General features: G+C 37.7%; 30 protein-coding genes and 2 long non-coding RNA genes across 40 annotated transcripts; 16 read left to right on the top strand and 16 right to left on the bottom strand.

The window, feature by feature from the left end:
• Nucleotides 1-3900: 3900 nt before the first annotated feature.
• Nucleotides 3901-11520, bottom strand: LOC134655543 (protein lethal(2)essential for life-like). Its single transcript, XM_063511014.1, has 3 exons — nt 11369-11520; nt 4631-4864; nt 3901-4402 (listed from the first exon to the last, which is right to left on the bottom strand). Exons 2-3 carry the CDS (start codon nt 4862-4864, stop codon nt 4052-4054), a joined length of 585 nt encoding a protein of 194 aa, XP_063367084.1. The 5' UTR covers nt 11369-11520; the 3' UTR covers nt 3901-4051.
• Nucleotides 11521-13231: 1711 nt separating this feature from the next.
• Nucleotides 13232-29330, top strand: LOC134654990 (GPI ethanolamine phosphate transferase 2). The gene is made up of 13 exons (XM_063510446.1): nt 13232-13741; nt 14116-14302; nt 15479-15544; nt 18162-18371; nt 19178-19381; nt 20045-20178; nt 21684-21886; nt 22696-22886; nt 23782-24368; nt 24874-24986; nt 25520-26145; nt 26572-26744; nt 29045-29330. The coding sequence occupies exons 1-13, from the start codon at nt 13584-13586 to the stop codon at nt 29298-29300; spliced, it is 3108 nt and encodes a 1035-aa protein (XP_063366516.1). The 5' UTR covers nt 13232-13583; the 3' UTR covers nt 29301-29330.
• A 3455-nt stretch (nt 29331-32785) lies between these two features.
• Nucleotides 32786-46650, bottom strand: LOC134654997 (peptidyl-prolyl cis-trans isomerase FKBP8). Its single transcript, XM_063510452.1, has 7 exons — nt 46353-46650; nt 46064-46210; nt 45095-45357; nt 38927-39173; nt 36213-36488; nt 34505-34610; nt 32786-33056 (listed from the first exon to the last, which is right to left on the bottom strand). The coding sequence occupies exons 1-6, from the start codon at nt 46536-46538 to the stop codon at nt 34530-34532; spliced, it is 1200 nt and encodes a 399-aa protein (XP_063366522.1). The 5' UTR covers nt 46539-46650; the 3' UTR covers nt 32786-33056; nt 34505-34529.
• Nucleotides 46651-47439: 789 nt separating this feature from the next.
• On the top strand, nt 47440-49140 carry LOC134655540 (cyclin-dependent-like kinase 5). Its single transcript, XM_063511012.1, has 2 exons — nt 47440-48142; nt 48229-49140. Exons 1-2 carry the CDS (start codon nt 47485-47487, stop codon nt 48465-48467), a joined length of 897 nt encoding a protein of 298 aa, XP_063367082.1. The 5' UTR covers nt 47440-47484; the 3' UTR covers nt 48468-49140.
• Nucleotides 49141-49151: 11 nt separating this feature from the next.
• LOC134655295 (uncharacterized) lies at nt 49152-50504 on the bottom strand. The gene has a single exon (XM_063510745.1). It carries the CDS (start codon nt 50385-50387, stop codon nt 49152-49154), a length of 1236 nt encoding a protein of 411 aa, XP_063366815.1. The 5' UTR covers nt 50388-50504.
• Nucleotides 50505-52108: 1604 nt separating this feature from the next.
• LOC134655541 (DNA replication complex GINS protein PSF3) lies at nt 52109-52936 on the bottom strand (the record flags this gene model as incomplete). The annotated part of the gene is made up of 3 exons (XM_063511013.1): nt 52109-52356; nt 52471-52739; nt 52822-52936. Coding segments are annotated over 3 exons (609 nt in total), but the record flags the coding sequence as incomplete, so codon positions are not given.
• A 643-nt stretch (nt 52937-53579) lies between these two features.
• LOC134655293 (uncharacterized) lies at nt 53580-75755 on the top strand. The gene is made up of 22 exons (XM_063510744.1): nt 53580-53738; nt 55100-55211; nt 55457-55572; nt 55649-55713; nt 55792-57174; nt 57839-57902; nt 58421-58510; nt 59285-59415; nt 59658-59733; nt 59828-59914; nt 60355-60404; nt 60829-60917; nt 61261-61630; nt 61696-61821; nt 61887-62012; nt 62078-62203; nt 62403-62585; nt 63180-63372; nt 63905-64086; nt 64851-65040; nt 66780-68323; nt 75296-75755. The coding sequence occupies exons 1-22, from the start codon at nt 53731-53733 to the stop codon at nt 75622-75624; spliced, it is 5640 nt and encodes a 1879-aa protein (XP_063366814.1). The 5' UTR covers nt 53580-53730; the 3' UTR covers nt 75625-75755.
• Nucleotides 75756-77087: 1332 nt separating this feature from the next.
• LOC134654965 (Golgi pH regulator) lies at nt 77088-90193 on the bottom strand. The gene is made up of 9 exons (XM_063510415.1): nt 90054-90193; nt 89707-89870; nt 89238-89344; nt 88902-89005; nt 87799-87920; nt 86341-86564; nt 84704-84885; nt 79342-79527; nt 77088-77425 (listed from the first exon to the last, which is right to left on the bottom strand). Exons 1-9 carry the CDS (start codon nt 90093-90095, stop codon nt 77165-77167), a joined length of 1392 nt encoding a protein of 463 aa, XP_063366485.1. The 5' UTR covers nt 90096-90193; the 3' UTR covers nt 77088-77164.
• Nucleotides 90194-90625: 432 nt separating this feature from the next.
• LOC134655193 (TM2 domain-containing protein almondex) lies at nt 90626-91858 on the top strand. Its single transcript, XM_063510644.1, has 4 exons — nt 90626-90801; nt 90887-91116; nt 91332-91453; nt 91536-91858. Exons 1-4 carry the CDS (start codon nt 90708-90710, stop codon nt 91813-91815), a joined length of 726 nt encoding a protein of 241 aa, XP_063366714.1. The 5' UTR covers nt 90626-90707; the 3' UTR covers nt 91816-91858.
• Nucleotides 91859-92267: 409 nt separating this feature from the next.
• On the bottom strand, nt 92268-94142 carry LOC134655539 (ATP-dependent DNA helicase 2 subunit 1). Its single transcript, XM_063511011.1, has one exon. It carries the CDS (start codon nt 94096-94098, stop codon nt 92329-92331), a length of 1770 nt encoding a protein of 589 aa, XP_063367081.1. The 5' UTR covers nt 94099-94142; the 3' UTR covers nt 92268-92328.
• Nucleotides 94143-95904: 1762 nt separating this feature from the next.
• LOC134654972 (guanine nucleotide-binding protein G(o) subunit alpha) lies at nt 95905-153951 on the top strand. 2 transcript variants are annotated; one of them, XM_063510424.1, is made up of 8 exons: nt 95905-96037; nt 113989-114031; nt 117325-117466; nt 126965-127125; nt 147625-147753; nt 150183-150312; nt 152132-152285; nt 153662-153932. In XM_063510424.1, the coding sequence occupies exons 1-8, from the start codon at nt 95920-95922 to the stop codon at nt 153847-153849; spliced, it is 1065 nt and encodes a 354-aa protein (XP_063366494.1). In that variant the 5' UTR covers nt 95905-95919; the 3' UTR covers nt 153850-153932. The 2 variants fall into 2 exon arrangements, with proteins under 2 accessions (XP_063366494.1, XP_063366495.1); XM_063510425.1 differs by lacking the exon at nt 95905-96037 and adding an exon at nt 102914-103419 and having other exon boundaries at nt 153662-153951.
• LOC134654996 (probable cytochrome P450 49a1) lies at nt 128717-135251 on the bottom strand. Its single transcript, XM_063510451.1, has 7 exons — nt 134596-135251; nt 134346-134462; nt 133163-133239; nt 132593-133067; nt 129776-129854; nt 129080-129409; nt 128717-128967 (listed from the first exon to the last, which is right to left on the bottom strand). The coding sequence occupies exons 1-7, from the start codon at nt 134979-134981 to the stop codon at nt 128842-128844; spliced, it is 1590 nt and encodes a 529-aa protein (XP_063366521.1). The 5' UTR covers nt 134982-135251; the 3' UTR covers nt 128717-128841.
• A 5126-nt stretch (nt 153952-159077) lies between the features above and the next one.
• LOC134655538 (pachytene checkpoint protein 2 homolog) lies at nt 159078-160541 on the bottom strand. Its single transcript, XM_063511010.1, has one exon. The coding sequence runs from the start codon at nt 160441-160443 to the stop codon at nt 159124-159126; it is 1320 nt and encodes a 439-aa protein (XP_063367080.1). The 5' UTR covers nt 160444-160541; the 3' UTR covers nt 159078-159123.
• Nucleotides 160542-160709: 168 nt separating this feature from the next.
• On the top strand, nt 160710-161722 carry LOC134655192 (cyclin-Q). The gene is made up of 2 exons (XM_063510643.1): nt 160710-161464; nt 161575-161722. Exons 1-2 carry the CDS (start codon nt 160799-160801, stop codon nt 161662-161664), a joined length of 756 nt encoding a protein of 251 aa, XP_063366713.1. The 5' UTR covers nt 160710-160798; the 3' UTR covers nt 161665-161722.
• Nucleotides 161723-166744: 5022 nt separating this feature from the next.
• LOC134654998 (cAMP-dependent protein kinase type II regulatory subunit) lies at nt 166745-201032 on the bottom strand. The gene is made up of 7 exons (XM_063510453.1): nt 200498-201032; nt 196629-196819; nt 186513-186650; nt 182926-183138; nt 173526-173697; nt 172070-172159; nt 166745-167228 (listed from the first exon to the last, which is right to left on the bottom strand). Exons 1-7 carry the CDS (start codon nt 200709-200711, stop codon nt 167098-167100), a joined length of 1149 nt encoding a protein of 382 aa, XP_063366523.1. The 5' UTR covers nt 200712-201032; the 3' UTR covers nt 166745-167097.
• Nucleotides 188522-193134, top strand: LOC134655292 (uncharacterized). The gene is made up of 5 exons (XM_063510743.1): nt 188522-189122; nt 189659-189874; nt 190453-190599; nt 191311-191442; nt 192425-193134. The coding sequence occupies exons 1-5, from the start codon at nt 189074-189076 to the stop codon at nt 193132-193134; spliced, it is 1254 nt and encodes a 417-aa protein (XP_063366813.1). The 5' UTR covers nt 188522-189073.
• A 1567-nt stretch (nt 201033-202599) lies between the features above and the next one.
• On the bottom strand, nt 202600-210608 carry LOC134654948 (uncharacterized). Its single transcript, XM_063510379.1, has 7 exons — nt 210272-210608; nt 209627-209902; nt 208971-209312; nt 207042-207385; nt 203889-206552; nt 203705-203810; nt 202600-203174 (listed from the first exon to the last, which is right to left on the bottom strand). Exons 1-7 carry the CDS (start codon nt 210551-210553, stop codon nt 202626-202628), a joined length of 4563 nt encoding a protein of 1520 aa, XP_063366449.1. The 5' UTR covers nt 210554-210608; the 3' UTR covers nt 202600-202625.
• Nucleotides 210609-216826: 6218 nt separating this feature from the next.
• On the bottom strand, nt 216827-703325 carry LOC134654960 (semaphorin-1A). 4 transcript variants are annotated; one of them, XM_063510407.1, is made up of 18 exons: nt 702754-703325; nt 271716-271812; nt 239093-239201; nt 233991-234186; nt 228912-229016; nt 226983-227071; nt 226360-226501; nt 226030-226232; nt 225797-225942; nt 225624-225706; nt 224476-224704; nt 223846-223994; nt 223629-223757; nt 221860-222070; nt 219178-219385; nt 218099-218158; nt 217759-217843; nt 216827-217012 (listed from the first exon to the last, which is right to left on the bottom strand). In XM_063510407.1, exons 1-17 carry the CDS (start codon nt 702848-702850, stop codon nt 217832-217834), a joined length of 2265 nt encoding a protein of 754 aa, XP_063366477.1. In that variant the 5' UTR covers nt 702851-703325; the 3' UTR covers nt 216827-217012; nt 217759-217831. The 4 variants fall into 4 exon arrangements, with proteins under 4 accessions (XP_063366477.1, XP_063366479.1, XP_063366476.1 ...); XM_063510409.1 differs by having other exon boundaries at nt 219184-219385; XM_063510406.1 differs by lacking the exons at nt 216827-217012; nt 217759-217843 and having other exon boundaries at nt 218015-218158.
• LOC134655537 (uncharacterized) lies at nt 268662-269634 on the top strand. The gene is made up of 2 exons (XR_010097436.1): nt 268662-269056; nt 269461-269634. It is a non-coding gene; the product is annotated as an uncharacterized LOC134655537 (long non-coding RNA).
• On the top strand, nt 405082-406158 carry LOC134655291 (uncharacterized). The gene has a single exon (XM_063510742.1). It carries the CDS (start codon nt 405136-405138, stop codon nt 406156-406158), a length of 1023 nt encoding a protein of 340 aa, XP_063366812.1. The 5' UTR covers nt 405082-405135.
• LOC134655191 (uncharacterized) lies at nt 406940-407975 on the top strand. Its single transcript, XM_063510642.1, has one exon. The coding sequence runs from the start codon at nt 407001-407003 to the stop codon at nt 407955-407957; it is 957 nt and encodes a 318-aa protein (XP_063366712.1). The 5' UTR covers nt 406940-407000; the 3' UTR covers nt 407958-407975.
• LOC134655187 (uncharacterized) lies at nt 602895-605327 on the top strand. The gene is made up of 3 exons (XM_063510638.1): nt 602895-603000; nt 603167-603246; nt 604967-605327. The coding sequence occupies exons 1-3, from the start codon at nt 602896-602898 to the stop codon at nt 605190-605192; spliced, it is 411 nt and encodes a 136-aa protein (XP_063366708.1). The 5' UTR covers nt 602895; the 3' UTR covers nt 605193-605327.
• A 45876-nt stretch (nt 703326-749201) lies between the features above and the next one.
• LOC134655536 (testis-specific serine/threonine-protein kinase 3-like) lies at nt 749202-752766 on the top strand. 2 transcript variants are annotated; one of them, XM_063511009.1, is made up of 6 exons: nt 749202-749512; nt 750492-750661; nt 750869-751018; nt 751268-751541; nt 751808-751978; nt 752581-752766. In XM_063511009.1, the coding sequence occupies exons 1-6, from the start codon at nt 749333-749335 to the stop codon at nt 752665-752667; spliced, it is 1032 nt and encodes a 343-aa protein (XP_063367079.1). In that variant the 5' UTR covers nt 749202-749332; the 3' UTR covers nt 752668-752766. The 2 variants fall into 2 exon arrangements, with proteins under 2 accessions (XP_063367079.1, XP_063367078.1); XM_063511008.1 differs by having other exon boundaries at nt 751805-751978.
• Nucleotides 752767-753812: 1046 nt separating this feature from the next.
• LOC134655349 (ribonuclease kappa-like) lies at nt 753813-755296 on the bottom strand. Its single transcript, XM_063510799.1, has 2 exons — nt 755126-755296; nt 753813-754022 (listed from the first exon to the last, which is right to left on the bottom strand). The coding sequence occupies exons 1-2, from the start codon at nt 755270-755272 to the stop codon at nt 753840-753842; spliced, it is 330 nt and encodes a 109-aa protein (XP_063366869.1). The 5' UTR covers nt 755273-755296; the 3' UTR covers nt 753813-753839.
• A 3899-nt stretch (nt 755297-759195) lies between these two features.
• Nucleotides 759196-761003, bottom strand: LOC134655535 (ribonuclease kappa-like). Its single transcript, XM_063511007.1, has 3 exons — nt 760833-761003; nt 760630-760752; nt 759196-759559 (listed from the first exon to the last, which is right to left on the bottom strand). Exons 1-3 carry the CDS (start codon nt 760905-760907, stop codon nt 759458-759460), a joined length of 300 nt encoding a protein of 99 aa, XP_063367077.1. The 5' UTR covers nt 760908-761003; the 3' UTR covers nt 759196-759457.
• A 373-nt stretch (nt 761004-761376) lies between these two features.
• LOC134655534 (pleckstrin homology domain-containing family F member 2) lies at nt 761377-780170 on the top strand. The gene is made up of 8 exons (XM_063511005.1): nt 761377-761483; nt 761667-761731; nt 761970-762171; nt 766567-766692; nt 767713-767819; nt 769211-769379; nt 771818-771912; nt 779874-780170. Exons 1-8 carry the CDS (start codon nt 761465-761467, stop codon nt 779943-779945), a joined length of 855 nt encoding a protein of 284 aa, XP_063367075.1. The 5' UTR covers nt 761377-761464; the 3' UTR covers nt 779946-780170.
• A 2696-nt stretch (nt 780171-782866) lies between these two features.
• On the bottom strand, nt 782867-837728 carry LOC134654988 (midasin). Its single transcript, XM_063510444.1, has 41 exons — nt 837639-837728; nt 837169-837422; nt 835021-835269; nt 834117-834412; nt 833627-833829; nt 832731-832894; nt 831144-832654; nt 830832-830997; nt 828441-830742; nt 826611-828342; nt 824855-826484; nt 824122-824330; nt 823090-823222; nt 822329-822947; nt 821645-822150; nt 821303-821479; nt 820468-820880; nt 820072-820211; nt 810159-810385; nt 809277-809491; nt 808470-808687; nt 807270-807440; nt 804571-804771; nt 803373-803590; nt 802593-802755; nt 801002-802155; nt 800541-800670; nt 799027-799153; nt 798207-798282; nt 797440-797656; nt 796871-796972; nt 795804-795971; nt 794907-795263; nt 793362-793539; nt 791993-792141; nt 790805-790930; nt 789526-789707; nt 788209-788414; nt 785971-786176; nt 784427-784780; nt 782867-783102 (listed from the first exon to the last, which is right to left on the bottom strand). Exons 1-41 carry the CDS (start codon nt 837726-837728, stop codon nt 782917-782919), a joined length of 16125 nt encoding a protein of 5374 aa, XP_063366514.1. The 3' UTR covers nt 782867-782916.
• Nucleotides 837729-839433: 1705 nt separating this feature from the next.
• On the top strand, nt 839434-851360 carry LOC134655348 (uncharacterized). The gene is made up of 13 exons (XM_063510798.1): nt 839434-839562; nt 839635-839775; nt 839854-840068; nt 840916-841073; nt 842684-842874; nt 843450-843595; nt 843743-843872; nt 844664-844840; nt 846937-847099; nt 848404-848623; nt 849257-849581; nt 849807-850034; nt 850700-851360. The coding sequence occupies exons 1-13, from the start codon at nt 839497-839499 to the stop codon at nt 851351-851353; spliced, it is 2814 nt and encodes a 937-aa protein (XP_063366868.1). The 5' UTR covers nt 839434-839496; the 3' UTR covers nt 851354-851360.
• Nucleotides 851361-855759: 4399 nt separating this feature from the next.
• On the bottom strand, nt 855760-928346 carry LOC134654954 (tyrosine-protein kinase Src42A). Of its 2 annotated transcripts, none has more exons than XM_063510387.1 (8): nt 899643-901542; nt 885685-885806; nt 878941-879104; nt 866341-866668; nt 864614-864792; nt 860606-860762; nt 857783-858036; nt 855760-855912 (listed from the first exon to the last, which is right to left on the bottom strand). In XM_063510387.1, exons 1-7 carry the CDS (start codon nt 901259-901261, stop codon nt 857828-857830), a joined length of 2778 nt encoding a protein of 925 aa, XP_063366457.1. In that variant the 5' UTR covers nt 901262-901542; the 3' UTR covers nt 855760-855912; nt 857783-857827. The 2 variants fall into 2 exon arrangements, with proteins under 2 accessions (XP_063366457.1, XP_063366458.1); XM_063510388.1 differs by lacking the exon at nt 899643-901542 and adding an exon at nt 927759-928346 and having other exon boundaries at nt 855763-855912.
• Nucleotides 928347-940447: 12101 nt separating this feature from the next.
• Nucleotides 940448-982452, top strand: LOC134654968 (G-protein coupled receptor dmsr-1-like). The gene is made up of 7 exons (XM_063510420.1): nt 940448-940613; nt 958926-959324; nt 960562-960720; nt 961463-961599; nt 969065-969167; nt 974865-975252; nt 982223-982452. Exons 2-7 carry the CDS (start codon nt 959055-959057, stop codon nt 982444-982446), a joined length of 1281 nt encoding a protein of 426 aa, XP_063366490.1. The 5' UTR covers nt 940448-940613; nt 958926-959054; the 3' UTR covers nt 982447-982452.
• LOC134655544 (uncharacterized) lies at nt 952283-952575 on the top strand. Its single transcript, XR_010097437.1, has 2 exons — nt 952283-952331; nt 952370-952575. It is a non-coding gene; the product is annotated as an uncharacterized LOC134655544 (long non-coding RNA).
• A 29224-nt stretch (nt 982453-1011676) lies between the features above and the next one.
• Nucleotides 1011677-1042180, bottom strand: LOC134654967 (G-protein coupled receptor dmsr-1-like). Of its 3 annotated transcripts, XM_063510418.1 has the most exons (7): nt 1041866-1042180; nt 1028927-1029085; nt 1023250-1023386; nt 1022655-1022757; nt 1020786-1021366; nt 1012646-1012700; nt 1011677-1011803 (listed from the first exon to the last, which is right to left on the bottom strand). In XM_063510418.1, exons 1-6 carry the CDS (start codon nt 1042142-1042144, stop codon nt 1012676-1012678), a joined length of 1284 nt encoding a protein of 427 aa, XP_063366488.1. In that variant the 5' UTR covers nt 1042145-1042180; the 3' UTR covers nt 1011677-1011803; nt 1012646-1012675. The 3 variants fall into 3 exon arrangements, with proteins under 3 accessions (XP_063366488.1, XP_063366489.1, XP_063366487.1); XM_063510419.1 differs by lacking the exon at nt 1012646-1012700 and having other exon boundaries at nt 1011686-1011803; XM_063510417.1 differs by lacking the exons at nt 1011677-1011803; nt 1012646-1012700 and having other exon boundaries at nt 1020670-1021366.
• Between the last annotated feature and the right edge of the window lie 12544 nt (nt 1042181-1054724).

The raw sequence follows: 1054724 nt of genomic DNA, 5'->3' as shown, positions 1-1054724 counted from the left end.
ACGTAGACAGGAGTTATTTTTAGACACAATTTGTGTAGGTAATTTGATTGTGACGTCACATGCTAGTGTTTCATATAAATCCCATAGTAGCAAAATCGTTTTAACAGTTCGAAAAAAGAAACTGATTTGACTAGTAGTCAAATACCCCATTGTTGCCCAACCGAGTTGACCTAACTGCTAAAGGCAGGCTAAAGGTGACATTCGGGTGACAATTGCAGCTGCATTACTGTTGCGACATTACTGCTGCGGCCTTTTAGCAGGTGCTATTACTGTCAATTTCCTTGATAAAATTAGTTATGTTCGTAGCCACATTACTGCCGCGATTAGAACGTTTAAGAGCCCATCATCGTGCACACTAGCGCCACTGTTAAATAATCGTGATTATTTAAATTTAACGAAAGATATTTAAAAAAGGGGGGCCGCTACGTACTGTATCTTGTATTAAAGTACTTACCTTTTGAATACATCAAACTAGTTTCTGTGTTGCTGGATTCGTCAATCTATGAAGTCAAAACAAAAACGGCCGATTTAACTTTGGCGGCATAGATAGATTGAAGAATCCAGCAACACAGAAACTAGTTTGATGTATTCAAGGTATTTTAATACAAGATACAGTACGTAGCGGCCCCCTTTTTTAAATATCTTTCGTTAAATTTAAATATGTAATCACGATTATTTAGCGGTGGCGCTAGTGTGCACGTTGATGGGCTCTTAATCCGTCACTCACTCATGAACATTCTAATCGCGGCAGTAATATTATGTGGCTACGAACGTAACTCATTTTATCTGATACCACCACAGTAATGCAGCTGCAGTTGCCATCCGACGTCACCTTAGAGTTCATAATCAAGCTTGCTCATATCATATGAGAACTTTAAATGAATTCTTAAGTAACTGCCAAATTTGTGCAAAGTTAGCGTAGTCAGAGTCTAACATTCAATTCTATAACGTCCAAAATACTGGACATAACCTTTCACCCTATTTTAGATTTTGTTTCTCAACCAGAATCTACCTATATGCAACTATTGAGCGCCAAGACCTTCCCTGCCTATTATACTTATTTTACTCTTTGACCTTCCCTTCTTGTATCAAATGGATTAACAGATAGCTAAATGCCTATTTATTTTTAATCTCAAGTTTAAACGTTCCAGAAAACAGTAGATATTGAGCTGGCAGTAGAGGCAGTAACAATTAATGCGGCCGGCAGATCCATCGGCTGTCGAACTGCACATCTACCCCCACAGGCACAAGTGAGGAGAGAAGAGCGGTGGTAGCTTAGAAACAGTGGCGTACCGTGAACAGTGGGCGAAATCGCATCTGCGAGGCCCTTTTCTATCACTGTGCCCGAAAGGGCCTCGCGCGAGGCCCCTCTTGGGGCGCGAGACCGTGGGCGACGGCCCACTTCGCCCACGCCTAGCTACGCCGCAGCTTAAAAACTTTATTATGGGTAAAATTGTATTGATTCTCACTGTATTGCTTAACATCAACCTGTATATATACAATTCACGGCTCATAAATAAAAAATTAAAAAAAATTAAAACACTCAATAATAGGTTGTGACAAATTTACCCAAAAGAGTCCACTTCGTCGCATCGCATACCATAGGGACAAAATTTGCTTGCAATTTTTAAGCAATAAACACTTGTACGAAAAAATATTGGTTAAGTACATACAGTTACAGCATATGACATATGACACATACCTAATACTTATAGGCCCTGTGCATGAACTATAGGGGGCAGCATAGGAGCTGTCAGATTTTTGGCGCGAGGGGTAAATGTGTCGTTTATGCTTCCGATGTAGCCCACAAGATGGCAGAACCTACTACTATGCACAAGGCAACATACCGACGAGAACGGCACATGCTTTGGCAATATACATGTGCATATATGTTTCCGATTCAGGCCACAAGATGGCAGACCCTTCCACGCGCACGGTTCCTATATGGAGCCTATCTTCGAACAAAACTCACTTGCCTCGCAAATGCGACTACGTCCACGGCTAGATTAGTTCACGCTTGGTACGCCACTGATTATGTATCTGACATGTCCAGTCCATGCCTACCGGTACCTACTTACCGTGCTACTTACCATGCAAATTACTTCAAACGCTCTGCTTCAAACTTGCGCCAGACCCTAAGTAATCGCTCCAGGCTGATTGATGTACTCCCCCCGACGCTGCCCAGTGATACATGAGCGTACACTATTACTCGAACAATTACGGATATCCTATCCTATTGCACTTTATACTGTAATTGTGCCTGTTTCAATTTGTAAACACTATTTTACAACTACGCTTACTTTGAAAATTGGAGCAAAGCGCTTATTAAGAGTCACACGGACCCACCTACAAAATGCCGCTGCTATACAATCGCATGTGAAACCTGTAGAGTTTTATGCCTCCATAGGCTGCATTAACCCGATATTGGCTTTCCGACGGGTGAGCCGTACGCTTGTTTTATCACTTTTATCAGTGTTGATTCTAAACAGTGGTTCTTATGTTATGAGTTATGAGTTGGGTTTTTCACTACGCTGATTCTTTTCTTAGATCGTACGAGGATCGCAGTCGCACTCACGTTGTCGGATGAAAAGGAACTTGGTTCCTAACCACTAACATAGATGGCGCTATGGACTAATATTCAAACTCTTACGCTAGATGGCACTTCAAAAGCAATTGGCCAGAAAAATATTGGCACAACAGTATGCGTTCCTAAATATTAAAAATAGAAATGCTTATTAATACAATCTCTTCGCGGCTATAAATAATATACTTCTATTGATATCTGTATTTTATATGTAGGTATTCCATCTATCCAATATCTTGGACCAATGTGTATTTAGTCTCACATTTTGCTTAATGAGAGCCAATTTTTTTTAAACCAATAAAATGTAAATACCGCGCAATTCTGTAACTAATTAAAAGAAGACCATTATCGAGCTACGAGTGCCTACGTAAGTACAACGTCGGCATTTCCCATTCAGCCCTCTCCCTCCGGCGCAATGATAAATTAACTTTATTATTGACTGCCAGCGGCGTGGGAATTAAATTAGTCAAACATTACATTTTATTCTTGATTTAAAGAGGTAAACATTATACATTGTACAACCTGTACAATGTTTACCTCTTTAATACTAGTCCACCGGACGATATCGGCCTGTCAATTAAACGCAAAAGGTGACAGTTCCGAACAACTGACAGGCCGGTATCGTCCGGCGTACTGGTAATCAGTGCATGGGCCCCTTAAGTAACTACTCCTTAATTATTCCGGGTCACTCGCTGATTTGGTTTGGTTTAAAAAAGTTTAATTTATCTCTCCATTAAAAAATACCTACTGGTGTGAACGACATTACTATTAGGTAACTACTTATTTCAATAATAGGAGTAGAGTAGGCTAGGTAGGCTACCCTAGGAGAACTAAACATAATAATTAAGCAGGTACCCAGGTTCCTACCTAAGTACCTATCCACTCACTACCATCAACCAGTCTGTTTAAATCAATAAAAAGCTCGTCGAAAATATATAAATTCGTTTATTTCTTAAATTAACATTAAAACTTCAGTAATTGCATTTACGTCACCCTAAGCCCGTAAGTGGGATTTTCTTCCCGCTAAGCGAGAAGAAAATCTCACTTCCTGGCCAAGGCAAGACGTAAAACATTAGACAAACCACGGGCGGTAATTCGTAAAGCCCCAGATCGCATATTTATACCTGCGATCTGGAGCATTTACGAATTCACCTTCCTAGGTATGTAATGTACTATTTCCGTTGCTCTTCAAAAAAGCCTGATTCGTTATATAATTCGAATCGTCTCGTTGTTGGCCAACAACGATTTAATCCTTAAATGCTATTCGATCGTTTGCATTTACGTGTTAACACAATGCTTCTCGTTGTTATTGGGAAAGAGGAAGAATAAGAATGCAAAAGAAGACAACCCTGAATAAAATGCTCGCTTAGATCTGCAGCTAACTTCGCTCCACTATCACATAAAATGACAGTGAAGCGAAGTCTGTTCATACCGGATTGCTAATAGGGTTGTCAACAGTTTATAATTTTAGGGAGATGTGACGATGGGTACGGTCTGTTCGCGGGGCTGGTACTGCTCCTGCTTGGGTGGTTCTGGGTGCTTCGCAGGGCCGGTCTTCGTGATAGGGACAATCCTTTCCCCAGCAGACGGCAGGGGGCGCTTGGGAGCCGTGATGGTGAGCACACCGTCGGAGGACAGGGTGCTGACGAGGTCAGCGACCTCGTAGCCGGTGGGGAGGATGTAGCGGCGGGTGAACTGGCGGGAGATGTAGCCGTGCTCGTCTTGCTTCTCTTCGTGTTTGCCTTCCACTAAGATGGAGTTGTTGCTGGCTTTTACTGTGATCTCTTCGGGCGAGAATTGTTGGACGTCGAGGATAACCTGGAAATGGAAAACGTTTAATTGATAAACTGCTCCAAAAACGAATACTGACGGTAGGACTGCGCGCGGTTCTCCCAAGACTACTGAGGTGGCATAAGAAAGTTTTAAAAATTGGGAAATTACCGAGAACTTTTCTAACTTTTTAGAAAGTTTCCGCAACGTCCTCATCTGATGTACCCAAATTTAAGTAAGAAAGTTAAAAAGTATGTCAAATAGTAAAAATCTCACCTCGAACTTTTCCTTGGTAAGGTTAATAGTGGAGGAGGACTCCTGCCTCGTAAGGCTCGTCCTCCAAGGCCTGAAGTACGAGTTCCTGAAGAGGGAAGAAGAGGGCAGGGTCGACAGAGACGACAACAGGTCGTCGCGGCGCAGGCCCATGCCAAAGTGCTGGTCGAACAGCCGCGACGGGCGGTGCTCCCAGTCGTCCCACCAATCGCGAAACATCATGGGTACCATCGACATCTGGAATCGAAGAGTCACCAGTTAATATAGAAATTGGCCAGTTTTTCTAAAATGTTGCTTTTGAGACGAGTTTTATCGCGTACTGAGTAACGTTGGGAACTCGGAGATGTGTTCAAATCTAGTATTCACGCTCACGGTCCTGAAATCCTGCAAAGCAGAGGGCAGCTAGTGTCATGTCATTACTTCTTTTACAGTCATCTATACCTAGGTCGTATTTCATCAAGACGATTCGAAGCAGCAGGTGATGGTTCTGCTTGCAGTCCTACCGAAACGGTAGGCATCAGCTGAAGTGATAAAATCATAAATCTAAGTAGGCAGATGGGCTGCCATGCCATGACACTAGCTGCCCTCTGCTTTGCAGGATTTCAGGACCGTGAGCGTGAATACTAGATTTGAACACATCTCCGAGTTCCCAACGTTACTTAGTTATCCAATGCAAGTGAAAACTGATAAAACATTATGAGAATAGGTATCTGGTATAAATCTAAATCTGAAGATCTGAAATTCCGAACACATCGTAGGTGATGACGAGATACCTATTCTTAAACACAGTCCGTTCCTAACGCAACAATGCTGTAATAAAACAAAATAATTGCCGAGCGGAATGTAATTGTAAAATTCAACTCGTCTGTTCATCTCAAAGCATCGCCTCATTAACTATCTATATAGGCTAGGCGATCCTTTTTTTAACGCCGACTGATGCAAACAAGCGTACGGGGCGCCCGATGGAAAACGGACCCCAGGCTTTTAACACTGGAACTGTCTAACTCCTACGTCATCTTTGCCACGTTATGGTTTTGTAAAAAAAAATACAAGAAGCTACTATACTACGCACTGAAACTAACAGGTAGGTATTATTAATAATGCTAGTATAACATATATACCATCACGCTCCGCGATTGTTCCGCCATTTTAGGGTCCTAGCTAAATTGGTTGTTCAATAGGTACTTAAGGTACGCTATGGAATGTCCAATTTAGCTAGAACCCTAAATGGCGTAACAAACCCGGAGCGTGACTGTACATTACATGTATTTTTTTCCTAAATTCTCAACAAAAGACATATCAGAGAATAATTTACGACTTTGGCATTGGGGTCATTCTCTCATTTCGTGCAAATCGGTGAGATTCTCTCGATTTGTAATTTTTGTTTTAAATGGTAAACTTTTGAGTTTCGTCAATTTGTGGATTCATTTATTAACATTTTTCTGCTAAAGGCACCTTTGTAACGTTATTACTTTTCATTTAATAAGGCTACTGGTAATGAACTACGCGCTGGTAATGAATTCGGCCGAGATGGTAATTTTATCAGTGGACGGTAATGAAACAAACTTATGAAATCGAACATATTCTATGTATATAAATATGTATTTATCTATATACGTATGTATATCGTCGCCTAGCACCCATAGTACAAGCTTTGCTTAGTTTGGGGCTAGGTTGATCTGTGTAAGATGTCCCCCAATATTTATTTATTTATTTATTTATTATTTATATAAAAAACTGTATTTCAAGAAAATTAACACCAATTAAAATCAACAATATTAAAAACATGTGTCTTAAGCACTGCGGAGATGATCAAACCGACTTGACATACACTTGGAGTTGACAATCTCAACTTATAATGTTCAAGCTAGATGGTACATTCACCATTTACTTATCATCATTATAAGTCGAGATTGTTAACCCCAAGTGTTTGTTAAGTCGGTTTGATCATCTGCGCACCATATCACATAAAACATAGTTTTCAAATTTTCAAAAATTAGCATAGACAAAATATATTTAAATCATTCGCGTTTTGTACCTATGTAATTTTTTTTTATCGTTTTAACCCTATAGTGTGGGGTGTCGTCGGATAGGTCTTTAAAAATAAATAGGAGTTTGCAAACAACATTGTTTGATAAAGTCAATCAATTCGGAAATAATAATTTATAAAGAATAAAAAACGGTTATTCCTTCTAACTTTTGAAAAATCGATCCAAAAAATATGGAAAAAAATCATAAAAATAGTGCTTAATAAACTCATTCAAACAAAATTAAAGCGAACTTGATAAGTTAAGCCGTTTATGAGTTATCGCTAAAAGTCTTCCCTTCTTATTTTATTTAAAAGCCTGGCAAACCTTATTTGTGACCGGATTTTCGCAAGCAACCCTATAACCACATAATAGTGACCGGAAAAAGATAGGCAACCTAGTTGATTTATATTGTACAAGTTGTATACTTTCCATTGGAACTTATTTCGTTTGTCAGACAGATCGGTGAAATTTGAAGAAAAAAAATTTTTTTTTCAAAAAATAATTAAACATAGTTTTGACCATATTTCTTTAAGCAACCCTATTTATTTATGTTCAGGAATATATTTTCTTTCATAATATGTAAGTTTCATCCGTCAGACATATCGGTGAAGGTCGACCATCTTAGACTACAAAGGCTCCCCGGTTGGGCTCCCCTATTATCATATACAGTTTTAAATGTTTATAACAACGTAATATTTATAATAACTAAGCCTCTTTCCATTAAATGCACTGCCTCGAATATATTATCATTACCTTCTTAAGTCATTCATTACCTTTCCCAGTAAAATTAGAAGGAAAAGAAGTGAATGAAACCGATATGAATGAAGTTTTGGAAGTTTTTGTCGCCTACATCAGTTGGCATCAGACCTTAATTTTGCAGAATAAACCATCTGAAAGGGGACACTAAAACACTTCATTACGTATAATTATAATAATGTACACTTGCTACTTACTGTATAAATCACGCGATGGCGATGAAGACTAACGAGAACCACACTCCTTCCCGACCCGAGAGATCGTATATATTTTCGCTAACAGCGGCACACGGGCGTCCGCTACGAGATCACGCGGCCAACTGACTGACGAACAATGTGTTGCATCGGCGGTAGGCGCTATATACCCTCGCTATATAGCAAAATATAGCTAATCTATTTCTCGCGTCGGTAATGAAGAAATTACTTGAACCATACACTTATAAGGCTGTATAGTTTTTATTATTTATTTCTAGCTTCTAATATTATACGATTTAAAACATAACAAAATAAGTCATTTATTGAACAAACAACGAATTTTCTATTTGTAGTATCTTAAGGTTAAAATGTAGGTCAAAGTTATATCTTCACGCGTTACATGTAGAGATGAATGAAAAAATTGGGTGTTAATTGTACATATAAAGAAAATACATATCTTTTTAGAATTGTTCATTGGAGAGACATATACTTTAGGCCCTATGTTACAACCTTGCATTAACAGATATTTGAAAACGCCACCACATTTTTGGTAAATTTCCGAAAACACCGATTTGCACGAAATGCGAGAACGACCCATTGAGCACTTAGTATGTATTAGCGCCTAATTGATCGCCTTATAAACGACACGTGAAAAGCGTACAAAATGCAATCATACATCTTGGCATTGTCTATTCGTATGGTATGTACCTACCTAATTCTTATCTCATTTGCGAGAATATTTTTAGTCGCGGACAACGAGATAAACAGATTGTTAACGAGCGGATACAGCAATGTTCGCAAATAGACTCTCTAAAATGTTACCTATCGCCGCTATACCAACGCTATACTTACTCAACCTCGTATCTGCAACACTCATTTGATGACAAAAACACCCGTATTCCGAATGAAAGAAAAGCGACATTTCCATCAAATGATTGTTGCAGATATGAGGTTGAGTTAAGTACAGCGACGCTATGTTATGAAGATAAAACAAGTGCAGTCTAAACTAAACAGGCATTTAGTTAGGGCCATCGTAAACCGTTAAACAATTCTGAATTAAGTCTTACCTATCTGGGACTAATACCTACATTTCGTATCTTTCTATCTATCTTTCGTACTTGTTTTCCGACCTCTAAAAGTGGACAGAATGGAGTTATTTGTATAAATATGGCGAAGCTTCAATATGGGTTGCGAATAGTGTCCGACCGAAACATGTTTTTTTGCCGAAACCGAAACCGAAACCGAATGTTCGGCTTTGGCTCTAGTTTCGGCCGAAACCGAAACCGAAACCGAAACTTTTGTAGACTTGTTAAAATCGTTGAAAAAATGTCATAAAACCGCTTTTACACACATATTATGGGGCTGTCAACACCCAATGTCCTTGAAATTGATGTTACTTAAGCAGTTTTTTATGAAAATTACTAGTTAGACCAAGATAATTCTGCAACGATTTTGATAAGTTGATAACACACGCAGTGCAAGTGTTATTTTAAAGGTCAAAACTTCTATGAAATTATGACGTATAAATAACACTTGCACTAGTTGCGTATGCTATCAAAATCATTGCAGAATTTTCTTGGTCTAACTCTAGTAAGTAAGTAGTAGTATGAATAGTCATTCACCAGTCAAGCTAACATGACTGTAGATACAGGGTCAACCAAAAACGCGAGCGCAGCGAGCGCGAAATTTTTTGTTAACAATATCGCATCGCAAGGCCGGGTACCGATCTTGACCTGGGCCTAAAAGTCCGAAGTGCCCCATTGAGGCGAACTTTCATGCGAAGTCAAAGCTGTGCTTAAGGCTTCAGGATAAGTAGTTGAGCACAGACTCCAACCAATGTCCATTGTATTAAAAAGCGAGACCGCAGGCCGAGCATGGCGCAGCGAGGCCAAAGGCTAAGCTGAAGTAGAGGACATGTGGAACACAAACCAATGGTAAATTGAGGTAAAAAGTGAGGCTAGTTTTCTTATTATTCTCTTGCCCATGGCCCATGCGACAGTGCTATCTCATTCACTTATAGGTATTGACAGCCTCTTAAGACTGCGTCAACCGTCCAGTGGCGCCCTCATTAGTGGAATTGTGTTTTATAATAAACCAATTAATTTCTGTGCCTAATATACATGAATCAGTATATGTAGGTATTAATATTGTTGTCCTACTTATTCCCCAACTTTTGGTCTTTGTCCGAAGTACCATTTCGTAAGTTTCGGCCCGGCCGAAAGGTTCAGCCGTTTTTTGGCCGAAACCGAAACTACAGCGGAAACATGATTTTTTGGCCGAAACTGGCCGAAACCGAAACCGAACCTTCGGTCGGACACTAGTTGCGAACTTGCTAAAGGTTCGGTTTGAATCGAATTTTTGAACGATCTAGTGTGGCATGACTTCGACTACTTACCATCTTTATGCGATAGCATACCTACTTGCATTGGTGCCATGGACCCAGTGAAATATATTATTACAGTAATTATAGGTACAGTTCTGAAAGCTCATGAGCCTTCACTGCCTTCAGCTCGCTCATGCTCGCCGGTAAGCAATTTGTAACGCTCTTGGTCATCCATCTCATGCGAAGGTAAACAAAACACTCAATGGCGTCATTAAAGTAATATAGACTGCCAACCCTGTGAAAAGTAGCCGAATGATTGTTCTGGAACGATTCCATGAATGATTCACCTGGTTTCGAACGGTTTTAGAGTGTGATGCAACTGAACTAAATATCTTGATGAGTTGCGTCGTAAATTTATCTAGCAAGTGTTATTTCGGTCCTGATATTCGCCTCGATTGTGATAACTATTGAAAATGTAATTAAATTATTAAATAATAAATGTTTTCAATTCATGTTCATGAATACAAATCTGATATTTATTAGAAAATTGCAATAAACTTGATCGAAATGTATAAGTTTACGTAGGCTAATAAACCGCTAATTTCAAATGGGTTATAGGGCACTGCTATCTTATAACAGTTATAACTTTAAAGGAGCAATTATTGTATATTTATATTTCGGGGATCTCGGGAACGGCTAACGATTTCGATGAAATTTGCTATATGGGGGTTTTCGGGGGCGAAAAATCGATCTCGATCTAGCTAGGTTTTATCTCTGGGAAAACGCGCATCTTTGAGTTTTTATATGGTTTCCGAGCAAAGCTCGGTCTCTCAGATATCTAATACCTTTAAACGAGCAATTCTTGTTTATTTATATATTTATTTATTTATATATATATATATATTTCGGGGATCTCGGAAACGGCTCTAACGATTTCGATGAAATTTACTATATGGGGGTTTTCGGGGGCGAGAAATCGATCTAGCTAGGTCTTATCTCTAGGAAAACGCGCATTTTCGAGTTTTTATATGTTTTCCGAGCGAAGCTCGGTCACCCAGATATTTAACTTTTAAATAAGACAACTTAGGCAACTTTATGAATGAACCAACATATAATTCACTCGGAAACAATAATAGCTATGCAACAGGACTAGGTACTCATACAAAATACCTATGGTAGGTACTTTTCCTTTTGAAGAATTTGAAGCACACTCGGGGCGGATGGAATCCGTTAATAATGACGGAGTTTGTAATATAATTTCGGTTAACGTTGATAGTGAATTTTTTGATTAGCAATTATACCTAACACACTAACACCTACATTATTTAGTTACAAAAAACCGGCGCAAGCACATACAAGTATAAATCACAACACTATCACACTCCGCCAAAAATAGAAAACAAGATTGTTTATGGCTAAAATTAAAAATTCAAAATACCTTCGAGGAATGAGAAGTTCGTTGCAGGCGCGCGCCGCAGTGCTCGCGAGACTACGTTGTCCACGTTTCAGTAGAGATTTAAATAGAATTTTCAGCTGCCCACGCTACTGACTCACGATGGGATACACCTTGAACTTGTAAGCGGTAGGGCGACCATGGTTTGTATTGGCAATCGAGAAATCTTCTGAAAGAAGGATTCACAATATTGTATCTACGCGGCGTTTGTCATTGAAGTAAAGTCAATGCATCCTACCTAGAGTCTGTGCGGAGAGAGAAGAGTCGTGGATATGGGGCCCAATACTTTCCACGACTCTTCTCTTTCCGAACAGACTCTATCTATTTATTATAATTTATGGATCTGAGAGACTTGGCCAATTAAGTGCCGCCATCTGTCATGAATATGACTTCGAGATCTAACATACTTAAATTGTTCGCCCGAAGTGACTATTTGAGTAAACTTTGTGATCCAGCGTTCTTAGCAAGGGTTCATACCTACCAGGTAATTTACCATGAACGGTTGGGTTGGGTAGCACCAACTTCGATATAATTAGCATTAAGTATGGACATTAAGTATAACTTGCTATAACGAAGCTTCCGGCTGTTCAACCTTTAACGTAAGTAGGTACTTAAGTACCTAATATGTCCTAATTTATATTTTCCAGACCATTTATCTTTGTTACGAAAGGATGGTCACCTTATATTCGTGATATGTTATTTACCATCCTACATATTGTGACGATGTAAGAAATTTAAAGACTTTTCGAGACACAAGTGGGTTTAGTAAAGTTATTGTATGACACAGAGGAAACACAACCATTAATGATTAGCGGTACGAAAATAATAGCAAAAATATTTATGTGGGAAGATTCTAGATAGATTCTAGGTTCATTTTGTTTACTTCGGATGTTTTACGTCAAGCGCTTACGATTTCGTTGGACAATCATTAATGAAAAATAGAATCTAGACTTATTAAGTAGGTATACCTACGAATTATGATTAAGAGTTTAAGACTATTAAGAGTATGAATTATAGTAGGTACCCGACTATTAGTACTTATAAATCATAAAAATAAGTACCTACTTACCTAAGCTCTGCTCACTTCATACATAGAAAGAAATCCATTTATGATCTCTACTATGATACCTACATAATAATTATCTAGTCTAGAACCGGATTAGAAAGAGTAAAATGACAGGAGTTTGGATTGGAAATACATAGTTGGCGGAAGTATGGACAAAATATGACAAAATGTAACTTGTATAAGTAGTACCTAGTATTAGGAGATATGGAACGAAAAATACGAAACGGAAGATTTATTACCTATTATATTATAAATATATTTCTCTATGGCACAATATAATAAAATAGTAATCATCACTACATAGTATTAAACAAAGTCGCTTCCCGCTGTCTGTCTGTCTGTATGTATGCTTAGATCTTTAAAACTACGCAACGGATTTCGATGCGGTTTTTTTAAATAGATAGAGTGATTCAAGAGGAAGGTTTATGTATAATTTGTTAACCCGTGTGAAGCCGGGGCGGGTCGCTAGTAGTAGTAATAAATAGTAATAAAAATTATTTTTGAAAATAGCGCCATCTAATGTGGCGCTCATGAACCAAACACCCATAGTACAGACTAGTGGTTAATATTCTCTTTGGTACAGACCTTACCACGTTGTGTTTGCTTTTCTTTCATGTGCCATAAAGAGAAAGAAATGGTACACGATTGTTGTTATTTTTTTCTTTCTGGTTTGAATACGGTGGTGTTAAAAAAGAAAATTAGGATATTGAAACAAAAATCCATCCAAAAACAAAACGCAACGAAACGTCATGCGTCACTGTCATGTCAATGTCACTCACGTCACTGTCAGATAAGATGTTTGTCAACGGGGAAAATGTTTATCAATTATTATTACTGTAATAAAACAGCCGCAAAACGTTCTATTACTTTAATTCAACATTCATATCGATCATCAGTGTAGTTATCGATTATTTGAAACCACATGTCATCAACTAATCAAAAGACAACATCTTTTTATCATAGGTTATAAACAGATTACACAAATCGGTTATTCTGCTCGGCACGACTCAATGAGCAGCTGTATCGAAAGTGTAAATGCTTGATTGAGTTACGGAAGGTCTATTGATGTTTGATATTATTTCGGGAAGTAGTTAGTGCGGTGCTTGTGACCGGTAATCACGGAGATCTGTCATCATGCTGTCGTGGGTACAACACCGATGGACCGGCCTGTGTCTGCTAGTGATGGGCCTAGGGGCCCTAATGTTGTTCATGTTCGGTTTCTTCCCGCTGAAGTATCACTCGGGAAATTTGGCGCATATGAATAATTTGCCTAACTTTATTGGGGGAGTCAGGTAAACGAACTTTTATGGCAAAGTATTTATTTAAATTAATTTTAGGTTTAAAGAGGTAAAAAAAATTGCTTTTATGCCCTTTCAGTCAGTAGACATCAATACTGGCTTTTAACTCTGCTTTTGCACCAATAAATTACTCAATAATAAAAAAAAAGAATTACAGTATAATTTTATTTTTAAATACAGCTAAAAGTAATTTAATATTTTTGTGTATAAGAGTTAATCGTTTTTTTTTGCTATTATTATCTTACAGAGCTAAAAATGGAATCGAGTGTTTTTAAAGAAAAGAATTACCCACTACATATTTTATTAAATAATTTTTAGTAATATTAAATAATTTATTACTGCTCTTTCAACATATTCTTCAATTTTAGTATTGATGGGCAAGAAGTTTACAACTCAGGAGAGAACACCGTGGTTCTCATGGTCATAGACGGGCTCCGATATGACTTTGTCACAGAAGAGTACATGCCGTACACCGGACAGCTCCTCAAGAACAAATCTGCATGTATATATGTATCTGTAGCAGAACCACCTACAGTCACAATGCCCAGGATTAAGGTAACAAAGATATCTAAATTGGTGTACATATTTGCATATGAGTATTATGACTCAAGCTTGTATGAGTGAGTTTAAAAATTTTAAATACTGTAGGACATTATTTGTATTTAATTTATTAGAACCTACTGTGTAACAAAAAGTTGTCATTTAGGAAATAGAATGAATTAATAAACTGTTTAGCTTTAGCTACTTCTTTGGTTTAATCAGGGTATTGCAACTATGAATGCTTTGCAATTATGTTACATCTGTCTGTAACAAAGTATACATAATACAAGCTTGAATCATTAAATATTACATAAAATAAAATAAGAAACATGTAAAAAAAATCTTGATACTTTACTTTCAACCTTTACCACAAACATTGTTATATTACATTACCAAAGAAAACACTTTATGTGCTGATCAATTTCATTAATTTCTAGATTATAAAAATTACTAATTAAAATTCTTTCAATATTATTTGCAGTCATCTTTGGGGTCATCCATTAATTACGTCACACGTTTAGGGGAAGGGAGGGGGTCAAGAAAATGTGACATGGAGGAGGGGGGAGTCACAAACATTGTGATGTCACTTTAACTTCATCAGTAACCGAAAATTAATTTATATTTTTTTATTCGCTGTACAGTTAAATAATGAGATTTTGGATGTAACTTTCGTTGTGTTATAAAATTACTAATATTTATATATCAAAAAAAAATTTTTTTTTAAATAATGCCGAGTTAATATTGTCGATTTCGTTGAAAACAAAATTGCCTAAAATGTGACGTCACACAAGGAGGGGGGGAGGGGAAAAAACCTAGAAATTCGTGTGACGTAATTAATGGATGATCCCTTTAAGGAAATGTGACTGCCTGCAAACAAATTTCTATGCAGGAGTGCAAAACCATCAGGCTCTATTAATATCTTTTGTTTACAAAAAAATAAATACTATTGGACATCTTACATAAATAGACCTATTCCCACAGTAAGCTCAGTAAGGCTTGTGTTGTGGGTACTAGACAAGTAGACAATGATATATATAACAAATAGATAAACACTTGAATACATAGAAAACAACCAAAATTCAGGAACAATCTGTGATAATACACAAATTACCAAGATACCAGGGACCTCTTGTTCTTGTTTAGTCATTATTATGATGCAGATAAATATAACATATTTTTGTGTATGCACAGTCTCCAGAGCTTAAGAAGGAAAGGGCACAGTGGAGGCGCACCATAAACTTCTGGCGGGATATATTCGCAAGTGTCACTTTTGTACTATTTCACTGCTTTTTGTTTTTTTTTTACCAAAGGAAACACTTTGAGGTGGTCATGTAGGCAACCTATTTTTTTTTCCTGTTTTGGACAGAAACAGTTGCTTTGAGATTTAGTTAGTACTTAAACCACATTACGAATACCTAAGATGTAAAATTTTATGAAACTAAGTTTTTCTTTTAATATTAATTTAAGAATGATATGCCTTGAAGTATTTTCTTTGGTGGTGTGCTTAGATTAGGGAATGTAAACCGGTTTTTATTTGTGTTTGAAATTTCGGTATTAACTGGTTTTTCCATACAATTTAAAACCGATTTACATTCCGTAACTTAGATGTGTTTAAATTATGTTTAGCTTTTTTATTGCATGCTGCTAGTGATAGTAATTATTATAAGGTAGTTAAAGAAATAACATCCTTATTACATCCCGAATAATACATTTTGCCTAGTGGTGTGCATTCATAACAACTTTTAATTAGCTTTTAGTCTTTGGAATTTACTATTCATATTTTGACCTTCTTACACCAAAAATCCTAGCCACGGTGACAATTGTACATCGACAAACGTCAAATGAAAAAAAAAGTATTGGATAACAAATACTACGAAAAGTCACAAGACTATTTTCATACATTATTCAAGTCGTTATCTTGGCTAGGCCCCCAGTTCTAGCGTTCGAATTGCCCGCTTCCCGTAAACATTAGAATCACACCATTCACACCTAGTCAAGTCAGCTTGCATAAGTGCATGAAGTGTTGCAGTTGCGCTCTTGGCCCAGTAATCGACATGATTGCATTGCTTGCAGTTCACGCATGCGCACACCGCCTAATTACCAATCGTTACTGACAAAATTGTCTATTAGGTATACTGTGCTACAATTAAAAGCAAACGCCTAACCTTTCTACTTCTCGAATGTTCATGGTGCCGTCTATTTCCTTTAAAATGGAGATGTAGCCCGGAATGTTAAGAGCCCATCAACGTGCACACTAGCGCCACTGCTAAATAATCGTGATTATTTCAATTTAACGAAAGATATTTAAAAAAGTGGGGGCGCTACGTACTGTATCTTGTATTAAAGTACCTTTTGAATACATCAAACTAACACTGATTTAAACTTTCACGATTTTTACACATTATTAAATTATACAACGGGACTTAATCGCGTATCTAAGTTTTAAGATTTACCTCCGACGTTTCGAGGACGGCGTTGTCCCCGTGGTCTCGGAGAAGACTGGCTTAAGTTGACATCAGCATCGTCTAACCGCGCGAGTTTTTCGAACTACCCGCACTTGGTCTTGTTTATCCGCTTGAACTTAGATACGCGATTAAGTCCCGTTGTATAATTTAATTACATCAAACTAGTTTCTATGTTGCTGGTTTCGTCAATCTATGCGTCCAAAGTTGAAAACGGCCGTTTTTGTTGAGTTTATACGTTTACACGTTGATAGGCTGTTAATTAAGAATCTCAGTTTATGTTATTACGAATACCTCACTTGCTTCGCTACTTCTGCTTCTAGCTATACTACTGTGTGCTACTGTATACTGCTTGGAGTTTAACTGAAAGCTATACTATGCTTGACGACGTCGAGTTGACGTGGTGTTTTTCGTTAGTATTAAGTTTGCTTAGGATGGTATTCCACCTATCCAATTTCTTTATACAATGTGCATTGCGTCTCACTCTCTTATTAAGCAAAATGTGGACGCAAATACATATTCGACCAAGAAATTGGACAGGTGGAATACCACCCTTAGGGAGTAGAGGGAAACTTCCCTTCGCAATTGCAATTTCGGTAGATGGCGTTGTGAAAGCCCCCTGCCCATCCATCCAATACGAACACAAGTCTAATTTGTTTAACACACCATTTAGTTGAAATAACCAAACCGTACCGTACCATACGTCCGTTCGTTTGATATGCGTGATTTTGCAAAACAGAACAGGATGCTTTCGTAACGTTGGTTTTGCAGTGCAATAATCTTGCAAGGGGTATTTGTATTCGAAGGCCACGACACGGTTTTTCTTCATGACCCTTGGGTAAAGCGTACCTGATGATTATTCCATTCCTTATTTAGTAAGAGTAGTGCCCACGCCAATTACTGGGATTAGTTGCCAAGCGGACCCCAGGCTCCCATGAGCCGTGGCAAAATGCCGGGACAACCCGAGGAAGATGATGATGATTTAGTAAGAGTAGAGTAGTTTTTTTTTTGCTTGAAAAGAAATCATACATAGATAATATTATAATATATATTACTAGCGACCCGCCCCGGCTTCACACGGGTTAACAAATTATACATAAACCGTCCTCTTGAATCACTCTATCTATTAAAAAAAACCACATCAAAATCCGTTGCGTAGTTTTAAAGATCTAAGCATACATACAGACAGACAGATAGCGGGAAGCGACTTTGTTTTATACTATGTAGTGATATAGTTCCGAGTCCTGAGGGGCTACAGCGAAAACCAAAATTCGCAAATTGTGGGGATCTTTCTCTTTTACTCCAATGAAGGCGTAATTAAGAGTGACAGAGAAAGATGTCCGCAATTTGCGAATTTCGATTTTCGCGGTTATAGCCCTGGCGCGATATTATAACTTCCGTTCATCCCTCAGGCCATGATGACAGGCAGCGTATCGACTTTCGCCGACGTGGCGTTGAACTTCGGCGCGCCGGCCGTCCGCGGCGACAGCGTGTTGCGCGTGGCGGCCGAGAGAGGGCGCCGCTCCGTTATGTACGGAGATGACACGTGGCTCAGACTCTTCCCTGGACTTTGGGCTGAATCTGATGGGACCACGTCTTTCTATGTCACGGATTATACTGAGGTTGGTAGAATAGTATAATTATTAATCAGAGTGATTCGCGTGGCGGCCGAGAGAGGGCGCCGCACCGTTATGTACCTATGGAAATGACACTTGGCTCAGACTTTTCCTGGACTCTGGGCTGAATCTGATGGGACCACGTCTTTCTATGTTACGGATTATACTGAGGTTGGTAGAATAGTATAATTATTAATCAGAGTGTTGCGTGTGGCTGCCGAGAGAGGGCGCCGCTCCTACGTACGGACATGACACATGGTTCAGATTGAACTCTGGGCTGAATCTGATGGGACCACGTCTTTCTATGTTACGGATTACGCTGAGGTTTGTGTTCAAAATAAATATTGACGATCTTATTTAAGTGGTTTTCTATAAAGACACCGCCACCCTAGTCTAGTTTGAAAAATTCTAGTCTTAAATTTAATTTACAGTTAATTCGAAGATGAATGGGTGCAATATTGACGTTTTATCTCTAGATTACTTTTTTCAACTATGTATACCTTGCTGATTTTGCAAACATGTATGTACACCCAAATCTAAAACTGCACTACTCTAACTTTACAGCATAGAGAAAAAAAATCATAGATTGCTCACTCCATACATCAGTTTTGGTACCAAAAAGACTCATGACTTATGTTGTTGAGCATAAGACTTTCCGGTCGGTGCTACATCTATTGTCAAGTAGCAGTACTAATAGTTCCGCTACTCGATGCTAGCTAGATGTAGACACTGAAATTAATAGTATTTTTGGTACCAAAACTGATGTATGGAGTGAGCACTCTTGTCTTACTATATTTCTCTATGCTTTACAGGTAGACAACAACGTCACCCGGCACTTAGACAAAGTGCTGACACCTGACGACAAGAGGAAGCCAACGTTCGACTTCCTAGTGCTCCACTACTTGGGTCTAGACCACATTGGACACCTAGAGGGCGCTAGGAGCAAGAAGATAAGACCGAAGCTGCAGGAAATGGATGATGTTGTTAAGAAGATCTTTGAGGCTATGCAGAAATGGGTATGTTCAACCATTTCTTTTCTACCTCTTGTTATTAGTATAAGCTCTGTAAGTTGTAGATCTAGGTACTAACTAACTAACTATTACGGCTCAGCAACCCAAAGAGGACTACATTTTTAAAAATTTCTTAATACTGGATCGACAAACAATCCTTATCTAACCTGGTCACAAAATTTCGGAAAGAATCAGTTGAGAAATGCTACCTGAAAAGACCGCCAGACATACGACATTTTGCGCAAAGAAGACGTTTCGCGATGGCTCAGCCAAATATAAATTTTACAATAGAAATAGCTTTGAAAAAGCCATTTTTGCGAAGTTAAATTCCGAGACACCAGAGGGCGCTGTTAACGTTAACAGTCAAACTCAAACTGCCCTCCGTATTTGGGAAATTTTCAATGCTTGCTTTTTTCATACCGCTTTTCTCTTAGTGTAAGGTCTGAGTAGACGCTCGAGTTGAGCGTGCAGCGGGGCAGGGCGTGCGGCTTGCATGTTAAACAAATGCAAGCGTATAGGAGCGGCCTTAGTGCACGCTGCTCAAATCACTTGTGAGCCCGACGCCACGCTGCACGTCCCGCCGAACGCTCCGCTTCGAGCGTCCACTCAGGCCTTACACTAAAGTAGTAATTTTATGTACGAAAATTGTCATTGTAGTTTGTCGTATAGGACCGGCCGGGCACCCTGTTCGTGTGCGGCGACCACGGGATGCGCGACGCGGGCGGACACGGCGGCTCCACGCCCGCCGAGGTGCTGGTGCCACTTGTCGTGGCCCGCACCGACCCCTACCAGTGCCCGCACCCGTGAGTACCGACAAACAGAAGCGTTAGGGCTCATTTAGACGGTGCGAGAACTTGCATGCGAGTTTCATTACATTGCGTCATTTGATCGGTCGGCTGAATTGACGTAACCACAATGATCCGCAATGTAACTAAAATCGTATACGAGTTCGCGCGCCGTCTATATGAGCCCTTAGTGTAAGGCCTGAGTGGACGCTCGAAGCGGAGCGTTCGGCGGGGCGTGCAGCGTGGCGTCGGGCTCACAAGTGATGTGAGCAACGTGCACTAAGGCCGCTCCTATCACTTGTGAGCCCGACGCCACGCTGCACGCCCCGACGAACGCTCCGCTTCGAGCGTCCACTCAGGCCTTACACTTACACAGACAGAGTAAGATTCGAAGTGTTATTTGTATGTGATAGGACCAACCGGCCACCTACCGACCACAGGGGCCTGGGACTGACAGAGTAAAATCGTACACCGTGGTGCATTCGACTAGCAAATGCGCAGCGAATATACAGTCAAATAATTTAATTTTGTACTTTGTCACAGTGACAATAGTATGGGGTCTCTAGCGACTTACATGTTGATTGATTGTTGATTGTCAGTGTGACAAGGTACGACATGGATCGGAAATGTAATTATTTGACTGTACATATCAATATCACCATTATCAATGCAATAGGTGAATGTATTCATGTATGGTGTCATTCAGAAAGATCCAGTAGGCCCTAACACATGATTAATGTTATTAATCAATCTATTTCTTAATATGTATATTGCATGCAAGTAACAAATACATATATGTATAGCTGGTCAACCAAATCTTGTCAGTAAATAAAGGCGCGAAATTCAAATTTTCTATGGGATGATATCCCTTCGCGCCTACATTTTTCAAATTTGCCTCTTTTTTCTACTGACAAGATCTGCTTGACCATCTATATAAGTAATTTTTATCACTTTTTGCAGGGTAATTTACACGAGCTTTGTACATCTATATTTATTTGTGCATTTGTATCATTTATCGATCAATTCACTAGTTATTCATTTATTACTACGCGCAATGGCCCGTTCTTTACGGGCTAAGTGCGGAAACTGGAGCCAATAACCATAGGAGTGACGTCACATCTCCAGAACTACGTACTTTCTATTTATTTCCAGTTATGTCTGTGACTCTGTGTCAATTAAGATTTTATTTGCTAGAAGACGCCTAAAACCTTTATCAAGAAAAGGATAATAATTATTTTTTCACCACACCCATTGGTAAAGGCTATTGTTTAAAAACCGATAGCAAAATTGCATTTTATTTACATGTGAGGTTGGCCTCACATGTAAATAAAATGCCTGCCTTACTTTGGTAATCAAATGCAAATTTTGAGTTGTTTTCTTATGTTTGCTGGTTGAATTGACTTTTAAATGATGATTTTGAATGATAGATAATTAATAACATTCATTTGGATTCGGTTTGTTTTTGTTTGATATCTTACAGTTAATATTTTCTTCGGGTTGGTGTAGTGAAATTATTTTTGCAGTGACAGCCACGGTCCGACAGTGGCCCAGGTAGACCTAGCGCCGACTATAGCCTGGCTGCTGAACGCGCCCCCTCCCGGCGACAGCACGGGCCGGATGCTGCCCGGGCTGCTGCCCGACGGCATCCTGCAGCGCCTCTACCTGCTGCACATCACCGCGCGGCACAACGCCGACCAGTGCGCCGGCAAGGCTGCCACGGAGACAGGTACAGTGGCCCAGGTGGACCTGGCACCGACTATAGCCTGGCTGCTGAACGCGCCCCCTCCCGGCGACAGCACGGGCCGGATGCTGCCCGGGCTGCTGCCCGACGGCATCCTGCAGCGCCTCTACCTGCTGCACATCACCGCGCGGCACAACGCCGACCAGTGCGCCGGCAAGGCTGCCACGGAGACAGGTACAGAGGCCAGGTGGACCTAGCGCCGACTATAGCCTGGCTGCTGAACGCGCCCCCTCCCGGCGACAGCACGGGCCGGATGCTGCCAAGGCTGCCACTGACACAGGTACAGTGGCGTTCAAAAGTGCATGGATGTCGACCGTAATGCCTCAATATTACGGTTGAAACATATTCATGCACTTTTGAACGCCAGTATACGTTGATACGCCAGTATACTGAAGACCCATTTATGCTCTCATGGAGAACGCGTTGTGCCGAAACGCTTGGACTTAAGGCGGCAGCTCGGCCTTCCAACTCGCAAACATTGACATTCAGCTTAGGCCCTTCGGTACGCATATCAAAGCGCAACATAACAAATAAATTACATTAGGTAAATAACAAAACATACATTACAGCTCAGCTTTCTTGGACCCCCTGATAGCTCCGCTTTCAGCTTCCCTTTGAAATTAGAATTCAGCTTCCCTTTGAAATTAGAATGCGAAAGACAATCAAATATCAATCATTGAGTTACTTAAATCTGTAACCAATTCCCAATTTGTATTTATTTACAACTTTATCATAATCAACTTCCCCTGCATCATCGTCACCCCTTATTTAATGCATTTTCTCCATTATTCTAGAATTCTATAAACAATTCGAACGCGCCGAGAAACAATTCGCGCACTACCTCGCCACAGGGGAGAAAAGCGCGGCCAAGATCGCCAAGGAATTCTACGAGGACTCTCTGGAAAAGATGGCCGAGTACCTTACAGAGGCCACTGTTGGGTTCGACTTGTTTGCTATAGGAGTGGGCATCGTTCTGCTTTATTGTGTAAGTGTGCAATACCTCAATAATATGTTCATAAACAATGACTAGAAGCATTTATAGCCCGACAAGTTTATTATTACTAAATTTCGCATTTGATCAACGTTAACTGGTTCAATATATAACCAATTTGAGAGCGCTGGTGGCCTAGCGGTAAGAGCGTGCGACTTGCAATCCGGAGGTCACGGCTTCAAACCCCGGCTCGTACCTATGAGTTTTTCGGAACTTGTGTACGAAATATCATTTGATATTTACCAGTCGCTTTTCGCCTTTTCGGTGAAGGAAAACATCTTGAGGAAACCAGACTAATCCCAATAAGGGCCTAGTTTACCCTCTGGGTTGGAAGGTCAGATGGCTTTCATAAAAACTAGTGCCCACGCCAATTCCTAGGATTAATTGCCAAGCGGACCCCAGGCGGGAGCCTTGGCTTATGGGAATAAGCCGTGGCAAAATGCCGGGACAAACGCGAGGAAGATGATGATGATGATATAACCAATTTGTAAAAATACTTTTCAACCCTCTTTTCGATCGCCAATATTAAAAAGAGACTAACCCCTTATAATAAAAGTTAACCTACCTATATTTGTAATACAATTACCTTCAAATATCTAATTTGACATTGTGGAATCCCAACTTTCCAAAACAGATCCGAATATTTGGCATTTACCATTGCCTATTCATTGTGTAATCTATCATTATTTTGGGTTTACTAGCGACCCGCTCCGGCTTTGCACGGATTAACAAATTATACATAAACCTTCCTCTTGAATTACTCTATTAAAAAAAAAAGACATCAAAATCCGTTGCGTAGTTTTAAAGATCTACCCATACATAGGGACAGACAGACGGCGGGAAGCGACTTTGTTTTATACTATGTAGTGATTCGTCTATATTATTTCAGATCGCCGTATCCCTCGTCTGCACAACCCTGTATTCGCTCCAACCAGATACCTCCCGCAGGTACAGCGTCCACAGCCTCCACGCCAAATCCACATGGGGCTCGATAATCGCCTTCATCAGCGTCTTGGCAATCACCAACAGCATACTAGTTATCTCCTGCTATATCACTGAAACTAAAACACAATTCTGTTCCATGCGAGGCATCTGGCTCGCGATTTTCCTGCTAGTCTCTTGTGTATTATCCATGTCCTATTGGATCATCAAAACGAGCATAGAAAAGATTAAAGACTTGTCTTTGTTGCGAGATTTGAACGCGATAGACTATCTTCTAATCATCGGAACTTTATTTCATTCGTGGTCCTTCTTTGGGACTAGTTTTATAGAAGAGGAGCATATGACGTGGTATTTCTTTTGGAACACATTAATGTTCTTCATATTAGTGCGGACGCTGGCGGTGGTTGTTATATACTTGTCGAGGAAACTGAGCGGTGCTACGGAGGTACAGGAAAAGCCTGAGCTAGAGCAAAGGATGAGCGCGGTCGGAGTTGGGATCGTGCCGAAATGGGTGCTGCTTATTGCCTTACACAGGTGAATATTACACTTTTATTTTATAATAATAAGCACTTCATATACTAATTTTAATTTTTAATAAGCAGACACGTCTGCGAACGATGCTATAGCTTAGAATAAATTTAAAAGTCGAAAAATTACTGTCTTGGGTGAGACTTGAACTCACGGCCTTTGGATCGATACTCCAGCGCTCTGCCATCTGAGCTGAGTGACTGACTTCATATACTGTCTCATAAATATCAGCATCTGTTTTATTTTTCTTATTAGCCCTGAAGATAGTCCATATCCTTTGACCCAAATGTGAGCAAGTTACTTGACCAAATTAATGGGTCGGTAACGCGTAAGCACCGTCTCTGGAGTTGAAGGCGTTAGCAGGTGGCCTGTATGCTTGTTGGCCACCGTAAATTAATAAAAGTTTATTCCGTTCAACGGATAACGTCGCATTATCAAAATAAAGCGTTGATTCTCTGTGTACCACTGGCTCATTGTTGGCAACCTCACCATGTTGTTATTAATGTTACAGGTATTTAAGAACAATGAACCAGACTGGAGATCGCTGGCTGTTCCTTCCGGATACGGCGGACTGGCTGAACGCACCCGAAAACGCCTTCTATCTGCAAGCACATCTAGTCATTGGTAAGTTTTTTTACTTTAAACTTAAGACTAAAATCATAACAAAATTAATCAAATTAAAGATAAATACAATACAATACAAATCCTCTTTATTGCACAACCTCAGAATAAATGTACATGGAAACACAAATAATACATGAAGACAGAGGTAAACAACAGGCGGTCTTATCGCTAAAGAGCGATCTCTTCCAGACAACCTTTAGGTAGTGGAGAAATGAAAAATGATATAATTAGGAGGTGCAAAGAAACTAAATTTAAACTAGAAAGAATACGTTTAAATTTTAATTCTACAACAATAATACAATACATAACATACATACTACTACAATTATTTATATCTACATATATATACACAACACATATACATATAATACATATATACAATACTATTATTCTTGCCAAAAGTGATAACCAGTAACGCGAACAGGCATACTAAGTAGATAAATTTTCACTTATAATTCACAAATAATTGTTCAGAATTTGTTGTAAATAAATAGCAAAAAAAAAGAATATACCGAGGTATATTTTCCTTCTAGGAACCGTCGCAACTTTAGGAATATGCCTCTACAACCTCCGGCACACCAACAACCTCAGCCACATCCACACAATCTTCACAACGGCCGCCGCCATATGCATATTCTGCTACCGCATAGCCACCGACTCTCTTCACTCGCCCTTCGAAGACATTAAGTCCTGGGACACGGTCCATATAGTCAATGTCTTCTGGGTTATATTACTAGCCCAATTCGTTTTCGAATTCCTAACCTACGTCGGCGTATTTAAAAACTGCGGCGTCAACCCAGCCACCCGTAACACTGTCAGCAGCAACCGATTCGACTACAATAAATCTAAAGCGAAAACAGAGGATTATTTCTACGAACCTCTGATAGAAGAGCCGTGGAACTTGGAAGAAGTAAAATTAAACTTTGCTCGTTCAATGTCGCACCTTATGTTGAACGACTTAATGTTGATAATCGCTCTGCTGATGAGGCCGCATAATGTGATAATGGTGCCGAGCGTGTATGTAACTTGTGTGTTGACGTCGAAGTGTATGGACCATAAGTTGCTGGATTCGAGGTCGGGGAGGAATACGGAGGTGGTAGATATTTTGAGTCGGACGCTGGTTCACGTTTGGATTGGATGCCTTTTCTTCTTTTACCAGGTTAGTTTTCCATGTGTTTTACGTTCGCTGGAATACAGGCACTTTTTTTACTTAACAGTTCATTGGTGAAATAATGGTGTTACGCAAGTGGTTTTCTACCTTGATGTACTTAATACTAATACTGATCATAAAGTCATTCAAGCGTCATGCGACTTTTCGGCGATTTGTAAATGTCGATTGTTTTCTGGATCTCGATTGATGCAAAAAGAAATTACCATCCGTTAATCACACTTGACATTGCGTGCTAAATGACAAATAAAATTAAATTATAAATTTAAAACCTCAAGGTAAGGCTGGTAATTTTATACTCCCGTGTCTCCCGGTGTAAAACTACCCTCCCTAATCTTTCTTTTCGTCTTTTGAGCCTAAAAGCATTGTTGTTTTGGGCTTAGATTTAAACTTAGAACCGATTTGTATGTATTACAGGGTAACTCCAACAGCCTAGCGTCAGTAGACCTCGGGTCGGGCTACGTGGGGCTGCGCTCGTACTGCGCCGTGCGCGTGGCGCTGCGCATGGGCATCCACGCGTACGCCGGGCCCGCGCTCGCCGGCGCCGCGCTCTACTGCCAGCTGGCGGCGGAGGCGACGACCTGGCGGCAGTGAGTATTACAGGGTAACTAACAGCCTAGCGCCAGTAGACCTCGGGTCGGGCTACGTGGGGCTGCGCTCGTACTGCGCCGTGCGCGTGGCGCTGCGCATGGGCATCCACGCGTACGCCGGGCCCGCGCTCGCCGGCGCCGCGCTCTACTGCCAGCTCGCGGCGGAGGCGACCACCTGGAGGCAGTGAGTATTACAGGGTAACTAACAGCCTAGCGTCAGTAGACCTCGGGTCGGGCTACGTGGGGCTGCGCTCGTACTGCGCCGTGCGCGTGGCGCTGCGCATGGGCATCCACGCGTACGCCGGGCCCGCGCTCGCCGGCGCCGCGCTCTACTGCCAGCTCGCGGCGGAGGCGACCACCTGGAGGCAGTGAGTAGCTACGCCTCACTCTTCAGCTAACACCGTACATTGGAAGGAGCGTATAAGCAAATTCATAAGAGCTGGCGCGAGATTTGTGCTGATCTGTCAAAAATCACTACATATGTAGTATAAAACAAAGTCGCTTCCCGCTGTCTGTCTGTCCCTATGTATGCTTAGATCTTTAAAACTACGCAACGGATTATGATGCGGTTTTCTTAAATAGAGTGATTCAAGTGGAAGGTTTATTATAATTTGTTAACCCGTGCGAAGCCGGGGCCGGTCGCAAGTCTCATATAAAATCTGCGCCAGCTTTCGTGAATCGACCTCGACCTATATGAACGGGTGGTGGGAGTTTGAATTCTAGGCGACAGCACCTGCTATTAGGGACATACCAGACACAGGTGACAGTTCTCCCGGCGCACACGTCAGTGTAAGACCTGAGTGGACGCTCGAGTTGGGCGTGCAGCGGGGCGGGGCGTGCGGCGTGCATGTTAAACAAATGCAAGCGTATAGGAGCGGCCTTAGTGCACGTTGCTCACATCACTTGTGAGCCCGAGGCCACGCTGCACGCCCCGCCGAACGCTCCGCTTCGAGCGTCCACTCAGGCCTTACGCTTACTGTTCACTTACAGTGTGGCCAATATGTCGCTTTTGCAGGGTTCTTAACAACTGGCAGGAGTGGACTTTGAAGACTAAACTGTAAGGTTAATCGAACGAGCGAGCGAAGCGAAGCGAAGTTCTCGAACGAGCGAGCGAAGCGAAGCGAAGTTCTTACATTCAACTTTGAACACGCGGCTGGCTAGCGGCACGTCCCGGCATTTCGATGTTTTTAAGCTGAACTGTCAGAAGATAGTTTGATACACAATAACTTAAGTAAATTTGTTCAAATTTAAATGAAATTGGCTAAACGTGTAGTCGAGGGCATTATATTTTAGTCATTATTTATAATTATGAGCAGACTCGATCAAGGGGTTATTGAGCTAGAAGAGCTTAGAAGGCCAAAAAGCTGTTTGTGAGGTGTCTTGCTATTCTGATCATTTTATATGCAACAAAGTATGGTCGAGGTTGGTATCAAATGAAAGTGATCGGCTTACACTTTCATAATATCGTTTTTAAATTTACCATTTTGAAATAATTAAGATAAAAATAAAATAAAATAAACATAATATAGGTATTTCACATTTGACAGGAAATATTTCGGCTTACCACAGATACAGTATCAGTTAAGGGCTCCACAGACCTTGCAATAAATCGTACGCGGTTTTCGATCCTTTGACGACTGCATTCAATTGATATTTTTGGAGAACCGCGAGTTCTCAATTCGGGGCGAACTACTAGTTTTAGATCAATAGGCTACATGACTAATTTTTCTTTTATGGTATCAATCGATCGGGTTTGTTTTTAGGATCAAATATCTATATGGGACCCATTGCATTAAAGTAACACAAAAGTCAGAAATTGTAGTCAAAGTCCGACAGTCGCACTTCACTCGCGAAACGCCCTATACAAAACGGCCAGAGGCCGTGACGTCATCGCCCACGTTGTAGTATGGACAAAACAAGAAAATTGCGTTTTTGTCGGTGAAATATTGCGTTTATGTATATAGTTGCTATACAATATTTTTTTTGGTGAAATGTAAGGAATCGAATGGTACCCTTACTTTTATCGTTTTTGGAAGTTAAAAAAAAACTTAAATTTTGAAACTTTCAGGTCCTGTATTTTTGTAATTTTTCAATATTTTATTTTATTATCCACATTATTGTGATAAATTGCTCGTTTGCTATCTATTTTACTAGATTTTGTTATAAAATTCAACATGTGTCAACATCCCTATTATGACGGATTTCATTTAGATAGCATCTTTATCCATGTTAAGATAGTTCAAAATTACTGTTTATTTTTATCAACAAGCCTGATCGTTTAATACCAACATTTGTTCCAGATACCTCCAAACAGTATGGCGAGCGACCAACATATTCGCTCTCCAGCGAGTATACTCCGTCGCTGTATACTGCGTAGTAGCCACCGTATTCCGACACCATCTATTCGTGTGGACGGTCTTCTCGCCAAAGCTGCTTTATGACTTCGTGGCCATGACGTTCACTATACAAGCTTTAGTTACCATAGCCGAGATAATAGGTCTAACACACTTAACTAGTTGGATAGCGCAAGCGTTTGTGAGTAAGTCGAGACTGTGATACATTAGAGTTAGCGTTTTCTTATGCCACTATGTAGTGTTTTGTTTGGCAACTGGTTTGCCACTTTTGCCAGTACTGAAACTGAAATAAATGTAATATACAAAGAGCAAAAAGTGACCACGTTAGCCAGTGGCCGAGGCAGGTTATTTACTAGTTATTTTGAAGATATGTAGATAGATGGAAGTTGTAAACATGTATTTCTCTTTCACTCTTTCACATTGCTATTAACTAATATTGCGTTATTTTAAAATGTTACTTAATTGAAGCATATAATTAATTAGAACTAGTCATACTAGGATGTTACCTTTATCAATATTAATAAAAAGGACTCAACTATTTCGCGGTTGAAATATTTATCTACCGTGTCCTAGATTTAAATAAATGTTAAATGTTTGACATAACATTCAATACCATTCCAGAATTATGGTGTTACATAATTTGCTTTAAAAAAGTTTCACATTAATAAACTGTTTTTTTTTATTCATTTTTCTCATCTATCATCTAGGCATTCTAGGCAATCTATAACAATTATATTAGGTAGGTACTTTACCTAGATTTTTTTTTAAAGTTGTTGTGTATGAAAATTCGTTTGTATAGCCTGACAAGAATCTAGAGTCGCTACTCTCTATTGTAAAAAATAAGTAATTTTATACGGAAAAGTATTAATAAATATATTGAAAAGCCAATCTTGAATAAAGTAACTCTTCCAATCATCGACATATGTATTTTAATGTGTGTGTGTGTGTCATTACATTAGAGGGGTGTTAATTTTAAAGAGGTTTGACTTTACAAAAAATACGTTAAATGTTAGAATGACAATCTTAAGATTAAATCTTGGTATGATTTTCTTTCTTAGAGGAAATGTAATTAAATTACATACTTTCTAACATCTGAATGACTTTCTAACTTCTAACGCACTCTAAGGGCTTCCGCTATAGTTCGTTTTTTTCTAGCATTAGAAAGAAGGTAAGCGATCTTGACATGTATATTAATTAAATTTTTAAATTTTAAAAATCAGTAACTAATATTAGGTACTTATGAAAGCAGAAGAATATAAATGATCGTATTCGATTCATAATTTGCCATTATTTATTTTTAAAACGTGTTTTTCAATATAAAGACACGTCGAGATTGTTTACCTTATTTCTAATGCTAAAAAAAAACTAACTATAGATGGTGTGGTTACACGGAGTGACGGAGCGCGTTAATGTGAAATAGTATGGACGGCGGATTTTACATACAATGCTAGGGAACACCCTAACATGTATGTAAATAAAAGAAAAAGTGTCTTCAACAACGTTTATTAGTGTTTAATTGAACAATGTTTTTTATTTATTTTTTTAAACGTGGGGCGTTATAGACCCTTACTCCGAACCATTGTCCTAAGTTAAAATAAATCTAATTTACTATGTCACATGTTGCTATAATAGTATTCTGACAAGATATCAGAATATTTACAGTAGATGTGATGTTAAAAGGTGAGGTATTTTATACTTCCCATTTCCCATTTGTTCTATAGAGCTGAAATTCTTACTCTTAACAATTTGAAAGCTTAATTTAGTAGCAAAAGTTGAATTGAAAGAAATGCCGTTAAATAATAACATTTCTTCAAGTTGCATGCATTTTTGATTTATGTACGCCGAAAGTTGCCTATTAAGTCCTCTAAAGGGTATAATATTCATACTTTTCCAGTTGCACGCCTCTGAGTAGGTATTCAAATATTTTGGGCAAGAGAAGTGTACATTCTATAAAACAACTGGGAACTAATTATTCTCGAAGTCGGAGACATTTGAATATGAAGGCTTATTGATACTACTAGATATAATTATAAATATTAATTTGCCTTTTCAGTAAGCATTTCAGTGTCCACAATTCGAGAATTCCACTTTAATTAAATAATCGTTATATTCACAGTGAAATCACATTTATATTGCGTTTTTAGACCAATTATTTAAGTTCTACTATGTATTAACCTTTTGTATGCCAATGACCGATATATCCGCACCGCAGGTTCAACGACAAAGACCGATTAATCGGTCACAGACCACAGAGCAACATAGACCTACGTGCGAATGCATAAAGTTCAATTTCAGTTTTGACACTTGAGTGACGTGGCGTCCGAGTGACAGCTTTTGTGTTTGACACGGCGTCGAAAAGGTTAATACGATTGAAATATTAATATCGTTAATTGCCTACTTGGCATGTAAATAGTAAATACCCATGATAGTACCTCTATAAAAATAATGATCATCCTCCATTTTGTTTTCCAATTCAAGCATATATGTAATGTTAATTGAACAAAAATGCAGAAATTAAAGCACCAATGATTTGAAAGTAAATTATAAATAAAATAAACAGTCGACTCTTTTATTTACCAACCTCTTTTATTTGACTGTCAAGTCAGTTATTTCAATGATTATTGTGGAATGCGATTTATAAATCTGTCCTTATACTAGTAAAGTAGATATCGAAAAATATTTTTAAATGTTTATTAGGTACACTGTTTTGATAGATATTTACTCTTATTATTATTTTCTACATCTCCAATTTTGGCACTACACAAAACAAAAACAACTATAAGACAAATACAGGTTTATACAAAATATATACATATTGAAATTTGAACATAAATGCACAATCGAAAGAATTAAAAGCAGAGACCAGTAAATAATAAAAACTTAACTTACATAATCTTCAAACAAAGTTGCATTCCTCCTGAAGTAACTTATCTGATGGTTTTTAAGTATGTTTGTAATGGCTCTAAAGTCTAAACACAATACCTTATTTCAGAAGAATATAACTTTGTATGAGAATTACACTTTTTCTATTTATTAGTCTCTGGTTGAAAGTAAGCTAGCGCAGTCTGGCGACCGCATCACAGAGTGTGTTAACTCTAATTAACCTAACCTTTCCACCCATTTTTACATAAAGTACAAGTGTCTACCCTAAATATGCGTGTTACATATAACGAGTATAGTGACGAGTTAGCAATCGCTTTAGTGAAAAGATCAAATTTTGAGCAGCCGAGTCGATATTGAAAATGTTGTTGTTAAATCGATTAGTCTACAATTTCATTGTGATCAGTTGATCACACAACATATATATATCTTGTTTCACAAAAAAAATTGTAGACGATTGAAGCTACAAATACAAAATTGACGAAATAAAGATATTCGGCTCATGAGTTAGGGTGGTATTCCATCTGTCCAATATCTTGGTTCAATGTGTATTTGCGTCTCACTTTTTTCTTAATGAGAGAGTGACACGCAATGCACATTGGACAAAAATCTTGGACAAGTCGAATACCACCCTTAGACACATCTACCGAGAGTTAATATAGTGTGTCAAATGTCTGTTTGATTTCAAACATAGACAGAGAGGATCATACTGTCATTGTCTAACACTAGTACTAGCACCCAAAAGAAAAGGATGAGTATAGTTTTTTGTTCCTATTACTGACAAGATTTGGTTGACCCAGTATAGATGTCTGTCTCGCCACTCTACTCATTACGTGTAACCGAGGCATAAATGATTACCCAGAATCAAATCTGAAGCTTTTAACAAAATTGTAATAAAACTTAGCATATAAAAAATACAAAATAAGCAATGTAAAATTGCATTTTAGAGGATTTAAGTTGCATAATATTTAATTGCTCGATATGAAGCTCGCTGCCGTAAGCAAACAAGCGCCTATAATGATATGAACTGTACGTAGCCGACCTTCCTTCCCCGCCGCCTCATTGGAATATCAATTCTCTGAAAAAAAATGTATAATAATTATTATATTTTTTAATTTAATTTAATTTTCTTTATTTAGAAACAAACAGTCTCTTATAGTAATACATTATTACAATGAAGGGTTATCAGACTTATAGACCTACAGTTTCCTTAATTAGAATATATATTAACCATATAACTTATATAAGTAGTACTAAACTAAATAGATTTCAAAGTTGAAATGAAATTGAAGTTACAATAATAACAAACTAAAAGTGCACTTAGAGTTGACTAATAACTATCTAATTAAAGCCCCATTCATTTTTTGTTAGTTTTGTTTATTTTCTTATTTATGGGCAGGGCTTTAGGCCCTGTTTCGAATTGTTATGAATATCAGTATTTTATAGTTAATGGAACTATAGGTCAGAGATAGGGAATACAATCTCGCACCAAGATTGGCGATTCGAGATCTCGCACGAAAAATCTGAATCGAGATAGGGTGTTTCAAGATCACGACCGTCAGACTTTCGAGATCGAGATTATTGGCAAGGTGCGAAGTCGGTGGAGGGGGAAGTGGCGCTGATCGTCACAAACACATGTAATCTTATGGAATGGCCGCCATTAGTACTAGCGGCAGCCGCTTGAACTAATTTTACTCCATAAGATTTAACGTAGAAAGTCTGCCAAAATGAGGGCAGCACCAGTCGTGCACCTAGCGAATACAAAGTAATTTAAAATGTCCTAATCTGGTCAAAAAACTCTAAGAATTCTGTAAACCCTACTTATTTAAGGTACACCATTATTACACCGGTATTGAAAATAAAAACAACAAATTTAATTAGTTGTAACACAAATCTTTTACGCATCAATTTTTCCGCAAAATGGCTTGTAAATTGTAATATTTTGTGAAACGCATAATTGTAATTTACATATTTGTATAAATTTTCCATTACAATTTTGTCATTTGTAAATTTTTGATATGTCCAGTTGTACTAAATACATATTTGTAACTTGTCACTTGTAAATTGTAATTGTAAGTTTCGTGGTATAGGCCCCTGTTTATAGCAAAAAGGCCAACAGCAGAAAACGCTCGCTCATTATTGCGCTTAGAGTGCGCCACAGTGCTATTATCGTCGGCTAAAGCTGGCTACATACAATAGTACTGCCTGAACAATATGAATCTAAGGTAAAAAGATTACTCAAAACAAGTAATTCACAGAGATCAATCTTTCAATCTCGTTTGAGATCTCGAAATTTTTAATCGAGATCTCGACCAAGATTACATAAATCGAGATTCCCTATCAACGAGATTGAATCTCGCAAATTCGTGCGAGATCTCGAAATTGCGAGATCGAGATTGCATTCCCTAGTCAGAGCTCTCTGACTCAGAGAGTTGCTTGGAGAAGGCCCTAAAGTCACTGCACCTTAAAATGAACTGTCATCGATTGTTCCTCAGCACCGTTCATTTGAAAATGAAGTATACTTACATCTCAACCCGCTGCTGCACGCTCATCAATGTCCCTGCATCTTGTACCGGTACACGAGCACGCTAGCCACGCCCACCAGCAGGCTCAGCAGGCCCCACATCAGCATCTGTGCCGACGGAAAATAAACCTTACACTTTCATAATCGCAAACTATTAACCTAATAATATTGGGCTGCATGCGTCAGTTGACGCCTCAGGCGGTCAAAGTGTTAATTAGAAATAAAGTAATTTTTCTAAGCTTTTTTTTTATATAATAGAAGAGAAGCCCGATCATATAATCGGGCCTTGTCATTTGCTTTTGTTTTTAATACGCAAAGCTTTTTCCCATAGATTTCTGCCTGGCATGGTAAAATATTAATTTTCCTTCTAATCGGGAGTAAAGTGGACAGGCTAATTAGTAATAGGTAACATTAAAAAGTTGGTAAAAATATATATTTTAAGATATTTTGGCGAGAAATTATGTCCATGAAATAAAACTATTATCATGAGTTACTATCGCGGTAACCGAAGAGAAAGTATGTGTTGACATTGGACGACCTGGCGTCAAAGTCACGGCGTTCCGATGTCGTGCCATGACCACAGTGGCGGTCACAGAGTATCTAGACTATCATATTTCAGTACCCACCTTAGCTTTAGATGATTTCTTATCAGGGCTGCCCTTAGGTGCCTGCGTGCCTAACATCCTCTTAGCCAGCCGGCGCTCTACCGAGCGGCCTCCAGGGCTTCCGAGTTGCGACCCATGGCGGATAGGATGCGCGACTAAAGGACCATACTCGTACTTCTACCTTATCCATTGCTTTCGGATATAGTAGAGCTAATATTTCAAACTTTTCACCTTGGGTTGTTGGAGTGGAATAAGTTCACTTGTCATTTAAAAGGTCGTAATAACAATTATGTTTCAATAATCAAATTGTCCTTGTAGACACACCTAGTGTGTTGCGGCTACATTTTCGGGCTGGGAGCGACACATTCCCTGGGTTATATATTTGAAAATTGTGAATTATTTGTATCAAATTAGATGTATCTAAAGTAAATGTACCCACCTTAGCTTTGGATGGTTTCTTATCAGGGCTGCCCTTAGGAGGATGCGCGACTAAAGGACCATACTCGTACTTCTACCTTATCTATTGCTTTCGGATATAGTAGGGCTAATATTTCAAACTTTTCACCTTGGGTTGTTGGAGTGGAATAAGTTCACTTGTCATTTAAAAGGTCGTAATAACAATTATGTTTCAATAATCAAATTGTCCTTGTAGACACACCTAGTGTTGCGGCTACATTTTCGGGCTGGGAGCGACACATTCCCTGGGTTATGTATTTGAAAATTGTGAATTATTTGTATCAAATTAGATGTATCTAAAGTAAATGTACCCACCTTAGCTTTGGATGGTTTCTTATCAGGGCTGCCCTTAGGAGGATGCGCGACTAAAGGACCATACTTGTACTTCTACCTTATCCATTGCTTTCGGATATAGTAGAGCTAATATTTCAAACTTTTCACCTTGGGTTGTTGGAGTGGAATAAGTTCACTTGTCATTTAAAAGGTCGTAATAACAATTATGTTCCAATAATCAAATTGTCCTTGTAGACACACCTAGCGTGTTGCGGCTACATTTTCGGGCTGGGAGCGACACATTCCCTGGGTTATATATTTGAAGATTGTGAATTATTTGTATCAAATTAGATGTATCTAAAGTAAATGTACCCACCTTAGCTTTGGATGGTTTCTTATCAGGGCTGCCCTTAGGTGCTTGCGTGCCTAACATCCTCTTAGCCAGCCGGCGCTCTACCGAGCGGTCTCTGGTGTTTCTCTGTTCACAGCGCTGGAGTTCCTTCCTCGCCAAAGCGTCATCAGGTGCCGCGGCCGCCGCCGCTCGAGCGGCCTCTAGGGCTTCCGAGTTGCGACCCATGGCGGATAGGATGCGCGACTTCCGGTATAGGGCTTTCGCGTTTTGGGGTTGGCAGGATAGTACGCGGGTCACTGCCTGAATAAAAATAAACGACAGATTCTGAAACATCATATTGGAAATATCTGAGAAAAATACAATTATTAATTATAAGTAACTGCACTCGCAGAGTTATGCATGTTGTTGTTACGCTACCCACTCTTAGTATTAGTTAATATTGTATTTACAGTTTTTGCATCGCACGGTCGAGGGTGCGCTACGAATAGCAACCTTAATCCTATACACATAATAACTATGCTAATTTACTGGTGTTTCCTTGAGATGCAAAAACATAATAATACCTACACCAAGTTATTGTATAGCATTAAGTTAAATTTTAATTCTCATTTATGTGAATAATGTATATTCTTATGAGAATAAATGTCTTAAACCATAAAAATAGTTTTGGATTTTAATAGACTTGCGTTTACGGGACCGGCCCCGTAGACAACATGCCGATCGCTAACGCTCCGTAGCGAACGAAACGCAACTGTCACTGTCACACTAATATGGAAGAGTGATAGAGACACAAAGCGATTCGATAGCGAAGCGAGAGCGATTGTCACCTTGGCCACAGAATAAATAATAGTACTAAGTACAGAAGACTTCTATAACAAAACGTGTCTGATACGATCAACACAGATATGGCCGCTAGGTGGCGACAGCGCCACGCGCGGCTTATGGCTTTCCCTAAAATTGGGGCCGAACGGACGTACTTTTAGCTACCTGTAGCAAAGCGACGAAATCGCGGAGTGAGACACGCCTGTCTTGGCTAGGCCGCCAGGCCAGTAGAATGCCAGTACCATGCAGGTCACCCAATTACTTCCAAATAGTTGGAAGAAAGCGAATGACGTTGTACTATTAAGTGAATGAAGTTGAATGAACGTATGCACGACGCCTATAGTCACAAATTTATGACGTAAGCACAGAATAAATAATAGTACTAAGTACAGAAGACTCCTCTAACAAAACGCGTCTGATACGATCAGCACAGATATGGCCGCCAGGTGGCGACAGCGCCACGCGCGGCTTATGGCTTTCCCCAAAATTGGGGCCGAACGGATGTACTTTTAGCTACCTGTAGCAAAGCGACGAAATCGCGGAGTGAGACACGCCTGTCTTGGCTAGGCCGCCAGGCCAGTAGAATGCCAGTACCATGTAGGTCACCCAATTATTTCCAAATAGTTGGAAGAAAGCGAATGACGTTGTGCTATTAAGCAAATGAAGTTGAATGAACGTATGCACCACGCCTACAGTCCCAAATTTATGACGTAGGTACGATGTCAATGTAACAACCTTCATGATTTGAAGTATTCTGATCCTTGAGCAAGGATCGCTTGGATCGCTTAAGTCCATGGCATCCAAACGGATAGACCTACAAATATCTGTGCCAGCATAAATAATAGTACTAGGTACAGAAGATTCACTCTCTAACAAAACGCGTCTATTACGACAGATATGACCGCTAGGTGGCGCAAGCGCAAGCAGGCGTCCGCTCCATAGCGGTGCGCGCCAACTACTATGGCTAGACACCAAAATTGGTGTGGGCCGCATGTACTTGTAGTGACGCGACGAAATCGCGGAGTGAGCCACGCCTGGTATGGTTAGGGTACCTGCAGCGCCGCTTCGTACACCCCGGCCTTGAGCTGCGCGGCGGCCATGTTGTTGTGCACTCGCAGGCGCTCGTCCAGCAGCGCGCGCAGCTCGTCCGAGGTGGGCGGGAACGTAAAGGCTTGTGTTGATGATAGTTAGGGTACCTGCAGCGCCGCTTCGTACACGCCGGCCTTGAGTTGCGCGGCGGCCATGTTGTTGTGCACTCGCAGGCGCTCGTCCAGCAGCGCGCGCAGCTCGTCCGAGGTGGGCGGGAACGTAAAGGCCTGTGTTGATGATAGTTAGGGTACCTGCAGCGCCGCTTCGTACACGCCGGCCTTGAGTTGCGCGGCGGCCATGTTGTTGTGCACTCGCAGGCGCTCGTCCAGCAGCGCGCGCAGCTCGTCCGAGGTGGGCGGGAACGTAAAGGCCTGTGTTGATGATAGTTAGGGTACCTGCAGCGCCGCTTCGTACACGCCCGCCTTGAGCTGCGCGGCGGCCATGTTGTTGTGCACTCGCAGGCGCTCGTCCAGCAGCGCGCGCAGCTCGTCCGAGGTGGGCGGGAGCGTAAAGGCCTGTGTTGATGATAGTTAGGGTACCTGCAGCGCCGCTTCGTACACGCCCGCCTTGAGCTGCGCGGCGGCCATGTTGTTGTGCACTCGCAGGCGCTCGTCCAGCAGCGCGCGCAGCTCGTCCGAGGTGGGCGGGAACGTAAAGGCCTGTGTTGATGATAGTTAGGGTACCTGCAGCGCCGCTTCGTACACGCCCGCCTTGAGCTGCGCGGCGGCCATGTTGTTGTGCACTCGCAGGCGCTCGTCCAGCAGCGCGCGCAGCTCGTCCGAGGTGGGCGGGAGCGTAAAGGCCTGTGTTGATGATAGTTAGTGTACCTGCAGCGCCGCCTCGTACACGCCCGCCTTGAGCTGCGCGGCGGCCATGTTGTTGTGCACTCGCAGGCGCTCGTCCAGCAGCGCGCGCAGCTCGTCCGAGGTGGGCGGGAGCTCGCCGGTGGCGGTGGGCTCCGTGATGCCGCCCTCCGCCTCGTCCAGCGCGTCCAGCGCGCGCCGGTACAGCTGCACGGCCAGCTGCGCCTCGCCCCGCCCGTACCACCAGTTGCCGCGGCCGCGGCGGCGGGTTCTAACAACAATAATCCATTATTAAAATAATAATTAATAATCGATTAAGTCCCGTTGTATAATTTAATAATGTGTAAAAATCGTGAAAGTTTAAATCAGCGTTAACAATAATCCATACATTATAAATGCGAAAGTGGGTATCTCTTGTTTCCCAAATAGTTTTTTTTTTATTTATTTATTTAGAAACAAACAGTCTCGTATTGCTACATTGGATACAATAGCATTTAGTAATATAGTAGACTTACAGTTTCCTTAATTGGATTATATAAACCTGAACATTAAAATATGAAAATACATAAGAATTATGAATTAGTTTTAAGCCATAATGTATTGTTTGCCCGCATTTTCGTTAGTCATAATTGATTTGGTTCAGAAACGTGTCACTTTTCAGGATTAAAAAATTAAAAAATTAAAATTATTTATTTGGTAGCATACAATTTTTCATAATTGGGCTGGTACCTCTTTTTAAGTATTGTAAATACTTGTATTAAGAGAATACCGCTCTTCCACTGTTGGTAACTTACAGTTAGTTTTTTATTTTATTTTATTATGCTATTAACATTAGATATCAGGGATTGCCGTAAAACAAACCTAACCTATCTATAGGATAACCTAACGAAAATCCTGAAATGTTAACGGTTTCAGTTTTATGACTAATAATAATAGTTTCAGTTTTATGACTAATGATAATATGACAAACAAACATTATGGGAAACAACGGGACCCCTGCGAAAGTGTATCTGTCTGTCTGTCTGTTACCTCTTCACGCTTAAACCGCTGAACTGATTTAGTTCATATTTGGTATAGAGCTATTTTGAGTCCTAGGGAAGAACATAGGGTAGTTTTTAGAAGTCATCCTTTAAGGGGGTGAAAAGGGGGGTGGAAGTTTGTACGTGGAATCGATAAAAAGCAGATTGGATAAAAAATAAACTACCCAAATTACTAACTCCACGCGGACGAGGTCGCGGGCAAAAGCTAGTAATTGATAAATACAAGACAAGAAAGAGACCTGTTTATGTAGCTTCGCTGTGGCACTAAAGCAATTTTTGCGGAGTCTATAAATATTTAAGACAAGGCGAAATGTCCTTGAAACAAAACAAATGTCCTGTTTTCATGATGTCCATAGGAAAAGTGATACTATGTCACGTAAAGTAGTGCAAAATATTGAAGCCGCCGGTTTGGTAGCTAAAGTAGATGGCGCTGCACGGCGTCATTGTTGTAACTGTGTATTAAAGGGGGCGCTAGAAGCCTAAGTTATAAAGTAAAAGATAAGTGGTAGTGACGTTACAGATAGACTTGACCTATAAGCATTGCAAACAGATCTCATCAGCATAGAATAGATAAGATTGCACGACAATTATATGCCATTGACTGCAACAATCACGAAATGACATTTTGCACATTATTATTGCAGATTCTAGTCTAAGCTACCTCATAACTCAGCGGTTTTGCTCGGTAACCTAATTCCAAGAATGGGCGCAAGCCGTAGTTTAACGTAAGCACCTGCCGCTGGGGGATGAACGTTGCTCACGTCCGTAGGAGATTGCCACCAACGCCCTACACGTGTCCCCTGGGTGGCGCTAAACGAGCAACAACCTTTTTGGCTACTGTACTTGTCGCTATATGAGACCTCACAGTACCTTTCAGTCGTTTTTGTGGATTAATAATTATGCCTGGATACGCACATGCTCGCTCTCCAAAGAGCCAACTGACTAGAGACATTGGACCTATTACCAGAGTCTGTCAATTAAATATAGAAAGTATAAGCCTAGCTAAGTGTGAAGTACTACATAAGATCTTAATTGAAAATGACATTGACATACTCCTGCTTCAAGAAACACATGCCAGGGATGAACAAGATCTGAAAAGGAGGGGGAAAATCCACGGTTACAATATCGCTCACTCTATCGATCACCCACAATACGGAATAGCCACATATGTAAAGGACAGTGTAACGGATGTAGCTGTCGAGAGTTGCCTTTCTGGACCCGACATCTTTGCTTCGGCTGTCAAAATCAAAGACCTCACTATTGTGAATGTGTACAAGCCACCTAACTCTCCATGGTCCGCAAATATACCAACCTATCCACACCCTTGCCTATATGCAGGAGATTTCAATAGCCACCACGAAACATGGCGCTACAGCAACAATGATATAAATGGAATTAATCTGGTACAGTGGGCGGAAAATAACACTCTTCACCTTGTTTTTAACGCAAAGGATAAAGGGTCATTTAGATCGGCACGTTGGAAAAAGGACTATAACCCAGACCTAACATTTGTCACCTGCGATCATAATGGAATTCCTTTACACACGTCCCGAAAAATCCTTAAAGATTTTCCCAATAGCCAACATAGACCAGTCCTGATGGAAATCGGTATTAGGATCCCGCTTTCAAAATCAATGCCACTACCGCGATGGAACTTCCAAAAAGCCAATTGGCAGACCTTCGCCATAGATATGGATGCTGCCATCAGGTGGATACCTCCTCGAGCTGAAAACTATGATCGCTTTGCTAAACTTATTATTGCTACAGCTAAAAAGAATATCCCGAGAGGCTATCGTAAACGGTACGTCCCCTGCTGGTCAAATGACAGCGAAAAATTATATGAGGAGTACAAACGAACTGGCGATCACGACATTGGCGAAGATCTTCTAAAATCATTGAACGAAAGCCGGCGAGACAAATGGATAAAAACAGTGGAATCCATGGACTTTAAAACGTCAAGTAGAAAGGCTTGGAGGGTTCTAAATAAACTATCCGGTACGTCTGCTTCTAAATCAAACGCTGCTACTAAGTCTTTGACAAATGCAATTGCCAACAGAATTGTAGATGTATCTCGAGTTAAAGGAAAAAAGGCTGAGACGACCATCATAAAACAACACGCAAAGCAGCTCAAAGCGACGCTTCAACCCAATGACAACGTGTCTAAGGAATTCTCACAGGACGAAACGGACCACGCCTTAAAAACCCTGCCTCTAGGCAAAGCAGCTGGTTTCGATGGAGTCTACAACGAATTCCTCAAACACATTGGCCCAAAGACCAAAGAATGGCTCAGACTTTTTTACTCAGACATCCTTCATCGTAATAAATTACCGCGTAACTTTAACCGGGCGAAAATCATAGCAGTTTTGAAACCAGACAAGCCTGCCGATGACCCCAAAAGCTATCGACCCATCGCTCTGCTGAGTTGCATATATAAGTTAATGGAGAGGCTGATTTACAACCGAATTAACAAACACGTGGATAAAGTTCTACCGGTTGAGCAAGCTGGGTTCCGCAGCGGCCGCAACTGCACGGATCAAGTCCTTTCTCTTACAACTCACGTCGAAGCAGGGTTCCAAAGAAATATGAAGACAGTTGCCGTCCTTATAGATCTGTCTTCGGCGTACGATACGGTGTGGAAGCAGGGGCTGATATATAAGCTCATGATTGCATTACCATCGAGAAAAATAGTGGCACTAATTAACACCATGCTGAGCAACCGTGAGTTTATCGTACATCTCGGCGAACACCAAAGTACGATCAGGAAATTAAATAATGGTCTGCCTCAGGGATCAGTATTGGCTCCTCTCCTATTCAATTTATATACACACGATATGCCGGTTACACAAAGTCAGAAGTTTATGTACGCCGATGACATCGCTATAACATCCCAACACAAGAGCTTCAAACCCTCCGAAGAGATGCTAAACAAAGACCTGGTAAGCTTGGAGGAGTACTTCAAAAAATGGCGCCTGGTACCCAATGCTACTAAAACCGAGGTAACAACCTTCCACCTTCACAACAAAGAGGCTAATTACGAGCCGAAGATATCTTTTGGAGGGAAAATTCTAACCTACAACCCAACGCCAAGGTACCTAGGAGTGACACTTGACCGCAGTCTTACCTACGCGCCACACATGAGCAAATTAGGGAAAAAGCTTCAAACCCGGAATAACATCATGCATAAACTGGCCGGCACCACATGGGGGGCAAGAGCTGATGTGCTTCGCACCAGTGCTCTGAGCTTGGTATATTCGACGGCTGAATACTGCGCACCGGTCTGGTTAAATAGTGCGCACGTGAAGCGAGTTGATGTCCAGCTGAATCAAACCATGAGGTGTATTTCTGGAACTATCAAGAGCACCCCCGTACAATGGCTCCCGATGCTCAGTCATATTGCTCCTCCTCATCTAAGAAGGAAACAAGCGCTTATCCGTGAAGCGAGGAAGATCCTGGCCTGCCCAGACTTGCCTGCGCACGCTGATTTCCAAAACCCTCCCCCAAACCGTTTAAAATCTCGGCACCCTTCATACGATACTGCACGAACTCTGATCAACTGTCAGTTCAACACATCTACAATGTGGGAAAAGGAGTGGAGAGACAAGCCTCCCGAAAGCCTGGGCGCTATTATCAACCCTACAGTGAAACCACCTGGCTTTTTAATGCCCAGAAAAGAATGGTGTCAGCTGAATAGACTAAGAACCGGTTGTGGACGCTCACGAGCGTTCCTGCACAAATGCGGCTGGGTGGAGTCTCCGAGGTGTGAGTGCGGTGCTGCGGAGCAGGATGTCGCGCATATCATTCGAGACTGCGCGCTACGTAAATACGACGGAGATCCAGCAGACTTGTTCACCCTTGACGGCGACGTTATCCAATGGATGCAGGGTTTAACCATAAGCCTATAAACGACTGACAATATGCCATACGATTAAATAAACCTGCCGCTGCCACCTGACATTCCAATTGGAGTTTGATCTAAAATTAGTCTGAATTGACAGAATTTAAAAAACTGACAGTATTAAATTCCGTTACGTCTGCTGTGGCCGTAAGTAGCTTTATCAGAGGTACCTAACATAAACATTGATAACAGTAGCCTTGATCTAGTATTTTGGACATTGTTTCCGTTGTGCCAATAATGTGTGCTAATTTCATTTCATAACATGATAAGTTTAAAACAGATGTTTACCATTAAAACGAGTAACATACTTATAACGCATATGATACATTCCATTTTCGATCCTTATAAATATCGGTACGGTACTAGAAAAGGGTCTCCAAATGAGGCTTAAATTTTTTTTTCATCAGACTAGACTAGGCAAACTACAACGGAACCCCGCAGTTCGCGAGTTCCGGCTCAAACGATTATGATTATTTGGGGCATTATCTATGAAAAGGGACCGTATTGTCGATGGCGCTTACGCCACACAGCGTCGCGCGGCATTGTATTTATATCGGAGCATCGTTGACAATGGCGTAAGCGCCATCGACAATAAGGTCCCTTTTCATAGATAACGTCACATTTAAGGTACCCAAAAATTAAAAACACTCAAAGCAAGATTTGCTGCACTTGATTTATTTTAAAAGTATGCTGACCCTTGCTATTTTGTTTTGATACAAAAAATCAACAGCATTTGTTATCCACTTATCTTTGGCATACATCACATTTATGTGCATACTGTTTACCTATTCCGTAAGATATAGTTACCTAATTCACGTAACTAACCTAGGAGTGATGTCAACACGAAAATTTTATTCACACATTGAAATACGCGAGTACTCCATTCAAATTACCCTTGATTTGTTCTGTATCAAAATAAACAACTTTAACGTCATCGGTGACGTGATATTTGTTATTGTCGACGTGTTGTGTTTAGGTCCAAAATAAAACGAAAACAGTTTTGAATGATTTACGGTTAGTTTCACTAGACTTACATCAACCGGGATATGAACATTACAAAAAGTAATCACGGTTCATATCCCTGCCGATATAAGTCTAGGAAAACAGACTTACTCAATTAAATTTGTGTTGCCCATGGAAAGGCTAAATCTGGTTTTATTGAACCAAAATCTTGGCGCACGGCGCACGGATCCACATCCATGTGGCCGAACCGTTACATTGACAGTGATGTTTCAGTACATTTAACCATAGACTCACCCAATTTCCATTCTCTCAGCAATGGATAACGTTTCATGTTCAGGTTCTTCGCTCCAATCATGCAGTTCCAATCGTGCCTCCAACCATGTTTCCGGACCAATCACCGGGCCCTCATAATTTACTAAAGTGCTCTCCCCAACCAAACCTTGGTTCACACCAGGCTTCAGACCTACGTCTCCGTACGCAAAACGTGGCGCTATTTGAAGAAGGCATTCTTCCCCTTTGTACATAAGTGTGAGTGCTAAGTCCAATCCTTGTAGTATCTAGAAAGATGAAATCTAATTAGCACACTTTTCTAATAAGATGCAACGATCATCATCCTTTATATAATCTGCTTACGTAATTAATGTTTGCTTGGGCAACTAACATTGTGTAATGGTGCAAAAGTACAAATTTGGTAAATAAATACTTGGAACATTGAAACAGTATTTTTTTTATTTTTTCTCATCATTTGTTAATTTTTGTAAAGCCCCGTCTCCATATCGCGCGGCAAACCATCGAACAAGGTATCGCAAGGCAATGGATACCGGGCGCATCGAGTTGGCTCGCGAGCCAGCCCGGTATCCATTGAGCGCGACTGCCGCGCGAGCCAATGTTCGATGGTTTGCCGCGCGATTTGGAGACGGGGCTTAAAACAAAAATCGGTCCTCATAACTAAATTCATTTAACATCGATTCATATTTTTATTTATTATATTAAATATTTTGCTAATAACATTTGGCAACAGCTGAATGATATTCAAAATTATGATTAATTACTAATGCCAACAGCATCTAGAATTCTAGATAGTAAGGCTACATGTTCAGATATTATCAAAACGTCTGATAAGGATAAGATAATAAATAGTTATTGTTAGAAAGTAAAATTATTATTCTATTGCTTGTTCTTATAGTAAATGATTTGAAACATATTGTACTTTCTAAGTATTACAAACATGTGGTAAAAGTAGAAATTCATTATGGTTATTACCTCGTTATCTCCCAGATAAATTTTAACATGATCCCTCTTCTCAAATATGTCTCCGTTGCCACCTCGGATCTTCAGCTCATAGCTTATCCGACATATATCACTTCTGTGTGGTCTCAGGCCTTCTGATTCATCTCCGGGCTTTAAAATCTACAACAAATACACCAATTATTTATTGAGAAGGTGAACATGTTTTCTAAAATATTGTTTTACTATTCCAGCAAGTCAAGGACTACCTACACAATACATAGATTAAAATGTAAATAAATTCAAACGAAATGACGTTTCTAACCTTTTTAAGTAGGGCACCTGATCCAAGCACATCTTGCCACTCGTCAGTTTTGCTCTCTACGGGTTTCTCAGTCTCCGCTGCCGCGGCCTCGGCCAGTTTCGCCTCCTCTATCTCGTGAGCTGTCGCCAGATCCTCAAAGGAACTGCTCTCCGACTGGTTCAACAAGGCATTATCTTCTTCGCTCATCTTAAAAACAATCACAATCTACGCACTTCTTCGCATACGTAAGTGTTTATCAATAGAAATCAACAGTCACGATTTTACCATGTCTTGTTTAATGATTCAATTCAGTGAAAAATCATTTAATAAACACTCACCTTTTAATTAACACGATAAATAGAATAAACAAAATGATGTGCTCTTTGAAATGAAAATATGACAAATCAACTTTTTTGGATTCTTAACTTTTTTTATGAATGGAATGAAATCTGCAATTTCTGCAAATTTGAAGTGAATGGATTAAATTAATTGATCATACGAATGAATTTTTCATTACGTTATCTGTGAAAATATTTTAGTTAAGCCGTATCCAGACGAGCTGGGCAAATCGACCGATTTGATCAGAAAATAATTGGCGCCAATCACATCTATAGCTGGTCAACCAAATCTTGTCAGTAAAAAAAGGCGCGAAATTCAAATTTTCTATGGGACGATATCCCTGCGCGCCTACATTTTTCAAATTTGCCGCCTTTTTCTACTGTCAGGATCTGGTTGACCAAGTATAGCGTCCACACGTATACAATTTAATCACCAATTTGCATTCCATAGATACTAAATTCAAAAATTGGCATTTTTGTGTCCGCACCTGCTGATTTGATCGGGGAATCAATTTGGCATTTGCGCCCGCACGGCCTGATTCGATCGTACAATTTCATCAGATTGGCGAAAAATTGTCTCGTCTGGACTCCACTTTATATAGCAGGTTTGCCAATCTATTCCAAACATCAATAAAACCGCGCAAATTCCAGTAACCCAGTTAGACTGAAAGGCCTGAACAATCTTCTGCTATCATTGTGTTTATGTCACTGTCAAATTGTTACAAACCGGAAATTTAGTTGAGTGAAAAATATAATTCAATCGATTTTCAGTAAAATATAATTGCTTTAACTAGTTTTAGTTACTTATAACAACCATGCAGAAATATGAGAAATTAGAAAAAATAGGCGAGGGAACATACGGCACGGTATTCAAAGCAAAAAACAAAGAAACTCATGAAATAGTCGCCCTGAAACGAGTAAGGTTAGACGACGATGATGAAGGAGTACCATCGTCCGCACTGCGGGAAATATGCCTTTTGAAAGAGCTAAAGCACAAAAATATAGTTCGACTCTACGATGTGCTGCATAGTGAGAAGAAGTTGACACTAGTCTTTGAACATTGTGATCAGGATTTAAAGAAATATTTTGATAGTTTGAACGGAGAGATCGATCTTGATGTAGTGAAATCGTTTATGTACCAGCTGTTGCGGGGATTGGCCTTCTGTCACAGCCACAATGTGCTTCACAGAGACCTGAAGCCTCAGAATTTGTTAATTAATAAGAATGGAGAACTGAAATTGGCAGACTTTGGTTTAGCCAGAGCATTTGGTATTCCAGTGAAGTGTTACTCTGCGGAGGTGGTTACACTCTGGTATAGGCCTCCTGATGTGCTGTTTGGAGCTAAATTGTACACAACCAGTATTGACATGTGGTCAGCAGGGTGTATATTTGCAGAGCTGGCTAATTCTGGCAGGCCCCTGTTTCCTGGTTCAGATGTTGATGATCAACTTAAGAGGATCTTTAAATTACTTGGTAACTACACCTTGAATTTTGTCAGTATGTACTCAAGCACATCATACATGTATTTGTTTTCTTATTAGAATCTTATTTGATTTCAGGTACCCCTAATGAAGACACTTGGCCAGGAGTGACCCAGCTCCCTGACTACAAGCCCTCACCAGTGTATCAGCCGAGCCTGGGAATAGCCCAAGTAGTCCCCCGACTGCCAGCAAAGGGTCGGGACCTCTTGGCCCGCTTGCTCACCTGCAACCCGGCACTCAGGATGCCTGCTGATGATGCCATGGCCCATGCTTACTTCCACGATTTGAATCCATCAGTAAAGAATGACAGATGTTAACAATCAATACATCCATACAAATGTACCTCTGAATTATTAGTTTCTTATAAGAATACAGAGGTACAAGAGTGTTGTGATGATGAAAAAAATAATTGAACAATCAGACTGTAGTTGTGGGTAGTTCTGGTGTTATAGTAATAAAAATGTGATGCCAAAAGTCTTGTCCTACGACAGACAGAGCTATTTATTAGGTGTGGACAGGAAACTTAGTAATGATCTCAATAAAATAATGAAATTGATGTTAGGAATATTTAATATATAAATTTGGATTTTTACCATCCTAATATAAACATAGTAATAAAATAAAAATACAATTGACAGGTTAAATATAAATTAAGATTAAAGTTCATCCTTTTGTAATTCATATTAAATTAATGTTTTTGCATTTACATTCAAATATTCTGAACAATGGGGTATCTAATATTAAATATTGCTAATTTTGTACTTTAATTTTGTGTCACCATAATATTTTTTACAACAGTAGTTTGTAAGGCTAATTAGGGTCTTAAATTGACATTAGACTTCATCAATATTTGTAAATATTAATCTGTTTGTAATATTTTGACTGATATTCCTTTGAATGTACTTTTACTGAACTAAATCTAACATTTATCTTAATTGTTAAATACAAATTAGTGTAATAAACATTTTGTAACATATGATACAAATTCCATGTCAATTTAATTATTTCTTAATTTCCAGTGTTTTATCCAGTTCAGAGGACAAGATGTCACATACAAAGTCACTTAATTCTTCACTAATCTCTTTCATGTTAGATGTCATAGAGGCCTTATAACTCATTGAACTTTCAATGCTTTCTGAGGTCTTTGAAGAGGTGCTAGTGAGCTCTGAAATTTCTGACTTAGTCATTCTAGAATGACCAGCTTTTTCAGACATAGCAGCACTTGATTTTTCAAACTGTTGTTCTAATGATTCCTCTGATTTTGTCAATGTTTTATCAAAAAGATCAAACTTTTCTTCTGATGTCTCACTTAATTTTGCAAATGTATGTTCCAATACTTCACCAGATGTAGACATTGCTGCACATGCCCTTTCACCAGATGAAGTAGTTGCTCTTGATTTGTCAATATTTTGTTCTACTATTTCTGATTTTGATAAAGCTGATTTATACGTTTTATGACACTTTTCATCTGAAGCTAAGGCCGCACTTGCCTTAGCAAATGTTTGTTCCAACATTTCAGAAGTGTTTTTTCCAACTTGGCAAGCTTTCAGTTTGTCCCGCTCTACCTTTTCTTTTTTCTTTTCAATTGTTATTTCGGAGCTTTCTGAAGCAGCTTCCCGAAGTAATTCAGGTTTTAGTAATAAACAACAATGGTCCTCCTTTAACATGATTTGTGTGTTCTTTTTATTAACATCTACATTCTGCAATTCAGCAGATCTGTCTTTTTGACCTGTGTTAATAACTGATTTAGCTGTTTCCTCCTTTAAGGGACATGATTTACATAACGTTATTGGCACAATTTGTTCGTTTTTCGGCAATTCTCTCGACTTATTCACTACTACTGTAAGCACACCATCGGACGATAATTTTGAAATAACGTCTTCGGGCATACAATAGCTTGGTAAGGCATAACGTCTCGTAAATTGCCTTGAAACAAAACCATGTTCGTCCTTCCTCTCCTCATGCCTTCCTTCGACAATGATTTGCTTATTTGCCACTTTAACACTTAATTCATCAGGACGAAAGTGTTGCACATCCAATGTTACCTTGAATGATTCCTTTTCGTTGTTTATTGTTGAGCCGAAGTCTTTATCGTAGCTTTGCGTGTTTAACTTCCATGGTCTGTAGTAGTTTTTGTAGGTGGTGTAGAAAGGGAATAAGAAGTCTTGTGGAGTGATGCACATTCCGAAGTTTTGGTCGAATAACCGGGAGGGCCACGGCGAAGGCGGGAAGGCCATTTTAATAGCTAAACAAACAATAGCTTCGAGCAAGCGTTCTAAAGTGCACTGGGAGAATATGCGTCGTGCCAAATGCTTTTAAACCCTGGCACTTCCTATTTGTTTCCCTCATTTGCTAAGGTTGCCCCTCATCTAAAAGAGCAATATATTTATCGAACTGAAACTACCGTTTCAGAGAACTTTACAGGCAGGCTATACGCTTGGTTGCCACTTGTTGACTGTTAAGGACCTGAAATACTTGCAATATAAGTAAATACCTCTACTCGTATACCTAATAAGCTATGATAAAATATCGGTTTATTGTTCATATGTAATACCTACCTACATTTTCCACTATTGGATGTTCATTTTCAGAGGAAAACTCCCGGATTGTGGTCTCCCAACCGGTAAATTATATAGGAGGCAAACGAACAGACAATGCGCCTAACTGTAAGAAATTACCATCGCCCATGGACACCTGCAGTGCAACGCAACATCAAAGGGGTTGAAAGCGCGTTGCCGGCATTTAAGATCGGAGTACGTACGATCTTTACATGAAGGTACACTTAATAAAATCCATCAATGGTCAGTTTTGCCTACATGGACAACACCGTACCTACTATATTATGTGGTAATGTGACTAAGGCGGTTATCCACACTGGATGCGATTCGCACGTCGTTCCGATGTTCTGTGTTATAGCGACATCCTGCTCGCACATCGGAGTCGCATCCAGTGTGATACCCGCCTAATGTGCGTTGAGTAGGTACCTACTTAGTGTACTCAATACTAATGTTGTAATTAATTAAAAACTATTTACATGTTATTGCATGAGTTAGTTAATGTTCAGCCCTAACTGACATCAATAGTGATCGACGACTGGTCGATGGCTATTTTAATCCGCGACATTAAGGTACGAATATAAATAAATACTAGGGCTGTGACCGAAATATCGTATTACTCAGCCAGTCCTCACTTACAGACGGTAATAGGTCCTAAACTAGGATTTATAGGTCAATTAGAAACGGGTATTGCATTCTAAATACATCTGTACATAAATGTAATGTTATTTTATTACTGACAACGATAATTGACTAATAACAGGCTCCCTATTCATAGTCTAGCTAATTCAAAGAGCCAGTTCTAGTGTAATTTAAACCCAAGCTTGGTTACAAATATGAGTATTTGGAGTTCAATCATACTGGTTCACTTTATAATGCAGCTGTGATAATAGTTTTGGGAGTTACAGCCAAGATTGGAAATGTAGATGTTGATAATGACTCGAACATCTACTGAATATCTATTATATTGATTTATGACATTTTATTTACTTTGCACTGCCAAGAATCTAGACTAGAGCATTCTCCTACATAGGTGGTATGCATTAAGGGCAAGTCTTAACAAAAATAGATCATATACATTATGTAAATATATATGAGCATTTCTAAAAAAGTTTATACATAATACTTATCACTACATTATTGAGTATAATCAAAACATTATTGAGCTTCATAATTAAATAAATATCATTAAAAAAACAGTTTACAAATAGTATAGAAAACGGAATTGTAGGTATCTCTGTTTGGCCCTATGGTTGACTAGTAGAGAATGCCATTTGGCATTAAGTCCGCCATTTGTACATTGTTGTATATATTTTGTGCAATAAAGTTTAAATAAATAAATAGTGATATTAATTAAGTATAAACTTCTTAAAATTAAATGCAGAATGCACGAAGATCATATTAATTTATTTACATTAAGTTATTGTTATAACATTTCCATCTCTGCCCGTTTCCGTTTCCTATGATTAGCCACCATGTTGGCAGTAGTGAGAGGGCAGTCTCCTCTCTGTAACCAGCTGGACAGAGCCCTCTCTGTGACAGCAGCGGTAGCTGCGCGTCTTCTCTCGCTGGCAGACAAGGGCTGGATGGAACCAATCGAGTCACTGGACACACTGGCAGCCATCAGCATCCGGAATCTTTGTCTAAAAGTCTAAAAATAATTCAAAAATTACATTTCTTTTTAATTAGAATGATGGTTTTACTGAATTTACTGAGCCAGCAGGCTACATGCCAAAAAGTTTAATGAAACATGATGGATGCTTACATTGATTAAAGTGGATTTCACTTCGCCTTTTATATCATGTTTCGCCACATAGCACCCCAGCTCGTAGAAATGGGGCCCTAGCTTGTGCATGTCCACTGTACAGGCATCTGCATTGAGGATTTCCCTGTAAGCATCTTTGTATATTTTAGGCAGGTCCACGTTCAACAAGGGAGGCCTTCTCGAATTTAATGCCTCTGCTAACCACAGCGGTACGTCAAGGTTTGAACCAGCTTTAAGGTCATCTTCAGCGGCTGACGGGTCTAAAAATCCTGTGGGATAGGAGTTGTAATGTATCAAAACTATATAAGAAGAAAAAATTAAGATAAACAATTTGTGTTTATGTATACTAACCCATTTTTGGTAAATCGTGTAAAAATCGGCATGGAACTCGTTCATTTGTGACTAATATGTCTGATATAGATAGGTAAGAATTATCCATAGCAATATCTTGCAGAATATATCCGTAATTTTACTTCATTTAGCTATTTTGCCCATTTTTTATGCATGCAATTGCAACTGTCAGTGCCGATTTCCCGCGAAACTAGCTGTCAAAGCGCATTGGGTATTATTTAGTCCATTCACTATCCAGCAACCAGAATTCACTATTGCCGTTGGTGCGGTGCGGTAGTGTGTTATGGCATACCACACTTACGAACGGGCCCCAGCCAGAGCCGTATTCTGTTACACCAAATATTATCAGCACATCGTTAACAATATTTGAAATGTAAAAAAAATTACATGTCAAATATCGTTATTAAAGTTTTTTTTCTTGTTTTGGTATTTCGTAAAACGGCAAACAACTCTTGAGCCCTCTCCAGACTATGCGCGTGAATCGCGCTTCGCACCGCGATTCGCGCACGAGTGTGGAGGCTTTGCTCGGGCCCATTCGCAAGTGTGGATCTACAGCCCTCTCCACACTCGTGCGCGAATCGCTGCTTCGCATGAATAGGGCCCTTTACTTTGACAAGCAAATTGAACGAATGAATGAATGAAGCCGGCTTTTCAACAAGCGGCAGCGGCGGCGCAACGCACGCAAACAAGTCGTCTATTGGTCTATGCTATGCATGTCAAATCAAATGAAACTAAGATTATATATTGTGAATAGTGAAATCCGTTTGAAAACTGTTTGTAAAAATTGACAGAGTCCAATGCGAATTGTTATCTAAAATGCAATTGAATAATTAGAAGCTGTTTAAAACTGCAACAGGCAATCGGCTTGGGAACATAACATACGGAACCCAGTGGGAAGCGGCGCTCAAAATGTCAGGGTATGTTTTGATTTACTTACGATTTACAAAATATTTCGAATAGAAATTAGTTTACTTAATTATCATTAAGTTTCTTTTAGGTTTTTTATGTTACTAGTCAAATACTAAAGTTACATTGCACAAATTATGATTAAATTTCTTTGCTACACCTAAGATACAGTTACTAGGATATATTTTGATGAAGTCATCAAATTTTATCCTTAACAAAGAAATGTGACCAGTGGGATACTGGGATATAACCCCACTTGATAATTACAACTTGTGTTTTGTGTTCACTCATTGAGTTAACTATAAGATACATCTACCTACATTTCTTTTTGTTGTTATTTTTGTATTGTCAACATTTTTTGTTAGTTAGTGGAGTGCAGACATTAAATAAACGATAGTAAATAGGTATGGGCATATGGTTCTCCCTGCCCGGTGCCCGTACCGTACCCACAGTACATGAACCATGATTTCAACCTAGGCCTTTGGTGCTCTAAGTTCACTGAACTAAAAAGCTTTGTGTTGTTGTGTGTTTGTGTAAAAAGCTTTCACAGCCGACTAGATGTTCCATTGCAATTTATATTTTGGTAAATATTACTCAAGGCAATTATTCTTCTTCTTCCTCGTGTTATCCCGGCATTTTGCCATGGCTCATGGGAGCCTGGGGTCCGCTTGACAACTACGAAAGCGACTGCCATCCAACCCAGAGGGGAAACTAGGCCTTATTGGGATTAGTCCGGTTTCCTCACGATGTTTTCCTTCACCGAAAAGCAACTGGTAAATATCAAATATTTCGTACATAAGTTCCGAAAAACTCATTGGTACGAGCCGGGGTTTGAACCCGCGACCTCCGGATTGAACATCGCACGCTCTTACCGCTAGGCCACCAGCGCTTCCTCAAGGCAATTATTATGGTACCTAAACTTTACACTGTTTTGCCACATAGAAGTTCGAATGCTTAAAAACGTTTGTATGAAAATTTAGCATAAACATACACACATTTTAAAATAATTTGTGGATATCAAACTGTGTTTTGTATTTTTATTTATTGTAGGTACCATACCTACAAGTTGATAATGACAAAAACCTAAATGTCAGTGCTTTCTTAACCTCAGATCCCAGTGGCTCATATATGAGATCTGAGAGGTTAACTAAGTAACAATATCTGGGAGACCAAGCTTTACTCGGAAAACATAATAAACTCAAGAATGCGGGTTTTCCTAGATCGACTTTTCGCCCCCAAAACCAATATAGCAAATTTCATCGAAATTGTTAGAGCCGTTTCCGAGATCCTCAAAATATAATATACATATAAATAAATAAATATACAAGAATTGCTCGTTTAAAGGTATAAGAGTAATATTTTTAAATTTCAGGAAATCTTATTCCTTGCGTGAAATGAAATCAATAGTGGATTACCTAACAGTAAACCGCTTGTACGGTGAAACAAAGGGCCGAAAGATGTGGATGGAGTTTGCCAATTCTAATGTGAGTTAACCTACTGTTTTTAGAGTTGTTGGATATTATATATATATCTCTCTCTCTCTCTCTCTCTCTCTCTCTCTCTCTCTGTTAATTAAATTTCAAATAGACAGTCCCACTGCACGAGTTAGCAATTTGAATGCTTATATTTGTATAATGTATATTGTAAAGTATTCTTTGTAGATGATGCTATATTTGGTGAAATTCAAACTTAAAATACGTAATTCTTATTAATTACCATCTTGTTTCAGTTAACACAAAGAACCTGGCAGAGCCTCAAGGAGACATTCTTAAAAAGAATCCTACCGGACATTACTAATCCATATTACAGGCTAGACCCTGAACAGATACTAAGCTTCAAGCGAGGGTACTTGATACTATCATCCAGTTCTATTTGTTTTTTTATGTCTAGGACACCTTAATAGGTTTTTTTAAAATTACAGGATGAATCTTACACAAAAAGATAGAAGACTGGAACTGCGACCTGTGAACACTTCTAAAAACAATGGTACAGAAATATTTTGTAGTAAGTATTGCTAATCACTTATAAAAATATTGGATGACATTGGTTCATAATATTTTCCAGGTGCAAATGATGAAAATGACCAGCCAAGTACTAGCAAAAAAAATACAGAAGAATATGCTACAGGTGAGGATATCCAATGTTCAAAAATAGTACACAACAGAGCATCCACTGAGACCCTTATACTTGATACATGTTACCAAACTGCTGAGGACATGCAAAGTGATCTCGAAAGTGCCAACGAAGATCAAAATGAAGATAAGACAAAGAAACCAGCATTGAAGTCTGTCCGGGATTTCATAGAATATACAGAACCTTTGACACCTATGCTGCAAGAGGTTTTGGATGATTTTGATGAAGATTGTTCTGATGCTGAACCACCCATGCAAATAGATGAAAATTATGTAGCTCAAGATGAAACATCAGATACCCCAGAAAATCCTACTTCATCCCAGAGCATTCTGAAACCAAATAAAACACAAAACACAGCCAAAATCACAACAGCTGGAGAAAAGGTTAATGAAAAACAAGCAGGAAATATAAATCATACTAAAAATAATACCGAAGAACCAGTAGTTGTTCCTGATGACACAGCATTTTCTCAATTGGAGGATGTCATGGTGTTAGTTGATGAAGCTCTTGCACAAGACATAGATAAGGAGCTTAGCAGAAATATCGAAAGCCAAAATAAGGAAGCCAGTTCTAATCAGTCCATTCCCATGACTGACAGTTTACTTCCTAATAATCAAGAAGCTATTAAAAATACTACACTTGAAGTTCCGTCGCCTACATCATCAACACATGACAAAGGTGAAGAAGGAAATAGGAAAAAGGAAAGTGAAATTGATGATAAAAAATCAAATTCACAATCCAATTTGTTGTCAGATCAGGAGCCAGAACAGAAAGGTTCTGATGGACTAATCACTATCGACTCTAATGAAGAAAAGGCGAATAACAAAGATACTGCAAAAGAAAATCATACAGCTATAAGTCCAAAATCACCTGAAAAGCCTGCTCTAAAAGATGACAAAGTTCATGAAATACATTCAGATAGTAGCACAGGGCATAAAGATGTAGATCCACAGGTTGATAACCCATGCCTGAAAAGTGTCAGTTTATTTGAACAATTGTCTACACCAAAATATAGTGATTCAGATTCAAATAATAAAGAAAACGCCAAAGAACAGCGAAAAACGCAAGCTCAAATCGCTGCAGAAACAAAAAAGAATAAAGATCCAATGAGTGATGGAACTAAAGTAAATGAAGATCAAAACAATGAAAAAGCAAACTCCAAAAAACAAACTCAGGATGGTGTTATTCTTCTAAACTCTCGCACCACCTCTGAAAGTGTTGACGACTCTGATATCCACCATAGACCTCTTGCCCGTTCATCTCTCAAAATTCAAAAGGATAAAAAGTTAGCTAGCGTTTTCGGATTTTCTAATGGTAAGTCATGTGACATAGACATTTCAATGTTACAATAAAGTCGAGAGGTGTATGGATATTTCAGATATTTGTGTATTTATATAATAATATTATAGTGCCTTACATTTTATGCGAGCGATATGTGCTGAAGATATTTCCTGGAATTTACAAGTGCTAATATGTAATTTACTGTTAAAATCACTGCAAAAAAAGGGAAACTCAAATTGGATGCGTGTTGTGGAAATTATTTATTGTATAAAATGTTTGAATCTGATTATACAAATATTGTTATGGCTATAACGGTATAATTCCTAGATTTTAATTTATAACTTATGGCCATTCCCCGCGTTTTCGGTTTGGGAATGTTTTACACTAGCCAAATATAGGTAAAAACTGAACAGAAACTTTTAAAATTCCTAAGCACATTGGGAGGCTGGGGAGCTTACTATCTATTTTTAATTCATAGTTTTTTATCTATTGTACAATATCCAAAGTTAGAGTTAAATACACTAAATCATTCCCCCGCCTAAAACCCCGGGTATGCTTACGGTATGGTGTAATGGTTCACGAATCTTCCATGCCTTACTGAATTAACTTTGAAATATTATTGCTTACATCCCTCATAGCCAATAAGCCAAAACTAACAGTAACATGTTAGTGTTATGAACAATAAATTATTTTCCAGGTGGTGCTCCCAAAAACAGAAGATTGAATGGTCGCAAGAGAACTACATCTCACCGTAAAGTGCAGTGAGTTTAATTTATTCATTCAACTTACGTTCCATTTTCCTTTAAAAATAATTGTTCAATCAAGGTATTAAATACTGACATGGACGAAGTGCCAAAAATATGTAGAGACTACCTTATTGCTCATGCATTAATGTAATTTTTTTGCCACTTTGTATCAATATTTAATACCTTGACCAGGCGTGGCTCACTCCGCGATCTCGTCGCGTCGCTACAAGTACGTATAAGTACATGCGGCCCACACCAATTTTGGTGTCTAGCCATTGTAGTTGCCGCGTACCGCTACGGAACGGACGCCTGCTTGCGCTTGCGCCACCTAGCGGTCAAATCTGTCGTAATAGACGCGTTTTGTTTGAGAGTGACCCTTCTGTCCATATTATATTCAAATAAAATGTAAAAAAAACCGACAGTAATAAAATACAATTGATCATTATCACTTATACCTATATAGGTTAAAATTATATATAGGTATAGCTTCTTGGTAGGCCTCAGTCATAATTATGATGTTTTCTTTATTATAGATCTGACTCCAGCGACTGGACTTCAACTAGCGACAGCGAGTACGTGTCGCCTCCGCACGGCAGGAGAAACAGATACGCTAGGAAATATCTGTAAGTAATACATGTAACACGGTGTACACGTCACGCAAGCGGTGTGCCGCCTGTCATAAGAATCTGTATATTACAACGCGTACATCTGCGCACACGCATCCGGTGTGCACAGGCTTTTAAAGTTGCCTACAGCCGGCCTAGCCAGCGTGACGATCGCTTGCGCTTCGCTATCGAATCGCTGTATGTCTCTATCACTCTTCCATATTAGTGTGTAATAGGGATGATGACACATGTTGAATTTTAACAAAATCTAGTAAAATAGATAGCAAACGAGCAATTTATCACAATAATGTGGATATTAAAATAAAATATTGAATAATTACAAAAATACAGGACCTGAAAGTTTCAAAATTTAAGTTTTTTTTAACTTCCAAAAACGATAAAAGTAAGGGTACCATTCGATTCCTTACATTTCATGCAATAAAATATTGTATAGCAACTATATACATAAACGCAATATTTCACCGACAAAAACGCAATTTTCTTGTTTTGTTCATACTACAAGATGGGCGATGACGTCACGGCCCTTGGCCGTTTTGTAAAGGGCGTTTCGCGAGTGAAGTGCGACTGTCGGCCTTTGACTACAATTTCTGACTTTTGTGTTACTTTAACGCAATGGGTCCCATATAGACATTTGATCCTAAAAACAAACCCGATCGATTGATACCATAAAAAAAATAGTCATGTAGCCTATTGCTAACGCTACGTAGCGTTAGCGATTGGCATGTTGGCTACGGGGCTTGTTGTGGACAATAACGTTACCCATTTTCGCAGGAAACCGCGTGCAGCCCGAATAATGTCGCTCGAGGAAGAAGGGGGCTTGTTCGTCATGCTGGGAAAGAAGGTTTATCCGTTGGTAAAAGATGGAAAACTTGTCAAGAACTATGTCACGTTCCTGCCAGAGAGTAAGTTGAAATCCCGCTGTGCGATATTACTGAGTTATTTTGTGTAATCTTTGCCTTATTAAGAACACTGTTATTTTAGTTAGTTAATTCAATAGTTCAATTATATAATCGGTAATAATCAAATTTGCTATAGTTCACGCTAAAAAAATCTGTCCTTGCGTCACTATGTCTGATTAAACTATAAGCTGATTTAAAAGGAGAGATTTTAACACAACTAACTATAAGTTAACTTCTCTCAACAGGTGATCCCGAAGAAGATGACTCCTATTGGAAATCCAAATATATTGAAGAAAGAAAACGAACAGACGTATTAAAAAAGTAAGGGTTCTATAGACAGATTACATAAACATGTTGTTATTTACGTGTTATAATGATATTTTGGTGTTATATTTTTAACATTTTGTACTTACAGAAAACTGGGACATTCTAAATCTAATGGCGTGTTAGAAAAAGAAGAAAAGGATAGTTCTATTTCGATATCTTCTGTCACTTCACCGCTGTAAGTAATCATACAAATACTAGCAACTGCCTGCGACTTCACCTGCTTGTGGATAATTTATTAAATATATCTAAGTTAGGTATATTCTTTGTTCGCCAAATTTCATCCACATCTGTTCACAATGCGGCCTTTTTCGCGTGATTGACTAACCTAACAGATCGATACCCTAGTTCAGAGTCCTACTAATTACGCGGAAAATTTGGTTGCAATAACAACTTTGTTTGTGCACTAATAATCTATGGTACAAATCGCAACAAAATTTTCTCTGTACAGTACGATTGTGAACTAGGGTATCGATAAGTACATCTGTACTGTACTTATACACATAATTGTTTGTTATTGTACTTGTGTATTACTAATTCGATGACAGCGCGGGTATTCATGTTTGGTATTGTATCTATTATTGTTTGACGATTCGGTTTTATGAACTTATTTTTCAGAACCGAAAATCGTACAAGATTACCGCCAAGCCGACGAGAAAGTGTTCAAGGTATGTTATACAATAGGTACACATAATCATTTGTCACTTACTTACGGTACCTACTCATGCCGTGTTTGCGTGTGTTTCGTGATGAACTTTCGTCTACAGCGTCTACGCCTATAAAGGGGCCCACTGATTACCATTCCGCCGGACGATATCGGGCTGTCAGTAGTTCGGAACTGTCAACTTTTTGTTCTAACTGACAGGCCGATATCGTCCGGCGGACTGTTAATCGGTGGGCCCCTTAAGATTATTACCTACGTCTAGACTCTAGACGTAGGGGCGCGCAATTTATAAAAGTTTTGTCTCCACGAAGATACGTTTCTAAAAGGATTTGTTTGTATATTTTATTAGCCAGCTGACTTTATACATATGACACATACGTTATGAGATCTCTGTTAATATTTAATATACCTGAATAAATTTGTTTCAGGAAACGAATTAATGCGACGATATAGCGGGGTTATGGAAAAACCAGCCAACAAAGAAACATTAAAAATAAAATTCACTAAAAATGATCAAGTAAGTGAAATAGATTTATGTTTACCTTTTGATCGCCATTTGTTACACACACCACACACTACATGGTTACTTTGACGTTTTTGACCCTTGGAACACCACGTCTATCATGTGCGGTGGTTGATATTGGGCTGTAACCGCACGCGTCGTCGCGTTGACGACGTTGACGTCTTTGGCGAAATACGAGCTGAATTTATCCGAAAATCAGAGCCTAAATCTCTATATTCACAGAATATCTGAAAATAATCCTGGACCTTAAAGCTCCACGCGCTAGATTACTTACGAATGCAGCTCGTGTTTTACGCCTAAGATCTATTAATTTACCCTGCAATTTATAAATTTCAAGGAAGTACAGCTAGAGGGTCACTGGCAACACATAAACCCCGTTCTGGCGCAAGTGGTGTCCATCTTACACAAGGATGCGGAGAAGAAAGCGGACACGGTCACTTGTGTGGAGCTGTCGAGCGGGAACACCACACCCATCACCCCTACGGTTGTACCTGCTGAGGCGCCCATGGATACAGGTAAATATTTCAAGGAAGTACAGCTAGAGGGTCACTGGCAGCACATAAACCCCGTTCTGGCGCAAGTGGTGTCCATCTTACACAAGGATGCGGAGAAGAAAGCGGACACGGTCACTTGTGTGGAGCTGTCGAGCGGGAACACCACACCCATCACCCCTACGGTTGTACCTGCTGAGGTGCCCATGGATACAGGTAAATAGTTAAGGCAGTACAGCTAAAGGGTCACTGGCAACACATAAACCCCGTTCTGGTGCAAGTGGTGTCCATCTTACACAAGGATGCGGAGAAGAAAGCGGACACGGTCACTTGTGTGGAGCTGTCGAGCGGGAACACCACACCCATCACCCCTACGGTTGTACCTGCTGAGGTGCCCATGGATACAGGTAAATAGTTAAGGCAGTACAGCTAAAGGGTCACTGGCAACACATAAACCCCGTTCTGGTGCAAGTGGTGTCCATCTTACACAAGGATGCGGAGAAGAAAGCGGACACGGTCACTTGTGTGGAGCTGTCGAGCGGGAACACCACACCCATCACCCCTACGGTTGTACCTGCTGAGGTGCCCATGGATACAGGTAAATAGTTAAGGCAGTACAGCTAAAGGGTCACTGGCAACACATAAACCCCGTTCTGGCGCAAGTGGTGTCCATCTTACACAAGGATGCGGAGAAGAAAGCCGACACGGTCACTTGTGTGGAGCTGTCGAGCGGGAACACCACACCCATCACCCCTACGGTTGTACCTGCTGAGGCGCCCATGGATACAGGTGAATATTTAACTAAATACAGATAGAGGGTCACTGGCAACACATAAACCCCGTTCTGGTGCAAGTGGTGTCCATCTTACACAAGGATGCGGAGAAGAAAGCGGACACGGTCACTTGTGTGGAGCTGTCGAGCGGGAACACCACACCCATCACCCCTACGGTTGTACCTGCTGAGGTGCCCATGGATACAGGTAAATAGTTAAGGCAGTACAGCTAAAGGGTCACTGGCAACACATAAACCCCGTTCTGGCGCAAGTGGTGTCCATCTTACACAAGGATGCGGAGAAGAAAGCGGACACGGTCACTTGTGTGGAGCTGTCGAGCGGGAACACCACACCCATCACCCCTACGGTTTTACCTGCTGAGGCGCCCATGGATACTGGTAAATATTTAAGGAAGTACAGCTAGAGGGTCACTGGCAACACCCCATGGGCACAGGTAAATATTTAAGGATCCCGACTTTTAATTTTCATATAAGTGGATATCCACATATTTTTTTACTGAGCAGGTACTGCTTCTGCTATATTACTATTCATACAATCTAGATATTTTTGTATAAAATAGAATGTTGAGTATAGATAGACTTAAACATCTTCCTCGATCTCAAATGTCACACACACAATTGAGGTTTACCTTTCCTTATGCCTTATAGGTAAAAAGTTCCTGTCTTTTGAAAAAATATCGTCCGTTTTTTTTAGCATTAGAAAAGACCACGCGATCTTGACGTGTCTTTTAATTGAAAAACGCTTTTTAAAATAATGTAAATAATCGTTTATGATACATAATTGTTACATATTTGCCGTGACTTATTTTTCAAAGGCGTTTTTCAATTAAAAGACACGTCAAGATCGCGTAGTCTTTTCTAATGCTAAAAAAACGAACTATAAATATAACGTATGATGTAACTGAGTTAATTTTTTCTTCAGAGGCTGTGCGATACCATAGTATGTAAATAAATGATTACTTTATGTTTCAGGAGTACGCGATAAAGTAGACGAGTTGGAATCAGCAATATTTAAAGAGATAGAAGAGAAAGATCAGAAAGATGACGAAATACACGAAGTTGTGGAGCAAAAGGCAGATAAAGAAAAAAGTGTGCCTGCTGATAATACAGAAGTTAAGGATACCGTTCCAGAAAATGTCGAAGGACAAGCAAATATTACACAAAGGTATAATTTTAATGTAATTTATACTTTAGAGGTTTTTAGCCTCGTTTGTCAATCATTAGAAATCTTTACATTGATCATCAATTGATCATTAATAATAAATAAATGATAATTCACCTTTTGTATACCCCTCTGCTTGGCACATGGCTCCTCTCATATGCAAGAAGGCTTGGGCTGTAGTCCCAACGCGGCCCCAATGTGGGTTGGAGATTTTCACACCTTTCAATTTCTTTGCGGATGTATGCTACCATCACTACTTTGAATAAAACATAAGTATTAGTGCTGATAAACTATTGAAACTTTAAAGCACAGTGACACCCAACAAACTATAAAGTTGGGGCTTTACCCGTCTGCTACCACCAGGTTGTTACCATTGGTAACTGAGAAAAAAAATCCCAATAGTTAACACCAAAATATTTAATGCCCAATATTAAAAGAGACCTAGATGAACCAGGAGTGTTAACTTGACAGTGTCAAATCACAAGATAAAGTTATTTTTATGCCTATAATTTTATACCTACAGTATTTTTTCTAGGAGAAAACGAGGCAGACCTAAAAGACAGGCTTCACCAGCAATTGTAGTCGCACAGAGCCCGGCTAAAAAACCAAAAAAATCTCTAGAGCTAAGGAAAGTCGTAGAGGAAGTAGCTCAGGATGTTAGCAACACCACAAAGAATTCCGGGAGGCAGACCAGGTCCCCTAGGAAACTCTTAAATGGTATGTGTTTTCTTTAATGTCACTGTTATTACGTAGCATGTAGCGTTATAAAATTACATATCTTTGAATAATTTTACGGTTTAGACTCACTTGTTAAGTCACTCGCGCGACATGCGCGATAAAATTATTCAATGTTAGTATGTCTCACAACAGTTTAAATTCAATTACATATCTTATTTAAAAAGGTCTCCGGTTCCATTGAATCTTGAATCTTTATTTTGTCAAATAAAAATTACATTTGTCTTGGCAAGTTTAGATTCTTGGGTGGATAGATATGTCAAAGTTTATATATTTGTTTCCTAGTTAAAAACTCCTTAACTTAAAATTTGTTCCGCCAGTTTAACACGATTACTGTCCCAATCTGAATTGTTAAACTTGCGGCTTTGTAATAGGTATGTATAGGCTTGCCGTGACTGATATACGGGGCACAGGTAGTGAACGTGTTAACATACAGATACCGTGTCAAAAGGTTTACACCAAAAATACATAAAAGTTAACACATTCATTGCCACCCAGCCAAACAAGACATCCGCGCCAGGCCACAAAAATTTCGTCATATAAAGCTGTAGTACCACGATCCCGCCCGACTATCGGGTCGTCCGGCCTGGGAACGAAATCATAAAAATACCCGATAGTCGAGTTTTCGGCACTGAATGTGTTAAACAATTGATAAAAAAGTTACTCTAACAGGTTAATCCACTTGAAAAGTGCCAGCATTTCAGCATGTTTTTTTTTTTTTAAGTACATATTACGTAATATTTCAGGCGTGGCTCCAAAAGCCAAAGCAAGTAGGAAAACATTAGCAAAGGCACAGCCCGAGGCGCCTGTGGAAAGTGCCCCAAATCCAGTAATCGATGAAAATGAGGATGAGGTGCGCTACAAGTTCCCGTCACCAGAACCTGAACAACATACCACCAAGGCGACTAATACAAACAAAAACAGTCCCAAGAAGCAGTAAGTAGATTTTGTCGGTAAAACTGTGCCAATAGGGAACGTGCGTGGAGTATAGAGGGCACCACCGGACGGTATTTATTGGCAAAGAAGTATTAATGTTATGACAAACTTAAGTTTCCAATTTAGGCCACGAGATGGCAAACTCTTTAGCGCGCAAGGCAGCGTGCGTTAACTGTAGTTGGCAGCACCTGTATATAGTTGTAAATTATCTATATGACCTATGTCAAGTTCAAGTTTTTGATTTAAGCCACAAGGTGGCAAACCCTCTAACCCGCACGCTCCCTAAAGTAATAATCTTGTTAAGAACAAAACTGCTACATGTTATGTATATTATACTTATTTTAATAACAAAACTTCCGTGAGACAAAGACATATTAAATATATTAAAAACGGGTCACTCACGTATTTTAAGTCGAACACGAACATGTCGAGCGTATTTCGACTTAAAATACGTGAGTGACCCGTTTTTAATATATTATACTTATTGACCGCAATTTAAGATTGCAGAGTTAAATAAAATTATGTGTTTTGCAATGTAATGTAGTCAATGAAGACTGGTATTATTTACTTTATATCGTATACTCGTCCCTATATGGGAAATAGCTCAGAAATGGGTACTTTGAGATTCAGACAACTTTTTATTAAATCTATTCTCTTGTTTGAATTTTATTTCTTAAACTTAAAACTTTTCTTTTTATTGATCTTTAAAGTACCCATTTACTGAATATTACGAGAAAGAAGATCGCAGTATTGAATATGAATTTATTATCCATCATCTTGTGTTATTCTTTACTTATATAATAATATAGAATATATTTAATACATAGAAAAATCGAAATCATTTCTATTCTTTACTTGTAGAAGGAATATTTCGTATGTGTAAAACATGAAAATACTTGTACATATAATAATATAACATACTGTTATTTTTGTTAAAAGTATGAATGGGAGCAGGTGTTTCATTTGGATCAATAAACACTTGTGAAAGTAATGGTGTATTTATTTACAGTAGTTTAAGACTTAATTACCTAGTTGTTTAATTATAGTAAAATTTTCACCACTTATGGCTTATCATGATAGTAAATTATCGTTTATATTAAAAGGTTTTAACACAATAATGATCAATTGATCATAGTTTGAGTCCTATAAGCAGACTAGCTCGATAGGTTTTATACATTTATCTCGTTTAATTATAGCAATATGTATTATATTTGTTTTAGCACTAAGAAAAAACAATAATGTAATATTTTGAACGTAATATATTATCTATAGTTTTGTTACGATTAGGTAGAACTGCGCAAAAATAAAGATGCGTATGCGATAAATAACTATTACTTATATTATTTTATGTCAAAAATGCCTAACATCAATAGGGTCTGCTGTGGGGAACCAAACTAATGATCAATACAGCTTTAAATATTTTGTGACCCTGCTTCCATTGTGATCCGCATGTACACTCGTCTTACACACGCACTCATCATATCAATGCCTTATTCATGCTTGCACACACTCATATTCTCTTAACCAAGGTATATACGTATCATATCACACTAAGAATTTAAGATTTACCATGAAAGACATGACAACGAAATCCAAAGTCAAAAACAAGTCGACTAATGTTTCGCGGACTTGAGAAACTCATTCGACCGAGAAATTTCTAGTATTTTTTTATAATTGCATCCCTGCATATAACCGCATGGCCTCGTGTGTGTAAACCCGATTCTCTTTTGTCCACACAGCTTACCTAACACCGCATCACCCGAAAGCTTATCCCACCACTCAGCAAATAGCAGTCAAGGCTACCAAGACTCTGACACTAGCCCATTTAACATGAACTTCAGAAGAAAGAGACGCCTAAGCATCTCCACCCTGTCTATAAAAGGCAGGAAATTGAAACGCAAACAAAGAAGCAGATCATATCCCCTGATAAAACATGCCTTTAGTGATAGCGATTCATCCTATAGTATCGCTTTCAAAACTGCAAGAAAAGAACAGTCTACCATCAACTCTGAGGTGTATAAATCGGATTCGTACCAATTGCTCTTGCCTCGGTCTCGGACTATAGAGATACTGGATAAGATTGAAGAGGTCAATGATCACGAGACTGACTCGCTAGCGAATGAAATTCGTAAACTTCGTGACGAGATTTTGAAAGCTAATGACTCGGTAATTAAAACTGATCCAGCCAGTTCCAGTACACTGTCCCTACCACTGTCCCCAGAACTATCATTTGTTGAGAATTTATTAGTAAGCAGAAGTGCTATTGCGGAAATAAATGATCACCCGACAATCAATGAAACGGAGAGCAATACTGCGCAAAATACCTGTAATAATAAATATATCATGTCTGAGGTGGATGTGTCCATGCCTCTCATGAACCAGGATTGCGAACTCCAAGAAAACTACAGAAAGCATCTAATGACCGCGATGAGTAATTTATCTGATGGGCCAAATTCTGCTGGACGGAATTTGTCAAAGGATTCAAGCTCGAGAATGTCGATTACGTCCGAATCTATCTTGAAAACTTATTCTGGTGTCAACGTGGAGTCGTCAGACTCTCTAGACAGAAGACTGGAGCAACTGCTTTTGGAGAGCGCCCAAAAACCCGCGAATAAGGAAGAAAAGATGGAAGTGGATACACAAGTAAAGAAAAAGGGGTCTAGAAAACGATGTTCAACACCTCATAAGAAAAACACTGTACAAAATAAAAAGAAAATAAATCTAGAACCTGTTATTGTTGAAGAATCAAAAGCTAACTGTTCACGCGGTGGCAGGAGATCATGCCCGCCATCTGTCAATCTTGTTTACTGTGAAAATAATGTACCAGACAATCTTGAAATCAATATACACGATCAAAGGATTGACGTCACTGCGGTTACCAAAAAGCAACGGATTAAAAAAGATATCATCAAAGTCAAAATAACAAAACCGAAGGCCAAGTCGCAAAAAAAGAAAAAATCTCCTCAAAAGAAGCAGAATAGCCGCAGTTCAAATACTGAAGGAGAGAACGAGTCTGGTGTGTTTTTGCACGGATTTGAAGACAGTAGCGAACTCATACACAACCATTCAGAGACATGCCTTCACATCGCAGACTGTATGGACCCAGACGGTTCCAACAGTGTAGAGTTCATAGACACTACATCCAAATCTATAATTTCTTTGACTTCGGGCTCTTTCGCTTCCGAGGATAAAGAGAATTTGGGTGGAAACTCAATGGAAAGTGGGAACACAACACCTGAGCTGTATTGTGACAATGCTCAGTGTGCTACGAATCTGCGTGATGGTAAGTGATATCTCATATAACTTAAGCTTCTTTTTATCTCCACAACCGTTTTTATGTGAATAGTGAGAGATTATAGCTCATCTTTCAGTATTTTTTTTGTTTTGCAATTTGCATAACGCGAACATAGACTATAAAGCTGTATAATGCTGATGTCGTGTAGACTCGACTGCTTTTATTAGATGAGATTGCGAAACGGGTGTCCCTAAAGCTTTGGTTTCCTCCGAAAGTGGTGCCGTCATTTAGCGGCCGTCTCCATACAAATACTACGACATCCATATTTAGCCGTATTATTTAGTATGGAGACGGCCGCTATATGACGGCACCGCTATCCTAGGAAAACCGATCTTTACATGGCTAAGCCAATAAATAAGGTGTAAGTATTCGGCTAAAACCGATTCCGAAAATACAGTCTGATTTTCGGAATTACTGAATACATGTTACATTTAATACTTACTGAAATATTTCTTTCATGTCATATTAATCGAAGGCCGCGACATCTGGACTCATCTGGTCGCGGTCGGTAATAAGTTACTTACTATTTTGCTAATAATAACTCTAGCTTTTATAAATTCCATAGCAATAAGGTACGGCGTACATATCAAATTTTACAATTGTTTATACTTATCGGATATTAAATTAAATTGAATACAATCAGCTTAAGGTGACGGTAGAGGTGGGTAAATTTTCAGATTCTGTCAATTTACCCCATTTCACACACAAGCGCACTTCACGCACACTACCTCACTTTACTGGGACAGGTCATTGACCCATCAAGTTTTTTTAAGATAGCGTTTTGAGTTTAGTGTTAACCACTGACCTCTTTTGAGGAACAGAAACTGTAAAAACGTTCCATTGAAAGAAGAAAGAGAAACAATACATTAAATCTTGCTCTCCTTGTCTGTTCATGTCACACGTGACGTATCTTATCTTATCTTAAATTCTAATTTAATTCATTTGATTGTTAACTATTTTCTGCATATTATGGCTTTGTCGAGATACGCGTTTTGTAAAGTTAAACCGAATAAACCCAGATGTCATTAAGTCAGATGTAAAATGTTATTTACTACTCTATACGGTTATTCATAAGGCGAAAAATCAATTCAATTAAAAATTTAAATAAATAAAGTTTCGGCAGGGTGGAAATTTAATTAAGGCCGACAAAATAAAATTTAATAATATAAAGTCCGTCAACCAAATCTTGTCAGTAGTAAAAAGCGGCAAATTTGAAAAATCGCGGGTTAGCAACACTGTGTTCGAATAATTCCAAAATGCGTGTCATCTGTGTTTTATCTGTGGAATGTGGACCGTGAATGACAGCCGTCACCTTATTTGTTTTCATTTGGTTTTCATTCTGAATCGTTTCTGTTTCAAGAGATATTTCTGCTGTCACCATTAAATACCAATACATTAAATAAGAATAAGCAAAGCTAAGGGGCCTATAATGTACAATCATGCTCGTTGATGGTAAACATTACTAAAAATTGAGGTTATGACAAGTACATACTGGAAGAACTCTTTCGAACTTTTAAGATTATGTTCAGTTTTTTTGTTTTAGGGTTAAAAGGCATAAATAAAATTAAAACGTATGCCTAAATCTATCCAACAAGACCATAAATTGTGTCCTGGAAACCGTCCATAGGCCCACATGTCTAATATTTTCAGCGATCAGTTGTGACTATTTACAAAGATGCAATAGAATACTACAGAGTATTATGCTTGGTTGAAGTGACCCGGTAACATTGGTAACTTCATTATATTTTTTCAATTAATGACCTGAATTATAGTGTAAGCTAAAGTGACCCTTATCTTATTTACCTTTCAATTAAATAAACACCCAAATATCAGTTGTTTTATTTTTAATATGTAATCCTATTGTACAATATATACCAATCAAAAAAATTACACAGGTATGTCATATTCATCCAGAAGAGTACACTAATTTTCATTAACAAGTGGCATATTATATTGTAAATAACAAATATATGCACTATCTAATTATCTGCATTTTGATATGATTTTATTTTAATAAACTTTAGAAGACATAGATAGGGAACAAAGAGAATATAAGCACTAAGATAGGGCGTTGTTTTTTGATATATTCAAATTTGTTCATCATTTTGATTAACATTGTTTTAACATCGCTTTTAAATTGTCCGTCCATGTTTCAAATTTTTTCAATAAACCGCGAGTGACAATTTGAATTGACGTACGCAGGGCGCGCTCAGCGGAAAAAAAAATATTTTGGTTCGATGTACATTGCTGCTTTTCTTAGCGCAATACTGCTCTTTGAGTGTTGCCCTACTTTAGTTTGCTTTACATTGCTACTGACAAGATTTGGTTGACGGACTATATGTCGGCTGATGTACCCCTAAGATCTTTACAGATTTACTTGTACGCGTATCGTATATTCGCTATTTATTTTGCTATTAAATTTATAAAATTAAAATAAATAATTAAATATTATACTGGCATTCCACCGCTATTATTTCAGTGCTGAACTTATTATCTTCGATCGTAGCCTTGATGATGTAGTTGTACTTACATTTACGGCGGCGGTAGGAGCGGCAATGAACCCCGCGCAGCGTAGAACGAGAGGTGCGTTGGGATAAGTGCATATACATATAATTCTTCGTGCGTCTGTCTGTCTGTCCGTCCGTCTGTCACAGTCTATTTTCTCCGAAACTACTGGACCAATTCAGTTGAAATTTGGCACACATATGTAAATTTGGCACACAAATGTAAATTTGTGACCCAAAGATGGACGTGTAACGTAAATAAAATGTATTTTAGAGAATTTGAAATACGGTAGCCATTTTGGGGGGGGGGGGGGGGGGGGGGTAAATGAAAAAAATTAAAAAATATGTTTTTTAAACTATATAGTGTTACATATCAAATAAAAGAGCTCATTGTAAGAATCTCAAAGATATATTTTTTTTATAATTTTAGGATTAATAGTTCAGCAGTTATTCATGAAAATAGGCAAAAAATGATCATTCTCCGCCCACTTTCTCCGAAACAACTGGATCTAAAATTTTGAAAAAAATACACAAAGTAGTTCTTTACCTATATATGTCAGGAAAATCTATAAGAAATGTGCAGTCAAGCGTGAGACGGACTTAATATACGGAACCCTTAGAATGCGAGTCCGACTCGCACTTGTTTTTGTTTAGCTCTTATTAGGTTTAAGGAGTTTTATGAGTGAAAAAAGAAGTTTTTTGTTTTATGTGCCCGCGTTATTGCCGATCGATTGTGTTTTAAACGATAATTAGACAAAAAAACTTGTTTTTCACCCAACGAATATAGATCCCCATGACACATCTTCCAAGTCGCCTTTGGATAGGCTTAATTTTAAAAATAATTGAAATAATGTTCTATATCATTCATACTTGCAAAAAAAGACTAAAAATAATTTACGTGACCAATGCTTATTATTAGTAAATATCTTACAATTTAATATCTGATATATCACACGATACAAAAAAATGGCCGCAAAGTTAAAAGTTTATTTATTTACGTTACTAGTCCATCTTTGGATCACCGACTCTTTGTCATATGTGAAAAATGTGTACCAAATTTCAATTGAATTAGTCTATTAGGGGCAGACACACGAGTGATCTTAAAAGGGATTTTTATCTTGAATGATTTGTATGTACTTACCCCAACGCACCTCACGTTCCACGCGGCGCAGCGTAATCAGTAAGTACCTAATAATTAGTGTCCGACCGAAACACAAATTTCTGTATATATAAATATTGTTGTCCTACTTGCTCCCCAACTTTTGGTCTTTGTCACATAGTTTAGTTTCATAATACGAAGTACTATTTCGTATGTTTCGGCCAGGCCGAAAGATTCGGCCGTTTTTTGGCCGAAACCGAAACTACGGCCGAAACATGATTTTATGGCCGAAACTGGCCGAAACCGAAACCGAAACCGAATCTTCGGTCGGACACTACGAATAATCACAATGGTCTTAAGTACCACAGACCCTACTGTCGCTTAAGTCCTTTATGACAATCTCTGCCTATTAGAACTTATAAAAAAAAAGAAACCGAGTAATTATATCCAACTACCGAACCTGCTTACAAATTTTCTCGAGATATTTGAGAAATGTGATATGCAAAGGAGAACATTCGAACAAACGAAAGTATTTTTGCCCAAGCTGAAACGGAGACCTTCGCCTACGCTCGGTCAGTGATGGTTTAGGTACAGTCAGCTGCAGGTCACCCCTGCATAGAAGATTGTATGCAGGGGTGGTACCTTTTCTCTGCAGCTGACTGTACACCTATAAAAAATTGTTGTACCTGCTGCAATTTTATACCGGTACCGTACTTTATATTTCAACAGGTATAGTACCTTCAAAACGAAGCGGTATTGATAAATAATAACGGTACCGTACCGCCTATAAATAATAATAATAATTCAGCCTATATACAGGGTGGTCCAAACCTTGACGTCCAAAAATATTTTTTTTAGATTCCTCACGTCGTGGGCTATCAGAATATACCCCATGTATGTTAGCCGATTTTTCGTAGTTATCGAGTTATGATTTTTTTTTACTTTTAACTTTTCATATGTAATTCCGGGGTTCCCATACAAAGTGGCTAAAAAATAACTGCATTTCCGTTGCCAGGGAGGTTTTGGGATTATACTGAGCAACTTTTACAATGGGGCCAACCCCGAAACCGCGAAAAAAAATTACCCTTCCATAGAAAATGGACTAGCCAAAATGTATAAAAAGCCAATTTTTTTTCGCGATTTCGGGGTTGGTCCCATAATAAAAGTTGCTCAGTATAATCCCAACACCTCCCTGGCAACGGAATGCAGTTATTTTTCAGCCACTCTGTATGGGAACCCCGGAATTTCATAGGAATAAGAATAAGAATAGAATAAGAATTGTTTATTGGCACATACATGAACATAAAATAGAGTTAGAATTACTTACATAATAAAATAAAACAGTTGTTATCATATACAAAACAAAAGTGAGAAGATCTTTGTATTAGGCAAAGGGTTCCAGTCTCAGCGTGTGCCGGGCCTAGGTGCCCGGCGCTGGTTTTCAGACCGGTCCCAGACTAAGGACGGACGGAGAATATTACCTACATAGGAAAAGTTAAAAGCTTAAAAAATCATAACTTGAAAACTACGAAAAATCGGCTAACATACATATGGGGTACATTATGATAGCCCACGATTTTTGGACGTCACGGTTTGGACCACCCTGTATAGACAATAATCTCAACGCTAGCCCAATGCGGATTGGGGACTTCACACACAGCTTTGAATTTCTTCGCAAATGTATGCACTACGAGTATGCAGGTTTCCTCACGATGTTTCCTTCTTCACCGAAAAGCTAGTGGTAAATATCAAATGATATTTCGTACATAAGTTCCGAAAAACTCATTGGTACGAGCCAGGATACCAATGAGTTTTTCCTTACCGCTTATACCGTAAAGAAATAATGCAGTCTCTGCTTTGCACGATTATTGTGTGGACATAATTCTTATAATCACCGAAACATACATACCTCTACGCACAGAATGTCATTGAAATAAAACATTGTTTTTTATAGTAAATTAATATAACATTCGATTTATACACATAACAATAAGCAGGCCAGGCCGCAGCGATATTGGCCTGTAAGCTTCATCTCGGTCTCCAAATCCGCAAAACTCGCTGGTACTAAATGCTGGTCTTGCCGTTATTAATTATCTTGATTCTTGAAGATTATCAGAACAGCACGTTACGTAATCGCATACATAGACGGAACGAACGTCAACAAAGTAGGTGTAGACACTGCAAGTCTTTAGGTATTAAACGAATTACGCTTCGTATTAATAGATGAGTAATATTTAAATGAACATATAATATTCTCTAACATAAATACAAGATTACAATTAATTGACATCAAAAGTCATTGACGTACAGAAGTCATATACATTTTTATAATGACGCAAAATTGATACCAGCATAATGAAAATCAATCCCAATCAGTAAAACGAGTCTTTAAACTTTTTTCATTTTAAGCGGGTTTTGAAGGAACAAGTTACTTAAATTCGATTGTAATCGTATTGTTTTAGGATAATTTACTGCTGTTTTCGACCGTTACGACCCGTAAATAACAACAACTCACATTTAAAATTTGACTGGAGCTCGACGTGATTATATTTATTTACCCTATTTTATGAAATACAATTTATCTACTGGTATACATTTTCGTATGCGTATATGATGAAATGTCTTTATTAATGTCAAAAACGAGCTATGACGACGTACACGTCTGCTTCGATGCAAGGCCAACGGCCATCTGACTCGAAGAAGAGTTTTGAGTGATGTCGTCAATGTATGGAAATTATACGAAAGTTTACATTTGGGATTGAATTTCTGTGTTGTATTTGTGAGTAAAAATATAAGTAGATAATAATCTGGTAGTTTAGTTATCTAGCCTTCAAAATCCCACAACAACTCAATTACTGTCAAAGACAAAACTGTAATGCGTCTTGCTCAAACGGAACTCCATATTTTGATTTTTGGACACTTTTAGTGTCGATTTGTAGAGAATTACAGGAAATAAAAAAAAATATGGCGTGAAGAGCCGGTACACGGCTTCTTCGTGAACAGATTTACGTATAATTTAATGCAGTTATTAATCATTCATTGAACAAATTGATTGCACAAAGTGAGGTCTAAATCGAAAACGTCATATACCGTCCCCTTAACCTTTTCGACGCCGTGTCAAACTTAAAAGCTGTCTCTTAGACGCCACGTCACCGAAGTGTCAAAACTGAACTTTATGCATATGCACCTAGGTATATGTTGCTCTGTGGTCTATGACCGATTAATACGTCTTTGGCGTTGGACCTGCGGTGCGTATATATCGGTCATTGGCGTCCAAAAGGTTAAATATACTGAAAATGTTTAGGTAGATTTATCTTAGGAGCAAGAATTGACTAAGTTTAATAATTATCTCGGCAGCTAGAGCAACAGAGGTGCAAAGCGCAGACAGCGGCAACACGATGTATTTCACCCCGTTCGCGAGCCGATGCAACAGCGCTCTCACCGAAGACCTATCACACCCGCCCGTACCAAAACCTCGCACGTCCAAATGGTATCTCCTCAGCGAGGACGAAAGTAACACCAATTATTTTGACGTGCAGGATGACAGGCCAGTCTATGGCGCTAATTTGCAACAGATATTCCCTATTACCTGTGCCATACCTGACCTATCGACCATTACGGAGATGTCAGAGAAAAGCCAAAAAGCTAGTTTGGACGCTACAGAATTTAGAAGGGAGACAAAGTGATATAAGTATTATTTTTGTTTAATTTTTATTATTGATGATTGTAGGGAGTTAAGGATATTATGTTTATTTAATTTCTGATATAAGTTCGATTTGTAATTGATGTTGATTTAATATATTGATGAAGAATTTAATGTTTGTTTTATTGTAAGATATGGTGAGCTACTTAAATTGTTAGGTTGGCTAGCATGGCTTTTCCAGCTAAATTACTTGATGGGTAACATAACCTTGACGCTAGAATATTTTAAACAATCCACTCGATATGTGGCTTTCCATCACAGAAGGGTCCTTATGCTTCTAATGCAATAAGGACCTTTTTATCTGAAATTCTGACAGAATAGTCCGTATTGCACATGAAGCTTAAGAACTATTCTCTGATGGAAAGCCACACGTCTTTTACATACTAAATTAGCATATTAATAATTTAAAAAGGATTTAATAAAAGACATGGCTCCATGATACGTCGTGTATTTCACGCAGAACAGACCTCTTAGAAGAATTATTTTACAACATAAATTAATCACTTATCAGACTCATATGTACAGTATTAATTTAAGTTTTAAGTATCTTGTACTAACTAAAGTATTTCTAGTATTTCTAGTGTATTTCTACTATAACGGCACTTTAGGTCACTAGATGCGATCAACATGTAAAGTTTATATTCGCACTACTCTAGCAGCGTGTTACACTGGGATTTATGTACGGCATGGTTCAGTCGCCATCAGATATATCGAAGCGGCCGAGGCGCTCAAAAACATCTGAACACGCACTCTAAAGCCTTGACAATAGAGTGCGTGTTCAGATATTTGTGAGCACCTTGGCCGCTCCGATATATCTGATGTCGACTGTACACTTTATTTTATAAAATCAAATGAAAGTGCTCAATCGTAGCGATCGAAAGTGCGTTGACTAGGATAATACGTCGAACCAACGATGATAAAAGTTAAAATGCAAGTTACCCAGCACTTGCCTGATGATAATGCGGTAATTTCTGATCAATATGATTTTATGGGATCACTAAGAGAAATTAGCTTAATAAAATCAATCAATCTTATTTGCTACTTTGCCAGCTATAAGGTTGCTTTTGTAACTGAGAATTGATTTTTAGCCTATTTTCTACAACAACATGTACAAGAAAGTTACTTAAATTATTAACCCTTTAACCGCCAGAGTCTGATATATAAGACATTACATATCCAGCTCATTTCGCCACAGTCTGATAAATAAGACAAAGATCTGATTTGGTTTTTCAGCACATTTAAAACTTCAGTAACTATGCCAACCTTACTCTGCGTGGTACAATTACTGTCGGTGGCGACACGAGCACGCTCGATCAAAAATTGCTGGCGGTTAAAAGGTTAAACAGACTTCAGTTCAGTGGCTTCCCAAACTATCTAAATAGTCAGTGTCGGTATCATTTACTTCTCTTACAGTCAACCACATAACGCTAACAGCCCATGTCCCGAAATTTCTCAGCGCATAAATATTTGCTGCTGACTTATAAATAAGTAACATAGGTACCTAACTAAACCTACCAGCCAAGCTAGCTGACCGAAGGCTGCTTATGCGCTAAATACAACGTGAATATACTAGTAAGCGCGCTAACTAAGAAAATCACGTCAAACCATCTGTGATAGAAATTAAACTGCAAGTCCCCTAACACTTGCGTGATGATGATGCGGTATTCCGGTGGCATGTTCATTCGCATTAATAGAACCGATGAACAGAAGTACATGCCCATGATCTGAGCTAGTATTAGCACGATGATGTTGGATGACTTCGATGATGATATCGCGTAGAAGAACTGGAAGAGAAAAAAGATTTTGGTTAACAATAATATGATTACAAGCCTAAGCAGCGGCCGAAGAAAGGGGTGCAGAGCCTTCGTGAACATGTTCACAAGGACCAACAGCCGGCTCTAAGGGAGTCGCGATGCGACGAAGATGGTTTTAAAAAGGTGGAGAAGAGAAGGAAACCAGCTCGTCAGAACCAGTGCGGTACCGCACCGACCGGACCCAATCATTTGCTGCGTCCTGCAACACCGTCGACGCTGCTGTATGTGTCCCGTCTACACTACTTTACGAAGGTCGATGATATCGTAAAGTATGTGAAAGTAAAAACCGGATTCATCCTGAGGGTCGCGAAGTTGGAATCTCGACACAATGCGAATTTTAATTCGTTTGTGGTGACCGTTCCGACTGAACATCTAGCGACCTTCACCAAGGAGGAGTTTTGGCCGAAGGGTGTCAAGTTTCGGCGGTTCCGCGGCCGGTTCCCTGACACTGCGGGGTTGCGTAATGCATCGCAATCATAATGTATTTTTTAGTGTTTAGTTATATTTTTATAATATGTATGCTAGTTTTAAGGTATTTATGTATGGGCCACTAGTTGCCTGAAATAAACGATTTCATTCATTTCATTCATTCATTCATTATTGTGGCTTTCCGATACATAGTAATTCGGTTTTCCTCGATTAGTACTTCTTTAGTTTCCTTTACTTTTCTGGTTCGAGTTCATATCTATTTATTTATGATATATATTGAGTATTTATTTATTTATTTTATTTAAGTAGGTTATATTTATATATGTACGCTTTATTTTTATTTATTTAAGTATTTCTATTTATGTTTATATATATTATTTGTAGCAATGTGTATTCAAAACTTGCATTTCATTAATTTTAGTGATTGTACACTATTTTTTTTGTTTGTCATTCATCGTTACTTCTGTTTTGTTTTATTCGTTTCCTGGAAGAAGGTTAACTGGACGAGATCTCATACAGGGATGAGTTCGCCTTTGTTGTATTTAATTTACTCTGTAACTATGTTTCTCGTGTTTTTATTTCCATGTGCAATAAAGTATATACATACATACATTATTAGCAGGGCCGGATGTCCCCCTTGGCCCACAATGCCCGGGCCTAGGGGCCCAGGCAACCTAGCAATGGTTTTGAGATGGAGAACGGGACCCCCAAATTTTTAGTGTCATACCAAGTGACTAGGGGGCCTAGGTCTCTAAATCCGGGCCTGATTATTAGTGTTTTTTATTTAGCGGAACATTGAGAGGAATCCGAAACTTTAGAAGATACAGGGAAACTCTTTCTTATTTTTTGCGACATAAATGGTATAGTTTTTTTTTTGATGCGCTACCAGCCCGAAATCACGGATCGGATCACCAGGTCTTTCTTACTCATGTTGTCCAACTGCTAACAAGTAGGTACAGTCGCCACCAGATATATCGGAGCGGCCAAGGTGCTCACAAATATCTGAACACGCCTCTATTGTCAAGGCGTTAGAGTGCCTTTCATATATTTTTGAGCACCTCGGCCGCTCCAATATATCACATGGCGACTGTGCAGATGTGCAAGTTGCGAAAGGTTTCCAAAAAGTCAGAAATACACTCGAAAATTATCACATGATTTAAAGAAAGCATGATTTTATTTTAAAAATTAAGTCTCGTTCCTCATTAACCTGTTCCACGCTGTGTCAAACACAAAAGCTGTCACTCGGACGCCACATCATTGAAGTGTCAAAACTGAAGTTGACCTTTATGTATATGCACGTAGGTCTTGCTCTGTGGTCTGTGACCGATTAATCGGTCTTTGGCGTTGAACCTACGGTGCGGATATATCGGTCATTGGCGTCCAAAAGTTAAAAAAAGTCGCTAATTTGAAAAATATCCTTCGGTACTACAGTATACTATTGAATGAATCTCGCATACCTTGGTGAGTGTGAGCAGTAGGCCGCGTATGCTGGTAAGCACGATGCAGCCGACCAGGATGAAAGACACGTGTTGGGACCAGAACGCCACGTCGATGCTGAGCCCGAGCCAATGTACGACCAGTTCCAACCCGCGGGTCACCGGGTCTTTCTTACCCACGCGGTCGAACACTATGTTTATTGTTGACTGAAACAAATGTTAAGTAGGGTAGGTGCGTTAGTTTTCGTCCAGCTCTAGTTTTCGTCCACTTGACGAAATTGAATATAAATCTACATTGCTGCACAAATTTGGACTTAATACAATCCTTAATGTCGAGACAATATATCTATCTACATAAAAAATGTATTTGGCAAGTAGTAAATTAAATATCAAATATGTTATTTGCTAATCTGTCATGTGGACGAAAACTAGAGCATGGACGGAAACTAGCACAATGACCCTATGTTAGGGGTCAGGAACAGGGATGTTGCGAATATCCGCATCCGCAACCGCGGAACTTCCGCACTATTTTCAACATCCGCATCCGCATAAAATCGATGCGGATTTAATGCGGATGCGGATGTGGAACAGGTCGGTACAGGAACGTCTTAGCATCGGCGTAAGTGCTAGACTGCTAGGTAATTACTAATTAGTAATTAACCAAAAAACCTATTAGAAGTGAGCAGTCAAGCGTGAGTGGGACTTAATGTACGGAACCCTTGGAACGCGAGTCCGACTCGCACTAGGCCGATTTTTTGAAATAAAAATTACTAAAATGTAATATTTGACGTTTTTTATGGTACTATCTTGACATCCGCATCCGCGGATGTGAGCCTTTAAAAATCCGCATCCGCGGATGTCAAAAAATCGGCATCCGCAACATCCCTGGTCAGGAATTACACAGAATTGAAACCTATCACTTTAAAATAAAACTCAAAATCACTGTGGGAACAATATACCCTTTGCCGGCTCTGCTTTATAAAGGCTTAAAGTTCGCTTTTGCTGTCGTATCTTTGGCAGTTATATAGATCCAACTTTGAGTTAGGCGTCATTGCTAGCAAGATAAGGTATATAATTCGGAAAACGTCTAATAAATGACGCCGCTAGTCCGAGCTCTAGTCATTATAATATAATAGATTTTTAAATGATTTTTTAAACGCCGCAATTCGCCTCAAATCGGTGTCCTTTTTTTTCAGTAAATATTTTGCCAAAAATACTATATTTCTGTACAAAAACAGAGGCAAACCTACCTGAAAAAGGGTTAACACAAATTCCCTTCAGTGAAGAATAAAAAAGCGGCCAAATGCGAGTCGGACTCGCCCATGAAGGGTTCCGTATTTAGGCGATTTATGACGTATAAAAAAAAACTACTTACTAGATCTCGTTCAAACCAATTTTCGGTGGAAGTTTACATGGTAATGTACATCATATATTTTTTTTAGTTTTATCATTCTCTTATTTTAAAAGTTACGGGGGGGGGGACACACATTTTACCACTTTGGAAGTGTCTCTCGCGCAAACTATTCAGTTTATAAAAAAATGATATTAGAAACCTCAATATCATTTTTGAAGACCTATCCATAGATACCCCACACGTATGGGTTTGATGAAAAAATTTTTTTTGAGTTTCAGTTCAAAGTATGGGGAACCCCAAAAATTTATTGTTTTTTTAAGAGTCCTTAGTCCTACAAGCGAGCGTTTTTTGCAATCTGTTACCTTTTTCATTCAAGATTACGACGTAACTATTAGTATTCATTCAAAAACTGATAACGTACTTAAATAATCATTTCTTAAACTAGCAAGTAAGACCGTTCAAGTTGACATTTTCTCTTTTTAAACCTAAAATAAATGAGTTTTCTTGGGAGGCTTTTTCAAAATTTGCAGTGAGAACTGTCGTTTCGGTTCTCAATTTTGCAGTAAACAAGAATCATTTGATACAGAAATGATTACAATTCAATTCACCATATCTTTTACGAGCGGCTAAGACTATTGAAAATCAAAGATTCATTAAAAAAAATGGATATTTAACCTTCCGAACTTTCTTCATTTTTTGGGTGAAAACAGGGTTACATTATATTTTTTTATCGCAAATTGTACTATTATTTTGCCCTAAAAATAATATTATAGCAAACTATAACTATACGTTAACCCATAAAAAAATAATCATAACTATAGGACCTACCTTGCCGTAAATTTATATTATTTTAAAACACGTATAAATCACGCTGCACCGACGCCGCGCGCTCATTCTCCGCCGAGGCGGCTTAGGGGACGGACCTGTGCTCGATCGTCAGGCGTTCGGTGACTATGGTGCGTTCGTAAACAGCCAGAGAGTTCCGAGAAGTGCTGTATACAGCGACTAGAAAATCTTGATACAAATAAGTACATTTTTTACACCATATTTAATTTCAACAACAGACTCTCGCTAGGTGATAGGTTTTCAGTGTTACTTGAATACTGGTTAGGTTTTGCATTATTATTATACCCGGACGACCTGGATAATGTCCAGGTTCTCATGATGGAGTCAGGAGTTGGTCACCGAACTCCTAATCTACTCATCATAACTCCATCGTGTTTGGGCTCAATAGATTTGCCTCGACGAGCACCTTCGTTCTAGATGAGGTCCAGGTTCTCATGATGGAGTCAGGAGTTGGTCACCAGAACTCCTAATCTACATATTATCACTCCATCGTGTTTGGGCTCATTAGATTTGCCCTGACGAGCACTATATATCTTGAGGAGGTCCAGGGTCTCATGATGGAGTCAGGAGTCGGTCACCAGAACTCCTAATCTACTCATCATAACTCCATCGTATTTAGGATTATTAGATTTGTCCTGACGAGCACCATCTATCTAGATGAGGTCCAGGGTCTCATGATGGAGTCAGGAGTTGGTCACCAGAACTCCTAATCTACTTATCATAACTCCATCGTGTTTGGGCGCATTCGATTTGCCTTGACGAGCACCATCTATCTAGATGAGGTCCAGGTTCTCATAATGGAGTCAGGAGTTGGTCACCAGAACTCCTTATCTACTCATCATAACTATATCGTGTTTGGGCTCAATAGCTTTGCCCTGACGAGTACCATCGATCTAGATGAGGTCCAGGGCACAGGGCTATATTATAGTTCTTACGAACAGATACTTATCTCTCAAAGAAAACTCAAATGCCTACCGTTTTAATACCTACACAGAAATACAATGGAATGACCTTCAACGCACCGCTCCCCGCACCGCGCGCACCGGCACAAAGCTAGGGTTGCCGACGCTTATAAATTATTTTACAAATAAGTACCTACCTATTTACCTAAACTATAGATTGTATGAAAGATACCTACCTACTTACCTAAGGTACAAATATAAGTTTTATTAATTGTAAAATAACTATGAGCAAGATAAGTTGCAATAAGTAATTAATAATTATAATATTCCTTTTATCATTATTAATTACTTATAAATTTATTTTATTATTCTCTTTATTTATCTTTTGTCTTAAGTTAGGGTTTTTCCTTATTTTATTATTTATTATGATGAGTGACTGCGAAATATTTTAAAAGGTCATATCTCCCTACAGTAACCGTAGTGTTTACGCCGTTTTATAAACCGCGTAAACACTACGCGGTTTATAAAACGGCGTACTACGTAGCTTGCGACTATCGTAAAAAAAATTGGTATAAGTACTTATATTGAGAACGTCTAATAGTTACCTTTCCTATCAATCGGTAGAGCAAACACGGATTTTTTTATTAGTTTTTTTTTGTTTCTGCATCCATCCACAATTCCACACTACAACATGTGTTATTTGTTCGTGAAGAAGACATTTATTTCGCATACATTTTGGCATATTCGAGCGCCGGCGACCAACTAGCTTGATTTTCTACCGTGAACGGGAAGAGATTCGTAGGTATAAATCCGTGCTCACGCGGAGAGTTCCATAGGCCTGAGCGCCTACCGCGAACCACGTTCGACGTGTTGCCTCTCTGTCGCACTTGTAAATTCGTACGTAAGTGTGACAGGGAGGTAACACGTCGAACGTGGTTCGCGGTAGGCCCTCTGTCCAGGGTATCCTAATGGAGTGGAGCGAAGATGGCATAATATAAATAATCGGATTTCGGTATTGACCCCGACGAGGCCATCAAACAAAAAAAAATGTGGAATGTAGTCAACGGTATCATGGTTTTAAATAAAAACAATGACTGGTTTTAACAGATAGGGCCAGTTGCATATCACAAATAAAGAAACATGTTTATTTGCAGTATGGACGGGCCCCGACTTTCCCCTAAAAACAGAAATAGTACAAAAAGACGACAATTTGTGGGCAGCAAAAATGTAAACAAAACTCATGGTTTGTCATGGTTTGTAAAAAAAAACAACGGGTTGCACTCCGGGAGTGCCGGCAGAAGTGAAAACTCAATGACTAGTGCAAAATGTCTGCAGCACTATGTATAATTGATGTTAATGCCATATAGCGTTATTTCGTCGCATTACTTGAAACCCCTAAGCACATCACTGTTGGTACTCGAGTTATATTAATACCGGTTAGAGGGAAACTCACTAGATGGCATTTAAATCAATAAAGAAAAACTCAATAACATTGTAACAGTTTTTTGATCAGGTCACGTGTCCGTCTTACGGTCACGTGATCTGTCGCGAGTTTAACATTTTTTCCCCACCTCAAAAAGTGCACAGCGCCGCTAAAGAAGTTTGAAAATACAACACTACTACAATGACGAATATTAGTAGTAAGGTTTATTCGGGTAATTCCGAAAATCATTGTAAAATCACTCATATTCCGTTGTAGTAAGAGTCAGCTTTCGGAATTATCCGCCACTATTCGTTCATTCGGAAATACCCGAATACACCTTATTCATAAGAAGAGTGATTGTCACAATAATTCCATGCCAGAGGTAAATATTGTTATTATTTACTCGCCTCTGGTTATATATTATCCCAACACATACACTCTATTGACTACTACCATGCTTATAAAATAAAATAAAGAGTGCCAATATAACGCTAAAAATAATGTTACTTTGCAATTAAATTGAAAAGTATCAATATTATTCTCGCCTGCGTTGAAACGCGCTTAACTTTGCCGGCGCTCGCGTACCGAGCGCCAACGCCATCTATCGAGTGTTATTTCATGAAATCGGTGAACGCTCTAAGGAATAAGGCCTCTTAATGCGGTTCACAGAATACATCTACTTACCAAGTTTCAACAGTATAGTTCTTATAGTTTCGGAGAAAAGTGGCTGTGACATACGGACGGACAGACAGACGGACAGACAGACAGACAGACAGACATGACGAATCTATAAGGGTTCCGTTTTTTGCCATTTGGCTACGGAACCCTAATTAGCCTAACGCAGCTCGTTGTACTTACAATAAATATCTTCCAAATGCAGTAGAGCGAGAAGAAGTAACCGAGACAGTTAAAGTATTTCCCCTGGAAGGTTTTGGACCAGTCGGCCTTCTCTCGGGCCGTTCTGGCATCGTGGGCTTCTAGAAACAACTGCCTACTTAGCTCCTCGAGCGCGGCGATCTCTTGCCGGAGTTGGGTAATGTCTGAAATCAAAACAGTTCTTAGTTTTAACCATAGAGAAATATAAGAAAAGAAAGAGTGATAACTCCATACATCAGCTTTCTTACAAAAATGCGAGTTATATCGTAGTCGACATCTAACGTCAAGTAGTGGAACTATCAGTACTGCTACTTGACACCATATATCACAAGTGTCACTACTGACGAGAAATATACTACTAAAACAATTTACAACTAATATTATAAGCAGAAGGAGTTGAAAATGGACTTCCGTTCCGATGCATACAGTTATAATATTAGCTGAAAATTGTTGAGCATAAAGTTTTACTTTGCCGCGACATCTATTGTCAACTAGCAGAACTGATCATGTCCGCTACTTAACGCTAGATGTCGACTACGAAATAACTCGCGTTTTGGTAAGAAAACTGATGTATGGAGTTACCACTCTTTCTTTACTTATATTTCTATATGGTTTTAACCCAGGATGAGAAGCTGTACGTTTGTGTTAGGGCTTATTTAGACGGTGCACACGTGCGAGTTTCATTACATTGCGGAATTTGATCGATCGGCTGAATTTTATGAAACCAATCCGAAATCGAACTAAACTCGAAGGCGAGTTCGCGTCGTCCAAATGAGCCCGTACGCCTCGGCTCGTCTACGACATTGAGTGACTTGCGAGGGCAGCCGCGATAACAATAGGATGGAGCGAGACACAGCGATCGGACCTTTCGTTCCCACCTATGGTTGTCCCTGCCGCCGTCGCCAGTCGCGTAATGTCGTGGCCGAGCCGTTACTAAAATAGTCTTAGTTATTTCCAAAACGTATCGACCGATTTAGTTAGAATTTTCTGTAAAGGATTAGACACGCTAGGCGATAGATTGGTTTTCATTCACTACATTGTGCAAAATTTTGTTAGGGTTACATATCTATAAATAGTCGATAATAGGATGAGGTAATGACATGGCATGATTTGTTCAATTAGGAAGGTCTCACGAATTATAAGTAAGCAATAGCAGGCGTGTCTCACTCCGCGATTTCGTCGCTTTGCTACAGGTAGCTAAAAGTACATCCGTTCGGCCCCAATTTTTGGGGAAAGCCATAAGCCGCGCGTGGCGCTGTCGCCACCTAGCGGCCATATCTGTGCTGATCGTAACAGACGCGTTTTGTTAGAGAGTGAGTTTTCTGTACTTAGTACTATTATTTATTCTGTGGCAATAGGCACAACTAATGTTATCATAACAGTATGAGCAATAGGTAAGTGAAAGTTGCATAAGTGCAACTGCTATGAATTAGGTACACGAGCCATAAAATTGAATGTATCATTAAATTGTATGTATTTAAATTTGCAATAATTGTTTAGGGTTCAAAATAAGGAAGCCACCATGCCATGAGGAGTTTCATAGGTTTTGAACCTTATCACATAGTCATAAGAGTTCAAAATAAGAAAAGTACACTGAATTCAAGAATTAGACAACTTACTCTCTGAGCTATGACTGAGCGGATTGGCGATGCTGCCAACACTTGACAAGAAATTCGTCCAAAATCCCTTGTTCTTGTTTGATTGGTCTAACAAGCCATATTGCTGTCTCCCTCCAACGTTGTTAGCCTCCGCTAGTGCTATCCTTTTCTTTTTCACTAGAATCATGTCCATTGTTTGAAGTAATTTCTTCTCTATTGATAGGACATCGGCTTGGGTTACAGGCCTGTAATTTTTTTAGGTAATTAAATTGTATAATTTGTATGTAAATGACAATCACTTTATCAGAATCGGTAACCACTGGTATAAAAATATGTTTTTCTACTCCAGCACTTAAATGTGTCAATTAAATGACTGACAGTGATATCTAAAGCAATGTCATTTGAATGCTTTGTCTATAGGCTCATAAGATGACTGCTAGCAGTCATCTTATGAGTATATTACAACTGCTTTATTTTTTTTAAAGATACAAGTTTCGATCATCTTGATTGAAAGAGGTATGTTTTCATTTACAATAATAACTCTTTTTTTTTTTTAAATAATAACTCAATTTTTTTTAAATAATAACTCTTTTTTTTTAATAATAACTCTTTTTTTTAAATAATAACTCTTTTTTTTTTTTTTTTTTGCTGCAGCTGTCATAGAAAAAGTAATGTATGCAACAGCTCATAATTGGTTCTTAAAATTCTCGGGTCTTTTTTTACAAAACTCGACTACGTCTCGTTTTGTAACTTCGACCCTTGAATTTTAAGAACCCTTATTATATCACTGTTGCATAAACTACTATTTTGTGTGGAGACTGTATGTTTATGTACCTAATGAATCCTATCCTATCCAAGTATAGCTTGCCGCCTTGTCGTTCCTAACCGCATTTTTTTACCGCGCCGTTGACGCGCGTTTGTGTCGACATAGCGTATAAAGACGCGCAGGTGGCGCGAGCGTCGACTTAGGCCCGCTATGTGCTTAGGCCCTAACAATCTATACAGGAGAGCGACAGGATGCGAAAACATGGCGTAAGACACGGAGTGCGCGTTACGTAGCAACGGCAAGTGGCGATGCATAGGATAAAGACGCCACGAAGCGACCTCTCGCTCCCACACAGGGCGGCGACGCGCCATGTAAAAGTCGAGTTGTTACTTGTTTTTTTTTATAGCGATGAGCACATATTAGCCTAAGTATGTTTAACACATGCCGAAAACCCGACTATCGGGAATTTTATGATTTCGTTCCCAGGCCGGACGACCCGATAGTCGGGATCGTGGTACTACAGCTTTATTTGACGAAATTTTTGTGGCCTGGCGCGTATGTCTTGTTTGGCTGGGTGGCAATGAATGTGTTAAAAGTGAGGATTATCAGTAGCTATTAAAAAGTATAAGACTAAAGCCCTACTGCACAAAAGTGCATTTAATTTTAAGTTACATCAAGTAACTACATTAAATGTTAGTGCATCAAGAACTTACCTTATAAATATAGCCATAGAGGTATATGGATAGTTAACAGCACCAAACCCAGAGAGGAGAGCCATCACAGTCACTCCAATGACGCCTATTCGCGACACACCTTGCTCTATCGAAAATATACCCTGTAATATAACAATACAAATTATTACTGGAGGACACTTAGACCAAGACAAATTCATGCTTACAATTTAACAATGTAGAATGATGGTTCTGTATGACTATATTATGTGGTCACTTTAGTTGTCAAAAGCGCCATCTACTCAAACTCAGGGAAACATATTACTCTTTATATACAGTCGCCTCTCGTTAATTCGAAACTCGAAGGACTTTTAAAATATAACGAATTATCGAGAGTTTGAAATATCAAATGGTTCTAAATTTTTGAGAGAAAAAATATGAAAGTTCGAATTATTGAGTAGGTAGGTAGGTAATAATCAAATATTCATTAACTGCTAATTTTTTTACACTATCAAAAAGTGCACTGTTCAATGAACATTGCTGAGACTGATCTGAAAATATGTTTGCAACATCACTTGTCTTTCCACCTACCTCCATTTTTACGATTAACTCCTTCTTTTCAGGAATCATCAAGCATTTATACTTTTAAGGGCTCATAACTAACACTAACTTTTAATCTGTACACATATCTAACCAACGAAAGAGTGCAACGACGAACTTGAACTTGTCTCAAAATGTGCGGTTTATTATTACCTCTGTGAGGTCTGCAATCTGATAACTTTGAATTGTAGAGTGTTTGACGCCTGTGAGTTCGAATTAACGCGTCTTTTTGTTACTTAGCGATGATTATTTTTGTTTGAATTACCAAGTGCTTAAAAAAGTATTGATTTATTTCGAAATATAAAGAGATGTTCTAGGGAACTCGTGATAACTTCGAATTATAGAGAGGTTCGAATTATCGCAGGTTTGAATTAACAAGAGTCGACTGTATATTGACTAATCCTTTTACACAGGCCAACCAAAATTAAACCTTGGTTCAGCGACAAAAGAACTATACATATTTGATAGCTTTCAAACTTTATTTGAAATTTTTTAAATTGGTGTGGTGACTTAGGATTAATCTGCAAGGAGTAAAAAGGTCTTACCTGTTTTGGACTCAATATAGGGAATGGATCACCTATTTTCCAGAAGAAATACAGATAGATGAACCACACAAATACTGTTAGTGGCCTTATCATGTTCTGGGACACTGAAACATACATATATTTTATTGTTTATTACATGAGAAAAGAGAAAACAATTCTACTTTTGTTATCAAAGAAAAGTGTGTGAAATAAATAACTCTGACTGGAAATCCAACACCTATTTTCTACACTTTTTAAACAGCAATATGTTTTTAACATTTTACTAGAATTTAATACAAATTATGTAGGTACCATATTAATAAATCTAGTTATTATGAATTGGATTGAGTGTTTTACCAAATCTGATGTTGCTGATACAGAAGTATGCAATGTAAAACGGTAGCAGGGCAATCACCATGAACAGTAAGGAGTACAGCCCCAGGTTCCAGTGAAAGTAGCGGGAACTGAAAACAGAAGATACAATGGTTTTCTAGCATTTTCTTTAAAAGAACAATGGTTTTCTAGCATTTTCTTTAAAAGAACAATGGTTTTCTAGCATTTTCTTTAAAAGAAAAAGTAGCTGATAGTTGTAGGTAATAATTAAGTATACAATGAAGCAAATCATTGTGGATGTACCTTCTGTATTTTTCTTTATCATTACAGCTAAGTAAAAAAAAATTAACAAAGATTTAAAATTCTTCTTAGATCCTTTTTAGAACTACCAGCTAGAGTTTGAAACACAAGTGAATGAAAACATGAATGGTACAGATGACAAATTGTTATTAAATTTAAGACATACAAAATTGGTAAATAATGATTTGTTTACCTTGAGTCCAAGTATCCTATGATCTCAAATATAATTAATTCAAACATAGTGCAGCTCAATGCGAAGGTCACAGAAAAGATTAACTGCACCAGCGTGTGATGAACTTCATAGTCACGAAACAGTTGTTTCACAAAGAATATCCAACCGCCTACGAAGAACACCGTCTGGAAAACAAACCTCCAAACCTTAATAAAAGTAAATTATCAATTATATGATATGTCAGGAATTAACTGCACTACGTATTAAGAATTAACTTCCGTAATTACATGTATAATGAGGAAGGAAAGTAAGCGTAAAAGCAGAAAAAATTAGATTAGACAAATGTACATTTTTGCACCGAGTTATACCTGGGAAATCAGGATTATTAAAGTGTCTTCAAAGAAAGTCATCTTTCTGGTTAAAGGGGGAACCCTATCAATATAACGCTTTTGTTTTTTGTATGATAATACGTGCAATATTTATACAGATTGCATTGCAACCGCTACCCCGCTTGAATTGAAATCATTGAATCAAAGTGGAAGTCTTATGTCACTTTGACGTTAACGTGTAACCAATCAAACGTCTAATCTTTTGATGAAGTGTATTTTTCAGCAGGTTTTACAACGGCTTAAACAGCTTATCTACGTTCCATAATACGCTCCTTTTCCCGAAAACATCACCGCCTGAAAACCATCTGAAAACGAATATTTATTAGTTTCTTACCGGCACTAATAACATAAAGATGACGATGTCGAATTAATAAAAAATAACTAGTAATTTGATCATATTTTTAATATTAGTTATAAACGTTATTTATCACAAAAACATGGTGAAATATTTCCCGAGATAATTTTCTTTACGTCTATAGAATCAAATACAAAAAAAATAAAAAAATGTAATTGTCAAAATTTTGGCATTTGAGTTCAAGTACTTGACTTGACTTTATTGTTGTTGCATTATATTTTTGCCATTTGCAGGGCGATTTTTATCGTATATAATAAATAAAATGTAAGCAGATCAAAATGCCACGAGTAGCCCCTATGAGGATTAGTGTTAGGGATTGTTTAATTTTGGTTTTATTAGTAATTTTTAACACAATACATATTACTGATATGGGTAAGTTTCGTAAATATAGAATTTTGTTTGTTGTAATTAGTTTTATGCACTACTTGTTATTAATAGATTATAATATACATTTCAGCAAACAGTAATAATATGGAACGTTCAAGCAAAGAAAGTAAATTGAAGGATACCAATGATAAGGGAGTGAGCTTCAGTGAAAATGAAGAGTACTTAAAAAGTTGCTCAGGTAATACGTCGGATTGTTCGACGCTCCAGTACCCATGCATAGAATGCCACCGGAACAACGACTGCCGATATGGCAGTATGGATAATTACACATGTGAAGTCAAGCCCAAAGTATCTTGTAATGTAAGTTTCATCTAGCCTTTATATTACACATTAAAATAATATTACATGATCAGATATTTAACATCTGGCTGAGAGACAAAACACAAAAAAAAACGATTCATACAGTATATAATTATCTTTATTGGTTTTTAAGATCATGTGCTGTTTAATATGTGTGTAATGCTTACTGTTTAAGTTTTAAGGTAAACCACAGAACCTACTCCTTTTTATTTCAGGGTCTAAAACAATTCAACAGGACCGCAATGTGCCGCTATTGCTACCAAACTGACAAATGGGAGCATCGCTGTGAACAGAAAGCCAACTGCAACTCCCTTGCCTCTCCTCTCAAGTTTTATGCGTAAGTATTAACAACATCTGAGCCCTAAATTTAAACTGAAAATGATCAAGATAGACATGTCTCTTTGCCTATTATATTTCAGGACCAATTGCACAGTCTCTGATGATGTAATCTGCCTTGGAAAGAGAAGATTTTTGAAAAAGATTCGCTGTTCATGGACTGGAGGCACTCGCTGGGGTACCGCCCTTATTCTAGCATTGACTCTCGGAGGGTTTGGGGCAGACCGGTTCTATTTAGGACACTGGCAGGAGGGAATAGGGAAATTGTTCAGTTTTGGAGGCCTTGGAGTTTGGACTCTTGTTGATGCATTGCTTATTGGCATTCACCATTTAGGGCCAGCTGATGGTTCTGTGTATATTTAGTCATTAAGTATGAATATGTAAGAGAATCTGTGAAATGATGTTTAGGATGTCTGAAGTAATAATGTTATTTATTAAATAGTTAAGTATTGTATCTTAATGTTTTCCTTTATTATTAAATTTAGCTGACATAAGTGCAAAAACTATGATAATTCCACTTCCATTTTAATTTGCCATCATTCTATGTAAGAACTTGCTCATAACTTGTGGCATTACCACACTAGTATAGGTCTACCACTTAACTGAGACAGTGGGTAAGAACTTATTATGGTCAGCTACAGGGACTGCATGAAGCTGATTTGTATTATGTTAAGTAAGTAAACTAGTCTGCCTCAAAACTAATAAACTACCTTTTACAAGACAATGCAACTTCTTTTCCAACCACCTTAAGGTTGTGGTAGATCTATAAGTTATTAGGTATAAAAATAAAAATGTTCTCTAAATATTAAACCAACTTGCATAAATAAACAGTTTTATTACAAAATAATTTAGTTTGACGAAACATATTCTTAACAATCAATTATTAGCATAACACCGATATACTAAATCAACAAGCTCATTTTTCTTCAAACCAGTTATGGCTGGTGTATTTTTAGACTTCAATAATTCCCTTAATTCTTTAACTGTATAGTCCTTCACTTCATTATTGTTTAACCGATGTTTTAATATTGCTTCTGCATCCATGCCCTCTAACCTTGCTTTCTTGGCTGCAGGTCCAGAGCTAGAAGGCCCATATCTTTTTGTTGCCATAGGATCAAAGGGCCCAAAAATTTCTTCAAATAAATCAGCTTTGACATCCTCAAATACCTTTGGCTTGGGCATTGTTGTATCTTCAAATGGTTCTACATCATCCTCTTCCAGAGCAACAGCTTCCACAGCTCTCATTAAAGACTGCGTTTTCGGATTTTCAAACATATTGGGATGGTAGTCAAACTTTACTGTATTTAATACATCCTTCATAAAAGACTTGTCAACACTGGATACTTTGCGATCTCCATCATCTTCAATGATTGGTACTTCTCTTACATTCTCCATGAATGGGAGCTGAATGACATCAAAGCCCATTTCAACATCATTCCCTAAGGGATTTGAACACGGAGACAGTGCTACAATCTTTGGCCTAGAATTGACTCTTGTGCACAGAACACAAATAGCCACCATGGACATCTCTAAGCATGCTTGATAAAGAGCTTTAAATGCTACAGTAGAGCCTTCTATAATACTTTCATTAGGGAAAAGGAAGTGACAAGGCTTTAAAAACCACTTTTCTTTGCAGAGTATATGGGACGGTTTGAACCCAAGTAATTTCATCATAGGTGGTCCAAATGGATTTTTTAATGACTTCATCTCATTGTCAGTAAATTCTACTCTTTCTCCTCCATATTCCTGATAATGCAGTAATTCCGTTTTCAACAATGGCATTTTAATAGTTCCATCGTCATCAACATCCATGGCTTCACCATTATCTGGTCTTTGAGTAACTTTTACAGTCTTTGTGACGCTTGTTAAAATAGCATTGTCTGCCCTGTGCAATGCTGTAGTTTTTTGGTACTGATGAGTTTTACTGAGGTTATAGACTCCTACTCCAATTGAGAGCCCGTCACCGATGACAAAGCTGAGCTTAGCAACAGCAAGATGCCTGTCTGTTTGTTGATGCATTAATTGCTCAACATCTTTAGATTCCCAAACAATTTTTGGAATGACAACGCCTTTGCCTTTACTTGCTTCAAATAAGAAATTTTCATAGAACTTGTCTGTTTTATATTCTAATTGGGAGATGTTCAAAAACTTGACTTCAATATTGGAATCTACTAAGTCAGTAACTCTTTTGATCGTGGGTTTCTGATCAGAAGCTATGGGGGGTTCATCAAGTCTAGTCAGAATTAAAACTGTGCGGGATGAAAGCAGTTTCTTACAGTTTGCATATATTTTGCTGCAGTGCCACAAAACATCGGACATTTTAAATTCCTTTGCCTGCTTTAAAGTGTTAATATCCAAACTACGGAGTTTCTTGAAGTCTTCCAGCGAGGGAGTGTTCAATGGGCAAACGTCAACGACGCTTTTTATTCCAAAAGCGGAGGAGTTCGAATCGTCCGTGCCATACAGACAAACACCGATATGGTTCGAGTTTGCTAATCTCAGATTTTGCCGAATAAGCGAACAAGTCGCTGCATGTGCGGCTTTTGCTGTGCCGTATTTGGAAGGATCGTAGACATTGATGAGCACTAAGCAACCGGGCACACCTCGCCACGATGGTGCATTATCCATTTCTTCATCAGAATCCATTGTTTTAAGTTTAGAATAAAGTTTAACGAATCTTAGAATCTCACCGATTATTGCGCCACAAACAAATGACGTGATTCGCAATGTGACATTGACAAATTGACACTCAACGAACGTCAAGTTGACATTTGTGATGAGTGTAATCCAGCGTGTTTTGCAGCACCTCAAATAGCTTTACTATAGTGTGTCAAAGGACTGTCCTATTTCAAACAGAGAGAATCATACTATCTTTGTCTTTGTTTGTACTAGCACACAAAAGAAAAGGATGAGTATAGTTTTTTTGTTCTTATTTACTGACAAATGGGGTTTCCCAACTATATTATTTATTTTATAGTCTGTCAAGCCATTTCCGTCAGTAGAAAAATGCGGCAAATTTAAAAAATATAGGCGTGAAAGGTAATTGTCCCATAGCAAATTTAAATTTCGGGCCTTTTTCTACAGAGGAAGTTGGTTGACCGGCTATATTTAAATTTGAGTCGTTAAAGGCCTGTCCAGGCGAGAACTATTTTTCGCCAATCAGATTAAATTGTCCGATCAAATCAGGTGCTGCGGACGCAAACGCCAATTTGGCCACTTTCACCAATTTTAAATGAAGACCGTCCTTTGACAAAATTTAGCTGAATCGAATCAAAGGCAAAGAGTAGTATAATATATAGGATGGTGGACGATGTGACATGCCTGGAGTTACAAGCTTTTGTAGGCTACGGTAACAGCTTGGTTTCAGGCGGGGTCTATGCTTGTTTTCCACTGACATTGGTATCAAATATCTAAATTGTGTCAGTCAAAAAAAATATCAGTCATGTACACAATGAATGAATTTCATGCATAAAGCGGGTCATCTCTTTTGCAGCTCGCTGAACCAGTGCAACACAAAAGTCACCCGCGCAAGATAACTGTCCGGTATTGCAACAAGTATTTGTGGCTATTCATCACAGAGGGGTCCTTATGCTTCATCATGCCCTTCTGTATGGAAAGCCACATATTTGCAGTACTATAAGCACAGAAAAAACAATATTCTTGCCTGTGAGTACAAGTAAGCAAGTAGCCGACGCCTTTACTTCCACTGTGTACAAATACAAAACGCACAATTAAGTGACGCGATTGCATATTGCTCGCACGAGTAGATGGCGCCTTTACCTCGCTCCATGCATGCGCCCTATGCAATCACAGGACTAGAGTATTATTTAGGGATGTACGGTAGGTATGCTTTGTAATAGGATACCTACATATTTTTATTATAGAGCTATACCTATACAGAAGGTGGCTAGCGAATTAGCGATATCACCGATCGTCACCGCAATGCTTAGTTATTTTTTAAAGAAGGTAAATTAATCTCACCTAGCCAATCGGTAACTGGTTAAAGTTAAATGGAACGTATAATTTGGCTTTAATCATCGATCGATCTAGTTATCAACTGCACGCGATTGCAACCAATTGCATGCCTTTTGTTTTCTGAATGCGAGAGAGCGAGTGATAGGTATTACAAGGTTGACGTGGAGTGTAATTAGTGTGTCAGGGAGGCACCGGGTGGCCACGGCCGGCGGGCGGCGGGCGTGCGCACTGGAGCCGGCGCGGCAGGGCTGCGCGATCCGTCATTCGTACGCGGGCCCACGCCGCGGCGCCATCTCGCATCCTCATTGACAGCGGCCGGTCTCGCACGTGAAGCTCGCGCGTGGCGCTGCAGCGCGATCCTCGAGCCGGAGCCAGCACGCGTGCGCGAGCGAGCGCGTGCGCGCGGCGCAACTGCGCGCGACGACGGGCCGCGAGCATGCGAGGAGCACGGCGCTGCCGCGCGTAGCGAGCCAGGCCGTGCGCGCTATCACCATGGGCTGCGCCTCGTCCGCCGAGGAGCGCGCCGCCATCCAGCGCAGCAAGCTCATCGAGAAGAACCTCAAGGAGGATGGCATCCAGGCCGCGAAGGACATCAAGCTGCTGCTGCTGGGTTGGTTCTCTGTCCCTCTCTAGCTGTTCGTGCGCGCGCACGCCGATATTGACTGCGGTGCTCGCGCCGCCGGCACGCTATGATCTTCAAGTGCACGATGACAACTATTCATATCATATCATATTTATTCATCAACAATATAAGATTGTGTATGAAGTAGGTACACTAAGTTACAATAAAATAGGTAACATTTTGGAAATAATGAGTTTCATGAGACAATTATATCTGAACTTGACTAACTCATCTTTTAGCAGAATTCAGTCGTCTTTAGTAAGTTTTTCCTTAAATTGAGATGTAACACTACCTAGTAAGTACATTTCCAATTGAATGTGTACCAAATAAATCACTCTGCTTATGCAATAAAAAAGCTGAAGGAATTATAATATGTATGTGGAAATCCAATCCCAAGTACTTAGATAATTTTATACACAATTGATAATATAATCATTCTGGATGATACTGATTCTGCAGATATAGTAACATATTAACAACATATTATTATTTAAAATACATTCGTACATTTTATGATGGTAAGTATGATATGTAAGTAATACTTATGCAGGAAGCTTAGGACGTTAACCACATCAACAGGTTATTTATTGATCTTTAGAAGCTCAAGTGTCAACCTCAGCCGCCGTGGTGAGGTTTACACCAAGACCACCAAGTAATGTGATGCTTGGATTACTTAGTCATGAAATTAAAGCGACAGACAGATATACCTAAGTAAGTTTAAGTTTAAGAAAAAAACCTTAGGTAGGTACCTAAAATTGGTACAAAGTCCTTTCACAGATTAGCAGAAACGCAAAACTCGCACATAGGTATATCAAAAATCATGCCCACAACCTGCCTGCTGTTATTTCATTACTAATCCTCAGTCGCTTGCTCTTGTAAGACCCAGTATGCACAGCTAGAATAAAATAACTATTAGTAGACAGACACTGTCCATCCGCGGCCACGAGTCAGTTCACCATTTACTTCTCTCTGTTTTTATAGTTTCTGACGCCGTTCATCCACCTTTTGGGTCATACTGAAAGTTTCTGGATTCTGATATATGAGAAAACTTATTTTTTCTAAGTGGCCAGTCCAGGAATTTTCAGTATGACCTAAGTATTAACATAATTGTCGTTCATTTTATTACAGTAGTATCTCACAATTCATACCTAACACCAAAGAACCTGAATTAAATGGTAATATTTCACTAGTAGATAATAGACATCTAGTCTAGAGCTACAGTCGAAGTATTCACCAACTGAAAAACGTCCGCACTGTTGGACAATAAGTCTTTCATCAAGGATTTTCACAGCGTCTTCCCAGCATGCCCTACTCTCATGACAATTCCTTAATATCTTTAGAAAACATCTTTGGTCCACTTTAGGAGAATTTCTCCGGCTGCCTGGTACTCAAAAGAGTCAAAAGTCTTAAGCCATATATTCTATAGAATTAAGCATGACGGGCCATAAACTAAGTACATCCATCTCAGTAGTAGATTTACCTCCCTACTAATGCGGCCTTATGTACCTACCAATCATTCTATAGTTATACGTTTACCTATACTTAGTAAACATGGTAAATATGTGAGTTAACCAGTAAAAAAACTTGTCTTTTCTATACCCCTAGTGTAAATTTCATTCGATAGCGTGACGTGACGTAGACTGAAGAATCAAAGCGTGTATTTTTTTATACTACGTCGGTGGCAAATAAGCATACGGCCCGCCTGATGTTAATCAGTCTCCGTAGCCTATGGACATATAGGAAACTGAAGAATATGCCCAGGCACCTCGAGGTTTGGGCTGTAGGGCGTGAAAAATAAATATAAATATAAGGACTATGCTATAAGAAAATCCGCATTTTTGTAACGTCTATATATGCACTTAACAGGGAAGAATAGCTAATTAGCTACTGACAATAGGCACTTTTTTCATACAATTTCTTTTTAATTAACAAATCACTTTGATTTTGATGTCGATTGCTTCATCCTAAATAGCATAATATAATCTAGGTTTCTAGGTTTAGCTATTTAAAAAAATGTATTGCAAATTTTGAAAAAACCGTTAAATAACCTAGTTTTTCATCGTGTCAATAATATACCTACTAAAACATCATGGAAAATGTGTAGAAGTGGAAAAACGTTTTCTCTTTTTGTATAGACGAGTACGAGCAATACTTCCCTCTTAACACACGCACATAGCCCATAAGTATAATATATTATACCTACCTAAACCTACCAACACTACACTCGACTCGAACACTAGACTAGATTAGGGTTGCCATACGTCCCGATTCGCCGGGACATGTCCCGGTTTGAAGCACGGTGTCCCGGCGTCCCGGCCGATAAGGAAATTGTCCCGGTTTAAAAATCATAGTTATTTAGTAGGGGGCTGGACTTGGTAAATAATAATATACCTACATTTCTACGTTTCATATGGCCTAAATTAAAAAAAAAATGTTTTATAGTACATACTTTTACCTAATGTCCAATATCAGTTTCTCAGACACACAATCATTAGATGATTATGTAAATTATGTTATTTTATAGCTTTTAAAGTCTGTAATGTAGAGCTCGAATTTCAGGCTCCCGAGGGCCTAAGATCTCATCAATGGAACTTCGGCCCTCCAAGTAACTCTTGTACGAGTGTATACTGTATGTTCCGAAAATCGTTATTTCCTAATTGCAGTTAATACCATTCGCATTATTTCTCACTTTATATTTTTCTCGTAATCTTCCTTTCCCTATAGCAACTTTAGTCATTCGCATATTTTTCCATTCTATTTTTTTTTTGAAAAACTTATTTTCCCGGTATGTTTTGTAACCATTCGCATTATTCTCCAACTTAAATAGACGGAGCCCCGCTTCGCGGGGCTCCTATTTCTGGGCGGTTTGCCCTTCGGGCATCTGAAGCTACCTAACGAACCTAACCTACTTACCTACCTACGCTTTTTTCCCCAAAGTGTAATGTTTTCACGGACGTCTCACTAAATCAATAGCTAGGTAGGTTAGGTTCGTTAGGTAGCTTCAGATGCCCGAAGGGCAAACCGCTCAGAAATAGGAGCGGGGCTCCGTCTAGTTAAGTTGCAAAGGAAATGTTTTTTGAAAAGAAACAGTCCGACGAACTCCAGATTTGATGGACACCCCAGCGTTTTTCATAGTTTGTTGTTGTTATGTCAGGCATAAAATAAGCTACTAATAAATACATAGAATGGGTAAATATGAAAACGGTTCAAAAACATATCGAGAAAATAAGCTACTAATAAATACATAGAATGGGTAAATATGAGAATGATTATAATTGCTATTGATAAATGAAGCTTACGAGAAAAATAAAAAGTGGAAAAAAATGAGAATGGTATTAACTGCCATTTAGGAAACTACAGTATACACTCTCTTGTACATATGACACATATTATTGTTGAGTAACATTTGACGATTGATTCGTGTTAGAACGCTGCTTTCTTACAACTCGACCTTCGGCGTCACTTAATTTTTAACAAATATAAACATTTGTTTCAGAAGCTTGGCATTTGCCTCGCATGAAAGCTCACCGCGCTGGTTATAAGTACGCTTCGGGCTTATTAAGTAATGTGAAGATTTCTGAGCTCGACCTTCAGCCTCACTTTTTACCTAAATTTTTGGTTTGTCTTCCAAATCTCCTCTTCTTCAGCTTAGCCTTTGACCTCGCTGCGCCAAGCTCGGCCTGCGGTCTCGCTTTTTAATACAATGGACATTGGTTGGCGTCTATGCTCTAGCTGAGCTTATCCTGAAGCACGGCTTCGACCTCGCATTTTCCCGGAAATTTTTAGGCCCGGCCCGGCCTTTTTAACACGCTTTCACAATTTTGTCACAAAAAATTTCGCGCTCGCTGCACTCGCGTTTTTTGCTGGTTGACCCTGTGAATCTACATGATAGCTTGACTGGTCAATGAACAGTCATTTAAACACATGGAAAATTTATCTCGGAAACTACTGTGCTAAAATTTTGAAAAAAAAAAAAACAAAATAGTTCTTTACCTATCGATGACAGGAAAACCTATTAGATATGTGCAGTCAAGCGTGGGTCGTACTTATAACTTAGTTTTTGATGCTACCCCTACGGGTTTTTATAGACATTTCACTCGCGTTTCACATGAAAAAATACATTGTTAAAAATCCCTTGGAACCGTTAGAACGCGAGTCCGACTCGCACTTGGCCGGTTTTCTTTAAATGTCCCGGTCTGAGTCCCCACACATATGGCAACCCTAGTTAGATAGATACTTTGATAGATACACTCAAACAATTTTATTTCCTTTTCCCTGCTTTGTCAATTGGGTATACATAGAGATTTTCGTAATCAATACATACATTATGAATTCGATTTAATAATAAAATATCTGGGAGACCGAGCTTTGCTCGGAAAACATATAAAATCTCAAAAAATTTCGTTTTCCCAGAGATAAGACCTAGCTAGATCGATTTTTCGCCCCCGAAAACCCCCATATACCAAATTTCATTGAAATCGTTAGAGCCGTTTCTGAGATCCCCGAAATATAGGTATAGTTATACATATAAATAAATAAATAAATATACAAGAATTGCTCGTTTAAAGGTATAAGATTATTAGATATACTTGGTCAACCAGATCTTGACAGTAGAAAAGGCGGCAAATTTGAAAAATGTAGGCGCGAAGGGATATCGTCCCATAGAAAATTTGAATTTAGCGCCTTTTTTTACTGACAAGATTTGGTTGACCAGCTATAGATTAGATAGATATAGCTGGTCAACCAAATCTTGAATGCGCTGGAGGAATGGAATGCGCTCCCGTCATCCGTATTCCCTGAGAAATATGACCTCGGTCTCTTTAAAGCTAGAGTGAATAGGCTATTACTGAACCGGTGAGCTCCATCTTAGGCTCTGTCTTCACTTTCCATCAGGTGTGTCTAGAGCCAATCGCCGATCAGTTTATCATAAAAAAAAAAAAAATCTTGTCAGTAAAAAAAGGCGCGAAATTCAAATTTTCTATGGGACGATATCCCTTCGCGCCTACATTTTTTCAAATTTGCCGCCTTTTTCTACTGTCAAGATCTGGTTGACCAAGTTTAAATAAAATAACACTTAAATGTTCAGCCGTTATTTTGCTCGCGAGTTTGCTATGTGACACCGTGCCGGTGAACCTACCTCTATATCTATACCTAACTACTAGAAATAAAATTTACTTAATTTTTCATTTGAAATATCTTACAAAGCTGTTTAAATACCACATTGCCACTTGTAAAATTAAAATAAATGACAAAAATAAACAAAAAAATAAAAAAAATCCTGTCTGATTTTAGTAAGAGTAGGGGCATTAAATTGCTCGTTGTTTATGGAGTTAGAAAAACATATTACTGATCACGACTTAAATGGCACCCTGTATTATTGTGGTACGATGAATCATTCATTAACTCATATATTGAATAAATACATAAAAAATATAATTATTAAATTGATTTACAATAATTTTAACCCTTAAATGCATGATTTTTAGGGTTCCGTACCCAAAGCGTAAAAACGGGACCCTATTACTAAGACTCCGCTGTCCGTCCGTCCGTCCGTCCGTCCGTCCGTCCGTCCGTCCGTCCGTCCGTCCGTCCGTCCGTCCGTCCGTCCGTCCGTCCGTCTGTCACCAGAGGGCCTACCGCGAACCACGTTCGACGTGTTGCCTCCCTGTCACACTTACGTACGAATTCACAAGTGCGACAGAGAGGCAACACGTCGAACGTGGTTCGCGGTAGGCCCTCAGGCTGTATCTCACGAACCGTGATAGCTAGACAGTTGAAATTTTCACAGATGATGTATTTCTGTTGCCGCTATAACAACAAATACTAAAAACAGAATAAAATAAAGGTTTAAGTAGGGCTCCCATACAACAAACGTGATTTTTGCTTGTTTTTTTTGCTTGTTTTGCTCTATTTTTTGTTGATGGTGCGGAACCCTCCGTGCGCGAGTCCGACTCGCACTTGGCCGGTTTTTTCATTTTGCCCGAAATTAATATATGTGTTACGTTAATTGTTTGCTGATTATGGGTAAAATGGTAAAAAAATTATAACATCGATTTTCACTGCGAAATTAGTGTTAGAAGTTGCATAGGCTAAATCATAATATATTTATGTAAATATATAATTTTCAGTAAGAGATATATAGCTGGTCAACCAAATCTTGTCAGTAAGAAAAGGCGCGAAATTCAAATTCTATATGGGACGATATCCCTTCGCGCCTACATACCAAGTATACTTGGTCAACCAGATCTTGACAGTAATAAAAGGCGGCAAATTTGAAAAATGTAGGCGCGAAGGGATATCGTCCCATAGAAAATTTGAATTTCGCGCCTTTTTTTACTGACAAGATTTGGTTGACCAGCTTATATATGATAAATCCTACTATCATCAGAAAGGTGCACTATTTGTGATACACCTATGATAGAGTTTTTACATATAAAATAATTACAAACCCCAAAAAAAACATCAAAAATCACATACTTACTAAAAATCATCAAATTCTGGATTATTTCAAATTTTCTGACATTTCGCCTTAAAACGAATGTAATTTATATAAATTAAAATATTGCGTAAATTTATATAAAAAATCGGAAAACGGATTAGTTTTACTATTGAAATAATATATAAATAGACATATTATATAGGTTTTTCTAATTATGTAAAAAACTTTGACGTTTTTTGTGTAGGCTGCATCCTACACTATGCATTTAAGGGTTAACAAAAAAAATTAGACGCATTCACAAGTCACAAGCGACTTGTATTGCCTTTGCTAGTCGTGCTGTTTCATTTCCAGTCGAATTTACTTTCACGCATGTGTGAGCGAGCCCAAACGAAGAGTACCGAACGCACCCGAACGTCAGTCGAGCGGGGCGCGGTCGCCGTCACGGAGCGGAGCTAGCTTGTCATCCGGCCGCCATTATCTCATATTTTAAACGGATTCGTATTCAATTAAAGTTCGGGCTGCCGTTACGCGTTTTCAGTGTCGATACTATAGTACATCGAAGACAATCTCTGTGGTGTTCAGTTCGTTCGTGCTAAGTGTGTACGACTAGGATATTGGGAGTGATAAGTGTTAAGTTAGGTTACTGTGTTGAGTATCGCCGAGTAGAGAACCGCAATTATCGTCGCGTAGGGTGTCTCCGGTGGGGCCGGAGCGGCAGGCGGCGTGCGGAGCGCATGCAGAGGGAGCGGTGAGAGCGCGCCCGGCTCGGGGCGGCCGGCGGCCAGGCGCCAAGGCACAAGAACAGCTGCCGACATGGGATGCGCCCAGTCGGCCGAGGAGCGAGCGGCGGCCGCTCGCAGCCGACAAATCGAGAGGAATTTAAAAGAGGATGGCATCCAGGCTTCCAAGGATATCAAGCTGCTTTTGTTAGGTACTTATAGCTTCTTTTGATTTGAAGGCACATGGCCGCACCCATGAACTTGCGACGGCCGCGACGCCGAGTTATGATTTACGTATCGGTGGCTGCTACGTTATTTAAATGAAATCTCGGGAAGTTCGCAACCCCGGGCTGTTTTAGAGGCAGTAACGCTATTTTGATGTAAGAGTATGGTGCTATAGTTTGCCGGCTTTCTCCCGACACTCATCAATATGCTGGTATGCATGTATTGGTTCCGCAATCGAAAGTGGGTACTGATTTGTCGATTACGAAAGGTTTCAAGAATGAATTCCTGACTTATAAAAGCACCAATGCTACTCGAAATAGTCTTAAAAATAATAATAATCATACAAGTAACTGAATCTTTGAAAGCTTGTACCAATATTATTATCAGATTCCACTAAGCTAGGCTTCGTACATAGGTATAAAACAAATACGTACAATTTGCTAAACTGCAAAAAATAGTTAAATCTTAGTGTTTTAACAACATTGTCAATTTAATCATCTGCCCATTTAGCCTCCAAAGGGCCAAAGTAATTCAAACATTTGTTGTTGGTCAATTGTATATTGATGAGCAGTCTCAAAATTAAAAGAGTGCATTTTAAACCGCTTGCAAATGTATAAATTAGGTCTTAAATTTTAATTAAAAACCTTTCCTGATTTTACTCAGCAATTTATAATTGCAATAACTTGGGAGTTGAGCATTGGAATTCCCCTAGCATATTTAAAATTATAAATGTATAATTTTTCATTGCATCCAACTATAAGGGATTTTATTTATTTATCACTCAGTTTTATTTACGCTGTACCTTTTCATACAACTTTTTTATTTGTTAACAAACGGTAAGAACAGAGGGCACAGGTTAGTTGACTCATAATTGGTAGTATAATTCTTAATCCATGACTCAACTGAAGTTATTGCTTGTTAGTATTGGCCTAATTTTTCAAATAACTGGAGGCCAGGGCCTATAGTTTCTAGTTTAAAACAAGGTATGGGGTTGGGGGTAGGTAGACAGAAATTTGACAGTTACTATTTTAATACCGTAAGTTTTATACTACCTTACAAATCTTTTTGGGTTTGTCTGTCAGTCTTAAATATTGAGCTAATTTTTGGTTTATCCTTGTCTATATTACTGCCAGCCTATATTACTTGCAATTTGGATTGTCAAAATAAAAATGTATTTAAATTATAATGGAATGGGAGACCTTTTTTATAGGCCTCTGGGTGGCTAGAGGATAAAATTACAATTTGTCTCAGAATGATAAATTTTATTCACACATCCAGAGTGTTGCAAATAGTAGTGTGTAGGTATGCAATATTATCAATTTAATGGATAATTTTAAGTTTAAGATAACCTTCCCTAATATCAGCCGCCCCAAAAAATATGAAACTTGGGTGGTTAACCTATAATATGCTGGAAGACGGATCCATAGTAGTAGGTATTGAGTTCTAATGAATAATTAATTTGAATTCAAAAACTTCTGCACATATTCACGTTCCATACAAGAAATTAAATCTGTTAAAAATGCTAATGGGTTACCTATTAGAAAGGCCATAAGGTATACCCTAACACGGCTATAGTTGCCAAAAAATCCTATAGTAAAACTCATTTAAGAAAAATAGTTGTTTAATTATTGGTGGCTCTCGGAACTTGTATAAAATAAATTTTACACACGTCATACTCTTTTAACATTATAGTTGGCAGGCATGTTATTGTACATTCATTGATAATTTTCAGTACTTCACTGGGTTTAAGGTATTTTCAATTTATCTTCAATTAATGATAGTGGTGAAACCCCAAGTATGTAAATAGCTTACATTAGTCTTTTTTTGCACGAGTTATTTATTGTCATTAATTTAATTAATTTCAATGGCACATCAATTCATTCTGTAAAATTGGTATATTAGAAACATAATGAATAACTTAGGCCTACTGTCCACGGAAGCGTAGCTGCATAGACGCGTATTCGTCGCGTCAGCCGCTCCGTGGACAGAGTTGTGCGGTTTTGTATGTAGGCTGCAAGCAAGCGTACAACAAGCGTACAATGACGAATACGCGTCTATGCAGCTACGCTTTCGTGGACAGTAGGCCTTAGAATAACATGTACTCACCTATCTATACATACATCAAAAGTATCACCAGGGAACTAATAATTTTATATCCATATCCATACCATTTCAAGGAACTTTTGTATGCCATATTCGGTGTACTAGTCCTATCCTATTACATACCCGTACGCCGGTGCCGTACGCGACGCATGTCAGATGGTCAGGGGTCTCATTTCAATCGCTTCACGAGCTCAGGCGGGTTATTCTGATAAACCAGTATCTATAAGTCACTCTGCTGTCATCCCATAGCCAAAGAGATTCGTTAAAATATCCATAGCAAAAAAGTTACAATCGGCCCTAAAACTAAGGGCCGGCTTGTATTCCTTCTAGAGCTGGAGAACAGCTGTCTGTTAGGGTGAATAAATGATATTGCTCTCGTATTACTCTCAGCATCAGCATATAGCCGCTTCCCGCTCTTGCGGGTCCTGCTCCTGCGGTAGCGCGGCTATAAACAAATACAGTACTGCGTGTACTAGGTTTAACAGTTGATTCAAATCTCTGGATCACATTCAGGGAATGCTTCCGGGACTGAATGTGTATGCCTAGAACCGGGAATTCCGGGTTCCGGGACTGAGTTTGTATAGAAAACTAGTACCGGGAACACACGCTGATCGCATTACATTGGTGCGCCTGAGAAATAGGCTCGCCTTTGCTCGTAGGTACAATGAATATGAATACACGATCAGATCTTTTGCTGTGGTTAATTGACGTGTCACGTAATCATGTCGTGCTGTCCGGTGCTTGCTGTGCTTGTTCATAGGAGTTACTAAAAACTTCACAGTGACCAGTGCAAGTCTGATCTCTGATTACGCGTGTTGTTATGATGTCACGTAATCATGTCGTGCTGTCCGGTGCTTGCTGTGCTTGTTCATAGGAGTTACTAAAAACTTCACAGTGACCAGTGCAAGTCTGATCTCTGATTACGCGTGTTGTTATGAAGCTTGAGGTCAAGTAACACTAGTGTTTAGCACATAGTCGAGACAAGTTTGAAGATAGATAGCCAGATTTGGTCATGGAGGTGCCTCATTCAATGTGAAGTATCGTGAAGTCTGTAAATTGCTTTTGTGTCATTGATTCACACTATTAAACTACGGTTTCTGAGGTGAATTGAGAACGTTAGCCTGATTTAAGTACATAATATTAAAAAGGTTACTTATTCGAATAGTTTTTCCTTGATCAGTATACGAAGTTAACAAGTGTCGCCCGTCTATCTATGACATACCTATTTTTATTTCACTTAGCAAATTTTATTAATAACTTTTTGACCATGGTGACCGAAAGGTCATAAAACGTAGTGGTTAAGAATTAGCCTTATGGAAAAACCATCTTAATATCGTCCAAGATTTCTTAATTGCGCACGTACCTAACTGACTTAAGAGTGTGGGTACTGTGAAGTTCTAGACTATCTGTAATGGGAATACTTAGGAAGAAATCAGTTAATTTCGCCTTCAGGTCCTAGAAAGATGTCAAGGGAACGTGATTAATTGATTATATTATTGGATATTAATTAATGCATGGCATTAGTGTCGAGTCGCTCACTCGTGAGGCACCTCATTTGTACCACTCATTTTCTTAATTTGTCGCAGTACTTCGTACCGCAAAAATGTCTTACTTCACTCCTCTATTCATTTTACTTGGTTCTAAAATTATCTTTCTCCTAAAAGTTCTATTCTTAACCTCCAGAATTGCACTCCAATTAAATGTTACTATTTATTTATTTATAAAGGAAGTGTTGAATACATAAATATGTATAAATATGTATTAAATATTTTTATCGCCGTTGGAATTAATAGAATAGTCGACGCTGAAAATATGCTAGTACCTCACCTCATTTGAAGTAAGACATTGTAACACCTCATTTTAGAAAATGAGGTACTCATACAAACTCATTTTAAATTGATGTCCTACCCATCACTACATGGCATTGGCATCTCGTTATTTTTGTCACGGAATAAAAAGAAAATAAATAGTAGAACAATTAGTTAGGGACCAATTGGTATGGCGATATTATCAATTGTTAAGACTCAAAGCAAATAAGGTGACAACCAGATTTAAAATGTAGGTGCTACGTAACTTGACGCGATTCACTCAATTGTATCCAGCCTGTAACCTGTTGGGTGTTCCATGTTAGGAGCGATTGCACTGTAGCTAGCTAATGGTGGCTACATATTTTATCAGCAGCGGCGGGTGTTGCGAGCACGCGACTGGGCGATATTATCGCTGATAACACGATACCGAGCTGTTGTTGCCATCGCTAATGGAGCGCATCGCTTAGCGTTGTTTTTTAAAATAAAAGCTTAGAATTTTTATGTCTCTAATGTTAATATTCCAGTCAGTCAGTCAGCCAGTTCGGATGTGCACTGCACACCCGTTGCACGAGGTGCCAGTTCGGATGTCCAAACCTTGTCACTAAATCAATTAATTGAAAATAAAATGGTAACAACAAGTACCGTAACTTTATTTTTGGTAGGTATATGTTAGGTATGGCTCCTCACGTTGTACCCGCTTTACCTTATCTACCTAATGGCATGAAAGAGATCCGCTTTGCGACAATTTTTCCGTTATTATTCACGCATTATTATTGAACCATTGAATACAAGTCACGTTGAGCCTCGTTACAAATCCGCTAAAGTTTTATAGAATATTCGTTTTTATTTGTTAACGTTAAATTAGTAAGAATTATAAGATTTATCCCAAAGAAAATAAATATGGTAATACTTCATGTAAGGAAACTTTAACGATTTTTACAAACTGTTTTTATACGGTGAAACAATTTACCTACGAGCAGCTAATACTCACCCTCTGCTAAATCGTAACTGCGTGTGCTGAATTTCCAAAGCGTTTACGAATCACCAGATAAACTTACACAGGATTGCATTAAGCAATTCGCTAAGCGATATGGCCATGTAAATGACAGTTCGAACGTCGGTTATCCAAGTCGTAGCAAGTTGCCGGAGCCCCGTCGCATCGCGCCGTGGGAACTGCCCGTAGATAATGGAAACCGAGGAAACTTTCCAGATTCATCATATAGATTACGGCCAGCATGTCATTGTCAAAACCGACTTACCAACTACATCGGTTTGGTTTGGTGTGACGGATACTCTACTACTTAATTGCGTGAATGAACATGTAAACAGTGAAAATTATTTACGTTACGGGTATATAAAATGAAATTTCGTTTTTAAAGTTAGGAAGCAATATTTGTAATTTTGCTGCAGACGTAAAGCCATATAAAATAGGAACTAATGGTGTGTGATCATGCGATATCCAACGAATTTTATTGGAAAAGTTTACATCAAGAAGCATTTTACACCGTGTACCTAAATAAAAATATAGATGTTTCAGTTGGATGTTAACACGCTGATACGACGTGTCACTGAAATCTTAACGATTCGTCTGTTATTGTCACAATAAAAAAACTTCTTTAATGCGTAAATCTTTTTGCTAAAATTCGTAGGTACATTTTTAGACACGTAACTGTGTGTTCGGCCAAGACTAAGTCAAAGGAAAACCGATCAACACTATATAATACACACAGACACATAACATTACATTATTTGTATTAGATAAACCCTCTCGATCGAGTCTTACTTCCTAGTCTTCCTACCCCATACTTTCAACCTTGACCTTATATAATTTGAATATTAACATGTAACAGTGAGTTTACCTTTGTTTGACAAGTAGTTTTAATACATGTGACTTATCACGTTGTTGTAATAAATTATAATTATTATAAAGTCAATCTTACAAGCATCATACGAACATCTTCCTATTACAAACTGACTTTAAAACATCTGTAGTTAATTATTCCGTGTTTGTTTTACATAATTGAAGTAATACGTGCTTGCAAATGTGTTAATTTACGAATCTTAGTATTTGTGTATACGGTATGTGCCCAAACAAACATTAAAACATACACAAGTAATCTATGTATCTAAATTAGTACCCATTCAGAAGAAAACTATAGTGCCTTCACTAGCACTAGCAGTTAGCACGAATATGAAATCAGGAGACAAGGCGTAGGTGATATGTGTATCGCCAGGGTCAGAGATCGGCCGCTGCCGCCGAGCCAATTGATGACAACTGGGGTCACGATGCCTGGACCTGTACTTTTCACAACACTTATCTAACACACCATTTCAAGCAAACCAGTACAAACGCGATCTCGAATACGCGTGGCTTTTAACGGATCTCTAGGTCAAGTTATATTAGAGAATAGGTGAGATGTTTTGTGAATAACGTAGCTGCATTCGACAGGCTCGTTTTGCGACACCCACGGTTGTCACGGCAATTATGATTTGCTCTTAATAGACCACTTAACATTGAATCAAAGGTAAATGCTTGCGGTTCAATCTAGCTAATTCGAGTAATCACTTAAGGTACCAATTTGTTTCATGTTTCTTTTTAACGCTACAAATTCTTAGTTATAATAGGTAGGTCTTAAGTATTTTATAAGTAGGTACAGGAGCTAGGTGGGTACTTGGGTAGGTAGGTAGTTGGCAGGAATAACAGTGTTACCGATAGTTGTAAGCAGTTAAACTTATAATAAATCTACTCATGTTTGATTCTCATTAAAGTACAGTAAGGAGAGGTTTATAATAAGCTCGCCAAAGCCATGCCTTAAATTCTATTAATCATCTGTATTCATTGATTTCATTAAGTACTAACTAATTATAGGAGTAATGTTGTGTAGCAACAAAAAACGAAAGCGTGACAGTTAAAAGATTTGTGAGACCTAGCATGTGCGTCTATTAATGCGTGCATTCGGTTCACGTATTTACACGTTTATTAAATAAATACGACCAACATAAACCGTTAAAAATGAAGAACTTATTTAAATTTTGTTTACATGTCCATCTTTAAATGGCTACTTATCTGTTATTTGAAAATTTAGCGTGTTCTCAATCCCCGGCCTCGGGTCGCGGATCTCAGATCTTGCGCATTATTTATTTATTCTCCCGCTATTTTTAACCGACTACCGAGACATGCATATTGTGAACTGTAACAGTTTACATTCGTACGGTAATTAACTGCGTTTATATCATTGCGCGTTTTATTGCAGCGGGCGGTCGATCATCTCGACAGATTCGAACAAAAAAGATTTGGGTTCTGATTTGTCATTTGTACCCAAATAACGTTCTTGAAACTAATGTTTACAATTTTGGAATAGCCACATATGTAAGATTAATCAATAACCAGAAATTAGGCTCATAATGTAACTTTGTGAAAAAGAGAGACAAATGTTGTTTTCGAGCTTGTGTCACATACACACCCAGGAGCCCATTTAAATTGGCATAACGATGTAGTGTGCGCTAACCCACGCACACTCTTACGTAGCCTTATTATTATATATACGCTAGCACTTAGGAACATTATCCAGAATAAAGACATACTTATAACCGATTGGTTGTCTTAATTAACGTCCCACACCACATGGCGATCCTGCCAGTGCGGCCTCGTGCTGCACTGGCGGCGCGCTGCGCCCGCCAGAAAAAGGACTTCGTGTGTGGCCTCTTGTAAAATTTGTGCGTGACCTCGCTTGTTTAAAGAACATTTTGAAACGCTAGCCAGTGAGACTTTAAAATACAAACATAGTGAATTGGTTGCTGGAACTTTACTTCATCAATTTGTGCTTTGATAAACTAGTGACAATGGACAGTTGGACACATTTCATTAAGTTATTACTAGATTTACAGTCATAAAAAGACGAAGTGCGTGAACAGTGACTCTCCTTCGATCGTGAAATAAATTTGTTATTTTGAGAAAGTGTAAAATCTTAACTACTGGTGACTTATGGACAAAAATTTGGATGGACAGAAAATAACGGTTTTAAAGATGGTCTATTTCAAAGTTATGTAATAAAAAGGCGGGATTTGTAGTGATGGTGTTGGTATGCTGCTGGGCGTTGTTCGTGTCGTGAGGCCGAAGGATGGGTGCTAAATAGAAATAAAAAGGATCGGCACAGACGACGAGAAATCCATCATGTTAAAATGAAAGAGTGCTTTATTGATATAGTTATAATTTCGTAGATTTTTTTTTCTGTTCTGAAGTTGTATTCCTAAAATGTGTAATACCCAAAGTTATGTAGTTAGTTGTTATGTAGTCTAAAAAAAATATAGGTATTCTAGCAATTTATTTGGCTTAAGGGTATAGGTAGGTACATGACATACTTTCATCCTTGACAAATATGGCACATGACGGCGGCGCGTGCACTCCATACAAGGATTCGCAGGCGTCGTCTGTTATTTCATCTCAAGTTTCATAGTTTTCGTACACAGATTTAGATCATTTAAAATTTATTGTAATAATATTAAATTTAAAGATTAATAAGTAACACTTAAATTATATGTTTCAAGTTTCAGATTTAAAAATATGACAGTAGGTATGTCACGTAATATGTTACGACTTTATCCATATACATTTAATGTTTAACTTTCATAGATTAAGTTTATTTTTACTTGGAATTTTAAATGTTTTTTTTTTTATGGTGTTGTTTAATATTGTATCAGTCTAGACATTTTTTTTATACACGGATTTGACATAAGAAACAAACAAAATAATGACTTTTATATTAATGGATATGACTTTTAAAATAAAATGAGGTATTATAAAGAATAATATTGAATTGAATTAGGATTAGGAACAGAGTTTGCGGGTATTCGGTATGTTTAAAGTAAAGTTTAATGTTGGATTTCAAGGGTTGAATTAAAAGGTCTGTAAATATGTTTGTAACTGTGTGTATGGAAAGTCCTAAAGAAAGTTTGGTTTTTGATTGTTTTATGAGTAAAATTGAATTTGTTTGTTATTAGAAAAGTGCGTTAGCAAAATGATTGGGAAAACTAAAACAGATAAGTTTTTCAAAGGACGATTAGCCTGATCAACTAAGAGTTGCTGAAACTCTTATATGTTGCAGTTTTCATGGTGTATGTGGTTGATTTTTGAATGTGTTTCTTTTTGTGACAGTGAAATATGAAAGAAAATGAATAGAAATAAGTATATATACCTATCGCATCTTCGGTGGCCCGAGAGGCGGCCTTGAGCGGTTAGGTTAGCAAGGGTACACCAGGATACAAGGCAGGCACGGAATCCTTGGAGGTCTGACCATGATTCGATCGAGCATCAATCGTGGAGACTCCTTGGACACATGGAAGGATATGATGTAAGGAAGTGTTAAAAGAACTGCCTGAATGTGAATATAAATAAATAGTATGTGTGCGCGCTTAAAAATAAAATTTCCTTGTATCCTGAGTAAATAAATAGATATATTATTGAAAGGTCGGCCGACCACAAATGTAAAAGCGTTGTGTACCCTTGCCGTAAAAGAGATGCACGCTTTAGATGCAAGTATGTACATGGAAATATGTATTATATCAAAAGGGACGTCATACAAATGAATTTATAATGAATAAAATAGTTAAACAAAGCCACTGAATACGTCGAGGTACCTCATTCACGGAATATTAAACGAAAATGAAAAATTTTGAAACTTACTGAAATGTACGACCAAGGTTAATTAATCTTTATTTTTATAAGATAGTTTGCGATTAGTTTATATTAATTATTTTATCTTATTAACTAACATGTAACATTGAAAATAGTTTTAGAGTTTTGTTTCGTCATCGTTGCGTGTAATTTTTTAACATTTTTTTTAATGGTAATGTTTCATTATTGTTATGATTCCTAACTTGTGTAGGTATAATATAACATTTAAATATAAAAATCTAGTATTATATTTTATGGTAATCAGATAATCAAATAAAAAATATTATTGATTAATGTACTCTAAAATTTTACCTTTTTTTGTATCAGTTGTGTTTTGATGTTTTTGTTTAATATGAGTAGGTAAAAAAAAAGACTATTAGCTACTTGTATTCTAATCTTTTTTTTTTCTTCCAAAAGGGAGGTGTAGTGTGCGCTAACCCACGCACACTCTTACGTAGCCTTATTATTATATATACGCTAGCACTTAGGAACATTATCCAGAATAAAAACATACTTATAACCGATTGGTTGTCTTAATTAACGTCCCACATCACAACGAGTCATCTCTACACTCAACTTAGTTATGTACATAAATTATATGTAACCAAATAATAAGACAATTTGAACCAAACTAAATTAAGTTGTTGATCTAATACTGAACTATTAAACTGGATCCAATTACTGAACACATAAATGTGCCAAAAAAAGGATTTTTAATAAGTTAACTGTTTTGCCCATTTCTAGTAAATCTACTAATTGATCAGCGTCGGCTAATGCACAAGTGGGCGTTGGAATAGATAACGATATTACGATAATGAATCAGCTGATACGTTGTTGTTAATATGAAATAGACATAAGATGTAAATATGTATAATAAAATTGACATGTAACATACGTTATGAATAAAGAAACTGAACTGAACTGTAGGTATGCTTGTATACGAACTGTATTAACCATTGTCTTTGTTTCAGGTGCTGGAGAGTCCGGCAAGAGTACTATAGTCAAACAAATGAAGTGAGTATATTTGGATAATACATACTTACTTCTACTTTAACTCGACTTGAGGTCGTTTAGTTAATTATTGTACCTGAATCGGTTACAATTTTGTCTAAACATTTGTAGAATATCTCATCAACATTCATTGATATTTAATTTACCACGTTCATAGGACGAAATAAATCAATACAGTATTATATGCACTACTGACCAGATTGTTCCTCTACTACAAGGCACAAATACCTGGATTTCTAATATATTTTTGTTGAATGTATCAGGTAGTTCATCTTATCTTAATATATAATGAATAGTGTCAGGTATATCAGTGGTATCACATATCTTGTCCTAAGCTGTGCAATCTTTTTACTCGGTCACATGCTTGTATCTGTCCTCTGTTTCGGCCTTACTTTATACTTTTACGGCCTATTGGCTAATCACATCGTTTGCTCATATCATATGTCAACATTATTGTCGAATGGTGGTTTCTGATTCTGTAATTAGTAGGCAGTATAGGCATCTGTAGCTCAACTTCAAACTCGGAAAATTATTATTTTATTTTGAAGTAAAGAACATACGAACACCATTTCGACTTAACAGTATAATAAACAAACAAATGACGTTGTCGGATCTATAGTGCACCTAACTTAGTAAAGTATATCCTCTTGACCAATCAGCAAGATGAAGGTTCAAATGTTGTTCTCGTGTACGATGTTCGTACCGATCACTATCAATCGGTCAATAGTCAAAACTCATCGACTGTTAAACGATGGTCTCCTTCAGCAATGATTTTTTATAATATCCTTTAATCTTATCATATAATCGAAAGTTCCAATAAAGTAGTTATTACGATTATACAGTATAATAATATAATATCCTTGTTAAATCACGGCGGTAAAGCGATAGGGGTAATTACTAATTACCAAACAATGAGATAATTCAACGAACATGAACATGTGCCTTCAAATATTATCGCTAACGCCTTCTACAGTCTACGATTGATCTACACATCAATGATTGCCCACTATCAGCCACTATCTCTGTGTACAGCTTGTCAACAAGCTCTTAACATTTCGCCGACTTATCGATGATATTGTACATGTTGTAACGTTTATCGCGACCGATAGCATCTGTATTTTTACTTAGTTAGATCGATGGTTTAGGATTATGAAACTAATTTAAAACTTGCCTATTCATCATAATTGATTGCATTCATTGTTATCTAGTACTTTAGTAAGCTCTTGATAACACCAATCGGCAACATAGTACTTTGGCTTGCAATTTGTCCCAGAATCTTTAAATTCCAAAAAATAGAGTTCTTATTCGGTTAAATGGCAACTGAAAAGTACCATTTACCGTTCATTGTAGCCAACAGGCTAGCATTCAGAGTTTGCGGAAACTACATTGTTCCTAAATCGACTCTCAATTAGGTACAAGAATCAAAAGACAACTTATGATCCTGACTCTCAATTAGGTACAAGAATCAAAAGACAACATATGATCCTAATAAGACTTCACGTAATCATCAAAAACTCACAATTTACGATCCGTTCGCATTCCTCCTCTGAACAGGACCTAAATCATTGTCATGCCTTAGATTTACAGGTTAGGTGTAAACAAGGCTAGACAATGACGCCGTCTCTGACGTCATTGACTACTGGGCAGAGCAGAGACCCGGATACTAGATATGGCTTGTGACGTGGACGATCTTAAACAACTGCTTCAGTACACAATGCGTGTGAAATAACTAACAGCAACACATTTAACCTATTGTGTATCTTATCTCTCTGTAATAAGGTTTACAAATGGTCAGCCAACTGTTGACGTTGGTAAAGCGCCTAACTAAAGGAAAAACGCCAAGTCCATCGATGAGTTACGAATTCCCTCGTATGCGTGAGTCAGCCGTCCTCTATGGAGAAACTCATTAAATAGAATTACTAAGTCACAAGGCCATTATAGTATAGTATATTATCATCAGTTGAATGAACTTGATTCTAATTCGGTACAAAATATGACATATACGTCTTGGACGTATATGGCGACAAATCTTCCGTGACACGAGCGAATCCGAAAATGTTGTTAACACGACTTTACTATGTCGACATATTATTTTCGACCAGCACGCTCGTAGCATAGTTTGAGTTTCCATTGTTCATATTCTTGAAACGTATTCGAACAATCGCTTGTGGGAAACTGGTGTGACGTCAGGCCATTGTCGAAGGATCCACTATACCCAGTGCGTGCTTCTTGGGGCTCACAGGTACATACCGGTGTGTGAAAGCGGGACACTTATGATTATCGATTCCTAATAGTATTCCTACGATACGGTCGAGTCTTAGAGGTTCTATTTTTAGTGTTCCGCACAAAACTTTGTTTTGATTAAAATTCAACAGTAGAGGGTTTGGTTGTTACGTGATATAGTTTGCAGCTGTAATTGCTATTTATTGGTGTAAATGCGAAATATTTATTAATGACACGCGATTGAGTTATAAATGGCTTAAATAAATATATATTCGCAATGCTGTATAATCAAATAAATAACATGTTTTCCTTCTTTCACCCTGTCACTATTTAGAAAAATGTAGGTGGTGAAGGAAGGTATTCCAGGAAATAGATTCTTTAGCTTTCTCATCACACAGTTCTATGTAAAAAGTACCTACCTACTCTTATCTTTTGATATCTTCAATAATGTAAGAACTTTATTCTTCAAAGATTTGCTATTTGACAGAAATTAGCTGGAGTTAAATTCAAAATTGGTCTAACATAAAACACATTCTTTGACAATTTTTGGAATTTTTACACAGACGCGTGTGTAATCTCCGCTGAAAAAACGGGGAAATAAATAAGCGATGTGACAAAAAGTTGGCAGAGCTCGTCACCATCTCAAATGTAGCACAAAGTTTGCACTCTCTCCGTCGCATCGTAGTGTTCACTTCAAAGGGTTCGTCTTGGGTTGACAGGTGCGTTACTCTACGCTACAGATATCATACATGACGAGATTTCGCATATTATTGCGTATATCCGGTTTAATAATCGGGCCTCTTTATTAGTTGTGCCTCTCAAATAATTGCTCAGATGATTTTTCTTTTCAAAGTAGGCTGTAATGTAACGCAAGCCTGCAAGTCTATAATTTAGTACACTTGCGTGCTTGAGTTACGGCCTACGACTATGCTAAATGCTGGTATGCTGAAGAAGATTTTAAACTCATAATTGACCAAATTGTAACCAATGTCCGACTGGTAAAAATGATAGGAAGTAGGTCTACAGTTTTGCTTCATAATAAACAAATCTCACGTTACCTTGTTTGTCTACAGAATTATCCACGAAAGTGGCTTTACGAATGAAGACTTCAAACAGTACCGGCCGGTGGTGTACAGCAACACAATTCAGTCGCTCGTCGCCATCCTGCGCGCCATGCCCAACCTGGGTATCACCTATGGCAATAAGGACCGGGAGGTAAGGGTTTCCATAGCAAAAGAGGTTCTAGCGTATATTAGGATGTTATCCACAAATTAACATATTTATAATAGATATCCATTTTCTCAAAAATGGACGGCAAAGTCGACGTTGCCGGTTAAAAAATAAGTCGCGAAGTGCGTAGTTTATGGTCAGTCAAAAAATATAAAAGTTAAAAACATTGCAGTCTCGATTTCGGGACTGCAATGTTACATACAAATTCCATTATTTAACGAGTTCCAAACTTTTTAAAAGTTGAAATGGCCATATCAAATGAACGCATAGGTCCATTAAACAGCCAAACAGATGATCAGCACTTATTATTATAATGTTGGTACCGCGACTATTTAGGTGTCTCAAATAGGTTGGCGTATTTTCAGCAAAAAAATAACTTTTTTTAAAGGCGGCAAAGCAAATATTTTTAATGGTTTTACTTTTTTCTGTGAAAATTAGAACGTTGCTTCTGTAAAATATTTCTATTTCTTGCACCATTTTTTGAAAAGCACTATATATGACTCGGCTGGAAGGCTACTTGCTGGCTTCGGATTCAATTAAACGCTCCCAAGGTCGTCCGTTTAAAACGAATCCTCAGCCAGCAAGTAGCTACTTCCGAACCTCGACAATAATGAACTATTATTTAGTGGTGGATCGAATATCACAGTTTATGATGACTAGTCAAGAATGTTGTTTTTGGCAACCCTAATCCAGCTATAAGCTGCTTTCTAGAATGTTTGATCTCAAGATTGTAACCTGTACGTTTTCTAAACGTACATAAAGTAGCTGCTTATCGTATTGGATTAAGATTCAAATGTTATTTTTCTTGTTTATCCGAAAGAAATCTAATCCATGCGTTCATCAACTGTCATTTTGGATCATTAACCTCACGAAAAGCATAAATAATACGGTCAATTAACAAATTTGAAATCAAACTATGTTAAGTGTCTCTCAAATTAAGACGCATTACACTTATCGTTTGTTTCACAACACTGCAACGACTTAAATTTGTATAGTGGTAATTCTAATCGATAGTTAATTAAAATCACATTCGTTTCCGTTCACGGTCCATCGGTCGCCACAATACTTCCTGTATACAAAAATGTGGCCAAACACTTTCTCTGATGCGTCAAAACAAGGCGTCAATTTAGTAATACTATTTCGTACGTACGTAGTAGTTCACATTACAGATATGGCGTCGGTACTAAGTTTGTGAAAATATTTAAAGTCGTATTTAATTTACAGATTTCGCGCGTCAGCTTTTATGGTTATTAATTTATAGTGCATGTGAGATAGCTAGGGCACATATATTATGAGCAGAGTTTATTTGCGAACTATTCTCAATACTTCATATTTTTCAGTTAATTGTCATCTCCGTAATACTATTTATTTTGCGACTGATAATATTAGCCACACCACTTCATATGCTTTGCTCGGTATAGTTGAGCTCTTATCAGGCGAACTTTTCCAACTCCACCATCCCAAAACGAAATGTTCAGCTGATATGTAAGCTTTATTCTAAAACGAAAGATGCTAAAAATAAAAAACAAAATAAGTGAAACGGAGCCCCAAATTGGTTAAATTGGATATCAGTATGACGCTCCTAAAATAAACCTCTACCAGTCGTGCTTATGCCTACACATATTACGTGAATTACTCGGTGGTGTTCTATAAATATCGGTCGACAGTAAAAAGTAATCTCGATCGAACGACTCGATCTAAGTAGGTACTTAGTCAGAGTGCGCCTCGGGGCGTATTCAGAAAAGATTCAATACCGCCATAATACCAATCCAATATGAATGCATACGTCACTCTCACATATGTATATGTAACATGTATAGAGCGAGTGAGCACTTGCAAGTACTAAGTTTTCGATATCATTTTGATAGTTCAAATGCACATTAGAGAATAAAGCCAGAGTTTCCGTTGGCCACATGTTGATTGCGAAGTGAGCGCGTATATCCATATCCAACCGCAGTTATTGGTTTATTCTTATTTTAGTTTGTTTAGAGTTACATCCAGTGATTAATTAAAAAAAAAAGCTAAAAACTAGAACATCCGTAAATACTAATACAGGCTATTTTTACATATCGTCCTTGTAACTTTAATATGTATTAGGTCACTGCTAGGACTCCGCCACACAAGATACTACTTTATTTAGTTCGGTTGGCTTCAATCTTTAAAATAAATCAAAGCTTCAATTATTTGTTGTCGCTGAGGCATGTTTCCGAAAAAGAGTCAGTCAGGATTTGACATTGTTTTAGCAACGTTCGCACGTAAACTAAACTTGCGGATCAATGGAACCAGCAAAAGTAGTGAAAAATCTTCAGCTATCCTATTCTTATGACTGCTTTTTGTACATACAGTGGAAACGCATTGTGCGATGAGATGACGAGTTTTATCTGTTAGGATACTGTTTACTGTTACGACATACGAAAATAAGTTTCACGGTTATAGCCCTGGTACACCTAGAAGTTGATGCATAGGTACTTATTGTTGGACGGGCTAGGTCGTTTGGCTTGGCGCAGAATGAGATGTGAATGCCGTTACTTACTAAATCTCGAAATCGATACTTATATCAGAACACTTACATCATCGAGCCTTGCCGTTCCGGTTCGCCGCCAGACCTATTCCCTTGCGATTTCCTAAAGTTTCGTCTATTCAGCTTAAGTGTAGCCCTAATTACATAAATATCGATTGTAGCACAAGAAACACAAGAAGCCAGAAGTCGTTCATAAAGTATCTATGACATGCATTTATAATATACTTAGATGTAAAGATTGTAAAGGTTTTATCCTTTCAACATATGGTACTTTCATATGGTATTCGTTCTCATTTCCGTAGTGACATGGAGTATAGAGTTTCCTCCTATAGATACTCCATGTACGTATAAATTCCCACCATAGGTACGTTGGAGCGTTGTAATAAATATTTCACGTGTCGAAATGGTCTCAACATTCAGTTTCGTGTAGCTGCAGCGGTTTCAATTCCAACCAATGCTTTTTGTATGATCAATAGTAAGTATTTATTCACGAGTCTGCTGCTAGTGGGTATCCATCCGCTGCAGCTTAATGCATTGTTTGTCGGACATTCGTCTGTATCGTAGCCAATAGTAATAGAATTTATTATGAGATTATAATGGAATTATCGGCACATCTTGTATATGAAATAGTAGTTTCGTTTCATGCTAAATATTTATTATGTTTGAAACGCATTCAATTACAGAACTGTTTTTGGTGATTTTAAATTTATATTGTTTCTAAATCTAATAAAATAATAGTATCGATAAAATATTGCAATGTTGATATTTAAACAGTTATATCTCTATCTTTCTCAATCTCACACAGAACAACGTATTGTGTATAAAGAAGGCAAAAGTGATGCACTTGATCTGTCTTTATGAATTTCATCTGGCATCTGTCAAAAAAAGTGACATTTTCAACCAGAAATTAAAATCAGAATAGGGCTCTAGGCTTAGAGTTGTAGCTGTGCTATACGCCGCAATGCGTAGCAGCATTATCCGGATTTCAAAAATCTTCCGTAGACCAGGCATGTGCCTTGCCTGTCCCATGTGACTTTTGCAGCTCTTTTTAGATACCTGTTAAAACCTATAAATATTGGTATGCCATAAATAGTGGTGTTAGCAACCTGAAAACATTGCTAGTTTCGTGGGGGAGCAGGGGTGGTTAGAGTAGCGCGTATTTCACGCAAAATGGATTACGATTTGCGGAAAATGTTCACGAAAATTAACTAACTAACCGCTCTTGGAGAGATGATCGAAACTTTACATTTGATTTCACAAGATGTTTAACAATGGTCCGAGCGAATGCTGCGATACCAAAATTAGATTTTGAATGAGACTAATACTAATAGTCTCATTCTCATCCCAATATCACCACAATAACACAGCTTCGGCCCTCAACTCTTCCTTCTATTATTTATATCATAACACCTGAATACTACATGTTATCTATATTCGGTGTATCTTTCCTTCATTATATATTCTCATGTTATACTTTAATAATGTCTCATAATTTTCGGGTTCATTTCTAGAACAGATTCCAAACGGCGGAATTGTATAATTATTCTTTAAAACAGTAATACGTTCTCTAATCTCTGCCTACGTTTTGATTACGTACCGCAGACAATAAATAAATAAACGGTGTTAATATTTTTAAGACTCTACAAATACGGACTTTGACTTCCAAAAGGGGTGTCGTTGGCAATACTAACCTAAAGCCTCTAGACATGAAATAAATGGATTGTGCTAAAAAGTTGAGTAACGCAAGTGACGCGCATCGCTTGAGCTCGAACGACCACTGATAACATATCTCTCGCTTTGCACCTACATCGTAAACACAGGTACAACGGACATTTACAGGACAGATCTCTATAGTACAACCGCAAAAATGTTGTTAGATAGCCTTGATTCTCTAGATTTGTTAGACACATATGTAGTTGTAGTGTATGTTGCCAATATGAAAATACATAAAGAAGTACCTAATAGTCGTACTAGACGACTAGTAACTTGCCGCACATTTCTAATGCGCCATGCTATAAAGTTACAGTCGAGGTTAAATATATGATTACTCTTTATGCCTTATAACAAATGTAAAAGTGTAAACATATTTTTGACGTCGACTGTTGCAATCGTATCTTTATAACTTACTTATGCGCCATGCGTAGTAACATATTCTATAATTTCCAAATGTTCTATTTGCAATTTTCCAAAACAATTTATTATTATAATCGAGACCTCGGCAATAATTTTTCCCCCTTAAGCACCAAAAAAAACACAATTAATTTGTTTTCTCTACTACTTTTGTTATCAGTACACTGCCTATCTTGATATACTCAAGTTCCTTAGGATTAAATGATGGACCAAGTTACAATGTTGAGTTTTTGTCTACACAGCACGTATGAAAAGCCTTTGTTCCTTACTTATGAATAGCAACGTCAATCTAACCCTTCAAAGCGTTATCAGCGGAGATAGCGCCGAGTGACGGCCGGGCGTGTTGGTACATAGCACATAGCTCACTAAACTCCACTAATAACGGCCTAGCTCGTGACTGAATGAATTATTTTACCGAACTAACAAGAAAGAAAGGGCTTTGTTGTAATGTTAAACGATTTTAGGGAATTTATGTCAGCCTGGTGGTTTAAAACATCTAATCAAGTATGCAATTTTAAACAATATCTAATAAATATACTTATTTCATAACTTATACCTCTGAAGTATCTTGTTAGTTATTTGTACACAGTCTAATCAATAATCAAACAATACTAGTTCTGTGTTATTCGAGTTCACTAGGATTGGAATGAGAGGAAATATGTGCCATTATAAGCTTTATAATTGAATCATTGTAAAAATATAAAAGTCCAAGCTCACATCATCTTTGCAGCTTCAAAATAGGCAAAATTTAGTTATGAATACATTGTACGCCACGAGTAAGATTGTAGAAATGCCAAAATTGTAATAAAATATCAAACCCGGTATAGATGAAAATAAAGTAAGCCACAAACTACAGTTTTATCAAACACCACGAATCTTCCGATAAGCGTTGAGCCATCACCGGTATTCCCGCTGTACAAAATAGTAATAATCGGTGTATGTTGTGTGGATAGTTCCATTAAAGCTCATGAACTCTGGTAGGGTGCCGCAAAAAAATCTTAAAACTAAGACACGGACCGATATCGCGTAGGTGTATTTTGTTTGCAACCTTTGTTCACTATTGTAATGTTCGATCAATATGTGACGTTCCACGGCAAAAGGTACCTTATGGCACTTGGCGCTTACGTCGCACAGCGCCGCAATAATAATAGCGCGCGGCGGCGGAGCGGCGTTAATAATAGCGTAAGCGCTAACGGCCATAAGGTACCTTTACCCGTGGGACGTCACATATAAATCATCTTCATCATAGTAATGACGTGATAGACAAAGTTATGCATAGAATGTTTCAAATTACCAGTGGTCATGCGTGACCAAAGCTCTAAATTCGCTAATCGGATACCACGGCCATTTTTCACTTTAGTTACCATAGACCAGCGGTTCTCAATCTTTTTTTTTGACGGAACCCTTTTGGAAAGCGAAATACTTGATGGAACCCTACAATAAAACAATAGTTTTTAGAAGTGTATTTTTTTATTAATAAGCATAATAATTATGCTTATTTTATTATTCTAAATTCTTGCGGAACCCCTGCAGGGGTGTCGCAGAACCCTAGGGTTCCGCGGAACACACTTTGAGAATGGCTGCCATAGACAAACGGATCGTAAAACGTTATTTAAATAAGAACAGAAACGAATAAATGGCGAATGTAAATAAAAGTGCAGCATGTAGATATCGAGCTAGGGTGGCGGGCGCGAATGGGTGTTCCAGTGTTGCCATAAGCTAGATAAAAAAAATTGGTTAAATAGGTGAAGTTTCTGACGTCTCACGTTCTGATAACATAACCCATACTGACCTAGACTGATGGATGTGACCCAGACAGCCCATGACCGGAGCAAGTGGAAACATTTGAACCCTACACCAAAACGGGGGGTAACAAACAGGTTGAAAATAAGAAGATTGAATAAATACCTAATAAAGTAACGATTGTCAAAATAATCACAGACTACGTATGTGAAATACAGCATAAAATGAATTGTGTCGGCTGCCTAAAATCTGTATAAACACAAAATGTATCTCATGATTATTATGGCAATACTGGAGGGTTGTGTTGTGAATGACGAGGCCGGGTTCCGCGGTCCGGCCACGCATGCGTCCTAGCCCTGTACTATTGTAGAGCGTTCGCCTTTTACGACCCAGCGTCACTTTGACCTCGAGGTCCGTAACAGTCATGCGTAATCCGAGACCAAGCGTATACTGGTCACTCGTCTGCGGTGGTACGTGACAGGAATTGCCTCCCTTGCTTTCTCACTCCGCCACCCGTCATAATTGCAAACGTATCTCACCAAATCCCTCTGCACCCGGAACACACGCCCGAACAAGTATTTGTTTCAGCGTAGGATTTTCCGCCGCATTGCTGTTGTGTTAACTTGATTTGTTATGATAGCGTCGTGATTGCAAAAAATAAAAGCGGCCAAGTGCGAGTCGGACTCGCCCATTAAGGGTTCCGTATTTAGGGGATTTATGACGTATTAAAAAAACTACTTACCTCTCCTAGATCTCGTTCAAACCAATTTTCGGTGGAAGTTTGCATGGTAATCGGTACATCGTATATTTTTTTAGTTTTATCATTCTCTTATTTTAGAAGTTACAGGAGGGGGGACACATTTTACCACTTTGGAAGTGTCTCTCGCGCAAACTATTCAGTTTAGAAAAAAATGATATTAGAAACCTCAATATCATTTTCGAAGACCTATCCATAGATACCACACACGTATGGGTTTGATGAAAAAAAAATATCCAGTTTCAGTTCTAAGTATGGGGAACCCCCAAAATTTATTGTTTTTTTTCTATTTTTGTGTGAAAATCTTAATGCGGTTTACACAATACATCTACTTACCAAGTTTCAACAGTATAGTTCTTATAGTTTCGGAAAAAAGTGGCCGTGACATACGGACGGACAGACCGACAGACAGACAGACATAACGAATCTATAAGGGTTCCGTTTTTTGCCATTTGGCTACGGAACCCTAAAAAGGGCCCTCCCGATCGCCCCCAAGCTGGCTGCTTTTCTTTAGTCACAACTGGAATTACGCAACGAGAGGAGAGGACCCTTTATTTCAAGGCCCTAAAAGAATGCGGTCGGCGAGCGGGAGTAGGAATAACAAGTCTGTTCACTAAAATGCTAATCGCATTAGGCCCACTTGCATCATCCCACTAACCCAGGGTTAAGCGGTTAAACCGTTAACCTAAAGTCAAATTGTACTGGTAACCATGGTAACTCTTGATTTAACCGGTTAACCCCGGGTTAGTAAAATGGTGCAAGTGGCGCTTAGCGTGCTAGTTCTGGAAAGACTTGCACTTCTCAAACGGCTGTTGCCTTATACCTACGTAACTAGACTGTTCCTACATTACAAAGGAATCATAACTGACATGATAAATTGAATAATAAAATAGTTATTTTCGATACAAGTGCGAAAAAGAGGAAATTCGAAACGAGTGGCGATAAATTAAAACACGACCGAAGGGAGTGTTTTAAATCGACACGAGTTGCGAATTACCTATTCGCACGTGTATCGAACAACGTTTTACAGTACATATGGCACTTTAAAGTTTCGACATACGCACGAAAAGTGCTATTTTACGCACTAGTGCGGAAAAGTAGCCTCATATGTACTGTAAAATACAATAGCATTTGTTGAACCGGTATTATTCCTTATACAGCTTTATACTGCAGGCGAAGTGATTACGAATACGAACATATATTTTATACGAGTTCATACCTTTTTACAATAAACAATAAAACGTTCAACAGGTTATAAACTATAAAACAAACCTCACAGTTATTCCATTTTGTTTATTTATACGTTATAAGGTTATAACGACTAACCCTATTTTATTTTATAATATACACTGGTACATCGTATCGATGATCTGATGATCATATGAATATCGATTCATAATTATGTAGAAACAATTAGACGTTTGACGATGGTTTCGGTCTAAATGCTTTTATAAGTTAAAGCAACTTTAAACGTCACGGTTCTTCTACTTCTCATATTTTTACAATAATGCTCTATATCGCAGAATATAGTTTCAAAGTGCTTTATTTTTACTCTTTCTAATTCTGTATATGTCGTTTAAGTACTTACAATAAATTATATTCAACCAAATTAGGTTATATTATGATTCTGATTGGATACCGATCTCGGATTTACCAATGCGCCTGTAGACATTTTTATTGGACGACTCGTCGATTGTATTGTCTACGAGAGGCTTATTCTGAAAGTTTTTCGAGTTGTTGACTCTTCTCAGAGGTTTTCGCGGATCTTTGTTAGTTTTACTGAACTTGGCCTTAAGCCTTAACCTCTCTTAGTGTATTTAAATGTTTACTTTTGTACGTGGAATACTTTTGAGATAGCTATCTTTCTGTAATAGTCTATTTTTATACTCTATTAATATAAAATATTTCTGAATCTACACAACAATATGAAGTGTAATGACTTTATTTGTAAACAAAAAAATAGCGTTTGTGTTTTAAGTTTTTGCTTGTCGACCATTATACGTCAACAACGTAAGACAAAAAACCAATTTTTCTTTTTCTCATGTCTCCTTCTTCTTATTTAAGAGCTGTGCTCTTGTCGGTGGAGCAATCGCCAACTCAGTCCTCTGCCAACTTCTTAACCTTCTGGTATGACACGACCTGAACCTTTTCTTAAACCTAAAGTACACACACGTGAACTAATTTAAAGAAAAAATATTAACACCCTATCGAACCTTTACATTTTATATACAATTATACATATGATATAACTTCATTACCTAAAATTATAAATGTTTCATTCATCCACACTGTACCTTTACTCGTAAAATCAATGTCCCACGTCTTGTCACAGAGCGACGGCAAGATGGTGTTCGACGTGATCCAACGGATGGAGGACACGGAGCCGTTCAGCGAGGAGTTGCTCGCGGCGATGAAGAGGCTGTGGGCCGACGCCGGCGTCCAGGAGTGCTTCGGTCGCTCCAACGAGTACCAGCTCAATGATTCAGCCAAATAGTAAGTGTTTAACTGCCTATCCGTTGCCAGTTCAATTTTATTGTGTCCATATATGCGTTTTGAGTAAAATTTGTAAGCCTTTATGTTGCAAATGTACCTACCATAGGGGTAGACTCCGAACAAGCTTAGTTTACACCGGCAGTGACAATACATATCCCAAAGGTTACTTGACATAGCACTTGCCATGAAAACTAGGCGTTTTTCGACTGTCGCAGCGTAATAGTATGTGACTTGTAAAAAATTTAAACGTCTATGAAAAACATCATATTAACCGGCTGAATACGGCTCGGCTGCGGCATCTTTTAAATATTAAAATTGTAGTTGCTGCCGGCGCTACAACTTTATTTGCGCATGCATATGTTGCACTACAAAGTTAACACGCTGTCAACATAACCCGTTAGCTTCTTCTTCTTTTGAACGTAAGACTATTTATAACTTTTTTTTTTTGAAATATTTGAGATACAATGTAAAGTGCATTAGAAATTCCGAGTGGAGTGGATTGAGTGGATATCTCTAACAATAATCGTTCTTGCGTATTTCTTGAACATACCTAACTTAAAAAGACGTGTTTCAAAAACAAACACAAACTGAGAACACATAGAAAGTAATCAGGACAAAATACATTTATTATATTAATAAAATCAGGTACAGATGTCGTCATAAATAGTAAGCTCGGTTACTCTTTTGAATCAATTATTGTTCTCTCCCCGGCAACCGATAAACGAGAGTATCGACCGGCTTATCAGCTTTTAATGCCACAGTGAATCATCGATTTAGATAAACTTACTAATGTACTTCTGCAGCTACACATTGCCGATATCCATGTATCCTAGTACGTTCGCTGGTGCACACCAGGGATGTTGCGGATGCAGATTTTTTGACATCCGCGGATGCGGATGCGGATGCGGATTGTTAAAGGCTCACATCCGCGGATGCGGATGCGGATGCGGATGTCAGGATTAGGTACTTAGAAAACGTCAAATATTACATTTTTAGTATTTTTTTATTTAAAAAAACCAAACGTTTAGTATTTGAGCAAGAATATAGGTGCGTTATATTTAATAAACAGTAACTTCGCCGACTTTTCTGGATCTAGACGATTTCGTTATAGGTAATGACGAAATTACCTAGCACTTACGCCGCCGCTAAGACGTTCCTGTACCGACTTGTTCGACATCCGCATCCGCATAAGCTCCGCATCGATTTTATGCGGATGCGGATGCGGATGCGGATGTTGAAAATAATGCGGATGTTCCGCGGTTGCGGATGCGGATGCGGATGTTCGCAACATCCCTGGTGCACACTCGTGTAAGGTATCGATTTTATTTATAAGCTTGATGCAAGCTCGATTTCGTGGGGTTACTAATTAGTTTATTTATTATTTAACTACGGCGATACATTTTAGATTGTCTAGACTATATTTCTATAACAAAGCCTCCATTAAAATTGGTATCTATTACTAATGCAACATTTTACGTCACTCGCAAATTAATTCCAGTCAGGTGTCTTAAATTGGTCTTAAACATTAATTTGTGCCTTAGAATTATGGATTGGGGTAATTTAATGAACTTATCTGTCCTATTATCCTTGTCTTCTAGCCTCTTTTAGATACGTTAAAATTTGGTTTTATAATACGTTAAATACTCAAGATATTCAATAACCTTGAATCTTTTGTGGAAAAATATGTAGCGTTACTCTACGTAAAAGATATATAATCTACTCTTTAAGCGGCTCATTTCTGGGGCTGAGAGTGAACTGAAGTGGCTCGTTAGGGACATAAGTTGGAGTCACGCTGTACGTCAGCTCTCCGTAGCGCCATGACACTGCGTAGCGGTGAAAAGTCTGAAAAGAGAAGATATACCCATAACCTTTTCGTGTCACAATTCTCCAATGATTCTACAAGGATATATATGGCTTATGATTTTATTTTATACATTAATGAACGGTTAAGTACCTTTGCCAATAATAACTGCAATTCAGCTTCTGCAAATCTTTTACCGATGCACATCCGTCGACCGAAGCCGAACGGCAGAGACGCAAAAGGGTGTATCCCGACTTCTTTCTGCTTGCTCCACACTTCCTGAGCCTTAGCGTGTTCGCACAATGAACCTTGCTTCCCACTTTCATCGCGGCCAGTTCCAGTGACGGGACACCGTTGGTCGATACTTGCGGTGGTTTTGTCCGTGACGTCATCTCTCAGCCACCTTTCGGGAACATATTCCTGAGGCGACGGGAAGTATCGCTCTTCGTTCGACATGATATAATGCGGAAAAACGACGTGACACTGAAATGTGACAAATGGAAATTGTTAGAAACGATCTTTACAACAACCGATAATCTTGTCGGAGTAAAGGTGGATGTAGACTATCAGGCAAGATTTTCGATTATTATGGAGGTCAATGTCCTCCCAGGACTATCTTCAGCAGTGTTTTTTTTTGGGTTAGACTGATGAGTTTGATGAGAATGATGGTAATGATAATAATTTAGGTAGGTGGGTTCATTAGATGTTTACCTTCGCGATGTTTTTCTCGTGTCTGGATTTAGTAACGCCTTCGGCTTTTCAACTAATTAATGTTTACATCGTTTTTATAGAAGCATCTTCACTTAGCAAAGGATCTTTGTGCAAAATAAAGAATCAAATATAACATACCCCTTTAGGCACTTCGTATCCAGAAATTACGGTGTCCGATTGTATACACCGTCCGTTGCCCAATATAACGGGTTTGATTCTGTAATATAAAAATATATTTTTAGTTTATCTATATTCTGCTAGTAATATTACAATCATTGTACATAATTTTTCCAAAACGTCCTCGGTTAGAAATGGTTGTTTTACTTTTATTCACAGTCTTTTGACCAAGCGAGAGCGAAGCTTTCCATTCGAGCCTGTGCCAAAAAGGCTTTCGTATCTCGTATCTCTGTCCGGCTGTCTGACCCGATATTCTCCTCTACATGTCGCATTTATCAACCGACTCGTGAAACTTTGTGAGCAGGTTCATCAGGTCAATAATGTAGATTTTCGTAGAAAAAAATCCATGGCATGGGGGTTTGCTACGTCTACACTGCAGCACAGCTCACAGAGCCACTTAGTTCTACAATATCTACATGGTAAGAAGAGAAGTCGTTAAACTGGAATCTGTGCGTTGTACAATGAATCACATTATTTCAATCAGGTAAATGACTCATGACTACTCCGAGATGGTTTGTTACCATATTAGTTAGAACTATTAGTCATATAAATGTTCGTTAATAGGCACGTAATAGTACGATATACTAATACAACATACATATCAATAGGACAATTCTTTACCATTCTCGTTCGAGTCAAATATCCTATTTATTACGTGATATCAAGCCTCTTCAACTGTCACATGCCATGATTTAACAATTTGCTAATTGCTCGATAGCGTATATCGTCTTTTTTATTTATTTATCTCATTACCAACTTTTACGTAGGCAGTAGGTACAGGTACCATGGTAATACTTACTACAATGTGATGGTACTGATGGTTGTATAAGTTTCATGCTCGTCTTTACAAGTGTGTATTAAATTAGCATATCTGGTTGCAAAATAGCTTAGGTCCTAAAATAAATAACGAGGCCCTTACAGCTAATATGCTACCTATACAATAAATATGTTGTTTTAATTTATGTGTACTTATTGTCTAAATTTACAAAAAAAAGCAACAACGGTTGCACTCCGGGAGTGCCGATAGAAGTGAAAACTCACCTCACTATTAACATAGTGAGGTGACACCGACGCCCGGTAACACGATACATACGTTTAGCGGAGGTATTCTATTTATTTATTATATATTATTATCATTCTCAAATAAGAGCACACCTTTTCATTGACATGTTTAAGTTTATTTACATAAGTGCCATGACAACGTCAAATTATTTGAACATAGGTAAAGAGTCTTGAAAAGGAGTCCGCAACATAAATGTCAAATAACATTGAGTTTTTCTTTATTGATTTAAATGCCATTTAAATTATTAGTGGCCACCTTACGGGGCTTACGGTCACGTGATCGCCTTACGCTGTCTCGAGTTTATCATTTTTCCCCACCTCAAAAAGTGTCCAGCACCGCTAAAGAAGTATTCACTTCAAAAATATTGCGCTACATGATTGGGTACCGCTTTTTATTTATTTATTTATCTATTATCTTAGAAATCTCAGACTATTATGTTATTGTTAACATCGACAAGACCTCTTCTAATATACGATGGGGTCAGTGAGCTATATAGAATATATGAGATCTACTAGTTTATTAACATTTTTTTTGAAGCCAACACAAACGTGCCTAACAAGTAATACATAGTACGTGACTATAAAATTTTACAGAACATAATTACGTCCCCACAAACTAGCTATAATATTTTACAGGAACAAATGACTACATTCTTCCTTCTTTGTTAGTGGGGTTAAAAGGCTGATATCGCTTACTCAACCTCGTATCTGCAACACTCATTTGGTGACAAAAACATCCGTATTCCGAATGAAAGAAAAGCGACATTTCCATCAAATCAAATGATTGTTGCAGATATGAGGTTGAGTAAGTATAGCGACGATATGGAGCGAACGAAGTTAATGGCATGGAATGATCTAATGTGGTTTTCATATTAATCCTACGGCGGTATTAGCAAAAGTAGCGAATGTAGGTCGGTAAGACCGCAGCGAGCTCGGAATATGTGTCTTGTTCGTTTTGCTTAGCATATTACTGCATTACCACGTTACTCTGCTGAGAAACGTTATTCTATTTTGATCTTTTCTGTCGAGTCAGTAGTTCTTACACATTCGGTAACTTGGGTATCTACATAAACCGAATACTACGACGTATATATATATACACCCAGCAGCGAACGTGCAGTCGTGCATCATGGTCACTTTATTAATAAAATCATCAATTAATGATGTGTAGAGTCAAAAGTGCAGTCACGTTTTTAAGTAGTTTTGAAATTAGCCCACTCTTATCGATAAAAGGATTCGAATTATATACTTATTGGCGGTTATCGAACTAGAGTTTACTCTAGTAGCGATTTATTAATACATATACCTGTTTGTATTAAGTAAATGGGGATCGAGAATATCGGTTAGTAAGGTCGATCGCATGTTTGCCTGCGACATCGCCTCTGCGTTAGCTCGTTAATGTAAATATTATACAAACTGCTGTATGCCTGTTCAGATAATCGCCCACCTCGTAGGGGTGCTGTAAAGAGCTACTTGAATTTCTAAATGACAGGACAAACTCAAACTTACCCCTTTATGCGACCGGGGGCTAAATGCTGATGATAATTCATAAGGCTTGTTAGGGCGGGATTTCCCCGACGGGTTTCCAGGAAAAACTTGTACGTGCGCGACCATAATAACATGGGGTTGAACGGTTACTTGTTTGATAATAGGAAAGGCAAATAGGTTCTTAGAATAAGATACTGTATTGGGAATATTGGGATTAAGGGAACTTACCGCAAAGCTTCTTTAATACACGCCCGGAGATACGGAAGTCGGTCCAAGTCCTTGCTCGTTAGAACTCTGTCCGTTGGTAGATTTGTATCCAATTCATCTTGCAGCCTTCTCTGAGTTCTGGCGTTATTCGCCAAAAGATACATGGTACTGGCAGCCGCGGCCGCCGTCGTATCGACGCCAACCAATAGCAAATCCAATGCTAAAATTGTAGCTACTTTTTCGCCACATTTCGCCGCTACTTGAGCACATACGCCTTTGTCAGTCAGTCTTTTCAAACAGAGTGACCGAAAGGCGTCCAGAGCTTCTACGTAAGTTTTATAAGCCGGGGTAGAGTATAATCTCCATACTGGAGCAGATAGTTCTAAGATAGGAACGCTGTGAAAGAATCCGTGTATGCATCTTATTATTTCTTTCGCTTCTTTATCATCGTCGCTGAGACACCCTAGCCTTGTGCCTAAAGCCCAGCCTCCGACCGCTGAAGGAAAGAAAATTCGATTAATTATTTGCATACACTAATAACACAAAAATAAAAGCTTTGGCTTTGGGATATGAGCAATTTAGATTACTTACATTCAAGCGCCCATTTGTACAATTCGCTAAGGAAGTCTGTAGGTAGCTCCCGGTTTTCATCGACGATGCATTCCATTCTAAAAATGTATTAAAACATCATCATCATCATCATTATTTAGACAGAAGTAAACAACGCGAATATCTCTCGTTAAACATCGTACGTAAAGGTTACTCAAACGAAACGTTTCTTTTTCAATGAATGAGATTTGTTGTTAACCGCAGTGAGTCATGTACAAAGTGCTCAAAACAAATGTGCAGACGCCGCCGCTCTGAAGAACGGGATGTGGTCATTAAACCGAGATTCTACAGAGAGAACAGACTGCTCTGCTTAGGCCATACTCATCGTCTCCTTACCGTAATATATACCTTATATCTAACGTCTCAAAAACTATAATTAAACAAACACATTAATGAGATTCCTTTGAGTAGAAGTGTGCATACCGCAAAACTATTGAACTAGTTATTGTTTTACTGAATAAATGAGGCGTCTAAACACATTACAGTACAACAAGTTTCATTAACTCGTTACCTAAGTTATGTAAGTTAATTTTTTGATGTGTTTGAAACGAGTTCAACCGTTAAGAGCTCCGTAATGATGTGTCAATTTTTTTGTGTAAGTAGCACATTTCAGCGAGTAAGTGTCTATTTAATATGTCGTAGCGTAACTTGATGATATAGTAGATATAGCATCCAGTGTTACAGGGAGACTAGCTATGATGCCTGTCAAAATAATGAATAATAAATAATTAGGTGCTACGGTCGCTTCTTTATACAACAGTGCCTTTGAGCGAAGGTCTTATAATACACAGATAGGAGTACCTACTTACCTAGTTTTAGGAGTATTCAATATGGCCTAATTAAGGCATTTCAAATACCCTACTTTTTTATTTCAATATTATGACCCTCGATGACAGGTATACAGCAGTCTCGAGCTCGAAACAAATCTAACGACATAATCATGTTCATTAGTTACAAGTACAAGCCCTTTGTGGGCAACTGGGCCCTCAGAAAAACCGGCCCGCGGGCTCAGCCAAAAAAACGGTCGGTGACATAATAATCTTATAAAGACTGCTGAGAATATTACATACTTATAACTAATATAAGTAAATATTGCTAGTGGGACAAATTAAATATTAATAATAAACTCAACTCATCTATTAAATCAGAAGTAAAATAAACTAACCTTTTCACAAAATCGTCGGCGACGTAATCCAGAGCCGGCACCGCGGCCCGGGCGGCTTCCGGCGCCGCCAGCGCTTTCGCCACCTTCGACCGGAACCGGGACCACGGCTCTCCGTGCCTGCGGAGATAACTAACTTACAATCTGTCTTAAACGCACTATCTACAATCAAGAGCTGTACACGGGTACATCAGTAGCAGGAGCAGATTGCTCAGCCTATAGATCGCCGGTTCAAGCGGTTCGTGTTACTTACACTCCTATCAACCCGGGCTCTTCACCGAAAAAATCCTTTCTCAGTTCATTCTTGTAATGCCTAAGACACGGCGCTACAGCTCTGTAGGGCATGGAATCTTCTCGTCTGTAAACTCGCGCTGTTTCCTCGGCGCAAAACGGGAATACCAAGTCTGGATGTCCAAACAGCTTGGCCACTTTAGCGGCTCCTCTGTCACCAGCTAAAGATCTCAGAGTCCACAACGTGATGTCCAAAGCTTTTGTCTGCCATGGTTTTTGTCCTAAAGCGAATCGCCAAGAATTCCCAAAGAGAGGGAGGGGTTTGGGCCCCGGCATCGCCGTATAGCACCGCGCGGCGTTCATCGCGACCAGACTATCAATGAACAGGCTGTCCAGCCCTAGTAGCATGCAGCCTGAGCAGTGGGGCGGTTATGTTTTTCAGTAATGTCGTAACCCGCGCCACCCGAGCGACTTGACGCAGCGGGCAACGTACCGCACGATTGCGTTGACGTTGACCCTACAATTTACGCCCCTGCAATGCGGTGGTGACATCCTTTAACGTACTCATGTTAATAATAGAGACTAAATACTTGCAGGAAATTGCAAGTCATTGTTTTTCTTTTACATGTAGTGTGTTTATTCTTTCGATTCGCTATAATCAGGATATTGTTTGATTATTAAGATACAGGCCGGCAATTGGAACAGGGGACTAGACTTGGACTGTTTAGGAAAACAAACTTTTTAGGATATTTAATAACTAATTTAAAAATGTATGACGTCATGCGTGTAGTGTTTCTAAAAACTTCGAATTTTTAGCCAGATCTCTATCAGAGCCTATTTATTGGGTACGTACATATGTCGAACCTTAACACCTCAACCTTTTAACTAACAAAGTTTTGTTAAGTTTTCTTTTATGGATAAGGGGGTTAATATGTTGCGGTGTCGTGTTCGTTTCTGAAGTTTCCGTACTCTAACTTAGCCACGGCCATTATGAAACATTTTAAAATGGCCTTTGTTGCATGTTTTACGGGATGTTAACATTGTTAACCGCGTGCTAAAACGCTTATCCGCGGCTTAGCGGGGCCGGCGGGCGAGGTGGTGACGCTCGTTAATTTAGTGGGAGTCCCTCAATGGAGCCGGGAGCGGAGCGCCGATTGATTCGTCCGGTCTGCGATAATTCCTACTGGCATACCTTCCACAATCACGTCATGGATGACTTTCGATGCTTTTATTACTTCTACATAAGCAATGATTGTTCTATTCGTGATGTGCGTTATAATCGGGATATTAGGCCTCAAGTAAAAATATAAACGATCGAAACCTGATGTTTGGCCAACACGTGGTGTTAAATATTTTTCTCCACTGCCCCTTACCGATATAAATACATCTAGTTTATACTAAAGAACACACGAAAGTGCCTAAACGATTCTCCAAACGACGAATTCAACTTCCATTTATCAAATGCGACATTAATCTTTACTATAAAATGTTGATTACACTAAAGAGACGGCAACGAGCGTGGCTACCCGCAGTGCAGTAACACCGAACACGAGGACAGCGTTTTGTTTGATTTGCGTCGAATGCGGCCGACGGGAAGCGCGACAAGGCGCCCGTTGTTCCCGGTTCGGTTACAGTGTGCCAGTCTGCTCCTCGGCTGGAGTCGCATCTTAATCTCGGCTATCGCTATTACGACATCTCCGTTGCGCATCGATTCTCAGACTTGTACTTTAATATTATCTATATAAAGCGTTACCGAGCTCAAAATTAAGTTTTGAAGCCCCCTGAATAACGCAAGATAAAAAAAAATCATCTAATCACCTATTATCAAAAAACAATTACCATATTCGTTCATAAAACTCGAGAACTTAATGGTAAATACAAACTAGAGCTCCGTAACTTCCGGAATCAAAACCTGTATTTTTTTCTTGTATTTAAATCTGAAACATCTTAATATAATTTCAGATGCAAAACAAAATTGCCCAATTTAAATGACATCTTTTATGATTTAAACACGAAAAATTGAGAATCATAAACGAAATTTTACTGTCGTCTAGACTAGACAGTTTATTTGCCGGACAGCCAAGTGGATAGGATAGGATAGGGTATTGTTAGGCAAAAACTAATGTCCATTTATTTTCCCATGTTTCGCAAGGTTAAATGACTGGGCGAAACTCTTAGTTATCGTTATGTTGCAAGAAACGCTATGCAATCTAATAGGATAATGTGCTATTTGCATCGGTGTCTACTGTCTCGTTTCTGGATCCCCATTCAGCACATGCCGAAGTCATGTGGCTACGATATTGTTCGCAATCATCTAGCTCATGGGACAACACCGACGCGCGCAAGCCTGTAACCAATATGTATTACTTACATTAATTTTCCGAAGTAAATAGTGTAACCTTTTCATTTTTTGCACAGCTGCGATTCGCGATTGAGTTCTCTGTACATCCTAACCCTTTTATGTATCCTCCGTCGTCTAAAACAGTTGGTTGGTGGATCAGTAGCGGAACATTAAGCCGTTCTCGAATCGCTCGAAGTCTCCACTCCAAGACAGAAATACCAGTGAGGGCAGTATCGCAAACATATGTCTTGGATGCATGCAGAATAGTGCAAATGTCCGTGCATCCGTGCATTGCATCGCCGCTGTTCAAGCGTTCGGAAAATTGCCGCTATTGTCAGACATTATGCTGCATGTACAAGCGTTGAAACGTGTAATATTTTGGCAGATGTTACATACTGTTGGGTTACTACTTCAAATAGAGCTTGTTACTGTTTCAAAGCGTTCATATATCTTCAGATTCGTTTCAGATGTGATTTAACGAGTTTCTGGTAGTTTTACATTCTGTTCACTACTATTTCTTTTCTACCCATTATGAATAGTACTTAGATTACGTTGTGTGCTACACACGATGAAAGGCATTTTCCCAGCCCAATTATTGCTCATTTTCCACATTTATCATAAAATAACTAGGTATTGTTTCAAGTGGCTCAAAGATCTAATGAGAAAAGGTAAGTTAATTCTCAAAACTATCCTTGATATTGTATATTTATCGATTACGAATTGGGATGCGGTCGAAAAGCATAGCTTGTTCTAGAGAACTCAGTACCTAGTAACTAGTGTATCTATTTCTGATACTAACTGGGTACTTTCCTCTACTTAAAATAAATTATTTCACACCGTGCACGAAATAAAGCACCAGATAACTATTAGAAAAATATAGATAGCATATTTAAATACTATTTCTATTTAATAAATTTGACTGAAACATAAAAAGTAGGTGAGTCGACCGTGACGTCACTAGACACGTTTTCATATAAATTCCAATATCTGGGTGACGCTCGGAAAACATATAAAAACTCGAAAATGCGAGTTTTCCCAGAGATAAGACCTAGCTAGATCGATTTTTCGCCCCCGAAAACCCCCGTATAGCAAATTTCATCGAAATCGTTAGAGCCGTTACCGAGATCCCCGAAATATATATATATATAAATATATAAATAAATAAATAAACAAGAATTGCTCGTTTAAAGGTATTATTAATATCTGGGTGACCGAGCTTCGCTCGGAAAACATATAAAACTCGTAAATGCGCGTTTTCCCAGAGATAAGACCTAGCTAGATCGATTTTTCGCCCCCGAAAACCCCCATATAGCAAATTTCATCGAAATCGTTAGAGCCGTTTCCGAGATTCCCGAAATATATATATATAAATAAATAAACAAGAATTGCTCGTTTAAAGGTATTAGATTATTATAGATATTAGAAAATTGTATTGACAGTTCTAAAAAAGAAGCTGATTTGACTAGTAGGAAAGTAGCCAATTACATGTCTCACAATGTGTTTGATGTCATTAGTTAAAAATACATGGCTCAGCCGATTAGGGGTAGATTTCGTTAAAGCCTTGCTCAAATGTTTTATTCATCGGACGATCACTTGGCGTCGATATTAGGCCAGTCAAAGAGGCGCCACTTCACTATTACTTTTTCGGCAAGTCACCCTTAATTTTGCACAGCAATAAAACCATATTATTAAATTTTAATCATAATATGGTACTAGTATTTAATAGTACGCTAATATACTTATCACCTGGTTTGTGAAGACGATACACAGTACAATATACAGTAAACCCCACTTAAGGCTAAAACAAAAATACGCTTTCTAGAATATTATTTCAAAAGTAGGTCCTTTCAGATAATTACGTACATTTCACCATGCTTCCAAGTCCAAGATTGAACAATCGCATGTCTATAAAATAGAACAGTTCCTCGTTGGTTAAAGTAAGTCGCCTCGTGTGGCGTTGCCCCTTGATGGCTGTAAGCAAGTTAATGATTGCCAACCAAGGTTTTCTATACTCCTTTCTATCGTTGCTACCTTTTTTGTAGAACAAATTATTCCACCCTCTTGTATTGGAAGGAGCGGTACATGTCAGCGTTTTTTCGCTTTATCTGTATTCGATGGGTCGAACGCGCTCGGAGAAAGTAGGGGTTACTTTGGGGGAAGGTACCTTAGAAGGTTGATTATAGCATCAGCTGTGTGGATAAATGCGTTTGTCACGTCAAAAATAATTAATAGTCTCTTTATAAGTTTGCTTGTAATTGTTTGATGTGACAGCTCTTGATGCAAGAGCCTATAAATCATTCCTGCTTTTGGGTATAATGATATTGCAAATAACCATTTCCTCATACTATTCCGAGGGTAGTAGGACAGCAGAAGATTATTGACGAAATCTGAAGTTCAATGAATAGGTACTATAAAGCGGATACACTTCCAATAAGGTGGACCGAGTCTTGGTAGAATACTTTGTCTTGCAGTGACTGTTTCGGTTACGAGGATATCAACATATATAGATAGGATACCTGTTGTTATTGTTTTGTAAGTTTTATTTCAAAAATTGTTAACTAATAATTATTTGTAATGAGTAGGTATACCAGTAGGTAGGTAAAAAGCGGCGGTTGCAGCGGCCCACGACCTCGGGCCCGGGGTGGGCGGCGACAGATTTATGCGGCGATCGCATGACGCCCAGCTAATTCAGGAACCACTGTTCTAACCCTCAACGACACCACCTTCTCTATAAACAAAAACACAGCTTTATTTGTTTTTTAACAAAGCTTCTTTTGCGTTGACACTATTTAATACGCGCGCAAGTAAACAGTGATCGCGGTTAGTAACGATAAACCTTATCTCAAAAACTATAAAGCACACTATTTCAACTTCGCCGCTGCCACGATATTCCTTACTCGTCATATTTAACTTGTCACACCTTTATAGAAGTGTCGTGTGATTGATTATGTCACCCCCTAGTTTCTACTTTCAGGTTAATACTTTCGAGGAACTTTGATTTATATTTAAACGTTGATTATACGGTTTCAAATGTCATACAGTATAAAGTATTCATAGTTAGTTCCTCGTGTGAGGAAGTATGTACCTACTTGTCATTGTTTTGTTGTTCAAATATAACAAGTACCTTACTTGAGACAACACGTATAGGGTTGTTTTGTATTGTACTGCTGTTTCTGTTTTTTTGTTACGTCACGTATGCTCAGTTAAAGCTAGCCTTGCGCCTTGCTCTGTTTGTGACCATTGTGCTGGCTTAGCCATAAGTGGCTGTGAAATATTGTTTATTCGCCACAGCCTGAAATTATACTGGAAAATCGTCATTCATTTCATATTTCCTATTTAATCGCGGATACGTTACGTTGTTTTAAAACGTATCTTTTTGCAAACTCCTTTGGTCTTCATAATGTTGGAAATGTAGTTGTAAGGGAAGGGTCTTTGCCTTTGTCCAGTAGTGGGAAACTGAACTAGGCTTATGAAATACCAAGAATAAAGTTGATTGTTTAAGGCCGAGCCACACCGGCTGCGTGTGCAGCACGCTGCGTGGCGTGCGCTGCGTGACGTGCGCAGCACCCCTGTCACACCGGGTGACGCGCACGTCACGCAGCGCACGCCACGCAGTGTGCTGCACACGCCACGCAGGCCGACGCTGCAGCTCTGCGTGCAGGCTGCGTACACATTCGCCGCCATTTCCGTACTATTCCCTAGGGCATCTAGACGACTAGCAATGTTTGACAGCAGTTCATCGGATGAAGAGGAGGCACTCCTCTTACTTTTAACGCAAAATACTCGTGCGAAACCTAAAAGAGTGTGGATTCACGAAATCAATGGAAAAAGAGGGGAACATAGTGAATATCATAACCTATGCCGTGACCTTGAGTCTCACGAAGATCGTTTTTACTGGTATTTCCACATGTCAAGAGATTCTTTTGAAGAGTTACATGATTTAGTGAGACCTCATATATTAAAAAATGATTCCAAATGAACCGACGAGTCAAAACTTGCCCGAAAATGTACAATCAACAAGTCAAAGCTTGGAAGGCGGTGCATTAATGCCTTTACGTCGTACAAATGCAAGGTCACCTAATGCCGCAATAGCAATTAGGGAAAAATTTGTCTCCTATTTTAATCGAGATAATCGGGAATAAAATTATACGACGCACGCACAAAATACACAAGACAAGTAGTATAGCACAATAGAAACCATAAACTTACCGTCTACTCCAATTGCGACACCAATTGGTTCCCATAACAAGTTTTTATAGGACGAATTTTTGTAATCTTTGTGTTTTTGGTTATAAATACATTCGTATTTGCGCACTAGTTCAATAAGTTTTTCTTTTATTTCGCAATCCATTATAAAAACCACCACGCGCACCGGTCGAGTTGTAAATAAATACAAGAGAGCTGTGCGTGTACACGCACAGCACCTACGCAGCACCGAGCTGTGCGTGTCCGAACCTGCTCGGTTCGCCGTCTCATAGGGAACGCCGGTAAATACAACGTCATCACTGCACGCAACGAAGCGACGTTGCCGCTCCGCTGCGTGGACGCGTGCACGCAGTACGCAGCCGGTTTGTCTCGTCGGAGCTGCGTTGCGTGCAAGTCACGCGTACGCGCACGTCACGCACACGTCACGCAAGCGGTGTGTCCTCTCTTATGTGTTTTCGTATTCTACAACGCAGCGGGACGCGTACGTGTACGTGCACGTCACGCACACGCATCCGGTGTGGCTTGGCCTTTAACGTGATAATTGATATCAATCCTAAAACTTGTTCTAAAGTATGTAAGTTAGAGCCGCCTTCTGTTCACAGCTACTTCCCTTTTAATAAAACATCTTTTCTATGTTCCTTCCGCCCTGTCACAGTAGCCTTTGCAATATTGTTGGTGTTAATCCTGTACATATGGAACCCCAGTCAGGCGGCTCGTTTAATAAAAGCTGGTTGCATGGAGACCCTACAGCTATATAGGTACCTATATAAATGTAACTTAAGGCTGGATTTTGTTGTAAGCAAGGTATAATATAACCCGGTTATCTAACTTCCCGTACAATATCGACTTTAGGGAAACACCGCCCAAGTCCCACCAGGTCAGAATCAAACTGTCAGTCGTACGTCGGTGCAGCCCTGGCAATAAAAGTAAGGTCATTGTTAGTGTCAATCCTGCGACATATGGAACCCTAGTCGGGCGTCGTTCAGTGAAAGGGCTCGGGCGCGCGGCGCGGCGCGGCGGCGCGGCGCGTATTGATCGACGGGACCTGTTGCCGGGCGGGTGGCTCTCCCAGCGTCCGCACACAACCAACCAACCGACCACATTATATTCACTTTTTATTCTGATATTTAAGTAAACAAGTCGAAACTAATTCTAAAAACCCGGCTGATTTGTTGATCTGACTGACGTGTTGATCCTAAAACACAGCTGACTCTAACGGCACTAAAAGTTCATTAAGCAATTGGGATGTATACCATGCCAGATAAATAGGCATATCTACTGTAATGAGCTCAAAAAACGTCGTTAGCATCCCTACTTCGTCAATGGTGAAAAAAAAAGGTTTGATAGGAATAAAATTATTTTACGTCTTAATTAACGATTAAAGAGAGTTCCATTCAGCGCAAAAAATAGCATTAACAAATAATATATGTAATATATCTCTGGAAGAGATCGCTCTTTAGCGATAAGACCGCCTGTTGTTTATCTCTGTCATGTATTATTTGTGTTTCCATGTACATTTATTCTGAGGTTGTGCAATAAAGAGGATTTGTATATGTAGTTGTCGTTTGGGAATTATCCAATTTTGAAATGATCCTTGTCTAGTGACCCAGTTAATGTTGACAGAGTGTTGACGTCAGACCGCGCCAGCGCCCTCGACGCTACGTTTACAGCCTTCGCGGAAATCGCGCTAACTTTTCTTGGTACCACGGTGGCGGCAAAGAGCCATTCAGCATACGGCCGTATTGATGTCTTTCGAGAAAGATCTCGAAACGAACGAAACGAATGTTCGTTGTAAGAACAACACTACCTACTTACGTTCATCTAAGTCATTCTAAAGTGTTATTATCGTTTCTGGTCTTCTGCAAGGTGGCATCTCTTTGCCAACCTTTGCCAAAACCGAATTGGCTCTCTTAAATCACGACTGTGTCCACAAGTTTAAATCGAAAGCGAGAGCCTGAAGTAGGCACCTCCCAATTCAATGTCACATCGCTATTTGGACGGCTGCCAAAGCTAACTTCGAGCAGAGCCTTTGTGCGTCCTCGGCTAGGGCTATATGGAGTGGAAGTGCCTACATAATTCCTTATACGATTCTAATTTTATACGCCCCGACTCGTTTATTTGTAAGTTAGTGACGCCCGAACTAATATCGATATAACCGCAGGATAGGTAATGATATTAATATTCACCTTTCTGTCCGATTTATCCAGGGTGAGCAATCCTAACGAAGTAGTGAGGATGAATCAGAAAATATTCGAGAGTAAACTAGTTTTTACGATTTACAAATACTTATCCTAACCAGCCGGGATTCAAAATTCGGTTCTGAAATAAATCTAAATGTTGTATTGCAGAAATAACATTATGAGGGTGTTAGATGTTAACAGAGCCTTTCGACTAAACCATAAATAAATGTTGTCCAGCGATTCGTACCTATCTACGTCATTAACGACCACAACAAAATGTCCAATTTAGTATTCTTTATGTTTACTAAAAGGAAAGAGCGCGACAGCCGGAACATTTCATACAAAAAATCCTTTCCTGCATATTTATTCCCAAAATCGACCTCTTCTATCTGGCTATCTCACCGTTTCTGATTTTTCGTCACTGCCCCATTCGGATCGATCGGCCTGTATACATCGTCAGTTGTTGAAGATGTTTATTTTCGTGGCCATATTGGGAAAAGCTATTTTCTTTCCGTGTGGGAGAAGTCTACGCCATTTCAGTATTTCGCAAACAAGTAGTAACTATTTGACAGTCGCATTTACGAAAGGAAAACAAGTGGAGTTGTTGAACAGCATGCGACTATCCGGCACGATTTGTTTGTATACGCGCTGTGAACTTGCTGGCTGGCGCGTGGCCAACAGTGCCAACCGCCTAGCCGCCTAGATCCATACTCCGGACCAACTGCCCTTGACTCGCGCTTACTGACACTGAGCCACTCTGTCATTAAAACTTATCCTTCATTCGCTTTGAATCTTTTAACTCTCATTGTCTTCAGATTACTTATTAGGGAAGCATTTAAACAATCGATCATTTTATAAATGTATGTACCTATGTCGTGCGTAAACCGAAGGGTAACTTACTTAGCCGTTTAAATACTCCAGAAGTCCAGACTGCCGAGCGTCCTTGATTCGCAACTTACTGATATCGAGGTTGCCGATTCCTTTGACTCTCGCCTTTCCACGCTGCAACTAGACTTCTGCTTAGCGTCATAGTAATTTTATATGTATTGTGTAACTATAAGTATTGGCACCAATAAGTGGGCTGTCAATGTCAATAAGGCGCTACAATAAACTTGCTGTTGGAATTGACATTCAGAAAAGATGACCCTTTGCCTGAAAAACTCGCCTACATCCTTCTTAACCGATATGTCCTTGACTGGCGCTTACTGACGCTAAGCACGCCACTTCGTCATTACAACTCCTTATAACTGCCCACTTCGTTTTTTACTTGATAACAATAGCCATTCAATTGTGCAGCCGCAGCCATTCTCTCAACTTAATATAACTTGTGACTTCGTCATGTTGTACATTGCGTAACTCAATAGTAAGGACTCTTATCAAAGGTAACTGCAATAAAATGATAATTGATTTTTTTTATCAAACTGTACGATGCAAATGTATCAAATCAAGTGCTCTTTATGTGTGTCGCTCTATATGGATCGTCAAAACTTTATTGGCTCCTGTTAACTTTATACTGAAAGATGAAACAGGTCTAGTTATGAACCTATGATTATGAATATATATATCATGATTAAGTCTCCTGCTTTTTATGTGCTTCTTTTCTGCTAATTTAAGTCATTATAGAGCACCGGACGAGCGCAAAGAAATTAAGCTTTTTTCCCGCGATGGTTCATAAATTTTCTTTCAAGATAAGTACATAGTTGAAAATTTCTAAACCTGTCTAATAGATCCACATTACCTTTTGTTCTCGACGAATTAATCATTCGATGTTGTTTTAAATTAAGGTTAGTAATGAAAAACCGATGATTAAACTTTGACTAGCGTAGTCTAAATTAAGAAGAATGAGTCGGCATACTGACTGTAGTGACTGTAATTATAGACAGGTGAAGGGTCATTATTCGAGTGTTCCGAATCAGTTTCGTGACACGGTTTTTTAACGGTTACTTATAGAAATCGATAGCGTTTTTGTTTTTTGATAAATCTACAGGACCTCGCTAAATACTTAACAGATCATGTCATCGAATAGGCAAAACATAATTTAACGTTTACGTTTGTTATACTCAAATAATTAATATAATTATATCATTATTATTATGAGTAATTAGATACATTTAGTTTTATGGAATAATATATTTATGAATTAACGTTAACCGGTTTATCAAATATGTTCGATGCAACTCGAGAAATGAACAACAATAATAATGAGACTGCAGTAGTGGGCGGTAAGCACGGAGGGTAGTTAGCAATGCGCCAAATATCGAACAAAAAGGTCGCGTGACGGACGGACGGCTCAATTAGGGCTGATTTAATTAGACGGCGCGCGAACTCGCATGCGATTTTAGTTACATTGCGGACTGTTGGTTACGTCCATTTCAACCGACCGATAAAAACCCGCAATGTAATGAAACTCGCATGCGAGTTCTCGCATCGTCTAAATGAGCCCTTACGCTGGGAGTTCACGCCATTACTTCGCCATATACTTGCATTTCAGTGCCCCTTTTCAATCTTCTCATGCGAGCTCAACCTTTCACAACTCTATTTAATTAACCTATTTATATTCAATTTTATTTTACTATTCAGGCCCTTGCATAGGTAATTAGTCGGATTGCTAATAAGTAAACACATTTTGAAGTATATTTTTTAATTATGTGTGTAGTAATCAACTAGCCGTTTGATAATAACGACTAAGTACCTACTTATGTAATAAAAATTTACTTTATGTAGGCAACCGATAAAAAATTATACATTTTACATGAAATGTCACAAGTTATTATTATGATAGCTTTTTCCCGTGTTAATTAACAAAATGCGCGCGATAGAGTTATCACTTTTGGCACTAACTACCGGGTTGCGAAATTGCACCGAGTTTTTATAATCAACTTCAATTATATTTTTTACACTTGCTTGTAAATGATCAAATAGGTTTCATTGTCCGAGTTCTTCGAATTTAACAATGCTCTGTGAAGCTAATGAAATGAGTCACATGATTATTTGATGCGTAACCTTGTCTCAATAATATTTCAACGTATTGCCAAAATAGTGCTAATTCCAGGCTAAATATACGACAGCAATCAGCCTAATGTACGTTAAAAGCCTCAATATAAAGACTCATTTGCAAATTCGTAACACATATTCATAACCTAATATAGATAACAATACTGACTGCTCTCTTTCGCGACCTCTTATTTAATGTACATGCCAAGGAAATTTCAACTGTAAATGTCATAGAGCAAGCTAGCATTTACAATCTCACTCATAAAGCATAGGAGCTTCCGAAAGTAATTGTTGGGTTGTGAGTTATTAAAGAATCGCGTGCTGTCCCGTCGTGAACTCGTTAATATGTATGCTGTGCCGTGCTTCGTCTGCTTGCAACTAGTGGGTGACCGGATGTCTATACAATGGGACCTTTTGGTTAGACGTACTGTGGGGAGCGAGGCGTGCCTCGGCGCCGCTAATCCATATTGACTGCTGTGCCAGGTTAATGTTGCCAATTGGGGCTATTGCCCTAGTACAGGAAAACTGTCTAATAAGTCTAATAACATGTGGATGGCGTGACATGTGACATCAATACGGCTGCTAAATAACAATGGCACGGAATGTGATTGGGGCTAAAACATTGTTCACAATTGCGTAGCAAAAATATTATAGGTACCTGACGCTGACAAGGTAAGCTGAAAAACAAAAAAAACATACGAAATGTTACAATTCAGGAGACAATATCAAAAATGTCAGAAAAACTGTATAATTTCATTAGCATGGATGGTTCTGCATGGGTCGGTCTGTATCAACCTAAATTGCGCTACATTAAGCCGTTTTAATCTATCACTATAGATACCTATACCTATATCTGATGCTGATTAGTCACTGTACACAAATCTATCTCTAGATCAAAAAGAGCCGCGTTTCCATAGCACAGTTTCAGTGTTCAGTAGTTTTCATCCCTTTTTTCAGTGTGGTTCTTAGTCAAGCAAAATCAAAATATCTTATAAAATACTGTATCGAAATTCTAATTAAGGTATTTAAAACGGTAAGAGTTTGATATGAATATGTATAACAACGTAATTCATTAAATCGTAACAATCTTAGTCAGTGATTAGTCGTATAAATCGTGAAAATCCACATCCACATTAACAATAGTTACGCGTCAACCAGTCGTACCGACCTGTTATAACTTAACACAGATTTTCTGATATACTGACATTAATAACTGTTTAAAAACCAACATGATTCCTGCAATTCAGCCTTAATTTATGGCATAGATAAATCAGGGTAAAGCGCTCGTTACGCGATCACTTGTCTAACCGTGTGTTCTGTTTGTTTCCAGTTTCTTGGACGACCTCGACCGGTTAGGTGCGAGAGACTACCAGCCCACCGAACAAGATATTTTAAGAACTAGAGTCAAAACTACTGGTATTGTCGAAGTGCACTTCTCCTTCAAAAACCTTAATTTCAAGTAAGTACTTTACAAACTGAAATAGGTGGCATATGCTAAATAAAAAGTGGCTAAACCCTCCGGTGGCCGAGACCGGAATCGAACCGGCGTCTTCAGCTTACGCGTCTAACGGCCTGACCACTCCGGCTTATTTTTTTCTTTAGTATATGACATCTAATTCAGTTTATAATTTATATACAGTAGTGTGAGTAGTGTGTGTGTAAAAACACAGATGAAAAAATAATTTAATTTGTTCCCAAGTTTTAAACTAAATACATTTGTAAATTACCACTCACAAGTGTGGTTTGCATTACCATGCACAACTAATACAGGGCAAACTATGTATACTAATGTACAGTCCCACAAGAATATGGGCCATACCTGAACGTCCTGTACTATAAAGGACCTATTATTGGGCTTTTTACCCTAGTCTTCTATGATTTTATTTATGTCCAAATCAGATTTATACTAGGATAGGACGATTGGTGTTAGATTAAATCGTTTGGTTAATAAGTAGGCACTTAAGTGCTTTTCACCCATGGTTTATGCTTTTGATGTGAAAAAAAAGACCTTACATACTAATGTATCTAATATCTGTTTTTACAAATATTTTTCCTTCTTTGCTCGTGGTTTTACTAATTCAATAATGTCAAATTTGATTATAGTTTTCCTCAATATTAAACATGATGCTGTTTAAACTTATGCTGCTTTATTTAAAAGTATACAGGAAAGTATAGTAATAAGTACAGGATGACAGGAAATATCTACATCTAAAGTGCAAAGTCGATAACCCGACTCACATTTAGAAAAAATGCGTTGTGTTTTAAAATAATCAGCATTATAATCGCGTATGAATTGATTTAAATGATTGCCTGTGAAATATAAAAGAAATCATAAATAAATGCGCTATTTATAAAAATTAAGAGCACTATTTCTTAAAGTATAATGTGGTCATCTCATAGGGTACTTTCCCTTTTGATGTGGTTATGCAGATATTTCATAAATGATGTTTGTGATTAAAGACAGTGAATTGTTATTATGGTACAGAACCGTATGAAGAAAGGTTATAATATATGAATCACTGTCGCGACCGCGGTCCCAGCATTGTTACTCATTGTTCTATGAGAAATAATATAATGTGTTTTTTTCTGTTAATTGTTATTCTTTGAGTCACATAGTTCGCACACTATGTTGAAGACCACTTTATCGTCTTTAAAACTGATTTAAGTACTAATTACTTTAATTTACAGAGACCTGGTGTTATTCGCAATCAGATTCCTAAATATATCTTATTTTATTTTATTGCAAATCCTTTATAAGTACATACTTATATGTTGAGCTTCATAACTTTTAAACACATTTTATTACCGTAAATTACTTATTCCAATTATGGACTCTAATTAAATTATAACATTCGAAATTACCCAAATACATCTTACAACAATTATTGCCATTAAATAAAGTTGCAACATATGCAATATTAAACTGACTTAGCACACATAACCTTTCCGATATTGTACCTAGTGTAGGAAATGAAAACAATTTAGCGTTAATACACTTACAAATGCAAATGCATTTATTTCATTACTTTTTACATCAGTTATTAGGCATAATATAAGGGTTAGGTAGGTAATTAGCCCATCTTAGGTATATGAAGTAACTGGTACTTGAAGACAAAGGTGTAGGGTTGGAGCCGGTCTACCTAGCTTTATTTGACGTTCATAAGCGCATTGTAATTATGCCTACTTGAATAAACTATCTTTTATCTTATCTTATCTTAAACCTTCAAAAGTTGTAATAGGGATGTTGAGAATTTTTTGGAACTGGTTTCATTTTGTAGATAGACACGTAATAATTACAGAAAAAAATATTAAAAAAATATATTCATTAATTTTGAATAAAAAAACATGTATAATAAGTTTCGTGTTTAAATTTCGCGCCTAAACGCTCCAAACTGTCACGTGACCTTGATGACGTAACGGCGTTTTAAACAAACTGCTGTCAGTCATTTTTTTAAATTCTTTATATGGCAACTGACAATTTTTTTTAAAGCCTTAACACACTACCGCATCGGACAGCGACCTTCTTTCTCGCTCTAACTTATAGCTGCGTCCTTAACGCACCACCTTACACACTATCGATTCGTGCGCCGCACCGCACCAAGATCGCGTTTCGGTACGATAATCTGTAGACACTTAGGCAGGTTTTATAACTTGTCTTTGGTGATTCCACTGTGATTACGTCACGCGCTCCGATTGGCGTTTGCAGTCACGTGATACTGGGCATTATTTTAAATACTTTTGATTACTTTTAATTTATTTATTACGCATATTTACACTTGCAAAATATGATTTTCCGCGTTCTAATATTCCCTGCTATGGTAAAAACATAACATGCTATATATTCGCGATTCATGTCAATATCCCTATTGTTTGTGGTCTGTCTTCCAGATTGTTCGACGTTGGCGGGCAGCGGTCAGAGAGAAAGAAATGGATCCACTGCTTCGAGGACGTGACCGCGATCATCTTCTGCGTGGCCATGTCCGAGTACGACCAGGTGCTTCACGAGGACGAGACAACGGTAACACACTTTACCATTATATATACGAAAACTGGCAGCTTAGCGGTAAGAGCGTGCGACTTTCAGGAAGTTGGGGGTTCAAACCCTGGCTCGTACCAATGAGTTGAATGAACTTATGTCCGATATATCATTCGCTTTTCGGCGAAGGAAAACGTGAGGAAACCGGACTCATTAAGGCCTAGTTTCTCTCTGGGTAAGAAGGTCAGATGGCAGTCGTTTTGTTAAAGAAAATAGTGCCTAATTTAATTCTTGGTTAGTTGCCAAGGGCTTTCCCCTCATGAGCCGTGGAAAATCCGAGAAAACATGAGGAACATGATAATTATTTAAACAAGTATAAATTGGATCGCTTTTCCATGGCTCTTGACCAAAGATCCCCTAAGTACAAACATTGACCTTATCATAACTTATTCACTCGCCGACAATTATTATATTAGCAAAGAGTTATAAATAATAGCAGAGGTAGAGGAATCCAGCAATTAATATATGCTTAATATTCCAGCAAAACTGTGGGCAAAGTGGTTTGTATTATGAAATTTATGAACAAAACTGTACTGACGACAATCAGTATTCGGAGAAAACAAAGCTAATCAAGCACTTATTCAGACAATGGTCAATGCTAAAAAGTGGTATTGTCATATCTTACCATTTCGGGCTAAGTGCGGCCTACGCATCCGATTGGCGATATGAGAACGCTAGAATGTTTGGCGAGCTAGACTCTAGGCTCTAGGTAGTCTATCTGCTAGCTAGACTGTAGTGAGTGTAGTGTAACAGCTATTTTTCACTTCAGATTTTTCATTTGACAGCACTATTCTTTAACTTCTTGAGGAATGGGTGATAAAAATTGTTGGTTTTACATATATGAATAAAAGGTGCCGCCTAGCTAGTTTGACAGCCGAGCCAGCCAGCCAGATGGCGCGGTATTGCGCACTATATATAAAGTACGAAGCCGTACAGCGCCATCTACATTACCTGTCAAGTTCCAGGCACGAATTTGTTTTAGTGTAAGGCCTGAGTGGACGCTCGAAGCGGAGCGTTCGGCGGGGCGTGTAGCGTGGCGTCGGGCTCACAAGTGATGTGAGCAGCGTGCACTAAGGCCGCTCCTATACGCTTGCATTTGTTTAATATGCACGCCGCACGCCCCGCCCCGCTGCACGCCCAACTCGAGCGTCCACTCAGGCCTTAAGGCTTGGCCAGACACAGAGCGCGACGCAGCGCCGCGTCCGCGCCGCGTGATGCCGACGCGATGACTGTTCAAACAGGGCGCGCGCGGACCGCGCTCTCAACACGCCCTCATCGCGCGCGGGAACGCGGCGCGGCCGCGCGCCACCGCTCGCTGCCTAACGTCCGATCCGACTGATGTGACCCAGCGCGACGCGGCGGCCCGCCGCGTCCCGCCGCGTCCGCGCGGCGCAGCGCTGCGCGGACGCAAGGGGCCGCGCGGCGCGGGGCGCGACAGAAGCGGGGCGTGATACCGGCGGGACGCAGTCTGTTTGACGTCGGTAACCTGTTAGCATGTGCCGCGGTCGCGCGGCGCGGACGCGTCGCTGCGTCGCGCTCTGTCTGGCCAAGCCTTTACACTTAAGGCTTCGTCACACAGGCGCGTTTTCCGGGCGGGACATGAGCGGGGCGCGCCGCTTTTACATATAAAACGCTCACGCCGCGCCTGGAAAACGCGCCTGTGTGACGAAGCCTTTAGACCTTACTGGATCACAATCAATGAATGAGATGATTGACAAGGAAAAGTACGTTCACTCACACACCTAACTTTGGAAGCTCGTGTGTAATTAGGTACTAATGATTCTCCCGTATGGTATTCCAGAACCGCATGCAAGAGTCGCTGAAGCTGTTCGACTCGATCTGCAACAACAAGTGGTTCACGGACACCAGCATCATCCTCTTCCTCAACAAGAAGGATCTCTTCGAGGAGAAGATACGCAAGTCGCCGCTTACAATCTGCTTCCCCGAGTACACTGGTCAGTACACGATACCACAGAATAAATAAGTACAGAAGACTCACTCTCTAACAAAACGCGTCTGTTACGATCAGCACAGATATGGCCGCTAGGTGGCGGCAGCGCCACGTGCGGCTTATGGCTTTCCCCAAAATTGGGGCAAAATGGGGGGGGAGGGGGGGGTGTTCCGCCCCAATTTTGGGCGCTTTGCTACAGATAGCAAAGCGACGAAATCGCGGAGTGAGCCACGCCTGATGATACCTACCTACTACATAATAGGCAGCCAATACCTAATAGGCAAGATGACAAGCGTTTTTCGACAAACTCCAATCGAAAAGTAATAATTACATATCATTCGATTGGCGCTTTCTAAAATAAACTCATTATTGTACTGCTTTATTGGAAGTTGTATAAAAATTCATGACAGTATTGTTTTCTAACTTTTATAAACATGTTACGACTAAAATAAATGAAAACAGCCAATTACTAAAGCTGCATCCACACTGCCCAGCACAGTCGTCACATCAAGCTATAGGATAGAGCGAGATAGGGAGATCAATGACCTTATATGTCTCGCTCTATCCTACAGTTAGAAATGTTAAGTTGTCAGTTTTGCAAAACAGCTTACTTATAAAATGGTCTTAAATATACTCTGGCAAACCCACTGTCAGTAGAAAAGGGCGCGCAATTCAAATTTTCAATGGGAGGACAACCCTTCGCGTCCACATTTTTTACATTTGTTGCCTTTTTGTACTGACAGAAATAGCTTGCTAAACTATAGTTTACTTTTGAAAATGACTAAAGGATACCCTCTTTTAGATAGTTTTTGACATTTTGATGTTAAGATTCGAGTGATGCTTGATGCTTAAATAATTGTTTATTTGTGACGTTCCACGGCAAAAGGTACCTTATGGCACTTGGCGCTTACGTCGCATAGCGCCGCAATAATAATAGCGCGCAACGGCGGAGCGGCGTTAATAATAGCGTAAGCGCCAACGGCCATAAGGTACCTTTACCCGTGGGACGTCACATTTTACCTTATTTCTTCCCATTAGGAGAAAAGTACTATACACCGTGGGCCTCTTAAACCCGACAGATTTTAATGGTGTATTTAGAGACTAAAATGTCTTGGACGATTTTACGAGCCTGACAAAGACGGATTTAATATCACGATCAGCCAGCCTATTATGGATAGCTTTATCCATCTTTATCCACGTGATAAAATAACTGTCACTGTTTAACACCGTGGGAAAGAAAGTGACGGACACCGTTTTATCACGCTGTCACGTAGACAAGAACGACCATCATATCCGTACAGGTTTACCTTTGATCACGTCCCGGACGGAATTTCAGTGTTATGGAGAAATTAATCGATTGTACAATTTTGTTACGTCCAGGCGCGCAAGAGTACGGCGAGGCGGCCGCGTACATCCAAGCGCAGTTCGAGGCCAAGAACAAGTCCACTACCAAGGAGATCTACTGCCACATGACGTGCGCCACGGACACCAACAACATCCAGTTCGTGTTCGACGCCGTCACCGACGTGATCATAGCCAACAACCTGCGCGGCTGCGGGCTCTACTAGACGCCGACACGCCGCACACGCCGGTCCGCTGTCACAGAGCCTGGCTCATTTTTTAACCTACCGCATAAGTTTTATCCCTCTGTAAGTTTCGGACGCTCTCGTCCGGGGTGCCTGGAGACCCGGGTACACGGGTGCCCTGGCGCCGGGTACACGGGTGCCTGGGCCGGGCGCCCGGGCCGGGTACACGGGTGTCCGGGTCGGGTACACGGGTGTCCGGGTCGGGTACACGGGTGTCCGGGTCGGTACACGGGTGTCCGGGCCGACTACATGGGTGTCCGGGTCGGGTACACGGGTGTCCGGGGTCGGGTACACGGGTGCCCGGGGTCGGGCGGAGCCGGGCGCGGCGCCGGATCGGAGTTGTGATCGTTATTTTTCCTTGTAACATAAACCGATACCTGTTTTAGTCGAGATCGGCCCCAGGGACGGCACGGACGGAGTCGCTAGAGATCTAGTGTTCAATTCTAAATGTTGGTGCTAGGGAGCGCCCCTGGCCGGCGTCGCGGCTCGGGTCGGGTCGGCTCGGGTCGGGTCGGGTTGGCTCGGGTCGGGTCGGCTCGGGTCGGCCCCTCGGCCGCCGCGTCGATGTTTACGTTGTATTTGTGTAAGAGTATTTATAGCCGCGTGTGAACCCGCTTGGAGCTGCGAAAGCGAACGCTTATATACTCACTCTCTTACGGACCAAACGGAAAAGAACCAATATAGTAGAACTGAAACTCGGTAGTGGGGAATGGACACGTTCACAGGCCTATTTTAACTGATACAAAACGTCATTCCATTATTAAGTATTATCACTTACGATGAGAAATTATTTTTTATAAACTTTTGAATGCAAATCTGTAACCACTATGATACTGAGAGTTATTTTATGTAGGTGAGCTCCTAATGTAAGTCGGCTTGTACCGGCGCTCGCGTCGTAGCGCACAAATTAGTTATTCCTACGAGAGCATTACTTCGTATGCCATATTTCTAAATAGTTATTTTTGTTTGTATTACTTTCTATATCACTTTATTGTAAACTTAAAACGTAGCCTATAAGAATATGTCTCGTTTTCGATAAATCATGCTATTTATTTTGTAGCGTACGTAATCGTATTAATGGTGGTAATTGTAAACTGTCATGTTTAATTTAATTTTAAGCGGAACCAACTACTCGGTCGCGGCCGCTCGCGGCTCGTTAAGATATGTGAGTATATAAACTCGGTATACACTCGCGAATCGGCGTAATCAAACACTATACATATATATAACTATATAACATAATTTATTATTAATATTAAAATAAAAATCTTACTTTAAGCGTTAGGACAGTAACCGTATCAATAAACATTAATTAATAACGCAATTAGACAGTAACCTTTACTATCGTCATAGTTAGGTGATTGATTTTTCATTTTACGTTTATGAGTATGTAAAAAGTGAATAAATGAAATCGTGACACCTACACTGTGACGCCGCGCCCTCTCGCCTGTCGCTCACCCTCGCTCGCTCGGGATGCCAGTGGGGCCCTCGGGCGCCCTGAGGCCGCGGTGGCGTGGCGAAGGGCGCGGCGCGAGCTTGTTGCTAGGTAGGTTTTTTACTGTTATGTAAACGATATGTGTACGTAAAACTAATAAAAATAATATTAGCGCAGTTCTACATTCGACCCGAAACTAAACTTAAGTAAGCTTCACCCTTCATTAAAAGTTGTTTAATGGATGAATGGTGGTGGATGTGAGTCGATTCCGACGACTCGGTTGTCGTGCGGGCCGCTCGGCGGGTGCGCCGGACACGAGGTGACGCTCGGACTGCCACATGTGCCCGTGTTCTTTACAGGCCAGACCGGACCGCGCCACGCCTGTGGATGCCTGTGCGGTTGATTAAAGCCGGCTTCCCACGGCCCGTGTTCTTTACAGGCCAGGCCGGACCGCGCCACGCCTGTGGATGCCTGTGCGGTTGATTAAGCCGGCTTCCCACGGCCCGTGTTCTTTACAGGCCAGGCCGGACCGCGCCACGCCTGTGGATGCCTGTGCGGTTGATTAAGCCGGCTTCCCACGGCCCGTGTTCTTTACAGGCCAGGCCGGACCGCGCCACGCCTGTGGATGCCTGTGCGGTTGAAAGCCGGCTTCCCACGGCCCGTGTTCTTTACAGGCCAGGCCGGACCGCGCCACGCCTGTGGATGCCTGTGCGGTTGAAAGCCGGGTTCCCACGGCCCGTTTTTTCACAGGTCTGACCGCGCCTCTACAGGCCGACAGATCGTGGGAACGGTCGTATCTGACGAGGCCTGTGCGCTGTCCCAGGTGAAATGAACCGACGCAGACTCGCCCCTACAGGCACCGTCGCGCCGCGCCGCGACGCGCCTTTGAAGTTACCGACTCCCGACGGATCGGACGGGTGACGACAGGCCTCGTCGGATGCGACCGTTCCCACGATCTTCGGCCTGTAGAGGCGCGGTCAGGATCTGTGAAAAAACGGGCCGTGGGAAACCGGCTTCCCGCTGCTTGACGAGGCGACTCCCGTGTCCGAACGTTAGGGCCGCTTGACGTGAACGAGGTGCGTTCAGAAACCGACGCGGTGTCCGGCGACACCTTGTGATGGCTCCTCTACACGATGGGCCAACGCCGGCCACTCCAAGGGACGCAGCCACGCGGTAGAATGAGATAGCAATATCACTTGCTCCCTCTAACGCATAAATGCGTCCCTTGTAGTCGATTTAGACTCGCGCGAGCCACGAGTCGAGCTAATATAATTTAAACACTCACGGCACGGCATAAGGTTTATAACCGAATGACAAGCCGAACGCGAGTGTAAGCGGTGGACTCGCGTCTCGTGGCGCGGCTCGCGGCTCGTCTCGTGGCTCGCGCGAGAGTCTAAATTGGCTATTACGCAAATTGCGGGGATCTTTCTCTTTTACTCCAATGATTACGTAATTAGAGTGACAGAGAAAAATGCCCGCAATTTGCGAACTTCTATTTTCGCGGATATAGCCCTGGCTCGTTGTGACGGGCGCACCGACCGCGAGGCTCGAGTCGTGCATTTACTTTAACGCGTTCCGCCGCTGCTGAACATTACCTTTATGCTTTAATGTTTCGAGTGAATGTGATGTAAATTTTGTACACTGCCGCATTGTTTATTCGCTCGGATCACATTTAGTTTATAAGACGGTGACCCAGACGCACACGCCACATGAGAGACGAGTCTGTGACATGAATCGTCGCACAAATGATAGCGGTCGAATTTACGAACGTGAGCATAAGGCCGCGCCGCCGTGGCTTGTGCGGACGCTTCTTATTTGAAGACTGAAATGTTGCGCTCAAAATGTTCTCGCGCTTTATTAGATCCGTGGAAAGGTAATCGCAGTTTTTTTTGGAGACTTAGGGTTTAGTAAAATGGTCACGATTCATGATACGTCTCGCTGCGGACGAGGAAGAGCAAAGTCCGGGACTCGTACCATCTCACTGTCAGAGCGTATTATAGAGTATGGAGCGGCATTCAGTCGTAATTTTTAATATTAAACGCTCACAAAACACAATGTTGTCGATTTAAAACAATATCACCATGCTTCATTCATATTTGCCAAAGTTAATACTAACCTCACTATTTATACCTACTGTATGTTCTTCGATGATAAAATTGTGAAAAGCGCACCGAGCGCCGCGCACCCGCGCCGCCTCGAGCGTAATATTCGTACTGATCAAAGTACAATGTTGAAAATATCTTATTTAGAATTGATGACATGTAAACATTTATTTCTAGCGCGTGCTGCGGCCCGCCCGGCTTGGCCGAGTCCCGACCGAGGCCGGAGTGGGCCTCGGTCGAGCGCTCCAGGCAGGCGAGGCCGGAGCAGGCCTCGGCCGAGCGTTCCAGCGCAGGCGAGGCCGGAGCAGGCCTCGGCCGAGACCGGAGTAGCCCTCGGCCACGCGCTGAAGCCCGGTCGAGGCCCGCTCTCGGGCGGACCTATCTAATGAACAAACGTTTAAGAAAGTAAAATTTTTAGTCACTAGCGGGTAATTTTTGAATGTGATTCAATCTTATCTTTATTTTTCTATATCGAGTGACATCTTTTGTAACTTTTATTTCTTTATGTTTCAACTTATATTTTGTAATGCATTTACTGAAAGCGATGTATTTAACCAACGATGTAATGAAGTAATATTTTCTCTTTTTTGTATCTCGTCTGCACTGGTATTTTTTATTGAATTTACTATAAATGTACTTTAAGTGTATAATTTTAAATAAATTACTGAAAATGATTATATTCTAATTTTTATGTTCAAATAATTATAATAGTTTCATTTACTACCCACCCCTGATCTCTTATCCTTTTTATTTATTAAATAGGCTAGATGACAAATTTTCATGGCCAAAATGTAAGGATTTAAATGGTACCTTTACTTAAATTAGACAAGGTCCTGCATTTTTGTATTACTTCCATATATTATTTTAATACATTATTGTGATAAATTGCTCATTTGCTATCTACTTTAGTAGATTTTGTTATAAAATTTAACCATCATCTCTATTAAACTTGTCGGTGCGTCTGCTACATCTGCTGTTTTGATGATCAAAATATTGGGCCAACCAAGAACTGACCTGGATAATGTAGGGTCATTGCGCTAGTTTTCGTCCACTTGACAGATTAGCAAATAATTTATTGATTTTTAATTTGCTACTTGCGAAAGATCATTTTTATGTAGATATATTATTTAGACATTAAGAATTGCAATAAGTCCAAATTTGTGCAGCAATGTAGCTGTATATTCAAATTTCATCAAGTGGACGAAAACTAGAGCCGGACAAATACGGACGCACCTACCCTATACGTCATACGTCCTAAAGGCGGGATTCCACCAGCGTGTGAGAGAACATATTCTTGGCACTCAACCGAGCCGATATTCCTTCCTGGCAGCAGCAGCGGGAGACCGACAGATGTCCAGATATGTGCATTATGGTGTCTGGCAGACGAAGGGTTAAATTATCTCGTGGGCAAACAATAAAAACACAACATTAAAATTCATTTCTTATTTAATTCTTAAATAACATCCACATAAGGAATTGTGGAAATTATCACAGCATTTATAGAGAAAAATTCACATTTATTCTTACAATCTAAAAATTAACTAAATCCTGTAATAAGGCACTGGTATTAAATCTGTAAGGAGAATAACACATTTAAAACTGGAATTATGATTAATTTGGCCATCAACATAAACAGGTAATAAAATAATGTATTTCAGTAGCCACCAAACTTGTGAAATTACAGAAATAGGTAATACATTAAAAAATCTACACCTAAGTCTAGTGTCCATTAACTATAGTTCCTGTAGAAGGTTGAGCTGGTTTAGTCAAAGGTTCATCAGCTGTTAGAGCTGCTTCATCTTCTAGGTGTTGTTGTAATGCTACAGTCAAAGCTTTTAGGAATGCAACTAGGTTCAAAGACTCGCGGCTAGATTGTGGCGCATGCAATGCCAGCGCCAGGAACGGCAGCCGCCGCAGCGCCCGCCCCGACAGCGACGCCTGCGACGCCGCCTGCGCCACCTCCCATAGCATAAGGCTTGGCCGCGCGTGTTCAGAGTCAGCCCAGCCTGAACCCTGCAAAACTCGGTGCCCAAAAAGCAGGTCACGCGGTGCCACTACTCCACGCGCCATCAGCTCTTCGCAGCATCCGCGTAGAATCTCGTATGCCGCGCGCGCCGCCGGCGGCCCGACCCGACGCTTCAGGTCTGCGCGATCAACGAAAGCTACATCTACTGCCGTCGTCAGGTTGGATGTGGCGAGCACGAGAGCGTTGGGAAGACGTCGTAACCGGTCTAACTGAGTGAGCAGAGCGTTAACGGCGCGGAGAGCGTCTGAAGGCTCGAGACCGGCCATGGCCGCGCGCCGGGCGTGCGCTAACGATTCCACCTCATCCACAAGAACTATGCACAACATCCGCGGGTCAGACGCGATCTCACGCACACGTTCAAACAGCTTAGCCACGAGTTTTCCGCTTTCTGAGAACCATTTTGAAAAAAGTCCATGCGCGTTAATCTCTAAAAGTCGAGCCCTTGAAAATCGATCGCCGAGACGGATTGCCAGTTTTTGAGCTAATGCGCGGCAGAGACTGGTCTTGCCCGTGCCAGGCGGCCCGTGTAGTAGCACGACCCGGCTCCAACCCACCACTAGAGGGTTCACACCGCGATCTGTTAACTCGAGCGCTGTCTTTACGTAGCGCAGAGTATCCTCCTTGAGCCGTGTGTCGTATATGAGACTCTCCCACAAGCCGTGGAACTCCGCCGCGGGTAACGACCATACGTCAGCAGCAGACACTTCTTCACCCGAGGTATCATCAGTCATAGTGTCTGTTTCCACGCCATACTGATCGAGCATATGCACATGAAATACAAGATCAGCGTCACGCGGAGATACATCTGCTTCGTGTTCCGCGTCGCAAAAAGTAATGCACTGCACGTGTTCTTTCAGCTCTAGATTATCTTCAAACGCAGTATTGTTTATTGTGGCACCAGGAATTAGCATGGGTAACTTTATTAAATAGTCACGTACCAAGTCTTCAATATAATCCTTAGAGGCACGGCTCTGTCTCACTTGAACAATTTCTATATGAAGAGATACACTCATGTTGAAAGCCTTATTTTGTTTTAAATATATTAAAATTATTTATTAACGAAACAAAACAATGAATGATAATAACTGCCGTTCCCAATTCAAATGTTTGAAGCAGAGAAAAAATGACATGACAGTCATGACACTGACTCATACTTGCAGCCTTTCCATAGACAAGAGCTGTTTGAGTAAATCTTAAAAACGAATATGATAGTAATATTTTATCTACATTGCTTGTCAGATAACGGAAACCGCGTTTCTTTTATATAGTCTAATAGCTTGATAGTAAATGTCTTGTCGATATTGACTGACGCTAATAAAAATTCCATTTTATTTCTAACCTAACTGGATTATAAATTCGAAATTAACTATGAAGGACGTTATTGATGTACTGGCTTTGCAAAGTTCTCGACGCGAACGACGTTTGCCGGATTATCGTAGTGCACCAGGCCACAGTTTAGCCACCAACTTTATATTTGAGTGCGGTATAAAATTAGGCCTGCAACCGGCAACTGTAGCTGCAGGAGCTATATTTTATCACAGATTCTTCAAAGATGTGGATAAGAACGACTACGATTGCTATGTAATATGCACAGCCTGTCTTTGTGCCGCTGGGAAGTCTCGGGATGAACCGGTGAAACTGCGTGATGCAGTGAATGTGGCGTATAACTCAATCAATCGCGGTGCTGGTCCTTTGGAGCTGGGTGAAGAGTATTGGTCGTGGCGCGGCGCAGTGGCACAAGCTGAGTTGTTGGTCCTACGAGTGCTGGGCTTTAATCTAGACGCACCATCGCCGCACCGATATTTGCTGCATTATCTTCGGTCTCTGCAGGAGTGGTTCCCGGCTCCGCAGTGGCGCTCTGCGCCAGTAGCCCGCACAGCTATGGCCTTCTTGCAAGACTTTCATCATTCCCCAGCAGTGCTAGACTACAGAGCACCACACATTGCAGTAGCTAGTCTGACATTGGCTTTACATGTTCTCGGAGTCTCTGTGCCTCTGGCATCCACTCTAGATGATGATGCAGCGTGGTATTCGGTAAGAGATTATGTTGTTATTATACTTATAAAATCTTGATTGGAAACTGCTCCCCCTTTTATAAAAAACTATGATTTAAATTCTATAAGTTATTGTTTTTTTTGTTACAGGTCTTTACGAAAGACTTGCAAAAGGAAAAGAATTGGGAGATCATGGAAAAAATGATGATAGTTTATAGCAGAGAACCAGAACCACTTTGAATGTAATCATTTAATTTAGGCTAAAATAGATTTACAAATAAAGATAAGATTGATACTTCCTGTTTGTTTTTTTAGCCTCATGATTGTTTTCACTCTTGATCTGTTATGAAGGCAGAAGAACACAGAGACATGTGTTTTTGGACCAAGCCAAAGAGAACAACATAAAGTCTATTTTTTTATTCGGTACACTAAAATGACATTTCAGTTTACCGAATAAAAAAATAGACTTTAGTGACATATCAGGAGCTCAAAACAGTGGCAGAGAGAAGAACGGAATGGCAGTTACTCCACCAACCAGAACCAGGCTCTTAAGAATTATGATGATGATGACAGTTATGAACACTGTCCATTGAAGTGCCTATTTCAGTATATAATTTAAACATTTGAAAAAATATTTAATAAATAAAATAATGTGATTTGTAGGGAACAAAGAGTTAAGCGTTGTTAAATAAATTTAATAATAAATATAATTATATAATTTAATTTAATAAATAAATTTGAAAAAAGCGGCCAAGTGCGAGTCGGACTCGCCCATGAAGGGTTCCGTATTTAGGCGATTTATGACGTATAAAAAAAAAACTACTTACTAGATCTCGTTCAAACCAATTTTCGGTGGAAGTTTACATGGTAATGTACATCATATATTTTTTTTACTTTTATAATTCTCTTATTTTAGAAGTTACAGGGGGGGGGGGACACACATTTTACCACTTTGGAAGTGTCTCTCGCGCAAACTATTCAGTTTAGAAGAAAATGATATTAGAAACCTCAATATCATTTTTTTGAAGACCTATCCATAGATACCCCACACGTATGGGTTTGATGAAAAAAAAATTTTTGAGTTTCAGTTCCAAGTATGGGGAACCCCAAAAATTTATAGTTTTTTTTCTATTTTTGTGTGAAAATCTTAATGCGGTTCACAGAATACATCTACTTACCAAGTTTCAACAGTATAGTTCTTATAGTTTCGGAGAAAAGTGGCTGTGACATACGGACGGACAGACAGACAGACATGACGAATCTATAAGGGTTCCGTTTTTTGCCATTTGGCTACGGAACCCTAAAAACGTGTTTAAGAATTGTGGAGCGGTACTGTGCACTGCAGTGTGCCCCTCAGCACTTGGAAAATGTTAATTGTTGTTATAATATTTACCATTGACTAGTATTGTGAGCACTTTTATACTAATATCGGTGATATGTAGGTTGGGTCAGGAAAAAGGGAACGGTGGCTTTGCCTACATCGGCACATGTGAGTAGGGCTGCCAACCATCTGGTTCTCCTTACCTCAGATTTGTTCATCTTTGGCTCTGCCTGGGAAGCGTCCTGCTAAAACCCAGACATGTCCGTACAAACTCCATTCTAATGAAGGCGTAATTAGGGTGACAGAAAAATGCCTGCAATTTGCGAACTTCGATTTTCGCGGTTACCTATAGGCCCGAAGTCCACCACCACCACCACCACCAGTGGATGTTTCGTGAACCACCAGGATTACCGCTATGTACCTATGTATGTAATGTACGTAGCCGCACAGCGCCATCTACATAAGCTGTAGAATTGTAAGAAAAGATTTGTCTTGGACATTACTCCGGTTTTAACTTATTTGTATAAGTACGTAATTAACACTTTTGCAGGCGGTAAAGGGTTAAAATATTGGGCTTTAAAATGTGGTGCGCCTTGAGCAATCCTCTTAAGCCTGCTGTTTGGAGATATGATGGATGTGATATGATATAATATCAGAGCATAAGGATCTATGAATAATTTGAGATACAACTACGGTAATTAAACAACACTTTTAGATCTACAAACAAATATAATCCAGTTTTCTAACATTTTACGATACATAATTTTTATAAATGTACAGGGTAAGCTCATGACGTGGGAAAAGCGGTACTAGTTTACAACTGGCTACCGTATGTGGTTATGTAGTGCAATAATATTTAAACATGGGGGCGGCGAGCGCCGCGCTGATATGCTTTTACTTTTCATGGAACAGGTATGACAACTTACAGCTAATGTGAAGATATGGAATAGGCTCCAAATTTCAACGTGCTGTCAGGTTACAAATCTACATTAGACACCAATGACTAGTAATTTATAAAAATTACGCTACGGTTAAGCGTATTTAATTCCAATTTTACATTAGAATGTCGGAGATCGGAGACGCGGCCGTACTCTGTGCGTCCCGTGGAAGACAACAGAACCGAGACATCTCCATTCGTCCAGTTATATTTGTGCAAGTAATCCATATACTGCGATGCGAGCCCGTTATATTGGATTCAAATCCCCAAGAAACCGAATATACACTCGTAGCTAATTTTGCCTCTCCTAGTACACTGATGCGATGCTAATAAGAATGCACGTTTTAGACATCAGTATAATTAAAGAGAAAGATTTATATCTTAAGTATACTATGATTTATTAAAATCTATAAATAAATTCCACACTGACATAAAATTTAACACATGATATTGATGTAAAACGACATAGATAAATGACAGTAATTAGTTATTGCACAATACTATTAATTAACAGCTACTGGGTCTGATACACCGGGGACACACAGACACATGTCGTGACGCAACGCCCACCTGTACAGGTAACAAACACAACGTTATACAAGGGGATATCAAACATCATAATGTACCACAGAAGGGAACTCAGTGACGTCACACTCACACACGCGCACGCGCACCATCCATTGGAGCTACTAGAGACCGAAACTTTTAATACTCCGGAGCTACGTACAATCAAACTGTCATATAAAAGGTATTTTATGCAATGTGTTAATACAACCATGTATATATAATTTGTCATGTCTATTGATGAAGATCTCAGTATGAAAACGAGGGTACAAATTGGATTATTGTACTTATTAAAAGAATTGGTCAGTAGTTATATCTGATGGCACCAAATACACATATCTCACAACACATTTCACATAGAAAAAGGCAGTTTAAGAAGTCAAAACACGAGATTAACATTTAGTTGTTAGTGAGAAAGGCTTGTTGTTTCCTGATTGATGTTTGTATGAAAATAGGCACTTGAAGTGAGAATTTTGCCCTCTTCAATGGTGAGCAAATAAAATAAAATTGTAACAATAAAAACTAAATAAAATATATATGCATTATAATCATACTATGTCAAACAGCAACATGGGAATGTATTCAGCTATATCGAAACAAACGTCAAATGATGACAGACCAGTTAACGAAAGCTAAAAGCACAGGACAGAGACGCAATTTGAAAAATCTTATTGACAAATTTCTTATAAAAGCTCTGAAAATAGCTAATATGATTATCTAACAATCAAAATAAAATTATTAACATTATAATTCATTAGTAAATTCTTCAATTAAATAAAACAATATAATCAATCTTCTATGGCAGCAGAAATAAATTTGTACAAATAGCACATGGCATCAAACCGGCACATCCTCACCCCTCAGGATTTAACGTCTATGCTCATTCACCTAGTCTAACGATATTTAATTACAATAATAAGTGACGAAACTAACAGCTACGTAAACATAGACTTAATTATTAAAATTTAGTGCTACACACATGATGATCTTTACGCATTCCACTACTTTGGCTGGATTTAGAAATAAGGTTGTACAATTTTCTAATTTTAATTTATAATACTGGAAAGTTTTACCTGAGGGTTACCGTGCCGCGCACGACACGTGGTCGTGTTCAGTGTTAGTCTTGATACATCAATATATTCCTTATTCGCAAGGCGACATCTGCCTTTTCCTGCGTCACCAACCGAGTCTCGGTCCAGTTGACATACCTCAGATCTTTCACGTAAAATGTTAATGAGCAAAACAAAACAATAGGAACTCACTACTACAAAAAACCTCAACACCGAAACAAAAATAATTCTCTCCCTAAACGATCTTTTTACAAATAATATATGTTCATCTTTGTAAAATAAAATATAGTTCTGATACGATTACCACGATTTCCCGATCGCTACGGGTCCAGTGACCTCTCACTTACAATATTGAATAGCCCAAGTGATACTCTTAAATTCGCATTTCCAGTAACACTTACAAATATGTCGCTACTTTAATTTGGCATTCAATATCCGAACCACGCGATATACGTTCTCAATATACATACACTACACAAAAGTAGTAGAATACATTAACAGAGATAACATAAATAAATATAGTATGTGAGTAGATTTGATCTAATCACGAGTAAAATTAAACTAGTAACTGTACCTACAGGTATACTCTATCCAGAAAAGCCCGTGTCAGTGAAAATATCTTAAATATTAATAGAAAACGGCGACAGCTGTAGAAAAAATCGCAACTTTAGTTGAGACACGATCGAGCGCCGAAAAGTATTGCATTGCTATAACGTCAATCCGTCCAATATATCGATACAATATTACACTATTGCCTTGTCCCCGTCACAGTCTGATTTCTTTGCTATTCGGCGGTCGTCGAAACACACTGACAAACTCTACGTTAACCTAGTTACATTTTTAATTCTAACCCAATACCAAAGGTCACATAAATTTTATGGCACATAACGTGAGCAATGCTTGAAATAGTCTTAAAACGAATTTTGGTCATTATAAGTTAGTTTGATGATATTGCTGATTAAAATCAGTTCACTGGAACATTTGACTCGACAGTATCCTTCGCCAGCGTGTTTCTCGCGACCGCCCTGGGGGCCGATTTTTGAAATTCGACCGCTCGATTTCGTGTATTTCTTTCAGTAATATCTCCACTACTAGGCATGTAAATTCTACTAATAGAATGGAAAACGAGTGGTCAATACCAATAGATTCCCAATTTCTACCGCTCGTATTTCAAAAATCAGCATTTCGCCGTTTTCCACCGATTTTCGAGTGCCGAAATCGAGCGATCGAAATTCAAAAATCGGCCCCCTGGTCGTGTCGCTAGCGACTGTTCCTTAAATTTACATAGCTACTAAGGCAGTTCTCTATCTAAAATAAGCGTATTTTTGTATCAATGCAATATCGTTGAGCGCTCGTCCGTTCGTCGTCTCCCCTTCCGTAATCTATACCGCGACACATTATCAAATGACTCAATTAACATGGCACCGATTTGTTTACAAATCAAAGTATATTCTTCTATCAAATTTTGTACCTCGTCCCAACGAACATTAGTAGCGGTTAAGCGAAAATATAAATTATTACACAAGCGTCAAGCGAGCTCGATGAGCGCAAAACGGACTTTCCAAAAATCGAGATCACGCTGTCTTCCTAACGAACGCGGAAAGGGAAAGGCTTACAAATATAAAACATTAACGACCAATGGAAGGAGCCCGTCTCGGTACCGGACCTGAGCCTGCGTCAAGCAGGGACGGGGGACAGGGACAGCGTGATCTCGAGGGGGGTAGAGGGTAAGGGATGCAAGATTACGGTGTGTTCGGTTTGGAAGGGGCGTCTTGGCGCGTTCATCGCACGTCGGTCAGGTTGGACTTGTCGCCAAACAGCTTCACGAGCTGCTCCTCATAGTCGTCGATGTTGCGCTTCATGATCTCCATGCACGGGCCCAGCAGCCGCTCGAACGTCTCCACGTCCAGGACTGGAACACACAACACATTTATTGTAATATACAGGGCGCTTCCTGTAACAGGAGCAATCAATTAAACTGTAGGCTGTACTCCTCAAACTGACCAACATTTGTTCAGCAACTTTCGAATATAACTCATGTTTTGATTTTTATTACACTTTAAAGTTTATTCGAAGACGCAATGTATTGCAAATTTTGTTATGTTTAAAGCGTGACAAGCAACGTCAAACACACTGATGTCAGCGTACATTGAAGGCAATATTTATTCTGTATGAAAAAGAGGAAGACTAAAGGATTCATAATTTTTAAAAGTTGCTGAACAAATGTTGGTCAGTTTGAGGAGTACAGCCTTTGGTTTAATTTATTGCTCCTGTTACAGGAAGCACCCTGTATTTTTTTAACACATTCATTTCCACCCAGCCGAACAAGACATCCGCGCCAGGCCACAAAAATTTCGTCATATAAAGCTGTAATACCACAATCCCGATTATCGGGAGTATCGGGTCGTCCGGCCTGGGAACGAAATCATAAAATACCTGATACAAGTCGGATTTTCGGCACTGAATGTGTTAAAAGGGTATTTTTGTAACCAGTGATTTAACTTTAACACCACTGACTTAATATAAAAGAAATAGACACACAAAGCAGAACAAAAACGTCAAGAAATGTGGATCCCAATGACGTTTCGCACCATTTGCATTGATGATAAAAACGCTTACGTAAATTTTGAGTCAAGATAAATGTTTCGTACAGAAAAGAGCTTAATCTCGTAAGCATTAAGTGTCAAATTTGCAAACATAAGTACCAACACTGTTAAAAATTTTAGTCCGATGGCACTAAACGTAACGTATTTACGTCAAACAACGTCAAACGAGAATAATGAACGAATGGAGTCACTTTGGTACACTTTAATATGTATTACTGTACAGGAAAACCAATTGAAGTAATAAATAAAACAAATTTAATTTAATCGGGAGCTCAAATAAAATTAATTCGTGGTTCAAATTCAAACAAACTAATTTTTAATTCGTAAGTATACGTCTTTAAATACTAATTTCCTTGAAATAAATTCTACTTATTAAATTACTGTGTATTTAAGATCTACATTTACTCATAGCACGGGTGCACGGGGAAATTTAGATACTGATTGGATTTTTTTTTATAAAGTCTATCTATACTTTATAAAAAAAATCCTGTGGTTGTCACTGTGTTCCGACAGGTTTAGCATTTACAGTTAGTCGATATAAGCCCTTATTGGTGGTGTATATGTCGGAAACAGGGAAATGGGCCGAACACACAAGTGCCGTTTTGCCTTGTTTAAAACTGCATCACCCCTATCTCTTGCTATAATTAAATAGCAGTCCACTTTGCACGTCGCATAGGTTTTCTTGGAAATCTTCAATTTAAACATAATATTATTTCTTATGAATTCCATATAAAAAAAAAAAAAAAATATTGACCTCACATCGACTCATTAGAATTTTGTTCCTTGACATCCCTTCTTTGGTACTAACAAATTAATTTATTCAAAACCATAAAATTACCACCAGATTACATAAATTATGTAATGCTATCCAAAGAACTAACCGAAAGAAATACATTCCATCCTTTTTCCTTGCTTTATCATTGTTATTTTTACATATTTTAACGGCACATTTCGTAATTGTTGACAACTTCACATTTGAGCGTTTCAAACAAGACTAAACGAAAAAGTAATGCATGATCTGTTTTGACATCACTTTTGTGGGGCCATTTTTGGCGGCTGATTGGGTATCCAGTTCTTTATACTATATCAATGTTTAACACCACTGATATTCATTGACAACATTATTTAGAAATGTTTCAAGTGCAGATAAGACGAAAGTGTGCACCGCAGAGAGTCAATATACTTATTCGGCGGGGCCTTGAAATTACACGAATATGGTAGTTACCGCGCATGACATAATAAAATACAACAGATGTCTTTCTGGTTCCGCGCATAAGAGTTGATCACTATATCACACGCCTGCTGATTTAATGATACGCCCCAAAAAGTCGTACTATCAATATAGGCTTTACAAATTTAACACATTCAGTGCCGAAAACCCGACTATTGGGTATTTTTTAAGATTTCGATTCCGGACGTCCCGATAGTCGAGATAATGGTACTACAGCTTTATATGACGAAATTTTTGTGTCCTGGCGCGGATGTCTTGTTTTGCTGGGTGGCAATGAATGTGTTAAAATATATTCTAGCTATATTGAAGCATCACAACTGTTTCTAGAAGAGTAGTCAATCAAAGATCAAACAGAATATGCGGCAAAGACGTAGGATCATTTTATAGCATTAAATCAAATAGGTCGGGACGGTTGGCACGAGCGCGTTGGGTGCGCCTATCGCTCATTCCTTGCATACTTCAGATTCCATTCTTAGACTAAGTACACTAGAGATCATATAAACCGAATCGGGTATATAAATATCCCTAAAGGCTTCATCAGACAGGCGCGTTTTCCGAGCGGGACGTGAGCGGGACGCGCCACTTTTACATATAAAACGCTCACGCCGCGCTGACGCCGCGCCCGGAAAACGCGCCTGTGTGACGAAGCCTTAAACCCACTTATAGTAGATGCTCAGTAACATAAATACATTAGCACCTTATTTAGTACATATGAGAATTTAAGGTTACGAACGAGCTACACTCGGAGTTAGTCTTTAGACAGAAAATTAGAAATTTGGGGAAAACATGCGAATCCGATTTAACTGACATTACTCGTAGAACTGATGGCTGCTAGGACAAAAAGGTTCTTCAGAGGCGATTGCCAAATAGAGGTTTCCAACAAGTTGGACCAATGAAGATCACAGGCAAGCTGTGAGTGAAGGCAGCGTACGACAGGTCATTGTGGACATCCTTTACTGACGTTTATGTCCAATGGACTTCTTTCGCCCTATACGATAACGATATATATAACTGACCGTACTTAGATAAATCGCGATCTATTTTAGTATCTTTACCGACAGAATTAGCCCCGCGGAGTGTACTATAATTCGTCGGTAAACAGCTCGCAAGGTAAGCCGTATTTCATTCAGACGCGTCGTCGTCATTTGCCGGCCAATTACTCGGTCGCAGCGCGTCCGCCCCCGGCCCGGCAATCATCTCGGACAGCGGCCAAATGACGGTAATTGACAGCTGTCAAACCGGAGTTCAACAGTCCCTCTGCGGCAGTGGACTGGTATAATAGTTGCGTTTAGGGACAAGTGCATTGACGTGGATTAATTAAAATAATAAAATAAATAAAGTTTTATTTTCAGGCATCACGTACAGTAGATAGTACACCCATATCAAAACTTAAAACTAAAATAAAAGCAAAGTAAAACAAGTTAAATAGTTAATCGTTACTATTTTTTGTTTCCGTTTCGATGTACTGAAAGCCAGAAATGTACAGTACAGAGATGTACAGAAAATTAAGTTATGACTAAGGCGGTCTTTACCGATGCGGAACCGCACTCCGCTCCGCACTCAGCATGGCACTTCTATCAGGCGTGGCTCAATCCGCGATATCGTCGCGTCGCAACAAGTACCTAAAAGTACATCCGTCCCACACCAATTTTGGTGGCTAGCCATAAGCCGCGCGTGGCGCTTGCGCCACCTAGCGGTCATATCTGTCCTAATCGTAACAGACGCGTTTTGTTAAAGAGTGAATCTTCTGTATCTAGTACTATTATTTATTCTGTGCTTCTATTGAAAGAAAATACGGAGCTAAATAAATTATCCAACATTGTTTAAAGGGGCCCACTGATTAGCAGTCCGCCGGACGGAATCGGCCTGTCAGTTGTTCGGAGCTGTCAACTTTTTGTTATAACTGACCGATATCGTCCGGCGGACTGTTAATCAGTGGGCCCCTTTAGTTTCTGATCTACTGATTCTCAGAACGCCCTGTAGTTATTGTTGTAATGTAAATGACCACGACGAGAGCAATTAATGGACACCAGTAATAGTACCATCCTTTTTTAATTAAGGCAATCATCATCAATAACTGGTTTTTACAAATCTATAAAGGCATCCGTAAGTGTCTTTTTAAATTGCGAATTCTCATTTCCACGACGGAGAAAGAGAGTAGGTACTGCATCTTGTTTTGATTACGGAATTTACGTCTTACATCGACAACAATCCCAACGTGACAGAAAGCAATAATATGTTAACTAGTGTAAGTGAGACACAGCCCTCTGGTTTGATGCTCTCTTTCGGACCGTTTGCTCTGATCACCTGTCCTGCTTTTTGATTAGCCAAATTGTAACAGTTCCATCTGTGATATCCATACACTATTTTTATCTGCGTATAATGCGTCGCTTAAACCCGTAAACCCGTTATCGCCTCCGAAAGAAGTCGAGGAGATTTGTTATTATTGGCTGGTTTTGTTGGCATTAATGTAGCTAGCCCGTAATATTCTTGAAATGGAGTTTGTGATTTTAGCTGAAAAATGTTCCATATGGCTCATATTTCCAAAAAAACCGGCCAAGTGCGAGTCGGACTCGCGCACGGAGGGTTCCGCACCATCAACAAAAAACAAGCAAAAAAACGGTCACCCATCCAAGTACTGACCTCGCCCGACGTTGCTTAACTTCGGTCAAAAATCACGTTTGTTGTATGGGAGCCCCACTTAAATCTTTATTTTATTCTGTTTTTAGTATTTGTTGTTATAGCGGCAACAGAAATACATCATCTGTGAAAATTTCAACTGTCTAGCTATTACGGTTCGTGAGATACAGCCTGGTGACAGACGGACGGACGGACGGACGGACAGCGGAGTCTTAGTAATAGGGTCCCGTTTTTACCCTTTGGGTACGGAACCCTAAAAACGATAGGAATACTCACATGCAAGCTTGACGGGCCCGACGGCGTACGCGGAGGCGGCGCGCGGCTTGTGAGTCACCAGCGCCAACTCGCCGAAGTAACCACCTTTGCCTGCATACAAACACATCGTACATATGACAACACTGTTTATATGCGATAAATCGGGAGAAGAGGCTGCGTATGATTAGTTAAAGGCCAGAGCACACTGGATGCGTGTGCATAGACGTGCACGTGCGAAGAAATATTGGAGCCGTGCACGCACACGCCACGCAAGCGGTGTGCCGTCTCTTATATGGATCACGTCTTCGCACACGGCATGCGTACGGGCACAGGCCTAATACTTAAGACACACAATCCCTTGATTCGCTGGTGTTTAAACCTAAGAGCAACGTTTATAACAAAATAATCATTTGAGGCTCCAAATATTGCCGCTCCAATAATTTAGTATGAGAGCGCGACCGCTCATTTCAGTTGCGTCCACTTTAACAATACGAGTACAATAGAAAAAATAGGGTAGGTGGTTGTTGGTTGCTGTAGTACAAATTGGTGTAGGATGCGACCGAGTGGCGCAAATCGCAAATGTAATTTTATAAACGAAAGAGCGCTTATGACTGGTGGCCTCGCGGTCTCCATAAACGCATGACCTATGACCTAAAGGGAGGGCTAGACATAACCCAGTGCTGTGAAGCTTTATTTCACTATTGCCGCGTGTAGAAATTATAACGTCTTCCTGTGACCAGAACTAATGGAATTTCCTGTCCGCATAACTAGTTGTTATTGGTCATGTACGGCCCGGGATCACTTGCTTTCACTATATCATGATGTATGATGATTTCACTAGGTAACGGAATGTAAGTTCATAAGTTATATTACATAAGGTCAACTGGTTTTTATAATTATTATTGTAATAAGGATTTGCAGTACCTATTTTATCGAGTAAATTTTATTGATGGAAGTTTTATTTTACAATATTTTCCTGTTGATATTTTCAGCTGTAATTAATGTCGGTACGTATTTAATGACGTCAATACAAACATTATGCATAAAAATTGTTTTAATAGCTACTGGAACGAAAGTAGAATAGAGAAACGTATTTGCAACTTCGTTTTTTTTAAAGTTTAAGTATGACCGAGCATAGTCAAATAAAATCATGCATGCTGGATGCCAATGGTTTGAAATAATAACTATTTAATACTAAGAAATACTACTTAATAATAGGCTTAGGCATTTGTCGAATTTGCATAGTTAGTCCTCCACGATGTAGATGCCGTTGGCAGGACGGAAGGCTGCCAGCCTTTGTCAGCTAGCAACTAGTGTTAGAGTGAGACAGACCGAGGCGCTTGATCTCGTGCTCGTTGCCGTCGTCGCGCGCGATGCGGATGCTGACGGAGCCGTCCTCCACGAAGTACATGCCGTCGGCAGGACGGAAGGCCGCCAGCCTTTGTCAGCTAGCAACTAGTGTTAGAGTGAGACTGACCGAGGCGCTTGATCTCGTGCTCGTTGCCGTCGTCGCGCGCGATGCGGATGCTGACGGAGCCGTCCTCCACGAAGTACATGCCGTCGGCGGTGTCGCCCTGCCGGATGATCATCTCGCCGTCGATCAGCGTGCGCGGGAGCAGCGCGTCGGCCAGGTTGGCGCGCTCGTACGGCTGTGGAAACAAATCACAATTATAATACACAAGCGACCCGCCCCGGCTTCGCACGGGTTAACTATAACTAATTATACATAAACCTTCCTCTTGCATCACTCTATATATTAAAAAAAAACCGCATCAAAATTCGTTGCGTAGTTTTAAAGATCGAAGCATACATAGGGACAGACAGCGGGAAGCGACTTTGTTTTATAATGCTGTACACTTAGCTGCAGAAAAAGCGACCGTATTAACTATAGAAGTTAGGGTTACCGCTGGGGCGTATACGGTCAAAGTGAGTTTTGGTCCGTTAATTTTTATCAGAAGCGTTTTATCAAATACATTTTATTTTATTTTATTTATTTACACACATACAATTATCATTACAGGTTGCACCCAATGCGATAATGTAGCAAAATATTACATACAAATACACAAGTACCTATATCTAACAAATCATATTTTTACCTATTCAATATAACAAAGAGTTATTAAAGCTACTTTAGTGAATTCACTCGTCGTACATGAAAATAGGTCTATATGCGAGGCTATGAGGTTCAGGGTGCGCATATATACATACATACTTAGGTTTGAAAATTGCAATTCTTGTATCTTTTCAGAGCTACTTTTTTAAGGGTCTTATTTCTTATCTGTTACAAAGGTGCTTTAAGATTTTGCTGTTAGTAGGTACATTGAGGGTCAGTTAAAGGGTCGTCCGCAAGGGTCTGCCCTCAAAATTTTGTACTAAAACTTATAACTAACAGAAAATTGCAATTTATTTTTGAAAGTTCATGTTTAACTTATGATTGCCTTTATGCTTGGAGAACATGGTTCATTTATTATCCAGCCGTACAAAAACATAAATTACGTAGGTACACATTTTTAGTTAGTGCTGCAACAAATGCACATTACTTACGCGTAATAAATACACTAATTACATCATTAGACCAAACGGAACAAATCGAACCATTGTTACTAAAATCGCCACAGTACAGTACCTAAGCCAAACTATTGGCTTAGCATCCCTGCATACATATTAATATGACGGGGTGATAAGCTTATATAGTTGGTCAAACCAAATTGACAGTAAATATGAACAAAAAAAACTATACTCCTCCTTTTCTTTTGAATGCTAGTACTAGTTTAAGACAAAGATAGTATGATTCTCTCTGTCTATGTTTGAAATGAGACAGTCCTTTGACAAACTATAGCTTTGCTGATTGTACGTGAACCGCCGTAAGGGGGTATTGATCACCTTCATAAATGTTGAATATTTTCACTGTGCCACCGTGCCTAGTGACCTACTTCTGTACTGTCAGTGCTTATTACGAATCGGGGTTCGATTTCGAGCCGGCGAAATGGACATGATTCTCATAAATATTTATAATTTAGCAATTCAAAGGTTATTGGGACATAACTTAATTCAAAATATTTGACATAGAGTTGGTCACAAAAAATCCAGTAGGCAGTTGATTTAAAAAAAAAAATCTAAATATTCAAGCACCTCAGATCGGTCACATTAAAAACGTGGTAACAGTTCTTCTTATCAATGAAATAATCTTAGTGTAAATCAGAATCAAGTGATAACGGAGTGACGTGATAAACATCGGTCAACCCGAAATGTCTTGTGTAATGTTATATCAATGATTAATGAACACACTCTTTTATGGAGTGTCTTATGACATATTTAATCCGCGCTTTCGTAATCTACTATCACATGATATTGTTATAGGTTTTCCAGCCGTGATGGGCATCTATTTGGGACAAGAATTCGAATTAGTAGAATAGGGTACAGTACTAACCAATAAAATTTTACTGTTACATAAAAATTTGGTTGATTTTGTTTTTTTAGTATATTTCCGTAAAAATTATGTCATGATCGCTGTGAAACCATTTCATTTAAGTATGTAATATCTGGGTGACCGAGCTTCGCTCGGAAAACATATAAAAACTCGAAAATGCGCGTTTTCCCAGAGATAAGACCTAGCTAGATCGATTTCTCGCCCCCGAAAACCCCCATATAGTAAATTTCATCGAAATCGTTAGAGCCGTTTCCGAGATCCCCGAAATATATATATATATAAATAAACAAGAATTGCTCGTTTAAAGGTATTAGATAGATAGGAAACAACCTTAATTAGTAAAAAGTAGTGAAAACCACAAACGTGTCAAGACTAAACTACATGCATGCAAATTAGCTAATTGAAGATTTGGGTCAAAGTCAGTTTAAAAGATACCGCATAAACATAACCACCCGTAGGACTAAAGTAAACCTTGTTACAAACGCCCATTTTTAGCATTAGTTTAATAAGGCAGGTTTCACACGGCAGTGCCTTTTCTATGAGTCTGGCGAAGTAGGGAGCGTACCTAGTTCGTTGAGTGTAATTTAAACTTGTATTTAAAGATGTCTCATAAATATAACCTCACGTAGCGACTAAAGTAAACCTTGTTAGATACGCTCATTCCCGTTCAGCGGTGGTTTGATAAGGCTGGCTTCACATGGAAGTACCATTCTATTCTATTATCCGTCTGACGAAGTAGGTAGGGTACAGTTCGCCGAGTTTAATTTAGGCCCCACGTCCACGGCGACTAACGCGCGTCACATTTGCATTTAAAGAAACCTCATAAACATAACCAAACGTAGCGACTAAAGTAAACCTTGTTACAAAAGCCCATTAGCGTTTGTTTGCTAAAGCTTCACACGGCAAAGTAAAAACTAAAGTTTTTTCGAGTGTGGTCACTTTAGAGGTAGGTACCTCATAAACATAAGAACATAACCAAACAACGCGACTATAGAAATATTTGTTACAAACGCTGTAAAGATTTTTAAAAAGATTTATAGGTTAACTTGAGCAAGTAATTCATTCATACATAAACTTTTGATTACGAAGTTCCGTTTTCTAATGTTTCCTCCTCCATAATGCACGACTGTTTCGTTTCGTAAAAACAAGGAGCATTTGCAGTAGGACTTTAACAAACGGTCTTGTATTTATATCAAAACTTTTACAATATACGATAAACTTATTTAGCTCTCTACGTGTATTAGTAAAAGAACAATGTATAAACCTAATAAACAATGATAGGTATAAATAATTTACCCTTAAAAACGTGCCGTGTGGACTAAGCCTAAGGTTAATAGTTGGAGTAGGGTAACCACCCCTCGGAGGAAATCTTCATACATGAATGGTTTTTTTGTAGTCCAGTCTCGCGCGAAGCTCGTGCCCCGGTTTAAACTAATCTCCTTTACGTTTATGGCTGAAGTTCTAGTAGCGGTTGAAGAAATTAATACGGCCCGCCCGCCGGTAACTTTCGTGGCCCTTACGATGACTTTAATTATTTCGATATACCTATGTAATAGGGGTAGGACACTTGTTAACATAAACTATTTCAGATTATAACCCAAAATAGTTTTAGCCAGGCGATCGAGGCGATTGTAACGTGTGAACGCTAACTCAATGAAGTCACGTTTTTTTATTATAATGTTAGTTGTATGTTGTATACAACTATACTGTAAGAACAAACTGTACCTACCACCCGCCGTCTCATCATCAGACCAGGGCCATGTTGCATAACAAACTACAACTAATATTACAAGCGGAATTCCTTTTTAGGGTTCCGTAGCCAAATGGCAAAAAACGGAACCCTTATAGATTCGTCATGTCTGTCTGTCTGTCTGTCTGTCCGTCTGTCTGTCCGTCCGTATGTCACAGCCACTTTTCTCCGAAACTATAAGAACTATACTGTTGAAACTTGGTAAGTAGATGTATTCTGTGAACCGCATTAAGATTTTCACACAAAAATAGAAAAAAAAAACAATAAATTTTTGGGGTTCCCCTTACTTCGAACTGAAACTCAAAAATTTTTTTTTCATCAAACCCATACGTGTGGGGTATCTATGGATAGGTCTTCAAAAATGATATTGAGGTTTCTAATATCATTTTTTTCTAAACTGAATAGTTTGCGCGAGAGACACTTCCAAAGTGGTAAAATGTGTGTCCCCCCCCTGTAACTTCTAAAATAAGAGAATGATAATACTAAAAAAAATATATGATGTACATTACCATGTAAACTTCCACCGAAAATTGGTTTGAACGAAATCTAGTAAGTAGTTTTTTTTTATACGTCATAAATCGCGTAAATACGGAACCCTTCATGGGCGAGTCCGACTCGCACTTGGCCGCTTTTTAATTAGTGAAATTAGAAAAGGAGTTCCGCTTGTAATATTAGTTATAGTTTGCTATGCAACATGGCGCAGCTCTACGGTACCGTAAGATTGCAGTAGTCATTTAGTAGAAGAGATATTTTGTTCGATTTTGACTACAAAATGTTTACCTAACCACATGACCGACACGAACAAATGAATTTACATAAAAGCCTGAAATTACATGAGTCGTACTTGGGGCGCGTACTCGGGTCATCGCCTTGTAAATAATTAATAACTGCGGTCACAATAAAAATAATACAAATATCCCGGCCGTGCAGCTAGTGGTACGAGGGGCGAAGCTATGTTTGCTTACTTTTAAGTTTATGTATTCTTTATGCGTTCATGCCCTAATTTCTATTCGAAGTAACCAGCTGGTTGAAATCGAGCGTTGTATAAGGTTTATTAAAACCATCCAACTATGGGAGTATCTACAATGTTCATTACAGTTTTGTCTTACTTTTTTGTCATTTATGAAACTTTTTGGCTTGGAATTGCGTCATTTAAAGGCCAAGCCACACCGGATGCGTGTGCGTGACGTGCACGTATACGTACGCGTCCCGCTGCGTTGTAGAATACGAAAACACATAAGAGAGGACACACCGCTTGCGTGACGTGTGCGTGACGTGCGCGTACGCGTGACTTGCACGCAACGCAGCTCCGACGAGACAAACCGGCTGCGTACTGCGTGCACGCGTCCACGCAGCGGAGCGGCAACGTCGCTTCGTTGCGTGCAGTGATGACGTTGTGTTTAACTGCGATCCCTATGAGAGGGCGAACCGAGCAGGTTCGGACACGCACAGCTCGGTGCTGCATAGGTGCTGTGCGTGTACACGCGCAGCTCGCTTGTATTTATTTACAACTCGGTCGGTGCGCGTGCTGGTTTTTAATATGAATTCCACTGAATTCACGATGACAATGTTGATGATTTATATAAGACGTATTTTTTTGTAATCTTTGTGTAAAGATTACAAAAAAATACGTCTTATATAAATAATTTGGCCTGTGGGAACAAATCGATGTTAGGTATTAACCAGGCATGTTATATGTGTAATAATTGCAATGGCGGCATTAGGTGAGCTGCTTCCATTTGCAACGGGAGTCACATGATGTAGGTACTGTCGCAGGAGTATTTTATTTTACTGCACGCATGACTGAGCTGCAGCGTGCACCTGCGTGGCGTGTGCAGCACACTGCGTGGCGTGCGCTGCGTGACGTGCGCGTCACCCGGTGTGACAGGGGTGCTGCGCACGTCACGCAGCGCACGCCACGCAGTGTGCTGCACACGCAGCCGGTGTGGCTCGGCCTTAAATCATAGTTAAACCTAAAAGAAGATATTCGAGTTAGTTTTAGTTAGAACATTGGGATAGGGTTTTACCGCTCTTTACTTTATGGATCATGTATTAATTCTTACTCCTATACGGCTACCATCGGTTTGGCACTGACATAAACGCCGTCGAGAACGTAATTTACTTTCTATACATCTCGCTCGTACTCGCATATTAGTGCAAACGAGATGTATAGAAAGTAAATTACGTTCTCGATAGCGTATATGCCAGTTTTGATACTGTCAGTGACTCGTGGTACGGGCTCTTGTAATCACTGTCACAATTTCTGTAAAAACCCACTAACCTTCTTAATCTCAAGTGACGTGTACAAATACGGCGTAAAACGATACGCATAGAACTGAAAATGGAACCTTGGTTCCCGGACACACCTGGTGTTGGTTATATTAAAGTCGCCTGCAATAATATTTTGAACAATGAAGCGCTCAAAATACATGACACACTCTTATGGCTATTCCAGACGAGCAACACACGGATTGCCGATTTATTATCTAGCGTACAAACCGCATATTGTTAATAACAACAATAAACGTATGCATCAAATATATGTATTGTAAATATCTTACTTTATTATTTTATTTTATTTCAAGTTATATTTATATTTTCCAAAGCAAATTGTGAACGCGACGAATATCACTCTTGTTTATCCTATTTCACATCTGCTAGATTTTCTACGGCTATTGCGGAGTAAATTCAGCCATTAAGCACGTACATCTAAACTCCTAGATTTACGACGCCATTAATAATATGACATTACATTCCTTTGAGTAAAATAGAGCGTTTTCGCAGAAAGTTAAAAATAGATATATGAGACCTTTGTTAGAATTTGGTGAAAAAAATTTCATCTTAGTTGTAGAACCGGGAAAATGTTAACGCTCTAGTTGTTGCAAGTCATGCACACTACAAAGCAGACCAAGTGAAATTTTGCTCTCTTCTTGCAAATAGATTTGGCGAACAAATATTGCCTTGAGTTTTTTTAACCCGGTAAGCAATGGAATAACTGTTGATTTACTATTATTTAGTTTTCAAAGTAAATGTTTGGTCGTAGAAAAAGTATTGTATGCAACGTTGTTTAACTGAGTCAAAAAATACTCGTGGCGTCTTTATTAACAAGTTTCGGCTTCGCATGCATGCATGCACTTCTCTGAGGTGCGGAAACATTTTGTTCGAGATGTCGTCTCTTGTATATGACACCGTAAGATTGTGAACCCGTTAGTTTATAATCTAACGTAGGTTAGGTTAGGTTAGATTATAATCTCCCTACCGTCAGTTTATAATGTAACTAGCGAGATTATAATATGACGAGTGTTTACAATTTTACGGTGACATATATACCTCAATGGTATATCCCAACGGATTTGAGTGCGGTTTATTTAATCGAAAGTTTTGTTGTCGAAATGGTTCTAAGACATTGGAATGGTTCTAAGAAATTGGTGTCTCATTGGAACCAATGACAGGATCTCGGCCAATGATATACGTTAGAAGGTAATAGGGCAGTCACTTCCTCAAAAACTTTCACCAGTTCCACACGAATTTAGTAACTTGAACAAACCGGCGTAAACTGAAGAATCATTCGCTGAAAATTCAACTGGAAAACACAAAGATGAATAAGAAATTGACGTTTTTTCTTATCAGTACTCGCATTTATCATGTCACGGCACAATCGTGCGACGTCACAGTCGCAGCGTTCGCTGATTATCCGTAGTAGATTATGTCAATGATACAAAAACAATATAATTTCCTTGGGGCAAGCGGCGCGGTTGCACTTGAACCATTTCTTTTAGGAACATCTCAAGTTTAATTAAAGATTGTTTTAAAGTATACCTTATCGGTAATAACTTAAGGTGTAATTTAAAGTGGCGTCGCAATAGCAAGAAGCTGTTCTGAAGCGATCCTTTGAAACACGATAGCCGCGCCAGTCCGCAACGCGGCCCGATCAATTATGCCGTTTATAGATACGTAATTGTATTGGCGGTATTTTATATATGGACGTTTATTAGTCGCTAAATACTTCTGCGAATTAGTTAAATGCTTGCCAATTTATATTATTGGAAGGTTTTATTACGCGCTCTTTTATAAAAAAAATTAAAGAAGATGTGAAAGATATCATTACGTATTTAGCCAATTGAACAGGAACACACCTTTGTAAATATCGAGTTAATAAAAACCTAGTGATAAATATATGTAAAAAAAACAAGGCAGTAAGACTTCTAAAACATTCAACAATGCTAACGTTATGCTATATTTCTTTAAGAAACGATAAAGTTTTACCTTTAAGTATCAAGTTAAACCTTTGTAAACTGCCTCGACAGTCGTTTAGAATTTTCAAACAGGTGCACATGGAATTCATGCATTTTAAAACAATACATTACCGTAACCCAGTTATACTATCGGTTTTAAACACATTCCCACGTGCTGCTATCATAATTAACTTAGCGCTTTTTGATGCGGCGATCCATGCCAAAGGGCGTCGGGAGTCTATGCGACACGCTGTACAATAGATCGGTTTAGAGACCTGTAGAGAACATACCTGGAGAGCCTTAAGCACGGGCACTTTGTCGAGCAGCTCCTCGTAGAGCTTGCGCTTTTTGAAGGCGCTCTTGAGCAGGATGCGGCGGTCCATGGGCCAGAGGGCATCGGGAGTCTATGCGGCACGCTGTAGTTGTGTGTGTTTAGAGACCTGTACGCATAACATACCTGGAGAGCCTTAAGCATGGGCACTTTGTCGAGCAGCTCCTCGTAGAGTTTGCGCTTTTTGAAGGCGCTCTTGAGTAGGATGCGGCGGTCCATGGGCCAGAGGGCATCGGGAGTCTATGCGGCACGCTGTAGTTGTGTGTGTTTAGAGACCTGTACGCATAACATACCTGGAGAGCCTTAAGCATGGGCACTTTGTCTAGCAGCTCCTCGTAGAGCTTGCGCTTTTTGAAGGCGCTCTTGAGCAGGATGCGGCGGTCCATGGGCCAGAGGGCATCGGGAGTCTATGCGGCACGCTGTAGTTGTGTGTGTTTAGAGACCTGTACGCATAACATACCTGGAGAGCCTTAAGCATGGGCACTTTGTCGAGCAGCTCCTCATAGAGCTTGCGCTTTTTGAAGGCGCTCTTGAGCAGGATGCGGCGGTCCATGGGCCAGAGGGCATCGGGAGTCTATGCGGCACGCTGTAGTTGTGTGTGTTTAGAGACCTGTACGCATAACATACCTGGAGAGCCTTAAGCATGGGCACTTTGTCGAGCAGCTCCTCGTAGAGCTTGCGCTTTTTGAAGGCGCTCTTGAGCAGGATGCGGCGGTCCATGGGCCAGAGGGCATCGGGAGTCTATGCGGCACGCTGTAGTTGTGTGTGTTTAGAGACCTGTACGCATAACATACCTGGAGAGCCTTAAGCATGGGCACTTTGTCGAGCAGCTCCTCGTAGAGCTTGCGCTTTTTGAAGGCGCTCTTGAGCAGGATGCGGCGGTCCATGGGCCAGAGGGCATCGGGAGTCTATGCGGCACGCTGTAGTTGTGTGTGTTTAGAGACCTGTACGCATAACATACCTGGAGAGCCTTAAGCATGGGCACTTTGTCGAGCAGCTCCTCGTAGAGCTTGCGCTTTTTGAAGGCGCTCTTGAGCAGGATGCGGCGGTCCATGGGCCAGAGGGCATCGGGAGTCTATGCGGCACGCTGTAGTTGTGTGTGTTTAGAGACCTGTACGCATAACATACCTGGAGAGCCTTAAGCATGGGCACTTTGTCGAGCAGCTCCTCGTAGAGCTTGCGCTTTTTGAAGGCGCTCTTGAGCAGGATGCGGCGGAAGGTGTGGCGGTCCATGGCCCAGAGCGCGCCGGGGGTCTGCGCGCGGACGGACGCCGCGCGCGGCATGTTGTACATGAGCGCTAGTTCGCCGAACGACCCCGAGCCTTCGTACGTGTGCACAACCTGCGAACAAAAGATTCGTTTTTTGACAGCCGCAGTTTTTATGGGGAAACGACAGGCGCGTTTGGCAGGTGGCGCCAATCGAACTGTCGTTTTAGTATATGGGGTGTAAAAACATAAAATCACATCCACGGAGTGATGCTTGTATATGGATAGGGAAAAAAATTAACATTTTCTTTGGTTCTTTTGGTAGGTCTTGCTGGCGTTTTTTACTTTACTCGGTGCTATCTCCAATTTTCTCTTTGAATGCAAAGTCGAAGTGCAAATTTTCTTTGATCAAGTATGTCAGAAATTGCCCAGGCTGCACGCCGCAACTATAAGTTTGCTAGACTTTTTCCAAGATTCAAGCAAGTTTCTACTCAAAGATTTAATGATTTATCGATATGAAGGAACGGGATGGTATAAGAAAGTAAAATATAATACCGCTGATAAAGAACGTCATAACAGCGTACATGCTTATATTTTATAAACGTATGATATATGTATATAGTTGCAATAGCATGTCGTGTGAGAAATGAAGCAAGACATAGTTCACGCCTCGAGGACAGATCATGGAGTGGGAAATGTAATCGTCATTTTCTGCTTGAATGAGGTCGGAAGGTAAAGCCATCAAGGATCATATACTTATCTAGAAAATTATTCAAAATGACTAAGATTGTTTAATCGCAAGATCAATTTTAATGCAGTAAAAGTATAGAGTGAAAGTTCGGATTTTTGGATGCATTCCAACAAGTAAAATGTATGAAAAACTATAACCCTACCATGGATTCCTCACCTATTAAGTAGCCACTAAGACACCTTGTTTATCAAAATTGACTCAGTAGTGTTGACTCAGCAGAACATGTGACACTAATATACATACATGTCTACATACAGCTAAAATCAGCATGTCAATGTCAGCTAAAATCAAAACCCTACTTTTTATATTGCCGTAATTGGGTAAAAACACTAACAATCCGGGCTGGCGCAATGACCCAAAACGAGTGTGGGGCTTCGAAACAATAGCGAGGGCTCTTATGTTAGAAAAGAGGGCTGCCTTGGGTCGGGGGCATTAGATTAGAGTTCCAATCCTATATTTAACTTATTAACCCTTTGAGAGTAAAACACAAGTGCACGTCTGATGCTAGTATGTAATTCAATTCGAAGTATGTAATCGCGTTGTACGGCTCCGTCATTATTTTTGCCATATATATAGAAAAGAGATGCAAATGTAAATATAATGTTTTACAGAAGATCACGTATATTTTCAACATAAGATAAGAGAAATTAAAGCTGTAACGCCTGTAACGTATATTCTTTTCAAATAAAAGAATATACATTACAGGCTCAATTGTAAAAGGAGTAGAGAATAATAGAAGTACAATACATTGTAACTTTATGTACCTATAGTAGTTATTCCTCTTAGTTGATAGATTATGCTGAACCTAAATGACGTTATTGTCTTCCGTGGGATTTTACGTCTTTGACACTAAAAAGGTTAACAATTCATATGAAAAAGCAAAAAACGCTTCAAAACATCGGCTAAACAGTGTATGTAAAGGTCGGAAAGTATTGAAATAATCATGTGTAGTTAACTGCGTGATATGTGAATGCAATGGAACGAAGCTTGCATATAGAATTTCTGATTAGCATAACATTGGCGGGTCAGAAATAAATAACGAGATAGGGAGTAGTTTCATACAAAGAGAGCAATAAAAATAAATCGGCTGTTCTACCATAAAAGAGATAACATCTTTGGCAGTCGGCTGTGACGTGGCGGTACCGGCCTATGTTATAAACACTAAAATTAGAGCAGGAACATAATAAAACGAGTGCAATATTTTTAGACAGGTCATCTTATAAGAAGTATAATAATTCAACAATAACAAACTGAATAATTTTACGGTTTAGACTCACTTGTTTTAAGACAAAAAAAAAAAAATCCGTAAAATTATTCAATGTTAGCATGTCTCACAACAGTTTAAATTCGAATAACAAACTGTTCTCCGAATACGGATTGTTTTCGTACAGATCCTTCCTCTTTTTGTCACCCGTTCTGTAAAGACACCCTATACATCTATGCCGGCTACGCTACGTACTCTACGTGGTGTCGAAGCTACGGTGGAACAGGATATAAACATATCTACATACTTACATAAAAAGTTAGTAAAATCAAAACAGAACTTATTATCTATACACACTTTCCTGAATTGGGTAAGAGAATTAGTATTTAGTATCTATAATGATTACATACTTTAAGTGAAGTTTGCATACAATTATCGAGTTTTACGTCACAGCGGGCCATAAGGAAGTAATTACGAACAACCACGGAGCACGCTGACCAGAAATATAAATTTAATATTTTAGTTTGTTTTAACAATAAATGTAGTATTTTTTCGCATTATTGTCGTTTTTTATCAGTGATTTGAAAGATTCTTCAATGTTCATATAATGTGTGTTACAACGAATACCGAAAAAAATACGTGAATCCAACTGGCAAGTTAGCTAGGCTAGTGTGGTGTAGTGATTGCTTCCAACTTACAGTTCATATTGTTAATGTAATCCAGCGCTTTGCAACATGAAGACTTTCTGTGGTTCCCAAAGCTTCAATAAGGGAGTCACAAGAGGCCAAGCAATAGTGGGTTACAAATAGCGAAGGGTCGCTTCATGAAAGTTGAAAACACTCAAACTGAGACGTAGATCACACGAAGCGGTGCGTCACCACGAAGTATAATATTTTTTCAGGCAGAATCATAAGTTTCGATCGCATATAGTGCGACTAGCGGCTATAAATAGCGGCGACATGGCCGGCGAGGATTTATAAGAGAAAAAACTGGTTCGCGTTGAAAAAACGCTTACCGCTTGGGTTCTACAATAACAACAAAATAACGAATGATTAGTGTTGACCAGTCTTAAGAGCCAACAGGAGTGGTCATTTCTCCATACAAACGTACTCGACTGTTTCCTCCGTTGGGTTTTGAAGATAGAGCAATGATTTTTTCAACACAGATTAATATTGTCAATATCTGTGTCGGACCGTTTTGCTTTTTTTGATATTTTTGTTTTTTAAGGCGCTAGAGCCCTTCAAAAATGGGAAAAATGGCCAATTGTCTATGCCGCAATGAGAGGAGTGGTATTCAAAACTGATATCAATTAACCAAAAAAGCAAGACGGTCCGACACAGATAATCATTTAGATTTCCAAATTTGGTTACGATTGGTTAAGTTTTGGAGGAGGAAACAGTCGAGTACGAAACCTCGGTTTTTGAGATTTTTACGCAGGATTTTTCGCCTTGTCCTTATCGCACTAGTTTTAGGAGCCGCTTTCGTTAGCGAGACGGGTATATTTACCTAAAATATTTAAGTCTCAGCTCCTGTTTCGTCTTAAGAGACACTCACCTTCTCGACGCCATCCTCTCCGTTGACGAGCACGTCGAACACGCCGTTCTCGATCACGTAGAAGTTGTCGCCGTCGTCGCCCTGCCTGATCACGTACTCGCCCGGCTCCGACCGCTTCTCGAACATCGCGTCGAGGACCTGAACAACACACATTGTCAGCCATTTTGATGTGATATTCCGCAACTTTATACATAAACCTAAATGACCATTTAGGTCGCACTTCGCGGTCGCGGTCGCACTTTGAGGGCCTACAGGCTTGGCGCTCGTTCAGAGGAATTAGCTTCTCTGTATTCCACCGACTGTGGAATGATACGTTCCGAAGTTTTCCCTAAAGTCTATACAGTATCGCGGTCTTCAAAAAGGATGTTTACCTACCTAGTAGTTACGTGGTTAAAAACTCTTATTAATAATAAATAGGGTGAATCATTAGTAGTTAAAGGCCCTTTCCAGAATGGGTCATGGGCTACAATCTTCTAATAAACTCTGCTGCAGTTGTCTCCCGGCTGAAAGATCACAATAACAAATCCACCAGTAGTAAAACATTTGATTTCAAACCTGTGTTTTAGTTTCATATAGGTATGTTGCCGCTGTCGGCTGCCCACTAAAGCCGCTTAACACCCGGCGCGTCGCGGCGCTACATAAATTGTGCCGTGTGCTGTGTGAAGTGTCAATAAACTGCGCGGATTACCTGTAGTCCGCAGGTTAATCCGTGCGGTTAATACGAGTACGCTGGAGCGAAATACCGAATCCACCGCGTACGGTGTTCGTATGATAACCGCCTTGCAGTTCTTACAGTACCTAGTGAGCTAGTAAATAGCTATTATTCAAAAACTTTAAGGCACACATTGTCGGCATTATGATTTCTTGTTTAATTTCGTGTGTAATGTTTACTTACGATCATGTATTTTAATCGTCTCTTTATAGAAAAACAGCTGTTGTTTGAACAGTTGGGTGTTTTACAAATAGCCTATACTCAAATGTAGTCTCAGATTTGAGTATTAACAGATAACACATATCGCAACCTAGTTTTACTAGTAATTTATTGAAAGTTTTCGACAGTTATAAAAACCGACAGTTCTGCAACAGTAGTTTTTTAACAGTAACTACTAACTAGTCTAAATTCTAAATTTTAATTTCCGATTCTTGTTCCCTACTAAGTGGACAAATCTAAAGGTCAACTAAATAAACAATGGTTGAATGAAAAATGTGGTTTCCCATCCCAACGTTACCGTTTTTCGCAGGTTTAACACAGCTATAAACCGGTATGTCGTAAACCAAGTTACGTTACACTTGTGTTTACCTGCGTTACGTTATACGCAAAGTCGATCAAAAGGCCAAAGTGCAAAAACATCTGAGTCACCTTTTAATAGAAAGGAGTTAATTTAATTAGATCAGATAAACTCGATAGCATTATCTTCTCTAGCGTTTTATGGGTAGCATCAAATCTAACTAGCAATTAATGACAACGAACGATGCCCACCCAATAAGATCGACAGTTTGCGATGTTGTATTTGGATAGGTTCCAAGCTGATCGCATACAACAAAACCAAGAGAATATGGTGATCGTGATCATTCTAATAGCAAGGACGGAAAGGTCATAATCGCTTGAGTTACACGCTTTGTCTTGGTTTTCGTTTTACTCTCGGCTTGAAAAGAGTAAGACATAAGTTTATGTGTTATTGTGAGTAGGATGCGGGCTAAATTGCTAGCAATCACGACATATTGCTGCGACGGTTTAGAATAGTCGAGACGTCCGCTTTCGTTAGACGAAACCAATTGTACGGAAAGCTGAACAATTAAGTAATTAACAGTAATGTAGGATTCCTACCCCCTTCGGCCGTGTACGTAACCGACCTTTCGTAACTGGTAACGAAGGAAGAAAAAATGATCTTTGTACGATACTGGTTTCGAATAAAGATCATTTTTTTCTCGTACGTAATCAGTCACCATCTTTCGAAGGTGGTTCGTAACCAGTTACATAGTAAGAATTAATTTTCTTAATACGATCCTTCGCCTAGACCACAGTGTTTTCAGTTAAAAGAAACAGTGAATCTGATGTACTCGGATATGCTTGGGGAAATTAATGACAGAGGGCGTGAAAACCAATTTTATAAGTCTTTCAAATCTTGTATAATCTGTGATGCCACTTTCATCTTTTTCGTTACGCGCAATTAACAAAAGGAAAGAAATAACAAAATAATTTGGTTTTATTTTTTGCTTGCCTTTAAAATATTTTTGATTCATATATCTAATAATAAAATATTCATCGAGTGTTTTTTCTTTAAATTAGTCCATTTTAAAATCTTAATTTGCATAAATTTTAGGATACAATTTAGATAAATATGAAAGGAACGGAACGTTATTGACAGACCCGCCATAACGTTTTTATTTCAATACTTTACTTTCTTGTTATCCTCGATGCTTGAAAGTGCTCTGAAACGATTCTCTTGTGATTTTATACGCCTGTGCTTGCCCTGGACCCCGATAAATCTGTTTTTATGTGAATAGTATGGTGTACTCAACGGACTCTGATTTGCTGCTTGGATTGGTTATTTGTGACAATGGTTCGAAACAGTGCGATGTGTTGTGTACCTAATTGCGGTAAAACGCGTAAGTATTCATATTAATATTTTTCATTTTCAACTGTGGAGCAATAATACTTAACCCTGAAATATAAATATGGAACTATGACCCCAGTAAGGTCTACTTCATGTGCAATATGACTCGGCGTTTTCGAATATAACTTTGACAAAATTGTCGCGATTTATTAGCACTGCGTGGTATTTTATTGACATGTAATCAAACCTAGATTATATTTCTTTAATATAACACTATCTGTATATACACAGTCTGGGTATTTTTCCAAATAAGGGTTATAAGTTATATAAAGTAGAGGTATTTCCCTATTAAGGACCGGGTCCTTCAAAGGCCTTTCTTTAGCATGGTTAAAGAACACAAAATCAACTGTAGGTTTTTATCATTTCATACCTTGACATAAGTGCAGTTATGAATGTGGTATTTTTTTTAGCTTATTTAAGTTAATATAGGTATTCATTGAACATCCAAAGTTCATTCTGTTAGTGTACCTACTTAAGTCTGTACTAGTGTTACTGTAATTATACATACCCATTTCTTTTTTTTTTCAGGATTAGATAATGTGATTCTTCACAAATTTCCCTGTCCAATTAATGAGGCTGACCGGTTTCGTACTTGGATTTACTCTGTTAGTGGAGATGTGTTATCTTTGGATAATCAATTTATTCATAAGTACCGAAAAGTGTGTCATGTTCACTTTGAGGAAAAATTTATTAATCGAAGCGGAAGACTCAGCGCTATTGCAGTTCCAACACTACATTTAAAAGGTACATACACAATTTTAGCCGAATTGCACACTTGTCTTGTACAATTTAATTGTTGTGCCATTGAGGGTTCATATTACATTGGACATATCATAGTTTAGTTTATTTATTTCATAATGATAAATTACAGTATAAATTATTTTATTTATTATAGTGTTAGTATCCCTATGTCCCTGATGAGGGATAACAGGATACCATCATAGTGTTAGTATTAGCCCCCAATGACAAAAAAGGGCTGTCATAAGTTCAATGTGTATGTGTATGTAGTAGTTATATATCTCTGTGTATGTAGTTGTATGTCTGGCTGCGGCAATCTATGTAGCACTCAAACGGTATGTGAACTAATTTGAGTGCAGTTTTTTAATCAAAAGCCTTGTTTATTGGAATCATCACTTACATTACAGATCACTTACTATTCTAAAATATGGCTTAAGTTTCATGTACTAGGTACCTATTATTTTAATGTGTTTTAGAAAAAAAAATTGCCCGTTGCCCTCTAACTTAACTTTTGGTCTTTCATTGTGATATAACAATACTTTTTAAGGGCAAATATTTCTGTAATAAAATGGTTAAATTTTCAGGAATGGCTACGCAAACCGCATCGGTGCAAATTGCAAGCAATTTCCAACAACCGTTGCAAGATGATCATGTACCCCGAGCCCCATTGATGAACATCACGAATCAGTACAATGCAGGTGGTGACGACACTTCTCGGCCCTCAACTTCAGGTCAGTATGAAAACTATATATTTTCTTACAATAATATATCTATTTTTTTATTTCATTATATATTTGATACATAATTTGGAAGCTTTTTTAAAGTTTTTATTAAGGAGGAAATTCTTTACAGATCATTTAGTATTCTAAATTATAGCTTAATTTTTATGTGACTAATTATCAATCTTCCCATTCCATTCTTCTTCTTCTTGTTAGGTTAGGTTAGGTTAGGATTATTTAGCTGTGGCGCTAGGTGCACGTTGATGAACTCTTCATAGAAAGGCTTTGATCGGACTTTCATACATTTGCGACCTTTTATTATAGAGCATCGATTTTTTTTTTGTGGTTAGCACATCTAATGGTGTCTATAATTTTGCCCAAGTCTCTTATGTTTGATAGTTTCCGACTTACGTCATTTCTAAGATTTATTGAAAATAATTATTATCTCACAAACTACCCACACAATTTTTCTTTAAATCTTAGTCAATGTTCTATAAATTAAGACTCACCTCTACAAAAAAAAAATAATATTACTTGTTTAAAAAAATTTGATGTGTAACAAATTATGTCAAAATGTTTTCAATTATGTAAATATCCAGAGAGGAAAATGAGTACTACGTTTGTATGAAAAGGCGATTTCACACGGGTCCTCCACTTTCGTCTTAACTTTACAAAAATCAAATGTTCTGTAGGTATTAAATTGGTGAAATATATGATTTTCAGGGATGGCTACGCCAACCGCATCGCTGAAAATTGCAAGCAATTTACAAGAACCATTGCACGATGTACCCCGAGCCCCATTGATCAACATCACAAATGCGGCTGCTCACGACGCTTCTCGGCCCACAATTTCAGGTGAGTTTGATAATAAACCTGTAAAGTTTCTTACAAATAATATATGCATTTTATTATACTACGTCGGACCGTGGGTGTCAAAAAAGCATACGGCCCGCCCGATGGTAAGCAGTCTCCGTAGCCTATGGGCACCTGCAACTCCAGAGATGTTACATGTGCGTTGCCGACCCTAACACCATAGAGTAATATAAGTAAAGAAAGAGTGGTAAGTCCATACATCAGTTTTCTTACCAAAACGCGCGTTATTTCGTAGTCGACATCTAGCGTCAAGTAGCGGAATATATCAGTACTGCTAATCAACAATAGATGTCGCGGCGAACAAATACTCTAATGCTCAACAATTTTCAGCTAATATTATAACCGCATTACTCGAAACTCGATTTTCAACTCCTTCTGCTTCTAGTATTAGTTGTAAATTGTTTTTAGCAGTACATTTTTCGTCAGTAGCGACACTTGTGCCATCTGTTGTCAAGTAGCGGTACTGATAGTTCCACTACTTGATATATGTTACATGTGGACTACGAAATAACGCGCGTTTTGGTTAAGAAAACTGATGTATGGAGTTACCACTCTTTCTTTATTTATAATATCTGGGAGACAACATATAAAAACTCAAAAATGCGCGTTTTCCCAGAGATAAGACCTAGCTAGATCGATTTTTCGCGCCTCAAAACCCCCATATAGTAAATTTAATCGAATTTTTTAGAACCGTTTCCGAGATCCCCGAAATATATATATAAATAAATAAACAAGAATTGCTCGTTTAAAGGTATTAGATAGATAGATAGATAGATTACTCTATGCTAACACTCCGCACTATTTCGCTTACCATAAAGACGAAATTAGCTAATATGTTTATACGAATAACCTGACACAGTGTCCTTATGGCAAATGGCAACCTTTTGATTGAGAATAAATAAGTGCTATAATAACTGCTAAGTATTTCTTCCTACAGCTACTTATATTATAAAATTTATTTCAGATCATACGCCACCCTACACGCCACAATTTTGCTCTGAAGCTAGTAGTTTAGCCAAACATATAAAAAAACTTACCGAGACGAAGGACAAATATGCCGTCAGACTAAAAAAAGCTATGTCTCTCTCAACCAACACGGCTTTTCAGAAAGCCATCGGTAAATTTACCACAATGGCATTGCTATTTGTCATGATGCAATTTAGGGAGATAAATAAAAAGAAAATGGGAAGGAGATTCACAAAGCAAGAAAAAATAATGGCATTATCTCTTTATAAGCAAGGACCTAAGGCGTATAGATGGCTGAGGCACATTTTTGTACTACCATCGCCTCTCACATTATCAAGGATGATATCCGCTGCAGCCTTAAAAGCCGGTATAAATGATAACATTTTCGAAAATCTTAAAAAAAAGGCCAGAAAAATGTCGATATCTGAAAGGCTGTGTATTTTATTCTTCGACGAGATGGCAATTAAACCTCATTTTGAATACAATTCAAAAAAAGACATGATCATCGGATTCGTTGACAACGGAAAAAGGAGGGTCAAAAAAATCGCTGACCACGCGCTAGTTTTTATGATAAGAGGCATCACAAAAACTTATAAACAGCCCATTAGTTACAGCTTTTGTTGTGGAGCCACCGAGAAACACGAATTAGCGCAGGCCATAAAAGACCACATATGCCCTGACCAACCAAATCATCGACTTATCTTGTAGGTTTTTCCTGCATCACTGGTGTAAAGACACAAATAAATTATTAAAAGGAACGCGATCAGACTTCGATCCAGAAGATAGAATGCGAGAAATGACGAGGAACTATTATTTAAAACGAAGGAAATGCTCCAATCGATGAACAGTGTGCATAATCGCTTTTTTCCATAAGAGTGTAGTGTAGTCTGATTTGATGAAAGTTTTTACTTATTTCTTTGCTTTTAATGGATAGATTGACTAAAAGCGATGATTATGAATGAATATTGTCAATTAGCATTGATTTTGTAATGTAAAAATAAAACTGTAATCACATTTATTGTTTTATTGTTTTTCAATTACTTGTCTGGGCAAACTGAACTAGGTCACATCATTGTGTGAACTTCGTTAGCGGTTTCCTGGTGAGGACTGCAATGGAGGTTCACACTTGTGATCTGGTTCCGTTTGCTCGGACTCAGAACGCAAACCTTAGCTATTTAAAAAGCCCGCCACTGCTCGTATAGCTGTATTAATAAGTATGGATATATACACATTTGAAAAGTTGCAGTAAACTATCAATAGATGGCGCTGCATCCGAAAACCTTGACTGATAACTCTATACCCTATTATTCAATATACTCTATGGCCTAGACTAAGTAAGGACTAGATTACATAACGACTATGTGAGCAAAACCAACTTAATTTCATCAGGTCTTGGTTGTAAAATGTCTAATTTTGTAAACCGTCTTAATCGATATATTCCTGAGTTGAAGATTAGACTTAACTAGCTCTTTTGTATGTATAACACCATTTAATATGTCTGTGGGGCATTGCTTAGAAATTTTACGTTTTAATTAGGTACATATTATAACACATGTAATTTTTTTCATTTCCTTACCTTTAGTTTAAAGTTATACTTGTAGACTACTATTTTGATGCTGATTGTACCATTAATTATTCCATCGCCGATTTTCAATATAAATATATACCTAAAAGAAGAAACTGACTGACTGACTGACATATGAACGCACAGCCCAAACCGCTAGTTCTAGAGATTCCAAATTTGGCACGTAGGTTCCTTATAAGGTCTAGGGGTGCACTAAGAAAGGATGTTTCAAAATTCACCCCATAAGGGGGTAAAATGGAGGTTCAAAGTTTGATTGGGGAAAACCTCATTTTTTAGTAGTCTTAGTACGCCGGCGAAGCCGCGGGAAAAAGCTAGTTAATTACAAAGAAAGGCTTAATAGATCTATATTATCATTTAATTATAATTTGGTGCACCTAGTACACTAGCAACTGTATAATGAATTAAAATAATTGCTTGGCGCATAATGTAATGATCCGTTTAAGGGCTAATTTAGTATCGTATTCCCGATTTAGGATCAACTCGTCACACCAAAATTTTGTTCTAACCGGTCATACTGCAGAAAGCAATAATATTTGTTTCAACCCGTCACAAGTAAATTTAGTTCTATTAAGTCACATACTAATTTTGTAGCTATTGGTCACACTGAAAATCTGTTCCTATTCGTCATCCCGTCAATAAGTTCTAACTGGTCACAAGGAGGATACAGAATATAGAGTCTTCTTTTGAAACTCATTCATGGATATAACAGTTAGTCTAGTCTATAACAGTAAGGAGTTTGAAGAGGTTTCATATCAGTATGTTACCTACGCTCAATGATGATTAAAACATTTTGACTCAGTTACGTATGAGGAATAGATAGTCTTTTTTCGTAATTTCAAATAGAAAATTTCTTCTCTCGTAACTATGGTTACGTACGAAGAAAAAATAATCTTTATTCGAAACCAGTATCGTACAAAGATAATTTTTTCTTCCTTCGTTACCAGTTACGAAAGGTCGGTTACGTACACGGCCGAAGGGTTCCTACCGGCCAGGCCGGATGAGAGATGCCACCGCATTCCATCCAGCGCGGCGGTAGCCGACCGCGTCTATCTACCGAATCGACTAGTGTCATTCAATTCAATAGAACGTGCTAACTATGTAAACAAACCGCCATACAAAAATTGACACATAATGTCAATTTACTAGTAACTTTTGTTTACATAGTTAACAAGTTCTATTGAATGACACTACCGATGCAGAGGAACCTGGCCGTATGCGATGTTTGTTTGTGTTGTATCTTGTTGTTATCCAAGCGTTATGCATCAACACTCAACTGTCCATCGGCGGACCTTATACAATAGTTATGTATCTTTTCTCAAAAATGGACGGCCAAGTCGACGTTGCCGGTTAAAAAATAGGTCGCGAAGTGCGTAGTTTATGGTCATTCAAAAAATTAAAAAGTTAAAAACATTGCAGTCTCGATTTCGGGACTGCAATGTCGCATACAAATTCCATTATTTAACGAGTTCCAAACTTTTTAAAACTTCAAATGGCCATATCAAATGAAGGCATAGGTCCCTTAAACAGCCAAACAGATGATCAGCACTTATTATTATAAAGCCTATAACAGACTATCGCACCGCACCGCGACCTTGGAGCGTCGCACCCATAAGTGAGAGCGAGAAACAGATATCTCTTTCTCGCTCTCACTTATGGGTGCGACGCTCCAAGGTCGCGGTGCGGTGCGATAGTCTGTTACAGGCTTAATGTTGGTACCGCGACTATTTAGGTGTCTCAAATAGGTTGGCGTATTTTCAGCAGAAAATACACTTCTTTTTTTTTTTAAAGGCGGCAAGCTAATTTTTTTAATGGTTGTATTTTTTTCTGTGAAAATTAATGGAAAATTAGAACGTTGCTTCTGTAAGTTCTGTAAAATATTTCTATTTCTTGCACCATTTTTGAGAAAAGCACTATATATGACTCGGCTGGAAGGCTACTTGCTGGCTTCGGATTCAATTAAACGGACTCCCAAGGTCGTCCGTTTAAAACGAATCCTCAGCCTGCAAGTAGCTACTTCCGAACCTCGACAATAATGTACTATTTGGCTCCAATAATACGGGTGTAGCACGTATTACTAATTCATGGTTTACTTTTATTTATATACCTAAGTTGATAAATTTAAATGTAGAGCGAAGGGAAATTTGTCGTTGATTTTCAAAATATAAGCAACAAGACAGGTATTCAACCAGAGAACTAATTTGTAGCATTACTCAGACTAGACTATTCGCGAAATCGTGTGGGGTCTAAAGTGGTTGTTTCTTGAAATTCCAAACGCAGATCGCAAGTGCATGTAATGATAAGTAGCGAGAGCACTGGCGTAACACTACGCCGATAACTTATAGAAGACTGGAAAAATCGCAGAAAAACGCTTATTTCACTCTAGCTGATGTAAGTTTTCCTAACAAATAAAATAAAATAAAAAATATATAAATGTTTTGCTGATTCTGGCTGTTCCTGGAGACTTGACACGGTCAATTTCCTGTGATCCTGACCCTTTCTAGGTCGTAAGTAACGACGGTACGCAGCGACATTATTTACTTACTTGTTGGACCATCAATGTACGGCAAATTGTCACTGTAGTGAAATACACTTGACACTTTTAGATGTTGTCTCTCACCTGTTGCATCTGTTGCGCGTCGAGTGAGCGGAACAGCAGGATCCCCCGCACCGCCTCGGCGAGCCGGGCGCGCTGCGCGTCCGACTTCGGGAACACGACCGGGGCGCCCTCGTCGGAGTCATCCTCCTCCGGGTCGTAGGTCTCCGCGAAGACAGACTTGCGACGGTTGTTGAAGCGCGCCGGCGGCGGCTCTGATTTACAAACGAATCAAAATGGTTTTATTAATAAACTACATATGATAAAAACGATATTCACACAACACGCATAGCTTTAAAACTCAATTTCGGCAGCTGGAAATAACCTAAGCCTAAACTGTACTCATTAACGTAGATTCAACTGCTTTAAGTAACTGACTCATTAGGAACAACCCGAAGTACGCTAAAGAACTCCCTACGCATTTTCAGTTATAATCTCACCATAGAATCGTAAACCTCACCGCTGTGGCTAGGGCGGAAAGTTTATTTAAAACCGCAAATTTAGCATTCAAATGGCTGGAATTGTTAATCGTCTACGGCTAACGGCTTTGTTATTGAGGCAAGCCTCGACAATACTTGGGCAAAGGGCCAGGTGATTACGCAAGCCCATACGTGAGGACACGATTAACTTACGCTATGTTAGGCTTTAGATTAACCTAACGTATAAACTTATAGCCTTCCGGCAACTTAACTAATTCCAGAGACCAGTAAATAATTCAAACTGCTAATTACCAAGTAAAGGTCAAGGACCTTCTGAAGTAGTTTTCGTAGACGACCTGACACAAGCCTCAGTCCCGTACTTAGTTCGGCTCCGGGACCTTAGCATAGGACCATCTAATGAAACTCTTTTAATGAATGAGGAATGGTACTTTGTTAACATATTATCATGTTATTACAAATTGATTGCATCATTCTGGTAAATGTAAACTTGCTATAAATATAACATTGAAAAAAGAGTAGCGTAGGTACATATTGAGGCCCTTCGCAAGACACTTGACGCAACAGAGAAATCCTAGCTAATAAGTGTGCGTATCGCGTGTAAGAGCCCGCAGGTCAGCACCGCGCGTGGCGTGCAATATCAACTCTGACGTCACGAGCGTCACGGCAGACGCATCCAGAGGTTGGATACTCGCCAGAACCCACACGCTAACGTTTAATGGGTTGGTTTAGCATTTATGTGGTAAAAAGTTACGGTTTATTACCTTAATTTTGGATGTGTAAAATGATTGGCATGGTTTGACTAAAGTAGATAGAGGTAGTTAGGTATTGTAATGCAGGTCAAGAAACAGGAAAAAGTTTATTTAAAACTACTCTCTTGTGCCTACTAGCATTCTTGATTTTTAATATTGACACAAAAAGTTATGATTTTAAATTATTTTGACCAAACCTACTCTGTAGAGTCTGTGCAGAAAGAGAAGAGTCGTGAAATGTATGGGATCCAATACATTCTACAACTCTAAGGCTGCTTACAGACGAGCGACAGTACGCGACACACTGTCGGCGACGGTCGCTGACGACCGCCTGCGACGGCTATCGGCGACGGTCGGTGACTGTCGGCGACGGTCGGTGATAGCTGTCGCGGCGTCGCTCTTGTGTCACAGCACGCAGTCTTCGATGTGTAGTTCAAGAAAGAGCACGTATTTTCTTTTTCAAAATAAGTAATGACGATTTTGATGCTGATGCATTATTGTTTAAAGAAAATACGTGCTATCTCTTGAACTACACATCGACAACTGCGTGCTGTGACACAAGAGCGACGCCGCGACAGCTATCACCGACCGTCGCCGATAGCCGTCGCAGGCGGTCGTCAGCGACCGTCGCCGACAGTGTGTCGCGTACTGTCGCTCGTCTGTAAGCAGCCTAACTATAATATTTTCCTCTAGACATAAACATTGTACCTACGAAAATAGCCATTTCTCATAAACATTAAAAAATAAATGTGCAGTCAATGACAAATTAAGACTTGACTTGGCTTTGAATGATTAGACTAAATTTAGGAGGTAATCTAGTGAGCCTTGCTACTTAAGTATGTTAATAACCTCATATGTTACCAACAAAGGCTATGACATCACTCATTAATCAAAGGTACATGCTATGGAATAAACATGTTGTTAAATTTTTTCAGCATTACCATTTTGTTCAAAAGTATGAATATTCAGTTAAATAAAAAAGGCCATTCCTAGAATGAGTCATTACCTAGATAAATAGCATATATTCTATTATAATGATAGAGTCACTTGCTGGTGTTGTTCGAGTGTGACAATAGTGGAAAATGTCTCTTACGCAAACAGAAGTCAAGGCCTGGTTAGCACCTGTAGTTTTCATTGTGCTCATGTTGTAACTGTCATTACATATAGCCAGCTAATTCTACGTAACGCACGCACATCTGGTACGGTTCTAGATGTAAAAGTCAGCCGCGAGATAAATAAGCCAATCTCATCATCGCACAACTTCAAAGCTTTAAAAAACAAACACACAAATGGGAAGAGCATGTAGTAAACACTGAAAATTTATGTCTGAGTAAACATTTTCAGAGGAAACTTGCTAGTATTAGTTTGTTGGGTTCATGGAAGCATGTTAGTGGGGTTCTTCAATACCAAAACTGTTACTTGGCAATAGGATTAGTGTTGGGGGGCCATCTCTCACATTCTTGTTTATGTTTATGTGGAATACATTCACATTTACTGCTGCTTTTGAGTCCTGCTCTGTCTCCCTCTAATTCCGATTAGGACTAATTTCACCTCAAGGTTGGAAAATCAGATGGTGACTGCCTTTTGTAAAAACTAGTGCATACAACAATTCATAGCACTTAGGTATGGGGGCTGCAATTTGATTCTTGTGTGCTCTTTCCTTGGATCCTGTCACTTTAGGTATCTTACCATGAAGGGCAGTAAGTGGGGATAGAACCGCATATATGCATGCACATTAATCGACTGTGTAGTAGCCAATAGTTTTCTTTCTTGTTAACACTTCATAACCCTTCAAGTCGCAGGAACCGGCTCCCGGACAATTATGTCAATGAAACTTGAAATTTGATTGATAAAAATAAATGCAAAAATGTGTTGACTTTAAGTGATAAAGTTCAAACTAAAATCCTAGATTTGTGAGTATATAAGCTATAGACATTAAATTATTCAATTGACTGTAACTTACTTGATCAAAGATATTTCATTTCCATGAAAATGTCAAATTAATGTTCTCTGGCATTTATTTATTACTTGGCAACAGATGATCATATTTTCTAAAAATTTAGTTTCAATCGTATATAAAGTTTTATTTCGAAACCGTAATGGCAATCTGCCAAACACTGAATGTAATGATTACTCCTACACTTTAGATAAGATTGGCATTTGTAATTATTTTTAAATTTAAGCTTTGTTTAAAGTACCTACTTTAAAAATACTCTATGCATACTATACAGGTCTACTGAAGGCTATATGAGCTATATCTACAAAAGAAACCAGGCGGGCATGTGTCTATGCTAGCGGTTGATGGTGTGTGTGTAAATATTGTACCAATCTGAATGATAATAAGGGTATCTACTTAATACGTTACATATCCCAGTAGGACATAGAGTTATTGAAATCATTAAAAATAAATCTAGCTCACAATAAATTTCAATGATGAATATAGGCAGCTTGATTACAAGAATTCAATTTGTGACTGATTTCTGAATTACAACTTTGAATAACTAGAGCGTGAGCAGAGTATTCTTGTTCTTACCAACTGTAGCAAGTTGTAGTAGGTGGATATTTATAATTAGGTATTCAGTCCATTCATATGGAAATGACATGATCCTAGAGCTACTTTCGCGCGGCCCTGTTCGACCTACCTTTACGTGGTTCCGAGAAAGATCTTGGATAATACCGAGTATAAGAATCAGTGAATGTGTACCTTCTTCATCCGATATTATAGATTCATCAGGCGTGCCGGCTGCGGGGGCCCGCACTATGGTCGTGGTCCTATTGTTTTGTAACCTCGTGAAGAATTCCACCGCGTAGTTGATCACGTCGCCCGGTTGCTCCAGCAGATAACTTATGGTGAACTCCAAGAGTATCTCTCTAAGGTCATCTGGGACTTGTATGCGTCCGCCTTGAGGCCTGCTCATTTCTAACGGCGTCGCTCGCTTTGTCGATATTATCCCGTGCGGAGAACGTCGAAGCGACTCGTTAGATTAACACTTCAATATCATAGCCATCGAATTAGCTAAAGCGACACACCAACGAGCAAATCTTACGATGGGGAAATAGCACTACATACAAACGTTAGTAATAAATAAAACCACACTATTATACTAAAATTCTTCCAAATAATAGTCACAGCTACTGTAAATTAAATGAAATGACACACTTTTTTCAAAATATTCTTCGTCCTCCAGCCTGACAATTAAAAATCCACAGTCCCTTCACTAAAGTAAAAATGGCGAATCCTAGATTGCCATACTTCGCACTATTCCATTGATATTTTGTTCTTGCCATATCAAAAAATACTCGAGCATAAACTAAATAAAAGACAATCGATTGATTTAACGACATATTGAAATCAAATAAATTAAAAATTGTGCACTAATGTATAATATTTCTAATTTTGCAAAAGTTTCAGTATCATTTAATATAAATAATTTAATTTTGTTATTATCGACTCGAGCGACACCAACGATCCGTCGTGTGAATACCGCTTAAGGGTAAAAATAAAACATCATGAGACACCTCTATTCCTATTTTGCCGACATTGAAAAAAGAGGTCGATGTTAACATAATGTTAACGTGAACTTGCTGCCATCTAAACAATAGCTTATTATTTTTTAAGGTTTAGTTTCCTAATATACTTACTTTACTCTTTGGGTTTAGTATATTCTTCTCATTAACTCGTCATAAATTAAAACCATGTAGATGTGACGCCATCTAGTGAAACTGCAATATATGAATTAACTTTAACACTTTCCAAGTCTTCATTGATAAACAATTATGTAACCTGCGATATTTATCTGCTTCTTGTACAGCCTGACCAGTATGTGTAATTCTTATACGCGCCAAGTGAAGTAATTTCACTGGAACGAATTTTTCCTTACTATACTGAACTGTCACCATATAAATATATAAAAAACAGTAGCGTAGCAGGCGGTCCGTCAAGGCTGTGATGTAGATCAAAGAATATAATACTCACTACTATGTAGACGGAGTGGGAAGCTTGAGGAGGAAACTAGCTTAAGCTTTGGGTTCCTCCGAAAACGGTGCCGTCATATTACGGCCGCTATATAGCGTTGACTGACGTCACTAGAACGTTGTCTATGTAAACAAGATGGCGCGGTTTCCTAGACGGCGTTACGTTACGTTGATTGTCAACGTAACGTAAGATGACGGCCGTCATGACGGTGTCGATAGTTTCGTGAACGTTTTATTAGATAGCGGTGACGCCATTTTGAATAAATGACACGAGATTTGAATAAATGATTCCGTACTACGATTATTTTCCTCTTCTGATGATATTTCATCCTCCAAGTAAAGTATAGATGATCAAGCAAATCTTGTCAGTAGGAAAAGGCGCGAAATTCAAATTTTCTATGGGACGTTATCCCATCGCGCCTACATTTTTCAAATTTGCCGCTTTGACCTTGGTGGATGACGGTGTGTTATGACGCCATGGTACTTTCCACATGTCGCCACCGTAAAGACGGCCGTCTTTTGCGGCCGCTATATGACGGCCGTCATATGACGCCACCGTTTTCGGAGGAATCCAAAGCTTTACCCTTTATAAGGCATAGGTATAAGGGTGCTAAGAATGATGCAAAATGGAACCCTATCACATTGAAATAAAGTTCAAAATCAAAGGGGGGGGGGGGGGATATATTCCCTCTGCCTTCTAAAGCACTTCTAAAAACTTAAAAGAAGAAGACCGGTGCTTTCCAGTATCAAAATGATCATATGAGATGAGTTTCCTCCAGAAAACCATATGTAGAACCACATAAAATGTCCATGTATTTAGGCAAAAATTAACAAATTTACAAACTAGCACTGGTACCTTAACTTGAAACTGTTACTTGGTTTACTTCTTTAGGTTGGTTTAATAACAATATTTTCCGAACAAATGCATATTTCGTCAAAGAGTCCTTCACTGGATACACGTAAATATCTTCAGGCGCTTCGAACGGGTTGTACTCGGTGAACTTTGAAGGCTCGTCTTCCGAGAACAAGTCAAGCGCAGGAGTCCTTAACACTTTTAGTTCCACGCATCGGCACTTTTCTAAGAACGTACAAATTTCTTGAACAGCTCTGGTGGTGAGGTATTCGTACGAGTGAGATAGGAATGCTATGGTGCATGCAGGCAGTTCGAATACTTTATTAATGACGACGCCGCACCATTTAAAGAAGACGTCGTATCGAACATCGCCGCTCAAAGTCCGCCATGGCGTTGGTATCACAAGGTTGTCATCTAGTTCGATGGTCCAGGGCTTGGCAAACTCTGTTAGTATTATTCGGTTCTCATAGTATCCCACTTGCGTTATTATGTTCTTGGATTGTAGGTTTTCTAGGAGCTTGGTAAGGGCAGAGCTGTCGTGTTCGACTTCAGCCTGAAATTAATATGATGAGAGTTAGTTTTTTGTAGGTACTGTACTAAACTGTCCCAAAATAAAAATATTCGTGGTGAATAAAGGTGACGCAGAGTACATAGAATATTCTGTCGGGTAACTTTGGTTTCTTTAGAAAAATACGCCCAGAAGCGATGGATGCTTGTAATAGGTACGTCATAGGGACGTCACTTCTACCAGGCGTGGCTCACTCCGCGATTTCGTCGCTTTGCTACAGGTAGCTAAAAGTACATCCGTTCCACACCAATTTTAGTGGCTAGCCATAAGCCGCGCGTGGCGCTGTCGCCACCTAGCGGCCATATCTGTGCTGATCGTAACAGACGCGTTTTGTTAGAGAGTGAGTCTTCTGTACCTAGTACTATTATTTATTCTATGCTTCTACCTCAAGTATCTGATATGCCACTGTGCAACTTCAACCATCAAGCCTAACTTTGCGAAAATCTGATTCCATGCTAACTTAGAATTTCATAAAAAGTAAAGTTGATAATTTCTAGTAATAAAACAGTACACACCAGTAATTCGCTTAATAGCGCGCCTTTTTCACCTTTGTTTTTCAAGTGTCTTACAATTTTATCATTTGTGTTTTCATTATTGTTTGCCTCCGGCAGTATACCTTGCCTGAAACCGTAAAAAAGTAGATTTTAATTACATAATTCACATATTTATGTCTGATAGTTTTCATAAATATTTATTTACCTTTGCAGAATTTGGGGTAGATCTTCTAGAGGCATGTCAAAATGATCGGTAAAGTGTTCGAATTCAGCAGTTTTCTTCCATCCCACAATTCCAGATTTCAATTTGAACTTCATTTCTATGTCCAACACATTGAGTTGCTGTTCGTGTATTATAGATCCCGACGGCCCCGTGATCACGGGCAGAGTCACCGAAATTATTTCCAGCAACCCACAAGACTGGAACTCGCACAGCATGCAGTTGACCTCGGGCGAGGCTTTTATTTGATTCCGGGGCAGGTTGGAGTCTAGGACATCAGCTAAGAGGTCAGAAAACTCCGTGTTCTGTCTGTTGATCCATCTGCGCATATAGGCCGCTGATATCTTATACGAGGCCTGCACAGAATCCTGGATATCCAGTCGATGGAGGTGGTAATTCAGCACTTTGTTAATGCAGGCCACCGCACCACTTTTCCGCAATTGGTCTAAACCAATTCTCAATGTTCGCTCGGGAAATTCTTTCAAAATCGCGAAAACCTTCTTACCATTTTCTGTTGTTGGGGTGGTGTTCAAATTTTCCATCAATGTCAGTATAATGGTTTCTTTTACCAAGGTAAGGTCGAGATTGTCATTCCCTGCCCTATAAATATTGCACGCATTGTTCGCGGTAGTGGCCGAGATTATGTACTTTTTATGGAAATCTTGGATGTCCATCGCAACGCACGGCACTCTTTTCAGGTGAGATTTATTCTGTACTAACTGGTTTATGAGCCACACCAGCTCGAACATCGGGATCCGGGCTTCGTTAATAAACTTCGTCATATTCGTACAATGTTTAATTCTGAGCTTCTTCCATAGGCCTTCGTATTGCACCAACAGGTCACGACGTCGCCTCAATTCGTTGATCAAGCATTCTTTCTCATGTTGAAGGGTCATGTTTGCTTCGAGAGCATTCGCCCTCCTGTGACAAACACTGCCGATCTTCTTTGGATCAAAGATGGCTAAAAGATCCCTCGCTGCCGTATTACGCACTTTCAGACAACCAGGCTGCGCAACAGGACTCAAGATCGTTATGGCAACTTTGCACATGTTTATTATCGTATCCTCCCATGCGCTCCATTTGACTGCAGGGTCGGCGGACCTCCTTTGTGGCACTTTGATTTTGGGATGCAATTCATCTCGAGGTTTCATCTGTCTCTTCTTTCTAATTTTTACGATCTTCTTTGGTGGTTTTTTCTCAGGCACAATTTTCCTCTTACGGGTTGGTTTAGATTCGTGTTTTTTAATCGGTTTGTTTTTGATGATGCGGATGTAGAATGCCTTCCAGAAACGCGAAAGGTCCATGTAGAAGCAGGAGTCGAAGCCGCAGGGCCCCGCGCCGTCACCGAATATCTCTCCGTTGTCATATTGTTGCACTTCGTCTACTTTTCTCACGGGAGGTTCCAGTTTTTTGCGCCCCCGATCTGCGTACTCTATGGTGGTGTGGGTACTAATTTCGTAAACTTCATTCCAGTATTTCTTGACGTCGTCCATTGTTTCAAAGTAAAATGTCTTTTCCAAGCTTTCCTTGTCGGCATCTGCTCTCGGCCACGTGCCCGTCGTGTCGATTACTTTTGCTGTCCTGTTGAGGTAGAAAGAGTAGCTTGATAGAGTAGGCACCACCCCGACCTCGGTGGCAGTGGCTGACGGTTGAATAATCAACTGTATGAGGCCCAGCATAGCCAGGACTTTTAGATTGGTTCTGATGGAAGCCTGTAAACTCTTGGACTGCAGCAGCACTTGGTACAACTCCGCTGGCGCCTCCCGAAGTTTCAGTTGCAGATATTCATGTTCTACTTTCAGATGAGCGATTTCTGACATAGCGCTGTTGCTTATGTTACCTATTGCGAATTCTATGCTGATTTCAGGAATTACATTAACTAGAGAGGCAAATCCAGGTGACAGGTGATATTCGATTTTTACATCGCTGCAATAAATTAGTTGGAACAGAAATTCGTGCAATAGTTGAATTTTCATGTATCTGGGGTAAGCGTACTGTGAGATTGGCCTGTGAGTCGGTTCTATGGTTTCTTTTTTGACCTTGTTATTTGTGAATGCTCTAATCTCTATCTCTTTCTGCTTTTGTTTAATGATTGGATCAGTGCATTTGACATGCGGAGCACAGATGAGGATGGAATGCTTAACTGGACCCGTTGGCCACTTTATTTTCATGAGTTTCAATTGACCATCAGTTACTAACTTTTGCACAAAGATTTTGAGAGCTTTAGTGTCTAATGGTGGTTCTCCAGATTCTTTTGCGACGAGACTGCTTAATGTCTGATAGCCTGACACTGCAAGCTTTTCTCTGGTAATTTTGAGGAGTCCGTTAGCAAACTTCAACTGTCTGAGCGTAGGATTCTTTTTCGAGAACAATAGTGACTCACTGTTGAAATTTTCCAAGCCGTCTAATACTTTGATTTCAGTAACTTCATTGTCAATGTTAGTAGATGTTGAAGCTTCCTCATTCGCAGCTTCTTTGGACAATTTGATCTTTTTAAGAGGTATCTCATCCTCATCCTGCTCGGGGTTTTCTTTGTTGGATGATTTTTCAACCTTACGTTTAGTGTCATTAATGTATTTCAAGAGCTTATTCTTTTCCTCTTCATATTTCTGATCCATTTCGGTAGTGGCTGCAGCAATAGCATAGTACCTAGAAAATATAAAAAGAGCTGGTACTTAAAGATTAATTATGACCCTTTTCAAAACTGGTTCGACTTCGATAATATTATCTGGTGTTTGACAAAATTTTCTTTGTTCTTTGGTAATATTCGATTTTGCTATTTGTATATTGTTGTGTATATTTTATGCAATTAAGTTTGAATAAATAATTAAACAATTTTGCAAGTATTCCGTTTGGAAATCCTTTCGTAGACTAACAGACTAATTCAAACGTATCAGAATACACTGATCAGAATGACATCTAATATTATCATTCATTAATCATGCTTTTCGCTCGTACTTGTTCGTACATGTATTGGTGCAAGATATGTAAATAACTAAAATAACATACAATAAATAACATGATTCAAATACCATTTTGATGTTAATGTATGTTTGAATCGGCCTGTAACTATTTCTAAAGACCGGAATGCCTGTTTCAAAAACAAAAACAACTTAATAATAATTTTGTAATTATTACCTAGCTGTCCTTTGTTTCCCCTTATCTTCCAGGTACTCTCTGATAATATGCCTCGCTTTAAATATCCGACATATGGAGCGACTAGTGTAAAACTCCACCCCCAACAACTGCGACAGCTCAATTTGTGTCAAGCCTTTAAGTCCCGCCTCCAGCAGCCTTTCATAGGCTTGACGTAGCAAGTCTACACCAATCTTATACTGACACTCGAGGGTGTCAACGTTATCTTCGTCTTCAGACTGTGAGGACTCGTCGCTTTTTGAGACGAGGGATATAAACCTTCTCTTGACTGCAATACCTGCTTTCCCTTTTTTATTGGTAGGATAAGGTTGCACTAATTTCTCGTCCTGTCAATGACAAATTTTTGTATTAAACCTTTGGAATGCAGTGATTCCAAGAATTAACAAGAAGAGAAATGTTATTTAGTGTTGTGTGGTACTTGGGGTAAGTACTTGATAGTAGTCAGGGGCGGGATTCAGTGTTAAACAGTTACAGTAGTGTTGAGTCGCTCACTCGTGAGGCACCTCATTTGTACCACTCATTTTGTTAATTTGTCGCAGTACTTCGTACCGCAGAAATGTCTTACTTCACTCCTCTATTCATTTTACTCATTTACTCGCGCGCATCACAAACACCTCTTGCCACACAAATCATTCACACACTTCAAATTTAAAAAAAAACTCTTATCCGTTCAAATTCATTCGCGAGTCTCGCGACCGTCAAAACTCACACACTCCTCACAACTCGCAACAGAGTCCCTGGATCGCGCGAAGCGCTAGGTGCTCGCCTGCTCGCCGACACTCAAAACTCAAATGTCTCAAATGAAGAAACGAGTAATGATCCACACTGTCAACTGCCGAACTACAAACCTTATTGCAACGACAAAAGGTCCACCGAGAAATGCGTTGAGTTTGTACCACTCACCGCCTCTCTGTGACATGAACCCCTCAAAAATCCTTTCAAAATGAAACAATGAATTAGAAATACCCAAAAAGGGAGTGAGACCGACACGCGACGTACTTCAATATCGCTTCGCGTCACCACCGAAAATACGTTAACAATTAAACACTAAAGACAACAAGCGTAAGCGCAGCAAGCTTTCATACATCTTAAAAAAAATGTCGCTGTTGGAATTAATGGAATAGTTGACGCTGAAAATATGCTAGTACCTCACCTCATTTGAAGTAAGACATTGTAACACCTCATTTTAGAAAATGAGATACTCATACAAACTCATTTTAAATTGATGTCCTACCCATCACTAAGTTACAGTTGTAATCACTTGTTGCAATGTGAATATGGCTTTAGAGCCATCATCAAGGCAACACTTTAGCTCTGTATGTATGGTCATAGAGAAAAAATACATAGATTGCTCACTCCATACATCAGTTTTAGTACCAAAAAGACTATTAGCATCTTGCACCGACTAGCGGAACTATCAGTACTGCTACTTGACAATAGATGTAGCACCAACCGGAAAGTCTTATGCTGTTAAGACTTTCCGGTTGGTGCTACATCTATTGTCAAGTAGCAGTACTGATAGTTCTGCTACTCGATGCTAGATGTAGACACTGAAATTAATAGTCTAACTGATGTATGGAGTGAGCACTCTTGTCTTACTATATTTCTCTATGATATGGTTAAAGCTCCAGAGATGTCACATGTGCGTTGCTAAATCTATACAGGATGTCGTGACACACATAAACAGTAGTAGTGAGATGGTGTGTGGATGTGATGTGGTAAAGTCTATTTTTTTATTCAGTAGACTGAAATGACAGTTCATAGTATGAACATAAAATGTCATTTCATACTATGAAATGTCATTTTAGTCTACCGAATAAAAAAATTGACTTTAGGTGAAAGGTGCAGATAAAACAAATTGCAGATAATACACAGTCAAAACAGTGTATCCTAAATTGTAGAAATACTTACAAATTTAAACACATTAATAGTCTTCTGCAACCTTCTGCTATTCTGCTGAGTGATAAATCCTTTTGATATAATGACATCAGTTTTTTCGCAATATTCCGGTTGCTGCTTCAAATAATCTATCACTTTAAAAAGTTTACCAACTTTTGGCAAAGACATTATGGTTGGTCTGTGGAATCTTTTCAACCTGAGAATTATGCTTTTTATGCCTTTGCCTTGTATTTTAATGGTCAAGCATGCCACTTGAATCAAACCAAGGCTCTGCAGATGTTTTCGGTTGTAAAAGAGCAATTTGGATTCTTTAACAATTTTTGTTAAGTTTGTTTTGCCCACTGTCATTTGTCCCTGAAACAAAGTTTGGTTTTTAAGAGATTTTAATTTGACACATGATAGCAACCTGGGGAGCACTTTTTATTTATAAGATTATTTTAAGTTTTATAATGCATGTAGTTTAGTTTTATTGTTTAGTTTGTATTTTTAACTTTAGATAGTGTAGAAAAGTCTAAGTACATGCGTAACACACATTTCAGTGTGAGAATTGTCTTTTGATTGGTTGATAAGGCCTGTGCAGGGTACGGGAGATGTGAAGGGCAATCGACGAATTTATCAACCAATGAAACGGAGCCTTAAAACATTGATGTTGTAATTTATTAACTTACATTATCTCTAGCTTTGCCCACTAACTCCAGAATGCAATAATGTACCGGTGTTAGCTGCGCTCGCACTGTTTCCGGCATGTGAGATGCCAATGCTTTCCATCTTTGTCCTGCACTTGCTACCATAATCATAGTGTCACCATATTCCGTCAAAACTTTTTCGTAACTTAAAGCCTGTAGTTGGTCTTTGGGAATCTCCTTTCTGGTACTGTAATTATTGCAGGACCCAAAATTGTTTTCCACTGGGCAGTATTCATAAGGTCCATCTAAGTAATTTTCCTGTAAATTAATAGTTATTTGTTAGCAGGCTGCAGTTAAGTTTGGTTGTTACAACATGTAGGGCGCTGAATATGCAAAGGATTTATAGTCAGAAATGGAATCTTAGACAAAACTCCTGTCGAGAGGTTTCAAGCCACATAATATTAAAAACGAATAATATTCATGCTTGCCCCAAACGTCCATTCCCGTGGACACAAAAAATCGGTGATTACTTATACTTTTCAATTATATTTGATAATGGTCTTTTGCATGAATATATTGAGTAATAAACGAAGGCCTTCCGAGCGGGTGGTTACATTGATTTTATATCGCTATTGTGGCTCGTTTGCGATTAAAGCAGCAAGTGAAGTGGTGGTGGATCAGACTTACAGGGTCTATAAGATGTCCAGAAAGTTCATCAACGATCATGAACCTGTCCACTATTTCTATGAATGGGGCGGGCTCTGGAACTTCGTAGAATGTTATACAGCTACAGTTACTAATAAACTGCCAGAAGCGAGCCTTCATTTTCTCCGTAACTGGTGCGGAAATTCGTTTTTCCATGTGTTTCCATAATTGATTGAAACTTATGCCCGAGAGTCCGTCTAAGGCTATTTCGTCAATTATTATTTGTTTGTAGTCAAATGCCGTACTTTGTACAATGTTAGACATTTTGAAATTATCCTTAAAGAATCTAACACGAAAACAAATAATAAGTAAATAACATTTTAACCCATCACAACGTGAGAATATTGAATTGATAGTGACAGTGACATTGACACTAGCAAATTTTCTTGCCAAGTCAAAAAAAGTTATAGCCATGACACACTACCGCACCGCACCGTAACTTTGGTGCGATGCGGTAGTGTGTTATAGTTTTTACGATGCTGATAAAGGGCGTTCTACACCGCTTAAAGGTCTATCACGAATATTGACCGTCTTTTTTGCTTAAAATTATTGATGAGATGCCGTCGGCGTAGACCAGCGATTGGTGCATGTTGTTCGCGCTCAAAGAGAATATAATCACTACGTTCGCGCTTGTAACTTTTTGACAAGATTTAACAACTCTCCGAGGGTTAAACATAGATGGCATTGTAAGCCTAAATTCCTTTATTTCTACGATACCTACATTAAATATAGTCGGAGCTCGGTGAAGAAGATCCTCGAAAATTAAATCGAAACATGTCGAGCTTTTATTCACTCACGTATTAAGTCGAATAAAAGCTCGTCATGTTTCGATGATGATGAATGATTTCAAATAAAGCTGTACTATTTAATAGGTAAATCTGTCCTTGATTTTATTTTGACGTGACATAAATAGGCTACGATTCTGCAGTCTTATAAGTTGTATTTGCACTGAGCTTGAACAGTGACGGTTTGTAAATTATTATTGTAACACCTCAAAGAAGTTGGGGGAACCACGGATGATTATAAATAAACGTGACACAATTTCAAGTTTCAATATTTTATTTACTAAAGAAAAGGAATACATTTTATTCTTTGCTAAAATATTTAGCATATTAATAATATTTTAATGAGAAAATGATCATAACATTCGAAGTGATGCTTGTAACATATAAAATTATTTACTGAAACTTCACCATTTTATATTTTACAAGTCATCATTTCTCAATCTATTTGTTTCTAGTTATAAAAAAATTGCACTCTATAAATACGGGCAGCGAATACGGTGTAACATTTCTTAATATCACTGCATTTGCGTTTTTGCATTATCATTATATTACAAAACTCCTACTTAAATCTATGGAGTGTCTAAAAAGCAAATCAATGCGGTTAACAATTTGAGATTTCTTATAAAAGTTGATGAGAATTTAACTTATTGAATGTTGAATTAGGTGGTAGGTAGAGTCAGACCAAGAAAAGTCTGCAGCGGATTTGATAGCTCACGCAGTGCAAGTGTTATTTTAAACGTCAAACTTCTATGAAATTATGACGTATAAACAACAGTTGCACTACGTGGGCTATCAAATCCGCTGCAGACTTTTTTTGGTCCGACTCTAAGTATAGGTGAACCAGGATCTATTGAGGGTGCGCCATGTTGCGGAATTTCACTGGAACTAATTTTTTCATACTACACTGAATTGTCACCCTATACATGAGAATAACAGCGCCCTCTTGACAATTATCATATATTACTGGTCAGGCTATATAATGTGTATTTCCAAACTATGTTATTAAATAGAAACGGAGCTATCTGTACCGGGGCTATGGGGAGTGAAACGGAACGGCCATATTTCCGGGGAAATACCAGTCAAACTTAACAACGTGGTCTATGCCAACCTTTTTTTGGTTTTATCTTGGCGCCATGGTGCAAGTTCTCATTTTGCTTATTATTATTAGATTACGTCCGTTCCTATTTCAATCATGTATAATTCTAATGGCCGGTAACAAGGTGCTAAAGGAACGCTAAAGAAGCGTACGAGGCTGTGTTCTCGGGAGTAGGTACGCCATAAAAACTACACAGTACATAGTTTCGAGTGATTTAAATAGGCACTTCCCATTAACTGCTCTCCCATCAATTTGTCTCATCATGGTCCTTGATTGACGAACATAAAACGAAGAGTTAATTTATGACGAAAGCTGTTTAATTAGTCTATGGTTCAAAAGAGTGGATATGGGTTAGAAATATTTGAAAATCGAATGGATCGTGACATTTTTGCAAGAGCTAGCGGAAATAAATCTGGTCAAGCAGATCTTGTCAGTAGAAAAAGGCGACAAAATTGAAAAATGTAGGCGCGAAGGGATATCGTCCCATAGAAAATTTGAATTTCGCGCCTTTTTCTACCGACAAGATTTGCTTGACCATCCATATTTAACTATTCATTTGTAAAATTGTTCCATGGGAAAACAAAAAACTTGAAGATCTAATGTAAGCGATTAGATAAGTTACCCGCAAATATATCTACTTGTATTATAGCGATGCAAGCTTTTATTGTATTTTAATAAATGATTTGAATTATAGATAAAATACATAGGCAGCTCTCCAAAAATGTCACGGAGTTAAACCATATAGGGACATTACAATACAGGCGTTGAAATCTCCGTGTGGTAGATTGAACTCAACTTGCCGGCATAATGTATTTACAAACTACGCTTAGGTAGCTATGTGATGGATACTCGAGTATTGTGATCGTGACGTTACGCACTATACCTTAACATTATACTTTAGTAAAAGTAGTGGATATCCTTTCAATGCAATCATCTGTAATTACAGTTAATCCTTTATTTTAATAAAAGTCTTCAATTTCTAACACTAAGGCTTTCGAGTCTCAAACAGAATTAAGCGGCCTAATATAACCTACGATATCATACGCTCTAATATAATTCTCAATATATTATAAATCAATAATTTACGCTTATTACAAAAGACTTTCTAGGCATGTTTATGATTACAATTAATGTTACGAGTATAAAAAGGTGGTTCAGTAATTTAAACGTAGAAATGGTTATTGTACATTTCATCAATATTTTTTAAGTTATACAAAACAATTCTTAACAACTCGCCTTCAAAATTTTTCTTGCACTTAAACGCTAACGCTTATTTTATTTACTCGACGAAAACTAATTTAAATTACAGAACTCGCTATATACATGTACTAGCCTCGCTTACGTATGAGTTTCGAAATACAGAGTATACGGACTGTAAAAATGATAGACAAAATAACAATTGCTTCGATGGCTTATAAATAAATGGTAAAAGTATAAGAAAACCATTAGTAACTTACTGCCATTTTATAAATTTTATCTTAACTGGCAACATTCGTCTGATTGACACACGCATGACCAATAACGATATGCGATTTGACAAGTGTTGCCAGTATGAAGTTGAAAAATGGAAAACTGTAGCTTATTAAAATAGGGCTGTGTAGGGCTATTTTGTCGTTAGTTTGTGTACTTTCGCTATAGGTTACCATTTCCAAAGTCCGTAAACATAAACAAACAAGACTGGCAGTGTAATGTAAAGCATCTGTTCACTTAACACATGTCAAATTAACAATAAATCTAACTGTGCGTTGACTTTGGTAAACTAAACTTAAAATAATTATATATGAATTCATAGTTGACACTAATCGGCAGTACATTTACAAAATATGTAAACGTGTCGTACTCTGGAAAAAGGGACCATAGTGCACTTTGTGGTAGGTAAGTTTCTCGCAAGTTGCGTTAAGGACCCATTTCCCTAGACAACAGAAATCAACGTTATCAGTAATTGAATGTAATGTTGGTTACATTAGTATAAATAAACCACTATTCTACGTATAATACAACTCATGGCATCTTTGGTATCATAAAGGATGTAGTCTACTTGTTTCTCGTAACGATTTCCCTAAATAATGTTTAGAGCTCTCAATGAACTGTCGTTGCAAGCGCCAAGTGGAATACTCAAACGTTTCAAATCACAGACAAGTAAATATAAAGAAAGCTAATCTCAAGACAAAGTTGCGATTTCTTCGAAATAGTGAGTTACACTAGATGGCGCCACTATAAGAAATCTCAGTATATTAAGGACATCGCGCTTAGGAATGTTAGAACGCTATCATATGAAACTTATTTAAAGAGTATTAGGATTAGGTATTAAGTGGCGTAATATATCGGGACGACAAAATGTATGGCACGAGACCTCTTTTACAGTGTACGGACATCCAATGAAACTTTGTTTTGGAGGACCGCAACTTTGTATGCAGACTACCAGGCTTTACTATTTACTCGTCTCTGCTTGAATGTAGAAAATGTCAAATAATTAAGTCCAAATGCGGATATTCATGAGTACGTTTGAACAAGGCCGTCTTGAGAATGCCTCTATAATTATTTTTGGCGTATAAAAATATCTACGTAACACTGCGGTCTCCACGCCTCAACTTTCTATTGTAACCGCTACTCTAATGCGTCTATCTCATTCTAACATCAGTTCAAAGGAAATCTGAGTCATGTAATATCAATTACAATCCTGCCACATACTTAGGCACTAAGTCATTACAAATAGAATTGACATTTTTTTACATACATTCAATTGTCAACAATGAGCGAAGATGATCTGAACACTAACGCGGGTTCCAATATGGGTACGCGAAAACGTAAATACTTATTAAGCGTTTCAAACATCGCACCTAACTAAGTATTCGCACAGAGGAGTAAATGAACAGAGCAAACATCTTCATACAATCGTACCGAGAGACCACATTTAAGTAGAGTCCAGACGAGCTGGGCAAATCGACCGATTTGATCAGGAAAATAATTGGCGCCAATCTCATCTAGCGTCCACACGTACACAAATTTAATCACCAATTTGCATTCCATAGATACTAACAACGAAAATTGTCATTTTTGTGTCCGCACCTGCTGATTTGAGTGGGGAATCAAATTGGCGTTTGCGTCCGCACGGCCTGATTCGATCGGACAATTTCATCAGATTGGCGAAAAATTGTCTCGTCTGGACTCCGCTTTAGGTTCCACTCGCTCGCAGCGAGTACAAGATAAATTGACAAGCCGTCATAGTCAGTGACCACGTAGCGCACATGTTCGATTGTATAAAACTATCTCAGTTGTTACTCTGTCGGTTCAGCCCTTCGTGGTACTTTTCGTGGTTTAATTTAGTAGCAAGAAATTGTCGAGAATGTTTAATAGTTTGGCCCACTTTTCTGGAAATTTAAATTTACACACGACCCGTAGACTACAAAGGAGAAGTCGTAACAGAATGTATGTACAGAATGATCACAGTTACAGGCTGTAACTTACTTTGACGCACCAACAATCTAAATTGGCATGCGGCAGCACTGTGCCCCTTAACGCTATGTAGGTACCTATGTATACATCACTAAATCTATAACATTATCGAATATTTAATTATCAAAACGATCCAATAATCATCTAAATACACCCATAAGAAGCACTTTAATGAATGAATAAGTTTCAGAACTTTACATATCGTTTATACACGGTAATATAATTTATATGTCATATTTTGTGTTTCAACTATAGGTACGTTATAATAATCGTTTACTCTAGTAGTATCGCTAGAAGTCCAGAATGAGACAACGCCCTCCCCTATACTTATTGACGTACCGCTACAAATACGCAGTTATGTAAAAAGCGTCTTGCGGAATCATTGCACATTTCTTTCAAGCTATTGACATATACTTGTCCAACAGACGTATCTGTAGGTGCAGCAGAAATATCTACCCTACTAATTATTTCAAAAACTCTTGGCATCGTCTCAATTGCACTGACAATAAAATACGTATCAAGATATTTGATAAGTTGGTAGACTAGATATTTTTGTAGCCCATTATAGTTAGGTATACCAACTTAAAGTAAACCAAAATCTGCAATGACACGCACAATTTCACATTAACTAGTCATCAACATTATCAACAAAAACTTATATCTTCGCCTAAATTATTAGTAAACTATAACTAGAGAATCTACAATTTGTTACATTATTCATCTTAATTTTACCAATCGATACTCCCGTCTTAAAAAAAATACATTATTTTTGTCACACTTCCGATCAAAACTTTAGAATGTGGGTCATCACCAGTACGTATTTTATTCCGGAAGAGAAGTCCGTCACCGGGCGGCGCTTTCACTTCAGCGATAACAAAAAAGGTCTAACACTCGGTTTAGACTCTCGCGCGAGCCACGAGACGAGCCGCGAGCCGCGCCACGAGACGCGAGTCCACCGTTTACACTCGCGTTCGGCTTGTCATTCGGTTATAAACCTTATGCCGTGCCGTTAGTGTTTAAATTATATTAGCTCGCCGAGCTTGCGAGCCACGAGACGAGCTGCGAGCCCACCGCTTACACTCTCGTCTCGTGGTGCGGCTCGCGGCTCGTCTCGTGGCTCGCGCGAGAGTTTAAACCGGCTATAATAATTAGAGTCGGGAACGTTCTCACTTCACTTTAGGTGGACAGGGCCCGGGGGCGGTGCCCGGGGCGGCGGGGCGGCGCGCTAGTTGCGGTAGATGTATGCGCAGGGCTGCGGCGCGGGCGGCGGCGGCGTGGGCGGCCGCTCGCCCGACGGCGACGGCGACGACGACGGCGGCGACGGCGACGAGCTCGAGCCGCCGCCGCTGCCGGTCGCCGACCCGGACCCGCTGCTGCGCTGCGACACTGGAAACGAGACCAAACGTTACTACTTAGTGTAAGGCCTGAGTGGACGCTCGAAGCGGAGCGTTCGGCGGAGAGTGCAGCGTCACAAGTGATTTGAGCTGCACTAAGGCCGCTCCTATACGCTTGCATTTGTTTAACATGCACGCCGCACGCCCCGCCCCGCTGCACGCTCAACTCGAGCGTCCACTCAGGCCTTACACTTACAATCTATCTTCCCGTCTCTTGCTGAAGCATATTCAGCTCCTGTTTTGGTGCCAACAGAATCCCCTTGCTGATGCTAACTAACCCTAAGGCATTTTTGCAGAAACATATCCCCATCTGACCTTCAAACAACTAGACCTTAACCTTACCATAAGGTGACACTGAGTTGAACAATTTGGTGTTTATACGTATTATGCTTGTGATGATGCGTCCGCCCCACTCGTTTCTCAGAGGTACATACCTTCTTCAGAGGCGTTCGGACTGACTTTCTATTAAACTTACTCAACGTATGGTCATGGCGCTTATGTTTGTGCTGATACCTCTGGTCACGTGCGTCCGCCCCGCTCGTTTCTCAGAGGTACACCTTCGTTGAGGTCATAGACGTAGGTAGTCTAAAAAACCCTTTCCCAAAATTACCCAACGTGTGGTGGTGGTGCGTATTATGCTTGCGATGGTGCATCTGGTCGCGCGCGTCCGCCCCGCTCGTTTCTCAGAAGTACACCTATATTGAGCACGTAGTCTTAAGGACCCTTTCCCAAACTTACCCAACGTATGGTGGTGGTGCGTATTATGCTTGTGATGGTGCATCTGGTCGCGCGCGTCCGCCCCGCTCGTTTCTCAGAAGTACACCTATATTGAGCACGTAGTCTTAAGGACCCTTTCCCAAATTTACCCAACGTGTGGTGGTGATGCGTATTATGCTTGCGATGGTGCATCTGGTCGCGCGCGTCCGCCCCGCTCTTTCTCAGAAGTACACCTTTATTGAGCACGTAGTCTTAAGGACCCTTTCCCAAACTTACCCAACGTGTGGTGGTGGTGCGTATTATGCTTGTGATGGTGCATCTGGTCGCGCGCGTCCGCCCCGCTCGTTTCTCAGAGGTACACCTTCTTCACGGAGCGCGTGGTCGAGAAGCCGTTGTCGTTGCCGCGCCGGTAGCCGTCGCCCTGCGGTCACATGCCTGCGTTAACTGACGTGACGCCGTCATGGGTTAATGAATGGAGTGAAATGTTAGTGGATGATTATGCAGTGAGGGTTATTTTTCGAGCGTTTGTATGCTTCATTCCCGTGTACTTATAACCAACTGTAGGTAGTGTAGGCACCTATAACGGTGCGTTTGGTGGCCCTCGGGTACTAAAAACCTGAACGATTTTGATAAGTGTGACAACCGACCCATATCGTATGTATAACGATGTTGTATGGAATTTAATGTTTTGAGAGAAAGATATATTTTTTATTTTATTTAAATTGAAATGCCAGTTGAAAGAGGGTTTGTGAATACCCATAATAACACGGGAATAAAGCGTTTAAAACGTTTAAAAAATGACCTTAGGTGGTATCGTACGGTTCCACCATACATTGAACAAAAATGTTGACACAAAGTTGAAATCACAATATGAATCGCTATTGAGTGCCGTCAATACCACCTTTATAACCTAGAATATTCGCGAATCTAATATTCGTTTCTATTACTAGTTAAATATTATGAACTTGACAATGAAGAACGATTAGTGTCAATGAATAGGTAGAGGTACATATAAGTTAATTCGCCAATATTCTAACACAATGAAAAGGAATAGGTAAGCAATATATGGTTATATGATTAATGAATGATTATGAATGGTAATTATTACGATTAATGAGCTATCAATAACATTTAGAATTCGCATGCAAATTTGAAGCAAGCCTATGATTGATAGTGACTGATCAATTTTAGATAATACCTAGGTATATCTACAATTTTCTAAAGGTTCTAGTAGGTATTTATTAAATCCCTACTTATTTGTATTGTGATTAGGAACTTTGTGGCGTAAAATTAAACTTAGTTTTATTGTATAAACATATGCAAAGTGCCTCGTGGATTCTTAAATGGAACGTTTGAAAGCGAGGCAGTGCATCCGTGTTCTTGATAACCTTAAGTGCTAGCTACAAAAAGCCATGCGATAGAAAAAAAAACACAACTGACATTGACCTGATGCGATCGCAGCGTGCCGAAGTTGTCGCGGCGGTAGGCGTCCGGCTGGAACTGGAAGAGCGTCTCGTGGTGCGGGTGGTACGGCGGGTGCTTGCGGAGCGTGGCGCGCGGCGAGGCCGGCTTGGGCTGCGGCGCGAGCACCGGCTCCGCGTATGTCACTTCTTCCACTTGTTGGAGGAGCTTCGGTTCGGCTTGGATCCTGTGAAAAACATAGAATAAGGGCTGATTTAGACGGCGCGCGAACCCGTATACGATTTTAGTTACATTGCGGACCATTGAGGTTACGTCAATTCAGTCGAACGGTCAAATGACGCAATGTAATGAAACTCGTATGCGAGTTCTCGCACCGTCTAAATGAGCCCTAAGTCAATGTATCAGGCGCGGATCCACCGTTGTGGGCACGGTGGGCATGCCCACAACCCTAAATAGTATGTATGTATGTCCTATCGATTCCCTGACTAGCCGATTTTTCACAGACGCTTTGGCAGAATTTCATTCCGAATTAACCTATTGATATGCGAGTTAACTTTACTAGACTGATCGTTTGATACCTACCTAACTGTCACGATTACCCGAGTAACCATTGGTTGAATGTGTTGAAACACAGTAGGTAGTGTGATCAACTGGTAGTCTGGTACCTATGAATTAGAAATTCTCGTAATTTAGTATCAGCTGACACAGAGTCCTAATTATTTGCAAGCATAAAGATTATTTACTAACAGGGGCAATTATTTTTAGCTTATGGAGTCTTAGAAATCTTAAACATTCACAAATATTAGTACAATTTCCTAAATTAATAATGCCAGCTTTTAATTTACTGGTGTATTTAGGAGTTTTTTTTTCGCGTAGTTAGCGTTGTATTTATTTTTATATTTATCTATGTACTTATAAAAAGTGTTATCTATGCATCAGTGAATCAATGTTGTAACGCAATTGCTAAATCACTAATTTACCTGTAACTTTGGTACTTTTAGTAGTCTAATCTACAAGCTCAAAATGATGAAAAATAGAGATACTGCACCCAAAAATACGTGTGATACCCATTGTGATACCCGATTCGATTCGGAATAATGTCTAGAAAATGTATTCGGAGCGCACATCAAAAATTGCAAAAGTTATAATTATTAACATTAAAAAATACATAGGTATGGTATTTCGTCGTTTTTGGCCAGTACATATCTCATAAACTAATTGGCGTGAAAAGGTAAAATGTTTTTAAAGGTATTAAATATTCATAAAAAAATTTGGAAGAAAATAATGGTGTAGGTATGGTGTATTTTAAACATGTCAATGCATGTACTACTGTTAGAAAATTCTAGACATTATTATGAATTCAATGAGGCATCACACGTATCTCTAGGAGCAGTATTTCTACTTTCCACCACCCTGAACTTGTCGACTAGACTATCTACTTAACGAAATCTTAAAAAAAACGGGCCAAGTGCGAGTCACACTCGCGCACGAAGGGTTCTGTACCATTACGCAAGAAACGGCAAAAAAATCGCGACTAGAAATTCTTACAATAATTGTTCTGCTAATTAACACAATAAGCGATTCAATTCGCTTTGGTATGTGAACCAAAACTAGAAAATGTCGTCTAAAAGTTAGATGTTCGGCGAAACGTAGTCTGTGAATCGATAATCTGCGAAAAATTGCTTGGAGAATCATCATTTTTAGGTACCCCCCTAAAAGACTTGTGACGTCATCACGGTCTATTGAGATCGGGATGGTCGTTCAAGAGTCATGATTGTTCATGAGCGAGTTCGACACCTAATACTCTGACTCGTACTTGAAGATTTTTGGGTTCCTGTGACCACAACCTTTTTTGAGGGCTGGATCCGCGCCTGCAATGTATAACAGATAAGGCCAGATAAAGTCGCGACATCGGTTCATGACTGTATGAGGAGGGATAATAGTGAATAGGTATGTGTCGACAAAAGTAGAGAAAGGCTTTGAGACAACAGAGGTACGTAAGCCTAGAATATTTTTATTTTATTTTAGCTACCTATGAGAGACAGTATTTACTTATTAGTAATATAGCGATTGTGATCATTTTAAAGACATGTTTATTTAAACAGAAATTCAATCGATGCTAAAAAACAATAAGATCAGTCCTTAGATGTTAGAACTTAGAACTCTTATTTCTGTTCGACTTAGGTATATTGACGATAAAATCGCAGCGGCTCGAAGAACAGCTATATCATCAATATCGCACACTAAACTTAAGTCTGCACAAGGACCTGTAGTTGAACTCATTGTAAAATACGAGAGGTGAAAGTTACCAAAAAACCGGCCAAGTGCGAGTCGGACTCGCGCACGGAGGGTTCCGCACCATCAACAAAAAATAGAGCAAAACAAGCAAAAAAGCGGTCACCCATCCAAGTACTGACCCCGCCCGACGTTGCTTAACTTCGGTCAAAAATCACGTTTGTTGTATGGGAGCCCCACTTAAATCTTTATTTTATTCTGTTTTTAGTATTTGTTGTTATAGCGGCAACAGAAATACATCATCTGTGAAAATTTCAACTGTCTAGCTATCACGGTTCGTGAGATACAGCCTGGTGACAGACGGACGGACGGACGGACAGCGGAGTCTTAGTAATAGGGTCCCGTTTTTACCCTTTCGGCACGGAACCCTAAAAATGATACCTATTAAAGATTCAGGTGACCGACCTATTAATATTCTGCCTCTGCTCGAAATACTCGTACTCTGTGTCGGGGTAGGGCATGTTGTCGTCCTCGTCCTTCTTGCAGCGGCGGCCGCAGATGTAGCCGGCCGCGAACCCGGCGCCCAGCGCGGCCAGCGCGCCCGCCGCCACGGCCAGCGCCAGCGTCTCCACCGAGTACGCGGCGGGCGGCGGGTCGGCCGCCAGGACCTCTGGACCTGAGGACATGGGAAATAGCGTATTTGACATTTTTTTATGAATGGTGGTGGAGATGTGGGAGAATTAAAAATGCAGCGTTCATGCAGATAGGTAGTGCAAGACTCATTATTCAAGTAAACAACTATGCTTGATGATTTTTAGGACCCGTAACGCCATCTATTCGAAGTAATGAGTGTTATTACATAAGATTGATACGTACAATGGTTCACATGCAAAATTAAGACTTTAAAATTATTGGGACTACATAGTAGATGGCGTAAACGACTAATTGTATTAATTAACTTGAACAAATGGTATCAGTCGATCAGGTTTGCTTTTAGGATCAAATGTCTCTATGGGACCCATTGCATTCAAGCAATACAAAAGTCAGAAATGAGAGTCAAAGTCCGACAGTCGTACTTCACTCGCGAAACGCCCAGAACAAATTGATATGTGAACGTGACGTCAAAGTCACTGAGAGCGCATCTTGAAGTATGAACAAAACAAGAAAATTGCGTTTTTGTCGGTGAAATATTGCGTTTACGTATATAGTTGCTATACAATCCTTTTTTGTGTAAAATTGGAGAAATCGAATGGTATCCTTACTTATTTCGTTTTTGGAAGTTAAAAAAAAAACTTAAATTATGAAACTTTTAGGTGTGTATTTTTATATTATTTCCATATTTTTTTTTATTTACACAAGATTATGATTAATTGCTCATTTGCTATCTATTTAACTAGATTATGTTACAAAATTCAAGGTTCATGTGTCATCATCCCTATTGTAACGTCATACTTTTGAATTCAATTACGTATTTTTCAATATATTGTAGACACATTCGGTAACTACTATTATGTCTTCATCTCACAATCGAGTTCCCAGGTGAGTAAGTAAATAATAAACACTTTCTTGTACGAAACTTGCTTCTCTTATTTCAGTTAAGCTTCAGACAAATTAACTAGCTATAAACGAGCTTCAGGAATCCTAAGCGAATCCGAATGATTGTGGTTATTCAAAAAAAGAAACTCATCAGATGAATCGACTACGGTAAAATGGGGTGAGTAGGGTCAAAACTGACATTCAATCCTCGATAACATTTTATTTTTACATATGCAAACTGAGTGGTGTATATAATAAGTGTTCCGGACGTTTGTATTTTAGTTTTTATTTTATTTTGGGTAGTTCCATTTCATAACTTTGACGATAAACAGGAAATCCCACCTCACCCCGTAGTCCCTCGTAATTGGGGTGAGATGGAATTTCATAGAAAGGTGATTTTGGAAGATTATTGGATCGATTTTTTATTGTTATGTGTATTATTATAGCTCCATTTTAAATTGGAATACATTATTTTTGTAGCAGTAGCCTTAAAATCCCATCTCACCCCCCTTTCATCCCTTCTCTCCCCATTCATAACCCAACCATCCCCGCGAACCCTACTCACCCCATTTTACGGTACTAATTATAGTGATGCTACATGTTCTTAAGGAAAACTCTGGTTTGGTTTTATAGCGTAATATGGGCCGATGATGTGATATGGCCCAGTAGAAAATTAAGTGTGATGAAGTGTTCCTCACCTTCATTATTGTTATTTCCTTTGCCCTCTTTGTCTTGTACAATGTTGATGACCTCGCCTTTGGTTTCGCCTCTGGCATCGTCGTAGAGCCCAGAACTCAGTCCTCCTACTGCACCAGCATCTTTGCCACCTGAAATACAACATAGATTAACCACTGCCTTTTGATCGGAGCATCATAAAATTTAATGAGAGATATTTCAAATAATTATTATACTTACTGTGCGGACAAGCGGCGTGGCTGCCAGTGCTGACGCTTTGGTAGAAGGAATTCTCGTCTAGCCATCGGCTAACACCATGAGAGTTGGCACGACACCGACCGGCCTGCTTGTCCCAGGCGCAATAGGGATCTTGGAGTGCCACGCATTCCCTGAAAATGGCAGAACAATTATTACCAAGCGGAAATTATACTTCATAATATGTAAAGGAATTACAAAAGCATAGTCAGACCGAGGAAGATCCGATTGATTAGAAATTACTCAAAAATACCTCGAAACCCGCAGATTTTAGCTTCCTATTAAAAAATAAAATAAATAATGTGAGCCTATATGCGTCCCACTGCTGGGCACAGGCCTCCTCTCATGCGCGAGAGGGCTTGGGTTATAGTCCCCACGGTAGCCCAATGCGGATTGGGGACTTCACATACACCTTTGAATTTCTTCGCAGATGTATGCAGGTTTCCTCACGATGTTTTCCTTCACCGAAAAGCTAGTGGTAAATATCAAATGATAGCTTCCTATTAACTGAATCCTATCCTGAATTTTGGTTATGATGAAGTTTACCATTGCTATTTTAGTGTCTTATTGTACCTATGCAGTTCGTTCGTGTACCTACTATATAATAATACTCACGAGCAAGAGCTGATCTTGTCACTGGAGCACCGATGGAGCCTCAAGCTGAGCACCTCCCGGTCCGACACGGCGATGAGCCGCGCCGCGTCCCGGCCGGCGCGCGCCACGCGCAGCGCGCGCACGGGCGAGCCGGCCGCGAAGGCCTGCAGCTCCTCGATCACCACCGGGACTGCGCGCTTGTTCGAGTCGTACGACGCGGCGTTGATGGCTTTGATAATCTTGCCGTTATCTGTCAATAGTAACCATTGAGCTCAGTAATCTTTTGTAGTGTGCACCATATACACCGTGTTTTTATTGAATTCCGTTAACTTCGGGGTATGGTTAAGTACGTTTAAGATAACTAAATGGCATAGTTAATTAAAAAAAAAAAATTTTTTTTTTGCTTTTTTACAAAAAAAAATAAGTTTAAAAAGTAATTAAATGTAGCATATAGCGTTGTTGTAACACGGGCATTACATTTAACTCAACCAAACAATTGAAATCTGTGACATATCAATGTCATTTCGAACATCGATTGACCGAGATTGTACTTAAGTTTAGTAGCAAATGTATGAACTCATTCTAAACACTAATCAATATGTAAACCGGCCCTAAGGCAAGTGTACACGCTTGTAGAGGCCTTATAGGAAAAAATAAATTATTGATTATCTTCGAAATGGAGTTAATTAGCGATATTCTAATTAACTCCATTTCGAAGATAATCAATAATTTATTTTTTCCTATAAGGCCTCTACAAGCGTGTACACTTGCCTTAGGGCCGGTTTACATATTGATTAGTGTTTAGAATGAGTTCATACATTTGCTACTAAACTTAAGTACAATCTCGGTCAATCGATGTTCGAAATGAGTGTCTTTGAGAAAGTTACTTGATTTAAGCTCAGGAATGCACCCTTGAAATTAACGGAAATAAAAAAAAAACACGGTGTATATACCCTAGCATAAGTATCATATATCAGAATAAACCTATACTCCAGAGATAGTGTTTGTTTTTATGTCCCACACCACATGGCGACCCTGCCAGTGCAGCCTTGCGCTGTACTGGCGGCGCGCCACACCACACTTTCATCAAGGGCGATCGGGGACCTATTTATTAATGAACGATGTACGATGTAATATAAGTGAAGGTGTGTCGGTTCCCGGTATCTTACCTGTTCCTATAAACAGTACATCGTAGGATTTCCCTCCGGGCGTTTTCACTTGTGGGTCTACAGCGATCTGCGTAAACCGATAGCTGTAAAAATAAATGACAGTCGGTTATATTCATGTAATTCCAAATTCAAATTGGCACGTATATTTAGAAGACTTCTTTCGGTACACTTACTGAAAACTGGTTCTTATGACGATAGGCTCGCCAAAGAACGCGGGTACCGCTTCATCCATTAGTGCGTGGGTTTTGATGAATTCTAGCGTCTGGTCTGGCAACTGACGCGAATCGTTTTGGCAGGTTCCTGGTCTTGGCTCGGGTACCTAAAAGACAATACAGAAATGAACAGCGAAACTAAGTGATTTTCTTTAATGCGGAATTCAACTTAAAATTAAAGGATGGAAACATACCTTTGCACCATTGACAGGTAGCCAATTAGAGTTAATAGCACTCTGTTCTTTAAAGGTGCCCTCGAAAGTGTCAGCGATGTCTTGCATGCTGAAGGCACAAACGGCACTTCCCGATATACTGTTAGGTGGGGTCGTGAAAGTGCCGTAGATGAGTTGGGCGCTTAAACCACCGTAAACGCCTTCTATTAACTCTGTCGTTGATTCTGAAAACAAAGAAAAACAGTTGATAACTTAGTTTTTATATCAGAATAAATCAACAAATATATCGTAGGCCAAAAAAGTGTTTGTTTATATTAAAAAAAATTGTTTAACACAAGCAGAAATACTTACGAATCTCATTGAAGTAGAAAGGGAAGTCCCCGGCCACAGAGCAGTTGAGCCGGGACTTGAGGAAGGACGTCCACCGCTGCTTGAAGCGGTGCGGGCCGCCGCGGTCGTCGCGGCACACGCGGGCCACGCGGGAAAACACCGACTGGAAATGAGATGCCCCTTTTAATGCAGTAATTATCCAACATAAGAATTCATTATGTTTTTAACGCTAAGGATGTCTATAGTTCTCAGGATTTATGCTTACTACGCCAAGGACTTGCTCAACTTGGATAAGCTCATTATGGCTATGCATACGTTGTAAAACTTTCATATTTTTAAGTAATGTTTAGTCGCTCGCTCGTAGTAAAGATGTAGGTGCGTGGGTGACGTTTTTTACCGTTTCGGTAGAATGGTTGAATAAGTAGATTAGTTGCAATATAATACTTATACCTATGGTTAAGTTAATAATCAGGTGAACATTTTTCACTCCACCAGCCCAAGCCGAAAAAGTTCCCCTGTCATTACCTCTACTAAAATATAATCAATGTATTTTCTTCCTAGAAATGAGAAATAGTTACCTTTTACCCTAATCCCCTCAACACACCCATCGATTTATAACTTTTGTATCTAAGTTTAATGCCTACCTTGCCACAGTTGATATATTCAACAGCTGTTTCTCTGAAGAAGAAATACACGAAGTTCCCATGTACTAATGAATTCACGAAGTCGGGAGCTGTAAACAAAAACAAAACAATAAATAATTTAGTTAAGCGACTTGTCCCTAATTTAGTGCAAGTGATACACTAGCAAGTAACTGGAATAGACATACGAAGGGTAGTCAGGCTAGTGTCAATAATATTGCACGGTACAGTGAACAGGAACGCAGTGGACTATGAAGCTTACAGACGCATGTGGCGTTGTTCTACGGGTGCGTATATACGATCCTAATCCGATTTAGTGATTGTTGACGCGGCAAATGTCAGTCGCGAACCGCCAAACGGGTTCTAAATTCTATTAAGTTGACGGGATGTTTGACGGCGACATTGGAGAACAATCGAGTGTCCCGGACCGGCCCGGACGTAAACAGATTTAGATAACAGGCGGAAACGTACGGTCGCTTCAGACAGACCTAGTTCAAAACATGCTGCAGCAGAGGGTGATGGTGATAGGTGTCATACTGTTCAAAATTTCATTTACACCACATGTAACATTATACTTACTGTGTTAATAAGTATAAAATAAAAATAGGTAGGTAAATATAGTTAGGTATACAGCACATACCTACACCTATATCTACAAACCACTTTTTTTATGAGTACCTATCTACTTTTAATTTTAGGGAGTTACGAATACCGATTCTAGAATATCGCACATTTCACTGTCAAGTTCGTGTTTGTTCAAAGTGCAAGTGTTCTTTAAAGAGGACAGAGGAGGCAAAATCTATAAAAATAGAACCTTACCGGCTTTATGAGTATTTTGTTGCGGTCTGTTTATGCATGTGTCGGAAAGATCTTGAATAGATAAAGAATGGCGGTCGTCGATTTTATACGTGTGTCCGGCGTTACACTAGCTTGAAATAGGTCAGCTCCCTAATATGGAAACGTATCTATAATGAATATAGTTCGCCTTGTTTTCGCGATCGTAAGCCGTCCATGAAATAGCTTCTTTCGGAATGGTAAACGGTCTGTGTTTTACGAGTTATTTTTCGTTAAAATGCGTTAAAGAAAGCCGTTACAATCGCTTCATCATTTTAACAACACTCCAGAATTTATAATGACATGAAATTGTTCTAATTCAGTTAGAATATTGTACGCATCTAATGTTAATTTAGAACACCCCTTTAGATACGATGGTAGGTTGATTGCGGTACGGTAAGATTTAACTAACGAATTCTGTTTCTTTTTCTGCGCGTATGCGCCCACTGTTGGGCATACGCCTCTAACTAATTAGGTTTCATAAACCATGTCAACGTATTTGTAGTTTTAATGCAAAAGTATTCAGTGAAACATAGCACTTCGGGACGCTAATCTGTTCTTTTCAGCATCCTCGATACTAAGCTTAATCCCAAAATATCCTCGATGTAAAATCCGTAATCCGCTGCCCAGATTATCATTTAATATTGCACGTAACTAATGTTCCGTTCCGTGTTAGGCGCAGGTTGCTCCATACATATTCAACGCTGCGGCAGGATAATAACATTGTCCTCCACCGCGCCGTATTACACGGAGGGCCAAATCACTCGAGTATTTTAGGGTTGATTGTTACATGAAATCGGGCTCGGGTTATTCGCAGTCAGAATACTTAAAGCGGTCGTTAAATACTATACGTATAGGAATGAGTGGGTTCAATTGCGTTCAATAGGTAGACCAGGTAAGTCGGTGTTTGGAAAGGTGAAAGCCGTCACAACTTTAGTTAGTAGACATGTGGAAAAAGACCTCAGTACCGAAAAGTTTTACCGTCGGAATTGCGTAAATAACAATACATAATTATATGTAACTACTATTTTGTACATCGTGTTGCCACCACCGACAATTTTTTAATGACATGGTTAAAAATAACAAAAGAATACATACCATTTAATGTTAGCGAGTTATATGATTCTGTTTGTAAAGGCTCCCGATAAATGATTGGCTCCATGCCACTGAAGTCTGCCACTGTGCCAGAGTACAGCTCTCCATCTGAAATACATATAAAAAACACGTTATCAGGCCATCAACATTTTTGTAGGACTATGTTGTTGGTATTTTTAGAGGCAGTTGCCGGGCCGAGCTATAAACCTATCTTCCCTCGGGAGAGTCGAGAGCGTTGTGCCTAAGAGCCTAATAGGTATTTTTTACTTATACGCTGACAATATTACGTAACAATTCGCTTTTAAATATGTGAACGATTAATGGAGAAGATAGTAAAATCATAAAAAATGCTCCTATGAAATATATAAGACATTTATTACACACATATTAATAGGCTGTACAGTACACATTTTGCGTGAATATCGAAAGTAGAAAACCGATCCTATCAGACGTTGATTTTATCTAAAGTTAACATTGCCTAAGCCTAAGTAAAGACCTGCCTACAAATTGACGGACAAATCTACATTAAGTACTTTATTGCCAACATCACATCATATTGAAGTCCACATTGTTTAAGTACACCATTACATTCGGATTGAATCCCACTAAAGCCTCCTATGAAAACCAATAATTCAATACGCGAGCACTAGCCTACCAGCAGTGCGTAATAGGACAGGATTTACGTGACTTGAATATGCTGTCGGAGTTAATTAGCCAATGACGTAATAGGAAATGGCTGGAGCTACGGGCTGTAACTGCGGTAGTGGTGATTTTGTTGCAATTATGGATTGGGCTTAACTGGGCAAAAATATAGAGTGTATTATTCTAATAAAAAAACACACACACACATACACACAACCCAACCCCATAGGTAATACAAACTGACCCCTATATAATCTGATCCCAAAACTGCCCGCTAAAAATTACTAATTATGGTATGGGTCATGAAACAAAAATATAGTAGTGTCGGATTTTTAACGATTTATTGTTGTTTCCTTTGTTATAATGCTGATTAATAAGTTATCATATCGTAGACAGCAAATGCACTAATCAGTAGTTGGTATAGTCATTAGCAATACAGCCAAAGCCAATAGTAACTTAGTAACAATATCCCAACCTATACTACCTGTAAATCTCCGTTATAATAAGCAGGTGGAAACACGACTTTAATGGCTTACATAAATTTATATAATCCTATCCAAATGGAGGTGTATAGTGCCACAGATAAACGGACAAACATGGGCATGCATTGTCAAGATCGTTTATAAACACCCACTCAATACGAGTATTCAAGTTGTATTGTGTGACGGCAGCATATCACTAAATTATATTGGCCGCATATGAGCAACAGCAGATCATGGCTCTAGTTGGAACGTCCCCGGGGAGTCGCTTCGCTTAATTGGACCAGATCAATAGGAGATAACTAACCGTGTCCACGTAATGGACGGCCCTGGAATGTGTGTGTGGGCGTACCAATGTGTGGAATAAAAATATATACGTGTGTGCGGGGACAGGGTTGGCGGAACTTTAGTGTGTAAATAATAAAGTTCTCGAGTGCGGCGACGCGAACCTTTTTTTTGTAGTGCGGTTAAAAGTTAAGCAATTTAGTGAAAAGCCCAAAATGTAACGGCACCTGCCGTGCTGTTATAGCTTCAGGCGAACCGTTTGTTTCATTTGTATTGTGGAACTTTTTATTAATTTCAAATACCGACTTAACGAGTTAAGAAGGAGAATTTTTCCCAACGTTAATAACGATATAAGATGCAGCTTGTAAGGAAAAAATAAATTAATTGGAGTAGAACAGGAAACAGCTACCAGAAAGAGTGGCATTACCTACACAAACGTGTTTTTCCTGTAGAGTTATATTATATCTATGAAGCAAGGCACAATGTGTGTGGTATTTAAATAACAACAACCTAATAACGAATGCGGAAAGGAGAAACAAATACTTGTTAGAAATGAAATAAAAAGGTACTTCGTTAAAAACACTGCATCCTCAAAAGGGCGTGGTCATGTCACGAAATGGTTCTTATATTCTTTCATCAAAAGCCTTTTGGCACGAGGTCATTGGCATCTAGGTATGTGTTTTTTATAAGTCAATGCATTGTTATATAATTATAGGCACTTAAGAGCTACTATTCCATGTTAAGCAAAACATATACAAGTAAACAGTAAAAAAATAAGTAAATCAAATTGATTACACTCTTCGTTAACGTAAATATTTAAAATCTAACGATCATGGTTGTTGAACGGAATTCTATTAAGCAAATTTATTTATTCCATCAATGGCCGATTACTTAGTATTATTAAACTCTACACGTCTCTTCTAAACAGATTCCCGTGATAAATGGGTGCGAATTTTACTGGGGTCGTTAATGCAAGGAAGATTGTACAAAGGGACAGATCGACGGTAATTGATGGTGTTTTCCCTGTATACACAAGTATTTTGTATTGGGAAAATGTAAGAATCTGTCTAACATATAGCCAGAATTTATTGAAATCGAATACGAATAGTACTTAATCGTTTTATTAAATCTATTTCATTAGAAATATACTCTTAGATATATAGTAGTAGTAGTAAAATACTTTATTGTACAAAGAGAAATATAAAACATGAAAGAACACACATCATTAGTACAAAGGCGAACTTATCCCTTTCAGGGATCTCTTCCAGTTAACCCTTGAGCAATCACCAATTTAATGCAATAGTTAATAATATTTAACAAGAGGCTACACGCAGGTGTGAAAGTGCATGAAAGATGCAATTAATGAATCACTATCACTACAATAAAACAAAGTCGCTTCCCGCTGTCTTTGTCCCTATGTATGCTTAGATCTTTAAAACTACGCAACGTTTTGATGCGGTTTTTTTTTTAAATAGATAGAGTGATTCAAGAGGAAGGTTTATGTATAATTTGTTAACCCGTGCGAAGCCGGCGCGGGTCGCTAGTTTTATAATAAAACATAACAATGTCTCTGCTACTAAATATTTAAGATTCACTCTCAATTCCTTTACCCTATAGTCAAGTTTTATACAGATATTTATCACAAAGATGTACATGGTTCTTTTTTTTTTTGTAAACTGAAGTAGAGCTTTTATAATTCATTATAGGAAATCCCCTTTTATGATAATAGGTACTGGTTTATTAGTGTCATGTCCTCATGTCTCATTCCCATGGTCTTTACACTTTATAAACCAGCCTACTAAGAGTTGCCGAGTCAGCTCCCCCATTATACGGTTCGATCGCTTCGCAGACTCAAGCACTTGGCACGCAATACTAAACCGAATTGCAAAATGGCGGCGAAGTAGCCGTATACTACCGAATACTTTAGTTTTCTACTGGTAATACAGCTTTTATTACTATTAAACGAACTAGAGTTATACGTCAACAATTATTGTGTTTTATTGACAAGGAAAAGTTTCAAACAAAGAACCAATCTGCAGAAAATAAGCAATACAATTTTATTGTTGCCGCAAAATGTAGCTCGGCAACATTTTTAATCCTATTCGATTTTATTTCAGACAGATATTTTGCGAAACGTACAAATAACCGGTTTTTAACAAAGTTTGGGATGTCAGTAATAAAATAGGATTCGCCGATGAGTAAGACCTCGAGGACTGTATAAATCTTTCAGAATTTCGTGAAAAATTCTTAGTTGGAAATATCTCGGCTACCCCGCGCATGTCCGTCAGAGCTTTATGCACGGGAATCCAGTTTTAAAAATAATGTTAGTTTCTAGAAATTTCGTAGTTATAACATACGATAGTGTAGTCACGTTGGGAAGCATAGGAGAGCATTCCTTTTCAATGTCGGGTTCCTTACAATGCAACAATGAGGGCCTATTGTGTGCCAGTAGACTGTGAAAGTGGGTTCAATTGATATGAAAAAAGATTTTCCTTTCCTTAATTTTCTTACAATGGAATTTTACTACACGAGTATCCTAGACGCGTATGTCCTTGAGGGCTCTCTGTGGCTTATTCTAAGCCAGATATTTTCTTCTGAATATTGATGGTTTTTGGATCTACTCTTGGGAAAAGTTAACCTACGGCACTATCTAGTTTGTGTTAATGCAAAAGCTTATGCGGGTTGATGAATGGATATAAGATACCCTTTCACGCAAAATTTGCTGATTCGATTTGTGTGAAACTTAACACACAATAATTTTTAGTAAGGTAGTTCCGTAAAGAGGTGAATAGGGGGTTTGAATTCGTACAGTTCTGATGCGAACAGTGCCAAAAACATGTTACTAATGTTGTAAGTCTGTCTATTAAAACAATTTGTGTATTTAGCAGAGTTACTGAAGTCTGATAGTTAAAACACTAGTTTACATGGCGAATAATATATTGCTAGTTGTGACAACAGACATCAGTATAAAAATATAAATAAACCATTTCTACGCTAATTTAAACAGGTGTCACATATGTCCCGGATTACTGATGTGCCAGCATAAGTACACACATACAATTCAATACTATTTGCATTCAAAACCACTCGCCTAAAATCTCCGTTAGAAATTGATAACTCGTCAAGTAGGATCACCAAAACGACTAGCTAGGCCCTATTCGGCTCTCGCAGTGCCTATCTAAGCTTCCCATAGTAGGATTGTCGAGAACAGGCCTAATTGGTATGAGCGCTTAGCGCAACACGAACCGTCATCCCCCATTAACACGGGACGTGCGAACTGATGAACGGTGAGATCACACACGAAATTTTCGACTAGTTTTCGACTATCCGATAATGTCGAAACGTTATTCGTGAAACATCTATGGCAAAAACGGCAGGCAATGGATATTTAGTGAGATACACTGGAGATACAAAGGAAATAAGTTGTTTCATACACTGTATTAGTTAATTACTTGCTATATGATTTGGACTGTATACAATTTTAGTTAACTACTAGATTTTAACTAGAAATTGATGAGACCACTGACTAACTAATTGTCGAGTTTTGTGGGGCGATGCTTAATTATTACAAACTATTAATAAATCAATTAAGTAATACCTAATAAAAAATAAACAAGGTTTACAAGTGCGTCGCTGGTAATAGTTACCCACTTGATATAAAGGTTAAAATACTCACCAGCCCAAACAGCCGTGGAGTTGTGCTCCGGATCGTACGGGCAGACGGCCTGGCCGGATTTCTCTTTCTCCATATGGTACGAGTCGCGCTGGACGCCGTACTCTCGACAGAAAGGCCTGAAGCTGTTGGTGCCGCACACTAGGAGCTTGCCCGTGCCCAGGGACACGAGCACGCGGATGTAGTTTTGGCAGCTCTCCTGAAAACAACATTGAGGGTTTGTAATGCGAATAGCATCTAGAAAAAGTAAAAAAAAAAAAACTGACTTCTAAAACATAAATAATACAAGTTAAGAGCCTATTAAAAACTATAGACCAATCGAATACTCGCATGTTAATCGTAACGAGTCGTTTTAGTACACCATAAACTCTTAAACACTCGAAAAAGTCGAAAAGCACGATAACATCTGAAGCGTCTGTAAAAAAATAACTACCGGAGAATCACTAGCACCAATAACATTTTATATGTTTTAGGTACATACATAAATAAAAATATAACAAAAATGAAATAGCGATTAACTTTATTTTTCTCATGCTCAAATTTCTCACCAGCGGATCATTGTGACCTTTTTCTTATGTGGGCTCCTTATGTGGCTGGCTAAGCCCATATTTATATCTTAACCCTTAAATGCATAGTGTTGCCAAATGTCTACAAAGCATTCGATAGCTCACAGATTAAGGGTTAAACAAATTCTATTTGTTCCTATATATTATTTCAATAGTAAAACTAATAAATTTTCCGAATCATTACATAAATTTACGCAGTATTTTAATTTATAAAAATTACATTTGTTTAAAGACGAAATGTCGGAAAACTTGGAAAAACCTGGAAGTTGATGATTTTTAGTATGTCATTTTGGGCAGATTTTTCGGGGTTTGTAATTATTTTATATTTAAAAACTTTATCATAGGTATATCACAAATAGTGTACCTTTCTAATGGTAGTAAAAAATTTCATATATCTATTACTGAAAATTACATATTTACATAAAATATGATTTAGCCAATTCAACTTCTAACACTGATTTCGCAGTAAAAATCGAAATTATATTTTTTTTTTACTATTTTTCCTAGAATCGGCAAACAATTATGTGATACATATATTAATTTCGGGCAAAAAGAAAAAGTCATGCATTTAAGGGTTAAATTAAATTAGCGCGCTGTGACGAACATACCCAAATCTGATTATTAGCATCAAAATTGCAACACCATTCAATTAATGTTAGTAGGTATTTATTAGTAGCTAAATGTAAGCTACGACAGGTAAGGCGTGGCAGATAGATCGACACGTGCATAGATGATTTGATTGCATTTGCATTTCCATCCTTTAGATGTCTGCGTCGTAATCCTATGCGGATAACTCTCACACGTGGGGACTGACAGATGAGCGGATTTTGGGGTTCGGTCTCAACAACAACATGGAGCGGTTGAATTAAGTACAATTAATTTAAAGTTGTATAAACAGTCAAATCAGTCAGTTAAGGTCAAATGGTGAGACAAAACGCTAATGCTAATGTGTGGGTTCGTGAGTTTGACATATCGACGTGTTTTTTCTATAAACATAAAAGTTCCTTGCTGGTTCGGCTGAGCTATCCTGTCCGAGAAATTCACGGCGTTGCAAGTTAAAGTAAATAGAAGTAATGAGTGTCTAAATAGTGTGAAGTTTCGATCGATGTTGCTATAAAAACATTCCGAGGCTAGTTTTATTTTCGGTCCCCGCTTCATGTCATGGCGCGTTGCCCACATCGAGCCCTAGGCAGAATCCACCTTGTCCGAGTGTTTGACAGAGCTGCCATTCATGCTAGTTGACGTTGATAGGCGCCGTCAATGCCTGAATAATAAGGTGCAGACGATGTGGCTCAATGATTATCTGGCTTATTAGATAAAAATATTTCGACAGTATTGTTATACCCCGCTTCATCTCGTCGTTCGTTGCTGACATTGGGCAGTCGGCTAAAGCCATTTTGGGTGAGTGTTTGACAGATCTGCCATTCACGCGCTAGTCAACGTAAATACGCATCATCCACCAACGTTAGGGTTCCACAATGGAATAGTTACCAAATCTAAAAAAAATGTATTCTACCTGAAGGTGGAATACAATCAAACGTATGATTATTATAAATGTACTTATGCCCCAATATATAGTGTCTGTGTTCTAGATGGAGTGGAGCGAGAGCACTATACATAGTGGTTGTAGTGTTAATAATATCATCCTACCGACTGCGCCAATGCCGTATCAAAGATTCATAATAGGTATGCAACTTCTCACACAACCATACCCAATGCATATTCCAGAATGAATATACCATTCCTCAATGCTTCATTAAACTATATTAACAAGCAGATTGTGTTCATGTAAATTAGAGTAGTTAACCCAAATGGAACTAGATGATACCCACCAATTTAAACTAGTCCGGAAATTAGTTCCCCGAAAGACGAAGAAAATGGGAGAAGCCGCATCAAAATTAGTTTAAATACCTATTATGCGAACGTTAGAAGTTTTAAACGTATTCAAATTGCATTCCGCACTGACAATTTTACATACAAACTGGTATTCTGCTTGGTGGTTTTTTGGCTTTACTATTTTGCAATTAGTAATTTTGAGCATCTTTGGAATATCAAAAGGTGTTTATTTCTAGCACAATCTTACACTTTAACATAAAGCAACATGTTTCGGCTCGCTGCACCTTCTGTAGGCGATACAAGATGTCGGGAGATTATTCCGTCGAATCTGACGGCTTTGAAACCGTAATCTCTAACAATGAAGACATCCATGCTATATTAAATTGAGATAATAGAGATTATGCCGGGTGCCGCAGCCCGCTGCAAACATGTGTTTGTGAACAATGGCTATTCAGTTGGCTTATTCTAGCTAAGAAACTTATTGACTCCTCTGACTAGCTACATAATACCTCTATTGTTTTATTCACGCTAGCAGCAAATAGAAGCCAGTCCATATTTATGTACTTACATATTTTATCGCGTGCGTTGAAGAATGTACTGAAAATGTTCTGAAGCGAATTTAGTAAACGGTGTGCCTCAAAGCAATATTGGTTCTATTGTTTGTTCAACGAGGACAAGCACGAACAGAGTTCTATGTCAATGGAATTTTCTGCGAAATTTCGTCCCTCTATAGTGTAGCGGTGAGTCTTCAAAAGCGTTAATAGTGATTCAATGTTCGCATTGAACGAGCGTCAGCTGCGTCCATTACGCAAGCTATCAGCTGAACGCATCCCACAACGATTCGTTCCGTCCTATACGTGTTACCTATACAGCTTGGAGTGTTCCGATCCTTGAAACTGTTCCCATTTCGCCGCACTATTCCACGCTTGCACCAACCACTCGGCGGACCGTGTTCCTCTTCCAGTGTGTTACAACTTTCGAATTCAGAACACTCTGTGAATACTGAGCGCGGAATTCGAAACAAGAACCCGAACCGAACGACGATTGAATTTTAGAACGTTTGTGTTTAGAACCTAATTCCAAGTTCCCTCGAGTCGGTCAAATTGTTGAAGATTGTGTTTCACAACTCGGAAGTTCGTCTATAATCGAAGCCTTAGGACGGGTTTAAACCGGCCAAATCTGGTTAGAGATCGACGGAAGTCTTCGCACGTCTAGCGAGTGCTTAGGGCGGAGTAAACGGGCCTCGGTCGTGTGCAATTGAAGCATGAATTTCCGACCGTCCCACGAGCGCGAAGCAATCAGCTGTGGAGCGACGGCGCAAAGGGCGCACGGTGGAGTTTCCATACGGGCCGGCGACCGCCTCCAGCCTTTGTTTTTGTGAAGCTTTATTCAACTACTAAACAGTACAGTGAGTCAATGAGATGTATTTCGTCAGTAACTCGTCATTTGTTCAGCAGTTTTACGGTCTTGTGTACCTAAACAGTAGGTTACGGCAAACCGTCGTAAATAAAAGTAATTACGAAAACGGCGGCTTTATTTTCTTTCTACATGAAATATGAACTGAGAGTCGTAAAATAAACATTAAAAGGCTTACTTGAGTAAACATTTATCGCATTGTTTCACTTGAAAAACTAACTTAATAAAAAGCTTATTACCGTACTTGCTGGTGTAAGCCAACGGTATTCGTCGTCGTTTCCCGGATATGACGTTACACTATGGTGCCGACTGGCTGAGTCGTTCTAAATTCAATTATTCAACGCAAGGTGGCGCCAGGTAACGATATTGCACCCAAGGTACATTGTTTAAAACGGAAACAATTTTGCAGTGGCAGAATTTTACCGGATTAAAATGTCGGAGATACTTTCTTTAATTAATTTAAATTGAGAAGTATGCATAATAATCTTATTTTTAAAACAATCTTCACCACCAGCACGGGAACCTCTCTTTATTCTTTGAAATCAGTGTGTAAAGTGGCATTATAATATCTTCTAGAGTGCAAAGTAATTTTATGCAAATTTTTATTTATTTCTTTACGTTAGCTGGTAGGATGAGTTAATGAAAATCGTAATATTTTATTTACAGCTACTATTTTACTCGCAGTGGTGAGGTGAAGTTTTGTGATTCATTCGGCATCAGCAATGTTCACCTCTCGCGCCTTGACTCCACTTTTTGAGTTTGTAGCTAACATAAGATCTATAATCAGAAGAAAAAAACCGGCCAAGTGCGAGTCGGACTCGCGCACGGGGAACCCTCCGTGCGCGAGTCCGACTCGCACTTGGCCGGTTTTTTTCACAATCAACAAAAAATAGAGCAAAACAAGCAAAAAAACGGTCACCCATCCAAGTACTGACCCCGCCCGACGTTGCTTAACTTCGGTCAAAAATCACGTTTGTTGTATGGGAGCCCCACTTAAATCTTTATTTTATTCTGTTTTTAGTATTTGTTGTTATAGCGGCAACAGAAATACATCATCTGTGAAAATTTCAACTGTCTAGCTATCACGGTTGGTGAGATACAGCCTGGTGACAGACGGACGGACGGACGGACGGACGGACGGACGGACGGACGGACGGACGGACGGACGGACAGCGGAGTCTTAGTAATAGGGTCCCGTTTTTACCCTTTGGGTACGGAACCCTAAAAACGTAGGCAGGTATGTTCCTAATACAAATATTGCAACTCTAAACTCTAAATGTTACTAACCTCATCTTTCCCCTTGACGACACACATTTTGACGTCATTCTCCGGCGAGTACCAGACCAGCCGACGCTGTTCCGTCAAGTCTGTCAAACTGAGGTTGTACACCACATTTCTGAAACAAATATACATACATATAAGGTGAAGAATTGATAAACAAAGTAGCAACAGAATATTCCTTGCTAGTAGTATGAACAACTTATTAGTGATCCTGATCAACGATAGATACATTTAACATCTTTTATTTACATTGGAGTATGTTTCTTAAGTAAGGAAATACTCGTAACTTGGCTACTTGCTTCTTAGTCGGCGGTGGTACAGTTATTCAAAATAGTCCGCGTTAGTTCAAAAATAAATTAAATGGAATTACGCGTGCCTGCTTAGCAACGGCCTAAAACAATAAAATGAAGTAAAGTCGAAAAGGATTTTCTTTACTGCGTCTCTCGAGTTCTAAAAAGGCTTCTTCAAACAATCGTTACGGAGTTGTTACCGTGGCCACTCTCCACCTAATAGGCTCGCCCAGACCTCGGCCAGCCCGTGTAGACCTCCCGCGAAACAACAGAAACACCTCGTTATCCCAGCTTTATGTTTATTTCGGGGAACGAGGTAGCTCATTTTAAGATGGAAACATGTGGCCTCAAAGTTATAAGCATAATGTTTGTTCGTGGTTTTAATCGAACAACTTGGAGTTGGAGATTTCAGGTGAAGTTTGCTGGAACGATTGTTGCCTTCAGTGGCTTTGGAACTGCGCTATACAGCCGGGTTACATTCGTTTGTGAGCAGCCTTAGGTGAGAGTTGTACAAGGTTTCTGTAATTATGAAAACCAGCAAGTAGTTGGTAAAGTTATACTGTTGTATAATAACTATATAGTTACTATATCGTATCTTGGCGATGTCTAAAATATATCTAACAGATGTCTATTTCAAAATCCGAATCGGGCCCCTAGTCGTTAAGTTTAAAATATCTCCAAGTACTTACAATAGATTTAAATAGTGACTCAACTTAGAGCAATTCATAAAGTTTACCAAAGCATACCTGCGTCGACATAATTGCAAAACTCTTCTCACCCCTTAATTAAGATATTTGGCACGAAATTTGATAATTTAAAGAAATTATGGCGTAAACTTCCCCAATTATAAGTCTCAAAATAGCAGGTACTTTCGTACATAATGCCTTTGAGATTTAGCAGATGAATATTTAATATAGTCTTACTTACCTACTAGTCTTAAGATTAGGTACTTTGTTAATGATATTGAGTAATTAATTTCTAAGACCGGAAATATACAAATTTGATTAACACCCAAATAGCGAGTTAGTCAATAAAATAAACAGTAAGACTAAATAGTGTCGTCTATAATGTAATAGTACATTACGACACAAGTGCGAAAAGTAGGAAATTCGCAACGAGTGGCGATAAATGAAAACACGTCCGAAGTGTTTTAAATCGACACGAGTTATAAGGGAAAACGTGTTCATCAAATTACTTTCAAGGCGTTTGTGCTTGATTGAATGTATTACTAAGATACAATCATGCAAACGCATAAAATTTAAATTCATATTATTATAGTAATACCACTGTATATATCTTGTTTGTAAATAAATGAATAATTGAATTATTATAGTATTTTTCAAACTCGATGGGTACGCTGACAGATGTCATATCAATAAAATTTTGCAAGATTTGGCGTTTTTAGGTTATAAATTATATGGATATGACATCTGTCACATCTGTGTGTTTTACTCGGGCAATGTTGTGGGTGAACTAGTATAGTCTTTTTAAACTCAATGGGTAGTGAGTTTAAAAATACTATACTAGTTCACCCACAACATTGCCCTAGTAAAATTAGTTCATCGGACTTCCCATTTTTATTTTGCAACCGCCATTTCTCATATAGGAAATGAAACCCCTTCATAATTACAGTATACTAGTAGGATAAACGACATGTAATGCCTATAACAAAAACTAGTTTGGTTTAAGCCATTGCCTCCGTCTATTGTCCAGAACAAACTGGTGTCTGCGGTTTTAATCAGCGAACTTTTACCAACTTGTCCCACAGCGGACGACCGATTATGGCGTGGAAAATTAAACAAACTGGAAATAGAGCCTAGCTACTAGTTATTTTATACGGAGAAGTAAATATTGATACATTCAGGATACATGTATCTAGACACGCGGCAGCGTGTCAAAGCCAAGTTCAAAATAATTATATTTGCTATAAACCTAGAAAGAACACATTCTAACAATTGATCGGACAGACAGAGAGACAGATGCACGAGTGATCCTATAAGGGTCCCGTTTTGTCCTTTTGAGGTAATGAACCCTAAACACTGTCACTCCATCTACATCTTTTTTCTAGTGTTGTTTTTTCCGTATAACTACAGTACGTGAGTCCTGAGTATGTACAAATTTATATCAAAGGTGAAAAAGTCCTCTGTTATTACTATAATTTATGTCCAAAGTTATAAAGTGCATAACATAAAACTGTCTCCCCCTGGTGATCAAAACCTTCACCATAATACCATTACGATGCCTCTAGCACACGATCGCGTTAGTTCGATATCTTGTGTGCGAATAATGCATTTCTTTGTCATCTAATACCAGAGGGGCTTTCGCGAAGAAACGGGAAATGTCTCTAATTTACCGACAATAACGAGTAGGCAGCCAATTTGTGGCTAGTAGGGCTCATATTTTATGCGCTAACCGTTTTTTGTTGTGCAGCGAAGTGGCATGACGCAATCAAGCCGACTGTGTATGGCACTCACGATTCGAGGCCCGACAGCTGGCTTTAACTAGGTTACTATAGGGCGCGGGCGTAATAAACAAATGGATTCAGATATACAACGCTAATGTGGGATGGACATCGTTACCTACCCTTTGTTGTTATAACTTTATCCAATCTATAGCGAGCTATGTAGGTTACACTTAAAATTTGCCACCAAGCGAATATTTTCAGATATTCTTGCGAAATATTTTGGCATCAAGCCGGGTCAGCCGAAGGGCCAACACAAAGACACATCCTTTGTCAATTACGCGCTTCAGTGGTTCCCTCCAAAAGGCGGCCATCTTGGGCGCTGTGCGACGGATCGTCAACGCCATCTATTGTTCGGACACTTGCCCATGTTTTTTGTGTTCTCTTGTCCATTCCGCGTCGCCTCGCTATTTGATTGATGGTCTGAAGTTACAATTATTTTCGTGTCTATCCAATGACCGTGTCTTTTCTTAGTCATAGATAGATTATAAGCAATTAAACGTTACATTTGAGCTATAATTTAATTTGACCGTTATAAAGGCAGCAGTGGTGCCAATCAGAGTCACACTCATCAATAAACATGACGGACTCACGCCCAATGATCGAAACGAAATGAAAACATCAAATATGGTGAAGCTTTTATAACGAGATTTACATAATAAATAATATTTTTGCCTTAATTCGGCTGCCTGTTTTTGAGGCCGCTACGGGATATGTCAATATATTATTTTTAAATCTAGTAGGCAAGGGAAGTTGTAGTAGAGACAGTGTAGGTACCTATTAGAGAGATGTATCATCACTACATAGTATAAAACAAAGTCGCCTCCCGCTGTCTGTCTGTATGTATGCTTAGATCTTTAAAACTACGCAACGGATTTTGATGCGGTTTTTTTAAATAGATAGAGTGATTTACGAGGAAGGTTTATGTATAATTTGTTAACCCGTGGGAAGCCGGGGCGGGTCGCTAGTTAGGTATATTTAATAGCTAACCTACTATGATCTAGGTGTTCGTGTTTAGTTAAAATTGATGTGAGTAACTATAGTAGTCGACAAAGCCTTTGATTTTAATCGGAAAGTAACTCAAACAAAAACTAATCACTTTACCTCATTTCTATTTCGACTGGACTTAATTTCTGTAGATTGCACGAAAGACAAGGAATTCAGCCCCTAATGTAGCTACAGCTACAATCACCATTTCAAACCCACTGTTTTGTCGTTTGTCGACTTTTAAACACAATCTTCGAATCAGGATGGATGTTCGGATTACTAAGGGTCCATAAAACATCCCTTAACAAGGTGCAGTAAAACGCAACGAAAACACAGGGGAGACAAAGGAATTGTCGTTGAAAGAATATATTATTGGCGTATCTAATTTGTGACGGGGAACAAACTGACTTTATCGGGACTACGGCCCCTTCAGGGATCTGTAAAATGGTTCTTTTTTGGTGAATATATGCTACAGCTGATAATACTATTTAAGGCCGCAATTGGACTATCATAGAAATTACATCATAAATATAGGAGGCATTAAAGTATAAAGAACCTATGATGGTTTAATTAAAAAAAAGACGTATCACACTAGTGATGGGTAGGACATCAATTTAAAATGAGTTTGTATGAGTACCTCATTTTCTAAAATGAGGTGTTACAATGTCTTACTTCAAATGAGGTGAGGTACTAGCATATTTACAGAGCGCATACCGCGAACCAAGTTCGTCATGTGGCGTCCCTGTCACACTTACCTACGAATTTACAAGTGCGACAGAGAAGCAACACATCGAACTTCCTTTTAGAGACTGATTTCTCGCGCCATTTCGACAAGTAAGTTAGGATCAAAAAGGCGTAAGATGTATGAAAGCTTGCAGCGCTTACGCTTGTTGTCTTTCGTGTTTAATTGTTAACGTATTTTCGGTGGTGACGCGAAGCGATATTGAAGTACCTCGCGTGTCTGTCTCACTCCCTCTTTGGGTATTTCTAATTCATTGTTTCATTTTGAAAGGATTTTTGAGGGGTTCATGTCACAGAGAGGCGGTGAGTGGTACAAACTCAACGCATTTCTCGGTGAACCTTTTGTCGTTGCAATAAGGTTTGTAGTTCGGCAGTTGACAGTGTGGACCATTACTCGTTTCTTCATTTGAGACATTTGAGTTTTGAGTGTCGGCGAGCAGGCGAGCACCTAGCGCCTCGCGCGATCCAGGGACTGGCAGGGACTCTCGAGCTGAACGGACGAGTTGTGAGGAGAGGGTCGCGAGACTCGCGAGTGAATTTGAACGGATAAGAGTTTTTTGAAATTTGAAGTGTGTGAATGATTTGTGTGGCAAGAGGTGTTTGTGATGCGCGCGAGTAAATGAGTAAAATGAATAGAGGAGTGAAGTAAGACATTTTTGCGGTATGAAGTACTGCGACAAATTAACAAAATGAGTGGTACAAATGAGGTGCCTCACGAGTGAGCGACTCAACACTATATCACACTACATAGTATAAAACATAGTCGCTTCCCTGTCTGTCTGTCTGTCTGTATGCTTAGAACTTTAAAACTACGCAACGGATTTTGATGCGGTTTTTTTAATCGATAGAGTAATTCAAGAGGAAGGTTTATGTATAATTTGTTAACCCGTGCAAAGCCGGGGCGGGTTGCCAGTATGATCATAATTGTAGGAATGACAAATAGGATCCCTTATATATAATCCTTTCTATGATAGTCTAATTGCGGCCTTAGTAATGATTTTACATTATAAATGTATTTTGTGCTTAAGGATTAATCGAGATAAAAAGGGACATTACAGTGCCAACCACTTGAATAGCCTCACCTATATATTTTGAGTATTATAATTATACGTGATTATTTTTATCAATATATCTTAAATTTGAATTGTACGCCCTGACGTTGATCTAACGACACATTAACAAGTCCGAACTTGTCTGCGCGCAAAGCGTCGTGGACGCAAGAGCTAATACGGGCCGTCCACATGAATAGCCTCAGTGTAACATAATCGTCCAAACCGTGCATTTAAGTTTCGCTTTCAAATTTATTTTATTATGATTAGATAATACAGATGGCATTCTATTAAGAACCGGCAGTAACGCGATAAACACAGTGTTTTTGTGACTATGGGACGTGGTAAAAAACTTACAAGTTTAGAAATTGAAAAGGTTAATTTTTATTTAACTCTAAAATTATCCCATCGTGAGATAGCTAAAAAAATAGGTCGCAGCCCTAAAGTTATTAATAATTATGTTAAAAATAAGGAAAATTACGGCCACCAGTATACAGGACGCACAAAATTTGCCACTACGGATCATGAACGTCGACTTATTTTACGCTCTGCTTCAAATTCCACCAAGACCGCCAGGCAAATAGCTAGTGAAATAAATACTAGAGCATTTCTCTCTACAGTTCGACGGATTATTAGAACATCATCCCACCTCAAACGAAAAAAAATCATGAGTAAACCTCCTTTGCGCGACAACATGTGGCGGGTCGACTGTCTTTTGCTAAAAAGTACATGTGCTGGAAAACCGAGTGGCGAAATGTGATTTTTAGTGATGAGAAAAAGTTTAATCTAGATGGTCCAGATGGATTTAAATATTATTTTCATGACCTAAGGAAAGAACCGAAAGTACTATCACGTCATCATTCAATTCTCGGATCGGTAATGGTTTGGGGACCAATTTCTTACTATGGTACTGTTGATTTAATTGTGGTAGACGGAAGACTAAATACTGAAAAGTATTTAGATTTATTAAAAGAAACAAAAATTAAGATCAGAAAAGTAATAGGTAGAAAAAAAATGTTTTTTCAGCATGATAATGCTCCCATACTCACGTCAGCCATAGTTACAAAGTGGTTTGAAGAAAACCAGATTGAAGTTCTAGATTGGCCATTCTTGTCCCCTGATCTGAACATCATGGAAAATGCCTGGGGTTGGCTGTCTCGGCAAGTTTATTACAACGGAAGACAGTTTAGTAATAAAGAAGAACTGATTCAAGCTATTTACACTGTTTGGGCTTCTGTGGACGTTAATTACATACATTCTTTATATTAATCACTACCTAATCGTATTTTCGAATTAATAAGGTCTAATGGAAGGTATACGAAATATTAAACGAAAGAGTTTTAATAACTAAACAGTATCTTTTACCATGTGAGGCTATTCAAGTGGAAGGGTCAATTATTTGTTTGACGTTATTTCTTAAAACTTTGATTAGATTACAATAAATATTTTATTTACTATTACAAGGCTTCTTATTTTATTTCATATTTAATGTTTAATGTATATCTCTTTTTTATATAACTATGATAAATATTAATTTTGGTGAGTGAGGCTATTCAAGTGGCTGGCACTGTATACTTATAAAGCACTTGTAATATAAAGTATTAACAATAAAACCAAAACATATTTTTGAAAAACTACTTCTGCGTTAAAACATAGCTACCTAACTATAGATTTTTGTCACAATAGCTGGCCCGTCGCGTGTCCAATCAAAAGTGGATTGTATAATGTCACAGTTGGGCCGTGACATTCATCATTCCGGATTGCGAACGGCCGACGAAAATAGTGTTTCTAATTAAATAACGCTCCAGTATGATTCATGCTATTCATGGCCTAAAACTGAATAATTAATTTCAAGAGAAATACTGTACGGGAATTCTAAATTAACGTTGTATTATTTAGTGGAAAATACTTGTATATTGGTGTTCTTTAGTTAGAAATAAATACATGATATGTATCTGTATTTTAGGTAGATAGGAATGACTTACAGGCCAATACGAACGTGCACCGACATCAAATCGATATCAGAATGATACTGGAATCATATCAGTTATCTGTCATCCGTGCGGGGGCGTCTCGTTCGCACTAATATTTGTGCGGACAAGTCCGAGCGAAATGAACGCACAAATGACATCTAACTGCACCTGCATCTAAGTGCACGTTCGAATTGGCCTGTAAGCTTCATACTGCCGTATTCGAACTTCAAGATATTCACAAGAGACGACGAGTACTAGATCCATTCTAGATACGTTATAGTTTAGATTTCAACTAGTTCTCTTTTGCAGCGCAATTCGGGCAACCAATGTCACTTTTACTATAGATCGTGTTAGATATCTATTAGATGTGATAATTCACTCAAGAGTATCTCCAGAATCGCGGAAATGTCAAATTTGACAGGTTAGATCTTAAACATATCGTTATCGTATCTTGGTGACGTCTAAAAGATATTTAGTAGATGTCTATTTCAAAATCCGAATCGGGCCCTTGGCCTGTAAGCTTCAACGAGTCTTGATGATTTCCCCATCGAAGCGCTACGCTAGATTTGCTATGAAGCGAGGAATAGCTGCTACGTCGTAGCGCTCGTAGCCTACTTGGGCAGTGATCTCACTTCTGGGCTATAACCAGTATAACCGCAAAAAACGAATTTCGCAAATTGCGAGCATCTTTCTCTGTCACTCTAATTACGCCTTCATTGGAGTAAAAGAGAAAGATTCCCGCAATTTGCGAATTTCGGTTTTCGCGGTAGACCTGGGATATAAAACATATAATACATTAATAAAATAATCTATGATTACTGCAGCAAAATACTCTTCATCGTAAGTACACCTCGAAAATAGAAAACCACTTCCAGTCCACAAATCGAGTACTTAGAGGTGATCATTTTGAGAATTAAGTAGCTGTTATCGATAATAAATTTATTTAAACCTTAGTACTTCTGTGTGTCTTACCGATTTCAGACGACTATAAGTATATTATTATTGCACTTTTTTCACAGTCTTACGCTCGATGACAAAGGATATTAAACCCCTCTATTTTATAATATAATATTTCCGTAAAAATGTTAATAATTTAGTATATATGTAGGCTCTCATCAGTCGTCAAACATAGCAAACGCATCGGACATCCGCATCCGAACTGCAGCGATATATCCACATTGATTGATGCATCTCCTGCCGGCTTACACAGTGAACATAGCCTGGTGGTATTCTCACTTTATACAACACGAAACGTACAGTCGCCATCAGATATATCGGAGCGGCCAAGGTGTTGACAATATCTGAACACGCACTCTAACGCCCTGACAATAGAGACGTGTTCAGATATTTGTGAGAGCCTTAGCCGCTCCGATATATCTGATCTGTATTCAAAATAATCGGCTGAAAAACGTCCTCCGCACTTTCGCTTGACGACGGACTAAAGATTTATTGAAGCACACTTGCTTCAATAAATCTTTAGTCCGTTACGTTACTGTTTATGATAAATGTACTGTGCTGCTGCCAGAAGCGACATGTCCAATGCTTTACATACACTACGAGTACCTATATGGGGCATTAGCTATGAAAAGGGACCTTATTGTCGATGGCGCTTACGCCACATAGCGTCCCGCGGCATTGTATTTATATCAGAGCATCGTTAATAATAACGTAAGCGTAACGCGTAACGTCACATATAACATCATTTACCTTTTTGGAGCGAATATTTATGGGGTTGTGTTATTAAAAGTTGATTTAAGGTAGATTGAACTGACGGCGAAGCGTTAAATCGATTTCGGAAAATTGTATGTTCAACTACCAAGTACAGTCAGCAGCAGAAGTTGCTAAGCGGGCGAGGTGTTCAAAATTATCTTGACGCGACTTTATTGTTAAGAGAATAAGAGCGTGTCAAGGTAATTTTGAACACATCGCCCGCCTAGCAACTTCTGCTGCTGACTGTACCTATGTAGTGCATAGGTATATGTAAGTAGGTAGGAAGTCTGGTCATGCGATAAGTATTTTTAATATAGTATAGACTGTCAGTAGTAATATCCAACAGCGTGAAAATATTGTTTTGTTTTATTAGACCAACAACCTTTACTAAAAGCACGGATAGCAATGAAAGTCAATCTAAAAATAAAGGGAATAGTATAAAACAAACGTTTTTCGTTTCAAATCTAGTTATTCATTTTAACTTTTGTGTTTATTACGTTATAATATCATGGACGAAGGACGGATCTAAAAACCAGGCTTTATAATTATCCCCATAGAATTCTACTTTTAACACATAAAAATTAATAAGTATATTTTGGTTATAATAATTTTAGTGGGTTGTTATTTTGGCATAATTATTTCATGCTATAATCATCTAATTTAATTAAAGTTTTTGCGTACCTATTTCATATGCACTTGTATGTATCGACTTTGAATAATACCACTATTTGTCTGTGACCGCACCTCCACCCCACCAATATCGGTTCAATATGAACCTATTGAAGTATTAAGCACCACACGTATGAAGTATACTTTTGTGCTCAGAAAATTCAAATTCGAACGCAGCCAAATTCGCCCGACAGATGCAATTTGTTTGCGTGCACTCGACACGCGGCGATATTGGAAAACTTTACGAGTCCCGTTTAGAACAATATCAATAGGACATTGGGGTACAGCGCGTGCTTTTGACTATACAAGCGCAAATACTCGTACACCTGTACGGATATGATGGTCGTTCTTGTCTACGTGACAGCGTGATAAAACGGTGTCCGTCACTTTCTTTCCCACGGTGTTAAACAGTGACAGTTATTTTATCACGTGGATAAAGATGGATAAAGCTATCCATAATAGGCTGGCTGAGGTCTTGGGAGAGTTTAAAATTATTATTGACATCGATAAATCGGCTTACTCACTAAGTTCACTTGTCACTTGGTAAGTAAGAATATCTAGCCGTGAGTCATTTGGTTCTTCAATAACTATTACTCTCAATAAACGGAACACTATTAAAATCTACTCAAAAATGTGTCTGTTAAAATAACCCGCGTGATTATGGTTTCTTTATAAACTTTGTATGATTTTTCAGACTAGTCCTTTAATATATGATACATACATTCGTCCTTCCACATACTAAATAACAACATAGTAATTATCGATACAGTAATGGATCACAACGTTAATTAGGTCACCATCGACCAGTCAAGACATCGAGCTTGTTAGTTGCATCCGGTCACTCGGTCGTTAGCAAACTTCCTATCGAACCTACGTCGTTAGCTGTAAAATATTACGTGTTCGATCAAATCTATCAAGATGAAGGCGAGAGAAGTTATTTAACGTTATTAGTTTCAAGATATTAGCAGTTATCAGCACAAACAGACTATACAAACAAGTAAGATTCAAGACTATGAACAGACCGACAACATGAATATAAATTACTATTTTGCAAGCATGATATCGCATATCATAGACACAAAATGTCACGGAATTTACCCATATGTTTCTTTAACTCGCTAGTAAGACATAAACCCCGGTAAATCAAACAAAGTCATCGAACCTAAACATACCTAAGTTCGCGTTTTGTGGGTTAAAAATAGACCAAGGACTTTAACGACGTCTAAACTCGCGATAGGCAGACTTAAACGCGAGCAATAAACTCTTATCGAGGCATAGATGGTAGTATTTCTATAGATGTGGCCTACCGCGTGCCCCCGTAAGGGATAGACATAGATGACGTCACAAACCCGGGGATACCATATAGGTAAAAATTACCCCAATATTATCAAATATTGGGGTAATTTTAATCACGTTCGCGAGTTGTTCGCCTACGTAAGACGCAGCGATAAATAAAATATCAATGGGCCAATTTTTTTTTATTTATTTATTTTTATTTAGAAAACAAACCGGCTTTTTACAAATAAGTCTTACAAAAATGACTAAAAATAGGCCTAAAGTTTAATACGTTACTCGCTTACTAAGTTGACTATTACAATGAAAAGTAAATAGGTTACTTAATTATAAATTACCCGTAGGTACCTATAGTTGTGAGTACAACACGCAAATAAAGTAAGAAAACAATGCAAAATATTTACTTGAAACAATTTTTCAATTACTAGTAAACAAAATATGCCGAACTTTGTTCTTGAAAACGGACAAACTATGAACAAAAATGTCTATATCATTAAGCGATGCATTATACATATTACAAGTATACGCCTAAAGAAAGAATTTTTAGCATACTGTGTGCCACAGGAAGAAATAGATAAGGTAGGTTTTCGTAATATGCTTTGAGCATATCCGGCAGTTTTGCGTCGGTGCCCAGTTTCTCCTTCCGGTTGCTAAAATCCATTTCGCACGCGTGCCTGCATCTTGTGGAAATCTGGAGGTAATAAACGAAATATTCATTTTGTAATCTGTCACTCTTATTGCAAAATTAAGAATGAGTGCCTGCAGCATATCATAGAATTAGATTCTCTGAGTCGTGGCAAAACCCCCTATAACGTTAATATAATTTACATTCTAATTTAAACACAGTTCAATTTTATTGTTCGTATATGTCCAGTTCTACAGCAAAATTATTTATAAAAATATTATTAAAATACAAAATACCCGAATTTTGGGGTAATTGTATGCATCACGGGCTGGTATCCCTCGAATAATAGCAATGCGACTAAATTGAATACACGTTATTAAAAGGGTGACGGCTTACTGTCAATATGCGTACGTAATTTGGTCTGTTAATTTATCAGGAAATATTTATAGGTAATTTTTTTTACCCGAGTTATAATTTACTGTAAATGCTTTTTCTACTCAGATTTTAATTGATATAGATTGTAGGATGCTGTTACTAAGCATGATAATGTGACCGAAGTATAAAATACTGTATTTACCTGTGAAATGTTACGTTGTCCTGTTTTTGCCGGCAGTCACTTGTACAGCGCAAAACTGAGCAATTCACCATATTTGTTGAATTGTTAAGTACTCCTACATGCACACGAAACACTGATTTCAATATTTTTACTGATAATCTTTGCACTGTTCATATGTTTCACACCAATTTGACGTTTACGCATTGTTTGTATCCCACCATAAACTACGGTGGGGAATAAAAAAATATGAGACTGTGACAAAGACAAACAATAATAGCGCTTTCTCTGCTACTCCTAGTGAAAGATACATAAGACTATCCTGTTCTGTCAGTTATCCCCACCACTCATGCCATGCCCTCTATCGAGGCAAGTTTGCGATGTTTGTCATCAGCATTTGACTGTCAAATGGGCACTCACGTGGATTGGTTGATATACGGGCGTCTTGGAAGCGTTTTTACATGGCGAACGGCTGGCGTCAATATTGGAAAAGTTCGGGCGCCCGCCACCGGCCTCCAACTGAGAAATTGTGCTTCACATGCGACGAGATTTATTGCAATTGTTTCCCAACAACATTCATCGTTTATTTCATCGAATTTATGATGTTACCTTGAGACAATGTTTGTTTATTCCGTAAGCGGTTCGATGTTTTTCGCGTCGGCTTAACTTTCCGCTTTGATTGCTTTGCGAAGTTTTTGGCGATGAAGTGCTTCCACGTTCCGTAGTTACCTACCATATTTTGACCAAGTTTGTAAAAGTTAGTTATGGCTGGTAAACTCTCAGGGAAATATGAATATAGGTGTAACGTTAGAAGGATTAAATATCAACAAGTAATAACTTTGTATAAGTGTCTGGTCGGGTATTATATTTAAATGGGGCGGGGAAATCTATCACAAAGATTGCTATGCTGTGTCATTTAATTTTCTTAAGAAGACTTGTCATGTCAGACAAATAAATTATGGCGTCCCAAGCCGGCGATATTATGGTGGTACGGATAGCCAGACAACATAATTATCAGCAGTTCACGTTACGAATAAACGAAATAAGATGTGTTCCAAAATCTGTGATATACACATATTTCTGAACATATGCAAATGGTGGCATTCATTCACACCGCGATGCGTGTTTACTTAACGAACCGAAATGAATAAAAACAACAATCACAAGCTCGCCATCAACTAACTATATTACACTAGTATGTATGTAAATCACACTGTAATGTATTCATACGTAGCTGCATACTTCGGAGCCCGATCAACTTTAAAATAACATTTTCTTCGTAAAAACGCGAATTCATATGAAATTCCCTCTTTGTCACAGTCCTCCTTTCAGTGTTATGACGACCAGCGTATTAAGAGCCCCGGGAACCCTTTAAATCCGCCGATTGCGTGGGCGTAGAGTGCCGAGACGGAGAAAACGCAAGTCTCATTAAACTGGCGGGTCCGACGTTCGCATACAAAATACAAAATTCTTAACATTTTAATTAAAAGCGTTCAAAATGCCGACCGCACAAAGCCTCGGGGCCCGATTGTTGTCTCGCTCTTTCGACGTCATGATTTATGGTGTTGGAATGGGATGGTTTTTCTGTTTTTGTTGAAATGATACCTAATGAAAAGCGTCATTTTTGTGACACACCCGAAGTATTTATATAAGAACATTGCGCTTTTTATTCTGCCTCACTCTAGGAGTTAGTAATAATCAGTTTGATGAAGCCCTTTAGGTATCTCTGTGTTTATTTCTACAATATACGTCCAAACGTACACTTGATATCAAAACGATATCTGAATCATATCAGTTAGTTATCATTCGCCTCTGCCTCTCGCTAGCGCTAATACATCTACGCACAAGTCCGAGCGAAATGAACGCGCGAATGATACTGAAATTATTTGGATATCGTTTTGATGTCAAGTGTACGTTCGAATGGGCATCATTCATCGGGTAATTGTTTTCGAAAGCAAATAAATTCTAAGAATTTGTTTAATAAATTGATTACTATTATTGTTTTTTATAGGTAATTCGGTCACCGGTTCAATACAAATTTACTCAATTTCAGGTGAGCAGTATTTTTTTGTTCCAGCCTAAATATAATACGACTTGTTATAGTTTTGTAACGCGTTTGTGTAGTCTCCTCTACTTGTACATAATGAACCTAGATTTAAGCAGATTACTGTGTGTTATATAAATGACGCGAGTTCAATAGCCAAAGTGCATTAATTAAGTCCAAGCCAATATACCGCTAATCTGTATGTATGTACCTATATCAGTACATGTTAGCCATCACGATTTACACTTACCACGTAACTAGGTCCAGCATCTCTGCCAAATAGTGATAGTTATGGGTATTAGGACAGTATCGATTTTGATAATAACTTTGTTAAGGTTATGTTATGTAATATGTATCAGCTACATATTTTTCCCATACTGAAGAAGTAAAAACAATGTTTTCCAAAAGTAGGTAAGTACCTAATGACTCCTGTACGTTTATGTGTTAACGAGGCAAATGCCGCTCAAGGCTTATATTAGCAACACGGAATGTAGTAATTCATTCCTGTACTAGCGGTCTTGGAGAATAATTTTCGAAATCTGCCCCTGCTACAACCTATATAACGATATCCATGACCATTTTATGGAAAAGTACATGTCATCTAAATCAGAATCGCCAAGAATCTAAAAAAATATACCTATCCATGGTGACGTACTGTACATGAGTAGTTGACTGGCTTAAGTTTACGAATTTGCTTCACTAGGTATGTAAACATATTGGCTTGTTGTAATTAAAAAATATCACATCATGAATCGTTCATAACAAACGAATGATGTCTACTTTCGGCGATTGTCCAGCAAACTAGTTGCGTTGCTTGAGACTTTCATAACGTTATAACTATTATAAGTACCTTATATTATAGTAAGTAATCCAACACCCAAAGTAAGATAATGAGATAAAACTCGGCAAAGTCTGATGAATTATCTCTTTTTCCTTATTCCGATATGGTCCCCTACTAAAGCCCCGCTATGATAACGATTCCTAAATCACGGCTAAGACGCAAAGATTCTACACAATCTGCAATAGGGTGCGCTATTTTATGGGAGTTCTTTTGATATTGCACTATTTCCGTACTATGCTATATAATTTGATTGTTTTTAGGGTTCCGTAGCCAAATGGCAAAAAACGGAACCCTTATAGATTCGTCATGTCTGTCTGTCTGTCTGTATGTCCGTCTGTCCGTCTGTCCGTCTGTCTGTCCGTCCGTATGTCACAGCCACTTTTCTCCGAAACTATAAGAACTATACTGTTGAAACTTGGTAAGTAGATGTATTCTGTGAACCGCATTAAGATTTTCACACAAAAATAGAAAAAAAACAATAAATTTTTGGGGTTCCCCATACTTCGAACTGAAACTCAAAAATTTTTTTTTCATCAAACCCATACGTGTAGGGTATCTATGGATAGGTCTTCAAAAATGATATTGAGGTTTCTAATATCATTTTTTTCTAAACTGAATAGTTTGCGCGAGAGACACTTCCAAAGTGGTAAAATGTGTGTCCCCCCCCCTGTAACTTCTAAAATAAGAGAATGATAAAACTAAAAAAAATATATGATGTACATTACCATGTAAACTTCCATCGAACATTGGTTTGAACGAGATCTAGTAAGTAGTTTTTTTTTATACGTCATAAATCGCCTAAATACGGAACCCTTCATGGGCGAGTCCGACTCGCACTTGGCCGGTTTTTTAAGAAAGTGTCACTGCAGTAGCTATAAAATGCGAGCGTCAGTCCGTTTCATTATTGTTCAATTCGTTTCACTGCACGTTCTGTAGAAGCGTTAGATTTTTATCTTTTTTTTCAATAAAAGCAAAACAATTTCCAAATTGTCTTTTAAGTTATTATTGACAACTTCATAGTTTCATTATTAACCTCTTTTATTTTTATTTGATTTATTCAAGATTTGCCAGCTGGTGCAATACATATTAAACTTGTTGATGAACATGACAATAAAAAACAAATTGCTCGAGCATTCACCCAATAACAGGCAAACTCAACATGCATACGTACTCGTATCGTCGGAAAGTAATTACTTACATAATACATACATACAAATCAATTTCTTGGTCCTATTATCGGTAGTAAAATTAAGCTCATCTAGTTAAATACCGATCGTAACTTCCAAATAGCTGCGAATTCCTCCGTACCATTCATATTTTGAATTGAATGACCCGCGAACCCGTCAACGTAGATATAATTATCACTCTATGTTCAGTCGAGGATCTATATTAGATTACGTCGTCACGACCGTCATTTGAGGCGTTGGATTTAGTAATTCGAGCGCAGAACGGCTCAATATTTAACGACATACATGTCAATCACTTACCGAATTACCCCCAAATATCGAAGATATTAAGCACCCGTTACAGACAGGCTTTAATTTTATGTATAAGCGACGCGACGGTTGCGGTAGTACACATGCATCCTAAGTAGGTATATTGTATAGTGAAGTACCAATTTTGTGAAACGGGGTACAGAACTTGCAAATTAATTGAAACTTGCATAGAACGAATGGTTAAGAGAATTAAAAAAAACTTATTACAAAGTACCAAGCTTCTGTCAATAATATGCAATACGACGTTACGCGACCTTATCTCAAATTAACGCCGATTTAGATTCCGTCGGTTTAAAAGTCAACGCCATGAAGTCGCAAGCGATCGTTTTGGGAAGTCCTCATTACATCTCCATATTGTCTGATCAGGCGGCACCTAGAATTTTCTTTGATGGTACACCAATTCCTTTCTCATCCACTGTTAAAAATCTAGGGGTCACCATGGATCAGACACTCTCCTGGGCGCCTCATGTTACTGAATTGAGCAAAAAGCTGTTTGGATCTCTCCATTCTTTAAGGCGCCTTCAGAACTTTCTTTCACTGGATACCAAAGCCATGCTGGCCCGGTCTCTGTTACTGCCTCTACTCGACTACGGCGACGCTGTGAATCTTGACATGACAGAAGAACTCCTGGACAAGTTAGAGCGCTTATAGAATGTCTGTATAAGATTCATTTTCGGCCTACGGAAGTACGATCATGTGTCTTACTATCGTCAAAAACTCAATTGGCTTCCAATCCGCCGCCGTAGAGATCTTCACACTCTTTCTCTTCTCTTTAATGTTCTTTTTACACCTTCTTCTCCTTTATACCTCTCTCAAAAATTTCAATTTCTGGCTGAAGGCAGTGGCCACCGTCTGCGTTCGAGCGCGAATTTATCACTTGCCATCCCTCCTCACAAATCTCGAGGATACAACAAGTCCTTCGCAGTGCGTCCAGTGAAGCTGTGGAATGAGCTGCCTGTTTCGCTTAGGCAGGCACAATCGGTTGCGTCGTTCAAGGAGAGGTTAAAGAAGCTATGGTTATCTGATCTGACTGATTAATTTGTCTATATTTCTATTGTATAGTTGCTTTATATCTTTCTAATTCTTTCCAATGTTTAGTGTATTTTCCCCATTCCTTTTTGTGTAAGATATGTATGTTTATCCTATACATTTTGTATGTATTTATATCCTTTATCTTTCTGGTACCTTGTTGTACATTTTGCTGCATTTGTCACCCTCTTTTCACTTTCTCCTCTCATCTACTCAAAGGTTAACTGGAAGAGATCCCTCAAAGAGATAAGTTCGCCTTTGTACTTCTTACTAATTGTATGTTATTTTTAATATGTCTTTTTGTACAATAAAGAGTTTACTACTACTACTTATCTTAGTACATACCTAACTGTTTCCTAAAGGTTCCACATCTACGTAAAGGCAGAGAAAACGAATTATAATAAACAAGCAAAACTACATTACTAAAATCTATTATTGATGGCGTCACATTAGCAAGGTCTCCATTCCACATATTTAAATGCTTATCTAATAGGTAAACTATACATATTACAGAGCTCACTGACAGCGTAAGTACCGAAACCGCAGTTTTGCCTTGATCTCAAGAATATGTAGGCACACGTATACACATATTTAAGGGTATATTAGTCTATATTTAATACTCGCATGTGTTTACAAACACGTATTTAATCCGTATGCTTTTGATCTTACCCACGGATAGCGTGGAAGACTAAAGAGCCTCGGTCGGGCTGCAAACAGCGGGCAATTCGCAACAAATCCGGCGGAGGTGCCGTCCTTACACACTTAACAAGTTAACTGATCTGTTTTCCCCTAAACTACTTTATTTGTTTAGGCCAAAACAAATAGGCACTACGTACAAAGTTTCCCAGGGATCGGTTGAAATTGCGTCTACGACTCGTGTATTGTTTTAGCGAAAGAACGCTGGGGTATGAACGAAATAATAATGATGTTTTACTTACATCATGCTACTTGGCGAAAACTTTGCTGGCAGCTTGAATAAGAATGTATTAACTTTAGTTTCCTTTTAGGTCTTGTTTGTAGGAACATATTTGTAAGCGTATTTTTCTTTTCTTCAAGGTACAGTGAGCTGAGAAATTGCATGAAGAAATTATGAATTAATTCATTAATAAATTCGCCTTGCATTTTTACGGTTGATGGTACCTATTATATCTTTTCAATTTCTTTTTAAGGAATGTATATGGCAGCGTATGGGCCAATGATTATGTAAACTTTTCAAGTGCTTTGCTTGTTACGCGAAATGCGTGAAAGCACGCGGTTTGCACCAAAGTGTATTCGATCAACATTTAAAAAAAATCAGAAACATACTTGTACAAATATTTATTTTCAGAATTAGGCCGCTGATTAGTATGTACCAGTTCACTTCACTTCGTACCATCTCAGGCGCAAATCTTCATCAATGTGATATCCGTCTCTAGCGATCAAAGTATCAATTTTCAGATAAGCTGAACTCTAAATGCATTATTGTGTGTACAGTTAGTCAGATTGGTGTTATTAGAGTGACGAATGCTAGTTACAGGGCTAAATCACGTTATTCTGCGTATCGGCGGGAGCTTGCATACGCCCTCGCATTTAGTTAATTCTAATTGAAGGGAGCCTGTTGCCCCCGAAGGGAACTTTAGCCCTTCGTTGTTTGCACAATATACTAAATTAGCTGTTTCCGTACCGTGTTTTAGAATTTCGATTGCTTTATTGACTTGGGCTTTACTTAAAGGAAATCCTATTCACGGGTATATATGTTGAATTAAATTTTAAATGGGCTATTAACTCTGAAAGAGTAGTATCGTGAAAATTTGGACGTGCGGTATTAAAAACATTTTGACAAATTCTCAATATAACGATACGTTAAGTTTGAAAATAAACGGATTACCTACTTACTTGCTTTTAATTACATAATGTATTTTGATGATGGTAACCAATAATGATTCGTATACATTTCTAATTAATTAACTACAGCATACAATTGACACGTATGTATACTGAAAATGGATCGTTTTTTATTACTTACGTACCTACTAGGTAACCTACTTATATAATATTATATTATTTCATTGCATTTATGTATACCTACCTATTTGACAACAACTTTACAGCAGTTTTCGACATTATCACTACATAGTATAAAACAAAGTTGCTTCTCGCTGTCTGTCTGTCCCTATGTATGCTTAGATCTTTAAAACTACGCAACGGATTCTGATGCAGTTTTTTTAATAGATAAAGTGATTCAAGAGGAAGGTTTATGTATAATTTGTTAACCCGTGCGAAGCCGGGGCGGGTCGCTAGTAATTAATAAAATAAAAACCCAAAGCAAATATTATAAAACGTTCTCTGAATTCTCCCATCCCGACCATTGGCCCGCAGGCCAGACATATAGTTCCCAGAATCAGTCGTCAAAACCGGCAGGCCGGCGCATGCGTCTTCATCAGCCGGCGAAGCTCAGGGCTCCCCGGGGGGCAGTTCTGGCTGTTGCCCGCAACCGGTGATGGATGCGATGATTACCTTAATTCCTTTTTTGCCACGAGAAATCTCTAAGATCCTTTGTTTTTATTAAGATCTGAGGTTTGCGTATTCTTTGATACTGAAAGAGTTTTAGTTGAGATTTCAAAGTCATCTATACTCAATTGGAATTGGAAATAACAGCTTCCATTGGTGTAGGTACGTAGTTAAGTGATTAAGACGTTACCTTATTATGCATTATTAGTGGCATAGGTAAAAAAATACATACGAACTTGATTTGATAGTGATATAAACCTTCTTCATTAACTTTTGAATATACTTTTATTAATTTAGTATGCTATATATAATGTTTGAAGAAAATTGTTACGAATGTCGCTAATATAGAAAAGGGTCTTAGAATGAATACCTGCCTCGATATAAGTACCTGAGCTTCTACATTCATTGATACAGAGTATGAGCAGGTGCGTTGGAAAATGATAAAACAATTTTATTTTCATTTCGCATGAGGCCGATTGATTGAATTCGCGGCATCATTTTGCTCAACAATAGATTGTATAGATCAAATATATGTTTTACCCACACACCATACCGGTTAGCTGGATTGGCTCAAATAATTTTTCATTAAACCACACGGATAGAAGAGTAGCAGTCTGCCAGACAATGTAATATTCCGATACAAAATTAAAATTGTGCCAGCCGAAAATAATAGGCTTTCGTTCATAGACTCGAACTTTAAATACATACCGTATTTTTGTTCGCAAAATTGATTTTGGCACCGAAATTGATTTTAAACAGAGCCTCGTGTGAACAAGATTAATCAACAACAGTTTGTTTATTCAGGTTTGTGTGGACCCGGCTTTAGCGTTATGACCGAAGCTTTGTGTGGCGTTTTGCGCCGTTTAAAGGCCATATATTGGAGACTAATTAGTATTCTTATTTCTTAGCAGTAGATAAAAATATACAAATAACTAATAATCAACAAATGGAGAATAGCTTATCATTATAGCTAGGTGCAAGAGCGGTAAAATTTTAGAACGAAAATAAACATCTAAGGCTCGCTTTTGGAAGCTTACTTAGAAACACCACAAACAGGTATGAAACGAAAAAGGGTATAGAAAAGGAGTCACTAAATATAGAATCTACCCAAATAGGTTTATGTTATTATTGTTATCAAAAATATGATATTCAATAAGCCAAGCCAATACAATGACTAACGTAATGTTAAAAAACTACTAGTAATTTCCAAGTGAAGCATATGAAAAACACTACCAACTTAGTATCAACCGATCTATTTAATAATGTTTCCCTTTTATTAACGAAACCATACAAATGGGAGTAAGCGAGAATGGCATGCTATCACATACTCGCCACCAATCCAATCATTTCTGGCCCCTCGCAAGGAAAGATTGGTTTCTTTGCGGAGATCTCTAGGAAATGGTCAGCTATAACACCTCTGGTCTGGTCGGGACAACGTTAATTTAGTTAAAAGGGCACAAAAGAGGCTCACACCCTCTATAGTAGAATAACATTAGACGGGACGCAGGCGGAATAACGTTTCCGTGTAGCCGGGGCCATATTAACCGAGCCTGCTTTAATACGAAATCTAGAAATGGCGCGGAGCTAGGCAGGATCATTATCAAGGAAAGCCTTTCAGCTGTCCTAACAATAAACGCATTAATTTACGTAATATGCTTTTATTTGTATTGCGAATAATAATAGAGTTAAGGAACGCTTCCCACGTATCCCCGACCTCCAGCAACACACCGACGGCAAAACATTAAAGATTATCTTCAGCGTCGATAGAAGGAATGCAGACGCACCTAATGGAATAAACAAACGCACCCTTTGATACAAGTACAGGCGCATGTAATGCATCACCTATTTTATGGCGGTTGTCAATTAATGCCGGTCCCACGGGATCGACTCTTCATTATCTTAATGGCAGCGACAGCATAAACGCTCCAGAAACTTCTCATGGCCTACGTGACTCCAGACAACGCATCCCCACGGTTTCGGGATGAATATAAGCGGCCATCCCGACCAGCGGAAGACAGTTCTGATCGAGTTCTGATCGAGTTCTCATCGAGTCCTCATCTAGTTCGCATCCAGCGACCAGGCTACACGTGAGCTCCGAATCGCTCGGTGTACCGGTACACCCTCGCGCTTCTAAACTATATTGAATTAAACTCGTAATTGTAAAATCAAATAAAGTAAATACCTCCTCATCGGTGTTTTATAAGAAGACCTCCGTTCTCTCAAGACACTTAACTGGTGACAGCGACGGGCGAGTCTCCCAGCGAGCAGCGGCTACACATCGTCGGCGCGAACTGGAAGGTTTCAACCTGAAGAGATTCGACCACTGCCTTATGAAGACCACAGTACTCATCGCACTGGCGGCTACCCTGTGAGTTTTCCTATATTTTCCTTTCATTTTCCTAATTATTTTGTACGCATTTCCACCATTTTTTTTTCTTAAAAAAAAAAAAAAGAAGAGTTCCATTCTGTATTTCATATTTGATAGGATTTAATTAATTTTATATCAAAATGGCTCTGAATCATACTACGATCGAAAAATATTTGCCCAAATATGAAGGTGATAGACAAACTTTAGATTTCTTTTTAAATCAAGTTACTATGTTAGCTAGAGCAGCAGACGCTGACGCAAGGGCCCTGTTTCCAATTATATTAAAAAGCAAGTTACGCGGGGAAGCAATTAAAGCAATTGCTCACATGCCAAACAACACGGTAGAAGAAATTGTAAATTCCTTAAGGTCTAAATTTGGTGACACTAGAAGTATAGAACAAATTCTTTCTGAAATCACTCGCATTAAACGGTTCCCTAACGAAAGTGCTCTAGGATTTGCTGATAAAATAAAAGAACTTTTGTACGCAGCGAAAAATAAAGCGGATTCACCGCAAGCAACAGCCATTTTGGAGAACGTTTGCATCGACCAATTATGTAAACACTTGGATATCGCGACTGATCGATTAATCCGTTCCGCGCAACACACCACTTTTGATGACGCGTATAATCAATTAAAACACGAGTTAGAAGTCCACCCCGAGTACTTCCAGAGAAAACAAGAAAAATCATTTAAATCTAATCCAAGATTTAACTATAATAATAAAAACTATAATCAACATACTATACTAAAACCGAATTTCAATCAAAACCGCGTAAATCAACACCAATCTAACCAATTCGCACAAATATCTTATCCTAATCTGCAGTTAAATAACAACAACAATCAAATGCATTGGGCCAACCAACCGCGACCAACTCCGGAACAATGGCGACAAACATACCCGCCAAAACACCAACCTCAAAGATTAACTGACCATTTAGATAGTGATATTTCAATGAGAACCGCGACTAGTAGGCGACCTGTAAATCGTCCGCCAAGACCGCGACCGGTAGAAGTTTTTAATACACAAATAAATACCAATGAACATAATGGTAATTACGAACATAATTATGACCCCAACACGTATGATGGCGATGATTTTTTTCAAGAAACAGGACCACAAAACGAATTGACGTAAAATTAAATTATTTAGATAAAGATCATCTCCCATATATCACTATAGATGAATGGGGAGGAAAAATCTTAATAGATTCTGGTAGTAATAGGTGCCTTATTGGATCATCAATATTGAAGTCTAATAGGAATTTTAATAATAAAGTTATCGATAAAGAGTTTACAATTACGACTGCTCATAGTAAAACAAAACATCGAGGAGCTATTAATTTAAAATTATACCCGTTAGGCGAAGACATAGAACATGAATTTTTGATCTATGACTTTGACCCCAAATATGCGGGAATGATAGGATGGGACCTGATTTTAAAGCTTAACGCAATAATTCATCCAAAAAAGTGTGAACTTATCATGCCAAACAAAATAATTCCAATTAGCATAGACTATCCGGAGAAAATCTCAAAAATCGATCCGCTCTCGGATAATCTAATTACATGTGTAACTAACAAACCGGACGGCGAATACTTTATCCCTGAAATCGGGACAAACACCGTCCTCATTAATTGTGCATTAGTGTCAGTGATAGATGGCAAATATAGATTAGGTGTCACAAACCTAAGTCCTAGGCCCCAAAAATTCAAAAATAATTTTGATAATTTCTTACAACCAATACCGAATGGATTAAAATCTGTATCGGAAGTATTAGACAATGTTAAAATAAACAAAACGGAAGCTAGCAAATTAACGATTCGAACGGATCACATGAATATGGAAGAAAAAGCTAAAATTACCAAGTTAGTACACGAATTTAAAGACGTGTTTCATACGGGTCAAGAGCCACTTACCTTTACCCATACAGTTAAACATAAATTACGTTTGACAGATGATACACCCATTTATGTGCGCAATTACAGGAAACCACCAAAACAACAAGAGGAAATAGACAAACAAGTTAACGAGTTACTTAAAAATGGCATTATTCGTGAGTCTAATTCCCCTTGGAGTTGTCCTGTTCACATTGTACCTAAAAAACCTGACGCATCCGGTAAGGTTAAATGGCGCATGGTCATAGACTATAGGCAATTAAATGCAAAGACAATCGAAGATAAATATCCTCTGCCAAATATAGAGGAAATATTGGATAAATTAGGTAGAGCTCAGTACTTCACTACGCTAGACCTCGCGAGTGGGTACCATCAGATAGAAATGCACGAGGAAGATATCGAAAAAACTGCGTTTTCAACTAATCACGGACATTGGGAATTTTTACGCATGCCTTTTGGTTTAAAAAACGCTCCGGCTACATTTCAACGATTAATGGACTTAATATTACGCGACCTCTTATATAATACATGCCTCGTATATCTAGACGATATAATCATTTACTCAACTTCGTTGGACGAGCACATACAAAAATTACGAAAAGTATTTGAACGCTTGCGACAACATAATTTAAAAATACAACCAGATAAATCTGAGTTTCTTCAAAAACATGTAGAGTACTTAGGACACGAGTTAACACCTAACGGTCTAACACCTAACCAACGCAAAGTACAAGACATAGTTAATTTCCCAGTACCAAAAACCGAAAAAGAAATACGATCCTTTTTGGGATTGACAGGCTATTATAGGAGATTCATTAATAACTATGCTCAAATAACAAAACCATTGACTAAATGCTTAAAAAAACGCGCCAAGATTATAATAGATGATGAGTTTTTAAAGTCAGTACAGAAGCTAAAAGAAGTAATTACCAACGAACCTATTTTAAAGTATCCAGATTTTGATCAACAATTTATTGTTACCACGGACGCTAGTGACATAGCGTTAGGAGCGGTTTTGTCTCAGAAAGAAGATAATGTCGAAAAACCAATCGCTTATGCATCTAGAACTTTATCTGATACAGAATCTAAATATTCTACAACTGAAAAAGAGTTACTTGCGATAGTTTGGGCTTGCAAACACTTTAGACCGTACTTATATGGTCGTAAGTTCATCATTTACACCGATCATAAACCTTTAACTTGGTTAATGTCTTTAAAAGACCCCAATTCTAGGTTAACTAGGTGGAGACTTCGACTAGCTGAATTCGACTTCGAAATAAAATACAAACAAGGCTCTATTAACTCGAACGCAGATGCTTTGTCACGGGTAAAAATTAATTTTAACGATAATGAATCAATATTAGCTCAGAACGGTAGCGACATGGATGAACAAATTAACTACAATGATAACCGCGAAGAAATCCAAACACAGCACTCACAAGATGACAACATACACCAGGGAATTCCTATTATGAATGATGTCATAAATAAAAAGCCACATCAAATTTATTTTAAACTACACAATAAATTAGATAATATAAACGTGCGAAAGGAAGACGGTAACGAAATCATAGAAGTTAGCCTGTATACATCTAAACGACCAGGAGAAGCACTCAGGAAACTTGCACGCGAGTATTTAAAACCAGGTATTCACTATTACGCTTTCTTTTACGTAGATGAATTATATCAGGAAATGGTAAAGATCCTCACTAAAGAACATAATCCTCAAATTCGTATAACTCGTTGTACTGAAATAGTGGAAACCGTAGTTGAAAAGGAAAAGCAAATCGATATCATAAAAAGTTATCACGAAGGAAAAACGAATCATCGCGGTATTACCGAAACTTTAATGCATATTAGTAGGAAATATTGGTGGAAAAATATTATGTCCGATATCCGCGAATATATTAATAACTGCTCTATTTGTAAGGCAGGCAAATACGAACGGCATCCAATGCGTCCACCAATGTTATTGCCACCAATAGCTTTGCGACCACTTAATCATATTTTTTGCGATGTTGTTGATATTGAAGGCAAGCTTTACTTATCTATAGTAGACGGATTCTCTCGTTTCGCAGTAGTTAAAAGATTAAAAGATAAAAATAGCTCAACAGTTATGTCAAAACTTCTTTCTTACTTTGCACACTATGGTGTCCCTGCAGAAATAACGACTGACGCAGGAAAAGAATTCGCACTACTTAAGGAATTAGTTAATTTATATCACATTAAGATTAATTTCACTACGCCTTATAATCCAGCATCACACGGGATCGTCGAAAGATTCCACTCAACGTTGAGAGAACATTGTCGATTGCTTAGTGAACAATATAAAAATAAACTACCGCACGATGACAAAATGAAACTCGCATTAATAGCATACAACAGCTCGATACAATCAGACACAAAATTAACTCCACATGAAATCTTATTTGGACATATTGAAACGGAACCTTTGTTTAACTTTCTCCATAATTCACAGTTGTTAAATACTCTATTGGAAAAACATAGAGAACATTTAAAAACGGTTTACGATTATATATACAAAATAAAACGGGATGCTCAAATAAAAAGAACAGACGAATATAATAAGAATACCGAATTACCAGCCCCAATAGTCGAAACTCACGAAAAACTCCCAACCACTAATAAACAAGCTAACGTATTTTGTACTCGCCGAAAAACCTACATTCGCGACACAAAAGCCCCAAAAATATATTTGGATAGTCGAGGTAAACGACGAGCAGCAAATAAATTGAGGCCTGTTGTTGTTACAGGTTCCTCCAAGTCCAGGGTAGTCCACCCTACCAAATCAAGAAGTTAGAAAATCCCAATGGCGTGTACCTCGAAAAAATAGGACCAATTGCAGAAATAGAAGGCTACAGATATCTAACCAAAAGATGTAATCTAACCGAAATCCTTAACATCCTTAACAAATTAATGTCTAATAGAGTTCAAACTGATAATTACCACATTAACAGTCTATATACCCATTTATTAGGAAGATTAAAAGGATTAATGAACCAAAACGTTGGTCGATCCAAACGCGGCCTCATTGATGGTCTTGGAACAATAGTTAAATTTATAGCTGGAAACCCTGATGCGAATGATTTAAAAGAAATTAATAACAACATTCAAACCCTTACAAATAACCAAGAAACATTACTTAACAACTTAAACGAAACTATTAACAAAGTTGACTTAAGGCTTAAAAGCATTACAAAGCGTTTAAACACTATGTACAACATAAGTTTTACTAATAAGGCAAATATTGATATTTTAACTACTTTTATATTAATGGAAGATATAATTAATATCTTAGAGTTAGGCATAACATTAGCTAAGCCAGGAATACCTTGTAAAGACATTTTTGAGGAGGCAAACAATGTAGAAGTCGATCGTATTATGGTTTACACTGTTAGTAATGTCATACACTTTGTTGCAAAAATAGCGGAAATTAAAGCTAAAAGTGGTAATGCATACAACCTCATCCCTTTCCCGACTCATGATGGTCTAATCCTCGAAATCCAAAAACCTTCAATCCTCATTAAAAACTCATGGTACGCCTACCCAAGTGCTGAACAATGCAAAGCTAAGAAAACCATGATGGTCTGCAAACACGTTTGGTGGAAGGACTCCAATAAAACACCTGACTGCATCCATCAAGCTCTGCTTCTCAAAAACAACCACACGTGCCTTACGACGAAACTAGACGAAGAGGAAGCTTACACAACAATAAACGACGGCAATTTCCTGTTATACTCAAGAGGACCACAACGAGTAACCATCAATTGCAATGAAACGTTTTACGAAGTCATCCAAGGGCCATATAAACTACACCTTAATCCCGGCTGTGAACTACAGATGGCGAACCTATATACTAAAGTGATCTCGAAAACCAACAATCTATTCAAAGAAGAAGTCCAGCAGATACAGATGCACTTAGAACAAAAAACAGATAAGATCCAATATACGGATGAAGATTTACAAATACACCTGAAGCCATTAGAATCAACAATCAAATCAAACATACATCAACATATTTGGATACCCAGCGTGTGGAGCATAAGCATATTTATGTGCCTCATCGGGTGCGCCATATACCTCAAGTGCACCCAACGCCGCAGCAGCATCGAGAACACAGGCGTAACAAGCTACACCCTTAGTTCTCTCTTAAGGGGGGAGGAGTTAAGGAACGCTTCCCACGTATCCCCGACCTCCAGCAACACACCGACGGCAAAACATTAAAGATTATCTTCAGCGTCGATAGAAGGAATGCAGACGCACCTAATGGAATAAACAAACGCACCCTTGATACAAGTACAGGCGCATGTAATGCATCACCTATTTTATGGCGGTTGTCAATTAATGCCGGTCCCACGGGATCGACTCTTCATTATCTTAATGGCAGCGACAGCATAAACGCTCCAGAAACTTCTCATGGCCTACGTGACTCCAGACAACGCATCCCCACGGTTTCGGGATGAATATAAGCGGCCATCCCGACCAGCGGAAGACAGTTCTGATCGAGTTCTGATCGAGTTCTCATCGAGTCCTCATCTAGTTCGCATCCAGCGACCAGGCTACACGTGAGCTCCGAATCGCTCGGTGTACCGGTACACCCTCGCGCTTCTAAACTATATTGAATTAAACTCGTAATTGTAAAATCAAATAAAGTAAATACCTCCTCATCGGTGTTTTATAAGAAGACCTCCGTTCTCTCAAGACACTTAACTATAGATAGAATATATGTATTATTATTTTACTAGATGATCCCATTTGGCCACAGGATTCCATGGTTTGGGATAGTAGTGTAAGTTTTTCAATTTTATTTTATTTATTTTTATTAAAAATTAATAATTAATCAAAATAAAATTTTGGTATAAAACAGTTAAAGAAAACGATCCAATATGTCATTGGTCACGGCAATAGGTCAGGTAATTTTAAAACAAGACCTTTCCACTCTAATGGAATCACTTGGAAAAAATATTTCAGGTACAAGGACAACTGTATACTAGTGATTAATGTTTTAACGAAAAGCAATTTTCATTCCCTTTCCATTTTTCAATTGCGCTAATGCATTTGATGAAATTATTTCACTGAAGTACCGTAAACGGCCCCAGAAAAGTAATATCATATAGTCTTTGTTAGCCTGTCATGTAAACGTCGAGTCAGCAATGGGCATTGGTTTTATTGCAACCTTTTCTTTAATAAAACCTCTCTCGAACTCTAGCAATGAGACTTTCATCCACTTTCATCCCACGACGTGACCATTGTCATGTAAATCTGATTTAGAAAGAAATGCAAACTTAGCACGGACGGATGAATATTTCAAATTATGTTGTGCGAGTATAGTTTTAGTAGAACCTTATTTATTTAAGCTTAAAGTCTAATTTTCAGAAACAATGCCACTGTGTGATATAGAAATTGTAGCCAGATATTTCTGAATCGCTAGGTCACAGTACACTAAGAACAGTAGTGAATCTAAGGCCGCTCGGCAAGTTATTTACCTACTCTTGCGTTGGCGCTTAGGGTTGTCACTTTCATTTTAGTTAAATATTATTTACGTATTATGAGTAGCACTAGGTTTCTATTTATATAATATAATGAAATGTTCTATCAATTCATAAATGAGGTATAAATTAAGGCCAGTAAGAGCAGGCAGATGCGAGCGTACTCGAATGCGCGCGATCACAGTCGCGGTACGGCTCACACTGCCGCCACCGTATTCCCCCGTATATTATGCGAATGTGTGCGTGGCAGCGCGTGCGTACACGGCGCCCGGCGCGCACGCACACATTCAAGCCGGCAGCGGCACATTTCTATGAAGATTCACTACTGTTCTTGTACTGTGGCTAGGTGGCGTTGCCGACAGATGCCGAGGGCGAATTTTTCATCGCGAGGTTGACGCGAGAATCGGGTTTTATTTTTCAGGTAAACAACTTTGGTGCAGTTTCGTGCAGCGTGCAGTTTTCAAGTGCGCTGGCTGCAGCGGAAGTCAACTATGAAATCTTTTTTGTAAAATAAAATGTAGTACGACTGAAGGATGGCGGTACGGTGGGTACTTTACTTTTATAAACTATAGAAGTTTACAAGATGGTCTGTAGAATGATTAAAATACTAACTACTAATTTTATTTTTGCAACTTCGGCTACGAACACATTAAAAAAAGTATTTATCAGAAATAGAGCTTAATGCGGACCAGACAGTATCAGTAAGAATGACATTATTATTCCAAATTTTATATTAAAGGAAAAAATGGAAAAAGTTACGCTTCCGGCAGGACTTGAACCCGCATCCACCGCAATCCGTGCGTTGCTCTTAACCAAAAAAAAAATTTACATTATTATTGTAATGATTGGAATGAAATTTCATTCAATTCTGTATTTGATGTATTTCGTTTAAAGTAGTTTTTGCGCGATCATCTTTCTTAGTGACACACACAACCTTTTATATTTTTAGTGCGAGTTTTTATTATATTTTTTAAATGTGTTCGACACTAACAATTTTTTGAATTATTATCACAACTTATGGTAGTTCGTATTTGAATACGTTTCTTTATCCCCGTCCAATATTCTATAACAATTACTTAACAGATATTTTATAAGTATATACGAGTAAGTGCGGCGAACATCGAAATTTGCGGCAATGTAAGTAAGCTGCGGTATTTTGGCTTCCATATCGCGAGGCAGATGTGTCTCCGAGTGATGTAACGAGGTATATCGATAAAACATGATATTAGAGACGAACCCTACATGATTTTTGGGATAAACAGTTTTAACAGAAAAACCAGAATAAGGTACAAAAGGGATTTGTTTAACGTTGGCTATACATGAGAATTGACGGCCGTAACTAATAAAAAATGGGTAAACGATAATACGTATAATAACCAAAAGTCACAGTTATTATAGGTAGGTGTCTACTACGCTGTCATAGCAGGCGATTTTTTAAAAGTAGATCAGCATGAGTAGCCAACATGACACTGGTTTACGTTCCGCAGCGAACTAAACGCAACGGTCACTGTCGCACTAATAAGGAAAAGTGATAGAGACACAAAACAAAATAATGTAATAATTACGTAAGTATGTCTTATTGGACGCGTTAGAAGCACAAAAAAATAATATAAATAAATAACTTTCGATAGGTACCTGCATCGACATCGCAATGTCACAGCCCAATAACTGTAATAAAATGGTGACTGTAGGCCGGCGGCAGCGCGAGGGGGGTTTTAAGTCTCTCGCCTCCTCCAAACACAAGCCGAAATTCTTTATAAATGCAAAAGAGACGGAGTTATCCCAGCACAACGAGCCAGAAAGGAACAGCGCGATGCATTCAAGTTAAAGTTGCGGTCACAGAGAGATACAGCACGTTTTTACTCTGCGGTTTAAGGGCAGACTAACTTCGCTACGAATTGGAGTGGAGCAGAAAAAGCAAAGTAGGTACCTTATTTGAATTTTAAACTTTATTCACCAGATAAATGCAACAATGGCCCTTTTAAGTACAGTCGCCATCAGATATATCGGAGCGCTCAAGGTGTTCACAAAAATCTGAACACGCACTCTAAAGCCTTCACAATAGAGGCGTGTTCAGATATTTGTGAGCACCTTGGCCGATCCGATATATCTGATGTCGACTGTAACGTAACGCTCTAGTAACGTAAATGATTACGAATTTTGAATCCATCTTTATAATTGGTCTAGATCTTAATCGGCAGTTTCCAAGTTACTTGTGAACGAAGTTCGAGAACTTTCCATCGAGACTTACAAAAGGGTTGACTTATAATAAGTTTTCAAACAATTAATCGAGGCTGTTTACATAAAATAATAATTTAATTTTAACTACTGCTATATATACTTCGCTTAATAATTAGTGAGAAAATTAAGTTTATTTAAACGAAAATTAAGATTTGTATAAATAGAATTCAACGACTTTCAGAGGATATTTACACTATATATTTTTTTCGACCCGGCATTAGTGAAATATGTTAACCCTTAGATATATATAAATACCTAATTGTAGAGTCCATGAAGATTAGTGATAGACAGGATTAAAGTTGCTTTGGTAAACGAGGAAATTGGTATACTAAATACATTTAAATAAAAAAGATAACTTACCTTCCTCCGACGAGCAGATAGTTGCCGTCTCTTAATAATAATCTGAAGTAGTCTGTGTGTGTTTCGTTGCCCAAAAACTTGTGTGTGTCGTCCACGCCTAGAACAAAAACGCTGGTTAAAGAAAAGCTAGAACAAAGGCTCCCAACACACAAAAAGGAACAGAAGAAATATAAAGCTGGCCAGCTACATTTTTGCTCGTTTCGGCTGTCTTGGTAAAACATATTTAAGCCTGTGGCGTCGAAATTAAAATAGGGGATTACATGTTAGGTTTAATGTATAAAAAAATAGGCTGATACTTTGTATTATTGTCGTATCTGTTGCATGCTGACCGCGGTATTCGAATAACAAGATCCGTTCTAGAGAAGAGAACGATACGATATGTACTAGATACCAACTAGTTTAGATTTCAACTAGATATCTTTTGCAGCTCAATTCGGGCAACCAATGTCACTTTTACGTTAAATTATCGTACTAAGATCGTTTCAAAATCGTTTTGAGATCTAACAATACATAACGAGACGTTTTAGACATTGTGGAAATTGTTCAAGAGTTTCTCCAGAATCGCGGATCATAAAAAATATCGCTGTCGTATCTTGGTGATCTCTAATAGATATCTAATTTATTTATCGTATGGCATTAAAGTTACTGGATTTAATTTAAATATTATCCTAGAGATTGATGTTTGCACTCTTCACAATAGATATCTAATAATAGGGCCCGATTCGGATTTTGAAATAGATATATATAAGATATCTTTTAGACATCACCAAGATACGTTAACAATATTTTTAGGATCTAACCTGTCAATTTTGACATTTCCGCGATTCTGGAGATACTCTTGAACGATTTCCACAAGATATGACTTAGAGATCCAATTCACATCTAATAGATATCTAACTCTATCTAACGTAAAAGTGACATTGGTTGCCCGAATTGAGCTGCAAAAGATAACTAGTTGAAATCTTAACTATAACGGATCTAGAATGGATCTAGTACGTGTCGTCTCTTGTGAATATCTTGAAGTTCGAATACGGTAGTAGTTCAAAATCCGAATCGGGCCCCTACTAATCTTAGCGCGTCTAAAGTACTGTGCAAGAGACTGATGTGATATTGGTATTAGTTCAATTCATTCAATTGTTCACCGTTATTTCGAGTAAATCAAGTAGTACCTACCTACCTACGACTGACTGGTTTTAGAAAGTCACATACTGTTGTTAATGCGTGGTGGAAAGGCTTGGACAAGTAACAGTAGGGTGGCTTTTGTCTAGACTAGAGAGTAAAATACTACTTTTCGTTTCCTAACCATTTCATTATTAAGCCGGTGTTTTATTATAATTGAAGATAAAAAGACGAAACACAAGTGTTGGGTCCTGAGTGATTCGCAGAATGTTAAAATAAGTAATTGTTTTGCTGCGAGGCCGAATCTGAAGCCCAGAGCTAGCATTTCAAAAGGATTACGACGTCGACTTGTAAAATTTATCATAAATTCATAACTGTAAACTAAATAAATATACTGAAATAAGAGAATGCTTTCACTGTGTTACTTTCGTATGTAATATTTTACCGTCAGTAAAATAAATAATGATATATGATAGCTTAAGAAAATTACATAAATTCTAAATGTGACTTGAAGTCTGCTCTTAAATTATAATTCTAACACCTTTATAATATTCTTGACGCCATTGTCATATTTTGCTCTCATTGTTCATTCCAATTACGTAGGTATACGCGTAACAAATGAAGTATTCAGTTTACTCCGAATTAAAATTGAATATTTTATTAGGTTCGGTTGTCAACTTCAATTCTAGTGGAAATAATCTAGATAGGCTCGACGCCGACGTCTGAACTTCATTTTCAAACAAGGTCACACCTACATAATAACATCATACATGTTTAATAGAATTATATGTGACGTATTCAAACAAAAGGTTATTGTAGGTTGTCGATGAGGTTGATTTATTAAAACAAATAGCAATATTATTAAAGCGCAGAAGCTGTATTGTCTAGGCTAAGATATTTACTCAATGACTTCATTTAAGTAGTATGTATGCGATGACGAAATTAGATCCAAAAGGTTAAGCTATTTTATATGCGTTATGACCGAATCGACTTTACCCACCTACAGGCACTTTTCATATACCTTTGACCGATGTAAATCTCGATTAAAAAAAAGTTTAACTACTTCGTTTTCATATCGTCGAAGGTAAGCATGAATATTTAATATAAAACGAACCGATTGTGTTAGTACATAAATCCACGGTTACTTCTGCGGACCTTTTTCTAAATAGGTAACCCTAAAAAAGTGAACTCTAGTTAATACAGTTTAAATATTGGATTTATGATGACTATTTTAACTGCGATCAGATTCATGTTTGTAGACGATAGATATATACGCGACGGTCATTACTCTATAGATTTAAAAGTTTTAGTTTTTGCTAGCGTAATAGAATTGGAGATTCATTTCAGTTGACCACTTTTTCCAGAAACAGAATGTTAAATTCAATAAATCCAGCCATTTGTAATATTAATGGATTTATATAGGTAACCCAGTTGACTATTGAAGTAATCCGTTAAGAATCAAATGGCATATAAAGAAGTGTACACAGATTTCCAATTTATCTACATATTAATATTTTTAAAACACTGATGAAGTAGAATAAGGGCCATCAACTCGAGGAATTAGCAGGCGAAGTATAAAAAATTTTAAACAGGTAAGTATATCAACTCAGGATCCTTGGTGTGCTGATGCTAAAAAATTCTTAAGAGCCAACAGGAGTGGTCATTTCTCCATACAAACGTACTCGACTGTTTCCTCCGTGGGTTTTGAAGCTAGAGCAATGATTTTTTCAACACAGATTAATATTGTCAATATCTGTGTCGGACCGTTTTGCTTTTTTTGATATTTTTGTTTTTTAAGGCCTAGCTAGCCCCTTCAAAAATGGCCAAAATGGCCTAATTGACTATGCCGCAATGAGAGGCGTGCTATTCAAAACTGATATCAATTAGTCAAAAAAGCAAAACGGTCCGACACAGATAAAGTCATTATCATTTAGATTTCCAAATTTGGTTACGATTGGTTAAGTTTTGGAGGAGGAAACAGTCGAGTACGAAACCTCGATTTTTGTGATTTTTACGCAGGATTTTCGCCTTGTCCTTATCGCACTAGTTTTAGGAGCCGCTTCCGTTAGCGAGACGGGTATATTTACCTAAAATATTTAAATCTTAGCTCCTGTTGGCTCTTAAGAAAGTTAGTTCAACGCCTACGTGAGAAAAGCGGCGACCCCAGGTCCGGCGCATTTTTAATCCAGCGTATTTCGCTAGCGGTGCAAAGGGGAAACGCCAGCAGCGTTCTAGGTACATTTAGCCGGGTACCTATGGCCTAATAACATATACATAATACCCTAAATTTTTATATTTACCTAGTTATAAGTTTGTAAATTTATGTACCTATCTAATTACCATTATTATATGTTAGTAAAATAATAATTAATTAACTCAGGATCCAGAAAAATATCCGTGTTTGATTTTGCAAGACTAATATAATAGGTAAAAAAAGCGACCAAATGCGAGTCGGACTCGCCCATGAAGGGTTCCGTATTTAGGGGATTTATGACGTATTAAAAAAAAACTACTTACTAGATCTCGTTCAAACCAATTTTTGGTGGAAGTTTGCATGGTAATTAATGTACATCATATGTTTTTTAGGGTTCCGTAGCCAAATGGCAAAAAACGGAACCCTTATAGATTCGTCATGTCTGTCTGTCTGTCTGTCCGTCTGTCCGTCTGTCTGTCCGTCCGTATGTCACAGCCACTTTTCTCCGAAACTATAAGAACTATACTGTTGAAACTTGGTAAGTAGATGTATTCTGTGAACCGCATTAAGATTTTCACACAAAAATAGAAAAAAAACAATAAATTTTTGGGGTTCCCCATACTTCGAATTGAAACTCAAAATTTTTTTTTTCATCAAAACCATGTGTGGTATCTATGGATAGGTCTTCAAAAATGATATTGAGGTTTCTAATATCATTTTTTTCTAAACTGAATAGTTTGCGCGAGAGACACTTCCAAAGTGGTAAAATGTGTGTCCCCCCCCTGTAACTTCTAAAATAAGAGAATGATAAAACTAAAAAAAATATATGATGTACATTACCATGTAAACTTCCACCGAAAATTGGTTTGAACGAGATCTAGTAAGTAGTTTTTTTTTATACGTCATAAATCGCCTAAATACGGAACCCTTCATGGGCGAGTCCGACTCGCACTTGGCCGCTTTTTTTAGTTTTATCATTCTCTTATTTTAGAAGTTACAGGGGGGGGGGGGGGACACATTTTACCACTTTGGATGTGTCTTTCGCGCAAACTATTCAGGTTCGAAAAAAATGATATTAGAAACCTCAATATCATTTTTGAAGACCTATCCATAGATACTACACACGTATGGGGTTTGATGAAAAAAAAAAATCTTGAGTTTCAGTTCTAAGTATGGGGAACCCCCAAAATTTATAGTTTTTTTCTATTTTTGTGTGAAAATCTTAATGCGGTTCACAGAACTTACCAAGTTTCAACAGTATAGTTCTTATAGTTTCGAAAAAAAAGTGGCTGTGACATACGGACGGACAGACGGACAGACAGACAGACAGACAGACAGACATGACGAATTCATAAGGGTTCCGTTTTTTGCCATTTGGCTACGGAACCCTAAAAAGGCGCCGAGCGTTCAGGAATGAACGGACCCAGTTATGCGTAAAACAATATTCATAAAACGAACCGTTTCCTATTTGTGATGCATAAAAACTCCGCGAATAAGACGACAAGTAAAACGCTTCGGCGGCACGTGCGATAAAATCAAAGATTACTAAAAAGGCCTTTTTTATGACAACAGATTCGCGAGTTTATTCCTTCTTGACACATTGATAGCTCTCCGAAGGCTCTGCTCATAATATCTGCCTTTGATATTGGAAGTAGACAAATCTTTGGCACGTAGTACGAGTAATGCGACTATAAGGGTTGATTTCTCTATTCTAGGTGTGTAATGTTCAAAAAACGGTTGTAATAAAAAGAACGTGTCTTTGCGGTGTTAAAATAAAACAAAGATAAATGTTTCTTTGCAAATTCGCACTTAGCTAAACCAAAACTAAAATAAATTCATTTAAATATCTGGTACTTTTTGAAAGGGAGTTCGCCTGCAATGGAAACAATAACTAAGGCGTACATAATAAACGCTTTTATCAATCCATTTAGTAGTTAAAAGCATTACGTGACGAATATTACTTACAATTCCCCGATGCTTTACTCGACACTATTAATGTTACGTGTTAGTTTACTTTAGATGATTTTATAGAGCCATAATGTTAATGTTCATGTGAACATTAAACTTGAATTAGTGGAAATAGAGAGTGAACGAAAACAACATAAAATTTGAAGAGCATTGCACCAAACACCAAATGCCGCTAGCAAAAAGCTGTTGTAACTATGTGTTTACAACACACTAAAACCTTCTAAACATCGTTGCGCAACTCTCCACTGTCATAACTCCAAAATAAAATAGCGTTGAATTAAATTTCCAACGAAATTTCCAAACATTCGGTTGTCTAATTAGCATTTAGGTAGATTTATGAAATTGTAAAGCGAGTATACAATACGCACAGTGTAGGGTGGTGCGTTGACCGAATTACTCCTGGGGGATAGAGGGTATGTGGTGTGTGGTGTCAGGCATAGCGGAGCGTGATATTTTTTTATTATAATAACATAATATTTTTTATTGATAGCTTATAAAATAAACTATATAATAGTATAGGTACACTACAGAGGTATTTCATGATATTTAGGATCTAATATTCTAATCTATTGATTTACTAACGAATACCTAAATAAATATTACATGGGAAAAAAATATTTGACTTACGGAATTATAAGGTTTTATTTATTTATGTGATGCAAACGAGCAGACGTGCTGCCTCATAGAAAGCGGTCACCGTCGCCCATGGATACAAATGAGCAACATGGTAGGAGCATGGTGGCATGGTAAGCGAAAAGAATAATCACGATCTTTTACGGGTATAAAGTACAGTAGTGTGAGGCCTGAGTGGACGCTCGAAGCCGAGCGTTCGGCAGGGCGTGCAGCGTGGCGTCGGGCTCACAAGTGATTTGAGCAGCGTGCACTAAGGTCGCTCCTATACGTTTGCATTTGTTTAACATGCACGCCGCACGCCCCGCCCCGCTGCACGCCCAACTCGAGCGTCCACTCAGGCCTTACACTAAGGTGCATTGGAGTAACTGAAGCGAGGTACTTTTGAAAAATGCGAATCTACTAAACTAGATGTACTTTTTCCTTTAGCAAAAATAAGCAAATGCTTTGCTAAGCATTGCAGGTGTTTCCAAAAATGAAGTAGGTTTGATATTAGCGGTTTCCAAAATTACCCCGCTTTCGAAGTTATCCCAACGCATTTTAACTCACAATTTATTTGAGCATATAATTGCCAGCACCCTAAATAGAACGGGCAGTGCTCATAGCTCATCTGCCACGAAGCCCACGAATAGCACCATACATTTTAATGGCATCGTCGTAATTAGTTTTTTTCACGTCCCCTCCGAGCGCGATTAGGGAGAAACCACTTAACTTTAGCATTTGATATTATATTCCTTTGTTGTATGACAATGCTTTTAAAATAGAATATTCCAGAATACTCGTGTTAAATTAATGACGTGTTTTATTCGCTTTCAAACCTTTTACACTGTAGTATTATAAAATAGGAGTACCTATCGTGGTAAGTAAAAGTTTTTAAGGTTTTTATGAACGATGACTAGTTTATTACTTAAAATATAGCAGTTTTATCAAGTCCTTAATTAAACTTTTTTTAAACTTACTCTGAAAAATATTTATTGTCGCATTTTCGCAAATCTAAGATTTCTAATGTACCTAAATTATTAATGTACCTAAATTATTAATGTACCTAAATTATAAACTGTTATTATTTTATTTAAAAAAGTTTTCTATTTTTGTCATAATAAGAAATGTTAGGTATTAGGTTATTACTTACAAAATTCTCAAGATCTAGTTTTGACGACAGCTGTCTGCACTTTCAATATTTAGCAGTTATCAGTAAGAATTACCACGAAAACCGTCTAAGATAATGTGATTAATGTTATCAAGTAATCACTGGGTATGTTTGAGTAGCTTTCGGCCAAGGGACGGTATAATCTGTCGGCGGATATCTGATCAAGTCTTCGTAAAACTTGCTTCGAGTTTCTGTGCCGCGCGATAGCATAATCTCGGAGCTAAAGAATCTATAACTTCATTAAGCATTGAATCGAACATTGTCTTAAACTTTGCCGATTTAATATTATTCTATTTCTAAAGAATTACATTGTTTTAAATATAATAATTCTAATTAGGATTCATTGATTAAATGTTACGTCACAATTCAAATATTTTTTCTGCTAGTGGGTCTGAAGGGCCCTTTCACCGACTGGTTAGATCATTTTCCCAAAATCATAATTTACCTGTAGCATAATTTCTATTCGCATTTTTTCCTATTCTTAATTTACACCAGATGCATTAATTCCTAGGTTAAATTTTTCTCATAATTAATACTTTCCAAGTCGTTTTATTCGCATTCTTTTTATTTCTTAGGCAATATTACCATGGTTCCACCGCACTGAATCTTAAAAAAAAAAACATTTAGTTTACAACTATCTGGGCGGTTTGCCCTTCGGGCATCTGAAGCTACCTAACGAACCTAACCTACCTACACTTTTTTCCCCAAAGTGTAATGTTTTAATGGACGTCACACTATATTAATAGGTTAGGTTCGTTAGGTAGCTTCAGATGCCCGAAGGGCAAACCGCCCAGAAATAGGAGCCCCGTCTAGCTAAGTTGTGAACTAAATGTTTATTGAAAAGAGAGTGGGGTGGGGTCATAGATATAAAAGACCTTCTATGATCTGAGGGTGGGGTAATCGATTTTGTGATTATAGAATAAACGCAGTAAGAAATATTTTTGAGTGGCTAAATTGTCTAATGGGAAAATATGCGAATGGAAAAATCATGTTAGGAATTAATGCGTCTGGTGTAAATTAAGAATAGGAAAAAATGTGAATAGAAATTATGCTACAGGTAAATTATGATTTTGGGAAAATGATCTAACCAGTCCTTTCACCTCCAGCGTTATGGGACAAAAAAACAAGTTCTAAAAGTTGATTGACGTAAATTGGTCCTATACTGTTTTAATACTCGTACAAGTAGTTTATTTATTTAAAAGTGTGGCAAAAAAAAAAAGATAATACATCTAGTATGTCACAAATTCATTTCCAAGATTCTCAGCCATATAATGCATGTAGTAGGTATGCAATCTCATTTAATTCAGCAAATGAAAACATAAAGCATTTTTAGTGGAAGCGGCTTACTAATTAGCGTATGAACTTGTAAACATTCTAAGTTAAATGAAGCCTTAAACAAAAGTAGTGCCAAAAACCTATATTAACTCCAAACCTAATTACCGTTCTGCCTAATTATCCCTAATTGGACGAGGTTAACCGCCGGATCGTAGCCGCCAACCACAGACAAGACATCCTCTAGACTGAGCATAGTAACGCTATCCCCTCTGCCACTATATACGGTAGTTTTACTCCATCTTCGAGTCAAAGTGTCAGAATCCCGTGCCGTGATTGGTCCGTGTCTTTGAACGGACCAATCACGGCACGGGATTCGCTCACCTCGTCCCCCCACACCCCCTTATTTTTGGCAGCATCGGTTTCATGAAATAATTGCTCTAAACTCCGTCTAGAGGATTCCTTGTCTATGCCGCCAACCGATCGAGCATTAAACTCCTCTTTTTATCGTCCGAACTCCAAGAACACGCATCCAGCCTATCGCGACCATCTTTACAACTTCTTATTCATACTTGCCAGTTTTTATGGGTCTCGAGAAGCGACCGATGAGATTTTTTCTCTGAAACGACCAAGATAACGCGCTTTACGAGAACGACATCCGATGTTTCGCCTTTTTAGTTTGGTTCTCGCCGAGAGTGACATTTACGCGAAACGTATTGTAAATTGTATTTTCGCTAGCGCGGAATTCGGTGAAATTGCAGGTCTTATATACATATATGTCATGGTTGTTTTACCAGTGTTATCTAGTCTAGATTATGATACCTATTTTAGCTTTCGTATTTACTTTTAAATACATGTGAATTGTATATTGTAAGATAGTACCTATAGGTACCTCTATGTATGTATATGAGATATCTATATGTATGGATAAGCAGTAAATGAGAAATACACCTACATCGGTAATTGTTATTCACAAACTACTGGACTAGTGAAGACAAATCGAATGATTCGGTGTAGAATAAGTAGGTAATTTTATTGTAACATACATCGTATAGACACTTGGCTTGGAGGTTTTCACTACTTGAACGATATAGTTACCAATCGTTGGTAACGGCATCGAAAAAGAAAATAATTTCAAATGTTGTTTACTTGCTGAAAGTATTTATTTGCAAAAAATAAATTGCGATAAAGTAAGAGATAGCAACGTGTCTAATTGCGTCGAATCCGATCCGATACCGAATACGGTTCCAATCACGAGGAATCATCATTATCCCGGCATATTGTAAACGTTCTCAATTTTCCCGGGGAAAAATCCCTTTGAAAAGCTTTTACGCAGATGGCAAAAAAGGTAAAGGTAACCTTGGAAAACCCGAAAGGTTTCAATGCCTGTTTAATATGAGTCTATGATGGAAAATACCGAAAAAACGAACGCTTTTAATTTCACAATGTAGGGCAACGTTCGAAATGGATGCCTGATCCTGATACGTATCGATTCAAGTGGTTTTTGAATCTTTAGCTGCCCTGTTAAAACTCCATGAATATCATGTTAATGCTTAAGTATTTTTTACCTTAGGCATTATTGCTGTTTAAATATTTACAATTAAATTAAGTGACTATGAGTATGCAATCTACGAGTATGTATGTACTAAATGCCTTATTGTTACAGTATGTACTAAGTTGTATTCACGAGTAACTAGTGGCAGCTAAGAAATCACATTCGTGGCGCAATCAGCAGGCAACAGAAATATTTCATCGTTAAAATTCTTGTTACTGCAGCGAAGGAAACAATGAAAAAAGCCGCGAACGCGAAACGGGCGTGAATCCGTCTTCATTACGAGCAGACTCGAGCCGCGACCACAAGTGGGGAAGCTGCTAACGACAAATTGAACACTGTGAGGTTAAAAAGTAAACTTCTTTCTTTTAGTGCCACATAATATACCACCAGTGGAAGTAGTAACTTTGTACAAGTGCTTACAACGAATGTGCCCAGCGGGCATGAGTTATAATTGATTCGATTTTATATTAAACATTTTGTACTAATAGATTTTTAACAATAACAAGCTTTTATTAGTGACGCTAATTTGGATCTATCTAGCGACATTACGAAATGGCCACACGATTACGTTAGTCTATAAAAATAAATATTATATTACTATTATAGTTATAAAAATCTACATTTATTCGCGTAACTCGCCTTAAGAAGACTAGCTACCTAATTCTTTCAGTTCATAAGCAGACGTATTTCAGTAAGTTTTGTGTTAAAATAAGTCATAACGCTATAGAGGCGTACTCCGTATGTTATAAGTCAGATTAAAAAATGTTTAGGTACTAATATAGCGTAATTTACGTACTGCCGTATTCGAACTTCAAGTTATTCACAAGAGACGATACGTACTAGATCCATTCTAGATACTTTATAGTTTAGATTTCAACTAGTTCTCTTTTGCAGCGCAATTCAGGCAACCAATGTCACTTTTACGATAGATCGTGTTAGATATCTATTAGATGTGAATTAGATCTCTAAGTAATATCTTGTGGAAATCGTTCAAGAGTATCTCCAGAATCGCGGAAATGTCAAATTTGACAGGTTAGATATTAAACATATCGTTATCGTATCTTGGCGATGTCTAAAAGATATCTAATAGATGTCTATTACAAAATCCGAATCGGGCCCGTAGTTAACTTTAGCACGGCTAATATAGTAGCATTTTTAAAACTATCCTCACATGTACCATCCAGCATCCAAACAAAGCGAAGTACTTACCTAATAAGAATAGTGGAATCAGAGGGGCTACCGCGAACCACGTTCGACGTGTTGCCTCTCTGTCGCAAGTGTAAATTCGTACGTAAGTGTGACAGAAAGGCCACACATCGAACGTGGTTCGCGGTAGGCCCTCGGTAACAAGTGCTCGTGGCAGGGTCGCGTCAATTTCAATTTGGGCGATAGACGTGAAACAACTGTCACGCAGAGAGCGTTTCTTAGTTCCAAAATAATTAAACAAAGTTCTCTGTGTAGCTATATATACAGGATGTTTATTCCTAATGGGGTATATAGAAACTCGGAAAATATGCAAGATACTTAGCTTAGCTTTTAATGACAAATAGATATTTTTGACGTAATAACGTCTTATAAATCGATGAACACCGGTAACATGCACGAAAAAGTGTCACGTTGTGGATCTCCATGGTAACGTTGTGGACAGATCTCCATGGTAGCGTATAAAAGTATGCAATTTTTCATCAATGTTTTCTTATGACCTTATCACGCAAAATTATCGCCCGTAAACCGACTTTACAGACAACCATATTTTTTGCTTTTTTTTTTTAATTTGACAGTTTGAATTAGCACGATATATGTGGTTTCAAAGTCTCTTCTTACAAAATAGTCCTCATGAATAGTAAGAATAAAAGTTGTTCGAATTTATTTTTTGCAGTAGATAAAATAACCGTCAAAATCAGACGAGAGATGTGTGTAAGAGCGAGAAATGAGCTAAAACGCTTTTTACAAAAACATTTTTTCGCGTGATAAAGGCAAAATAAATAATTATTTTAGCTCAAATCGCAGATAATATTTAGAAAACGTGAACTTTCAGATAATACATAAGGTCATATCTACCTAAAGTTACGTTTCCTAAACCACTGCTTAAATGTACAAAATAAAGTACTAAACTAGGTGGGTACTATTTTCCTTTGTTTAAAGTTGCAGTAAGAGCAAAATTTAAAATGTAGGTACACTGTTATCTAATCCCAACAAGTAGTAATGGTTTAAAAAATAAACCGTGTAAACTCCAAAGTCAGCAAAGCATAAAGGCGGACGTGTCTACCAACACAATATGCGATAATATGTCGGGTAATATTCAGGTACAGAGTAAGGTAAAGGTAGCCATTGTTGGCACGGCAGGACATTTTGTCCTCGTCCCGGCTCGTTAGCTTTAATGGCCGCGGCTATTCCAAACTGAACGACACTCGTACGTTATCACCTTCTTTTTTCACGCGATTTTGGACGCTTTTTTGTTATATTCGTCTGTTTACTACAAGTTTCGCGTTGCAACGGTGCAATTTGGACGCTGCGTTTAACATGACTCTTTATGCAACGGATTTTAACATTTAAATACAGTCACATGGACGATTTGCTTTAAATGCTATTTCCGTGAACAGTACTACGAGGAATCAACAGTAACAAATTAATTATATTAAGCATTGATATGGATGTAGATTAACAACGAATAATAATCTGTTTACTCTTGTTGTTGACTTTTTTTGTTTTGTTAATTTACTTACTGGTTCACTTTTAAATTAAAACAGAATAGGTAAACCTAATTCATATTAACAATTGAATAATGTGTAAAAAATAGTTATAAGTTGTTGTTTGTAAATTGTGACCTGTTATATTTCTTTACCACATTGATAGTTATGATTAATTCTACGTCTATTTAAATGAACTTTATTTTCCTTATGAAATCGACAAATAAACAACACATAAATGTATCAATGATATTTCATTAGACATAAAGTTTGGCAAACTATATCGATAAGGCCGCCATTAGGCAACTTGTAAAATACAATAATTCAGCTAGAATCCATTTGATAAGACGATCCATTTGGCATGTGTTATGTCATAATGAAAATATGGTAGGTATACAGGGTGCTTCCTGTAACAGGAGCAATAAATATATTAAACTGTAGGCTGTACTCCTCAAACTGACCGACATTTGTTCAGCAACATTTGAAAATAACACATGTTTTGATTTTTATTACACTTTAAAGTTTATTCTAAGACGCAATGTATTGCAAATTTTGTTATGTTTAAAGCGTGACAAGCAACGTCAAACACACTGATGTCAGCGTACATTGAAGGCAATATTTATTTTGTATGAAAAAGAGGAAGTCTAAAGGATTCATAATTTTTAAAAGTTGCTGAAATATTCTTGAATAACTGCTAAACTAATTATCCTAAAATTATAAAAAAAATATATATATTTGAGATTCTTACAATAAGCTCTTTCATTTGATATGTAACACGATATACCTGGCCTAAAAATGGCCTCCATATTTAAAATTCATTTACTTACGTTACACGTCCATCTTTGGGTCACAAATTTACATATGTGTGCAAAAATTTCAACTTAACTGGTCCAGTAGTTTCGAAGAAAATAGGCTGTGACAGACGGAGGGACAGACAGACAGACAGACGCACGAGTGATCCTATTAGGGTTCCGTTTTTTTAAGGTACGGAACCCTAAAAAGTATCATACGTGAGAGTAATTTAAAACTATTTCACTATGATTGTCATAGTTACCTACTCGGTACAGCAAAACAAAGTAACTCGCGATTGGAAATGCATTTAGTTCAAAACTCCCACAATATTGGCTAGGTTCATAGTTGGCCCATAGTTGGTGGCATTGGGGAAATTCGTGATACATTCCACCATACCACCACTTCGACCATAGAAAAAAAAATACATAGAGTGCTTACTCCATACATCAGTTTTAGTACCAAAAAGACTAATCGAGTAGCGGAACTATCAGTACTGCTACTTGACAATAGATGTAGCAGTACTGATAGTTCCGCTACTCGATGCTAGATGTAGACACTGAAATTAATAGTCTGAACTGATGAATGGAGTGAGCACTCTTGTCTTACTATATTTCTCTATGCTTCGACTTAAGTACGTCTTATACAATACAATGTAATTATAATATTAGTTTAACTGGAAGAGATCCCTTTACGTTTGCCTTTTATATGAAAGCTAAATGACATTATTCAGATATTATTCTGATGCCAGTGTACGTTCAAATTGGCCTCATATTCACTGTACTATGTTCGTAGACGCTTTTCGCTACAACGCGTATAAACCACGTAATCGGCTACGAGCGTAGCGCGTAGCTCGCGCTGGCAGTGAATGCGTTAACCGAAAAACCAGTATTATTAAAAAGTCCTGAAAATTTGATGCACATCATTATTAACTAATTCGCAATTTAAGTTTAATTTGTCCGCTGGAAGTTAATTGGTCACGCCTTGCAGCATTTTATCACATACGGCGCGATTCGGAAAATGAATTAGAGATTCACTAGATATGATTTAGTAAAGATATGTGACGCTCCACGGCAAAAGGTACCTCATGGCGGTTGGCGCTTACGCTATTATTAACGCCGCTCCAATATTATTGCGGCCGCCATAAGGTACCTTTTGCCGTGGAACGTCACATATCTTTACTATTTCATATCTAGTGAATCTCTAATTCATTTCCCGAATCGCGCCGTTTAGTCATACTGCCGTATTCGAACATTTCGAACTTCAAGATATTCACAAGAGACGACACGTACTAGATCTATTCTAGATACGTTATAGTTTAGATTTCAACTAGTTCTCTTTTGCAGCGCAATTCGGGCAACCAATGTCACTTTCACGATAGATCGTGTTAGATATCTATTAGATGTGAATTAGATCTCTAAGTGATATCTTGTGGAAATCGTTCAAGAGTATCTCCAGAATCGCGGAAATGTCAAATTTGACAGGTTATATCTTAAACATATCGTTATCGTATCTTGGCGATGTCTAAAAGATATCTAATAGATGTCTATTACAAAATCCGAATCGGGCCCATAGTCAGTAATATATATATATATAGGACATTCTTATTCTTTATTTAAATTTGTAATTTTGTATAATAATAATTTTCTTAGCTTCCGAATTATCGAATTATTAGTTATAGAAACTTAATGTTATCGTAAACTTAGGCTAAATGTATTACTTAGTGTAAGTTTTGCATGCCAAGTGAGGCAGAACATGCATTCATGTAACCCATTTACTGACATGACAAATTGTACCATCTGTGTAATGTTCTAGCAAAATAAATGATTCTGATTCTGATTCTGATTCTTACACAAATTGACTAAGTCCCACAGTAAGCTCGAGAAGGCTTGTGTTTTGGGTACTCAGACAACGATATATATAATATACAAATACATGGAAAACACCCAAGACTCAGGAACAAATATCTGTGTTAATCACACAAATAAATGCCCTTACTAGGATTTGAACCCAGGACCGCGGCTTAACAGGCAGGGTCACTACCCACTAGGCCAGACCAGTCGTCTAGTAAGAGTTCATAACAAGTGAAGTTAATATAAGGTTAGTAAAAAAAATAAGTTTAACTACTCTTAAGTCTTAACCCTAACTAGAGCAACTGCAAGTAAAACGGTTCAGGCAGGTGCAGCAGACACCTGGGCCATCGTACAAATCACGAGCGAGTCTACGTCTTATGAAAAACAATATAAGCGCGCTTTTCTTTTACGAATGGTTGTTACGGGTTTAGAGGCCACATTTCGCTGGTTAAAACGAACTTCGACTAGAGGCCGCCAATCGGAACACAATGGCCTGCAGGCCCGAGTTTAGACAGTGCTTCGGTAAGCCTTCAGTTTCCATTCCGCATAATAACTTCCAAGATCTGCGCTAAGTCCGTGTTTAGAGCTCGGTAGTTTAAGGCTGGAATTAGACTTGAATACCTGCAGTTAGGTGCAATGCGTCACTGGGAACTCGGAGGAAATTGCATTTCACACATTTATGTTACGTTCGATGAATAATAAGTGTTTAAGTTAAATAGTAATGAACCCACTGTATTCTTTATGCTACAGACTTTTTATCATCTCACTAATAAAATTTTCATTCAAAAACAAAAGTCGAAACTAGGGTAAACATACTCAGAATCATGTATCATTTTCTTCATAAATAAGCCGGAAACAGGGAAGAAATATTGTTGGCAGTGAAACTATCGGGTAGATATAAGCATAATTTATCCCCCGATCGCCGGCCTAGCTTAGGAATGTCGATACTTAATACTACTTTATGCCGCCACGGTGCCCGGCACTGAGAAGGAAAAATATTTTTTAATACTTTTTGTACATTCAGTTAACTAAGTTGTTTTTCAATTTTCGCTTCTGTATACTGAGCCCCAGCTTCCCCCTATTATTTGTAAGTAATCAAGTTTTTCTGTTCTGCAATTTTAAATATTTGCCATTTTCTTAAAATAAATCTATAACCGATTACGCAAATTTTCTGTTAGGCATATAAATAAATAAAATAAATAAATAAAATAAAATAAAATAAAATTCATTTATTTCGGACCATAAAATTCATAGTTACAGCTAAATTACATTAAAATAAAATTAAAATTTAAAACAAATTATACAAATAAAATATTACAATAAAATCATACAAATAAAATATTATAATAAAAACCTAATATATATTACAATTTACTAAATTTATTATTGAGGCTAACGTGCATGGAGGACCAATGCTTCAGAAGGCCGCTGTCCCACCTGTTAGCCACGACGTCCAGGAGGCTGTGGCGGCTGCCGCGTACCCTACCAAGCATCGCGGCGCAACGCTTGCGGAGCGTGGCGTGGAAACCGTCCACGCTCGCATCCGCAAACATCCCGGACGCGCTGCAGTATCGCGGCAGCCGCAACAGCACCCTGAACGCATCGTTGTACTGGACCCGCAGAGCATTTAGCGATCGCTGGGTATATCTGGTCCATAGGCTGCAGGTATACAGCGATGTACAGTACGCTCTAAACAGAGTTATTTTTACTTGGGCTGTACATCGATGAAACCTGCGCGCTATCATATTGGCTCTCATCGCTAATGCTCTGCGTTCCCTTTCGATGTCGGCGTCGTCGCGCAGATCTTCGGTTACCAAATGCCCTAGGTATTTGAAGGTCGTCACCCTCTTCAGTATCTGACCGTTCAGGTGAATGGGAGGTACATACGTTGGGCATTTGTTTCCCGCTTTAAACACCATGTATTCACTTTTGAGTGCGTTATATTTTAAATTGTGATGGCGAGCGTACGATTCACAAATATCCAAAAGTATTCTCAATCCGCCAACCGATGGGCTCAGCAACACCATATCATCTGCGTAACTTATATTATTAAAACAGACCCTGTCTATATGGCATCCGACATGTGTGTTGCTGAGCTCACCGATTAAGTCGTTTACATAAAGATTAAATAATTTGGGAGAGGTAAGCCCCCCCTGCCTCACACCGCACTGCAGTCCATATTCGTCCGAGAATACATCGCCCCAACGGACGCTATTTCTCTGGCCCATATACCAGTACCTAAAAATGCGTGTTAGTTCCTTTGGAAACTCTATCCTGTCCAGCTTTTTCCATAATAAGTCGTAGTTTACGAGGTCAAAAGCCTTCGAGAGGTCCAAAAAGCACGCATAAATAGGAGTTTTTTTGCGAGTATAGTACTCGACAGCCTGCTTTAGGCAAATTATTGCGCTCTCAGTTGATAGACCGGCACGAAAGCCGAACTGAGCGTCATGTATTTGCAAGCACTTGTCCAGTTGCAAATTGAGCAGGCCGTCCAGCACCCTAGCCACAATGGTTGCCAGAGAAATAGGTCTGTAGTTCGTCTTGTCAGATATATCACCTGTTTTATTTTTGACGATCGGAACCACTAATGTTTTAATCATATTCTCGGGCAAATAGGAATGACTAATGCATAGGTTAAAGAGCATTGCCAATACTCTAGGCAGGTGAGGACCGGCAAACTGCAAATGCTCGACGCTTAAGTGGTCATGACCGGGAGATTTTCCCCTTTTCATAATCCTCAGTACTTTAGCAACTTCTTTGGCACTAAAACGCACTTGAAGGTCACTTCCGGGTTCAGCGTCGAGCACCGACAGGTTCCTGTCCTCACCGAGAGTCGATTTCACACTAAAATGCTCCTTAAACATGTTCGCCACCTCTTTCGCATTTGAAGTGCCGTCAACACAGACAGAGAGTCCCGGCCTCGCCTCCATTCGTTTAGTGAGCTTCCAAAAACTGTGAAAGTCATTTTTGCCATGATGCTCAGCGAGCAAATCCATTTTTACTTGTTCCTGGTGATTTTGAACCCATCTAAGTCTTGATTTAAATATTTTTCGACTGGAACACATCGCAGCAAAAATATGACCTGACCTTGGTCTGCCACACGTAACCCAGTTCTGGAAGCAAAGCCTGGCCTCCCTGTGGGCCTCGCTAACATGTTTGTTCCACCCTATGACCCTACCTGACCTAGATCTGCTTGTGACTACTTTACTATGTATAGATGCCTGACACAGTGTTGTAATTATTTTGTGATACAGATTATCTAGGATCTTGTGATGGTCTAGTTCATTACAGCAAGTATCGCAACAGGCTCCAAGGTCGGCAGGAAAGTCTATTTGACTTAACAAAGTATTACATTTCTTAGTGTAACTTTCAATTTCAATAGGCGTACGCTCGCCCCAAACAGTTTGTTTGCCTTCTAAATTAAGACTAATATTACACAGCTTAGGCTTTACTATGCTAATGTTACACTGCACTATTAAAGGGTAATGGTCAGAACAAAACACGCCGTAATTAATAGAAATATCAGTAATCGCTTGCAAACCGGCTTTTGTGGCTACGCAATGGTCTAGCCAACGTTCACACCCGTGCGCTTCACTTAAATACGTAAATGAGTCTGAGTCAATACCTAACTTATCGAGATCCGCACACGTCCAGTCTTGTTCCGCGCAGAAATTTAGCAACTCATTACAAAACAACTCGCCTGGGTGCGCGTTAAAATCACCTAATACGAAAACCGTTTCCACGTCATACTCTTTAATTATAGTGTTAATAGTACTCACGCATTGAACAAACTCGGGCAGATTATCCATACAGTTATTCGGCATATACACACTAAACACTAGGATATCTTTATTACCAGAAGATATCTTAACCGCACTGATTCTGGGGTTATCACATTGAATAACTGATGTTGAGGGAAAAAGTTTTTTACGCCACAACAGCGCGGTTCCGCCGTAGGGCCGGCCGCGCAACATACCACCAGACGAGTCGACCGCCGATGTCCCGGTGTAGGCGAACTCATCGCTTATTGTACTAAGAAAAGCAATTTCACAATTTAAAAGCCAGGTTTCCTGTAAGGCTATTACATCCGTTAAATTGCATAATCGTCTAACATCGTCGATAGATCGCTTTATACTCCGACAGTTGAATGAGCAAAGGCTAATTATACTATTTATGACACTATTCATTATTAAGATTTTTATACGTGTTCGCAGCACTCGTAGCACGCGTAGCGGTCGTTGAGTTCGGGGTGTTTATTATCGTAGAATTATTTTGCTTTATTCTCACAAATCGACGAAAAATAATGTTTTTTGGCCATAATGACTCTTCAAGAAACATATCCACACACTGACTGGGAACATTAAACTTAAAAGCATTGTGAGGTTTACTTTTGTCCTTCATGGTTATTTGTTCCAGCTTAACCCTAATTTGAGTTCTCTCGAATATATAATCAATTATATCAGATTGTGACGTACCTTTGTGCACGTTCGTAATAAGGATCGGTATAGGCCATTCCGCCGCCTTAAACTTACTGTTTGAGTGAATACTTGCCATGCCAGGTTTGCCTATGAACCGATTTCTATTTTTTCGCTTAGATCGATATTCGACCCTCGTCCAATTCCCGTTTTTTGCCATATCAGCAAACGACACTTTATGGTAGTCAGCTGAGTTGTGCAAGCCGCCATTGTCTTCTACCGGTACATCGTCCCTCAGTTCGACTACAGGTGCGTCGGTAACACTGTTGCTAGGGGCCGTTATTTGTGTACTCGGGACCGCTGAGTCAGAGCAGCGAGGGGAAGATGGTGAAGAGTGGGGTACTGATTCTTGCACTTGCGCAGGCGCAATCGCAATATTTACTTCGCCGATTGGTTCGACGTGGTCCTGCCGTGAGTGCGAGCGGGGTGGCGAGATAACAGTTTCGCGTGAGAGTGAGGGCGACAGAATGTTCTTGTTTTGTTCGTCATCGTGTGATCTGCTCGGCGGTGACAAGTCGATAGGCAGTAACCCGATTGGCCCACTATCCAGATACGCACCACGTCTTACGTTGATATTTGAATTGCTAACGTTTCCTACGAACAAGTCGCTTTCCTTTGTTCCAAATCGTGGCCCGTTTAGGTTTGTTTTAAACGTTTCCAATTCATCATGGGTAACGTACTGCAACTTAACGGCTCGCAATTCATTTTTGAGCGCCGTAATATCCTTAAGTAGCGATGACAAATCCACAGAATCGAAATCCAATGGAGGAAGTTTACGCAAATCACGTGCAACAAACACTGGAAACTTGTCCGGTTCGGTAACTTTAATCAAGTCTAGGATGTCTTCAATATCACGGCGTTCTTGCCCTTCGTTTCTTCTACTAATTTTTCTTTTTCGTGGTGGCACTGATTGGAATAACAATTCCTTTGCCATTTTAATATCTTGCGTCGTGAAAAATTCTACACAAATTCGACACATACTCTCGTCATCCATAACGTGCAGTTTACAAAGCATATACGCTAAAAGTTCGTTTACAACGACATTACAATCATTGCACTTTACAATAGCAGCCATGGCGCGACGGCTAGCGACACGCGATGCGCCCGATGCGTATGGATGCGCGCGCGCAACTATGCAACACGCAATATAACCTAGTTTACTATAGTTCGTTTTTTTAGCATTAGAAATAAGGTAAACAATCTTGACGTGTACGACGAACTATAGTACTATAGTAGTTTTTAGAAAACGGTAAACGGTTTTAGGAGGTATCGCTAAAGCGTGTCACTGACTATTTTCCCCAAGCATGTAAGTAAGCGTCATTCACGTTATCGCTATCAAGCTCGTTGAAGCCCTAGCAGGCTCTAAAAAGGGTATCGTACGATAAGTGTATACAACCCTCGTATTACCGCAGAATTAATGCCACTTTTATAAAGCTCGCCGCTACCCCGTTTCACGTTAACCTTGTGGTCGCCGCAAACGCTGTAAAAAGAGGCCGCATATACACGTACATGCTTATATTATATACAAGGAAACGTACATAAACATAATGTTTCAGTATTACAGAAACAGCAGTAATGAGTTTTTGATGTGACATTATAAACCGTACGATATAAAGTTATGGTCCGTAATGGCGCGGCGTTGGATTTTGGTTTTCACGCTTTTTACGTTCATCATTTAAAATATGTATCAGTTATGTTAAGCGACGCAGTATCGCAAAATAAAAAATGAAAGCATTATCTTATGACCGCGAAAAGCCTATTGCTTTAAATAGGCACATGTATGCACTATGCAGTTTTTACAAAACATTGAAAGTTCTGATTGTAACCTTTTTCGTATCAACTGTATCTACAGGTATGAGAGCCCGCATAGAAAACTACAATGGATACCTCTATTTGCAACACAGAAGTGCTACGCCATAATGATGTATTCAAATGAAACTGTAGCAGCTTACTGTTGATAAGTTTACTAAACGATTGCGTTTGTGTGTCAAGGACAAATAAGTATATTTAAAGATAATACGTTTAGTTTTATTTAAATTATTGTAGTTTTAATGACATTTTGGAAATGATGTGTACCTAAGTAACAAATAAATTTTCTTATAAGTAAATTCTTTATCAGTGGCGTATTTATTGGCCAAGCTGTACACCATGCTAACATGTTTTAAACAAAGGTCTATGGTAAGCTGCAAATAATAAGCAATAGTAATATAAAAACGTGCAAGCCTGCCCTCGATCGAGTATAACTACCGCCGCAGTTTACAACCGTTTTTTCCCCGAGAAAACAAAGGAAGCGGTGCGGAAAATTTTCTACATAAATCTGTTTTCGTAGAAGCAGTGGGGAACAAGATTATGTAAGTTTCAAGTTAGGTGGCACCGATTTAATTTCCTGTGCACCACTGCGCTTACCCCACTTTCCTCTACAAGTATGCGTGGAAATAGGAAGGTGCACTGGAAGGAACCTAGGTAAAATTGTTTTGAATACGAAGTAGGAAAGCTGAAAATTTGAGCGAGATACGTTTACGTTTCTCGGTATTACAGGTATTGGCGTTATGGTTAAAATGGAGGTACATTTAGGGAAATTATTCAGTATAATTTAATTTTTGAAACAAGCGTTGATGCATTTGTCTCAATAACAGTCGACCACTACTAATGGGTAATACAATGGGTATAGTTTAGAAGTTCCTGTGAATACCTACCATCTTGATTAGCGTACCAAAAAGTTTATTCACCGAAGTTACATTTTTAATCCAGTTTATGTGGTTTGGGAAATATGGTTAAAATACCGGATTTTATAGGAAAGCTTCAGACTGTAAACGTCGTAAATTATAAAAAAATTGAAAAATGGCGTCAAATAAATAATTACATTTACCTTCCCTTTTCTTTCAGAAACACTTTAAATAAGTAATAATTAACCAAAACATTCCAGACCTTTCTGTACTCTATGTCTAGAGGTTGCTAGGGGAATACTTAAGCACGAATGTTAGGGTTAAAATGTTTCTTAAGGAAAATAAGTACAGTTCGCATAATTAATGACCTATGTTGTTAGCTGGGGACAATCGTTAGATCGAGATATTAAACCGAATGGTTTAATATCTGACTAGTTAGGTGTGTTTCTAATGTATTATGTTAAGTAAGTAAGAATGCAACATTTAAACTATTAGTCTTAAACCCAAAACTCAGCGACCTTCTTTAAAAAAATCACCATGCGCAACTTCTTCACCTACCACTTGATAAGTGGTATATTTATTGTAAAATTATACAAGTTAAATGAAGTTCATATTACAAGTCATACGGCACCGAAAACGTCCGCCATGAAGTTGCATCAAAGAATACCTTAATGGCTCCTCTACACGATGGGCCAGCGCCGGCCACTCCAAGGGACGCAACCATGCGGTAGAATGAGATAGCAATATCACTTGCTCCCTCTAACGCATAAATGCGTCCCTTGGAGTGGCCGGCGCTTGCCCATCGAGTAGAGGAGCCTTAAGAGCTTGGCATTGGCACACTATACATATTTACAGGGCAGCGGAAAGGCAGAATGGGCGGTAGTGGACAGATATGGATGCGTTTCCGGCGCTGGCGGGCGCGCTGCTCGATTAATCTTGCCTACCTTTATACCTATCGTTTATGTGTTCTGGTTATTGTATTACAATGAATGCGTGATTCATAGCACTGTTCACGCGAATACAATCTTAACTTATCAAAACAATAAATAACACAATAAAATGGATTAAATCTCGTAGATTTTGTTGCAGAAAGGAACAAAACTTGAATAAAGTCAGTCTGAAAATGGCAAACAAAATTGTAATTGATGAATATTGGTTTAAAATCGTTTAGTGGTCATATAGAGCTCTATTCTTAACTTAAAATAAAAAAATCGTGATAGTTGATGGAGCGCTAATGATTTACAATTAAAAATGTACATTGAATTCGTCACGTCATGATCGAAAGTTACTAAAAATACCATATTCTTATCTCAGACATTTGCGAAAAGCTATAAGTAAACTCCATCACAGAGCAGCTATTCGGCGTCTATTAATGTTTTAATGAACAACAGATTATAACTACGTATGTGTTTGTCATTTTAAGTTCAATCTGTCTCGCTATCGCCGTGATTTACGACCGCGATATCACGTGACAGAGATTAAGGACCACTATCCTGGCTTTGAGGTGCAACGTACAAACATATTGAAATATGAAGGGAGAATTTTGCGAAAATCGCTCATGCCACTTAAGCTATAGCTATCTGTCTACGTCTAGGAACTATCAGTTATCATGTTATTGACATATCATATATTATGATAGTGGAAGTAGCATTTGAAACTGTGTTTGCTCCGATGAGATTTAGAATCTATAGCTAGTGATTCATAGTAATTTATTTTTACTTGAACGAGCTTGAACAAGGGCAAGGATGACAATTTCAATATCAAATTTACATCGACAGTGGCTTATGAAAGTTATGAAACAAGCCTCTAGTTTCGTTAAGAGCCAACAGGAGTGGTCATGTCTCCATACAAACGTACTCGACTGTTTCCTCCGCGAGTTTTGAAGCTAGAGCAATGATTTTTTCAACACAGATTAATATTGTCAATATCTGTGTCGGACCGTTTTGCTTTTTTTGTTTTTTAGGCGCTAGAGCCCTTCAAAAATGGCCAAAACTGATATCAATTAGCCAAAAAAGCAAAACGGCCCGACACAGATAATTTCATAATCATTTAGATTTCCAAATTTGGTTAAGATTGGTGGAGGAGGAAACAGTCGAGTACGAAACCTCGATTTTTGAGATTTTTACGCAGGATTTTTCGCCTTGTCCTTATCGCACTAGTTTTAGGAGCCGCTTACGTTAGCGAGACGGGTATATTTACCTAAAATATTTAAATCTCAGCTCCTGTTTCGTCTTAACAGGCAAGAAATATTTTGTGATATATATAGCTCTACGTGTCAACATTTCCATCTTTACCACTTAGATGGTTGGCAGTCTTGAACTGTGCGTACCGGTCTGGTGTCCATGAGCAACGGTAATTGTTTACCATCAGGCGATTCGTCTGCTCGTTTGCGGCATATATCATAAAAAAACATTTCAGTGTTTGTGCGACCCATATCACAATCATAAAACAACTTCTTTTGCTCTCTTTTCTTTCCTGACAAGTGGTCATATTTTTGAGATACAGGCAATCGTTTGCCTTAAAGTTAGTGCTCTTTATATTGGTAGTTTAAACTCAGTTTCGATCTATTTATTATAGTCACCATTGCGAACTAACTTTATTATAGCCTAATAAAAATTAATTCAACTCGCTGGATGCACTATGGAGCCGCAAGTTTCTCTATAAAATAATTTATCAAATCGCAACGACTTTGCAGGGCAAACTTTCGAATCGGACGGATTTAAAAGTTGGGGACTTCTCGATATCTATCGAAGAGTGGCGAACAAACTTATTTTGTAAGGAAAATGCATTGTAACAGATAGTATCGGATGGTGCAAAGTGGTTTGCGGAGCCGGCGCGGCGGGCTGCGGGGAAGCGGCGGGGCCCGGAGCTGTCATTTGCAGGAACTTCTGAGGCAGAGTTGGCGAGTTACACAAGTTGTCACCAGGCCTTTATCTTGTTTTAGCGATCTTCTAGCGCTTCTTTTAGTAAGAGTAAGCGAGCGTTTTGATTAGCGTCAGGTCAACTTATGCGAAACTACACAGGCCACTTTATTTTTTCTATCTCATACGAGTTATATAGCATCTCCGCATTTACTTTGTCTGTGTCAGGTCTTCTATAGTTATTTGTACAACAAGAGATCAAAGTTTGATATTTCTTCGAGTGCTTATTTTGAGTCCCGTGCAAGCGAAAGATAAGCAAAATGCGATTTTGCTCACTGAGTGAGCAAAATCGCATTTTGCTCATTTTGTCCCACTTAGTGAGCAAAATGCGATTTTGCTCACTGTTTTTAAGTAGCAAAGTACCCTTGTTCGAGCTGCTGAGGTGAAAAAATATTTTATCGTCAATTAAACTAACAGTCTATATCCATTCACTTATAAGTAGGTATGTACGATTAATTATACAGATATTAGTTGACATCAAAGGTTGATTTGCAAACGTAGCAAGACTAGCAAGCAATGTGATTGCGTCAGATAGCTTGTCAACTGTTGATTTAGCTTGCACACTTAGCGAATTGTGCTCTTGAGATAATACTGAACAATATGCGCCATTAATATAAAGTAGACAGTAGGTACTGTGATGTGAATACACGATTTAGAATTTCGAAGATACGAATACATATTTATATAATTGGTATAAGTAATATTAACACAGTTACCCAGTTATTTCTTACATTAAATCCTCATCTAATGTGGGCGTTACTTTTCAAATCTATAAGTATAAATATACCTAAGTACTAAAAACAAAACTGTCAAACCCTGAATAATTAATGAAGTAGCTATTACATGAATATATATATTTTTATTAATAATTAAGTACGTGTAGGCACAGAATAACTAATAGTACTACCGTACAGAAAATTCACTCCTTCACGAAAGGCAGTTTTAGGTATAAAATTATACCTATATCGCCGCCTGCAAGCAAAATTGAAACTTATAACCGCGCACGAACCGTGAATGTTCTTTGCGCGCCGCAGTTTTATGACCATCGGCACGGGGTTATCACTTGACAAGTTTTTGTACCTATACCTACTGATTTATTATTTTAAGATAAATATGTAGGAATTCGAAACGTTCATTCTGTAAACATATTTTTTTTATTCGGAGATAGTATGTCTGATTCTCACGGAAGTAGGTATGCCACAGCCGTATTCCTTTGAAAATATGTTGGTCAGTTCCTAATAAACAACCAATATTCAATAAATGGAGGATGTTTATTTTAGCTATTACTAAGACATCCGTAAACAGAACAATATGTTTTATACGGATTAGATCGAGATTTAGGTTTCGAAGCCATTATGTCCACCGTCTTTTCAATACGTATTGCACGAGCGCCACGTGACACGACTATCGTGCGAGTCGAGCGGCAGCCCACTGCCTTACGCCCGTCCGTTGGGCGCGCCGGCCAAATGTACCTAAACTGCGGAGTGACACCCCCCTGGTGTAGGTAGTATATTTTTTAATAAAATCACAACGTTACTGCTCGACATTATTAGTTCTGCACTGCTTATTCAATGTTGTGACATTTTCAACGTGGAGCGATTGGAATAGCAAGCATTGGTACTTATTTTGGTTCAAAAATATCAACTACCTACCCTAAACTCTAGCTAGAAATCGTTCAATAACTTTCGACAAAACTGTCCTCCAACGAAATAATCGCACGATACCGGATCGCAGTGACCCATCTTATCTTGGAGCGGAAGTACAAAATGGCGGCGAGTGGTCGACATGGATGCGCTTCCGGTGCAGTGTTGTCCGCGGGGGTACAATTAATCTTGTGTACGTAGGTACTTATTTTGTTCGGAGCGAAGTTCCGCCGCCTGATTACGGGCCAACTTGGACGTCGAATTACGATGGAGCGATTTGGCGCCTTGAGAGTGTCTTTGGTCTTTTGATTTTAACTACTTTGAAATGACCACAGAAAGTCTATAGATGGTCAAACCAATTTGTCAGTAAATAGGAACCAAAAAACTATACTCATCCTTTTCTTTTGGGTGCTAGTACTAGTGTAAAACAAAGATAGTATGATTCTCTCTGTCCATGTTTGAAATGGGACAGTCCTTTGACACACATATATATATATAACAAAATAAAGTGTCATTATAGAATGACTCCCATAGGGGACTTGCTAACTATGTAAACAAACCGCCATATTAAAATTGTCTCTATGTCAATTTACTAGTAACTTTTGTTTACATAGTTAGCAAGTTCTATAGAATGACACTTTACTTACACGGTGTTAAAGTTTACGGTGTTCTAAAACGCATAGTTAAAAAACCCACAGTTCTATAGGATAGACATATAGGTATATGTTTTTAGGAATGTGTAAAAATTATTTAGAATATTTTAATACAATTAGAATAATAAAGCAAAGCTTCAGTCACCAAATTTTCACAAGTATTTATTATTTAAATAATAGGCAACACATCAAATGTTGTTAGCAGTTGTAAAAAGTAGTTTAAACGGAAACGCGTTCTAAACACAATGCAACACATTTTAAACTAAAATCTGTTACTATTTGTTTCAAGTTGATGCCATTTCTCCCGTAATAGGACGTCTTGCCTAGGGTTGCCAGATCGAAAGGCGCTATTATCGGGAAAAAATATCAAGTTTTCGGGATTTTGAGACTTAACTCGGGAAAAAAAAACATTCAAATTAAACTAATTGTATTAAAAACAACGATATTTTACATTATTGGCACTACGTCAGCTGCTCTGTTCATAGACACGGGTCGCTCGCTCGCTAGACGACAGTTCGGAACTTGAAATTATTGTTTTATAAATTGCAGCTGTTTTTCGGGACAATTTCCACTTTGTCGGGAATCGGGAACACATGCAAAAAATCAGAAGAATCCCGCCAAATCCCGACCATCTGGCAACCCTAGTCTTGCCCCGAGCTTCCGAGCGCCGTGCTCGTCGCTTTCCTTTTGTTCCATCTGATTGTTGCGCTCTGATTTCCTATCTACCAGAATTAAGCGGTGATTCATTGCACTAATTCAAAGTTTTGTTTTTGCAGCCTGCCACAACAGACGTGAATAAGTGTGTAAAATAGACCATATTTGAAATATACCTGAAAGAACTGTTTCCTTTTCCTGATTTATAATGTTTTTAGAGTTATAGGCTATGGCTGATTAGCTACACGGTGATCAACTAAGCTCTCGACGGTCGAAGGTCACTCTGACGATATACTACTTATTAATGGTCGTAAACCAAGGTTTTCCAATGATCACTGGAAACATTATACAGAAATTAGCTTTAACTTTTGCTTGTGATACCAAGGTATTATTATTTTCTCGTTGAATCGAAACATCAGGTATCTTGTATAATACCTACTAAAGAATTAAAACAGAATTCTCAACTACAACACGAAGGTAATCTACGTCGAAGCGTAAGCTTCAAATTAACATTTTAATAAACACAAAGTTCCACGTAGTTAACATAGCGTTTGTTTATTTAAAACCTTTTCGTCTTCAACACGGCTGTATTAAGACCACAGTTGCATAATCCATGAGGTTACAGCGTACATCTAGCAGCTAGACTCTAGCTCATAGTATTACACAGTGCATGAGAGTTCTCAGTGTTCTTAGAACACTTGTTATGCCGGCTCAGCACTTGGGCAAATGTTTGTTGCGACACCCGAATGCGAACGTTCGCCGAAGTATGCCAAGTGTTGCTTTTCAACACAACAGTTGTGATTTTTTTTTTATAATAGGGACACATTGTTTTAAGAAACTCGTTGAAAGCAACTGTCTAAATATAAAAACATACGCTCGAGTTAGTGTGTTAATTAACCGTAACCTTACACATCAATGTTTAAATAATAATAAAACTGCAACTTTAATGAAACACCTTATCTCCTTAATACCAGACGGCTTTCTCTCAAGCCATTAACAGCATTTTAATAGCCTAATAAAGAGTACAGGGACTGTATTCGGAAACGTAAGTTCTATAGTAATATAATACTGACTACGTTTCTGATGTTTATATTGTAAGCGATCGAGCGGTCAGAACCAATACAATTTTAATGTGTCAAATTCTCGTAGAAGAATAAATCGACAGATACTGTAAAACTGGCCGCGTAGCCAACTTGCCAATCGCTTAGGCTCCGTAGTGATCGAAACGCAACTGTCACTGTCGCACTAATATGGAAGAGTGATAGAGATACACAAAGCGTTTCGTTGTCGAAGCGATAGCGATTGTCACCTTGGCTAGGCCGGCTGGCTACACTGGCAACACCATAACCATTAGGCATTCGACTTGCAACTGTGTATATTTTGCCTAGTTGCTTAAGGCCCTGAGAGCCATAATTCTAGCCAGAGCTTAAAACTCGTCATTACCGCCGTCCCTACACGAAGGGGTAAGTAGACGAACAGTATTTATTTACGCAAATAAATCCCGTCTTCATCCCGCCTGCACCGTCAGGAAATTAAAATCAGTGGCAGCTGGCTATAATGAGATTCTCAACCGTACCTGCAACATTTCTTGTTAAGTTACAGTTTAATGATTTTGTGGATGGATATGCGAAATCAAGATCAAGATTATTTTTTAATATTTTTTTAACGTGACATCTATAGGTAGGAAGTAAATCTTATGTGTCTTGGAATGGGTGATACATCCAAATGTTTTTTTTGTTTTGATTGTAGGCGTGATGATGAATGACGGGTTTCATTACATGTAGCCGTGATCGTAGTACACTCACGAATACAGAAATCCATGATACGACTGAGATGCCCTATACGACTATACATACAAGGTGTCCCAAGAAGTAGTGATATACTGAAGCTGGGAGGTAGAGGACCTAGAGGGCTATCTGAATCACCCCCATGTATGTTCCGCGATTTTTCGTATTTTCGGAGTTATAATTTTTTTGAATTTTTCACCTATCGCCGAGTACGATGAGATTTTTATTTATGGTGACGTGAATTATTGCGGTAGATGCTTGATTTTTTTTGTGTGCTAAGCTGATAGATGTAACATACAGTATGGTAACATTTACTATCGTTAGATCTTTGAATGGAATTAAAAAAAAATGTAATGCCAAGAAAGATAAAATTACCCAGTATGTTTTATTTTTTTAAGCGCCCTTGAAGTTGTAAAGCTATGTTCTAATGTATTATTATTATTTTTTTTTAAATTAATATTTTACTTAGGTAAATGCGTTTTTTAAAAAGGAGGTCGTTCTATGTTTCTCGGTCCCGGGCCGCGCGCCGCCAGAGCGGATAGCGCGCGCTTAGTTATTTTCGAAGTTAGTACCTATCTATGGAATGCAAATTGGTGATTAAATTGTGTACGTGTGGACGCTAGATGAGATTGGCGCCAATTATTTTCCTGATCAAATCGGTTGATTTGCCCAGCTCGTCTGGATACGGCTTTAAGTTAAAAAAGGATTATGAAGCCATTTAACGTCAAATTATATTTAATCTACCTGCCTATGACGAAAGTATTTATATTTTACGACATTTTTACCTCAATATTAAAAATTAAAACATGTTTACTACAGGGACTAAGTTTGCTTTAATACCCAATGAGAAAATACGTTTACGGCTATGTTACGGTCTGTAAAGTGGAAAATTTATAGCTACTAGGTATTAGCCGGATTACGATGTGGATGGAACGATTTATACTGATTTATTTTGTAATAAAATAGTTATTTGTACAACAAGAGATCAAAGTTTGATATTTCTTCGAGTGCTTATTTTGAGTCCCGTGCAAGCCAAAGATTCTATACTAATCTAATTTAGAATCTTGAGCGTAGTAAGGGACTCAAAAGCGCACGAGATGTAAATAACTTTGATCTCGTGTAGTTCACAAAACGTTTCACCTCAGCAGTGAGAACATATTAGAGAACCCGAAAAATGTATTCCTTCTTCATCACTTACCTATTCACTCATGTTTTCTTAAGATATACCAACAATTAAGGTTTCACCTAGGGTTTGCAAGATCCGTCAATTTTTCGGATCCGGATATTTCGGATATTAAAATTTGACGGATCCGGATATCCGGATAATTCGGATAATACGGATCTGTATCAAGAAAGGTGACGAAATTTAGAACTTACATACAACGAACAGCTAGTAAAATGTAAAATGTTCATATTTTAGTTAATTACAATTATTAATAATTATTATTATTATCTCAAAACGATATAAATAAGTATAATAAGATATTCAGTGTAGTCTTAATTAGGTATTCCTATTATTAATATTATGCATTTTTTTAGGAGGCCGTAGTCGATTTGTAACCGAAAACGCCAAAAATGAAGTAATTAAAGCAAATTTATTTCTATCAGAATCAGAATCAGAATCAGAATCAGAACATTTATTGATAAAAGCAAATTTCATTTACATGTCAGAAATGGGGTTATAAATATTTACAAGATATGTCACAACAAGTATACATTCATACAAATTTATAGGTACAGGCAATAATACAAGTAGGTACAATATCAAAAAAAAAATGTTAGGTACATTAGTTTGTGGTTTGTTTTTTGTAGTAGTGGGTCAATGAATATTATGGAAATATTCGTCAATAGTGTAATAAGCCATCTGTAGTAAAACATTTTTAAGTTTGTTCTTGAAAATTAAGTCACTATATATATCTGCTCAGAAGAATTAATTCTAAAGGTGCCTAAAAACACCGCTTTAACTTCGGCGGTTTTTCTTAAATTTGCCATTATAAGCTCACAAAATAGAAAATGGAGAAAAAGTTACATTTATGTACTTTTATTATTTTATACCGGTGTGGTGTGATATAATTTATACTATTAAAAAACGTACTTCCTTTACCTTGGTAAAATAGCTATACCTTCAGTCGTTAGATTGAGAAAAATGGCTTAGAAAAAGTATCTAACTCATTTATTCAGTCCCCATTACAACAATCTTCCATTATAGGTATATATAAATCCAGTTAATTACTGCAAAATAATGTGAAATTACTACAAAAGTTTCGGGAAATTAAGAAATTTGGGCTACAGCTTCTTAATAACGAGAAAAAAATATCAATATTAGTTACTCAGTTAGCAGCACATCAAGCACATGTTATTTATGTTAACAGAAGACTGGGAACGGACACGATAACACAATAAAGTCACTGATAACAACACGCACAAGCACTAATGAAGTTCCAGGTAGACGACCCAAAGGCGACTGAGCGAAATCCTGATAACAATAACTTTAAAACATACAAATATTTACCCTTATTCCAGTCAGGAGGCATGCAGGTAGCTCGTTTTAAGACTTACTTTTACTACTGTTTAGTTTAAGCAATATTTGTACTTATTTTATGACGTTATCGCGTACCAATAACGCGACCAATGCAATATTTAACGGATCCGTGAGATCCGAAATATCCGGATCCTATGAGACGTTGGATCCGGATCTTAGATTTGACGGATATCCGGATATTTCGGATATCCGGATATCCGGATCTGAAACCCTAGTTTCACCTCAGCAGCTCGAACAAGGGTACTTTGCTACTTAAAAACAGTGAGCAAAATCACATTTTGTTAATTTTGTCTTACTCAGTGAGCAAAATGCGATTTTGCTCACTGTTTTTAAGTAGCAAAGTACCCTTGTTCGAGCTGCTGAGGTGAAAACTATATTGATATACCTAGTGCTAATGCTAACGTTTGCTAAAAATGCTTAAACGGTAAAAGAAAACGTTTACTTCTTGAAATGTAGCTCTGACGATATTTGGAAGTAAAATACATACTTTGGGTACGCCATATAAACATATTTTTATGTTAATAATAATAATAGAACCAATCGCTCTGATATCGCTGCTCATTTATTTTATCTCCCCGAATTCTATGAACATCAATTCCTGGCTCCAGGTAACAGGAAGCAATGCACGGAGACGACGACATTATCGGCCCTTCCAAAATACAGATATCGATCTGTCGCTCCAAAATATGAATATTAAATCGACGATTGCAAAATTAATGTGATTATGAAGCGTATTTTCGTAAGGTTTCGAAAAGCGTCAAGGCCTACTCAGACAGCGGTGATTAAACCCGATATTTGCGTTTGAAATTGGAATATTAATTTGGACTATCGAGCCGACGGGAATTTGATTCCTTAATTATCGTTGGTAATGAGTGACGAAGTCATTTTGGCATGATTAGTCAATGGGCGCGTTGTCTGCTGAATAATTATAGATACGTTTATCGCGGTGTTGCATTTAGCGTTAAAATAAATGTTGAATTGAACATTTCACGCCATTAGTCTCACTCAGGAAGCTGGAATCGATGCAATACTTACAAATTTGCCCTCTTGGTTCGGTCGTTGTGACAAACGAATCTCCAGCCAGTCATCACTTTAACATACTTTGCAAGCATTTCATCCATTAGGCTACAACATATCGTAAAGCCATCAGTAACCGAAACTATTCCATTGAAAACTTAAGATGTCGGAATATTAATTATTCTTGTTATTAAAACAAGTTTCAAAGCCGCAAAGTTCAGTTCAATATTGGCGAAAGTTCGGCAAGTGTTTTTGATTCGTGGAGAAACTGTGAAACTATTTTTAATTTCCCGGAGGGCCGAACTCATTTGTTAGTTACGGCCCGCAGCGACATCTGCGCCCGACGCCGACAGATGGCGCTGGCTGATATAAAATGGCGACAAAAAATGCAATAGCCAATCAGCTGCCGAGTTTTTCCGTCAGATTTCGGAAATAGAATTATCAGATTATGGATATCCGACTTTGCGTCGTCGTGTTAACGGATAGGTCATGTAATTTTTTTCACGGAGCTTATATGTGTGGCTTTCTCTGATGGAAAGCCACATAATATGTTCAATTATAAATGAAATGTTAAATTGTTCAACTAATATTTACTAAAGTATACTGATGAACATAGGTCGCCGACAATAGATACAACAACATTTCTTATTCAAAGGTAGTAGGTAGGTAGTAGTATCTTTCTCATTTTATTCTTAATTACATATACGAGTACAGAGTGTTGCAAAACAGGAGCAATAAATTAAATTGTAGGCTGTACTTCTCAAACTGGCCAACATTTGTTCAGCGACCTTTAATTATAATTTATAATGTATTGCAAATAATGTTATGTTTAATGCGTGACAGGCAACGTCAAAAACACTGATTACAGCGTGCATTGAAAATAATATTTAGTTTGTATGAAAAAGATTTAATAATTTTTAAAAGTTGTTAGTCAAAAGTTATTATCGTTTGAGGAATACAATTAAGAGGAAATTATTTTGAGGAAGAATTAGCGAAAATGAAATGAATTATTTGAAGTTAGCCACCGATACCTTGTAATAATACTTCAGACCTCATATCTTAGTTCCCTCTTGAAACCTAATACAAGAGTGTTTCAGACGCGTATAATGAGTTTTGTAGCCGCCAACACAATTATAAGTTTTGTAATTTAATTTATGCTTATAATGGAGCTAGACAGTTACGTAGGAATGTGTAATGATATTAAAAGTTTCACTTAGTTTGGAAACATTTAGCCTAATTTTTTGAAGTGGTAAAGTTTTGATGTTAGTGCTCTAGAAAGTTTTTGAAACTAATCGACTTAGGTACCATCTGTCCGTTACTCCAAAAATAAAGTATATTAAATGTTATGAAAGAAAAATAGTTTTTTTCTAATTTTTTTTTTTTTTTTTTTTTTTTATTGCCCTTTTGACCGTAAGCCCTATTCAGACTTATTTTAATACGACCTTGAAGATCGTTCACGCTATTTGGCGCAAGTCGTGCGTGAAATGAACTACATAGTTAAATTTCGTAGTACTATTTAATCAACTATTTGATGAAGAGTAATTATAGTTTTTAACTACGTTATTTCTTTGTCATTTACGCTAATGCTTTTAATAAATAGAAATGTTAGAGCAAGAAAGTTTACCTTAAATATTGGGTTTTCGAAAATATCCATTTAAGCCTCTGATTTTTGTGAACACAGGGGCTGCCGCGAAAGCCGAAATTCGCAAATTGCGGGGATCCTTCTCTTTTACTCCAATGAAGGCGTAATTAGAGTGACACAGAAAAATGCCCACAGTTTACGAACTTCGATTTTCGCGGTTATAGTTCAGGTAAAATGGATGTAAAATTCTCAAAAGGAAACTTAGAATAGCTGGTTGACAGGCTATGATAGCGCATGCGGCGAAGCGATGCTATCGGCCGCGTTGACCCGAATGAGCGACATTTGGCAGCCGTGGGCGGCACCACGCTGCTAACAACCACCAGCGGCGGATCTAACGCGGCATTCACATTTCATAAACCTGTTAACCCTTAAATGCATAGTGTTGCCAAATGTCTACAAAGCATTAGACAGCTCACAGATTAATGGTTAAACAAATTCTATTTGTTCCTGTATATTATTTCAATAGTAAAACTAATAAACTTTCCGAATTATTACATAAATTTACGCAGTATTTTAATTTATAAAAATTACATTTGTTTATAGACGAAATGTCGGAAAACCTGGAACATGATGATTTTTAGTATGTGATTTTGGGCAGATTTTTCGGGGTTTGCAATTATTTTATATTTACAAACTTTATCATAGGTATATCACAAATAGTGTACCTTTCTAATGGTAGTAAAAAATTTCATATATCTATTACTGAAAATTACATATTTACATAAATATGATTTAGCCAATTCAACTTCTAACACTGATTTCGCAGTGAAAAGCGAAGTTATATTTTTTTTTTACTATTTTTCCTAGAACCGGCAAACAATTATGTGATACATATATTAATTTCGGGCAAAAAGAAAAAGTCATGCATTTAAGGGTTAATGCCAGACTTAACTAATTTTTACAAGCAGATGTCTAAGAGCGATACTACATATTTTTATATTAAAGGAAGGTATGAAATTCGTTTTAGGTTAGCTTAGCACATTGTCACTGGTGAGTTGAGTCAATTGTCTCAATATGACTTGGCACTCCGGTGACGTTAAGAGCGCTCCCACAAGAAAAGTCGAAATAATGCAAAATTGATGATATTCCTCGACGACATTCAGTACTTTACGCTCATTTTGAGAAATAATGAGTACTTGTTCCCGTAAAAGCGTCTTCTAATCTTTAGGAATTACGTTGTAAATATTAGAAGATGTGTAAATGTTAATGCTAGGTCTACCCGTTCCGATTTGATTTTTTAAATACCTATAGATCTACCGTTTTTGAAGCGGTTGGTATAAATTTATTATGGTGAGCTACGGACTGGCCTCTGCCCTCTGGCTAGGCTGCATGGAGCTGATATTTATTATGTTACGTAATTAAAAATAGAATATATAAACTAGTTTTAGTCCCACAACTCCGCTGCCTTCTACTAGAAAATCACCGCGCAACCTCTTTACCAACCGCCTGAGATAAGTGGTAGATCATAGTACGCTCTATGTGTCGCGCTCGTACTAATAAATAAGCGCCAGCGAGATGCACTCAAGAGTATCACATACTATCAAATCAGAAACATATTTTTTAAGCGCACGAATGGCTTAATTGCCATTTTTGACGGTATCACTTCAGACGAATTGACTGTTATAACTATATAAGAGTATGAAAGCGTTTTAAAATGACAGCCGTTTTTATGAGTAGGCGGCACTAGATAATATAAGTAGAAAAAACCGTACATGGATGACAGTTTTGAAACGCTTTATAAATTTAATTAGAATTTAATCAGAATACCGCTCCCTATGTCGAAGCAGATTACGTATATACTTATAAGTAAGTTAATAAATTATCACGAAAATGTCAAGGTGAAACCTTAATACTAATTGCTATAAAGTTGATACCCAAGCCATGAATAGTCATGATGCTGAGGGTTCGTTAGTTTGGTTCCGGCCACGGGTCGATTCTACCTGCAGCCCAATTCAGATGTGACAAATTGTTACGGTCGTAAACTGGTTTTGATACTACCTTGACGTCTTGGTGATTGGCGCGTATCTCACGAACGACTCTCACTTCATATCGCGTGCACCAATCACCGTAAGGAATCTTCAAGGTCGTATTAATTAACTGGTTTGGTTTGACGTAAATAAATGTATTTTCTTTCGTTTCTTTCTTTTATTTATTTATTTATTTATACTTTATTGCACAAAAGAAAAACTTATCGTACAAAAGGCGGACTTAATGCCAAAAGCATTCTCTACCAGTCTGCCTTTCTATCAAAATAAGATCAAAACCGTAACAAGTTGTTAGATCTGAACCGGGCTCCGGGTCGATTCTACCTGAATACTTTCAGCCTGACGGTGCCGGTGGATTATCCGGGCTAGAACGTTTAGTTTCACGAGCTATGTGCCCAATTAAACAGGATTAGTCTATCAAGATACACTGCCGAACTGTATCGGTTAGTAACAGAGCTTGTTGTTCACCTACTTGTTACATATGGTTTTATTCAGAGTATGGTTCATTTGTAAAAAAAATACACCTATTTTATCATCTTACATTGTTTTTCTACTCCCGTACTTTTATTTGTCATTTAAAGGGTCGTGCACACACCTTTAAAACCCTACCTTATAGTTGTCAAGACAAGTCTTTAGTCTATGCCCCAAAAAAGAATGTGTGTGTTTGACGACCGGTCTGGCCTAGTGGGTAGTGACCCTGCCTGTGAAGCCGCGGTCCTGGGTTCGAATCCCAGTAAGGGTATTTATTTAATTTGTGTAATAATGTCCTATAATATTTATTTATTTATACACGCAGTATCTTTTTGGCGATTTTACAATACTTCGTGGTCCACCACCGTGGTTACCATTTAAAAAATATTGAATGAAATACAGTGTTGCCAACCTTATTTTAAATGTCATCTCTGACAAATAAGTGAACCATAGACATGTTTTTTTTTAAATTTCATTCATTCATGCTTTTCCCGCCCGTATCCTCCATTTTTGCTACTTCTTGAATTAAAAATATTTGTTAAATTTACAATTTTATTTCGAAGTAAGTGCTTGGTCGTAGAAAAAGTATTGTATGCAACGTTGTTTAACTGAGTCAAAAAATACTCGTGGCTTCTTTATTAACAATTTTCGGCTTCGCCTCAAATTGTTACTCACGCCACTCGACTTTTTTCGTCTCTTAAACAACGGTTGCATAAAATACTATTATAGTTAATGTTACTGATTTTTATGATGGCCAGACTGACATTATTGGAAAATATAGTATAGTATAGTAATGCCTTTAAATAGGTATATTAAACGCCAACGAATTCAAGTATACTTCGTTCGTTGCTGTAAAAAGATAAATCATAAAACCTTCACTCTTATAACACAAGAACGTCGAAATATTTTTTCAAGAGGCCATAAATCCGCAAATTATATTTTTAACTGCAAATACATTGCAGGCCCATCTGAAACGTTTTTACAACCTTCAGGTGGCCATTACATTGAAAATATTGCTACAATTTACTTTTAAACGACTCCCATGGAAATATAGCAAAGGCTTGTGCTCGCTCGGTACGAATGAATGCTATTCTCTTGATAAATGATTGCTTTTGTGTACTCGTAAGGTTCAATCGGTGATTGTGCTAATAAAGTGCGTGAAAGTATTATTAATATAAAAATATGTGTTATTTTAAAGGTGTTAGAAATATTTTTTTCTATACATATTTGGAATTGTCTCGAATTGATCTTTTGGTCTCATGCCTCACGCGAGTAACCTACAACATGGCGAATCAACGTATTTGTATTTTAGTCCTTATTTACATGAATAATTTAGGGATGTATTTATTTTTTCAGAAAGGATAATATATAAAGTGAGTTAGGTACTCTGTTTTACGCGATAGTAATTTAGGCCATATCCCTGGATTATTGAGCAATATAATTTTTCGTGTATGTGCCACAGTATTCAAGGCAATTTTTTTTTCAATCAACAATTTTTTTTTTCAGTGTAAAATGCGGCAAATCGATATGATGCGTACGCTGGAACCGGAAGCGGCACCATAAATCCGGGCAGCCCCGGCTTCCGGCACCGCACCCAATATCGCCATCCATAAAACCCCACGGAGTTTGCATGACTATTTGTTCTATCTGTGTGCGTTTGATTAAGTTATCGCACACGATAAATAAAAGCATCGATGAAATGTTTAACGTTGCATACCTATTTGTAAACAGATATGTTACGGTTATCTATGACTTCAAAACTTTTGAATAAATGACATATTTACTGTACATAAATGGATGTGTAAAATATATTTGAGAATCAACTCTTGGATCATTTAACTGGGCTAGTATTTATTTTGTTACACTTTAATTCATATTTGATCTATTGAGGATAATATTATTTTATGGAATATTTTTGATTTCGTTTAAATGAATGTGGAAAATACGTTAAATAAATTATAAGTATCCACAGCTACAGAATTTTCACTGGTTCGTGATTAAACTCATGCGTTAATATTGTACTTATATTTGACTATAAGCGCGCGTCCTATTCTCCTTAAATCGATTAGCCTCTACTAATCGTAAAACAAAAGCGCAAACAATTTTAAAACTCCATAAAACTGGAGCATCCTAAATTCCCACGTCTCGGGTGCACTTTTAATATCCCGCCAAACTTTGTTCTGCTTGATAACATTGGCGACGAAGATTGATTCCGTCCCGATGCTGCGTCATCCATCACGCACTCAGTAAACAGCCTCTCCGCGTGACAACACCAATAAGTGTCAATGTATCTTGACGTCACATAAACAGTCGGAATAACGTACGTACACTTCCGATTTTGTTTATGTTCGGTCTCTGCAGATTTACCAATGTTAGGATAAAACTTATGGAAAGTATTTATGCCAACGCCTACTTTTTTTGAAATATCAAGAAAGCACTGAGATATCAAATACACCGAGAGAAATAGGTACTTAAAATGTCCATAGGTATTCATTTTTTCGTTTTTAATGATGCTGAACATACAGTAAAGGATGACACGTTAGACCGTCCCGGGGCCGGGCCGGAGCTTCCGGCGGGCGCTTCGTTTTCTATGGAAGGCACCACGTGATCACCGATCAGCCGTCATAGAAAACGACAAGTTGGACGTCTAGGCCCGGCCCCGGGCCGGTCTAGCGTGAGTCATCCTTAAGGGACTTAAATTGTTGAGCTATTTAAAATGTATTTTCATTGGACGTTTCGTTTCATAACGCTAATATTGAACATTGATTTCTAGAGAGAAATTACCTACCTAGGAAGTTACTGAGCGATAATTTGCCTTTTTTATTTAGATAACGTAGGTACTTATGTACAATATTTAGCGTGGTTTAACGATTAAGGTACCGTTGACTATATTCACTTTCAATTCATGTTTATAATTTACTTTGAGTTCCAATAGATTAAATTCAGCTGCTTATTATGCGTGTTACATTATTATGATCCTATACAATCGTATTCAACTCTAAAAATATACATAAAGGTTGTGACAAAAACTCAAATTTCCGTCGGTAGTTTAGGTCTAATGGAAAGAACAAAAAGCTTTTCGGAGCCGTGTCGAAGGCGTGCGAACGAACACATCCCGAACATGTGTGGCCCTCGGAGCCCCGTTCACACTGCGCCACTGGAACAGGAAATGGACTATCGAGCCCACAGACAAGACATCCTCTAGACTGAGCATAGTAACGCTACCCCCTCTGCCACTTATACGGTAGTTTTACTCCATCTTCGAGTCAATCCCGTGCCGTGATTGGTCCGTGTCTTTGAACGGACCAATCACAGCACGGGATTCGCTCACCTCGTCCCCCCACACCCCCGTATATTTGGCAGCATCGGTTTCATGAAATAATTGCTCTAAACTCCGTCTAGAGGATTCCTAGTCTATGATCGAGCCTAATGGCCTATTGGAGGCTAGTGGACTAAAATGCTAAACAATAGACTGTAGCAATTGCGAGTATTTACGTTGAAACAGAGGACGATAACTGTCACAATGTAAGAAATACAATGTGGAACACCAATGCGACCGAATACTTAAAAGATATGGTTCAGTGGCGTAAAAGTTAAATAAGAGGATTTCTAAGTTACTTTAAATTTAGACAACGTAATTACTTTTAAACATGTTTTTTTTTACATATAACACGGTTTTTACATATAACACAATAAAAATGCTAACCACCGATTTCCGTACATTTTTATTAACTGAAAGGCGGTTTTGTTTTTGCCTTCGGTAGCTTTTTCATGTAGATATTTTGATCAAATATTGGACAAGCAAACAATGCATTAACGTATACTATGTTTTGCACGTATATACTTGTATATAAAAGCAAATCTGTCTCATAAAATGAACAAAACAAAATAATAACTCTGTTTTCTATTTCTAGGTTCATTTTGTCACTCGTCCAATACTTCACGATCGAGTCCCAGTGATCCGTCAAATGTAATGTAACTGAATTATACGCTAGGCTATCGCATTTCCATATTTGGACTGTAGCCATTTTTTCTGTGACGACGACGAATTCAGGGCGTCAATCTAGTCCGGCCATATATTAGTTAGACTGCCGAAGGATTTTGCTCGTGAGTTATTATACTATTATAGTACAAATACATGAATAAATAGGTAGGTACTGTGGAATTATGCCATTTAAAATGTGGAAAATGTGTGTGTGTGTGTGTGTGTATGTGTGTGTGTGTGTTCCTTAACAACTGGCCGGAAGAAGCGCGGAATCGGGAGTCGTGGAGAACCAGGGGAGAGGCCTTTGCTCAGCAGTGGGACACACAAATAGGCTGAGAAAAAAAAATGTGCAAACCTCTTTAGTATGCTTACCTACAGGCCGGCGAATATTGGCCGCTAAGCTAAGGCCTGATATATTTATGCCAATCTGACTAGTACATGTTTTATTACTATTAGAATTCAATAACATCATTTATTCATAATACACAGAATTCAATAGATATATTAATTTCTCTGCTAGTTATTTATTTCTTTGTGGTAGTTTCCCACAAAGTGACTACACCAAGCTCCACTTAGCCTAAGAGCGGTTTCGCACTACGTCCGATCCGAATCCGATCCGAACCCGTGAAAATATGGGTCTAGAAAACTTGGACCGAATTCGGATATTCGCTTACGCACTAGTCCTATCCGAACCCGTGAAAATAAGGGTCTAACTCGGACCGAATTCGGATATTCGCTTACGCACCATTCCTATCCGAACCCGTGAAAATATGTCTAACTCGGACCGAATTCGTATATTGGCTTACACACTAGTCCTATCCGAATACCCGGCCCGCCCCGCTGCCTCTCTGATCGTACGCAGCTCGGCTTTAACTCGGACACAGTGCGCGAGCGTTCATACAAATAATACTAAGGCTACTTCGGTCCGTCAAACATCTTCTCCGGAATCGAGATTCTAGAATGACGGAAAGAAATCGGACGACGGAGATCGGATGTAGTGCGTAACTTACCATAGAAATAGTTCTACGGCTATAACGGACCATATTTTCACGGGTTCGGATCTGATTCGGATCGGACGTAGTGTGTAACCGCCCTAAGGGTAACATTCCATTTCTGACCGCAGCTGCACTACTGGTACTGAACGCGTCGCTGTTACTGTCAATTTCCATAGTAAAATGAACAGTAGTGCAGCTGCGGTTGGAAATGGACTGTCACCTTAATATTTGCACGTAAACTCGTTACAAATAGAAATTATAAACGAGTTTTAAAGTCTTAGAACAAATTAAATTACTTTATTGAAAAATATTTTAATTTGTGTTATTTCAAGTAGACACTATTTAGAGTAGAAACTATTTAAACTGTAAACCGAAATAAATGCCATATACGAAGAAAAAAATACCAAGGCCTACAGTGTCCGGAGCTGAAATCGAACCAGCATCCTCTGTTTAAGCGACAGACGCCTAGACCGCTCGGCCATCCGGTCACGGTGGCATGGGTCGAAATTTCCAAGTATATGACAATTCTCTGAGGGCTTGTGGCGCCCTCTGTTTTTAACTATTACTGAATCAGAAAGTTGATTCTGATTTCTTGTTATGATACGAATTGTGACCTGGGAGTACTGATATTGAGCATCAGGATCAAAACTTTCAAACAAATAGGACCTATTACAGCTTTAACAAATTGTGAAATCGGTCTAAAGTAGAAAGAATGTACCAATTTAAAATAAAAAGGTAGCTAGTCAGATAAAAATGAAATAGAACGTACAAAAAGATTATCAAACAATAAAAGAATCAAAAGAACTATAAAGGAAATAGAAAACTTTAATCAGAGCGCGCAAATAAAACAATAGTGGCAAGTTTATGGCGTCCGATTACTTGTGCTCGCACTAAACCAATCACAGTTGTGAACGCTCCTCGCTCGGGGCGGTGCGTATCTGTAATTCCCATCTGGTGGTACAAAGCTTGCTTCATTACGGCGAGGAGCCTGGGGCGACGCTGCGCCGTCTGAGTCTGATGCCGTGCGCCTTTTTTGTCGATGTAGGGCGCTGGGAAAAATCATGTGCACCGATATCAGAAGCCTACCTCTGGGCCCGATTTGGATTTTGTAATAGACATCTATTAGATATCTTTTAGACATCGCCAAGATAGGATAACGATATGTTTAAAATCTAACCTGTCAAATTTGACATTTCCGCGATTCTGGAGATACCCTTGAACGATTTCCACAAGATATTACTTAGAGATCTAATTCACATCTAATAGATATCTAACACGATCTATCGTAAAAGTGACATTGGTTGCCGGAATTGCGCTGCAAAAGAGAACTAGTTGAAATTTAAACTATAACGTATCTAGAATGGATCTAGTACGTGTCGTCTCTTGTGAATATCTTGAAGTTCGAATACGGCAGTCTGTCAGCCGTTAGTCTGCCGTGCTGAAATCGGTCATGTTTTAATCCTTAGTTATAAATTATTTGCACTATGCAAATCCACTAACCCGGTAACACTAACCACTAACGGTTAACCGGTTAACCCACGGTCTAATTGTACTGGTAACCATGGTAACTGTTAGTGAATGGTGCAAACAGTGGCCATTAGGAGATATTGATGATCATTATGACCCGAAAAGCAATCGTCATTTTACGAAACGTAAATGAATACTGTATGGATATGATGGTCGTTCTTGTCTACGTGACAGCGTGATAAAACGGTATCCGTCACTTTCTTTCCCACGGTGTTAAACAGTGACAGTTATTTTATCACGTGGATAAAGATGGATAAAGCTATCCATAATAGGCTGGCTGGTGTAATGTATGTGTGTTAAAATTATAATTTGGGACTTTCACGAAGTGGAGCCCTAATGTATAAACAATTCAGAACAATAATGAAATTTACCTATAAAATGATTTATTTAGAAGAGCACAATTAGTGTATGTAAGCCCGTCGATAGCGTCTGGAGGTCGTCTCTGTGACCTTAATATAATTAACATTTTTACGACCTACACGAATCGAAGACCTTTTGTTAAAGAGGCACGTGTAAAATACGAATTCTCCTCTTTTTAACGAAAAAAATAATGCTGTTGCCATTATTAAGGATCGTAAATTAATTCACATTAAAAAGATACGCGTACGAGTATCACAGGAGGCCGATTCTTATTTTACAATTAATTATAGATGCCATTTGGTATCTCATGCGCACCAATAAGTGCGAACGAGATGCTTTATGAGACAGGGCTCTGATGATTTAAATTGCGCACACCAGTCGTCAAGGTCGTATCAAAACCTTAAATAATTGAATCAGAATCAGCCCGCTTTACGGTTAGCAATGGATTCAAAGAAGTCGTTCACTGAAGTTTATAGAGCACGCGTCGGAAAAACAGAAATTGCGACAAAATAAAATTATGTATTTTGGCAAAAACTGCGCGCCTACGCGCCAAGATCAGACCTATTTAAACTTGTAGCCATAAGAAACTTGGGTACTAGCCATTCTTTAAATTGCTCGAGCAAGGATTAATGAAAGAAATTATTAGCTTGTTCGAGTCATTGTTTGGCCCGGCGCCGTAGTTTGATGGATGGCGCGCGCGGTGTATCAATCTTCGTCGGTTCTTCCATTGTCGCGTATAATCCATTGCTAAGCGAGTACCGTCCGGATTGCTATTACTCTGCGCCAGTGAAATTTATTGTGTGTCTGCTGATCTGTCGGTACGGGTTATTTAATCAGGGTATGTGTTCAATACGGTTCCCGGTATGATTTTTTTGTGGTTTAAGAAAATTAAAAGACACAGTAGATTGTTATAACGTTGGAGCCTGCAAAAAATTCGAAATAACCATACTTTTCGAATTATTTTATATATTTAATTTCACAAACGGGTCTAACGCGATATATTTTCATTGTTTTTACATAAGGTAGACAATAGGCTGCCAACCCATCACGCAAAATAGGCGCAATAATATGACGTCGAGTTGCGGAAACCAAGCCCGCGAATACCTATAACCTATAACCTACATAAGGTATACATTTCGACGTTTCAGCTGAGTCTTTTTGAGTGAGTGCGTCTTTCCGTGACCACAGCTGGTGCAACTCAGCTGAAACGTCGGAATTTAAGGTAAAAATAATGAAAATATATCGCGGTAGACCCGTTTGTGAAATTAAATATGTGTACAAAACGCGAGAGTTTAAAGTGTTATAATTATTTTATACTCGAAATGTAGGGCTCAGTTGTGTTTTTAGATAATGAAGTCGTTATTAGATTGCCCAATTAGAAATGAAATAATTAGCAAAGAACGAAAAAATACCGTTTTCGTTCCCATACAAAAATATCGGTATCCGATCCCTGGTTGGAGGAACTCTCACTTTCGAGACTTAAGGAAAATCTGAAGTTTCAAGTAAAGTTAAAGTTAATCAGCACACACAAAGCTTAAAGTCTTCCAAAGGGAATAATCTGCCTTTACAGGCAGTCTGTATGACTGAATGTTAAGATTGTGTTGTGAATGTTTACTTTTAAGATTGTGATTTGTAATATCGTTTCTTTTATATATTAGCTCTTAGAGTTTTAGTTGACAGGCGACTAGAGGTAAACCTAGACACACACATAGCTTTTATTGATCTCGAAAAAGCTTTCGACAAGGTGGACTGGAAGAAGATGATGGGAATCCTGCGTGAAATTGGAATTGACTACAGGGACAGGAAGATCATTTATGAACTATACAAGAACCAGGAGACCATTATCGAAATAGGAGAAGAAAAAGGAAAAGCCAGAATAAGACAAGGAGTGAGACAGGGGTGTCCATTATCACCACTCATCTTTAACATTTTCATAGAGCAAGCCATAAAAATTATAATAGAGTCAGACTTGGGAGGGGTTAAAGTAAATGGGGAAAAAAATCATTTCATACGTTTCGCGGACGATATCGCGGCATTTGCCAATTACCGAGGTGAATTACAAAAACTAATTACAAAAATGGATGAAGTTTTCAATGAATTCGGACTTAAAATAAATTTCAAAAAAACGAAAACTTTTACAGTATCAAAAAACATCATGACAGCATCTAAACGCCCAAAAGTTTACAAATCCATCATATTACAGGACAAACCAATAGAACAAGTCAAGCAATACAAATATCTAGGAAGCGTAATAACCAATGACTCTAGGTGCACCGAGGACATCAGACAAAGAATCGCTATGGCTAAAAGAGCCTTCAATAACAAAAAAGATCTACTTAACTTTTTTGTAGTAAAAGCGTTGCGAGACTTGCACCTTTTTACATGTAATGTTTTTGATGGGATCTCATCTCTTTTTGTAGGCAGTCCTTCTTTTCGGGTACTCATACCCATACTACACACACATATCTTAACTAAACATATCTTCATTCATACTCACATCGTACATCGTAGTGTACTTTTACTTTACCTACTATTTGTAGGAACTGCAACAGTAACTTTGTAATATCATATATTTATATGGGATTACAAACTTACTTATGCAGTTCTTAGATCTTTAAAACGTGACTGATATTGCAATATTTTAGGTTTTCCCTTTATGTGGCCATTAAACCCTAACTCTGTACCAAATTTCAGCTCTCTGAGTTTATGGGAAGTACTAGTTCTACTCTGATGATCATGAGTGAGTGAGTGAGTGTCATAAATGCGAAACTTAATGGCAACTTAATGGCAAGTTGCTGACATACCTCGAAGAAAAAGATCTGCTCAGTGACCGTCAATATGGCTTTCGCCGGGGTCGGTCTACTGGGGATCTTTTAGCGTATGTCACACACTGCTGCGGCGAGGCCATCGAGAGAAACGGTGAAGCGCTTGCTGTTTCACTGGACATCTCGAAGGCCTTTGACAGGGTTTGGCACGCAAGTCTCCTTAGCAAGCTTCCTGCATATGGCATCCCTGCTGACTTTTGTAGCTGGCTATCTGACTTCTTGAGTGAACGGTCGATCAGAGTAGTCATTGATGGCTGCTCTTCTGACCTCATGGCCATTGACGCCGGTGTTCCTCAGGGGTCTGTTCTCTCCGCAACCCTTTTCCTGCTCCACATTAACGACATGCTGCAACCCAGCATTGTAGGTTATGCAGACGACAGTACGGTTGTTGAGAGATATTTGGCTAGTTCAGGGGACAGCAGGGACGAGATACGGTCACAGAGAGAGGCCATGGTTGAGCGAATGAACCTGACCCTTAGTCTCGTTTCCCAGTGGGGGGACGACAATCTGGTCGCGTTCAATTCCTCCAAAACGCAGGCGTGTCTGTTTTCCGCAAAACGGAGTCCATTCGAACTGACTCCTTCTTTCCGAGGTGCATCTGTACCTATTACTGACAGCTTGGAACTCCTCGGCGTGGAGTTGAGTTCAGTTCTCAACTTCGGCACCTTCATTGAATCTAAAGCACAGACTGCGGCCAGAAAGCTGGGCGTCCTAAATAAGGTGAAGCGATACTTCACACCTGGACAGCTTCTAACACTTTATAAAGCTCAAGTCCGATCGTGTATGGAGTATTGCAGCCACCTGTGGGACGGCTCAGCTAAATATCAACTCGCCGCTTTAGACTCAGTGGAGCGCAGAGCCAGGAGGATGATTGGTGACAAGAAGCTAACGGGTAAGCTTCAGTCTTTGGCCCATCGGCGGAAAGTCGCCAGTCTATCGGTGTTCTACAGATTGCACTTCGGGGAGTGTGCTCAAGAGCTACACGAGCTTATTCCACCGTCCCCATTCTACCATCGGACTTTTAGACGCACGGCCGGTTTCCATCCTTACTTGGTAGATATTCCACGAATCCGCACGAAGCGCTTTGCTTCCTCTTTCCTTATGGGCACTGCCAAGGAATGGAATTCCTTGCCGGCGTCTATATTTCCGAGCTCATATAACCCGGCAACCTTTAAATCAAGGGTGAACAGGCACCTTCTGGGCAGACTCGCTCCATCGTAGGCCACGTCTTCACCTCGGCTAGTCTGTGGCCATGAGTAAGCCCATTTTTAATAATAAAAAAAAAAAAAAACTTTGCTTTCGCTTAACTTCGGAACTAAATGACCTACAGACATGAAATTTTGGATTTTAAGTATGTGATTATAGCTTACTGGATGACGAAAATTTCTGCGTTCTGGTCTTATCCAGAGGTTCTCAAATGGTTCCAGTAAAGGATGGTACGGCAGTGTTTGCTTCGCGTTCGACTTGGCGGGGGCACTGCCGTGCCCCCAGATAATGACTTGGCAATCGCACATAATGATTTACTCGTACCGTACTCTTAAATAATGTGTAATGCTCAAACTGCAATTAGCGCTAGCGTTATGTTCAATTAGAATTATTTTTAATAGGTGACGATGATCTTTATGTCATTATGCAGCCGTGCGATGGCCAAGTCATTAAACGTATTAAAAATTAAAGATATCTTATTGATACGGTTTTAACTCCCCCTGGCACTGATTAAAATAAAATAACCGACTTGGTTTCACATTAAGTATATCTCAAAACTTTTTTGTAAGTAGTAAAAGCGTTGCGAGACTTGCACCTTTTTACATGTAATGTTTTTGATGGGATATATTTCTCTTGTAGGTATTCAAAAGTAAAAATTATTTTAATCATCACCAAATTAAATGTACGTAATAATATTTCATGTGTTCCGCCTAATTGGATTCATTCGTGGCAGGTGTAATGTCGAACAAATAAACACCTCGGGAGCCTTCATACTTTAATATGTCATTTGATTTGAATAATAATGAGCTAAGTTAGAGACACAACAAACAACTTCTAAGTTTGTTCATGCATGTTTAATGTTATAATGATTTCTGGGACTTTATTTGGAACACTTAATATATACACTTGAAGTTAAAAATGTTTTGACGGATCACACGTATTTAACCAAACGAGTAAGAACATATATTATTTAATACTTTCGCGTTTTGAACATATATTAATAGTCCAGTCATTATATCCAAAAAACCGACCCTACCCGCGAATAATTATTCGGCCATTTTTGATTTTACAGTAAAACCGTGAGGGCAAAAATGTAGGAAATTTGATTCTCTACAAGTTTGGTCCTCACAATTTTTCTTCTAGGATCGATATTTTGGAAATTAAATTTGAAAAAAGCGACAAATTCAAAATATTTTCATCATCTCGTTTATTTTCAACTTTACGGCATAAATGAAGAGGAGAGCAAGTCCTCACGGTTTTACTGTAAAATCAAAAATGGCCGAGTTATTCAAGAAAAACCGTTTTTCGAATATACACAGGAGCCTGATTCAGTCTACTTTTTGAATTTACACTCCCAGTGACCCCCCCGAGGGACCTACAAAAAAAAATCCGAGAACTCATTATTCACAGGTCAAAATCTATAATAACTGAACTATAACTCACATTTATAGACGGGTCTATCGCGAAATTTATTTTATTACCTTTATTTACCTGACATTAGAATGATATTTGAATCATATTATATTTTGGTCCTCCTCATCGATTTCGATGACGATTATTGTTAAATATGTAGCTATAGTGCGTCTCGCCTGCGCCAATACTTGTGCAGACAAGTAAGAGTGAACTGCACGATACTTGAATGACATCAGTTAGATGTCATTCTGTCATTGGTGCGCGTGCGCTCAAATTGGTATGTGGGCCCGATTCGGATTTTGTAATAGACATCTATTAGATATCTTTTAGACATCACCAAGATACGATAACGATATGTTTAAGATCTAACCTGTCAAATTCGGCATTTCCGCAATTCTGGAGATACTCTTGAACGATTTCCACAAGATATTACTTAGAGATCTAATTCACATCTAATAGATATCTAACACGATCTATCGTAAATGTGACATTGGTTGCCCAAATTGCGCTGCAAAAGAGAACTAGTTGAAATCTAAACTATAACGTATCTAGAATGGATCTAGTACGTGGCGTGTCTTGTGAATATCTTGAAGTTCGAATACGTGTTAAATAATTATGAACTCCGTAGACACCGTAGCCGTTACGCGCTACAGCGTAGCGGTGCTACGGCGTAGCGCCTACGTGATCGGTTATTAGAACCGCGCCCGCCGCAACCTTTAATTAGGTTGCGGTGCCGAGCCGCGGTGCAACTGCGGGCTAATCATTAAAATACTATCCGGTGGCGAATGCACTAGTCCCAAAACGCACTATTAGTCAATACACTCTAATTTCGAAAGCCCCTCTTCTCATAAGAAACTAGGCCCAAAATACCATATTTCCAAAAAGGCTCATTCTCGATTTACACGAGAACCATTGAGAACTAGTCCCAAAATACACCTTTCCCAAAATACCCCAAATTGTGTTCACCTGTGCGTGGCGTAATACTTTATTCTCATAATGCGTAGGTCTCAAAACACTCTAGTTCCAAAATACCCTATTTTTTTGGAATGTCTCTTTATGACTGCTTTCAGCCGTAATCATTACCCGTTTGATGCCTAAAATATTTTTTTCAAAAATAGGATTTATTTAATTATTATTTTGAGCTATACAGGGTGTAATCGTTAAGTGTTGCTCGGCGATAGTTCCGTAAATATAGCAGATATCAGAAAATTTCAAATTGATATCGAAAGTGCATATAGTGAAAGTGAAGGGCAATATACACACGAGTGTTTTAATGCCTGTGTTGATAAAGCAGTGTATGGAACTATCATAATTAGGTGGGCGAGAAACTACCCTCATTTATGGCATTATTGGCATTATTTATCTTAATTTTCTGATATCTGCTATATTTACGGAACTATCGCCGAGCAACACTTAACGATTACACCCTGTATAGCTCAAAATAATAATTAAATAAATCCTATTTTTGAAAAAAATATTTTAGGCATCAAACGGGTAATGATTACGGCTGAAAGCAGTCACAAAGAGACATTCCAAAAAAATAGGGTATTTTGGAACTAGAGTGTTTTGAGACCTACGCATTATGAGAATAAAGTATTACGCCACGCACAGGTGAACACAATTTGGGGTATTTTGGGAAAGGTGTATTATGGGACTAGTTCTCAATGGTTCTCGTGTAAATCGAGAATGAGCCTTTTTGGAAATATGGTATTTTGGGCCTAGTTTCTTATGAGAAGAGGGGCTTTCGAAATTAGAGTGTATTGACTAATAGTGCGTTTTGGGACTAGTGCATTCGCCACCGGATAGTTAAAATGTATTAACCGTATTTACGCGACTTTAGGCTACTTCCATTAAATGTGCCTGTTACGCGATTAACTATTTATTATGAAATTGCAGTTAAATAAAAGAATGGGTTATTTCAGTTTAGATTCGCCTGGAGGTGTATTAAAAACTTTATTTTTTCTTTCAGTAATGCATTCGCGCGGCCGTACCTACTGGTATTCAGTGTAACACTGGCACTTGCACGTAAAAAAATGCAAGTTTCTTAAATACTCTACCTCGAGGTTTAAGGCTTTGCATTAAGGTCTTAATTGTTAGATCGTGGCCAAAGATCCTACGAAACAAAAAATGTTTCACTTTAAATAGGGTCCTAAGTTCTGGAGGCCTTACATTTTCACATCAAAATTATATCTAAATGGTGTCATTTTGTTCTTGCGCGTCTCGCTCGCGCTAATAGAAGTACGGATAAGTACGAGCGAAATACACGCGCGAATGATAACTAACAGCCATATTCGAAGTTTAAGATACGTCAACTATTAGATATAGAAACGATATGGATCAGATATCAGATATGTCAGTGTCAAACATGTGTCAAAAGTGACATGACCATTATTGAGTTATATCCGCCATAGAGAAAAAAATACATAGATTGCTCACTCCATGCATCAGTTTTAGTACCAAAAAGACTATTAGCATCTAGCATCGAGTAGCGGAACTATCAGTACTGCTACTTGACAATAGATGTAGCACCGACCAGAAAGTCTTATGCTGTTGAGATAAGACTTTTCGGTCGGTGCTACATCTATTGTCAAGTAGCAGTACTGATAGTTCCGCTACTCGATGCTAATAGATGTAGACACTGACATTAATAGTCTAACTGATGTATGGAGTGAGCACTCTTGTCTTATTATATTTCTCTATGGCTCCGCCGACAACTTGCCTATCCCCCATAAGCGTTTGCAATAACAGCGCAGGTGTTAGACTTGCAGATACCGCAACTTCTGAAACGCAGATGGAGAAGCCTTTATCACTACGAGCTTTTCAGGTGTTACAAAATTTTAGTTTCTAGAATGGAGATAAATTCGCTTTTGCTCTTTAAAGGCGCACCCACATCGCAGTTAACTTTTGTGGAACAACTGTAGCCAACACTGTGTAACAGTAAGTAACTATATGGTAAGTGACCTAATGTTACCGTGTTGCACAGTGTTGGTCCACAAAAAATAACTGCGCAGAAACCCACTCATACTAGGTACAGACTTTTGGCCGAACTTTCAAAATTGTTACCTACCTACTCATAAATCAATGAAATAACTCATAAAAAAAAACCTATTAATGATTTAATTCTCCTCAAACTCCATGATTATTGAATTGACCATATTATGATGTATGTATTGATTGTGAACTGACTATGGGCGCGATTCGGGAAATAAATTAGTGATTCACTAGATATGAAATAGTAAAGATATGTGACGTTCCACGGCAAAAGGTACCTTATGGCGGCTGGGGCTGACGCTATTATTAACGCCGCTCCAATATTAAACCAAATGGTACCTTTTCAGTGGAACGTCACATATCTTTACTATTTCATATCTAGTGAATCTCTTATTCATTTTCCGAATCGCGCCGTATACGTATATTTTATATATCGATATAGGTAGTACACATTGGACAAACTGCTAAAAGCCGAGCGGTCCGCTAGAGCGCAAAATAAATTCCAAATGTGCCGTGTGAACTTTTTTAATTGCCGGACGTTTGCCATCATTCATCCTAAAATCGACGAAATCGCTGCCATAAAAACATCCGCGCCATTTTGGATTCGGTACAGTCGGCAAAGTATATCGAATAATCTGTACAATATTTAAACAAAATGCAGACGACAACACATAAACTTTTATACAATAATATGTTGTCTAATCTATCTATTAGCAACATATTACTTGTTGTTTTTGTTTTAGGCTTTTTTTAATTTAATTGCAGTGAGACGCCTCATTCGGTTCTCGTATGTTTCTTTTCTCTTAATGAATGTGTTAATTATAATATACAGTTATATTTTTGCTTCTGTGTAAATTCAATGTTGACGTGTAAAAGTGCCCTTGTGGCCTATTTGCTGAATAGTTTGAAGTTTATTTTTGACGTGTGTTTGTGACGCATTAAAATGGCATCATATCTTTGACATATTGGATGCGCATATAATAGTTGGTCTATAGTACAGGAGACTAAATTCAAGGCTAGAGTCAGACCGAGAAAAGTCTGCAGCGATTTTGATAGCCCACGCACGCAGTGCAAGTGTCATTTTAAACGTCAAACTTCTATAAATTTATGACGTGTAAATAACACTTGCACTGCGTGGGCTATCAAAATCGCTGCAGACTTTTCTTGGTTTAACTCTAAATGTGTGAGTGTGTGTGAATTTATGTTAGAGTAACTATGCTGCTCACTTTTTTTTTGCGGATTTCCCATTATAGGCTTCCGTAGAGAATGGTTATATTATTATTAATTATCAAGATATTTCAGGCGGTTGTTTTGAACATGTAACGTTCCATTTTTGTAAACGATTCCTGCTAATTCTGCTGGCTTTACCAAATGCGTTCCCCCTGAGCGGCTGATGTAGATAAATCACACCGAAACAAAAGAGTAAATGAATACTTTTCCGATTAAATCACGTTTTTTTTAATCAAACGAGCGCTTAAAGCTCAGCACGGCTCATGGGGTTCAATGGCTAGCTTTTTGCGCTTCCGCTGTGACAGTTCTCCATTCTCCAGTCCGTCACGACGGAATGTTTCCGGATCTATAGGTATGTTTGCTTTTGTTTTACAGCGGACGGAAAACACAATTTTAAATATGTATTGCTATCGATAGGTAACTGTCTTATACCGTAAAATGGGGTGAGTAGGGGCAAAACTGACATTCAAACCTCGATAACATTTTATTTTTACATATGCAAACTGAAAGTGTTCCGGACGTTTGTTTTTTAGTTTTATTTTATTTTGGGTAGTTCCATTTCATAACTTTAACGATGAACAGGAAATTCCATCTCACCCCGTAGTCCCTCGTAATTGGGGTGAGATGGGATTTCATACAAAGGTGATTTTGGAAGATTGTTGGATCGATTTTTTTTTATTATGAGTATTACTATAGCTCCATTTTAAATTGGAATACATTATTTTTGTAGCAGTAGCCTTAAAATCCCATCTCACCCTCCTTTCATCCCTTCTCTCCCCATTCATAACCCAATTCTCCCCGCGAACCCTACTCACCCCTTATTTATTATTAGGGTAGGGTATTAGGTTTAACTAAATATGTGCCCAAATCTTGAAAGTAGATTTTCACTTGCTTTAACGAATTTACTTGAATATTAGCTGTTGATGCCATCGTACATTTCGAGATTTCGATTTCGCTTAGGTTAATTCTTCAGGCAATAAGGCCAGCCTATTTATTGTCTACCTCTTATTTAAGTTTCCGTATTCCCTGTACTCGGTGTCCAATAAGGAATACTTGTTGCCAAGTTTGAAAACTACCACTAGTGCATGTTCTCAATCCTTGTTTTAAACAAGAGAGTAGAAATCGCCTAGTCTTAGTAAGTAGGCATATATAGTCGAGAAATTGGGACGGGTTCCACCGTGGCGGGGTGGCCAAGGGGTTCAAGGCGTTAGCCCGGATTGCATTGACATATAATGTCTAAGGACGGGCTAATGGGGCACTAAACATCGTACTAGTTCAGCGGTGCTACCCACGAATTCCAGCCAATCGTGCAGTCTAACGCGACTAGTTGCGACCAAAAGCGCGCGTAATGCGAACTCGTCAACTAATCGCGCGCGTGATGCGAACTCATCAACCAATCGCGCTGTAGCGATTTCACACCGCTGTATTACTGGCCCCTGTCATGCCTCATTATTATTGCCCGTAAAGCTAGTCCCTAGATATCTATGTCAATGCCGGATTGCTAAAGACGCCGTTCGAATCCGGCCTTCACCACTGGAGGGCTTCGTCACTTTTTTTTTCTTTAATATATGACATCTATTTCAGGTTCTAAGAGAGTAATGTTTGCCCTGGTCGTGTCGGATTACCGTTCGCTATGGAGCCGCGTAGCCCTAATGCCGATTGACATTTTTACAGCGGCGTTAACGCTGAAAATATTATACGAGTACGAGGGACCCGATTGTTAACGATTGAACGGACTAAGCGATTTATAGAATGGCAAAGCAATGTAATTTGTGTGGACAGACTTGTTTGTTTTACTTAATGTATGTAGTATTTTGAAACAATGTATGCTATTTAAAATAAGATTTGACATAAAATATTGTTTGATCTAGAACGGTGCGCTAAAACGGTTCGGGTCCGGGCCGAGACTTCGGTAACCTCGTTTTTCAGGTGTATGGTGATTGACGTGATGCTTTCTATAGAGTAGTAGTGTAAAGTGAGCAATCCTTAATTTTGTAAACATAAAAATAGCTTTAAAATGTTTCCTATTAGAAACGCAGAACATTTAATTAGTTTAGGCGAAAATGTTCTATGATTCTTAATTATTTGTTGTGTCATTTTAATTATTTTGTCATTAGACAATCACGGGAAACCAAATATATGGTTTTAGCATTGACGAGTTGTGGTTGCGTGAAAAGGTACCATAATGCTTTCTGCGGTGCAACAAAAACCATTATGCCGTAGAGTGTGTTATTATTACACTGTTTTGTCAAACTGTTGCAACCACGGGCATTTTATTTTTAGCGTCCGCAAAATGGGTGATACTATGTGGGTTTATAGGTAGATACTTGTAAATTGTATTATTATTTAAATATTTTTTTAAATCTTATTTAAATATTAAAACGGTGCCGGCTACCGAAAAGCCAAAATATAAAGTTATGGTTTTCGCAGTGCATGTATGTTACGTACATTCGGAATTAGCCGATTACATGTTACTCCTATTTTGTATATTGCACTGTAGGGTCGAAAACACAAAGAGTCGATTTTGAAGGTTGATTTATCAGTTCATATATATTTATTTCTCTAAGATTATAAATCACTTATACGAGAAACAAATAAAGTTTTAGTAATAACATAAATTACAGGTAATCCATAAACGAGCATAACATTTTATTTTATTTTTTATCATGAATAAGCTACACATAAATCCATTCGTTTTTATGACTCCGGTAACTGGCTACCTTTTATACGACTTTAAAACAGGATGAGATTCTAAACTCTTACGCCTGGTTCAGATTTTTATTTTATAATTGAATGTGCAACTTTTTTTCATATTTGCAATGTGAATAATCAAATCTTATGCTGACTTATCATTAATATATTTTAATATAAAATGTTTATTTCGGAAACAATCATACGCATTATTCTAAGCATAGAACCGCGATAAACTCGCCTAGGGTAGCGCACGAAGTTGTGCTGTGATTTGGCAAGGTTCGTTGCGCCTTCTCCGGCAACTTCCCCTGTAGTGGCAAGAAAATTAATCTTTATAGCGAGACTAGATGCTAGACACGTTCCAGTATGGGGGATAACTTAATTTCTAGCCTTGTGCGGGAAATAAAGTTTGATCTACGGACTGGAGACGTTCGCGGAAAATTGAATAAAATGTTTGAAGAGTGCAGATATTTCTGATTTTGTTACGTTTATGCATAATTTAGAATGAATGCGAATACTTATATTTCAATGTTCATTGGTGTGTCTATTCTCATTAACAGTAATATTTATATTATATTGTATACACTTGTAATTACTTTTGAATTAAGTTACACAATTCTTCGCACTTCGTTACCGCTTATAGTGTTAGGTACAAGAAACAAAGGTGATGTAACTCATATACCTTACCTTTTGTATAAGTTAAGGTACGTAGTCTGTTTTAACCAAACTGAAAAATATATTTTAAGAGAGTAGAACAAAACTTAAAAAAATAAATGTGTATTATGGTAAACTAAATATATTTACTAACACCATTATATAAAGTTAGTTATCCAAACAGGGCACCTCGTCGCCAACTAAGCTATAAAATACTTATGTGGATGCATAAGTTTATACTGCTGTATTGTGCCAGGCGGAGACATACGACCACATACGACCTTCGTGCGGGCGTAAAGGTTTATTAGCTATGATGTTTATTGAACCGCCCAACTTTACTGTGTGCTTGAGTTTACTCGTAATGTTAACTTGCCTTTGTCTGTATCAACAGAGCTAGGTCATCTCAAAAATATCGATGCATAGTTACACCAATAATAAAACATATATTTAAAATCTAGAAGGTTTCTATTATTATCAGTAGTCTTTACCAATACACTGTAGTCAACAGATATATGTATTCTTGGAGGCGTATTCTGATTGTAACAACAGATTTTGATAGTCTGGATTTGTTAAGGATATGATTTGATAGCGTTTAAAGTGAGGTTTTTGGTTGAAGAAATCAATGAAGAACAAAGAAAGTGACATTTTTGACTGTGTTCTGTGACTGAATTCATAAGAAATTACTAATGGCTCAACCAATGTAGCACTTTTGATTTTACAGTAACAGTTACAGTTAAATTTTACAGTTAAGTTCTACATTTTAAACAAACATGTAGGCAGGCATACACCGTAACTTATTTTTTAAAACCATTCTAATTTTATAATTAAATATACTCGAATGATGCCAGTTACATGTAGGTATGTGCATGTAGGTTGTTTCTTTTTTAATACCTTCTTAAAGTTTCATAAGAAGTACCTAATCAATCTGATCGCATATTTTTTTATTCACATTGGAAAAATATATAAAAAAAAAATCTGTAATCTGCGGTGTTAGTTTCCCACTGAGACACAAAATGATGCATTTTCATTACCGGTTAATAAATTAGTGTGACTCCGTGCAGAGACATCCGCGAGAAATTTAATTAAAATCCTGAATACAGGTACAGGTGTGCAGCAGAAGGACATTCTTAGCTCAGCGCATAGTATTGGACTAGTCGAGTAAAAAGAAATTATAAAACCCGTCTAATTAAATTAATACTATAATACAGCGTCTGTTATTCTTAAAATCGGCACTTTACCATCATGGCTTCATATATTTAAGGTTCCGTCATTAATTGTTAAACCTTACTTTAAAGAGGCCAATTAAAATAGCATTAATTTCCTCGTTGCACTTATCGTAGTTTTCGCGCCATTTGGATGTCAGTTAAAAATAGGGAAGCCCGAATATCGACGCTTCAAACCGACGGCCACTCCAAATTAACGAACTCTTAAAAATGGCCTCTCGAAACGTTCACGCGTCGGCAGTGCAGTGCCACGCATTAATAAATTGTTTATACCGTACGTGCCGAGAATTTCAGCACCGAATTAACAATCATGTGTATACCGAATATTTACGGAAACCGGACAAATTGCACATACCAAATTTTTGGAGTAACCACCCCGAAAGTTATAATGAAAACTCCATTGAACTAATTCCGCTGGAACAACGACTCTATACTTTCAGTATGTAGTTTGCTTTCTGAATGGGTCGATTTGACGCTCGGAAGCGTGGTAAGCGCTAACCACAACTTGTTAGTCTAACACTTGGCTTTGAAATAAAGCGCTGGAGTTGCGGAGGCGGCAGGGCGCATGCGATGTCCTTAATCGACCGCTTACTTTTTTAACATCGTATCTTAGTGTGCTGCATAGATGTAAAAAGTGGTTTGGGCGGTGTGAAATAAAGTTCAAATTTCAAAGCAACGCAGCTGGAAATGCGAAGTTAAAAGAGTATTCAAAGTCGTAATGTCCCCTCAGCTGACGCACACTACGTGCCTGTATGTGTGCTCACTCTGCAGTGAGCCAAAGCGAGCTTTGTCACGCGTCCGCATGAATGAGAGAGAGGCAGGATCAATATTTTGGGGTCTGCGAGCGCGGCTCATGAAATTTTTAGTAGTTTCATAATGCTTTGCTTTTGTCTTCTAATTAAATTTTGTCACGGTATGCACTTTGACTTCAAACGCAGTCCACTGGGACGCAGTTTTATCGGATGGTCTATGGAAGAGATGAAATGTAGGGGAAGTATGGCGTGTGAAGAAGATTGCAGAAATTGAAGTAACGGTTGAGAGTGGTTTCAGGTTGTGCGTGTAATGTAAGCCTTTAGGGTTAAATAGTGCAGATTCATTTGAACGTATTAGACTTTAGAGTAACAGTGACATGCTAAAGACTTGCTGTCCATGTATTGCCCATTCACTGATTGTATGTAATGCGATAGTGTTGATTAATGATTACAATTTAATTCTGGAATCACAAAATGATCTTTATTATAACAAGTTCTACGTATTCCATGTACTAATGTAATGTACACATTAATCTAATTGAAAGCTACATGAACACATAGATGCAAACAACTGCATTTCATAAAAGAAAACTGCAAAATAAATGGAAACAGCAGGCAATAGCGGGGTACCACGATACCACACAGACAAACGTAGCAGACAGAGCAAAACATAGCTAACAATGAAAGTAAGAAGAGTTCAGATATATACAAAACATTTAAGGCGAACATAACAGACGTAGGAAATGGTGCCGTGATTTGCATTATTTGAAATAAAAATGACCACAGCAAAACAAGAGACAGAGTAAGTAAATGAAAGAAAAATGAATTGAATTTCGATGACGTTAGATTCTTGAGGAATGAGCGGTGCTCATCAAATTTAGACTTATCATTTCCACGTTGCGGACTTCATTTATAGACGCGATGAACTTAAAACATATTTGATGCCGTCGCTCGGGGTTTTATAGAACCGATGCGTTAATTAGAAACTGTGTAATTCAAAATCTTTGAGCCTGATATGTATATTATTACTACAAGTACAGTAAACCCCGCTTAATACGATCACGTTTAATACGATTTCCCGCATAATACGCTCCAAGACTTTCTAGTTGAGCCTATCGTTAGTGTTCCTAGATTATTTAACATATACCTACCTACACTCACGATTTCATTCCCTCATTATCATCCGTTATTATAGTTTTTTTTTATCACGTTTAATACGATTTCCCGTTTAAGACGCTTTTTTTGCTAGGTCCCCTATCGAATCGAATCGTCTTAAGCGGGTTCTACTGTAGTAAGTACATACCCCCAAAGTTTCTTAATAACCCTACGCGACAGCATGTTTATCGCGTTTCACGAAACGAAATATTGTCGTGGGATAAATGAAGTCCGACCAAATTACTTACACGCATCAGTTTTCAGCCAATTGATAACTGAAAATAAATACGACAACAAACATTCGATAATTCTGATACTTGAGTACCTTACGAGTCCTTCGCCAAGAGGCAAGACTCACCTGAAACTGAAGAAATTTACTAATTTAAAACACGTTCATTCCTTATATTTATTACGAAAAGGTAATTGAGTAGGTAATTAAAGTATAATTATATTTTTATTCCATTTCCTTGTTCCTCTTTAAAAATGTAAATGTTATTCTTTGCAAATTGAAGGAGATACCTACTCGTAGTACCGGCATGTCAACATAAATAATCCAAATTTTATTGATACTGATTTTCAATGCATCTCACCCGAACTTACATAATCCTATCAGATAAAGATAAAGATAAAGATAAAGATATTTTATTGAGTTAATAAAGGTGCTTAAACTACTTACATAACTTACATTGTTTTATGGTACAAAACCAACAGGCAAGTAAGTGTCATCTGACCCCCGTACTAGTGTGAACTGTATCACGGTGGGTCAGGATTCACCGTCCTTACATTTTGTTTACAACTCGTAGGTACCAATCGCTTTATTTTATGCTTAACAATTATAATTAAATTTGTATAGATACGTAATATTTAACATGACGACAAGGTAAACAAAAGTTGAATATTGAGCAATTTCTTAACATCTGGACTGCGGCCGTTGCCGGGCCGTATTAGAAGTAAACAAGTAGTATATGTAAAAACTTAAGATTATTTTATTTATTTATATTAAATTTAGTTAGCCTTTATATTTATGTTGCAATGATAATGTGTAAAGCACGCGTCCATCTAATGTGTGTGTGTGTGTGTGTGTGTATGTGTGTGTGTGAGATAGAACGTATTTAAATCAATATCAAATCATTCTCGATTTTTTAGTTTTCATTTGTATAAATACGATTATTATTAAAGTTATACAATTCAAATAACGTAGTATACTATACATATAATAGTAAATCGCAATAACAAAGCCCCGGATACCATTAAAATATGTAATTCATAAACTCTCCGAATATTTGTCGGTCAGCTCCGGATTTGCGGCAATTTTTCGATTTGCTGTGGAATTTTTGATTTTATTTAATGAACGATTCAGTTATTTTGCAAGTCCGGTGGGAAGTTATTGCGTCCATAGTAGAATTATTTTACAAATGAAATACCAATAATAAATATTATTTACAAACGTAATCATTGTATTGGTTAACGTAAATGTTAAAGTTACGCAGTAATATGGTTAAATACATTGAAAAAACTGTTCTTTTGTAGTTTCTGACTCGTCGTACTTAGGTTTATCATTGAGTGCAGTTACGACACCTTGAATTACGGTCTAAACTCAAACAGGTTGATTAATCGTTATCAATCTTCCGAAATTTCTCATGTTACAGTTATTCAAACCACTTGTAATTAGAGGTAGGCCTCCAGATTGTCAGTAATCAAAGCGTGCGGTTTACCCCGGTGTATTGCTTGGAGTAAAATTGAAGGATTCAAACGTACGACAGCGGAATATGGGGCAATAAGTCAGCAAATGAATCCGTTATGATACATTGCTGGCTTCCACGCCAATATCGCTCCATATGAGATTTCTTCCTCAGATTTATCACCCCCTATGCAAATAGTACTCGTGATGGATATTGCGAGGGCGCCGAGTTTACTGATGTGTCAAAATTAATGTTTTTTTCGAAGTGAAGTGGCGGTAGGAAGTACGCAATATTGGTTTTAGGACGGAATGCTCCTGTCGCTGCGTCATTTATTCGCTCGTCTTCACAATTAATATGATAATGAATATATAATGAATATATACCTATAAAATGATTGATGATTCACAAAAAGTTATTTTCCATTTTGATAGGAATTTTCTTAAAAGAACATTTACGATTCCTCAGAAACCTTAATTCGACCGAAACTAAACTGCATTAGAAATTGTTTGTACTATGTTTTTTTCGAAATAGTAGAAAAAAAAAATCGGACCATGCAATCCGCATAGACTTTTTAATGACAAAGTGTGACACCGTGTCACGTTTCTTGTGGCACTCAACACTTTGTTACGTCAAAGTCGGTGCTAACTTAGCTCGGATTCTAATAAACTGAATATGAAATTACTTGCAGTTAAGTACCCTTAAGAAGTACGAAGCTTACTTACATCTTTTCCATTTCCTAGTTCTTACAATCATCGCCCTAAACCGGTTACCTAATCCTGTTTGATTTATATCTCAGCCGCCATGACGGCCCGACTGATTACTTCCAATGCATTAACACTGATGAATGAATTTGCATTAGAAATCCGAAGCTTAACTACAGATCAGAGTGAATGCTTCGACGCGAGCTGTTTGGAGGGAATTTACGATTCATACGGAGATCTAAAAGCCGGCATGAAAAATAGAGCGTACAGGCTTTCCCCACAAGCGTATATAATATTTTGGGTTTTACATTCGAAGTAGGAATTGATAAACTTTTTTACTAGGTACCTAACCATTTTCGACACGCATATTAGCGCCTAACTGAATGCGAAACTTAAAATATCGGTTTTTAGACTTTTGTCTCCTTTCTCTCATGTTTCACAAGATGTTCTCAAGATTAAATCTTGATCAAGGCCAAATTTTGGCCAAGGCTGACGTGAAGATTATATATGATAAGATATGTATAAGATTGTGTATCGTTCATCGTGTTTCCGATCTTCGTTACTTAGCGTTAACAAAAATCATATTTTATTGGTAGATGTGCTACATAGTGTAGTAGGTCCGGCTAATTGAAAGTAACCAACCATAGACAAGCAGCGAATAAAATGCAAGGTCATCAATGAAGCAACAATAGCACGACAGATGGCGCAGTGATGCCAACTTAATCAATTGTTATTGGCAGTTGACACAGATGACCCAATCACTTGGAACGATTGAACGACCTACTTAACCGAAAACTGTCAATGCTCTTACCCCATTCACAAAAAGACGATTATCGGTTGATCGCACCGCAAACCGTCAGTAGGTTTGTGGTGGTTCCCAGTAATGAGTTTCGATTGTCCTGCGATACTCAGGTCCTTTCATTGAACGAGTCATCGTGGTTTATTGTATCTTAGTAACGGAAAATTTAATTGGTTTTCGGAGGTTTCTGTGTAACATGTACTTATTCAAATGTAATTGAATGTTAAAGCCGCTTATGTTTGAGACGTTCTATTAAATATGACTTGTTTATACAACGTACATTTACTTGTATACCTACCTACCTACATACAGAACGCAACGAATTAGATATAAAGGGTATACGCTTACCTACTCTGAGGTTATATTTTGTATTCTATCTAGTTCAGAATAATGAAGACGAATTGCTTTCGTAGGATTCAATTTCGTAGATCATAGGTACCTACAGGTACTTAAACATATAAACTATATAAAGTACCTATAAAGTATCGCAATATATTTTTTATTACCTGGTGATGGAATGTGAAGTTTTTAAAAACTATCGACCAATGGCTTTAAGTACTTATTTTTCATCCTACCTCTTGATTACAGTCCATTCCATAGGTAGTAGGTAAGTATTTTCCGAAGTATCGTTTTGGAGGAGATATGAGTTTCGGTACAATTAAGCGTCATTATACGAGCCAAAACATTAAACGCGAATCTCAGCAAATTACCAATATCCAAAGATAGTGACTGTATGAACATTAAGTGGTATTGTTAACCACCATAGTGAAATTAGTTGAGAGACAGAGATCGGCGATGTTCAGATTAAACAGGCATCAATAAGAGCGATTAATTCGGGCCCTGGTTGATTACTAGACCGCCGCGTGGTCAGCGACACCGCAGTACAAGCGAGTAATCACGTTTGGTTATATGAACTAATTTGGGGACATGGTGCTTGCCTCGTCTGGGAATTTATCACTAGATATTAACTTGCGCAGCCAAATTGTATTCCTTCAGTTACCTCAGAAACATCGACTGTCTATAGAGAAATAAGTTTTTGGGAAAAAATTAATTTTTGGTACAAGCTTTTATCGCTGACTGTACTTTTCTTACGACAGACAACTAATACTCATCGAGACAATTCTAAAAACCCCTAACACAATTAGGTTGCGCTGTTTCATCACAGAGTTCCTATGGCCACCTCCTGTCTCCATCATCAGATCAGTTCGTTAGTACCATATTATTGTATTGTCATCAGAACTACATACAGCTGCCAATTTTCATGACGTTACGATCCTTGGAAGATGGTTAAATTAGTTACCTTAGATTCCATTACATGTTAGTTACATACAGGTCGACCGAATAAAAGCTTGTTAAAAATGCTTAATGTAGCAGTTTTAGAAATATATCTACCTAAATAAATCCATTGACTAGTCAAAAGCTGCTAAGAATTGGTGCCACCATAGTTCATGTAAAATGGAGTACTTATTGTAACATTTTTTTAAAGTGCACTTGGAAGAAACGTTCACATCGTTCATTGTTACGTCACCTCGAATCGATTTTAAAAGTGCAAATATAGCAGCGACCGTTAAGGAAGTAGGCCAGCGTGGAACAGGCATCTATTACGATAAGGAACATTTAAGCTTGGGAAGCATTGTGTGGGAAATTTGAAAAGAACCTACTATTGGTTCGTGTGCCATAAATTTGGAAACAATGTAGTAGACCGGTCAGCGTCGAGCCCTATCGCGAGACCGATCTAGAACAACCCCAAAATATCATTTTCTGAAAATAATTACACTTATCTTGATCGGCGATTGCCTATAAAATGTATAACGGTACGAAAAAATGTTCTCCGCCACAACAAAGCTATACTAGGGTACAGAATTTTAACCTAAGTAGTAAGTGAACGTAATTTTCTGGAACATCTTAAGTAAAATAACTGTCAAACGTGTAATCCTATTCATTACAATATAAACCGCTTTTCTCAATATTTAGATAAAATTGTCTAAATCATTATACATCGAATTGTTAAACAACAATATCTCGAATTCACATAATAAGCTTCCAATAAGAGAATAGAATTTAAATTTGCCTAAGCTCAATATTGGTTTCTGCGAATTCTGTGCTTCAAGAATTACGGCTTTAATATTATGCTAGAAAGTTGAGGGAAAACTCTCAATACGAGAGGGCACCCAATTTGGCAGTGTTTCAGTACAAATAATACTGATGAATTCAGTCGAGCTCTCAGGGAAAGTTGATAACGTTCTGAAATACTTTGGATCCGTCGTAGACTTTCGAGTACAGTTGTTCCATCAATACGCCGATTGAGGACTCGAAGTGCGGATCCATATTGGACGCGCAATGATTTTTAACGAGTTAAGCGAATGCGTCTGAGGCTCGAGTGCTTAACAGCTTTCCGAGTAAATACTGCCGAACGCCGGAGACGAGCAGACGTTGTTTGGAAGTCATTTCTGTGAATTATTCAACCGGCTACGACGTTAAATATTTCAACAATCAGCCGTGTTCCGTAAAGTGCGAACACTAATTTCCATCGGGCAATTAACGACATTTGCAATTCCAAATCCACCGTCGTTAGCGACGGGAAAAATTACGAAGCGAAAAATTAAGGAGTAGAGAAAGTAAACATAAACCAACTGGCGAATAAGATAACATTAAACTCCGGCGTCGTCGTAAAAAATGAAAAATTTCGCAAAGTTTAAAAATGAATTACTCGAAACGTGACTTTAACGGGATAATTGTATTTTTTTGTAAATTATTTAAATAAGACGCTTAATTTTATTTGCATTTATAATGTTTATGTTGATGTATTTGATGTACGCTTCTTCAAGTTTTTTGTAAAATATTTTCATAATTAAGAATAATGTAGCTGCTTTGATATTAGTAACTTGTGTTGTTATGCGGGTACCTGGAACAAAAGAAAAAACACATTAAGTAGGAATATATCAATCGTCTAACATAAGTATAGGTAAACGTTCATCGTATCTATATCTGGTTAAACCTTTTGAAATACTCTCATAACGACAGAAAATACTGCAGATATCCGTAAAGTCGACCCGGTCCGCAAAAACAACCTGCCGAGAAATCCTATCGAAGAACAAATACGGTGGAGTCGACATTTTTTTCTCTACAAACCGATTCCACATATTTCTCATAACAGCGGCCGCAGCCCCTGAATGAACGGAGGAAAACAAGACAGCCGAAGGACCAGATTGAGTGGGGAATGAATATTTCCCCCCGTGGAAAATTCTCGATTGAAAAAAACCCGGCCCCTTTCTATGGCGACTTTATCAGCGAATATTTTGCAAACAATGATCTCTTCTGGTGAATGAAGTGGTCGTGTATTTTTAAAAGGCATTTCTTTTGGGACGATCTTAAGATATGCGGTTGTTTCGTCGTACATGACGTGGAGTATCATTGTGTTACACTTTATCGTCTCAATTTAGGCAATTTCATTTTGCCTCGACCTCTCTCGTTTATTACGTCTCTTGTACGTGAGTAAATAAGTTAGGAGAACATTTAACGTACAATACGGTAAGAAATTTAGCACAAACTTTGGGATCACTTCGGAGTAAATTCTAAGCGTAATCCGTCACTGCCATTCTTTTGGATTTGAAGGATGCTCTTAATACAATTGAGGCATTTTCTGTTCCAAAGTTTGCGAATGTTTTGGCTATTGGTACCGACTTTGCTATAAAAATAGATTCAATATTATGCTGTAGGTACTTGTACGTATAATTTTGTGTATTAAAGAGACAATCTGGGTGAGAATACGTTTGTGCCATAAGCCACTTACATTGGTTTACAGGAGAGCGAAAAAGAGCAAAAAAAATAATTTCTCGCAAAGTTTTACATTTAGGAAATATTGAACTTATTTATGATTTAGGCACTTTTTTTACTATTTATAGTACTAAACAAATATTGTAAATATAGTGGTAATTATGAAATAAAAGCACTTTTATTGTTGCCATATCCGTTTTTGATGAGTAAATGTTAAACGTACAATGTATGATATGATATGACACAAAAGTTTTGGATATGTCACATTTTTGTGATAATTTTCTGTTAACAGAGTGTAATTATCCTATAGTACAATGCGGATATGGCACAACATTTTTGAAAAATATGTTTTTTCAAAAACCGATTAGTGTCAATTATAGCATATTTTTTGTTATTTTCGAAATCATTAAAAAACGATTTTGCTCAAAAATGAATATGGCACAAACGTATTCTCAGCCGGCGACATTGTGCTCAGCAGTGGAACGTGAATAGACTAAATAAAATAAAATAAATATAATAGTTATGACTACAAAATGAATGTACATAAATCATGTTTTTAGTTTGCGAAGATAAATGAAATCAAGAAACGGCAAGGGTACGCAAGCGTATATAGATATATGTATACCTATGTATATATTTTATGTGATTCCGCTGGATAGATGAGATTCTACGAAATGAGTTCGTCGTAGTGCAGAATTTTTATTCTGCGAGTAGAATGTATATATCGTGGTTCCAGCACTGATGATTCTTAATAATTGGACTTAATTAAATGTCAATCGTTTGACAGAGTCATCATTTAAAAAGTTACGAGGACTTTGAAAGGTATGTATAGAAACGTTTTCATCGAGCTCAGTGGCTACAAAGAACCCTGTGTAAGGGACAAACAGTTTGGCAAGGGCTTTGCCGAAACCTTAAAAAGCCATTTAATAATATGAAGTCTTAGGTAAAAATCTCCATTTAATTTGAGACTTTGGTACGTATTCGTCGAGCCCAATTTGCGAACATTATCAAATCAATTTAAGGAATAAAGCCTGAAGGGTCGGGTCGGCTTCTGATTATTTTCGGTGATACTCCACCTGAAAATGATTATACCTTTGATTTTATCTGATTTTTCATAACTGTTGCCATATTTTCGAACTTAAGAATATTTGGTAGACGAAATATCTAATTTAGATTTTTCGAACAGCTGCAAAAAACCAATTCAATAATTTCAGAAGTATTTGTATACTCGTAATTTATATTACTCTTATACTATTTGGGCTGATTTGATTACCCAGGTAGGTGAATATGAGCAACGCTTTCTGAAGCGTCAAAGCTTACTGCTTTGACAGGTACCTATCACTATCATCATCATCTTCCTCGCGTTGTCCCGGAATTTTACCACGGCTCATGGGAGCCTGGCCTGGGGTCCGCTTGGCAACTAATCCCAGCGTGGGCACTAGTTTTTAAGAAAGCGACTGCCATCTGACCTTCCAACCCGAAGGGTAAACTAGGCTCTTATTGGGATTAAGTAGTCCGGTATCCTCACGATGTTTTCCTTCACCGAAAAGCGACTGGTAAATATCTAATGATATTTCGTACATAAGTTCCGAAAAACTCATTGGTACGAGCCGGGGTTTAAACCCGCATGTACACCCTATAAAACAATGTAATTAAATTTCTTCTGATTTTGATTTTGAACCAATCTAATTATAAATAGAGTTACTTATATGTCAAAATACAAAAACAAAAACAAGCAAGCTTTTCACGTTACACGCTAAAGAAAAATATAAAACGTTTCACAAAACAACGTGAAAACTTTAGCACAATAATATAACGCTGGCAATATTTTTTTTGTTCGGTTTCCAATGTAGTTTATTGAATATTTTACCTCTGCGTTTGTTTTTACAAAACTTTCACAATAAAAATCTAATATCGAGGTGTAAAATTCTGACGTGTACGAGTACATACCCGTACGCACATGCGTATTATGTAATTCTATCGGATATGTATTATGTACTTCATACGTATTCCAAAGTATCTTTAGTGGGCTGTGTTTGTTTTTACATGATTAGTGATAGGTACTTTCCCCACACCATTTACATCACATGCGTGTCTTGAACAATTTATTTGGCTTTCCTTTTAAGTCTCTCCTTACACACAGTAACTCAAATCAGGCAAATAAACACCACACGTTCAATTTAGGACCTTTTAGCAAAGTTACTTAGAGCGGGGTGTTGCCCTCTGTTGACAAAGGGCGTAACTATATGTATTTCTCGTTAAGCTGCAACTCTCTGTGTTGGCGCGGGTGTTGACACCTCGCCTTAAGTGCCTGGTAACTCTATACTTAGAATTATTCCTTTCCCTTCGGCGTTAATGCGATAACGTAATGCATTAAAAATAAAAATAAAACGCGTTTGATACCTTTTGTCTTTTGAAATGTAATAGGATTAGAATACTTTTTATGTTATATAATTATATACGTGTTATATATGTTGCGCAAAATATAAAGTAAATAAATGGCAAACTTAATGCCCAATTTGTATATTATATATATCGTTGTCTGAGTACCCACAACACAAGCTTTCTTGAGCTTACCGTGGGGCTTAGTCAATTTGTGTAATAATGTCCTATAATATTTATTTATTTATTTAATAAAATTCTATACCAGTCACTGGGGGACTACAGATGTGCAAGTTGCGGAAAGTTTCCATAAAGTTCTATAAATTCTCGGAAATTTCATGAGACTTTTACTAGGAAATATGGGAAATTTAAATTTAAAATTGGAAAGTTTCAATTCTCATACAAAATAGTAAGAAATTTTCCGAATTTTTCCTACGTTAAATTTCCGAAACATTTCGCAATTTTGGAAAGTTTCCTCAGGCACATCAGTACCGGGGGCCAAACATCCCAAACAAGCACTTATGTAAATGTAGTGCAAAGACATCGACATTATGGTTTAAATACTTAAATAGTGTAATTAGTTTACTCAACTTTGTAAAACTACACGAATACTTTTTACAAATAAATTAGCTGGACATAAAATTATAGTCTAAGAAGAGAATAGAAGTCAGAAACGTAAATCTAAACAGAGTACATGGCATTAAACAAACTAGTGATATATCCCTGTGGCGTAGTGCTATAAAATAAAGTAATGTATGCAAATTAGCTTGCCAGTTAGGGTTAGGTTGAGCTGAACGGTATTAATTGTACTCGCGAAATGCTTTTAGGACATAATAAATATACATTAAGGGGATCCACTGATGTTGCAGTTACATATATTTCACACAAATGAAAAATCCGTTTTATCCATTGACATAATATCTAGGGACTGGCTTTACGGGCAATAATAATGAGGCATGACAGGGGTCAGTACAGCGGTGTGAAATCGCTACAACGCGATTGGTTGATGAGTTCGCATCACGCGCGCGATTGGTTGACGAATTCGCATTACGCGCGCTATTGGTCGCAACTAGTCGCGTTAGACTGCACGATTGGCTGGAATTCGTGGGTAGCACCGCTGAACTAGTACGATGTTTAGTGCCCCATTAGCTCGTCCTTAGATATTATACGTCAATGGTTTTATCATTTTATTTTAATGTTGCTTAATCTAATTTGAATGGCTTAATAAAGTCGTTAGTTTGATATCTAATCGATGTAACTTGAAAGTTGGAAAGATGAAAGAATGTGGCATTCATACCTTGAAAATTTACGACGGTATTTTATATCTCGAAAACAATCTGTATGGTTTATTTCTAATTTTAAGATAAAAATGCCATATTTCATGCATTTAACTACAAAGGTAAATTGAGCATTTTATTAATATTGTTTAGAACTCCGAGTAAACAGGTTGTTTACGCGTAACTTCGTTATTAAAACAATAAAGCAAGATATACGAATATAAACACGCTTGCGAAAATAAATTCAACCTACCGACCGTCCATATTAAAAACAGTAAAAGTACCCATACGTAAAAATTCCAAATCTACGTATAACTTTTTTATTGCAACACGTTAGGCTCCTTCACAACAAGTATGTTCCCATTATGATACACCCATGCAATTAGTTGATAAAACAATTGCAAGTGTTATATGAAAGCGACTTCTATTCCATTGACATAAGGCATTGGGCAAACGACTGAACTTTAAATACATTCTCAATCAGCCGTTACATCGTGGCAATTTAAAATAGATTATAATAGATTTCGATACGGTCTAAACAAACGTAATGTGGACATTTGACTTAGTGTCCAAATAAAATGCACATTAGCAGATTAAAAACCCGTATACAGGGGGATTAATAGTCGAATGTCGTGATGTAAATAAATTAAGGGGGAGTGTTTTTAATTCTCACATCTGTCGCACTTGTTGGCTTTTGAATGGAAATAAGTCGGGGTTATTAACCCCTAATAAGGTCAGTGGGGGATGATCGTGAAATGCTTGTTCAAGCCGGACGTTTAACTAATTTATAGCGAATGTAATGGTTTCAAAACGCATCCTTGATGTAAATTATGTTGGGATCGTGTAAATTGGTAATAAAATATACGTTGGCCTTAATTGTATCGTAGTTACGTGCAGCGAATGAAACGATTTTGAATATTGAAAATATTTCTCTATTTACTATTAGAAAATAGCAAACACACCATTTTTTAACAAATCCTTGGTCATACCGACCATGTCACAAGGCATAATCTTTCTTTCAAATTACATAGGTTTATTTTATTTATTTATTTAAACTGTATTGCACAAAATTACAAAAAAATACAAATGGCGGACTTAATGCTTACAGGGATTCTCTACCTGTCTCTAATAAATAATAATAATATATATAATAGGTATTATATATTCAAATAATTATATTTTGTTATTTTTAGTTTTGTATACTAATATGGTACCAATCTTGTAGCACTAAATGACTTGAGTGATTTAGCTTATTAAAAGATATCAATGTCTTTTAACGCCGAAGGTGCATGATCTACATCATATCACGGATTAAAGTTCACCAGGCACTTATATGGGGCATTATCTATGAAAAGGGACCTTATTGTCGATGGCGCTTACGCCGCACAGCGTCGCGCGGCATTGTATTTATATCGAAGCATCGTTAATAATGGTGTAAGCGCCATCGACAATAAGGTCCCTTTTCATAGATAGCGTCACATATCAAAAAGCACATCCACATTAGCGAATCAGCCAATCGCGCGCCATCGCTGCAGATAAAACCGGTTATTACCAGTTATTATCGGTTCGCGTTCGCATTCATTAACGCACGTCATTCTGCATTAAGCAATCATTTTGACAATAAATTATGAATGTCTGGCTTATATTGACGCAATTTCAGAGAAAAAGTATGTAACACTTTTTTCATAAAATAGGCGGTAGTTGTTATGATTAGGGTACCTAACAACAGGGTACGGAACGGGTTTTTTGCAAAAACTTAGAAGTGTAAGGTTTTTAAAAATTATAATAATTATTTTCGATATTTATCACCTCATTTTGGATTAATAAATGCAACTTTACGTAAAATGAGAAATTAAAGAGTAAGTGTATCGACCATTCTGACAGCTATGCGGGGTTCTTAAGGAAAAGGCTCAGGTTTCTGTCCGCCATGCGGCGGCCATTCTGGTTCTAGCGGTTGAGTCGTACGGACGTGCGCGATTAATAAGTTTAGTAGGCCGAGTGGCCATTTTGGATTTATGTTTTACGTTTTATTAGTTTAGGTTGGGTGTGAGCCCTTATTATATAAGTTTGATCGGGTGCGAGCCCATATAAGTTTTGATTACGGGTGTGAGCCCATATAAGTTTTGATTACGGGTGTGAGCCCACGATAAGTTTGGTTGGAGTTTTATAAGATTGGGTGCTGCTGACTACGAAGTGTACATACAAATAAACATTATACAATTATCAATGTGTGCTTCATTTATCTAGTGGATTACAGAAGTAACCATATTTTTCGAATTATTTTATACTCGAAATATAGGACTCAGTTGTGTTTTTAGGTTACGACTTAGTATTATTAGATTGCCCAATTAGAAATGATGTAATTAGCAAAGAACGAAAAAATACCGTTTCCGTTCCCATACAAAAAATACCGGTATCCGATCCCTGCCTAACAAAATACTGATGGCTGGTAAAACAATAAAAGAATTTACTGTGTCACACTTGTTAGATAGTAGTGGTAGCTAGAGTTTGCAACTGGAAATTTCTTAAATAATGAATAGAATCAGGCATTACTTTGCGATAAGGGGTCTACTGATTACCAGTTCGCCGGGCGATATCGGCCTGTCAGTTGTTCAGAGCTGTCACGTTTTACGTTTAACTGACAGGCCAATATCGTCCGGCGGACTGGTAATCAGTGGACCCCTTTATCTTTTCGCGGATTAGAAAAGTAATATTTTTGTATTAATTGGAATATTATTTTTGTCCAACTCAATGTAATTACTTAACCAGTGATATATTTCTTAACTCTTCGGTCAGGTCCTGGAATGTTTCAAACAGCTGACACTGCACTTACGGGCTTGAACAAGATTTTTAAGGCCCATTTGAACTGTCATACAATACCATTATCTAACAATAACACAATATATACTTATGATACCTGTCAACGTAGGTATTAAGGTTATATTTTCTAGCTTTTCAAAACGCTTAGTTTTCACATGCATACAAATACATAATTGTTATAAGAGTAATATTTTATGCTCTCCAAGTCTACGGCTACAGTAGCCTGGGAGGTTAGAAAACGGCGGAGTAGCCTTTTATCCTGTTTTAACGGATTTATTTTATTGAATTATCAATGTTGGACAATGTCCAAGTATTTGAAACGTGACTTCAGGTTTATTATTGAACGATCTGTAATAGGTACAGTCACCTGCAATAATATATTACACAACGAAGGCCGCAAAAATATCTGACATGATCTTATTTGTAGAGCCATAAGAGGGTGTCACATATTTTTGCGGCCTTCGAAGTAAAACATATATTATTGCAGGTGACTGTATAAACCGAGCATAATTCCTCATCATCAAGACTTTCTTTACACATATCCTACGCGTTCGATGCCTATATTATCAAAATTAAACGGAACATCGGTGTCATGTTCGCTTATATTCTTATATAAAGCTACGTTCTCATGCAAGCGAGCGTAAGGAACCAACTGCCGTATTCGAACTTCATGATATTCATAAGAGACGACAAGTACTAGATCTATTCTAGATACGTTATAGTTTAGATTTCAACTATTAGTTCTCTTTTGCAGCACAATTCGGACAACCAATGTCACTTTTACGTTACATAGAGTTAGATATCTATTAGATGTGAATTAGAACTCTAAGCCATATCTTGTGGAAATGGTTCAAGAGTATCTCCAGAATCGCGCAAATGTCAAATTTGCCAGGTTAGATCTTAAACATATCGTTATCGTATCTTGGTGATGTCTAAAAGATATCTTATAGATGTCTATTTCAAAATCCGAATCGGGCCCCAATACGTTTCAGGTATAATTGTGACTTTTCAAAATCACATGCAAGGATAATACTCAAGTGAGATCCGCTCCATAAAGGTAATGCACTATTTTCATTTGCACAAAGCGTTCTCCCCTTTGTTCCTCCCTCCGCGGCGCTGCAAAAGTCTGCAATGCGCAGACCGGAGTGGTTAATTCAATAATCCACCGCATGGCCGTGCTCGCTAAAAACACTGTTTTCAGTATTTTCATCATTTTTAGACTCGGACTAACGCAATTAACTGATGATACTCTGTCGGATCTTTTATGTTTGTAAGTGTGATTAGCCCTTTCTATAGAATTAATTTTATCTAGCAAACATGAGTTTATGGACTGATAATTTTATATGCGGAAATTAATTCTCGATTAAATAGAACATTTTCTTGGAAATCATCAGTTTAATAGAACTTTCCTGGAAGGCGTAATAATGTTATTTCACTCTCTTCACTCTTTTTAATTTTTAGAATATTTTACTAAAATATAACCTTGTCTCCAGGAAAAGGTAAAAGCCGGATGTTATTATTAAATGGTTCATTTGAAGTTAAGAATGTTAAGATGCCGTAGGTTCAACCAGAAGAGTTTTTGATAAATCGTAGAGTTTTTTAGATCATAATACGGTAGCAAATAATATTATTACTGTTGCTGATTAAACAACTGTCGCTCGATAGAAAAAAACACGAACATAGGTCTATAATACAAATGCACCATTCAAAAATTGTAATAATTTTTTCACAATATCTAAAAATAAGTATGAAAATTGCTTCTAAAAATGTGCAATTTTATTGTTGATGGAACTCAAAGATTACTTGTTTATGTTAGAAGTAAATAAAAATACCTTACAATTAAAAATAATGATATCCACAATCCCGGGAACACACAGCTGTCTTGCTCACGCTCAGTGAGAGTAAGAGAAGAACCCGGACCGGACTCGCGGCACCTTAACCTTATTCTAGACCACTTGTTTACGCTTTGCTTGTACCTACTTTATATTTCAACAGGCAACTTATACTCATCGTGACAATTCTAACAGACACACACACAATAAAATTGGGTTATTTTATCACAGAGTTCCTATAGCCACCTTCTGTGTCCATCATCAGATTAGCTCGTTGGTACCATGCATTGTGTATACTGACATATGTATGTGAAGTTTCAGCTCAATCGAATAATGGGAATGGGTCTAATTTAGCTTGCAAGATTTGACCCGGAACTTACATACATGTAGGTACATTACAAGTTAAATAAAAGCTTGTAATAAAAAGAGTGTTAATAACGAGTTCCACGGACACTGTCGCGGGCAGTAGATAGTTACCGGTAAAAAAAACTGATTTGAACAATGTCGAGTAATTTTGGCAATGTCGAGTCGAGTTGGCTTGGTTGTTTGGCTCAGACATGAAGCCTCTGGTTGATAAATAGGGCAAATGGACTAATATTATTGTATTAGTAGCGAGCATTAACGCAAATTGGCAGGCGTCTCGTGGCTCCACTGTCTATAAACACGCTATAGCAATGCCTAATGGAAACAGGGGATATAAACAAAATAAAGCATAGAATTTCTGATAAGACAGTTTTATATGTTTTATAAAGGCTAACCCTTTCACTGGGTACCTTTGTCTGAGTTTGTTTACAATCCTTCACATTTTAATAACCCATACAAAAGGTTAATTAGAACAGCGGTTCTCAATCTTTTTTTTTGACGGAACCCTTTTGGAAAGCGAAATACTTGATGGAACCCTAAAATACGGTGGCGGCATAGTAAAAATTTTCGAGGCGAAAGTATAGTATTCTAAATAGTAGAGTATTCTATTGGTTTGTATACCCTTAACTTGCTGCTGGAAGAGCGGGGTCTCCTGTCACAAGTATTGATATACTTACTAGGAGGTCCCAATCCTTTCTAAATTTGTTACACAATAATCACTGTGACCAATAAACGATTTTTTCATTTTTTCATTTTTCATTTTCATAAATTCTTGCGGAACCCCTGCAGGGGGGGGGGGGGTCGCGGAACCCTAGGGTTCCGCGGAACACACTTAGAGTATGACTGAATTAGAAGATAAAAACATCCGAATGCTCGCACTCGTATTTTAGCCAATCACATACGATTTTTTGTTCCCGATAACTGTTTTTCACCAGTGTCTGATCTACAAAACCTTGCTGGTAGTAAAATTGACGGTGAGTTCCTTCTACATCGAGTGGTTTGGTAATCCAAGGAAAAATGTATTTTCCAAAATGTATGCACACCTTCTGGAATTGAGAAAACTCGTATTACACGCATTTAGGACTAAATGAAAGTATTAAAATGATTTGCAGCTTGCTGGGAATTAATTCCTCAAAACGTTTTTTTTATCGAATTTGATTGGCCTACTATTACATTATTAAAAATAAACTACTCACATTATCAATCTGTACATTTAAAACATATAATAACCGTAATCATGGAAACAATTCCTTGTACTTAATCAAAATAACAATGACAAAAGACGGTCGCGCTCATAAATAGGTAAACGAACATATGAATGCGAGACGTATGTTAGGCGGTAAGTAGCCAGATTGGGGCAAATGTAATTTTTTCTTATCAGCCTTTAAAAACACTTGAATTATAGAAATGTGGCTAAAAGTGGCGATCTCATGTGTAAACTCATACATCCCACGTCACTTCTGTTTTGCACGATGCATTGTTTACGGTAGCTTGGCATCCCTTGCGAATACCGTTATCCATAATATGGATAACAGTTGGATAACGGTATTTACATAATATGGATAACATTACTTGTAAAAATGTAAATAAGTTGTATTAAGAAAGCGCAAGTCTAATACGTAAATCTAGATAGCGTGTTAGTGTGAGCACTGAGCAGTGTGACGGTATTAATGAATTACTCAAGGCGGCGTGGGGCCAATGGGGCATAACTAGGCATTACAAGATCTGGCTCGATGCCAGGCAACAGGCAACGCCTGTGTAGGTCCAGTATAGTTGGCCCCATGCACAAAATAGTCATCTATATTATAACTAGAAGAACATACGTTGTACCTAGGAAAACTTAGCAAAAGGAGGTAATACGAGTAAGGTATACGGGTTTCTTAGCGAGGCAAATACCTACTTACTATAAAACAATTAAACTATAATTTTATTATGATACTTTGAAGTACTTAGTAAAAAATATGTAAGCCAGACGTCACTACGTTTACTTTAAAAATTCGTTATACATGTAATTTAATTTGCCATTATGCAATTTAACTTATTTAGAAAATCACCCTATTGTTCTTGCTTCCAAAAGTTTACATTAAGTACTGTTTCAGTCATAACAAAAACGACTATAACTATTAGCATTGTTTAAATGTTGGTATCACCGTTTCCAGTTTCATTGTCCAAGGAATAGTGCCTTGACAAGTTGATATTGCTTTGTGAGCCCCTAACAGCTCACACTGCAGTCTGAAGCAAGCTGCATAACGATATTCATCTACACTGCTAGAAGCTCGTTTTAAAATCAGGAAGCTTTGTCTTTCACCATTGTATATACTAATATTAGTAGGATATAAGCCACATTTTTGAACTCTTACATTCACATTTATTTGTTATGTTAGTAGGAAAAAAATAGAAGCAAGTAGGAGTTGCAAAAAAAAACTAGGTACAGAGCCAGTTATAATTTTTTTTAATCTTTTAAGTTAATTTGGGAAGTGATTAGCTGATTAGTAATATAAAATGGGTAATAGTACCAATCCACATTTCCTGTATCTCTATTTAATGGTTTCTATATCCCGATTACAGAAGGGAAAGTGGAAGCGAAGAGGAAGAGATGAAAGCCAAGAACCACTTACATTGACCAAGTAAAAGAAAATGTAAACGTTATGTCGTACCAGGCGGAAAGTAAATGAAAGGCTCAGGACAGAGATATTTGAAAATTGCTCCACAGACAAGAGTTCAGCTCTTAAATGCATGATGATGAATGTATATCACTTTTATATGTTAACAGTTACACGAACAGTTATTGCCCAGAACATAAATGTGACGTTATCTATGAAAAGGGACCTTATTGTCGATGGCGCTTACGCCATTATTAACGATGCTCCGATATAAATACAATGCCGCGCGACGCCATGCGGCGTAAGCGCCATCGACAATAAGGTCCCTTTTCATAGATAATGCCCCAAATAGGTACTACATCACTGTCGGTGTAGAGATATTCTCATTCCTATTTTTCAGCCTACACTGCTAAGTACTTTTACACATTAGGCGAAAGTATTCCACCGATGGCAGAATGTAAGAGCCATAAAATTGCCTCCATGTCACTGTCACCCCGTCGCCGGGGGCGACTGCAGCGTGCACAACCCCCCAACTGTGCACGGTCGTTAATCTTAATGCAAATTCGTGCCAAGCGCCTCTAATGGCCCCTATTTACTATTTGCACGTCTTATTCTTCAACAGAATATTCTGTACGTGGCCATGTTGCCGTGCGATATCGGGTAAGTTTAGACTATTATAATGAGCACTAGATACTATTGCTTTGCGAAAGCTTTCTAAATTAGTCTACTGTTTGTTCATTTATAATTTGCAATTGTGTTGGGTTATATTAGTTAATTATACTTATTAGAAGCATAAATTCTATGAAAATGTGTCGGAAAAGTTGACATATGGTTTATAATGTATAAAGAAAACTATGTTGAGGGATTAATAACTTTTTCTACTCCCGTACTTTTATTTATCATTTAAAAGGTCGTACACACACCTTTAAACCCCTATGTTATAGTTGTCAAGACAAGTCTTTAGTCTATTCCCCAAAAAAGTATTTGTGCATACACGCAGTATCTTTTTGGTACTTTTACGATACTTCGTGTAATCACCACTTAAAAAATATTGTATGAAATACATTGTTGCCAACCTAATTTTAATTGTCATCTCTGACAGATGAGTACTAACTAGTAGAAACAATAAAATTGCTTCAGAAGTCAGAAACGCGCATGTGACACCCGTAATATAGCAATATCCATAGACTACGAACACCGCTTAGCGTTGCTTGTTAGTCTCCATAGGCTACTGTGGCCAAAATCGAGAAAAATACTGTCCAAAATTGTAATTTAACTAAGAGCAAGTACCAGTGCCTCATGAGTTACAAGAAGGTGTTGCTGACCAACCGGTCGTGGGGCGCGGGGTGCGGTGGCCGGGTCGCGTATCTTAGCTGTATACTTTTGATTTGTTTACCTACATATATGTCCTATATGATTCCACTTGTTTAAAGTATTATTTTTGTTGAATGAAAAATATTTGTTAAATTTACATTTTTTTTTCAAAGTAAGTGCTTGGTCGTAGTAAAAGTATTGTATGCAACGTTGTTTAACTGAGTCAAAAAATACTCGTGGCGTCTTTATTAACAATTTTCGGCTTCGCTTCAAATTGTTACTCACGCCACTCGCCCTTTTTGACCCCTCTTAAACAACGGTTGCATAAAATACTATAATCATCACAACGGTGACGGTTATCGATTCTTGACGCTTATAACACACATCCCAATCTTATTAGATATATCTAGATAAGTCACCCTCACAAACATATAACATAACATAGTTGTGTTGACAAGTTAATAAACAAATGAAGGAGCCTTACCGCTGCTTCAGTTGCTTGTGTTAGTATCTTTACTACCGTGTTTTTAGGGTTCCGTAGCCAAATGGCAAAAAACGGAACCCTTATAGATTCGTCATGTCTGTCATGTCTGTCTGTCTGTCCGTCTGTCTGTCCGTCCGTATGTCACAGCCACTTTTCTCCGAAACTATAAGAACTATACTGTTGAAACTTGGTAAGTAGATGTATTCTGTGAACCGCATTAAGATTTTCACACAAAAATAGAAAAAAAAAACAATTAATTTTTGGGGTTCCCCATACTTCGAACTGAAACTCAAAAATTTTTTTTTCATTAAACCCATACGTGTGGGGTATCTATGGATAGGTCTTCAAAAATGATATTGAGGTTCCTAATATCATTTTTTTCTAAACTGAATAGTTTGCGCGAGAGACACTTCCAAAGTGGTAAAATGTGTGTCCCCCCCCCCTAACTTCTAAAATAAGAGAATGATAAAACTAAAAAAAAATATATGATGTACATTACCATGTAAACTTCCACCGAAAATTGGTTTGAACGAGATCTAGCAAGTAGTTTTTTTTTAATACGTCATAAATCGCCTAAATACGGAACCCTTCATGGGCGAGTCCGACTCGCACTTGGCCGCTTTTTTTCTATTTGTTTGTTTCTATTTTTCCTGTTACGATAAGGCAGACCAGCAGCATGGACAATATCGCAATATTTAATTTCTCCTCGCTAGTTGGACGCCATCTTTGCTCTAGTTTTGTGGCAATCTGTACCATCTGTTACTCATTCCGTATCAAGTTGAGAAACTGAGCCAAACTATGTTTTAAGTTTTGCTAAACTGTCCATGGGTTGTCAGTGTCTCTGTAATGTTTATATGTAAAGCATCGACATTTTCCCGTTTTTACATTTTACGTTAGCTAAAAATGCTCCCTTTATTCACACAAGAAGCCTTAGTTTCACCCATTCCGTGGGGCAACTCTCTGCTAAATACGAAACAAAGTAATGGCACAAGTGAAAAGTAACAGCGTTGAATATACCATAGAGAAAAATAATTACTCCCATGTTTTGGATCTGTGGTTGTACGGTGTACTACTTAAATACAATGGTTTCTGCCTGACTTGTTGACCTATTTCAAAACTGCTATTTGTTTATTAGATTATTTAAGGAGTGAAGGCATCTTAGTATATGCAATGGATGCACTAATATGTACAGTAACGTTATGCACAATCACATTTAAAAGTTCGAAGCCGAAAAAAAATGTTTTGTTAATCTTTTCGGAATGCACGTATAGCTCCGTTTAATACCTATACCATACCATACCTAGAGCGTATGTATGTACTTAACAAGCTCATTTATTTTAGATTACCATGTAGCTAACCGTTAAGATCGGTTTTCCTAGGATAGCGGTGCCGTCATATAGCGGCCGTCTCCATTAGGGTTGCCAACTATTTTTTGGTAGAATATAGTATTTTCCAGAATAAGGCACCAAAAATATAGTACATTTCAAAAAAATATGGTACTTTTAGATAAAATACTAAACATAAGTGTAACATACGTTTAATCGGAAATATAGTATTATAGCGTACTATATATTTTTCCAAAAGTATATAGTACAGAGAGCCAAAATATAGTACAATACTATATAATATAGTACGGTTGGCAACCCTAGTCTCCATACTAAATAATACGGCTAAATATGGATGTCGTAGTATTTGTATGGAGACGGCCGCTATATGACGGCACCGCTATCGGAGGAAACCAAAGCTTTACGCTAGGTGACATTATTGAAAATTACGCCTAGAAGAAAACCAAAATAAGTACAACAGGTAAAAAAAAAAGAAGTACCTACTAAAAGAGGTTTAATGCAAAATTTGAAGAGGAATCTCTCTCGCCTGCAAATCGGATTAAGTCACTATAAACATAATTAAATATTAAAACGCTTTCCAGTTTAATTTTCCGGAAATTAATACTTAAGTTGGTTTTAATATCAGCCTTTCCACTTTGCATACGAGATGAAAAAATATACATATTATGTATACATTTAGCAAATAGTAATTTAGCGTACATCGCCCCGCTCATATTTTGCCCCAATCATCATATATGCGTAATAAATACATACATGATATACCATCGCGAGCGCGCTTCCAGACGCATGCGATGATGTGTAATTTTTCACTCTGGCAATCAGCGGTTTATTCCTTTTTCCTTGTCAAGCCTACGAAAAAGTCGTAGATGATTTTGTCGGGCGGTTTTTTGCTTTTATTTGGGCGGAAATCGCAATAAGTACAAGGAGATTAATGTCTTTTAGACAGCCACTTTGATTGCATGTACTCTTACATTTTTTTCATTGATATTTATGAATCAATAATATTTATTTCAGGACAAGTCCCATATTAAGTTAGTAACAAGATACTTACATACTTAAAATTAGTGTTAGTGCAACCAAAATAAATATATATGTATTTATATCTTTAATGTTTCTCTATCTCATGTTTTGGAACTGTTGGACGAGATTGATTTGAAAACTTAAAGATTCATTTATGAGCTACTTATTAAATTGATAAACTGACTCCGACTAGATAAAAAGAAAAACTTACTTGTGTAGGTATTTGGCATTCTACATTTTCTGGCGTTATAAAAGGATAGGTACTTAAAAACTGGACTTTATCATAATCAATTTTAGCAGGCCATTCCAGTAATCCGATTATTACTAGTGGCAGCGCGCGGAGCCGCCCGCTTTTTGAGGAGCCGTTAAGGGAATCTGTCGAATTATTCTCATGAATATGTATCCGTCCGTCTGTCGCCTCGGGGTGTCGTTTAATGACGACACAATGGCTTCTGCACTCAGTACCGTTGGCAAAAAAGTTAGTTGTATATATCTGGAATAACTTCATGCTCTTCACAGTGAAATATTTCATGACTGTATGTACCTAGGTATAATACCTTGGAATGAAAGTTCGGACAGCATCGAGGTACCTATGTATGTTTATTTGTACATATCTGCTTGCAAAATTACCCAATATAAATATTATGGGCGCTATTACCTTCGAAGTAACATAATTACCCAGTACCTAATCCACTAGACTTCACTAGAGAGATCATTTTTCTCCTTTGAATAATTTATAAATAGGTACATATTTGTGAATTTATTTATGTATGAATGTATGTATTCATGAGGTAAAAAATATAATCGGCAGCCAAATCTATGAACATTTTCGTAAAGTAACTTTTCGACAAGAATGTATTAGGTACTATATGTTTGATCAAATAGTAAAAACCAAATGAAATTAACATAACATGTTAAATAATTAGGTATCTATAACGCATTGTTTCAAAACAAATGTCTAGCCTCATTTAAATTATTATTTAACGTAGTTATAATTTAGTTGAAAGCTTTTGTCGCGCCATTGTTGTCTAATTATATTTAACAGTAAAGTACATTATTCAGTTAATTACCTATCATTAAAAAAAAAGAAAATCACTTTATTTCAGACAATAAGTCCATATAACATTAAAATTACTATAATATAAAAATATTAAACTTAAACTAAGAGTTGCTTCAGTCGCTATATGACTAGTCTTATATTTATTTTGTACAATTTAAATATTTAACAATAAAAAAATTATAATTTAGTTGAAAACTTTTGTCGCGCCATTGTTGTCTAATTATATTTAACAGTAAAATACATTATTCCGTTATTTACCTACCTATCATTTAAATATTTAACAATAAAAAAATCTCATCTCTAATTAAACTTTGTGTATATCGTGCAGAATTTTAATTCAAAATTCATAGCATTAATTAAAACGTATTAGTTCATAGCAGCATCGGAATATTGTATCAAATAATTAATAAATGCAATTAAATACTGTTAAAATACTTAAAAGCGTATTATGATATTTAGTAGGTAAATCAACAAGTCATTAACACCCGTTAAAGTTACGTATATTCTTTCTTAATGGTGGAGGTGAATCTATACATATTTGGTGCCTGAATTAGATAGAACGAATGTACACATATACAGCGTATTTATTTACAGACGGTATTTTGACTGGGGCTGCGCACCGTACATGCATTAGGCTGGCAGTAAGATCGGATCTCAAAACCGATACGTCGGGCGATCCTGCCGATCGCGCCTCCCCTCGAGCGGGATCACGGTACCAATCCTGTATTCCCTTTGCCTATGCAAGTCATATCCCTGAGCTAACCAGCGTAGCATGACCTCCAGACCCGTAACCACTAAGCGTCTTCAGAGTTTGCACTTATACTGTCCCGCAAGAAACTTCGACTCGTCCGTGCTAGGAAAGCAATTGAAATGACACTATAGATCCCGACATACCGGCCCGGTACCTATCGATACTCGATAGCAACTGGCACCGCCGATCGCTAAAATCGCTAAGCGCATCAAGGCTTACCCGCTACTGATTGAGCCACTGTTGCCTTTGAATTAAGATGCAGCGCGTGGATGCGGAATTTGATATGCTGCTTTGTATCACTATAGAGGCAAAGCTTTGGGATGTTCAGCGGATATCTTATTTGCCGATGTACTAATATAATTATAGTAGGGAGTAAGTAAACTTAGTGAAAACATACATTCAAACACTATTAACGGTGAGAGAGAGATCTAAACCAAACATTAAAAACACTTGACTGCAGTAAAAGGAGTAAGTACTGTGCAAAGGAATAGTTATTTGTACAACAAGAGATCAAAGTTTGATATTTCTTCGAGTGCTTATTTTGAGTCCCGTGCAAGCGAAAGATTCTATACTAATCTAATTTAGAATCCTGAGCGTAGTGAGGGACTCAAAAGCGCACGAGATGTAAATAACTTTGATCTCGTGTAGTTCACAAAACTTTTCACCTCAGCAGTGAGAACATATTAGAGAACCCGAAAAATGTATTCCTTCTTCATCACTTACCTCTATTCACTCATGTTTTCTTAAGATATACCAACAATTAAGTTTTCACCTCAGCAGCTCGAACAAGGGTACTTTGCTACTTAAAAACAGTGAGCAAAATCGCATTTTGCTCATTTTGTCTCAATCAGTGAGCAAATTGCGATTTTGCTCACTGTTTTTAAGTAGCAAATTACCCTTGTTCGAGCTGCTGAGGTGAAAAATAATAAATCAAATTATGTATCCATGTTTGCGCATTAAGAATTAAACTAATCAATTATAGGTAATCCGATTATGAACCGATTGTGAAATTAACAAAGAGCTTCATTTCCTTAAGAACTAGTTTTGTCTATTAATTCTTCTGAGACATTGGCTCGCCATGAAGTACTTATTTCTCTTTGATAAGCACACAGTACGTTTCTAGCAAAGAGCTGTCATAATGCCGTACTACCTAGTTAATTAGAGGATAATACCAGCAGCGAGTTGCTTATACTCTGCAATATCGCTAGAAACAGGATCAGACCACCCATTTAAGGAAGAGCTCTTATATCTCCATTTTACCTGCTTTGTAACCTCCGCGCCGCGGGAGCGCTCGGGGCGAAGCGGCTCAATTTACAGTAGCTATCGCCTATCATTGAACGGAGCTTCGGAACGTCGTTTGAGATAACCTAACAATGCAGCGTTCGCTTCTGAGCCATTTATTCGATAGTGTTTCATCGATACACACGAATCTTCTCAGTTTACACCTAGCGCGGTGATGCGACGGCGAACGTACTTTGACGGCGCGCTCGCTTCACAAGGGTGACGTAATCAACGGCGATATGGAGATTACATTGCCGGGTTCGGGTAGTCTAGTAGGGCCTAGGAATATTTGATTGCGAGTTTAGGAAGATATGATAGGTTTAAATATTAGGAGTAAGGTAAGGTAACTTCCGGTACTATGTATAATGTTTTACGATATCATTGACATCCTATTTTAAACGATCTTCAATGGTTTCATATACCTAAGGTTACATAAATTACCCAAGACACTTGTAGATTGTTCCATTCCATCTTAATCAGAATAATTCCTAGGTATCTACTCACCCACCCTACTAAGATGTCTTTAAAAAATGTAGCCTGGATGACTGACGAATCAACATAGTTAGCCTAGACGTCTGGATTAAAAACAGCTACAAAGCTAACTATCTACTCAAGGAACTAGGATCCACTTAGTGCCAAGCCGGTTATTACCCAGGAAATGCTAGGATAGAGCCTTCGTTTTGCTTAGTGGCCTAAGTTTAATTAACACAGACTTAAGCATGTTCCTTAAATTAACAAGGACACGGTTTTCTTAGAACCCGATTCCTAATGACTCGCATATTTCGAAATGACTGAGAAGTTCATCCTACAAGAGTCAAAGGAATATCAAATGAAGTTGGTCTTAAACAGTATATTACCTATTACCTATTACAAACCCGCCGAGTGTGTACTGACTGATAAATCAAAAGTGACTTTTGCTGGGGAATTGCTTCAGTGTCTGCAATTGTAACCATCAGGGTTACAACTATACAGGGCTTCAACAATTTTCCATCACATAAGTTTTTTTTATAATAATCGTTGAGACCTATTCTGGAATGTATGTATTTGATATCCGTGCGGTTACTCGTAAACATAAAAGCAAAACATGTTACAGTGCAAAGCAATGATAATCAGGTAATCACAGTATAATTAATTAAACGAGTATCAATCCCGTATCTACAAGATACTATTTGTCGGGTAAACAAATTAAACATTCAACACTAAAATTGTGTACCCAACCTTGCTCGGCCCATCAGTTTAGTGAATAGTTCGCTTTATAATATTTCTCGTGTCCATCGCTGCCCCGAAGGATGGCCTTAATTTATTAATAGATTGTTTATAGCCTCACAAGGGGCCCTTTCGCGGCCTAATAAATAGATCACCCTTAAAATAATAATGCGTTTTCATCGTCCGCCAAGCGGGCCCGTAAATTTGATGAGATTAGAAAGGGTGACGCGTGCCGCTTTACGATACGGTAGGACCCCGAGTTATTTTTATGCGCGTATATCCGTAACGTTTTTGGTTAATCGTCATATTAAGTGATGCGTTATTGTCTATAAAAGAAATGGGTTAATGTTGCAAATTATGTAACTCAGTACTCAATCAGACGAACCATCAAAATGTGTTTTCCAGATAATATAAGTAGGTAGGTAAGGTTGTCTCGCAGAGATCGCTTTTTAGCGATAAGACCGCCTGTTGCTTAACCTCTTCTTCCTGCATTATCTGTATTGTTTTCTGTAATGAGGTGTGCAATAAAGAGTATTTGTATTTGTATTGTATTGTAGGTAACTAACAGCTTGTGCTATTTGATTCCTGAGAGGTTTTCAACTACAAATAAGCTAATCTGTACTATGAAATGAAACGGGAGACCTTACAAACACACCATCTTAGTTATACATAGAGGTTTAGAATCAAATCTAAACAAACTAACGCTCAAATTTCAACATTTATAATATTAGACAGACAATAATTGTCAACCATTAACTCTTAAAACCCTGCTAACAAACTTTAATCATATCCATCAATTTTCAATTTAGTGACAGTAGGTACCTAATCTGCTTCACCAGGTATGAACGGATATACCTAATTACCTAACTGATTAAACATTAACGGGAAAATCCTTGGTCCTATGTTACCAGGAAGCAGTGTACAGTATTAAACTGGAATTTTAAAAGTAGCTTCAGAGTGGATAGAAAGCGAAAATTTAACAAGCTTAAGTATCTGTGAGAATAATAGAATATCATACTTTCTGTGCGCTTACTGTAGTAATGGTAACAAGGTAATTATTCATCATAAAAATTAGCAAACCTTAGTTAAATTTTGTCCCTTTCGAATAAACACAAATGTCAAAATGAAGGATAAGGAAGACAGACCATTAACAAGGTTGTCCTAACACTTGACAAGACAACGCCATAGCTCGGATCACTCTCGCTCTCAGGTAGTTGCTTTAATTAAGTTAACACATTATATACTCTTTATTTATTTTTGGTCTTAAGTTAGGTTATTTTATAATATGGATATAAAAATAAAATACAAAAACACTTACAAAAACAATACAAAATACTTATAAACATATTATAAAAAACCTAATCTAGGGTGCCGCCAGCAGCGGGGCAAGGCCCAAGCTGCCGGTGGTCAGGGCCGCAGAGAGAGGAACCGGCGGACTATCCGCGCCGTGTCCAAGATCACCGCCTTCTGCATCTGACCCTTGATCCAACCACCTAGCGAGAGTCTCTCAAGATGTTGGTCGAGACTCTTCGCTATTAGACCGTTCACTGAAACGACTATCGGGACAATGATCGTCGAATCAACATCCCACATGGCGGTTATCTCGTGAGCCAAGTCTAGGTACTTTATTGTTAGGTGTAGGTAGTACTTATAGAAGTGCGCTTACTGAGGCATTACTCTTAGTGAGAGCTTGACTAAGTCCAATAATTTGACTTGAGTGCTCCTTTATTACCGGCAAGTACCTAAAGTATGGAAGCGTTAAGTCGGATTCTGTTGGTTTAAGTGGGTAACTATTTTATTGTAAAGCGCCACTGTGTTATTAAATATAGACATGACTATTGACTATCTAGTGAAAACATCGTGACCAAGCATTTTTTCAAGCAGATTAAAAGGTATTGCGGGCTTAAAGGCATATCCATACAACTTGGCATACCACGGTGTAGAATTCAAAATGCCGATTCGATCACTGATCATACTTTTGTAACCTTATTAAAACAAGTCGACTTACGCCCTATTTATATTATTAAATTCCCTTCTCGTTTCTCGCTCAAAATCGCGTCTGAAAACCCATTGTTGGGCAAGACGCTCCCTTTTTCACGCCTTCCTATTTGTTGCTGGCAAAGAGTATAGATTTTATAGAGAGTTACTGTCATGGCAAATTATGTAGCCACAGTAAATTCACCGCCATCTTTTGACAGAAGATTAAAACTGTTAGAACGTCATTTGACTTTGATCCTTATTATTTCACTGATAAAAAAGCGCTGGTGGCCTAGCGGTAAGAGCGTGCGACTTGCAAACCGGAGGTCGCGGGTTCGAACCCCGGCTCGTACCAATGAGTTTTTCGGAATTTATGTACGAAATATCATTTGATATTTACCAGTCGCTTTCCGGTGAAGGAAAACATCGTGAGGAAACCGGACTAATCCCAATAACGGGCCTAGTTTACCCTCTGGGTTGGAAGGTCAGATGGCAGTCGCTTTCGTAAAAACTAGTGCCCACGCCAATTACTGGGATTAGTTGCCAAGCGGACCCCAGGCTCCCATGAGCCGTGGCAAAAAAATGCCGGGACAACGCGAGGAAGAAGAAGAAGTGAAAGAATAAGGATGAAAGTCAAGTGACAGTAACTCTATAAAATCTATACTGTTTGTTGCTGGTCTAGAAATGTATCTAGGTCGCCACAACATTTCTCGGGTGTTTGTGCCGTCGCTTCCTTCAATATGATGAAATGTAAAGTGTGCATCCTATTTCCGATATTTAACACAGTCAGTGCCAGCGCTTGCTACGCGCTACGAGCGTAGCCGATAACATGGGAAAATTTTTATGTAGCGAAAAGCGACTACGGATAGTGCACCCGCCTGGCGGGTTGCTACACAGAATAAGTAGAATGGCGATGCGAGCAGGATACGTGTCGCCGCCGGTTATGAGCAAACGCTCGCATGCTAGTACTCGCCCGCGCTGACCGAAAAACGTAAACATGCCTTTTGCGCCACAATAACGTTCAGATTAAGAAGCCAGACATCAAATCTGTCTAAAGGAGGCGTATCCATTCACCAGGCACACAAGTTTTTACTACCGATGCGCGAGAAATGTGGAAATGTGGAGAGGAACGAGCGGCGACACCGGTTCCGATACTAACTGCGCGCGATAGCCGTTCTAACCTCTTTAATAATGTTCTGTGGGTTGCTAGCAGTGAATGCGTTAATTAAGACGGTTTTAGAATGTGTGTCTTCTCCTTATTACATTATAGTGTTTTGTACTCAAATATAACTTGATATCATTGTTACCTATTGATCTGTTAGTTTTAGTTAGTTTTGACAAAAAAAGTAATCGATGACTTAATAATAGCATTTTTTTATGGTGATTTTTTTCTATCAAGCGAACGTTGGTTATGAACGTTTCGAATCGATGAAGTTACTAGAGAAGGCCTCAAGATTGACAATTGGCAATCTCGTTTCTATTTAGCAGAAAGCAATTCTGAAATTATTAACCGCTTCTAAAGATGAAACATTGGCGCCCAATAACCAAATTCGCTCCAACGTTCACCAACTACAACTCGTCACAAAGTAATACGTTCGAACTTTCCCACTTGCAAGCACGCGCACTGGGCTACCGTGGAACTCTGGGGCGCTACGCTTTATTAGTTTGAAGCTCTTTGACCGCCGTGGCTGTATCAACACGGGGACGAATTGAAAGGGACTAACGTCACAGTAACAGTGCCACTGCAACACATGTGTTCATTGTGAAACCTGTGCATATAATGTATGCTTATTACCGAATAGCTTTATGCATTGTGTAAGAAATATGCTTAGGTACGCCAAGTGGGATCTAGGCTGTGGCATCTTAAAAGGGCGGATTTCATAAAATGTATATTTAATCTATATTTCGTGTCTAAACCTATACCTAGCCGAGGGTTTAAAGTTTATATAAGTCAAATCTCATCATAATTGCATAAAAAATTTAGCCATGAAGCGGTAACTAACAGGTGTCTATCTATCAGACAGAGCACAAATAAAGAATCTCTCTATCTCTCTCTCTCTCACACACACACTCACTAAGAGTACATAGGTATTAATACATAGGTATTAATGAAGTAGGTATATTATTCAATACATAATTAACAATACCTGCCTACTTAAACATATACTTAGTTTTTTTTTAATTTTATGTTCATTCTGTACAGTGCATGAATTAATTACATTAATATTTCATTGTAATCGTCATAATTGTAGTAATATAGTCGTCAAAAACATAATTGCTGCAAAGCAACATTTCATTAAACGTATTAACGATTCAAACTTAAAATATGAATATGAGGCCGAAGCGAGCCAGCGTATCTAATTAGGCAGGATTATTCCCTGACATGTCTCATTAGACCCTTATTCGGATTAGATATATTTCACGTTCGTGTGCGGCCGGCCTTTATTCGACTATAAAAACAAACCAGAGATTTATATATTGTCAACTTTCCTATGCATGAAGTCGCGCTGCTCTGTTTAAGTTTATTATTAATTTCACAAACTGGTAATTTATATTAACCACAGTTGATTACGATATATAAAAAATAACTGTTAATATGGAGCTGCTAGTATGTACATAGTTAGCGGCACTTAAGATATTTGTATCACTTAAGTACCAAACCAACTGGACTCAATCTGAGTAGGTACCTACTTAATATTCGCCAGGGAGTTATAAAGTAATTAAGTACCTATGTTAAAAACAAAAACCGTCGTAAGTATGCTAAGAAAAAAATATACAAAAAAAAAACAACGGGTTGCACTCCGGGAGTGCCGACAGAAGTGAAAACTCAATGACTAGTCCAAAATGTCTGCAGCACTATGTATAATTGACCCATCCTCCTTTCTTATTGAAAAACTTTAGTTCCGAAATTACTGGTCAGTGAGCTTGTTTAAAATTCGAAATTCAAATTTGTAGCGTTAATTGTTTAAAATTCGAATAGAAATTGTAAAGTTACCTTGCAGACCTCGCATCTAAATATATTTGGTCATGATATTTTGAGTTTTATTCACCAGTACTAGAGTTCACTTTTATTAGCGATTTCATCAAGATGTAGCTTTATTGAATTATGTATGTCATTGAGTTTTTCTTTATTGATTTAAATTCCATCTAAATGAGTGGCCATCTAAACCTTATGGTCACGTGATCGCCTTACGCTGTCTCGAGTTTATAATTTTTTCCCCACCTCAAAAAGTTTGCCCAGCGCCGCTAAAGAAGTTTTCACTTCAATAAATATACATAGGTACATTTAAAACTGATCTAAACTAGAATAGCCCCAAGTATCATCCCGTCCAATATTATGTAAAGAAAGGGCTTAGCGTCTGCATGCTTGTGATAACGGATTTAAAAGCTAAGCTTTAATAATTACCCAAGAACGTTCCAAAACCCAGCGGAATGTACATATATGTAAATTAAGAAAATAAACTCTTTTGGAGGCATTTTATTACTTAATAGTCTACTTAAAATGTCATTTTATAGAACTTGGTAACTATGTTAACAAAGCAGACGGGACAATTTTTCGCACAATCTGATTAAACTGTCAATTTAATCAGGTGGTGTAGACGCAAAAATGAAATTGAAGGAGACTGGCTCGCCGATTCTACTACGAAATTAATGACGCTAGATGAAATTGACGTAATTTTTTTGGATCAATCGGCCTTACTATTTTCTAAAGTATTCTAAGGTATAATATTTCAAAATTATATGACCACATTAAATTCTGCATGGGACGGAGTGACTACAACCTACCTATTTAATTAATACTTATAGTGCCTAAGGATCGCTTAACTATAACACATTGTTTGTAACATTCGTCACCTAAATACTATTTTCACCTGCTTCTGAATGTAGACCTTTAAGGATGACTCACGGTCAGGTTCGGTCCGGCCCCGGCCTAGACCAGCCTTCGTTTTCTATAGAAAGCATGACGTGATCACCTGTCATATATCGTAGAAAAGTAAGCGCCGGAAGCTCCGGCCCGGACACGGCCCGGTCGGCCCCGTCTAACGTGAGTCATCCTTTATTCTGCCTACCTTTCTCGGTAACACAACCATAAAAAAACTTTTATTTAAACGGAATCATAACCAAGCCAGGGGTTAACGTGACAGAAAATTCTGAAAACAAGCCTCTCGATGAGGGTCCGACGGATGCGCAATTAAAAGGCGAAATGTAAGCCCAGGATTTACTGCCTCGAAATAATGAGGCGATTTACCGAATTATAAGGAAAGATGTAGATATTTAAATGCCACATTAAAATCTCTTCAACGATTTAAAAACCCTTAATACATCCAGGTAAAGTCCTCTTTTGTATGTCTGAGATATAAACGGACGAATTTGAGGATAATGACCTCATTCTCCATTTTGACAGGAATATGTTTTGAGGTATTTTGCAGGATATGTTTAAAGCAAACGATAAAGATAATTGATAGCGGATTTTCTCGCATACTGATACCCCAGTAATATCTGTGTAACATTAAACATAAGAAGGACTTTATAGTATAGGTAAATATACGTTTAAAATCGAACTTTTGCTCCACAAAACTTAAATAAGTACTTTATGCGCAACTTCTTGGTCCAGACAGATACTCTCGACAGCAGTCTTCAATCCAATCCATGCCCTAGTTACGTTTTTTAACAACGTCACTAACGAGCACCTAAACAAAAAAGGATAGAACCTGTAAGTGTCACTCGTTCTGACCTCAAGCGGGGAAGTTTCTACAATAAGAGAACCACAGATAGAGTAACAAGTCGGAAAATTTCCTCCTTTTGCCCGACGCCGGCAACCGGGTCGGAAATATCGACTTGAAAATTTCTAGTTTGTTAGGTGCTCCGCGCGAGATGACACCGCACCCCGAGATTGGATTATTTTTAGTTGCAATCTTGCGATTCGTCGATTTCTGCCCCATAGTGCTGGCGCAGTTAGGTACTCCTCTTACCGGGGTTTACCTCGACGATTTAAATTACCATTTAAAAAGAAATCGATATCATTTATAGCCGAAGAAAACTCTGCGATTGAACGTTTTGCCTGTTAAATATATTCTATATTATGAAGCTAAGTACGTTAAGATATATAAAAATAATATAACTTATTAGGTATTATCTGCCAGAACTAAATTAATCAGCAGATTGTACTTTACATATGTCTCCATAAATAACTCACGATCAATCATTTTCTATGTATTATGTAACATGTATCCATGTTTTCTAGAAATCTAGACGGCTAGTAGGTAATACAACTCATGTTAGCACATACATATTTATTGGTCACAGGTGTCGCGCCGTTATTGAGTTTGCTAAATTAGTCTCATACGATATTATGCAAATCGCGACACAGACGGTTTGCACATTTTGGAAATTCATTATGACTGGACCTTTGTACTGAATTATGCATGTGCAATGTGCACGGGGTTTTGAAATACATCTAATGGGAATAATGCTGTCACTGCGCAGTTTGTTTTCAGTTTGCCCATTTCATAACTCTTAGGTAGGAATGCTAGTTTGTAGATTTTTGATTGAAATTAATTATGTCCAATTCAGATTTGGTATAAAACGGAAATACAAAAATTCTTTTTAATAGTACATTATTGTCGAGGCTCGAAAGTAGCTACTTGCTGGTTGAGGATACGTTTTAAACGGACGACCTTGGGAGTCCGTTTAATTGAATCCGAAGCCAGCAAGTAGCCTTCCAGCCGAGTCATATATAGTGCTTATCTTAAAAATGGTGCAAGAAACAGAAATATTTTACAGAAGAAACGTTCTAATTTTTACAGAAAAAAGTAAAACCACTAAAATGATTTGCTTTGCCGCCTTCAAAGAAAATAGAAGTGTATTTTTCTGCTGAAAATACGCCAACCTATTTGAGACACCTAAATAGTCGCGGGGTTAACATTATAATAATGAGTAATGATCATCTGTTTGGCTGTTTAATGGACCTATGCCTTCATTTGAAATGGCCATTTCAAGTTTTAAAAAGTTTGGAACTCGACAAATAATGGAATTTATATGCAACATTGCAGTCCCGAAATCGAGACTGCAATGTTTTTAACTTCTTAATTTTTGACTGACCATAAACTAACCACTTCGCGACCTATTTTTTACCGGCAACGTCGACTTTGCCGGCCATTTTTGAGAAAAATAACTTTTTTGTCGCCGTACACAATTATTAGAGTATTAAGATTTATTTATCTTCTTAATTATTATCACATTTTTACAGGAATACTCGAATAAAAAGCGGCCAAGTGCGAGTCGGACTCGCCCATGAAGGGTTCCGTATTTAGGCGATTTATGACGTGTTAAAAAAAAAAACTACTTGCTAGATCTCGTTCAAACCAATTTTTGGTGGAAGTTTACATGGTAATGTACATCATATATTTTTTTTAGTTTTATCATTCTCTTATTTTAGAAGTTACAGGGGGGGGACACACATTTTACCACTTTGGAAGTGTCTCTCGCGCAAACTATTCAGTTTAGAAAAAAATGATATTAGAAACCTCAATATCATTTTTGAAGACCTATCCATAGATACCCCACACGTATGGGTTTGATGAAAAAAAAAATTTGAGTTTCAGTTCGAAGTATGGGGAACCCCAAAAATTTATTGTTTTTTTTCTATTTTTGTGTGAAAATCTTAATGCGGTTCACAGAATACATCTACTTACCAAGTTTCAACAGTATAGTTCTTATAGTTTCGGAGAAAAGTGGCTGTGACATACGGACGGACAGACAGACGGACAGACAGACAGACAGACATGACGAATCTATAAGGGTTCCGTTTTTTGCCATTTGGCTACGGAACCCTAAAAAAAAGTCCGAATATTTTATAAATCATTATATAACAAGCTCAGCTTCAGGAGTTCTAAGCTCCAGGCACAGCAACCTTAAAACGCTCTTTCTAAGATCGCATTCACTTTTGCCTGTGTATAATCAAAGTAGGGGATAATCCTAAATTCGATCCACTCTCCGCAAATAAAGTGGCAACACCCTATTTATCAATATTATACATTTGGTCCGTGGAGAAATTAACCAATTTCGATGCTAAAAGCTGCGGCCGCTTCCCGGAGCGCCGCTCCGGCCGATATTCAATGCCATCGACTTACCCGGCACATAGTCCTTATAATCAGTACGTTAACTTTATATTGCTAGTACCTATCTCAATTGAATTTAGGATTAAATAGTAAAATTGTTATCATATAGAACAAACATTCGGTAGGTATTCTTCCCTTAACTTTACAACAAAAAGTTAATGCCTATTGCCTAGTTCGTTCATGTTGTTTGATTCTCGAACAGACCTCGAAATTGGTTTATTTATTTAAAAAAGCTTGCCCTGGGTTAGCAATGTTTTCGCCATTTCTATTTATTATATTTTATGTGTTATACCTACTTGCTCAAAATATACTGTATACTTATACTCAAGCACTCGAACGAAAGATGTATTCAGCTTGACGTACGGCGCGGCGGTGGAAACACAGAAGTTTAAACGCCGATTTATTTAACTGCCCTATAAGAAGTCAAGTTACTGCTGATGCTGCATCCACTGTATTGAAGTGGCCCGATCCTACATTATTGATATTTGACAAATAAAGTAATATATCGAACCACATTAGAGGGGTTGGGTAGCGTATAGACATAATCTTGACCGATAAGACTCGATGCCATTACTTTTATTGCCGGAGCTGCAGGGGTGTGCGCTATTGCTAAGTGACAACTGTTAGGATTGCTACATGCGGAGTTTATTGCTGTTTTAAAACTATAATTGTGTAGTACTTACATTTATTTCACTTTTAATTAACAGTAGGTTAGTACGCAGTTATGTTTCATCTATATACACATCTGACGTTATTGGTTTAAAACCGGTGAAAAACTAACCGTATCTTTATTTTATGTTGTATTATTTAAGGTACTCAGATTGTCGAAATAATTGCGATTTTATTGCAAATTATTCTGTGTCTTACTTTACGTGTTTGGTACTTACATTAAAAGTGGACTTATCCAGGTTTTAAGAGTCCATAATAAGGATTTACCTGTAACAAACAACATACAAATTAGTAATAAACTAAGATAAGCTAACGGAGCTCAATAATTGAGGAGGTACGGTAACAAATACATTGTTTTACAGACAGTTAAAAAAAAGCGCTGGTGGCCTAGCGGTAAGAGCGTGCGACTTGCAATCCGAAGGTCGCGGGTTCGAACCCAGGGCTCGTACCAATGAGTTTTTCGGAACTTATGTACGAAATATCATCGCTTTTCGGTGAAGGAAAACAACGTGAGGAAACCGGACAAATCCCAATACGGGCCTAGTTTACCCTTTGGGTTGGAAGGTCAGATGTCAGTCGCTTTCGTAAAAACTAGTGCCCACGCCAATTACTGGGATTAGTTGCCAAGCGGACCCCAGGCTCCCATGAGCCGTGGCAAAATGCCGGGACAACGCGAGGAAGATGATGAAGATGATGATAAAAAATATGCCCAAGATACGTACAAAACTTAAAATGATAGGTTGCTTGAACGGTCGCTTCACAAATTATGTATGTTTGTCACACTTGTCACTCATACATTATATTATGACTAGTATACGTATACTTGTCGTAAGCAGTAAAAGGACAATGAATATATAAGATAAATCAACGGAGAACAAAGAACATACATTGCAAAGTGAAATCACAATAGCAGATGCCATCGCATTGTGAATTTGTGACAAAAACATTCCTGCAGCCGTATTCTGGTGTGTACACTTAGATTAAAAGCGATACACATTACGATGTTATTATAACACTGACAGCTTTCGTGAGTAGTGGTCTAGGCAGGGGTCGACAATCTTTTGAGGCTATGAGCCAACTGCAGTAGAAATCGTCAGTTTAAGAAATGTCAAAGAGCCATAAAAGTTGTTTTGACTGGTCTTAGTCCTCTTAGCGCCACTTGCACCATTCCACTAACCCGGGGTTAACCGGTTAAACCTGGAGTTACCATGGTTACCAGTACAATTTGACACTGTGTTAACGGTTTAACCGCTTAACCCCGGGTTAGTAAGATGGTGCAAGTGGCGCTTAAGGTCCACTTGCACCGTTAACCCAGTGTAATGGCTCCTCTACGCGATGGGCCAGCGCCGGCCACTCCAAGGGACGCATTTATGCGTTAGAGGGAGCAAGTGGTATTGCTATCTCATTCTACCGCATGGCTGCGTCCCTTGGAGTGGCCGGCGCTGGCCCATCGTGTAGAGGAGGCATAAAATTGTACTGGTAACCATGGTAACTCCAGGTTTAACTGGTTAACCCCGGGTTAGTGAGATACAAGTGGCGCTTAGTGTTAAGTCTTGTTTGTGGCCCCTAGCCTTAGGTTTATAGAGTCAGCCGCAAATGCTGAATACACTGGTTTGATCCTAGCCAGGGACACAAACATATTTTTTAGCATATTATGATATCCTTTTTCAGTTTATTATAACTTTTGTGGCAGTTACTCGTATTTTAGAATAGAATAGAATAGAATAGAAAAGAATAGAATAGTTTTTTATTCGTAAACACACAGACAAAAGACATACATAGAAATAACATAGTGAAACCATCAAGTGAGAAATTACGAGTAAACCTGTTATAGATCACTAGAGACTAGGGGCACTAAAAATTGGAGGTTAATGATCTTTTAGGATTTATTATTTTGCATTGTATAAACTACTCCTAACTTCCGCGACTGAAAATCCCCAATTAATTTAGATCTTACCTCTATTCTAAGGATTGCAAACTATTCTAATAATTATGTAGTGCGAAAGACCGACAAATGTTATTACAACACTGTATCATATTTATAAATCTGCATGAGTAGGACCGAACACGAATTTGGTTTACATCGAATATACCCGTCTTTCCGTTTCCGGAATACGGCTGAAATTGTGAGTGCGAGCCGTTCCGCCCCCGTTCTCATAAATCAAAAATTAATTTATATAATACATCCTGATCTCATGATGTTCTTCATACTTGTACCTATCCAACGCTGAGTGGATTTACATTTTATGAGTTACTCTTTATTGAGATTCGTAGCTATTTTTAGGGATTTTAAACCATTAGGACGGCTTTCTACTGTATTGCTGGGGATATGTACCATTATTGCGTATTAGTTAAGTAATACATTTATTTTATGGCAAAGCACATTTCTTTGATAACACTACCTATGTATATGATAATACTTACGCATTAGTAGATTACTTAAATAACTTAAAAGTATTATTTATTTACTAGAACATCACTACACAGTATAAAATAAAGTCGCTTCCCGCAGTCTGTCTGTCTGTAACTGTATGTATGCTTAGATCTTTAAAACTACGCAACGGATTTTAATGCGGTTTTTTTAATAGATAGAGTGGTTCAAGAGGAAGGTTTATGTATAATTTATTTACCCGTGCGAAGCCGGGGCGGGTCGCTAGTTTTGAATAAATTGTGTTATTAAATCCCTGCCTTCTTGTAAGAAAAATAAATATTTATTAACATAAGTAGGTAGGTATAACCTTTTTATTATGGTCTACGAAACACAAGACTGCAACTTTGCTCCTCACGTGGTTAAGGAAAATGCGAAAGTCACGTCAAACACCACTGTTTGGGTTCTTCCATAAGATTCGTTCCACTCATTACTTTCCAAGCATCATCTCTAATGTACAAGTTTGTTGGAGTTCCGAATATATCCACTGCCTAGTTTACTTAGCTCGTATCTAGCTGGATATGAGCATTGGAAAAAGTTACCTAGCATTATTAACATAAAGTTCATATTGGATAGGAATAAATGATATAGATATGTGGTTGAGAAAGTAAGGGTAGGGACGCAGGGGGCTGGGTTAGTGACGTGTGCACTGAGCATGGTATGGCAAAGTTATTCGTTCTGGCAGAACAGCCGCATTGATTGTAACGGATTGTTTTTGCTCTTCCGCAGTTCGAGTACGATCTCTTGTTGCTTTTATATTTCGATAAATTGTATGTGACATACTAGTTGGATGTGGAGTAGGCTTTCTACCATTGGAACCGAAAAGTCAAACATTTAATATATTATTAAATTGCGTCAATAATAATGTAGAATACAAGCGCAATATCTTATTAAAGAAAATATAGAAAATAAAGTCATAACATAATACAAATTAATATAAGACTATTAAAACGAAAATAAAACGAGAGACGACTAAAGGAAAATAATAACAACCGGTTTATTGGTATCTGACAAATAAATAATTCTGAAATTATGGTGACGGCAATATAAAACCGCAAAAGAAATAACATTACCTCTAAAGCTACTCTCGATTAGGTATAATGACATTTAAGGGTCTAGGTCCCTATTTAGGAGGGACAAACACACCTGTGGGATTTAATAAGCTGCTATTTGGTATCATAAGAATACACCTTCCAGCACACAAGGAATTAAGATAGCAGAATTTACCACAAAAATACGGCGCTTTTGTGAAACCACGCAATACAAACCCAGCTGGTACTTATTACGTAAAATATAAGGAGAGCAAGCGAAAATGAACCCTGATCTTAAGAACATACGACGGTTTTCGCAATGAAAAGTAATTGGGTTCGATATACAAGTTTCTCTGGAATTGCGAAAAATATTGTTTCTATGGTAATAAGTGTCTCGGCATTTTAAGGGTTATTTACTTGTGATTTAGTTAATTGGCTGTAAGGGGTGGTTGTGTAATTGTGTATATCGTAGGTAGTTTTATTTTTTTCTAGTGCCATACCTTAGGATTTGCCTAATAAAGGAATATAAATAATAAGTCGAGGATTAAAAACAAAAACCCTAATTGATATACTGTTTCAGATGAACAAAAAACATGTAGGTGTCGGATTTTGTAGGTCTAGCCAATAAATTATACCTACACATAAAAAATAAGGCAGTAAGGGAGCTGACAGATTAACGAGAGACGTGGGCGTGTTCCACGTGCCGTTCTATGTGCCATTGTTTTGCAGTATCTGATGTCTGGAGCTGGAGGCCGATTCCGGTTTACATACTGATGTAAATTTGAGCTCATTTTGACATAATTCGCTCGTGCATATTGCTCGTAGTTATAGGTACACCAATATTAACGCATTCACTGCCAACGTTTTCGTAGCGCTATGCTCGTAGCCAATCTCAGCGTTCTCGCTTTCCCGCAAGCGACTACGAACTGATTCTCAGATTAAATTCTAATTGTATTTGCTATATACATGCCCTTGATTATGTTTAGATCATAATCCATAAGATCTTTCTCAATATACAACCATTTCAAAAGATCAAAATATAGGGACATAAGTATTATAGTTGGATTAAAATCTGAGCACGTTAAATCTATTTATGAAGCCTAAGTGTAAGGCCTGAGTGGACGCTCGAAGCGGAGCGTTCGGCGGGAGGTGCAGCGTGGCGTCGAGCTCCCAAGGGATTTGAGCAGCGTGCACTAAGGCCGCTACTATACGCTTGCATTTGTTTAACATGCACGCCGCACGCCCCGCCCCGCTGCACGCCCAACTCGAGCGTCCACTCAGGCCTTACACTTAGGCATAAAAAAAAGATCGATTTCCCCTCTTCCATTTTTTCTATAGATATACCCACTGTGGGTTTAGTAGGCAGTTTTGGTAGGCGTGCGATAGTTAAGGTTAGGTAAATATGCTTTCAGTTTTGGGAAAAATGGAGGCGGACAATCTTTTTACCTATGATAATAATGCGTAGGTGTTCGTTTTACTTGAGAACCAGGAACTTCTTATAAAGGCTTACTTACCTACTGGTACTTTTTATTCTCAAAATCCCAAAACCTTTACATAAACGTTTGACGTTTACTTTACGTGGGCACTAAGTTTGTCTCATCTACTTAAGAAGTTGACACTCATAAAACTTCAACAACATAGCTATGTAAGTAACAAAATAAGATCTTGTTCCATCGATTCAATACGAAAGGAGAAAACACCGTGAGCAAATATTATAAAAACCTTCCTTTTCTACCTCTAAGCAAAACCTGCAATATTCATGTTTGACCCGGATTTGACCTTACCAAATTCAAATAAAAACCAGATTAATCTCAAGTTAGCGAGCGATACCCAGACCGCAAAGTCAAACATTTCACTGAACCCATCGATCCTTCACCGCCTAATTCCTCGGCCTATACGTCATGCTACAAACGTGCCTTTCGCGGTCCGCTTAATAAACGCGATTGAAGACTATTTCGGCACTGTTCACGCTCCATTGCTAGCGGAAATTACGTTGCGTTGCGGCCTAGGCTTTTTGCTCGCGACTGGGATCGAGTGCTGTACGATACATACGGGTATTGCGTGGATATAAGATTATTTGAGTAACGTAGAACAGTCAGAGCTAAAATAAACTTTCCACCACCAGAAATTTCAGTACACGTTTCATGATTAGTGGTATAGCTAGTGGGTGAAAAACCTAAAAATAGGTTAATCACAATACCTATTATGTGTGACGATGAAGATTTAAGTACATCTTTTTTGAATAAAAACTTGAAATTACTACGTGTCCAGAATTGCTGACTATAAAGTTAAAGCTCACCCTCTTTTTGCCAGTGTTTAACTAAACAAAAACAATCTGCATCCCCCCGCCCAAATCTATCACGTCGATAAAACCTCTCCGCAGTTTTAAGCCAAAAACAGACGAGCGAATTTGTCGTTTAAACCGGGGTTCAAGACGGTGAGGTAGGAAATGCATTTGCAAATTAGATTTTGTGCCCCCGGCTTTATCGTGTCTCGCGACTTCGACCCACTTGCCTTTTAACCTCGGTCACATGCGAGGGTTTTTAGAAAGCCTCCCTATCCTTAGATTTTTTAAATTATAATTATATGTAAAGACGTATTTTACTGGCCAGTTCAGGGCCTATAATTGGATGGATCGAGATTGGAAATGTATTCAAAAAGTGAATGAAAAGCGACACGGTCTATTGCGTTTGTATGGGCGTCCGCGTCCGGTCTATACCTACTAACCCGAAAAAAGCATTCACAAAAATTAATACACTCGGTTCCAAAACCATTTATTTAGTAAGTACTTTTATTTGAACCTGAACCATTGCTTGAAATAAAAGCAGGACAGCAAATAAGATCAAAGATGAATGTGCACACAACATCCAGCCTGTCAGGCAGGGATATTCGAAAAAGACCACGGGCTGTGTATTAGATCGTGTCTATGCTTTCAATCCCACAATCGTCGTGTCGTTCTACCCTCTAGCCATAAACAACTAGACTGTATTAGAAAACAGCGGTGGTTTAAAAATGGCGGTCGCATGTTCACACTCGATTGGGCAAGGAAATTGCTGCTCGCACCGGATTGGTTTTTACATGCCAGAAGAAGAATCTTGTTATGTTCAAACAATAGTGAACGATTTTGTTTTATCTTGGACTCACTTCAAGGGAACAATGATTTGATCAGTACAAAAATGTTCAAAATAAATCAAATATGATAAAAATATCAAATACATTTCAAAAAAAGGTGGGGTATAAAATTCATAAGTATATCATTTTATACAGTTTCATCAAACGAGAAGTGTTTTTTTTAATTAACCATGTAGGTACTTTTTTATATTAGATAAACAAATACAATATGTATAATATTTTTGGTTGTTTACATAAATATGAACATTCAAGTCACTTAGCATTAAAAAAGCGATATCAAACTTCCTTTGAATTCCTATAATTTAATCATATAAATTTTCTTAATCAAATACAATCTGCGAATCAAATGACATCTTATAACAAACGCAAAGTGCGTATAGATTTAACTCAATCAGTTACCTTACGTATCTACGTTTAAAAAGTAAATGTTTCGTTTGAACTATGTCCTAAAGTAAACTTAGCAAAACCATATTATCGCCCTAGCTAATGTCACAAGATTAAAACGAACCCAAATCTAAGCTTAATACGCGTGAAATGGCAGTTGTAATTTTGTTATTTCGGCGTGCGTAGAGTGGGAAAAATTGGCCAATTACTCGGGGAAAAATTATATACAAGTGTAATCAGGTAAGTGGCAGCACAAGGTAAAGACCGATTTTAGACAGCTAAAGTAGATTAGATTCTATTAATCGAATTCTCAAGCAGAATTAACTAATAGTTGTAAAATATTTATTTAGTATTTTATTTGTTCTCATACAGTTTTTGGGATTCCTGTCCTATTTAGGATGTCCTGTGAGTTTTATTTTTTTCGGTGGATCGAATAAAACAGCTGGTAAATTATATACCGAGTTTCCCAAAAACCAACGATTATACATAAGCCGATGATTGTCGGAGCAGCTCAACAATATTTTGTTTATTCATGATTTGACTCTGAAATAGTTATTTTCGATACAAGTGCGAAAAAGAGGAAATTCGAAACGAGTGGCAATAAATTAAAACGCGACCGAAGGGAGTGTTGTAAATCGACACGAGTTGCGAATTACCTATTCGCACGTGTATCGAACAACGTTTTACAGTACATATGGCACTTTAAAGTTTCGACATACGCACGAAAAGTGCTATTTTACGCACTAGTGCGTATATTATGTACTGTAAAATATTTTTTAGTACCCTGTCTGTCAGCTGCTTTATAACTACGCTATTTAATCAGGTTAGGCATTTTGAAAAAGGCTTTTTATCATGATACAACGTTATGTAAGTATTAGTTTTTTTGCAAATCGCGTATTCACAATTATTATTTATTATTTTATTTGATACACTAGCAGCTCTTGGAGCTGATGCGTGTATATCGAAGCACTTGTATTTTATTTTGCACTTTTTAAAACTTTTTTTCAGGACGAAAAAAGTTTTATTTATCACACGCATATGAATGGACATTCAGATTCTAAAACAGTAGGTATTACACATTGTAACATTGGTAATTTGGAATAATGACATCTGAAAGATATGTTACAGTTGATGTCGACTAATCACGCGCTGTTTGCCCGATGTGTTTACAATTATAAATCATGACATGATTGTCGTGTCAAGTCATTAGGCGATGGTTAATGAGCCTCATTTTCATAGGCAAACAAACAGTGCAGGGAGATACTGACCGGTGCAGTTCAGTCACCGTGCGACCGAGGTATGTATTGTAAATTGCTTTGTATACAGGGTGGCCCATTTAGATCGGTCAGTATGGGAAAATTTGAAACTATTTCACATACGACGATCTCTTCTTAGGAACCATGTCATCGATTTTAGTAACAAGAATTTTTTTTATGTAAAATGTATTGAAAAAAATGGTGGCCATTTCGAAAACATACTAAAATAAATTAAAGGATATGAAAACAATGCATTTTATTCATTTCAGACATCATGTTTCATAGTAACATTTACTGCTTAAGACCTACACAATCGATATCTAAATAGAAATAATTTTAGATTTTTTTTTTCAATACGTCCGGGTTCGATTCCCGAGCTGAGTACACATTTTTTTTAAATGTATGAATGCAGTTATTCTTGTTACTAAAATCGATGACATGGTTCCTAAGAAGAGATCGTCGTATGTCTTATAGTTTCAGATTTTCCCATACTAACCGATCTAAATGCGCCACCCTGTATATTAACCTAGGTACAAATTAACATTAATGAAACAGAAAGGAATACTTATATTTATTTAACTCATTAAAACATTAGTTAAAAATGATAGTGTTGCTTACGAAACAGACTGTAATATTTTCCAATAATATGAGTAGTTTCCACAGAACGTTATTAAAGAGGTTAGAATGGCTATCGCGCGCAGTTAGTATCGGAACCGGTGTCGCCGCTCGTTCCTCTCCACATTTACTAACACTCGCGCAACGGTAGTAAAAACTTGTGTGCGTGGTGAATGGATACGCCTCCTTTAGACAGATTTGATGTCTGGCTTCTTAATCTGAAGGTTATTGTGGCGCAAAAAGGCATGTTTACTTCGTTTTCGGTCAGCGCGGGCGAGTAGCATGCGAGCGTTTGCTCAAAACCGGCGGCGACACGTACCCTGCTCGCATCGCCATTCTAACTTGTTCTGTGGTAGTTTCGTATTAGTTAAATACAACATGTTTACTGCCGAATTAGATACTTTATAAACAGAGTACGCTCAGCATGATCGATTAAGATCGTTTAAAATGACCGTTTGGATAGACAGTATTAGTAAGAGATCAAGATAACAATAGTCTAGAATCTTCTGATAGCGTACTTTGCAGTTATACAATAAACAGTTTATTTTTACTCCAACTTAGCGTAGTGAATTTATATCATACTCCGTATCGTAAAAATATATAGAGCACAACCGGGGGACAAGACAGGGGACGGCTTTTACACTATATGACAATATGTCCCTATGCAAGGTTCAATGGCCCAACTACCCGGTAAATCCAAACAAATGAAGCGGTCGTGTTAACGAGGCAAGTAGGGGGTTCTAAGGGGGAGGGGAAGGCCGAGATTGGAGGAGCGAATCGGCAATAAGTGCAGGGGTAACTGCAGGCAATCTGCCGGAATGGACCGCTATCCGTGAGTTATGGGCCCGGTCGAAACGCTGGATGTGACAGAGTGGACTTTTAGGATGCATAAGTAAAAGGTGGTTTTGCTGCTTTATGTCAAGGAAACGTATGTTTTTTTAATGATAGGTATAGGAGATGAAAGAGCAGACGAATCGCCTCATTACCGTCGCCTATGGACACTAGACTAACGCCACAGGGGTTACAAGTGCGTTGCCGGCCCTCAAAATGGGAGTGTACCCTTTTCTTGAAGGTCTGATGAATGATGATCAAGATGAAAGCTCAAGATTAAGAAATGGATCGAAACAGGCCAAGGATTATAAACGGCACCACCTTCACAAATGTGTACGACTTGTTATAATAATTATAAATAATATGGGGCATTATCTATGAAAGGGACCTTATTGCAGGGCTTGTTAACGTTACCAATTCACATTATAAAGTAACGTTACTTAACGTTAAAATCATAAAAATACCTTATTACCGGTAGTAAATGGTAACGATACTTGATAACTTAACATTATTATAACGTTAGCTAGTTAACGTTAATTTTACCGGTAATTTTACTTTTTATTGCAGGGCTTGTTAACGTTACCCAATTCACATTATAAACTAACGTTACCAAACTAACGTTAACACTATCATTCTTTAAGCTGATATTTGCTTGTAATTTCATACACAATTTTAAGGCCAGTAGACCTTATTGACCATAAATACGGCAGGGCTTCTGTCAAATTGAAATAGAATCAGTCAAAATACATTAAAGATAATTATGTACGTTAGTAAAACTCAACTTTAATTCTAGTAGTTAGAGTTCATAGTCTTTTGTCATTATTCTTTATGTTTATCAAATGAAAGAGGTGGTATTCTACTTGTTTAAGATCTTTGTCCAATATGCATTGCGTCTCACTCTCTCATTAAGCAAAATGTGAGACGCAAATACACAATGGACCGAGATTGGACAGATAAAATACCACCCGGCTGTGTCGGAATATATTTGCCAAAATAAGAAGGTTGCAAAACGTCATAAATTAGTTTGTTAAATATGATGGTATAGCTAATTCGTTACTTGGTCGGTTTATATTAGGTACAGGCGTCTTTGATATAATATACGTCAAGATTATATAGGTTGGATAATGTCTAGATTTTTTTTGTGAAATATGGAGGTGTTGCTGAAATGTAATTTAGTCGGATTATATTAAATGAGACACCTATTTATTGATGTTACTGCTTGCTTGTAAAATAGTCTGGTCAGCACAGTTCATAATGTATGAGAGCTCTACATGAATTCTCACACCAGAGATTTTTTGAGATGTGATAACCTATGTTGCAAATACTATATTTAAAAAGAAATCTCCACAAAATATGTCACATTATTTTAATAAATCCAAACTATTATTAAAATACAAAAAATATATCAAAACATGAATCCGACACTCGAGATTTTAATATCATTTTATTTTACATTTCCAATTCCCGTTTCATTTACACCCAATATTAAATCTTTTTCCGTAATAAAATGCGTATATAATTACTGTCATCATCTGTATTTATTTTATTTCTTTAACCCCTTATTCATAAACGCGCTACAAACTTCAATTCGCTAATAATAGTAATAATCGTTTGTCCTTATCTGTCACTTTAACTTATGTATTTGTAAGTAAGGGATAAACATAATTGAACTAAATCAGGCCCGTAAAGTTTATGAATAAAGTGGTTAATCTTTATTGCACAAAAGAAAAACCTTATAGTACAAGAGGCGGACTTAATGCCATAAGGCATTCTCTACCAGTTAACGATGGCTTGTCCTCCGGGCCATTTGATCGATGACCTCCTTTGATTGTTTATTTTTAATGGACGCCAAAATCCAGACAGGAACTTCGATTTTGACATTTACCACAGTAATGCAGTCGGTAGCAATGTGGCGCTTCAAAATTGCTGCAGTCGACTGCATTGCTGTAGAAAACGTGAAAAAGGTCATTCAAAGGGTAATAGGGTTATATACACCGCGGGGGTTATTACCCGAAAGATTTAAACCAACGATTTTAGATCCTAATTAGAGTTTATAAAGTTATATAACACATAGTCCAAAAACCCTTAATTTAAGAGATATTAATTATTTAAAACAAATCACAAGTTAAAAAATCTCAATTCTAACACACCCTTATGCGTGACGTAGCCACCAACTAATTTTACAAGCAGACGCACTAACTGCATGGTTATTAGCCAAATTCGAACTTCTAACGAAATTTTGTTCTGTTCTCAATCACGAGAGTGCAAACTATTTACCTTCACGATAACTGGCTGATAGTTTGACGAAAATGACGAAATTGATGTCAAGATATGCGCAAGATAAAATCTTTAAATTTGATTGACTGTAATAAATAAAATTCGCCATGCCGCATTATCCTCCGGCTCATTTAGCGGATATTCACTTTGTGTACGGATTTGGAAACCCGAAGAACTATGTGCTTCCGGCACGACGGACCCACTTCAGCCTCGTTCCCAGTTCGTAAATTGGCTAGACGAACAATACCCTGAGAGGTGGATTGGCCGTGGAAGCAACGTCCTAACCTGGCCCGCCCGGTCACCCGACTTAACGCCATTGGTTTTTTTTCTATGGGGAACTCTGAAAGATAAGGAAGGAATACTCAACACCAGTGAAGTCTGGAGAAGAATTATTAATAAAAATTCGAACGGCTTCCGAAGAAATAAAGAACACTTTTGTAAACCTGTAACACTTTGGGGTATCCACCCAGTGTTATACTCAGCTGAGTAGGATATTGTATAAGTACTTTATAGGTTAGAGAATAGTAGGTTTATTTGGGTAAGATTTGATAGGTAAAATACCTTCTACACGGATGTATTGGTGGGTCAGTCAAGGACTGAGATTTGTAGTGTTGTTTACAGCCTCACCTATACGTTTTTTTTAGCTATATTTAGGGTATAAAACTTACCGAAGCGGTAAATCTTTCTAGGCATGCACTCCGTCGCATTTGGCGCATCCATGTTGTATTCCTGCGTCATGTCAGGACACAAGCACTTTGTTCTCCATTATGAGATACACATTTCACAATTGAACTACATTTAAAACATAGAAATACCACATATTAACGGTTTGAATTCGACAAAACCGAGTCAGTGTTTGTTTAGTTCCTCGATGGACATTGACGTATGTCAATGTCATTTGGTTGGTTGTCTATGGTTCCATAACAGACGGTCGGTCCCCCTTGTTGTATAACAATAAACCTAATATAGTCGTTCTTATATCTTTTTATAATTTCCAATTATAAATAAAGGCCGTATTTTCAGATTCCAAAATAGGTATCTCTTTTTATTTTCGACGACTTGAAGTATTCCAAGGGTCAAACCGGTCAGTCGCGGTGTCCATTGAATGGGAGGGTTTTCATTCCTCAGTTTGTCTGTGGTTCCTTTTGTTGGATTTTTGGAAAATCATTGCTAAGACGAGCTCCAAGATGTGAAGAGATCTTGGACAATAGTGGGCAATCAATTCCTGGGCTCGTCCCAAAATGTGAATAACTTAGCGTCTTAGGCCTACCTGTAATGGCGGCTATCATTCTAGTGTCTTCAATTTAATATAATTTGGTGAGTTTCCACACATTTAAATATATTGATGGAAGGGTGGAGTTATTAGGGTATTTCGAGATTGGCTAATATAGTGTTTTATGTGGATTTTCCAGCAATCCCTCGTGCAACTTGTAGCACCTTTTGTCTTGCCATGCGGTCATCAGCACCGTCGTTGGTATACGAAATAATGGGCCCGGCATAAACCCCGGTAAGTCTTTTATCGCTTCCTTACCGAAATATAAATCGCGCTGTGCCTCAAATTATAATATAAAACTTAACGTAGTAAAATATTTTTCAATAACCTAGAACATTCTCTTTGTTCTTAGGGTTCTTCTGTACCCTGGTTTTCCTGGACCGGGCTACTCTAAGGCTGTGCCAACCTGGGACAGCGGTGGTCTTCCTGGCAGTGTCCGTGACTTTTAAAATTGATCCTTTGCTAAATAAGAATCATTGATGTCGAACAGGTAACCTGGAATCCCTGTGAGAAAGTATTTATTGCTAAACATCCCCGGAGGTTGGGGCATAACTTTTACTGGACCTGGAGTGCTATTTAAGGAATAGTAACTTTAATATTGTTGACGGTAGGCACCGAGCTGCCTAGGATGTATTTAGTATAAATTTGAATAAGTAGACGTGTAACTGAGAAGTGCTTAGTGTTACTTAGTTATTAGCAATAGATAATTCGTGTTACGGCCGTAGCGGGTCGTGTAATTTTAAAAGAATAAAGGTGTTGGTTAAATATATTTGAGATTTTCATTTGGATATGTCATGCGCTTGATGAGGGTAGTATCCTGGCGTCCTACCTTAAATATTTGGATAACTATTCTCCCTCCATAGTGGCCTGAACCGCGACCCTATCCATGCTCGTAGTTAGTCAAAAGCATTTGTGAATTTTCAGTAGGAAAGTCTGATGAGTTCTAGATCACTTCATGGTAACACGTTTCCATCTGTGGAAACGGTCTTTAAAAACATAAAATCAGGTCTTCTCCATATCCGGAGCTCACTCACCCCTATTACAGTGGCGTGCCCAACGTATGGCCTATGGAGTATGACATGTCCAAGTGAAACATTTTAGCATTAGTTAGTATTAAGGTTATTTTATGTAAAAGGGATTGCAAGTTATTGTTTTAAATTGTTGTTTGAGTTGGAGGTTGACCTTATAAAGTTAACCAACTTATAAATAAAACTACTACGCTAAAGAATTAGCCTTTCATAAAAGAGAATTTTTCTCGCTATTTTAAAATACTTTAAAAGGGTTAAAATCTTATAAAGTCTCAACTTATCTTTAAAATATTACAATTCGATACTTGACACTGACTTCTGATATTAAATATCAATCTTAAAAAAAAAAAAATGGATTTCTTAAATGCGGGATGTAAAATCACACATTTACGTAAAGACGAAATGGCACATGAATTGGCGATTCGCAGACTTCCGGTTAATCCTGTTTCGCGTCGGTCCAGCTTGTGTCAAGCGTTAAAACAGACTGCAGATTTAGCCAGGAAGGGTAGTTTGAAGTGCCAGGACTTGGTCATAAATAACGAAGTTGCCGAATTGGAGCTCTGTCAACGTAAAGCAGAGGAGATAGAGTTAGAAGCAAAAGGAGACTTATCGGCGTCGGCGATTGATAGACTATCCTCGCGATGCAAATATCTTTTGTGTCGTGTTTCACGGTTATCTCAGGAGACCGAAGCGGTACTTCTATTGAAAGCATTAATTAATTCTTTATTGGATCAGTTGAATGAGCAAGGTTCTTCTGCGTCGTCTGGTTCAGATGATGATTTTCAATCTCCTAACGAATCTCGTATTGTTAGGGAAATTATTTATAAAACGGACAAGACTTTCAACATAAATTCCTTGAATTTGAAATTTAAAGGTGACACATGCGTTCGTACATTTCTGTCTCGCCTTGAGGAGTTACGAGATGCCAGAAGAATTTCAGAGAGTCGTGTATATAGGGGATTTCCTGAAATTCTTGAAGGTCCTGCGTTGTCGTGGTTCCGGTCCCAACGTACGAAACTTACTACATATAAGGAGGTCACCGCAGCTTTACGAGAGGAGTTTGACATACCAGATTTGGATCACCAATTATTGCAGGAAATACGGGCTAGGACTCAAGCCAAGTCCGAAACAATTGTCTTTTTCGTATCAACCATGTTAGGGATGTATGAGCGTCTGACGAAGGAGGTTCCTGAGCAAGAGAAGCTGAATACTATGATGCGGAATATTCGCCCAGAATATTCCAAGGATTTAGCTTTACATGACATAGAATCGATAGAGCAATTGAAGTCTTTGTGTAAGCGCATTGAATTGGCGCAAGTCAAGGCGAAGCAGTTTCGCGAACCGATTCTCTCAAAACAGACTAATGATTCTTCCTTTGACAATCTGTCGAAGAACGTGGAACATCGTAATAAGTCGTTTCAGTCTCGTTTCCCTACTTCTTCCAGAAACTTTGTTGCTTCTGTAGCACAAAGCTCTTCTCACCCGAAATGTTTTCGATGTGGTAGGTCCAATCATAACACTAAAGAGTGTAAGAGCTCTAGAGATATTGTTTGCTTTAAATGTGGAGAAAAAGGGGTGAAAACTCCCGAATGTGTCAAATGTAACTCCAAAACAAAAAACTAAATAAGGTCTTTTCTGCTCATAATAAATGTCGATCTTCTACTCCCTATCGCGCAGAAAAGACGATTTTCTTTAATCCTCCGAAGGGAGATGATAGGGTATATGCTCTCTTAAATATACTTAACTTGAATTTCAAGGCGTTATTAGATTGTGGAGCCAGTGTTAGCTTCCTGGGCCACAACAGCCATTTCGTATTCGCCACAGGTGGGATACCTATTCAAAAACATACGAAACCTGTTATGGTGAGTGTAGCTGACGATCATCGAATCGTAGCCACTGAATATATGATTATACCAGTAAATTATAAAGGTCAAGTTAAACTTATACACTTTAATATTCAACCGGAGATTGCTACTCCAATAGTACTTGGTTTAAATTTTTGGAGAGCCTATGGATTAGCTCCAGGCCTCATTACTGATATAGAAAAGACTGATTCTCATCATATTGCTAGTCTTGACGTTTTACCGTCAGAGACAGGCCTTACTACATATGATTCTTTATCTTCTGAACAAAAATCTCTACTTGAGGCTACTAAATCTCTCTTTGATCAAATTGATACGGATAAGGTTGGTTTGGGAAAGACCCACTTAATTGAACATGTTATAAATACGGGGGATACTCCTCCGATAAAACAAAAATATTATCGACTTAGTCCTTTTAAACAGGCTGCTTTAGCTAAAGAAGTTGATCGTATGCTGAAAGAAGGAATTGTCGAACCTTCTCATTCTCCATGGAATTCTCCTGTCGTTATGGTGGAAAAACCTAACGGAGATTTAAGACTTTGTTTAGATAGTAGAAAAGTAAATGCAGTTTCAAAATCTGATGCGTATCCCGTGCCACACGTTCAATATATACTGGACAACTTACGCGATGCGAAATTCCTCACATCTCTTGATTTAAGTGCGGCATATCATCAGATCCCTCTTAGTGAAGACTCCAAGGAGAAAACTAGTTTTACTGTACCAGGGAAGGGTTTATTCCATTATAAGAGAATGTGTTTTGGTTTAGTAGGCGCCTCTGCTACTATGCAACGTCTCATGGACAATCTCTTTACTTCTCACTTTGATCACAAGGTTTTCTGTTATATTGATGACATAATTATTTGTACTTCCGATTTTGATGAACATATAAAGTTGCTTAATGCTGTTTTTGAAAAACTGAAATCAGCGAACTTAACTATTAACATGAAAAAATCATCCTTCTGTAGGAGTGAACTTAAATATCTTGGGTATTTAGTTGATCGATACGGTCTACGAACCGATCCGTCTAAAATTGATGTAATTTTAAATTTTCCTACTCCCAAAGATGCTAAGGATATTAAACGTTTTCTGGGAATGTGCGGTTGGTACCGACGTTTCATTAATAATTTCGCAAAAATAGCTCGTCCCTTATCTCGTTTAACGAGTAAGAAGGTAAAATTTGAATGGACAGATGAAGTCAACGATTCGTTTAACATACTTAAATCTGCCTTAGTGTCTTCTCCTATTCTTAAATGTCCCGATTTTAATGAATGCTTCTATATACATACGGATGCATCTTCTTACGCCGTAGGCGCTGTTCTGATTCAACCTTTTAATGGAGTTGATCATCCTATTGCCTACTGCAGCCGTACACTTAACCAACCAGAGACGAACTATTCAGCTACCGAGCGCGAACTCTTAGCTGTGATTTATGGTCTTGAGCAATTTCGTGCATATGTAGAAGGGAGAAAATGCTATATTGTAACAGATCATGCATCTTTAAAATGGTTCCATAACTTAAAAAACCCTACAGGACGATTAAATAGATGGGCGTGTAGATTGAGTCAATTCAATTTTGAAATAATTCACCGGAAGGGCAAAGAACATGTCATACCTGACTGTCTTTCTCGTATTCATGTCAGTTCTATAAATTCGGTTACTATTCAAGATCCTTGGTATCTTGACCTACATAAAAAGGTGTCTGAAAAACCTTCTCTCTTTCCCAACTTTAAAATTGAAAATGATAAACTTTTCCGTTACTCTAAGAATAAGTATCGTCTGACAGCTCAATTTGACTGGAAGCTGGTACTTCCTTATGAGCACCGTAATGAAGTCCTAAACAAGTATCATGATGATCCTACTGCTGGTCATTTTGGCGTGGGGAAGACTCATTCCAAAATAGCCGACATATATTATTGGCCCACTTTATTTCAAGACGTGAAGGAATATGTCGACTCTTGTGAAATTTGTAAAACTTATAAACCTGTTAACTTAGCTCGTCCTGGTTTGATGGGTAATCCCCGACGTATATCGTCGCCAGGCGAAGCAATATCTTGTGATATTCTTGGTCCCTTTCCTCCATCTTATCTGAGGAATCAGTATCTCTTCGTATGTGCTGATTATTTCAGTAAGTATGTGACTTTGTTTCCACTACGAAACATAACTGCTAAAGCTATTGTTAAGTGTATGGAAAAAGGGATATTCCTTATACATGGGGTTCCTAAATATATATTCTGCGACAATGGAGTTCAATTTACTTCCAAAGACTTTAGAGACTTAATGTTCAAATATGATGTCCCTCATATTTTCTATAACCCTAGATATCATCCTCAGACGAATCAAACGGAACGAGTGAACCGTGAGCTAGTAAGAACCATTGCATCATACGTGCGTTCTGATCACCGCAACTGGGATAAGAACGTATCGGAAATACAATGTGCGTTAAATACAGCTCGTCACGAAGTAACTAAAAACACACCGTATTTCTTAACACATGGTCGTCAAATGATTCTAGATGGTTCCCTTTATAATAGCGAAGGTCCCTTAGATCAAAACGCACTCGAATTAGATACCAGTGGTGCTTTTTCTGAAAAACTTAAAGAGCTCAAAACTGTATTTCAAAAAGTGCGTAACTCGTTGACTGCCTCTCATGAACGTAATGCTAGGTATTATAACATGAGGAAGCGTCACGTAGAACTGGAAGAAGGGCAAATCGTTTATAAAAGATGTTTCCCATTGTCAAATGCAGCAAAACACTTTTCTGCTAAATTAGCGCCCCGTTATGACAAGTGTGTCATTCATAAAAAATTGAGTCCTCTTGTATACTCTTTAAAATCCCTAGAAGGAAAACTTCTAGGTAACTTTCATATAAAAGACATTGTACGTCCTGGTGAAGCCGAGCCGTCTTCTTAGCGGTTCTCGTCTTAACACCTATTGTGGACAACACTTACACTTATGAATATCATGTGTGATACGGAATACTGAACGTACCTACTAAACTGAATGCAGCCTGGCGCGAGCTTGTTTTCATCAGACTGGGTAGTTGTTCCATGTATTCGTTTTTATTGGTACTGGGTGCACACGGACCAACAGTAATCTTTAATATGTCCTTATAAAGACATAAAACTTTAAATGATCTGAATAAACTGCAGAAACTTACTTATATACCCTTAAATGGGCCTATTATATAAAATACTATTAAGTCGTGAAAAAGGGACTACGTTCTCGCTAAACTCTGTACTGTAACTGAACTTTGGTTCGTCAATCTAGGAATGGTGTAATAGCTAGAAAATGCAGCTCATTACATATTTCCACTACTGTCGGTGATGGGCAATTTCTTTAATAAAGGGAAAGTTTATTAACGTTGCCGTCTTTGACATTTTCTTTTAGGTTTAGGTAAGCGCGCATTAAGAATAAGTAGTTCCGGAACTAATAATAACTAATTAATTAAAAAAAAAAAAAAATTAGTCATTACATTTCCTTGGTTGAACTGATCATTCACCAAGTCAGGTATAAGTTTGGTTATAAGTTTAGTATTCTTTATAGATTATCTGTGGTTTCTTGGATACGTTTTGTAGGTTAAGGTGTTAACTTCGTTTTAAGCGTAGAGCTTATATAAAAAAAAAAAAATTTTATTCAAAATTTTTTTTTTAACCCAACTAAAGATGAACTGTAACACTTTGGGGTATCCACCCAGTGTTATACTCAGCTGAGTAGGATATTGTATAAGTACTTTATAGGTTAGAGAATAGTAGGTTTATTTGGGTAAGATTTGATAGGTAAAATACCTTCTACACGGATGTATTGGTGGGTCAGTCAAGGACTGAGATTTGTAGTGTTGTTTACAGCCTCACCTATACGTTTTTTTTAGCTATATTTAGGGTATAAAACTTACCGAAGCGGTAAATCTTTCTAGGCATGCACTCCGTCGCATTTGGCGCATCCATGTTGTATTCCTGCGTCATGTCAGGACACAAGCACTTTGTTCTCCATTATGAGATACACATTTCACAATTGAACTACATTTAAAACATAGAAATACCACATATTAACGGTTTGAATTCGACAAAACCGAGTCAGTGTTTGTTTAGTTCCTCGATGGACATTGACGTATGTCAATGTCATTTGGTTGGTTGTCTATGGTTCCATAACAGACGGTCGGTCCCCCTTGTTGTATAACAATAAACCTAATATAGTCGTTCTTATATCTTTTTATAATTTCCAATTATAAATAAAGGCCGTATTTTCAGATTCCAAAATAGGTATCTCTTTTTATTTTCGACGACTTGAAGTATTCCAAGGGTCAAACCGGTCAGTCGCGGTGTCCATTGAATGGGAGGGTTTTCATTCCTCAGTTTGTCTGTGGTTCCTTTTGTTGGATTTTTGGAAAATCATTGCTAAGACGAGCTCCAAGATGTGAAGAGATCTTGGACAATAGTGGGCAATCAATTCCTGGGCTCGTCCCAAAATGTGAATAACTTAGCGTCTTAGGCCTACCTGTAATGGCGGCTATCATTCTAGTGTCTTCAATTTAATATAATTTGGTGAGTTTCCACACATTTAAATATATTGATGGAAGGGTGGAGTTATTAGGGTATTTCGAGATTGGCTAATATAGTGTTTTATGTGGATTTTCCAGCAATCCCTCGTGCAACTTGTAGCACCTTTTGTCTTGCCATGCGGTCATCAGCACCGTCGTTGGTATACGAAATAATGGGCCCGGCATAAACCCCGGTAAGTCTTTTATCGCTTCCTTACCGAAATATAAATCGCGCTGTGCCTCAAATTATAATATAAAACTTAACGTAGTAAAATATTTTTCAATAACCTAGAACATTCTCTTTGTTCTTAGGGTTCTTCTGTACCCTGGTTTTCCTGGACCGGGCTACTCTAAGGCTGTGCCAACCTGGGACAGCGGTGGTCTTCCTGGCAGTGTCCGTGAAGATAAGACTTTTAAAATTGATCCTTTGCTAAATAAGAATCATTGATGTCGAACAGGTAACCTGGAATCCCTGTGAGAAAGTATTTATTGCTAAACATCCCCGGAGGTTGGGGCATAACTTTTACTGGACCTGGAGTGCTATTTAAGGAATAGTAACTTTAATATTGTTGACGGTAGGCACCGAGCTGCCTAGGATGTATTTAGTATAAATTTGAATAAGTAGACGTGTAACTGAGAAGTGCTTAGTGTTACTTAGTTATTAGCAATAGATAATTCGTGTTACGGCCGTAGCGGGTCGTGTAATTTTAAAAGAATAAAGGTGTTGGTTAAATATATTTGAGATTTTCATTTGGATATGTCATGCGCTTGATGAGGGTAGTATCCTGGCGTCCTACCTTAAATATTTGGATAACTATTCTCCCTCCATAGTGGCCTGAACCGCGACCCTATCCATGCTCGTAGTTAGTCAAAAGCATTTGTGAATTTTCAGTAGGAAAGTCTGATGAGTTCTAGATCACTTCATGGTAACACGTTTCCATCTGTGGAAACGGTCTTTAAAAACATAAAATCAGGTCTTCTCCATATCCGGAGCTCACTCACCCCTATTACAAACCTAAATAATGAAATCCGTTTAAAATTAAATCTTTGTGCTGAAAACGGTGGTACACACTTCGAAAACCTAATTCATTCTTCTTCTTCAACCTAGCGTTTTCCCGGTCTAGCGCCAGGGTCCGCTTTCCTGCTCAGCCTTCTCCACTTTGCCCGGTCTTCGGCATCCTCAGGTGTGAAAACCTAATTCATTAAATTAATAAAAAAGCGTAATTGTTTAACATAGTTGTTTATTTTACTTTACTCAGTATAAATCAACACATCGAGAATTTAAAATACGTACTGATAAGCATGATCGATATTTTAACAAAAGGTCATTCATTGATTTTAACAAAGTAATCATCCCTTTCCAGCTGTAGTATGAGTTAAAACAATAAGAGACATTATTTCTTTCGGATATAATCATGGTTAATGGCTTTGGTTATCTCACTCAAAGGAAAAGATTTTATCGCAAAGTTTCAACAATAATAACTGCACTGTACCTACTGTTGTAGTAATTAATAAAGTTTTGATACAATTTGTGGTATTTTGAGGTGCCAATCAATTGAAATAATTTCAACGTAAACATGATCCTAGACATAACTTGACACTTCTTGTCATGGAACACATGTCACTGCATTCGCCGTGCATCGTATGATATCGGAGTGATTCGTGAAATGTCATGATTTAATTTGTACTGAAATAGTAGTTTAATTAAAATATATAATTGGACCCATGTTGATATAACATTATTTACTCGTACTGTCGTCAAAAATACGTGGTTTAAATCTTTCGGGTTATTAAATCCCGCGGTGTATAAGATGAAATGATGCATTAATAAAACTTTAGTTAACTAACAATATTATATTAAATCATTAACAACTTTGACAGCACGATCTCTTCGCAGGTAGGTGCTCTACAAGGAGTTTATATTACAACATTATTTCCAAGAAATAATCTCTCATTATTAAATTATACAACGGGACTTAATCGCGTATCGTTGTATAATTTAATAATGTGTAAAAATCGTGAAAGTTTAAATCAGTGTAATCTCTCATTGTTACGAAAATGTTGGTAGGGTGGCTTTAGGTTACTTTTCGTTCATATCGTCTTGGATATGGGTGAACATGGTGTTAATACACTCAGTATCAATCAACCTGTAAAGATATTGTAGCCTGGCCTTTTCTCGAAAAGTCTTCTAGAAAAATTTACGCTCATGTCGTCTCGGATATGAGTATATTTGGTATCAGTGCATTCAGTATAATATCCTGAACACAAATATATGAGATGACAAGCGCGAAAGTGGTGAGGGTAGTTACTGTGATGCAAAGTTTTTACCATTTTTCTTTTAAACATACCATGTGGGGTACCAAATGAAAGGGCCTTGTGAGTAGATCACAAATATATAACATACTGTAACACTTTTACTACTTAATCCAACAAATTATTTGAAAACGTTCAAAAACTTCACAATGAGTTGATTTCCAACTGCTCTAAATTGACTAAGATAACTTGATCCCAAGTTTCCTTGCAATTATACGTAATCGAGGGCCAGGCTCATACTAGTTCTCATGTCGCGATGCGCTATCGCTAACAAAAACTAAGCGTTACGAATTGCTGACATTTGCTTCTTTTAGTTTCTCTACTCAAGCATCGGATGACAGGATCGTTGAAAAGGGACAAACATATCCTTTGACGTTACGTTACTCTTCTCGTGAATTGTCAAATTTTAAAATTCGAAATTAGCTTTGGAATTTTTCCGGGTGGCTATTCGAAGTATAACTTGGTGGACGGTACTTACTAACCAAATAAGCTTGAGATCCAGTATCATAGATAGTTGTAAGACTTTAAGGGTCTATTTATATCTGACTGTGCATCCTGTATTCTAAACGTTTTGTGAATAGATATAAAAATTGACACCACAAACACAGACACATAAACACAGACACTTTATGCATTGAATTATTAAACCTTAACGCAATGCCATAAGTCATAAGGTATATTTTCCTAATATACCTTGATGCTAATTCGAACTTTGTTATAAAAGATGTCATTTTATATCATTCGCGCGTGCATTTCACTCGTACTAGATGAAATATGTATTGGTGCGAGCGAGACGGTTGGGCGAATGATAACAAAATGATATCTTTTTGACATCTTAAACAAAGTTTGACTTGGCCTCTGTGGAAGCCTGGAAATACAGCATACTTCATTGACTTTTTATGCTGGAAATTGATTTAATTATTGCGAGAAAAATAAGTATGTAGTCTTCAATAACTTGTACAGTTATGTACTGCCAAAAAACTAGAAGTGTCCATTAATTGTGTAGAACATTATTTGCTGTTTGTTTCCAAAATCATGCTGCTATTCTGCGAATATAGCAGTTCCTCGGGCAGATAAATTAAACATGATCGAAACAAATACTATTAAATTAACCACAATAGTAAACTTTTCTCTCAGTGTGGGATATTCTCGGTCATGGAAAACTTACAAAATTATTGTTTTTTTCATTAAATCTATAATTAATATTATTGTCGGGAGAAATTCTGACCGTGTAGTCGTGTAAGCTTCATAGCCCATTCTTCAAAAAAAATCTAGTTAGAAATTACTGTTTAGGTAGTATAAAATATAAAATAAAAAAAATGTTATTTCTAAAAAAAGCGGCCAAGTGCGAGTCGGACTCGCCCATGAAGGGTTCCGTATTTAGGCGATTTATGACGTATAAAAAAAAACTACTTACTAGATCTCGTTCAAACCAATTTTCGGTGGAAGTTTACATGTAATGTACATCATATATTTTTTTTAGTATTATCATTCTCTTATTTTAGAAGTTACAGGGGGGGGGGGGGACACACATTTTACCACTTTGGAAGTGTCTCTCGCGCAAACTATTCAGTTTAGAAAAAAATGATATTAGAAACCTCAATATCATTTTTGAAGACCTATCCATAGATACCCCACACGTATGGGTTTGATGAAAAAAAAATTTTTGAGTTTCAGTTCGAAGTATGGGGAACCCCAAAAATTTATGTTTTTTTTCTATTTTTGTGTGAAAATCTTAATGCGATTCACAGAATACATCTACTTACCAAGTTTCAACAGTATAGTTCTTATAGTTTCGGAGAAAAGTGGCTGTGACATACGGACGGACAGACAGACGGACAGACAGACAGACAGACAGACAGACAGACATGACGAATCTATAAAGGTTCCGTTTTTTGCCATTTGGCTACGGAACCCTAAAAACGGGAACAGATATCAAGTTGTTAATTCGCAGACGGGTATTCAATATGATATATAATTCACCCGTGTAGAAACATTTTACTGTGCAATTAATGTAACTTTAACTTTATATTGACTCCACTATTAGTAATTCGGTATTGTTAGATTACAAAGTAATCTGGGAATCGGTAATCAGATTACAAAGTAATTTCGAGTAATCGTGGAACCAGGAATCAATTACGAAATGCCCATCTCCATTTAATATGTCTTTGTCTCACGGAAGTTTTGTTATTAAAATTGCCCATCTCTGCTTGAGAGTGAATGAACATTCGCTCGATTGTCAACGATGATGGCACCTATCAGTTAATCAAACGGTAAATAAGCAGCTGTTAACGTTACCTACTAACGTTAACAATGGTGTATCGATACCTTTGACTTAACGTTAGCTCAAATTGACAGCTGCTAACGTTACCATTTTATTACCGGTAAAGAGTAGTATAACTAACGGTACCTGGTCTAACGTTAGTTACAACTTAACGTTAAATCTGTCACCTTGTGGTAACGATACCAACTTTTTAACGGTATTTAAAGCCCTGCCTTATTGTCGATGGCGCTTACGCCGCACAGCGTCGCGCGGCATTGTATTTATATCGGAGCATCGTTAATAATGGCGTAACCGCCATCGACAGTAAGGTCCCTTTTCATAGATAACGTCACATATATCCCAATCCTACGCAAATTTACAGTTAATGGCTACCCTATCCAGTATCTTTATAGCGCTGAAGATATTCTGTGGTCCTTGGAAGGCTAGGTAGGCAATATTCCGGCTAGTGCTGCATTCGGACATATTAGCCACCAAAGACGCCGACTATCCTACAGGCGATATTGATCAAAATACGTCTCCACAAATCATCGGCCAATATACTATTATTACTTATTACCTACACCTTTAATACTCGACCTACGAAATTAATCAGACCGTTAATTACCCAGCTAATGATCAATAAATAAAACATATTAAAGTTTCACAATTACCGTGAACGTAATTTATTCACGGCCGTAAATAGCGTCGTAAATACGTGTTGTCATAGCGGACAGAGCCTCAATATCGTGGTTATAATAATGAAATATCGATGGGCGTCCAGCGCCGTCCGACAAAAACAATTTGTTGGACCTCGTTGCAGGAATGTCGATAATTAAACGAACCTGCAGCTAGCTATTTCAGCGGCTCGCTCGCTCGACAGACCCATATATTTTGCTTTCATTTTCCTTTTAATCCGGCCGGCTATGAATCTATTCCTTTCCCGAATAAATTGCAGACAACGCTGGCCCGATCGGCGATGAGAATCGGAATACGACGCCGTCCGCAGATTATAAAAATAATGCGAACAAGAGAACAAGCGCCCCTCAGCGGTATCGATAAAATATAAATGGAACACCCAACACTCGGCGTGATATGTCGGGATTAAGAGGCGAACATCGATAAGGAGCTTTTAAAATTCCGTGCACACCGGTACACGAGAGGAACGGAAAAAAATTGAAAGGAGACTCAAATATGTCGTCTGAATATTAAAAAGCAAAATACTGAATAATGCAGCGGGTGGCTCGAGAATGATATAAGAGTGTAAGACGATTGGTGGAGCTATTTGCAAGCCATTAGTGCTGATAGAGCGTAACGGAATTTTTCCTGACTCCCAACTTTTTACAAGGAAATTGACGATTTTTCATCACCCCGCGGTCGTTGTACTTTTGGTATCACTCATGTGCCGCCTTCCCTCGCACTCTTTATCATCATTCGCTGTGAATGAAATTAATTTTCTTTTTCTTCTTTTGTACTATTTCTTCCGTAAAAGCTAAAAAATGAAGTCTTTTCGTGCATATAAGCATACGGGTGTGTCGTCTTTGTCTTGAAATAATAATGGTGAGTAAGCAAAAGCCGCGACGACACACGAAGTATTGCGTAATCAGACTCGGCGGCGGAATATTTGGATAAATTTAGTTAATCCTCACCCGTATCCCGGCGCGCCATTTCTGTGCGAATGCATGGTTAAAAGATTCGTTAAAGTAAGTAAAATACACGAGCCGGTCATTACTGAGGATAATCCGGGATAAGTGCGAGTAAAACCGAGGGGTGTCTTTAGGCAATCTGATAGCTGACTAAAAATATATAGGTATCATTCATTCATTCTTTCGATACTTTCCTTAGTTGTGATAAAAAAAAGGTGGTTCCACTTGACTGCGCCTATAGAAGCGTGAGATATAATAAGCAGACGTCGTTAGTTACTAATGTTGCTATAGTTTTCTTATTATTCCCTTGCCCAGGCCCAGTTGAGTAATAGCGATAGAGCTATCTCATTTACTCCGATGCAAATAGACAGTGTGCACGCTTTAGGTATTGACAGCCTCTTAACGCGAGGGAGGGAAGGAAGAATAGAGTTTGGTAAGCTTTCCCTGAATCCTCCGAGATATTTTCGTTTGATTCCATACACGTGGCTTGCAGTAGGATTTACTTAAGATTTACGGATGTAAACGTTAAATAAATGTATAGAAGTTGTCGTCCAAGTAACTTTGTTTATCACGTTTTGAAATGTAGAACGAAAATAGAATATATCTTAGGTCACGACGCTTCAAACTGCACCCGCTTGAAATATAAGAGATTTTTATTTCGAGCCGTGTCGCGCTCTACTGCGCTGTCGGGAAAATTCCTGTAATGAAACTACGTAATGAAATCATATAATAGTCCTATAAGCTTTCGTCTTTTCCGGAAGCTTAGAAATGTTTAAACGCAATATTTTTAAAAAGTAAATATTTAGAAATAATGATTCTTATTAGTGTTGAATAGATAAAGGTTTGGCAAAAAAGTATTTTACACAGTTCTGGAAAATGATTCAGGATAATAATTAGTTCACCAAATATTTAAATAATTTTTTACAACCCTTGTAAAAAAATTACAAACAAAAAGCTAAAAATTCACTTCGAATCAATAACTACGGTTTCCAATAACTGCACACGATAGTATTTACATGAAGCTTCGTTTATTTGCACCAATGCACTGTTATAAAGTCAAAGAATTGCGAGCACAATTTTCACTGAGTAAAAAAATAAAGTGTATTAAATTGAGCTATTTCAATGTCGCTGAAACAAAGCCAGCAGGAACTTTCAATAAACCCTAAGTGTGAATATAAAACTCGTATAATAGCTCCTGCTGAGGGCGTTTACTGCCTCCACTTACTACCTCTAATGGATCATGTGCACTTTATTGTCGAAAATTGCATTTGCCGGATGAAATTCCTGGAACTTTGTTTTATAGTGGGATACCAAATTCTGTATATATTTGCATTGTTCATTGGCGTTGAATTATTTCTGTTTTTCTTTTACGTTATTTTGGTTCAAAGATGTGAAAACGTAAATAAACATTGTATTAAGCATTTAGCATCATACGAGCGTATTATTCTTTAATTTATTAAATGGAGCATATTATGTACAAAGTAAAACTGGATGAATGCCAGTAATTAGCTACATCCTAATAATCTACCGTTATTTATATAAAGTATCTAATTCATATCTATTTCACTGTAGCTAAGTTTGTTAGCATGTATTTAATTATTGCTTCTAAATAAGGGTGATTATGAAGCAAGGTACGTCCCGATTTGTTCGCGCGTTTTTATTGGCATCCATGTTGTTGGATATTTTTCTCGCAAACCTGACCCATTTGTTCTTTATAAGCAATGCATTCCATTTCCCCGAATGTGTTGTAGTAGCAAAAAGTGAGGGAGTTTCCTTGCATTGTAGAACGGGGCCCTAAATATCGGGCTCGGCCTACCGTATAATACCTATAGGATAGGTAGGTCAGTAAAGAAGGTCGCCATAATCCGCTTCGAATAATGTTTAGTGTTTAAGTACACGGGCGACGAGGTTCACTCAGGCGGAAGACCTTTGTGCTGGATGCACAGTGCACACCCTTCAGTGTCCTATGTTTCGCGGCATTTACTTGGTAGGGTGCAAGAAGAGTACAATAGTGATACAAGTTCGGAAAGTAAGCAATTCTTGACCAGTGTAGGTCATAGGTGGTATAAAACATGAGCGAAAAAGGTGTTCTTGTTGAATCTTACGTACTTTTCAAGAAGTATACTGAACATACGCATTGTAAAATTAATTATACGTCTAATTCTGTATTGACATTATCTACTCGAAGTCTAATTTCAAATAAACCTGATTATCAGTGCAATATGGTGCGATATAAATGTGACTCTGATCTAACATTAGATCGAATTTTCATTTGAAAATAACATTCTGATAAATAAGAGTGACAGAAGATTGCCGCTGTTTATATACCTACCCTTAATCATTTAACAAACCTCCTAACCAATCCAAACGTATCGTAGCGGAACTAACCTCTTACTAAGCTGGGCTTCGCCAAAATTGGTCCTACATAATTTCACAGCTTACCCCTCGCTCGAGTCATTAAATTTACTTACAATTAGACCAAGGATATCCGAGGGATCTTCACATATCATTAACTTTTTACACCGAGACGCGTCCCTGACAAATTCCTTTTAAAACTGGCATCGGGCCAGTGTATAGGCATAGATGGGCACATTTGAACAAAGTTTTTGGATAATTTGCATGAGTGCTTATGGTTGCGTCCTGGGTTGCAGAAAGACGAACTGACCAAATAATGCTTGTTGATATGCAAGTAATTCTAAAATGTAAAGTATCTAGAACAACATAATTATTGTAGCTGCAAATTAGTTTTCTGTTGGATGTCAAAACTTTCACAGTCAAAAGTTTAATACATCTAAAGAGGCTTACTTTAGGCACTTATTACCAGTTCGCCGGACGATATGAGCCTGTCAGTTAAACGCAAAAGGTGACAACTCCGAACAAGTGACAGACTGATATCGTCCGGTGGACTGGTAAGCAGTGGGCCCCTTAACAGTGGCATCTACTATTTACTATATTTTGTAATTGTTTAGTCATGTTGGTATTTACTATACTTTATATATGCTACAAACTTACAAACCCTACATATTTAGAATAAATTAAAAAGTGGAAAAATTACCGCCTTGAGTACCATTTACCCCAAATTCGGTTGATTCATAAGAGCTGGCACGTTATTCAGTTTCCCCTTGCAAAATGGCCTAAGAGTTACTTAAAGTAAATACGAAAATATCAGAACAAGCCCTGCTATATGACAAGGGAAAGAAAAAGCTTCACAGTATTTTATATTTATTATTGGCACGGAGCAGGAACTCGGGAAATCTTGGCAGGATTTCTTGGCAGAATCTTATGTGTAGAATTTTTAATACGTAAGACCAATTTACTTGTGCGCCTTGGATAACTCGACACAGAAATAATGCTTGGCAGGGAAGGCTTTTTCACTTCTCGTCCGCAATGACGTGTTGTTCATGAAAAATAATGTTCGTTTTACTAAATATTTATTTAACAGGAAATAATGTGAACAAATATAACTTTCCGATTTTATGAAATAATCACCCTTACAAAACAAGAACATTTTCGCAGCCGTAGACAACAAGGTAATCCTCAATTAATAAGAAAACTGTAATGGCTCCTCTACTCGATGGGCCAACGCCGGCCACTCCAAGGGACGCATTTATGCGTTAGAGGGAGCAAGTGATATTGCTATCTCATTCTACCGCATGGCTGCGTCCCTTGGAGTGGCCGGCGTCGGCCCATCGTGTAGAGGAGCCATAACAAATAAAAACTAAAGTAAACTAAAACCATCTACGGCGTCTGACATCTGTTCATCAAATATTTCAGATATTAACCACGTGACATACAGGTACCTAATATTTGTCTCAATACCAGCATCATAGCAGCGACATTTTTCCGCCCTCCCGCTTATTGCAATTTATTAGACGTCGACAGGGACAAACAGTGTCCTAATCGACATTTCAGATTTACGAGTTTCGACAGGCACGTCGGATTAAAAGGACAACAAGAGCGAAATATATGTCTTCATTCCGATGCGCCGGGCCCTGGCCGCCGACCTGTTCCCATGGTTACGCGAGTTCAGTTGAACCACCGTAAAGTGACCTTAAGATAAAATATATATTTTTTTTTCTCAGCCTATTTGTGTGTCCCACGGCTGGGCAAAGGCCTCTCCCCTGGTTCTCCATAACTCCCGATTCAGCGCTTCTTCCGGCCAGTTAAGTTGTTAAGGAAGGCGTCAAAGTCGTCCCGCCATCTCTGCCTTGGCCTGCCCCGCCCACGCTTCTTCGTCGGCATCCACTTGGTGGCTATGTTAGCCCACCTATCCGGATGCATGAGATAGACGTGGCCGGCCCAGTCCCATTTGAGCCTGGCGGTTTTTTTTGCCAACGTCAGCAATGCGAGTTCTAGAATGCAGCGTGGTGTTCCGGACGCGATAAAATAATAAACATAATATAATCTAATCAAGACTTATACTTCAGCGGCATATTAATTTTGGAGTATTGAATATCAATATTAAATTAAGATCAGTACGGCTACCACCAGTATGACACGTACTCGCATATTAGTGCGATCGAGATGTATACGTAATTAGAAAGTAAGTTACGCAGACGTCAGCAAATATGTTAGTTTGACACTGCTAAGGCAGTCATGGTAAGGCTCTAGATTTATACAATTCTAATACGACTCTTGGTTTGGCTGAGTCTTGAGCATTCACCGACATCAGAATATTAATTTGTCGGCCTGAGGCTATGCATTTAGTAGCATTGTGAATAACACCTTTGAATGTGGAGCGAAAAATGAACTGAAATCCGGGGCTTATAATAGCCATTCACCCGCTCCGATCAGGTAATATGTCTGTCCTTATCTCGCGGAATGCATTTGACAGAGAAAACGTGTTCGAAGAAGCGGCATTTTCCACCGTTTGCAGTTCGAAGCCCACGGCCTACTAGAATATATGCGGTTTTGTTTTGAAATTCAACACGTAACCTATTTTTGTTTAATAGGGATTTTGTGCATAACCACGAAAATAATATTATTAGACCTAATATGAAATCCACACAATAGCATTTAATTTGACTTTGTAAACTACTTAGGTATAAGCCTCTTAAACACAACTTAAAGCGCAATAATAAGTTGAGCCTTTGAAATATTCTGAAACTCGTAATTTTCTAAATTATTATAAGATTAAATACCTAAGCACTTACTTTCTCATTGGCACCAAATTAAAGTAAATTAATTTAAAGATATTCTAAATTGTTATAATTTTATCCCATAATAAAATGAACCTATATATTTAACCGAATGGAAGACTGGTATTGCCTAAACATCAAGCGCACATTTGGTCGTTTTCCGTATTAATAAACAAAGTACAAATAAAAAAACAACGGGTTGCACTCCGGGAGTGCCGGCAGAAGTGAAAACTCAATGACTAGTGCAAAATGTCTGCAGCACTATGTATATAATTGAGGTTAACGCCATCTAGCGTTATTTCGTCGCATTACTTGAAACCCCTAAGCACATCACTGTTAGTACTCGAGTTATATTATTACCAGTTAGAGGGAAACTCACTAGATGGCATTTAAATCAATAAAGAAAAACTCAATGACATTGTAACAGTTTTTCGATCAGGTCACGTGTCCGTCTTACGTCTTACGAAGCTTACCTCTCGCGAGTTTAACATTTTTCCCCATCATAAAAAGTGCACAGCGCCGCTAAAGAAGTTTTCACTTCAAAAAAATACAGGTAGTAAATGTTCGAATGATTGCATCTCTATTGTTGTCACAATTACGTCGTAAGCGGAACAAAACACTTGACCTGTTTCCAGATATTTATTAGTGAACTATAGCTATACTTTTAGCCGGCCAAGGACCGTCCGTTTAATTGTCTGCATTCCGGGTGGACAAATTGTTCGGCGAGCTCGGATATTAATTTCGATACATTGTCTCTGGCGAGGCTGACGACGATTATTTCCAGCCAGCTGCAATATCGTGGGAACGTCAACGTTAGCATAGAAATAAGATTCTTGCACACTCCACGTATATAAAATAAAATATCTGGGAGACCGAGCTTTGCTCGGACAACATATAAAAACTCAAAAATGCGCGTTTTCCCAGAGATAAGACCTAGCTAGATCGATTTTTCGGCTCCGAAAACCGCCATATAGCAAATTTCATCGAAATCGTTAGAGCCGTTTCCGAGATAGAGAGAAATAAACATATAAATAAATAAATAAATAGACAAGAATTGCTCGTTTAAAGGTATTAGATTAGATTAGATAAGATTTTGGCAAAAATTTCATTTTTGGTACAAGCTTTTATCGCTAACTGTACTTTTCTTTCCTTAGGCAACTAATATTCATTGAGAAAATTTCTAACAATCCCAAACACAATTAGTTTGCGTTGTTTTATCACAGAGTTGCCATGGCCATATTGGCCACCTTCTTGTCTTCATCATCTGATCAGGTCCATAAGGTCATAATATTGCATCGTCAACCAATTTATGCAAAATGCAAAATTTCCGCTCTATCGGAAATCGAGAAGTGGGTCAAATATTGCTTCCAAGATTTGACCCACACTAATGAACTAATATAAAACGAATAATCTTTTCATGTGTTGTAAGCACTACTGTGCTGTGTACTGTGCTTGTAAATTACTATTTACGGTAGCAATCTCTACACTACCATATTATCTTATGTACCTGTTTAAAATACATGTTGACAGCTGACAGATCATATCGAAAACAAATCCAGATCAAAAGATCCTCCCACATGTGTTTTATGTAGAACGAATTAAAGTTCGCGAATCGTGGACTCTCTGCGCGCAAGCGAGATATGTTTTAGATAAAGATTATTTATACAGTGTCTTATTTTACAAATCCAATTTCCGCGTGAATACACGGGCCGGTTGTAAATAACGCAGACAAAGCTCGCCGAGTCTCCGTTCGATACATTATGCAGACCACGCTTCGCTGCGCCGCGCAATGAGCTTTGTAAATATACCAAGCACATCTGAAACGCCGCTTGCTGTTTTTTCAGCGAATCGACTATAGTTTTCTGACTTTCAGATACATTTCAAAACTTGCTGTCATAAAATCATTTACAGTACATATGGGGCTACTTTTCCGCACTAGTGCGTAAACTAGCACTTTTCGTGCGTATGTCGAAACTTTAAAGTGTCAATGTACTGTAAAACGTTGTTCGATACACGTGCGAATAGGTAATTCGTTTCGAATTTCCTCTTTTTCGCACTTGTATCGAAAATAACTATTTCACCACACCAGCTGGTAAAGGCTCTCTTGATTGTTCAAAAACTAATAAGAAAGTTGCATTTTATTCACATGCGAGGCAAATTTTAATTTGTTTTCTTGTGTTTGCTGGTAGAATTGACTTTTAAATGATGATTGTGAATGATAAATATTTAATAACATTTATTTTAATTCGATTTGCTTTGATTTTGTTTGAGATTTTACAGTTAGTATTTTCTTTGTGTTGGTGTGGTGAAAAATTTTGTTTCACTGGGTGCTCAAATTTGTTTAACCCTCGGCCCTGAAACCCTCGCAACGCCCAAGATTCCATTTTTCGGAATTTTGGAATCTGTCGCATGCACGAGTATCAATTTAGCACGAGAGGTTAAACCTTCCCCTTGTGAAACAAATAACTATTACTTTAATTAACGCTGGAGGCATTTAATTATGGAAAAAGTCTACACAAATTATGTTTTCATTGTTTTTCTGTTTACAGTTGGTGTAAATAGGTTTTCTGTACCGTGAATGAACTTTATAGGGTAAATATATAAAACAAAACGTCGTTATTAATAAAATTACAGTGTCTGACTTACATATGTTATTTTTTAAATTCTTTGATATGACGCATTTGATTTTCTTTACCGGAAAAGTCGCGTGTGCAAACAATATATCTTAGACTTATTGTTCTTCCGACAGCCGTTGGTCCTATCCGTTTTCTATACCATTAATCCCGAAAAATGCAATGATATCTTAACAACGCGAGGGGATTCCCCTAAGCAAAAAAACGTTCGAAAAAATCATTTCGAATGAGGTAGATGTTGATGTGTAGGAGCCAATAGAGTCACTCTGAACGCTTGCTACGTGCGGGCGAATTAATTGCTTGGCCAGACTGGTTTGTAGTGCTCTCAGATTGATCAGAGTTGTTATAGAACTCGAGGCCACTTTACAATGGTTTGCCCGAGAATTCGCCTCGTTCGGACTCGCGCCAGCTATAACAATACACAGTCTGATGGGTGCGACGAGGTAAGTAGGAGACGAGGCACGTATGTCTCGTTTCACATGCACTCCTTATCGCGACGGACAAAGGATCTTTTTCATTTCGCCTTTGTCCTGCCTGAGGTTTTGCCGACGCGTCTCTAAGGGCGCCCACATAGTGGAAACGTCACGTGATTTAGAGACGACAAAAATGTTATTTTGCCGACCGCGTGTGAGCGTTACTTGTGGGTTTGCGTGACATATTTTCCTAGTGTCGAGGATGACAAATGGGATGATAAATCACAGCGAAACGAGCTTTTCTTTAAAAGTTTTTTTATATGTTCCTACGTATACTCATACTTTGGGAAGTTTTTGTGCTTTCTGACTTTCTCATTTGTTACAAGGCGTTTTACGAGATATGGTTATACATATATACATGCCTATATAGTTACCTATATACGAAGAGCATTTTTTACAAAAGTACAGTGTTTATATGAAACTTTTACTGAACGGCAATGCGCTCATATTTGTTCTTCGTAAATGAGACAAGTATAAAAATGCCTTGTAGGGCTTTATTAAAATATTGTACTTCAAGTACTATCAATTGAAAAGTCAGTAGAATAAGTGAACGAACACATAAGAGGGGGAGTAGAAAAATACTAATTTCCGCCGGCGACGGATCTAAGTAGTCCGACGCTGAACCTAACTCCCCCGTGTAGACTGCAGTACAATGCTCACGTACCCGTGCAGGCCCTTAGTCCAACATGTTAAGCTATATTGCAATATAGCTAAACTTTAGGCTCACATGAACAGATGTTTAACACAAATAGTTTAAAGACCCAGGCTCTCCGTAACATCTCGCGCGAGTGTTTAAATGTGAAAACCGTAAAATTAGCTTAACATTAGTGGGATTTACGAAAATTTAAATACGATATGTTGCAATTATTTACGATATAGGTACGTAGGTATAATAACACTTGAAACTCTAGCGTTTTGGAATATATTTTTAGAACTCAGTGTCAAAAAAAGAAGTATATTGATATTTGTAGCCTTTTTTGTCGTAGAATGAAGTTGTCATTACAATACTTTTTAAAGTTGACAGGCAGAAAATGTCATTTTTAAAGCAATAAGTAACGTATTTAAAGATGAAAACGTTAATTGGACATATTTATTAAATAGGGTCAAATTAAACAGCGATTCAGCTTGAAGCCGAAACGTAAAACCAGGTCTGCAATGTTCCGGACGGCATACCAACGCGGATTCCTAACTGTGTTCTACAGCTGCGGCTCTAAACCTTTGGAGTTATGGGAAGTCCATGTTGAGAATGGTCATATTGCACGGCTGCTAGACCCAGATATAAAGTCCATGGTGCTAGATATAAGAGGAAATAATGTAAGCACATCGTATATGATATGTCCAACGAAAAACAGAATTCTTGGAATAACGATGCCGTTCATGATTATGGTGGTAAAGAATTTGAAGAAATATTTCACTTTTGAGGTGACCATTTTGGACGACACCGGGACAAGAAGAAGATTCCGGGTATCCAACTTTCAAAGTACTACACAGATCTTGCCCATGTCTACCGCTATGCCTATCGGTCTCGCTGACGGTTGGAACCAGATCCAGTTCAACCTATCTGAATTCACCCGTCGTGCATATAATAAGTCGTTTGTTGAAGTACAAAGAATTAAAGTGAACGCCAATATACGTCTCAGGCGTATTTACTTCGCTGATAGGTTGACTCCCGACGAAGATTTGCCCGCTGAATACAGGATTTTTCTTCCCCTACCTAATATACGCAAAAAGGCTGGAGAAGGAAGTAAAACTAACGTAATTAAGGCTGCACCGTCTCGGACCAGTAATGTCGAGCTGCCTCCAGCGATACCTCCTGAAGCAGTTCCTGTGGGTGAGACGCCAGCGGCGGTTCAGGCTGAGGTAACTCCTGAGCCTGATGCAACGGAGGTTGAAGCCCCTGCTCAGGAGGGCGAAGCTGCTCCGGAAGAAGTTGAAGCGCCTGTGGTGGAATCAGTCCCTACTGATGGTGAGGCAGCCGCAGAGGTACAACTTGAATCAGCCGCAGAGGTACAACCTACTTCAGCAGAGGTACAATCTGAAGCAGCCACAGAAGCACAGCCTGAAACAGCCGCAGAAGCACAGCCTGAAACAGCCGCAGAAGCACAGCCTGAGGCAGCTGCAGTCCAAGAACCGGCAGTAGACGCTCCGGCCGAGGCAGCTTCAGCACCGGAGGAATGAGAGTAACTTCACCAGTTGTACAGTCACCATCAAACAGATAGTGACGGCCAAAGTGGCCAAATATATCTTTATACATCCTTATTTCTACAGAAGCAAAGGTGTTATTTGGCCACTTGGAATGTCACATATACTTGATACTGAGTGTACATAGACAAATATGGTATATTAGTATATTAATGTTACATATTAAAATGTTTAATTACTGATTACACGACGTTATATCACGGATTATACTCATATTGATTGATTGATTATGTTTCTAAGAATGTTATGTTTCAGTTGTTTATTAAATATAATTTTAATATAGTTTGTCAAAGGACTGTCTTATTTCAAACATAGACAGAGAGAATCATACTATCTTTGTCTTACACTAGTACTAGCACCCAAAAGAAAAGGACGAGTATAGTTTTTTTTGTTCCTATTTACTGACTAATTGCTTTGACCAAAATGCGCGTTTTCCCGGAGGTAAGACCTATCTAGATCGATTATTCGCCCCCGTAAACCCCCATACAGCAAATTTCATCGAAATCGTTAAAAGAGTTTTTGAGATCCCTAAATAAATAAATTCCTTTCTATATATCTATACAAGAATTGCTCGTTTAATTTATTAAACCTTTATAGGTATAAGATTGTAAGTAGGTACCATATATATATTATACTACTCTTTGGTAGGTACTATCGAAATAAATGTATAAATAATTATGCGCTCGTACAACCTATTTACGTCATTGGCTGTGTAAACACACGACTGGCCGGCACGCATCAAGTGTGTCAACCAAGTGTCATTGGTACGTGACTTGCCAATATTTTTGACGATTCGATTGATATTATTTTTGTTTATAATGTTTAAAAATACGTTTCAGAGCGGACTATTATCAATATTTTACAGTTGTGGATCTAATCCTCTTGCGATATGGGACACCGAAGTCGAGAATGGGCACATCAAACGGCTTACCGACAAAGAAGTCAATTCTATTGTCCTCGAAATCGTAAGCACGAACGTCACGAATACTTTCATCACTTGCCCAAAAAACAACCAAGTTTTGGGAATAAAACTACCTTTTCTCGTCATAATAGTGAAAAATCTAAAACGGTATTTCTCTTTCGAAATAACTGTTCTCGATGACAACAATATGCGGCGACGGTTCAGAATATCAAATTTTCAGTCGACTACAAAAATCAAACCGTTTTGTACGAGCATGCCTATCGGACTGTCAGGGGGATGGAACCAGATACAGTTTAATTTGGCAGACTTTACAAAAAGAGCGTATGGCACGCAGTTTATTGAAACGCTCCGTGTCCAAGTGCATGCCAATGCTCGATTGCGCAGGATTTATTTCAGCGACCGCTTGTATACTGAAGAAGAGTTGCCACAGGATTACAAACTGTACTTGCCGCTAGAGAGGAAACAGAAGAAAGATAAAAAAGACGCGAAAGACAAGAAAGAAGCGGCGGCTCTGGCTCCTGCCGCGGCCCCTGCCACGGCTCCTGCCGCGGCCCCCGCTCCTATCTCTGCCCCGGCTGAAGTTGCGCCAATCCCCGCAGCACCTACACCTGAACCTGAGGCGCCTAGACCTGAAGCTTCTCCTACACCGACCGATACACAGCCTGAAGCTGCACCAGAGCCGCCAGCGGAGGCTCCGGCTGCGGAGCCAGATTCCGCCGGAGAACCGGCAGAAACCCCAGCAGAGAGTGCTCCGGAATCTACTGCAGGAACACCTTCAGAGCCCGCTTCAGAGCCTGCGGAGGTAACAGAAGGAGAGGCATCTGCAACTGAGACCCCTGCCCCAGAGGATTAAAAGCTGCGTATTATTATTTATTATTTGTATGTCCTGTCCATATCTCGGGACCATGGGGTCCAGGACCTTTATTCTTATTAGTTATTTAATCAATAAAAAGGTATACTATATTCAATTACAAGTTTTTGTTTAGTTTAGTCCGTCCCAGTGTCACTCAGTGCTGTATTTTATTTACTCACAAATGTTATGACAGTCGTGCAATCGGATGTAAATAAAATGTGCCTAAAAATACTAGATGACTGAAAACTGGACTTCACATTTGTTTAACTTCTACAAAGATCAGCATTCACCAAAAACAACATTGTATGGCGCGAAAGCAATAATTTGTTAATCTCCAATAAAAAATCCGGCCATTTTCCAGCGCGCGTGGCGTCCCATTCAATATGCAAAAGCGGGTCATAAAATTGCACCATCGTCGGTTGTAGCCGTCTCTTTAATAGTTTATGCTCTGGTCTATGGCGCGAAATTCCGCCCATTATTTAGGGTTGTGCCCGTCAAACGGACTGTACGAACGTCGAAAGATTTATCGTCGGTGGCTTGCACTACCGTTCACTGTTTCACTCAGTTATTTAATTAATTATACAGTTTGCTTTGATTGTTTCTACTTTTACGGCGTACGTAATTTCCACATTATTTCCACACTAAGTACTCTATATATAGTTAACTGTACCTAAACAAAATAAATTACTGGCTGAGGATTGGACACAATTTAGTTATATGTACGTACAAAGTGAAAAAATGAAATGTAGATTTTGGAACACTTTCAAATTTAGGTACAGAAGTTTACAAACTTATAAAAAAAAACCAGCCAAGTGCGAGTCGAACTCGCGTTTTATTTTTATCAAAATTGTTGACCCAGTAGTTTCGGAGATAAAGGCAATGGTCGGACAGACAGACAGTCAGACGCACGAGTGATCCTAAAAGGGTACCGTTTTTTCCTTTTGAGTTACAGAACCCTATTATATGCTAGGGTCGATAGGCACCCGGGTAAATGTGCCTAGTACGTTTCTGGCGTTGCCTCTTTGAACGGCTAGAGAAATATATAATATGCTGGACTAAATATGCGCCGGACCTGGGGTCGCCGCTTTTTGCTCGGAGGCGTTGGCCTAACTTTCTTATATACTTGGTCAACCAGATCTTGACAGTAGAAAGAGGCGGCAAATTTGAAAAATGTAGGCGCGAAGGGATATCGTTCCATAGAACATTTGAATTTCGCGCCTTTTTTACTGTCAATATTTGGTTGAGCAGCTATATTTTTTTTAGCATCAGCACACCAAGGTCCGCTGGTCTCTATGGCTACTATCGAAGGTCGGCTCCAGATTTGAGTATATAGCCCGTTTCCGTTTGGCGGCGTTTTCGTCAGCAGCTCCAGCTTTGTGCACCGTGTAGTTGAGATGCGAAGGGGCAAATGAACTTACGCAATTATTAGCAACTAAGTACCAAAATTTAGTTACCCCAATGTATCTTACAAAAATATCAACCTTATTGCAAAGTAATAAAGTGGAGTTATGGAAACGTGATGTCTAGGTATTATTGTACCTTGAATTGCAGTAATAATAAGTAGGTACATAAGCACGGTTTACAGATGTTGTTTCAACTACGTTCAGTCATTACCAAATTTGTCATGAATATAGGCTTTATGTTAATGAAACTCTGCTTAAATTAAACTAATTTAGTCGAATAGAAGAGAGCAGATTGCTCTTCAGGCTTAGGGACAGGTGTCTTTACTGAATAAATTAATTTTGAAGAGCTTGACTCCATATTCGCAACCTGAATCTTCAACTTTCAAAGTTATTGGAATTCAAACTCTATTTCCAATTACGTAAGTTTGTTGTTACAAACATACAGTAAAGTAAGATACGAGGTTCACGAATATTGTTGATAGGTATTCTGCTTAATCCTATCTACGTACTTGTCTCGTATTTTAGTTGACATTACTGAAATATTCCCAACCTATGTTCCCATCAACTGCCTTTGGCAGTGAAATATGAAGTACAATTTGCTTTCGACAACAGAAATACAAGATTCCAGTGTATAAGTAATAATAATAGAGGTGAATAAAATTGGTTTGTTGACATTATTTCAAATTTCTACAGACCAAACAGTATAGTATTTTATGTTCAAATATTTCAAGTATAAATCTTGAAAAAAAACTATTTCCTATATTTTTTTGCTATAATTTTATTTCCTAATAGTTATGCAAGGCTGCAACGTCTGAATCTAGTAACGATTGAATCTTAGTGTAAGGCCTGAGTGGACGCTCGAGTTAGGCGTGCAGCGGGGCGGGGCGTGCGGCGTGCATGTTAAACAAATGCAAGCGTATGGAAGCGGCCTCAGTGCACGCTGCTCTAATTACTTGTGAGCCCGACGCCACGCTGCACACCCCGCCGAACGCTCCGCTTCAAGCGTCCACTCAGGCCTTACAGTTAAGTCTAGCACAACGAGTCCTTCAGTTACAGTGAAGAAAATACCTGAAACAAAGAAACGTAAAATTAATCATACTGTATGTAATACGCACTTTCGACATATATTTATTGTTTCTAGTCAAAAAGTTCTAACGGACGGATATGACGTAGGTACCTAGAAGGGTTCTGTTTTTATTAGAACTGAATGCATCGGTTACCCTAGCCTATATGACATCGCTTAAATGAGTAAATAGACTCACGTTTCATAATAAATATATTTCGTAGTTCCAAAACAACTCTTGTTCAAGTAAACAACAACAAACTAAATTGAATAATCATATTGAAATGTCCGCCACGAGGCTCGTGAAATCTCAGCGACTGTGGGCCCGATTCGGATTTTGAACTAGATATCTATTAGTCATCACCAAGATACGACAATAAGACTATATAACAATATATAGAAGATATAACAATATTTTTATGATCTAGCCTGTCAAATTTAACATTTCCGCGATTCTGGAGATACTCTTGAACGATTTTCAAAATGTCTAAAACGTCTCGTTATGTATTTTTAGATCTCAAAACGATTTTGAAACGATCTTGAAACGATCTTAAAACGATAATTTAATGTAAAAGTGACATTGGTTGCCCGAATTGAGCTGCAAAAGATATCTAGTTGAAATCTAAACTAGTTGGTATCTACTATATCTAGTAGGTACATATCGTATCGTTATCTTCTCTAGAACGGATCTAATTTTCCGAATACCGCGGTGTGTCCTGTTTATTACACTGAATAAGAGACCAAATAGCATCATAAATATCTGAACATAATACTTAGCCGAACCTTGCCCGCAAATGTAAAAGAGAATATGAAATGTACTAAAAGCAAAACGCTGACCATTAGTAGACGTTATCTAGTCGCAATAAGGTATACGATTGACCAGTTAAGTTACATATATACGTACCTAGTACAAAAGGGCATACTTACATAGAATACAGGTCATTTTGTTTCCTTTTTACCCCAAGAAACCAAATATGACAATGTATTCTGTTAACATTGAATTGTTAAAAATGTGTAGTTTTCTTAAGGTGACGGTAGAGGTGGGTAAATTTTCAGATTCTGTCAATTTACCCCATTTCACACACAAGCGCACTTCACGCACACTACCTCACTTTACTGGGACAGGTCATTGACCCATCAAGTTTTTTTAAGATTGCGTTTTGAGTTTAGTGTTAACCACTGACCTCTTTTGAGGAACAGAAACAGTAAAAACGTTCCATTGAAAGAAGAAAGAGAAACAATACATTAAATCTTGCTCTCCTTGTCTGTTCATGTCACACGTGACGTATTTAAATTCTAATTTAATTCATTTGCTTGTTAACTATTTTCTGCATATTATGGCTTTGTCGAGATACGCGTTTTGTAAAGTTAAACCGAATAAACCCAGATGTCATTAAGTCAGATGTAAAATGTTATTTACTACTCTATACGGTTATTCATAAGGCGAAAAATCAATTCAATTAAAAATTTAAATAAATAAAGTTTCGGCAGGGTGGAAATTTAATTAAGGCCGACAAAATAAAATTTAATAATATATGTCGGCTGATGTACCCCTAAGATCTTTACAGATTTACTTGTACGAGTATCCTATATTCGCTATTTATTTTGCTATTAAATTTATAAAATTAAAATAAATAATTAAATATTATACTGGCATTCCACCGCTATTATTTCAGTGCTGAACTGATTATCTTCGATCGTAGCCTTGATGATGTAGTTGTACTTACACTTACGGCGGTAGGAGCGGCAATGAACCCCGCGCAGCGTAGAACGAGAGGTGCGTTGGGATAAGTGCATATACATATAATTCTTCGTGCGTCTGTCTGTCTGTACGTCCGTCTGTCACAGTCTATTTTCTCCGAAACTACTGGACCAATTCAGTTGAAATTTGGCACACATATGTAAACATGGCACACAAATGTAAATTTGTGACCCAAAGATGGACGTGTAACGTAAATAAAATGTATTTTAGAGGATTTGAAATACGGTAGCCATTTTTTAGGGTAAATGAAAAAATTAAAAAATATGTTTTTTAAACTATATAGTGTTACATATCAAATAAAAGAGCTCATTGTAAGAATCTCAAAGATATATTTTTTTTATAATTTTAGGATTAATAGTTCAGCAGTTATTCATGAAAATAGGCAAAAAATGATCATTCTCCGCCCACTTTCTCCGAAACAACTGGATCTAAAATTTTGAAAAAAATACACAAAGTAGTTCTTTACCTATATATGTCAGGAAAATCTATAAGAAATGTGCAGTCAAGCGTGAGACGGACTTAATATACGGAACCCTTAGAATGCGAGTCCGACTCGCACTTGTTTTTGTTTAGCTCTTATTAGGTTTAAGGAGTTTTATGAGTGAAAAAAGAAGTTTTTTGTTTTATGTGCCCGCGTTATTGCCGATCGATTGTGTTTTAAACGATAATTAGACAAAAAAACTTGTTTTTCACCCAACGAATATAGATCCCCATGACACATCTTCCAAGTCGCCTTTGGATAGGCTTAATTTTAAAAATAATTGAAATAATGTTCTATATCATTCATACTTGCAAAAAAAGACTAAAAATAATTTACGTGACCAATGCTTATTATTAGTAAATATCTTACAATTTAATATCTGATATATCACACGATACAAAAAAATGGCCGCAAAGTTAAAAGTTTATTTATTTACGTTACTAGTCCATCTTTGGATCACCGACTCTTTGTCATATGTGAAAAATGTGTACCAAATTTCAATTGAATTACTCTATTAGGGGCAGACACACGAGTGATCTTAAAAGGGATTTTTTTCTTGAATGATTTGTATGTACTTACCCCAACGCACCTCACGTTCCACGCGGCGCAGCGTAATCAGTAAGTACCTAATAATTAGTGTCCGACCGAAACACAAATTTCTGTATATATAAGTATTGTTGTCCTACTTGCTCGCCAACTTTTGGTCTTTGTCACATAGTTTAGTTTCATAATACGAAGTACTATTTCGTATGTTTCGGCCAGGCCGAAAGATTCGGCCGTTTTTTGGCCGAAACCGAAACTACGGCCGAAACATGATTTTATGGCCGAAACCGAAACCGAAACCGAATCTTCGGTCGGACACTACGAATAATCACAATGGTCTTAAGTACCACAGACCCTACTGTCGCTTAAGTCCTTTATGACAATCTCTGCCTATTAGAACTTATAAAAAAAAAAGAAACCGAGTAATTATATCCAACTACCGAACCTGCTTACAAATTTTCTCGAGATATTTGAGAAATGTGATATGCAAAGGAGAACATTCGAACAAACGAAAGTATTTTTGCCCAAGCTGAAACGGAGACCTTCGCCTACGCTCGGTCAGTGATGGTTTAGGTACAGTCAGCTGCAGGTCACCCCTGCATAGAAGATTGTATGCAGGGGTGGTACCTTTTCTCTGCAGCTGACTGTACACCTATAAAAAATTTGCTGTACCTGCTGCAATTTTATACCGGTACCGTACTTTATATTTCAACAGGTATAGTACCTTCAAAACGAAGCGGTATTGATAAATAATAACGGTACCGTACCGCCTATAAATAATAATAATAATTCAGCCTATATACAGGGTGGTCCAAACCTTGACGTCCAAAAATTTTTTTTTAGATTCCTCACGTCGTGGGCTATCAGAATATACCCCATGTATGTTAGCCGATTTTTCGTAGTTATCGAGTTATGATTTTTTTTTACTTTTAACTTTTCATATGAAATTCCGGGGTTCCCATACAGAGTGGCTAAAAAATAACTGCATTTCCGTTGCCAGGGAGGTTTTGGGATTATACTGAGCAACTTTTACAATGGGGCCAACCCCGAAACCGCGAAAAAAAATTACCCTTCCATAGAAAATGGACTAGCCAAAATGTATAATAAGCCAATTTTTTTTTCGCGATTTCGGGGTTGGTCCCATAATAAAAGTTGCTCAGTATAATCCCAACACCTCCCTGGCAACGGAATGCAGTTATTTTTCAGCCACTCTGTATGGGAACCCCGGAATTTCATAGGAATAAGAATAAGAATAGAATAAGAATTGTTTATTGCCACATACATGAACATAAAATAGAGTTAGAATTACTTACATAATAAAATAAAACAGTTGTTATCATATACAAAACAAAAGTGAGAAGATCTTTGTATTAGGCAAAGGGTTCCAGTCTCAGCGTGTGCCGGGCCTAGGTGCCCGGCGCTGGTTTTCAGACCGGTCCCAGACTAAGGACGGTCGGAGAATATTACCTACATAGGAAAAGTTAAAAGCTTAAAAAATCATAACTTGAAAACTACGAAAAATCGGCTAACATACATATGGGGTACATTGATAGCCCACGATTTTTGGACGTCACGGTTTGGACCACCCTGTATAGACAATAATCTCAACGCTAGCCCAATGCGGATTGGGGACTTCACACACAGCTTTGAATTTCTTCGCAAATGTATGCACTACGAGTATGCAGGTTTCCTCACGATGTTTCCTCCTTCACCGAAAAGCTAGTGGTAAATATCAAATGATATTTCGTACATAAGTTCCGAAAAACTCATTGGTACGAGCCAGGATACCAATGAGTTTTTCCTTACCGCTTATACCGTAAAGAAATAATGCAGTCTCTGCTTTGCACGATTATTGTGTGGACATAATTCTTATAATCACCGAAACATACATACCTCTACGCACAGAATGTCATTGAAATAAAACATTGTTTTTTATAGTAAATTAATATAACATTCGATTTATACACATAACAATAAGCAGGCCAGGCCGCAGCGATATTGGCCTGTAAGCTTCATCTCGGTCTCCAAATCCGCAAAACTCGCTGGTACTAAATGCTGGTCTTGCCGTTATTAATTATCTTGATTCTTGAAGATTATCAGAACAGCACGTTACGTAATCGCATACATAGACGGAACGAACGTCAACAAAGTAGGTGTAGACACTGCAAGTCTTTAGGTATTAAACGAATTACGCTTCGTATTAATAGATGAGTAATATTTAAATGAACATATAATATTCTCTAACATAAATACAAGATTACAATTAATTGACATCAAAAGTCATTGACGTACAGAAGTCATATACATTTTTATAATGACGCAAAATTGATACCAGCATAATGAAAATCAATCCCAATCAGTAAAACGAGTCTTTAAACTTTTTTCATTTTAAGCGGGTTTTGAAGGAACAAGTTACTTAAATTCGATTGTAATCGTATTGTTTTAGGATAATTTACTGCTGTTTTCGACCGTTACGACCCGTAAATAACAACAACTCACATTTAAAATTTGACTGGAGCTCGACGTGATTATATTTATTTACCCTATTTTATGAAATACAATTTATCTACTGGTATACATTTTCGTATGCGTATATGATGAAATGTCTTTATTAATGTCAAAAACGAGCTATGACGATGTACACGTCTGCTTCGATGCAAGGCCAACGGCCATCTGACTCGAAGAAGAGTTTTGAGTGATGTCGTCAATGTATGGAAATTATACGAAAGTTTACATTTGGGATTGAATTTCTGTGTTGTATTTGTGAGTAAAAATATTAGTAGATAATAATCTGGTAGTTTAGTTATCTAGCCTTCAAAATCCCACAACAACTCAATTACTGTCAAAGACAAAACTGTAATGCGTCTTGCTCAAACGGAACTCCATATTTTGATTTTTGGACACTTTTAGTGTCGATTTGTAGAGAATTACAGGAAATAAAAAAAAATATGGCGTGAAGAGCCGGTACACGGCTTCTTCGTGAACAGATTTGCGTATAATTTAATGCAGTTATTAATCATTCATTGAACAAATTGATTGCACAAAGTGAGGTCTAAATCGAAAACGTCATATACCGTCCCCTTAAGAAAAAGTCTTTGAAGTACTCAAGACACTCATTTAAAATTTACGTATGAAGGAAAAGAAAATACATTCGGAACTGGAATATTTCATAGCGTTTTATAGATGGCGTTTTAAAAGCATGTAGAATAATTCATGATCCCTTTCCGTTGTGATATGTTTTTTAAATTGGAAAAAACTCGGGTTGCTCCTTCATCTTATACTTTGAAAATCTAAATTCTTGTATCTCCATCTCTGTCACTCTAATTGGTAATGCAAAAGTGATGGAGATGGAGATAGCGATTAGAAATTATAATGTTCGAGGACGAGGGTGACCCCGCACAGTGAGTGATTACTGATAGTGAATATATAGCCACTAATTCAATGTTAGCCGCGAAATACTCATTATAACTCCATAAGTAGGGTATCAAATCAAAACAATACTGAATAAGGGGTTTACGGTAACTCGGTTAACCAGGTCAGAGTGTCTAATCCAAATGGTGTGATTTATATTCTGGTCGCTATATCGTTATATTCAAAACACATGATCACGCCATATTCGTTCAACATAAGCGCGGTAATAAGTTAGCGGCGTGGCGAGTGATAAATCACGAACCATAGTGACGTTTCGCCGGTGGCGCAAACAGCAAACAGGAGGCGGAATATCCTGCCTTTAGGCTGCTTTTTCGGTTAGCGACTGCAACAAAGTTACTGTTTCAGCGTTACTGCCCACGTCAACGCAACAGCAGTAATGTTGCAACGCTACTGCGGTTGCCATCCGAATGTGACCTGTAATCGCCGAATATAATCGGTACAAGTTGTTGTAGGTACAATGTGGGTATTAAGATGTTTTGTTTTACCTGTCAAATTTAACTGTCTCATTTTGAAATGTAACGTTGTTTCTATGGTCTATCGCAGGTTATTGGTCACCAAACGTAGGAAAGCTTTGTTTTTTTGACATACATAAGTAAGTACATACGTACATAGTTGATTCATATAAATAAAAAAATAAAAAAGCCTTTTATTTCTTGCATGTCAAACATAAAAAATCTACAATACAATTTATTTAATTTTGTAATAGTCAGTTTTTAGTAATGTTTGGTCACTTATGTACATATTGTTATGTTTTTTTTTACTAAGTGAATTTAGCCCCCTTTCAGGTAAAGTTGATTCATATACCTACATATTATCAGGGAATCGTGGGGTACATTTTAAACGTTAGTAAAATTATCAGTTGTTTTATTTTAGGTACTAAACTCCCAATATTATTATATCCAATAATGGTATTATAATGGTAAATATTAGCCCTGGCGGCAAAATGGACTACCGGATATTATAGTTCATAACTTGGGCCAGACCCTTAAGGCTACGCGAACAGTCCGCTGCGTCGGCTTTTCATAATACAACTTTAATTTACTGCTGCATTTTAAGTTATGGCCAAAATTAGTTGAAATATAGATAGATAGATAGATAGATAGATTTATTTATTTCATAATACAGATTAGTGTTGAGTCGCTCACTCGTGAGGCACCTCATTTGTACCACTCATTTAGTTAATTTGTCGCAGTACTTCGTACCGCAAAAATGTCTTACTTCACTCCTCTATTCATTTTACTCATTTACTCGCGCGCATCACAAACACCTCTGCCACACAAATCATTCAAATTCATTCGCGAGTCTCGCGACCCTCAAAATTTATACACTCCTCACAACAGTCACAAATCGCAAGAGAGTCACTGGATCGCGCGAGGCGCTAGGTGCTCGCCTGCTTAAATATTACTATTTATTTATTTATAAAGGAAGTGATGAGTGATGAATACATAAATAAAAATGTATATACATTTAAAAAAAATTGGCCCTGTTGGAATTAATGGAATAGTCGACGCTGAAAATATGCTAGTACCTCACCTCATTTGAAGTAAGACATTGTAACACCTCATTTTAGAAAATGAGGTACTCATACAAACTCATTTTAAATTGATGTCCTACCCATCACTAATACAGATTACATTATAAATTGCAGGCATGTCAATCTACAAGAATTCATATTATGATCGTCAAAACAAGGATGTCACCAGAATATAATCAATAAAATATTAAATTAAAAATAAAATAATTACAGAATGATAAGATTTTAAAATAATGTCAAGATAGTATCTCCTGTGGCGGATCGTCAAAATCTATACATCATTCATAAATTCGCTAACAGAGTACAACGGTTTATCCAACAAAAAATCTCTTAATCGGCGTTTAAATGCTTGATCACACAGTTCACTTCTTATAACGGCCGGAAGTCGTTCATAATAGGTAGGTCCTATGACACGTGGGTTTTTCTGAGCCAGGGCCATACGGCGAGGAACCGTTCTTAGCCGTCCCGTGGAACGGACGTTTATACCCTCAACATGAACTCGTTTGAATTCGGATATATTATTTCTTACGTACATTATGATTTCAAAAAGATATAAGGAAAAGTGCGTCATAATGCGATATTCTACGAACAGATCCCTACACGAGTATCTAGTATTCACTCCCGCCAAAATGCGTAGCGCGCGTTTTTGGATAATTAAAACTCGTTTTGCATCTGTCGAGTTTCCCCATATTATTGTACCGTACGATATTAATGAGTGGAAATGTGCATAGTATACAGATCTTAAGGCGTCCTGGGATATAAGGGGTTTTAGTTTTCGCAGTGCAAAAACGGCACCACTCAATCTGGCGCAGAGTTTATCCACGTGACATTTCCAGTTCAAGTTGGAATCTATCATGAACCCCAGAAACCGGTTTTCGTCACACATTGTCATTGGTGTATTTGCAAAACAAGGAGGTACTTCAACATGACGTCCCGAGAAAAGCATAATGTTAGACTTAGTTATGTTCAAGAGTAACCCATTTGCAGAGAACCACTGCTGCAGCTGCACACACGTCTCATTGACCCTTACAATGAGTTCTTCGTATGTCTGAGCACTAGCAATAACTGTGGTATCATCTGCAAACAGCACCGGTAGGCCTGTCGTAATGGCAGTTGGAAGGTCATTAACGAAAAGCAGAAATAAGGTGTTGCCGAGTGATGAGCCTTGAGGGATACCAATATCAGCAGTTCCAACGTCAGAATCGTATCGTTTACCACTTGCATTTAACTTGACAGCTTGTATTCTGTTGGTTAAAAAAGATTTTATTAAATTGTAGGTGTTATTAGTGATTCCATAACGGTATAATTTGGTTAAAAGTAGTTTATGATTAATAACGTCGAACGCCTTAGACAGATCGCAAAATATACCAGCCATCTTTTGTTTTTCATCTAAGCCAGTGACAATTTGGTCAAATATATTAATGGCTGCCGAGGTGGTGGACATTTTCTTTCTGTAGGCATACTGGTTCTTCGTTAATAGTCCATTCGATTCTAAGTAGTCCATTAGACTAGATGAAATTATTGACTCCACCAATTTAGAGATGGTTGGTACAATTGCGATCGGTCTATAGTTGTTGACATCATCGGTATCACCCTTCCCCTTAAATACGGGACATATTCTTGTGTTCTTCAACACCTGAGGATATGCACCTACCTCAAACATATTGTTAATAAGGGCTAATAATATATCAGCTATTACTGGCCAGATACATAAAAGTATGTTTAATGATATATCATATGTATCAACAGTTGCACGCGTTTTTAACAATGACTGTACCACCTTGTCTAAGAGCTCGCGCGTTACGACGGGGAGGGCGAAATTTGGTATTTTGGTGTTACTAAGGTGATTGCTCAAGAAGCGGGTAGATGACATCTCGTCACTTTGAACCATATACTTTGACGCAACAGTTAAAAAGTGTTCATTGAGCGTATTAGCTGCTTCTTTTTTTGAGACGTTAGTGTTAGTTAACGGATTTTTTACACAGATTATATGTGACCTACTTTTTGTGCCGGCCTCCTCATTAATGACCTTCCAAATCTCTTTGGATGGATTTCTACTCTCTGCTAACCGTTTTTCTATATGTGTTCTTCGAGCTTGCAATGTTGAAATTTTCACAAGATTTGCGTAGTGAGAAATACAATCTGTTATCACTGTATTATTAGGGTATTGTAACCTCATTTCTTGAAAGTCATTGTATTTTTGTAAGTATTGAGACAATTCATCAGTCATCCATGATATTTTAGACTTTTTTCTTAATCTTAATTTTTTGATAGGAAAATGGATATCCATATAGTGTGATAATATTGTAAATAATTTTATGAATTTAATTTCTATGTCAATTTCATTGTTATAAATAAAATTAAAATTACAATTTAAAATGTCATAATAAAATGAATGAATGCGGTCATTATTAAACAAACGTCTTTCGGGGAGGTCAGGTTTACTTTGCTCCTTTAATATTGAGATCTCAAAACGTTGCGCGTTGTGATCACTGATAACCGTGTCCACTGGCGCCACGGTATAAAAGAGCGTGTTTCGCAATAAGCTGTGAGGTGAATATAATATTTAAAGGACGGTGGTATCGTTGTGTTTATTAAATGCGGTTTAACATGAAAATAGTATGTTAATAATATTATTGTTGTTAGTGCTGTTATGTTATTTTCACAATATAATCATTAATTTCTAACATTGCAGGCTGATATAATGAAATCAGTCAATAGCAAATCGTATAAATCCGGTTAATTATGTACCTAACAGTTACTAAGGTAGTTTAGTTTTGTTTTGGCATTAGGTATGCGTATAATTCAATTGGATTGCCAAAGCGACAACTAATTCAATTTATAATTATTTCAAAATTAACCAGATTATTAAGCGTTAATGCATATAAACAAGTACGAACCTATTCGTTTTCTGAAATCTGATTCTACACTAATTAAACGTCTGATCAGTTTTGATGAGAGAGCCATAGATAAAAAATTCCTAACCAAATTATAGACATGGAAAGCATTCTTAAGGTTTCGGCCGTCGTAAAGCTATGACCAAAAAAAATTGCCAGGATGGTCCGAATTCGATTTTCAAATCTACAAATGAGACCTCAGGGTGACCACAAACCCGTTAAAACAATTTGCCGAGGGACGTGTCCGCGGAGCCAGTCCGCTCACGGCGCCTAATTTTTGAAGTCGTAAAATTTACGACAAAGGGAGTATAATCCATCCGAAGTACGGTCTAGGACGGACGTGCCGGGCCTCCCGAATAATCGTACGGTAAGCAAAAACAGGGTGCAGTGATGAGCGTTTCTGGTTTTATTGGAGGAACTACGAGGTTTGTTCAAAGAATAATTTGAGGGGTAAGGTGTAAGTAGATACGTATCTATTTTGATTTACATATTCGTACTGTTTAATTTTGGTATTGAACTCATCGCGAATATATCTTTAAAAACATGTTTATTATTACCATCCTCATTTATTAAACCGATTTTTGATTCCATCATGTATTCCTTCATACTATCAAATCAATGTTGAAGATATGATAAATTATTAAAAAGGAAGATATGTTTTTATAAACATAAATAATGCACTAAATGTCCAGGAAACCTTTGTTACTTAAATATAGTTCTTGTATTAGTGTTAACGACAACCTATATTGCTGTTAAGTATTGACTACAACGGCAACTTAAAAGTTGTTAGTTGTTTCGTAGATGCTATTCGATTGTCTTACGAGTAAGCTTCAAAAATACTGTTTCAAATAGAAATCCTAAAATCCTACTACCTATGCGCTTGAAAGAGAATAATGATTTCGGCTTACTTCGACACTCCAGCTTCGCCAAGCTACGGCACTTGATCACTCCCAGACGGCGTGAGTTTTTGCCGACCGTACCGCAACACTTACACAAATTAAAGCAGGCGAGCCGTAGTTACTTGCGAATGCAGATTCAATTACTGCAATTCGGAACGGAATTCCGCATGAAAATATCATGGAATATAAAAAAAATGATGCTATTCAAAATAATATGGGGAGCAGTTTTAATAGTCCGTTAAAAAATTCAATATAAATGTCCTTTTACAGTTGGTGATAATAGAACAGTGGCGTTTTATATAAAGTCACATCTGTAGCCATATTATTTATATTTTTTTTACTTATATACTTTGTTAAAACTCTGGACATAAAATTCAAACAAGTGGTGAGCAATGAGAATCATAAAACTCCGGACTATCATAAAACTGAGTTAAATTAACCTCCCGCTGGCCTGTCTGAAACCTAGACTAACCTTACAGTCTCTTTCCGACGAATCCAAAAATCCTTTAAAAATGTACAGTTCATGAATAAATTTAGCAGAACCTTAAGTGATAATTTTTCAACCTTACTCCTTTGAGATAAGATCTGCAAATATAGCTGTCTGCACCTGGCATGGCGTTAAAGCTAAGTAAGCGTAGCTCATCGTTTAAACGCGTCCATAAATAGTTCGTCGACGATCCTACTCTTCATTTGTTGTTTTTCGTCCATTACTCATCGTAACTCGCAAGTTAAAAATGTTTACGGCCGTATCTTCACAGTACATGAGGCAGCGTTGTTATCGCGTATAAGCGAGCAATCGCCTCGCCGAAGGCAGACCAGTATACGTTTATTTTTCAGGCAATAACTCCGAATTCGGTTTATACTTTTGTCGACAGATGTTTAAGTCCATTACTAAGTAAGGAGGACACATTATTATTTACGAATATGGGAGTCAATTGCGTACCTATAATCTATAATGAAGTTTTATATTTACGTCCGATGTTTAGGAGGACGTCATTTTCCCCGTGATCTCGGAGAAGACTGGCATCAACATCGTCTAGCTTTCTTAAACTACCCGCACTTGGTCTTACTTTACTTGGTGGTTAATTAGTATGCGCGATTAAGTCCCGTTTTCCTAAATAATAAAGTCCCAATTAGTATTTTATTCCCAAAAGTTATCGACAATGGCATTGGCTAAAGCTACGTTTTGGTGGGTCTAAACTAGCCCTTATACTGGTTTTTTCGGGTTGAATACTAGTCTTCGGAATACACGAGACAGGTCACAACGACCCGTGGGGCCATATTTTAAACCGCCTGAGCGTCCGTCCCTGCGCCTCTGCGATAGCGGCGTATCGGTTATTTACTGACCACGCCACTTGTAACTCTTATAGCTCGGTTTTTTGTACGGTATATGAGTACTATAGCCGCTGTATATCTTTCAACTATCTTTATGATCCACTTTCTAGGGGCCACTGGGAAGTATATTATATGTTCGGTTAGCAGAACATGACTTGCCAGGAGATTCTTCGTCAACATAAAAAAAGAGAAATCGAAAATAGAAAAACATATGTGTTTACGAAGATACCATTCTTTTTTTTATAAGTTTACGAACATTAGTGTCTTTCTATCAGACTTGCAGTTTGAAGCCTAATTTCCGATCCTCTTCACGCTTTCAAGTCCTTTATTGATTCTTAAATTATCTAATGTTCGAGTCACTATGATCAGTGTGACCTTTCAGCTAACGGCAGGAATTGTACACGTACCTTGTTTACGCCCTAATAAACTATGGACTTTTGATATTTGGCCTATAAATATTTGGAGGGATTTATACTTAAATGCTCCGGGTGTAGTAAGGCAGTTTCTCAGCACTTTCCACGCCTGGCCACCGCTGTCCTCTTGACGAGATGGTTAAAAATGTGAAATTAGCCGAGAAACGCCCTCCTTCAGAATGATTTATGGTAGACTGAGATGCAGATATTCGCTTTAATAAATAGCAATTGCCTGCGACTTTCAGGCCGATTTTAATGTACACTGATATCAGAGTTATATCTGAATGATGTCATTTAGTTATCGTGCGTCTCTCTCGCGCCAATACATGTACGGACAACTACGAGCGAAATAAGTACACGATCATTTGAATGTACGTTCCAACTGGCCAGTTTGTCCGCGCGGAACCCTTCATTTATCAACATTAGGGGATGAAAAAAAATTACTTACCCCATTTTTTTATATTCTGGTTTTTAAGTGTGTGCCTAATATCACTTGAATTATTTAAGGCGAAAATAATTTAAACTTATATACGTAGGATAGTCTATATTGTTAATCATTATATCAGTATTCAGCTTATGAATGCAACAACGCCCAATCAAAAACATAACCCGGGCCTGTGTTTGTTTTATATCAACTAAGTTTTAATTGCTTTAATTTGTAACAATTATACTTTAATTGGATTTTGTTAGCAGATGACAGTTAAAATACATTTTTGTCTGTCATCTGTTTAATTGTTACAAATTAAAGCAATTAAAACTTGTCTGTCTAGCTATCGCCGTTCATGAGATACACAGCCTGGTGACAGACAGACAGACAGTGGAGTCTTAGGTCCCGTTTTTATTCTTGGGTACGGAACCCTAATAAACTAGTGGCTCTGTGAGCTGTAGACCTCGCGAGCATAGCTTATTGGGACCGTGCACGATGACAGCGCACAGCGGTTTGATCAATCAACAATATAAAGATTGCTTTATATTATGATTAACCGCAACAAAAAAAAAATACAAAAAGTTATGTCTTACTGGGGATCGAACCCAGACTTTCTGTGTGCAAACAAAAAAAGCGATTGTTTACAAATGCGCCATGATAGTTCTTAGCGAAGCTGCCGAAATTCGGCTACTCATTCTCGAGTACAAATTAATATATCTAAATACCGCCTAAACCAGCAATACAATTTATCTGCATTTTTTGCAATTTACTATGTAAATATGTCTCAAAAAGAAAATACTCTTATGATATCGATACGACTATTTGTTTAAGTGCGAGGTATCACAACTCCTCCATTTTTTAAAATTTCCAAAAACGGGATCGACAAAAATTTTTTATTTACTAATAGAATCTGGTCACAAAATTTCACAAGAATCGGTTGAGAATTGTGACCTGTAGAGGAGAACATCCGGACATACAAAAGCAAAATGCCCGAGTCAAAACGTAGACCTTCGCTACGCTTCGGTCAAAAATGAAAAACAATTGCTTGAACTCTGGGGTAGAAACTTATATATATCTTTACCCCAGAGTTCACGCAATTGTTTTTCATTTTTTATTTTAAAGAAATAATATAATCAGATTTTTCCATTCGTGTTTCAGTGCGTGCCAAATAATAGATATTATCTTTAACGTAACCTCAAAAATGTACACTCCCTTTTTTGTTAGTCGAGCAAAAACCACGGTGTCTACTACTAGTAAAATTAATAAAGCAGATGTCTCACTTCTTTTATAGAAACCAGACGGAGACAGATGCAGTTAGTCATCTCGGACAAATGCCGCTGTTAATAAAACGAATGGCCACTATCAAGAGCCATACCACGCCAGAGAAATAAACTAGGAGTTGTTAATGAAACATGAAAGACAAATATGGGGCATTATCTATGAAAAGGGACCTTATTAGACCTCGATAGCGCTTACGCCGCACAGCGTCACGCGTCATTGTATTTATATCGGAGCATCGTTAAAAATGGCGTAAGCGCCATCGACAATAAGGGCCTTTTTCATAGATAACGTCACATATAGTATTTAAAACTTTCGCGTTTTGAACACATATTAACTCACATTTATAGACGGGTCTAACGCGAAATTTATTCACATACCTTTATTTACCGACGTTTCGACACAGGTTTCACTGGTCATGGTTGCGGTTAACTGATGTCCCAGCAAAATGTCAAAACAGAGATTTGTGCAACTACTCGGGTAGCGAGTTAATATGTGTCACATATAGTGTGTCGAAGGAAAAACAAAAAGTATTATTGTTCGTTGTTTTATTGAATTTATTTATTTTATTAATCTTGTAAAATCAATCTAAGGGCATTTTACTACGTAGTCAGTAATCATTGGGTCGCACATTACACAATTTTTAAGTTGATACCTACTCAACTCATACCAGCTATTTCGTATCAAAGAACGGTAACTAATAATAAATAAATAAATAAATATTATAGGACATTATTACACAAATTGACTAAGCCCCACGGTAAGCTCAAGAAAGCTTGTGTTGTGGGTACTCAGACAACGATATATATAATATACAAATACTTAAATACATAGAAAACAACCATGACTCAGGAACAAATATCTGTGCTCATCACACAAATAAATGCCCTTACTGGGATTCGAACCCAGGACCGCGGCTTCACAGGCAGGGTCACTACCCACTAGGCCAGACCGGTCGTCTAATATATCATAGCTACATATAGCTTTACATAAAACGTAGTCGATTCCTATATCGTATCATAGTAAAGTCCAATCACTAATTATTCGTAGCAACAAAGCTTCGCTATAAAATATTTTTACGTGGTTAGAAATCAATAAATTCAATGTGTACTATTCATATTCAATCCACCCACACAAAATACAACACCAACAACAAAAACCGGCCAAGTGCGAGTCGGACTCGCGCACGGAGGGTTCCGCACCATCAACAAAAAATAGAGCAAAAAAATCGTGTTTGTTGTATGGGAGCCCCCCTTAAATATTTATTAGGGCTCGCGGTCGTGTCCGGGTTTCGTGTACACGTGTTCGGTACCCGTTTCCGTACTACACGTACACGGTTTTCTGACCCGTTCTACACGTGTAGACGGGTACACGTGTAATTAAGATCCGTGTATCCGTGTACCCGTGTACCCGTGTACACGGCGAAACGGATCTTAAATACACGCGGGTCTAACCCGTTCTTGACGTGTAGCGGAGATTAAAGTTATGTATAGCTTTAAATAAAACACAGATTCAGGGTCAGGAGCCCCGATTGTTTACCAGTTTTATCGGATTTTCAAATTCGGACTTGCAAGTTATATTTGACCCACTTCCGATGAAGCTGAAAATTTCCATACGTGTGTAAGTCGGGTGACAATGCAATATTAATGGAGTTGAACTGATGATGGAGACAGGAGGAGGCCATATGAACTCTGTGATATAATAACCGAATTGTGTTTGGGGTTTTTAGAATATACTCGTGGAAAGAAAAGTACAGTCAGCGGTAAAATCTTGTACCAAAAATGAAAGTTTTGCCAAAAACTTATTTATTCTTTATTTGAATACTCCAGGACCCGCTTATTTTAATCGCTTAATATCGCTTTCAAATAATTGCTAAAAACGACACCGTTATTGATAGAGTGAACAGAAATGAAAATATTTATTTTTGTGTACTAGTTAAAATATCAAATTGTATTATAAAAAGAAACATAAATGCTATTATTATTCGACACAGGCTGTGAAGTGCTTTACAACGGTTCTCATTTTTAACACGCTTTTATTAGGTCGACCTGTATGTAACTAAATTGTAATGGAATCTTGCAAGTTAAATTTGATCCACTTCCCGGTTTCCGTTTGAGCTGAAATTTTGCATACCTACACATGTAAGTCGGGTGACAATGCAATATTATGGTACCATCGAGCTGATCTGAAGATGGAGACAGGAGGTGGCCATAGGAACTCGACCTGTATGTAACTAAATTGTAATGGAATCTTGCAAGTTAAATTTGATCCACTTCCCGGTTTCCGATTGAGCTGAAATTTTGTATACATATGTAAGTCGGGTGACAATGCAATATTATGTTATGGTACCATCGAGCTGATCTGATGATGGAGACAGGAGGTGGCCATAGGAACTCTGTGATGAAACAACGCAACCTAATTGTGTTAGGGGTTTTTAGAATTGTCTCGATGAGTATTAGTTGTCTTTCGTAAAATTCATAAATGTAGTGACTGTTTATGGTGCATAATATTTTGTGAATTGATTACTTTAAACTTAAAGTATCTACAAGTAAAATGTGAAGATTTCATTAGTTGATTTATTGATTGATTGATAAAAACTTCATTATATATCATATACCACACAATAATAAGAACGGTAGTTTTAAATCCCATCCTCATTCCCATTCTGACCCTTATTGTTTCAATACCTTAATTACAAATATACTACAGAACTGTTTATTTAAATATACTAAATATTCTAATAAATTATAACTGTTATAAATGTAAAAAAATCGCATTCATTTTAACGCAGTTTTTGGTTTCACCATACGAAGTAGGAAGAAATGTACTTACTCAGGGGTCGTCATGGTAGGTGATTTTTGATGTATTGATAACAAATGTCTTCCTATGGCTCCTGTTGAACCATCATGGCACGAAAACTCGTTATTTGCCCGGTCATTGCACAAAGAGCAATAGGCTTTGTCACCGGATCTGGCAAAGTTCCACACCCAACTTCTTCTCATTTTTTTAACAAAAATTAACAGTAAACAACAAAACAAAAACTATTAATAAAACAACAAAACGGTACGATTAACGTAGATAGACTTTAGTATCCAACTGACCAATAGGCGAACTGGAGTCTAACTAAAGTTCTATTGAGATACTTTTTAAATCTTAGGCATCGATATTATTCATTGTTTGCTGTCTCTGTCACTAGTAAAATGCTTTTAAGAGCCGCGCGGCAACAAAACAATAGAATAGTCCTACCTGAAAGATTAGTTGTTGTATTTTTTTGCAGATGTGTCTAGCTTATCACAAAGAGATAAGACCAAAAGCACCAACGCACGTTGTAAAAACAACACGTTCTATTGAATGAAACTTCTGCACTTTGTTTATTATCTATGTCATGTATTTTGTTTTTCACACGATATGGCAATTTAAAATAGTTCGTGGTAGTTTCAGTAAGCATAACTATCTACTTTTGTCTTAGTTAGATAATCATTTAGGTCGTTAAATATTAAATTATAAATATAGATTTCATTGCTATACGTATAAAATGCATGTACCTACCTAGACTTTACAAATATGGAGTGCCCTAACAGGGTGTCATATATGTACCTACCATCCTCAAATTATAACAGCTGATGTATAATGAGCATGACTATAGATGACAATACAATAAAGAATAGGTTTACTTTCATTATCAAAAAACTACATCAATGAAGAAAATTATATAAATGAACTCAACGGTACCTAAGTTATTGTTAATTTTAATATAAGTAGAGTAAAACAAAACACATGAATTATTGAAACAAAGTCTACTTTATTATTGACATTACCAATAAATACCACGTTAAACTGCAAAGTAATCGAACTTTCCTAATCTCTCTTATATTCCACCGTATCTCTTCATAGCACGAATCTCTGCTACACGAAAATGAACGGTTGAACCCGCGGGTAAATAAGATCCGTTCTTTCGTGTACCCGTGTACCCGTGTACACGGGTACACGGGTACCCGTGTAAACGTTTCTGGATCCGGGCGGGTTCGTGTAATTCGGGTTCTTAGTACCGCCGGGCTTAAGAACACGGGTACCCGTGTCAGCGTGTAACACGTGTATCGGGAGCTCTAATATTTATATTATTTTATTTTTAGTATTTGTTGTTATAGCGGCAACAGAGATACATCATTTGTGAAAATTTCAACTGTCTAGCTATCGCGGTTCATGAGATACAGCCTGGTGACAGACGGACGGACGGACGGGCAGCGAAGTCTTAGTAATAGGGTCCCGTTTTTTACCCTTTGGGTACGGAACCCTAAAAAGCCACATTATAAAACTGTACACAGAATGGTGCATGAATATTCATAGCGGGCCGGAGATAGTATCGCTTAATAAACACCCTGTACTCTGCCCGCTCACGTGCCCCTAATGTCATGGCCATTATTACCCAAATTACGAGGAATATATGACACGGGCTTATTAATAAGGAATAATATTGTGGTTCTTGCGACGTGACACGCTTTGTGGTACAAGTGCAGCCGAGTGGAGGTATAGTTTCTTTTAGGAGAGAAAGTTACTTTATTAAACCTATCGACGGGTCTAACGCGAAATTTATTCTATTACCTTTATTTACCGACGTTTCGACACAGGTTTCACTGGTCATGGTCGCGGCTAACTGATGTCCCAGCAAAATGTCAAAACAGAGATTTGTGCAACTACCCGACGAAAAGCCACGAGCCAAAGGATCTATCTTCGGACGTGTGCGTGGATATTGTGAGTATTATTGCGTGTCGGCCTATTGACAATAATTAACATTATGTGTAGTGGATGGTTTGAAAATGTGATGTCTATACCCCAAACTTTTTCATACACTTCTATAAATGTGAGTTAATATGTGTTCAAAACGCGAAGGTTTTAAATATTATAAACCTATCGATTTTTTACCGTATCGTAACGTAACAAACACCATACCGCATTTGGTACACTCACCGCTGAGCTACGGTCGTAGCGCTACGTCGTAGCCGATAACATGGATCTCGCGGTATGTAGCGGACATGCTTCGTAGAGGCAAAACGACAACGTGTCGTCATTAGCGCTGAAAGGGTTGAATTAAGAACTTTCTTTTATGTATTTCTATAACAGTTCAAAACTGGAAATTAAGTTGTACAGTCACCACGGGATTGTTACGCCATTTAGGGTCCTAGCTAAATTGGTCTTTCCGTACTTACGGTATGGAATGTCCAATTCAGCTAGAACCCTAAATGGCGTAATCATCACGGAGCGTGACTGTACTTGTATAAGTACGCCGGGGCTTATGAATATATACCTGGTAGCAACAACAAAATTAACTTTATAATGAATAATTATCCTCTACAGTTTTGGTGTAGCGTACTAAAGAATGTAGCATTGCTACATGTTTTGCTACGAAGTGCTACGAGGCCTACGACAATTATTCATTTTCAGCTTCATACGTACGTCTACGAATACAGTTGGTGTCTGTATTTTACGAGTACTAAACGTTTAAATTGACATTGTTTTCTATATATATTTGTAATACTTAATATTATTATAAGAACACAGTTATAAGAACAGAGTTTTAACTGTGAATTTTAAGTAGTATTAAGGCTTATGGTGATGATTATTGCTTTTTGATTGTCAACGCATAGTGCAGAGGAACTTTTGAAACTGCTTACTGTAACTGCTAACAAGAGCAAACTATTTTGTAACAATATGGGATTATGTGCTCCTCCCATCTTATTATACACAACCGAGCGGAGTTAATCCTAAAATTCACCGCACCAAAGTTAGCCCATGTGTTTTGATCCACAAAATTTAAAATAACATATGTTCCACACTCCGCATTGAACGCGGTGACAATTTCGCGTCGTTACAGTTGCAATTGCGAAATTGCCCCCATTTTGCAGCGTTGTAGCCCGACTGCGAAACTGGGGCGAGCTGTTGTTGAACGTCTTAGCTCGCGACAATGTGGCCGTGAGACGGCGTGAAGCTAAACGGAGTTCTATTATAAAATACCTGCCTAATGACATTTAGGGATCGACTTTTGTGTAACATAACTGGGATCTCACGATGACGGCCATTTAATGGCAGAGGAGTAGACGAATCAGACTTTTAAGGAGTCCAGCCAAACCTGCTAGTGAAACCTGTGTCGAAACGTCGGTAAATAAAGGTAATTGAATAAATTTCGCGTTAGACCCGTCTATAAAATGTGAGTTCATAAGTTTTAAAGAGTCGGTTTCAAACGTTATATTTTTGGAGACAATTCGCTCGCCGTTGTTTTCTGATGTCTGCACCTTTAGCACATGATTGGCGCGACAGTATCTCGCGGCGAGATAGACTAGGCACCCGTCTTTTTCTAACTATGTAAATAAAAGAGGGACGGGTCGTCTATCTCGCCGCGAGATACTGTCGCGCCAATCATGTGCTAGCCCGGCTGGTCTATTTAGAATAGCAATGTATATGAGAACAGATATATTTGATTACCATTTTTCATATAATAATGGACACAATGTCACGATTTACCTACTTAGGAAAAAAAACCTTTTACGACTAGTGTCATGTTATTGAACACAAAACAACACTAGTATACTTTATGCTCTCAATAAAGAAAACAACAATAAAAATAACTAAAACTATAAAACGTCTACATAAAAGACAAACTTATCACCAAGGAGCGATTTTATGTTTAATGTTTGACAGCAGCAATTTGTTTTGACACTTTAATTGCAAGTAGATATTTTTATGCTTCACACGAAAGTGAAACGGACTATATACCTAACGTGATGGTATTTTGTGTATTGTTATCATTTATATTCTGTTCTGTTATGTTCTTAAACAGTCACAAAATGTGCGGATATTTTTTTGACGCCTACTGTCTCGTGTTATTAAATATCTGACTAATACCATAGGATATAAGTAGGCGTAGAGTGCTTACTCTATACATGGCCTTCCTTACTTAATAATAATAGGTAAGTTGTATGGAAGTTTCGGTAAAACTTATTATTAGCAAATATAGCCTCACATAAATTTTCTATGTATGGAGCATAGAGAAAAAAATACATAGATTGCTCACTCCATACATCAGTTTTAGTACCAAAAAGACTATTAGCATCTAGCATCGAGTAGCGGAACTATCAGTACTGCTACTTGACAATAGATGTAGCACCGACCGGAAAGTCTTATGCTGTTGAGATAAGATTTTCCGGTCGGTGCTACATCTATTGTCAAATAGCAGTACTGATAGTTCCGCTACTCGATGCTAGATGTAGACACTGAAATTAATAGTCTAACTAATGTATGGAGTGAGCACTCTTGTCTTACTATATTTCTCTATGGTATGGAGTGAGCACTCTAAGTTTACCTACCTACTTATTTATCTATACTAATACTTATTATTATTATTATGAGCCCATATTGTCCCACTGCTGGGCAAAGGCCTCCCTCTTATTCTTCCACGTATCCCTATCCTCGGAAGTCTCCCACCAGTCTCCGTCAAAGAACTCAAGCTCGTCCCGCCATCTCCCACGAGGTCTTCCGTGACGCCTTACAATTTGTGGGACCTTACAATTACAATACTTACCTACAATTTACTATACATTTGTATCGCAAAGCTTTACAAACCAGAGATTAAATTTCACACGAAGCTCAGACTTTTTACCCGACGGAACGGAACGGGGTAATGTTCTAGGTTTTTCCGCTAACATAGTGTTTTTGCGGGTTGTTTGCTCTTGTCGTCTGCCGGCGATTTTTCTTACTTCCACTGTCGTGTTCAGATACGAGTACGGGCTGCGAATTTGTTAGAGGGCTCTTGCTAGTTTTACTTTACCTTGTGTATTTACTTATACCTAATTAAAATCGTTTCACGGATATTTGCTTATTTTACCCGGTATTCGTTATGTAGCTTCAGAATTTAAAAAGTAACGAGTAGGTTAGATTCCATATATAGCTGGTCAACCAAATCTTGGCAGTAAAAAAAGGCGCGAAATTCAAATTTTCTATGGTACGATATCTCTTCGCGCCTACATTTTTCAAATTTGCCGCCTTTTTCTACTGTCGAGATCTGGTTGACCAAGTATATTTTATTTGTGAAAACTCATAATCAAGCGTCATGTTTCATCTGTTAGCTAATTTATATGTTTAACCGTCTACTCCTCTACGGTAATTCCATATCATAGCGCCAGAATTACTGCGCAGATGTTGAATAAGAAAGTTTTAACCCACATGTAAAAAGAGGAGCTTTTATACGAAATCGTTCTCAGTAGGGCTATAGTTTTTAACACCGTGTGTTCAGAGAAAATAATACCTTGTCTGCAGTGAACGTAACGTAATGATCGAAACGTCAGGACGAATAAATATGTTAGCGTACCTACGCGATTGTCCTGTTTAGTTAAAATAGTGTACAGTAAATTTTCTAGTCACAGCTCAAACCTTTGAAAATAGTTTCCTATTTGTGTAAATAGAATGATAGAATATAGTTGAAATCGATACTCTTTTCCACATTCTTCCGCAACTTATAAATATAAATTCCTATATTTAGATACACACGCTTCTTCCGCTCAGGTGTTTACCGTTATTTCGGTTATAATCGAAGTTATTATAGTGTTGCGTGGACGATAGCATTAGTCGCAGTTGGTGAAAAGCGGCGTTAATCAAAGGCCACCTGCCCCTGACTAATTAATGTTTAGTTCAGTACAAAGAAGTGGTCGCAGAAAAAGTTTCTTCATAAATTTGCAACATGTGGCGGCATTTGTGTTGGTCACAATAGAAATGATTCATTTGACCAATTAGGTAGCAATTACGCTTGGTACTATTTAGTACCTACCTATTTAGGTAGGCTTGCATGGGGCCTATTTAATTTGTTAGCACATAGGTAAGGTATATTTAACTTTGTGTAATTGTGTGATTAGTATGAAAGCGCTGGTCATGTTACGACCTGTTACGAAGCGTATACTGACTAATAAAGCAGGATTAAAATAGTAAAATTATTCAAAAATGTCAGAGCACATAAAATAAGCCTTGCCGCCATTTGATCCCGTCATATTTTTCATTAAGTTGAAAAGAGTGAAAAAGATTTGTTCAAATATTAAATTTGATCCTTAAGTAAATCCGTCAGTCACGGTCACAATAGGAAAGTTCACTGACGATAATTGAAAAAGTTAAGACTTTATGCCTACCTACATCGCGATCGAAAACGCGAATTATGAAACCAATTAAAAGTTGGCAACATTAACTGAATCAACGCACAACAAATTTGCCCGAGCTGGCGCCCTTTCCACAGATTTCATTTCAAGCCATGCCCTTCTCACCACATGCTGCCTGTAATACCCCGCCTCGCTTTCAACATAAACTCATGACGAAATGTGGTCATAAACCGGCCCATTTAAGCACATTATTCTTGTTCAACATCCACTAGAATTTTCTCCACGAACTCCCTAAAATATCTCATTACTAGGTATCGGTATAACCCTTTATAAATTTATTTAAAAAATCCTTTTGTGAATACACAGATCGAGTCGCGGATTCGGCTTAGATTACACGTATTATTGCAGCTAGTATAGGCACAAACTGTATAAAAAATTCATTACGAGCCTTCGCGGCGGCGTTACAACATGAAACTTATTACTTGAGCAGGAAAGTGGCAAATCGCTTAATAGTAACATCCAACTCATTTTCCGCTGGCATTGAATATTCTGCCATGTTTGAAGGAAAAACAAAGTGTTAAATTGCGTGGGGAGTCGCCTTTGAGTTAGTTGATAGGGCATGGAAGTTTGATCTCTGAGTCGAGGTGTGAGGGTGTGTAGTGGCGTGTGGGTGGGTAAGGGGAGAGAAGGGGTGTTAGCAACCGCTTCCTGTTACAGGAGACACGTATAGAGGATGTGGGTCAAGTGGTAGGCGACAAAAGTGTGAGTGTTGGCGCTCGGGCCCTAGGCGCCGCCGCATGGTTCAGGTTGTGAGCGCATTTTGTTTGGATTGAACTCGGCTAGGTTTTGCATTCGTGATTTTCAATAACAGTTCAGCGCGACACTGTCTTTAGCTGCGGTTTGATTCCGTTCAGCGGAACAACACTTTGTTTGTAGAGAGAGTTGATTTTTAGACTCACGTGATTCCAATCAACTTGTGCTAAGTTGCTAAGTTGTATGAATAAGGGGCTGTGATCACAACTTTCAAATCAGCTAAGTGTCATTTAAATACATATAAGTAGGTAGTCAACTGTTTAATTAACTTTGAATAATATCATATCTTTAAAAACAAGTACAAGTATAGTTATCTTCATCTATTTGCTTGAATAAGGCATATTTTTTAAATTTACTTTTACTAGAGAGAAAGAGTAATTTCCAGTTCCTGTAGGTACTGGTAGGTGTTCCTATTCATTCACTGGAAATAAATAATAGAATAAATACCCGCGTCTAACGCAAGTAAAGTAGATTGAATTATACCTAATCCAAAGCAAACATAATACGTTCTACTTACAATATGCTAAGCTTTGCGCTAGCTAACGTAGCCATATTTTCTGCTTAGCACTAAAATAAAAGGTAAGTTCTAAACTAGGACAATAAGGGCTTATGCAGTAATACGCATGGGAGCCGTTGATAGCTGCAGCGAACGATGCCTCGGCAGCCGGTGTGTCGGTTGTTTCAGTTTTACTTCAGTATAGGTGAATTATATTTATATGATGGTATCAATGTTCAACATTTCTTGAATAATGCGTGTATTAAAAAGTTGTTGTCAGTGACCAAAAATTTGCTTTGTTTATAAACAACTTATCTATCCATAACGATTTATTTTGCATATCGTTAATATTGTAACAATTTGAACGTATTTTAATTTTCAATCTAAATTTAAAAGTGAAATTTCAACGCATCAGTAATAAGTGCGGAAATCTCCAAGAGCTAACTTTAAAAAGATGATCTAAAATTAACTGCAAAAAAGCTGCTTATCTCGTTAAAAATATGAATTTTGCACATAACTTTTGAAGGGTTAAAAGGCCATAAATAAGAGCCTATCTCGCGATCTCTCCATAATCACGCCGTTTATCTTAGAACGGTACATTAACTACGAAAGCTCTAACATCTTGAAATATTCCCGCAGATATTAAGATTCATTAAACATGTTCTAAAGTTGAGGTTTTTAGGGATCCGCGCTTTAGGCTGAGGGGAGGGGCTTGAATGATCAGTTAAAATATAGTTCAAAGACAATACAAGTTATCAAATAATTTATTTGTCAAAGTCATGGAATATGTACCTTTTCAATGAATATTACTCATTTTAAATTGAAGAAAATGAATGGTAATGTTACTTTCGTCGTCAATAGTGATCGATATGCTATACCCTGATTTTTAAAAGATTATAATTTTGCTAACCTTAAAAGAAGTGGTAATTAACTTTTTCTTCCGAAATGGTAGGGTTCCTATGATATTTAATATTGCGGTACTATATATCTATCTAATACCTTTAAACGAGCAATTCTTATTTGTTTATTTATATGTTTATTTATTTATTATTTATATATATATATTTCGGGGATCTCGGAAACGGTTCTAACGATTACGATGAAATTTGCTATATGGGGGTTTTCGGGAGCGATAAATCGATCTAGCTAGGTCTTATCTCTGGGAAAACGCACATTTTTGAGTTTTTATATGTTTTCCGAGCAAAGCTCGGTCTCCCAGGTATTAATTTATGTAAACGACTCCATAATTAATTGCAAAGTTACTCAGATTTAATTTTGGAGGAAAAAAGTTACTACTACTTTTGAGGTTATAACATTTTTTATCTGAAAAAAAAAACTGACTGTGAACTTCGTGGCAGCATAGTTAACCTAAACAAATCGGTACAGACAATTTCAAGGAATATGGGTAATTAATTTATTAAGGTCCTTATAAACGTTATTATTTCTAACTAATAATTTCAATTGTATTTTTTTAATTAAAAAAGTATTTGTTGTATGATGTTTAATGTTATTAGATAATGTTCGTATCCAAGGGGCCGATTTTTGAATTTCGATCGCTCGATTTCGTCACTCGAAAATCGGTGGAAAATGGCGAAATGTCAATTTTTGAAATACGAGTGATAGAAATTTGGAATCGAGTGGTATTGACTATTCGTTTTCAATTCTATTTGTAGAATTTATATGCCCACTAGTGGAGATATTACTGAACGAAATACACGAAATCGAGCGGTCGAAATTCAAAAATCGGCCCCCAAGTCTCTTCTTTCATTCAGTTCGGCATAGTAAATATGTAATAAGTTCAGTAAGTAAGGACGTCGGCTCGCACTTGATTATTTTTTATCTTTTAGCAGCGCTCCCCGGCGAGTTGTCTTGAACTTGTTCTATCATTACAAACTTCTTAATGTGACAGAATTAGATATAAACTTATAAATGGGAACATTATTCTTAAATATAGAAAGATAAGATTCGTCTGTGTTGTTTGCTCTTCTCTGGCCAAACTTACGTATAACTTCTATTATAGACTTAGGTAATATGATTTACTTTGCTTAAACTTTGATCTTCTTCGGAATTCGGATCTTTTGTTAAATAGAAAGGTTAATCCCGCTGAAAACTTTTTGTGGTTGGAATCTTTTTCCATATGTTATTTAGAAAATCAATCAAGACATTTGATATATATGTGTCATGTCTGTATACCTATAGACTATATGCGTTAGCATAGTTTCCTGTTTTGCAAAATGATGTACTTATAAATATTATAATCTCCGTACTCCGTATACGGTAGGTACCGTATATTCTAATTCTTTTGTCTCCGATACCCAAAGGTTGTCTGGAAGAGATCGCTCTTAAGCGATAAGACCGCCTGTTGTTACCTCTATTGTCTTTCTTTATGTTATTGTACATTTATTGTAAACTACGTGTATGTGAGGTGTGCAATAAAGAGTATTGTATTGTATAATTTTTCTTAGAATAATAAACATTGCTGAATAACCCCAAAAATATCAGACTAAATAAGGTGTATGACCAAACTTGTAGTCCTGTTTTTTTAGGGTTCCGTAGCGAAATGGCAAAAAACGGAACCCTTATAGATTCGTCATGTCTGTCTGTCTGTCCGTCTGTCCGTCCGTATGTCACAGTCACTTTTCTCCGAAACTATAAGAACTATACTGTTGAAACTTGGTAAGTAGATGTATTCTGTGAACCGCATTAAGATTTTCACACAAAAATAGAAAAAAAACAATAAATTTTTGGGGTTCCCCATACTTAGAACTGAAACTCAAAATTTTTTTTTTCATCAAACCCATACGTGTGGGGTAATATGGATAGGTCTTCAAAAATGATATTGAGGTTTCTAATATCATTTTTTTCTAAACTGAATAGTTTGCGCGAGAGACACTTCCAAAGTGGTAAAATGTGTCCCCCCCCCCCTGTAACTTCTAAAATAACAGAATGATAAAACTAAAAAAAATATATGATGTACATTACAATGTAAACTTCCACCGAAAATTGGTTTGAACGAGATCTAGTAAGTAGTTTTTTTTTAATACGTCATAAATCGCCTAAATACGGAACCCTTCATGGGCGAGTCCGACTCGCACTTGGCCGCTTTTTTTTTAAAAGTCGAAGAATTGCATGGGGATGTTTAAAAACAGAGACGAACCGTATCGTCGTTTAGCCTAGAAAGTTGAGTTTGTTCTTACATAATATATGTAGGAAAAGTGAATAGAACCAAGTTTTCTAAGACAAAATGTCTACCTTCATTAAATTAAACTCGATCGCGCTTTGATTTTTAATTTCAAGTTCACAAGGTCCTCTATTATTTTTTATGGGGGCATAAAGCGTCTGTCCTGATCCCTTTTTTTCGCCCTTATAATATGGTTGCAAAATGTAGGTAGGGCCAAGGGAATCAAACGCAAATCTATACCTTTCAAAGGTAAAACGGCAACTGATTATTTTTTCATGGGACTGAAATTTGGTGAAAAATTCACGGATCTGCGTGGGGTGCAAGTTGCAGGTCACACAGGTAGGTAACTTTTTTGTTGTTTGGAAATTGAATAGACTTATTCTGAAAAAAAAAACTGGTTTTCACCAAAAACACATTGATATTGAAACAGTGCAAGACCGTGCTTCGTGTATGACATATAAATTCGTTACAATAGACTTGATTTAGGTAAGTACTTAACATACATACTTAATACCTGTCTAGAATTGTAAACCTATAAAGCAACACACTGGCTTTTCACAATTTTGGTTAAATGTCACGAACAATTATACCTATACAGCCTTCGTTTAATTTTACAGATATAGAACACGGCCTCATTAGTTGGAAACGTCTTCGATGACGCAATTATCTCACATTTGTATCCTCTTCGAGGGCACGTTTTGCTAAATTAACACGCATTAAGTGGGAGCGAATTCATTATACCTCATTCTTGACTTCCTTGACATCAGGAAATTGTCATTTTAGACTCTACTTATTATTAAATAATGTCCAAATTTCCTTGTAATGAACAATATTTATTTCGCTAACGTTTCAAATATTACTTTTCATAGTATTTTGGACACCATCTCTTCCTAATAAAGGTTCGTTAGGTTATTTTATTCGTGTAATAAACATGAAACGGTAAATTAAGCACATTAAGGAGTGATCCTTATGTCGAGGGGGTAGGAGTGAATTTATAATGGCACCTCAGTAATTGTGATATAGTGTTACTTGATATCTGATATGAAGCATGTGGCTACATGACGCTGAGTGTAATTGTTAATTGGCTTATAAGTCGGCAATTATATGGCCCGTTTCAAAAGCGAATGTGACGAACTGCCGTATTCGAACTTCAAGATATTCACAAGAGACGACACGTACTAGATCCATTTTAGATACGTTATAGTATAGATTTCAACTAGTTCTCTTTTGCAGCGCAATTCGGGCAACCAATGTCACTTTTACGATAGATCGTGTTAGATATGTATTAGATGTGAATTAAATCTCTAAGTAATATCTTGTGGAAATCGTTCAAGAGTATCTCCAGAATCGCTGAAATGTCAAATTTGACAGGTTAGATGTTAAACATATCGTTATCGTATCTTGGCGATGTCTAAAAGATATCTAATGGATGTCTATTACAAAATCCGAATCGGGCCCGAAGACATTGCGAGGAGTTACTTGAGTGTGTTCTAGGGTTAGTTTTCGAGATATAGAAGGAAATTGTGGATTGATATTTATTTTTTGATCTTTAACTCACAAATATTTACAAAATCAAATACGAGTATGGTTTTTACCCGATTGGTTTTTGATTTCATCATTGATGTACCAGGAAGTTTATATATGTATAGTAGGTATTTTCTTAGAAGTACAAATATCTTAACAAGTGAAGACCCATTTAGTTGATTGGTACAAATTAAGCGGTTGAAATGCTCTGGTTTAAAAGGAATTTCCTCTCGCGGACGCTCCGGCTATGGAATGGGCTCCCAATCGAGGTTTTCTCGAAGGACTAGTACCGTATCGTGTTCTTCAAAAAAGGAGTGTACAAATTTTTAAAGAGTCCGATCCCTGGAGTTTCGTTCATAAGCTACGGTTACTGTTTACCATCAGGCGGTTACTTGCTAGTTTTCCTCTAAAATGGTATAAACAACGGGTTGCACTCCGGGAGTGCCGACAGAAGTGAAAACTCAATGACTAGTCCAAATGTCTGCAGCACTATGTATAATTGACCCATCCTCCTTTCTATTGAAAAACTTTAGTTCCGAAATTGCTGGCCAGTGAGCTTAAATTTGTAGCGTTAATTGTTTAAAATTCGAATAGAAATTGTAAAGTTACCTTGCAGACCTCGCATCTAAATATATTTGGTCATGATATTTTGAGTTTTATTCACCAGTACTAGAGTTCACTTTTATTAGCGATTTCATCAAGATGTAGCTTTATTGAATTATATTTGAGTGATATAAAGTTAGAATGTAACTGTGAGATCCTCGTATTTCAGCCTGTACAAGATTAGAACCTTTTACATGTACCTAATCATTCATTGAGTTTTTCTTTATTGATTTAAATGCCATCTAAATGAGTGGCCATCTAAACCTTACGGTCACGTGATCGCCTTACGCTGTCTCGAGTTTATCATGTTTTCCCCACCTCAAAAAGTGCCCAGCGCCGCTAAAGAAGTTTTCACTTCAAAAATAGTAACCTTTGTGTGGGTAACAATCAACATACAACATTCGCAGGAAAAGGTCGAAGCCTAGCCAAGCGAAGCATTATTTCGAACGTAAAACCCAACTACTTACACCTACTCTCCACGTATTTACTTAAACTGAAGGGTGGAAATATGAAAGAAAAACAGAACAATACGTAATTCGACCCCATTCCGAGCGGAAAAGCGGTCCCTCATTATCGCTTTCCGCACCGCCCCGTCTCAAGTGTTGCGAAACAATGCCATCCGAAACTGAATAAATCATATTTTTTTTTAATTCCATTTACTTTTAATTTTTGATACGCAGAGCGTATTCACAAGCAGAAAAATGAATATGAACACAGTAGTGAGCTGAAAGAGTCCACTCATTTGATCTAACACATATGATCAAACATTTTAACTTTTCTTACACATGCGACAGGAAAATAATAATACTATTTTCATCTAACAGGTAGCGATACATCAATAAAATCTTTTGGAACACGTGGAACGCGAGCCCTCCTAATCATTTCCTGTGTCGTGAAGGTCATGTAATATTTAATGAAATTATTATTATTTTAGCAGGCACCTTTGGGGGTAGAAGAAACAGGACAGAGACAAATAAACTGTTTGCTATCCAATGTTAAATTGTATTAAATTTATCCAACGCAATATAAAAATAATGTATTAACCGCGATATGTGTGTTTATCGTGGAGGGACTGAGTAACGGGTGCAAAGTAGCAGTCCTTTCTATAATGTATAATTCTCACGAAAATAATTTTGTCTTGATGACATTTGATTACAATAAGAGTCTTATTGAATAAGGTCTGGAGTAATAAGGTCTGGAGTGCGACTCCTAATTTTTTTTCTAACTTCAGCTCCACTTTAACAAGTGATGCCGCGACTGCCGAATGAGGCTTGACATCATTCCGATTATGGTCTCAGTTTTTGACAGGCAATCTTGTAAATTGCAGATCTGTGGTAACAACTCATATATTCCACAAGTAGAAGTTTTTGCCTTATTTTTGCAATCTTCTCAGCGTTTTCCACGCTGCTATTTTCTCTCGTCAATAATACGCGTAAAAAACAGAACCTTTTTCTGCAAATCTATAAGTACATGCTAGTAATCAATGAGGGGGGCGAACCCGACGGGAAGTGGAAGTCGAGGGACGGACTCCATGGTTAATTGCGCGCGAAGCAAAGCCCTTCATTTCAAATATCGAACGTTTTGCGTGCATTAAGATTAAGGGCATATGTATGAAGGGTCTGAGCAAGGTCTACCAATGTATAAGTACCAGTGTATTGCCATACAATAATGGAGTGTATAAGAAGATAGCGTGTAACTGGTGAGACATCCACAAGTGTCCTCATTAAAATACAGCCTACTTCGCGCTCTCGCAATGTCTGAGCAAAACAGAGTACCAATAACCATAATTTAAATTGAATGTCAAAATGTACAGAGCGTTACAGAACTGAGTAAGTCGTTTTTCAACCGGTTAGTTGCTATGCGTTGAGTTTTTCAACCGCCGTTTTTTGGTAGCGACATCTTAATATGTCATCGATGTAGCTATGTTTCCATCTTGTCTATTTTAATATTTATATTTTATAGTTAGGATAAGGGTTTGATAAGATACTACTCTTAGGCCCACTTGCACCATTCCACTAACCCGGGGTTAAGAGACACAATGCCAATAGCATTCGTATACTATTCTAGAGCCGGATGGATAGCCAGTTGATCATCTGTAGGCAAACATTTGCACCGCTAACACAGAAACAGGTAAACACATAATGTTAATTGAACAGAAACTGAAATTAACTGCACTGCAGGCCATGAGGTAATTAGTGAAGAATAATGCGGTATCGAGTCGGCTCGGCGCGGTGGTAGCGGGCGAGGGACGAGCGGGCAGCGGGTGATGGAAAGCATAGACTACTTCCCATAGACTTCGCGTTATGAGACATATAGAACTCGAGGGCATCACATCACTGTTTTACAAAATCGACGTTTGACAACTAAAAATCCAGAATCATCCTGTTCGTCCCTTACGTTGCCTTTTTTTCGTACGAATTGATAATTTTGTACATCATACGCGTCGGCCCAAGTCGCGACATCCGTAAAGACGGCGAATGATAACCCTGCTCGATGCAATCAACTGACCCATCGGCGCGAGAGTTGAACAGAAGACAACCATAGAGACGAATGCTAAATGGCTACACAAAGAATTACAGTGCCAGCCACTTGAATAGCCTCACTCACCAAAATTAATATTTATCATAGTTATATAAAAAAGAGATATACATTAAACATTAAATATGAAATAAAATAAGAAGCCTTGTAATAGTAAATAAAATATTTATTGTAATCTAATCAAAGTTTTAAGAAATAACGTCAAACAAATAATTGACCCTTCCACTTGAATAGCCTCACATGGTAAAAGATACTGTTTAGTTATTAAAACTCTTTCGTTTAATATTTCGTATACCTTCCATTAGACCTTATTAATTCGAAAATACGATTAGGTAGTGATTAATATAAAGAATGTATGTAATTAACGTCCACAGAAGCCCAAACAGTGTAAATAGCTTGAATCAGTTCTTCTTTATTACTAAACTGTCTTCCGTTGTAATAAACTTGCCGAGACAGCCAACCCCAGGCATTTTCCATGATGTTCAGATCAGGGGACAAGAATGGCCAATCTAGAACTTCAATCTGGTTTTCTTCAAACCACTTTGTAACTATGGCTGACGTGAGTATGGGAGCATTATCATGCTGAAAAAACATTTTTTTTCTACCTATTACTTTTCTGATCTTAATTTTTGTTTCTTTTAATAAATCTAAATACTTTTCAGTATTTAGTCTTCCGTCTACCACAATTAAATCAACAGTACCATAGTAAGAAATTGGTCCCCAAACCATTACCGATCCGAGAATTGAATGATGACGTGATAGTACTTTCGGTTCTTTCCTTAGGTCATGAAAATAATATTTAAATCCATCTGGACCATCTAGATTAAACTTTTTCTCATCACTAAAAATCACATTTCGCCACTCGGTTTTCCAGCACATGTACTTTTTAGCAAAAGACAGTCGACCCGCCACATGTTGTCGCGCAAAGGAGGTTTACTCATGATTTTTTTTCGTTTGAGGTGGGATGATGTTCTAATAATCCGTCGAACTGTAGAGAGAAATGCTCTAGTATTTATTTCACTAGCTATTTGCCTGGCGGTCTTGGTGGAATTTGAAGCAGAGCGTAAAATAAGTCGACGTTCATGATCCGTAGTGGCAAATTTTGTGCGTCCTGTATACTGGTGGCCGTAATTTTCCTTATTTTTAACATAATTATTAATAACTTTAGGGCTGCGACCTATTTTTTTAGCTATCTCACGATGGGATAATTTTAGAGTTAAATAAAAATTAACCTTTTCAATTTCTAAACTTGTAAGTTTTTTACCACGTCCCATAGTCACAAAAACACTGTGTTTATCGCGTTACTGCCGGTTCTTAATAGAATGCCATCTGTATTATCTAATCATAATAAAATAAATTTGAAAGCGAAACTTAAATGCACGGTTTGGACGATTATGTTACACTGAGGCTATTCATGTGGACGGCCCGTATTAGCTCTTGCGTCCACGACGCTTTGCGCGCAGACAAGTTCGGACTTGTTAATGTGTCGTTAGATCAACGTCAGGGCGTACAATTCAAATTTAAGATATATTGATAAAAATAATCACGTATAATTATAATACTCAAAATATATAGGTGAGGCTATTCAAGTGGTTGGCACTGTACACCGTGAAGCTCAGCTGTCAGTTGCATTTAATTACTGGTACCATTGCAGCCTATTCCATTGCTAAAACCCAGAATGATGGTTCGTTGATTACAATACGATGTTTTTGTAGTTGAAAACTTGAAATTATCAAACTTTATTGGTACCGTAAAATGGGGTGAGTAGGGTCAAAACTGAAATTCAAACCTCGGTAACATTTTATTTTTACATATGAAAACTGAATGGTGTATATAATAAGTGTTCTGGACGTTTATATTTTAGTTTTTATTTTATTTTGGGTAGTTCCATTTCATAACTTTGACGATAAAGAGGAAAACCCACCTCACCCCGTAGTGCCTCGTATTTGGGGTGAGAGGGGTTTTCATACAAAGGTGATTTTGGAAGATTGTTGGATCGATTTTTTTTTTATTATGCGTATTACTATAGCTCCATTTTAAAATGGAATACATTATTTTTGTAGCAGTAGCCTTAAAATCCCTTCTCACCCCCCTCTTAAACCTTCTCTCCCCATTCATAACCCACCTCTCCCCGAGAAACCTACTCACCCCGTTTTACGGTATGAGAGCGCCAATGCGGGTGCGCGTATGTTTTTTTTTATATGCACCATCTAGTGTGTGGTCTGTGATTCTGTGATGGAGAGTAAGCCGGGGAATTATTGACCACCACTGGTGAGTGTGTAACTACTTATAAAGCCATTTGAGTGAAGCGCAGATTCACTATTAGCTGTACCATTCAGTTTATAACGAAATCAGAAAAGTTTTCTGAAACATGCGCTGTGTAGGTATGTATATCAATTAGCTTTTTCATCGTATATAGTATCCAGTAAGATTAACACATTACGCTAGGGGCCCTAATGGAGATCTAATTCACATCTAATAGATATATCTAACTCGACCTATCGTAAAAGTGACATTGGTTGCCCGAATTGCGCTGCAAAAGAGAACTAGTTGAAATCTAAACTATAACGTATCTAGAATGGATCTAGTACGTGTCGTCTCTTGTGAATATCTTCAAGTTCGAATACGGCAGTAGGTGAGTTCTCTGTTCGTAGGCGCTTTTCGCTAAAAACGGGAAAACCGCGTTATCGGCTACACTCGTAGCGCGTAGCTCGCTCTAGCTGTGAATAGTGTAAATGTGTTCAAAAAGAGTAGCTTTTATGCCGCTTACTGTACAATATTAACGAACAAATATTTTATAATGAATTTTGTGGCCCAGTCTAAATAAATATTGGACTTCCATGTACCTACACGTAGCTACATAAATTACGCTGTATAGTCGCGGTAGGTACCTACCTACCGCGACTATACAACGTAATTTATTTATAACACTGGCTCGATATAATTATCCAAAGTGATAAAATATTACGAAACACGTCATTCTCGGGACATCGAGAGTCGGTACAGGTAGTCGGTGTTTACTTTTAATTATCATATTTGGGACTGGCTTACAACACTAGCGTTGGCCGGGAGTAATAATTATACTAAGGACGCCTTTTACCAAATGCCCGGGATTTTGTTAATTAGAATCAGCGCGTTGAGAACGAAATGGCTTTGTGCTCTTGCATGAATGAGAGCGTTACAAATGTGAGTTTGTAGTTCAGCCAGCCTATTATGGATAGCTTTATCCATCTTTATCCACGTGATAAAATAACTGTCACTGTTTAACACCGTGGGAAAGAAAGTGACGGACACCGTTTTATCACGCTGTCACGTAGACAAGAACGACCATCATATCCGTACTGGTATTGATGTCAACTAGATAGTTTGAAAGCAAAAACATAATGTAGGTCATAAAATATAGCAAAATCTTCGTAATAGGGATGTTTACTGAGGCAAATCACAACTCAAGCCTTCTTGAGCTTACTGTGGGACTTAGTCAATCTGCGTAAGAATGTCCTAGAATATATTTTATTTTTTAAATCAGCTTTTTTTTTCCGACTGTCTTGTCAGCCAGCTATGAAGTTTACTGAAGCAGGGATCGGATACCGGTATTTTTTGTATGGGAACGGAAACGGTATTTTTTCGTTCTTTGCTAATTACTTCATTTCTAATTGGGCAATCTAATAATACGAAGTCGTAACCTAAAAACACAACTGAGTCCTACATTTCGAGTATAAAATAATTCGTAAAATATGGTTATTTCTAAGTTTTTGCAAAAAACCGGTTCCGATCCCTGTACTGAAGTACTTGCACGTGACGCCACGGTGAAACTTAGTAATCTATGAAGTACTGTCCGTTTTATCACATAAAAAATATCTACCTATATAAGTTCGCAATACCGACTCTACAAGTTGAACTTGAAGTACAAAGTTGAACCAAACATTACAAATTTTGTGATATCGCGGCAATGGCATAAAGTTGGAGAGTCATAATAACCTAGAACGAAGATTGATGTTGAAAGAAAGTAGGCAGACAACAATCCTGACTTTTCCATAATGGATGATAATAAGAGTATGATTCGTGATTTATTCGCTCCGTGCATATCTGTGGCGCCGCCCTAGTGGGAATGCGACATATTGCTTATTTCAGCCATACTCTAAGTGTTTTCCGCGGAACCAACCCTAGGCTTCCGCGACACCCCTGCAGGGATTCCGCAAGAATTTAGAACACTATGCTTTAGTCGCCTCGAAAAATTTTACTATGCCGCCACCGTATTGTAGGGTTCCATCAAGTATTTCGTTTTCCAAAAGGGTTCCGTAAAAAAGAAAAGATTTGATAACCGCTGGCTTATTTGATAGTTGGCAGCTGCTAAATAGTATGAAGATTTCGTCCCACAAAAGTTCATATTTTCACCACGTGGTGCGTTGGCGTCGCTAAATCCCCCACCATTAACTTTGCACCTAGCCAATAAAATCCAATACAATTTTTACGCAAATATATGTATTATGTCTCCATGAATACATTATTTAATTATACTAGATTGACACTTTGTGGCATGTCACACTTGACGCTCTGATTCACGCTCATTAATTAAGCAACAATTAGGCTTAAGTCTTCGCGAAGTCTTCAATATTTAACGACGCGCTAATGAGATTCATTTTTGATAACCCGCTTTTCTTACTTTCGTTAATATTATTGTGACTGGTAACTTACTTACTCTTATAAGTGCTGTTGAAACAATTTAAAAGCGTCGTTTAACTTTATTTTTAGATAGTTCGTGATTTTTCTACTCCTGATCAGGACAACAACAGTAATCTAACTCAAACTTTAGGGCATTCAGGATCCTTATTCAAATTTCAGAGTCAAGGACTGGTATTTTTCTAGTTCTATATAAAATATTGTTGTCTTCTCATACAATGTGAGCGTAACTGGAAGCCAATACTTTTGATAGTACCTACTTTATCAAACTGTCGATTTACGCTACTTTAGTACTATATTAACTTATGCTGTGTAGACAACCTACATATTTTATTTTATTCTTATATACAGCTTCTACAAAAAAAACCTTATAAATTATCATTCATCGGGTCCTGTTACATACACTATGCTCATCTATGTAGAGCTCGAACTTCAGCAAATGCCATTACTTGTGAGTTTTTTTCTTGGAGGAGGAAATCGTTTAAGTTAACTCGTTTACTTGTGAAACTTGCCTTGCGGCGGGACTACAGAGATAAAACTTAGTTGGACTCGCGTACTAATATTGCCATTTTTATAGTGGTTTTCATTTGCAAGCCTGAAAAACTTGGATAACTCGCTCTCAGATTTAAAGTGTAAGAAAAATATCTACTAACACATAATGAATAGTTTTCTTTATTTCTTCGTTCCTCATTATCAGATAATCAATATTCCATATCATTACAAAAATCCACTTCTTTTTTTACGAGGCCATTATATATATGTTACGAGGTCACCACTCAAAAACCTTTGTGAGTAAGTATTTATTACTAAGTATGTCGCCTGTTGCTTAAAAGGAATTAAATATACAGGTTCAACTTCACTGTTCCATTATCGTCACCCTTAAGAGTAACATTCCATTTCTGACCGCAGCTGCACTACTGGTACTGAACGCGTCGCTGTTACTGTCAATTTCCATAGTAAAATGTACAGTAGTGCAGCTGCGGTTGGAAATGGACTGTCACCTTAAGCATGACTTTATATGTCCTTGTTATACGTAGCATGAGCGGTTCTTGTAGACGTATTGTACATCGTAGCTCGTAGCAGAAAATGCGTAGCACTAGTTTACCTGAAACAATACAAATGACATTATATCGTGTAAAAATTATGGCTTACTTTAACAACGTTATCTTAATCTATTACTAATACCTTCGCTTAACATATAAGATAAGATTCATTCATTTGATTTATAAATGGGGACGACATGCACAGATGCCAATAATATATTAAGATGTGGTTTTTAAAATTCAAACAGGCATCCTCGTCTATACGTCAATGATAAATTGGAAGTTATTTAGGCATCTGGTATTACCTAATTCTGGCAGAGAGACAAGTTAACAACTGGGTCTATTATTCAGATAAAGAAACATATTCACAAGAGACGACACGTACTAGATCCATTCTAGATACGTTATAGTTTAGATTTCAACTAGTTCTCTTTTGCAGCGCAATTCGGGCAACCAATGTCAGTTTTACGATAGATCGTGTTAGATATCTATTAGATGTGAATTAGATCTCTAAGTAATATCTTGTGGAAATCGTTCAAGAGTATCTCCAGAATCGCGGAAATGTCAAATTTGACAAGTTAGATCTTAAACATATCGTTATCGTATCTTGACGATGTCTAAAAGATATCTAATAGATGTCTGTTACATAATCCGAATCGGGCCCCTAAATAACAGAGCTACTGCTCCTAATTACATTAATATTTATTGACCTAAATCGTGGCCTACTTCCACAGCTTCCTTTATAATGTAAATAGGTGGAGGAATTATTTTCGTTATGTCGCACGGTAAGGGTTGACAAGTTTTATTAGTCGGGCACAAATTGTACACATGAGGGGTTAGGTCCTTGAATTGAGCTTAATATTAATAGCAAGTAAATTACTATCTTGTCTCCAAGAATTAAAACCTACCAAGTTACAGTTACAGTCAGCAGCAGAAGTTGCTAAGCGGGCGAGGTGTTCAAAATTACCTTGACACGCTCTTATTCTCTTAACAATAAAGTCGCGTCAAGATCATTTTGAACACCTGGCACGCTTAGCGACTTCTGCTGCTGACTGTACCATAAAGTAAGCCCAAGGTTTAGGTATACAAATAAGAAGTACGTTGATGTCTATGAGATTCAAGCGACCAAATACAGTTGTATATTCTTTACAATCAAATTAGTGATTCCTGCGACCCAACTCATATATTCGTGGAATGAGGTGATGGGATCTGGACGTTCCAATGTGTACACTTGGGACCGGTGTTACAAAGTTGCGCATGAAGTCATCCCGTTAAAATGTCATGTAATAGGAAGTTTGACAGTTGTCTATGGGTAGACAGTACCCATAACATAACGTTTACTGTACGTAACGCAACTAAGGCAGTTAATTCACTGCGAGACGTGATATTTTATAGTCGTCGATATCATAACAATAACAGATCAGGTTGATATTCTGATTCTGTTACGGCACTAAAACCAAGTAGGTACTCACGGTCCTTATTGCAGTATCTGATAGCTGCACTGTGCGTACTTATCACAGGTCTACCACTTAATTTAACAAGTTGTTAGGTATCTAAGTTGTTTACTAAAAATTTAGTTAAAAACTTGGCTGCGTAAGACCTTTATTTGTATGGCCTACTAATCTTCCTGGCCTATAACATCTAAACCTACTATGTAACTGTTGAGAATGGCTAATGGCTGTACAGTACAACCGATAAGTAACTGACGAAAATGTTAGTGTTACACACACTTTTATTGCTGACTGTACTTCTTCTACGCTTCTTTTTCTGCGGTGCTGCTTCCTAGATTGATTCGTAATTTTAGGTATCTATACGGTATACGGATAAATTATATATTTAGAATAGAATATAATTTATTCGTAAGCACAGACAATACATATGAAAGAAAACACAAAATAAGATTAAAGTGCCACGAAATGGCCTCATCTCAGCATGTTGCTGGTGGCTTCCAGCGCTGGTCTTCCGATGAGACCATTTAATTGTGTTTTCACCTTACACTGCTAAAATATACTTACCTACCTATAAGTCACTTCATCTATAATAATTCGTGATTTACCACACTTCAGATTTATTAGAGTTCTGCGAGCACTTCCGCCCACTTTACATGCACGCCAGTGTACGCAAACATGTTTGTCCCACGGAATAGTCCATAGATATAATCTTAATGCTCACCTGTTGTCAGCACATAAACTTGCCAGACAGTTTACCGAAAGTTTCGGTAACTTTAATTCTGTGTTAGTTAACAAATGCTTTAGTTTGCAGGTTTTCCTAGTTAATATACCCACAGAAGTTGCGATGTATAGTGGGCCGAATGGTGCGAGTTAGGGTAATGTAACTATGCATTTAATTGGGCATGTTTATTTATGTTTATTTACAATTTACAACTTGTTATTCAACTTTCGCCGTTTTTCGATTGAGAGGCTTGTGCTTGTATTGTGAAACACGCAAAAACTTTAATAAGAAATAAATAACTAAAATTAAATACAATCTAAGTAGTTCGAAAATTTTGATAAAAGTTTCGTTTTTATCGATTAATAAGTTAACATGAAATGAAATATATAAATTACTTATATACCTATATACAAGTATAAATCTTAGGAGTTACAAATAATTAACAATCATGTTGCAAAGTTTGACAGTACAGCGTTGAACCTAGAAAATATGTATGTTTAAAACATTCACTACCAAATATTTTAAAAATTCTGCCTAAATTAGCTAGATCTTCCTTTCTTACAATTTCGCCCTACCAATTAAATGTCAATGCATAGGCAAGACGCACCATAATTCCTTGTAAACGGGGCTACCTGGTATTCAGTTACGTCTCACCCCAAAGGGGCGGCTGACAAATGGTCTTTGCACTTTGAATTACAACCGATAAATAACCGCTTTCGGACCTATCTGCGTCTCAGTAAGGAAATGACTTAAGTAAGGAGAACCCAAGTGAGAGACGACATTTTAGTTTTGAAGTGTGTTTTGTTAGCTCAAGCCAAGGCTGGGGTAGGCTATCTTTGGTGGCCATTAAGTATTCTAAGGATATAGGAGTGTAGGACGTGGGTATCTCGTTAAATTATTGATTGCAGAAAGAGAATCACGGACACACCACGATATTCTTTATGATCATTGGTATGGATCACCCAAGTGATGATACTAGACGAGTCTTATATGATCCCGGAGGTGATTCAGTCGGACGCTGATTCTAGCACAGTCGCTTGGGTGATTGTACAGACAAGACCAATATGTCTACCTACTACACTATGTACATAAAGTGTCATTCAATAGAACTTGCAAACTATGTAAACAAACCGCCATACTAAAATTGACACTGAATGTCAATTTACTAGTAACTTTTGTTTGCATAAGTTAGCAAGTTCTATTGAATGACACTTTGATGCATATAGCGAGTCCATACGTCGATATTATTTCGGAGATGGCTCCATAGAAAACAATGTTCTGTATGACCTATATTGTATAATGTAGGCATACACAAATTCATCATAATGTATCCAAATCTTACATTAAATAAATACTTAGGTAAATATGGTTATAATTATAATAGAAATAGCATGTTGTAAACTAGGGATATCTCATTCATGTCACGAGGACAAAGCTTAACATAGAAACCTCGCCTAGTGGCCTCGCTCTGCATTTTCTATCGCATGTATAACGGGGAGTGCTCCGAGGAATTGTTCGGATTAATCCCTGCCGCTTCTTTTCGCCATCGCCCTACGCGACAACATTACCATCTTCACCACTTAGATGGTTGGCAGTCCTCAACTGTGCGTTTCTCCAGAAACTTCCTGCCTCGCACAGCCAAATTGTGGAATGAACTGTCGCCTGCGGTATTTCCGGACCGATACGACCTTCAAACCTTCAAGAAAAGAGCGTACTCTCATCTTAAAGGCCGGCAACGCGCTTGCAACCCTTCTGGTGTTGCGGGTGTCCATGGGCGGCGGTAATCGCTTACCATCAGGTGATCCGTCTGCTCGTTTGCCTCCTATATCATAAAAAAAAAAAACAACGTAGGTATTAATAGTAATACGTAATAACGATTCATCAACGACTATCGAAGCATGACTAAGTAATTTCACTTAATTGATACCTTAGAATTCCGATTCCTATTCAATACACGTTTTTTGTGCTCGCTTAAATGTGTATCTTATTCCCTAAGCCCGAAGACCCACCCTTGCGGGATACCTCGTAATGTGACAGGCTATTAACACCCTTAGCCCGTTAGCAATAAAGTGTTTATTGCTTTGTGATTGGCCGTTAAGCCACGCGTGGCCAGTAAACGCATATTTCACTCGTCCCTACTGTTTCTAATTTCCAACTAAACAATAGCTTGGATAATAATTACTCCATACAGATATGAAATGGGGTCCGAAGGAAAATGGCGAAGACGTTGCTAAATAACTTGTTTAGTAATTGGATTATATTGGGAGGGTAGGGGCAGTAAATTTGCTAAATTTATATGAGATTGGAAAGTGATATGGGAGGTAATATAAACAGTGCAAGAACATATTGGACGTGGTTAGCCCAAGGTATAAATATTGTTTAGGTATAGGTTTTCCTGTGACTGTGTACTTCTATAATAATATATTAAGCCGCACATTAGGCTTTCGACAAAGGTTTATTAAAATAATCTTATACTTCGTCTTTTCTTAATATACAAATACAAATGCATTTATTTCATTACTTTTTACATCCGTTCTTATAGGTATAATATAAGGGTTAGGTAGGTAATTAGTCCATCTTAGGTATATGGAGTAAGTAGGTAGGTAAGTATTTATCTAAACATTGTGCAACAAATTGTGTAAGTAATGAAAAAGGTGCGGGTACAGCTTGCTGAATTTAAACCCGCCCTTGGTCAGCTAATTGGAATGGAATTAAGATTAAATCATATTTAAATTATGAAATTCACATACAAACCAAAACATTAGTATGTAACAATAGTTTCCTTACGGGGTACTTAATATAGGAACAGTATAGCATATGTTTCGCGTGGTTAGTATTTACCTAAAAGTTAACTTTATGAACGCATCCCTCACGGGCTGGTCACGTGTATATTCTCAAACTCTTTTTGATTATTAATGTACAACTTTTTAAGTCTAGATTTGAACTGTTGGATAATATGGAATCCCGATCCGTGGAAGAATCATGGCTGGTCATGTTTCTGGCTCTCGATATGAAAATAATCAAAGGCCTTTCTTGATGCTGTTAGACCTCTCAGGACCGTTGTTCCGGCTTGCTTCACAGTTCGCATAAGATGCCCAAATAATGTACAGAAATTGCAAGGAAAATATATATTCTTCATTCCACAATCACGCCTTCCAAGAAAATATCGTATGTAACTGGACATTTATTATATTGTACCTAACAAGATTCTCCGAGAACAACATTGTCCATCGCATTCCATTCGGAACAACGGTCGAGTTAGCGAGAACAAATACAGTATTCTAAAAGTGTACGCATTTGTTTTCGGATCACGTCCACCGGGGCGGGGGAGTAAACAGGGGGAGGGGATAACGGCCGAAAAATTGCGTATCCCGAATTAGTATACCGCTGTAAATGAGAGAGAGAGGTCGTTTGCGCTCTCCGCAGAGATTCCCGTCCCGTGTGAATTTCTTCGGGATGATAATGGTAATAGCTGAGCTACACTTACTGGTTTCTAATGGGATTGAGGCTCTACTACAAACAATGCTTGCTTTTGTATTACTTATTATTACACCAAGATACGGTTGTTGTTGTAATGAAGGAGAGAGTCAGTTTCGCCCCAGATAATCATCTGATATATGGAAAATACTAACATGCAAAGCAATAAAATCTGAACGAATCAATGATAGTAGGTACACTAAGTATTTAGGTACTAGTCGACCACATGGAGTTCAAGTTACTGGCAAAGAATTTGTTTCTCCGAGCTCTATTTATGTATTTATTATTAGTAGGTAGGTATTCAACTATGAGTAACTAATTAGTATTAAGCGACTATACAAAAGGGAAGATTAAGCCTTCGGCAATTCACAGAATGCCCTTAGATCTAGGTAATTAAGAGAAATAAGTGGTTTTACTAAAGAACACGTCTACACGTATCTACAGTAAATAGTTCTGCGGCTAATATGTTCAACCCATTTACTGACCACTTTGCCTTTTATAACTTGTTGTGTATTAACTTTTCATTCTATATCGTATTAACTGGCTTGTGCTCAGCTCGATTTGAACCCCTCACCCGCTGAGCTACTTCAACTGCTGAATGTATGACACAGAAGTAGACCAAAACAAATGAGTCACGTTTTTTAGAGTAACGTCAATCATCACATTTGCTATGCGAGTATTCAGGGTAGTCGGCGTTAGTTACGACTACGAGTACTGTTACTGCTAGTTTTGCGAATAAAGCTTCCTCCGGCCCATTGTGCCATCTCTTTGTTCGCAGGAATCAAACATGGCGGCATTGTTAGCGTCCCCTAACGGTTCTTAAGGAGAAACTTTAGCATTTCGGCTATGTTAGTCTTTGTGTTTTTCTTGTTCTCTGTGCGCGCATAAAATTATTCAGTAATTAAGACGGGGTGCATTCTTGGAGAGTTAAAACTTTTCGAATACCGTTCAGCTTGTGAAGTTGTAGGTTGTAACTAGCCGGGAACTTTTGTATTGGACGTACGGGTGTGTTTTTGTTTTGCGGACGCAATGGTTTCGTTTGGTTGGTTTCAGAAAACAAAGGGGATGAATTCTCGAGTTTGGCTGGACACTGACGTGTTTCGTTCTCGTTTCTCTCGAATCGATGTTTCGCTTGATTAGGTAAAGTGCCTGGATGTGCAGTTTTAAACAAAGCGTTAGTTTGATATCATTAATCAAAAAAATATTAATTATTCATTAAATCTAAGATGAAGTGATTGCGGCTTCCAAATCGGAGGTGTTGAGTTTGATTCCCATCTCTAACCAATAAGTTTTAGAACTATTACTAACAGCGACAGCCAGCACCACAATGGCAAACAAGCGTGCGGCCCGCCTAGCGGTCTAGCATGACTTGCGTTCTCGCGCGCGACTCCATACTTGAAGTCGCGCAAGACGTATGGAGTCGCGCGCGAGAACGCAACTCATGCTAGACCGCCAGATGCTATTTATTGTCGCGTTTGTCGCTGTAGTCGCTTTTTAGGGTTTTTCGTTTGTCTGACGGTTTGAATGTATTGCAAAATCCAAGTGTACCTAAAACTCAGATCTTTGAAATATCCCCATAATGTGCACATGTATTACAATATAAACAGCCACCCATTGAAAGGTAGATAACACTCTATATTAATAATGCTTATTCTCATTAAACTCACCATCAAATATGAAAAAATCCCGACCCTTATTATGCAGGGGCCGAAATATTTAATAGCCCGCTTTGGTTACACGAGTTGCCAGGTCAAACATAATTATTTAGAAAATAACACACATTCTACCGCACATTTTAGGCAATCAACGGTTTAATACAATTTATTACAAATTGAGCCAATATTGGCGTGGTTAAAATTAATGGTGCGATAAAATTAATATTAGAAACGTTCTAGAATGTATTGTGTTAGGTTAGTCTTTTCAGGCCAGACTAACACGATTGTGCGGCTTGATTACCCGTGCCCAATTACAAATATTTATACAGCTTGCCACTATCAAGTTTATTTTGTGTTTGTATGCCTTCGTTTCATAATAAGAAGCTTCACGTTTAAATTAGGAATAAAATTTAATACATTGTAGCTTTCGCTTATAATTTACAAATATCATACCTAATTATATACCTAGAGTTAGACCAAGATAACTCGGCAACGATTTTGACAGCACAGACTGTGCAAGTGTTATTTATACGTCATAAAGTCATAGAAGTTTGACGTTTCGCTGCAGACTTATCTTGGTCTAACTCTATTCATTTGACTCAAGCAGAAGTAGATATGGTTGTCTTGATAGAGGTCTTCAGGCAGTTTGAGAACATCTAATAGTGAACTTGTGTAGAGCTCTTTATACAAAGCATGAGCAATACAATAAAGGCATTTTATCACACTATCATCTTCTTTAAAAAATGATCTACATAACAAAACATTTTAATCGTTTTAGGACATCCGAGTACATACCCTATTAAAATGTTGTAATCCGTAACATATATCACAGATATCATTAAGCCTGATAGCAATTTGAAGCCCAGAACTTGAGATTCATCGGGCCAGAGAATTTAATCCTCAGGCGGTCGTACCAGGGGTATATAATTGTATTCATGGCTCCGATCGTGTGCGCCGACCCTTAGCCGGCCCGGCTTTAATGACCGGCCTCTTTGCGCTCGATCTAACTGGAATGACGGCCTGAAGGGATTCCGTCATGGTTATACGAAAATTTTGAGTTATTTCAAGTAATAAAGCGCGGGTTAATCCTTATGTTCACGCTGGTTGAGACACGGATGGCATGGGCGTGACCTTGGGACGACGTGTCTTAGCGTAGTGATGTCGGACGCCAATCAACTACAATATAATGATCCTACCTAGGGTCTGCATGTGCTACAGGGAAAATGTGAGTTAATGTATATGAAGCGGATTGTGGAAGATGGAAATTTTGTTACATAATATCAAATTTAATAACAAGTAGCAAAGGCCACTCACTCATTCGGAAATACAGCAAAACGTCCAGTAAGCTGCAGAGTTAAGTGACTCCCCTGCATTGAAATTTGTTTGCATGTATTGATCAGATTCGTACCAAATGCCTAGACTTCTGCGACTTCTGAAACTTTAGCTTCTGGAAACCTTTTAACACTTCTGATTTTGGCTGCATAAAAGTATCACTAAACCATGTTGTTCCAGTTTTGTGTCAACCCTTACATTTCCACCATGCAGTGTAGCATGTCTCCACCTCGTTATCTCCAGAAAACCTTACACGTAGCATACCTATCGCAGGGCTGTCGCTAGCTGGCACGGCGACATGGTTACACCGAAATTATTCATAGCGTCCTTGTACAGAATTGGTACATGTACCCCGTCGTGCTAGATACGAGCGAAACGGTTTAAGTTGCACATTTAAATTAGAAACTCCCTTGTTTTATAGAAATACTATGCGTGAATCTAAATCAAGTATGCAGTGAAAATAACTTTGATTTATGCCGGAAATGTTATTGTTTTGTTTTTATTTTGAGAAGCGGCACTTAAAATTGGTCGCAAGCAGAAAATACTGCTGTACCTACATATTATTACCGCCTGTTGTTACCTGGTTCTATTTTCCGTTAAAATTTCTTTTTAATTTTAAATGTATATAAATGTATAATTATTGGTGCAATAAATAATATTTACTTATTTACTTAAGTATTGTTGTAAATATTGACAAGTTTGATTTCGATGTTTTTTAGTAAACTACTCTGACCGGTTTACTGGTTAAGTACTGATTGTATGAAGTAGGTGTCAATACAACAAATTATTATCTACAATGTAACTTACTATAGCCTCCTAAGGCCCAAGGTCCTACCCATAGTACTTATTAACTTTCTTATTCAGACCCAGCTCCTACAACAATTGTGTAGTCATAGCGTACCACGGTCCTACCAGTAGGACTTAATAGAAAACCCATCATTTTGTTTTAAAATGTTGTGCTTATCGAAATTGGCGTGTACGAACTTCTAAAGGACTGTTTTGTTTTGTCTGTGAGCCCTTTAACAAGTTCGTAAAAAAAAAATCAAAGTGCTGTACAAGGTGCTGTATAAATACAATAACATTAAAAAAGTATTTTAAGTACTTGGGTGTGTTTGAGTATAAAACAATAGTACTACTGGTAGGACTACGGGCCGTACTGACTACATACTCAATTTTTCTTTGAGCCTTAGGACTTAGGCCTGCTATCCAGATACAATTTTACGATAAAAAAATATAGCGAAACAAAAAAATTGCACTTGTGTAGTTATGGCGGGGGCACAATCTTGCCATCAGATAACGCATTCCAGTGGAATTAACACAATATTACTCGTTATGTAGGTAAATCAAAACAATCTCAGTTCAAAACAAAATGTTCAAGTTATTTATTGGCCTCAATTTCGTACATAGACTACATAGTTCAAGCTTTACATTTCCTAAGCTTGTTCTATAAGCAATTATTCTACCAAAGATTTACATGGCAACTCCGTTCTTATCTTTACAGCGTTAAGGTACAAAATGCTTCGACTACTTATAAGGACAAGATTGTACTGTGACCCTATAAGTTACCACATCGGTCGACCCTCGTAAATCGTAAAGGACGAAACAACATATTCTAAACCAAAGCAATTCAGTCACATTTTCCAAAAGTTTAAAAACTTCGGTTGTAAATAGCTTTGATAAATTGTACAAACTTAGCTATGTGTTTAAAAATACATATTTACAGTTTATATTTAATCTTTTATTATTAAAGAAATGTCAAGCTATTACAGTTTATAGAACATAGTCTGGAATGGTATTTGTTTGGCGCGGGTAGCTGGCGCAGGTCATATTATAAATTATCCACTTTCAAATAGGCCATCAGATCTATAAGCTGGAAACAAATTATCGGACGCGGCTGACGGACGCGGCTGACGCGCGCGACATAAAAGTGTGCACAGTCAGGAACATCCAGCGCGCCAGATTTCTGTCGGATGTCCGAAGGCTCAAGGTTACATCCATGACTTACCTCCGATAGTTTGCACAGTTCAATGTATATTCATTATCTAGATACCTATAAGTCGCGGCTGTGAGCCGCGTCCGTCAGCCGCGTCCGATAATTTGTTTCCAGCTATACTCGCAGATCCAATGTAATGATTTGAAAGGATAAAGGCCCGCTAAGTTTTCTGGCGGTTTTCTTTCTTGAGTCCTGCAGTAGAATTACTGTCAATTATTTGAATCTAGAATTTAAGTTACAATATATTTTAAACTCAGTTGCTCTGTGCACTCGTGAAGCTAACCAATAGTAACAAATTGTCAGTTAGATATAGTTATGTATATAGTTATGAAATTAATTATAACAGGGTTAAAAATAAAACAAGAATTGCTATTTTCCCATGAATCCAAACTACAAGTTCTCAAAGGACAAGCCTTAGGTACAGCAGTATATACCACAGAACTAAAGTAAACAAATAACAATATCTGGGCAAGCGCGACATCTTATTCTTCGCTGTATCCTGGTAATGTACACCATTTGTCAAGATAAGCTAAAACAGTAGAACATCGTGATAGCGGGCGTTACGCATATACCGCTTGTTTCCAGTTATAACAAGGTTTTCTACCTGGATACCAATCAGTGTATTACGTGTAAAAATGTCTTGGACTTTAATTAACAGAGTATACCTATGTATAAATGTCGATTTGACGCTGAAAGCGGTAGTCAAGAACTCTCTGGTTTGATTATTGGCATATTCCAAAGCTTTTGTATTCATTTCAATATTACGATGTAGGGACATTATTAAATAGAATAAATATGTAATGGAGACCAATGAGTAAGTAAGCAATAAAGTAAACTTCAAAATCTTTAACAGAAACAAATCGTATGCAACACAAGCCAAAACTACTCGCTTCCGAGATTCATTAAAATGATTCATATCTCGTCAAATGACCTGAATACACACTAATTAACTTTCATTTGAAATGGAACGCTAATAAAAATACTGGATTGATTAAAGGCTCTCCGTAATTACCGATATTCAATACGATACCTTTGAAAGGGGTCAGTAATTAAAGAAAAATAACTTAACAATTCCCCTTGGGGTTGATGGGTCAGGTGCACCTTTTGTCTCCTTTTTACCGTTTTATTCACTTTTCCGTTTCATTTAATCTGGCCCGCCGTGTCCTTTGGCAGTTATATCCATTTGACCGGGCGGACGCCTTTGTGTTAATTTATTCTTTGACGTCGGTAAAGGATTACACCGCACGTTTGGGATTGGCGTTTGATCAATAGGTATAAAGCGTACGAGTGGATGTCGATGATACGGTTTCATATCAGAGTTAGAATGTTCGGACTCAGTCGCCAGTGGCTCAGTGGCCTTGGACCTTGGCGGTATCTGAACTTTTATTACTTGGTCTTCATCGTCATCGTGATCATCTTCTATTGTGTACATAACAATGTAATATACTTTTGACAAATTGTTTTCACTTTAAAATGCAACAAAAATATAAATAAAAAAAGTCACATCCCGGTACAAATTAAAACACGACACCCTCACGCTATCGCACGCACGCAAACGCAGTTAGCAAAATTAATATGTTCGTGTAAAATTAAAATCTCCTTCACCGGTGTCGTTTTCGGGCCACAGACTCACGTTCCTCTAACTCGATTTGAATAAATAATGCTCGTCTCGGGCCACGAGCAAACTGAATTATCGTGTCTTCATCTAAATAACACTCCTGTAATTTAACTAAATTCACTTAAACAACAAGCCGTGCGAGAGGAATCGGAGGAAAAATTCAATGTCACAAATAGGTCTCGCACTAACGGTATAATTGAGTTACTTTGTTATGTTTGTTTGTCGTCTGTGTGAGTGAAGGAACGAGTCATTAGGTTAGGCGGAAAATCGAGAAGAAAGACACAGCGTATAGCGATAGTGATATCTATAAATATAGCATAAAGGCGTATGCCATAAATCATAATACAAGCTAAAGGCACCGCTAGCCTTCCATCGTGTCCTTGAACAAACTTTCCAGTTTTCGTTCAAGGCTTACGTAGTTTAGGTAAAAGGATTGGCCTAATGAGTTACACAGCTGTTGTTCTTATTTACAGTATGGGTCTAGAAAGTCTCGAAACAATACTAAAAGAGTAATTGAACCTGCTGGTTGTCTGAAAATGAACTGAATGAAAAATTTCTATTTTTGTTTTTATTCGGTACCTACATATCTATTCTGTAGTCAGATTCTTTAATCTCTATATCAAATGTACTTTAAGTAGTATAACAATATCGTAAATGATAGATAATAAAGATATACACTTGTATGTATTTCAACATTTCGTTGAGTGACTTTAATAAGTAGATAATAGATAATCAAACGAACTTACCTGTAAGTGATGTTCGATCACTATTAAACGATGTGATTCGCCCGAGTGATTACATTATACTTTACTTGTAGTAGCACGCGAATGTGCTGCCATCGTACACAATTTAGAGTAACATTTTTTAAGAAAAAATATCTCGCCTAAATTGGGGGTATTTCATACACGTTTCCTATAAAAAAGGCCATCAAATAGGTGCGCTATTTCGTGTCCTAATGGGTAGAATCTGAAGCTTGACCAGTTTGGGTTAGGGAGGGTTGTAATCACTCGGGCGAATCACATCGTTTAATAGTGATCGAACATCACTTACAGGTAAGTTCGTTTGATTATCTATTAAACTTCTGTGATTCGCCCTTCGTGATTACATTATACTTTACTTGTAGATGTTTAGAGTGACACGAAATAGCAAAGGAATTGAAACATGTATGTTATGTTGGTAACATGAAAAATAAAACAAAAACAAGTCCCTGTTAGTTTAACTATAATCAACAGACCCCTCAATTATTGTTAACATGTTGTAATATTGTACGAGCAAACACTTCGGACGAGTCCGCAAGAACATCTTTATTATAGAACCTAGCGAATGTCAGGGAATTATCTGACCAACCGGCGGTCTTTTTAATCAGTTCTATATTCACCCCCAGCCGGTTGGCTGCTGAAGTGCTTGCGTGTCTCGTACTATGAGATCCAAAGATCGACGTATCAATACCACTCTCGAGCAAAGTGGTTTTGATCCATCGACTCAAGGTCTGTGAACAAACTTTTCTAAATGGTTTCTTAAAACTAGTCAAAAGAAAATCACAATCACTTGAACGTTTGGTAGATGAAATATCCAGATAACATTCTAAAGTCCTTGCAGGACAAATTGAGTGATTTTCATCAAAATAAGGCAGGATCAATTTTGGCTGCAAGCGATTAACCGCTGATGTCTTAATTTTATCCGTTATGTCAATAATATATTTTCGGTTAGATTTATGAATATTTCTAAGTTTAATCAACGATAAGGTTTGCACACGGTGTGCTGTAACTAAAGCTAAAAGAGTTATTAACTTTCTAGAAAGATGCTCGTAAGAAAGACTTTCGTTTGGATACCAAGAACTTAAATAATTAAGAACGATTGAAGGATCCCAAGTACAATCATATCGTGGCTTTGGAGACCGAAGTTTGTATACTCCAATCATAAAACGTTTTATGGTTGGATTATTTATAACATTAGTGTTCAAAATTAGTGACAATGCTGCTTTCGCGGTATTAATTGAGCCAAATTGACTGCCTTGATTAAAAAGTAACGTAAAAAAATCTAATACATCTGCTGTACCGGCATCAAACATATTGTAACTTTTAACATTACAAAACAAATACCATCTTTTTAAATAACAATTATACTGTTTAAGAGTAGTATCTGTGAGTGAGGCTAACATGATGTCTGCCGCATCTGGAGGAGTACCCTGCCTCATGAACGCCGCCCGGACAACACTCCGGCAACCAGGGTAAGACTCCTGTGCATCTTGTGTTCGACACTGTAAGGTGAGGACAATAAATTTGGTTTAGGTGGGAGTTCTATTCGTTCAGAAATCAACAATCTCTCAAAGAGGGGAAACCAGGGTTGTGTAGGCCACAGTGGCACAACAACCATGCCCTCCGCCTTATCTATTATAATCTTTTGCATCACCCTGAGTATTAGACAAAATGGTGGAAAAGCGTAAAAATAATACGACGACCAGGATATGGTAAACGCATCGATCTTGTACGCGTCAGGGTCACGATGCCACGAAACAAATCTAGGACATTTTTTGTTTACTCGGCTAGCAAAAAGGTCAATCTCTGGAATCTTCTTAAATTTATTACAAATTTTCCGAAAGGCACTATCAGCTAGCTCCCACTCTATATCTGCATGCTTTCGGCGCGATTCTGCATCTGCTATATAGTTGTCTCCTGAACTAACATACGAAGCAAATATATATATATCACGGTCCTCGCACCACTGCCATATTTGTCGGCTTAAATCGCTCAGATGTGGGAATCGAACTCCACCCATGTGATTGATATATGAAATCGCAGTGGTATTGTCGATTCTTAATAAAATTTCACAGTTTCTATAATCCTTAGCAAATATTTTTAAACCAAAAAACGCGGCATTTAACTCTAGACTATTAATGTGTTGACTAAGCTCACGAGTAGACCACTGACCACTGGCTCTCATATCAGAGCAACGAGCTCCCCAGCCTGTTCGGGACGCATCGGAAAATATCTCTAACTGATAACTACCTGTCCGTATCGGATTGCTACAAGTGTCTATGTTATCTAGCCACCAATCTAAATCATCATTTAAGGCATCCGGAATATTAATATACTGATCATAGTCATCATTTTTATCTAAATAAAGAAATTTGATTCTTTCAAGTCTCTTGGTATACATCCAGCCGTACGGTACTGCTGGACAAATGGAAACTAATAATCCTATCAAGTGTGCGAAATTACGAAGCTTACATCTTTTAATGGATTTAAAGTATAAAAGCTCGTTTTTGATCCTCTGTCGCTTCTCGCATGGAATGTTAATTGTAAAATCGGCAGAATTGAAGCTAAACCCAAGAAAATTTGCCGTACGACTCGGTGTATCTACCGATTTATCAACATTTATTATGAAACCTAATGATTCTAACAAGTCTTTTGTTACATTAAAGTTACGTAAGCAGTTAGAATACGTGTCACCGAAGAGTAACAAATCGTCTAAGTATACGACTGATAAAAAACCTTGATTGCGCAAGAATTGTACAACAGGACGCATTAACTTCGTAAATATGTAGGGAGCAATATTTAGCCCAAAGGGACACACCTGGAATTCATATGTTTTACCTTGCCAAAGGAAACGTAAATATTTTCTATATTCTGTGTCGATATTTATAGCAAAATACGCGTCTTTTAAATCTATCGAACACATGTAAGCGTTTTTTGATATAAGTCTCATTGCTGTCCTATAATCTTCGAGTTTGAAGTGAGGGGTAGATATAAACTTATTTAATGATTTTAAATTTAGAATGAATCTATTTTTTCCATTGCTCTTCTTAATAAGAAAAATACTCGACAAGAATTGACCCTGGCATGGTTCACATTCTTGTATGGCACCACAACGAATAAGTTTTTCAACCTCCTCGTTCATACTCGTCTCATGCGAAACCGACTCGGGTTTGTTAACAGGAAAATTCGATTGAGATATACAGTCCGATATCGGAATACGCACACCACGGACCCATGACAATATTGTAGGATCCTTGGTTATGCCTAACCATTCTTCATAAAAAAATTTAAGTCTACCAGCCTGAGGTTGGACATCGGCATCCGGTGTTAGCGGCGCGAGCTGCGGCCGTGCGGACGCGGCGCTCGGCGGTCGCTCGTGCGGCGGGAGCGGGACGGCGGCGGTGGTCTGCGCCCACCACGCGTGGAGCTCGTCCTCGCTGACGTCTGGCGAGGCGGTGGCCGCACCGCCGACGACGGCTGGCCCCTCCAGTTTAAAGACTTGGATGTAGACGGTCCTGCCTGTTGGTGCTTGTGCGTCCATTTAGGCTTTGCGACAGTTGGCCTTAATTCTGCTCCGGTTTTTGTCATTGCTTTTATCGACTTTAGACTTTCTTGTAAGTCCTTACCAAAAAGTAAACTGTCGCGCTTTAAGTCCTTAATGTTGTCCTTGACCTCCTTATTTAGACTAGGCATCAAGAAATTACGCCTGCTCTGAGTCTCTGAAAAATGTAAGTGACATAAGAGTCTACCTGTATCGCTGAGCGACTTTATGATCACATGTTTGTCATTGTCCAAAGTGGACTCTGTTGTCAATAAGTTCGATAATGTATTGGCAACTCCTGTTATAATAGTCGCGAGCAATTTTTGTTTGTCACTTAGAATATTATCCCGTCTTAGAACATTATCGTTACACGCGGCCTTGATCTCGGGATTGATTAAAGGGGCTTGCGCTAATTTAAAATTTTCCGGAATTTCGTAACGTTTTAAAATATCATTCTTAATATCGTCCTTCATTCCATTAACCAGAATGTCTGACCATCTCGTCGAGATATCGTCGTGAATGCAAGGACCAAATGTTTCTTCTTTTACGGGCTCGTCGCCCAACAAACATAATAAACCGGGATCAAGTGTGGTAATAATCGGCGCAGATTCTTGTATAGCGGCTGCGGGTGAAGGCGCGGGTGCGGGCGCGGGCGCGGGTGTGGCCGACGTCGTGGACGCGCCCGCAGGCGCCGGAGCGGAGGCGGGCGCGAGCGCGGGAGAGGGCGCGGGAGCCCGCGCGTCGACTGCGCGGGGCCCGGCGGCAGCGCTGCCATTCTGCACGACCACCGATCGCAGCCCGCCGGCAGCAAGCAGTCCACCCGACGTTGAGGGTCCGGCCTCATCATCAGTTAAGTTGTATACAGTGTCGTTGATCAATGGGGATTCTGTAACATTACAGTCGATCTCTTCACAATACTGCCTTAAATTCAGTCATAAAAATATGAATAGGTACTTTGGCTGACCCCTATCTAGGTACTGAATATTTTCAACCAGAAATCAACACTGATATTGGTCAGACCGTATACACGGGTCGGTAAACTTTATGAGTTGCCCGATATTTGGTGGGTAGGGTTTTAACCGCCAACTTGCTCGCTGGTGTGAGCGTACATAATTATGTACCAACAAGTATAGAATAACTACGTAGTTATTCTACGTACGTACGTAGGTATACGAAACTACTAATTATTACTTGCAAAACACGGGTAGTCGTGATACAGTCTCACGGGCTGTATTCTAGACTGATAGTACCTAATACCAATTCATTGGGACAAAGTATTATAAGTAGGTATAAAGTATTCCGGCATAGCCTCACGGACTATGCTCTAGGAATATTATGTGCTCCCCGTTTACACAACGTTCAACCTCACGGATTGAACTGAGGTATAAATTAGGGTCGGTAATAGCCTTACAGACTATACTCATTGCACAACGTAACAAAACAAAGCTACATGTACATACGACATATTTTTTCAAATGACAAGGCGACGTACGGTAACTGAAAAACTTACCTTCATATTGCGAATCCTCTAGCAAGGGATCGGGTTCACCGATATCTTGGTCCACACATTCGTATTCATCTGTATAGGAGGACGTACTGGGGCTATAACTACGGTGACGGCGCCTACGACGAATCTTCGATTTTTTCCTCTCAAGGCTTCGGATTTTCCTCTCCAAGTAATCTTCCTCGTCTTCTTCACGATGTTTGCGTTTTCCCATTTTACCCAAAAACACTAAACACTATTACAAATATGCTAAAACACAATTATTTCACTAACAAGGAAAAAGTACGTGCACGATGGCCGCCACACAAAACGTGTATGAAATACCCCCAATTTAGGCGAGATATTTTTTCTTAAAAAATGTTACTCTAAATTGTGTACGATGGCAGCACATTCGCGTGCTACTACAAGTAAAGTATAATGTAATCACGAAGGGCGAATCACAGAAGTTTAATTAATTCATTACATTAAGTATTAAATATATTAAAATAGGTCATTCACATATATAGGTATTTAATATGCCTGTCTCTCATAAGATAAGGATAACAGATCACTAACTACAATAAATTGTCTAAACCATCCTGCATAGTAACACCAAACACGAGGCACATATCCACCCAAAAGGATATGTGATTATTCGCGCGTACATTCCCATAATTAATAAGGAAAATAAACAATCTAGAAATCAGTTGTAAGAGAAAAAACATTGGTGCGAGTTCATCACATTCCGCGGACAAAAGCAAATAAAGCTGCAATAAATTACCTAACAAATATAAGGCTGGGAATAATACGGCACATTTGTCAGGATGAACGCGTGTTGTGGCAAGGCCTTACTAATACTCTAAGAAAAAAGTAGGCTAATCTCGTGGGCTCGCGCGGAGGCATTCTATTGCGCGTATTTTTTTAATTAAATTCAGTGCGTGCTTTTATTTGTCTTTAGCTTGACTGTGAGACTAGTGTTGTTGTTGATAGAATATAAACATTTCTACTCCTAGTTCTTGTAGCTGGCCGGTTGCAGTTAATTATGTGTTACGTATCTAATGTCAGATGACATATGTTCTCCCCAAAATTCACTGATTTATGTTATATTTAAGTCAATAACGTAACTTGTCGAAAAGTACGAGTTATTAAATAGCAAAATATTATTATTATAGCTTTAAAAATCATGGATGCTAAGTTTGAGTTATTCCCATAAAACCCTATTTATGTTCCAGTATTTATTTAACGATTGCAATTAACTGACATAATGGGCATTCTTAAATCAAAGCGTTTTCTTTTTTTACGTACCTATATTAGCCACAATAAATTCCATTAAAAGGCACCTAATCAACGAATCATAACAGGGAGACTACAGATAAATTAAAGAGCCTTTGCCTTGAGAAACCAATTAATTGGAAGTGAAGAAAATTAAGAATAATTTCGACAGAATCTAATCGATTACGGGGGCTTAGAGGATTAAAAAAAGATTAACTGCTTAACTTTATTGCAAACAAACCTAATAATAGAGGCTATTATGATTGAAGGAAATTTTATAGAAGCATTTATTATTTTGTTGAAAATTAATAAGTATGTATTAAGGATAAACTACGTAATGAATAAAGGATATCAGTTATGTTTACACTAATGCAAAGTAGCATTTTAAAGTTTTGCCATACTCTGCTACTTGCCAGGTTAATATATACAGGTACACATAAATCATACTGGACAACGTAAGTGACCAACATCATAAACGAAACGTATGGGTTGGACCCGTAGTAAAAGTTGTTAGACCTGCATATTCGCCTTGTTGAGTACCGTTGGCTAAACGAAGGAATAACACCATATAATAATCGATATCATATCAAAAATGATAGAAGCCATAGCACGGAACAATATATATTAGCTGGTAATTCCGCGTTATTCTCATCACGTCGTGGCAAATTGGCTGCCCTCGAAAATTCGTGCCAGCCATAACGTGTGGGATACGAGCATGAATACATTAACCGGTTTACAACGAAAAATTCGAATGAAATTGGATTCCTCGGTAATTTCACTATGGTAAATATACATCGAGCTAGGACCTGATATGGCCGGAAACATGCTTGCATTGCGAGTTTCAAGAGACCTATGGACCTATTTGAACTGAGCTTACATATTAATCTTTTAATTACATAACTTACAGCCGATCTCGTTCGCACCAATTTAAACGTTTTATTTATCTTACAAATATCTCAACACGCAAGCGATACACAGAACAGGAAAAACCTCATGGCTATCTCCTCGAGTGTTCAACAAAAGGAAACTAACCCGAAAATACATTACGCTCGGTCTTACGTTCGGTTCCGGGCATGCCACAATAATGCACCCCCCATTTGTCAGGATAACCGGGGGAGGATAGTGTTGCCGAAAATATTTTGCCGAACTTGTTTACTTTTGCTCGGAAAGTTTAGTGATTGATAAATAAAAGCTACTTTCTCCGATAATAAATATATATAATAATATGATGCGATATGTGGAAACTCTAGGACTATTAGAACCCATAAATGTCATAAAGCTTTGAGTGGGAATATTTTATAACATTGCACATATTTGGAAATACGTAGATGCAGTGGCGTAGCTAGGCGTGGGCGAAGTGGGCCGTCGCCCACGGCCTCGCGCCCCAAAAGGGGCCTCGCGCGAGGCCCCTTCGGGCACAGTAAAAGAAGAGGGCCTCGCAGATGCGATTTCGCCCACGGCTAGATTAGTTCACGCTACGCCACTGCGTAGATGGGCCATTTTATTTAAAGTTGTCCCCTACACTTTTTTTTTTCAAAATTGGGATTTTTTATGTTATTTCAACTCAGAATCATGAGCTCTTTTGATCCTAATAGGAGAAAAAAATTGTCCCAATATTTCCATACGTTTTTCGATCTTTCCATTCCGTGACCGCCATACAAAGTCTATGAAAAGTGGTGACGGAATGGGAAAAAAACCTTGGGAAACTTTATTTTCTCCTATTAGGATAGAAAGAGCTCGTGATTCTGAGTAGAAATAACATAGGAATTCATAAATTTAAAAAAAGTGTAGGTGACAACGTAAAATAAAATGGTCCAGATTGCTACCAAGGCCAGAGGGTCAACCGCCAACATCGAAGTTCGTTATCTGCCTTTCAATCACTCAAATATGCAAGAGTGATAAAGAGGCAGATAATGATTTTCGTTTTTTCGATGTTGGCAGTAGACTGTCAGGCAACGAACTAGAATAACTATTTCTATAGTTATGCTAGTTCGTTATAGTTAGCCTAACTAGAGCTCAAAAATGACCCCATGTGTATTGTGAAGCCGATTTATGGTGTAACGATTATTTCATGACTTGGTTTACAAATTTGAACAGTGTATTCGCTATGTGCATAGCTTCCAAACGCGTTACGCAAACGATATTGCATGTTGCTCATGCAGAAGATACCACTTGGTTAAGCAGTAAAGCTCCACTCGAAACCTGACACCTTTTGTTTATTTTCCAGCATTTTAGGACTGAAGCACCCGAGTATACTCTGAGTGCTTTAAACTTGCACCGTACTATGCTAAATCTTATACATTAAGCTGATCCAAAGTTTATTCTCGCCTTAACACCTTTCTACGGTCGCAAAGGAATGAAACTTAGCATAATAAAGTGCATTTAAGATAAATTTTACGTGAGATGGAAGCTTTGTATCGCCTTCAGCGCTTAGCACCCATCAAGTAAATTTATTTGAGGATATAAACTAAGTTAGGACTTGCTTAAGCTAAGTCTGGTCTAGAGAAGCTGTTTAAAATGTATTATTCGATTATTTTTTTACATGCTATATGTACATATTATCAATAGCATGCGTAATTGCGTATAGCACAGTAGTAGGACACAAATATAAATAAAGAGGTCAAAACTGGATGACATACGAATTTGGAATACCTAGCCCAAATGGGGAAACACCTGATATATTTACAACTCTACCTTACTTACCTTTTGTTTTGTGTATGATACAATCGAAATATGTACACTGTAAGGTCGTGTCATAAAAATATAAATCTTAAACAAAGGAACGGAACATTTGTTTTCTACTGTCCTGGCAAAAAATATAATGTTGACATACGATATCAACAAATTATCAAGCGTCCCTATACAACCAACTGTCTTATTTATTGAGTTTGCGACCGATACCACAGGAAACAGCTGTACCTAAACGGATTACGAACGGCTCTCTCATTCCTATGACAGAGTAGCAAATGTATAAGGCAACTATACATCTACTTATAGCCTGCGTACCGTATAACATATGCTAACAGTTTGTTTTAAACAAAGTCATACGACTAATCGTATTATATCATAAGCAGCTCATGTCAGCAGTTGTAAACCGATTAGAAGTCGATGTCACTAAATATACCTACATAATTACGCTTATAGGATGGGACAAATTGGAAAAAACACTTCCAAAAACGTTACTAACCTACATTTTTTTGAGAATAATTTTTGTCATTTGTTTTGTCTCTTACTGAGAATTCATTTGGATTTTGATTTTTTTCCTTTTACGTCCTTGCATTTTGTCGTCAGCTACATATTTGCGTATTGGTTTTAAACAAGCCTTGCTGCACCAATCGGCAATACCGCAGTGATTTAATTTACAGCCGATTCCGCTAGAAGCAACAGTAACCGGGTTAGGAGCTGCCACTCTCGGGGTCAATCTCGAGCGATAATATGACGTATTGGAATTAGATTGGTTGTTGTATTGTTTCACGACTGGCGCTAAACTGAAGACACCTAAATATGCATTAAGAATAATACAATTAGTTTGGTTGTGTGTCGATGTGTCGTTTAACAAAAGTATCTGCTACCTAAACAGTCGCGAAATGTTAAAAATATCTTGGAGACATAAATATTTGAATACCTAACATGACACCAACATAGTATTACAGTAAAATCTGGTTAAGAAAACTCTGATGGGACCACGCTAAAAACGCATCTTGAGCAGAAGAGCGTATTAACCGTGAAAAAAAAATGCTTGAAAACAAGGTGCAAGGATCAAACATTTCGGTGTAAAATAGAATATTACGCGGGAATCGCATTAAACGGGATCTGTTGTATATTGTTATGGTATTGATTAAAAAAGGCTGTACATTAATCGATCCGTATGAAAACAGTTTGTTGTAAACAAGGGACGTAACGTTTTGATTGAATTTGAATTTGGTAAACAAATTGATTGACGGGTGATTTTTGTTTGTGACCAGTCAGGTTTCAGTTTTGAAATAAATGATTTTTTTTTGTTTTTAATAAGGCGACTTATTCATCAAACTTTAAAAGTATACATATATAAGTTTAAGAATTTTTACTTTTTTTAAAGTATAGTGATTTACAGGCTGATTTGTGAAATATCCTCTCGATTATCCCATTTTTTTATTACAATACAAAATAGTTAAAAACATACATATGGGTATTCTATATTCATAAATACCACTTTATTCATCTAAGCAAATAACTAGATAAGTCTATAGTTTGGCAATCTTTTACTTTAGCTTGAAGGCCTCGTATTTTTTATGTCCTATTTTCACTGCGTCTAATCGAAACAACAATTTACTCTAAGGTTCGGTTCTCCGAGCGCTAATCTAAATTTATATAGCATATAGCTGTAATCTGTACCTATTTAATAGGCTCCCAAAACACCATTTCCATTGGTCTCACGTGCTCCTAATAACGTAGTGGTTAGGTTAATTTCATAAACGAAGTCAGCCACAAATTGCACCTCACTGATCGACGTGCGTTCCATTATTAACCATTAAGTGCCCGCGACACGGTATGGAGTCCACCTTGTATTCCGATTGCTTACTAGAGCGCGGGCGAGACGAATTCTCGAACTGTCTAATGTAACGTGACCACGAGACCTTTAGCAACTATGCGTAAACGGAGATCACAATTATACTGGTTTCTTTGTACCACAGCGACACCTGTGATCGGTAAGCGAAGCTCTGTACCATTTTCAGCCCCTTGGCATTTTGACTATTCACTACACAAAGCTCGTATCTTGATAATCATAAAACTCTAATTTGCACTCTATTGTCTGCGAAAGAAAGGAGTTTTTCCATTCGACTCATTAAACAAGACACGAGAGTAGGAAGTTGCAGTAATAATGCACCCCAGAAGGGTGCGTTACGTGCTATGCATTTTAATTCACGAAACATGCTCATAGAATTTAATTTCCGCCTCGTGTTTTATTATGATTCATTGTTTGTTGTGACGGATTCATTTTAAATAATGACCCAATAAAATTATGTAAGTTGCAATTATTTATGTATCTATTACGATGAGAGCATGCAGCATGTAGTTGTAGGTTGAATATTACCAGGAAATATTAAAGCAATTTTAATTTCTTCACTCTAATTTTGCATGACCAATAATTATTAATTCACTACCTATTCACTATTTACCAGTGGCGGCGCGTCAAACATATCCATAGGCAAGCCGGGGTTAATTTGGCTTACATATTTCCTTTACAACTCTGCTCAAGCGTCCAAAAACAGGCAAGCCGGTGGGAATCGGCTTTTATGGACGCGCCGCCACTGCTATTCTGCCGTGCAATACTTAAACAACAGTAAGTGCAAAAAGTGAGTTTCGAGAAAAACGCAAAAAACCCTTTCAAACCGTTTGTTTTGGTGGTCTCGATGATTATTTACAAAATGCTTGAATGTCAAAATATAGCATGGAATACATGAAATACGAATACGTGAATACTTTTGTATCTTATCAATTACTGAATAAATTATTGCTATTTTTCAAAATTTTACAGTTTTACTGTACTCTAGGAAAGAAGTAAAAACACAATAAATGCAGAATAAAATGCAGTAAAAAAGCGGATTACTGTAAACAACCCTCGTACACTAATAGCTACTTGGATTAATTGCAAGCTAAAGTACAGTATTCATAACTATTTACTGTAATTTACTCAGTATATATATTGATTAAGTTCTGCGAGACACCAACACGTGGTACAAATAAGGTATGTTTATAAATACTCATACTAATACTTTATTGATAATTATAAATTACAGGTCAGGCTTATATGACTAATATATACATTTGGGATCGATACATGGATTCTATGCCCTAGTGTCCCACTGCTGGGCAAAGGCAATTGTATTACACTTAGGAAATTAAAATGAGTATCTCTTACTAAATAAGTACTTAGTTGTAATTAGTAGACTTTTCTCCATGGCACTTAATCCTTATAAGTGGAAACTTATTATTAATCAATTTATAGAACTGCGTTATGCAATTAATAACAGACCTAAGGATGGTTTTTGAGAGCTCTCGATCTTTGGAAATATCTCATCATCATCACGCGTGGCTCATGACAGCCTGTTTTGAATATCTGTAATTATTAGTCAAACTTCTAATTACGTAGCATTATAAAAATGATATGTAATGATATAGGCATAATATGTAATTATGTATGAGCAAACTTTGATACATATTTCAATGATCTAGCTGAAATTAACTGTTTCCTTTAGAGGGGTACCTCGCTATTACAGACTTAAGGTATGTTAGACCAACCAAAAATTGAGTAACTATCTACATGACTTTATTAATTATCACGAGTTGCCTAAATAATTTGCGTGCCAATAATAAAAACAAATTAGTTTGTAATTTATTCTGGTTACGGAATAATCAAATTACCCACACAATATTTATTTAATTATATGGTTGGATAGGTAGGTACATCACAAGTTATGTATTAATGTAAACTACTATTTGTTTTTGTCATTTCGGCCAAGGCGCGCCTTGAAAAACAATAATTATTATTTATCAGACGAAAGCTAGCTTAACTCTTGTTGTTGAAGTAAATCGCACTTATTCATCCTCTCTCTCTTATTATATAATCGCTGTCACGATTGCAGTAAACACATTTGAAAATATCCAAACGACAGTTTAAATCACAGTAAAAGTGAGCTTAGTACTGTACTTTAGGTTGTATTTTGCTCTCTTATTTACGGCTGTTCGACCACTTAAATTATAGTAAGGAATATTATTACTGCATTTTAATTAGTAATTATGCTGAAAATACAATAACATTTCAAACACAGTACAAATATTTTAGAACATTTATATTGTACTGCATTTTAAACAGTTTTTGGCGTAAGTATTAACTTCCCTTTACTAGTTAATTTAGGATTATCGTGACACCTTTACTGTATTTTATTTAATCAGTAAAGTCTCAAAATTCACAGCCGACAACTTTATTACGGCAGTTTAGTTAGTTTTACGTCAGTAATTTACCAAATTCTTCTGATTTACTGTACATGGATGATTCGATTTTTATATGTTCTCATTGTCATAATCGCACGTGGACCATATACCTACATGTGTGCGTCTTGACATGGTGGTCCAAGATCAAGAAAAAACAAAAAATCGCAAAAGTAGCACTTACTGTTGTTTAAGTACTGCACGGCAGTATTTACAAAATTTGACGTTTTTATGTGTTTAGTGATCGTTCAATAATAATAATAAGAAATGTATGATATTCAATAAAATTACATCGTATCATATTGACGCCATATATAGTCAGCATAAAGTATTTAATTAAAATATTTTATATAATTAGTAACTTAGATCCATAAATTCAAGACCTTTCAAGCATAATGGTATCGTTATCAAATCTAAGAGCAAATAGGTCTCAGCTTTCAAAAGATTTATTGTCCTAACCCTTGCCCGCAAACCGCATAGGGCTTACGAAATTAACTATAATTAAATATCTTAGTTCTAATGTTTGTTTTAGAATGTAACAGAATAACTAGCGATTTTATTTAATTCCAGCTCTAACAAAACGGTAATTAAATCATTTATTTTAATCAATTGAGGTTTTGTTCAAACACAAGCAAACCTTTACCTCCGTCAACGTGTCTATCAAAATGTTTTCAGTCAATACCGAGTTCAATTTAAGTTATGAGAACCCGGGCTGTTGAAGGTGGCCAGACAATTTTATTATTACTGCTTTCAATTCTGAATAGATAAAACGATGTGGCCTTCTAGCCTGCAGGGTAGGCGAGCTGTTGGCCGCCTGCCAACTATCTACAGCAGGATGTACAGCCAGCTCACAAATCGACGTCCGACCCTTATACCAAACACCCCTTAGCTATCCAAACTCCAACACAAAATAAACCTTAACCTTTACAGAATAAAGCACACAGAACCGAGCGGCGGCTGCAACAGAAAACATTCTGAATTCAAATGTGCTGCTGACGCCATTGTGTTTCCAATATTCTATATCAATAAAGTTGAATGCCTCGAAATAAGCCCGCAAGTCCCGTTTTTGGTGAATATCTTCATATGATGACTATGCAGGTGCGCCTTAAACAGATTTGAATACTGAGATACGATATATTGTTATTGCTGTGCACCATATGGTTTCATTTGGGGTTATATTTTTTATGCAGAGAGTAAATCAAAGCAAGCAGTGTATTAACCTGTCGAATCCCACGATATGACGTCACCCATAAGCGTTCTGGCTCAACCTTGACAACCTCCAAAACTCGCAGGTTTTATTTTAAATTGCTTAATATTTATTATTTTATTTATTAAAATTATTAAATTATGTTAATGTAGCAAAGAAAATTAGCAATAGGCTATGTTCATGTTAAAAGTTAGTTTTCCCGAAAAGCGAGTAAAATGAACTCGTGTAGCAAGTAACATCAAGTGAATAAAATCATCGTCGTAGCGCGGACAGCAACGGCTCTCTTTTGTTCTGTTGGAACTTTATTTGATCTCATTTTGACATAACTCGCAGCGCATCGCACTCGCACGTATATATTAGTAGGTACGAGCGAGATGCATTACGAGTGATGTTAAAATGAGATCAATTTATGAAGTTCGTCTTCACCTCAGTACAGTTGGTCGAATGTCATGAACTCGTAGCAAGATGAATTCGTAGCAAACGTAATCGGGTGGGAAAATCGAGATCCAGTAAGGTTAACGCGCTAAATAATAGACAACTGTTTATAAAAAAAAAACAATTTAAATTAGAACTTAAGAACCCTTTTTGCTGTAACCACAGTTTTAAACTTGATGATACTTAGATTAAAATGTATTTACACAGTGTTATTACTGCCGAAAACAAACAATGTAAATAAAACACCCGTCCTGAATTCAGATCAGGCAGACGGACTAAACAAACAAGATTCGAGAAAAAATATTTCACCCGACATAACATTCCTTTGAGTATTCAGCCATGGCAACAATCGCGGAACAATTTATGCAAACAATGCGGGCGACATCTTTCGGTGCAAAAAGAATAGTCTTCGTTAACAGGGCGTTAAACAAAAGAATGACCGCTGGCGAGTCTTGTACTTGTTTGGCCGCATTAGTACTTGAAATTTGTTTTTCACATTACCTATTCCGAAAAGGACTTTTACTACCCTGCTAGGACGGATAAAGTGCCACTCTTCTGTTCCAGAATATTGTAGCATTATTTCTACTTTTCCCGACTTAGCACGTTTGAGGCCATACTGTTTATTCATAAACTCTTAGGTATTCACTAAAATTACTTCACGATTTGTAGACAAAAGGTAAGTTAGCTATATTTATTTACAATTTCATACTCTTCACGCTCAATATCAACCGAACAAGTACTACCTTTAGTTGAGAATAAACTTTCCCACATGAACAATTGAATATTTTGATTCATGAATTGTAGCGGTATTGGCAGTGTTGTTGTTTCTTTCACGCTACGGAGTTCTAAAATCGTTCATTCAGAGTCCGAACCCGGGGTGTCCGATTGCAAAGAAAGATTTTCTATCGCGTAGTGGCGACTTCCGTGGCTCTAATTACAGTACCGTGCCACAAAGAGTTAACCTTTCAAAGGAGTCTCTGGTTTCGTTGGTCGCGCGAAATTACGACTCTAAAGGAGCCACTCATCGGCCAAGGCTGCCGTTTAAGGCGCTTTCAAGTAAGCGCGTCTTTTGCTTAATATCCAAGAAAGAATTCATGAGTTTGAAGTTTTTAGAAGCAAAGGGTGTAGCAGGATAAGCCTTCAAAAATTGCCCCCAAAGCTTTGAGTTCAAAACTACTACCAGTTGATGCCCCGTCAAATGAAAATAATCCACACCAATTTTTAACCCTCTACTGCCGCCTGGAACCCCGTGACATTCATTTAACCCTAAAAAGTTTTTATTTTTTTTCTCAAAAAGTATAAAACGGACAAATTATGAAATTTTTCATAAATGTTGATGTCATCTATACAAACTATCAAAAAAAAACTAACTCTCTACTTACTTATTTTCCTAGAAAAAAACCTAAATAAAAAAATAAAACACCCTGTATATCAGTTCAAGCTCGTCGTACTATCACCATTTTTGTACTAATTATTAACCAACTACCTATCTACATAATATATAAGTTTCATGTAAATAACAAAGGTGGAACAGTGTGAAAATATAAGTATTGTTCAGTACGTACCATGTATGTAACACGCTTACCAAACGTTGACGACACTAGTAAAAGATATCGGCCCGCCAACCGGGAAGCCATCCGTAATCATTTTTTTTTTGTTAATTACGAAAAAAATATTTGAAAATCGAACACGGCCAGCATCACGGCCGAGGGCCATTTTTTTTAATTTATTTCGCTTGCAGGACTCAAGAACTTACATAAAATGCTAAGTAACTCAATTACGTAGTACCTTTTTACAAAACAATAAAGTAAAATAAACAGAAACACTTGTTCGAATAAGTATTAATGAGTTTCATTTGTCCTCCATTTCAAATTAACAAAAAAAAAATGATTACGGATGGCTTCCCGGTTGGCGGGCCGATATCTTTTACTAGTGTCGTCAACGTTTGGTAAGCGTGTTACATACATGGTACGTACTGAACAATACTTATATTTTCACACTGTTCCACCTTTGTTATTTACATGAAACTAATATATTATGTAGATAGGTAGTTGGTTAATAATTAGTACAAAAATGGTGATAGTAGGACGAGCTTGAACTGATATACAGGGTGTTTTATTTTTTTATTTAGGTTTTTTTCTAGGAAAATAAGTAAGTAGAGAGTTAGTTTTTTTTTTGATAGTTTGTATAGATGACATCAACATTTATGAAAAATTTCATAATTGTCCGTTTTATACTTTTTGAGAAAAAAAATAAAAACTTTTTAGGGTTAAATGAATGTCACGGGGTTCCAGGCGGCAGTAGAGGGTTAAAAATTGGTGTGGATTATTTTCATTTGACGGGGCATCAACTGGTAGTAGTTTTGAACTCAAAGCTTTGGGGGCAATTTTTGAAGGCTTATCCTGCTACACCCTTTGAAAACGCAAAATATGATACCGACTAAGTTTAAAGGTGTATGATATCGCTAACATTGAATTACCAATTACCGTCCGATATTATCCAAATGTTCCATTAAACTATTCATCAGTTCCCTCCTGGCAAGTACCCATATGGTAATATGCTATGTGTTATGCGCAAGATTAAAGTGTTAATTTCTAAATCCATACAACAAACGCACCGCAGCACTTTCGATATTAGAAATTCCTAAATTTTTTGGCAATATCAAAGAAAAATCACCAGAATAGTGCAACATCCCTGTTTGCAGATCCAGATGTGTCGATAAATGCTACCCATACCCACTTCACAAAGGCTTAACGATCGGGGCTTAGTCGTCCAAAGATAGGCTTTCGGTACACGGGTGAAGGTAGTTATTCAATTGGCTTTTGAAGGTATATATGGGGATAAAGCAAAGGGAGGCGTCACCCTTGGCATTTCGCCAAGGTACTTACAGCGAGACGGACGTGTCTGCCTCAGCCGTTTCGCGTTACAGCTTTTAAGTAAATTATGTACCTACTATCTAGAGCTAAATTAGGAAATACTTCTCAGTGGTATGTGCTCATACATTAAAATAAGATGATTTGCAAGAATTATATCGCAGATAGGTTGAATTAGAGGTGTCACTATTAAATCATAACGGCAGACCAAAATAAAAGTAGGTAGTATAAATGAAACTCATGAATATAAATGAATGTAGAGATTTTATGATCCAGTTTGCGATAAAATCAAAAGGCATATTACACGAATACAAGAAAAGAACCAAATCCGAGTTTAAAGTTGCAAAAAAATTTAATAAGATCGCATTTCAATTTAATTAACAAATAAACAGCTACTTGAATTCACCTAAACGTGAGTTTCGTAATAAGTAAATTACTTCTTTTGATGTTTAAAGGAACAGAACAAAAACAACGATGACTGGAAACAAGTTCGCAACAAAGTTGTACGTAAATTTACGTAGGTACCAATATAGAAACATGCATGAATAAAATGCGCGCTCTGTGACTGCAACAGAGGTAAAACGATAAAGTTTCATTTCACTAACATTACACATAAGTTTTATTCCAGTTGACGCGGTTCTTCGCCGGGTCTGTGTGTTGTTTCAGCAAACAGAGGCGTGCTATTGCTTCAGATAGTTTTCAGACGAAAAATAACAGATCTAACTTTTGGAGGTTTTATTTTTATATGAAACGTGTATGTGTTTTTTAAAGGAATAGTATCGCTAACTAATATTAACATTGTACATTTTTATAAGGAGTAAGTAACGGATGCAATTATTTAAACCTATTCTAACCTAACCCTTTTTTACTGGATCTGCTTAGTTATACGCTTTAATGTTAATGAGCCTTTTTATAGCCAACTAGAAAAGCTAGAACAAGATCGTCCCTACAAGTCATAAAACGGACGAAGAATAGAATTAATCCTCAATTAGGACACGTCCATTCATTTCTCATTAATTTATTTAATGGCTGAAGTGATTACCGGAACATGATGAAAAGTAATAAAATTAATGGAAAAACTAAGATCGTATTCGACTCTCAATGGCTCCATAAAACTCGAATGGCCTGGGCACTTAATATTTTGCGACGTGCTCTAATTAAGAGAAAAAACTGACGCCCCTACAATTGCCCAAACACTGAAATACGCCTTTCATTGTAGAAAGGAACAATAGGGGCTGAATTGGTACGGAACAATGTGGCTGCCCTATTATTTGAACGAAAGAAAATAAGGTATTTTCCTTAATGAAGTTAAAGTTTAATTGCGTTCTGCAAAATGATCTTTTCCGACGACGCGGTCAAGGGAGGGTCGGCAAAACAGGATTAACAATGTCTGGGAACTCGTTATAACCTGAGATGAATTAATAGGTCAGAAGTCAGAAGTTGAAAACACAAATGGCAAAGTTTTTTGGGTTAACCGTGCCTGATGATGAGTGTGGGCCGGTGAGGGGTGCGAAAATGTGGCACTGAAATCAGCCTCACTTTGCGTGACATTAGGAGTAAGTAGTAGTGGTACAGCCACAGAAGCTGCTCAAATTATCTGTCAAGCTGTAAGTACAAGGTCTCATGATTTACTATATTGAGTAAATTATTATCATTATTATCGCTAAAGTTAGACAAACTGGCAAAGCCGCTATGATTACATATCAAGTCTATTTATGTATGTACTTTCTGTGATTACTTCTTACTTTCTGTGTACCTAAATAACTTAATTTAGCAAAAATTGTATCCCTGTGACTTCTTGAAGTAAAGTCTCTAAGCTAGTGCGAGACTCTTTAAGATTTAAGTTCCTATAAAACGACCTTATCAAAATTTTCATGTCGAAACAAAAAAGTTTTATTAGTAAAAGTATTTATAAATATTTAACCCGATGAGTTGTGGAATTATTGCAATATTTTTTTAACGAAAAGCATGCACGATATTAGTAAACATTAAAAAATTCAGACTCCTCTATATATTTAACATGAACCATTTTTTTATAAGTGAGTGCCAATCATTTCTATAATGAACATAATATTTCCAAAAGTGTAAGTACTTGCTGTTTGATAAATTCGATTACCTAATGATAATAATATACGGTGCCATTACCCTCAGATGCCCCACTCCAAAATGAATGCAAACGACAGGCAAAAAGGAATAAATTCCTTTTTTTCGCCATTGAATTATGATATACTCTTGAAAGAAAATTGCTTTGTGAAAATGCCGAGCCCTTGAATTGCGTTATAATAAGAAGTGGATATTGATTCGAAACTAAAACATGGTTTAATAATGCCGTAAAAATAGCGTAATAAGTCTAAAATATTTACTATTTTACCTGTATGAAAATCTTTATTGTTAACAAAACAACAAATTAATGATACTCTTTATGTATTGATAATTGAGCGTTTTCCAAAAAAAGTGTACATTTCATTCATGTCTTCAAAATATTGACTTCTTGGGCTCATTTTACTCAGAATCATTTGTACATTCACGCCTCATACATAAAAAAATGTGTCCAAAAATTTCCTTTCCTGATCGTCACATTCTTGTATGAATTTTTTTTTATTTGTATGAACGTGACGCACTGGAAAAAAATTTTTTCATACAAAATTTTAGGACACATTTTTTCATGTATGAGGCGTGAATGTACAAATGATTCTGAGTAAAATGAGCCCAAGAAGTCAATATTTTGAAGACATGAATGACATGTACACTTTTTTTGGAAAACGCTCAATTATGATATGAGCCTTACTGTAGTTGTGGTTTGATGGTGGGATCGACAAGCCTGACAGGACGATATTTGGAGCAAACAAAAAACAAAGCTTCGAGTAATCGAATAACATAGGATCACAAACAAATGAAAAAGCTCTCCTACCTTTTTCGAGTTAGTGAAAAAACCCACATGCACCGATAGTTGCCTTAAGAGTCAAATTTCAGAGTAACTAGATATAAACATAGCAGTCGTTTACTAGTACGCAAGATAAAATACAGCTAACAGAGATACATAGCGTTTGCTATTCGATTGGTATTCAAAATGCGTTGACTGTATCAGCAATCCGACCCCACACGCACTCAATTCCTAAAGTGGTCAATAAGCACTACACTTACAAGTAACCTATCCTCCCCTCCACAATACAAATGACTCCATTTAAGAGAAACGTTCACGATCCCTCAAAAACGAACCAATATTTACAAATTCAACACTCAAATGGCACTCCAAACAGCAGTGACGTCACTCCCTTTTGCACTATTCGTCTATTTACCCCTCCCTTCTGGGATCCAAAGCGATAATAGCGGGTGTTTTCGGCCAGGAATCTTAAAAAAGGCATCTGTATTCAAGTCACCGATTGCGGGTTGGCTTTTTGATTCGTTTGTCCGATGAGAGCAGAAGAAGATTGATGTCAGTTTATTTTTGTTCGGTCACATATTTATTGTATTGTTTTTATGGGTCACGGCAAACTATCTATTATTATATAAAAGTTATTTCACGTCGAGTTATTGATGTTTCATTATTCGCATGTATCGACTGTTACGAGTATTTACCTGAATATATCGGGTGGCAGAACCGATAAAAATTGTTACAGACTCTGCACTTTTTGCATCGTGCTATTAAAATAACCTGGAAGCTTAAACTGCAAACTGCGCTTAAAGCAGCTAAACATCTCTCATTTAGGTCCCGCAACTTTTTAATCAGTGAAGTACGAGAATTTCTCAATAGCTAGTAAAAAGTTGAACTGAAGTTCCTTCAGCAAAATGCCGCAGTTACGGTTCTAACTCCAAACACTTAGGACATCTGCTTTGGCCCGATCCAATTAGTAAGGTCGCAAAGCTGGTTTTTAGTTGCACCTCTTAGTGCTGTTCGTTTTTAAGTTTTAATTAGTTTGTTCGATCCGATCAAAACCCTCCCGAGAATTGGATTAGAATCTGTCCCAGACAAAAGTGAAATGCCGTTTAAGGAAATTTTAAACCTTCGATATAGATATGTATATATTTTTTTACATTATATTCGTAATTTGGTCCTTGACAGACAAGTAGTCGTTCCTGACCCATGTCACACAACACAATGTCAACACATTTTAGAACTTATAAAATTACGCTGAACCATAAGCTATAGCCGAATGAAATAGATCGTCTGGGCATTTGGAATATTCTTTAAAAACCACAACTTTTCTACTACTGATAATATCCATAGAATTTCATGTCTTAATGAAAGTCTACTTTGAAAACTGATTACATACTATTAAATAGTAGATATTCCACGATGTATATTAGTATCCGAGTTTAACTTCTAAATTGTCTTTTTTGTTCTTTAACTTCAGAATTAATATAAATATGAAACAAATGCCGCAGGCCGTAACTTCATCAGAATCAGGCAATTCTACTTTCAAGAATAGAAGTAGCATTTTTTATGTGTCATTATGACCCATTCAAGTGACAAACTGTTTAGTGTATAAATCCTCTCCACTTAGTAACTAAAGCTTACAACATGCAAATTTAAAAAAATTGTTTCATTACAAAACCTTATTTTGGGTAATAGATTGGCTCCATACTCGTAAGTATCGTTTCGCATAGAAATCCGTGTCTATTTGAACATCCAATATAGATAAAATGCGACAAAAATATACCTACAACATTGCGACCGTCTCCCCAGTCCTTCATCTCGTATTCTCCGGGCGAGCAAAAAACCATTCTCAATTTGAACAACGGTTTCGTTCCAAGAAAATGGTCGGAAAGTTATCACAAAGAGCTATGGATTATGATTATCCTGATACAACGGCAGTTGGAGAGGATATACACTAACCAAGTTTATATTAACAACGTAATACAGCAGACGTACCAGACTTTGTATAGCTCCATAATTATTTTTCATATGCTCTGTTGCCTGTGCTCGTACTTACATACCTGTAAGAAAACAACATTGGAATTAGTCAATTAGATATAAATAGGTTCAGATTCAGAGTCAACTAGCTTTCGACCAGGCCTTCGAACTAACTTTAAAAACCCGGTATCTATCTCCTTAGGGCTTGAATTTCATAAAATTTCTTAGTGGACCAACGCAACATTTGAAGCATACAAGTTTAAAATTTCAAGTGATTACCTTTAACTGTTTCAACTGCGTTTTGTTTATCAGTACCTATCTTAATACAACGCATCTGTTTTAATAACTGTAAAATAAATAAGTTTTATTAGCAAGAGTTAATTTACACCGCCTTTTACTCGTATTATATTGGACATCCACTGGATTGAACACTTTAGATCTGTTGACTTTTTAATCGTGCTTTTCCTTGACTACCTACCTACCACAAGATGTTAAAGAGTATGGTAAACAGTTTAATCTTTACAACCCTGGCAACGCAAAGAGGGTTTATTTGAGCTTGGTAAGTCTTTTGGTGTGCATATCAAATAAAAATAGGTACTCATATCAAAATAAAAATAGGTACTTTATCGTCCTGGCAAATAAAATAAAGTTTTTAGAATCCTGAGGGATTACACGCACCTTATTTGGAATATTCTTTGGAAAACTGTTACTTTTGAAAATATACCCAATTTTTATGTTTACTTATTAAGTATTTACTAAATATGAGACATTGATCATTTATGCATGATTTTAATATGTGTGCCTATTACCTAGTGTGTAGATATTATTAATTATTTACGAGTAAGAAAATTATTTCTATAGGTGCAGTTTTGAAAGAAAAAAGTCGAGAACCGTTAAATTAAACTTTCACACTATGTCTTCTCTTAACTAAGTCATATGTGAGCAATAAGTCATGCTTTTATCCTTGTAAAGAATAATCTTTGCCATAAGGCCACGGTTTACTAGGTAATATACCGCCGGAGTATTTATGCATGGATTATAAGGGTTTGGACACTTGGAGGAATATTAAAAGCGGCCAAGTGCGAGTCGGACTCGCCCATGAAGGGTTCCGTATTTAGGCGATTTATGACGTATAAAAAAAAACTACTTACTAGATCTCGTTCAAACCAATTTTCGGTGGAAGTTTACATGGTAATGTACATCATATATTTTTTTTTAGTTTTATCATTCTCTTATTTTAGAAGTTACAGGGGGGGGACACACATTTTACCACTTTGGAAGTGTCTCTCGCGCAAACTATTCAGCTTAGAAAAAAATGATATTAGAAACCTTAATATCATTTTTGAAGACCTATCCATAGATACCCCACACGTATGGGTTTGATGAAAAAAAATTTTTTGAGTTTCAGTTCGAAGTATGGGGAACCCCAAAAATGTATTGTTTTTTTTCTATTTTTGTGTGAAAATCTTAATGCGGTTCACAGAATACATCTACTTACCAAGTTTCAACAGTATAGTTCTTATAGTTTCGGAGAAAAGTGGCTGTGACATACGGACGGACAGACAGACGGACAGACGGACAGACAGACAGACAGACATGACGAATCTATAAGGGTTCCGTTTTTTGCCATTTGGCTACGGAACCCTAAAAAGTAAGTAGCCTCATAAATAGGCAATGCCCAAGGAACATGTCGTAAAGGTTTGATGGGCTTTAATTCCTAAAAATGTAAGCGATGAATATTGAGTGGGTTGTAAAAATGATATCGCTGCTTCATAGACTGATTTTACGGTTTTATGTTTCGACCTAGTTTTTAGATTGGATATTTTTACGGTTAAATAACAGTGAAAGGTACGTCTCAACTGGAAACAGTCTATTCTCAATATACTTTCGTACGTATGTATGCTATATAACAGAATAAAGAAGTCAAGGATATCAAACCTAGAATTTTACAGTGAAATAAGATTCAAGAAAAAGACACGGTCAGTATGATTTACACAGATCGTTTTCACTTCAATTCTTCAAAGAATATTTCAATGTTCAAGAAAACCTTGGCACCAAAAACGAAAGTGGTATTCGTTATAGTTTCATGGGACTAGTACTAGGTTTCCTAAAAAGTGATCTATTTTTATTGGAATTATAGTTCTAGGCTACAAATGGATATATTATATGTAATAGCCCAACAAACAAGCTTTGGAACTTTAAGCTCCAAAACTAATTCAAATCACACACCCTTTGAATATAGAACCGCAAATCGCCCAAATAAATTAATTGAATAGACACTTAATTCCTGCACTAGTCACGTCTCGTATCGCAATTCATAATCCTGTGATTAAAACGGGAAAGAGCATCCCTCCAAATCAGGGGAATCAATAGTCGTGGGCACAGTTGCGGAAAATCAAAGAGACAGTGTTGCGCGCCTAGCGGTAAACCGATTTTGTTTCCTTTTTTAACCTAAAAAACTTTTCTTATACTAGGTACCTTGCGAGATTATTGTAGCCGCTGATTTATCTATGTATAATTGATCAATAACCCGAAAAAGATGATCGAACAAAGCAAAACATTCTTATCTAATTTCAATTGATTAAATCATGAAAACGGATACTTTTCAAAATAGTAAATAGCAAATGAAGTTTTACATGGCTAAACCTACCAAACGAAACTTCATGATCAGAAGGTAGTAAGATCCAAAATAAACATAACATCACCGGAAATTGGAACTCCATCCGAAATAAAATCATAGGCATGAGGGATTTTCGGCGTTCCGCCGAGATACAGAAAAGATCTCCGTCGCAGCACTAGTAACGAAATAAAATCCCCATAAACGAGCTTAGCTAAACCTCGGCGGACACTAAATGAAAAGAGGAAATTCATTACGGCCGCGATACAGGGTATCCGAGTATCGCGAGCCGTTAGCGAGGTAACTGCTGCCGTTAACGGTTACTGTTGGTATCGGAAATCGTTAGCCCGTCTCGCTATGATTGGTGGTTCACCGGCATTACTGCTGGAGATAAAACTCAAGAATATTGTGCTACAGTTTCATGGCTGGGAAACAAAGTTATGGCCTCTTGAAGTTACAAGTTTGCGAGACATTTTTTCGTCGGGAATTTTCTTAGCGTCCTCCGGCTATATTGAATTGGACCAGTTTGCTCCTTTTACTTACCACTCTGGAGTATTTAAGAAAACAGGTTTTCTTTTTAGCAATTAATGCGCGTTATTTATTTCAGACTTTTCATAGCAAAAGTGAACAACAACATTAAGCGGTGCAAATACTGAACAACATTTTTGTATGACATTTTAGCATTTTCTTTTTCTATAATTACATCATATCACAAATTAGTAGAAAAACGACTGGTAGTACACAGTGCCAAAAGGCGTATTCTGACTGTAATAACAGCTTATGATTCTGATCTGGATTTGTTATGGATATGATCTGTCATTGTCAAACGTGTCAATGACAGATCATATCCATAACAAATCCAGATCAGAATCATTATTTGATCAGACACGTTGACAATTGACACTGACAATTTTCTGTCTATAAGTAGCAACGGAGCCTACTTAGTGTCAATATTTACTTGTTGGACCAGCAACGTGTGGCGAATTGTCACTGTCCGGAGAAGATTGTCACCGTTGTGAAACAGAGTCTTAAATTACGATATTTACCCATAAGTCCGTACCTGTCCGAATAGAAACCCGTTCCTTTCATCCATCCAACACATAAATAGGTACGCCCTCATGGTATGTATGCAAATATTCCACAAACAAATATTTGACCAGAACCGTGTTAAACGAGTTTTTTATCATTACCGACTGAACGTTATACGGGTGTGCATTATTTGCGGACGTCACCCAGATCCTGGCGCCGACCGGATGTTGTTAATGGCCGAAAATGCGGAAAATTGGGCAATTCATTTCCCGACCTCGACCGCAGCGGAATCGAGCACTATAACCAGCTAGGTATAGGTATACGTTGGCCCTATTTATTTATGAGCCGTCTGAAAGTTAATGAATAATAATGTGAAGGCTTGAATTTCGCTGGCGTTGCGTGTGAGTGTGACGTATGCATAAATATACTTTTTAAGGAAAAAACTATAAGGTACATGTTTTTAACCCGTGGAGCGCCCTAGTGTCACACGTGTGATGGTAGCTCAATTTGGGTCGTAGTGACTCAGTATCAGATGTGTGATACAAAGTAATGTGGCTCAAATTGCTTTGCATCAATTTGTTGTAATGGTGAGCATTCGACGGGTTAATAACTTATGTTTTCGCTCTTAATATCTTATGTTGGCGTATGATAACACTGATAACCAAACTTAGTAAGAAACGATATACAAATATTTATACAAACAAAGCTTTCGTCTCACTATGAATTAAGTTTTACTCTCAATTATACGAGGTTTCTTACAGCAGCAGACACAGATTTGCTTGTAATTTTGGTTCACAACTGAGAATGTCGTACTTTCACTTCGAAACAATAAATTATAGGCATAGTCGTTCAACCCTATGAAAAGTGTTAATATGATGAATGAATAACTAAGGAATATGAAAGTTACAATGCTTCCGTTGCCTAAATGGAACTTGAAACGAAATGGAAAATGAACGTAGGCTCCGGTCCGGCAGTCCGCATAAAATTGCACTGGCAAAACGCCAAACTTAATCAATCATCCAAATATTGGGTGCATGCTTTTAACGAATTCAATTCGCAACGTGTCAGATTTTTCAAATCGACTTCACCATCTTTAGCGTCATTCGATTCGCCTCTTTTCACGTGAAGTTGGAGTTCACAGTGAAAAAATCACAGCGATCAATGAAGCTGCGGCGTTCGTGTTTATTACCATAACTAATCCAAATAATCATGTACCTATCATACAATTATGACACCGGTTTGTTTTATTTGTAATACCACTTTCTATCAAGCAAACATTAAAAGACTGGTATCGCGTCGTTTTTTAGGGTTCCCCAAAGGGTAAAAACGGCATCCTATTACTAAGACTTCGCTGTCCGTCTGTCTGTCTATCACCAGGTTGTATCTCTCATGAACAGTGATATAGCGTAATTCTGTTTTGGCCTTAAGAGCCAACAGGAGTGGTCATTTCTCCATACAAACGTACTCGACTGTTTCCTCCGTGGGGTTTGAAGCTAGAGCAATGATTTTTTCAACAGAGATTAATATTAGGGCTCCTGATATCCGTGATACACGCCGATCCGTAGCTACGGGTTCTTAAGCCCGGCGGTACTAAGATCACGAATTTCACGAACACGGCAAGGTACGTACCTCGTACCTGCGTTCGCGTCCGGATTCACGTGACACGCCGTGACACGCCATGATACGTAGCCCGTACCTGCGTTCGTGTGCGGAGCTTCGGGCTCGGTTCCGTTGGATACTTATCGCACGTCTCGTATAGGTTCGACACGCCCGGGAGAAAAATAATTAAGGACTAAGTATTACTGAATTGAGTTACCACTTAGTATATTGAATACGGGACGTTCGTCGGACAAACATTTACGTGTGAATTAAACTTAAATTGTATTTTTTGCATCGATTTGAATATAATGGTTATATCTAAATAATTTATGGGGTTATTATGTTTTCTGTATAATCAGCTATTGATTTTAGTCAAAACTAGCGACCTGCCCGTTGCATTGCACTAATATAAATATAAGGTGTACAACTCCCTAGTAAGTATCATTATAATTATGAACTTAAGCAACGCTATGCTACTGGTTGTTATTATTAAATAAAGAGAAGACATTTTTTCTGTTAAGTATTAATTAAATGAATGAAACATACTTGTAAAAGCTTGCTACTATCAAAGAATATAACGTAGCCTAAATATAAACAAGGCAATCCTAATCCAAAGAAACAAAAGGGTAAATTTCTGAAAATCTTCGGTAGGTATGATAAAGGTAATACAGGTAAACAAATTCAACAATAACACATGTACGGGGCCACGGAAAAAAAAGTACGCAGCTGCAGTTCTTATCAGTTTCGAACTTTCGGCACATTAAAGAGTACTGTTTATTTCTAGATTGAAGGTAATAATGGCATATTATTGTTAGAGTGTTTTATTGTATGACTAACAAGCTAAGCCAACCTACCGGGTTTTTTTTTGTAGATAAGAAGTGCAATTGGAAATAAATTTTAATTCAAAATTAATGAAACGGAATTAGAGCTATGAATAAAAAAACTCACGATACATTTTTATTCGTAGCTCTTAGAGACCGCATCGTATCTTCACTCAACGTCGCGGGCGGACCGAACCGGCGTGTTCTTAAGATACGTGAAGCCGTGATCACGCCTACACGGATCTACACGGATTCACGTACCCTAATTTCACGTAACCGAATGTCACGTGCGGAACGGACCAGAAAACCGTTGCCGTGATTCACGAAACCGGGCGCACGGCTACGGGTTCACGAATCACGGACACGACCGCAAGCCCTAATTAATATTGTCAATATCTGTGTAGGACCGTTTTTCTTATTTTGATATTTTTGTTTTTTAAGGCGCTAGAGCCTTTCAAAAATGGCCAAAATAGCCTAATTGACTATGCCGCAATGGGAGGCGTGGTATTCAAAACTGATATCAATTAGCCAAAAACGAAAAACGGTTCGACACAGATAATTTCATAATCATTTAGATTTCCAAATTTGGTTACGATTGGTTAAGTTTTGGAGGAGGAAATAGTCGAGTCGAGTACGAAACCTCGATTTTTGAGATTTTTACGCAGGATTTTTCGCCTTATCCTTATCGCACTAGTTTTAGGAGCCGTTTCCGTTAGCGAGACGGGTATATTTACCTAAAATATTTAAATCTCAGCTCCTGTTTCGTCTTAACCGCTTAAAGAAAACCTGTGCCATATAAACATACAGTAGTACTCGTATGTAACACGGCAGCGCGTAGAATATTTGTATTTTACAGTGTTTCATTCAACATTTACGGCGTTCTCGATTCGGCGATGGTTTACGACGCAGCTGTGATTTCTTCGGGACCCCTCGCTTACATAACTTTCTCCGCGTTATACTTTCCTAACACAAATCTATAAAACTATTGGATCGGAAGAAAAAGATAAAATCATTATGGCAAAAAATGTGTGTATCTAAAACTATGTCGTTTTGGCGACAGTCTAGCGCAGCGTGCAGGGAATGAAATTGGTGTTTTGAGAAAACTGAAGTTCCGAATAAGCGACAAAAGATCGGCCCGGACATACTTCGCCTTAATGTCGTACCTCAAAAAATGACTCAATAAATTTACGGTACGTCACTTTATGACATGCTGAACATTTATGAAAACAACGCAAAAACCGTCAAACATACGAGCTCAGGTTTATGCTTCATCTCTTCTCCGATATAGATGTGTGCCATTAATCTTAGCAATAAATACTGCCGCGCCCTCTTGTCTCCACGGGAGACTCTTATGTTCCCTCCGGATGCTGTATATGTACTGGAGGCACTTAATAAAATGCCTTTTTACAATTATGCTTACCATTGTGTTGTTTTATGCGATCGGCCGGGGTAGGAAAGCACTTAGAGTGAGTAATAAAGTAAAGTTTATACTGTGTCATATTTAAATGCATATGTAGACCAAGCAGTCATATTGAATGTGGACTTACGGCCTGACACTAATTTTAATAAACATGACAACTTAGATCTCTATACTGTAATATATAGGATCTGTCAGTGTCAAAAGTGATGTTTTTGTTTGAAAAAGACAGTAAAAAGACAAATAAATAACTTATGAACTAAATACATGTTTGAATAATACTACTTAAATTAAAACTAACAACCCTAAATATATATAAAATAAAACAAGGAATATTAAAACTACTGAAAGAGGCCTCCTCGCGCTACCCCTGGCGCAAAGGTGCCCATCACACTCGCTGCGTTACCGCGTTGAATTGCGATGGACAGCCTTTGCACCAGGAAGAATAGGTTTACTTGACGCGGTTCGGTCACTTTTGACACTGACAGATCCGATCCGTATCGTATCGAGATTTAAGTTTTGGCCGATAATTATTTACACAGTGTAGACATGCTCCGCTGTCAATATGTAAATATTGTCCATACAAAGTGAGCTTTATTTGCTCTTAGTTGTGATTATTAGAAGGCATCAATGGCTGTAACACATTATAAAATATTCTAAATTTAGTTAATATGTACCTAGATTATGTTAATGTAATTTCAAATGGAACTTGTACCATTTGCTTGATTAGAAACACCAACAAGTAGATGCATTTGTTAACAAGCTCCTTTGCAACTATTTTAATCTCATATAACGACATACTTTAGAAGCTAGATCTCACAGTCTGCATATAATGAAAGAAAAATAGCTCAAGTTTCGAGATGTCAACGTCTCCGGTCCCACAGGAATATAGTCTGGAACTTTCCACATTCACGTCTCATAACTTATATAATCCTTACTGAAACCATATTTCAGGAATCCTGTTTTAGCTACATATATTTATGTAAGTATAACTTTCATAAATTAGAAGATTATTATGAAAAAAACTTTTTTATTTTACATCTGACAAATTTAGTTATATCTACAGATCGATTCACCAAAGCTGGCGTGATTAAAGTAAACCAAACGAATGGCATCTAACATTGTGTCAATTACGCCCTGCCAAATTAAATTTTGACAGATTGTGACAAACACAAGTACTTACTTATTAGATATTTTTTGTCGCTTATTTGATGAATTCAGGCCAGTTTTGTTGACCTGTACTAAAACAACAACAAACAGGAATGATATAGTTATTATATGCTAGCTTACGAATGAACACAAAGGACGAATCCTCATTAAATAATTTTCGACATTGTGTCGCGCACCACCCTTTTATATCGTGAGTCATACATCTTCATTCATTCGAAGCTATCGTTCGATAGACGTAAAAGAAAAGTTAGCGCGAAAGGAACGTCTACCAATAAATAATACTGGGGTGTCGGCTGCAATACATAAATTGGAAGGACTTTTGACAGCAGATCGGATAAGGCGGGGTGTCTGGGGGGGTTCTATCACGCGTTTTTACCGCGATTATAATCGGCTTGAGCTTGGACAAGGGGAAGTGTCCGGGATAGCGACACTGTCTCGTGATCACAAGAAATTATATCATTGATTTTGTTTTTGCAGTTCTGTTATTTTTATTTTGCTATTTTAACGTCGTGTATCACCCAATCATTTTAATTTAACATCGTCGGCTAGGTTGTGCACATCACATACCACATAGACGTAGGCTTTGTCATCTCAACGTGCTGTGTTATTATATTAATCATGCAGGGTATATTTATAAAAAATGACACGTTAAATCACAAGGTTTTTCCTTAATATTAATATAGAGCTCCCCTAAGACGCTAGGCCGTTGTGTTTCGCATGACAAAGGGCCTGTCACTCAGGGTATTGTCGGCGATATTTACCGAACGCGAGATTCCTGCGGCCTTGCTCGTGTGTAGGGTTAAGCTGCCAAACATGATCCAGAAAATGTACAGCGTCATTACTATCAACGGATACTTACGTGAGCGCTAATTGCGAGCGTTATTAACGTTTGACAAGCAGTTGCAGGAAAACTTTAGTGCCTACGCCATATGTCACGTTTAAAGGATATGAATACAGTAAAGCACAATTAAATTCTCTTTTAGTACTCTTCAGACCTTTGGGTAACTTAACAAATGTAACTAGCTAGACGGGCTCACAGACCCATTTGAAAATGGCGTAACTATATAGCCAACCTTGTCAGTTGCGACGTTGCACGTCTAAGTAATAAACGTATCGCATAACCGTTAGTTTGAGGCTTTCACGGTTTAAGTTGCCTGTTAAAGTTTTATGTAAACGTAAAGAGGCGAGTGATGTAACCTAAGTAAACCGTCGTTTAACGATCAGCCGTAGTACGCAAGGTAAAGTAAGCCAGTTTTGCATTAAGTGTGCAGAATACTTATCATTTAAACTACCTATGATTATGTTGCATACTGGAGAGCACAAATAAAGTGTCAGCAAAATAATTCAATTAGGTATGTCATGTAACAATAGGAACTGGTATAAAATATGGCACCTACTAGAAATTATGAAGTAGCATAGGTATCAATAACAAATTTAGTCAAGCACAATGAAAGTGTGCATGGTTTTAGAGCGTCCGCTAGATGGTGCGGGTGCACAGAGCACGCGGGTGCCATTGTAGGTAAAATCCGTCGCAAGCGTCCGCGACAGTTAGCGTTGCTTACCTATGTTATTGTTCGTTAACCCGATCACCCGCTCCGTGCAACCGCGCCAGCTAGCGGACACCCTAATGCGTACTTTGGTTAAAGGACTTCTTTAAACATATAAACTTTATAACTAGCAAAAAGCAGAGCTTTGTAAGGGCTCGCGGAGTTTTTCTACCTAAACGTACCGGACCGCGACTTTGATCTTTGATCCAATCCGAGGCTTGTTTCGGTATCGTCTTGGGTCGTCCGATTCATTTTTCGTCAAGTTCTTAAATTAGTCCTATTCTGCTTTCGTCACGCATTCTACATTGAAAGCCACCGGCGATTGTGATGAATGTAGAATGGGTGACGAAAGCAGAATAGGACTAATTTAAGAACTTGACGAAAAACGAATGGGACGACCCAAGACGATACCCTTGTTTCATGTTCGATCGAGTGGGTACGTTATAAGTCCGTTAAGAACGCAGCTATAAGTGAGAGTAAGAATGCCCACATGAGTATTATGATATGGCTTAAGCTCTCAAAGTAACCTTCACAATTTTAAGTAAGGTTTGTTTAGGTCCATTAGCTCGCGTTCGCGTTAGTAAAGCGTACAAACGATTAAATGCATTTTATAGCTATAACCAAATAAATAGCTCACACTGGCTCACAGTCATTAAAAGAATTCAGTAAAATCATTAAAAGTATTCCCTATGACATTTTATTAAGTACCTACCCAATATTAACTTTGTGGGTAGTGATAGTGATATAACGAATATTTAAAATATTCGTCTACTTAATCCTGAGGGATTCTGGAAATAAGAAAGATCTTGTCCTTGTTATATCCTGCAACTGCTTACCTTACTAGATAATTATTATCAAATTTGTCAATAATTGGGAGTTATAAATAAAAACTACTCGAGTACTTTATGATTTTTATCTTTTCATATTTTAATTACATCACTCCATATCACAGATGTTGTATGCTCCCTGAAGAGTAGACTGACTTATCTTCTTTTACATAGTCTCACATACATATAATTAAGTACTATAGCACCCTTGTGGTGACTCACTTATTTTCGTTGAAAATTTATAAGTACCTACATTAAATACGTATATAAAATGGAAAGTTAGTATCATAATATAATGGTATATAAAATTGTATGCTTTACTAAATACCTCTCTCCTCACATGTATTAAAATAAAGGGTGTACTACATAATTAATTAATTAATTAAACACTCCTAATATAATAATATTACATATACATAATATGCAAGTACATGTATAATCACATTGGCTTGGCGTCTTCCCACCACCAGGCGATAACAAACACGTCTCAATATATTACTTTAGGTTCCGAATATCGGTACAGTTGTTTAATGACAGCGTTTTACACAAAAATAAAACGCTAATTAAATAACTTACCATATTCGGAACCTAAAGTTTTAATCCTGCCTGGTGTAAATATGTATAATTTTGAGACAATGAGGTAATTTGCGTTTGTTTCTAACTGTCAAAATTGTCAAACGCAACTGCCTGAAGTGGTGGGGGTGTGGGAGAGAGATGGACGTATATGCTAGAAAAGGACAATACGACTAACTACAGTGTTGCCACTCTCAATATATTACTTTAGGTTCCGAATATGGTAAGTTATTTAATTAGCGTTTTATTTTTGTGTAAAACGCTGTCAATAAATAATTCACATTAGCACGAATGTTAATTCATTATTTTGCCAACAGATGGCGCTAGCAGTAATACAAAGTATTATTACATTATTTAATATTTTTAGGTTTATAAAATGATATTTTCATGTTTGATAACACATCTAGACATGAATTTAAATTACTATGTTAAATCTCAAACCTAACAGTGCAGTAGTTTTTCCGTAAAGTGTACCACAAGAATGCATAGTTTGTCGAATAGTGATAAAAGTGATAGTGAAACGTCATAATTTCATAAAAATTAAAAAAAAATGGCATCTTTGTGATCTTACTTACGTAAGAACTATAAAACTCCCCTCCTTCCCCCAAGTAAAAATAAAATAAAATTATAAGATATACTTGGTCAACCAGATCTTGACAGTAGAAAAAGGCGGCAAATTTGAAAAATGTAGGCGGGAAGGGATATCATCCCATAGAAAATTTGAATTTCGCGCCTTTTTTTACTGACAAGATTTGGCTGACCAGCTATATGTTCGACCCCCCTTCACTTCAAAATCGTCTTCCGTAATAAATGAATGGCGCCAAAACTGTTTCTCGAACTGAAAATACCCGATTTAAATTTGCTAACACAACATGACTGATTAGTTCATCAGCGTCACAAAACATACGAGTGAATTGACCTCCGCAGTGAATATACAGCAAGATTGATTATTCTAGTAGGTATACACAGAAACTTAATTGCTAAATTGGGAATCAAACCAAGCGAAGCGAGGTGGGTCTGAATCCAAAATGTTAACCCACTTTTGTATTCATCGTTGTTAATGGCGTAAGCGCCATCGACATTATTGAAATTGAAAACACCACATAGATATCGTTGTTTGAGTACCCACAACACAAACCTTCTTAAGCTTTTCTGGGGCTTAGTCATGCAATTTGTATAAGAATGTCGAATGTCCAATATTTATTCGCCTATTCCACCTATCCCTACTGCGATATTCCCACCAGTGTGGACATATGGAATATTTTTCCATTTAGTTCTACTGGTAGGGATACATGGAATCGCTGGTGGCCTAGCGGTAAGAGCGTGCGACTTGCAATCCGGAGGTCGCGGGTTCAAACCCAGGCTCGTACCAATGAGTTTTTCGGATCTTATGTACGAAATATCATTTGATATTTACCAGTCGCTTTTCGGTGAAGGAAAACATCGTGAGGAAACCGGACTAATCCCAATAAGGCCTAGTTTACCCTCTGGGTTGGAAGGTCAGATGGCAGTCGCTTTCGTAAAAAGTAGTGCCTATGCCAATTCCTGGGATTAGTTGCCAAGCGGACCCCAGGCTCCCATGAGCCGTGGCAAAAATGCCGGGACAACGCGAGGAAGATGATGGTAGGGATACATGGAATCGAGTCGTCCATCTGTCCCTCCCAGTTTTTAATGGTAGAGCAAGATGGAATTTATTCCATTTATCCCAATCACTTTCCCCCTAGTAGGGATATATGGAATTTCTTCCACTTAGCCCAATCACTTTCCCCCTTGCCCTTTAAAAAAAACTGTACAAAAATTCTGTTGTTAATAGAAACAACTATTTGGCAATTACCGTACAAAAAAAGGCACCTAAAAAGAGAGGAATGAAATACATACTTCGAGATCAGTTCATTGAGAATGCTCAAAACCAATTAGTGGCAGGAAACATAAACAGTGGGCCATTTCTTAGATATGTTAAGGTAACTGAGGTAACATGTTAACTGTGTATAAATAAAACTATTTTTTTGGTTTTGTTTTTATTATTTCGTTATATATAAATGCCTGTTAATATAGTTGGAAATAATTCCGCGAGTCCCCACCAGGTAGGCAGTCAGTATAAGATGGTTGGAAATAATTCCGCGAGTCCCCACCAGGGGGGAAGCCAGTGTATAGATGGTTGGAAATAATTCCGCGAGTCCCCACCAGGGAGGCAGTCAGTATAGATGGTTGGAAATAATTCCGTGAGTCCCTACCGCAGTGGATTTCAGTAGGGATAAATGGAATAATATCCCTACCAGTAGAACTAAATGGAAAAATATTCCATATGTCCACACTGGTGGGGATATCGCAGTAGGGATAGGTGGAATTAGGCGTATTTATTTATTTATTTACTACTAAAGCCATCTATTAGAGAAATAAATAATTAACATTAGCACGAATGTTAATTCATTATTTTGCCAACAGATGGCGCTAGTAGTAATACAAAGTGTTATTAGATTATTTTATTTTTTTAGGTTTATAAAATGATATTTTTATGTTTGATAACACATCTAGACATGAATTTAAATTACTATGTTAAATCTCAAACCTAACAGTGCAGTAGTTTTTCCGTAAAGTGTACCACAAGAATGCATAGTTTGTCGAATAGTGATAGGGCTCGCTTCGCTCGCCCTAAATATTTAATGCACAAAAGATATCAACGGAAATAATTTTCTTAAAGATGCCAAATCTCATTGATATTCTAAAGTTCTAACTAGATTTCGGTCCAAAAGAGTCGTTTTAAAAATGTAATGCCCCTGATCGTGTTTTGGCAAACAAAGTTGATTGAGCTACACATTAAACGGCTCGCACTAAAAGCGTACCCGTGTTCCGTAAACTGAATCAATTTGCAAATAATCCGCGTTATCGTCACGACGTACGCACAATGGCGACGCAGTAGGCTTTATGCGGCCATTGGTGATAATAAATAGAAGGGAAAATAAAACTGTTATAAGACTATGCAACAATTTATGGGGTGATTGTAAAGATTGAATTGCAAAGTCCATGCTTTTAGGAAGCGTCGTAGTTTGCATAATAATCCACATTGTCGTTTTCTTAAAATAAGTAGAAGAACATGGGGCTAGCCATGACAATCGGACATCGACAAACGCCGCACGAAACGAAAAAATGTGTCGGGATGACATGCTACGAAGTCATGTGATTATTTCCATACCTTTTGAGGTTTTACTTGGCGTTTCTTATCAATGATTCTCATCTTGGCTGAGGCCCCAAGGCGTCAGCAAAAATGTTGACCTACTGTACCGAACACACTGTGGCCATACGCCTATCCCGCGTTCCGTCTGCCGGAATATCGTACGTCACTCAGTAATTGATGCGTGAATCGGAGCGTTAGAAAGCGTTTTCTTACTTTGTTATCTTACGGGTAGATAGTTGGAGCTTGTTTGTATAGCCTTAACTAGAATCGTTATCGTTGAATTGGATACTTGTTCAGATGGAAATTAAAATACGTTATTAATAGGTATAGCGCGATATGTACAGCAGTCTACGAGAATACATATAATTCTTGTAAACTGCTTTTTTTAACGGTTTACTTGAATAACATTTCTGTATTACAGATCTAAATACAGAAAATGTATTCAAGTAACTCGAGGCGAGACTTTAAAAATCTCCAGCCATATTTGAACTTTAAGATATGTCAGATATTAGATATCGAAACGATATGGATTGGATATTATGTCAGTGTCAAACCAGTGTCAAAAGTGACGTTTCTTCAAACAAAAGCGTCACTTTTGACACTTGTTTGACACTGACATATCCAATCCATATCGTTTCAATATCTAATATTTGACGTATCTTAAAGTTCGAATATGGCTGCTCGTCTGGAATGACATTACTTGCAGAGAATCTCACTATCACCAAAACCTAAGAGCGGAAAGATGCATATGAAGATAATATAATATGAAAGTCGTTTTTTTAATGTTTGGCAGCCACTCTATAATTGTAGAGAAAAAAAGCGACGCAAGTTTAAATAGTACCAGTCAACTAATAGTCCGGGTCAGACCGTAAATAATAATAAAAAATATATATAAAACCAGTAGCAGGGACCCGCCCGCTATCCCTTATAGAGGGTTTTGTAAGGGTATTGCATAAGGCTTAACTCACCATACCCTTTGCCAGACGATACCCTTTCATTGAGCCTTTAAAACCCTTATATAAAGCTAGCCCATTTGAGTAATCGGTAGCCCAATACCCTTACAAAACCCTTATCATCCGCTCCGCATATGGCTTATAAGGGCTACCCTTATACCCTTATATAAGGGAAGCCCTTTCAGCATATAAGCGTGCTAATTTAAACCGTCTACCTTGTTCATAAAACACACATTACTTCGAATCCGAGCGATCGTCGGCGACGGCGGTTTGATGTGAGCGGCTTTCGCGCGCTTCCAAATGATCGAAGCCGCTCTTGTTGAAATACGGTTCAATTTTCAATGGCAAAGAGTTGTGATTGGTTGTCGCTTTTCTCGGGTCGAGCGCATCGTCACGGTGCTTTAGTCTTAGACACGTTGCAAATAATATACCTTGTTACTGATTACGAATCAAACTTAGAATAAAAAAACCTACGATGCCAAAACCGAAAGTTGACGCCGTTCACCGGTATTTTATATATGACTAGCTGTTGCCCGCGACTTCTTACGCGTGGATTTGTATATTGGTGGTTATATATTCTACATTAGCTAAGAACATTATGCAGCAAACAAAAGATAGCAGTAGGGACGGTTAATCATTTGTTAATTAGGTATTCTTCAACACATGAGATTTGTCTTTCACAACCTGGCTACGATGTTTCAAGCCACAAACTGAATAAAATTGTTCTCGATATAATCCCTCTCAACCCCCAGAAGATTTTCAAGACCACTATTTAATAAATTCTACTAACTAACTACTCATTAACCGCTTTCAAAAAAAAGGAGGTTTTCAGTTTGACCCGTATGTATGTATATTTATTTGTTCGCAATTATCTCGTGTTTGACTGAACCGATTTTGATGCGGTTTTCAGAAAAGTGTTTGTTACATTCTGGAGAAGGTTTTAGTATACATAGATCTGAGCTGATGCTGAACCCTGGCTGTTCCTAGTGGAACTCAGGTTTGGTGCAACATAGGCAGGCTGTTTTGGTCATCCGACACGCCTTGATGAGAACTTGGGAGAGCAGTACCTACCCAAGATAGAGCTGATGCTGAACCCTGGATGTACCTAGTGGAACTCAGGTTTGGTGCAAGATAGGCCCAAGCTATTTTGGTCATCCGTCACATCTTGATGAGCACTTGGGAGAACAGTTCCCAAGATAGAGCTGATGTTGAACCCTGGCTGTACCTAGTGGAACTCAGGTTTGGTGCAACATAGGCCAACGCTATTTTGATCATCCGTCTTATTTTGATGAGCACTTGGGAGAGCAGTACCCGAAATAGAGCTGATGCTGAACCCTGGCTGTACCTAGTGGAACTCAGGTTTATTGCAACACGGGCCCACGCTATTTTGGTCATCCGTCACATCTTGATGAGCACTTGAGAGAGCAGTACCCAAGATAGAGCTGATGCTGAACCTTGGCTGTACCTAGTGGAATTCAGGTTTGATGCAACATAGGCCCACGCTATTTTGGTCATCCGTCACCTCTTGATGAACACTTGGGAGAGCAGTACCCAAGATAGAGCTGATCCTGTACCCTGGCTGTACCTAGTGGAACTCAGGTTTGGTGCAACAAAGGCAGGCTGTTTTGGTCATCCGACACGCCTTGATGAGAACTTGGGAGAGCAGTACCTACCCAAGATAGAGCTGATGCTGAACCCTGGATGTACCTAGTGGAACTCAGGTTTAGTGCAACATAGGCCCACGCTATTTTGGTTATCCGTCACCTCTTGATGAACACTTGGGAGAGCAGTACCCAAGATAGAGCTGATCCTGTACCCTGGCTGTACCTAGTGGAACTCAGGTTTGTTGCAACATAGGCTCACGCTATTTTGGTCATCCGTCACATCTTGATGAGCACTTGAGAGAGCAGTACCCAAGATAGAGCTGATGCTGAACCCTGACTGTACCTAGTGGAACTCAGGTTTGGTACAACATAGGCCCACGCTATTTTGGACATTCGTCGCATCTTGATGAGCACTTGGGAGAGCAATACCCATTATAGAGCTGATGCTGAACCCTGGCTGTACCTAGTGGAACTCAGGTTTGGTGCAACATAGGCCAACGCTATTTTGATCATCCGTCATATCTTGATGAGCACTTGGGAGAGCAGTACCCGAAATAAAGCTGATGCTGAACCCTGGCTGTACTTAGTGGAACTCAGGTTTGTTGCAACATAGGCCCACGCTATTTTGGTCATCCGTCACATCTTGATGAGCACTTGGGAGAGCAGTACCCGAAAAAGAGCTGATGCTGAACCCTGGCAGTACCTAGTGGAACTCAGGTTTGTTGCAACATAGGCCCACGCTATTTTGGTCATCCGTCACATCTTGATGAGCACTTGAGAGAGGAGTACCCAAGATAGAGCTGATGCTGAACCCTGGCTGTACCTAGTGGAACTCAGGTTTGGTATAACATAGGCCCACGCTATTTTGGGCATTCGTCGCATCTTGGTGAGCACTTGGGAGAGCAGTACCCAAGATAGAGCTGATGCTGAACCCTGGCTGTACCTAGTGGAACTCAGGTTTGATGCAACATAGGCCCACGTTATTTTGGTCATCCGTCACATCTTGATGAGTACTTGGGAGAGCAGTACCCAAGATAAAGCTGATGCTGAACCCTAGCTTTACCTAATGGAACTCAGGTTTGGTGCAACATAGGCCCACGCTATTTTGGTCATCCGTCACATCTTGATGAGCACTTGGGAGAGCAGTACCTAAGATAGAGCTGATGCTGAACCCTGGCTATACCTAGTGGAACTCAGGTTTGGTGCAACATAGGCACACTTTGTTTTGGTTAACCGACTTGTCGTCGTGTACCTATGTTGCAGAGTTCCACTAGGTGGGTCGATCAACTTTTTTCAAACCGCCTGCGGTTTCCAGGAAAGTGTTTGTCTGTCTGAAGAAGTCTGGTGAAGGTTTGAAAACCCAATCGGACCCGGTAGGTGGCGATGCTATCGGTATACCTACCAACAAATTTAAGTTGCTGAAAACCAACAAATTTAGATAAAATAGTGGGAGTCGGACTCGGACTGGGACTGGGAATGGGAGTGGGAGTGGGACTGGAAGTGGAAGTGGCAGTGGGAGTGGGAGCAATATATGTACATACAAATCGTTTGGCACCGAAATGTCATATTGTGTTTTGTCGCGATTATCATCGAGTTAGGCCATCACCAACATTAGTAGGTAGTTACTTACTAGCCCAAAACTAAATGGAGAGCTTTACAAACTATTATTTTAGCCCAAAACCTGAAGTAAATGAAGTACCTATCACTAAAAAGTAAAAAATAAAATAAATAATAAAGAATAAAAAATTAAAAATAAACAAAAAGAAAACCAAAACAAAATAACTTAATAGATACCTATTGAATTACACTAAAACTAAGTGGAGAGCCTAACATTAACATTATTTTAGCCCAAAACCTAAAATAACTGAAGTACTTATCACTAAAAAGTAAAAAATAAAATAAGTAAATAAAATAAACAAAAAGAAAACCAAAAATCAAAATAACGTAATATAATTTCTTAAAAAAAAAAGCCTTCAAAAAACCAACCCACTGAAAAGCACAAAATAATTTTTATATGGCACCCCTATACGTGTCCAGTCCCTAACCTGTCGTAAACCAAATTTCTGCCAAAAAGTAATGAATACCAAAATAGTAGGTTTTACCAAACTTGAGTTCCACTAGGTACATCGAGGGTTAAGCATCAGTTCTATCTTGGGTACTGCTCTCCCAAGTACTCATCAAGACGATTCGGATGACCAAAACAGAGTGTGCCTATGTTGCACCAAACCTCAGATCCACTAGGTACAGCCACGGTTCAGCACCAGCTCTATCTTGGGTACTGCTCTCCCAAGTGCTCATCAAGATATGACGGATGACCAACATAGCGTGGGCCTATGTTGCAACAAACCTGAGTTCCACTAGGTACAGCAAGGGTACAGTAACAGCTCTATCTTGGGTACTGCTCTCCCAAGTACTCATCAAGACGAGTCGGATGACCAAATCAGAGTGTGCCTATGTTGCACCAAACCTGAGATCCACTAGGTACAGCCAGGGTTCAGCATCAGCTCTATCTTGGGTACTGCTCTTCCAAGTGCTCATCAAATGACCAAAATAGCGTGGGCATATATTGCACCAAACCTGAGTTCCACTAGGTACATTCAGGGTTCAGCATCAGCTCTATCTAGGGTACTGCTCTCCCAAGTGCTCATCAATACGCATGGGATGACCAAAACAGCGTGTGCGTATGTTGCAGGTACATTCAGGGTTTAGCATCAGCTCTATCTAGGGTACTGCTCTCCCAAGTGCTCATCAATACGCATGGGATGACCAAAACAGCGTGTGCGTATGTTGCACCAAACCTGAGTTCCACTAGGTACAGCCAGGGTTCAGCATCAGCTCGGATCTAGGTATACTAAAACCTTCTCCAGGAAGTAAGAAAAACTTTTCTGAAAACCGCATCAAAATCAGTTCAGCCAAACGCGAGATAATCGCGAACAAATACATATACGTACATACGGCTCAAACTGAGAACCTCCTTTTTTTTAAGTCGGTTAAAAATAGCCAGGGAGGCTCGCGGGCCGCAAGTGACGGGTTCACGGGCCGCATGCGGCCCGCGAGCCGCAGATTGCCGACCACTGGGTTAGGGGCTTGAAACTGCGTAGCCAGGTTGTGAAAGACAAATCTCATGCGTTGTATAATAATTAAATTAACAAATGATTAACCGTCCCTACTGCTATCTTTTGCTGCATAATGTTCTAAGCTACTCTGTAGAATATAAATAACTACCAATATACAAATCCACGCGTACAAAGTCGCGGGCAACAGCTAGTTTATATATATATATATAGATAGATGTGGAAACGAACAAAAGCCAATGTAAATTATGCGGCAACAAGCTGAAGGTAAGGATGTTGTATTTTTATTCTTTTACAAGTTAACATCACTCACTCTCGCATTAATTGTTTCTTAAACCTTAAACCACGTCGATTACCTATGCAATCATTCCATTCCATTTTCTTTCCTTCTCATACACTAGCGTAGATATATACTAATCCTGTCTCTTTCACGCAAGGCTAAACTACGACAATACTAAAGGAAAAGCTTTATAAAAAGCGCTTAATGATAAGGGTAACCCTTATTAAGGGATTGCAAGGCGTATAGGCTAGCGGTAAGCAATTGCAAAGGGCTAGCCTTATTTTTGGCTGAGCTTTTCGGTAAGGGTACGTCAAATGAATGGGCTTGCAGTTCAAAAGGGAGAGTCTTATAATGTGTTAGCCGTGTGTAAGGGACGCCCATTGAAAGGCTTTTCTCGCGGAAAGGGTTGATCGGTCCCTGACCAGTAGAGCCCGTACCATGAGTCACTGACAGTGTCAAAACTGACATTTACGCTATCGAGAACGTAATTTACTTTCTATACATCTCGTTTGCACTAATATGCGAGTACGAGCGAGATGTATAGAAAGTAAATTACGTTCTCGACGGCGTTTATGTCAGTGCCAAACTGATGGTAGCCGTACAGGTATCTAACTAATTAAAACTCATTTAAACTAGCGCTATCACCTTTCTTAACCCTTGGGTGTAACAGCGCCACCAGAGACAAAACATTTTGTGAACCAGGCTCATAAAGTTGGTCTAAATTACGCACGCAAAGTTCATGTTTGCTTGTTTGTTCCAGTTGGCTGCCAAGTTAGGGATATCGCAAACTATGGGCCCGACATGTTGCCTACGAACTTTCTCGATTGATCTAACAATATTACTGCAATTATCCCTCTAGGGATTGTCTCCGAGATTTGTTTAGGAGGAAGGACATATTTTTAATTGGGTGACCACAAACATGTCTGGTTCAAATGATACATGTGTTTCATAATGATAAAGATAAAAAGATAAAAATAACTTTATTCAAGTAGGATCCGTTGGATCGCTTTTGCATCGTCAATGTCTAAATAAGAATTAATACATTACAATTTGGAAAATTAATACATTACTACTTAATACTAAACTAAAAAAAAAAAATTAAATTAGAACATGCAAAAGTGCGATTACCTAATGGTAGTTATGTCATTGTATATTTACAATAATTTTTAATTTCATGCATCATCAAAATATATACAAATTATAAATTACACCTACCTAGTTAATGGCTGAATCAGCATTTTGCATCGAAATCATGATCCAAGTTTGACTTCTACTTACACAAGGTTTTCCGATAAGTATAAGATAAACTAATATATCTTCTATGTATGTTTTTTATACAGATTCACCAAATCAGTTCTATTCGACTCAGTAATGTAATATGCCATATATATTTTAAGATATTTGCGCCCAATTAGCTTCAATTAATCCAACCAAAATAAACCCCGGTCTACATTATTAGGTCGTATTTGCGTACTCGTATGTAAATAAGGCTTTATAAGTCTCCCTGTTTTGTGGTATACTAAATAAAGGGATGTAACAACACAGGTAATACGGCCAAGTGAGTTGTGCATAGGGTTACCAGATACAAAGTTAGAATTTCCTGACAAAATTCCTGATTTCCGAATATTTTTCCTGACATTCATATTTTTGACGACGACGGGGGGAGGGGGGGTCCGCCGTTTGAGCGCTGGGCACCCAATTGAGCCGATAGCCGCGTTTTATTAATTTAAGTATTATTAAATTTATTATTTGTATTGATTTAAGTAAATAAAAAGGCACTTTATAAAGAAGTCTATGAATTCAAAAAATTCCTGACATTTTCGTGTTCCGTCCCCATTCCTGACAAAAGGCCAAAATTCCTGACATGTCAGGAAAATTCCTGTCATCTGGTAACCCTAGCTGTGCAGTCTCAAACAACTCGAAACAAACTGCTCGTCGCCGCACAGTAATTTGCTTACAATCGCCAGTCACTTGCACCCCACTTTGTGTCGCTTTTGACTCTGATTGGATCTGCTGCGAGTCCGTACACTGCTGCGCCACGTTTCGTTACCCTGATTTTTTAGATAAACTGCCGAGGTTTTAAAAATTGTTATAGGCTTTCCGTGGAACTGCTTTTTAGGGTTCCGTAGCCAAATGGCAAAAAACAGAACCCTTATAGATTCGTCATGTCTGTCTGTCTGTCTGTCCGTCTGTCCGTCTGTCCGTCTGTCCGTCCGTATGTCACAGCCACTTTTTTCTGAAACTATAAGAACTATACTGTTGAAACTTGGTAAGTAGATGTATTCTGTGAACCGCATTAAAATTTTCACACAAAAATAGAAAAAAAAAATTTTTTTTTGGGGGTTCCCCATACTCAGAACTGAAACTCAAAAAAATTTTTTTCATCAAACCATCGTGGGGGTATCTATGGATAGGTCTTCAATAATGATATTGAGGTTTCTAATATCATTTTTTTCTAAACTAAATAGTTTGCGCGAGAGACACTTCCAAAGTGGTAAAATGTGTGCCCCCCCCCCCCCCCTGTAACTTCTAAAATAAGAGAATGATAAAACTAAAAAAAATATATGATGTACATTACCATGCAAACTTTCACCGAAAATTGGTTTGAACAAGATCTAGTAAGTAGTTTTTTTTAATACGTCATAAATCCCCTAAATACGGAACCCTTCATGGGCGAGTCCGACTCGCACTTGGCCGCTTTTTGTGTTACTTTTTTGTTCCTAACAGCCATATTTCAGAGGTTTCGGTGAATCCGTCCAGTTTTGTGTAATCAATATACAGAATACAGAAACTTGAGAACTGAGGGAGTTGAGGTTTATCCTTGAAATAAAAAGAGGTAGAATAAATGTTATATACAGAGGTTCACTTTTCTCTTCTGTTATTTCTAAAAATCGGTTTATGTTCCTCTTTTATACTAAGGTGTGTTGCCAAAGTAATGTAACTTCCTTAATTTAAATAAACATAAATACTCCCAATTAAGAAAACATAAACGAAACGCGCTCTATGACTTCCATAGCAGACAGCGTTGTTGTTATCGTGTTAGGCCCCCAGGGTCCTTATTACATGCACGTTGCCCGCCCAAAACATACCCTTACATTATGTTAAATCAAGCTCAATCCTTTTACATGAATAATATTATATATGCGATCACTGCAGCCAATCAGTAAACTCTCTGTTAGTAAATGCTAATGTCCATATTTAACACGTGTAAACTATCAGGCCGCCCGCATGTCCGGCGTGTTTTTCACGCCTGAATAAAACTCCGTTTTGAAACCGCCCGCGACCGGCGCCGGGCGGTTACAACTGGTTTTAACCTGCTCACATAAAGGGCCGCCCATAGACTAGGAATCCTCTAGACGGAGTTTAGGGCAATTATTTCATGAAGCCGATGCTGCCAAAAATGGGTGAGGGGGACGAGGTGAGCGAGTCCCGTGCCGTGATTGGTCCGTTCAAAGACACGGACGTCACACAAAGACACTTTGACTCGAAAATGGAGTAAAACTACCGTATATTTGTGGCAGAGAGGGTAGCGCTACTAGGCTCAGTCTGGAGGATGTCTTGTCTGTGGGGCCGCCATTGCCTACCAATTCAGTAAACAGAAGTTTGTTTGTAACGTTAACTCAGTACACAGCTGATTGATGTGTGGGGAAATTGAAAAATTAAATTGTAAACGTACGTTCGTACAACATTCATGTGCCTGGGGCTAGTTAGTAGCTGGAAACCTTCTCTGTATTTGTATGAACGGTTCTCAAAAACCGCACAATGTGAAGTCATTTGTAATTTCAAATGCTCACCGAACAGAACAAATCAAGTAAGTATATTTAAAAATAAGCATTATCCTCTTTCTATTAACTTTTTCATGCAACTTATCTTTATTTGCTTTTCTTCATTACCATTAATCTTACTTTATTTACTCTAAGACCAATATTGACATTAATATTTCAATTCATTTGTGCACTCCCTTCACCAAACATCAGGAAGACGATTAATATTTGCACCACACACACTTCAAAGGACACGAACTAAATGTTCGTCTGTTTGTCATCATTAACAACATCACAAGTAGGTACTACTTTCGATATGATCCCAACAAAAACATGCCGCAGCAAGTTTACTTACACAAGTATTATGGCAACCCGAACGATTCAATTAAAAAATGCATCGAAATAAACTGCCTACTGCTTTCCGAAGGTCCGAGGGGGACCCACCCTAAAGAAAAGGTCGTTGACCCTTCACCCGGCTCTCGTATTACGTTCATTAGAAATTCCTCTACATGTCTCACTCACTCCCGCTTAGAAAAGGAATATGCGTCTCGTTTTTGCGTCAAATAAATACTGCCGAAAACTCGTGCGTATATAGTCTTTTGTAAAGTGATACAACACTGTTGTATGGATAATTGCATGGGACGTTATTGTTAGGACGGTATTATTTAATAACATTAATATTTATCTTTTCCACATCGAATGTTATGAGAAGCGATAGGACTGAAACTTTAATACGTTATTAGGTACCATCTCTCGGGGTTTTTCCGTAACAAAATTTTAACTGCCTAGTCTAGTCGGTAGTGACCGTGACTTCGAAGAGGAAGTCCCGGGTTGAAATCCTAGTAAGAGCATGTATTTGTGTGATCCTCACAGATAATTTTTCCTGAGTTATGGATATTTTCTATGAATATAAGTATTTAACTATATCTATCTATTATATACTTAAGTATGTCATCGTCTTCGTCATCGCCGCCACGCAAATCTTATTGAACTTACTGTGGGGCTAAGTAGATTTGTGTAAGATACTCCCATTACATTTTATTATTCATTTAAAATTGGAGTTTATCTGTGTCGGCCGTGCAATCATCACTTTTCAGAAAAATGGTGATTCCGCCCTTTGCAAAAGTCGAACACAAAAAAGTTTCGATACACATCGTGAATATGTCAAAGAAAGAAAAGGTTACGGGAAACTTGTTAGGAATTCTTATATCCTCACAGTATCGCACACGTGACACCTTTGGTATTTGACAGGCTTTTCCTTATCTTTTCAAACGCCAACGCCAATATGTTAAAAGAAAACAAAGTAGTGACCTCGCCTATGAAGCAGAAGGTCCCGGGTTCGAATCCCGGTCAGGGAACTTATTTGTGTTTATCACAAATATAATTGTTTCTCAGTTGGCTGTTATCTATATATCTGAGTAAAGTATGTATTGATATACATAGTAGGTACCTATAGTACAAGCTTTGCTTAGTTAGGGGCTAAGTCGATCTGAGTAAGATTATCCCCAGATTTATTTTTATTTTTATTGTGGTGTACCTTGAGGAACTCTTTATCCAAAAGTGGCATATTTATAGATTGATCATGATTATGAAGTTTATAAAAAGATATAATTAATATATATGAATAAGGAAAAGAATCCACCCACCCCGAAATGTGAGCATATTTAAAAAGACTTCGAAGGCTTTTTAAAGAAAATTTAGACAAAAATAAGACCCACGCATCTGCGCGAAAATAATTTTATTTCTACAAAAATATAAACATTTCCAAACTATACAATTCAAAAGGGAATTCAAAAGAACCCAGCGTAAACAATAAAAACAAAAACTTAACATTATATCGTGAAAAGACGTAGAAAAGAAACAACGTAAATACGTAAAGGCACGTATTATTATTAAACCACAGTAATTTACGATGTTTTACCACCTCTAAGTATCTACAAGGTCATGTTGTTACGTAACTATAGTTCGTTTTTTTAGCATTAGAAAGAACTTGGAAGAAGGTAAGCGATCTTGACATGTCTTTTAATTGAAAAATGCTTTTTAAAAATCAGTAACTATTACTTATGAAAGCAGAAGAATATATTTTGATCGTATTAGATTCATAATTGTTACATATTTGCCGTAACTTATTTTTAAAATGTGTTTTTCAATTAATAGACACGTCAAGATTGTTTACCTTATATCTAATGCAAAAAAAAACGAACTATATTGTTTACCTTATATCTAATGCAAAAAAAAAACGAACTATAGGGGCCAAATAAGCACTGTTTATAATGCACGAAATAAAGAGTACTTAGATAAGTTAAGATAGAGATCTCCCTACAACTTCTAGCGCCATCCAGTGGCATTATCCAGAGGAGTCTCTATTTTAGGAGCCGTTTCTGCTTTGCGAGTATTTGTGGTCTCTCTTTATGACTGTATCAAAAATAATTATATAGGAAATGATGCTGAAGACAAGGAACTTTTGGCCTATTGACATTTTAATGTTTGAATAGGTACGTAAATGCCGTAAATGGGTATGTATGCGCAACATGAACCTCAGTTTCAAATATTTGATGTTGAGTTACCTATGTTGAGCATATTTGCCTACTTGTTTATTGTCTCCGGGTGACAATATATACTATAATCCAGTAATATCTCCTGGTTGTAACTCACTTCCTAAACTCCCAGTGGTCGGCGACCTAAGCATATTCCGAAGTCGCATCGAGCAAGAATGTACTTTATGCAATAACAAGATTCTAGACAGCGGAGCTGACGTAGCTCGCTAGTCAGTGGTCACGGAAGTGGAAAATTAAACCCAGTCGACTACTGACCCGCATGCATTCTTGTATTGTAATGGAATTCTACCCCGCCACAGCATATGTAAAGTCAGTATTATTATTATTATTGGAGTTTTTGGGCCTTTGGAGTGCCACTTCGACCAAGTAAAATAGATCTATTGTGACGGCCCTTTAAATTTCACTACTAATGCCCGTTGAATCCAGGAAGTTCCAGATTCTTTGGGCCGTAATGCTTTGTACCTCATAGGGTTGCAATACGTGTCGCCCTAGGTAGGTATTTCTTTTTGACATTAGTGGTCCACAGGCGCAGAGAATGTGCATAGCAGTCTCCTCTGACTCCTGGCAGAACCTGCATGCCGTATCTTGTTTCTTACCGATTTGAAACATGTGTTTGTTCAACTTACAGTAAAGACAGTAACCTATCTCCAAAGAGAAATTCACATTAGACCCACATAACTATATCGGAAGCAACGACTTGTCCCTGGGAAGAGGGTACTAGGTTACTACGTAGGCTGCGGCTTTCTTGCGTTTCTCATCACTTGTTTTATTGCGTGCAGGTGTTGTGTTTTGTTTCAGATGTATACATACTACTCTATTTAAAATTACTCTAAATTCACTACGAACACTGGTTAGTCACATCAAGATGAATCATAATGGGCATTCCTATCCATTTGTATCATTTATGATTGAAGAAGCGGACAAGTTTGCATTGTTTTTGAAGTGAAAACTTCTTTAGCCGCGCTGTGCACTTTTTGTGATGAGGAAAAAATGTTAAACTCGCGAAAGGTGTCACGTGACTGTAAGACGTAAGACGGACACGTGACCTGATCGAAAAACTGTTACTTCAATGTCATTGAGTTTTCTTTATTGATTTAAATGCCATCTAGTGAGTTTCGCTCTAACTAGTATTAATATAACTCGAGTACTAACAGTGATGTGCTCAGGGGTTTCAAATAATGCCACGAAATAACGCTAAATGGCGTTAACCTCAATTATACATAGTGCTGCGGACATTTTGCAATAGTGATTGAGTTTTCAATTCTGCCGGCACTCCCTGAGTGCAACCCGTTGTTTTTTTTTCCTGAATGTCTGTGATTAATTAATCTATTTGAGAAAATGGCAGGTTAATTAAACGTCGTTTCACGAATATTATGATTGTTTAGATAATCCCACATTTCTCTACTAACAAGATAATAAAGTAATAGGAAGTGAGGTTTGTTACTTTTTTAAACTAATTCATAACAACAGGCAATAATAATCTACATAATATCATTAGGTCCACACATCAACTAAATCCACTTTACTAACCTTATTAAGCAGGTTCCCGCGTACGCTGTGTACTTATTTACTTATAAATTTCGCTTGAGTAAGTAGATATAGAAAGAAGGCTTTAGAACTAGGTACATAGTTTGTTTTGGTTTTAGCTTTTACTAAAGTGCATTTAAAAAGGAGTTTTTACCTACTTATCTATTGTTCTTACCAACGTTCCTCTAGATTACGTGCCTACATTATTAGGCACAATAAAACAGTCAAAGTGTGAGTGAAAAATGCGCGGATAAGCTACGAGATAAGCCCGCACGTCAACGTACAACCATACAACGACTTACAAAACCTCCTATTTCTTTCATATTTTCGCTCGTAAAACAAACTTTATTCCGTTGCATATAACGTTTATATTTCCAAGCAACGGCGAAGCAAAGTGTGACAGTGAGGAATAATATTAACAGATAAAACGCTACGTGGGTGTAAAACAAATTGGGTTTCTCGTGTTCCGCTGTTCCAAGTGTAGATGTTATGTGGTCTAATAATATATTACATATTTATTAGTATGTACGTTGGTGTTTATTTTTCACGTAGCTTAACTTATCTAATCTATTCTTAGAAAGTCACAGTCACAGTGTATCAGTTTTACAGTTATTTAATGAAGTCTAAGTTGAATTTTAAATATCCACCATAACTGTGTCTTAAAACAAAAAAAAATCAACATGAAAATCATGAATATGCGTACCGTTTACATTATGCGTACCTACTTGCTCACATTTAATTTATTTTTCAGCTTACGTGTCTCACTGCTGGGCAACGGCCTCCCACTTTTTCTTCCGCGTATCCCTATCCTGCGAAGTCTCTCACGAGCTGTTATAAACATTTGTTTTTTTTTATATACGTATTGCTTAAGTTGAAAGCGTTCACCCTTATAATAACTTGTGATTATTATGTAGCGACTACGAAATATCGTAGCAAGAGGTGGTACTACGAATAGTAATACTGTCCACATGTGCTACGCGTACAAAAACAAGCTCGTAGCTCGTACGTGGTAAATCATGACATGACATATTCGTTCTAACCAACCAAAAACACCGTGCAAGGAAAATATGCTCGTATCTGCACCATAAATAAACCGTAGAGGGTTCCACACATTTTTTCCACCACATTACTATACACGGGAGGCGTTGTGACATCAACGACATTCTAATAATTTACAGACGGTACCCTAGAAACAATCTCCAGCCACACCCTTACAGAACTATTATGTTGTTTTATTTATGGCGTTTTACAATACGGAAGCTTGTTTATCGAGGCCACGTCAAAAGAAACAGACAAATTGAAATGTTTTCTAATCCAGTGGGTTATATATTACAGTAAAAACATAAATACTCGTTAATCTCAGTGTGATGCTCAAATGGATCGACTAAGAGCCGTTACACACTGTCGATTAGTCGCCGGCGACTTGGTGTCTCGGCGACTAAGTGCGTAAACTATACAGTGTGTGGCCTGTAACACGAGCGAATAATTAAAACGTATATTCTACTCCTCAAACAATAAAACTTTTGCTCAACAACTTTTTGAAATTATGTAGTCTTAAAATTGTCCCTTTTTCAAACAATCTAAATAATATTTTCAATGTACTTTAAATTCCGTCTAATTGACATTTCCCGTTAGTCTTGTCACCGTACAGGCATAATCAATTTCGTAATACATTGCGTGTTCGAATAAATTTTAAAGTGTTTTAAAATACAAACCACAAGTTATTTTTAAAAGTCGCTGAACAAACATTGTCTAGTTTGAGGAGTAGAATCTACGTTTTAATTTTTCGCCCGTGTTACAGGCCACACACTGTATAAACTATAGAAAGTCAGAGTGGCCGGCGACTCAGTCGACAGTGCGTGATAGCTCTAAGTTATATGTAGTATTAGTTACTGGAAAAATCGGCCTTATGGATCGACTGTGTAGGTACTTCTTATTTGGTAATCTTCGGAGCATTTCAAATGCTGTAAGTACCTGTAACAAGAGAAATAACAATTATTAGCTTGCTCTATGTCATAATACTCGTAAATATTTTTGTGAAGTTAAAATCACAAGATGTTATGACTTATGAGGTATGTCACGATCGTAACAAGTGGAAATCCGTGGTCTCTGCCTACCCCTCCGGGCAATAAGCGTGATTATATGCATGTATGTATGTATGTATATGTGTTATTCTCATAAAATAGTTATTTGTACAACAAGTGATCAAAGTTTGATATTTCTTCCATTTGTTGCCCGTGGTCCTACCGCGTAGTCCTACTGGTAGTACCACGGGCAATTTTTTTTGTCCGTGGTTCTATCAGTAGGACTATAGGCAAGTAAAATGACCTGTAGTTCAACTAGTAGTACCACGGGCTTTTTTCATGTCCGTAGTTCTATCAGTAGGACTACGACCAAATTGCGTTGCCCTTGGTTCCACTAGAAGTGATAGCAGCTCCCGTGTAAATAAACGAGACGCGACGATATTTCGATGAGCGTTGAACTTAAAAAAAAAAATAGCTCGCTCTCTTCCTTATGTTTGCCATGCATTTTATATGGTCGTCAAATAATGCATAACAGGTGCATAATTGGTATGTTAAATATAAAAAAGAAATAAAAATAACCTATCTCTATACTACTCGCTTTGGAAATATTACCGCAACCGCTATCGAATGCAATGCCGTGCTATGTAAGCACATAGAGGCCTTACCGGGAACGGTTAACGATATTTCCTGTCCCTTTCGCACTGCAAAAAACATCATAAGTGCGAAAAGGACAGGAAACATCGTTCGCGGTAACGCCTCTGGGACCGCAGAACCAGCTACATGTCACCATATTGACATTGACTGTACTATACAATTAGTAGGACCAATGCCCATACATAATTATGATTTTCTTTTTACAGTTCTACCGGTAGATCCACGGACAAAAAAAATTGCCCGTGGTACTACTAGTAGGACTACGCGGTAGGACCACGGGCAACAAATGATTTCTTCGAGTGCTTATTTTGAGTCCCGTGCAAGCGAAAGATTCTATAATAGATTCACGAGCGTAGCGAGTGAATCTAATTTAGAATCTTGAGCGTAGTAAGGGACTCAAAAGCGCACGAGATGTAAATAAATTTGATCTCGTGTAGTACACAACATTTTTCACCTCAGCGCAGTGAGAACATACCTATTAGACAACTTGAAAAATGTAATCCTTCTTCATCACTTAATACCTGCACTCATGTTTTCTTAAGATATACAAACAATTAAGTTTAATTACCGCAATGGAACACAAAAACAAAACGTAATAATAAATTCCATTAAAATAATATAGAAATAACAAACATTAACTGACACTTCAATCGACAACTTTTTTTGTAAAAAAATCTTTGTAAGATACGGTCCGAATTGCGGATACGTACTATTTGTCAACTATGGTAGACATTCTTAAAAGTAAAATAATTAATTTTGCGTGATGTTCTGTGTATTTTTTGAGTTCGTTATTTTAATTGTACAATAAAATACCTAAAATATAGTATTTTATCAGTTTTTATCAAATCTTAAACTTTATTTTTATTTATTAATTATTAAGAATTCATACTCATACGTGGTTTGGAACGATGCGGTCTGAAGTTTTTCGGGGGTCTATTATAAACCGTGAATATACTGTTGAATGTCGTTTTAACTTTTTTTTGTCTGTTTCTTTCTGCTAACAGTGTGAAAGGGACAGAGATAATAGAACCCAAGTATTTCGAACTTTTATTAGACCCCGCATGTTGAAATGACATTTGACTTTAAAGGTCACTTGAATGTCATTTTGTCTCACTCAGTGAGCAAAATCGCATTTTGCTCACTGTTTTTAAGAATCAAAGTACCCTTGTTCGAGCTGCTGAGGTGAAAAATGTTTTGTCTTATGCCAGGTTGACAGAATAAGTAGCAATTACTTCTTTCTATCTTATTCAGTAAACTTAATTTAAGCAATGCATAACAAAAACCTAAAAAAAAAATTAAATATAAAACGCAAACCCAACGTCAATACGACTAACAAAACAAAAGATAATGATGAAAGTCTCCATTTTTCTACTGAAAACGAACTGAAACGGGGTATCTAAAAGCGAGCTGCGCTAACTCCCGTATGAATCGTGGGAATGAATAAAAAATAGGCTCACAAAGGGCGTACGGGTCAAAAGCGGCTCCTCGGAGTGTAATAAAGTCTCGAGCGAGCCCAACAACGTTTCAAATTAAAAAGTAATGTGGCTTTCGTCAATTGCAAAGGAGGCCGTTCCGTTCCGCGCCCACCTGGCAGGGCTGGTAAGAAACTGGAGCGATTTTGAAGCGCACACTTCACATTTACCTACTTTTGTTCTGCTTTTGCACAGCTGACAAAGAAAGCAGGATTATAATCTCCAGAGCGGGATTTCCGAGGCCAGGGCCCGGGCCTAGAGGCCCAGGTAACCTAGCATTGGTTTTGAGATGGAAAGGGGGCCGCCCTAAATTCCAAGTTGTATATATAAACAAGTGCCGAGGAGCACTAGGCCTCTCCGGAAAGAATAATCTATTTTTTCTCAAAAATGGACGGCAAGGTCGACGTTGCCGGTTAAAAAATAGGTCGCGAAGTGCGTAGTTTATGGTCATTCAAAAAATTAAAAAGTTAAAAACATTGCAGTCTCGATTTCGGGACTGCAATGTCGCATACAAATTCCATTATTTAATGAGTTCCAAACTTCTTAAAACTTCAAATGGCCATATCAAATGAAGGCATAGGTCCCTTAAACAGCCAAACAGATGATCAGCACTTATTATTATAAAGCCTATAACAGACTATCGCACGGCACCGCGACCTTGGAGCGTCGCACCCATAAGTGAGAGCGAGAAACAGATATCTCTTTCTCGCTCTCACTTATGGGTGCGACGCTCCAAGGTCGCGGTGCGGTGCGATAGTCTGTTACAGGCTTAATGTTGGTACCGCGACTATTTAGGTGTCTCAAATAGGTTGGCGTATTTTCAGCAGAAAAATACACTTCTTTTTTTTTTTAAAGGCGGCAAGCTAATTTTTTTAATGGTTGTATTTTTTTCTGTGAAAATTAGAACGTTGCTTTTGTAAGTTTTGTAAAATATTTCTATTTCTTGCACCATTTTTGAGAAAAGCACTATATATCACTCGGCTGGAAGGCTACTTGCTGGCTTCGGATTCAATTAAACGGACTCCCAAGGTCGTCCGTTTAAAACGAATCCTCAGCCTGCAAGTAGCTACTTCCGAACCTCGACAATAATGTACTATTTAAGTGTATGTAATTTCATTTATCTGTATATCTTGTAAGTATCTACACAAGTAAAACGTTTTATAAACTATAACCTGACTACGCATTTTTTTCATATAGAACCTCGTCTTTATGCGTGTAACTGGTAAAATATATAACTAATTTTTTTTATCAAACAAACTATGTATGTTCCTACATCATACAATATCTTATATACTTACCTTAACTAATAGAGCTCACCCAAAGTAGCTATTCCACTACCTAAATAATAACTTGAAATGTCGATTGATCATTTGATCAAAGAACAAACCGACATATTTCTTACCAAAACCCCAAGCCACAGTAGTTTCTGTTGATCCTAAAAACCAATAATCTCGCCGGGTTTACATCGCCGTAAGCCGAGGGTCTACCTGCCGACCTGCCAAACAATGATGTATGCGCCATCGAGACCCAAATGATCTTATGCTCTTTTGAACTCACAGAAAATTCCGATGGATTACACCTCTCGACAAAACGGCCTGCTGCAAACATAGATTTACGTACAAATATTCCGACTATTGGCATGAAATAAATACAAGATTTAGTAGTTTATATGACATGCGAATATACCTATTTAAACTCATAAGAAGTGAACTCCTAGTTGTATCGTACAGCACAATTAATTAGTATATTACTTACATATTGTAAGGGTAAAAACACCAGAGCACCATTTATAACAATATTTATTAGAGAATCACAATATATGAGAGTTAGGGACTTAGGTAATACGCGACGCCGTTTAGGCGCAAAAACCGATCTCTAGATGACAGACGTCAAAGTGCTGTCGCATTCCGGTTATTGTAATGATGTGAAGACCGCTAAATTACGATACCGCCTTTTAGCTCGGCCATCGCCTGACCCGACCGGCGCCCCGAAGGTCACTGTCATCAGCGCAGCCACTGAAGGCTGCCACAGCCAACGCAGTCGCAGCAAGCTGGGTCTTCACCAGGTGGAGGTAGCCTCCACCAGTTCATTATTAATTGGCTTCTCCGTTGTAGGATGCACTCCCTCGCATGCACGCACACAAATGCGTACAACTCGTGAGAGGCTAACATGGGACACGTCTCATGCATGTGCGGAGCTGCCTAGGCTAGGACACCACTGCCCTTGTAGGCGCAACGACCGTAGAAGTCAGCCCTTCACGATAAGGTTGTCACGGAGCCCGGTGCACGCACTCGCTCCAACTGGGTATTTCGAACAGGCACTCCCTCCAACTCTACTGGATCCGGTACTTCGCCAGCGATCCCTAGAAGGTATAAGTGCGAGCAACCCTTTCAAGGTAACCTTGAGATCATCAGTCTTAAGGTCATTAAAATATCCTTTTGTAAACAAGGTCTCAAGCCAACCTCTCAAGGTCAACAACAAATAGTACGATACGATATAGATAAAACATTTATCGGTAGTAGAAATAATGGTCCTCTTAAGGATAATATCATATCGCATGCAATGGTCCGCCTCTTAAAGCCTGCACTGCAGATACCAGGAACAAACTAGCCTGTTAAAGATAGTCTTGTATCACATGCAATGGTCCGCCTCTTAAGGCCTGCACTGCAGATATACCAGTAACAAAATTAGCCTATTAAGGATAATCTAAGCTCACATGCAACGGTCCGCCTTTTAAGGCCTGCATTGCAGCAAATACCAGTAACAACCATCCTCTTAAGGATAGTCTTATATCACATGCAATGGTCCACCTCTTAAGGCCTACACTGCAAATACCAGTAACAACCATCCTCTTAAGGAAAGTCTTATATCACATGCAATGGTCCGCCTCTTAAGGCCTACACTGCAAACACCAGTAACAACCATCCTCTTAAAGATAGTCTTATATGACATGCAATGGTCCGCCTCTTAAAGCCTACACTGCAAATACCAGTAAACAACCATCCTCTTAAGGATAGTCTTATATCACATGCAATGGTCCGCCGCTTAAGGCCTGCACTGCAGATATACCAGTAACAAAATTAGCCTATTAAGGATAATCTAAGCTCACATGCAACGGTCCGCCTTTTAAGGCCTGCATTGCAGCAATTACCAGTAACAACCATCCTCTTAAAGATAGTCTTATGTGACATGCAATGGTCCGCCTCTTAAGGCCTACACCGCAAATACCAGTAACAACCATCCCCTGAAGGATAGTCTTATATCACATGCAATGGTCCACCTCTTAAGGCCTACACTGCAAATACCAGTAACATCCATCCTATTAAGGATGTCTTATATCACAGGCAATGGTCCGAGGAGGCTCCGGAAACATGGAGCGACTACTTGTGTCACAGACAATACTAACCAGCTACAAATAACTGTCACCTTTCACTTGTTCACAAAGCGCACTTTACTAACCACACACAGTCAATGTAACACATACTGACCGTTAGTATACATGTACAACATGAACAAACATTTTATTTCTAAATAAATACCTCATTTTCCATGACTTCGGAGAATAGCCACTTATCAACATATTTTCTCCATATATGAATTATGAGCACTAGGACATAATATACCTGGCATCCATAACCAATTAACTTTGAAATATTACCCATGTCCATTAGGGTTCATTATAGAGGCCCGACCCGATAGCCACTCTAGTGTCTTCAATGACGGTATGGTCGTTCAATTCAAGAATCATTGCTGTCAAATATCTGGAAATTACACAAACCAAAAACACACCAACAAAGCATTATGTCAGTTGCAATAAGCATGTGTAATATCATACACACACACATATGAAACAACAAGTAATTTCTCCTTATTGTTGTTGTAACCAATATTCCAGTGTTTTTGAAAACTTGTAATCTATTTTAATTTGACTGAAAGGATAAAGTATTAAATAGCACTCATTGTTAATCATGAAAGCATAATACCACCATTCATATAGCATCAATCAAGGCTAAATTTACATTACCAAACTTGTTTTATATGCTTTTTACTTGAATGCAAATCTCACCACGACACAAACTTTAGAAAATGTTCATAGCATTTTGTTAATATGTCATGTAGACATACTTAATCACATTATGTTATGTATCTGAAAGCACATAGATTACAAAAATAACACAACATATAAGTGAGGCAGTGAATATTTACCACTATGGCCCCGGAGCACTGTTAGGTGTTGGATCAACAGACTTCTTACCTGAGTTAACTTTTACCTGAGTTACTCTGTAATCTTAAGGATTTATTTCATTCATACCAATATCAAAATTCAATTGTACCTAATGGTATCTGTCAGCTTATATCTTGTGATCTTCTGCTGTGAATATTGTAATACATACATGCCAGCAGCTTTATTACACTGTCAATGTTTTATTTTTGACAGTCATGATCATTGATGTACATAAACTGAAATAGGTATCTGAAATCAAACACAAAACACACAAAACACACGGCAAAGGTACGATAGGTACGCCAGCAGCCAATAGCCGGCATAGGTTAGTTTTGTAGGTTATTCTTGTAGGTATGATTTTGACACCAATCTTGGACTTTGTATATTTAAGTCCCTAACTGATGAGTGGTGTTGGTGCATTTACTCATTACAATCAGATTAACGATCAGAACAATGAAACAAGGAAGGACTACGCGCGGTAAATTTCGTAATGTCAATTTCGACAAATTATATCGTAGTAGGCGGGAATCCACTATCGCACTTCTGAAGCTGTAAGGGTAAAAACACCAGAGCACCATTTATAACAATATTTATTAGAGAATCACAATATATGAGAGTTAGGGACTTAGGTAATACGCGACGCCGTTTAGGCGCAAAAACCGATCTCTAGATGACAGACGTCAAAGTGCTGTCGCATTCCGGTTATTGTAATGATGTGAAGACCGCTAAATTACGATACCGCCTTTTAATATCTAATAGGTTGCACTGTTTTATTTATTAAAACCACGTTGTAGGTGAGTCGACATTATGGCAATTTGGATTTCCTGTAAGAGCGGTTTCGCACTACGTCCGATCCGAATCCGATCCGCACCCGTGAAAATATGGGTCTAGAAAACTCGGACCGAACTCGGATATTCGCTTACGCACTAGTCCTATCCGAACACGTGAAAATATGGGTCTAACTCGGACCGAATTCGGATATTCGCTTACGCACTATTCCTATCCGAACCCGTGAAAATATGTCTAACTCGGACCGAATTCGTATATTGGCTTACGCACTAGTCCTATCCGAATACCCGGCCCACCCCGCTGCCTCTCTGCTCGTACGCAGCTCGGCTTTAACTCGGACACAGTGCGTGAGCGTTCATACAAATCATACTAAGGCTACTTCGGTCATCTTCTCCGGAATGGAGATTCTAGAATGACGGAAAGAAATCGGACGACGGAGATCAGATGTAGTGCGTAACTTACCATAGAAATAGTTCTACGGCTACAACGGACCATATTTTCACGGGTTCGGATCTGATTCGGATCGGACGTAGTGCGAAACCTCCCTAAGGCTGGTTGCAAACAAATCACGTATATATTAAGGTAGGAAGTTTCTCATCGTTGCTCGCAGCAGCGCCAGCATGTTAGGTGAACCAATTGAGCGGCCGCGGAAGCAATTTATCCCCGCATTACTCCTAACAACAAGATCAAGTACCGGGGAACTTTATCAAAGATCTTTCTAAAGATTTCGCCCTTAGCATTAAGTAGGACACCATAGCCTTCCTCAAACAGAAATAATGGGAAGAGATAACGACAGAGCTGGGCCATTACCCAATTGGGTAAACGCGGATTCCTTTCTTTTGTCCGAGTTTATCTCGCTCGTTGAAATATGATCTGCGGACTGTGATTGTCGCGGACCCATTCAATTTCGGCAAAATTCGGCCTTCATTAAATAAGGGAGACCAATATACTAAACCCATACGTTCATTGTTCGGCCGTACATTTTTTGAGAGCACTCCACTATCGGAACCGCACAAATATTTGTCATAAAGTTATTGGACTAATGTCGTTTATTGTTGTTGTATAAGTTTTACATACGCGGGCGTGGGACATGGGGCAAACAAGATACGAACTTTATTATTAAAATTTATGAGTTCTTCTACTTATCAGACATCCAAAGTTTTTTGAGCCTCCACTTTATTATGTATTATGTATGTATAAGGCGCAGCCTTTTCTACATAACTTTTCTATATGTTTATTTGTAACTATGCAAAAAAATAAATTGAGTGAGTACTTTTGCAATCAAGATACGAACTTTATTATTAAAATTTATGAGTTCTTCTACTTATCAGACATCCAAAGTTTTTTGAGCCTCCACTTTATTATGTATTATGTATGTATAAGGCGCAGCCTTTTCTACATAACTTTTCTATATGTTTATTTGTAACTATGCAAAAAAATAAATTGAGTGAGTACTTTTGCAATTATTTCAAAGAAAAAACATATATAACGAGAAAAATAACCTTGTTACTTTTGTGTAACAATCTCTTTGAAGTATTTTCCATTTACATTAATAGTCGTAGGTATGTAAGTACATGCCGGTATGATAGCGGCGAAAATAACAAAGATTTTATCTAGGTAAATATGTTTTTGGAGGGGGCTTCGAGGGAAGCCAGCCACTCCAACCCGTAGTCCTCGAGGTCTGCAACTGCTGGCTCGAACGACCGCTGCTGGCTGACGTTGGAAGCTCGGAGCGCGTCGAGTTGGTGCGATCGCGTTTAACGAATTACCGGGGATTTTATTATGATTCGGAAATAAAATTACTGCTTTTAAATTTAACTTGGTTTTTAATTTAACCAACACACAAGTTATACAGTTAGTACTGTTACAATAGCAAGGCAGAGGATAGAATGATCGCGTCTGGGCAGTTTGTCCTTATATACTCGCGGTTTTACTCGGGAGTGGGAAATGGAAAAATATGGTGAAATCATGAACTGATAAACAAAGTTATAAATCTTAGGGTCGTAAAATTAATGGGTGGTGTGACTAAACCGGTCCGTCACGGTAGGATCACATATTCGCAAATTAATAGGTTTTCCACTGATAAGTACCATTTTCAGACAAAGATGTTACAATGTGGTTACATTGTTGCTGAGTACTTGAATAAAATATATATAAAATATATTTGTGCCGGAACTGAGCCGTAGGGAACAGGTTTTGAAGGACACATGCCGTAATAGCGCGATGCGTAATATAGTATTGCTACGCCATCATAACTAGGTACACCCAGCTAAAAAAATAAAACTAGACCTTACTGCAAAATATCTACTTAATCTGGCCTGAATAGAATCGAGAATTACTATAATTAAGAGCACGTTATCGATTTTAGAGCCAAAATGTACTCGTAAAAAAGATTTAGTCGTTGAAATTTTACTCCTTTTGTTACGTAAATGTTGTAGATTGTTTAAGTATGAAAATTACGTTGAAATTAAGTCGAATCGAGACCTGAAATGAGAAATGATCTTATGCTCTTTTGAACTCACAGAAAATTCCGACGGATTACACCTCTCGACTGAACGGGCTGCTGCAAACATAGATTTACGTACAAATATTCCGACTATGGCATGAAATAAATACAAGATTGTTGAAATAAATACACCTAGTTGTATCGTACAGCATAATTAGTATATTACTTACATATCTAATAGGTTGCACTGTTTTATTTATTAAAACTCCTTTTGTTACGTAAATGTTGTAGATTGTTTAAGTATGAAAATTACGTTTGTAGTAAGGGTTACTCTCCGCAGACGAAAACAACGTAGTTATCTCAGTCGGCTTATTTATTGCAATAGTAACGTTATTACAATTAAACTGATACGTATCGAAGCTAATGTAACCTCAGTAGGCGTTTCGACAGAGACACCGCACTGTTATTACAATAGTTCGCAGGATTAATGTTGGAAGGTGTTCAATAACTTGAATGCAGCCAACCAAGCACTATTCCGCTCCTAGCGTTTGACATCGATCGGTAATTTGCATCTCGGAGGTCATGATTCTACGTCGACACATCGTTAGCGCGTTCTATCTCGGAGGTGGCGCCATCTCTTGACGAGTTTGGGTACTACATTCCCCCCCATTTGTTTCCGAGATGCCCCAGCGAGGGTAACTCACTGTTTCTTCGGTCGGCCACGACCCCGTGTGGGACGATCTTGCTGGGTAGCCTTGCGTGGTCGTCCTCGTTTCCTCAAAGGTTGAGCGGGAATAGGTAATTCATTGGCTGGGCCCGTGTAGGGTGTCAGCGCTGAAGCATGGTAGATTCCGAGGCACACATCAAGGTTCGAAGGATCTGCGACTGCATATGAAGAAGGTCCATGTTGTTTGGTGATTTGGTACGGACCGTCTCTCTTCGGGGCAAACTTGGCGCTGATGCCTTTATTGGCGGAACTCAGTGGGTGTAGCGACACCATAACCATGTTACCTTCAACGTAATCTGGCCTAGTCTGACGGGATTGGTCTGCCACCTCTTTCCTCTTTTCCTCTTCTATCTCTTGCACTTCTCTAGTTTTCTCCATTGTGTCTGCTAGTTGCAACAACTTCGGTGTTATCTCTGGTATGAAGTTTTCCGAGAGTACTATTTGCCGAAAGTCATTGTAATTGTCATCAATCGTTCTCAGTTGTCGCCCGAAGGTCAGGTAGGCTGGAGTGAGGGACGTCGACTTGCAGACCGCGGTGTTCATGGCGAACCTGATACTGGGGAGGTGGTCTGGCCACTCCCTATGGTTTTGTCCAATAATCATTGCTAACTGTGTTTTTAAATCCCGATTCTTTCTTTCTACGGGGTTCGCCTCGGGATGATATACGGGCGTATAGGCATGCTTGATCTTCAGACAGAAGGAAACTTGTTGCATGATGGCACTGACGAACTGCGGCCCGTTATCGCTGATCATCCTTCTAGGGAACCCGTAACGAAGGAAGACTTCGTTTATTAGGATCATCGCACATCTTTCCGCTGTAGCATCTTCCAATGCGAAGAGTTCTACCCAACGTGAGTTTATGTCTTCGATGATGAAGATCCAAGTTTTGTCGTCAGATGAAGGAGGCAATGGCCCAAAGAGGTCAAACGAAATCACTTCGAACCGCTGACTTAGTGCATGGGTCTGTAGGAGTCCAGCCGGTTTATAGTTAGAAGGCTTGTAACGCTGGCACTTGATGCAGAGTTTAACGTAGCTCTCAATGTACTTCCGCATGCCAATCCAATGATATCTACGTGATATGGCCTGGAACGTCTTATCAGCACCATAGTGACCTGCTTTAGGGTCATCATGATAGGTGGCCAACACATTAGCCCATTCGTGTTCCGGTACAACTAGTTGTGCCTCATCCGAATTCGAGTCTGATTTATGACGATACAGAAGGCCGTCGTTCATCAAGTAGCCCTTGCTACTCCAATATATGGCGTTTTCATTGCCTTGGGTGTCCTCCAATGCTTGTACTATTTTAGCCAGTCTCTCATCCTTAAGTTGTTCAGACCTTATTTCAGCAGGGCTGCGTGGTCGCAGGTCAACCGTGACCATACACACGCCGCATTCAGTTTGGGTGTCCTCCGTGCATGGTGGTCTTGATAAGGTATCTGCTACAACATTGACTCGTCCTGGGACGTATTTAACGTGGATATCTTGAGCCTGAAGCTGTAGAGCCCATCGAGCGAGTCTACCGGTCGGTGATTTCAGCTTCATCAGCCACTGTAAGGCCTGATGGTCGGTGACAATTGTAACAGGGGCTCCCTCAATATAACCCGCGAACTTCTTGATGGCCCACACGACAGCGAGCGCTTCTTTCTCTGTTGTCGAGTAGTTACGTTCTGCCGATGTTAGAAGTCTACTCGCGTATTCAATAGGGTGTTCTTCTTCCTTTTCACCTTGTACCAATACCGCTCCCAGTGCGTAATTACTCGCATCTGTCTTGATAGTATAACCTTTGGTAAAGTCTGCTTGCCCAAGTACTGGGGTTGAAGTGAGATAGGTTTTCAACTCTTTGTACGCTTTCTCTTGTTCAGGACCCCACGTCCATACAGCGCTCTTTTTCGTGAGTTTCGTGAGTGGCTCGGCGATGTCAGAAAAGTTCCTTATGAACCGCCGGTACCAGGAACAGGTCTGCAGGAAAGACATCAGATGTTTCACGTTGGTCGGGGGAGGTCGATTTACAATAGCCGACACTTTCTCAGGATCAACTTGCAGACCGTCCGGAGTAATCAGGTGACCCAAGTATTTTACGCTGGTACAAACAAAGCGACACTTGTCTTTGTTGACAACGAAGTTATACTCCCTCATCTTGGAGAAAACATCTCTTAGATCAGACAGATGTTGTTCAAATGTCGTGGAGAAGATGATCAAGTCGTCTAAGTAGGCAAGTAGCTTGATATGGCCTAGACTAACACGGAATCTGTCTATTAACCTCTGAAAGGTCGACGGAGCATTCCGAAGTCCGAAGGGCATCCTTAGGAACTTGTAAATTCCGAAAGGCGTTATAAAAGCAGTCTTTGCTTGGTCACAATCTCGTACACGTATTTGCCAATACCCAGCCTTTAAATCTAAGGCTGACATGTAAGCCGTGGACTTTGCTTCATGCAGTAAGTCGTCGATGCGAGGGATTGGGTATGTGTCCGGCACCGTAATGGAATTTAACCTTCGGTAATCTACGCAGACTCGTACTTTCCCATTTGGCTTCGGAACCATTACAACTGGCGCGGCCCACGGAGATGTACAGGGCACGATCACTTTATCCGCTAACATCTTCTCGATTTCAGCTTTCAAAATTTGTTTCCTTTGTTCGGACAGCCTATAAGGAGGGACAGATATGGGCAAATGATTCTGCGTATCGATTATGTGTTCCACATCATTCACTGGATTGCCATTTGATTCGAATATATCTTTAAACTCTTGAAGCAAACCGTCGAGTTGTGCTGCTTGTATTTCATCCATATTAGATACATCTATGGCGCATAGACCCACATCATCAAAGAGCGTGGCCGTGTGCGGAGATAAGTTGTATTCAGCTTCCTCAATATTCTTTATGGCATCTCGCATCATGTATTCCATTCTTGGTGAATATCCATCGAAAAGAAGTTTATCTTCAGAGCAGTTAATTTTCGAAGGCAATGCGGCTTCTCCAGCCTTTGTAGACACTGCTTCGTCAGCAGCAATTGCTTGCCTTAACTGTCTCTTCCCTCGTTCCATATCAACAGGAGCAACTGCGATTTTAGGAGCATCTGTGATTTTGGAAGAAAATGCGATTTTAGGAGCAACTGTAGCTTTAGGAGCAGTCGCGTCTGGTTGCGTGAACATGATAAATCTCTCTTGGTATAGTTCAAACTCCTGGTGCGGTTGGTCTATGTAGCTCCACGTGAACTGTGCGATATTCAAAATCATGCCAGCCTTTTGCATAAGGTCGATTCCTAACAACGTACGGTTGTCATGGGACTGTTGTAGGACGATGAAAGGGGCGTGTAAACGACGACCACCAAGGTCAACTTCAGCCTCGAAAACTAGTACTCTTTGCAGTCTTGGAAGCCCATCCGCCAAGGTCACTGTAGCCATTTCTTCATAGAAAATCTGTCCACGCGCTTTTAGTAACCCATATAGTTCCAATGATGCAACGCTAATCTTAGCTCCAGTATCCACGTAGGCTTTACCTTTAACGCCATTGACCTCCAGAAACACCATTGGACGAGACCGCATCTCTAACTGTATATTTATAGCACAAAATCCTAAAGTGCCCTTCTTCTCAAGCGAATCACTGGGCTTGTTAGAGCATATCTTGCAGTTACTGCGATAGACCCCTGGTGCACCGCACCCATAACAGGAAAACTTCACATCGCTTGATGTTGGCAGAACAGTATCCGCTTGTCCATTACCCGCTTCCATTGTCTTTTTGCGTTTTCTACACTCTTCTATGACGTGGCCTAGCTTCTTGCAGAAATTACATCGAGATGCTTTCTTCGCACGTGTCGAGACCGAAGTGTCTGATTTGGAGGCTTCAGCAGTTTTATCGCTGGTTTCTTTCTTCCCTTCCCCCAGTGCTTTCTCTTTCAGTAAAGCTTCAGCGCTGCGTGCCTGCTTGAGAAGGTCATCAAAGTCTTTAACTTTCTCTATAGGGACTTTCTCCCTAATTTTAAGATTTAACAGCCCATAAGTTATGTTAAGCTGCTGCTTCTGATTAAGGGCTTCATCGCTGGGAAGTTCGGAGAACAGCATTCTCTTTTTTGTGACGAAATCATCGGTAGAGACTCCTGGGCCTTGCTTGGTCCCGCAAGCTTCCAAATAAATTTCATATACGGGTTTCTTTGGAGCGAACGTGTTTCTTAGTGCTTCTTCAAATTTAGCCCATGTAGTGATGATGTTCTTGGTACCTTGCCACCATACTGCAGCCTCGTCTCGCAGGATTAAAGGTAGACCAGCTAGTGCGTCGCTGTCGGTTATATTTTCAAGCTTCTTGAAAACTTGCACCGCCGTAAGAAAAGCTTCAACTGTCTCTCTGTCCTTTTTACCGTTATAAGTAGCTTTGCATGACGTCATACTGCCTTTCCGATTACTTCCTATGCTGGCCAATAATTGCTGGAATTGCTCCTGAGTTAGGTTGACAGACATCTTGTCTTCAATTTTCCCTCGGAGAGCTTTCACTGGATAAGTTGTTTTCCTTCCGAGTCGTGTAACCACGTATCTGGGTTCGTTCGAGCCCGAGTTGGACGCCACTGTAGTAAGGGTTACTCTCCGCAGACGAAAACAACGTAGTTATCTCAGTCGGCTTATTTATTGCAATAGTAACGTTATTACAATTAAACTGATACGTATCGAAGCTAATGTAACCTCAGTAGGCGTTTCGACAGAGACACCGCACTGTTATTACAATAGTTCGCAGGATTAATGTTGGAAGGTGTTCAATAACTTGAATGCAGCCAACCAAGCACTATTCCGCTCCTAGCGTTTGACATCGATCGGTAATTTGCATCTCGGAGGTCATGATTCTACGTCGACACATCGTTAGCGCGTTCTATCTCGGAGGTGGCGCCATCTCTTGACGAGTTTGGGTACTACACGTTGATATTAAGTCGATTTTTACGAAAAATGTTCACTTGTTTTGAAGTAATTTCTGGTGAAAATTGATTTCGCCTAACTTTTATTTACTCTTATTCAATATCATATAACAAAAATGTAGTCTATGAAAGTTGGAGTACAGGATATGTGTAATACAAAATTACCACTTTTAGCAGTCCAAACTTTACGAAATTTACAAATAAGATCGACTAAATCAGTGCTTTACGCGCGTTTACCTAAACGTCCCTCAGAAAAAAAATTATTACTAATTTAGTGAGTCAGTTTTCAAAAAAATGATCTGTACAAATGCAAGATATTAAGACGTGCTACTATAAATACCAGTACTTGTTATTTCTATTACGTAACAAAAGGTGGAAAATTTCATCGACTAAATCTATCAATTTTACATTTTTGCGATTAAAATCGATTCCGGCCTCTTAAACACCAAAAATCACCTAAATTATATTATTTAGTATAAAATAATATCAGAAATTCCTTACCTAAGCCGACACACCTCAGTAATTTCATAACACCTGACCAATATAAATTACTACATACAACAGTACACAAAATGGCCACGGGATGAAAGTGGGGCGTTCTTGCCGATGGAAGACAGAGCGTAATGAATGAAATTCCAGGCAAACTATGCGTAGATTGAGGCCTAAATTGCAATTCCTATTGACGGCGCAGACCCCTACTGCAGCTCTCGTGTGATTGGTTCGATATTAGTTACCTCGGCTAAAAGCAATGGAATTGAAATCAATGTAAGCTTTGGTAGCTCAGTTGGTTAAGACTGTTAAGAACGATTGGACCGGTGTTCCAAACGGTCGCAAGTTTGAATCTTGCTCTAATTTTTAGGATTCCGTACCCAAAGTGTAAAAACAGGACCCTATTCACGAACCGTGATAGCTAGACAGTTGAAATTTTCACAGATGATGTATTTCTGTTGCCGCTATAACAACAAATACTAAAAACAGAATAAAATAAAGATTTAAGTGGGGCTCCCATACAACAAGCGTGATTTTTGACCGAAGTTAAGCAACGTCGGGCGGGGTCAGTACTTGGATGGGTGACCGTTTTTTTGCTTGTTTTGCTCTATTTTTTGTTGATGGTGCGGAACCCTCCGTGCGCGAGTCCGACTCGCACTTGGCCGGTTTTTCATTTAATTTAGAAAAAAATATTATTCTAGTCAATTCCCAGTAAGCAAGGAACAAAACATGAAAATACCTACTAATGATTGATTGATTGATTGATAAGTTTTACAGGGTCATGGTAAATAAATATGAAGTTATGTTTTAATCTGAAACCAAAGTTTACCTAATTTGTCACAAAAATAACGATAAGGCAATTCAAGTTAATGCCAAAGCCACCAGGCAGTTCGTCTAGGCACGTCTAGGGTTGCCTTTCCACTGGAATGGCAGAGATGAGAGGAAACGTGCGGGAATCAACTGGGACAGGATTGTCCCGCCTAGAATATTTCCTGCTTCTTATAATTACTAAAATTTAAAGATTTACGACATTTGCACGCCGCGCTTACAAACCGAGATAATATAGAACATTTATCTCCAACAATCGCAAAATTATCGTCAAATAATTCCGCCCTATCTCCGTTGTAATAACATAGATTCTGGTTCTTGTATTACGACCCAGTTTAATAGTTGGGCAAAATGGGGCCCTCCGGCTATTGTTGCTACATTATTATTCATCTTAACCGTCTTTCCTTGGGTATTAATCGCTTGGATGCCGGATATGCGCAAAATTATAACGCTCACCTTCCGGTTCGTAATGGCTGCCGTGCGCTTTGGGTTTTTGATGTGTGGGACTTATCAAGCGAAAGGTCCGGGTGAAGCCTGGTGAGAAATATCCATGTGAAAATTGTGACGTTATCTATGAAAAGGGACCTTATTGTCGATGGCGTTTACGCCATTATTAACGATGCTCCGATATAAATACAATGCCGCACGACGCTGTGCGGCGTAAGCGCCATCGACAATAAGGTACCTCTTCATAGATAATGCCTCAATTAGTTTTCCAAGTACATTAGTTATTAATGTTTTGTTTCATCAATAACAAAAGTTATAAACTTCTTATAAGTAAGTACTTATAGGCTTTAATTTTAATGAAACCCTGCCTTTAGTATTTTAAGAGCCAACAGGAGTGGTCATTTCTCCATACAAACGTACTCGACTGTTTCCTCCGTGGGTTTTGAAGCTAGAGCAATGATTTTTTCAACACAGATTAATATTGTCAATATCTGTGTCGGACCGTTTTGCTTTTTTTGATATTTTTGTTTTTTAAGGCGCTAGAGCCCTTCAAAAATGACCAAAATGGCCTAATTGACTATGCCGCAATGAGAGGCGTGCTATTCAAAACTGATATCAATTAGCCAAAAAAGCAAAACGGTCCGACACAGATAATTTTATAATCATTTAGATTTCCAAATTTGGTTATGATTGGTTAAGTTTTGGAGGAGGAAACAATCGAGTACAAAACCTCGATTTTTGAGATTTTTACGCAGGATTTTTCGCCTTGTCCTTATCGCACTAGTTTCAGGAGCCGCTTCCGTTAGCGAGACGGGTATATTTACCTAAAATATTTAAATCTCAGCTCCTGTTGGCTCTTAACTTCAAAGCCCGCTAACGCAACAATAAAATGTAGTCTTGTCTACACGCTGTAGTTAGTCATTATTTCATTCAAGACAATTTACGAGTAATAACTTCATTTTTAATATAGGAATACGTGACCCAAAGATGGTAATTCCCCGTATAATCAGCCGATTGGACAGCCCGAATCAATGATGGATACGGCAAATTAAAGGAAATTGTACATCCAGACATCGCGTGCTCGTCTAATGAAAACAGTTCAGTGAATCCACGGAAACCGTAATAGAACAGTACCCTAACTACGAATATAGCATTTATGAAATCGATATTATACTTATACATCTTAAACAAAATTCTGTTAGAATCCCAACCCAATCATGGTACCTTCAAAAATGACTCGTCCAACATTAAAACATGCTATAATGCCAAGGAAAAATACAAAAAAGTATGTAAATTGTAAACGTGTTATTTAACACGTAAAAATCTATTGAGAATAATCTAACGACACTTCAGATGTGCCTAAGTTAAAATTCGCCAAGCCGTTTGGGTTACTAGCCAATCCATTAAAATGTACATATGTATTAAATCTTGTTCCCATGTTTTCCTTCTCAGCTGAATGATCCGATGGAAAACGGTAAATAGTAGAAAATTATACTGTTCTTGTTATTTCCACTGCGGCCGAGGCACCGTTCCTTTCGTGCCCACCTAATGGGGAGACCGATTTAATGAAAAGCTAAGCTTAATACTTGATTAACAGAGTTCCATTGAAACTGAACGTAGGAAGGGAATTTTCAGAATTAAAAAGTTGGTTCTGAAAATGTGCATCGGTGTTGGTTATGCCGGTCTAATTACCTATACAAACACTACAAACAGGTTTATTGGTTTTAGGGTTGCATGCCAAAACGCTACTCTTCAAGGAAGACTCAAGTTGTACCGTACCGTGCTGTAAGCGGTAATTGTATGGCGATGGGTGAATTCTTCAAATCTTTACGTAATAATATTACGTATATCTTTGACTCATTACTGGAGAGTGATTGAGATATCTGTCAATATTGCGTAGGAGATACACTGTCAAAAATCAGTGAAAGAAATAATTATTTATGCTTTATTTTATTTTCAGTTTCAGTTCAGTTTATTTATTCAAGAACAATTTACATCGTGTTTGAATATTCAATATATATACAGTTATGATTAGCCTAGTGGACAAAACAAAAAAGCATGCAAAACATACATGATTATTCAATAAATAAATTCTATTATGACATTAAGCGTTTCAACAAACCACCACAGCAAATTCATCATAAAGTAAGAAAATAAATAAATAATAATCAATTATATACTTAAGTTTATGTCAGCAACAATAAATAATAAGTGTTACATTAAAAATCACTAATGTCATAACAGCATTTTTCTAACAAATATACTTTTAACTTATCTCTAAAAGTTGCGGCGCAAACTTTAAAGTCTGTAGGCATCTTGTTAAACAATCTGACCGCTTGAACTCTGGCGCTGTGTTCTACAACCTCCAGTCTCGGAGCTAATTTTGGAGTCAAATTCTTAGTCCTAGAGGCTTCCCGCAACACCATTTCGGATTCCGTTTCATAACGATTGCGATGCTTGATAACATCCGTTAAAACAACTAGTATGTAGAGGCTAGGTACAGTAAGTATTTTTAGACTCTTGAAGTGTTCTCTACAACTTCCCCATGGAGGAAGCCTAGTGATAGCACGTATTGCATCTTTTTGGGCCACGAAAGCGCGATTTATGTTGTATCTGTAGCTGTTGCCCCAAAGTTTTATACTGTAGCGGAGTTTGGATTCTACAAGAGCAAAGTACACCATCCTAAGTTGTTCAACAGTCAACTCATCCCTAAGGCTGCGAATAGCATAACAAGCAGAACTAATTGAGTTTTATTTCCATTATGATGATAACTTTATATGTGACGTTATCTATGAAAAGGGACCTTATTGTCGATGGCGCTTACGCCATTATTAACAATGCTCCAATATAAATACAATGCCGCGCGACGATGTGCTGCGTAAGCGCCATCGACAACAAGGTCCCTTTTCATAGATAATACCCCATATAGTATCCAGCTGCTCCTTTAGATATCGTATATTTTGGCAACATACGACTTTAATACAACGGCGCTCCTTTTCTAAGAGGATCTAAATATTAAATAAGTAAGTATAGACACAAGTGCCCAAATCATAGATATTAATGGAAACCACGTTATTTGCGGGCTACAAAGTCAGTGGCAAAACTGATAGGTACCTCCTTCCTTGAAACCTCATAATTATATTATTAAGCAATAAGTTACGGTGCATTCCGGCTCGGAGCTGAATAATTAAGGGCGGAGCAGTCGTGGGCCAGCAAACAGAATCAAAAATTAAATCTAATTCGCCTTCGAGACTCGTTAGGCATGCAGACGGCGGTACAAAGGACTGCTAACTATACGTTCATTGTTTCTTACACGTTTCGTCCATTGGATTTGGAATTGAGAGCACTGAGTTTGTGAGCATCTGAGCGAAAGTAGCGATGCAGAGTTCGAGGAAAGAAACCCGCCAGGAAGAAAATCTGGGAATACTAGCTAGCCCAAAGAGCTAGAAGGGTAATATACCTGAAAAATTAAGAAGATTCCTACGTACGTACGAAACAAAACAACCCAAAAAAGATTTTGGGTTGTTCAAAATCATACAATTGATCCCATGTCAGCACACAACATAGATTTTGGCTTTCATTATGGTTAATTTATACAACGTAAGGCCGCCTTTACACCTGTAAGTTTTACTTACGTAAGTAGGGACAAAGCTATTTGTTAGAATGAGATAACGATATTCATCTCTCATTCTGTGGTATAGCTGTGTCCCTACTTACGTAAGTAAAACTTACAAGTGTAAATCCGGCCTAATGGTAATTAAAACGGGTTACCATTTTACTTAAATAGATAGATATTTTAAGTATGTCTGAAGTGGGTACTTATTATATCTTACTCTTAGGGGTGAGGGTGTTTGGTTCTTCGGTGGAGTCTGATAAAACTGTATGATAAAAATGTAACTTTTTATTTAATTTTAAACTTAATTGTTACCCTATTCAGGGTCTACTAAACTTTGAGAAGGGTCAGCTTCAGTAGAAAATAGCAGTTAGAGAAACACGAAGAACTCTAATAGTTGGTTTGATTGATGAGATGATTTTTTTAGGGGACTGTAAGTACCACAATTTTACTCCCTAAATAAGAGCTGCGGTTTGCCGACTCATTACTTAGGACTGATTTAGACGGCGCGCGAACTCGCATGCGATTTTAGTTACATTGCGGACTGTTGGTTACGTCCAATTCAACCGACCGATCAAAACCCGCAATGTAATGAAACTCGCATGCGAGTTCTCGCATCGTCTAATTTTTGAGGCAAATGAAACACGAGATCATTAAAAGTATACATTCAACCGCTCCTACTTATTTAATTATGAGCACAGCGAGGCTAATTACTCATATTTGAAGATGCACGGCTGATTCTGCGTCTTATACGAACAAGTTCAGTTTGCACACGCCTTGGAAGCATATTCAGATAAAATATGTGAATATGTGATACTTAATGTACTACTACCTACATATGTATGTATGTTATAGGTACAATCTCTAGACGTCACAAACATTTAGATTCTCCTTTTCTTTTACCGTACCGTTGGTTGAATCAAGTAATGCTTACAATTTTTAAGCATGCTAAAAGTTTATTTATAAATAGGGGTCTGTGTTGGACCTCATAAAACGCAACCAGAATGAGGATCCAGTGCAGTATTCCTAACATTAGGAACCTCAAAAGACAAGATTTGCTTTTCTGTTCGTATATATGGCTAAGTTATTTAATCGTATGGATATAGCTCTGTAAGGCACTGATACAACTTGATATCATAATGGTATCGTATTTTTTAAATGTGAATACGTCCTTGGCGGGCGTAAGTAAGCGTAAAATTTGCTTAAGTGGTTACAGTCGCGAGCTTGTGTATGTCGGCATTTACTTTGAATTAAAAGTAGGTTATGTTATTATTTTATACTTAGTTTTGGTTTATTTTCCTGTAGAACTTTTGAACAAGCCTTTTGGTTATTTTTTTAGTTTTAACTAACATTACGAAGAGTATGTGTTTGCTTTTGTCCCGTAAACATATTTATTTTGAGATTGTTGTGTCTAGAAGCAACAGCAAGCTTGGTTATAAATACGGTAACTACCAAAAATATCGATACAGTGCTCAAACACAGTTCAAGCAAAATTTTAGCAACTCGTATGTATGTATGTATGTATATACTTATGTATATACTATGGAAATAAAAACACGAGAAACATAGTTACAGAGTAAATTAAATACAACAAAGGCGAACTTATCCCTGTATGGGATCTCTTCCAGTTAAACTTTGAGGAAACGAAGCTCGTTATATTAATATTTTACTAAATAGTTATGGATCGTTCGAAAGCAACTGATATTAAGGTATTTAAACAACACTAAAACTCCACTAAAACAACCTATAAAAAAGCGGCCAAGTGCGAGTCGGACTCGCCCATGAAGGGTTCCGTATTTAGGCGATTTATGACGCATAAAAAAAAACTACTTACTAGATCTCGTTCAAACCAATTTTCGGTGGAAGTTTACATGGTAATGTACATCATATATTTTTTTTAGTTTTATCATTCTCTTATTTTAGAAGTTACAGGGGGGGGGACACACATTTTACCACTTTGGAAGTGTCTCTCGCGCAAACTATTCAGTTTAGAAAAAAATGATATTAGAAACCTCAATATCATTTTTGAAGACCTATCCATAGATACCCCACACGTATGGGTTTGATGAAAAAAATTTTTTTGAGTTTCAGTTCGAAGTATGGGGAACCCCAAAAATTTATTGTTTTTTTTCTATTTTTGTGTGAAAATCTTAATGCGGTTCACAGAATACATCTACTTACCAAGTTTGAAGAGTATAGTTCTTATAGTTTCGGAGAAAAGTGGCTGTGACATACGGACGGACAGACAGACGGACAGACGGACAGACAGACAGACAGACATGACGAATCTATAAGGGTTCCGTTTTTTGCCATTTGGCTACGGAACCCTAATTAGCCCCAATTATACCCGAATCACCGAAATAACTTGACCCAGTGAAACCCTTAAATCGCCAGTAAATAACATGACCTTAAAATTCAGTTTGGGGGCTAATTACACTATTTCGCAGCATCGCAGTGAAACATTAGCTAGAAATGTCGCAAGTTTGTGATATATGAGGCTGAGGTACGGCTCAGATTACCGCCATTTTGAATTTTGGTAACCCGCGGACGAATCACGTTAGGCCTCAGCTCCGTTCGTTTGGTAAAAGCAAACTAAGGATTTAATGGAAGTTAACTACGTGTGTCGATTTTTGAATTTCCTTTACGCTTAGTAGGAAGGAATAACACCGTATATTATGCACTCAAGAACCTTCAGACGTCTGAAAAAGAAATCAATCACACAATGGTAATACTAGTAGGGCTACTCAGCAGTAATTTTAAATGAAATGAAATGTGCATACGTTCAAAGTGTTCAAACCACAATCGAACACGATAAAATACATTTTACCTAAAGTGATTTATTATTCAGTTTTACCTTGACAGCATGGTACAGATTTCCCAACGGAGTGAAATACATGTATTAAATTATGCGAAACGCATCAAGTTTAATTTATAATTAGCATTGCCAATAAAACACTAAATTAACGATATAACTAGGGTTTGCAATCCGGATCCGAAATGTATGAAATTATCCGGATCTGGATCCGAATCCGCGGATATTCCCATACATTTCGGATCCGTCGTGCAAACTCTAGATATAACAGAGCTTCATTAACGAACAAGGTTTAAAGTTTAAGGTTTTTTTACTGCACCTAAGATAATTAAATTCACTAATTGAGGAATAATGAACTGCCAAAAATATCTTATTTAAATTTAATGATTTCTTATTCTAAGCGACACAACAATAAATTATCTAAATTATACTGTTCAATTTGAAAAATATCGTTTCATCAGACGCAAGACAGAGAATCAGGGCTGTAACAGATGGCTCTCGACGTTAATATAAAATTAATTGCGTCAACGAAGCAGAATTACCGGCTTGAAGAGCGCGAGTCTCTGCTTTATGCCGCTTAAGAGAATATTTTAAAATATTAACTGTGGGTAACACCAAAAACATTTTTGTAAGATTGGTAAGCAACTGCCTTTCTCTTGCTCTGTAATATAAGCATCACGTTCAGCTCATATCTCCTGCTCGCACTGTAGTAAACTATTTTACAGTACATATGGGGCTACTTTTCCGCACTAGTGCGAAAAAAGAGCACACTTATCGTGCGTATGTCGAAACTTTAAAGTGCCATATGTAGGTACTGTAAAACGTTGTTCGATACACGTGCGAATAGGTAATTCGCAACTCGTGTCGATTTAAAACACGACCACTAATTTATCGCCACTCGTTTCGAATTTCCTCTATTTCGCACTTGTATCGAAAATAACTATTTTAAGCCGAACCATAAAAAAAGTAATGGTAAGAGACCAAATAAGTTATTTTGATGTGAATGTTCTCCGGTTTTTTCTTGTTTTGTTACTTGCAAAAGAAGTTATGTCATTTCTAAGCCGAAATAGATTTTTTTTTGTTTAATAGTGTTTAAAAGGGTGTAAGTGTAAGTAAAGGTGTGTAAAAGGGTGGTCCCATTTTTGTCAAAAAATAGTTCTGATGAAGGGATCCCTGAGGAATTAAGGAAACTTCTCTAATCGTATAGACATGTCGATTTTTGTATCTTCACCAACAAACCAAGCATCTGCATTCAAAAAAGTGACATTTGATGAAGTGGAACTGCTGATGAAGACCTGAACGGAACTCTTCAATGACGCGTATTTCACGTTTGGCGGTTTGTCATCTTTATTAATTTTGTCACGCAAGTATAATTTTAAGGAAAGTTTAGTCAAGGTTCCGATGATGAGTTTCTCATTAAACCCAAATGGAATAGTTACAATACCTACCGGTCAATAATACCCTAAAAAATTTGGTTCCATCTCATTGAGAGACGGATACGATTCGATAGGTTGTTGATGCTTTTAAGATTTGGCTTGGCACCGGCTTAAAAAAACATCAATTGATAGCACATCTAAAAAGGATAATATTTTACCCATTTATTTTGAGATATACATAATAAAAAAAACGAAACGGAATAATAGCCACAAACGAAATGTTATAAAAATACGTCCTGTATTATTATTTAATTTTGTTTCCGTAACAAAGTTATTACCAATATTTGTTTTACTGAACTCATGTATTGTTGTTCCTGCTGGCATTCCACCCACGCACCCGGCCGACGACGTTTGGCAAACTTTTTTAACTGAAGAAGGAAAATTCACACCCAAGCCTGCAACAAAACTCGTGGCGAATCTCAATGACACGGCATTCAGTTTTGTCTGTAATAGAAAACTATTGAACGTATATTTTAAATGCCATGAATACAGGGCTCTTCATTTACCGAATATCAAGCCACAATAGAAGCAAATTCGCGACGAATAGCGGAAAGTTATTTTGCTTTCAAAGCCTTTGTGGTGCGTAGTGTCATTGAGTTTTTGTCAATTTAGCTAAACGCAAAAGATTTGGTGTAACTTAATTGTATAGCTCTTATTCTGTATATAAGCACTTATTTCCTCTGACATTCCAGTGTTCAGAGCATTCGAGTAGCGGCCAAGAGAATCTTGAAACGGATTTGAGAGATTAGAGACGTCAAATGCATCTGTACCGCGGCTTACTTCGTCCCTCAAGAGCACGCCATGTCTGCGTCCCGACATAAGAAAGAGTATAAGTGTAGGTAAGTACTGAAATTCATGTCAATGAATTTATAAATGTGGAAAAGGCTTTAGAAATATTTCTGTAATATGTTTTAGTTACCCAAATCTGATGTATTTTGTTTAACGGAACACTCGTTTTTATCCTTGTGGTCAGCAAACGCAGCAAATAAAAGTAATTATGCAAATTAAAATGCACTAAACACGTAGTGAAAACATTATTCATCGCCGCAAATATTCCGAAGCAGGACAGTTAAAATTCAAAGTCAAAACGCCACGAACAATGCCGCCGAAAGCGTAAAACCAATCCCGACTTTTGAAAGGAGCCAGCGAACCATGCGAATTTACGAGAAACTCCCGACAAAACCGACTATGTCCTAGAGAGACAAATTCCCGCTTACACGCCGAATAATAACTGCCGACTATTCCTGAAATTGCAGCAAATTTTGTCCCAATTGTAAATGCCAAAGAATTTTGATGTTCCATTATGTTTTTGTTAGTAATAGCGCCTCTCGGATCCTTTTAGCGGTTCTTTTAGTAATAATAATGTTTTCGTATTAAAGGGTGGCTTGAAGTGGCCATGTATACAAGCATGTTGAGCAATCGATTAACCTAACACACGTATAATGGCTTCAGAACATCAAAAACGTGGGCCGTGAACAAACACTGTGTAAGCGAGTTCTAATCTGCGGCAGGCAGGCTCTGTTTTGTTAGGCGGCGTCATAGTGGCCGGACCCGCATTAAAATTAAATTTTGTGCAGGCTGCTAAGTTAGGTCAGCGAACTCGTTCGTTATTTAAGAGAAAACGAAAGGCAGCCGTGCCTTTCCCACAGAGACTATATAGCTTTTTAGTTTACATATTGCTCGAAATATTATTACGTGTTTAATTAGATTTTATTGCCACACGCCGATGAATGACAATAAACGGAGTCTTATTGCAATCGTACTGATAACTTCATTTAAGAATAAAATTGATTGGCGCTAGCTTTAAGCCTATTCTGAGAAAATGAAGTAAAATTTTTAACCGGCCACTTGAGACAAGTTCGCAAACAAAGGATTAAACTGTCGGTTACGTATACGAGGCGGGCCGTGCCAGCGAGCGTTCTGCGCCAGGATACCTAGGCTTACTCTCAACGTTTTTAATTTGAAATGATGCCAGAAAATAAGAAGGTCCTGTAACGCGACTGCAGCGAGGCGACGCCGGCGATTATTTAACTTTAGCACTGCGGAGCGAATTACAGGGAACGCGGTATAAGTAAGCAAATTGTGAGAGCGAAACGCCTCAAAATTGCAAATTCAACCGGTTCTGCGTTTTGTTCAGCCCTGGGCCTGCAATTCGCGCACCTCCGCTTTCTTACATTATTTAAAAAAGCTGCCCGTCGTGAGATTTTTCAGTCCGAGTATTTTGAAAGAGTCGGAGAAATTCATTTGTAATTCATACGGAATTTCTTTGCACTTCTTACCTTCGTCGGGTTCACCTTTTTGCTACGTTTTATTGCTCATACCAATATCTTCAAATCGTGCTCGGGGAGCATACGGTTTTATTTATGCTGATGAATGACATGAGCCTAAATGAAAAGGGTATTTTTGATGAAACCAGCGCGTCGGCGTTATAATTAACAGCGTAGCCCAACCATTTATTTGGCACATCACAAAATAGCCCCGCCAATTTTGGGGAAAAATCTCAACCAAAAAAGATTGCACAAGCAAATGTACAAATTAGACACAAACGAGGCGCCATTTGCCCTGTAATTCGTCGGCTCGGTAAGAGCACTCGTCGCCGCCCACTCCGATATTCCCACTTGCGAAATAAATGCTTGCCTATAATTTTAACAAATTCCCTTCTCGATGCGGCAATACATCTCGCGACGAGCAATCTGACTCGCGATTACCGAAAAAACGCTAAGTGCCCCTCCGCCACGTTACTTCTTAATGTAGCCAAGTCTCCATAATGGCAAGATATTTAGACCACGAGTGCTCCTGACTGCTATACATCAAACGAAGACATTACCACAAAACGCCTGTTAGATACCGACGAGCATAAAATATTCGGAACGTTTTGATATATTTGAGGGATATGGTAATCGTTGGTGGCACAGTCGGAATATGTATATGTGGGGCTTGTTTATGGCTACTACTAATATATAAATATCACAGCAGACTAGTTTCGCTCACAATATAACTTAAGAGCTGTTGATTATAATATAATATATAATTCGTCGTTACGACCATTTATTAGGTACTGTCTGATTTGATTTTCTATACCTATGGCAATTTCGCTTATCTAATTTGAATATTGAACTAGTGACATTGTTATATGAGAAAAATGTAAAGAATAATGGCTTTAAACGTAAGCCTTATAAAGTAAATAAAAAATGTTAAAGATAAAATATTGGCAACCAGCTAGTGAATCTGTTTCATGATGCCAACACTCCAACAGTACACTAAACTTATCCACAATAAAATGAAACAATCCTTTTACAAACAGTAATAGCTTCGGAAATCGCGTAGCAAATATGATACGGTTTAAATACAAAATAGGTCAACGTTCACCCGTAGTCCGTATTTAAAATTTTAACATGGAGGCATCAGGCACATTTAGATTTAAAAAAAAATTCAATATTGTTGGTGCATCTCTTCGTGATACTTTGGTGTTAGAGAGACGCTCTGCGAGCTTTAAATCATAATGGTTAATAATTTTCCAATATGAATACGCCTAAAACGGTTGGCTAGCTTATAAAGGGATGCCTGTAAATGACCTGATCAAGCTGTACATAACAGCCGCTGAGTGGCCTCTCGTTTTTGCTGACGTGTGACGGTAGCGCCGAGTTTTTTTTTTCGACCGACGCCATATACACATTAATCAAAAGGAATCGGGTGTGAAAACATTACAAGGTCAAAAAACGAGCAACATAAACGAAGGTTGAATCTGGCTTTAGATAATTATTCAGTTTCAAAAGCTTTAAGTTTTCCATTGACATTATTGTATTACAAGTACTTACTGTTTCAGTTTTATTAAGTGATTATTAAATACTTATGGTGTTTATTCATAAATAATACTACGTAATGATTAACACAGGTCATCACCGCCCAGCATGGCGCATAACCAAATCATAATAAACATTAACGATGTTTGTGACCAAAATTCAGAAATGAACATTCGTAGAATGCTACTAGCCAACATTTGACTTTCCCCACGACAGAGTGAGGGCGTGTCAGCGCCACTCCTCCGTGAGTTACTGCGTCCCGAGGCCCTTTTGAGGCCCTTCCGAGGCCCTTCGAGCCCCTAATGAAGGGCCCGAGCCGTCTGCCGGGAAGACACTCCGTCTACGGAGTTTTTGCCGCTATGCTATTTGGTTGATGAATAATTTGTATTCTCTATTACAGGGAAGATTTGTGACGAGTGTTGTTTTTGTAGAACTACTTTGATGGTAGTAGTAGTATATGTTAGTGTTTGTATATTAGGTAGGTACATATATTCCAAAAAAATCTTTGAGTTTTAGAATGTTTTCAATTTTATCGATGATTTAATACATGTTTATAAGTATACTTAATGTATACTTTCAATCACACTGGAACGACTTGTAAGTATATTACTGCCTACTTAGATAACCGTAGCAATTTCCGAAACCGGTGGCTAAGGAGCAACATTTCCGATGTTCAATTCATAGGGGCCGATTCAGATTTTGAAACAGATATCTATAAGATATCTTTTAGACCACCAAGATACGATAACGATATTTTTAGGATCTAATCTATCAAATTTGACTTTTCCGCGATTCTGGAGATACTCTTGAACGATTTCCACAAGATATGACGTAGAGATCCAATTCACATCTAACTCTATCTAACGTAAAAGTGACATTCGTTACCCGAATTGAGCTGCAAAAGAGAACTAGTTGAAATCTAAACTATAACGTATCTAGAATGGATCTAGTACGTGTCGTCTCTTGTGAATATCTTGAAGTTCGAATACGGCAGTATGTCTATTCCATGCATACCAGGGATGTTGCGAACATCCGCATCCGCATCCGCAACCGCGGAACATCCGCATTATTTTCAACATCCGCATCCGCATCCGCATCCGCATCCGCATAAAATCGATGCGGAGCTTATGCGGATGCGGATGTTGAACAAGTCGGTACAGGAACGTCTTAGCGGCGGCGTAAGTGCTAGGTAATTTCGTCATTACCTATAACGAAATCGTCTAGATCCAGAAAAGTCGGCGAAGTTACTGTTTATTAAATATAACGCACCTATATTCTTGCTCAAATACTAAACGTTTGGTTTTTTTAATAAAAAAAATACTAAAAATGTAATATTTGACGTTTTCTAAGTACCTAATCTTGACATCCGCATCCGCATCCGCATCCGCGGATGTGAGCCTTTAAAAATCCGCATCCGCATCCGCATCCGCGGATGTCAAAAAATCTGCATCCGCAACATCCCTGATGCATACGACCTACATTCATGAACTTGATCAATGACGCGGTGATTTTTTTCATGTTTCATTTTATAAACACTTACCTATAGATGGGATTTGGTTATAGAACTACAAACCAAAATATTTTTCGTCAGAAAATAGAGCCCATTAGTGTTACAGGAATGAATGGATATTAGATGAAATTAGGCATGAGAATGCAAACTTGGTGATTTATTGTCACAGGAAGGTACGTACAGTCAACTCCAAAGATATGTTTACACATTTGCACCTTACTCTTTTGTAGTAAGGCAAACAATGTTAAACATTTTTGATATTAACTATACACATTTACACAATCTATTTACATAGATCGCTGCAATTCCTTGGGGTTAATCTAAATGTATAAAAAACACTAGAATACATTTAAAGTACGTACACGAGTCCAGACTTAGCATTCAACACGCATTAATCTTAATTTCATATAAGTTGAGGCATATAAGACCGCTTGCATAACCTTGAGAGCCGCGACAAACGACGAACTTTTTCCACTAATCACAGCCGAGCGTAAACAAGATTACGTCCCTAATTAGCTGTGGCTTCCAACATACTTAATACATGCGATGTACACAGTATTCGCAAATAAATTAAAAATATTTTAATTATTACGTTGCACTTGATGAATAAAAATAGCGATAGCGATTCGCCAAAAAACGCTGCAAATGGTGTTAAAGGTATAAAAAATCGGTACGATTGATCTTTAGAACATTTGAAACAATTTTACCCGAAGCACCAACAAATAAAAAAAAACGAGAGGAGTTATAACGTCATCTTTTTTTTGTAAGGAATTAAAAAATATTTTTTTGTAAAATTTAAAAAAAAACTGAATGTAAATATTTTCAAGATTGCTTTATTAGCATTAGATATGAGGATATTAGGTATAATTTGAGGTATATTTTACAAAAAAATATTGAACGGTATGTATCTCGAGAAGCCCAAACTTGGTATGTTTTGAAAATTATTTTTATTATAATTAAAAAAAATGACTAAAATGTAGTGATAGTAAATATAGTTTTGGAATCGGCTCAGAAAGCCCTTTCGTTTAATACCACACACGATAGGTTAAAATTATGTCATAACTCCTCTCGGTTTTTTTAAATTGTTGGTGCTTCGGGTCAAATTGTTTCAAATGTTCTAAAGATCAATCGTACCGATTTTCATACCTTTAACATCATTTGCAGCATTTTACTGGATTTCTCGGCATACCGCCAGCGCTATAAGAGTGAATACTTTAGCAAGCGTAGCACAGGACTCTTCCTCTCATGTTTAACCTCATCGTCATTGTAATTTAACCTGTCTTATGTACAATAAAGTGTTTGCATACATACATACATGTAACCTAGCTTTTCGACGCCAATAACGGACATATCCGCACCGTAGGTCCAACGCCAGACGGATTAATCCATCACCGACCACAGAGCAACATAGACCTACGTGCATATGCATGAAGTTCAATTTCAGTTTTGACTCTTCGAGACACGAGACACGAGATTAATATTAGTTTAGTTTTCATCCACATACACTAGCCAAAATTTTAGGCAAAGTATAAATAGTTTATAGTGAAATTAAGTTGTGAAGTTGTAATAAAAATGAAAATAAATTGAGTGTACAATTAGGCAATGCAACTTAAAATATGTACCTATACCTAAAATATACACTACTTATGCTTAACCGTAGCGATACACTGGCGGGCCAGATAAGCTAGCCTTGGCAAGCCGCCATGCTCGTGTGATTCAGCGGACTGCATGAATATGTTAAACAAAGACTTGCATACCATTAGCCGATGGTTTTTTGGGTGTTTTTACACCTTTAAACTCTGAATGAGGTGTTACAGATAAGAGCTGCGAAATTATTAAAGTTGCCACGGAGGAAGTTACGACGTTATGTCATTTCCAAGGAAAAGTGGACTCATGCAATGTGTTTGACGACTGGCCTGGCCTAGTGGGTAGTGACTAGGGGTCACAAAACCGTGCGTATTTCTAGAAAACCGGTTTTTCGGTTTTTGTGCAACAGCAAAACCGAGTTTCCGGGTTTTTCGGTGAATTTGATTTTACATATAATTTGTAAAAGAAGCAAGTATTTTTAGGATCTATGCTTTATTATTCAGTCTTCCACGACATTTCTATTTACTCTATCTTTACCAAGACCATAAATTTCCATCAATAAAGTTTTTAACCTTATGGTCAGCAATTCTGAAACGGAATGCCTAAGCTAAATATTACGTGACAACGGTCCTCCTTAAAGAAACACATACCCTGATAATACCCAACTCGCTAAACGAGGTAAGTTACAAGGGATTTCATTTGGTTGCGGCCACTACATCAGCTGAGGATATAAGAAATCTGATGGGGAAAGCGATCATGGACTGGACATATAGGAACAACACTTTCTTAGCCATTTCTAACAAAGGAAAAGGAAGCTGAAGGAACAAAGAAGAAGAAAACTGTACATAGTAAATTTCGCGAGATTGACTTTTGTTATATTATTACTACAATCAACATTTTTAATTAGAGATCAACGAGCGTTCCTACTAAAATGTAATTTAAACTACTAAAATTTTTACAGGAAATTAAGGGATATTTAGTGAAAATAGTAAACAGTTTTTTATATAATACGTATACATACGAACTTCGTATAATGTATTGTGTTGTTCTAAATATAATAACAAACTCTGAAGTACAGTTGCTCATCAATATAATTAAACTATGTTTATAAAACTGTAAAATCGAAAACCTCGAAAAAGCCGGTTTTATCAAAGTCAAAACCCGGTTTTGGCAATTGGTTGAAAACCCGGTTTTTCCGGTTTTTTCGATTTCGGTGAAACCGGGTTTGTGACCCTGCCTGTGAAGCCGCGGTCCTGGGTTCGAATCCTAGTAAGGGCATTTATTTGTGTGATGAGCACAGATATTTGTTCCTGAGTCTTGGGTGTTTTCTATGTATTTATGTATGTGTATATTATATATATCGTTGTCTGAGTACCCACAACACAAGCTTTCTTGAGCTTACCGTGGGGCTTAGTCAATTTGTGTAATGTCCTATAATATTTATTTATTTTATTTATTTAAGTAAGTAGTATCTACCTTCCCAATACCAGCAGGAGTTTATCTTTGTATTGTATTAACCTGTCCATTGTGGGTGGAACACTGCATTGACTTTATTGAATGGCCGCATATCTCAGGCGTGCCCCGACACCCAGATGACAGATATCCAGTCTTTGTTCTGAGTTATACCTCTAACATCTGCTCCAGTTCCCATAAACAACTACAACGTGTGAATATTCATAATTTCCACAAATACTTATTTTTGTTTCCATGCCTCAAAGTCGAGTATATCTTTTCCCGCGTAAGAAATTCAAAAATAACTTCGGCGAATTTATTGATTCAGTGCTATTATTATTTAGAGGGTAAGCTAAGCGAATTTATTAGCCCCTTTGGCGAACGATACGGTACATTGCTTTTGGAAGTCATATACCGTGTCGTGGCGAGCATGGAAGGGTGTACGTATTCGAATAGTCTAAGATACGATTCCAGATTTCTGCACCTATCTGTTTTTTCATTAAATGAATAACTATGTATCTGTTTTTTCATTAATAAATCGTTTTTACATAAACGGCATGAGGGACATGTTATTTTTAACGATTTTGATAGTTATGACTTTGGCTCGTACAGTAATAGAAGATTAAGCACTATACAACATACATGACGTAATTTTTTTAATGTTTTGCCACGCAATTTTTTTAATGTTTTTAAAGTAATGTTACTAACATTTACATCACCTCATTTACGTTACCTAAGTTACCTACCTACGTCGTTTGACATTAAGAACCAGAATCAACCCAATTTTTGTCTAGCAAACTAGGTCGTTAGCTTAGTTAGACCAGGCCTAGGCTATCGTATAAACCACGTCTCACCAAAATAACAGATGAGTGCCGAAATATGTAGTCTGAACTTACCCTACGAGGAGGTATAGACGGTGGATGTATGCTGGGGTATATAAGACCTGAATATTTCATGTCCCGCCTTGAGACGTCGATACAATATGCGCAGCGAATGATATGTTATCGGGGAATGGAACGGATACGGACAGAGTCTCGTAAAGCACGTGTTATTTTATACAAATCATGTCGAGGATTGCTTCAATGTTTATTGTCTCTTTGATATTGGCGTTTAAAATCATATTTGTAACGATAACTTACAATCGTAGGGACTGTTTGAATATTTTTTATTCATGAACAGTACTTAAATTGTTGAATTTCGTAATTATTTAGCATTTGAAATAGATTACTAAACTTATATTTCTCGAATTAAACTCTGTTTTAAACTTGAATTAAAACCTGTCATGTCAAAACAGAAAATCTATTTCATTTACTGGTGCTGTTCCAACATTGCAGATTGCATTAAGATATGATTGAACCCAATTGTGATGAAAACAAAATTGAGTCAAATATATTTGAACGTCATGCCTACGAAGACAGGTATTAAATATATAGGCGACTGTAAACGAATAAGTAGTTTTCTAACTCTAAAAAATATTTAACGTTAGTTATGTTATAACTTATAATAAGATGTACGCGACATTTATTTCATACAGGTTTTAAAAACATGATATTTCATATGCTAGTACTAAAGAAATACATACCAAGCCGAAACTACGAAGGTTCGAAAATACGACGAAACGTGCCGAAAGATATCTTTTCTGCACATGCACTGCCTTTTGCCCTTTGTCTCGTCTTGGCTGCGACACGGCCGTGCCCCCAGATTAAATAATATGCCTGAATGTTTATAATGCATGTTTGTCTTCAGTCCTATAAACACATTGATTTATAATTACAAGTTAACACATTCGCATCAAGAGGCAATTAGGTACTTGAAATCGTACTAATCAGTAATCAACGCGTAATATGGAAACTGGTCCTTAATATGAGAAACCATTACCGCTCAGCGGATGGAACTGAATCGATAATCGCAATTAATAACATTTCCATTGCTTAACAGTGATTGATCCTATTACCATTAATTCTGTTTAAAGTTTCCGCCCTCCACGTTTCAACATAATTTACCATAAAACGAACGACGATAACGCACAGGTAAACTTTCCAAACATCATGACTTACCGTAAGGCATGGAAAATTCGACGAACAATAGACGAAATAAAGTTCGTTTTTCGAAATGTTGCAATATAGATATGAGATTGAGAAAGTAACCGTAGCTGCTAGCCAGATATTCTCATGAGTTGTTCCAGCGGGGGCGAGTCCACTATTAGAACTAACTGATGTAACTTGATTTCAAGATCCGTAACAACTGTTCGTATTCAGAGAGCGCATTTATACTGGTTGGTCTGAACTTTCGACTCATCCGTGTTCAATAAACGATTGAAACGACACCCCTGCAGCCGCAAAACTAAAATCGAAACTACCGTTCTATCTCAGTCTGTCTTAATCTGCATGATAGTGGAATGAATGAGATAGCAGCTCGCAGGTTGCGCTAATGTTGGTTTGGCATGTCGTTTATCATTGATATAGTGCGTGTTTTGCAATTTGTCGACATCAGAGCTGATTTATGGGTGCATTATTGTTGACTATTAATTTTGCCATCCGAGAACCGGTGCAGCGGCACGGGATCCGGTCAGGTTAGAAATGTAGGTGCATTAGAACTCATGCTGTTATGCAATATTTCACTATTATATGCAGACTTTCTTTTTCCTTTTTCGACCAAAAAATAACACAATAACTATATGTAAGTCTATGCTACATGAAATTTATTTCTATCAAGTAGGTACAGAAATGTTATGAATATTTATTTCCTGATATCTAGGAACGAACGAAGAACGGAGATAGGAAAATAGTTTTTTTGAAGAATGAGTCAAAATTACGCTTCTTTTCCGTGGACATAATAGAATAAACGGACCTTAAATAGGTAAGTATGTTAAATTAAAACCTTTCACTTACAAGTTGTTGCGTTAGAAAAATGTTTATAAATCGTACAATTTTGACTACAGCAAAGACGGCATACGCCGATCGAAAACGTAAATTTGAACTAAATCGGTTCAGGCACTTAGCTGTTACGGTGTAACAAAGAAACTTACATACCCACATACAAACATGAACCCTGAAAACAATACACTCTTTTTTTGGGGCAGTCGTGTAAAAAAAATGCATCATAGATTCTGCCTGCAAAAATTCATAATAGAAATGAGTTCTATTGAACACCACTAACAATAACTAGTCATTATGGTGCGAAATAGCATGTCAAATACTGCTCTTCCGGAATGCATGTCAGAAAGCCATTTCCGAGGCGGGTGCAATTTGTGATGCTTCTGCGATCCGGTTTAATTCACTTTCAGTGTTGATTCTACACAGTAAGGGACAGCGGGAACGTTAGCAAAAATGGCAAAACGGGATTACTAAATCAAAGTGAAGCTTAGATATTGGTTTCTATAATTATTAGTAGCAATAAATAACGAAACGTATGATTTTGGCAGTCGATCCTTAGTTTTTTTAAATCACTTGTCGAAAATAATAGTGGCTCTGAAGTATGATCAAATGTTTCTATTGAGCTGCAAGTAAATGTTGATAAGTATAAAAATAAAAGGAAGTCTTACTTAATTTACAGAATAAATAAATAAATAAATATTATAGGACATTTTTACACAAATTGACTAAGCCCCACCGTAAGCTCAAGAAGGCTTGTGTTGTGAGACAACGATAGGTATAATATACAAATACTTAAATACATAGAAAACAACCATGACTGAGGAACAAATATCTGTGCTCATCACACAAATAAATGCCCTTACTACTAAACAAACACCGAGATACAGACAATGAGTACAAAAAAAAAATTAAAAAAAAAATTAAGTACATACTTAATAACTTATATTTTACCTAACTATACCTAACTACTATGCTGAAATAATTAGAGTATTAGAACTTAGAAGAGGTTATCTCCTGGTTTTGTCACAGAGGTGACATTAATGGACAGTAGCGTAAAGTTAAGTAAAATCAATTAAAAATTTAAAGTACGTACGACAGTAAAAGCAGGACAGTTGAGTAATAATTAACATGCCTTGTTTGCTGTGGTGCAGTAAATAAATTGGATGAATGTTGCTTTATTTTATCGTACATAAATAAACTTTCATTTGTTTTGTTATTTATACCTATAGCAGTGTGGTGGAAAATTAAAATAATATATTTTTCTACTCCAGCACTTAAATGTGTCAATTAAATGACTGACAGTGATATCTAAAGCAATGTCATTTGAATGCTTTGTCTATAGGCTCATAAGATGACTGCTAGCAGTCATCTTATGAGTATAATACAACTGCTTTATTTTTTTTAAAGATACAAGTTCCGATCATCTTGATTGAAAGAGGTATGTTTTCATTTACAATAATAACTCTTTTTTTTTAAATAATAACTCAATTTTTTTTAAATAATAACTCTTTTTTTTTAATAATAACTCTTTTTTTTAATAAATACTCAATTTTATTTTTTATTTTTTTTTTTTTTTTTTTATTTTATTTTTTTTTTTTTTTTTGCTGCAGCTGTCATAGAAAAAGTAATGTATGCAACAGCTCATAATTGGTTCTTAAAATTCTCAGGTCTTTTTTTACAAAACTCGACTACGTCTCGTTTTGGAACTTCGACCCTTGAATTTTAAGAACCCTTATTATATCACTGTTGCATAAACTACTATTTGATTATTATTAGCTGCCTTACGAGGGGCGTTCAAAATATTCTCGGTATTGATATCTTACGACCTCTTCTAAAATTTCTTTCGTTACTGGCCGCTGAGGTTTGTTCATTGACATTAAAAAAAAGTATAATTCGAACCGAGATAGTCTTTTGTTTTTCTGCAATTGCTGAACAAACATGAACATCATGTGCGAATTGACAATGTTAACTAAATTAGAACATCGATGCGTGATAAAATTCTTGACAAAACAGGGTAAAAATCAAAAAACCATAAAAGAGGAAATGGATTGTGTTTACCGTGAGTCTGCTCCTTCTTTATCTACCATTCAAAAGTGGTCAAGCGAGTTTAAACGCGGAAGGGAGAGTATTGAAGATGACCCTAGACCTGGCCGGCCTGTAGTAGCTACTTCGCAAGAAAATATTGATAAAGTGGAAAAACTTATATTGGAAGATGGTCGAGTGAAGGTAAAATCTATAGCACAAGTAACCAATCTCTCTATTGGTACCGTACATGATATTATACATGACCATCTTAATATGTCAAAAGTAAGTGCAAGATGGGTTCCGCGAATGCTGACTCGGCTTCAAAAAGACATGCGTGTAGCTTGTTGTTCCGATTTTATTGACCTGTGCGGTGAAAATCCTGATGAGGTGCTGCAAAGAATAGTTACTGGAGATGAAACCTGGGTTCATCATTATGACCCAGAGAGTAAACAAGAGTCCATGCAGTGGCACATTAAGGGTTCAGCTCATCCCAAGAAGTTCAAGGTCATCCCTTCAGCTGGCAAGGTCATGGCCACGATATTTTGGGATTGTGAAGGAGTATTACTAATCGATTATAAAGAAAAAGGTGTAAATATCACAGGACAGTACTACGCTAACATTCTACGTCAATTAAAGGATGTAATTAAAGAAAAGAGGCGAGGAAAGTTAACCAAAGGTATTCTGCTTCTGCATGACAACGCCCCCGTCCATACTGCTCATATTGCCAAGGCAGCTATTGTTGAATGTGGGTTTAAAACTGTTACTCACCCACCGTATAGTCCGGACTTAGCCCCCAGCGACTTCTTTTTGCTCCCCAATCTTAAAAAGGATCTGCGTGGAAATAAATTTTCTGACGATGAAGCATTGAAGGCGGCAGTGGAGGAGCATTTTTACACGAAAGATAAAAAATATTTTTACGAGGGATTAAAAAAAATAATTGATCGATCTTTTAAGTGTATGAACATAGGGGGGGAGTATATTGAAAAATAAAAATATCAAACTTTTCGTACTTGTTTGTTTTCATTCTCATACCGAGAATATTTTGAATACCCCTCGTATATTGAGGATTTCATTAAATATGAGATTATGTTTTCAATGTATTGATATAGTTAATGGCAAATCTTTTCAAAATTTCTTTTTTATTTCATTTCATTTGGGAGGGTTAAAGGGTTTTACTTGCTAATTCTACATTCCAGCAAGTGGCATTCTAACTTTTAAAACACCGGCCAAGTGCGAGTCGGACTCGCGCACGGAGGGTTTTTTTTTTTTTTATACCACATAGGTGGCAAACAAGCATACGGGCCGCCTGATGGTAAGCAGTCACCGTAGCCTATGGGCGCCTGCAACTCCAGAGGTGTTACATGCGCGTTGCCGACCTTTTTTTAAAAACCTGTACACTCCTTTTTTTGAAGAACCCCATATCGTAGACCCTCAACAAAACCAAACCATCAACAAAAAATAGAGCAAAAAAATCGTGTTTGTTGTATGGGAGCCCCCCTTAAATATTTATTTTATTTTATTTTTAGTATTTGTTCTTATAGCGGCACCAGAGATACATAATTTGTGAAAATTTCAACTGTCTAGCTATCGCGGTTCTTGAGATACAGCCTGGTGACAGACAGACGGACGGACGGACGGACAGCGAAGTCTTAGTAATAGGGTCCCGTTTTTTACCCTTTGGGTACGGAACCCTAAAAACTGATCAAGATATTATACTTTTCGCATTAAAACACTTTATTCAAGAGTAGCTAAACTATTAAAGCTTGAGCCCCGTTCACGCGCACGCCGTTACTCAAATTAAGTTACAATTAATTTATTTGCACATAATACAGGGTGCTTCCTGTAACAGGAGCAATAAATTAAACTAAAGGCTGTACTCCTTAAACTGACCAATACTTGTTCAGCAACTTTTAAAAATTATGAATCCTTTAGACTTCCTCTTTTTTATACAAAATAAATATTGCCTTTAATGTACGCTGACATCAGTGTGTTTGACGTTGCTTGTCACGCTTTAAACATAACAAAATTTGCAATACATTGCGTCTCAGAATAAACTTTAAAGTGTAATAAAAATCAAAACATGAGTTATTTTCAAAAGTTGCTGAACAAATGTAGGTCAGTTTGAGGAGTACAGCCTACAGTTTAATTTATTGTTCCTGTTACAGGAAACACCCTGTATAGCCGTAAGCCTGATCGTATTTATAAACGTGCACATAAGTTTTCCCAGGTAGCATCAGCTCCGTTTACGAGCATCTGCATCGCGTAATAAATTCATTTATCCCGGCGCATAGTTTAGCGAAATTAAGCTAGTGCAATAAAGATTTCCTCGTGAAACTATTCGGCATGCCCAACAATTCAGATTAAGGCCGTAGCACTCTGCCAGAAAGTTACGAAAGCGAATCGGAGAAACAAAAAACTTTTGTTTCAATTTATTCATCTCATCTTCTGGGCAAGGAATTTATAATTTGCTTTTTAACTCTTTCGAGATTGTTTTCTTAAAATAACTTGGGCGGGGATCGATTCTGAATTCCCGAATCTCGAGTATGTTAACGATCTTGATGGTAAGTGGGGTTTTGGGATTAATTTATTCTAGAAGGAATTCGTCGTAGGCTTGGATATATCTGGAGCGTGGCACTGTGCCAGCTTTGGCCGTATCTGTAGCCAAATGGCCATAATATTTTCTAGAGCAGCCTCGTATGTTGGTAGCATAGACCACCCCCAATAGATTCTGGATTAGGTTGTTACTAGTTTGTTACTAGGTTGTTACTAGTGCACTCATTTAAATATTTACTGAACTGGCTCGCGAATCCCTGTACAATAAATACCAGATTTGTACTGGGATTTAATAGCTTTTAAGTTCGTCTGTTATGCGTAGTGGGGCAAAATTTTAAAATAAAAACGTTATTCGTTTTACCTCCGCTTATACGACGCTACATAGAATACTTCTGTGTCGGCTACTATTACATGAAGTATAAACGTAATTCATTTTAATATATTTTGCTAATTCAGTGCCACCTTTATAAAATGTACCTATAGGTATTGGTTCAATGTTACGCGCAGAAAGAATGAGAAGAAGACGCACAAAGGTCGAAAATGTGGACACAACTGAAATGAACAGTTGCTCTTTTATACAAAATTGGTATGGGAACGCCGATGAGTAAGTAGTAAGAAAAACACACAATCCATCCAGTGAGTAAGTGATCTGAGGTCAGTGGGCATAGCTATCGAGCCAGAACACAAGGAGGAATGGAACTCGGGTAGTTTGTTCCTAAGGCTTAGTTAAATAAACTAAATACCACCTAAACTGAGAAAGGATTCCTTACCCTATATTTTCTTGGTGATTTAATTAAGTATGATAAAAGGAACGCTTAGCAATAAAGATGAAACATATTATTTAATCAAATTCCTGTTTACTTTAAAACTTAGCTATAAAAACAGTTCATAAAAAGAGACTAGTTCCAGAGAAGCATCATGCATTTAGAACATCACTTAGTCCATGAAGTCATTGGTAGAAATGATCATGATGATGATAGGCCAGAAATGGACTGCCACAAACCACCGCATTACCTTTCCCAAGTAACGTGATTTATAAAGCTTCGAGGCGTGAACATTTTATTAAAATATAATAATATTTAATCCACAGTAACTTAAATACACGGAAAACTCCAGCAATCGGTACCCGGAGGGGGTGTATCCGTATGCTATTGCTGTAAATCGATAGAAATACGACACCGCATAATTAAATATTCGTGCTACAAAATCGGCAGGATGTCGTCACATAGCTAGGTGTAATTCGTGTAATGTAGTGGAATTATTCTGGAATTGCTCCTGTGGTGAAAATCGGTCTCAACAGGGTGCCAGTGATATATTGCGCTGAATTCATATCACTTCACGCAAAGGGTATCGTAAAAGCGACTTTTTTCTAGTGTCCCAGTTAGCTGCTGCAAAATATATACGAGTATTACGGCAGATGAACTTATCTTACATGAAACCGGAATTTTCCGTTGTTATCATTAAATATTTTGAGTGGCATTATAATAGTATTAGTTAATGCACCGTAAATGGATGAAAGCCATTTCAGATTATCTCCTTTTCCCATTAATTAAAGGCCTGCACATACACATCACATAGTATTTACTTTCAAAAGCCGATCTACTTAACAACACTAGTTCCTGAAAATCGACAACGACAGCATTGCAAACTGCTAAATGAATTTCAATTCGAGAACTACCAAAACCCCTGATTTATCGACTAGCACCGACATTTCACAAGTTCCAAGGGAACTAAATGTATTTTTGCCAAACATGCATTCTGGTACATTACTCAGTCGCCGCGGGGGGCAAACGGGGTGCAATATTTAATCTTGGAGCGGAAAACTTCTCACTTATCGCAGGGAAATGGATAATCTCGATACGCGTCCGGTTGTCGAACGCTGTATCGAAAGACGGTGTTCGATGTTTGCGGTTAGACTAACATGAAAGTAGGAGGTTTATAGACGATTTATCTATATATATAAATGCACGTGTCCTGACTGATTGACTGACTGACTGACTGACTGACTGACTCATCAACGCAGAGCCGAAACTACAAATGCTAGAAGGTTGAAATTTGCACACTCGGTTGAATTTATAAAGTGTACAAGAGCTAAGAAGCGATTTTGAAAAATTCAACCCCTAAGGGGGTTAAAAAGGGGATGAAAGGTTGTATGGGGTACAAGTTTTATTTTAAGCTAGGAATTTTAAACTTTGTAAAAATGTATTATATTAAAAGACAAGAAAACTAATTTCAGCGTTTTTGAAAATTCATCCCCCAAGGTGGTGAAAAAGGGGTTGAAAGTTTCTATGGAGATTAAATATTTTTGTGAGTGTGGGACTTGAAACTTTGTATATGGGGATATTATTATATGACAGGAAAAGTAATTTCAGCGTTTTTGAAAATTCATCCCCCAACAGGGTTAAAAAGGGGTTGAAAATTTGAATCCATTACAAATGGTTTGAAACTTCTTAGAAAGGCATAATAGCCGATTACAAAAAAAAAGTAATTGCAACGTTTTTGGAAATTCAACCCCTAAGGGGGTTAAAAAGGGGATGAAGCTTCGTCATAGGGTGCAAATTTTATTTTAATCTAGGAACTTGAAACTTTGCAAAACGCTATTAAATTAAAGTACAAGAAAACTAATTTCAGCGTTTTTGAAAATTCATCCCCTAAGGTGGTGGAAAAGGGGTTGAAAGTTTGTATGGATATCAAACATTTTTTCGAGCGCGGGACTTGAATCTTTTTATTTGGGGATATTATTAGAAGACAGGAAAAGTAATTTCAGCGTTTTGTAAAATTCATCCCCTAACAGGGTTAAAAAGGGGTTGAAAGTTCGTATAGGGTTCAGATTTTATTTTAAGGTAGGAACTTGAAACTTTGCAAAAATATATTAAATTAAAAAATAAGAAAACTAATTTCAGCGTTTTCGAAAATTCATCCCCCACGGTGGTGAAAAAGGGGTTGAAAGTTTGTATGGAGCACAAATATTTTTGTGAGTGTGTGACTTTAAACTTTGTATATGGGTATATTATTATAAGACAGGAAAAGTAATTTCAGCGTTTTTGAAAATTCATCCCCTAACAGGGTTAAAAAGGGGTTGAAAGTTTGAATCCATTACAAATGCTTTGTCTTGGGGTGCAAATTTTATTTTAAGCTAGGACTTTGAAACTTTGCAAAAAGGTGTTAAATTAAAAAACAAGAAAACTAATTTCAGTGTTTGTAAAAATTCATCCCCCGAGGTGGTGAAAAAGGGGTTGAAAGTTTGTATGGAGATCAAATATTATTGAGAGTGCGGGACTTGAGTCTTTGTATAAAGCCATATTATTAAAACTCAAGAAAAGTAATTTCAGCGTTTTTAAAAATTCATCCCTTAAAAGGGTTAAAAAGGGGATGAAAGGTTGTATGGGGTTCAAGATTTATTTTAAGCTAGGAATTTGAAACTTTGTAAAAATGTATTATATTAAAAAATAAGAAAACTAATTTCAGCGTTTTCAAAAATTCATCCCCCAAGGTGGTGAAAAAGGGGTTGAAAGTTTGTATGGAGATCATATATTTTTGTGAGTGTGTGACTTTAAACTTTGTATATGAGTATTTTATTATAAGACAGGAAAAGTAATTTCAGCGTTTTTAAAAATTCATCCCCGAACAGGGTTAAAAAGGGGTTGAAAGTTTGAATCCATTACAAATGCTTTAAAACTTTTTAGATAGGCATAATAGCCGATTACAAAAAAAAGTAATTGCGACGTTTCAGGAAATTCAACCCCTAAGGGGTAAAAAAGGGGATGAAACTTTGTCTTGGGGTGCAAATTTTATTTTAAGCTAGGACTTTGAAACTTTGCAAAAAGGTGTTAAATTAAAAAACAAGAAAACTAATTTCAGTGTTTGTAAAAATTCATCCCCCGAGGTGGTGAAAAAGGGGTTGAAAGTTTGTATGGAGATCAAATATTATTGAGAGTGCGGGACTTGAGTCTTCGTATAAAGCCATATTATTAAAACTCAAGAAAAGTAATTTCAGCGTTTTTAAAAATTCATCCCTTAAAAGGGTTAAAAAGGGGATGAAAGGTTGTATGGGGTTCAAGATTTATTTTAAGCTAGGAATTTGAAACTTTGTAAAAATGTATTATATTAAAAAATAAGAAAACTAATTTCAGCGTTTTCAAAAATTCATCCCCCAAGGTGGTGAAAAAGGGGTTGAAAGTTTGTATGGAAATCAAATATTTTTGTGAGTGTGTGACTTTAAACTTTGTATATGAGTATTTTATTATAAGACAGTAAAAGTAATTTCAGCGTTTTTAAAAATTCATCCCCGAACAGGGTTAAAAAGGGGTTGAAAGTTTGAATCCATTACAAATGCTTTAAAACTTTTTAGAAAGGCATAATAGCCGATTGCAAAAAAAAAGGAATTGCGACGTTTTAGGAACTTCAACCCCTAAGGGGGTAAAAAAGGGGATGAAACTTTGTCTTGGGGTGCAAATTTTATTTTAAGCTAGGACCTTGAAACTTCGCAAAAAGGTATTAAATTAAAAAACAACAAAACAAATTTAAGTGTTTTTAAAAATTCATCCCCCGAGGTGGTGAAAAAGGGATTGAAAGTTTGTACGGAGATCAAATATTTTTTAGAGTGCGGGACTTGAATCTTTGTATAAAACCATATTATTAATTATCAAGAAAAGTAATATCAGCGTTTTCAAAAATTCATCCCTTAAAAGGGTTATAAAGGGGTTGAAAGATTGTATAGGGTTTAAATTTTATTTTAAGCTACGAATTTGTAACTTCGTAAAAAGTTATTTCATTAAAAGAGAAGAAAACTAATGTTAGCGTTTTTCAAAATTCAACATTTAAGGTGGTGAAAAAGGGGTTGAAAATTTGTATGGAGGTCAATATTTTTTGTAAGTACGGGACTTGAATCTTTGTATAATGACATATTATTAGAATACGATAAAACTAATTTCAGCGTTTTCAAAAATTCATACTCTATAAGGGTCCAAAAGGGGTTGAAAGTTTGTATAGGGTTCAAATTTTATTTAAAGCTAGGAACTTGAAACTTCGTAAAAAGGTATTTTATTAAAAAACAAAAAAAACCTATTCAGCGTTTTTAAAAATTTATCCCCCGAGGAGGTGAAAAAGGGGTTGAAAGTTTGTATGGAGATCAAATATTTTTGAGAGTGCGAGACTTAAATCTTTGTATAAAGCCATAGTATTAGAACACAAGAAAACTTATTTCAGCGTTTTTAAAATTCATCCCATAACAGGGTTAAAAAGGGGTTGAAAGATTGTATAGGTTATAATTTTATTTACAGCTAGGAACTTGAAGCTTCGTAAAAAGGTATTTTATTGAGAGAAAAGAAAACTAATTTCAGAGTCTTTGATAATTCATCCCCCAAGGTGGTGAAGGGGGTCGAAAATTTGTATGGAACCCAAATATTTATTGGAGTGCGGGACTTGAATCGTTGTATAAAGGCATATTATTACAATACAAGAAAAGTAATCTCAGCGTTTTTAAAAATTCATCCCCTAAAAGTTTAAACAGGGGTTGAGAGTTGGTAGAGGGTTCAAATTTTATTTAAAGCTAGGAACTTCAAACTTCGTAAATAGGTAGTTAGGTAGTAGGTTTTATTAAATAGTGGACTTGAAAATCTTCTGGGGATTGAGAGAGATTATATCGAGATTATCGAGAACAATTTTATTCAGTTAGGGGCTTGAAACTTCGTAGCCAGGTTGTGAAAGACAAATCTTATGCGTTGTATAATAATTAACAAATGATTAACCGTCCCTACTGCTATCTTTTGCTGCATAATGTTCTAAGCTAATGTAGAATTTATAACCACCAATATACAAATCCACGCGTACGAAGTCGCGGGCAACAGCTAGTATAAACATATTTCACAAGTTCAGGGGACGTGTTCTAATTGTAATAACAGATCATAAATTTGATCTGAATTTGTTATGGATATGAGCGTGTCAAAAGTGACGTTGCTGGTTGAAGAAATGGCCTGAATAATCCTGGAGGCTTATTCTGAGCGTAATAAGAGGGTATATGTTTGATCTGGACTTTTTATGGATATGGTCTATCAGTGTCAAAAGTGGTTGGCTAAATACCTATGTCCACAAAGGTAAGTAAATTGTTACATAGTACATTCATACAAAATAGGCAAACAATAACAAAAAATTATTTAGGGTGCATTATATTTTATACCTTGAGGAGATACATTTGAAAATGAAATTTTGCTGCTAAACCTATTGGTGTAAAAAAACAATATGATTAGTGTACTTGTAACCTGTATTGATTTACATTTTGAAATATGGTAAAATTTAGCAACAGCTATCTATTTACTCAAATATCTTTACGTACTTACGTTTATGGGTTTGGCGTAAAATGTCAGAACTCAGAATGTATTAAGAGTTACCTTTATCGATTTACCTGTCACTGGTTCGTGAAAACGGTCAGCGGGTGACAGTTTCAGAGCTCCTGGAAGATAAGATATACAATCTACCCACGTTAGCTATTTATCTGATATCTCACCATCCATACAGAAATTGTTAACAGATGACCCAGAAACTTTAGCACACTTTTCGTAATATAGAATTTGTCAAACTCGTCACCTTTTTGCGAACTTATAGTTCGTTTTTTTAGCATTAGAAAAAAGGTAAACAATCTTGATGTCTTTTAATTGAAAAACATGTTTTAAAAATAAGTCACGGCAAATATGTAACAATTATGAATCTAATACGATCATTTATATACTTCTGCTTTCATAAGCATAAGTTACTGATTTTTAAAAAGCGTTTTTCAATTAAAAGACATGTCAAGATCGCTTACCTTCTTTCTAATGCTAAAAAAACGAACTATAACGGGCTTCTTTTTGCGGCTAAGAGCCTAATAACTTAGGCAAGTTACTGGAAACCTTCATTACATATTATTTTCGCCAATATTCACTTTAATGTCCTCACGGTGCTAGCGATTACCCCCCATTTCGTCGCAAAGGTCCAGTGGATTTAAAACTGTATTAAGTGAAATTATATTGTCATTAGGTTGGGTCGCTCGCTCGTTTGCCATTTCCATGAAAATAAAACGAATAGAGCGTTCTACCGCATTCATTACTTTAACTGAAACTTCATTACGTTTATGAAACAACGAAAAGTTTTGCCTTTTTTGACAGTCGACATAAGATTGAAAAAGCGGCCAAGTGCGAGTCGGACTCGCACATGAAGGGTTCCGTACTTAGGCGATTTATGACGTATTAAAAAAAACTACTTACTAGATCTCGTTCAAACCAATTTTCGGTGGAAGTTTACATGGTAATGTACATCATATATTTTTTTTAGTTTTATCATTCTCTTATTTTAGAAGTTACAGGGGGGGGGGGGACACACATTTTATCACTTTGGAAGTGTCTCTCGCGCAAACTATTCAGTTTAGAAAAAAATGATATTAGAAACCTCAATATCATTTTTGAAGACCTATCCATAGATACCCCACACGTATGGGTTTGATGAAAAAAAATTTTTTGAGTTTCAGTTCGAAGTATGGGGAACCCCAAAAATTTATTGTTTTTTTTCTATTTTTGTGTGAAAATCTTAATGCGGTTCACAGAATACATCTACTTACCAAGTTTCAACAGTATAGTTCTTATAGTTTCGGAGAAAAGTGGCTGTGACATACGGACGGACAGACAGACGGACAGACGGACAGACGGACAGACAGACAGACAGACAGACAGACAGACATGACGAATCTATAAGGGTTCCGTTTTTTGCCATTTGGCTACGGAACCCTAAAAAACGAGTTCGAACCAGGTGAACGGCTACTCTAGTCGGTAGTGCCTGCCTACGAAGCAGAAAGTCTTAGGTTCAAATCCTGGTGAGGGCATTTATTTGTGCGTTCGTCAAAGATATCTGTTCCTGGTACATATTTGGATGTCTTCTATATATTTAAGTATTAGTAAGTATTTAGTATATCTATCCTATGTACCTCTATATCGTCGTCTAGTTTGTTGTAGGTACAACACAAGCCTTATTGAGCTTCCTGTGGGGCTACGTCGATTTATATAAGATTGACACATAGTATTTATTAATTTACTTTATTTATTTAGCTAAACGACTGACACTCGTAGCTATCTACAGAGAGCGGCTTTAAGTTTTTAAAGAATTTATCTTTGAATAAACAATTAAAACAAATATTGATAACAATACAATACAATACTCTTTATTGCACACCTCACATACACGTAGTTTACAATAAATGTACAATAACATAAACAAAGACAATAGAGGTAACAACAGGCGGTCTTATCGCTTAAGAGCGATCTCTTCCAGACAACCTTTGGGTATCGGAGACAAAAGAATTATAATATACGGTAGGTGGCGCAAAGAAAAAATATGAAAAGTCGAATTGAATATAACCAAACAACACAAAACATTAATAAAGATAAACATACTTAAATACTGATAACCATAAACATACATCTAGACATACATACATACATAAAAACTATATATTAAGTAAAGAAGTACAACAGTGTCAATTATTATAAAAATAAAAACTAAGAACTAACTAACTAACACTAACTAACATTTAACTATCATTTTGTTAATATAAAATTCCACCTCTCTACGATTAAACAACAGTGAAAAAAGTTAGAGAAAATAAGAATAACAAATAGCAATATGCAACAATTCAAAGTAACATAATTCCAAACTCTTGAATCGAAATACCGGTAAAGTAAAAGGATAAGGTACCTATTCATAAAAAGCCTCGTTTATGAAACGAGCACAGGCAATTTTAATTGGGTAGAATTAATTATTATCATTCCACTTGTAGGTATTAAGCGCTCGGTACCAATAAAATTAATTTGGTTACAAAGGTCTACGACAATGGAGCCTCGACTTGAATCTAGCTAAGGGAAAATCGCTTTGAAAGCTAATCGCCAGTATAAAATTCAATTGGGATTCAGTTTATTTTGAGTCACATTACGGTTAGTAAATACTTCGGCGATGGAGTCGTTTTATTCAAGAGCTTTAGAACGGTAGGCTTTGCCTAATCTTGGAGTTTCAAGAATTATTTAAGATATTACTTATTATAATTAAGTGGAGAAACCTACTTTTGATGATAATATTTCCAAATACGAGTAATAGCAGGCCTGCAAGTCAACTCGGTATTCAATATCACTATTAGCATAGACCGTTTTTAGTAGCGACAGAAGTTATACGTATTAATTTTTATTTTTGATTCATACATTGATTTACCCAAAACGTTACCTGGAAGTTGCCTGGGTGAGATCGTAGTATTATAATAACTGCGCCTGTATCAACCTCAGACTTGCAAATTATTTTCCTCATAAAGGTTTATTTGTATTTTGAAGGATAGAGGTTTAAGAAAGACAGAAAATCCAACATAATTCAATGTCACTGCGCTGCGTCCCGTTCGCATGTAAGGTCACTGGCCATAACAATCAGAATATGCCGCTCTTTACCATTTAGTAAAGCAAGTCCATTTCATTTGGCAATACAAGTGTGCACAACTGCACACGCTTCGAAGACAAATAACCAACCAATGTGTTATCTTCGCAAAGCGTGACTGATGCGTTTGTGGCGATGCATCTACATATCAATGACATTGTTACGTTGGCCACACTGAATGCAAATCGCCTCTGTGACAGATGGCCCACGTATTAAGATCTTAAACCCTGTGGGCTCAATAATGGAGATACAATTATTACGACAATTACTTTATTATACTTCATGACTGAAACTGGAAAAGGCAAGTATTTTATTTTGTCTCACCGCTAGTCTCATCGAGACTATCATTTAAACACACGGACACATATTTCTTGATTTAAGTACTTAAAAGAGGTCATAGTCAAATGGTTATAGGTATCGGAGAACAAGATTCATATTTAGGCTGGTATTAATAGTGTCTCGCGGTCAGCGCGAGACTAAAACCAACCTTACACCATTTGCTACACAACTGACTGTCAGGCAAATTTGATGGACAGGATGGACAGGCAGTTGTCACATGAAATTAAGATTACTATTCGTGTTTTGTAAAGTTAAAGTAGATATTTTAATTTCCTACTACCTAAGTCGGTGGGCGGGGTAGTATTCATTTTCAAGTAATAAATAGCTTGGATTGGACCTAAATCGAATTTAAATGCTTATGTTCACCCATTAATGACTATGCTCACTAAAATATTACAAAACAGCCTCATGCAGGCCTTCAACTACACTGTAATAATAATAATAAATAAATAAATAATAAATAAATATTATAGGACATTTTTACACAAATTGACTAAGTCCCACGGTAAGCTCAAGAAAGCTTGTGTTGTGGGTACTCAGACAACGATATATTTAATATACAAATACTTAAATACATAGAAAACAACCATGACTCAGGAACAAATATCTGTGCTCGTCACACAAATAAATGCCCTTACTGGGATTCGAACCCAGGACCGCGGCTTCACAGGCAGGGTCACTACCCACTAGGCCAGACCGGTCGTCAACTCGTCGTAATCAACTTTAATAATTTATCACGAACCGTCTGAGTTAAACTATAGACTTATATTAGTGCAATAAGTTCATGCATATATCCCTGAGGTTTATTTTGATTGTAATAATGGGTTATGAATTTGATTTGGATTTGCTATGAATAGACCCCGTTATCTTGTCGTGCTGACATTACTTTTCAAAAATTCAATTGCATACTTAAACATCGATATCGAGATGGTCGATAAAAAAAACATTCACGCGCTACGGAAAAGCAATGTCAGTGCGACATAAGGTCTAGCTATGAATAGATCCCTAAGTGTCAAAAGTGACGTTTTTAGTTGAATAAATGTCACTTTTGACACTAACAGATCATTTTCATAGCAAATACAGATCAAATTGATCAAAATAACCTATTATTACAATTTGAATACGCTTCTTTATCTATTTTACATCAGTGAAATAAATTCGTCCAAACTATTTAATTAATCAAATTACTCCACAATGGTTCTAATATTAGGGTTTCAAATACTTCAGGTTTTAAGTCGCAAATCCAGTTCAGTTGCAGTGAAATTTTAATGCCCTATCTTTCGAGTCGTATTCTAAATAATTCACATTGGCCAGACGGCGCAGTAAGATAACTTTAAAAGAGAATATACCGACGAGTGTTAAGTGAAAATGTGCTATAAACCCAGAGTAATGTTCTTGGCTTATTAGAATATGGGCCCGATTCGGATTTTGAAATAGACATCTGCTAGATATCTTTTAGACATCGCCAAGATACGATAACGATATGTTTAAGATCTAACCTGTCAAATTTGACATTTGCGCGATTCTGGAGATACTCTTGAACGATTTCCACAAGATATGACATAGAGATCCAATTCACATCTAATAGATATCTAACTCTGTCTAACGTAAAAGTGACATTGGTTGCCCGAATTGCACTGCAAAAGAGAACTAGTTGAAATCTAAACTATAACGTATCTAGAATGGATCTAGTACGTGTCGTCTCTTGTGAATATCTTGAAGTTCGAATACGGCAGAAGTCTGACTTACAGATAAGAAGTATCTGCTAAGGGATCTTTATTCGGTTTTACGAAGTTCTACAAATGATCACACACTTGACAATGAAAAAACTTTAGGTATAAGATCGAATCCTGCATTCAATGTAAAAAAAATATCAACCAAATATTGAGACACAAAACTATTTAAAAATTGGCAAAAAAATCTCTTTTAGAGCAATTCTGAAATAAGCCACTTTTCTTAAATGTGAGTTTTTCTGGGATTTTGAATTTAATTGTAATAGGAAAAAAAAATGTTTCAATGTTTTATTCCTAATGTGTGACCATCACTCCGAATTCTTTGTATTGCGGTAACACGAATGAAATGAAAAGTTTTTTTGAAGCATTATTTTCTGTTGCGGTGGAAAGATCAGAGAAAAGTGGCAGTTTTATGAAGAATAAATAATATAAAACTAAACGAATTGGCTTAATAATAGGCCCAGTGTAGTTCGTAGCGCTCGAAAAAAGCTATAGTTCGTTTTTTTTTAGCATTAGAAAGATGGTAAGGGATCTTGACATAATAATGACTTTAATTGAAAACGCTTTTTCAAAATCAGTAACTTATACTTATGAAAGCAGAAGAATATATATGATCGTATTAGATTCATAATTGTTACAATATTTGCCGTGAATTATTTTTAAAACATGTTTTTCAATTAAAAGACACATCAAGATTATTTCTAATGCTAAAAAAAACGAACTATAGTGCTACGCCGTCGTATTAGCTAGTGTACGTTTCAGAAAAGGACCTTCGTAGAGCTTGCACGTGTTAGATCGGTTACGCAGTAACAATAAAACTAAATTATTCAGTGTGTTTAGTCAGCTAATAATATACTTATACAGCCTGATATGAAACTAATTTTACTATAGAACAAGCCATCAACTTCTACCGGGTAAACTAAAATAAACGCGTAGACGTCACTTTGATTCCACGAAGATAGGCTAAGCACATATAAATAACGTTTTGAATGTATTCGTCTAAATTAAAGCATATTGTATTTAAATTAAACCTCCAAATTGCAAACAGAGTTCATCAAATATTTAAGTGACGGTATATTTTTAGATGTGCCAATACTATTTGTAGAAAAACAACGAATGCAGTCATTCATTCATGTAGGCATTTAATTCAAACATCTATTTACCCATTTATCACAAACGTACCCTACCTACCTACATTATGTCTTTGCAAAGTTGTGAGGATAAAAAAAAAGATAAAGCAAAAATCGATCTAAAATAGTAGATATAGTGTGTCAAAGGTCTGTTTGATTTTAAACATAGACGGAGAGAATCATACTATCTTTGTCTTACACTAGTACTAGCACCCAAAAGAAAAGGATGAGTATATAGTTTTTTTGTTCCTATTTACTGACAAGATTTGGTTGACCCAGTATAACTAATACTAATACTCGTAGTAGGTCTAATAGTAGGCTGATTGATGCACATCACTTTATAATTTATACATATTACAAATATAAGATTACGTAGTTTTGACTAACCGTCATCGTTTCGGAACACTAGGTGACAGTCCATTTCCAACCGCAGCTGCACTACTGTTCATTTTACTATGGAAATTGACGGTAACAGCGACGCGTTCATGTACCAGTGTGCAGCTGCGGTCAGAAATGGAATGTAAAGTGACCCAAGAAAACAGCATTAAAGAGTTATTACCTGAAAGCAGAAAATATTTTATTAGACAAGGCAAACATAGTAATAAATTGGATCGTAAAGCAAACTGGCGTCGTCATAATAAGCATGGCTAGTTTTATGGCCCCACTGGTTTTGCGACTGCGAACCTAGTTGCCTGGACTACTCCCCATAGATTCCATATTATAAAGCTCATACCGGAGAGAAATCTTATACTTAAACGAGCAATTCCTATACATATTGAGGATCTTGGAAACGGCTCTAACGATTTCGACGAAATTTACTATATGGGGGTTTTCGGGGCCGAAAAATCGTGGCTAATATCATGACGTTTCTTCAAACAAACGCGTCACTTTTGACACTTGTTTGACACTGACATATCCAATCCATATCGTTTCAATCTCTAGTATTTGACGTATCTTAAAGTTCGAATATCGCAGTAAGGTAGCTTAAATTAGTTTTGGAAAGAGTACTGTGAATGCAAACAGCTTTCAATTAGACTGATATTAAAACAAATACGCTTATAATTTGTGCCCAAATCCGGGCTTATAAGATGATATAAAATCAATATAAGAGCGACAAAATTGTAGTCTCGAGACGGTGTAAGCGTGATTTTGCTAGTTGGGTCTTATCTCTGGGAAAACGCGCATTTTCTAGTTTTTATATATTTTCCGAGCAAAGCTCGGTCTCCCAGATATTAAATTACTGATATGAGTTACCTAACTTCCATACTTATAAAGCGGCGTCCCGCGAAACTAATAATACTTAGAACATTTCTAAATGCGATGATATATACATTTTACCAGTTTATGAAGGATAAGTTCGAATCAAAGTAAATGCTCTATCTAGTAAGTAAGATCTGCGTTAGAAGGATATGAGATAATATTCGTGTAAGGATTATGGTGAATCCCATGAGACAAGATGGTAATTATTTGGCACTAAGCTTGCTCTACCATTCTGCTTCTACGAGCGAGTCTGCAAAGCTGTGATAACGATTAAAATAGATGTAGCACTTAAGATTCGGTCGCTTAGTTGTTATACTGCCAGATTTTTTTCGGAGCAAGAGAAGAATCTTAAATGGATTTGCGACAACAAATGTCAACATTCATTAAATTTTGACTTAATAAGTATTAGTAAGTAGTGTTATACCTGTAGGCGCAACATGAATGCAAAAGAAGCATCTCCGTTTCAGCTAGGGCAAAAATGCTTTCGTATGTCTATCTGTTTCTCCACAGGTCGCATTTCTCAAATAATTCTAGAGAGAGTAGGTTCGATAAGTAATCATTTAATTTTACAAAATTTCGGAACCATGGGTGTTCGGGAGATCTACAGCTCACAGAGCCATGCACTAGTAAATATTCATTTAATACAATAAACGTTCCAACGGTTCCGTCCATTAAGTCCGACTCACGCTTGACTGCACATTTTAAATAGAATTTCCTGTCATCTATAGGTAAAGAACTATTTATTGTATTTTTTTTAATTTTAGACCCAGTAGTTTCGGAGATAAAGGCGGGGGGGGGGGACAGCAGACAGATGCACGAGTGATCCTATAAGGGTTCCGTTTTTTACAAGCTTTTATTTAGTTTCACCTGTCCCGTTGTCTGTAATCAAATCTTGCAAGTTAAATTTGATCCACTTCCCGGTTTCTGATGAAGCTGAAAATTTGCATACATATGTAAGTCGGGTGACAATGCAATATTATGGTACCATCGAGCTGATCTGATGATGGAGACAGGAGGTGGCAATAGGAACTCTGTGATAAAACAACGCAACCTAATTGTTTTGGGGTTTTTAGAAACGTCTCGATGAACTAATAATCATCGAGACATTGGAGCCTGTGGAAAGAAAAGTACAGTCAGCGATAAAAGCTTGTACCAAAAATGAAATTTTTGTCACAAACTTTTTTCCCTTTGAGGTACGGAACCGTAAGAATTCCTTTGTTAGTAGGGTGAGTAAGGATCCTAATATAGATTAGCCTTAATATCAAACGGCGTAGTTCACTTTGTGCAGCGGGCGCGGCTCAGTGGCTGAATTGTAAACAAGTTAATGAGCCAGCCGTACGGAAATTCACTGACTTCAACCAATCTACGGCATATTGCGGAGTCTTAGATCTTCACCCTGATACACTGTATGGAACGGAGAGATATTATAATATGTCGGTATTCGGAAGTAGGTCATTGTTCTATTTGCTTATTGTTTAGATCAGTACTGACTTTGAATATAGCACGGCAACATAAACGCTGTTACAGATATATTTAAAACTATTTTTTTGAAGTGAAAACTTCTTTAGCGGCGCTAGGCACTTTTTGAAGTGGGGAAAAAATGATAAACTCGAGACAGCGTAAGGCGATCACATGACCGTAAGGGGCGTAAGGCGATCAAGTGACCGTAAGCCCCGTAAGGTGGCCACTCATAATTTAAATGGCATTTAAATCAATAAAGAAAAACTCAATGTTATTTGACATTTATGTTGCGGACTTTGACGTTGTCATGGTAGTATGTAAATAAACATGTCAATGAAAAAGTGTGATCTTATTTGAGAATGATAATAATATATAATAAATAAATAGAATACCTCCGCTAAACGTATGTATCGTGTTACCGGGCGTCGGTAACATAGTGAGGTGGTAACATATAAACGTAATTGAATAAATTTCGCGTTAGACCCGTCTATAAATGTGAGTTAATAGTGAGGTGAGTTTTCACTTCTATCGGCACTCCCGGAGTGCAGCCGTTGTTGCTTGTTTTTTCTAATATTGTCTTCGGTTACCGCGATATTTTTTTCTCTTTTGAGCGTTACAAAAATAATTAACGGATTCTGATAGTAATGGCTCCTCTACACGATGGGCCACCGCCGGCCACTCCAAGGGACGCATTTATGCGTTAGAGGGAGCAAGTGATATTGCTATCTCATTCTACCGCATGGCTGCGTCCCTTGGAGTGGCCGGCGTTGGCCCATCGTGTAGAGGAGCCATAATATCAAACGGTAGGAAAAATGCAGCAAGTTGGCCTTCTGTATGCATGGTAGGTATGTTAAGATAGTCATAAGTAGTTAAAAAATATACAACGTGTCCCAAAATTCAACGATAAGCTGCCACGAGAAGATGGACCTGCATGACTACTTGAGGGAAAAAAAAAATTGAAAAAAATTGTAGACATGGTCGTTAAAAATACCACTAGGGGTGTCGATTTTCATTTTTTTTGTAATTCCATAATAAATTGAGATATATATTTTTTCTTTTTTTTCCTCGAGTAGCAAGCATGAGCAGGTCCATCTTCTGGTGCCAGCTTAATAAGTAGTTACTCGTAAATGTGGTTGGAAATCTAAATCATAATTATTATATTGCTTGACACTATTACTTTTAGTCATATAAAATTAATTGGACGGCTAGTTTTATTTTTGTAAGACCGTGACGGTATTACTTTCCAATGTCAAATGTCAACGTGCAGGTCAACATCTCGTAAGGGTTAATTAAATACGTCTGATTACGGCTGACGAACCGTACGCCGAAATTCAAAAAATATATACCTACTTAATAAATGAAGAACTAATACAACCATAAAATATTGAATAAAGCTTACTCATTGCACGCCTACATCCAATTAATTTTAAAGATATTTATGTTTGGGCGTACATTTGATCAATAAACACATTTTACTGACATTCGGGTGTCCTGAAAGTCCCAGACAAAGGTGAACTGACTTCACTGGCCTGTCAATAATGTAACTAAACTCTTCAAAGTTATCGCATTCGTCGGACAGGGGTATCAGTTATCCGATAACGGTGTCACAAAATCGATTGACAATAATGATGCGACCCAACTGGGTCCTGTAACTACAGGAGACCGGGCAGATTCGTGTTTAGTTGATACTTTCATTGTTCCTTACCTTTGACGAATAAACAAGAAGGGAATATACTCGTACGTGCGGTTCTTGCCTATTCTTGTTGTATTCACAGGATCTCTCAATTCTACGAAATTTTATGTTTATTTCTTTTGTACAATATTGTGTTTTACTACTACTAGGTTATTATTAGGCCTACATAATTATTCCTATGTAAAACAATAGCTACCTACTCGTAGCACACACGTTTCCAGCTACCCAGATTAAACGAAAAGCCGAACCGCAACCAACTAAAGACTCTCGCACCTCAAAAGTCTCTTAACCAGCTAACTTGATCCCATGATTTTCTTAGTAGGTGCCATGTACCATTAAGCAGGGCTAGGGACAGCAACTAATTGCCGGCCGCCCGGGGCAGCCAACATGGCAAACGGTACAGAAATCACTAAGCCGTGGTAAAAGGGACTGGCCTTAAACAAGTGAATTTACCGATACAGATTAATATTTTGCTGGAGTGTTACACTGAGGTAACTGTTTAAACACAGAACACTGTTAAATTTATAAAATATATAATGCTTATCAACAAGGCAACATTTTAACACAAACAAGTGCGGTAGATTACTTTGTACAAGTTTCGACTTACCGTCCGCGGTTGCCGGAGTACGTACATTAGGGGCCCGATTCGGATTTTGAAATAGACATCTATAACATATCTTTTAGTCATCACAAAGATACGATAACGATATGTTTAAGATCTAACCTGTCAAATTTGACATTTGCGCGAATCTGGAGATACTCTTGAACGATTTCCACAAGATATGGCTTAGAGATCTAATTCACATCTATTAGATATCTAACTCTATCTAACGTAAAAGTGACATTGGTTGCCCGAATTGCGCTGCAAAAGAGAACTAGTTGAAATCTAAGGCTGGTTTTAGTGTCACGCGGACCGTCCGTGCGGATCGCTCCGCACCGGACCAATATGTATTAAGTTCAGGGAGCGTTTTAGAGTGGTCCGCGCGGACAGCTTTCTCATACAATTTGGCGGTGCGGAGCGATCCGTACGGACGGTCCGCATGACACTAAAACCAGCCTAAACTATAACGTATCTAGAATAGATCTAGTACGTGTCGTCTCTTGTGAATATCTTGAAGTTCGAATACGGCAGTAGGTGTAATTTGGCCTATTGAGTCCCGACCAACTTGCCCCGCCAATCTATTCAACTCTGCGTTATTAGCTGAACCATTTAAACTTGAATCTGAATATATTATGAACACTATTTGACGTACATGATTGTGGCAGGATCTAATTAATTTAGGAATTACTCTTTGGCAGATCGTATCTTGATTTTTGTGTGGTATACCTGGGGACATAGTTACTTGATGATGATGATGGTATCCCTCATCAGGGACATAGGGCTCTCAGAAGGGATTTCCATTTTTCGCGGTCCAGCGCGGCCTCCTCCAGCTCCGCCCAGCCGAGGCCGACTGGTGCAGCCTCCTTTTCCACTGTGCGCCTCCAGGTGGTACGTGGGCGACCTGGCCCCCTTCTTCCGGGAACTTTCCAAGTCAGCCCTTGCTTGGATATGTGGTTGTTTGGCCAGGGGGGTGTCACTCCGCAGTTTAGGTACATTTGGCCGGCGCGCCCAACGGACGGGCGTAAGGCAGTGGGCTGCCGCTCGACTCGCACGATAGTCGTGTCACGTGGCGCTCGTGCAATATTGAAAAGACGGTGGACATAATGGCTTCGAAACCTAAATCTCGATCTAATCCGTATAAAACATATTGTTCTGTTTACGGATGTCTTAGTAATAGCTAAAATAAACATCCTCCATTTATTGAATATTGGTTGTTTATTAGGAACTGACCAACATATTTTCAAAGGAATACGGCTGTGGCATACCTACTTCCGTGAGAATCAGACATACTATCTCCGAATAAAAAAAATATGTTTACAGAATGAACGTTTCGAATTCCTACATATTTATCTTAAAATAATAAATCAGTAGGTATAGGTACAAAAACTTGTCAAGTGATAACCCCGTGCCGATGGTCATAAAACTGCGGCGCGCAAAGAACATTCACGGTTCGTGCGCGGTTATAAGTTTCAATTTTGCTTGCAGGCGGCGATATAGGTATAATTTTATACCTAAAACTGCCTTTCGTGAAGGAGTGAATTTTCTGTACGGTAGTACTATTAGTTATTCTGTGGTTTGGCCTTCGTAAAACATGACCTATCCAGCGCCATTTCCGCAGAAGTATCTCCTTAGCTAAAGGGTTTTGTCCGGTCAACTCCCATAATTTAATATTGGAGATGGTCCGTGGCCAGTAGACTCCTACGATTCGCCGCAGACACTTGTTTACAAACACCTGTAGTCTACTGGTTATGTCTTGCTTGACGGGCCATGTCTCGCATCCATACAGGAGGACCGACTTGACGTTCGAGTTGAAAACCCTTAGCTTGGTGCGGCGAGTGATTACTGTGGAAGTCCACACGGGTTTCAACTGTGCGTATGCGGCGCGGGCTTTATTGATGCGAGCTTTAACATCTGCTTCTGCACCTCCCAGGGGGTCCATGACAATTCCAAGGTATGTGAATGTTGTAACTTGTTCAACCGGCTCCCCGTTTATTAGAATTGGAGTTGTGTTCGGGGCATGCAGGCGCATAGCTTTTGTTTTGGCACAGTTGATACGCAATCCTTCTCTTGCCGCGGCATCGGCCAGGTCATCGGTTTTCGACTGCAGGTGGTCCTGTGTCGTGGCGAGCAAGCACAGGTCATCAGTGAAGTCAATGTCTTCAAGGGTTTTGCCATTGACCCAGGACAGCCCCCTTTCCCCTTGACTGGTAACTCTGCGCATCACATCGTCTAAGACAATCAGGAACAGCAATGGCGACAGCAAGCAACCCTGTTTAACTCCAGCAGTGACGGGTATCGGATCTGACAATTGGCCCCTGTGCATTATCCGGCAAGTGGATCCCTCATAAAGGCACTTAATTATTTCTATAATATAGTTACTTATCTTAAGTTTTCTTTATCTATTTTTAAGCAGAACTGAGAATATTGTTACAATTATACAAGAACAAATGATTTTAATCCCTAAAATATTACGTGACCACAACCACAACCACCTAGTAAAGTGTCATTTTATGGAACTTGCTAACTATGTAAACAATAAATTTGTCTCTGAATGTCAATTTACTAGTGACTTTTGTTTACATAGTTAGCAAGTTCCATAGAATGACACTTTAATTAATATCTTCAGTGTGAAATTTCACACAAAAATGCCCGCACTACGATATCGGGTATCAACATAATTACAGCATTGTCTACAATTTATTGGGCTATTACTGGCACACACGACCATTAGGCCATTAGCTTTTACATGCTAATCTGTTATTGATAGAGGGCAGCTTGTGTTAATTACTCCCCTTGAGATATAATGACTCATGTGTGAATTATTGTATGCGTTCGGGTGGGGGTTAATCATGTCACTAATATTCAATAATGTTACAAACAATGTATGGTCGAGTCCTGGCGGCAAAGGCCTTGTTGCCTTTGCTGCCAGGCACGCTGAACTAAGAGACTTCATATAAATATTCAAAACTAAAATTACTACTAAAATCAACAAATATGTTCAGAATAAAGGGCTATATAAATAAAAATGGTCGAGTCCAGATCTTTGGCCTTACAGTTAAACAATAGATCTTACGAGCAACTGCCTGCAATTGTCCGCAATGGCCCAGCCAAGACTGCATGCCACCTTACTTTTATTTTAACAGTAAATTATATTAAGTACATAATATGACAGTTAAGAATGCGATTTACTAAACGACGCCACTATACCTATATATATTAATCACCAGGGTTGATTGCATTCAAATAATAATGTATAACATTGTATAATAATATTCAAAACCCCGTAACAAAATGAAACACGATTTGTTCATGCGGGCTGTTTAAAATTCAAAATGGTGGACAAGGAAATATGACATTCCACATTTCGAATTCCGTGTAACATACCCTCACAAAACATGACCCGGAAAAATCCTGAATAAAACACAAAGTATAAATTACATACCATTGTCCGTTGTTTTTAATTATTCACGCAGTGTACAGGAAGGGTTTTTATTAATAATTCCGCACTTAATCCGAAAGTGTGAATTTCAGCCCGCAAGTTTTAATCTATGTCATTATGCAGTCAAGATTCATCTAACTTCCACCTTTTAAAACTTATCTAGTTTACTAGTTTCTCGCCACTTCGCGCGGGGTGAATAATAGACGAGGCCCAATGGAAGACACTGTTTCCTTGAGAATATTTGATACTTTGAGCAAAGTATCAAATATTCTCAGCAACCTAGGTGTAGGTATAACTTAGTATTATACAAAACTAATGAATTTCAATTATTCTTGACCGGGTGGTTCAAAAAACATTTTACATAATTGGTGTGTTCAAGAAATAAACAAAACCGTTAATTAGCTTGTGAAATTCATAATAAACTGGTACGTCTGTATCGCCTGCGGTACGTTCAATAACTTGCACACAACATTTGAATATACCTACATACAGGGTGTCCCAAGAAGTAGTGATATACTGAAGCTGGGAGGTAGAGGACCTAGAGGGCTATCTGAATCGCCCCCATGTATGTTCCGCGATTTTTCGTATTTTCGGAGTTATGATTTTTTTTAATTTTTCACCTATCGCCGAGTACGATGAGATTTTTATTTATGGTGACGTGAATTATTGCGGTAGATGCTTGATTTTTTTTGTGTGCTAAGCTGATAGATAGGCCAATTCAGTATGGTAACATTTACTATCGTTAGATCTTTGAATGGAATAAAAAAAAAATTAATGCCAAGAAAGATAAAATTACCCAGTATGTTCACAACTTCAAGGGCGCTTAAAAAAATAAAACATACTGGGTAATTTTATCTTTCTTGGCATTAATTTTTTTTTTATTCCATTCAAAGATCTAACGATAGTAAATGTTACCATACTGAATTGGCCTATCTATCAGCTTAGCACACAAAAAAAATCAAGCATCTACCGCAATAATTCACGTCACCATAAATAAAAATCTCATCGTACTCAGCGATAGGTGAAAAATTTAAAAAAAATCATAACTCCGAAAATACGAAAAATCGCGGAACATACATGGGGGTGATTCAGATAGCCCTCTAGGTCCTCTACCTCCCAGCTTCAGTATATCACTACTTCTTGGGACACCCTGTATAATAAACACACAAAAAGTCCAAAACCACACTGTTAAAGTCTTTTCGCCTTACCAATAGAACCAATTATTGTTTTAATGCCGCTTGGAATACCGTCCCATAACTAATTCGTTCGCAAATGGTTAAAAACCGTCGAATATAATATATGTATGAAAGCTTATACCCTGCTGATAATTAACCTACTGATTACTCAAGTACTCTACTTAATTTAATTGAATACCAACATTACATTAATTAGTGTATATTGTGTTAAATACATAAGTACAGTTGAGATAGATGGAGCCTTTAATGCAGCCGTCAGTCTGTCTGTTTTGGACCGGTATGGCTTTGCATCCTGTCACGGTTAGGAGTAGTTCATTCAATTATGTCAGACGTGGCCTTAGGAATAGCTAGGTTATTCTACTTCCACGCTGGTGAGAATTAAAATATTTGTTCTGAAAACGGTTCGGGTTTGCAACGCAAATTAAAAAAATGTTCGTAGTTCCAATTTATATAAGGTAAAGGTCACATTTAGGTCAGTTGCTGCTGCAGCGTTGACACGGGCGATGCTGACTTTCCTCAATAATTAGGTACATATAAAATAAAGAAATAAAAGGCTTAACGTGAAAAAAAAAACACGCTGGGGCTGGCGAGAAAGTCTACCAGTCCATACATTTTCAAAGTCTGAGCGGCTGCCACCTTAAGTTAATCCTTATTATTTCAAGTACCGCTGCGAGGTGTCTTGGGCAGAATCGGCATGGCTTAGTTGCCCTAATTCCCCTACCCTTGTCTGCATTACCCATTAGATTGTGACATGCTTAATTCGTTAAGTGCTGTGGTCAGCCGCCCTTAGGGTATGGCCGTAATGCCGTAATACTGCGAGATTTTTTATCGAAATGTTTCGAATCGGCATCACCTCTAGACGTTATTCATTGATTAGAATAGAAAAGATCCGATTCCAATTATTGTTAAGACCTCGACTTAAGGGCCTTATATAGTTACATAACAAAATGCGTTTTATTATTTTCCTGCAAATCTTTTTCAAAGTCTGTACTGCTCCTAATAATACGTGTGATACCTCATTGGATTCAGAATAATATATCAAGAATGTATTCGGAGCGTTTATTAGTAGTATTAGTACATAAAAATTGTAAACAATAGAATTTTGAGTAATTATATAGCGATGAAATTCCCGCTGTAATTGGCACCACTCCCCGCTGCAAACGGATCGGAGAAGTGACCAGTATTACCCTATTAACTGCTACCTTTGTTTAAGTAAATCAGGGTAGAGTCAAGCTTAAATTATTTATTCTTGTGTAAAGGTCACCTCTGTTAGGTACCTAAGTGAGTTAGTCTATTAATTTCAGTATAAGTACGGCGCTTTAAATTATGTAAAAGCCTGCCATTTAGGTTGTTTCCATTTAATTATGTCTATATTAATAGAAGGATATTTTATTTTACCTACTCAGTCAATTGATTAGGTATTGTTTTAGCCTATTTCATTCATTCCTAGCGACCCGCCCCGGCTTCGCACGGGTTAACAAATTATACATAAACCTTCCTCTTGAATCACTACTAGTAGTAGTAGTTTTAAAGATCTAAGCATACATACAGACAGACAGACAGACAGACAGCGGGAAGCGACTTTGTTTTATACTATGTAGTAATATTGAACACAAAGAAATACATCTACTACTTCATCACGTTAAACGTTTAATTCAAGCAATTACTTAATTACTCTGATTAACTTAAGTGCTTTGTGACACAAATGTAAACTGTTGTAAATAGATAATTACTTCTTATGTGCAAATTTCCGAAGAAAACATGGTAGGTACAGTCACCTGCAATAATAAATTACTTTTCGAAGGCCGCATATTTTTGCGGCCTTGGAAGAGAAACATATTATTGCAGGTGACTGTACCTATCTGTAATTTGCCACTAGTTTTTTTCGGCAAAGCAAAATCCCAAAAACATCTAGATTTTCCTCTTTGTGGAAAGAATAATTAGAAAAAAAATACAGACACAAACTCTTGGGGTACGCGAAGCCCTGGCTTTCATATCACGTAGTTAACAAAGCGTTAACAAACGAGATATTCATTAATACCTAAGTAACCAACACCTATTGTTAAAACGTTATTTAAAATATCCTAGTACTAAAATGTCCAGTTCGTTTTTATACGGGCTTTGTGTTAGACTTGTGAAATAAAAAAAATATGAATGGAATAAACTCGCAATATGTCCAAGTTAAAACACGCAATGCAAATCGAATGAACGCCGTAGAAGCGGCTGTCATTTTTCATTTGCACATAACAGAAGCGGTATTTTAAAATTATAGGCGAAAAAATGTACATTCATAATCCAACGCCTCTTGTTTCGCAAGCTTTTATTGTTTTAATTAAAAATTCTTGGAACGTACGCGGACACAGACGCCCAATCACAAATAAATGACAGAAACCAATTTATGCACGACGTCAGAAGTCAGAATACTGTCCACGAAGGTGTTCACTAAATATTTGTAAACACATATTTAGTTTACCTTTTGATTATTGTTTCGGCTGTTACAATTTTAATGAGAGAGGAGAGAGTTGGGAGATGTATTTGTCGTGATACAATTAGTTATTAGTGAATTATATGTTCTTGAATTATATTTTGTAATTATAAAATGGCGTTAATTACGTTGCCACACAGAACAAAACGCGAAAGAGAGTAAATTGCCGGTATGTATTCAAATACATATATGTATAGATATAATGGCTCAGAATGTGTCCACAGCTTTCAGATTCAATATAGAATTGGTTCTCCCTTTGACTTGCTTCGCTGCGTGAATATCCAACTCTGTCAGTTTCTCGGGATCATATCAGATTGCAAGGACAGGGCACCGCCGTGATTGCAAGGAAGCTTCTACAAACATCATTTTAACTTGTGTATCACACGTACGTGCCTAAGTCTTGTTAGTGTCATCTTCCTCGCGTTGTCCCGGCATTTTGCCACGGCTCATAGGAGCCTGGGGTCCGCTTGGCAACTAATCCCAGTAATTGGCGTGGGCACTAGTTTTTACGAAAGCCAACCCAGACCAACCCACCCACCTTCCAACCCAGAGGGTAAACTAGGCCCGTATTGGGATTAGTCCGGTTTCCTCACGATGTTTTCCTTCACCGAAAAGCGACTGGTAAATATCAAATGATATTTCGTACATAAGTTCCGAAAAACTCATTGGTACGAGCCGGGGTTCGAACCCGCGACCTCCGGATTGCAAGTCGCACGCTCTTGCCGCTAGGCCACCAGCGCTTGTTAGTGTAATGGAAATATATTATTTATACAAAACTTTTTGAAACACAGCTGTAATAACAGCTATATATCTTTACGAATTGCAGTTTTGCTATTTTCGTTATGTACTGAGTACAAAAGCGAGAGAGGAGTCGCGATGCTCATGTCACGGGTGTGTCACGGATAATAAGCCCTCGGGCATCATGAACCGTTTTACGTAGAATCCGAAATAAATGCTTTCGTCTACTGCTGGCGTCATCAGTGATCATAAATCACACAAAAACATATCCGAAGTGAAGCAGATTAAGTGATTCGTAGGAAAGTTGCCGGCCGGGCCAAACAGGGAAATCCATTAAAGCGTCCCTTCAAAGGAGACGAGTCCGTAATCGGTTTATATATTTGCCGGAAACATTGAAATATTTAGGTATACGAATTGTAACGGGCGAAAATATCAACAATTGTTAAAGGTACTTATTATTATCCTGCTAATATTATAAATGTGAAAGTTCGAATATTTGAGTTTTTTATACTCAATCACCCAAAAACGGCCGATTGTGTTTGAATAAAATTTGGCACCGAAATAAGACAAATTATACTTTTTATCTCAGATTTACTCGCCTAAAGGGGCTAAAATGGAGGTTGAGGGTTGACATTTAATATAAAAATGCAATTTTATTTTAATTTTGTACATTGAAAACGTATTCCAAGCGCTTATGAAAAAACAGATGGGTGAGGTGAGGTAATAGATAATCTTATTGATTTTAGACCAAATACGAATCGAACAAGTTGCTTCATTTTTTTTTCATGCGCCATCTTCAAATAAAGTAAGCGGATGACGTATTGTAAAATACGGTGGCAAAATTGCTACTAATAGCATTCCTACATTTCGGATGCGAAAAATGAAAAGTAATGCAATAAAACAGTGTAAAAAACAACAATGTATACTTTGGGGAATTCGATTCAATTCAATACAGAGCCAATTTCGTTTTCAACCGCCAACTCGTTACAACTTCCCGCATTAAAAGAGAGTTAGAGTTTCATCGGAAATAGCTCGCAAATAAAAATCGAGTTTTTATGCATGTACTGCGAATGGTAAATGTAGCAAAACTTTTGATCCGTTTAATTTAATTCGGTTTTTTACTAGGTTACAAAATTCCAAAGTACCTACAATTTCCAAAAAAACCATCGCGTTGTGAATGTCTGTTTATACTACCTGTTTAATATTTTATTAGGTAAACTTTAACTTTTAAATAGAACAATTTAAAACATTGTATGATATTACAAAAATGTATGTTTAAATTAATACAAGAGAGATAGGTTTATAAGTACTCTATTTAAAAAAACTGTACTAAATAAATAAAAATAAGCAGAATTTCAAAGAATAATATATATTCAAACGAGCAAACCTAAGAACAGAACGAGTCGGCTCAAACTCATGCATTCCAGTTTATAAATAATCGGTTAATCCGATTGTCGAGATGAAATCGAAATATAGACGTCTTCAATTGTGTAGGATTAAGTAGGATTACGTCGATTTACAAATATGAAAGTATTGAATCTCATTAGGTTTAAGAATATCACGATATTTTCTTTTCGCTGCGTAGGTAAATTGATAATACGGTTATCCACAATTTTTGTTTAGATATTGGTGATTTGCACCGACTGCAAGATTTATGGCATACACATATGTAGGTATTGTTTATCTTTTCTGTTTTTAAAAGTTAAGCACGTTGGTGAAACAAATGCCCAAAAATTAAGTATAGAATAAAACCCTAAGTAAATTGCAGCCTTTAGTGACCCAACCGGCAAAGCAAAGCTGGTAGTTTTGGATTATATTTTAGTAATCTAGGTAATATTATTCATTTGTTTGTCGATCACGGATGTTTTTTCTGAGTTATGGTGGTGATCTATGTATTTTATTATTTATCTATCTACATATCCTATGTATCGTCGTTGTACCTACAACACAAGCCTTTTAACCAAAAATTAAATCATCATCATCATCATCCTTTCCTGGCCGGTTTCGGCCACGGCGACTGGGGTTGTACTGGTTATTGAGAGCGACGATCGTGGGCTCTTAGGTGGCTGACGTAGCCTATCTTTGCAGTGAATGCACGACCGCACTCACCGCAGGTCAGCACCCCTCCGACTTAATTGTAGTTGATGACCGCAGGTGGTCGGGCCTTTAACTCGTCACGCTTTGCGTCGAGTTCCACTCGCCTCTGCTCTTCGAAGGCTTGCACTTTTGTGCTCACTGTATGCCTCCACTTCGGCCGATCTTGTGCCGAAGTCTCCCAGTGCGATGGTTCAATGTCACATCTCCGCATGTGGCGCTTCAGAACATCTTTGTATCGCAAAAGTTGGCCGCCCTGTTTCCGCTTTCCACTCTGCAATTCTGAGTAAAAGATGCGCTTAGTAACTCTGTTATTAGACATACGGGAGACATGACCACACCATCGCAGCTGGCGTCGCATTAGATAGGCTTCAATGCCGCTGACATTAGCAACAATTAAATATAAAGAATATAAACATAAACTTATAATATCTTATAACCGTTATGCCGATCCAAAACAACAATTTCTCAAGTCAAACCCAAGTTTCACGACAAAGCAAAGCAAACAGCAAAAGTTAATTTCTGAACTGATTAACAATAACAAACTAATATCAAAACAGACCAATCAATAACATACAACGGGAGGATTCCGTTTTAACATTTGTACAACAAAGTTAAGTCCCATGGGTAATCACAATATGGTAAACTAGTTTCAGGCCCCTGAAAACCCTTCACATAGTTTAGAGTTCTATTTTCTTGTTCCGAAGTAATTTTGAAACGGGTCAACAATTGGTTGAAGCAAACATTCCTTGACATTTTTTATGCGTTTGATTGACGGACAAACAAGTTTACTGAAGAAACAAATATAACTTTGACATTTATTCATGGAGAATGATGATCTTGTGTGCGAGGAATTTTATTTGTAGAAACTTGGTAAAATGTCGGAATTCAATCTTCCTTCAAAATTTAATTCAAAATTGTAGTAAAATGATGACATTAATCAATCGCCTCGGTTCGGATATAATCAACAAGCTTGCCAAATGTTGTATATCGGAGATATCTTCGATATCTTCAATAATGTACTTACCTATGTAGGCATGTTGTATGCACGTTCAAACCACGATTTCATAATATTCATTAGGTGATTGCATAAGTGACGCCGAATAGGCTAGATCATCAGTTATTCCCGCAAATTTCTATTCAATTTAAGATGGTTCAACTCTAGTAGAGCAAAGCATCCGGACTCTCCCTAAAATTAAATTTTATTATTATACTTCTAGGTGTGTTTTAATATCATAAGAATACAAATCAATAGTTTAAAAAAAGCTTGGACTTAAACTCAAATCTGTGCATTTTATAGCAACATCGCAAAAGATTAAGCAGTATCCAGCGGATTACACCTCCATAATTAAACCCCTTACGGCCCATCATAAAACGAACACTTTTATTGCATCCTTTAACCTTTGCCCATTGTTCCTTTACGAAGAAAACAATTTCTTACCGTAAATTTCACTTTAAAACTGTGTTTCAAACTTCTAATATCGAAATGCACTTTATCTATGAGAGCCTTTCACGCTCCAGGCGAGAGGGTGCACATCAAAGATGTCTTCGCGTTTATGCTGAACCTCCTCATGTGCGGTGCGGCACGTAAAGCAGTACGAAGCCCGTCAAGTCATCCGAATTGGCACTTTAAATGAATAGAGGAACAGTACACATTAGCGCGGCAAGCTTTGTGATATATTACGTTTTATGGTTTTAATTTGACGGCTTCCGAAGGGGTGGTGGGGCGTTCGCCGCGCTCAGAGACGGCGCGATGCGTATACGTAATAAAGCCAATAAAGTTTATACCCTTTATCTTAAACGTTAGTCAGCGCTTACGCTTGACGTTCGACTCAAGGTTTACGAGTAAAATTCCAAGTAATTTGTTGTGCATTTAGACATGTTTGTGTTAATTACATTATTACGGGAATTTAGACCCTTACAATATTCCCTTGTTATTCTAATAATGCCAATGGAGAACAAAACGTCTTAATACTCAAATTGCTAAAGAGTAATAATGACTCAGGCCCATAGACACATATCTTCGAAATTTTCATGCAAGTTATAAAATATAACAGTACCTACTATAAACACTATTCAGGCGACAGAATAGCGTGGCTCCGTTGAATTGTCCGCTCGCCTGTCGGATTCGGCAATTTGATGCGCTAAGGACCTGTGTGAAATGTTTATCAATATATAGTTTAATTATACAATGAAAAACCCTACGTTTATTTAAAGAACATAAGCGGGGATGTATAAAACTCGTTATACGTTATGAGAATTTATGAAATGTTTAAGGCGCCAAAGTGGGACAGCGTTTAGAGCGGGAATATTACCCTGAATAACTGAAAATGGCACCTATGATGCATGATAATTGCCTCTATGGACTATCTTTTCAGTGTGTCGCATAGCACAACTTATCAACCGAGATTATATAAAGATTAAAGGTGACATTCGGATGTTAACTGCATCATCATTGCTGTTGCGGCGTCATAACCAAGTTTTACTATAATAACTACTATTATGTAGTATATGATATTGTCATTATAACATGCAGGCGACCGCACTAACACTAAGCTTATCCCGGAGTCATGTTTAAATAAGTATTTTTTCTACTGCCGTACTTTTGTACGTACTTGTCATTTAAAGAGTCGTGCACACACCTTTAAAACCCTACCTTATAGTTGTCAAGACAAGTCTTTAGTCTATTCCCCAAAACAGAATTTGTGCATACACGCAGTATCTTTTTGGCGATTTTACGATACTTCGTGTAATGACCACTTAAAAAATATAGAATGAAATACAGTGTTGCCAGCCTTATTTTAAATGTCATCTCTGATAAATAAGTGAACCATAGACATGTTTTTTTTTAAATTTCATTCATTCATTCTTTTCCCGCCCGTACCCTCCATTTTTGCTACTTCTTGAATTAAAAATATTTGTTAAATTTGCAATTTTATTTCAAAGTAAGTACTTGGTCGTAGAAAAAGTATTGTATGCAACGTTGTTTAACTGAGTCAAAAAATACTCGTGGCGTCTTTATTAACAATTTTCGGCTTCGCCTCAAATTGTTACTCACGCCACTCGCCTTTTTTGACCTCTCTTAAACAACGGTTGCATAAAATACTATATAAACGTGTTCTTTTTGCATGAAATAGTATCGAATTTCGTTTTCAAAAATCTTGTTTAATAACATAATTCCTTTTTTAAAGAATACAAAAATAAGACGTTTATTGATTGAACTAAGTAGTTTGATTGCGATCATTCTTTATTCAGGCGCAAGCATTACAGGTCATTGGCGTGCAATTTTCCTGACATAAAACTTGCAACATGTTGACGCTATAAATACACCTCATTTATACTAGGCTAGTTGTTTGCGGGCTTCGAGAAATTAGTTTGACATACGGCGGAATAGGAAATTCTAGGGAAAGTAACTATAATTAACAACACCACACGCTCGTTTTCTTGGGTTTAGTTAAGTAACCTAAAAAAAAGTTAAATCAGGCAGGGTTTTATTTTAAACATGTTTACTATTTGAGCCTATTGACATTTCTTATACAATTCATATATAATTTTTAAATCTTTAAACTTTTGAATCATCTGTAATTGAAGATACCTACACATTTTATAAATAAATTAAATAATGTTCGTAAAGTATTTTACTTTTCCAAATGAAATTTCCTAGGTATTGAAACCAAGTTAATAATATCACTAACAAAATCTTTTTTTTGCTCAACTGTGTTTCTTCTCTCTGTAATAAGTGGAAAATGCAAGTACCTAGTTCCAAAAATAAAATCAAATAACTGAATTTAAAGATTTTAAAGAAAGTAGCAGCATTATCCCATTAGTATTTACTCGTATTTGCTCAATGCAGCATTTTTAATCAAAAGAATGCATATCGCTGCAATAGTTAAATGTCTGTGAATTATACCTAATGCCTTGGAGGGTGTTTGCAACGTGACTATTGCGATTGCACGCGAATGCTGCAAATTACGGTTATACAAACGATTCATTAAAGTAACGATGTTTGAGATTACGGCTTCGAGCTTCGTACGCGTCAGATAACTTGTCTATATAATCTTTCACTTTTGCTCAACTACGGCTAAGCCAAAAAGAAGGATTATTTTTTGAAATGTATGTATGGTTAAATAACATAGTATTTAGTTTTAGCTTAGTAAGTTAAATACATCGCTTTCTCTACGAATTCGCGCCTGTGTATTTGTAACTCGAATGTAAGCTGGTTTCCTACAGGACAGGCATCGCCTAGTGTAGGAATCAGCCAACTACAGGATAGGCATTCCTCATTTTTTCAAATTCTATATCTGTAAAGTTATTCTATTGTATACAGTGTGCTTCCTGTAACAGGAGCAATAAATTAAACTAAAGGCTGTACTCCTCAAACTGACCAACATTTGTTCAGCAACTTTTAAAAATTATGAATTCTTTACACTTCCTCTTTTTCATACAAAATAAATATTGCCTTCAATGTACGCTGACATCAGTGTGTTTGACGTTGCTTGTCACGCTTTAAACATAACAACATTTGCAATACATTGCGTCTTAGAATAAACTTTAAAGTGTAATAAAAATCTAAACATGAGTTATTTTCAAAAGTTGCTGAACAAATGTTGGTCAGTTTGAGGAGTACTGCCTACAGTTTAATTTATTGCTCCTGTTACAGGAAGCACCCTGTATAATATTGTGAGTAATTAACCTGAATTTGTAAAGATAAATAAATATGTTTTTTTTATGTTTTTTTATATGTAAGCGTTGCTTGTTCCACTCAAAATTATTAAACCGATTCTGACAAAAAAGAGAAGATTAATTTGTTTCTTGAGGGTTTTGCAAACTACATATTAGAAATGCAATAACTTAGTAGGTAGTGTTTCTTGCTAAATAATTTGGTCTAAGTAAATTAATAATAAACAACTCCAACAGGTAATAAAGTTCCTTTTTCAATTTTTAATACAAATAACATACAAAACTGTATATTAACGCCTGTATAATTACCAGGCCTCGGAGTTTTTTTAGCACGGTAAGACTAAGGAGAGCTATGGAGTCATTGTTAACATTAAAATTAAATTCATACTCATACTCATCCTCATTAATTAAGTTCGTCCGAATCGTTTTATAAATACTTAGACTACTTATATGTAATTAATTCTGTTTACATATATTTAATTAAATGTTATATTATAAAAAAGTAATAATATGTATATGTGTATGTTAATATTATTATATTACCCATATTGCAGTGTCATCGCTCCAATATTTTATTTAAGTACTTAACGTACCTACATACTATAATTACTGTTAAGATAAGGATATTGGTGTCTTGAAAATGATGCCCAATAATATAATATGTATATGTGTATGTTAATATTATTATATTACCCATATTGCAGTGTCATCGCTCCAATATTTTATTTAAGTACTTAACGTACCTACATACTATAATTACTGTTAAGATATTGATATTGGTGTCTTGAAAATGATGCCCATGAATGCGACTTACGACGTTTATACTGCCCATTATGTGTGAACGAACTGTTTTGTAGACGTAAGGAAGAGTAACGCATAACTATTCTAAAATATTGTAGCTCTATATCAACCTTAATGAATAATAAACAGTTTTAATATCTATGGAATATCGTTTTAATATGTCGAATACGTATTACCAATGTTTATAATCATAGGTTGCATGTCTTAAGTACTTTTTTAAGTGATAGGCCACTTATGATTAAACCTCTTTACCTAAAATATGTGTATGAGTAAATCAGATGTCACATTATGTCATGAATATATAGTTACGTATTTCGTTATTGTGATGATCGCTGATATTTATTAGGTCTAGAGCTGTACATAATTTACTTGTACTTAATTAATGAGGATGAGTATGAGTATGAACTTAATTTTAATGTTAACAAAGACTCCATAGCTCTCCTTAGTCTTACCGTGCTAAAAAAACTCCGAGGCCTGATAATTACTTTACGTAATTTCTAGTGAAATAAACCGCAGCGCAGCATAAACTGCAGAACCGCACAATTTTAAACAAACGTCAGGTACCTAAAGGTATTAATAAAGTACACATCGTACATAATAGACCTCGAACAGCAACGCGGTTCTCGCAGTGATGCGGCCGCATGCCGCTCCAGTGTTGAGTAAGACCGTGCTACACGTACTATGCCGGAACCACACTTCGCTATGCGTTATTTGTTATGCGACTACGCTGTATTCGCTCAAATATTTGTTATGTGAGCGAACAACAAACACGGCATCCACACTTCGTGCCGGTGTGCCAAACTTGGTGCCGGTGTGCCAAACATATGTGGTGCGTTTTGACTTTGAACAGCGTAAGCGAGTGAATGAGTGAACGAAGTGTGGGCAGTCGAGACGCATATTCGGCTTATTCGTGTCCTTTGAAGTGTGTCAAAAAACCGACAGATGGACGGATAGGCGTATTTTCTATTCGCGCTTATGCGTTATGCGGGCAAATATAGCAAATATAGACGAATGAACCCTCCACACTTCGTATGCGGCCGAATAACGCGCATAACAAATAACGCATAGCGAAGTGTGGTTCCGGCATTAGGTACCAGCGATGTCCCGCAAATCGGAGCGGAGTGCAGATCCGCATCCGCATCCAATGCGAAGACCGCATTAAAATGATTGAACGTAAAATCAGCTCTCTGCTTACACGTATTAGGACCTAAACTTTATAATAAGATCCCAACGAGTATAAAAAACGTTCTTACTAACTTAGGATTTATATTAAAACTTAAGTCGTTTTTACTCTAAAAGGCCTATTATTCCGTTGCTGAATTCTTGGATGAATAGCTCGACGGTTAACTATTGTTTTTAATTTCTTAATGACATTCTTAGAATTTTTATTGTTACATTTTTCCTGTATTTATGTTTGACATCCATCTTGCATACCTATGTACATTGTACAGCCACCTGCAATAATATGTTACTCTTCCAAGGCCGCAAAAATATGTGACACGCTGTTCTGGCTCTACAAATAAGATCGTGTCAGATATTTTTGCGGAGTTCGTTGAGTAACATATTATTTCAGGTGACTGTACCTAATTATAAAACTGACAATGTATGATTAATACAAATCAAATGAATATGAATATGAATAATCTGTGCTAGTCGAAAGTGCCGAAACCAAACACAAAAACAATAGAAAATAGATGTCGATTATATTTCGACCATCATGCTAAAATATAATTTCACAGATCGATCGGCAGATTTGCTTAAAATGGTTTGCTGGCAGACAATTACTTACTACTATAACCTTTTGGACGCCAATGACCGATATATACGCACCGCAGGTCCAACGCCAAAAACGGATTAATCGGTCATAGACCACAGAGCAACATAGACCTAGGTGCATATGCATAAAGTTCAATTTCAGTTTTGACACTTCGGTGACGTGGTGTCTGAGTGACAGCTTTTGTGTTTGACACGGCGTCGAAAAGGTTAAAGTGTCCGATTAGACAAATTATACTCTAATAATACTACAGTTTTAAGTTAAGCTTTAAGCGCCGTACCAGTACGCTAGCGACTGACTTCTGCATAGGAATGACCTGTTTAAGACTTCCCCTAAAATACTCCAATAACATTTACAGCGGATATTAGCTGAGCTGATATTATTGAGCATATATTAGATAAGCGGAACATTAAAATCTTCAGTAATTGTATTACGTTAGTTTGATTTGGTAGTTGCAGTTGTATTTTATAATTGTTGATGTATTATTATTATTTTTTTGCTTGTAGGGTCGACTACAAAGAGATGTATCCACTTTTTCACCTTATTACAAGGCAGTAAGGTAAAAAGTTGATACATCTCTTTGTAGTCGACTGTACATATGTAAATTCAATGTTGACGTGTAAAAGTGCCCTTGTGGCCTATTTGCTGAATAAATGTTGAAGTTTGAAGTTTCATGAAACCTAATATTGTGAGCATTAGAAATATGTGTGCAGATTTACATTGTATTTAATTAGAACTATTAACATTTGTATGACCGCAGTTGCAGCACCATTGGCGCCGGCGATGTGACTGTCGATCTCCTTGATAAAATGAGTGACATTTGGCCAAAACCGCACCTCCGACCGAAATATGATTTTTGTGCCGAAACTTGCCACAACTGAAACCGAAACTTCGGTTGGACACTATATAATTTGTTGCCATGGAGTCGAGAGAGACAGGAACCGTAAGGCAATCCCGTTTCAGATATTAACCTAGCTGCACTAGTTTATAGTTAATTTTATTTTCCACAATGGCTATTCTTGAATGCCGGGGTGAGTGCGGCACAAAAAACCCACTCGACTGGATCTCGTAATTGCACTAATTAACCCGCGGAGTCACGTACAAATTAAGATGGCGGAGAAAATTTCAAGTGGAGCATTTCTAAACGAACGAACGTCTAACGACACGAAAAATCGAGTCGAGATCGCGTTATGGGACGCCTGCTTTAAAATTTAGATAAAGTTCCTTATATACAACCGTCTATGAGATCTAATTTTGGGTAAGTGACTCTTATAGGAAAGAGAGATACTGTTTCCATAGTAATCATGTAAATAACCTATTGTGATTTAAAAAATAAAAATATTTACCTATTTAGGATCTACATTTACAAAATGTACATACATTCTCCGCCGCGCTCGATACCTACACCTACTACAAAAAAAATTCTAAATTGAGCAACTTCAAACATGAGAACAAATTCTAAAATTGTGAATTATTTTAATAATATTTAACCGCACAAAGTCAATGTAAATATCTTCATTAAAATGTTAAAGTAAACTACTTAATCAAATTTCCATTTAGACCAATTTGAAAAGCTTTTTATTTCGAAACCGAATTTATACGAATACTTACTAACCGCGGCCATTACACGTTTCAATTAAAAACTAATCAAACTAACAATTTTGTAATAAAAGTTGCTTTTGGATTGAATTTGTGCAAATTAAAATAAGTTTGAAATTTACTTTTACATTAATTTAGGTAAGTGCATTGGAAATCAAATTTGAAGTTTTCTGATTAGGAGATGAAACGCCCGAATTCTTCATTGGATTACCTAGGATTAGTAACGAGATCCAGATTCAAGAGTCTTGTTATAATAATGTTTGTTTTGGTTTACCATTTTTATACCATTCGGAATACAAATTACAATCATTATTATTACCTTAAAACAAAATTAAGTAAACTTGTGAAGTAAGTGGTTATTAGCATGATACTTATTCTGCTTTTTACAGGCTTTTCTCACTATATTTTCGCTTTTTGTAAGTTTGTGCTTCAGTAAATCCTTTTAATGAAAGCACTTCAGTACTCGTAGCCTCTCAATAGTCTCAATCTTATTAACCTAGATTTAGACGCAATCGATAAAACTAAGTAGTACCTTTATCTCCCTATCTTTCTCTAAGTACAAGTACCTACTAAAAATAAAATTTCACTCAGCGTTTGAGAAAATGGATAACTAACTTAATAAATAAATAAATATTATAGGACATTCTTACACAGATTGACTAAGTCCCACAGTAAGCTCAAGAAGATTTGTGTTGTGGGTACTCAGACTTAATGGATAGGTACATTGAGTTTTTAGTTATGTATTTGACTTTTCCATCTGTACGCATCATTTTAAAATAATTGTTTTATTTTATACGAGTACAGTAACCGTGTAGTGGGTCAATGATTTTGTTCTCTTTTAACAGTTTGATTATAATAGAAATATAAAACATTTATTTGGCGTACAGCTTTATACTTATATCAAAACAAGATAGAACAAAGTAATTAGTAACAGATACCTACACCATATAGGATGCCGCTCAAAATAAGACGTTTCTAAAACTAAAACAGAACATAATATAAGTAGACTTCTTAGAAAGAGAGAGTTCAATCCGGAGGTCGCAGGTTCAAACCCGGCTCGTACGAATGAGTTTTTCGGGACTTATGCCTACGCGAATTCTTGTGACTAGGTAGTTACCAAGCGGACCCTAGGCTCCCATGAGCCGTAGCAAAAACATGGGACAACACAAGGAAGATAATGAAGGTTGTGGTTTAAGGGGCAATTTGAATCAATATTTTCCTGTTATTTACAAACCGAAAACAATGTTGGCGTAGCCACAGTGTAATATGCAAGTAAAAAAAAGTTAAGGAAAAAATATATAGAAAAGAAACAGAAAAAAAAATCTATTCCACCGAAGAAACAAAAACAAGACAGACAAAGTTGCCAAAACTAGCATGCAAACATGACAACGTATTCTTTTGAAACCGGGTCACCAAGCGACCTGCTCTAGAAATCACAAAGGAAAGAGGCTTTGATTCATAAACCTCACTAAGCCGATACATGGAAGCCAACGCGGGTAGCTTGCTGAATATTCAGACAGGTAACGATCAAAATGCTGTTGAGAAACGATGCCTTAATAGAGTTATGAAGTCTTTGGAATTTTCTAGCTACCCGTTTACGTTGTTTTATATTTGCAACACGAAAAATAGCAGGTTTTCAAACTGGTAAAATATAAATGGAAAGAATAGTGCGTTTAGAAAAGATGTATGTAAATAAGGTGTGAGAATAAACCTGACCACGTATAACGTCTGAAGAATCCATTCTCAATTATGTTTATGGATGCAAACGTGCAAAATATAAAAAGCGGCCAAGTGCGAGTCGGACTCGCCCATGAAGGGTTCCGTATTTAGGCGATTTATGACTTATAAAAAAAAACTACTTACTAGATCTCGTTCAAACCAATTTTCGGTGGAAGTTTACATGGTAATGTACATCATATATTTTTTTTAGTTTTATCATTCTCTTATTTTAGAAGTTACAGGGGGGGGGGGACACACATTTTACCACTTTGGAAGTGTCTCTCGCGCAAACTATTCAGTTTAGAAAAAAATGATATTAGAAACCTCAATATCATTTTTGAAGACCTATCCCCCCCCGTATGAATACCCCACACGTATGAGTTTGATGAAAAAAAAATTTTTGAGTTTCAGTTCGAAGTATGGGGAACCCCAAAAATTTATTGTTTTTTTTCTATTTTTGTGTGAAAATCTTAATGCGGTTCACAGAATACATATGCTTACCAAGTTTCAACAGTATAGTTCTTATAGTTTCGGAGAAAAGTGGCTGTGACATACGGACGGACAGACAGACGGACAGACGGACAGACATGACGAATCTATAAGGGTTCCGTTTTTTGCCATTTGGCTACGGAACCCTAAAAAGCGGCCAAGTGCGAGTCGGACTCGCCCATGAAGGGTTCCGTATTTAGAGGATTTATGACGTATTAAAAGAAACTACTTACTAGATCTTAGATACCCCACACGTATGGGTTTGATGAAAAAAATTTTTTTGAGTTTCAGTTCTAAGTATGGGGAACCCCCAAAAAAATTTTTTTTTCCTATTTTTGTGTGAAAATCTTAATGCGGTTCACAGAATACATCTACTTACCAAGTTTCAACAGTATAGTTCTTATAGTTTCGGAAAAAAGTGGCTGTGACATACGGACGGACAGACGGACAGACGGACAGACGGACAGACAGACAGACAGACATGACGAATCTATAAGGGTTCCGTTTTTTTCCATTTGGCTACGGAACCCTAAAAAGGGTAACTACCTGTAACGTGATAAAATCACACTACTGAAATATAACTACCTTAATCTAATAATGTCACAATATTTTTTACTACTAACAAATAGCGCAACCAGCGCCAGGTAACATATTCACACGGTCCAAATTAGGCTCCAGAACGCATTGCAGTCACGTCAGATGTCAGAAGCGTATTTAATATCAAATTACCAAGCTCGCTCGCTCCGCCAAATTATAATATGATAATGACGTTGAAATACTTGCATACTGCAGACGGATTATGCAGAAGCTGCAAACCGTAATTAATGATGAAGTTTAGCCCTTTACTTCGTCAGGCACCCTAGATGACAGATCAAATATTTCCTCGAGCGTAACTTGGGAGTTCCACGGCTAAAAAGTGCTAATATTGGTTTTGATTAATGGAATTAGTAGGTTTTCTAGAGCAAACAATAGGTTGGAAATAAGATAATTGTTTGTTCATAGGTACTTGAGAACATTTGTGTATAAAAAGCATATATATCAACGTTAATGTATAATTTTCATGTAGGTACCTACATATGATGTTGATATTACAAACAAAAGAAATGTTAGCAGGTTTTAATTCATAAATTAATTTTGGGGAATCATTTTGGAAAAAGAATTCTAAATCGAGTGTGTCACGCGACGTAATTTACTATAAATGACTCGGCTGTTAGTTTATTTGTTACTAGGAACTAGGTAGCGAGCGATCTAAGCAATGTCGATAAGATGACAACTGATAATGACAAATATTTGTAAGATAAGCGGAGACATTATTGTAATTAAAATATTAACATTTTACTACAATAATGCCGACATTTACTAAAAATAATAAATACTTATGTATAGATATTTTAGATATACTATCTCTTATTTTCCTAAAAAAAACATCAACGATAACACAATTCTTTGTTTATATCAGAGATGGGCAAAATTTATTCGAATGACGAATAACGAATGAAAATAACAAAATTTATCGCGAATGACGAATAAAAATGTCGGATGATTATTCTTATTTGAATAAATTATTCGTCGAATAATTCATCCGCGAATAATTTATTCGTCGAATGAATTGCCACGAATAATTTGTTTATTGGAATACCTTATAAACTTTTCACGGTTTCGAAAGATTTGGCAACTGTGATGTGCGATACAACTACCTGCAAGTACTATAACTACCTAAATAGTTACTGTAAATATAAATTACGCGCTGTGAGATTCGCTCTGAAGCAAACAACTGCTAAGAAAATTTGGTTTTCTCACTCTATTAGTATATAGCTATCTCTTTCTGGGTCTGGCTAGAAAGTTACTAATATAACTTTGTGTGTGAGTAATTCATTGTTCACGCTAATCCTTTATTTATTATACTAACTGGGCTTATCCTTTAACCCTTAACAATCTTTAACTTGTCATAACAAAATTACAGTAACAACAAGTCATATTAAACGTGTTGTTTATTTGAATGGAATAAGCCAAAAAAATTAAATATTTTTCGTGGATTTATTCGAATGAAATAACGAATAAATCATTCGTCATTTGATAAGTGGGCGGATGATTTATCCGCGGATAAATTATTCGCGAATAAATCATCCGCGAATAAATCATTCGCGAATAAATCATCCGCGAATAAAAAAATCGTGAATTATTGTTTATTCGAATGATTATTCCGATAAAAGTTTATTCGAATGATGCCCATCTCTGGTTTATATACATAAGAAACCGCATATCCCGAAAGTAAGCAGATTTAATATCTTTGATGTTTCAGCTACATCAAAAGCTTAACTATTTATGTATTATTAAACATCACCAACCTTACTCATTAGCGACATACAACGTGGTCTTAACCTTTTTCTGTGCTAAAACTAGCCAGAGACCCTCGGCCACTAAGTTTTACACGTTGCATTGAGCTTTGGTTGTAGACATAAAGCGTATTTATAAAAGCCCACAGAAGGTCTGTAAGTCGGTTTCGCTTTGAAGCGAGCGGCTTACAGAGGTAATCCGTCGGAGGTCAGTCGAGTAGCGTCACCTGGGCTCCGAAGATTTTTTATTCAATCTCAATATGGGCACGATGGAATGAAAACAATGTTATGGTTTTATAAAATGAAAAAACTACGCAAGAATATTTTGTGGTGTAAAAGCTGAGTCTTTATCGCCTACCGTAAAGACATAACAGACATTATAGTATTTGTTTTTTTTCTGTTTATTAATCACGTAACTATTACGAGAAATGGCGTGAACTCCTGGCTTACATATAAGTAACTAATAATAAATAAATAATAAAATTCCGGAATCTATAGGATCATGGATCCCATAAATGACAAAACAGCAGACAGACCCTAAGCTCGTCCGTCAATAAATTGGATAGATGGTATATAAATCAATGGAGCAGTATATATGTATTTCTATTTTGTGCCTAGCCCACAAATCACTCCGCGTATTGCTCTTGCTCTTGCTATCGACAGACATTCATCTCCCGCGCTTTTTGACAATCCGGGTGCGCCATTTTGTCACAGTTTTATTTATATTTATGTAATATGTGTCCAGTTTTACCCACATATTTCTTATTTCATATAACTCATGTTAACATCTCCCACTAAAAGTACATAAAATGTGAAACCGACCATAATAATATCACAATACTTACGGTTCCACCACGCATAACAACCGTAAGTGACATTCGAACAAACATTCAATTATTTACCATGTTATTGCGCAATATATTCCAAGGTCAAACTAATCTACCAATGTGCCTTACGAATTATGATTATTAGGTGTCGTGGGGTAGAATAGATATGTACCTAATCCAAGTTACGTCGGTAGGTAAGTTAGTTACGATACCCAGTGGAAATGTCAACTATGAATAACTTACATAATCAATAATTGCCAACATCACGGACGTTATCGGGTTGGCGGAGTACAATATCTACAGTACAATGACAGTAACCTATTTCAGGACAATTAATATATGTACTTCGTGACTTCCCGCTTAGGTATCTATCTCGTACGCAAAGACAGCTAAAAGCAACTAGCGTTTTATAGCGTGTGTCCTTGCTTGTTTTTGCTCGGTACATGTCTTTGGTTGAAGTTGAAATACTCCTCATCTACTCTGGTACCTATTTCCCCAAGTCAGAGTTGACGAAATGTTCTAGGACAAGTCAGTTTCTAGTTCTCACAGCGGTTGGTGTCCGATTTCTTGATTCACTTGCCCGATATGCACGTTGGTAGTTATGTGACTTTTCCTACTTTGGGTGGATTTCCAGCCAATCGTGCAGTCTAACGCGACTAGTTGCGACCAATTAGCGCGCGTAATGCGAACTCGTCAACCAATCGCGCGCGTGCTGCGAATTCATCAACCAATCGCGTTGTAGCGATTTCACACCGCTGTACTGGCCCTTGTCATGCCTCATTATTATTGCCCGTAAAGACAGTCCCTAGATATCTATGTCAATGAAGAAAAAAAATCTATTGATTGCGTAATAAATAAAGAAAAGAAGAAAATGTTATCGCGTGAAGCAATTCATATCATATCATATCGCGTCAAATAGTTAAAAAGAAACCTAATTGTTAACGCTCTCATAAAATTAATAACGAGTTACTTAATTGAAACTTGTATTTGTTATACTTAATTTATAGATTCAGGCGTTTCATGCGGAAATCCATATTACCTTAAATCGATATCGAATCGTAACCAAATTCATAAAACAGATTTTTTTTATTCTCAATGTGGCAGTGTACCTTGATTTTGTCACATTGTCCTTTTTTCGTACGTAAGGCACAAAGACCTTAGCGCATCTGGCTCGCTCTAATACTACATTACTAAATTGACGTGAGGAAGACATACTGAGATTGATATCTGGTGTTATGATAGTCTGGTCAGCTGTCGCTGTATCTAAGGCAGAAAAAAAAAGTGTACACAGAGGATTTTTTTTTAGTTTTGCACCGATATTAATAAAATCGATTGCGCCCCCTGGCCGAAAACAAAAACAAAACGCAGCGATTCAATGTAGAGTGGTCCACAATTGTAGCATCGGCGATGCACCGCGCCAGGGGAAATTTCTCTGATTGTGCTCATTCTCTATTCAACCGTCCCGGGCGTGGGGTGCATTCCGAAAATTTCCCTTTTACCTTTTTCGTGCAACTGAGGCCTCTTTGATGGGATTTTTTTTAACGGCCATTGGGTGTCTGGTCTTTCAGGATACCTGACTTTTGTAACGTTGGTTTTTCCTGCCCTAGTATTTTCACTGACAAGAGGGTTCCATTGTATGGCAGCACTCTCACGGCGCGATTCGGGAAATGATTTAGAGATTCACTAGATAATTATGAAATAGTAAAGATATGTGACGTTCCACGGCAAAAAGGTACCATTGCCCCGGCTGAATATTGGAGCGGCGTTCATAATAGCGTAAGCGCCAGCTGCCATAAGGTACCTTTTGCCGTGGAACGTCACATATCTTTACTATTTCATATCTAGTGAATCTCTAATTCATTTCCCGAATCGCGCCGCTAGGTACTTATACCATTATGTTTGATTGACTATGTAGCACAAAGACGTCATTTAGGATAATTTATTAGTTATTTTCACAGGGAAAATACGCTATCAACATTGATAACGTTATAACATTAGTATGTTATGGTGTAAGGTATATGGTATGGTGATTACTTAGTAGTAATACACACTTATTGCATCTATTTGAATATGAAATAGCATGCTGTTGGATCATGATCCAACGATTTGTTTACAGCACCTACTCAACTAGTTTATAAATGCTAAACATATTTATCTGCATTGCGAATCGAATAAATTGTAGCATCGCCTTGGCACCCTAACCGGGTGAAACTAAATAACTACGCTGTCATAGTGCAACAGTACGCTATGCAATATTTATGCACAATGCAACTGCATGCGTGGCCCAATATCTTTCGATATCGTAAGGTACAATTAACGATATTAGAAAAAATGAATGATAATTTATGCATTTATTTGTATCGCTATTATCTAATCGCTTTTTGTTTTTCCACAGAAGCGTTAGGTTACAAAGCGTAAAGAACGGCTAGGGTACGATACCCAGTATCATCATTCATCACTTTATCTTAATGGGATACATAGCAGAATGTGCAAGTCGCAAAATGAGCATTAGTGCAAATCGCAGAAGGTGCAGGTAGTAAAACGTGCAGAACGTAAAACGAGCAGGTCGCAAAATGTGCAAATCGTACAAAGTGCAGGTCGCGAAATGTGCAAATCGTAAAAAGTGCAGGCCGCATAATGTGCAAATCATAAAAAGCGCAGGTCGCCAAATGTGCAAATCGTAAAAAGTGCAGGTCGCGAAAGGTGCATATAGTAATGTCGTTTGCTTTGTGTGTCGTCCCTAGTTAAACTGCATGGTACAAAGTCCAACGGGCATATTTCAAAGCACTGCCTCATAAATTATTTGCTCATAAAACAAGGTCACGATAAGGTATCAAAATAATAAAAAAGATAGCAGGTTTGTTTCAAAATATTTTAACATTCGGTAATCAACAGAAGCCTTATTGGCAACGATTACGCTTTTTGGACCTGTAGAATCTGAGCTCTATTTCAAAATCTACACATTTTGCGACTTGCTCATTATGCGATCTGCTCATTATGAGATCTGCACATTTTGCGATCTGCTCATTATGAGATCTGCACATTTTGCGATCTGCTCATTATGAGATCTGTACATTTTGCGATCTTCTCATTATGAGATTTGCACATTTTGCGATTTGCTCATTTTACGTAGCCTACACATTTTGCGACTTGAACATTCTGCTATGTATCCAGTTCAATCATTCGAACTAATTAACTAGAAGTCACCAATAAAACCGTTCATAATACCTACCTATTGTAGGTAGGTATTTTTCAGAAAACAGTTGATAGCTTCCCGATACATTAAAAGGGTCGCGTGGGGCCCATAAAGTTAAACAACTTTTGAATTACCGCTTCGACCCACATTCGCTGCTATATATGTAGGATGTCATGGCAATGTAAGAGACCTACCGCGGTATTCGGAAAACAAGATCAGTTCTAGACTAGAGAACGATACGATATTGTATTAGATACGTTGTAGTTTAGATTTCAACTAGTTCTCTTTTGCAGCTCAATTTGCAGCAATGAATTTACTTATTTGGTGACGACATTTTGGCTAAAATACCAATATGTCAGTTCTGCAATGGAATTCCGCTTGGTGCCCATAGAACAAAATGAAGTACATAGAAATACCTATCTAATGATCTTACTCTCAGTTCTGTTGGCGTTGGGTCCAGGCTCCATACAAAGTTGCCCATGGTCCTTTGACAGCCTAGATCTTAAAAATATCATTGTCGTATCTTGGTAATGTCTTATAGACATCTAATAGATGTCTAGTTCAAAATCCGAATCGGGCCCCTAAACATCGGTATTTTACACAGTTCACAATCAGCTTGTTTGAGAAATATTATATATTGTAGTATTAGATGTACACAACACTGTCTACACACCATAACGCAGGAAACTCATAAAATTCAAATACACTCCCGTAAGCGTGAATTCACCAATGTCCATGATGTCTAGTAGTCTAAAGTCTCCGTCAATAGAACTTGCTAACTATGTAAACTAACAACGTAACTTTGTTTTATCACTGTTTCTCTTTGAATTTTCACGCCACCTCATCAAACACCATAAAATACATAAATATATAACTGTATCTTGGATATTTAATGAAAAGTTTAAAATGGTTTCATAAGTTAGGTTATAAGGAATGACGTTTTTGTTTCTTTTAGATTCTACAATTGTCTATGATGGGTAGTGTTGTGACTAAAGTTTGTGATATAAACTCGCTACACACTACCCAACTCAAGCTCTGTACCACCGCCGCGGTTGTAAAATACATCAATAGATCATTCTTAAGTACCAATTTGTCTTCTGATCGTGATTAAACAAATTAAAAATAGGTAACCACTTGTTTTTTACTTTTGGTATTTTATTATTCGATATGGTTTGACATTAGTAAAGTAATGAGTCTTGCCCATCACTAGAAAATTCATCATTCAGAGACAATTTCAATATGGCGGTTTGTTTAGATAATTAGCAAGTTCTATTGACGGAGACTTTACCTCTAATTTTTTAATATCAGTACTTTTACCGGGTACATTCCTAAAACGTTTACCCACATCTTGTGACATTTTGCTGGTTGTTCGTTATCAAGACCGGTGCCCTCGTCATAACGTCGCAAACAAGGTAAAAAATCAATTAAAGTCGCGTTAGACCAATTTGACATATTATGTCACAAATTATAGTACTGCCGAGTGAGTTACTCGCCAGCAATGATTCAAGTCTTAAGAACATCAAAATCGAACATATCACGGCTACATATGTAAAGATTGCCGACTACAGTACATGCAGTATGATGGGCAGGAACCGTGACAGGTTTGCACAACAACCGCAGATATTAGAAGGATGCGCGGGCGCAGGCGCCGCATACGAAGCTACCGCCGCCATGAAGAACGTCGCTGTGAGTACCCATTTACACAAAAACAATGGTGTTTAGACAATTCGACCTTGACCTGTTGTGTTCTTTTTTATCAACTGAGTTTATAACAACTGAGGTTTTGACGTAAAGTAAGCGTTTAGATTTTACAATGCATAAACATGTTAGTACATATGTATATTTGTTTCAGATAATCCTTTGCGTAGCTATCGCCAGCCATATGGCGGTCGCTTCACCTGTACCTGAACCTGATCCCGGTCACAAAACACAGTAAGTAGGTAATACTTTAAAGGACAATGCATAAATGTATAGTGTTTTAAGGTGTTAAACAACTTATTGATGTTTATATTTAAAAAATCTTTTATTAGGGTTTACTGGCGTGTATATACGCTAATAATAAGCCATGCCGTGTACTATTTATCGAATCGTCTAAAGTTAAATAAAGGAGTATAGCCACACATAAATCATACGTATAATATTTATTTCTTAAACGGATACTGAGTTATGATCACTGAGGCGATTTAAAACCAAACACATTGCAAATACACAGTAGCTTGTCCAAAAAAAACAAAGTAGAAAAGACAAAGAACCGTGTCCCGGATAGTATGGGTTCTGGGCCATGTCGCGTCCCGAAGTAACTTATTATAGTGCATAGCCTATATCGATAGAATATATGGTTCTTATGAGCGTAGTTGATGGGCATACCTTGTCAAACAAGTCTAGTGTATTATAATAGGGTGGCAGAAACCCATTTCATTTGTAAAAATATCGCCTGTTATTTATCTGTAAAATATTTAAACATTGTATTCACACTATTCAAATGTACCTGGGGAGCCGACCATTTCTCCTCTTTCCTTCTTTTTGGTACACGGTACGATCTCATTGCTACCGGGCCAAATCAGCACATTATTTGGTAATAAGGGTATGTAAGGCATCTAACACAACCAATAAAACCTCCATGAACAGAAATGGGAGACATATTTTATAAGATTTGACAGTATCCATGAAGGATCTTCAGATATATAAACGGCAATTAAGCCACCAGTGTTGGGTTGCCTAATCATATGCCCACTTCAATTAACAATGTAACTATTTTTCCATGCATGTACTCGTAAACCCCTATCCGTTATGCGTATGCGATTCATTAATGGACGCACCATGGCCCAAATCGGGACACGGTTCTTAGCTAATGACAGCCATTCGCAGCAAAGTTGCATGCATCCATCAAACTTGCGTATTAGGATAATGTACGCACATGTATAATGTGAGCGATGGCCCACATTATAATATAAAGTACCGTCAATATTGATCGGGGTCTGCGTGCGGTTACAAAGTTTGACTTTTAAACCGAAGGTTGCGGGCTCCATTACCAGGAAATATGTCCTTTTATTTATCCTTGCCGTTGTATTTGAATTAATTTTAATTCATCAAGCTCAATCTTTTCTATTTTAACCATCCGATAATATAACATCTACATAATCCCACGAGGCTCATTCAAATGATTGGTCGTGACAAGCGCCCGTACCATGAGTTATTGACAGTGTCAAAACTGACATAAACGCATCCGAGAACGTAATTTACTTTATATACATCTCGTTTGCGTATGCGAGTACGAGCAAGATGTATAGAAAGTAAATTACGTTCTCGATGGCGTTTATGTCAGTGCCAAACTGATGGTAGCCGTAAAGTTAAACATAAATATACAGGATGTCACCGCAAACATATTGGCAACTAAAGTGAAAAGCAGCGGTCTCACCAATCAATTTTGCTATTTATAATGCTTCAATGCTATATCTACGTTTTAAGCCATCCTAATGTCTGACAGTATAGGTATTAAATAAAAATATGGAATCAAGTAAAAGATAAAGATAGTTTATTATTCAAGTAGGCATATTACAATGCGCTTATGAACGTCAAAGCTGCACCTTTAGGTAGGTTAGCTTGTTTTGTTTTCTATACACCAAGCTTACACTGTAATTTTACTTTGCAGCATCAGAATCCACGTACCGTACGACGTTCACACAATCCACCACCACCACGTAGAGAAAGTGCCGATTTTCCACGAGGTACCAGTTATCAAAGAAGTACCGGTGTTGAAGGAGGTCATTAAAACTGTACCAGTTGTAAATACAGTCCACGTCCCGATCGTCGAGACGGTGGCAGTCGAGAAACCGGTGTTTGTACCAGTACCATATAAGCATCATGGATGGCATTGAGGATTGACTACACCAATATTGCGCAGTGTATATTAAGTGACGTGTGTTAGCGTAGTGTTTTCGTCTATAATTATGTTGCGTAAACCTTCCGGTGTGGACGACCTTTTATAGTCAATAATTGGATGTAAGTAAACACTTTTTCTCTAAGGTGTACACAAGGTTATACACTGAAAAAATGCCTTGGTTGATTTTACGAAATTTTTATTGGTTGATTTCAGTTTTGTAAAATTTACTAGAATTATAGTTAATATCACAAAACCTGCAAGATTGAAGTTACGAAACATACTTGGGTTGCCGTCTTAAACAAGTACTTTTGTAAATTTCAGCTACACGATATCTAAAACTTACCAAACTATAGGAGTACACTTTACAAAACTTCTAGTTTAGTAAATAATACAAAATCTGTTTGTACATTTTGCATACAAAATACGTAATACTTACCAAACTGTATAAATATAATTTACAAAACCTTAAGTTTTGTAAATAATAATAAATTTCTTTGTAGATATTAGCAAACACAAATGTTAAACTTACCAAACTGTATAAGTAAAACTTACAAAACTATTACTTTAGTAAATAATACTAAATCTCTCTGAGAATTTTAGCTAACCAGTTTGATAAACTTACCAAACTGTATAAGTCAAACTTACAAAACTATTACTTTAGTAAGTAATACTAAATCTCCTTGAGAATTTTAGCAAACCAGTTTGGTAAACTTACCAAACTGTATAAATAAAACTTACAAAACTATTACTTTAGTAAGTAATACCAAATCTCCTTGAGAATTTTAGCAAACCAGTTTGGTAAACTTACCAAACTGTATATATACAATTTACAAAACTATTACTTTAGTAAATAATACCAAATCTCCTTGAGAATTTTAGCAAACCAGTTTGGTAAACTTACCAAACTGTATAAGTAAAACTTACAAAACTATTACTTTAGTAAAAAATACCAAATCTCTTTGAGAATTTTAGCAAATCAGTTTGGTAAACTTACCAAACTGTATAAGTAAAACTTACAAAACTATTACTTTAGTAAATAATACTAAATCTCTCTGAGAATTTTAGCTAACCAGTTTGGTAAACTTACCAAACTGTATAAGTAAAACTTACAAAACTATTACTTTAGTAAGTAATACTAAATCTCCTTAAGAATTTTAGCAAACCAGTTTGGTAAACTTACCAAACTGTATAAATAAAACTTACAAAACTATTACTTTAGTAAGTAATACCAAATCTCCTTGAGAATTTTAGCAAACCAGTTTGGTAAACTTACCAAACTGTATAAGTAAACCTTACAAAACTATTACTTTAGTAAATAATACTAAGTCTCCTTGAGAATTTTAGCAAAACAGTTTGGTAAACTTACCAAACTATATAAGTAAACCTTACAAAACTATTACTTTAGTAAATAATGCTAAATCTCCTTGAGAATTTTAGCAAATCAGTTTGGTAAACTTACCAAACTGTATAAGTAAAACTTACTGTGTGCGGGGCCCGAGGGCCCCGCGGTGCGCGTGTTGTATGTTGTATTGTTGTATTGTTGTTGATGTGTTGTTGTTAATGGTGCTGTTGTTTGTGCTGTCGTAGGTAATTGTGTAGTAGTTTGTTTACCAAAGGGAAAAATAAATAAAGTTGTACTTTTGCTAGGACGAAAAGATCCGCATGCGAGCACTTCAATCCCGCAGCTCGGCCTTCGGCCTTCGCTGGGTTCCGAAGCTCAGCGTCGGGCCTTCGGCAAGTACTGACCCCGCCCGACGTTGCTTAACTTCGGTCAAAAATCACGTTTGTTGTATGGGAGCCCCACTTAAATCCTTATTTTATTCTGTTTTTAGTATCTGTTGTTATAGCGGCAACAGAAATACATCATCTGTGAAAATTTCAACTGTTTAGCTATCACGGTTCGTGAGATACAGCCTGGTGACAGACGGACGGACGGACGGACAGCGGAGTCTTAGTAATAGGGTCCCGTGTTACCCTTTGGGTACGGAACCCTAAAAACGATGACATAGAGGCGGCGACATACGATAACATAGTCGCGCATAACGGACGCAACTATCGCAAAGCAAAACGCAGCTCTAAAACTGTTTTATTCGTTTTCCAATGAGCAGGGACAGATATAGGTTATCGGCTAACGAAAGAGCGAGATAGAGATAAAAACGAAACGAATCGGATTGAGCTTTGTTCAGGTAGACGCTAGGCGCGCTTTTTACCAGGCCATTATATTCAAAAACTTCAATGTTCGTTAGACAAAATAAGTGCTCTATTTTCTATGCATTAGAGTTTAAATTAAGGAATCTTTTAATGCGTAAAATTAAAGCAAGTAGCGAAAGTAGCGTCAATTGAAAACGTTAAAAATGATTCACGACGCTTAACGAACACTCGCTAGCATCACGAATTGAAGGCCATTTTATGTGTGACCTATCGATTTATCTTTATAAAGTACTGAAGTTAGGGGTCAAGTTATATTAGACATTTGTGAGACGATGCAGATTAGGTTTTTATGAAATGTGAATTGCGTATTGTACGTTTTATTACTTCAATGCGATTTCGTTTCGTTTCGTTCGACACACACAGGGAATCCAGTTATTTTAGAAACTGAGGGCCTACCGCGAACCACGTTCGACGTGTTGCCTCCCTGTCACACTTACGTACGAATTTACAAGTGCGACAGAGAGCCAACACGTCGAACGTGGTTCGCGGTAGGCCCTCTGTTTTTGAAAACAGTTACGTGATTTAAAAAAACGGTTACGTTTTGTTTCACGGAAAACTCGAAACGACCCAGCTCTAAAGCATACATAGGGACAGACAGGCAGCGAGAAACGACTTCGTTTTATTTATACTATACTTGGTCAAGCAGATCTTGTCAGTACAAAAAGGCGGCAAATTTGAAAAATGTAGGCGCGAAGGGATATCGTCCCATAGAAAATTTGAATTTTGCGCCTTTTTTAACTGACAAGATTCGCTTGACCATCTATATGTAGTGATAGACTTGTAAATTTGTCTATACCTTAACCCTTTTCTTGGCAACGTAACACCCGTGATACGTGAGGAAAAAAAATCTAACAACTTCATTTTACTACTTAATAAGTTATTCCATATCTACCCTCCTATATTTAAACAAAAAATAATGCACACAAATGTCAGTGTCAATTATGTAAATTAGTAATCGTCAACATGGCGCCACCGAAACAACACCCACACCACTTATTTCTTAGATTTCAATATATTTTCTCATAATTTGCGTTTAATGCCATTTATTATCTATCATTGAGTAAAGATTTAAAAGTTTAATTTTATAACTTAGAACACATAAAAATTTCACGTCCAATGCTATGTATTACATTTGATACGATGCCAAGTTGTCGTCAAAATATATTTACATAAATTATTGTTATTTTTGAGTGTTTTTACATTTTAAAGGGTTGGCGATTGTTTTGTTTTTCAAAATATTTATTAGTTTAGCTTTCGTTTTGCACGTAAGGACTTTTTGTTAAGTTTGTTGAAGTTTCACGATGTGAAAATTTTCTGCCTGGTGATAAGGCAATAGACGATTTTCTTGTAGGTACTTATTTTGAAGATATAATGGCCACCTGGTACCTTAAATTGCCTTATACTCGTAGTAGTGATAAACGATGATTTCTGTTAACTAAGATGTTGTATTATTTATATCGAAAACCACATTTGTTTTCTAGAAAATACATAACTACTTCATCGAGGACATTGCATTGTATCAAATATGATACGTACGTTTTTCAGAAACTGAAAAGCCATGGATTTTTTCCGTATTTTTTAGTTGTTGAGTAAGCCTAAAATGTGACAAAAAACTAAGAAAAAAACAGTATTGAACATATTTTGTCCTTGCCAAGAAAAGGGTTAAGTAATAAAATTGAAAATGGCCAAAACCGACACAGTGGCCACAACCGGGGCATCCTGCCCTACCCTCTTTCCTTGGTGGCTCTAATATTAAGCGTTTAAATTTGTAAAGGGGCTCTCTTATTAAATTTCCATCAGTTGTTCGAAATTTTGGCATGAAGGTGAAGGTAAAGTGTTACCGAATTACGGCCGAGTCTTTATCATTAATATTAGAAAGTTTGAATGATGGTCTAGCTAGACAAAAAGCTTATTTAGAATAAGCATAGCTACCCAGCTGGCCGTGTAAATTATTTCATTATTTAGATCAAATTGCTTTTCGGTGAAGAAAAACATCGTAAAAGGAAACCACCGATAAGGCCTAGTTTGCCCTGTGAGTTGGCAGTCGCTTTCGTTAATATTTATTTATACCTAATAGCAGATTTATAGCCGGTTTAAACTCTCGCGCGAGCCACGAGACGAGCCGCGAGCCGCGCCACGAGACGCGAATGTAAGCGGTGGGCTCGCGGCTCGTCTCGTGGCTCGCAAGCTCGTCGAGCTAATATAATTTAAACACTAACGGAACGGCATAAGGTTTATAACCGAATGACAACCCGAACTCGACGAGCTTGCGAGCCACGAGCCCACCGCTTCTCGTGGCGCGGCTCGCGGCTCGTCTCGTGGCTCGCGCGAGAGTCTAAATTGGCTATTATACTTAATCGACAAACTCGAATACGCGGATTAGACTCTCGCGCGAGCCACGAGACGAGCCACGAGCCGCGAGCCGCGCCACGAGACGCGAGTCCACCGCTTACACTCGCGTTCGGCTTGTCATTCGGTTATAAACCTTATGCCGTGCCGTTAGTGTTTAAATTATATTAGCTCGACGAGCTTGCGAGCCACGAGACGAGCCGCGAGCCCACCGCTTACACTCGCGTCTCGTGGCGCGGCTCGCGGCTCGTCTCGTGGCTCGCGCGAGAGTCTAATCCGCCTAGAAGAAGCTATTAAAAGAGCATTTGGAATATTTGGATTCTATATATGTGTAGGTATTTACTGAAAATTGTAACTGCATAATGTGTATTGCGCAATTAGGTACTTACCAAAGTAGACTATTAAAATTAACCAAAAATGTTTTGTAAATTATACAAATTTTACTTTAGTAATGCGTTGCGCGCGAGTGCATGAGTGAGACGGCGAGATATGTTAACAAGCGTGCGCACACGGGACAATGCTCACGTTCAATCCCGATTCCCGCCCCGCCCAGTCAGTGTTGCCAGTGCTAGGTATCTACACCGCTTATTATTATCCCGCAATACTGCAGATAAAGTAGTGTAAAGTGAAAATACTAACTACTACTAGAGTCAGGCCACAGAAAGTCTGTAGCGCTAGACAAAAAGTAATTTTTAGAAATCAGTATGTGAAACCACAACCACAGAAAATTGATTAAATAGTCTTGATACTTGTGAAATTTCTACCATATTGACCGTCTATGAAAAATGTAAGCTGTGCATTATGGTTAAATAAATTTAATTCCAATAATAAATGTCACTAATAATATGTATAAGTACCTACATCTACTATTGTTGATAAATAATATGGGGAGAATGTGACATTTGGCGTCATCAAAATTATTGAGCTTTTGTAATATCCGCGACGGCCTAACGGTAAATAGGTACAGAGGGCCTACCGCAAACACCGAAGTTCGCAAATTGCTGGCATCTTACTCTTTTACTCCCATTAAGGCGTAATTATATTGATAGAGAAATTGCCCGCAATTTGCGAACTTCGGTTTTCGGAAAAACGAAATAAACCATTAAAACAATAAACATACATTCAAAATAAATTTAAGCTTTAACTAGTAGGTACCCACACCCTCCATGCTTATGTTTACGGCATGGCTACCTACTAGTTAAAGCTTAAATTTATTCTTAATATATCGTCGTTATACTTACTCAACCTCATATCTGCAGCAATCATTTGATGGAAATGTCGCTTTTCTTTCATTCGGAATACGGGTGTTTTTGTCATCAAATGAGTGTTGGAGATACGAGGTTGAGTAAGTATAGCGGCGATATGTTTATTGTTTTAATGGTTTATTTAGGTTTCCCGAAAACCGAAGTTCGCAAATTGCGGGCAATTTCTCTGTCAATCTAAATAAGCCTTGATGGAAGTAAAAGAGACAGATGCCTGAAATTTGCGAACCTTGGTGTTCGCGGTAGGCCCTCTGTACCTGTTTACCACTAGGCTAGGCCGTCGCGGATATTACAAAAGCTCAATAATTTTGAGGATGCCAAATGTCACATTCTCCCAATGTTATTTATCAATATTAGTTTATGTATACATATTAATAGTGACATCTATTTTTGGAATTAAATTTATTTAACCATAATGCACAGCGTAATTTTTTCATAGACGGTAAATATGGTACAAATTTCACTAGTATCAAGACTATTTAATCCATTTTCTGTGGTGTTGTTACATACTGATTTTTAAAAACTACTTTTAATTTAGCGCTGCAGACTTTCTTTGGTCTTACTCTAAAGTGATATTTTTCGGGTGAAATCGTACAGTTTGGGAGTGCCCTGGCAACACTGGCGGCGCTGGCGCAGACGCGTGCGCGGCGGATACTGCTCGGCCATTTTGCGACTCGCGTTGGTTGGTAGTGTCGGGTTTTTAAAGCGAGCGCGATAATTTTGTCTGTGGCCTCTGTGCGTTTAAATAAAATATACTTAAATTACTCCGTGTAGTACTGTGCCTGCAAATGGCATCAGGCTGGGAAGAAGATGAAGAGAGCTTAAGTTTAGGACTCCAGTATCTAGAAGAATGGGGTTTATCCAAAAGCACCATCAATAATTTTGCGGGTAAGTTTTGCATCATTATCCCGTATGTACCTAATTATTTATTAAGAGTGATCAATGTATTGTAGGTACCTATTCGAATTCTCGTTTTTATAATGCAGGGTCCTTTTTTGAGTTTTAAATTTTACTTGATTTTACTTAGTTTGAGAATGTACAAATTCTGGATTAAACTTGTCATGCCCGAGATGCGAGTATACGAAGAATCATATTTATAGTAAAAACAATTGAGGAGAGGTATTCAAAACGTGATTTGTCACAAAAACAATAAAATTGAGTTAATGTTATCACTGTTATCAGTCTATAGACTATAGAGCATTATAAATAGCACCTATATAAAACGTTTCCTCACTGCATAAATCTTATTTTCCTATAGTATTATAATTTTGTATAGCGGAATCATATGCAAAAAAAAGTTTTGTCCACAAGAATTTGCCATGCAAAAAGTGATTTGTCACTTTAGCCAACCGCTAGTCTATTTGGCCGCCATTTTGCCTAAGAACACACTTCGTTTGGTTTGATGTAAAGTTGTAAACTTTCTTACGTCAAACAAAACAGACTAACATACGTATGTATTTTATAAACTTAAAACTAAACACTAGTTATTTAGTCGATAAAACGGCGTGGCTCCGTTGCATCGGCATTTGTCCTTATAACGTTCGTGCATAAAATGTTACGTTCAACTCGTCCAAGCAAAACACGATTTGTTCATTTTTAAATCTCTTAAATCTAAGTTAATTGGTATGGGTACTTATTCCGAATAATTTTAAAATAGTATTAGGGCGCGTGTACACGGTGCACGCGCGGTGCACGCGCCCTTAGTCTACAATATTCTTTTTAACTAACAGCGCAAAGTTTCAATTATATCAATGTAATACGAAATAATAGTTTTTCATTTATCTTAGTTTGAGATTACTGACAAATCACGTTTTTAATAAGTATGCTTAGCTCCTCAATTATGTGTGTCTTTTGGCGTTTAAAAAACAAGAAATTTAATTCTACACTCAACTTAAGGAAGTCCTACCATAATAATATTTATCTAAGTAAGTAACTAATTGACTTCGCTTGTTTTATCTTTCAGATAATGGCATAAGTTTTAAACTTATGGAAAAAATTCAGGACCCCGAGCTGAGAGAGCTGATCCCAAATATCAAAGAGAGAATATTATTCAAGACTGGGATCGAGAAACTACATCAAATAATCCATGTAAGTAAAGTAAACCTACTCGATTGTTATTTTGTCGTGTTGAAATTATTTGCATAGGGGCATTCTATAAAGAGGCCTGTGTGTTATAAAAAAACCTGCTAAGGATGAGTCCGACTAGCGCACTGAGGGTTCCCTGTTGCCAAGTCAATGAAATATAAGTACTTGTATTATCAGTTTCTATATGTATAAGTACGATCCCAAAGGTTCAAAAATATCTGAGCAACCTTATGCAACTACTTTATTAAGGCGTGTTGACATATTTTTGGGCACTTTGTCCGTGCATGTATTTCTAACGACTGTACTGTATGTATGTCAGGCCGCATAGTTACACATAAGACACCATGTGAGAAGCTGTGTTTTCATACATCTGACACCTTGCACGCTGTGTCACTTGTATGAATGGAAACACAGGTTCGCATATCTCTGGTGGATGCTCACCCTTGCTCTGATTTTTGATCTTATAAGTTTTATAAGTTTGACAGTCATGTATTTTTGTGTATCTGTCTGTGGCATCATAGCACCCAAGCGCGTGAACAGATTTGAGTCTGATTTTTTAAATTGAATGTATCTACCGGAGACGGTTGTCAGCTATGTTTAGTGGAAATAAGACCAGTCATCTCCAAGATATTCAGCGTTTATTGAAACTTAGTGACAGGATTTTAGTCAGTATTGAAGCTAAGAATTTCAAATTTTGGTTTCTATTAGTTTTAGTATCATTTTCTACACACCACTCACTACTTAAATGAGGGTCTCATGATAAACAGCTACTTGTGTTGAGGGTGATTTAAATTTTTAATTTCATATTATTAATTTGCCTTGTTAATTCGTTTATTATATGTGCGGGTCAAATCTTGCAAGTGGTCAGCTTCTCAAAATGTAAGTCGGATGCAAATATGTGATGGTAGGTACCATAAAGCCGGTCTGGTGATGGAGATGGAAGGTGGCCACAGGAACTTCTCAGTTACACAAGATATTCTCTCAGTAAGTTCATGATTGAGCAAAAAAAGACAGTCTGCAACAAAAGCTTGCACAAAAAGTGAACTTTTTGACCAGGGTTCGGAACCGGTATTGATATACCGGTTAATATCGTTCATAAACCGTTATATTATTTCGTTCATTAATAAACCGGTTAATTGATGGAACGCGAACTTTAAAATTTTGTTCTCTCTTCTAACCGGTTAGTTGAGAGAACGAAATGTTTTCGTTCTCGAGGAACGATATAATACCGGTTAATCTCAGCCGTCTACAATATTAATATATTACCCGGCTACCCGCTCTAAGTACCAGTGTTGGCCGTAATGTGTAATTCTAATTAACAATTAATAATTTTCATTAACTATTAATTCCGCAATTAATCAATTGCATATTGCATTACGCATCAATTTAATTAAAGTTGAATGTAGTACCTGGCGCTGTAGGTATATTATTAGGTCTAACTCGTGCTTGACCATTTATTTTTGCAGGACACTGCATCTGAAGATACAGCTTCAATTAATGGTGATTTGATGGTGTCAAGCTTGTCATCAAGTTCAAGTACCTCTGGAGTGAGCGACCGTTGCGTAGAGAAATCTCCTGTAAGTTTTTATGCTTTTTAATTTAAGTCTACTATATGCTTATCTCTTCTTCCTTTTTAATTTTGTTTTTTATTTCAATATTAGGTACAAATTGATTTGAAACAAATCCTAACAACGACTAATTGTGGTGAACTGTGTCTTGCATCTGCATCTGCAAACAAGCCCCTAGATAATGCATTAAGAAACCAAATAGTTCGAACCGTAGTAGAATATTACATCAAACGTTACAATAAAATGACCAGTCAAGACTTTGATGTATTGTCCGATCAAATAGTAATGCTGTTTCCCTCGGAATGCAAGGTTTTTACTTTTTTTTGTTGGTAGAAGTACAGTAGATTATTATTAGTAGTACGTAGCAAAGTAGATAGTACGTAGGCACATAAGACAACTTTAGTACATTTTTATACTGCACGGACATGTATCGGTATATGTGACGTTCCGCGGGTAAAGGTACCTTATGGCGGTTGGCGCTTACGCTATTGCTAACGACTAGAGATGGGCCGAATATGGACTTTGCCGAATACGAATATTCGGCCGAATATTCGGTTGGGCTAAAACTGCCTAAACAGCTGAAACCAAGTTCATACAGATTCGCGATCTGCACTCGTCACGTGTTTTTGATCCTTCCCCTTCCGACCGACCGGCAAATTTTATGAAAAGAAACTGAAACGTCTTCGTGGTAGGCCCTCCTTTGATCGTAAAGTGCACGAGCCAGCTAGCGGACGCCCTTAAAAAAAAGTTTGTTTATTCGGTAAATATTCGACAGAGCGAACCGAACTATTCGGCCGAATACGAACATTGAAAAATATACCGAATATGCCGAATACCGAATAATTACCGAATATTCGGCCCATCTCTACTAACGACGCTCCAATAGCAATGCGATGTTTCGCAAAGTATTAAGCGCCAACCGCCATAAGGTGCTTTTACTCGCAGAACGTCACATAATGTAGATATGGTCTAAGAGCTAGCCACGGAAATAGGTATGCGATTTATAGAGGAACGAAATCCCTCTAGTTAGTATGCCATACTATCATTATTAATGAATCCGGGCGCCTGGCAGCTGTTTAGCGGTGAGTGCGGGAGTGGATGGGCAACAAAGGGGTTGTAAAATCAATTGAAGGTGTGCAATTTATAGAGCTCTGTGTTTGGTGTGATATAATAGCTAATGTATGTATTTAATTCAAATTTAACAATGGCGACATTAGTAGAAGACATATACGACACTATGCGTAAAGCAATTGTGAGTCAGGTGCAATTTGCTCGTGGTCTTCAGCAGGCGCTTAAGTGATTGTGTACTTTCATCACCTGGCACTACTTTTCTCCCAAATAAAACGCCTGGAATTGTTATATTTGAATTAAATACATAATTGGCTATTATATCACACAGAGCTCTATAAATTGCACACCTTCAATTGATTTTACAACCCCTTTGTTGCCCATCCACTCCCGCACTCACCGCTAAACAGCTGCCAGGCGCCCGGATTCATTAATAATGATAGTATGGCATACTATCTAGAGGGATTTCGTTGCTCTATAAATTGCATACCTTTTTCCGTGGCTAGCTCTCCGGCTAATAACATAACCAGCCAGAAGCGGAGCCGGAGAAGAGCTGGTTACACCATGGGACACATTTTGTGACACAACCTGGGAATGGAGAGGGCGCTTAACCACGTCCGGTCGACCATAATCAACCGGCTATGGAGGATTTGATGCTGTAGGTATACTAGGGTGGTTCACGTTTGAATGGGAAAAATTCAAATAGTAGTAGTAGAAGTCGTCGTTGTCGTATTAGGAGTAGTAGTAGTACCTAGTTGTAGTCGTAGTTGTAATATTTTTTTTAGTACGACGGTGGCAAAGAAAAGCATACGGCCTGCCTTATGGTTAGCAGAAACCGTAGCCTTTAGACTCTTGCGACTCCAGAAGAATCACGAGCGCTCTGCCTACTTTTATTGATTTGAGGATTCTTTGAGTCGAGAGCTAGAGACAAATACATGTCCCTCACTCTCAACACAACGCATCCTCTGGACCTCTGGCGACCTTACTCACCACCAGGAACACAGCACCACATACCTGCAGAGCATGAATTATTTGTTGCACCAAAAACTACCTAGGTAACAACAGGCGGTCTTATTTCTAAAAAGTGAATCTCTTATCAGTGAAACTACTGATACAAAATATTTTTTATCAATATATTTAGGTAACCCCATTTTAAATTCTGCATAGCTTTGACAGCATACTGATTTATATAGGTACTTCTTTAATTTAGACATTGTAACAATCGACGTAACGTAAACGGTTTAAATTACAGGAGACATATTACATCCCCAGTCGGAAAGTTGGAGAAAAAACTTATATTCCCGCACAAGCGAAACTACCTACTCGCTACCGTAATCAGCTAAGAGTATTAAGGAAAAGTGGAGTAGTAACACGACCACCCACCAGTGGCACCAGTTCCGATAATAACGAAGATACCATTCCAGGTAGGCGTGATGTGTGTATTCATAGAGGTTCGATGTCATGGGTGTACGAGTCGACGTTAAAGATATGTTTATACTTTTGCACCTTATTACAAAGGATTAAGGAGGAAGTAAATATCTTTGACGTCGACTGTACATGAATAAAATTACATTCTTCTATCACCTTATTTGTTGTGTATTGTATTATTTGTTGGTCATGTGGGTAATGTATAATATTTGTTTATAATCAGGGTCCAGTACTGATATTTCACCAGAAGAGGCCGAAGAACATAAGTTGTGGTTGAAATTTAACAAAGAACCATGGGTAGACATTTTGGATAAATGGAACCAGACCAGAAAATACAGAGCGGCATTTATCGCTGAAGAAAAAAATACAATACAGGATATTCTTACAGAATGGCCTAGCCTTAAGGCGAGTCTAGGATATAAATTGGTATGCTTTTTGTATTATGTATACTTGGATTCATCGGTATTCAGAATATGACCATTTCAGTTATTTTTTAAGTATATAATACCTCCTATTTATAAACAAACCCTAGTGACTATAATAATATCTATAAAACAGATGATCACCGACTCTATTTGACTTTACATGCGTAATGTGACTTTCAGATTGAAGCAGATTTTGACGCTATGCATCCGCATTGCGAACTTAATTTGTTTAAAAAATGGCCATTATTTATGGAAAAAGCAAGACCAATACTGAAAAATCTTAAATCACCGGACATAAATTTACTGGATGAAAATCTTCAGGAAGGTAGGTTATGTATGCTGTGTCTCTAAGTTGGGCTATTTCTTGACTTGGCGGGGCGGAATCGGTATGCAATATTTTGTACTTTGACGTGATCTTACTGATGTGCCTAGATATCAGTATTACATTTGCGCATTTCCTAACACTTACCTAGGCGTAATTGAACAGAGTAGTACTGTTATTTATTCTGTGACAGAGTACAAAAAGTAGAAGACATATACGACACTATGCTTAAAGCTATTGTGAGTCAGGTGCAATTTGCTCGTGATCTTCCTGCAGGCGCACAAGTGATTGTGTATTTTCATCACCTGGCACTACTTTTCCCCCAAAGAAAACGCCTGGCATTGTTATATTTGAATTAAATACATAATTAGCTATTATATCACACCAAATTCAGAGCTCTATAAATTGCACACCTTCAATTGATTTTACAACCTCTTTGTTGTCCATTCACTCCCGCACCCACCGCTGAACAGCTGCCAGGCGCCCGAATTAATTAATAATGATAGTATGGCACACTAACTAGAGGGATTCCGTTGCTCTATAAATTGCATACCTATTTCCGTGACTAGCTCTCCGGCTAATAACTGCCCCTTAGAGAGCAATGCGCGCGAGTTGTAAGCGCGGCGCGACGCGCGCTGCTCTCATCGCGCTCCGCTTGCGCCCCGCTAACAAAACGCGGCAGTCTGACGAAGCCTTTAATGTGATCATCATCATGATGATGATGATGATGATGACGGTTTGGTTAATCGTTGATCCCATCCAAAACATAAATGTAAATGAATGCCAATGATTATACTTTGCTTTTTTTAGATGCCACGAACTACATTTTCTTCAAATTAATGTCTTGCAAGATGTCGCCTACCGTTAAAGTGCCAATCAAAGAAAATGGAAAAAAAAGATTTTACAAACCCAGCATTGTGGAGTCGCAGAATTCATTTATTTTACACGTTACGGTGAGTACATGTATTAAGTCAAGTTATCCAGTATACTAGGATATATTAATCCGGGGCCTGAGCATAATTCTGTGGGCATGGCAAAATGCGAAAGTAGCTCTGTCCGTTTGTATCTGTTATTTTTTCACGTTTGAACTACTGAACTGTTTTTGATGAAATTTGGTATGTACGAAGCTTAAGCTTTTGAGATAGACAGAGTACCTACTTTATTATTCGAAATTTGAATTTTGTTTGAATTTTTTAAAGTTTGTAGTCCATAAAGAGAAAATTAACGAGATATGTGCTTATACAATAGAGGAAAAAAAGTATATAGGTACCGAAGTAAGGAACTTCATATAGTGTTTTCCAATAAGGGCATTTCGATTTTCAAATGTAATAAAACATGATATGTGTAAAATATTAATTACTTTTAAGTTTTATTTGAATGATACGTGCCATTTTTTGTGAAATATGACATCGTTCAAATATCCGCCCCGCCTCGGCTTCTCCTGGTAGCCCATAACTTAAAAGTCCAATATTCAATAACTCTTCCGCACAGATCAGACTGAATTTCAGCGATATAACCCAATATATTGATTTTAAGGGCATACGTGGATTGCGGCTTGTTTGAGTAGATATGCGATTTCAGAAAACCTCAAAAAAAATCAAGGGGGATCAAATGCAAGGATATCCTTAAAATCAGTATAACCCAAGCCATTGCTCAAATTCAGCCAGTTCTGTGCGGCAGAGTAATTGAAAATTGGCCTTTTAGGATATGGGCTGCCAGAAGAAATCAAGGGGGACATTTGAACGATGTCATATTTTACAAAAAACTGCACTTATGGGCCTTTCAAATAAAACTAAGAAGTAATTAATATCTTGCACATAGCCTGTTTTTTTGCATTTTAAAATCGACCCGCCCTTATTGGAAAACATTATATTTTACTGTATGGGTTATGGGTTCAATACATAACAAGTCTTTATTATTGCTTAATTATAGCTGGTCAAACAAATCTTGTCAGTAAAAAAAGGCGCGAAATTCAAATTTTCTATGGGTCGATATCCCTTCGCGCCTACATTTTTCAAATTTGCCGCCTTTTTCTACTGTCAAGATCTGGTTGACCAAGTATAGTCGAATAACCCGCACCGTGTTACTCCTGGTGCAAAGGTATCCCTAACGCTTGCTACATTACCGTCGGTGCTACCATTTACAGTTTTTTTAAATTAATTATTAAATGAAACTTAAAAAAAAAACTTGGCCCAAGAACTTTCTTGCGGGCCTGAGGTGGTAGCAAATGTCGACCACACCTATCCGCTATTTTAGCAAATGGTGCACCAAACACCCCGTATAATACGAGTATTTGTGTTTGTTACAGAACCAGAGTGAAATCAAAAATAAACTGGAGCAATACCAGAAAATGCATCTATCCAGAGGAACCACCTTCCAACCGCTGGTGATTGCCGTCGGACCAACGAGCAAGGACTTAAAGGATTTTTACGTAGCGGTTGAGTCAGTTCTCTACAAGGTAGATCAACTGCTAAAAGCTGTCGACGTGTGTTTCAAAGTAATTCACGTAACCAACGTTCAATACCCGCTAGAATGTTTAAGTGTATGGTCATTTATCCAAAAATATTTTTATAACTTGCACAACAAAAAGGACAAGAAAATTTCCTCTGTCTATTGCTTTATATCAGATCTGACTGACTAATTAATTGAGCATCTTTCAAGGACTTAAGAATTTTTGTGTTTTGACTATAGGGATAATAGTTAGTAACAATGTTTATTTGCTTCATGTGTTCGATCGAAACAGCAAACCATCAAGATCTTATTCATCATTACAAAACTAGTCACAATCTCGGTCATAACTCGATTTATCGATGTGCACAATCGAATTGTTTCAGAGCATTTCAAAGTTTGCGTTCCTTTCGTCGTCATATAGTTAGTCATAATGTCTCGGACCGGAATATATATTCAGAATTAGCCCCGTCGCTTAATTTTAACACTGATAACATGATCGAAAATTACAATAATTTAGACATAACAGATAATACTCAGGATACATGTAATGTTAATGCATGCTGTAGTAATCTGCAACCCACATCTGAAAGTTTCAGTAAGAAAAATGAAAATGTACGGAAGTCTACTACAGCATTTGCATTATCGTTGTATAGCAATCCTTATTTAAATCGTAAATGCGCTATGAAAATAATTGACGATGTTTCAGAACTAGTAACTGGTGTTATTGGAACTATGTTGTCTGAACTCTCACCTAATGACGATACACCGAATAAAAACATAGTTGAAGCAATTTCCCATTCTTTCGACGGTTTGGATACTGAAAGTCAAGTAATTAAATATTTTTCTGACCGTAATATTTACACACCCCCAAAAAAATTTACAATTAATGAAAATGTTACTGTAAATACAGGAAATTCTACGGTAATGCTAAGACCTATGTCGGAAACTGGAGCGATAGTACCTTTAAGAGCAGTTTTAAAACAAATATTTGAACTACCCAACTTTCTAAAATGCAGCACTAGTATTCCTGATGTTCAATCTATATCAAATTTTACACAAGGTAATATGTGGAAGCAAAAATTGGTCGGAAAAATGGATGAAAATAGCTTATACATTCCATATTTTCTGTATTTTGATGATTTCGAATGTAATAACCCCCTGGGTAGTCATGCTGGAGTCCATTCTATCGCTGCTACCTATTACACATTTCCAACGTTGTCAGCGGATCATGCTTCACTATTAGAAAATATATTTGTTGCAATGTTGCATAAATCATCTAGCAAAAGTCATGGAAATGCTTCAATTTATTACGAACTTATAAAGGAGTTAAAGAGTTTAGAACAAAATGGCATAGATTTAGAAATCAGTGAAGGTGTTTTTAAAGTATATTTTATACTAGGGATGATCATTGGTGACAATTTGGGACTAAACACCGTTCTTGGATTTGCTAAATCATTTTCTAGTAACTATTATTGTAGAATATGTAAGGCTCATAAAAATATAATGGGAAAACAGTGCAAGCAAGATGACGGTTTAATGCGCAATCGACACAATTATAACACTGATGTCGAAATTAACAATGTAACAATGACAGGAATAAGTGAACGATGTGTATTTAATGATATTAGCACTTTTCATGTTGTTGATAATTTTTGTGTTGACATTATGCATGATATATTTGAAGGTGTTTGCCATTATGATCTGACTCATATTATTGTGTATTTTACAGAAAGCATCACATTGTTCACTTTAAATAACTTGAATAATAGGTTACAATTATTTGACTACGGATCTGGTGAGCTAAATGATAGATGTGGAATAATAAAACATGAACATTTAATGAAAAGCAAATTTAACATGTCTGCATCTGAAATGATGTTATTTGTACACATATTTCCTTTATTGGTGGGAGACTTAATACCTGAAGATGACGAAGTATGGCAGTTTTTTATTACACTGCTAGAAATTATTGATATTTTACTTTGTAGGGATATCGATAATAGCACACTGTTGTATTTAGAAGCCTTAATAAGCGAACATCACGAAAGTTATGTCAAACTGTTTCACGACACCTTAAAACCGAAGCACCATTTTATGGTGCATTATCCGCATGTTATAAAGCAAGTAGGACCTTTGAGACTAATATGGTGTATGCGATTCGAAGCCAAACACAAACAATTGAAAAGAACGGCATCTCTTATAACGTCTAGGAAAAACTTGCCATTGACTTTATTAATAAAAGAACAATTGACTCTTGCTCACAGACTTTACACTGGAAAAGGATGTGAAACAAGAATAGAGTTGGGTACTAGGATATCTGAACCATTGAATAATATTCATGATTATCTTAAAGATGTTATTATTTCTGACGATGTAAATTTATCAAATGCTCTTAATTGGGTTTATTATAACGGTATAAAATACGTACCAGGAATAATTCTAATAATTTCTAATCGGACATGCTACAATTTTTTTAAGATAAAATTTATTTGTGTTTCGTCATCAAGTAATAACATCTATTTTCTAACAGAACAAATTGATTGTATAGGATTCAATTATCACTTGCAAGCACACCAGCTGCATCAAAGAGAAACTGGTTTATATAGACTAATTATGCCACAAGATCTTATTTACGCACCAACTTTTTGTCATATTATCTCTAATGGAGACTCTTACTGCAGAATCAAATATATTTAGATACATGATGTCACAGTCTGAACATTGTTTAATATTTGGAGATTTTTAAGCTTAGAATAAATTTAAAAGTGGGAAAATTACTGTCTTGGGTGAGGCTTGAACTCACGGCCTCGGGATCGATACTCCAGCGCTTTGTCATCTGAGCCACCAAGACCTCATCCATAGCCAGCAAATCTTTCCACCATATTACGGGTCAAGGGTAACCTAGCGACATCTTAGGGCTACTTGCACCATACACTAACCCGGGGTTAACCGGTTAAATCTGGAGTTACTATGGTTACCAGTGCAATTTGACAGTGGGTTAACTAACAGTTTAACCGATTAACCCCGGGTTAGTGGAATGATGCAAGTGGGCGTTAAACGGCTACCGGAGTTCCAAGTTACGTTTCTGCTTGTTAAAAATGAAAATTAGTATGGGTAGCACGTCGTAACTGGTGAATTTCCAATATAACTTGGAGCTCGGGTAGCCGTTTAAGAAGTGTAACACTCTTAAGGTAGATGTCGCTAGGGTCCCCTTGACCCGTAATATGGTGGAAAGATTTGCTGGCTATGGATGAGGTCTTGGTGTCTCAGATGGCAGAGCGCTGGAGTATCGATCCAGAGGCCGTGAGTTCAAGTCTCACCCAAGACAATAATTTTTCCACTTATCAAAAAAAGTTTGTCTAAAATGACCTTTTTATTTATTAAGAGTGATCTATGTATTGTAGGTACCTATTTGAATTTTCTTTTTTATAATGCAGGGTCCTTTTTTGAGTTTTAATTTTACTTAGTTTGAGAATCATGTACAAATTCTGGATTAAACTTGTCATGCTTAACTGTGCATGAAAATGGCATCTGAAGAAGATGAAGGAGACTTTAATATAAACACTCACTACGCTCAGGATTCTTATTTATTTACACTTCACTATATTAATTTTGTACTTAAGCAGAAACGTCATAAGTTTGAAAGTTATGTCATTATCTGAAAGATAAAATAAGCGAAGCCATTTTAGTTACTTAGATAAATATGGTAGGACTTCCTTAAGTTGAGTTTCGTAGAATTAAATTTCTTGTTTTGTAAACCTCAAAAGACACATAATTTTATTTATATGAGCCTAGAGTGTTCCACTGCTGGGCACAGGCCTCCCTCCTCCTCCATTTCCACGTATCCCGGGTAACGTCCTCGATATGACGTTAAACTGTCGTGCACTTTTAAGTGTATTCTACCAAATCAGGGCGCATTTTATATTAGTGCGGCCTAGTTTGGTCTACTAATTGGTGCTATGACAGGGTATCAGTTTAGGGTGGCAGCGGATGAACATCTAGTAGGTATGTCAACGGTGGCGCCCACGAGCCGAGTTAGCAGGCTTACTGTCTACTCACCAACACGCACTGGACGAGCGTGGTGAGTTAAACGTCCAAACCCCTCTAACATGAAACGAATGAAACACATAATTATTTTTACTATAAATATCATTCGTCGTATACTCGCATCTCGGGCATAACAAGTTTAATCCAGAATTTGTACCTTCTCAAACTAAGTAAAATCAAGTAAAATTAAAACTCAAAAAAGGACCCTGCATTATAAAAACGAGAATTCGAATAGGTACCTACAATACATTGATCACTCTTAATAAATAATTAGGTAAATACGGGATAATGATGCAAAACTTACCCGCAAAATTATTGATGGTGCTTTTGGATAAACCCCATTCTTCTAGATACTGGAGTCCTAAACTTAGGCAGTCTTCATCTTCTTCAGATTCCATTTTCACGCACAGTTAACCCATTCAGGGCCAGCGACTCAGCGTATGGGTCATGCTCAAACAGTTCCGCAGGGCCAGTGACTCACATGTGAGTCCTGAATAAATTCTGATTTAAACTTAAACGAAACGTAATTTGATGTAATAACGTAAGTAACATATAAGCTAACAATCATTTCTATAAGGCATATTAGGATAAAAATTATAAACACGTTTTTTTTAATGAAAACAGGGTCTCGAATATTCAAGTTTGGTTTACTATCAGTGTAATATAGTAAATATACTGAAATTCTAGATACATAACGCGATGCAAGCAAACAGAAAAATCTATATTGAAAAAATACAAAAAATATATATATTTCAGAAGTTATTGACAGGGCTCAAGGTATGGGTCACCGTGGCCTGGCGCTACTTGTAAAAACTGCTAATGTTTCCGTAGCAGGCTAAAATAAACTTTGATGGCTGGTTTTAAAGCTAATTTCATGTTGAAGCTATTTGATATCGTACCATTTTACAACTGATTACTGTTTGGATGATGGTAAGCAACAATTTGTAGGAACCAAGCCGTAGTATAATAATATTTTGTTTTGTATGAGGGGTAAGGCAACGAGGATTTTTTCCCACTGTACTTTTATGTCATAATATTTGGTGATCGTTGTATTGTATCTTAGGCAATTACCTACTAACAATGATGTTAAAGTTAATTTAACTAACTAATATGTATTGTATAACAAATAGTTTGTGACAAATATTTACAAGTTTTTTTCAAACATCGTGGTTTCTACGGCAGATTAGAAAGTAAGTACTATTAGTACTTTTTAAGTTCTCTATTGCTACTAATATAATGGCGTTTACCAAAACAAAGATAATGACCGACCAGGTGTAAGCTTATCGGACACACTTGGACAATAAACAAGGAATCCATCCGAATTTAAATGTCATACTTATATGAAATTATGACGTTTAAATTAACACTTGCATAGGCTGGGCTATAAAATTTGCTACCAACTTAGCTTGGTCAGACATAAAATGCTTGTAGAAAGTAAAAATATTCACTCCTACAAACTGCAATAATTAGTTTCTTTTTTGATAGGCACAGAAAATCGGTGGTTAGTAAAAATGTTGCATAATGCTGTCCAACTGGCCGGCTTCATGAGCGGCGATTTATTTACCGTTCGCGCCAGGCTCCAGACCCATAAGCTGAGTCATGCGTTTTAGCTAAAAACGATTTGTATGGTGGCCTGGCGTATTGTGTACGCTCGGCGGTTCGTGGCCATGAATGGGTTAAGCATGACAAGTTTAATCCAGAATTTGTACATGATCTCAAACTAAGTAAAATCAAGTAAAATTAAATTTAAAAAAAGGACCCTGCATTATAAAAAAGAAAATTCAAATAGGTACCTACAATACATAGATCAATCTTAATAAATAAAAAGGTAATTTTAGACAAACTTTTTTTTTGATAAGTGGAAAAATTACTGTCTAGGGTGAGACTTGAACTCATGGCCTCTGGATCGATACTCCAGCGCTCTGCTATCTGAGCCACCAAGACCTCATCCATAGCCAGCAAATCTTTCCACCATATTACGGGTCAAGGGGACCATAGCGACATCTACCTTAAGAGTGTTAAGTGTAACACTGAATGGTGCAAGTAGCCCTAAGAAGTGTCTTAGGGCTACTTGCACCATTCACTAACCCGGGGTTAACCGGTTAAATCTGGAGTTACTATGGTTACCAGTGCAATTTGACAGTGGGTTAACAGTTTAACCGATTAACCCCGGGTTAGTGGAATGGTGCAAGTGGGCGTTAAACGGCTACCGGAGTTCCAAGTTACGTTTCTGTTTGTTAAAAATGAAAATTAGTATGGGTAGCACGTCGTAACTGGTGAATTTCCAATGTAACTTGGAACTCAGGTAGCCGTTTAAGAAGTGTAACACTCTTAAGGTAGATGTCGCTAGGGTCGCCTTGACCCGTAATATGGTGGAAAGATTTGCTGGCTATGGATGAGGTCTTGGTGGCTCAGATGGCAGAGCGCTGGGGTATCGATCCAGAGGCCGTGAGTTCAAGTCTCACCCAAGACAGTAATTTTAAATCCACCCTGTATACTCGTCTTTCATAATAGACGCAAAGAATACGTACCAAAGAGATGCCTTGTGGGTTAGGCCCCCGTTAAATGCAATGGGCTCAACTGAACCCGGTTCCCCATACAAACATAGTTTGGTTCTCTTTTTAAACGGTCTAGGTCGGAATATACTTCTAGCTAGAAATTATAACAGAGAAAAAATAGAACGAGCATAAATTTCAAGCAACAGAAGCTAATTTACGACCTAGATGTAGCAGATCCCATTGTGTTAACAAAGTTGACGTTTTCAAATGAGAACCAAACTACGTTTGTATGGGTAACCTGGTTCAGTCGAGCATACGGGGCTAGTACCAGTAGGTACTAGGCTCACGCGCTGTAGTCTCCCTGTATACAAACCCATTATTGTAATGAATAGCCCAATTCTTTGTTCTTGAGTGTTATGTTATGTACATTATACATATTTTTGAAGTATATATTTTTGTTTCCGATTTCAACGTCTCGAATACGTTATGTTTGCATGTAGTGTTTCGTCTTAATTAGAAGAGATTAATAATTGAAGCCAAATTATTATTATCATGACTATGCGTATAACCCAAATTTTTGTAATGCCATGAGAATAAAATAAATATTTTTTTAATTCCCCAATATTTTGTTGTTTATTTTCTCCTTCACCCTGTTATTTCAGATGTGATAGACCTTGTCATATGTCGTTGTGTATATGCAACTGTGCATAATTTTATGAAACGAGCCGAAGGCCGAATGCCTATTTTAAGGTTACACGATTGTTTCAAAGCCAAGTTATGCACAGTTACACGAGTTACAAATTAAATAACTTTGCTATACATCTAGGACCTAGATACATAGATTCTAGTTATACATATAATGTTATTGTGTGCCAATTTACTCTGTATACTATTATAAATCTAACTAAGTGGCTTTTGTTATTTTTTTGGTATATTGTACATTGTGGTGAACTGGATTACGTAGCTTTTTTATTCGCTTTGATACCATTTTAGGTTTAAATTTTAATGATAAGTTTTGTTTCTATTTATGCAATTGCTTCATAATTATTGGTTGTAAAACGATTGTGATCTTAATTATTTTATGCCAATATTAATTTAGTAAGAAATACTAAATTATTATACAAATCAAAATGCATTACAGATCCAATAACCGTCCCATTACTTGACCCCATGCCATAAAACCACTATATATTATAATTTATATATTATGGCATGGAGTCATGTAATGGGACGGTTATTGGATCTGTAATGCATTTTAATTTGTATAGTATACTAATATAATTTAGTATTTCTTACTAAATTAATATTGGCATAATATACGAAATATAGTAGTTGATGTAACTAAATCATGTTTCGTAATTTGTACGCAAGTAAACTATTAAAATCCACAAAAGCCGTTTAGTAGAATTTATTACAGATATTTTGTAAATTGCACCTAAGTAAAGTAGTAAAAATTACAAAGTTAGTTTAGTAAATCGTACAAAATCAGTTGCAGTAAACTATACGAAAGCGCTTTAGTAGAATTGACTCATAGACCAGGTAAAATATACAAAGTTGGGTAGTATATTTTACTAGAGTTGTTTAGTAGAATTAAGCTAAGTAAGTTTCGTAAACTATACATTCCTTAATTTAGTGATATCTACGAAACTTCAGTGAGTCATATATACGAAAGAAACTTAGTAATTATTACAAAAGTATATTACTTGATTCCACTAAAGAAGTTTTATGATATCTACGAAACTTCAGTGAGTCATATATACGAACGAAACTTAGTAATTATTACAAAAGCATATTACTTGATTCCATTAAAGAAGTTTAGTGATATCTACGAAAGTTCAGTACGCCATACATAATAAAGAAACTTAGTAATTATTACAAAAGTATATTACTTGAATCCACTAAAGAAGTTTAGTGATATCTACGAACGTTCAGTACGCCATAAATAATAAAGAAATTTAGTAACTATTACATAAGTGTATTACTTAATTCCACTAAAGAAGTTTAGTGATATCTATCAAAGTTTAGTGGTCATACGTACTACAGAAATTAGTAATAATTACGAAAGCAAATTAATTGATTCCACGCAAGAAGTTTAGTGATATCTATCAAAGTTTAGTGGTCATACGTACACAAGAAATTAGTAATAATTACGAAAGCAAATTAATTGATTCCACGCAAGACGTTTAGTGGTATCTATCAAAGTTATGTACGTCATACATATTAAAGAAATGTATTAATTATTACGAAAGTAAATTCGTACACGCTACGACAGTAATTTAGTGAAGCGTACAAAAACTTTTGCAGAATTACGAAATCAATTTTGTTAAAAGTACAATACAAAATCCGTAAAATTTACTAAATATATATTGTCAAACGTACTAAATTACTAAACTAGTTTTGTAAAAAGTTCTTTACTAAAGTAGTTTTGTAAATTCGATTTAATAAAGTAGTTTTGTAAATTCAATTTACTAAAGTAGTTTTGTAAAAAGTCAACCAAAGTATGTTTGGTAAATTCAACAATATTTGTGCATAGGTCCCAATTCAACCCATAAATTTCGTAAAAATTTCGTAAAATCAACGAAACTATTTTTTCAGTGTAGTTCAATCTCTTAACACGTGTATATTTTCTAAGAGAATGTATGTACGCTGTTTAGTGATAAATGGTGTTTTATTTTGGTTTATTTTATTTCAAATACCTGCGCCGTGTTTTACCAAATAACTGATATAAATCAAACAGTGTCAACTTATATTTGTAGGTATAAAATGCATAAATATCAATCACACAGGCAATTGAGGTTTGGGGTGGATCAGAGCCATAATAATAAATCATGTATAAATAATCTTGTAACAGCCTTTTGTTTTTGAAATTTTATGAAAATACTGGGAATATATTTGTCCGGAATGCACATCGGTCATTCAGAGTGTGTTATCGAGCTGGCGGTATCAGAACATCGGCTATTATGCTATTTGATTTATTGGCTGGCATTTGTTTAACTCATATGTATTTGTAGATCTGTATACTTGGTTGGCTGTTCATTGGGAGCATATTGAAAACTGTAAAAAATTATACTCATAGATAATTGTACTAAGTTCGAATATTTTTTTTATTTATTCCTGCTACATAGTTTTTACCTACATATATTTGAAATGAGCAACATAATAAAAAGAATATTTTTTTAACAAAAAATAAATAAAGAGTTACTTATCTGCACAAGTCGCAATTTGAAAAAAAATGCGATTAGGCTCATCAGTTTTATTGCGCGACATTAGCAATACTAATAAATACCGTTTCGCACGCAACCTGGCCAGGTGTTGATTAACCTAACACGAAACGATCCGACATTTCGTCTTCATTGCGTGTGCGTCCATGTGTTTCCACGATTTCCTGTCAAAAGTAAATTTATGGAAAACGTGCTGTATTCGCTTATTGTGTAATATTGCAATATTTTTGGAAGTGAAAACTTCTTTAGCGACGCTGGGCACTTTTTGAGGAGGGGAAAAAATGATAAACTCGAGACAGCGTAAGGCGATCACGTGACCGTAAGATTTAGATGGCCACTCATTTAGATGGCATTTAAATCAATAAAGAAAAACTCGAATGACATTACATGACCTATAAAGTTAGAATTTAACTGTGAGATCCTCGTATTTCAGCCCGTACAAGATTAGAACCTTTTGTTCTAATCTTGTACGGGCTGAAATACGAGGATCTCACAGTTAAATTCTAACTTTATATCACTCAAATATAATTTAATAACGCTATAACATCTTGATGAAATCGCTAATAAAAGTGAACTCTAGTACTGGTGAATAAAACTCAAAATATCATGATGCGAGGTCTGCAAGGTAACTTTACAATTTCTATTCGAATTTTAAACAATTAACGCTACTTTGTATTTCGAATTTTAAACAAGATCACTGACCAGCAATTTCGGAACTAAAGTTTTTCAATAGAAAGGAGGATGGGTCAATTATACATAGTGCTGCAGACATTTTGGACTAGTCATTGAGTTTTCACTTCTGTTGGCACTCCGGTAGTGCAACCCGTTGTTTTTTTTTGGTTGGACGTTGATAGCAAATAATAAGGTCCGCCTAGGGTAAGAACTTGAAAGGCAAAATAAACGTTGCTAAACCTTTACATAACCTTATATATAACACGTCAGTAGCTAACAAGCATACAGCCTGCCTGCTGTATAAACGCTTGCAACTCCAGGGACATCAAGCACGCGATGCCTGGTTTCTTCTTCCATGTGACAATTATTAACAGGTAACCGATAAAATTAAATAGGTATAAGGTACAAGTATCCGCACAATAAATGATGTTTTCCTACTCCCGTACTTTTATTTGTCATTTAAAGGGTCGTGCACACACCTTTAAAACCCTACCTTATAGTTGTCAATAGAAGTCTTTAGTCTATTCCCCAAAAAAGAATTTGTGCATACACGCAGCAGTATCTGTTTGGCGATTTTACGATACTTCGTGTAATGACCACTTAAAAAATATTGAATGAAATACAGTGTTGCCAACTTTATTTTAAATGTCATCTCTGACAAATAAGTGAACCATAGACATGTTTTTTTTTAATTTCCTTCATTCATTCATTCTTTTCCCGCCCGTACCCTCCATTTTTGCAACTTCTTGAATTAAAAATATTTGTTAAATTTACAATTTTATTTCAAACTAAGTGCTTGGTCGTAGAAAAAGTATTGTATGCAACGTTGTTTAACTGACTCAAAAAATACTCGTGGCGTCTTTATTAACAATTTTCGGCTTCGCCTCAAATAGTTACTCACGCCACTCGCCTTTTTTGACCTCTCTTAAACAACGGTTGCATAAAATACTATTAACAGAAATGAACACTCAAACAATCAACCCACTCATTATTCCAAAAGCCGTCAGACCTAAATGACACGTAAGCTCCAAATGAGCTACATACTTCCCTTATAGACAACAATGTCGACAGTTTTTATCGATGCTCGCCCAATTAAATCTTTTGTCGACTCCCAGACACTTGTTATCGATAATTATTTCGCTCATGAGTCCCCTCGACAGCTCTGATAACGTTCCACGTTCCACAGTTAAAATTGAAATAGCAATTTAAAAGGCATTTCAGTTTGAATAACTTGCATGAAACAATGGAACGCGTCGTGTCAATAATTTAATTTGTCATTTTGGTTGAATGCGCATAATGAGATGAGTGGATAGATTTCGCTAAATAAGCCAGGTTTTGTTAGCGATTGCATTTTAACAGTAACATTCTGTTTGTAGTGATAAGATACCAACGTTTCATAGATAACAATGATCTCTCTTTTCACTATGCTTTTTATTAGCGTCGTATATCAAATATCAAAGAACCGTCGTCGTTGAAACGTTGCACAATTAATTGATATTGTTAATTTTAAGTTTTTAAGGATACTTCCACAAAAAACACTGGGACTATGGGAAAGAAGAAGAAGTGTTTAAGGATATTTAAGTTATCGTTTCAAGTCTTGTTATATGTTTCAACGCGACTTCAATTAATGTTCATAAGAAAACAAAGAAAATGAGACAATTTTGTAAGTGTGTTTGAAATCAAAGATCGCCTTTACTCAGCGTACTCAATCTTAATCAGATTCTCACTACATTTTACCTCGAGTTTTAGGTATTGGATCTCATTCCGATATGATACTGGTCTGTCAGTGTCAAAAGTGACATTTCTTCAACCAAAAATATTATATCGGAATGAGATCCAATAACTAAACCCCGAATTGGCCTGTATATCTCACCAATAAGTAATAAAAAATGTATACGCCACAGCCAATTTGACTCTTTGCCGTATAATTTGTTATCATTATCACCGCGTCACTGGCCGGCATAAAAGTTAATTACTGAAGCGAAAACTGGAACACCGCAAATTTAAATCCATATTAAACATTAAGAATGTAGGACTCGATACGGCGAACAATTATTTGGTCCAGTAATTCGGAATAAACAGAAAGGGTACGGTTGTGACAGTATTTATTGGTGCACGTGAAAAATATCAATGATGCCCAAAAATTAGACAAAAGTACAACGAAATCGTTAGGCTCTTGTGAATAATTCTTAGCTACAGGCAAGACATTTTTTACTAATGGGGGACCATCTTGGTTTTGACTTAACCCCAAATGAATCAAAGCCTGTCTATGGATATTAGGCAACGATATACCTACACATCAACCTCAATATCTAGATTAAAGGGGCCCACTGATTAACAGTCCGCCGGACGGTATCGGCCTGTCAGTTGTTCAGAACTGTCAAAATGTTGTTCTAACTAAGTTAAGTAATCAGTGGGCCCCTTAACATTTAATTTAAATCCAGTAACTGTACTTCCATACGATAAATAAATATACATGCTTGAATAGATCATAGAAAACTTCCATTATTTGCGATAAACACACAATATGCATTTCAGGACTCAAACCCAGGACCTCCAGCTTCGTTGGACCGACTACCGACTAGCCAAGAAGGCGGCGATTGAAGTAGTTATACTTGTTTAATTTAAAATGAATCGTTAAATGCTTGCTTGGCCAATATATTCACTAAGACAACATCCGACTGGCTCTAGGCGGGTAAATCAAACATAACTCCAAACGTGCCTATCTGGAACGCTGCTCGTATTGATTGCTGGCTTCACCGCACCATAAAGTAAAGATTAGTAATATCCAGAACAGGTCAAGTTTGAGCAAATTTACATAGAGCCGACAGTTGCACGTTTGTATCACAGGGGACGCTCAAGTTTCCAACTTGAGTTCATTCGCTCCGAAAGCTTTCCTTTGGCCTGTCTGGGCGGCTGTTTTTCCAAATCCATATAATCCAGTGATTTCGTTACGTTCGTAAAATATTTCTCTTATATAGCTATTTTTATATTTCACAATTAAGGGGACGGTATATGACGTTTTCGATTTAGAGCTCACTTTGTGCAATCAATTTGTTCAAGAAATGTTTAATAACTGCATTAAATTATACGTAAATTTGTTCACGAAGAAGCCGTGTACCGGCTCTTCACGGCATAATATTTTTTATTTGCTGTAATTCTCTACAAATCGACACTAAAAGTATCCAAAAATCAAAATATGGAGTTCCGTTTGAGCAACATGCATTACAGTTTTGCCTTTAACAGTAATTGAGTTGTTGTGTGATTTTGAAAGCTAGATAACTAAACTAGCAAATTATTATCTACTTATATTTTTACTCACAAATACAACACAGAAATTCAATCCCAAATGTAAACTTTCGTACAATTTCCATACATTGACGACATCACTCAAAATTCTTCTTCGAGTCAGATGGCCGCTGGCCTTGGATCGAAGCAGACGTGTACGTCGTCGTAGCTCGTTTTTGACATTATTAAGACATTTCATCATATACGCATACGAAAATGTATACCAGTAGATAAATTGTATTTCAAAAAATAGGGTAAATAAATTTATTTAAAATTTGATTTGTTGTTATTTACAGGTCGTAACGATCGAAAACAGCAGTAAACTATCCTAAAACAATACGATTACAATTGAATTTAAGTAACTTGTTCCTTCAAAACCCGCTTAAAATGAAAAAAGTTTAAAGACTCGTTTTACTGATTGGGATTGATTTTCATTATGCTGGTATCAATTTTGCGTCATTAAAAAAAAGTATATGACTTCTGTACGTCAATGACATTTGATGTCAATTGTAATCTTGTATTTACGTTAGAGAATATTATATATTCATTTAAATATTACTTACCTATTAATACGAAGCGTAATTCGTTTAATACCTGAAAGTCTTAGTGTCTACACCTACTTTGTTGCCGTTCGTTCCGTCTATATGTGTGCGATTACGTGCTGTTCTCAATAATCAAGAAACAAGCCATAATCTTCAAGAATAAAATAACAGCAAGACCAGCATTTAGTACTAACTAGTTTTTGCGGATTTGGAGACAAGAGATGAAGCTTACAGGCTAATACCGCTGCGGTCTGGTTATTGTTATGTGTATATATCGAGTATTATATAAATTTACTATAAAATAACAATGTTTTATTTCAATGATATTATGTGCGTAGGTATGTATGTTTCGGTGATTATAAGAATTTTGTCCACACAATAATTGTGCAAAGCAGAGACTGCATCATGCTTTCTTTACGGTATAAGCGGTATGGTACCGTTATTATTTATCAATACCGGTTCGTTTTGAAGGTAAAACTATACCGGTTGAAATACAAAGTACGGTACCGGTATAAAATTACAGCAGGGACAACCATTTTTATAGGTGTACAGTCAGCTACAGAGAAAAGGTACGACCAGATAGATAATTGTATGCAGGGGTGGTACCTTTTCTCTGCAGCTAGCTGTACCTAAACCATCATTGACCGAGCGTTGGCGAAGGTCTCCGTTTCAACTTGGGCAAAAATGCTTTCGTATGTCCGAATTCTTCTCCTTTGCATATCACATTTCTCAACTGATTCTCGTGAAAATTCGGTAGTCCGATATAATTATTCGGTTTCTTTTTTTTTTGAACAATTTAAAATAGGCAGAAATTGTCATAAAGGACTTAAGCGCCAGTAGGGTCTGTGACACTTAAGACCACTGCGATTATTAAGATAAGATAAAGATAAGATAAAAGATTTTTATTCGTGACGTTCACAAAACATGTACGAACATGTACAGACAACAACAGCAAGAACAGAAGAGAACAATAAGTGTGCATCACGAAATGGACCCAACTCAGCATAATGCTAGCTATAAAGCCAGCGCTGGTCTTCCGTAGGGCCCATTCGGTGATGCCACGACAGATAACACAAAAAAAGATACATATTAAAACATTTGAAAAAGATACACAGAAGAAGTAAATAAGAAAACAGAGAATACAAAAAATTATACATGAAAACGAATTATGAATACAAACAAAACAAAAAGAAAAGAAAAACATAAACATAGACAAAAATTTATAATAGACGAGAAATTATGAACGCGACCATACCATGCGTCAACGCTTGCCTGCAACTGCTAGCGCCAGCGGCGACGTGCGAAACTAAAACTGCATAAGCATGGCATGGCATGGTCGCACCATGGGAAAAGTTAAACTAGAAGATGGACAACACAATATTAAGTGGGCGTAACAAACTCATTACCGCGAGTGTCACTAATCCTGTTCAGCCACATCAAGTAACGGCAATACAGTACAGCTGGCTGTCTATGAGTTCTGCGACATAGCATACAAAACGTAATCCTAACCTAAACTTAAAATTAATAGAAATGATAATAGAAGCGATATGGCAAAGCAAAATTAGGTACTTACTGGCCCCTATTTCACCACGACCACGGTGACAGGTGCGACAGTTGTCGACATCACTGATGCTGACGTCACAGGCCTCCATAGGCTACGGTAACCGCTTACCATCGGACGGACGATGTGCTTGTTTGCCACCAACATTTTAATAAATAAATAAACTCCATTATATTGGCACTAAAAAATTCTTATTTTGCGAAGCTAATGACAATTGTCACAAGAAACACGGCAACTGTATCGAAATTGCGACACAGAACTCATTTCCTGTCAAGACTTACCGAAAATTCTTTGAAAAATCTTGTGACAATTGTCACAAGATTTTTTCGCGAGAGAAATGTCTGTTTTATCCGATATAATAAAGTTTTTTTTTAATAATAGGTGGCAAACACGAATACGGCCCGCCCGATGGTAAGCGGTAACTGTATTATTAAATTGTACAACGGGACTTAATCGCGTATCTAAGTTTTAAGATTTACCTCCGACGTTTCGAGGACGGCGTTGTCCCCGTGGTCTCGGAGAAGACTGGCTTAAGTTGACATCAGCATCTTCTAACCGCGCGAGTTTTTCGAACTACCCGCACTTGGTCTTGTTTATCCGCTTGAACGTTTTGCGGTTCCGTTGTACAATTTAATAATGTGTAAAAATCGTGAAAGTTTAAATCAGTGTTAGCGGTAACTGTAGTCCATGGATGCCTATGGCGTCAATAACAGTGATGTTTTTGTCGTACCTGTCACCGTGGTGAAATAGGGGCCAGATTACGCCGCGCCGCGTGGAACGTGAGGTGCATTGGGGTAAATGCATACCATTCACTCAAGGAAAATAATCTCCCTTATAAGATCACTCGTGTGTCTGCCATTTTCTTAAAGCCAATTTTCACCGTAACTACTGGACTAGTTCAATTGAAATTTAGTACACATGTCAAGTAAGGAAGTAGTAAGTCGGTGATCCGAAGATGAGTAACGTAAATAAATGAACTTTTAACTTTGCGGCGATTTTTGGTATCATGTGACATATCAGATATAATACATAATTATAAGTAGGTGAGCAAAAATGTACCATAACCTAACTCAGAATTGTATTACATAAATACATATACAAAAAATAGTTCAACGCCAAAAGATTAATGGAAGACCTATGTCCTATAATAGGTGAGTTGGTCTTAAACAAAAAATATGCAATAAAAATGTGTAACTGTGGAACCCATAGTGAATCCTACTCGTACATGATCGGTTTTTATATTATGTACCTATAAGATATTTTCTACTTTATACTTTATAAGTGTACCTACATAATATTTACTTATAAGCAGTTGTCACGTAAAATATTTGTAGATATTTTTGGAAGTATGTGTCACATCATCATCATCTTCCTCGCGTTGTCCCGGCATTTTGACACGGCTCATGGGAGCCTGGGGTCCGCTTGGCAATTAATCCCATAAATTGGCGTGGGCACTAATTTTTATGAAAGCGACTGCCATCTGACCTTCCAACCCATAGGGGGTAAACTAGGCTCTTATTGGGATTAGTCCGGTTTTCTCACGATGTTTTCCTTCACCGAAAAGCGACTGGTAAATATCAAATGATATTTCGTACATAAGTTCCGAAAAACTCATTGGTACGAGCCGGAATTGCAATTCGCACGCTATTACCGCTAGGTCTCCAGCGATTTTTTTGAAGTATGTATAGCACAAAAAAAATATTTAGAAATGTAACATTTAAGGTAGGTAATTAAAATACGGTATAAACATTATTGGAGAAGACTTGGAGGAAGTGTCATAGGGATCTACATTCGATGCGTGGAAAACAAGTTCTTTTGTCTAATTATAATCCATCGGCAATCACGCGAGCGCATAAAACGAAAATCATTTTTTTTTCACTCCCTAAAACTCCCTTAACCTAATAACAGTAAAACAAAAAATAAAATATAGAGGGTTACCAACCAGCCAAAGAATTATAAGTAGATATATGCACTTATCCCAACGCACCTCACGTTCTACTCTGCACGGGGTTCATTGCCGCTCCTACCGCCGTAAGTAACTATCAACACCTACATTATCAAGGCTACGATCGAAGATAATCGCTTCAGCACTGAAATAATACCGGTGGAATACCGGTATAATATTTTTTATTTTAATTGTATTAATTTAATAGTGAAACAAAAGGCGAATATACCACATAAAAGTAAATCGGTAAAGATATTAGGGGTACATTAGCCAACACTGTTTCCATATATTTTCAAATTTTATTTTGTCCGCCTTAATTAAATTTTGCACCCTGCCGGAACTTTATTTATTTAAATTCTCATTTAATTGATTTTGAGCCTTATGAAAAGTCGTATAGAGTAGTAAATAAAATTTTACATCTGACTTAATGACATCTGGTTTTATTCGGTTTAACTTTAGAAAACGCGTATCTCGACAAAGCCATAATGTAGAAAATTGTCAACAACCAAATGAATTATTAGAATTTAAATACGTCACGTGTGACATGAACAGACAAGGAAAGCAAGATTAAATGTATTGTTTCTCTTTCTTCTTTCAATGGAACGCTTTTCCTAAAAGGAGGCCACTAAACTCAAAACGCTATCTTAAAAAAAAACTTGATGGGTCAGTGACCTGTCCCAGTAAAGTGAGGTAGTGTGCGTGAAGTGCGCTTGTGTGTGAAATGGGGTAAATTGACAGAATCTGAAAATTTACCCACCTCTACCGTCACCTTAAGAACATTGCTGCCGATAGTGAACTTAAAATATTCAATTTATGTACTATAAGTCTATAAGCTTTTTCCATTTAAGTACTTAAACGGAATTACCTACAGATATAACGTTTTTAAGTAGGTATTTAAAGTCATTTTATCACATTAAGTGGCAGGTAAATTCTTTTTTTTTATCCGAGAAAGACGATAGTTTCTCTCAACCTCCAAAACATTATTTTTCTACGTTAATAAATTGTGATGAAATCTATTTTTAGATTTGATGAGTAAAGTCTACAAAAGTCTATTTACATCGACCATATCAATCATTTCAAATAACTGAACTATCAAATATTTACCTATGTCCAACCTTGATTTTATTCAATCAGAGCATATTTGGATGTGGGAACTTTACTTAATTTAGTTGTAGTTGATAAATATAAGATATATTATGCTCAAAGCTAGCTTGTCGCCCCACGGGGATTAAGCCCATATATAACTTATTTTCTAGTTTATAACAACATTGCGGATGATATACGTAATTTTACCGTACGCATTTAGCACTTATTTTACTTTTTTTTTCTACGTCAGTGGGATGAAAATCATTGTGTGTAACACGGAAGGTATTCAAATTGTAAACTTGACCCATAAACATCCTCTGCCCTACGCTCCATGCATCGGATTTCTATTGACTCCCGTTAACACTTTTGGCCATACCTCCCTTATTATACAATGAAATATTTTGTTCCTTGCCGAATTTAACCGAGGAATCGTTACAAGTGCAATGCGTTAGTTAAACATTCGTCATTCCGATGATTTTCTCATAGCGGCAACCAAGACTTTAGCCAAGAGTATTAAATTCGCACGAGCATAAAATTATACCACGACTCGCCAAAAGCACTAACTGTTACATTACGCGACGAACAGCTCTCTTAACCGACAAGGGTTTACCACTAGAAGAAATCGACCGTAGTACGCGCGTATTAAGTCCATAATCGCGCAGCTTGCCCACTCCGCTCATTTGTTTAACTCATCAAGGAAAAGATTAATTAGGAAGATTAGTTATCGCCTTTAAAGATTACGTCATTGCAAGCAAACGACGATGGGGCTGAAGGGCCGGGGTGGGGTGGAGAAGTGACGAAAACGCACAATATCTCGTTCATTCTTGCCTGCGGCTGACAGGGGGGCTCCCTGTGAACTTTATGGCCGATTTTACATAGACACATCTACTATGGATCCTTTTCTTGAAAACGGTTGTTAATTCAATATCGCTAGATAGTTGGGTGAATAGTTTATCGTTCAAGAGCTTTTGAACAACTCAATTTCGTGCTCTGTATTAGCCGTTCATTTACTTAACACGACTTTCCAAATGTTCTGAACTAATTGACAACACTGCTGATTTTTCCGATGTTACAATTCGCTCCAAAAATATTAAATTCAGTTTTTTATGGAACATACAAGTTTGTACAAAAGACTCCTACGAATCTATACAAGTAATCTATAAATGTATGCTTGAATTTATAACTAAGGGCCACTTGCACCATTCAGTAACCCGGGGTTAACCGGTTAAACAAGGAGTTACCATGGTTATCAGTACAATTAGACACTGGGTTAACGGTTCAACCGGTTAACCCTGGGTTAGTGGGATGGTGCAAGTGGCACTAAGTTACATTATTTTAATATGTAGTACTCGTAAATACCTAGTGCAAAACATTGACTAACATGACTTAAATATTCATTGATTGATATGTGTTAAGTCAGTTATCACACAACATAATATGGCACCATACAGCGCGAACTACTTCAGCTGACAATCTCGGAGGTGCATTTTTATCTTAGAATTCACACCTCTTTACAATCAGTAGGTAGTTCTTTTTAGGCAACAAACTACGTTGTCATCGGTTTCTTATGCATATTACACTCTACAGCAGGGCTGCTGCATTCAAAGTGCAATAGGCCCAAATATGTAAAACAATATAACTTTATAAAACGGTTAAGATAACAAAACCGTCACATAATGGACCGATGTTATCTCGGCATGGAAGTGGGAAGCCTAGAATAGGCCCCATAAAAGTAGACAAGCTAAAGGAATGGCCCAATTTGGCTTATTTTACTGCTATCTAGCGGGCGATACTATCAACCCAGAGTTATTAGTCTTGAAAAAATGTTACGCGATTTTACCTTTATATTTAAGCCGAGACAAAGTACAGTTGACAGATATTAAGAGTTAGCGTTTTATAACCTTGTTTGCTGAAACGGGAGTTATATAGAAAAAAGAAACTCATTTTAGTTAGAGAAAATTAAATTACGAGCAAGAAATGGAAATATGTTATCTTTTCGGCTGAAATTTATGATGTTATCTGATTGTGACCTTTATATTTATTGGGATTATATTCTCGAATTCTTTTACAATGGTATTGGACATTATTAGAGATAAAAGTAACTACATCAATAATACACAATTCGCAAAAATCTATAATAGAATATAATCCAAGGTTCAAATAAAAACAAGACACCTACACAAGTTAATAAAATACCAAATTAAAATTAGGAATTACTTAGTTACTCTCAAATTACTAATTGCTTAAAATGTATTTAAAAATACTGTATAAAATTTTAATTTCTGCATCTAATTTACTAAGTATGCTTCTTTCACTCAATTCGAGAGATTGCATTAATGTCTCATACGTGAAACTTACTTCATTAGTTTCAATATCATAACTTGAAAATCCGTTTCGTTTGAGAGGTTCACCTCTGCCTCTCGTTAGTTCAAATGTTTCAAATATGCTATAAGTATTAAATTAAATAACACCGCTATATTCTTATATTACCTTTATAATTATAAGATTTACACAGCCGCCAAATATTTACCATTTTTAATTACATTTACTATAACTCAATGTTTTATTTGTGGACCACCTTTTATGAATATTAACAACATTTTCGGACATGTTTACGTCATTAGTATCGATATGAAGTCGCCATAATTGCTTAATTTTTAATGTCATGTCTTAAGTGACATTCGGACAATTAAGACAAATTGATTGACGTAAAGAATTATCAAAATCGCCGAGTGCCACAAAGGAACGAACATACATACGTAACTACATACATATACTGATAAACCATTAGTCTCCTTTACGTCGCGCTGTCAGATTCAAATATAGTACACGCGCGTGTTCGTAGCAATCTGCCCAAGAGTTTTTCGTAGCACCTCATGAAACGAGTCAAACAAGTGTTATGCCGCAGTTACCAAGACATTGAAACGTAATCTACACAGTGTCGAATACAAGCCTATATGTACTTATAATACTCGTAACCATGAGTATAATAATCAACATTAAGAGCCAACAGGAGTGGTCATTTCTCCATACAAACGTACTCGACTGTTTCCTCCGTGGGTTTTGAAGCTAGAGCAATGATTTTTTCAACACAGATTAATATTGTCAATATCTGTGTCGGACCGTTTTGCTTTTTTGATATTTTTGTTTTTTAAGGCGCTAGAGCCCTTCAAAAATGGCCAAAATGGCCTAATTCACTATTCCGCAATGAGAGGCGTGGTATTCAAAACTGATATCAATTACATTCCTGATTTAAAAAAGCGGCCAAGTGCGAGTCGGACTTGCCCATGAAGGGTTCCGTATTTAGGCGATTTATGACGTATAAAAAAAAACTACTTACTAGATCTCGTTCAAACCAATTTTCGGTGGAAGTTTACATGGTAATCTACATCATATATTTTTTTTAGTTTTATCATTCTCTTATTTTAGAAGTTACGGGGGGGGACACACATTTTACCACTTTGGAAGTGTCTCTCGCGCAAACTATTCAGTTTAGAAAAAAATGATATTAGAAACCTCAATATCATTTTTGAAGACCTATCTATAGATACCCCACACGTATGGGTTTGATGAAAAAAAAATTTTTGTGTTTCAGTTCGAAGTATGGGGAACCGCAAAAATTTATTGTTTTTTTTTTCTATTTTTGTGTGAAAATCTTAATGCGGTTCACAGAATACATCTACTTACCAAGTTTCAACAGTATAGTTTTTATAGTTTCGGAGAAAAGTGGCTGTGACATACGGACGGACAGACAGACGGACAGACAGACAGACAGACAGACAGACAGACATGACGAATCTATAAGGGTTCCGTTTTTTGCCATTTGGCTACGGAACCCTAAAAAAGCAAAACGGTCCGACACAGATAATTTCATAATCATTTAGATTTCCAAATTTGGTTACGATTAGTTAAGTTTTGGAGGAGGAAACAGTCGAGTACGAAACCTCGATTTTTGAGATTTTTACGGAGGATTTTTCGCCTTGTTCTTATCGCACTAGTTTTAGGAGTCGCTTCCGTTAGCGAGACGGGTATATTTACCTAAAATATTTAAATCTTAGCTCCTGTTTCGTCTTAACTCGTTCTGAAAACCTAACGACCCCGCACTAAAGCATACCTACACCCAATAAGAAAAGTTTATACAGTAGCAAAGCAGTTTGCGGCAGGAGTTGAGGTAGTTCCGCTCTTTAACGAAGCGTTTCCGCTGCGTTGCCGACCGTATTGCAGTTTTATTGTTGTTTTATAGCGATTTTATTCATATTCGTTATTACTACCGCAGTTAATAATGATGTTAGAACAACATGGTGTTCAAACGGGATCAATGGACGTGAGTTACGACTGTGTCTAACTAATATGTTTCTGTTTAAACCCGCTGTACCATATTGGATGCAAGATGTATGGCTCCGTTGGTTACATGTTGCATGTTATAGTTATGCAAATTTAGTATAATATTGTACCGTCCCTGTGTTTTAAGCAAACAAGGTTTTAACTACGATTAACAGACGCTGTACACTACATAATTCGAGACTTTTCAGTAATATTTTAGTGGTGTAAAACACAAATTCTAGTTAGAAATAAAATGTAATCTGAATATAAATATACTGTCATGAATATATAGGTATATACGGTCTAATTTTATTTGGGAACGTCGAGCAACAAAAACAGGGCTCAAGACAGCATTTGACAATACAAAGTCTACTGGATATTAACCGAACCTCTGCCAAAGTAAGCTTCAAACTCGACACGCGATAAACTCATTGCGCTACAACATTTCAAACATCTTTATTGTAATACCGAAATGTCTGTTTTAATGGTGACGGAATAGTACTGCTATATTTAACAAAGCCAAGTGAAACACAAACGACTAAAATATTTCCATCGCCAATTCCAGGTCAACCTAGAAAATATAGCGTTTGTTAGCCTCTAATTTTTGCAAAATTATTTTAGTTAGCTACAATTTTCCACACGCTATAGCGTGACTGCTGCATTACAGCGAAGTGTTAGTTAATAATATTAATTAATGTTATCAGAGCAGTATACTTGCTAAGTAATTAGCACGGCTTACATGTCTATAACTGAATGATTTGAACAACTACGAAATTGTAATTATAATATCAACTCTATTACACAAAACATAGGGTTTCAAATACACACGTGCGTAGACGGTTACTTGCTACTTTGTACTCTGATATTACTACGATATATTGACATCGATTTACACTTACAACATATGTTAAGGTGTGGATAAGTTAAGGAGCAACATATGCTTTAATGAGCCTTTATGAATGTATTGTCATCATTACAAAGTCCATTAAACGTGCACTAACTTATATTTTTAGCTTAATTTCAGTAGGTAGGTACATACCTACTCAGAAACAAAATAATTATTTTTCAAACCATTACTTATTTAATTAAACTTGCATTTAAACAGTAACAGTAATAAATGTGCATAAAGGACTCCATCTACAATTTGACAGGAATTAAAACAGTCATAGTTATGTTTTTTTTTTTACAAATTGACCAACGATCAATTAATCGAATGACTGATGATGAGATATTTAAGTTCCACGGTTTCAAAGCAATGTGTGTCCGTAATTATAAACTCCGACATAAAACTATAAACAAGCTTACCAACACGCCGTTATATTATAATCGCCAAACCACATTAAACGTACCTGCAATAAAAAACCATCGGTTAGAAATCAAATTGAGGACGTTCAAAACGCTCGAGTATTTCGCAGTCTGGCCGCAACGCCCCTTAAGCCGAAAGCCTCAAAGTTATTACCACATAAATAGCTTTATCCGACATCAATGCATAATACATAAAGCAATCGCACATTAGGCGTCAAATTAATCGGAGAAAGACAGAATACGTAATACTGGCGTCTGGGCACGGAAGTGGTACTCGAGAGGATAGACTATTGGCATTATGCAGCCGACGAGACCACTAGAGGCCTTCTTTGTCAGCTAGACTGCACGCCAGAGGAATTTTAGTGTATTACGCCGCGTTTACATGCGATCGTCTGTCGCCTTAGACGGTCGAGAGGGCTATGATGTGAAAAGCATGGTGATTGGTGGCATACTGGCAATACCGACTGATGACTTAGGAATATCTGAGTAGAGATAATCAGTCCGAAGCGACAATAGAGAAATAGATAGCATTTAGGGAAACACTACCGCTTCAAAGGGCATAATATATGATTTTGGCGCATGTCCCTATAATTTAAATGGGGTATAAGCTTTTACTGAGTAACAAGTCTGGCAACGCGCGGCGCATGACTGACGTTGAACAAAAATCAAAAACTGCTGTCACTGGCACTAGTGGCACTACAAAGGGTTACATTCGCGGAACCACCGAACTGGGCATAGCAAATCCAATTTGAATGATTTGAAAACACGTTTCAAGTAAAATAATTAACTTAAAAAACACAATGAAAATTCCTGAATGAATTCAATGAAAAAGTAACTTCGCATGAATCGTGTTATATACAGTGGTCTGTTTACGAGGAAGTCTATTAGTCTATTAGAAAGAAATTTCTAATTAATAAACAAAAATTACTATCTGATCTCGACATATTTTGAATAAAAAATATTTGAATGCTGAATTATTACACTCATTTCAGTTTTTATTGAATATACGGTAAGTTTTAGGTGAAAGCTATTTTATTAGTCATAGTATTTATGTAAGCTATACATGTCAATGTTGAATGTAAGTACAACAAACAAAGCACAATGGACCATTAAGTATTTACAATATACTTCAGAAACATCAAGCATCTTTTAATCTTTTACCGTCGTAAAATGTTTTAGCAAAAACTACTTTGCTTATTTTGAAACGTAACCTACAACAGGTAACAACTTGATAAATAATTCCAAGGATTACAGTGAAAAAGGCAAAACAACTTGGTGCAAAAAGCCGTATAAAATCCAATACACTTGTAAAGGTTTTCTAGATAGTATCTGTGATTGTAGTCGAACTAGGTATATAAGGGCAGACCTCCTTTTAACTTTCGAGAGACAAGATAGGTCAAAATAAAACTTTTAAAAGTCAATGGCTTTAATAACTAGTATGTAAGTTTCTCTGTAGGTAATAGTTATCAAAAATCACATCATGGGTAGGTTACATCTATACAGAAATGAGATAGGGATCACACGAGTATTTTTTGAAGGGTAGAATACTAAGCCAATAAGCAACTATTTTTAGCTTCTTTATTTTTAATAAAACTTTACACAATAAACACGTTCGCCGTAAAACATATGTGATATTTCATTCACTCGTCAAAAATTCATAATAAATAGGTAAGTATTAAAGTTATAGGTTATAGCCGCAACCCTGGCAAATAATCACAATTCGTACGTCAGGTGAACCCAACCTTACTCTCTCTATTCTATACTTACAATTCTATTACCTAGACGTACTCATAGTCATACGCCATGTTTACCTATTTTGTACCTCTAATGGGTTAGACCGATGGTACCTCTCTAGCATTGTAATCACGATGTCAAAGCAAAAATTGCATTAGAATATATGTTAAGCAACATGTGTGCCATATTAACTTGAATGAAAGTTGTTTTGATCACAGTATTGAAGATCGTAAAGGTCTTTCAGGGCGAAAGATAATTAATGTCTGCATGTGGTATTTCGCAAATGGTTTATTCACACAACGAGTAAACATATTGATTGATTCTTATGTTTACCCATTCTATCGGTGTAGTTGAAATAAATATTTTGAAAAGTTGATACTGCATGTCCTATCTATGTGACGTCTAAGTTCGATAAGGATTCAAAATTACGGAGTGTAATCTTCTTCGTCATTAGACATAGACGAATAAATTAGACAATAAGTTAGTACTAAACCTGGAGTAAGTATAGTTATCATATTTTTTATGTAACTATCAACCTATTATGATTGGCAATAAAGTGTAACATGATTCTTACCTTATTTTAGCTAGTGCCATTGTATTATCTTATTTCCATGGTATAATAATATACTCCGCCTGGTACTCTCTTCCGAGATTCGCGAATGACCTAACTGTCACTTGCCTACGTCATCATGCTGTTTACAGGTTCTCAAACTTTAAAATGTGGGAGAATTTTAAAATTATTTTAACGGCATTCATTTTAAGTTATTCATGTAGAAACATAGTAAAATAAAACAAATCTATACTGCACTTTTCACTCCTACTCTTACAGTTCCGAATAGAGCAGCCAAACATTTTCGTAACAAAACATTAATGACCAAGCTTACGACGTGAAAAGTTTGGAAAACACTGCGACTGCTGACGCTGAGCGAGAAGGAAATAACAATTAACACGCGTTCGACAAGGATGACGGTCAGGGACAAAATGGCGGATTGTCAAATGTGACAGCGCTATCCTGTGTTGCCAGTAGTGTAAACAGAATTACCCGAACGTCTGAAATTTCTTTCGTGAATCGGAAGATATTGCTAACGAATAATTAAAAATGACGTGTTATTGTAAAATTTAAGATAAAATACATATAAATGAAAATTATAAAGAAATATTTTAACTTATTAACCATAGATATAATGTACCCATGTAACATGTTATGTTGAAATAAAGTGGCAATGTTATTGTGACGTAGGCAAGTGACACTCTGGGAAGAGAAGACCATGTTTTATTAGACCATGCTTATTTCTATTCTGTAACGAGTTTTATCATGTTACATGTACATTACATAAAAAGACATTTGTGTACAATGTACATTACCAAGTCCGCGCGACGCGACACGTTTATGCATCGCATCGCTCAACGCAACGCGAGACGACCTGTGTTAAGGTGACGGTAGAGGTGGGTAAATTTTCAGATTCTGTCAATTTACCCCATTTCACACACAAGCGCACTTCACGCACACTACCTCACTTTACTGGGACAGGTCACTGACCCATCAAGTTTTTTTTTAAGATAGCGTTTTGAGTTTAGTGGCCTCCTTTTAGGAAAAGCGTTCCATTGAAAGAAGAAAGAGAAACAATACATTTAATCTTGCTTTCCTTGTCTGTTCATGTCACACGTGACGTATTTAAATTCTAATAATTCATTTGGTTGTTGACAATTTTCTACATTATGGCTTTGTCGAGATACGCGTTTTCTAAAGTTAAACCGAATAAAACCAGATGTCATTAAGTCAGATGTAAAATTTTATTTACTACTCTATACGACTTTTCATAAGGCTCAAAATCAATTAAATAAGAATTTAAATAAATAAAGTTCCGGCAGGGTGCAAAATTTAATTAAGGCGGACAAAATAAAATTTAGAAACAGTGTTGGCTAATGTACCCCTAATATCTTTACCGATTTACTTTTATGTGGTATATTCGCCTTTTGTTTCACTATTAAATTAATACAATTAAAATAAAAAATATTATACCGGTATTCCACCGGTATTATTTCAGTGCTGAAGCGATTATCTTCGATCGTAGCCTTGATAATGTAGGTGTTGATAGTTACTTACGGCGGTAGGAGCGGCAATGAACCCCGTGCAGAGTAGAACGTGAGGTGCGTTGGGATAAGTGCATATATCTACTTATAATTCTTTGGCTGGTTGGTAACCCTCTATATTTTATTTTTTGTTTTACTGTTATTAGGTTAAGGGAGTTTTAGGGAGTGAAAAAAAAATGATTTTCGTTTTATGCGCTCGCGTGATTGCCGATGGATTATAATTACAAAAGAACTTGTTTTCCACGCATCGAATGTAGATCCCTATGACACTTCCTCCAAGTCTTCTCCAATAATGTTTATACCGTATTTTAATTACCTACCTTAAATGTTACATTTCTAAATATTTTTTTTGTGCTATACATACTTCAAAAAAATCGCTGGAGGCCTAGCGGTAAGAGCGTGCGAATTGCAATTCCGGCTCGTACCAATGAGTTTTTCGGAACTTATGTACGAAATATCATTTGATATTTACCAGTCGCTTTTCGGTGAAGGAAAACATCGTGAGAAAACCGGACTAATCCCAATAAGAGCCTAGTTTACCCCCTATGGGTTGGTGGAAGGTCAGATGGCAGTCGCTTTCATAAAAATTAGTGCCCACGCCAATTTATGGGATTAATTGCCAAGCGGACCCCAGGCTCCCATGAGCCGTGTCAAAATGCCGGGACAACGCGAGGAAGATGATGATGATGTGACACATACTTCCAAAAAAATCTACAAATATTTTACGTGACAACTGCTTATAAGTAAATATTATGTACGTAGGTACACTTAAGCCCTTGCTACACGGTCGCCGACAAGCCCCTCAGACCGCGTGGCCTTGGTCTGGACGGACCGTGTAGACAGTTGTTACCAACAAAATTTGACCAAAACTGACCAAGGACAGACCAAGGTCAGACGGTTAGAAGGCTTGTCGGCGACCGTGTAGCAAGGGCTTTATAAAGTATAAAGTAGAAAATATCTTAAAGGTACATTGTACGAGTAGGATTCACTATGGGTTCCACAGTTACACATTTTTATTGCATATTTTTTGTTTAAGACCAACTCACCTATTATAGGACATAGGTCTTCCATTAATCTTTTGGCGTTGAACTATTTTTAACCGACTTCCAAATCTAAAAGGAGGTTATCAATTCGGTTGTTTTTTTTTATTTTTTTATTTTTTTTTATTTTTATTTTTATTTTTATTTTTTTTATTTTTTTTATTTTTTTTTACTCCATATCTCCGTCATTACTGGACCGATTTTCAAAATTTTTTTTTTGATTGTATGTATATGCATACAGATTGGTCCCGTTTTTGTCAAAACCCAGTTCTGATGATGGGATCCATGAGGAATCGAGGGAACTCCTCAAATCTTAAAGGCATACATATAGTGATTTTTGTGTTTTTATCAACAAATCAAGCATATACATTTAAAAAAGTGACATTTGATGAAGTGGAACTGCTGATGATGATCAGAACGGAACTCTTCAACGACGCATAGTACACGTTTGACGATTTGTCCTCTTCGTTATGTTTGTTAAGCAAGTTAAGTTTTTAAGCCACATTTTTGTCAAGCTCGAGTTCTGATGATGGGATCCATGAGGAATCGAGGGAACTCCTCAAATCTTAAAGGCATGCATATAGAGATTTTTGTATTTTCATCAAAAAATTAAGCATTTTCATTAAAAACTGTCGCATTTGATGCAGTGGAACTGCTGATGATGATCATAACGGAACTCTTCAACGACGCATAGCTCGCATTTGGCGATTTGTCCTTTTCGTTATGTTTGTTAAGCAAGTTAGGTTTTTAGGCACATTTATGTCAATCTCAAGTCCTGAACATGGGATCCATGAGGAATCGAGGGAACTCCTCAAATCTTAAAGGCATACGTATAGAATTTTATATATTTTCATCAGAAAATCAAGCATTTACATTACAAACTGTGGCATTTGATGAAGCGGAACTGCTGATGATGATCAGAACAGAACTCTTCAACGACGCATAGTACACGTTTTGTGATTCTGAATTTCGATTTTGACTTGAACTGGGCCCCGGACTCCGGACTCGGACCCGTACTCGGACTCGGACCCGTACTCGGACTCGGACCCGTACTCGGACCTTGATCCGGAAAACCACTATGATACCTAAACTAAACAAACCACTATGATTACCATAAAATGTATACATATTACCAAATAAAGTATAAGCGCCGTTAAGTGGGTCCAGGCTAGTAGTTAGAGAAGTCGGTTTTTTTCTATTAAAGATTATTTGTATATGTATTTATGTAATACAATTCTGAGTTAGGTTATGGTACATTTTTGCTCACCTACTTATAATTATGTATTATATCTGATATGTCACATGATACCAAAAATCGCCGCAAAGTTAAAAGTTCATTTATTTACGTTACTCATCTTCGGATCACCGACTTACTACTTCCTTACTTGACATATGTGTACTAAATTTCAATTGAACTACTCCAGTAGTTACGGTGAAAATTGGCTTTAACAAAATGGCAGACACACGAGTGATCTTATAAGGGAGATTATTTTCCTTGAGTGAATGGTATGCATTTACCCCAATGCACCTCACGTTCCACGCGGCGCGGCGTAATCTGGCCCCTATTTCACCACGGTGACAGGTACGACAAAAACATCACTGTTATTGACGCCATAGGCATCCATGGACTACAGTTACCGCTAACACTGAATTAAACTTTCACGATTTTTACACATTATTAAATTGTACAACGGAACCGCAAAACGTTCAAGCGGATAAACAAGACCAAGTGCGGGTAGTTCGAAAAACTCGCGCGGTTAGAAGATGCTGATGTCAACTTAAGCCAGTCTTCTCCGAGACCACGGGGACAACGCCGTCCTCGAAACGTCGGAGGTAAATCTTAAAACTTAGATACGCGATTAAGTCCCGTTGTACAATTTAATAATACAGTTACCGCTTACCATCGGGCGGGCCGTATTCGTGTTTGCCACCGTCATTGTACCTATTATTAAAAAAAAACTTTATTATATCGGATAAAACAGACATTTCTCTCGCGAAAAAATCTTGTGACAATTGTCACAAGATTTTTCAAAGAATTTTCGGTAAGTCTTGACAGGAAATGAGTTCTGTGTCGCAATTTCGATACAGTTGCCGTGTTTCTTGTGACAATTGTCATTAGCTTCGCAAAATAACAATTTTTTAGTGGCAATATAATGGAGTTTATTTATTTATTAAAATGTTGGTGGCAAACAAGCACATCGCCCGTCCTATGGTAAGCGGTTACCGTAGCCTATGGAGGCCTGTGACGTCAGCAACAGTGATGTCGACAACTGTCGCACCTGTCACCGTGGTCGTGGTGAAATAGGGGCCAGTAAGTACCTAATAATCGCAGTGGTCTTAAGTGTCACAGACCCTACTGGCGCTTAAGTCCTTTATGACAATTTCTGCCTATTTTAAATTGTTCAAAAAAAAAGAAACCGAATAATTATATCGGACTACCGAATTTTCACGAGAATAAGTTGAGAAATGTGATATGCAAAGGAGAAGAATTCGGACATACGAAAACATTTTTGCCCAAACTGAAACGGAGACCTTCGCCAACGCTCGGTCAATGATGGTTTAGGTACAGCTAGCTGCAGAGAAAAGGTACCACCCCTGCATACAATTATCTATCTGGTCATACCTTTTCTCTGCAGCTGACTGTACACCTATAAAAATGGTTGTCCCTGCTCTAATTTTATACCGGTACCGTACTTTGTATTTCAACCGGTATAGTTTTACCTTCAAAACGAACCGGTATTGATAAATAATAACGGTACCATACCGCTTATACCGTAAAGAAAGCATGATGCAGTCTCTGCTTTGCACAATTATTGTGTGGACAAAATTCTTATAATCACCGAAACATACATACCTACGCACATAATGTCATTGAAATAAAACATTGTTATTTTATAGTAAATTTATATAATACTCGATATATACACATAACAATAACCAGACCGCAGCGGTATTAGCCTGTAAGCTTCATCTCTTGTCTCCAAATCCGCAAAAACTAGTTAGTACTAAATGCTGGTCTTGCTGTTATTTTATTCTTGAAGATTATGGCTTGTTTCTTGATTATTGAGAACAGCACGTAATCGCACACATATAGACGGAACGAACGGCAACAAAGTAGGTGTAGACACTAAGACTTTCAGGTATTAAACGAATTACGCTTCGTATTAATAGGTAAGTAATATTTAAATGAATATATAATATTCTCTAACGTAAATACAAGATTACAATTGACATCAAATGTCATTGACGTACAGAAGTCATATACTTTTTTTTAATGACGCAAAATTGATACCAGCATAATGAAAATCAATCCCAATCAGTAAAACGAGTCTTTAAACTTTTTTCATTTTAAGCGGGTTTTGAAGGAACAAGTTATTTAAATTCAATTGTAATCGTATTGTTTTAGGATAGTTTACTGCTGTTTTCGATCGTTACGACCTGTAAATAACAACAAATCAAATTTTAAATAAATTTATTTACCCTATTTTTTGAAATAAAATTTATCTACTGGTATACATTTTCGTATGCGTATATGATGAAATGTCTAAATAATGACAAAAACGAGCTACGACGACGTACACGTCTGCTTCGATCCAAGGCCAGCGGCCATCTGACTCGAAGAAGAATTTTGAGTGATGTCGTCAATGTATGGAAATTGTACGAAAGTTTACATTTGGGATTGAATTTCTGTGTTGTATTTGTGAGTAAAAATATAAGTAGATAATAATTTGCTAGTTTAGTTATCTAGCTTTCAAAATCACACAACAACTCAATTACTGTTAAAGGCAAAACTGTAATGCGTGTTGCTCAAACGGAACTCCATATTTTGATTTTTGGATACTTTTAGTGTCGATTTGTAGAGAATTACAGCAAATAAAAAATATTATGCCGTGAAGAGCCGGTACACGGCTTCTTCGTGAACAAATTTACGTATAATTTAATGCAGTTATTAAACATTTCTTGAACAAATTGATTGCACAAAGTGAGCTCTAAATCGAAAACGTCATATACCGTCCCCTTAATGCGGTCCTAGGTACTCATTTAGCGTTGATATTTTTATAAACACATGCTGAAAACCCTGCATTGGTCAGAGTAAAGCATGAGTAGCGGTCAAACAGAACAGTTCGCTGTCTAGCAATATTACAATGTGAAAACTTAGTCGGTGAGCAAACACAGACGAGGGCCGCTCCGCTCTCGGGCACTCAGGCCTGCTTAGGGTTGCCAGATGGTCGGGATTCGGCGGGATTCTCCCGATTTTTAGGATGTGTTCCCGATTCCCGACAAAGTGAAAATTGTCCCGAAAAACAACATCACGTTATAAAACAATAATTTCAAATTCAATACAATTAAGTTCTGAACTGTCGTCGAGCGAACCAGCGACCTGCGTCGGGCCCGTCAGCGCGCGCGAGGGCGCGCGTGGAGAGATTGGGCAGAGCAGCTGACGTAGTGCCAATAATGTAAAATATCGTTGTTTTTAATACAATTAATTTAATTTGAATGGTTCATTTTCCCGACTTAAGGCCCAAAATCCCGAAAAATTTATATTTTTTCCCGATAATAGCGCCTTTCGATCTGGCAACCTGCCTCGCGTCGGCGTCTGCTAAGTTTGTTTAGATTTATTTATATAGGTACCAACTACTAACTGGCAAGCATATACATATTATTAATTATTGATAGGTACCTATCCGAACAAAAATAGTGCAACCAAATCCAAAAGCTTTCTAAAGATAAACTAAATTTCCAAAGAGTTTTATACATCATTGTGAAGAGAGCAATTTTATTAAACCAGTCAGTCACCTATAATACAATGAGATTACATTTCGAGTATTATTCAGACGCGCCGGCATCACTGTCATTAAACTAATGGAAGAAGAAAAAATATCTTCAACTTAATTACAATAAAAAAGAAACGAGCGAGAAATTTCTTAAGTATTAATTTCGCTAGCAAAATATTTGATGTATTAACATTTAATATATATTCATATTACAGTTTATTTTTGTTTCACTTTTAGGTTCTTTGTTTTATAGTTAAAATGTAAAAGCTTTTAGGTGTGAATTAAAATTGTTTGTACAAGCTGGGAGCAGTTTAAAGCAATTTAAGCCTGTGCTTTACAGAAACGCCCCGCCCTGTCAAAATATCATTTTCTGTTCGTTTAACTACGCTTTTAATGCCACGCCGCAAAAATGCAAAACATTATAACATTTAACTAAAATACTTCACATTTAAAGAGATTATTCCACAGGCGATATCTTTGGCAAATTGATCGCAGATACAAAGGAGTTCTTTCACCAGACCTTTTCCCGTCGCCCCTGTCAAGCCCTGAGACACAATGCCGAGCCCAACGCTTACAAGGCCCTTTCAATTGTTCGTCCTTGTGACGTGTTTGAAGACCTAACAAATGGCAGCTATCACCGATTTCGTTCAGAAAGTAAAGAAATAAAAAGAGTTTACCAAAGTTTAATTTCCGCTCCGTTGCGGACTGTAAGGATTTGGGGAATACTTTTTTATATGTAAAGGGAAACTTTTTAATTGAGTCTGGAAAAATGAAGACCTGTCGGTTTTATTAGATGCGGGTAGTTATGTGGCTTGGCTCAATGATGCCGTTTCCATTACCTACTTTTCTGATAATTTATTGGTTGTTAAAAGATTGCTATTAACTTAATTTTAACAAATATTCAAATCCTACAGTTACACGTTAAGTTTTGAAATACAATTGGTGACATTATACCTATTCGGCCCAATTTTTATAATAACATAAATATAATACGTTGCAAACATGTGTTTATAATCTAATGAATGCAAACTATAAAGTTTAATTTCATCTCATCTTGCACTTAAAAAGAACGGCTTATATAACTAGAATTTTGAGCAGCTCGAACATTCCTTGAGACAAAGAAGTGCTAATAGAGTGGAGGGGGTGGTGGGAGGTGATGCTAGCTTTATGCCTCCTACGGCCTTCCTTTACTGAAGCATATGCACAGGAGTTAATCCCATTTACTATGGCAAATCAACCGTGACTTTTAGTCACATGTGACTAGTCTTAGGCTACCGATTAGGATTAGGTGACGTATCGTCTGCCGTTATTTTGCTTCGTTAAGCAAACTATTTAAGAAGGCTCCATGTTTATTTTTCATTTAATTTCTTAAAACACAAATAATAAATTACATACTTATAATTACTTATCAGTATAACTGCATTGCAGTTGTTGGCAGAAAATTAGATCTGCATTACACTATGTATTTTAACAGTGGTATCATCCATAAAATGCCTGTCAAATGTTGTATATTCTCTGCATTCTACAGCCACATCCGAAGCAAATGCTAAGTGACTGTTAATTATAATAATTGATGATCGGAAGAGCCAACTGACAGCTTAGTTCCGGTTTTCGCTCAACCAATTGCAGAACATTCAAGTTTACAATACTTATTAAATATACTTACATCAATATGTACTCAATAGTAGGTAGGTTTCTAAATGGATAAATACAAACCGACTATTTTAAATATAACTTTTTGGGCAATATTTTACTTGAGATAACGACACTTTGTGTAAAATCTATCAAGCCGACTTCTAGTCAATCCTAGTTAAATTATAGTAGTTTATGCAACAGTGATATAATAAGGGTTCTTAAAATTCAAGGGTCGAAGTTACAAAACGAGACGTAGTCGAGTTTTGTAAAAAAAGACCCGAGAATTTTAAGAACCAATTATGAGCTGTTGCATACATTACTTTTTCTATGACAGCTGCAGCAAAAAAAAAAAAAAAAAAAAAAAAAAAGTTATTATTAAAAAAAAAGAGTTATTATTAAAAAAAAAGAGTTATTATTAAAAAAAAAGAGTTATTATTTAAAAAAAATTGAGTTATTATTTAAAAAAAAGAGTTATTATTAAAAAAAAAAAGAGTTATTATTGTAAATGAAAACATACCTCTTTCAATCAAGATGATCGGAACTTGTATCTTTAAAAAAAATAAAGCAGTTGTATTATACTCATAAGATGACTGCTAGCAGTCATCTTATGAGCCTATAGACAAAGCATTCAAATGACATTGCTTTAGATATCACTGTCAGTCATTTAATTGACACATTTAAGTGCTGGAGTAGAAAAAAAATATTAGGTATCATTTGTCAGAAGCGCTGGTGGCCTAGCGGTAAGAGCGTGCGACTTGCAATCCGTAGGTCGCGGGTTCAAACCCCGGCTCGTACCAATGAGTTTTTCGGAACTTACGTACGAAATATCATTTGATATTTACCAGTCGCTTTTCGGTGAAGGAAAACATCGTGAGGAAACCGGACTAATCCCAATAAGGCCTAGTTTACCCTCTGGGTTGGAAGGTCAGATGGCAGTCGCTTTCGTAAAAACTAGTGCCTACGCCAATTCCTGGGATTAGTTGCCAAGCGGACCCCGGGCTCTCATGAGCCGTGACAAAAAATGCCGGGACAAACGCGAGGAAGATGATGAAGTATGATTTGTCACTGGTCTCAATAGGTACGTCTAATTGGCGTTACATATCTATAACTGCAATGAAACTATCAAATTAGGATCACCAATTTATATTCTGGCAACATAGTAAAATTAATCGGAAGACTATTCGGTAACCTAAAACGATGTCATGAGATACATTTGTAAAGTTCGGATAGGTCTCTTGATAAAATATGTATTATTTAATTATATGTTTTGTTGTTCTAGCAAGGCGTTATTCTTGCAAGATTTTACATCCAAGATTTACCGAAACCCTTGATTCTGGGGTTAAAAGTTCGGAAACGAGATATTCTGTTTCAGAAACCATATCTTTCAAAGTTTAACTACAGGGGTTTAAAACAAAACAAACTTTGCTTCTTTATCATAAAGTACATTTGTCTCAACTCAACAGAAACTTTACTAGTCTTCTATGTAAATTGTACAGAGTTTTATATCGCTCGTTTTTACTTATTCATCATTCCTTCCTCTGCTTCTCAGTTGAACTGGAGTCCTTAATTAATAAAAACTGGTTATAATATTTACATTGGTTTATCAAGCTCATTATATTTCGTTTAACTACATATTTCATTTTATAATGTAATGTATCTTGCTTGCATTTTGACCAAAAGATATTTCTTAGCACCCTATTTCGCTGCGATAATTAAGATGGCGACTTGACTTTTTATCTATAAGATCTCTGATCGAAGTCATGCAGGAGCTAGCCTAAGAAGGCGACAATCTTGAATAAATTGCAGCGTCACAGAATCTGCATTCTTCAAATAATATCAGAGCTGGAGCGGATTTCCAATTTTAAACATCAGTTCTTGAATCGATATTGATTTGACATTACTAGCAGTACATCTTGCTCTTACTTATTGGTGCAAGCGAAAAGCGTTGAAAAAAAGTATCAAATCAATATCAGATTAGTCATATTCGAATGCCGTCCCAGGATGCGAGTATTGCGAGTCTAGCTTGTCCCGGAAAAAATCACGGTTCGGAGGTGGATGCTTTGTAACAATTGTGACTGTCTATGATTGTTCTTTATCAGAGCACCTATTTTTCTATTGTTTGATATAGATAGAACCTCGCCGTACCATTTATATTGAAATATCTGTGTACACATTTCTCTTCGCATTCTTTAAAATAGTAGAACAGCTATTTATAACCTAATCGTTATCGATCTTAGCCGACAGACTGTATATATTTAATGACACCGAACACCTAATACGGTTAACCTATTCCTCGCTGTCAGTCTTAAAAATGAATTAATGGAAGTCAGTCGACCTATGTACTAAATGGTACGAATGAAATGAGTTATCTTAAAAGGAAATAAAAAAGTGTTAGAAATGAAAGTAACTTTTGGGACACTTCCCAGTATTTGCGGTGACACGCGGCTTTGAACGGTTTTATCTAAGTTGTAACTAAACATTAACTCAAATAGGTTACCAAATCCAGAAGGTTCACTAACCACAGGTCTTACTGGTAGTCGTCCAGTATTAAATAATTTCAAAATATTACTTTTGTACATAAATAGTTATGAGGCATCTAATTCCTGAGTATTAAAAAAGAAACAAAAGCGATGAAGAGCAGTAGTTATGGAATAGGCATCACTAAAACAAACCCAAGTCAAGATTCCTTCATCCTAGTAATGATCGGAACTCCTATAGTAGCCGTACAATTTTTCCCCTGAAGAAGCTCGCACGGCTGACCGGCGGGGTATTACGTGACTCTTTGTCGAACGTCTTATAAATCTCGTTCGGAAGCGTTTCGAGCAATTGGAAAAATCAGTGGAGTAATAAATTCCCCGTGGACCGGCCTGACGCAGATCGAATTGAATGATAACGATACAGCGTTTGACGCGCTGAATAAGGCGCTGCGATTTAACTTTTCAAAGAGCTCGGAATTGAAACGATGTTCCGTTAGTAAGAAAAGCAGTGAAATTATTATTCACTTCAAAATACTAAACTGTATACTTATTCCTCGGAATTTCACATACCTACTTTGAAACGACGAAAATGTGAGACGTGTCACGAAAAAAAAAAAAAAAAAAAAAAAAAAAGTCATTTATTGTCTTAAAATGAAGGCATCTCGTACAATCTACCAATATACTCCTCCTAAACCCATGAATGTCTATTCTACGACGATTTAACTTTATCTACTGACAATGGGGTTAGGGTTGGCTGGTTGAAGATTTTTACAGTTGGCGCCAGCATATTTTGTCCTCAAGCTTACGATTTGTGCCACTTTCTTGTTTTTTTTTAATCGTATGGCCTGGATCCTAATCCCTTAGAACAAAAAAAAACTAGAAACAGGGCATACCTATACTGGCGCCATCTATACTATATAAACCATTCAAAACCATGGACAGTTGCGATCCCCATTGTATTTAATCTGAAATTAGTTAAACCTCAGTTATAGACTGAATTTTTGAAAAATCTTGTTATGTTTTTGTTATGAATTTGCATTTTTGACAATTTAATTAAATATTTATTAATTATATGTCATCTCGTCTCATGTAACTTTCCGAGCAAACATAATATCGTTCCGACTTCTAAACTAACTGCATTCTTAAACATAATACACGCACTTGCTACAAAACATCTCACAGGCGTAATTTTTTCAACATCAAGCGAGCTTCCTCAAATCCCATTACACGGCAAATTTTCGATTATATACACGAATTGATATCGTTACCGATAAAACTCTGGGCTCAGACATCTTCTGCTATCGGCAAGTTGACATTGACTGATCGCAGACTCGGCCAACCCCCTCCCACCTCCACTGGTGTAGTGATCAACTTCAAATGCCTCTTGAGCTTGAGGGAATTTAAAAATATCGGAATTTTGAGGCTGACCAGCGGTTTCTTATCGATGTCTGCGTTAAAAGTAATAAATTCAAGGTTTAATAATATAACGTAACTCTTCAGTAGGTACAAACTTCTGGAAATATAGGAAATGCATACAACAAGAAATCTATAGAATACTCTCTTCAAAGAAGTAATCTTAGCGGGATATATCTGCCCCTTTAATCAAGTGTTTAATCATTAATAATTGAATGAAATAGTCTAAGTATGTATTGTATGGATAAACCGGCAAATACACGTGCAATATCGAAACCCTTGACTTTTAAAATTAACCCTATTCACTCGATACTCGAGTTAACACGTAGTAAAATAATCTTAAATACTTTAAGGATACCAACTTTTATTTATTAAATCTTTATTGCACAAATAAATATGTAAAATAATGCAGCAAAAAGACAAATAAATTGTTGGTAGAGCTACATCAACATATATATGATATATAAGTATTTGAATTAAAAAGCTGAAATTGCTTACCTATTATCTGAACGATTAGGAATTGAAGAGCACCAAGTTTACTCACAGATTACACGTCAATCTTAATAATAACAATTTACAAACACACTTATGTACTTAATTACTTAAATTAAATTACCTCGTATAATCATACTTGTATGAATGATAACAGTTTGAACAACTATGTAGCTATCAACTCAAGTATCGGTAAACGTTAAATTTGGTAATAGTTTAATGAATTTAGATTTCCTCAGGTAATTGATAAAAAATGCTATGACGATTAAGTTAATCTAGATTACAATTTGTTTCTACTTTTCATTGGTTAGTTTTTCAGGGTTTGGATTATTTTTTTGTACTCTTAATTGCAACATAACACACATTTAAACCTAGCCCTTAAGTTGTATGGGTTGAATAAAATATACATACAACAGAAACGAACACTCAACAAACATTATTACTACACTAGTTTTTACGAAAGCGACTGCCGTCTGACCTTCCAACCCATAAACTAGGCCCGTATTGGGATTAGTCCGGTTTCCTCACGATGTTTTCCTTCACCGAAAAGCGACTGGTAAATATCAAATGATATTTCGTACATAAGTTCCGAAAAACTCATTGGTACGAGCCGGGGTTCGAACCCGCGACCTCCGGATTGCAAGTCGCACGCTCTTACCGCTAGGCCACCAGCGCTTCTACCTACCTATATGGACGCTCGCCAAAATTGCCGTCGAATGAAAGGTCCTTCTTTATTAACCCGGTGGCATAATCGATTGGTGAGATTGCCTATCTAGACGAAAAAGGTCCTAAGACTACACGTGTCCCATACATTGTTAGCACCGTCTTCCTTTGAAATAGAGAGATTAACCGGGACATTCCCGGGATGTTTTGGTCGTCGCTTAGCGAGCGCATTGCCTCAGTCGAACCAGTATAATAGAAGCCTCGGTTTATTGCAACTGTGAGTATTTGGCGACTACATTTTGTACGGGTTTTCCATGGCTAGTGCTCGGTATGTGGTGAAAATGTAAACCCTGCTTCAGCGCCGGCGATTTGTGTAAATCGAACTGTTGATTAGATTTGCTCTTCCCCCAACTTTCCTTCTTAATCTTTTCGATTCATTGCACCCTAAGATTGAGACTGTATTCAAGACTAATGTCTGTAATTTGTAGTTGCGACTAATTTGATGGAAGGCTTGGTTTATTTGGACGAGACTTTCATTTCAAATGGTAAATTAGAGGAAACGCCATTGCCAAGTGCAGATTTTTGCAAAAGGCGTGCAAAAACTAGGTGCTTTGGTTTCTCAGCCTAACTGAATTATATTTTTTTATGAAACATTATAATTTGTAAAAATTTTTTTTATATGAGTTACATAAATTTATTAAATAACAGTAGTTCCTGAAGCAACTTACAAAACCGGCAAAGACGACTGGTTAAATTCATTTATAATATTGAGATAATGAACCAATCAAACATCAGGCAAGGCAACCGGCATCCCTTTCAAACCTTACAAAAGTACCCTTCATGTATTCCTGTGGGGCCAATGACCGCTTTATTCAACTTTTTAACACTCTTTGAAACAGTCCATTTTTTACCAAATAGATGATTGATCAGCAGGGAAACGAGTGAATGAGTAAGATATGTACCTAATAATTATTATTATTATTTTCTTTATTTATTTATCATCTTATGTTAGGTTAATTTATAATATGGATATAAAAATAAAATACAAAAACACTTACAAAAACAATACAAAATACTTATAAACATATTATAAAAAAACCTAACCTAGGGTGCCGCCAGCAGCGGGGCAAGGCCCAAGCTGCCGGTGGTCAGGGCTGCAGAGAGAGGAACCGACGGACTATCCGCGCCGTGTCCAAGATCACCGCCTTCTGCATCTGACCCTTGATCCAACCACCTAGCGAGAGTCTCTCAAGATGTTGGTCGAGACTCTTCGCTATTAGACCGTTCGCTGATACAACTATCGGGACAATGATCGTCGAATCAACATCCCACATGGCGGTTATCTCGTGAGCCAAGTCTAGGTACTTACTGGACTTGTCCTTCTCGGCTTTCACGAGATTCTCATCATGGGGGATGGTGATGTCAACGAGCACGGCCCGGCGTTGCGCTCGATCTATTATCACAATGTCAGGCTTATTGGCTACAATAGTCCTGTCAGTGATAATAGATCGATCCCAATAGAGCGTGGCACGGCCATTCTCGAGAACCGGCACAGGTGAATACTTGTAGTACGGTACTTCGCGGTCCACAAGACCGTATAGAAGAGCAAGCTGCTGGTGAATAATCCTGGCTACGAGATTATGTCTGTGCAAGTACTCGCCGTTAGCAAGATGAGAACAACCGGAAATGATATGCCTGAGTGACTCTCCGGGACGGCGGCATGCCCGACAAATGTCGACCGTACCGTCCCTCAGGATATATTTCCGATAGTTGTTCGTCATCATTACTTCGTCCGCAATTGCACAGGCAAAACCCTCGGTTTCTCCGAAGAGGTCCCCGAATCGTAACCAGTTCAGTTATTTTATTATTATTTATTCAGGTAATTACAACACAATATCTAATCTTAATTACAAAAGTATCGGTAAACCAGTAAGGTTTGTCTCGATACTCCATCCGCGGTAGATTTTATACAACAATAGAATATCATATCTTTTAACTTAAGAAACTACTTACATTCATAACATGCTCAACTTAATCTATCATTTAAATTACAACAACCGACACCACTGCACTGAGCGCTAAATAAATAACATTTTTCCTTATCCTATTGTTCTGCCGACCGGCCGCTCTGGCCGGACCGGACTGCACTCGCCTGGGCACAGGATGCTCCAATTTTGTTTGAGTATTTAATTATTTTATTACGTACCTATAGTTAACTAATAACCCTACCAATGATTTCAAATTTTGTAGTTTAATATTTGAAATTAATTACTATTATTACTTATACAATAATATAAATACCTATAAGTGCGAAGTTGACTCTGCCTGTCGGTCTGTCTGTCAAGTCATCACGCTCTAACCACTGAACCGATTTTGATGAAATTTGATATGGAAGCTATAATTCTTAGGAAGCGAAGGGTGGGGGGGGGGGATGCAATACGAAAGTACTAATTCTAATTCTACAACTAATTTTCTTACAGCTGATTCAATAATGCTCTTTTAAGGTAGTTTGTAATATTGTTAGGTGAAATTTCTGCCTTCCATTCAGTTGGGAGTTTATTTATGAGATCTGGTAATATAAATTGCGATGTACGTCGTCCATAGAAGTTTTTAAATTGAGGTTTCTTTAGCACGCTATTTGTAACCCGCCTGGTCGTTTTTGGATGATCAACTATATGCTGTATTTCGATCCTAAAATATTGTTCTTTCAGCATTTGGTATTCAAATTTCGTGTGTACTGGTAATACTTTGCACATTCTAAAGAGGTCTTTGTCAGATTCACGATTATTTTTAACATTGAGGGGTACAACAAGCTTAAGTAACCTAACCTGTAAATTGTATATTTTGTCAAGATAAGACTTAAAGGTGCGACCGTAGCTACTTAGACCGTAAGAAATAATGCTTTCAACAAGCGCGTTATAAATATCTAATCGTATTTTAAACGGGATTCTATTACGTAAGATATACATTTTTGCCATAACTGCCCTTAACTTACCACAAACGAGGTCAATATGAGCATCCCAATTAAACCGGTTGTCAATTATAAGGCCTAGATATTTTTGTTTTAGAACTTGTTCCAACTGTGGACATTTGCAGCTATTCGTTGAGTCTATTTTTCTTGAGTGCAGACAGTCGTGAACATGACCTACAATGTGAATTGCGCGCACCGTTCTCGATTGGCTAGAATGCACATGTAGAAGCTTCGTTTTTTCAGCATTTAAGACGAGACCTGCGTCATGAGACCACATACAAATCAGGTTAAAGTCGTTTTGCAGGTTCCTTTCAGCAAGCCCTATGTCTTTGTCTGCAGCTACAAGACACGTGTCATCAGCAAACTGATAGACACTACAGTTTTGGACACAGTTGTTCATGTTATTAACGTATGTCAAATAGTGGAGTGGGCCGAGCACAGACCCCTGTGCTGTGCCCTCTGTCACCAGAACTTTGTCACTGACAGTGTCTCCTATTTTTACATGGTAAGACCTATTACGTAAGTAACTCATGCACCACTCTAAGAGTTGACCTCGTACACCAGTGTCATCTAACCTTTGAATTAACGTATCATGCCGTAAAGTATCAAAAGCCTTACTGTAGTCAATAAATATAATAAGCACATGTTTTTTATCATTAAGGTGTTGGTTAATCTCGTCTGTGAACCTGGACAGCAGCATGGACGTGCTTTTGTTTGGCTGGAAACCATACTGATTTTTAGAGAGAACATCATGGGTTTGGTAAAATGTATGAATCTGACCACTAATATATTTCTCTACTATTTTGTCGATGGTAGGAAGCATTGTGATAGGCCTATAATTTGAACACTCCTTTATAGCACCGCCCTTATAAATTGGTCGAACTAGTCCTACCTTAAGCTCGTCAGGAAATAAGCCAGCGGCCAAGCTACTATTTATTAAGTGGGCTATCGCTGATGAGATTTTGTCAGCTATGAGCTTTAAGTCCACAGATCGAACACTATCTATACCCGGGGCTTTAGAGTTGTGAGTTTTCATAATTATATTAAATATATCTCTAGAAGTTGCCTTTTTATGTAACATAGACCTATCTATTGGTTTTCTATATCTACCCGAGTTAAGCAACGGAACACTGCAGTTGGGTATTATGTTTTGCACTGTTTGTTTGAAATTTCCCGCAAATAAGTCAGCAATCTGTTTATCCGAATGTAAAGATTGAAATGCACTACGTATGGTATCATTTATGGATGACGAAATTTTCCCCGACATTTCCTTTAAAACTTGCCAAAGTTTCCTAACATCTCCCTTTAGTGCTCCTATTTTATTCCTATAATACAAATTTCTCTGGGTTTCCACTAGCTTATTTGTTTTGTTTCTTTGCTTGTTATATTCAAGTCGGTTAATCATATTATTTGTGTCTTTAAGCCATTTTAAATACAACAAATCGCGCTTTTTACATTCCTTTTGAACCTTTCCTTCCTTGATAACATTGTCAAAGTCCATTGTCCGTCGGGTTGACCCAATTACTACTGCGCCACAGTAGAATTGATTCAATCAGTACCACGGTAGACTATGGAAGATAGACTGGCCATTAGTACTTAATTTGACAGTGATAAGTACCTTACTTTGACGCAGAATGACGTTTTGTTCATACAAATAATGTTGTAACTGAAATGGGGCGACCGACCGTTGCTGTATTATTTTTCATGCCAAATAAATAGTAATTTCCTGTTTGTATTGGATATGATGTGTTTCTGTCAACTGGCAAAATGACATTAATAGATCATGTCCATTACAAGTTAATTAACAAGAAATTAAGACCTCCATTATCCACATTACAGTCATCCAAGTCAATCGTACCAGATAATAAAAACACTAAATTTTTCTACATGACACAGTATTCTTACTGAATACGGTACATCTACTGTGACGCCACGTTGCATCAATTGTTCGATCTGTCTACGGAAATTAAATTTTCTGAATACCCCTTCAGTGCCAAGCGAAAGCAAAAGTGTATCCGCTTAAATTAGATCCTAGACGTGAAGTGAATTCGAAGCGCCCGACAATGACAAGTTTTCAGATTTTACTATTTTTGAGGGTAGCTTTAGGTACAATTATAGAGTTAAAGATAGAAACGTCTCTTTTTACCGCCAAGCCCTGGAGCCCGATTCTGATTTAACAACTTGCTACGGTTTTGACGACTTGGAAGATCGCTCATGCTGATTGGTGCATGCAAAATAAAGTGTATCGTGTGTAATCACTAAGACGATTATGAAGGTCAAAACCAGATCAAAACCATTACAAATTGTTAAATCAGAATCGGCACCCGTGTTACAAAAAAGGAGCCACAAGATTGCAAGCTCAACCCTACAAAATTTAGGATTAGGATGTTGTTCTTTAAGTTGATAGTGGATAGTGTGGATACATTCTACATATTTAAATTGATTTAAAACAATAAAGCATAGAAGTGACTACAATGTAATTATTTAAATAATACAAATTGGAATAGATTTTACCGACCGGTAGATTTTGTCGGTGATGGGCGTTCCTACATAATATATATGGACCTACCTATATGTTGGGTTGATTTTGCTAGTCATGTTGTAAAATTATTTTCTAGTATAGATCGATTTTACGTTACCCCTTTTTTGCGATAGACCCAATTATTTTATCGGAATCGGATTTATTCAGTCGGAATTAAATTCAATCGTAAGTTTAGAATCCAAATTATTTAAGCGAATAAATCTTCATCAGAACAGAACCTTAGCCAGAAACAGGCTTATTGAATGCACTTTGAAGCAAAAAGGACATCGAAATCGATCCATGATTAAAAACGGTACAAAGCGAAAATCAAAACCACTCTCTCTAAGTCAACAACAGATTTTGCATCGAAAGACTCGAAAGTAAACGAGGGAGGATCATGTTAGTCTGGCACAGATGGGATTCCGTATCATTCATTTGTTATCTCTGAGAGACCGCACTGATCAACGAGTGAGGGACGTATTGTCTACTTCTATTCAAAATTTCACATATTTTACATTTTGGTCTTTAAACTCTCGGGCATAGGGTCGTTTTCGCGATTAAACAGTTGAGAAACGCGGTTGTGAAAGTAGGTATCGTCCAGCGTCCATTGTCAGTTTTTTCTTACGCTGACGATGCGATTCTATGCGAAAACGTTTCGTCTTTTGTGTGCTCAATACCAGGGGGACGAGAGGGCTGCCCGCTGCTGGGCTGTATTCCTATTTCTCACCAAACATTGCCTTAAGCAAACCAATATTTAGCATGAACTCAGGACCCGTAACATCTATGCGTAATTGAAGATCATACTCATATAGTTCAGCCTGAGACAAATGCTCCCGCTGCATGAAGCAATGAAAATATCATTCCCGAACGTATCTTTACGTCCGTGTATCACGCATGTCTGCCGACCTTTGAAAAAGTTGCTGTATCGATTACAATATTTTAGATTATATCTTGTATTTTATTTTCTATCGCATTATTTCATAACAAATGGATGAATCCCTAATTTTTTTTATTATTCAGAAAATGCTCCCTTTACCAGCCAAATTGTAAGAATAACTATAGGCCTATATACTAACTTGCTAGTACAACGAATCTCTATTGTGTACAAGTCACCTATTGCCAAATATGCACTAAAATTGACCCGTTGCATAAGCTCGTGGAGCAGATGTGGATCACTTTTACTCTCAACGGAAAGAAGCTGGCAATTGGAACGGCATACCGACCACCCTGGATGGACCTACAACTATTTTTAGATGCTGTAAGTGACTCGATAAGTTCTATTCGCAGTTACGATAACTTAGTTATACTGGGTGATTTCAATGTAAATCTTTTGAACAGCTCTGACGCAAAATTCACTCAATTTCAGAATTTTGTTACCAGTTTTGGATTATTTCAATTAGTGTCTCAGCCTACACATTTTACTGACACCAGCCAGACGCTGATCGATATTGTTTGTTCAGACATGCAGGCAAAAAACACTACCATTGATCACGTGGGTTCCCTGTATGGTCACTGCCTTGTGGTTTGCAATTTCAACGTCAAGCGTGAGAAATTAAAGCCTTATCACATTACCTACAGACCTTTTAAGGAAATCTGTGACAAAGATTTAGATGTGGACCTGCGTGACGTGAGGTGGGATTTAATATCAAATCTTGGCAGTATCAATGACATGGTAACAGCATTCAACCAACAAGTACTTAGTATATTTGATGTACATGCCCCTCTAAAAACATCCTTAGTTAAAGTACAATCCCACCCTTGGATTACTGATACTGTCAAGTTCATGATGCGTTTACGTGACAATGCTGCATCAGACTTTCACAAGAACCAGAATGATGTTAAAAAAAAATACTACAAGGATTTGAAATCTGTTGTAAATAAGGCTCTATATTTTGAAAAAGTGGCTTATTTTAAACAAAATATAAACAATAAAATAAACGACCCAAAAACTTTATGGAAAAACCTTAAATCCACAATATTGCCTAATAAGAATAATGAATTACCTTCACTGTTCAATAATCCATGTGACATAAATAAACATTTTCTTGATCTGCCAGGAACTTCAGATGTAACGGTGTCACAGCTAACTTATTTTGAGTTCCATAAATACAGTGACACAGTTTTCCACTTAAATACAATTAACTCTAACGAAATTACTAAAATAATTAGAAGTTTAAAATCGAATGCAGAGGGTGCTGATGGGATAAATTTAAATATGATTATTTTAACGCTGCCCTACACAATTGACATTATTACTAGTTTAATTAATACCTCTATTCTTTCATCCACCTTTCCGGATATCTGGAAGTTAGCAGTTGTAAATCCCTTGCCTAAAATAGCTAACCCATCTGCGATTAATGACCTTAGGCCAATTAGCATTCTGCCATGTATGTCTAAAATAATGGAGAAAGTTGTCTGTGCTCAGTTAACCACCTACCTAGAATCCAACAACATTTTGCCGGATGTCCAATCCGGTTTTCGGAAAGGACGTAGCACTACAACCGCTTTACTTGATGTTTCTGACAACATTTTGGATGCTCAGGATAAGGGCATGTGCACTCTTTTAGTGCTCCTTGATTTCTCTAGGGCTTTCGATTGTCTAAATATAAATCTACTTTTATCTAAATTAACCTATTATGGTTTTGACCAGAATACTATAAAGTGGTTCCAAAGTTACCTCAGCAATCGGTGCCAGATAGTTAAAGTGCCCCTTGAAGACGGTTCCTCCCTTTTTTCAGAAAAAGCCGAGCTTACCAGAGGAGTCCCCCAAGGATCGGTACTTGGCCCGCTCCTTTTTATACTTTATTCTGCTGATATTAGGTCTCACATTCAGCACTGCAAATACCACATTTATGCAGATGACATACAGGTCTACATATCATGTAAGCCAACGGAAGTTAACACTGCTATAGAGAAACTCAATCAAGACCTCACAAGTATAGCAAACTGGGCAACAGAAAATTGCCTACTACTCAACCCAAATAAAACTAAGTACCTTGTCTTTGGCAGCAAGCACCAACTGGCTGGTATCAGTACTTCAGTAGATATTATGCTGATGAATGAACCAATTGAGAGGGTGTATGAAGCGCGAAATTTGGGTCTTTTAATGGATTGTGGACTTCGATATGAGAAGCATACTGCAGAGGCCGTAAGAGGTTGCTTCTACAAGCTTAAGGTGCTATATAAAATTCGGCCATATTTAAGCGAAACCTTGCGCATTCAACTGGTCGAGTCACTTGTACTATCAAAACTGAACTATATGGATATTGTAACTGGGCCTAGGCTTCTTGCTAAAACAAAAAGACTCATACAACGTGTTCAGAATGCCTGTGCTCGCTTCTGTTTTAATATTCCGTTGAGAGCTCACGTCACTCCGTTTCTTAACAGTCATAAGATCCTCAAAATGCAGCACCGGCGTAAACTCCATTTGGCCTGTTTGCTCTTCGGAGTTCTGAAGTATAAAACCCCTGCATATCTTTTTAACAAGTTATCTTGTATTAGGCTCCGCGACCGCCGTAAATGTGGAATTCAATTGTTGACGCCACGCCACGCTTCGGCAGCTTTCCGGGGCAGCTATAGCTATACGGCCTCAAAATGTTGGAATAACGTGCCGCCGCCAATGAGGAACCTGCAAAGTATTTATAGTTTTAAAACGAAGCTTAAACAGTACATGCTTAGCCACCAACTTAGCCAGGAAACCTGCTTACACGATACAAGCTGCCTGTAGTTTCTGCTTGTACTTACCACTTAGATTACGTTCCCTTTGCATTGCCATGGCACATTACTTTAGAAATTGCCATCAGTTGTCTGTTTGTACGTAGTTAAATCTGTGAGATCGATAAAATATTGATGTTGCTCATGAAATCGACCTGTCTTCTTCATTTAGTTTTTAGTTTATTCTGCATAGTTGCCGCATGGCGCTAGCTGTCAGGCGTAATGTACGGCCAAGACGGGTTCGACCCAACATTGTACATAGTAATTTATTGTAATGTATTTTTATCTTTTTGCTGTCTTTGTCTTTTGTATGTTATATATTAATTTTGTTTTGTATTCATGTTACCTGTCGTGATTGTTTCACCGGATGGTCTCATCGGAAGATCAGCGCTGGAAGTCGCCAGCAACATGCTGAGATGAGACCATTTCGTGGCACTTTATCCTTTTATTCTCTGTTATATCTCTTGTCATCTCTTGTTATATCTCTGTTATATCTGTTATATCTGTTTCTATTTTCTGTTTGTGCTCACGAATAAAATTATTTCTATTCTATTCTATTCTATTCTATTCTATTCTAAAAAGAGAGCATAAGGACCCACCTGACCTGTAGTTCCTTTGCCTAAAGTCGACATTAAGGAGTCTTCATTTAGAAAGCAAGTTATCGCTGGAAAAATGACAAAAATCACTGGTTCTATAAATAGTAATAACAGGGTTGATGACGGGTTACGTTAGTAGTCGACTCAGCTACTGCACTATAATATTCAAGTCAGCAATCCATCAAGCAATGAAAATAAGAGTTATCAAACTATAATGTCGATAAGTGTTCGTCCATCACACTAGCAATACGTGAAGATTTTTACTTCGACTTTGCGACGAGCCAGGAGGGTTTTACACGATTCTTTATAAATGCTAAACGTTACGGCCATATATAAACGTTGCTTTATTCAATGTATTTGTTCTACCAGATCATGGATTAATGTCGACACAAGTATCAAAATATAATGGTACTTTGATAAAGTAAACCGCAAGAAAACTATATAGACTTTTCCTTCCTACGCAGACCAAGGCATACTTAGTATTTTGTTTCCTGCATAATCTTTTAAATGTACTTACTATGTTATGGTACTTGTATTTGTGCAGTGAATAATAAAGTATCTAGAAATAAATATCTATGAAACTAGAATTTCGCTCCCATCTTTAAATAAGTATATTCAACAAATGCTATATTTGTATAATAGTAAAATCAAACACACACCAGTATCTCGCAAGCAGTTAAACGAACGTATGCGTTCATTCGATCAAATACTGATTTCTATCTATTTGTCACGAGATAAATTGAATGACCGACCGTGCCGCCTGTGAGACTCTAATCTTATACACTGCTCTAACAAATGTGGATGGATATAACTCCATCTCCTTCGTCTCGAGACCGTTATAGCTATTTATTTGTTATCATTGAATTAGGTACCCAATTTAATGTCGCGACATAGCGATGCACTTTCCTTTACGTGAGTACCTACATGCTTTAGTTATCGTGTACTTGGACAGATACCAAAGTAATAATAGTCATAAATTCTTATTTCTTGGGAAAAAACCCAGATTAATTAACTGTAGCAAATGCCATTTTAATTTCGAACACTTTATTTAAAGAGACTAAGCTACGGTAGTAGTAGTAAATAAGTAAATAAATATTCTTTATTGCACCAATAATTATAAATTTTACATACATGTAAAACTACAAAGAAATTTTAAAAGAAGGTTAAATAAGAGTACTTTATATGCTAGAGTTGTTTTCATCTAAAATAACGTTAGCTACATTACTACACGCTAAGAAACGCAACGGATCATGCGTTTCTTTTCACCCAATTCTATCCCGAAAAAAATTGAGAGGAAACGGTGTGACTAAATGTCATGCCCTCGATTTGCCAACATTCACAGAATGCGTGACAAAGGTCGATAGCCTGTGGTTAATTGTCTGCCGTCTATTAAAAGGGACTTGGGATTTGGTGCAATTGCGTTAGAGGAGCAAACAATGCCAGTGACCAATCAAACGGATGTCAGTAATTAAGAGAATGGCGACAAGTTCTCGAATCCCAAGCTAGTGCAAAAAGTTACAGTCCCCGAGCCTTAAAATTATCCTTCGTTTTAAGCTTAGTCATAGTAATACAACAAATATTTCGACGAACACTTATCAACAAAAATAATTATCAGTACATCTATGACAGTAAAAACTTTCCAGATAGGTCATCTTATTTTTGAGTACTTTGACTAGAAAGCATGTTCGCTATGAAACAGGTGTCAACATAGTTTGCGCTTTCACTAGAGATTAAAGAACTTCACAACATTATATGAATTGGCAGCTTACGTTCTGTTAATAATAAAACTGTGTATAAAGGCCAATGAAAGTAAACGTATAGGTACCCAATTGATTCCGAAATCTCAAGACAAAACAAAGTTAAACCGAAAGTTTACCTAATTATTGATTCCGGAAAGTTTGCCGCAATACCAAGCTTGTTTATCCAAGTTATTTACCAACTCGCGATTTATCTAGACAATATTTTAGGGTTGGATCCGACGCAACGCTGACCAGGAAACACGATATCCAAATTATGAAGGAAGTGTTTAAAACAATGCCCAAACTTTTTCATCGCTTCCTTCCTTTCGGCAACAGCCTCAATTTATCAAGGGGACAATTCCATCGCCTAAAATAAAAAACCGTAGCTGCCACAAACATTTATAATAAAAGAAACTTAAGTGGCTATTTGGACAGAATTTTAAGTGTTGATGTTCCCAATTAATTTAATGCTACACTGATCGCGAAAATAGCGCTTAATTAGAGTTAATCAAAATTAGACTGTTTAGCCAGTTGAACAAAAAATATTAACCTAGATTTTTTTTCAGAATTCGCTTGACCTTAATGACTAGCCGTAAATCCTGAGCTCCATTTAATGATTAAAACATTGCTTAAAGAAAATCAATCAACTAGGTAACATGTAGCAAATTATTCATAGAACAGCGATGAAAAACTTTAGCGAATTTATAATGTATCCTACCATCATAAATTCTTTCTCTTAGGTAGTACCGTGGGTTGTGTACACTGTATCCCTCATAATAATCAGCATTTATATTTTGGATGTCAGATCAGAATGGTGTATATTTTTTGCACATATTATAAGCGATATCCGAAGCCGAATTTCCTGTGAATTGCAGAGGATTCTCCGGTTAATTGGAGGCACAAGGAAATTACCGCGATCAGGTGTCACACAGCGGAGCCGTGCATAAAACGCAACCACTCGGAAATTATAATTCGCATCAGTACGGCTAACTGAACAAAAACTAATTTCAGAAATTGGGCTTTGAGAAAATTATGAGCTGCACTTTTGGAGTTGAATAATTTTGTGTTCTATGTATGTAGTTTTCTAAGTACATATTTTCTATTAAAACCAAAAAATGTCTTTGAGAAAAAAAGTTATATGTTTAAGATATCGATCAAACCGACGTTTAAATTGGTTAACACACCGTTTACGTAGGTAAATAGATATGGCAAAAACTCAACATGTGACACGTTGATACTGCTTACACGCTGCACGTTGCCTCAAGTTCTTATAGGGTCAGTCCTTATCCTGTCTCAAATGCAGCCGCAACCAAAAGGCACAACCTAAAACGGTACAAATCCCATAAACTCACGTACCTACAATTTACGCTATAGATCGCTGTATCCGCGCCAAGACAAACGACACTAATCATTGCCTTCATCCTGAATTAACAACCAATTCGTTCTACAAACTCGGTAGGTATATCCAGTACTCGATGGAGCTGACAAAAAAACGTGAGCTAAAAGAAATGAGCGAGCCAGTCCTTGGTTTTATTAAGCGTTTTTCCATGAGCGCCATGTGCCAAACAGCTGCCGACGCTTTTTTACCGCCTTTAACTTTTGACCCCACTTCGGGCGATCGTTCATGTGGGAATTGGTTTCTGTGACATGTGACGCAATTTGAGACTTATCGCTTGGGGTTATGCGCGTAATTTGGATGTTTGTTTAATGTTGACAAGTGGGTGTTGTGCTTGGTGTTGCACTTAATTGGTATATGTCGTTAGCTAGTTTACAAGTGTTTTGCAATTAATAAATATCATAAATATCTATAAATAAGAGCATATGAGCAATAAATATAATAAACTAGTGGCTCTGTGAGCTGTAGACCTCGCGAGCATAGCTTATTGGGACCGTGCACGATGACAGCGCCACACAGCGGTTTGATCAATCAACAATACAAAGATTTTAATTTATTTAAAAAAATACGAAGTTTAAGTGACAAAAAAGTACAAAAAGTTATGTCTTACTGGGGATCGAACCCAGACTTTCTGTGTGCAAACAAAAAAAAGCGGCCAAGTGCGAGTCGGACTCGCCCATGAAGGGTTCCGTATTTAGGCGATTTATGACGTATTAAAAAAAAACTACTTGCTAGATCTCGTTCAAACCAATTTTCGGTGGAAGTTTACATGGTAATGTACATCATATATTTTTTTTAGTTTTATCATTCTCTTATTTTAGAAGTTAGGGGGGGGGGGACACACATTTTACCACTTTGGAAGTGTCTCTCGCGCAAACTATTCAGTTTAGAAAAAAATGATATTAGGAACCTCAATATCATTTTTGAAGACCTATCCACTACCCCACACGTATGGGTTTGATGAAAAAAAAAATTTTGAGTTTCAGTTCGAAGTATGGGGAACCCCAAAAATTAATTGTTTTTTTTCTATTTTTGTGTGAAAATCTTAATGCGGTTCACAGAATACATCTACTTACCAAGTTTCAACAGTATAGTTCTTATAGTTTCGGAGAAAAGTGGCTGTGACATACGGACGGACAGACAGACGGACAGACAGACAGACATGACGAATCTATAAGGGTTCCGTTTTTTGCCATTTGGCTACGGAACCCTAAAAAAGCGATTGTTTACAAAATGCGCCATGATAGTTCTTAGCTAAGCTGACGAAATTCGGCTAGTCATTCTCGAATACAAACTAAATATCTAAATACCGCCTAAACCAGCAATACAATTTTTCTGCATTTTTTGCCATTTAGTATGTAAATATGTCTCAAAAAGAAAATACTCTTATGATATCGATACGACTATTTGTTTAAGCGCGAGGTATCACAACTCCTCCATTTTTGAAAATTTCCAATAACGGGATCGTCAAAAAAAATTTATTTCCTCATAGAATCTGGTCACAAAATTTCACAAGAATCGGTTGAGAATTGTGACCTGTCGAGGAGAACATCCGGACATACAAAAGCAAAATGCCCGAGTCAAAACGTAGACCTTCGCTACGCTTCGGTCAATAATATTTCGATATTTTTATAGATTTTTCATCTAGTTAGTTGGGTTGGGCCTGATGCGACGTTAAACTAATAGAATCTAATGCAAATGTTAAGTGTGTCACGTGTCTTACTCGCTTTTCAACAGTAAACTGGAAGTGAGACGCACATACAGTAAGCCTTCCTCATTAATGTTTATTACAACAACGAAATCTATTTTCGTATTTAATAGAATAATATATATAATAAAAGCCACTACTCACTGCGTCATAAATTGATTACTTCTAATATGAAATAAAACGATAAAAGCCACTATCACCCAGCAGGCTCTGTCACGAGACCGGGAGGTCTCCGCTGGCAATTACTTATGGCATGTCGTTAACCACATTCGTATGAAACGACAGAAATAGCTGTATCATAATAACAATAAAGAAAATGTAACTTACGTACGGTAATTTTAGTATTTCCTTCTGTAATATTTTTACCGTTACTAAGCTTGAATCGTGGCCGCGAGTTTCTAATTTGCTTTTGTTTATTTTCAACGCTCATTTGTCTCCGTCTTAAAAGGAAAGGGATTACCCCAAGGTAACACAACGAAACGCTTATTATTAATATTATTATACATAGTTTGCATGATTATTACATTTTTGTACGATGTCTGAGATATCGCTAATTGAATGGTTTTGTAAGTGCCAACCAGCGGTAACCAGTGGAGATCACTTCTAACCAGAGTTTTACGTAAAATGATTGAGTACTTAGACTTTTTAATCTTGTGTCCCACTGCTGGGCAAAGACCTTCCCTTTCTACTTAGAATTATGTAATACAAATCGAAAATAAATAGTACGTAACACTAAATAAGTTTTTGGCAAAAAATTAATTTTTGGTACAAGCTTTTATCGCTGACTGTACTTTTCTTACGACAGACAACTAATACCTTACTCATCGAGACAATTCTAAAAACCCCTAACACAATTAGCTTGCGTTGTTTCATCACAGAGTTCCTATGGCCATCTCTTGTCTCCATCATCAGATCAGTTCGACAGTACCATATTATTGTATTGTCATCAGTTCGACAGTACCATATTATTGTATTGTCATGTCATGGTATATGTAAAGTTCATTATACATTATAAAATTATAGAATTCATTTTTATATGTATCGCACGTTATATTTATTGTACGTTATGCCATTCAAAATTATGCTAATTGAATTTATATATTCTGAGCAATATATTATAGGTTTTTATACGTTCTATTACTTACCCAAATTAGTTACCTTAGATTTCATTACATAGTTACATACAGGTCGACCTAATAAAAGCTTGTTAATATAAAGTCGGCCATAGTTGTGTTTCACATGTTTCAATTCTAATGTCTAATCCCTCAAAGGCTCAAACAAGGGTGGGATTTTCCGCTTGTACTTACTTCAAGCTATTTTCAATGAATTTGACATGATGGATGATTTTCGCTATTAAAATTATCTGTGAATGATTATAGAGTTGGCAAGAACTTAATAGAAATGATATTATCTGCAAGTAAACTGTAAATTGTGATGAACGGAATCAGTAGAAAATAACAACGGAACGTCACGCGTTTTTTATCCATTTAGGTAAAAATGTGTTTATATCTTGAGACCTAGCGGAATTACGAGTATATCACTACAATATGTAAATGTCTGTTTATTTGTTGGACTTATGTATGTATATCACTAGAGTATGTATAAATGTCGAAGGAGGATGACACAGCAACGTAACTGCCAAAGGGCCTCCTGACAGTCCTGACATCCACAGCACCCGTTTAAATGTAAGTGTTAGATAATAGACAGGTAATTAGACAGAACTTTAACTGGTCAGAACTAATCGAAAGTCACTGAGCTACCTTCCTCTGAAATTATGTTCATTCGAGGGACTTTACGCTTAGACCAAGGACAGTGATGAAACATGGCAACATAACACATCCCTTGACATCTGTAATCCACGGGTCCGGGCCAAATGCAAGACATAACAGACAGGTCACCATACCAAACTTCCAACTGTTCGGAACTAATCTAATGTCACTAAGGAAGTAAGTAAGCGTAAGTCGACTTCGGAACAGGAAGTGTAACTTCCAAGTTAGCCGAGTCACTCCCTGAAGTTCGTGAAGTTCGTTACGGCTTCACGGCTTCATTAATTATTAGTCGCATAAATATCATATAATGTAGCGCCTGGAGCGATTGAAATTTATTGTTCGTGTTTTTGTAATTTGATACGTTGTTGGTAAGCGGCGTGAGTTTTAAGGTTCTTGAGGGAGTTGCGTAAACGGCTCTATTCCGACGATATATTTCACTTTTTATTGAGCTTGTTCGTCACCTAGCTGGCCTCCCGTCGGGAATAGGTATACAAACTTGTCAAAAGAATAATATGTAGGTAGGTATATACACTTGAGCTATCTTCTTTGGAGTCTGCCCTTTTGCCTGTATGGAAAGTATAATATAAATTATTAATGAAAATTCATGTGGATGAAAAACAACATAAAAGTGTACCTATTTTTTGTTTTTCATACAACAACTGCACAAGCAGCTAGAAAAATAATATTTTACGGAGCTAAAATTCATTTATGTTATCATATTTGCTAATAAGTACTTAGTTGTAGGTAATGTGGTTAGGTAAGGTACCAGACGACAGGATTTTAATAAAAATGGTTACTTTAGTGGGAATATTTTGTAGTAGATATAAGTAATGCTGGAATTAAAATACTAGAACCCTTCAAAAAGTTAACGCTTAGTCACCGGTCGTCACATACCATAAAATTGTAGTTATTTTTCAAAAGATTTAAGAGGATCGTTAAAGTCGAGAACATTTTCCCTTAGCCGAACGGAATCTAGGGAACCACTGGAATGCGACCCGATACAATAGATGTGTAAGGTCATTTCTTTTAGAATATTTTATTTAAATCATTGCACCGTTAACGGGTTAAATGACTTTTCGAGGATTTCTCTTGTTATCACAAGTAAAATAGATTTGTGATGTTAAAGATGGATTTACAGGAATATTACTTATACCAGAAGATAACTAGGTTAGTTAGAGAAGTTTTTAAAATTAAAGTTGTCACTCCTGTGTACAGTCGAGTTCACAGACATCTTTATAAGCCAACGGTCCAAAAATATGTTTACATGCCTCTAAGACACTGAGGATAAATAAGAACTCGTACAGTATACGTACGTAATGATTATATCACATATGAAGGTTAAAATAAAATGAGTAAGTACGCCTTTATGAGGATAAAGGTTCAATCAGAAAATAAGGTGTAACTTTAGGGGAAATCCACTCGAGATTAGGTCTAGTCCAATTACATTTTTGTGAAGAGCTATCTAAAATAATCCAGACTGCCCACCCAAATTAGTATCCCAGACTTAGTTTTACAACTTAACCAGTTAATTTAACCGCTTTGTAAGAAATGTTTGGTTTTCTGCTTCCGAATACACAAGTTGTCCGACTTGGAAAAGTTTCTAACATCAATAAATATCCAATCGACTTGGATATAATTTAAAGCAGTGCTAGACAACTTAGTGGTGGGCAAATAATAAATTGATTTCGGCTGTTTCGGGTTTTTCTTGCATGTTTACCAAGTTGTTGAATTATTGCGGTTAAAGTTTTCAATACATATCGTCGACATGCAAAAGTACCTTCTAACAAGAGTATGATAAGTAGAATAGAATAGAATAGAATAGAATATAATTTATTCGTAAGCACAAACAATACATAATATAAAAGAAACACAAAATAAGATTAAAGTGCCACGAAATGGCCTCATCTCAGCATGTTGCTGGTGGCTTCCAGCGCTGGTCTTCCGATGAGACCGTCAAGTGAGAAGAATCACGGAGGGTAACAGACAAGAAGAAAAAGACATCAAATAACGTAAAGTGAACAAATAGTAAAATAAAAGTTACACAGAAGGAAGATACAACATAACGACTATATTAAATTAAATTAAGACTAATTTATACATATAAAACAACATTAAAACAAGCATCGTGCTCGCAACACTGTATTGATCCGGTCCAACCATACCTTGGCTGTACATTACAGCTGCATATGCAGCTAGCGCCAACGGTGGCTACACTAACTAAAAAAAAAAGGCAATGACAGACCAGACCAATATCGAGCGTTCATGAAATCAATTTTATAAGATTAGTTTAACAAGACAGCATCGTAGGATTTGTAGGTAAACGAATACTAACATAATAATACTCTACTAAGTATGGCGTATCAGGAATAATGAACTCTTGCCAGGCTGAAGGAACAAAACACTTGTGGTAAGCATAAGTAAAAGTACTTACAAACTACAGGCAGCTCGTATCAAGTCTGTAGGCTTCCTGGTTAAGTTGGTGATTAAATAAATACTGTTTAAGCTTTGACTTAAAACTATGAATACTTTGCAGGTTTCTCAATGGCGGAGGTATATTATTCCAAACCTTCGACGCGGCGTAGCTGAAACTACCACGAAAAGCTGCTGTGGCATGGCGCGGCGTCAACAATTGAATCCCACAGTTACGGCGTTCGCGGAGCTTAATACAAGATAGCTTATTGAAGAGATATGGGGGCGTTCTATACTTCAGCACACCAAAGAGCAAACAGGCCAGATGAAGTTTACGACGGTGTTGCATTTTGAGGATCATATGACTATTCAGAAACGGAGTCACGTGGGCTCTCAACGGAATATTGAAACAGAAGCGAGCACAGGCATTTTGAACACGTTGAATGAGTCTCTTTGTTTTAGCAAGAAGTCTAGGCCCAAACACTACATCCACATAATTTAATTTTGATAGGACAAGTGATTCAACTAGTTGACATCGCAGGTTTTCGCTTAAATATGGCCGAATTTTATATAAAACCTTAAGCTTGTAAAAACAACTCCTAATGGCTTCAGAGATATGCTTCTCATAACGTAGTCCACAATCCATTATGAGACCTAAATTACGCGCCTCATACACTCTCTCAACCGGTGTGTTCATATATACGTATTAGTATTAGGTACATAAGTATTAGGTACGCCTACGTACGTATATTACATATATAAGTACTAGCTGTTGCCCGCGACTTCGTACGCGTGGATTTGTATATTGGTGGTTATATATTCTACATTAGCTTAGAACATTATGCAGCAAAAGATCGCAGTAAGACGGTTAATCATTTGTTAATTATTAATATTACAACGCATGATACTTGTCTTTCACAACCTACGAAGCTTCAAGCCCCTAACTGAATAAAATTGTTCTCGATATAATCCCTCTCAACCAGAAGATTTTCATGTCCTCTATTTAATAAAACCTACTACTTAACTACCTATTTACGAAGTTTGAAGTTCCTAGCTTTAAATAAAATTTGAACCCTATACAAACTTTCAACCCCTTTTTAACCATTTTAGGGGATGAATTTTTACAAACGCTGAAATTACTTTTCTTGTATTTTAATAATATGCCTATATACAAAGTTTACAACGATTAAAGTCCCGCACTCAAATGAATGTTTGACCTCTATACAAATCTTCAACCCCTTTTTCACCACCATGGGGATGAATTATCAAAAACTCTGAAATTAGTTTTCTTCTCTTTTGATGAAATACCTTTTTACGAAGTTTCAAGTTTGTTTGCAACTTTACAAACTTTCAACCCCCTTTCGACCCTTTAAGAGATGAATTTTAAAAACGCTGAATTTACTTTTCTCGTATTATAATAAAATGCCATTTTACAAAGACTCACAAAAATGTTTGATCTCCATACAAACTTTTTACCCTTTTTCACCACTTTGAGAGATGAATTTTCAAAAACGCTGAAATAAGTTTTCTTCTCTTTTAATAAAATACCCTTTTAAGAAGTCTCGAGTTCCTAGCTTAAAATAAAATTTGAACCCCATAAAAACTTTCAACCCCTTTTTAACCCTTTTAAGGGATGTACTTTTAAAAACGCTGAAATTACTTTTCTTGTATTCTAATAAATGCCTCTGTACAAAAATTCAAGCCCTGCACTCACAAAAATATCTGATCTCCATACAAACTTTCAACCCCTTTTTCACCACCTTGAGATATGAATTTTCAAAAACGCTGAAATAAATTTTTTGCAGTTTTAATTTAATACCTTTTTACGAAGTTTCAAGTTCCTAGCTTAAAATAAACTTTGAAACCCGTACAAACTTTCAACCCCTTTTTAACCCTGTTAGGGGATGAATTTTACAAAACGCAAAAATACTTTTCCTGTCTTCTAATAATATCCCCAAATCCAAAGATTCAAGTCCCGCGCTCGAAAAAATGTTTGATATCAATACAAACTTTCAACCCCTTTTTCACCACCTTACAGGATGAAGTTTCAAAAACGCTGAAATTAGTTTTCTTGTATTCTAATTTAATAACTTTTAACAAAGTTTCAAGTTCCTAGCTTAAAATAAAATTTGAACGCTATACGAACTTCAACCCCTTTTTAACCCTATTAGGGGATGAATTTTACAAAACGCTGAAATTACTTTTCTTGTCTTCTAATAATATCCCCAAATGCAAAGATTAAAGTCCCGCGCTCGAAAAAATATTTGATATCCATACAAACTTTCAACCCCTTTTTCACCACCTTAGGGGATGAATTTTCAAAAACGCTGACATTAGTTTTCTTGTATTTTAATTTAATAACTTTTTACAAAGTTACAAGTTCCTAGCTTAAAATAAAATTTGAACCCTATACGAACCTTCAACCCTATTAGGGGATGAATTTTACAAAACGCTGAAATTACTTTTCTTGTCTTCTAATAATATCCCCAAATGCAAAGATTCAAGTCCCGCGCTCGAAAAAATATTTGATATCCATACAAACTTTCAACCCCTTTTTCACCACCTTAGGGGATGAATTTTCAAAAACGCAGAAATTAGTTTTCTTGCATATTAAAAATATATCTCTTTACGAAGTTTCAAGTTCTTAGTTTAAAATAAAATTTGAAACCTATACGAATTTTTAACCCTTTTTTAACCCTGTTAGGGGATGAATTTTACAAAACGCTGAAATTACTTTTCCTGTCTTCTAATAATATCCCCAAATACAAAGAGTCAAGTCCCACGCTCGAAAAAATATTTGATATCCATACAAACTTTCAACCCCTTTTTCACCACCTTAGGGGATGAATTTTCAAAAACGCTGACATTAGTTTTCTTGTATTTTAATTTAATAACTTTTTACAAAGTTACAAGTTCCTAGCTTAAAATAAAATTTGAACCCTATACGAACCTTCAACCCTATTAGGGGATGAATTTTACAAAACGCTGAAATTACTTTTCTTGTCTTCTAATAATATCCCCAAATGCAAAGATTCAAGTCCCGCGCTCGAAAAAATATTTGATATCCATACAAACTTTCAACCCCTTTTTCACCACCTTAGGGGATGAATTTTCAAAAACGCAGAAAATAGTTTTCTTGCATATTAAAAATATATCTCTTTACGAAGTTTCAAGTTCTTAGCTTAAAATAAAATTTGAAACCTATACGAATTTTAAACCCTTTTTTAACCCTGTTAGGGGATGAATTTTACAAAACGCTGAAATTACTTTTCCTGTCTTCTAATAATATCCCCAAATACAAAGACTCAAGTCCCGCGCTCGAAAAAATATTTGATATCCATACAAACTTTCAACCCCTTTTTCACCACCTTAGGGGATGAATTTTCAAAAACGCTGAAATTAGTTTTCTTGTATTTTAATTTAATAACTTTTTACAAAGTTTCAAGTTCCTAGCTTAAAATAAAATTTGAACCCTATACGAACTTTCAACCCCTTTTTAACCCTATTAGGGGATGAATTTTACAAAACGCTGAAATTACTTTTCTTGTCTTCTAATAATATCCCCAAATGCAAAGATTAAAGTCCCGCGCTCGAAAAAATATTTGATATCCATACAAACTTTCAACCCCTTTTTCACCACCTTAGGGGATGAATTTTCAAAAACGCTGAAATTAGTTTTCTTGTATTTTAATTTAACACCTTTTTGCAAAGTTTCAAGTTCCTAGATCAAAATAAAATTTGCACCCCAAGACGAACTTTCATCCCCTTTTTAACCCCCTTAGGGGTTGAGTTCCAAAAACGTTGCAATTACTTTTTTTTGTAATCGGCTATTATGCCTTTCTAAGAAGTTTCAAAGCATTTGTAATGGATTTAAACTTTCAACCCCTTTTTAACCCTGTTAGGGGATGAATTTTCAAAAACGCTGAAATTACTTTTCCTGTCTTATAATAATATCCCCATATACAAAGTTTCAAGTCCCACACTCACAAAAATATTTGATCTCCATACAAACTTTCAACCCCTTTTTCACCACCTTGGGGGATGAATTTTCAAAAACGATGAAATTAGTTTTCTTGTATTTTAATTTAATACCTTTTTGCAAAGTTTCAAGTTCCTAGATCAAAATAAAATTTGCACCCCAAGACGAACTTTCATCCCCCTTTTAACCCCCTTAGGGGTTGAATTTGCAAAAACGCTGCAATTACTTTTTTTTTGTAATCGGCTATTATGCCTTTCTAAGAAGTTTCAAAGCATTTGTAATGGATTCAAACTTTCAACCCCTTTTTAACCCTGTTAGGGGATGAATTTTCAAAAACGCTGAAATTACTTTTCCTGTCTTATAATAATATCCCCATATGCAAAGTTTCAAGTCCCACACTCACAAAAATATTTGATCACCATACAAACTTTTAACCCCTTTTCACCCCCTTGGGGGATGAATTTTCAAAAACGCTGAAATTAGTTTTCTTGTTTTTTAATATAATACATTTTTACAAAGTTTCAAATTCTTAGCTTAAAATAAAACTTGTTCCCCATACAACCTTTCATCCCCTTTTTAACCCCCTTAGGGGTTGAATTTTTCAAAATCGCTTCTTATCTCTTGTACACTTTATAAATGCAACCTAGTGTGCAAATTTCAACTTTCTATCTTTTGTAGTTTCGGCTCTGCGTTGATGAATCAGTCAGTCAGTCAGTCAGTCAGTCAGTCAGTCAGGACACTTGCATTTATATATATAGATTAGGTACGCCTCACCTGTAGGTACATAATTAAATCTATCAACTGAATCCGTTTTTTTTTAATCAGGAATGCAGAACAATCGTTGTCATATTACATACAATAGAACAGTAGTAGGCCGTCGAACATACCCGTTGGGCATGGCATTGCCAGTGCTTATTTGGATTGTTTTTTTTTTTCGAAAGTTGCATATAAGGTGCTCATTTCTCATTTGTGTCGTAATATGTAAGAAGATGGGAACCGAGTTACATAATAAATATATAAACGCCACTGATGGATAACTGCAAAGAAATTAAGTTTTTACAATCGCTTTTCAAATATACTTTTTTTCATGTCCGCGCAGAGAATCTAATTCAATTTATCCCATAAATTCTTGTAGATGTCTAAATAACATACATATTTAGATTTATTTAACTGCAAAAAGAAGTCCATTTATTTATCCAAATTAAGGAATAAACTAAACAGAGCGTCTTATTTAGATGCATCTACAAACAAATCTCCAATAGTCCAAAAGTACAAGCTTTTTCCTTAAAGGTCTATTTCCGTTCGGTGTCGGATTGCTTAAATTATTCCAGAACAAACTGTTTAGTAGTTTAGTAGACATTGGACTATTGATCGTAGCACCTGTTGTGAATGTTTAATAAAGTGCATGTAAAACCAGCCTGTGAAATGGGCTCTCGGACTAGGATGTGAATGCATATACTCGTCGTAAAAGTGCAACGGTCAAATGGAATTGAATATTAGTTATAGGATAAAAGGATGTCTAATGTACAGAATGCATGTTTTAACGTATCTATGTATAGCTAGACGAGCTTTTGGGCCATATACCTACTTCTTTCATGAAATAGTAATATGTGTAATAAAGACTGACGTTGATTTCTGTACTAAAATAAGATTTCATAGGTAATACTTTTATATTCGATATCCTGCGTAGACAATAGAACTACATATATACTAAACCTTCTGTATTTAACTCACCAGCTCATCACACACCTAATTACTTTAGTAAGGCCTAAGTACGAACGTAACTAACTAGCTAATCATTATGTTTATAAATGTATGAATGAGATTTGCTTCTTTTTAAGGTTCCGTACCCAAAGGGTAAAAACGGGACCCTATTACTAAGACTCCGCTGTCCGTCCGTCCGTCCGTCTGTCACCAGGCTGTATCTCACGAACCGTGATAGCTAGACAGTTGAAATTTTCACAGATGATGTATTTCTGTTGCCGCTATAACAACAAATACTAAAAACAGAATAAAATAAAGATTTAAGTGGGGCTCCCATACAACAAACGTGATTTTTGACCGAAGTTAAGCAACGTCGGGCGGGGTCAGTACTTGGATGGGTGACCGTTTTTTTGCTTCTTTTTTTTGCTTGTTTTGCTCTATTTTTTGTTGATGGCGCGGAACCCTCCGTGCGCGAGTCCGACTCGCACTTGGCCGCTTTTTTAAGTACCTAATATCATGTGGAAATTAAATACATATGTTACATTAAAAAATGAGAGTGAATTAAATTAATATTAATGACGTTTTTTAATAATACACACTTTTCGTTCTCCATAAAAATAACCCAACATAGCAAATTTAATTACTGGTCATTAAATTCATTCATTATAATTATGATTAATTTACGATCGAGTTGGGAATTCATATAATCTCAACTGTAATACTAAAATATAACTATATTTATTTCGCGTAAAATAAGTCTGAAAGTGAAGTTCCGTCACAAAATAAAAAAAAATGAATTAAGGCAACCATCATAAACGTTAACGTTGATTGTATTGGTGCAGAGCAGTAATTGATATAGACGAGACGTTCAAAGAGATACACTTACTTAATCAGTAGCTGCAAAAGGCAAATTGTCACGTGGTGGGCAGACGGGTTCCAAATATAGCGGAATCAATACGACGCAAATGCCTCCCTCCCTCAAAGCAATCGCAGTATAATACATGAAACTCATATTCTTAATGCCTTCTTGCTAAACGAAACGTGGGACTTACATCACATCTGGCAGCCATGTTATTCTTTAATTTGTGAGCTAACTGCTTAATCTACTTGAGATTAATTATTCAAAATATTTGCGTTGGAGACAGTGGGAAGGCATATGATGAAAGATAGGAGTGTCTACTTACTTACAATCATGCTAAGTGTACGTGTAAGTGTGAGTAATTACTTATATAATTTTAGAAGAATTATTCCAAGGAACAGAAAGGATACTGTATTGTTTTTTAAGTTTATCTTATTAATACTAGCGGCTCTCTGAGCTGTAGATGTCGCGAAAAATTTGCAAAAACTGAATCGACTAAAAATTCTATTAGAAAATTTCAGGACAATCGGCTGAGAATTGCGACCTGTAGAGAACATCCGGACATACGAAATCATTTTTGACAAGCTGAGACGAAGACCTTCGCTAACGCTTCGGTCAATTATAATTGAGAAAGTTTAATAAATTTGCCTCTAACTAAACCACTCAACGGCGGGATGGATACAGTCGACTGGCCATTTGTAAACCTTACTGCAACGATATAAGATCTACCTATGGTCATTACGTGCGTTGCTATTAATTTTACTTTATTTTTTATTAGTTATACGATTTTCAAAATATTTATCATTACTATACGAGGAAAATTGGTTGACTTATCCTGGAATACATCTACATTCGAAATTTTATTGTAACCTAATTACTATAACTATATATAAGTGGTTGCATGCGTTAAAATGGTTATTGGAAATTGTGTAAATATAATGGTGTTAAAAGGCATGGAATGATATGAAAATAGTCCGGATAAACAAAAAGCGCGCAAACTTCAAGATGCTTTTTATCCACAAATATAATATTTTATACAAAAACGAAGCATAACAACAAGCTATACCTACTTATTCATTTCTTGATATCAGGGCTAAAACAATATTAACTTTCAGTAGCCCATATAACGATCACGTACCTAATTAACTAGTCAGACTTAATTACTTCATAAGACCTTATCAGCCATCTAACCTCACTAATCACACTGATTTTCTGCCGCGGACAAATTTTATTTTCGTTGATAGCCATCGGTCCATCGTAGAGTGCGGCGACCCAAACTAAATGTGTATTTAAATACAGCTTGCTCCTCGCAGCGATCTTAAGATAAAACAAAACACGACTTGAAAATGCAGTACACTAGCAAAAAATACGTAAGTAAGTGTAATAACAAAGAATATAAGACAAGCGTGGTTTTAATTATTCAAGTGACAGAACATTAGAGTAGGTATTTTTTTGATATTTTAATAGTTGTGATAATGACACCGACATTTAGAACTATTTTTCAACTTGATGGAAAGGTCAAATAGATAATTAAAAGTCAAAGGGGTAGCTTTAGTAAGGGGCATAGTTGTGAACTAAATCCCGTGCGTCTTGCACGCGCTAATACATGTACGAAAAGTAAGTAAATAACATTAATTAGATATCCAAATCTACGTTCGAATAGGCCAGGCAGAATAAATCTAAATACAATTTCAACCGGATATTTAGTAGTAATTTCCACCCAAACTAAACCAATACGTACTCATTCTGCTGCGCTCCAACATAACAAACGTACTCCATTAGGAATCAAGTATGTATGGTACAGAATGATCGGCCAGCCCCGGTTGTTGAACCCCCTTCAAGTTCAAGTGTGCTCCTGTTTATTTTTAGGGCACTAAATATACTCAACTCCTTCTAACGTTTGATTGGTTGACGCGGGCAAATGTCGCGAGAATCAGTTATTGCTCCAGCGACTCGCGCAAACTTATTTACAAATTAACTCTAGTTGACTCTGTGACCGGAAGATGTAGATATACATTTTAGACGTTATAAGTTAAAGGGAAAGTAAGAAGGAGGTGGCATTAATAAGAACAATACTCAAATAGCAATTTGACGTGATATGAATTATAATGGTTCGTCGTGCGCTCGTTTTTGCTACAAATGTTACCATATCTGAAAGAGTGCATTTTCTTGAACGAAATTAAGTTTAAATTTGTCCTGTATTATTCTTAAATATTCAAAAGCCGCTTCGTTGACAGTAAAGTATAACCATAGTAGTACCATAGTAGTAGCATCCATTAACATGTACCTAGTGAAACAAAACAACGATGAAGCATTACTTAGTTCTACCTTTACCATTTATTTGAGGTTTTTATGTTTAGCTACTCATGTATTTATTGATATTTTACATACATACATACATACATATAATCACGCCTATTTCCCGGAGGGGTAGGCAGAGACCACGGATTTCCACTTGCTACGATCCTGACATACCTCTTTCGCTTCCGTTACTTTCATAATATTCCTCATACACGCTCGCCGGTTTAGGGTGCTCTTGACCTGGCCTTTCTTCAGGATTTCCCCGATCTGATCGAAGAAAGTCCGCCGAGGTCTGCCCCTTCCAACTCCCTCTTCTACTTCTCCCTTATACACTCTCTTTGTCAGCCTTCTTTCACTCATTCTTTCCATGTGTCCAAACCATCTCAACATACCTTTCTCAATTTTTGTCACTACATCTTCGTTCAGTCCACACTTTTCCCTTATCACACTGTTCCTAATTCTATCTTGTAATCTCACACCACACACACTTCTCAACGCTCTCATTTCCACTGCATTCACTTGGCTCTGATGCCTCTTCTGCCATACCCAACTTTCGCTACCATACATGAGTGTAGGCACCAACACCCCTCTATGCACAGCCAACCGTGCTTTTTGCGACACCTTTTGGCTGCTCATAAAAGCGTTAAGTGCCCCATTCACGCGATTTCCAGCATTCACTCTCCTTTCAATGTCCTTATCATGCTTACCGTCCCTAGTGAACAAGGTTCCCAGATACACAAACTCTTTCACTTGTTGCACTCTTTCTTGACCAATCAAAATCTCACAGTTAGTCATATTTTCTTCCTTTTCAAATACCATTACTTTCGTCTTGCTTACATTAATTTTCATTCCTTTCCTTTCAAAAGACCCATGCATTCTAGTTACCATCTCCTGCAACTCCTCGCCCGATGACGCTAGTAGTACCAGGTCATCGGCGTAAAGAAGACATTTGACGGGTAACCCACTCATTTTCAGCCCACATTCATCATTTCTCAAATCCTGCAAACTACTGTCCATGAACAGATTAAACAGCCACGGTGACGCTACACATCCCTGCCTAACACCCTTTTCGATGCTAAACCATTCAGTATACGATCCGTTTACTCTCACACAAGCACTGGAATCCTCATAGAGCGATTTCAGTGCCTGAATGAGACGGCCGCCCAATCCATACACAGACAGTACCGACCAAAGTTCATTCCTCACCACTCTGTCATAAGCCTTTTCCACATCCACGAAAGCGCAATAGACCTTTTGACCTTTGGCCAAATACTTCTCGGCTATGCATCGCAAGGAAAAGACTTGATCCGTACATCCCATACCCTTTCGGAATCCCGCTTGTGCATCCCATACTTGCTCATCGGTTTCTTTCACTACTCTTTCAATCAATATCTTTGCATACAATTTGCCGACGACGCTGAGTAAGCTAATGCCTCTGTAGTTTTTGCAATCCAGTTGTGATCCCTTTCCAGTTGATTGATATTTTAGTACTTCCATAATATTTACCTAACATTAATGTTTAGCAACATCTTATGTCTCATTTATATATTATATTTATTAATCAATTGCCGAAATAACTGACTTAAATAGATATCAATATACAAAAATCATGTTTATGCCTAATCAAAGGAGCGTAGAATAAAACTGATTACTGACCGCCCACACAAAACTGGCAGGAAAATACAACCCTCTATGTAATTTTTGAAGCAATTATACAAAAATCATGTTTATGCCTAACCAAAGGAGCGTAGAATAAAACTGATTACTGACCGCTCACACAAAACTGGCAGGAAAATACAACCCTCTATGTAATTTTTGAAGCAATTTGAAACCTAGTGTAACGTGACCTCCAGATTCGTAACAACTAACAACAAGTTAGTGGAAGTCAAACACCTTATGTGTGATAGTATAAGAACATTCTGAACGTTTATTCTCTAAATGCCTATTGTTTTATACACGTTAGGTTGCGCTGACACAAGCAATATGCGTTTATGTCGCAGTAAACCAAAGCGTTACTGCTAAACACTAAAAGTGGACATTCACCACATTACACCTCCCCCGAAAGTTCCTCTCACCGCCGGGGTGGCAGAAGAAAAAATTTAAACGCATGTTACTTGTTTACAATTTTTTCTGAAATCAATACAAAAAAACATTAACAAATTATATGGGTATAATGCAAACAATCTTTATTTAGCTAGGTTCTTATGTGTCGTAAGTGTCGTAGTCCTATTAAGGAAAAGAAAAAAAATCGTTAATAAGAAAATATTATCTTCACTTAAAATGTTATTATCTCTCAAACGTTAAAATATTAATTTACTTCCTTTTCTCATAAAATATAAATCTCCTTCTTTAAAACATTTACCTACTCTTCATCTTTAAAACATTTACTATTCAACTTTAAAACATTTAGAAACAATTGGTATTCAACTTTAAAATATTCACTCTCGCTGTTTATAGTTACGGTATCTCCCATAATTCTGATAATAAAATAAACTAATGCCGTATTAAATGTTAAGCCTTTCACGGACACCTATAAGGTCGACTATGATCAAGGACATAACTGGGTTGCGCCTCTGTGCGCACCTTCACCTATCAATGCTATCCATAGCAATTCTTCAATAAACACCTAGGGCATGGTCACCCTTTATCAACTCTATAAAATGGCATATCAGGCCAGGCTGTACGGCTCTGCCTGTACCTAGAGACACAAATACATTAAGACAATAAGTCTCCTACAACTTTCACGGAGGATACTGTATATCACACTATGATCAAGTACGAAGGACTAGTGCTCTAGCTATAAGGTCACATTTTATAAATAAATGTGCCTAAACTCCTTAAAACTTTCAAACTTGTACCGTACTGTAAGCTTTCTATAAAATAAACATTATTATTTAACTTCCAAAATTAAAAAAAAAATGATGTAATAAATCAAACTTTCGCTGTATATCAGGTGATCAGTCCGACACGTAGCTAAAGTATCAATCATTACTAAGAAACAATAAAATAATTTTATTGAATTGAGTTGTTAATTATTTAATCGTTATGCGATGTATCAAATTTCATTCATCGCTTATTAAAATATTCTAACTCGCGGCAAAGTCTCGCGGCTTAGTTAAGTTTTCTGTCGACGTGCGCACAAAGTGTGGCACGCGCTATAAATTGCAACATACATGATTGAGGACACTATTCGACACTTTTATATTTAATATTATATTATGACTTCTTATGAAAAATTTTTTATGCTCGAGACGAAATTGAGTTTAGCGACAACCTTTAATAATTATGAATGATTTAAATATGACTGCTACTGAATTGGAAAAAAATGCTGGCTTTTAGAGAAAATTAATTAAAATCATAAATTACATGTAGGATTTACATCCTATTGCTGCGTGGCCTGGCGAGCTGGCACCTCCATGTGGCGCTCGCTTGACGCTTCGTATGGCTGCCTCTGCTCCGACGACGATGACGGGCCGGGCTAACCCTGGACTCCCTCGAGCATGGGCCGGGATAACCCTGGACACCTCTTGATGTGGGCCGGGATAACCCTGGACACCTCTTGAATTGCGAGCCGGGATAACCCTGGACAACGCTCTTCTTTCTTCCTTCTTCGTCTCTTCTTAATTTCTTTTCTTAACGCGGTTTCCGCTTTTTGATGTTGGTTGGTTCTTCTCAGGTTGTTTCTTGATTCTTGATAAGCTGGTTGGTTCTGACTGCGTGGATTGGTGTTGAAAAAGTGGTTCTTCTTTTTTTTCTTTTCTTGCTTGATTTTTCCTTCTTTCTTGAGTGTTAGTTCCTTGTTGGTTCACTGGTCTGGATCGCCATCAAATATTATAGGTTTCTTCTATGTTATGTATATTGACGAGTAGAGTCGGGTGAGGAGTTAGTGGAAGTCAAACACCTTATGTGTGATAGTATAAGAACATTCTGAACGTTTATTCTCTAAATGCCTATTGTTTTATACACGTTAGGTTGCGCTGACACAAGCAATATGCGTTTATGTCGCAGTAAACCAAAGCGTTACTGCTAAACACTAAAAGTGGACATTCACCACATTACACCTCCCCCGAAAGTTCCTCTCACTTAATCCAAGATCACCCTTATACCGGATTGTCCGAGACGGTGTGCTTGGTGTTGGTAAAGCTGCTATCTCAAACAGATCGTTCTGCTGTGACCAATGAGGTACTTTACGGAATAGACTTGGCTAGAGCACTAAAATCCTGTAGCATATTCATGCCAAGGCGGCAGATAAGGATCTTCGTGAATGGTACGTGGTATTTGCCAGAGGTACTTGAAATGAATTGTGCTTCATAGTGTTACGCGTCTAGCATTTATCAAATAAGAAATATGCGAAATAAAGTAATAGTAAGTAAAATATAACACCCGGGAGTGCCGACAGAAGTGAAAACTCAATGACATCTTACGTCTTACGCTCTCGCGAGTTTAGCATTTTTTCCCCATCACCACAGCGCCGCTAAAGAAGTTTTCACTTCAAAAATTACAAATACATATTCGTAGGACGATAAGCGTTGAATTTTAAGTCGAAGCACTGCAACTCTAGCAAACCGACCAAGTTTTAGTTATAAAATACTACACTCTCGCTCCGACATCCGTCCGATAAAACACGGATTTAATTGTTTAAGCATGTGATGTTTCGACCCGACCTAAACCGACTTTTATATAAACTGCCTTTCCAATTGGCAGAGATTAATAAACACGAATCACATGGCCACCAGCTGTCCCGCCCGTACAAAATAGTCAATTGGAAATTTCTACTGGCACGCGTAATAGGGTGCGACTTACCCCTATTGTTACCGCGTACATTGTGCAAGAACACCTGGCTTCCAGCTCATTAGGGGGAACCAGTGAAGCTAGAACCCTCTCCAATGCAGGGAAATTAAGACGACTAAAATGTTTCACTATGTTAGGATAGAAGTTAGTATTAAATACACTTATGAGATCTGCTGTGCCAGTCTTGAATGTTTGTTGAATGTCCGTGAAAAGGAAATATCCCGTAAATTTTATTACCTTTTTTTAACGATACTTAATCTGTAAGTTTGGCAATGGCACGGGTGGCCATGTAGGTAGGCGCTATAGTAAACTGTTGACATTGTTATAGAAGTTCGATTGGAGACCGAGCGGTTGTGATCGCTTTGATGTTACTTGAGTAAACAAACCAATTTCGACTGCATACACGTACCTATTCCAAAAGCCCATATACAATCTCCATATCGAATTTCGAATATGTGGATATGTCTATATTATCTATTGTACAGGGATATTGGGGTAGGTGCCCATAGAATTTCAAGTTAAAGGTCGATCTTCTAGCTAAAAGTACTTCGTGCAAGCTTAAAAATTTTATTCTTAGTACATAAGTGGACACTTAGTGGACAAATGTATGTCCGAAAAAAGAGGTGCTTTTTAATGTCGTTTTATAAAATATGTAGTTATCTTCTTAGTGTATGTTCTCCATAAGATGTTGGATCATAAATAAACTGGACATCGATATTCATATTCAAATAAGTACTCCACAAGTCAATATTTTTCTTTTCCCCTTTCTTCTATACTTAAGTTTTTCTATCGAGAGTAATACGCACTCTAGGAGACAGTAGGAAATCGCGAGCTCCCACAGGAGTGGTCGGGAAACACGTTTCACTTGACTAGTGCCTCACGTCACTGGCCCATTTCTTATGTCCCATTGACTGCTATGCATTCATCGGGCCTTTTCAAATGAAGGGGTAAATGAAACTCAGTGTAAATGAGGACGAATGGAGATTTATTGTTGGAGTAAGGGCCTCTTTAGCTTTGGCATCGCGCATGAGCGTGCTAATAGGGGCAATGAAGGTTTGTTTAGTTTTAAATTCTAATAGGTTTTTTTATTACATCCATTAGCCATTACATTGATAATTTTGACCTCAATCTGTGACAAAAGACTAACACTTTCCTTATTTGAAGTAAATGACATTGTGAGCCATTGCAAAGTAAAAAGTTTAATCCGACTCCATAAAGGCTTTTTCTTTTACATAATAACATACACAACAAGATCACTAAATTCATCACTCCGGTATAAAAAAAAGCTAAAATGCGGTTGCTGGTAAGCTAAGATGCGATTAATGGTTTCGGAGACTTGCTATAGATATCGATACAATTTAGGATTTATTTTATCTTACTGAAAACAACCTCAGTACTTTCAACTTCATTCACAATCGGCTATGACTATAATTGATCTGCTAGGGAATAAGTAAAAATCTTTTTTTATTTCAATTTAAAATAAATAAAAAACACGCTTTAAATAAGCATCACGCTTTTTGCGCAATAAAAGCATTGCAAATCCTTATTGTATCCATGTTTTTATTATGTTTCTACTTCAACAATAGCGAAGTATTCATAGAGCCAAGGCAAGTGATTGAATTCGCCCCAGCCTGGTTCATTATTATCTTCATAATCCGGGTTTAAACTGCATTACAAAAGGTCTAACACTGACTGGGACTATTTTTTAAAAAGCTTCCGTATTTGCGCCGACGACGCCCTCGACAAATATTTTTATAAGTAAACCAATGTTTGGACTGGTTTTGTCGGACGGGTTTAATAAAACCAGCCCCTTGATTGTGACTCGATTAAATTTTGGTACGAATCTTGAACAAATTGTCTTTCTGGAGGCCGATTTTTGAATTTCGACCGCTCGATTTCGTGTATTTCGTTCAGTAATATCTCCACTACTAGGCATATAAATTCTACTAATTGAATTGTAAACGAGTGGTCAATATCAATCGATTACAAATTTCTACCACTCGTATTTCAAAAATTAGCATTTCGCCGTTTTCCACCGATTTTCGAGTGACGAAATCGAGCGATCGATATTCAAAAATCGGCCCCTGGAATATGTAATATTATATTGCTAATTATATTTGGAAGTTGAATAAAGCTTAGGAATACAATGACAGTGTTGAGGTACACTGTATTACACTGCAGTGCGAATGAAATTGCAAATGACTGCTTTCAAATTGAAACGGTCATTTCTATTTTTTTTTTGTCACACAATACACTAGATTTGGCCTTACTAGTACTTTTAATTAGCATAAAAGTAATATTTAGTAAACAAAAAGTAGACTGTAACCTTACTTATTACGTTTCTGCTCAATTACAAGAAGTTAACAAAGTTAACTTTCATCTGCTTTTACTATTGAACGAAGCCCCGGGAATAGTCTAATTACTCATAAAGAACGTTCCTGGTACTGCATTTCTAATAATAACTAACTTACATTTGCGTCCGAGCTCGCAAAGGAAACGCCTCAAGCAACAAATGTTATGCACATGCGGTTAACTGCCGCAATGACTATTCGCAGCTCACTTTCAGATACGAACAAGTGCCGCGGCCGTTAATATCAAACCAAGTGCTGTTTACGAGCAACCGCTAACAAACAATATCATAGACAGCCCTTACAACTATAAGAAATTAATCTACGTGTCCAAAAAATAAAACAAACGGAATCATAAATCCCACACTGAGAAGACAATATATCGCGTCATCATAAACTTTTCCCTCTCCCGCCAGGCGGCGCCATGGCCCCCCTTTCTTCGTCCCACCCCCCGCCACCCTCAAGCCGCGACGCCGCCGCACGCACGTGCGTGCACAGCTACTTGCTTCCACCATTCAGAACATCGCCATTCAAGCAACAAAACACCTTAACGGACACTATTAAAGTCCATTATCAAACCGCTACACTCCAAGGATGCTGCACAATCCATTACTCACCATATCACGTTACTATTAAGCACATTTTATAGTGCTCATCGGCCGCATTCCCGAGACTTAAAAGCGATTGTTGTCGATGAACGTTTGAACTTTTGTCCTTTTGTAAATTAGCGGTCGCGGCTTTAGATTTTTATTCGCTTTTGTGCGGTTTCAACGATAAAGGCGACGACACTGACTTACGAGTCGCGGAATTGATAAGTTAGGTCGCCATTGTGGCTTTACTCGCTATCGGAACGGCAAAAGTTCGTGCAATTTCTTAACTGTCATCGTAAAGCCTGCGGCATCGCTGCAGCGATAAATAAGTTTCATAATCGAAGAGCTTCCCGCCGTAGGTTAATAAATTGTACAAGAGAGTACAATCGTAAACAAGACTGGCGTCACAGAATTATGCACCCCACCACATAACTGGTCCCTCGGGTATCGGCTCTGACGTATAACCCAATAAGCACCCACGAGGCAAAACGCGACACGTACAATACAAAACATTCCCGGATATAAAAGCTTTACCCTGTTAAGTAATTTATTTCTTCTTCAGGTAGTCCGTGAATGGTTATTTTATGGTCCCACTTAAACGTTCTATAATCCACGCAGTTCAAGCATAAAAGAGGGTGTCGGAAACCATAATGCAACGTGACTCGTGAACAACGGAATCGTACTGGAGACGGCACCTGTTTCAAGTCAAGGGTCATAAATCTTAGTTTTTAGGGAGATTTTTAAACCTAAGTATCTATTTGTACGATTTATACCATATTAACTCAGTCCCCTATTCATATTTGATATAAATATTACTGCTCCCTCTTGAGGCTTAATTTCGATGCAGGTGGCCTCTTGGAGACCCGTAAGCACTCTTATTGTTTGAAAGTTAAAGTCCAGTTTTCATTGTGCACGTTCCAAAAATCTTTTTTTCAAGTTTTTGCGCTTGTTGAGTGAAACCCATGACATCAGAGCATAAACTAACCTATCTTAACATATAGCTGGATATAGAGCCATGATTCATCTGCGCTGAGTCAGAGAAATCTCACTTAGTAACCAGTTCAGCCCTCCACAGCCTACCCACTCGTAAACGAACCGGTCGTATGATCTTAACAGGCCCTGTGTTCCCATCACTTACCAATCGATTGTCTCAGATACACCAATTGAACTATAAAATAAAGCTTTGATTAGACATATTACATAATTATCTCGAGATCACATGTGTACTGGTTAACTTGGAACGCCTGCAATAACTGTCCAGTTATACACATACTTAATTACTTACACAATGATACGTAATCATATCGAACACTAATATATTATGTACATAAAATATTTCATTTAAAAATTTTAGCTCTCTAACCCACACTACACGATACGACGCTCAAATATAAAAAAAAAACAACGGGTTGCTCTCAGGGAGTGCCGACAGAAGTGAAAACTCAATGACTAGTCCAAATGTCTGCAGCACTATGTATACCTAATTGACCCATCCTCCTTTCTATTGAAAAACTTTAGTTCCGAAATTCCTGGTCAGTGAGCTTGTTTAAAATTCGAAATTCAAATTTTTAGCGTTAATTGTTTAAAATTCGAATAGAAATTGTAAAGTTACCTTGCAGACCTCGCATCTAAATATATTTGGTCATGATATTTTGAGTTTTATTCACCAGTACTAGAGTTCACTTTTATTAGCGATTTCATCAAGATGTAGCTTTATTTACTTAACTACGAGGGGTATTCAAAATATTCTCGGTATGAGAATGAAAACAAACAAGTACGAAAAGTTTGATATTTTTATTTTTCAATATACTCCCCCCCTATGTTCATACACTTAAAAGATCGATCAATTATTTTTATTAATCCTGCATAAAAATATTTTTTATCTTTGGTGTAAAAATGCTCCTCCACTGCCGCCTTCAATGCTTCATCATCGGAAAATTTATTTCCACGCAGATCCTTTTTAAGATTGGGGAACAAAAAGAAGTCGCTGGGGGCTAAGTCCGGACTATACGGTGGGTGAGTAACAGTTTCAAACCCACATTCAACAATAGCTGCCTTGGCAATATGAGCAGTATGGACGGGGGCGTTGTCATGCAGAAGCATAACACCTTTGGTTAACTTTCCTCGCCTCTTTTCTTTGATTGCATCCTTTAATTGACGTAGAATGTTAGCGTAGTACTGTCCTGTGATATTTACATCTTTTTCTTTATAATCGATCTGTAATACTCCTTCACAATCCCAAAATATCGTGGCCATGACCTTGCCAGCTGAAGGGATGACCTTGAACTTCTTGGGATGAGCTGAACCCTTAATGTGCCACTGCATGGACTCTTGTTTACTCTCTGGGTCATAATGATGAACCCAGGTTTCATCTCCAGTAACTATTCTTTGCAGCACCTCATCAGGATTTTCACCGCACAGGTCAATAAAATCGGAACAACAAGCTACACGCATGCCTTTTTGAAGCCGAGTCAGCATTCGCGGAACCCATCTTGCACTTACTTTTGACATATTAAGATGGTCATGGATAATATCATGTATGGTACCAATAGAGAGATTGGTTACTTGTGCTATAGATTTTACCTTCACTCGACCATCTTCCAATATAAGTTTTTCCACTTTATCAATATTTTCTTGTGAAGTAGCTACTACAGGCCGGCCAGGTCTAGGGTCGTCTTCAACACTCTCCCTTCCACGTTTAAACTCGCTTGACCACTTTTGAATGGTAGATAAAGAAGGAGCAGACTCACGGTAAACACAATCCATTTCCTCTTTTATGGTTTTTTGATTTTTACCCTGTTTTGTCAAGAATTTTATCACGCATCGATGTTCTAATTTAGTTAACATTGTCAATTCCCACATGATGTTCATGTTTGTTCAGCAATTGCAGAAAAACAAAAGAACATCTCGCTTCGAATTATACTTTTTTTTAATGTCAATGAATAAACCTTAGCGGCCAGTAACGAAAGAAATTTTAGAAGAGGTTGTAAGATATCAATACCGAGAATATTTTGAACGCCCCTCGTATATTTGAGTGATATAAAGTTAGAATGTAACTGTGAGATCCTCGTATTTCAGCCCGTACAAGATTAGAACCTTTTTCATGTAATATCATTGAGTTTTTTTTATTGATTTAAATGCCATCTAAATGAGTGGCCATCTAAATCTTACAGTCACGTGATCGCCTTACGGTCACGTGATCGCCTTACGCTGTCTCGAGTTTATCATTTTTTCCCCGCCTCAAAAAGTGCCCAACGCCGCTAAAGAAGTTTCACTTCAAAAATATGCCCATATGTATGACAATAACTAGTGAATGTTATATCGAAAGTTATTATAAATTATTTACTACCTTACTACGACACTAAGGTAGTAGAGCTTACCGTATTATTTATACCGCATGAAAGTTACCTGATAAGAATATGTCATTCGGATGTGTATGACTTGTTCGTTTTGTCTTGTCTTGATCGTCATATCGACCAATAATATAACAATATCAAGTTGTTATATACTTAGAGTGAAACCTATCCTTACAACCGACGCATTTTATTTATGTGACTAATGAAAATGCTTCTCATGCTTGAAGTATTTAAAAAAAAATAGGCAGATGTCGTTATTGGAGTTAAATTTATGACTGAAGTACCGCCTTCCACATTGCATCGTCCTAAGCGATATTTAATATCGGGGCCGACAGAAATATATATCTTACCCATGTCGATGCCATGTCCAACAGGACACATATACACAGGATATCTAACAAGATATCGGGCAAGAATGTTTGTTTAATTCAATCCACAAAATGGCCAAACCGTTATTTGGAATACAAGTAAAATGTGTTGTTGTGAGAAACATTTCTACAAATGACACTGGCTTCCCCTATCTTGGTTATTACAAGAACACTTTGAAACTCGTAAAATAGTCCGTTATCTCGCTGGCACTCTAGTTATAATGGAATCTTTACCCTGGTGCCACACTTAGCAAGTAACACTATCTACTGCCGCCGGACGCTGGTGCAACACTATTCGCAATTAGGTTAGTTAGATTGCACCAACTTATCTCCTAAGGCGTATGAACTATCACTGAACTATCGCCAACAATGCATTTTACCCTATCATTATCTGCCGCTTTCACATCTCGCTTGGGAACACGATTCATCACTTCACCGTTATGCATTGAGACAAATTGTTCTAACCAAGTTCAATTACCCTTCAATAGTTCACGACCAATAATGGTGACAGATACGGCTAACGCTTATCGACGAATAACAATTTTCTCAATAAAAATCTCATTAACATCGTAACATTCGTATTTATTGCTTCAAATGATGTATCAGTTGCACAAAGTACTTTTCTAATTCGATTCCAATTCGTTCCCATGACTTCTATATTTTAATTTGATATGCGGTTAATAAAGTTGATATTTCGAGAATGGATATCGTTGTGTAATTCATATAGCGGTGACCGCATGCTCAGTACTTTTTCCGAGACCCCGCATCGCTATAAATGGTCGTATATTAAACCGCAAGCGGTCTACCTGACCCTTCTGGTTTCGATCGCTGGATCACATTACATGAGAGGTGTTGACTCGCCACGAGTGTCTCTACATCAAACACAGTAACTGGTAGCGGACTAATTAACTCGCGAACTTAATTTTGTCAATTCAATATTGCTCCATTACTCCGACTATTACGGATACATTTAGCCCATGATTGTCTCGACTTAAGACAAATGCCTTAAGTTGCAAATTACTTAACATTAGAATCTCAGCACATTAAACATTATAACACATACGAACGATCCGAAACAATGGCCGGATATGAGGCAGGATATGCGTCCGACACATTCGCGTCTCCATGTGTGACGTCAACGTGTCTAATTTACGTTGATCACTATCATTAAACGGTGGTGGACTATTGTTGCAAGCTTAAAGCGCTTGTTTGATATCGGCTGGAGTTTAGTTTGCCTCAGATGACTCGAAAGTTCCCAGCATATTAAAACAAACACGTTGAAGCGACTATCGACAAAGTTCCGTCCGCTACGTTAAGCATCGCATCCGCTAATCCTCGCTGCAAAACGCAGAACAAACTGCTTCTCTTTGTGTTGCACTAATGAGGGCCACGTGGCTGTCCCCCGCATTGCAGGCTGCACAATAAAACAATGCACAGTAGTACACAGTCGACTATTTCTGCAGGAGTCGCGTGACTCCGACTCGTTACTTCAGTTCCTGACTGTTTGTATTGTATGGGCCGACTGTTTCCAAATGCGTCGCCGGAATGGCAACGTTGTCGTTTATCTTTCCATGATAACTGGTATTGTTGTTGTCTGCTCAATTTGAAATTGCATTTGTTCATTTTGCAAAAGCATTATAACTTTGTGGCTTTGCTTTTTATGTGATGTACCTATCTATATAATGTGATGTTTGTCGTTTCTAATATATTTTAGGTTTACTTCCCGATAAAAGGGCTTTAAAGTATCAAAAAAATCCAAATAAGTAAGTACTTACCCGCTTCATACGTACCCATATTATATTTTTTCCCTATATTGACGAATATTCGTAAATATTCTATTTACTTGTTCGATTTTCAACACAAGATTTAGAGCCAGACATTGAAAGTCCTTGACAGAGCCTAGGGATTTACCGTAGGTAACCGCTGGATTCTCGAAATAACGATCCTTACGATTGTGTAATTTCTCTTTGGCAAGTGGTATAACTACGGCTACAGAGGTCTGAAGCGCTAGCCAAATTATGTGTAGGTATTTGTATACATTAAGTTTTCCCAATATTCAGACTAATTCAGAGAACAATAACATGCCTATTCCTGAAACTGGTCTGGAACATGTGTTGACAAGACTTGATTCAGAACTTTGGGTAATGTTTGAACATTATACCTAATTCAAACAGATGGGTAAACAATAAACTATCGCGTGTTGTAGTTATCTTGTAAGATTCCGTTTACCAATTCATATAAGAATGTCCCTAACAGACAGGACGCGTTCTGTTTACATTCCCTCAGAGGACTCATGACACTTTGACACAAACACGAAAACTTTTGAAAGGAGCGTTTGTTCGCGCGTTGTCACCAAACAAAACAACATAAACATTGGCTGTGCCGCGGTCGTGAACTTCACTTAACACTAGCTATTAGGTCTGTTGCACCGCTGCGTTTCCGTGGCGGTGAACTCACCTAGTTGGGCGAAGACTTTCGGGCGCACGTTCTCCTGCCAGGCGGCGGCGGCGACGGCGAGCAGTGCCGCCAGCAGGGCACAGCGGAGCACGAGCATGGCACTAGTCACAGAGCGACATCACTTGAAGCACTCGCGACGCGCGGGGCACAGGCGGGGCGCGCGGCGGCCGGCGGTGGACTGACTGCCGGCGGATCGCGCAGGCGCTGGCGGCGCCCCGCGGTCTCGCATGCGTGGTGTTGCGGAGTGCGGACCTCGCACGTGACGCAGCCCTCCTCGCAACCCTCGGCTATACAACCCTGCGACGTCATAATCGCGTTAAAAAAGCGCCTGCATATCCTAATGAACACTAAACCTGCAATTGGGACTGGCGGGGAGTCTTTGTTTATAAACGATTTTGGATGCATTAAAAATTCGTTAGGGGCGTGACAGTTCAGCGAATCGTAAGGTCGCAATTACGACTTTGAGTTTACAAGCGGGTTTAAGCATGCATTATAAATCCCCTTCCGGAAAAAAAACCAGACACCAGTCGACGTGATTTTACTAATTGACGGCTCCTCCCTAACGACTGAGTTGAACCGTCTTAATAAATAGGTAGGTGGCTCCCAGTCTATAATTGTCTTGTTAACCGATCAGTTATCGGTGTTTTTTGAAATTCATTACCAACCATTCAACTGATATTATGGTATACAATAGTAAACTAAAGTACTTATTGTTTACTTATAACAAATGGTATTGAATTTATTTAACATAGAGAGGTCTTATGATGGATCATTTAATTATACACGTCATAAAACTAATCTATTATTAGTTACCACTAGCAAAAAAAAATCAACATGCAAACATTGCTAACACAAAGTTCTAAATCCGGGTTCATGAAAAAGAGGGATATAACTTTGTCGAAATATTTTTCGTGGAAAGGTGGGGTGCCCTAGCAACTTTTTCATTATTTTTAATTCGACAAAGGTCGTCCCTTATAGCGTTATTGGGTCAGTTTGGAACCGTACCATACTAAGTCGTGTTCGTTGTTAGAGCACCAGTGAGATGCATTGTTGTCGGCCCGTGTGAAAATCGATAAAATAAACATTATTGTGCATGACTCCTTTATCGATGGCCCCTTTAGCGTTGCATAGAGCGTGCAACGGGCATTCTCTTTATGTTCGATAAACTACTACCAAATATTTGTATCTAATCATGCATACAGTTAGTTACTAAAGTAAAAGATAGTGAAAAATAAACTCTTCGCCAAGATTAAGGTCAAAGGCAAAGCCCGTAATATAAAAAGTAATAATGGGTAACATTTGATTTAGTACCAATGGTCGAGCGTCTGCCATCCTAGCAAATAAGGCCACTTTCTCATTTGGCAGTGATCAATTGACGTAACTAATATATACGTAGTAGCTAAATCGTTTTTATTTGATTCACTAAATCACAGTCATTTTGACAAAATATTATGGTGGCCACAGATTTAGTTTCGTTGGCTGCGGTTACATAATAATCATAATCTTTGTATATACATGTCACGCTAGACTATCCTTACACCTACTTATTAATAATAACGTAGGGGAAGTACGGTAAAACTTGTGGTAGGATTTTAGCCAAGTAGGTATGTTGCATCGCTGCAATAGTGGGCAATTATTATCTATGAGCCACTCAGGAAGTCCTCTAGTCACAGACAGCGATTTATAAAATATGACAGATGATTTTACTGATTAAAGGCTGATTTCGAAATCCAATAATAAATCCACTCTTTAGCGAAAATGAGGTACAATTAATCAGATATAAAACGTTAATTAGGTGAGACGTGAATCGCCGTCTGAGCATTATGAAGATATTTAATAAAATCATTACGAACACTAACTTCCTATCTAGAACCTTTAACTATCTCGAAAAGAGACTTTTACTAAAATAAGTTACCAGTTCCGCAGTTCTGGAAGACGCAAGCCACGGAGTAGAGAAAGTAGGGTATTCCCCTTTTTTATAACGGAGAAAATGGATTTTACAGTACATATGGGGCTACTTTTCCGCACTAGTGCGTAAAATAGCACTTTTCGTGCGTATGTCGAAACTTTAAAGTGCCATATGTACTGTAAAACATTGTTCGATACACGTGCGAATAGGTAATTCGCAACTCGTGTCGATTTAAAACACTCCCTTCGGTCGTGTTTTAATTTATCGCCACTCGTTTCGAATTTCCTCTTTTTCGCACTTGTATCGAATATAACTATTAACTATCAGGCCCGCGAAGAGTCTAATTCTAACACTTTAAACTCTCGCGTTTTGTACACATATTTAATTACACAAACGGGTCTACCGCGGGTTTATTAACTAATTTCGGGTAGTTTAGTGGTGTTTTATTAATATCTCCGTTGACATTTGTTGGGGCGTCAGTCTTTCCGTGACCACAGCTGGTGCAACTCAGCTGAAACGTCGGAATTAAAGGTAAAAACAATGAAATTATATCGCGGTAGACCCGTTTGTGTAATTAAATATGAGTCTAATTCTATACAATCCAACCCGAAAAAAGGAAACGAAAGCCTGGAAAAGGCCCTCAGGTCAAAAAAAAATTGTAGAATAGGCTAGCCTAGCGTTGGGGAAAAAACAGTTACGGTTCTTGAGATAAAGCTCAATGAAGGATATACGACCAGACGGACTTACGAGTACAACAGAGGCTTAGGATTTCGGTAGGTACTCTCCGTTGATTGTTGTGGGAGTGACAAGCTAGTTTCTGTGAGTGCTACATAATAAAAGACGTTAAAATACGAATTAAAAACGAGTTTTCATCAAAAACAAAATATTAAGCAACAATAACTTTTTCACTGATAAGAAATTTGTTGTAAGAAAACAAATAGAGTGTTTAAAATATATGTGTAAGTAGATAAATGTATTTCTCTAACAGTGGAGTTTTTTAAATTTCTTTTAAGTATTTTTTATTTCTTACCAACACAAGGACACTTTGTTCACACCATTTAAGATAATAACATACAATAACCGGATGTTAAGTCACATTCTCCACTAAGCAGTAAACAGGCCAAACGATTATTATTATGGTTTACATAGGATCTTCGTATGCTAAACATGATTGTAAACAAACAGAAACGTCAGAGCTACAAGCACCGAGATTTTGAAATAATATATAATCCGTAATTTCGAATTTGAGACATAAACCGCACTTATTAGGCAGCATCCTGGCATGACTCATGTGATTTTAACAATAATTAATTGTTAGTGTGAACTTATCTTATACTCACTTATCCCGGGGCGTTCGTACTTTTCCCGTCAAAAAAAATACAAACACTGACTTTCAGTGCTTATAAGTGCGTAGGTACTTATAAATATCACATTTAATAAATATTAAGTACACTTGAAATGTTGTCGGATAATTTATTTTTGTTCATTGATGTGTTGTGACACCTATTCACCGCACAAACAATCATAATTAATATTAACCGGGAGGTGTTAATAATCGACTCGACTTTGAGTACTGCGGGGGCCGTTCGTAGTTACGATTCCACGAAAGTCTAACAGATGTCAGACAGTGATTTTGGAACATTGTTCGCACTTATCCGGGGCACGTCCTCAATTTCCCTATCCAAAAAAAACAAGAAGTGACTTTGAGTGCCTATAAAGTAATAACGGCGTCTTGTATGATGCAATAAAAAATTGTAGGTACCTATGCAAAATACACTTCATACTTATTAATAACAAAAAAATACTTATACCATTTCCCAACATATCTTAGGCCCACTTGCACCATTCTACTAACCCGGAGTTAACCGATTACACCTGGAGTTACCATGGTTATCACTACAATTTGACACTAGGTTAACGATTTAACCGCTTAACCCCGGGTTAGTGGGATGGTGCAAGTGGGCCTTAGGGGTTTTGTAAAGCCATTTGAATTATCTACGGTTTGTAGAATATTTTTCTATGATTCCTCAATTTACAAATTCGTTTTTGATACAATTTGACTTATTTCATAGGTAAGTACCGTAGCCCGTGGCCGTTCGACTTTCAAGCGGATAGACACACGTTTCGAGCATCGTTTCAGTATAATAATCCAATTAGTCTGAAATTTAAAACTTGCTCACAGAGACTGCAGTGCGAACAAAAAATAATGGTTGGAATTTTTTTAAAGTTTCCTTTGTAAGTTTTGTCTAGTTTATAACAACAGATGTAGGCGGCGTCCTTATTCGGAGACACATTTTAAGTAGGTACATTCCTTGTAGTAAGTAAGTACCTACACATTTCAACATGTCAGTCAAATTCAAATAACAATCATGCATTCATTTGATCGAAAAAAAAATTTTCGTGTTTTAAACTTTATAATAGAAAATATTTAGTCGTGTTTAAAGAGGTTTTCACTAACATACGAGTACGTCATCCAATAACTTTGATCGTGTGTGTGACGAAATACGTACGCAAAAAGCATAGCAACGAATGAATACCTACTTATTAGCCACTCCGTTTAGGATAGGTGTGCGCGCCGAAGCATTAATGTGTAGTCCAAGCCGTTTTCGTTTTAAATTTTTGGACAGAAAAACATGTGAGACGCCGCTACCGTCTATCAAAAAACAATTGGACACCTCTAGTTCAGCTGTCAAAATGGCGCCAACAAAGTATTTTTCCACTATCTTACATTACATACAATAGGTACTTACGCATAAATATATCTAGTTGCATGAATTATATGAGGAGTAGGTACCCTAAGCTACACGAACTTAAATACTTTGTCGTACGAATAACGTTACAATTCTGTTGCGGCTTTGCTAACGGAATAAGGATTTTACTCTTAATCAATACGTTGGCTTAGGGACTTCCAACTACTTAGCTTATCCCATTGGCACTGTACAATGGGTACGTTTCTAACGTTATCTTGCTCGTTTTAAGGTAATTCTAGAATCCTGTTTCGTTTTTTTTTCTATAGATATTACTCGTTCTTTTTAGTTTTACATATTATCCAAAAGAGTGGGTCATACAATTATTTTTACAGTACATATGGGGCTACTTTTCCGCACTAGTGCGTAAAATAGCACTTTTCGTGCGTATGTCGAAACTTTAAAGTGCCATATGTACTGTAAAACGTTGTTCGATACACGTGCGAATAGGTAATTCGCAACTCGTGTCGATTTAAAACACTCCCTTCGGTCGTGTTTTAATTTATCGCCACTCGTTTCGAATTTCCTCTTTTTCGCACTTGTATCGAAAATAACTATTATAATTGGACCCCATAATCTTAGTAGTACCAATAAATATTCATAACCGTATGGTAACAGCAGCCTTTATTACTATAAATAATATGTAGTATTTTAAGCTCCTCGATTAAATTATTTAGACATACGATTAAATAAATAAATGGCAGGTATATAACAATATACAAACAGGTAGATACATAAGTTCTGAAAATAGTTCCATCATGCTTTAAAATTTTAGGGACTTCAGAAACCAGGTACCTACATACATAGGTAATTAATACTTTAGTGCATAATATGTCGATATAAAACTAGATCGATATGTCATTCAAACAAAATAATTTTAGGTAAAGTGAATAAGTTTCCTCATTTCCTAGAAAGTTTCTGCATTCACAAGCACACTCAGTACTGGGAGCGGGTTGATTTCCTATTTGTTTAAAGTTTCTCGCCTCGATAGGAGAGGTGCGAACGTTTGATATATTACCGGCATTTCTAGAAAGGCTTATTGCCTAGAAGGGAGAACTCTATGGGCAGTTTTAAACTCGTATTTATACCTATTCTCCTCTTTATACAGTTCTCCTCATCGTTTCCGATGACGGCGAAAATAATAGTTAGGAACTTTTCCGTCAGTGAAGTTCGATATGATCGAATTTTACTCTTAAAAATTGATAAAATATAATAACGCATATATACTCGTACATCTGTATATATTATTTTAAGCAAAGCTATAGTATTGACATAGACGCATGCGAAACATCAATGAACGTCAGTTTGAAGACGTTGTTAACAGAAACCTACTTAAACCTAAAGTTTTTACAGTAATTCGCACCTGGCACAAATTGGGACTCGTAAAACTTTAAAAATGACTTAAACTCGACAATTCTGTCGAGTGCATTCGGAATCGAGGGGTGCGGTCGAATGGGGCTACAAGCCTGAATTCATGATAATTATAATGTATTCCTTTAATTTCTCCGTCGTTATTGTTCGTGAGTCTTTTGTCTTTCATTACCTACAGTCCATTGTTACACCGAAGAAACATAAATATAAGTACTATTTTATAGAATTGCCATGCGTTACATCAAATCATAGTCGTAGTTCGCAAATAAATTGCTGCTATGGAAAATATGACACCACTATGACAGCTACTGGTGCTAGCATTCGATAGGATACTCAAGTTTACCAACTATGTATGGTCTATATAACCCACCCTTTAATCGGAGTTTATTAAGAATTTGTCATTGTAACTAATTACCTACCACTTAGAATTTTGTATCGAATAACAAGTAAAACTGATAAAACCCAACCTATGTAGGCTAGTCTAGTATATAAAATAAATGAAACCAGTGCATTTATATTCCTATTCAGAACATTGTTTTAAACATGCTATCAAAAATAATGTTTCGATAAAGAATATGTACCTACGTTCCGTTCTCGATAAAAAGCTCATTCCAAATATCGCTTTGATATAAAATTTAACTATTACGGTTCTTTGAAATTTGATTTGAAATAGAATACAAGTTTAATGAAGTATTAATCTGTGCTAATATCAAACTTGATTATACTTATCCTCAAACTGCTTTGATTTTGATGAAGCGTTGTATTTTTAGGTTCGTTTTGGCACATAAAGGAAGGCTCATAACAGTCGGCCTATATTGTTTTCAGATATAAACTTAATTATATTTTAGCGGCATTATGTTATTAACGTTATTCATTTTACAGCAGTGAAAGTAATTTCGGAAAGTAAATAAAGTCGTATAATATTATTTTTATTACATTAATTAGGATTAAGTTTATGGCAATGGATCTTCGTAGACTGTTTTATGATCTAAGTTTTTTTTATTATAATAAAGATCCTTAAAGAAAATTAAGCTTCATATACCTATGTATAAGTAATTCGTTTGCGATAAATGTAATTTACCATTAATCGTCTTTATGTCGGTGGCACATTCGCTATTTATGAGCAGCACAAAAATGTTGATTTTTTAAAGAGTGCTTAACGTGTGACCATTCGGAAAATTTATAAAAAAAATTTCAATATCGATAGGTACCTAAGTACTTGATTTTGGTAGTTCCCAGCAGTATAAATGACTAAGTAAGAATTACGATAGTACCAGCGCAAGTCAAAATCAAAAATATTGATTGGAAATAGATTACAGAACGTTTGAAAATAGCCAGCTGAGCGTTTAAACCGCTTCGATCGCCGCTGCTAGTCCCATCGCCCCCAACTTCCAAGATCCTCCGGATGCCGGGGCCCCTCGGCCATTCCTTAACTTATTACTTGCACATAATTCACGATTCATTTGTAATTGAATCCGAAGCCATTTTGCAGGGAACATCTCAATTTGGTGATAGAATGGTATTATTAATGACAGTTTTATGATTTCTTTATTAGAAACTATGGCTGGCCCAATTGACGCTTGTTGGGGTGGGTTAAACATAATTTTACATTCATTGATAGACATTGACAGATATGGTATGTTGTAAGTAGGTGATGACATATAAGTTTATTTTTAAACCGGTTCTGAAATAAAAGAGAACATTCTTAACTGTATGCTAACGTTTAATGTTTTCATGTTATTTATTACCTCAGAGCACTGACTTAATATAAAAGAAATAGACACACAAAGCAGAACAAAAACGTCAAGAAATGTGGATCCCAATGACGTTTCGCACCATTTGCATTGATGATAAAAACGCTTACGTAAATTTTGAGTCAAGATAAATGTACCGTACAGAAAAGAGCTTAATGTCGTAAGCATTAAGTGTCAAATTTGCAAACATAAGTACCAACACTGTTAAACAATTTAGTCCGATGGCACTAAACGTAACGTATTTACGTCAAACAACGTCAAACGAGAATAATGAACGAATGGAGTCACTTTGGTACACTTTAATATGTATTACTGTACAGGAAAACCAATTGAAGTAATAAATAAAACAAATTTAATTTAATCGGGAGCTCATATAAAATTAATTCGTGGTTCAAATTCAAACAAATTAAATTTTTAGTTCGTAAGTATACGTCTTTAAATACTAATTTCCTTGAAATAAATTCTACTTATTAAATAACTGTGTATTTAAGATCTACATTTACTCATAGCGCGGGTGCACGGGGACATTTAGATACTGATTGGATTTTTTTTATAAAGTCTACCTATACTTTATAAAAAAAATCCTGTGGTTGTCACTGTGTTCCGACAGGTTTAGCATTTACAGTTAGTCGATATAAGCCCTTATTGGTGGTGTATATGTCGGAAACAGGGAAATGGGCAGAACACACAAGTGCCGTTTTGCCTTGTTTAAAACCGCATCACCCCTATCTCTTGCTATAATTAAATAGCAGTCCACTTTGCACGTCGCATAGGTTTTCTTGGAAATCTTGAATTTAAACATAATATTATTTCTTATGAATTCCATATAAAAATATAAAAAAATATTGACCTCACATCGACTCATTAGATTTTTGTTCCTTAACATCCCTTCTTTGGTACTAACAAATTAATTTATTCAAAACCATAAAATTACCACCAGATTACATAAATTATGTAATGCTATCCAAAGAACTAACCGAAAGAAATACATTCCATCCTTTTTCCTTGTTTTATCATTGTTATTTTTACATATTTTAACGGCACATTTCGTAATTGTTGACAACTTCACATTTGAGCGTTTCAAACAAGACTAAACGAAAAAGTAATGCATGATCTGTTTTGACATCACTTTTGTGGGGCCATTTTTGGCGGCTGATTGGGTATCCAGTTCTTTATACTATATCAATGCCTCAGAGATCTTATATTACAGTATCTTTTAACCCCATTTTCCCCGATTGATATTGAATTAAAAATACAAAAATCCCTTCATTGTTGAGCTCTACAAGATTTGACCAATATACAGAAAATATATGTAAAGTGACTTTATTTATCAAATAATTATATACAGAATGATTTTTATTTTTTTTATTTTTTAGGATTGGCCCATAGCCCAATAAAAGTTGTTCAGTTGTGCTACTTCACCTCTTAAATAAAGTATGATCCTGGCCCCTATTTCACCACGGCGACAGGTGCGACAATTCGACAAATGTCACTGTTGCTGACGTCACAGACATCCATGGGCTACGGTTACCGCTTACCATCGGGCGGGCCGTATTCCTGTTTGCCACCATCATTGTATTATTTAAAAAAACTTTATTACATCGGCAAAAAACAGGTATTTCTCTTTCGAAGTTTATGATGATGATGACAATTGTCACACGATTTAATAGAACTTTCGGTAATTCTTGACACGAAATGGGTTCTGTGTCGGAATTTAGTGACAATAATTGTCACTAAATAATTGTCGTGTTTCTTGTGACAATTGTCATTAGCTTCGCAAAATAAGTACTTATTTATTGGCGATATAATGGAGTTTTTTTTTAATTAATATGTTGGTGGCAAACAAGCACACCGCCCGTCCGTTGGTAAGCGGTTACCGTAGTCTATGGAGGCCTGTGACGTCAGTAACAGTGATGTCGACAATTGTCGCACCTGTCACCGTGGTGAAATTGGGGCCAGATTGACTAGACCAGACTTAACCCGGCGTGGCTCACTCCGCGATTTCGTCGCTTTGCTACAGGTTGCTAAAAGTACATCCGTTCCACACCAACTTTCGTGGCTAATCATAAGCCGCGCGTGGCGCTGTCGCCACCTAGCGGCCATATCTGTGCTGATCGTAAGATCGTAACAGACGCGTTTTGTTAGAGAGTGAGTCTTCTGTACCTAGTACTATTATTTATTCTGTGACGTAACCTAATAACCCTGTATGTTTTAAATATCACGGTCCTATAACGGCTTACTGTCTGTCAGTATCGTAAGTAACGGAACTGTTACTTGTATTGTATATGTATGTTAGGTATAATATGCATGTACATATATATTTAGGTTTTTATGTTCTAATCCTAAATATGAACCTGCTTCATTAATAGTATTCAAGCTGCAGTAACGCGGTATAATAAGAAATTTCAATACGGATTCACTATTATTGTACCTACTATATCACACAATCAGCCATTCTGCCCCAAGTCACTAGGAGCGACCTCCTACAAACCCGCGTTAGGTCGACGCTATAGTAACTGATATGACATATAATGGATGTTTTCTATGTGTCTTCAAATTTATCTATGTCTATAAATTATATAGGTATACCATCGTCATCTCACAACACAAACCTTATTGAGCTTACAGTGGTGTTAGGTCGATTTGTGTAAGATTGTCCCATAATATTTGTTACTTAGCTATAGGTATGTACCTACAATGTACTAATGCAGCGGTAGGCAACAGGCGGCCCGCGAACCTCTCACTTGCGGCCCGCGAGCCTCCCTGGCTACTTTGCATGTATTGATATTGACAAACGACAATATCTCATAAAGTCATAAATATTAACAAAGTGCAGCCCGCGTCAATGTGGAATTGTGGACCTTGGCTGCTAAAAGGTTGCCGACCGCTGTACTAGTGTATCAATTTGTAACTGTATTGTACCTACATAAAACTGATACAAAAATAGAATAATAGGATAGTATCATCAATAGTATAATGGTCGTAATAAAGATTGATTCAAGTGAATAAATTACATAAAATGTTGTAAACTGGTTGTAAACAAATATCGATCACTCATATGAGGCGTCCAACATCACGATTTTATTAAGTCTGCAACTTGCATCGAATGTCTGACAATGTTAATAAGATTGATTTTTATTTAATAAATATTGGAAAGTACTTAATAAAATAGCACTAAGCTGCTGTTTTTTTGAGACGAGATGACTTCTCGCCTTGGGTTGGAGTAGTGAAAAAAGTTAACCAGAATTACACCAGACCAAAAGATCGTATATATTTAAGCACCCAGCCAGCCTATTATGGATAGCTTTATCCATCTTTATCCACGTGATAAAATAACTGTCACTGTTTAACACCGTGGGAAAGAAAGTGACGGACACCGTTTTATCACGCTGTCACGTAGACAAGAACGACCATCATATCCGTACTGGTGAAATTCAAAGAGAGATGTTGCATGTAGTTGTATTACAATACATCATCTGAAAGCTTTTACCGAAGAAGTCGTGAACGATACAAGTAAAAGAATTCTTTAAAAGTGAGATAACTCTTCTGCGGTTGTAATTAACTTACGGTTTCTATGGCAATAAATAAAATAAAATATCATGAGACAATCTTACATATGTCGACCTACTTTAAAACTTAACCGGTACAAGTGCCAAATATGAGGGAAGTTTACTAAATACATGTTCGATCGTAAATATTTATCCTTTCTGGTATTCAAATGCAAAACCTATTTAGACTTTAAGAAGTAGCTGGATTCATCAAAACTTCAAAATACTTAGCTTTAGCGTCGCTGTGAGTACTAGCAAGGTGCTGGCAGTATTTGTAGTTGTTGTCGGTAACTCTTTATAATTAGGGCGAGCGAAGCGAGCCCTATCACTATTCGACAAACTATGCATTCTTGTGGAAACTTTACGGAAAAACTACTGTATTGTTAGGTTTGAGATTTAACATAGTAAGTTAAATTAATGTCTAGATGTGTTATCAAACATAAAAATATCATTTTATAAACCTAAAAAAATAAAATAATGTAATAACACTTTGTATTACTACTAGCGCCATCTGTTGGCAAAATTATGAATTGACATTCGTGCTAATGTTAACTATTTATTTCTCTAACAGATGGCGTTTGTAGTAAATAAATAAATGTTGGACATTCTTATACAAATTGACTAAGACCCAGAAAAGCTCAATAAGATTTGTGTTGTGGGTACTCAGACAACGATACTTATGTGGTGTTTTCAATTTCAATAATGTCGATGGCGCTTACGCCATTAACAACGATGAATACAAAAGTGGGTTAACATTTTGGATTCAGACCCAGCTTCGCTTGGTTTAATTCCCAATTTAGCAATTAAGTTTCTGTGAATACCTACCTACTAGAATAGTCAATCTTGCTGTATATTCACTGCGGAGGTCAATTCACTCGTATGTTTTGTGACGCTGATGAACTGATCAGTTATGTTGTGTTAGCAAACTTAAATCGGGTATTTTCAGTTCGAGAAACAGTTTTGGCGCCATTCATTTATTACGTAAGACGATTTTGAGGTGAAGGGGGGTCGAACATATCTTATTGAAATAAAAACTTTAGCGGCGCTGTGCACTTTTTGTGATGAGGAAAAATTTTTACTCGCGAGAGCGTAAGACGTAACCCTCTCTTTCTACCGCGCGGCGAAAATGTATACCTGAGCCTGCTGTTTCGTTTAGGCGGCGCAGGGCGCTTGCGCGAATGTGCGTGTGTGTTTGTGTTACAGCGTGCTACGGACATCCATGGATGGTGACTGCTGATCAGATGGCTCGACCGTCTGTGTACTCGTAAAATTCGTGTATAAGTATGTCGCAGTCGGATCGTATAATCCGCCGTATTACATTACGGCTAGCCGTTTTCAAAAACAGGGGCGTTTTGAAATGCGGCGGTTTAACGATTAGCCGGATTGAATGCGGCTGAATGAGAATCCGCCGGAATGTATTCGGCGCCATACGTTCTTCAACACGGCTAGCCGTAATGTAATACAGCGTGTCATTAGCCGCCGCTTTGACAGTTTTTAGTTCCCATTTTTAACAATCGTGGCGCTGCCTGACATAACAACAACAAACTATGACAAACGCTGGGGTGTCCATCAAATCTGAAGTTCGTCGGACTGTTTCTTTTCAAAAAACATTTCCTTCGCAACTTAACTAGACGGAGCCTATATCTGAGCGGTTTGCCCTTCGGGCATCTGAAGCTACCTAACGAACCTAACCTACCTATCTATTGATTTAGTGAGACGTCCGTGAAAACATTACACTTTGGGGAAAAAAGCGTAGGTAGGTAAGTAGGTTAGGTTCGTTAGGTAGCTTCAGATGCCCAAAGGACAAACCGCCCAGAAATAGCCCGTCTATTTAAGTTGTGAGGGAAATGTTTTGGAAAAGAAACACATGTAGTGGTACATACCATGGTAAAAATAAATTAAATTGCAAACATTGTCAAACTCCGGTTACGTAGGCGACCGAAAGAACTGGTCACTCTACAATCTAAATAGTAGATACGATGCGGCTAAACGTAGGCCGCCTTATTGAAGAACGTATCGCAATGACAATCCGGCTAATCGTCGAACCGCCGCATTTCAAAACGCCCCTGTTTTTGAAAACGGCTAGCCGTAATGTAAATCGGCGGATTATACGATCTGACTGCGACATATATAAAGTGTTTAAATAAAATATGGAAATTGAACAAAGTGCATCTATTAATGAAAAAAGTGACGAAGAAATAGCGAAAGAAAATCAGTGAGTACGAGTACTTTATAAATATACTAGATGAAAACCCGGCTTCGATTGGGTGAAATGTGACTCATAATACACATGTAGGTACAAAATGTAGGTAGATATTTCTGGAGTTATCGGTTCTCAAGGAATATTAAAGGCAAAGCAAGGCATAGATTTGTATAGCATCCTTCATTGTGTTTAATAAATTAAATATAGGAAATTAAAACTGCAAAAGTCAAGATGACATCCGGTGTCAGCATAGAAAAAGGGTGTAGATGTAATATTTGTAGTTTTCACTTCTGCCGGCACTCCCGGAGTGCAACCCGTTGTTTTTTTTTTCGTTTTTTTTTTACTTAGGGGAGGGTGGGGGTTTTCATAGTTCTTACGTAAGCAAGATCACAAAGATGCGATTTTTTTTTATTTCTATGATATTATGACGTTTAAAATAATAATAATACTTCTACAGTCTCTGCTATCAAACACGGTGCAGAGTTAGCTTAAACGAGCTCAAGTACCTTTGTCCTGTTACTATTGCTTGGAACTGCTAAAATTATAAATAAAGTTTAGATCATACAAACTTCAGTGACTTAGGGCTAGGGTTTGCACGACGGATCCGAAATGTATGGGAATATCCGCGGATCCGGATCCAGATCCGGATAATTTCATACATTTCGGATCCAGATTGCAAACCCTACTTAGGGCCAATACACGACTGCAACTTGTATGTAATTGCAACATACGAGGGGCGTTCAAAATATTCTCGGTATTGATATCTTACGACCTCTTCTAAAATTTCTTTCGTTACTGGCCGCTAAGGTTTATTCATTGACATTAAAAAAAAGTATAATTCGAACCGAGATAGTCTTTTGTTTTTCTGCAATTGCTGAACAAACATGAACATCCTGTGCGAATTGACAATGTTAACTAAATTAGAACATCGATGCGTGATAAAATTCTTGACAAAACAGGGTAAAAATCAAAAAACCATAAAAGAGGAAATGGATTGTGTTTACCGTGAGTCTGCTCCTTCTTTATCTACCATTCAAAAGTGGTCAAGCGAGTTTAAACGCGGAAGGGAGAGTATTGAAGATGACCCTAGACCTGGCCGGCCTGTAGTAGCTACTTCACAAGAAAATATTGATAAAGTGGAAAAACTTATATTGGAAGATGGTCGAGTGAAGGTAAAATCTATAGCACAAGTAGCCAATCTCTCTATTGGTACCGTACATGATATTATACATGACCATCTTAATATGTCAAAAGTAAGTGCAAGATGGGTTCCGCGAATGCTGACTCGGCTTCAAAAAGACATGCGTGTAGCTTGTTGTTCCGATTTTATTGACCTGTGCGGTGAAAATCCTGATGAGGTGCTGCAAAGAATAGTTACTGGAGATGAAACCTGGGTTCATCATTATGACCCAGAGAGTAAACAAGAGTCCATGCAGTGGCACATTAAGGGTTCAGCTCATCCCAAGAAGTTGAAGGTCATCCCTTCAGCTGGCAAGGTCATGGCCACGATATTTTGGGATTGTGAAGGAGTATTACTAATCGATTATAAAGAAAAAGGTGTAAATATCACAGGACAGTACTACGCTAACATTCTACGTCAATTAAAGGATGTAATTAAAGAAAAGAGGCGAGGAAAGTTAACCAAAGGTATTCTGCTTCTGCATGACAACGCCCCCGTCCATACTGCTCATATTGCCAAGGCAGCTATTGTTGAACGTGGGTTTAAAACTGTTACTCACCCACCGTATAGTCCGGACTTAGCCCCCAGCGACTTCTTTTTGCTCCCCAATCTTAAAAAGGATCTGCGTGGAAATAAATTTTCTGACGATGAAGCATTGAAGGCGGCAGTGGAGGAGCATTTTTACACGAAAGATAAAAAATATTTTTACGAGGGATTAAAAAAAATAATTGATCGATCTTTTAAGTGTATGAACATAGGGGGGGAGTATATTGAAAAATAAAAATATTAAACTTTTCGTACTTGTTTGTTTTCATTCTCATACCGAGAATATTTTGAATACCCCTCGTATATAGACACACGCTGTTTTGGACATCCGACTCGTCATGTGATCACTGGGTAGACCAGTTAAGTACCCAAGATAGCTGATGCTGAACCCTGACAGTACCTAGTGGAGCTCGGGTTTTATACCACAGCACACGCTGTTTTGGTCATGCAACTCGTCTTGATGAGTACTTAGGAAAGTAGTACCCAAGATAGAGCTGATGCTGAACTTTGGCTGTACCTAGTGGAACTCAGGTTTGATGCAACATAGACACACGCTGTTTTGGACATCCGACTTGTCATGATGAGCACTTGGGAGAGCAGTACCCAAGATAGAGCTGATGCGGAACCCTGGCTGTGCTTATTGGTACTCAGGTTTGGTGCAACGTAAGCACACGCTGTTTTGGCCATCCGACTCGTCTTGATGAGCACTTAGGAGATTAGTACCCAATATAGAGCTGATGCTGAACCCTGGTTGTACCTAGTGGAACTCAGGTTTGGTGCAACGTAGGCACACGCTGTTTTGGTCATCTGACACGTCTTGATGAGCACTTCACATCAGTACCCAAGATAGAGCTGATGCTTAACCCTGGCTGTACCTAGTGGAACTGTGTGTGTGTGTGTGTGTGTGTGTGTGTGTTTATGTGCGGAGCGCGTGATTATCGCCAGTAGGTATCCAGACGGGATAGTTTATCGCTCAATTGTGTGGTGTGGACGCAAAAATTAAATTCAAGGACATTGGGTCGCTGACCCAACGTTATGTAGGAAAGCCAGTTAGCTTCCTTACAAAAAGTACTGGGCGACCGTGTAGGATGTAGGTAATAAGCGCTTATGAAATTGTATATTACGTGTGGATGATATTGGCAATTTGATTTTGTCGTCTGGACACGTTTTTAATGGAGAAAGTAAAAGCTGTGACAGACAATCGTACCGGATAGCAACCGGGGTCCGGTTAGTATATTTCTTTCTTGCTCTTACGTACCCGCTCGATCGAACATGAAACAAGCCTCGGATTGGATCAAAGTCGCGGTCCAGTACGTTTAGGTAGAAAAACTCCGCGAGCCCTTACAAAGCTCTGCTTTTTGCTAGTAATATTACCCGCACATGGAATAAGCGTTTTATGTCGGACCCGCGCCGGACACACCTACTCTACACCTAATGACTTAGACCGTTTTTAAACAATGTATATTATGCTTATATTTATAGGTGACCAGGCTACTTATGCCCACCTATATATTTGTGTATTATGGGGAATGTTGTATTTTAGGTTAATATTATTATGGGACTACTTTTTGGGTGGTTGGTAAGCCTTCAGGGTTTATTATTTGTTTCACTCTTGTACTTCAACATATAAGTTTTCATAAATGCTCAAGATCAGTGAGAAATTGCTCGTGGATATAGATTGGCAGTAAAACCTACTCCATTGAATTCATATGCGTATCGTAATAATTTGAATCCATTCCAGTGCCAAAAAATAGTAACATTTCCTACTTTGGATATGCAGTGTTTGACTTCCAAGTGAATATGTACAAAAAATATACATAATTTGCGGGTCAACCAAAACTATTAAAATAATTACACGAATCACTACATTGTGTTCGCAGCTAAGATTAATTGCAGCATTTGTACAGCGAATTCAAAGTGGTGATGCGGCGATTTGTTTTAATTTTAATGTCCTAAATTAAAATACCGCAGGGCGAATTAGTAAGTATTTAGTATGCGGAACTGTTTACTGCGCGGGATTAGTTTGTGCATTCGGCAATTTAATGGAATTATGTGTGTGTGTTACAAATAACAACGGACTATTAACATATTAACGGCTACTGGCCAGACTATCATCATATGTCACAATGAACAATGCAAATTTTACTTAAATTGCAATGATATGATCTAGTGCATTTCGCATGCACTAATCGGTGTGAGTGATCATCAAGGTCCTATCATAACAAGATCTAAACGTTAACAAAATGTTAAATCAGAATCGGCTTCCTTCAAATTAATTAATATGGTTAGTGACAGTAGTAAAGGAATGTCCAAAGTTAAAAAAAAAACAACAAATTACTCCTTACGTAGGTAGTAGGTACTTGTAGAAGTTAGATTTTATTTTGAGTTTTTTCTTAATGTGTCCGCAATTTGCCCACCTTCCCCTTATACCTAGTTACAAGTTTTGTAATTTAACAACCAAAACCGGAAAACACGATATCTTTCATTTTTTCTTTCCGATATCTCGATATCTTATAAGTCGGCACAGAATTAGCTTAGACTGACTCGACCACTTCTGGTCATTCAGTTAGAAACCGACACCATTCTCAATTCAATTCAATCATAAACATTTACGGTTCCTGAAATAGCTACCCTTTTAATTTAAATCATTTTCTTTACTGTTATATTTTTTAAATTTGAGGTTCGATGATGTCTATTGCCGACTTTTAAGTTAAAGACCCTGGCTTTACACGCAAACAGGGTCAACAGGGCAGAACTTCACAAATCGAACAGCGAACGAAATAAATACTCAAACCAAATAACAACGTTCACTACAAACACGAGCTTTCTAAAAGCTTTTTCAAATCTATTTGTAGCCAGTAGAGTCAGCAAATCGGGCAGAATAGTGCCATGATGGACTGGGTGTTGCAATAGAGGAAAAAGACTTGCAGCCAATCAATCTACATTTACAATCATATGAGTATCGATCCCGGCTGGTGCGCGGAATGCTGTGTCTTGGTACTTTGGTTGAAGCGCTTCCTGACTGCACGACAGACACACCAGCTAATTTTTGTTTAAAATAGCTAAGAAACACAAATAGTGCCCTCCGCACTAAACACCTACTTACACACCACACAGAAACATTTATAAACCCACAGCATAATATGTCTAAATATCTCGCGCTAAATGAAGAAAAAGAAGACAACAATTTATTCAGATAAAGCACACATTACAGAACATAAGACATTTTTTTTTAAACATGGATACAGGGGGTGCACTGTACTATGGGTTCAGCAATGTGTGCAATGATGAAACTCAGCATAATGTTGCAATCGCAGATTGTTCAACTTGCAGTGTTGTTTTAAACGTTGTTTTTAAACACTGTTTTGCTAAAGAAATATTAAGGATAAGTAAAATACGGGTGTGTTTGTCTGTTTTTTAACAGCTTCTGCGACAAAAACAGCGCAAGGGAATTTGTTACTTATCTGAATATATTAGCATTCCATGTACAAAAATAAATACATACCAATGTGAAAGACATCAATGAAAGGCGTTTGAATATAGATCGACTTCAACGTATCAAAAATATCACATCCCGGTATAGAGAACGTCAATAGAATCGTTCCTCTGACGAATAGTTTAGAAAGACTTCATTTGATATACGCAAAGGGTAGCTCCAATATCGGATAGGATGGTTGGAACCAATTCTACTCAGTCTAACCCTCGCCTACGAATAAATACATTTATACGCATCTCATTTCGTGATTCAATAAATCAGATCTATATAGAAATCTATATCTGATTTATTGAATCACGAATGAATGAAATGAATTAGTTTAACTGGGTTTCGTATAATATTATTGATAAAATACTTTGACGTAATCGAGTAGTGAAACAAATCAAGTTATGGTTCAGTTTTTTTAAACTTAATCTAACATTTATGAGTATTAAGATGTAAAGTTTTCAGAAGCCAACTATGTTATTAAAAGTAAAAGAACACTTTACATGTAAAGTACTTTTTAATTTTTCCACTTTTTTCCATGCTCGCTTCTCTTTGCGACTTCGCTTAGACCTAAGTTTTATACTTAAACAGTAGTAGATATTATAATATTTGTCCAAAAACTCTTTAATAAAAAGAAGCTGTTTAAGTTTTCTAAAAACATGAAATATACCTATTTCAACTCATATTTCCACTCAGTTTATAGTAAATAGTAGTTTATAATGGAGTAGCCTTATTCAGTAGGCAACGATCGTCATTTAATCTCAGATGTTGCACTTACTGGGATAATTTCACGCCGACGAGGTCTGCCGGCTGGCTGGCAATTCAATTTTATACCTATAACTTTCAGCGGGAACTATCCGGGCCCGATCGACTTACTTAACAGTTTTATTTACATTTTGCAGTTGATCCTTTGAAAGGATAGCTCTATTTTTTCCTTTAATGCGTAGGTTTTGTAAGTGACACCATCTTTCTTTATTATTTATAAAACTCCTTTCTTTTCTTGATAATTCCTGGGTTAAAAGTATGTTTTTCTGTTATAAAAATACTTATATATTTCCGTCTGTGGTACAAGAAGAAAATGAGTTGAAATGTGGCTCTTAAATTAATTAGGTACTTAAGAAAGTGGTCCGTCAGCCGTCAGGTATCATAGCATGTAAACTAAACCAAGTACATAAGTATAATAATTGAAAGGTTTGTCAAATCCGACATTTATATGCTGACCAATATTATCCTTCCCAACGTGTAGATTTAATAAAGGATATCAAATTTTATTTTTAAGGGAAATAAGTAATGTCAAATGTTTTGCGAGCGTCTGTACATCACGCTATGTATCTAATAAAATGTATGTGCAGTGCAAACGAAGACACTCACAGTGTAATGTGCGCAGTATGATACATAGCAGATATAATTACTGTGTGTGGAAAAAAACTTGAACAAACCTAAGCAATTTTCACCAAAATAAATCTAAAGCTAATTAAGTACTGCTTAGCGAAAGTAGAAACAGAAAAGAAAGCGTGTAATTAGTGCATTAACGAAGTGGTCCTAATTTTCTTTGCACCGCCAGTATCGGCCGACATAAATATCGCCTCAGCAAACTACCGCAAGTACCAGGGCCAGACCCTACCTCAGCGATACCAGTTCCTTCTTAAAATTCTCACCACGATCTCTTTCACACGCTCTCGGTTGTAATTCTACAGAATCAAATTAACGTGTCAGTTGGCTCGTTTTTCTTCGAAAACTTGTGTTTTAGCTCTCAGATAACTTTGTTAATTAAATTTTGTATTTTTTCTGTTCTTAACAAAATGCTCAATCTGCTAAGTTGGAATGAGCTTTCTTGGAAAATGTAAAGATTCTCGAAACTAGACAGCGGTGGAATAGGCGAGTTTTGTTTTGAATTGGTTCCCAGGTTCCCACATATACCTGCTAACGTGTGGTAAACTATTTTGCTTTAAATACATTGGGGGCACCTACAAGTACGAGTATTCTCAGTATATTAGCATGAGATTTCTTTTGCTGAAATGAGAATAGAGCTTTTTATTAATCAGCATCATGAACAAAAGCATTAAAATCTCCCGATAATCGCCATAAACTGTGCCTCAAGTAGCCCGCCGTAAAATCTACTAAAATTGCCGAGCGCCGGTGTCTGGTAATACCGTTACAGCAAGGCTGTTAGTTCCCGAAATAGAGTCGGAGCAAGGAAGGGTTAATAAGAGGGGTGTCGTTAATTTCACCCAGCTCTTCGCGATGTCGCGTCGAGTTTCAGCAGCCTTACAGAATTACCCTGCGGTGAACAAAAGAGCAAACTACTTAACCTAATTAACGGAAAAAATCTTTAGCAGAGCACGAAAATGTGATTGTATTTCTTTCCCTTTGGCTAATAGGTTGATTGGTTGATTGTCAATTAACTGGCTTAAGGTGTCAGAAGATGAAAGGACTGTTCATAATTAAAAGGCATTTCTTCGAAGTATCGACCCGACATTACCATCAGCAATAGCTGATGGTAATGTCGAGTTTCTGGGTTCAGTAATGGGACAAACTGCAGTTTCCAAAAAATATTCAACCTGATATAATCAATTATGGTTGATTGGGATTAAGGACCACAACAATATCTATTTCGAATATCTACATAATCAACTTATATCCGGAATTTTTCGGTACAATTAATTTTTACATCAAAGTTAAAACACAATAATATTTTTTACAAACACCTACCTAATTGAAAGTTAATTCGAAATTGTGCGTATCGAAACAAAGAGGAAAAAACGAAAAAAGGGCAAACAATAAAAGCAAGTCTGCGGTCCAAACCAAAGCAATGATCGTTGCGCAAACATTTATCGATGTTATAGAATTTTTAAAACAACAGGCACACGTTTACTGGCTTCAGAAACACCAAAACCCTCATTCCTTTACATTTGAAAATTAACTTTATTTTCATTCAGTAGGGTTATTTTTGAAGACTGTCAGCTACGGAAGATAGGAGATTTAGTAAGTTAATGGTAGGGATGTTTGATGTTAAAATTCGTCGATTTGCGATACGATTGGAGTTTGACTTTCATTTGACGTTTGCAGGGTTTGTTCGAATTAATTAAGCCGCGGAATCAGTCGACTGTCAATTGTTAATAACATGCGGTTGCAGCGTAACAATACATCTGTACCATTTGTTACATTTGCGTTGATGATATCAATTGATATGGAATGACTGGTGACACCACTGAATGTCATTTATGTGTTTTTATTGAATGTTTGGGAAATTAACAGAAACATTAACTAAATAAAACAAATATTTAAATAGGTAACGTAACGGCACCAGTCATGGGACATTTAAGAGGAAATTTGGAGTATTTGTGATATTTCCCTGATACATGTAAAAGTTCTACCGCTTAGCTTGTTAAAAGATGAATATCCTATCCTTCTTTCATGTTTCAGGCGTGTTGTATCAAAGATACTGCAGTTAGTTTCCACATAATTAATAAATTAAAATTATGTTTTTTTTCTCCAGTCATGGACACCAAAGCTCCAGTAATGGAACCCCGGTAATGGACGTGGATCCAGTAATGGGCCCCCTATAATGGGCATACCCTATCAGTATAAGATATTGGAATAGGGAATAAGTTATTGGAAAAAAACTAGTTATTAGAGTCAGACCAAGAATAGTCTGCAGCGGATTTGATAGCCCACGCAGTGCAAGTGTTATTTTAAACGTCAAACTTCTATGAAATTATGACGTATAAATGACACTTGCACTGCGTGGGCTATCAAATCCGCTGCAGACTTTTTTTGGTCCGACTCTAGTAATTTTTGTCACCCGATTGCATTGTCATCCGATTTGCATACGTATCCAAAATTTCAACTCAATCGGAAATCCAAAAGTGGCTCAAATGCCATTTCCAAGATTTGAACCACACTAACTAATACAGGGTGGATTTTCTTTTTGGGTCAGTGAGGGCAGCTACCAGATCCCGTGCTGCTACGAGAAAACGATCTTAGAAGACCTTCCCTCGATTTCAAATTAATGAAGATTGGCTCTTACAGATTTTGGAAAAAACGTACAGGGTGCGAGGAAAAGGTAATTTCTGACAAACTTTTTTTTTTATGCCAATCGATCCCATTCCTATTGAGGATCAAAAGCTTGTATGGAACCGAAAAAAATTTCCGGCTAGAAAAGCCACAAATCGAGGAAAACTTTTCCCATACAATTTGTATGAAAATGAAAACTTTTATTTTTCACATGCTATTTTTGTATGCCAATCGATTCCATTCCTATCCAGTATCAATAGTTTCTTTGGGGTCAAAATTAAATTTCACATTTTCTCCATAGTAAATGTATGGAAAAAGTTTTTATTAATTTGTGGCTTTTTAGTACATTACCGTAAGTTGACCTCAAAGAAACTATTGATACTAGATAGGAATGGAATCAATTAGCATAAAAAAATAGCATGTGAAAAATAAAAGTTTTCATTTTCATACAAATTGTATGGGAAAAGATTTCCTCGATTTGTGGCTTTTCTAGCCGGAATTTTTTTTTGGTTCTATACAAGCTTTTGATCCTCAACAGGAATGGGATCGATTGGCATGAAAAAAAAAATTGACAAAAATTACCTTTTTCTCGCACCCTGTATGTTTTTTCCAAAATCTGTAAAAGCCAATCTTCATTAATTTGAAATCGAGGGAAGGTTTTCTAAGATCGTTTTCTCGTCGCAGCACGGGATCTGGTAGCTGCCCTCACTGACCCCAAAAGAAAATCCACCCTGTATACAAACTAACAGGGCAAGTTAAATAAAATTTTGTAAAAACGATATTAATTTATCCGAAGTCCGAGGAGACCTCCTGACATAGTTCGTACGAGTAACTACATTATACTTCTGTATTGTTTAAACATGAAATTACGCCATGGCAAGCATCATTATGTAAATTATCCCATCATAGGAGGTATGCAGTTTTACAGCTCCTATAATGGGATTGGGCAAAATACCACTATTTTTTATACATCTCTAGAGTCACAACATAATGTGTTGTATACCTTATCTCATGGTAAATGCAATTAACAAAACACATTCTAGTTTACACCAAGTAATAATTAATTACAATTTAATATATGAACTCACCTCTCTTAGCGAAGTTGTTAAGAATTCTTACTGGTAATTTTTTCCAGTGACACGACAACTTTTGGGTTGGCGCCAATTTCTTAAAAAGTAACCGAAATTAATAAAAAGTCAAACTTAAACAGCTCTATGACTCTTATTTATGGTAAAATATTGCCAGTGTTTATAAACTACTTTTACATACTTATTTTAGAGGATTTGTGGTTTTATGTCCCATTACCGGTTCCACGTCCATTATAGGGTCCATTACTATACCTGTAATATCTCCTTCACCATCCCTATTTGTAGTAATACCCGTAATAAAAACAAAGTGATTCTTTCCCGATGTGTTTACCAATAAAGATAAACAGAAAGAATGCAATACCGTGATTATTTAATCCCTAAAGACATGCGTCGTCCACCCCCTCTAGTAGACTATAAAAATAAATTACAATGTTAAATTTTCCAACCCTATATCGCTGGGGATGCGATTCGTTCCGGCATGTCGTAGCTTTTTATTTACGGTGATATACACACTAATCAATTAAGAATTGAATTTCATAATATACCTACTCTGGGCTCCGTCGACTCAGGGAACGGGTCAAAGATTATCACCTTCGACCAACACGGAAGGGACGCGGCATTCGCACTATTTCCCCTCTGCCTAGGTACAAGATCAACTGATCTAGCGCGGGTAATAAAACTAGTTGCGCTCGGATTTTAAACTAGACCGAGTCCAGACGCGCGAGTGAACACAGCAGCAGAAAAAATGCCCAATTGCTCGGTTTTTTGTTGTAAAAAGAGGTCGGGGACATCAAATTTACAAAAAGAAGGTGTTACATTTCACATGTAATATTTTTTTGACATATCATACGTTTAATTACATTTAAACACAATTATTATATTTTAGTCTCATGTAAATGTTGGATTTATCGATTTTGCTCGCCCAGTACAAATTGCGGATCGGTCGAGCGACAAATCCGACTTCTCATCTCTCAGAAAACAATAAAATTCTTTGACGAAAATGTGTTAGTGTGCGTGTTGTGACACTTGTGATTCGTCCGTACACAAAAACAGATCGAGGTGTGCAAGATTTGTCTGTGTAGGGTGTCATTTTCTATGTATTTGTGTCGTCATTACAGATTGGATTTTATATGTAAGTGTGTCAGAAGTGCGACTGTGTGCACGTTCCCCCCCGCGAAAAATGGCAGAATGATTTGAATGTCAAGATATCGCTAGGGCCTATCCCTTCCGACGTGTCGGAAGCCCGTGTTGATCGAAGATTATCACGTTTCACGATATGCCTAGGAATTTCACGATATGCCTGATCTTACGATCGGCCGCCGACATACATATAATCTGTCGCTTGTTCGGTTTCTAACAATTTTTTAATCAAACGCGAGGGAAATGTTATACGATTGAAAGGCCATTTTATCATTGAGATTTTTCTTTATTGTATATAAATTTTACATTCGAGGATTTTCATTGTTAAGCCAAAGCCATTAAGGGTATGTATTGAATAACGAAATTAGTCTTCTAGTAGTATGTAGGTGGTGGTTTTCAGACAAAATGGTATCATTTTTTTTTTCGAAAAACCATCAATTTTTGGGAAAAAAGTGAATGGTACACTTTTAAGTGAAAATGTCCAGGTACCCGCCGTCTACTGTAGTCTTTACTCATACTGACAGGCCAATTCGAACGTGCAGTGACACATGAAACCGATATTAGAATGATATTGTAATCATATCAGCGCGATCATTTCGCTCAGACTTGTCCTCTCAGCACAAGTATTAGTGCGAGCGATATGCCCGCGCGAATGACAGCTGATATGTGGCTGATATCATTCCAATATCGCTTTGATGTCAGTTCATGTTCGAATTGGTCTGTCTGACGACATTTAAAATTTAAAGTTTATTTTGTTATTATTACCTACTTGCAGTATAACAGGTACCTTATGCACCCCGCTCGCATAACAACCTACGGGCGAGTAATGTTAAGAGATCAAAATGACATCAATGATTAAGTTCAAATCCGCCTCCGTCGTCAAAGCGCTACGCCAGATTTTCGCTACGAAGCAAGCGGAAAATACCTGCTACGGTGTAGCGCTACGATATCTGTGAATCAATAAAATACTCTTACGAAACGGTAATAAACATAATTATGTGTTTTTAAGAATATTTATATTTAATACCAAAAAAGTAACTTCAGTGCTTTTTGACATTTCTCAACTGAAAGGGTCGAAAAGTGAAAGTTAGTACCGAGGACGAGTAAAATTTTAAATGGGATTCTAAAAACTTTTTTAAAAATAAAAACAAATGTTCTTTTTTTTTAGAAAAGGAATTGTATGAAAAAAATATATTTTATGGCTAAATGTACATTTAATGCGGTAGACTTAGGGCATGCTCCCGGGAATTCCCGGTTCTCAAATTCCCGGGAATTCCCGGGAATTTTATAGTGTCGAAATAACCGGTACTGAAGACCCGGTACCGGTACTTCCAGGTTCTAATCAGTATGCGTATTTATTCCCATTTCAATAGTAGTTGTCTTAATACTTTAGCTAACGGACATTAAATAACATTTTAATAATGGTGCTATGAAACGGGGGACCCAAAAATAACCCGACAAATTAGTTTGCCTAGGTTATTAGGTTAGCCTAGTAAAGTGGTAATTTGTAAAAATTCACCAACATTCTATTTTTTTTTATCTGAAACATCGTTCAGTACTTTTATGCCGGTTACATAAAGGACAAAAGACTAATATATTAGCAATCTATGTATGTTTGTGTCATATGTCCCAGTGGAGCCTTAAAGCTACTAAATTACACCTATTTAGATGAATAAGGGGTTTATCTATACATTTTGACCCGGGTGACTTAAGCTATAATCTTTAAACAACTTTTAAATCACAAGTAGGAGTAGGATTTATTTATTATATTCGAATATTCTTCTTCTAGGTTTGGTTTTATATGAAAATTAGTGTCCGACCGAAGGTTCGGTTTCGGTTTCGGTTTCGGCCAGTTTCGGCCAAAAAATCATGTTTCGGCTGTAGTTTCGGTTTCGGCCAAAAAACGGCCGAACCTTTCGGCCGGGCCGAAACTTACGAAATGGTACTTCGGACAAAGACCAAAAGTTGGGGAATAAGTAGGACAACAATATTAATACCTACATATACTGATTCATGTATATTAGGTACAGACATTAATTGGTTTATTATAAAACACAATTCCACTAATGAGGGCGCCACCTGGACGGTTGACGCAGTCTTAAGAGGCTGTCAATACCTATAAGTGAATGAGATAGCACTGAGATAGCCCTGGGCAAGATAATAATAAGAAAACTAGCCTCACTTTTTACCTCAATTTACCATTGGTTTGTGTTCCACATGTCCTCTACTTCAACTTAGCCTTTGGCCTCGCTGCGCCATGCTCGGCCTGCGGTCTCGCTTTTGAATACAATGGACATTGGTTGGAGTCTGTGCTCAACTACTTATCCTGAAGCCTTAGGCACGGCTTTGACTTCGCATGAAAGTTCGCCTCAAAGGGGCACTTCGGACTTTTCGGCCCAGGTGAAGATCGGTACCCGGCCTTGCGATATTGTTAACAAAAAATTTCGCGCTCGCTGCGCTCGCGTTTTTGGTTGACCCTGTGTCTACATGTTAGCTTGACTGGTGAATGAATAGAGTTAGACCAAGAAAATTCTGCAATGATTTTGATAGCATACGCAGTGCAACTAGTGCAAAGATTATTTATACGTCATAATTTCATAGAAGTTTTGACGTTTAAAATAACACTTACACTGCGTGTGTTATCAACTTATCAAAATCGTTGCAGAATTATCTTGGTCTAACTCTAGTAATTTTCATAAAAAACTGCTTAAGTAACATCAATTTCAAGGACATTGGGTGTTGACAGCCCCATAATATGTGTGTAAAAGCGGTTTTATGACATTTTTTCAACGATTTTAACAAGTCTACAAAAGTTTCGGTTTCGGTTTCGGCCGAAACTAGAGCCAAAGCCGAACATTCGGTTTCGGTTTCGGCAAAAAAACATGTTTCGGTCGGACACTAATGAAAATATTCCGTTCTTGAATTTTTTACTCCTGTGTCCCGTGCCGTCATAGTGCTGAGTGCATCGACTACGGCCGTGTTGCTCGTACACCTTTAAGCCCAGGCGGAGGCAAAGTGTGCCGGTTAATTTCGTAAAATAGGTTCCCACCACGCTAAAAGTGCTTTTTTATATAAAATAAGTCGTTTATTAATCCTTATGAAATTGTTCATATGAAAATAAGTAATTCATAAAGATTGTACGCTAACACAAAGAATTTCTTAAAAAGAATCATAAGGTGCCTTGAGAACCGGGAAGAACCGGGAATCCCGGTTCCGGCCATGTTCAGAACCGGGAAATAAAATTCTTGGTACCGGGACCGGTACTGCATGCCCTAGGTAGACCCCAATGGAGGATGGCTAGAAGCTAGTAGTCTTTACCCTAGTTAAGACTAATTTCTTCACTGTTTAGCCCCACGACACTTTGATTACTACACATAGCAGCTGTTGACCGGGTGTCGGATACACCACAGGCAAGCACGCGAGAAACCTCCTCGGAATTCAGGTTCCGCCACCTACGGGTGGCGGCGTCGAATATCATGTCCTTAACAACTAACGCAAGCTAAACATCACCAGCGTACAAGACCCGTGACGTCACACCTCCTCTACCCTAACACTACTAACCTGCTAAGTTAACAGAGAGGCAGGGAAGCTCAAGTCTAGCCGGTCTCGCCAGGTGTAAATGTAGTGTTGAATTTCAAGAATAATTCCACTTGTGACACCACTTCAAACCCATTTGGATGTAACGGCTGTGCTTATGTGGGAATGCAAAATATAGCGCTTTTTGTTTGACGCTAAGGTCGGCAACTTTTTCACTTCAATGCATTTGGTTGGTATTTATATGAAAATATTTCTGGAGTAGAGATGGCACGAAGATAAAAGCAAAAACAAATCATGTTGACGTCAAATTAGAGAATAGGTATATGTTAAGTGTTAATTCTTGATATTTATATAAATAATCAATACAAGAACATAACAAACCCGTATCAGCCTTACTTGAGTTAAACGAGAATAGTAATTGTCGCATAGAATAATAAGACACATAACAGCAACACTGATATTTACGCCATAAAATCTAACAGCCAAATAACCTCATCACAAAATGAAGGTCTTTATGTGTGCCTAAAATAAACTTCACAGCTAACCCAAAGGAAAGATCCATTAGATATTTTTGCGAAAAGTACAATGCGGGCAAATTAAAACTCGGCAACCCAGTCTCGTATCTTGTCGACAAAACATCATTTTTAGTCCGCAATATGCTAACTCACGCGTAGGAACAGACAGAGGCTGAGTAATGACTGTAAGGAAAACAGCTTCCATCGACAAAGGGCCCATTATGTCAAAAACAAACCCGGCCTCCCGTAGCCAATTCCCTCCATGTTTGCTGAGGGCTGCTCTCTTATAAATATGCAAATGTTATTCTGCGTTTAGCGCGCCACTGCAATAATATTTATATTGAAACTGGCGCCTACCCGCCGCCCTTGAACTCTCACTATTATTATACTGATCAAACAACCCTTTCACATTCGATTTCAGCCAGTTTAGATTGACGCCGTTATCTATGTTCAACAGCCTTTGAGACTAATAGGACGCTCCGCCAATATTGCATCGATTACCCGGCGCGCCCCGACGAATGTCCCGAAAGTATTTAATAGGTAAACCGGCCGAGGCATAAATCCTTATCAAATATTGAATCCCTGAGCGAACAAAATTCTAAAGCGTATAAAGCTGCGCGGAATTCCGCACAACTTTTTGTGCACACCAAGCTCTGATATTATAAGGATCGTTTTACAAAAGGACAAGTAATAAACCTGTCCGCGAACGTCCGCATTCTCTTATAAAAGATACAGTCGGCATCGCGCCGGAATGGCACGACGTCACATCCACTTTCCCTAATAAAGGAGGAGCCGTAAAAAACCACTACAATCATCATAACTCGGCCTGCGACTCCTGCTTGGACAGGGCTATTTCTTTTAAAAATTAATGCAACTATCTGGATTGTGCTCAAGAAAATGGTTTTGTCAAAATAAATATTTTATCTTCAACGTGCAGTTTGAGCATGGTTTCTAAATACCTTCTTTTTACTTAGCTTGAATAATTTATAGGTAGTTTTATCTAGTTTGGCACTAGATTGGAAGGGAAAATTCAAACTTGCGTCCAAGAATTGGCAAACAATTTTCGAACGGCGAAGCTGCCAGAATTTAGTGCATCGAAATCATAAAGCGTGACATCAAAACAAGAGGAATAAAAAAGTATTTTTCCCCGTGCAATTTAATTAAAGTAGTCAGGCGATTTTTATGTGCACACAGCATAAAATGAGTTCTTCTCCTTCGCAGTGGGTGAATAAGGGCGTCCGTGTGTTCTGATTAGACATGGCGCGGTGTCCACAGTTGCGTAGACGATTTTTAAAACGATTAAGTAGGGAAAATGGCAGACTTCATAAATTCTGATTGCACCCTTTGCTATATTCCCTTAACTTAATAAAACGGTTCTCTATACATATAATTTCAATAATTCTCTTACAATATAATCATTTTAAACGTGACACAATACTTTTGAATATACCGAATGTACTTAATTATTTTTTTTTAGTTATGTAGTAAATTGTATTTTGTTATGTAGTAAAATACATAACAAAATATACAATAGATATCGATACAAAAGTTCTAATTTGACCCATTGCGGTGGGGTCTACTTTACGACGTCTGGCTTCAAAAATTGCGGTTAGACACGTTAGATCAAAATTGCAGTCCCTTTTTGAACCAATACAGCTAGGTTTCGGCACGAAAGGTGGGTGCGAGGCAGCCGTCCATGCCCTAAGGACCTACCTTTCTTTCGATGACTGCGAAATTGTTGTCAAAATTGACGTTAAAAATGCTTTTAATTCGGTTAGTAGAGACACTTTGCTGACAGAAGTTAAGGACAAAATTCCGGAACTATACAATTACCTTTTCTTTTGCTATTCAGACTCATCTAAATTAATGTACATGTCACATGAATTATCTTCTGAGGTTGGCTGTCAGCAGGGTGACCCTCTCGGGCCAGCAATTTTTAGCTTGGCAATAAATCCAATCATTAAAAATTTAAAATCAAAATTCAATGTCTGGTACTTAGATGACGGAACCCTAGGAGGCGACGTGAATACTGTGCTCTCTGATTTGTCTTTTATTAAGAGTAGTTTCGAAAATATTGGTTTAGAACTGAATTTCAGCAAATGCGAACTCTTTATTCAAAAATCTTCTTGTACTTTAACTGACTTACAAACCAAATTTGACGATCTGACTCCCAATATCAAATCAGTAGACAAGTATTCTCTTTGCCTCCTGGGTTCTCCTATATTCGAGGAATCATTTCCCCGTTTTATTTCTAACGCTATAACTAAATTCAAAAGTCACACGAATCGCTTACTCGAAATTAGCCCTCATTATGCTCTTGTGATTCTCAAATTCTGCCTTTTTGTCCCTAAATTTACATATGTGCTCCGCTGTTGTCCTTTTTGGAAACATCAAAATTTATTGTCGCCTATAGATGATTTGATCAAAATTAGTTTAGAGACGATTCTAAACATTCAGCTAAGTTAGCCTTCCTGGTCTCAAGCGTCCCTCCCTATTCGGTTTGGAGGTTTAGGAATTCGCAAAATTTCCAGTGTGGCTTCCCCAGCCTTTTTGGCGTCCACTCATAGCACGTCTGGTCTCACAGGAAATATCTTAAGGGCTTTGCCCACAAACTGTGAGATTGCGGGCTTTGAGGACGCCAAAAATGCTTTTAAAATTGCTTGCCCAGGCAAACAATTTCCAGACAACCCAAATTCACAAAGGAGCTGGGATAATGTTTACTGTGATTTAGCTTACAATACTCTGCTAAACAACTGTACAGGTCCAGATCGCGCGAGGCTTTTGGCGGTCGGAGCCCGGGAAGCCGGTTACTGGCTACATGCCCATCCTTCGCCCAATACTGGTACTTTCTTGGATCTGGCCTCCCTTAGACTGGCGACTGGTTTGCGACTTGGGGTTTCGGTGTGTACGCCACACATATGCTCTTGTGGCACGGACGTGGACCGACTGGGACACCATGGATTATCTTGTCAAAAAAGTGCAGGACGCTTTTCGAGACATGCGTCGCTTAATGACATAATCCGTCGGTCTCTTGCCACCATCAATGTGCCTGCTCTTCTTGAGCCGACTGGCATTTTCAGAGACGATGGCAAGAGGCCCGATGGGGTGTCCTTAGTTCCTTGGAGCTTGGGACGGTTGTTAGTGTGGGATGCTACCTGCGTAGACACACTGGCACCGTCTCACCTCCAACGGACTAATGTAAAAGCGGGCGGGGCGGCGGAAAGCGCCGAAATTTTAAAACGTAACAAATATAAGAGCCTCGGTAGAGAGTACCATTTTGTACCATTTGGAGTTGAAACTCTAGGTCCATGGGGTCACAGCGCGCATAAGTTGTTCGCAGAAATCGCGAAGCGTCTGGTTGACGTAACTGGTGACCGAAGAGCTGGCGGCTACCTCGCATAACGTATCAGCATTGCGATACAGCGAGGAAATGTCGCCAGCATCCTTGGTACAATGCCTCAAGGGCCTATTTTAGATTTAAGCTAGTTTTTAATTTCTTTTAGTAATACACTGTATGTATCTTGTTTGTAAATAAATGATTTTTCTCTATTTCTCATTGTGTCTATCAGTTTCAAGGCACCTATCCTTATCCAATTTCCATAAAAGCTTTGTATTTCAAGGAAAGAAACGAAATTTTTAGACAAAGTTGTTTGAAAGTTTCGTCCATTCTGTATGTATAGAGCTCGTCAATGGCGAGCGAAACAAAACTAAAGTGGGCAAGGTGTGTTCGAGTAATTCTGAATACTTTCGATTATCGGTAATTCCGAAATTTACCCCTAATACCAGCATATTAGAGTAAATATTAGGAATCACCCAAAGACACCCTATAGTTGATAGAATTTGTATAAGAATAGATGAGATCAGACCGACTGAAGTCAAACTTCAATCAAGTAGCTTTATAATAATACTCATGTTATATTTAACCTCGTAAGGCCCACCAGACAAAGTTTTCTTACTTCTAATTTGAACCTTGGTGTAAATTGGGATGGATCGTTTGTTTGGAAAAGCAATTAAACAAAAGGAATGAAGTTTTATTTGGTTTATTGGGTGTACATTGTAATGCACGTTGAGCCTTACGAGGTTAAATCCTTTCTCTCACAAATTCGAACTAACTAATGGTGGAAAGAGAGAAAAATTTAAATAGTCATGTACCTATTCATTTCAATGTGCTATGAAGTCCTTTGATAACGTTTTCATTATAGGTAGGAAGGAAAAAAATATATACCTATTTATTATATCTTTTCTTGGTTTAGAAATGTATACGTTCATACACCCAGTTAAAATATTTACTAGAACAATATACTTTTCTAGTCATAGTATTCGTAGTGCCTTTATTCAAATTGTTGCCACTAGTAATAAAAAAAATACATTATACTTTACTCGTATCACCATTACACGTTTATAATATGTATGATTATTTGGACTATAGCTGTTAAATACTACACGCATTTTAATACCGGCGGACCAAACGCGTGTAATAATTACTGGTAGGTACCGATACGATTTTAATGCAAATAGCGATTAAACGCTCGTAATGAGTGAAATTACATGACATCACAGCTATATTTTGCCTCTCGAATTAAAATGCAATAAGTGACTATGAGTTTTACTGCTACAACACACTTTGTTCAGGCGGCAGTAGTTGTGCAGTACGAAACACTCATAGGCTATTAAAAGGCTGTTTTATTTATTTCATTTGTGCAGGCAAAATAATGAACACATTTTAACAAACAATTTAAGTTGGTTACTGAGGACATAATGACTATTTTGTTATATAAATAACTTTACTCGTAGTGAATATGAATTTTGCACTACTCAATTAAATTCAAACTAACCGGTACACGTATGTAAATAGCAGGGATCGGAACCGGTTTTTTGCAAAAACTTAGAAATAACCATATTTTTCTAATTATTTTATACTCGAAATGTAGGACTCAGTTGTGTTTTTAGGTTACGACTTCGTATTATTAGATTGCCCAATTAGAAATGAAGTAATTAGCAAAGAACGAAAAAATACCGTTTCCGTTCCCATACAAAAAATACCGGTATCCGATCCCTGGTAAATAGACAACGTGAGACATATTTTTTCTATATACTTATTTTACTTACCTATATTAATTTGAGGCGGCACAGTACAATAAAGCCTTAAAAAATGGAGCACTTTGCAAGAGTATTTTTGCCTTGTAAATTGTAATCCAAACTTATGTTGACCTGAATTCTAAAGGATTTGGTGACATGACTGACATGCAATCTTTCAAAGTTTTCAAACTAAAGATACAGTCAAAGATTTAAATTTCGGACCCATTTTGTACCTTGTCACAGTGACAATAGTATGAGGTCTCTAGCGACTTTCATATATGTCACTGTGACAAGTTACGAAATAGGTCATAAATTAAAATCTTCGACCCTTGCCTCTGCAATCTTTAATATTTCCCGGTTTCGTAAAACACGACCTAAACTAAAAAACGTTTTTTTTTTTGTTGGAAATAATTAAAGTGAATTTCATATATTTCTAAAGGTAGACTTCAAATTGGTGTACAAAATTGAAAAGGTTTGTGTGGTTTGTGTCAAAATAAATTATCTTCAACATATTCAAATCTATAAATTTGCAGCCAGGCCAGTGTGTCGTTTACAGAGCTATCCGAAACTGCATTATCATTGACCTCACCTTAGCGACACCTTTGCCGACCCTCAGGGTAAATTTTCTATTAAAATTCTGCAAATAACAAAAAGGGCGCCATTTAGGCGCCAACTGTCCCTTGTCTGTTTCGTGTTTAAGGAGGAATTTAATACTAGCCGAGTTATTTACATTATTTACTTTAACGTGGATCGCACCTTTAGTTTACTGAGCAAAGTGTTAAATAAATATAACTACTTTTTCAACCGATTTATTAAATTACAAGTCTTAATTTATCAACACCCAAAATACTACTAAACATTCAGCGTTCAGCATTCAGTCTTGTACTTAAACCACTTCAACAGTTCCACTTGTTTAATCTTCGACCGTTACCTCTACAATATTTAATATATCCCGGTTTCGTAAAACACGACCTAAACTAAAAAACGTTTTTTTTTGTTGGAAATCATTATCAACACCAAAAATACTACTAAACATTCAGCGTTCAGCATTCAGTCTTGTACTTAAACCACTTCAACAGTTCCAGTTATTTAATGGACACTATGTTAAGCGGTGAAATGGCGACTTTAGTAAAGTGATATTTAGCAATATCACCAGCCTACTAGCTTTAAGTTAAGCACAAGGTACTTATTAACTCGTCACACTTGTGGAACTTTGTTTTAAATCCAACACAATCACAGCCTTGTTACTACCTACCGAGTGAAAATGAAAACAACAGTCTTTTATTACAAAGGACAAACACGGAAAATTGGGAAATTCTTTTTTTAAAGAAACAACGTCGCCTTGGCCCGAGGGGTTCAGCACAGATCACAAAGCAGAAAAAGCAGAGGATAAACTGTCAGCAAGCATTACATTTATATGTATAAAAAGGACAATTCAAAAGATAAGATTTCGACAAACAACGAACACTACCTATTATCTTAAATAATAAGAAGGAAAAAATTCACACAAGGTGACTTCGTAACTTTTTATAGAAACTTTCTCATTACTCAATACTTTGATGAGCACCAGTCAGCATTTTGTTACGCAAAAAGCTTTAGGTTATGTCACAGTACTCACAGTATTGTTAGAAGCAAAATCTGAATTCACAGTGAACAACGCCAATTCAAGATTTAACGTAACGAAATTCGTCTAAGTCTGAAAGCTCAAACTGACCCCACCAGGTAACTCGTAAACCGTCCTGGCTAGGGCTTCCAATACCGGGATCCCGGTATTTCGGGATCCCGGGATCCCGTCTTTTTAAACGCATTTTTCAATACCGGTATTTTTAAAGGCAATACCGGGATCCCGGTATTTTAAAAATGAGGGAAATGCGCAGTATAAACCCTTTAAACCCATTATATTCCGTTGTATTAAAAAGCTTACTAAACGCCAGACGCATCTAGAGTTAGACCAAGAAAAGTCTGCAACGATTTTGATAGCACGCGCAGTGCAAGTGTTATATTAAACGTCAAACTTCTATGAAATTATGACGTACACATAACACTTGCACTGTATACTGCGTAATTGCGTATGCTATCAAAATCGTTGCAGACTTTACTTGGTCTAACTCTAACTGGTCTCTAGCCCGCATTTTATTATTGAAACAAGATCGTTGCCTAATGCGTCATATAAATATTTAGTGGTTGGTGGTGGATGAATCCTGAAGTTATGTGAGTGATGAATATGATGATAGTGACATTAACATGAACATAATTAGTTGTTATAATTTTATCAAAAAATAAAACGAAAGAGCAAGGATAACTGTAATAATGGCAAATCAATTTTGACGGAAATTTGAAAAAATGTTGTCTGGTTGGTTAAGTTGGACTACAAATGTAACTGGTGAGGTGAAGTCAACAAATTGGATAAAATTATTGCCAACCTTGAGTGTGAAATAAAATTATTGCAGATGGCGGCATTGATTGTTTATTGTTGTTATAGCTTTTAGGACATATCTGGTATTCCAGTGAGCCTTTTTAATTCCCCTTTTTAATAAATTGTATATTTTTAAGCGATTCATATCCAATACTGGGATCCCGGGATCCCGGTATTGATAAAGACAGTTTCGGTATTAATACCGGTATTGTGAGAAGTCCGGTATTTGGAAGCCCTAGTCCTGGCTGCCCCGCCGGAAACGCGGTGCTCAGAGGAAAATGAGTAAGACAACCGAGTAAATTTTATGTTTTACAAAGTTGACTTCTTTAAGGGTTGAACACTGAAAAATTGGCGCACACAGCATGCGTACGCAGCACGGCACCAGGGGCTTGATTCGGATTTAGAAATAGACATCTATTAGATATCTTTTAGACATCACCAAGATAATACGATAAAGATATGTTTAAGATCTAACCTGTCAAATTTGACATTTGCGCGGAACATTTGTCCAGAATGGACATACTCTTGAACGCTTTCCACAAGATATGACAGAGATCCAATGCACGTCTAATAGATATCTAACTCTATCTAACGTAAAAGCGACATTGGTTGCCCGAATTGCGCTGCAAAAGAGAACTATGTAGTTGAAATCTAAACTATAACGTATCTAGAATGGATCTAGTATACGTGTCGTCTCTTGTGAATATCTTGAAGTTCGAATACAGCAGCAGCTCTCTTCGCAATACATCGCTTGTCTTACGTATTATTGCAATAGCTGAATCCAGCAATCTAGCATCTAGCCGGATCCAGCATAGGGGGCTGGATTCATCATGTCGGATCCGCAAGTAATATATTACATTTTAATTAATAATGCTTAGGCAACGTCGGGTAATGATAAATAATATTAATACAGCTATTTTCATTATTTCAAAAGAGTCTTACTTTGTTAAAAATATTCGGCAAAACGATGAATCCGCGCTCGATTCAGCTGGATTCAATCAAGCAAATATTGAAAACGGTGCTGGATTGCAATCCCTAGTTACGTAGTTATTCGTAACGAATATGCCATGCTACGCAAACGAAGTACTACGACGTAGAGAAGCATAAGCATAAGGCATAGCTGCATTCGCCTGAAATTGGCAGACCTTTCGACAGAATGAAGGTCTTTATGATGAATGATGAATGATTATTCGTGCGAGCTCCATCTTAAAATTCCGTTTATGGTGGTAGTAGTACAAGCTTTTGAGTAACAAGGGATAATTGCACGAGAGATTTCACTGGGTGCGAAAAGAAAGCCCGCAATGGAATAAAAGGCGCATCAAGACCTTTTAGATAGCAGTTATCACATCACATCACCCGGTTAACCCAGTACAGGACTAAGGCCCCACTCAAAGCACCTATCAACGAATACCTTGATCTTACTGTAAATTGTATCGACTGTGCCGGAAGCTCGTCGCGAACCGTTTATAGAAACAATGACGCAGCTCACTTCCGCCAGAGGGCCATGCCAGCGGCCACTCCCACGGCCAACGCTCCAACTCGCATACGACCTACTTATTTAGTTACCCTCATTACTATTTCATTGTTGTCTATCACGAGCAAGGAAGACGCTCTGCATTTTGGAATTGTGCTTGGCTGAGCAAATGGAATCGACTGCGATGAAAGAAAGTAACTGACGTGCCTAGGTCGTACCTATATGTCGAGGAAAACTGTACTACGTTCGCGTACCTTTGCAATTAGAGTTATGTGCCCAGAAACGACTATAACGCCATGAGTGGTATGCTTTAGCCCATACAAATGCACAAAGAAAACGTTTATTACTCAATTCTACGAGAACAATCACAATTGCACCCTTAAATTATGCCCGACTCCCTCTAAAACCTCTCAGACTTCACAAAAACTGCATTACAAATAAAAACCGCAGACCCTGACAGCGACAAAGTTCAGCTTTTACGTCAAATACGAACAAGAGAATAACCATTAAGTACTTCCAGTCGGTCGGGCTGCGTGCAATAAATGAATGAAAAACTCTTCTTCAACTTGGTAGATACAATTGATAAGTTGCCCGAAGCTAACTTTTTGCTTTCCAGTCCATTATTGACGGCCGGGCTCGGAGAAATCAGACAGTTCTTGATATTTCTATCTGATTTGAGTCTGGAATAACTGGATTTTGCTTGGATCAGACGTGTTCATTATAAAAGGTTTATATGTAATAAAACATTTGATACAATACATTTGATTGCAGTAGAGTTAAAACCTCTAACTACGCAAGTAAGCTGAGCTGATTATGAACTTAATTTTAATTTTACGCCTTTACCTCCGTTTAATACTGGTAACTAGTTATTAAGGACCTCAGGTTGTTTAAAAAACAACTATGCAGCAGGGGCCTAAGGAAGTGAAACCCTTTTTCAATTTCACTCGTTAATTCAACTTGTGGTACCTACAGAGGTTACATGCGTTTAAAAACAAACCCGCATAGTGTACACTTTTTGTATTATGCTTAAATGCAGATTATTTGTTTGCCCAGTTAAACTGTTTAATTCATCGACAACACAGCTAATATGTCAATTTCACGCGCAACGGCGCACGAAAGAATGCATATCATGCATCTGCCCACCAGCCATGCAATTCCTTCACTATGCATTAAACTTTTCCCTATCAAGACGCTGCGTGTAAAGCAGGCTAATGTTTTCAATTAAAAACGCGTCTGGCGAGTTCCCGGGTTTGTTGGTCAACTTTTATTAGTTCGTAGAGTAGATAAAAGTAATCAAGTCTGCAATATATCGCCTGCACACCTAACTCCAAGATAACTCTTAATTGTTTGATGTGACGGCGTCCGGAGACGTGAGCTAGCAGTCTCGTTACATTTTATCTTGTTTGAGAACAAATTTTCAAGTTTTAATTCTTCTGAGGTAATGATCGAGTAACTCCGGTAATGTTGTTGACGCTGCTTGTTGTTAGTTCGGTGCTGGTTTTCGAAGTAAGACACAAGGACAAGTACCTACTATCTATCTAGTCTAATAAAGTCTAGACAGACGTGGTACCTAAAAATAAGCTTCTACGAGCTCATATCAAAAACGACATAGTTTGTGGATTTATGTCCATTAAATTAACTAATCAGATTTGAAGGAAGGGTCCACGGAAAGAACATGTTTAGTCACACTAGTGACATTTTGAGTAATGGAAAATTAAAATTTGGAACAATGTCAAAACGTATGGTAATTCCGTGACCAGGTATTATTTAACTAACTAAAAATAAAGTTGTGTTACATTTATTATACAGTGGTAGCAAAAGATATAACTAATAGTTCATTAAGAGCTCTTCATTTTCAAATAAAAATCTAATTTTCCGAAAAATGTGACTAGACATGTTCTTTCCGTGGACCCTTCATTTAATATTCCACAAATAAATATACATATTTATCTGACGTTCGTTCAACATCCTCTTGCACATATAAAAAGAGCACGATCCTTTGCAAAACCCATTACGATAATGGAAATATACCTGAATGTGAGCTCCTACGGTCACTCGAAATGCTGACCCACAATAGGGCGCTCACTTCGCTGTCCGCTAAAAACATAATGCAAATAAGCGACCACATTCCATCTAATAACGTGAAAGTTCCTAGCCGGAGAATACGCAATTAGGGTAACAAAAGCGAGTACCACGAAACAAAAAATAGGTAGGTAAATATACGAAAATGGGTCATCGAGTGAAGTGCAATACAGGACCAGTGTACATGGACACTTTAGTATTCACGGCATGGTCCCGAGAGCCTCGTGGAAAGGGACGGTCGGGAGGCCACGCGCGCTGGCGGGTCCTAAGGGAGACACGACACGATCCGAGCGGCCAGACTGCGCTACAATCGTGCTGCGATTGTTTTCTTTGTGTTGCTTTGACGGACGAGTGTCGGGCTTTCAACTGAAAATTCCAGCAGTAACATCCATAACAAAAGTGCCTTTTTGTACACGTAGATACGAGCTATATATTCAATTTAATAAATTTTGGTTTCCATCCTTTCGGAATTCGCTAACAAAAAGTTGTTATGGGAATTTTCCCATAACAACTCCATCCCATTCCATTCCATTCCATTTTCATTTGAAAACAAGTTTATTAAAATGTGTTGCTAAAATACCTATGCATATTTTGTATTCTGAATAACTGTAAGAGACTTAACATGCTTACTGCTAACGAATACCGACCTCATGTATGAGAGTAATGTTGAGGTATGGAGCTTATTCCACCTGTATGTATTTGCAGTATTGATAAGTAACGAAAAACCATGAGAGCCTTTTTCACATTATTAGAAGGAGTTTTTTCAAGCCAGGCAATACTTGGCATAGTCGGCAATGTTGAGCAAGTGTACGGTACTTAACAACTCTCGTATCCCCTGAGGCTAAAAAATATAGCATTACTAAGAGCGGTGTCGCACTACGTCCGATCCGAATCCGTGAAAATATGGTCCGAAGTAGCTGTAGAAGTATTTCTATGGTAATTAGGCTAATATAATATAATATGGTAATTTGGCTAGATCCGTCTGATTTCTTTCCGAAATCGGATGACGGAGATCGCATCTAGTGCGTAAATTACCATAGAAATACTTCTACGGCTACTTCGGACCATATTTTCACGGATTCGGATCGGACGTAGTGCGAAACCGCTCTTACTCTCTTTGATGACGAGAGTAAAAGCGGCCAAGTGCGAGTCGGACTCGCCCATGAAGGGTTCCGTATTTAGGCGATTTATGACGTATAAAAAAAAACTACTTACTAGATCTCGTTCAAACCAATTTTCGGTGGAAGTTTACATGGTAATGTACATCATATATTTTTTTTAGTTTTATCATTCTCTTATTTTAGAAGTTACAGGGGGGGGGGGGACACATTTTACCACTTTGGAAGTGTCTCTCCCGCAAACTATTCAGTTTAGAAAAAAATGATATTAGAAACCTCAATATCATTTTTGAAGACCTATTCATAGATACCCCACACGTATGGCTTTGATGAAAAAAAAATTTTTGAGTTTCAGTTCGAAGTATGGGGAACCCCAAAAATTTATTGTTTTTTTTCTATTTTTGTGTGAAAATCTTAATGCGGTTTACAGAATACATCTACTTACCAAGTTTCAACAGTATAGTTCTTATAGTTTCGGAGAAAAGTGGCTGTGACAGACAGACGGACAGACGGACAGACGGACAGACAGACAGACAGACATGACGAATCTATAAGGGTTCCGTTTTTTGCCATTTGGCTACGGAACCCTAATAAAAACGGGACCCTATTACTAAGACTCCGCTGTCCGTCCGTCCGTTTGTCTGTCACCAGGCTGTAACTCATGAACCGTGATAGTGGGGTTCCCATACAACAAACATTATTTTTTTGCGTAATGGTACGGAACCCTTCGTGCGCGAGTCCGACTCGCACATGGCCGGTTTTTATTTAAATGCCTATGTATTTATATCCATAAATGTTTATGTAGCAGGGCGATTGCCAAATCATTATATTTATTAAACATTTCCTTAATATTGATAATAGGTAATTCATTAATCTGGGGGCACGGCAGTGCCCCCGCCAAGTCGAGCGCGAAGCAAACACTGCCGTACCATCCTTTACTGGAACCATTTCGCCGCATTTTCAGGTCCCTATTTGAGAACCTCTGGATAAGACCAGAATGCAGAAATTTTCGTCATCCAGTAAGCTATAATCACATATGTATGTACTTAAAATCCAAAATTTCAAGTCGGTCATTTAGTTCCGAAGTTAAGCGAAAGCAAAGTTTCGCATTTATGACACTCACTCACTCATGATCATCAGAGTAGAACTAGTACTTCCCATAAACTCAAGAGAGCTGAAATTTGGTACAGAATTAGGGTTTAATGGCCACATAAAGGGAAAACCTAAAAATATTGCAATATCAGTCACGTTTTAAAGATCTAAGAACTGCATAAGTAAGTTTGTAATCCCATATAAATATATGATATTACAAAGTTACTGTTGCAGTTCCTACAAATAGTAGGTAAAGTAAAGGTACACTACGATGTACGATGTGAGTATGAATGAAGATATGTTTAGTTATGATATGTGTACACTGTACACATAGTATGGGTGTGAGTACCCGAAAAGAAGGACTGCCTACAAAAAGAGATGAGATCCCATCAAAAACATTACATGTAAAAAGGTGCAAGTCTCGCAACGCTTTTACTACAAAAAAGTTTTGAGATGTAATGTGAAACCAAGTCGGTTATTTTAATCAGTGCCAGGGGGTGTTAAAACCGTATCTATAAGATATCTTTAATTTGTAATACATATTTATTTAATCGTATGGCATGCATGATTAGGCAATCAGAGTACAGCTTTGAGGTTGCTAAGCCAGGCAACTACGTCGGGTGTCAGGGCATCCAGATCCTCAGCTGGGCCAGGATAGGAGTGAAGAGGGCAGCGCCGTAATATGTGCTCAGTGGTTTGTTCTTCTTCGCCGCACTCGCAGAGGGGAGATTCCTTCCAACCCCACTTATGTTGGAAATAATTACAGCGGCCGTGACCTGTTCTCATCCTATTTAGACGGCACCAGATCTTACGAGGTAGGTGAAACCCTTTTGGTTTTCTCGTCGGGTCTGAAAGATAGGGTCTGTAATACATATAATGACTTGGCAATCGCACATAATGCTTTACTCGTACCATACTCTTAAATATGTGTAATGCTCAAACTGCAATTAGCGCTAGCGTTATGTTCAATTAGAATTATTTTTAATAGGTGACGATGATCCTTTTGTCATTATGCAGCCGTGCGATGGCCAAGTCATTATACGTATTACAAATTAAAGATATCTTATTGATACGGTTTTAACACCCCCTGGCACTGATTAAAATAACCGACTTGGTTTCACACTGGTTTCACATTACATCTCAAAACTTTTTTGTAGTAAAAGCGTTGCGAGACTTGCACCTTTTTACATGTAATGTTTTTGATGGGATTAGTAATTATTAGGATGTTATCACTGTTATCAGGTACCTACTTAACAATTTATGACGATTATTTTCTATGAAACGGTAGATAAGACCATCCTAAATAAAGTGTTTTTTACATACATATATAGTTTTTGGTGGGATTGTCATTGATTCACTCCGTTTAAATTTTCATACCATTTGATTTTATTAGCATACAATCTACATTATCAACAGCAATGTCATAATTACAACTTATCGCTGTACATATTAATGTAAGAATTAATGCACTTGCCAATCAAGATTCCCACCAACATAGTCAACATAGACAGTAATATCATATGTATATGAAATTTTTTATGAAAATCAAGATTGTTAGAGAAACTATAAAAAAGATAGAGTAAATAAATAAATGAAAGAATTAAAAGGAATAGCAATGAGTTGCAGTTATCAAAAAAAAGTCTAAAAGTAAACTCTTAATTCCAAAAAGCTCTGCAGCTTGCCTCAAAATCCTGTCAGATTAGGTCTTAAATTTACTTTCAAACACTCTTTAATTTAAGCCCATGGACATATTAAGAATCCTACATTCAATACAAAAATAAGGAAAGTTTCTACTAGCAAAAATTATGTCTAACAAACTACTGCAAAGCTACTTTTCAGGCACACAAAGAAAAGAAAAGAAACAAGATAAATGAGGAATAAATTTATTAAAAAAAAAATTACATGCCACAATCATATACTTATTATTAGTAACATAATAATATACATAATCTTATAAAAGTACTGCAAGGGTAGTAGTGATATAAAACATTTGGTTAAAAACAGGGTGGTGTAACACCAAAATTTTACGGGAACAGCAATATTTCTTTACACCATAATGACATAAACAGTCTTGGCCACTCTAGGCCCCAGGCCCTGTAGTAATTACTAGCTGCCCCTTTCTCAGCACCCATCATATAGGTTGCCTCCCTTAATACCTGGCCACCTTAGGCCTGGGCTTACTGGGCCTGAGGGCAAATCTGCCACTGGACATAAACACACATTGGATCCCTAGTAATCCTATGTACTATCAAAAACTCAACAGTATGTGGCAGCCCTAGCAATTTTTTGAAGTGGTGCATAACCAAATATCTGACCAGTGCTGCTGCATTGCCTGGTGTCAAATACCACTCACACTATCCTAGAGCAGCCCGTGACTACATATCTCTAAAGTAATAGAGTAATTATGATTTGGTTAATATTTTCATTAAGGTTATTTGTAATTCTGTTTTTTATCTCTAAATTTTGTTCTCATAATTTGAATACAATTTACAATATTCATGTTTTGAAGACTAAAACCTAAAATTGTATTAACACAACAAGATTCATATGTGAATCATCAATAAGACAATGGATTGGTCATTGTCCTGGTCAAACCTAACAATATCAGCTCTGTTTATACGACAACAGTTTCACTCCCTTGAATTTTGAGTTGCTATTGGCAACATGTTTTGGGCCCTTCCGGGGTCCTTCCTCAGGCTTGAGTGCTCGCGGCGACTGCAACTTGAGTGCACGAGTTGCAGTCGCCGCCAATAGCAGCTAAAAATTCAAGTGAGTGAAACCGTTGTCGTATAAACAGTTTAAAATATGTCTCACGAAAGTTTAATATCGAATATCAGCTCTGATTGCCTATTTAAACTTAAGGTTATATTCTGTAAGGTTCTGAGCAAGCAAGAAGAGGATCCCACCAATCATTTTGGGGTTTTTTGGGACCTTGCAAACCTAGCCGAGATGACAATCGTGCATCGACATACACCAATCATAAAAGAAATGTAAGTATCAGGATGACAAGTGCTACGAAAAATCATGTGATCATCTATACATACATTATTTCACTATGGATTTGCGTTTTCTATCACTGTTTGTGAAATAATTCAAGCATCAGACCTTTGCAATGTAATTTGCAAAGAACTGGAAGAAAATGTTTTCTAACAGCATCCAACTAATTATCATGTATTTATAAAATATTGTTCCAGTAGGATATTCTTCCCTAAAATGGGCCCCTCTCTCTAATATCCTCCTGATCACAGCCTGTCATTAAATGTATTTAAATGGTATTCGTAACTAAAGTGTTCCCCTGTTTTTAATCAGATTTTATATAACCACATTATAAACTCACAGTTTAAGCTCTAACTACAGGGTCCAACTAAAGTACTAACTACATTCAAGCTACGGATGCATGCATGTTTAGTTGTAAATCAAATTCTACTGATAATATTCTCACCTAATAATTAACACATATAATTCCAAATAGTCCTGAGTTTAAATGTGTAAGTCCTCACTTTAGTTCACTTCGAGTCCAAGTCAGTGTTTTAGTCCCGTCACGTCACATTATTGTCCACACTTCGGGTAAGAAACTAACAGTTTAAACGATACAATTTATTAACTACAGGCTGAACGATAGTATTTATTAACAACAATATAGTAACAAATATCTTGTTTTTGTTTAATGTTTATTAAAGGCAGACAAGAGGATGCGAGGATTACCCGCATTTGACAATGTTAAATATGACATTCATTGATTTTATTTGGATTTTTGCACTTTCTTGGAAAGGATTTCAGCCAATGACAGGGACCATATGTTTCCGGTACCTTGTCATTTTCTACGCTGATTGGTTAAAAGTAGACCATTGTGGCACTTTTCTACTACTGAAAACGAAACCTTAAGGTTGACAGATGTTTGACGTGTTTGACAGATAGAATACATGCCCTGGAATCTTGTTTGAATTAATCAATAAGTAATTATTAGATTTCTTCAAAATTTATAGTATGTAAGTACATTATGTAAATATAATTACGAATTATTAACAAAGCTACAATACAACGAATGAAAATGCAATATAATATTATTTTTTTAAGTGGGACAGACAATTTTAAAGAACACTGGCAATGTATTTTATGACACGCGGTTAATTTAAAACGAAGTCTCTGCGTCAATCAAATCACTTGACAAAATGAATGAGTGAAATATAAACCCGTAAAAAATACAAAATATATTTATTCGGCAAAATGAACAATGATCAAAATTCAATACGTTCCTAAAGCAAATTAAATTTACTGTGATATGCCGGGGCCGGATGTAAGAGCCAATGAAAATGTCCTCGGCGAAATGTCGACAGAGCCCACGGCTACCGTGCATACTGGTGCGGTACCAGCAAAAGCTGAAAGAAAATTAACTGTGCTGGAAACCCATGGCTACATACTTGGTAGGACTATTGGCTCGGGTTCTTACGCCACCGTAAAGGTAACAAAATAAGACATACTTAGGTATTCATTATTTTAAAATAGCTAATACCTACTTAAAGGGGCTACAGGTATGAGTTCGTAAACTTGAACTTCTCGCATCGCATCGCATGTAGTTGCATGTACTTAGTTAAGTACTTACCTAATCTCGCAAGTTAAATATACGCACTACCTACCCGCTTAACCCACAGTACTTAACCCACTTCCTGGTGTCTGATACATAGCACCTGAAGAGTTGAAATATACCACAACGAATGTCATAGGAAGCCTATAATAAATGAACACATATATATAGTTTGTAGCTTTCTAGTAGACCCCGAAGGCTTATCCTATTGTCTATTGTTCAGTAAAACCGCACGTGCTACTTACCTGCAAAAAAGGGTCCTAATTATTCTATTTGGCACCTGAGCGCGGGCTAGTCCAACGCTCAAAAAACCAGTGTAGGTGCGCTCTCCGATAACGCGCCTTTGTTACGCATCTCGATGACACATTTTAGACTGGTTCTGTAGCGTCCGACTCGCCGGCACTCAGTAACCGAAGTACCGATTTTTTATGCAGGTGGTTGTGGCACGTGGCACGAGCGGTTTTTCTTAACAATAGACAATAGGATTAGCCTTCGGGGTCTATTAGAAAGCTACAAACTATACCTACGTTTAGGCGCGTTAGAAATCGGCTTACTGTGCGGATGATAACTTTACACTTTACAAAGAGGAGTACCTACGTATGTACAGTCGACTACAAAGAGATGTATCCACTTTTTCACCTTACTGCCTTGTAATAAGGTGAAAAAGCGGATACATCTCTTTGTAGTCGACCCTACCTCTACAGTCAGCTATAAATTTCTACTCTTCGTATTTGTTCATGATGTTTGGACAAGTAATATAAGTAATAGGTCTATGGTTTGGACGTCATCCCTTAAAATTAACGTTAATGTTTTTTATTATAAATTTTAATGATTAAAATAACATACGTTTACCCAGGTAGCATCCAGCGACAGGCACAATTGCCAAGTTGCAATAAAAATAATAAGTAAGTTCCAAGCGCCGGGCGACTATCTCAAGAAGTTTCTACCTAGAGAAATAGAAGTTGTAAAGGGGCTCAAGCATGAAAACTTAATACGATTCCTACAGGCCATCGAAACAACACACAGGTCTAATAAATCCACTTTAAAAACTAAAACAGTGGTAGGCATATTAGTTAGTAGGTACGGTAAGAATTTACTACGCTTTGATTCTATAATTCCAATGCCGCTAAGAGTAAATGACTGATGAGCAAACCTGTACATTGACATTGTAATAATCCAGTGCTCATTGAGAGAGCTGCAATTGCTGTGATTGTGTAACAAATATTATTACAGGGTTTACATAGTAATGGAATATGCAGAAAACGGCAGCCTACTCGACATAATACGTAAGGATCAGCATATAGACGAGGCGCGTGGGCGCCGATGGTTCCGGCAGCTGGTCGAAGCGGTGGACTACTGCCACGAGCGCGGCGTCGTTCATAGGTTAGCTTGGTTCCCCTTTAGTCTCACTCTCAACACGTCCACAGGGTTTATTTATATAGTATTAGAATAGCAGAAAATGGCGACCTACTTGATATTATCCGCAAGGATCAGCTTATAGACGAGTTACGATACGTACCTTGTCAACTCACCTATAACTCCTTAAAACCCCCTTTAGTCGCATATCTAATCGCTAATCGTCCTTCAACTTCCGCAAGTTTCTTGCCTTACCTAACCGTTTTATTTCTTCAGAGACATCAAATGCGAAAATCTCCTAATGGACCATGGTCTCAACATAAAACTATCAGACTTTGGATTTGCAAGAGGCCACATGAAACCTAAGAACGGGATATATGCGTTGAGTGAAACCTTTTGCGGCAGCTACGCGTATGCTTCTCCTGAAATTCTAAAGGGGGTTCCTTACAAGCCACAGGACTCAGATATTTGGAGCATGGGGGTTGTTCTTTACGCTATCGTGTATGGGCGGCTGCCGTTTGATGATACCAACTATACGCAGTTATTAAAAGTAAGTGTCTATTTAGGTAACAAACGAAGATCTATATTTATATAATTGTCAAGTCCTTTGACACCATTTATTCAGATCTATTTGATACATGCCTTCAAAAGAATTTTCGTAAACTTTTCTGAAAATCACAGCACACAGCTGACAACACTGGACAGTTTAATTTAATTGTGGGAAAAAACTTCAATAAACATCAGTATTTGCTAGTTTGACTTACAAAATTCGCTAAAAAACTTCATTGAACTTAAGAATCTTCATTACTACAGCAGGTCCAGAATAAAGTGTCATTCCCTCGCGAACCCAGAGTCTCCGCAGATTGCCGGAAGCTTATCACCAAGGTCCTAGCGCCTCTAAAGATGCGAGTGAAGATACCCCAGATCCTTGCTGACCCCTGGCTTAATCCCAACCAACCGAGAGACGAGGAGGCAGATGCGGCCCAGGTTGGTGCAAGACTTTTTGAATACCCTCCAATCCAACACTATTAAGTACCTACCTAAAGTTGTCTATGTACTTGTTCCACCCTAAACAATCCTCTCTGTTTTCCTTTTTCTGTGCCGGGTCCACACAGAGCAAGCATACGCGCAAGGCAATTTCCTCGCGCACAAAACGGCCAGTGTAGATGGGCCTTGCTTGGCACGTCTACACTGGCCGTTTTGATAAGAAATCTGTATATATATGTATGAACTATGTTTTAGTATGTATGTGCTCCCTATTTGACGAAGATCAGCCAGCCTATTATGGATAGCTTTATCCATCTTTATCCACGTGATAAAATAACTGTCACTGTTTAACACCGTGGGAAAGAAAGTGACGGACACCGTTTTATCACGCTGTCACGTAGACAAGAACGACCATCATATCCGTACTGAGGGCTTACCGCGAAACCCGAAATTTCTTTATTTGCCTCTATTTGCATTTATTTGAGCGATAGAGAGGCAGATGACGAAATTCCAATTTTTGTATTTTTCGCAGTAGACCCTCAGATAACGAATAATAAACGAAATGTAGGTATTTACAGGTAACTTGTATCATCTTTTTTCAGGAAAGTGCTTCAAATAGCAAAGAAATAAAGAATGTAAATATAGAAACGACATTTGAGAGACCCATAGGAAGAAGTGAAATCGGTTAAATTGTTAATTTTCGCCAGTCAATATGCTATTCATAATTTAGTTCAAAACACAACTTTACTCTTTCCAATGCCAATATTCAATAAAGAATTTAAAATACCCATCTTTTATGTTTAATAGACCCGTAGATATTATTACTGCATATCAGTCATCACTTAGAATAGGCATCTTATTTGTTTCTACAGGTAAGTATTAGAGTCTGCATAGATAGTGACGGCCAAAGTGTTCTGATCTTGATTAAATTTAGCCGTCGCCATCTACTTATTAATTATTATGATGCTGACTGTACTTATTTGATTAAAATATTGTAAGTTTAAGCGTTCCCTGTCCAGGTGGTGGGGCTATGAAGCTTTTTAAGGAGTCCATGCTTCCACTCATCATCATCATATTTATTCATCAACAACACAAGATTGTGTTTGAAGTAGGTACACTGTAGTTACAATAAAATAAAATAGTTAACATTTTGGAAATAATATAAGAAAATGAGATCAAATATGGCATTTATGAACAACTTATACTTACACTATATATAATTAGACTATTTACACTAAATCTTAACAGCTCAAAGTGGAAGAACACTTGGACGTGTGACTTTGAAATATCATTTTGTATGGGGACAGTGAGCGTGTTAACCTTTTCCACGCCGTGTCAAACACAAAAGCTGTCACTCATATGCCACGTTACCGAAGTGTCAAAACTGAAATTGAACTTTATGCATATGCACCTAGGTCTATGTTGCTCTGTGGTCTATGACCGATTAATACGTCTTTGGCGTTGGACCTGCGGTGCGTATATATCGGTCATTGGCGTTCAAAAGGTTAATTGCAACTAGGTATCCATTAGGTATCTGATTGAGCTGAACCGTAATACATACAATAGGTAACCCAACTCACACCTCGGCTAGTAGGTAAATAAGAAAGCCTCAGATCAAACACTTTACTACCCCAGGTATGTACCTAATGTAATAATAGGTACTATAGATATACAGTTAGGTAGGTAGGTACTCGTTTTCTTAATAGACAAATAAAATTCAATTTAGAGGACATTATTATTAATTCTCTCTAAAAAAACTAATAATGTTGTAATGGCGCAGTCACACTGGCTCGTTTGCCGCATGCATATGGCAAAAAAAAATCGGTTGTGTGATTGCGCCATAAAAGATAAGGCCAGCTTCCTACGTGATCTTTTTCTTTTGCTTCTCCGTTAACTCAACGACTTCGACTGTGCAGCTTAACTTGTCATCTAGCAGTTTAGCCTCTTTTAGTTTCGCTTTTTTATTCGCCTTGTGGATGCACAGGAAAGAACAGCCCAGTATCAGTACGTAAATAGCAGCGGCGATGAAGCAGTTTGTCGACACCTAGAAAATGCATGCATTAACGTTTATTGTTTCAAATTATGTGGTATGTACTTGCCGTTAGTTTTAGGAAAAGTTTCAGTAAAGTTTCAAACTGAGTGGACGGATGTTCAAGTGATGGCGACCAGCGGTATGTCCGTGTATTTATTTATATGCGAGTGGCACGCTGGATGGAAATCTCAGACCCCGCTGATTGCTCGCAACTGAGGCTGCGGACTGGACGAAAGCGGCGCGTACATGGCGTGGCAAATCAAGGCCATTCATATATTACGCTTGACCAAACGTAGGTACGTGTATTATGTTACGATTCATAAGTGCTTGTTGCTAGGCCTACATGAATAAAGTATATTTTGACTTTGACTTTGGAACGGCCTTGATTTACAGCGCGACGCTTGCGTCCAGTCCGCGGGCTCAGCTAAAACCGTAGGTACTCTTACTTTAGGTACAGAGGGTTTCATTTCCGCGGTTGATCTCGGTAGTTTTCTACAACAGCACTCGCTAATACGATATGGAGCATCTTCTAACTAAGTGTTAGGTAGGTGGGTCGGTAGGTAGGTATATAGGTCTAAGCGTTTTTTTTTAGACCGACCCGAATATTTTAAAATTAAAAATATTTATTAAATCTGCCCACAAGGGCACAAAACAGTATCTATAGCCGCTCGAGTCCTAAAACATTGTCTTCCAGAATCTTAAATTAGCATACACATAACTTATGTGCTTTGTTCAAAACCATCGTACGTAGTAAAAAATGCTTTGTTACGTTACCTTAGTCCCATTGCACTCTTGAATAAATAAATAATATAGGACTCTCTTATACACAGATTGACTAAGTCCCACAGTAAGCTCAAGAAGGCTTGTGTTGTGGGTACTCAGACAACGATATATATTATATACAAATACATACCTAAATACATAGAAAACACCCAAAACTCAGGAACAAATATCGGTGTTAATCACACTAATAAATAAATGCCCTACTAGGATTCGAACATTCGAACCCAGGACACCGCGGCTTAACAGGCAGGGTCACTATATACCCAGCTACCCAGGCCAGACCAGTCGTCAAAATTGAATGATACTAAGTTCTTTCGTTTATGAAATTATAATGAGATGAATAAATTTCTTCCTTGTGACATACATACAGTTTCATAGTTCTTTTTCGTGTGTTTTATAAAGTCTTGGGTATCCACGAACTCATGCGCTTCAGTATCCTCGATTAAACCTAGGGATTCAACCCTGTATAATACACCCATTATTACCTGCAATATAACAATAACAATATTTTTATTGATAATAAAAGTTTAACAGGCACGTTACAGTGAACACTAGGCATGGCCTGTTTCAGTAAAGTTTCAAACTGAGTGGACGGATGTTCAAGTGATGGCGACCAGCGGTATGTCCGTGTATTTATTTATATGCGGGTGGCACGCTGGATGGAAATCTCACACCCCGCTGATTGCTCGCAACTGAGGTTGCGAGCAATCAGCGGGGTGTGAGTTGAGGGTGAGCAGCAGCAGTGGTTAAACTTTTATTGTCAATAAAAGTTTAACAGGCACGTTACAGTGAACACTAGGCATGGCCTGTATCGCGGGGGTCATGATCATCACGAGTTACCTAATAAAATTTATAATTATACTAGCTGAGATAAGTACCCGGCTTCGCTCAGAGACTTGACATGTGATTACTGTGTGGTAGTTGTAAAAAAATCAAATGGCCCCCAATATTCCAGCATATTCCATAACATTCGAGAGTGTTCTGGAATATTCCACAATGATCCTAGATGGATGTTCTCGAACATTTGAAGACATTCCGCAGAATGTTCTGAAATGCTGTGGAATGCTCTCGAATACTTTCGAATGTTCTGGACTGTTCTAGAAATGTCTAGCCTCCGAGACCCGAGACACCACACCAGGCAGGCAATTTTTGTAGGAATATATTTCACGATCTATTCTGAACTTTCGTCTATTAAGTTATAAGGTTCAAATTTTAAAAACAAAACGACTGCTTCTGGGTCTGGGCCTGGGCGAAACTTTCAGCCCTTACACTTATATCTTCAAAAGCACACGCTTGAGGTAAAAACGCACCATATAACTTCCTTGATCGTATCGGGGCTCATTTCTGAATTTTAGCGGCACGCACATTGTACACTTGCTTTTATCTATATATATAAATGCACGTGTCCTGCCCTAGTAGCACGGTCGCATTTTTATCATTTATCACCATGCCTGTCACGTTCTAACAAGTATGTAAGTGCGAAAGTGACGGGCTTAGTGATAGCCGATAAAAATGGAACCGTGCTGAGCCCGTTGACTGACTGACAGATTCATCAAGGCAGAGCCGAAACTACAAAAGTTAGAAAGTTGAAACTTGCACACTAGGTTGCATTTATAAAGAGATAAGAAGCGATTTTGAAAAATTCTACCCCTGGGGGGGTAAAAAAGGGGATGAAAGTTTGTATGGGGTACAAGTTTTATTTTAAGCTAGGAATTTGAAACTTCGTAAAAAGATATATAATTAAAAAACAAGAAAACTAATTTCAGTGTTTTTGAAAATTGATCCCTTAATGTGGTGAAAAAGGGGTTGAATGTTTGTATGGATATCAAACATTTTTTCGAACGCGGGACTTGAATCTTTGTATTTGGGGATATTATTAAAAGACAGGAAAAGTAATTTCTGCGTTTTGTAAAATTCATCCCCTAACAGGGTTAAAAAGGGGTTGAAAGTTTGAATCCATTATTACAAATGCTTTGAAACTTCTTAGAAAGGCATAATACCTAGCCGACTACAAAAAAAAGTAATTGCAACTATTTTGGAAATTCAACCCCTAAGGGGGTAAAAAAGGGGATGAAAGTTCATCTTGGGGTGAAATTTTTATTTTAAGCTAGGAACTTGAAACTTTGCAAAAAGGTATTACAATAAAAGAGAAGAAAACTAATTTCAGCGTTTTTGAAAATTCATTCATCATTCGACAAATATTTTTTTGAATGCGGGACTTGAATATTTGTATAAGGGCATATTATAAGAATACAAGAAAAGTAATTTTTAAAATTCGACATTTAAAAGGGTTAAATAGGGGTTGACAGTTTGTATGGAGATCAAACATTTTTTTGAGTGCGGGACTTGAATCTTTGTATAAATGCATATTATTAGAATACAAGAATAGTACATTATTGCAGAGGCCGGGAAAGGGCAATTCATGGATGAGTTTCGAAGAAGACGAATCCACGAATTGCTATCCCTGCCGAGGCATATATAGTGCTTTTCTCCAAACGTGCGAGGAAATAAGGTAAAATAATAATTATAGTTGAACCTCCGCAAGTTCCGCAACTTTTTTGTAGCTTCACTTATACTTCCCGAACCCTACCGTTTAGCAATATACTCGCACATACACCACTTATGGTATTTATAAATTATAAAATCACCAAATTCGGTTTGTCTATGGGCCTGATGAAATTTTAAAGCCATGTCACGCCATGTAGATAGTTGTGTAAAACATTTATGTAAAATATTTGAAAATGTAAGAACCCATTAAGAACCTGTTTTTTAGCTACTTACCAGTTGAATTATGCCCCAAATACTCAAGCACATATAACATACGCCACAAAAATGAAGCATTTTGAAAATAACGTTCGCGTTGTTGCTTCTCTGGCAGTTTGCTTTTTGACAACTTTGTGAGTAGGTACTTAAGTCATAGAACAAAAAGTATTTTTAAAAGTGAGGAAAAGATGTATTAAGAAGTTTTAATAGTTCAGGAGGGTGCAAGAGAGCGAAGATAGTTTTAGCTTGGTTTTAACACTTTTAACCACGTTTGAGCTGTGAATGCTAATATCGAGTCCTCACACTCGATAAGGGAAAAACTTTGATAGCCCAGACTGTCTTCTTCCTCGCGTTATCCCGGCATTTTGCCACGGCTCATGGGAGCCTGGGGTCCGCTTGACAACTAATCCCAAGAATTGGCGTAGGCTCTAGCCCAGACTGTACAAGTGTTATTTGAACGTTATAATTTCATAGTTTCAAGTTTGAAATAACACTTGCAAAGCCTGGCAACCAATGCGCGGGTTACCTACATGCGCCATGTCTCTCATGGCGTGTCTCACTCCGCGATTTCGTCGCTTTGCTACAGGTAGCTAAAAGTACATCCGTTCGGCCCCAATTTTGGGGAAAGCCATAAGCCGCGCCAAAGAGAATTATTTCCCTTGTCTCTGGCCGCGCGTGGCGCTGTCGCCACCTAGCGGCCATTTCTGTGCTGATCGTAACAGACGCGTTTTGTTAGAGAGTGAGTCTTCTGTACTTAGTACTATTATTTATTCTGTGGCCATGTGCAAATATTATATATCATAGATGGTAGTATTTCTATATATATATATATTTTATTATAAGTGGAGTCCAGACGGGATGATCAAATCGACCGATTTGATCAGAAATTAAATTGGCGTTAATCTCCAATTTCTTGGCCAATTTTAGATTTTATTTATTTGTATGGCATAGTTGTTCAGTCGTTTATAAAGATATTCTAAGGTCTGCATTTTAAATTTATGGTGATATTTGAGCCCTCTGCATAGACTATCTATATCTAAGTTTTAAATAAATTCCCCCAAACGAAAATACTAGGTAGCGTCACAAATTGGTATTCTTGGGTCCGCACCTCCAATTTATCGCTAATATCGGTCATAATCGGCGAGCCAAATTGGCGTTTTCGTCCGCACGGCCCTATTTTATCGGGCAATTTAAATGGCGAAAAATTGTCCCGTATGGACTGGGTTTTTTAAACATTATTTAAACTGAATATTCCTTCTGTGCTAGATTGGAAGACCTAGACCCTATATAAGTACATATAATATATATAGACTCTTAAGTAGATCAACAATCCTTATCTAAACAAATAATTAAAAATACACAAGACATCTAACATTAATATCTTTATTCAAGAAAAACTAAGCCTTTCTTAATGTACAATGGATATTTGTTATGTACAATTTAACAGCAATAAGGAGTAATAATACTTATTATAATAAACTTCCACAAGTTTGCCATGTTGATTTCAATGATTTGGAAGAGTGGATTTTCTTTTTAAATAAATTATTTTATGAATTGTAATTGTTAAATGTTTGAGACTATATAATAGAACATTTCAACTTAAAGGATATCATTCATATTCATTAGAAATTATGGTATCATAATTTGGTGGTAAGTATAATGCTCTGACATCAAGGGTGTTTATTTATTGTAAAACATTTCATAATGAGTTCTTTTCTACACCTCTGACTATGTTCACAAGATTCAAATGCTCATTCAATAAATTATTAATGGAATGGAGTTGCTAAGACCAGTTTTGCAACATATGGCTGTGTCTCTAGAATTCACAATTAGAGTTAAATGTGCCCACCAATGTGAACTATAGAAACATCAGCGATAACACTTTCACACCAATATTGTATTTACATGCTAACTGAGGAACGGTTGTTCATCCAGAACTGGTGTCCAGAGATTACCAGCGTGATTACATAGAGCAGAGCAGCAATCCAACAGTTGAAGGCGTTCTGAAAATGTACGTTTACTTTTATTAGGCTTTACAAACAATTTTAAGAACTGTTTAACCAATAAATTATTTTTCACCTCAGCAGCTCGAACAAGGGTACTTTGCTACTTAAAAACAGTGAGCAAAATCGCATTTTGCTCACTGTTTTTAAGTAGCAAAGTACCCTGCTGCTGAGGTGAAAATTTAATTGCTGGTATATCTTAAGAAAACATGAGTGAATAGAGGTAAGTGATAAAGAAGGAATACATTTTTCGGGTTCTCTAATATGTTCTCACTGCTGAGGTGAAAAGTTTTGTGAACTACACAAGATCAAAGTTATTTACATCTCGTGCGCTTTTGAGCCCCTTACTACGCTCACTAGTATAGAATCTTTCGCTTGCACGGGACTCAAAATAAGCACTTGAAGAAATATCAAACTTTGATCTCTTGTTGTACAAATAACTATTTTTACTTGGGAATTCGGACAGAGTTAAACCAAATTGTAGTGTCAGCATGAAAATATGATATTTAAGTTTTTCAAAGTTTGTACAGTTAGCTTAGACACTTCAATTTGTATTGCAATAATTATTTTACAGAAAAAATTAAAGTTCTTGACAACTGGACTGGTGGACTTGGTCACTTGGTTTTCTTTAGTGTATGATATCCATTTCAGTTTATAATTTATATATAGTAGTGTGACTACTTAAAAAACAAATTTAAAAAAATATTTCATTAAATAATTTGATTTGTTCCTTAGTTGGACTTTTGGTCCAGTTAGCCTGTTTTGCTGTTTTTAGGGAGCCAATAGGTCAAATAGGAACCAACAACAAAAACTAAGTTATGAAAAAATTGTATAGCTCCCAACAACCTTCCAGTTTACAACAAATATTGTTACTTAATTCTATTTTAGTAGTATTTTGGTACAACTTAAAATTAAATTGTGTAAAAAAATTGTCACATGATTGTTGTTTTGTTACATTATTTTGAGGATGTATTGATCCATATATCCTCAAAAAAAGTCTGAATAAGAACTTTTGCAGACAAACGAATAGTTTTACATCTACAGCCCAATGGATTGGAATTAGGGCTCACCTGATTATATCCATTTTCCACTTCTGCCATGAAATGATCAATGCTACTATGAGCTCCCTCTTCAACGGGAAGATCTTCCAACAAGGCTACTGCTCCGATATAATAGAAAACGCCCATCAGAGTCTGAAAAGTTCAAGATTTGGTTGAGATCATAGCCAACAAGTTCACAAGGATAAAACATCAAACTTGGGTCATTTACTTACCAACTGGATGATCCCCCACACACTCAGTACAAGCCCACATAGGGACAGTTTAGGGCCGCAGATTGTGAAACCCATTTTGCTCGTTTATTTAGGATTTACGAACAAATATACGGGAATTATCGACCAATATCTGTCAGCTAGTGTCAAAAAATGGATGTCTCTCACATGATCTGAGATTGTTCATGGTATACGGTAAATAGAATAGAAGTGTCTATGAATCTTACTTAAGCCCATTTTACATGCATAGTAAATTGGCACGAGACCAGCCAGCAGCCAATACTCTTTCACACTTGCGACTTGAGCCATTAAGAGAGAAAGAGCAAGCATGTCCCGTATCGGCTAATCGGGTTGCAACGAGCGTGTGTATAAAAGGACTTACTATAAGAAACCGGTAAATCGTAGTGGTGTAGAAACCGATGAATCATAAAGTACAGATTTTTTAATGTTATTACAAAAATCAAATCATCATTTAATTAATAAAGGAACGAAATAAAAAACTGTGTCTGTTAAATTTTATTTATGAATATATATGAGTATAATTATAATTTATCGATATGGAAACATTGTAAACATTTTGCGTGAATGAATGACACATATTCTTGACGGAATCTGAAACACAAAATAAAAAATTAATGATGGTGGATCGTTTGGGTACGTAATTTATTTAAAAAATCAAAATAATACAAACTTGTTATCGATATAAATAAGTTCCAACCATTAACTTCTGGTTGTTGTTCCAAGTTCATTACTGTCATTGTATGCCCCCTTAGTTTGACGTCAAACTTTGATTTTGTACCGCAAATTACTGTACTTAGATTGTTCTTGTTTTTTCAGTAAATAGTGAGGCAAATGCAAGAAGAATTGCTATGGTGGAGAACTGCTTCGGCAGTTCGGGTCAGGTAAGGCAATTCGAAGTAATAAGATCGGCTTGAAAACTATGAAAAACTTTCGAAGTTTGCGAAATGCTACCTACTCTCGTTATCAGCCAACCAACTTAGCAAGATAAGTCTTTGGAAGCAAATTTGTCTTTAGGACTTCATTATAGCGTTATATTCGAGCCATAACAAGTACAGATTATATTTCTTGTAATGGAACTGGCACCATGGCTGAAACAATTTTAAATTTCTCGTTTTTCAGCCCTTGGCAGAACAGGGCAGAGTTCTTGTGGGTGAGGGTGTCTTAACCAAAATGTGCAGGAAGAAACCGAAAGCTCGGCAGTTCTTCCTATTTAATGACATCCTGGTCTACGGAAACATTGTTATAAACAAAAAGAAATGTAACAAGCAACATGTCATTCCACTAGAAGAAGTGAAACTGGAGGCTTTGAAGGATGATGGACGTAAGTGTTTGCGAAATGAATATTGTCCTACAATCGAATTTAAACTGTTGTGAGACATACTAACATTGAATAATTTTACGGTTTAGACTCACTTGTTTTAAGACACTCGCGCGACATGTTTCTCCTTTCTCAAGCACTTACAGTGCAAGCAGCGTTCACGACGGCCGTGTATCGCGTACGCTGCTCGCACTGTTAAGTGCTTGAGAAAGGAGACCTAGGCTCTCCGAAACTTGTCCTACAATGTCAATGTCCCAAGAACGGCCTATCCTATACCCCAGCTATAGTGTTTTGTATAAAAATAAGCTATTTAGCAACCTTTTGCTAAGGATTATATGGTTTACAAGAGACTTACTTTAGTCTAAACTAACAAAAAATGAGATTGATAACAGTTAATTACCTTAAATGCTTCTCTTACCTGGTTATGTCCTCATTTAAAATCACTTTTAGGGTTTCTTTTCTGAAGAGTGTTAGTTGAAACCCAGTTTAAGTTTCCGCTGTCTGTCTTTCTACATGTCAGCTGGTTGTATTTCTTTATATTTTGATATCTATAGCAGTAAAACATAAAAATATTAAAGTAACGCAGAAAATACGGGTCAATAACAAACAAAATTATATATAAAAATTAGTGAAATTTATGATGGACTGAAAGTAATGTTACTTATTAAGTTATTAATAATTTGTGTGATAGTACAGAACCCTCATCATTAGCATAGTAACTGTCCCAAGCATACAAATACAAACATTAAATACAAGTTAGGAAGTATGAATCAGTGTGATGAATCATATGTAATATTTTATTCTTATCAATATAAATGTACCTAGGTATCATGTTAGTGCCACACTGATGCACTAAATATTCGCATAAATTTATTTATACTGATGCATTTGCATAAATTTTGCACTAAATATTTTCAATTGGGTTGTATTGTTACTAATACAGTTGGTCCTATATTTTCTATCTTATATCTATCATATTCTGTAACAATTACTATAGATATAGGCAACAGGATAGGACAGGAGACAGATAAGAATCACATGCAATGTGGTGATAATTATTGTAAATACTGTCTTCATGAATAACACTATCCAAAATAAATATTTATAGTTACACTAGCGACCTGCTCCGGCTTCGCACAGGTTAACAAAAGTAGATGTATAGGTGTGCTTGTCTAGTTGATTTTTAAATTGGTTCACATTTTGTGCTGAGACCACATCTTCAGGAAGTTTGTTCCAAGCCCTCACTACTCGGTTGCTCAAAAAGTGTTTGTATGGGTTACTGTGGGACTTATGCCTTTCTAACTTTAAGTCACACGGAGTAAGTAACTCTCAGACGGGTGTTGTTGTTGCGCTTGAACATTTCATGAAAATCCTTGAGGTCATAGTGCCCAGAGAGTATTTTATACGTCTCTATTAGGTCTCCACGTTCTCTGCGGTGCTTAAGAGTAGTGAGCTTCAGTTCCTTCAGTCTCTCCTCATATGGCTTGTTCTTAAGTTGCCTTGGTAATTTCGTGAAACTCCGTTGCACCTTCTCCAGCATATCTATGTCCTTGGCAAAGTAAGGGCTCCAGGCTTGAAAAGCATACTCCAGTATGGGTCTGACGTACATTTTGTAAATTTTTAACCAATATTTGATGCATATAATAAAAAAATATAATATAGTTAATTGTAGATTTGCAAATTGTGTTAATGAATCACCTTCAATTTGGCATCTAAATTCCAGTAACCACTGAAACCCTCAGCTTATATCACCTTAACAGTCATCACCACCACCAGACCAGTGTTATCATAATCACATAATAACACTGGTCTATTATTCTAATGGTACATTTACACGCTTGGCAAGCGTCTACAAGCTTCAAGCCTTTACAAACGCTTGGATGCCATTTACATGCTTGCGAGTGCGTTACTGTGTTCCGGACAAGCAAGCATGGCAGACGTGGACGTTGAAGTTGTGTTGCAATTGCTCTAAGTAAACACTAAACACGCGCCAACGTGTAAATACGTCGCAAGCGCTTGCCGCAAGCTCCCTTTGATCTGTCTCCAAAAACCGACACTAGCCCGGATCGCGACAAGCTCACGCAAGCCAAGCCAAACAACCCCACGCTTGTGTTTGTGGAAGCTTGTCGAGATTTGCCAAGCGTGTAAACGTACCATAAAAGTGTGCTCCACTGGTGTGTTCCACACACCCCTGGGGTCCATGAGACCTCAAGAGGTTTGCCAAAAAAAACCAGTTATATGCACAAGCTTAGCAATTCACATCACTTAGGCATAAATGAAACAGCAATAGCCCCTCTAAAGTATAACCTCTAGCCGCCCATACGTCAAACCTTGCCAAGCAAAATGAAATTTTATTTTGTTAACACAAAGTTCAAATTAGAATGGAACAGGAGACCTTTTTATAGACAATACGGGGTCTGTTGCCAAAAAAGTTAGGTTTTACTTGACGTTTATGTCAAAGCAGTCTTCAATTTAAATTCCTATGTCTTTGCTCAAACAATTTCCATACCAAATTTTATCTTAATCGGTTCAACGGTTTAAGTGTGTAGAGGTAACAGAAAGTTCACCTTTAAAATATAAGTAGGGATTGGGGCATATTTATTGATATTATGTTATGTATGTATGTATGTCACTTTATTGCACATAAACAGGTTTACATAAAACGGACAAAACAAAACAAAATAAAAATGTTATGTACAAAGTCGCCTTTGTCCCTACAAGGGATCCCTTCCAGCTAACCTTTGAAAAAATGTGAAAGGATCAAACACTAACAGGTGAAAGACAATGTCTTATTTCTACACATTGGCGTTCCACACATCTTGTGGGTTTTGGTAAATAGATATTTATATAACCAATTCAAGTGAGATGGTAAGTTAATGTATGTTTTAATTCTTATTAATAATTTCTACTAAAATTGATATGCTGCTATCAAAATATGATTTTACGGATGTGTACTTATTCCGGACAGGTATTAGTAGGAAAGGAACGTGACCAAATAAACAAATAACGATATCAAGATCAATACTTACACTATCTTGTTGACCTTACACTTGACACCATCCAAAAATGCAACTTAATGAAGGCGTAATAAGGTGTTATTTACATTGGCACATGCTTTATGTGTTAAGTCAACATCATTAAAAAAAGCGGCCAAGTGCGAGTCGGACTCGCCCATGAAGGGTTCCGTATTTAGGCGATTTATGACGTATAAAAAAAAACTACTTACTAGATCTCGTTCAAACCAATTTTCGGTGGAAGTTTACATGGTAATGTACATCATATATTTTTTTTAGTTTTATCATTCTCTTATTTTAGAAGTTACAGGGGGGGGGGGGACACATTTTACCACTTTGGAAGTGTCTCTCGCGCAAACTATTCAGTTTAGAAAAAAATGATATTAGAAACCTCAATATCATTTTTGAAGACCTATCCATAGATACCCCACACGTATGGGTTTGATGAAAAAAAATTTTTTGAGTTTCAGTTCGAAGTATGGGAACCCCAAAAATTTATTGTTTTTTTTCTATTTTTGTGTGAAAATCTTAATGCTGTTCACAGAATACATCTACTTACCAAGTTTCAACAGTATAGTTCTTATAGTTTCGGAGAAAAGTGGCTGTGACATACGGACGGACAGACGGACAGACGGACAGACGGACAGACAGACAGACATGACGAATCTATAAGGGTTCCGTTTTTTGCCATTTGGCTACGGAACCCTAAAAAGGGGAGTGATGTGATAATATATTTGGATTTTATATGATAAAGTAACGTTGCTTACTATCGTCATCGCTTATAGCGTCACAGAGTGACATTTAAATCAATACTCATCATAGGTATTCCGAGTATTTCCATATCAACCACACAAAATCTAGAGATACCTATTTCCAATATTTTGACAACAATGACGTTATTCTTTTATTATGGCATAGTAGCCTTTCATTATACACCTAGAAGGATTAACTATCCATTATATGAGTCTTTTATTTGTCTGTGTTTGTATTGTCAAAAAAAAAGATAATCATATTATAATTTTTTTTTATTTACTACACAAATTCGGACTATAGCAATACATCTCTTCCAGAGAACCATTAGATTAGGCAGCAGAAATTAATAAATAACCTTTCATCTGTGTATGATAAGATTGCTAAGGATCCCAACCAAATGTTTATATATTTTAGCTTTTTTTTTTCTGAAGGTTTGACCACAAACCACCACACACATCGAAACCGATTTCGATGCGTTCTTTTTTCCGTGAAAGCGAGTTTCATTGCGGTGGTTCTTAGCTACGAGTATGTTTGATAAAAATCGATCCAGCAGTTTGAAGAGCATCAGCTATTTTCCAAAATTATGTAAGACATTTTTGTGCGGTTTTTAAATGTTAAATTTTTTGTCTAGAATATCGCAACGGGTGGCTTATCCGCACGGCGTCCAAGTCGTTCGCTGTGTACGCGGCCACGGCCACGGAGAAGGAGGAGTGGATGGCGCACATAGAGAAATGCATAGAGGACTTGCTCAGGAAAAGTAAGGAACTACTGACTAAACCTTGTTTTTGTATCCACAGAATAAATAATACTACTAGGTACAGAAGACTCTCTAACAAAACGCGTCTGTCACGATCAGGACAGATATTGCCGCTGGCGACAGCGCCACGCGCGGTTATGGCTAGCCACCGAAATTGGTGTGGAACGCATGTACTTTTAGCTACCTGTAGCAATGCGACGAAATCGCGGAGTGAGCCACGCCTGCGTAGACTAAAATACCAGTTGTGAAAAAAAAGGTATGAAAAAGTAATAGTCATCATCTTCTTCGCGTTATCCCGGCATTTTGCCACGGCTCATGGGAGCCTGGGGTCCGCTTGGCAACTAATCCCAAGAATTGGCATAGGCACTGGTTTTTGCGAAAGCGACTACCATCTGACCTTTGAACCCAGAGGGTAAACTAGGCCTTATTGGGATTAGTACGGTTTCCTCACGATGTTTTCCTTCACCGACACGCGACTGGTCAATATCAAATGATATTTCGTACATAAGTTCCGAAAAACTCATTGGTACGAGCCAGGTTTTGAACCCGCGACCTCCAATGAGCGATGAAAAAGTAATAGTAAGTATGGGATATAAAAACAGGGCCACAGAATAAGTAATAGTATTATCATACAGAACGGCCACGCACCGCCCCGCCCCGATTCGCATTACCTCGCCCCGCGACTGGCCACGACATGAATCTGGCGGACTTCTGGCGTCCTCAGTAAAGCGACTCACCCACAGATACACAATGACGCGTGTACAGACGTGCCACGCACACACATAAACGCAAATGAATTTTGATGTATGGCTTGTCCGCCCTGTGACAGGGCTATACGATTACCTATCTTTTTTTAAAGTTTACTGCACTAAAACTACTAGTTACTTGTTTGTAGAGCAAGCTGCAAAAGTGCGGGTACGCATGGGGTTAACAAAAGAGGCGTACCTATTGTGTGGCGTCACACAATTTTATTGGTACAACGGTTGTTTTGTCCATCATTTCCAACGTGGATATTCGCAGGCGGGAAGCAGCCGCCTTCGGAGCACGCGGCAGTGTGGGTGCCCGACAACGAGGCATCCATCTGCATGCACTGCAAGAAGACACAGTTCACTGTCCTCAACAGGAGAGTAAGTTATCATGTTATGTTTCTTATAGTTCGTTTGTATAGAATTAGAAAAAAGGTAAACAATCTTGACGTGTATTTTCATTGAAAAACACTTTTGAAAAATAAGTCACGGCATATACAGGGTCATTTTTGGACCGTTAGCCCATATTGTGCGAGGTGATTAGGTAGGCTATACTGTAGAACTTTTTCTATGGACCTACTCCGAAATCACAAAAATTTTTTTGGCCGTTTCATACATTTTGGTTGAGTGGATGTCTGGTTCTATGGGAAAGCCAATTTTTTTTTTGGGATTTCGGGCTTGGTCCCATAGAAAAATTTGTTCAGTATGACCTACCTAATCACCTCGCACAATATGCCCAAAAATGACCCTGTATTTAACAAAAATAATTTATTTTTTAATGTTTTAGCATTTTAGTTTTATATTCATTTTATAACACTTATTATACAATAAATGAGTTCTTTAATCATATACGATTATTTATATTCTTTTGCTTTCATAAGACACGGCAAGATCGCGTAGTCTTTTTTCTAATGCTAAAAAACAAGAATTATACAATGTTCGCTCATGTGTAAACAACATACGCAAATGTGGAAAAATTTGTATATTTAACACATTCCGTGTAATTTATTCTTCCACTTTTTACATTCTCTCATCTTTCTAGCGTAGAAAGACTTTTACTGTTACGTTGAACTTTTCTGGAAATAAATTTGTTAATGTAATAGGCTACATGACAAATTTTCATTCATGGTATCAATCAATCAGGTTTGTTTTTAGGATCAAATGTCTCTATGGGACCCATTGCATTAAAGCAATACAAAAGTCAGAAATGATAGTCAAAGTCCGACTGCCGCACTTCACTCGCGAAACGCCCCGAACAAATTGATATGTGAACGTGACGTCAAGGTCACTGAGAGCGCATCTTAAAGTATGAACAAAACAAGAAAATTGCGTTTTTGTCGGTGAAATGTTGCGTTTATGTATATAGTTGCTATACAATCTTTTTTTGGGTAAAATGTGAGGAATCGAATGGTATCCTTAGCCCGTTTCTACACTTGTAAGTTTTACTTACGTAAGTAGGGACACAGCTATACTAGAGAATGAGAGATGAATATCGTTATCTCATTCTAACAAATAGCTTTGTCCCTACTTACGTAAGTAAAACTTACAAGTGTAGAAACGGGCGTACTTATTTCGTTTTTGGAAGTTAAGAAAAAACTTATATTTTGAAACATTCAGGTGCTGTATTTTTGTATTATTTCCACAATTTTTTTTAATTTCCACATTATTGTGATTAATTGCTCATTTGCTATCTATTTTATATAGATTTTGTTATAAAATTCAACATGTGTCATCATGCCTATACTCCGATATTTATTTTTACAATATTTCAGCACCATTGTCGCAAATGCGGGTCGGTGGTGTGCGGGCCGTGCTCGTCGAAGCGCTACGTGCTGCGCGGGCAGAGCGACAAGCCGCTGCGCGTGTGCCTGCAGTGCTACGACGGGCTCACCCGAGAGCGCGCGAGGCCCAACCAGCCCGACCAGCCCGCCGCCACGCCCGGTGAGACATATACCCATTTGTAGGCCACATTCCTACTAGTCAAATGCGGGTCGGTGGTGTGCGGGCCGTGCTCGTCGAAGCGCTACGTGCTGCGCGGGCAGAGCGACAAGCCGCTGCGCGTGTGCCTGCAGTGCTACGACGGGCTCACCCGAGAGCGCGCGAGGCCCAACCAGCCCGACCAGCACGCCGCCACGCCCGGTGAGACATACACCCATTTGTAGGCCACATTCCTACTAGTCAAATGCGGGTCGGTGGTGTGCGGGCCGTGCTCGTCGAAGCGCTACGTGCTGCGCGGGCAGAGCGACAAGCCGCTGCGCGTGTGCCTGCAGTGCTACGACGGGCTCACCCGAGAGCGCGCGAGGCCCAACCAGCCCGACCAGCCCGCCGCCACGCCCGGTGAGACATACACCCATTTGTAGGCCACATTCCTACTAGTCAAATGCGGGTCAGTGGTGTGCGGGCCGTGCTCGTCGAAGCGCTACGTGCTGCGCGGGCAGAGCGACAAGCCGCTGCGCGTGTGCCTGCAGTGCTACGACGGGCTCACCCGAGAGCGCGCGAGGCCCAACCAGCCCGACCAGCCCGCCGCCACGCCCGGTGAGACATATACCCATTTGTAGGCCACATTCCTACTAGTCAAATGCGGGTCGGTGGTGTGCGGGCCGTGCTCGTCGAAGCGCTACGTGCTGCGCGGGCAGAGCGACAAGCCGCTGCGCGTGTGCCTGCAGTGCTACGACGGGCTCACCCGCGAGCGCGCGAGGCCCAACCAGCCCGACCAGCCCGCCGCCACGCCCGGTGAGACATATACCCATTTGTAGGCCACATTCCTACTAGTCAAATGCGGGTCGGTGGTGTGCGGGCCGTGCTCGTCGAAGCGCTACGTGCTGCGCGGGCAGAGCGACAAGCCGCTGCGCGTGTGCCTGCAGTGCTACGACGGGCTCACCCGAGAGCGCGCGAGGCCCAACCAGCCCGACCAGCCCGCCGCCACGCCCGGTGAGACATATACCCATTTGTAGGCCACATTCCTACTAGTCAAATGCGGGTCGGTGGTGTGCGGGCCGTGCTCGTCGAAGCGCTACGTGCTGCGCGGGCAGAGCGACAAGCCGCTGCGCGTGTGCCTGCAGTGCTACGACGGGCTCACCCGAGAGCGCGCGAGGCCCAACCAGCCCGACCAGCCCGCCGCCACGCCCGGTGAGACATATACCCATTTGTAGGCCACATTCCTACTAGTCAAATGCGGGTCGGTGGTGTGCGGGCCGTGCTCGTCGAAGCGCTACGTGCTGCGCGGGCAGAGCGACAAGCCGCTGCGCGTGTGCCTGCAGTGCTACGACGGGCTCACCCGAGAGCGCGCGAGGCCCAACCAGCCCGACCAGCCCGCCAGCACGCCCGGTGAGACGTTTACCCATTTATTGACATCTCGTAAAGTTTTTAAAAAAATGCCAGAAGCATACATTTATATTTTTTTTCCTTTAATTTATAAAATTTGTAGTATCGCTCGCAGACGTATCTGCTGGATATAAAATTGAATGCAGTTATGATTCTTTTCTCAAAAATGGACGGCAACGTCGACGTTGCCGGTTAAAAAATAGGTCGCGAAGTTCGTAGTTTATGGTCAGTCAAAAAATTAAAAATTTAAAAACATTGCAGTCTCGATTTCAGGACTGCAATGTTGCATACAAATTTCATTATTTGTCGAGTTCCAAACTTTTTAAAAGTTGAAATGGCCATATCAAATGAAGGCATAGGTCCATTAAACAGCCAAACAGATGATCAGTAGGTACTTATTATTATAATGTTGGTACCGCGACTATTTAGGTGTCTCAAATAGGTTGACGTATTTTCAGCAGAAAAATACACTTCTATTTTTTTTAAGCCGACAAAGCAATTTTTTTTAATGGTTTTACTTTTTTTCTGTGAAAATTAGAACATTGCTTCTGTAAAATATTTATATTTCTTGCACCATTTTTGAGAAAAGCACAATATATAACTCGGCTGGAAGGCTACTTGCTGGCTTCGGATTCAATTAAACAGACTCCTAAGGTCGTCCCGTTTAAAACGAATCCTCAGCCAGCAAGTAGCTAGTAGCTACTTCCGAACCTCGACAATAATGTACTATTTTTAAAATAAAAGTGTGTTACCTTTAAGTGAAATGAGCTTACACATTCATTGCCATTTGCCACCGAGCCAAATAAGACATCCGCACCAGGCCAAAAAAATTCGTCATATAAAGCTGACTGTACCACGATCCCGACTATCGGGTCGTTCGGCCTGGGAACGAAATCATAAAATACCCGATAGTCGGATTTTCGGCACTGAATGTGTTAAAATAAAAGAATGTTTCCTTTACGTAAAATGAGCTAACTTAATGTTTTAAGCTACTTTCCGTCAAGGGCCCAATTTTTTTTTTCCATACTGTTTATAAACTGACCGAAACATTCCAGTGAAACCGTCGGACAACGCCGGCTCGGGCGGCGACTCCTCTGCCGACGACGATAGCGACGATGATGACGATCGCGCCGAGGAGAAACATGATGAGGTACGCACACATACAGTCGGATCTATATCTGAATCCCTAGTCTTTTCTCCTATCTTTGCATTCCCTAATATTGTTTGTCATAATGAACAGTTGTCCTAACACTAAAAACCCTAATTTTGGTTTCCCTAATTATTGATTGCTTATCCTCATGTTATTGAGCTAATTTTCTTTTTTGCGAGGGTCGCAGTTCTAACCCTAACCTAACCCACTTTTGTGACAGCAAGTTCTAAAACCTAACCATTTTTCAGAACCTTGTATTATGAAAAATAATCGTTATGTCAATTGATCGTTAGGGCATGTGCCCATTAGGATTAAACCAGTTAGGGCAAGTGACTTTAGGACAAACGTTAGGGATTCAGAATGACACCCCATACAGTCAGCAGCAGAAGTTGCTAAGCGGGCGATGTGTTTGAAAATTACCTTGACACGCTCTTATTCTGTTAACAATAAAGTCGCGTCAAGATCATTTTCACACCTGGCCCGCTTAGCAACTTCTGCTGCTGACTGTACTATTTAGATTGTCTATAACGCGGATCCGCGTGTGTGCGAGAGCGCTATGCACGTATGTAGCGACGTCCCGCTCCCACGTCCGTGTGTGGATCCGCATCCAATGTGAAGACTGACGCTTAGAGATAAATCTGCCTGACATTTGCAATGCCAAAGTGTGGAAATGTTATTAATGTCAAATTTCTATGAAGCTTTGACGTTTATAATGAGACTCCCTCACTTTGTTATATTCAAATTGATGCAAAGACGGGACTTTAAACTCGCTCTTCGTTGGCTAAAGTTGGAAACCTGTCAATATTTGAGGTAGACAAAGGATTTATCAAATAAACTGACGTCGGTGACGGTTAACTAAATCAATGTTACTGTGTAATAAGTTTTATTAATCAATTATACTCAAAATTATATTTATTAGTACCAAAGATAATTGATTGTAATAGAGAGGTAAAGTCTAAGGAAAAAACGTGCCCCTTAATTTGACATCCAGAAAAAATAGCGCTGTACTGCGCCATATGTTTTGCGGTCGCTGAATTGTCAAACGTCAACTTTTCACAATAGAGTTACCGCAAAATGTATGGAGCTGTACAGCGCCATCTCGTTTACCTGTCAAATTAGAAGCACGAAACTGTCTTAGATTTTACCACAGAACATATTAAAGAGGTTGGAATGGCTATCGCGCGCAGTTAGTATCGGAACCGGTGTCGCCGCTCGTTCCTCTCCACATTTACTAACACTCGCGCAACGGTAGTAAAAACTTGTGTGCCTGGTGAATGGATACGCCTCATTTAGACAGATTTGATGTCTGGCTTCTTAATCTGAACGTTATTGTGGCGCAAAAGGCATGTTTACTTCGTTTTTCGGTCAGCGCGGGCGAGTAGCATGCGAGCGTTTGCTCAAAACCGGCGGCGACACGTACCCTGCTCGCATCGCCATTCTACTTGTTCTGTGGATTTTACGCATCTTACTCAATCAATGAATCTTTGTTACTACTAACCTTTATGGTAGGTGTATCTTGAATGATAACTGCTATATAAGTAGTATTTGTCTATTATGTGTGTGTGTGTGATATTTTCAGCTTTATTATGTAAAATAAACCCTTCTTTATTTATTATCTCATTTTGAATATCAATGAATGATTGTTTATTTCTAGGGATTTACAAGTTATAATGGTGTCAAAAATGGATTTGGAAGTAAAGTCACAACAGTATAGTACAAGTTCAGATTGAGTAAGTGAAGCTCATTCACGCTTCGGCACTTTGGTGATTTGAGTTTATTTATTTTGTGTTTGTTTCTGTCGGTTTTATAAAAGCTCCTTTATAGAGGAACAAGTCGAGATGTTCTGGAGCTCGTGATTTTCGATTTTTTAACGTTTTACTTGTAATTAATTTCGTTGGTTTTGTTTTGTTTCTACTCATCAGTTGTTAAGTTTTTTTGTTTTGGTTTGAGTCTTGATTGAAGCGTGTTAGGGCGTTTTTTTTTTATTGTCCCCTACACTTCTTTTTCAAATTTGGGATTTTTTATGTTATTTCTACTCAGGATCACGAGCTCTTTCTATCCTAATAGGAGAAAAAAGGTGTCCCAAAATTTCCATACATTTTTGGATCTTTCCATTCCGCGACCGCCATACAAAGTCTATGAAAAATGGTGACGTAATGGAAATAAAAACCTTAGGACACTTCTTTTCTCCTATTAGGATAGAAAGAGCTCGTGATTCTGAGTAGAAATAACATAAAAAATCCCAAATTTGAAAAAAAAGTGTAGGGGACAACAAAAAAAAAACGCCCGTTAAAGTAAGGACGCTAAGTACAAAGAATTTCGTAAATTGAGCCGCCATTTCCTATCTCTATCGCACGTGCATAATTATATTGTTATCCCGCTCGCACAGTGCATTGACCGCCGGCCACAGACCAACCCCTATAGACAGAGCTTATAGGGCGACTCGCGGTCAGCACCCGTATGGTGCATAGGTCAAATATAATATCGCACGCGCGCCGCTCCGATCAGTAGCGACCAAGCTTACGACCTGTTAGCAGTGTGCACGTGTCTAAGAAAATAAATTGTAAAATATTGAATTCTTGAGGAAATCATGGGATATTGCAGCGTAATATGGTGTGGTAAGTCATCCTAGACTTCTACCTACAAAACAGATGGAATTACCTTCGACGGGAAAGTCAAATTCATTATTTCGTTGAAAATTGTTTCTTGTCCGCGGGGTTCATTTTATACTGGTCAGTAAGCTCAAGGCGAAGTATGTCCGTCCCTTTTCGTTAACTTGAAAATGCAATGTGCTATCCCTTTCACATAACGATTAGGGATGCGACGATGATGGTTTCGTCAGTTGCGCGGACTTCGTGCCTTCGTTCGTACCGTATTGTACCATTTTAAGAAATATAAAATAAAACTGTGATTATCTTTTACTCTTAATTGAATATAATAATGTAATTAATCTGTAGTTTTATTATAATGGTAGTTTATCTTATAAAGTAGGTATACGTATTTTCGTTTTTTGCTAGTAGTATAATCATTATAGAGTTCTAGTATTAAAGTACGAAATGGGTGATTTTTTTTATAATTGCGTAGGTGCGCAGTTAGGTCTCATGTCACCAGATAGGCCTCATGATGAACTTCAAAGAAGTGCGACGGAACTCGGTGTTGGTTTGTGATAGGCATATGTTGTGTGGGTTTTTTAGAATCCTCTAGGAGAGAAGTTAGGTCTAATGTCACGAGATGGCCCTGATGATGAACTTCAAAGAAGTGCGAGGGAACTCGGTGTTGGTTTGTGATAGGCATATGTTGTGTGGGTTTTTTGGAATCCTCTAGGAGAGAAGTTCTCAGGTCACGAGATGGACCCGATGATGAACTTCAAAGAAGTGTGAGGGAACTCGGTGTTGGTTTGTGAAGTCCCGAGAATTGGCGTAGCGTAGGCTCTAGTTTTTACGAAAGCTTCTGCTATCTGACCTTCCAACCCAGAGAGTAAACTTTATTGGGATTAGTCTGGTTTCCTCACGATGTTTTCCTTTACCGAAAAGCGACTAGTAAATATCTAATGATATTTCGTACATAAGTTCCGAAAAACTCATTGGTACGAGCCAGGTTTCGAACCCGCGACACTACTCAGAATAACAAACCATTTCCATTTTTACTGAGAAAAAAACAATGTACCTACCTAATTTTTTGGCCCATTTCATTATGTTTTTAATAGACCGTAAAATAATGACCATAACAAAACGGAAAGTAAATTGTATGAACTTTCGGTGACAATTTTTTCTCGTATTAGGATCGAAAGAGATCGCGATTTTAAGTGGAAATAATATAAAATTCTAAAATTTAAAATGCAAGATGCGGGAACAACTTTAAATATAAATGCCATAATATCTTAAGTAAAATGTTTAGGTGTACCTACATTTTTACATTGCTAAAATATTATAAGTCAATAATATTCTTAGATAAGTTTACTGTAAGTACATAAATTAAATTGATAATAATTTTACCACAATAAATTACTGTACCACTGTACCACTGCCCGTAATGAACGTGTCCCATCCCTACGCTGGCGCGTGACATCGCGCCATATTTGAAACGACCAATCGCAACGCCGTGAGTACCCCTCCCGCACCTCACAGTTTGGTGAGTTGCGTCGCGAACAAAATGACCAATATTAGGTTTCTATAGGCGGTTTTCTGTGCCGCCGGCATAATTGACAGGACAGCAACATAATTATGCGCGTACGATAGAGATAAGAAATGGTGGGTCAATGTACGAATTTCTTCGTACTTAGCATCCTTACTTTAGATTGTTTAACGTCTTGCACGTCTCGATCACACATAACATGTTTACTTCCATTTAAAATCCATCCTCATCCCTATAATTTGCTACCACTTTATTTATTTTTTCATATATGTACATACATACCTTCATGCATATCTAGTTTGCGTCTAATGCTGGCAACTGGCAAATTCACTTCGCCTTATTTTCACAAATACTGTTTTTCTATTCCAAGGAAAGAGATACAAATTATACAACACTAATATTTAGGCGAAGTTTCCACCATAAGTTTTTTTTTCGTAATAGTTTTATTTAACACGCTATAGAATAATCTGCATACCCCTTATGGCCGATTATTGGGTGCTTAATAAAATCTGACTACAACATCGAAAGTCAAACCTTTTCCTCAGATAACTTGCCAATAAGTATCGTTTATTGTTTATATGGTAAATATTGAACCGTTGTTGTTATCAATACGTATGTGACGTTCCTCGGGTAAAGTAACCTTGTGGCGCTTACGCTATTAATGACACTCCAATACTACTGCGGTACTACGCGCCTAGGGTTTGCACGACGGATCCGAAATGTATGGGAAGATCCGCGGATCCGGATCCAGATCCGGATAATTTGATACATTCCGGATCCGGATTGCAAACCCTATACGCGCCGTAAGGTACCTTTACTCGTGGCACGTCACATATGAATACATTGTCATTGTGTGTGCAATAATGTCCATACGTTCGCAACTTTTTAAAACCAGACACATTTACACCAGTAGCCATAGCACGAAAGCGCGGCGACAGTATCTCGCGCGTGAGATAGACTACTCGTCCTCGTCTATTTCTAATTAACCTTTTGAACGCCACAGACGGCAATTGACGTCAACGCAAAATCGTGACAAAAACGCCAAAGACGGCATTTGCCGTCAATCGTTTTTTGATGAAAATATACTGAAAAACACCCCACTTTTAGGTTGGCATTATTTATTCACAAAACTAAATTTTACCCCCGTGGCGTCAGTGGCACCGCAAATGGATGCGCCGTTTGGCGTTCAAAAGGTTAATCTATACATATAATAAAGCTGAAGAGGGTCGAAAGTCTGTACATGGAAGATATTCGAAAAAAAGTTGGTTGGGGATACTTAGAATCGATAACAGAACACGTTCCAACAGTTTTTAGAATTTTTGTCTGTTTGTCTGTTTATCTGTTTATCTGTTTGTCTGTTTATCTGTTTATTTGACCGCGCATCACGTGAAAACGGCTGAACGGATTTTGATGAAAACTTTACTAATCTGTCAAGAAAATCCCTGGCCCTATTTTAGGCAAAAAAAATTCAACCCCTAAAAGGGGGGGTGGCCACTACACTCAATTAACTTATGTTTGCACCTGAATCTTATGGCGCTAACTTAAGAAAGTGGTGCAAACTTTTTTGTGTATGTACTTTGTAAAAAAAAAACAAAATTTTTCTTAGTCAATGTCAAACGTCTTTGCAAATACATATTAAACCACATTTATAGACGGGTCTATCGCGGGTCTATTGACAATAATTAACATTATGTGAAGTGGGTGGTTTGAAAATATGATGTCTACCCCAAACTTTTTCATACACTTTTCGTCGGGTAGTTGCACAAATCTCTGTTTTGACATTTTGTTGGGACATCAGTTAGCCGCGATCATGACCAGTGAAACCTGTGTCGAAACGTCGGTAAATAAAGGTAATAAAATAAATTTCGAGATAGGCCCGTCTATAAAATGTGAGTTAATATGTGTTCAAAACGCGAAAGTTTTTAAATTTTAAATAGGTATTATGTCTTTGTAAATGTCAAACAATTTTGGACTTGCATTTTAAACGCGTTACCATACCTTTCCGAAAAAAACTAATTTTTCGCGAAATTCTCGAAACGTATTGAGGTTACAAGGTAGCACGGTCTCAGGAATCTGAGGAAGAATCGGAGACGTTCACGCAGTGCGAAGAACGGTTGACCGTTCAGCGGATTCGCACGACAGACGCGCTCGACGGCAAGTACTGTGGTGCATCAGGGGGTACTGGAGAGAGTCGTACGTCTATACTTACCTAGGTACACATGCGCGAATATTGGCGGAAATCGAAAGTGAACAGGCAGTATATACCTAAATCCATTAACACTGTCTTGGATGAAGGCAACGTCACAACAGACCCTCCGGAGTTGCTAAACTCATTGAGTGCTTCAGGACTCCCAGCACACACATTAACCTACATTAATACTATTGTTCTGTGTTTAAGCACTGACGCCACTGACATCCAGGACGCTTCGGGCCTTCGGCCCTACGCGGAGCTCGGCCTTCGGCTTTCACATTAGATATCCACACCAAAATTCAACCATGGCGGCTGTGTGCCTGACATAGCCTCTCTCAATTTTTTCTATCAAAAAAATTCGCGCTCGCTACGCTCGCGTTTTTAACTTTTAAGGTTAAGCCTACTTTGATAAAGGTGGCATTCTGGGCACCCTACCGAGCGACTACTACTACGACTTAAGCATTGACATCCTGGACGCTTCGGGCCTTCGACCCTACATAAAGCTCGGCCTTCGGCCTTCGAATTTAGACATATACTATTGTTCTGTGTTTAAGCACTGACATCCTGGACGCTTCGGGCCTTCGGCCCTAAGCGGAGCTCGGCCTTCCGCTTTCGCATTTAGACACTGATACCATTGTTCTGTGATTAAGCACTGACATCCTGGACGCTTCGGGCCTTCGGCCCTACATGGAGCTCGGCCTTCGGCTTTCGCATTAGATATCCACACCAAAATTTCACGTAAACCACTACGGCTATGTCCCTGACATAGCCTCTCAAATTTTTTTTCTATCAAAAAAAATTCGCGCTCGCTACGCTCGCGTTTTTAATACGATTTTAAAAGTTAAGCCTTATTTGATAAAGGTGGCATTCTGGGCACGCTACCGATCGACTACTACTTCGACTTAAGCACTGACATCCTGGACGCTTCGGGCCTTTGGCCCTACGCGGAGCTCGGCCTTCGCATTTAGACACTGATACTATTGTTCTGTGATTAAGCACTGACATCCTGGACGCTTCGGGCCTTTGACCCTACACGAAGCTCGGCCTTCGGCCTTCGTATTTAGACACTTATACTATTGTTCTGTGCTTAAAGCACTTGACAGACTGGACGTTTCGGGCCTTCGGCCCTACATGGAGCTCGGCCTTCGGCTCTCGCATTAGATATCCACACCAACGTTTCACGTAAACCATTGCGGCTGTGTCCCTGACATAGCATCTCTCAATTTTTTTTTCTATCAAAAAAATTCGCGCTCGCTACGCTCGCGTTTTTAATACGATTGTATGGGTTAAGCCCTACTTTAATAAAGATGCCATTCTGGGCACCCTACCAAGCGACTACAACATAGGCCAATTTTTTTAAATTTAAGTGTTATTTAATAAATAACACTATCAGTCCGCTAATCGTATCCATCTGTCAACTTTACTTCAAGTTCCGCCTCCAGGGGAGAGAAAGAGAAATTAGGGATGAATTAGCTTACTGACACAGACCGAATTCCACGCGGGCGTAGCCGCGGGCACAGCTAGTACAGTTATAAAGACGGGTAGCCTGTCTTGCGCCCAATATACTGCCACAGTGCATGTTAAGTCTACAGAGCCAGAAAAATACTTTCGCTATACATTGATTGTTATGTTTCAGCCAAAATTCTATAGTGATGGTGATAAGACTGAAGAGACCAACAACCATTCGTCCAAGGATTCCGCCAAGTGAAAAATGTTAGAGTTAGCTCCGAACTTATCTTACCAAAACCTTTAACGGCCTTATACCTAAACAATTTTTAAGCGATTTTCGACCTTATAATCAAGGTAAAATGTATAATAGTTGTAAACTATTTTTAAATTACCAATGTGACCATCTTGAATGTATCTTTCGTAAAGTTTTGGTGAGATAGAAGGTTAAATAATTATATTCATTGGCGCCCGAAGACCCTGTAATGTAATTATAGGAACAGTTTAGCTAGGTCAGCTCATATTCAAGTGCGCGTGCACCGCGATATGAGCTGACTAGCCAAAAGCTTAGGTATAGCTTTAAGGAACTCGGATACCAGTTGATTACATTGCCCTTAAGGAATTAATCAATCAATCATTAATGAATTAATCATGTTAATTATTATTTATAGGGCGCCTAGAATAGGAGCGTTTAACCTAAAAGAGCAAAAGTAAAATATTTACAAGTCTTATGAACAGGATTCAGCAAAAGCTGTTTCCTTTTATTTATTTTTTATCTGGTGGAATTTATTGATGGAATAAATCCATCATTTTTTATGTAACCACATTTGCTTATTTTACTTATTTCTTATATCACAATATGTTTACAAAAATTAATAAAGAATATTCAGTGTGCTCTAAAGTCCTCAGAGAGATTCTATTAAATTTTTATACAGCATCGAGAAACGTAAATGGGAAATTAAATCTTGCATTACTACGATAACATTGTTATAGTACTCAAACCAATAAATGGATAATGATACTTCAAATTTTAGTTCACGTGTGTTTTCTGTATTCTTTTACCTACATTAGTTTTGATGTATTCGTAAAATTATACCGTAACTATAAATTCCAGTCAAACGTGTATAAACTTTTCGAGTATCCATTTATTATTGTTTGCGACAAAATGTCCGGGAGCACTACACAAAGGCCTTTGGACAAACGCAATCTCGTCAATTAATTAAATTTGTACAAAACAACTGATGGTCTTTGAAAGTTCGCATTCAAATGTACTACTTATCCAAGGGTTTTTAACTTTTATATCGATTTTTAAACAGACTCGATCGCAGCATAAAACATCATTATCAGTAGAAAAAGCACGTTTAAAATCTAAAGCAACATGCAGTTAGACAAATGTTCAACTTACCTTCCTTCTTTCCGACTGAAATCGTTTCTAAGACAAGGTCCAAGTAAATTTCTTAAATACTTCGTACTTTAATACACTTGTAACTTTTTTATTGAATGAGAATGTAAATATTTGGAATTACTTTGTATCGGTTTCGCTTCCAGCTTTAAAATCGCTCAAACAAACCGAGACGGCAGGTTTTATTTAATTCTAATTTATTTAACAAACAATACCTTAACGTGGTACTAACAGAAGTTAACAATAATCCTTAGGTTAAGTCATAATGTTATGTCGATCATTACATATTTAATATTCTACATGAGTTAGCATATTTTATTATAAACTTTATTATAGTTTATATTTTGCTATTTTTATTGTTAATTATTGCGGATTGGTTTAAGAATTAGACTTAAATTGGAGATTTAATAGGTACGATATTTACAGGGTTCAAACGTTACGCAGTTTCTAACTTTATTAATAAATTTTGGATATTATACTGGTTTGCTGCTATTAGAATATTTGATTAAAAATTTAATTTGGCTGTTTTTTAAATCAATCCGTACATTGTAAAGTAATTGTCTAGAATCGTATGTATATCAGTTTTTTTAGAAATTAAGAGGTGCATTGAGTAGCGTAATTTGTTTCATTCAGAAACACGATATGGATAGTTTATTTTCAAAACAATAAAATATTAAAATTTGGCCTATGTAACGTGGCCTAAGCGTTAGCTGTTTTCGTTTCGCGAAATATTGTTAAGCAAAATTATTTTAAGATATTGTTTAATTTTCAGTTGACAAATATACAAAAATATTTTTATAACGTTATTGTTATTTTTACCAAATCTCCCAAACATATAGGTATACATTATTAACCTTTTGGACGCCAATGACCGATATATCCGCATCGTAGGTTCAACGCCAAAGACTTACGTGCATATGCATAGTTCAATTTCAGTTTTGACACTTCGGTGACGTGGCGTCAGCGTGACAGCTTTTGTATTTGACACGGCGTCGAAAAGGTTAACCTTCCATACAGTTGAAATATTTATCTACAGAATCCAGAAAAATGTCCCCTAGACTTATGTATCTAGATGTTAATTATTTTCATGTACGTGATAGCCAAAAATCGTGGGAACCTGTTGTGCTGTATAGAGCGGAAAAGGTTGATTTTGAAAAAAATGCAATAAGATGACTGAAACTTCGGCTAGGATTCTTATCATACACAGACAAGAGGTTCAGTGAGTAAAACACAAGAATGATATTTCAAATGTTATTATTATCAACTTAACAAAGAAAAATATTGACTTTGTATGCCCAGCATACATTCTAGCTGTCTAAAGATTAACAAGTCACATTGTATATCTTCACTATCTACGTTTATCTGAACTCTCCACAATTTTATCTCTATAAAGACATTGCCTATCCAATCTATCCGTCAAAAAACAATAGGTATATCATTCCACAAAATAATCAATATAAGAATATTTACTGTATTTGTTAAAATTAAACATAATTTTCTTAAATTCTCTTCACTTCTGATTTAATGTTTTTTCAAAAATAACATTTCCATATATTTACCTATTTTTAAGAGACTTCGTACAATCTTACTTCCTTATGCCTATATTAACTTGGTTTCGTTTGAATCTTTACTCAAATACCTATGGCCATTGAAACAAATGCGAACATGTTCTACTCAAGTGACCCCTTATACCATTATATAACTACTTAAATCGCAAGAGTTGTATTATATAATTTCCACCAGAAATGTCAAAATTCAAGTGGCGCCTAAATCCGCAGTGGGACGTACGAGTGTATTGGACATAATTTGTAATCACCCATAAAAAACACTATTAACTAGTATTGACGGCCAGTTCAAACCACTGTCTCAACGCGTCACCAAGTACATTAGGTAAAGCGGATATGTCTCGCAGTATAAGGTAGAAGGGGAACGGGAACGTGTCTAAATACTGCACGAAGCCAGCCAGCGTGTTGGTTGTCGGGTCTAGGAGCGGTCGACGGATGTCCATTATAGAGTCCTGGAAAAAACGGTATGTTCATGATGACGGACAAAATGTGCAACTCATATTTCATCAAAATGGAATTAATAACTTATTTTGAGAATACTGTAAAATTATCAGTCCGCCGGCCTACTGATGCTCGTATCTTAACCAGTCAAATCTTTGCCTTCAACTCGTCAATGTGAACTTGAGTTTCAAATTAGGAACGATTTGATTGGTCACGGGCGGACAATAATGATTTTAGTTCTTAACGCGAACTATAAACGTCACTACGAAACGAGAGAAGAAAATCAATCTTAAATTAAATTTTTATTTCAGTCTGTTTAAAATACTCTAGTACCTACCTTTAGGGTATATGTAAGAATACGATGGTAAGCTAGCGTGAACGTAACATACTTTTCTCAAAAATGGACGGCAAAGTCGACGTTGCCGGTTAAAAAATAGGTCGCGAAGTGCGTAGTTTATGGTCATTCAAAAAATTAAAAAGTTAAAAACATTGCAGTCTCGATTTCGGGACTGCAATGTCGCATACAAATTCCATTATTTAACGAGTTCCAAACTTTTTAAAACTTTAAATGGCCATATCAAATGAACGCATAGGTCCCTTAAACATCCAAACAGATGATCAGCACTTATTATTATAAAGCCTATAACAGACTATCGCACCGCACCGCGACCTTGGAGCGTCGCATCCATAAGTGAGAGCGAGAAAGAGATATCTGTTTCACCCATAAGTGAGAGCGAGAAAGAGATATCTGTTTCACCCATAAGTGAGAGGGAGAAAGAGATATCTGTTTCTCGTTCTCACTTATGGGTGCGACGCTCCAAGGTCGCGGTGCGGTGCGATAGTCTGTTACAGGCTTAATGTTGGTACCGCGACTATTTAGGTGTCTCAAATAGGTTGGCGTATTTTCAGCAGAAAATACACTTCTTTTTTTTTTAAAGGCGGCAAGCAAATTTTTTTAATGGCTGTATTTTTCTGTGATAATTAGAACGTTGCTTCTGTAAGTTCTGTAAAATATTTCTATTTCTTGCACCATTTTTGAGAAAAGCACTATATATGACTCGGCTGGAAGGCTACTTGCTGGCTTCGGATTCAATTAAACGGACTCCCAAGGTCGTCCGTTTAAAACGAATCCTCAGCCAGCAAGTAGCTACTTCCGAACCTCGACAATAATGTACTATTTCTATGCATCTCGCTCGTATTGACATCAGTGCGAGCGAGATGTATAAAAGTAAATTACGTACACGTTAGAATCTGTCAATGACTCATGGTACGGGTAGGTTTAAATCTCGTGGTAATTTTATTCAATTTTCTAAATTATAATTTGAAACAAATTACCTTATTATCCGGATTGTCAATAATAACGTAGACCAAGAATATGCCCTGCTGCCTCGCTCGCCGCACAGCCTGCAACACGCGCGCCTCGCCCTCCGAGAATATCCCGCGGCCATCACTCACGACCACCAGCAACTTCGCGTTCGGAGCGTCGCTTCTCACGCTTTGCTCTTCAAACATTACTGTACAGAAATCTAGCAGCTGAGCGATCTTGGTCTTCGTTTGTTCGAAGCGGAGCTGCTCTAGGATCTTCGAGCCGGAGTGTTCGGAGAACTGTTCGGTGAACGGGTGGAGTAGGTTGGGTTTCTCGCCGAAGCTTAGGACTGCGAGGTCGCCGGATTCGAGGAGGTTTAGAGCCTGGAAAGGTAAAATGCGTGAGGATGTGTGTCATCTATTATTCAAGCGCTACACATAAACGTGCAGAGATAGGTGTACCATTTTTAGGGTTCCGTACCCAAAGGGTAAAAACGGGACCCTATTACTAAGACTCCGCTGTCCGTCCGTCTGTCACCAGGCTGTATCTCACGAACCGTGATAGCTAGACAGTTGAAATTTTCACAGATGATGTATTTCTGTTGCCGCTATAACAACAAATACTAAAAACAGAATAAAATAAAGATTTAAGTGGGGCTCCCATACAACAAACGTGATTTTTGACCGAAGTTAAGCAACATCGGGCGCGGTCAGTACTTGGATGGGTGACCGTTTTATGCTTGTTTTGCTCTATTTTTTGTTGATGGTGCGGAACCCTCCGTGCGCGAGTCCGACTCGCACTTGGCCGGTTTTTATTTAAATGTGCGCATCTTGTAACGCTAATAAGATAACTTTCAATATAGATGCAGTTTTAAAAATGGTTTATTATTATTTTAGAAGATTCAAAATCGCTGACAGTTCCCAGCGAAAGTGGGACGCGATGTAGGGGATGACGCGACGCTTCAGTTAATCATGCTACTAACCTGTGAAACAAGAGCCAAGCTCTCAAACGCGAGCTCCTTGCTCCTGTTATCCGCCATAGAGCTGGAGTCGTCTACAGCGATGGCGATCTTGTACTCGCGCCGCGCCGGCTTGGTGCGGCGCAGCCAGATGCGGTCCTTGCGGAAGTGGGACGCGATGTAGGGGATGACGCGACGCTTCAGTTAATCATGCTACTAACCTGTGAAACAAGAGCCAAGCTCTCAAACGCGAGCTCCTTGCTCCTGTTATCCGCCATAGAGCTGGAGTCGTCTACAGCGATGGCGATCTTGTACTCGCGTCGTGCCGGCTTGGTGCGGCGCAGCCAGATGCGGTCCTTGCGGAAGTGGGACGCGATGTAGGGGATGACGCGACGCCTCAATTAGTCATGCTACCAACCTGTGAAACAAGAGCCAAGCTCTCAAACGCGAGCTCCTTGCTCCTGTTATCCGCCATGGAGCTGGAGTCGTCCACAGCGATGGCGATCTTGTACTCGCGCCGCGCCGGCTTGGTGCGGCGCAGCCAGATGCGGTCCTTGCGGAAGTGGGACGCGATGTAGGGGATGACGCGACGCTTCAGTTAATCATGCTACTAACCTGTGAAACAAGAGCCAAGCTCTCAAACGCGAGCTCCTTGCTCCTGTTATCCGCCATGGAGCTGGAGTCGTCTACAGCGATGGCGATCTTGTACTCGCGTCTTGCGGGCTTGGTGCGGCGCAGCCAGATGCGGTCCTTGCGGAAGTGGGACGCGATGTAGGGGATGACGCGGCGCATGTTGATGGCGCGGCCCGTTCGGAAGTCGCCTGAAGAAAAAGTTGATGATTGAATGATGATGAATAATTCGGTTGTTATTTATTTCGAACTCATATCATTATTAGAACTTTAAAGCACAAAACAGAATCAAAATTGCTTTTTGCACTCATTTTAGTATACAGTTCTTAAGAACTATTTAATAATACAGTTCCACATGAACCCTATAAGGGCATAACAACACAGAAACAAGATCAGAATTAAGTTAACCGCCTGACATATATTCTGCCTCCATAGTAAATAATGCTACCTCGGATCTGGATCACTTAGTGCATTTCAATACAATGCCTGCTGTTAAATAAACATTGCCGGAGCATCTCTAAGGGTCAATTGCACCGAACCGTATGTCACCGTTAAAGTGTTCGCTAAATTGTATTGTATATTGTAAATTTCATAGTTCACTGCTGAGTGACGTTGATCAGTCTGCTAATTGTGGTTGGTGCAACTGGCCCTCGTTCGCTAGCGGATATTGTGTATTACTCACTGCTCTCTAACGCACTTTTTCAACCTGTGAAACGCGACAATGTGGAACATTTTTCGTCAATAGTACATTATTGTCGAGGTTCGGAAGTAGCTACTTGCAGGCTGAGGATTCGTTTTAAACGGACGACCTTGGGAGTCCGTTTAATTGAATCCGAAGCCAGCAAGTAACCTTCCAGCCGAGTCATATATAGTGCTTTTCTCAAAAATGGTGCAAGAAATAGAAATATTTTACAGAACTTACAGAAAAAAATACAACCATTAAAAAAATTTGCTTGCCGCCTTTAAAAAAAAAGAAGTGTATTTTTCTGCTGAAAATACGCCAACCTATTTGAGACACCTAAATAGTCGCGGTACCAACATTAAGCCTGTAACAGACTATCGCACCGCACCGCGACCTTGGAGCGTCGCACCCATAAGTGAGAGCGAGAAAGAGATATCTGTTTCTCGCTCTCACTTATGGGTGCGACGCTCCAAGGTCGCGGTGCGGTGCGATAGTCTGTTATAGGCTTTATAATAATAAGTGCTGATCATCTGTTTGGCTGTTTAAGGGACCTATGCCTTCATTTGATATGGCCATTTGAAGTTTTAAAAAGTTTGGAACTCGTTAAATAATGGAATTTGTATGCGACATTGCAGTCCCGAAATCGAGACTGCAATGTTTTTAACTTTTTAATTTTTTGAATGACCATAAACTACGCCCTTCGCGACCTATTTTTTAACCGGCAACGTCGACTTTGCCGTCCATTTTTGAGAAAAAAAATTTGTTGGACCAGCACGGTGAAATGTCGTTGTCAGCACGGTGGTCGGGCATCAGACGTGAGCAGGAGGCTGTAAGGTGTATTCAGGTATTTCCGAATGACGAATAGTGGCGGATAATTCCGAAATTCTTACTACAACGGAATATGACTGATTTTACAATGATTTTCGGGATTACCCGATTTCCGAAATTACCCAAATAAACCTTAAGAGCCAACAGGAGTGGCCATTTCTCCATACGACGTACTCGACTGTTTCCTCCGTGGGTTTTGAAGCTAGAGCAATGATTTTTTCAACACAGATTAATATTGTCAATAACTGTGTCGGACCGTTTTGCTTTTTTTGATATTTTTGTTTTTTAAGGCGCTAGAGCCCTTCAAAAATGGCCAAAATGGCCTAATTGACTATGCCGCAATGAGAGGCGTGCTATTCAAAACTGATATCAATTAGTCAAAAAAGCAAAACGGTCCGACACAGATAATGTCATAATCATTTAGATTTCCAAATTTGGTTACGATTGGTTAAGTTTTGGAGGAGGAAACAGTCGAGTACGAAACCTCGATTTTTGAGATTTTTACGCAGGGTTTTTCGCCTTGTCCTTATCGCACTAGTTTTAGGAGCCGCTTCCGATAGCGAGACGGGTATATTTACCTAAAATATTTAAATCTTAGCTCCTGTTGGCTCTTAACTCCTGGAGCGCCCCAGAATTACCGTAGTATGGAACTCCTATACTAGTTACTAGCACACGTGTCTTGTTAGGGCGCTCCACGGGTTAATGTAACGTACCAGCCCTCCTGGAGCGGGCTGTGGGCTCGAGCACGAGCCGCAGCCGCTCGCACAGGCGCGCGGCTGGCGCGGCGCTGCGCCGCCACAGCGCGCGCCACGCCGTGTCCGCACCTGCGCCGCTAGTGCGCCCGCCCGTCAGCCACGAGCGGATGCTCATGTACTCTTCCAGCGACATGTCGTCCGTGTGCTGGGTTACGTCTTCCAACCTGTAATGTGTCAATTATACTTAACATCAGGAACTGACCAATGATATTATATAACCATAGATAAGTTATACTCATACTTGAGGTGCACAAAAAATACTTCCATATTTATTTCTGTGCCTACGAAGAAATCTGTTATTTTTGATTAATTTTCTCATTCCATTCATCTTTGTCACACTCGTTGTTAAACATAAGGTCGTCTCTTTTTCTTTCGGTGTGCGGGAGCTCGTTAGCACGTGCACTCGTCTTGCTTGTACAGCCGCGACTAAAGGCAACTTGTCCAATTTGTCACAAGGTAAGCGCTTCAATTTTGGAACGCCTATAACCTATCTTGAGTTATTTATAAATCATTGGAACTGACACGTAAGAGTAAGGGCTTATTTAGACGGCGCGCGATCTCGCATGCGATTTTAGTTACATTGCGGACCATTGAGGTTCCAACAATTCAGCCGACCGATCAAATAACGCAATGTAATGAAACTCGCATGCGAGTTCTCGCACCGTCTAAATGAGCCCTTAGGCTGAGTCATAGGACTCAGTTGGGAGCTAAATTGTTAAAAGCTATGTAGCCTTTATACTTTACATTGCAAACCATTTACATATATATAGTGCAGCAAGAATTGCAGTCCCCATTGAGAAAATTAAATAAACAAACAGATGAAATTAGGATTCTCCCACAACCCAGGGCTTTTATTACAATATTCTCGTGAAAAATACAATGTGGTACAATAATGGACCCTACAAATTTACAGATACGAAAGTATTTTATACCTGCTCGCGGCGCACTCGCTCGCCTACATCTGCCTATGTTCAAAAGAGTTGAAGCTATATCAATTAAGATTGCCGCATCAAATCAAATGATAGACTAGTAGCACATGACTGATAGGTGATAACACAAAGTAGTCCTACCAGGCGTGGCTCACTCCACGATTTCGTCGCTTTGCTACAGGTAGCTAAAAGTACATCCGTTCCGACCCCAATTTTGGGGAAAGCCATAAGCCGCGCGTGGCGACAGCGCCACCTAGCGGCCATATCTGTGCTGATCGTAACAGACGCGTTTTGTTAGAGAGTGAGTCTTCTGTACTTAGTACTATTATTTATTCTGTGGTCCTACCTAGTATGGTAAGTGGTGTCCAGCCCTCTGGGCACAGTGGTGGTGGCCACTCCCTCCCCCTCCACTTCGATGCCAGTCTCGCCAGTAGCATCGTCGGCTCCGTCTTTCTTGTTGCCTGACTTCTCTCTTTGTTTGTCAGTACCTTTCACTTTTTCAGATTTGATTTCTTCCGATTTTTCCACCTAAAAATTAAGAATCAATTTTGATGTGAGAGTTTCTGCAGAGCTTAAAGTTTCTGGATTGGTTTAGGTAACCCGTGGGAGGCCCAGTCATTGATATTGACAAAAACCTGTCTTTGTTTAACCCTCAAAGGCCCACTAGCAGCATTCCACTAACCCGATGTTAACCGGTTAAACCTGGAGTTACCATGGTTACCAGTACAATTTGACACTGGGTTAAGGGTTTAACACCGGGTTAATGTGATGGTGCAAGTGGCGCTAAGTGTGTTCTTATTTGTATGCAATCTCGTGTGCGACTAAGTGTAAGTGTAAGGCCTGAGTGGACGCTCATGTTGGGCGTGCAGCGGGGCGGGGCGTGCGGCGTGCATGTTAAACAAATGCAAGCGTATAGGAGCGGCCTTAGTGCCGCTGCTCAAATCACTTGGGAGCTCGACGCCACGCTGCACGCCCCGCCGAACGCTCCGCTTCGAGCGTCCACTCAGGCCTTACACTAAGGCCTGAGTGGACGCTCGAGTTGGGCGTGCAGCGGGGCGGGGCGTGCGGCGTGCATGTTAAACAAATGCAAGCGTATAGGAGCGGCCTTAGTGCCGCTGCTCAAATCACTTGGGAGCTCGAAGCCACGCTGCACGCCCCGCCGAACGCTCCGCTTCGAGCGTCCACTCAGGCCTTACACTAAGGCCTGAGTAGACGCTCGAGTTGGGCGTGCAGCGAGGCGGGGCGTGCGGCGTGCATGTTAAACAAATGCAAGCGTATAGGAGCGGCCTTAGTGCCGCTGCTCAAATCACTTGGGAGCTCGAAGCCACGCTGCACGCCCCGCCGAACGCTCCGCTTCGAGCGTCCACTCAGGCCTTACACTAAGGCCTGAGTAGACGCTCGAGTTGGGCGTGCAGCGAGGCGGGGCGTGCGGCGTGCATGTTAAACAAATGCAACATATAGTAGCGGCCTTAGTGCACGCTGCTCAAATCACTTGTGAGCCCGACGCCACGCTGCACGCCCCGCCGAACGCTCCGCTCCGAGCGTCCACTCAGGCCTTACACTAAGGTAACTTATAGCACAAATTCGCATCCCCGGGATTCCAGAGGTAAGGTCTTGTCATGTACCTCCAAATCATCGTCGTCGACGTCCATAGCGACTTCCTCGTCTTCATTCATAGTTTCTGCGTCCTCGTCCTCTTGTTGAAGCGTCGGCTGTTGTTCCGCCTGCTCTTTCGTAGCGGCATCTATAACCTGAAACCAACCGCGGGTGTTTGCACGATTTTTTTCTTAGATTATAATTAGGGATGTACCGACTAGTCGGGAAAGCCGACTATCCGGCCACATTTGTAGTCGGCGATTAGTCGGCGACTAGTCGGCAAAAAAGGCCGATTAGTCGGCCTATTATTAATTACAGAAAGCAGGACGTAAATAAAATAAAAAGCCATTATTAATCAAATGTTACATGCCCATTCTACTCAAATACGTATTAGGGTACAAAATGTGCTTGTGTTCATATTAAATTCATGTATAGGTAATTTTGTAGGTGTATCGTCGCACGGAACATCTTTCAGTTGATATTGAAAGCGCGACGACGAAAGGAGTAACAAAAATGTTTTTCTAATGCATCCGAGCTTGAATATAGCTACTACAGTTGCCTTACGAATGTAATCTTTATCGGGAAGGAACGATTATGAACTTGGCCAACTAGCCGACTAGTCGGCCGACTAATCGGCCATACGAGCGCCGATTAGTCGGCTAGTCGGCCAAAACCATAGTCGGTACATCACTAATTTATAATAATTCTCCTACAATCAATAATTCTTTGGTAATAGCACAGAATAACTAATAGTACTACCGTACAGAAAATTCACTCCTTCACAAAAGTCAGGTTTAGGTATAAAATTACACCTATATCGCCGCCTGCAAGCAAAATTGAAACTTATAACCGCGCACGAACCGTGAATCTCCTTTGCGCGCCGCAGTTATGACCGAGCTGTGAGTGTCGGCACGGGGTTATCACTTGACAAGTTTTTATACCTATACCCACTGATTTATTGTTTTAAAGATAAATATGTAGGAATTACAAACGTTGATTATGTAAACATACATTTTTTATCCGAAGATAGCATGTCTGATTCTCGCGGAAGTAAGTTTCGAAGCCATTGTGTATTTTCAATTTTGCGCGAGCGCCATGTGACACGACAATCGTGCGCGCCGAGCGGCAGCCCACTGCTATACGCCTGTCCGGTGGGCGCGCCGGCCAAATGTACCTAAACTGCGGAGTGACACCCCCCTGGTAATAGTACAACATACCTGCAAGTCATCCTTCTTGGCCTGCTTGACATGCTGGAACGCGTCGGCGTCCTTATCTCCGTCCTTGTCTTCCGTCGCGCCCTCCTCTGATTCTTCCTCGCGTTCCACGTTCAGAGTGCGCGATTTTTTCTTATCTTCGTTTACATCACCTAACAAGAATTAAGATAAGTAAAATTGTGACAATGTATTAATTGACAAAGGCATATTTATTTATTTATACAAGGAATGAATAGCTATGAAATATTTGTTTTACATTTTAAATAGCATTACAGAGCCAATTATTATATATGTATACGTAAAATTTAACTTCCCCTGCTGTCACAAGAACAACGTTACAATGAAAAGATCTTCTAATCTTTAATGAAGATTTTCTTTCTTTAATGAAGAGTTCTTTAAAATGTAGAAACTGAAATACTTATATTATATCGCCGTCTTTTTGATACTGACTCTAGTCTCTACTCCAGAATTAACACATTCAGTGCGAGCGCGAGCTACGCGCTACGAGCGTAGCCGATGACACGGGAAAAACCGTATGTTGCGAAAATCGCCTACGAACAGTGAACTCCCCTAGCGAGTTGCTGGCAGTTAATGTGTTAAGTAAGAGGTAAGATGACGCGTGAAAAAGCCTATTATGTTTTATTGTAGTTTTGTCATAATAAATAGCGTTTACAACAACAAACGACGCTCTTTATTAGGGTCGGTTGCACCAAACTGTTTGTATCGTTAAAGAGTTCGCTATTTTTTTTTTATGTATGGAAAGTTTCATAGTAAAGCGCCGGGGTGCGCCAGCTGACGTTGATCAGTCTGTCAAATGTGGATGGTGCAACTGGCCCTTAAGCTTTGGATTCCTCCGAAAACGGTGCCGTCATATTATGGCCGCTATATAGCGTTGACTGACGTCACTAGAACGTTGTCTATGTAAACAAGATGGCGCGGTTTCCTAGACGGCGTTACGTTACGTTGATTGTCAACGTAAGATGACGGCCGTCATGACCTTGTCGATAGTTTCGTGAACGTTTTATTAGATAGCGGTGACGCCATTTTGAATAAATGACACGAGATTTGAATCAATGATTCCGTACTACGATTATTTTCCTCCTCTGATGATATTTCATCCTCCAAGTAAATTATAGATGATCAAGCAAATCTTGTCAGTAGGAAAAGGCGCGAAATTCAAATTTTCTATGGGGCGTTATCCCATCGCGCCTACATTTTTCAAATTTGCCGCTTTGACCTTGGTGGATGACGGTGTGTTATGACGCCGTGGTACTTTCCACATGTCGCCACCGTAAAGACGGCCGTCTTTTGCGGCCGCTATATGACGGCCGTCATATGACGGCACCGTTTTCGGAGGAATCCAAAGCCTTACCCAGCGTCCGCTCCTGGTCCGTTTGCCCCGGTTTGTTCTGTTTCCTCTTGTTCTGTTTTTGTGCCTGGTTGGAGCGGCTGGCCGCCTGCTTTTCGCCGCGATGGCCTTTGTCGCTCTTGTCCAGTTCTGAGCGGCCGGTCGACTGTCTGTCTTCGCCTACTTGCTCTTGGGCTTGTTCCTGTTGAAAAAACAGGTTTTTAGGTGAAAACCATAGATAAATATAGTAAGACAAGAGTGCTCACTCCATACATCAGTTCTGGTACCAAAAAGACTATTAATTTAAGTGTCTAAATCTAGTACTGTTAGTACTACTGATAGTTCCGCTACTCGATAACTATCAGTACTGCTACTTATTGATAATAGATGTAGCAGTACTGATAGTTGCGCTACTCGATGCTAGATGTAAACACTGAAATTAATAGTCTTTTTGGTGCCAAAACTGATGTATGGAGTGAGCAATCTATGTATTTTTTAATCTATGGTGGAAACTAGCGAAAAGTCATTACTTTTAAACAACACTCTTAACTTCCTATTGGTAGACCACATGTTTTTGCAATAAGGTTTACGAATTGGTTGGTAAAGAAATTTCCACCGTGAAATTACATTAGTGACTGGCCGTCCAGAAATGCTATCGCCTGGCATTGTCTTCCAATTTATCTTTACTTACAAAAGTCCCAATTAAAATAAAACCTTAACTAATTATCTTTACTTACAAAAGGCGCGGAATCGTCATCCTTCTTCTGATCAGCATTGGTCTCCACATTATCGTCAGTCCCTCGCTCCACTTCAGCGTTTTCCGCCTCCTCACCAGCCGCTGGGTCATTCGTAGATGGATCAGCTTGGGGCTTCGCTTCCTTCTTTATAGTTTCTGATTTTCCCAATTAAAATAAAACCTTAACTAATTATCTTTACTTACAAAATGGGCGGAATCGTCATCTTTCTTCTGCTCAGCATTGGTCTCCACATTATCATCAGTTCCTCGCTCCACTGCAGCGTTTTCCGCCTTCTCACCAGCCGCTGGGTCATTCGTAGATGGATCAGCTTGGGGCTTCGCTTCCTTCTTTATAGTTTCTGATTTTCCCTCACTGTCCCAATTAAAATAAAACCTTAACTAATTATCTTTACTTACAAACGGCGCGGAATCCTCATCCTTCTTCTGATCAGCATTGGTCTCCACATTATCATCAGTCCCTCGCTCCACTTCAGCGTTTTCCGCCTTCTCACCAGCCGTCGGGTCATTCGTAGATGGATCAGCTTGGGGCTTCCCTTCCTTCTTTATAGTTTCTGATTTTCCCAATTAAAATAAAACCTTAACTAATTATCTTTACTTACAAAAGGCGCGGAATCCTCATCTTTCTTCTGCTCTGCATTGGTCTCCACACTATCATCAGTCCCTCGCTCCACTGCAGCGTTTTCCGCCTTCTCGCCAGCCGCCGGGTCATTCGTAGACGGATCAGCTTGGAGCTTAGCTTCCTTCTATATAGTTTCTGATTTTCCCTCACTGTCCCAATTAAAATAAAACCTTAACTAATTATCTTTACTTACAAAAGGCGCGGAATCCTCATCCTTCTTCTGATCAGCATTGGTCTCCACATTATCGTCAGTCCCTCGCTCCACTTCAGCGTTCTCCGCCTTCTCACCAGCCGCTGGGTCATTCGTAGATGGATCAGCTTGGGGCTTCGCTTCCTTCTTTTCTTCCACTTGGTCTTCCTCGTTTATCTTATCAGGGTTGGTGGGGAGTTCATCCGGTTTGTCGGGTTCCGGTTGCTCTTGATCGGGTTGATTTTCTTCTGTTTCCATCTCGGCATTGTCAGCTTGATCGTTTTCTGAGGGTTCCTCGTCTTTGCTGTCTTCTGTTTGTGGTTGCTCGTCTTTACCTTCTTCTTCTTTATCTTGCGAATCCTGAAAATTTTAGCGAGTATTAGTAGAGGAATAAGATTTTATTTCCTAGATTTTGTGTTGTTAATTAGGAAAGTGCAACACAGAAACTTCCGAAATAAAAACATTTATACAAAACTATTTAATTCTTTCAATCTTTTGATTGTTAATGCAAAAAAGGAGATATAAGGGATAGAATAAAGGAATAAAAATTATAACTAAATAAAACTACACGCTCCTTATCTTTATCAATATCTCTGCCAATACCATTGGCGCTATAGTAAAAATTGGATGTAGTGTCACAGAATAAATAATAGTACTAGGTACAGAAGATTCACTCTCTAACAAAACGCGTCTATTACGACAGATATGACCGCTAGGTGGCGCAAGCGCGTGCAGGCGGCTGTTCCGTACCGGTACGCGACAACTACTATGGCTAGAAACCAAAATTGGTGTGGGCCGCATGTACTTATAGGTACTTGTAGTGACGTGACGAAATCGCGGAGTGAGCCACGCCTGGTAGTGTCGACGATGTAGTACGATGGAATTATGGGTGACTTTTACCTCTTTATTTTGTCCATCCTCCCCTTTTTCATTATCATCTCCCTCCTCGTCGCTGGACACCTCCAGGCCGGTGTTGTCTCGCTCTTTCTGCTCCTCCTCTGGCTCCTCAGGTATGTTCTCTTTCATCACGTCGATGTCGAAAGGATTCTCCGTTTCTGTTTCACCGTCCTGTAAAAAAGACGTATTTAGTTAAGTCGCTGCTTAAGATCGGTTTTCCTAGGATAGCGGTGCCGTCATATAGCGGCCGTCTCCATACTAAATAATACGGCTAAATATGGATGTCGTAGTATTTGTATGGAGACGGCCGCCATATGACGGCACCGCTATCGGAGGAAACCAAAGCTTTAGATAAAGTTATCGAGGAAAAAAACAACACAAGATTAAGAGTTACACAATAGGGAAATAGCACTTGGTCTGTGACTGTGACATGTCTTGCGTCTGACCCATACGAATGAAGCGTCCTGAATAAATCTTAATCTATTATATTCTGTTCCATACGACACGTGTAATGAAAAAGTGCGTCGTAATAGGGCATAGCTTCAATGTCGACTCAAACTTTTGCCACTTGAATGAAATACCCGAACACGTTTTTTATAAAGCTAAAAGTCTAAATAGCAACATCAATCAAAAAGCTGCATCCCTGGTCAAGCACGTGTCAATTGCATCAATGTTGCCTATTTAGACTTGTAGCATTCTAAGTTGTAAGTAGTTTTATAAAATAGGATCCAGGATGGGTCCTAATTAAAGCTGTGTCCAGACGAGACAATTTTTCGCCAAACTGATGAAATTGTCCGATCAAATCAGGACGTGCGGACGCAAACGCCAATTTGGCTCGTCGAATTCGACCGCCGATTATGACCGATATTACCGATAAAATGGGGTGCGAACGTAAGAATACCAATTTGTGACGCTAGTATTTTCTTAGTATTTTTTTAGTTTTGGGGCACCATAAATCTTAAATTGGTGATTAAATTGGCGATTGACGCCAATTATTTTCCTGATTAAATCGGTTGATTTGCCCAGCCCGTCTGGACACAGCTTTAATATGTAATAAGGTAATAGCTTACTTTGTCATCGGCCGCTTCATCGCCATCTACGTCCATGTTGTCGGGAAGGTCGAAGTCTTCAGGCTCTGGAAGAGGTTGTTGGTTGCCATGGAATGGATCCACCTAAAAAAATTATATGTTTAATTAATTTGTCGCTACCTCAATAATTTCAGCAAGTTAATAGGCAACTTTACAATAAATAATTTTTAAGACACATCAGTCAACATTACAAAAACTGAAGATAAAAATAGCTAATGATTTATTGCACTTTTAATTATCTTAAATAACCAAAAACTCATATAAAGGAAATAGATTCATCATCATCACAATACCTACATAGTGTAGTCATGCAAGATGAAAGCTGACATTTTTTATACCGTTGCTACATCATCATCCTCCTCGCGTTTGTCCCGGCATTTTGCCACGGCTCATGGGAGCCTGGGATACGCTTGGCAACTAATCCCAGGAATTGGCGTAGGCACTAGTTTTTACGAAAGCGACTGCTGCCGTTACCGTTACGCTATACCGTTGCTACAAACAAATCAAATTCATTTTTTTTTACTTTTTAAATCCTTTCCTATTGCACTTACTTGATCATCATCAATTTCAGGTTCCTGCATTTCATTGATATCTTTTTTCTTTTTCTCTTTCCCTTGAGTACCATCGTCCTGTCCTTGTTCCTTCTCTTTGGCACCCATCTCTTTCTCTCCAGTACTTTCGCCCTTCCCTTTTTCCTCTTTCTCTTTCTTATCGTTTTGTTCCTCGTCAATATCTTCGTCTTCTGAACCCCATATTTGTTGATCTAGCCTATTAATTTACAAAACAGATGAGTAGGTAAGCGAGAGATTTTTGTCAGAGACCCAAATGTAAACACAGACGATGCGAATTTACGGGACAATACTACTTTTTCTATTATAATTGTTAAGTCCAGACATTTTTTAAACATTGAAAATTTTACAGACTATCCATACTAATATTATAAATGCGAAAGTGTGTCTGTCTGTCTGTCTGTTACCTCTTCACGCTTAAACCGCTGAACCGATTTAGTTGAAATTTGGTATGAAGATAGTTTGAGTCCCGGGGAAGGACATAGGATACTTTTTATTATCTCAGAACTCACCGGAAATTTGTATGGGCAACCAATAACCGCTGAACCGATTTAGTTGAAATTTGGTAGTTTTACTTACAACTAGTTTTTATTCCAAAATATCCCTTTAAGAGGGTGAAAAGGGGGGTGGAAGTTTGTATGGGGAATCGTTAAAAAGCAGATTGGGTAAAAATAAGCTACCCAAATTACTAACTCCACGCAGACGAAGTCGCGGGCAAAAGCTAGTACTTTTATATTATAAAATCTTACTTTTCAGCTGCATTGTCCGTGTCTCCCATTTGTTTGTCAGCATCCTCTTCATCGTCATCTTGATCTGAGTCGCCTTCTGTATAATAAATTGCAGTATCCACAATTAATAACAAAATTATTTACCACAAGGGGTAAATATTGCTCATTTAAAAAGTAGTTTAGGAAAAACACTAATTAAACAGTTCTCAGTCTCATTAGCAAATTTAAATGGTAATATGGGATGGGTTTAAGAGTCATCCATCGTTAGTTATATAAGTTATATTATAAGTTAAATAACTTATAATATAGTTGTATTTGTATAATATGTTGTTCTTGTTCTTGACATTCGACAATACCTAGGTTGGCCCTAGCTATGTATACATTGACATTTCTTTTTATCATGACATTGTTTTATTTATTAATTTTATATTCTATTATTTTTTATTTCTGTTTTTATTGTTAAGTTGACGATCTTTTAGTGAAAGCCTTTGTTTTATCCTGTTGTGTAAAATACTGTGTCTTTTTTTTTTAAGAAATAAATATACTTGGTCAACCAGATCTTGACAGTAGAAAAAGGCGGCAAATTTGAAAAATGTAGGCGCGAAGGGATATCTTCCCATAGAAAATTTGAATTTCGCGCCTTTTTTTACTGACAAAATTTGGTTGACCAGCCAGCCTATTATGGATAGCTTTATCCATCTTTATCCACGTGATAAAATAACTGTCACTGTTTAACACCGTGGGAAAGAAAGTGACGGACACCGTTTTATCACGCTGTCACGTAGACAAGAACGACCATCATATCCGTACAGCTATATATCTAATCTAATCGAATCTATACCTTTTTGTTCAACATCCTGCAGGTGGGAATCGAAGTCGTCAGTCATGTTGACTCCCTTCTCCTCTTTACAGTCTCTTTCCTCCTCCTTTTTCTCTTCTCCTGGACGCTGGGCATCGTCCAGTTGATCCTGTTAAATAAATATTTTGTTTTACGGAGCGTGTGTGTAAAGCTTTGGATTCCTCCGAAAACGGTGCCGTCATATAGCGGCCGCGAAAGACGGCCGCCTTTACGGTGGCGACATGTGGAAAGTACCACGGCGTCATAACACACCGTCAGCCACCAAGGTCAAAGCGGCAAATTTGAAAAATGTAGGCGCGATGGGATAACGTCCCATAGAAAATTTGAATATCGCGCCTTTTCCTACTGACAAGATTTGCTTGATCCTCTATAATTTACTTGGAGGATGAAATATCATCAGAAGAGGAAAATAATCGTAGTACGGAATCATTTATTCAAATCTCGTCATTTATTCAAAATGGCGTCACCGCTATCTAATAAAACGTTCACGAACTATCGACACCGTCATGACGGCCGTCATCTTACGTTATGTTGACAATCAACGTAACGTAACGCCGTCTAGGAAACCCGCCATCTTGTTTACATAGACAACGTTCTAGTGACGTCGGTCAACGCTATATAGCGGCCGTAATATGACGGCACCGTTTTCGGAGGAATCCAAAGCTTTAGTAAACTGCAGAGCATCACTTTGGAAAGTGACAATCTTATTGTTCATTTTACCAGACTACGGGACCCATATTTGAGTAATATATGTACGTTCCAATGTAGCGTCAAAACTATAGAGCCCATTTTGATGAATATGCAATCAACAAGGGTGTGCTTCCAGTCCTGATTTTTAAAATAATTCAGTTATTAAGCGACTTTGAAGAAAGTTTTTTTTCGAATTTAAACTGTTGTGAGACATACTGACATTGAATAATTTTACGGTTTAGACACTTTAGACTCTACTTGTTTGTTGTTGTTGTGTTGTTGGCGATACACGGCCGTCGTGAAGGCTGCTCGCACTGTTAGTGCTTGAAAAAGGAGACCTAGGCTCTCCGAAACACTTAAAACAAGTGAGTCTAAACCGTAAAATTATTCAAAGTTAAAAAAAAATTGAGCCTATATACGTCCCACTGCTGGGCACAGGCCTCCTCCCATGCGCGAGAGGGCTTGGGCTATAGTCCCCACGCTAGCCCAATGCGGATTGGGGACTTCAGGTGTATACCTTTGAATTTCTTCGCAGATGTATGCATGTTTCCTCACGATGTTTTCCTTCACCGAAAAGTTAGTGGTAAATATCAAATGATATTTCGTACATAACACGTACGTTCCGAAAAACTCATTGGTACGAGCCAGGATTTGAACCCGCGACCTCCGGATTGAAAGTCGGAAGTCAATCCACTCGGCCACCACCGCTGGTTTGTTTATTTACCAAAGTTTTTTTTATTTACGAAAAACACCGTAGTTCGATGGTATAAAGTGTTTCAAAAGCTTATTCTGTTTACATTACGTACCTGATTCTCGATCCTCTCTGAAACATCTTTCTGCCCCTCGCCGTCGCCCAGACCGGTCCCGCTGGTGAGCTTTCCCGGACCGCCCTCGCCGTCACCGTCCTCCATGTCCATGTCAGACGGTTTGCAGAAACTATACAAATATAGTAAGATACGAAGATTGAAACGAGTTATAAACAATTGGAAAACACTTTGGAAGATACATAAAAGATTAAAGATAGATTAGAGATGGAAGATAGATTTGGATTAGCAAGTTATAAAAACATGAGATAGTAATTGTGCATAAAAAGATTAATAAATAGCTTGAGTTCCACTCTGAGCCTTGCCACATTCAGATTTCTGGCTGGTGGTTTCATATCAAATCTACCGTCATGTTATACCATATACTGAATTGAACTTATTTGCCTAAAGAGGTTACACTGAAAGATACAAATAGAGAAAAATATTACTAAATATTTGCTTACCCTTTCGTTGCTAAGTCAGAGAAAATCTTCAAAAGCACCGATAGCATCTTACACGAAACTCTGTGTACGGCTACTTTCTGAGTGACGAAGTATTGTACAAATAGCACAATCTGTTCCAATATAGGGATCAACCTCATCACCACATTCTTCACTTCTTCTGTATCTTTGTCCGTTGTCGATAAAAATTCTACATAATTCCTTAACAAATTATGAACTTTAGTAACCAAAGCCTCTAGTTTTAGTGATTTGCCGTCACTTGACAGTTTATCGTGTAAAAGTTCTTTCAAGTGATTATCTTCGAGGATTTCGTTCGATTCCTCCTTCTCTTTCTCACCGTTTTCAATTATTTCATCTATCGCATTTAGTACGTCAACGTCTGCTTTATCTTCTGGCAAATGTTTCTTATACAACGATTGAATCACAAGTAGCATCGTGGCTACTAAGTCTTCGGTCTCACTTATCAACTCAGTCTTTTTGGTCTCTGTGTCTTCCATGGAAACGTCTGCTGGTTCGTCATAAGTATCAAGTTGTTCTATGGTCTCTTTTGCATATTTTGATAAATTGGCGATACTTTTTAGTATAGGATGTTCAGGTATCTTATCTGTTATTAAACTGGATTGTAATTTGAAGTGATATTCAGTTAATACACTGTCCAATTTTTCTTGTATGCTTTCCAGATTAGCTTTAGCTTCGTTGGTGATGTCTATATGACTTTGTGAAACGTTTGGCAGAGGACCAAAGTCGCTTCCAAGTTCTTTGGGCATTGTGTTTGATAATTTGTGTAGAGCAGTCTTTTGTTTATCGACGATTGATATTACGCTTTTTATTTTCTTGTATAGGGCATGCCATTCGTCGCTGTTTTTAAAGCAGCGTACTATTGGAGATTGGGAGAGGACGGCATCGAACTCCGGTTCATATTCTGCTCTGAGTTCTTTCTCTGGGCAGGATTTTATGAGAACGCTGAACTGGTCGAGTAATATGCTAGCGTTAGCGTAACATTCAGTCAGGGTCTTCAGTTTTTTATTTAGCGTAGTAATATTCACGCCAGAAGCGTCGATGTCTAACACAGATGTCAGGTTTGTTGTGAGTGTCCGTAGGTCACAGAGGTGTCTGGAGTACTTCGAAATGGACTTCTTTTGAGAGTTTGTTAGTTTCTGGAAAGTAATTTTGTTATTAACATTCACGCACGCAACTGATGTTCTCATCTTCTTCACTAGTTTTCTAGGTAGTTCAACCAACTACTTTTTCAAAACGTCATAATATGCTGCCATAAATATTGTAATTAAAACTCAGGAAATCATTTAGCGTAATTATTGCAATTCTGAAGTTACCATTCATTTGCCGAATAACAAATATCACAAATGTATTATAAAATTATGAAATAGCGATTTTAACATTACATTATAACATAACTTGCCGTTTAAAAAATACGACAATTTCTTTAGAAAACATCAATCATCAAATCAAAAAGTAATTCGCAATTTGTGTCGATTGAAAACACTCCCTGCGGTCATGTTTTAATTTATCGCCACTCGTTGCGAATTTCCTACTTTCCGCACTTGTAACGTAAATAACTATTATATGTACATACCAGTAACTGCGCAGCGAATCCTTTGCACCGCTCAATGTTCTGTATGCCCAAATCTTGGTGAGGCGTCAGTAGGGCCGCGGACAGAGTTCTGTGACGAGCAATATTCTTGTGGAAATACTTTTCACAACCGGACCATAGCAGGCTGAGGGAGGCGTCACACCGTCTACGGAAAACACGGAGAATGAATACACAAAAATTAAAAGATTAACTAAGTCTACTATAGAATCTGACACTTTAAAAAATTACTAAAATCTAAAAAGGAAGTTTACATACTTCAATACGTTAAATGAAATGAAAATATTTACTCTCAGGCAACTATTGGCCCATAGATTAAATACCTTAAAAATTAGCATACATATTATAGGCCGAGTGTCAAAAAATACGGCTATAAACCATAGGGGGAAAGTATATTTAAGATGTTACCTAGCGAGTGACAACATTGGCCGTCTAAAACGTGTAAGAGCATATGAAGCTAAGCTTTCAGAGAAAGTGAATGCTGGTAATCATAATTATACATACTTAATTATGATTACCGGCATTCACTTTCTCTGAAAGCTTTATGCATTTATGCATTGAAAGTAGGTACATTCTATCAAACTATACCGCTGTAGTTTTTGCTTATAACTCTTTAGAGACTTTAAGCGTTACAATGCCCTCGACACAATAATAATTAATTTAAACATCTAAAAAACAATATAAGGCAGCATTCCTGCCTGCTTAGAATTTCAAACACAGATAGTTCAATAAAAATCTTCTTACAAAGAGATTTTAAAACGTTACCTGCTCTTCAAATAACTCATAGCCGCATCCAAATCAACTGGGGCTATAGTGAAGTCGTACATTTCTTGCTCCGCCGCCGCCAGTATGACCAGCCCTGTACGGTAGTTCAGACCTATCGTGCTAAGGGCTTTGAAAAGGTCTGCGACCGCTTTGCGTTTCTGCCGCACGATGTTCTTAGCTTGAGATGTTTGTTTTTCTTTAGAAAGTGTTCCGTCGATCTGAAAGAAGGTAGTTCGTATGTAACATATACAACAATACTTTTTTGGGAACAGTTTGCGATGATTGCCACATACAGTCGAAAGTTTTAATGTATGACCCATTTTGTACCTTGTCACAATGACAATAGTATGAGGTCTCTAACGACTTTCATATTGATTGTCACTGTGGCAAGGTAGGAAATGGGTCCTAAATTAATACTTTCGACCGTACAATACAATACAAATACTTTATTGCTCACCAATTTTAAAAGAAACATGACATTCAAATTAAGAATATAAATTAAACTATGGTAGATAACAAGCGGTCCTCTTCCAGGCAACCTTTGGGTAGTGCAGACAGCACATATTCAGCTTCTGCTGACGTTAGTTACAGAATTACATTCATTCTTGAAATAACTACTTATATTAAGTTTATTGATGCAAATTAGACATATCGGGCGGTGCGGTGTGGCCTAATTTTTTTTTTTTGAGAAAACAGTTGTGCACAGTGTGCACGTGCTTGGATTTTAATCAGCCATTCTCGCTTTAAATTAGGCATTCGGTTCGGCTTTCTTCTTCTTCAGTCGGTCCCTCAATACTGAGGATCGTGACATCATGTCCTTCTGTTCGGCCATCTACCCATAGCATAGAGAAATATAGTAAGACAAGAGTGCTCACTCCATACATCAGTTCAGACTATTAATTTCAGTGTCTACATCTAGCATCGAGTAGCGGAACTATCAGTACTGCTACTTGACAATAGATGTAGCACCGACCGGAAAGTCTTATCTCAACAGCATAAGACTTTCCGGTCGGTGCTACATCTATTGTCAAGTAGCAGTACTGATAGTTCCGCCACTCGATGCTAGATGCTAATAGTCTTTTTAGTACTAAAACTGATGTATGGATTGAGCACTCTATGTATTTTTTTCTCTATGCCCATAGCATAATTACACAAACAAACAAGAACAGCAGTATAATTTCAAATCTCAATAACTTACCTCCAACGAGCCGAGATGCGTGCTCGTTTCTATGACGACTGTGACGAAGTCGTCTAACGCCTGAACCAGAGAGGGGTAGCTGGCGTTATTCAACGTCTCTTTACACAGCAGCTTGGCTTTATTCAGTAAGCTGGGTATCTTCGACAGTAGGCTACTGTCGGATATCACTGCGCACGGCTGTTCGGATTGATCCAGATATTTCTAAAAACACAAAAGTTTTAAAATAAAGGAAAAGAGGAAATATTCACAGAATCGAGCGATTCAAACTCGTTAAACCAACTAACCAAGTTATCTCGGCCAGGATACATCTTTCCATCATGCCATGCATTAAAGTTTTATAATAAAACAAAACAGAATATGATTTTAATTTTATTACACCAATCGTCAACAAGTGGGCAGAAAAAATATTTTTCACCTCAGCAGCTCGAACAAGGGTATTTTGCTACTTAAAAACAGTGAGCAAAATCGCATTTTGCTCACTGAGTGAGACAAAATGAGCAAAATGCGATTTTGCTCACTCGGTGAGCAAAATGCGATTTTGCTCACTGTTTTTAAGTAGCAAAGTACCCTTGTTCGAGCTGCTGAGGTGAAAACTTATTTGTTGGTATATCTTAAGAAAACATGAGTGAATAGGTAAGTGATGAAGAAGGAATACATTTTTCGGGTTCTCTAATATGTTCTCACTGCTGAGGTGAAAAGTTTTGTGAACTACACGAGATCAAAGTTATTTACATCTCGTGCGCTTTTGAGTCCCTTACTACGCTCAAGATTCTAAATTAGATTCACTCGCTACGCTCGTGAATCTACTATAGAATCTTTCGCTTACACGGGACTCAAAATAAGCACTCGAAGAAATATCAAACTTTGATCTCTTGTTGTACAAATAACTATTTCACCTCAGCAGCTCGAACAAGGGTACTTTGCTACTTAAAAACAGTGAGCAAAATCGCATTTTGCTCACTGATAAGACAAAATGAGCAAAAAGCGATTTTGCTCACTCAGTGAGCAAAATGCGATTTTGCTCACTGTTTTTAAGTAGCAAAGTACCCTTGTTTGAGCTGCTGAGGTGAAAACTTAATTGTTGGTATATCTTAAGAAAACATGAGTGAATAAGTAAGTGATGAAGAAGGAATACATTTTTCGGGTTCTCTAATATGTTCTCACTGCTGAGGTGAAAAGTTTTGTGAACTACACGAGATCAAAGTTATTTACATCTCGTGCGCTTTTGAGTCCCTTACTACGCTCAAGATTCTAAATTAGATTCACTCGCTACGCTCGTGAATCTATTATAGAATCTTTCGCTTGCACGGGACTCAAAATAAGCACTCGAAGAAATATCAAACTTTGATCTCTTGTTGTACAAATAACTATTCTCTAGCGGATACGAAGACGGATAGCGTCAACTTTTTTCGGCCCGATACGCTATACGAAATTGCCGCTTTCCGGCTCCGTCAAACAGAAATAAATAAGGAAACGTCAGGCCGAGGCGAAGACGAAACCTTTCTTACTTAAGATCGGTTTTCCTAGGATAGCGGTGCCGTCATATAGCGGCCGTCTCCATACTAAATAATACGGCTAAATATGGATGTCGTAGTATTTGTATGGAGACGGCCGCTATATGACGGCACCGCTATCGGAGGAAACCAAAGCTTTAGGCATGCTATTGATGGAGAATATTTTAATGGGATGGTTCCACATGCACTAATTCACAATGGGTTATTAGCTGAGCATCTAATCTGACTCAAGTAAATCAACTACCTAACTACGATGATAACTACCCAACACCCATTCTAACTACGATGCGAATATGTTTATTTGAGGTTACCTGAATAAGCTGCGAAAAACATAATGAATGTTAGTAGGTATTGAGATTATTGATAGGTATGGCTTAAAGGGGCCCACTGACTACCAGTCCGCTGGACGATATCGGCCTATCAGTTGTTCGGAGCTGTCAATTTTTTGTTAACTGACAGGCCGATATCGTCCGGCGGACTGTTAATCAGTGGGTCCCTTAAGGTTATTGACATGGGGTGACATAGAATATATAGGTTAAATTCATTAATTATGGATGAATTGATGATATATGCTCATTTACCATTGAGTTTAGTTAATCCCACAATTTAAGATTTTTAGTTAAGTTTTCAATTAAAGTCAAGTGATTACGCTGTGAAAAGTCATTGTTATTATCCAAGATGTTTTGACCCTCATGAGAATGAAATTGGTTATTGCAGTGTTTAAAAGCAGTTGATTAATGAAATCGTATCAGACACATGTTAATATTATGACGCGTATAGTTATAAGTTTAATGAAGCTTCCCTCTTACTCATAGATAAAGAGATAACGTTAAGTATTACAAAATAATGAAGCTGAAGTAGATGGCGTTGTAAGGACTAACCTTTGACAACATAACTGTCACAAAATTTATGGCGCCATACAGTACCATCTACTTGAGTTTGCAAATTGCGTCTACAACATTTGGCAGTATTTTACTGACATATAAGCACAGAATAAATAATACCTAGTACAGAAGACTCACTCTCTAACAAAACGCGTCTGTTACGATCAGCACAGATATGGCCGCTAGGTGGCGGCAGCGCCACGCGCGGCTTATGGCTAGCCACCAAAATTGGTGTGGAACGGATGTACTTTTAGCTAGCTCGCGGAGTGAGCCACGCCTGATATAAGTAGCATAACCTTACCTTGATATTTCTAGCCATAACAACATAGTTCTGTGTGTCGACCATGTAAGCGCCGCCCGCGGGATTGACGCCCGTGGTCCGCTTTGGCCGATCCCAGATACCGACGTGGTCGACCCCCGAATCGTTCGATTTATCAACTAGGCATGATACCACGCTTTCTTTTAGTACGTTCTGAAATAATAAGGTATGAATATTGGGTCACTATACAATTAAAAACCTAGTAGATCTCGCTCGTTGGAATTATTTATTTTAAACTTAATTGCACATTAAAGAAGTACAATAAACGGACTATTCAGTTCAAAGGAGAAAATAAATCAGGTAGCATCTAAGAACGAAATGTAATATTTAATATCTTTTGTACCTACTACATGTATGCAATTATGAAAGAATAAAGAATAACACTGATTTAAACTTTCACGATTTTTACACATTATTAAATTGTACAACGGGACTTAATCGCGTATCTAAGTTTTAAGATTTACCTCCGACGTTTCGAGGACGGCGTTGTCCCCGTGGTCTCGGAGAAGACTGGCTTAAGTTGACATCAGCATCTTCGCGCGAAAAAATCGAACAGTTCGAAAAACTCGCGCGGTTAGAAGATGCTGATGTCAACTTAAGCCAGTCTTCTCCGAGACCACAGGGACAACGCCGTCCTCGAAACGTCGGAGGTAAATCTTAAAACTTAGATACGCAATTAAGTCCCGTTGCACAATTTAATAATGAATAAAGAATAAATTCTGTAATAAAGAAAAATTTCAGGCCACAGTTATTGCCCTGGTCTTCGGTTCGTGCAGTGCATGCTAAAAAAATTGTTACTATAGATATACTATGTACAGTAAGTAGGTACTATGGTACCTACTGTAACACGTTATGTAACTGCCAAATTGTAGTATCATGACACTTTCATGGCAACGATCCGCTAAAGGCGAGAAATTTTCAATTGGACTGAGCTGGAGCCAGGCTAAGCGTTGCTATCGCCAGCAGGAAGGCGTGGCGTGAACTTTTGAAAGTAACGAAGGCCCAACGAGAAACATCTTTTCCACGCCGTGTCAAACACAAAAGCTGTCACTCAGACGCCACATCATTGAAGTGTCAAAACTGAAGTTGTACTTTATGTATATGCACGTAGGTCGATGTTGCTCTGTGGTCTGTGTGTGGATATATCGGTCAAGGGCGCCCAAAAGGTTAAAGGCTACTAACCTCAAACTCTTTAGTATGCTTATGCAGAGCCCTGTGTGCTTTATCCACCGTGTCCTTAACGCTCCAGTAGCTAAGGTCTCGGTCCCACGAGCAGATCTTCACGAAGTCTCGAAGTTTCTTCTCGATTGGCGCCCGCTTTTCCTTTATTTGTGCTGCGACTTGGGCAGCGAATTGAGCGTAGTAGTTGTATGTGTTCCAGAATATCGATAGAAGTTCATCTGGAATAGAGCATTATACACGATGTTAAATTCAAATGGGGCAGTGAACGAAAATATCGTTATTAGGAACCACAACGCATATTTGAGAAAAAAAAATACTGATTAAAAAAAGAAGACATTTTCGATGAGCGTTAAGGAAAACAGCTTCGCGCATAAACACTTAAGTACAATAACAACCAACTTAGATACTCAATTTTTATTAAAACACACGAGTTAAATTCGTAAACATGGAAGGATAAAACTAAAACGTTCGGATAAATTCGTGGTCATCAACCACGAATTTTTCTCCGTCACTTTTAATAGGCTTTAACCACCAGAAGATTAATACAGAAACGTAGACAGCAGTTATTTTTAGTCACAATTTATATTTTAAAACCCCGTATAAAACTATAAAGAGTAGGTTATTTGATTGTGACGTCACATGTTAGAGTTTCATACCAATTCCATAATAGCAAAATCGTTTCGACAGTTCGAAAAAAGAAACTGATTTGACTAGTAGTCAGATACCCTATTTAATTCTGGATGTTGTAGGTTATTGGTTCTTTCAAAATTTTAATACGTTACGTAAGTATAAAATTAAAGTACTCACCTCGCCTCTGACTCCGTTCAAAGTGCACTAGATGGCAATGATACACAAACAGTATATCCAGCCTGACTTCATACTCTGCCAAGTTGGACGTCTCCATAAAGTCCTTCAGGACTTTGATGACCCTCTCCGCTGGGACATGGTCTGCAGTCTCGTCTAAGTACGAGTTGATGACCGAGTATACGTAGAACCAGTATTTGTGGGCTTCGGATTGTTTCCTAAAACACGAGTATGGTAAGAAACGTCTCACAATATTTATCCAAACTTTAAGGCCAGAATACACCGGATGCGTGTGCGTAAACGTGCGCGTGCGCTAAAATTAGGAGCCGAGCACGCGTTTAGGGGCTGTTCATAAATTACGTCATCTATTTTTGACGATTTTTGACCCCCCCCCCTCCCCCCTCCTAAAACCATCCAAAAATGTCCAGACCCCCCCCCCCCCATTTTAAATTACTACGCACACGCACTCTGTGTGCACCTTAACCAAAGATCAAGGCCTCATTAAAATTTTAAATAAAATGTGAAAACTGCCTGGGTTCCGATAATTAGGTTATGATCCTTATTTTACAAAATTGCAGCAAGTCAATAATAATCTAGGTAAGCTCATCCTAATTAATCGAAACTATCGAGTTTTATTGATGTTAAAATCTTGAAGAACTATATAACATTCTCTACTAGGAATACCATAAGGAACAAGTAAATAATGGCTAATACAAGTAAATATGGTTCATTAGTATAATTTAAAATTAAAACAACTTTTCCAACCAAAATGTACAACATTATCGGTTATTTAAAAAGCTTTTACATCGGAAAATAAGTTTCCCTATGCTTCCACGTATCGCAACCTTAATACCCCTTCAAATAACAAAATATTATAACTCATACCTGTGATATAAATTGTTTAGACACTCCTTCCAATGCCCCATCTCCAGCTTCCTCCAATTAATGATCTGCTGCCCAACTTCCAAAGATATATCAATCAAATTGTTCCCTTTGTGTGCGTTTTTGTTCCACTCTTCGATCTTGTCGCGAAGCAACTCGAAACCGGTCAGAAAACGGGACACGGGGCTGGTGACAGGGAAATTTAGTATTCTGTCCACTATCACAATTATCTGGAATTAAATAAATTAGTATTATTTGTTATCCCTTTGACCGTCATTTGCTATGTAGTACCAAAGCTAAGATGATGAGCGTGAATGAGCCTATATAAACCTTGTTTCAAAGGTTACTTTTCAGTCATACGCCATAACACTAACGTCAACGTGACGTATCAGGAGCTCAAAACAGTGGCAGAGAAAAGAACAGAATGGCGACTACTCCACCGACAAGAGGCTCTTCAAAAATGTGATGTGATGTGAAACATTTTTTAAACTGAGGAGTGTCTTTTCAAAAGGGTTTATTTTTTTCTTAGCGGTACTTCTAGAGAGAACCTTGCTCAAGGAAACTTAAGGTCCAATTTAGAAATAGATTCCCAGAAAAAATAAACCCTTTTGAAAAGACACTCCTCAACTGTACTATTGAGTGTTGATACGTAGTAGGTACTGTTCACGTGCGTTGAACATACGACTACATCAGCAGCAGAGCAAATTGGGACAACAAAACCGCCGACTACGGAAACGCACACGAACGTAACTTTTAATTGTATAGAATCACTCATATGCAGAATTTTTGTATAAATAGAATAATCATTGTAAATAAACGCTCTTTTCTCATTTGGACTCCGTGTTTACTTCATCAACCAGGTTACTCTCCGTCACTGTGGCATAAGACACCTTCACGCCTTAATTAGTTGCATGAGTCTGTGTAACTAGCAGTGACTATCCAAAACCCGTTTACCCATATCCTTCCAACCTTCCGTCTGTACCCGTAGGTCGCAAAGGTGCAGACATCCCTGTTTATTATATTTATTTATATGTAAACTGAATCTATGGTAGGGCTAGGGAATTAGGGTTGTTTAGGGTTGACTAGGGCAGTAGGAGTTAGGCATAATAGGTTTACAGCTCTCCCATAGATAAAGTTGGTTGAATCCCTTCCGGATTTAACATTTGGTCCTTCGAGCAACTTATGAACCGCGGCCCTCTTTGTCCCTTATTTGATTTGACTGACTGACACTTTGGAAAGCTGTGTACTGGTGTACTCAAAGCATCAGTGCGTGGTGGACTGAAGTACCTATACGTTAGTGTTCCCTGAGAAGGTACCCATATAGTAGCAAATCGGTCGCTGGCTTCCCACAAGCGGGTTCCACCAGTTGATTGAGAGTTGAGTTGCACATACTATATGCGAGGGCGCAGGGTCACTGACGTATTGACGTTGTAGGTAAATAGGAGTAGGTTAGGGAAAGTAGGGCATCAAGAAAGAAAAAAGAAGACTGAAGACACAATGGACGTGTTGCAGATCAACGAAGTAATCAAAAGCCAAGAAAAAGACTATTTGGATATCGAGAGGATATGGGATAACATCAAAAAAGACTCAAAAACACGTAAGACGCAGAAATACATCGACGAGAGAAGAGCATTACTGGACAGCATTTACGAACGCGCATTACAAAACCACAAGTTATTAGAAGATCAAGAACTAATGTCGACTCACAAATACATAACTTGCCGTTACTTCGACTCAAACATACAAAAGTCATATGACGCGGCCAAGGAACACTTGGCAGCACACGAAAAATATTTAAAAACACAAATTGACATCAAGTTGCCTCAAGCAAGTGGGCAAGACCACAAAACAAAAGACAAGACAACGACGGAAGGCTTTGGTACGACGCCAAAGTTATTTATCCAAAAATATCGACTTAACCAGCTCAAGAAAAAGTTATCAACTGCACAGACCGCTATTGTCGAGAAAAAACCGGCATGGCACTTACAAGGACTAGTAAATAGTCTAGAAAAACAATTTCAAGAAATAGACGACAACCATATGTACTTACTTATGGAGCAAAGTACACTCAACGACGAATATTTTACAGACAATTTAGTTGAAACCGCGCAAGGTGAATACGACTCAATAATGGACATTTTACAAGAAAAAATAAACGACAATTCGACTCAAAGTATGAAGACTACATCGACGAAATTACCCCGAATTACCATACCATATTTCACGGGAGGCTATGAATCATGGAATTCATTTTATGACTTATTCAAGAAAATTATTGACGACGACTGTACTATTTCGGTAACAGAAAAAATGCAATACCTAAAGACGCATGTTCGAGGCGAGGCAGAAAAGCTAATCAAGCATTTGACAGTGAACGAGGTCAACTATAAGGCAGCGCTCACACTACTAGCGAAACGATATAAGGACGAGCGACTTATTTCGCAGACATTTATAGACAAGTTACTTGATTTACCAAAAATTCAAGTTGCAAATGCAAAAATGTTACGCAATATGCACGACTGTATCAACGAAAGTTTGGAGGCATTAAAAAATCAAAGTATTGACATTTCTACGTGGGACCCAATACTATCTCGCATTGTAAGTCGAAAATGGGATTCAGACACTAATATGAAGTATGAGGACCAATTAGAAGATCCAACTAAAGTACAAAATTTTGAAAAAATGATGAAGTTTTTGGAAAAACGCTTTAAAAGTTTGGAATCGAGCAAACCACCTCAATATAGCACAACGGGATCATCGTTACCACGGACTCAAGAAAAACCGTCATCATGGGGTGAGAAGAAAGGCTCATGTTGGTATTGCAAAGGCGAGCATAACATTCACCAGTGTTCGTCATTTAAAACGCTAAACGTCAATGACCGCATAAAAAATGTGCATGAAAAGCAAATGTGTTATACTTGCCTAATGCACGACAACAAAAAGCAGTGCGTCAGCCAAAAGTACAATAAGTGTGACACATGCGGTAAGGCTCATGCTACACTGTTACACAGAAACTTTAATGATTATTCATCAACGAAAAATCAGTCACGTAATTACGGTAATGACAATAATACAAATGGAACAAGACCAGGATCGTCTAAGTCAACATTTAGACCATCACCAAAACAGCCTCAACCAGAAAAAATTAATACGAATACATCGACTCACAAGACCGACAACAATAAAAAAACCGTGCTTCTAGCCACAGCCTTAGTACGGACGACAGCGTTAGACGGGTCACCACAGTTATTGCGGGTGTTATGTGACCAAGGATCTGAAGTTTCCTTATGCACTGAAGAATCAGCACAGCTTTTAGGGTTCCCAAGACAAAAAATAAAAGCAGAAATTAAAGGAATAGCCGATGAGAGGCCGAAAACCTCGAACTACAAGATTGACGCCACATTACGACCACGATTTTCAAGCGAGTACGCATTACAAACGTCACTGATCATACTACCGAAACTTACTGGGTCATTACCTAATCAAGATATAAAACCACTAAAGAATAAAAAAATTGAAAATAAAATACTTGCCGACCCTACTTATTACAAACGAGGTCCGATTGACATTATTTTGGGCGCAGAAGACTACAGCAAATTACTGTTACCTGGATTCGACAAGCTAGAAAACGGCGTCATCGCTCAAAATACAGAACTAGGGTGGATATTGAGCGGTCTAGGATTCACCGAAAGTTCAAAGGGACTAAAACTGACAAGCTTAGTCACGCGCTACGACGACACAGACTTCTCAAAATTTTGGGAGCTAGAAGAGGTCACAGATGACCATCAAATGAAAAACCTTGATTACCAATGTGAACAATTATATAACGACACAACACAACGAAACCCAGATGGGACCTATACAGTCAGACTTTTATTTAAGGACCCAGACCAGGACTACGGGAATACTAGACAAAAAGCGGTTGCCAGACTAATACAGCTTGAGAAAAGGCTAGGAAAAAATTCGAAATTACACCAGGAATATCACGACTTCATGAAAGAATACTACGATATGGGTCACATGACAAAAATAAACAAAGCAGACTACTACAATGGCAAGTTTTACATTCCACATCAGCCTGTAATTCGAGAAGAGGCATTGACCTCTAAACTACGTTGTGTATTCGACGCTAGTAGCAAATCAAGCAAGAATATAAGTCTTAATGACAACTTGCATAAAGGCCCCCGACTACAGCAAGAGTTAGCCACGATATTATTAAGATGGCGCAAGCATAAGTTTGTATTTATGGCCGACGTAGAAAAGATGTATCGGTTCATTAAAATACATCCAGAAGACTATACTTATCAGAGAATATTATGGAGGTGGACTCCTCAACAAGAAATAGAGGAATATGCGTTAACCACAGTGACGTATGGAACGGCTTGCGCACCATACGCAGCCGTCAAAACGCTGCAACAGTTGGCAAAAGACGAACAGCATAACTTTCCCGCAGCAAGCAAAGTCGCTGTAGAAGATTTTTACGTCGACGATGTCCTGTCTGGAGGGAACGACTTAGAGCAAACAAGGGTGTTACAGACCCAATTAACCGACATGTTGCGTACAGGAGGATTTAACTTAAGAAAGTGGTCCTCAAATAGTGCCGAATTATTAGAAAAAATTCCCACCCAAAACACAAACGACAAAATGGTTAAGTTACCACTGGAAGAAGCAAGGAAGTCACTAGGAGTCATGTGGTCGCCAGAAGAAGACACATTTCAGTTTAAAATAACCATAACCGAAGAAGCTCAACCGACAAAGCGATTTATATTCTCTGAGATCGCTAAATTATTTGACCCTCACGGCTGGCTACAACCAGTTACAATCACTATGAAACTTTTAAAACAAGAAATCTGGACTCTTGGAATAGACTGGAGTGACAAAGTTCCATATCACATTATAACGAAATGGAATAATATTCAACAACAATTAAAAACACTTGAAAATATCAAGATACCAAGGTGGATCCATTACGATGAGTCAGGCATCGAGTTATATGGATTTTGTGACTCATCGGAAAAAGCTTACGGTGCAGTCGTCTATGGACGAGTGACAGTGAATGGCACGTACAAAATAACATTATTACAAGCAAAAACTAAAGTCGCGCCAAACAAACATAAAACGACCCTTCCACGTCTAGAATTATGTTCGGCCGTTCTTCTTACGAAACTAATGAATAAAGTAAACAAAGCGCTCAACTGCAAGGACACGAAAATGTATTGTTACACAGACTCCATGATTACGCTGGGATGGATTCGGGGAGAAGCAGACAGGTGGAAAACGTTTGTAGCAAATAGAGTGTCGGAAATACAAAAAACCTTACCAAATGCAATTTGGAACCACGTCATCTCCGAAGAAAACCCAGCAGATATCATATCAAGAGGCATCGAACCCAGTAAATTGCAGAATCACGAGTTGTGGTGGAATGGTCCAAAATGGTTACAAACAAACAAAAATATAATTACAGAAATTATACCTGACCCAATAGAAGAAATTAAACACTGTCACCAGATTTTAGCACTGCCGGAAGACCCAAGTAAAATTTATGACAGATTTTCAAGTTTTCAAAGAATGGTACGAGTGATCTCGCACTGTTTGAGATTTATACGACGCAAAAAAATGTCGGAGAAATTGACGTGTGAAGAAATCGAAGCAACTAAACAACACATTATTAAACAAGTACAAATTCAAGCTTTCCAACAAGAATACAAAATGCTCAAAAAAGGACAACAATTGTCAAAAGGAAATCGACTTTCAAGTTTGGACCCATTCATTGACGAATCTGGACTCATACGCGTCGGTGGGAGATTACAAAACTCGCACTTACCGTACGAACAAAAACATCCTGCAGTACTACCATATGATCATCACGTGACGAAAACAATAATACACGACGCGCACATGCAAACATTGCACGGCGGGAATCAGCTGACATTAGCATACATACGACAGCGATACTGGATACTAGGCGGAAAACGTAAAGTAAAAAGTTACATAAATAAATGCGTAAAGTGCATTAGATACAAGGCTGAAACAGCAAAACAGAAAATGGGACCCCTTCCGAAACCACGTGTAACGCAATCATTTCCATTTAGTCATACAGGGTGTGACTATGCGGGACCAATTCAAGTACGAGCAATGAAAGGTAGAGGTCACAAGTCCTATAAAGGATACATAGCAGTATTTATCTGCTTAGCTACAAAAGCTATACACCTGGAGCTTGTGGGAGACTTATCCACAGAATCCTTCATTGCAGCCCTACGTAGATTCATGGCTAGAAGGGGCCCAGTGACACATATATACAGCGACAACGGTACAAACTTTGTAGGAGCCGCCAATTATCTACATAAAGAAATACTAGACATAACTCAATCACCGCAGTTTCAAAATGCAGTAACGAACATTGGCACGCAGTGGCATTTTATACCACCAGCAGCCCCGCACTTCGGAGGAATTTGGGAAGCAGGAGTCAAGTCAATGAAACATCATTTACGAAGAGTGATAGGAGACAGCACGTTAACATATCAGGAGCTGGCCACATTCTTGACCCAAATTGAAGCATGCCTGAACTCCAGACCTCTGTGCATACAGTCGGACAACATTAACGACAATATTATATTGACTCCAAGTCACTTTCTAATCGGTCGAGAAGCAGTAGGCGTACCCGACCCTATATCTGACACAAACACAGACTTATTAAACCGCTGGAGACTCGTAAATAAGATGAAGAAAGACTTCTGGAACAGCTGGACTAAAGAATATTTACATCAATTACAACAACGCTATAAATGGAAAACAAACGAGCAGAATTTAAAAATCGGTACTGTTGTATTAATCAAAGACCAGAACATATCGCCTAGCAAATGGCCTTTAGCAAAAATTAAATACATTCACCCGGGAAACGACGGAGCGACAAGGGTTGTAACTCTGGAGAGATCGCAGGGAGCCGACCAGAAACGAGCCATCCACACACTTATACCATTACCAGTTAATGAAAACTTAGAGACAGCAACGAGTAAAACGCCTGCCAAAACCACAACCGCAAACAAATATACGACAAATCACTATACAACGAATAAAGGAGCCTTTTATTACTGGATGACAATGTGTTTGACCATGTTGTCATTGTGTAGTCTCACAGGAGCGAACTACACAATCAAGAACCTTAGCCCAGGACTCTATATTGAGCAAATGGGAAATGCGACTCTAGATAGAGGAACATTTAGAATCGAATTACATTACGAAAGACGCATGTTAGAAGAAAATTTAAACAAGACGAAAGACGTGTCAAACCAATTTCAGGCGCTATGTAAATACGCGACGTCAATTGAAAGTAAAACTTACTGTACACAGTATTATCACCACTTGCAAGAAGAAGTTTATAAACTTGAAAAAGTTCACGAATACTTAACCGAAATTAATCACACTCGGAAAAAAAGAGGATTACTGGGCCAGTTTATGACGTCAGTTTTCGGGGTCAATGACGAAGTGTACAAAAATATGGACACTTTGCAAAAAAACCAGCAAAAGCTAATAGATGCTGCTAATCATCAAACAAAATTTATGATCTCGACAATCTCAACCGTTAACGATACAGAAGAAAGGATTAGAAATAAATTAGAACGATTTCAGACGAAGCTTAACCTAGCAATGACCTACATTAATGAAAACAGCAAATGGTACAAGTCAATAAACAGTAATACTATTCAAATACAAGTACTTCAATCTTACCAATTGGCACACAACTACATTGAGGAAATAATTGACTATTATTCGGGGATCGTGCAGATATACATTTCAAAAGCAACAATATACAGTGTATTGAACCCTAAAAATGTCGCAAACATTATCACCAAAGCGAACAGCAAGTTACCGTCAAATTTAAATATCATTCAGACTCAGTTGATTCGTACGCGATTGTCCGAAAACGAAACTCACATTCAAGTATTAGCCTATTATCCCATAGCAGAAAAGGCAAAATACATGTTAGTACACATTACCCCGATTCCTAAGAAAAATAGTAACGGAACATTTGAGAGCATGGACATTCCACAGACATTTATGGGAATAGACTATAACAATGAACGATATTTTCAACTTACTCACGATGAATTTAAGAACTGTTTGCATAGACTAACTAATTATATTTGTTTTCCTCTGGCGGTGAAGAACATGCAATTACACCAAAATTGCATTGTTAAACTGATAACCAAAAACGACAACACTACCGACTGTCCTATTCGCAGTTATAACATACCTAGCGATATCATTTGGAAACAACTTCAGATGACAAACACTTGGCTATATTTGACTAGATACCCAGAGACTGTGTCCATTGTGTGTGACGGTCAGAGGCAAGAAATTATGATTCATGACGTAGGAATAATACGAATTTCAGAAAACTGTATTATAAAAACAATTACGACTACGTTAGCTGCCAAGAGATTAGCTCTAACAAACGTGTTAGAGTCATTTAGTAAAGTAGCTAAATTTAAGTTAATTAATCAAACGTTAATTCATAGTCATAAAGATATTTCAAGAGAACAAGTATTAGACAATTCATTAGATATTTTTACTAAGTTAAAGAATAAAGAAACTGCCCTACAAACAACCCTAGACAATACTGTTTGGAGTAGCATAACTACCCAAACCTACGTAGCTAGCTTTTCGACTATTTTAGGATGCATAATTATAACGATACTAATATATTGTTTTGGTCCAAAGGTGCTACGGGGACTACGAGCAACGGCAGCCAGACGATCATGGTCACCGGCGAGCGACTACAATCCTGAGCCACCTCAACCCAGTGGTGGCAGCGACCAACCTCAACCCAGTGGCGGCAGCGTCCAGCCTGCAACCCGGCGCCCCACCACACCACACATCTACGCCGTTCCAAAGAGACGACAGAACGAGCCCGCACTAGAACTATACGAGCTGGAAACATACACTGATCCTGCTCCGGAGACGCGCCAGAATGTTCACGTGCGTTGAACATACGACTACATCAGCAGCAGAGCAAATTGGGACAACAAAACCGCCGACTACGGAAACGCACACGAACGTAACTTTTAATTGTATAGAATCACTCATATGCAGAATTTTTGTATAAATAGAATAATCATTGTAAATAAACGCTCTTTTCTCATTTGGACTCCGTGTTTACTTCATCAACCAGGTTACTCTCCGTCACTGTGGCATAAGACACCTTCACGCCTTAATTAGTTGCATGAGTCTGTGTAACTAGCAGTGACTATCCAAAACCCGTTTACCCATATCCTTCCAACCTTCCGTCTGTACCCGTAGGTCGCAAAGGTGCAGACATCCCTGTTTATTATATTTATTTATATGTAAACTGAATCTATGGTAGGGCTAGGGAATTAGGGTTGTTTAGGGTTGACTAGGGCAGTAGGAGTTAGGCATAATAGGTTTACAGCTCTCCCATAGATAAAGTTGGTTGAATCCCTTCCGGATTTAACAGGTACATTGGTGTTTTGGTGTTACAAAAAAACAACGGGTTGCACTCCGGGAGTGCCGGCAGAAGTGAAAACTCAATGACTCGTGCAAAATGTCTGCAGCACTATGTATAATTGAGGTTAACGCCATCTAGCGTTATTTCGTCGCATTACTTGAAACCCCTAAGCACATCACTGTTTGTACTCGAGTTATATTATTACCAGTTAGAGGGAAACTCACTAGATGGCACTTAAATCAATAAAGAAAAACTTAATGACATTGTAACATTTTTTCGATCAGTAAGACGGACACGTGACCTGTCGCGAGTTTAACATTTTTTCCCCACCTCAAAAAGTGCACAGCACCGCTAAAGAAGTTTTCACTTCAAAAACATTTAACTGATTACTGGAAGACCTTATCTCGTTGAAATAAGGTTTAAGATTGGTAAGTTAACTATGTTACTTACGTCTTTCAGTGTAGGGAAGTCCGGCCACTGGTCTAGCAGCGCATTCGTGCTTTCTTTGACTCGCCGTAGCAGAGGCAGGCATTGTCTAGTTTCCGAAACCCATGGGGAATGGTAAAAGTCAATCTTATGGTTGCTCGTCTCTGTAAAACACGTAAGTAAAGGGTATACATTGTTTATAAGTCCAAAACAAATCCTAAAAGTAAGAATATGTATTAAATAGAGTTTGAATTTTGACTTACAATTGTATTCTACTTTACCCACAACTATGTATGGACCAATATCAGTAGAGTAGTATTTTATTTTTTATTTATTTTAACTTTGGGGGTAGCCGAAAATTTTATAAATATATATTTAAATAAAAACCTTATGAAAGTCATCTACGCTATGCATACTCACCAATCCCATCAATTTTCTCCTTAATCTGAGAAATAAGCACCATCAAGCCCGGTGTCATCGCACCTTCAAATTCAGCATCCAACGCCTCCCAGGCATTTGACATGACCCGGCTAAATATCGGATACCTCTGCACCAACGGACTGATGACATTATTCCCTACCATCCTCTTTGGAGAGGGTAACCATTCAGCCGAAGTCAAATTTCGAACGAAGTTTGAATGCCATTTGTAAATTAGGGAAACGTCTTCGGGGCTTATAAGGTATTTCGGTTTTTTGTCTGTTGGCGGTTTGAGTTTCTTTTGTTCTAAAGTTGGTGCCTTAAATTCGGCAAAGTCATGGTCAGAGTAGGAAGGAAACATTTCTAAGATTTCTTGATACGCTTCTGTTTCTTCGTCTACGTCGTCGCATTTTGATCTGTAAAAATACAAATGTAAAAAAAAATACTGACCAAATAAAATAAAAACTACATTTATTAACACATTCTCAGTAAACAAATAGACAGATTTCTCCAACTCTTAATTTTTTCCATTAGCCTGATAAGATGCAAACAATCGTAAGGCCCGCATAATGGTATAAACCTTTTTAAACTGACCGTTTAGTACTTGAGAGATTATCTTCTGAACAATAACATTGTTCTCTAATGTAGCTACCGCTAATAACAAATAATAGCAAGTAACAAAATATGCAGACAAATAGCTCCCGTTCTCTAATTCACACGGTTGAAATTGCAATAGCACAGCACATTCGGTAATGACACTGGAAACTTACGACATTACTTAATCGAAACTTTACACGCGTAGTCTTAAAGATCAAAATTGCTAAACGTTAACACTTACTTCGTTACATATAATGCTTCGTCGTCCTGTTTCTTCTTCTCGATATCTCTCTGCTGCTTGTCCCAGGTCTTGACGATGCTATTCAAAGTCGTCATTACGCTGTTCACCGCCATTCGATCCGCACGCTCGGCGGCCGTGCAGTACATTTTAATCTCTGACAGATTCATTTTTAAAATTCTGTCAAAAACATAGGTAAAATGAGTGTACATTATCAGAAAGCGGTAGCACCAACTAGAGTGAAGGTAATCTATTAATAAATGGCAAGGCCTTTTCTTCGTATTACTTCGATATCATTTAAAAACAAATACTTAAAATAAAGTTAATTTAAATGCAATTACTTACTCCATACACTCGGTTTCAACATCAAACGTGTCACCGTCAGCTGCTATAATATTCCTGCTCAACAACTGCATAACACTGGATGTCACGAATCGGTTCAAAGACTTCGTCTTTTCATCTTTACTCGGAATATCATTCGGATACACCATCAAGTCATTAATAACTTCGTTTAGAATCGGCCCCTGCTCGATTTTAGCCCCCAATTCTCTGATTAAATCACTCAACGATGTTACGCTGTGGATGACTTCTGATACGGAACTTTGCAGTGGTTTAGCCAAGTCTGGGAAGGCGTCGGAATATGTCGACTCGATTTTCTTGTAAAACGCGTTCACTGAATACAGCCAAGAAGCGGTTTCTTTTAAAACTGTTTGAGCTTGTTGCATCGATGTTTTATTAAGTGTATTGGTTTGTAAGATATGTAATAGTTCGTTACAAGTTCTTCGTAGGTTACTTGACAGATCTGCTATCGATTTGGGGGCAAGCACTGATCTTGCAAAGTGTCGGCAATCCTATGAATAAATAAAGAGATAGGTGTTAGTATTAGCATCTTCTTCGAATGCCATGGATCACTATTTGATCGATTACCGATTGATTGGGCGATCGATTTCAATCGGCAATCGATTGATTGATGTAGGAACACCTAAGTACTAAAACACAGCAGAAATTGTAACTATTTCATAAACTTACCTTAGCAAACACGTTATATGACGGCTCCTTCGGCCTAAAGGTATTTCCTTCCGCGTATTTATGTATTTTCGCGCCTATGTTTTCTCTTAACTCGAGTAGAATAGAGCAATAGGGGTGTACTTTTTCTAACCCCTTCCTCTTTTCACTGTCTCTGTCATAACTCTCAACTGACACATCAGAAGCCTTTTCAATAAGTTTGTTCTCAGAGACACTCCCTGATATGAGCCCATGCATGTAGTAAGCGCTCAGCAGGGCTTCAAATACTTCTATATCCTCTTCTATGTATTTCACTTTTAGTTTATACTTTTCTACTTGGTCTACTGGATTGACTTCAGACATTATTTTGACCATTATGAGACCTGTTAATAATGAGAGCTCAGCCGATAGAACTTTAATCTTAGTTTTTTCAATAGAAGATTTTAGATTTTGGTTGACACTTTGCTGTAGTGTTATGAACACCCTGTTTGTTTCCCCAATCATTTCGGTTAGCGTGGGGTGATCTTTTAAATAATCCTGGAGCGTGGCGTATGACTTATCCGATTGCTTTGAGAATATAATCGATTGTAAGAAGAACATCAGTTGCTCATATTTCCTCATTTCAAATAGAGCGTCGGTTTTTCTAAAAAAAAACACAAATGAACAAACTACACTAAGTAACAATGAAAATTGGTACAGGTACTTTGTATTGGCATAAGAACTTTTTTTTTAAATGTATTTGTAATATAGAATTTTATACAGCGTGCCAACTTATATGTACTTACATTTTCATGGAGGTAGTAGTACCCAATGTGGCAATGTTTTTCCATACAACATTCAGTAACGTGCCTAATAGTCTTGAATATACTTCTCTATCTTGCAGCGCTATTGTTTCATACGCAAGTAAATGACGAGAACCTGCAAAATTAAAATTCATTTAGTCCAGACCAGGGATGTTGCGAACATCCGCATCCGCATCCGCAACCGCGGAACTTCCGCATTATTTTCAACATCCGCATCTGCATCTGCATCCGCATAAAATCGATGCGGAGCTTATGCGGATGCGGATGTCAAACAAGTCTGTACAGGAACGTCTTAGCGGCGGCGTAAGTGCCAGGTAATTTCGTCATTACCTATAACGAAATCGTCTAGATCCAGAAAAGTCGGCCAAATTACTGTTTATTAAATATAACGCACCCTATATTCTTGCTCAAATACTAAACGTTTCGTTTTTTTTTAAATAAAAAATACTAAAAATGTAATATTTGACGTTTTCTAAGTACCTAATCTTGACATCCGCATCCGCATCCGCGGATGTGAGCCTTTAAATATCCGCATCCGCATCCGCATCCGCGGATGTCAAAAAATCTGCATCCGCAACATCCCTGGTCCAGACGACCAGGGCCTCTGATTTAACAATGTAGTATGGATGTACATTACTTTTTAATAAGTACACTCGGCAGAACACATCGAGGACAAATTGGCACGCGGTACGATATATGTCGCTACACTCGTTGAAAGTGTGTCAATCGCCTTAGGGAACTTCAATTTCAAATTGGCATTTCACATCACGAAAACATAAATATACTAGCCGCAACTCTTAACTGACCATTGCTGGATCTCTTACATTAAGGTTTACAAATTGGCAGTTAATAACGTATATAGACGATGGTACATGGTCCTTGCTAAAGTGTCATTCAATAGAACTTGCTAACTATGTAAACAAAAGTTACTAGTAATTTGACATTCACTGTCAATTTTAGTATGGCGGTTTGTTTACATAGTTAGCAAGTTCTATTGAATGACACTTTAGTTACCTGAATTCTCAACCGTAGTCAGCTTCTGCACATAATAGGGCAGCAGTGGTATATTCGCGGACACCCTCTTCGTATTGGTCGGAATCAGTTCTAAATCATCTTCGGGACTCGCATTCTGCACTTTGAGGAACAATAGAGGGTATTGTGCTGGCGAATTGACCAGCGCTTTGTAAAATTCATCCCAGAATTTTGCAGGGAGTGATGATATTCTAAAAACAAAAATAATTATGAATACAAATATAGTATAAAAGCAAGAGTTGCGAGCGTTCAGTCTCAGCATTAAAAAAAAACCGGCCAAGTGCGAGTCGGACTCGCGCACGGAGGGTTCCGCACCATCAACAAAGAATAGAGCAAAACAAGCAAAAAAACGGTCACCCATCCAAGTACTGACCCCGCCCGACGTTGCTTAACTTCGGTCAAAAATCACGTTTGTTGTATGGGAGCCCCACTTAAATCTTTATTTTATTCTGTTTTTAGTATTTGTTGTTATAGCGGCAACAGAAATACATCATCTGTGAAAATTTCAACTGTCTAGCTATCACGGTTCGTGAGATACAGCCCGGTGACAGACGGACGGACGGACGGACGGACGGACGGACGGACGGACGGACAGACGGACGGACGGACGGACGGACAGCGGAGTCTTAGTAATAGGGTCCCGTTTTTACCCTTTGGGTACGGAACCCTAAAAACCGACAAAGAAAGAGATATACAGGTAGCAATAAGATTTTACCTGATGTTCAATATGTCTTGATTTCCACTGCACAATTTTTCTACGATCTGTAGAAGATTTAGCAGTGTTGGAGGAAATCCTTTGGTTACTTTTGCCAAATTCGTTAAGTTTGTCAAAATGCTTGCAAAATCTTGTATTTTATCCGCTTTTATGTTCTCTCCTTGAGACAGCTTGTAGATCAAGTCTATGAAATGTGTCTTCAATATGCTTAATACTCTTTGAATGACGTATACGTTTATAGGCAGTAGTTGGACTTCTAAGCCTAATTTAGCATTTTTGGACGCTTGTAGCATTTTCGTGATATTTTCCTGTATTGTTGACAAAGCTGTACCATCGGGAATGTCTAATGAGAAACTTATGTCCGTTGAAGCAGTCGCTTCTAGAGACAGCTTCGGAGCCTGTACTTCAATAGGCTGATTCATATCTAACGTGACTTCTTTATAAATATCCGTCCTAGCTACAGCCAAGTCAAACTCATCATCATTTTCATATAGTTTGGGCTGACCTTTGACCTTTCGCAATTTCTTGCTCAACTTCGCAATATCAGTGTTGTCTTGGTCGTTATACAACATCGCCTTAGTTTCTCTTTCAAACTTTTCTCGAAGACTATGCTTTAGCGGCAACATGCCGAAAAGTTGTCCCATCAAATGTTTCTGAACCCATTTACTGTGCATGTAAAGCAAGGGCACGATTTCTTCTTTCAACAACGGTGTTCTTTTGTTTTTCTTCATCACAAATATTGGCAGCGAACACGCTTTTAAGAATCGGTTTCTCCAATTTAAAATATGAATTATTTTACACACCGTTTCATCGTCTAGGGAATCTTGTGCTTCCTTGATTAATTTTCTAAAATACTCATCAATTATTTCCGTGTATTTTTTGCAGTGCTTTAGAATGGGGTATTCAACGAAGTCGTCGGTCAATGCTCCGGTTGCTATGGCCTTCGAATAATCGATGGCGGAAAAATTGTTTTCAAGCAAGTTCCTTTTATTTAAAGTCTTCCACAGTTCATCGTAAAGCGTTACCGACTTCATATTTGCATCCGTGATTTCGTTTTCGTCGATCGGTTGGGATTCTGGGTAGAACCTCCTGGATGTCTCGGAATTCTTTAAAGCCTTTCCAGCAGCGAAGGCCACTTCATTAAATTGACCAGTTAAATCTTCGTTCCCATTGTACTTGTTTTTTAATCCTTCTTGTATTAAAGCATGTAATATTTGAATGCTTCCCTCGGTGCATTTTTGGTATGCGGTAAAAACGCTTGCTAGTAATGCCAAGTCCGCTCCTTTATGAGTTGATTGTTGGATAGAAGGATACGCAATTTGTTTAGCAATTGCGTTTGTCGAATTTGAACATAAGCCTTTAACAGTTAGCGTATGGCCGGTGTCTTTTGTTTCTAACGCATTGTATTCTTCTTTACTTATTCTTTCTTCTAAAGCTTTGAGCATAATGTTTTTCATTTCAGCCAGTGACATGTTGATATTGGAAGTAAAATCTGCTCCGCCTCTCGGTTTGATATAAACATCGGCAAAGCTGTTAAGCAGTGCCATCTCGTGGGAAACGCCTCTAACTATTTGCTGCCACGTAAGATAAGCAGCTTGGAGTAAATGAGAGATCGTTGGACGTTCTAAACCTGCAAAATATACATTTTAAAAAATAAATTAAAAAATAATATTGCTAATCGCGAAATGTTCGGTTGTCGTCATAGGGAAGACTCAAAGACAAAAATCTCAAACATAATTAAAAAAGTTAAACATACCTTGTACGAATGAGGTCATTAACTCATGGCAGCTAATAACTATTTCATGGTAATGATTTGGCAGCCCACACGAAGATAACAGAGCAGTCAAATCCATATAAGACACTGTCTGTGTTAAGCTCGCATCGCAGTCTTCAGATCTTAGTAAGAAAATTTCAACCCCTCTATTCCTCATTGCCCTTGATATCTCTCCGTATTTCGGGTCCATCGTGAAAAATACCCTAAAGTTGGGATGAGGTACAATTTCGCTTATCTCCCCTCTTTCCGGTATACTCAAAACTCCATTCGGCTCTAACAATCCATTCAGTCGGTCTAAAACTGCCGCCGAGGTCAAATTTACATTATCTAGAAGCAGCCAGGAACCGTTAATCAAAGACCGAACAAGGAGCGAATCTATCCATTCAAATTTGCCGCCGGCATTTACTGATGTGAGCTTGGACACATTCGTTTGCAAGTTCTTCAATTTGGTTGCAGTTTCTTCAATCGTGTTTCGGGTGGCATCATGTCTCTTGTTGGATTCTAGAAGTTTTTTACAGTGATTTAATAGGAATTGGATTTTTTCGGTGAATTTTTGCGTATCCGCTTCGTAGCTATTGTTTGCGCCGGATTGTAGAGCCTTGTATTGATTCAGTTGGCTCGTGAGTTTATTCAACTTCCAGTCCTTATTTGGCTGAGTTAGCCACATGTTGCGCACGGTCTCTATAGTAATAGTTTCTATTTGATCGTACAAAGTTTCGAGATTTCTATTGTAATCCACTTGTTCAAATCCACCGAGTAGATCTGATACATCCATGGCCGACGTCACTGGTAAAACTTGGAGGTCATTGCCCGTTAAATCGGCTAGTACCTGAACGATACTGCTTTTTCCAGTAGCCGTGGGTCCCACTAGTATAGACAACCAGTTCATCTTGACACTTTGAGCTAGAGCTTTGAGTGTTGGCAATTGGTTTCTAAGAACCTGCAGGTTGGTTTCAAGCGAGCGCCTGTTTTTAAAACCCTTCTCAATATTTCGATCTATTGCGACATCTCCAATACTAATTTTCTTGTCAGTTGCATCAAACTGAGGGCTGCTATCGCTTCTTGGATACTCGGGAGAAAAGCATTCATCATAACTTTGTATCATCTTCTCTTTATCTTCAGTGGTTCTCATGCGGTTTACATAGAGCATGTCGACCAATTTTCCTGGTAGTGGATCGTTGCCGTTATTTTGTTCTTCAATAAGAGCTTCACACCACCTCTGAATGTCTCTTAAGTTCATTTCCCAAGGACCGCCTCTATGAGCCCATGATTGTAGCTCAGTGATCTCGTGAGCAATTTTGCAATTAAATTGGACAATCCTATGCAAGATATCTTTGGGTAAGATTGGGTATTGGGACTCAACGATGTAAATAAGATCTTCCTTGGTCAATGTGTCGATGTATACTTGGGTGAATCTGTTTAGGAAGGATACAGGCAAGCCACGGCGTGCGCCACCTTGCTTTAGAGGGTTTTGGCAGGCGAATAATTTCGTTTCTGCTTTCACTTTAAACGTCTTTCCTAATTCTGGAATAAACACCTCACCTCGGTGATCAAGACAAGCATTTAAACCTTCTAATACCGGTTGAGGAGCTAAATTCAATTCATCTAGTAGGATCCAATCACCGTTTTGCAAAGCGCTCAGGAACGCTCCTTCTTTGAATGTAAACGACCCGTCTTCTGTCGGGAGATCGGTTCCAAATAAGTCTGTTATATCCTGCAAAACAAAACAACATTAAAATAACAACAACAACACAACACACAACAAAAACAACACTAATACTATTAAAATCCCAAAGTTGTGAGAATACTTACAGTTTGATCGCTGAGATTAATGCGAACCACCTTATGTCCCGAAGACTTAGCAAGGGCTGTTACTAAGCTAGTTTTTCCTACGCCCGGGTTACCTTCCAAAAGGATGGCTTTATTGAGTTGCATGCCTCTCAATAATCTTAGCGTATTTGATCCCGTAGTCGGTGCAGTAAATGTGAACTTTTGGTCGTCATCGGCTATACTGAAATTCTCTCCCAATTCGATATAGAACGGCCGTATACCAAATTTCTTATCATCAGATTCTGCAGTGAATTTTGTCTGCTTATTACTTAGCATTTCTCTTAGACCCTCAATATATTCATTTCCAACCGCCTGTATTTGGTTCAGTAAGAAATCTATAGCAGTCTTGCGAAGAATGTATAAAGTTTCTGATTCAATATGCCCAGTTAGAGCAGTGCCGAAACAATCCAAGAATGTCATACACGCGCCATGAACGTATGCTTCAGGGGTATCCAGTAGGCCCTTTGCAACTGTCACATTGATAAACTGAACCCAAGCTAGCAGGTCACGCAAACTGAACGGGAATTTATTGGTAACCTCTGAGTGTTTCAACCAATCTGTAAAGTCTAGTATGTAGGTTCCTATCCCTGTACTACCGTCTTCTTGATTGCCCAGTGAAATACCTTTGTTCACGCTTTTTTCCAGGACACTTAGTAAGTCTTCTCTGGAAGACACGCTGTCGCACCATATTTCGGTGAATCGGTTGCGAAGTGCAGGCGAAAGCTCCTTCTTACCAAAATCACCTCCAGGGTTCATAGTACCGATGAAATGGAAATTCTTTTGGGCTGTGATAACTACTATTTCCGAGTTATCCTCCATTCCTCTTTCAGCCAAGACTAGCTGTCTATCAGGTTCAAGCAGGGAGTTCATTCTTTCTAAGACACTGTCGTCTGCTAAGGATATTTCATCGGCTAGAAACATTTGGCCATTTTCCATTGCGTTTATCAATGGACCGTCGACCCATTCGAACAATCTGCCGTCGTTCTTGTATTGTCGTACTGGACGTAGACCTCCTAAGAAGTCCGAACTCTCTGTATGCATGTGACAATTGACTGTCAAAAGCTGAGTTTTTCTCAATGTCGCTAGGACTTGGCATATTGTGGTTTTACCACAGCCAGTCTCTCCAACCAATAAAACGGGCTCTTCAAATGTGAAGGCCTTTGCGATCAAAACTGCCAGTCTTCTCATATTGTACGTCCAAACCACGTGGGAGAACTCCTGTAGTTGATTATTTAGAATTATTTCTAAAATATCTTTAGTTACAGGGGATGTAGTTTTGTGTAGGGTGAAAAGATTATCTGGACAAACTTTCCTTTTTATATGTTTTTCTATAACTTCTTCAATAATTCCTCTTTCATCTGCCTGTCTCACTTTACCAGCCAAAACAAGGTACCCTTCGTCTGCTATATGTTGATCCCAATCGTAAAATTTATCTTCCGTTAGAATCTCCTTGGAAGCGAGCTTGTACCTCTGTCCCCATCTGAATAGATCTCTCAGAGTAATGAAGCCGTCTTTGCCTTGGACTGCCGCTGAACCTCGGCGTCTTATTTGCAATTCTGCCATTACAGCAATCATCTTTTTACTATACGTCGGAGGAATGTGGCATCTTTGATGTAAGATTGTTTCCAATTCTTTCCTTGGTATTTCATCAAAGTGCAACTCAACGAATCTGTTTCTAAACGCTCTTGAGAGCATTTTTCGTCCTCCGTATAATCCAGGAGGATTTTGCGTCGCAAATAACATAAAGTTGGGGTCAGCTTTGACTACTTGTTGTGTTTCTGGTATGAACAGCTCGCGGTTGTCGTCTAGGACACGGTTGAGAGCCTCCAGCACATCACTTGGAGCTAGATTGAGTTCGTCAAGAATAATCCAATGTCCTTTCCTCATTGCTTCGACTAGTACACCTTCTTTGAATACTAGTTTCCCGCTGGCGTCCGTTGCATAAGACCCTATGTACTCTTGTAGGTCCGTATGTTCATGGTTGTTTATCCTTACGCAAAAGTTGCCCGAAGCTTTAGCGATATATGTAATAAGCGAGGTTTTTCCAACAGACGTATCACCCTGTAGCAAAACAGGAAGTCTACCTAAGGATACGATTCTCGCTATATCACGAAGATTTTTTCTGACCGTGGGAGTCAAAATATAGCCATCGGGAATGGCTATTTCGAGTTTTCCCTGCGGAATCCAATGACCTTCAAAAAGTAAATAGTTTTTCCCTGGGATTTGTGGTTCTGGTATAAGTTGATTTAGGACTGCGCTGATATTTTTCTTTCCGATCACTGCCCTGTTAAAAAAATATGTTTTTTACTACACTTTGTATTAATAAAGATAAGTTAAAAGTAAGTAACTTATGTCCTAGAAGCATTTACTTACTTGGCAACCATGGCTTCCACTTTCGGATGCGAAGAGCTGTCCAACTGTGTAAGGAAGGACAGACAAAATGCTTCGTATAGGGATCTAGTCACCGTTCCGCATTTGGCCCTAGCTGCCGCCGTTAGGGCTCTGCAGAGCGTTCTTAACGAGTAGTGAGGTGCATTACCTGGTAAATAGACAAACATATGTATATAGCAAAAATATAGGTAGTTCATAAACGAATATAGTCAAGCATATTCACAAATCTTTGTTTATAGTAACTAGCTACACAGCAAAAACATAGAAAATATTTCGATTTATGTATTTTCTCACCTGCACCATCCACAAGATTTAACTTCGCTTCTTTTCTGACAGTAGAGTAGAAGTTGTATATCCCTTCCAGCATCGGCCCGCTAAGATTCAAGTGATACAAGTAATCCCCTATAAGCAGCATCAAATCATTCCTCTCAGTCAACTCGTCTATAAAGAATTCTGTAAATCGATTCCTTAGTCCAACAGGCAGATCTTTCTTGCCCACATCTGTTGCGGGATTCATGCATGCAAATAGCGTGAAATCCGGGTGTCTTTTTATGGGGACCTTATCACCCTTTTCTATCAAGTCAATGGTCTCGTTTTTATCCTCTAAAAGACCGGCTAAGCACTCTAATATCTCAGCTGAGGCCAAATTGATTTCATCTAGCAGAACCCAATGGCCTTCCTGCATAGCTTTGACTAACGAACCTTCGATAAAAGCGAAAGTTAGTTTGGAAGCCGCTTTAACTTGCTGGTCTAATTTCACAAGTTTGTGGCCAAACGCCTGCCATTTTTTCAGCTTTTTCTCACTCTTCTCATTCGTAAGTCTATTTACAGCAGACTTGTGACTCTGCTTCATTAAGGCCAGTAACGCGGTCCAGCTTTCGCTCTTGTAGCACGTGTCTATATGGGATAGGAACTTTTTGTTCTTCTCAACATTGTAGTAACTTCGGAATAATTCTTCAAACTCGTTTCTGATTGGTCGTATCACATATTTTATGTCCACCGGTTTGTAGCCGCCGAGTAAATCAGCGGAATCGGACTGCTGGTTCATGTTGATAACTACTAGCTTGTGTCCCGTCTGCCTGGCTAAATATTGGACAGAAGACGTTTTTCCAGTTCCTGTCTCTCCAACTAATAATACTGGCTCGTTCGATGTCACGCAACACGCGATTCTCTCTAGTAAGCAAGCTGACTGACGAGTGAAAGAAAAGACTACTTGTTTATTATCAAAATCAACAGATTCTAAAGTCTTTTCCTTTCTAGCGACTTTCGCTCTTCCCGCTTCCAAGGAATTAGGATGCAAGGACACAGTTGGTTTATGATGTTTGCAATAAAATTCAGATTTAGTCTCGATTATGCCTAAACAGGTGCCGACCTTTTTGGCTAGTTCTAGTCTATGCTCGGGCAACGCGATTGAACAAGTGAAAATGTCTATGGCATCCTGGAGTACCTTCAGAGCCGACTCTGGGCTTGAAACGTCGAAACCCACGACGGATCTCGAACACCACTTAATTAAGTCCCTGGTGGAAATAAGTCTTGAGCCTTTCATGACTGTAATACTTGTATCTTTCGCAGGATTCACAGTTTCAGTTGTTTGCAAAGACGTGTCATGGCTTCCGACTGAGAACATCATGAAAACTTCTATCATTCTTGGGCAAATTGTTGATAGACTTGGGTAGAGTTTGTTTACGATTTCAGCCAGCTCTGACCGTGAGAGGGGCTCGACGTTTATTTGAGTTAAGTGTTTTTGGAGCAGTGTACTCGAATTTGATATTTTCTTTTGGAATCCATAATTTGTGTTGACAGTCCTACAAACAAAATTGTAATTTATGTTTTTATCATTCATGAACAACCTAACCTAGGATTTTTTTGTTAAAAACATACCTTTGTGTGACAAAAAGCTGAAATCCTGGTGTGACCGGCAAAGAGTCTCTATATCCTGGGACACAGAGTGCATTTCTCTCTAGCAGGGAACTCAAAGTCGACGCCACGTCTAGAGCGGCGCTGTCTATGTCTTCCAGCAGCAACCAGTGGCCATTTTGCACAGCCTAAAATTTACATATGATTAAGAAAAGTCACTGTTAGCTACAATCGACTTCTAAGCAGTAGATAATTATTACCACATATAAAGTAACGAAGTAGCAATAGAATAGATTTATGATGTTTGTTCTATAACTTCTATAATGCTTTACAACATTGAAAAGTTTCGGACAAATGGGACTAGGTATGATTGATTCGATTTGATTGATTTGATGATTACGAAAAGTATTAAGTGGATGTCTGTTTTCGTCATAAAAAAGGAAATTAGTAAATATTTAACACATTGAAAACGCGTAGGCAGGTGTAGGTATAGAGAATAACAATCATCGCGGTGTGTAGTTGTGTGTAGAATATCTGGGTGACCGAGCTTCGCTCGGAAAACATATAATAACTCGGAAATGCGCGTTTTCCCAGAGATAAGACCTAGCTAGATCGATTTTTCGCCCCCGAAAACCCCTATATACCAAATTTCATCGAAATCGTTAGAGCCGTTTCCGAGATCCCCGAAATATATATATATATATAAATAAATAAATAAATAAACAAGAATTGCTCGTTTAATTATGTGTAGATTAATGTATACATACATATACACTTTCTAACAATATGTTCTTACTAATGACATGCGGAAAACAAATGTTTCTTTAATTTTGACTTCATTTCGACACTGTGAACTTTCATAACAAAGCCAAACAGGTACAAATAAAATTCTCCATAAATCAATTTAAAAAAGTATTTACCTCAGTCAAAACACCCGGTCTCCAAACGAATTCTCCTGGTACATCAGTGCAATGGTGAGAGCCCAGCAGCATCCTAGAGTCTGTCTGATCTCCTAGCTGCACTTTCTTGAAAGCAACCCCTTTCCGACCGGTTATGGCTGCTAGATGCTCCACTAAGCATGTCTTGCCTGATCCCACTGGGCCTAGTAGAGAAACGGCTTTACCTGTGCAAAAAAGTAAGTTTATATCAAAAATTATATTTGATCAGAATAGTTCATAATTTATTAAATAATGTGTTACGCTGCCGAAATACAAATTAATAAAAGCAATATTGTTGTTTTTATTCAATACTTCCATTTGATGGCGCATAATACTGTGGCACCACTGTTTTGACTATTACAAATCTTTATTTTCCATGAAAGAATTAGGAATAAAAATTCATAAAGAGTGTAACATTTTGTTCCTGATCTACATTGCAAAGGGTTAATTTTGGAAATAAGCAAATAAGTACCTGATGCAACAGCCAATGCTAAACTTCTCAAATTATTCACTGTGGATTTGACAGGCACCAAATTACTACTCAGCACATTACTCTTATCAAATAATGGAAGCATGATCCCATCAATGTTCACCACGCTGCAGTCTTTCAGGTCAGCATGAATAGTGTCCTCTATGGTTGGTAAATCTATGGTCTGCGTGTTGCATGCCTGTTTGGTGTCTTGGGCAGTTGTGTTAAGGCTTGTAGATAGCAACTTTGATTGGTGTTCTGTCATGTTTGTTAGAATGACCATGCATTCTTTTACCATCCTGGAAGAAAAATATAAATTCAAAGTAGTTAGAAGATAAATACAACAATGACAACTGTGCCAGTGTATTTAACCACCATATCCTAATCCAGGGGTCTCGCAAACTTTTTTTACCTGAGGGCCATATTGCGCCTCAGAATTTTCGCGCGGGCCACCGTCGGCGCCGAAGGGAGGAGGGGGGGGGGGGGGCTGCGGGCTCGGATTGGAACGCTGTCGGCGTGCCGGATTGGAACGCTGTCGGCGTGCCGGATTGGAACGCTTCACGGGCCGGGGTTTGGAGAGCCCCTAATCTAATGACGTACATAGTTTTTTGTCCGTTTGACTCGGAAAGGATTAAACAGTAGTGTTAATTTCATTTATAAAATTCTAACTACTGGTACTTTTACACTACTAAATTGTACACACAATACTTTATATTGAATGTCCAATTAACATAATCAGTAATTTTAAAGTATGTATATAAATATTGCTGTGAAAATTATACTGAGCTAAATTAGAAATGCCTAAAAATCTGTTGATAAGTAATGAATGATTGATGTTTTGATTAATGTAATATTATATTTAACTATTTTTCATTTAGTGTATACAATACTTTATGTTAAGTCTCACCATCTTATCTCATCATCCTCATGGCAGCTGAAATTGGTTACAAAAATTGTCCAGTCCCATTTAGCAGCAAACTCATTGGGCAGTTTGCGTAGCAAATTATAGCAGCATTGGACTATGTGATAGTCCGTAATCTTTTGTCTAAAATCCAGCAGCCTTCTCTTCTTTGGAGCCACATTGTAGGAGTCTTCATGGTGGATGAACAGTTCGAATGGTGCCGCTGGATTAGTTTCAAAGTATTTGAGGGCATATCTGAGGAGAAAAGTACCAATGTGTATAAAATGATTTAATTTTTTTTTATATTACATACAATTTTTTTTTAACGTACAGCAATGTTTTTTGGATGAAACACTTAAGTTATAGAAAAGATAATGACTAAAACGTGATATATTTTATGCCACTGTCATTAAAAATGTTTAATTCATACACCAACGAAATGTATCAAAAGGAAACAAGCAATAATGTATGGTTGGAAAGTAAATTAAACTGGAGAGACATGTATATGAAAACATGCGCAAAGGCCTAGTGTAAAATGGCATACAGATACAGACACAGATCTTTATTGGTAAAATAGGTACATTTTACAAGTCATTCAGTTCTTATATTTAAAAATGTTATCAATAATAATAAATTAATATACCTATAATGTTACAAATCAATGATCATTTCGCATAGACTCTATGAATTCGTCAATTGAGTAGTAAGCTTTTTCTATGAGTAACAATTTTAGCTTTTTGTTAAATATTGTGTCACTTTTCGACTCCTTTATATCAGTCGGTACTGAGTTATACATACAGTGGAAACTATGTTTAATAGGATTGTATAAACAATGAAAAGTAGTTAATAAGCTCTATATGTCAATATTTATATAGTAGAACCTCAATTATCGCTTGCTATTGACAGGGTTGGGCAGTATTTCAATTACATGTATTTGAAATACGTATTTGAAATACAAATTAGTATTTTGTATTTGTATTTCAAATACTACCTCAAAAGTATTTTGTATTTGGTATTTCAAATACTGCACTCCCATGTATTTAGTATTTTGTATTTCAAATACTTCAAGCTTCAAAATACATTTCTATAAATACATTTTATTAAATTCTATAATCCTAAAATGTCTAATCTCTCGCACAAGCTGTGAGCCGACCGCGAACCTCCGATCCAGCCGAGATACAATTTTCATTGGCTGGATACTGGATCTATATTAGGTCAACTTCTGCGTGGAACTTTTCGTTTAAATCTAGGGGATAGGGTCATTGCAGTAGTTTCCGTCCATGCACTAGTTTTCGACGACTTGACGGATTATCAAATATATATTTCATTTTTAATTTACTACTTTTTGCGAAATCTTCATCTTCCTCGCGTTGTCCCGGCATTTTGCCACGGCTCATGGGAGCCTGGGGTCCGCTTGGAAACTAATCCCAGTAATTGGCGTTGGCACTAGTTTTTACGATAGCGACTGCCATCTGACCTTCCAACCCAGAGGGTAAACTAGGGCCGTAATTGGAATTAGTCCGGTTTCCTCACGATGTTTTCCTTCACCGAAAAGCGACTGGTAAATATCAAATGATATTTCGTACATAGTTCCGAAAAACTCATTGGTTCGAGCCGGGGTTCGAACTCGCGACCTCCGGATTGCAAGTCGCACGCTCTTACCGCTAGGCCACCAGCGCATCCTTTTTGCGAAATATCATTGTTATATGTAGACAGATATATTGCTTAGACGCCTTAGACATAAGGATTGAAATCAGTCCAAATTTGTGCAGTGCAAATTTCGTGCAAGTGGACGTAAACTAGAGCTGGACGAAAACTAGCGCAATGACCCTATAAGTTTATATGAAAGGATATTCGTTAACGTTAAAACTAAATGCTAAACAAAAAAATAAATAAAGGTATATTTTGTAATTGAAATACATTATTTTAAACACTGTAATTTGTATTTTGTATTTCAAATACCCGTCACCAAAGTAGTTTGTATTTTGTATTTCAAATACTTTTAAAAATGTATTTTGTAATTTGTATTTCAAATACGTGGAAGCCAGTATTTTGCCCAACCCTGGCTATTGATTATCTGAACTAGAATGGTCCCAATTAGTTCAGACAATCGAGGTTCTACTGGACTGTAAAGTATATAGAAAGCAAACTTACTGTAAGACATCAGGATGTTCACTCAGCAGTGACAGAGAAATACAATAGTCCAGGTGATAGCTCTTCTCAGCATCCGTGCAGGTGCCATAGTTCGAGCTTGCGAACACAGGTTTTAGAGGAATCTTAGTTGATACTAACGCCAGAAGAATGTTTGACAAGTATTTTCTGAATAAGTGTGCATCTTCAAACCTGAGGACATACTCAGACAATACTTTGATAGCCTCTTGAAGACCATTTGGTTTATCCAATAATGGCTGAAATTTTAAAAGCTTATTTATTATACTGATGATATTAACAAAGCTACTTAGCGTAGGTATAAACTTTTGTATAGAACCAGGAATTTCCCGTAATGGTCACGCAAAACTAGCCCCACCAGCTTACAAAAGACATGATCTTGCAAATACAATACTATGGTAAATAGTACGAAAGTTTTAAAACACTAAGTTTGGTTTGTGGGTTTCAGTACTTACTATAACATTATTGTGAATAGCTTTGTTTAATTCGGAATTGGTGGTTTCCAGCCCCAGCGCCTTTAAGGCCACTGATATATTCTTATACATATTTTCATGAACAGGGGTATATCACAAAGCTTTTCAACAAAAACGTGCACGATCTTCCGCGCCGGACGTCCACATGTTTTTGTTATTGACACTGACAATGACATTTCATAGACATTTATAATGCAATATTACATTAGTCCAAAATACACTAATTGTCGGCTTTGTAATTTACAATAGTTTTTAATAGGATAAAAGTATAACTTTTGAAATAGTAGTCTTTTTAGTTTTGTTTTTTCAGTTATAGGAGCAATTTATATATTCTTAAGTATTAATGTATAGGATAAATTCCTTTATTGTACATGCTTAATCAATAACTTATAAATTTAAAGCATGGTTTGGACAAGGATAAAGGATATGTTCAGAATGAAATTAGTAAATTAAGCCGTATCCAGACGAGCTGGGCAAATCGACCAATTTAATCAGGAAAATAATTGGCGCCAATCTCATCTAGCGTCCACACGTACACAATTTAATCACCAATTTCCATTCCATATGATTGGCGAAAAATTGTCTCGTCTGGACTCCACTGCAATTGCTTCGTTCGACAAACATGCTTGGACATGCGACAAACACGCGACAAACACGCGACAAAGAGGCTTAAGGGCCCTCCACACTCGTGCGCGAATCGCGGTGCGAAGCCGCGAACGCGAGTGTGGCGTCGATTTCGCAGATTGTTCACGCCTTCGCGCATTGTTTGTCGGTTTTTCGGCCCGCGTCAAAGGAGGCGCGAAGCGCGAACTAGCAAGACTCCACATTACTCACTATTTTGGCCAGTGAAAGCATATAACTGGAAACCGCCTTTGGGAACATTACCGTTCAATTTCTCGGGCCAAATTAGCACACATACACAATTACGCATACATTTAAATAAGACGATACGTTTACAGAGCCTGTCTCTATTACACTAAAGTACACAGCTAAGTGTAGATGAAATGCATATAATGTCAATAACTACCAATCAGCGACATTAATCCGCTAATAACCTTCTTGCTGTACGTACTGGCCGCTGAGAGTTCGCGGTTCATATTTGATTAGAATATTTAGAATATGACTTGGACAGGGATAGGTTTATGCCATACATTGAAGAACCAGTCAAATAATTCACGTATAATAATATAATGCAGATTAAAAGATAACTAGTTAAAATGTTGTTATGAAATTAAATGACAGATTAACTCAACATAATTAAATATTCATTGTTGTATAAATGTATTCCGCTATAATAAGTATTTTGTATATTTTATTATCAATCTGTATGGCAGTGCGAAGTCACGTTCAGAGCCCGTACCATGAGTCACTGACAGTGTCAAAACTGACATTTACGCTATCGAGAACGTAATTTACTTTCTATACATCTCGTTTGTACTAATATGCGAGTACGAGCGAGATGTATAGAAAGTAAATTACGTTCTCGACGGCGTTTATGTCAGTGCCAAACTGATGGTAGCTGTACGAATGTCTATCGAAACTCGAATGAGATTTATCGCAAGGTTTGTGGAGCGCTTTACAACTTTGAACAGTTTTTTACCGTTTCGGAACGCTTACTTGATAGTCTTGATATGTCAATGTCATGTTACTAGACGTTTGTCATTCAATTTCATTTTTATTTACAGCTGAAAATTTGGCGGGTTGTTAGATTTTATTTTCTTTCACCGATAAGATTTCAGTTATCGGCGATAACTATAATAACTATAATTTTATTTATTTATAATTGTAACAAGTGTTGCTTATCGTGTGACATGTAGTATGAAAGCAAGCAATATACATTATGGACGATTCTCAGAGCTCTGATTTACTCTCAAATAGCATGGACTTGTGTAACAGTCCTCAAAATGTATCCTTTTAATTAGAATTATCGTCATAATCTCAATTAAACTACCAATTTCCGCGACTAAACTCTGATCAGATGGAGTCAGTGCCGTATGATACTCTTCTGAAAAAAACCAAGGATTCACTTGATGAGTATATTCGAAATGGAATTCCAAAAACGTCGTTGTCTTCGCATTTCAGTTCTCTCTTGGAGGACTGCAATACTTGCATTTCTCAGGTAATTCATCAATAAAAAGTACTAAATAACTAATTTAAATGTTGCTGATTATTATGTCAAAATACTATGCACTTCCAGAGTATGGACATCATAACTGGCCTTCTAGTGGACACTGAAGTCCACTACCGAACTTTGGTAGACTACATGGATCATGCAGTATGCCTACTGCAAATGTTGTCGAACTTTATCAAGACAATTATGGAGTCTGTGTCCCTCTCTTGTCACACAATGAGCACTTTTCCTGTGTTGACTGGAAATATAGTTATGGTGGTTTTTAACCACTGTAAAGATAGGTAAGTTACTTCTTAGTATTATAACTATTACCAAAATATAAGAGGTAGTCTCTAGTTCGGTTAATCAACTTTTTCTTGTCATATGTTGCTATGGTTACGGTCTCCTGAGTTACTCTTAAAATTCTAGGTTTTTCATATTTAAATGAATTGGTTCTTGCATTTTATGGTAGTTATAAGAAGACCTTTCTATAATGGAACATCTAGTTAGTAGAACATGGTACATCAGTTCTAACAATCTATGCTACTATTGTCTCCTCACTGATGGGACAGAATAACAACAAGAAATAGTTGATTGACCCAGTTGTTTAAAATGTTAGTTTTGTTTTCTGGAATAACTTTTAGAATATTATACTCATTATGTACATATTGTTGTTATAAAAATAATAGCATTTATGTAACATTCTGTAAATTTTCACATTTCACTGATTCCGATTAGCATTTCTACTTAATACACCGAGAAATATTGAAAAGTAGTACTTAGTGAAATGATTTCGGTTTAACTTTATTGTCTAAGAAATTACAGAAATTTCACTTATAAGACAACTTATAAATAGATAACTTAAAGTAATTACAGGTTACGCAATAAGCAAGCACTTATGACAGTGTCCAACAATATTTCATCTTTCTTTTCATTCTGTTACCCCCTGTTGGGATGTAGGGCTCGAATTGTATTCTTCAACTGACTCAGATCCTGAGATTCCTGGAAGTTAGGTAACCTCTTCCCAGCCTGTCTCCAATACATAAATTAATCCTTATTTCATCTCATCATATGCTATAAAATTATAATTCTTTGCAAGTATAAGATGATCCTTATAATTATAATACATACTTGTTTGACAATTTACAGTGAGACACTTTACGGCAAACACTTGAAACATGTTGAGAAACAATTGAAAGACTTGTTCCGGACTTGCCATGAACTGCAACTGACGTACTTGATGGTGATGGAGAAACACTTCATCTTTGATCTGACAGAAAAAGAAGAGCAGGATATACTTATGAAAGGTAAAGGCTCTTGTATAATTCTTCTGTTATCATTGCAGGGTTGTGCTAAGCAAAAATCGCTTTTTCACTTCTCATGCTCAAAAAGTGCACCTTTATGTCGTGCGTAGACGACATAAAATCGCACTTTATGCTCTAGAACATGAAAGTAAAATCGTTCAAAAATGCTCCGAAATGTTTGACTTGGCAGAAAACCAAGCGTCTGAAACTGATCACATGTTGAAAAAAAAAAGTTACTTGGAGGGAATTGGTTATGTATTATGTTCTTTCGCTTTACGACAATTTCGTGGTGTAAATTGCCGTGAAAAATATAATTTCCGGACTTATTTTCCTCGCAATCGAAGTGAAAAGCAGAGTGTACAACAAGGGCATAAATGTCCATTTTTACCCTCGTCTACTATAAAAAATTGCCTCGCGTGAAAATGGGTCACTTTATGCCCTTGTTGTACAATCTACTATAGTCTCCTCCCTAATGAGAAATAACAGGGCATCATTGTCAGCATCACTATACCTTTTTAGGCCACTTTCTTATTGCTGTACTTTGGGGTGTAACGTAATAGTACATTATTGTCGAGGTTCGGAAGTAGCTACTTGCTGGCTGAGGATTCGTTTTAAACGGACGACCTTGGGAGTCCGTTTAATTGAATCCGAAGCCAGCAAGTAGCCTTCCAGCCGAGTCATATATAGTGCTTTTCTCAAAAATGGTGCAAGAAATAGAAATATTTTACAGAACTTACAGAAGCAACGTTCTAATTTTCACAGAAAAATACAACCATTAAAAAAATTTGCTTGCCGCCTTTAAAAAAAAAAGAAGTGTATTTTTCTGCTGAAAATACGCCAACCTATTTGAGACACCTAAATAGTCGCGGTACCAACATTTAGCCTGTAACAGACGATCGCACCGCACCGCGACCTTGGAGCGTCGCACCCATAAGTGAGAGCGAGAAACAGATATCTTTCTCCCTATCACTTATGGGTGAAACAGATATCTCTTTCTCGCTCTCACTTATGGGTGAAACAGATATCTCTTTCTCGCTCTCACTTATGGGTGCGACGCTCCAAGGTCGCGGTGCGGTGCGATAGTCTGTTATAGGCTTTATAATAATAAGTGCTGATCATCTGTTTGGCTGTTTAAGGGACCTATGCCTTCATTTGATATGGCCATTTAAAGTTTTAAAAAGTTTGGAACTCGTTAAATAATGGAATTTGTATGCGACATTGCAGTCCCGAAATCGGGACTGCAATGTTTTTAACTTTTTAATTTTTTGAATGACCATAAACTACGCACTTCGCGACCTATTTTTTAACCGGCAACGTCGACTTTGCCGTCCATTTTTGAGAAAAGTTTTCTTCCTGTTTTGCGGAAGAACCCTCCAATTCAGACTAATGATAAAGTAATTTTGATGTTCTACCCATTCCACACCAGAAGTCGAAATTAAGGGCAAAGGATACCATGGAGTTTTATGTCATTGAATTTGGATCACTTTTCCAACTTTAAAAAAGTTTGCAGAACTATTTTTTTATAATGAAGTTAATTTACAGAAATAAATTGGTAATAATTTTATATTAATAAAATATGTGTATACATTTTGTATGTACTGTATCTTTTCCAGCATTGGACATCAATTTGGCAATTGGAGAAATAGTCCAAACCCTTGATGTGAAGACAATGGCAGAGCAATGGAAGGCTTACACTGCCATCTGTGAGAAATATTCCAATTTCCTGAGCGACAAAATTATCTTTCAAAACTGTACGAAAATCCTCTGTAACATGACAATAAATAACATCACTACTGCCTTACAGGTTTGTTCTCAGCCATAGACTAGGAATCCTCTAGACGGAGTTTAGAGCAATTATTTCATGAAACCGATGCTGCCAAAAATACTGGGGTGCGGGGGACGAGGTGAGTGAGTCCCGTGCCGTGATTGGTCCGTTCAAAGGCACGGACATCAGACAAAGACACTGACTCGAAAATGGAGTAAAATTACCGTATATTTGTGGCAGAGGGGGTAGCGCTACTATACTCAGTCTGAAGGATGTCTTGACTGTGTTCTCAGCTGTCAACATCTACATTTTTTTATGAATATGTCATTCAGTAGCTTTAAATGCTCAATCTATGTAACAAAGAAAATGCCCTCGTCACATCCATGCCGTTCAAAAATCGTCAGAGGTTGTGATTATACTGTAAGTTGATGTATATTATATAGATATAGCTGGTCAACCAAATCTTGTCAGTAAAAAAAGGCGCGAAATTAAAATTTTCTATGGGGCGATATCCCTTCGCGCCTACATTTTTCAAATTTGCCGCCTTTTTCTACTGTCAAGATCTGGTTGCCCAAGTATATGTAATAAATCTAAATTTATTTGTATATTTACAGCCAAATCTTGAAGATAAATTAGTCCTAAGGTCATTAAAAATAGCAAGTTTCACAATTAAAATCATCCTGAAACTTTGTGGCATATTCAAATTGGCTTCAGGAAGAAATTACTCTAACATACTGGAATTATTTGTTTTTATTTACAAGTGAGTTTGTTAAACTTATTGTATGAAATGTGAAATAGTGTGCGAGCGGAACATCGCTATACCCATGAATAGCGCTGTCTCGCTCACACACAAGTGGCATGTCGACCAGCATCAGTGTGATAGCCTTCATATTGTTTACATTTTCAGGTACAATGGTCCTTACTTGGAACTGGTAAACCGGAAATCACCTCAATTCATAAACCAAATAACTATTCTAATACATAATCCATGTGATCTCTTGTTAGCACAGCTGGTTTGTGACGAAGTGTTCTCAGAAGTAAGCCATTTTCCTTATGTAATACACTATTATATGCTTCCTGTATACCCATTATGGGTATATAATAAGCGCGATAAAGGATATTATCCTTTATTGTAAGAATAACCGAGTTGAAAATTAGATCTATCGCCGTTAAACAGTTCCTAACACCCTCAATGGCAAAAACTGACCTTTTGGTAAAAGGAATAAGGGCCAATTTTTTTGATCTATTTTTAAAGTTTTATGCAACTCTACATCAGTCAACATGTATATTTTTACACGACTGCCCAAAAAAAGGAGTGTATTGTTTTTGACTTTTTAGTAAGTTGTCTTATGATGGCAAACCTTAAACTTTAAATAAATTTCATATACTAAGAAAAAGTGACCAAGGCCTCCAGTGCCCCAGGCTGGAATCGAACCAGCGTCCTCTGCTATCGCGGCAGGTGCCTGAGCCATTCGGCCACTGGGCCACAGCGGCATAGGTCGAATTTTTCCAAATAAATGCACTTCTTACTGAAGGCTTATGGCGCTGCCGCTATCCCGCTGTCTTATGCCGCTGTGGCCCAGTGGCCGAATGGCTCAGGCACCTGCCGCGATAGCAGAGGACGCTGGTTCGATTCCAGCCTGGGGCACTGGAGGCCTTGGTCACCTTAGTATATGACATTTATTTAAAGTTTATAATTTATATAGTAGTGTGTCTACTTGAAAATAATAACAAATTAAAATATTTTCTGAAAATAATTTAATTTGTTCTAATACATGGCAAACCTTTATGGATTTTTTATCTACTTTCATTCACTTTTCTGTTTCAGTGCTGTCTGCATTTAAACACTGAAACACTGAGGAAGAAAGACGGAATGATTGGCTATATCATTTTATTAACTTCTGCAATGGCAAGAGCCTTAGATAAAAATACTGCAGCAAACGAATTCAAACGGGATATCATTCGTTGCTTATTTAATATACTACCGAAATGTAAGTTTTGTCAAGCGATAATATACAGTTGATGTCAAAGGCATGAACATTTTGCTAATATGTATCTTATTTCATTGTAATAAAGATCAAAATATTAATAAGAGCCAAGAGTGATTGATTGTAAAAGACACGGAAGAATAAATGAGCGCGCCGCGCACTGTAAAAGAGGTGTTAACTGTAAGGAAAATAGTGCCCCCGAGTTTGACACCAGAACTAGATGGCGCTCTACGGCGCCAAATGTTTTGTGTTAACTGAATGGACAAATATAAACTTTTGACAACCAAAGTTACTGCATAATGTAGGTACTTCTCTAGTTCTACTTCTTTAGTTGTGAAATTCGGAGCACGAATCTTTCTTATAGTTTCCACCTCTACTCCTATTGCCTATTTATTTAATTAAAAAGTTTGATAAAAGTAGGTATTAAAATTGGCATTTGAACAATTACTATTTTACCACTTCGTCTCTATTAATGGAAACTACCTAATGAGTGAAAATTATCATCAGCAACACACATCACAACAACAGATTTTGCAACAACGAAGTACGGCAGTACCACTATAAGCGTCATATTTTTATAAGAATTTGACTTTTATAACGGCACTCCACACACTGTACCTTGCCAAGTTGGCGTTAAGTTAGCTTGGTCTGACTCTACCAGTCTAAGTCCCACTGTTACAGTCGCCATCAGATATATCGGAGCGGCTAAGGCGCTCACAAATATCTGAACACACCTCTATTGTCAGGGCGTTAGAGTGCGTGTTCAGATATTGTGACCACTTTGGCTGCTTTTATATCTGATGGCGACTGTACAAAGATGTCGTGTATCATCCTTTGTGGATTTAATCTATAATCCCCACTCTAGTTCAATGCGTTATGGGGACTTGCACACACTAGCTCTGCGATCGGTAGGTACTATATACTATCAAATGACATTTCATACATACATAGGTTACTGTTTAATTCTAGTTTGGAAGACACATATCGGTCGCCTAATGGAAAAAAGGTAAGATAATATAGATAGACTGCACCTACGTTCGAAAATCTCTGTTTCGCCCTATTGTTGACTGGTAGAGAATGCTTTAAGGCATTAAGTCCGCCATTGTACTTATTTGCACAATAGTGCAATAAAGTTTAAATGTGCAATAAGATGGTTTTTCGTAGAAGAACTAGGACAATTAGATAGGTTTTTTCAAGTAATGCGATAGTTATATCTATTTTTATGAACATTTCTCACGATAGGCTTAGCTCCGGAACAATGACATTGTATTCATTGTTTATCTTAGTAGGTAGCTACGATCCACTCATTAGGTAGTTTCCATTAATAGAGACGAAGTGGTAAAATAGTAATTGTTCAAATGCCAATTTTAATACCTACTTTTATCAAACTTTTTAATTAAATAAATAGGCAATAGGAGTAGAGGTGGAAACTATAAGAAAGATTCGTGCTCCGAATTTCACAACTAAAGAAGTAGAACTAGAGAAGTACCTACATTATGCAGTAACTTTGGTTGTCAAAAGTTTATATTTGTCCATTCAGTTAACACAAAACATTTGGCGCCGTAGAGCGCCATCTAGTTCTGGTGTCAAACTCGGGGGCACTATTTTCCTTACAGTTAACACCTCTTTTACAGTGCGCGGCGCGCTCATTTATTCTTCCGTGTCTTTTACAATCAATCACTCTTGGCTCTTATTAATATTTTGATCTTTATTACAATGAAATAAGATACATATTAGCAAAATGTTCATGCCTTTGACATCAACTGTATATTATCGCTTGACAAAACTTACATTTCGGTAGTATATTAAATAAGCAACGAATGATATCCCGTTTGAATTCGTTTGCTGCAGTATTTTTATCTAAGGCTCTTGCCATTGCAGAAGTTAATAAAATGATATAGCCAATCATTCCGTCTTTCTTCCTCAGTGTTTCAGTGTTTAAATGCAGACAGCACTGAAACAGAAAAGTGAATGAAAGTAGATAAAAAATCCATAAAGGTTTGCCATGTATTAGAACAAATTAAAATATTTTCTGAAAATAATTTAATTTGTTCTAATACATGGCAAACCTTTATGGATTTTTTATCTACTTTCATTCACTTTTCTGTTTCAGTGCTGTCTGCATTTAAACACTGAAACACTGAGGAAGAAAGACGGAATGATTGGCTATATCATTTTATTAACTTCTGCAATGGCAAGAGCCTTAGATAAAAATACTGCAGCAAACGAATTCAAACGGGATATCATTCGTTGCTTATTTAATATACTACCGAAATGTAAGTTTTGTCAAGCGATAATATACAGTTGATGTCAAAGGCATGAACATTTTGCTAATATGTATCTTATTTCATTGTAATAAAGATCAAAATATTAATAAGAGCCAAGAGTGATTGATTGTAAAAGACACGGAAGAATAAATGAGCGCGCCGCGCACTGTAAAAGAGGTGTTAACTGTAAGGAAAATAGTGCCCCCGAGTTTGACACCAGAACTAGATGGCGCTCTACGGCGCCAAATGTTTTGTGTTAACTGAATGGACAAATATAAACTTTTGACAACCAAAGTTACTGCATAATGTAGGTACTTCTCTAGTTCTACTTCTTTAGTTGTGAAATTCGGAGCACGAATCTTTCTTATAGTTTCCACCTCTACTCCTATTGCCTATTTATTTAATTAAAAAGTTTGATAAAAGTAGGTATTAAAATTGGCATTTGAACAATTACTATTTTACCACTTCGTCTCTATTAATGGAAACTACCTAATGAGTGGATCGTAGCTACCTACTAAGATAAACAATGAATACAATGTCATTGTTCCGGAGCTAAGCCTATCGTGAGAAATGTTCATAAAAATAGATATAACTATCGCATTACTTGAAAAAACCTATCTAATTGTCCTAGTTCTTCTACGAAAAACCATCTTATTGCACATTTAAACTTTATTGCACTATTGTGCAAATAAGTACAATGGCGGACTTAATGCCTTAAAGCATTCTCTACCAGTCAACAATAGGGCGAAACAGAGATTTTCGAACGTAGGTGCAGTCTATCTATATTATCTTACCTTTTTTCCATTAGGCGACCGATATGTGTCTTCCAAACTAGAATTAAACAGTAACCTATGTATGTATGAAATGTCATTTGATAGTATATAGTACCTACCGATCGCAGAGCTAGTGTGTGCAAGTCCCCATAACGCATTGAACTAGAGTGGGGATTATAGATTAAATCCACAAAGGATGATACACGACATCTTTGTACAGTCGCCATCAGATATAAAAGCAGCCAAAGTGGTCACAATATCTGAACACGCACTCTAACGCCCTGACAATAGAGGTGTGTTCAGATATTTGTGAGCGCCTTAGCCGCTCCGATATATCTGATGGCGACTGTAACAGTGGGACTTAGACTGGTAGAGTCAGACCAAGCTAACTTAACGCCAACTTGGCAAGGTACAGTGTGTGGAGTGCCGTTATAAAAGTCAAATTCTTATAAAAATATGACGCTTATAGTGGTACTGCCGTACTTCGTTGTTGCAAAATCTGTTGTTGTGATGTGTGTTGCTGATGATAATTTTTTTCAGGTCATATCTGGTTCAACAAAGGTCTCAAATTCACAAATAACAAGCACGCCAGCCGGTCGTGCGGTCTTTACGAGCACATACTCATTCACACCATCGCTTTAGCTTCGACATTGAGTTGCGAGCAGTATACGGCGCTGGAGCAACTGATGTATGAGGCACTGTTGGGTACTGATTGTTGGAGCGGCTTGTTTGCTTCTGACTTGTGGGTTGCGTTGGCGAGGTGAGAAACTGTAAATTTACATTTAGGCTATTAATATCTTCGGCAGCAGACTACCCTTCTTTTTTCTAACGCGCGCGAGAATCTCTCGTAGCGCACTCGTGCTGAGCGTAGGCACAGGATAAGTAATAGTATTATCATACAGAACGGCGACTCGAATTACCTCGCCTCGCGACTGGCCGCGACATGAATCTGGCGGATTTCTGGCGTCCTCTCAGTAAAGCGACTTGCCTACACATACACAATGACGCGTGTACAGACGTGCCGTGCACACATATAAACGCAAATGATTTTTGATGTATGGCGTGTCCGCCCTGTGGCGTAGGTACCCTAGTAATGACTTTTACTTGAAAGGTACCTAGTAATGACTTTTACTTGAAAGCATGAATGCTTTATTATATTCGGTGCTTTGTGGTGTGTGTGGTGCTTCGGTGGTCGTGCACACACACTCCGTTTATTTTCCATGTTTTCACTGAGATTTTTGTTTCGTTTCTATTAAAATTAAAAATTGTTTAAATTGGCGTAAAAAGAAAATAACATTTACCATATCCTGTTCCTCGGTAGTAGACAGTATTCTAATCAAATTACACCATTTTTTTTATTCTAAATTAGAAAAAGTTTTTATTATGATTTCAGGAACAATCGAGAGTTATTGCTAACGCAAATGGTCTTCCTCTGCAAAACGTATAAAACATTAGAAAGTAATCGCTTATTTCACAATTCTCCTCAAAAAGTCAATTTGAGATACACTATAGCCAGGCTGTTTGAACTAATGGAGACCAGAGACAAAATAAAGCTGTACGATAATTATAATTCAGCTCTATGGACACCTTTGCAAATTAAAAACATGCCTTCTGAAGTTCAGGAGAAAGCCGTTGAAGATATTATTAATGAGTTACTTACGAAATTTGAGAACTTTCTTTCGGCAAATATACAGCGTGAAAATGAGATAAGGCAAATGGTAAGAATTTATTTTAATTTGAGTTAAGGAAAATATTTGTAAACTAGTTAAAATCTCTCAACTCATAAGGGTCTGAATTTGCCAGGCAAAACGGACCTTGAAATATTAGAATTCATTTTTATAGTATATAATCCGCTGGAGGTAAGCAAGGGGTAATTAAGGTTTCTATTTTAGTTTAGACCTACTGTCCTACATATATATGATTAAATTTTATATACCTTTCAGAGTAAACTAATGAAAGCTGCATCTACATGCAGATTCGTTGATGGAGATGAAACCTTCGAAGATTATGTAATCAAAGTGTGGCTGAAATCTTGCCCGAAGAACAGAATAGTACTGAATCAGAGTTATTTGGATACAAGTCATATGTGGTATTTGGAGCATTTGGAAGCACTGGTGGCTTTAACGAAAGCAATGACACGACTGAAGAAAGATGATAGGGCCCTTGCTAAGGTATTCATTTAATTTAAATTTTTCCGTTGTAAGGCCAATAAACTACGTAAGAATCATGGCGTGCCATAAAATTGATTTGACTTATTTACTTATACAGGACGTAACAAAAATAGTGGGGATCCGTAAATTTTTGGCCTTTGTATGGAGGGTTGGCCGAACGACCTGCTCCGTAGAAATAAACAAATTTTTCGCGACAAAAATGTTTGTTCTACTACTTTTTCTTATCAAAACACGATACCTAATATGCCCTTAAACGGATCCCCACTATTTTTGAGACACCTGTAAGTATACCTACTTTCTACTGCTCTTTCATATCATCATGAAACATCATAATCCTGCTGTTCTTTCACCTTCTTGGTTACCTACACTACACTGGGCTGACAACTGAATTCGTCAGTCAATCTGGTCTGGGGCTCGTTTCTCAAAAGCTTGTAACTTGTAATACAAGTGGAAGTCCCTTTCTAACGAAAACTGTCAAAAAGTGACATCCGCTTGTATTACAAGTTACAAGCTTTTGAGAAACGGGCCCTTGGTCTTAGTTAATTTTAAGACTCATAAATTATTCTAATTTGACAGCATTTTAACGAATTGGAGAAATGTTAACATTTTTTGTTCAAGTGTGCTCTCTTTAGCATTATTCTAAGGGAAGAAAAAATTGGTTTCAGATTCTTCACGTCATGGCAAATATAGCACAACTGGGCAATACTGAACTAAATCTAGTGATACTCGACCTTCTATGTCAACTAGCGTTAGAAACGTGCAACGAAGATAAACATGCCCTGGAATCCCTAACAACTGATGCCTTTAAAAGTATTATCCAAAAAAGCGACAACGTGATACATTATTGTCTATTAACACATCTTCGAATCTACACAGACCATAAAAACTATGAATACGTGGTAGCACAAGTGTTTAGTTTAGACGATTTTTTGCAAGAAATCTACAGCTCGTTTCTTCAAGGCACTAATGATAACGAGCAGTGGAATCATTTGACATCTGTATACAGTTCTTACGCTCATAAATGTATCGAATCTCCTGTCGTAGAACTCGTAGAGTTGCTAAGTTCAGGATCGTCAAGAGAAAAAAACAGTAGTAACTTTGAATTTGCCGATATCGATTCTTTGTTTGGAGGAGACAATGACTCCGAACCAGCCAGCAAAAAAGCTAAATACACAAACGAGGGCAGATTGGGACAGATAATAGCCCGTCTAGAAGCAGACTCGTTACTGCTTTCCAGTGAAAAGGAGAATGTTTTTAGTACTGAAGAGATTTCTAGAATAAGAATTGTGAGTGATAGATTGAGAAATATAATTGATTGAGACTGTTTTGCCTGTATTTCCTTTAGAATATTCTTGATTTAAGTTTCGAAAATATGCATGGCAAGGTCTGCTTATTTATTTGAACTCAAAAAGCACCTTTGGCTGTTGTCCATAGCGCCAAGAACGCTTAATAGCGTACGCTATCAAAAGGAACTTTAATGCTTTAAAGTAAGGTTTATATTCAATTAAATTTTGACTTAGATTCACTGAGACCGGAGAGAAGACATGCGTTAATCGACCAGCTAATCGACTGATCACTTCAGAAGTGCAAATATAAACATTACTTGAAAGCATTAAATGCTTTCGTTTGGCGCTGCGCGTCTCCGTCTCAATGGCATTGCACTTTAGCTTAGTGTTGGAGACAGTGGTTATATTCTCTTTGACTCTAGCCTTGGGAGACAAACCCTTACTAAAATAATGGCAATAATTGTTTTGCGATTAAAAAATAAAACAAAGCATATTCCACATTTATATTTATTGTTGTGTTAAAAAAATCTATACAAATAAGTGAAATAATATAATAATCATAACCATACATAAGAGAAACTTAAAATATTTAATTGATACTCGGAGGTAATAAGACCTTAGTTCACGTGTCAAACAGTATCAACTAACATCAGTCGCACGAATTTCATGACTTCACTCTAGTCACCAACGCGTCCGTACAGGCCACCGCGGGTCGAGGCCTCGTACAAACGTCTTCAACACGGCAACAGTTACTTACAATAGTCTAATAAACAAGTCTAACACGCATATCCTCACATAGCTTAGCCTACGAATCTTATTGATCTTCTCTGTAATAATTGTGATGGCGCCATTGTATAAGAAAATAATAGTACTTAAAAATTGACTAACTAATAATACAATACAAATACAATTTATAAATTATATTGCCTATAAGACAGACAAATTGATTGCGGTAAAGCGTTAAGCCTATAGCATATTTATACAGCTATAAAATGAACTTAAGAGTATACAAATAAATCGTGGAAATAAATCAGGGGTCGTGTCGAATCCTATAGTTAACAAACGGTAAAACAATTGAAACATTTCGATATAGCACTACTTTTATAACCAGATGCCTTGAACACTGATCAATTTAAAAACATTTTCGTTTCTATTCACAAGTGCTTTATCCACAGTGCATGAATTAGAATATTTTGTGACGTTAAAAATGCATTTTGAGGCACCTTATTGTTTAGGTAAATATTAAAAGTTATTTGTGCGACAGTTGCATTATTTTTACCGCGATATATCTCAATTACCTCACTATTTTTGTCACAATGTTCGTATTAACTATTGCGATCCGATTGGAATGGTCGAGTCAGTACACTGTTTAATACCAACATACTAATATCATATAAATAGTACTGAATCATATGAGATATCCTTATCTACAACTAAATTTTGGAGGATATTTTAACAATGAGAGAGGAAAGAATGGTGTAGGTACAGAAAATTGCACTGTTTAGGTGATATTAGGATTGGAATTATCGTCAATTATCTTCAAGCTTACATAAACAACTACGCGTCTGTTAAATGTTCTGAGGATGTCACGGTTCGTCGCAAATGAGTCGCGTCGCCACACACATTTACACTAAGCACCGGGATTCAACATAAATATTGCACACTTTTACTGTAACATTTAACACAATGTGCAGTACCAACGAATGAGAATTTATGCCTGATGTTGTCGATCTTCGTTGACATTATATACGTAGTATACATATATTGTAAGTTACATATATATAAGTTAGGATACAAAACCTACACATTCAAAAATACTTATTTACTTAGGCCAATCATCTTACTTATAATAAAGTAAGAAGCTGAATACAAATAAAAATAGTCGATCGACATACGTGGCAACATTAAACTTAACATATAAGTCTTGGCACAAATAAAATATCAGTTTTGGATTCATGTTATGATACAATAATATAATAAAATCAGACGTTCTTATATCGTTGAGCATGATGAATCGATCCTATTATATTTTAAGGGAAGTATACTTCAGTTACCGATATAGCATTTTATATATTGCGACAGTATTATTTTAAAATCATAATATGACTCGCGTTACAATTTCAATCAATCGTGTTTTAAACAGGCTTATCGCATTTAAATTACATAAATTAGATCCTAATATCTAAATACCCTCAGAACAATTAATATGTATATAAAATTCAGTTCTTTAATAGGATTATTTGGCATCTATCACCAATACCGATACTACTTTAAACATGGTATACGAAGGTGAAATACCTAATTGGTTAATGCGCCTCATCAAAACATAAATCCTTACAAAAGACATGCTTGGCGCATGATAATTTATTAATATCCCTGCCGAGCCTAAATTTCCTCCTAACACACACACATGCGATGTGATACACGTACTCGCTCCGGACGCACGCACACACGCCCGATCTAGCCACTCACTCCAATATAATGCGAAGACGAAACCGATTTGTAGTTATTTAGACACGAAATAGCCTCTTTCTAAACTCCATTCAAACTAATCGACAACCTTTAAATGTCTTAAAGCCGGGAATGCACTGATTCACAGTGAGTATTCACGAGCAGTAGTTTTTTATTAACTTGCAAGTGAAGTTGTTAATGGGGTACATTGGTAGGTACACAAGGTAGGGGCGCTCACGAAAAATAGTAGTAATAGTAGAGACTTCCAAAGAAATGTTAAAAAGCCCTAATCGTATGAATGAACGTAATCAAAATGAAATGATTATTTTGAAACATTATCAGCCTAACCATATAAAACGTACTACTTATGAGGTGTACTCGAAACTCTGAAAACTGTTTAAGTTCACCTATGTAAGCTAAATATAAATATATTTAGGAAAAATCGTAAAAAGTCTAACTAAACTTATTACCGATCCAAGAGTAATTAAGTGTCTACGTCGTCGTTTTATTTTATTGCAAACCCATTCTCGAACTCGCTTCACATTGCAATAATAAAATCTCGTCTGATTCAAACCTCGTCCGTGCATCGAACACATTTCGTCCATGTTCTAGATCGTTCGAGACTAATCGTGCTATAACAACCTGTATATTTCGGAACGGGTCTGCGCGACCGCAGTCGCAGTGTTGTTACTCTATACATCTGTCAAAATACGGTAAGGCGAGAAACAATGTAAAGTAACCATTGTAGCAGATCCTCATACAATTTGGACCCGGCGTTATGATATTGACTTAAATCTATATTGACAGGTGTATAGATATGTACTGTCTACCCTTTGTTATTATAATGAACCTAACATAATCGCACATCCGTTGTTTATCAAATTGAAAACAATTTCTTGACAAACAACGTTTTACATTTTGGCTATGTTGCATAACAATTTTTCCAGAACACTGCCGCAGTAGTATAAACGGTATGAATATTAACTAAGTCGATAGAAAATAAAGGACGGCTGCAGCGTAAGAATATTAGCAAAAAAATGTTTAACAGTTTTAAAGGAAGTACTTTGAGCAAACGTTTCCCAGTCAGCCGCGGCAGTGTGCTAGATTTTCATTAACAAAATAATAACTTATGTAGATGGGGCGGTCAAGTCGGTTGCTAAGGCGGTGTGGCGCGCCGCGTCACCCTACATCTCGACGCCGATGAAACTCAACCGAGGCATAGAGAAAAAAATACATAGAGTGCTCACTCCATACATCAGTTTTAGTACCAAAAAGACTATTAGCATCTAGCATCGAGTAGCGGAACTATCAGTACTGCTACTTGACAATAGATGTAGCACCGACCGGAAAGTTTTATGCTGTTGAGATAAGACTTTCCGGTCGGTGCTACATCTATTGTCAAGTAGCAGTACTAATAGTTCCGCTACTCGATGCTAGATGTGGACACTGATATTAATAGTCTGAACTGATGTATGGAGTGAGCACTCTTGTCTTACTATATTTCTCTATGACCGAGGCTAACGGCCGTTACCACCTCCATACGATCGCACGTTCAGCGGTGAACTCTATCCAATTCGAATAAGGTTCACCACTAAACTATGTATATGACAGTCCTGTAGGAGTCATAGTGGTAAGTCTGTAGCACAGACGACTAATCTAATAGACATCAGAGGTCATAATGACAGATTAACCAGATAAAGCCGAAACGGCGGCCATTTTGTAGTTTAAGCGAGCATTTGTCAATTAGATGCAGTACAAAATGGCGGCGCGTCAGCGGTATTCAGTTTCTCACGTTATCTCAGCGTGTCTATCAGCTAAGTCGTCTTCGGTTGCGTAGTTTCACGTGGTGTCGGGACGAGCTAGGGTCCGTGGTAGGCGGTAGCGAGCGTGTTGTGGCGGACGCCGTGGTGGTGGCAGCCCTGGTGGCGCGGACGCACGGGCTGCGGTTTGGCGGGGAGGCCGGGGATGCCGGGGAGCGGCATCCCCTGCATCACCGGGGGCAGCTGCTGCATCGCGGCCTGCGCCTGCAGGTGCCCGAGGCTGGCCTGGTGCGCCTGCAGCTGGTGCATCTGCAGGTGCTGCAGCGACGTGCTGCCGTGCAGCATTTGCACCTCGGGCGGCATGTGGTACAGGCCCGGTGTCTGTGTGCAATATGTATAGTGTTACTTTGTGAAAGCTGAAGCTTAAGAGCCAACAGGAGTGGTCATTTCTCCATACAAACGTACTCGACTGTTTCCTCCGTGGGTTTTGAAGCTAGAGCAATGATTTTTTCAACACAGATTAATATTGTCAATATCTGTGTCGGACCATTTTGCTTTTTTTGATATTTTTGTTTTTTAAGGCGCTAGAGCCCTTCAAAAATGGCCAAAATGGCCTAATTGACTATGCCGCAATGAGAGGCGTGCTATTCAAAACTGACATCAATTAGTCAAAAAAGCAAAACGGTCCGACACAGATAATATCATAATCATTTAGATTTCCAAATTTGATTACGATTGGTTAAGTTTTGGGGGAGGAAACAGTCGAGTACGAAACCTCGATTTTTGATATTTTTACGCAGGATTTTTCGCCTTGTCCTTATCGCACTAGTTTTAGGCAGGGATCGGATACCGGTATTTTTTGTATGGGAACGGAAACGGTATTTTTTCGTTCTTTGCTAATTACTTCATTTCTAATTGAGCAATCTAATAATACGAAGTCGTAACCTAATACCACAACTGTGTCCTACATTTCGAGTATAAAATAATTCGAAAAATATGGTTATTTCTAAGTTTTTGTAAAAAACCGGTTCCGATCCCTGGTTTTAGGAGCCGCTTCCGTTAGCGAGACGGGTATATTTACCTAAAATATTTAAATCTTAGCTCCTGTTGGCTCTTAAAAGCGTGGCGATGCAATATTACAATTATCTGCAATGTACCTCTTTCATCCCCCAATTATAAGACAGATCGACATTACTAGCCTTGAAACAAATATTGGTCTATAGTGAAGCTGGGTACCTACGTAAGAAATTATGAGTGTCAATGACGTGCAATATGTACAAGTTCGGTCTCTACTAATAACCCTTAAATCCAAAAATCTAAAATTTGTCAGTGAAATTTGAATCTACAATGTAGGACACAAAGTTGATTTTATTTGAATGAAACAAAACAAATTGAACTCTGTTCCAATCGCAAATTATTTAAATTGTATTAAACTTAATAAGTCCTATTATGTGAGCCTTAGGAGGATAAATGTTGTATCTAATCATAATAAAAGTAGTTAGACGAGTTATTCTATACGCAAAGTACTTAGACGAGACGAGACTGCGTGCGTTAAACGAAGGTTAGCTTCCTTATATACTATTTTAACTATCAATACTTTCAAAGTATTCAAACGTTGCAACAGAATTAACTATACATTAAAGTTCAATTACACATATTACTAGCAATTACGTTATACAACATAAAATACGTCGTTAAGTTCCTTAGAATTCCTCGAGGCATACAATATTGTAGGACGTATTATACGGTATAGGAGTCCACGTTCCTACAACGTGCCGAATCCACTTATTTGCTCATTGTCTGCCGCATGCACATATTATTATCAACAACGTATGCGCTACTTACTATTCCCATTCATAATTGCAAATAATGTACCATGTGGTAGTGATTCATAACATTATCAAGTTTTAGTAATATGAACTTTACTGACTTACAATAACGAAATAATTCTTATTAGTTTTATCAAAGCAAGTAAAATAATGTTCAACATTGTATGTTCTGCGATATCACGCTATCATATTAATGGTATTTTCGGTTTATTTAATATGATTTGCAACAGTTGGCATATTACTATTATACAGCTGTAGAAGTCTGGTCTGAGCAGTGTCGTAACTATACCGACTGGGCCCTGAGGCACCAAAATTGGGGGGAATGCTCATGACCTCTCGGTCGAACTGGGCAGGGGCCCAGCCATCTTATAGACCCACGAGATCTAACCAGCAGCACTAGTATAGCGAATAACGTTACATACATGATGCTGGTGCGCGTGTCGGTGGGGCGGCAGGGAAGGCCTGGCTCAGTAGGCGGACGCCTCCTTGTACTCGGAGTTGTCCATGGTGAAGAAGTCCTCGAGCTTCCACTGCAGCGTCTCGAAGGTGGGCCGCTTGAGCGGGTCCTTGTGCCAGCACTCCAGCATGATCTCGTACAGCGGCGCGGGGCAGTTCTGCGGGCACGGCATGCGGTAGCCGTGCTCCACTTGGTGCAGGACTTCGGCGTTTGTCATGCCTGTGGACAGAACAACATATTTTAACCTTTAGCCGCCCATACGTCAAACCTTGCCAAGCAAAATGAAATTTTATTTTGTCAACACAAAGTTCAAACTAGAATGGAACAGGAGACCTTTTTATAGGTCTCTGGGCGGCTAGAGGATAAACTGAAATAGATGACATATACTAAAGAAAATGTGACTAAGCCCTTCAGTGGCGGAGGCCGGATTCGAACCGGTGTCGTCAGCTATGGCGGCGTAGTACGCCCTGGACCTCTGGGTCATCCGTCACGGCGGTTACCCGTCCCAATTTCTCGACTATACGTATGCCATCTTAGATGTTAGGCGTCTTTGACGTTTGATAAAGTTTGGTTTGTTCCCAAAGTTGTAGATCTACATATCGACGGTGTATATTACAAATGTCGTAAGGGACATACGACAACGTGTCCCTTACGACCTAAGAAATATCCACCGTCGATATTGTTCCTTGCGAATGAGTTGTGACTATACGAAGCGACTTAGAAATGCTCGCGAGCAAATGCTTCGCGAATGGCGCGCTAGTACCTTTACATAAAAATACAGGCTTTACTAAAAGTAAAGTTCTCATTATTTATTATGAGTTTTATGACGTTATAGTTCAATGACCACGTTTAATACGCTAGTGACATTTTCGTAAATTATCGTTACATTATTGAAAAATGTTAGGCCCGTTTCAATGGTTCGGAGAATCGCATCGCAAATAAAGTCTGCATGAAAAATGGGAACATGATGAAATCATAAGAACATATTGCTTATCATGAGCATTATATACCTAACCTATTCTATGATAAGTAGCGAATCAAATCGTTAGACACGTTCCGTAAAGGTACATTACACGGTAATTAAGCAATTAGTCATCGTGTTTATTTCTCAGTTTACTTAAGATTATTTCATGACTCAATAGTACCACAATTATTAAGAGTAATCAGTTGTAGTTCTTTCACGTTCTATTTGATAACTTCTTTACTATGTCTCGTGCTATTTTAAAAGGGCATGGAAGAAGAGAAAACAATACCTATCAAATTTTGTTTTGGAAACGTTTCTTGAGTACAGAAATCTTAACGTTTACCTGTGTAGTGTCTGTGTATTGTTTATCTGTGTCAGAAGATAATTAAAGATTTATCAAAGGAACGGAAGTTTATGATATGTATTACATAACCGTTTTGTTTTTATCACATAGGTACTTGTAAGTATTTGATCTTATGGTAAAATCAACTACCGTAAAATGGGGTGAGTAGGGTCAAAACTGAAATTCAAACTCCGATAAAATTTTATTTTTACATATTAAAACTGAATGGTGTATATAATAAGTGTTCCGGACGTTTGTATTTTAGTTTCTTTTTTTTTTTGGGTAGTTCCATTTCATAACTTTGACGATAAAGAGGAAAACCCACCTCACCCCGTAGTGCCTCGTATTTGGGGCGAGAGGGGTTTTCATACAAAGGTGATTTTGGAAGATTGTTGGATCGATTTTTTTTATTATGCGTATTACTATAGCTCCATTTTAAATTGGAATACATTATTTTTGTAGCAGTAGCCTTAAAATCCCTTCTCACCCCCCTCTCAAACCTTCTCTCCCCATTCATAACCCACCTCTCCCCACGAAACCTACTCACCCCGTTTTACGGTACAGGTAAATATTTGACTCAGGCTAAAAGTAGCCTGAGTGCATAAAGATGCATATAATTATGTTAGGTATCTTGTAATGTTATGAAATAACAGCATTGTAATTTAAAAGTTTAGGTGTGAAAGCAAGTGGTTGCCTACTTTCGGTTGCGAACGCCCACATACATACTACACGCGCTATTTACGAATGCTGTACAGTCGACGGCAAAGATATGTTTTAATTTTTAACCTTATTAGAGTATGGGACCAAAACATTCCACGACTTCTCTTTCCGTACAGACTACAAGTGAGTAACTATTTACGAACTTCACCTTGTACTCGACAAATGTCGAATTGTTAGCCGACATATCGCCGACAACTGTCAGCGGCCCCATGTCATGGGCACACGCGCACATGTTAAGAGGCAACAGGAGTGGTCATTTCTCCATACAAACGTACTCGACTGTTTCCTCCATGGGTTTTGAAGCTAGAGCAATGATTTTTTCAACATAGATTATTATTGTCAATATCTGTGTCGGACCGTTTTGCTTTTTTTGATATTTTTGTTTTTTAAGGCGCTAGAGCCCATCAAAAATGGCCAAAATGGCCTAATTGACTTTGCCGCAATGAGAGGCGTAGTATTCAAAACTGATATCAATTAGCCAAAAAAGCAAAACGGTCCGACACAGATAATTTCATAACCATTTACATTTACAAATTTGGTTACGATTGGTTAAGTTTTGGAGGAGGAAACAGTCGAGTACGAAACCTCGATTTTTGAGATTTTTACGCAGGATTGCTCGCCTTGTCTTTATCGCACTAGTTTTAGGAGCCGCTTCCGTTAGCGAGACGGGTATATTTACCTAAAATATTTAAATCTCAGCTCCTATTTCGTCTTAACCTAGGTGCACTACATACAGCGACTTGATATTCAAAATATCTTACCAGGGTAGGGTATCCGGCCGTAGGTGACGAGCTCCGTGAGGAGGATGCCGAAGGACCACACGTCGGACTTGATGGAGAACTTGCTGTAGTTAGCGGCCTCCGGCGCGGTCCACTTGATCGGGAACCGGGCACCTACACGCGCCTCGTACTCATCCTCCTGATCAACAAGATTACAAGATAATTATTGTAGGTATTCAGGGATAGAGGAATTTTACAATAAGATTTTTTTATGTTTTGTTACGGGTGATCAAGTCTCGCTTTTCGAAGTAAGTGTTCTTTCAAAGTGTAATAAATATACGAAAGAAAAAGTGACCAAGGCTGGTTGGGTGAAATTGGATTCGTGCAGCCGTGACCCAGATGGTCGAGCGGTTTAGGCATCTGCCGCGATTGCAGAGGACGCTGGTTATTTCCGGCCTTGAGCGCTGGAGGTGCGTGTCAGTGGCGTATAGCTAGGCGTGGGCGAAGTGGGCCTCGCGCGAGGCTCCTCTTGGGGCGCGAGGCCCCTTCGGGAACAGTGAAAGAAAAGGGCCTCGCAGATGCGATTTCGCCCACGGCTAGATTCGTTCACGCTACGCCACTGGACTGGTGCGTGTCCGCATTTTATTCGAAAATGGTAGGCCAAGTAGCCACAAGTTACAGTTGTAATTATGTCTTAACCAACAAAATCAAAGCTTGTATATACATACGTCCTTGACATACACCTGGGCCAGTGTAGACTTGTACAATTGTATCTTGTAGCGTATCGCAGATGGTTTAGATGAATAGGACGATACATTTACGTCACACCATTGTAACATTATATAATAAAATTTTCACGTGTTTAAATAAATTATTATTTATTTTTGAGTTGTTAGCTAGGGAGAATATTTCATGCGTATGGGGGTCATCCCAATACAATGCGATTATCTCAAATTCGCGCGAACTTGCGGTAATCACGTAGTCGCATGGGATTAGGACGACCTCTATTTATGTAACTTTCTATACAACGTTTAGACTCGCGATATAGAAAACAAATTGTTATGCGACTTCGCATTTGCTTCGGCTTTGTTGCACCTTCTATAGGTATTTAAGTCTTAAAACGCTCAACTAGTGCGCAATTTATCTTAAAGAAGCATAAATAAAATAAAAAAAAACTCAGCGAACTAAATACTCTTCGTATCCACTACCTTTAGGTTAACGTTAACCAAATAACTGTAGAATCATATCCTTGTAAGATTTTATACCATAATTAAAAAATGTATCACGCGACTGCTAAATAAATATACTTAGTGCAAAATAAATAGAACAACACAGACTGCCATTGTTGTTCTTGCGAAACGGTTGGCGGTGTTAAATTTCTAATTTACATTTCATACCTATTGTTGTAAGCAGTTTGACGTGTCGAGCTCAAAATATTTAATAAACACTTGTCTAATGTCAGTCTTACGAAACAAGATGAGAAGTGTACTGTTTTATATGTTCTTGTAATGCATACAGAAATTATCTTGTTCCTTTCACTGCGTCGTCTTAGATCGACGGCCGTAGAACAACATTTGTAATAGTTCGCGACATGCTAAGTAAATCTGGCTTTTAAATGCAGATGTTAGGTATCAACGAACGTACGTACATAATAATAGTGTGTCTGTTGTATTCAGACCTTGAATCAAAAAAGATCTTGCCATGACAAACTTAACCATGTCAAGCGTATAAAAAAATTGGAAATCATTCAGTTGATAAGAATAGGAGTAAAACCCGGTAATATTAACTCAAGAAGCCAACAATTGGCCATAAATAAATAGGTTCGATTTCCTTTGGTGAACTAGTGATGGTGTTTATTAAAACCATAAAGCTACTAAATTATTAGAATAAACTACTGTACCTACCTATGCTAAAATTATAAGTAAGTACCTACAAACTATTATATATATAAATTTTTGGTTTTGCTTTGATATTTTTCCGAATTGCTTATTAAAAATTTGTTGTTATTATTGTTACATTAAAGGAGAAACATTATATTATTTAATAAAACAATGATGACTCATTTATATTGCTATTTTTAATTGATACGATTGCTGTCATTAGCTCATTACTATTCTATTCTAAATACATATAAAATGAACTAATAGCTGTGAATGATTTTTAATTTCCCTGGTCATTTCTATCATACGAAAGTATAATTGTGAATTTCCTATTATTAATGTGGTGTAGTATTGGTCTATGACGCACCCAGACGCGGTTAAGATGCGGTTTAGAGCTGATTATCACATGAAAGATCACGTGCTGTGGTCAGCCGATTTACATACAATAAAAGTACTGACTGATGGACATGGTGTTCAAGCATTGGGGCTGATTCTGTTTTAACAATTTGACATTGTTTTCAACTCACTTTGATATGACCTTGGGTCATGTTATCATTATCAGGTATCTCACGCGGATCAAAAGTGCGAGCGTGATACCTTATGTGATATAGCGCGACTCCTGGGTGCATTTCGTCAGCACCAATCAAGGTGAGCTGCTGACGCTGATTGGAGTTGGTCACGGTTGTATCAAAATAAGATGACAATCTTATCAAATTGTTAAGATTGAATCGGCCTCCATGTAACGGAAATACGTAATACTTTTAGTTAGACAGTCATCTAATAAACGTGTATCAATGGATGCACTGTATACACGTTACCTAATAGGCACCGAGATGCTGAGACTGAGACTTTATTGAAGTATAGACAATCAATAGTAAAGTTGCTTCCCATTTGCCTTTTTTTCCTTCATATCCTGACACTACAGTACGTCAAGTACAGGGTAAATCGAATTTACAATAGCGATAGAGAGACTCGCGGTAGGCCCTATTGGGACTCAAACTTTAGCGAGACAGTCTCGCAGATTCATTACATTGTAATTAGGTACACTAATTTAATTATGCCCTCCGTTACTGTTTCCAACAAGCTAACGGTAAACACGCGATGATTCACGGCCAATAAGCACGTAAACCCACTTAGCTTTATCTCGGCCAGAAATAGGTCGGAGACATAAAGATGAATGAAGTTTGTATCGGAACGTGTCACACGTTCCGGTACAAACTTCAGACTTGAACTATAACGATGAATGGGTAGGTGTCACGTTTTTCATGTTTATTATATGACCATAAATAGGCGATTTGCTTGGAAAGAGCGAGTTTTCCCCACGTTATTGTGTTTTTTTTTATTAATCGTTTGTGAACAAGGACTTTTCCTGTTTTCTGGGATAGTACGAACAAAAAAATAGACATAATAGGTTCTTGTTAAATGTAAATATTAATAATTTAACATAATGGTCCTGAGTGGAACTAAATTAGTTTGTTTTGTTATCTATTTACACACAATGATTGTTCTAATAGACAACTATGGATGACATTAAATGTTGTCCATGAAAATATCACAGCAACGAGCACATTTGCATTTGCTTACATGAAAATGGAGATTATAATTTAGTCACGCTGTCTGGAAATTATATACACAAACACAATAGAGAAAGATCGTCAACTGTCAGACTGTCTGTTGTGTTATGTCATCATGTTGTCTAAAATATTACCGAGCATAACATGAGTGATTTATAAATGTGTATGCTGCATACTAACATGTGTCATACCGATGTATGAGCTTCTGCTCGCAATCTCTCTCGAGATCTCTGTGGATGTAGTTCTGGGACTCGAGATACGCCATGCTGACTCTATCTGTGTCTTCTTTTACCCTAATCAACTTGTCTCGCTCTATCCCTAGTTTGTCTTTATCTATCTGCATTGTGTCGATCATATAATAAAGCTTACTTTACCATGATTAGCCTGGCGAGCCCGAAGTCGGCGATCTTGACGATGTTGGCATCGGCGACAAGCACGTTCCTTGCGTCGAGATCTCTGTGGATGTAGTTCTGGGACTCGAGGTACGCCATGCTGACTCTATCTGTGTCTTCTTTTACCCTAATCAACTTGTCTCGTTCCCTCGTTTGTCTTTATCTACCTGCGTTGTGTCGATCATATTATAAAGCTTACTTTACCTTGATTAGCCTGGCGAGGCCGAAGTCGGCGATCTTGACGATGTTGGCGTCGGCGACGAGCACGTTCCTGGCGGCGAGATCTCTGTGGATGTAGTTCTGGGACTCGAGGTACGCCATGCCGGCCGCTATCTGCGCCGCCATGTCGATCAGCTGTTGCAGCTTCAGACCGCGGCCTTTGCCTGAAAGAAAACATAAATCGTTTAACCTTATTGTGACTACTATCGATTACCCCAAAAACGTACCTATACACGAGCAGATAAGATTAGTCTTCCCATCAAAAAAAAATGCGAGGAAAACGTGAGATTAGTCTTCGCATCAAAAAAAAATGCGAGGAAAACGTGCTTAGTACGTCTGGTGTTTCGTTAGATTGTTCTATTTTTATGATGGGTACAAGTACTTGTTAAATCTTTAAATGCCTCCGAGTAAACAGTTCCGAACGAAGTCGTCGACAAACTCAGCAGCATCCCTGCCTACCCGTGTTTCACCAATTTCCCAACTGTTCAACGAAAAATTCATACTTAACAGCATGTGAATATTCGTACAGTTGCGTGCTACATAAGTGGCGTGCAGCCACACCCACAGCTCCGACTGCGTTTAAAAATGACGAATATTTCACCCCAGCAATTGTAATTTTCACATAAATGAAAAGAAGTGTAAACATACTGTATAAACAGTAACGACTGCCTACTTTTCTCACGACAGAAACGAATCATTTAAACGCATTATCGCTGTATGATGTGCCCAGCCTTCTTTTTCAGTAGGGTAAATACATACGCGCTAAATTCGAACAGATAAATAAATTCAAAACAACGATAAGAGAATTAATTCATAGAATCATACCTAGTTACCATAAATAACAATGCTAATACTGCAAGCCATATGTTGTTGTTCACAGTAGCATGGTTGCTGATATTCAGTGACTGTTAATATTATCAAACTATAAACGCGAAAATGATCACTGTATCCATCTTATCTAGTTCCCAGATCAAAACAATCATTTTAGCAACATTTTGACGCTCATCAAGCACTTTATAATCAAAGTTAAGTTGGCACCGCAGCTGTTTTCGAAACACGTTAATCTGTTTAAACCTAGAACACTTGTTTTCACGCAGACACTGCCGATCTAGGCAATGCTAACAGATACCAATAGTTACCTATGTAAATTGTGCCGTGCAATCTGCGAAACGTAAAAGTGGAACGAAAACATTGTCACAGCGTTATAACAGAAAATATCAAACTCGTGCCTAAATCGTAAAGGTTGTTTAAAGTGTTTAAACAAACGATGTCATACTTACTAGTTATGGTAGTTATGCTCGCAAATTAAGACTAAGTATTTTCACAGCTGCAGAAAACCATTATGATAACAAATTTAAAACTGAATTTCGAAAATGTTGCTATAGTAATAAAACTAGCCTATAATTTATAGTAATCTAATACCTTTAAACGAGCAATTCTTGTTTATTTATTTATTTATATATATATATATATATTTCGGGGATCTCGGAAACGGCTCTAACGATTTCGATGAAATTTGGTATGTAGGGGTTTTCGGGGGCGAAAAATCGATCTAGCTAGGTCTTATCTCTGGGAAAACGCGCATTTTCGAGTTATTATATGGTCACCCAGATATTGAAACAAATATGGCAACTTATAATCTTATTTCGAATAAACGCATGGTTCTGCGGGTTAGCTAAAATGCATGCAAAATTCGTACGTAAGGTCCTTACCTTGAAGGTAGTCGAGTAGAGATCCATTCTTCATTAACTCAGTGATGATATAAATGGGTTCCTCCAGCGTGCAGACAGCATACAGCTGAATGAGTTTGCTATGCCGCAGCTTCTTCATGATCTGCGCCTCCGCGAGGAAGTCCTTGGGGTCCATGGTGCCGGACTTGAGGGTCTTGATGGCGACAGGGGTGGTGTTGTTCCACAGGCCCTCCCACACTTCGCCGAACTGGCCGTGGCCGAGCTTCCGGACGAACTTGAGGGACGAACGGTCGATCTCCCATTGGTCGCGTGTTCGGTGAGAAAGTCCCTCCGTTACCGGTTTTTCAACCTGTAAACAATGGAGCGTTTTTCATAAATTAACTTAAGTATTCATTGTTATATAATATAATATGACAGAGTTGGTTTTACTTGGCAGACATGTGGCGGATTGATTTATTATGATATTTATGATGTATGGCTTACTCGGTTATCAGATCGAAAGAGGGTTATCTATTGATGGACGTCAAATTACGAGTAATTACCCACCCAAGATATTTTACGCATATTATCTTAGTTTCTTTTTGGACAGTTAGGGTCCGTTATTTCAAAATTACCTTTTAAGTGGAACTTTCTTTAAAAATAACTTTGTTGAAATGAAAGTTTATCAGTTCCCTAAATTATGTATCCCACGTCTGCACAGAGGGCCTACCGCGAACCACGTTCGGCGTGTTGTCTCCCTGTCACACTTACGTACGAATTTACAAGTGCGACAGAGAGCCAACACGTCGAACGTGGTTCGCGGTAGGCCCTCTGTACCTATAACGTAAAACGTACATGATGTGAAAAGGATCGACGATCGGTATTTTATATGTATTACGTTACTGGTCTTTAAAATTTGGTTGATATCTACTACCGGCCTTTAATCAGGCACATACAATACACGAAGTAGCTGATTATTTACACATAAAAAAAACTAGCGGGATCGTAGCAGACTAAGCAGCGATTAAATACTAACATGTTTAGCTAGGTATTACAGAGTGCAACCACACTGAGTTTAATAAATTAGTCGCAGGACAATAACAATAGTAAAGGTAGTAAAAGCTCTAACAATTATTACCTGAGATAAATCGAAGTAAGCTGATGTCACGTGCACTATCGATAGTGTGACGCATTGTAGAGCAATTGCAATTTAATTTGATTTATAGCTGCATTGTGCTGAGGCGCGCGTATTTTTCCAATTTTCTTTGATTATAGCTTAGGGGCATGGCATGGTACACTGCGTCCGATTCGCACGTCGCTCCAAAGTTTGAGCGAGACAACGCTATATGCGCGTATTATAGCGACATCCCGCAGTGTGCCATGCCACATGTAAATAGATGAAATTTTCTAAAGTGCTCGAATGTCTTTTATGATGTCGATAATTTATAACTGATCCTTACATTTTATTTAAAAAAATATTGTAAAGCAACAAATTGCATAAACGCCATATTTCACCGACAAAATTGCTTGTTTTCATTATAACTGATTAGTTGTAATGTTAGTTATTTGACATATTTAACTAGTTATCTCAATGTTAAAATAAGACATTCAAGGGAAGAGATAATTCAACGGTAATCATCGACACGATAGCGTTTGGAAGAATGGCCTAAGTTCATATGTGGTCCTGCAACTCGAGAAGTGGAGGCGCTTTTTAATTCACGCCACGTTGTAGGTAACGTGAAACCAGTGGGCAGCGACCGCGACGCTCTGTCTGTTTGCCCGTCACGCACAACTATACATTCAGAGACAACGTTTATCAGTCTTTAAATATAATATTCAATCGGTAGCGTACCGGTTGGATCTACTGTAGGTTCCATTTCCGCGAGAGAAGTAGTCTAATCTTTCACATTATTACCTAAATTTTTATTTACAAAAGTTGAAACGAATTAAATCACAATCAGCATGTACCTAAGTTCGATCCAGTCATGTCAATCTGCACGCAGTTTAGTTTTAATATAAGCTTACTGAGATTTTGATTCACTTTTCGTTTGTGGGGTGCCACTTATCCACAAGTCCGAAGGGTCGACGAGGGTATTGGGATCGGTATGTGTCAGTGCTGGCCAAAACTGTAGGACGGATATGTCGGATATGGGTGCTGATAGCATGCCCGAAAAAAGCCTATGATTAGCAATGGACGATCCCAGGCTGATGATGTTGACGATGTTTGGGATCAAGATCGATCTCTTTACAATTCGGTTACCTACTGTGTTAATACTACTTAATACGAATTACATCTACATCAGGACGTCTCCTTCATTTATGCATTGAGTCACGATAACTATCTCCAGATCGCTATTACAATTTTATTATGTAGCTAATACGTATTGCATCTATGTGAAGTTTCTATCTCAAACATATTCGTGTCTCTATGTCATTAAAAATCTCTTTTATCCATTTAGTTTACACGCTAAGTAACGAGACCTAAATGTTTTACATACATATGGCCAGTGTTGACGTAATCCACTGCCGAGTTTGTTGCATAAAGTACGAATTGTTATACAATACATCATATTGGACCTAGTCTGGCTGCAAGAAAATGTCGAAGTTGAGTCTAGACAGGTGCGGGGTCGGTAAACGTAGAAACGAGGCAGCATAGTAACAATAAACAAACACATATTGATTTGACTTGTCTCAATTTTCATTTTAGAGACAGCCGATCTCGAGTCATGTTTTGCCTTGGCTTAGCTAGTGCAGTAGTTCATCTATTGCGAGCTGTATCTGACTAAACAGCAGAGTTGACTAAATATTGGTAAAACGTAAGTCTATTAAGATTTGTTGCTTAATAATATTAACTGTGGTCCTGTAATCTTTTCTTGGCTGATCTTGTTTGGTAATATAATATTATTTAGTGGTGCATTAATGCCGTTTAAGCGGATTACTGAATTACTGCTAGAAAGACGTATATTCAGGTAAATATACCTGTATGACTGGAATAAGTATGCGATTGTTATACTATTTATTTAATTAATCGTTAATTTGTCAGGCAAGTTCAAGATCAAAAATAGGTTCTTTAAAATTGCACTTCTTTGTGACGAAACGAAAACTTTGGTCAATATGATACCATTAGGGCTTGCAATTCGAATATTCGAATATTCGAATTTGTCGAATATTCGACCTGTTTTGATATTCGAATATTCGGCCGCTCAGGTTTCGAATATTCGAATATTTTTTATAACTATAAAAAAATCTATGTCATCCGCTGTAGTTACAGTTTCTGTGTGTTTTACGGGTATTTACAGTGAATGAGGAACGGTAGGTACCCAAATACGAAGGAAATAATATTTTTACTGTATTCCTCTCGATAGACTTCGTGAATACAGTGAAACCTAACTCAATTTAAAAGAAAACGAAATCAAAAAGTATGCTATTTTTACGGTGCGTAAGTTTTAAGTTAATGGGGCATTCTGTTTATTCAGTACAAGCGTACGTTAAGCGAATTTTTGAAGTCTAAACCTTGCCACTTATCGCAATTCTCAAATTTAATCATACCAAACCTGCCCAACTTGCTAATCTAACCATGCACCTTTAGCTGACGAATAAAATCCACCCAGTACTCAACTAAGTTTTTCCTTTAAATATTCCAATATTATATAATTAGCCGACCATTAGGAATAATAACTTGCCAAAACAAATAAAGTAAATAAAGATTCAAAATACAATGAAATTACAGGCCTCTGAGTGATTTCAAGTTAATTTAAATCGGAAAATAATTACCTACTAAAAAAAATATCTTACATACCTAGGTGTTTGGATGGTTAAAGTTATATTATTTCACGCAACGACGCATTTATAATAAGTTTTATCTAGAAATATTAAATACGTCTAATTTTGGTGTTTTCCTTGTTTTTATAAATGTGCCCATCTTATAAATAGTAGGATGATAAAATCTAGTCAATTAAGTGGATTTCTGACAAATATCCTTAGTTTTAGCAATATGTGAAAAAAGCTTTTGAATAAAACGATAATAAACCGATTTCTCGTTCCTTTTCTTATTTTTTATAATATTCGAATAATTATTCGAATATTCGAATACGTCGTCAGAAAAAGTCGAATATTCGAATATCTGAAACTTTCGAATATTTGCAAGCCCTAGATACCATACAAATAAAATATAAACAAAGCATTAATTATACGGTGGTATTGAATTTTTTATATATACATTATAATCGTTTTTGTTATTGAACCGAATATAAATGTCGTTCAGCTGGCACTGCCAGGAACCAGTGCGAGTGAGTCGTAATAAATATAGTGATTCGTATTTTACGGTGAGATAAGTAATATAGCATTTTCCGCACAATTATGTGCAAAACGACTGGGCCAATAAAAATAATCATTGGTACATTAGTAAAATAAACCAGTGACTCAACGCATCAACCTTGTAAATATTGATTGATTTTAATTTCTACTCGTGTATAGATATTTCGGTAAGTATTCTACAATTTATAGTTAGGAGTAGTAGTAGTAGTTATTAAGCAATTAGTAAAGTATTATTTATGCGCCGAGATGAATAATTGTAAAGTTTCCGATTATAAAACGTTTTATAATTTAAGAACTATGAGATCTCTCTTCATTACACAAAATTACGCACTATTGTTGAGAAAAGTTATTGAATGAACAATGTGTTCGTTACGATATATATGACACCGTAAGATTGTGAACCCGTTAGTTTATAATCTAACGTAGGTTAGGTTAGATTATAATCTCCCTACCGTCAGTTTATAATGTAACTAGCGAGATTATAATATGACGAGTGTTTACAATTTTACGGTGACATATATATGTACGTCACATGATGACATAAATGCGTTTTATGACTTTTATGGAACATTTCTTGTCAATTTTACCGTCGTCATAAATATCGAACGTATAAATCTTATCATTTTATTAACGGACGGATGGTCAGTCTAGTAGTAAGCTTTATAGAATAAAATATTTAACAAATATTTTGCTTAATAGACCAACCCAACTTCACAGACAAGATAACCATAAGTATATCGATATTACAATAACTTCCGCACAATAAAAAATAACAATATCTAAAGCTTAAACCACGCACACACACACACACACACACACACACACGCACACACACACACACGCACACACAGACACAATTTTTTCTTTCCTTTTTTTTCCTTATTCTTTGAATTGCTTAATCTCTGTAACTATTACTTTACTTTCATTACCTATTCTATTAGATTAGTCCTTAGTTCTTTACTTAACCTTCACTTTACGAATTTCGATTCCGGCCACCACGTGACAGGCATAGCCTAGTGTGGGGGCCACTGGACATTATGTATTATTAATAAGGTTTTTCTTTTAATAAATATTATTCTTATTCTTATTCTTAAACCTGACCATTATCTTATATTTAATCACAACTATGACTCTCTTGACAGAAATAGAAATCCAAGGAGCTTAATCTATCGAACGAATTAAGAAAATAGGTTTTTACGTTTAAAAATAGCGTTTTTCATTTGCGGTGGTCAACCGATTAAACGCTGGTTCACTAATTGGTTAATCGTTACCTGACATCGAGAATACGGCGAAGTAACCATTTGTTAATTGTAACAACAATACGGAATTTTCGGATTGGTGCGGCTTCTGCCCACAATATATTCGATATTAATTATTCATCGTTCAGATTGTGGTAGACGAGTAGACAGACATGCTTTAATAATACTTCATCAAATAATACAAATACAAGCGAGCCTACGTCTGTTATGTATGACTCATACGAGAAATTACAAAACTTTTCAAACAAATTGTTCGAATTTATAAGGTGGCTGAATATTGTTGTTCATTAAAAATATGCATTAAGCGATTATTTTGTTTGTTGTTTCATAATGTCGGTTGTCACCTTAGACCTACACCGCCGCCATAGGTACAGTTGTACCTATGCTTTGGCAGAGGGCAAATGGTCCGAATGGTGTCTGCCTTCCCGATGTTGCTCGAAGGTTGTTACTTAATTTTTAATAAACATCCTCTTTTTCTTATAAGCAGGTAAAGACTTCAAACTTAAAATGCAACCTTGGACTCAATCGAAAGGCAGAATAAATGGCAATGACAATGGGATTGGCCGAGGGCTGAGGTCAAAGACACATTATCGACCAATATTATCGGACGGTTAATGCAGATTGTACAACAAGCGCGGAAATAAATAGGTACATAAGTATATCCGCTTGAGCTGTATAGATAGGCGCCATTCATTTATTACGTAAGACGATTTTTGCCAGTTTTTGTCAACTATGTAAGAAAAAACAAGAATAGGCTGACCCCCTCCCCCTATATTATCATATATTACGTAAGAAAATAAAGGAAAAAATGAATGCACGCTTGGTTTGTTTTTGTGTTTATTAAAAAAATAACATTTTTGGAATGTTTATTTCTTACAAAGGTAATGGTTAAGCTAACTCTGCACCGTGTTTGATAGCTTAGTGTGTGTATTTTAAACTTCATAATTTCATAGAAATTTAAAAATAACGCATGTTTGTGATCTTACGTAAGAACTATGAAATCCCCCTCCCTAATCTCCCTATCCTTGTAAGAAAAAATAAGACCCCCCCTCTAAATCGTCTTAGGTAATAAATGAATGGCGCCATACAAGGATGCGTGTTAAAGGAAAAAATAGTAATTGAAGGTCTCTGTTTTTATTAATTTCTATTGTAAGGAAATATGATGGCTTTGCATTATACATTTATTTCTTGTCGTTGCGATATTGCAAGAGAAAAATAGATTTCTTGAATAGGCATGCAACGAGGCAACAAGGAATCATGGAATAATGGTTTCAGAGAAACATATATGTTAATATGATCTAAAAAAAACCGGCCAAGTGCGAGTCGGACTCGCGCACGGAGGGTTCCGCACCATCAACAAAAAATAGAGCAAAACAAGCAAAAAAACGGTCACCCATCCAAGTACTGACCCCGCCCGACGTTGCTTAACTTCGGTCAAAAATCACGTTTGTTGTATGGGAGCCCCACTTAAATCTTTATTTTATTCTGTTTTTAGTAAGTATTTGTTGTTATAGCGGCAACAGAAATACATCATCTGTGAAAATTTCAACTGTCTAGCTATCACGGTTTGTGTGATACAGCCTGGTGACTAGTGATGTGCCGCCGAGAAATTACGCACTTACCGTAATTCTCATTAGTGAAAATTACCGTAAATTACCGAGAATTTACGGTAACTTACCCATGAAGTATATTAAATTAGGATTGAATTTTGCTTACAAGTTTTGTGGTTTTAAAGTATTTAAATGTTTTTTACATTATTATTATTCTGTGATATTATTATTTTTATGTTATCTGACACGTGGTTGATTGGTATAATAATTTCTAGTCTTATTTCTCCTTATATTAGTCCCAGCTCTATCTGGGCTTCTGTGTACGGCGGCGGAGCCAAACCGCTTTTTTCTGGGTTACCAATGTTACCATAGGGTTTAGGTTCTGGGCTTTCATCTCCCTCTTGATATTGAACTACCATGTGCCGGGAGGTCTTCGTCTTCCCAGGAATGTTGTGAGGATATTGTATTGTATTGTAGGACGGGCAGATTTCCGTAACTCGACGACGGGCGCCTTTTTTTTTCATGACGGGGGGTGGGGGCTAGTCCAGCCAACCCAACCCCTCAAGAGGAAGGGTCACCCTTCCTCGTGCTGGATCCTGAAAGAGCGACTTCGTGAATCTTTCATTGATACCAGGCATGGCCTTTCGGCCTCCAGCCTGGTTTAGCCAGTGTGCTGTTTCTTTGTATGTTCTAGCAGCAGTGAGCGTACCTTGCTAAAGTAGATCGGGAGAATCGTTTCCGAGCCAATCGCCTCCGCACCTGATGCGTTTTGATGTAATTATATGGCTCAGGGCGATTAAGAGTGCTCTACTGTCGGATAGCATGTGGATGGAGGATCCTACTACCCTCCTCTCCTTGGAGTGATGGCAGCCGCCGCATTGATGATGCCCATGAACTCAGCTTGGAATATGAGTTACGGGCTCCTAGCGGAGTGGTAATGGACACGTTCAGGTCTTCTGAGAAGGTTCCAGAGTCCGACTCACTGTCTGTTTGGGGATGTCCGCTGAGGGGGATGGCCTCTTGCTGTATGTGTAGGTGAAGCGATGGAAGGTTTAGCATGCCCTGAAGGGCATGAATGGCTGCAGACTGTGTGGACTTCGTGTTTTGTAGGGATGTTTAAGAGATTTAACTGGCAAACTATCAAACGTTTCATGTGGCTGGACCGGACCATCCTAAGCCGTCTTTTAGTTTGTCATAAATAAAGGACCACTCTGAAAGATCCTCTCACGTGCTCATTGCGCTATCGAGACAAGTAACAGGACATAGAAAAGTCGAGCGCTATAAATGCAGGATCTTGAGGGCCATCAGGAACTATTTTAATCCGTTAGTACCCACACAGTACAAAAATGCACTTTCCACGTGTTTTATTTTTACTGCGGTAACTGGGTACATTGCAAACCCAGCTGATAAGCGTTTAAGTGAGGTAAATGCAACTATGGGGTTATTGCGTCTCCCCGTTCTTTCTCGAATACGATTGGTCGAAACGCCCTCTACTATGCAACGTTTCATGCCTGAGCTACTTGGAAATGAAACGTTGCATAGTAGAGGGCGTTTCGACCAACCGTATTCGAGAAAGAACGGAGAGACGCAATAACACCATAGTTGCATTTACCTCACTTGACCTTACCTGTTTACAATATAACAGCCTACTTAACTTAAAATAAACACGCGACGTATTAAAATTGTATCTTAAAACACACTTGTTGTAATGGAAGTCATTACAAATCAAACTTTACCTTACACATCAATCCTTGCTTACATATGACATTGAAATATAATATCTGGGAGACCGAGCAGCTTTGCTCGGAAAACATATAAAAGCTCAAAAATCAGCGTTTTCCCAGAAATAAGACCTAGCTAGATCGATTTTTCGCCCTTGAAAACCCCCGTATAGGAAATTTCATCGAAATCGTTAGAACCGTTTCCGAGATCCCCGAAATATATATAAATAAATATATAAGAATTGCTCGTTTAAAGGTATAAGATATGTTTTTTTTAGATTACACAACATTTTGAATTAGGTATTTAAAATCACTGTCATAACTATGAATTTTATACATTTAAGCTAAAATAATAAAGAACTCACTTTATTTTTCGTTAGGCAAGTTTGATTCAACCTACTTTCATTAAAAACATTTAAATCGCACATCAAATGAAACTTATTAAACATTAGTAAAATAATGTAATATTATTGTGTATTTAATCTCTAACATCTAATTACATACATCATTGAGTTCATTGATAAAAGTTAAAATTTATCTTAGAAAAATTACCCGAGAACATTCGCGGAGAAGATTGCCCGTAAATTACGGCGGTAATTTACGGTAATTTTGGTAAAAATCACGTTTGTTTTATGGGAGCCCCACTTAAATCTTTATTTTATTCTGTTTTTAGTATTTGTAGTTATAGCGGCAACAGAAATACATCATCTGTGAAAATTTCAACTGTCTAGCTATCACGGTTCGTGAGATACAGCCTGGTGACAGACGGACGGACGGACAGCGGAGTCTTAGTAATAGGGTCCCGTTTTTACCCTTTGGGTACGGAACCCTAAAAATGGCCCAATTTCAGTATAAACATTAGGATTATTAATATTTTCAATAAAATAAAAGTGCTAAATTATCCAATCGGCCATTTTGACTGAAACACCAATCAGAAGCGAGCCAAACCGTGACGTCATCACATATTTCTTTGATGAGCAGCATAGACAACCTCATTGACCGTAATCCATAAGTCTCCACCAAAGAGTTTGGATGTTCAAAACATTTTTATATTTTACATTTTCACCATTTAACATTTATTACGTACAAAAAATATTATTACACGAAATAAATTGAACGTTTAAATGTAATTTATCGCTTTAAAATAACTTCTATACAACAAACTAACCCTTTAACCATTTGACATTCCTTAAATATTCCTTTCTAGTCACTCGATTTCGAACCGTAAGAGATGAGTTTTCGTTATAAGTATGATGGCAAGTATGTTGCCGCTACATCCGTAGCGTAATAAAGGGTTAAAAATATCTACGTTTCATGTATATTTCCAAACAGTGAAGTAATTTCATGTTGACAAATAAAGAATTATAGAAACAATAGTTTGTACAAAAGAGCGGTGGCCACAAGGCGAGCGTTCGGTTGCGTAGACGCAGCGTGCGTGACGAAAGCGGGACCATCTCGGCCTTGCGACTGCCGGCAGAAACTGGAGCGATAATGCCTAATGTTTGAACGTACGCGATTTACTGCGGATTTGCGAAAAAGTTTGGTAATTAATCTACTGTCGATAGAATCAACTGTTTATTGACTTATCGTACGAGATCGTTTTCACATAAACATAGGTCGTTTTCACAGTGGAGAACATATGCCATCAGCCTACATTACATCCAACTCAATACTGAAGTTTTAGTAGCAGAAAATATAGTCACATACCTACTAAGTTCCTTTCAATTTTTTTTGTCTTTTCATACTTTGTAGGTAATTGTTTATATTTTGGAAGGACTAGTAGTATACGTAATCCCACGTATCAGGCCTTTTCCATAGTTTTTTACTAGAAGTACTAGAAGACTAGATCGTACCAAATATTTTGACAGCCCTGCATACGTATTAGGTAACTGGCAAAACCCATGTCATATTTATAGAATACATTAGTGTGCATCTTGCAAATTTATGCAATACATCGTAGGCGCAATGCAATATTACTAAAAGAAGCAACAAGTGATGTAAATGATAATAACCGAATTAGAACAAGAGGTCGATTAAAGCTGGCGACTGTTGACATATCACGTAATAACTCCGTATGTGTTTGAGATGAGCTATATCATTTAAATAATGACCAAATACCTAATTTAGAAACTGACCACTGTTTTTTTGTAACAACATACCAACGGTTGGTGAGAAGCTAATGGCTTTAGATCGACAGATATATTAAAGAAGTCATTGATTACATTCCATTCAAGGTTGTGTTATGTATAGTGTTGAATATCACGTATCATCTCGGTTTAGTTACTGTAGATTTAGAAAAATAAGTAGATAGTTAATCGAGTGCTCGTCCTAAAGCAATTAAAGTCCGATAAACCGAGCCACAAGAACTTGAACATAATCGATACCGTTGGCAAAAGTGGAGGAAACCCTTTCCGACTACAGTACCTTTAATTAAGCGGTCATTAGTGGCTAAGACCAATTACGCACATAGTATAAATCTGTTGACGGATATTTGATTGCGCAACACAGGATAATTAGGAAGGAATTCATAGAGATTAGTGTGACGCAGTAATAGTAATGTAATGTTGCATTGTATTGGAATTCGCACGTGTTATTCATAACATTACGCGAGAGATCGCATAGGGAAAAAGTTCAAGGAGCTTGTGACATTGGCTAATCGTTAATATGTTAGCAACTGGAACTTTATGACATGCATGACATTCTAGGAATGCGATGTGTAACTCAGGCCTGGAATAATGCAAGGTCGAACAAAAGCTTGTGTTAGCACTCGGGTTAAATATCACATCGGGGTGCTTCGGTAAATTATAAGAATACCGCGCATGTTTCGACAGTTTGGCAATATTTCTTCCCACATACAAAGGTGCCCATTGAGCATCATAAATTCATACATTTAACGCTCATCCTTATATTGAATTTCGTAATTTTAGAGTTTTCTAAAATTAAAATTAGAATGAATGAATTCGAAACTTATGAAGAATTATATTTTTATCGACGATGAGACCTTGTGTGTCAGCTCCATTACGATTGCAATTATGATGGTATCTAGTAAAGAAATTAAATTAGACAGCATTTTGACAAAGGTCAACGTTATCAACAGCAGTATGGTATTGAATTAAATGCGTGATTCACTTATATGACAAGAAGGACAAGGTGTTATGTTAGGTAGAAGTAAGACTCTAGGAATTAGCAATAGGTAGGTAAACAAGTTGCAAGAAGTGTAGATCCAGACTTTCGATTTGAATGACGGGAAGTCACGACCTCGACGTTACTCAGGTAAATGCTACATCAGATCACTTTCAAAACCTATTGCAAGATGGAATAAAATCGACCAGTTTTGTAGAGAAAATAAAATTCCAGAGAAAACAAGTATGAAGGTCATTTTAGTTGTTAACAGATTCAATTCAGAAGGTGTAACTGTATATTTTGGTATAGATAACGGCGTTTTTGCGACTACCTGACGCGCTGCATTATCATGACTACGCTCTACTTTAAATTGTCTAGCGATTTGCCAATAAACTGTATTATATCGGCGTCTAAGATTACTATACGTTTGAATTAGCTATGATATCTCATGATTTTCCTCTCGAATACCAGGTAAGTACGCAAATGAGGAATATGTTCCAAAGTAAGGTCCTGCACAAGGCTTAGTGAGCAATTGCAACACTCAAATTTTGATTAGTTTATTGCTAGTTTATATAATGAAAGCTTCCATGCTCTGAAAGAGGAAAATAGATCAAAGTATAGACTTGTACACAAGATTTGCTGAACGAGTCACAAAGTCAATGTAGTACAGACCTGCACACAAGGCTTATTGAGCGAGACGCAGAGTCCATCGGCATCTTTGCTGTAGTGCTCGACCAGCTCCTGGAGGGTGCGGAAGGTGGTTCGGCGTGCGATAAAGAACCCGCCCTCGTCGAGCTGCCTGATGCGGTAGTGCTTCACCGTGTCGCCGTCTCTCACTGTAACAATATGACAATACTTAATGATCGTAATAGCAGGATGAAATTTAGCGTTAACGATAGCGTTAGCTGCGATCGTGGCGTGGCGTGGTGGTGATAAATGGACTCGCCGGAAGATCAGCGCCGACTCTCGGGTCAGCATTATGCTGAGGCGAGCCCATTTCGTGGTAAAAAATATGTAATTATGAATTTCTAACCTTTATCATGTTACTTTTGTATGTTTAACTAGTTTATCACGAAAAATAAATGATTTATGATTTAACGACGTTTTGTTGTTAGAAACGATCCTCAAAAGTGTAGGTAGGTACTTTTCATGTACAGTCACGGACTTTAATCGTTGAGCCATTCAGGGTTTACTTTACACTGGACATTTCATACCGTTAGTATTGACAACGTTGTAATAAGAATAATCTGGTTTGACCACAGCGGTACAATGAACCATATTTGCGATCGGTGATTGACAAGCGTTGAGCGTCAGTAGGTTTTTATTTGATTTTACTTTTAAAGTTGTTTAGTACAAATGGTAAAAATGCAAAAACAAATAATATACGTAAAAATCAATGATATTGTATGCATAAATATTTCATAGCACAGGGTTTTTACACCAATTGCATAACAGTAATCATAGGTATACTAGGAATACTAAATATTTACTTGAGCAATATTTAATACGAGCGACATACTTGAACTATCTCAGGAATGCGTCTATTATGAAACGTTTATAAAAGCGATGCAGGTCTGGAATGAATCATCGGAGCAACAATGTTTACTTATAACTGGTTTAGTTGGTTCGTCGGCATGTCATTATCACTGACAGTCAATTGTATAAAACTAGACAAATTATGCCCATTAAAGAAAGTTATATTATTTAAACATGTTTTTTACAGGGTAAATTGGCACCTATTTTTGAAAAGCCAACAGGTTTAAGGCCTATCACTATTACTATCAGTACCAACCATCAGTATAAGTACATAGTATAAAACAAAGTCGCTTCTCGCTGTCTGTCTGTATGTATGCTTAGATCTTTAAAACTACGCAACGGATTTTGATGCGGTTTTTTTTTGGTAGATAGAGTGATCAAGAGATTCAAGAGGAAGGTTTATGTTTAGGTTTATAAATTATTAACCCGTGCAAAGCCGGGGCGGGTCTCTAGTAATTAATAAAGTATCAATCTACTCGGAAGACGGTCCTTGGTGACCTAAATAGCAGTAGCTGGGAATGTAATGTAACGGCAAACAATTGATTTTGATTCTATTATCACGTACAATAATGGTGACACACAAGTTATTCCATTTAGTATTGATGTTAACCGTTTACGCCAAAACAGCCACGCGTTACAATGACGATGTTGAAAGACCTTGCTGCAGTATCTTTGCGTGATGAGTCTCTCTTCGAATCACTATCTTCTGGGAAGTCATTTCTATCTGCAACCCTGTCCCCTTTTCCGCCGGGGTCATACCGATGCGGGTTAATAAAAAAATATATAGGTATGATGTTTAATATGAAACAGCTTGTTGTTTATTTATATTGTTTTAAATGACACCTGAAGTACAAGAACTCTGGCTATCATTATTTCGAGAAATTTATTTAACAGCGCTCCATCTCAATGCATTTAATATTCAGGTTTACGGGTAAGTATTCTTCCTTGAACATTTTTATAGATTTTAATAAGTTTCCTCAATCAACACTGATTTTGCAAACGATTATGTTGTTTGTTGTGGTCTTATAATAAGTTATAATTGTTGAAGTAAAGTCAACAGTCACGGAAATGTAATTGATTTAATGTCTATAAAACCGCATACAACAGGCCTAAACGTTGACTACTTAATTGTAGTTTTCATATCGTAATCCGCACTACTAGTTTGCGGTATTTTATAAAATAAAACCGTCTCATAAAATAGTATTATAGATCAGATATAAAGTTTACAGGAATCACCACAATAAAACAGTATACATACCCAACCTTGTGAGTAATATGAATCGACGCGCAACTACATAAAGGTAACTTTATGCCTGCATGTAATTTAATCGTTATTGGGTTGAACTTGTATATGTAATACATTTGCGTTCCCGGAAGATATGCAAACGATAGTATCAAGTACTTTTAACTGACGATTATCAAAATGAGGTTTTGGCAAGTCTAAGAACACCAGAGATGTGCGATGTAGCTGAGCGGTGGAAAGATGCGCAGATCTATGGTGGAAACGCAGCCTAATATGGCAAAGAGTAAATGCATCGTATAGGTAATTGTAAACATACAAGTTATTATAATATTATATATTAATAGGCGGCGTCTTCTGTAAAATAAGAAACAAAATGGTAGTACAATAGTATTATAATTATGTAAACAACCTTAGGTGCGCAAGGGCATGTAACGGTCTTCAAATTTCCCAGCGGTATTGATTATTATATTCGACACAGATCGCTGCATATTCCAAGTACACGTGAAATCTTAATTTACTCAGGTGAAAGAAACAAACTTACTTTCATTTATTGAGAAAGCCCGGTAAATTTATGCGGGCTCCATTGTATATGAGGAATAGTGTTGAGGAACAATTCAAACGTGTACCTATATAAGTATTAATATAATACCAGAGACTTATTTTATTCCTTAAATCTGATTTTCTTGCAGGACGATGTTTACACTTCAGATTCTATAATTTAATAGAAAACCAATATATCTTTATTTACATTATATTACTAATCAATTAATTGATCAGGTTTTGTATTAGGAGTCCGATTAAACTAACATGGTTTTGCTATTAAAAGCAACTGCTGCAACGCTGGTTATCTTATCTAGGAAAAATAGAACAGACGTCTTGTGTTGAACTGATGAACGGTCAATATCGGTTAAGACGGTTAATGTCTTATGTTACGCTAATTTTGCACTATGTACTTTACGTTTACAATATCTGAATACGAGAGGTTTTTATGGGCAAGAAATATCGGTACCTAACTAATCGGTAACTTTAATATTTATAACATGAAGCTGAACATTATTCGTTTCTATGCAAAGTTATCCTAGCCTTATACATATGCAATACAAAGCACTTTAACCGTAAAAGCTGTTTTACTCTATCACTTATGAGATGATCAAATACTAGACACTTTTTAGGGTTCCGTAGCCAAATGGAAAAAAACGGAACCCTTATGGATTCGTCATATCTGTCTGTCTGTCTGTCCGTCTGTCCGTCCGTATGTCACAGCCACTTTTTTCCGAAACTATAAGAACTATACTGTTGAAACTTGGTAAGTAGATGTATTCTGTGAACCGCATTAAGATTTTCACATAAAAATAGAAAAAAAAACAATAAATTTTGGGGGTTCCCCATACTTAGAACTGAAACTCAAAAAGTTTTTTTTCATCAAACCCATACGTGTGGGGTATCTATGGATAGGTCTTCAAAAATGATATTGAGGTTTCTAATATCATTTTTTTCTAAACTGAATAGTTTGCGCGAGAGACACTTCCAAAGTGGTAAAATGTGTCCCCCCTCCCTGTAACTTCTAAAATAAGAGAATGATAAAACTAAAAAAAATATATGATGTACAATTACCATGCAAACATCCACCGAAAATTGGTTTGAACGAGATCTAGTAAGTAGTTTTTTTTAATACGTCATAAATCCCCTAAATACGGAACCCTTCATGGGCGAGTCCGACTCGCACTTGGCCGCTTTTTTTTTCTTTAAACTAGTGGTGGGCGTGAATTGGGGCAAAACGTGTTGCAAGTGGCCCCGGCTACCCACCCCTGGCCGTTTGACACACGATCTGCCTAACACTAACACCCTCTGGCTATCTGTATCGAGTCACGCTCGTGCACATGCACGCAATAATTAAGGCTTACCTATCAGACTAGTTTGGCAGGGTGTCGCCGTTGACAGATAGATACATTGGGAAGGACATCTTATGTCTTGACGACCGGTCTGGCCTAGTGGGTAGTGACCCTGCCTGTGAAGCCGCGGTCCTGGGTTCGAATCCCAGTAAGGGCATTTATTTGTGTGATGAGCACAGATATTTGTTCCTGAGTCTTGGTTGTTTTCTATATATTTAAGTATTTGTATATTATATCTATCGTTGTCTGAGTACCCACAACACAAGCCTTCTTGAGCTTACCGTGGGGCTTAGTCAATTTGTGTAAAAAATGTCCATTAATATTTATTTATTTATTTATTTATGTCTGCGTGTGCGTGGACTATAAATTATCGAACTAACAGGCCAATTCTAGTTTTAGTTTTTAAATCTGTTTCCAATATGATACTGATATGATAGTGGTCTGTCAGTGTCAAAAGAGAATGAATTCTTCAACCAAAAACGTTACTTTTGACACTGACAGATCAGTACGTATATCATATTGGAAACAGATCTAATAACTGAGACTAGAATTGGCCTGTAAAAAACACTAGTCTTATTTATTGAGTCCGCAGTTCAAAAAAAACTTTTCCCGCACCACGCATATTTATGAACGCACACCCGTATGCATGTTTCGTGCAACGCACGGACTAAACAGTGCCCGTCTGGCCTTTGCTTCCTTACACGACCGATATCAAAAAAAGCTCGCGATAATTTCGCGTACACAGTTTAAAATTTAATTAAATCTGCCCCACATGACGTCACTATTCAGCACCCGGCGTACATACAAAACGCAGTGCTGCCGCGCTCAACATAGTTCTGTAAGCGCATTTGAAAATTAGTTCGAATATATTCTTTATTGCATGTGATTAAAGTATAAAATTGAACTAATTTTCAAAATCACATACGGTGGACACGCCAAGCGCGATAGAGACAATGCCCGTGCACGTCCCGCGCGGCTGTCCGTCAATGTCGTTTTGCATCACATGAACCGGCGCGCACTCTGCGTCGAATTACAATTACAACGTAACATAAAAGTATTAGCATAAATACCGCACTATGAGTTGGTCGGATTATGTCGGAATGAGACAAGTCTATTACACCTTAAAGACGTTAGACGGTTAGATAGTTTTATTCAATTCGAATATATTTGTAATCATAGCATCTCAATTTTATTTTTATGTTTTAAAATTTTATCATTACTATGTTCGGATTTTACCTTTTAAACTAATAATTCAAGAAGACGTAAGTGAGGGCTCCATTTTTAACCGACTTCAAAAAAGGAGGAAGTTATCAATTCGACGTGCCAAGCCATATAGTTACAATACTGGTTCTTTCTTTCTTTTCGAACTACACTACACCAGGGTTGGCTTTCGGGTTGAAGATTTTATGACTTGGCTTGGCACCGAATTCAAACGTAGCTAGGGCATATAAAACGGGATGAAATTTTAATTTATTATTTTTGAAGTCACAGTTTTACTTTATTTTGTAAAGATTAATCTTAAAATTTCGTTTTGCTTGTTAAAAATTAAACACAATATTTTTGTAGGCAATTGGGAAATGCGACTTTTTTAATCCTTCTCTGTTATGATACTTACGATAGTAATTAGTAACTAATTGCCACCTACGGCTGAATCGATACCAAGAAGTACTTTGTCTTTGTTCCCACGACGCTCATTCCGGAGCTTTAGAAAAACTATGAACCGGTTCAGCATCGGAATAGATCCTATGAGAGCCTACGAACACGTTCGTAAGACGCCTGGTTAGAACATTTAAGGTAACTCTTTAAATAGACTGGGCTGGAGCCGCGCAGGCGTCGCTTTTTGTTGGTGAACAAGTAGGGTTGTCAGACATACATCTATTACGTACTGTCACAGAATATTTAATCGTACCTATTACGTACAGAATTGTCACTGTCAAACATACCTAATCGATATTTGATGGTGGTGGAAGGTCAAGAATTAATGTTATCCTTCCTAAGGCTTAGAACGCCCTTGTCTTGCAAGTGCGTGCGCTTATGAAGCATGCCGTACGTTACACTTTTTGTGGTTCTGAAACAAAAAAAATATCGTGCTCTCTCTACCACAATAACTGGTCTGAGCTGTCGCGAGTAGTGATATACTACTAAAATACTAACACACCACCGCAGTGCAGTTTCAAGACTTACAAGAGCAATTTTCCGCAGTCCAGGTTAATTCTTACATGTAGAAATCGAAGTCTGGTCGCCCTTTACACGGCATGAGTAAGTACCTAACATTAGTCAATCCACAGACGGATCTAGAAGTTCATTAATGACGTTGATGTTAACTGTCATAATTACATTGACTATAGGTACAAGTTAGTTGGGGTAGAATGGTTATAATTGATAGGATTCCGGGTAAAATGGTTTAACAAGACTTAATCCAAAATCAAAAGACTATAGTGAAAATATTGAAAACTCTGCATCGCGGGCACGATAAATCTATAAAGGGATATTGGCAACATTTTGTTGATGTACCTATAACTTTAACCTAGTTAATAACGAAACCTACAAGTATAACTCGTTATCTTTGGCAAACAGACTGAAAAGGTTTTAACTTGAGTTTAAATAATAATAAAAACAACTCTATTATTGTGTGGTCGAATGACGAATTGACACCAAATAGGCTCCTCGAAGTTCATTAGCACCATTAGCATTGAGATTAGGATTATCTTTGCACTGCAGAATAAAAGAGGTCAAAGTATTTACCTGATAGCGAGAAGTCATTGTGCCGGCTCTCTGAGTCTCGAATAAGGAAAGCGCCGTGCTCGTTTTCTGGCAAAAGAAGCTTCTTTTCAGCTTCAATCCGTTTTATTTTACGGAAGTACCATCTGAAACAAAGGCAGAAAGTTATTGGTAAATTTCGATCCAAGAAAAAAACGAGAGTAGGAGACTTGTTAGTTTCATGAATTCATTATATATGTAAATAGAGACTAGTAGTGTTCGGATATCTTATTTTATTTACACATATTTTACTTTAAGAAAAATATAGCAGCTTGTTTTGACCCGAGATTAGAAACACATTGCTTCAGTGCCGGCTGGAAAATTCTATTGTTAGGAGTTATTGACTGCACGTCTCACCATTCTCATCCCTCCTCAATACAATCAATAGAAGGTGAGTAGCGGCGGCACTTGGCAGGAGAAGTACGAGTATCCCGTTTACATACTCACACTGTTCGCTCCCCTGCCAACTTCTACAGAATGTAAACGAGATAATAAAGGTCGTAGCAGGGCAGACCGCGGAGGTGACTCAACCTCGTGTAGATACAGTTATTGTGCATTCAATCGGCGTATGTTAAATTCCCTGTACTCGAGACGAAAGGACTAACTTATTGTAGTCACCGTTCGTAGCATGAGTGTCAGTGAACAATGCATCATAATTTGTTATTTTCAGAATTAATTAACATTTCTCTAGTCTAGTAAAATACGAGTATTTAGTTTGTTGTGGTTTTTATATTTTATATTCGCATTTTTGTTTTGTTTTGGGCACTAAACATTGATAATAATAATAGGTATAGCTATTATTATATTTATACCTACTATAACACGGAAAAAAATTTTTGGCGTGCAGATTGAACGCAAGGTTACCTATTTAAATTCCTAGTATGATATTTACATAAGCAATTTACACTTAAACAGATTTCGACAGTCAGCCTAAAACTGAATCACAACCGAACTGAATCGCCTCCAAGATTCTTGAAACTAATTACTTATACGTGACGTCAAAGGCCAAGTTCATGAGTTACCCAAATGGATACCAAGAAAATATTGCAAAAAGGTTTCCATTATTCATAAAACTTCTGTCGAACTTAACAAACCGTTGATAATGATAATCGTTTGTCAGTTTTTGACATTTGTGTTTGTTAAAACTGGACAATATTTAATAGATGTTTGCTAAGATTTATGAATAAAGAGGGGTTAGGATGTTACGCTTGTTTGGAGATTGTTTTTTAGCGATAAGAACACCTATTGTATTTTCTTTGTTTTTTTTGTCGTCTTATACCCAGGAGCATTGGGGCTCAAAATCAAAACTAACTCTGTGGGCACGGCCGTCATTTACGATACGATTCTAAGATATTTATCTTAAATTATAACGCTTTTTCTTTTATTTTTATGAAATAAAACATATTTACTAAAAATACTCAATAAAATTTGTTGTCTGACTGAAATTACCCACATTAATTTAGCGTCGCTATCATATAATGTAATCAAATTGACTATCGTACAGTATTTTCAGTGAAAAGACTTGTACTATTATAGTCAATTAGTTTTCAGGAGGCAAAGTTTGATGAGATCATCATGCAATTAATGTTGATAAAGATCGCCGGCTTCGTGACGATAACTATCTACGGAGGGCATTGATTACTATTGTCCGTTGGTTTATTCCGATTCACAAGGTGAGGATGAGTCCAAGTTTGTAATTATGGCATCGACATGCTTAAACTACGACTACGCCCACCTGTAAGACACGTTTTCGGGCCCCGTGCACGAAAGTAACAGATGTTAGGGTTGGATTTTTACAAATCACGAAAAATAGCTTATGATGAGCATTGATGAGGTTTGATTAATTACGCTAGTGTGTTTTTAATCACAATACCATATTTTTAACTTGGCTAATTGCTTTAAAGTAAAAATCCTTTTATGAACTTGTATATTTTTACATATCAAGAAATTTTTCACTAATCGTGGTTTGGCCTATGTCAGATACTGGAGATTACCTAAATATAATTATTCAAAACACAAAACCTATGTTTTGACGTGTAATGTATCCGTGCATATACGAAATAAAGAAATATACATAGGTATTCAAAAATTTATTTCGTTTCGACCCCCGTTAACACACGAGAACTTGCTCATTCCTTTCTTGAATAACTTCGTACTGTTGAGGTGTCTCGAGAGGTCGAGAGGATGTACCATAATTCTGAAGCTAGATCATTCACGGGAGAAGTAGTGATGTTAGCCTGGGTGAACCATCAGCTGAGAGTCCAAAACCACGCCTATTCATCCCTCGTAAACCATGTCTGATAAGTGATGAGTTATTGCGCATGCCCGGTAAAGTTAAGCCATTTATTTCTACCTGATGCTAAAAACCCTAACAGAGTACCGAGAATTTCAGACAGGATGGAATTTTCTGCCACGGGTGCAGTTTTAGGAGGGTAATAAATAGTCGTTACTCAATGGATTAATAGGTAAGTTAGAGCGAAAGCGTTCGAAGGCTCTGTGATACTTTGTATTTAACGGGTGTAAATAAAATTTACAATCAATGTCGCAATAACTATAAAATGGTGTAGTAAAAAGGGCACATCGTCCTGTGTCTATAAATACCCAAGAGGCCTCGTCACGCGTTAAGGGCGTCCTAAGGACCTTAGAACGGTCACTAGCTGACACTATTGAAGGCCCTTGTGTGAAAGACAGGCATACAGAATTGGATTAGACATGTATGCATTATAAAAAGGCAACTAGATAATTTCAATTATAATTAATTATATTATATATAATAATTATCTAGAGTATAATTATTATAATTAACTATAGTAATGATTATTGCCTATATTAAAAAAAAACATAAATGAAAGAAAACTAGAATAAATAAAGTTACCGTTAATTAAGTTTTACCGTTCAGAATATAGGTATTCAGATAGGCTTTAGAGAAAAAAACATGATACACAAGGAAAGAAACCACGGTAAATGTATAGGTTGGTTACCTATATACTGTTTAATATTAAACTCATTCAATGCTAAGGTATACTCGTATTGTAACGTCGTTGCCAATAACATAGATTTTCCTGAATGTAGCGAAAAGGCTGTCGCATAACGTCAATAATATATCGTGACAAGCGCTGGATGGGTTAAGAGAAATTTGAGCAATCCCTAGGGAAAACTTCTTGCATGAACCTGGGTTGGCATAAGTCAGTTTTCGTTAAGAAACAGGAAGCATAAAGATAGAAAAGTAGGGTCTGTTTTGAATGCTAGTATATTTGGTCGAAGTAAGCGCGAGACAGCAGCAGCAAATATTTACGGAGCGGACAGCGAACCAGACAGATGGAGCGACCTTGCCCTCCTTACAGCGAGAGAAATCGTCATCTGAATCATGACATGATACAAATATTAAGTAGTTTCTAAAAAGGCTATCACATCCCTTGTCGCTAACAGGCTTATTTTTGACCAGTTTCTTAAATCTTTATCTTATCTCTGATTTCACTCATTAATTAGGAACTAGAATTCTGTGGAGCTGATTTCTTTTGAAGACAAATGTTAACGCAATGCAACGGTAGACTTGTATTCATTAGGACTCCGTGTGGCGTTATTCATAAACGCTTGTCAAGTCTAACGAGTCCTTGAAAATCGTTGGTCCTTATCTGTCATTTTGATATTTTGTGTTTGTTAGTAAAACAATAGTCTTCAAAACACAAGAAGCGAATAAAAATACAAATGTTACAATATTACTAACATATCAATATTTGATTTAGAATAGAAAACTTTATAAATCAAACATGGGTTAGATTAAACATAGCTTGTCTACACTACACACGTTAATTTGTCGCAGTATTTATTCTTCTGTTTCAATTGCAGATTTTCGAAAGTTCAAATAGCATTGTGCAAACACGACTGGTTTCATTGTCTAGACTTTAAGAAAAGGCGAGTAAAAGTGCCAACCTTCGTAAAGTCACTGTTTTGTATGTGAAATATACATTCGACCAGTGCGACTTCACAAGTTTCTAAACACACATGGATTTTAGAGTCAAAAATTTAGCATATTAAAAAAACATATCCAAAGGGGTCTGAATTAACACATCGCGTGTTAAATCAATAAGCTAAGACACTAATAACTTAGACTTAACTCAGTTAACCTTAAATTTCGGTGTTCGGGTCAAAAGTGCAACAGCATCTACCTACATATTAAGTTGTTTGAAAAGAAAATGTATAATTTATGAACTAAATGCGGTATAAAATCCTACACCCACGCTCAACATATTTTTAGCCAACTGGTTCTGAAGTTAGATAATCAGTGTCATCGAGCCCTTTGACCCGCGACGATAACTGGCGCCAACAAAGGTGAATTAATTCTCGACTTTCGCTCACATTTTACAAAACATATATGTAATAGATACAAGTTGCGCGGTCAATAAACCCCGCATGCCGATGGATGCACTATTTTTTCGCTTAGCCAGTCCTGGTCGCTCCAGGCTCGCAGGCTAATCTAATTATAGGGCCCACAGGCTCTGCAACGTGGAACAGGCTGCATCAGCGACCTTTTTTTGAAGGCAGGCTTAATTTAGAAGTATTTTTTCTAAGTATGTTATACAAATATATATTTTTTTCTCTAAAGTGTTGAAGGTTTGAGAAGCAGGCATGGCGCAATACGTGCAGTTTCCTGAAAGGAAATATATATGTGCAATAAACTGCTTTAGGATGGAATTCTAGTAGGTAGGTAATCTTGAGATTACCTATACGAGTAAGGCTTTAAATGATATAAATCGAAATATTTAAAGCGTTCTTGGTTGATCGAGTTCACATGGTGCTTAGATACTGATTCATAGTATTGCTCAAGATTACTGCTGCTTTATACCTATGGATATTTTGCAAAACTCTTGCGATTTTTTTTTCAATCAAGCGTATTATTTAATATAGGGACGGACAATGTGGCAAAAATATGTATTTTCGTACGTTTGCGTACATTGAGGTACATATTTTTGGCACTTTATGTTGATATTTAATGTATTGACTGTAGAAAATAATACAAATACATAAATGTAATCAACAGGAAATGTATCTTCCACACTACAAATCGCTTTATTATGATACTTTGTAAAATGAACTACATATTTAAACTACATATAAACATGTCAATCATCACGGAGCACAATGTCGTACACGTGTAGGCCAATCTACAATTAACAGGAGCTAATCGCAAGTGCGTGCCATTCTCCGTTCAGTAATTACGGCAATCGCCATCTCCTCATGCACTTAAACGTGGGAGAACTGCTTTAATTAACAAGCGTCACAACACTAGCTTTTGCACACTCTGCACTGAATCATGCCGTAAACTTATTACATTAAACGGTTTCTAATAGCTAGTAATAGGTATTATAAAGACGAATACAACTACTTATAGCGGATGATATAACTACTCTGTTAAAGAATATTGCAATGGACTTTCATCGATCAGATCACTATAACAAATATTAGAAAGCATCATCAGGCCAGGTTTTGGTTCACATAAAAATGGACCAAGCTTTAAAATAAAGGGTTTAAAAAGAAAAAAAAAAATAGCCGAAAAAGAGAACTTCCTTCGTTCGTTTGTTTAAAATGAAAAAAAATTGCGCCATTGCCGAAAGTTACAAGTGTCGGTTAAGTGCTAATGGGGTAGTAGAGTAGAGAAAGGATTATGAATAAAAATCTGCGACTATGACTGAGTACGTGGCCGAGCTAAAAACCCCATTGAACATAATAAGACAAACGGTATTTTCGTACAGCAGCGTATGGTTCTACCCGTCACCGCCACAAGTCGAGTAACAAGGATTGCTCCTTTTGGCACCTATTTTAGTACATAAATAATTTATTTATTAAGACTGAAAGTACCGAAACTTTGACAGGTTCTTGACGACAAAGTTCTCTACTAATTTCTATAGGTAATTCTAGCTAGGTTATACAGAAATTTGTATGCAAGTACTACATTTCAACTAAATCTGTTTGTGCAAGATTCATTTACCAAACGTTCAAATATTCAACGTTTAACATTTGTCAGCAAGATATACCTATATGAGCTTGGAGGATACAACTAAACGGAGTAGCCATTAACAGGCTTTCCCCTCTGTCGAAAATAGGCGGCCAACGGTCATACACAATGTATGGACTGACGTTTATCTGACATGGCTATTTTTACGTTACGCATACATTTGACGTTCCCCTCCCCCGCAAAAATCGGCAGACTGTTTTGTACAGAAAATTACAGACATGGCGTCTTCGTTTGATTATATCCTCCAAGTATATGAGGTCTTATAACTAAATCTCGAAAAATAGGTTGTTTCTAATACTAGGAACATACCTAACCGCAAAGGTTATTGGAAAATTTAACAAGGGCTGTAACTGGAATATAACCGATAGCGATAGAAATACGAATTGCGACATAGCCTGAATTTAGAATTAGGACTTCCACGTCAAACAAAGATGCCGATGACACATCAGCGAAGAAGTCAATGGTTACTCCGTGTAGGCATTTTACAATAACAAATGGGTAAATTGAGAAATATATTGTGAAGTTTCTAATGTTTTAATAATCATGTACGATTTTCACATCTCATTTTACTTCCGATTTGGCTGTTCTAGCATTCGCTTGAGACAGAAAACTACCTGTATTAGAGATGCCACGAATATTCGGCAACTATTCGGTATTCGGCCGAATGTTGCGTACTATTCGGCCGAATACCGAATATCTCTTACACCTAACTAAAAAGAGAAATTACACAATAAAAATAACCGCAGGCCACTATATTTAATGTTTAAAATCTTTTCTAGGGAAGTTGTTAAATATGAAGACTGTTTTTTTAGCATTTGTTGGTTACTAATAATTTTATTTTTATCATAGGTTCGATTTTATTGACTCTGACTACATTCATTAGTTCTGAGTAAACTAAAATTAAATCTTAGCAAACGTTGTGCTTTGTTGGCGAACAGTTTTCATCATAAATGTGACTCAAAAAATGTATAAATGTTATGCGGAATATTCGGCGCTTCGGCCGAGGGAGGGGCCGCATATTCGGTATTCGGCCAAAACCACTATTCGGGGCATCTCTAACCTGTATAATATTGGCTAATAAGATAAGGATAAAAATACATATGAAAGGTATATTTAAAGTTGCTGGTACGAAATGTTCGCGTAGTGCTAAATTATTTACGTTTGCTTATGAGACAACGCAGTTAGAATAGAACTTTACCGCACGTGTTACCGGGCACTGCAAAAGGAAACTCTGATTAAGACGGAACATTTGGCAATCCAATAGTACAAACCGATACTATTAGCAAAGTCTACAATGAGTCGTTAAATATAACTGCCGCCTGTTGTCCAGTTAAGGGCAGGTGATGCGGCACGCAAAAACTGTCAAGAAACAACAATGATAATGCCGATTAGAATTAATCTACGTTCAGATGTGGCCCTTCATCGGTTATAAAATTTTCCATAGTTTAATGTCATTTATTCAGTACGATTAGAATACTTGTATTTTAAAACAAATTAGGTACATTTTAAACCTATATACAACAAGCAACAGCTAAACATACATGTCATCATAAATGAGCGAGCGTTCACGATACTAACGTGCCAAAACAGGACATAGATAAAAACTTTTTGATTGAAAACCACATGATTTACAACTACAATTTACTTAGAAGTACTTAACTTTACTTCCGATATTTGTCATGCTCATGAAAGTTGTATAATACAATATTACAAAGCTGACAAAGCTCTTAAGAGCCAACAGGCGTGGTCATTTCTCCATACAAACGTACTCGTCTGTTTCCTCCGTGGGTTTTGAAGCTAGAGCAATGATTTTTTCAACACAGATTAATATTGTCAATATCTGTGTCGGACCGTTTTGCTTTTTTTGATATTTTTGTTTTTTTAAGGCGCTAGAGCCCTTCAAAAATGGCCAAAATGGCCTAATTGACTATGCCGCAATGAGAGGCGTGCTATTCAAAACTGACATCAATTAGTCAAAAAAGCAAAACGGTCCGACACAGATAATGTCATAATCATTTAGATTTCCAAATTTGGTCACGATTGGTTAAGTTTTGGAGGAGGAAACAGTCGAGTACGAAACCTCGATTTTTGATATTTTTACGCAGGATTTTTCGCCTTGTCCTTATCGCACTAGTGTTAGGAGCCGCTTCCGTTAGCGAGACGGGTATATTTACCTAAAATATTTAAATCTTAGCTCCTGTTGGCTCTTAAAAAGGTACACCTGAGACTGAGTAGAGTGAATAGTATAATGGGTAATTGCAAACCAAAATGTTTGTGTTCGTTCTTGCATGGCACGAGCCGCAGCAAAACATCAGTATTGTCAAAATAGTGTTCGTAATGTTGGGCTTGTGTCGTTCGCGAACTAAGAACTGTTAAGAATGAAATCCCGTGAAGGACCGAAAGGAACTAAATCTTTTTGCGCGCTCTTAATCGGTCTTTAGGTCCTTTAGTTCAGTGAGATTGGAGAGCGCTTGAATGAGTGAAACAGAAAACGATCGGAACCAAACGGTTCACAATGTCGCTGGCACAAGTGCGAACGAGATGAAAGAATCACGTGACACGCCAAATCCCGAAAAGTTTGAAGGTAAATCAAATATTTTTCTATAATAATATATTTTAATTTTTTTATTGTGTTAACGTGTTTTAATGTTTAATATCGACCTAATCATATCGTACAAATTGAATTATATTTAGTTACCAAAGATTGGGAGAAAATCAAGTGTAAACCCGATTCCTATTCATTCCCGGCTCTCAACAAGTTCAACGACCGAATTGAACTAAAGGAACTAAAAGAGCGAACTAGTTCGTTCGACCGATTGACCGAGAGCGGAGCGCTCTCTGTAGTGAACGAGCAGGCACAAGCCTATAGTTGATGTTGTGCCACTGTTATCAATACTATGGTATAAAAGGTACTTGTATGAAAACATCCGCAAGTGCAATTATTATCGGAGCTCCGCGAGTGCATGAGGCGGCTCTTACTCATAAAAAGTAAAAACAAATCATAAACCTGTTGTATTGTTCTTTCGCAAGACGACCTCGCATTTGCGATGATAAGAACAATGCATTTTCATCGATTTAGTGCCACCTGTCCTTAGACGAAGAAACTTTGAGGAATTATTGAAACGTTGTCGATTTTTTAATATTAATCTTATACGTCAGTAATTAATAATAATGTAAAGCTTATTACATCGTTACTGTCGTATTGTTACGGACTTTCTGTTAATAATTTATGGACGATACGAGGGGCGTTCAATAAAAAGTGAGAATGAGTATGTTATATACAACTTTTATTAAATGTTATTTTATTTTTCGACATAGTCACCTTTTAGCATAATACACTTAGTATATCTTTTTTCTAAACTTAATATTCCATTTCTAAAAAAGGTTTCATCTTGAGTACTTAAAAAATCTTGTACTGCAGCGACTACCGCGTCGTCGTCTTCAAATTTCTTGCTCTCTTTCTTAGATTGAAGGAATACCTTCAATCTCGGAAATAGGTAGAAATCACTAGAGGCGAGGTCTGGTGAATACGGAGGATGCTTAAGGATATCGAACCCAGCATCACGTATTGCAGCCATTGCAACGGCGGACTTGTGTGCCGGTGCATTGTCCTGATGGAATAACACAATTTTCGAGAGTTTACCTCGCCGTTTTTCACGGATCTCATTGCGCAATGTTGCTATTTGTTTGGCATATAAAGAGCCTGTAATAGTGGCTCCATGCTCGAGATACTCAATCATTACGACCCCTTTACCATCCCAAAAAACAGAGCCCATGACCTTACCGGCAGATGGGCCCACCTATAATTTCTTCGGAGTTGGAGATGATGGCCTTTTCCATGTCATAGACTGCAGTTTCGTTTCAGGGTCGTAATGATGGAGCCGTGTTTCGTCCATTGTTATAAATCGCGCCAAAAAAAGTTCCCGGTCTTGCTGTATCAGGTCCAAAGCTTCTTGACAAATCTCGACTCTAGTTTGTTTTTGCGTGTCAGTAAGCATTCTGGGTACCCAACGCGCTGATACCTTTTTCATACTCAAGCGTTCATGTAAAATATTATGCACGCTCCCCGTTGAAATCTTTACATTTTCAGCAATAAAACGAACCGTGACACGACGATCCGCCAAAACTAAGTTTTCGACTTTTTTCACAATTTCTTCAGTTACTGCTGTAGTAGGGCGTCCGGAGCGGGGGTCATCCATGGTCGATGTTCTTCCACGTCTAAATTCGGCGCACCAACGTGCAACTGTCGAATACGGAGGAGCATTAGACCTTAAAGTGTCCCGTAAATCTAAATTGACTTGGTCCGTAGAAAAAAATTTCAAACACAAGTATTTAATAATGGCGCGCAGTTCAATTTTCTCCATTTTCGCTAACGTACTCAATAGCATCGCAAATAAATCGCAGTATTTTTTTTTTAAACAAAAAACAGTTAGTTTTTTTTTTTCATGGCAATCAGCTAGGTAGATTAGCTTTACTGGCCAGTATTTACTTTCCTAATATTTAAAGAGTTTGCATCTCATTCTCATTATATATTGAACGCCCCTCGTATGTACCTTTCCTTTAGCTTTTTATTAGTCCTTAATACAACTAAATCATAACAGAATATGAACTAGCTGGAGCAAATCATCTACATTACAAATTACATAACGTTTGTAACGCGGCGTATAACCAAATGTAATCACCTATGAAAGTGTTTGTTTAAAAAAAAAATGCCCCAGAGGAGCTAAGACGTCGCGGAACGGAACCTAAATCATTGCGTTCGCCTAGTGAAAGTAAAGAATAAGTAATTGATGCTATTAGGTAGCTTGTGATTATTTTCATGTTCTATCAACATTCCAACAACTAACTTTCAATATAAACTAACAATATTGAAGGATTACGCTGCTGTTCTGTTTAATACAAGTATATTATTATAACATAACATACATGTTGCTATATTGATAATTGTAAGTAGGTACAACTGCTTTTTATTGGAATATTTACTTTTGGCGTATGACATGCGCCACATTCATAGACACCTGTATTGTCATTCAATTTGAAACTTTAGTATTAAGTTGAGTTGAGACATCTCTGTTTGTTTTTAATGGCGCAGTAAAATCACATTAGAAGGGCACACGTTATGGGCCTATGGGACTAACGGTATAAACTTCCAAATTACGTACTTTTCATTCCATATCCGTTTTTTTTCGTTTTCGAAGGTCCAGTCGGGCATTATCTGCAACAGGCGCGAAGCGGCAAACGCGGCCCGGCATGCTTCACGGAACTTACAATTTCTTTTACTGGACTCATGTAATTTCATCTCAGTTAACCGTTATTTTCTTCAATAAAAACACATGATTTACACATCCATCACTTCCCGTTTTTCACACTCGACGCAAATATTTGTAAACAAATAAAAATAAAAAAGGTAACGTACGCGTAACACCAGAAGTGGTTATGATTTATTTCTAGAGAGAAACCCATGATTGGTTCCAGTGTTATTTGTTGATAGAAAATTAATTGCTGATAACAGACGGCGACAACCTACAATCAAATCAACAATCTACAATCAAATTATTCTTATCCTAGATAGCAACGTCACGAAACATTTCAATACTCACTTAATGGTTCGCGTTTTTAGTCATGTTTGCCACAGTAGGAATTGAATAACTCAATTTCAATAGAGGAATTCTCAGAAATATAATGTAAAAACAGAACCATGTTATTTTTGTACCATTCCATGACAATTTTATAAGCGTATAAAACTACTGACAAGTATACAAATGTGTCAATCAAGCGAGCCATTTTGAGAAGGTTTGTAAAAAGAGCAGGAAACCATGAAACAAGCAAATAATTGATGTGACCGCGCTTGTTTTTGCATTTAACAATAGCCGTGTTGATGAACATTGGGAAAACACTTGTGTTTTCAGAACGGTGGCCTTATACACAAAATTCTCAATGTACTCGGTGGGCTTATTAGCGATTTACTTTTCAATTGTTTTGCGATTGTCTGCAATCAATTGAAAAGTAAATAGCTTATGCAATTCGATTCGTAAGTGTCAAATTGAAGACGTTTTTTCCTAGAACGTGAGTGTGGAAAAACATAGTTTGTAAGTAGGGCAACCCCCAAGGCTGATCGGTGATCAGTGAAACCGACGGTAGAGCATCCGCTCAACTTGCTTCACTATATATTTCCGGCGCTCTCTAGTTAAACATTGTATTAATTAAGAACATTAAAATTACATGATATATTAATTTTTACGCAGTTGTGCTCAAAATTAGATTTTATACTTCGCGTAATTTAGTACAATATAAAAGTCGAAAAATTCGAGACGAGTAGGTATTTGGAAAATGTCGTTCGTTAGGCCATTAGAAGTTGGAAATTTTCGACACATATTGGGAGCAAGTTAGTTTTACTGGGCACGGGAATATAGCATACTTACGACGCCCATTATACGATACGACATACAATCATAGAGTTCTCACTTTTCCGGTTTCATTGATACGATATCTAAACATTCTATTCAACGGCCCTTCGTTTATATCTTAGCACTCTGTAACCGGTTCAAACGGCTAATGTATAAATTTTCAATCTCTGGGTGACTCATATATGAGCAGTAGGTATTGATTGAATAATAGGTATTATGTTATATAACATTATTCAAGTGACATCTGTTGTATGTTGAAATCGGTAACGCAAACAAAAAATGTTAAAGAAGCAAATCGGTGTTGACTGTTGACCTATTTGCAGATATATTCGAAGGTTAAATAAAATTGCTACAATCGTAGCTCACGTCAAGCGAATCTACGATGTTTCACAAAAAGCAGCCTTTGTTTCGCATATAAAAAAAAATGACCGAAATATCCATAGAGGTAATAATTATGCAGACTAACGACGCAGGAAGTGTCGAAGAGATCACGAACAAAAGAAGCCACAAAAATTCAAATCACAAACGCTTCCGATCAGCCGGCAGTTTGGGCGTCACCTTCGTGGCGCACTTCCTGCGATCGCAGCACAAGAGGAAGACGCCCGGCGCGGTGCAGCGACCGACCGCGGGGCTGTAGCCTTGGGCGCAAGCTCCCTGAATTCTAATCTGACGGCCTCGCGGAAGCGCGTGCCTCGGGCTTGCTCTCGTAACATGGCTCAATCGTTGTCTTATCAGTTAACTCAACCAAACGCTTCACGTCTCATTCGTGCCCAACACACGTGCTATCTTTTAGGATGACCGCAAAAGAATTATTCAAATCTATCGTAATCAATTCGTAAGAGTCGTTGTGATAACGGTAACGTTAAGTTGGAAACGACCGCTTCCCACGGAACCTAAGACATCGAAAGAAATATGGATACAGCGACCGGCGGCGTTAGTTATTGGAAAATGATTATCAGATTATCACAAACTCGTGGATTGCCACGGGTCGTCAGGTGGTAACCAGTTCCCCAAGCTGAACAGGTTAACGTTGTTAAGTAGGTAGATGAATGAGCTTGTTGCATAGGCACGCATGTATCGATCACTCTAAATAACTTCGTATGTCAATATCATGGCTTTTTTATACAATGAACCAATGAGTAGTTAGTGAAAATTTGTCCCATACTTGTTCATTTATTTAATGACATAAGGCCCCAAGGGCCTCGACGATCGACGATCTAAGTAAACCTAGCTATCGCGCTAGTCGTATACCTAAGTAAAATTTCTGTATGAATTTGCTATCGCGCTAGTCGTATACCTACGTAAAATTTCTGTATGAATTTGATAAAATGGTTAACGTTTTGATCCCCCAAAGACGACCACAGACACGGACGGTTACATTATAATATAATATACACCTTCATTCATTTCAATATTGTTTACGATGGCGCGTTATATATAACAGGCGTTCTATTAAATTGTATTGTTGTATCGTAAAAACGATCCTATTTAAATATGCTTTGTCAAAAAAATATACTTACGACATAGCATTAAGCTTCATATATGTGTCGACTTGAATCGATTCCTTGTGATTAACAGGTGTAGACGACAACCGCCTCGCGGTTCTCATCCAGCTGCCGCGTTGTCTTCTGAACCCCTTATCACTTTTGAGTACCTGGAGATGGCGCTTGACAATATCGTGCCATTTAGACTTAACGGTAGCGGGTGAATCGCTGGCTGCGTCTTCTTTACACATCTGTAATCCATCACTGAACCTCCTCATGTTTTGGAGATAGATTTCATTTGATTTTGGTGGAAGACTTTTCCTCCTTTCATCAGTGATAATACCAGGTTCGTGCGAATTTTGTTCCGCTATCCATTTCGATATGAAGTCGTTTTTATCACAGTCGTGCGATATCACTGGCTCTTCTTTGGGCGTCGGAGGAATCCAGTCTAAGCTCACCCACTGACTAGATTTCGGTTTCGATTTAAATATCACGTCTACCTCATCGTCGCAGTCTGAAGAGCCAATTGAACATACGGAGGTTTTCTTTCGCGGGAATCTCGACCGGACTGTCTTGCAAACTGGCGATAGATCTGCACTAACACTATCTTCTCTTTTAACATCCGGCAAACTCTTAACACATTCGATGTTGACGTAAGAGTTTTCGGAGCAGGAAGAGTCAACACTAAACCTAGGAGTACCTCTAGTTAAGGACGGCTTAGACCTCACCACTACTTCTTCACAGCAATCTTCAATAGGTCCACCGCCAGTTTCACGTTCATTTGTTAAGGAAATTCTTCTTTCATTAGAAATTTCATTTTCCATCTCTATAATTCTAGCCATACTTGGAAAAGTGCTATCCTTTTCTAATTCAATAATTCTAGTTACTCTCTGAGAGCCTTCTTTGTCAATATCACCCTGATTTGTTATCGCGGAGAATGAATGGTCCTCATCCAATCGGATGATTCTAGTTATTCTTTGTAAACTTTCATTGTCCACATCAGTACACACCGGTGAACTTAATGTATCATTCTTAAATTCAATAATTCTTGTAATTCTTTGTGTTTCTTTTTCAGGTTCAGTTTCTATTGTGGTCGTATTAAAGTCGTCTAAGTCAATTATTCTCGTTATTCTTTGGGGTTGATTTTCATTTTTAGTTTCCCGCAGATGATAAGATGATTTAAAACATTCTTTCTCACCATCTTGATTACTATCTATGTCCTTAAATTCTAGCATATTACAAGATGAACTAAAAAATGAAGACTTCATATCGAGTTCCAGATATCTTTTGGTTGTAGTAGATGTGACTTTGTGATTGGAAGGTATTACCTTTTCTTCCAAAGAATTACTGCGACTCTTTGCCTTTTGTAAGGCACTTTCAGAAAGAAAAACGCAAGGTACTTCCACTTGCATAGACATTTTTCTTCTGCGCGTAGTATCTTCTTTTTCTTGGTTAATATTATTATCTACATCTTCCGGTACCGCTGTATGGGGTAAAACGATAGGAGTCCCGGCCACCATACGCAAAAAGTCTGTAACAGCAGCAATATGAGCGCCCGTAACGGCTCCTTGTAATTTTACACCCGATACTTGGTGAGGCACAAGTTGATTATCTCGTAAACACCACACCACGGGCAATGGCCCTTCTGACACCATCGTGCCAGTATTTTAAGTTTAGGTTTATAAATTTGCATAAATATTTACTGTTCTTTGAAAAAATACACTTTATAAAGTTTTGATAACTAGCGCATTTCCGGTCCGCGTCATAGACTCCGAAAACAAAACAAATACAAGCAACCAAACATGTAAGTATGTTCGTAGGGCGGCATAACGCGATCGCGGCGCGGGTTCGATTTCGAGGCGGTAAGGCGCGCGGCGAGCGTGCGCGTCCGGCGGAGGTCGCGAGAGATAAGCGGTGAGAGTCGCAAGCGCACCGCAGCCCCCGCGGCTTACCCCGCCAGCCGCGCTACGCCTGCTCTTCAGATACATCAACACCTTAACTTCTCATCTAATGCACTTCTCCCAAGATGAATTATGTAACTGGTCTATATTCGGTAGATATGGACATCGCGTATTCGCGTGCAAATATTTAGAAAAAGCTCTATCGACGCGCGATTAAAATTAGCTTTCCGAATGATTTAATTTGTAATGCATATATTCCGGATTCAGTAGATTATTGTTTCATTGTATTGCAAATATTTGTTCATTATGAAGGCATTTATATTCTATGTAAAATATACTGACGATGTAATGATTCCGCAATAAACCGTCTGATACTCTTCGTCTATTATTTACAGTCATTATGTGCAATTTAGACTACGTGATAATCCGTTTTTGTTTCTTTTGGTGAGAATGATGAGTAATTTTAGCTAGTGTCATGCAGCTGGTACGAGTTGAAGAATGAATGCCTGATTTATCTTATCCTACTCATCCTAGGCATTCTTAGTTCATCATGTCGTATACAGTTAGGTTGCCTTGTGCTGACCCTATTCGTGTCAGGGCGGTCCATCACCAGGTTGTCAAGCACTTGGTGCAGTGCATCGCAAACTTGTAACGGTCATATTCAATTTTAAGCATTTCTATTCATTATAATTATAATAACTGCTGCTAGAATTAATTTTAAATACACATTTACTTCCTACGTCTTTCAGTAAAAACTAATCTTACTTATTAGATTTTGCATTAGTAAATAAAATATCATTCCACAGCGCAGGCTTCGTCATTGTTGCTACGTTCATACTTTTTTAATCTTTTAATTGGTCAAGAACTATAGGAAGATATATTTTCTTACAATTTCTATGTGGTTTAGTATCTGGAGTTCAAAAATTTGATTAAAGATGATACGAATTGGAGATGCTCGAAATCTTAACGTAAGGAACAAGTATGATTAACATATGGATTATAATATAATTGGATTAAATGTCAACTAGTTTCTATGCAACAAAGCCGATTTGCATTCCTGTTCTTCATACTACTATTTTTCTACCAAGATTATTCAAATTTTTAAGAGACGCAAGAAGCCACTTCTAATATTGTCTGCAGAACTTATGACGCCTTTTCGTAAAATCAAAGCTAAAGATACAATCCAAGCCAAACTTTTTATTATAAACTTAAGATTCCGGCACTAGTAGCACGTTGAGGTAGGTATTTTTGTTTATTTAGCAACACATTACACTGGTACGTACAATGCGATTGTTAAGCAAAACGATACGTAAGTAGCGTGTGACTTTTCACAACGGACATGTTTTTTTAACTACGAGCAAGCTGCATCCATGTGTCGATACGAATAATGGTTTTTTTCTAAACTTGCCATGCACTTTCAGGGTTTACTCTCCTTTTACAATAAGTACCAATACTGTAAGTAAATCTGTCATTGTGCGATCATAAAATGTAATTTATGACTAAATTTAATTAGGATCTAGGTTTTGTTATCTTTATTTGTCCCTATGTAGCTCCAAGTAAACAATAGTTTCTAAAAGGTTAGATCTATGCATGTAGCTTGTCTAAATCATCGATATGCACAAATGCCATCGGACAGTTAGGCTCGGCGCCGGCGCCGGCGCGGGTTGCGATGCGGCACCCGTATGTAGCACAGACTCATCAAGCGTTAATTACTCTTTATGTGTAGGTCAACCTTGGCTTGACGTACGTTCTTCAAATTATTTTGTTGCATTCTTTGTATTCGTGCTCTTCAATTTCCGCTTTCTTTCTCGTGAAACTGACAATACCGAGACTTATGTTTCTCGGAACTACGAGCAGCTTTTGGATAGGGGCGTCCGTCCTTAGAGTATAGGTAAATTTTAATTTATCTAGAAATAACCATCAACACAGGGACTCCTTGACTACGCTCTACGCTACATAAAATCCACTAAATTTGAATTTCTAAATTGTTATTATGTATGTTATTGTCTTGAAAGCGGTGAAAAATAAGCTGATAAATACGATATTAACCATAACGTCCATAACAAATAATACAGTCAAGTTGAATAACGTCACTGTAATGAACTCTGCTAACTGGCATATAACTCTCGCCTCAATTCGAGGAATTACTTTCGACCAGTGGGTTTTTTTAAAGACGAGTACAGGAAAAATAACAATTATTTTAGCAAATAAATCTGAAGGAAACGAAGACTTATTAACTGTAGATTTTGTAATAACTTATACATATGATAGTTTATAAATTATTACAGACGGAAGGATTATTTTAGGGCGAGCCAATTCATCAAAAAGGTCTAGTCGTCTTTTGTCAGTGGAGGTTGGTTTTGGGTCACTATAAAACCAAACGGTCGAGAGGGAGAAGTTGGTACTCTGGTGCCCCTGCCCACAGATGAGAACTGTATTCCATATATGTGGGCGGACCATTAAAAATTATATAAAATGAGTCTTATGATATGAGATATAAAATGCTCTTCCGTGAATTTGTTACTGATGTCTTTCTTAAAAAGTTACCCGACTCCGATACGTAATAAATGATAAAGCTTTTAAAATGCAGTGGTTTTTGCATTCTTATTGTTCGAATTTGATTTAACAGAACTGGTTATGCTGCATGTTTAACTTTCGCCCATTTGTCTGGACGAGGGTGATTAATAATGTAATGACACTGTTTTACTTGCATTTTTAATTGTGCAATTAGTCGTATTTGTGCGATTTTGATATTTTACGTTTAACATTTTTAATTTTAGAATTTTCTACGATTTCTTTTCAATATACTACATAATAATGTCGCATTTAAATATATACCTAACTACTTAGATACGACAGACCAAGCTGAATTAAATATACATATTTCAAAATTCATTCTTCCCTAGAAACAGTTCAGTGTATTCTAGTAATCACTATGGAATTACGCAAAGTACCGGCTGATTAAATAAATTATATATTAATAATAAAAGCAGTGATTTCTTAATTGATCAATAATCTCAGCCGATATACTTATTTTCCACTGGGGTCAGTGCTATTTTTGTATACGAGAGTATAGGAACGGATGTATTGGATGATGTATGCAGGTTTAGTTATTGCTTATTTGCTTTAACTTATTAACTTTGCTGCACATATCAAGAGGTTGGACTTAAGGAATTGTCTACCAGTCAACTATACAGGATATGCATCAACGTCGGTGCAGAGGCACTGCACTTACTACATGTTCCCACTGCAGCAGTGAGAAAATGGAGACTTTTATCTAAGTGCAGTGAGTATGCACTTTTGACTCAGGTCATGTCGCTTGGCACGATTGTTGCTTGGCTCATACTAAGCTGATCTATACGATTGCACACTGCTCCAAACATTTCCGCATTTACTTTTCTAACTATAATCAAGGTGCTACATTTATGATAGTAGTACTCACGATGTTTCCTTCACCTTAAAACATTTTTAAATTACTTTTTATAAAACTGTAGACATTTTCACACGCTCAAAAGTTCACCGACAGTATTTAAAGTCTAAAGCATTGTACACTGCAGATATATCTACGCTACAAACAAGCTTTGAAATCATGTATGTAAATGCGGTGTGGTGTCAAGATATTTTTGACCGCGATAGTAGCTGAAATACATTTCTTCTGCAGACGACTGTACACAAGTGTCGTGTGCGAGATTAATTGTTGCAAGTTTATATTGGTAGCAGCATTTCGTGGAAAGGAAGCTGTTAGCGACGAGGTACCGTATGAGATTCCCATTGGCTATCGTCTGCAGAGTCAATTTTAACTTTTTTTAAACTTTGTTGCTGCTGCTGCTGAAGACAAACCATGCCGTGGTATTATCGACATAAGTGAGCGTTTACATGTTACTGGAGTAGTAATCGGAGTACGGAAATGCGAATTATAAATACTAATTGATTCTTACATTGCTGCTACCGCCTGAAAAAACTGCCCTAAGGTTGCCAACCTTGAGTAGCAGTAGCAACATGAGCAGGAATGCGTTTATTTGATGTCCTGACTCCCTACTCAGAAGCAAATAGTATAAACGGCGTATAAGTGACATTCTACAAGTTGTTTTGTTGTTCTATGAATCGAAATCCTAGATACATATACTGGTTTGCATGCGTCCAAAGCTCGGTAGGTGATGTGAGGAACCACCCTGGCGCCAGGAGACGGCGCCGCGCGCGCAGATTTTTTAACGACGTATTAATAGCAAGCTTAGTGCGGAATTACAGAGTGAACATGCCAAGCTTGATTATAGTGGCATGTTTAACTCAAAGGAAAGGTTTAGTAAGTGTTATGCACGGTGACTAAGTTGGGCGAGTCCCGTTACAACCGCATATGGTAAATAGGAAGAATAATTGCTACAAAAATTATGATGCTTTTAAGATTTTCTATAGCCTGTATATCAATTCATCCTCTCGATTTAGTCATATGTCTAATAATTTCTTAGAGTAACCTAGTACCCAATTTCGTTATAATTCCATTTATTTACATTGAATACGTTTTCTTTGTGGTGCAATAAAGAATATTTACTTAAAGTAACATTGCATTGTTCAAATGACGCCTGATATTCTGAAAATCCCTTGGATCCTTTTACAATGCCTTGGAAGCTCATCTCTTGCCATGGTCAAACAATACCTAGAGAGGGAATAATTACGGTCTTGCGAACGTCATGGTAGTGTGACGTTCTGCGAATTTTGATTTTAAGAATTAATTATAAATATGTTTATTAACATGAACGTATAAGATTTCGAGAAAAATAACAATTTTTACCAAGTCAGATTCGCCCTTGTTCTCGGCGAAATCAAAATAAGATGAGCTACGCTGCGATACAAGCAATCGGGAAGTATCTATTTCGCTTACCATTTAATTGAAATTAGTAATTCCCATTGGCTAATAAACGTTTATTGGGTACTTCATGGCCATCACTTAATATATGACGAAATTACGTACAATACTGTGACGATGAGGAAACTATCAATATAATATAATTACACATACCTACCAGTACATTTTCCTGCTGTACAGATAGTAATAAATATAGTGTAATAGGTATGTCTAATCATATTACGTATCTACCTTGACATTAATAAGAAATATCGAAACACGAAGAATGCTGGAATTTATAAAGCGGGAGTGGTCAAATCTAAAAATCTTACATGTGGTGTCTCCTCAAAAATATAAGTTCAGGTCTAATTAAAAGAATATCATTGCTTCACAAGCACAAAACTTCCCGCGTATTGTTAATTTTAAAATGCTTCTCATTTCCAAGAACTCTACGGTTATCTCCATCTATTTTTAGCCAGGTAAAGTTCTTCGGTTGGTTCAATATGTCAGTGAACACATTAGAATGGTAAGCAGGTTTTGCGGCATAGTTGACGTCTAGCTAGGCTTTCGTGATGAGGCTTGGATAAATGAGCATAATATAAACGTGAAATCTGGCCAAGTTGCTCATACAGACAGGATTTTAATAGTTTTCACTGCTACATGGCACATCCTATAACAGGTAGTTGTTGATGCCTGTCAGAGCCGAGTTCCTGTCAATAATGAATTAGTATAATATGACCTGTTCAGTCGATATGGGAGCGATCTTAGATATAGAACTACTAGAAGCGATAACATTTCTTTACTAGTTTTAGCTCGCGAAAGTCATGTTAGACAAAACTTTGGCACACTCATTATAAATTCCATTCCATCATATTATAATATAAATAACTTTTAAATAATTAATGAAAATATCAAATTCGATGGATAAAACTGCATTATGGTTACTTAACCGATTACTAATGTTACCGATTTCACGGTCAGCAATTTTAACGATCCACACATTAGGCGTTTATAGTGCGATTTTAAATCGAATGTGTCGTAACGTTCTGTGCGTCAATCCGCAGATTACGGTTTAAGACCGTTCTAGACGCAAACGTAGAAAGTTGCGTCGCGACTGATCGGCGCCTGAGCATGTCCTGAGATCGGCCTTATAAGTTTTAAAATGAAAAAATGCATAAAATTTATCAGGGTGATTGGACATTTCAAATCAGTCATCCGTAAGCATATGTAACGCTGGCTTTCGTTGGCCTTATAACGTCTCTTGAGCTACGCGAATGAATTAATAATCGTTTTATAATAAAACCTTGGTATATTATTTAATGCCAGAAAATATAGAATAATCTTATTAATTTGAGCCAATCGATAAAACGATATCCTACGTTAACGTCATAATACTTTGTTGCATAATAAATATGACAGTTTCCTATAGGAATCCTATATATAGGATTTGGCGGATTGGGAAATTTGTTGTTGTTGAAATATAAGGTTATTTCCGGCAATAAGGAACTTTATTTTCGGACCTAGGTTAAACTGGAAAAAATATTTTCGTAATGCGTTATTATCAGCTACAATTGACGCTTTGGTCTGCCAGCCTTTCAATTTCAAGAAGGATTGTCATGACATGGCAATAGCATACCGGCCATTAAAGCCCAGAAGATTTCATGAAAAGAAGAGCCTTAACCCACATTTCAAAATGATTACTAAGGAATGTCACGAATAAGCCAGCCGTTTGGATAATGGAGGTGTACAATTGTTTCTGCGGTCGCTGCGGGTCGACGAACGACCTAGCTCGGCGCGCGGCGCGAGGTAGCCTCCGTGGCGCTCCGATCTTGTTATAATACATTTATAAACGGACAATACTATTTGCATTACGTATAAATCGGTTACGGTAGCTGAGGATTACTTTTAAGCGAGAAGTAGAACAGTAAGACCTTAGGTATGCAAGTAGTGGAACATCAATGATCATTAAATTATCATAGAGTGATCATATCATGCAAATATTATAAATGCAAAAGTAACTGTATATCAGTAAAATTTGTACAACTAAAATATAGAACAGATTTTCAAAAAATTCCGCATATACCTACAAAGCCTCGGATGGCAACTTTAATTTTGTAAATTGGGAAAGGTAGAGGAAACAACCAAGACCAAAGCCAATTAGGGTGTAGACGCGGGAACGGCTAATGAATTTATTACTGTTTGTTTATTATGTTTAGTCACACTAATAACGTATTCGATAGATCGATCCTGTCCATATTTAGCTTGTTGTTCGTCATATATTGAATGTTATTTGGAAAACCCTAGGTTCTGTGCGAATTCAGTTTATCGAGTAATGACATCATATGCTATATGCGTCGATCAATTCAAGAAAATTATTGGATTACTTATAGAAAATTCTCATCTGTAAGATTGTGATTGCAGCAGCTAAAATATTTATGGCTAAGAAATTAATAACCCTGTGTGCAAATGTAAATGTGACGACTGTGTGGAAAATGTTGTAATAGATTTAATTTATTTGTTAAGTATATTTGACTTGACATACTTAATTAATAGTAGGTTTGCAAATGTAACTTAATGTTAATGCTGCAATCACCCGATTGAGAAAATTGAATTATAAATGTATAAAAACTTGCATGTAAATCCATTCCAAAATACCTTTACCGCATACCGCAAAATTACGACACGTTTATACGATCAGCCATCTCATTTCACTGCACGGACGTAAGTATTCGCAACGATTTCATAATTATCTGATGACGAACACAAGTAGATTTACATATCAGTGAGAAGTTTGATGTTTACGTCGTGGAGGGTTTAATGAACGACCTCACTTACACTTTTGCTGACAGCCGGGACCGGACGTATCACGTACCTACTCTCTAGGCAATAATTACATTCGCGTGAACGGCCATACATACCAGTTTCGGTGACAAGTTGCAAAACTCTCACTTGCGGACTTGTCGCATCTCGCACGCTAGACTATCCATTCGGTAATGGATCGATCGACAGTGGCAAAAAATATTATTTTCGCTGTCCGTCGACGTTTCTAATCACCGGATAATATCTGGGCCAGCGGAAATACACGCGGGCGATACGCTGAAAGCGTTTTACATCACCCTAGCACCTGGCAGTACCAGGATCTGCATAAGCTAATTGACGGCCATTTTTTGTCCGTGAGTTTTGCGCTGCCAACTAAAGTCATATTACAGATATTGTGACTCAATGCTGTTACATTCTATTTGATTTAAATTGGTAATTACGATTAGCAACGTCATGACATATTAGGAGACAGTGAAAATGTCTCAGTTTGAATGACAGGCGCATTTAAGATTGTTAGGCTGTTGCAAAACAAAAATACAAATTGTGAGCTAGAGAAAGTATTCTCAAAAACAAACGGACAAGTCCGAATCATACTCAATAGTAGGAGATTTTTACAAACTCCATGAGATATGCTACTTAGTTTTGGAAAACCTCAACATAAGAAATGCATCATTCAAGTGTGTATTTGTATTTGAGCTGTAAATAAGTTATACGCGAAACATGTTGCCAAATTATGAAACAAACCAGGAAATCTCGCCAAGTATTTGGGCGTATCCTTATTGTATTTATTCTTTTAAATATATCGTGATTTTAAAGTCATCGTGCCTATAAATGCAAATATACTTACAAAATCTAATATAAAAAGCCTTTTACTGCGAAACCCTAAAACCATTGCAGTCAGAATTGATCACCGCAAACACTACAGTGTTAATTATCGAAAGTGCCATCTCGGTGTCTCTACGTACTAGTTACTTAAACAATGTGTGTCAAGTCATATTCACGGTCTCTGTCGGTGTACAATATTGACCGTGGCATGAACACTTGGGCGTCATCTCTAGATACGCTCAGCCTCACCTCTGTGCCATATAATATTTTCTAATGTGTTACATATTTGATAATTATTGTTACGCTCGTAATTTCAGATATGAAACAATTTGCCACCAATAGTAAATTCCACAGGCTTATTAAAAATCTGTGTTATTCGAGAGTTTAAACTCACATCATTCCTAATTTTAATGTTGCAATTTTAGACTGTCTAGAATAAGTTTTTAAAAGCGACTAAAGCGTATCGTATTCTGAAGCAGACAGCAAAAGATAAGAGATGTTATTTACTTTTCTCATTGCCGCAACCTCCTGTCCTGAAGCCAGGCTTGCGTTGCGTCGGACAGTTCAGATTAACGATAGCGCTTCAACGATACCGACGACTAGGGGTACGCTTTAGAAAATTGAAGAAGTTTTCAACACGCCTTGCAAAATATTGCGTACACGGTGCATTTAAAATTGCAAACAGTTTTCTGGCCTAGTTAGCAATACATGTTAATTGCTAACAGCGTTAAGCTAAAGCCGGGAGTTACCTGAGGCACGCACGCCACATTACTCAGTCATCAAACTCGAAAGAAACAGCTTCGCAGGCCATTCTGTAATCTGCCCAGCATGCTCATTTCAGTTTCGTCACATCAGGATACTTTCTAAAGAAACTACTACAAGTAATAACTGTAGGCAGCCTTCCAGTGGAAACATGCGATAATAAGGTATAATTGCACAGCACCTCTGTGACTATATTTAGAAGCATACTCTCTGGAACTAGCTGGGCATGCGACTAGTGCAATTACGTAAAGCGGTTGAGCCATTTCTAATCTAAAAATAATCGTAGGCTTTACAGACGCCGGCGCCACTAGGATCGTACGAGAAAGTTGAGGTAATTTTTCATGCCTATGCCTACGAATTTAACGCAACGAAATTACTTGGGGATGACAAATAAGCGTTTTGTATTGGAGAAGTAGCTGATAAATGAAACATACTTTGAAGATTTTTTTAGATCTAGAACAATATGGTTCAAACGCCTAAGTTTTATGCTGCTTTATACACGGCCTTGTAAACTCAATGCGAGTGATGATGATGAGTAAAGCTGAATCGCGGGATTGGCAACAAGGTGCCTTAGGCGGCCTATTGTGCTAGCCCTACGGTACCTATGTCAAGAAATATAATACGAAGTATATTTTTCCATCTGTAAGCCTATACTAAGAATCAAAGTAACTCCGTAATTACTGTATAATCATATTGGTAGTTGTGAACAAATTATGCATTTTTTTATTAACGTTATTACCACGTATAAGCAAATATGAGGCCGACATAATGTTTTCCCGCAACACATCCGTGACGCGGACTAATGTATCACCGGCGCTGGCGCCTGGTAATCGCGTCTGCGCTCTAATGCGAAATTTTCCTCTGTCTGGCCAAAGCTGGAAATTAATCCTTCACGTAAAAGGTGTCAATCACCTCTTTAGGGACCCGATTAACTATGCTCATACAGTAATCCAAGAAGACAGAGTTATTACAGGATAATGCTTCTGGTTAGACACATCCATATTTAAAAAGAAAATATCTATCTATAATAATTTGACCTGTATGTTCAAGCAATGCTTCTGAAGAGATGAAATATTCGTTTGTGAAGTATACGTACCGCACGAATACAATACAGGGCAGGCTGGTGCATTTTTTTATTAAATTCTTAGTAAGGACGAGTACAGCGTGGCGTTCATGTTAGTTACCACTGCACACTGTGACAAAGTACGAAGAGGCATATCAAATTTCTCGAATGGGAAATCAAAACAGAGGTCAATTATTTTTATTTCCCATTTATGGCTAAATTAAATTTTCAAACGACATGACGGAACAAATTGAAGGCTTCCCAATACAACGCGACGACGATGACTACAAAATGTGACTCTGCATATTAAACAAACAGACGCTGTTTACGGAAGAGCCTTTTTGCAATTACCTTGACAGATGTAACGTCTTAATTCGCGGTTTTAAGAATCAGCCGACCGGAATGAACCATCATTTTTGTCCATCCTCATTTAGAGCCGTGAATTTCTATCTGGAATTCGGTGGTCTTATGTTCCAAGTTCGATCGAACCCAGGCTCGTACAAATGCGTCTTTAGCACGAATATATTTTATTTATTCAGAACACATACAGTCATACATGATACATATTATAACTTATGACTTATTAAGTCATAAGTTAGAAGTGCATAATACGCACATAATTTTTCTACTAAAAATACCTAATATTTATGAAACTTAAATCCAACATGTGATGTGACTTTTGCAATAAAAATGTTCAGGTAACGAAACGTAATTTATGACTTAAGAGTAGATGCAGATAATTCACATTTTGTGAAGACGCCGCGAAGAAAGCTCTCAACAGCATTATTTCCATTCAGTGCAGTAAAATCATACTCATAAAAATAAATTTAACTTTAACATAAAATTGTTATATAAACCGGTTCGAATTTCTTTTTAAGCGTATACTCGTATTACGCACTGAAAAGTACTGGATCAAACTTCAAACAACCTTGAGACGTGAGATATACGTAATACAATCGTAGATTTGCAATTGTCGGTTAAAAAGGAGCGATTTCAAAAATAATGCGATCAATATAAACAAGCATGCAATAAAAACGTAGATAATCATGACATTTTACAAGACAATTTTTAATTAAAACTTAGTTTTATTGGTAACCAATAAAGCAATTTAACCTTATTCAGTTGGGTGGGTTGCAGACAGCAAAGAATTATTTAAAGTAATTGTTAGAAATAATAGGTAATCTGCAGACTGCTTCATATCAGTCGTAATGTTCCCTATTACATCCACGCAAAGAATATCAGTTATAATATAAATAAAATCACGCAATTGCTCGGATACAAAGATCGAACACAGTTAAATGTACTTTTATCGACTTTTCTAACTAGTTTTTATTCTTTCTTTGCCCTTCAGTCCGGGGATGATTCCCGGCATAAGAGGTACATGTATCCATAATTTACATAAACTTATAAGTAGGATATTTATAAAATCACAACGAATTAGTGTTTATAATACAACTTACTGAACAAAGAGAAAAAATAGAACTTTATCTATGTATCACTTTATATCATGGTTTAAAAAGTTTACCACGTCTAGTACGATATGCCCACGGCGCATCCGTAAACCCGTAGCAGTTGACAGCACCGTCTGCATTGACCTTAATTGCATATCACGCGATCTGGGCCGTTGCTCTCTCTTAAATCAAACTCCAAGGGCCTAGAACCCTACTTATACTACGAGTGTCCATCCGCCCTAGCACGTGAACGTGAGCCTTATGCAACTGGTGTCAACGACCTCTCCGACTTGTTTGCCTATACATGTCTTCCATTCATATGGTCTGGTGTTAAAGGCACGCGTATCATCGAATTAAAAAATCCTAATGTCACTGATGACAATGAATGCGTGACGTAAATAACGACGAGTACCTAGTAGTAAATGACGAGTTAACAATGTATGCATAGGTCCACTTAAAAACAAACGCAGCTAAGCAGAAGTGCTGCGGTATCTATTTAAAACCACAATTTATGTCTGCCGAGTGTAGGTTTACAACGTTGAGAGACGGGAGCAGGGCGGTGAACTCAAACGCATCCTGTCTCCGGCGGTGATGTCGGCCAACAATCTTTACTAGGAAATGTAGGTTTTTAGAAGCCGTTAGTGGCACACCCCGGCTCACACATCATCTCCGTTGGGTCAATTGAACACTTTGGCTCTTCCGCACTAATGCTCGATTTCTAAACTCCGTAGGGGACATGTATTCAATTATGGCTTGACTAATATCATGTATGTATTGTAGACTAATCCGTTGCACAGTAGGCATGATTCTAATTATTAGAGCAATTAGACATGTACGATAAGCTATTATTAACATAACCTGAGGGTAAATAGACCTTGTGTTTACCCACATGATATTTTTACTGTTTGAATACATAAATGATAATTACGAAAATCATAAAATTCATAACATTGCGGTAAAGCTTAAAAATACATCCTACCGATTCAAGCTGATATAAAATTATGTTGACGGCAAATTTTATGTGCGAAATATCGGGAACTGATAACAAGCTTTTAAGTAGTTTATGTGACTGCCACTGCTACGTAATGTTTAATGGCGTTATTCATAAACGGCTGCTAACTTAATCAGTTGATGATCGTCGTTTGTCCCTATCTGTCGTTATGCCATAGAAAGGGACAAACGACGATCATCAGCTGATTAACTTAGCAGACGTTTATGAATAACGGCGTAAGTATGTACCTATTGTACATACAGCGAGACGGTATCATCTTGGGTCGTCCAATTCGTTTTTCGTCAAGTTCTTAAATTAGCCCTATTCTGCTTTCGTCACTCATTCTACATTCGTCACAATCGTCGGTGGCTTTCAATGTAGAATGAGTGACGAAAGCAGAATAGGACTAATTTAAGAACTTGACGAAAAACGAATGGGACGACCCAAGATGATACCAGCTAGACACACTGCTTTATCTACAATTCTACACACATAAGGTCTCTATGATGTGGGATCAAAATGAAAATAAAAGTGTACTAGTGCTAACCACCAATTGTTTTTGTTATCCTGTATTTACTGGTGAAAACCTGTAATTGGGTTTTTGTATCAAATGTGTAAAACCTGTTACTATAGGTTTTGGAACTCCAAATAATAATACATAAATAAATAAAATGGCAGTTGGTATCTGAAGTCCCCAGTACACAGTAGCTAACGATAGGCCATTTCAAGCCACTGCCATGGGCGACTGTGTGAACACCACTACGCCACAATTCCTTTATAATTCCTTTGAACTGTCAAAAAAAACCGACTCCTTCCTGATTGCGCCCCATTATAGACAACTGATGGCAGTTGTCCGCTATTGTATACCATTGCCCCCTGTACACATTGGCGATGGCTTGTCATGGACCATCCTTGACCACTGTGTACTGGGGCCTCAAAGATGTATTGTTATTGCCTCTTTCCGTTTAGCACGCAATCAGAATGCATTGGCGAAGCATCGTATGTCAATTGACGTCGGACGCTCACTCACTTCTCCGAACCGCTGCCTTCCTGTCTAGGCATGTACAAACTTCCATGCCTATGGACTTTATAAGTGCCACGGCAATTTAAATGCCACCAAAGTTTTAAAGATCTTTTAGAATCAATCCTCACTCATCATCATCTTCCTCGCGTTGTCCCAGCATTTGCCACGGCTCATGGGAGCCTGCGACCGCTTGGAAACTAATCTCAATAATTTGCATAGGCACTAGTTTTTAAGAAAGCGTTTTCAACCCAGAGGGTAAACTAGGTCTTATTGGGATTAGTCCGGTTTCCTCACGATGCTTTCCTTCACCTTACGACGCCCGCGCCCCTATTACTGCCTACGGCGCGCGGTGCACAGTTTGGAAACCTCTGGATTAGGGTCCATACCGAAAAATACATTTAATATAATACTATACCTGAAAGTAATCTCTTTTACATGGAAAACAGAGTCGGCCGAAAAAATTCGACCCTATTACTCTTTACCCTAATACGTAATAGGTACCTATACAATTTTTAAATACAATAATGGAATATAAACCTCTGGGCAACTAAAGAATATACCATTTACCAACATGTATTACTGGGCGGTACCGCAAAACGTCAAACAAGTTCACGCAAAGCATTTTTCTACCTTTTGGCATAACATCTGTCACCGTTACTCAAATCGCGTATAACTAATCGTCACGTGAACATGATCAGTGCCTACTTAATCATAATCGCCTCATTAACATGTGGAAGTATAATTAGTACGACGGAGGTCTAAATTGATTTGGTTATTTTTATTTCCCATCACTGATCTGAATTATATTGAATACTTCCTGTTGCTTTGCAAATAAACAACCGGATATTTTTACGATGTAGGCACACAGGAAATATAGGGCATATAGGTAGGTACTATGTGTATCCATATTCACTTTATCACATTACCGAAAAAGGAGAGATCAGTCTAATAATATAATATTAATTTTCAAATGTTTCATATTTTTAGGGCCTTCTAACTTCTAATGACACGTTAGAAGTTTTGACACAAAATAATTAGTACTACGTATAGAGTACTCCTGTCTAACAAAATCGACGTTTGACTGCGAATCACGTTGTCAATTCTAACGAGTTGCATGACACGTTTTATTGTTCGTTTATGAGCCAAGCTCTCCCCAACAAATATTCTATTAATGATTAACTATTAAAACAAAGATGGCCATTACAGAGGACTGAATTTGAATTATTATAATAAAAAGTATTTACAGTACATATCCTCTTTTTCGCACTTGTATCGAAATTAACTATTTCGATACAAGTTCGAAAAAGAGGAAATTCGAAACGAGTGGCGATAAATTAAAACACGATCGAAGGGAGTGTTTTAAATCGACACGAGTTGCGAATTACCTATTCGCACGTGTATCGAACAACGTTTTACAGTACATATGGCACTTTAAAGTTTCGACATACGCACGAAAAGTGCTATTTTACGCACTAGTGCGGAAAAGTAGCCCCATATGTACTGTAAATAACTATTTCGTACATACAGTAGTTAACAGAGATATTCGGAATGTATGAACTGACGGTCAGTGCCTTTAACGGTCAATTGTCATGCGCAAGTAAGACTTGGTCAGAGAAAATTTCACGTAACCTAGAACTAAGAAAGTAATTACGCTAACAATAGAGCAGTAATTCACTTAGTACCTAGTTATTCCCCGAGTAACGTTACCGGTCGTCGTGTTGTCCAATACTTAAGATCCATAAGATGTTTGCTCTGTTACTTCTGTTAGCCAGATGGATTTATTCAAATCGCCAAGTAGACAGTCATATGTCCGTTAAACAAGTACGGGGTAGGGTTGTGGGTTCCATGGTTAATAGTTAACACAAATAAAATGTCGACCTCTGAAACCGCACGGATGTAAACCGGACGTTACTTCGATTACGTACTGTTTGAGTGGTTTTTACGCCCAACAAGCAAGGTGACAGCTTCTTTAATGTCTTAAAGCGATAGTGGTTAGTTCACTATTTAAAACACATATAGATCTGCAATCTGATCTCATTTTATTTTGCATAACGTATGACGCACACTGAAAATAATACTTTAAACACACGTACTCAACGTAAGTAATTATTACCTAAAGTATAAAACGAAAGTGAGAAGAAAGAAAGCAAGGGGGTATTAATTGGGTATTGTATTTATAGCTGTAATATATACATGGCGTTATTCATAAACGGCTGCTAACTAAATTAGTTGATGATATAAAACTTAGCATATTTTAGCGGATAAAGGCTCAAACAATGCAGCAGCCTTTACACTTTCGTTGAACTGTACAGTGTAGGCTCGGTGACCGGTGATCCACTGTTACCACTTTTTTAAAACCCTATCTTATTTTATTTCTAAGCTCACTTACAGATAAAAACATATCTGCGGGGGTATCTAAACTTATTTCTTCCTTATCTGCACTCCCAGTTTGAAAAAAAGTAACGAGTAATATAAATTTTTTATTATATTATACAGAGCCCACTGTGTCCCACTGCTGGGCAAAGGCCTCCCCCCTCTCCTTTCAGTCGTCCCTGTTCAGTGCTACATCTGGCCAGCCTCTCAAGAAGGAGTCCAGGCCATCCCGCCATCGCCGACGAGGCCTGCCGGCTCCCCGGTTAGACTCGTGGGGCTCCCACTCTGTGGTTAACTTGGCCCACAAGTCATCCGGCATTCGGCAGACATGACCAGCCCAGTCCCATTTTAACTTAGCCGCTTTCCGAGCTACGTCTATTATTCGAGTCTTAGAGCGCAGCGTGGTGTTTCGGACTCGATACCTTAATTTTACACCTAATATGCTGCGCTCCATAGCTCTCTGGCAAACCCCGAGTTTAAACTTCTGAGCTTCCGTCAAAAACCAGGTCTGAGCACCGTAGGTGAGAACTGGAAGTACGCACATGTCCATGAGCCTACGCTTGAGTGATAGAGGTAGGTCTCCCTTCATCAGGTGTTTCATTGACCAATAGCTCTTCCAGGCGTTTTCGGTGCGTCTTTGGACTTCTTTCTCGTCTCAATCTCAATTTAAATGGCAGATAAATTAAAACTTCCTCATCCCTGCGTCGTCCCGTTACGCATGCAACCTTAAGTCAAGCATTAGCGAAGCGGCAAGATCGAGGATACAAAGCAAAGGAAACCCGCACGTTGATGTTTGTCTTGCAATTTGCGTGTTTGCCTAGGAGCCGTTTTCCTGCAAGCCCACCGGTTTTGCAAGGAGCTGATTGTTTGCCTTCTCATGGTATGGATTAACTGGGGCCTTTGATGCGTGACTTGAAGCATGAAAACTATTTCACGAATATATTAGTTATGTAGTTTTATGTATGCAAAAGAAGAGCATACATTAAAAATACATTTATGGAGCTTTGTAATCCTCGCTTTCGATAAGCCACTGATCCCGCTTTATGACGGCAGTCGTAAGGGGAATTAAGGAGCTTTCAAGCCTAAAAGCTCAATCGATAACATTCGTGCTCCAAATAATTGTAACAACTTGGGAGTTGCATTACCTGTCCCTGTCGAATTTAAATAGTTAGAAAAAGACGGGTAATCTATCTCGTCGCAGCGCACTCGTGTTAAGGCTGATGGGTAATATGTCCCAAACGGATGTTCAGCTTCAGAGACTAGCATAACGTCACGAGAAAAAAACTACCTAATATCTTACTAGTTAGTAGCAGACTATATTGGCGCTATTCGTAAATACAGATATGCAATTTGCTTCAAGTTTCCAAAACTTTTCGGAAAAAACAGAAAAATGTAACAGGTTAAAAAGGAAACTTTCATTTTGGATATGGAAAACTTAGATTCCTATACATAACATGAGACTTGACAAAAGTCTTACAAGCCCTTGATAATCGTTTGTTTTATGTCGTTTCGAATTTTCTGTTTGTTTGAAATTTAACAAAGGTTTGCTAAGTTTTATGGATAAGGGGGTAAGATAGTGTTAAGTGTATCGCGCGACTTGCGGCATTACAGTAAATTGAGCTAGTTCTGCTGATCTGTTAGTTATGACCTCTTGGAAGTAAATATTAACGTTTCATTGAATCAATTCTTTTGATGTTTAAATGCTATATCAATTAACAGTAAATCGTGTTTGAGTCTGACCCCTTTTGTGCAGTCCGCGAGGAATGCGTGCGAAACGCGATGCACTTTAAAATCGTAACTAGCATTTTCATTGAGATGACGTTGATTAATAAATAATCTTCTAACTATAGTCCAACATAACACATCTAGGTGCATATTTGATGTTTATTTGGATCACACAAGCTAGTGACTTATAATTGAATCAAGTATTGATGTTAATACTAATTTATACCAACGGCATTTTAAACCTGACGGTCAAGAAATAAATAACGCCTTCGAGGAAAGAGTTATAGATAATATAGATAATAAATGGAAAAAACCGGCCAAGTGCGAGTCGGACACGCGCACGGAGGGTTCCGCACCATCAACCAAAAATAGAGCAAAACAAGCAAAAAAACGGTCACCCATACAAGTACTGACCCTGCCCGACGTTAACTTCGGTCAAAAATCACGTTTGTTTTATGGGAGCCCCACTTAAATCTTTATTTTATTCTGTATTTTAGTATTTGTTGTTATAGCGGCAACAGAAATACATCATCTGTGAAAATTTCAACTGCTAGCTATCACGGCTCGTGAGATACAGCCTGGTGACAGACGGACGGACGGACAGCGGAGTCTTAGTAATAGGGTCCCGTTTTTACCCTTTGGGTACGGAACCCTAAAAATACAATAAAAATAAAACGGAAAATTTAGTTCTAAGACAAGGATAAACAAATCGTTAAATAAAACATGGATGCCTATTAATACAATTACGAGTTTTTGTCACGATGTTTTTATCTGAAAAAGTATTATTCCATACTACATAATACTTATAGCAATTTGGATACCTTTACACCTTTACACGATTTTTTTATTAGGTAATTTTACGATGTACTTTACACGACTTTTTTATAGTTATAGGTAGTACATTAGCTTCTGCCCGCGACTTCGTCTGCGTGAAATGATAATGATTATTGCTAAAAATTACGTTAAATCCTTTCCCGCGCCTCAAAATACATATCTCTAAGTACGAAGAAAACTTTTTCATGACACTTGATTTTTATGAGCAAGTGTCATGAGTTTTCTTATGAAAGTTTTCTTTAGGGTCGATTACTATAGTATGTTATTTCTTCTATACCTACAAGAAACAAATGAGCGTTTTATACTATTTCCAGTACTTCATAGTATTAAAGAAAACAGACTATAATAATATTAATAATCTTCACCAGCAGTACCAGCACCTATTGATTTTCCTTATAAATAAAATGTTTGTAAATTCTTTTCTTTCTTAATATGATACGTTCGTTAGCTATATCAGAACATTAATGTGTAAGTCAAAGCCAGGGATCGGAACCGGTTTTTTGCAAAAACTTAGAAATAACCATATTTTACGAATTATTTTATACTCGAAATGTAGGACTCAGTTGTGTTTTTAGGTTACGACTTCGTATTATTAGATTGCCCAATTAGAAATGAAGTAATTAGCAAAGAACGAAAAAATACCGTTTTCGTTCCCATACAAAAAATACCGGTATCCGATCCCTGCTCAAAGCAACAAACACGGCGACTTGCGATCGTGAAATGTGAAATGAGGAAAATCGGAAAATAGGTACCTAAGTAATATACTGAACCAAGGTACAGTCGACATCCAAGAAGATGTTAAACGTTTGCCACTTATTTCATATGTAAATAAACTTTTGGAGTCAAGCGCACTGTAGGTACTCTGTTCCATTTTACTAACCTTTGAAATGTTTATGTTAGTCGTCTTTAATATTTCTTAGGTTCATTTAATTTTTGCCTTTAAACGGGCAATTCTTGTGTTTATATTTCGGGGATCTCGGAAACGGCTCTAACGGTTTCGATGAAATTTGCTATAAGGGGGTTTTTGGGGGCGAAAATTCGATCTAGCTAGGTCTTATCTCTGGGAAAACGCACAGTTTTGAGTTTTTATATGGTTTCCCGAAAAGCTCGGTCTCCCAGATATTGTGTATAACATTTACATCAGAATATTGCGTGCCAATAGCTTTCTAATTCCCATGCTAAGGCCGATGATGAATTAAATGGCTGTAGTGGTCACCTGCAGGTATGGTGGCGCCTGTCTATTAATGTTGCAGCTAAAAATGAGACCTTTTGAATAATGCTACAGTGAGAAGCCCGCAGCAGACCTTCATTGCCATAATTATTAATATAAATAGGTAATAACTTCGTTAAAACCTCACACACAGTTTTGATTTCCATTGAAATATCGGATCACCAAGTTAGCCTGGTTTAGTGTCCCACTGCTGGGCAAAGGCCTTCCCTCCCTTCCTCAACTCAACCCTGTCGTTTGCATTTTCCCGCCAATCCGGATAAAATGCGTCCAAGTCGTCCCGCCATCTCCTCTTTGGTCTGCCTGAACCCCGGCCTACACCATCGATGGTGTTCCGTGTGTCCCACTCGGTAACCATTTTTGTGAAGTTAGTTACTCAATTAAAATTATTTAAACTTCGTGTTTTGAAGATGGTCATAATATTTTATATTAAAGTAGAAGTAATTTCAACGAATACATTCTGTACTCAATTTAGTGTTTTTGTGTACCTACTAGGAACCTACATAGGCGACAGCCCTAAGGAGCGTGATGAATAGAAACAAAATTTATTAATATTTTATCTCTTTTAAAAGTGTGGCCAAATAGGACTAATTTCGCGTGACGAGTGGTGCCCTAATTCGTAACTTCATACGATATAAAAAGGCCGCACGAGCAACCTTTACCAAACTTCCCAGCACTAAGTTTTTTGGAACTTTGGAACTCATTACTGAAGCTGGAGCAATTTAAATTAAGTTTGGCATGAATATACCTTTAGTCCTGTGGAGGGACATACGACAGTTATTTATTGTTATTTAACTTATTTATTATAACGGAAATCGTCATGCCACGCAGACGTAGTTGCGGGCAGAAGCTAGTTCTAAACAAATGAACACCATGACATTACCTACATCTATGCAATTTCAATAGCGACAAAGTCAAGGTTGCGGTTAGTCTGAACTCTGCATGCATGAAGGGAACCGACGGGCGGAAATAAGGCTTGTGTTGGTTTTGCACAATGCTGAAAATGAATGCGCTTCCAAAGGATGGCTGCTCGTTGATTAAGCAACTGCGCAGTTTACTGTTAATACTAAATCTGACTTAAATAATGGATTTTTAGACTTGGATCAATGATTGATGAGTTGATGACCATATATCGTCGTAGTAGCGCTAAAATCGGCCAAAAAAATGCGGCGTAAACAGACGCCTAGCATACAAAACCGGCAACAATACACGCCAAAATCAAATCGGTCTGACACAGATAATTTCTTTCTCGTTCCGTTTTCAAAATTTCGTTACGATTGGTTAAGTTTTGGAGGTGGAAAATGTCGAGAACGAAACCTCGATTTCCGAGTTTTTTACGCAGGGTTTTTCGCCTTAGCTGCAAATTGTCCTTATCGCACTAATTTTAGGAGCGGCGCGCATCAGCGCCACGGAGATATTTACCGAAAATTCTACAATCTGAGAAGGGACCTCCTCTTATAGTCAACAAGCGCTAAGTAGGTTAAAATAAAACTGTAGGTATGTATTTCAAAACTTGAGGTTTAATAAATTATGTATATGTAACATTTATGACTAATTTGATAGTGCATAAATTTATATGTATAGCATTGGCGCCAGGCTCTTGGATAAGCTTCGGTTAGGAAGTGCATCATTAGTCATGTGACAAAATTCCGGACCTTATTCAGAAACGCAAAATATGATATTACTTACTTGTGCTCGCGACATCATCTGCGTAGTCTAGTTTAGTTTATTTATTAACTATAATGTAACATAATCATTACATTTTAGAAGATTTAGAATTGCGATATTCGTGATAAAAACTATTCTATGTCCGTCCACGGTAAACTATCTCTATACCAAATCGGTTCCACTAAGTATGAAGAGGTAACAGACAGGGCTATTTTTGTAGCTATAATGTTAGTAGGAATTTAGTATATGCGCTAAAGGGTTATGGTTCCGTCAAACAGGCGCGTTATCCGGGCGGGGCGTGAGCGGAGCGCGCCGCTTTTACATATAAAACGCTCACGCCCCGCCCGGAAAACGCGCCTGTGTGACGGAACCTTTAGTGCGTCCACGCTGACACATGTTGCGCCATAGAACGAGCATGAAGTGCCTAAATATGATATTTTTATCGTCTTTGTCTGAATATGCCCCTATTTATGGCAAATCTCATGCATATTCAATGGAACGACGAAATAAGTTGAGCTGACTGGTAAAATAATTGTCTGTCGCGTCAGGGGTTAAATAAAATAACAATTTATAGTTGATGATAGCCGTGCGACTGTGGAACGTCTAGTTGAGGTAGTGCAGGAAATAAACTACCTACTATGTATCTATATGAAAAACATTCACTGCATACTATGCACACTTGTTAAAGACGTAAACTTCAAGAAAATTATAAGCTTCATTGTACTTTATTATTGGTATTAAAAAATACAAGCAGATTCCTATGACATAGACAGTTTAAGTGCATCAACTAGTTACTAAAAGGAGCCTTCAACCTTTTTTTCAATATAAACAAATTTACCCATAACTATTATCCATAACATTTCGAATATTGTTCGTCCGAGATAGAAGCAAATGTAATAACTTATACTAAACACTAATTAATATGTAAACAGATAAGGCAAGTGTACACACTCATTTGAATTTTCTTGATTCAACAGACATAAGTAATGTTATTTAAAGGGTCTGGGAAAACTCTACACAACCGCACCGAGATCATAGAGGCGGCAACCAGATTCTACAGAGACCTATACAGTGAAAAGTATGTCAAGGAAAATACTACCCAAGAACCTACACAGCCACGAAACAAACAAGAAGTTAAAGAAATCACAGAACTAGAAGTTATACAGGCTTTAACCCGTCTGAAAAGAGATAAAAGCCCAGGGTCAGACCAAGTGACCAACGAAGCATTAAAGACAGGCCAAACAATATTAGCTCTACCCTTAGCAAATCTGTTTAACCTAATACTAAGAACATCAGAAATACCATCTCAATGGACCGAATCAAACATTATTTTAATATATAAGAAAGGAGACCCAAAAGATATTTCCAACTATAGACCAATAAGCTTGCTGTCAGCCGTGTACAAGCTTTTCTCCATAATTATTAATCAACGAATAAGTCCAACTCTAGAATTATACCAACCTATGGAGCAAGCAGGCTTCAGGAAAGGGTTTTCTACCACCGATCACATACACACACTGGAACTACTAATAGAGAAATACCAAGAGAGACGGAGACCGCTCTACATTGCCTATGTAGATTACCAGAAAGCTTTCGATACGGTTTCACACAAAAGCATATGGGAAGCTCTTGGAAACCAGGGAGTAGAACACCAGTACATAGAACTCCTCAAGAGCCTCTACAAAAACAGCACAGGCAGAATAAGACTAGAAACGACGGGTCCGAGTTTCCCCATAAAAAGAGGCGTAAGACAGGGAGATCCTCTATCCCCAAAAATATTTATAGCCATCCTAGAGTTAATTATGGGACAGCTAGACTGGAAGCACTACGGTATAAATATAAAAGGCAAATATTTAAGCCACCTCCGTTTTGCAGACGACCTTGTCGTACTGGCTGAAACGGGCTCGCAACTTCAAATTATGATGGAATCTCTACATAGAGCAAGTATAAAAGTGGGACTTGAAATGAACTTGGCTAAAACTATGATAATGACAAACTACAGAGAAAACAATAACAGTAGGCAACAAGCCCTTAAACTACATTAAACAATATATATACCTCGGCAAGCAAGTAAGTTTCAACAAGAAAAATAATGAACTGGAAATTGAAAGGAGAATACAAAGCACGTGGAACAGGTATTGGAACTTGAAAGAAATCTTCAAGAGTAACATGCCCATAACCTTAAAAACTAGAATCATGAACTCGTGTCTACTACCAGGGCTAACTTACGGTTGCCAAACATGGAAGTTCACAAAAAAAGTCAAAGACAAAATAAGAACTTGTCAAAGGGGAATGGAGCGCAGTATGGTCGGCATCAAAAAAATCCAAAAAATAAGGCATACAAAGATAAGAAACTTAACAAAGGCCAAAGATGCGCTTAGACACGCCAAACAACTAAAATGGAAGTGGGCGGGACATGTATCACGAATACCGGACCAGCGCTGGACCAAAAATGTGACGTCATGGAAAGGGCCACTAGGAAAACGGGGTATAGGAAAACCTGTTACTAGATGGGAAGACGAAATAAAAAATATCGCTGGTCAAAACTGGATGCAAATAGCTCAAGATAGAGACGAGTGGAAAACTCTGGAGGAGGCCTTCACCTGCGAAGACGGGGTTCTTGCCAAATATTAAACATTTAAAATATTAGAACTAACATCATTAAAATTATAAGTTAACTTTAGACTAATTCTAAAACACCAAACAATGTTAAAAATTCGCAAGAAATAAAAGGCTATTTTATTTTATTTATTTTATATATTTAAAGGGTCGCCACAAAGGACCACTTCTGGTCTATGTGGCACTCACAAGAATGTGGCAAGAATGCAGATAGGTAATTCAATTATAATAATAATTACATTCTTAACTTTTAAGGTAATTACAAAAAGTGAGGGCTAACACGTTTTCTTGATGCAGGAAAGAAGATAAAGTCACACTATTTAGAGCCTATTGTGTATCTTTTTCGACTCCCGTACTTTTATTTGTCATTTAAAGGGTTGTGCACACACCTTCAAAACCCTACCTTATAGTTGTCAAGACAAGTCTTTAGTCTATTCCCCGAAAAAGAATTTGTGCATACACGCAGTATCTTTTTGGCGATTTTACGATACTTCGTGTAATGACCACCTAAAAAATATTGAATGAAATACAGTGTTGCCAACTTTATTTTAAATGGCATCTCTGACAAATAAGTGAACCATAGACATGTTTTTTTTTTAATTTAATTCATTCATTCATTCTTTTCCCGCCCGTACCCTCCATTTTTGCTACTTTAAAAATATTTGTTAAATTTACAATTTTATTTCAAAGTGCTTGGTATAGAAAAAGTATTGTATGCAATGTTGTTTAACTGAGTCAAAAAATACTTGTGGCGTCTTTATTAACATTTTTTGGCTTCGCCTCAAATTGTTACTCACGCCACTCGCCTTTTTTGACCTCTCTTAAACAACGGTTGCATAAAATACTATTATACACATGCAACTTATGGAGGTATTATGCGCATATAGCCCATGGAGTCCTCCGGCTCCAATACAATAACGCATTTTGGGTGCTGCTGGGGCTGCACCTCTTCTGTAGTGCATCAGGGATGCTTGCGGAGGCGCGTATGGATTGCTTCTATCCAACCAGATGCAAGGAATGTTCATCCCTGGTGCGCTGGGTGCAGGCCAGCTCTAACCCTATCCTGTGCTTAATTGCCGACAGGTTTGATTATCCATACTTCAGGCACTGCTGTGAGATTCATGTTTCCTGCAGCCTATAATTATTATGTATTTATTCCTGCAGCCTATAAACCTTGATAAGGGCATTTATTTTGGTAATGTGTAAGTAAATATTCTTTATTGTGCACCATAAAGTAAAAAATACACAGAAAGATACAAGCTGTGTTTGTATAATATTATTTCAATTATGAATATTTTCTATGTACTAAAAAAATCATTTCTATATATTATGTATAAATTATGGTTTATAGTACCCACTATGCAAGCCCTACTGCTGAACTAGGTTGAGTTATGTACAACATATTTTCCCATAATATATTTATTTATTATTTTCTTTGTTTTAATATGGAATGTAGGAAATTTTCCAATTATTATTGTACTTACTGCAATTATGTTTATACTTTACATATTACATCATATTTATATTACCTCTACGGGTAATTTACTGACCATAATGGCCTTCTAGCCTAGCGGGTACTGACTGGCCCATGAATATGGAGTTTTATTTAGAATATCAAATGGTTTAGAAAATCAATGCACTAACTAATAACAAATTTACTAAGTACAAAAGAGGTGTGATTCTTGTGTAACAATTAAATAACTTTCTGCATTTAGTTCATACTCTGTTAACAGTGAGTGCACATAATAATGTGAACATTCCATTGTGCTTTCACTTCTCATACTAATGCAATAAGGTCTTCATACTGTATACAATAGACACACATGGAAAGTAAACAAGTTTGATTTCATACATAAAATTGGGGTGCTCATAATTACTGTTGGTAAATATCGTAACAGCTGTTTAACATACAATTAGAATGGCAAATGAATTAATGCAGCTGTTTATAGCAGCTAGATGATATAAATGCTGAAAAAATACACAAGTATTGTACATAGATCGTAATGCAATCAAAATATAACTCACGGTTCTGCCTCTATGGACTGTAGGCGAGCGACATAGTTCGATGGAATGTATCCTTCTTGTCTTGTTTTCTTGCTCCTAGCTAACCACCAGTCACCTTGAGTATCATTCAGGATCTCCAAATGCTCGCCCTTTCTAAAGCTTAAGTCCTCATCAGTTCTCGCGTCGTAATCATAAAGGGCGACGAAAATACGGGTGGGCACCACCTCGTTTGTATCCGGGCCTTGGCTCACAGTGGATCTGGGGTCCGGGGGCGGAGTCGGCACGGGCGTTTGGAAAGGTCTAGCATCCTCCTCGTGAGGATTAGCCCTGTCGATTTTTGTTTTAGGATCCTTCTCTCCTGTACTACTAAAACAGTTCCCCATTTTCTCTTTACAAGGTGAGATTGGTTCCAATCGTTTTGTCAAATCACACACTTGTTTGAATACAAACACCAGTCCAAAGTTTGTACATCTATTAACATTTTATTACGTCACATAAGAGTCAATAACTTTAAACATTTATTGTGTTTTATAGTAAACAAAGACTAGAAAACCCTAAAAACCCCAATCGGACATCACAGAAATCAGCCATTTTGACGCGCCATAGACAAACATAGATTTACTATCTCTTTCGATTGCGTTCAAGGATAAGCTGCCTTTCGTAACAAAGTTTATTGTTAATATAATATTAAATGCAAACAAATGTGAGTCAGTATGCGTTTTAGTAAGTTTTATTTAAATAATTAAATCAGTGTCAATGTAATAAATTGATAAAAAAGTGATGCCGCTACTAGCGACATCTACTCCTATTCTTTAGAACTACCGGTATATGAAAGAAACGTTTGTTGATTGAATGTTGTATTAAGTCTGAACTAGATGTCGCTGCAGAGCAGTTCTTAGGATTAATACGGTTTTGGCGTTTTTATGGTTCCGTACCCAAAAGTCAACTATGCTCGGCAGAATAACCCGTCAAACGGGGCGATTACTACCCGTGCCGAGGCGGCTAGCGCTACTCGACAAGAACCCGCGAGTAATAGGTCCGTCGCTGTATGAACGTCTACCCGCCAGTATCATGTCATGCCGACATGTTTGATCGCCGACTTAAAGAACTATTATTAACGACATCGCTGTACTCTGTAAAAGAGTACAGTGAACAATACAAATATTAAAATTTTTTACTTGACATTAATTGAAATTATTGTTTTTATTTTATTTTGGTCTTTTGTATTCATTTTTGACATTTTATTTATGGAACTTGACATTATATTACCTAGGAAAGCCCTAGTATTATATACAAAATAGTTTTAGATTATAGTTAAGTTGTACGACATTTTAATTTTATTTCTATTTTATTTTTGACATTATTGATTTCACAATTTACTATTATTTTTATTATTCTTTAAATTTTGTTTGTATACACTTGACGATCTTTTTGTGAATTTCTGCTATTTTTAAGGAAGTAACATGTAAATTTTCAATCAGAAATAAATATTATCTATCTACCTATCTAAGGGTAGGTAATAAAAACGGGACCCTATTACTATCTCCACTTTCCGTCTGTCCGTCTGTCATCCGTCAGAATTCGATGAAATTACTAATAGGATCGTTTGTTTTCAGCATTGTAAACAAACCAACAAATTTGACGTTCCACTAAACGGGAAATCCGGATTCCGTATCCGTGCATCCACAGCCACACAATCATCCCCGTTTGACCGTCGAATGAGATTCGATCGTTAATTTATTTCGTGTCGCGGGATTGTCGTGATCCTTAATACGAAGGCTCGAGTGGATTGGTCGTGCACTAAGCTTCGCTTATCGTGCCGACCTTAATTAAAACAGGGCTCTAGGGCAGAGCAGTGAATGCTTAGACGAATCAACTTCCTAATAGGAGCGGAAACTAGTCAAATATATAGACTGTTTGTTTCATATAAAATATCTAACGACGTCCTTGGGCGGTCTTGACATTGAATGTGAATCGTTATGCACGTATGCATAGCACTGTCTCGCTTCCACACCGGAGCGGCATTCGTATGAGATCGCATGCGACCCAGTCACCTGTAACCTGTCATAATTATGCTGTGTCTTTTAGCAACCCCTGCCCAATTTCAGAACCCCAGCAATTGATGCAACCCTGCCCAATTTGTGTAACCCGGTCTAAACAGCCCCCGCTTAAATGATAAGTAATAACTACGCTACGGAACGCTACACTGAGCATGACCCGACATGCTCTTGGCTGCGCTTATTTTTTTTCTTGCATAGAAAATGTATGTATGGCGTAGTACTTTATATTAAAAAAAAGAGTTACTTATAGGGGTTGGTCTGTGGTTATAGTATAGGTACTTTAACATAAAGTTAAGAAGATAGTGTTTAATTGAGATTGGGACTGTTGGGTTGAGTATTTTTTTTTTATCTCATATGCTACAACAATAAATGACGCGCCAGTACAGTCGCCATCAGATATATCGCAGCGGCCAAGGAGCTCAGAAATATCTGAACACGCCTCTATGTAAATGCATTAGAGTGCGTGCTCAGAAATTTTTGAGCACCTCGGCCGCTCCGATATATCTGATGGCGACTGTACATACAGTTACCAACCTTTTTTATTTACTTGTCTCTGTTCGGAGTAATTAAAACTACCCTGCCTTACAATACACAGATTGTGCACTAAGTACTTAATTAACCTTTCCTGTTTGTTCGGATTCATGGCAGTAAATTCGTCCTTGAAAAACCTTTTCACCACAGCAACACAAACAAGCATAGTAATAGTACCTACTTAATTTAATAGTGAGCAAAATGCAGTTTTGATCTGTGTGCAGTGACTAAACCGTTATTTTGTTAATGAACACGTAATGAACACAAATATAATTATAATTGACGTTTCTATGTAAATAAGTATGATCATATCTCTAAGGTTTCAGCTGAATGCCAGGACCCCTTTCAGAAATGTTATTCATCGTGGGCCCCAATAACCAGGCACACTTCACCATGTATTTCTGTTGGTATTTCGTTAAGTGCCTACCTAATTATCACTTTTATCATTGTCAGAAAATAACAGATAATTTAAATATTTAACACAGTTTTGCATCTTTTTTAGTAGGTACTATTCAGTAAGTACCTACAACAAAACAAAACAGGCGAACAACACAGGCGGTTGGCAAGAAGTTGTTATCTCTAAACTCAAAATGGATACCTAATTAATTAGTATTTATTTTTTATATCTTTAGTTTGTATTTATATTTAAGTTTTTGCAATAAATGCCGTTTCTCCTTTTAATGAATTAGTCTCAAAGCTACTCTAATCACCTACTATTATAACCACGAGTGCGCAACTACTTTGCCAACCACCCGAGTTGTAGAAAGGGGAGGAGATTAATAAACTATGTAGGTATTAAAGGGTAAACATAATTAAATAGTTTCAAGAAACTATTTCCAAAGCGCTACACGATGTTCAGTGCAAGGTTATGCTATATACCACAATCGGACGGAAATGGATCCGTCAGAAACTAATCCATACGTCAGTCAGATCGACAAAGGATTTAAACTGAGTACTAATAACTTACACAGAACATTGAGCTCTGAACCGAGGGAATCCCTTCCATACTAAAATTAAAAATGCGAAAGTGTGTCTGTCTGTATGTCTGTTACCTCTTCACGCTTAAACCGCTGAACCTATTGAATTGAAATTTGGTATAGAGATAGTTTGAGTCCTAGGAAAGGACGTAGGATAATTTTTATTTCGGAAAAACATCCCTTTAGAAGTTTAGAGGGTGAAAAGAGGGGTGGAAGTAAGATAATTGAAATAATTGCAATGCGTCATCGCCTGATGATCGAGGTAAGAGTAGACTTTATCCAGGAGGGCTATGATGCTTTGTCACCAAATCATTAATCATTTATTGCGTGATATGTGAAATACCTGATAAGTGATTAAATTTGGTAAAAAGACGCGAGGATAAAGTACAAGTGACTAATGATAGCGTGACATGATTTGAGCTTTTGAAAAATCAATTTTAATCTCGATGACTTAAGGCCTATTTTAAAGAAAAGATTACTTAATCACATTCCACCACTTATCTACTTTTGCCATTGACTGATAAAAATCATCCGTGCTTTGAGCTTTTGAAAAATCAATTCTAAACAAGTTTACTTAAAGCGTATTTTAATGAATGACATCCTATCACCACTTATCCACATGTGACGTTGATAGTTAAAAGTTATCCACGGTTAAAGCTTTTGAAGCTTTATTAGCGCTATGCTTACTCTAGCTGCTATAACTAATCCCACGCAGACGAAGTCGCGCGCAAAGGCTAGTTCTTTATAAAATGCATACCTAATCAAATCTCAGCGACGCTATCGATCCGACCGCGTGAATCCAAGATGGCGCATGCCAAGTGCCATTGATGTGATGGGGCTTCGAAAAAATAATGTGTTTATGAATCGTCATTTCAGTAGTTAACAGTACCTAACTTCCCGATAGAACATTTCTGAGAGTACTCACTCTAATTAAATTCATTCACTCGCCTTCAGAGATAAAAGTGCTATGAGCTTTTTTAATGATATAGGTGGCAAACGAGGAGATGAATCGCCTGATGGTATTTACCTACCTAAGCAATTACCGTTTTCCATGAGTTGTAAGTGCGTTGCCGGCATAAAACATACCTGCAAAAAATCTCACTCTTCTTTATATTTAGGTAGCAACTTACTTACCTTATGTTATTTCATTTTTCCTGAAATTAAACAGAACATGACGACATTCATCTCGGCACTCTCCTAAACTTATTACCACCATTTTCGGACATTACAAATTCCAGAGACGGCTTTTGAAAACATTGCATCTTGATTAAAATAGGTACCTAAAGGAATGTCTGCATTCTCCCATGGAGTACAACTTTGAAGATTGTTGAGATCAAAACATTGTGCGAAGGATCGAAAGGGTCGATTGTTGATCCAGTTTGTTAACTCAACCAAATTTAATTGGCAGCATATGTTCAACGTACTTATGTTCGACATGGGCAGGATAGTAAATTAATAGTAATTTAGCCCATACTTAGTATAGTTCAAATCATCTGAAGCCTAACCTAAGGCTTAGCAATGTCCTATGTTGTAGAAGACGACTCGATCAACCTTAAAACCTGTGTCTTAAAGGCTCTAGCCTGTTGAAAGCAAATACAGGGTGCGAAATAATAATACGAGAGAGAGTTTAAAGAGGTTTCAGAACTATAGATTTTGTTTTAAGGAGTTTTGTTTTTAATGTTAGGTTGTATAAGAAACATTTTAATTAAGTCAGATCACTGACAATCCAACTTCTAGACTGAGCTTATGCCAATTCTTTCATGAAACCGATGCTGCCAAAAATACGGGGGTGCGGGGGGACGAGGTGAGCGAATCCCGTGCCGTGATTGGTCCGTTCAAAGACACGGACCAATCACGGCACGGGATTGACTCGAAGATGGAGTAACGCTACCGTATGTGTGGCAGAGGGGGGGAGGCGACTATGCTATGTCTAGAGGTTGGATTGTCTGTGAGTCAGATACTTCCAGGTACTTACTTAAATAGTTTATAGAAATATTGTTTGACTATTTTCTAATGGGTATAAGCAAATAGTCAATGAATCCCTTACATAAAGGTAGGAATTGATTCCTACCCGCCCCAAAAGTCCCTAATGCGCCTCAAAATCCAAGGATATTAGGTAGGTATTTTCCTTGATCAGATAAGCTCGAGAAACGCAGCTCCTGCCATGAAATATCTGGGCAACAGTGGACTGTATCGAACGTTTAATATGACGTGAAGAATAAATCGAGCTCGTTGCATTGTCTTAGTTATTTTTTTCGAAATAGAATTTTCTTAGTGAAATATAGACAAATATTTTTTCGCGCTCGGTAGGAATTCCCACGAAACTGGGAGAAGCTAGCAGAAATTAAGTCAATGTTGATCCAGCGGTGCCAATTTCTCGCAAAGTAAGCGAAACGGGCAAAATGTTATCTAGATAACCGTCGGAGTTAATCCATAATTTTAAATTTAGCTGCTCGTGTAAGACTTGCTTCACTTTGACATATTTTTCCAAATAATATGTGTACCTACTTACTGTACCTATAGAAAACAAAGTATTATTAAAACATCAATGTTAATATATACGGTCAAATTGATAAATTGACGGTGAATTGATTGATTGCTCCCTTTTCTGAAGACGGTTAAATTCTGGCATTTTTTCTATCGAATGTGATAGACCTATTTATTATATCTGCAATTAAGTAGGTAAATACCTACCTAAAGTGGGCCTCAGAAGTGGCTGTATATGTTAGACCAAATGTTCTAAGCAGGAGTGTGAAGCTAATAACTTTGCTGACTTTACCTATCTCCTGTGTATGATATATCTAGAGCTGGTTCAGTTTTGTTAAAAAGAAATATTGGTCTAGTTTATCACGGCCGACGACGTTGATAAATATCTGAGAACGTAAATAATATCTTGCTAGTCTGAGATAAAAGAAAACTCAGTTCGTTAATTGAATCATACGATACTTTGCATGGTACCTATTCAATTATTTTAAATTAATAATTTTCATGTAACCCGATATTTATGTGGAGTAACATTCACAAGAGCTAAAGGGTGTCCCAAAAAGGACGCAAGATTTCAATTTGCCGCCATTTTTGTATTTTAGTGCTGGCAACCCTAAAAAAAACTATTTGACAGCTGAATATTTAGGGTTTGGAAAAATGGCGGGTTATACGAAAGATCAACGCGTTTTTATTATTGAACAATATTTCAAAAGTAATGAAAGTTTGGCGGGTACGGTTCGAAAATTCCGTGCAAAATATGGTCGGAATATTGACTTGACTTCATCAACTGTGAGCAGAGTGGTTGGAAAATTCAGGGAGAGTGGATCAATTCATGATGTTCATTCCACTGGTCCCACAACCACTCATGCTTTAAAAGAGGAAATTCGACGCTGCATTGGAGAAATTCAGCCGCATCTATGCAAAGATGCAAAGTGGTCATAGAAAATTTTGACAAAAGAGTGCGTATGTGCCAGCAAAGCCTAGGAGGACATTTGCATGACGTATTATTCCACAAATAACCCTATTTTATGTATTTCAAGATAATTTATACAAATATATTATGACGAAAAAAAAAGTTTTTCATCAATTTCAAATTTTTCAAACCTTTATTTTGCCCCCTTGTAAAACAAATAACTATTATTATTCAAATAAGGATTCTACGCGCATGTCACATACCTACCTATAGTTCTAATTTCAAAAATCCTTTTACTAGACTTATCGGGTTTGACCACCCACCCCTCGCGTATTTTCTTTCGCATGATTGCCGGAAAACCGTCTGTTTTAGCTTCACATAAATCATATGACGCGTCTACAGACGTGCCGCGCACACATATAAACGCAAATCATTTTTGATGTATGGCGTGTCCGCCCTGTGGCACTGCCGTGCCCCCATATAGGTACCTAAGCCCAACAGCATTCTGAATGCATTGTTGAACTGCACTTTTCATTTATTTCTTGCTTAAGTGTGTCTTATGTGTAGGGTAAAGGCACCAGTAGTAGTTCGGCATTTCTACAGGATTAGTCGGATAATTAAACAAATGACATGGTTAGATCAATTGTTTATCATAGTTTTAAAACAATTTTTTTTTTAAAATAACAATCCTCTTTATAATATCTCTAATTAAGTTTAAACAAAAAGTGGCACTTTTTTCCAGTAGTCAGCCTCCAAAATCCAGTAAGCAGCTTCTGTGTACCCAGTACTCAGCCTATATAAATTATTCATATAATTAGAACAAAATCACTAATATTTATATCAAAATCAACGATATTATAATATTTATTTTTTCTTTATAATTTTTGTTATCGTTATTGTAGTTAGTTGTAGTTTTTAATTTTAGTTTATAATTTTTTGCATATATCAAAATCAACGATGTTATACAAATATCTATTTTTTATTACTATTTTAGTTATGGTTATTGTAGTTAGTTATAGTTTTTAATTTTAGTTTATAATTTTTTTGCATATACTATTTTGTATTACTTACCTACTTGTTTACTTATTTAATAAAAAAATATCTTATAGGTACATACAATTCTTATGACACGAAATTTGTTGGCCATAGGTACTTAATTAACTAACACTATTCTTGCAAACTAAGAATCGCAATATTTATTTTCTAATAATTAATCCGTCAAAAATTAATCAGGTAATATATAATTATGTTTCTAGTAGGTATTCGGAAAAAAAATAATGAATCGATTCTATGCAGATCTAATTATCATTAATAAACAAAGTCATATACCGACCAGAAAAAAGCAAAATGATAGTTATGTATAGTTAACGTCAAAAATATGTATACACTTTTGAACCTTATTTCAATGAGATAGGGTTTAAAAATGTGGACATATTTTTGGCGGCGACGTACCAAGCAAGGTCAATGGCTGAGTACTGGATCCGCGAAACCCAGTGCTCAGCCGCATTAAAACGTTATTTCAAATGCGGCTGACTACTGGGTTTTACTTTAAAGGGCATGCCTAACTAAATTTGAAAATGTAAATTTAACGGTCCTAACGGTCGCTTTGGCTCGAAAATAATAAAATAAACGAATAACCCAAAGGTCAGCCGTGGGGGGCTGGGCACTGGATTCTTTGGAAAAAAGTGTTATCCAGTGGCCAGCCCCCTCGATTTATAAGTGAAATATTGATATTTTCTTTCAAATATAATGCAATTTAATAGATATACTAATAAATAAACCAAACATTAACAAAAACAATAACTTTTAACATTAAAACATAGTTTTTCTTGCCTATTAAGAGAACACCACATGCAGTAAAAAATATGGCGGACATGACACTATTGCACACGTCGACAAACAGCACCTGTATGAACGAGTATATTTCTTCCCCCCGTTCCCTCACCGCACCTGTCGTGTGACGTATTAACCAATAAGGAATCAAAGCTCCTATTTGAGTAGGTACTCGCGATTTGTTTAAACGAATATACCAGATATTTATGACCAATAAACGACTCAAAAGGCTGACCACTGGTACCTGGCTGGCAGTGGCCAGCACCAGTGGGTGCCGTTACCCTACCTAACTCATTACATGTCTCAACACAACCTTGTGTGGGTATTGCAATACTTTTAATGCATTGTAGGCTCGTTTCGTATAGATAACCTATATAGGCTGGTAGAGTAAAAGGATTGGCAATATTTACCTATTTTAAAATTTATTTCAGGAAACAAGGCCCATATTACATATACCTTATAGACTAACATAGGTACATAATAACTTTATAAATTTAAAAAACTAAACACTATTTCTATTCCTATTTTTATTTTATTTATTTAATGTGCTAAAGAGCTTTACCTTGACATTACTGATGGAGCATCGAGCAAACCTGCGGGCCTACATATCATAGAGTAACTTATATCTACATATTTCCCCGAACCGACAATGTATTAACACAGTTATTTCAATAAGCGAAACGTCCCATGAGTTACATGAGGTAACGGGTCTAAACCTCGGTCTCTTGGGACTACGAGTAGAACAGTGTGGTATAGTTTGAAACTTTCTAGTAGAGCCCGAAGGCTTATCCTATTGTCTATTGTTCAGTAAAACCGCACGTGCTACTTACCTGCAAAAAAGGGTCTTAATTATTCTATTTGGCACCTGAGCGCGGGCTAGTCCAACGCTCAAAAAACCAGTGTAGGTGCGCTCTCCGATAACGCGCCTTTGTTACGCATCTCGATGACACATTTTAGACTGGTTCTGTAGCGTTCCACTCGCCGGCACTCAGTAACCGAAGTACTGACCACACACATCGTAACAAAAAATTTATCCATTAGTTCATTTTGAATCTTATTGCAATTTCCATAGGAGTTGTAATTCAATTACCTGGGTAAAGTGAACGAGCGATTTTTTATGCAGGTGGTTGTGGCACGTGGCACGAGCGGTTTTACTTAACAATAGACAATAGGATTAGCCGTCGGGCTCTATTAGAGCTACAAACTATAAAGAGTTAGAAAACTCTGATAATTTTTCCTATTAAGTGATCCTAATTATGTGCATTTGTGCAAACCCTACGCTACTCAAATCTCAAAATATTGAATGTCTAACCAGATTTATATTATAAACACTTTACTAAAGAGAGGCATTACTCAACTTTGTGACTATACCCCTCGTTCTTTTATAAAACTCATCCAGACGACTAAAACGTATTACACATAACATTCATACCGCAGAGGGCAAAGACACGTTAAAGCCCTTATGTTGTTGTCTGGTTAAAAATAACAGCTGAATAATACCTAGTTCTAACCATCGCCGGTCACTGACCCCCATTATTGTTTGTTTATAGCACTGCTTGTTACACGTAAATAATGGTTATTTACTGAACGTAACGGAAAACTCGATAACACGACGTAATTTTCCGTCTTTGACAAAAATGTACCTACGTACACAAAGAAATATCTACATGTTACCTTGATATATTTGAGTGACGTTTGTGGGAGGCAAATATGCCAGAAATGAAATAAGAAATCATCAGGGTCGGTCGTCAGTAGGTACAGTAAGATACCTAAATACTCGTGACGATTTAAAACACTCCCTTCGGTCGTATTGAAACACGACTATGCGAATTTCCTACTTTTCGCACTTGTAACTAATGCTTAGGTATAGCCTGGCAATTCGTGTATATGAACAAAATATTTGACGTAACTCTGCCTTATTTTGCCTTATTAGCTTTTTATTAACTTGTACTATGTTTGTACGGGTCAAATCTTGCAAGTTAAATTTGACCTACTTCCTGACTTCCAATGAAGCGGAAAATTTGCATACATATGTAAGTCGGGTGACAATGCAATATTATGGTACCATGGAGCTGATCTGATGATGGAGACAGGAGATGGCCATAGGAACTCTGTGACAAAACAACGAAACCTTTTAACCTAGGTATTTGGAGTTTTTAAAATTGTCTCGATGAATACCTATTAGTTATCTGTGAAAAGAAAAGTACAGTCAGTGATAAAAGCTTGTACCAAAAATGAAATTTTTGCCAAAAACTTATTTTGAAATCAAGTAAAGTTTTTTTGAAATCAAATATGTCTGATGAAGATTATGTAACCCAACCCGGTCGCAACCCTAGTGAAATTGCTCTGAATATCCCAAGATACGTACATAGCGTACAAATTGTACGGTACATACAATACAATCAGTTTGTATAAAAAAATCTCTAGATGTTTACGTCTTGCATCCGCACATGCGGAATGGGTGGCATATTTAGAAACGTTTAATAAGATACCAATTTAATATCAATACTCAGCACGTTATGCTCTTCTACATAGTCGGCAGGTTACACCGTGACTGTTCAAGCCAGTGAATTGAAAATAAAATAGAATTGGTATAATGTTTTACCGCACTGAACACATCCGAGGCGCGGTTTACATTTATATGAATTCGTGCGCTACTGAAAACATCACGAAATCAAACGAACCGCAAAGTCCGCAAACACAAGACGAAGAAATGTAAGACTAAAGTTTATATATATAGAAAATAATATTTTTAATATAACTTTTGAATCTAAACATTAAACAAACCTACTTAATATAAAATAACAGAGATAAATTAAGTAAAAAAAAAACTAATTCAGGGTCTAGTGCAGGGATCACTGTAACAATGTGTACAAATTGATTTTTGGCAAATAAATAGATTTTGTTTGTTTTTGTTTGTTTAAAACCTTATAATTCCAATCTAAACAAATGTATTAAAACTTTATTTAATTACCTACTTTCTCTTACGTAATAGAAATAACAGAATATATGTGAGAGTGACAGGCAAGCGTTTAGGTTGCACGATAATAACGAATTAACACAGAAGTAAATAAAATAGATTACACATGAAAACAGTACAAGCGTAAATCAGTAAGTGAAGTATCGAAAGAATATGTCAAATTCATAATATATATCACAACAACAAAGTAGCCAGTATGAACATTGCTTTTGATGCTAACCTCAACAAGTACATTTCCCAAGTCGGTCACTCGCTGTTGAGTTGAGTTAAAAATATGTAATAGAGTAATAAAAAAATCTTGAGTAAAAAAATACTAGTTCACAAGCAGTTGAACTATAAAAAAAACCGGCCAAGTGCGAGTCGGACTCGCGCACGGAGGGTTCCGCACCATCAACAAAAAATAGAGCAAAACAAGCAAAAAAAAAAACAACCAAAAAAATGGTCACCCATCCAAGTACTGACCCCGCCCGACGTTGCTTAACTTCGGTCAAAAATCACGTTTGTTGTATGGGAGCCCCATTAAATCTTTATTTTATTCTGTTTTTAGTATTTGTTGTTATAGCGGCAACAGAAATACATCATCTGTGAAAATTTCAACTGTCTAGCTATCACGGTTCGTGAGATACAGCCTGGTGACAGACGGACGGACGGACGGACGGACGGACAGCGGAGTCTTAGTAATAGGGTCCCATTTTTACCCTTTGGGTACGGAACCCTAAAAAGCTACTGATGTGAACAGGGTTGCTCGGCTATTTGTTCTAACTTCTCAAATAGGATCATAATTCCTCACTTAGGTCATCCTCAGTTTTTTACTTGCTGTTGTATCTTGAATCACCAAACGCAAGTTTATGTTCAATCTATCATATAAACAGCCTTTAGAGCCTAGCAGTAAACATCGCAGAAGCACCGGCTAGGCGATAGTAATAAAAGATAAAGTATGGGCGAAGTTGGCGGGCGAACAGCAACAGGCGATCGCTCAGTAGATACAGAATCGCCGGTGGAGTCGACCGCCCGAACGCGGCCTATTCGCGAACAACTTCAAACAAATACCCACAGAGCTTGCTTTGATAACCGTTGTTATACTACCGGATAACATTTGTAAGTACTAAACACACAATCTTTTTATCTTGTAAACCATTATCGAGTAATGTAAACATGGACGTTTCAGTTCAAATTTACGCGCGGCGCGGAGTAATTTTTTATTTTTCTTAAAACAAACTGTTTTCGATTACGATTTTAAGTGTTATTGATATTTTACGATCATTAGGGTTTACGCTTAAATTTGGCTAGAATACCTCGTAACTGATTCTTTGTGCGCAAAATAGAGAGGTAAAAAATACCTACAAGTCCTACAACGTTTGAATTCATAGGCTAAGTGCGCCAAAAGCAAAGACAACGCACCGCGGACGGTACTGTGCAAATTTAAAGTCTTCAGAATTACACGATTACTCGGTAAATGATTGTTAGATTATTATTGTTTTAACAAGGGAGCCATGTTGTTGTTTCCCGTGCTATATTGAGACCCGAGCAAGATATATTCCAAAATGAAACAAAGTAAAAAGCACTATTAGGCAGTTCAAAAAACTAACTTTGCGCACGCAGAAAGTAGTAGGTTATTATTTATATTTTTTGAGCAAGTAGCTGTATGTATTGAAATAGGTAGGTAATTTTATTTCTTAAATAGCATTTACACCAATTCTGACACTGTATACTGTGTATGAACGCAAGGTATAGTAAACACTTTGTAAAGTTAAGTCTGCTGAGTCTATACACACAGTGAACGGAACTTACCATCGATTAACAATAATTACCTATCCTTAATACCATTATCGACAAATGGCTTCAGTCCTCCATTACTCTGTACTTATACAAGGTGTAACAAAAATAGTGAGGATCCGTTTAAGGGCATATTCGGTATAGTGTTCTAATTAGAGAAAAAAATAAAAATAAAATTGTCCCGAAAAAAAAAAATCGATTTATTTATTTATTTTACTTATTCCTAATACTTTTTGTTACAGGGTTGTATACATAAACCTGTTGTATGGGCCACTAGTTGCCTGAAATAAAAGATTTCATTCATTTCATTCATTCATAAACCATTAAGTAACTGACACAAGTACCCAGCGTGCGGGTGTTAGATATGCTTGACGTACGAGTAGTAAATAATCGATTACTTAAACGACAATATAATACGGTATGTTGAATTCCATTAGTGGCCTATTTGCCTAATAAAGCTACAAGTTACAATTTACAAGCGGGTGTCTTTCTAACCTCTTTATTGTACCTACATATTTATCATTTCATTTCATTAGGAATAGGTAAATATTTTTTAAATAAATAGAATGACTTATCAATCGCCTGCATAAACGAATAAACCTATTACTTAAATTAGAACGATTATTATAAATACACATACGAGTAAGTATACCTATAAGTAAAGCGCTGCGTCAGCCGTGTGTCATTAATGTTCTAAGTATTGTCGTATCGTCATGTCTGTCTGTCTGTCTGTCCGTCCGTATGTCACAGCCACTTTTTTCCGAAACTATAAGAACTATACTGTAGAAACTTGGTAAGTAGATGTATTCTGTGAACCGCATTAAGATTTTCACACAAAAATAGAAAATAAACAATAAATTTTGGGGGTTCCCCATACTTAGAACTTAAACTCAAAAAATTTCTTCAAAAATGATATTGAGGTTTCTAATATATTGTTTTCCTAAACTGAATAGTTTGCGCGAGAGACACTTCCAAAGTGGTAAAATGTGCCCCCCCCTGTAACTTCTAAAATAAGAGAATGATAAAACTAAAAAAAATATATGATGTACATTACCATGCAAACTTCCACCGAAAATTGGTTTGAACGAGATCTAGTAAGTAGTTTTTTTTGGGGTTCCCCATACTTAGAACTTACTTCTCAACTTACTTACTCTTACTTTTGTATTTGTAAAAAAATTACATTTAACCGATTCCCAAGACCGAAGTGATCCCACAAGAACTCCGAGAACAAAGTTTTGTACGGAGCTCTAAAAATATCTAATATTGATGCAGTCAACAGTCACTAAAACAGGTAATTAGCTATCAATTTATGACAGTGGAGCTCTATGGACCGGTAGATAGGACGGTACTGAATGAATTAACCGACTAGGCGACTATGGTTAGATCTCGAGGGTAGATGTGGAAACATAAGTGAAAACGCAGCTATTACGAATCTATTCTGGACAGCCGGCTAAGGCAAGGCAGATGCAGAGGGCTCCGTAACACCCACCAACCCACCTGGTGACAGAGCGGAACACTTGGGTACGTGGGGTCGCTACTTGCCACAAGCTGCCTTGCAGTGACTGATTGCACTAGAAAAACTAGCGGGCGATGGTCGTTAGATCCCTACGCCTACTTATTGAACATTATACCTTACAAAATTGTATACGTTCTACCGTACTGGGCGGGAAGAAGTTGATAAGTCGAGATATTTTATTGAAGAAATTTGAACTTAAAATTAAATTGCATAAGGTTCAAATTTCTTTCATTTTTTCCCGCGAGTTATCAACTTCTTCCCGCCCAGTACGGCTATGACGGACCTATTTTTATGATACCCACCCATATGATATCACGTTAAATATTTAAGACTTGTGAATGAGCCCTTAAAGCCCTTGTGACATATTTATTGAAATTTGAATCTTTGATTATAAAAGCGCTTGACTCTACTCAAAAACTTTACAATATTTTAGCAAGTGACCGGAATCGCAAAGGAAAACTATCAGTTTATACAAGTGTTTACAAGGAACATTTCGTGAACTCGTGAGTGTTGTGTTGAAAACATTCTGAAATTAATTAAACGAGTATTCATGAATTCAGAGCACTTCTTTTACCTATCGCCAGTCCAAAACATGTGGTTTTTCTCCGCGTTTCTTTTAAACCGTTTACAATGATACCATATTATATAGAGTTGAATACTTGAAGAAGTTATTTTAGTGATATTCTTTATTTATAAAATGTTTTGATTAATTTAATACATGATTAATTGATTACAAGTAATTGTACATAAAAAAAATAAGCTAACTTATCTATAAAATAAAACTAAATTAAAACTAAAAACGAATACTAAATTAAGTTTAAGTTTCAGTGATGGGGTTGATTAATTCAAAAACAAAATATAATGTTTCTTTAACTATGACTAATAGCGTATAATAATGCTACTCTGTATACTATTACAATAGAAAAACTTTTCTTGTCATATAAATGAAAAGTATGTATGTAATACAAATAAATAGATACATTACTTATGTAATCTAAAAAGTGCTACCTAACTACCTAGCCTAGCGCCAACCCAAAGCCTCACTGTTAAAAATAATTGCCGATACACCTCATACAGTAGTTGCCGATACAGTTAATTACGTCACAAGCTGGTGGCCTAGCGGTAAGAGCGTGCGACTTGCAATCCGGAGGTCGCGGGTTCAAACCCCGGCTCGTACCAATGAGTTTTTCGGAACTTATGTACGAAATATCATTTGATATTTGCCAGTTGCTTTTCGGTGAAGGAAAACATCCTGAGGAAACCGGACTAATCCCAATAAGGCCTAGTTTCCCCTGTGGGTTGGAAGGTCAGATGGCAGTCGCTTTCGTAAAAACTAGAGCCTACGTCAATTCTTGGGATTAGTTGCCAAGCGGACCCCCTGGCTCCCATGAGCATACCCCGGCCGGCGAGAGCAAAAATGCGTCTGCTCCTAGTGCTTAATTAAATATCGACTATTCTATCGACATATGGATGTCGATAGAATAGTCGACTTTTAATTAAGCACAATTTTTTTTTTCAAACTGAGCCATTAGTATTTGTTATTTATTTCAACTTGATACCTCCACGCGTTTCTAAGAATAACCCTAAAACAATTTTAAACTGAATAAATACAAACACTTGGTTTTAATTTTGTTTACAACAATAATTAATACTTCTGCATATCATAACGGTGGTCCAGTACATCGTGTTGTTTTTATCGACATCGACCAAAGTGTGTGTCCTCGCACTATTAAGCTGTTAACGCATTTTTGCTCTCGCCGGCCGGGGTATGCCCATGAGCCATGGCAAAATGCCGGGATAACGCGAGGAAGAAGAAGAAGAAGCTAGTTCATTACGTCATCTAAGTTAATTAATATGTATAACTAAACGAGGTTTCATAAACTCCTTTTTTTTAGTTTATTCAACTATAAATATATCATTGATTATTTTCCTAACCCTCCGCTTGACCTAATTTTGTTAGGTAATAAATAGTCCATCGACTTAGGTATTTCAGTGCATTACATAGCAAACTGTGGGCGGCTTTACGACAACTTGCATCTTGCATCTCGATCTCCGATTAGTCTATCATCTATACCGTAGAAACTTGATCAGTGCTAGACCAACATAAGCGTTGTTCATGAATAAGTATATTAATTATGTTTAACAAACTACTCAGTTTAAACGGAATTTCTGAGTTACAATGCTGGCCTAACAAAGATCATGCTGCATGACAAGTAGGATAGGATGGTAGGATTGTGCGGTTATATATATTAATATATTTGTAGGTATTATATATATATATATATATATATATATATATATATATATATATTTATTTATTTATTTATTTAAATTTATGTATTAATATTTTTATGGATATATAATTGTTTCGTATATTTATACATGTATATGCCTTTGCATCTAATGCATCGCATCGTATTTAGTTATGTTTCTAGGGTTAGCTACTTTTTTTAAGTCTCGCCGTCATGTACCATTTATCTTAGTTTGACTACCATTTCATAATGTATCTCTCAGTTACTTAAAGGTTAGCTGGAAGAGATCCCTTAACGGGATAAGTTCGCCTTTATTACTTTTTATTTACTGGATTATCTCTGTGTTATGTACTTGTTTTGTGCAATAAAGTATTTACTACTACTACTACTACAAGCTGGTAATGTTTGTAGAAAATACACTATCATCCCATGTGCATTAGAATTGCACGTCGATAAAAGGTGTACGTGATGTGAATACTAACAATGAGCATTACATTTTAAAATAGTAAGTAATATATTTACCGTTAAATTATTACTGATATAACAGTAAGCTCGATAAGGCTTGTGTTGTGGGTACTTAGACAACGATATATATAATACTAGCGACCCGCCCCGGCTTCGCACGGGTTAACAAATTATACATAAATCTTCCTCCTGAATCACTCTATTTATTAAAAAAAACCGTCCGCAAAATCCATTGCGTAGTTTTAAATATCTAAGCATACATAGGGACAGACAAGCAGCGGGAAGCGACTTTGTTTTATACTATGTAGTGATTTAAATATGTATAAATACTTAAATACATAGAAAACATCCATGAGTAAAAAATATCCGTGCTCATCACTCGAATAACTGTCCTTATCAGGATTTAGACCCCGGACCATCGGCTTCATACGGCGCGATTCGGGAAATGAATTACTGATTCACTAGATATGAGATAGTAAAGATATGTGACGTTCTACGGCAAAAGGTACCTTATGGCGGCTGGGGCTTGCGCTATTATTAACGCCGCTCCAATATTCAGCCGGGGCAATGGTACCTTTTGCCGTGGAACGTCACATATCTTTACTATTTCATATCTAGTGAATCTCTTATTCATTTTCCGAATCGCGCCGATAGGCTTCTACACGTCCCAAATCTCAACCGATTCTGGTCAAATTTTGTGAGAAATTAAGGATTTGATTATCTATTCATTAATAAAAAAAATAAAAAAATTATTAAGGTATCAACCCATTACATTGAAATTGAAATTACATACCAAAACTAAACTAAAATGAAAGCTATAAATTAAATACTAAATACTAATTAAATAGGTACTTAATATTTATTTACCTATATATAATTTAGGCAATATATATTTTTTGTCAAATTGTAGGTACTTATATTTGTGAACTTTTCAATATGGCTGAACCATGGGGTTCGCGATTCTACAGCTCGTAGAGCCACTAGTTTATATTGTTAGTTCCTCGTAAAACAACTTACCTACTTACTTGACGTGTAGTGCCGTTGTGGCCTATTTGTTAAATAAATATTTAAATTGAGTTACCTAGTTGTTATTAAGTCTGAGCAACTAAGGGTAACATTCCATTTCTGACCGCAGCTGCACTACTGGTACTGAACGCATCGCTGTTACTGTCAATTTCCATAGTAAAATGAACAGTAGTGCAGCTGTGGTTGGAAATGGACTGTGACCTTAAATGTAAAATTTCAGCGCATCGAAATAAACTCAAGTCGTTCGTCGATTCACGCGCATGTTTACACAATGTCACATTAGACGTACGTATTTCGTATCATTTTTAAACTAGTTTCGTGTATTTGCGTAGTTAGTGACATGAGAAAATTGAATATAGGTATCTAATAGTTATTTTCGTTTCGTTATTATTTAAAACATCGTGACATGCGCTGTCCTAGATAATCATATCGAGCGTGGTATGCAGTAAAAATATTTTTAAATACACACTCCATTTTTGAATAGATTCTAATTTTTTTGCTCATTATTGTTTAACTAGCCTCCTATATATATATTACAAATATTGCAAGTTAAATGAAAGTTAGTTTTAGTCCCTATACTCGAGACTCGATAATCACCGCGCAACATGTTTACCAACCGCCTGAGCAGACCTTATATTAGGTAATTGCATAAAACCTACAAGTTTCCTGTCTCCTTTGACTAAGCTAGCAGCTTAATACACAAACAAGACATTGTGTACGCTGTATGTAGAGCCTGATTAAAATGTAATAATGTATTGATCTTATTTTGATACGACCTTGAAGATCGCTCACGCTGATTGGTGCATGCGATATGAAGTGAAAGTCGTGCGTGAGATGTGCTCTAATTACTAAGAAGATCGTCAAGGTATTATCAAAACCAGTTAGAAACCATGACAAATTGTTAAATTAGAATCGACCTCCTAGATACTTTAAGCAACTTTCTGATTTAAGTATACATTTCGCTCGCACTAATATGCGAGTACGAGCTAGAAGCATAGAAAGTAAGTTACGTTCTTGATAGCGTTTATGTCAATGCTAAACAAGTGGTAGCCACACTGGTGGCCTAGGAGTAAGCGCGTGCGACTTTTAATCCGGAGGTCGCGGGTTCAAACCCCGGCTCGTACCAAGTAATTTTTCGGAACTCATGTACGAAATATCATTTAATATTTACTAGTCGCTTTTCGGTCACCGGAACAACGCGTGTAAGATGATGATAGTCTGTTACTCCTCAACCTACCCTATGAAGTTGAAAGCGCGACGCGATTGCGGACTCCATTTGACGCTGCACCTGAATAGCCCCTATTGTTCAATAATATTTTTAAATAAATAATTAAGCGGTAATAAAAGGACCTTATCTCTCACTAATAAGGCATTTATGGCACTGGTATAAAAATCCAATTAGCATTCATTTTGTCAACTTTTGCCTGAAAACGAGAACAAATATTTGGTAAATTGGCCCCGTATAAATTGCAGTGAGCGATGGAGCGAGGAATTAGTACTGTCGCCGCCATATTTGATTGATTGATGCGATGACAAACGATTTCAACTACATAATATTTATAGAGACAATGGCGTGATATACCTATTACACTTTTATTTAACTTTTTTAGAAAAAAATACTTAGGTATTATTATATCAATCTTTGGCAAATGCATCATTAAATGATTACCTATTATTAGTAATATTTACGACATGTAAATATGAAAATGAACAAAAAAATATTAAATGTTCATTTGAAAACCGATACGATGTCATAATAAGAAGGCGTAGCATACTAATTGTACTTTAATGAACCAGGTGTGGAGCATAGACAGATTAAATATCATATCATAATTGTATTCATTCAATCGATATTCTAACAAAATATTATTATTTTATTGAAATGTCGATCCAAATATAAATTAGGTAGGTATGTAACTTATAGCAGAGGCTAGTGAAATAGAGAATAGACTGCAGATATGATATGACAGCCTACACAAAACACCGCGTTTCTCGCATGACTCATCCACCTTTGATTGTTAACCAAGAGATGAAATTCACCCATTTCAGTACAGGTATTAGTTAGGCCCTCGAATGTAGTAAGCTCACCAATAGTCTGAGAATGAAAAGGTGCCTTTCACCCGAGTTAAACACTTTTATTTTCGAATACTATCTGACCTGACCTGATAATACCTAGCCTACCTACCTGCCTAGTATGCGCTATTAAATAAAAATACATATTCTTACGCCTTGTAAAAGTCGAACCATTACCTAAACCTTATCATCGTCTTACAAAGGCGGAGGATTATTAGGATTGATTAATATTGATTTGCTTTTAATTAAATAATGTGAAAAAATGTAGCTCCAGGGCTCCCCAGAGAAAGTACTATCTTTAATAATCCAGTGGGCCTTAATTATCTGTACATTAAACACCCGATGTAAAAAGTTATTTTTCTGGGTTCCGTACCCAAAGGGTAAAAAACGGGACCCTATTACTAAGACTTCGCAGTCCGTCCGTCCGTCCATCTATCACCAGGCTTTATCTCATGAACCGCGATAGTCAACTGTCTAGTTGAAATCTTCACAAATGATGTATCTCTGTTGCCGCTATAACAACAAATACTAAAAATAAAATAAAATAAATATTTAAGGGGGCCCCCCTTCCCTCCAACCCATACAACAAACACGATTTTTTTCTCTATTTTTTGTTGATGGTGCGGAACCCTCCGTGCACGAGTCCGAATCGCACTTGGCCGGTTTTTTTGTAATTAGGTACTTTTTTCGTTAACGCTAACCTACGCTTGAACAATTCGAAATTACATTTTGGTGTCAAGTGATATCTAAATGATTATCATATAGTCATATTGTTATCATTCGCCAGTGTTGTACATATACGAACAAGTAAAATGCGCGTGTATAACATAATGACATCATTTAGGTATAATTTTGACATCAAATGTTTAAATTGGCCTCCAGTTTTAATTATTAGTTTTTTTTGCAGTATTTTTTACATATTGTTATCATGGAAAAGTGTTCATTAGAAGACACAACCATCTTGATAACTTTTTGTTCCACAATCATCTCGTATAAAAATAATATACTATAAGTACATACAATTTGAAAACGCCCTGAAGCGTTTGTTTCGTATAATATTTAATATTTATACAAAACAAACTTACATTACATTACATTTGGTGCTTTTACACCACCTACGCGGTTTTACAAATTTAATTATTTAGGGTTTATTTTAAATACTGAAACTATTACAATTTTATGAACTTTTGACACATGTTTAACATTAAAGTAACCTCTAAAGAGTTAGAAAGTTCTAATAATATCTGCTCGCATTTCATAAGATAGATGTTAATTATGTTAGACATGACCGATTTTAATTGTGTTTCGAAGCTAATTTAATACTTCGCTGCACTGTTTTATTACTTGTACCTACTCTTATTACATAACCTAAAATAATACTTATAAGCTTATAACTGATGAGTTGGACTGAAGTTAAAATTATTTCTTGACATATGTAGGACAAAGATGTTCGAATTGCGGCAGCAATTCTGCCTGCATTGCGGTCGACCGTTTTTTTGCCGATCTACTTGTCCGTTATACATAATATAAATAAGAAACATTCTACTTTCGGTTGTTGTGCAATGTCCAATGTGGGTATAAATAAGCTTTTCAATAAGCAGAACAGAGACAAGTAAAGGGTTCACAGTCCTCCCTTTCAATATGTATAACACGACCTTTCGCAATACAATTACTCTTTCTTAAATATTTGGGGGTTTAATCCTCATCAAGGTGACCTGACATTTATGTATATTCTGGTATGGAGTTATGTAAGGGATCTTTATGCTAATTTAGTTACAACGGAGAGAAATTCTGTTGTGTCAGCCCAAAATTGCTACCAGATTGGGGCAGGTTTTATTTTATTAGACGTTTTATGGTTATTATGGTGTGTTTTGGCTTAAGCTTGATTTGCCTGCAAACGCTTTGCGAGGCATTCTTTATACCAAAATAAAAGTGTTACCTACCTTTCTATACACCAACACCGGTCGCAACATAACAGGTAGCTAGCTTGTAACTGTATTTAATTTTCTGTGTATTTTTAACTGTATGGTGTGTATAAAGAATATTTACTTACTACACAATGGTAAATCAGTCAATTGTCCGGAAGCGGCTACTTCGAGCAGTACCTATTAGTTAAGAGGAAAGTGAAGGACCGTGCGCAACCATTTCTCCATACATATACAAACATAGTTCTTTTACTCTCTGTATATTAACATTTTATAAATATATACTTTCACACAGTTACATGTTTACTTATAAACCACAGATTTTAATTATTATAAGAATACCTAAGTCGTTAGGAGCTTCCAAAAATATTTACGATTTTATTTCGCTTCTAACTCGTATAATGCAAAAAATCGAAAAAACTCAAACGAAGGACCAGAATCTTGAACAGGTCAAGCAGGCTATTGAGTTAGGAAGGAAATAGTTTGAAGGGTCGGTCGGGTCGGGTCACGCCAACGCAACTGCGTTACTTGTAATACCGCGGTACTTAGACAAATTAAGCTATTAATCAATTGAGGGTACGACCTGCAACAGTGCCAAGAATTTGTTTTTAACATCACGTCGGTAGTATAAGCCGGTATATACGGCCCGTCTGGTGATATTTGGTTACCGTATTCTATGGACGGGTTCAATTCTAGGGTTGTCACATGCGCGTTGCCGATCATTTACGAACCTAAGATATGTTACAGCCTACCTACTTATATATATATATATATATATATTATATCGCTGGCACTGTTTATTTATTTGTAGGGCACCATACTGTGTTAAAATTTCATTAATTCCTTAAAATATCCGCCTTTACCACAATTACCACGTTAATTAGAAGCCAGTATGGCTGAATGTTAACCTAACACATTATTCATGTTAAATAATTTAAAATTCGAGCATAGACAAGAAAATTATTATGAGTTATCAATTATCATCAGGAATTCTCTCCTTGACACATTTACAATACCTACCCATGCTTCTTCAAATCGTTATATTTAGGGCGTAAATTACTGATATCAAACCAGATTACAACTTAAAATAATTGAAAGTAAAAGATTTTAAACGTAAGTACAGCTATAAAAACGCATAGTTTATGCAATTCGTTTTTTCTAACTACTTCCGAGTCTCGACAATAATGTACTATTTTGTAATTAGGTAGTTTTTTCGTTAACGCTAACCTACGCTTGAACTGCTTGAACAATTCGAAATTACATTTTGGTGTCAAGTGATATCTAAATGATGTCATATTGTTATCATTCGCTAGTGTAGTACATATACGAACAAGTAAAATGCGCGTGTATGTGTCTTTTTTAAGTAAAAGGAAATATTTAGGTACTTGCTGAAATACTAATTTTATACCTCAAGGTATCCACGACATAAACTAAATTGAATGTTTTTGTTGTCAATCCAAAAAGGGCCTGTCGTCGCCGATGAGAATAGTGTTGACGGGGTTATATTATACAATTTTTTAGGGTTCCGTAGCCAAATGGCAAAAAACGGAACCCTTATGGATTCGTCATGTCTGTCTGTCCGTCTGTCTGTCCGTATGTCACAGCCACTTTTTTCCGATACTATAATAACTATACTGTTGAAACTTGGTAAGTAGATGTATTCTGTGAACCGCATTAAGATTTTCACACAAAAATAGAAAAATAAAAAGCTATAAATTTTTGGGGTTCCCCATACTTAGAACTGAAACTCAAAATTTTTTTTCATCAAACCCATACGTGTGGGGTATCTATGGGGGATAGGTCTTCAAAAATGATATTGAGGTTTCTAATATCATTTTTTTCTAAACTGAATAGTTTGCGCGAGAGACACTTCCAAAGTAGTAAAATGTGTGTGCCCCCCCCTGTAACTTCTAAAATAAGATAATGATAAAACTAAAAAAAAATTATGATGTACATTACCATGCAAACTTCCACCGAAAATTGGTTTGAACGAGATCTAGTAAGTAGTTTTTTTAATACGTAATAAATCCCCTAAATACGGAACCCTTCATGGGCGAGTCCGACTCGCACTTGGCCGCTTTTTTATTAAAGCTCCCCAGAGTTTGGGGACTGTCAGCTATCAGTTGGAAAAAGTACTTGATGGGTGTTTGATGTTATCTCCTTCATATTGACAATATTATTAAACATGATGTGAAAATACTTTTATTTTAACTTCTAAGATAAATAATTCATAAACTTTTAAACATTTGTCCGCCATTATGTAATTTTTTGACAGGTTAAATATTCAAAAGACAGATCCATCCAATCAGCCACGATTGAAAACTGCGTACAAATATTTTAAACGGCTATCTTTAACGGGTGTCTTTATTAGGTATTTTATTGCGTCATTTTGAAACACCATGCATGCTTCTCCTAAAGCTCAAAATAGGGATTAAGGTATTAAAATACGAGTATTTAGGGAGTATAAAGTCATTCATGCGATGTGATGCGACAAACGTAGACACAAAATCTTATAATAATAATAATAATACGATTCGGGGACCTCTAAACTGGTTACGATTCGGGGACCTCTTCGGAGAAACCGAGGGTTTTGCCTGTGCAATTGCGGAAGAAGTAATGATGACGAACAACTATCGGAAATATATCCTGAAGGTCGACATTTGTCGGGCATGCCGCCGTCCCGGAGAGTGACTCAGGCATATCATTTCCGGTTGTTCTCATCTTGCTAACGGCGAGTACTTGCACAGACATAATCTCGTAGCCAGGATTATTCACCAGCAGCTTGCTCTTCTATACGGCCTTGTGGACCGTGAAGTACCGTACTACAAGTATTCACCTGTACCTGTAGTATATAATAATAATAAAATCATTTATTTCAGACAAAGCCCATAAAAGTGTTAGTATATATGTACAATTAAAGCATAACTTAAGACTATTGTTAATAAATAATACAGAGTCACAAAATACAGACACAACCGTCCGAGCATAAATTCATTAATACTGTCAATAAAATATTAAAACTACAATGGTACAATAAAATTCAGACATAGGTAAAAATAAAATTACATAATTGAAATATTAATTACAGAAATAGATAAAAACATTAAAATAATAAAAATAAATGTAAAAAATCGATTGATAATAAAAATTCAATTACATATAATAAAAAACATGTCATCAATTAAAATTTAAAAATTACCAATTAAAATTTACAAATGTCGAGTGAAGGCCGATCCATCTTTTCAGCATGGGTGAATCCCACCTATTAAACCAGCTTACAACAACAATATATATCTTTATTCTGTGGTAGATTAAGTTTTGTACTAATACTATTTTTCCATATTTAAAATTTAATTTATTTCGCCGTGGACGAATATAGAACTTTCCGGAATTCTCTAAGTTGAAACCGCGTTTACCTAAGAAGGAAACATTATCTTCTACGATTGCAAAATTAATTATTCTGGCTCTATTATGATCAAATCTTAGCTGAAAACTATAATTATAAATCAAAAAGTAATACCTACTAAATGTTGTTTTGGTTAATATTTGAAGGCTTTAACGCCAACAAGTGAAGTAACCTTGTCAAAAAGTCAAGGTTACAAGCATACAGCGTATGATAAAGCCGTGTAAATGTAAATGCTCGAAAACGATCATTGTATTGTATATCTGCGGTGCGCCTCTCCGGCGCCTGGCGCTTGTGTAAACCCAGCATCTACATAACATAGACACCGCGTTATGAGGCGTTTACAAAGTGCACGAGGTCACCACACATTGGTGGTATTTTACTTGTAAAATGCTACAATTCAAGCAACTGACAACACTGTTAACTAACAGTTCAACGGTCCACCGATAGACAGTTAAGAGTGTTGCTGTTAGGACCTAATAGGTAAAAATAATGGGCATGAAAAGTAAATGTGAATTTAAATGTGGCACAAAAAAAGATTTACTACATTTAACACCTAATAAATATTTAGTCTAGGTATAGTAGGTACGTAATATATGTTTTGACAAGATTCATACTACTTTTCGTCTTTTCCAGTCAAACAGAAATCTGATCTACCTACTGCCGCCGCTGCTGTTCAATATTTTCCTTGTTCACTTTCGTTTCCCTTTTCATTCATTTTGATGAAAAAGTAAAGTTGCTCTGTGTTAAACAGAATTTCATCGTATCTGTCCTGACAAGGTTGCGTCACTTTTAATACTCCTCTCGATAAATAACTTGAATAAGCGATAAATATTAATCACCGGACATAGTCCGTATTATCGGTCACTGTAGCCGAAGAGAATGAAGTTAATCAGAAACAAGGTATTTTTAACCGACTTCAATATTCCAATAGTAGATAGGAGGTTCTCAATTCGGTTTCAAACTTTTTACGAGCTTTGGAAGCGGGCGAGCGTCAAAGAGCGGTTTACTCAGGCACGGATTTTCACAAAACCGTGAGGCGCATTCTAATTGTAATAACAGGATATAAATGTGACCAGGATTTGTTATGGATATGATCTGTCAATGTCAAAAGTGGATTTTTGCCACCTAAAAGGTTCGCCTGATTAGCCTGTTAACGCAATCAGAATACGCTTCCATGAGCCGGTTTCCAAGTCACAAGTTGCAAGACTACTCACGAAACTATTTAGGCAAACTTTATTCTTCTTTTGATTTGTGTCTCCAACCGTAAACTTTTCAGATTAGTTTGGGTACCTGTTGGCCGGGTGCAGAGTTCTTGTAAGAAAAACGAAAACGATCGTAGCGCTTGATAGTGGCCAAAAGTGGTGAAGTTGACGCCTGTGTTCCTGGGTCGTATGACGTTTGACAGAAGTCAAACGTCATACGACTCAGTTATTTTGTTCACGGTTTTTGCTTTCATAGTAGTTTAAAAATGAAGGCATTAAAATACGAGTAGTTATGGTTATGGTTTATGAAACGAACGAAGTGGGTAGGGATTTGTTATGGTCTTGGATTGATACGACTTGGAGCGCATCTTTCGCGCACCAATAAGCGCAAGCGAGATGTCTAATGACGCGTGAATTAACTCGCCCTAATCAGCGCGAGCTATCGTCAAGGTCGTATCAAAACAAGATCAAAGCTGTAACAAATTATTAAATAAGAATCGGCCTCAATATGGAATTAATCGATCGGCTTCCGGTTAGGTAAGCTTTGCAAGTGATGCTTAAAACTTACAGTAACAGGAATTTGTATTTTCGAGCCCGTGTAATAAATAATTTCAATTCACGGAACTATAAAGATCATTCACTAGATTTATTGAGGATTGTACCACAGCGGTCTAAAGTCGTTAATTATAGTTGCCGTCAAATGTATTTTTAACTACTTCGAGGTACTAAACCGTCAAATGTATTTTTAAAAACACACGCTTATGTAAGAAATATCTTTACTTACTTTTGGGGTATTATAAATACAATTATTATAAACGAGTAGTAAATAATGCTATGCATTTTCAAACTATTTTAGTACTAGGCACAATTCTTCTTTCATATCATGTTGAATGAACATAATTTTTAGAAGTTATATCATCATCATCATCATAATTTGAGAGCGTGGCTCTTGTCGGTGGAGTATGCGCCAGTTTTCTCGGTCCTCGGCTAGGTTATTTAGGTCCCTGTAAGACACGACATTTGCCTTTGTTTTTAGTTGTTGTGTATAGCTTGCTCGTGGTCTTCCTCTTCTTCTTCTAGCTTCGATCTTGCCTTCTAATATAGTTTTAAAAAAGTTATAAACGAGTAGTAAATAATGCGTTGCATTTTCAATCTATTTTAGTATTAGCTCCTTATATACCTACTCTTACGTCTTTAGCTGTCCTAATTGTGAAATGTCAATGGCGTTAACATTTTACACAGCGAAATGTCACGAATATTCAGTAAACGTCTAGATTTTTTAGGTGTTCTACTCGTACGAGTACATCTATTTATTAAGATGCCACTCTTCGGGACACTTATGTATCCGATTGTTCTAGCCGCTGTTACTTACTTGGTTAATTTACGCATGTAGCTAACTTTCACGACACAGGCTTAGCCTGCCTAGCATGGAAGTCGTCGATAATCTGAATACTGTACCAATATTTAACAATTCTTCTTGGTTGAGAAATAATTTTTACTATTACCTTTTACTTTTACCTGTAACTGCTTCGAAAATGCTAGAAACTTCTACCTTCTACGTACATAAAAATAAATTGTAAACATTTGTTTGTCTCAGAATATTGAATTTCATTGACTACATGAGAACGTCTGTTACGTATGTATATATGTACCTATTGCTCAATGACGCAGAGGAAAATGCTCATGTGAGTAACATTAGATATAGTATGTACATATTTAGGTAGTGCCTAATATTTACATTTACATAACATTGTATTTGTACGTCAATCTAAAATGCAAAAAGAAAACACGTTCTTAGTATAATAATATTTGCAATGGCAATTAGAATATTATTATTTTGTACTATTATATTTAGGGACATAAAAGACAAACTAAACTACATGCATTATAAAACTTAAAATACCTATAAACTTATAATAATCTCATTTTGTTTTGTATTACGGTTTTTTTTTATACTGGATGAAATTTTAACCACCAGCCATATTCTGCGTAGTGACTTTTTAGGTCACACTGAACAAATTTTATTATGGAACCAATGCCGAAATGGCTAAAAACCTTTTTTTTGTGTCACACGGGAAGCATTAAATTGTAAACTTAAGATTGATTCTCGTTAACAATTTTTACCATACCTTACCATATTGCACAATGTAAGCTTGCGAAATTGCTACGGTGAGATTTTTATGCAACAAATTTTATTTAATCTAATTAGTTCAGAATATACACATTACTTATATAAAAAAAATCGTTTCCGACTATTGGTTAGCTTGACTTAATTAATTCCCTTTTCTGTAATAACATTTCCTTATAGGTAAGGTAACGCGTTTGAATATTAATAAGTATACTCGATTAGAATGTAAGTATACCGGAGCCCTGCCTGCTGTTGTTTCCCACGTTTTATCTAATGTACCTTAATGTATCTCAATGGGACCCATTCATAATATTTATGATAGGGTTGTTTTCTAAAGATAACATTTATATCTATAAATCGTTCCGATAAAGAGATAGCTAATTTGACTACATTGTTATTATAGTACCTACCTTATTATATAAACAGGGTGTAATCTGGGTGTAATCGTTAATTTACGGGTGACTGTTCCATGAATTAACAAAATAATAAATGATAGTATTTTGACATTTTAAACACCTTTTACAAAAATGTCATAGAGCTACAATAAGAAACGGAGCTTGAAAATTCAACCTCGGAGTAAAAATGGGGTTGAAAAATGTAAATGCCTACGCGAATCAAATCACAGATGGAATTGTATAAGTATAACTAGGCATAGGAGTTTTCATAGCACAGTAAGATTATTTAAAGTGAGATAATAAACCGGCCAAGTGCGAGTCGGACTCGCGCACGGAGGGTTCCGCACCATTAACAAAAAATAGAGCAAAACAAGCAAAAAAACGGTCACCCATCCAAGTACTGACCCCGCCCGACGTTGCTTAACTTCGGTCAAAAATCACGTTTGTTGTATGGGAGCCCCACTTAAATCTTTATTTTATTCTGTTTTTAGTATTTGTTGTTATAGCGGCAACAGAAATACATCATCTGTGAAAATTTCAACTGTCTAGCTATCACGGTTCGTGAGATACAGCCCGGTGACAGACGGACGGACGGACGGACGGACGGACAGCGGAGTCTTTACCCTCCCGTCCCGTTTTTACCCTTTGGGTACGGAACCCTAAAAATGGAGTCGATATTAATATTAATTACAAGTCATACTCATTCAATAATTTCACCCTGAATAGACTTTTTATAAACATCCTAACTATCCTAAGCATACCTAGTTTTAAACATATTAGGTAGGTATAGATAGATGGTCAACCAAATCTTGTCAGTAGAAAAAGGCGGCAAATTTGAAAAATGTAGGCGCGAAGGGATATCGTCCTATAGAAAATTTGAATTTCGGGCCTTTTTTTACTGACAAGATTTGGTTGACCAAGTATAGATATATTGTTGCGATTGTAGAAAGAGATAATTATTTATGTGATAGACGAAATTAGTACCTATGTTAAAATTACTTAATGATAATGAGGATGACTACAAGTTTCATTTTAATGTTAATATCGACTCCATAGCCCACTTTAGTCTTATATACCGTGCTATGAAAACTCCAAAATATGAGTATAACTTATCGTCGAGTTTATTGGTTTTGACTAGTTATCATAGTCATTATATAACTGTTATATTTTTAGGATATTTACAATCGTACTGTTACAGTTATCTCGTGTTACAAGCTGTGCTAACACTAGGTTCTTCTTGTTACAGATCAACAAACAAAAATGATACGATTATTACCCAAGCACGAACTGCAGAAGAGATGAGTCAATCGTGTGAAATAGTATCATAGAGCGACCCTATTCAAACGTAGCGTTAAGTGATGAACAATACGTGACAATGTTAGCCGACAACACGCGGTACGCCAATGACACTTCATACAGAAGCGAGTTTCCTAACTACATTTACGAACCAAGTTTGCTGTCGCTTCTTAATGGTAAAAACCGGTCAAGTTTCAAGGATGTCCTCGTCGCCCTGGAAGACTGGAGGAGCAGGAACAACATCTCCGTCAGGGTTGGCAGCGAGTGCTCGGAGCTGGATTACTGCTCGGGGGAGTTTCGTGATATTATACTCGCTTACAACAGTATACATGGATACGTTAGCCTGCTGGTAAGTTTTAACTTTATCACAATTTTTTAAATAGTCACTTATTTTTGGTAGATGATGTTGTACCAGCCTTGAGCCTTATTACTTAGGCAATAGAGTTCACTGAAATATATCATGTGCGACTTGTACGGCAAGAAGTGCCGGGCAGCGATAGGCTTACCTATATAACCATAAGGGGCTGTCCATAAATTACGTCATCTATTTTTGACGATTTTTGACCCCCTCCCCTAAAATCATCCAAAAATCATGCTTGAATAGCCCCTAAGCGGAAATGCATTGTCCGTCTCAACCGCTCTTGACACAGTGGCCATTGATGATGATGAGAGTTCACTGAAACCATGTTAGTTTGCTACTTTTAATTCAGCTAGTTAATTAATTATCGACAATAAAAGATAATCCTATTTTGTATTTGCTCTGAGTAAATCCGTCAATATTGAAAATTTTACATTATAATGAAGCAATTAAAAACTTTCATTAAAATATAATGTTTGCCCAAAGGGTTGCTAACTATCCGAGCTTTGATTGGTGATGGCGAGCAGGCTGATTCGTAAAAATTTCAGTTTGCTTTAAAAGTTTGTAAAAGATCAGAGAAATTGTTTGTCTCCATAGTCAGGCGTGGCTCACTCCGCGATTTCGTCGCTTTGCTACAGGTAGCTAAAAGTACATCCGTTTCCTCCCCAATTTTGGGGAAAGCTATAAGCCGCGCGTGGCGCTGTCGCCACCTAGCGGCCATATCTGTGCTGATCGTAACAGACGCGTTTTGTTAGAGAGTGAGTCTTCTGTACCTAGTACTATTATTTATTCTGTGCCATAGTTTAAAAAACTCTTTTGGTTGATATCTCATAACTTTAAAGATTTTAAATGAAATTGATTCTTACATTGTCAGTTATAGCTGGTCAACCAAATCTTGTCAGTAAAAAAAGGCGCGAAATTCAAATTTTCTATGGGACGATATCCCTTCGCGCCTACATTTTTCAAATTTGCCGCCTTTTTCTACTGTCAAGATCTGGTTGACCAAGTATAACAATAAATTCGGTATTCCGACAGTGAAATATTGCATTTATAAGGAATCTAATGGGATCATCTTTTTCATTTTCTGTGTAAAAAGTAAAATTTTGAAGCTTTGTGGTTTTTTATCGTTTCCATTTTCTTTTTAACAGCATTTACTTAGTTTTAGTAGAAAATGCTGCCAGCATTGTCGAAAATTTCAATGATAATCAAGAAAAAATATGTTGCGCAGGTATGCCTGTTTGGTAGCCTGGCGAACGCCCTGAACGTAGCGGTGCTGACGCGGCGCGACCTGGCCGCGGCGCCCATCAACCGGCTGCTCAAGTGGCTGGCCGTGGCCGACGTGTTCGTCATGCTGGAGTACGTGCCCTTCGCCGTCTACAGGTACCTGGTCAGTGCCCTCTGTTCATACTATTATTAGCCGTTGAACTTCAAGCTGATATGATAGTCAGGACTCAAGTGGCTGACGGTGGTCGACGATTCGCCATGCCGGAGTACAATGAATGCCCTTCTTCCTCTACAGGAGTGGCCACTGTCCATGTAGCAAACAGCTCTCGATCTTCAAGTTAACAATAAACAGGACCCACCCCAATGGTTGGTGGTAGGCAACGTGTTGGTTACAATGTAGTACGTGCACTATACCTTTGATACCACGAGTGTAACAGTGTCAACACTGACACATACGCTAACGTCTACGTAACTTACTTTCTATTCATCTCGCTCGTACTGACATCTGCGACATTGTCACTGACTCGTGGTACGGGTACTGGTGAGTATCTTTATGCCCTTTCGGATTCGCTTTTTGTCGCTTAGCATAATCTCATAGGTCTACTCTGTAACGTCCATAGCACGAAGATAATTTCTATAAAAACCTGTCACGTACGAGTTCGTTTAAAATGTAAACGGTTTGGAATGTACCTACAACTCAAGATCTTTCAAATGAGACCCCACTTAGACTTTGAAATATTAAAAAAAAAAGTAATTAATCCTTTTGTAGATTTTTCTAAATGTGCAGTGAAATTTAAAGATAATCTTTAGGTTTTGCCTTTGTCCTATATATTCCTGCGTATTGTATGTGTTTCTTACTATAGACTATTTGTAGACTTTGCTGACAGATTTACTTCTTTACTCAGATCCTACCGGCACACGAGGAGAGGCCGTACTCGTGGGCAGTGTACATGCTGTTCCACATGCATTTCACGCAGATCTTGCACACTGCGTCCATACTTCTCACGCTGTCCCTTGCTGTCTGGCGATATATAGCTATCAAGTAAGTGAAATTGTGATTATTTTTAACCGAGGTTATCAATTCGACCGTATTTTTCACTTTGCGTCATTAATTTTGAATAATAATACAAAATGCAGACCGGATTCTTAACAAAAAAACATGCTATTCAATTCATACAAGAACATACATAGGTATATATATATATACTAGCTGTGCCCGCGGCTACGCCCGCGTGGAATTCGGTCTGTGTCAGTAAGCTAATTCATCCCTAATTTCTCTTTCTCTCCCCTGGAGGCGGAACTTGAAGTAAAGTTGACAGATGGATATGATTAGCGGACTGATAGTGTTATTTATTAAATAACACTTAAATTTAAAAAAATTGGCCTATGTTGTAGTCGCTTGGTAGGGTGCCCAGAATGGCATCTTTATTAAAGTAGGGCTTAACCCATACAATCGTATTAAAAACGCGAGCGTAGCGAGCGCGAATTTTTTTGATAGAAAAAAAAATTGAGAGATGCTATGTCAGGGACACAGCCGCAATGGTTTACGTGAAACGTTGGTGTGGATATCTAATGCGAGAGCCGAAGGCCGAGCTCCATGTAGGGCCGAAGGCCCGAAACGTCCAGTCTGTCAAGTGCTTTAAGCACAGAACAATAGTATAAGTGTCTAAATACGAAGGCCGAAGGCCGAGCTTCGTGTAGGGTCAAAGGCCCGAAGCGTCCAGGATGTCAGTGCTTAATCACAGAACAATAGTATCAGTGTCTAAATGCGAAGGCCGAGCTCCGCGTAGGGCCAAAGGCCCGAAGCGTCCAGGATGTCAGTGCTTAAGTCGAAGTAGTAGTCGATCGGTAGCGTGCCCAGAATGCCACCTTTATCAAATAAGGCTTAACTTTTAAAATCGTATTAAAAACGCGAGCGTAGCGAGCGCGAATTTTTTTTGATAGAAAAAAAATTTGAGAGGCTATGTCAGGGACATAGCCGTAGTGGTTTACGTGAAATTTTGGTGTGGATATCTAATGCGAAAGCCGAAGGCCGAGCTCCATGTAGGGCCGAAGGCCCGAAGCGTCCAGGATGTCAGTGCTTAATCACAGAACAATGGTATCAGTGTCTAAATGCGAAAGCGGAAGGCCGAGCTCCGCTTAGGGCCGAAGGCCCGAAGCGTTCAGGATGTCAGTGCTTAAACACAGAACAATAGTATATGTCTAAATTCGAAGGCCGAAGGCCGAGCTTTATGTAGGGTCGAAGGCCCGAAGCGTCCAGGATGTCAATGCTTAAGTCGTAGTAGTAGTAGTCGCTCGGTAGGGTGCCCAGAATGCCACCTTTATCAAAGTAGGCTTAACCTTAAAAGTTAAAAACGCGAGCGTAGCGAGCGCGAATTTTTTTGATAGAAAAAATTGAGAGAGGCTATGTCAGGCACACAGCCGCCATGGTTGAATTTTGGTGTGGATATCTAATGTGAAAGCCGAAGGCCGAGCTCCGCGTAGGGCCGAAGGCCCGAAGCGTCCTGGATGTCAGTGGCGTCAGTGCTTAAACACAGAACAATAGTATTAATGTAGGTTAATGTGTGTGCTGGGAGTCCTGAAGCACTCAATGAGTTTAGCAACTCCGGAGGGTCTGTTGTGACGTTGCCTTCATCCAAGACAGTGTTAATGGATTTAGGTATATACTGCCTGTTCACTTTCGATTTCCGCCAATATTCGCGCATGTGTACCTAGGTAAGTATAGACGTACGACTCTCTCCAGTACCCCCTGATGCACCACAGTACTTGCCGTCGAGCGCGTCTGTCGTGCGAATCCGCTGAACGGTCAACCGTTCTTCGCACTGCGTGAACGTCTCCGATTCTTCCTCAGATTCCTGAGACCTTGTAACCTCAATACGTTTCGAGAATTTCGCGAAAAATTAGTTTTTTTCGGAAAGGTATGGTAACGCGTTTAAAATGCAAGTCCAAAATTGTTTGACATTTACAAAGACATAATACCTATTTAAAATTTAAAAACTTTCGCGTTTTGAACACATATTAACTCACATTTTATAGACGGGCCTATCTCGAAATTTATTTTATTACCTTTATTTACCGACGTTTCGACACAGGTTTCACTGGTCATGATCGCGGCTAACTGATGTCCCAACAAAATGTCAAAACAGAGATTTGTGCAACTACCCGACGAAAAGTGTATGAAAAAGTTTGGGGTAGACATCATATTTTCAAACCACCCACTTCACATAATGTTAATTATTGTCAATAGACCCGCGATAGACCCGTCTATAAATGTGGTTTAATATGTATTTGCAAAGACGTTTGACATTGACTAAGAAAAATTTTGTTTTTTTTTTACAAAGTACATACACAAAAAAGTTTGCACCACTTTCTTAAGTTAGCGCCATAAGATTCAGGTGCAAACATAAGTTAATTGAGTGTAGTGGCCACCCCCCCTTTTAGGGGTTGAATTTTTTTTGCCTAAAATAGGGCCAGGGATTTTCTTGACAGATTAGTAAAGTTTTCATCAAAATCCGTTCAGCCGTTTTCACGTGATGCGCGGTCAAATAAACAGATAAACAGACAAACAGATAAACAGATAAACAGACAAACAGACAAAAATTCTAAAAACTGTTGGAACGTGTTCTGTTATCGATTCTAAGTATCCCCAACCAACTTTTTTTCGAATATCTTCCATGTACAGACTTTCGACCCTCTTCAGCTTTATTATATGTATAGAAGATGTATAGATAACTTTACTTTAAGAGAAGTCAGAGTAGGCGTCGGTTTTTGATTTGCCTTTTATTTTCCCCAATTTGACTTAAACGCACTTCACTTGTCATAAAACTTGACGTTATGCTAATTTATTTGGCGCAAAGTAGGGAAGAGAGATTTGTATAAAATTAAGTGGTCCTCATTTATTAGGGTTCCGTACCCAAAGGGTTGTCACCGTACCCAAAGGAGTTCTATTACTAAACAGGAAAGGGGACGGCCGCTTCTCCATACAAACGTAGTCCCCATTTTCCTCTCTGAATTTTGACATCATGAAAAATATTTTTACATAATTTGATGGATATTAACCATACCTTTGACTTTAATTCGATTTTTTGATTAGAGCTAGGGGAGGCCTGTGGGACACTCTTATACTTAGGCTAAAAAAAATGGCACGATGTTACAGAAGCCTCTCACTTGGTCAGTTTTTCGTTATCTTTTTCTTCTCGTTTCCTGAATATCGGGACAGGAACCTGAAATTTCGCCTGGCGGTCTGATAGCATGAGTTGCGTTCTCGCGCGCGAGTCCATACTTGAAATCGCGCCTGAGGTGCGGGAGAGTGCTCTTCGGGTGAGAGTGCGGGAGCTTCTGCGATGGCACTGAGGGGCCCGCTTTTGGTCCTATCTCTTAACCTGTCAATACAATACCAATTTAATAAAGTGTCAGCAACGATGCCACGGCGTCCGCTTGCCATTAGGCAGGCATTAAGTTTGGTTGGACAGACTTCGTTTAAAGAATATAGATGGTTAGAGAAAACACAACAGGATTAGTAAAATTGTATTTAACGGTAAATTAACTTTTATTAGGCAGTGATACCCTTAGTCATTATAAAGTTTATAGTTCATAATTTCGCGCTTAATAAAATAACTATTAAAAGCGGTCCCTCCAATATAATTTTACGGGATTATTTTAGTTGACCGTCCAAGAAGATACTTTATTCCTCAGGGTTGGATTTGTTTTCATTGTTACGAGGGAGTAATGGAGCATCATTAGGTAGATAAATCGGATTATGCGATCGACAACACAAACGCAATTCTTCCTATTCGCGATTCCCAACAATATAGATTCCACACAACCGCAGTTTACTACATTCGTAATTGCACTCAGTTGTTATTTTTACATTGATAATCTGGATTCTTCCTATTCGCGATTCTACACAATATTTTTTCGACGCAACCGCAGTTTACTACATTCGTAATTGCACTCAGTTGTTATTTTTACATAATCTGGATTCTTCCCATTCGCGATTCTACACATTATTGACCGCAGCGTAGCGAAGGTCTACGTTTTGACTCGGGCATTTTGCTTTTGTATGTCCGGATGTTCTCCTCTACAGGTCGCAATTCTTAACCGATTTTCGTGAAATTTTGTGACCAAATTCTATGACTAAATAAAAAAAAATTTGTCGATCCGGTTTTTGGAAATTTTTCAAAATGGCGGAGTCGTGATAGCTCCCGCCTAAACAAATAGTCGTATCGGTATCATAAGAGTTTTTTTCTTTTTGAGACATATTTACATAGTAAATGGCAAAAAATGCAGAAAAATTGTATTGCTGGTTTAGGCGGTATTTAGATATTTAGTTTGTACTCGAGAATGAGTAGCCGAATTTCGTCAGCTTAGCTAAGAACTATCATGGCGCATTTTGTAAACAATCGCTTTTTTTGTTTGCACACAGAAAGTCTGGGTTCGATCCCCAGTAAGACATACCTTTTGTATTTTTTTTTCACTTAAACTTCGTATTTTTTTTCAATAAATTAAAATCTTTGTATTGTTGATTGATCAAACCGCTGTGTGGCGCTGTCATCGTGCACGGTCCCAATAAGCTATGCTCGCGAGGTCTACAGCTCACAGAGCCACTAGTTTTTTCGACACAACCGCAGTTTACTACATTCGTAATTTCACTCAGTTGTTATTTTTACACAATAATATAGCGTTTCATCTTAATCAATAAATTCATATTTTTAACTCGGCCGCAATCAAGAGGCGCTGGTAGACTTTCAACCCGGAGTCGCGGGTTCAAACCCCGGCTCATACCAATGAGTTTTTCGGATTTTGGGTTCTTCTTCTTAAAAGAAAAGAATCCCGACTAGGTATAACAATGTCGAAATATGCTCCCAACGTTAACAGCACATTGCTAGATTTCTTTTATGGCATCTGAAATACCTACTGGCATGACATAAATTTAAATTTCGCTACTAGGGCTTCCAAATACCGGACTTCTCACAATACCGGTATTAATACCGAAACTGTCTTCAACAATACCGGGATCCCGGGATCCCGGTATTGGATATGAATCGCTTAAAAATATATAGTTTTATTAAAAAGGGGAATTAGAAAGGCTCACTGGAATACCAGATATGTCGTAAAAGCTATTACAACAATAAACAATCAATGCCGCCATCTGAAATAATTTTATTTCACACTCCAGGTTGGCAATAATTTTATCCAATTTATTGACTTCACCTCACCAGTCACATTTGTAGTCCAACTTAACCAACCAGACAACATTTTTTCAAATTTCCGTCAAAAATGGTTTGCCATTATTACAGTTATCCTTGCTCTTTCGTTTTAATTGTTGATAAAATTATAAGAACTAATTATGTTCATGTTAATGTCACTATCGTCATATTCATCACTCACATAACTTCAGGATTCATCCACCACCAACCACCAAATATTTATCTGACGCATTAGGCAACGATCTTGTTTCAATAATAAAATGCGGGCTAGAGACCAGTTAGAGTTAGACCAAGTAAAGTCTGCAACGATTTTGATAGCATACGCAGTACGCAGTCCAAGTTTTATTTGTACGTCATAATTTCATAGAAGTTTGACATTTAATATAACACTTGCACTGCGCGTGCTATCAAAATCGTTGCAGACTTTTCTTGGTCTAACTCTAGATGCGTCTGACGTTTAGTAAGCTTTTTGATACAGCCGAATATAATGGATTTAAAGGGTTTATACTGCGCATTACCCTCATTTTTTAAAATACCGGGATCCCGGTATTGCCTTTAAAAATACCGGTATTGAAAAATGCGTTAAAAAAGACGGGATCCCGGGATCCCGAAATACCGGAATCCCGGTATTGGAAGCCCTATTCGCTACCTAAAGGTTGTCTGGGAGAGATCGCTTTGTAGCGATAAGACCGCCTGTTGTTTAACCTCTTCTTTTCTGTATTCTTTGTATTGTTTTCTGTAATGAGGTGTGCAATAAAGAGTATTTGTATTGTATTGTACGTCGTTTTTTTAATACATACCTACTACAAGAGATTCAGTGCGCCTCATTTCCAAAGGCAAAAAAAATCAAAGCTTACATAAAAAAAATTGAAGTAGGAAAATGTGATGAAAAGAAGCGGATTGCGTGACTACATAATAGAACAGGGATAATTGAAAAGCTCTTTAAGACAGCTGGGAGTTCCGGGAAAGAAAAATATATAATACTACAAGCCATCCTATGTACTTATAAATACAAAATGTGAGAGTGGCGACGAAAACGTATAGCAAGCCATTTGAGCTGTAAACGCAAATGGATATCGTCATACTTGATCTCATGCCTAAATACTTAAATATTTTCTGAGATTCAGACTCAGGACATCCAGCTCCGTAGGCAGACTAGACTACGATGTCTTTTCACGTGGCATGCCATCTTTAATTCATGGGTTATTTTTTTGCCCCTTTCTAATCGTAACCTCGTGCGCGTCAGCCTGCCTTCTGTACCTATACCTTGGTATATATGGTTTTCATTCGTAGAATCACGCAAAATATGAGCGACTCGTGGTGCAACTTTTAATTTGAAAAGTTTGACTGCTGTCGTCTATTCATACATTTATTCAAAAGAGGGAATCACTTGACGAGTTGTTTCAACGCCTTTACCGTCTAAAACTAAAAGCTTCACGTCACGTCACGTCAAGTTTCTGGGCCCGATTTTGATTTTGAAATAGACATCTACTCGTGTTAGATATCTTTTAGACATCACCAAGATACGATAACGATATTATTAAGATTTAATCTGTCAAATTTGACATTTCCGCGATTCTGGAGATACTCTTGAACGATTTCCACAATATATGACTTAGAGATCCAATTCATATCTAATAGATATCTAACTCTATCTAACGTAAAAGTGACATTGGTTGCCCGAATTGAGCTGCAAAAGAGAACTAGTTGAAATCTTAACTATAACGTATCTAGAATGGATCTAGTACGTGTCGTCTCTTGTGCATATCTTGAAGTTCGAATACAGCAGTCTGCCTGTCTCCGGTGTTTTGTGTTGCCATATTTTGTAAATATTTAAGCTAAGGTGCCTGACTATGATGTAACAAGATTTTAAAACTAGGCAATTAATTAATTTACCTCCCTAAGGACTTTGTTTTATGGAATAAATAGTGCTGTTGGTTTGAAATGCTGCCGTATTCGAACTTCAAGATATTCACAAGAGACGACACGTACTAGATCCATTCTAGATATGTTATAGTTTAGATTTCAACTAGTTCTCTTTTGCAGCGCAATTCGGGCAACCAATATCACTTTTACGTTAGATAGAGTTAGATATTTATTAGATGTGAATTGGATCTCTAAGCCATATCTTGTGGAAATCGTTCAAGAGTATCTCCAGAATCGCGCAAATGTCAAATTTGACAGGTTAAGATCTTAAACATATCGTTATCGTATCTTGGCGATGTCTAAAAGATATCTAACAGATGTCTATTTCAAAATCCGAATCGGGCCCATGGTTTTTTGACTTTTTTGTTGCAGGTACCCTTCATACAGCCCAATGTTGTGCACTGATCATCGTTGTTCCATGGCGATACTTATTAGCTTCGTCTTGCCACCGATTCTTTGTATTCCTTCGTATTTCGTAAGTATTAGTATTCTTTTTTAACGTTAAATAATTAATAATTGAACTTTTTCTATGTAGTTCATAATATGTCTCGTTTTGTCATTTTACAAACTGGTTTTGTCTGGTTTTTAATTAACCCTTTTTTGTGCTTCTTATAGGCTTAAGCTTGTTTGTAGGTGTTAATGAGGCTGTATTTTATTGAATGCTTCTGTAAGGCTATTTGGCGTAAAGCTTAAGTATAACTAGGTACCTACTATCTCACAAAGAACTCTAGTATGACTAGTAGGTTTTCAACATTCGATGGAAATTCAAATAAAATGGTTCTCGGGAGGCACCTTTGATATCAATAATATTGTTATAGCAATTTCCATGGAATCGAACGGCAATGACACTTCTGATTTGTAACACAATCTGTAGGCTGATTGCCATTGCCGTAACGGAGAAAAAACTATGTACCTAAAATGAAATTAAATTTAAACAAAAATATTCGACACAGGGTTTGATGCACTCGTTATTATTTCCCTGTCCGAAATAGCTGTTGATGAGCTCTGTGTACCTGAAACATACACTCAAATCTGCATGTGAGCCTATCTCGATTGCTACTACCTCAAGGTTTCCTAGCAGCCACTTGATCTAGATTTTCTGAGTATATCCCACTCAATTACCTAGGAAAGTTAGACGAAGTTAGCATTAAATAAGTCGGATCATTGGAGACGGCGGTTCCTCTAAACGGATCCGTGAACGGTAGTTTAAGTACTCCAGACGACGATCCGGCTCGGAAACCGTTTTATGAAACACTAAAGAGTAAAATCAATATCACAATTTACAGAGACTGACGGTTAACGTTACGTTGTTAAGCTTCACTTTTATTGGTCGTTAAATATTGTACCAAGGCACATCGTTGCTCGTAATATACTTGAATATAATGTCAAATAATTTAATATTTATATTCCCTGCGAATTAAGACACACAAATACTCATGGAACATTAAATAAAATAATAATATAAACTATCTATAAATAAACTTAAAATAAACGCCTTATAAATAAAAAACGTTCTCCAAGTCACTGCCGATGGGCAGTGTGCCTAGAAGGCTGGCCGCATTGCCACGTTGAATCAATTTAATATAGTTAATGTCAAATTACATTTGTAGTTAATAAATATATACCTAAGTATAATGGCGGGGATTGAAAGTCAGCGGGTGAAAATATCCATTATCTACTCCGAAAGCAAATAACCATTTGAAATCAAACACCTTCGTTCGAAGTACGGCCAATTTGGTCCCATTAGAAAGTTTTAATTAGTAGTTTAAATAAGTTTATTTATTTAAAGACTGGTGCAAAGTGTGTGGTTCCAATAATGTGCCGGTACATGCCGAAGGGAAGGCATGTAGCCAGGCCCGGGATGATTTGTTATATGAATTTCGCGAACGCCTTATTTAGTTGTAGCTAATTTTAGGCTCGCATATTTTAGCGAACGCTTTTTTTATGTTTTTAGAATTTATTATTAGATAAATTACGCAACCTCCTTTTTTATTTGTAGAAATTTTCCGAGCCTCATTTTTCAGCTAAAGCATTATTTTTAGTTTCATAATTTATCATATGTAAAATTTGTTAATCGTATTTTTCTGCGTTTACCTTTCTTAAGTTTACTTTATTTCATTGCTAACGTAGTCTATATTTATGTCCAATCTCCTCCCATAGCCCAATATCCAGTCCATCCAACTTGCATATCAATAGCCCATGACCTTAGATCCCATCGCAGCACAAAAGAGCTGCACTGCAATAGTCTTTGCACCTGGCGGGGACCATCTCGCGATGTATCATATTGTGTGCTCGGGGATGGTATCCGCCACGTGTGTATCCCTTGCTTTTAGATTAAATTGAAGGGCCTCTGCGCTGTTGGCTTCGGCCCTACGCACGCCTTCCAAAAGTCCGGGACCCCATGGTCCCGACTCTTGAGATATGGAAAAGACACATAATAATACCTACTACATATTTGCTTCGGTTAAATAATGCGACCCTGAAATCCGCTGCAACTAAATAAGGCATTCGCAAAATATACATACATACATACATATAATCACGCCTATTTCCCGGAGGGGTAGGCAGAGACCACGGATTTCCACTTGCTACGATCCTGACATACCTCTTTCGCTTCCGTTACTTTCATAACATTCCTCATACACGCTCGCCGGTTTAGGGTGCTCTTGACCTGGCCTTTACAAAAATATATCCAACATAAAAATTAGCTTCGTTAAAATATGCGATCCTGAAATCCGCTGCAACTAAATAAGGCATTCGTAATAAATAAGGCGTTCGCGAAATTCATCTAACAAATCCGCGGGATTCCCTGGTACCTGTCACTAAGGGCTCCTCTACACGATGGGCCAGCGCCGGCCACTCCCAGGGACGCAGCCATGCGGTAGAATGAGATAGCAATATCACTTGCTCCCTCTAACGCATAAATGCGTCCCTTGGAGTGGCCGGCGCTGGCCCATCGTGTAGAGGAGCCATAAGACAAGTATCTGGCGCGTGCAGAACTTGTGCCGCGACTTAAAAGAGAGTCGTAGTTAATTTTACATTGGATGTCGTTCCAGGTCCTTTGGGAATTTAGATTTTCGGGAAAATCCTTACCCGGACTACTTTTAAGTTATTTCGCTTTTACTGAAATTTGACGCGGTGGGCAACGGTATGACCTTGCATGGGCGAATTATCATAAATTACTAACTACGACTTAAAGTATCGCAGCGTGTGTATTAGTACAAGTAAACAAGTAGAAAATACAGTTTATCATTTAATGGAGACGTGATTTCCGCAAGCAAACAAGCTTTTCTCTATAAGCTTTATGGAAGGCTATTAAGTTGGTCCCCCGTTGTGAAACTTAGCTCCAATCCAACCACACTTATGCACACTTAATAGATTTAGAGGCGTTGACTAATTATACGTCGTCTAACTTACCATTTGTCTTCCCAGGTGATTTATAAAGATGGGAATTGCGTGATGGAATCAATTACCGGAAGCTTGCCCAAGGTTATGCGACTCACACCTTTAAATAATCGATCTGTGACTATTCATTACGAAATCCGCCATTAATAATAGTTTCGAACCGAAACTCTACGGAATTATATTTACTATAGTTCGTTTTTTTTAGCATTAGAAATAAGGTAAACAATCTTGATGTGTCTTTTAATTGAAAAACACGTTTTAAAAATAAGTTACGGCAAATATGTAACAATTATGAATTGAATTCGATCATTTATATTCTTCTGCTTTCATAAGTAATAGTTACTGATTTTTAAAAAGCGTTTTTCAATTAAAAGACATGTCAAGATCGCTTACCTTCTTTAAAGTTCTTTCTAATGCTAAAAAAACGAACTATAGGGTTGTATACCTTCTTCTTTTGTATAGACAAAGGTTATTTATTATTAGTATGTAGACACCGCAACATTCGAGACAAAAACTAGTGCTGCAGTAATTAATAACATCGATATAATGAGAGATGATTTATCGATAAGGTATCTATTACACGTCATTAGGAAATTTTAGCATGCGTAACTTTCTTGTATCCCTTAATTAAAAGCATAATTCTCGCTTTTGTAATAATTTTCGTTGGTTTCTTACGCTATCTTCTAGAAAATAGAATAATAGCAAAACCTATGCTTTTTTTTTAATTTAAAATAATTTATTTACAAACTTGTGTTACATACATGAAATATATATACCTACTACATTATATGTAGGTACAAGATACGTATTGTTTAATAACTTAGAATAACGTCAAATATTTTTTAAATTTTTTTCGATACACCATAGTATTCTGTGCAACAGGTGTATAATAAGGGTTCTTTAAATTCTTCTACTTATTTAAAAAAAATGTTCTACGACAGCAGCAAACACCTAAAACGATAAATAAAATCGAAGTTAGTACCTACATATACAAGACTAAATTAATTTTGCCTTTAAAATAATACAGCACTTGTACTACGAGTATAAAACTATGAATATTCATTAGATGACTGCTAAGCGGTTCAATTTAGATTCTATAGAAAAGCGCCACCGCGGCACGCTTCAGATAAATATGGTTTAGATACCAATGGCAATTAATTGTCAAATAGAATTGCTGGAATAGAAATAAATAGTAGGCTGTGTCACAAGGGAGCAAAATGAAATATTTACGACGACGACCTATGTACATTGAATCCTGAACAAATCGAAGGATTCTAAAATTGAATCCAGAGCGCAGCATGGGATTCTAGAATATAATCGTGAACGTAGTGAGGCATTCAAGTGTTAACGCCCAAGGTAGAAATAATTTTGCTACCATGTGAATCATACTATTTTTCACATCACCCATGAGGAAATTATTATCTTTACAAATATTGTTTAACCTAAAAAACAGCATGCAAAAAAAAAATACGTGTATTAGAACAGAAAAGTGCCACTTTGATCCCTCCTGGCCGGAAAGAAATGCGCCACTTTGATCCCTCCTAGCGGAAAGAAAAAGCCCTTTCTCGAATAGCTGATGTAAAAAATATATTACCTATCGTATTTGATTTTTGACATTGATAATGTTATTTTTAAGTATTCATCTAAAAATGTTAGTGTGTCTACCTTACATTGCTGACTAATGATATCTATACCTATTCCCATGGTGTAAGGTGTTAATAGGTAATAATAAATAATTATGTCAGTGTTATTTAATCCAGTGAAATTGTAGAATTTTGTAACGTGGCTCTTCTGCGTCAAATCCGGTAGTTCTGATTTTTTGCAGACTTATTTATGATGTTGGCCCAATTAATAATCCAGGTTTGTGACCTCAAGCGCCGAACGCAAGTTTGTCAAAAATCGAAAAAGCCGCGAAAATTTCGGTTTTCTTTTAGATTTGGGCGATTATAACCCTAAAGGACTAGTTTTTGATAGTACCTTCCTTAAACGTTTTTAAAGAAGATTAAATTTGCTACAATACGAGATTAAAACTGTCTCTGTAGATTGAACAGTTTCCGAGATAAAGGCTTTCAAAATATAGATTTTTTTGAAATTGAGCTCGTAAGCTAAGTGGGTGCAGTGAGTATGCACTTTTGACTCAGGCGATGCCGCTTGGCACGATTGTTCCTAAGGTCAAACAAAGCTGATTTGGCCCAGTAGCTACGAGATCGTACCGTGCCTACCCCCAAAAAGGGAGGGGAAAGATCGGATCCCCAGGTCCAATCTAAGCTATATTTCTTCCTGCTCTTAGCAACTAGAGCAAGTTATATATGATTTTCATATAATTTCAAAAAATCAGAACTACCGGATTTGACGCAAATATATATATATATGTATAAAATTACTGGATCAATTGTCTCGCCTAGAAACTTTCAAGTCATAATGAACGGAATAATTTTCTTTGGAGGCAAATAACAACTCTTAACAAGGTGATTCTAATGTTTATTTCTATGCCACTTTGTACTACCTTGTTTCAATATCAAAAAGCTAACAAACCTCCTCAGGAGTGGCTCCCTGTCATCCCTTGGTTAACAATATTATTTCTATCGACTACTACAATCTATATTTATTCAATTCGGTAGGCTGTAGGTACCTAAACCACACAATAATTTAAATAAATAAAACTTCTCAAAAAAGTAAGTATAAGTAAGTAGTTATCGGACACGGCTAGTCGCTTCCCTAAACTTTGCTAGCGGCACAAAACTCTACTACAACCTTTCTATTCCAGGTGTTCACAATACACAAGGACTTCACGATAGACGTGAGCTCGGGGGCCGCCATGAAAGTTTTCTTCGTAGATTCAGACTTCGATGGCAGTCTTTACCAAATAAACTTCTGGGTCCACGCGGTTTTTATAAAACTTTTACCCTGCGTCATCCTCACGGTTATTAGCGCGTGGCTCATTCGGGCTTTGTATCGCGCAAATACAAGGAAAAAGGCCCTCAAGAGCTACAACGCGTGTCCGTCGGGTACGACCGTCAATGGCAACGGAAACATTTTCACGCGAAAATCGACCAAGCGCTCAAAAGCCGAGCGGCGCACGGACAGGACCACTAAAATGCTGCTTGCTGTTCTCCTGCTATTTCTGATCACCGAGTTTCCACAGGGAATTCTGGGTAAGCCGAATTGATTTAAATTTTAATGCTTATGTTCGGTGCCTATCTCATCGCATGATAATTTATTGTCCTAATAATATTACGCATATAACTCTTTTCGCATAATTTATCTCCAGCTGAAACAGAAAGTATTTTCAAAAATGCATACGTTGTTTAGAATAGGGTGGGTTAGGTTAGGTTTGATTTATATTTTGTTCTGAAATAGACAAGTGGAATTCATATTCCTCCAACTTTCCTATTAAGAGAATGTCCCCTGAAAGGGTATAAGTGCTAAATCTGGATTCAGCAAGTATTTTCTCTAAGAACATGTATTTTGTCCGCAAAAGTGTCAAAGACTTTTTTGTGTAGAATTTAATCGGCTTTAATGTTGCCTTACACCAGTGTTTTCCAAACTGTGGGTCGCGACCCCCTGGGGGGTCGCAAAGCCTCTAACAGCTGTAAGGCAATACATAAGCGAAATATTTTGTTCATACAAAGGGGGTCGCGTCCATAGAATTAATATGACTAGAACAACTGTCAATCTTCAAAAGTGCGACCAAAAATGAAATGCAAGTGTGTGCGTAAATTGTCTATGTGAGATCAAAAATAGTGATGTCATGTTACAACATATTAATAATCTGTCGATGTTTGATTGCTTTATCGACTACTTTTTCAAATGTGTTTTTTTAAACGTTAAAATTCTGCGACATTATGACGTATAAATAACACTTGCACTGCGTGTGCTATCAAAATCGTTGCAGACTTATCTTAATGTAACTCTTACTGTGTTGGAAAGTGAAGTTTATATTTACCGCTAAACATGAGCACCTTCAAAAAGGTATAACAGTCGTTATTATTGGAAGTCGGTTATAAAAGCTAATATCTTAATGATGTCTTGTGAAGAAATAATTACATAGCTATTAATATACCGACAAGTTGTCGATACTGTCATATGAACATATTGTCAAGCCCTAGCGTAAAGTAACAGGTTATGTTTTTACACAAAATATTTTAAATTATAGACTAATATGATAAAATATTAGCACACAAAGGAAGAAAAACTTATAATGAACTTTATAAACTGGCTTCTTACACTTTTTACGCGTTTAATTTGACAAAATATCGTTATGAAAATTTCGCTCGGAATATCATAAATCCTCTGAAATGAGTATTTACTTGGATTATTTGGCACTGTAACACTGAAATCCGGCACACTACAAGACACCATCTTCACTGAATTACTTTATTTAATACTTTTCGACCTAATCCGTGTATATTTTTCAATTTGAAAATTACCGTGATACGCTCTTGGCCGTCCGCGGCCGTCGTCAAAGTCAAAAGTGGTTACGTTTTCTCATTGGTAGTCTGACTTTTTCGCACTCATGGGATGTTCATATACGTGATGGCTTCCCTTTCGCACACTTAAGCTGTCTGTCAAGCGCGAGCGGGAATTGTATGTCTGTGGTCGCGTCATGAAAACGATTTAAAGACCACAGACTTGTCATTCTCGCGCTCGCGCTTGACAGACAGCTGAAGTGTGCGAAAGGGAAGCCATCACGTATATGAACATACCATGAGTGCGAAAGAGTCAGACTACAAATGAGAAAACGTGACCATTTTTGAGTTTGACGACGGCCGCGGACGGCCAAGAGCGTATCACCGTAATTTTCAATTTGAAAAATATACACAAATTCGGAAGAAAACTATTTGATAAAGTAATACAATGAAGATAGTGTCTTGTAGTGTACCGGATTTCAGTGTCACGGGGCCAAATAAACCTAGCAAATACTCATTTCAGAGGAATAATTATATTCCGAGCGAAATTTTCTTAACGATATTTTGTCAAATTAACAGCATAAAAAGTGTAAGAAGCCGGTTTATATAGTTGATTATAAGTTTTTCTTCCTTTGTGTGCTAATATTTTATCATATTACTCAATAATTTAAAATATTTTGTGTAAAAACATAAACTGTTACTTTACGCTAGGGCTTGACAAAATGTTCAGATGACAGTATCGATAACTTGTCGGTATATTAATAGCTATGTAATCATTTCTTCACAAGACATAATCCAATATTATTATGGAATAATAACATCAATAAATTGCTCTGATAATTAGCTTAAGATAATTTATAAGTATGTTACGATTCATAAGTGCTTGTTGCTAGGCCTACATGAATAAAGTATATTTTGACTTGACCTGACTTGACATAATTAAGATATTAACCTTTATAACCGACTTCAAATAATAACGATTGTTATACCCTTTTTGAAGGTGCAGATGTTTAGCAGTAAATTTAAACTTCACTTTCCAACACGCAGTGCAGGTGTTATTTTATACATCATAATGTCGTAGAATTTTAACGTTTAAAATAACACATTTGAAAAAGTAGTCGATAAAACAATCAAACACCGACAGATTATTAATATGTTGTAACATGACATCACTATTTTTGATCTCACATAGACAATTTACGCACACGCTTGCATTTCATTTTTGGTCGCACTTTTGAAGATTGACAGTTGTTCTTGTCTATTCTAATTCTATGTTAAAGACACTGCCTTACATCATATTGTCATAGAGAACTTAGATTCCGAATAAAATGCAAATTTCTCCAAGCTTGTACACATTTTCCAAGATGGCGGCGGTTCCTCGAGGTCCCCAAATGTCAAATAGTGTCGACATGAAAAAGAGACCTTACCAAACCAAACCAAATTTACACGTACAAATTTACATACCAAATTTCAGGACTGTTCTAGAGATTTCGGGGTTAGTCCTAATCCGATTGTGCTCTCAACACATTAACAATTATGCGATATGAGTTTTATGCGTAACATTACATTAGGATTAGGACAATCAATTATTATGCGTCCCAATATAGACCCGCTTATATTTGAACTATAAATTATATTCCGTATGGTATTCATGTGCCTATTGTTCGCTCAAAACAATGTCTTATTATTGAAATATGGTTACTCTCCAGCTTGTCAGACGTACATTTTCCATAAACACAGTCGTATTTAGTGAATAATATTTTTGGAAATGTTTTATGATTTGTTCTTTGTTTTTGAAATTGAAATTGAAATCGTTTATTTCAGGCATATAACCCATAGTGTTAGTACAAAATATACAATTTAACTACCTATATCTATGTTAGTGTACAATATGTAAAAGAATAAATACCTAAAACTACTTAATACTATTTATTTTGATGATGCGTTGGGTTCGTGCAACTGATTCCAACGCCTCATCAGTGGGCAGTCTACTCTGTCGACAAATGCGCTTAGGAGACTGTTGGTGCTGCCCTGCACTCTATGCAATAGGGATGCCGCTCTTTTACGCATAATAGCGTAAAAGTCATCCGTACGGGCATCGGCGAACATCCCCGACGCACTGCAGTACCGAGGCAGACCCATCAGCATCCTAAACGCATTATTATATTGCACGCGCAGGGCATTATACGATCGCTGCGTGAAGCTGGTCCACAGGCTGCAAGCATAAAAGGACTGACAATAAGCTTTAAAAAGTGTAACCTTTACGTCACTTTTTTTTTTTTTTAATTGAAATCGTTTATTTCAGGCATATAACTAGGGCTTGCAAATATTCGAAACTTTCAGATATTCGAATATTCGACTTTTTCTGGCGACGTATTCGAATATTCGAATAATTATTCGAATATCATAAAAAATAAGAAAAGGAACGAGAAATCGGTTTATTATCGTTTTATTCAAAAGCTCTTTTCACATATTGCTAAAACTAAGGATATTTGGCAGAAATCCACTTAATTGACTAGATTTTATCATCCTACAAGATGCCCACATTTATAAAAACAAGTAAAACGCCAAAATTAGACGTATTTAATATTTCTAGAATAAACTTATTATAAATGCGTCGTTGCGTGAAATAATATAACTTTAATCATCCAAACACCTAGGTATGTAAGATATTTTTTTAGTAGGTAATTATTTTCCGATTTAAATTAACTTGTAATCACTCAGAAGCCTGTAAAAAGGCCTTTAATTTCATTGTATTTTGAATCTTTATTGACTTTATTTGTTTTGACAAGTTATTATTCCTATAATGGTCGGCTAATTATATAATATTGGAATATTTAAGGGAAAAAGTTAGTTGAGTACCTACTGGGTGGATTATTCGTCAGCTAAAGGTGCATGGTTAGATTACAAAGTTGGGCAGGGTTGGTATGATTAAATTTGAGAATTGCGATAAGTGGCAAGGTTTAGACTTCAAAAATTCGCTTTTTTAAACGTACTGAATAAACAGAATGACCCTTTAACTTAAAACTTACGCACCGTAAAAATAACATACTTTTTAATTTCGTTTTCTTTTAAATTGAGTTAGGTTTCACTGTATTCACGGAGTCTATCGAGAGGAATACAGTAAAAATATTATTTCCTTCGTATTTGGGTACCTACCGTTCCTCATTCACTGTAAATACCCGTAAAACACACAGAAACTGTAACTACAGCGGATGACATAGATTTTTTTATAGTAATAAAAAATATTCGAATATTCGAAACCTGAGCGGCCGAATATTCGAATATCAAAACAGGTCGAATATTCGACAAATTCGAATATTCGAATATTCGAATTGCAAGCCCTACATATAACCCATAGTGTTAGTACAAAAGTTAGTAGTTATAGTCTTACCTAAAAATTAATATGTATTAATTTAACTTAAAGAAACATTTTTTAGGGTTCTGTACCCAAAGGGTAAAAACAGGACCCTATTACTAAGACTCCGCTGTCCGTCCGTCCGTCCGTCCGTCTGTCACCAGGCTGTATCTCACGAACCGTGATAGCTAGACAGTTGAAATTTTCACAGATGATGTATTTCTGTTGCCGCTATAACAACAAATACTAAAAACATAATAAAATAAAGATTTAAGTGGGGCTCCCATACAACAAACGTGATTTTTGACCGAAGTTAAGCAACGTCGGGCGGGGTCAGTACTTGGATGGGTGACCGTTTTTTTTGCGTTTTTTTTGCTTGTTTTGCTCTATTTTTTGTTGATAGTGCGGAACCCTCCGTGCGCGAGTCCAACTCGCACTTGGCCGGTCTTTTTTTAACTATATTTTACATACACTAGTAAATTATGACAGCTATCTGCCACATTAACAAGTTCGAAAAGTGAAATATTGAGCATTGTTTCAAAAAAATTTACCACACTAACGCGAGCAAAATTCTAGCTGTAGAATATACAAATCAATCAAATTAACGATATTCATTATCTATCCTTTGAAATCATCACATAAGGAAACAACTCTAAAGCATCAGATTACTTTGACACACTTGTGGACAAAATGCAACTTTATCATCAGTTTTTTGAAGTATAAAGAGTCTTTACAAGCTATTGTGGTGAAAAATTACGCGTATCTAATGACAAATCATGAAAAAGAATGTTTTAAAACAAAGCTACCTACGCGAAATGCTACGCCGTAGCGCCTCTACGGCTTAAGCTACAAGAATGAAAGGCAAGGCACTTGGCGAAGCTTAAGTGTTGACTCGCGCGACAGGGACATAAATAACTGAACAAAAGGAACACTTCAAAACACATTTTCAAACAAAGTTATCTAATAAAAAAAAGCAACAACGGTTGCACTCCGGGAGTGCCGATAGAAGTGAAAACTCACCTCACTATGTTATCGACGCCCGGTAACACGATACATACGTTTAGCGGAGGTATTCTATTTATTTATAGGTATTGTATATTATTATCATTCTCAAATAAGATCACACTTTTTCATTGACATGTTTATTTACATACTGCCATGACACCGTCAAATTATTTGAACATAGGTAAAGAGTCTTGAAAAGGAGTCCGCAACATAAATGTCAAATAACATTGAGTTTTTTACGGTCACGTGATCGCCTTACGCCCCTTACGGTCACGTGATCGCCTTACGCCCCTTACGGTCACGTGATCGCCTTACGCTTCTCGAATTTATCATTTTTTCCCCACCTCAAAAAGTGCCCAGCGCCGCTAAAGAAGTTTTCACTTCAAAAATTAATCGAACGTAGCATAAAAATTGTAAATAATTGATTTCTAACATTGTATTTTATACAAGCGTGACATAGTGTAGAGCTTTTCAGTAAGGGTGCCCCGCCGGAAAATTAAAAAAATATATTGTTTGAATCGACCTACTAGATAGGTACTAAGGATTCAGTCAACACGGGAGCAGTTGGTAATTAAAACAAAATTCACTGGCTTTATATTGAGTAGCTTCGAACAAAGCGTATTAATCGGAGGCGGCATTCGTGTGATTCGTGGAACAATTTCGATACGCTTCAGATTCCGGTTCAGCTGTCCATTCGTGGAAACTTCCCAATAACAATGAAATAGTACATTACATACCTAGGAGGTGAATGCATATTTATGGCCCTCACCTTCGGTTCGGGTCACAAACATCTGTGATCTGGAGCATTTACGAATTACCGCCCGTGGTTTATATAAAGTTTTACGTCTTGCCTTAGCCAGGAAGTAAGATTTTCTTCTATAAAGTACATATACTATGTCCCTATACAGCTCACGTAGCAAGATCTTCTTATAAATTAAAGACTGGAATATAAAGCTTAGCTGCTCTATACAATTCAAACGGCGCAATGAACGCATTACATACTGTACAAATCAAACCGCGGTATTCGGAAAACAAGATCCGTTCTGAAGATATGTACTAGATACCAACTAGTTTAGATTTCAACTAGATATCTTTTGCAGCTCAATGCGGGCAACCAATGTCATTTTTACGTTAAATTATCGTATTAAGGTCGTTTTGAGATCTAAAAATAAGTAACGAGACGTTTTAGACATTAAGAAAATCGTTCAAGAGTATCTCCAGAATCGCGGAAATGTCAAATTTGACAGGCTAGATCTTAAAAATATCGTTGTCGTATCGTGGTGATGTCTAATAGATAGGTATCTAGTTCAAAATCCGAATGGGGCCCAAAGTCAAAACAAGTATTTTTCCCAGGTCTGCTGAGCGGTGTGCTGGGGCGTTGCTTCTTCAAGCGCTGCTACGACCTGTTCGGGGAGCTGATGGATGCGCTGGCGCTGCTGAACGGCGCCATCAACTTCGTGCTGTACTGCTCGATGTCGCGCCAGTTCCGCACGAGCTTCGGACAGATAGTGCGCGCGCGCTGCGCGCCCACGCAGCGCGCCGCCTCTCACACCGAACTCCAGACTACTGTCGTTTGAATTTGGAGCCAACTTCAGTTCTTAAGCGAATGAGTGTACACTTTGAGCTCAAGATCTATAATACCGAGGAATAACTAAAACGGTTTTTGTAATGTTGATTGCCATAAAAAGATATCTGGAAGACAATTTGAACTTAAGAATTGACATCAATTTGATCTTATTTTTTATCATTTGACCGTGAATCTCGCTTCTACTTATAATATAAGATATTCCTATTAGCGAGTGAGATTCCTTGCGAGTGAATATCAAACTACGAGTATCAAAACCCATTTTTTAAGTTCGAACGTCGTTTCTATTGTATTTTTCATAATGGCGTAATTATACTGTCGAGTCTATGTAGTTCCTTGTATTAAACTATAAAACAAAACAACTCGCTTTAATCATGTAGAACAGGCAAACAAAACAATGAAACGAGAGCGTAATTAACTTAATTAAGCTGAATCACCGCTATCGACTGTTAGTAAAAGTATCCAAGAATGCTTTATAAAGCATATTACTATAGTAAATGATTGCAAACAGTAAATGCCCTCTATATTCCTAAATCGATTAGGAATATAAATCGTAATAGCCAATTACTGGCAATACCTATATGAATAATGCCCCAGTAATTTTAAGAACCGCAGGTTTGGCGGATATATATAATATAAACTGAAATAGATGTCATATACTAAAGAAAAAGTGACTAAGCCCAGGGTCTATTACCTATTAAAAAATATATGAAATTCACTGAAGTTTTGTTATTAGAATAAACAAAAAAAAAGTCATCGATGTGATGATCAAAAATAACATATGTTACTCATTTTTAGCATAGCATTTATGCAAATTTCTTGTTAATAGTTCTTGTGCAAAAATAGTCAATGGTACGTTTAGACCTATGCTATGTTAGTGTTTTTTTTTCTATAGGTAGACCGAAAGTTGTGGCCACGACATATTTATACACAACTTGCTGTGTTTAAATAACACAACGTTTTTCATAATTACTTTTCGCAGCACTGACACATCGTTTTTTGTGCTCCACATGAAGTCAGTAATCTTTGCGCGCCCGATTTTATGAAAACAGAATACTAATTAGCATAATAAAATGAAGTAAAAATTTAATGTAAAAATTATAAAATATTTTTGTGCTTTGCAGTTTGAAATTTTGTATGCAGAGGGCGTCGGGTACCTTTGCAGCCGATTGTATCTATATCTAGGCCTTAACCTGCCTTTACTAAGCTCCACGTGACATCTCTAAGTTTAACGAAATATTCTTGCCATAAATCCTTTGAGATTAAAACAGGGTCGACATGAAAATTTTCATCGCGGACAATGTTTACTTTATGGAATCATTTGTTACCTCCTCACTGCCGTATTCGAACTTCAAGTTATTCACAAGAGACGACACGTACTAGATCCATTCTAGATACGTTATAGTTTAGATTTCAACTAGTTCTCTTTTGCAGCGCAATTCGGGCAACCAATGTCACTTTTACGATAGATCGTGTTAGATATCTATTAGATGTGAATTAGATCTCTAAGTAATATCTTGTGGAAATCGTTCAAAAGTATCTCCAGAATCGCGGAAATGTCAAATTTGACATGTTAGATCTTAAACATATCGTTATCGTATCTTGGCGATCTCTAAAAGATGTCTAATAGATGTCTATTACAAAATCCGAATCGGGCCCTCAGAGATCACGTACAATCGGCTTGTTAAATAGACCATAGTCGTATATTGTTGGAATAAAGAGTGTTATTGTTTGAGAGCCTTTTATTGTGGTTGTTGTGAAGCCGCTCGTTGTTGTCAAATTATGTAAATAGAGGTAATTTAGAGTAATGTGTAGAATATGTTGTTAATGGAATGTTTTTACATTCTTGGCAGAATGATATCGGATTTATCCAGAGTATAATTAATAAATGACCTAGTCATTCAGAAAAAAACGTTAAAGGGAACTAGCTAAACGTAACACACAAAATCATATACCGTATAGACGTGGTGTACTGTAGGTCACTATAATATATTTGTCTTACCTACCTATGTTGGCGGAAAATGTAAGTTTCTTATTATTTTCAACCAGGTTGACGGAGTTGTTTTTGTGGAGTAAACAATTAGGTATCTACTGTTAGTAATTATTTATTTAGGGAATATTGTGCTATTTATTTACGTATATAATATATTGTTTATTGGTTATTTATAAATGTACAAATACTAGTATTAGTAAAAATTTATTCAGATGGGTAGGTAATGGAAAACCTAATTCTAGTAATAAGTTTTTACATCTTGTTTTTAGTGATGATCAGCTTTTCCTTTGATGTTAATGTTAAGGAACTAAACGTGCTATGTGATACGTTTTTAAAATAAACTTTGAATGTATTTTATTAGTATTATTTATACACCAATATTATTAAAATAAATCGACTGATAAACAAATAAATTACACGAATTTTATAAAATGTGGAAGTTTGAATGTTATATTTGTTAATCACTCACACAATGACGGCTCTGCGAATTTAGATGGATGTAACTTGCTAATCATATTTATTAACTCGGAAAGAATACTTTAAATAAATGGAAGGCAACATTAATTTGTGCCGGAGCTACGCGGACGAGCGGTACCTAGGGCCGCCCTAGGTACTGCTGGAGAGACGAAGTGCAGAAAGACCTTAGCGAACTCGGCGCCGTCGACTGGACAGAAACGGCTTTGGACAGAGTAGCGTGGCGGTATTTGGTGTCGGAGGCCAAGATCCACTTCGGGTCGTTGCGCCACAGCAGTAAGTAAGTAAGTACGCGGACGAGACGCAAAAAGTTGGTAGAGTAAATAATTTAATAATCTGCACTCGCAGTCCAATATAATTATAAACATTTATGCGACGATGCTCTTTTACAATGTGTTTGTTATTCTATAAGTAGTAGTTATAAAATAACAAACAAGAACCCCCTCCCCCCTCCCGAACTGTAAACTCGCGATTCAACGAAATCTTGCAATTGGAAGAGCTTTTGTCTACACAATTATAGAGCGGATTATTTTTAAATTCTGGAAATTGCAAATGGCGGCAGTCTCTTTACAATTTTGACGACGGATTAATGGATTGTCAACATGATCAGAACCAAATAAAGAAATACAAGATGGTGTTTTTTTTACATTCGACTTGGATTCATATAAGCGGCCTATTTTGGATCCTCAAATATCAATTTTCTACATAATCAGTCCAAAAATGAAGAAATTCAAGATGGTAGCAGTTTAATCCGGGCTTTCGGTTCTTCGGTTATCAATTGTCAAGATCAGATCAATTGTGATGATAAGATGGTGAACATTATCCACTGTTGACCCCCGTTTGCAAACAGTTGATCTGTATAGACACCTCCTTAAATCGCTTTTGGGCTCGAAGAGCTCCATTACTGTCATCCTTCAATCTTGCTCATTTTAAAACTCAAAAAATATCCTTTTCCTTTTAGCCTTTTCGACGCTTTTACCTAATTTAATTGAAATTAATGTAAACACAATAGTAAAAAAACTACTTATCAAAAAACTTCGTAATGTCGGGAGGTGCGCCTATAGCCTCAAAGTTCGTAAGAACTTCGTTTCGCTCGCTCGTTCATTCGAATATGGAAACGTGACTACCTACCTTTTTGCAACGAATCCTGTTGGAAATTGGCCAGGGGTATATTTCCATAAGTCATGAGTCCCAATGCATTTAGTGACGATGTCAGCGATTCTGAAACTGCGAATCATTAGCATTGCTAAGTAAGATCTTTTATTATCTTTAGTTATTTAACTTTTCTGGCAAACCAGTGTCACATGGTCTCGAAATCCATAATAATTATGCGTAATTGGTGAGCGCACTTATACTGGTTCTTACAGTTTGAGCCTACGACTCTCCTGCTCAATAACCATACTTAATTAATTCAAATAGCGGGAACAGTCTTTGGCCGAGTCGTTGCATATTATTCTTCTTATCGTAATATCGTCAAACTTATATGTTAGGTAAGTCGAGAGGAGATTACATGGCATCTTTTTTATGACGAAATTACATTTTCAAGAAATAGGCAAGTAATACGAGTATTAAATTTTGTGGACATCACTGTTGGCTGTTAAATGACACTTCAGGTATTTCCAAAATAGTATACTATAGCTATTTGATACTTTATGGGATATGTATGTATCCACTCTACATAATTTTGTGGTCAAAATACTCTTTCAATTACACACTTTTTATCGTATCGACTATAATATTAGTAGAGGATATAGGTTGAGACTACCTATGAGCAAGCATTTAAGAAAATAGCCAAATAATTACCTTTATCTCTGAAACTAAAACTTTGAAAAAAATACACAAAATAGTTCTTTACCTAAGATGACAGGAAAACCTATTAGAAATATGCAGTAAAGCGTGAATTGGACTTAATGTACAGAACCCTTGGAACGCGAGTCCAATTGTTAATAGTTAAATGGGTGTTGTGCTAATTAATGAATACCTATCCTCACTGATTTCCCAAAAGGATCAATCCATTTTACCTATATAAAAGTCTCGCAACGTCTTGAATAATAAATAGCAGAAAATTGCTTCGATTGGCGCTCAAAATAAGAAGTAAATACTTATTTTTTGATTTGAAGTGGCGTTGTATAGACACCCGGGTTTCTTATTAACCACACCCAAAATGAAACAGAAGCAATAGGATAGTTTTCTACGAAACAACAGAATATTTCTGTCGTGTTTTGGGTTTGGCTCTATAGTAAAAGTTGTTCAGTATTGTGACGTCTAGGTTCCCTTGTATTACAAGGTGATAAATAAAACTCAGTTGCTCAGTCATGTGCTTTGCGACCTGTCCGCACGCCATGACAGTTGACAACAGAATGTCGACTTGCAGGTAGTTCGCATTGCACTCTTATTGTGTAAACGTCACATCTCTTCCTTTTTATAATGTTTTATTTATTTTACTTATCTACGTTAATTAAGATTCTAATTCAGACATACTACTACAGGTTTGGAAACGGCGTTAACCACAGACCCGAGAAGAACCGGCGAAAGGAACTCGGCGAGGTGTGGATGTATTACATTCATTTTACAACAGTTCAACGATAAACATTTTTCAACAATACCAAACCTTGGAATATTTACAACTATTTCTAATATCTCTCTCAGTTGCTTAATGGTTAGCTGGAAGAGATTTCTTGAAGGGATAAGTTCACCTTTGTACACATTTATTGTATACTCTTATTGTTAAGTACTTGTTTAGCGCAATAAAGTGTTTTAATACTATTATTATTTTACTTTTACAATATCCTCCTCCTCCTTTTTGCAGTTTTGATAATAACTCGGAGGTTTATCTTACGAGTATTAACCTTAATTGCTACATATTTTCTTTTGAAGCTTACACCTTTCTAGGTATTTTCATTAGCATACAAGCTACATACATGTTTCACATAATTAATACCTATTTAGTGAGTTTACAACACAGACAAGACATCCTCTAGACTGAGCATAGTAGCGCTACCCCCTCTGCCACAAATATACGGTAGTTTTACTCCATCTTCGAGTCAAAGTGTCTTTGTGTGACGTCCGTGTCTTTGAACGGACCAATCACGGCACCCCAGTATTTTTGGCAGCATCGGTTTCATGAAATAATTGCTCTTAACTCCGTCTAGAGGATTCCCAGTCTATGGTTTACAATAAAATTCTAACCTATAGGTCGCTTGCCAATATCATCTTGAACCTGTACATTATTTATTGGCAACAACTGATTGCCTCACTTTTACTTGGCTTGTTTGATATTTACAGTATACCTATATGTATAGATAGATTGCAATTTATAATATGTATTCATAAATGGTCCAATGTTAAGTAGGTAGGAATGCCACACTGTTTGTTACAGCACATACCACAACAAACTGTTTAGTTTTTACTTGTGTACAGGTATGTTATTTAAGCAACAATGATCTAGTTCTAGGCATATAAATAGATTTATATTACTCATGTATAATGATAATGATGTACCTACATATTATTATAATTGACCGTTATTATTATAAATTGCGTTGGATATATTATTATATCATCGTTCTATAACCTTTCAAGTGGCATATGTCATATTTGAGTTGTTGGAATTTCGATTTTATTTTAATTAATCGAATTTCAGATCTAAATGACTTAAATTGTCCGGAAACCGGTTCCTGCCACTTGAAGAGATAATTATGGTCGCAATACTTGGAATACAATATAGACATCAATTATATTCAAATATGGTATCTCGACTCTAACGTTAATCTAGCAACTTAATGTTACTTATGCAACGAATAATAAAATTTATGTTATGAAGACAACATTAATACCTGCTTACTAATTGTAAGCTGATTTTATCCTTGACTAGTAAATGGTCACATTAATATTATTATTTTTATAGACATTTTGCTTCCATTAGGTTCAATTAAGTACTTACAGATATATTATAGAGCAAATCTAGCACCAGTGTATGTTCATTTTCCTATCTTGATGGTGGCATATATTGTTTAACTCTAATTATGTATATTTTACAAGGAACCAATGGAATTTCATTACCATGAACACGGTTTCACCGAGTCCATTGTTCGAAAATTTATTTTTATTATTTTTCCGTTGCTTTAATAAAACCCTAGGCCATTTTGAGTTTTAGTTCATACTTGGTACTTAGTACCTATATGATAATTAAACAACGACTTAAGTAAATAACTCTTTGATAATATATATGTACTCTTGAAAATATAGAGAGACTCGATCTGCAACCTCAATTTACAAGGTTTGTTTGGTTTTGTTAGTCTCAACCTCAACTAGGCAAACTGTAATTTGGTGCAATCAAGATCACGTCTGGTCCTTACGTTTTTATACGTACACAGTATAAATTTCCCACTAACGTGCCTTTTTATTACACTTAAAAACTCATCTCTATCTGGGTAATTGTCCGATATTGACGCCATCGCTTGGCCGTCCGTTTTACGGACTTGATTACTACGTTCGTATGTGTATGTTTTCACTATTAGGAACAAGTCATATATTGATATTGATATTGATATTTATTGAAATCAAATTTTACAGCATTACAGCTAACACGAATGCACTGTAAAATTAAGTAGTAGTAGTAGTAGTAAGTAATAATAAAGCGATTAATAAGCTACCTATTGCATGTTTGATTCGCAAAAACGTAAAAAATCTTTAAAAAGTTTACGACTTTGGTCGGCAATATAAAGTAGCGCAGTGGGAGTGCAAGGTTTCACGCATCGCCACTGATTGGTACTTTGTTTTATTTTTCAGCATTTACTTTAGATACCTACACGGTAGTGATGGGTAGGACATCAATTTAAAATGAGTTTGTATGAGTACCTCATTTTCTAAAATGAGGTGTTACAATGTCTTACTTCAAATGAGGTGAGGTACTAGCATATTTTCAGCGTCGACTATTCCATTAATTCCAACGGCGACAAAAATATTTAATGTATATACATATTTATGTATTCATCACTTCCTTTATAAATAAATAAATAGTAACATTTAATTGGAGTGCAATTCTGGAGGTTAAGAATAGAACTTTTAGGAGAAAGATAATTTTAGAATCAAGTAAAATGAATAGAGGAGTGAAGTAAGACATTTTTTCGGTACGAAGTACTGCGACAAATTAACAAAATGAGTGGTACAAATGAGGTGCCTCACGAGTGAGCGACTCAACACTACTACACGGTGTGTGGTATTGTGACAGACCCAGCGTCTACTTATTTACCTTTAATTAACCTTTGATCTAATTGTTAATTTATAGAATTATGTGTTCTTTTGGCACTAAAATTAAGTAGTTGATTGGATTTAGGTAATTTATTAAATTTTTGGACTTTTATTTAGTCGGCCCGTCGACTTTTATCGGTACTCATTTAGTCCTAGTGCCTTTTGCATTTTGAATTGGCCTTTGCAGACACATTTATCACATGCCGGCACATTTTATCTTTTAGAGGAAGGCGGCGCCATTATCGCAATCCTGTCTACCTGTTTGTTATGTTTGCCCAAAAGTCTTTCAGTTGCCTCCTAACATTTTATCAAATTTCTTCCCATAATCACTTGTTTATTGTAATTGAAACCCCTAGATTCAACATTTTCCTTTAGATCCGCGGAGGCTCAATTTTCAACGATTTGGTCAATAAGATCGTTTTCCTTTCCGCATTGAAGTATATTAGAATCATTAGGAATATATTAGATTAGAAATTTTCAAAGTCCAGTTCTTGTTGCATCAGTCGAGTCATGAATCGTTCATACCAACTCTGTTCTTGCGAAAAGTATTCGTCTAATTTGTCGACAGCAACTTTAAAAACGTCCATTACGCTAGCTTTTGAAACGTGCGTACTTGGAAGAGTGCTCACAGCTAGCAGGCACACTCCGTACACTTAGGCACATTCTGAAGCGGACAATTAAGACATCATTGTAACAGGTACTATCCGTAAGTAAGCACGAAACATGTGCGTTAGGTAAGTACCTTCTTACTACCGAGTTTCTATACTTAAGAAATTATCGAAGTAACCTAACGTGTAACAAACAGAACAGGTAGACACATATAGGATTGGACCCCAAGACATACATTAAAGTTCAACGAGTCTTTGTGACAATAACCCGAGTTTCACTCCTTAGCGTTAATTATAGTCACATACCTGTCACCATGAGGTCGGTGTGACACGCCCCTAGGTCTAGTTAATGTTAAGTTTTAATTAGTATTTAAGTATTCATTGTAGATTTAAGTTTAATAGTATAATTTCATTGTAACATATGGAAACTATTTCTAGAAATAAATAATTTCATTTCATAACAATGTTTTATGGATTTTTTTTTCCTGAAATATATTTATTTTTAATTTTGAAGAACTTATCATTTGCACTAAATGGGCCGATATCTCATGCAGCACTCGCGGAGTTTTCACTCCAATGGTATTTCCTTATTCGGACTTAGGTTCCACTCACGGAGTCTTTACTCCAATTGTATTTATTTATACGGAACTCGTATCTTGCATGACCTCTATACATTAATACGTTCGCCTTTTCAGTCTCTGAAACTCGACTTTGCTAATTTTCATATTCACAGGCAAGGTTGTGTCAATGTGTAGTTAGTTATTTTAAATACACCATAGTCGGTATCAGAAACCCTGCCCCACCACCATAACCGCGGTACTTGGATTTGAAAACTCGTTTAAATAAAGAATCTTATTTAAGGAGGACAAGGTAAGCATTTCATGAGTTTCCAAATGCAATCGATCACCGCGCAATCATTGCTGGCGCGGCAGAATTATTAAGCCTAACCATACCTTCCCAAGGCCCACGGTCCTATCAGCTGTAGTAGGTACTTTCTAAGTTCGGTGAAAGTTTTTTTTTTTAATAATTATTTTCAACAAAATTTTGTCTACTGTACGACTCTAGACTCTTCAGACTCTCAAGACTCTTAGACCTTTTAGACTTTAGACTCTTTAGATTATATAGACTCTTTAGACTATTTAAACTCTTACAATCTTTAGTTTAGACTCTAACTTTGACTCTGTAGCCTCCTTAGACTCTTTAGACTATTCAGACTATTTAGGCCATTTAGACTATTTAGACCATTTAGACTATTTAGACCATTTAGACCATTTAGACTATTTAGACTATTTAGACCATTTGGACTATTTAGCCTATTAAGACAATTTAGCTTCTTTACTCTTTAGACTGTTTTGACTGTTTAGACTCTTTAGACTCTTTAATCTATTTAGACTCTTTATACGCTTTAGACTCTTTAGGTTCTTTAGACTAGGCTTATTTTTATTATTTTTTCCTTTATATATTATGTGATGTGGTAAGCAGTATGGGTCACATGGTAGCAAAATTATTTTCACTTTGGGCGTTAACACTTGAATCCCTCACTACGCTCAGTATTCCATTTTAGAATCCCTCGCTTCGTTCAGGATTCAATGTTCGTCATCGCCGTAATCACGACATTTTGCTCCTTAGTGACACAACCTAATGTTTAATTGAAGCAGAGTTGCATCTGTTTTGCTTCGTTCCATTTTAAAGAAAACAAAATCAACCCTGAATCCTACATTATAGATTCAGATTTCAATAGCCAAGACTTTTTTCTTGTATGGCTGGGCCCCAGGAGGGTGAGTGCAATATTAACACAACAAAATTGACAACCATATTAAAGCTATTCCCTTTTTGGAGAATACTCGTATTAAGCTTAAGCTTTACGACAAATTTCACCAACAGTATCAGTTTGTTTACATTTTTTTTTATTTTGCATTATAGAAACAAGACCCAGATAATATTATGCTGATTTGGTTAAATAATTTAAATGCATCTCTAAGTAGCACACGTAAGCTAAGTAGCAGATGTTGTATAGCAGCTGATCTGTTGATTTTTATTGAGTCTGACGCTAAATAAAGCGTACACTTTTTATTTATTTAGGTAGGTAGATAACTTCTGGTTAAAAGTGTTAAACCTATTATGTGAACTATTATTAAGCATTTGTCGTTAATACATTTTGATACCTTTGTGAGCTAATAATAAACTACGTCGCACCCAGATATTGTTTCAACAAAAGTTAACGCAGACGGTACCACGTTGATATACTTAGTTACCTACAGGTAACAAATACATTACCGGTGAACAGACATATACAGCACTACACAGCAATATGCGCGACAGTTTATTTATTATACGTATAGCCTAATTATAGTTTTATACGCTTCCTTAAATTCACAGTCGCTATAAAAGTTTTATTTCTATTTTATATTAACTTATTTTACCGTATTTGGCTTAATTTCGGTTCACCGACCCGTTTTTGGAAAGGTAAAAGCATTAAATAGTATTTAAACTGAATGAGACGTTGAAATGTGCCCTATAGTAATACTATTAGCGTAAAAATAGTTCTTTTCTCGACCATAATATAGTTTAAATACCAGAAGTGTACCTTATAAAGATGTTTATGTGCTCAGAGCTATAAATTAAGTCCACCATGGGTCAATCATACCTGTGCTATTTTGGGTCATTCGTCTCCCTCCCTTTGATTGAAAAAACAAAATTTCAAACTGATAACTTTTTGTCGGTTACTTAGCAACTACATCGGTTTTTTTTTTCTTTTTCTTACGTTCTTTATCCTCGTCGCCATTGTGACGTCTAGGTTCCCTTGTATTACAAGGTGATAAATAAAACTCAGTTGCTCAGTCATGTGCTTTGCGACCTGTCCGCACGCCATGACAGTTGACAACAGAATGTCGACCTGCAGGTAGTTCGCATTGCACTCTTATTGTGTAAACGTCACAAGTATGTCACTTAGAGTATAGAAATTATCTTGGAGGATTACATGAAGCATCTCATGGACCCTAAGTTTCGGTGCTTGGTACCTACGTAAGTACTGAGATGTCTGTCTCGCCAATTATATTTAGTAACAAAATCGTATTGAAAAAGTCAAACGACAAAAGGCAGACTTTTAAATGTTTGGGCATCAAACAATTTCACGATACAAGAAATAAATTCCGATTTTGTTTTAATCAGAATACAAAAGGCATTTTGACTTTAAAAACTACCATAAAAAGTGAATTATTGAATGTCATTTATTTGGTTATAGATATCCTTAGAAAAAATTAAATGTCGGGTCCAGCGTAATAGTTCCATACCTTGATACGAGAAGAAATGAGCAGAGGCACATACTCGTACTTTACAAAAGAGTGTTAAACTCAAACTAGGTACGTACTGTATTCGTTTAGAGTGAAAAGCTTTTTGTGTGCTTGTTTTAAAGTGGAAAATCTTATTTTATTTGATAACTGACGATTAGTGTAAGGAAAATGTGTTTATCATATTGAATTTGTATTACCATTTTGAAGTTAACCTGTATTGACATTGATAAAGGTATACCAACTTAATTAACTTTAGTTGAAGGTACTTACAAAGTGTCGCAGTTTTCAATGTCAATTTACCGGCGAACACAACTTCGGGTTACAAAGTAGTTGAATAAGCTTCTTCTCTACGAAATACGTGCTTTACATTTAGATAGTTTGAAATGATTGGCTATTCCGTCCAATAAACCTTTATCGAATAGTGAACATCATCAAAATAACAGCCAACTAGTAATTTCGCGGCAGCCAATATGTCCTCTGATCTATCAACCGTATGCCCGGTATGCCAAATATTGATGATGTTATGCATATTTTATTTATTTACTCCTTTAAGCTTAGAAATATCACAGGAAACTGTGACTATCGAGAATTTGGATTTGTTTAATCATTTCATAGTATTTTATTATAATACGTATGTATATTTATGTTGGTGGAGCAAATAGCGCGGCGCGCTCATCCTTTCTTCCGTGAGCAAATCTTAACAAGTTTTATTGTGTGTAGGTACCATTGTTATTCTGTTTTATTGTGTCTACCATTTTTATTATAAAAATGGGTAAGGATGAACTCTAGGTATTAATTTTACCTGACAAATGAGAAAAGGATTTAACAGAGTGGTGCTCAAATTAAAGTAAAATACGAAAATACAATTTACTTAAAATGTAATACACTTAGTTATTATTATTAAAAATTATTGCACGAAATACATATACGAGTAAGAATTTATAAGAAATCTAATTATTTGCATTACGCTTTTGTTTTTTTAAACTTGTAGAGACTAAACGCACGCGTAATCCACTAATAATTCTTCAATCCCGCACCAAACTAACTTAAGCTCAATGGTTGACTGGTAGACAATTCCTTAAGGCGTTAAGTTCGCCATTTGTGCTCTTTTTTTATTAAATTGTGCAATAAGGTTTAACTAAATAAATAATATCATCAGGGGGCCTAGCGTAATAATAAATTTATACATCGTCAAACGCCAAATGAAAAAAAAAATGTATTGGGATGACAGATGGTACCGAAAACTCACGTAACTTTTTCCACGATTGTCATAATATATTAGCTTTTTAGAAACTTTAATTTTCTGGCTAAGCCTCTTGTTTTTTTGGCGTCTATGTACCTATAAGCATTGACATCAATGTTAATTTCATCGACTATCGAAACGTGCTAGCCATGCAAAGTAGATACTACGTTAGAGTAGGTAATTGAATCTAAATGAAAGCAAAAAATAAAGCGCTTGGGTTTTTTTTTAATTAAAAAAGAAACCTTCTATGCAATTCACAAACCTTGGATACTTATGTTTCGTCACATCTTGGTACTTTATTAATACAGTAAATTTATACATTTAGCGTTTGCGTCAAATCCGGTAGTTCTGATTTTTTGCAGACTTATTTATGATGTTGGCCCAATTAATAATCCAAGAGCAGGAAGAAATATAGCATAGAATAGACCTGAGGATCAAACCCTTTCCCTTCCCTTTTTGGGGGGTAGGCACGGTACGATCACGTGGCTACCGGTCCAAATCAGCTTTGTTTGACCTTAGGAACAATTGTGCCAGGCGGCGCCTGAGACAAAAGTGCATACTCACTGCACTCACTTAGCCTATTACGAATTAAATTTCGTAAAATTAAAATTTTCGCGTTTGTTTTTTTTTTTTTTGACAATGTTGCGTTCGGCGCTCGAGGTCACAAACTTGGATTATTATTAATTGGGCCAATATCATTAATAAGTCTGCAAAAGATCAGAACTACCGGATTTGACGCAGAAGAGCCACTTTACAAAATTCGACAAATTTACTGGATTATATTCTGAGTCACATAATATTTTCTTGTAAAACTTAATCTTATGCGTAGTATTTATTATAGGTATATTTCTAGGTGAGGACACCTGCACTTGCAACGATGAAATGCAAATAAAGAATATTGAATTCGGGTTTAACACCAAACTGTGTTCAGGTCTTTCCTGTAGACATACCCAAAAGTTAAGGGCTATAACAATGATATTATATAACCTAGATAGGTTATACCTACTCATACTTGAGGAGCACAAAAAATACCTACTTCCATATTTATTCCTGTGCTTACGAAGAAATCTGTTATTTTTGATGTATTTTCTCATTCCATCCATCTTTGTCACACTCGTTGTTGTTAAACATAAGGTCGTCTCTTTCTCTTCCGGTGTGCGGGAGCTCGTTAGCACGTGCACATTTCTCGTTTGTCCAGCCGCGACTAAAGGCAACTTGTATCATTTATACGCAGACGACTTGCAGATATACGCAGCGGCTAGCCTTGATGATGTGGAGTCGTTGATAAGCCAAATAAATCACGATTTAACTTCTATTCGTGACTGGGCGGAATCGTTTGGTTTGAAGATAAATGCTAAGAAGTCGCAGGCAATTATGGTTGGTGGTGATTATTTCATCTCCAAGTTGGCTGGTCAGATAATGCCTAATATCTTGTTTGATGGATCTCACATTCCCTTCTCCTCTACTGTCAAGAACTTAGGCATTATCATGGATCAGACTCTTTCCTGGTCAGCTCACGTTGCCGAGGTCAGCAAAAGACTTTTCGCTTCACTGCACTCCCTGCGGCGCCTACAAACTTTTCTCCCACTTCGAACGAAGGTTATCCTTGCCCGCTCTCTCTTGCTTCCTCTTTTGGACTATGGGGACATTGCGACCCTGGACCTTAATGAGGAACTTCTTAATAAGATGGAGCGCCTGCAGAACGTCTGCATAAGATTTATATTTGGCCTGCGAAAATTTGACCATGTTTCATCGTTCCGTTCTCAGCTTGAGTGGTTACCTATCCGCCGCCGTAGAGACTTGCACACCTTATCTCTACTTTATAAGGTGCTGTTCTGCCCCTCTTCTCCAGCTTACCTTGCAGAACGGTTTAGATTTCTGGCGGATGGAAGTGACCACCGGCTGCGATCTAGTGCGGATCTTTCGCTCGCTATTCCTCCCCACAAACACCGGTCCTACAATAAATCATTTACGATACACTCTGTGAGGCTATGGAACGCGTTGCCATCTCCGCTGAGGCAGTGTCAGTCTGTAGCGTCGCTGAAGGCAAAATTAAAGAGGTTATGGCAATAATATTAATGTCAATTGAACGACACGTAGGTAGGATTGTGCGGTTATATATATTAGTATATTTGTAGGTATTTAAATATATATATATATTTATTTAAATGTATGTATTAATATTTTTATGGATATATAATTGTTTCGTATATTTATACATGTATATGCCTTTGCACCTAATGCATCGCATCGTATTTAGTTATGTTTCTAGGGTTAGCTACTTCTTTTAAGTCTCGCCGTCATGTACAGTTTATCTTAGTTTGACTACCATTTCATAATGTATCTCTCAGTTACTTAAAGGTTAGCTGGAAGAGATCCCTTAACGGGATAAGTTCGCCTTTGTACACATTTACTGGATTATCTCTGTGTTATGTACTTGTTTTGTGCAATAAAGTGTTTACTACTACTACTACTACTACTACTTGTCCAATTTGTCACAAGGTAAGCGCTTCAATTTTGGAACGCCTATAACCTATCTTGAGTTATAAATCATTGGGCTATAAAGGTTCATTTTCTTATTTGATACTGTACAGTTCTGACGAACACACAAGTTTTCTCTCCTGTGGACAATTAGTTAACAGTTACTTAGTGGGCATGTAGGTAAAATGATTTTATCATACATACCAAAATAAAAAAGTAGGTACCTTTTTATGTGCCTAAAGGTTAAACTAGTGGCTCTGTGAGCTGTAGACCTCGCGAGCAGAGCTTAAAACTGAATAAATGTATGGCAAAAATATTTATTTAAAATATAGGTATAGTACATGTAATATAAACAAAAAATTAAAAACTACATAAAGCTACAAACAAAAATTAAACGAATACGCTTAACCCGCGCTTGATAAATAAAAAATACGAAATTTTTAATTTTTTCAAAATAAAAAAATAAAATAATAAACAACTATACGAAATTTAAGTATAAAAAAATACATAAAGTTATGTAAAATGTCATTCAATGGAACTTGCTAACTATGTAAACAAACCGCCATACTAAAATTGACACTGAATGTCAAATTACTAGTAACTTTTGTTTACATAGTTAGCAAGTTCTATTGAATGACATTTTAACAGTATACATACAATTACTGGGGATGGAACCAGGGACCTGCCGATGCAAACAAAATAAGCGCACGTCTGCAAAATACGCTATTATAGTTCTTACTAAACCTGACGAAATTTAGCTACTCATTCTCAAGTAAAACCTAAATATCTAAATACCGCGAAAACTAGCGATACAAATTTTCTGAATTTTTGGCCATTTAATCTATAAACATATCTCAAAAAGAAAAAAACTCTTATGATACCGATACGACTATTTGTTTAGGCGGGAGCTATAACGACTCCGCCATTTTGAAAAATTTCCAAAATCCGGATCGACAATTTTTTTTTATTTAGTCATAGATTTCGGTCACAAAATTTCACGAAAATCGGTTAAGAATTGCGACCTGTAGAGGAGAACATCCGGACATACAAAAGCAAAATGCCCGAGTCAAAACGTAGACCTTCGCTACGCTTCGGTCAATAAGAAAATTAATCTTTATAGCCCTTAACTTTTGGGTATGTCTGCAGGAAAGACGTGAACACAGTTTTGTGTTTGACTCATTCATAAATTCATTCATTCATTTAGTCTGTAATAAAGGGATTTCATTGATATCTTCAAAAATGAGATCTTATCGCCTCGTACTGAAGTTGTTTGAAGCATGCGGCAGGAATCGAGTTTTTCCTTAAGTAAAGTCCAGACGAGCTGGGCAAATCGACCGATTTGATCAGGAAAATAATTGGTGCTAATTTGGCGTTTGCGTCCGCACGGCCTGATTCGATCGGACAATTTCATTAGATTGGCGAAAAATTGTCTCGTCTGGAACTTTATACGTTAGTTACTTGGCAATGAGGTCACGTATAAATCAATACAATTTCACTTTGAACGTAAACAAGTTACCAACTTAAGACGTTGCACGATCGTGGGCATTGATTGATGATGAATAACCGCAATGGATTGCCGGCAAACTAAGTATAAACTAGATTTGGTACCAGTCTATTTTTAAGGAAATAGATTACTTAACTATAATAAACTTAGCTCTAATTTAACATTTATGTTTTTGTTGGGATAAAATCAACATAAACTAGAATTTGTTGTAAAATGTGTATGTGTAATTCTAGTACCTATCTCTCAGATCTCAGACAACGAAGAAAAATTAAATACTCATTTACATTAACATGAAGTCTGATTGAACGCCGGTAATAAGTAAGTAAATTAATAACAAAATGTTCGCCACGCGCCACGCTTCATATTTTGCTGCGCATACCTAAGTAATATCAATGTTGTTGTTGGTAATATATTCTTGGAAAATAATGTCTGATCGTGAGGAAGTTTCCCAAGTTGAGCTACTTCAAGTTTAATCTAACTTTAATTGATTTGGAATTGTAATCAATAAAATAAGGGCAACTTCTACTATTTGACGGTATAAGCCTTCAGGAACGTGGCGAATTAGGCACGAGGTTGGCTAACGTCCGATCTCTAGCTCGGCCCGATCAATTCTGCCCGCGGAGCGTAACCGCTCCCGCCTGCAAGTCAAGTTGGCAAACCTGCCCGACCAGTCTACCAACCAAAATAACAAAAATGCCACACCTCGTACCTACCTTCACCCAAGTCAACCCAAGTTAAACTACTTGACGTTCCAAAGCCAAACCTGTCATCTAAGTTCAACAATACGCCAAAAGATGGCGTTACTCTCTACGCAACTATTATTCCGTTACAACCAAGTAATACGTAGCCAAACATTGCTAATCGATTTTATACAGGCGTCTAAAACTATGAACTGTAACGCTGCAATACGTCCTTCTGGAGTCACGCCGCGACATATTTATTAGTGCATAGAAACTTAATATACAATGCATACCTAGAAACAAAACATAATTAAATAGCTAACCTACAAAACTTAAAAACTAAATCTAAAAATAAATAAAACTAATCTTAAAATAAATTATTACAAACTATCCCCCTGCGGAATGGTGCCGTAGATGCTGGCAGCATTTCCTCGTTGTATCGCAATACTTGGCAATACTTATTCTGCCCTGCTAAGCCGAAAAGCGCTATCTCAAAAGAAAATTCATTGCTAACTTATACTTTAGTTTCTATACCTGAGAATTCCATTTTCAAAATCATTTGTTTTTGAGATAGCGCTACTTGGCTTAGGAGGGCAGTATTATTTGTGCGAGCAAGCTGCCAGATCTACGGTCACCAGTGGCGTCTGCTATCCTTTTGGATAGATCTTTAAATAGCGTAGAGACAAACCAAAGAAAGTCTGCAGCGCAATAATTTGACATCGAATTAAAAAACTACATATGGCAATGTTTTTTAAGCAGTCAGTAAACGTCATGCACTATGGTATGTGTTTGTCAAAATCGTTTAAATATTCATTGTGTTTTGTGATGAACGGAATAAACATGGTGAAACCTTACAAAACCGGCGTGCGGGAGTTACTTTTCCGCATGACGAATAATTTTACACTTGTAAAATGTCAGCACGAGGCGATTCAAGCTGAAAAACGACAATGTTTACAAAATTTGGAGTTGATGACGGGTAAGTGGAATGAAACATCTTAATACTTCACCATATGTACCTACTTAGATAATATAATATTGGTTTAGACTAAGGTTTCACAGCAAATTGAACACACCTAATAGGTATAGGCATACTTATGAACTTCCTCTAACATTTCGAGAAACTCAACACAATAAACATATATTAAAAATTAATTTTAGCTTTAACTAGTAGGTACCCATGCCGTGAGCATAAGCATGGAGGTTGTGGGTTCGAGCTCAAAACCCTACTAGCCGGGTTAATTAATTTTTAATATATGTTTATTGTTTTAATGGTTTATTTCGTTTTTCCGAAAACTTTAGTTCGCAAATTGCAGGCAATTTCTCTGTCAATCTAATTACGCCTTAATGGGAGTAAAAGAGAAAGATGCTCGCATATTGAGAACTTCGGTGTTCGCGGTAGGCCCTCTGTACCTATTTACCGCCGTCGCGGATATTACAAAAGCTTATTAATTTTGATGAAGCCAAATGTCACATTCTCCCAATATTATTTATCAATATTAGTATACGTATGTCTACATATTAATAGTGTCATCTATTGTTGGAATGAAATTTATTTTACCATAAAAATTAAGCTGTGCATACAGCTTAATTTTTTCATAGACGGTAAATATGGTAGAAATTTCACAAGTATCAAGACTCTTTAATCCATTTTCTGTGGTGTTGTCGCATACTGATTTTTAAAAACTACTTTTAATCTAGCGCTGCAGACTTTCTTTGGTTTGTCTCTAGACGCGTTCGGACCCCACGGGCCAAGGGTACTTACAATGGCAAAAAAATGTTCATATTTAAAACCAATAAATAACAAAGAAACGCCTGTGAATTTTCCATTTGTACATACTTAACGATGTCGTTCTGTTGCCTATCTAATGTAGCATATTATACGGATTCAGGCATAACAGACGTAATAGCCATTTAAATATTCTCAAGATTCAAGCTTCTTTATTTGACCAAGTAACAAAAGAACGTTACATCTATAGTCTTGTACTGTCACCATCAGATGTACAAGAACTGCTGAGGTGCTCAAAAATATCTGAACACGCACTCTAACGCCTTTACAATAGAGGTGTGTTCAAATATTTGTGAGCACCTTGGCCGCTCCGATATATCTGATGGCGACTGTACCATTATTCATAAACGCGCTGGAAACCTCAATTAGCTATTGGCCGTTGATAAAACATAAATTAACTAATTGAGGCTTACACAATACACATATATAACACACTAAAACATTTTCATTGAAGCTTGTATATTTTTATGTATTCTTGGGCAACAAGTTTACAGCCGCAGTTTAAGTTTAAGTTTTCTGTTTACTGATACAGCTGCGGCCGTAGCACGGTCGCATTTTTATCACCTGTCACCATGCCTGTCACCTTCTGACAAGTATGTAAGTGCGAAAGTGACGGGCATAGTGACAGGCGATAAATAGAACCACGCTGCCACAGCTGCTATATATTGTAGAGCAACATTGTTGAATAAAGAGTATTTGTATTGTATTGTTGAGAAACCCATTAATGTGTAACGTGTCACGTGTTATAGGCGCCGTAACCGACCAATCATGCTCGTCATCCCGTCGGCATTCATCAGTAAACCAATAATGTTAGTGCACGGTATTCTGGAGAAGGGTAATCGACAAATGAAACTACAGCCTCTCTTTTTAGGGCGTCTAGTTTTATTTAGCAGAAAACTACCTATTTTAACGATCGGTAATGTAATGCTCAATATCCCGGGAATTCCGGTCCCAGATACCCCGGAAAAGCTCGGAAAACCCTATAAGCGATAGTTAAAGTTCCTGTTTCCCTGAAAGTTTGTACTCTAGGAGTGTAGGATTACCTAGTCGATCATCGAGTTATTATTAGAAGTCTCCGATTTTTAGGGATCCGTAGCCAACGGGACCAAAACGGAATTCTTATACATAGTTTCGTCATGTCCGTCTGTCCCTCCGTCCGGCCATCCGTCCGTCTGACTGTCCGTATGTCACAGCCCAAAAATTATACGGTATATTTGAATGAAATGTGAAACATATGTATTTTTGTGAGTCACACTAAGTTTAGAAAAATTAACATAGGTGTTTTACGATTACTTTTTCTAAGAAATTGTTTTATCCTTTGTCACAGAAAGAGGAGGTCGTATTAGTTTAACCTTTAAATATTCAGAAAATTCGCGTTTGTACGGGACAACGGATTCGGAAGACAAGTTGGTGGAATGCTCCAGAGCTACCTTGATCACCCTTAAACTTTTAAAGTGCCCTAATTGAAGTATTAAAAAGTTTGGCAACTCCAAGCTACGTTCTGTTTGAAGAGCCGTTTTGCGTCTATAAGTCGAAAACTTTTTCGCCTTTCTAGTGTAAAATAATTTCGTACCGTGGATTAAAACTTAGGTACTAACCTTGTCGGCTTTCATTGTACCAAAATAGTAACAACCTAAATCTTTGATAATCGTGTCAACAAACTTTCCTTTGCGATTAGACACGTAACGTAACAGCCGACAGACGCGATTATATACGATTATGTAAATGGAAGAGTGGAAGAGTGATAGAGAGGCGAAGCGCAAGCGATTGCCACCTTGGATAGGCCGCCTGATTATTTAACCCTTTACCGCATACAGAGCCGTATAGGTATAGCGGATCTGATAATTAACTCTATTGACAGCCATTAAAGCTCAAATTTAAACAAATATTTTTATTATATGCGTGTTTCTATTTAATTCTGGGTAGGAAAGTGTAGGTAGTAGGTACGTAATGGTCTTATTATGTATTATGCTATTCTAAATAAAACTAAAATAAATTAATATCTTCGCTTGTTGCGTGTGAGTACATTTTCGCGTAACAACTCCGACATCGCGTCAAAGAGGGGTTAGCTGTAAAAATAACAAAATAATAAAAAATTTGCGTCATAAAATTTGCATAGCGTGATGTCACGGCAGTAATTTATACACTCCGATTATGATGTTGTCGTCGAAAGGCTCGTAAAAATACCCTAAACCCTAACTCGTACAATGTTTCACAAAACAAGAGTTAATCACTGTACCTAGCAATATTTTCCGTGTAATAAAGACTGGCTGTCTATAGTGTAGATAGCCAAAGCATATATTTATTTTCATAGTGTGCGTCAATTTATCACTAAATTTACCAACGATAATGTTTTTGTTTTCATTTATGAGGTTCAAAATGGTCAGTTTAGCTTGCAAATCCATTGTAATGTCAGTTGATATGTAAATGCTCGTAGATAGATCACTATATAAATATAATTTTTGCGTATTGCATATAAAGTGAAACTACCTTCAACATTATAGAAGCAAAATAAATTGTTACATATTTGTAGTTGTAACATTACAATTTTTCGCTTGTATATTTACAAATCCACAATCCTACAATTATGTATCTGTCGTGACATACCTTTATTCTTTGTGATACGCTTTTACAAAAGTGACATATTTGTATACTGCAGACTTGTAACGAATACATATTTGTAATTATTGTGGTACATTTTTTTGTTTACAATTTAACAATTTTGTCGAATTGTACACTTGTAAAGTTTTGTGGGATAGGTAGGGCACAGGTATCTAATTTCCATTTTATTAATTTATTTAAATAAAGATCAAAAACTAAAATAAATACTGAAATGCATTCTTATGCACGTACAGTACCGCTTGAACATTTATTTATTTATTTATTATCGTATGGCATAACTTTTATACTCGCAGTGACGATCAGGCGGTCTAGCATGAGTTGCGTTCTGGCGCGCGAGTCCATACTTGAAGTCGCGCTAGATGTATGAAGTCGCGCGCGAGAACGCAACTCATGCTAGACCGCCTGCCGTGAGATTTAGCGAGAACGGTCACGTGTATCGTAGCGGTGGGACCGACCGACAAATAATATCTGGGTGACCGAGCTTCGCTCGGAAAACATATAATAACTCGGAAATGCGCGTTTTCCCAGAGATAAGACCTAGCTACATAGATTTTTCGCCCCCGAAAACCCCTATTTACCAAATTTCATCGAAATCGTTAGAGCCGTTTCCGAGATCCCCGAAATATATATATATATATATATATATATATATATATATATATATATATAAATAAATAAATAAACAAGAATTGCTCGTTTAAAGGTATTAGATAGATATATTTACCTACATGTTACATGTTATGTGTCATAAAATACATACTAGATTTCTTCACCGCAGCAGTAATTTCGCAACAGTTGACCTCCGAATGTCACCTTTAAGCATGACGTGTTAGAATGGTCCGGGTCCGGGCCGAGGCGGTCGGACACTTCGTTTTCTATAGAAAGCCACTTCCGAGCCTCGGTAATCACGTGGTGCTTGGAACAGAAAACGAAGTATCAATCGTCTTTGCTCAGACCCAGACCCGAGCGGAGACTGTGCAAGAGTTATTTTAAAAGTCAAAAATCGCTGCCATCTTAGCTTGGTCTAACTCTATGAATCTCTCTCGTCTCGTCTCACTTATTGTCACAGATATTTTTATCATCTTGTACGGATGAGAGAAAGCACAACTAATAGACTACAAAGTTGAACTACACGTGTATGTATAGGATGCGAGACTGATACAATTGATAATAGTATTTTATACAATCGTGATATAATGGAGAGCTTTTCAGTCGAGTACCGTGTTTAGGCAACGAAGCTTGATGAGTTGCCTAAGTAAGGTACGAGATTGAAAAGCTTGATTTTATCACTATTATAAGTATACAATACTTTTTCTACGAGTCAACAAAAAAAATACTTAAAACTAGTAGAAGAATCATATATGAACGTAAAAAAACCAAAAATATTCAGTTAAGCATGCGCGAGCAGCCGCGATACATTCATACTCTTACGCCACCCGGCCCCCGCGCCCCAAGCCCCCGGCCGGTTGGTCAACGACACCTTCTCGTAACTCATGAGGCCCTGGTACTTGCTCCGCGCTTTCGATTGGTCAATTTCATTATAATTGACTAAACTGTATCGAAATGAATATTATAGTTGACTAAACTGTATCGAAATGAATATTATAGTTGAGTTGGGGTCCCATAGTGAAAAAAGTATGCGATTTCACTTTGGTATACGAAGTCTTAATTCAAGCATTGCAGTCGACGAGTAGAAAAAAATACATAGGTACTAAAATCAATAACTTGCAAGTTGAATCTTTTAGGCATTCGCTGCGGCACGTGTAAAACTCGAATCATAACAATATCAAAACTTTACTAACTGATTTCCGCTTTTGTTAGGTAGGTAAATATTATTATAAATTTGTAAACAGCAAGTAAGTAGCGAACGTATAGTTATGATTAGGTACTACGAATACAGGATGATTCATGAGACGTGAGCAGGACTAAGCCTACACAATCAGTAAATGTAAAAGAATCGTTCACCACAAATTTTAAGTAAAACAATTACACTTTTTTCTGTTGTTATACTTTTTGGTAAGGACAAATTTAATTATCTACAATCGTGGATACCCTACAACATTTAATTAACAAAGATAAAACCTTTGTAACCGTTATGACAGCACTTTGAGTATGAAGAAAATAAAATGTCACACTTGAGTGTGATACGATTTTTCAAAAGTAACCAGACTCCGATGACATTCAAATTGGCACTTGTTATGCATAAAACAAAGAGGGTGACCATAAATGTCGTAAATAAATTAAAACTTTTTTTTAAACAGTATAAAACAAATTAAAGTTAATCTCACAAATATTGGTACGAAACAGTTGTTTATAACCTACTGTATGCATAGGCTTGATCCTGCTAACGTCTCCTGAATCATCCTGTATACAAAACAAAAAGGGTATTTCAAAGTTAGCTCGTGCTTACAGATGGTTTTAATCAGAGAAAATAATATTCATCATTTTAATTCATTTGATATTCTACCTTAAGGCGAGCTTCATCTAATAGCACCAAATAATCAGAGCATCTTATTTAAATATGCTCAAGAAGTGATCGTACCTAAGGCAAGTAAACATTGAAGTATTTTTTGAAGTAGGTTTATAATCTTATGGTTATTATTAAATGGTTTAAGAAACCACCTCAACAGAAAGTGATTTACGACCATAGTCATATAGTGTATCTCAAGACAATTACTATTAGCCCTAAGAAGTAAATTACTTATTGTGGAAGAGTTGGGGTCCCGTTATTGCCCATAAAGTTTTGTCATAATGTATTGTTTGTCATATTATCATTAGTCATAAAACTGAAACCGTCAACATTTCAGGATTTTCGTTAGGTTATCCTACAGATAGGTTAGGTTAGGTTTGTTTTACGGCAATCACGAAAAGTGACGCGTTTCTGAACCAAATGAATTATGACTAACGAAAATGCGGGCAAACAATACATTATGGCTTAAAACTATTTGGGATACAATAGAGACCCGGAAGAGTTCCATTCTGATCTTCATCCGCAGTTCCATTTCACCACATAGTACTATTTATGCAAATGTTTGGTTTTTAGATGGAAATAGAGAACCGCTGTAAGTATGCTTATAAGATTTAAGGAATTCCCATAATTCCTCGTGGAACCCATCATCAGACCTCGACCTTGAATCTTGACATTTTAAGCTTGCTTTAAAACCTAAGGCACGTATTTAAGCGGTCAGCTAAGTAGTCAAAGGTTATAGTTCGTTTTTTTAGCATTAGAAATAAGGTAAACAATCTTGATGTGTCTTTTAATTGAAAAACACATTTTAAAAATAAGTTACGGTAAATATGTAACAATTATGAATCTAATACAATATTTTATAGCCTTCTGCTTTCATAAGTACCGTAAAATGGGGTGAGTAGGGTCAAAACTGAAATTCAAACCTCTATAACATTTTATTTTTACATCTGAAAACTGAATGGTGTATATAATAAGTGTTCCGGACGTTTGTATTTTAGTTTTTATTTTATTTTGGGTAGTTCCATTTCATAACTTTGACGATAAAGAGGAAAACCCACCTCACCCCGTAGTGCCTCGTATTTGGGGTGAGAGGGGTTTTCATACAAAGGTGATTTTGGAAGATTGTTGGATCGATTTTTTTTTATTATGCTTATTACTATAGCTCCATTTTAAATTGGAATACATTATTTTTGTAGGAGTAGCCTTAAAATCCCTTCTCACCCCCCTCTCAAACCTTCTCTCCCCATTCATAACCCACCTCTCCCCGCCAAACCTACTCACCCCGTTTTACGGTAATAGTTATTGATTTTTAAAAAGTGTTTTTCAATTAAAAGACATGTCAAAATCGCTTACCTTCTTTCAAGTTCTTTCTAATGCTAAAAAAAAAGAACTATAGTCTAAAGAAATATAAATAGGCACTAAAATAGCTTGGCATCAAAGACGGAGCCTTAAATTATATCAATATGAGTTGTATTTTAATACCGTTACAGCTTTTGTTTATTTTTAGGCAGGTACTAGGTATTTATTTGACAACAGAATTATTATATTGGAGACCATTTATGAAGCACATTTTGAAAAGAATACGGCTATCTATGAATTCAAAAACTCATTGACAAATTCAGAGGCACGCAAAAAAAAGTTTAAAATTTACTTATTGTGAAATTACTTTAGGTTTTGTAAGTAATTAAACCTTTTTTTTTGCGTTCCTCTAAATTTAGCCATGAGTACCTACCTATAGACTCTGATACATAACAGATGGGTAAATACTTTTAGTGAGATGGGGTCGGGATCCCTATTGATAGCTTCTGTTATGGCAGGTGAGCGAGTAGTATTTTCGGAAAGGTTTTCGGCATGGGAATTCTTTTAGAGAATTTACGAGGATAATTAGCCGATCCATCTTTGGCAACGTCTAAATAAATATACCTGATCATATTTATAAGACGGTTTATATAAATAGATCCATTTTAATTTTATGGCGTAATGTCTCGGCTCAGTGGGTTGTCTTGATTGGTTATTAGCCTCGTGTAAAGGGATAATTAAAGGGGTAATTACACCGCGTTGCGTCTTTAAGTTTTAGTAATACTCGTGTTTAATTCTCGCTCGCCTCGGGCTCGGGGAGCGATTATTAGAAGCGATATAAAAGGCTGCTAACTCGACCCTCCATTCCTTGTTTTTTTTTCTCTTTATACATGGATTTGAGGGCGCCATTCCTTGTTGACACACGATTGATACTGTATTAGTTATATTATTTACGTCACTTTCGTTACGTTATTTTCTTCCCGCTACGCGATATCACTTCCTGGCCAAGGCAAGACGTAAAACTTTAGACAAACCACGAGCGGTAATTCGTAAAGCCCCAGATCGCATATTTATCTGGCGTAAATAATTAACACCTGCGATCTGGATCTGGAGCATTTACGAATTCACCTCCCTAGGTATGTAATGTACTATTACAGGTAGCTCCCGATCCGAGAGGACTTGGGCAAAACGGAGTTGGGAAACGAGATTTCTAGTATCCTACCAAACTCAAAAGCCCGTTCTAAACGCTGTAATGGAAAAAATGCCCTCCAACTATAAGCTATTCGTCGGCGAATGTGTGAATAGTAGCAAGGAGTGATGTACACGTAGGCCTTCGCTGACGTTCTATTTCCGATCTCCTCACTTGAATGTTACTTGTGTTAAGTACTGCAGCAACTATTTTTAATCAAACCAGTGTATGTAAGTTCAGCGATTATGCAGTTGTTATTTGTGTTGTGTTTGTGGTCAGGTTACACTAGTCGGTCGAGAATGTGTTGCCAGGTTTTCGGTCCGGATATGTTTACTTGTTCAGGGAAGGGGATAATGTTCGCTAGGTGGGAAAACTCCTATCGACGTATCGATTTATTCGACCTCAAAAAGAAGTGTCTTTTATGTTCGGCTGTTCAAATAGACGTGGTTTTTTTTATGTTTGGTCGTATCATTTTATGTCGATATACAGACAAACATACAATGAGAACATAATATTACATGGAATTCCATTTACTTTTAATAAAAATATGATAAATAAAACATTTAACATTTATTTTGTACAAACTTATTACTAACAGTAATAACATCGTATTTACTTATATCAGAAATACAAATATAATTTAAAATTTTCTTTCATATATTATCCATGTATTTCTTGATATTCTTGCAAATTTTGTAATGAATATTATTAGAAGTAGGTAGCCACATTAAAACAAAATCATTTATTAACATTATAAAATACATAAAGTCGATACTGGCTCACCGGCCGCTGCCGCGGCACGCTTGCTTTGCTCGCTCGGCTTCATACGCTATTTTGTCACGGTAACCCGAACATGCTCCTCCTAGCTTTGCTCGTACAAGTAGTCGTACTCTCCTTATGACTCTGGTAGAATACCGTGAAAACTAGTTTTCGCTAGTCAAAACCAGTTTTAACAGAATTTAATTTTGAATGATTAGTGAAAACTAGTTTTCACCAAGCACTTTGCAAAAACTACCTAACTACAATATAGATTTAGATTTTAGACTTCTAGATCTTATGGTTTAGACTAATTGGATAAGACGGTTTTATTAAAAACATTTGAATTTTATAATCTCCACTAGTCCTAGTTTATTTATTCCTATTAATATTCACATGTTTACTTACTTACCTAGATATTTAAAAGGTACTATTCAATACACAGTCAGCATTAAATCACAGTATAAAATAATGAATTTAGGTATTGCAACTGTTTACATTTTCGGCTAATACATATAGTAACTACAATACGAGTAGTACATTCAGCATTAAAACTAGCGGATCGTAGGTACTACGCGTCAAAAGTACCACTCTCTAATTGCTCAACAAAAATAGACATGTCTCTATATATAGAACAATTAGACTGTGAAAGATACTTTTAATCGTGAGATAATAGAGTCACATATCTATAGTAGAAATGTAACTCTATTCGAAAAATCATTGATTACAGATATTCTTGGCGCATTGTTTTATTCGTTATATATTGATGCTGAAACGTATACTTAAACATAATAAAGTCACCGTAACTCAGAGAGAGGCAATTTAAAATATCTTAAACCATTATTTTCACATTTTGTACACTAGGTAGCTGACACTAAATACACCTAATTCAAGTTCAAAAATTAATAGGTAATACCGTAACAAAAAATATACTGTAGGTAGGTAGGTACATGTCATTTTCTAAATAGGCTTCTAGCCTAATATATCTTTGCCAGACTTCTTAACAGTAGAAATTTAATAATAAATTTTCCTTTTAAGGCAACAAGCGAATTTCAGGTGCTACCATTATACATACCTATTTTAAAAAAATGTAGCATTTTACGAGTAGTCATACGTTATTTAATGTAAAAAACAATTGATTATAATTGATCGCAAATTCGATGTAACTAACATTGAACGCTAGGTATCAGACGCAAAGAAATACCATGAAAGTGAAAAAGAACAAATATTTTCTGAGTTTATTATTTTCAATGTCTAAGGGTAACATTCCATTTCTGACCGCAGCTGCACTACTGGTACTAAACGGTCGGTGTTACTGTCAATTTCCATAGTAAAATGAACAGTAGTGCAGCTGTCGTTAGAAATGGACTGTCACCTTAAGATAACAGTCGTATTTATTAATGGAAAAGTTTCCTCGGTAAGGATTCTGACACACAAGAGCGAAGAGTCGGGTACCTATATCGTCCCTTATGGGCTATAAGCTGGTCCACCATCAGATTTTGGTCAGTTACAGGCGCCCAGTTCAACACGACCGCTACTATCTTTTTTTCAGTCACAGTCCTTGAGTCTGTACAGTACGTGCACAAAAGTGAAATTCGATCACAGTCACTTAAAAAGAGGCTCGTTTATAGAAAGTGTTCACGCACTAAAGCCTTCTCCTGTTTTGCTCGACGCCCTCACGGCAACGATGTCTTAGCTCTGAAACCAAAAAAGTGCATGGAATATCTATTTAATAAAAATACCAATATTAAGGGTAGCTTCAAAGAACATCATAATGTTTGACAAATTGTTCAAATATTAGATAATCTGATGGTAACATGAAAACATGTCAAGCATTTAATTCCAATTCTCTACTACCTATACATACCTACCTACCCATTACATTACCATTACCCATACATTTTGTTGACTAAATAATAATTGGAATAACTTTTAACTAAATAATATTTAATAAAGAAAATTACCTATGTACTTAACCACAAACGTAGGTTAAGTACTAACTATCGGTACTAATTAATGCCTGAAGATAAAATATTCATCAAAACTTTGGGGTGACGTTTGAAGGATAGAGTTTGCGACACTTGCGACCCCCGTTCCGGCTCTTAGTGTACCTGCGGGTTTATTGAAGAATTGCCACTTTTGACTCTGACAGATAGATAGATTGAATAGGATACGAATCCAGATCAAATTCATAACCTGTTTTTGCAATCTGAATAAGCCCAGGATCAATCGCTTTTCAGTGCGTAAAATACGGCTGCAGGCTCGAAATTTGTTTTTATATTTATTTCAGTATCACAGATTACTTATATCTTATATTACACGCAGACTATACATTCATAATACATGCAAAATGATTCTATACACACTTTTAATCTTAAGCAAAATGGGTTGCAACCTAAAAGGAGCCTGAGGTCCACTTAGGACGTATATGCTGATTGGAAATGAATCTTCAGTGTGCTCGATTCTTAATACGAATGATATACATTTATATTTAGATCTAACGCTATTATAAACATCACACACTGCAGTTGTTTACTTACGCACACATTTTCATACACCAGTTGCTGAAGTTATCTTTTAATCTTTTCCGTGCACCTGTATGAGGCAAGAAAAAATATTGAAAATATTGCTCAAGCAATAAATAATAAACATGCTAAAATATTCATGCAATATACCTACTTAGGCCGAATAATGATTTTTTTTCTTTAATGAAAACTTGAAACATGAATCAACTCAATAATAGAATTATTTAGATGAGCATAATAATTCAATGCTTATCCACTGGCGAGCAAAGATAAACAGGACTGGACAATATGGAAATAAATATTTTAATAATTAATGTTTGCGCCACGTATTAAATACTTAACCTATGAATTCTGACCTCCTTGTCGGGTTTTCAATATAGACGGCAAGGCGATAATAAAAAGAGAAAAAAATGTCACATGTCACATCAATACATGTAAAATAAAACTCGATTCGATATATTGTGTGTTGAAGAAAATGAAACCAAAGGGATCCCTATAATTAAGTATACATACAACAAAATAAAGTGCCGCCGAATCAGTGGAGACTGGAGACTCTATAAGGAGGAAAACGCAGAACCAGTGCATGTAAGTTTTTCCGCATCCCCATTTTTTGGTCCTTCGAACCGGATTCCAAATTTACCTTTAAAAATTACATAATAACCTTGTTGCTCACTGAATCGCGTAGGTACAAAATATAATTTCGGATTTCCTTTCGGTTTCTTAATTTTCAAAAAAATGTTCCCGTCATAATTCTATTTCAAAGTACGGTCAGTAAATTAATTTATTCTTATTGTCTGTTATTTTTATTTCATATTTCATTTACGCGTAGCGTGTGGGATTATTCATCACGCTACCTTATAAATGCGTTACAAATAAATTTCGTATTTTGTAACTGTCATATTGTGACATAATTTTCACGGAACATTTTTGCACACCATATTCGTTAAGTATATAATTTCAGTGTATTTTAAGTTACTAAATACACTCTACTAAACTGAAAGCTACGGGTAAATTATTCCTAAAAGCCTCAGTTTTTCATAAACTGTAATTAACCTATTGCGAAGGTTACACTTGTATTAAGGTATTATACAAGCGGAACGTTCGTATTTACTTCATTTTCCTTCGACTTGCATTAAGGTATTATACAAGTTGAATATAATTTATAATTATTTGTGCATCTTAGCACAAATTGTTCATATTTTTTCGTGCTGTCATAGTAATAACTAGGTAACCATTACAACGCGACTTAAGCTCGCGGAAGCAAAACGTGCTCAATGTTTCATGCGTTTACAAAATATTTATGACATGATTCCAAAGTTAAGCAGTGACAAGAAGGCTTTCTCGCAGTTCATCGCGCAAGCTCGATTGGTCGATCAACTGAGAAAAGAATTTATAGAGTTGATGGATGAAGTCAATCTTCTGAACTTGGAGCTGGACCCGGAGTACATCGTCAACTACAACGCAATGAATGCGTTTGAAGATCTCTACTGCGTAATCAAATGTCAAATTTCAAAAATTGATGCACCTGCTCCGAGCCCTTCGACATCCAGGGATTCGAGCCATTCATGTAAGGACGACTCCATTAAAATCCCTCGGATTGAACTTCCTTCTTTCGATGGAGATATTCAAAACTTCCCATTCTTCTATGAAACATTTAAGCGTGTCATACATGAGAATAAAAAACTTACGGATTCTGAGCGTGTTCATTATTTGTTTAGTCATTTGACAGGAAAGGCAAAGTCGATCTGTGCGGGAGTTATACCTGCCGCAGAAAATTACAACACAGTTTGGGAAGCATTGATCGCGAAATATGATGATAAACGCGCATTAGCTACGTCATATTTAAACCAGCTGTTTTCGATGAAACCTGTCAACATCAACGGTCCTTCGGCATCTAATTTAGAAAAAATAATTGATTCGTTTGCTGCTACTATTTCAGCAATAAGACAACTCAAGCTCGAAAACTTAAGTGACTTTATTTTCATTCACCTGGGTCTTAAGTTATTAGATTCAGATACCACAAAGAATTTCGAGATGTCTATTCGGAATTCTTCTACAATGCCTACATATGACGAATTCATTTGTTTCGTTAGGGAACAAGTGAAGATTTTATATCGGACATCGCAACGAACGCCAACTAAGGCTGAAAGCGGCTCCGCTGTCAACACTAGCAGCGTGCGAGCTCCCCTCCCTCGCACGCCCCAAGCGTATGTTAGCACGCAAGGGCATGACAACGGAAGTTCATGTGCTATGTGCAAGAGTAATGATCACTCGCAACTTTATAATTGCAATAATTTCATGAAACTCACGCCTAACGAAAAATTTAATTTCGTTAAGGAAACTCACGCGTGCACTAATTGTCTGAACACGCATCATACTGCATCGAAATGTTCCTCGAAGAAAACTTGTCGTAAATGTAAAGGCAAACATCATACAACGTTACACTTCGAAAACTCAAAACCTGCAATGAATAACAACGAGTCCAAGTCTTCATCTAAGGATGATAGTGAAGCTAGCACAAGTTCATCCGTAAAGGACAACGGTGCCTCGGTATGTACTCATTCGGCATCGGGACAGACTACTTCACCCTTGACGGAAATTCTCGCCACTGCTCAGGTACTCGCTAGTGGGCGTAACGGCAAGGACAAGGTTTTGAGATGTCTACTGGATCCAGGATCACAGAAACATTACGTTACATTGAAGTGCTGCAAGAATTTAGGTCTTCCTGTACACAGCAGCCCAGTGACGTCAATAAATGGATTAGGTGGAACAACGATAACACAACCCATCCGAGGAACTGTCAACTTAACATTTAGGTCAAGATATGATCCTAAACATCAATATACTATCGAAGCGCTTGTTTTAGATGAGATCACGCCTGATTTACCGACCTGTCATATTGATCAATCTGCAACTGATCTGTTTGATAATTTACATCTAGCAGATGACTCTTGGGCGATTCCAGGTGAAATTGACGTACTTCTTGGTGTTAAGTTATTCACCAAATTGTTAATGTCAGATAAAATTGAAAACGAGCCTGGTTTGCCTGACGCTTTAGAAACTACACTGGGGTACATCATACTAGGCGATGCTCCCGCAGTTAACGCTTCCTACTCAGCAGCTGGGTATTTTACTTCGGTTGATGTCGGAAATTTAATGCAAAAATTCTGGGAAATTGAAGATTTGGATGGAGGAGTGATTCATAGTCCAGACGAGAAAAAAGCTGAAGATATTTTCAAGAATACAATCAATCGTTTGGAAGACGGACGTTATGAAGTAGCACTTCCGTTTAAATTGGACCCAAGCAATTTAGGCGATTCTTACAAGACTGCTGAACGCAGATTTTTAGCGCTTGAAAGAAAATTCGTCAAGCAACCTGAATTAAAACCAGCTTATGATGAAGTTATCCGTGAACATATTGATAAAAAATATTTATCTGAGGTTCCAAATGATAAGTCAAATGATGCTTATCACATACCCCACCACGCAATTGTCAAAATTGACAGAATAACCACAAAGGTTAGAATTGTGCTGGACGCTAGTGCACAGACCACAAGCGGTTTATCGTTAAATGACATACTTCACGCAGGACCAAGTCCTCAAGCTGACTTGTTCTGCATTCTCCTAAACTTACGATTGTTTGGTATTGCTATCACGTCTGATGTACGTCAAATGTATCTGTGTATTGACGTACGGGGGGAGGATCGTCCTTATCAGCGTATACTTTATAGGTTTAATCCTGAAGAAACTATAAAGGTATTTCAGTATAATAGGGTAGCCTTCGGTCTACGTAGCAGTCCTTTTCTGGCACTGCGAACTGTCAAACAGTTAGTAGCTGATGAAGGTGATAAATACCCACTCGCAAAGGAAATTGCATCTCGTGATATTTATATGGATGATGTAGCCAGTTCCGTTATTGATGAAGACCAAGCTGTGCAAGCGACTAAACAACTGCTGGATTTGTTCTTGAAAGGTGGATTCCAACTGGCAAAGTGGTCGTCAAATTCTGCAGCTGTTCTGAAAGAAATACCGAAAGAACTACATTTATCCCAAAGTGTCACCTTCGACGATGATACAACGTTGAAGATTTTAGGTCTGCGTTGGTATCCTGGTGAAGATGTATTCAAGTTCCAGGTTAGTCCCGACGATCGACCGTGTAGTAAAAGAAACATTCTTTCATCGGTAGCTCGACTATTCGATGTTCTGGGCCTAGTTGCCCCTGTAATTGTGTTCGCTAAGCTTCTAATAAAGGAGTTATGGCTTTTGAAAATTGATTGGGACGAATTGCCGCCTGATCATATTGTACGCCAATGGCAACAGTTCCAAGGTGAACTACCGCTACTATCTAACATTAGCATTCCCAGACATATTGGTGTCATTGAAAACTGTTCATTAACTATAGTCGGCTTTTCAGATGCTAGTGAAAGAGCTTATGGTGGAGTGGTTTATGCCTACGTCACTTTTCCTAATGATGACCGAGGTGTCATTAATTTAATTTGCGCTAAATCTAAGATAGCGCCCGTGAAGGTTGTCAGCCTAGCAAGACTGGAATTATGCGCAGCATTGCTATTGTCACAACTTATAAAAAGGGTGGTTGATACCTACTCAACCAGATACCCAATCGACTCTGTGTTGGCCTTCTCCGATTCAACAGTGACACTTTGTTGGATTCATTCGTCGCCTCATCGATGGCAAACTTTTGTGGCCAATCGAATTACCAAGATTCAAGATAACTTATCAAGCGATCATTTTTATCATATTAAGGGAACAGAAAATCCAAGCGACTGCCTGTCTAGAGGCTTAACTCCAGCTCAACTGGTGATCCATCCTCTATGGCTATCAGGCCCTCCATGGATGAAACTCCCGAAAAACGAATGGCCGATTCAGGCGTTTATACCAGACGAAGTCAACGTTCCTGAAGAAAAAACGGTTTCTTTAGTGACTTGTGACAATTCGAACGACAACTTAATTTATGATTTGTCTAAACGGTTCTCGTCATGGGTTAAATATGTACGCACAGTTGCCTATATCTTAAAATTTATAAAACGATTACCTAAAGGCCATATTAGTGCTGATGACTTAACAGCAGCCGAATTAGAAATCGTACGAGCTCTACAAAGAGTTTATTTCAGTCAACATATTTTAGATATGACTCTGAAAAAAGGGTTTACAAAAGCTTTAGCAAGCCTGAAGCCATTTATTCAAGATGGAATCCTTCGCGTCGGAGGACGTCTCAGTAATTCTGATGAAGATTACGATTATAAACATCCTTTGTTATTGCCACGTCGTGATCACATCATTAACCTACTGGTCGATTATTATCATCGACACCATTTACATGCAGGACCTGAAACTCTTATATCTATTATGCGACATCGATTCTGGATCATAGCAGCTCGATGTATTATTCGTCATCGCATTCATTTATGCAATTACTGCTTCCGGACCAAGCCAAAGGCTAACTCCCCAATGATGGCAGATTTACCAGCATGCAGGGTAAATCAAGTTGAGAAAGCCTTTATACATACTGGCTGTGATTACGCTGGTCCGTTGTATTGTACACCTGTTCGACGAAGAGGCGTGAAGAGTCAAAAGGTTTATTTGTGCTTATTCACATGTCTCACAACGCGAGCAATTCATTTAGAACTTGCAACTGACTTAAGTACAGCAAGCTTTATGTCAGCATTTAAGCGGTTTTTATCCAGACGTGGTCCTGTAAAATATATGTACAGCGATAACGGAACCAACTTCCAGGGAGCCAATACATATTTGCAAGAACTTCATAATTTCCTTGCGAATGAGTATCGAGACGCTTGGGAAACTGAACTATCAGCCAATAAAATAATTTGGCGATTTAGTGCCCCCAGTGCTCCACATTTTGGAGGATGTTGGGAAAGTAACGTTAAATGCGTCAAATCACATTTGTTTCGTACGATAGGTAAACAAATCTTGTCATTTCAGGAATTAATGACAGTTCTATGTGAAATTGAGGCTTTATTAAATTCTAGACCGCTATCCGTGTTAAGCTCTGATCCAGCTGAACCTTCCGCATTGACGCCAGCTCATTTTCTTAATGTTACTCCATTGAAATATCTTCCAGCTGCGTCTGTTGCGGAGGTAACATCTGATCATCTTTTGCAAAGATATCAATTATTAGATCGCTTAACGCAATCATTTTGGAAGAGGTGGCGCGATGAGTATTTGCACACGTTGCAAACCAGACAAAAATGGAATACTCCTTCTCAGCCTATTAAGGAAGGAACTGTTGTAGTCATCCTTCAAGATAATGTTATGCCTCTACATTGGCCGTTAGGTCTTATAACTCAACTCTTTCCAGGCAAGGACGGTATTGCCAGAGTTGCTTTGGTTAAAACAAAATCAGGCACACTTAAAAGACCTTTGGTCAAATTATGTCCTTTGCCTTCTCAATAATATAATTTCATATTTCTATTAGTATTTAGTTATCTCTCTCAAGTTATGGAGGCTTCATATGTTTATGTCAATTTAGTTTTCTCTGAGCAATAAGGATGCTATTATGTAGTAAATGATTTATTTTAAATAACTTTTTGAAAGCTATTCCTTTCAAGGCCGGGGGAATGTTTGCGCCACGTATTAAATACTTAACCTATGAATTCTGACCTCCTTGTCGGGTTTTCAATATAGACGGCAAGGCGATAATAAAAAGAGAAAAAAATGTCACATGTCACATCAATACATGTAAAATAAAACTCGATTCGATATATTGTGTGTTGAAGAAAATGAAACCAAAGGGATCCCTATAATTAAGTATACATACAACAAAATAAAGTGCCGCCGAATCAGTGGAGACTGGAGACTCTATAAGGAGGAAAACGCAGAACCAGTGCATGTAAGTTTTTCCGCATCCCCAATTACATTTTATTAGCACATTCTAATTAAAAAATTAAAGTTATTACCTCTAATCTCGAAATTATATTTACCATAAAACCTCTGTAACTCGAAGAAAATAATAAGATAGTCTTTTACGCGTATGTACTATATATAGTCAGGAGCAGAAGTTGCTAAGCGGGCGAGGCCGAGGTGTTCAAAATTACCTTGACACGCTCTTATTCTCTTAACAATAAAGTCGCGTCAAAATTATTTTGAATACCTGGCCCGCTTAGCAACTTCTGCTGCTGACTGTATAAACCCATTTAATACGAATTTTTCATTAATTTTACCTCTGTTACTCGAAACCTTTAAAACGAACTAAAATCTATAAAAACCCCTGTATTTACTTATGTATAAGTCGATACCCTCTAGGTATAAGAAGAAAACTCTTTAACGCGGACTTTTTGACGATTCTCTTCAGATTCATGCCGTCGAAGTTCTACCGGGTATGTAAACCGGTTTTCATTTGTATGAAATATAACCGGTTATTGACCGGCCTTTTCATACAATTATAAAACCGGTTTACATTCCCTAGTTTCACTGTATTACTCAATTCGTCGTAACCTAATATTTTAATAAAGTTTCACAAATTCGTTAATTTAATTGAGGAGTGTCTTTTCAAAAGGGCTTATTTTTGTATGGTTTCCATAGAGAAATAAGCCCTTTTGAAAAGACACTCCACAATTTATCATTTGATTCTCGCCAGAAGTATGAAATTTCCCGCTCCTCTTTATCTCATCTCGTCGATGAAATATACATATTTCATCGACGAGGTACTACAGTACATTAAGAATACAGTACCTTAAGAGGTACCTTAAGAATATAGGGTGACATTTGATTGGTAGCATTACTTCAAGCTAACACTAATAATATATAGTTATATTCATGCACGGTCCATCCATTGGCCTTTGCGTCTATTGCAGACGATTTATGGTGCAAATCGGAGAGACAATGACCTCTTCAGACTTAACACCGCCTGGGACGGAATTAAGGAAACGCAAGGATGCCCAGCACCTGCATTACCCTCTCGGCTTCACTGTCTTAACCCACAGGAAAGGCGAGCCAATACGTGTGGAGGCAGGTCTGCTGCAGGAATTTGCCGCTTAATTGCACGGTATTAATTGGCATTTCAATTAGATTTTAACCCATTAACAATGTTACAACATGTTACGTTCACTAAAATGAAGGAGCAACATTGTAACACTAATGTGCCAATATGCGATTAATAATGATAATAGGTACATACGTATTTTGAATGTGAGAGTCCGAGTGAGAGGGCACGGGTGGTAGCCACCGCGCGAGTGGCGGCTGCAACACCATGTGTCGAAAGGTCTGTCGGAACTGTCGCGACATCGAACAGTACAACACGAAATTAATGGCCCCATTCAGCAGCGCCAGAAAATCCATCAGCTCCCCGAACAAGTTGTAGCAGCGCTTAAAGAAGCACAATCCTAGCAAGCCACTCATCAAGCCCAAAATCCCTTGAGGAAATTCAGTAACGAGAAATAGCAATAGCACAGCCAGGAGCATCTTCGTCGTTCTGTCTGTGCGCTTGTCGGCCTTCAGCTGTCTCTTGACCATCTTTTCTGCAGCCGGGCAACCCGTATTGGTCCTTAAGTTTTTCTGATGCCGATTGGCACTGTATAAGGCTCGGATGAGCCATATACTAATGACCGTCAATATGGAGCATGGAAGTAGCTTTATAATGACGCCGTGAACCCAGAAGTTTGCTTGATAGAGTGTTCCTTTAAACTCGGGGTCGACGTGGTATGCGATGCCGGGGTTTCCGCTCGCGTCGGTAACGTTCTTTGTGTGAATATCGAATACCTGTTGAAGACAAACCAAATATATTCCACGTATTCAATGCTAATTCAAGAATCAGGATTAAAAATACGTTTATAGTCAAAAATTTCATTATTAAATTATACAACGGGACTTAATCGCGTATCTAAGTTTTAAGATTTACCTCCGACGTTTCGAGGACGGCGTTGTCCCCGTGGTCTCGGAGAAGACTGGCTTAAGTTGACATCAGCATCGTCTAACCGCGCGAGTTTTTCGAACTACCCTCACTTGGTCTTGTTTATCCGCTTGAACGTTTTGCGCACTAGGGATGTCTGCACTCTGTCGACACACAACACTAACGATATTCGATTTATCGACTGTCGATATTCGTTTACGCTTACATTTACTAATGACTGGATTCCATGTAGATGAGATCTTGAAACCCTCGTCCCGATTGAAATGTTGATGTTTGTTTGACTATGTTTTTTGATTTCAATGGCTTCCCGTACTTTCCTGCTGTAGAAATGACGATCCGTGGACAGGATTTTAGGGTTATGCAGCTCAATCCAGTGGTTTGGTCCTGACTTAAGTTGACATCAGCATCGTCTAACCGCGCGAGTTTTTCGAACTATCCGTCCTCGAAACGTCGGAGGTAAATCTTAAAACTTAGATACGCGATTAAGTCCCGTTGTATAATTTAATAATGTGTAAAAATCGTGAAAGTTTAAATCAGTGTTAAAAATTTCATTTTTGATCCAAGTTTTTATCGCTGATGTTACTTTTCTTTCAACAGGCAACTAATAATCGACGAGACAGTTCTAACAAATCCAAACACAATTAGGTTACGTTGTCATCTCAGAGCTCCAATGGCCAGTTGGCCACCTCCTGTCTCCACCATCAGATCAGCAATGTCAATTTGACAGAGTTAAATTTATACTGACATAAGTATTTTGATATCCGGTCGTAGATCCAGGTTATTGATACCGTCTACTAGATAACCAGCACGGAAGCACCTAATGATTGGACTAATCATTGGGTGCTTAAGCGGTAAAACTATACAAATAATTTATTTTATTTATTTATTTATTACTCAAATAAGTGACACAGCATTACAGTAAATCCAATGCACTGTGAAACTACAAAACAAGAATACAAGAAAAACAAATTAAATGTTAGATTTGGGCGACGACATAACAGCGTGGCTCCGTTGCGTCGTCTGACTTGGTGTAGGGTTCGGCAGGTTGCCCCGGAACCAATATCGGGCAATAATAATATCGGGTCGTGCAAGAATATAAAATACGTACTTACGTAGGTACTTATTGAATTTGCTTACCATAAACGTAGGTGCGCAGAGAATCGGGGGCAAAATGAAAGATGTCAATATTGCTATGCTACAGCGTCGTTCCGTGCACAGTATGTGACTTCGATCCGAATACCTGAAAAGAAAATTTTATGAACTCCTTTAATGTTAAGGAAGTTCTCGCTTCAGTGAACGAGAAATGTTAAATTAAATATCTCGGCTCTTTGATGAAACAGTTAAAGAAAATTTGACTCCTCCAATTTTTTCATTGTTTTATTATTTAAGCTGAAAGCATTATGTTGTTTCATTAAACAACTTTTTTGTGACAATTGTTTTTCTTATTAATTTAATGAATTGTTGAAAACCCTCTAAGGTGATTCGATATCTGGGTCGCCTTTATTAAAAAACCCCTGAGATAGAAGGCTTAAAATAACTTTTATAATTAACTGGAATTACAATTAATGTTTATCACTAACTTTTACATGTGTAGGTAATCAAATAAATCTTAGCACACTTATGGACACGGAATCGTATTCCTTTCACCCATAAATACTAAGAATATCGTAACAAAGACCACAAACCAACAATATTCATGAAAGATCTCATACATATAATAATTATAACTCACTTGATAGCTATGTATCTCCAAATAGCGAGTGACAGAGTGAGGCAGATAGAGGCAGTATGCATAATCTGCGCAAAGTGCATATGGAAGAGAAGATACATCGCCCAACTGTAGGGAAAGTCCAGTTTCTCGGGAAGAATCTGGAAAAAAACATACCTATTACTTAATACATTAAAATAAACTTAGAGGCTATAATTGAGTTGAGTAATTTTTTAATGAAAAACAGTCTGTTTAACATTTTTCAAAGGTTTTGCTTGTCTACTAAGCAGCGCCGTCTATTAAGATAAGTGTGTAAAAATAAACAATTTTTCCTAAGGCATATTTGAAATATTTTCTGTCTCGAGCAATAAGCTTTTATTAATTAGTTATTAGTTAAGTGGCAAAAAAGTTACAAAGAAAAACGTGCTTTATAGAAAAAGGTTATCTGTACGAAAACGTACCGAGCGGAAGGTCTAACGAAGAGTCGTGTGTCTGTGCCTAAGTTCTAAAAGTTTCCATACAGATAAAATACATAGGTATTAAACATATTGAAGAGGAGGAAAATTAATAGAAAACTCAAGCAGTTGACTTGTTGGTATGGGATTTTAATGCGCACTGACGTATAAAAACATAAAATAGTCAAATGTACCTACTTCAGAATTTAAACATGGAATCGTAGAAAAAGAACTTAAAACTAGGCATAGACAATAATGTAAAGAGTATCAAAACTATATACAAATACACCCTTAACACATATTTTAAATTATTTTGAAAAATATAATTAAATCCCCGCAGATAAACTATTTTATGTTTAATAATATTTACTACTTGATAACTCTAAATTTATAGATATTTATGATAAATAAATATTTTAAGAAACAGGTGGAGTCCAACTTTTTTACTTTTTGCATCAAGTGACAGAATTTTATTCCTTTTAATGATTATTTTAAAATATTATTTTAATTTAGACTAAGGGGTATTTTTTTGAGATTCGAGCGCTCGGTTGAAAAGGTGTCCATCACACTCTCCGCGTTACCACGGTGGAAAGCGATGGCCAACCTTTGCACCTGGTACGAACCCGACGACCATTAGAGGTCCTCTCCCTAATCCTACGTCCCACCTCCCTTATAAACGGTATAGCGTCAGACCCCCAACACCCGTTGTCTCGAAGGCAAAACATTTTTTTTATTTTTTATTAAAGTATAATGTATGTACAGGCCATGTTTTTTTTTATTTGTTATTTAATTAAATTTGAAATATATGTCGGGGACGGATGGTCCCGATGGCGGTGGGCGCGTGGGGGTAGTACCTAGATGTATTACTTCACAGCCAAAATAGTAGGTATGCTACCAACGCATGAAATAAATATTCGGACTCATTAACCATACTAGTGCCTACTAATATTTCAGTACTAAATGATGAAAAGAACTAATTGCTATTAGAATGTTGACTGGTTAAATTCAAAATAAAAAGATCACATGAAACCGTTCAAATCTTTATTTTACAAAAGTAAGCTTCTAATGGCACATAAGAAATCAAAATAACACTTGGAATAAAACACTTAGATAAACGGTTAAAGAAAGTGAGAATCTATAAACTTTCAGAATAATCCTTCAGGTATAAGCCTTCAGGAACGTAGCGAATTAGGCACGAGCTTGGCTAACGTCCGATCTCTAGCGCGGTCCGATCAAGAAGAAGGAAGCCAGTTCCAGCGGCGGAGCCAACCGCTCCCGCCTCCAATTCAAGTTGGTAAACCTGCCTGACCAGTCTACCAACATAACGACAAAAATGCCTGCTCGTGCCTACGTTCACTCAAGATACCCCTCTTGACGTTCCAAAGCCTTCTACCTGTCATCTTAGTTCATCAATACGCCAATAGATGGTGGCGTTACTCTCTACGCAACTTTATGATTCCGTTACAAGCAAATAATATGTAGCCAAACATTGCTAATCGATTTTATACAGGCGTTTAAAGCTATGAACTGTAATACTGCAATACGTCCTTCTGGTGTCTCGCTCCGACATATATATATATATATATATATATATATATATATATATAAAATATTAAAAAAATTAAGCAAAAATTTTAGTTTTTCGTATATATATATATACGAAAAACTAAAATTTTTGCTTTAACTTCGGCATATAAGAAATATTACGGGAAATAAAAATAAATTATGAAAAATAGGCGAAAATAGACAATTCTTTATACGAAAAAAAGCGGCTTCCACTTAAATTACCTAGGTACTCCAGTCCAATCGTTACACAATAGTACCACTTGTGTGAATCGGTTTCGGTGGATAAAAGACCCTTTGTTGCTCAATTTAGGCGGTTAGTGGTACCCTATCGTAATCCTGTTTTATCTGAACATTTATTGTGCTTGTACTTATTTGATGCACGTATTTTGAGTGTGTATAGTTTAATTTTCTCAAAATATGAACGTAATTAGTTATTAGCAATTTTATTTTAATTTAAGACATTTTATTTGCTAGAAATGTGGTACAGAGATTTTAAGGTTTTACATGCACATTTCGGTAATATTTTATTTATCATATCGTTTATTAATTCAAGAGGTGTCTGAAGTCTCGAAAGACTACATTCCTAACACTTTCAAATACCTAATATAGTGTGCTGCAATGGTATTCGTCATATATACATATAATAATATGTAGGTAGTTATTAAATAATTTAAGGTATGTGGGCAGTTAGAAATAAATCAGTGTTTTACTTGTCTTTTACGACATTAGCGTGTTTAATAAGTTTAGATTCAATAATATTCATAACTTGTTATAACATCCAGTAGAGCGTCATGCAGAATATAACTATAAATAAGTACCTGCTATGTATATATGTTTACAAAACTTCTACTAGCTCTATTTTCTTTGTATAATTTTTTATAGCAACGAAAACTAGTACCAGACAGATATGTACACGTTTCTAAAGGGGGACAAAAAATAAAGTTTTAATATGTTTCAAGAAGCAATAAAATTATTTACTTGTATTACCTTGTGTGTCATATTGGAAGACTGCGATACGTGCAATGCAACGTTCACGTTCCTCCGATAATGGATATGAATCGTGATTCAAGGCGGAATTATTAACACGGAATATGACACTAAAATTTGTTGATAAATTGCAATACTGTCGCGATTAGATCACTCATTTTATCAAGGAGATTGACAGTGACTACGCCTGAGTCAATGCTGCAGCAACAATGCTGTAACAGCAGCGCTCTTGCAGTCGCACTTCAAATAAAACCTTAAAAAAGCGGTAATGTGTCTGGTGGCAACTACAGAATATTTATCCCTCAAGGTGGTGAAAAAGGGTTGAAAGTTTGCATCGGAAGCGATTTTTTTTTCTATCGAGAAGAGGGATTATACGTATTAGGGGCTTGAAACTTCATATATAAGTAATTTGTGACATACAAATCTCATGCTTTGTATAATGCTATCTTCTTTATGTCGTCGCCGACATCCGTTATAGAACATGGCAAATAAAGAAGAAGACTGCTTTCTTTTGCTGTATAATGCTCTTTTGCTCATGTAACCAACAATACCAACATACAAATCCACGTGAACTTTATTTTAGTTTTGTAATATATGCTATTACTTCGCAATAGTAAAGAAATAACGAGATCGAATATTTAGCGATTTGAGGGGATATTATATTTCATCAATCTGTAGTTACTGAACAAAAACATAACAAACATGACACAAAAAAAAACAATAAATAAAAACGACTTAAAATTACAATTAAATACCTACAAACTAAAAACTATTCTAAAATAAAACTAAACTAAAACTAACCTAAATCTAAAAAAAGGCCCCTGCGGCAAGGTCCCCAAGATGCTGGCTGCGGTACCCTGCATTTGAGGGTAGATGAAAACATTACAAGATGAAATGAAATAGGTTAAAGCCAGAACGATCAGGAACAGGTACAGGCAGTTTTCTATTTGGTTGGTTAACTGATAAATGTTTCAAGTATCCGAAAATGTAAAAACACATTGTTTACATTTATTTAACTAGGTACCTAATGATATGATACAGACTATAGTTATAGCCAATCAATATTGTAGATACCGTTATTATCGTAAGCAAGTACCTACATTTATAACCTCCGACTCAATTTGATAATAATATGTATACGCATAATAAAAAATACGCACTTTGGATGCTGGCTTATCTACGGAAATATAAAAAAAAAACAATAAATTATAAGCGACAAACTACCGATACCGGACTCAATTTTCCCAAAGAAAGACAAAAGAAACACTCGTATTGTTAGCTTAATAGATAGCCATTAATTTTTCACTATTTCCTTTGTATCAGAAATATTGAAAAATTATTTCTAAAGCAAGAAACAGTAGAACAGAAGAGCGTTTCTTTTTTTACCTTGATCGCGAGCCCTTTTCATCCTTATAGGAGAAAAAAAGTGTCCTAAAATTACCATACATTTTTCAAACATTCCTTTTTGTTACCGCCATACAAAGTATATGGTGAAATGGTAACACAATAGGAAAAAAACTCTGGGACATTTTTTATCCCATTAGGATCGATAGAGTTCGTGATTCTGAGTAGAAATAACACAAAAGTGGTAAAAAAGGTCACAATATACAAATAAAAATGGCAAAAAATAAAAGAAATGCTCAGAAGCGAACAATAGCAACGATATTAGCGATTCACTTGGCGTTGCTATATCTATTGTGATGTCATTCTGCGACACACGACAAATGAAAAGAGATTCCAGATTGGTACAGTCTTATTAACAATGGCTTGTGATTACAGCTGCTGTGATTGGAAGCAACAACAATTTATGGATCCTTTTGTAAGTAGCTTGAGCGCTTTCAAGTTCCTAAGTTAATTACTTCCTACCTTATTATCAGATTTAGGAAGCTATTTAGATGAATAACAATTAAAAAAACTGGTCAAGTGCGAGTCGGACTTGCGTTCCATGGGTTCCGTACAATAAGTCCGACTCACGCTTGACTGCACATTTCTACTTAATAGGTTTTCGTGTCATCTATAGGTAAAAAAATATTTTGTGTATTTTTTGACCCAGTAGTAACTGGGTAACTGGGGGGTAACTGTCAGTATCAATTTCAAGGTCTACCATTTATCTCAGGCGGTTGGTAAAGAAATAGCTATCACGGCAATCACTGGTAGTTTTATTGGATCTATATCTGAATCCCTAAACTCTTTTCTCCTATCTTTGCATTCCCTAATATTGTTTGTCATAATGATCAGTTGTCCTAACACTAATTTTGGTTTTCCTAATTATTGATTGCTTATCCTAATGTTATTAAGCTTATTTTCTTTTTTGCGAGGGTCGCAGTTTTAACCCTAACCTAACCCACTTTTGTGGCAGCAAGTTCTAAAACCTAACCATTTTTCAGAACCTTACATTATGGAAAATAATCGTTATGACAATTGATCGTTAAGGCATGTGCCCATTAGGACAAACCAGTTAGGGCAAGTGACTTTAGGACAAACGTTGTTAGGGATTCAGAATGACACCCGTTTTAGTTTAGTAAGATAGCTGAGTTTTGGGAATAAAACTAGTTAAGATCATATTTTTATAACTTACTTATCATAATACAAATCAGTTTCAAGCAGTCAAGCATTCAACCAGTCCTTCCTGACGATAATAACTACTCTAACCGCATCAGTTACGGTAGACCAAATAACAGCAAGGCACTCACCAGGTACCTGTAGACGGCGAAGGGCACGTACTCCAGCATGACGAACACGTCGGCCACAGCCAGCCACTTGAGCAGCCTGTTGATGGGCGCCGCGGCCATGTCTTTACGAGTCAGCACCGCTACGTTCAGGCAGTTGGCTATCACGCCTACGGTGCACACCTGTAAACCAATTAATGTTTTACTGGAACAGTCGGCTGTGTTCGGCTTTTGAGATTCATGGGCGTAGCTTCTAGCTCTCATTCATAGTAATCATAGTAGTTTTATACACGCTAGGTATATCTATAGCGCTTAATTGATTAGAAGGCACCAGGCGCATTTTATTTACTAAAATCGAACCACTACTTAGCAAAAATTTCGGATTGACTCGTAGCCACAACTGCGTGATATACTTTGTAAGTGATTAAATATTTATATGTACACGAGTGGCTATAATAAATTCTGAATTCTTTACTACAGTCGTAAGTGAATAATAAACGAGCTTCGAATAGTTTGCTTTAAACTGGTGCCATAAGTAACAAAAGGGCCTCTATTGTTTCTCATAAAATTTTAAGTTATAATGTACTCGTATTGTTTGCCCACATTTTCGTTAGTCATAATTTGGTTTTTCTCAGAAACGCGTAACTTTGCAGGATTGCCATAAAACAAACCTAACCTAAAAGTTAACGGTTTCAGAATTATGACTAATGATAATCTGACAATCATTACATTATGACTTTCAATCATTATGTCAAACAAAGGGATCCGGTAACAAAACTAATGCAAAACTATCATACATAGGGGTTTATTTACTACCCCTACAGCTTGACGTATATGTTCCCTAATTAATCACAAATGTGACAGATGTCATCGAACAATAGCGTATCGACTGTAGTTATAGGCCACCAAACGAAGGAATTACAGCGGAAATAATACGTGTGTAAGCAAATTTTATCAGTTGTAGGGAATGGTGTAAAACACAACATACTAAAAGATACAAAAGATACAAGATACTAAAAGTACCGGGGGTAGGGGTGATGAAAACGGGTAGGGGGGAGGGGTTTAAGTTCCCTTTTTACAGTTTTTCGTAGATAACTCTTAAACGATGACTCGTAGCAAAAAATGTTCTATTACATAAGTAATCTACATAAAATTTTCTACAAAAAAGATTCAGTGAACTCTCTAGGATCAATATTTTAAAATATATTAAAGTGGTAAAGTTACGTATAATTTGTAAGAAATGCATCAGTAGGTAGCTCGAAAAAGGCTGAAATAATACAAAGGTAAAGGTTACATTTGAGGTCAATTTCCTATTTTTACTGTTTGTTTACCGATTGTTTATGTGCAGTTTATGCTTTTAGAAAAGAAGCGTATGATTGAAAACTTTGATGAACAACATATAAGAATAAGAATAAGAATAAGAATAATTTATTTATAATAAAATAGGTAGGCAATCACAAAGGTGTCCGGTAAGCACCAAACTAGGCTGAGCCTGTATCTTGGGGCTTACAAAAGAGTAGGTAACATACGGTAACTAAACCTAATTAAAATGATGTGTGAAAGAGGGTGATAAGGTGTATGCTTTTAGGGTGTGTATATGTGTGTGTGTGTGTGTGTGTGTGTGTGTGTGTGAGTGTGTGTGTGTGAAAGGTGTAGGAGAGCGAGTAAGGACTAGATGATGACAGACCTAAACATAAGAACGTATTATATTTTCCGTATCATTGTAGGATAGGGTCACAAACCATTTTTTGAGTTTAGATTTAACATTTGATAAAGTACACGTTTTTAGATCGATAATTTTGCAAACAGAGTTATATATAAATGGGTGCATATGGGAAGCAAACCTCTTGGCGTGAGATGTATGGAATGTGTATCTATGTATATATGTTTTGAAACTTTTGACATTAATGACTAAATACTCATTCTAACTAAAACGTTATCCTCATACGTACGACATCGTCGTACGATGGTTGTACGTCGTATTTTTAACAAATGTTAACTGACCATTCATATGAAATGCCTAAAGTCCATTATTCTTCTACAGATTAAACACTAAATCAAAAGGTCAAATTTCAAAGAGTCTCGTTAACTTGTGACGCTCGTTACTTGCCATGAATCTAATAGGTATTTTAACTGGATCAGGCATGAAGGGTGGGGGGAAATGACCGAACGGGATAGTCTTATGTATCTTTCAGTAGGAGTAGCAGCGCAAGCGCGATTATTGTTTGTCCTTGTCACAGTCTTGCATTTTTTTTAATTCTCGACCATAAATTAGTATGGATTATGGTAGGGCATGTATAGGGGCAACAAATAAATTCGACCAATCATATAGTGTCGCATTGCCTATGTTTTGTCCCTCACGCAGGCACGCGTATACCACTTCTATAGGATCCTACCTTCTATGTTACTTGCCAATGGCTCGTGACCTACCTAACCCTATTTACATAGATTTAAAATGGCCGATTCTAATCAGGAGGCTCATTTGCAGACTGTCAAATAAAAAAAGCGGATTGGAATGTTACCCAAGAAAAGGACATAGCATTAATTTTAACTCGGGAACACGAAGCAGAGGAAGGAGTTGTTTGGCAGTTTAACGTCTTCCACCATTGACGTATAATATCTGACGGGCTAATGGGGCACTAAAAATGGTACTAGTTTAGCGGTGTTACTCACAAATTCCAGCCAGTCGTGCAGTCTAACGCAACTAGTTGCGACCAATAGCCCGCGTAATGCGCGCGTGATGAGAACTCGTCAACCAATCGCATTGTAGCTGTTTCACACCGCTGTACTGGCCCCTGTCATGCCTCATTATTATTGCCCGTAAAGCCAGTCCCTATTAGATATCTATGTCAATGTCTTCCACGCAGGCAATGTTAAGGAGGCTAGTAGTAGTATCCGACCTACGCTACGAGTATGATTATGTGTACCAATGGGGTGAGAGGTGCAAAACTGACATTCAAACCTCGATAACATTTTATTTTAATTACACAATATACCTCCACCTATAAGGAACTCGCCATCAATTGGTTCATTTAAATGTAAATTTAAAAAACACATTTTAACCTTACAAAAAATATAGTTATGGGTATACTCCTGTGCCATATATCCCTACTAGAACGAACGCCTGCTAAATAATTTATTTCACCTTGTAAGCCAGATAAACCACATTAATGACTGTTTAGGTACCGTAGTTTGTTATTTTAGTTTTAATTGAATAATAATTATAGCCTTATTACATTTACTTGCAACTTTTGCACTTATATAAAATTTGTACCTTAGCGTGTAGTTGCGCTCTCTCGGAAGGGTTTCCACGGAAGACCAGCGTCGAGATCCTTAGATGGTATCTTGACATTACGCTGAGTGGAGACCTTTTCAGTGACGCTTAATAATAAATTAGTTCTGTTGTCTCATGTAATTCCTAAATTTAAGCGTTTTCTGAATAAATTTCTTCTATTCTATTCTATTCTATTCTATTCTTATTTTTACATATGCAAACTGAATGGTGTATGTAATAAGTGTTCCGGACGTTTGTATTTTAGTTTTTATTTTATTTTGGGTAGTTCCATTTCATAACTTTGGTGATAAATAGGAAATCCCACCTCACCCTGTAGTACCTCGTAATTGGGATGAGATGGGATTTCATACAACGGTAATTTTGGAAGATTATTGGATCGATTTTTTTTATTAGGAGTATTACTATAGCTCCATTTTAAATTGGAATATATTATTTTTGTAGCAGTAGCCTTAAAAATCCATCTATCCGTTCATCCCTTCTCTCCCCATTCTTAACCCAACTCTCCCCGCGAACCCTACTCACCCCATTTTACGGTACATCTGCTTGATAATCGCCATTGATCACCTTGGGGATGTCGAAAAATTCCAATGTTCAATAATCAAATATTATACAATAGGTACCTCATATTATAACGAGAGATTTAAATCTGTGTTTATCTTCAACGAAGACGCAGTAAAGCTCGCTCATACAAATATACTTACGTACTTACTTAATTACTTTAGATTCCCGGTCTTTCCATGTAGTAGTAAGAAGACATGATAAATAGAACTATGTAAGTAGGTACGTGCCACATTTTATTGCATTAAGGAGATAATATCTCCGCGATTTAATATTACATTTAATAGATGCGAGTTACACGACCCCAACACAATAGGGATGAGTTTTTAACATATGTATTATGTAATAAGACTGAGGGCGTCCGCTAGCTGACGCGGTTGCATGGAGCGGGTGAGCGCGTTAACCGGTGCACGGTCCGGACGCGTGCGACAGATTTTACCTATAGTTAAAAAATACAGCGAATTTAAGTTTTTCATACAAAACTTGTTTGTCTTCTATTTCATTTGTTTTGTAAGCTGGAACTACATAAACTAATTACAGGCATAGATACCTCACGTCATTGTATGTGCAAAGCTTCATTACAATCCAACACGAACTTTTAAAATGAAAACGAAACCTCGTTTGTATGGGAAGGTGAAATTCGGCCGAGCTTGGTGCCACTGCCACCTCTTAACGAATAATCCACAAAACGTTTATAGCATCTAAACATTGTTCAGGTACCTATTTCAATAAAGTATTTATATCTCTTTACGCTTCGGTTTTTCCTGTTTCCTACACAAAACAGAGAAGACGCCTACCTTTTGAGCCGATTATAGCTCCACAAAACCGCCCGAAACCGTATTTCATAGTCTACGATTTCCTATTCCAAAATTTCACGAATATTTATTTACTTGCTTATTTATTTGCTTTAAACGTTATTATAAAAAAATTTGGTTTATATGCCTTCGTTTCGTTGTTACCGTAAAATGGGGTGAGTAGGGTCAAAAATGACATTCAAACCTCGATAAGATTTTATTTTTACATATGCAAACTGAATGGTGTATATAATAAGTGTTCCGGACGTTTGTATTTTAGTTTTTATTTTATTTTGGGTAGTTTCATTTCATAACTTTGACGATAAACACCCCGTAGTCCTCACCTCGTATTTGGGGTGAGCTGGGTTTTCATACAAAGGTGATTTGGGAAGATTGTTGGATCGATTTTTTTTATTATGAGCATTACTATAGCTCCATTTTAAATTGGAATACATTATTTTTGTAGCAGTAGCCTTAAAATCCCATCTCACCCCCTTTCATCCCTTCTCTCCCCATTCATAACCCAACTCTCACCGCGAAACCTACTCACCCCATTTTACGGTACTGAAAAGTTAAATAATACGACAATAGATTTGCTGAGAATTTTAAGTTTTAATTTCGCAATGTTTGCAGCTTTTGGACGCTCCTAATTATTATGAAAATGTATACGTTTCAAAATCAATCGACGAGATAGCCTGTTGTTATAAAGTAAATGGTGTAAAAAAAATGTTTCCGAGTCGTAAGTATGGGACGTGAGAAGAAATGATAGTCCACTATTCTCTTAAGACGAAATTCAATACCTATTGTATTGAATATTGCCATCACTGATTGGGTCAGACCTTTTTTAGTTTCATCAATCGCAGCTTTGTCAAAGAAATTGGCAATTGTGTACTGTTTAAGAAAAAAAAACGCTTGTTGACGGAATTTTCCGTAAGACGGAATTGGCCGCTGCTTTGTCAAAGAAATTGGCAATTGTGTACTGTTTTAGAAAAAAAAATGCTTGTTGACGGAATTTTCCGTATGACGGAATTGGCCGCATTGGCCTTAAGTGTTAATTTTTAAAGCCTTATTACCAAATCGGACGCTTTAAAATACTCTCTCACTAGACTAGATGGTGTACGTAACAAACATAAGTATATTTCATACATTTTTATATTTATAAAACCTAAATTTGTTTTGTATAGGTACCTACTATTATGTATACTTAGGTACATATTAGATATTGAGCATTCATAGTTTTTATTTACTCCTATGATGTTATGCGTAATATGTTTATGTGCAGTTAGTTATTGAAAATAGATTTTAATGCATTCTGATTATATTATCAATGTATTATTTATTACATATTTACTTTTATTAGAAAATTTTACTCTTAAAACGATTAATGACATAAAGCTCGCCGAAATGCAGACGGACAGACAAACGAACAGACCGAGGCCGAGGAGAGGCTTAAACAGTACATTTATCATCATTCAAGCACGGAAACCTTAAAAACTGAAATTGTCCATTAATAATAAATAAATTAACTCGTTTAACATAACCCTTGAGTTAATTTTTCTCTAGATAGTAAAGTTTATCAAACCAAATTAATCTACCTAGATATGCCTTTCCGTTTGCGATACAAAAAAATTGAAAATCGAACCACGAGATTACGTAGGTAAATGGCACGGCATAAACAAATCTGTCAGTCAGACCATTTCAATGTCCGCGCCACAAACACTGCGCGCTATTTTAGATTTCGCAAATACTATAAAATATTATAAAAGTATGGATAGTTCAACAACTAAGGATACAATACAACCATAGATGGGAACGAAAGGTAATGAAACAATGTCTTATGATTTTTAACTGGTTTTGATAAGACTCGGTGATTGGTACGCATCTCACGCACAATTTTTACTTCATTTCGCATGTACCGATTAGCGTGAGCGATCTTCAATCTCGTATGAAAATAAGATCAAATCCGTAACAATTTGTCATCAAAATCATAATCAGGTTCCAGATATATTTAGCTTACTCAGCATTACACAACTTTGGGAACAAATCAAATTATTTTATTAAATATTTAGCAATCCGGGCTAGATTGCTAAAGACGCCGTTCGAATCCGGTCTCCACCACTGGAGGGCTTCGTCACTTTGGTGACGGTAGAGGTGGGTAAATTTTCAGATTCTGTCAATTTACCCCATTTCACACACAAGCGCACTTCGCGCACACTACCTCACTTTACTGGGACAGGTCATTGACCCATCAAGTTTTTTTAAGATAGTGTTTTGAGTTTAGTGTTAACCACTGACCTCTTTTGAGGAACAGAAACTGTAAAAACGTTCCATTGAAAGAAGAAAGAGAAACAATACATTAAATCTTGCTCTCCTTGTCACACGTGACGTATTTAAATTCTAATTTAATTCATTTGATTGTTAACTATTTTCTGCATATTATGGCTTTGTCGAGATACGCGTTTTGTAAAGTTAAACCGAATAAACCCAGATGTCATTAAGTCAGATGTAAAATGTTATTTACTACTCTATACGGTTATTCATAAGGCGAAAAATCAATTCAATTAAAAATTTAAATAAATAAAGTTTCGGCAGGGTGGAAACTTAATTAACAAAATAAAATTTAATAATATATGTCGGCTGATGTACCCCTAAGATCTTTACAGATTTACTTGTACGAGTATCGTATATTCGCTATTTATTTTGCTATTAAATTTATAAAATTAAAATAAATAATTAAATATTATACTGGCATTCCACCGCTATTATTTTTTCAGTGCTGAACTGATTATCTTCGATCGTAGCCTTGATGATGTAGTTGTACTTACACTTACGGCGGTAGGAGCGGCAATGAACCCCGCGCAGCGTAGAACGAGAGGTGCGTTGGGATAAGTGCATATACATATAATTCTTCGTGCGTCTGTCTGTCTGTCCGTCCGTCTGTCACAGTCTATTTTCTCCGAAACTACTGGACCAATTCAGTTGAAATTTGGCACACATATGTAAATTTGGCACACAAATGTAAATTTGTGACCCAAAGATGGACGTGTAACGTAAATAAAATGTATTTTAGAGAATTTGAAATACGGTAGCCATTTGGGGGGGGGGGGGTAAATGAAAAAATTAAAAAATATGTTTTTTAAACTATATAGTGTTACATATCAAATAAAAGAGCTCATTGTAAGAATCTCAAAGATATTTTTTTTTTTATAATTTTAGGATTAATAGTTCAGCAGTTATTCATGAAAATAGGCAAAAAATGATCATTCTCCGCCCACTTTCTCCGAAACAACTGGATCTAAAATTTTGAAAAAAATACACAAAGTAGTTCTTTACCTATATATGTCAGGAAAATCTATAAGAAATGTGCAGTCAAGCGTAAGACGGACTTAATATACGGAACCCTTAGAATGCGAGTCCGACTCGCACTTGTTTTTGTTTAGCTCTTATTAGGTTTAAGGAGTTTTATGAGTGAAAAAAGAAGTTTTTTGTTTTATGTGCCCGCGTTATTGCCGATCAATTGTGTTTTAAACGATAATTAGACAAAAAAACTTGTTTTTCACCCAACGAATATAGATCCCCATGACACATCTTCCAAGTCGCCTTTGGATAGGCTTAATTTTAAAAATAATTGAAATAATGTTCTATATCATTCATACTTGCAAAAAAAGACTAAAAATAATTTACGTGACCAATGCTTATTATTAGTAAATATCTTACAATTTAATATCTGATATATCACACGATACAAAAAAATGGCCGCAAAGTTAAAAGTTTATTTACTTACGTTACTAGTCCATCTTTGGATCACCGACTCTTTGTCATATGTGAAAAATGTGTACCAAATTTCAATTGAATTAGTCTATTAGGGGCAGACACACGAGTGATCTTAAAAGGGATTTTTTTCTTGAATGATTTGTATGTACTTACCCCAACGCACCTCACGTTCCACGCGGCGCAGCGTAATCAGTAAGTACCTAATAATTAGTGTCCGACCGAAACACAAATTTCTGTATATATAAATATTGTTGTCCTACTTGCTCCCCAACTTTTGGTCTTTGTCACATAGTTTAGTTTCATAATACGAAGTACTATTTCGTATGTTTCGGCCAGGCCGAAAGATTCGGCCGTTTTTTGGCCGAAACCGAAACTACGGCCGAAACATGATTTTATGGCCGAAACTGGCCGAAACCGAAACCGAAACCGAATCTTCGGTCGGACACTACGAATAATCACAATGGTCTTAAGTACCACAGACCCTACTGTCGCTTAAGTCCTTTATAACAATCTCTGCCTATTAGAACTTATAAAAAAAAAGAAACCGAGTAATTATATCCAACTACCGAACCTGCTTACAAATTTTCTCGAGATATTTGAGAAATGTGATATGCAAAGGAGAACATTCGAACAAACGAAAGTATTTTTGCCCAAGCTGAAACGGAGACTTTCGCCTACGCTCGGTCAGTGATGGTTTAGGTACAGTCAGCTGCAGGTCACCCCTGCATAGAAGATTGTATGCAGGGGTGGTACCTTTTCTCTGCAGCTGACTGTACACCTATAAAAAATGGTTGTACCTGCTGCAATTTTATACCGGTACCGTACTTTATATTTCAACAGGTATAGTACCTTCAAAACGAAGCGGTATTGATAAATAATAACGGTACCGTACCGCCTATAAATAATAATAATAATTCAGCCTATATACAGGGTGGTCCAAACCTTGACGTCCAAAAATTTTTTTTTAGATTCCTCACGTCGTGGGCTATCAGAATATACCCCATGTATGTTAGCCGATTTTTCGTAGTTATCGAGTTATGATTTTTTTTTTCCTTTTAACTTTTCATATGAAATTCCGGGGTTCCCATACAGAGTGGCTAAAAAATAACTGCATTTCCGTTGCCAGGGAGGTTTTGGGATTATACTGAGCAACTTTTACAATGGGGCCAACCCCGAAACCGCGAAAAATATTACCCTTCCATAGAAAATGGACTAGCCAAAATGTATAAAAAGCCAATTTTTTTTTCGCGATTTCGGGGTTGGTCCCATAATAAAAGTTGCTCAGTATAATCCCAACACCTCCCTGGCAACGGAATGCAGTTATTTTTCAGCCACTCTGTATGGGAACCCCGGAATTTCATAGGAATAAGAATAAGAATAGAATAAGAATAAGAATTGTTTATTGCCACATACATGAACATAAAATAGAGTTAGAATTACTTATATAATAAAATAAAACAATTGTTATCATATACAAAACAAAAGTGAGAAGATCTTTGTATTAGGCAAAGGGTTCCAGTCTCAGCGTGTGCCGGGCCTAGGTGCCCGGCGCTGGTTTTCAGACCGGTCCCAGACTAAGGACGGTCGGAGAATATTACCTACATAGGAAAAGTTAAAAGCTTAAAAAATCATAACTTGAAAAGTACGAAAAATCGGCTAACATACATATGGGGTACATTATGATAGCCCACGATTTTTGGACGTCACGGTTTGGACCACCCTGTATAGACAATAATCTCAACGCTAGCCCAATGCGGATTGGAGACTTCACACACAGCTTTGAATTTCTTCGCAAATGTATGCACTACGAGTATGCAGGTTTCCTCACGATGTTTCCTCCTTCACCGAAAAGCTAGTGGTAAATATCAAATGATATTTCGTACATAAGTTCCGAAAAACTTATTGGTACGAGCCAGGATACCAATGAGTTTTTCCTTACCGCTTATACCGTAAAGAAATAATGCAGTAGCAGCAGAGGCTTTGCACGATTATTGTGTGGACATCATTCTTATAATCACCGAAACATACATACCTCTACGCACAGAATGTCATTGAAATAAAACATTGTTTTTTATAGTAAATTAACATAACATTCGATTTATACACATAACAATAAGCAGGCCAGGCCGCAGCGATATTGGCCTGTAAGCTTCATCTCGGTCTCCAAATCCGCAAAACTCGCTGGTACTAAATGCTGGTCTTGCCGTTATTAATTATCTTGATTCTTGAAGATTATCAGAACAGCACGTTACGTAATCGCATACATAGACGGAACGAACGTCAACAAAGTAGGTGTAGACACTGCAAGTCTTTAGGTATTAAACGAATTACGCTTCGTATTAATAGATGAGTAATATTTAAATGAACATATAATATTCTCTAACATAAATACAAGATTACAAAATTAATTGACATCAAAAGTCATTGACGTACAGAAGTCATATACATTTTTATAATGACGCAAAATTGATACCAGCATAATGAAAATCAATCCCAATCAGTAAAACGAGTCTTTAAACTTTTTTCATTTTAAGCGGGTTTTGAAGGAACAAGTTACTTAAATTCGATTGTAATCGTATTGTTTTAGGATAATTTACTGCTGTTTTCGACCGTTACGACCCGTAAATAACAACAACTCACATTTAAAATTTGACTGGAGCTCGACGTGATTATATTTATTTACCCTATTTTATGAAATACAATTTATCTACTGGTATACATTTTCGTATGCGTATATGATGAAATGTCTTTATTAATGTCAAAAACGAGCTATGACGACGTACACGTCTGCTTCGATGCAAGGCCAACGGCCATCTGACTCGAAGAAGAGTTTTGAGTGATGTCGTCAATGTATGGAAATTATACGAAAGTTTACATTTGGGATTGAATTTCTGTGTTGTATTTGTGAGTAAAAATATAAGTAGATAATAATCTGGTAGTTTAGTTATCTAGCCTTCAAAATCCCACAACAACTCAATTACTGTCAAAGACAAAACTGTAATGCGTCTTGCTCAAACGGAACTCCATATTTTGATTTTTGGACACTTTTAGTGTCGATTTGTAGAGAATTACAGGAAATAAAAAAAAATATGGCGTGAAGAGCACACGGCTTCTTCGTGAACAGATTTACGTATAATTTAATGCAGTTATTAATCATTCATTGAACAAATTGATTGCACAAAGTGAGGTCTAAATCGAAAACGTCATATACCGTCCCCTTAATATATGACATCTATGTCAGTTTATTATTCAGCATTATTAGAATAGAAGTAGGTACTAGATTAACAAACTCATACATACATAATCAGCCTTAAGACGCATAATTATGGAATGTTTGTAATTATGGTTACTTACCATTATTTCCACCCTTTCCCGGTTAGAAAATGTAATGTGTGGGATGTAATTGCCATGTTTTCACATCAAAGTAAACGGAACGTGACGTGACGTGAGTAAGTAAATTAGATACAAATGTGGATCTAAATTAAGCTGCTTTAATGTAAGTACAGTCGCCGTCAGATGTATTTCAGCGGCCGAGGTGCTCAAAAATATCTGTACACGCACTCTTACGCCTTGACAGTCGCGGCGTGTTCAGATATTTGTCAACGCCTTGATCGCTCCGATAATATGGGGCATTATCTATGAAAAGGGACCTTATTGTCGATGGCGCTTACGTCGCACAGCGTCGCGTGTCATTGTATTTATTTCGGAGCATCGTTAATAATGGCGTAAGCGCCATCGACAATAAGGTCCCTTTTCATAGATAATGTCACATATATCTGATGGCGACTGTACAAATAGGTGCTTTAAACATTTCTACTGAAATATTAACATACATTTAGATACAATATTTATGGCTGTGTAATGTTTGATATATTTAGGTACATAAAAGCTAATTTATTACAGCATAACCATTGGTATAAAATTAAATTGCCTTTTATAGATTTGTCACACATTTTTTTGTTTTATTAGGCACTCTTGTTTAGACAAACAGTAAACTATACATATACTTACATTAAACTATTAATAGATTACTATAAACATTTTCCGTTCCTAATAAAGCCCTCCAACAAAATGAAAAAAACGCCATCTAGAGAATTTAAATCTATCAAAGAACAAACGCTGCTCAATCACTTACCTTTACTTTAACGAAAACTACAAATTACTGTTTGTAGTATTTCCACAGTTTTTCGTATGATAACAACTTCAGCACAACTTTTAGGTCCTATAAACGAAATGACAGGGGTATTTTGTATCGCTTTTTATCCACGTGTTCTGCAAGTATTTATTTAACCCGTTAGTTAATCCGTAAAAAATAGTTTTGTTGAACCAATTTAATTAATTTTATTTGTTTTAATTTAGCGCGAATCACTCCACGTTGTCAAATACGTTTCAACATAACTTAATATTCTCGCCACACACTGGGAAAACCATGCTACGACGTAGTGCCTACGGGCGTAACTTGGCAGTGAACAGGTTAAGGTTTTCTGCAATAGGTATGTAATACACTCATGTTAAATCGTATTCCTTCACAAGAGAACTTACCAGTAAACTGACGTATCCGTGAATGCCATTGTACGCCTCAATAACTTCTCTGAAGCCCCCTGCACAGTACCCGCAAGTTTCCGGCTTCAAGCTCAGGTTGAGACGACTCTGCGCATCTCTCATCACCTTGAACATCAGCGACTCCAAGTCTTCGTTCCCCGCTTGCTTCCGAAGCACCGAAATGATCTGCGATTGGTTGATGGTCTCCGAGGAATCTCCTGACGCTGCGAGAATATCTTGGAAAATCTTCTCCAAGACGATTTGCGTTTTGTTCGACATTGTTAGGATCTTATTTTCATCAAATGATTTTAATAAGTTCACTTGTTTTATGTTTAATTTATTAATGTCTTCGGTGTTCTGTGTAAAGCCGCATCATGTGCCTGAAACAAGATGAAATATATATATTTACACCAGTGCCCAGGTATATACCTAGATCTTTATATAGTATAGCAATTAATTTCTTAATATACGTCTATCTTAGTGCTACGGTCACTAAAATTCAATCACAATACTGTATAATCTGTAGGGAGATCGCTAAAATCGGACTTTTCTTGAATGCATTTTATTTAAAGTACACCGTTTTAGTTTCTCTGGGAGCGCTGTGCAAGATCAGCATTTTGAAAAACCTAATATTTTATTTAGGTATTTTCTGAGGTATTATTTTTTTAACTAATTATATTATATGCTTTAAATACCTACTTCATATGACATAAACACAGTCTAGGTAACTATTTATTGCATTACCAAAAATATACCACTTTCAACGGATTGTTGCGTTCATCTCGAAATTGAGTTTTTGTAGTTATAATACCATAGTTTAGGGATTACCGAAACAAAAAACTAATATTTTGTTTCAGGGTATTTCCCAGAAATGCTTCCATACTATATTCCATTCCATATATGTGTTTGTATTATATGCTTAAATTAAAGGGTTATTACATTTTAGGTATATAACTAACAATGGATTAATTTTACTTACTTCCATCTTTAAAAATAATCGTTTATGATTCCTTATAGTAACTTTCAACTCTATATTTACTCAAAAATAAATGTAATAGGTATAATAAAATGTATAATTTAATTCATTTTTTGACGTCAATTAAGTTAAAGAAGATGAATATTATTCACTGTGAAATAGAGGACATTTACAATTAAATCACTGGGTAGTATCCAGTGAACGAACCCTAAAAATAGTAGCCTAAATATTTGAAATAAAAATTATGTAGTTTATTTGCTACAACAATTTGCCATCTTGTTAAAAAATTAAATATTTGTGCGCAAACCGAATTAGCGTATAATTTCATTTAGATTTTCTGATGATTCACAGTTTAGTGAACTTGTTGTGGGTCTGGGTAATCCAATTAAAAAAAAAACCTATAATCCCTCAACAATATAATTATATTAATTATGTACCTACTCAAATAAGTTTTTTCCGTATAAGGTGTTGCGAAAATTATATTTCCAACAGATGTGCTCCGAAAGGCATCATTTCTCCCTATCTAAAAATATACATATTTTTACAAATTTTAATTAATAAGAAGCGGCTCAAAAAATAGACCTACGATCCAAATTTCATCTTATAGTTTTTGAGTAAAATGCCTGTGGCATACGGACAGACGGTTGGACGGATGTGGGCGGACGGTTCCGTTTTTACCCATTTGGCTACGAAACTCTAAATAGTATTCATGAAATTATTAAGGAAAACAAACATCAGATTATGTTTATTTTCCTTAATAATTCAATGATCAAAAGACTGAAAGACTAATACAAAGCGATGCTGGTCTCGAAATCCCATCCGATACAACAAAACTCTGCCTGTCAATTGTGGTAAACAAATATGTAAAACAAAAATTTTGTAATTTAATCTGGAATGTATTCGTTACTAAAATATTACAAATTTACGCAGCAGTATAATTTGCGCTTCGTTATTTATTTTAATCGGACTGGGAGGGGGGAGTGGTGTGGGGGGGGGGGGGGGGGGGCAATCGGTCCCTAGGAGTACGGGCCGCCTTTAAGTTAAGTTTGGTAATTAGGGCGAGCGAAGCGAGCCCTATCACTATTCGACAAACTATGCATTCTTGTGGTACACTTTACGGAAAAACTACTGCACTGTTAGGTTTGAGATTTAACATAGTAATTTAAATTCATGTCTAGATGTGTTATCAAACATAAAAATATCATTTTATAAACCTAAAAAAATAAAATAATCTAATAACACTTTGTATTACTACTAGCGCCATCTGTTGGCAAAATAATGAATTAACATTCGTGCTAATGTTAATTATTTATTTCTCTAATAGATGGCTTTAGTAGTAAATAAATAAATAAATACGCCTAATTCCACCTATCCCTACTGCGATATCCCCACCAGTGTGGACATATGGAATATTTTTCCATTTAGTTCTACTGGTAGGGATATTATTCCATTTATCCCTACTGAAATCCACTGCGGTAGGGACTCACGGAATTATTTCCAACCATCTATACTGACTGCCTCCCTGGTGGGGACTCGCGGAATTATTTCCAACCATCTATACACTGGCTTCCCCCCTGGTGGGGACTCGCGGAATTATTTCCAACCATCTTATACTGACTGCCTACCTGGTGGGGACTCGCGGAATTATTTCCAACTATATTAACAGGCATTTATATATAACGAAATAATAAAAACAAAACCAAAAAAATAGTTTTATTTATACACAGTTAACATGTTACCTCAGTTACCTTAACATATCTAAGAAATGGCCCACTGTTTATGTTTCCTGCCACTAATTGGTTTTGAGCATTCTCAATGAACTGATCTCGAAGTATGTATTTCATTCCTCTCTTTTTAGGTGCCTTTTTTTGTACGGTAATTGCCAAATAGTTGTTTCTATTAACAACAGAATTTTTGTACAGTTTTTTTTAAAGGGCAAGGGGGAAAGTGATTGGGCTAAGTGGAAGAAATTCCATATATCCCTACTAGGGGGAAAGTGATTGGGATAAATGGAATAAATTCCATCTTGCTCTACCATTAAAAACTGGGAGGGACAGATGGACGACTCGATTCCATGTATCCCTACCATCATCTTCCTCGCGTTGTCCCGGCATTTTTGCCACGGCTCATGGGAGCCTGGGGTCCGCTTGGCAACTAATCCCAGGAATTGGCATAGGCACTACTTTTTACGAAAGCGACTGCCATCTGACCTTCCAACCCAGAGGGTAAACTAGGCCTTATTGGGATTAGTCCGGTTTCCTCACGATGTTTTCCTTCACCGAAAAGCGACTGGTAAATATCAAATGATATTTCGTACATAAGATCCGAAAAACTCATTGGTACGAGCCTGGGTTTGAACCCGCGACCTCCGGATTGCAAGTCGCACGCTCTTACCGCTAGGCCACCAGCGATTCCATGTATCCCTACCAGTAGAACTAAATGGAAAAATATTCCATATGTCCACACTGGTGGGAATATCGCAGTAGGGATAGGTGGAATAGGCGAATAAATATTGGACATTCGACATTCTTATACAAATTGCATGACTAAGCCCCAGAAAAGCTTAAGAAGGTTTGTGTTGTGGGTACTCAAACAACGATATCTATGTGGTGTTTTCAATTTCAATAATGTCGATGGCGCTTACGCCATTAACAACGATGAATACAAAAGTGGGTTAACATTTTGGATTCAGACCCACCTCGCTTCGCTTGGTTTGATTCCCAATTTAGCAATTAAGTTTCTGTGTATACCTACTAGAATAATCAATCTTGCTGTATATTCACTGCGGAGGTCAATTCACTCGTATGTTTTGTGACGCTGATGAACTAATCAGTCATGTTGTGTTAGCAAATTTAAATCGGGTATTTTCAGTTCGAGAAACAGTTTTGGCGCCATTCATTTATTACGGAAGACGATTTTGAAGTGAAGGGGGGTCGAACATATAGCTGGTCAACCAAATCTTGTCAGTAAAAAAAGGCGCGAAATTCAAATTTTCTATGGGATGATATCCCTTCCCGCCTACATTTTTCAAATTTGCCGCCTTTTTCTACTGTCAAGATCTGGTTGACCAAGTATATCTTATAATTTTATTTTATTTTTACTTGGGGGAAGGAGGGGGGTTTTATAGTTCTTACGTAAGTAAGATCACAAAGATGCCATTTTTTTTTAATTTTTATGAAATTATGACGTTTAAAATAATATTAATACTTCTACACTCTATGCTATCAAACACGGTGCAGAGTTAGCTTAAACGAGCTCAAGTACCTTTGTCCTGTACAAACGTACGTACAAAATAAACAGTCATAAAAACATTTTTTTTTAAATAAACACTAAAACAAACCAAACGTGTACCTACTCATTTTTTCCTTTAGATTCTTACGTAATATATGGTAATATAGGGGGTGGGAGGGGGAGGGGGTCAGCTTATTCTTATTATTTCGTACATAGGGGAGAGAGGGGGTCAAAAACTGGTAAAAATTGTCTTACGTAATTAATGAATGGCGCCTTTAGTGTTACTATTGCTTGGAACTGCTAAAATTATAAATAAAGTTTAGATCATATTAATATAAACTTCAGTGACTTAGGGCCGATACACGACTGCAACTTGTATGTAACTGCAACATATATAGACACACGCTGTTTTGGACATCCGACTCGTCATGTGATCACTGGGTAGACCAGTTAAGTGCCCGAAATAGCTGATGCTGAACCCTGACAGTACCTAGTGGAGCTCGGGTTTTATACAATAGCACACGCTGTTTTGTTCATGCAACTCGTCTTGATGAGTACTTAGGAAAGTAGTACCCAAGATAGAGCTGATGCTGAACCTTGGCTGTACCTAGTGTAACTCAGGTTTGGTGCAACACAGGCACACGCTATCTTAGTCAATCGACACGTCTTTATAAGCACTTGGGAGATCAGTACCCAAGATAGAGCTGATGATGAACCCTGGCAATACCTAGTGGAACTCAGGTTTGTTGCAACATAGGCACACGCTGTTTTGGTCATCAGATTCGTCTCGATGAGCACTTAGGAGAGTAGTACCCAAGATAAAGCTGATGCTGAACCCTGGCTGTACCTAGTAGAACTGTTTGTGTGAGTGTGTGTGTGTGTGTGTGTGTGTTTATAAGCGGAGCAGCGTGATTATCGCCAGCAGGTATCCAGACGGGATAGTTTTTCGCTCAATTGTGTGGTGTGGACGCAAAAATTAAATTCAAGGACATTGGCTCGCTGACCCAACGTTATGTAGGAAAGCCAGTTGGTTTCCTTACAAAAAGTACTAGGTGACCGTGTAGAATGTAATAAGCGCTTATGCAATTGTATATTACGCGTGGATGATATTGGCAATTTGATTTTGTCGTCTGGACACGTTTTTAATGGACAAAGTAAAAGCTGTGACGGGCGTACCGGACAGCAACCGGGGTCCGGTTAGTATATTTCTTTCTTACTCTCACTTATAGCTGCGTTCTTAACGGACTTATAACGTACCCACTCGATCGAACATGAAACAAGGGTATCGTCTTGGGTCGTCCCATTCGTTTTTCGTCAAGTTCTTAAATTAGTCCTATTCTGCTTTTGTCACCCATTCTACATTCATCACAATCGCCGGTGGCTTTCAATGTAGAATGCGTGACGAAAGCAGAATAGGACTAATTTAAGAACTTGACGAAAAATGAATCGGACGACCCAAGACGATACCGAAACAAGCCTCGGATTGGATCAAAGATCAAAGTCGCGGTCCGGTACGTTTAGGTAGAAAAACTCCGCGAGCCCTTACAAAGCTCTGCTTTTTGCTAGTATATGTATTAGTTTGAGGTGTTATATTAATAAGATTTACTATCTGGAGGTTAATATAATACGGATGACTCAAATAATGACATATCTGGGAGACCGAGCTTTGCTCGGTAAACATATAAAAACTCAAAAATGCGCGTTTTCCCAGAGATAAAACCTAGCTAGATCGATTTTTCGCCCCCGAAAACCCCCATATAGCAAATTTCATCGAAATTGTTAGAGCCGTTCCCGAGATCCCCGAAATATATTATACATATCAATATATCAATAAATATGCAAGAATTGCTCGTTTAAAGGTATTAGATTAGATCATTGATATAGTATAAAGAACTGGATACCCAATCAGCCGCCAAAAATGGCCCCACAAAAGTGATGTCAAAACAGATCATGCATTACTTTTTCGTTTAGTCTTGTTTGAAACGCTCAAATGTGAAGTTGTCAACAATTACGAAATGTGCCGTTAAAATATGTAAAAATAACAATGATAAAACAAGAAAAAAGGATGGAATGTATTTCTTTCGGTTAGTTCTTTGGATAGCATTACATAATTTATGTAATCTGGTGGTAATTTTATGGTTTTGAATAAATTAATTTGTTAGTACCAAAGAAGGGATGTCAAGGAACAAAATTCTATTGAGTCGATGTGAGGTCAATATTTTTTTATATTTTTATATGGAATTCATAAGAAATAATATTATGTTTAAATTGAAGATTTCCAAGAAAACCTATGCGACGTGCAAAGTGGACTGCTATTTAATTATAGCAAGAGATAGGGGTGATGCAGTTTTAAACAAGGCAAAACGGCACTTGTGTGTTTGGCCCATTTCCCTGTTTCCGACATATACACCACCAATAAGGGCTTATATCGACTAACTGTAAATGCTAAACCTGTCGGAACACAGTGACAACCACAGGATTTTTTTTTATAAAGTATAGGTAGACTTTATAAAAAAATCCAATCAGTATCTAAATGTCCCCGTGCACCCGTGCTATGAGTAAATGTAGATCTTAGATACACAGTTATTTAATAAGTAGAATTTATTTCAAGGAAATTAGTATTTAAAGACGTATACTTACGAATTAAAAATTTAATTTGTTTGAATTTGAACCACGAATTAATTTTATTTGAGCTCCCGATTAAATTAAATTTGTTTTATTTATTACTTCAATTTTAATATTTTTCTGTACAGTAATACATATTAAAGTGTACCAAAGTGACTCCATTCGTTCATTATTCTCGTTTGACGTTGTTTGACGTAAATACGTTACGTTTAGTGCCATCGGACTAAATTTTTTAACAGTGTTGGTACTTATGTTTGCAAATTTGACACTTATTGCTTACGACATTAAGCTCTTTTCTGTACGAAACTTTTATCTTGACTCAAAATTTACGTAAGCGTTTTTATCATCAATGCAAATGGTGCGAAACGTCATTGGGATCCACATTTCTTGACGTTTTTGTTCTGCTTTGTGTGTCTATTTCTTTTATATTAAGTCAGTGGATTAGATAGATAAATAGATAATCATAATCATAATCATTTTATTGGTAATAAATAAATTACATGTCAACCAAATACAATTGTAAATCTAGTTATTTACTAGTTTAAGACTAGGAAACTAACTCTTATTGCTAAAGAATAATTCTTTATGATCATAGAACGCCTGCTCTATAAGCCATCTCTTAAGTTTTGTTTTAAATGTTGCTAAACTATGTGTAGCGATAATTTCACCCGGGAGGTGGTTATAGATCTTGCGACCCATGACGTGTGTGAGTTTTCCTGACTTGGCGAGTCGGTGTGACACGCAAGGTAGCTTTCCAGCGCGCGCGCTGCGTGTCTCATACCTGCGCGGGGCTACGTTACAATTAGGCGTTGCGTCTACTTCTTCAGGGGCGGATTAAGCTGGTGCGGGGCCCGTAGCACATTCGTCCGCGGGGCCCCCTGATGGTTTCATTTAGTTTCTTAGGTCAAGAGGATAAAAAAAAAACAAAGTTGTTAGCCATTCACTTTTCGTGATTTTATATATTTGCAAATTGATGTATTAAGGGGTCAGTATCAATTTGTTCAAGGAGATCATGTTCTATGTTCATCAAAGACATATGATTCAGACGTTCTTGCCCCATTGTGTTCCTCAATTCGTTTTTTAGTGTTTCGTAGTCACCTAGAAACCCTTATAGTTTCGCCATGTCCGTCTGTCTGTCCGCGGCTTTGCTCCGTGATCGTTAGTGCTAGAAAGCTGCAATTTGGCATGGATACAAAAACCATTTTTTGATAAAGTTAATATTTACGGAAATAATCGCTTACTTACTAGATCTCGTTCAAACCAATTTTCGGTGGAAGTTTGCATGGTAATGTACATCATATATTTTTTTTAGTTTTATCATTCTCTTATTTTAGAAGTTCAGGGGGGGGGGGGGAAACATTTTACCACTTTGGAAGTGTCTCTCGCGCAAACTATTCAGTTTAGAAAAAAAATATATTAGAAACCTCAATATCATTTTTGAAGACCTATCCATAGATACCTCACACATATGGGTTTGATGAAAAAAAAAATTTGAGTTTCAGTTCTAAGTATGGGGAACCCCAGAAAATAAACTACTTACTAGATCTCGTTTAAATCAATTTTTGGTGGAAGTTTGCATGGTAATGTACATCATATATTTTTTTTAGTTTTATCATTCTCTTATTTTAGAAGTTACAGAGGGGGGGACACACATTTTACCACTTTGGAAGTGTCTCTCGCGCAAACTATTCAGTTTAGAAAAAAATGATATTAGAAACCTCAATATCATTTTTGAAGACCTATCCATAGATAGCCCACACGTATGGGTTTGATGAAAAAATTTTTTTTGAGTTTCAGTTTTAAGTATGGGGAACCCTCAAAATGTATTGTTTTTTTTTCTATTTTTGTGTGAAAATCTTAATGCGGTTCACAGAATACATCTACTTACCAAGTTTCAACAGTATAGTTCGTATTTTCGTAGTTTCGGAAAAAAGTGGCTGTGACCTATGGACGGACAGACAGACAGACAGACATGACGAATCTATAAGGGTTCCGTTTTTTGCCATTTGGCTACGGGACCCTAAAAAGCGCTGAGAAGGTACTCCCTTATGCTTGTAAATCTTGTAATGTACTGTACATGATATGTACTAACTAATAGCCCCCGTTTGGCCTATTCTGGCAGAATGGTAACTACGAAAGCCTACACTGAGCATGGCCCGACATGCTCTTGGCCGATTTTTTAAATTATTTTAGCCAACCGTTGGGACGTTGACCGTGACGTTGGAAAACAAAAAGTATGTGACTATTAACTTCCTATTATGACATGACTTATATTTACCATTCACTGTAGAAATAAAGAGTTTGTTACCGTATTTAAAACTTTAAGTTTAAATATCTGGGAAACGGGCTTTGCTCAGACAACATATAAAACTCAAAAATGCGCGTTTTCCCAGAGATAAGACTTAGCTAGATCGATTTTTCGCCACCGAAAACCCCCATATAGCAAATTTCATCTAAATCGTTAGAGCCGTTTCCGAGATCCTCAAAAAATATATATAAATCAATAAATAGGTATACATACAAGAATTGCTCGTTTAAAGGAATAAGATAAGGTCCTTAAAATTTTGTATGACATTACAAGCAAATATCAGCCTTCGTGAATTAAGTATTGTATCCGTTGATGTTTGAAAACAATAAGTCGTATGCTTATTTTAAAGTCTATGAACTCTAAGTATTAGAAATAAAGTAGAATTTTACTAATGCTGTAATTATGTAATGCGACATGCTGATAGACAGTCCAAAAATTTCACATTAAAAATATAGGTGCGAATTGCGTTTGATTGGCGAAAGGTTTTGAAGGCGATAGATGATTTTGACTTTGTCACGCGCCTTTTCATTATTTAGTGTAGGTAATTTTTTTTTTGTTTTTCATACAAGTCAATTTCAAAATCGCTTGGTCAGGGGGTCAGGGTCGAAGCGCGGGGCCCCCCCTAGGCGCGGGGCCCGTAGCATATGCTATTTCTGCTGTATGGTTAATCCGCCACTGTACTTCTTCCCGTGTAGCCACTGCCATGTGAAATATGGATGAATTCATGATTTCCGTACATTATTTAGTAATTAGTTGAATGATTTTAAATGATCTATTATGTATTTAGTATAGTTTAAAAACGAGACGAGGGCTTCTTCTTTTTCCGTAAGCTTTTGAATATAGTAATCTCACCAAAGAACGACCTCGTACCGAAAAACATTGTCGATTGCCGCAATAGTTGCAAGCATGACGCGAGTCCTACAGGCGAATGATGGATGACGTTATGTTACACGCGTAAAAGGGGGCATTATCTATGAAAAGGGACCTTATTGTCGATGGCGCTTACGCCGAACAGCGTCGCGCGGCATTGTATTTATATCGGAGCATCGTTAATAATGGCGTAAGCGCCATCGACAATAAGGTCCCTTTTCATAGATAATGTCACAAATTAGCGTCATCTTTTTAACACCGCACGATTGAAAGAGGCAGACAGCTAATTAACGATGTCACGTAGACAAGTGCGACAAACATATTCGTATCGAAATAATATAAGTACCTACCTAGTCGATTTTGGGCAATTTGATATTGATTGGTATGCAGTGGTAATTAGAAACATTTTTTTAACTTCGCGTAATATGGAAAAAAATATGTATATATTGTTGTTAATATTACTAAAGCATCTATAAAACATATGAAGAATATAAAATATCTACAGATTAGTTAATCTGTTGTTTGCTGGTAGCGTAAAACGTGCCTACTTTGCTCCTCACTGATGGCTAATTGTGCTCCAATCGTTTTTATAATATGTAAAAACTATATCACAACCGTATTTAAGTGTTACAATCTACCCTATGGTCTACCCTAATCGGCATGTACATGTACAGTCACCTGCAATAATACTCTTCGAAGGCCGCAAAAATATGTGACACGCTCTTATGGCTCTACCAAATAAGATCGAGTCAGATATTTTTGCGACCATCGTTGTGTAACATATTATTGCAAGTGACTGTACATACATCAACATACTGCCACAATATAATAAATTTTAAAAATCATTTTATAATCGAGTTTTTAAGTTTTTGGAATAAAGTAGGCAAACTTGACGTTATATGTGTCCTAACGGTAGTGCACTATTTTCACCCTTCAGTGATACTATGCACGGTTTCAAAGGAATCTTCTACAAAAGCTCTGCCTGTGGAACGAACTTTCTGCGCAGGAGGAATGCATGTAATTTACTCCTGTCACTGAAACTTTACCCGGTATGCAATAAATACCTATCATCAAAATTTCCACATACTTGTATTAACGGCTGGAAACCCATTCATTAAAGCTTATCTCACCCTTTCCACTTGGGTATAATTGGCGATAGGTAGGGTTGCCATAATTAGTCGGTACTGATAAGGGACAGTGGTATTCTAGAGCAGGAGTCTCCAAACTTTTTTACCTGAGGGCAATATTGCGCCTCAGAAACTTTTCGGGGGGGGGGGGTATGTATGGTTGCTGCTGTCTGGAGCTGGGGTTTGGAGATCCCCGTTCTAGAGCGCTATTAATAAATAAATAAATATTATAGGCAGGGTCAACAAAATACGGGACAAAAAACGGGACCAGTAAAATTACGGGACGTGATGCTTAAATACGGTGACATTCCCGTGTATACGGGACGTATGGCAACCCTAGCGATAGGCGAAATATAAATTGCATCGGTTCGTCTTTCAAGTTTTTCGAGCGTGGAGCGAACGTAAGAGGTAGATCTTGATGAGTTTTTTTAAAGGCCGTGGCAGGATAAGGGACCATCTTGTGCCTTAACAGCTTTTCGGCCTGATTTTTTTTCTGATCATGGGTCACGTCATTAGTAAGTGTTATACTAAATTTCAGCATTCGCCTCATCCTATTTTTGAACAAAAGAATAAATAAGAAAAATGATTTTTCATGAATAACTCCGTTTGAATGGATCGAATTACTTCGTGCTTTACACATATAGTACACTTAGTTAATACCCGCCATTTGTTCCTATAAACCGGATAACACTCCATATAAAAAAAGGGGGGGGGGCAACATTTTTCAATATATTTTTTTCTAACTTGTAAAACAGAGACACCTCAATTTTTTTTACTTATAATAGGCTTTTTAATGAGCTATAACATATATTAAGTCATTTTTAAAAAGCTTGCTTATTTTCTCGGCTGATCTTGGTATTATGGCAACAGGCCAGTATTTGCAAGAAGGTTTAATATTATTAAATTAATTCAATTTTAATAATTATGTCAAGGAGACTTACCAACTTTTAAAAATAAATTCATTTTGATACACCATTGGAAGCTTGAATTAAATATAATTATGTTATAGCTCATTAAAAAGCCTATTATAGGTAACGAAATGACGTGTCTCTGTTTTATGTCTCTGTTTTTCTTGTATTATGTCTAGGAGACTATAGTAGGTGACACAGTTCAGGTAAATTACGTAAATTGTATTTATTTAATCAATTCATGTATTGTAAGATGTAATGTCGGTTTCTTGTCGGTCCCATATTGGGATACCCTCCTCAAATTGAGGAGGGACTTAAACTCGCTCGGACAGAGGTGTAGGGCTAGTGCCGTTGTAGGTTTATTTGACATTCATAAGCGCATTGTAATATGCCGACTTCAAAAATAAACTAATGGCATGTCTACAGCTCTAGCAAATAACACGATTCATTGTGTCGCAGTTGTCGCACTCTCCCCTAGGGACGCTACGTATTTATTTTTAAATTATTTCTGAAAAATGAGTGAAGTAAAAATAGTATATCTAGTGTATTCACTGTGTACCGTATTTCAGAACCCACAGTAACATTTTTTTCAACATTTTATATTCAAAACGTTTACTTACCTACACAAATTGGTAAGCGAAGGTAGCAAAATTCCCGGTAACAATGACGTCAAGCAACACCCTGTATAAAATCATAAAAAACACGAACAGAGTGAGGCATCTACTTTATTGACCGTAAATAAAGCAATTTTGCGGCATTTTGTAATACCGCCGCAGTCAAATTTAGGCACATAAAACGACGTTAATTCCAGTGA

The sequence above is a fragment of the Cydia amplana genome, chromosome 16 (assembly GCF_948474715.1).
Source record: "Cydia amplana chromosome 16, ilCydAmpl1.1, whole genome shotgun sequence".
NCBI classification, from domain to species: Eukaryota; Metazoa; Arthropoda; class Insecta; order Lepidoptera; family Tortricidae; genus Cydia; species Cydia amplana.
Note: the sequence above shows the minus strand (reverse complement) of the source record. Positions and strands in the feature narration are given on the sequence as shown.

Excerpts from the sequence above, each read along its gene's own strand:
- LOC134655543 (XM_063511014.1), bottom strand. The coding sequence starts at position 4,864 with ATGTCGATGGTACCCATGATGTTTCGCGATTGGTGGGACGACTGGGAG. Across the intron at positions 4,403-4,630 it reads TTACCAAGGAAAAGTTCGAG|GTTATCCTCGACGTCCAACA; the intron begins GTGAGATTTTTA and ends TTCCATTTCCAG.
- LOC134654990 (XM_063510446.1), top strand. The coding sequence starts at position 13,584 with ATGCTGTCGTGGGTACAACACCGATGGACCGGCCTGTGTCTGCTAGTG. Across the intron at positions 20,179-21,683 it reads CCCTACCAGTGCCCGCACCC|TGACAGCCACGGTCCGACAG; the intron begins GTGAGTACCGAC and ends TTATTTTTGCAG. Across the intron at positions 22,887-23,781 it reads GCATCGTTCTGCTTTATTGT|ATCGCCGTATCCCTCGTCTG; the intron begins GTAAGTGTGCAA and ends ATATTATTTCAG.
- LOC134654997 (XM_063510452.1), bottom strand. The coding sequence starts at position 46,538 with ATGAGCGAAGAAGATAATGCCTTGTTGAACCAGTCGGAGAGCAGTTCC. Across the intron at positions 45,358-46,063 it reads TTTATCTGGGAGATAACGAG|ATACTACAAGGATTGGACTT; the intron begins GTAATAACCATA and ends TCATCTTTCTAG. Across the intron at positions 36,489-38,926 it reads TGTACGAGGCGGCGCTGCAG|GCAGTGACCCGCGTACTATC; the intron begins GTACACTAACTA and ends ATTTTTATTCAG.
- LOC134655540 (XM_063511012.1), top strand. The coding sequence starts at position 47,485 with ATGCAGAAATATGAGAAATTAGAAAAAATAGGCGAGGGAACATACGGC. Across the intron at positions 48,143-48,228 it reads GAGGATCTTTAAATTACTTG|GTACCCCTAATGAAGACACT; the intron begins GTAACTACACCT and ends ATTTGATTTCAG.
- LOC134655295 (XM_063510745.1), bottom strand. The coding sequence starts at position 50,387 with ATGGCCTTCCCGCCTTCGCCGTGGCCCTCCCGGTTATTCGACCAAAAC.
- LOC134655293 (XM_063510744.1), top strand. Across the intron at positions 59,416-59,657 it reads TGTCACGTTCCTGCCAGAGA|GTGATCCCGAAGAAGATGAC; the intron begins GTAAGTTGAAAT and ends TTCTCTCAACAG. Across the intron at positions 60,918-61,260 it reads AATTCACTAAAAATGATCAA|GAAGTACAGCTAGAGGGTCA; the intron begins GTAAGTGAAATA and ends ATAAATTTCAAG.
- LOC134654965 (XM_063510415.1), bottom strand. The coding sequence starts at position 90,095 with ATGACTTTCTTTGAAGACACTTTAATAATCCTGATTTCCCAG. Across the intron at positions 87,921-88,901 it reads CTATATTGAGTCCAAAACAG|GGTATATTTTCGATAGAGCA; the intron begins GTAAGACCTTTT and ends GTTATATTACAG. Across the intron at positions 79,528-84,703 it reads GCATTTGGAAGATATTTATT|TCAACAATAAACATAGTGTT; the intron begins GTAAGTACAACG and ends CATTTGTTTCAG.
- LOC134655193 (XM_063510644.1), top strand. The coding sequence starts at position 90,708 with ATGCCACGAGTAGCCCCTATGAGGATTAGTGTTAGGGATTGTTTAATT. Across the intron at positions 90,802-90,886 it reads AATACATATTACTGATATGG|CAAACAGTAATAATATGGAA; the intron begins GTAAGTTTCGTA and ends TATACATTTCAG. Across the intron at positions 91,454-91,535 it reads TCTCCTCTCAAGTTTTATGC|GACCAATTGCACAGTCTCTG; the intron begins GTAAGTATTAAC and ends ATTATATTTCAG.
- LOC134655539 (XM_063511011.1), bottom strand. The coding sequence starts at position 94,098 with ATGGATTCTGATGAAGAAATGGATAATGCACCATCGTGGCGAGGTGTG.
- LOC134654972 (XM_063510425.1), top strand. The coding sequence starts at position 103,302 with ATGGGATGCGCCCAGTCGGCCGAGGAGCGAGCGGCGGCCGCTCGCAGC. Across the intron at positions 114,032-117,324 it reads ACTATAGTCAAACAAATGAA|AATTATCCACGAAAGTGGCT; the intron begins GTGAGTATATTT and ends GTTTGTCTACAG. Across the intron at positions 150,313-152,131 it reads TTCACGAGGACGAGACAACG|AACCGCATGCAAGAGTCGCT; the intron begins GTAACACACTTT and ends ATGGTATTCCAG.
- LOC134654996 (XM_063510451.1), bottom strand. The coding sequence starts at position 134,981 with ATGCTACTAGGGCTGGACAGCCTGTTCATTGATAGTCTGGTCGCGATG. Across the intron at positions 134,463-134,595 it reads GAGCCCGGGTTGATAGGAGT|GCACGGAGAGCCGTGGTCCC; the intron begins GTAAGTAACACG and ends TTATCTCCGCAG. Across the intron at positions 129,410-129,775 it reads GATACGAAGTGCCTAAAGGG|TGTCACGTCGTTTTTCCGCA; the intron begins GTATGTTATATT and ends GTCACATTTCAG.
- LOC134655538 (XM_063511010.1), bottom strand. The coding sequence starts at position 160,443 with ATGAGTGTATCTCTTCATATAGAAATTGTTCAAGTGAGACAGAGCCGT.
- LOC134655192 (XM_063510643.1), top strand. The coding sequence starts at position 160,799 with ATGAAGGACGTTATTGATGTACTGGCTTTGCAAAGTTCTCGACGCGAA. Across the intron at positions 161,465-161,574 it reads ATGATGCAGCGTGGTATTCG|GTCTTTACGAAAGACTTGCA; the intron begins GTAAGAGATTAT and ends TTTTTGTTACAG.
- LOC134655292 (XM_063510743.1), top strand. The coding sequence starts at position 189,074 with ATGGTTCGAAACAGTGCGATGTGTTGTGTACCTAATTGCGGTAAAACG. Across the intron at positions 189,875-190,452 it reads TCCAACACTACATTTAAAAG|GAATGGCTACGCAAACCGCA; the intron begins GTACATACACAA and ends TTAAATTTTCAG. Across the intron at positions 191,443-192,424 it reads TTCTCGGCCCACAATTTCAG|ATCATACGCCACCCTACACG; the intron begins GTGAGTTTGATA and ends AATTTATTTCAG.
- LOC134654998 (XM_063510453.1), bottom strand. The coding sequence starts at position 200,711 with ATGAGCAGGCCTCAAGGCGGACGCATACAAGTCCCAGATGACCTTAGA. Across the intron at positions 196,820-200,497 it reads TATAATATCGGATGAAGAAG|AGCCGCCGCCGGCGCGCTTC; the intron begins GTACACATTCAC and ends TTTGTAAATCAG. Across the intron at positions 172,160-173,525 it reads GCACGAGATCAAGCGCCTCG|GCAAAGGTGGTTACTTCGGC; the intron begins GTCAGTCTCACT and ends GTTTGTATGCAG.
- LOC134654948 (XM_063510379.1), bottom strand. The coding sequence starts at position 210,553 with ATGTCTAACATTGTACAAAGTACGGCATTTGACTACAAACAAATAATA. Across the intron at positions 209,903-210,271 it reads CTGGACATCTTATAGACCCT|GAAAATTACTTAGATGGACC; the intron begins GTAAGTCTGATC and ends ATTAATTTACAG. Across the intron at positions 209,313-209,626 it reads TGGGCAAAGCTAGAGATAAT|GGACAAATGACAGTGGGCAA; the intron begins GTAAGTTAATAA and ends ACTTTGTTTCAG.
- LOC134655291 (XM_063510742.1), top strand. The coding sequence starts at position 405,136 with ATGTTCCGGACGGCATACCAACGCGGATTCCTAACTGTGTTCTACAGC.
- LOC134655191 (XM_063510642.1), top strand. The coding sequence starts at position 407,001 with ATGTTTAAAAATACGTTTCAGAGCGGACTATTATCAATATTTTACAGT.
- LOC134655187 (XM_063510638.1), top strand. The coding sequence starts at position 602,896 with ATGGGCAGGAACCGTGACAGGTTTGCACAACAACCGCAGATATTAGAA. Across the intron at positions 603,001-603,166 it reads CCGCCATGAAGAACGTCGCT|ATAATCCTTTGCGTAGCTAT; the intron begins GTGAGTACCCAT and ends TATTTGTTTCAG. Across the intron at positions 603,247-604,966 it reads GATCCCGGTCACAAAACACA|CATCAGAATCCACGTACCGT; the intron begins GTAAGTAGGTAA and ends TTTACTTTGCAG.
- LOC134654960 (XM_063510407.1), bottom strand. The coding sequence starts at position 702,850 with ATGCTCGTGCTCCGCTGTGCCCTGCTGGCGGCACTGCTCGCCGTCGCC. Across the intron at positions 271,813-702,753 it reads GAAAGTCTTCGCCCAACTAG|GCGTGGACGACACACACAAG; the intron begins GTGAGTTCACCG and ends TTTTTGTTCTAG. Across the intron at positions 225,707-225,796 it reads GTCATAAGAACCAGTTTTCA|CTATCGGTTTACGCAGATCG; the intron begins GTAAGTGTACCG and ends TTATTTTTACAG.
- LOC134655536 (XM_063511008.1), top strand. The coding sequence starts at position 749,333 with ATGCCGGGGCCGGATGTAAGAGCCAATGAAAATGTCCTCGGCGAAATG. Across the intron at positions 750,662-750,868 it reads GCCATCGAAACAACACACAG|GGTTTACATAGTAATGGAAT; the intron begins GTCTAATAAATC and ends ATATTATTACAG. Across the intron at positions 751,019-751,267 it reads GAGCGCGGCGTCGTTCATAG|AGACATCAAATGCGAAAATC; the intron begins GTTAGCTTGGTT and ends TTATTTCTTCAG.
- LOC134655349 (XM_063510799.1), bottom strand. The coding sequence starts at position 755,272 with ATGGGTGTATTATACAGGGTTGAATCCCTAGGTTTAATCGAGGATACT. Across the intron at positions 754,023-755,125 it reads GAAGAAATTTATTCATCTCA|GTGTCGACAAACTGCTTCAT; the intron begins TTATAATTTCAT and ends TGCATTTTCTAG.
- LOC134655535 (XM_063511007.1), bottom strand. The coding sequence starts at position 760,907 with ATGGGTTTCACAATCTGCGGCCCTAAACTGTCCCTATGTGGGCTTGTA. Across the intron at positions 760,753-760,832 it reads TGTGGGGGATCATCCAGTTG|ACTCTGATGGGCGTTTTCTA; the intron begins GTAAGTAAATGA and ends TGAACTTTTCAG. Across the intron at positions 759,560-760,629 it reads TGGAAAATGGATATAATCAG|AACGCCTTCAACTGTTGGAT; the intron begins GTGAGCCCTAAT and ends GTACATTTTCAG.
- LOC134655534 (XM_063511005.1), top strand. Across the intron at positions 761,732-761,969 it reads GCTTCGGCAGTTCGGGTCAG|CCCTTGGCAGAACAGGGCAG; the intron begins GTAAGGCAATTC and ends CTCGTTTTTCAG. Across the intron at positions 766,693-767,712 it reads AGAGGACTTGCTCAGGAAAA|GCGGGAAGCAGCCGCCTTCG; the intron begins GTAAGGAACTAC and ends GGATATTCGCAG.
- LOC134654988 (XM_063510444.1), bottom strand. The coding sequence starts at position 837,728 with ATGTATAAGAATATATCAGTGGCCTTAAAGGCGCTGGGGCTGGAAACC. Across the intron at positions 832,895-833,626 it reads GACCGGGTGTTTTGACTGAG|GCTGTGCAAAATGGCCACTG; the intron begins GTAAATACTTTT and ends TGTAAATTTTAG. Across the intron at positions 828,343-828,440 it reads TTAATCTCAGCGATCAAACT|GATATAACAGACTTATTTGG; the intron begins GTAAGTATTCTC and ends TTTGTTTTGCAG.
- LOC134655348 (XM_063510798.1), top strand. The coding sequence starts at position 839,497 with ATGGACGATTCTCAGAGCTCTGATTTACTCTCAAATAGCATGGACTTG. Across the intron at positions 842,875-843,449 it reads ACATCACTACTGCCTTACAG|CCAAATCTTGAAGATAAATT; the intron begins GTTTGTTCTCAG and ends GTATATTTACAG. Across the intron at positions 848,624-849,256 it reads TTGTGGGTTGCGTTGGCGAG|GAACAATCGAGAGTTATTGC; the intron begins GTGAGAAACTGT and ends TTATGATTTCAG.
- LOC134654954 (XM_063510387.1), bottom strand. The coding sequence starts at position 901,261 with ATGGTGTCAGAAGGGCCATTGCCCGTGGTGTGGTGTTTACGAGATAAT. Across the intron at positions 864,793-866,340 it reads TCTACTCGACTACCTTCAAG|GCAAAGGCCGCGGTCTGAAG; the intron begins GTAAGGACCTTA and ends GTTTTCTTTCAG. Across the intron at positions 860,763-864,613 it reads GCCTCGCCAGGCTAATCAAG|GAGGATGAGTACGAGGCGCG; the intron begins GTAAAGTAAGCT and ends CTTGTTGATCAG.
- LOC134654968 (XM_063510420.1), top strand. The coding sequence starts at position 959,055 with ATGTTAGCCGACAACACGCGGTACGCCAATGACACTTCATACAGAAGC. Across the intron at positions 960,721-961,462 it reads TCGCCGTCTACAGGTACCTG|ATCCTACCGGCACACGAGGA; the intron begins GTCAGTGCCCTC and ends TTCTTTACTCAG. Across the intron at positions 961,600-969,064 it reads TGGCGATATATAGCTATCAA|GTACCCTTCATACAGCCCAA; the intron begins GTAAGTGAAATT and ends TTTTTGTTGCAG.
- LOC134654967 (XM_063510417.1), bottom strand. The coding sequence starts at position 1,042,144 with ATGTCGAACAAAACGCAAATCGTCTTGGAGAAGATTTTCCAAGATATT. Across the intron at positions 1,029,086-1,041,865 it reads ACGGATACGTCAGTTTACTG|GTGTGCACCGTAGGCGTGAT; the intron begins GTAAGTTCTCTT and ends ATTGGTTTACAG. Across the intron at positions 1,022,758-1,023,249 it reads TGGAGATACATAGCTATCAA|GTATTCGGATCGAAGTCACA; the intron begins GTGAGTTATAAT and ends TTTTCTTTTCAG.